The 842,500-nt window shown below is 40.6% G+C and overlaps 6 protein-coding genes, 6 long non-coding RNA genes and 2 other non-coding genes across 23 annotated transcripts in view; 8 read left to right on the forward strand and 6 right to left on the reverse strand.

Annotated features, from left to right (window-relative positions):
- The window catches only part of DIP2C (DIP2 acetate--CoA ligase C (putative)), a 308,258-nt gene extending 174,576 nt beyond the window's left edge, over positions 1–133,682 (reverse strand). For all 4 annotated transcript variants that reach the window (XM_073002910.2, XM_073002909.2, XM_073002908.2 and 1 more), the window contains exon 1: positions 133,458–133,682. In XM_073002910.2, coding sequence (XP_072859011.1) covers positions 133,458–133,542 — 85 coding nt within the window. In that variant the 5' untranslated portion in view covers positions 133,543–133,682. The remainder of the gene's footprint in view (positions 1–133,457) is intronic.
- On the reverse strand, positions 85,071–87,806 carry LOC144583791 (uncharacterized). The gene is made up of 2 exons (XR_013537736.1): positions 85,457–87,806; positions 85,071–85,371 (listed from the first exon to the last, which is right to left on the reverse strand). It is a non-coding gene; the product is annotated as an uncharacterized LOC144583791 (long non-coding RNA).
- A 33,004-nt stretch (positions 133,683–166,686) lies between the features above and the next one.
- On the reverse strand, positions 166,687–230,924 carry LARP4B (La ribonucleoprotein 4B). 2 transcript variants are annotated; one of them, XM_020779690.3, is made up of 17 exons: positions 230,860–230,924; positions 200,822–200,956; positions 189,869–190,016; positions 188,651–188,812; positions 186,632–186,713; positions 185,178–185,314; positions 183,933–184,036; positions 183,017–183,127; positions 182,695–182,748; positions 182,395–182,604; positions 180,336–180,442; positions 179,508–179,759; positions 175,134–175,179; positions 173,310–173,474; positions 172,208–172,332; positions 171,755–171,872; positions 166,687–170,614 (listed from the first exon to the last, which is right to left on the reverse strand). In XM_020779690.3, exons 2-17 carry the CDS (start codon positions 200,900–200,902, stop codon positions 170,333–170,335), a joined length of 2,184 nt encoding a protein of 727 aa, XP_020635349.3. In that variant the 5' UTR covers positions 200,903–200,956; positions 230,860–230,924; the 3' UTR covers positions 166,687–170,332. The 2 variants fall into 2 exon arrangements, with proteins under 2 accessions (XP_020635349.3, XP_072859013.2); XM_073002912.2 differs by lacking the exon at positions 230,860–230,924 and adding an exon at positions 230,286–230,423.
- On the forward strand, positions 202,313–206,818 carry LOC144583792 (uncharacterized). The gene is made up of 2 exons (XR_013537737.1): positions 202,313–202,412; positions 202,534–206,818. It is a non-coding gene; the product is annotated as an uncharacterized LOC144583792 (long non-coding RNA).
- Positions 215,292–221,005, forward strand: LOC144583793 (uncharacterized). The gene is made up of 2 exons (XR_013537738.1): positions 215,292–217,043; positions 217,592–221,005. It is a non-coding gene; the product is annotated as an uncharacterized LOC144583793 (long non-coding RNA).
- Positions 230,925–231,076: 152 nt separating the features above from the next.
- LOC144583794 (uncharacterized) lies at positions 231,077–240,758 on the forward strand. Its single transcript, XR_013537739.1, has 3 exons — positions 231,077–231,140; positions 240,313–240,482; positions 240,572–240,758. It is a non-coding gene; the product is annotated as an uncharacterized LOC144583794 (long non-coding RNA).
- A 22,069-nt stretch (positions 240,759–262,827) lies between these two features.
- GTPBP4 (GTP binding protein 4) lies at positions 262,828–285,423 on the forward strand. Its single transcript, XM_020779684.3, has 17 exons — positions 262,828–262,968; positions 267,223–267,393; positions 268,581–268,684; positions 268,974–269,110; positions 270,587–270,687; positions 271,148–271,240; positions 273,490–273,681; positions 273,786–273,851; positions 274,434–274,523; positions 278,016–278,126; positions 278,363–278,440; positions 278,533–278,584; positions 279,925–280,025; positions 281,236–281,433; positions 282,488–282,553; positions 283,206–283,349; positions 285,193–285,423. Exons 1-17 carry the CDS (start codon positions 262,921–262,923, stop codon positions 285,343–285,345), a joined length of 1,905 nt encoding a protein of 634 aa, XP_020635343.1. The 5' UTR covers positions 262,828–262,920; the 3' UTR covers positions 285,346–285,423.
- A 1,034-nt stretch (positions 285,424–286,457) lies between these two features.
- Positions 286,458–294,202, reverse strand: IDI1 (isopentenyl-diphosphate delta isomerase 1). Of its 2 annotated transcripts, none has more exons than XM_073002913.2 (5): positions 293,966–294,202; positions 291,932–292,092; positions 289,486–289,578; positions 288,734–288,864; positions 286,458–287,646 (listed from the first exon to the last, which is right to left on the reverse strand). In XM_073002913.2, exons 1-5 carry the CDS (start codon positions 294,187–294,189, stop codon positions 287,329–287,331), a joined length of 927 nt encoding a protein of 308 aa, XP_072859014.2. In that variant the 5' UTR covers positions 294,190–294,202; the 3' UTR covers positions 286,458–287,328. The 2 variants fall into 2 exon arrangements, with proteins under 2 accessions (XP_072859014.2, XP_072859015.1); XM_073002914.2 differs by having other exon boundaries at positions 293,947–294,077.
- A 3,696-nt stretch (positions 294,203–297,898) lies between these two features.
- Positions 297,899–349,062, forward strand: WDR37 (WD repeat domain 37). Of its 3 annotated transcripts, XM_020779687.3 has the most exons (15): positions 297,899–298,132; positions 308,670–308,846; positions 311,011–311,107; positions 312,185–312,280; positions 312,438–312,502; positions 314,134–314,217; positions 324,794–324,929; positions 326,762–326,833; positions 328,059–328,103; positions 329,545–329,621; positions 330,832–331,069; positions 333,827–333,968; positions 342,757–342,891; positions 344,525–344,639; positions 345,451–349,062. In XM_020779687.3, exons 2-15 carry the CDS (start codon positions 308,709–308,711, stop codon positions 345,580–345,582), a joined length of 1,572 nt encoding a protein of 523 aa, XP_020635346.1. In that variant the 5' UTR covers positions 297,899–298,132; positions 308,670–308,708; the 3' UTR covers positions 345,583–349,062. The 3 variants fall into 3 exon arrangements, with proteins under 3 accessions (XP_020635346.1, XP_020635347.1, XP_078234661.1); XM_020779688.3 differs by lacking the exon at positions 314,134–314,217; XM_078378535.1 differs by lacking the exons at positions 297,899–298,132; positions 314,134–314,217 and adding an exon at positions 304,782–304,808.
- Positions 349,063–372,427: 23,365 nt separating this feature from the next.
- Positions 372,428–764,658, reverse strand: ADARB2 (adenosine deaminase RNA specific B2 (inactive)). Its single transcript, XM_073002915.2, has 11 exons — positions 763,548–764,658; positions 619,971–620,105; positions 502,561–502,647; positions 489,597–490,504; positions 443,600–443,714; positions 429,760–429,928; positions 418,754–418,905; positions 400,727–400,895; positions 388,203–388,384; positions 381,047–381,225; positions 372,428–377,905 (listed from the first exon to the last, which is right to left on the reverse strand). The coding sequence occupies exons 1-11, from the start codon at positions 763,645–763,647 to the stop codon at positions 377,729–377,731; spliced, it is 2,373 nt and encodes a 790-aa protein (XP_072859016.2). The 5' UTR covers positions 763,648–764,658; the 3' UTR covers positions 372,428–377,728.
- LOC144583916 (U1 spliceosomal RNA) lies at positions 716,994–717,157 on the reverse strand. The gene has a single exon (XR_013537854.1). It is a non-coding gene; the product is annotated as a U1 spliceosomal RNA (small nuclear RNA).
- On the forward strand, positions 717,596–717,761 carry LOC140701540 (U1 spliceosomal RNA). The gene has a single exon (XR_012080439.2). It is a non-coding gene; the product is annotated as a U1 spliceosomal RNA (small nuclear RNA).
- Positions 721,415–762,453, forward strand: LOC110071887 (uncharacterized). 3 transcript variants are annotated; one of them, XR_002299298.3, is made up of 3 exons: positions 721,415–725,352; positions 757,829–757,849; positions 758,691–762,453. It is a non-coding gene; the product is annotated as an uncharacterized LOC110071887 (long non-coding RNA). The 3 variants fall into 3 exon arrangements; XR_013537740.1 differs by having other exon boundaries at positions 757,829–762,453; XR_013537741.1 differs by lacking the exons at positions 757,829–757,849; positions 758,691–762,453 and adding an exon at positions 731,133–740,743.
- On the forward strand, positions 764,584–794,323 carry LOC140707969 (uncharacterized). Its single transcript, XR_012088094.2, has 3 exons — positions 764,584–784,277; positions 784,829–784,910; positions 789,524–794,323. It is a non-coding gene; the product is annotated as an uncharacterized LOC140707969 (long non-coding RNA).
- The last annotated feature ends 48,177 nt before the right edge of the window (positions 794,324–842,500 follow it).

An 842,500-nucleotide genomic window follows, 5' to 3' on the forward strand; every position in this document is an offset into this window, starting at 1 on the left:
ACCAATAACATAGTAAACAAAGCCTTAAATCCTGTTGTTTAGGACAGCAAGTCACAAGAAAGAGCCCCAGATACACACTTTGGCTGAAAACCTCTTACCTAGGGTAGTCAATCACATCTAGAGTAAGCCTATTGAATTGGTGAGGATTAGGTGAGATTACTCTTCTGTAAATTCCATTGATTCAATGGGCCTATTGTAGTTTAACTTGCTTAGAGAAGCAAGTCACAACTAATACTAGGCCCACTAAATCAGTGAAATTTAACAGAGGAGTTAACTCACCTAATCTCCACTGATTCAATAGATTTACTCTAGATGTGATTTACCCTAGGTAACAGGTTCTCAGCCAAAGTGTGTATTGGGGCTCTGGGAGATGCCCTCCCATGGGTTAAGGAACAGTGCATAAACTTTTTCAACTCTAGGGCCCTATCTGCTATAGAATGTGGGGCCAGAGAGTCATATTCATTAGGCATCCTTCAGTCTCGAGAGACTATGGTAACATGCTCTGTATGGAGGACTTGGAACAGCTTTTAGTGTGGCTGAGAAGGCCAACACGAGAGTGACAATCCCTTCCACAATGAAGATAAATACAATCTGTCCCCTGTCCAGCTCCCTGATTTTGCTGGTTTCGGGACTGCCTCTTTACCTCGGCCTGCTGGACAAGGGTCTCTTCAAATTAGGTCATGATGAAAGCTCAGATGTCAAGGTTTCCCATCTGTTGAGGTCCATTCCTAAGGCCTTCAGATCCCGCTTGCAGATGTCCTTGTATCGCTGCTGTGGTCTCCCTCTGGGGCGCTTTCCCTGCACTAATTGTCCATAGAGGAGATCTTTCGGAATCCGACCATCAGCCATTCTCATGACAATACCTTAACACGTTTTTATATTATAGTGTTTACTTGAATTGTTTTAAACCACAATTGTTTCCCTTTTTTAAACCTGAAAGAAATTTTTATAGATCTGTTTTCAGCAAGGCTTCATCACTGCCTTACTTCGCTCCTACTCCAGAACATGACTAGCAAAATGAGGTGAAACAGTAGTATGAAAAATTCATCTGCCACGCAATCTAGCTTAATTTTTCATTTGCTGGTCACGAGGAATGGAAAATGCATGAGCCTTCAGGGACCAGAGAGATTCTACAAAAGGGCTTGCAATAGAGCAAACAGCAATTAAAACATAAGAATGGTTAAGCAAAACTAATCCATTAACCAGAAGCAGCCAGAACACAAACTGGCAAAACAAATTCAGAAAAAAAATATTACTGTGGGAAAACTCTTCAAACTCAAATAACACACAAAAAAGCTGCAAGCCCTGGTATACAATTAAAGTCAAGGTATACGAATATACAAATATTCTTTGATGAATCGATTCATCTTCACTTTAAAACTTTAAAACTAGGGGCTATAAAACTGGCCCCTAGCATCTAGAGACACCAAATTTGCAGGAAAGCTTCCTCAGAAAAAAACTGAAAGTTTGCTGAACATTGGATAATGGACCCCTGAGTTATATAGTCACAAAGAGGACACCACCAGGAAAGCTCCCCCCAGGTACTTAGAGAATCTGGAATCACAACAGAGCTTCCTATGTCTTTCCCCAACATGCCCGCCAACTTTAGTCAACATTGGATATCGGACATCCGAGTTATTCACCCACAAATAACCCCAGGAGAGTTTACCACACAGCACAGAAGCCCATTCTGCCTACTGGCCACTGATCAGCCGATAGGCAGCCACCTCCACAGCCTATCCACTCACTCTCTTCCTTTCTTTACCTTAGCCCCCATCCCCCCACTGACACCCCCTTACCTTAATTGCTGCTGCCGAGGTCTCCTTCTGGCCTCCCAGCCTTACATGTAAAAAGGGAGACTGGCTGCCCTTCGCAAAGATGCTGGCTGCAGCTTCATTTAGAATAGGGAAGCTGCAGCTGCCATCTTTGCAAAGAGCAGCCTGGATACCCTAAAGACAGGCTAAGGGAATCCAGGCTGCCCTTTGCAAAGATGGCAGCTGCAGCTTCCCTACCCTAAGTGAAGCTGCAGCCTCCATCTTTGCAAAGATCAGCCAGTCTCCCTTTTTACACATGTGGCTGGGAGGCAAGAAGGAGAACCCCACAACAGCGATTAAGGTAAGTGGGTGTTGAGTGGGGGATGGAGTGGGGTGGGGGCTAAGGTAGGAAGGGGGGCGAGGGTAGGCTGTGGGGTTTAGTAGCTGTGGGGTGGTGGTGGCTGACTATCCCCCAATGATTAGCTGATCGGCGGGCGGTAGGCAAAATTGGTTTTTTTTTTTTTAATACGAAGGGTGAATAAAAAAGGGTAAATATTCACCCCTTCATATTTGTGAGGGTCTCTGGAATCCACGAATATGAAGGGACAAGTATTTAACGAATCGGCTATTTTCTTTGAAAAAGCTGATCCGTTTTTATATTCGTCCGCATCTCTATTGGTGATACTTCTATGAGATCACTAAATAAAAATTACAAACAGGACTAGACTCAATGATCCATAAGGTCTCTTCCAGTTCTGCAGTTCTAAGATGATGATGATAAAATAATAGCCTTCATCAGGCTGGGCACCCACTTATTTGTGGATGGTGCCAAAAAAAGTATCATGGTTTTTAAAAAAATCTATACAGTACTAGGTATCTCTGACAATTTCAAAATGAGTGCTGTAAAACCAGGCCAGGAATTTTGGTTCTACATTCCACCTCTGTCAATTATGAATGAATTGTACCAAACCCATCAAACATAAGGCTGCCAGCCCATGCTCCCTTTTCATTACAAGTTCCCTTCCCTTAGCTGGGGACTGGCTGACACAGAAATATAGAAAACCTTCTATCAGACAAGTTGGTACAAAATGTAGTTTACCTACTAGGTGAACCAGTTAATAAATAACTGTGCCATCAAGTCAATTCTGACTTATGGTGACCTTTTCTTGTGTCTTCTAGGTAAAGAATACTGAAAAATGGTTTACCATTTCCTTCTTCCGGGGCATCCTGGGATTTGGCAGGTTGCCCAAGACCACAACAGTTGGCTCTTTTGCTGAGGAACTGAATTCCCAGCCTCTGGCTCTGCAGTCAGATACCTAACTCACTGAGCTATCCAGTCAGTTTAGATCAGTGGTTCTTAACCTTTGTTACTCAGATGCTTTTGAACTGCAACTCCCAGAAACCTCAGTCAGCACAGCTGGTGGTGAAGGCTTCTGAGAGTTGCAGTCCAAAACTCCTGAGTAACCCAAGGTTAAGAGCCAGTGGTTTAGATGAGCCAATTACAGTAAAATTAATAGCATTATCTTGGCTATATTACAAAGGCTCCAAAATATCAAAAAAGGAAAAGGTAGAATAGACATCTATTGGAAGGGGACTTCAAAGCTTTCCATGATTCTGTCTTGAGCTACCCAATTTAACTCAATGAAAAAAAAAAAGCCAAACTTTTGGTAGATCTAAAACTACAAGGAGGTTCATACAGGGGAAAAATAGGCTTATCCCAAATTGTTATACTGTACACTGGTATCAAATTTTAACCCTGTCCTTGAATAAGACTTGGGGAATACAAGGGACGGACTACATTGTTTTTTGGACTCATCCAGCTTTTTTTTTTCTGACTCACTAAAGGCTAACCACAAAAATTGCCACACACACACACACACACTCCATTAGTATTTATTTATTTAAAATATTTCTATCCCGCCCTTCTCCTTAAAAAAAGGACTGTAGAGTAATATTAGAGGCCTCTGAGTTTTAGATAGAGCTGAGGCTGCCAGCATGAAAGAGACTCAAGTTTGTTTGAAGTACAAATACAATTCCCCTGTAGATTAATTACAGCATCTCCTATAAATGGTTCTCTGTTTACACTCTTTACAGAAACAGCTTTCCTTTACTCCCACAGAGAAGCAAGGAATACCACTGATAGACTCAAAAACTAGTGTTTTGATACAGCATGACTCCAATGGCTATTGTTTAATATTATTGTCAGGACTGTGACCAGTTTTATCTACTGACCAATTCCTTATTGAAGTGATTCTTCCAGTCCTGAGGTCAGTAAACATAAAAGAGAAACAAATGCATATAGCAGAGGTTCATAAAGATCCAAAGGTATCAAAACCAGTCTTCTAGATTGGCTCCTCTTATGAGAATAGAACTTGATCCACTGAAGTTGAATGGCAGGGGATACAGGACAGATAAAAGGAAGCACTTCTTCACACAGCACATAGTCGGAACTGTGGAATTTAATGCTATATAAGATGAAGTGAAGAGCTCTCAACTTGGACAGCTTTTGAAGGGCACTAGATAACTTCATGGAAGTTAGGACTTTCAATGATTCCCAGTCCAGATGGCTATACATCACCTCCAGTATCTGAGCACAATGCCAGCATATATCAGCTGCTGGGAAATGTCTATTAGCTTCTGACATCTGCTCAATGGTCTGTGAGAAAGAAACATTTCCCCATTTGGGAAATCAAAATGCTTAGGAAGTTTACCAAATAAATGAGATCACTTATAACAATACCTTTCGCCCCCCCCTCCTATGGCAGATTGGATTTCACCCTGGTTATTCCAACTTTAGTTGTGAGAGTTCTAAACAAATATGTTGTGTTGCTTACAAATCAGTCTCTCTGGAGCCAACAAGTTATTCTCTTCTGGACCTTCTTTTCCCATTTTTGTTTACTGTGACTGATCAACTGTGACGGTTTGTATTCTACATTTTGGGACCAACATATTTAGCTGTCTGCATTTTATATGCTTTATTTCTTTGTCTTTGTTTCAGCCATTCTCCATCGGTCATCCTCTCAGTCCAATAAATTCTTAGCATCCCATAATATAGCCATGGTAAATTAATAACACATGATCACAACTGAAAATTATATACATCCAATCTATACTGATGATTTATTTATCAGGAAAGTGTTTTTTCTTGACGAGGAGCAGCATTTTTTATGGTAAGACGACAATAAAGCAAACTACAGTATTCCTATGTTTTGCATCAACATAGATGGCAGTGGTTAGTGGGGAAAGTTAAGCCATCTTTCATCCAAATTAGAGAGAGCAGGTGCTTCGCAATGCCAGTAATTTGTGTTGGTCATTATAGGGACGCTTCTGTTCTGTGTCAAGCAAGGAAAGGAACACTTTTATAAAAAATTGTGTAGCTTGCTATCCTAAACACCACTTTAGGGTGTGATGGATATTTCTAGAGCTGCATTTTTTAATTATTATAATAGCGATTTAAATCATGATTATAATTTTAAAACATTGGATATTTTTGACTATTTAAATTAAAAATTGATTTTTTAAAATTTAAATTGTGATTTAAATCAATTCAATTTTTTTAAAAAAATAATTTCTTTTTATCCATCCTGGTTAGTAAAGCATCTCCTGTGTTCTTATGATGCAATTTACTGCTGACATAACTGGCCCTGAACTCCAAGTCCTGTATACTGCTCTAAGCTTCTTGGGCTCACAGCCAGGTACAAATGAAAGGAAGGACGAATTTCAGTTTCAAATTCTTCCTCAGCTATAAAAGTTCATGAAGCAGACTTGGTTAATTTACTGTTTCTCAGTCGAAGTTACTTCACTAAGCTGTTCTGCACCATTTCAACTTGCTGTACTCACGTCGGCAAAAGAGGACTGCTTTATATAAATAAAATGCAGTTGGATGGAGAATTGAGTAAACAGTATGCAGCAGTTAGGTTCTGTTGCATAAATAAAACTCCATGGTGTTATCTGTTTGCAGCTGCCTATGGAGGAATAAAAATAAAGTGTTCTTTCCACAACATTCAGCTTCCAACTATGAACTGGAAGACAAAACGCATTCCCCTCAGAGGCCGTGAATACAGTTGATTAAGTGAAAGTTGTGAAAAAGTGCAAAATTCATTTGCATTTTTTAGCGTGCCTTGTCAAAAGGGGCTCAATTGTTTCTTTTACAAAGAATTTTATAAAGACGGTCAATCAGCAGTGGTATCTTAAGTTCTGCCGAGTGGAGGGAGTTCTATTTTCTGACTTTTAAGACAATGGTTTGCATTTTAAAAGGGACACTAGGATCTCTTCCGTTCCAACAGATTTTGGAAAGATGTAATCTTGCTTTCCTCTTGTTTTTCTTCTGAAACATTTTTTCCAATTATAATTTTGTCACAATAACACAGGAGTTGCTTGTTTTGCCACTAGGAGGAGGCCTGATCATGAGAAAAAGTTAGGTGGTCACAGTTCTGCAGAAGAAGGCGAACAAAGAGATTTGATTGGTGGTAGGGTAGAATTAGGCGGACAACAGTTTGCTGGGATGGTTTTCCACTGTGTTTCTACATAAAACTCTGAGACTTGCAAAAGCAAATGTCCCAGTTAATGTATCTCTTCAATCTACAGGGTGGGAATGAAGAATGCCACTTAACTTCAGCCTCCAGCAAAAAAAAAAAAAAAAAAGGTTCAGGTCTGTTTATCTTCCTTATATAGTGGTGCCTCGACTTATGAACGTCCTGATATACGACCATTTCAAGTTACTACCTGCTTGCTTCGACTTGTGGCTGGAGCTTCCAGTTACGAACAGAAAAAGGCAGGGGGAAAAGGCAGGAAATTCAAATTGCTAAGTGTTGGTGGCGAAGAGCCTGCTTCTTAGTAGCTCTTTCGCCCCAATGGTTAGAGTAAGTGTGATCGGAGGAGGTTTCGGACTACCTGGTAAGGTAAGGTGTTGCTTTCTGCTTTTTAAAAACTGTTCTGGGTTTGCAGCGTGGTTTTGGGCTGGGTGGTGGAATTATGTTCTATGCTGTGATGGGTCTTGCATGGTTTGTTTGTATTCTGCTTTGCTTTTTTTGCATTTTTGAAGGGTCTTGCATGGTTTGCTTTCTGCTTTGCTTTTTTGCATTTTTGAAGGATCTTGCACAGTTTCTTTGCTTTCTGCTTTGCTTTTTTTTCATTTCTGAAGGGTCTTACACAGTTTATTTTCTTCCCCCCCCCCCATTCTTCGACCAGAATGGATTAATCATGTTTCCGATGGGTCTTACAGTGTTGTGTGTTTTTGGTGATTTTTCCCCTTTGGCCAGAACGGATTAATTGCATTTCAATGCATTCCTATGAGAAATGGTGCTTCGACTTACGACCATTTCAAGTTACAACTGGAGTTCCAGAACCAATTAAGTTCATAAGTCGAGGCACCACTGTAGCTTGTTAAACACATGGATATTAAGTAACCGATCATGAGACAACTTGGGTTCATTACTGGATATGAACTGCAAGCTTGTTAGGCCAATAATAAGTTTAAAAATTCCACCCAAAAGCCAACAAGTGTGTTGTTGTCCAGAGTTTGCAAATGATATGTATGTTATATCCTGATTGGCTGTTCAGTAAGAAGCAGTATGGTGTGGTAGACTGCTGACAGCCATGTCTGTCTCTGCTCAGTCACAGAAGCTCACTGGAGAATGGCATTTCCTCAATATCTCACATACTGTGAAAACCCTACTAGGGTTCTTGTAAGTTGGAAGTGACTTGACAGGACACAACAATATTGCAATATCTGGAGGCAGGTTTCTCTGATCAAGAGCTGCCTGTGGGTATTGTGAATTAATGATTTAGCCTTTTTAAATTCACTCTCAAAATGCAAGGTTGTTGTTTTGCAAATATTTTCTCAAGCTTACCATTTCTTTTGCTGGTTTGATGCTCATTGTTCTCGTTTTTTAATGGTGGGTGCTGCACTTTTTCTTGTTTTTGATGTGGTAAAAAAAATTGGGGTGTTTTCCCATCCGGAATTATATTTTCGCTACCTTTCAAATTCAACTTTTTGTAGAGAAATGTTTAATCTCTGACAATCAACTATATATAAAGAAATGGGCTGCAGTTCAAAATTGATTTGTTTCCTGCCTTTTTTTAGATTTGACTTTTTAATAGTATTATATCATTTATTTGATGGCTTGTTTAATTGATTCACTTTCATTAAGCTACCCTGAACACTGTGGAGCAGTGGTACAAGATTGTTAAGTTAACTGTTCTTAGTTTTCTAAAATTTTGATTGTTTTAATGTTTTGTTATCTTGCTGTTAGGTTCTTGAATTGGCTTTTTAAAAAAGCAATTAAAATGGACAAACAAACAAACAAGGAAGCCCAGTGGTTCTCAGTTATGCTGGACTACAGCTCAAGGGTACACCACAGGATTCAATCACATTTAATCCATTGCATCCAGAAGGTGACCAAATTAACAAACCAAGAGTCCTATGGAGATCCATAATGAATTCATGAAAAAGTAACGTTGCAGCACAAAATGAATAAAAACACATATTTCTTGGGATGTTAATCAAGCTGTATAATTATTTCCTGGAAAAAATGAACATCTTACTGAACTAGACTAGGAGATCACAGATTGTTCAGCATCACTCCTGCTGCCTTGCAGAGATGACTCAGAAAAACTGAAAATCCATTCGCACATCATCAGTGATCAAAAAGATATGAGCACACAAGAGGACTGGTTGTTTTCAATGCTGCTGCTACCAGCAAAGCTATTTTTAGTTTGACATTTTAGAATGAGTCAGTACAAAAATGTTAAGATAAACCTTTCATTCTGAATGCTTCTCACCTTGTTGACTGAAAGGTGTGCGTCTCATCTGTGCATATATATAACTGCAACACATATTAATTCACAAATACTGTGTTTAACTCTCAAATAATTCTAGCTACCTTCTGCAAGATGAGAAGGGAAAACATAGTAATCAAAAACTGTTCACTATGGAGCTATATAAACAAAAAGGAATCACCTATGAGGGCTAACACCAATGCTAGGGAAGGAAAGAGACTGGTTAGGTTCAACATGGTCAGTCCCATTAATTCAGTCGGATTACTCTATTTGGAACTGAAAGAAAATCTGTTGAAGTAGTGCATGCTTATAATGATCACGGGGAAAGTAATAATAGATGGTGGAAGAGGAGGGCTGGTAATGTTTTTAAATGGCTTTAAGATGGCCATCTTCAATAGACAAGAGGAACAAAAGGGCTTCAATGGCTTCCCTATCGCTCAGCAGTGACAGTGCCGAGTATATTAAAGTTTCACATTCTATTAATAAGCTGGGACTGGAAATGATACAGTTATCGACTCACCTACCCTAGGGTCACATACATATTATAATGGTCATGTGGATGCTTGGTTCATTGTTTTATGATGACAGGTTTTATCGATCTTGTAAGCTGCATGTTATCTTAACACACAAAATGGACACCTCTCCTGTGGCCAGATCCATGAATCACCAGAGGATCATCTGAAATGCACCAATCTGGGTGATTTGTGGGACCTTGTTTTCGTTCTTGTACTCCACTCAGACATGTGCAACGATGTCAGCTTCAGAATCAAAATTCAGTTTTTGTTATTATGCAGTGAGAAGTAACCACTGTTGTACTATTGCTTTTCCCTCTTCTGTAGCATCTCCTTGGTAGATGGTTTCTAAAAACATAATCAACGTTCCCAGATTGGCCAAAGCTATCATATGCAGATTTGCAAATGCATTTCAAACAGAATACACTTTTCAGAAGTAGCCCTTTTCCAGTGCTTGTTTTTACAGTGTGATCGTCTTCTCAGGTTCCAATTTTGAGAACAGCGAAAAATCTGAGTAATTAAAGCTGTTGGACTATTCTGTTAAGAAGGAAAGCTAATATGTGCAAGATATTGAGAAGTTCTCCTACTCAACCCAATCCTGAGGTCTTTAATGCTGCTGAGATGTGGATTTTGAAAATTAGTATTATTATTATTTCCCCCTAAAGCGACAAGCCTGAGAAAAAGATAATTTCCGTTACTAGGGATACAGAATTAGCCCCGACAACAATGACATCAGACAGAAGATTCAATACCTTAACAACTACCGAACAGAACATGCTTACCTATTTTTCGTCTGGATAACTAAGTGGAGAAATGAGCAGCAGTTGCCAATATATATCCTGGCCATTCTGCAATGTAGATGAGTATATTGCACTGGCTTAAATTTTAAAGAGGCGACTGAAAACTTATAATATTTTGTATTTATATACAATTGTAATTTTATCCAATTGAGGAATTGCACTGCTGTACAGTATTAACTGTAAGGAAACCTTGCATAATTATGTTGAACAGGAAGAATAACTCTTTATTCTGGTTCTTACTTTTATTATGTTTATTAATGGAATATTCTCTATTAGGCTACCTTCATAGAATGTATCTTCCTTTGAGAAGTTAATGAACGGAATCTGAATAGTGCTGAAGTATGAATGTTGACCTTTTTGGTCACTGAGATTTCAAACTAAACAACAGTCTACACTACTTGGCATATGTTCAGAGCTCCAGGAGTTCACATTTCAAATAACATTAACAAGAAAGTAGGCAATTAACAAGAACAAGTGAACAAAACTTGTAATCCTTCATGATGATAACTGCATCAGACAATGCGAAAATCTAAGAGCAACAGTTAATGCAAATTTTCCTGCAGCAGTAACTGAATCTGGGCTAAACAACAGGTATCTAAAAATCACCATTATAAACTCTGAATTTAAGTGTATGAAAAACAAAACAAAACATGTCCAGCTTTTATACAGCTGAACAGAATGCAAAAGCCACAAGAACTGTGAAGAAGGCAAAACCCCATTAAGAATCTGTAGTGAAAAACCTGGAAAAAATTGAGGTTATGGCCAGAATCCCATTGTTTGAGTGATTGCAAACATCAATTGCTCCAACAGTGAAAGGCATTTTGTCACTTTCTGTTATGTGCCCAGTAATCCTTTCCCTGAATAATTTATTCTGCAACTGGCTGTGGGAGAGGCCGCACAATAAACATAGCAGAGCATGAAAGCCATTGGTGTAATTGTCCTTATGTACACAGGTTTCCACAATAAGAATTTAACTGTATCACTGCTTCACATGAATGATCTTGTGCTGGCAGAGCAAATCTAACTTCTACGAAGGCAATTCTAAAAATGGGGGCAGGCGAAACAAACAATTATAACTTTTGAACTGAGCTTCGCACTTCTTGCGCTCACTACCATTTAAAAAGAGACACCAAACAGGAAAAAATCCCAGCAGCTGGCTCCTTTTTTTCCAAGAGTTAACCACTTCTTACCCAAATCCAAAACAATTATTATTCTTTGAAAATAAAATGCCCAAGAAGAAAAAAATAGTAACCACTAGAGGGTATCCTGTAGACCAACTGGACTGGTGACATGGGCATTGTCAACTTTCAGCCCTCTGCTGTGTTAAATTTGGCATCCTTTTTCCTGCTAGTAATACGGGCATGATATTGTGCAGCAATGTTGGGCCATTTCCTGGCATTTTGAATCGTGGATATAGAAGCACAATAGCCCACATTCACAACCACCGTTGTTGTTGAAGAACTGAATTGTGTTGCATACCATCCAGTTGATTTCAACTTATGGTGACCGTAATCGTGTTTTCCAAGGTATGTGAGATATTTAAAGATTATTGGTTTATTGAGTTTTCTTGGTTGAGCAGAACAAGGATTTGAAGACGGGTTTCTCGACTCCTAATCTCCCAACTCTATCTGCTATACCACAGTGGTTCTCTTAGCCTATGGCAAAAATATATTCACTACACCTGTAAGGAATAAATAAATATATTTTAATGTATCCATATAAGGCACACCAAAATAATACTTCTAAGTTTCTGATCAAGCAGCTTGAAGCACCAACCAGAGTTTATATGCACAAGAGGCAACAACTTGGTCCCTCACTATTAGTCCAAAGCAATACATCTTGACTGTGGCTAAGGTCTGCACATCTAGATCTCCTTTGAATTTGCACCTTGAACTTGAGTAGACTCACTGAATCAATGGGATTTACACTAAGCACTATCATTCACCTTCAGCAGTGATTCCACAGGCCTAATCTAGCTGTGAGAGAGGCAGTGTTGGATAGATTGTTGGGGCTAGGACACAGGAGACCTGAACTCAAATCCCTGTTTCAACGCTAAAACTCCCAGGGTGTGTGTGTGACAATGGTAAACTATTCCTTGAACATCTCACATATCTTGAAAATGGGCTTTGCTGTAAACTGAATGTGATGTGATATCACATAACAACAGCAACTCCAGCTATTGACTATAAATTGTATGCTGGCCCTGGAGGACACCAGCATTAGGAAGACTGAGTTACATTATGCCAAGTGACATCTCCTGCTTCTAACCAATGTTTTTGGTAGGACTGCCTTTCTTGATGAGTATCTTACAGATTCCATATCCCTGACTTGGCAAGGGCTGGCACTAACACGAAGCTATGGTGCCAGATGGAAATACAGGTGGAGAAAGGGAAACATTACCAAGGTTTGACAGAAAATAAATGAAGCAAAAATAATTCAAGGCCTCACATGCTCAGTGACAATGTCTGCAAGGCAAAGCTAATTTATTTTTTCATAGTACCCAGTGGCTATAAAACCTATGCATGCATACAAGATTCTGATGAGTCACCATAATAATGAGATCAGTATGATAGCTGCATAAAGATGTAGGACGGATGCCCAAACAGCTTTGTTTTAAATGAAGGCACATTTACAAGCAAATGAATATGCAAGTAATTTCACCAAGAACTGTGCAAATCTTGCAAACAACAATTCAAGAAGAAGCCTACATTTACTAACTTTTACACTGACTCATGCACAGAGAAATAAGCCATTTCAGAGGCAGAAATCCTTATTTGCTCTGCAAGGCAACAATAGCTGCACATTTGACTAATAGTGTAATCACAAAAACACACAATGGAAAGTGTCTGTGTTAATGGAAACAATAACCATTTCCACTCCTCTGTTCATTTTTAAGCAGTCATCCCTCTTTAAATGACTTATATTACTATGGTATTTTCTACAGCTGCAAGATTAGTCCTCAACACAATGAAGCAGTTCTTTATGAACAGGAAGGTTTGTACAGTATTATGGAAAAGCAAAAAAAGGGAGAAACACTGTTAAGAGATTTTAGGTTAGCTTTACAATTTTACAAGGTTGTCACAATCAGTCAGACCTCTACATAATACCTACCCAACCAAAAGAAGGCAGTTATGGGTAAAGTAAGAGGATCAGCAGTGTAAGATGCTCCTTCTCAAGATTCTAGCCCTCATGTAGCACTTTCATTCACAGTTATGCCATGCTATTCCCTCCTTCACTCTATCCACTACATCAGTGGTTCATAAATTTGGGTTCCCAGATGTTCTTGGCCTACAACTCCCATAAATCCTGGCAAGTGGTGAAGGCATCTGGGAGTTGCAATCCAAGAACATCTGGGGACCCCAGTTTGAGAATCACTACACCACACTGGGAATCCACACTGGTTTTAATTACCCTGCAGTCATTTACTGCACCCAACTGTTTTGCAGTAGAAGCAATATGAGCAGGATTTATTAATATTAATGTTTTAATGATTGTTTTTAATACAGGATATTATTATAATATGGCCTGTTTTTAATGGTTTTAATATTGTTGTATACTGCTCAGAGACCACTGGTAATGGTGCAGCTTAAACATCTTGTAAATAAATAAAATAAAATAAAATATTTGGGACAAAGTAGTCATGGTTGGGGGAACAGGGGCAGTGATGATGCTCCTTGTTGAACTCATATAAGAATGTTTGATAATTCAATTTTCATTCCACTGACTTTGTTTAGAGACACCTGACACGCTGGTTCATATACTGTTTCAATGCCCTGCTCATTCTCACCTCCGAAATTTTTTTTCTTGAACCTTGGATCTCCTATTTTTCCAATTCTTCTGAGTCAATTCTTTCTATTTTCATTAGTGATTAATGTAATGCCTTGACTGCTGCTGTTGCAGGTTTCTTATCTGCAATTCTGAAACTGTCCCCTGCTTCTCGCTTCTAATTTGTGAAATTTGTGTGATTTCACCTCTCCTATTTTGCTTGTGTTGTTGTGATTTGTAAATGCCATTAAAGGTTTCAGAACAACAATGACTTTAAGTAGTGGAACCCACAAGCAGTCACTAAAGGTAATTGGTGAGATGAGGCAGAGAATCACTGAGTTCTTCTGAAATGTTGTTGTACAAAGGAAGAATCCTAACCCACGTTGCCGACTTTGGATCCAGATCCAGAAGGCGGTGGTTATTCCAGAAGGGTGTAGTCATGAGAATGTGATTATTGGCAATGCTTCTAACAGATGTATTTGCTGACCCTTTACTGTCATTCGCTTAAATAGTAGTGATTAGATAATACATAAGAGAAAGTATTGTAGCCATACTCATGAAAACCTTTGAACTCATAAAAAAACATCAGCCAGTACTAAGGATGAAATAACTGCTATAGATGGTGAGGTTGCTCTGCTATTCAAACACACATTTTTTATATTGGGAGGAGGGCAGGCACATGATCAAAAATATTTTGACCTTTTAGGAGTCTCATGGCACAGTAGTTAAACTGCAGCCTTGCAGTCAAGCCTCTGCTCACAAGCTGAGTTCAATCCTGGTGGACTCAAGTAGCTGGCTCGAGGCTGACTCAGCTTTCCATCCTTATTATCTGGGTTCAGTCCCAAGCAGCCAGTTTGACCTTGACCTCCGAGCTTGGTAAATGAGTACCCAGCTCACTGGGAGGAAGGCAATGTGTAGCCTGCATTATTAAATTGTATACTGCCCAGAGAGTGCTTTAAGCACTATAAGCAGCCCGTCTTGCTTTGCTTAAAACAAAAAAACTAAAACACATTTTATTTTTTATTTTCAGAAGGAAAAACCCTTCCCCAAACAACTTTTAAAAAAGAAGCAGTAATGTTTGTGGTCTTAACCGGCTAGATAGGCGGGATATAAATAAAATAAAATAAAATAAAATAAAATAAAATAAAATAAATAAATAAATTAAATACAACTCTTAGAAAGGTTCCGTTATCTACCCATTTAGAAATTAGTCAAGGTTCTTTGGAATCCATCACAGCTACTTAGGAATTTGGAGGCTGATTCAATCAATCATAGAGATATAGGAAAGTGATCACAGTTGCTTTGCAAATGGTTTTGCACTTGCCACAAATACAACAGAGCCAAAGGACCATGGTCCAAGTTACCCAGTGTCCTGGATCCCAAAAAAGGTGTACATGTCCACGGAGACAGTCATGTGACAAGACACATGACTCAGTTATTCCCATGTGTTGGAACTGGCATACATGCAACACAGTTAGCGTGACTAATGTGCTCACATGAATCAGTTCCAGGTCTAAAGATTGAAGTAAATTCCCTTGGCAGATTCCTACAGAAGAGTGATGTTAAGTTCCAAGCTGTCCACTTTGATCAGTATAGCTACTATTGTCAACACCCCAGTGCCTGGTGACAGCTGCTAATACAGTTTTCTCAATCTTCACACTGAGTTTTGCTTCAGAAGAATATGCACATTTGTAAGCAACAAAGAGTCACACCTACAGCTGTGGATCTCCTGGCTAGTGAACTGGATAGTGATGCACAAAAGAGAACCATCTTTTCCAAAATAATGTACAAATCCTGGAAAACAATTGCATCTGAAAATAAGCACCCCAGTTATTCAGGCTTCTCTATAAAAATCCATCCATTTAGATCCTGTTGTAATCTGAACTTGTCATGATAACACAAAATGTTACACGTTCACCTTTATTACATTAACTTCATAACTAACTCTTTTCACTGAACCTTACATAGATAAAGGATAAGATATGTCAAACCCTTTGGATTCCCCAAAGAAAGCAAGTTGACGCAAGCCAATAAAATAATTATGGAGCAACCATTTTTAAAACATATCCATTATCCTTGTTACTACCAATGTAGATTTCCACTGTGAGTTGAGGTTAGTTCAGCTCTACAGTAGCTGCCTTCGTGAACAGATTTTTTTTAAATAATAGCAGGTTTTGTAGTATACAGTTACTGGTTTGTTTGTTTTTTGTTTAAAAATTCTTTGCTACAGACTGAATTAAAAAAACAAAACAGACCTGAAATTGATAAAAACCGATCCACCTGTTTCCACCCACCTTTCAAAGGAGGTTCTGTCTGCTGTCCATCCACAAAGAGGAACTCCACACATTTCATGAGAAGGGCACAATGCATGTGGGTCACTGAATCCTCCTGACCCAGAGCAGTCAATATAAAGTCTCCATTTTAACCCTACCTCCCACTTAAACCTGGGATACTAAAAAGGCTATCATTCGCTCTAGTTAATTTCTACACAGAGAAAAAAAAATCAAGGCAGCTAGGGTTCTCAGCATTGCAAATGCTACACGCTAGTTGCTCATAAAGACAAGAGGGGGGTGGGAAACACTTTATGAGGTAAAAAAACAAATAAACATTAAACAACAAACTCACTATTTTATGCGCATATACTCACATTATACATACAGTATACACTACATAATATTGATGAATTACTCCCACTCCTTTTCTGGCCATCTTGTTATAATCATACCTCCTTAATCCTATTCATTATTTCCTTTTATTCCCTCACAGCCTCTCGTCTCATTAGCATCAATGTCATAATGCTCCGATTTCCTGCATGAAGGAAAGATATATTAGTGTCACCTATTACTTCAAGATGAGATTCCAACTCAAAAACAGATTGGCTTAATTGCATCCCTTTAAAAATATATATTTAAATATGTAGAAACTGGCACGCATAAGAACTGTAGTCTTCAGACCACCAAAGCTGCCCAAATGAAGTCTCATTAATTCAAATGCTGCTTCCTCATCATATCTAATCCAAGTAATTTTTCAACTGCAGCTGCAGAGTGTCAAATGTATATGTCAGCTGAAATAAAAGGACTTTCTTTAAGTAATGAGAAGGAACGCTTTACAGATACTGTGAACGATCAGAAAGACAAATAGATTTGTTCCATATGAAATCAAGAGTGAATTCTCACTAGAAGCTAACATGTTTAAACTGAGAAGGACTCATCAAAAAAAAAATCAAGAAAAGCTGGAGGCAACAAGACAAAGAGCTAGCATGAGATGGATTGACTCAATAAAGTCATACAGGAAGCTATGGTGTTCTATCTGCTGGACCTGAGCAAGAAACCTTTCCATGATTGGAACTTTTGGGTGTCAGAAGCAACATGGCAGCACACAACCACAACTACAATCACAATGGGATTATTTAACATGGAATCATGACAGTGGGATGAAATTGTTACAACTAGACTTATTATGTGCTGTCAATCCACCCCCCAAACTGTATGGGGACTCTATGAATCAGTGACCTCCAAAATGCCCTATCCTGAACAGCCCTGCCCAGGTCTTGTTAACACTCTAGACTGTGACTTCTGTCTTACATTTAGTCATCTTTTTTTTCCTGCTGCCTTCAAGTTTTTCCAACATTACTGTCTTTTCAAGGAATCATGTCTTCTCATGATATACCTAAAGAATGTGTTGGATCATGTTGGAAAGGGTTGCTTTGCTGGGTGTAATCTCCTTTAAAGGGAACCTTCTATGCGCACATGGGTAAAGGTAAAGGTTGCCCTTGACAATTTTTGTCCAGTCGTGTTCGACTCTAGGGGGCGGCCACTGCACCAGAAAAGTCGAGACTGGGCATGGAGCAGAGCTGTGCTGATTTGCGGTTTCCCGTACACTGTGTAATCTCAAGAAAATGGCTCAAACTGGCCCATGCCACAGGCAATCCAAAATGATTACACCCTTTGCATGACCAATTTATCCACTGGAATACCATCTTGTGTTATTCATTAAAACTGAACAAAAATGCTGGTCCTAGAGTAATTTTTACTGAATAGTGAGCTAGTTCAAATGATTACCAATTCCAGCACACCGTCAGCCTTATGAACAGAGGAGATGTGGTGCAGAAGAAATCATCATCTATATTAAAATTCCCCCAACTTCTAATATGCTTCAAGATACCCTGGCGGTCACTTTCAATGTTCTGCACCATCATCAGTCCTTCTAATTTATTTCAATCAGATTATACAGAGGTACCATAAAGTTATATTGAATTATGATGTCCCTGGACGTCACAAACTGATGTAATGAGTTATTTAACCAACAGAGTTTCAGAAATGTCAGTACAAAACATTCCTCTCTCTCTTTTTTATGTACGCAAACACTTTGAATTATTCACTTCTCTAGATCCATATACATTTGCTGATATTACTTGGAATAATAATCTAACGAAGTGACCGTATTACATTTCACATTGAAAAACAATTATTTCAATTAGTTAATAAATTCTGTTTTTCAGCATTAGTATAAAAGGTCATTCTAAACATTCTTTGTATATATTTGGAGGTCTTCATATTTTTATTATGTATTTATTTAAATTTACACCCAAATCATTTAGCGAGCATGACACTACTCTGGGCGGCTTACAAATTAGTATAAAACATACAGCTAAAAATATTAAAACCATATACGACATATAAAACATATTAAAGGAAAGCAAACAAAACCCTACCTCCCCATAAAATTACCCGTCGGATGCTCATTGCATAAAAACAAACAAAACAGTGTTGGTCAGTTGCATGGCACTGTACCTAGTGCATCAGATAAACTAAGCCGTAATATGTACTACATATAGTTTGTATTTTATGTGAACTCATTTATATCTGTGATCTAGTTACCTAGACCAGCGATCCCCAACCTTTTTGGGGCTGCGGACCAGCCGGGGGGAGCGAGTTCCATGCACGGGGGGGCGGCGGAGATCCATATCTGCGGCCCAGTTCAGGCAAGCACATGGATGACCCCTGACCTAGACCATCTACATGACCTTCTCCTTCCCCTTTTACCTAGTCCCACAATCTCTTTTTCTCCATCTCCCTTGAAAATTTTCTGTGCTCAATTCAAGGTGTTTGCTGGTTATAATCTACAAAGCCCTTAACAGTTTAGGACTTTGACATTGGTCAGAACATCTCTCCCTGGAAAGAGCTACCCATCTCACAGGCTCCTCCCAAATTACATTCAAAACCCAATTAAAAACATGGCTGTTTATTCAGGCCTTCCCTCCAGTCAACTCTTGATTTTTTCTTACTTTTCCTTTTTATTTTTACTGCTGTTCTTGTTTGATTATTATGTGTTTGTCTATGTTTTATTATTTGATTTTATATTTGGAAGCCGCCTAGAGTGGTCCGGATAGGCGGGGTATACATTAAATAAATAAATAAATAAATAAATAAATAAATAAATAAATAAATAAATAAATAAATAAATAAATAAATAAATGCATGCATGCATACATACATACATACATACATACATACAGTGGTGCCTCGCACAACGAACGCCCCGTTTAACGAAGAATCCGCATACCGATGCGGATTTGGCGATCGCAAATGCGATCGCATACCGATGTTTCCTATGGGGAAAAATCGCTTTGCGATTTTTCCCCATAGGCCCCCAGTGAGTGCATCGAAGCGGCCGCAGGCGAGGTCTCTCCCGCGGCCGCTCTGAAGCGCCGGCCGGCCGGCATTTTCAGGGCGGGTGCGTCGGAGCGGCCGCGGGCGAGGTCTCTCCCACGGCCGCTCTGAAGCGCCGGCCGGCCGGCCAGCCGACATTTGCTCCTTGCTTGCAAGGAGGGAGACGATTCCTCCCTGGCTGGCTGGCTTGCTTTTCCAAAGGAGAAGCAAGTCCGCGGCCAGAGAGGAATCGTCTCCCTCCTTGCAAGCAAAGTTGAGTCCTCTTCGCGCTGGGATGAGCTCATCCCAGCGCGGGGGGACCCAGCGTTTTTTTGCAAGGATTCCCCCCCTTGCTTCTGAAGCCAAAAAGGTAGGGAGAAATGCACTTTCTCCGTGCCTTTTTGGCTTCAGAAGCAAGGGGGGAATCCTTGCAAGCAACCATGGGTCCTCTTCGGGCTGGGATGAGCTCATCCCAGCGCAAAGAGGACTCAACTTTGCTTGCAAGGAGGGAGACGATTCCTCTCTGGCCGCGGGCTTGCTTCTCCTTTGGAAAAGCAAGCCAGCCAGGCAGGGAGGAATCGTCTCCCTCCTTGCAAGCAAAGTTGAGTCCTCTTCATGCTGGGATGAGCTCATCCCAGCGCGAGGGGGACCCAGCGTTTTTTTGCAAGGATTCCCCAGCTTGCTTCTGAAGCCAAAAAGATAGGGAGAAATGCACTTTCTCCGTGCCTTTTTGGCTTCAGAAGCAAGGGGGGAATCCTTGCAAGCAACCATGGGTCCTCTTCGGGCTGGGATGAGCTCATCCCAGCGCGAGGGGGACCCAGCGTTGTTTGCAAGGATTCCCCGGCTTGCTTCTGAAGCCAAAAAGGTAGGGAGAAAACGCGGGAAGTTCGAACTTCCCGCATTTTCTCACTGCCTTTTTGGCTTCAGATAGCTCCGAAGCCACCCATTGTGGCGCTGGGGACCCCCAGGGAGGTCTCCCAGGGCTTGCATGCCACCATGGGAGACCTCCCTGGGGGTCCTCGCCGCCACGATCGGTGCCTTCAGAGGTTTCAAAGGGCTTTCCCCGACATTGGAGGAAGCCCTTTGAAAGCTCCAAAGGCAGCGGAGGGCCGGGTGGCTAGAGCAGGCCGAGGCCCTGGCCGCTCGCCCCCGGTCACACAGAACCAGCGGAGGGCCGGGGCTAGAGCAGGCCGGGGCCCTGGTCGCTCACCCCCCGCCGCACGGAGCCAGCAGAGCGCCGGGAGGCTTCGGACGGTAAGTCCTTTTTTTAAAATTTTCTGTGTGGGTTTTGGAGGGTGGGGGGTTATGTTTGTGGTGTGTGTGTGTGTGGTGTGTGTGTGTGTGTGTGTGTGTGTGTGTGTGTGTGTGTGTGTGTGTGTGTGTGTGTGTGTGTGTGTGTTTTCGCGGCATTTTCGCCGCGAGCACTCCGGCTGTGTAAAAATGGGGGCTTTGGTCTCCCAAAGGCCCCATTTTCACACAGCTGATCGGCGGTTCCAAAATGGCCGCTGCAACCATTTCTGCTGCCCTCGCTTACCGAGGGCAGCGAAAATGGCGGCGCTATGGAGGAACATCGCAGAACGGTGAGTTTAGGGCCCTATAGGAACGTATTAAACTCAGTTTAATGCGTTTCTATGGGGTTTTCCGTTCCGTTTAGCGATGTTTCCACATAGCGACGATTAATCCGGAACGGATTAACGTCGCTATGCGGGGCACCAGTGTACATACATACATACATACATACATACATACATACATACATACATACATACATACATACATACATACATACATACATACATACATACATACATACATACATACATACATACATACATTGTTAAAGGTGGCTACACTGAAAGAGGCTAAAGAAGTGGCAAGGAACTGAGCCTTTTGAGCAGTGACCCCTGTTCTATGGAACAAGCTTCCAACTGAAGTGCACCACGTTCCGTCTCTCCTAATATTTAGAAAACTAGTAAAGGCAGAGCTTTATAAATCTGCCTTTAAGAACATATCCCCAAATTATGTTAATATCAATTTTTAAATTCAGGTGTGTGTGTTTTGGGGTTTTTTGTTTTGTTTTGTTTTGTTTTTTTAAGTTTTGTCTTCTGAGTTGGCTGCATCATGATATTGATTGGGTTAGCACAATCCTGGGTGAGGACGTTGGGGGGGGGGTTATATGTTACTCTATAAACCACCAAGAGTAGTGGGTTTTCACTAACTGGGCACTATACAAACCAAATAAAGAAACGAACAAACAAATAAATAATAAAATAAAATAAATCCTGTTTCACAGTTTTTGTTCTAATTAGCATGCCATGGAAGCCTTCACTTTCTCCTCTTGTGTAATCCAAGAGGAAATCCCGATCCCATATCCGAGATCAAGATGATCATCCATTACTAATACACTATGGCATGAAGAACCAGTGGTTATCTGCATTTCTGAAGACCCAAGGCCTGGCTGAAACTCAGAAATCTGTGAACTCCCATCGGTTTCCTTGTTAGCAGAGGTTTTCCTCTGTTCTTCCTGGTATGCACTAATAAATGTAAGCTGATAAGTATACACCCAAGCATGTTTCATCCAGTCTACAAGCTCCATCTGGGGAAAGGATTTAGCTGCAGATGTCATGGCTACAACACCTAGCCTAATTTTGGATTTTTTGTTTGTTTCTCTCCTTCATCCCCTAATTTTTATACTGCACTCAGGCAGTTGAAGAGTTCTGGAGAGCTCACACACTTTTACAACATTTTGATCAATTCTAATAAAGCTATTGCCAAACTCTGGGTTTTGTTTTTATTCATGGACCAGCATGACTGCCTCTATTTTTTTTTAAATGTTGAACACATGGCTGCGTAGAATGGCTTATGAATTCTGCATACTGCAACAAACTTCAAGAAAATTGCAGTTACTATGCCAGAAGGAATAAATTAATAAAGCAATTAAAATTTCATGAGAACCAGAAGTAGCCATTCAGAATGAGGAGGTATGTGGGCTTCCTAGTAAATCACTCTTAAGTTTAATTGCTGTGGCATCTAGCTAATTCTAAGATTTGGGAGCAAGGCAGGCAAATTCTCTTACATCCATGCTTCACAAGCAAATTACTATATGCATTCAATTAATTCCAAAATAGAGGTTAAGACAGCGACAAACTTGGAGATTCAAACCTGCCATTTGTCCATTGACCGTAAATGTCTTGTATTTCAGACATATGTTTTTCCAGATCTATTTGGATATAACTGGGACCTTTACCATGAAAATATGTCCTCTGCTATTTAGGCTTGGGCTCTCTCTGTTACCTTCCCACCCTCAACGGTCTTCCTCCATTCCAATGGCATATCCAGAAAATCATTTTGCACAGGAATTTACGTTGCAAACTCCTTAGTGTGGGAAGAAATGGGTGTTACACACTCTTAAAGTAAGCATTTTAAAGTAGAAGAATAAAGAAGTTAAGAGTGACGCGTGCCTCCAAATTTTTAATTCAGAAAATGTAAGTGTGCATCAACCATCATTAGTGTAGGAAATGACAGATTACTTGGGTTCATTACAGCATAAGCTTTCTCCTGCAATACAGCCTACTCTCTTTGTTTTTGAATGAGTCACGGATCTGGTGATCCAATGAAGTCACATATTTGAAAACTCTGGCTGCTGCCTATGAACACTCCCGCAGTGGTAAACCAAGCAACATTTCATGTTTTGTCTTCTTGTTGCTATAGGCAGGTATCACATTTTCTCCTTGCAAATTCAAAAGACTGGAGTGGCATAAAACCATCCTTACCTTATACAGATCTAATATACAGGAAGGAACTCAGCATGGATTGCAGAGGCTGCCACAATCTGCAGATGTAATGCATTCAAGATGGCTCTAGCTAGCAGATAATCTTACACCAGGAACAGCACAGAGGGAATAGACCACACAATGGTTTCCAATACTGTATATGACTTCTTCCTGGACTAGCAACTGTTTTATGTCTAATGGAGTGGAGCACCAGACAGCTCAGAAAGGTATCAGACTGAAAACAACTGTATCATCTAAGAAATACAGAAATGGTGGTTTTAGTCCTTCCTAAAGGACAGGCTCGGAAAAAATTATGCTGAAGTCCTAGGAGGTCACTTAAAGTTCTGTCCTGTACGATATACCATGTAACATCTACATGAACCTGCCTGGACATGGAGAGATTTCCAGTGTTAGCAGTATGCTAATTATAATCAGTGATCTTTTCCATCAGATTCACAGGATAGTGGGCTCAACAGAAAAGTCAACATGAGGAAACCTGATTAACTCATTCTGAGTCAAGTCAGGTTTCTCTTAAGGACCAGGTTCACAGCTTTAAAGTGCTCTTGGATCTGCCTTGTTCCTGGAAAGTCAAGTCATGGCGATCGACAGGAATGGCTTCTATAGGATAGAAATGCTTCAATTAATCAATGAATTACTGTATTCAATAAGCATCTGTCTTCACATACAAAATACTTTTTATCTCTAATGGACACAGGAGGAACAAATCACGTGTTATTTAGTGGTCTGCTGTAGCGATGCATAACTTCAGCAATTCCTGTAAAATGGGAAAACACTCTCTTTAATTGGTTCTACTGCTCAGCAATTTTTCCATGTTTAACAGTGATCCCATGGGTAAGCTAAGCGATGACTAAAAGATACACATTCTATTTTAACAAATGCCTAAATCCAATTCTTAATCCCAAGAAGAGCAAACCTACTGAATCAAATGAGACCTCAGCAAGTCAATGCTTAGGTACTGTAAGTCTTACTGATTCAGTTTAGTTGGGGCCAACCATTGAATTTAAGCCATTCAATATATCATCTTGAACCTCAATGTTAAAATTACTATACAATTTATGGTAAAACTGATAAAAGAGCATGAAACTTTTCTATCCGCAACAATGCACAAGACAAGTACAATATTGCTTATGTAACTGTAACTAGGGCTTACATGTAAATCACAAAGCGGTGACAATACAAAATGTTTACACCATGGCTGCTGTTTAAGTAAACTGACTTCATAGCGACCCCACCAAGACAGTATAATGCAAAGATGTACTGCAGGACAGTACTTTTGACAATACAAGCCTAGATGATTGATGCTATTAAAATTAGAAGTAAAGTATTCTTCCTTTTAACTGAGTAGGAATAAGAACCTCCATGCAATTCAGCTTCAATGTAACACAAGCAATGATTAACAGACAATTAACTGGAATAACTGGGTCCTGATTTTACTTTCACGAGGAGCTAAATTTATCTTAGAACCTACAAACTATCTAAATGTTTGCATAATTTATTTTTGAATATTAAGGAAATGCAACTCATCTATAACATATAAACAATGAATATATAACTTTTCGTGGTTTGTAAACCCCAATATAGTAACACCAAAAAAGCCCTGGAATTAGCATTTGAACAGAATGTTAGACCTTGAGCTATACCATAAAGTAGACAAGCTTCAATCATGTGGACATTAGCAAGTGCTTATCTTGACATATGTGAGGAGCCATTTTCCCTCTAAGAGGGCTAATGATGCATGGAAGTATTATGTCTCTTTTCAAATTGTTGTTGCTATGCTGACCTCACACAAAGAGAGGCATAAAACACACTCTGATGATCTCTTTTATGGGATCAACTTCACAATGGATAATGAAACTATACAAAGGAAAATGACATGCAAGCTTTGGAGTATATATTGCCCTTCTTCAGGTGATACTAGAACGGGACAGAATAGTGGCTGTATTTTTCAAAGCTTTGCAAAAAGAAGGGAGGGAAAGAAAAAGAAAAAGGAAGAGGAAATAAAGTTTTAAAAGAATATAGCTAAGACAATTTGTATTTCAAATGTTATAATTACTTAGACCACATAACTAAGTTTAATCCAAAAGTATTTATATTGTCATATAATAAGAAGCAGAAATGAGGAGGACAGGCAAACAAATTATGAATACACACTATTATTAATCATATTTATAAATGTCACCCCAACACTCACTCACTGCTCCCTTATCACACAATCTCATGTTGATAAGAAAAGGGTTTTTAGACCAACTATTCTCGACCGGTGTCATATGGCCCCCTAGCACATTTGAACCTTAATGTTAGACTAGACTAGAAACACTTCTTCACACATGTGAGAAGGAAGGCCAGCTTGATCCAGTCCCAGCCCAAGCTGCCATCCTTTCCTGGAAAGAAATGGGAGAGAAGGACTGAACCAGCAAAAGAGGAATCTAAACCCATCAGGAAAGTGACTACACTGGGGAGGGGGGACAAAAGAGAGTGGGATATGGAGAAGTCCAAAGAGGAAAGACCTCAGAAGGGACAGATCTGTTGGGAAAAATAGGGTTAACAAGGCTGGGAAAAGAGGACACTGGGTGGAGGAGGGAAGAGCGGTAAAGGCAGAACACAGGAACTGAGAGATATATAAAGGGGAAAAACCCACCAGAGGAGATGGGGTGGCGGGTGAAGTAGACACTAAGATGGAGAGGAAAGTTCTACTGCCAAGCTAGGAATGGTATTGGATGGTGGAGTTATAAATGGAAGAAGCTGATGATCTCACATGAGGATGCCATATTTGGGGGGGGGGGGGAGAAGCAAGAGGGTGGGGGCAAAATTCAGAGAAAGAGAGAAGTTGGCTAAAGAAAAGGAGAAAGAGAAATGTACCAACCTGTTAGGGACAGTGCCTGGGGTCAGGTGGATCTGTGGGAATTCCCTGAGCCAAGGGTCTGGGACCCACGAGGCGAAGTTGCAGATGGAGACACAATGCCCCTGTAGCGAATTCCATCAAGAGAGGAGATAGAGGATTTCCCCCCTTTTATGGGGTTCAAGACTGTTGGAAAGGCTGTGAGAGACCCCACCTCACAACAAGACTTGAACTCCTTTTGCACAATGTTGTGTGGGGAGAAGTACAGTGGTGCCCCGCATAGCGACGATAATCCGTTCCGGAAAAATCATCGCTATCCGGATTCGTCGCTATGCGAAAAGAAAAAGCCCACAGGAATGCATTAAAACCCATTTAATGCGTTCCTATGGGCAAAAAACTCACCGTTATGTGAAAATCCTCCATACGGCTGCCATTTCCGCTGCCCGGTATGCGAGGAATGGGTGCGAAAACAACGCGGGCGCCATTTTTTCCCCTGCCAGCCATTTTGAAACCGCCGATCAGCTGTTTTTAAAACATCGCTATGTGAAAATCGGTAAGCGAAACAACTTACCAATCATCGCAAAGTGATTTTTTGCCATTAAAAAGATCGCAATGCAATCGTTTTTGCGATCGCAAAAAACAAATCGCTATGCGGATTCATTGTTAAATGGGGCGCTCGTTAAGCGAGACACCACTGTAGTTTGACATTCCAATTAATGCTGAAAGTTTTCTGGAGTTACCTGAAATAAACATTGCTGCTTTAGAGCTATTTGAGTACCTGTAGTTGTCAGTGATTTATTCTAAAGAAGAACCACCTGGTATTCATTCCCCAGAGCAAGGTGAACCCTCTCAACCACATCATCAATAAGGTTCATTATGCAACTTCTCCAATCTTGATTCAGCCTATATTTTTTTCGCATTATATTTATGGCCATGGCCAAAAAAGGTTGAGAATGGCTATTTTCGACTTTACTAGCTCCAGATGGGCTTTTAAATATTTCTTTATTTACTTATAAATAAAGGAGCTTCGTGGCACAATGGTTAAACTGCAGCCGTGCAGCCAAAGCTCTGCTTATGACCGACATTCAATCCAGTTAGCCAGCACAAGATTTATTCATCCCTTCATCCTTCTGAGTTCATTAAAATGAGTACCCAGCTCACTGGATGGACAATATGTAGTCTGCATAATTAATTTATAAATCCATCCATCCATCTATCCATTCCTATGCCCCACAACCAAGTACAAACACTATAGGCCGGGCTTGAAACTGGGGCGGTCCTAATGGCACGTATAGAGCCTCTGTACATTATTGAGACACCCACCCACCCACCCCGCCCTTCCAATCTGCCCTAATGCTGCAGAGTATGTAAGCTGGGAGGGGGGGTAAACTTCATGTCTTCATGAAATAAATATATGCATACAAAAATCATCATCATCTTAGAACTGTAGAACTGGACTTATACTACAAATCCTAATGTACAGAATCCAGTGTATGAACATTTCAGCAGCCTCATACACTCTGTCACCAATTTCAAAGGGCCTTTTGTAGATAAAAGGTATTTGAAAGGGAACTTTGAGATAGAGACAGGTAAAGTGGGATATATTAATAATTCCAGTTTGTAAGTGGAGGTTTAACCAGAGACAGGAACCTTTTACCACCATCAATATTAATACATAATATTAATAAACTGTTTTCACAATAATCTTTTGTATAGCCAAAAAACACCCTTTTTGGGGGGGGGGGTTATCCTGATGGTTGGTTTCAGTACACTTTCTTGAGCGCAGGCCAGTGCTTCAGCACTACAGAGACAAAAGGCAAACAGCTGTGTATTAGCCCACAAATGTTTTTCGTTCTTTAATTACTACAATTACTAGGATGCTTACATAATCAACATCCTGAAAGTGATCATAATGTGATTGTTATCGTCTCTATCCCATTTCATTCTGTTTCCATCCCCACAATCACATACATTGTACATTTAAAACGGTGGCCCAAAGATAGTAGTCTATATCTCTGAAGAAGTGGACTGTATGAAATTTCATGAAAGATGATATGAAAATACATTTGTACTTCATGGTTTTGTTTGTTCTTATTATATGGACATGAAAACACCCTCTCATGGGTAACACGCCTGTGCCACTCAAGATTTTTACAGACAAAATAAAACCCCTGAGTGGCACTTCTGAATATTATTATAGCTTTACAGATCATTCATTCATTCATTCATTCATCCATTCATCCATCCATCCATTCATTCATTCCCTGCCTTTCTCCTTAAGAAGGACTTAAGACTAGTGTCATCCCATGTTCAAACATGGACCTGTTGCTGAGACCCTATTAGGGTAATTCTAGGTTCAAACGTGAAAGCTCAGAAGTGCTAATTCATGCATCCCACAGACCTTAAGAACAAAGCCAAACAGCCCGAAAACCCCAAAACAAGCATCGGATCCTGGCCGTGAAAGCCTTCGAGAATAAATTCCACGGACTGTTCAAATGAGCCAAGAAGAAATGATGTCATGCAAGCTGGCTTCTTTCTCACATTACCCTAAGCACTTCAGGACCTGTCCCTCAGTTCCAGACCTCCCCATGTTCAGCAGGGAGATCTGAACAGTTCTACTCAGGTTCATATATATATAGAAACCTGCTTCAGACCTCACCAACGCCTTGTGTTAGGCAATGAAGATCAAGGCCTTTAGAAGAAAAGGGGATATGTGCACCTGGGCAAACCAGGCCTCCTATAAACACCTTGAGCGAGCCTAGCTTTCTGCTGTTAGTTGGTCAACAAAGCAGTATTTTCTGCAATCTACATTTCAGGATCAAGCTTTCAAATTATACATTCTTCATGTGAATGAGTAGAGAACAGATGCTGATTGCTGACTCTTTTGGCCCTGTGTGATGGCTAAACACTGTCTTCTTGCTAAACTTTACTATACAACTGAATGTGAATATGAATGATCTTTGGATTGTGGGCCCAATAATCCTTTCAGCTTGACTTTCCATGAATGCTCTTCGTACCATTTCATCTTATATTCTGGAACATTTCATGTTTCTCACCTGTCAGTCTGTTAGGCTTCCTTTTATCTTTTAGTCCTAAACTATTCCAGGATACATTTTAAAGGTAGGTCAGAGAGAACTTGCCACTTTCACCTTGCCAGCAAACAAGAATCTGCAATGGGAAGAGTCAATATTTTATGGATAGTGCTGGAGCAAAATTAAAATTCTCTCTCACTGGGCTGTAATTGGCTTCATCTCACAATTCTATGCAAATACTGTATTTCAAAAAACAAGAGTGAATATTTACTTGTGCCCCTAAAGTAAACCAGTAAAATTCCTAATACAGACAGTGAATAGATTTGACTAGAAAATAATTGCTTTTTCTTAATGAATTCATGTTCTTTACTTAAAACATATTGGGAATATTTACTGAAGGCCTCAATAAAAAACAATCCAAACAGAGTACAAATCCTTACATCCCAAAATGCAATATAAATGTCCTTGGGGAGGATATAAGGAGCATAAAGTATAAAGCACATCCCTGTGGAAGGATTGGGGCAATTTTTAAAGGCTGTTTGGCAAAAAAAAATCCTCTCTAGAATAACCAAAGGAATATGAGGGGGAAAGTATGTTGTAATGCATGCAACAAAGAACTATTTTGTCATCACATTTTGGGAGGGGGGGCACATTTCAGTGTAATCTTGCCCTGCAGCCTGAGAGTGATTTAATAATTGTTGCTGCACAATAATACTAAGAAAATCTCCCTTCCAACTTAAAAAAACCCACCACCCTGCCAATGACTAACATAAACATGTTCATTTTGCCAGTTCTTGCTGACAGCTGCAGCACTTGCAAAATATTCTGGCTGTCATATGCAAATTAAATCTTTTCATATCTGAGGAGGGCAAAACAATTTTATTTATTAATTTATTTTGCATCTGATCAAGCGTGCCGGTCTTAGGGCAAGAAGCCAGAGAAATAAGACATTAGGAACCAATGCACCAATAAAGATAAAAATCTTCTCTCCATGCTTTATGCCAGTGCAAGTCCAGATGCTAATCTAGCATTGCCATGGATGTACACAACTACAACAGGCTGGAATTAAACAGAGCACAGCTGTTAATATGGATGAGAACCAAAACAGCATTATCTCATATTTACAGGCATTTTTACCATGCTCACTGCCACTTTTTTCCACAAAACCTCCAGGAAATAAACAAAAAGAGAATCCATTTGCTAATGTTTTGTTTAATAAGTACAATCCGTTGCCAAAATACGTTTGTATTAAATGTACCCTACCAAACCTGATAGATCAGTTAGGTTCAATGTACTCCTTAATACTTTAAGGCAGCCTTTAATTAAACTCAGAAAGGTTGGCAGGGCTAGATGGATTAACTCCACCCCTGCTACTCGTGACCAAGTTAAAAATACATCCCTGTACACGTAGTTCTTTCCCATGCTGTTCAAATGTAAATAACTGGCAAGCTTCTCTAGCAGAAGGTAAACACCATAGCTGCAAGAAGTAGCTAAATTACATGAAGCCTTGGCCCTACTCCTTGTATTCTTTTAACACACAGCGGTGGCATGTAAACTGTCCTATTGGAAGAGCCCACTCTTGATAACTTCCGATGCCACTACATTTTCTGCACCAACCAGCCTAGTGATACAAACCACGATAACACACCTGTTCCTCACAGTGCATTGATGAAAATGTTTAGGTTGAGAAATGAATCACATTATTTCCCCCCCTTTTTTATTTTTCGAAAGCCACCTAGAGTGGTCGCAATGACCACATAGGCGCGGTATAAAATAAATAAATAAATAAATAAAATAAAAGTAAATGCTCTTGAAAACAACTGTTATTTCATCTGACATTGGTTTGTTTGTGCTTTTTTGCTACTAAATAAACCAAAAGTGTGTCCACAAAGCAACTCCCATTATTTTGTCCAAACTGTGTATAATCCCAAACCTTAGAAATTACAAACATTATGGGGAAATGTTAAAATAGTTACACAGATTAGAGGGATCTACCCTGAGAAGGTCTGTTCTCAGACCTAAATTATCCAATTATAATACCTATTCGATGGCTTCTTTTAGCGATAGGAAAGAGAAGTGCTTACAGTGGACCCTCGACTTACAGACGGCTCGACTTACAGACTTTTCGAGTTACAGACTTCTCTGGCTGCAAAATTTAGGTTCGACTTGCAGCCGGAGAATCGACCTACAGACTAGGAAAAAAACCAAAATGGAACAAAAATGGAACAAAAATGGCCGATTACAGGATTAATCGGTTTTCAATGCATTGTAGGTCAATGGAGACTCGATCTACAGACTTTTTGACCTGCAGCCACTGTTCTAATATGGATTAATTCCGTAAGGGTCCACTGTACTTCAAAAAACATGGAATGAGGGAGCAAGCATCAAAGCTTGCCCCAAACGGACAGAACCTGGCCACCAAATCAAAGGCTCATTCCTTTTAAGGATACCTTTCTGCAACCAGAAATGGGTCATTAGAGACAACAGTGTTCTGCCAAGGGAAATGAGGGAAGTGGGATCCTTATTAGAAGGAAAGAGGAGATGAAGAGGAGAGTCTTCTGGATGCATCAGCAGTTGCAAACAAGCATGCCCCTGCTTCAGCTGCCATTTTGGGTTTCCATTCCCTTAAGGCAATTTTTCTCAGCCGTGGGGTTCCAGATGTTCTTAGACTACAACTCCCAGAAATCCTGCCTAGCACAGCTAGAAGGGAAGGCTTCTGGGAGTTTTAGTCTAAGAAATCTGGGGACCCACGGTCAGGAACCAATGCCTTTAAGGGACAGCTCTCCCTCCCCCTTTGCAAAGCTTAGAAAAGTTACTTTTTTGGACTATAACTTGCAGAACCCTGAAGAAAGATGACCAATGGAAATGAAGGCTGGATGAAATACTGTAGAACAAGGAAGTTTCTCCAAGCTCTGCTCCTTGGCTACAGCTCAGTTCTGGTGGCAACAAAATAATGTTTGTTCTGGTTTTTTCGGGCTCTTTGGCTGTGTTCTGAAGGTTGTTTTTCCTGACGTTTCGCCAGTCTTTGTGGCCGGCATCTTCAGAGGACAGCACTCTATCCTCTGAAGATGCCGGCCACAGAGATTGGAGAAACGTCAGGAAAAACAACCTTCAGAACACGGCCAAAGAGCCCGAAAAACCCAGAACAACCATTAGATCCCGGCCGTGAAAGCCTTCGCGAATATATTAAAATAATGTTTGTTTGTTTTGGAGGGAGGTCATTCTCACATTGACACCTGATGCTTCCGAGAGAGGGAGAATCCACAAAACATCCGTTTCAATACTTAAGGCACAGAGATGCTGTTATGCATGATTTACTTACTATGCATGATTTAAATTTACCTCACCATCCATGCTGTTGGACCAAATAAAAGGACAACCTCTTAACAAGGCACCCTCCTTTCTTCCCACATTCCTTGCTGTGTTCCCTCAAAATGGATTATTAGGCAGGCGGGCAGGTGAAAAGAATGGAGCTCTTAATGTTTCATGTTGACACCACAATTCCTGCTGGTGAAACTAACATAAAAACAAATATATTTTATACTTCACCACAGGGGGATAGTGGTGGCGAGAGCATTATTTATCATAAAACTAAGGAAGTATGAAAAACATGTTTCTAGATTTGTTACATCCCACTTCCTTAAATCAGGTGCTCCTGATTTACATATTAGTCAAATTCCTTGCTAATAATGCAGACGGTGGTCATTAATTTTGGCTCTCCTACCCCCTCGCCTTTTAACCAATTGCCTTGCATATGCTTCTGGCTCATATTATCTAGGCTGGTAGAAATACATCTTCCTGTAGTGAAAAAATGGCCTACCTCATAAATGCTCCTTACCTTTCTGGTTTATTTATTTATTTGTTTGTTTATTATATTTATATACCGCCCATCTAGAACATGTCTGCTCTGGGCGGGTTTACATATAATACAAAAATTAACTAAGATAAAATCCAGATTAGTCCAAGATGGGAAAGGAAAAAAGAAGAAAAAGAAGATGGAGAGAGGGAAAAAAAGAAAAGGGGAGATAGGCTATATGGCTATAGGGAAGGCCTGCGTATAGCCAGGTCTTCAATCTATTCTTGTAGGCCCTCAGTGAGGGAGCCAGGCAGATCTCAGCAGGTAAGTTGTTCCATGGGCGAGGGGCCACTGCCGAGAAGGCCCGGTTTCTAGTTTTTTCCCACCGGGCCTCTCTTGTTGTTAGGCCCCTCAGCCGCCCAGCCTGACTGGAGCGGGTGATACGGGTAGAACTGGGCAAAAGAAGGCGCTCTGTCAGGTATCGAGGTCTTAAACCGTTAAGGGCTTTATATGTAATGGTTAGCACCTTGAAATCAAAGCGGAAGCGGATAGGTAGCCAGTGTAAGGTGGCCACGGAGGGAGAAATATGGTGAAATCTTTTCACTCCTGTTAATAGCCTGGCTACCGTGTCCTGGACCATCTGAAGCTTCTGCATCAGTCTCAAAGGAAGCCCCACTTAGAGAGTGTTACAGTAGTCTATTCTAGTTCTTATTTGTAACTGAAATTACAAATTCTACTTCAGAGTACCGCAGAAACAGGCAAATTTCGAAGTCAGAGGGGGATTTCTACCCTTGGGCTACTATGAGCTGCATGAGGCCTGGAAACGGGGGGGGGGGGGGGAATTCCAGAAACAATCCTGTGGAGCTTACAGAGGCTTTCCATACCATTTTATGTTAAAAATGCCATTCTTCTGCTCTTCTGGGACAAGGGGAAAATATTTTTTTTGTACACAATTTATTTATTTTTTGGCCAGAGAGTCATGAGGTCATCTAGCTACCTTGGGTCCTTTTAAGAAGACAGACAAGGTTAAAATATTTTAAATAGAATACATAAATAAAACAGAGACCTCAAGAAAAGGCTGAGGGGGTTCATGTAGACTGTAGACCACATGCTGCCCACCCCTAGATTATCAGAAGGGTTCACATAGCTTTTTGTTGTTGTTGTTGTTTAAAAATATTTAGAAGGCTTAGAGACATAGCGATTGGCAAAACAGTGATTCCTATGGGGGAATTTTGCTGGACAATGTTTGGTCCCTGCTTCGCAACCAATTTTCGCTAGACAACGATTTTGACAGCTCCCTCCGCGTTCGCAAAACGGGTGTTTTGGGGATCTAAGCTTCGCAAGACAGCTATTTAAACAGATGATTGGCGGTTTGCAAAGCGGCTTTCCTATGGCCGATCTTCGCTAGACAACGACGATTCTTCCCCATTGGAACGCATTAAACAGGTTTCAATGCATTCCAATAGGGAAATGCTTTTTGCTAGACAATGATTTCGCTAAACAGCGATTTCAGTGGAACGGATTATCATCGTCCAGCGAGGCAACACTGTATTTGCATCTAGATTTTGAGTTTGTTTTCAAACTAATGCCATCAGATGGCACAACTGAGCATTTCTACATCTGTGGAAAGAACGGTAAATCTCAACTAGGAGTGGGCAACTTCAGCCCTCCAGATATTTGGGGCCTATAAATCTAATAACAACCCTAATAACAACCAATGATGGGGATTATGACAGATGCAGACCAATATGAACTGGAAGGCCCACGCCTGCCCTAGATAGTTCCCCACTCAAGAGAGTTATTCCTGATCACGATGTCACTCTGCATAACCAGCTTGCACAAAATCTTCTCTTGTTTTTCAATGACATGAAATAATTGTTCCGAACCAGATATATTTAGCTTGGAGGAAAACACCCACACAATTCCTCCCCCTTTCTCTGCCTCTCTCAGAAGATTTTTTTAAAAAAAAAATACTGACTAGCTTGGAAGACATCGTCATTATTGCTATAATTATAGTGCACCAAACACATAAATCTTTCAAGCAGAGATAAAAAGGCTTGTCCTTTTCCCTCTCTCCTTATACTTTTAAAATCACAACAGCTTGATGCTGTCAGATGCCAAGTAGCAACTTCTTACATGTTACGCTACTTACTTTGGTGGCAACAGAAAGCATCTCCTGACTGAAAGTGGAAATAGGTATAATCCTACCTTTGAGCTACACTGGTTATATGATGTGTTGGTAGCCCCGCTACACAGATGAAGCTTGAGACAAGATTGTCAATGCAACAGACAAGCTGGCAGATCTCTCCTGAGAGGCCAACACATCTCTTTTCAACAGATCAGGACAGTGATGAAAACAACATACCATATTTTTCCGTGTATAAGATCCCCTCATGTATAAGATGTCCCCCACTTTTCTAACCCAAAAGTAAAAAATCTAAGTGGGAATTAGCAAGTGTAGGGGGAAAGGGATCAAAGCCCTGCAGGATCACTTTGATCCCTGCTTTCTCCTCCATTTGTTTTTGTTCTCTCCTCAGCTTACTACCATGTATAAGACAACCCTCAAATTTTTTTTCTAAATATTTTAGACAAAAGTATAGTCTTATACACGGAAAAATATGGAAATAATAAGATATAGTGGCAACACTATTTCCCTTCTGCATACAATTTCTCTGATTCCCACCCACTGTTTGTGCTGCTTGGGACACATGCAACACATCTGCCTGTCCATCTCACATATTCCTGAAAACTAAGCTATCTTTCTCTTTTGATTCCTCTTTCTTTCCCTCCAACAGATGAACAAGTTATTCCCAAAGCGTTACCCAAGACGTGTTTTCTTGTCTCCCAGTGGTCCCCAACCTTGGGCCTCCAGATGTTCTTGGACTACAACTCCCAGAAGCCTTCACCACCATCTCCGCTGGCCAGGATTTCTGGGAGTTGAAGTCCAAAAACATCTGCAGGCCCAAGGTTGGGGCCACTGTCCTATTCCATAACATATTAATTTCTTTTTCAGTTTGTCACAAGGGTTTTTCAATGGGTTAATAAACTAGCTGAATTCATTTTGTGAACCCATTAATAACAGTATTCATTATCTTCAACAGAATGCAATAATTTGGCTTTGTTTTTAAAATGTTAATGGAATGTTTTTGAAAGCTGGGTTCAAATTGGTACTCATGCATGAAACCTATTGGGCAATCGTAGACCTCTTAGCTTGCGGGACCTCAAGAGATGGGAGAGGATAAAAATGAGGTGGAGACAGGATGGATAAAAATTGATTTTTAAAAAAAACTATTTAAATTACAATTTAAATCGAAAACTCTAAGCATCTTCCAACCAGCACATCCATTGATCATGGTGACTGGAAATGCTGGTAGTTTTTAAATTTAAATTAAAACTATTTTAATTTTAATTTTTTAAATTTAAACTGTCAAAAAAATCCAGTTTTTAAAAATTTAAATTGTGATTGAAATCGATTTGATTTAAATCAAATCCATCCTGGATGCAGACCAATCAACCTCACCTTGAGTTCCCTGAAGGAAAGACAGCATCAAAATATAACCCATAAACATTTCTAGAAATGTGCTACTTCTTCTATTACAAGAGTGCTGTTATTGAGGAATGTGTACCTACTAGTTCAGGGATGAGAAACCTACAGTTTTCCAGATGTTGCTGAATTACTATTTGCCATCAAGACTTGCAATACTGGCCAAAGTGAATGGGAATTGATGTACAAGAACATCTGGAAGATCCCCAGCCTTGTAGTAGCTGCTTCAGGCATCCATAAATGGAGAGTAGCAGTTCCACTTAACACAGTCAGCAAAGTCCCAGAACAGATGTGAAATGTCTATCTGGACCCTGTTCTTCCCACAGGCAGCTCTGAGACAGTACAGTTTCTCAGTTACACGGGTTCCCTAAGTGAAAGCTGCAGTGGCATGCAACTAGAATGAAAGACACCCATGACCACAAGCCCTCAGTGCATTGTTTGGATCCACAGCTGTCTCTTTTTTTTCCGCCACAGCTTGAACATCACAGTAACAGGAAGGAGGAGATTCTGAGAAGAGCATTAAAAATTCATGTGAAGCAATTTCTACCAGGAGCAGCTCTCTCATCAGCTAACTGTCTTAATGACCCAGTTGCTGACCACCATGCATAAGTGTCTGTTTAATGGAGAGCACATTAGTGTTTAAATTGTATTTTGTAGAAAACACCAGGCCAGCCACTCACTCAATGAGACATCACTGTGATTTTGAGAAGCATCTGTCGGATGTATGTTTTCCCCCCTCTTCTGTAGGATGTATGTATTTTTCCCCTTTTATTCCTTTATAATAAGTTTGTTTATGGAATGACCTTTCAGAAGAACAAGGATATGCAACCAGCCAAGTATCATTATTGACACTGATTGGCATCAGGGTTTCAGGCAGGATTCTCCCCTAGACTTAACTGGAGCCAAATCGAATCTGGAACCATTGTATGTCTTCTACAGCCCTTCACAACATTGCAGACATCATAATGAGGTCGTATGTATTACAGAAAAGCAACATAACAGCCATCTGTCTTCTTCTAAGGGCAAAAAAAGAAGGAAATCAGAATCCCTCAGTGAGTGCTTTATAATTTTCTAAAGCAGAAACCCTCTAGTTCTAATGCCCTCCCTTACAAGTATGGTACAGCAAATTTGCAAAAGTATGTCACCAAAATGGCGAAATCAGAACTGGGATGGATTAAATAGATGCCAACGTTTACATCTGCTTTTTTTAAAAGGCCAGCCTGATTCTTTATCCCCATAAGAGATGTTCATGGGCTAAAAACAAGAGTCTTGCAACCTCTCTGTCCTTTCCTTACTTCCTTGTTGGAGCAGAATCAATGAGTGATGTGAGCGTGTGGTGTTTCTTGGTTGAAGTATGCATTAATTATAACTTGAGCTGTGAATCAGTACTTTCTCCTCGATCAGCAAGCCGATAAGGAGTCTACTAATAGCATGTTTCAAGCTCAACAAAATGTCGCTTTTGCAGTTGCATTCGTGAACAACAACACCACAGACAGAGGCTATGTTGATCCCAGAGCTAAAAACAAAGGAATTAATCATGTTTACCTCAAATAACTGCCTCCTCCAAGCTCTTTCCCCCATTGCCTAGGCCTTTACTTTTATATCTAACCGTTGCCTGTTTTGCAGGTTATACAATCAAGGAAGCTTAACCCTTTATACAGCCCACTGCCAATTCTCAAACAACAGCACCTGCTACTTCTGAAATATTCATAAGTTAAAATGACGAACTGCTTGCGGGGGCAGGATTGCAGCCTCTTCTGCCGCAGGAAGCCTGGCAATCTCTTTAGGTGGGATCTGTGTCATGCTCATATCTTTTGGGACGACAGAGTTTTAGCCAGAGCTTCAGTTCTTTTTGCAGAATACAACTCCAAGCATCTTCCAGCCAGCACGTCCATGGATCACGGTGACTGGAAATTCTGGTAGTTGTAACGAGCCAAATTAACGAACAAACCCTCTGTTTTAAGCACTGGTCTTCTTTACACAACAACCTTGTGATTTCTGTCGCCTCTCGCTTAAGACACTTTGTTCCCACTCTCCCCAGCATTTGAGATTGTATCTTTAACCTAACCTATTAAAAACAATCTGTAAAATAGTGATCCAGAAAAGGAAGAAAGCAAACTAAAAATCAGCAAATCTAGCCAATAATATAATAGCAGAAGAAACAGTACATATGAGAAGCTGTCACTTTTCACCATTGTTTTCTCAGCCAGACTGTAAGAGAAGGCTATAGGTTTTTTTTTGTTTTTTGTTTGTTTGTGGGGTTTTTTCGGAAAGGTTTTATAGCGAAAATGTGGAGCCACCTGGAATACCTGACTACAGAGCCTGTCAAGAGTTTGATTTGCCACTGTGCCTCTCAGGAGAACAGCAACCCATGTAGCCTTGGGTAGCCCCAGAGCACTAGTCTCCAAGCACCACCAGAAGTGGGGAATGGTAATTTCTGAGTACTTTGTACCTAAGAAACCCTGGGAAGGCTCACAAGAAGTTGGAATTGACTTCATGGCACATCATTGTTATCAACTAACACAGATTAATTCCATAGTCCTTGGGGTATTGTGGGAAATGTTCTCCTTCTTCCAGCTTCAGTTCCATTCTCTAAGAGCAAACATTCTGAAGAAACCCCTCCTTGGAGAGCTTAGCCACCAACAAGATTTTCTCTTGACAGCAACTGAGACAAAATTTAGAAAAGTGGAATGTTAAAACCAATATGCATGTGGCAACAAGGCATCAAGAGCCAGTCACCCTTAGCACCGAATTTGGAAACATTTTCTTTTTGGAATGTAACTCCCAGAATGTTCCAACTAGCATGGGACAGCTGGCTGGGTTGTTCTGGGAGTTTTTTTTAAGTAACATTTCCAAGCTTTGCTTTAGCTATAGAATCTTATAGGACTCAACCAACCTACGAGCAGATGCTTTAAGACAGTGTGTGATGGGTATCTGCTACACACACACACCATTTAGACCTTGCATTTACTGTGGCCTTGTGGTAGATTCTGTTCAGTACTTAGATTATGCAACTTAAAGTACTAAGGAGAGTAACAGTAAAGAAGACTCCTGGAGCTGTCAAACAAACCTGGAAGGAAGGAAGGAAGAGCAACCCTCCATCAAAGAATGGCAACTTCGTACACACTTCAAACTGATTTTTTTTTAAAAAAAAATGGTACACAGACTCCATTCTGGGATGGGAGTCTAATTTTTCAAGGCAAATTAGACATACAAGGATTCACATTAATTACACCAATGGGTTCTGGGCAACCATCCACAAAAGCAGGTGCAGAAGATACAAGTTTACTGCTGCTGTAATGGTTAGAGAACATCATAGTTATGTTTGGTTCCAAGTGATACAAAGCGTTCAAAATTTGATATATCACACCGTAGCAAGATGCGCTAGAAGCCTATTAACATCCACTTCTCTTCAGAATTGTATTGCGCAACACTCACGGCTTGTTCAATTTTTCATAATTTCTTACATCAATTGTGAGCAATTCACTGCATGCTTAAAATGTACCAAACATTATCAATGTAACTCTATCTCCCTAAGTAGACAAAAACAAAAAGTAGCAGTCCTCATTTGTTTCAAAGCTGGTAGTTTACCTTAAAATGGAAGTATAAATTGTTTATAATCTTGTCTTTTCATGAGAAAACCCAAAGTAAATACCTCAACAGTTGCAACAGAAACAGAGTGCAGTATAACTGTCAATATCAGATACAAGCAAATAAATTTATAAGAGAGCCAAACAAGAATAAAATCATGTCCTCCAAAAAGCATGTCTGAATAAGGACATTTTGTTATTCCTTCTGTATGATTGCTCCACTAAGTTATTCTGAAAGTGTAGAAGATGCTCTTTTCCATGCATTAATGACTGTTAATGTCAAAAGAAAATATTAACATGTAGAAGAGTATATCAAGTAGGAGAATGGACCCAGGTCATACAGAGCTTTGCAGCAGTCTTATGAAAAACTATTTGTCTTATATGTCAGTTACAACTTTGCCTCCAGGTCAGAAGACAGGCAATGACCTCTAGATCAGTGGTCCCCACACTTTAAGATAATTATAATTCAATTGCCTAAATATGGATGCCTAATACGCAACTTACACATATCAACAGTAGTACTGCTTTCACAGCACTATGCTTCAAGTTTTTGGAACCATTTATATAGCGAGCACTGAAATAAAGGAGCCAACAAAATGTAAGGACAAGAGTGACATATGTGGAACAGGAACTTGGAATTCCTGATGAGGCACAAAGCTTGATTCAAGCACTATCTCAGTCAAACCTGCATATCAGGGTTGTTGTCAGACTAATAATAAAAAATAATAATAATAAACGTCAGCAAACATGCACGGAGCATGGAACAAATTATTAATACTATTATGATTTTGTTTCACGGGGAGGGGTACGGAAGTATCACTTAAGACATCAAGAAGCCCCACACTTTACACATCGGCTGAAATCCTGTTGCCCAATATAGTAAGATGCAACTAGAATAGGCCCACTGAATCAATGGAAGTTACACAAGAATTAAAATCCCCACAAATTCTATGGGCCTTCTCCTGTGGTAGATTAAGCAACAGGATTTCAGCCACTGCCATCTGATTCACTGAGAGGAAATGTAAAGGAAAAATACCAGCAATAAAAGGGGTAAAACTGTATATGTGCTTTCTTTCAGAATGTGGATTAAATATTTTATTGTAACTAGAAAATATTCTAGTTTAACTTTCTCTGCCCCCTTTACTTTCCATATCTCAATAAGTTCATGACCACCTGCCTACCACTCACTGCTGCTTCCAATTAATGTTTATTACCAAACAGTTAAAGTAAGGACAGAAACTGCTACTCATTTCCCTCCCCCACCCAATAATTACATCCTCCCACTCAAGCACAAGTATAATTGTCTGTCAATTAAGACAATACACTATACATCTGATGAAAGCGGCCACTGGCCATGCAACCTGGGAGATTCTAGGATTTTTGGTCCAACCATGGCAACGTTTCCACACTCTGAAAAAAAATCACAAGATATGGTGCTTTTCCAGCAAGGGAAAGTTCTCACCTGGTGAATCTCTGCCTTTCACACAGCTGTCCGTGCCACGGAATTTCTGCCCTAAAAAGAAATGAGGCACCCTTGGCAGCAAATGCATCTAGAATAATCTGTTTTCCTACTCTTCATGTAGCCCTGTATTCCAATAATGATCTTTTGCCATGGCCAAGAAGCACAGGGTATTGTGTTATGGAACATTCTACAGCAGTAGATTTGGTGAGGTAAACATAAACCTCTTTGAAACATAATAAATACCAGATAAATAATGTTCGCACATGATGGTTATCTTTATTTTTGTTGACTGAATGCCACCAATATGACCGGAGTTGTACTAACAAAAATAAATAAATAAATAAAAGGATGGTCTTGCTCCAGGGAATTTACAGTCTGGTCAATTGAAAAGGTCTGTAAAATGGTTTCAAGCGACATCAGACTAGCTCAAGAGAACAGCTACATGCTCTGAATTTAGTTCATGTGTCTGAATTTAGTACACTGTTGTTTTAAAGGAAGCAAAAAATGATATTCTATCATACTCAAGTATGATAATCACATTATTTAATTATCCTATTTCATGCACAGGGAGAATTACAGTAAATGGGCCAGAACAATGCCTACACTTTTAATACATGCCAAAACCAGCAGAATGGGCCAGCATCAATGAAATATAGAAGTTGGGAAGATGATAGGAAAAGCAGATTCCAGATGAATCAGCTCAAATTTTGGAGGCTGGCCATACTATACTAGCATGCCTTAAAGATCAATACCTAATTATAGCTCATTAAAAGAGAGTCACATTTTGCCTAGAAGCAAATTGGACGTTTTTCTTGAATTAAATGTGCATAATATAGCTCCATGTATTTAAAAAAATAATTATGGGAAGAAAAGAGAGATAGCTTTAAACAACTAATTAACTAGGTACACTATTAATATAACAGATGAAGCAACAATATTGGCAAGCCAAATCTGCAAGGCCTGGGGCTCTGCACATGAATGTACCCCAGCCATGATGCATCTTTGTCATCCCCTTATAGCTATTCAACTTATGAACACCACATATTTTTAAATCATACTTCTAGCCTTATAAATACCATCAGTTTTCTAAATTCCACTGGTACTAAAGGAAGTGTTGATTTGTGAGATTACACAGGAGATGAAGAACCTCTTCATAAACAGACCTAGTGTTATAGGACTTCTTGTCCATGCTTTCCTTTTTACATAGTTGACATATGCTGGGTGAATGGATGTAGTCAATCAACATGAAAGAGGACCATCTTACTGGTCTATTCCAGTTGATCACCAGACTGACACTCAGGACAGTCCCACTCAAGTGAAAATAATGTTATGTGATTTATTTATTTAATTTACTTATATGCCTTCCAAACTACCCAAAGGTCTCTGGGCGGCTTACAACAATGTGAATACAGTGGTGCCTCGCATTGCGATGTTAATTCGTTCTGCAAAAATTGCTGCCGAACGAAAACGTCACTCTGCGATATTAAAAAGCCCGTAGAAACGCACTGAAACCCCTTCAATGCGTTCCTATGGGCTGGAAACTCACCGTTCAGTGAAGATCCTCCATAGCGAGGCCATTTCTGGTGCCTCTTAAGCAAGGAAAAACAGTGGCCGGCCATTTTGTTTACCCGGTGGCCATTTTGAAACCGCCAAGCAGCTGTGTGAAAATGGTCACTTTGCGATGATAGGTTCCCCAAGCAGGGAAGCTATCATTGCAAAGCAAAATTCCCCCATAGGGAACATCACAAAGCGATTGCTTTTGCGATTGCAAAAAATGCATCGCAAAGCAATTTCATAAAACGGAGCGATCACTATGCGAGGCATCACTGTACAACAAGATAAAACAATTAAAATACAATTAAAAATGCAGTGCTCTAAAATTGCCATCAGGACCCACACTTGATATTATTTCAATTAAAAACCTCATGGAACAGGAAGGTTTTGGCCTGGTGCCGAAATGTCATCAACATTGGTGCCAATGAATCTTCCTCAGGATGGCGTTCCATAGTCTGGGGGCAGCTGCAAAAAGGCCCTTTGTCTACAAGCCATCCCTCTTACCTCCTTGAGGGATGGCTCTTTCAGGAGGCCCCCCTGGCTAGATCTTAATTGCCGGGTAGGTTCATATGGAAGGAGACGGTCCTTCAGATATCCAGGGCCCAAGCCGTTTACAGCTTTATACCTCAAAATCAGCCCCCATTTTGCTCCAAACCTAATCATAAATTATGATTGGTGAAAAGCACAATATATCTTATATTCTAAACACTTCAGATTTGAAAAAGGCATATTAAGGTACAAATTGACAAATCAAGATCAACGGTCAATAAGTAGCCCCTTATTGCAACATAAAGGATACATTTTACAGTGTAAAAGCAACAGGGCAGCAAAATATACAGCTGGCTGGTAGCAGAGACAAACAGCTTCCATGTTGCCTCTCAAAGAATGAGATATCATTGAGGGCATCTTTTCAAGTGAAACTAATCTATGCACCACAGCTCAGAGGAAAGAATGTACATGCACACAAAGAGAGTGGTGTGAACTGAATGTATAGTGAATAATACTTTGATAACAGCTGAATAAAACATCTACATTCCTGCTGTGGATTTCATGACTGACCTGTAGATCCCTGGAAACATCTGGCTACTCATTGCTATTAAGAGAATGCTGGACAAGGTGGACTTCTTATCTGATCAATGAGGACTTTTCTTATGTTTTTTGGGAAAGTGTCATTTCGCACCTGTGGCAACCCCAGACCTACTGGAGTATCCCACCCTGTAATTATGCTGCCACCAACCATTCGCTCTACCAAGTCACCCAGACCAGGAATGGATTTTAATAAACAAAAGAACAAGGTTTATTGAAACAACAAACAGGGTAAATAAAAGGATCAGGTAAATAGGATACTGGAACTTGGTGTAGTCCCAATCATACACATACAACAGATTGGTTCCCACGGAACACTTTAAGGTACCGCACAGACCCTGAACCTATCAGTTCTGGCTACCTAGATAGAAACCTGAACCTATCAGGTATGTACTATCTGACGAACAGTTGTACCCAGTCTGACACACAGACTCCCACTCTACTTCTCCACACCAGCTCTAAATATATATACAGTACAGCTCCTCCCCCCTGATGTCCCGCCTTCTACTCCCCATAGGATGGAACTTTCCCTCCAAACCCATGACAGACAGGTACCATCAGTGCTGTATGTGACAGCACCTAATCCAGAAGTTGCTGGACTATAATTCTCATCAACTTGTTCAGCTGGGGGAATGGGCAAAACAACGTTCGTGGGGGAATGGGCAAAACATGGCTAGAGGAAAAACTGGAATGAACTCACAGGGGAAACGCCCAATAAAGAAAGATGATTGAAAGGAATTTGAAGTAATAGATTGCTCTAGTATCCAAAACAGGTCTAGCCAACAAGGCGGAAAAAAGGAAGTGAGGGGATCAGTGGTGGGTGGAGCATGCACTCCACATCCCAGTAATCATGTGTCTTTAAGCTCTAGAACCTTCCGAGAGGTTCAGCGCAGGCGCAGAACAATCCAATTGTGTGCATTCACAAATACCACAAAGAAGAACACAAATCTATTCAAGTTGAAATCTCTGGGAGCTCTGCCTCCTATGACTTTTTTAAGTGGACATGCCAGGAAATAAATGTGAGATTTTAACCATGTGCTCTGTTGCTGAGGAATGGATAATCTCTCGCAGAATGAGACTGTGGCCAAGATCCTTCAGAACATACACCCACAATCTGTGGAACACCATCTGGCAGTAGAGATTTCCCATCCCCCTCCCTTTGGACGCTACACATGAAAGCACCAAACTCCTTGATAAATTCTGAAAATTCAGAATTCCACAGAACAAGAGAAGGAGTGAGCACACACCAAGAACATATCTTTGTGGGTGGTTTTTTTTTCAAGCAGTCATGTCATATCTTGAAATTGCTTTTAACACACACTGTGCTCTGTGTGTTTTCATGAATTGGCTGTAGTTTTACAGACAATCTCTGGAAAGGAAGAAGTACTGGAAGTGTCTTTTAGTCTTCAATGAAGATATTTTCTTGGACCAACTTTTGAAGGCAACGTTCTACAACCTGGCATCTTCTACATATGCTAGACTACAACTGTAACCATTCTCAACCAGCATGAGGAGGGATGTCCAAGGTTCCAAATCTGGAGGGTGTTTTCGGTTAGGAAAAAACTGAGCTACTGGAAATATAAATAGAAGAATAGCTCCATCTTTTTGAAATTGTGAATTATATGCATTAAAAAGGACAACAAATATTCCATGTAAGTGAGCAAAAATGCAGTCAATTTATGTCCATTTCCATCTTCCTCATGAGTGTGATGAATCTCTTGACTAAGACCAGCCATGCTGCAGAGAAGGGGCTTAAATCTCCAAACTGGGCATAAAATTTTAAGGATTTCAATCGGAATTGAAAAAGAGCCATTGCACCACCTTGTCTAAAGCTTCCCCTGAAATTAGATATTCTGTCCCACAAAGCACTCTCAACAGACAGCCGGCCAACCTTTTCTTGGAAAGCTCAAAGGAAAATGATTCAAATAACCCTGCTAAGCTGATTTTCCAGCACTGAACTTCTTCAGCAACTAAACCATTTTCCCAAACATTTAAGCTAAACCTACCTACCAATGACTGGAATTCTGCAAAGTGAAATTCCTGCTTCCAGCATCCTCATGATTTTTTTCAAGTAACTGAAGAAGTAGACTCTTTAATGATATAGTCATAAGAAAGCTTATGCCTCAATAAATGTTCTAGACTTCAAGAAGCCATAGGGTTTCTTGATATTTTTGTTATAATATGCCATATTGTCAAATATGAAAAAGTTCTTTCAGCCTAAGCTGCTTTTCTCTACTGAAGAATGCAAGAAAGAGTCCCTATTCCTCAGTATTGTAAGAATAAATACTAGGGAGAAAAAAAATGCTTTTCTGGACCATGCTGGCTTAATCAGGGATTGTCGGAGCGGTAGTTTTTGCTTTTTTAAACCACTTTCCCATGTTCTGGAAATATACCTAACTTTTGATCCTTCTATCCTGTCAGCACTAACGCCAGCATTTGTGAACTACAGGATCAACAGGACTGTCCTTCTGGAACTTATGTTCTCACACCATGTCAACCCGATGGAACAACTGTCAATGTATGACACTCCTACTCTTCTCTGCTATAGGTTACATATTCCCCGTTCCATCAGTTTCTGTTCCATAAATCTTTTCCCAGACTCCAAAAGTTTCCATGATCTTCATATGATATTTTTTCCAACTTGACAACATTCCTCGACGCTCCTACTCAAAAATTAAAATTAGGTCTTAACAGCTTCAATTAAGAATGGGTAGGCCTATTATTTCTCAGAAACATACTCTCCTTGATGCACTCTAAAACCATATTTGCTTCTTCTTCTTTTTCAGCCAGATCATTAAAAATTACCTTCTCTTACATCTCAGAGCAGATAGGGAAGAATACAGATACTGCGTACAACAAATGTGAGGCAATGAATCTTCACCAAAATCAACAAGGTCTAACATGCTACAATTTGCTCTTCAAATGAAGATGGTGTTAGGATTTGGTTTGTTGACAGAGTTTGGTGTGAGGAAAAATTGAGTGTGGCCTTAATAAAAAATAATAATAAACTTCCTTTCATGATGCAGCAGATACAAATGGTTCTGGCAGAAAACTACATAGCAGACTGAACTACAGTCTCCCTAGTAGATCACCCCTTGCTTGCTAGTTTACCTCAACTGGCACTTATTTCTTTCAATGCATTCAGCCAGAGACTCTGGTATGAATAAGAATAAAGGACTTCATTTTACTAATGTTACAGTACGGAGCTTAACTGTTTAATTTACTTCACTATTAACGACTGAATACAAACTATTCACTTCTGATTCCATAACCCACACACTGTCAGAATACTAACTGAACCCTAATTGCAAAAAAAAATATAAAAAAAAAATAAAAAAAAAGAAGTGGGAAAAAGAATCCTGAGGTAAAGAGGGAATGATTTGATGTCATTGAGTTGATTGATATTCACTGGCGCACTCTCCCAGCCAAAATCTCTTATATGTGTTGTATCCATTTTAAAATAATTTCCTCCTTGACCTTTCAGAGCGGGATATTAAAGTCACTGTTTATATGTACATATGTGAAATGGGCACTTTGGGGGAGAAAGATGTCTCTACTTTCTCAGAAGGGATGAATTTACCCTATTAAAATGCCTTTTTCCTGCAAACAAGGCAGGGGCTGTTGCAGGTTACTTGGCTATTATAAAGGGGGGGCATGACTTGAAAAAGTTTGAGAACCACTGTTTTAAAGACATCATATGAGGGTGCAATATATCCAACAGATGGTTCCAGTTAACCTTGTAAGATGTCACCACTTCTACAGAATTTCCACAGGAGGTACACGAAATACAAGTGTTAGCAAATATAAAGCTCACATTCACAAATTACTGTACAGCATGTATAAAGACTGTCCCTACTTGACTGAAGCTGTCCCTAATTGCCTTCTTTTTCCTTCAGCAAGTAAGCTTTCAGGGAGCACATCCAAGCCCACAGATTGCTAGAACTTGCTTTATGAAAGAGGAATGCCAGTGTGAAATTATCTTGTTTTTTTCCCCCCTTTTGCAACCCAGGGAACTGTGCTAGTTGTGACTCACAGTGCAGATTTGGAAGAGGCAGCAGGTGTTCAGCATGCATAAAAGGGAAAAACGTAGGAGTTGGTCCAATATGCTTCAATGCTTAGGAGCTGGAGCAGCTATGCTGATTGATACACATGCGGCACCACTACCAGACGCAGAGGGCTTATTACAAGTTGACCACAGAAATCTTCTCAAGAACAGGCTTTGCTGTTTTTACTGCATTGTGGGGAACAGCAACATTGTTGGTACTTATCACCCCAAACACAGGATAACCTAAGTCCAGAACATCCACTTCTGATTGTCTTTGTGCTATGTTGTTTTCTCTGCTTTCTTCCACAAATCAGATCATCACTGACATCCCATGTTGCTTGTGAACAGGAAACCCCACCTCACACATTTTAATACAGTGGTGCCTCGCAAGACGAATTTAATTCGTTCCATGAGTAATGTCTTGTGAAAAATTCGTCTTGTGAAACGCGTTTTCCCATTAATGCATTCCTACGGGCAAAAAAAAAGTCAGAATAAAGTCAAATTTGGTTTACAAAGGGTTTATTAAGTGCTCTTTAAAGCCATACATATTGTGCAGCTGATTTTAAAAAATTTCAATCAAAAAACTTTAACTTTTTAAATGTCATAGAAAAACGTTTAAAAATCAGCAAACATGGGGCAGGAACAAAAAATGGAAAACATTCTTCTTGCGAAGCACAGCCATAGGAACATTTGTCTTACGAGTTTTTTTGTTTGGTTGGTTTTTTGGTCCTGCGAGGCATTTGTCTTGCGAGGCACCACTGTAGTGGTTTACAGTATGGGACTTTTTAAAAAAAAAAACAGGATTAAGCACCTTCTCTCTGCTTAAAAATCAAGAGCCTCCAATCCTTGGTACTGCAAAAATGGTGGGAAAAGTGATCATTCTTGCCTTTGCTCTCAGAGTCTTGAACAAACACAATGTCTGATCCCTTGGGTTAGGACTAACAAAGAGATATGGACCCAGATTTCTTCACCTTAGAAACCTGAGTCTAAATTTATTTGTTAATCATCATGTGACATCAAGTAATTCTGATTTATGATTACTCTTTTCAGAGTTTTCTAGGTACAGATTACAGTACTCAGAAGTGGTTTACTATTCCTTTCAGGGGGCAGGTTGCCCAAGACCACACAGACTAGGTCTTTGGGGATGCACAGTGGGGAATCAAACTTCCAATCTCTGGATCCGCAGCCAGATACCCAAATCACAAAGCTATCCGTGTTAGTCCAAACCAAAGTAGATTACTGAATTAATGAATTGCTTAATTGTAAGCCAAGCGTTTTTATTAGACCTTGGGAACTACATATAGTACAGAATGCAACGGCTAGAAGAACTGCAGAAATCAGGCGTTTGGACTGCAATATACCAATTCTCTTCTGATATCATTTGTTGACCCTTCCTTTCAAGGTCCAAGCTTAAGGTACTGTTTTCACCTTTAAATCTGGAATGGTTAGAAAGAAGGTAGTCAAAAGAATAGACCTGTATGAGACTGTTCCAGTTACTGTATATGATCACTGTCAAAAACTCTTGGTCTGTGGTTAAAGCTGTTAAACTGGAAGGGCCTTTTCATTAGCCCCACATTATTGGAATTACCTGATCATCACCGGTAGTTTTTAAGAGAAATTTGGGCAAAACAAACAAACAAACCTATTCCAGTTGACATTTGATTGATTTGCCTTGCTTCCACAGAAGGCCAGACTGGCCCCATCTTTTCTGTCCTTCTGCAAGCAGGCAAAGACTGTTCTTTATACTCATTGTTCTTAGCTTTAAATATTGTCTTTAAATTATGTAAACTGCCTTGGATCCTTTTTTAAGGAGAAAGGTGGGGTAAAAATATTTTAAATAAAATAAATAAATAAAATATAGTTTTAACTGATGCTGCTAGGTTCCCCCCCCAAAAAAACTGAATTCTGTTTTATGGCATGCATTGGGCTTTCCTGGTTTATTTGATTTAACAGGGGTTGCCTTCAAAGATACTAAATTCGTTAAATAGATATATATACATAAATTAAATTAAAATTCTGAACTACAAATGCTTTAAATAAATACATCTAAATGGCTCTACTGTTCTATTTTCAGATTGATTACTTCTGAACTAGAACTCAAAACACCTGCAAATATTTACTCTAACAAGAACAAAATAATATGACTGCTACTGACTATCTGAATGAATCTGCAATGTTTTAGAAGAATGAAAGCTAAATGGATTACAGGTCATTCTTTTTATGAAATCTCAAATTACTCAGGGCTCAGATTACACAGTATTTTTTAAAAAAAACACAGACAATCAGTGTGGGAGCACACTTAATGGAAATGTAGCAGCTCAAAGTTAAGCCATTTTAAATTTAACAAAGGGTGATTCAGATTACATGGGGGAAATATCAAGAGAAACTAGAAAAAAGATCAGATTATCAAATAAAACTCATAAATTCCACTTCATTGGTCGTTCATAAAAATAGAGACGATTTAAGCATTGTAAAGCTGAAACCACAGCTCCTTATATAAAGGCCTATCACAGCTATATGTAGCAACAACCATAGCCAACCTGGTTGGGCTTTGAACTCTCAAAGGCCCCCAGCCAAATAGGAGTAAGGTTGGAAGTTCAGCAGTTTCCAATTCATGACACCTTAAGGTCAAAATGTGAAACCAGAAGGTGGATCCCTGTAACCTCAAAGGAAGCAGATCCTTGCGCAGCAACCGCAAAACACTATGGATGTGCATCTGCTTGTGTGATATGAGTGACAATGTGGACTATCTCCTAATATAAACAAATATTGCATGAACAGTAAATTTATCAACACCTTCATGCTAAATCAGTGAGCACTAGTGTGGAGAAGAGATAGGCATTAGGCTGGGGACCTGGAATGAAAAAAGGAATGAACTCTTGAAGGCCCCTAGCCAGTTCCGTAATTTGGTGGGAACCACATACATGGAGGCAACCTCCAATGGAACTTGCTCGCCCATGCATCTTTGTGAGTCACAGGGAATCCTTGCAACTCCCACAATGCAGGGAATTGGAGGATTTTTCCCCCACCTGTTTGAAGAAGCAGCCCATGAGGGACTGCTCTACCTCCTGGTTTGAGGGTTCTGCTTTGATTTGGATTTCAGCATTAAGCAGGGGGTTGGCCTTGATGACCTTATAGGCCCCTTCCAACTCAACTATTCTATGGTTCCTCTCCCAAAGATTCCCAGGCACTGGAATGATCTCCCTCTTCAAGGTAGGCCATCCCGCCCACCCCTCAGCAAAAGAGAAAAGGGTTGGAAGATTTGACTTTACTGCTTTCAGCTTACTCTTCTGCTCTTAGTTCCTGGATCCCACTGGATGATTGCCACTCAACTCTGACAAAACCAAACAGATGAACCAGAAAACCTTTTCAGTCCTTGCAGTCAATTAAAAAAACATATTATTTACAGAAACCAAATCTTGCTAAGAAACATGAGTGAAATCTCTTTCTCTTATTGGTACAGATCCATGTTTCCACAACTTTTTTTTTATAATTCCAGGAAGCATAGCAAAATAATGGCATCCACTAGTATTTTTGTGCAGTGAATTTATTTCCGTCTAATGTCATGTTATATAGACTCTCTGGAGTCAATATAGGGGAAAAAAATCTATAATGAATTATGCAGTGAGAAGCTGTTGCATAAAACATTGATTGTGCTTTCACAGAGAACACCGGTGCCAGTATGCACCGAGCTTTAAGTAGGCACTGTTTAATTAGGCACACTCATTCCACAACCACTGTTACTATTAACACACACTTTTCCTTAATAATCTGAATGAAATAAGAGGTATATCACTTAAACAGCTCCAAAGTGTGTGGATGGGGGCATCTTTTTAGCTTTTCAGTCAACCACAATTTTAATCTTTCCTCCGTAAATTAGGAATGCTAAATTACAAAGCTTAAAGGGTAGCATGCACACATTCTTTGATGGATTTGCATAATGGACATCCTCAATTTTTAAAATTAAGTAACAAGCCTAATTAAATTATGAATACCCATGGAGGCTAACTTCCTACCATGCTGAGATCTCAACCACTGTGACAGGTATAAGAAAGCTGTATAGTTCTACAAGGTGGCATATATTTCTATCAATAAACCAATAAACACAATGGCCAAAATTTCTGACACAAGGGAAACGGTGTAACTCAAAATGGAAAATTGTTACTAATTAACTGGTCTATGCCTGGATTTCTTTTTTTAATAAATATTTTGTTGTATTTTTTCTACTTTTCCATCCGTTACAACCAGAGTGATTTATTACAATATATTCCATTCATTTCATCTTGTCTTATAGTCTCTAACATAATATTAATCTAATTATATAAATAAACAAAAAACAAAATTCTGATGAAAAATATGATAAAAGAAAAAAAATTACAAAAATACTCTGGATGTCAAGAAACGTGTAAGGTTAGGTACTTAGGAATTAATATGACAAAAAAAAAAACCAAGTACATTCATAAAGGACAATTATATGGAAGTAATTAAAGAAATCAAAGTAGATTTGCAGAAATGGTCTAAACTCCAATTACTGTATCCCTAATGGGTAGAATAGCTGCAATTAAAATGAATATATTACCAAAGCTAGACAATTCCAATATTATTAAAACAAGATTTTTTTTAAAAAAAAGAGAACTGAATAAGAGAATGACCAAGTTTGTTTGAGATGGGGGGAAAAAAAACAAGAATAAAACTTAAGGCTCTTCAGGACAATAAACAAAGAGGAGGGTTTGGCCTACCAGACTGGATGAATTATTACAGAGCAGCAGTTTTGTCCTGGGTGAGGGAATGGGTTATTCTACAAAATGGGAGACTTTTAAAAATTATGGGGCATGATTTAAGGCTTGGCTGGCATGCCTATCTAGGTACCAAGGTGATAAGCAATGCAAAACAATTTACAGTACTATACCTGGATTTCTTATTGTGCGTCAGTCTGATGACTTGGTGCACAACTGGCACCTCAAACAGGGACTTGTTAATTAGCAGCAATTTATCTCTCCACATGATGGTAGTTTTGCCTCTGCCAGCATAAATAGGTAACAGCATTTTGTACAATAAAAGCTTGTAAAGTCCCATGTAGCACAGGAAAAAGTTACAGCGGACCCAAGATCCGCTTCATTTCTTTAAACTGATTGTGTTCTGTTGTCATGACCCCAATACCTCCATTATTATATGGAATAAATCCACTTAATCCATGGAATTTGTTACAACAACAATAATGTAAGTCCCACTGCTTCGGTGGCTTTCTCTCCAATAAATTATGTATGAACAAATGCCAACTTTTGAGGAATGGGTCTACTGCCTACATTTATAGAAGGAGAATACAGTGAAGGAACTGTCTGGCACTTCCTTAAATTAGTTCTAGGCAGCTGCAATCTACAATCCATTTGTTGCTCAGAACTTCAATTAAAGTCAATTGATCCATCTTAAGTCATGCATGGGCGGCTCCCACTCATTTTTAAGAAAGCTTGTGCAGGGGAACTACCTGCTGGATTATGTCCATGCTTGAACTTAATTTGATAATTATAAAGGCTTTTGAACACTTCCTCCCCCCTTCAAATCTCTCTCTCTCTCTCTTTCATTCATACTGTGTAATGATTAGATCAGCTTGAAAAATCTTATGACTGGAATGCAAAAAGCAAGAAGCAAAAAAAGGAAACAGCTGAAGTAATACGAGTTGTCTAGTAATCTGACTTGGACCAAATTCAAGACTGGGTTCAATGATTTTACATTCTTTATTAAAACACACACACACACACACACACGCACTCCCGACAACCTAGCTTGGGCTTTTAATAACTTTCCTACTATTTGTAGCCCAGAAGAATTTCTACAATGTCAAACAGTGGCTAAGCAAAGCAACTGTAGGCAGCTGATGCTACAACATCAAGAGTCGCCATTTTATGGAACTGTTTCCCAGATACACAGGTGCTAGTCCTGTTCTAGTCACATGAAGTAGCCTTAGGTGAAGATGCACATCCCCAGCACAGAAAATAAGTCAGGGAGCGACAACCACATTGCATTTTTATCAGGGGAAGGCAAGTTGAGATGGCCTACCTGTGGCTCTCCAGTGAGACTCCCAAGGTCCCCATCTCCCCAAAGAACTGTTATAAAAAAAGGCCTTGTTGTGCCCCTCTGGGGACATATGGGGGGATTTTATTACGTTTTCATGCCCACAGCCTGTTTCAATGAAAGGATCTGAGGGAAATGGGAGTGTCAGGAAGATATGGTCTTCTCAAATATGGTGTTTTCTATTAGGTCACGTTAGTCCGGTGCACTGGAGCCATTGATGAAAGTGAATTCAGCCCACAAGTCATAGTTAACCTACTGATGATGACCTTGAAATATCTGAAGAGAGTTTGGTCGCATTAAAAAAGAGAATAGCAATCTTGTACCTTTAATTGCAAGCTACACTTCCTGAAATTTCCTCTTATAACCAACTATCAAAGGTACAGAAGGCCTATCTTGGTTTTTTCACATGTCTTTCCTTGTATGAATTATATTGCCTATTCTCTATCTTTTCTCCAGGCTAAATATATAAAAAATCCAATAGTATAATGATGGCAAATTGTGAGGCACAATCCCCATAACCATACAGTATTTCTCAAGCAAAGCTGGCCAACAATCAGGCAAATGCTTTTTGGCATCTGCCAGAATCTGATGAATTTACCTTTGAAGACACCCGCATTAAGAAAAGTGCTGGACTGAGGTTAGATATCTGATCTTGAGTTCAAATCTAACCATCCAACAACTGGGATTAAAAACAGACATTCAGCTAACATTGCTTCCTTAGGGAGCTTCGTATTCTAGTGATTAAAAAGGCATTATGCAGCTCTTCCATTTTTGTCTTAATAGAGTTCTGTGGCAAAGGGAAAAAGTAAGGAAAAGTGTTATAAGCCAGAGAGAATCAGGTTTCAAAGCAATTTTTTTTAACCAGAACTGCTTGAAAAAGGACTTGCCAAAGGAAGGCAACCTAGATGTCTCAGACATTTTAAAAAATTAAATATAAAATTTCTCCTCAATGGTAATGCTGTAAACATGCTTGCTGACATAACTCCTTGGAATTTAAATATCAGAAGAAAACAGCTGAATTAAATAATACAGACAGCACATTCTCAAAAAGCAAGACAGAAGGGTAAAAATTGTATTCTATAAGTAGAAAGCCAGTTTTCTTGAAAATCTGGATTGCAGTCCTACAAATGTTTAGGTGGGACTCTGTGGGACGACATTCCAAGTAAGTGGGCATAGAATCAGTCTGTATACGTAAGCATAGCTATTTAGATAACAGCTATATTAAGCAGGTAATAAATCCAGAGCTATTTATGAATTACCCTGTATTAGTCCAATCATTTGCAACTGCCATGAGTCACTTCACTTCCCCCGTTCAGAAATCACTTGTACTACTCTTAACAGAATATTCATAAATAAAACCTTCAACGGGGGTGGGATATTGAAAATCTTATAGCAAGGAAGCGATTTCCGGTCAAGCACATATGTAGAAGTGACTCATCTCTAAAACGTAGGATTCTTCCACCTGCCACTGATGAATGACAAAGAGACCACACCTCCACAATTTAAAAATGATCCAAGCAAACTGAAGCAGGTTCGGAAGAGGGCAGTGATGATGGTTGAGATGATGGGAACAAATTGCGAGAGGAAATGACAAAAGAAGGGTTATTATCATTAACCCTGACAAAAGAAAACTGAGCGAGTGGGGACAAGACTACATTTTTCAAATCCCTGTCATACAGAAGACACTAAAGACATATTTCTCCCTGTCCAAAAGAACAGAATCAAGATTATTTCTTGAAATATTTAGGAATTCTTCTGATCACAATATTTTAATTTCCATCACCACCTGGACATGGCTGGTAATTTACGCTCAATGAAATTCCTTAACCCTGTTCTGTCACTTTTAAGGCATGTGCCCTCCTCACACAATAAGGGAAATACACTAGAGTCGCCTTGTTTCAACATCGTTTTCATCACCTGAGAGTGACATCATCATCTTGTTGTGAGCTGCCCAGAGACCTCTGGGTAGATTGGGCGGCATGGAAATTAAATAAATAAATAAAAATAAATAAATCTTAACCACAGAACTGGAAGGGATGCTATGGGATTAATAAATCTAGTCCTTGTCAAGAAGGTACAGTGGGAAATCGAACTCCCATCCAGATCCCTAAATCATTGAGCGATCCAGGAGTTCAGGCTGAAGAGGAAAAAGGCTGCTCTGTTCATGTATGTTCCTCAAGAGCTAGCACATGAAAACAAATTGGGACTCTGACACATGTGGAAGGGGACATGGGAAAAATTTCCTCCTTCTTCAGACTGTTCTTTTACATGGGGCTAGGGCAATTCTCTCACTGCATCCCTCACATGCTTTGAGAATGACCAAAACGGGACTTCTTTAGACACTGTTCTAGCCATGTCTCTAATGGAGCATGAAATCTTTATTTCCCTAAGCTAACATATTTTGTTAATGATTCTTCCAATCCTTCCCAGTCCTTGTTATGGGGGTCATTTTTTTGTTTTGTTTTATTCTTTAAGGAAGTAGAGTGTTATCAGTGCAGGTCTTATTTTATGAGGCATGGAAGATCTTTCCAATTTTAAACTTGTTAACAAAAATCCGCACTTCACTTCCACCTGACGTGATCCTATAGCGCCTTCTTGGTATCCAGTGGCAACAGGACTGAATACTTCCTGCGTTGCCTGGCACTGTGGGAAGTAACAGGGTCTTCCACCACACCCAAGAATGCCAGTGTGTTACCTAGTTGCATAAATGCTCAAAATGAACTGTTGCTAGATTTTCAGAAACCAGTAAGATTGCTCAAGTTATTTCCCACTCCTTTATAAAGGTAATTCACTATTAGAGTGCAGATTTGTGGGTTTTAGATTAAAAGCCCCAGAATTTCCCAGCTTCCTCCCTAGAGAATTATGGGAGTTGTAGTCCCAATTACTTTAAAAACTCAAAGTCAAGGTGCCTATGATCTTCATCTCAGAAACAAATGCCTGGGACCATTCATTTGTTTGTGACCATCATCAATAAGCTCCCCCACCCTTCCAGAATCTGAGAGACTGCACCCTAAACTGATTCATTTTCTCCTTATCTAAATTTGTCCTGATTATGTCTGCAAAAACTGCAAGGACATATTGCTTGAAAGGAACCAACCATCAATTGGGTGCCTCGCCTTCATCATTTCCCCACCACCTCTTGAAAGGCAGTTGACTCACTTACTCATTCTATCAAGCTGCAAACATGAACGTATGGACATCTACGATCATTACAACCACATCAATTAAATTAACCAGATATCTCTATAGTTATCTTAACTATAATAAAGAAGCTGAATTTCAAGCTAATTCAATCAGCAATCAGAGGAGCTATTTACTTTCTAGATGAGCACTCATTCAATAAAGATTTCAATTAATTTATATGTATTGTTGGAGAAACCAACTGCCACAACTCTTCTGAGACTGTGCCAAGAGATAAATTATGTTTTTTTTTAAAAAAGATGGAGCCTATCCACCAGCAACAGAGCCTCTTCCTGCAGCTGCCCTTTTAAACAAGGGTATACAGTAAAAGTGTGTGTGCTGCAGGGGAAAGGGGGGTGGGGGTCTTTCCCCTTCCACAGTCTAGATGAACTGGGAGCACAACCATAACCTTGTACAAAGTGGAGTTTTCTAGTTGGCGCTTTGATTGGAAACCAACTCTTCTCCTCCCCTCACTTCCTCATGAGTAGGAGTGTAATGCTCTCCAGCTGCAAACCACATGTCTCTGTTCTTAGAAAAGCACACACCTTTAGTGATTAAAACATATGGTGGCCACTGCAAGAGTTTTTCATCTCTTCCACTCCCCACATTTGTAAATTAGCCTGTGTTGTTCTGTAACTTAACTGGTCAGTGGGACTTAAGCAGAGGCTTCGTTTGCAAGTCTGCTTGCTGAGACACAAAAGACTGACAGAATCGCCTCTCTTGGACTGAAAAGTGGTTTCAGTTTTGACAACATATTATCTGTAACGTACAGCTTGACCATGAGAACAACTGGGATTGAGAATGCCATGCAACGATTGGGAACAAGAATAACATACAGCCCGCATCGCTCACATCACCATAACAATTAGATGCCCATGTCCCTTTTGGACTAACCCTGAATCCATATTCCCCAACAAATGTGCCTTAGAGTTTGAGTGAAATTCTTCAGAATATCGTGGACAATGCTGGACTGTAGAATAGGGGATTTGCTAAAAAGTAGATTCTTCCCCATTAAAGCTACAGGATGGTGGTCTCTCAAAGCCATTTTGTTCCACAGATTAACAGCTTGCTGTGTTCTGATGATTTCATTTTTAAAATCCTGAAGTAACTATTCAGTTATTTTTGAATAAGAATATTAGAAATTTTTATTTCTCTTAAAAATGTAATTACAACAGTCACTAACTACCTTTGAGGTCACTGAAAATGACAGATTACCTACCTTTAATTGTAGTGGACCTCTGTGATTCACACTATGGGTAATCCGAGCATGCACAGAGGCTCGTTGGAATATTCTAGAGCTTCTGCGGTGCCAAAGGAAAATATATTAGCATAAACCCCTTCCCCCGGTATATGTACCTTGGTGCCAAGGCTCTCCCTTCAGTTAGGTCAACCGCCACATAAAGAAAATGGTGTGACAGTGGGGAGGCCGGGTCGGGATATGTAAATCACAGAGTTCCACTTGAAGAATCCTTCAGGTGCTCATCTAGACTTTTTGTCAGCTACCAACTTCCTGCCAAGGGTCTTCCAAGTTACGTCGCTGAGGATATCTAACTGGATTGCATCTTTTGGGTGTGCTGCATTATCATCTACCTTGGCATGACACCCACCTCCAGGTACGGTAGCTTTTTAGACACCCACAGTGTGATTCACAGAGGCCACAAAGAAGAACATAACTGTACCTAATCCTTTAAAAAATGAATTCCAACCTCTGAATAGAATCAGGGGGCTAAAGGGCCATGTAGGGATATGAACAAAGACACAGAGGCACACAGACAATTTTTTAAAAAGCTAATTCTAATTCTCTTTTGTTGACACGGCTATTTCAAAACACTAGAAGAACTACTTATTCATTGTAAGCAAGTCCAATCAAATGTGTCCTCTAGTGGCTTTTATATAATCACTCAGATGAAAAGCAGCCGTAAAATGTTAAGAGTCACACAAACACAATACAGACTGTCCTGGAAGTTCCTCTCTCCCTCACCTAAGAATTTACAGAAATCTATAAAAGGGTCTGCCAAGACAGGAGAGGCAAAATGGAGTGCATTCTTATTCAGCTGCCACTGGCGAAGAAGGTGCTATTGTTGAAAGGAATCAGAAGTGACAAAGAAGCTGTTACTGGATTTAAGGACAAAAAGGAATAGCAGAGACTTAAACAGGGTGCTCAAAATTCAGGTCTACATGCTCCTCCTTTGATTTATGGGCTTCAGCAATTCAATGACATTGTGAAATGTGTCTAGACACATTAAAAATGTGGCTCTTAAATAAATATTGACATTTTATGTGTGTGATGGGGCCAACTCCTAGACTTTTAGCCATCAGTTCACAAAGAAATTCAAGTTTACATTTAAAACAATGAGAGCTACAATACAATCTTGTGCATGCTTATCCAGAGGTATACTCTACTGTCATCAATGTCTTTACTCCAAGGTACCGTATTTTTGGCTCCATAAGATGCACCTTTCCATAAGACGCACCAATTTTTTAGGAGAAGAAAACAGGAAAATATAATCTGTTTTCTTCGCTCCATAAGACGCACAGACTTTCCACCCCCATTTTGTGGGGGCAAAGTGTGTCTTATGGTGCGAAAAATACGGTAGGTATATGCATGATACCCAGTGTGGTGTAGTAGACAGAGTGATAAATTAGGACTCGGGTGGCCAAGGTTCAAATCGTTACTCAGACATGGAAACTTACTAGGGGTATGGAACTGGTAAAACCACTTGTTAAATATCTCACCTACATTGAAAGCTCTATTAAGGTCACTATGAGGCAGTTCCAATTTGACAGCACATAACAACAAAGTACATATACAAGATACATACATACTTATGGTACATACAATAAATACTGTATTAGCTATTTCCAAATCTTCACATTGATTTTGTTGAGTTTTAAGTTATACCAATTTAGTCTGGACGCATTCGTGACCTGATTTATCAGATAACAAAACAATATTTGTTCAGGAGAATTATCAAGGGCATGCTTACCTAAACCGTTTCTAATGGATTAATGCAATAGTAAAAGGAAAATGAAAACAAAATACAATATGATCTTTCTGTCTACAGCTTCCGAACTGTAAGTTCTCAAACAAAAATTCAGCGCCCCTAAAAAGCCCTTGAAACATTACAGCAACTAAAAATCAAATTAATGATTAGTTAAAGGCTTCATAATTCATCAGCTAAGATGACTTTCGCAGTAGACTAACCTAATGAATTTGCACTAAAAAAAAAATCCCACAAAACTATAGATAAGTTTCCTGAAACTTTCTGCATAAGAACCATAATCTGCAACACAACATCAGCAGCAGTGGAATTCATCCTCAGATATCTCGTTCCATCAATCCAGATCATCACTACTCTGAATCATAAACAGGATTAATTATTCAACAACCTTAATGAAATCTGCAGTGCTTTTGAATAATCTGCTGTACATCCAGGAGGTACATTAGTGTGCTCAGCAATAGCAAACATTGAATAGCTAAATTCCAGGCCTTGGATCTCAACATTTGGCTGCTGACATGCCTGCCATTTGCAAGAATTTCTCTGGAGATTCTTTATGAAAACCTGAATAACTGATGCTTTCAAAAGCCTACATTTAAGACTCCTGGTGTTTATCTCACATTATATATGCTATCACATATAATCTGAAGGTCACCTGTTTATCTTGGATAATCCTTAACTGTACTTCCTTGTCTTTCTGCTGATGTTTCCAAGATGTTTGCTATGTTATTCCATTCAGAACTGTAGTCCTCCATTTGTGGATCTCAACCTATTACTAGATTTCAAACCTTAACCTTGTGGGTTTCATCAGCAATAATATCACTATACAAATATACAGTGAAAAATCACATAGTTGTTCCCAAAATGTATATATTGAGTATCAAAGGAGGTTCCCAGTTTTAAAGCTTGAGAATTTTAGACCTAACACACAATAGTGAGGAGGTCTAGCAGACTCATAATTTCTGCACGCAGATGACAAACTTACCACCAAGCTTAGATAAAGAGTAAACTATTTGAGCTGCCTATGAGGCCTTATGACAGACTTCAGTCAAACTCCCAGGCACTCTCTGACTAAAATGAGATGACCCTGTCATGTTTCTTAGCTATTCAGAGTAGACCTTTGGTCTGGATGGGCAGGGTAGAAATTCAATAAAATAAATTAAATAAATAAATGTTCAGCAGAACTGCTAGACTCCTAAGATTCCGAATGTTACACTGGAACATTCAGTGACTGCTAGCCCTCTGTAATCCTTCACTCCCCCACCCCAAATCATTTTAAATGTTCCACTGTCCAACCATGTATAATATCGCCTTTAGGCTGCAAAACAATTGACAACATCCAAGCCATACAAATGAGCGATATTGAGTGGAGTGTTCTAACGGCTGCAAAGCTAACTTTATGACTCAGATCCATAACACGTAAACATTTAACACTGGGTTTAAACACTGCAGCAAATACAGTGCTAGCTATGCAGTATGCAGAATCCACTGGAAATAGAACTAATGAATGGAAGTGGTTAGCATGAAGACTACCAATAGTTTCAACAAGGTAAGATTCTGGAACGTTTTGAAGTCTTGGTGGATCTGGACCATTTCACCAACATCTTCTGTTTATCCAGAAGAGACATTGTTTACATGCTATGGAAACATCAAGTGTCAGCTTTCCATGTCCTTTATATTTATTTTATTTTATTTTACTTACTTACTTACTTACTTAATTGATTAATTAATTAATTAATTAATTAATTAATTAATTACTTTCGATGCCGCCCAATCTACCCAGAGGTCTCTGGGTGGCTCACAACAATTAAAGTTCAATACAATAAAAGATAAAATGATTAAAATACAATTATATACATTCTTTAGCTAGAGACCCTAAGGATCTATGAAAAAAAGACAACAAGAATAGGACAGTCCTGTTCCCAACCTACAGGGAAAACAAAATATGTCCAATACAACAATGTATAGGATAAACTGATGAACGGTAAAACAAAATGCCACTAAATCAATGGTCAGAATCCTGTTCATCAAGTTGTAACATAAATGTTATACTATTGTAAATATGCCAGGCATTCCACTCTGGTGGCATGAACCATGCAGATTGATTGTGCATTCAGTCATATGGCTCCCTCCCATTTCAAACAACTGCACAATGCACTACATTGTGCCATTGTACCTTGGCACAATGCAGCTACTATGAGCGTAACATCAAGTTATGCCCTCGTATCCACTCAACAGGATTTCAGCCAACGAGTCTACTTTAGTTAGAACCAGCAACTCCATTTAGGCCACTGTGTTTACTATGTCAAGCTGCTCACATATTACCAAATACATACACAGTGTATGTGTATTTCGTACCCTCATGCAATGTTAGTTTATGGTTGTTGTGGGTTTTTCGGGCTCTTTGGCTGTGTTCTGAAGGTTGTTCTTCCTGATGTTTCGCCAGTCTCTGTGGCCGGCATCTTCAGAGGAGTGGAGTAGGAACTCTGGAGTAGGAACTCTGTCTTCAGAGTTCCTACTCCAGTCCTCTGAAGATGCCGGCCACAGAGACTGGTGAAACGTTAGGAAGAACAACCTTCAGAACATGGCCAAAGAGCCCGAAAAACCCACAACAACCATCAGATCCCGGCTGTGAAAGCCTTCGAGAATACAATGTTAGTTTAGTTTGTAACAAACTGTACAAAGTTAGTTACTTTGTAACTAATGAGATGGATCCACATTTACAGAAAAATCCTCTGTATATCTCTTCAAAAGGAAATCCCACTTATCCTCAGATAACTATGCACAGGAGTGAACCTTACAGTACCCTTACATTCACTGAAATATGTCAGACAAGTTATTAATGATTTGTGCTTAGTTTCCATTGATTTCAAGGATGTTTCCATGATTCCAATGGTAATTGAGGCCTGCCTGACTCAACCCACATACTTCATTGGGACAATTTGCTGTAAGTTTTATGGTTGTACCGCCATGTACAATCAGGTTGCTTAAAACCCATTTAAGTCAACAAAATTTGCGCCGTAAAAAGATTTATAAATAAAGGTAACATTCCAGTAATGTGTCAACATATTTTATAAATATGTGTTATTATTTTAAATATTACACCTTCCAATATTCAGATACTAAGTTGATATAATAAAAAGTTTTACCTGAGATACAGTATGGGAAGGGTGCAGTGTACTACTGTACACTTCCAGTATGATGCAGACTTTAGTATAAAAGATTGGGCAAAAGACAGACATGCATAAAGAAATCTGGAATTTCTACTGCAGCCACCAGCATGGTAAGAGAGGCAAACCAAGTTGAAACTGAAATGTAGCTTATCTTTTCATCCAAGCAAGTGGCACTGTTCAAAACATTAAAGAGACAACAGGTAGGATGGTAGGATCCTGTTGGCATTTGCCCAGTATAACATCTCTATAGGCATTGTGCTCTGTAGTAGAAGCCTGAACTGCCCTCTAAAAAAGCAACATAAATTTCCACTTGTGTTAGTCGGTAGTGAACACCCATGTATACTAGTATGAAAGCGGAACCCTATGTGTAACAGCCCAGTGCCATGACCAATTGAAAGAAACAAGACTCTGATCATCAAGAGTACACAGAATTCTGCATTGCATGTAAAAGGATAGCAATGTACCCTATAAGCCTTGACTATCATACTCAGAAGGGCTTTTTAATGCTCTTCTGCTAAAAATCTAACCTGACTGACATTTTATTACATGTCTCAAAATGACACCTGCTACAAAAGGCAGGCAAACAGCTGCTACTCCTTGGATCCATTTACAGATCTTGAAGTATTTGCCTTGACCAGACATATACATGATCTAGGAACAATTGGTGATACAAACATACCAGTGTGGTTTCCAGAGATTAAGTTCGCTGCCGACATCACATTTTCAAAACACTGACCTTGACTGACAACTGCCTTTCCTGTTGACCCGGCACAGACGGTACCTGTAATTGCACCTCTGATTACATCTACATGCTATTTTCTATTACTGGTTTTGTTTTATCATTTCCTGCCAACGGGTCAAAGAAATCCAGTTTCCTTTTCCATCCTTGGCCATTTTTCCTGCAAGTGTTTCCAGAGTTCCTCCACCTCCCTCAGCCTTCTTAACTTCATTTCAGCCCTGTGTCTTTTTTCATTTGTTCAAAAGATCCTAATTTTTTTTTTTTAATGAGCCATCAAATCAATGTTTGAGTTCTATGAGTAGGTCAGTATTCCAATCATGTATATGAGTTTCAAAGTCAAAAGTATAAGCCTGGATTTGCTATACTCCCTAAATGCACTTTCTTTTCTGAGACATCCTATTAAACAAGATGGGAGTTGCTTTTGACCAATCATGCATACGCAGGAATTGAACATTATAGATAAAATGGATGCAATTGAGGTGGGGGGGGAATGAAGGGTGAAACTTTGGGGGAAATGTTTGGCACCATGTTAAACAATGACGAATACTCAAGTGGCTTAGGAGACAGATAAGCAAGCAAACAACAATATGTGAGAAGCAACAGGGAGCAGCCAAATAGCTTTTGCAAAGAAGCTGGGTTTTTTATGCTGTAGAGGAATAACTGGCCATGAACTTTCTATAGTTTGAAGTTGGAAGCAATTAACGTTTTCCTAATCAAAGCAACATAAAAACTGAGATCTACAAAAAATGGAGAAAGCAAAACACAAAGGAAGACAAAGCACGGAAATCTTCTAATCTTTCTTTTCAAAAATCATACAGCACAATGATGAGAAATAAATCACAGATGTACACATTTTTTATTAAAAAAAGGGGTATAAACAATAATCAATTATCAAACAAGTCTTCTGAGCAAGCAACAGCACACAATAAAGATTGATTATCTGACTCCCTTTTAGATGTGCTCGATTAAAAGATTATTATGTTTATTTCTCAATAACTCAAAAACTTGAGTTGAAAACTTTGCTGTCTACTCCTATGTCCAGACCAACTTGCCCTCTAGGGAAACAGTGAGTAAGGAAGTTGCACTTGACTCATCCAGGTTTTAGTTTGTTTCATGTGCCAAATGGGAAAGTTTGCTTTCTATGGAATTTGATTTCTATGCCATGTATTTCTGTGCATATTACACAGAAGTATGAGCTTCTCATTTTGTCATTTCCATATGATATTTACAGACAGCGCTGAACTATATTTTAAACATCAATTTCCCTCTAAATGTTAATGTTCAAAAAAGCTCGACTTTAAAAATTGAAATTCCACAATAATTTAATTTGGATAGCATTCAATGTTTTTAAAGGCACTTAGGAATGTCAGATCTTGGCACTTCTGAGTTGTCAATTTTAAAATGTGAACAAATTATAACAACTTCAGCACAGCCTTTGAATTTAAAGTTCACTCTGTCAAACACACACCGTATATTCTGAACATATCTAAATTTGGCAGAATGTACTGTCTGAAACATTCCATATATATATAGATACATCAGCTCTAATCAGCAAGCTGCATCTGAATTAATCTTTGAATCTGACGAAACTCTTTACTTTAGAATTTGATACAAAATCTTTGTTTCTGCTAGAGACGTGGTTCTACAAGGATCAGAGACAGGACAGGTTAGTGTTCTGGAGTGAAACCCCTAGAATTGGAGTTGCTGTTTGATGAGAGAGAGAGAGAGAGAGAGAGAGAGAGAGAGAGAGAGAGAGACTCTGGGAGTTTTTATTTAAAAAATTAACTATTTTCATTTCATCCTTCCCCGTCCCCCTTGCCAGAAGGAATTTGAATTTTAGAGCAAAAAGAACTCTTGCAGCTTTAAAAATTAAAAGCCTTAAAAATTAACAAATTTATTATATCAGGAGGTTTTATGGACTAGCGCAGTGATAGCGAACCTATGGCATGCTCGCCACAGCTGGCACGCAAAGCCCTTTCTTCTGGCATGCAACAAACCTTTTGAAGTGGTTGCAGCTAGGATTCCCCCTTTCTCTTCCTGTTCTAGGTCCTTTAACTTCCTGTCCATCCCCAAGATTCCCCCTTTAACTTCCTGTCCATCCCCATGATTCCCCCTTTAACTTCCTGTCCGTCCCCATGGTTCCCCCTGAAATTTCCACTTCCTGTTCCGGTTCCGGTCTTCCGGTGGGCACAGCAGCCACTGGTTTCTTCCCCACCCCCTCATTTTGGGCACTTGAGCCGAAAAAGGTTTGCCTCCACTGGACTAGAGTGTGCCAGACTGGACGTGTGAAACATTATCCTCAGTTGGCAGATATGCACATATATACATATTGCTAGAGAGGAAAATAATTTTTTAAAAAGTACAGGGAAGTGGGGCTGGATGAATGAAAACAATTTCTCTGAGTACAAAATAAACATGGCAAAAAAATTATATGCAAACAGCGAGGTTTCTTTTTTCTTGGCTCTCATTTCAAATCTCTAAATTGTGAACCAAATTGGCACTACCATCTTACATCTAATTTTATAGTACGTAGGTGAAAAGCTTTGCGGTCCAATCCATCTAGAAGTCAACAGCTGAAAACAACACATGCTAAGATCTGCACTATGAAGTAGCACATCCTTCTCCTATGAAGTAGCACATCCTTCTCCAAAGGACAATTATATTATGTGCAAATATGGGTTCCTTAATGTTAGCAATCAACTGGATATTATGGTAGCTATTCTTCCATTTGGATTCCCAGTTTCGTATAGTGGGTTGAGTGACAGACTAGGACTCTAGAAAATATAGTTCGAATGCTCACTTGGCTATGGAAACTCACTGGGGGAGTGGAACTGGTAAAACGACTCCTTAAATGTCTCACTTACCTTGAAAACCCTATTAGGGTTGCCATAAGTTGATTCCAACTTGACGTCACAGACCACACAAACATTCTTCCATTCAATGGCTATTGTAGGTTTTTCGGGCTGTTTGGCTGTGTTCTGGAGGTTTTTCTTCCTAATGTTTTGCCAGTCTCTGTGGCCGGAAAAATGTTAGGAAGAAAAACCTCCAGAACACAGCCAAACAGTTTGACAAACCTACAACAACCTTCGAGAATACATTCTTCCACTTATTCCAGCGGAACTATCATGACAGGATTGGTGAGCAGAATCTTTTTAAATGTATGATGCACAATACTGGGGGTTGTGGAAAAGGTTGGAATAGACAATATGGTGATAATGGCTGGAAACCAATGTTTTGAGGACAAATTTATGCATGGATAACAAGAATTCTGCCATCTCTCTTCTCTGTTTCACTGTTTTCCGTACAATGCAAAACATCTGTTCTACATTGTGTGAATATCTAGTGGTTCCTATCCCTCTACATCAGATTTTGAAAGTCTGAAGGGGACTGTCACGGGTGGGGCAGGAAATCACCTCCTTCCGTTCCTGCTGATAGAACTACTTTCCAGAATGATACCCCTGGATCCTGACCAATAAAAATATCTTACAAACAAACAGATGTGTTTGAATTGTAAGGAAATTCATTTAGAGTCTACTGTAGAGAAAGGAGTGTCAAGTAACAAGGTTTAACAAAGGGATTTATTTATGTGAAAAGGGCTAGAAGATGCTTTCTTTGGTTGTCATTATTTTAAGACTGTGGTTCCTGATACGTATTCATATTGTCCCTAAGACCACAAAGGAAATAACAGAAGAATGATTCCTGACAGCTATGAGCAAAACAACCTTGCAGCAACACTGCCTCTTTTCCCAGTACAAGTAAAGGCCAAGATTGCTGAGGAAACTGCAGCGGCAGAGAGCAGACGGACACTTCTTGAAATAATCAAAGGACCTACTGCTTAAAACACAACTACAGGGGGCAGTGGAAGACAGGAGGGCCTGGCATGCTCTGGTCCATGGGGTCACGAAGAGTCGGACACAACTAAACAACTAGACGACGACTGCTTAAAAGCTTCCTTCTAAATAACATTAAATTATTTACAAGAGGTGGGTAGTTATGAGTTAAAAAGTGACTGATCACTATCCTGTTGTGTTGCTTCACCTGTGCAGCAGGACCAGTAGAAGTAGCACCCTGCCATCAATTAAAGAGTCTCTTTTTCACTTTCAGGGCATGCATGACTCTGTCTCATTACGTGAGAGTGACGTGCACTCTGAAATCAAAACAAACTCTTTAATCAGCCACATTATGTCATTCTCACTGCACAGGTGAAGTAATGCAATAGGATACAGACAATTACGAATATTTAGAATGAACAGAATGAACTGTGTTCTTATAATGTATGTGCCAGGTGTACTTAAGTCATTTTCACCAATCAAACCAACTGGACAAGACTTGGATAGGTACAGCAAAAGCCAAGACTATTGCTATGCTGTTGCTGTAATAAGAGGGTTTTGCCTCTCAAATGCAAACAGTTTATCCATGTTTTTTGTTGCTCTGAAAAGGCATCCCACAGTTTTTAATCCTGCCTGAATACACTGCTTTCCTCAAGGCAGTTTGGAACATAAAATAAATCCTCCCAAATCTATATGCTGAAAAGGAAGGCTAGAAGGAAAATAAAAATAATTCCAAATATAGATTATTAGTCTTCTACAATTCTTTCAAAATGGGAAGAAAATAAAATGGGGGATGGGTGGGGATCAGAGTCTCATGGATTTGCAAAAGCTAGACTGTATCTTGACTGATGACATTGGTATCATTAACATTCAGTCTGCTCTTTGCTACTGTATATGTCTGGCATTCTTCTTCCCGGTGGCAATATCAGGCCTTTTCCTGGTGTTTTCAATCATGGATAGAGAAGCACAATGTCCTGGATTCAAAATCTGGAAGTTTTTTTTTTAAAAAAAAACACATTTTATTAGTTTTCCAATCTATCTACATTATTTGTGCTTGTCAAACATCGTGTTACATGCTTGCTTACAAAATCAGGAAGTTTTTAAAGGACTGAATATAGCCAACAACGATAATGTCTATGGCTTCTTTGGGAGAAAATAAATCTTGGACTACTACTTGCAGGACTTTCAACTATGAAACAAAACAAAAAATACAATGTGCTCAATAAATATGCATTGTTGGAGTGGTTAGAAGCATCTACACGGTCAGGTAAAACAAATAAAGCTCAACTTTTGCAGAGAAAAAACAGCACAGTACAACCAAATAGGGTATCTTAAAATTTATTCAAGATAGATAAACTGGCTTAGATAGATCTAAAGCCCACTAGCAATTACATATTCAAATAACATACTTTGGGGACTTCAACAGTACATATTTACATATCAAAGCAAATAAGTTCATTTAGGAAGCCAAGCTGGAATGCTAAGACTGCTCAAGAACCTATGACTTAATGACTTAACTGAGAACAACAATTAGTCATAGGTCAACGTCAAAGATTTCAATGAGTGTTCAGATACAAAAAAAATACAAAAACAGTATAATGCATGCCCCAATCAAACCTGCCTTCAGCTATAATCCTAAACATACAGGCTGACCCACTGTATATTGATATGGCAGAGCAATCAGAAATTAATGCTACCATAGTTGCTCCAGAAGTAGAGCAGAAAACAAACGGCATGCCCCATTTGCTCCTAATAAGACCTTAACCCCATTCACTATTACATGGATTTTCTGTCTTAATAACTGTGCCTTTAAATGCTATGAGCCACCTTTAAGGCCCATACTAGAGATGGGGTTATTTGTACTCGTACAAGCTCAACGGAACCTTCCTATCACACTGTTGTCCGCAATAGATTAGCCACTCCTGGCAGGAGGCGGGATGACAAGCCTCTCTGCCAGGTCCCAGAGTGGCTAATCCATTGTGGACAACAGCGTGATAGGAAGGCTGTGTTAGCGGCGGAATGGTGAGTGGAGAGTATGGCCCCATGGGGCCGAACCCTCGTTATTTCCACCTGTGGGGGGATATTTGTATTCATATATGTATATGAATACCCCCATCTCTAGCATATATATATATATGCTAGAGATGGGGGTATTCATATACATATATGAATACAAATATACACACACACACACACACACACACACACACACACACACACACACACACACACACACACACACACACACACAAATCAATTGGCCCTGTTCTTTTCCACCACAAAAGTTCAAGAAGAAGAATCAGGTATCAGCAGAAAAAATTATAACTATCTTCGGTTAATATACCATAAGAGTGGTTTGCTATTTTGAAGTAAATGATGCTGTTTCATCCTTTCCAAATTTCAAGTCTTTTATGAACCACTAGGTCTACTGTCTAGTCCTGTGCAAAATCAGCCTCGTAAGACCTGGCCAGGCTGTTGACAGGCTGTTGGAGCATGAAAATCCCTCATTAAATGACTCTGCCAACTCCCCATTGGTTCCAGAACCAACCTGAAGAACTATTGATAATCTATTTAATACTCTTCATCTTTTGAGAGGAGAATATTTGTATGTTCCTTGTGATCATCCACAGAAGCCCTCTAGTTTGTCTTAAGTTCCAACCGGTATGTTTAGTTGGAAGGAGACAGACAGAATTTTCAATAAGTATTCTAAGACTCTGGAATTCCCTCCAAAAGAACCTTTTTTGTCCCTCTTCAATGGCCTTCTGTAAAGTATACCTGTCATTTCACTTAATTGTTTCAACTTATTAAAATATGCCTGCTTAAACTATCTTTAACAGCTACACATATACATATACATATGAAAGCTTTATATGCTCCTGCTTTAATCTTTCTGGTGCCGGTTTTATGATTCTACTGCTGTTTTATCATTTGTCCAAATTATTGTTTTGCTGCTCTCAACTGGGGAAAGCTCAGTTGAGCCTTTCCTTGAAGGCCATGCCAAATTTTGGTGCCACTTGCTGAAATGTCTTGAAATATTGTGGTCCCATTCATCTTATAGGTTTAACATTCAAAAACAGTGCCTTGAACTCAGCCCAATGAGGAATTTATAACCATGTAACAGTAAAAGTTTGTATTGGTCTGACCTGATCTACTGGATCCTGGCATAACCTGAACTCTATATGTTGAACCAATCTAAGTTTCAGAATTTTTTTCAAATGGCAGGGGATGAATGCAAAGAAAGTTGTGATCATTCCTTTTCTGAGATTCACAATCATTAGGAACAAAGTCAAGATATCAAACTAGCATGCCAAAACAAGTCAGTTAAAACAGACATGTTTCAAATTCAGAAAAACATCATCTCACATACTGTCTTGGTAAACAATCATATATTATCTGACGCTTTTTTACTTTATTTATGCTGCAATCCCTTAGACATTTGCAAGGAAGCACATTCCACAGAACTAAAAAAGGCTTACTCTGAGTACAACAATACAGAAAAGTACTGTTAAACATTCATTCATTCATTCATTCACTCATTCAACTTCTATACCACCCCATTAGTGTGGACATTATCTGGGCAGTTCACATCTTTATTATTTCCATAATCAGCAAAGAATAATCAATCACATTCTTAACTGAAGCAGGTTTCCTTCTACTTCTGTTGCTGGAAACATCTGGAACTTCTTAACTTTGAATGAATACATAAATCATTCTTTTGCTCTGGTTTTTTAGAGGAGAGAAATCGGCAGAATATTCATAAGTTAGCAGAGGCGTATGCTTGCTGAATTGTTTCAGAGTGAAGAGATAAAGGAAATTTTCTTGTTGACAGCTGCTCGTTACGATGGTAGGGGTGGGGACAGAATTAACTGGAAAGAATACCTCAGACCTATAGAAGGGTTGGAGAACAATACATACTTGCATTTATCTGTGCCAAAAATACAGAATGAGCTGCCAAAATAAATTTAAAAAAATGGTGGGTGTGATGATGATCGAAGTAGGATAATGTGCTTTTCCACTGTGATTTCATAGCTCTACTACAGAGGCCTATCACATCTGCCTGGAAGGATTCTGCTGAACGGAACAGAACAAAACATACACATTCAGACCTGTTATTCTATTTTAATCCCTCACACACACACGGAAAATCCACCAATCTCCACTGCAATGAAAGGAGGGGGAAATGGTCACAAAACCACAAAAAGATGGCACCATTTTTTCCTCACAACACTCTGAATGCAAGCAAAACATCTGGGACACCGTGGACATCCAACACTGCTGGTACTACCACAGAATCTTGTCACTGTTTTCTAACAATCTTGTAGATCACTGTAGGAGGAATCTGTTGTTGCTGCTGCTGTTGTTGTCAAGTCAGAACTGACTCATAATGGCCCTGATAGTGTTTTCGAGATAAGTGAGGTATTTAAGAAGTGGTTTTACCAGTTCCATCTCCAAGTAGAGTTTCCATGGCAGTGCCAAGGAATCAAACCCAGGTCTCCTAAGACCCAGTCCATTACTCTATCCACAAAACCACACTGAATACCCAGAAGAGATCTAAAAGATATTTTGCCAAGTGTCCATCAACCCCGAAGCTTGCTAAAAGAGCTGACGGAAATGAGATGGCTATATTATTTCTAAGAGTTATGTAAAAGAGATTTCTGCAGCTGTAGCTTGTCATACTATATTAAAAGTATAGGAAACGTGATTTCCTTTGCACAGGGTCATAAATTCAAATTTCATCTCAATAAGTAGGTATAGGCAAATTGACTGGTCCCCTTGGCACACAACACCTAGTCAGAATTTCTAAGTTATTCTCATCTACTGTGAATAAGCAACATGTTGGTAAACACAGTTCCTTCTCTTCTTCCTACTCATGTATCAAGAGGAAAAATTAACCAAAAATTGATAATCTGTTATAATGGTCCAAAGAATTCTATGACTCCTGTCTTGTTCTGGGATCTACAAACCAGGATTCTGGGTTTTAATTTCATGGTAAGATATTTCTTTCTAATTTATTTTACCGATGTGCATCCACTGAAGAGCAGTCAGGCTGTGGTATGCACTAAACTGCTCATTCAAGCCACAATGGGTGAAAAATCTGGTTTACCACTCATTCAGTGCCAATGTGATCACTATGTTCAGCTCGGGCAGGGGGGCTAAAGAACACTGGCCACTCTGGATCCCACCCATCTTGGAACATGATAACAGCCATGCCTTATTATACAGTACAGTAGAGCAGACTAATGAAGAGGAGTGGAGCTTCTTGTGGAGCACTGTTGCCACTCCACAAGAAAAAGCAATTAGAAGCTCCCACAACTTCCAGATGTTGTGCTCCTGCTTCATCTGGTATTACCTCTGTCCCTTCAGCTGCAGGACCTAAATCCTCATCTCAAATGTTACTGTACAGTGGTGCCTCACTTAACGACGATAATCCGTTCCAGGAAAATCGCCGTTAAGTGAAAACATCGTAAAGCAAAAAAACAAACAAAAAAAACCGCATTGAAACCCCTTCAATGCGTTCCAATGGGGTCAAAACTCACCGTCCAGCGAAGATCCTCCATAGGGCAGCCGTTTTCGCTGCCTGTCTTGCAAGGAATCCATCCCAGAAAACAGCGGGGGAGCCATTTTGTTTACCCGGTGGCCATTTTGAAACCGCCAATCAGCTGTTTTAAAATCGTCGTTTTGCGAAGAATCGGTTCCCGAAGCAGGGAACCGATCATCGCAAAGCGAAAAAAACCCATTTAGACCATCGTTTTGCGATCGCAATTGTGATTGCAAAAAGATCGTAGTAATACGGTTTCGTTGTAATGCAGGGCAATCGTAAAGCAAGGCACCACTGTATTTAGAAGAGATACCGTTCAGTGACAAAGCTTTGCATCTTAACCAGCCCAGGTTCAATCCCTGGAGTCTGAAACCCTGTAGAGTAGATCAATGGCTTTCAACCTTTGGTCCTTCATAACTCTCAGAATCCATGACCAGTGGATATGCTGCCTAGGGCTTCTGGGAGTTGAAATTAAAAAAACATATGGGTACCTACAGTTGAGAACCACTAGAATAGACAGTAATGCTGGACCTTGTAGATAGGACCAAACAGAGACCAAGGTTATCTGTCTGTTTTCATAAGTTAATTCATAAAAAGCATGACAAAATGAGCCAAGAGATAAAATGCAGCAATTTAACAAATAATAAGGTTCATAAAGGAAGACAATAATAAAATAACATGAAACCTATTTAAATTAAAAATAAAAGAGTTCAATTTGGGACTGTAAAAGGGACACTTAATCTAGCAGCCCATTTATCTTCAAATCTGCCATAAGAACTTACTCCTAAAAATTAATGAAATGAAAATAATCTCCCTCAGTTTTTAAAAATTAAATCTACCTTTTAATTGAAGTCATGGCTGACAGTTATTTAGAACAGATACCTATTTGAAATTCTCAAAAAAAATGAGTTTAAAATGCCTCATGTCTAACAAATACTTCAATCTAGCATTAATTACTTTTGTAACAACTTGGGTGATTATGCAAATAAGTGCTCAGAAAAAAAAATTACAACTAAACTACCAGCAGTAGTAAGAGTGGAGGTTTCCTCAACTTACTCCCCACTCCATGGCTTTGAAAATTGTCAGTGGTGGAACATTTTGGAGTAGAAGGGAAAGGGAGTAATGTTACCTCTGTGGTAACATTTCTTGTGGCGTAAGCAAACATTTGTAAATGGTTCTGGATTGGCAGGAGTTGCCTGTATGCACTCATAAGAATTTGTTTATATGTACTGTTTTTAATAGAATACTTGTTTAATTCTTTTTTTAATATTTGTATACTGTTTTTAACTTTTAAATATTGTCTTTCTAATCATGTAACAGACTTGAATCCTTTTTAAGGAGAAAGATGGAATAAATATATTTTAAATATAAATAAATAAATACCTTTTCATGTGTACTCACACACCACTTGTTTATACGGATGCATAAAATCACAAAATAGCAGTTTCACAGAATTCAAAGAGCTGAAAAACCCTCTTAACATTTGTCTCTCTCACTGGAGATTGTCCAAGTAGATAAATGAGACTTGTTAATTTTTCTCTTTCAAAGGGAAGTAAGATAGCTAATTACAATGGCAAAATTGCAGCTAAACATCACAATGTAAAACGGATGTGGTGGCGCTGCAGGTTAAACCGCAGAAGCCTCTGTGCTACAAGGTCCGAAGACCAGCAGTCATAAGATCGAATCTATGCGAGGGAGTGAGCTCCCATCGCTTGTCCCAGTTCCTGCCAACCTAGCAGTTCAAAGGTGTGTAAAAATGCGACTAGATAAATAAGTACTCACCACAGTGGGACGGTAATGGTGTTTCGTGTCTAGTTGCCCTGGCCACATGACCATGGAAACTGTCTACGGACAAACGCTGGCTCTACGGCTGGAAACGGGGATGAGCACCGTGCCCTAGAGTCCAACACGACTGGACTAAATGTCAAGAGGAAATTTTACCTTGACCTTTATCACAATGTATTGCTGAAACTTGTTGTAAAATATGTTAACCAGCAGGGATAGTTTCTCAAGGCTAAACAAGTAGTCGTCAGCATCTCGCTCCTTGTCTTCTGCCCACTTGCTATTTGTGGTTTCAGACATCTACAGCAGGGCCTGGAAGTCTAACCCCCATGGAGACAGGGATCCTACTGTATGTCTGAAAGCAGCCTAAGTAACTGTATCCATGACTGCATCCCAAATCAGAAGAAGACAGCACATGTTAATTGTATGATCTTATTGAAATCTCTATTTGTTTGCAGAGAAAAAGTTGTTGTGAATTAAAAGCCCACTGCAAACTCAAAGCAAATAATCAGTTTCAGCTCCAATACATTCCTCACATTTCCTACGTTTTTCTTAATAAATTCATTATTAATATAACCTGTCAATCTGAATCAGAACTATATCTAGACTGCTGTTTTATATAAATTTGTTTTCTCATATGTGAGTAAAATGTATTTAAAATATCTGGAACCACCAATGGCACTTATCAGCTGACTTGAATTTCATCCCTCTGTCTAGAGAGATTTCTTGGTATGATGTTCACATCATCTAACCAATTTTTTAAGAATTATAATTCTTTATCCCTTCCAAACCATGGTTGAACAGATTTCCCTCCAAGTGAGTAAAGGCCTACTCAATTTATCAGACAACACGCAGATATAATACAACATATGACAATTTTTAATTGCTCATTTTTTGCAGTCCTTGTAAGCAAATGAAGATGCAGTAAGGTTCCAGCAGTTTCTCTATGTTGCTCTGAGACAAAAGTAAAAAAACAAAAACAAATCATGACTGATTCCACTTTGGAATTCAAGTACCCTGGCAGGTGCTAAATCAGTGAACTGAAACATAATAGGTGTTGATTCAGCAGGCAACTTGGATTTATTTCTACTTTTACAGTGACTTAACAGTAACAGAAGTAGAGGAACATTTATTTAACTCTCCTCCCACCCACCCACAAATGCGGGGAAAGTAAGTAGCCATGGAACCCAACATGACAAATTGATATTCTCCACAAACTTCTAGTTTATGTATCTCTTTGAATTCTAAAAGAGACAACCACTGTGAGATTAGCCCAGATCCAATGGTATGTGAAGAGATTTGAAAACCAAGGTTTTCAGCAAAGCTGGTTAATCTTAACCCTATTTACTGCCACAACAGCACAGCAGGGAAGGAGAAGATGATCCTATGCCATGTTTCTTGCACTCAAATAATGGAGATCAACAATATCATGCCTGTATCAATCTGTGGTCGTTGGTTGACTAATCATCACTAACCTTCAAGAGCACAAAGCCTCTTTCTTAATCAGCCTCTGCCTCCTGCAAAAAATGCTTCTGTCCATTGTTTAGATAGTCAGCTATAGTCTGCTGCATATCTCCTTCACTGGGGCGGGAAGTGATTTATCATTTTCACCAAAATGTTTCTCATCTTTGAGATTTTCCCCCCAATAATATTTCCAACCCACAGAAAACCATTTGCCTGAACAGATGGCAATGCTAATAATAAGGGATGCTTAACAGTGAGACCCTACACAAGATCTACTCAACAGCAAGTCCCACTCAGTCCATCACAACTTGCTTTAACTGAAGAGAGAACTGGTACGTAGCGTAAGGAGTGGGAAACAATTCCTTTGGCCTCGCTTGTTCGTACCCTTGTTCTTTCTTAGCAATCAAATAATGATACAGAAACAACCAAAGCCGTTGCTTTAACATCTTGGAGGGTAGCTGACTAGTGTAAATGACTTTATTGTTACCAGGATGTTTGTAATAACCAGACAAAGTTTATCATCAGTGTTAATTAATACAATTGTCATTAGCCAGCATGCATATAATCCTGGCTTGAATACTAGTATGTTCCATGCATTTGAAAAAATGGGCTATGTTCATGGAGGATCATGCAGAATAAAACTTTTTAGCTTGAAAACAATAGACTGTGGCTTCCTCCTTGAAAAGAATGGTCATAATCCTGTTGTGTAGCATATGCCAAATTATAACTTTTGTGCTGTTTTTTCTGGTAAACAATGCATCCCAGGCGGAATATGAGGGATGTGCATGCACGAACATCAAACCAGCATGAACATGCACCTGCTGAGATTTGCAACAAGGATGGTTTGTTTAGTGGTGAAGAACGGACCAGTAGTTACAGTTTTGCTAATGTTAAGCAACAAAATGTCAGCCATTATGTGCAGCAACCTTTCTTTGTCTTTAGCTTCACTCTGTAAAACTCTTTTTCCACATAAAGATACAATGGAGAGACCTCTCTCACTGACTTATTCCCCACCCCAGCTAACAAAAGGAAGTTCTGGTCATCAACTTTGCCATTGATGAAGTCTACAAGCAGCTAACTGCACAATATTCACAGGGAATTCATCTGCCGGTCCTTTACCATCTTGATTTAAAGATAAGAACTGTCTTGCTGTGAGTTATTCATTTCAAAAATTAATATACCATGTGTGGCGCTCACTCTAGATCTTCATTATTCAAAAGTCTGAAACCATGTTATTCCTCACTATCTAGTCATAAAAGCAATTTTGCTACAGTAAAATGTCAACACTGAATAAGCTGCTAACAATGGAGGCCTTCCTAAAGAGTTAATCCCACAGGTAAATTAACTCCACGGCTCCAGCCTTCCTATGTCATGACATATAAACATAACAGGACAAGCAAGAAGGTGAAATAGCATGCTTACAAGGCCCTCATTTACAATATACTGTGGGGAATGATGGGGTTGCTAGAGAAAACAGATTCATAGTTCTTTCTCAACAGAGTCAACATCTGTTTCTCAACAATGAAGTCTCCAAAGTGGGTCAAGAAAAGTTTTTTTGATTTGCTTAATACAATCAATGTTATTTTAGTCTCACAACACCTACACATGCAGCTTATATTTCTATCTGAATTTCTTATCCCTTTGCTGCTATTACATGATTCCACAATGTAAATTTGTAAAAAAAAAAATTCACTCTCACTCCAACTATTTTTGCAAATGATACTTCAGTACAGACATTATGGTGGTATTTATTTGCAGTTTACCTGTCCGAAGTTACACAGTAAAACCTACATAATCTAAAATATGCGCATTCTACTTTAGCAACTGCTATGCAAGGAACAAATCATGCACAAAAATGTTCTCCATGTCTTCTCTGAAGGCACTTTGACAAATAATGTAAATAATGTATTTGGTTCCCAATGTTTGAAACTGGGAATTCAGTTTTCAGTTGTATCTACAGATCTATTTCAGATCTGGGAACGTTATGTATGTTTGAAAACAAATTAAAACTGGCTGAAATCTAGTAGCATAACTTAACTCCTCGTAAGGCTGGCTATGTCATCAACCACGGCAGTTTTTCAGAAATTGTAAATTTCCCTCAAAGTTCCCGAGGCACTCTTGGGATTCCTTTCATTGAGGAGGAGCCACATGTGAGGAAGCAGGAAGGAGAGGAAATTTTAATTTCTGAAAATTGCCATCAGTGGGATTTTTCCAATGGTCAGAAATTTTGGAAATTAGAGAAGCTTCCATTCCAGAGCCCCCAACAATAAATGGGATCTCAAGGGGCTTTCAAGCGGGTGGAACCAGAAATTTACAATTTCCAGAAAACCACTCTTCAGCCTCATGCACTGAAAAACTGAGCTACTGGATTTCAGCAAATGGAAAATATAATTCGCTCTTATCAATTATTTAAAATTTAGACATTTTGACTTTGTTAACTACCTTTTAAAACTAGATTCGCAACAGAAACCTTGACCATGGGACCACAAATGCATTTGGACTATAACATGCAGAACCCCTTAGTTCATACAATCATAAGTCTACAATATTTTTGAAGGCTTCTACAAGTCATGGTTAAGATGATCCAGGAGTCTCAAGCTTGAGAACCACTGCTCTACAGCCGTGATCACCTCCAACTGCACTTCTATATACAGTGGTGCCTCACATACCGATTGCTCCGTTTAACGAAGAAATCGCTTTGCGATGATGTTTTTGTGATCGTTTAGTGATGGTCCCTATGGGGAAAATTCACTTTGCGATGATCGCAGGGAAGCGATCATCGCAAAGCCCCCATTTTCGGCCAGCTGATCAGCAGTTCCAAAATGGCCGCTGGGTAAACAAAATGGCCGCCTGCTGTGTTGCCTTGCTTTAGAGGCACCGAAAATGGCCACCCCTATGGAGTATTTTCGCTTAAAGTTAGTTTTTAAGCCCATAAGAACGCATTAATGGTGTTTTAATGCATTTCTATGGGCTTTTTAATATCGCTTAGCGATGAAATTGCTTAGCAGCGATTTTTGCTGCACGGATTAACATTGCTAAGCAAGGCATCACTGTAACACAATGTGAAAATAAAGACCTAGGTGGAAGCTGACTCAGAACCTTGGAATAGCATCCTAGGGAGCTACAGAGATTGTGGTAAACTATTAGTATTGGGTCCAAATTCTTTCAGCAGTACTGCCCAACAACTTAAAAATAATAATGGCCTCAGTCTCCCATGAAAAATGCTTCAAATATATTTGGACCAAAACAACTAATCTGCAGACTCTGCGCAAGCTGAAGCTGTAATGATTTGCAAGGCCCCTCTGCTGAATGTCTCAATCAAATGGAAAATAAGGCCCAACCTACTGCTGAAGCCAAGCGCTTAGTCGAATTGCCCATCCCATAGATGGTTGTACATTTTACTATTTGAATGACACAGACAATGAAATTATTAACCAACATGAAAACGCCAAAAAATGCTTCTGCTGGTACACACAGGGCCTTGGGATTCCTTTTTATCTAACTATGAAAATACTAATTTCAACTATGAGTTCCTATACTTACTTGTGTCTCACTGTCTTCCAACAGACGGGGATAACTCAAAGTAAGCAATTTCTTTTTCTTGTGCACTTAATTTTCCACTTCATTCAAATAGACAAATTTGCAGCTACCCCTAGGACATCCAAAAAAATAATTGGATTCACATATATAAGAAACCTGGCTATAAGTGTTTGCCCAACAACAGGCGTAAATAGTATCTGCAATAATAAAATGTATAAAACTTGTTTTGAAAGGACACTATAGAATATTTCTATTTGAGCAGAAGAAATTTAGACTGACATACTCTTTCTGTACAGGGCACGTCAAAACTAATGTGCTTAACAAATAAAGCTCCAATTAAAACTACCTTTGAAACTTTTTTTAAAATGTCAGCTTTTTCTGGCACTGGTCCAAAATGCCAAAGAATTTAATGTGAACCTGTTAATTTTTAACATGGCATTTCCAAGCTCTATGCTATTTATAATCCAAACTGCTGTGCTGGAAATATGGTTGTTAATGATGAAGTGATGAAAAGTATAACTATTTGCTCTCCTACTCTACAAACAGATGCAGCTACAGCATCGTTCTGCACTACTGATTATGTCTTTATTATCTGTGCTATATAAGAAACATACCATATGAACCTTCATGATAGAGGTGGGAAGGAATTTTCACAAGCAACAATAATGCCTTTTAACCTGGAACTTGTAGACATCATGGATGCCCTGTTATTTTATTTGGGACTCTATTTTGCACATGGATTAGAATTAGGCAAGTTTTAATACAAGACAGAAACCAGGGAAAGTTGTTCTGAAACTATCTAGCTAATGTAAAATTTACAATTACATTACAAATTGATTTAAACTGACAAGTTCATCCTCTGTACGCGAAAATGACTTAATCGTTAATGTAAGATTTTTAGCTTGTCCAGTACAATCCCCTCCTCTCCATTTTCTAGATTGCCCTACAAATAATTGATATGTTACTTGAAGCAGGCCTGAAAATGTACATAGCCTTCTGATCTTTGTCATCATCATGGTGAAGTCCAGAGTTGTTCGGTGAGTTAGAAGAGGTGTGAAATGAGCTTGCTATTGTGCATTCAGAACCCTGTTCTGATGTTTCTCATAATTAGCTGCAGAAAGAGAGAGGTTCAGGGGAGAATTACAGCATGTCAGATTGAAGATTTGCCTGGCTTGGCAGCAGTGTTTATTTATATCCCAGAACCTTCCATCTCAGTTCTGTGATAAGATGCTATCTGTGGTGCTCTTTTAAGGAGAGCTGAGGAACGACTATGGGTGTAGCGAAGAGAAGAGTACCACTGTGTGTGACAGGTCAATGGTGTGGCACACTGGAAGGCAAATTCTGGAAACAATGTTCCACATCTTTATTTCCTTAAAACCGATATAATAAATTCCACAATGGAGCTGAATCTTAGCTGAATATAAGTTAAGCATGCATTCAAAAAACAGATAGGCAAATACATGTAGAATTAGGTGCATGTCCTTATTTGTTTGGTTGTTTTAAGGAGAAGAGTGAAACTCAGATGTAGCATGACATACTAGGATGAGTGTGGGAGAACTATGGTGATCAGGGATGGGATTTTCATTACTCTAGGACTCCCTGCCCCAGAAGTCACCTAGAATCCCCAAAGCAGACTACTGGGAGTGGGAGAGGAGAAAGAAGAAGGAAAAAGAGATATGCTTTGGTTAGAAAGCAGAAGAGAACACCCACTCAGTTGTACTGCATTCTGGTAGCCATCTCACTGCTCTGCAGGAGAGTAGTTTATGGAGAAGCTGCTCATATAGAATCTAATAGATTTCAACCCTTCCTACAGAGCAGGAAGTTGATTCCCAACAAGCAGTGCAACGGATGGCGTGTACCCAGTCAAAGCCCATTCAATCCTGGAACTATGAAAATCCCAGCCCTAACGGTGACAACAGGAATCATATAACTAAAAAGAGAGTGGTGCCTCACAATACGAGTGTTCCGTTTTACGATGAAATCGCTTTACGTAGAAGGTTTTGCGATCACAAAAGTGATCGCAAAACGATGTTTCCTATGGGGGAATTTCACTTTGTGATGATCGGTTCCCTGTTTTGGGAACCTATTATCGCTAAGCGACGATTTCCGGTCAGCTGATTGGCGGTTTCAAAATGGCCGCCAAGTAAAAAAACATGGCTCCCCGCTCTTTTCTGGGACAGATTCCTCGCTGCACAGGCAGCTAAAATGGCCACGCTATGGAGGATCTTTGCTGAACGGTGAGTTTCAAGCCCCTAGGAACGCATTAATTGAGTTTTAATGCGTTTCTATGGGCTTTTAAATTTCGCATTACGACATTTTCATTCTACAGCAATTTCGCTGGAATGAATTAACATTGTAATGCGAGGCACCACTGTACCTGAAAACAGAAACTAATAGGAACTTCCAAAGCTGCTTCTTTAACATGAAAACCAAACCAAGAGTTCCTCTCTTTCCCCGACCCTTAAAGTCAAAGATCCAGCTTACTGCAGACACAGACTTACTGAACAAACAGTAAGCATCTTTCCATGTGAGCAGGCCTCTTAAAACATCAGCTGATACATCCAAAGCCTGGAGTTCCCGCTCAGAACTTCTTCCTTGTCACAATATCATGCCCTGTTATTTGGGACTCTACTTTGCATATGGATTAGAATTAGGCAGGTTTTAATTCATGTACCAATAAATATCAGAAATACATATGTAACAGAACAATTGTTCAAATATTATGACTACCATCTGTCCTTTTGCTTACAGAAATAAATCTCTCTGCATACCTCAGTGATATGACATTAAATTTTGACTGAACAGTTCTAATGTGCTAATGGTACTATTCTTATGCTCATACATGGCAGTAATACTGTGGTATAGAATGCCTTATTATTTACACAATCCTGCGATTCTACCTGGTGCTTGACAAGCAACATGAGATAAAACAGAATGGAAGGAAGGGGGAGGGAAAAGTCACATGGATGTAAGCAACTGGGTGTAAAGTTTTGAATATCACAACAGAAATTTTAAACACAGACATTGACAAACGTAGCAAAAGACATTCTGAACAGCAGTTGCTTGAATGATGTCAACACGTGAGTTTAAGCTCCAGAGCTCTCAGATACTTTTTCTGAAGCAACCTTCATTTGGAAAATAAGGTTGCAGCTGGCCTCTTGGAGATGCTAATTTAAGTAAGCAATGCACTGCAAAATGTATGCATGTGATTTTTGCCCCATCCCACGCCCTGCATATGTATCTCTAGATGACGATATGACAGAAGTGGATAGAGAAATCAACAGTTAACAGTATGTGGTGCACCATACTAATTTTATAACTCAATTGTGAATACATATTTCAAAAACATTGACATGTCCTTTGAGTTCTAAAGAGGCCTTGCTTGGAAAAAAAGAAAAGGAACACCTAATTCTTCTGAATAATTTGTACTACTTTCCTTGGTAATAATTATTATCAGGGAAAGTAATAAAAAATAAATTTAGCAAGCAAAATTAAAAACGGTGGTTGTTGTGGGTTTTTTGGGCTCTTTTGCCGTGTTTTGAAGGTTGTTCTTCCTGACATTTCACCAGTCTCTGTGGCATCTTCAGAGGACAATTAAAATTACAAACCATTTTAAAGCATATGAATTACTCCTTACTGAATTAATCATTTCATTAAGTTAAAATACAAATAAGAGTTCTTATCACCTCAGACACTTACGCAGGCAGGAACTACCATTAGGTAAATTGAGGTGGTCATCTCAGATAGCTTTGTGTATCATGAAACGGACAGAAAACTGGTTACCTCACTCAGTAGCTTCCAACCTTGGGTATCTCAGGAGTTCTTGGACTACAAATCCCAGAAGCCTTCACCACTAGCCATGCTGTCCCTGGTTTTCAGGGTGCTGCAGTTCAAGACACCTGGGTTACCCAAGGTTGGGAACCAATGATCTAATTCAATGGTTCTTAACCTTTTTGAAAGAAACCCCCCCTTGAGCCTTTGAGGAAGTTATCATCGCCCCCTCCCCGCGGTGATGATATCTTTTTATTTATTTATTTATTTATTTATTTATTTATTTATTTATTTATTTATTTATTTATTTATTTATTTATTTATTTAAGACACTTAAATCCAATGACCCATGAAAACAAAATTCAATTCCAAGAAAATGAAATGCCCCCCAAAAGTAACATTTAATGATTTAGTTGCAAGCGAATTTTAAGACGCAACAAGAAATATAAAAGGGGCATAAAAACAAACCGCAATGCAGGAACTAAAAATTTCAAGACGAAAACTCTGAAACTAAATTAAGATTGGAGGAAAATATATATTCATGCACATTGTAAAAAGGCTGCAGCCATCTTCACAGGTTTGGCTTGCTCCAGCACCCCCCTACTGCCCCCTTCTGCTCCAGCACCCCCACACCGCCCCTTTTCGTTCTACCGCCCCCCTGAAAAATGAAATCCCCCCCTGGGGGGCATTATCGCCCACGTTAAGAACCACTGATATAATTTATTATTACTGTACTGATAACTATCAGAAAACAGGGTGGCACCAGTAGGACTTAGGTACAGCTAATCCCATTGTCAGGAGAAAGTAGGCATATAAATGCAACCCATCCATCCATCTATCCATCCAGCTAGGATTTTCTGCCTCAGATGTCAGAATCGCTTGATCAGCCTTGGGCATCCAACATTGGATGCAGGCTGTTATTTACTGTTGCACCTCAGGAAACAATATTAACCCCCGAAGAACATTTACACTTATTATTTCTAAGACAAAAATACTGAGGAATCAATTTATGGACACATCCTTTAGAGACACTACATTACAGTTATGAACATCCTCAGACACAGAGTGGGAAAGTATTGACAGTCTCAAGCCCTCACGTTTCTTCCAAAGCATGAGCACAGAATTACAATCCCAGCAAGCGAAAGTGAATGGCCATCACAATGTCTTGGGGGCAAAGAACTCCACAGTTGGACTAGGCACCAAGATCTAGATGTCCCGTCATTTGCTAGACAAGAAGCTAGTTTTAAAAGAGTGGTAGAAAAACTCAACCCTATCCACCTCCCCCACGATCAGGTATATTGTTAAGAATCCTTATTATGTCTTTTTTCTCCTCATCTTTTTTCTAAATTAAGAAGTCTAAAACCTCCCCCACGATCAGGTATATTGTTAAGAATCCTTATTATGTCTTTTTTCTCCTCATCTTTTTTCTAAATTAAGAAGTCTAAAATATTGCTCCCTCTCCTCATAGGAAAGTGACTCCAGTCCCTTGATCATTCCCCTTTCTCAGTTCTTCAAGATAGATAGATAGATAGATAGATAGATAGATAGATAGATAGATAGATAGATAGATAGATAGATAGATAGATAGATAGAGAGAGAGAGAGAGAGAGAGAGAGACAGACAGACAGACAGACAGACAGACAGACAGACAGACAGACAGACAGACAGACAAAACTTTATTACGGTCAAAAGACCAGCCACATTCTACAACATAATTTCTAAGAAGCAACAACCAGAAGAATACACAATATTTCAAACATGGTCACACCATGGATTTAAATAGAAACATTAGGATCCTAGCAGGTTTATTTTCAGTTACTCTCCTGATGACCACTAGTATGAGATTTGCCTTTTTCACTGCTGCCACAATTCATCTGACGTTCTGACCGCCTGAAGTATCTGCTATGAATATTGCCCCAACATCTCTTCCCGTGCCATAGATCTAAAGGAATGAAGAAAATTATATAGGTAGCTGTTTCTGCAGGAACATAATGGAAGCTTACATTATCTAGACTCAGTTCATTCCAAAGATCAACAGCGATTGGAAGGAGGAAATCTGAACTTCCTGCTTTAAACGATCAACAGGAAACAGACAAAAATATTGTACTCAGTTTGAGGAAACCTGACAGGAGCAGTGAATTGCAAGGAACTATAGCTAGATGGAAGGATTGTTAAAAGCTTAACTGTTCTGTTTAATCACGGAGATTTCACTGAAAGCAGCTTCCATTTTGGCAAAGGTTTTTCCCACAAGAGAGAAATCCAAAACACCAAGGTTTGGAGAACTAGTAGCCACCATTCTTGCTTTCTATCTGCAACCATTTCCTATTTCTTCACTTTTTCTTGGATGACAACTTCAAAGGACAAAATGTGGTTTTTCACAAAGAGTTTCGACTTACACAACAGTCATATTTGTACCATTGTCTTTAATGCATGTATAGTGCTGGAAACATGAAGAAGATGCATTAACCACAGTAGAGTTCATAGACTCCTCCCAAATCAATTTCGTTCCAAATCTACACTTGTTAATTCTACAATATAATAAAGCAACTACACTTCCAAATCTCCCAGAGGAATCTGAATAAACTTTCCAACAAGGAGACCACTTGAAAACAGGCCTTTGGACAAACCCAGTCATAATAACCAGCATAAGTGGCCATGATGAAATTTCCAATCACAGTTTTACATCCGTTCTACTACCTTTCATCAAAAATGCCCAGTGCTGGTACAGAAAGCTCTGCACAAGCAGAACAATTCATATGGAAAGCTGCTTTAGAAATAATACCCTGGCATAAGGCACATTCACCCAGCAGGTGTGACACCCATGAGAAAACCTGCAGAGAAATATTGTAGAGACCACTCTCAGGATGGGATTCTATACTTACTTGGAAAGAGTTATGTGCAACTTATTAGTAGGCTAGTAATCCACCACATGACAGGAGCTAGACTCAGTGATTCGTAGGATCCCTTCCAGTCTGCACTCCTAAAATGACGATGAGGATGATGATTAAATCCTGAGCAAGAGAATTTCAGCCATTGTATCAACTGCCTTTGCAGCAGCAGATAAACAGTTGTCTCTCTCTCTCTCTTTTTAAAACTGACTGGACTTTTTATGGTATTTACTATTAGGTTCTGCTGAACTAACAAGTTTCAGTGGCCATTAGTACTGGGCTTGCACTCTTCCCCCAAGGAGACCACAGGGAAATACAGGGTATAATTCAGCTTCCCTTTCTCAGATTTGTGGTCAAGCTCCACAGAGAAACTAAGAACTCTGGTTTAAAATAAACTCTGCTCACTTTGCTAAACGAGTAATAGATTAATAACACTACTTTTACATAATGATTCCTGGTTAATACGTAACAAGCTACAAATCAGAGCAAGTAAAAGTCATCAGCAGTCTTCTATTCAGAAGAAGAGAAGGACCGGCCGAAGGTAGCCAAAGTTTTCATATGAGGGTTTGCAAAGGTCTTGTGCACATGCCCTTGGATTAGTGTTATGTACAAATTAGCTCACTATCCATGTATATCCAGACTGAAAGCAACCTTTGGAACAGTTTATTCAAGAAAAAGAAGAAAGGATTACGGCATGCACTCCAAAATTGCTTGATTTAAGAAGAGAGAAGCTAATCTCAGAATGTAATAGAATGTTACTTAATGTGCCCTCAACAGTCTCTTGCTCTTAATTTTTACAGGGAGTAAAAAAAACAAAAAAACAAACCCAAACTTTGAAAAATACACACCACTGGATAACAAGAATTTGTTGCCCTAGAAAGTTGTAAAATTACCTTCTCTGGAGATGTTTACGAGAAAGCTGAATAAACATCTGTTAAGAATTACTTAGAGAAAGAATTATATCACCACGGGGGGAAAAACAATTTGTGATATAGGAAGTCTATTTATTATTCTATACTTCTTTTATACTGGAAATCTAGAAAGAAGCAGCAATATTTTATTTTACCTAACACCCTATACAGCTACTGAATAACTTTAATATAGTGCTACAATCATGAGCCAAAATCAAGTTTTCATAGCCATAATCCAAAAGATATTTTCCTTTTTTAGCTTCTTATTCATGCCCATCTTTACTTAGTATATATATAAAAAAAGTAAAGAGCCCCATGGCGCAGCGGTTAAACCGCTGTACTGCAGCCAAAACTGTGCTCAAGTCCTGGGAATCAATACCAGGCAACCGGCTCAAGGTTGACTCAGCCTTCTATCCTTCTGTGCTTGGTAAAATGAGTACCCAGCTCGCTGGGGGGGGGGGATATGTAGCCTGCATAATTAACTTGTAAACCGCCCAGAGAGTGCTTGAAGCACTATGGGGCGGTATATAAGCAGCAGGCTTTGCTTTTTGCTTTTTTTGTACTAATTGTACCTAATAATACTAAGGCAAATAAGGTGGCACACAGACGAACAAAGCACTTAAAGTTGTACACCGGTTGTATATGATTCTATATAATCTGTGTTCAAAATCTGCTGAGTAGCATTCATTCATTCATTCATTCATTCATTCATTCATTCATTCATTCATTCATTCATTCATTCATTCATTCATTCATTCATTCATTCATTCATTCATTCATTCATTCATTCTCTGTTCCTCTTCTCTGAAATTACATATCCAGAAATACAAAAGGGGATATTAGGATATATTTTTCTTAAGACCCAACATTGCATCTAAATACTTGATTCCCACCTATCTTCATGCAGCTCCATATAGAGTCTGCCTCCATCAGAACACGTTCCCCCATGCACCTTTGTGAGTTGCAGGGAACCCTTGAATCTCCCATGGCACTTTTCTAACAGTTTGAAGAAGTGTTGCAGGAATGTCATGGAGATGAGGGGGCTGCTCTACCTCTTGCCAGTTTAAGGGTTTCCAACCCCATAGTTCAACTTGGGGTGGGAGGGTTCCCCATTGAATTATGGGACAGGGAGTCCTTGAAAACCCCTACTCTCAGCTGCAGTAGATCCAAAGTGTAGGCACTGAAAAAAACACTCTCAGGATGACCTTCTGTGTCTGGTTTTGAAGACATGTTGAGCAGGGAAAGCATCCTGCTAAATAACAACCTAAATCTCTCAGGAAATTACGTTTTTCACAAGTGTGCTTCAGACATGGCAACACAACTCTTTGCTACAGAAAAATCCACAGGAAAGTAAAAAAGAAATCTCAGCAGTTCCAAGAGATGAATTCACTCAGCAAGATTAAGAACTTTTCTAAATATCCTTGAGAGCTAATTCCACAATGCAGAAAATCATGTATTTTTTTTTCCATCCCTGCACATGGAAAGCTAGCAAACCCAAGCAAAGAAAGCCTTCTCTCCAACACTGGTGGAACTAGCCTCTAGATATTTCCAGGTATCTGTACACCATTTCCAAAAGCTACGGTCACATACAGGAAAGAATTGTAAACAAAGGTCTTCACTATCCACAGGGAGTTATAAATATGGAAGATGGAGTGAGGAAGAATAATGACAGACAGCAGCTTAGCATGTGCATCAATACTGGTCACTGGCCAAAAAAAGGGATTTATGAGAATAACTAGTAACAAACGTCTTGAGACAACGCCAGGCCAGGCCAGGATACGTGACAAGGGTAAAAGCTTTCATTTAAGATTTATTGCAGGCAAAGAAACTTTTTTTTTCAAATGAAAAGGGATTAATCTATTTGGCAAGAATATCTCCCCATAATGAAGCTCCACTTGAATTTGCAATTCTGCAATTCTCTCAAATATGCCTTCCCTTTTTAAAAAATCCCGGCCTCAGTAATTTGTCTTCTCTTTGTACTATTTCTTGTTCCTCGAGGTAGTTATTAGTAAGTAGTCTTAAATGCAAATTCCATAAAAGTTTCTCTTCCTGCACACCTCTGGAAAAGATAAAGAAGGTACATTAACGGAGACCTACATATAGGTCCGTGATAAAAGGTGGCATAAAAAAAAATCAGCTCTTAATTTCGTAAAGTTAGAAGGGAGAAACCTTCTACAGAAATACTGGCCAGGAACATAACGTGTCATCTGCAACATCACCCAATCAGTAATTCTGTCTTCCTACAGAGGGGCAGTCTGTGACCTGATGTTTACAGAAAAACCTGTGCAATGGCTAATCTGTAGCATTGTTCTAAGCAAATGTTCAAATGAAAATAAGACTGGCAGGCAGGATCCAGAAAGAGGTGGGGGGAGAAAAAAAAACACATTCAAAATTCCAGTCCTGCAGATAACAGGTAGTATGGTGGTGTCAGAACAGGTGGCAAAATAAGGTTTTAAGAATAACAAGCCACTTGGGATAAGTGGTGCCCTTGTATGACAGGGGTATCCCAGCTACTTTTTCCCCCCGAGAAGTGCTGTGTAAGCAAAAGGGAGTAAGAATAGGCTTCCTTACAAACAACAGATTTATACGCAAGAGAGCACTCAAACATGCAACCCACTCAGCCTGAAACATACAGACTGCAGCAATGATGTCCAAAAAGGCCATAACATCTTATTTTGCTGAATGCATGAACTGGCCCTAAGGCTAAAGCTGGAAGAATCTTTTTTTTACATGAAGCAAGTCCAGTGACATGCCACAATTTCAGTACACAAACGTTCTTCTTTCAATCAATCACACAATTCCATAGTAAGATTCACATGGCACCGCTACGTAATGTACTGCTACCAGATACTCTTCACAGTGCTTCCAATATGTAAACGACTTCACCTCCATTCTATCAGCATTTTGAACCCTTTCATAAAGCCCTGCTCTTTAAATTCATTAGAACAAATATGGATAATTATTTGATAGGAAATACCTATTAGATTTTCCTGCTAGAGACGTTTCCTTTAGAAAAAATGCAGAGTCCCCTGAAAAGAGAAATCCGCCTATTGATGTGCCACTTGAACTGCTGTTAACTTTTCTGCCATTCTTTTCATTAGTTCTTATCTTCGGTCTCGAAGCAGATTACCGAAAATCTGGTAGCAACAATTAAGTAGCCGTGCATAGTGAGCCACTGCATACATTTGCCGTCACTTCTCTCCTTGGAAAAGAATCAAAGCATGATGGACAGCAAGCAGAGAAGAAGGCAGGATATGTCACAGCAGTCAACAAAAGACAGACAGGATATAGAAAAAAATTACTGAAGCTATACCTTAGGACCATAAAGAAAGCAGACCACCGAAGAATTGATGCCTTTGAATTGTGGTGCTGGAGGAGGCTCTTGAGAGTCCCCTGGACTGCAAGGAGAACAAACCTATCAGTTCTAAAGGAAATCAAGCCTGAGTGCTCACTGGAAGGACAGATCCTGAAGCTGAGGCTCCAGTACTTCGGCCATCTCCTGAGAAGAGAAGACTCCTTGGAAAAAACCTTGATGTTAGGAAAGTGTGAGGGCAAGAGGAGAAGGGGATGACAGAGGATGAGATGGTTGGACAGTGTCATCGAAGCTACCAACATGAATTTGACCCAACTCCGGGAGGCAGTGGAAGATAGGAGGGCCTGGTGTGCTCTGGTCCATGGGGTCACGAAGAGTCGGACACGACTAAACGACTAAACGACAATACCTTAGGTTGCATCTGAACTTCAAGAAAAAAAAGAGGGGGGTGGAGAAATAATATGCTGTACTTTCCCCTCTGCAGTAGTGAGGGCTACAAGTGTTTTGGAGAGAAAGAGAGTAGAATTTCCCATTCTAATTCTGTAATTGATGCCCAATTCCATGCTTCTGCTCTGTGCTCCTGGGCTTACAGGCCATTTCCAGTAATAAAATATCATGATTAACACATAAGAAAAATACTATTTCTTTCTGCATCCATTAACTATTGTCAAGTTTTGTCAGTATAAAGGCAATTTCTGCACTCTTGGCACATCTATATCTAGCACTCCGTTTCACAATGCTCTGAAGGGAGGGAGAGTGGTTATTTATATTAATAAAAGGCAAGAGAATTCAATAGTGAACTCCTCTCTTATGAGATGTTCACAGCTGCAATAGCGCACATCTTTCTAAATCCAGATCAACATGACACTGATACATAGTCAATAAGTGGGAAAAGACATGCCAGTGGTTCTGAACAAATTTATTAAAAACAAAACAAAACCCAGAATAGATTATCATGGCTATGTTGTAATATCAAAGCAAAAAAAAAAATTCATATGCCATAAAGCAATGTATTTGCTCCAGTAGTTTTAAAGAAGAGATTTGCTTTGCTTGTTGATTATGTTACTAAATCATTAATGTTTTTGACTCCCTCTGTAATTTTTTTCTGGAGACAGATACTACTATCAGCTTTTTCTCATGCTTGGACAACATGAATTGCTGGCAGCACAAGGTATAAAATCTGCCATGCTCATAAGCGACATGTACATAGCAGGAAAGTCAGTAATGATGATACAATGATTATTTACTATTTTATATATATTAATACCTGAAGACAAGGTGAATGCCCTGCCTTTCCATCAAGGTTTCCCCAGTTGCAGCTTCTCTGATAAATACAACGCCGTATTGTGACTGTGGTATAACTGTCATTTGTGCATAAAACTTTACGTGACGGCTTTAAGATTTAGACTGTGTTTTGCTCTTTTGTATTGAAGTTGTTGCCTTTTTTCTTAATAGTAAGAACTTTTTCAAAGAAAGTGTGGAAAATAAACAGAGAGCCTGCTTTTTGTTTTATATGCAAATTGGCATACATTTTTCAATGCCCTACTTCTAGTTACAGTGTATATATTTACTGTGTTCTGGCAAGAAAGATTTTGAGATCCAGTGCCGTGTAGCAGGCAGAGCCTCAGATGACAACTAAAGATCTAGGTTCAAATTCCCACTTGGCTATCGAAACTCACTGGGGAATGTCAACAGTAAACCATTCACTGAACATCTCAACATAGCTCAAATCTTAAATAGGTTCACCATAACTCAGGAGCAATCTGACTACCTGTAACAACGACAAAATGGATTTAACTGAGTGATTAGAGGTTTCCAAGTTCAATCCCTGGCATCTCCAGATAGACTAAGAAGAGAACTCCCAAGTGAAAACATGCTTACAGTCATTTTAGGAAATATGAAACTAAGAATTTCCCACCTAATTTAGAGGGGCTTTTATATATACAGTGGTGCCTCACATTACGATGTTAATTCGTTCCAGCGAAATCGCTGTAGAACGAAAACGTCGTAAAGCGAAATTAAAAAGCCCATAGAAACGCATTAAAACCCGTTTAATGCGTTCCAATGGGCTGGAAACTCACTGTCCAGTGAAGATCCTCCATAGCGCGGCCATTTTCGCAGCGAGGAATCAGTCCCAGAAAACAGCGGGGGGAGGGCATTTTGTTTACCCAGTGGCCATTTTGAAACTGCCGATCAGCTGTCCGAAAATCATTGTTTTGCAAAGAATCGGTTCCCAAAGCAGGGAACCAATCATCACAAGTGAAATTCCCCCATAGGAAACATCGCAAAAAGTTCATTGTAATGCGGTTTCGTTGTTAAACGGAGCGATCGTAAAGCAAGGCACCACTGTACACTTCTTTCATTAAGGCCCTGAAAATATACAGAGGACAACTTGTGCACAGTTGCCTCATTTTCTTATTTTGGCACCTTGGCCTCCTATTTTTGACCGTACCAGCCAACAAATAATTTTTAAAGCTAATTAAATTGCATTCACTTGAACTTAAGCAACTGCAACAGCATTGTTCTGGAAGATTCTGAGTCATAATGGGACTGAATTATTATATGAATAACGCCTTACTGCTCTGTTCTCGGATTCTTTAATTATGCAGAATCATAATATTGTGTATTAATGTTCAATACTCATTTTTATTATATTCATCTTGCATGCAGCACCCTTTCTGGTTGTGAGCATGTCTTGGGTTTCCCCAGATGGAAGGCAGCTTCCAAAATTCCAGTGGTACTGTATATTAATTTAACAAGGTGTTTAAGACCTAATCTCTTTTGAATTCATGTCGCCAAATATTTTCCCATAAAATAAAAGTATTTCATTTATTGTGGCATGGTGTCACAATTTATTTTTGCTACATCTTTTTTTCTTTAATTAAAAGAGAAATAAAAATGGCAACCATACTTTGTTCAGTATGTTTACCTCTTGATTCATCTGTTACTATTACTGTATTTTTTGCACCATAAGACTCACTTTTTTCCCACAAAACAGGGGGGTGGAAAGTCTGTGCATCTTATGGAGCGAAGAAAACAGATTATATTTTCCTGTTTTCTTCTCCTAAAAAATCGGTGCGTCTTATGGAAAGGTGCGTCTTATAGAGCGAAAAATACGGTAAATGTTTGCTTTGAGCAACAGGCTTTCTTCACTTCTCCATTTTATAAGCCTTTTAAGGCTAGAACAAAAAGCTCATGCACCACATCGTACAAAAGGAAGCCAATATTTGGAAAGCTCAAGCCATGTCTTCTGTATCAGATGGTGAATTCCACAATGCACAGAATTTTACATTTTTCCCCTACATCTGCTGGTGATAACCAAATTTTCTGGTAGGCAACTTCACAGCTCTCAAGGATTACATTTTGAAAGAAATTACAAGGTGAAAAAAATTCAAGCAGCAGGATACAGATATTTTTCTCTGTTCCAGTATATCCTTGTAAAGCAAGTATGTTTGTTGATAAAAAAAACAATGAATGAGTGAACAATTAATGAATGAAAAAAAATGAATCTTTAAAACAAAACAAATGTTCATATTATGTTTCTTTAAAGCAGCAATCCTAAATATCCTGATTTGGAAACAGAATAGGGAGTTTTACTAGTAGGAGAGTCATTTTATCATACACTAGAACGGTCACAACTCAGGAAAATATGAAATTATTATTGCGCAGAATTTAAGAGGGAAAGGGAAGAAAAAGCTAAAGCTACAGGTCCATGTTGCAGACTTAACCAGCCTACTGAGATAAATTGGGAAGAACAATTGCCATCTAATTTATTCACAAGGAGGAAAAATTATACAACTGTATATTCTTAAGAGTGCAGGTCAGCATTAGTGCAAGTTGTAAAACAGCTTATCCCGCTCCGCCCTGCCCCAGCCCCACTTATGATCTGCATATTGTCATTTTGTCTTTCACTGAAGGCATCATCATCATCAACAACAACAGCTGCCTAGGCACCATTTCCCATATTCTCCAGTGTTCCAAACTTTGCACAACTGATCCACTGCACCACCACAATAAAAAGATTATTTGGGAGGGGAAAAAATGCTAAAGTGTTTGTTCATGGGGAATGAGATTTTTTTAAAAAAAAAAAAGTATGTCTTTTTTTCAGAGTGTTGGGAGGGGGAACTCTTCTGACAAATTTTAGCCCAGCTTGAGAGAAAACAGAGAGGCAGCACAGAACGCACCATGACTATGCGTGTGTCTCATTTGATAGTATGCAGGCTCCTCAAAGCACAATAGACTGCTTCACATAAAATACAGAAGGATCCATTGTCCGTTCCAAATTAGCATGTAGCAGGAAAATTCCTCTGCAAGATGTAAATGCCTTGGCAACCAAGCGGCAGATTTTATGTAAGCTGAACATCTTTTTGTTCCATATGCTTTAGAGCCAACAAACTGGTCTGCATTACCACCTTTCAGGACTGAAATTAGAAGTTCTTCTGGAGGTCAAACTATAGATCCACCCCACTAAAAACAGAAAGATTACTGAGCGTTAGTCAAGAATACTAGTAGTCATAGTACAAGCCACACTCTTTTAGAAGTCTCAAACTTCACAACATACAGTTTTGTGGTTGCTTTTATGCATGTTTGATGTGGCTTTCGCATTTCACGAATGCTACTCAATGTATGAAATGCAGAGAGGAAGAAAAACAAGGGTGTCTTAAAGGCTGTAACACAAATTAAGATGTGCATTTTAAGCAAAACAGTAATAATGTATTATAGGCTTTTGTTTCGTTAATTCCCCAAGAACCTCTTCTCCAAGCCCATCCTGTATTTTTTTGTTTTCACCCTTGCAACCCTAATGATTTTGTTTTACGATTTGCCCTACAAATTCATAAACGGGGGTTCTTGAGACACCTGCCGAGGCAAGAAAAATGGCATCTTGTGTGCTGAAATTCATTAAATAATTTTATACTGTTTGAAATGATACAGCAAGTGGTGACACACCACCTTTCAAGACCCTCTTTACAACCACAGCTAGGGATCAAGGGTAGCCCCAGCCAATGCTTTTATGGTACCATCGCCCTGCCTCAAACATGCACGTTTATGTCACAGGCAAGGTGCAGTCCAAAGGCATAAGTCTAGCCGCCTACAGTGGTCGCAATGACCAGATAGGTGGGGTATAAATTAAATTAAATTAAATTAAATTAAATAAATAACTCTCCCATGTTTTCCCACTGTTTGCTGCTATTTCTTCTCTGCCTCCCCAGAAAAGTGACATGAAGGGGGGAGGGGAGGGAAATGAAATAGTTGCTCATAATCTTTTTACTGGCAGAGTCAGGAGCTGTTCACGTGGAAGTAACAGATCGTGATGAACTCATCAGTTTATCAAAGTCAGCAAGTGGACTAGCATGAGCAAGTGAACATGAGCATATGCCAGTTACACACACACTACTTCCAGGTGCAAATCTCCAAATCCGGGTTGCCAACCTTGTGTCCCTTGACAAATGTGTATTGGTGGGCAAGGCTGAAGCTGGAGCTGATGGGGAACAGGCCACTTCGCTCTCCCCCCACTTAGCAGACTGAACATCTGCAGGGTGATTTTGCAACGAGGCCAAAGGACCAGACGCCCACTCCTGTTCTATTACAGTATCTTACTCACCAAACAAGACGAGTATGGGGTCATTGGACAAAATGGAATATTCTATAATATAAAAACTTTTGAAGTGGATGCCTGAGAGGAGAGCTGAGCTCAACCAGTTTGAGAAACACTGTGCTGTGCAATATAACACAAACTGAATTCTGCCAACATGTAAATATTTCAAATCCCACGGCTTCCCCACTTCTGGTCTCTCAAGCCAAACCAGAGATGTGGGTAGACATGACGAAACATACAACCACTTTTGGTTCTGCTATGATCCCAGGGAAATGCAAAATGCTTTCTAAAATGATCTTAAGTTGGCTTTTACGTCTACGGCGGTAAACCATCATTATATTAGCACCAGATGGCACAGCATCAAGGGGTGTTTCCCCCCACTATTTTGCCTCAGGATGATAGACTAAACTGGGATTTCGGTATTACTATGATGCTTGAGCGGTAATTCAAATGCATGTCTTAAAATTAAGCCTTCCAACACATTTTGTAGCCAATAAGGCAGCTTCAATTACAGGCATCAGTTCAATGCATTTATACCATACGTTCAGTGCAACAGAGAGAAAACAGAAGCTATTTTCGTCTGTGGGATTTTCGGCAACCAGCCCTCTTCCCAATTCAACCCAAGGTAGAGAGAACTACAATTAGCACAACATTATTAAGTTTCCTTCTTTTCAGTGTTCACCTTTGGAGTAGCACACATGGAATTTTTAAAAGGTAATAAAATGGGGATCTATATACTTTTTATATAAAAAAATAGTATATACATAAGATCAGTACGTACATACCTGAGACCAGGCATAAACTGTTATACCAATGACAATTTATTTATTTTATTTATTTATTTATTGGACTTATATACCGCCCCATAGCGCTACAAGCACTCTCCGGGCGGTTTAGTTTTTAATTATACAGGCTACACATTGCCCCCCCAGCAAGCTGGGTACTCATTTTACCGACCTCGGAAGGATGGAAGGCTGAGCCAACCTTGAGCCGGCTACCTGGGATTTGAACCCCAGGTCGTGAGCACAGTTTTAGCTGCAGTACAGCGTTTTAACCAATGCGCCACGAGTAAGATTGCAATGGAGAGGTAGGAAAAGTAATCTCTCATGAACTCTCTTTTACATAAATGAGTGTCCCTTGGTCTTACCTAGCAGTGCAACAGGCTTCTTCTAATCGAGTTTTGATTTTCAGCAAGCCCCCATGATGCCAGGCAGAGCAAAATTCATAGGATGACTCTCGGATTCAGCCATTTGCCATCAGAGGGGATTCATGAGCTAATCAGTGCTTGTGGCTTCTGCTGAGACATTTGGGCCTCTGCAAATTCCCTGGCACGTCAGCTGCTGATACCAGACCTGGGCAATGTGATGGATTAAAACCAGAATTTCCACACCGTGAGCCTTAGAGCTGCTTCAGAAAATTATCTGATATTCTTCATTGTCAAGATCAGCAATGGGACAGAGGTTTCTCTGAAGGCCAACTTATTCACCTATATCTTACTGATCTATTTCGATTCATATTCATTTGTATTTATATACCAATTTTTTTATTCACAAAAAATCTTATATTAAGGACATCTTTGTTCTGTGTTTTGCAAACACTTCAGGACTTCATTTTTAGTTTACAGATATACAGAGAGAGAAAGTACAGTGGTGCCTCGCTTAACGATTACCTCGTTAAACGACGAAACCGCTTGACGATGAAGTTTTTGCAATCATTTTTTCACTTAACGATGATCGGTTCCCTGCTTTGGGAACTGATTTTTCGCTAAACAACGATTTAGAAACAGCTGGTTGGTGGTTCTAAAATGGCCGCCCGCTGTGCAAAATGGCTCCCCGCTCTGTTTTCAGGACAGATTCCCCGCTTTACAGGTAGCGAAAATGGCCGCCCCAATGGAGGATCTTCACTGGACTGTGAGTTTTCAGCCCATTGGAACACAGTGAACTGGTTTCAATGCATTTCAGTGGGCTTTTTCATTTCGCAAGACAATGTTTTCATAAGACAGCGATTTTCACAGAACGAATTAACATCGTCTTGCGAGGCACCACTGTAACCATGGCATTTTGGAACATCACTAAGGCCAGAATTCTTTCAGGAAAAAAAATCATACAAGCAATAGAAATCATGCAGACATATCCTTCGCTCTGTTATGGTGTTTGTCACACAATTAATCAAATAAGCAATTCTGCAGTCTATGCACAAACAGCCACACAAGAGACCCTACAGCAAAGAAGAGAAAGAGCTCACACCATTAGCATTACACATATTTTTGAAACAGAATTCTAGTCTTGCAAAAAAAAAAAAAAAAAAAAAAAAAACCAAAGGTTAACAAATAAGTTTCTGTGCAATACAATTTGCTTTTCTAGAAGAACCTTACACAAACATGACAGCAAATCCGGAGGGGCTACATAAGTTGCAAATTTGTTCAGCCAAGATGCAAAAGAGCAACTTCAAGCTCAAGAGCCTTTGTGTGCGCAAAGCTGGGGAATCACAGAATAACAGAGTTGGAAAGGGCCTACAAGGCCATTGAGTCCAAATCCCTACTGAATCCAAGAATCCAAATAAACATAGATTCGGCAGATGGTTGTCCAATTTTCTCTTGAATGCCTCGAGCATTGGAGGGCTCACCACGTCCCAAGGTAATTAATTGTACTGATCTAGAAGAAAAACAAAAATCAGCAACTCCTCCAACTATTGGGCAAACCACTTCTGAGAGCCAGACAAGAAACTATGGAGGTAAATGCTGAAGTGTTAATAATTCTCTGATAGCTTTTTTGGACATCGTCTCCGTGAATCCTCCAGCCAGGATGGTCAGGGGATTCAAGGAGCCGTAGACTGTAACAGAAACGTCTTCAAGCTTTGTGCTAAATATACCCTCTTGCCTGGATCCTGGCCTTTCTTCAATATATAAAGCTAGTAGTGGTTAAAAGGGATCCTGAATCCATCTTGGCATGCTTCTGCTCCATTCATTTGGTAGGATTTTGTAGTGAACTGGCAAATACTCTCCTTGCGCTTAATGGTTCAGGAAGAGCATTAAAAAAAAAAAAACTTTAGCTACAGACCATGCCTGCAGTTGATATATTAACAGGCTACAAATGAGTATTCGATAATCACACCTAAGTTAGTTGTAATGAATTAAGACTTCCAAGGAAAGAATACAGAACTCCAACCCAGGAAAATTTTAATGAGCCCCAGCAAAGTGGAAGGCAGAACAAATTGATCCCCTGTCAAAGGCATTTTCAATTTACGTATTGCTTTTGAATAACCTTGAAGCAAAATGTATCCATCCTCTGCATGTGTAGTGGAATTTAAGAATATTTCATCCAAATTCCTCCTCCTCCTCCTTCATGCCTCAAAAACTTAGTAAATCCAAATAAACAGGCATATGTGTGTGAGCATTGCCATGAAGCATCTGGAAAAGACTCTTACCAAGACAATTTTGCTGGGTGGGTTTTTTTTTTGTTTGTTTGTTTTTGTTTTTGTGTTAAGGTTGCTGTGTTTACATATTTTTGCTTTATTTAAAAGCTCCAAGCTTTGATGAAACTCTGAAGCCACACTGGCTCAAAAACTGACTGGTTTCCGTGCAAATGATGCAACCCAACGCAAGAATTCTGAAATTTGTCAAAGAGCCCAGAAATGACATCAGGGCATGGAAAAAGCCAAGTCTGTGTGAACATCTAGTACATAGGATAACAAATCCATCCAGTCTGAAAGACACTTCCTCAACCTTTCTCAAACCAAGAAACAATAGACTCGGATCCTGTGAGGTTAATTTTAACAACAACAACAACAACAACAACAACAACAACAACAACAACAACAACAACAACAACAACAACGATTGTTATAATCACCAAAGTCTGGCTCCACAGTCAGATACCTAAACCATTTCTTTATTCACTCATTCATTTCCCCAAACCACAAGATTCCCACAAGATTGTTGACTCAGACCTATCCATCAGAAGTACGAAGAATGAACTTGCTCTAAACAAGAGAGTCATGATTTTTTAGAGTAATCTGGACACAATTTGGGGGACTTGTTCTGTTTCCTCTGAACTCTCTCCAGCTCTATGAGGGCCAGCCTGAGGAAGCATCCTGCAAAACTTGAGACTGGTGCCTGTTTGTTAGATTTTAGTGGCCTAATCAAGATACTGTATTGTCCACCTTTAGAAAATAATTAGGTCCAACAATGAGGATTACCATCTTCTATCTTATCAGGCAAAAGCAAAAGCAAAATAAAAAATATAGAAGACAAAAATGTGGCACCTTAAAGACCAACAGCTATATTTTAATATGAGCTTTCGTGGACAAATCCACTTCCTTGGACATAAGATATCTGCTTACTGAATGTTTTTTCAATGTCTTAAAAAACACTGCTACCCCATTGGAGAATTCTGCAAATGTAGGCAATGTATAAATTAACATAATCAATAAATCAATTAACAATTATGAGACAGGCAGTTAATCGATTTAGAAATCTTTACCTGGCTGACAGTTATAATGTGAATTCCCCATTTGTTAAACCCTCTCTTTTAGTCTTGAGCCAATACAATCCAGTGCCTGCTTACTTAAAAGTATTGCGAGGCTTATGCACTTTCACCTTCAATTGATACCATCTTTGAAACTGCCTTCCGAGTGCCAGTGCTAAGGACAATAAAGGACAAGTTGTAAAGCTTAATCTTCCCAGCCTGGCACCTTCCAGATATGTCGAACTGCAGATTGCAACATTCTCTGTTTCTGCACGATCAGGGCACTACACTGAACCCGGCTAAACTGCAGTTCATGTCTATCTTTAATCGCGAGGAGAGTCTTCACTGCAGTACTGCACTTTAACCACAGCTCCATGAGGCTCCTAACATTTGAAAGGCAGGTCTAAGGTGGAAAAAAAATTAACTCTTTGGACTACAAACCCTGAACCACAGAGTAACTACAATGGTTACAGGATTCTGGGAAGCATAGTCCAAAGAAGTACATTTTCTGAGCTTTCTTAAAACAAATGTTTAATAACTCACTGTTTGTGAGCCAGTAAATACAGAGCGGCAAGTTTGGAGAAACTACTCTAAATTGTTTCCAGCTCTATCAAGCCCATCACATCCTGCAGTTAAGTCAGCATGTGAACTGGAAATTTCTTTCTAGCTTCTGCAAACCTTCATGAGAGATGAGAGTTGAAATTGTTTCTCTAAGATGGAAGGACCTTTATTTGTCTTTGAACCAAAAAGCCCTCCTCGTCTCACCATACAAAATAATTCCACAATATTCTATCCAGCTGTTAGTGACAAACATAACACCTGTGGTACCAATTTAATGTCACAGGGAAGTAGATCTTTTTCATGAAGCATATTCTGGGTCAAAGAAGAAAACTATAACATGGATATATACAGGTATAATTGAAACCCAAATGGAGTTAAGAATAGACTGTGTACTCAAATCAGAGTAAAGCAGTAGGACCCTGTAAATTGCTTTCTTGAACAAATATAGTTTTGGTATTTGGGGAGGCAGGAGGGAGAAGAGGAAGAAGACCCGCTGAGAGATTCAAAGGTCTATTTTTAACTACGTTCAAGATTTGATTTGATTTGATTTCCTTTTTTTTTATGCTGCCTTTCTCTCAACAAAGGGACTTCAAAGCATCTCACGCATCGTTGCAAAAGAGAGAAATTTTAAAAATTAAATGAGCAACACTGGGCCTTTTAAGGAGAAAGGTGGGGTGAAAAAAAATTAAAGAAATAAATATAATTAATAAAAAAGTAAAAAGATTATAAAGACTTTTTTTTAAAAAAGATATAAATCTGCAACCCTAGGTCATTTAATGTCAAAATTAGATATTAAAAACCTGTCTGAAAAGGAACATAGCAGGCCACCTAAACCACCCTGAGTGGTGTCCAGCTGTGGAGCCAGAGGTTGGGAGTTCGATTCCCCACTGTGCCTCCTTGACAGGGGCTGGACTCGATGATCTATAGGGTCCCTTCCAGCTCTGCAGTTCTAAGATATTATTATATTATTGCCATTATTACTTGTCACTGAAAGGACAGAAGAGAGGTCAACCTACCTCTGCAGCTGTAAGGCATTATTACATTAGCAATAGCAATAATAGTTTTAAGGAGTACTTGTCATAGGACAGGAGAGAGGAGGTCAAAGGAGCTCAGTCAAGTCATTGGCTAATTCTGGTGGAGAAGTACGCAATGTTCTGAGATCCCAACATGGTACAGAAGCATTATTTAATTGCCATTTTTGGCGGCAGAGCCAGGTCTTCCAGAATTAAAATATAATTAGATGCAATTTAAATTAAATTATCCTCTAGAGTTGGACATTTTTGCTGACGAAAATTATGGAAGAAATTCAAGTTAAGTATTCTAAGCCAAAATAAAGAGTCTGGCTCTTGTCTTGTGTTGGCTCTGAAAGATAATTTTTGGTATGGTAGGTCAGAGCATACAAGGAAATGTGTAGACAGTTTCAAAAGCTGAAAAGTTATTCTTCCACGACTCACTCCCTAATGAAGGTACACAGGTATCTCTCCCTGGGGGAGAAAAAAACCCTGCTTCTTCAGATACGATTCTTTCAAAGACAAAATCTAAGATGTGGAAACAATTCATTTCAGTATCTAATTCTTCAGTCACAAGTGCAGTCTCTCTCTCTTTCTCTCTCTCTCTCTCTCACACACACACATACACAGTTTCAAATTTTCTGAGAAACCACACAGTCAAAAGTACAATACTTCATTTAAGTATTGTACTTTTGTCATTTTCAATTGTCATTATGTACCTGTTCTGAGCATGGCAGCTCTTGATTTCTTATAGTCATTATATATGACAAAACTATATCTTGGGACTACCAAACTGTTACACTTCGATACTACAAGAAAATAAGCCAGCTTTGTTAAAACAGAACAAGGCATTCTGAGGGAAAAAATGTCTTGTTTTAGAGAAAAAAACATCCATTCTCCTGTAAAGCAAAGTGCATACAGCTAGATCTCATTTTCATGCAAATGTGTTAGGCAAAAAAGAAATCTTATTTTTCTACTTCCAGTTGTTGCTGTATCATTCAGTTTCAGCAGAAATCCTAGGGCACACCCCCCATAAGGCACTAATAATGTTGTATAAATAAATAATGTAATGTATTGTTTAAATAAATAATGTAGTGTATTTTGCTTGATGTACCTTAGTCTTTGACACTTAAACACTAAATAGTCCCCCTCATTATCATTACAGAGAAAATAAATTACTTTATTAATCACCTCACTTTTCCTCACTGACTAGAACATGGCGTCCCTACCCCCTGTCAGTGTGACAAACGGTAGGAATGCTCTACCTGCCTTCTCTTCGTGCTTGCCCTGCTCGGGCATGAAGACTGTACTCGCCATGCCATCAGGGGAACCACCCTCGCTCACCCTGCTCTGTCGCCCTTCTCCACCACCTTGACAGATCAGAACAGGGATCCTCCACTATCCATGCAGGCTTTACCTATAACTTAGGTGGAACCCTGGGGGAAAAATCCACGTTCACATGGAGAGCCCTCATAGATTATTCAGACTCATCAACGTCCAGATGTTTAAGGGCAAAAGAAGTGATCAAGGTGGGGGAGTACTAGGGCATTCTGGCTGAACACATGGTGTTAAGACAGACAGACAGAGAGACAGAGAGACAGAGAGACAGAGAGACAGACAGACAACATTCATGCCTGAACAAAGCTTCTGGAGATAACAGTGTTCAAATAAGTGTGGTCCACTGCAGTTCATTTCATGCTGACTCTTAGTAGGGATATAACAGGGCATCCAAGAGTCCACAATCTCACTAGTACATAAAAACTGCTATACCACATTTATTAGTCTTTAAAGTACCATATATATGTGTTTATATTGCGACAGAGTAAACACAGCTGTCCCTCTGGAAACTGACCAAAGTGCTGGTAAGCTTAGGCCTATGTGACTGTCCCCTCCTTAACTAGTTCCTGTTTTAGTGAGGATGTCTCTACAATTCTCCCCATCTCCCCAAAAAAAACATCAAAAGCAGACCACATAATATTCTGGAAGTTTTTTGAAAAAAATAAAATAATACTATAACATTATGCAAAATCAGTCTTATCCAAATCTTAACTTAATACCCTGCGCTATAATTCAATTGCAGTCACACGAATATAGTGCTAGTAAAAAAAAATAATGGTATCCTTCTTCAGTATGAGACCATTATGCAAATTAGGCACTTCTCTGGAGCTAAAAACGTTTAAATTGACAAATGAGCTAGCCTTCCCTTCTCCACCTCCCCTTTCACCTTGATAAACTGAGGCAGGGGACGCAAGGCAGAAGAGGCCTCCCCACCATCTTCACAGCACGTGCCTTCATGAATATGCAAATATAATAGGAAGACATAGTTTATAATCTGGGCTTTATACATGAACAATTAAAGCAGCTGTCATCGAGAAACTAATGAACTAACGCTCTATTTCAGAGCTTCCTTTTTAGGACTACAGCCCGTGCACCATTGCTTATGTACGGACAGGTTTTAGTCTATGTGACTACAGTAAATATTTCTCCTAAATTATGTACATCAAGATTTAGAGAAACAAAAAGTCAGGTATAGCGTATGAAAGTAGTGTTCTGCTGGGATTTGGGCCACTGATCCATGAAATTCACAGCCTAAGCTTGAGCCAATCCCTGTCTCTTAGCTTGATCTACCTCACAGGGGTACTATCAATTAAAAGGTGGGTAGAAGGAGAGCCATATATATCACTTTGGAATCACTAAAGGAATGTGGAATACAAATGTGACAAACAAAGATGTTGAGGGACAGTGTACTTTAGGGCTCAGAGTTCAAGATCTGGGCACTAAAAATTCTACATCCATTTCCTGCGTACAGTATTAGCAAATCTGAAACCAGCCCATTTTTCAACTTAATCACCATCAAAGGGTTTGTACAGAGAATTCCCTCCCTCTTCCTCACACATACACACACACCTTGACACAAGCACAACACTGTTAGAAGACAGGATACAAATATAAATGAAAAAAACAACAACCAGAGGCACCCTTTATGTATAGCAGTAGCTCCCAACCTTGGGACCTCAGATGTTCTTGGACTAAAATCCCCAGAAGCCTTCACCACTCAGCGTGATGGCCAGGATTTCTGGGAGTTGTAGTCCAAGAATATCTGGGGACCCAAGATGGGGAACCACTGATGTATAACAAGGGTGAGCAACCTGTGGCCCTCCAGATGGTATTAAGACTACAACTTCCAGCATTCTGCCAGAGACGTCTGATGAAAACGAGCCCAAAACATCACCCAGATCATAGTTTTTCCCATTTCTGACATATAGCTGGAGCCGGTTTGAAGGGAAATGCACAAACTAACATGCACATAAGTTTACCTGAACATGGATAGATGGGTACCACAGCGCCTGTTTGTCTAATACTTTCGAGTGACTGTCCACAAAGCAGATTCTGATACAGTGATGCCCCAACTTGGCTAAACAGATGCAAAAGAGGCTCCTGGACATTGAATAGCTATGCAAAAGTGAGAAATTTACCTAATGGAACTCCCTCTTGTACACAGTATAATCAAAAGGGCAGGAGCCTTCTCCTCCCGACCCACCTCACAGCCTAGACCACTAAATCCCAAAAGGGAGAAGCCTGAAAATAACAAGGGCAACAGAAAACTAGGCGGCGGCAGAATCCTTTACATTCGCTGTTGTTTGTTTTATTCCTGCGGGTTTTTTTAAAAAGTAGATTCTATTTTGCAGTTGGTTTGACTTATAGATCGCTCACAGCACTGAAAGCACTTTAGGACAGTTTACGATATAATAATGCAAAACTGATCTGTAGTGCATGCAATGATTTGGGAGTTTTCTCATCCAAATGACACAGTTTTTCACTGGCAGCTTGGGGACCCTGCAATGTCTCTAACCCCCAACAGCTGGACCCAAAATTTGTAAAAGATACACACTGGCTCTTTATTCAATTGGGGGGGGGTTAAATATATATTTCAAGAACTCTCTTTTTGGCAGAATGGGATGCATCCTCTGGCTATACAAAGGGAGAGAAATTCTTCAAGGCCCTGACGTTCGGAGATGTGTGGATTTGTATCAACAGAAAACATGCGAACCAGAGCAAAAGAATTGATAATCACCAGGATTTCCAGTTTGAAAAAGGGCTCAGATAACTTGAGGAGTTGTATACAAAGAAATAATAATAAAATCCACACATGGGGACTTCTCTTGTAATAGCAGACGGAGAAATCTCCCTCTGTGATTTCTGCGGAAGCAACATTCCTCTCTTTTCTGAGGTAGAAAGGGATCCCAAAAAAACATGTGGAGCTTTTTGGGGTTTGGCCGGAATCCTATTGCTGATTTACACTTGTGTCAGAGAAAGTGTGTAAGCCTTGGCAGCAAATTGCTAGTCTTTAGCAAATGTGGTGGTTGCAGGCCTGAGCATGCATGCAGTTGCAAGATCCACTAACACAACTAGCCCCTTATTAACGGATAGCAATCTGTTGTCAAGGCTGCGATAAATTGATCAAACACCACAGGATTTGCTCCACTTATAAAATGTGTGAATTTGAAGTACTGTATCTTTTTACTGACCCCATGATGCAAAATCTGATTCGAATTGCTCCCGCCCCTTTTTTGCTCCCAAAGTGGCTTCTTTTCCTCTGCCACTGGGGTCAGGAGTGGGGGTTCCACTATAAATTCAGGACTGATGGGAATCGCTGATAGCCACCCTCTCAGAGAATTCTCATATCTCTGAAATTCAGCTATGATTGGGATCACCCAACTGTTCTCTGGCAAGGATCCTAGTGTCAAATTACAACCTGTCTGGATAGGTTTTAGAGCAGGTGAAGCTTCTTCCCTGGTTTGGAAGCTGAATGATGAGAAAATAGATGTTGCCTGCTAGCTTCAACGCCTGTCACTCAGTTGAGATGCATGGAAACGGTTCTGCCTCCATATAATACATTCATAATTATAAGCTAGCATTGCCAGCAGAATTGGGGGAAAAAACAAGTGGTCTGGCTGACTCCTGGGCCTTTAAGAGATGCTTGGTTGGCAAAAATCTGTGCATTGAACCTTTTCCTATCTTGAAGATAAAACAATATCCAAATATCCACTGGCCTTTTTTGTTTTCAAAAGAACATCTATAATTTCTTTCCTTAGATACTCTTTGGTCCAACATTAGATCCCAGTTTAACATGCAGTCTAAATGAGCATGCGGGGGCCACTCAAAAGCTCAACTTTGTGACTTGGTAGTATTTCAGTGCTTAATAATATAGATATTATCCTGCTGTCACCGGCTAATGGCTGCCAGTTCGATGACTGGTAAGAGAAACACAAGCAGAGGTAATAAAGAATACATATGCAAGGGAAGCATTCCACGGTCTGGACAGGTGAGGAGTTAGTTAATTCCCAGCTAGCAAATGTTTGGAAGCAAGCTGCCAAGACAGCTGAGAGGCCTAATTGACAATCAGCTTGAGCTGGCCCTCTGCCAGGTATAGATAAAGGAAACTGGGACCAGTCCAAAAGGATTATTTTAGGGGAAGGGGGGGATGAACACCAGAAGGAAACTATGCCAACGAAAGGAACAGTGCAGACCCAGTATGTTTTCTTTTCAGGTAAATGGCTCATCCCTTAGGGAGAATGTAAGAGGAAAATGCACAGTTAAGACTTGTTGCAGGAACCAGAGGTGGGGGGGATACGGGATTAAAAATCTGCACCCTGTAGGAGGGGAAATCAAACTTTTGCCTCTTTGTAAGGACACAGCAGAGATTGGAGGGAAGCAAAGGGCTGTGTGAGATGCACAGTTGCACACACAAAACTTGAGAAGGTCATGGCCAACAGGTTACAGAGGGAAGGATTGCTTTTACTTCCAAAATGCGGAGGAGGAAGAGGAAGAACAGCCAAGTTCTTATCTGTTTGCAGCTGATGCCCTCTTAGCTGAAGTCCTTTCTACTAATCCCAGACATTTAGGGTTAGACAGTGATGGGAGGAGGCATGGAGAAGCCTCACTGAACAAACCAACGTGAACTGTGCAGGACTGACTCAAGCGGCCGCGTTGGAGGGGGTGATATTAAGGAACATCAGTGACACTCTAGCTTTCCACAGGAAATGGGTGTGATATTCTTAATTGCACAAAGTCACACCCGACACACAACTCAGTGCCTCCTATAATAGGGTGGACAGAAGGTGGATTTCAGTCCTCACTGCAGGATGATTTTCATTTGATCAGCAACTTAACTACCAGTTGTTTTAACCGTTTTTTTAAAAAAACCATCTCCTTCTCACATATGGTTGTTACACTCACTGATCTGAAATACCGTAATTCAAATGTAGGTACATGTATGTCACTGTAAATGGCTTTACCTCCCAAAACACTGCTTTGCACCTTGTTGTGGTTTCAAATATTTAAATAGGACTGACATATGTAGCAAATTATCTGAAAGGGGGTAAGCAGAGACATAGGCCAGGTATGGTTCTCCCCCCACCCACCCCCCACCCAAACTCTTCTAGATCTACATGTTGATAGGTAGTCTTAGTATCCTTCTTTTCTTCTTCAGTCATTTGATTTCCTGATATTTCTTGCTGCTCCACCCTAGCTAATCAGATCAGCAGAGCTGAAAGGCAAAAAAGCCATCTCTAGTGACTCTTGTGATTTTATTATTATTATGGCTACACAATATTATAAATGAATTTCCCCATTAATAAGCTATAAGGAAGTAGCTCTGGTTTGTTCCCCATTGGTTCAGCTCTAGTACAAACAGGCAATACTAAGTCTGACAGTAGTAAACACAATAAGGTACAACAAGTCTAAAAGATGGCCGATCAATCCATAGATTAATTCCTAATACTTCCTGAATTTCAACAAAATATCCCATTGAAGTGTGTTGTGCCAAAATGAAATCCGGGGATAAAAAAGGTTATATACCTAATTTCGGGCGGCTGTTTCCATATATTCTGGTTATTATATGATGCTATTCTGTGTGGGTGAGGTGCCTGCCCATGTAAACTCCTACACAGACAAGGAAACTCCTAAGAAAAGGAAGAATGAATGGAAGCAGGGCCAACCATGAAACACACACTAAAGAGGGAACCAAAGCAGCCTTGACTATTTTATTAGTCTGACTTTAGATTTTTAAAATAACCCTGAATAAATTATTGCTGCTATATACTGAAGCAAGTAGGTTGGCTTACTGGGACCATAAAGAAATTAAAAGCTGAAGCTCACAAATCACCAGGCTTCTTTAAATTTAACAGTCCCCCAGCCCGGTCCTTGTAACAGGGTAATGTTAACCAGAGCAAGGAAAATGTCAGTAGCACTAGGAGAATGCAAAGGCAATAAGTAATAAGTGGCTATTTTACAGAACGTATAACCTACACCTGGTGAACGCAAGGACCGCCTAAAACAGGGTGGGCAAGGTAGACCACCCTGCTTACAGCCTCAAACAATTCATTTTTATTTTATTTTTTGGTCTACAATTCCCTGTGTTTTGTGTAGTCCCAAAATGATCACCATAAAAATGATAAGGGGATTCTAAGCACTGTGGTCCAAAAGGTAGCTTTACGAAGCTCTGCAGTTGTTTGGTCTACAACTTTGATCAGCTGTAGCCAGTCAATGCAGTAGCTTGTGGGAACTGAAGCCAAAAAAACAGCCGCGGTGACACCCCCCCCCCCAAGTATCCATCTCAGTCTTAAAAGCCAGTGTTCCTTCACTACACCAAAGGATAATGAGAATGTGCAACATACAGGCTTCATGGCATTACTTCCATTAATTTTTTTTAATTTTTGTATTTCGATTATAACTCCCATAACTTCCCAGGGTGCTGTAGTCCGAATACCGCAAATCTATAGAATTCTGCAAATTCTGGGAGCTGTGATATATATATTTATACAGATTTATATCTATATCAATTTTATATTTTTATATATATAAATCTAGACCAATCTCGTTTCCCTGTTGTATCCAAGAAAGAAAACATTGACATAATCCTAGGAATGTGTATATTTTAGAGTTCCAAGTACTACATGTATATCACCTATGCATAATCTGCAAAACAACAGTTTGTAGGCAAACTGGTTTAAATAACAATTTACATTTTAAAAATCGGGGTTTTTAAAATTTTAAATAAGCAAAAAAAATTCTCATTTTTAAAATTTAAAGCATGATTTAAATCACTTTGGTTCAGTAAAACCAATAGGGATGGGACTTTGGGATGTTTTTTGAATCCCAGAATTCTGGGAGATGCACCCAGAAAACAAACTATTACAGAAGAGCCTTGAGGTGTAGTAGTTAAACTTCAGTACAGTCAAAACTCTGCTCATGACAGGGCTCAATCCCAAGTAGCTGGCTTGAGGATCACTCAGTCTTCCATTCTTCTGAGGTGGGTAAATTGAGTACTCAGTTCACGGGAGGGGGGGGATATGTAGCCTGCATAATTGTAAACGCCCAGAGAATGCTTTAAGGTGGTATATTAGTAGCACACTTTGCTTTGCTTACCTACATATAGCTCTTTGGGAGGCATCCTCTATAGATCCTATTAGACAGCAAGACTAGCCCTCCTACGAAGCTTTACAACTCCACTGAAGCCATGCAGCTCTCATTGAGCACACAGGCAGTTCCCTTCTTTTTTGGAATAGGAATCACAGTGACATTTTTTTCTCTCCAAAGGGATTCTTGTCAACAGCACATATACACATTTTTGTAAGTTATCCATGCTCTAAAGCATATGGCCGAACCCCCACCCAAAGAGAGCTGCTGATGATTCAGACTTAGCAGGCGTGACTGAAGTTAGATTTCAGGAAACATTCTGTTGATTTTTTTAAAAAAGACATACAAATAGAAAACAGTCCATGTAGAACAGACCGATGTCCTATCCAGTCTAGCAATTAATTTGTACAGTGGTGAACAAAGTCCTTCTGGAAAGCCTACAAGCCAGACATGAGAAAAATCAAGACTGTTAAGTCTAAATGCACCAGCACTTTAAGGTTGTATTAATTTTAATTAGGATAAGCTTTCATGGACTGTAGCTAGGATTAATTAGTAATACTGAAAATATAGATGAGTGGCAGGCCCCTAACAGTGGCATGGTAACATCCTGATGTCTTAAGAAGCATGGAGAACCAGAACCAACAGGATGACATCCAGTGGAGAAATTCCAATCCACAGCATTGAAATAGGAATATAAACAGGATTTGTTTTACTAAAAATAAATGTCTGTGTGCATTTGCCATGCTACTCTGAAACATCTAGACACAATGAGATGCATCAAGATGGTTTTTTAAATCTTAGCCTGGAGGTTTCTCTCTTATTCTTTCAAGAGTGTTATTTAACATAACACAATGCTACATTTGAAAAACTGCTAGCTTAAGGTGGTAACTAACAAAAGTCTAACATCTAATAAATTTCAGTGCAGCAGCTGTCTGTAGGTCAGACAATGATGCAGGTGAACAAGGACGCATGTGCATCCAGTGGTTTAATTACTACTACTAACAATTAAATTGAAAATGGCATGCTACTTTTTATGCTTTTCAATGGCCAGCAATATTGACATAAATAATTTCCTGTGTTTTATAAACACCAGAATTGTACCCCAGTGCACACTTTGTCTCTTGACCTCATTTTCTGAACGGCACCCCTAAATATTCTTCAGCCAAAAACTGGATTTTAGAAAATCCAGAAGACCAATCTTTATACAGTACTGCGTAAAATTAAAGTTGGCTGAGTACCAACGCTGCATATATACCAGTTGGGATTGGCTTTACAACAAAAGCAAGGAATTTATCATGACAACAGAAGAGTGATCCACTGAACGTCAGTTAGCATAGGATGCAAAGAGAGGGATTAACAAGGGTGAATAATATAAGGCTGCGCTTATAGCGCCGTATCAGAAATGTGCTAAAGCCTCCTAAAGTGGCAGTAAGGTTAGAATTCAGCTTTCTGAGAATCTTGGAGTGCTCTTTTTAAAATGCAAGTTCCCTGCTGTTCAGCTATGAAATATGTAGGCTGAACGCCTGGTACACTTTGGGAAGCTGGAGAAGTGGCCGAATAAAATTCACAACACAAAAGAAAAGTAGAATGTTACTAGTTTCCAGAATTCTTTGCCCATCTTCATCAGACTGGAAATCAGCAGGATGAAAATGTTTGCTATACATCTCATAAAAACTCTGACAATATTAGGTCTCTTTCTCTTTTTTTCTTATATCAAAGGGATTTATTCCTGTGCATACATACCCAGGAAAATAAGCCTTCTTCTCTGTAGTAAACTGAATAGAAATGCTGGTGAAATTTGTGTATAATCACATGATTATACCACTAACCCACCATCTTTCTCTCTCCTTATAACAGCCACACTAATTCAGTGGGATTTGTACTCTCAGAAGAGTTTATAAGAAACCAACTCGTATGTTATATTTTCTTTGACCAGACACACCTCCCAATCTCTCCCCCCAAATCATGCTTGAATACTGAACTTGTACACCTGCCATCTATAAAAATCTCCATTCATTTATAGGCCCTTCCATCCACATATCACAGGGAAGCTATTTTTGTTCTATTATCTTCAGAATTTCCCAGCCAAGAGTAGTCATGTTGGCTGGGAGATATGGGGAGTTGTAGCCCAAGGTAAGCCCTCCAAGCTAAACAACTGCAATGTCATCTGACAGCAGAAGACCTGCGAAGTTTCCTTTTTACCCAAACACTGATGGCAGCTCCCAGCTCCTACAATGGAGATTTATTATTCTGGAGTCTCCACATTCTTGCATAATGCATGTGTGCCTTATATTAGAGGTATGAAGGTCTACAACTCCCAGAAATACCATATTTTTTGTGTATAAGAGCCCAGAGGCTGAATACTCAAAGCTATGTTTTCTTAATTTGGGGGTTAGAAAAGTTGAGGGGCAGTTTCTTATAAGCAGGGGCGTGTTATAAACTGAAAAATATGGTACTCAGGCAACATGGCTACAAGGTAATTATGGGAGGTGTAATCCGAAAACACGTAACTACACACCTCTAGTGGAGATGTTTCTTGTCCAACAAAACAGGATATATTTCATTAAAGAACTTGTAAAGGATGCCCTCCTCCCTGCATTTGGAGAAAATGTTTGCGCGCCTCTATGAATTCTAATTTGGCTTGCTATGGGATGAGAATGCCATGCTATGGTGCACTGGGCAAGCGTTTTGACACAGCAGGACCTCTGTACCATGAAGCTCAACCTATTATTTTTCTAGAGAGATATATTTGCACGAAACGGGTAATAATGAGATGGCTCGAGATACCTACCTCGCTTGCAGCTTTCTAAAGGAGCTGCTGGGATCCAGACCGAGCATGACCTTCAACCTCACAAGGGAAGGAAGGCTGGCCTATGTGTCTACCAGCAGGAAATGGGGGTGACAGAAAGCGAAGAGCAAAGGTCAGAGAGGAGAAGGAAGAGAAGAAAGTGTTCACAGAAGCAACACTTCAGGGAAGATTTACTAGGAACAACGGAACCATGGTCTTCTTAAAAACACATTTTGGAACTGACATATTTTCCCAACATCAACAAAAACTAGAAGCTTTAAAATATTAGCACACCCAAGCAGGAATAAAAAAATTCAAAATTCTGTACCAAGCTCTTACCTTATAGCTGTGACACTTAAGCTAAACTTCTTTGCGTAGTTGCTTCTCAATAAGCATTTCTGAACTCGGTCAGATATATCTTGCAGTAAAATGCGGCCTGGGGCCAAACTACACATGACCATTAATCATATTAAAATAATTTGCTTCAGCTTGGTTGCTATTATCTCTTAGCAGAGGTGGATATATTTCCCACAGAAGCTCCTAGGTGAACTTGAAATGCCTCCCGCTTCTTAAGGGGAAAAAAAAGTATATAAAATTGCTTTTCCTGCGCATGGGGCAGTGGGTTTTGCACCGAAAGCAATGTAGAAACCAGTTCTGTAGACATGTCAACCTACAATATGCTTTTCGCCTCACCAGTTTTCTACTGTCCCCAAGCCAGTTTGTCTTCCTCCAAACTGGGAATCATAAAATAATTGAGTTGGCAGAGGCCTATAAGGCCACTGAATCTGACCGCCTGCTCAATGTAGGAATCCAAATCAAAGCAGATCTGACGGACTGTCCAATTTTCTCTTAAATGCCTCCAGCGCTGGACTGCTCGTCAGCTTCTGAGGTAATTGGTTCCACTGTCGTACTGCTCAAGCAGTTATGAAGTTTTCCCTGATATTGAGCTAAAAGCTCAAGCTTCCTGTAGCTTGGACCCATTATTACTTTGGAATGATCGAGAACAGATCCTGCCCCTCCTCTGTATGGCTAACTTTTAAGTATTTCAAAAGTGTTATATCTCCCCTCATGTTCTTTACTCAAGGTTAAATATGCCTAGTTCTTTCAGTCTTTCCTCACAGGGCTTTGCTTGCAGTCCCCTAATCATCCTTGTCATCCTCCTCTGAACTTGTTCCAGCCTGTCTGCTTCTTAAAGTATACTGTACAAAACCAGACACAGTATTCTAGATGAAGCCTAGCCAGTGTCGAATAAAGGGGGCTAGCACTTCATGGAATTTGGAGACTACACTTCTATTAATGCAGCCTAAAATAGGACTTGACTATTTTTGCAGCCATGTTAACAGGCCCAGGAAGGAATTCCAAAATTCAACAAATAGCAGAGAGAAGAGGTGCAATTTCTTCATTTATTTATATATTTCACATCTTTGCATTACTGCCCAATTAGTGACAAGCACTACTCTGGGTGGCTTACAATCAAAAAGAAAAATACCAAACGATATAACAATAAAATCAACAATACACAATGGAACACAAGAAAAGAAGAATCATATGATCCAGTAAAAACTAACCTAAAACCAAAAACCTGAAACCAATCTTCAAAGAAAACCAGTTCTGAATTAAGATCTTGTTGCTGCTTTTTCTCCCACAGAAAGTAACCAGGTTTTAAATGCCCATTTAAGCCCGTGACTGTGACACCTGTCCTCTGAGGCAGAGGTAGCCATAAAATCAACTCCTTAAAGCAGATTCTTGGGGTAAGGAAGGGCAGAGAAGTGAAGAGCCATAATAAAATGACAGGAGTGGGCAAATGAGTGACAGGCAGAGTTTATAGAAGTTACTTTTTTGAACTTCCGTTCCAGAATTCCCCAGTGATGATAGTTGAAAGAATCTGGGAATTATGGTTAAAAAAAGGGTTTTCCAGCTCCGAGAATATGCATGCATAACTTCAAAAGAGTTTAAGAGCCTGTCAAGTCCTTTTCTATTGTGGCGATTTCCTATGCAGGACCAACTTATCTAGTTTGACAGTTACTGTGGCGTTAAAGCAGCAACAACATTAAATCGAGAAATGATATATACGTTCTGCTTGGATGCTTAATCCAGAAACATCTCTGCAAAAAAAATTAAAGTACAGCTGATGCATTTTATCAGGCTAAAAGAAATATAACACCTTTGGGATACTCACTGAGACACACACAACACAAATAGGTTATGTATGAAAACATTGAAAGGGATCCTATTAATGCCCCTTTGGAGAAATATTTATCGTTTCGTGGCACTCAATGCACCCCCACCCCACCCCCGTTGTTACAAAGACACTGCGGTGATGTGCCAGCTATGATTCTCTTTTTAAAATCTTTTTCTCCCTTAAGGGAACATTTAACATCATCTCTCTTAAGAGACACTTGCAGCTGCCTGTCATGATGTAAAACACCACTAAATACAGGAACTAATTTTTAATGTAGGTTCATACTAGAGGTAGCTGAGTCTGTTTCAACTGAATTATTTGCATTGAATCTGATTTAATTAACAGGTTTAATTCCAGAAATGTTCATGGGATAAAATGACCTTAAGTTATCGCACAGTTCACATTTACCTGGATTTCCCACGCAACATACAGATCTAACTTGCATTGAATGCTGAAGCAAGGCAATGTCGTATTTTGTAATAGAAGGAGCAGTAGGGAAAAATAAAGCCAATTATGGGCTGTTTTGCTTCCCAGTAACAACAACTAGCTCACTGGAAGGACAGATCCTGAAGCTGAGGCTCCAGTACTCTGGCCATTTCATGAGAAGAGAAGACTCCCTGGAAAAGACCTTGATGTTAGGAAAGTGTGAAGGCAAGAGGAGAAGGGGACGACAAAGGATGAGATGGTTGGACAGTGTCATTGAAGCAACCAACATGAATTTGACACAACTCCGGGAGGCAGTGGAAGACAGGATGGCCTGGCGTGCTCTGGTCCATGGGGTCACGAAGAGTCGGACACGACTAAATGACTAAACAACAACAACCACTGCAATAAACAAGAATATGCCATCAAATCACTTCTGACTTATGTTAAGCCTTTCCAGGGTCTCCTAAATACTGTATAAAGTACTCAGAAGTGATTTATCATTTATTCTGTGGGCATTCTAGGTCTGTGTAGCTTGCCCAAGGCTACAGATGGGCTGTTCTCTTGGGAGGGACAATGGAGAACTGAACTCCAAGCATCAGGCTCTGCAGCCAGATACTGTACAGTGGTGCCTCGCTTAGCGACGTTAATCCGTTCTGGAAAAACGTTGCTAAGCGAAAACATCGCTAAGCGAAATTTAAAAGCCCATAGAAACACATTAAAACACAATTAATGCGTTCCTATAGGCTTAAAACCTCACCTTTAAGCAAAAATCCTCCATAGCGCCACCATTTTCACTGCCTCTTAAGTGAGGAAAAACAGCGGGTGGCCATTTTGTTTTCCCAGCGGCCATTTTGAAACAGCCGATCAGCTGTTTAAAAAGGGTCGCTTTGCCATGATCACTTCCCCGCGATCATCGCAAATCGAAAAAACTCCATAGGGACCATCGCAAAGCGATTACTTTTGCGATCGCAAAAACTCCATTGCTAAGCAATTTCATCACTCATTTGAGCGATCGCTATGCGAGGCACCACTGTACTTAACACATTGAGCTATTATAGCACCTTTCTCACTGTAGCAATGCAAATTATTTATTTTTATATGCCTAAACATTACAAACTGGCCCAACAGTGAGTGAGTGAGTGAGAGATAGAGAGAGAGACAGACAGACAGTACTAAGTTTGTGGGAAAATTACTACGCAGGCCTTTTTTAATCCAGGTAATAAAGTAAATCTTAGAAACCCCAAACCTATCAGATATTTGAAATACACATACATGGTGACAATTTCACATGTTACTCCCCTTATGTGAAACTATCTTCTCGTATGGATGGGATCATTTCAACCATTGCCAACACCACTCTTGGGCGGATGTGCTCGAGTTGCATGACTAAAATTGCTTGACCACATGGGAGATGACTTGCAAATAGCATGATAGAGTAACCTACCTCTGAACCCACATTCGTAGCGAATATTTCAAGAGGCTACTGTACCTCTCCATAATTTAAATTCTGGAAAATTATCTTTTTGGACTAACTGTCAGATTACTTCCAGCTTCTGGAGCTTGGAGTCCTAAACAATGTGAGATTTCTAGGCTTTGATCACAAAGCCTAGAAATCACACATTATTTTTAGAAAGCAAAAATGACAAGTCCAAAATGGCTTATCTCAGATTCTGATATCTGGACCAGGAAATCTACACAAGTATCTCAAAGTGTTTGGACACCTTAAGTTGTCTGATGAAATTTTAAAAAGTGCAGCTCCACTCTCAGATATAATATGATATAATACAATACGATATGATACGATATGTTATATGTTACGATACGATACAAGAAATGCTGGCATCAAAAGCTTCCTCCTCACACAATTGGCTTCAATCGCCATTGTTCAGGTGATGACTCCCAATAAATGGCTGTGAGTTCGAGAATGTGATGACATTTTAACACCTTGAACTAGTCACAAATCAGATAGATCACTACCAAGCTCTAGGGCATCTGAGGGAGTCCTTAGGCTATGGTAGCTACGGCTGATAAGAGTTGAAGTCCAAGAACATCTGGCAGGCCACGTATTCCTTATCCCCACCTGAGGAACACTATATGTGTTTCCAAACTTGTCTACAACTCACACAAGTACCAGTAATGTCGTGGATGGCATATAAAGACATCACTCTTCCACACAGAGCAGGCTTGGAGATACTTATCTTTCTTATACACACAAAGCATTCTTATATACCATTCACAGATGAACTGATAGATCAAATTGTTGTCCAATCTAAAAACAAAAGAGATTTTTTTAAAAATGATTTTAAAATCCTCAGGTATTCCTGGTCTAGTCTAATGAGATCTGCAAGGCCTACTGTACCAGAGAAAAGGCTGCATACATAGGTTTTAAACATGCAGTCACCACACTACACTGAATGCATGCATCTGCCTGGTTTTGGAGACTAAGCAAGGTCAGGTCTGGTCAGCACTTGGATGGGAGACGACTAGTACTTAAAATCCTGCAGAGCTGCTGCTGCCAGTCAGAGCTGCCAACAGCAGGCTAGATGGACCAACATAAGGAAGCTTCCTACGTATGTACTTCTCCTGTACCAATCCCACCCGAAATAGTGTTCAAAGAGGTTAACGACCACTAACGCAGCAGCAAGGAGGGGGAATGAGAATTTGCTATGGAAGATATCCTTTGTCCACCTCAATCAGTTCGTAGGGAAAAACAGCAAAAAGCCTAGGGAAACTCCTAAAAGATTATAATGTACTAATCGGCAGAATGTTAACTTGTATCCCAAGATCATAAGGTTGTGGAAAATCTGATGATAAGGTTACTCATACTCTTGACTCTTAAAACAGTCCTTTGGTATAAATGCAGCGGTTCTGTCACAGGAAAGCAACCAAGGTCTTTAGCTTTGACTAGTCAGCACATCCAGACATGTGGATACGGTCATTTTGTGTGTGTGTGTGCGTGTGCGTGTGTGTGCGCGCGTGCATGCATAAGGAAGCTTGCCAACCACATAACCTTTTGGGAGAGCTCTCTAATTTTTGCTGACAGCATGTATTCTGGTGTACAGAGACCCTCCTCCTCCCCTATGGGGAATGAAGCACTACATTCTGACACATTAATGAGCCAAAGAAGAGGAGCAAAGAGAAGAGAAATGAGAAATTGCCAAAACCCAATCTGCAACACGGGCCCAAGAACCGATCCCATAAATCCCAAACAAATTAATCTCTGCAGAGAGGATGAGAGATGTAATTCAAAGCTATGGGACTTGTTAGCAACTGAATGCACATTCAGAATGTTTTAAAAATACACAGTCATGTTACATCTGCAGATGCTCTTCATATGAAGGAGACAAGTTATCAGGCAGAGCTCCAAAGCACTGGAAATACAGTCAACTCTCTCAAACTGCTGGGGACGTGGTGGCGCTGTGGGCTAAACCGCAGAAGCCTGTGCTGCAGGGTCAGAAGACCAAGCAGTCGTAAGATCGAATCCACACGACGGAGTGAGCGCCCGTCGCTTGTCCCAGCTCCCGCCAACCTAGTGGTTCGAAAGCATGCAAATGCGAGTAGATAAATAGGGACCACCTCGGTGGGAAGATAACAGCGTTCCGTGTCTAAGTCGCACTGGCCATGTGACCACGGAAGATTGTCTTCGGACAAACGCTGGCTCTATGGCTTGGAAACGGGGATGAGCACCGCCCCCTAGAGTCGAACACGACTGGACAAAAATTGTCAAGGGGAACCTTTACCTTTACCTCTCAAACTGCTACCCTAAATATACTTATTAGGAAGTAGGGCCCAGCCTGCACTTTCTAGTAAGTATGTTTAGGGTAGACCATGCATCCTAATATTTAAACTGAATCTTGACTGCTCAATGTGCAATGTTCACTACCAGACCACACACAAGGTAGAGCCCAGGTATGAGAATAATACAAGTACAAGAGGGTTAATCTGTCTTAAATAGGATAACAGAAATATCTAAATTAAATTGAGGCATCTTTGATTAAACTCAGCACTGATTAATCTCCAAGTAAATATCATAGTGCCCCATGTATTTATTTGAGGTCTGACAATGGAGTCTACTTTCTATACAACACACCTGCAAGAGAACAAAGTATGTTGAAGTGTGTGTGGTCATGCGCACATGCAGGCGCTTCCACATATGATGGTGCTGCATCAGCTAATATGTTACACCAAAACAGCCTGACACCAGAGTAACTGATGTATCTGAAATTTAAGCAGTGTATGTAGGAAAGATGGATACATTCGCCCGCTATCACGCTTAAGAATAGGCAAGCTTGTCAAGCTTGATTTATCACTATTTCATTTCTCCCAAGTTTGTTCTATTGCTTGGGAGGGAGAAAAACACATTTTGTCCATAGGAAAATGTATGCATATTGTGGTTCTCAAAAGGGATGTATTTTTAAAAGCTTTTTTTCCTTCTAAGATAAAATATTTTGGAGCGCATCTTCCTACAGCATATACATTTAACTTATGTTTCTAGTGTGTAAATGAATGTGAATTTCAGAAATCTATCAAACACGAGTCTCCTTCATGTAAAGATTCACAAACTGTAAACTGGTAAATTCTTACGAAAATGAGATCCCAACAATTTTTATATTATTTCTAACTTCCCTCTGGCTTTCCAAATGCTGTTTGTGGTGGTGAGGAGATATTTTAAAAGAAAAAGACAGTAACTTATAGATGGATGATATTCCAACACAAAAAACTTCTTATGACCTTAAAACAATGAAAATTGACCAAACTTTTTCCCTAAAAAGAAGTGGGAGGGAATATCCACACTAATTTCTTCACTAAGGCACACCTCTGAAGGACGAAAGTTATGCAGTAGCTGTTTTGATGTCTAGAAATAACTGGGGATTTTCAAACAAAATATGCTTCACCTATAAGAGTGGTGCCTTGCAAGACAAATTTAATTCATTCTGCGGTTAATGTTGTCTTGCAAAAAATTCATCTTGCGAAACGCGTTTTCCCATAGGAATGCATTGAAATCTAATTAATGTGTTCCTATGGGCAAAAAAAGTCAGAACAAAGTCAAATTTGGTTTACAAAGGGTTTATTAAGTGCTCTTTAAACCCATACATATTGTGCAGATGATTTCAACAATTTCAATAAAAAAACTTTAACTTTTTAAACATCATAGAAAAACATTTAAAAATCAGCAAACATGAGGCAGGAACAAAAAATGTAAAACATTCGTCTTGCGAGTCATCAACCCCATTGCCAAAACCATTTGTCTTGTGAGGTGTTCTTTTTTTTCCTGTGAGGCATTTGTCTTGCGAGGCACCACTGTATATGAAAATTATTTTGTTTGTATGACACTAAGGCATCCCATCTTTATCATGGAGAACCTCCATCTCAGTTTTCTGTCATCTTCCGCCCTGCAGATGTTATGGTCTACAACTCCCCTTGTACCCAGACAGCATGATCAATGGTCAAGGGTATTGGGAGCTGTCATCTACAATCATTTGGAACATGCATAGTTTTGCCAGTATTTAGTAAGGACTGGAAGTAGGAAGAAGGAAACATTTCAGCACAGCCATGGTGCTGCTTTTTTGAGTAAGCTTTTTTGTTTATCTATTCTTCTCATAGCTTCTGTCTTTTGGTCAGCTCAGAGAGCTGAATATTCTCCATATGCTAAGCGATCGTATTTTGAACTACCCTGGGAATATGACTGAGATCCAGTATAAAAAGGTCTATATTAAATAAACAAATGGTAAGAGGAATTTTCACTGAAATATGTAGCACACTTTGGGAACAGATTTTGCTCCCTGGCCCTAAAATATTTATGTATTCTACAACAATTGTATGCTTAACAAAGCGAAGATTACTGCCCAACATGAAAGAAGCAAACCACTTAAGACACAAAATTTTAAAAAGGTAACATTTAAAACAAAACAAAAGAGAGCAAGAATCACGATGTACAGCAACAATAGCTTCTTGCATATTTATCTAATGCTATTTATTTGACCCTAACAACAGCTTTCAGAGATGAAAAACCCATTCTCTTTATTTAGAATGGAAATGAAAAGACAGACAGCAGAGGGTATAAAGAATCACAAACTTAGCACAAAACCGTAATTCTGTATATGGTATGGCTGCCATCTTGGTTCTAAAGAAAATACTAAGTGGGTTACAGAATAACTTTTTATTAGATCAACTTAAATTGGTATAGGAACTTGTAAAGTCTTCAGCTACAAAATCTAGTTTGGAACAAGTAACCTTATATTCATCAAGTTACAAAGGTTTACCAAACTTTCTGATTTTTGCTCTTCCTATAGGCACTGTGTTTATATATGTGTGTGTGCACATGTACACACACACACATATATACACTTATGAAACTTCCCATGGCATCAATAATTCATACTCTTATCTTCAAGTTGACAAATGCAGTGAACTGTTAGCTCAAGGCTAGAAAGCTAAAAAAAAAACTTTTTAAAAAAGCTACTTTACAAATTCAAATCTCTTGCATCAGGCCACAAAACACTGGCTGAAATCCAGCTGGTACAACTCCACCATGTAAACATTAATGACATCATCACTCAGCAACATTAATTGTTGTTTTATTTTGATTTAAAATTTCCTGTCTCTTCCCCCCCACACACACACACTTTAGGTCTGGAGACTCTCTAGAAATCTTTTTGCCCTGGAAAACACATCAGGAGCCTGGGAGTGAGAGGAAGCCTTTAATATTAGAAAACTGTGTCCAGGGGTCCCACTGCCTAACTGGCACCACCAAGAGTGATCCAGCAGAGAAATCCCAACATTAAAGACTCCTTGCCCACTTCCAAGGCTCCAAAAGCGTCTCCAGAGCAAAAGGAATCCCTAGGAAGCCTAGGAATCTGATGGGGGAGGGGAACATTAATGTTGCTTGGTGATGACATCATCACTATTTATGCCCAGCAGAAGTGCACAACAGGATTTCAGCCACACAAGGATCCCAGTTGAATTGCTGGAACATTTTACAGGCTATTAAGGAAGTGCTAAAAATGCACATGTTACATAGGTAGATAAAGAGTAGGCGTAGTCTAGATGGGAAGGATACAAATCAAATCAAATCAAATCAAATCAAATCAAATCAATCAATCAATAGGGATTCACACGGTTTTGATGCAAATTTACAGCAGACAACCATACATTTTAGAAAAAAAACTACAGTCCTACTACAAACACGCAGCCACCTTTTTAAAAGCAGGGTGGAAAGCGTGGACTTTAAATCAGGAGTGGGGACTGTGGATAATCCTCCAGATTATGATGAACTGCTAACTCCCATTATCTCTCACCAAACAGCCAGGCTGGCTTGGACTGATGGGATTTGAAACCCAAAAGCCAGATGTAGAGGGGCCATGAATTTCCCCAACCCTGCTCAGGTGGCTGGGCTTATAAGCATGAAAATCATAGCACTGCAGAGCGGGAAGCGACCCCAAGCATCACAGAGTCCAATCCCGCACTAAAGCAGGTAATCCACAGCTACAGCATGACTGTCAGAGGGACAGGCAACCTCTGCTGAACAACTTCCAAAGGAGGAGAATCTGCCATCTTCTGAGATAGTCCATTCCACAAACTTCTTTTACCATCAGAAAATCCTTTCTAGTGTTCTGTTGAACTTCCAATAATCTGAACAAACCAATCCAGATCCTATTATCTTTATTCTTCTCGTGATAAAATAACTCTTCCCATATTTGAAATGGCTGTCATACTACTTCTCAGTACTGTATTCTATTTAACTATTTCAACAGTTCTTCATGTGACTTGGTTTGCAGATCTTCTGCCGCTTTGGGTCACTTCCTCTGCACATGATCCAGCATGCTGGAATTTTCCTTAAAATTTGGGTGCCCAGAACTGGACACAATATTTCAAGTGGGGTATGATCAAAGCAGAATAGAACAGCCCTATTACTACTCTGGATTTCCATGCTATACAGTATGTCTGTTAATGCAGCCTAGATTTGCAAGTGGCTTTTTTTTTTGCACTACAGATTCATGTATAACTTACAATCTACTAAGATCTCTATATTCTTGAAGCCAGGTGTCACCCACCTTGTATTTGTGTATTTGCCTTTTTTATGCCTAAATTTAGAATTTGACTTTTTTCTCTTCTGAAACGCAGCTTGGCTGTTTTGGCCCAGTTCTCTAATCTGTTAAAGCTATCATCCACTCTCAGTCTGTTGCATATCTGATGAACATATTTGATGGATATCACTTCTGTTCCTTCATATACAGTGTTGCCTCGCTTAACAATTGCCTCGCTTATCGAGGAAATTGCTGTACGATTATTTTTGCGATTGCAAAACGATGGTTTAAATGGGTTTTTTTGTTTAACGATGATCGGTTCCCTGCTTCAGGAACTGATTTTCGCTTTACGACAATCAGCAAACAGCTGATCGTCAGGTTTCAAAATGGCCACCGGCTGAAGAAAATGGTCCCCCGCTGTTTTCTAGGACGGATTCCTCGCTTTACAGGCACCGAAAATGGCCGCCGTATGGAGAATCTTCACTGAACGAGCAGGTATTCAGCCCATTGGAATGCACTGAACGGTTTTCAATGCATTTCAATAGGGTTTTTATTTCATTTGACGATGTTTTCGCTCTACAGCGATTTCGCTGGAACGAATTAACATCATCAAGCAAAGCACCACTGTAAATGATTTGTAAAGGTGTTGAACAATGCTTGGACCTAAGACACAACTCTGGAGTACCCCACATGTCAGGTCTTTAGCTAAGGCCCATCAACCAAATACAAATCCACCTAATAGTAGCATTATGAAGCCCACATTTGATTATTCTTGGCATAACAATACCATGGGGACTCCAGGCCAAAACTGTACAGAAATCAAGATATACTACATCCACAGCATTCCCTGCTTTACCAAGCTTGTAGCACCATTCAGAGAGCTCAATGAGCAGGTGTATGTTTCTCATGGACTTATAATGAACAACGAATATATGGTCCCACACTTATATATTTATATGGTATTCCCAATTCCTCATTGAAAAGAAATAATATAAAGATACACAGAAGCAAGTCAACGGGACTGATTTCCACCTAATGTGATCAAAATCACCTCACTGCTGCAGAGCCTTTGGGCATCTTCCCTGCTCTTAAAAGATCAGAAACATTTCGCTGGAGTTCACAGGGGTGTCATAAAAGTAAGCCTGGGTGCTTACCTTGAGAAAAGTCATTTAGAGTGCACGAGACAGTTTCACCTCATCTGAGAGATTAGGGCGGCTTACATATTGGGGACAAAGACTGGTCGTCTTTGTTTTAACATCTTTCAGTTCCTTGCTTTATATAGGTTGTCCTAGGACAACTGTTATCCACTGGTTATTATGAGCTAATTTATCACAGACAGTGTCGTGTAGCAGATGAAGTGGTAGAGTAAGATTCAGGAGGCCTGGATTCAAATCCCTACTTGGGCCCAGGAACTTGGTAGGCAAAGGTGAACCTTTCCTTAAATATCTCACTAAATCTGAAATTTAAGGCTGCCAAAAGTTGGAAGTGACTTGATGGCATAAAACAAGAGCTGGCTTAAAACTCTATCATTTTCTCCAGTCGTTAAAAAAAATTAAGAACTAAAGGCTGGACTAGACAGAAGGAAAAATGTACCCTACTTATGTAGGAGATATCTCTCATGTTCTCCATTTGGAAAAATTCTCCTAGTTAGTTTCTCACTCATGCCTCAGCCCAACTGAGATGTACTTTCCTTTCGCAGTGTGACATCACTGCATCCTTTCAGACCATTCTTTACATTGCTAAGAATACATTGCTAATCGTATTAACAACTAAGATTAACAATTATGATTATACTTCTTTCCCTGCTTATTTTTAACCACTTAGCCCACTGGTTCTTAACCTTGGGTTACTCAGGAGTTTTGGACTGCAACTCCCAGAAGCTATCACCACCAACTGTGCTGGCTGGGGTTTCTGGGAGTTGCAGTTCAAAAACACCCAGCCTGACAAAGTGTTCTGGATAGCCCGGAAGTTTGCACACTGTTATGCAATTGTATGTGGTTCCAATAAAGTTTATTCTCATCTGTAGAAATTGGATTTAATTGATTTAACACACTGTACCCATTTTTCCATCATTAACAATATTGTCTGAAATGTCTTTATTTTTATCACCCGTTTCCAATTGCAATGTAAGCTTACCATTGCCTCCCTTCTATAGATCAAATTTTTACTAAGATTAAACAAGATGGCCTAATAACAAAGAAGTTAATGTTTGAATGTGGATTTGAAACTAGGCCTATGGTCCACCACTGTTGTCCAGAAAGAGGGAAATACAGTAAAAAAACAGAGTGAGCTCTCCTCTTCTCCTGCCCGTTAGTTAAACAATTCAGACATACTGCTCCCAGTTGTATTACTTAAGAATAAAACACCTTCCACAGCAGTAGTTTTATAAGAGTTAGCCGTATTAGTCTGTGCTAGCACATGAGGCAAAAACAAGAGAAAAATAAAAAATTGAGGACAAAAACATTGTGGCACCTTAAAGACTAATGGCTACATTTTAACGTGAGTGTCCATTGACAAGTTTCAGGTCTACAGAAGTAGGCGTGTCTGCGAAAGCTCACATTAAAATATAGCAGTCAGTCTTTAAGGTGCCACAATGCTTTTGTCTTCTTTATTTCTTTATTTCTTTTTATTTTGTTTTTGCTTAAAAATCAAAGCAATCCACAAACGGCAGACAGGAAAGCTAGTTCTACACAAGACAGTATTTCATATACAACAACAATCACAGTCAACCAAATACTTGGTTAGAAGCTGCAAGGAATGTCTTGCTATTCCAGTAGTAATATTTCATGGACTTAAAGCACAAAAATGTGAGTTAGTGGCATCTGTAGTTACTCCACTTTGAAACACAGGGTACCTGCCCAGTTGCTGGAAGAAGACCTGGCTCAACGACCCTGTTTACAAATAAAAAACCTATGCAAGAAGCAATTCTGTATCCCTCATCCCCCCCCCCAAAAAGTCTTCCCCAGTTCCTGCTGTATGTCATGTGACCTATGCAATCTAGAATGTCCTTACACAAAGTATACACTGTTCTACTCAGGAACTCAAACTTTGCCTAAAAATATTAATAAGGAATGCAATAACTGCAAACTGGGTCCCAGTTCTTTGAGACCAAGAGAGCCTTATAAGTAGGTACTCCATAAAAAGGAACTGTTAAAGGAAATTACTGTACTACACGAATCAGTCTTACTGATAGCAGAGGCAGACCGACCATCTTTCAAGAGTTAATAAGATGATGACATTCATGTTGATGCACGTTAATTGAAATGGCTGGTTTAAAGCTCTCTGAAAATGCCCGAATGAAGAAATGAAGATGGGGAGGGTGCTGGATTGGGAAATATCTCTTAGGGTAGAATCCAGCAACATCCAATTCCTGAAAAGCAAGGAAGTGCCATTCCTGGTCTTGCAGACATTTAGACTTCAACTTCCACCAGTCCCTGCCAATATAGCCCATGGTTGATGATTAGGGGAACTACAATCCAAGACACTTTGGGGGGCAAAACAATTTCCTTCTTGGCTGCAGAGTATATACCTGTTTACAGCATTCAAGCCTAGAAATTAGAGGCAGGAGTGTGTTTATTCCTAATAATAGTAATAATCAGCGATTTGCTGCTACAAAAAAATATTGAAGCATTTACAAAACATCACTTTTGCACAATGGACTCAAGTCTTTACAGTTTACAGAGACTTCAGGCAGATGCCCACCCTACTGGATGGCACATATCAGAAATTTTCTGTAAGAGATTATATATCAGCAATGGCAGCTGCACAAGGAATTTTGTCCCTGTGCCTCATGCGTCTTCTGTCATTAACAGTTACTTTTTAATAAACATGAGTGAATACCTATGCCATGGCATTATTTCCGGCAGCAACTGAAACAATTAAAGCACATATCTTGAGGAAAGTGCCAGCAGATTTGTAGTGGTGATTCATCTCATTCATGGTAAGCGGGGAGAGATGAGGTGACTTTCCAGATGCTGACGGACGGCAACCCTATGAGCCTCAGCCTGCACATCTACTGGCACAGGATTATAGAGATTAACATTACCTAGAGAGAAACAACTCCCCCCCTCCCCCGCGGCCCATTCTATGCCGAATAAGCCAAGCCCAACGTACTCAATGAAAATTTCTATGAAAGGTTTGTTTTAATTATGCTTTTTAGGTTAAATGAGTAAATGAGAGCTCTATTACTCAAGTTTTATGTATTTGTTTCAGACATTTTTATATCTTTTGTATTGCTTCCAAAACCGGCGTATTTAAGCAAAAGTATTTTTTTTAAATACTTTGGATGCCTAAATCTGCAATTCTAGACACAACGTATAATACTGTATGTCCTATGGAGCCCAGTGGAATATGCTTATGAATCTATACACAGGGTCTTGCTGAGTAACTCAAAATATAAACAAAAGCCTTGTGCCTCTACTCCTAAGCCTGTTTGCTCACTGAATACAACATTCAATGCCAACTTATGTACGTTTTGAATGGCTGCCATAGTACTTGTATATATACCTAAAGATTCTTCCACCAAACAACAAGAAAAGTTGTCATTTTTTTTTGTATCTTGGAAGGCAATGAACCAGAGTCAAGATGATTAAAATGATACTGCAAAGTGAATGAACTGTGCCGGTAAAATAAGACAGCCAACTTTTAGATTTGCTCAGACAGAGCCCTTAATTGGGCATGTACTTAAGCTTAAAAGATTTCTGCCCCATCTAACTACCACATCTGCTTCCACATATGGCACCCTCTAAATCATTCTGGATGCTCTCGAGACTTTAATTCAGCCACTCGAGCACAAGGTGAACATGTGGCCCTACAGGTGTTGTTCCAGTGTGACCTCTCCGTAGCCTTAGCCGGCACAGCCAACCAGCAAGTGATCGGGGGAGCTGCAGCCCCCCCAAAAAAAACCAAAACAACAACAACAAAACCACACAGAGAATCTGTTTTATTTCTTGAAGGAGCAGAATGGATTTGCAAGTTTTAAACAAATCCAACATGCCTACAAATATGTGACACTGTGTAGCACTGTGTCTATTCCGATAGATACTAACGATATCCATTTTAATACATTTTAACGCTGTTACTATAATTTAGGGGTCAACTGCACAAGACAAAGACATACATAGATGTTTCAGAAGTACCCAAGATTTTCAGTTACTACAAAGAACACTTGACCATGTGGATGCTCAATTTTTCTTTTTACAAAGGCAGTATGATCTAGCAATTACAATATTCAGCTTCTAATCCCATCGGAGCCATGGAACTCACTGGAAGATCGTGGGCCAGTCAAATCTGTTACTGTATTTTATTGTTGTTAGCCGCCTAGAGTGGTCCTCACCGACCAGATAGGCGGGGTATAAATTAAATAAATAAATAAATCTGTCAGTCTGACCTGTGTCTTCAAGGGCTCTTGTGAAAATAGGCTACCATGAGCTCACCAGAGGGAACGCAGAATAAAAATAATAAACTGACAAATCATTATCTTTTTGTGCTCTTTGTATAAGCAGGAAAACAGTCTTGCACTCTAGACCCAAGAATATTTACAATGGCTGAAATCCTATTGGTTAGCATAGCAAGCTGCACTGGAGCAGGCCCATTCATTTGTTGAGATTTGTTCCACTGTAAATTCCACTGATTCAAATGGGCCTACTCTAGCTGTGAGTTAATCAATGAACTTGCAGATGAGTTGCCTCACCAAATCCCCACTAATTCAACAGGCCTACTCTAGTGGGATCATCTACTGTGTGAAGCAAAAATGTCATCCACTGAAGCAAAGTCCAAATGACTTCAGCGGGATTTACTTACAAGTGAGACTGCAGATGGTTCTCAGTCAATAAATACTGACTTCTGAGTAAATACGTATTTAAATTTTTATTTTTCTTCTATAGCTCTAAAACCTCTCAAAACAATTAGGATTATGCTGTAATTCTTCAATTTGAACATCAGTAGCATTTATTCAATGGACCTCAGCAAGGGCATCATAAAGATTTCCTTTGAAAACACTTCCAGCTGTTGAGATTTTATTACTATTTTGCATAACAGTTCTGTAAAGTCCCTCAGAAAGAAAAATAAATCACCAAGGAGCAGAAGAGTCACTCCGCTTCATCACCCCATATGAAATAGAAAAGTGAATTCTAAGCATATTTCCTTAGGTAGGAGTAAGCCCTCTTCAGCATATTAAGACTTACTGCTGAATAAAAATACATAGAGGAGTCCACAGCTCTTTTAGGTGTGAATGCCATCCATTGGACTGGACTGTCTGCTAACAGCTAATCACATTCACACCTTGATTTCCCTATGACTGAACACACATTAGCCCTTATTTCTAAGTAACAATCTGTGATTCTGCTGCGTGGAGAAAATGGCATATGGGATGTACAAACCAGAGGGGTTACAAAGGTGCTGAAATCGTGTCAACTTAACAATATGCTCCTGTATACATATGTAGATTCACATACATTTGCATGTGACACTGTGTGAAAACATACACATGCTCTTCTGGGCATTTAGCAGTACGTTCACCACATTGTAGCCATCATCCTTGCCTCTCCCTGTTAGCTCAGAAAAGGCCAGATCGATGTGCAGAAAGCCTGAATACGTCAATATTGCTTTAACCCTTCCTACAGTCGAGAGAATTTTGCAGCTCTAGCAAAAGGCACAGTTCATTAAGGAATGCAACAGGGAAAACTCCCGATCTCACACACACGGGCTTGGTCCTTGGGCTTCCTCTTCCTCCCCCTGAAAGTGTTAAAAAGAAAAATACAATGTCAACACCAGCTCCTCCCTGCTAATGGAACTGACATGAGTGCATTTTACTTTCTGGCTAGAAGCCTTCATGAAACCGTTACAAGCATTTTAAAAAAATACACAGCGAAAGAAAGCAGAAAGGGAGGGGGATACAGTATCTCTTTTGATTGAGCCCAACCCATTCTTCTTTTCTCCCTTTTTTCTTTCAAACATAACCTTCAAGAAAGAAAGAGAGAGAAAAAGAAAGAACGGTGTTTTTTCAGAAATACAAGACATCACCAAGAACCATCACCATTCTTTTCTTAGCGGCTTAAAACAGCTCACACCAGAGACATATTCTGACTCCAGCCAGAGAAATATGGATCAGAAAAGGAAACTCATGTAAGCATATGGAAAATGTGGGTGGCATCTGGACACATAGGTTCAAGTCAGCAACAAATGAAGGAATCTGAGATGCATATATAAAAAGGCCAGCAGGGCACTACATAATTAGACTGCATGGTTTCGCCTGCTTCAGTTTCTTTCTTTTTTATTATCCAAATGAGGGGAGGGGGGGGGGAAGAAAACAATCCCAGGAAAATTGCACAATTCCCCTTTGCCAAGTAGGAACTTCCTGGAACATCAGAATGGACCGAACCATTGGAAGAAGTACAACGTCTTCCATAAAAATAATAAAAATTAATCCTCAGTGATTTAATATGAAATGAAAACCATCCTAAAAGCCTCCATCATTCTTTCCTAAAATATTTATTTTTTTTTAAAAAATCAACTGATAAAACAAAACGGACAACATCAGAAACCTGATTAGATAGGGAATATCTAAACTCAAATTATGGGTATTGCATTATGTCACCGATACATTCAACAGCATTGGAGAGGTAGGGGAAACGGGTGGAAGACTGAATATGTTTGTGTTTTTCTTTTTTTGTTTTAGAGAGAGAGACTGCATTTTCTTGGCAGCGTGGAAGTCCTTGTAAGCCCAGCCCTAAAGATTTTTCCATCCTCTGTTATAAAGCATGCAAGGCTGGAGCAGCAGCTCTCCTGCCAAAAAAACAAACGGGGAGTGGGGGCAACAGAGAAAAGGCAGCCCCCCCCCTTCTTCTATCTCTCTTTCTCCCACCACGGCAGGAAGAATAGCAAGAGAGAGAGAGAGAGAGAGAAATGGAGGAGGAGAAAGATGTACATTTATCACGAACTGAACACAACAACCCATAGAAATTTCAGAGCCAGCCAACCCAAACGGTACTGGGGGAAAGGAGACAACAGGCGCCATGAAGGATCGATGAGCTTTCTCCCCACACCCCCTCCGCGAAATGGCAGGAATAATAACCAGTTTCCTAAGAAACTCACCCACCCACCCCTCAAAAAAAAGAGGCAAGAGCAATAGATGCAGCATTTTTCCTCCAAGGAGAAAAGAGGAGAGGAAGGAGGGAAAGAAGGAGGAGGAATCTCAGCCGGTTTTTTTTTCAAAATTCTCCTCCCTTCCTCCTTCCACACACGCATACACACCATTTCCTAGGCTGTGTCACACACACACATACCAGGAGGGACTGACACCCACAAGACGCAAACGGCGACACGCCGAATCCATACACACCAAAGGGGTGGCCAAGCCAGGCGGGGGGGGGGGGGTTACACACTGCGGGGAGGGGGGAGGGGGGGAGGGGGGGCTGGACATCCATCTTCCAAGGATCGCCCCTACTTGAGATGCTGCTGGATGCTTCCCCCCCCACAAACACACACATACACTTTGCACTCCCCAGGCGCACGCACAGGCAGAGTCAGGCTCGTGCGCGCGCACACACACCTCTTAACCTTGCACACACCCCACCCTGCAAGCCTCGCCGCCGCCGCCGCCTCTTCTTCCTCCTCTCCTCCCCACCCCCTCCCCCGGTTGCAAAGACAACCCCCCCCCCCCAAAAAAAATAAATCTCAGGCTCCTTCCCCTCCTCGACCCTTCGGTCCTCAGCCCATCCCGGGGCGCAGAGGAGGGCGAGGAGGGCGCACGCGGACCCGCCGCCGCCGCCTTACCTTCCGACAGTTCCAGCTCGAGCTCGGCCAGCCGCGCTCTCACCTCCAGCGGCAGCGAGAGGCTCTCGAGGCTGCGATCCGCCATGCTCGGGCCGAGGAGGTCGCCTCCCTCGCTCGCGCCTTCCTTCCTTCCTCTCCTCCCACGGCCGCGCCGGGGGCTCGCCTTGCCTTCGCCGCCGCCTGGCGCCCTTTCCTCCCTTCGCTCGCTCGCTCTGCGCCGTGTCGGGTGTGTGTGTGTGGGGGGGGGCGCCTCTTTGTTCGCCCAAGCGGCGCACCCGCCGAGCTCAAGGAGAAACCGAGAGAGAGGTGCTGGTGGTGGTGATAGTGGGGGGGGGGGGGACGGGCGGGAGAGGAGAGAAATCAAAGCAAGGCGGGCGGAAAGGAAAGCCACCAGAAAGGCCAGCCGAAGCCCCTCACTTTCCCCCCGACCGCCGGGCTCGCCGCGTCCGTCCGAGGGCCCCGCGTCCCCGGCGGCGAGGCTTCAGGGGCGCGCAAAGGCAAGGAGTTCCTTCCACGCCCGGCTCCGGGTGGAAAAGGAGGGGGAAAAGCTCCGAGGAGTGAACGCTGAGGGCAAGCGCTCCCTTCGCGCTCGCCTCGCCTCCTTCGCTGCTTCTAGTGGAGCCCCGCCATGGTGGCTGCTGCTGCTGCTGCTGTTCTTGCTGCTACTATTATCATCATCCTTGCCGCCGCCGCCGCCACCACCTCCTCCTCTTCTCCTCCTCCTCCTCCTCCCTGCTCTTCCTTCTCCTGCTCCGCCTGGCGAGCCTTTCGCAGGGGGGGGGGCGCGGCGAAACCCTTCTCTCTTTTTCTCTCTCTTTCCCCCCCCACACCCAACCCGGCTCGCGCACAATCCGCGAGAGCGCAGCGCACGCGCGCGCGCCCTTCCTCGCTCCACCCTGGGCTGCGCGGCTGCGGCAGCGAAAGAAGAAGAAGGGGGAAAAAGATTGCGGCGCTGGCGGGGGCCGCCGGTTCTGGGGCCGCCGCCGCCGCCGCTGTTTCTGTCACCGCGCACGTGACGCGCCCGGGCGCAAGCTGCCCCCTAGGGGTGCGCGGGAGCAAGCGCCTCCAGGGACGCCCCCTCCCCGCCACGCCGCGCCGCCCCTGCTGGCTGGCTGGCTGGCTGGGCTCGCCGAGGTCCCTCTCCCTCCCTCCCCAAGGAGGGGAACGTCTGGGTCAGCTTGGGGGAACGTGTGAAGTGAGCACCCCATGATGGGGAGGAGGTTTTGCCTCCCGCTCACCCAGGGGCTGAGAGGGGAAAGACGGGAAGGCCGGCTTTCCTGAGATTATTGTGGACACGACCCCCCCACACACACACAGAGAGAGCTTAAAATATAAAACAAAATAGGTTGTGGCCACATTTCTCGGCCATCATTTCTTTCCTGGATGTCTAGCCTGCTGCCGCTTATGGATGTATCTGCACTATCTAGTTGTACCACTTTGAGAGCAGTTTGCGGTGCCGTCGCTCCATCCTAGGGAATCTTGGGATTTGTAGTTCGGTAAGGTAGCAAGACCCCTTTGCTGTGTCGTTCAGGAGGAAAGGTACGCAGTGTGGTGTTGTGAGTCAAGGACTAAGGCTCAGGAGTCGTGGTCGTCGTTGTTTAGTCGTGTCCGACTCTTCGTGACCCCGTGGACCAGAGCACGCCAGGCCCTCCTCTCTTCCACTGCCTCCCGGAGGTCTGTGAATTTCCATGTTGGTTGCTTCGCAGACACTGTCCAGCCATCTTCTCCTCAGTTGTCCCCTTCTCCTCTTGCCCTCACACTTTCCTAACATCAAGGTTTTTTCCAAGGAGTCTTCTCTTCTCATGAGATGGCCAAAGTATTGGAGCCTCAGCTTCAGGATCTGTCCTTCCAGTGAGCACTCAGGGTTGATTTTCTTCAGAATTAATAGGTTTGTTCTCCTTGCAGTCCAGAGGACTCTCAGGAGTCTCCTCCAGCACCACAATTCAAAGGCATCAATTCTTCGGCGGTCTGCTTTCTTTATGGTCCAGCTCTCACTTCCATACATCACTACAGGGAAAACCATAGCTTTGACTATTCGGACTTTTGTTGGCAATGTGATGTCTCTGCTTTTTAAGATGCTGTCAAGATTTGTCATCGCTTTCCTCCCAAGAAGCAGGCGTCTTTTAATTTCGTGGCTGCTGTCTCCATCTGCAGTGATCATGGAGCCCAGGAAAATAAAATCTGTCACTTCCTCCATGTCTTCTGGGTTCAAATGCCTGCCCACCCATGGAAACTCATGGGGCGGGGGGCAAGGCACGGGTTAAACCACTCTTTAAAGCGCTGCTTAAACACCCCACTTAAAAGGCCTCTTAGGGCAGCCACATGGGATTTGATGGTGTATAATATACACACAGTTTAGGGAACAGCATGAGAGTTCTCTAGCAAAGAATCCTCAGTACCTCACCAAACCCAGGGTTCCCTAGGATGGAGCTCGGACAGGTAAATTGGATACCAAAGTCCTGCAACTGGGTGGTGTTGATACATCAAAGGACTCTCAAAGACAGATCACCAATATAAAATATCATTCCCTGTACAGCTCCACAATGTATGAAGAATAACGAGTGACACTGAGCAACCGATGCTTTCAAGAACAAAGCAAAGGGACCAATAATACCATCTGCCAGCCCCCTCAAGCTTGCCTGTTTGACCTCCCATCTGGCTGCCAAGGCCGCTCTGGGCGGCTTACAACACAACATAATGGATTACAATTTAAAACTGTAAACAAAAACAGTAAACATAACAGCTTAACAAAATCAACATTGACATCAGCAGGCATAGACAAAGCTTAGCTACCATCTTCACAATAAATCGAAAGTCTTCTCCAGCAATTATGTATTGGCTCAGTCTTCTTTCCTAGTTATTCTGGGATAGCCCAAGCCATGTAACTCTTGAAGACAAACTGTCCCAAGTTGAGGAATCACCATAGACATTATTCGTTGCATGCTGGGTTGTATGACTCAGCGTGCGACTGATAATGTCCGCAATGATCTCTTAACTTGGTGCAAATTGCCTCCGAAAGTTACAGCATTTGTGCAGCTATGCAAGAGTGTTTTATCACAGCATTCTGACGTTACTTCTTTTGCAATGGAAAATGTTTAAAGCTTGCTTGGTCTTGCATGAGCTGTCAAGACCCAAAGGCCAGAATCCTACTGGTGTTTCCATAAGGGTTGTGTTGGGGCAAATTGGCAAGGTGTTAGAACACATCTCGATCACGTGCCTCATCAGGCACCCAATTGCCCAACCAAGATGTATCCCAGAACATCATCAATGAACCACAGCAAACACCAAAAGTATTGTTGCTATTCTTTTCAAACTATTTCTAGTGGAAGTGAACATTGATAGAAATACTAGAACTGCATGTGTTTGTAATCTCTCCTTGGACATCTGTTTATGGCAACTATCATCATTATGAACATCTGTGCATTAGAATTTTCCACCATACACCTAGATATGACCTTCAACTTTTACCCTTATGCCCGTAATACACCTTTGCCTATACTAAACAGGTTGTACAGTTTTGGAGGAGGTATGTTTTGGTTTGCTTTTCTTCTTTTAAATTAAATTAAAAACATACCCTGGCCAGTGTATTGTTTTGCCTCTTGCCAATCGTTTTTAAACTCTTACAAAACAAAACATCCCCTCCCACCAAAATGGCATTGTCTTCCTTTCCATGCTTTCATCCTAAACATGCATTGCTCAATTATGTCAGCAGTGAACTTGTGGGATCAGAGGGAAACAGAGGGAAATAACAAAAGCTGCACAACCTGTTTGAGCAGAGCAGATAACTGGGATAAAAATTAATGTGTGCAGTATACAACCCCTGTGTCCTTTTATATAGTCCTACACGAGGGAGTATCCATCACATCTGAAAGCATGTCCAAACAAGAAGTGTAATCATACTTCATTTTTGTAGCCCCACATTAATTTGTTCTATTCAGTGCCTGTCACCCTATTGGCTGCCCCACCAGGTGCTGTCTGGGACATAAATAACAAGAACGGAGAACCCAAAACACCTTCCCCCCACAAATGGGATTCGTCGAGTCCTAGTTTCAGGAGAAAGGTGGATATAAATCAAACACACAAATAAAGCTAAATATATGAGAAAGACCAGAGAACCGCCTACAGGTTTGATTTCTGATGTTAGCATATTTCAGCCACATACGTATAACTTAAGGTGGTTTTGTATACATTGCCAAAACAAGAAGCTGTACATCACCAGAACACAATCTTCTCAGGACTTGGAAAATGGCTATTCCTCTCTCCAGAAATGTCTGCTTTTCACATAGCCGTGACCATAAGGATTAAGATGAAAACAAGGATTTCTGCACATAGGTTTTCGTCTAAGAGGTACCCATCGAGTAAGTTGAGATGTGATTCAAAATGTCTCCAAAGTATGTCTCTTTCCCCCATCTTAAGAAAGAGTAAACCCTGAATGCCATGTCAGTGGAAGTAATGACCCTTTCACATAATTGCTGGATTACAATTTAAGGATCCTTAGCCCTTAAATGTCTCTTATCTTCAAAAGGGTTTACACAATAATTAGTCCTCACATCACCCTGAAACTGTTATTCTCCCTGGGCTTAAAAGGCAAAAGCTTCTGCAGCACAGAAGTTTTGTCATGGTTTCCCCAGGGTTCTAGATGCAAACCAGGGTTAAGTCAGTAGGGCAAATCGTTACTACCAGCTTTTTAAAAGCAGTGTTTGCTTGAAAGGTTAACTAGGGTGGGCCCAATGAACTGAAATTAAAAAGCTCTTGCTGCATTTTCTGGAACTTTATAATCAAAACCAATGAGTAGTAAAGATCCACTTGGGCAGGTTATGCCACATCTTGAACCAAAACGTTTTGTTGTTGCTGCTGCTGCTGCTGCTGTTGTTGTTCTACAGTTTCCTGAATCCTTCAGCCAACCCCTTCTCCTTCCCTAGTTATGTAAACATAGTCACAGTTTATGAATTACCAAGCAATTTGCCTGGGAGCTTGTATGGAATAGCGGAAAGGGTGCTGGTGTCCTGCCTTCCGCTGGCTGGCTTCTAAAGGTGAGGTCTGGGCTAACAAAAGTACCCAAAAAGTGCGACCAGGGGAGCCAAGAAACAAAGCTGTCCAAGCAGATGGCCAGTAGAATTCTAGTCAACATATAAAGGTTTCAGCAAAAAGGCAGCCTGGGGTCAAGCTAGTCCAGTATGGCAGGGCAAGCAAGGAGAGTCTGTGAATCATAGTCCAGAAATCCATGGCTCATACAAAGTGAGGAGTCGGCATCAGTTCTGCATGCAAGACAGACCGGGTCTGAAGTAAAGGCAACTGCTACCTCTTACAGTCATCCATCTTCAGCTTCTACCTGAGCTTCTGGAGCCCCACCGAACCCAAGGAGAGCCTGCGGGAGGAAGGATTTCAGCTGCACGGTTTGGGCTGTTGCTCTCCCCAATGGACTACCACTTTTCTCCATGGATTCTGCCTACTCCTAAGGAAGCCCATTCTCCTGAATAGTCTTTCCTGCAGTCTGATAGCTTCCCTGTGGGCTTGTGTTTTCAGCCTGTGCCTCTCTTATGGACTGGGTAGGGGCCAGCCCCTTAAGAGACAGCCCCTTAGCCCTATTCAGCTGCATGGTTGGCCACTTCAAAGGTCTCTGATATGCAGCAGGTTCCCCTCAAGTTCCAGTTCTGGATCTCATCCTCATTGGTCCTCGATGGTGGCATGACAACTGGACTAGGACTCAAGAGGCCTAGTTTCAGATCCCTGCTCACCTACGGAAACTGAATGAGGATGGAGACAGTGAGCCATTCCTTGAACATCTCATACATCTTGAAATCCTGTTAGTGTCATGTTAGTGCTGCTGCCCCCACTGAGTGAGAGAGAGCAGCAGACAGCCTGTCCTCCAATCTTGCATCCATGGATTCAAGACAGTGGAGATGATCTAAAAACAGGTTAACTACACTCAGAACAGGGAACACAAGACAACCAAGAGCATCCTTCACTCCCGGAGATTCCTCAGAAGACAGAGCATGAGTTACTAGTCCTCCTCAGGACTGAGTCCTGTGATGGAGGGGTTGGACTTTGCTCTAAGCTTTTGCACAGTACCAGGTGGAGAAATGCCTGAACAGGGTTTATCTGAACTTTTAACTTCTTATGCCATAGCTAAGGTATTCTGACTTCCTGTATTGTATGCGTTTTATGATTTCTTGGTCTTTATTCATCTGGCTTAGTGCTTCTTTACTGATCACCCTGTCACTCATAGCATTCTGTGACAAATCCGTATGTCAGATGCTTCTGGTTTTTTGAGAGCCATCAGCGCAAGAGGTCCACAGGTTCAGGCAATATAGCAGTGTACAATACACATTCTCAAAGGCAAATTTACATTTTAGTTCCATACTACACTCTTCTTCTTAAGGAAGTTGCTCTAGGCCACCTCTAGTCTTACTTTTATTGCATGACTGTGTTTTCCATTGTTCATTCATTCAAATTCTTAAATACTTTGATATCAGTACACTCAGCGTTACTCTATCTATCACTTCCTTGGTTCTACTGATGACCAAGAACTTGGTGGGTTTTTTTTAATAACATTTTTTCAAAGAAGAATCTTTTGATAAAGAACCTGCAGTTTAAACAGAAAGGGGGAGAGCTTATGGCCAAGAGCTTTTATCAAAGCATTTGGAAGACACAAATCTTCAGGAGTAGCTAGGATACCAATAAAGCTGCTTCAACCCACAAGAGACGGAATCAAAAGGCTGGAAAGGATATGTCAACAAATATGGAAAACAAAGCTATGATTCTCAGACTGATAATATTCAATCCAAATAACAACAGCAGCCAAGCAACCAAAAGAAGACTTAAAGAGCAGCTATGAAGGAATCAGAAAAGCAATCTTTAACTATAAGGCTGTAAGGCCAATAAGATCATCCATAATATGGCTTTCCCAATTGCAATATGAAAAACAAACGATTAAGAAAGCTGGCAGAAAAGAAAAGTCTTCATTCATTCAAAATGCAGTGTTGGAGGAGAGCTTTATAGATGCCATGGACTGCCAGGGACACAAACAAATGGGTTCTAGATCAAGTTAAACCTGAATTCTCACTGAAAGCTAAAATAACTAAACTTGAGCTCTTATACTTCAGGCATAGCAAGAGAAGACAAGACTCACAGGAAAAGACAATAATGCTAGGAGAAGTGGAAGCCAGTAGGAAAAGAGGAAGATCTAATATGAGTTGGATTGACTCAATTAAGAAAGTCATAGCCTTTAGATTTTGCACAATCTGAACAGGTCTATTCATGAAAGTAGGGTCAACATAAATGAGAACAATGGAACATAACAACAACTGAACCTGGTTTTCTTGCCATTCACTTTTCGATCATGTTCAATGTCTTTGTACTTCATTGATGTTAAGGGGTAATCTCTGCAGATCATCTAAATGAAACTGTGGTACCTGCATTTTTGATGCTTATGGCCATTTGCTGCCATAAAAAGAATATTCTCCCATGCTCTGCATCAGATAGTCAGATCTTCTTGTTGATCAAAAGCAGAGGTGTAGGAAAACCAGGGTGAAGCTCCTGAGACTTTTTAATTAGCTGAGATGATGGCATGATCTGCCACTTCAGTCAGAATTCCCCGCTGTCTTTGAGTTTAGCTTTAGTCATCACAACACCTCTAAGGGGAGTAGGGTTGCCAGGTCTCCGAACGTCATCTAAAATGAAGTCTCAAAGAATGTCTATGATTCTCTGAATCACCAGGTGGAGGAACGAATCCCAGAATTAGTAGCACTGGATGAGAAGATGGTTCGATTTGAATGTATGAAGCATCTTTAAACCCTGAGATTCCCCACTCCATTCACACCATTCCCGCTGACTCTGGAGTTTTGGATATAATTCCTCAACGCTGTTGGAAATCAATTTCCATCAAAGAGCTGCTGGTCAAGAATGGTAAAATGTCTCATTTAAAGCACCTGAATTCTAAAGGCTTGTGGGAGGGGATGCGAGCATCACATACACAGGTAAAACTTTTAAAAATGAAGCTTTCTTTCTGCAGAAATAGGAAAGCTGATGCTCTCAATGTGTTTTGAATTATAATTCCCATAAACGTCCACTGGCATGGCCAATGGGGGAGCTCCTTCGATACACCAGTTTGCCTATCCCTAGATCTGGGCAACAGCCTAACCAGGGATGGGGAAGGAGAACACATATGTTGTATTCAACATTCCTTTCTGGTTAAATGAGGCTACCATCCTTAAAATCTTTTTGTTCCACAAAAGGACTGTGTACCTGAAAATTGATTCAGACTCCTGTGTTCCTTATTGTATGATAATCCATTCCTAGAGATTAAATTGTAGTTTAAGAGGTAGATAGATAGATAACCAACCCTTAATGTACAAATATCATGCAGCTCCTTAAAGTATATTCTAAACCTGCAATCATGTATGGTGAGCTTAGGACCTTCTTACTACCCTAATACCGACAATTACACTGAGGTGCTTGTAACATATGAGGTTCGCAACAGGAATATATCTGGAGTAGTAACGTATTATATTACCTGTCAAATCACAGCTGTTGAATAGGGGCTTCAGACAGTTGTTGCTGCAGTGGCTACCACAGAGAATGGAAGACACAAACCTGTGAGTGATCTGTGTTTTCTAAAACCAGTTGTTTTCCTCTCAGAATTGTCCAGAAGGAGATCTGTCCCAGAGTGCCCCCTACTGGAAAGAACAACCCATACCATCTCCAATTCTAACATTCAAATTTAAATTAAGTCTAGATTATTTACATACTTTACACATAGCACAGTTCAGTTGTGTTTTAATATAGCGATTTGCTCACTTCTGTTCTCTTATTATAACAATATGCTTTCATTTTGTACATGGTTTTAAAAAATCATATTATGAACCTCCTTGAGTCCCTGCGCTAGGAGAAAAGTGGGGTATAAATTTAATAAATAAGTAAATAAAACTTTAATATTCATTCCTGCCATTCCAGAAAGGAGTGATGGATCAGGAAGCACCACATATATAGCCATTTTCTCTCCTCAGAGGAGACAGCGTAATTGTTGTTTTGAGGGGTAAGGCTATTATGGATTTCACACAGAACATTCTCAGCCTCCTCACCAAGCTGTGAATTCCAACATTTTTTGTTGACATTTAAATAATGTGAACGTGTGAAAGTAATAATGTAAATAATTTGGAAGCACCCACAGAAATAATAAAGGGGGGGGGAAGAGAGCCCTCTCAAAAGTTTCCTTGCAAAAAAACATTAACACCATCAACAAGAAAAATTGTAACAAATGGTTTCTAGCTAAGAAAAGCAAGCAGAGATGAGTTACTTAATGGTTTAGATGTTGGGTGTTCGATTCCCCACTGTGTCTCCTTGACAATGGCTGGCCTTTTTCATCCACAGGGTTCTTTCCAGCTGGGAAGTGCTAAGGTCATCATCATGACAATCATAATCTTATGGGGAGGTAGTTTGAGTGACTCCTAAGATTTTTTGTAGGAACTCATGTCACAGGAGTTTAATTGGTCTGAAAGCTTTGCTGTTCAATTATGCTGTGGAACTGCATGTGTATGAATCTCCATCCCCACCCCATTTGTGATGGTGGAAAGTTAGACAGAAAAATGTGGAAGTCTGGTCAAAAGAAGAAGAAAAAACAACAACTCTCTGGGCCCCCTTGGCAGCATGACAGGGTGTTTTCATATGCAACAAGACACTGCATTTCGAATACAAGTGACAAGTATTTGTAGTGTTCCTAAATATCTGATGAAGATCTCTCAAGATGCTATTGATCACGCAATGTGTGTGATGAATTATTGTTATACTGCTGCTGTGGTCAACCCTTTTCAGTTTTCCTTTTTAAACTCTCTTATTTGTACTGTTTTTATCAACAACATAATGTCGTTGCTGGTTTTTAAAAAAGGAAAACGCATTTCTCGTTTAGTGTATTTTTGCAGCACCAAAGAACAGCAGTAATTAATACCTATTACATTTGGCCCTAGTGTAAAATGCTAGCAGTAAGTTAAACGCTTATTCCAGAGTGGCAAATGCGTTGGTTAGCCAGGGTTTTTTTCTGGCACCGTGACAAATAAAGCTTCACTAGAAAGCTTTAGAGAGGCTGCAATTTGTAGGAAGATCACATGAGCAAAGGGAACAGTGACGCATAAAAGTGTGGCTCCTTTCGCTGTAATCTGACACTTCTTCATTCTTTGCCTCTGCGGATTTTCCTTTGCCAGTTTGGTATTTTTGTCTCCATCCTTTGGTTTGCTTTTCAGTTGACCAGTTTCATGACCTTCATAGCTGTCTGCAAGCAAACGGAAGAAACTGCACCTACTAAAGCTTTTTAGAGCGCATAGTTGAATTGCTGGAGATTTGGATGAGATATGAAATTCCTACAAGGAAGCATCAGATGAATAGAGATAAATAATAATAATAATGCACTGTCAAATCAACTCTGACTTATGGTGACCCTTTTCAGGATTTTCTGAGGGTGCCTTGGGACTGCGCAGATTGCCCGGCGCCCCATAAGCTGGCTGTGCTCTCTGGAGGCACAGAGAAGAGTCAAACTCCCAACCTCTGTCTCTGCAGCCAGGAACCAAACTCAATGGAGCTATAGATAAACAAGTTGATGAAATCTGTCCCCGGAACATAGGTGTCCTCTTTATTCTGGGGGAAGAAGAGTGCTCAGGCTTCTGATTTTGCTACAGCATTCCTTGCATACAATCTGTGCTTCCAGATTTACACTCTGCCAGTATAGCAGAGATGTCAAAAATGGTGTGAGCTGAGCTGAGGCATTGATGGTCCTGACTGATTGGCTTGTTTGTTCCAATTTATTAAATTTATATCTTACCTTTCTACTAAGAACATAGTAGCCATGTTGAGTGTTGAGCCAGGGTACCAAAATTTGATTTGTTGCTGGAAGGGCCGAAACCTGCCGTTCTTTGGTGTTTGAGGGCTCAAACCCGCCCACCTTGAGTACATATCCTACCTTCAGCTGCTCCTCCCCAGGCAGAAGGAAGCACAAAACAAGCACACTCAATGTGGAACTAGAAAGGCTGTAATGCAGTCCGGTCCAAGTACTCCTCCCCATTTATTTGTCATCTCCCTACCTATGCAAATCTCATGCGACTCCCGCTGACAGGACAGCGAAGCCTCAGGTGCCAAAACTGTTAGTTGCAGCTCTTGCCTACAGGAAATCTTTTGTCATATTCAGAGCTAGCAAGTTTAATTTTTTTTTTTGCACTGTAATTCACAAATTACAGATGGGTGGCGGCGCTGTGGGCTAAACCGCAGAAGCCTGTGCTGCAGGATCAGAAGACCAGCAGTCGTAAGATCGAATCCACCGACGGAGTGAGCTCCCGTCGCTTGTCCCAGCTCCCGCCAACCTAGCGGTTCGAAAGCATGCAAATGCGAGTAGATTAATAGGGACCACCTCGGTGGGAAGGTAACGGCGTTCCGTGTCTAAGTCGCACTGGCCATGTGACCACGGAAGATTGACTTCGGACAAACGCTGGCTCTATGGCTTGGAAACAGGGATGAGCACTGCCCCCTAGAGTCGAACACGACTGGACAAAAAATTGTCAAGGGGAACCTTTACCTTTACCTTTACCTGTAGTTGTTTGAACACTGCTAAAATGTGAATGGTTGCATTTGAACAGTTGCGACAGACCAGCTGGCAGATATGTCCGTGTTCAGAAGGATGGATTTCACCCTGGAATATTTAATTGCTGATGCACATTATAGGAAGTGAATGGGGTAAAGCGGGGTTTTAAATTGCTACAGTCAGTGGTGGCTGGTCACTCCCGCTTCAGCAGAGGGGTGGGGAGCCTTAGGAATCCACTTGAGGTTTTAGTCTGCACTTTACCTGAACTATCCAAGGTCCTGAACCTATCCTCAAAGTAGGTTCACCCCCTTGAATGACTCATTTAATATGCAGAAGAAAACCTAGAGTGGATTCACAGCCTTCCAGAAACCGGAGTCACTAGCCACCACTGGCTGAAGTAGCTTTTGGCTCTCAACAGGTTTTCTCAGCTTTATTCCTTTGGGTGATTATAACTGAAAATCTTTATTAAGCATTTTTGAAGGAAAATAACTGGAGACTAGGGAAACAAAGTCTGATGCTTCCAGGTGGCCTTCCTGCTTATTAACATGACAGTAGGTTGTTATTGGTAAGATTCCGTCCTCCATAAAATAGCCTCTTTTCTCCATTTATTTTTGACATTGAATAAAAGGCCTAATTTTAACTGAGATCACTTCACAAGAGAGATGAAATTGTTAGGCAAAAGGAGTATACTTGACAAGGTGAGGAGTATTGTTGGCTTTCTTAAAAACATTGGGGAGCTCTCCCTGAACAGTCTGAGAAATACCATTCAAAGGGTGGACTGTCATGGTTTGCTCGAAGAACAAATTGACATTTAAAGATGCTTCAGAAATGTGCTATTCCATTCTTTCCATCGTTCACACCACATTGTTATCATCTAGGTCCGTTATGTGGCTCTGACATGTAGCTACAAGTCCTGTTTTCATCCTTTTAAATCATGAGATTATTTTTGAAAAAAGTAAATGCCAGAAGCAGCTAGAAGTCGTCTCTATGTCCTATTTGAGGAAGACTGTGGGGTGCATGTGCCTGATTTTAAAACATAGCTTAGAGAATTAGAGTGCCTACTTCCAGCGGGACTTGCTCATCCTACATGAACATCCCAAGCAGTTTGCCTGAGATTGCTAACCTCAAGAGAGGCCCAGAGGGAGAAGATGAGAAACTGGGCCTTCTCAGCGGTTGCTTCTTGGCTGTGAAGTGAACTCCCTCCGGCCATTAGTCTGGTCCCTTCACTGGCGATTTTTTTCACTAAAAACCCTGTTATTCAGGCAGGCATTTCAAAACCTTATACCTGTGGAGCGAGTGGAACTGATCTAGCCTTAATTTGACCAATTCCTCCATTTTAAATGTTTATTGATGAATTTTAATTAGGCTGCTCCTGTCTTTTGCTGTAAACTGCCCAGAGTGGCCCTTGGCCAGATGGACAGTATAAAAATAAAATTAACTAACTAATTAATTAATTTTCCCAATTTGAGCATAAAGAAGCACATCTTTATGGACAAGACAATATTCCATGGATCTCAAGTGGAAACATCTGGGGGCCTAAGATGTTTATAGAACTCAACTTTCTATGTCTGAGTTGGCCTGCCCTCTGTGCTCATGGATTACCTCATCCTTTGTGGGGGGAGGGACAGGAAAAGTTGCCTCCATCTCTGTTCCTTTCCATAGTCAAAGCATTTCTAGAATTATTTTATATTGGGAAGATACTGGCTCACAGTGCAATCCAATCTCAGAGATGCGCCTGGTGTACAAGATTCAGATTAGGCACAAGCCACTTCTTCTTTGAAAAGATCTGTAGCCCAGTCATTTTGTATTTGAGCCAAAATGTGCTTTCATCAGAACTGGCAAAGTAAGAAACATCAATAATTTAAGATATTCAGATAACACTATCTTACTTGCAGAAAGCAGCAATGACTTGAAATGACTTTTTTTGTGAAAGCAGAAAGTGCCAGAGCAGGACTGCAGCTGAACATGAAGAAGACCGAAATCATAACTACCGGAGAACTTAATATTGACAGTGAAGAAACTGAAATAGTGAAAGATTTTGTCTACTTTGGTTCAGTCATCAAAGCAAATGGAGACTGCAGCCAAGAAATCTGAAGACTGACACTTGGAAAGGCAGCAATGAAGGAATTAGAAAAGATCATCAATATCACGGAAGATCAAGATCATCCATACTTTTGTATTTCTGATCACCATGTATGAGGATGAAAGCTGGACAGTAAGAAAAGCTGAGAGGGAAGAAAAATGGATTCATTGGAAATGTGGTGCTGGAGGAGATCTTTGCAATATCCTGGACTGCCAGATAGATGAACAAGTGGGTGCTGCAGCAGATCAATCCTGAAGTATCTCAGAGGCAAAAATGTTGAAAACGAGGCTGTCCTACTTTGGGCACAACATGAGATTCTCTGGGAAAAGTTGAAGGCAGCAAGAAAAGAGGGAGACCAAATATAATAGCCGCCCCGAGTAGACTTTGTCTAGAGGGGCGGGGTATAAGTCCAAATAAAGTAAAGTAAAAGTAATATGGATCGACTCTCTAAAGGAAGCCAGAGGCTTGGGTTTAAAAAAGTTGAGCAGTGCTGTTGAGGGGAGGAGATTGCTCATTTATAGGTTTGTCATAAATCTGAAGTGACAGCACCAGCATATCTTCTATGATGGAAGCCAATGAGGAGTAATAAGTAATTGGACCTCTCTGTGTGTGTGTGTGTGTGTGTGTGTGTGTGTGTGTGTGTGTGTGTGTGTGTGTGTGTGTGTGTGTGTGTGTGTGTGTGTGTGTGTGTGTGTGTGTGTGTGTGTGTGTGTGTGTGTGTGTGTGTGTGTGTGTGTGTGTGTGTGTGTGTGTGTGTGAGAGAGAGAGAGAGAGAGAGAGAGAGAGAGAGAATATGGTAAACCACTCCTTGAATATGTCATATACCTTGTAAACCTTATCGGGGTCACCACAATGTGGAGCTGACTCAATGGCTCATAACAATATCTATGATATGAGTGAGCAGCATATGGTCTGAAGCTCCCAGAAACCATGGGTACTCTGGCACCCCTCAGATTATTTTTTAATTGCCCTCTGGGGACATCAGAGAAAATTTTAAGGGACCCTCCCATATTTTTTTTGTTTAAACTTTAGGGGATATTTCAGGTAGATCCACCACCATAATTTTTACAAGAAAAAAAATAGATATAGGGGGTCACAAGAGAATGGGTGAAGGAGTCACCATCTAATATCCAGAGAGAAGTGGATCACTGCAGATTCCTCACCCCTGCTCTGTGAGGACTAGTCGGCCAATAAGGCTGTGGCACACATTTGTCCAATCAGGCGTAAATGTTCTGTAAATAACCTACGGAGCCATCACAAGGCGAGTATGGAACCTCCTTCTCTTTTTGATTTCCAGCCAATGGCAGGTAAATAATTGTTTGCCAAATCTTGTCCAGTTCAATAGGCTGTAAAGTGGCTGGAGGCAAAACCACAGAGATTTCAGAGGCTGAGACAGGTTGACATAGAATAAATTGTCCAATGGTGTACTCTGGCAGCAATCTGTGAGGAAAGGTAGAGTTAATTTCTCCTCTGTAGACCTTGATTGGATCTGAAATGTAATTTACTCCTTGTTATTAGGATTAATTGACCCACTCTTTACATTCAAGTCTATAAAAATGAGGCAGAGATCAGGAGATTGACACCTTACTTTAGTATAAGGTGCATGTACCAGACGCTCAAGTTCAATTACTTACTTTGTCCTTGAAACCCTGTTCATTGTCGGTTTTAAATACCCTCCGCCTTCTGCTATGTATGGGAAATGTGCACATTCTTAATATGCTTAAGAATTATACTAATTAAAATGTTTACCTCTTCCCTTCCACTCACTAGCCCAAATCTTATTGTGCTTTTTGGATTGGTGTAAACCTTGGAGGCAAATGAACACACTTTGGGTCGTGTGGGCAGCATATAAGTTAAATAAATAAATAAAATAAATTGGCCCCATGCACAAGTGAACATCAATGCTACCCCCAAATGGCTGAAATAGGGCTTATGGTAGCAAACCCAAAGATGTTTATCTCAGAATAAAATCCTTGACTACTCTTTTTGGGACTCTGTTCCATAACATTACAGTTCCACTGCACCAGGTCAATGTTCAGCATTTACCCCCTTGGCTCTGACCCATACATCAGCAGAATGGAATAATTACTTCGGCTGAAATGTTGTTGGCTTACTTACCTGGGAGAAATTGAAGTCCCCTTGAACTCAGTGGGATTTACTTCTGAGAAACTGGAACATAGGTAGGAAAAAAAAATCAAACACGTTTTGTTAACCATTACTGAGATCAAATAAAGAGAAGAAATTCTAATCCATCTTTGTTAATGTTGGGTGGAATTTTTTTTTTCATGTTAAATTTCCACCCACTCAGAGGCAGCGCTGAGGAGGCAGGGCAGGGAAGCTGGGTGCCTGCCAGAGGACGCGGGGCGGGGAACTGCTAAACACCTGTTCATCAAAGAACTGGCACAAACTGCCAAATCCGCAGTTCATGCCCATCTCTAAAGTTAACAATTGGCATTGACGTTAGAAATAACAGGACATGGCATACAATACTTTGGCTGATCCTGTTGCTTGCAAGTGACACATTTTGTTGTTAGCTTCTTCAAAAATGTCCTGGAAAGCTGCCTTCCCCAACCTGTTCTTTTCCAAAATGCAGAGAAATGTCACAATCTGATTGCTAGCTGGGGGGGTGGGGGTGGGATTTGTAGTCCAGCATATCTGAAAAATGCCAGGTTAGGGAAGACTGTCCTTAAAGCATATTTCACTAGTAGTGTAGTTTAGCTCTGCCACTGGTCTTCTCCATTTTCCACCCCTACCTGCCTCCAGCAACACATACTGTCTATGCTAATACAGAATGTCATAAACTGAAAAAAAAGATGTAAAAACTGTTGATTTTCTTTCTAAAAATGTCCTTGGAAACCAACTTTGAAGGTACAGTATCTAGAATGTTAATTGTTGTTCCAAAACAGCTGCTAACACATATTGCTTATTATGTTACTTTTGAACATATAACTCCATGACGCCTTTTGTGCCAGGAAAAAAAAATACATCATTACAAGATGGAAACAGAAGTCTTGCAGCATCTTTAAGTGTTGAAATGGTCAACTCATCTGAATGTAATATAATTTTTTTTAAAAACAAAGACTTTTAGATATTAGAGCTCAGGTAGATTTAGCAGACTTTCTATCAGTGAGAGCTATGAAATGGCTGGCAAGGTCCAAGGTTCTCATTCTTTTTAAAGGAAAAGGGTCCTGCGTGTGACCTTTGCTCATCTCCACTTCAAACAAATGGATGCGATGATACAACAGAGTTGATTTTTGGATATCCCCATCCAAAATAGACTCTGTCCATGTGGAATAGATGAATTTGAAGATCTTGCCCATTATCTTTTGCACTGTCCGCTATATGGCAGCATTAGACATTACCTTGCTCCTTTTAGTCACAGTATGAGATCACGGGATAATGAGAGGAAAGTGGACCTTCTGTTGAGTGGATCTAGCTTATACATGACACAGAGGGTCACCCTTTTCGCTGTTAAGGCAACCTCCCTTAGGAAGAAAGAGGAAGAAACAGAATGTGTGTCAAATACATAATTGGATGTCTATTTGAGAATGACGATTTGTTCGATGTAATTTTACATATCTAATTTAGGGACTTTGAAATCTGTCCTTTCACTCATGGGCTGGGAGTTTTTGGATTTTTGTATATTGTGTATGGTGTATTTGAAGTGGTCTGAAGACCTCTTTAATAAAAGTTATTACGTATTATATACAAGATGGAAGCAGAAGTCTCATAGCATCTTCAAGACTAATTCATTCTTACTTTTCATAAGATTTCGTACGCTCAGGCACATTTCTTCAAACCATTCATCTGAAGATTTGTGTTTGGACAAACAAAAGCTTATGAAAAATGAAAACTGGCTAGCCTTAAAGATGCCACAAGACTTCTGGTTTCCTTGTGTTGCAACAGACCAACACAACTATCAGCTAGAAATCATTACAGGTAACTGTGTTATTGTAATTTGAGACTTCCAATCTCTGGAATAAACACATACAAGACAGCATTGTTAAGCATGTAATTGGCACTGGGAGCTGGGTTCCTACTCTGTAATGCAAAGTGCAAAGCACAGTTTTATCTCCAAAATAATAAGTGCCTATAGGGTCTCAATGCTTTAGCTGGCAAGCTCATTTGTAAGCAGTATAACATAAGCAATAACAAATTAATTCCTTATTTATGTCTCTTTCATTTAGAAGGGAAATTCCCAGATGCACTAATAATGGGATAGCTCGATAGGAATGTTGCTCTTTTACATTGACAAATTGCTCTTCCCTGTGGACAGATGACGGAAGGAGTGCTCTTCTTGACAAGGAGCTCCAGATATGAAGTTAATCATGGCACTGAGATATGACATCTACGAGAACGATTCTGCAGTGTTTCCTCTGAGTTGACACTGTGAAGCTACAGCATCCAAACATTATAGAAGGTGACATCTAGAAGAGCAACAGGGTTACCAATTCTAGATAGACAGAGGCATCTCTAGAATATCTATCTATCTACAGAATAGGGTTCTGAAGGTTTTTAGTGTGATTGAAGTCAAAAAGTGGAAACATGGTTATTGCGAGTGCAACATAGGAAGCTGTCTTATCTTGAGAGAGGATGCTGGTCCCTGTAGCCCAGTATTGTCCCCTTCTTCAGGCTTTCAGATTGGCTTTCCAGCATTACTTGGAGATTTAAGCAATTAACCCTCTGTCTTTCTAGCATATAAAACAGGTGTTTTACGTAGGCTACAGCTCCTCTCTGTCAGCGCCCATTACTGGCCAAATCTACTTCACCACTCCGTTTGTGCTGTGGTGTTGTAAAAGCCTGCTTGCTTCTTTGTCAGCATCCAACATATGCCAATTTCACACGATAAGTAATAATAACAATAATCTTAAAATTGCAGAACTGGAAGGAACCCTATGGATCATCAGCCCCTGTCAAGCAGGCAAAGTGGGGAACTGAACTCCCAACCTCTGGCTCCACAGTCAGATGCCTAAACCACTAAGATATCCAATGATTATATTTAAGCTTAGGGAGAGAAGTTGGAAATATTTTATTTCTGGAAAAAAAATGCTTCTGCTGTCCTCAGCCTTATACATTCTAGTATATGGCAACAGGATTTCAGTCAATATGATGTTTTGATAGCAAGCATCCCATGTTTAGTTTTAGGTAAAGTTCTGGGAGAAAAATAGGTTATTTTCAACCATTTTTAAATTTGAAGGAATTGCTGGCTGCAGAAATTTCCTATTGGTCAGTATCCATACCGCAGTTTTCAGCAGTTGAATATGGAACCAATAGGGTAATTTGGCCTTCCCATAGCCTCTGGATGGCCAACTACAACCCCCTGGAGGTTTTTGGGAATACACTGGACTATTTTTAGGTCAAAGCAAAAGAAATCAGAAGGTACTTGGAGGTGGGCTGCAAAATTCCCACACCTAGTCTACGTCATCTATGAAAAAAGTGATGCGTTTGATGGGGCATGACTAGTTCCCTCCACTGTTTTACAGTTTGATGCCAGAGTAATTGAGAAGGTACAGAAACAATGCATGCTGAATTAGGCAGACCACTGTTCTGATCCAGTGGAGTTTTTCTTTGCTTCTTAAGATAATGTTACTGAAGAAGATTCGTGCATGAAAATTATTTGTCTTCCCACTACTAATAAATCTATGTAATAGATAAAACTCCATATTGAACTGTAAAGTTAATCACTTTTTTTTTGCTTAACAGCCCATTGCTTGCGTGAATAATGTAGATGATCTAATCAAGGTTACCTATATCATTGCTCCCAAATAAATTCAAACTAATTGGTGAAACAATTGCGTAAGAGAGGGCGGCTCAGATGGGTCTTACTGATCAGGAAAGTTACTGTTTCAGGAGCAAGCCATTCTCGTTCCATTCAGAAGATTTAATAAGAGCATGTCATAATAATTTGTTCCCTTGGAAATATATCACCTGAATACCCTGGGCTATTAATACTCCTTTGTTGAGTCCCCAGACTCTGGTCAGGTATTGTTTTAGGACAGCCAACGCACAGTGATACTTACAATTGCAAAAAATCTGATAGCAGCAAAACCCATTACTATGTCTTAAAAGTAGGCCTTTTAAGATCTTGGCACAGGGAGTATCTCCAAGGCTATGCAAAGACAGAGACTGTGTATCAATGTGTTCCTGTATTTCCTTGGTCACGATTGCTGTCCCCAGCTGGAGTCCAAAGCACATTGAGAAACTATGGCTTGCAATATTATTATTAATATTATTATTACACTTAAAGCTCGCCTTCCTCCCTTGCAGGACCAAAGGCAGCACAAAAATGCAAATGTAACAAATATATTTAAAAAAACAAAAACAAAAACAAAAATAAATTACAGTACTAAGACACTACTAAAACAAGATACCACATTAAAGCAGCGCAAACTTCACAGAAGGTTAAACCCCTTTTAAAACCACAAAAATAAGTAAAACGCCCACTCGCCATTAAAAAGCTCTTCCTCATCATCCAATTGGGAGCCAAAGGTCGGTCTAAATAAAAACAAACTTGTCCACAGTGTCGTGTTGCTCTGGGCTGTTCTGACATTTTGATGGTATGGGGCAAAAGTTATAATATTAAAGTAAAAATTTAAAAAGCACACCACAGAACAATCAATATTCCACAGAGACTAAACAGGAGCAGCAGTAAGCTGTGGAGGGATGAGGAAGTGATCTGCAGACACATATCCGTATGGAAATACAATTCAGGGATGGGGTTGTGAGATTTGTTGTTAAGTCGGACTGAAGTCATACCAGTGACTTGACTTGGTTTTTTCCCCCCAATGACACTGACTTGACTTGGAACTTGGAACCCACACACATCTCCTTTTTTTGGGGGGGGGGGAACAGCTTGCTAACATCCCTGCAAATTACAGACACAAACAAAATGCACGGACCAGCAGTCATTAACATGGTACAGGTCCACTCCGACAGATCATGCACTGGAGAAAACTGGTGGAAGGCAGAATAAAAAACCCAGGAAGTATTATTTTGTCCGGTTTTAACACTGTTGATGCTCATTTCAACTTTGCATCATGTGGACAGCAGGATGGGTGCAAGGAAAGTTGAACAAATACTCAGCATGGACAGGACCAAAGGAAAGGAGGGACGGAGTGAGCCCTAGTCTCTCAGAAGTGATTTCTGTTTTGATCTGGAAGCAAATTATTGCTACCTGGTTTGGACAATACATTTTGTTGTTTAGTCGTGGTTCCAATTCTAAGGGCTCCTGTACCTGGGAGAGGGTGTTCATCTGACTGACTTAAAGAGGAAGCTGGGGCGGAAAATTTGCATACTAGTCAAGATAAAAGCACTAGCTGAGTTTTGAGCTTTCTGTCGTTTCGTTTCGTTTAGTCATTTAGTCGTGTCCAGCTCTTTGTGACCCCATGGACCAGAGCACGCCAGGCCCTCCTATCTTCCACTGCTTCCCGGAGTTGGGTCAAATTCATGTTGGTCGCTTTGATGACACTGTCCAACCATCTCATCCTCTGTCGTCCCCTTCTCCTCTTGCATTCACACTTTCCCAACATCAGGGTCTATTCCAGGGAGTCTTCTCTTCTCATGAGATGGCCAAAGTATTGGAGCCTCAGCTTCTGTCCTTCCAGTGAGCACTTGGGGTTGATTCCCTTCAAAATGGATAGGGTTTGATCTTCTTGCAGTCCAGGGGATTCTCAAGAGTCTCCTCCAGCAGCACAATTCAAAAGCATCAATTCTTCAGCAGTCAGCCTTCTTTATGGTCCAACTCTCACTTCCATACATTGCTACTGGAAAAACCATAGCTTTGACTATGCAGACCTTTGTCAGCAAGGTGATGTCTCTGCTTTTTAAGATGTTGTCTAGGTTTGTCATCGCTTTCCTCCCAAGAAGCAGGTGTCTTTTAATTTTGTGGCTGCTGTCACCATCTGCAGTGATTATGGAGCCCAGGAAAGTAAAATCTGTCACTACCTCCGTATCTTCCCCTTCTATTTGCCAGGAGGTGAAGGGACCAATGGCCATGATCTTAGTTTTTTTGATGTTCAGCTTCAGACCATTTTTTGCACTTTCCTCTTTCACCCTCATTACGAGATTCTTTAATTCCTCCTTACTTTCTACTATCAGAGTGGTATCGTCTGCATATCTGAGGTTATTGATATTTCTTCCGGCAGTCTTAATTCCTGTTTGGGATTCCTCCAGTCCGTCCTTTCGCATGATGTATTCTGCATATAAGTTAAATAAGCCGGGGGGACAATATACAGCCTTGTCATACTCCTTTCCCAATTTTGAACCAATCAATTGTTCCATATCCAGTTCTAACTGTTGCTTCCTGTCCCACATATAAGTTTTTCAAGAGATAGATAAGGTGGTCAGGCACTCCCATTTCTTTAAGGACTTGCCATCATAATCAGGTTTTAATGCGTTTCTATGGGCTTTTAAATTTTGCATTACGACGTTTTCGTTCTACGGCGATTTCGCTGGAACGAATTAACGTCGTAATGCGAGGCACCACTGTATAAAGCAACAGGGCCTGCTCCCCATCCCTGGCAGCAGAAGTTGGCCGAGCGACCCATGTGACATGGACAGGGAGGACAAAGCCCCATTGAAACAGCCCCACATTCCGTGGGAGTCACTGACATACATAAGGCATTCTGCAATAGAGCCCAGAACAAGGAACAGCAAGGAATGTGGCATAACATGGAGGACTAGCAGGTTGTACGTGACATACATTTTCATGGGCTAGAGGCCACAAAAAGCATATATCAAATAAAACTGACAGGTTATTTAGGGGCCACATGGACCACCCAAAATTTAAACAAACAAAAAATAAAGAAACCAAAATAACCAGAAAACTACTTCTAGTTTTTTGTACATTGGCGAAACGAAAGGAAAAGAAATGATGGAGCACTTTAAATACTAATGATTTCAGTCCAAACAAATATTTTCCAGGCTCTGCTTTTTTTGGTACATGTCTGAAAGGGCAGAATCACATGGAGAATTCAAAGCATTTCTGTTCCTACTTGGCCTCAGGATTCCAGCACCTCAAAATTTCAGAGAACTCTGAAACAACTGTGGATGTGATAGCTGCCTTCAGTGACATCCTCCTTAATCGCTGGAGTTCCCCTTGGCTTTTTCATGTCCTTTCCCTGTTGCCAGGCAATAAGAACACCAGAAGGCATGGTGGTATTAGCTGTCCATGTACATTCGTATTTCACTGACTAAAATGAAATGTCCCCCTCGTATAGTTCACAAAACATTGCACCTGCTCCCTTTTGGACAGACGGATGGACACACACACACACACACACACACACACACACACACACACACACACACACACACACACACACACACACACACACACACACACACACACACACACACACACACACACACACAAGTGCAAGTAGCATGTGTATGTGTGTATGTATATGTCTTCTAACACATATATAGTTCAGAAGTTACACTATTCAAGAGTAAGGGCACAATAAAAATTCACAGGAAAATAGTATAAAAATAAACCTTTGATTACACTTCTAGAGAAAGGAAAAACAATACACCAGACAGCAGTTATGTAATAGATAGAACTTATTTTAGGAATTGTCTGCTTTAAGTAACACAATGCATATTAATGCAAAAATAATTCAATATGTGATCATAGTGGCACTACAAAGATCTGAAACTTGCAGCACGGCTTAGACAGCCATACAGAACCTCCTCCAATCAGTGAACAGTTATTAGCTTGATTCTGAGATTGTATCCAAAGCAAGATTTCAGCATCTGAAATATGGTTTCTGAAACTGAAGAAAGTAGGAAAATCACTGGGCTAGTCAGGTATAATCTAAACCAAATCCCTTATGAATACACAGTGGAAGTGAGGAACATGTTAAGGGAATTAGATTTGGTGGGCAGAGTGTCTGAAGAACTATGGATGGAGGCTCGTAACATTGTACAGAAGGCAGCAACAAAAACCATCCCAAAGAAAAGGAAATACAGTGGTGCCTCACATGACGACGTTAATTCGTTCAGAAAAAATCGCTGTTGAACGAAAATATCGTCATGCGATTTTGAAAAGCCCATAGAAACGCATTAAACGCTTGAAACTCACCGTCCAGCGAAGATCCTCCATAGCGCGGCCATTTTCACTGCCTGTGCAGTGAGGAATCCGTGCCAGAAAAGAGCGGGGAGCCATGTTTTTTACCCGACGGCCATTTTGAAAACACTGATCAGCTGGCCGAAAATCATTGCTTTGCGAGAATCGGTTCCCGAAGTAGGGAACCGATCATCGCAAAGCGAAATTCCCCCATAAGAAACATCGTTTTGCGATTGCTTTTGCGATCGCAAAATCTTCAACGTAAAGCGATTTCATCGTAAAACAGAGCACTCGTAATGCGAGGCACCACTGTATCAGCTTTCCACAGCTGAGTACCCTGAAGAGCTGTTGGACAAGGATTTTCATCGCCAATTAGCTCCACCGAATCACAATGGTATCCCGTAATGGCAGCCTCATCTTCCATAGATGCATCTAGCTGTCACATCACAGGGAAATGTACAAAAAGTACATGCTGCCCTTAGGGGATGAAATGTGTCAACCTTGCCTTTCAACCTACACAATATGCGGTGACAATAGGCATATGTATGACTGTTTCTTGGTCTGTTCACCTGAACAAACACAGAAAAAGAAGAATCTCAAGAACCGTTACATAAGTGAGGGCACCACAGAATGGACATCTTTCGCCAGATGTTGGGCTGAATATCTATCATCCTTTTCAGAAGTGCTGCAACATTTACAACAAAAGGATTCATCTCTGAGGAATTAGACTTGTCCACAGAAGCTCACTTGAAAACATACAGTTAGTCTTTAAGGTGCCACAATGTTTTTATTTTTTGATTGTTTTTGACTGATATGCTAGTACAGACTAACACAGCTACTTCTTCTAAAACAAAAGGACTATTTCCATTTAAGCACACTTCCAGAAGCTCTAGGTGTGATCTACCAGCAAAGTGTACCAAATCCAGATGTAATGTTTTATCTCTTGCAATAGGTCTTCATGGGCACATTGCACTCTTCCACGGATCTCTACATAATATACCTCTTCTCTATGTATCAAAATACATAGACCATTTCACTGGCACAAACAGTGACTGATAGTTCCCTTGAGTGCCTTTATGGTGAGAAAAATGGGTCATAAATATAAGAAATGAAAGTATCTTTCATTGTGGGTGATCACGGAACAAAGGAAGGCTAATTGCCTTAGAAGAAAGGAGTCAGGAGGGATATCCGAACCAGCAGAGCCTCAAGGCGATACCCTCTTTTTATTGACTTAGCATGAGTTACATAGTACTGTATGTTGTTAGAATTCAGATAGGATACTAGTTACATAATCACAACTAGGATTGGCTGAAATAACTCTTTGATCTCTACCTCTAAGCAAAAGGGCAGAATAAGGGGTTACCTGGCCTGCTGGCAGCTGCTGTTTCCTGCCAGGAGTGTATGCGCGTCACTGGAACAGAATGCAGCTACAACCTTTAAGCAGAAGTTTCCCACATTTCATCTACAATTGGAAGCACTTTGTGTTTTTCTTAGGAGCTTCAGCAGCCAATGAGACTGGCCAATATGGAGCTGACACTTAAACATACTATTACATTGACTGTCTGTAGGAAGTTGCCTCAAAATAGTCTTCATCAAGGGTAACTTACTGTTTCCCAGTCAGCAATGGCCAATAGTTGAGGGCAATGAGAACTCTAGTTGAAAACCTCCAGTGGCCCCACATTGGAGAAGGCTGGATTATTAAGTACAGTGGTGCCTTGCTTAACGAGCGCACCGTTTAACGACAAATCCGCATAGCAATGTCGCTATGTTTACATAGGCAAAAACTCGCATTGCGATGATCGGTAAGCGTTTCGCTTACTGATCTTCGCATTGCGATGGTTTTTTAAACAGCTGATCGGCGGTTCCAAAATGGCCACCGGGTGCCCAAAATGGCCACCGCAAGTGTTTTTGCGCCCTGCCCTCGCTTACCGAGGGTGCGAAAATGGCGGCACTATGGAGGAACTTCGCTGAACGGTGAGTTTGGGCCCCATAGGAACGCATTAAACCAAGTTTAATGCGTTCCTATGGGTTTTTTCGATCCGTTTAGTGATGTTTCTGCATAGCGACGATTAATCCGGAACGGATTAACGTCACTATGCGGGGCACCACTGTAATTGGCCAGAATCCTGTTACTTATGCACACTTGCATTAGATCATATTGTGTAAATCTCAGCATTGAATTGCTGCTAGTTAAGAAAGCAATGATTGTATTCTTTATTGCATACAACTCTCACCACACAATGAGAAATAAAAGTGTGAACATCTTAGCTAGCGATACTTCACAGCTGAGATACATGCAGTTTGACTTAATGCTGGTATGCATAAGTTATAGGATTCTGTCCATTGCAGAAAATATCCTGTTCATGATGTAGGGAATTCTTTTAAAAACTCTTGTGATAGGTGGGGAGACCATACCTCTCAATTCATTTCTTTTAATTCATATCAATGAACCTGTGCTCAGTCTTCTTAAAAATGTGTCTCATTAGCAAGAAGCATCTTGAATATTGTGCTGAAGTACTGACAGTCATCTACAGTACATTCTCCCCAGTGGTTAAAACAAATAGCATTGAAAATAGTGACTTCATTCCTATATGATTTTATCTAGTTTTTAAATGCTGAATTTTATGCCAGCTAATACGTTCTCTCTGACGAAGTATTGTTTAAACTCTTATTCTTTCTATAGCTTTTTGGAACACTGGGGTTTTTAGAAGTACCATTAGTAAGTCTTAAGAACTTAATTGTGTTGTAATTAGCAAGTTAATTAAAAGGAGGATTTTAAAGGGTAATCGAGAACAGAACATAGTTTATGAAAAAGCTAATCCATAGCATTAATGGCACTGTATTTTCATTGTCTCATATATATATATTTCTAAAGAAGTACAAACGTCTCTTCTGTATCTTTATTAAAACCACTCCCTTAAGGGGAATAACCAGAAGAATTCTAGAAATGTTGTCAGGGATGACAGACTCCTTGGAGAAATGGAAAAGCTGCTCGTACTGCACATGGATGAGCAAGGAGCTCCACCTCAGACATAAAACACTGAGAGCACAGCACACATGCACAAACAGAATGAAATGAATTTCTTGCATTTCCCGTTCAAAGAATCATGTAGCAGGTAGTGGAAAAAGCACCTCAGAGGGTATATGATTCTAAGTATACAATGCTAATCTAAATAGACATGAACTCCAAATCTCTGAAACTTACTTTAAAGTAATTAACTACAATAATTATTATTATTATTTATGTATTCATTTACTAATTTACAGGGAAAGTGCCCCAGAGGGAGACCACAGCTGCGATATACAAGGACATCTGCAAGCGGGATCTGAAAGCCTTAGAAATGGACCTCAACTGATGGGAAACCTTGACATCTGAGTGCTCAGCCTGGAGGCAGGTGGTGCATCATGGCCTCTCCCAATTTGAAGAGACCCTTGTCCAGCAGGCCGAGGCAAAGAGGAAGTCACAAAAGCAGCAAAACCAGGGAGCTGGACAGGGGACAGATTGGATTTGTCTTCAGTGTGGAAGGGATTGTCACTCTCGAATTGGCCTTCTCAGCCACACTAAATGCTGTTCCAAGTCCTCTATTCAGAGCATGTTACCATAGTCTCTTGAGACTGAAGGATGCCTACAGGACTAATGTATTTATTTATATATATTTATATTTCATTTATTTACCAATTATTATTACTTTTAAAGCAATTAACTACAAGCCTTCCCAAGTGATTATGTAATAATAATCTTAGAACTGCAGAGCTGGAAAGGACCCTATGGATCCTTGAGTCCAATCTCTCTCAAGGAGGCCCAGTGGAGACTCAAACTTCCAGCCTCTGGCCCCGCAGCTTCAGATGCCTAAACTTCTGAGCCATCTGGTACCATTATAATTTTTAGAGAAATTACACATTTGGGTAAATGTGAATAATGTCCAGTTGTACCAGACATTCGCAGGATGACTGAATCTGTGGATGAGAGAAACCAGAAGATAGGCTTTAGTTGCATGTGGGAGAAAATTCCACAGGGTAGTGGAAACAAGGCATTTTGTGGTTTTTTTAAATTAAGAAAGCTTGCACTCCCTCTCCTTCGAAGGCTTTGCTTACTGTTTTGATAGAATTGAATATACATTGCCATACAAAGCAGAGCCTGCCACTTGTAACCAAATGAGGGGAATATTTAGGACACTTTTACAAGCCTCACAGAGTTTTCCTCCTACTTGTTCTTCCAACAGATGCAGCAGGACAGACAGGATATGAAGGTAGATCAGATACTCAGCATGGCTTGTCAAACACATTTTCAGTTTATAGCAGCCATCCTCAGCTCAAATTCTTCCAGACATCTTGACAGCATCTATTACTCCCAGGTGATGATGGGGGAGGTAATCTATGACAGTGGTTCTTAACCTTGGGTTATTCAGGTGTTTTTGAACTGCAACTCCCAGAAACCCCAGCCAGCACAGCTGGTGGCGAAGGCTTCTGGGAGTTTGAGTAAACCAAGGTTAAGAACCACTGATCTATGAGACCTGGAAGGACCCGAGATGTGGAAGGTTGGTTTATAGGATTGAATTGTTACTTCTGATTAGAACAAAATGTACATTGGTGCTGAGCAAATCCCACTTTTTAAATAAGTTAATTGTGGTTGGGACTAACCAGCTCGTTAGCCCATAAATCTATGGGGTAGGGCCCACCAGTCCCAGGTGGAAGGCATAAATTTAATGTTCTCACCCTAACTTGCACGGTGGTGATAGCACCAAACCTGGCACTGCAAAAGCAGGTTCCCAACACACATTAGCTTTCCAACAGAAGAGAAAATAGCAGGTAAAAGAGAAGACACAACTGAGCACAAAATTTGCATAGAGAAACATCAAATGAGAAAGGCTGACTATCAATCCTGTGTATGTGGCTTTATTTACAGAGCAGAACTGTTGTATTACCATCAAGATTTATGGGACACCATACAGCTGAAAGGGCCACAGAAGATGAACAGTGTTGAACATCAGCATGTTTGGGGGGGGGATGTTCAACAGAAGCTCAATGCTGAGAATGCCACTAGGCACTTAAAATTCATAACCTCTTCTGAAGCAGTGTTTAAAGACTGCTCTTCCAAGCTGGAAAGGATCCAAAAAATTAAAAGCCAAACACAAAGAACAAAGAACAGAAAGAGAAGCAGTCTTTTTTTTCTGAACGCCCATGAAAATAGCCAAAAAGTAGAGGGATTCTTAGGTCTTGAATTATGTTTATCTGCAAGGAATGGAAAAATTATCATTTTTTAATGATTTTCTGCTAATGGCTGAACCCTGACCCTGAGATACCAACACCTACACTTGGTTGGCCTCATGTCCACATGTTCACCAAAGATGAGAAATGATAGACATAAAATTTTAACAGTAACCACCATTTTGGAACCACACCTTTGAAACTTGCCATACATGCCACCAAGTTCTGGTTCTCCCATTAGTTTTGCCCTTTTCTCGTGATTCATGCAGGCTCTCTTAGACAAACATGTATTTTAGATATCATAAAGCACAATCTGTACACACACCTCTCTACACTAACAAACATGTGCAAAACTAATCTATAGAGAAGTGTGTTGATTGTATGGATATAGGCCAACAGGAACTTTCTACAGCCAGCGATTCCTTCAAATTCAATATTGCTGGAAGCAACCTATTTTTTCAGAACTTTCCCCAGAACTAAACATGGGATAGTGCTATAATGATACAGTACTATAATATATAAGGCTGATAACAGCTGCAATTTTTCAGAAATTAAAAATGTCCAACTTCTATCCCAAAACTTAAATGTAATAATTGGATATCTCAGTGGTTTAGTTTTCTGTTTATGGAGCCAGAGGTTGAGAGTTTGATTCCCCCATACCTCCCTCAATGATCTACATGGTCCCTTCTAGTGCTGCAGTTCTAAGACTATTGTTGGGAATTTGTGGAATCTCTGTAGAAATCTGAAACGTTCCCACTGTGTCTCCCAGGAGAAGAGCCAGTGTGTGTAGCCTTGGGCAAATTGCACAATCCCAGGATACCCCCATTAGAAGGGAACGACAAACCCCCTGCTTATGGTGAATTTCACCAAGATTGGCATTTTAAATTGCATCCTATGGCTCCATAATGACCTGATACTCCTCTACATTATTTGTGCCTGTTTAGCAGGTTAAAATGTACAAATGAGAGAACACACTGTTGAAAGGTCAACATCTTCCTGGGCATGCACTAAGGCTTTAGGGTTCACTGTATTTGCCAGTGGGAATTGTCCACAGTTCTAGTAGTATGGAGTGAGCGCCCGTCGCTTGTCCCAGCTCCCGCCAACCTAGCGGTTCGAAAGCATGCAAATGCAAGTAGATCAATAGGGACCACCTCGGTAGGAAGGTAATAGCGTTCCGTGTCTAAGTCGCACTGGCCATGTGACCACGGAAGATTGTCTTCGGACAAACGCTGGCTCTATGGCTTGGAAACGGGGATGAGCACCGCCCCCTAGAATCGAACACGACTGGACAAAAAAAATTGTCAAGGGGAACCTTTACCTTTACCTAGTAGTATGGGCACCTGGACACATGCAACACTCGAAAGACAGACATTTCTCAAATGGCAACAATTTAGGTACTGTCTTCTGTCTTTTTAGTAAAGCCAATTGCAAAACTATGAGGATGTGCTAAGTGCTTATTTTTAAAATGTCCATGTAACGTGATGACACCAGAATGACACAGTAAAGCATGTGTCATCATAACAATGATTAAAACAGAAGTATGGCTCATCAATGGTAATTTTTCTTCTGGATATGGTCTACCTTTTGACTTATTCTCTACAGGCTACAATTTTAAAATATCCATGCTGTCACCATAGATATGTAGAATGAGACAGACTGCTTAGACAGTGGTGCCTCGACTTACGACCATCCCGACATACAACCATTTCGAGTTGTGACCAGCTCCGGCTGCAAAATTTTGCTTTGACTTGCAGCCAGAGCTTCGAGTTGCGATCAAAAGAGGCAGGGGAAAAAGGCAGATAATTCAAATTAGAGGGTTAATCGTTGGTTGGGGAAGAACTTTTTTTGTAGTTCTTTCGCCCCAACAGTTAAGAGTGTGCACGTCGGAGGCTTGGGACTGCCTGGTGCTGCTTTCTGGTTCTGAGTAAGTACATTTACAGGGTGGGTTTGGACTGGGGGGTGTTGTTTCTGTACTGTTTTTCAGCACCAGCGCCTTCCAATGGGGCTTGCTGCACTGTTTATTTTTGGTTTTTATATAGCCGCCTAGAGTGGACGAGTAGTCCAGACAGGCGGGGTATAAATCAAATAAATGAATAAATAAGCCCCAGCACCTTCCGACAGGGCTGCTGTGTGCTTGTATTTTTGGGTTTTTTTAAAAGCCCCAGCGACTTCCAACGGGGCTGCTGTGGTTATTTTTTGGGTGGGCCGGAACGGATTAACCATGTTCCAATGCATTTCAATGGGAAATGGTGCTTCGACTTATGGCCATTTCGACTTACGTCCATTTTCTGGAATGGATTATGGTCGTAGGTTGAGGCACCACTGTATAAATACCTCCTTGGTTTTTTGTTTTTAAACCATCACTACTAGAAATCAGTGAGAAAAGACAATGGTAAAAACTAAGTTAGATACCATAGCCCTATATCAGAGGTTCCAAACTGTGGTTCCCCAGATGTTCTTGGACTACAACTCTCAGAAACCCTGGCCAGCAAAGCTGGTGGTGAAGGATTCTGGGAACATTCATCCTAGAACAAAGTTTGAAACCACTGCCCTATATCAACATGGCTTCCCCTGACAAGCAGAAAGGTGTGTGCAGTCAAAAGGAACACAACATATATAGGGAACACCGACCACATCTTATGTAGGCTTCAGCTGACAAAAGAGTTTCCTCTAGAGCAGGGGTAGGCAGTTAATTTCTATATGGGGCCACATGAAAAATCTGGACTTTGTTCAGGGGCCGAATCAACTTTACTTAAAAATAAAAAATAAGCAACTGATCAACCTTAGACAAAAAGCTATAAATGGTTTTGATGTTCAACTTGTTCAGTGAGAGAAATCCAGTCTGTCTTGGGCTTGAACACCGCACTGGAGCAACGACCGGCGGGCCGGACAGGAGTGGCTCATGGGCTGTATGTGGGCCTCGGACTGCACTTTGCCCAGAGACAAATCCAAAGTTAGGGAAGATGTGGGTTTTGGATAAGATGGGCGTTTGAACTTTAAACACACTGAAAAAAAATGTTTTGTCACTGAAGACTGCTAGACCTATACCTGAATATTCATCCACATAACTGCTCACATTTGAGCAGGTATTGCACTTCCTAATCACCTCTCTCTCCTCATCATACACATGCAATGATAAGACTGAACATGCCCATTTCACCCCACAATAGGCAGGGGAAGAGGCTAAATATCATGGTTTAAAAAACACTTCACAACTATTTGAAACAGTTTTTCTATTTCCCACGACCAGAGAGACTCTACTCTTTGCATGGGATAAACACTTACGCAGGTTAGGATGAAAGATAAGGGGGTCATGTTTTGCACAACTGTAGTGTTAAATTACGTTTCTCGTATTGTCAGGAACTGTGAACATGATAGAGAAGTCAAGGAGCAACTCTGCGACTCATCACTACTGAGCTGAAGTTTCCTTTGGGGAGCCACTGAATTTAACGAAACGCTTATTCAAGTTGCATGGTTCTGTCTGGCTTGTGTATCTTGCAGAAACACACGGCACAGCTAAAAGATAATAGAAGGAATGTAGTATTTAACCTGGCATTTTTACAAAATGTTACATGGATTTTTAATTGCTAAATAAAGCAGTTGCAACCTCTTATTCCAATTCAACTAAGGACTGCTGCAAGAGCAATGTCTGATGAACAAGCGATGGATGTCTGGCATTATGGCAATACACTGCAACAGTGTATATTTAAACATATATGCTCACCTCCTTTCTGGTGCAACGAGTCCTATGTAACTATGTTCTAGTATTTTTCTACAAGAAACAAGGGAATAATCCACATCATTAATGTCTCACATAACTCTGATCTCTTCAAGAGCTACTGAAAATTACCACTAATGATGAAAATACCATATCATAAGTGCAGGCAAAAACAACTCATAAGCAACCATCTTGGTTAACCAATAGGTACCAAGTTGGATCAATACATATCAAACATACACATATGGCAAATGCTACAGATGAGTATCTGAAAAGATTGTGGTTATTAGTCTATTTCAACCAACAATTCATAAACAAGAGTTTATGTGTAACAAAGCAAAACCATATTTACAATCTGCCAAGGAAAGATTTGCAAACTGAATTTTGCTGAAATGTTTAGTCACAAGATGGACAAATAAACATGGCAACAGAAAACCCCTTGCAATAATGGGCCAGCTGTCCACCTTTAGTTTAGCATTTATTGCTTTTAAAAGTGTATCAGTTCTCAAAATGAAAGAGCTTCCAGTGTCAGTCTCTGAAGCAGTAAGATTACACACAAGTGGGCGCAAAGACACAAGAAGTGAAAAATACTGTTGTAAGAAGTTTAATTTAAAAAAAGAGAATTTCAACAGTGCCTAAATCTTTATTTTTCATAACCTACATATTTAGACAGTTGTACACTTTTATGACACAAAAGGAAACTTAAATTACCAATAGTTTACATGTAAGCTTGATTCCAGTCTTAAATGGAAAAACAAAACAAAAACAAAAAAACAAAACACGCTCAGAAAAAAAGGCCTCCATATTACACCTTCTGTTTCATGATGGGCAGCTGTTAGCTTGCACATGTCTTCGATTGTCTGCTGCTATCAGTGTAAGAGGTTACACAACACATGAGAACTGCAGCTAGCTGCAAGGCATAGTGTGTGTCAAGTGGGCCCTTACAGGCAGCGGTTGTTCACGATCCACCGTGTTATACTTGCAAGCAAGGTCATCTCTTTGCCAACTCACTATGTCTTCCAATGAGAGGCAGAAAAATGAAGAACAACAAAAAAAATAATAATATTTAAAATTTGAACTCAACAGTTCACTGGCTGCTCTAGAACAGAACATAAATTTGAGGTGGGGTAGGGGCAGGTAAGATATCCCAATGGGAATTATTGTACATCTTAAGCCTTAGGAAACAAAATCCTTGTTTTAAATGCGTTCCTTGAGGAAATCTCAGAAGAACATGACTCATAACTTGCCTATAAAGAGCAAAGTTATCCTACTTTTTTTAAAAAAGCCAAATTGCATTGGTTTCTTATCATTTTAACTTCCAACTCAGATTTCAGGGGTGCATTTAAAACAAAAAAACAGATTTGAATTATTGTATGTAAACAGTGCGTGTGATATCAGTTTTTGTTCCAGTAGCCCCATATTGTCTAGATAAATATCAAAGTGATTGGATAAGGTATTTGGCATAACATTTTTTTTTGCTTTTAAAAATGCTCTCACAGTAGAGTTTAAAAATTCTTTACATAGATTGTTATTTGGGTGAGAATTACAGTGTATTAACCTAGTACAAGCAGCAGCAGCATAATGCATCAGAACAGTATAACCTCCTTGCTAGTCTGCCTATGTTCACTTGAATATTTCAAGCAGCCATGATTAGCTTGTACACTTTAGCTGGGACTACTTCCTGCTTTCTTTGCAGCTGTTCCCTTCAGGCTTTCAACAGGCAAACGGAACAATCCGACACTTGGCCGAAACAGCACCTCAGGTTTAGCTGCCATTTCTCAGGGCTCTTCTGGCAACCATTAAAACCCAACAACAGAACTCATCTGGTGACTTCTGTCGGGAGAGTCTCCATCTCCTGCTGTGTCTTCACAGAAAGCAACAAACAGGCTCAGTCTGCTCCTGTTACCTTTTGCAATGCAAAAGGCAGGCTCGTGGGCTTTTGTTGGCTTGTTTTGTTGACTCTTTTGTGAAGAGGACAATTAAAACAGCAGCAACCTATTTGGAAATCAACTGCCCTGGGTGTTCCGCCTCTATCCAGCATGTGTCACTTGCCAACCTTGTGGCCTCAGGAAAATGGCTGAGGAAACTCTGGAGCTACTTTTTTTTTTTTGCTGCAATGTTGTTTCCTTCCAATTTGGTTCTTAACAGCCGTGGGCTGTAACACCAAATCAAAACTATGTTGCACAACCCTATGTCACACTGGTTGAAAAATGCACACTTCCATGTAGTTTTTTTTTTCAAAATGCCAGACGTTCTCCAATTCCCTTTTGCAGTGAAGAGGCAGAATCAGCTCAGCACATCAGATAAAAGTAAAAGAAACAAAGGAAAAAAAAAACAAATTAAAGTAATATTCAAACCACAACATTTAGTTTATCTACATCCATCTCAACAGCAACATTTATAATATATCAATAATTTTTATCAGTTTTTTAATGGTACCTTTTTATATGTTCTGATTATTTACACCTGTACAAGCAAAAGCACACACTTCCAAGTGCACATATTTAATACAGTATTGACTATTCCCATTTACAGATTTTTTTTCAACATTTTGAAAAAGATCAACTGCTTAAGATCTTTTAAGGTATTTTACAAAAACTGCCGCTACTACCTGTACTACAGTATGTTTACCCAGTAAGACCAGTGACAATACATACATACTGTAACTGAGTAATTCTGTATATGCCACCCGCACTAACCCTTGGAGGGGTCAGATTTCAGTAACTCTAAGCTGTCTTATACAAAAGTTAAGGCAAAGTCATTTTCAAGTTTAAATAAAATTCAAGTCTTTAAATATTGGATGGAAATAATTCTTTAAAAAATCAGTTGTTTAAATAAACCTTTTTGTGTGTGGAATAAATTGTATTCAGCAGGAATACATTTTCATCCGAACCATCAGCTGCTTAAACACTCAAAGAAAAACTTTAGGCATTTTAAAACAAAAATAATTTATATTCAACTTTATTAGAAACTTGTTAATTTAGTGCATCCGTGTCCTTCAGAAAGCATGTCACGTCTAAAGTAAATAAGTGTGACAAAACTCACTCCAGACAGAAACAAGGGATCTCTTCCTTCACCATATATGCACACGCACACACACAAAAAAAGAACTCCGTTATGTCATGGACTGGAAAAAAAAATTAAATCCATATGCCAATGTTTGTAGGTACAGAAAAGTGTCAGCACTTAGGCTGATTAAGATATGAACTCTTTCGAAGAGCACTTTGAGCATTGTTTTAAAAACCTACATGGAGTACGGAGGGGGGGGGACCAGAAAGCAATTTGCTCTGGCTTCAGGGAAAAAAGGGAGATCCTCATCACAAGATGGCCACTGTGCTATCTCATGAAAAACAGCTGTTAGCCGACATCTGCCATTTACAAGGGCTTATGTATTTAATTTTTTTTATCCACAATGTGCTTTTTTTTTTTTCCTTTTCGTGAAATTCAAGGAACCCTTTTATCCGGGATTGAGAAGCTGGTTACTTGCTTGCAGTCCATCAAAACAAACAGGTTAGAGTATCCTCACTACTCATCTTTATGGAACCTCAAATTTGGCCCGAAACAAAAATGGTTTCATTTTAAAACATCAGAATCCATTTTTCCCCAACTTAAAAAAGTAGTTTATTTGCTGATGTCCTACAGCAGCTGGAATTTTAAAAGAAAAAGTGAAACTAGTCTTATAAAACCTGTTTTCCTTTGCGCTCTACATATTAGCTGCTATTATTAGTCTTCTGTGTTTTTTTAAAAGAAGATATGTATTTAACAGATCAGTTATTTAAAAACAAGAGCAGCATAATTCTGCTTAGTAGATCAGGAAAAAAACAACTCATGAGACAGAGCCTGTATTCACACAGCCACATGGAGGCTTAATAAAAAATTGATTTTTCAGGTAAATGCATCTTCCATCTAGAAGCAAGAACAAAAAGAGATTTTAGGCATTACCCCCAGTTCAGCACCAACCAAAATGTAAGGTTTAGATTAATTAAACCCTGACCGAATAGACTGTTTGCTCAAGGATGTGGGAGAGAGCAAGAGAACTGGAGGCGCAATCTACTTTACAAGGAAAACAAAACAAACAAAAACTAAAACCTTGCAGGCATTTCATAGATTTTCATACCCAATGCAAGCTCCTAACCAGCAACTCATTCTGTGTATTCTGAGTGGCCACATAGGTTTACTTCATAGTGAGAATTATTATTATTATTATTATTGAACTTCTTTTTGAACACTAATTTCACTGAGGTGATTTTGGAGGGGTGCTCTGTTCTTTCGTCAGGCGTTTCACAATGGCTGGAGGGGGTGACCTGCGTCCTGACAGTCTCCGCTGGTCTTTGGGCTGCCCTGGATTCGACTTCGCCGGAGGGGGTTCTTTGCTCCTCTCTAGGGATTCTGCAGGCTTCCTTTCATCTTTCCCACAGGCGACGTGGTTTGGCTTCTGTTCTTTCGGGGGCTGCAATGGAGGTGGGTCCTTCGATGTCCTCTGGCAGATCTCTGCGTAACTAGGTTTTCGTAATTCCTGTGTGGCAAAACAGACACGGCTTTTAAGTGCAAAGGGGTCCCTTTTTAAACAATCAAAATGCACTTCCAGCTCAAGCAGCCCCCCTGAATGCACTGAGTAATAAGCAAGAATGTTTTTTACACAGGGTACGTGAGTGCTACAAATTGCACAGCAATATTGATCAAAGGTAATGCTTTCACAATCGAGGCAAGTCAATTATGCCCCTCTACACAGAGAGAGAAAGCTTTGGGAATGAGGCAGTACTTTAAGAGTTTTCGTTTCACTATAAGAACAGCTGTTGTCAAAAAGTTCAAGGAAGTATTGATCTCTCCTGACAAATTAAACCTCAACATCAACATTTAAGATTCCACTGCAAGCTAAATTACGCCTATACAATCTCTCTCACTCACTGTCACTGACATAAATGATTTGGTTCTATCATGCCATTTTGTTTTAATTTGGGGTTCTTTTTTTGCACATTTTATTCATTTTGATGTAATTTACGATTGTAAAATTTGTGTCAGCTGCTTTTGGGTTTAAAGTTTGCAGAAGAGAAAGATGAAATAAATATTATATGCTTCTGAGATAAATAAGGGCACCTCTGCAAGCAAAGTTAGTTGTCAGCTAGGAAGATGGGTGAAAACACAGCTTGTGAATACTGACTGCTTGGCTTATAATGGGTTAATATAGACACACGAGTTTTGACCACGTTGAGCATAGGCGTCATTAAGCAGTGCTGAGAAAATGGACTGTCTGAATCCATCTGGCTACTGATTCAGGAAATTAAGATATAGTTATATTTGACAGATTATGCTCATGTATGGACAGAAGAGATTTCAAGCTCTCCATTGCTTACTCATCACTCTTTACTAACCAAATACTAAGTAACTCAATCATTTTGAATTTTCTTGCCTAAAAGACTCATAGCTAAACAGAGAACCTCTCATGAAAGTAAAAACTTGATTTTCTTTTCTATCTTAACTTCCATTTTGCTTTTCCATCTTGAATGCCACTAATATCATTGATTTGAATTGTTGTTTAGTTGTTTATATGTTGTTTTCATGCTTTTACTGTAAGCCACCCAGAGTAGACATAGTCTAGATGGGCGGGATACAAATCTAATAAAATAAATAAATACATAAATAAAAATGTACTTACAGCTACAGCACCCCCGTTTACTTGTACTGATTTACAAGCAGTAGTGAGTACAGAAGAAAGTCTTTCAGTATTTTGTGTTTCCTTCTGCTGTTTTTCCACAACTTTGGGGTCACTGCAACTGACAAAGATGAACATACCAATGTAGTAAAACACCTTGAACTTTGCTCAGTCAACATGCAGAAGGCAATGGCTCCTATTCCATTAGGGAAAAGGAGTATCTCTCTACTGTAGAGAACTAAGTGAATACTCACTCCTCGTCTTGGGTGCAATTTTTCACAGTGATAGCCAGGTTCAAAGTGTCATGATTAAAGATAAATCCCTAGACCAGTGATTACCAATCTTGGGTAACTCAGGTGTTCTTGGACTGCAACTAGCAGAAACCCTGGCCCACACAGCTAATGATGAAATTGTTAACTCAGAGTAGTATATTTAAAGCCATGTAAAGATCCTTACTCAGGAGGCTGGGTTGGGGAAGGAGTCCTTTCAAATGTCCCGGGCACAGCAGAAGAGACTGGCAATAAAGGCTCTCGAGGCAGTCCTGATGGAACAGCGTTTGCATTTGCACTGATGTTAAGGTTCTGAGGAAAGTGAAAGTCTGATCATTTCATAGTACTTCCAAAGCAACAACACAATGCATATGTAAGATACTTGAACACACACAACATCTTTATGAAAGGGGTAATGGGAGAAAGATGCCAAAAGGACTCAAACCCTGTAGTGAGGCATCAGCTTCTGATCAATTGAGCTGTTATATCACAGCATGTTAATTTCAGCAAGGAATACATAGTGACTCAAACGATGAGATCAGTGATGATCTCAAAAATACCTGCTTCCCAGCCCAAATATGACAATCTGATTGGATGACGCCAAAATAAACATTTAGGTCGGAAGTAATCATCGCAGTCAACATCAGTGATGAGTCAAAGATGACATTTATGCTACATCAAGTTCAGGAATGCTTGAGTTTGGATTTAAAGAGGTGCTTGTAGGAAAACATGCTTTGGGGCCTGGTATCTCCTGGACTATGTGCAACACTATACACTATTTCTAGACACACTTGGCCCCTCAAAGCTGGGCTGTGAATGACAACACAGAGTTGCATGTATTCTTGCATCACATCTAAGAACGTCTGATATTTCTTCAATGCCATTTTAGCTTAATTACCTTAACATTTAATTGCAAGGACCAGGTAATATGGGAAGCTTAGCTGGTTATAAACACTGGATCTAGACCTTGGTAGCTTTACATCTTTCACCTTGACACGTCGGTCTATTAGGCACTCTGGCTGAACTTGTTCCTTTTCTTCTATCAACATGAAAACACCTCTTTGCCACTACAGGGACATCTAGTTACTGATTTGAATTTCTCTTACACAAGTACATAGATTTACCCTGTAGTTAGCCAGAAACCAAAATTAAAGACTCACTTCAGACAAACTTGCAATCAAGAACTAGGCCTTAACTCATAAAGCTCAACAAATGCAACTGACAAATTCTGATGTTATCTTTCCCAAAATCTCTCTCTCTCTCTCTCTCTCTGTGTGTAAATAGCTTACCTTTTCCTTTGATGTTGTAACAATCACATTTGATAACCGATTTTCAAACAAATCTTCTGTCTTTAGGTTACCAGCAGCTCCAGGCAATGGAGGAAAACTGGACAGCCCCAACTCAAAACTAGGAGACGGAGGCTTTGGAGGGGGTGGAGACTGTGCCTGTCCTCTCTGCAAGAGATGTTCAGCATAAGGAAATGGTGCAAATGTCAGGTAAAACCTCCAATGATCTCTAAAATTCAGAGGGCTACATGCCTGCTGCTCAAGCAGCTGTGGGATACAAGGTGCATGACATGGCATGCTGAGCCTCTCCAGCTGCAAGTCCATTGTTTTTTATGAGGAAAGCAGCCATTCTCCAGGTTAAAAAAAGTTTCTAGACAGGAATCAAGGTAATTGAATCAGGATATCACTCCAGACAATCAAACACTCTACCTCTTTAATGACTTAGCAAGTTTCAACTTCCATTCCGGGAGGGGGGGGGAGGGACGTCATTAAGTTTTACTAAATGCAGCTACAGAGACACAATACAAATACACCAGGTACCTCTTACAGTTCATATAAAAGCAAAACGTGGTATATTTTGGGTTTGTGGGGACAGGCAACATGATGTGGCATGTTAGAAGGAGGGGGAAAAGCCTGACAATAAGAACAGTTACCTGGGAAGAAAAAAGTGAAAGAACTCAACAGGCAAAATACAGTATGTGAGGGGAAATGGGAAGAAGAGATACCCCATATGCTCTTGAAGCTACAAAGTTGCAGATGGTCAGCTGATCTGCCTGCTTGCCACATTTTTTAGACAGACAGAGCAACAAAGGTGATAAGGGGACTGGAGGCTAAATCCTATGAAGATAACTAAAAGAACTAGGTATGTTTAGCTTAAGGAAGAGAAGACTGAGGGGAGACATGATAGCAGTCTTCCGATTTCTGAAGGGTTGCCACAGGGAAGAGGGCATCAATTTATTCTCCATTGCGCCTGAGGGTAGGACAAGAACCAATGGGTGGAAACTCGTCACAGGGAGACCCAACCTGGAAACAAAGAGGAATTTCCTGATGGTGGGAACCATTAAGCAGTGGAACAGCTTGCCTCCTGATGTTGTGGGTGCCCCATCGCTGGAGGTTTTCAAGAAAAGACTGGACAGCCATCTGTCTGGGGTGGTATGAAGTCTCCTGCCTTGGGCAGATGGTTCGACTAGAAGACCTACAAGGTCCATTTCAACCCTACGACAATTCTATGATTCTCCTTAACAAGGACACAAGGTGGCTACAGCCCACTTGCCATCTAGGATCTCCTCTTTCTGAAAAGGAGATTCATTTCTGCCTGAGACAACAGAGTTAAAGCCTCTTAAATGTTGATAGGTGCAACGAAGCAGACAGGAGGGAGTATGTTCCATTTCAGTAAACCTTGTCTTTTCACTAACTTTGGTTTGACTATGATGTTTTGACAATTTACCGTTTCCTCAAAAAGAAGACCTAAACTGAAAATAAGCCCTAGTATGATTTTTCAGGATGCTTGTAATATAAACCCTACCCCCAAAATAAGCCCCAGTTAAGTGAAACCCCGCCCTCCATCCTTGTGCAGCAACCAGAAGATGACATGACTGTATTTGTGGATTGTAGTATATGAAAAAAAAATAAGACATCCCCTGAAAATAAGACCTAATGCATTTGTGGGAGCAAAAATAAGACCCTGTCTTATTTTGGGGGAAACAGGGTAGAATAGTATTGTTGTTTTTTTCAAATTTAGTAGCTATATTATGTCAAAGATTCCATGTTTTATTGTCACTGATAATAAGTGACTTGTCCATGAAGAACTAGACATTGCATACTCACCGTAAACTTATCTTCTCTCTTCTTCCGATAGCCATATGAGTTTTTTCTGGAGAAAGGAAATCAGTCACTAGAAACTTACTCTTAATAGTGTGCTATTGAGAGAGCTAGTCTGGTGCTGGAGTCACAGCAGGTTAAGCCAGGTCAAGTAACCATTTAGCAAATACCAAATAAATACCAAATATCTATCTAATGGAAAATGCTTGAAAATAATGCAGCAAAATGCTCTTATTATTTCCAGGGGTGTAGGAAAAAAAATATATGAGAATGTTTCCAAGCAAAAAATCTTGGGAGAAATTTGGCCTAATTTGGCTGTCGCTCTCGGAGGGCTACTCTTTTCATTAAGAGCTTCCCTATTTTGGAGGGTGTCTGTGCAGATACATTTTATCTCTACAGTGGAAAATGCTTATAAATACAACTCTTTCCCTGTGAGTCCCATAGCAGCCTCTTTAATAGTACCTTCCATGTCTTGGCATAGTTTTGCATCTAGTCAAATGATTCAGACAGCAAGATCAGCTTGACTAGGCCACAATACAGTGGTGCTTCGCTAGACAGTTACCCCACATGACAGTTTTTTCGCTAGACATTGACTTTTTGCAATCGCTATAGCGATTCGCAAAACAGTGATTCCTATGGGGGAATTTCACTGGACAATGTTTGGTTCCTGTTTCGCAAACCAATTTTCACTAGACGACTATTTGCTTTTCGCTAGACAATGATTTCGCTAAACAGCGATTTCAGTGGAACGTATTATCATCGTCTAGCGAGGCACCACTGTATTGTTTCCTTCACAGTACTGGGAGTTTAGAGTCTCTGGCAAACATTTTCAAGTGAGAGGTACAGGTTTTCCAGGTTGAGTATATGCTGTAAGTCAAGTAAATGCTGAGCTGCTTATAGACACTTCCCATTACTGCTGGTCACCCAGTAGCACTCAATTCAGCTCATGTGGGTTTGCCATGGTATTCCTTCATAACAAAGGCGCACTTCCATAGGGCAGCTGTTTTGGTCTTATGCAGGACAAATGAATACTGTTATGGCACCATAAAGGCTAGCACATTTCATCTGGAACAAACTTTGGGGGATTGCAGTCCACATCCGTCTGATAACGTGGGCTGTGGTCCATGACAGCTGGTGCTAAACAAGAACTGGAAGTCTCCTTAAGGTGCTACAAGAAATCTGTTCTTGTAGGTTACGTTCTGTATTGGCATGCAAGAATGATGAGCAGCAGAGTAATGCCACAGCATGGGTGAATGGTTAAGGCAGTAATTTTACAGCACTTGTCTATAAAATTTATGAAACCTATTACTCCTGCTTTTACCACTAGATTCCACTGATTAGAATGACAAAATTCAATACTGCCTGTGGGATCCAAATGTTTTATAGATTATAGCAGCTGTTGTAGTAGCTATTATTTACGTTTCAGCCATACCAACTAGAATGAAACTCAGAAACAGCTGCATGTCAACGCAAAGAAGGTGAAAGGTCAAATGAACATCTCCACTGAACTGAAGACTCTTGTATATTATGAACACACACAAAAAGTGATGTCTATAGGAGTCCCATGGCACAGTGGCTAAATTGCAGTACTGCAGTTAAGACTCTGCTCATGACCTGAATTTGATCCTGGGCTCAAGAAGCCGGCTTGAGGTTGACTCAACCTGCCATCCTTCTGTGGCTGGTAAACTGAGTACCCGGCTCACTGGATGGGCAATGTGTAGCCTGCATAATTAAATTTCCAAATCACCCAGAGAGTGTTTTAATCACTATGGGGCAGTATATAAGCAGCCCACTTTGCTCTACTTTTGCTTTATCCAAGCAGCACATAAATAAAAATTTGTCAAAAAGCCTTTAAAAATCCCTCTTATAAATCTCCAGTACTATCAGCTGTGCTGAAGGCTTAGAAACCAAAATGAATGTTTGGCGAAATATTAAAGAGGTTTTCGCAGTGGACAGTTCTTTTCCTCCTAATCTGCCTTCATAATTTCACATTCTTTTCAATATACTGTATTTTTCGGTCCATAAGACACACCTCTCTATAAGACGGACTTCATTTTAGGGGAGGAAAACAGGAAATAAATATTCTGGCAATTTCAGCCCGCTGGGCCTGCGGGGGAGCCTCGGAAGGGTCCGAGAGTGCCTCCCAGGGGGCCAGCAGGGGTGAAATCGCCAGCTTTCCAAGCCTCAGAACGGTCCTGGAAGGCTGCAATTTTGCCCCAGCTCCCACCGCTGGGCACTGGGGAGCGCTGTTTTACAGTATTCGCTCCATAAAACGCAGACACTCCCCCCCAGCGAAAAATACGGTAAGTAGTCCATCTACTACCAATTTGCAAAAAAAGTGTATTTTTGATTTTTAAGGGAAAAAATTAGTCCCCTTCTATATTTACACTCTCAGTAAACAATGAAAAAAAAAATCAAAAAGTTAAAAAGCTTTCCCTGAAAGAAGGGGCCAGGATTTCATCAACGACACAGTTGATGGGAACCTTTTACAAATGCTTAGTTACAAATACTGAACTAAGCTGATCTGTACATACTACTGAAAGTATCAGAACATAATCATCCTTCAGATTTCACATTTCTCCTAATTGTGCGATAAAGTCTGTGACAAAAAATGTTCAACATTTAATTGAAAAGGCCCATTTAGAAGAGCACATTTTGTGAGAAAACAGATTGAAAAAATAACTATCCAAATATGGATTTTCATGCTAATTATGAAACATTAATGTGGAAAAGTTAATGTGGAAATGGGACAAAATTCTGAGCACACCTGAAATGATAAAGAATGCAAATAGCTCATTCTAAAGCATCAAGGTTCTAGATGACTTAAAAAATGGAACTACCTATTACCTAATTTCCAGTATCACCACATGGCAACATTAACACTGTGTTTAAAATCTGATTGGGTTTCTTTTGTAAGCGTCAATGGCTAACAGTCTTGGCACACGCAAGTAGCTGCTGAAGCCAAGTTGCCAGAGAGGTTTCCACACAACAGTCTAAAGGGAAAACATTCATATATTCTAATGATGAATTTGAAATGAGCAGCAGGGTACTATGGGTGCTTCTCAAAAAAGATGCTAGAAATGCAATATTAGAAGCAGGCTGGTTTAATCTGCAGATGAGCCAATGATTAACAAAGCCAGCTGTAATTACCCCTCTGCTGGTTATACACACAAAAGCACCCATCTCTTTCACAGAAAGCAACTTCATTTGATCTTTTATAGGATAGAAAAGACTATATAGAAAAATTATATAAACTCAATAGACATGCAGTGTTGCACAACAATCCATTTCCACACAGAACTTTCAACTTCACTATTAGAATATATGAATTCCCACTCTTGTGAGCATTTAAATAGTTTCAGTCACAGAAACCTGTTTTGGGATAATCAAATGAGCTTTTAAAAAGAGACATACAGTGGTGCCTCGCTTGACGAGGATAATCCGCTGTAGAGCAAAATCTCCGTCAAGCGAAATAAAATAGCCCATTGAAATGCATTGTCTCTCTACTCTTCTTTCTAAAATTAATTATTTCTGCAGGAAGATTTAAATCCAGCAAATATTCCAAATTGTCACGAACCATTTAATACAGGTTTCAGAATTCTTCCCAGTCAGATTTTTTTCTTAAGCAATATGGCATCCATTTATTATTTATGTGAAGCAGGAATTGAACAACCTCCAAGCACACTGAAGTATTTGTCAAATGATCATTTGAGAAACCCAGTTATCTACTGATGAAAGATACGTTTTTAAATCCACAACGGTTTTGTTGCAATTTTTTAAAATATGCTGTCCTTTTCCCCACAAGGAACTGTATTTTTTATATAGTGGCCGAAATCCTGTTGCTTAATGTGGAAGTCATACTTTGAATCAATGGAATTTAGGGAGCTGACTCACCAAATCCCTACCGATTCAGTGGATCTGGACCACCAGGGTTTTCCAGGTAGAGAATACTCGGAAGTGGTTTTCCATTCCTTTCTTATGGGCGGTGCCCTGGAACTGGGCAGCTTGACCAAGGCCACATAAGCTGGCATTAAGCAACAGGAATTTATTCGATGTATTGTTAGTTGTTTACTCTTTATTATACTAAGTTAGCTATTTACTCTCTTTTAAACATAAACTTTAAAAAGTGGTTTCCCCACTTTTGCCAATTCTAAACTTTACTTCTATGCCTATCTTTTTCAGCTCCTGTGCTTGTCCATTTTATAACTTATTTCTGAAGTACCATTCTTCTCTCTACCTTTAAACAAAATGCTTCAATTTAACTGGCTCTTGCTCTTTGTCGACTGTTTCACCTCCCTTCTCATATCTCAGGACAATGAAAACAAAGAACTTAACTCACCTCTTTACAGAAGTTAATGAATACTGAAAACCAATACTCACCTTCCTCTACCTAAGCTTGGGGACGAGTCCGAAGCAGTAGGTTCCACTCGTCCACTACCTACTTCCCGCTTGGTATAACTTGTAGTATTTTGCATTCGTGTCCTGTTTTGCCCAGGCTGCCTTGTTTGTGGGCTTCTGACACCATTGATTAAGCGATCGGCTGAAAAATTAAATATTGTAGGGCTCTCTAAAAGTCCAGCCCCTCTGTCTGCACTGGGTATTGTATGCCGTAGATGCGATTTGCCAGGATTTCTAAGGGTAGGAAAACAAATAAAAAACAAAACATATGTCTTTTATTATATGAAATCTTAACAAAATTTCTAGAACCATGTAAAGGACATGTTCCGGAGCCTTTTAGAGTTAGCAGTTTTCTCTGTACCTAACAACAAACTTGTGTTAACCTTAGTTTTCCATTACTTCTGTACATTTGTGGTTAATTATCTTTTTGGACAGCCATGGCAGTGCTCAAGATCAAAGCGTTGGGTTTGCTTTGAGGAAGAACTACATGATTCTAGGGACAACCCTTCAATCCTTTATTTGTGTAATTGTCCATACAGATTTCCATTTGAAGGCAACACATTTCTTGACTTAATATTTTGAATTGCTACTGTAACTTTCAACAGCTTGGACCAATAATTTAAGTTTGTTGCATGAAATGTAATTAACCTGCACAGTTCTCAAACTAATTAAAAATACGTTAACGTATCCAAATGAAGTATCTAACTGAAGTAACACATAGCCGTTGTCCCCCCCAAACCCCTATTTCAACCATGTCCTCAATTATAGATTCAACTTAGCTGTTGACAAAATGAACAAATTAGAACTTGCCTGTTTCTGGGAGTATACTGCCTGAGTGAAGTCAGCGGAGAAGCGGTAGGCTTGAAAGTGGGAGAAGTAAAACCATTGATAAATCCAGTATTTGGAAATGGCGTTACCTATTGAAGAAAATATTGAGGATTACATAGCTGTTGGTCTCAAGACTCTCAGTAACCTTAAGACCTACAAAGATACAAAACCAATCACATTATTTTAATTATTTAATTACTTTAATCTTTCAGCTTGATCTTTTTGTCTTTCGTCTTAGACCTGGGCATGACTTAATGTTTGACTCCTATTGTAATTTTTGGATGCTTATTTATCAGCAGTATCTTGCTGTAGCTTTTTATACTTATTGCCATTCTATGCTAGAGAGTGTAAAGGAAAATAATCACTCCTTACAAGGCCCAGAAATAAGATGTTTATGAAAATAAGGTCACAGTGATGTTTTTACTCAACAAGACTATATTGCAGGCTGCACTACAATTGAATGTTTGGGATTTTCATTTAGCTGTTGTTTCCACTTGGATACAATTTGTAACATTTTGCTAGTAATAATGGGTGCGACTTGGTTTAGGCTAATGGACTAAGTGACACAGCATTTCAGGGATGAGGCTGAAGGTGAGAAATAGATTTAAAAACACAGAAATTCAGCATTGTTCTACAGGTTCTAACAAAGAGGCATCCTAGCGAAGGGGCAAAATTATGAACTGTACTGTCCAGCTGCAGATGAGTGTGTTACAGTGGACCCTTGACTTACAGACAGCTTGACTTACAGACGGCTTGACTTACAGACTTCTCTGGCCGCAAAATTTAGGTTTGACTTGCAGCCTGAGAATTGACTTACAGACCAGAAAAAAACCAAAATGGAACAAAAACGGCCTGTTACAGGATTAATCGGTTTTCAATGCACTGTAGGTCAATGAAGACTTGACTTACAGACTTTTTGACTTGAGAACCGCCTTCCAATACGGATTAAGTTCTCAAGTCAAGACCCCACTGTACTTCTATAGGTCTTCAAACGCACATAAACAGATGAGAGACGCCTGGTATAGCCTTTTTCTGTGAAGTACCAGCTTCGCACTGGGACATAACTATTTATAGTCTGATGTGCACAATAGAAACAATGAGTGAACCTTTGATTAAATTCTACGAGAGGCACACTTGTCTGTATTTTAAAACTCTAAAGAGCTATCATGATATAATTCATTCTTAGAATATATGTTTATAGAGAAAATTTAATAATTTGGTCAATAATTGTTACCGTAAACTCCCATTTAGGCTGAAGGAACTGTAACAGAATTCAGAATACTTAAACTGGAAAAAAACTGTTCTCAACCCCCTATCTATCTATGAAGAACATACATATTTGCATTTTAAATGCCATCAAGTCAGAAACCAACTTGCAGCAACCCTAACAGGGTTTCATAGTAAGTGAGATATTTCAGGAGTAGCATTACCAGTTTCATTTCTACAGTAAGTTTCCAAAGTTGAGCAGGGATTTGAACTCAGATCTCCTGAATCCTAGTCCCTCATTTTATTCACTCCACTCCACAACTCATCCAAAGGCTGGAATCCTGTTGGCAGAGCTGCGTGATAATAAATGCAACTAATGTCACCAGCCATTGCCAATAATCTTTTAATTTAGTTTCCTATCCCACTCCCCATGTTTGGGTCTCCCTAAGGATTCTTTTCAACTTGGGGAAGGCTTTGGGAGACTCAGAATGGGATGTGTGCATGTCTTTAATATCTGAAAACTGCTGCCACCCATCGAATACGAATAAACCCATCTCTAATAGTAATTTTCAGATACTGGAGGTTGGAGGCAATAAGAAATTTTAAATTAAAGGTTATGTCGACAGAAGCTGATGGCATTATTAGCATTTACAACCACGGAGAATTGCAAGAGGATGTCAGCCAATACATATAAAATAAATTGAGCATGTCAGGTATAGAAAGTGCATCAGGATCGCAATGCTATCAGTTTAATCGAAGACGCCTGGGTGATAACTCAAAACCAAGCAACAACATGAACACACAATCAACAAATAAGTGATTGGCTCATGCTTACCAGTGATGGATCAAGATAGCTGTGTGTTGTTGACCATGTCTGTGGGGCAATTAAGCTGTAGAGGGGAAACTGCTGTTGGGGACTGTAGACTGGAGGTAAGTAAAATGATGTTGTGTAACGCTGTTGTGTGTAGATATTCATGTCCAGAGGTCTGTATCCATTCTTTGGCAAAAATGTATTTATAGCTATAGCCTTTGCTTTTATTCTTGCCTAAAAGATAAAAAGTTATGTTTTCATATTGTCCTCAGAAGATTCTGCCCCAAATTAGAACTAATGCTCACAAAAATATAACATACTTACCTTAATTGGTTTTCCTTGGAAGATTTTCACTTCTTCTCTAAGATATCTGTAAGCCTTTAAGAGGAATAAATATTTATGTCAGAACCACAGCAAAGTAATCAGCAGGAAAAAAAAAGAGAGAGCAGCAATATCAACCACTAAGACACTAAAATACAATTTAGCCTTTGTATTATAGCTAGATTGCCAAAACGTGGAGATCTACCACCTGGGTCCAGGATATTTGTATTCGTATATGAATATCCCATCTCTAGTTTATATATATATATGCCTGCCTGTCTATGTTTATGAATGTATGTGTGTGTTCCATGAGGAACTGAATTACCTGTTGTGCATCTGCTTCAGACTCAAATGTAATAAACCAGTTGTCGTTATAGGCAAACTCACAGTTGATAAATTTAGGCAAGTTATCTCCCTTGAAGAGTGCTTCAACTTCCTATTTAAAAGAAACAAGGAAAAGAAGGACTCATTAAAAAGTACAGTTGAAGTAGCAAACAAACTAACAACCTAATTAACGCTGCCAGTGAATGCGGGAGCCATACAGATGACACCAAAGAACTAGTAAGTAGTACAGTGAGGCAATCCCAGATACCACGAATGATGTTTTGCTTATGCAAAGTTGCATAAGCAGAACATTATTCATAAAATGGATCTGTATCGGGCCTCTCTCTCCTCCTATCTTGTGTGGTAGTTGTGTATCGCATCTCAGAACTTCATGGCTTGTTTCGCAAGAGGTACAGCATTGAGTGTGTGGGAAAGATTAAAACCAAATGCTAGCTGTTTAAGCACTTGTATCCAGTTCTTGGCAATCCCCCTCCCCTACAAAAGCCACCGGACCCAGTGAACATCCCATGGAAAGCTCATCACTTTACTGACAGATTTCTCAAGGAGTATAAGAAACAAAACATATCTGTTTAATCAAACACACAACTCATGTTTTTACTTAGGGCACTAATTGGAAAGCCCACAAACAATGATTAAGCCATCAGAGATTTCACTCTCCCATCTATACACTAGACAATCTTTCAAAGGTTATGCACAAACAGACAAAAATTATTAATGAAACCCTGGTTATGCAGAGAACTCAATCCCAGCAAAATCACTTTTCCCCGCTGTCAAAGTTGTGTAAAAACAGCAATCAACTCCCTGATGGCCAGCTGAAGCCTAATTAGCCAAGTGGAAGGGGAAGCTGGAGTGGCTTCTAGGACTCCACAGGTGACAGAACCAAATGAGATACTTACTTCAATCGGAGTAGATTCAGGTACTTCACGTAAAATCACAATGCAGCGATTCTGGTTTGGCCTGACTTTCTCACCCTTCTCATCCACTTGGACTAAAGGCAAGGCTGGGAGAACACACAACATTATTGCTCAGACAACAAAAAGCCACTTTTTGTTTTATGTCTGCCATTAATGTAGTTAACAGAATGCCCTCAATTTACAAATCACAGGGAGCCTTGTGGCACAATAGTTAAACTGCTGTCCTGCAGCCAAAACTGTGCTCATGACCTGGGGTTCAATCCCAGGTAGATGGCTCAAGGTTCACTCAGTCTTCTATCCTTCCAAGGTCAGTAAAATGAGTACCTAGCTCGCTGGGGGTGCGCGCAATGTGTAGCCTGCATAATTAACTTATAAACCGCCCAGAGAGTGCTTGAAGCACTGTAGGGCAGTATATAAGCAGCATGCTTTGTTTTGCTTTGTTTGCTGCAAAAGGGCAGCTTTCTTGCTCTACAGAAAGGTCTGTTGCCTTGTCTGTCCTGGAGCAGTAAAACAAATATTAAAATGAGTAACACTCCAGAGACATTCATTTCCATCAATAAAAACACTTCTAGCTTTCTCACTACGTCAGACAGTCTTAGTGGTTAGAGGCCTGACTACAACTCTGGAACATCGGGCTCAAAACTCTATTTAGCCATGACGCTCATTAGGTGACTCTGAGCTAGACATCCTCAACTCGATCTACCTCACAAAGGATAAATGGGGAGAGGCAAGCTGGGTGCCCTGAACTCAGTAGAGGAAAAGTAGGCTACAAATGTACGTAGCTAAAAACAAGAACAAGAATAACAAATACTGATCTTTAGCACCATATTAGTGGCCAAGTCAGCAGATGTAAGCATTATATTCAACATACTCCAGGTTGACCCACATGGATTAAGCAATAGGACACTATCTACAACTTCAGTTCTGATAATCATAACTATGAATATGTCAGATAAGAATTCCAGATAGTATAGTCTGAAACACTCACATGCAAAAGGAATCTTGAGTGCGCAACCAACATTTTTTCAACCTGGCACAACAACTTCCACAAATCCTCTTGCATGCATGTAAGTATCCAATAGGACGTTGACTACTTTATCTTTCTGATGCCACTCAGAAATCATAAGAGCTTCATCGCTCTACCCCCACCCAATTAAAGCTGTTTTGTAGAACAAAATTTCACAATCCCTGTGCAAATCAAGAATGCATGCTATGCCAATTACTTACACCGCAAGACTTCAACAATCAAATCCAAATCAGTACTCAGCTTCTTGACGTGATCAAGGTTTGCTACAGTCATTATTGGCACATACTGATCACTGTCCATCTGAGATATAAGGTACATATCACTGGCAAGGTTCTCTCTGTTGAAGGGGAAAAAAGGAATTATCTTATTATTCATGCAAGTGCTAAGACTGAATTTGCATTCATAATATAATCCCAAAACAAGACACATAGGTAGTAAGGTACACTCATGCATATACTTAATATTTTATTGGTTGCCAGTGCAAGAGTAACAGCCTGAAACTATCCTGGGTTGCTTCATTCCATGGCTGTGAAGGACGGGCAGGACCATGTAATCTGATACACCGAACTGAATGCAGTCCAGTCAGCAGATGTTGCAACTGCTGTAAAGTCCCAGATAGACAGGAAAAAAATCCCACAAGGGATTTATGTTTAGCCTACTGCATGCAGCCTGAAGGGCTGGGTTTAGTTCAGGTCATATGCTATAAGAACCGGTTGTGAGGGGTCTTACTGTTGGTTATGCATCTCTTCCATTAAATTATTATGTGCCAATGAAGACACATAATATTTTAATTAACAATTAATTGATCTTGGACATACATAGTTCACTCAAGACTGACCAGCACCAGACATTTAATGATCAATACAAATAATATTTGCTAAAATATTTCATTTGGCTACAGGTGACAGACCGCAACTGTCTTGAATCTCAGCGGTTGCTTTCCTCCTAAGCACAAGAAGGAAACATCTCGACCCAGACATAGAACATACAGAAGCAACTAATAAAAGAGTAGCAGATTGTAGAACTCTCTTACTTTGATAATTAGTGCCTAGGCAGAAACAATAAAGATGACAAGTAAACCATATACTTAGTTCAGAAAAAAAAGAGAGCAAAAGCCTTTACATCATAATTTGCTCCCATACGGCCTTCAGATATTTATGTTATTAACCCATTATGCCTGTCCCAGCCTGCTCTCTCATTCCTATGGCAAGGTCCCTGCCAGGGCTTTACCCCACTGCACAAGTGGTATAGCTTTCTTCAAAGCTTGCATAAGGAAACAACCAGTAGCCCTTTTGCATGAATGCTTCTCTGTTTTGGAAGCTGCAGCTCTTCTCATAAGCCAAGAGGAGCACTGATTGGCAAAGGGGAAGAATGCTAGAAACTCCAAGCTGGCCTTGAAAATGCTGGAACTGACCAACACTGGTCTGGTGGCTGCCGAAGTTTCTATCATCTGTCTTCTCTAGAGTACTTGTGTAATTATACTGGTGGAGCTTTCAGAATTCTGGTCCAAGGAATCCAAATGGCATCCAAATGGTTTTTTTCATGAATAACTATATTGCTGATTTCATGGTGTATCAGTTATCACTTCTCACATCACCCTAAAGGAAAAGATAGCGGAACTTCTCTCTACTGGGTATATTCATCTTACACTTACCGAGATAAACAGAACTCCAGTGTTTTTTTGAGCACTTCTCGCAAATCTTCTTGACTTTCTGGCTGCAGCTGTTCTTTACTTCCTAGAAATGGAAAATACAAACAATATAACACCAAGAAACAAACTCTAGTCTTCATAAAACTGAAGGCTTCTTAAGATTTTCAACTCATTTACAATAACACATGCAAGTAAATATCGTAAAGTATTGTTCACACAAACCAATTCTACCAATAATAATAATAATAATAATAATAATAATAATAATAATAATAATAATAATAATAATAATAATAATAATAATGATGATGATGATGATGATGATGATGATGATGATGATGATGATGATGATGATGATGATGATGCAACCAATTCTGTACATGGATTTAAGAGGAATATAAATGGACCACAGTTACACAGGCCATTTTCAACTATAGCTCCTTCACCACCACAATCTCACTGTAAAACCCTTAAGAGAACTGAACAGTCACGGAGAAAGACATTCTAACAGGCAACACAACTGTAAACAGATTGATAACAGAATACAAATAAAACAACATATTAATCCTAACTTATTTGCAGTTGGAACAATTTTTAAGAAATTATACGGAGTAACAATGGAAAAAACATTAATTATAGGAAAAGTCGAAGGCATTAGGAACAATGAAAATCTGAACATGAAATGAACTGACTCAATGAAGGAAGCAATGGCCTTTAGTTTGCAAGACAGAAGCTATGCGGCATCATTAAGTTAGAAATGATTTGTCTGTGTGTATATAAGCAATCAAGACAGCCTCTAAAATTCTATTATTCTGCATCTCCTTTATATAAATAGTAGACAACCATACCATTTCGGCTTTAAGTACACTGAAACAAATACAAAGAATACCTAGATATAACTAAAATATATTGATTGATAGCTCAGTGGCTTAGGTCTCTGGTTGTGGAACCAGAGGTTGGGAGTTAAATTTCCCACTGTGCGAGGGGCTGGACTTGATGAACCATAGGGTCGCTTCCAGCTATGCAATTCAACGGTTATTAATTACTATTTTATCTTTGTGAGAAGCAAAAGCAGAATTGTGTAAAATACGCAGATCTAAAAAAAAATTCCGTAACACATAAAAATTACAAAATCCAGCTTTTCTTGGTACAAAAAAATTCCATAATATATAAAAATTACAAAATGCAGCTTTTCTTGGTACAAAGCAATAATATGGTTATGGTATTAAAATAAACTATGAGTGGTAGACATATTCCATCACGGAACTCAAATCAGTAAGATGATAAAATATGCTAACTCGCACCTATTAAAAAATACTTAATTTATCCACAAAAGCCAAACATTCAAATAAATTGATAGAATATTATTATTATTATTATTATTATTATTATTATTATTATTATTATTATTATTATTATTATTATTATTATTATTATTATTATTATTATTATTATTATTATTATTATTATTATTAAATAGACGGAGCTTCTCTGGCTGAGAAATGCAGGGGGAGGAATGCTTCAAATAAATAAAACATTGGGCAAGTACATAATCTACAACTACAAATGTCATTGTAGATGTCATTATCTCATCAATCTATGTCTCTGCTGTTCCACACTTAGGCTGCTATTAAACTACTCATTAAAAGCAGAATATAGCTAACCACACACATGCCCAAGGCTACTAGTAATTCCTTTTAAATGAGTTGGGACTGGCCACATGCATAGGTGTGCTGCAAAAAATGCCAATTTAATGAGTGCTTCCTATTTCAGACCATACATTAAACATTTAGTAGAAGTGACTATGTTACTATATAGTCATTTTTGTAGCAATGCCTATTATTCAATTTTGCTCTGGTAAATTACTTTAGTAGCTTTTAATCTGCAAGTTCCAGGGACACCAGTATTACCATAAGAACTGCAGGTCAATGTATTCTCGAACTGGAGGTCACTTTGTAAGCTGGAGAAACAAACGATTTTAAAGACATACAATGAACTTATTTTGTCTTTTTTTTTTTTTACCTGTCTGCGTATTTTCATGCATAGATTCATACTCTGAATGATCTAAACCCAAAGGGTTCATATCTGTCTGGTCTGACAATGGAGCTGTCAGTGATGGTTCCTGAAGTTCAGTCAATGATTCATTCTGGTGCTTTTTGTCACCATCACCATTGGCTTCCAGCCCTGCAGAGAAAAAACACACAGGTTGTAATTGAAGAAATGTTTTATTTACTCCAAACCAGACAGGAAAAGCTTTATGTTCCGTATAACTACCCTAAGGGTAGCTGTGTTTATTGCTTTTACTACAAATGACCAAGACTTTTGTAGTACATAAAATGACTAATACACAGCTTAGTCTTTGAGATTAGTCCCAAGGCCATCACAATCTTAATACATCTGAAAATGTTTTCAATGATTATAGCTATGGCATTTGCTGCTTTTGCATTCACAATTGCTGCTGAAGGCAGGTGCAAACAAGCTGCATGACCCCTTCTGTGACCAGACTCTTTCCCAATGTCTGTCTCATCCTTTAAATCTGAATCCACCTGCAGGATGCATGTGAAGACCCTATCCTGGAACAGATGCTGGTCTCCTCAGGCAGAAAAAACAGTAAGGGCAAGCTAACCAGGAGGGAAGCTAAAGAGACAACCTTGAGCAGACTGATAAAGTTATAAACATCTGATTTTAAAGGAACTATGAGGGAATTAATTCAGGAAAAAAAGTTGAATGAAGGTTCAGTTATACCTGCCAAGTTTAGTTAAAGGTTCCCCTTGAAATTTAGTCCAGTTGTGTCTGACGGCACGGCACGGCACTCATCCCCGTCTCCAAACCATAGAGCTAGCGTTTGTCCAAAGACTGTTTCCGCGGTCACGTGGCCAATGCGACTAGACACAGAACGCTGTTACCTTCCCACTGTGGCGGTACCTATTTATCTACTCGCATTTACATTCTTTTACATTCTTTCAAGCTGCTAGGTTGCCAGGAGCTGGGACAAGCGACGGGAGCTCACTCCGTCGCATGGATTCGATCTTACGACTGCTCGTCTTCTGACTTTGCAGCACAGAGGCTTCTGCGGTTTAACCCGCAGTGCCACCATGTCCAGCTACCAAGTTTAGAGCATACCTAATTAAATAAAAGGGATTTAACTAACTTAAGTCCCATTAATTTGAATGAGTCTACTTTAAAGATAACTAAGTGTTATCCAAAAAGAAGATGTTAAAAACAATTGCTTGCTCATACCTTCTTTGCAGGAATCTGGCGGATGATCTGGTATTTCTTCCCAAGTATTGCTCACACCACCATCAGTAGCACCACTTGCTTCCACATGTAACATATGATTCCCCCATACTTTTGCATTAGGATTTAGTTCAGAAACCTTAGCTGATTCCTATAAAAGCAGTGTTTGGATTAAATTCCATGAATTAATTCTTGAAGTAGACAAATATTTTACAAAGAATGCAATAGTATGTCTCCCTTCATATTAGAAATTAGGACATCCAACTCAATTTGCCTTCTTTGGGTTTTTTTTAAAGCAGATGCTTCCCCATGAATTTTTTATACTTACACTCATCATGAACATGCCTACAAGTAACACAAGATGTAAATACTAATGGTTTGTGTGCTTCATCATGATTATTACAAAATATTCATTTGAACGCAATTGCTAAGGAAAGTTCATAAACATATAGCATATAAACAGATCTTCAGTGTCTTATGTGATACTTACTGACTTAGATCACTATTTGTCTATTATAATCAGTGGGGTCCACTAATTCTCCTTCAACATGAAACCCCTGCTCCCACCCCTCTGTATCATTCCCAAGGATACACCAAACCATAAGGAGCCAGTTTTCAGAAAAGTTCAACTTCATGTATGGAAGGAAATCTGGCACCCAAGAATATGGTTTAAATTCCATTCCTAACAGGCAAAATGGCTCAGTAGTAACACAATACTTATGCGAGATTCCATCAATTCAATGATCTACTCTAGTTGAGACTAACAATTGGACCTCGGCTTACATATTTATCAGACCAGAGATTTCGCAGCTCATATTGCTGCTGACTGCTTTGAATCCATTTTCAAGGTCACTGAGATTTTTAAAGAAATTAATTTGGGACATATGAACACGAAAATTTTACAGAGCACCTATTTGTCTCAATTTTATGTGAATAATACATTTTGTGAAATGGTTGTTCTCAATGTGAAAAAAACAAAGCTAGCAGGAAGGTAATGCCAAAAAGGGAAAGGGTACATATCTATGATGCATTTATCTTGTGACATTCTTGCCATGAAATGTAGTTAGCAAAATACCAAACAGAAAGGGAGAGAGAAAGAAATATAGACAATGCAATGTGAGAAACTAGGGTGTTGTGTGCTGGAATTCACCAGCCAAATGTTGGCTGGAAATTTCCAGCAGAGTTTTTTGTAGACCAATTAAAGCCTGTGTTTCTTCTTCACAATAAGTTTTAAGTGGAAGCATTTTTTAGCTCTCCCGCTATTAGAAAGCATGTTTTACAAGCTAGTACCTATGTAATTTCCATAAAAATTTAGACATCACCAGGATGTGAATATTAATAAAGTAATGTGGTTGGAAACAGTTCTATAATATTATATTTGTACTGGCTTGTTTGTCTAAATAAGAACACATCCTCATCATCTTAGAACTTCAGGGCTGGAAATGACAAGCCAGATCTCATATTTTTGTGAAAATGGGGCGCTAACCTGGCAACAATTACAGCTGGCTCAGCTCAGTGCCTTCGGATAAATTAATAAAGAAACAGTCAGTCAGGAATTTTAAAATAAGAGCAATGGTCCTATGTCATGGCAATATCATAATTTCATGCAATATGAATCAATTGCAACAAACCCCAAACAGAGAGGGGTTCAGAAGCCGAAAACAATGCTACATCTTGAAGCTGCATTATTGGAAGAGAGTGGCAAGGGTGGCTTCCCAACACCCATGAGGCTCTCTTGCTGGTGCCAAAAGCAACACAAAAAAACTAGTAAGTTCAACAAGAATTCAGAGAAGCAGCTGAAAATGTCTAGCTCTCAATGGTGAACATGTCCTGAGAACTGTAGAAAAAAGCACCTCCCCAGTTGACAGAATACTTCCCCCAAATTAGTATGCTAGCAGCAGATGCTGGCAATTATTTTGTAACTGCCCACATTCAAAGTGGTTAGAGCAACATTAGCACCGCAATAATTGCCCACAGTCACTGCTGGGAAAAGTTGTAAAGAAGTAGCTGGGTTATTGCGTGTTGGCAAAATTAAATGAGAAAAAGCAAAGATGAAAGAAGAAGGAAAAAAACAAAGCACTTAAAGACTAACATATCTTGATGCACCAAAGCTCACTCTGAAAAAAAATCTATTTGCCTTTAATGTGCCACAATATTTTGTTTCCCTCCTCCTGTTTTTTTTTCCTTTTCTTTTGCCCACATGCTGGAAAAAGGAATAATTCTTACTGGATACATGCAATCTTAGTCATGTCAACTAAGTCTAACCTTAGTACCTGCACTGACAAAGGGCAGAGCCAGGAAGAAGCCATTTCCCTTATCTAATGTTCTGGAGCTGGGAACCCCTACAGAGCAGTGAGGGAGAAAAGAAAAATGTCTTGTTGCAGGAGATGGAAATAACTTTTTCTTGCTTTGGCAAATCTTCCATTAGCACAAGCGTATAGCTGAATTGGATAAACACCAGTGCACTAAATATCTGCCTACAAACCTACCACTGCACTGTTTTATGACTTATCTCTGGAAATTGTATACAACATGCTCATGGCATGCATCCTACAAATAAAATGTAAGCCACTGCATTTTATGGTTTGAGTATACAGATTTCTAACAGATGCAGTGATTTGTATACATATTTATGCATCCACACTGTTCTGTAACAAAGTGTATAGTAGGTGTGTTCTTTTGCTTCGGAGTGTTTCCAGTCTCTGGGTCTGTCTGACCGTTTCCTCCCCATAGAGGCGTTCAATGTATTCTCGAAGGCTTTCACAGCTGGGATCTGATGGTTGTTGTGGGTTTTTCGGGCTCTTTGGCCATGTTCTGAAGGTTGTTCTTCCTGACATTTCACCAGTCTGAAGATGTTGGCCACAGAGACTGGCAAAACGTCAGGAGGAACAACCTTCAGAACATGGCAAAAGAGCCCGAAAAACCCACAACAACCAAAGTGTATAGTTCTAGCAGAAGCAGGCCATAGGCACAAGGGCACAGGTGTTCTGGCCAAATTTTGAGCATAACTGTGTTTTGAGAGAATTCCAGTTCTACAGCTTTCTGCAATTGTGCACCTCACTTAGATTTCACAAACTGTCAAAAACCATTTGTTCCACAGTGGTAGCAAAATGCCAATCCAAACCTTCGTGCCTGAAGTCTCACAAACAGGAACCTAAGTATGAGAAGACGGTGTGTTTCTCAGGCTGTGATCACACCAACAAAATGTTTTCCAGTCCTCCCCCCTTTGATTTCACAATTTCAACTTGCAGTCACATTACACACGGCAATTAGCTAATCATTTACCTGGCAAGCATGCTAACTGTGGACCATTTCTTGCTTGACCAGATGCCTTTACGTTTTTTGTTGCTGATCTTTTTTTTAAAAAAATGTTGCATTGTTGTGTATATGAACAATCTTATTGCAACTTTTTGAATTACTGTCACTGTGCATGCTCTTTTAAAAGGTTTTTAATTTTTTAAATATATTTTCAATGTGTGCATTGGTCAACGTCTGTCATAAAGTCTCAACAAGAATTGGAAGGAAATGACTCGGAAACCCAAAAACACATTGGGACGCACATCTTGGAATATCACATGACCTCAAAGCACAACAGGGTGATTAAAAGTAGTGTAATCATTTTACTGGTGTGACCATGGCCTCGGTTTGAACTTTAGAGAAGAGATACAGAAGATATCCTATCACTCAATTCTCTCCCCCTCTAAATGTAAAGCAAATGTACAATATCAGCATTGTTGCAATTAGCATGTCAGGAATCCTAACAAGAGAACATTATTGCATGCCCATCAAATGGGTTTTCAAGATGCTCTATTATCTATAGGCTAGTTGTAGAAGCTGACAATAGCTTTATTTTCACCCTGCCATTCCATTTCAAAGTAGTGCTCAAGGCGGCTTACACACATAACTCAGATGAATGGAAAAATTAATAAACTGGATCCAGAGAAGGGTCAGGAGAAATCCACTTATGCAAGGTAATCTTCCTAGTTCCTTTCTCACTCCATTATAGGTCCTGTACGCTCCAGAAAGCCGTTCTGGAAGGTTGTGAGAATTCATAAGCAATGAACAGCAACAGCACAGAGGACTTTGAAGAATTCAGCCTTCTGCAAGCAGAAATGCCTTTTTTCCTTGTACAAGACACCTTGGGATTTTTTAGATAATCATCAAAAACCATTCCCAAAGAAAAGCTAAACCTTTTCTTTTAACTTTTTAATAGGCACTTCAGAAATCAGAGTATGGTTGTATAATACTTACACATTCTCCATCTTTATCTTGCCATCCCCAAATATTACTGTTCTGCTGTACTAGCAACTGGTAAGGGCAACCTCCAATATCAAAAAAAGGGACAGATAAGTCTCCAGCTTGATTTTGCAGTGGCTCACGCACAATGTGTGTGTCTTCAGTTTTGTTAAAAGATGAATTGATCCATAAATATCCCATCAGATATTCCTGATCTTCAGTAGGGCTGGTGGTTGAGAACAATCTACTGAATAAAACAGACTGGGAAATTGGGTGCGCTGTTCTTAAGTCACTCATATCAGCTTGGGAGTCCCTTGCATCCATTTTGTGTGTATGTTCAGGATCTTTTAAAATATCTTCCATCAAATCTAATACACGCTTTGCACTGCCTTGCTCAGATTCTTGATCATTCACAGAAACAAGTGGTATTTCGTATGAAGGAGTAGCAGCATATTTATCTACCTGCCGGAGGTCAATGCAAATCTCATTTGTACCTTTACAAGTCTCCAAGCTGCAAGTCAGAGCACCTTTAGGATCTGCTTTGGAAGCATATTTCACATTGGCTTCCAGTTCATTCAGACTTCTTTCAGGAGCTGTGTTTTTTGTATTTTCCTTTAATATATCTGCATAATGGGTTGAAATTAAAGGCTTAAGAAACGATACTGTTTCCATCATGTTTTGTTCAGGCAAAGACCTATTCTCATGAAGTCCTGGACTACTTTCACTTGTTCTGATTTCTACTGCAATGCTGCTAGCCTCACTCTCAACTGATGCAGGACATCTCTCCGTTTCAAACTGGCTGCTAATTTTATGGTTTTCCAATGGATTTCCACATCCCTCTAGAACGACCATTTTCTCTTGCACATCTGAAGAAATACACAGCTTTTTGGTGTCCTCATTACTGCTACTTAGTATATCATTGTCATGAGCAATGAAGCCTTCAGAATCTAGCTTAGTTTCCATTTCACTGTGTGTTTTCTCTTCGTGTTGTGATTCACTTTTCAAGACAGGTATAGAGTCTTCTTTAGTGGCTTTTACAATGTCAGTCCCACCACTGAGTTGATCTTTCAGTCCATGGAAGGTACATTTGTCCCATAGTTTGCATTGCTTGTCATTGAAACTCATCGCTTCTGCTTCAGAATGTACCAAAGCAACAAAGCAGCTGTTATTGTCATTAACTGGACTCGAATATTCATGGATTTTTCCATTGTTTACAGGAAGATTGTGTGGAGATTCAGAACAATTTTCCTTTTGGATTCTCTCATGTCCTTTTACATCAAGTGGTCCAAAAGTGGTTAATACAGCTTCACTTTCTTGAGATCCCTCACTCAACTCTAAAGTTATGTTATCTGTTTGAAAAAGATTTTGCTGAGCAGCCATTATACTGCCACCATTTTTATTACCACTAGCATGGAATATTTCTGCTTCTGAAACTAAATTATCTGAAGTTGCAAGTAATTTAATCATGTTTTCTTTTGCATTTTCATGGCTGTATAAAGTTTCAATAAAGGAAACATCTTCATGCTGTAGGTTATGTGGTTCAGAAAAGTTAGATGTTTCTTCATCAAAGATAGATGAAGTCCAAAATTCATTTGCATCTCCTGTAAAGTTTTGCTTTCTTTTCAATTTTTGTCTACTTTCTTGATCTTGCTTTTTTGTACTACCTTGACTCTCAGAGACAAAATTATTGGCTATTTTGTCAAATATTGATGCCAGCTTTGGATTTCCTGATAACTGTTTACAATCTTTTCCTTCAATGGTTTTATCTTCATTAGTTTCAGACTTCAGAGTTTCTGTGTTGCAGCTGCAGACATTATCAACAGTGAAACTGCATCTACATGTTATGCCTTTTAATTGCAGAGAATCATGCATATCTTTCTCCATGAGTACACGTCTTGGAGAACCACAGTTTCGACAAGCTAATTCATTCACAAAGTTTCTACTATCTAGCATATCTATTTCCCAAATTCTATTTTGAGGGATTTCTTCAGCCTGTGCTTGTGCCACTACACCACCTGCTGGTATGCTGTCACTATTTAACCCCATCACTAAACCAGCAGAGGTTTTAACTTCTTTCTCATTTTTTGGCACCAAAGCATCTCTTATGGCACTGCAAGATGCATCCTTTAGAATGTTGTTGTCAATCGGCACTTGAAATTTTTTCCTAATGTCTAGAGGCCAAGTAGTGTTGTACATTTCTTGAACAGCTGCATTTTTCACACCTGAAGTAGTTTTTCCATGTACAACCATCTGCCCTTCTTCTGCATCAATCCCCAGATCTTCATCAACTACACATATGCTATAAAACTCATTTCTGGTGCTTATAGGGTGCCTGTCTATATCAAGATATGCAAAAGTTGATGCTGCTGTTTCTGTATCTGCTCCACTTGAAATTACTTCATCACTATTACTTTTAATAAGCTCCACTCTGTCCTTCAGCAGTAAGTACTTGTCCATAACTGGGTTGCCTTGTGCACTTAAGGATTTTGGGAGAAAAGTGCCTTGGCTTAAAGCCTCAGGCACATATGAAACTAAAGGATTTTCAAATGAACAGCGTGCCTGTTTAGCTGTGGTAATTCCACTTTCATCATTGCTATTCATATGGTAGCTACCTGCATTATTAATATACTGAGCATTATTATTCCCATTTTCTGTAAACCTTTCACTATCAACTGCATCCTCCATTACTTCACATTCTTGTAAAGAGTCATACCTATCCAAAAAGAATTTCACATTCACCGGATGAAGTTTAGATGGCTGACTGCTAATGTGCCCACCTTTACTGATTCCCACAACATGGCCTGCAGGACATTTAAGTGACTCCATGCAACTGCCATGTATAGGCGCTTCTCCATAAACTGTCTCCTGGGTTATATGTAGATCCTTTCTTTCTACAGTCTCTAAAATTGAACTTAAAGTTTTACTTATCCCATTTTCAGAGGTTTCCTCTTCTGCAGATTTTGTCAACAGGTTCACTTTCTCATTCTTGCTGTTGTTTAGTTCTTTACTGAAACAGCAACCCATTTTAAAGTTCTCTTTTGCAGGTCCACGAACTGTAAACTCTGCTTACACCACTTCACTCTAAGAGTACTGGGGGAGAGAAGCCAACACCCAGATGCCAAAAATAGTACTGTTTGAACAGGGATGGCTGCTCATATGTTATTGCCACTCAAAACCCCAAACCAAGTTACTTAAAATGCCTTCATCTGTTATAATAGGATACTAAACAATGCATCTTTTAGCTATATTTCTGATTATTAAGTAATTATTAAGCCAATTGCTTAATAATCTCATTCTGAAAAGGGCATTTTTAGGCACTATAGCACCCACCCCTCTGTGAATAGAAGAATGCTGACAAAAGCAACAACACATGTTCAACTGAATTCTGAAATACTGTGCCTGTGTATTAATTTGTATGTATTACACATACAAATTAATTGAGAGAAAGACAAAATAATCTGATAGACAGACAATGTGGATTACCACCCCAAGCAAATCCAGCACTTCAGAATTATTTTTAAACCAGTAAAGAAAGAATTACTTAAAGAGGAAGCACAATTTAAAACTCCTTTCTCTCTCTCTGCTTTATAACAGGAAAGAGTAAGTAGCATATTATTTGCATTCTTTCAATATACAGTGGTGCCTCGCTTAGCGATGTTAATCCATGCAGAAAAAATCGCTAAGCAATAACATCGCTAAGCGAAAATAAAAAGCCCATAGAAACTCATTAAAACGCAATTAATGCGTTCCTATGGGCTAAAAACTCACCTCCATAGCACCGCCATTTTCGGTGCCTCTAAAGTGAGGTATCCGTGCCTGAAAACAGCGGACGGCCATTTTGTTTACCCGGTGGCCATTTTGAAACCACCAATCAGCTGGCCGAAAATGGGGACTTTGCGATGATCACCTCCCTGCGATGATCACAAAGCGAATTTCCCCCATAGGGACCATCGCAAAGCGATCACTTTTGCGATGGCAAAAAGTCCATCACAAAGCGATTTCGTCGCTATATGGAGCGATCACTATGCGAGGCACCACTGTATAATTTACCTAGCATTCTACATGGAGATCAAATCCTGTTCTTTAGTATTAGAAATCCACATTAACATGCAAACAGATACGGAAGGAAGGAAATCCAGTTTTGTCTACATCACATATAAAAAGCAGAATAATCAGTTCAGGAAACGCAGAAAGTCTATGGATGAGCTATTCCGCATGTTGCAACTTGGACATTATCGTTAAACAGGTTCTGCATGCATCTGATAACAGTAAGTACACAGGTCTAAGAGTCTATTTTCTTTCTTGCATTATATGGCTGCCAACATTAGCCTTAAATGGCCTCCACTCTCACTGTGGTACACAGAAGTTCCCAAATGAAGCCAGGAATGGAGTGATATGAAACTCCCCCACCCCCATTTTAATCCCTTTACATATCTTTGAACTCCCTGAGCTCAAGATATTTCACCCCATTGCTTGCGGAAAGAAAACTAATGTTGCTTGCTTCATACTCATAGCTCAAATTCAGAACCTGCACTGAATCTGTCAAACTTAAGATCATAGTAAGAATGTAGGAAATCTTGTCAATAAGCTTAGTGAACAAACTGCAAATCATTGCATTCCATGAGGTCCAAGTTCAAATGGCCCAGCTTTGGTGGGAAATTATGCTCCCTATCCTGTGCGAAAAACCTTTGGGCTATACAAAATCCCTCTACTGATTCATTGGTTGGAATCCTCTTAATCAAAGTACAACATAACACTATGCCTGCATAAATGGGTCCAGTGTTCTGCCCCAGCAACAAGGACTATGCAATGTGCCAGCCAAAGCGCTTTGTAAATACTGTAGTACTTCCGCCTCAGCAGGACTGCAGCTACCATGGATGTAACATTGAGTTATACCTGCACAGCTACTCAACAGGATACAGCAGGTGCCTACTAATATTACAAAACAACCTGAGACCTTGTGACATTCAGGAACTATCTGAATATAACCTTTAGTGAGGCTGGACCAGCCAACTCCCACTGTCATGTTCCTTTTGGACTACAACTTCCACTAGCCTAAGCGAGCATGGCTGGAAATGAATGCTTAGGGGCACTGTAGTCCAAATCTCTGTGAGGCATTTGCTTTGGAAGGCTGCCATAGGACCACAAACAGATCAACCATGTTTTCCAACAAATCAAAATAAATGGAACTGGGAAGTTACAAAAGGTAAGCAGGCTCCATCTAACTACGGGGTCCTCCTTGTTAGGAGCAACTAACTCCTAGTGCTCCAACTGTTTATTATTAAACTGCATCTGGACAACAGCCATAGAGTAGTGTTAAAACAGTACCATATTTTATTGTGTACAAGACATCCCAATGTATAAGATTCCCCCCCCACACACTTTTCTAACCCCAAATCCAAAAATCTAAGCGGGGCTTAACAAGTGGAGGGGGAAAGGGATCAAAGCAACCCCACGCTGCACAATCCCATGGGGCTTACAAAGTGGAGGGGAAAGCAGTGATCAAAGCGCAGCAGGATCGCTTTGATCCCTTTACCTCCATTTGTTTTTGTTCTCTCCTCAGCTTATTTCTGTGTATAAGACGACACTCATTTTTTTGTGTCTAATGATTTTAGACAAAAGCATCATCTTAAACTGTACATGGAAAAATATGGCATTTTTATAGGGGAGCATCAGCAACACAGGTCTCACAAAACAGCACAGGGAGCCGCATGCATCCCATGCTTTGCTCACCTGTGCAAAAGAAATCTGAGGTCACTGTAACTTCTACTTACAGTACATATTTTTCCAGATTATTAACCAAATGAATGTCAAAAAGATACATTATACTTTTGTTGATGTGATTCTTAGGATATTCTCCACCACATTTTAGTACAGTCATTTCAAGAATCCCATGAACTGTGCAAGCCATATCCACCATCTCTCTCGATACTGAAAGCACCTCAGCAACAAAATCCTATGCAAACTCTTCCTATAATCTTAGCTGATTCTGATAAATAAATCCTATTTACCTTCTTTGCTACTAGACTAGTGCATCCATTGGTAAGACTCTGTATGTGTCCCAAATCTGGCACCACTGTCATTATTTGGGTTGAATGTCAAGCATGGAATAACGGGGTATTATAAAATTCCCATTTAAACTGATTTACATCGCATTTTATGAAATCAACTATTCCATGAATCAGCAAGCTATCACTTACAAGAGAAGCAAATCCACAAATAAACCCAAGGCTCTTTAGCCTAAAGAGCTTCCCAATGAACAAAAGGTCCCACCAGCAGAGCAACGCAGGATCATGCCATATGTGGAAATGTTGCTTTTGTGCAAACAGAAGCATTTTTCCCCACTGAGATCACTGCTTGGTGTGATGGCAATGTTAGCACAAACTGGGCAATCTCAAATTACTACATTGGTAGGCCTTCAACTCAGCAGAAGCTCAATATAATACCAGACTACAACCTTCACTGCAGCCTACTCTCATTTTTAGACTTAATCCACCAACAGAATCTGCCATATGATTTCTCATTTGAGTACAACAAGCAAGACCAGAAGCTTCTACTTCATGTGTTTTGCACAACTGAAAAAAAATTGATGAAACAAGGACTTCTGTTTGCAGTGACACCACCTTTGTGAAACAGTATGCCAAGTTTTGAAAGACAGCTGCATACTTCACAACACAGAACAGTGCTTAAAATGATTCAAGACTGTAATACTGTACTTACCAGATGAGAACTATCTTTAACTTCTTGTACTTGCTGCACCTGCGGTTCAGCCACAACTTTAGTGTCCTGATCAGAAGTCATGAGCTGCCTGCTTTCTGGCTCCTCAGAGAGAACTGTTATCGATCACCTTTGAAGCTGCAAGGCAGAAAGGAAATAAGTTACAGAATGCACAACATATAGTTCCAGTAATAAACAGAAGGCCATCTCATGAGAAGACTCCCTGGAAAAGCCCCTGATGTTGGGAAAATGTGAAGGAAAGAGGAGAAAGGGAAGACAGAGGACGAGATAGTTAGACAGTGTCATCGAAGCTACCAACATGAATTTGACCAAACTCCGGAGGCAGTGGAAGACAGGAGGGCCTGGCGTGCTCTGGTCCATGGGGGTCATGAAGAGTCGGACACGGCTTAACAACTAAACAACAACAACGGCTATAAATGAGACTTGGCAAACTACAGTGAAAACACACAAGGCAAACATTTGATCTTGCATGAAAAGCATCAGATAAGTCATTTTCATGCTATTCTTACATTTACCAAGAAAAATATTTTATTTTTCAATTAATAAATGGAAGTTGTTGAAAACTCACTGGTGTGTTCCCCACCAATAGCATTTCAGGAAGCCTTTTGGCCCTCAAAAGTAGACAGAGGGAAAAAGGAAGAGAGTTGTAGTGTGGCAGAGGAACCAGGAAAAAGGTTTGCTCAATCTTCTCTAGATTCAACCTGCAACTACAGCAGTGTTTCTATGAAATGTCTCAAATGCTCTATACTACATTCTTTATGTTTTGAATGGGGAGATGTTACCTCAAAGCTACTTTCTGAACAAGCCACAAAATGTTTGGCCTGTCATATTTGGCAACAGAGTGGTAAGTGTGAGCAATCTGTCAAACCAACGTTTTGAACCTAATGGCTGATAAATTGTCCACGGAAGCAATTGGCATTTGCAATAAAGAATGGATGGATGATTAGGTGTGTTTGACCAGCAAGCAAGCAAGCAACATTTACACACAATTGTCTTCATCTCTGAAATGAGTTACTACATATCTCTCGCCATGATATCTCCAAAACAAACAAGAATACTTTTTAGAAAGGTGAGATAAATATTAATTTATTAAAGAAAAAAATACTGTACTGCAAGTTGCATCACTAAGGTAACACGGAAAAACAATTCCAAGGTCTACAAAAATTGGTATCATTTATATTGTATCATATCTTAAGATGAGTAACTACAGAAATTATTCTTATGCAAACGTGGATTGTGCTCACTGCATCTATTTGGCTTTACAGAATTTAGGACGTTGCAACTGCATTAAAATCTACTTATACTAGATATATATTGCAAAACCGATAATCAGTAAATGGAGTTACAGTGACTTTTCACTTTAATTCGATTCCTTTGCCAAATTTCTTTCACATAATGACAACTTGGCCATTGAATTCAACTGCTGAGCAACTGTCAAAACCAAACCCTAACCATCAAAAGGAAAACCAAAAGTGGCCAAACTCTTGATTATTTCTACCTGGACACACAATGGCCTACACAATATTTAATGGGCTCTTACAATAAAATAAACCTTAACATGTTTATCACACAGGTATTGTGTGATAAAGCACAGTTTGCTGTCCTCTGAAGATGCCGGCCACAGAGACTGGCGAAATGTTAGGAAAAACCACCTTCGGCCAAGAAGCCCGAAAAACCCACAACAACCAATACAGGTATTTATTGTACAGTGGTGCACCACTTGACGATGATAATCCATTCCAGCAAAATCACTTCAGAATGAAATCGTTGTCAAGCGAAAGTAAAAAGCCCATTGAAATGCACTGAAAACCGCTCAATCCATGCCAATGGGCGAAATACCTCATCGTAAAGTGAAGATCCTTCATAGGGCAGGCATTTTCCGGTGCTAGTAAAGTGAGGAAACACAGCGGGGGGGAGGCATTTTGAAACAGTGGGTGGCCATTCTGAAACCCGACGATCAGCTGTTTTGATCGTCGTAAAGCAAAAAAAAAACGGTTCCCGAAGCATGGAACCGATCGTCATCAAGCGGATTTTCCCCATCTAAACACCGTTTTGCGATTGCAATAGCGATAGCAAAATACTCATCGTGAAGGGATTTTGTCATCTACCGAGATAAGCGTCTAGCGGGGCTCCACTGTACTTTCAAAAACTGCCATCTGTGAATGGGTTCACTGTCTAGGGGGAACGGTTCTTCATGTAAGGTGGGAAGGATCAGAGGAGTCATCTTTTTCACTTTAACAACTTCTGATTTATTAACATTTAATGGATTAACAATAGTGGTGAACAGGTCTAGAAAACTCAACTCAGGTAATATACCAAAACTGTCCATAGCTGGGTCAGTCTTCTCCCCCACAGAACTCAAAGGGGTGCAGGACCAAACTTCCCTGCTTAGGTCGGTTTCCACAGTGGGGCACTCCACACCGTGCAAATGGTCCCGCAACATGGGTGCCATGCCCAGTCTCCTTCCAAAGGTGGGGTGTCGAAACTCGCATCCGGCCAGATCACACGCTGTCCTCTACCTTGTTTCTTAGGAAACACCACCACCGACCATTCTAGAGGTTCTATATTCACCTCCTCTCTCTCTCTCTCTCGCGATCAGGTCAGGAAGCAATCCTCCTATCCTCAAGTGAGGAAAGTCCCTTAGCAACTCTTGCGTCTTGACACTCTCATACTCCCGCAACTTCTCTAGCTCTTTCTTTTCCACAGCTCAATCTCTACCTCAAACTGGCGGCTGCTCCTGGTATTTGTATCGTCCTGCCAAACTGACAGCTCTTGTTCTCTACCAATCGCACCTTCTCCCTCCTCTACTAAACTCACTTCAAATCTCTGCTCTCACGTACTCTCTCATTTTCTCCCGTGCTTTCTCTCCCTCTATGATGCTCCTCCATTGTTTTCTACTCTCCTTTCCCTTGGATTCCTTTCTTCAGCAGGGGACAGCACACTATCTTCCAGCACTCCTTCACACTATCTTATTTTGTCTAAGGGCACTAATATTCTGCTTGTAATGCCTGGTTTAAGCTTACATCAACTACTTAAGTATGCCAACAGAAGATCATGTTGTAATATTTCTCCTGAACCCCCCAGATCCACACCTGGGGAGTCCTCATTGCTTAGGGGTTTTTCTAAGATAAGGTCAGATAAGATCTCCATGAAATGCAGTTATCATTCAAGCCACTTTTTTTAAAGTAATGATGGTGAAAGGTGTTGAAGTCAACATTTTGCACAATGAACATGAGCTTAATCAACTTGTTTCCCAAACTGCAGTGGTATGCCCCACATCTCATTTTCTTTTTCTGACAATGAATTACTATTGCTGTTTCCACTGTCTATTCTCACTAGAAGTCCACAACAATAGTTATTGTGCAGAGGTAAACTGCCTGTTGACTAAAATATTTTTGAATTAATAAGATACTGAAGATAAGATGCCAACAGCTCTCCTTTGTAGAACAGAGCTCACCACCCTTGGCTTAGGGATGAAATGCATCTCTGAACAGGAAGCAGCACTACAATACTTTTTAAGCTTTCCCTTTTGATCTTACCAGTCTATATACTACTAATGTAAATCATTACACCTTGCACAGCTAGCAGGCACCTGTATGGCTACACTACATCCAAAAATGTTTTGATCTGAAAAGCACAGAGAGCTTGACAGATCTCATTCTTATTTTCCAAAACCAAAACTGTGCATTTCAAGGCTTACTCATAAACACTTTTCATTCTGTTCTTTTACTGAAAACTGCTAAAACAGTATGTATACTGGAGGTCTATAGCCAAGTATCTTTTTAGAAAACTGAAGCACATATTTCCTCATTTTGGGATTCTGGGCCAATTGCATTTCATCTCTCTAGCCATTCACTTTCCAACATGGTTCTTTGCCCTTCCTAACATTATGCTGGATTGCTGTCTTTTCTCTGTCCAATCCTCACCTCCTTTGCTTTCCAGAGGTCTATTTCTTATCCGTGTAGACTACTATTTAACTCCCCTTCATCAGTTTGCCTGGTCCTAAGGTTTCAGCAGATCAGCTATGAAAGTCTGGAGCAGTTATCTTTTGAGGTGGCCAATAGAATATATAAATTAAGTATTACCAGCATCTTTGTGCACCCTCTGCCTCACATTCATGGAAACCTCTTCAAAAAGAAGTGAACTTGAAACACAATAATCTGCAAAAATTATTACATTTTATCTCATTTTGAGACACGAAAAATAATGAAAAATACTGCCCCTGTCCCATTTGCCTCCTCCCAGTGACAAAGCTAAGGAACCAAGGAAAAATTTGCAGCCTCTCAGAATCCTAGAAAAACACTCAGATGAACTATTTTTACTGCTGGAATACGCCAAATGTTTTTAAAAACAGTTTACTCATGCAAAATGCATGAACAGTGTGCTGTGAAGATCTGTATGTAAGATGGATTACAAAACTGTCTAGTAAATTCCAACGTATTGTGAGTCTTGCCAGGGTCTCCTAGGTATATAGGACTCAGGCATGTCCTTTAAATACTGGAAGTACACTTTAAACTTAATGGTGCTCCACAATTGTGCAGCTTGCTCAATGCCACACGAGCAGGCTCTTCTCCCAGGAGGTACAGTGGGGAAAGACACTCCGAACTCCTGGCTCCACCACCACGTACTCCAATTCAAGAGCAAATTAGAGAAGGAGAATTAGATTTAGACAAAGAGTGGTAATCGTGTGGCCTGTGAGGTGCATGTGCCCCCCCAATCCAAATTTAGTCATTCTTGTACCCTTAGGGCGCCTCAGCATTCCTTATGCATTCTCAAAATTTTGAATTTTGTTGAAAAATTTTTTGACTCAGAAAGTCCTTTTGTGTTCTTTATTGGATGTGGGGAGCAACAATGCCATGTTTTAAGGAGCACCCAGCACTTATAATTTCCCCACTAGATTTTTTTAAAATAAACTGCATACTGAAGGCAATCACAAACAAGGTCAGCTCTGTTGTTTATATTCTTGTCTAAATCATCCAAAAGCTGAGTTAAGAGTGAAACAAAATATTAAATTAAATATTAAGTGTTTCCTTTATGTTAATTGATAATTCATTACGGCCAGAATCCTATTAATTGAGACTATGGTGTAAATTTCAGTTGCATGTTCCTGCACGTTGAGAAGGCAGCATAGGCATTTGCTATCACACACCCATCAAATGACTCAATGAAATAGCAAATGCCTATGCAACTTTTTTTTAATTTGTGGTAATTTGCCAAAATTACACCAATGGGGTTACACTGGCATACATTTTCAATAGGACTTTTATCTATGTGTTGTGTTTTATATTTCAGGCAATCGCCCAGGCCATCTTATTAGGACCTTCTCAGATAGAAGAGAGGGGTGTACCCAGGTAAATCATCCTAGTTTCACATTGCACAGAAGCTGCCAAGTTCATGTCTGGCTCAAAAAAACCCCACGATTTCGTAAACATAATGACCAAAGCCAATACTGTATTCTTTTTTTCAGTTTTTTGGGATAATTGTGGTGAAGTGATTTGGGGAAAAGGAATTTGTCATCATAATCTCAGTAACTACCACAGAAGATGACAAATCCATTCTAGTTCTTTTTAATCTAAAGTTTTAATCAGCATTTAATATGCTGTTGTGCTAAATTACAACTGAAATGATCAAGTGATTCTTTATAGAGCACTGGTTCCTAACAGGGTTCTGGCAGTTGTAGATTTTATACATAGGGAGAGGAATCAATGAACTCTTCTATCTCCTCTAGAGAAGATGCATCTTGACTAAGGTCTTTAATGACCCAATTCTGGGTAGTGTTACATTTCCAGACAGTTATTTAAAACATAACTTTTGAGAGATTTTTTTTCCCTATTGTTGGTCCAAAAGGTAAGGAAATTAAAACATGTTAATTTTACCATGTTATTTCCAAGCTCTGCCTATTGCCCAGAAGGTAAATTGTTGATCCACAGAGAGAGGAAAAATCTAGCATTGCACACATGGATATATATCTAAAGGAAATATACAAGCATAGTACATAATCTCACAAAAAAACAAAGGAGAAAAAAAAGGGAAAACACTAATATGGATCTAATTTAGAGCAGTGAGATTACACACAATTTCTTCTGAAAAGCTTTAAAACTGTGGGCGGTTTACAAGTTAATTATACAGGCTACACAGACCACCTCTCTCTCTCTCTCTCTCTCTCTGTCTCTCTCTCTCTCTCTCTTATCCACTACATTCCAAATGTGAAAAGAATTTGTCATGGGAATACTGTACACCAAATTAAAACATTAGCTGTGCTAGAGAGCATGTGTAATAAAACTCCTTATAATATGGATGGAGAACTTCCAAAAGTCCTGGGGCCATCCACAACCCCTCTAGAATTTAGAAAACTATATGCCCTCCATATCCTGGTATGCTTAACAAAAATGCCCTTTATACCTTCAAGAATAGTGGTTCCCAAACTTGGCTCCCCAGACATCCTTGAACTACAACTCCCAGAAATCCTGGCCAGCACAGCTAGTGGTGAAGGTTTCTGAGAGTTTTAGTCCAAGAACATCTGGAGACCCAAGGCTGGAAACCACTGTTCTAGGAGAATAGTGAAAGTATGTTATATTCTCTTCCCCTCAGGCTGCAAGGGACTAACTACTGAGGACTGCATCTGGCCCATGGATCACAATTTATCCATTCCCTCCTGCAATGAGTACTTGTTATTGTGAAAATAATAGAAGTTCTTTCTCACTATTTTACTGTTTAAAGATAATTGAGATTAGATTGAAAATATATTAAGGAAATACAATAATACTTATTAAGGAAACTACAATCATTTAATGATTTTAAACTGATACAAACAATTGTTACATACTTAACATCACCTGAAAGTTTTGTATTTACCTTATTAAGCATAGAATTATTATATTAAAGGAGCCCGATTACTGCCTGACTGTAACATTCTTAAATACAGTCTCAGCAGCAATTAAAAACTCTAGAACGGTTGCATAAAATTTCATTTTCTATATGCTGTGTTTTAGTGTTTGGATGTTTTTAGGCATTCCAATATGTTTATATCTTTGAACTTTAGGGAGCTTTAGGTTAGGGCTGAGTGGGAGACCTGTTTCGCAAGCAAATTTGTCAGCAACATGAAGGGTTTCAGCAATTTGCCAGGACTGCAAAAACATCCAATTGTTAGAATAATCCCTGGTTAAGATTGTTCCATTTGATTAACATAGGAAGCATGGCCTTCATTCACCCTCAGTACACAGACTGATTAGACACATGGTAAAAATGAGCATCGCTGAATCTAATTATCTGATCCTTGGATTGGCTGAGATCACATGAGGAGGAATGAAAAGGAAAAGAGGAGTGAAAACAAAAGAAAGGGGAAACACTGAGTGAACAGCTTTAAAAAAGGGAAATTAAGCATTCCAGCATCCTTACATTCCAGGCAACAAAAATAGTGGGAAAATATTCCCCCAAACATTCTCCAGAACTATGGGGTGATATATAAATCAAAATAATGACATCATCAACAAAGCAGCCCTTCAAATCACAATTGAATAATTTCTGAAACTGATGGGGTATAATATATCACAGACAATGTGCAGTTCTGAATAGGTAAGAAAAGTCAAAGACTCATTTGAAAAGGCCTTGGAACAGCAATTGTTCCTCAATGGTACGTATCAGATACACTGGAGCTACTACAGTTTTGCTTGATACAGATTGACAATTAAAACCAAAACATCCAATTCCTGACGCATACTAGGAGATACATTTAATTCACACCTCAGAGGTTTACAGTTTGGATGTTTTTAAAGCATTCCAATATGCTTACGTCTTTGAACCTTGGGGAGCTTTAGATTAGGGCTGTACTGAATGGGAGATTATGGTCCATTTTCTGCACTTCAACAAATAAAAAAACAGCTCTGCTCCCCCCACCCCCCCAAGCCTTGTAATTCTGCTTTGGGCATGTACATGACAAGTGACTGAATGATTCAACTACATCTTATGTAGAGAAACTGAACAACAACACATTCCAGTAGAGGCTTCTAGAGCTCAACAAATGCAGAAACAGAACAGGCAAACTCTTCTGCAGATGGGTATCTTCAATTTGAAGCTGAAAAAGGAAACACAAGGCATTCCAAATGTTGCTCATTTCAACTTCCATCACTAGCTGGGGCCAATACAAGTTGCAGCCCAAGAACATACAGAAGTCCACATATTTTCCCCTTTCTAGACTACAGGAAACATTTTAAAAGGTCTCTTGGCACTCTAGTATTCCATTCATTTCCCTACATATAGTTAGGGAATGACTGCTGCAAGTTCCTAAAACATTTTAGAAATTCTGAGACTATATTTATCCCTCCTCCCTTCAATGAATATCACACATATGCTGAGCTATCAACATATATGAAGCTTTTAAGAGTTGTATCAAACAAATATAGTAGTCTACATTTGTTCTGCCTTGGTTGGGAACCCGGTTCCAGTTCATCCATCACTTTTAAATAAGGAAAACCCATTTGGACTGTTTAAAGCCTCCTTCAGTAAACAGATGTCACTGGAGATGTAGACAGTATTGTGAAAATGGGAATTATATTTCAGGAGCTGCTGTAAGTCCCTGTGGTTAAGAATTCTAACTATAGAGATAACATGTCAATTGCAGAGTAAAAGGGTGTGATACTTCTTTTTTTAAAAAGTGTACTGCTTACATATAATATGCCCCATAGCGCTTAAAGCACTCTCTGGGTGGTTTACAATTTAATTAGGCAGGCTGCACATTGCTACAGTTAAAAGCTGTAAGCACAACACAGCATCTGAAGCATATTCTGTATCTCCAGAATACTGGTTGCATTTAATTAAAATTACTTCCTTGCCTGTACTAACTTAGCTGCAGGGATGTTCCCAGGCTACACCAGATAGTATGCATAACAGCTTAGAAATAATAAGATGTCAATTTCAGATTGCTTCTGTACAAGTCTTGGATCTATTTGAACACTGCCAAAATGTTCTGGACAACACAGCTAGCTATGACAGGGCTGAACAATCACAGTTTTTTTGTGGCACTGCCAAAGACGACTCAGCATTCTAGGTAGGTGCGTAGCAACAGACACAGTCACGGGGCCTGCTGCCCTGTCTCAAAGTTCAAGAAGCTGCTTCTGAAGTTGTTGTTTTTTTGCTTTAAAAAAAGCATATACAGTGGTGCCTCGCATAACGTTTTTAATTGGTTCCAAAAAAAAAACCTTATGCGAAAAAAACTTTATGCGAAACACCATTTCCCATAGAGATGCATTGGAAACCGGTTAATCCGTTCCAATAGGCATGGATTGCCGTCCTTAAGCGAAAAAACCCATAGGAAACATCGTTAAACGATACAATGTATCCTCCATTGGAATGTATTGTAGCTGACTCAATAGGTTTCAATGGCTTTGCGAAGTCAATTTTTGCAAAATTAAGTGTGTCATAAAAGGGTCAAAAATGGTTTTAAATGCTTGGATTAGCTTCTGCACCCTCTAAAACGGATGCAAAAGTTAATTTGGCTTTGATCTGACTTTTCGTTAATTAATGGTGAATTTTTTTCCCCCAACTTTTGACAGCTGTCAAAATCTGACAGCTCCATTATTTCCTATGGGGGAAGAAAAAATTCACAAAAAATTAATGAAGACTCAGCAACTGTTCTAAATTCTTGGGTTCGTTAGAGGACCCCCTAAGTTGTGTGCAAACCTGATTTGGCTTTGATCTGAACTTTCGTTAATTTTTTGTAAATTGTTTTCTCCCCCATAGGAAAGCATGGAGCTGTCAGATTTTGACAGGTCCATTGGTTCCTATGGGCCAAAAAACAAAAATTCACAAAAAATTAACGAAACGTCAGATCAAAGCCAAATCAGGTTTGCACATGACTTAAGGTGTCCTCTAACGAATCCAAGCATTTAGAACCGTTTTGGACCCTTCTAAAACACTTTTTAAATTGAAAACAAAAAAACGTTAAGCGAAGCAGGGGACCTAAAACCAAAAACGTTAAGCGAAGCATGGTCCCAAAAACGCTATGCGAAAATCGCCCATAGGGAAAAACGTTATACGAAGCACAATCTGCCTCTGAAAAAATAAACGTTAAGCGAAAAAAACGTTAAACGAAGCAAACGTTAAGCGAGGCACCACTGTACAGTATTAACATCCACTGCATTCACTCACTCGCTATATCACAAACCTGTAGCAGAGAGACCATCAAACAGAAGTAAAATTTCAAAACTATATTTTAGATAGTTTTAAAATAATTACAATAGCAGTAAGTTTTCAACCACACTTTTCTTGGGAAATTCAGGAATGGAGGAGTTGCTGACGTTGATTCAATTATTTTGAAAATATACGTTCAAGAGCAAAGTCAGTTTATACTCACAAAAGAACTATGATTCTGGTGGTGTTTAGTGCGACATTTGTCATGTCACTCATTTACAAAGTTTTCTATGAAAAGGAAAGAGGCTACTGTAGGCGATCTGTGTATACCATCTTCCTTGGTCTAAGAATGATGTAGCAGAGATTTACTTACTATTCGTATGTACAAAGGACACTTGAAAGTAAGATCTGTCAATTTAGCATGAACAAAGATCATCCTACGTTGTAGCCCTCAATTCATCATAGGGATCTGTCAATAGAGAAACTCAGGAAAGCTCAGGAAACACAAAATGGCAGACAACACTATGCATTATGGAGAAATGTGTGAAATGACTGCTGATGCTGCAATCATCTCTAGTGCAGCAATAGAAAAACTTTCAGCCTCCTCCAAAAGCTGAAAAACTATTACTCTTAATTCTTAATTTGAATATCTATGCTCATCTGTTCTGGCAAACACTATGGCCTATATTAGTGAACACTCATGAATCCCAGGAAGATCCTATGCTACTAGCTTATGGTTTATTGGTCTATTGCTCTATTAGGTCCAAGAAATGCCTGAGACCTTGGAGTATCAACACCCGGATAATATCAGCAAGTTAATTTCCCCCCTGCATTTTGTGTTATTAACACTGACTCATCTTGGACGTGGTGGCGCTGCGGGCTAAACCGCAGAAGCCTGTGCTGCAGGGTCAGAAGACCAAGCAGTCGTAAGATCAAATCCACGCGACGGAGTGAGCGCCCATCGCTTGTCCCAGCTCCCGCGGTTCGAAAGCAGCGTTCCGTGTCTAAGTCACACTGGCCATGTGACCATGGACAAAACGTTGGCTCTATGGCTTGGAAACGGGGATGAGCACCGCCCCCTAGAGTCGAACACGACTGGACAAAAATTGTTAAGGGGAAACTTTACCTTTACATCTTGGAGTGGGGGTATCCAGAGTGGTGTGCTGGACAGAGTGATGGACAAGGATTCAGAAAACGTCGCTTCAAATGTCCACTCAGCCATGCAAAATTAATTGGGGGAGGGTCTGAACTCCTTAAATACCTCACTTACCTTGAAAACCCTTATTAGGGTCACTGTAAGTTGGATGCAACTTGACAGCACAAAACACATACAGACCCCTCAGAGTAGAGATGCAACTCAAATGACCAAGTGCCATGGCATGGCACTCCGGCTAATTTTTAGCCAACTGAGACAAAGACAGTGGATCTGAAATACATAGGAGCATGGTACTACTTCCTCTCAAACTACCTATCCAGGCATTCTAGTTTTCTATCAAGGAAAACAAGTGAAAATGTCAATGGTGGGGGAAAAGTCCCCAGTCAAGGGCTTTTGGTATTTTATTATGATAACATTTTATAATTAAACACAGAAAGGCATTTTTGACCTAGAACTCATAAAAACTCCTCATTTAAACATCATATGCTTGTACTGTGCATCTGTGAATTGCAGCAGGGGATTTAAAATCACTTAATAAATCTTGGCAAAACTGAAGTAAATACTTCTTTAAAAATCTCATTATGCAAGTTTAGCAATGCTATTAATGCCAAGTACGAGAACAAATGGTGTATTAAGATATTCTGGATTCTGTTAGGTACAAGCTAAACTTCAAAATCTGTTTTACCATACTCGGACAGAAATACTTGCCAACATGGATCTTCTTGAGAAGAATAAGCTTCAATAAATATGAATTTTTAAACCATATATTTAAAACAAACACATGCTGTGGCTTCCACCGCAAGTTATGCATTATTCATAAATTGTATGTTAATATGGTTGTGAGGCGGAGCCAAAGGGGGTGCTGAAGAGGCGGAGTCAAGAGTCAGAGAAAGCTGGAGAGGAGAATAATTTGGGGTTTTGAGACAGAAAGTGTTTAAGGAGTGATTAGGCAGTGATTAGTCATAGTGTGACTTGTGTTAATTAATATAGAAGAGATTAATGAAAAATATTGAAGCTTTGTGGAACTTTAAGAATGTGCTTAAGAATTATACCTGAAACCACGTGTAATCAATAAACCTGTTTCTGTTAAAAAGTCAGTACTGGATGGACCTTAGTCTTTCATAAGAAAATTAAGTTGATAAAGAGATCAACTGGTGGCAGCGCGTCATAAGGCGTGTTGAGATACCTTTGTGAGCTCTGCGTTTGGTGGAACGAGCAGGGGCCACGGGGTAAACGTGAGACATGCCACTCAGACAGCTATAGCACTATAAAACTAGAGCAACTAGACTGAGAAATTAACTCCAAACAGAAGCTGTAACCAACTTTCTAGTACTTCCTTTTTCCTGCAGTTTCAAATAAAGCCTCTAACTCTTGTGTCTGAGGCAAGAATGAAGGAAGGAAGAATGCCAAAACTGTTCTTTTATTTGGCTTACACTAAATTAACTTGGGGGGGAGGGAATCATTTTTCTCTCTCCTAATAACTGCATTAAGTATTTGGGGACACCAAGCTATAAACTCAAGAAAAAGTGTTATAGCTTAACACAATATCTTTTCTTTTGTTTAAGTCTCATGAATGGGAAAGAATTCTGAACTTGCTACTTCATGAAAACTAATGTTTCATGAGTTGTTTGTAAAGTTCAGATTGAGAATTATTTACTAGTGCTTTATTCTACTACCTCAGTAAAGGATGAAACTATGAATTTCTATTCATTTAAACATGTAGTTGCAATGCCTTGATACAAATAATCAAGTTGTTTTGAAAACAGTTTTGTGGAATATTTATTACCAGCAGACTTGAAAAGAACTACACAGGAAAGTAGTATAACATAAAATCCTGTATTAGCAAGGGATTTGAAATACTGAAATCCTCTAGTCAGATCAGAAGGCACATGTTGACAGTGTTGTTTTGCTCTCAAAAAGTTTTCTGCAGTCCTTTCACTTGTTTCTTAGCTAGACCGGCGTGATTATTTTAATAAATCTGAATCAGAAAATTGCCTTGCAAAGGAGCACAGACTACAGAAGGAATATGAAGTACTTTGTTAAAATAAATCTTGACACTGCTATATTTAAACTATTTTTTTATTTTTACAAAAGATGAATTCATATACTTCACATGTATGAAAAAGTATATGCAATTTCACTTAAATTAAACCTGCTTTTCTATTTCCTCAAAAATATCACAATGATAGCTATGCTATCAGCTGTACTGTACAGTGATACTATGAATCTGGTGAAAAATAAATACAGTATAGGAAAATCGAGCAAACTTCACTCAACAGTTGTACACTTCTCTTTCATGAATAACCAGGTACCTGAAAACTACAGAAGGACAAGTTCCCTGGCAAGTTACAATGGATCACAAATAAATCTCTAAGATTCACTGTTCAATTAAAGGAGTAAACAAGTTTGTTTCCCATGTTCTAAATCACTGGTTCTTAACCTTGGGTTACTCAGGAGTTTTGGACTGCAACTCCCAGAAGCCTTCACCACCAACTGTGCTAAGCTGGGGTTTCTGGGAGTTGCAGTTCAAAAACATCCGAGTAACAAAGGTTAAGAACCACTGTTCTAAATTAAAGATGAAGACTTTAATCCAAAAAGATTGAACTGCAAAAATAGCTCCACCCATTCAGAGAGGCATCACCAATTTCTCATTTTCACCCACAATTTTGATATCTAAAGCTAATCCCAAAAGATAAGGAGATACAGTGGTGCCTCGCACAACGAGCGCCCCGTAGAGCGATGATTTTTTTTCCCCGATCGCTAATGCGATCGCAGAGCGACGGCCCCAATGGGCGGAAATCGCAGAGCGAAGGTCGGTAAGCGGTTCGCTTACCGACCTTCGCTTTGCGACCCGCCGATCAGCTGTTCCGCAGCCCCAAAATGGCCACGCGCAGCGTTTTCGCGCCCTCGTTAAGCGAGGGGAGGGCGCGAAAATGGCTGCCGGCGATAGAGGAACATCGCTGAACGGTGAGTAAAGGAGCCTTTTGGAACGCATTAAACACTGTTTAATGTGTTCCAATGGGCTTTTCTGTCCCGCTCAGCGATGTTTTCACACAGCGAGGGTTAATCCGGAACGGATTAACCTCGCTGTGCGAGGCACCACTGTACTTGTAAAAGTCTTCTTGTGGCACAGAAAGCTGCAGCCAAAGTAAAAAAATCAAAATCTCTCAGAGCACATGAAACTCCCACTTGCACAGCTGAATTGCAATATCTGAGATATTCTACAACAGACCTGGGCAAAGTGCAGCCCGAGGATCACATACGGCCCGTGAGCTGCTCCTGTCCGGCCCGCAGACAGTTTTGAATATCAAAACCATTTATAGCTTTTTGTCTAAAGTTGATCAGTTGCTTATCTTTAACATACTGCAAAAAACCTCTTAAGTATTTGTGAAGATTAACACGTTTAAAATAAGAATAATCATAACATCACTATTTCATTTTATTTTTAAGTAAAGGTGGTTTGGCCCCCGAACACAGTTCAAATTTTTCATACGAGTCCCTATAGAAATTAATTGCCCACCCGTGTTCTACAACAATATTGGTCTACAATATACCCTCTTGTGCTAACTTTCATTCCCAAAGTGATGCCAAGCAATGGACAATCCCAGAAGCTGACTCCTTTTTAAATCAGTTAACCAATTAACCATTTGTCTTCCAAACACAAAACAATTATCAGGGCTGTTTTTTGACAGGTGGGAATGGTAGCGAGTGTAAGAGGGTATCCCATTGGCCATCTTCACGGCCGCCATTGGTGTTGCCAACATTCAGTTGCCCTTTGCTATGTAAAGCTTAGCATCCTTTTTCCTGCTGGCAACGTGGGCACGATATTGTGCAACAATATCAGGCTATTTCCTGGCATTTGAATTGTGGATATAGAAGCATAATATTCCACATACATAAATTTGCTTGTTTACTGAAACAGAAGTCTAAGTATGCACATACTAAACACAATTTCCAACAGAAACTTTCCTCATATAGTTATCTAGTGGTAGACAATCCCAGAAGATGAGCGCATATTCTGTACTATAGTTGCTGGGAGATGACAGAAGCAAGAACAGCTTGGATGTGGCTGTAGTCCCTCTGTGCCAAAATATTCTGAAGGGCTGTCTTGTACTTAATGAAATGGTGAAGCAAAGGGAGAAACAAACCATGTGTTGGAATGTTTCTCTATTCCAACACACAGAATAGAGAAACATACACACCTCTTAATTTCCCCAGTATGCAGGCTAGAAAGCTACATTCCAATTTCCAAACCCTTTCCTTGGGGAAGCCAACCTGAGGAAGAAAAGCTATATCAAACCAAAAGCTCTACAAACATATTATGTGAAAGTTTTTCATAGTATGTCTCCTCAGCTTTTGAAATTAAAAAAAGGGAGACCTGGCAGTTAGCAAAGATTGTTGCTAGAAACCAAGATCAGAACCATCCATACTATGTGAAAGAAAGATAGGGATCAAAATCAACTCATTTGGAATTTGAGGTTGGAGGAGAGCCTTACCGCTACCACAGACAGCTAAAAAGGTAAAAAAGTGGGTGCTCAATCAAGTGAAGGCTCAATTCTGACTACAGCAAAACCGAGGCTATTCTATCATGCACATATAATTAGAATATAGAACCAGCCAGAATATTTCTGGGAAAAGGGAGACCAAAAGGGAGAAAACAGGAAGACCTAATGTGAGACAGATTGTCTCAATAAAGGACCACACAGGTGTTAGCTTGCAAAACCTGAGCAGAACGTACTGGAAAAGAAAATTGGGAGGGGGGGCAGGATCTTGGTTTGCAAGTTCTGAACAGAATTGTTAATGATAGGAAATTTTGGAGATCATTAACTCATGTAGTCACCACACATCAGAAGTGACTTGATGCCACGTAACATCTTTGGAGTTTTTTTCTTATTTATCAACAGTTATACAACAAGACAGGTGTGACAAACCCAGACCTACTGGGATCTGCCACACGTTAACTAAGCTGCCACCAACCATTCCCTTTAAGAAGTCACACAGACCAGGGATGGATTTTTCAAACAATAAAAAGAATAAGGTTTATTTTAAATACACACAGGGAAAAATAAACAATTAGGTGAATAGGATAAAATAACGTGGCTTATTCTCACTCATACAAGCATACAGTTTGGTTCACCCAGAACCCTTAACTTAAAGCACAGACCCTGAACCTATCAGTTCTGGCTAACCAACAGACACCTGAACCTATCAGGTTGGTACTCTGACACACAGTAGTACCCTGTCTGACACACAGACTCCCACAACAGCTTCTTCTTCCCAGCTGCTGCTTCGTCACAACCCAGTCTCTCAGCGTCTCCGTGTGTCTCCTAAACTCACCACACAGGCATCACATATTTATACAGTACAGCCCCTCCCCCTGATGTCCCGCCTTCCACTCCCCATAGGATGGAACTTTCCCTCCAAACCCATGACAGACAGGTAACATCAGTGCTGTTATGTAACAACAGGTAGAATGGTTGAGACTATGGCAGGATATAGGCACCAAATTTCTCAACATTGAGTAACACCATCCTAGCAATAAAGCAAACAGAAATTTCAGTTTAGATGACTGACCTTTTAAATATTTTTCTCTGTTTTTAAATATCTTTTAAAATATTTTTTACAACCAGACAGAATATCATTACATGCACAAATAACTGTTTGGCTAGGAAGAAGTTAATTGAATTTTTAACTCCTGACTGACAGCTTTGGAGCTGATTATCCCTTTGAAGGCTTGTGTCAGGAACCTGGTCTCAAAAACCCTGAGAGAATATTACTGGAAGCAGTCTGGGCTGGGACAAACAAAACTGTTCTGGATTTTTAATGCAGGAATACTTTAAATGTGCCTTACAAAACTGTACACTAATTCCCTGGAGATACATGGCAAAATGTCTTCCTTTCTGGAGGACTTTCACTCCGTTATTTCTTAAAAGATCTCCCCCCCCCTTACTCCTTCCGTAATAGCTTGGAACTTTTGTTGATCTGTAATTCTCTCTCCTTCACCTATACAATATTGATTGCCTGGCAAGCATGTACCAGGCATATTCAGTTTATAATAAAGTCACTGCTCTTCCCATTTTAGAAGGCCTCTTTTGAGCATCAATATTTCAGCCCCTGCAAGCTGGATTCTTCCAAGGTGGGGCCAATCATTTTATTTCAATATAAGCAAGATTGGTTTTTCAGTATATATGAGCTATTTGCTTCTAGCTGGCAATTAACTGTCCCTGTCGGGATTCTTAAGTGTTTACTATGCCATAATGTCTGTGCGTGTGTTTCTGAGAAGGTATCTTGTCAATTGCCAGTTAGAAGCCTGTGAATGCTATGCATTTTGCCTTCCACCCATGGTATAAAGCAACATGATTTCAGCAGCAATAATTTTATGTTGGAATTAGCACATCACTGAACTTCAACACTTTAATGGCTGAATGTTTGGTGTTTATAACACAACATCCTGGGTCAGTTTACATAACACCAAGGGAGAATTCTCTATCAACAGAATCAACTTAACTAGATGCCACACAAATTCGCTAATTTACACTTTTCCTAATATTGCCGCAATCTTGTAAAATTAGACAATATAGTAACACATCCTCTTGGATAAGAGGCATGGGACTTCCAGATTGTTTTGACTAGAGGTCACAGAATTAATCAGAAACTCTCCTAACCAGAATTCTGGTACCTATAGTCTGAGTGATTCTGCTAGGCATCCAGACTTATAATTTAGACTTCTGATGTGAATGCTTTCAGTTTCCCTGATACACTCAAACCCATCACTGAGTGTATCCCACCCTGGACAAAACTTGAAAGAACATAACTTATTGAAAATTGCTATTGTCACTCTTGAAAGCCACAAAATTATATCATTTTCTTAACACATCTTGCAGAACTTGTGTATTTTATGAATCATAGATGTGTCATAGTTTTTAAATAATTTTAACAGTACTGAGTCTCGAACTTAATTGTGTAATCATTGCTAAATATCTGTACCAACAAAATTTCAAGAATAATTATATGAAACCTCAACTGATTTGCCAAATACATGTGAATCTATGTTCTATGATATGGCTGCAAACAAAATGTATCTAGTATCATTATATACTCTACTACCTTTGCTGTTTCTCTGTTACTCACATATGACTTTCACTAATCATGAAAAATCTCCAGTGAAATTCCCAAGGAAAACCTTTCTACAATGAGCCAATCACAAATTTTACAGGCGAGTAACCAATCTGTTTTTTTCCAAAGACATATAGTAAAAAAGAAAATGAACAATGAACAGTGATTTATCATACTATTTGACTTGCTCTACAGTATTTTAAACATTTAGATCAGGACAGACTTTCCCACCCTGGTCCCTTTAAATATGTCAGCCTGGTCCCATTTCCCAAGCATTTCCATGATAGAAACTCCAAGTCATTTGGAGGATATCAAGTTTGGGAAAGGTGTTCTTCCACAGTATCTCCTCAAACACTATTCTGAGATATCTACTGTAAAATTAACTTATTAAATGGACAATTTAAGTGGGTGGGAAAGACACAGTCTTTGAGTTCTTATGGACAATAATCTCACACATAGACCCAGGTGTTATTTCTACAACTGAATGGCAGTGCAGGACCAGCAAACCTAAAAGGAATCAACATACTGTAGTCTGTTGGATGCAGATATATGTGACTCAGCTCCTGTCCACAAGAGTAAATTAACACAACACAATATTCAAACGCTAGTTAAATACCCTGTTTTCCAGAAAATAAGACGTAAACTGAAAATAAGCCCTAGTATGATTTTTCAGGATGCTCATAATATAAGCCCTACTCCAAAAATAAGCCCTAGTTAAGTGAAACTCCGTCCTCCACCCTTGTGCAGCAACCAAAAGATAACATGACTATTTGAATAAATGTAGATTGTTGTACATGAAAAAAAAAAATAAAACATCCCCTGGAAATAAGCGCTAATGCATTTTTGGAGCAAAAATTAATATAAGACCCTGTCTTATTTTGGGGGAAACAGATTATGAAGGAGTATTTCTGTTAGCATCTCTCTTTTAGGAAAGCATTTGGAAACTGAAAAGGCTGTAGAGAAAGAAACTTTTAATGAGGGTACTGCATTTCCCTTTGAGGGGAAGGAAATGTTTTAAGTAGGGATGGGACTTTGGGATTTTCTGGAAGGCTTTGAGGTTTAAATAGGCTTAGCCTCCTGCCCCAGCGCTAGCTGGCTGCTTTCTTTCTGAGCAAAACACATGGGCAGAGCTAGGCCTTATTAAGCCTCAAAGCCTACCCATTTAGGCTTTTCCTTCATATGAATCACGTTTAAGTATTTGTAAGGTGGTTGTAAAATAAGCAGAACTCTCAGAAGGGAGATTTATGGATTTTGTAGTTGAGAAAATTTAAAAAATCCCACCACTAGGTTTAATTTAGTGATCTTCAACCATTAATATATCTAACTGCATTTTGTGTTATAATTTATACTTTTTCAGAATTCGCTTTTTGTAAGCTCTCTTGAGCCTATGTATGGTGGTATATAATGGCTAGAAACCAGGTGAAATATTTAAGCCAGCACAAGTACAATGGTGTAACTCAGGGCAATGAACCCCTGCTTGAATTCCTAGTCACATTCTGGGTCACACAACTGGCATGCAGCTTGGAACTCATCTGCAGACTTGTTAATTTCAGACTATTCACTGTTACATATGACACCACTGCAGTCGTGCCATTCCAAATATTCAGTTGGATTCTAGCCAATACAGTATTTGGCTGGCTGTGCAGGAAGACCACGTATGAAGCTACTCAGTCATCCCTGCAATCGACTGAAGGTGAAGCTATTATGAAGCAGTGATCCTAAAACAACTGCTCATCAGAGCTATCTTTTCCACCCCCATGACTCTGTTCTCTAGGAATGACAAGCAAAAACAGTGCAAGCTGACCAACCTACTTAGTGGCCCATCGAGGTATATTTAGTCAATACTGTATCTAGCAAGTAATCTCAGAAGACTAGCCAGCCCATGGACAGAGGTGGTAATCTGTCTACAAACAGATGGATAGATGAATTAAATACTACTGTACTTCTTTTTAAAAAAGCACTCTGGTCTCCTTAGGGCTATAGTCCTTACAGATATTTAACAGCACCATAAGATTTGCCAACCAGAGCACAATTCATTTTGAAAAGACATACTGTACAAGCCAGACTGAAAACCCTGTTGTTTACGGGATTTCAAAAATAAGTAGCTGAAAGAGTTCTTAGGAAATTTCCAGTTTTTGTGGTAGCTGCACATATACAGTTAAAGAACATACCTTTTAAAAATTAAAAGGAGACAGGAATTGCAACGCCAGACAACCTTTAAACATACTCTACGACAAAGCAAGAGACATTTGTTATGGAACTACTGTCTTAACTACTGACAAGGCTCCAGAAAAAACGAAACTGAACAAGAATAGCGTCCATTTTTTTCCACAGCCAGCCAGAATTGGTGGGAAACATGCTGCAAATTACAGTTTGAATCACTGTGACTATAAGGCTGCAATTTCTAGGTGGTAAAAGCTACTCATTACCAAGAAATTATTCATAAGATGACTGATTTAAAATGTGCCACACAGTGAGCCCCGTTTCCCCACATGTAGACTGGGGTGTACAAGCTCTGGAACAAAAAAGATTTGGGACCATTTAGGCACAAATATTCCGTTTCCTTCATGTCAGGATTTGACATAAAGCAAGACAAATTCATTCAACACCTCTGAATGATTTCTCTAATGTTTATTATTCAAAAAATATCCCGCATGAGTCAAACGAGCCTTACCTTGTATATTTAATTCAAAATCAGAAAAGTTGGGAGAAGTACCCAATATCTGTTAAAATTACTTAAGACCTTCACAAACTAATTATAAACCCTCAAAATCAATGAAATCCTGTTGCTCAGCACAGTCACTTGCAATTAGAGTAGGTCCACTGAATTAATAGAACCTATGGAGGAGCTGACTCACAAAATCCCCACTGATTTGGTGGGCCTACTCTAGTTGTGACTTACTACACTAAGCAAGACGATTTCGTTCTATAAATAAAAATATTCGTATCAGGAAAATGTTAATTTTTAGAGGACCATGGAGGTAAATGTACACCAGTTCTAATGATACATCATCTTTTTTAGCTTTACCAAGCACTGAAAAAGGGACAGGACATAAACAATGTGAGCCGATATGAAACAGTATACACATGCACAGTGTAATTGTGATATAAACCCATTCACTTTTTAAAAAAAGATTGATTTTTATCCACCCTGACACTAAGTAACCTTTAGTTCTACTTGAAAATAACAAGGCCATGGGTGAATTATCCATGGCCCCTGTAACACATGATTGCACTTGTACCCTTAAACTTTCATTATTGATTGGCAGGGCAATATGAATAGGTAGCTGCTTGCCAAGGTGTGCATTTGTGCACATAAAACTTACTAATGATGGTTGCTACTTCCCAAAACTAACCACAAGCCATATTAAAAATGTCAGATTGCTACTGAATAGCACATACATTCAACATGTATTCTATTTAAAAGTTTTGTGGACTAAATTTTATACCGCTATGCTAAAATCTCCTAAGCTTATTTGCAGGAAAGAAAAAATGAACCAGGTTGCAAACTACATGTTATCATTTTAGCAATCATCCTATCAAAGAAAGTACTGTAGCTTCCTTACCAAGTGGGAAACAACTTTGTAGAAACATTGTAGGAACAAAAGTAGCAGTAGCAGTTGTGTATATCTTCCTCTGCCAATGCTCTGAATTGCAATTTAGCTTCATTTGCAAATCTCGGAGTTTAAGTTCAGAAGGCAGACAAGCTGTTTTGAGTTAACCAAAGTTCACAGGACATGTCCATAACAATCTAAAGCTAGGTTTTCTTACTGTTACACTATGTCTATCCACACTAACAAAATGCTCTCTTCACAGGTCATGCTGCCAAAATCCTTTTGACATAAAAATATACCACAGAGCGGTATGACATCATCTGGTGACAATAATATTTAATTTAAATGATTTGAAAGCTTTCTACTCTCTCTCTTTCAGATTCCCTTTTGCCACATGGGGAAACCTTTGGAAGACTTAGGATGGAAGAATTTAAGAGTCAATACCACTAAGATTGAGAAAATGCACTATTCTGGGCAATTTACAATCAGTAGAATTAAAATTCTTAGAATTAAAACAGAACATACAAAGAATAGTATAAAACTCCAAGAGGCGTAATTGCAAATTAAAAGTGGATCGCACATATATAAAAAATCAGGCAGAGTAACGAAGAAAGGCCTCGTTGAAAAGGAATGTTTTCAAGAGCATTTTAAACATTTGGAGAAGTAGTCCACGAGCAGCTACACCAGGAGTTGGTTCCAGAGTGTGGGTGCCACTGTGAAGAAGGCCCTACTTGTTTATGCCAACAATTATTTTGTCCACTGTGTGTAGTAGGATCACTAGGAACAGGGAATGTGCTGGTGGGCAATTAGCCACTTTCACGTCTAAGATGGGTGTATCATTATTTAGAAAAAGCCTACTGTTCATGTTAAGCACAGAAGAGGCAGTAGTATTTGATACAGTGGTGCCTCGCATTATGACGTTAATTCGTTCCAGCGAAATCACTATAGAACGAAAACATTGTAAAGTGAAAATAAAACGCATTAAACCCTGGTTAATGCATTCCAATTGGCTAAGAACTCACCATCCAGCGAAGATCCTCCATAGGGGTGGCCATTTTCGGGTGCCTATGCAGTGAAAAATGGCTCCTAAACACAGCGGGGAGCCATTTTGAGCACCCGGTGGCCATTTTGAAAACCTGACGATCAGCTGTTTTGATCGTCGGGAAGCGAAAATCGGTTCCCGAAACAGGGAACCGATCATCCCGCAGTGAAATTCCCCCAGTCAAAATGTCGTTTTGCGATCGCTTTTGCGATCACAAAAACCTCGTCGTAATGCAGATTCGTCATTAAACGGAGTCCCTGTCTTGCGAGCCACCACTGTATATGAAGCAATGGATCTTCCAAATTCCTAGAACACCGTAATTCAGTCAAACAAAGCCATAAGACATCGCAGGCTACCAGTGTCAAGTTTTAAACAGTTTTGTTAATAAGATAGCTGCTTTTCATTTCCGTACAAGGAGGAAGTATGGTCAACAGAAACCATTTTAAAAATCCATTCACTTTATTATTTAATATGAATGGGAAAACTATCACAAAGACCGAGAATTACGCGAGTGATGAACGTGCTGCGTGACACGGAAAATCAGGAGACACACAAAATCAGGAGGGGGTTGTAAATATAGACAATTCAGATACAAATGTCTGAAATACTAGATGCCTACTTAAAAAAGGACTATAACTCCCAGAAATTTAATTTCTTTTTAAAAAGCAACCTATTTTTTCCACTTGCATACTGGAACTCATCTGGTACTCAAACCCCCCCCCCCAAAATAAGCCAAGACAGCATTACAGCCTTAAAATTTTTTCCCAAGACCATATCACATGCATTAGCCTCACATTACTTCATCTAGAATCATATAAATGAAAGCTAATAAAAAAGACTAATATTTATAATTTAGTGATAAATTGTTTCAAGAGGGTACTCAAATCAAGTCTCCTCCAGAAGTGATTTGAATTTGTACAGCATTGTTTCACTGTGCATGTCATGTACTTAACTAACCTTTGTCAAGAGCTAAATAAAATTTTAATTGAGGCAACACCTAGGAGCTCTCAATTACAACACATACCTTGGAAGCCTAATGTTTAAGGTCAGCTTTCTGAACCAACTATTTCTGGCTATTAGTTTATTAGCCTTAATCACTGTTGGTGTCTAATATATATGTATACTGCTTGCTTCCAGTATTATGCATTATGAAGCAGAAGGTCAGCATATTTTTCTGAATACAAGTCTGACCTGCCATTTAAGGCAATTGTAATGCATGCATACTTGGTTATTCTGTGAAATAACATAATTATAAGAAGCAGGCAAGCATCAAAGTCCTCACATCAATTTCTCCATTCTGCATTTCTCCATTTTCTGACTTTGGATTCCATCTCAGTGTAACAAGTCAGTTTTGGACTTAAGTGTTTTAAATCTTTTATACAAAAGAGACTGACAAACGGCAGAGCTGTAGCAATCTAAAAATGAAAGTTTTAAGAACCAGCAAACATGCTACAGATCCATGAAACCATTAATGCAATAAAGTTTTCAACTGTTTCCCACCACAATCACCCCAGCACATTACAACACAAGCTTCAAAATACATATTTAACACAGCATGGAAGTAAAAGTAAGAAGTTCCACTTAGTTGTAGAATCTGCTTGTGAAAGCCTAAACAGCTCTTTGGATTCAAGAAGCATCCAAATCACATGATGCTGCCTATTCACGCCTGAATTCTGATTTAGACTTCACTCTAACTTATTTTGTCAGGGCAACAAAAAGAGGTGTACATATTACCAGGCCTTCTTACAGACCTTTCCCACATGTACAACTTCCCTGCAAATGGCTACAAGGATCTCTTTATCTGCGTTGTTTACAGCTGAATGGTGTCTCTGTGTATGGTATACACAACGAGGGGGAAAAATTAATGCCCTTACTGCCTTAGGGTAGTGGTCCCCAACCTTGGACCTCCAGATATTCTTGGACTACAACTCCCAGAAGCCTTCACCATCACCTCTGCTGGCCAGGATTTCTGGGAGTTGAAGCCCAAGAACATCTGGAGGCCCAAGGTTGGGGACCACTGCATTGGGGCTTATCTACACTGCTGGGCTGAAGCAGGCTAAATAGGGTCAGCAGAAGGTCTGGTATGCTATTTCATGTAATTCTCAAATCCAAATGGCATAGAGACCTGGAGCAAACCCATTTGGTCAGTGTTACATAGGTGTATCATGAGTGGTCGACCAGACCAGATGGGCGGGATATAAATCAAATAAATAAATAAATAAATAATGAGTGGTCTTTAAGACAAGTGCCACATATACATACCTAATACACAAATACACTTATTTCCCTTGTCTTAAAGGGCTGGTCAAGAAACTTCCACAGCAGCAGATTAGGCTGACCCTTTATGACAAGGTAAAGAAGTGTATTTGCGTACAGTGGTGCATCAACTTACGACCGTCCCGGCATATTACCATTTCAAGTTGTGACCAGCTCCAGCTGCAAAATTTTGCTTTGACTTGCGGCTGGAGCTTCAAGTTGCAAACAAAAGACGCAGGGGAAAAAGGCGGGGAATTCAAATTACAGGATTAACTGTTGGTTGACAAAGAGCTTCTTTGTAGATCTTTCACCCCAACGGTTAGAGTGTGTACATCGGAGGAGGCTTGGGACTGCCTGGTGCTGCTGTCTGCTCCTGAGTAAGTAAATTTACTTTGTTTTGCAGGGTGGGTTGGGGGGGGTTATGTTTTTGTGCTGTTTTTGGTGTGTCTGGTGGTTTGTTTGTTTTTCAGCCCCATGGCTTTCCAATGGGGCTTGGTCTGTTTGTTGTTGATTTTTAAAATTTATTTTCTTTTCAGCCGCATCGCGCTCCGATGGGTTTGGCTGTGTGTGTAGGGGGTTTGATTTTTTTTCAGACCCATTGCATTCCGATGGGGCTTGCTGTCTATTATTATTATTATTATTATTATTATTATTATTATTATTATTATTATTATTATTATTATTATTATTGGCTGGAAGGATTAATGGGGTTTCACTGAATTTCAATGGGAAATGGTTCTTCAACTTACGACCATTTCAAGTTACGACTGTTCTTCTGGAACGGATTAAGTTCATAAATCAAGGCACCATTGTATTAGGTTCATTACTGTGAGCCCTCAAGCATCTTTGAAAGATATTACACTTCTAATTTTTGTTTTCAGTTTCATATCAGTTTTCTCATGTAGCAATGTTTCATTTTCCAATGCCAATCTGTTGGGACTTACCTTGCACTTATCTACAGTACTTACATATAAATTAAATTTGACAGCACTGAGTTCAACTGTTCCCACACAGCTCAACCATGCTCACCCTTACTGCCTGACAGCACAATTTAAGATTATGTGCAGGGTTCCTCCCCCTGATAATTTTTGTGAACAGAGTTGTGCATGCTCAGCCTTTCAATCTATCCAAAAGGACACTCTGGTCATTGCTTTCTGCAACTTGCAGGCCTTTTGTCTCCCTCTGATGCTTTAAAACTACAACTTCATGTTGTTAGTTTCAGAGAGAATCTAATGTTTAACTGGAATCTGGCAATAATTACATGACAAACTGGAAATGTGATTGGACATTTCTAAAAGTTACACATTCCCTACAGTGTATTTAATTTCAATATGCAGTACTGTGTGTTCTGCAGTCTTTTATATATCTCTTGGCTTGGCTGGGAGAGCAAACACATATTTAATCCCATTTTCTGTGCTGAACTAACTTCTGGTAAGAGGCTACAGAGAAGCAAGACTTGAATGAAGTGCCTTATTAGCTTTTCCCTCCATTCCTATTTTCTGCCTTGTCATTAGCTTTACCTTCATTCCTATTTTCTGCCTTGTGAATGTGTTCTGTATTGTCAAGTTGGAATCAACTTACTGAGACTCTAATAAGGCTTTCAAGGTAAGTGAGATATTTAAGAAGCAGTTCTATTCCACCAGTGCGTTTCTATGGCCAAGTGGGGATTCATGGCTTGTTCTCCAGAGGCCTAGTCCATCGACCTATCCACTCCATCACACTGGGAATCCTTACATTTTCTGTTTTACATAATAATTTAGAAATTAAGACACCTATCTAATCACTCATCAGATGATATATGATAAAATAATTCCAAATTCTAAATTCCAAGTACTAACACCTCATTTAACACTTGCTAGTTTTATAAGTCAATTATAAACAAATATCTAGTGTAATATAGTGGATACAGTGATGAAGTAGGATTAAAGAAGTCTGGGTGCAAAACCCCACTCATCCATGCAAACCTATTAAGAGTGGAGTACTGGTAAAACCAATCCTTAAATAGGAATTTGCTTGCTTGTGGAAGAACAGTAAAGATGGAGCCAGCCAAGCCTCCTGTGGGAGGGAGTTCCAAAGTAGAAGCAATCTGTACCACAAATATATATGAATATACAGTGAAGCCTCACAGCAATGTATGCAGAAAGTTCAAACTCCATGCAAGTTTTATATTAGATTTTTCATAAAGAAAAACAATAATGTACTGTATTTGATCATATGAACATCTTGGTAAAGGTACTCTGAAAGCGACTAGGTTTCACTTAAGTTAAAGTGATTTTATGTCAGTTGAGAATTGTACTCATCAAAAAATTGGTACTCATCATCACTCATCAAAAGGACCCAATACCTGTTCTTTCTCTTAGGGCTTCTGAATCAATTTTGTTTAAGTACTTTGATAAAGGCCAGCAAAACTAGACCAAAATCTATCCATGCTATCCAAGCTTCAGGTTTGCATTTCAAGGTTGCTACAGTAACTTCAAACTCATCACTATAACCTGGTCCTGAACCAAAGCCTTAATCCAAGAAATGGGGGGGGGGGGGCGCAATGAACCTCTCCTGTTTTTCTCAGAAATCAGAATTTGCAAAACAGTAATTCAATACACTGACTGGGAAAAAGCTGCAAATGGGGCATGCTCATGTCTTAAACCGGAAACAGGCAATTCCTTGCGAAGATTACTAGTCTAGCTTGGTGTCTATGGGCCACATTCAGGATATTAATGATTCATACCTACAAGTCACATTAAGATAACATATACTCTATACTACTGCCAAATAAGCATGCTAACAAGGCATTAATCCATCCACATATATGTGCACAAGCTACAGCAACCATTAACTTAAAAGGAATAACCTGTTAATGAAACCACTATACTGTATAGTGTTACAAGACTGTAAACACACCAAATAATGTTACATTGATTTGAATACATTTTAAAAATGGGATATGATTTCACAACAGTGATAAGCTGCAAACGGAAGTGACCAAATTAAAGCCACTGAAGCAGGAACTGAATGAAGCAGAAAGCTTATTAGCCACTATCAAGTGACTTACTTCTTTATAGAAATTGTGACTTCAGTCATGAAAGCATGAACCAGTTCCACAAAGTGGGCCAAGAGCACAGACAGGAACAGAACATTATCAGACCATGGGAGTTTCAAAAGCCACACTCTTCACATCCAGATATATGGCACAGAAAGCACAGAGGCAAAAAGCATCACTTGTTTAACATGATAAGACGGCTCTGGCAAGCAGCCTTTTGCCGCTCGGCCCTAGAGAGCACTATTCTGTCTAAAACCATGCTTCTGCGTGGAAAGAAATGGAAATTGTCTACATTAGGTTTTCAGATTAAATGGGGACAAGACGTAGACTGCAGAGCCTTTATAGGCACAAGATCCTGCACACCCGGTCCTGAAAGCGATCCACGTCAGGGCACAGGTGAGAAGTTTTTTAGACTGAGGCCCTCACCCGATTTAACTTTATTCGGAAGTAGTGAAAAAGTGAGGGAGACACACCTTTTCGTCACACTTAAGTCCAACAGAGTAGGCAAGGCAGGGGCAGGGCGTGCGTTTATCTCATCTGGGAGACTTTGTTGTTGTTGTTGTTTTAAATGGCTAACTTGAAAGAAGGGAGGGAATCGAAGGGGCTGGAGATAAAAAGCGGCGGCCCGAAAGGAGCGAAGACGCCTCGGCGGGGAGGGGGGGGGTCCCCGGAGGCGGCTGCAAAAAAGGACCGCTAAGGACGTCACTCCGGTTCATCACTTTTGATCCGCCGCCCAGCAGTTAAAGAGGCCGTTCTCGCCTTCCCGAGTCGGTTGCCTTGGCGCTGAGGGGAGGAGGAGGAGGGGGGGAAAGAGGCGCGGACGAGGGACCCGGCACACGTGAAAGCGACGGCGGTGTAGTAGACGCGGCGTACCCGGCGCTGTGGTGGGCCCCCTTCCCCGACCCGGGGGGAGGGAGCCAGACGCAGTGCGGAGCTCCCCCACAGAAGGAGGCCGAAACCGGGATCCAAATCGCTGCAGCCCCGCCTCCCCCCTCCCCCCTCCCCCCCTCCCGTGAGCGGCCTCGGGTGAGAAAATGGCGGCGACTCGGGGCGGTGACGGGAGGAGGAGGGGGGGAGGGGAAGAGGCGAGCAAGCGAAGAGAGGCGACCGGAGGGAAGGTGGGTGGGGAGGAAGGTCCCGGATCGCACCTCACTCACCTGTCAGCCAACAGCCAGCAAGGCCCCGTCGGGCCGGGGGGGGGGAGAGAGAAGCTCGCACGGAAACCGGGCAGGGACCTTTCTTCGCCTCCCCCCCTCCCGCCGCTCCCAACTGTCGTCGTGCTCTTCGATGGCCGCTTTCGCTGCTGCCGCCGCCTCCTCCTCCTCCTCCACCACCGCCGCCGCCGAATCCCAGGGCCGGGGTGAGAAAGAGAGTAAGAGCGGGGCGGTGGGGGGGAAGAGGCAGAGACGGCAGCGGGGCCCAGGCGGGGGAGGAGTGGCGACCGGGAGGAGGAGGAGGAAGAAACGAGCAGCGGGAGAGGGAAGGGCGCGGAGAGGCGGGAGGAGGAAGAGGAGGAGGAGGAAGCGGCGGCGGCGGCGGGTCCAGGCCCCGGAACGACTCGATGCCCAAGAAGCAGCAGAAACAATTCGTTCGCATATGAGGGAAGAGAGCGAGAGCGAGCGAGCGCCAGGGAGACCCACGAGCCCCGCTTCCGGCTCCGGGCGGAAGTCCCGCCCCCAGAGGCGGAAGAGATTGGCCTACGCCTGAAGGTTCGGCCCCAACCCTCCTCACCATTCGCACGCCGCGGCTTCTTTCTATCTCCTCCTCTCTCTCGCCCGCCTTCTCTCTTAGAGGCGAAAGCAAGAGGCTACGGGTGGAGGGGGGGGAGGAGGGAAATAGGCCGGCAACCTTTCCGCGCGCCTGATTGGCCCGCGGCGGGGACCGCGCGCGCGAAACGCGGCGTGACGTCTTTCAGCGGGGCACGTGAGCGAGAGTGGGTGACGTCACTCCCTTCTGGAGATGAGCGCGAGGTAGTGGGGCGTGGTTTCGGAGAAGGCGCTTTTCTTGGGCCGGTGGGTGAGTTTTCATTCTTTCCGAAGAATCCCTTCCAGTTACAAAGGCGGCGGCTGCTTCTCGCGGAACTTTGTCTTCCTCTCGGCTTCCGTAGGAGGGAGGGGGGACATCCAAGAGGCTGAAGCGGGGCCTACCCGAAGCATTTGTACGCTTTTCTTTTCAAGTTCTCCTTATGAATTAGAAAAGTCACTACATTTAAATGCTAGAAGGATCAGACCATTAAATTGATAATTAGTGGGGTTTGGTGGTCTGTGAATGAGCCTGACGTTGCAGTCAGCTGGTAAAGCTGATCCAGGACTGTGGTAATTTCATCTTTGTCACCCTAGGGCACAATTTGTAGGCATTTCCTGAGGTTTTCGGCTGCAATTTTATAAATGCTTACTTGGGAGTGAGACCCTCCAGATTCATTGGCGCTGCCTGCAAACTTGACATGTCTAGGATTGCACTTTAAAAAAAAAAATTCAGTTGAAGATGCTGACATTTATCTGCTGTCCCACTTGATCTTTCACAGAGAAATAAATTGCTCCCTACACCGATTATCAAGACTAGAGATAAAATCCAGTGTTCTGAAATTAATGTAAGCACCTATGCTGAAAGCTTTAAAACTTTGTGATAATGATAATGATACAGGGTACTGTTGTATGTGCACTTAAATTGGGGACTGCTGTCACTTGAGAGCGAAAGTATGTGAATAAAAAGATCAGGCCTCAAAATTAGCATTATAAGAATGTCAAAAATGATAAAAGAAGATGTAACAGGACTAATAGGAGGAAATTTACAGATTTTTTTTCCTGTCTGTTCCGTGTAAACAAGGGACCGCCCAGACTAAGCAACCTGAGGGCTTCTGAGTAAATATGTATAAATTATCAGCATTTCTGCAGTGGCGCTGGATTGGAGCAAATACTGTACTCTGAAGGTCTCTCCCAATTCTATGGTTTTTAGGTTCTTGCCACATAGCGGAGAAAGTGAGATTTGTTAGAACCAACTCCTGGAATGTATATACTGTACAGTAGTTTGATCCAGTGCATGATTACTTTTAAGTCCAATTTTGCTGAAATGGACCAGCTCTTTTTAGTGTCTTTTATCACATTTGAGTCTTTGCTATAATGCCTGTGGATATTAATGCTTTTAAAGAACTAGATTCTTCCATTTGGATTTTGATAAACATGAAAAGAAAAAAGTATAAGTTTGTTTTTAATTCTTTAATAGGGAGTGGTTATGGATTGTTTTGGAGTTATAATGGGAGTTACAACAACTGATTCATATACATAATATATGACTAAGTGCTGTAGCAGCTGTGAAATTAATTTTAGTGTCTGAAAGCATGAGCAAAGGTGTATAATACATTTTTCTTAAAACACTTAAACAATAAGATTCAATTGCTCTTGAAAACCTGTAACCAATTAATACTTATTAAACTCTGGTGTGTTCTGTTGAGTTTAAATGATATTAAAATGTTTTAAATTAAGAATATATTAAAATGCTTTAAATAAATAGTATCTGGATGTTTCTTTAGATAACAAAAAACAACACACAAGCTAAAAATACATGTAAACATCCATCCAATTAATTGTTAGACATGGTACATTTTACTCTAAATCAAGAGAATAATTTACCTGCCTTAAGACCATTTGAATCAGTTGTCTACTCTTAAAATGTAAGATTGTTGTTTTTTCTTTCTAAAAATCTAGCAGGTGTAGTTTCATAATTATATATATTATTTGTCTGAATCCTTTCCTCTCAATACCCATAAAGCAAAGATATTCAAATTTTTACATAAAAAAACCACAGCCTTAACATATTAAGAAAAGCAGTGTGGAAAAATATGAATCCACAAACTATTTTACTAAGTCTTCACATACTTTTCAATGAGATAAAAGAAAAGTGAGCTAGGGTTGGAGTAAAAGTTTCTCTGGCTGCTCACTTGGAAGAAGTTGTTACTACAAAAGTCTGTCTGAGTTTCCATTATTAAGTGTGGCCTGGTTGTATCTGACTTCAGTTCTATTATTCTTGGGACTCCTTTGCACACAAATGTTGAGATAACAGTGCCTGTGACTTTGATAAGGAAAGCAACCCTTTATCTTTTTTGTTTTGTCACCAAAGTAACTTGATTAGAGGAAATAAGAAATGGTCAGTATTCAAATCTATAGTGCAAAAAATATGTCCCAGTTTTGGGTGAAAGGTGTTATATTAATTATGAATGAATGAATGAAAAGCCACTTAAACCCGAGTTGTAGTTCATGATAACAAAGCCAAATTATCATTCTACTCAGAATTTACTTTTAGGTAAGTGTAAAAAGAGAATAAACTGTGTGTAATTTATTACCACATTTGATTTAGGTATCCGGCTGCAGAGCCAGGGGTTGGAAGTTTGATTCCCCATTGTGCGTCTTGTGGATAAAGCCAGCCTGTGTGGCTTTGTGTAAGCTGCACAGTTCCAGGGTGCCTCCAGAAGGAGGAATGATAAATCATCTCTGTATGTTATCTACCTGAAAAACTCAGAGAAGGATCACCATAAGTCAGAACTGACTTTATGGCTGTGATCGGGTTCTTGTTCAAGGTTAAGCAGTTCCTCTTCTTGAATTAGATTTACCACAGGAGACACATTAACATTAACCAAAGGCTTCATCTCTTTCAATGGGGAGGGATGTACAACAACTTCAGTGGGTCCAAAGGGACCAGCAACCATGGACATTTCAGGCCACATTCCTGGTAGGCCTGTCATAACGAAAGGGTCCTTCAACCGGGGGAGGGGGACATTCATAATCTCTTGGGGTTGGTAGATCTCCTCGATGGTTGACTCCTCACCGCACAGATAGTCCCACAACAAGGGTGTCAAGCCCAGTCTCCCTCGGGATGTGTCATGAGCCATCGGGATAAGATCTGGATGCACCACCTTCTTCCAGGGATCCTTCCCTCTTGGATAAACATAAACAGTCCATTCCAATGGCTCCATTTCACCCAACTGAATTTTAATGCACACACTTCCTCGTCCTCGCAAGATACCTTTTCCTTTCTCGCTTTTTGCCTCTCCCTTACGTGGAAATGAGAACACACAGGGCCCTTCCTCTCCTTTAGACAACAACTCTTCCTCTTTCCTTCTGTCTGTCTCTGGACTCTCCCACTCCTCTGAGCCCCTGCTCTTCTTCCTTTTCTCTCTGTCCCCCACGTCGCTAACCCTCCTCTCCTCCTCTGTCATTAAGAAGCCCTCAACTATTGGCTGTTCTTTTCCTGCCGTTTTCTTCCCTTCTTCCTCTGCTTTCTGACCTTCCCCTAGAACCAGGTTCTGACCCATAGCGGGTAGAGTAGTCAAGATGGTGTAGCCTCCTTCTGCCCTAGATGATTGAGGGGATGGCTCGCTTCTAGGTTTAACGGTACTGACTGGTTCCTCTTCACAATGGCATATGATTATTATTTAGATATAGCAGTTGTCCTATATATACAAAGCTCTTTATATTCCACAGCCCATGTCTTTGTACCTCTTGCAATAGTTACTATATTATCTCTATATTATAGATGGGAAAGCTAGGAAGAAGCGTAGACCCCTTGAGATTTTGACTGGATGCTTGGAGCTTGCAGTTTACGCTCTGAACAACCGATTCATCATATTCATTCTTATGCTCTTCTGTAGATGTTTCTCATCAATTTTTCCTTCCTTTCTCAGCTGCTATTAGAAGCAGTTCACTCACCATCCCCAATTTAATCAAAGCAATACAATTTTTTCTGTTTTAGCTTTGTGCCAAATAGCCTTCACTGAATCACGTTGTATTTCTTCCACAGAAACTATATAATGGAAAGAAAATAGGTTTGAATATGAGTGTGTACTGTGATCCTTTATGACCACATTTATGATACCTACAGCAAACCTAATATGTAAAAACAAAAGAAAACATGAAGTTTTATGCATAGATTTTCATGGTTGTGTAGTATGAAACACACAGGAGCTGAAATTCAGGAGGTGATCACAACTGGAATAGGATCATTGAATCAGTGGAATGTACAGAGGAGTTGACTCACCAAACCTCCACTGATTCAGCAGGCCTACTCTCGTTGTAAGAGAGGCTTGTCATCCCGCCTCCTGCCAGGAGTGGCTAATCCATTGCGGACAATGGCGCGATAAGAAGGCTCCGCCGAGCTCGCGTCCGTGGCGAAATGATGAGTTATTTCCTCCTGTGTGTGGGGGGAGGGGATATTCATATACGAATACCCCCATCTCTACTTTTAAGTCAGCCCCAGACAGAAACTTCTGGACAGAACTGTCCAGACATCTGATGAGGACTGAAAGACCCAATCCCCCACCTATTTCCTGGCCTTCATCCTGAGCTATGGAGTCTCTAGCAAAACCAAGTGGCCATTCTTTGCTGGCAGCCAATTTGCAATATTATTTTGAGAACATCCTGTATCCCCGCCTACTGGGCGGTTTCAGTTGCTCTAAGCTGGCAAACAATGTTCGTGGGTAAGATTCATTCATTCATTCATTCATTCATTCATTCATTCATTCATTCATTCATTCATTCATTCATTCATTCATTCATTGTCATTGTAAGTATGTACACAAGATTGGTCTCCTGAATCAACAGTTGATACAAATATGCATCTCTCTCTGTGTTTTCTGTATAGTCAGGTCAGAACCAACTTACAGCAACCCTATTAGGGCTCTCAAGGTGAGTGAGATATTTAAGGAGTGGTTGTTCCAGTTCTACTCCCCCAGTGAGTTTCCATGGCCAAGTGGGGATTCAAATCCTGTTCTCCAGAATCCTAGTCCATCACTCTTCTCCGCTACACCACACTGGGAGGGTAAGAGATGGAAAATTGATCGGAAAGTGTTAACATGTTGTTTGTTAACCTAAAAAAAACATACAATTTGATTACACTGAAAGATGGATGCATTAACAATGAAGCTAATTTTAAATTTAATTTACATTTTTTAATTGAATGGACATCACCATCCTAGCTTACTTCTACAGAAATTTTAATGCAAATATAAATAATTTGCTTTTGTCAAGCAATACATTTTACTATGCTGCCTCTTTTTATTTGCAAATTTCTAACAGAATCTATTGTTAACTGATTTTAATTCATTACTTCTTATCATTGATTTGGTCAGCTGTTGGTGTCCCTATTGCTCATCTGGGCACCCGTGAATTGGCTGGACATGTCTTTTGATACAGGTGCCACTCCATTGGGATAATTCATTGCAAGAACCCCCCTATCTTCTTGCTCTGTGCAAACAATCCTGTATCAGAGTTTATGCTTGTTGGCAGTGTGTAGTAGTGAATAGTGTAAATGGACTAGGATGCAGCAGACATGTCCATGGAAACTCACCTTTTCTTGAAAACCCTATTAGGATTGCTATAGGTCAGATCCAACTTGACAGCAGATAACACATGCGAGGTAGAGGGAAACTCCTTGTCCTAGATCACATCTCCTGGATTTTGCTGTTACAGTTTTATGTTTCCATACCATCTGTATTTTAACTGGTTGAGCCCTTCATCAGGAAACATAATCTTTCTTCCAACTTTCTTAGGTAAGCTGAATTTAGAGACAGTGTTTTCTTTTGAAGTTTACCAAACAGATTTGTAAACAGAGAGAAACCTATATATGTTTAGTCAACCTGAACATGACAGATTTTCAGTAGTGAACAAAACAGGGTGTTCTCTTCAAGGTGAACTCATTTAGATAGTTTGTTATACAAAAACAATGGGGGGAAAAGATCACATTTAGGAGGGGGGGAAATCACCATCAGGAGTAGAAAGGTCACATTCATTGTCCTGTGAGTCTCCCGTATGTACACTAGAAGAGATTATACATGCTTTTCTGTGTTCTGCAGGGTGATTACACAAAATGCTACCCATTCATAACTTTGTGCACTTTTTAAAATCCATGAATAATTATGTAAATCTATCTCCTGCTTTTCTCTGATTAACTCTAAGTAAACTACAGTACAGGCTCTTCTGCTCTACACTTTATCCTCTCAAAAACCTTGTGAGGTAGGATAGGCTGAAGAAGAGGGTTCAGCCTGAAATTGACCAGTGAGTGGAACAGCTCAGTGAGGACTGGAACCTTGATGTCCCAAGTCCAAGTTCACTGTGCTAATCCCTACATCACACTTTGCAACATGCCAAGAGAAGGGGAAGGAAGAGGTCAAGACATGAATGTCCAAACTGGGCCAACATGTTTCTGGGCAGAACTGGAACTTAATTTTTTTGGGGGGGGGGGCAAAATGTCTCTTTCTCAAAAAGAAGAAGGAGAAAGAAAATAACCATATGGTTCCAGAGTAATTTTTTTTCTCCCTCATGAACCTTAATGGCTTAACTTGTCAAGAGAATCTGGGGGACTAAAAAAACTGTTTAATGCCCTTTAATCAAATTCTGACCCTTTTCTGGTCATTCCAGTTTGCCTGAAGTGGCAGAAGCTGCATTAATTGGATTTTTATTGGAAAGCCAGTACCAGTATGCCGGCCGTCTCTTCCCCCCCCCCCCCCCCCCGCTCTCGCCTTTCTTCATTCAACCTCTTGCAAACAAAGAAAAAGAAGGGCTTGTTCTGCTTCATTGGAGCAAAAGAACAGCACAATAGAGGACTTTTCAGCAGCGTAAATAGTGGCCGTCCTGTGATTAAAAAAGAAAAAAGAATATCCATGTTGTGAGAGCCACATAGTTTTCATCATTTGATTGCATGATGAAATTGTGGAACTTGTACAGTGATGATAGGCAGGAAGGACGGAATAACTGAACAAATGAAAGGAACTTTGACCGCCCTAAACATGTAAGATATTTGTTTCCTTATGACAAATAGGGTCCAATGTTGAGCAATGCCTTTTCTTGGATCACTAAGAAATTACAAATTAGACAAGCTTCAGAATTCTGCAGAATGCTTCATCAGACAAATGATGACAACATTTGGGGTTCAGGCAAATATGTGAAAATATTAGGTGAGATGTCATATCCTTGACTGAGGAAGCCAGATTGTCAAAAGGCTGCTCCTTCAGCCAAGGACGCCTGTCTCAATTTTTGGCCCTTTTACCTTCACCCCAGTTTTTACCATCCTTTGCATGATGAAGATAAAGGCATTTCTACTTTTTTTCTCAGGAATTCTCATGAGAATACTGAAAATGCAAAAGATAGCATCTTATAAAATGGAAGGAGTCAATGTAAATAGCTGGCTCTGCCTAGCATGTCTGTAGTATTCTGGCTTAGAGTCCAGGAGGCAAGCTACACCAAGATGGAGATTCAGGTGAAATACATCAGATATATGTCAAATATATCACACTGAGTTCATTAGTTCCTATAAATTATCTGGGACCTAATTGGATAGCTCACTCAGTTGGAGCATCTGGCTGTGGAGCTTGGGGTTGGGAGTTCAATTCCTCACTGTGCCTTGTAGGAGAACAGTCGAAGTGCCTCTCGAAGAAGGGCGCGGTAAATTACTTCTGAATCCTGTGGCAAGGACCGTCATAATTCTTATTAGGTTAACCAGTGTCCAGTCAAATGCACTGGGTTTAACTCACAGCCAGTAATAGGTCAATGGACACCACTGTGCTACTAATTTGACCAAGGTTCGCATGACTCATCAAAACCACGGATAGGTAGCTCCCAGTGTGGTCTGCTAACTGAGGGTGCAATTAGGTGGCAATGTATCTCACATTTTGGACGGCTTTCGGTATGGTCAGTCTCCATCTCGGTTGTGACGACTACATTATATGATCCAGCCTGGCCCTTTTCCATGGTTACCTGCATCTTTTTGGATCACTGATAGGGGTTATTAATTTTTTTTAAAGAACACATTGCTCCGTTTGAGTTTGATTTCCAGCCTATGGGATTGCCAGTCTCAAACCAAAGCAGCATTAGTGGGTGTTGCATGTCATTTGGGTGGGAAGCCAGTTCAACGCTATGCCACTTACCAATAATTAAAAAAAAAAAACACCCTGCACTCCCCTATAGATGGGGAGACCGAACAGAAGACATGGCGTATGGTGGTAGAGGAACGAGCTAAACAGGGTCACTTTGAGGTAGTGTCTTGTTCTGTAACCAATCAGTGCTTGGGTGTGGGTGTGAGGATCACTCTAAATGGCATATCACATCTAGAAGCAACCCTATTTAGCCCCGTCTAGTCGGGGATAACTTGAGTGCCTAGTTTCCCCTGAGATGGAAAAGCATGTTGTCTCAGGAAAAGGGCTGCAGTCAACGGGGGCATTCAACAGCCTGATTTGATTTTCCATGGCTCTGCCCCTGCTATACGCTGAGTGTAATTTTGAAGCGTTCATGCTGTCTCATGTCCCTGTGTGGGAGAGGAGTAGCAGAAACTGTAGGAGTGTCATCCTGAGATCCTAACATTGATATGAGGTTTAAAAGGAAAACTATGAAGGCAACACTCAGCAGGTAACATGTTTTCCGGAAGGAAATTCTTACAGCACTATTTCCAGTAAATGTGACTTTGTTTCTGACTCAGTAATTAACCTTTCTCAAATGAGGGAAAAAAATGTTATTATACCAGTTTTGCAATTCTTTCTTGACGGTGGCCTGGAACTCCAAACACATGTCTGAATCTGATTTGAATCAGATTTCTTTTGGATCCATATTTGGATCCAAATGTTATCAGCTTCCATTCAGGATTTTATGAAAAACATATGTATAAAATGATATCTCACTGCAGAACCTGTTCTAAAGAGAAGCACCCTTTAAAAATGATAGTTCTTCAACTATTTTGCATTCAAGGTTTCACACGGCAAAAGTATGAAAGGATTACAAAGAAGGCATTAAAATATCTGCGATGTAGATGATGAATATTGACATGTGATGTAGGTGTTTGATACTATAGTCATTCTGAAAGCAGAATCTTTGAAGAACAGCTACTGCCTGTGGTTCACGTTTCTTGGTGTCTGCTTTGTGTTTCAAAATCCAATGGCTGAAACATCACAGACGTATGTGGTACCTTCTGCTTAAACTCCAGATCTCTCTTTTGCCATCAGCCACCTCTGTTAGATGCCATTAACCCTCCTTGACTCGGTCTAAATATTTAATGAGTTTTCATAGATAATTTAAAGTGCAAGTAATTTAGACAGGCAGCTTCTTAACCACATTTGGGATTATGATATCACACGCTATATGAAAGAGCTCTTTCTTAGTTAATGGATAAGTCATTGAAAAGCCCTGATCTTTGCTCTATTTACAGTCTGACAATATATACATGGAACTGGGCTACATTAATCTCTTATGGTCAGAATAATGAACCACACCATCTGGAAGAAGAATGAATGGGACTTCAAATAAGACTTAGATGTGCCCTGGCTGGAATGGGCATTATCTAGCAATGATCAGCAGGTTTCAGGCGCCAAATTGCAGGTGAGCAGAGGTGAATGTGTTCTGCAGGAGCTCTTCAAGAAAACAAGGCATTTCAACAGTTTGATTGAGGGCCTAATTCTGTATTGCAGGTTACCAAGCATTCTAGCTGAAATTACATGTGGTGCTTCAGAGGCATGATTCTGGCAGGCTTCCATATTTTATGCACATCCCCAGATGGGACTGAATAGTTTGATCTTGGGAGAAGGACGAGAAGATGCTTTTGAGAAGATTGTGTAGCACTCATCCATCATGATTATTAGATGTTATCTGTACCCACTGAGTCTGGAGCCACACATTTTCAGTAACCCGGGTGAAAATTTTTTACTGCGGGTTAACTGCAAACAGGCACAAGACTGGTTCTAATTCACACCAAAGTTGTAGTGCTTTTTTCTTCATTTTTAAAAAAGCAAAGCAAAAAAGTGTGCTGCTTATATACTGCCCCATAGTGCTCAAAGCACTCTCAGAGTGGTTTACAATTTCATTATGTATTGCGCCCCCCCCCCCCCCAGTAAGCTAGGTACTGAATTTACCAGCCTTGGAAGGATGGAAGAATGAGTGAACTTCAGGCTGTCTGTCAAAGATTGCATCTGGATCGTGAGCGGAGTTTTGGCCACAGTACGGCCACAGTTTAACCACAGTGCCACAAGGCTTCTGAATGGCGTTCATGCACATATGTGGATGTGCAATTGAATTACCGTTTTTTAAAAAAGGAATTGTGCATCTGCACATGTGAGCAGAGGTACAAAGGAGAAACAAAATAAGATATTAAAATTTGAAGTCAAGGGAGAGTAAGGGCTGTGAACAGGGGAGGTGGGAAAGAGGTAGATGGAGAAGAATGCACAGCATTGAATCTTGAACTCCCTGAGGACTCTGCAGGGTGTCTCGTAAACAGCAAGGCGTTCCTTCTGTTTTAATTAGCTACCTTTATTAAGTTAAATGTTGAAAATATTCCTTAAAGCAGACATGAGGAAGGGGGTGACAAACGGAGGAGGCAAGGAAGGACTGTCAGGAAAAAAGGGGTGCCATGTACTGCCTAAAACTGCAGAGCATCTGTAAATTCCTGGGCAAGAAAAACAGATTGGACACCAATTTAAACTGCAGTTAGTTAGTTAGGCATCCTTCAGTCTCGAGAGACTATGGTAACGTGCTCTGTATGGAGGACTTGGAACAGCATCTAGTGTGACTAAGAAGGCCAATTCGAGAGTGGCAATCCCTTTTCGTGTTGTTTCAACGCTGTATGCAAACCTGGAGGGTCCTCTACAGAGCACAAAGCCTGGGTAAAATAATATGGAGGATAGGCTGTTACCCAAGCAGTAAATCCCCCCTCTCCACGTCGCTGAAATAGTCCAATGGAAAGGCAAGAGCCAATACAATTGGTTCCAGCTTCCTTTTGCAATAGGGCACCCTCAGCAGTGGTAGTTGTGGCTTGAGAGCAAGTTAACGGTTTCAACTCTTCAGTGGGTTATTATTCCATCTTTAATGTAGACTCTTGTTTCAATAATGCAGTGGCATATGTAAGGTCATCCTCAGTCTGTCATGAGAATACGTTAATTGATTGACATGGCAACCTTGTCCTCTTGAAGTCTGCTTGTGTGCCAAAAATGTCCAGGTTTACATTATTGTGGTTGATCCACTTATGAAAGTACAAGTTATTTTTAAAAGCATGTGAATGTGATAACATGCTCATGATTGTTTCTCATGGGTCAATAGAAGTTTCACTTGAGCATCAGATATCACCAACAGCGATTAGGAGCTAAGCACGAAGCCTTTGTATATGTGTGGAGTGGGGGCATTTAAAATTATTTAATTCATGATCCCAAAGCACAGTTATTCGAAGGTAAGTTTCATAGAAATCAGTAACTTTTACCAGAACAGGGTGTTTTGAGGTATTCCACAAAAGGCTGCCTGTTAGAATCCACTAGATAAAGGAAAGGAAAAAAGGCAAGTTAACTGAGAGGGTCCCCCCCAAAAAAAACGCACTTTGATTTTTATTTTGTTATTTGAATATAAAACAAGATTGCTGTCAAGAAGACATCATTTCTGTGGAGAATCAGCATAAACCGGTAAAGTGACTAATTATCGATTCTAGGTGAGCAAAGCTTGACCACTCCAACATCTGCCTGGAGGCAGCCATGGCAAAGCGGTAGACTTACGTCTGAACATGTTTAACCATTGTGCGCTCAGGAGGAAAAAATGCATTGTGTTCTGTGGTGTTTTCTGATCCCATGGGAATTCCAGTGTAATGAGGCTTAGCGGTAACACTGAAGTTACAGCTGGGATTAAATGTACTTATTTTTTTATTTCCTTACTAAAAATTTCAATCCACCCTTCCCTGGGGTCCACATACTGACAATCTGCATGTGTCACTTCTGCTTCTTGTCATCATGGATCCACCAAAATAGCAGGAAATAGTGAACCCCTTCTCAGTAGTTTCTACCGACAAGACCCTGAAAAGAGTCTCCATAAGTCAGAATTGACTTGATGACTTATGATGGTTGTCATACATTCCATTGCGCAGTGGGATAACTCAGTGGTTTAGTTCTCTGGCTGCAGAGCCAGCGACTGGGAGTTTGATTCCCCTCTGTGCCTCTTGGGAGAAGAGGCAGCCTGCGTAGCCAAGGGCAAGCTGCACAGTCCGAGAGCACCTCCAGAAGAAGGGGAATGGTGAACCACTTCTATGTATTCTCGACCCAGAAAATCCTGGGAAAGGTCACCATAAATTGGAATCGACTTATTATTTATTATTATACATTACATAGTCTCCAGGGCAAAAAAAGTATCTCAGTGGCAAAAGGCAATTTGGAGCCCTCTTTTGGCCCAACTGTGAGTGTGTCTCTGTGTAAAAATAAAACTGCACATAGCAAGTGGCTGAAAATCAGGGACATCGCTCGTAGAACTCTTCGGGTGCCAGTGTTGTAGAGTATCTGCCTCGTAGATCTAGTTCTGTGTGAATTCTGGAAATAAAAAGAAAGAAGGACTCTGAGGGGCTAAAATAACCTGTTCTGCTGAATGCGGATTAATAAAATTACTTGACTTCTCAGCTGGGGATAGCATGGAATGTCATGATGATCGTCTACATGCAGAATCCTGATTCCATTGCCTGCTGGAATATGATACATCACATGTAACTGCCTTTGGGCTCATTCGTATTACAGTGGTGCCCCGCTAGATGATTACCTTGCAAAACGGCTAATTTGCTAGACAATGAGTTTTTGCGATTGCTATAGCGCTTCGCAAAATGGTGTTTCCTATGGGTGATTTTCACTAGACGATGTTTCGGACCGTGCTTCGCAAGATTTTTTTTTTTTCGGGACCGATTTTCGCAAGAGGACGATTTTGACAGCTGAGTCCGCAACTCACAAAACGGGTGTTTTCGGGACTGTTTTTTGCAAGACAGAGATTTTTACAGCTGATCTGCACTTCGCAAAATGTTTTCTCTATGGGCAATTTTCGCAAAACGGCGACGATTTTCCCCACTGGAACGCATTAAACAGATTTCAATGCATTCCAATGGGGAACTGCATTTCGCAAGACGATGTTTTCGCTAAACAGCTATTTTCGCTGAACGAATTAACATTGTCTTGTGGGGCACCACTGTATATTCTTATAAGCTCCCACAGAAGGGATGGAGGAGGTTGCCAGCAAGCTAGCCAGCCATTCTTGGCCAGTGCCCGTGGTCCAGCCTCTTCCTTAGTTTCTGCTTTTCCTGCATCTTCTGTGAATCTCTTCGTTCAACTTCAGTTCCCAGTCTCGTTGTCCTTGACCCATGACCATGCTCTCTGGAACTGATGGCATCTCTTGGTAGGAATCTGAGGGTACACGTCTCAGAGTCATTGCCTTGGATGTTAATGCCTTTTAGAAAGTTACATTCTGTGCTTTGCTAGACTTTTTCCTGTATCTTATAGAGTGCACAGAGCTGACCTTTCCTCCTGCCTTAGGCTGAAATTCACCTTAGATCCAATGCTGTCTTTTTCTGAAACATGACTTGTCCTACCTTTATGACTAATTTTGCCTTGCAGTGAGTGCCCTTTCAAAGTGTAGCAAAGTCCCATTTCCTTCTTGCTGGTATCTTTGAAAACAAGCTGTCTGTTTTCTCAATCCGGCGAGTTGGAGCTGGAGACAAATATTGATAGAGAGCAACAGTGTTTAATTTATTTCTTTGTCAGAGATCGATTTTTCTTCCTTGGCCTCAACCAATATTGGCTGCCTTCCTGGAAAATGTCTCTCGATTTGTTGCCTTTAAGGTGTTGCCCCCTCTGACCAAGTGAGCTTAAAATATAAAATTCTTCTGACGCATAGTGAGATTGTTTGAAATGTATGCTGAGCTTATATTCTCTCTGGAACAGGGAAAATCAAGATTAGCTGAGACCCATAAGGGTGTGGAATAAACTGCCAATTAAGAGAGGAGATAAAATTCACGGCAGGGTGGATTTGATTTAAACGTGACTTAAATAAATTTTATTTTTTTTAAAAAATAATTGATTTTTATTCACCCTGATTCATGGCTTGAAAGCTGGAGAACATATATAACCTACTAGTATCTCTTAACAATTGATATATCTTATCAGGGACAAAGGTTGAAAAAGTAGCTTTTTGGCCATGTTGGCAGAGGGATTTTTGAAAACTAATCAAACAACAACAACAACAACACCCCTTTTAAAAGCTTGATTACAAAGAGCAACATGCGTTCCTTCCTGCTTTGACACCACAGTCGCCTGCCAGCATGAGAAAGAGGCTCATAAAAGATAGAAGAATGAGGTTCAAACAATACATTACAGAGAGAACATCATGAAAGAGGGGCTTCCTTAACTGCTAAAATTATCTAATAGTCACAGCAGGAGCGTTCCATACCTCCCATAATTTGCTAATTAGCTGGCTTTGTTTCATAAAAACAGGCTTTGTTTGCAAGTATGATTAATTGGATGTGAAAGTTTGCCAGAATCACATTTCTGGAACACTAACATTATTTCAGCTAGTAATGTAATGTATAGGGTTAGCCCTAAGATGCACAGTCAGCTTGTCTTCATTATGCAGACAGCATGGGATGGCGCATTATCTGATAATGGTTATTTTCATCACTTTAGCGTGGCTGCGGCTGCTCTCTCCCATTTCTTTACTCTTCCTCGCTCCTTCAATTGATCGGCATTGATGGCTCCAATCTAGGTTGTTAGCTCACACTTCTGAATTGAAGGAATGCCAAAGGAGCGTGGAAAGTGACATTCCAAAGCACTGAAGCACATGCCGATGCGTTGGATAGAGCACACCCATCTTAATTATAGTCTGACGCCAACTCAATAGGGTCACACCCTACAGGGCTAAAGCTGTCAATAATTGACTCATGCCGTATGACTTTGTAGCACTATCTTAGATACATAGACTCATGGATATGCTTCCTTGCCTTCTTTAAGCTATCAACTTTTTTTTAATTGCACAAATCGGGCTCCTCCCAGCGTTGTCAGGAGAAGATATCATGTCACTGACTTCCTGGCTGCTTTCTCGCCAATTGTCCTTCCTCACTGCTACATTCCCCACCCATCCCCACAGCAATTGTTGCACCTATATGCCCACCCGACTGTGCAACGTTTTAATGCAGTCTGTAAGTCCGGTGCAATATTGGAAATTCAGGATATAACTCAGGATTTTAGTAGTAGAAGTAATCATCATCATCTAATCCTGACTCCATTTTTTTTTCCGGAGCAAGATTGCATGTATAAAAAGGAAGCATACAAACATTTGTTTTAGGGCTGTAAGGTAAATAATTAAATGTGATAGGGGTGTTGGCATGGATACACCTAATGCCCTCTTCTGAACCACATGGACTTGACCAACCACTCTTAATGCCGCTTATTTCCCCATGTGTTTTAGCGGACACTTTTGATCCATTATCAGGTCAGGTTGCATCTGTTTTCAAGTGAAAACATCCAAACGTTTGCTTTTTAAACAAATACTTAAAAATAATATCTACAACCAACATTTTATGGCACTTGGGGTCTTTAACTGTAAACAGTTACTTTAGAGAAGTATACAAATAGCCAGTCTTCTCACCTAGCTCATTCATACAATGCCCCTGCCCTGTTCCTAGGCATTTATTCCTCTGTTAGCTGAGAAGCATTGTCTGTCTACACAGCATTTTTACTTTTTCCTCCTGACTTTCTATTTATATAAATTATTTATTTATTTATTTATTTGACTTATATGCCGCCCACACTACCCAAAAGTCTCTGCGTGGCTTACAAGATTTAAAATACAATAAAAAGTCAAAATTAGTTGCTTGTAGATCAGCAGCTGGTGCACTGTTTGGAAACATTACTTTTAAAAACGAAAATTGCCATACTATTTCAGCCAGCAAGGCTCCTGGCTTTTTTCTTTCTTTCTTTTTTTTGGCTGGGGGATTCTGGGAGTTAAACAAAAAAACAGACTTACAAGCTCTGATCTGGTTGGATAGCAGCAGCGCTATCCTGAGTAAATGAGTCTGCAAAGATGCTTGGTTGACTGGTCATCTCATCTCTCTCCCTATCTCTGTGTCATGGAAGGATTGTTAATTCAGCTGTTCTGCCTGGCTAGTGTTTAAACATCTATATTTGGAAGATAATGCTGTGAAGGAGGATTTTACGCCATAGCAGTCCTTGACCAAATGTTTCCATTTACGTGGAAAAAGTCACAGAAAAGCAAGGCAGTGAGTAATTTGTCTATAGCTTATAGATAATACACAAGGTTACCTAACACCACCTAAGTCCTTATGCAGAGGTAACCATCAGACATACGGAAAAATTTCAGATGTGTAACACACTGTATTTTCCAGTGAGACCCACTGAGTGATGTTCATGGTTATATCATGAGAGGATCAAAGACTATTTAATGTAAATTGTGGAACACCTTTTGATGCATAAGTGCCGTCCATCAAACCCACTGTGGCCATTCATTTATCCTTTATCCTAGGATTTTACATTTCATTCTATTATCTATTCAAAATGTCAAGGTCTTGATAGCCGGATTTATGCACAGCCACCAGACGTCGGAGGAATAAGAGTACTGTTGATGGGACGGTTCATTGCCTATTGAATTTAGTTTCACAATAGCTTTTCTGTATGATTTAGGAACCTCAAGATACCTGTCCTTGGACCTGCATTGTGTTTCCATTACATGTATTTTCCATCTTTAATAACTGTTTTGGGAGTGTCAATGCTCTCCTATTAGGCAGAGTGAGGCAACTGCCTCAGGCAGTGGATTCAGGTGGAAGCAAAATCAATTACTCGACTATTCCTTGTGAGACCCCCGGAGAGAGACATGACACACAACCAGTCCTGTACCCTGTAAATTAGCCTGTTGTCTTCAGGCTTGGTGGAGGCTATTTTCCTAGGATCAGTGTTGATGATGAGCAGACACATTGCCTCTCCCATTCCATGCTCAGAAGTGAAATGGACTGGCAATAAAATTTGTTTCTAGAAATGGAGTGGGAAGACATCATGTCTATCGTTTGCCTCAACATGAAGCAACAAAGTTTTTCTATAAGGAATTTTCCAGATGAGAGGGAAATTATATACACACACACACTTCCTCCCACCATTCACCCATTTTGAATGAGTGTGGGATTTCCAAGCTTGTCTGACTTAATATTTCCCATGCAAGAGAGAGAATGTATGTGCGCCACTCTGGCATTGCACCAGAGAGCAAGCAAAACAGAAACAAAACATCTCCGGTTTAACCCCCTGCATCTCCAGTTACCATAGCTTGGAACCACCTCTAAACCCTTAAGAATCTGCTGTCAACCAGAGAATTTAAACGCCGATGGTGGCGGTGGCAACTTCAGTGGACCTTCAAGCAGGCCTGCATGCTCTCAGCGACAAACAGTCCAGTGTGGATCTGGGGAAAGTACTGATTGACTTGGTAAGTTGATACGTTTGGGCTCTCAGGTGGAACTGGGGAGCAAAGGGATGAATGAAGGTCGGAGGGAGGGCTTTAAAACTATGTAAGGTAAAGTAAAAATATGTGAAATAAGAGCAATCTTCTTGTGACAGAGTGGCTACCAGGTGGGGCATTTGTTCTCATCCCACGGCCCCAGGAGGGCCTGGGTGAAACCTTGACCCCCAAGCCCCTAGGAGGCAAGGGGGAGGCATGACAGCCGTCTGTGAAGGAGTCAGTGAAGGGTTACCTGCAGAGGGAGATGACAAGGGCCAGGAAAAAAGTAGGAAGAAGGGGAGGACTCAAGAATATCCTCCAGGGAGATGTAGAGACCTCAAGGTAACAGGAAGCACTGGGGGAAGCCATCAAGGCCTAGAATCTTCGGTTTTGCACCTCAGGAGAGATGAAAAGCTTCTGGGAGGAGGGACTCCAAAGGAAACCCCTGAACCCCACCTGTTAGGAGGAGAAAGGGGCTGTGGATGAGGGGCACTGTGGCGTTCACCCTCGTGCCCCTTTGCTTGACCGTCAAAACTCAGAGCACACAAAGGCCAACAATCCCCTCTTTCACACTGCTGCCACCAGGTGATCATTAAATCACCATTACTTCTGGAAGATAAATATTCAGGTCCACACTCAAAAGTCTTTTAAATAGGACTTTTGTTTATTAATTACAGAAATTGATATTGATTCATGAATATCTTCTTTAAGTAAATTTATTATTAACAACAACCTTCTATTTGATAATACACTCCTAACTTTAATCACACCTCAGAATTCCCCAAACTCCACACTCTTAACTACTTCTCTCACACTCCACTCCCAACTCTCTTGACTCTTACTGACTCTCAGGCTCCGCCTCTTATAAGATATCCCTCGGCCCCGCCTCTCAGCAACATGAATATGCATGAACAATTAACATACTAAAACATGAACCATTGACAAAATGAAGGGGAATGCTACAGGCACACAAATCTGGATTTACAGAGCCCAGAGTGGCGCCGGCCACAACATCAAAAGCGATGCTGCTGGTGGCAATAGTGCCAGAGACAGAGGAGGCTCCAGAAGGAGCAAAGGAGAGGAGTTTTTTTTTTTTAATTACACTCCTGACTAATATGTTCCAAACATGCTGGTTTTCTGTACATAGTGAGGGGAGGTTCCTGCATGGGGAAGTATTCAATTCATTTGATTCCAAAGCCATCCCTTGCAATTTGAAATAATGTAATCTGAGATTGATTGCACGCACTGGCCATTCGTGTATCCTAATGGGCTTTTGACCATGACTGAAGCGGCATCACACACAAAGGCATTATATAATTTTGTGATGTTTGATGCAGCTTAAGCGACAAGAAATAGCCTATGACTCAAAAGCACCACCTGCTGAACAGAACAAACACCCATAACCAGTGGTTACGGTATCCTCGTAAAAATACACAATGTTTTATAAGACTTAAAAGAAATGTTTGCTATATTTAAAAGTATCCCAGACTTTCCGGTTTGTTTGTTTCTTGGCCTGGTTACCTGTAACATTCTTTATTAACAATATTTTACATTGCCTCTTAAAGAATATTCTAATTTTTAAAAAAGCAAAACAAAAAAAAAGCTTTCTATATACCTCCAAATGTTTACTTATCAGAGTAGAAACCGCTCCCATGTGTATCTCTACTGAGTGTTATTATTATTAGACAATTCTCACCATGGGGAAGAGTGTTCATTGTGAAGGTACACAACAAATGAATGGGAAATCACATTTCCTATACTGTATTGTATTAACTTAAAGTATGTATGAGAACTTTGTTTGGGGGAAGCATTTTATAACATTGCTTACAAGGAGAGAATAACCATTTATGTTACTTTCTGCCATTTAAAGAACTGCTGGATATCTCTGTGGTTTAGACATCTGGGTGGGAGTTCGATTCTCCACTGTTCCTCCTTGACAGGAGCTGGATTTGATGATCCATAGGGTCCCTTCCAGATCTGCAGATCATCATCATCATCATTATCATTATGATGATGATGATGTTTTATCAGTGCTGGCCCCCAGTTTGGAAGTAAGCACCCCAAGGAAATTCTTAATGCCAAGACTTCCTTCACTCTTCTGGTTAAGACTTTTTTGTTCTCAGGAATTTTTTTAAATTGCTTTTTAAGTTCTACTGTATTAGCTCTTGGTAGTTTTAACTCCTAGTTTATTTCTCGGCTGGTTTCACTTTCTAATTTTTTTTCCAAATTTGTTCAGGTTGAGTTTGTATTACATTGTCATCATGTTGGATTTAGTATTTGAATCTGTATTTTCATCATGCTAGCTTTATATTGTGTTTTTAGCCAATTGCTTGCATTTTATTGTATTATATTTTAAAATAATCATATGGTTTTTAGATAATTTGTTATGTAAGGATTTCATAAACACAAATAATAAATGAATACATAATATGTAATTACGCAGCTGAAGTCTTGTGCTAGGTTTAAACGCCAATTCAGTAAAAGCCATTACAATTTTTAAAAAGCTATAATAAGTAATCATAATTTATTAATATACACCCCTTTTAAACTTTTCATAGAAAGTAATATAAAGGGAAAGAAAAATTGGCTGTGCATTTGTTTCCTTTTTTTAAATTATTTTTTTAATTTCCAAAACAAATACAACAATACAAAATACTTACTAATACAATCTAAAACACAATGCACCCCCATACCCACGGGGCCCTTTGGAGCAATTCTTCAGGAGCAATTAGATTAAATCTTAACTGAATTTAGCAAAGTCGGCGCCCTTGGATAAAAACTGTTTTAAAATCTATTTGTCCTTGTTTTAATAGATCTATATCGTCTTCCTGATGGGAGTAGTTCAAGAAAAGAGTGTCCAGGGTGGGAGGTGTCCTTTATAATATTTTGTGCTTTTTTAAAAGGCAGTGGGACCTGTGCAGTTCCTCCAAGGTGGGGATAAGACACCCAACAATCTTCTGTGCTGTATTAATCACCCTCTGAAGCGATTTAATCTGGGCCACTGTACAACCCGCATACCATGTACACTTTCAGGATGACGATACATTTTCTATTGAGCATCGATGAAAGGACACCAACAGTCTCTGAGTGATGTCATTCTTCCTAAGCATCCTTAGAAAGTACTGGTACAATCTCTGTTGAGCCTTTCTCAGTTCCTCTGAGGTATTTACACTCCAAGTCATGTTCTCCTCAATATGGATGCCCCCCAAAAGTAAAACCCTCACCCTTTCTACCCAGTCTCCACTGATTAATAATGGTGGAATATTTATCCCCTTCTTCCTATAATCTATTACAAGCTCCTTGGTTTTTGAAGTATTTATAAGTAAGTTATTCTCGTTACACCATTTTATCAATCGTTCTACCTCATCTCTATAAGCAGACTCATTCTCCTCTGAGATGAGCCTCACTACTGTGGTATCACATGCAAACTTAATAATGGTATTGCTGTTATAAGTAGAAACACAGTCATATGTATATAGAGGGTATAGAGCAGGGGACTCAGCACACAGCCTTGTGGTGAACCAATACGAAGGCTGAGAACCGTAGCTGTATATTGACTTACTCTAACTCTCTGACTGCGTTCAGACAAAAAACTGTCTCTTTACATACAAGGGGAATATAGAAGTCCCAAGTCCCTTAGTTTGACCACCAGCCTCTGAGGGAGGATGGTATCAAATGCTGAGCTGAAGTCCACAAAAAGCAGTCCCACATAGTTCTCCAGTTGCTCTCCATGTGACAATGCAGTATGAAGGACTGTAGCTACAGCACCCACCGTTGGTCATTTTGCTCTATATGCAAATTGGTGGGTATCAGAATTCTGGGGAGAGATGATGTAATATGACTCCAAACCAGTTTTTCAAAACATTTCCTCACTACTGAAGTGAACGCAACCAGTTGGTAGTCATTTAGACTGAAAATGTGAGATTTCTGGGGCACAGGAACAATAGTGGAGCGCTTCAGACAAGGTGGAACACTCGATTGTAGCAATGACTGGTTCAAGATTCTAGTAAAGACCCCGGCCAATTGGTTCGCACGATCCTTCAACACTCGTCCAGGGATGCCATCAGGTTCAACAGCCTTCCTTGGATTGACAGGTTTCAGCATGCGCCTCACCTCATGCTCTTCCACTTTAAGGATGAAATTGCTATGAGCCGGGGACTGTAAAATAGCCCTCGCTGATGTTTCCACTTCAGACTGAGCAAAAAAGATGTTCAGTTCCTCTGCCAATGCTGCCATCATCCACCACAGCTCCAGTATTGGTCTTATAGTTGGTAAGATGCTGGATTCCTTGCTACACTTGCCTGCTATTACTTCTGTCCAGACGGTCCAGATTCATTTGTCCATTGTGACAGTATCTATGCAGTTCCCAATATAACACACGGCACTGTCCGTGAACATCTCCAGGTCCTGTTGTTCAAAAACCTCCCAATTAGTCCGATCGAAGCAGTCCTGCAGCTGTTGGGAGGGACCATCTGGCCAAGCTCGTATGGTTTTAATAGTGGGGAGAACGGTTTTCCTGATGGAAACATATGCATATGTATATGACCTGCCTTTAATTCTCTGCATTTCTAGCACGAGGTGGACAACTCACACCCTTGGACCATCAGTGACCCAGAACTTGTGTTCCTAATTCACACTGTTTGCTGATACTAGAATTGGCAGTTCTACTACTAATGAACCACATTGATAGGAGGTTGTTGTCATCAGTGGTATGAAAGGAGTCCTATTAGCTTTTTCCTTCCTTCCAAAAGTGAAGATATGTCCTGCTTTCCACACTGACAGATCCCTTTGATGTGGGAGAGCACTCTAGCCCTCTTCTGCACCATGGAGAGCCATCACAGCTGCTGTAAAATATTGGTGGCAGGAAATATGGTGATTCAAGTACTAGTGGCAACTGTAAAATTTTGGTTGCAACATCGCAACCTGTAGTATTAATATGGTCCCAGAGGATGAGGAGACTCCCCTACCCTTGGGAAATTGTCCACCCTAATCTAACAAGTTCCTCCACCCGCCCACATCTGTTCTTCTGTTTGCTGCAAGCAGATCCTCTGCCCTACAGTTGCCTTGCATAAAGGACAATCCCGTTCCCTAAGAGATGCAGATTTCTGAGCACAATCTATGTTTTTATATATATACTATGACAAAGTGGGAAGCATGTTCAAAGCTGAGAAACAGAGCAACAGCAGTAGAATCCTGTGCTGACATGCATTATATTTGCATTACTGAAAGTGGCCGTGATAAGTGAATTGATAATGCATTATAGTCCATTGAGTGACGTACTTACTACACTCTAAAGCTCTTTGGCTCATTAGGATAGATGGAAAGAGGGAACCTGATTTTCAATACCCTAGAGCCAGTTTGCCTGGCATTTGATGCAGGCAAGTGGTTGGCAGAATTTCGTAAATAAGATTACAGTACAGAGAAATCAGATGCTACATGGCAGAGGCAGTAAAAGTTGCTTTTGTGATTTGCAGATAAAAGTCATTTATTATGCTTATGTGTATTAATTATGATATACCTCTTTGCCACAGAGCACCCTTTTTTATAGTCAACTTCCGGCTATAGAATTGTCAGAGTAAATTAGGGAGGGGCAGAGCCATGCAGACTTTCTTGAATGCATGCTGGGGAAGGTAGCATGTAAAGACAACCAGCAAACAGGATTTCTGTTCTGGTAATTGCTTATGAATTTATCCATATGAAAATATCCTAAATGATTCAGTCTCTATAATGGCCTCCTTCTAGACTCACAAAGAGAGTATGGCTTAATAAGAAGTTTGATGGCATATACCAAGATCCAGGTCTATAGAGCCTGTATCCTGAGCACACTCCTGTACTGCAGTGAGTCCTGGACCCTTTGTGCACGGCAGGAGAGGAAGATGAACACGTTCCGTATGTGTTGTCTATGATGCATTTTTGGTATCACCTGGCAGGACAAAGTTCCAAATAAATTAGTCCTAGAACGAGCTGGAAGTTTTAGCATGTATACATTACTGAAACAGCAATGTCTACGTTGGCTTTGGCATGTCGTGAGAATGGCTGATGGTTGGATTCCAAAAGATCTCTTATATGGAGAATTAGTGCAGGGAGCAGCTGCGATACAAGGACATCTACAAGCGGGATCTGAAGGCCTTTGGAATGGACCTCAACAGATGGGAAACTTTGACATCTGAATGTTCAGCCTGGAGGCAGGCGGTGCATCATGGCTTCTCCCATTTTGAAGAGACTCTTGTCCAGCAGGCCGAGGCCAAGAGGCAGTCCCGAAAGCAGCCAAATCAGGGAGCTGGACAGGGGACAGATTGTATTTGTTTTCAGTGTATAAGGGATTGTCACTCTTGAATTGGCCTTCTCAGCCCCACTAGACACGGTCCCAAGTCCTCCATACAGAGCACATTACCATAGTCTCTCAAGACTGAAGGATGCCTAATCTAATCGAATCTAATCTTATTTTATCTAAATGGTCTCCTGAAGAGCAGTAGTATGACACTTACATTGAACATATTGCCTGTTGGTGTTCAAAATCCACATTTTACAAATAGTTTTATACTGAATAATTGAACACTTTCTGTAGAACAGGCTGGCGAGTGCAAGAGCTGTGCTAGGAGTTTAAAAGTATCCGAGACACGAAGAGTAGGAAGGGGATCAGTGATGGGCGAATGGATTCCCAGCTAATTCTTTCTTGTGGAAAGCAATATTCTGAGTTAAAAGGAAATTGATTGGGGTCACTTGTAGCTGCTAGAGCCCAGCTGACCTCAATCAGCATAAAAGCTCAAGGATTCCGTTTTAAGTTCTTACTGAAATCTTATAAAAAGGAGAAAAGATGATGGCTCCTTTACTTGTGAGAAAACAGTAGGGCAAAGAGAGAAAACTTTCTCTAGCCTGGAAATCAAATGATGGGCCTAGTTTTATCTAATTCATTGCTTTATATTGAGTGCCATTGTCAAGGAGGAGTAGATGTAGAGAGTGCGCCGTCTCCTCAAATAAAGGAATCTATAACTGAAAGATCAAGAGAGAGAACAGAAGGGGTGATTGATAATGTTAATGAGGAAATAGGAATGAAGACAGAGATTTGTTTGGTCAAAGGAGGAAAGGGAAAGGAAGGGGAGGAGTTAATATGGCCAGCCCGGGAGGAGGGTAAGAAGGGAGAGGAAGAGGTGAGGACCTTTAGAATTATGAAGGAAGGGAAGAGAAAGTGAATATAAGGGAGCGTGCAACCTCCTTCAAGACTTCCCTAATTTGAAAGTGGGAGGACTGTTGCTGGACCCAACCACGAATAAAGAGGGAGTGACCGTGAGCGAGACTACAGAATGGACAGTGGAAGCATTCCTGAGGGGACAGGGTCACTCGAGAAGGGTGATTTGTCCCAATGCATTTTTCAACAAGCTACCGCTCAAGGGGGATTGGGCACGGCACCCGTGTTGTGGCACGATATGCGCGGTGAGGAGCGCACCATTAAGGAAACCAACGGATAAGGAGCGTTTTGGCCCAGCTCCGCAATAAAACAGGACAGTTTGTTTATGAATGTGTTACCTAGCTCATATGGGCAATTGTCTGAGTTAAGCTGTCTTGAGCCCACAGAAGTTGTGATTGACTCTCCAAATGTTAAGTTTAATAAATCTGTTGAAGTTCAAAATGAAGCCTCCTGGTTATTTCCCGCTCAAAAACAAGAGCAGGCCCCGCCTTACCCCACACCGGATCACAGCCATTAAAAGCACCGAAGCTGGGCCAGTATGAAAAAGAAGAGAAATGGAACAGACCTTTTGTGATTTTACTGTGAATCTATAGATTTGCATTTCCTAAGCCAACAAATAAACTGACACCAGAAATGAGGAAATGTACTATTTTGAACTGTGGCTCCCAGTATATACCTCAATGAGCACTGCAGCTCCCTGGGGATTCTGGGAGTTGTGGCATAAGGAAGTCACTTGTTCTATCTCTGACCAAAACAAAGCAATCCTTTAGCATTTCACTTCCCTGAATATTATGTTGATGTAATTCTTTGATTAATATACTATGTGTTTATTACAACTAGCACTAGGGCAACATCCTTTCTGAACAGGAAGACGTAGGCCTTTCTCCCAGACGAACCACATTTGGTGTCTGTAATCTCATCATCCTCGTCATCCTCTTAGAACTGCAGAGCTGGAAGGGACCCTGTGGTTCATCGAGTCCAGCCCTTGTCAAGGAGGCACACTGGGGAATCAAACTCCCAACCTCTGGCTCTGCAGCCAGCCTAAACCACTGAGCTATCTAGCACACTCAGGTGCAACTTCCAGAATGGAGAATTATGGGATTTGTTGTTTCAAATCTCCGAACGGCACATCAATTATGATTAATATGTAGATTTCAAGCCAGGAGTATATCAGCTGATCTCCTATTCACTATATCACACTTATTTCTCACATTGATGTGTTACTTCTTGCAGAAATCTTAGACACAAAACAATAAGGAGAAAATAAGTTGCTTTATATTCAGATATTTGACCCCTTCTGCCTTGTACTGACAACAGCGATTGTCAGTGTTGTCAGTACAAGACAGTGTTCTTGTCATTATAAGTGTTCGGAGTTTTGGACAGGAGTCTTTCCTAGCCCTACCTGGAGATGCCAAAGAAAGACTGAACCCACTGCTTGCACTCTACTGCTGAGCGCCAGCCTTTCCAAAGTGCAAGAGCGCCATACGGACTCAACGGCATTACTCAGTATGAAACAATAGCTGTTGAGGCCAAATTCAGCCCTCGGTGATTAGCCTAGCAACAGTCAATAACATATGTAGCCACAGCTGACTGTGATCTTGTCACTGAACCCAATCTGTCTCTTTATCTTTTGCCTGAGTCTTTGCTGATAACAGGACTGAAGGGAAAAAATCATTAAGGCATATTTCAGAAGATGACAGATTACAGAGAGGGACGTGGCTCTCACTGTCCTTTTTCTGTTTCTGTGTACATATTATGTTGTGAAGGAGAAATTAGGATGCTTAAGTGTGGAAACGGTTTGTTAGAAATTAATTTGGCACTTAATTTTTTTGTATTTGCGAAGGCTTTCATGTCCGGCACTTAATTTTTTGTTTTTACATTTGAAATTTGTTAAATCAACATGGATTAAAAATACTTTATTTTAATAGTTAAATTATAAGTGCTATAACATTCCTCAATTTGTTGATGCACTGCACTAATTTTTAGCAGTGCTAAGCAATAGTTAAAGATCTAATGGTTTGGAGACCTTATGGATTAAGAAAACAAATTAAATGGTTTATTACTCCCTTATGCTGTGGCTTATACATTTCTTTTTCTTCCTAATTAATCTAAGATGAGCACTGGGCTTTAGGAGATAATCATTTGGCAACAGAGAGGTTCAGGTTCAAAACTTGTGCCAGCACTGGGGAAAACACTTTACCACAAAACAAGTAAGCCAGTTCTCACAGTATTAATTCCTACCGAAGTGCTTCTTTTGTAAAGCTAATGGAGCTTAACTGCCTGTTCAAGATTATGGCAGCTAGTAATAATAGTAAACAGCTAGGCAGCCTGCACAGGGGCTCTGCAAGTAGGGACAGATGGGAATTTAATGTTAATTAATTTTGGAAAGTAATTCAACATTTGCAGACATCTCCATTTTTGAGAAGAAAATAACGTAAGACTTATGTTGAAGAAACCAAAACTGACACACTTGTTCATCCCAGGTACAGGGCATTTGAACTAGCTTTTAATTTTATGTTAATCTTCAACCTGAGTTGCAATTTATTTTTTCCTGTGAGGCTCCTAGTCTTTAATATCTAAAAAGTGAAAAGAGACAACAGCCTCTCCACACTGGGAATAGCTGTGCCTATTGAAATTAACTGGTGCAGTTTCTCATTTCATGTCATTGTTGAAAATTGCCCAAGTTCTGTACATTCATACTCAGTAAACAAAGAATCTGAAGTTATCCACAAGCACCAGCACAGCTTTAACAAAAAAGAAGAAAGTCTAAAACTCAACAAAGCCTGGCTCCCAGCACTGAATAATACAACCTGCAAAAAGGACTGGTGATCACTGCACACAAAAGACTAGCCAATGACACCGATCAATCACAGTGACAGATAATTCCCTCCTCCTTATCACAACAAAACACCCATTAAAAAAACACCCTGGTCACAGGAAACACCCGATCTCTGGAAAAGACCAAAAAATCTGATCCCACAGCTACAAATACTCAACAATCCCACACACTACACCAGAACACAGAATTCCAGCTCCTTTCCTCTGAAGATGCTGGCCACAGGGACTGGCGAAAAGTGAAGAAGAAAAACCTCCAGAACACATCCAAACAGCCCAGAAAACCTACAACAAATATTTGTGCCTACAGTTTTTCCAGAGCTGTAAGACTTCTATTCAGAAGTAATTTCTGTGCATATGAAACAAAGAAACAACGTACAGTGGACCCTCTACTTACGGAATTAATCCGTATTGGAACGGTGGCTGCAAGTCGAAAAGTCTGTAGGTCGAATCTCCATTGACCTACAATGCATTGAAAACCAATTAATCCCATAACTGGCAGTTTTTATTCTATTTTTGTTCCATTTTGGCTTTTTTCTGGTCTGTAAGTCAATTCTCTGGCTGCAAGTCGAATCTAAATTTTGCAGCCAAAGAAGTCTGTAACTCGAAAAGTCTGTAAGTCGAGCCGTCTGTAAGTCGAGGGTCCACTGTAGATTAATAAAGCCTATAGAAGTAGATAAGCTGATGTTGCCTGGAATTATTGCAACAATGGAAAGATTTATGCCTTGATGCTCTGATGAATGTTGATGTATCTGGGAATGATTGGCTAGTTTCAACTACCCAATGTGACAAACACAGGCTTCTGAATTTCCCCTGAAGCCCCATGGAGTTCTGCAGGGCTTTTAGAGACATGGTCAGGCATTAAAATCCCTGACCTGGCAGGCTGAAGGACCTGAATGGATTTAAGTGTTTATCAAGTCATCCACCCATTAAGATGTCAAGTCAGGTGTAAACAGACTTTCAAGGACCATCATTCTGGGGGCTTTATCGTCCTGTTTATGATAGGTGTTGTTTATTTATTCATTACTGGAATGAAATGGTGAAAAGAATTAGGTGATAGCTTGGCTGACTGACAGGTAAATGCTTGTCAAATACACTGACAATTGCCAATAAGTTATAATTTGCTGAGTAACTGATTGCAGGTTTGGCGGGGGGGGGGAAGGAAAGCATGGAAAATGCAAAACAAACTGAATGTGTTTATTTCTTGCACGTCATGTGGCAGATGTAATGAATGGCTCAGCATATAAAAAGGATTTAAAATTATTATAAACTGCTCTGTGCATACAAATATCATCTGATTTCAGAAGTGCCTTTGGAAGGTTTCACACAACCTTCTCTGATCTCGAAAGAATTGAGATAAACGCATAAAGGGCTTTTAACCAAAGATCAACAACTAAAAATATACAGCAATTGAAGGAAATGGGTCTACAAACAGACTGGTGGGTGATGCTGAAATTAGAATCAAAGTTCAAAAAAAGATAAAATAATGGGCTTTTATGAAGGGAAGGTACAGGTGGATGACTTATGGATCTATACAAGTGAGAAGATTATACAAAAATGTATACTTTTTGTTAGAAAAAAATTAGAAGATGAAAGGATGAAAGCAGTAATGATTAAATGGGCACAAAATTTTGGTTATAATATAGACATAGAAGATTGGACTTGAATATGGAATGATAACTATAAATGGATTAAGCCAATAAACCTCAGAGAAAATGTCTTAAAGATGTTCTATAGATTCTATAGATGGCATCTCACACCTGTAAAATTGGCAGAAATGGTGTCGGGGGATAGTAACTGAAGCAACCTTATCACACTTCCATATGTGGTGGACATGGGATAAAGTAAAAAGATTTTAGAGACAGATAAAAGATATTACACAAGAAATTATACAACAAAATACAACCTTTAAACCAAAAATCTTTTTACTGGACATAATGCCAGAAATTGTTGATAAAAAAAAAATTAAATACATGCTGTTACACATATTCACAGCTGTAAGGCTGATTTGGGCCCAATGTCAATGGAGCAAAATGCCATGGCACCCTATGAGAAGAGGCTTTCTCCTTTCAAGCTTTTCTCTAAGATCTTAGTTCGGGATCCCTTTCCAAGAGAGGACCATTTTCTTTCTCCCTAATCCATCCACTTTTCCTACCGATCCATTCTGGGATTCCCCATTTGGGACATAGAAAGAGGTCCTGCTGGATTTCTCTATCCGGAGAGGACCAATTACTTTGCCCGTCTGCATTGGATTAGGTAGCTATAATGTTTTAATTTCTATTTTTGCCATATGTTGATTTGCCAGGTTTGCTGCCCTATAGTTGGGAATGTTTAGGCCTGCTTCTAAAAGTCAGGGAGGAGGGCATTTAGGTGATGCTAACCCTTCAAGCAGTTGCTCATTTCCTAGATTTCAAAGCCCAGAGATTTCATTTAAAATTTATTTGAGACTGAATCTATTCAGTAGGCTTTATTGAGAATGGAATACAGTGGCGCCTCGCAAGACGATTTTAATTCATTTAATGGAAATCACTGTCTTGCAAAAACACCGTCTTGTGAAACCCCCGTTCCCCTTTGGAATGCATTGAAATCTATTTAAAACCCCATTCCCCTTTGGAATGCATTGAAATCTATTTAATGCGCTCCAACTGGGAAATAAAATCACTGTCTTGTGAAAATTATCCATAGAAGACATCATCTTGCAAAACACAGTTCCCCATACCATCTTGGGGAAAAGCAATCCCCTGGCCTGCACTGCCTTTGATAACTCAAGGAATCTCAGATGGCCTTTCCCCTCTTTCTCTCTCCAGCAACAAAGAAAGAGGATAAAAGGAGTCAAAGCAGCCCCCGGTTCTTGACAATGGTAACTCCATTTGCTCTGATCCTTTATCACAGAGAAAGAGAGAATGGAATATAAAACACCATCAAGATTTGATAGCTTTGAAATAACTCCTGATGAGGAAAAATGAAAATGAGAAAAAACTTAGAAAAATTAGTGTTACTCACAAGTGCAATCCTTCATTAATACAAACTATGCAATTATGTTCCCACACTTGGGAAAATCCCAGGGAACAACAGTGCACCCAAAATACAATAGATAAGCCTCTCCCTAGAAAAACCACTTCTAGGACATAGCATTTCTATTGCAATGAATGAGCTGGAATAACCCTTACATCTCCTACCCCATTCTGTCCCCTAACCCCCCAAGTCATGGTGACTCTCAGGATGCAACTTCCACTCAGTACAGGGCTGCACAACCCCAGTCCTGCCAGAAGCCAAGAGAGCTCCTCAGTGTTTTGGGGTGCCCTGCGGGATCTCCATCAGGAGCTAAGTGTTCCTCCCACAATCCTCTAGTGCACAGGTATTAGCATAAAGTATTAGCATATGCTAATACCTGTGTACTATAGGATTGTGGGAGGAATACTTAGCCCCTGATGGAGATCCCGCAGGGCACCCCAAAACACTGAGGAGCTCTCTTGGCCTCTGGCAGGACTGGGGTTGTGCAGCCCTGTACTGAGTGGGAGGTGCAGCCAGGGGGTCACCATGCCTTGGGGGGTTAGGGGACAGAAGGGTGTAGGAGATGCAAGGGCCATGTTTATACCTTGTAGGAAAGATGCCATGTCAGCTTGAAAGACCCACAACAACCATCAGATCTCAGTTGTGAAAGCTTTCGCAAATATGTTTAACAAAAGACATTTGCAATGTCTTTCTGTTTTTGGTGTTAAATAAGGGTTCCCATTAATTCTACTTGTAAGCAGCATAGTGTCACTTTTGGTTATGATCTCCGAACCACTGGGGTAAAAAAGGGCCTAATTTAATTCACCTGGTGGGATATTTATTTTAATTTTAAATCCTTGGGTGGATTTTATGGGAGCCGAAAAATGAAATTGTAGTTGATAAGTTTGAGCTCTGGGTGCCGCTGTCGGACGTCTTATATAGGAAGGCTCCCAAGCTCATCCTGTCCATAGAGATAAATTATGTAGAGTTATACCATCACTCTTCTTATTCCCAGTTTTCTTCAAAAAAATGATTTTCCACTCTTCACTTCCAAAGTAAACTGTAGAAGGCGCTACTACGAAGGGAACGGCTGCAGCGCGGCCTCTCTGCCCCGTAGGAGAGTCAGCCCACCGGCTGTCAGTCTACCCCGTAAATGCAAGCTGTGTTACTCCTCTAATTTTTCCCTGTTGCTTTGCTCTACTTCCCACAGAACATAGAGATAAACAGAGGCCCAGTTACAACGTCTTCATTTGAAACATCTTAAATTTCTCTGTTCCCACCACTCCCGACATCCCTCTTCTAAACGAGTGCACATCTTAAAACCCAGTCTGACAGAAAAGGGGGGTGGAAGAAACCCGCCTCAAAGCGTGGTCGTCTATTAAAACAAGTCTAGGGGGTTATCGACTTCCGCCTCGTTTTCTCGCGAGACTCGGCGAACCCGGAAGTCGCTCCCTCCCACGTGTTTCAACCCCCCTCCCCCTTTTCTCTTCGAGCGGGCCAGGCCGCCGGGCGGACGCAGCCATGGCGCTCTACAACTTCAAGAAGATCACGGTCGTCCCGTCCGCCAAGGTAGGCCGGCCGCGGAGCCTCGAACACCGTCCCCGCCCCCACAGGCGGCGCGCGGGGCTTCTCGTGCGGCTGCGCCGTCTCTGTGGCAACGGCTCCGGTCGCGAGCGGAGGGCGGCCACGTGTCCCCCCCTCTTACCCCCCCCCAGGGAGAGATCCTCTCCGCCCGGTCACTTTCCAGCCCCCCCTTTGGATGGCTGAAGGCCTCTCCGGTGGTGACCTTCGAGGAGTCCGGCTTTCCTCGCTGGGGGGGAGGGGGGGAAAGAAGAACTTTACCCGTTGAGTTTCTGCCTGTAGCGGGGCTAGAGGGCAGAACGACGAAGATTATTATTATTATTATTATTATTTATTTAATTTATACCCCGCCTATCTGGCCCACCGGACCACTCTAGGCGTCCACTCATGAGCCCGTCCACATGAATGAGAGTCCCTTTGAGGTGCCAAGGAGGGTCTCGCTTCTGGTGGCCTTTGGTGGGGTTCTCGAAGGGCAGAGGATGATGAAAAGTGGTTTCCTGGCCATTTTTCTGGAGGGCTGTGCGCTTGCCCGTGGCTCCGCAGGCTGGTGCTCCAACCCACTGACCTCACCAGTTAATTGCATACAGGATGTCTGAATTACTTATTATAATGAGGAAGAAAATGCAGAGCTGTCATCCGTTCCCATGGTTAGGGAGCTCAAATCTTTCAGGACTGAGGCAGTTCACGTGGTAATCACACAGCCGCGGATCCCAAACTAAGCCCTTCTCCTGGGGTGTTTTACAAAGCCTAGTATCTCAAACCAATATTGGGCAGGGGTTACCCAATACTTTGGCCACCTCATGAGAAGAGAAGACTCCCTGGAAAAGACCCTGATGTTGGGAAAGTGTGAAGGCAAAAGGAGAAGAGATCAACAGAGGATGAGATGGATGGACAGTGTCATCGAAGCGAGCAACACGAATTTGACCCAACTCCGGGAGGCGCTGAAAGATAGAAGGGCCTGGCACGCTCTGGTCCATGGCGTCATAAAGAGTCAGACACAACTAAACGACTAAACAACAACAAATGGAAGTTATTCAAAGTAGAGATGGGCATGAACCTGAAAAATGGTGATTCATGGTTGGCCATAAGCCAACCAGAAAACAGTGAACCAGTTTGTGCCTAGTGAGTGGGGGTGGGTGTACCTTCTCCAGTTGTGGGTTTTTCTGGTTCGTAGTTTGGTTTGTGCCCATCTCTAATTCAATCCATTCATGTTCACACTGTTTGAAAAAGCTCATCTCAAACTATGTCATTCTTGATTTGGATTGCCAGCCGTGATTAACTTGAAGGTCACAGTTGTGCTGGAAAAGGGAGTCACGGTTTGAAGTGGGTGGAGCCAAAATCTGAATCCATTTCCTTATTTTCTGTTTTGTTTCTGTGATATTTTGCTTCATTTTTCCCCATGAACATCCTATGCGGATACTGTCTTAGTTCAGTTTTTCCTTTCCTTTGCTGGTCACATCTTCTGGATTGAATATATTCTGTTATTAATAGCTTACCAAGGGGGTCACTATATGTTTTTTTAAGTGTAAGCTGTTACCTGATGCTTAATCTGATGATGGTCCTTGTTAGAGCCCAGTGGAGAAAAGTGAGGGGACATGTACGAGAGGCTAGGTTACAGAAAGATGGAGAGATTCTGTGAGGGGAAAAGAACAAAATAATTATGTCTAAGAGAAGCAAAAAATGGATAAAGGAAAAATGAAAGACATGAAAACACAAGAAGTATGAAATGTGTGGCTGATTGAGAAGTCTTGAAAATGTTAGCCAGATGGGCAAGTGTCACCAGATGAACCTTCAAATCAAGCAGCCTCAACTTTGCAAAAAACAGTAGCAACACCAAAGTGTCTGCATTTTACGTTTCCTCTCTTCATTTGTCTTCCCTCATTTTCCCCTTTGAAGTCAAGGTATAGTTCCTTTTCCTTCCAACTAGCCTTCTGAATCCATGGCATGGATAATGGTCTAAGCTTAATTGTAGTGTCTGTGTATCCTAGCAGTCTGTGCTGTTCTGTTTCTCTCCTAATGGTGCCCCAGGATTCTCTCTTCATCCTGTACAGATTTTAACCAAGGTGGCACAAGAAAGCCAGGGTGATGCATTCATTCTCAGTCAGGCCACTGCATTTGTGGGCCTAAAATCACTACACAATTGTATGCAACAAGGTGATTTTTATCAGGATGGCGAGATGGGAAAGTTCTATGTCTCCTTCCCTCTTTCGCTTTCTACACTGTTCTTTCAGCAGAGATGGTAGGGCTGTAAGTCCTCATTGCCCAGCTGTTTTCTGCTGAGCTGCAAAGGAAAACTGGCCATCTGGAAGTAGATGAAAAGTGGCCTCTGTTAAGTGCAATACTTGTTTTGGTCATTATTGGCAGTAGTGTTTTTCTGTTACTGGAAATTTACCATGAGTCTCATTGTAGTACTTCTTGTTGTACAAGAAGCTTTCTCTTGCATCATAATTTATAACAAACTGTTTACTATCTAGAATTCTAAGATTATTATTATGTTATTATTATTGTTAATCTATTTGCGGTTCTTAAGAATCTCATGGTTCTTAAGTTAAAACAAGGGCCCTACTTTTAAAAAAAATGCAAACTCTCCATTGATCTTTTCCACAAGCTAAATTCTAGTGTGTTGATAATTCTACTGTCTTCTTTTAGTCAATGGACAGTTGGCATTGTGTGTTTGTAAACAATTTTCATTGACAAAGTTTAATTCAGAACAGGGTAATTGCCAACCCTTTTTCCTTTTGTGTGTGTGTGTGTGTGTGTGTTTGTGTTTGTTCCCAGTGCATAAGTAAAATCATGAAAATTACAACATTGTGATTGGGTTCGTTGTCTAAGATAGGTGGGCCCAGGGATTCGGCGGGAATGACAGCCGGAGTAGACGTTATGGTTCCAAATGGTTTAGTTTTATTTTTCTTAACATCAGATAACTCAGGACCAAATGGGTCTAACAACTCTGCATCAATCAACAACGTATACTTTTTGGGCTTAACAACATTCCCCACATCTTCAATTCTTAAGGTTTCTTCACTCCAAAAAGGGGGGTTGTGTTCAGGTTCGTTACGGGAGTGCTCAACACCGCACATGTCGTCCCGCAACAGGGATGCTTCATGACGGAGCCCTCCAGTCTGGGCAGAAAGGGGCTGGCCCCATAAGGGGTCTCGCAGTCCTCCGAAACTGGGGTGACCGAACCCACTCCCCGATTCCATTCCTTCTTTCTCTCACCTGCTCCGATCTTTCTTAGTTCCTTGGGCAAAGGCAGCAAACCATCCTCTCTCATGAGATTTGGGAAATTCCTCACTAATTTGGCTATTCTTTCCCTTTCAGCTCCTGTCTCTTCCGTCTGTGTCTCTCTGCTCACCCCTGATGTTCCAATCCCTCCTCTTTTTTTTTCCTCCTTTATATCATCGTCCCATCTCCATTCACTAGACTCCTCCCCCCAATCCCTCGCTCTCTCTGCCAAGAACACTTCTACCGCCTTCGTCCTCATCAAGTTTAATCGGTTCCCCCACCGCACAGCTCTCACTTTCTTTCTTCGATTTCTCACGCAAGGACAGCTCACTCCTGTTCTTCCACTCACAAACATCAAATTGCTGTTAATTAAAGAGGTGCTGGTTGCATTTCTCATTGTATGATAAAGCAGATAACACAGACTGTGATTGGCATATCTCATCAGTGGCAATTTGCTTTTGTGACTTATGCAGTTTCACCTTTGTATAAATTGCTATTAGAATTCTAATCTGTATGTGATAATTTTTTTAAAACAGTTAATAAATTTTATAGGGGAAAAGTATAAATTTAAGATTCAATATACCTGAAATACTCTGATGTCTTTTAATATTAAAATTAGCTATCCCACTTTTTTTTATTAATCTTCCATTACTGTGGAAGTAAAAATAAAGTAGATGGTACACAGAAATGAAATCAGTGAGGCTTCCATATATTAATTTTTACCTATCAAAACGTGATGGGGCTTAGTAGAGTTTAAAAGCACAGTCAATGTAACTGCAAATGTTCAGGGATTACAGTTGTTATATTAAGATATGAGGCTCTGAACATACATTTTGTATGCACTAAAATGAAATACTGTAATGCCTTAGAAGTATGCATTGGCCGGTCACCCAGAACCTCATTGAATCACTCACTTATAATGTGCTTTTTAAACCTACCATTTCATTGTGGTGCTTGGTGACTTGGAAAATATTAATTGCTTATCTGTGTCAATTCGTCTTTGTTTTTTAACTGCAGGACTTCATCGATCTGACATTGTCCAAGACGCAACGAAAGACGCCTACAGTTATTCATAAACATTATCAAATTCATCGCATTCGTCAGTTCTATATGAGAAAAGTAAAATATACTCAGCAAAATTACCATGACAGACTTACCCAGATCCTAATGGATTTCCCAAAGTTAGATGTAAGTGGCAGTAGGCAGCTGCTAAATAAATAAATACATTTATTTTGAATTCAGAATTATACTCTGTGGAATAACTTGAAGACGTTTTTTCCCCACTCAGTTGTTCTTGGCTTTCTTAAGAGAGAGAGGTATGGACTTCAAGCAGGGATGTTGAATAACTACTCTCTTTTGGAAAAGCATTATAAACTGTTTGTTGATTTATGCTGATAAATGAAGCCAGGAAGGTACATTGTAAACTGAGCTGTGGGGTGTGTATTCCTCTAAATACATTGGATTGGTTTAGATTTAGGAGTGTGCAGCTGAGCTGGTTATCTTTAAAAACCAACTAAAAACATGGATGTTCATGTATGCCTTCCCTCCAGTCAATATCTTATCTTTTTTCTTTATTTATCTCTTTACTTGTTTTTATTTTTTCCATCTTGTAGAATTTGTCATTTAATGTAATAATTTTTGTGTTATATTTATTTGTTGTTTTTATGTATGTATCTGGAAGCCGCCTAGAGTGGGCGAAAGACCAGATAGGCGGGATATTAAATAAAATAGAATAGAATGAATGAATTTCCATAGCAGTTCCGGTCCCATGAAAATGCTACATAGAGGGTTGGGGATCCTGCTGAATAAAATCACCTATCATATATAGTGTGGAGAGGACCTCTAAATACTTGGCAAAAGCCTCTTGTGTTAGGAGAGTCCATGGAACTCAGATTCTGGATCCCGCACTCCACCCCTCTCATCATCTCTTTTGTGCAAAGTAACACTGGTTGGAGCAAGAAACGCCTTCCTAATCTTCAGAATTGGAGAGAACAAATGCTTTTCTATATAGTAAAATCATTACGCTGGCAAGAAAATAAATTTTATGTTTCCTCGGGCTTACCAAATAGTAGCAAAGATCATAGACTACAATCTGATGAGCTCAGACAAGGGGCTTCTGATAGCTTTCTGGGAAAGTTTGTCTTTTTTTCTCTCTCTCTTTGCCATGTTGCAAACTAGTGTTCAAAATTCCTCCGTCGCTTCAAAACACGTTGACTGTACGGCAGGGGACATGGGTGTTGGAAGAAAGGCATCTGACTCTCCCGTTTGGACTCACGGAATGAGTTTCACTGATTTTTGTAATCTGCCATTACATAAATTTTGGGGAGGAAGGGTAAATATAAAAGATTTCAAAGCTGTTGTTTTCTTGTTTCCAGGACATCCATCCGTTTTATGCAGATTTGATGAACGTTCTTTATGACAAAGATCATTATAAGTTGGCTTTGGGACAAATCAATATTGCTAAAAATCTGATTGACAAGTAAGAACAATCTTTTTCATTCTCATTATATGAAAACATGTTGCTTTGATCATATCTATACACTTCCCTTTTTGGAAGAATTGGTTCTAGCTGCTAAATACTAAATACAGTAGATATTATCATACTGCTTGTTTCTAACATGGAGCAATACTGGTATCTTGGTTAGTACTTCTCCTTTCTTTGCCCTTGCCAAGGCCCCAGTCACCTACTTAGGTGTGTGAGAGGGTAGCAATCCTAACATTTTTTCAACAGTTTAAATACAGGTTTGGTTTGTGTTTCTACAATACAGCGTTGCCAAAGATTATGTACGTCTGATGAAATATGGCGATTCTCTTTACCGCTGCAAACAGCTGAAGCGAGCAGCACTGGGACGGATGTGCACGATAATCAAAAGACAGAAGCAGAGCCTGGAATATTTAGAACAAGGTGGAGTATATCAGATAGGCTGTTGTGGCTTCTGTTATTGTTCTTCCAAGAATCTGATACCAACATACAAGGTTTCATTCTGCCCCCATTCCATTGTGTGAAGAGATACATCATACCAGAGCAAGAACTGGAATCTGGGTCACCATGCTTCTGTGCTGACACTGGCTGAAATTCTATTGCTTAGCATTATAAGTTGCACTAGAGGAGACCCATTGAGTCAATGGGGATTTAGTAGTCAACTCCACCATATATGTTCACTTAATTCAAGTAGGTCTGCTGTAACTGCCACTTGCTGTGCTCAAGTAAGTCACAGTTTGAGTAGGCCCATTTGAATTAGTGGAACTTATGGATGAGTTGACTCAATGAATGCCCAGTGATCCAGTGAGCCTTTGGTATGCACATGTCCATTCTCAACATCTCTGCCCTATGACCCTTCAGCAGAACTTCTGAAGGGAAAGGAAAATGGAGCACAGGGCTGTTTCCTTTTTGTCTTAAATAAAGCTGCTGCTTAGGGAAAAGCAGCAGCTTAGATTATACCAAAGCTGGATGAGCATTTTATGTGAAAAATCTAGAATGTGTAAGATGCACTGAAAGAAGCCAGTTAGAATCCATGCTTTGGAAAATAACAACAACCCTGGAAAGTATGTGTACAGAGTATTCAAGATTTGATATTCTTTGATACTTATTTCATGGTTTCTGCTCTAGACCATGGGTGGACAATCTGAAGATCTGGGGGCCATAGTACTCCATCCAGAACTCCCTACTTTTTTAATTCAATTTCTTAAAATTATAAATTTCTCTTTCACCTTCAAGAGGATGGAAAACATTCAATATACAGTGGTGCCTTGACTTAAGAACTTAATTTGTATTGGAACAGTGGCTGTAAGTCAAAACGTTCATAAATCAAAGCAGCATTTCCCATAGGAAAGCATTGAAAACTGATTAATCCGTTCCGGCTGTTTTTTGTCCTTATGTCAAGGCATGGTTCATAAGTCAAAGTATTAGTTCCCATAGGAACTAATGATCATCGCAAAGCAAAAAAATCCCATTTAGACCATCGTTTTGTGATTGCAATTGCGATCGCAAAAAAATCGTAATGTGGTTTTGTCGTAATGCGGGGCAATCATAAAGTGAGGCACGACTGTAATAGAGTAGTATTCTCATGTCAGATCAGCATACTCTTGTATATTTAGGCCACAGAGAGCGAAGCATTCCGAGGCAAATTGAAGACAATGGACTTAAGCATATGACTCCGTGCTGGATTATGGTTCCACACAATTTGGTTCAGATCTTAATGTTCTAGGGAAACATACTTGCCACCCAGCTCCCAAATTCTGGGAATGGATTATCAACATTCATTTTAAGGCAACACATTTTGTCCTGCTTCAAACTGGCTTCCGCAATATCTTTAAGCAAATATCTTTTTTGCACCACCTTTGAATAATTAAATGTTCTTTTTTGGATGTTTTTTCCTAGTGCGCCAGCATCTATCCCGGTTGCCAACCATTGATCCTAATACACGGACTCTTTTATTGTGTGGGTACCCAAATGTTGGGAAATCCAGCTTTATAAATAAGGTTTGTGGATTTACATATTGCGAAAGCAAAATTACAGCAAAACCCTGAACATACGTATTGTGGAATAAAGCCTACCAAGGTCACTAGGACTTGCTTCCTAGCTGGGTTTAAGATCATAGCCTTAACTGGGTTGAATATATTCCTGCTTCCTAATGTGTGAACTGATCTTACAATGTTTGAGCTTTTAAGGGATTCCGAGAAAGATACTGAGTTTTCCATATTGCATTATAAGCTTTATAAAAGAAATTGCATCTTTTCAATTTTTTGTTTTCCGATCATCCCATGACAGAAGGAAGTTTTAATCTTATAGAACATTGGCTTCAAAACAAGTCTTGTGTGAACTGTCTCGTATTTTTATTTGTTTATTTTATTCATCTATTACGCTTCCATAGTTTATTGGAAAAAGAACTGACTTCTAAATCCAGAGACAGTTTAACTCTGAAATGCTTTGCTTTTTAAGGTGACAAGAGCAGATGTAGAAGTGCAGCCCTATGCCTTCACCACAAAGTCCCTCTTTGTGGGACACATGGATTACAGATATCTCCGTTGGCAGGTAAGTCCTATTAGTTCACTGAAGCAATTAATGGGGAAAAATCTTACACTTTCTAGGTAATAACATAAGTTATGTTTTGCTGTGGCGAGCTCTTTTAAATCATACTGAACTAACTAACAGGGTATTTGGATTTTGGTTTTGCTTGTAATTTTAAAATTTCTGTCCCTTGGGTTCTTTTAATTATAATTCCCCCACTTAAAAAAAAATAAGCTTTTTCTCTTCCCTCCCCCAATATTTGGATTCTGTAGTTTCAACATCTTACATACCTGAATCCTTACCTATGCAGGAATGCCCTGCTCTCATTCCAGTGAGTGGTTTTTAGGTTATCACTGTTAGGATAATCATATGAGAGTTTACCTTTTGGATTTATCCTCCCTTCTCATCGATCTGCTTTCTCAGGTAGTACTCCATGCATCTGGTGAAATAGACTGCAGCTCACGAAAGCATATGCCAAATAAAACTGCTTAGCCTTTAAGGCTCAGCAAGGCTCTTGTGGGGTTGGGTTACTGGTTGTATCGAGAAGTGACTTGCTGTGCTGATCCTTTCGCTTATACGTCTCACATTTGCAAACATCTGTGGAAGGGTGGGAGCCCATTGATAGAATTGGTGACTTCTCGCAACTGCAAATCTCAGCCCAGAAGTCAGAATTTTAACCTGTCTCAATGTAGTACTCATTCAGGAAGATGTTGCTTATACAGTTCTAGCACTGCCTGGACCCCAGTTGATGCCTCTGCAGAACAGCTGACAGCATCAGACAATGCCCCCTACATCAGTTGACCACTTCTTTAGTCATCTTGTCCAGGTCAGCCACCCAAATAACTTCAGTAAATGCGAAGAGTCTAGCTCCTAAGGCTTCAGGGTTGCAGAGAAACAATGATGCCCTGTATTCTAGCATTGACATACAGTGTGGGCTGGTGGATAGAATGCTGAACCAGGGCTCAGAAATCTGTATTAGAATTCCCTCTCACCTATGGAAACTCACTGAAGAACTGGTAAAGCCACTCATTAGTTATTTCACTTAAACTTGAAAGCTCTCTTAGGATTCCTATAAGTTGGTTCCAACTTGGCAGTATTGGGCACAGTTACTAGTAACCTTTAGCCACTCAAGGGCTGTTGATGCTGCAGGGAGCTTATTAACCCAGCTACCCAATGACTATACTACATAGGCTTGCTTTGTATACCACTGACTTTACTGAAAAGCATAAAATCATGTGCAAAACCAGCAAATCTTCCTAAATGTTTAAGTTCAATACAGTTGAATAGTGATTTAGCGTTGTTCAGCAGACTTTATGGAAGTGTACAGATAAAATACATTTGCTTGCCTCCATTAACCAAAATGAGTGTGTATGTTTGCTGTAGATAGTCCTAATACACAGACTATTTTATTGTGTGGCTTCCATCATCCCAGTGCTGTGTTTTGTTTTGTTTTTTGCAAGTTCTGTGAATCATTTGTAGGTAAGTGTACACAGGATTGTAGATCCTGTGTACACTTTGTAGCAAATTTGTAGCAAGATCTTCATCTTGTGTATTTTAAACCAGTGGTTCTTAACCTTTTTGAAAGAAACGCCCCCTTGAGCCATTGAGGAAGTTATCATCGCCCCCCTCCCTGAGGTGATGATATCTTACCTACCTACCTACCTACCTACCTACCTACCTACCTACCTACCTACCTACCTACCTACCTACCTACCTACCTACCTACCTACCTACCTACCTAGTCTACCTCCCCACCCGGGTGCAAGGCAGAGCTTCACGGGGTGAGGATGAGGACCCAAGAGACCCTTTCCTTCCACCCGATCCACACTCAGTGCTCCCCTAAAGGAGAAAGGCGAGACGTGGCAGGTAGAAAGAGCTGGATCATCTGGCGGCGGCAGCAGCACCGGATCTACTGCCAGCACTGCATCTGCAGTTGCCTTCACAGGTTTGGCTCACTCCAGCGCCCCCCTACTGCCCCCCTTCTGTTCTTTCGCCCCCACACTGCCCCTTTTCGTTCTACCGCCCCCCTGAAAAATGAAATCGCCCCCTGGGGGGCATTATTGCCCACGTTAAGAACCACTGTTTTAAACAAGATTATTCCGTGTAGTTATTCGGTATAATTATGTAACTTTCACCATTCCTCATTTTCTTTAGATTAGAAAGAATGGAAAACAGTATTCAGCACCCCCATTTTTCATTTGTCACTTAACAGCCTCTTTAAGTTCAGTGACTTTAATCCTACCATCTTCTTCCCACCCCACCCCGGTTTCTAGGTCGTAGATACCCCTGGTATTTTGGATCACCCCCTGGAAGAAAGAAACACCATTGAGATGCAAGCAATAACAGCACTTGCTCACCTCCGTGCAGCTGTCCTGTATGTCATGGACATATCTGAACAATGTGGGCACAGCCTGGAAGCGCAGCTAGAACTCTTTCAGAATATTAAGCCACTGTTTGCAAACAAGGTGGGCCAGGCTTTTATCACTTCAGCAAAGTCATTCTCTTTGTTATAATATTGCTGATGTTAGTTCTACATGTGTTTTTTTCTCCCCTCTCTTTCTTCTTTCAGCCCCTGATCATTGTGGCCAATAAATGTGATGTGAAGAGGATTTCTGAGCTTTCTGAGGAAAATCAGGTAGGAAGGTTTCAAATGTGTAATAGACTTGTGCACACACATATATGCAACAGTCTGTTTTTATATAGATGTAACATTACACTGTGTAAGAATGAATATATTTCCAGCTATGCTTGCAGTCAAAGAATGGCTTGAGTCAACATCCCCATTGCATGTGTCAACTACAAACGTATCCTTTCTTGCAATGTATCTAACATCTCATTTTTTCTTCTGGTTAGATTGTGTTCCTTGTAGTTGCACCATGACTGGGTAGCCTATTATAAGATTATTCCATATTTAGGCAAAATACCCTATTTGGAATGTTACCTAGTACAAGTCTGCTTTAGCCTTCATGTGAAAGTATTCTACATTATTTGATTAGTGTACAAATAAGAATGTATATGAACCTTTTAAGCTCATTTGTATATATGTCATTTATGTTGACCGCTAGCCATTCTAGTGTAATATTTCCATTTTCCGTTTTATGAAGCTACTGTATTTAATTCCTTAGGTGTAAATGACAAAATCATCGTTCTTGTATTTTAATGTTTGTTTTTGCCCTTGTTACAATTATTTCATCTGCGTATCTCTGTTATGTTTCAGAAACTGTTTGCTGATCTAGAAGCAGATGGTATTCCAGTAATAGAGACAAGCACTCTCACTGAAGAAGGCGTGATTCAAGTTAAAACAGAAGTGAGTGTGTGTTTGTTTTATACGCATTTGTATTCCAAAGTAACCACTGATTTGCCTCTCCAGTGGGTGACCTGTTCTGCCTATGGAAGTGGTGGTTCCTTCTTTGTGCTAGAATATCAAGAGAGAAAAAGAAACTAAATCCAAGATAATGATCTGTGTGTACAGCCGCACAACCTACCAGCAGAGTAGTTATGGGCGGACGTTTTGCTGGAATCCTAGGTTACACCAAGCAGAAGCTGGTACAAAATAGTGGTAGGCAGAAATATACAGAAGGCAAAGCCCCATGCGTTTATAGGTTGCCCCAGGAGTTTGCTTACAGCCGTTCCATGCTACACTTCCTTCAGCTTCAGCGCCCTAATTCAGTTTTTTTTTTGGGGGGGTGCATTGTTGCTGTTGTTGTCTAGCATTTAGGAGACAAAAAGCCTTGCAAATGTCCTGCAAAATCATCTTGATATCTATCAGGACATCTCGAGGCGTGTTAAGGCTCTGTATTAAATCAGGTAGAATCTCTTGTGCAAGTGGTTGTTGCATCATAATATCACATCAATTTCGATTCTGCCCACAGCTTTTGTTGCAAAATTAACATTGGATTCAATTCTGCCCGTGGCTTTTTGGACCAGCCTCTTGGTTTGTTTGTTTGGTTTTTTTTTAATATGCGGGTCTCTTTGCTGTGCATAGGTCAACTTGAGGGCTACCTGAACAGCCATCAAGAAAATCTGTTAACTATAGCCTTAATGTTTTTTTTTGGGGGGGGGCAGGGAAATCATTTTTTAAAAAATAGCTAACTGAGGGTTATGTGCCTATCAAATTGGAAATGAGTCAGAAATTAAGACAGTGGTTTCCATATGGAACTATAGGGTGTGATTTTTTGAAGGGGGCAGGAAATTGGATTCCACAAACCACCTGGAGAGGGAGGTGGGCCCCCTCTGCTTATTCTGTAAGGTTATTTTCTCTCCTCCAAACATAATGTACAGGAATATTTCAGAAGAGAAAGAGGAAAATTGACTTTTTAGCTTCCCATTTCACAATGTCCGCTGTCCTTTGCTTTACAGTTATAAAAATGCTTAGTTTCTACTTTTGAAGGTCAGCATATGGAGTAGAAAGCTATGAAGGGGAGGGCAGTGTGATTGGGTTCTTTTGAACGCTGTGGCAGTTCCTCTGTTTTGGCGGTAAATAAAGAACTGAGGTCTGTTTGAAGCGTTCACAGCTTCAGTTTTATTAACTCGTGGTGTTTCAACTATAATTCCAACGGGATCAAACATGATAAATCAGGCAACTGTTCATAACTAGATGAAGATAACTGCTCTTGTAGGTTTGGGTAATTCACTGGGGGGCTGGACCAAACCTCTCTCGATCCGTGATGTTCCGTAAAGGGGCACCCCGCGCCGCGCAGGCGGTGCCACAGCACGGGTGAGGAGCCCAGTCCCTTTCCTTCGGAGGGTTGTTATAAGTTTAGTCCGGTCGTATAACCTTCCTTCCATGCCCTTGTTCCCGTGGAAGGACAGTCACTGTCCATTCTTGTGTTTCAAAGGCAGTCTCTCCTTCTCTCTTAACTTCTGGGTCAGGCAGCAACCCTCTGTCCTTTAGGTTCGGAAAGTCCTTTAGAACAGTGGTCCCCAACCTTGGGCCTCCAGGTGTTCTTGCACTATAACTCCCAGAAGCCTTCACCACCAGCTCTGCTGGCCAGGATTTCTGGGAGTTGAAGTTCAAGAACATCTGGAGGCCCAAGGTTGGGGACCACTGCTTTAGAAGACCACACGTTCTTTCATATCCTTAATCAATCTCCCCCTTCTCTTTCTCCACTGCTTTCCCTCCTCCTTCGTTTTCGAATCTATCCCCCCCAAATCTCCTCTCCCCTTGATCTTTTATACTTTCCTCCCATATAGACATGTTTAGCTCCTCCCCTTTTCCTCTTTCTCCTTCTTCCACCAGACAGACCTCTGTCTTCCCCTTCATTTTCTCTGTCTTCCCCTTCTGTCTCTGTTATCTCACTCCCACTGATTCCCCTTTCCTCTTTTGATACTTCCATCACTGAAGACGGCTCACTTTCCTCCTGCTTTCCTTCACAGGCAGCCTCTCCATCTTTTCCCTATGAAATCCTAACAGGGCCACAATGTTCTTCTTTCAGACTTGCTGGAGCCTCGAACAAGCCTCACTTGTTCACTCTAACGCTGGCTCGAGGGTGTAGAGCTGGTGTTGTCACACAACAGTTAAGATGTGTTCCAGTTTTTTTTAATGGATTTCTATAGTACAACCTACAGTCAAGGTGCTTTGTAAAGAACAGGTGTTACGGGTCATGATTCTAAGTGGCTTTCAATCTAAAATAGACTCGGGCAAAAAGCAGATAAAACAGATGGACAGGGGAGTAAATTGGCAGAGAACTTGTAGTTACAACAGGATATTGAGACTAGGGGGTATTCAGAAAGCTGGTAAAGCTGAGTTTCTGAAGAGGTACTTGAAGATAGTATGACAAGAGTAGAGGTTTATGTACTTAGGAAGAAAGATACCGTAATTTTCTTTTCCAGAATTTCATTCAATTCTTCAAGCCGTCCAGCTTATGGGTAGAGCCATCTCTTATTCCAGACAGGAGAACCATATCTATTCCAGTTTCCAGTTCAGAATGTTAATTCAAAACTCAAAGACTAGTTTGGAAATAGTCTTGTTTTTCTTGAAATAAACAACGAATATAAAGCTTAGCTAAGTAATTGTATCAGGATCTTAAAAATAAATGATTAAAGATGTTTCGAGATGAGGGGAAAGGGATGGGTAAGCCCTCTTTACGTTTTTACTCTTTGCCAGCCAATCAGATACAAAGGAAAATCGAAGCAAAGTATGCTGCTTTTATACTGCCCCATAGTACTTAAAGCACTCTCTGGGTGGTATATGATTTAATTATGCAAGCTGCATATCCACCCCACCCCCCCCCGCAGGACATTTGCATTTATCTGGACCAGTTGGGATTGGATTCAGGTCATGAGCAGAGCCTTGACTGAAGTACTGCAGTTTAATCACTGTGTCGTGAGGCTCCATTAGAGAATCCTGTGGGCAGAAGCCAAGGAGGGAAGATGAAGCTGATATGGCAGTAACCTGGGAGGGCTTCTTTCCAGGTGATTTTTTTAACAGCTTGGATCAAAAATTGGATGAGTATAGAAATCCAAACGAGTCTGCTGGCTCTGTCTTTATTTTCTGACAGGAATTAAAAACTCTGCACCCTGTCCCTAGATTTTAAACCGTTTTGATTTTTTCGTAAAGCATTCTCTCCCTTCTGTTTTGTAATTTGAGTTTATTTTAGTTAATTTTCTATGCATTGCTTTGGGCACCTTGGTGGGCAGAAACATGATTCAGGAATACTTTAATACTGATGATGATGATAGGGCACTCCCAGTCTCTGAAAGTAGCTAAGAAACTGGGGACCATTATGGCTGCACTGAACCTTTAACCATTTGTGCTATCAGCATAATTTTAATTTATATATATATATTTCATGTTTAGGCTTGTGACAGATTGCTGGCCCATCGCGTTGATACTAAAATGAAAGGAAACAAGGTTAACGATGTACTGAACAGACTCCATTTAGCTGTTCCAGCCAAAAGAGATGACAAGGTTTGTGTGTGCTGCCCATTATGTCTCTCCCCCCCCATTTCAGAAGTATGTGTACGTGTTGTTATGTGCCATCAAGAGCGCTGTCCAAAATGTCCAAGCAGCAGTTGAGTCTTTTTCTTTGGTAACTTGGCAAATGCAGTGGTAATTTGGCATTGTTTGTGACTGTTGTTCCTTGGCAGCAAAAAGAAACAAGTCTGATTTCTTGAGCACAGGCTGTTTTCATTTTTTGATCTTAGGAAAGGCCACCTTACATCCCCGAGGGTGCCTTACTGCGCAAAAAACGTATGGAAGTTGATGCACCAAAGAAGAAACTGGTGAGCTTGTTTCTTGGGCAAACAATAGTGGCCTTCTTCTGAAGCTTAGGGGAAAAAAAGAGGCCTTCCTAATTTTCTGTTCCTCTTTGTAGGAGAAAGAACTTGAAATGGAAATGGGAGATGACTACGTCTTGGATCTCAGGAGTAAGTAATTAATGTTTAGAAGTGTAGCAGGACTTAGGTAGTATACCTGTACAAGTAGTGCCTTGCTAGACGATGATAATCCGTTCCACTGAAATCGCTGTTTAGCGAAATCATTGTCTAGCAAAAAGCATTTCCCCATTGGAATGCACTGAAACCTGTTTAATGTGTTCCAATGGGGAAGAATCGTCGTTGTCTAGCGAAGATTGGCCATAGGAAAGCCGCTTTGCGAACAGACGATCAGCTGTTTAAATAGGTGTCTTGCGAAGGTTAGGTCCTGAAAACACCCATTTTGCGAGCACGGAGGGAGCTGTCAAAATAGTTGTCTAGCGAAAATTGGTTTGCGAAGCAGGGACCAAACATTGTCGAGCAAAATTCCCCCATAGGAATCACTGTTTTGCAAATCGCTATAGCGATTGCAAAAAGTCAGTGTCTAGTGAAAAAACTGTCATGCGGGGTAACTGTCTCGCGAGGCACCACTGTACTCACTTATTGGGAAAGAACTTAGTCGTACTTACTTCTAAGTAGTTGCAGCTTTGTGCTGCATGTTCTTTTTTAAAAGACAGCTGAAATAGAAGATTGCAGCTTGTTGCAAGCCTCACAGTATGTTCTCTGCATCCATAAGCTCATTTTTTTGTTTGATATAATTATTTGAAAATCATATTTTCTCTTCTAACTTGTAATAGGAATAATATACTCTGTATTTCGGATCTGTGTTAAAATGTGAAGAGCTGTCTTTATTCTCAGGTTTATGACCTCAGTTGAGAGCTGTGTTACAACACATGAAATCCGTTCTCTATTGCATTTTTAGTCTTTGAGCCAAGGAACATCTTCCTTCTTTAAATCTGCCCTTTATCTTTTCATGCATGCTAGAAAGGGATTCTTTGCTTCTTATATCTTCTGTACCACTTTTCAAAAAGCCCACTTCACAAGAAAGGCATTAAAATTTTTTGTATTATATTATTAAATCGATCATCTACGTATATCTTGCATCCAAAAAGGTCACAGATGGATAATCAGTGGCAGGTAGGGTCTGTAAAGATGTAACAGCATGCTTGCAGAAAGACCAGGGAACCTTTATAAGTATGGAACTTCTACTTTTCACCTAGATTGTGTTCCACCAATAGAACATTTACTGCTGGTTGAGAACCACTGCTTTAGGATTCAAAGAAGGATCTCAGCATAAACAAGTAGATAAAGAAAGTTGAGGGCCACTTGCCAAGTTATTACTGTAGGATGGAAAGATTCTCTTCTGTCGCCGTCTCTAACACCTACATTACACAACAAGAATTGGGAATCCTGTAAGTTAATACTATTTTTCCCTGTTGCTTTCTTTGCTATAGAATACTGGGATCTAATGAATCCATCTGAAAAATACGATGTAATACCAGAGATCTGGCAAGGACACAATATCGCTGATTATATTGACCCAGATATCATGAAGGTAAGACTAACTGTAGATTCCGTGGTTTGAGGCACAGAAGAATTGCAGCATTAATGCCATTGCACCGAATATACAGTATTTTCTGTATCAGTGTGATCGGGTTCATATTCTAAAGTAAGCAGTTCCCCTTTATCTACATGAGCGACAACAGGAGGCGACATATCTTTAACTAAATGTTTAGTTTCTTGAGGAGGCAAGGGGTGTATTACAACTTCAGTGGGTTCAACAGGACTATTAAACACTGGTACACCATTTCACATTAAGTCTGGGTTGTTTCTTACGACATTTTCTCTTAATGTGGCACCATCCCAAATCTCTCTCGGTTGGTCAGTTTTCTCAAAGGGGTGCTCCGGACCGCACAGATGGTCCCACAACATGGGTGTCTCGCTCAATCCCCTTTCGCGTTGGGTCCCGCCAGTAGGAATAGGTTCTGGATGCTCCACCTTCTTCCAAGGACCTTTCCCCCTCGGGTAGACATATACTGTACATTCCAACAGATCCAACTCTCCTAATTGTACTTCAATTCCTGTTGGGATTGGTTCTAGTGTAGACTTTCCACCCTTCTCAAACCCTTTCTCTTCCCTCTTAGGTACATTAAAGACATACGGCTTTTGCTCACTCTTTTGTTCTTCACTCTCCCTCTTCTTCTTTTTCTCCTCCTCTTCCACTGCCACCAAACTCACCAACGAATTCAAACTCCTTCCTATTCCCACCTTTTCCTCCCACTCTTCCATTACCAGCAAACCTTCTACCATTGGTTGTTCTGTTCTTGCCTTTTTCTTATCCTCTCCCTCAGTTGTTTGAACATCCCCCAAAGTCTGCACCGTATTCGGTACTTTGTTGGTTCCTTCCGCCTGAGACAATGGAGCGGACGGCTCACTTTCAGGTTTAACCTCCTTAACCGATTCCTCTTCACAATCAAGGCTACAAAATTAGCATTCACTTTTTAAAAAAGACATAGTTACTATTGAATTTTTAACCAAAAGTATCAGAGAGCTAGACGGTTGATTGGTGGTTCAAACTATCTGTATCATACTTTTCTTTGTCCAAGACTCAAGCATTGTGCTATTTATTTTCACACAAAATCAGGGAATGGAAATTGACCTGCTGTTCATATGCATGGACTGCCTGAAGAGCTGTGGTGATGAATGTTGAAGAATACAGATTGTAAACAGGTTTCTAATGCACTATGTTTTAAATTTGTTTAAAGAAACTGGAACAGCTGGAAGAGGAAGAGGAACTAAGGCAAGCGACTGGAGAATATGACAGTGACTCGGAAAGTGAAGACGAGGAAATGAAAGAAATCAGACAATTGGCACAACAGATTCGAGAGAAAAAGAAATTGAAGATCTTGGAATCTAGGGAGAAGGATACACAGGGGCCAAAGATGCCTAGAACAGCAAGAAAGGTATGTTAAGTACTTTCTCAAGTCTGTGTTGGGACATGATCACAATTAAGGATTTAAGTGCTGTTGAGACATCCTCACTTATTTGCTGTGCTCCTTTAATTACAAAACAAAAACTAAAAAAAAAAAATCTGAAACAAGGACAAAGGCCACAGTAAGAAACATGGGTCAGATCACAAACAGCAAGGTGAAGTGGAACTGTAAACTAGACATAGAAAGGTTGGCTCAACCAAGTCGCACCAGCATTGTATACACTTTCAGGGTTTCCACTGAGTATCTTTCCCAGAGATACTAGGGCTGTAGTTAGGACTTTTTGTATTCCTTTACCTGTTGTGCTGCAACTCTTTATCAATTCAGACTGGCTGAAATCCTGTTGGCATGAGTTATGCTGTGTAAGTCTGATGACACTGTCAGCTGAGACAATTTTTTGATCATTAAACATTCTCTACTTCTGTCCTAAGGCGTCCACCTTTGTCTTGAGGGAGCTGTGGAAGGGAAAGGGGAAGTGTAATTACTGAAAATCCCTGCAGCTGATTGAGGAGTTATCCTGGTGATTGCAATTTTTGATAAATAAAGACTTTCTCCTCCGATCCCAGAGCTTCCACAGTTCCTGACTGTGAAAGGGATTACACGGAGTGAAGTTGGAAGTGTTTAATTTCTGAAAAACTGTTGTTGCTATTGGCATTCTCAGCCTCCTGCAAGTGCAAGATGACACCAGAATTTCAGCTCAGGTGTTTTGAACATTTTTTCAGAAAGAATTCGTATTACATGTTGCTGCAAGACGTTTTCCATCCACACTATGTTGTGGTACTGAGTGTTCAAGGAAAAGAATAATTGTATGTGAGTTCAGTGTACATTCCACAGCATTAGAACATAGTAAAACAAATGGAGTGGGGAATGGCAGACCCCAGCAGCTCATTTTTTAAATTATCTGTTTCAAACTGTTGCAGGATTTTTGTTACAGTTTTTGAATATTACTGTGCTGGATTTGTGCAGTCCCTGGAATAACAACATTGTATTGCTTTTTGGGGAAATAACCAGTTTCTTCTGGCCTTAGGTTCAGCGGAAGGCATTGGAGAAGGAAATGACTGACCTTGGCTTAGACATGACAGGCAAAAATGATGTAAGATGTTTAAATTGTTATTTGTTTATTGCTTACTTGGTAACGATATATGTCGACAAAGCTTTTATTTTAAAGGTTTAATTACTCTGCTTTCATTTTCTGCAGGAGGCGTTTTAGGGAATGAACTAATACTGGATAAAAAGGGGAATACTGGGGTCTGTTTAGAATAGAAAATTATAAAGCAAGCATGGATATGACAGAGTAGTATACAGTTGTCCATGGCACGAAGAAAGTTAGCAGATAATAGTGTTCTTCCCTCTCTCACAGTAAAAAAAACATGATATCATTCAAGGACATCAGATGGTGGCCTATGCAGGTGAATTGGAGGGATTAGATAGATTCAAGGGGGGGAGGATAAGGCTAACAGTGACCATCAGTCATCATTCTACAGTAAGCTGCTTTGTGTCATGCTTGTTGGCTTTCCAGAAGACATATGGCTAGGTCACTGTGAAACAGGATGCTGGATTTGGTAAAACTGTTGTTTGCTATATTGGGCTTCCCTTAGGTTTATCTGAAATCTATTGTATTAGGCATGTTGTAACTAGAGGATTAGATGTGACTAAATTATGTTGAAAGCCCCAACACTTTTAAGTCACAGTAGTGTCTCGTATAATTTAGAGATCAAGTTCTCATTGAGTTTTGTAAACTTTAGGCTCATTATGTTGCCCAAACAAGAAGATCACGAAGTGTCACCCGCAAACGTAAGCGAGAAGATTCTGTACCGCCAACTTCTGTAACACGAAGTCGCAGCTCCTCTCGTACACCTCGAGATGTTTCTGGTCTCCGGGATATCCAGGTTTGCCTCAGTTGATTGATATTAAACATTTTTATGCTTATCCCAAATAGACATTTTACGTTATTGTAATTAAGTAGCTTTTCTCATAAGGCTTGAAGTGTATTCCTGCAACTGGTTTTGTAATCCCCCCCCAAAAGGTGGAATTACGTACGGTGGTGCCCCGCATAGCGAGGTTAATCTGTTCCGGATTAACCCTTGCTATGTGAAAACATCGCTGTACGGAACGGGGAAAGCCAATGGAACGCATTAAACTTAGTTTAATGCGTTCCAATAGGCGCCAAAACTCACAGTTCAGCGAAGTTTTCCCATAGCCGGCAGCCATTTTCGTGCCCTCAGTAAGCGAGGGGAGGGCGCGAAAATGCTGCGGGCGGCCATTTTGGGGCTTCCGGCGGCCATTTTGGAGCTGCGGAACAGCTGATCGGCGGGCGTCGCAAAGCAAAACTATGCGAGTTTTGCCCATAGGGGCCTTTGGTATGCGATCACAAAACCCTAATTGCTATGCGATTTCGTCGTTATATGGTGCGCTCGTTAAGCAAGGCACCACTGTATTGTGGCATATTGTCAGCAGTCTTAATTTTGTTGGTCTAAAGAAGAGATTTGTAAAGGGAGAGTTGTTCTAAAAGAGGACACCCAGGGTATTGCGGTAGGTTGATTGATTGAGGAGGCCTGGGTTTGAATACTGCTCAGCCATCTAAGCTGATTAGGGGTGTGGAACCAGTAAAACCACTCCTTAAATCATCATCATTTCAAAACTGTGGATTATCAAGTCCAACCCATGTCATGGCGCCATAGTGAAGGATCTAACCCCCAACCTCTGGCTCCCCAGCCAGATACCTGAAGAACTATTAAGCTATCTTATTTACCTTGAAAGCCATTAGGTTCCAATTTGACAGCACATAACAAAAGGAGGGTTGCACTTTTCTGAGTTCATAGGCTCTGTACAATGCCAGCTTGGAAGCAGTACAAGCATGCATGCATGCGAGTACACACAACCAGCAAGCTTTTTACTTTGCTGGGTGGGAGTGGACAGTAATTGGGATAGATGGTCTCTTTCCTCGTTACTAGCAGCAGAGGGGAAGAACAATCTGTATGAAATCACCAGAAGTGTAAAACCACACATGGGAACGGACCATACTTATTGGTTGTGAAAGACATTTAGGTTTTGCACTGCTAACATAATGGTTTTGATCAGAACAATTGCAGTAAATGTTATCAATAGCTTCTAAAAATCCCTGTGTAATACTGCTTTTATGGGATGCAGTGTATTTGCAACCCTGGGAGGAAGAAAATGCCACTTGAATCAAAATCATATCTATATTTTCATGTATTAGTGAATGTGATTACAATGCTGAAGCTTGTCAGTACTTTGATGGGGATGCTTAAAGATGTCATTGTGTGTGTACCTACTTTGGGAGTCCCACTGAAGTTGATAAAACCTGATTCTAACAAAATATAAATGGAAAAAACAATTAAGATTCTTGTAGAACCTTAACTGGCCAAATATCAGAACAAGGGCAGACAAAAAGGTCTAGAAATGGAAGCATAAGTTGCTTGAAATAATGTTTCATTTTAAGATTAATATGTATCATATCTACTCAGAGTCGGTCGACTTGTCTTGATACATGCACTCCCTTTATATTTTAAAATTGGACACTTCCTCCTTGTACAGTTCACTGTGTCTAGTGGTACATTATTTCTCCAATGTCTTTCTTCACTTTGGTGAGCTAGAATATGCATTCTTCATTAGTTGCAGAGGCTGACTTATGTTTTCTTTTGTAGTATGTAGAGTATGAACCTTAGTTGATGGAATTTTATTCAACTGTACAATTTTTTCTTTGCATAGATGGTGAAGAAGACAAAAACCATGATGAAGAAAGCTCAGAGGAAAATGAATCGGTTGGGCAAGAAAGGCGAGGGAGATAGGCATGTCTTTGACCTGAAGCCCAAACATCTGTTTTCTGGGAAGAGGAAATCTGGTACAACCCAGCGAAGATAAGTAGTTGCAAGGAGATATTAAAAATGGCACTGCCTTTTATTGATTTACTAATGTATATTAAATAGTAGGAAAGGACAAGCTTGTGATGATTTTTTCTTATACAATTATAAATGCTGTAACCCAGATATCAGTTCATCCTTGTTTCCCATCAACGTGCAACCATAACTTTTCAAACAGGTATCAGTTTTCACATTACTGGGATGCCTTAACATCTGTATTAAATACTGCAAGACTTGGCAATGGGTTTGCAATATTTTGCAAAAATCCTGTGTGTTAATACTTCTGTTGTGGGATTTGTGAAGCATTAGGTCTGAGCTTTTGAGTATTTCATGGTTATGAAACTGCAGTTGAAGCAATTTTTAAGAAATCCCTGCTCAAACAGCTGAGCAGCAGACCATATTTATGCAAGGCTTCTTTCACTGCCTGTCATCTCTATGGGGAGCTGGGGCAAGCCAGTTTAATTACAGGACCCTTTATACAACAAACAGTGCAACAGTGGTCTAACTGGTTTAAGGCAGGTTTGTCACTGAAAAACTTGTTGGTCTGCAAGAAGACTTACAGATGCCTGATCTGATTTGCCTGTAGGTACAAGGATGTGAGATAGCAAGAAGGGCTTCTACCTAACACTTTAAACTATTACTGCCTGTTTGACCAGGCACTAGGAAGTATATATAGCATAGTATGTTAACTGGTGACTTCAGCAGAGTTCATTTAGATTTCACAGCTCATCTTTTCCAACCTGGTGCCGCCCAAATTAGATGTAACATAAGTACTGTACAGCTGCAGCATCTCAGCAGTGGAAGTATTTTGAACAGTCCCTCCTTTTTTTCAAGTATCATCAGTTTCAGGAGAGCAACTGTTAAAGGGACGTGTACAAGCAGCCTTGGGGTATCTGAGACATTTCAGAAGTTGTGGATCACATTTTTCTCTGGTGGGAAAGTACACGTTTATGTCATCTTGTATTTCCTCACAATTACTACTTCTGTAAACTAACCTGAAACTGATCCTAAGTTGCTGAAAGTTAAAGATGGCACAAAAAAGGGTTTCACCTCTATTTTTTTGGTGAAGTAGTTATTGTCATGTTCTTACAGTGTACAAATTGATCCACAGCATTTTAAAACGTCTAGATGTTTTAATTATTAAAATACACCAATGGCTTTTTCTATATCAACAGTTTGTCTGGTAATGTACAATTTTCCTTCTTTAGTTATAGTTAAAACCAAACAGGTTCAGTTGTTTTCAAGGTGCTAAGAAGGTTCATTTTTGACAGTTTGTCAGAATCAGTTTCTTTCCTTTTTAGAGGAAGTTAATTCATAGAAGGCAGGCACATTTGTAAACTGTTGGTGCACATATCCTATCTGTACATTTCTAATTTTGAAATACTATTTTTATAATAACAAAACTTATTTTTCATCATACTTAATGTGCAAACAGATACAGCCAGAGCAACTATTAGAGCAATTAATACCACATCCACAAATTACCTTTTATCTTGTATCATCAACTATCCAGAGTACTAGAAACTTAAATATGAAAAAGTATTGTAGACTCTTGTTAATTTAACCATTCCAGTCATTGTCCTGCACTGTGTACCCAATCTAACTGAACAGCTGATTACAAACAACCCACCATCCCACATAGAGAAAAGAGAGAATCTGAGAACAATGCACTTTTTCATCCCAATTGATAACATAGCAAATATTCAGCCTCTAATAGTTATGCAAAGAAATGCAAACAAGATAATGCGGGCTTTTTAGTAATCCAACTCACAAGCTCATGAAATGAAAGGCAGGAGATTTGAGCCTTCACCCAAGCCATCCAGATCATGCCATATATAAAAACAAATTTCCTTAGTCCTGAAGGGACTACTACTTACTTCAACAACTATGTTGCAATCATCTTTACAAATAACATCCCAGTTTAATAATCCATGACATATTTGAAGGTAATGTCTCACTTTAGATTTGTACATTCCATGGTCCATTACATTCGATGTATCTTATCATGTTCAATAAATCTCTTCAAATTATTCAAGTTATCCCACCACTTAAATAGAAAAGTTTCTGCAATTAGCTTGAACCATGGAGTAATCTTAATTTCATTTCTGGAAGCCTTTTCCAGTAGTTCTCTCAGTTCCTCTTGTGTAACATAGCAGTAGCTTTTAATTTCATTGGGATCTGGATTCAGTGTCACATTCTTCTGCACAAACAGAATGTAATCTATTTCGTGTTCTCCCCAGATCCCATTAGAGCGGGCTTTGTAGTGAATTCGAGTTATGTAGAGAAGTTCTTCTGGTGTCACCTGCAATAAAAATAATTAGTAAAACTAGTAGTGATAACACAGTCCTGCAGGAGTTCAGTTTTTTAAAAACTGGATATCTTTCCAGGACCTCTCAAAACAATCCTGTTCAAAGACTTCCAGGTGACACAGTTCTAAGCAATGGAGAGTAGCACAAGGAACAAAAGCTCTGCTGGTCACATGAGGAAAATGTTCTCTAGTTACCACCACCCCCCCATTATTGCTTTTTTCCCCCTGGTCAAATGACACAGGGTGAAGATTGAAACAACAATTTCCTGGCAAATGGTTTAACTGCAGTTTATTTTCCACTCTCTGGGAGGGTTGTGTTATTTTGTACCTCTGTTGTATCAGTGCATTTCTTACCAGAATTGCCTGTGTGCATTATCTTCCCCCCCCCCAATTTGCCCTAGGATGTATACTACAGTGGTGCCTCGCTTAATGATGTTAATTCGTTCCAGTGAAATTGCTGTAGAGCGAAAACGTAAAGCGAAAATAAAAAACTCATTGAAACGCGTTAAAACCCAGTTAATGCGTTCCAATGGGCTAAAAACTCATCGTCCAGCAAAGATCCTCCATACGGCGGCCATTTTTGGTGCCTGTATAGCGAGGAATCCATCCCTAAGCACAGTGGGGAGCCATTTTGAAACCCCAACTATCAGCTGTTTTGATCGCCGTAATGCGAAGAATTGGTTCCCTGCTTCGGGAACCGATCTTCGCAAAGCGAAAAAAAAAAACAACATTTAAAACATCGTTTTGCAATCGCAAAAACATCATTGTGAAGCGGATTCGTCGTAATGCGGGGTAATCGTTAAGTGGGGCATGACTGTACATGACTGTGAATCAGTACTACAGAGGTATGGAAAGTATTGGAAGGACTAGAGAACATTTTCCTCATGTGACTAGGGCCTGAGTTACAGAGCTGCCTTCTTTCTGGGCACCTACCAGACACACTCTGGTCTTCAGGAGTCTGCAGGCTTCAGTTGGAGCATGCAGGATGTCTCAAACTGCGACTTTGAGGCTTTGTTTTATCAAACTAAAGTGTTCTAACTCTGGTATATGGGCAATTTTAGCTAATCTGAACACAATTTACCTGTTCCAATGGAATTCCTAATTCTGCTTTCAGTCGCCTCTGTGCTGCTCTTCGAATGCCAATTGCATTGTTTTCTTCCAGTTCTAGTGGGTTGCTTAGGGGATGACTGCAACAAGTGTTGGTAAAGCAATCTACAAAAGAGTTTGTGGATTCAGTTTTAACGTGAGATAATAGCATTTCAAGCTACCAAACACTTGAGGGGACCGACCCTCAGGAAAAGGCCTCGTTAGCCACAACAAATACTATTTTGCTGTAAATAAATCTCATAACACAATAGCATACAGTGTGCTATTCAAAGTACCGCCCATCAGCAGAAGCCAATCAAAGCATAATTTCCATAAAAGGATAATTTTATCTTATTTTTTCCCACTAATTCATGAGTATTTTTTCAAAAAGCAGCACTAGAAAATGCCACTCATTATTTCAGTTCTGTTCTCTAATATACACATTGATTCATCATAATCATGCTAAATAGACAAAAAATAATTCATTGTACAAATAGAGCTGGTCCATCAGAAATCTTTGTCAATCTCAGCTGCCTTCTATATAGGTTGAAAAACCAGTTCAGAGACCTTTCAGAAGAAATTAATGCTGCTGCTTGCCAAGTATCTACTTATGTACAAAAGGGTTTCTTCAGGAAGCAAGCATTTAAATTTTGCTTGATAGTCTGATCTGTTCTGTTAAGCTCTACATGTTTGCTTGGGGACATAAATTTCAATGCAGCAAAGGGTATATGCTAGGAAATAACAAACCTGGGAAGGTGATCTTGGCATCTGACCTCTGCTGCAAAAGGAGTTTGTTCTCCGTATTGAACAGGAATACACTGAATGCACGATGTAGCAATCCTAGCACAGAGATAGGCAATAAGCTTTGAAAAAAACTACTGTATGCTGCAAGCAAAAAGGAAACTTCGCTCATGTTTCATTTAACACCAGATTTTTATTTAATAACCAAAGTTTAGCAAAGAACCAAACTACTTCCATTCTCATTTTAAACATGATGGCATCTTACTCTTACAGAACTCTCCAAAGGAACTGAAAAGTTATTCAACCAAATAGTATATTTAAATACACATGCAATCGTTCTTTATAAGGGAGACAGTAGCCTAAAAGAAAAACGGTTTGGTGCGCTCAAAACAAACATAATGAACAAGGACAATGTACTGATAGAAAATGTAATTATGAACAATTCCTTACACACCTAGTTGCTCTCCACAGCAACAATCCTGTTCATTATTTTAAGGGAAGTCCAAATCCTTTTAAAACGTCAGATACTGATGATTTTATTAAACCAGTGTTTTCCACCATATGGGTTGCACAGTATGCTTTCCTCAGATAAACTGATCCAGAGCTACCTTAGTTTAACAACAGTTGTCCCTTCATATTTTCCTTCTCCCCACAATATTCAACAGGATTACTATGTTTATCCTTTCTCGTACAATGGAACAATATAAAGAGACAAGCTTGCGAATATCAAGGTAGGGTATGAATTCATTCTACAGTGGTGCCCCGCAAGACAATGTTAATTCATTCCGTGAAAATCGCTGTTTAGCGAAAACATCGTCTTGCGAAATGCGGTTCCCCACTGGAATGCATTGAAATCCATTGTATGCATTCCAATGGGGACAAATTGTCATCGTGTTGCGAAAATCGCCCATAGGAAAACCATTTTGCGAAGCGCGGATCAGCTGTTAAAATCGTCATCTTGCAAAAAACGGTCCACCCCCCCATCTTGTGAAGCGCGGACCAAAACATAATCCAGCAGAAAATGCCCATAGGAAACACATTATGCAAAGCGCTATAGCGATCACAAAAACTCATCATCATGCGGATTCATCATTTTGAGAGGTAATCGTCTCGTGGGGCACCACTGTATTACTATATGCATACCCCTCAGTTAGTCATAGACAATTACAGTGGTGCCTCACAAGATGGGCATTCCGTTTAAAGATGAATCTGCATTACAAGCTTTTTGCGATCACAAAACAATGTTTTGAATGGGGGAATTTTGCTGCGCGATGATCGGTTCCCTGTTTCGGGAACCGATTTTCGCTTCCCGACGATCAAAACAGCTGGTCGTCGGGTTTTCAAAATGGCCACAGGGTGCTCAAAATGGCTCCCCGCTGTGTTCAGGAGCCATTTTTCACTGCACAGGCACCTGAAAATGGCCGCCCCTATGGAGGATCTTCACTGGACGGTGAGTTCTTAGCCTATTGGAAGACTTTAACCAGGTTTTAATGTGTTTCAATGCCTTTTTTATTTTCGCTTTACGTTTTTGTTCTACAGCGATTTTGCTGGAACGAATTAACGTCGTAATGCGAGGCACCACTGTATACGAAGCAGCACAACAGGAAAGTGTATGAAGCTCATAATCCTTTAGTTATCACTTCTAGTCTTATGCAAAACAGAAGACTACTACAGACTGTGTGTCTTGATTTGCAGGAGAGTTTCCTCCCTTTTCATGAAGCCAGGAAGCAGTCACAGAATGAATAGTTAAGCCTTATTATTTGCTATTTGGGATACATATACCCTGTTTTCCCAAAAATAAGCCCTAATATGATTTTAGAAGATGCTGATAATATAAGTCCTATCCCAAAAATAAGCCCATTAAATGAAACCCTGCCTCCCACCATTGTGCAGCAACCAAAGATGACATGACCATATTTTAATAAATATAGATTTTCATACATTAAAAAAAATCCCCTGAAAATAAGCCTTAATGTGTTTTTTGGAGCAAAAATATAAGACCCTGTCTTATTTTTAGGGAAACACGGTATGAAGCCATCAGGCAGAAGTATATAGAGACAAGGCGAAGTGGAAGGGCAAGCCATATAATTTTACTTTATACATAACATGTGTCTCACTTGGGATTCCACAGGAATTAGTAACAAAGTTAGTAAGCCCAAGTTGCTTTTGAAAGAATTCTACTAATTCAAACACATATGCAAGACTCACCTCTCTAACTTAACTCTTCTATTCTTTTGTCTCGTTGCCTCCAGTTCTATTTTGCAGTATTATTGTGCAAGAGTACACATATATTGTAAATACCTGAAGGCAAGACCTATGTTGCAAGTACCTGGAGGACTTCCCTTTGCCTAGCCCTGCTCCACATAGTGAGGTGCATTTGTCCTCAAATCAACTGGAGTGTTTGGCCAGAATCATATTATATACGGAGGTATTTGAAATATTAAAAAATTACCTTTGTCAATATTTTGATTCAGATGGCAGTTTTTCTTTGTATCTGAGCCAATTCTGTTGTCATTTTCATCAATAAGGATACACATTTCTGCCAGCAACTGCACTTGCTGCTCATCCAGATCCTCTGTGTTTATTTCAGGCATGATTGCGGTATGGATATTCCTAGAAAGAATAATTATCAGAAAGAATTGATCACATTTATTCAGAATCACCCAACCACAATTATACAATTCAAGAGGTTTTTCAATACCATTCACAATTAGCATTATACAAGTCAAATGAACAAAGTTATTACTGGCTCTCGAGAGACTATGGTAACATGCTCTGAATGGTGGAGTGTCCTCTCCAGAGCATGACGCCTGGTTAAATAATATGCGGGATAGGCTGTTACCCAAGCAGCAGATCCCCCCTCTCCACATTGCTGAAATGATCCAATGGAAAGGCAAGAGCCAATACAACTGGTTCCAGCAACGTCGCAGGAGTTGGCAGAACGACACAAACTGCCTTCGGGACTCCAGCTCCGGCTAGTGAGAGGGAAATGCTATATTATACTTGTTAAAGTGTAAGCAACAACCTCTAGGACTTTCCAAATATTAAGGTAATTTCAGTATTCCTATCATTTTGAACAGTAAGATAATGCTAGTTTTAGTCCTCATGCAATATTCCCATTATTAGGTTTGGAGTGCCCTGTGCACAGCATGTATCACTAATTGGTTTAACTTGTGTATCCCAGCTGTTCAAGAAAATATACTGAACACCACAGGATGTTCTGCAGTGGTCGTGCATCCTACATTTCTTCCTACACTGTCTCCAACCCTACTTGCAGGTCTAGCTATTAGCTCATCTAGTTCAGTGTTGTCTACCCAAATCAGGTCTGTTCAAGGTTTCAGCTAGGCATCTTTCCTAGCTTCTGCCTGAAATAATTTTGGACTGAGCCTGAGACCTTTTGCATGCAAAGAACATGATTTACTTCTGAATTATCTTCTAAGAGAAACTGAACAGTAGAAGGCAGCCAGACAAGCGTGAAGCAAAAAAGGAAGCAACAATATCCAACAACTCTTAGAGCCCTGTGTTGTTCAATGCCCGTTACTGATCCTTATTATTTCTGGAAAAAAAAAACATTTAAAATTTGTTGCCAGCAGAAACATAATGTTCATAAATGTTGGGGTGGGAAACCTCTGACCCACCAGATACTTTAGATTATAACACCCAGAACATCTAGGACTATAGATTCCCTCTCACCACCTCTAAACTCAAGCTTATTGAGGATGCACTGGTAGAAGAATCGGTCTACCTCCCCATTCTTGCCTGTGATAAAGCATTTAAAAGTAGCAGGTCGTGGCTCTAACAGGTGACTCCTTACTTACCACCACACACTGCAATAACTGTTTTTGTCCAGTAGTTAAAAGTGTCTGGCTGCTCACATCTGTCACCCACTCACCACTTGCTCTCACACCATCTAAACACAAGCCTGTTGAGGATATGGCCCTGGAGTAAAGACTGAAAAAAGTGCTCTAGACTAGAGCCAACCCGATCTCCCTGGTGAAACGTAAAATAAACTTTTTGGGGGGGGGAGTAAAAAAGAAAATTCACAGAACGTTTGTGCATCCCAGTTCAACATCCCCCTTGCTTTTGTGATTCTCTCTCTCACACACACACACACACGTGTGAAACTAAATACTGTACGATAATCAACTGGCCCTGTCTGTCAGTCAACTCTTTCTGAGGCAAATTCTCAACAAAACACTTGTGCGGAGATCTAGTATATATTTCCGGGCAAAGAAAAAAGCAACCAAAGTCGGTGGCTTTTAACGTCCCACAGACTCAAGTCCAGCTGGGCGCTGCAAACAACACACAAGGCGGAACGAGACGTCTTTTCGGGTCGCGGGGGGGGTCTCCCTTAAAGCCCCTGAGGGAGGAAATGAAAGCCCCCCCCCCAAGCCCTTTCCTCTGAAGGTTACTCAAGTGCTCCCTTCACGAGGCCCTCCTCCTCTTCCTCCCCCGTCCCCGACACACACTTTACTCTTTTCCTCACCGCGCCTGGTCTCTAGGCCACACCGGCTCTCCCTTCAGGCGCGCGAAGGCGAGGGGAGACAGGAGAGGCGGCGGCGGGGACGGCAACGGCTGGGCCAACCGCGAGCGGCGTCGCTGAAGGGAGACGGAAAGGACGCGCCACTCCTCCGAACCTGCCCGCGCACCTCTGAGCGCGAGCGCCGCCAACTGCCGCCCTACTGGCCCCCCGCGCGACGCGCGCCACATGGCGAAGCTCTTACGCCCCGCCCCGCCCCGCTCTTCCTGGCTAATGGCGGCAGCCCGAGCCCCTGACGTCACAGAGTGGGCCGATCGCGCCACCGCGAAACAGCGCCAGACGCTCCAGTCCCGTCAGTGGCCAGCGGTGGGTAATTTGCGGGCCCGCCGCCGAATAGGGAGGAGGGCAAAGTGGTGAGAGGGGCGGGGCTAAGGGCAGCCGCTTATTTCAGGAAGTCGGAGGGGGTGAATTGAAACGGTCGAAGCAGAAGGCGTCAGGAGCGGAGGGGGGCGGGGGGAAGGAGAGACAATTGATTGGCAGGAAACCAAATAAAGGCGGAGACAAGGGAGATAGATAGGTGGGCGAACCAATGACGGCGCTTAGCCACCACCACGGACTTGAAACTGCAGAGCTTGAAGGGGGCAAATAAGGCTCATCGAGTCCAGCCCTATAGTTATCTCAAGGAAGGAACGTTATAGAAGACCTTCCCCTTTACACACGAGGAAACGAGTCTGAATTGTAGAGGCTTAGCAAAAAAAAATAAAAAATAAAAAAAAAAATAAAAAAAAGTACCAGTTCAAGTGAATGCATGTGCGATGTACCCAATTCACCACATCCTTGTGGCGCGGGCAATAAAAATGCTGATGTTCCGTGTTTATTGCTTTTCTAAAGCTTGGTATCCGTTGTTGCCGTTATTCGCTGCAAAAGAGTAGTCACCGTCGCCAGGCTGTGGAGAGGGGGGGAATACAGTACCTCCCTGTGCCTAGGTGCTTGTGGAAATCAGGGGGCCACCTCTCCTTGGACAAAATGCTTACAGAGTGATTATTTAATATTCTGGGTCTCCTAAGACTGATCTCTTGACATGAGCCCGATACAATCTATGCACCATGAAGTTTTCAAAAACGTTTTTGTTTCATAAACAGCAACTGATTTTTCCACCATTTCCAAGGTTCACTCAGCCGTCCACCCTTCCGAAGTCAGACGGAGTTACCCATCTTGCTGGGGGTGGAGGTGGAACGTGTTGCCTGCATAATGAAATTCCCAGAGAGCGCTTGAAACTATGGGGCAGTATAAGCTACACACTTTGATTTTGTTGGCAAGATAGTAATGTGTGGCAACCACAAGGAGGCATCATGCTACCTTGCAAATGAGTACAGTTCAGTAATAGAGATATTATGGGAGTCAAGGGACATCTTCCATTTTAATAAGGATCATCTTAGAACTAGAACAGTTCTAAGAATGATCTGAGCTCCTGTCAAGGAGGCACAATGGGGAATTTAACTCCCAATATCTGGCTCCACAGTCAGAAACCTAAACCATTTAATTATCAAAATGCTGCCAAAGTGAATAGGGCCAGAGATTGTGCACTTATCTTCATCATCTTTAGATCTGCAGAGCTGGAAGGGATCCTATGGATCATCGAGTTCAACCTCTAATACACTTCCAGCTTCAGGTTCCACTGCCAAATACACAGGGGTAGATCTTTTTGAAACAAAAAATAAAAATGAAATATAAATTCTGCTCTTAACGTGGTCGGCCCTCCATCCAAAAGACTGACTAGGTCAACATCTGTATTTTGTAATAATTTATTATTAAAACTCCTTTATTATTACACAACCATATGGGGCTTTTGCTGGTCCTCCACACTCCAACCATAAATGATTTTGTATTTTTTACTGAGGAGAGTAAAGTTCACAGAATTATAAAATCTCTGTTTATGCAGCCAATATACTTAAGTACTTATTATTATTTTGACTTATATAATTCCTCATAATGCTACAGCACTCTCTGGGTGGCAATTATGCAAATAATACTTTGCCCCCACCTCCAGCTAGTTGGGTACTAATTATACCAACCTTGGAAGACTGAGCCAGCTACCTGAACCCCTCGGGATTAAATTCAGGTCATGAGCAAAGGCTTGGTTGCAGTATATCCACTGCACCATAGGGCTCTGTATACTTCATTATTTATTTTATTATTTCCACTTCTATACTGCCTCATTAGTGACACCACTCTCTGGGCAGTTCACAATATATAATAAAATCATACAGTAAAAATACTATGCAAAAATTTTAAAAATGGCAAAATTAGAATAAACCCTCTCGAACTAAAACCCGATCGAACTACCCAGTCACATCCGACCCTTGGCGATTTAATGAGCCAGCTCTCTTCATGATTTCCGATCTCGTACTGCTTCTTTCAAGTGCTTTATATTTTGGCCGGTGTCTGCTTTGATTACATCTAACCAACACATTTGGTGTCCTCGTTGTTGTCTATCAACTGACCATTCCGAGCAGAACATCTTTCTCCAATGATGTTGATCCCATGACATGGCTGAAATAACTAAGTCTAAATTTTGCTATTTTGCCTTCCAGTGACATGTCTTATGTGTTTCAGCACTTCTTTATCCATTATACAGTATTTGCAGTCCATGGAATACACAAGAGCTTCCTCCAACACCATAGCTCAAAAGAATCAATTTTTCTTCTTCATCGTCCAACTTCCACAGCTATATGTAGTTATGGGGAACACATTGGTATGAACTAATCTGAACTTGGTTGCCAAGCTGACATTGTTACTTTTCCGTGTTTGGTTGATACTCATTGCTGTGTGACCTAGCATGATTTGACGTTTTATTTCTTGGCCGCAATCGCTGTTTGGATTGACCAGTGAACCTAAAAAGATGTATTCTTCCACATATTCAAGGTCCCTCTCCACCAATTACTATTTCAATGTTTCAATTTTTTTGCTAAAACCACCTTTCACTAAAATATTTTTAGATTTTTAAGCACAAATACTTAAACAGAAAAGATCAATGAGCCTCAAGTTTAATTTTTAAGAGGCTGCAAATTGATCATGGGTGAAATTCAGCAGGGTGAGGCCTCTGTTGACCAGAATTACTGAGGTTGAGAACCACCCATAAATTTGCAGGTTGGCATCCTCCTCCATGGTTTGTAAACAATTTCCGCCGATTTTAAGGCCTGTGTAAGAGGAGGAAAAGGTTACCCTACAAAATCTGTTCAGATATGATTTCCTATTAAACCCAACGAATTTATTCCCAGGTACGTTTCTATACAAAGGGACGTGGTGGCGCTAAGTCTGTGCTGCAGAGTCAGAAGACCAAGCAGTCATAAGATCGAATCCACGCGACGGAGTGAGCTCCCGTCGCTTGTTCCAGCTCCCGCCAACCTAGCGGTTCGAAAGCATGTAAATGCGAGTAGATTAATAGGGGCCACCTCGGTGGGAAGATAACAGCGTTCCGTGTCTAAGTCGCACTGGCCATGTGACCATGGAAGATTGTCTTTGGACAAAACGCTGGCTCTATGGCTTGGAAACGGGGATGAGCACCGCCCCCTAGAGTCGAACACGACTGGACAAAAATTGTCAAGGGGAACCTTTACCTTACGTTTCTATACAGAACTGCCGCCCGACTCCCCAGTAAACACGCACAGAGTCCGCCTGCGGAGTCTCCTAATAAGATTCAGCCGGCGGGGTCGGTTTCTGGGGACGCAGGGCCGAGAAGGCTCTCGCGACCGCGCCAAGACGGAAGGTCAAAGCTCCCGACTCGAGAGGCCGACTCGTCCGGCTCTTACGCCGCGGACGAGTGGAACGCGAGTCACGTGAGTCACCGCGGCCCCTCTTGGTCGCCCCTTCCTCTCTAGCTGAGTGGAGGGGGAAAGAGAGAGAGCGGTCTCTATGGTGCCGGCGTTATTTCCGGTTCTAACCGGAAGTGGTCTTGAGGTACTCCGGGACGAGCGGTTTTGGGTGCGTTCGGGTTTTGGGGGAGAAGACGAGCAGCCGCCGGCGGCGCCTTTCCTCGTCATTCCCCCCCTTTACCTTTACTATCACTCTCCGCTCATCCTCCGTGGGGGTGTATTCTTATCGCCACCCCCTCGTCACCTTGTCCCTCCCTCCTCCGGGCAAGGGAGCCGCCCCCTCCGGTGGACTTCGAAGGTGAGCCTCAGGGCCTCTTCCCGCCTCCCTTCCCTACCCCGCCGGTTCGTCTTCACTGGGAGGGGTCCCGGCCCTCTTCTCAGCCGCGGGTGGTAGTTTCCGTTTACCTCAGGGTAACGGTTTTTTTTTTGAACTGAGGAGCAAGGGAATATTGGGGCTGGTGTGAAGAGAGAGCAGGAGGTTCTGGGCTGTGTTCCCAATGATTTTGGGGAACTGGGCTGCTACGGAGCATATTTATTTACTTAATTTATTTAAAATATCATAACCTCGCCTTCCTCCTTTATCAAGGACCCCGGTCGGCTTACGTAATTGAAAGACAACATCTGAAGCTAAAAGCAATGAGTCTAGAAATGCAGTTTACATCATTTACAGGCAATATTGGAAGCTAAAAATATACGAAGTGTAGCAATATTAATACCTAGCACATGCTGGGTAGGGTTGCTGTGTGGAATACTCTCAAACTGGCTTTTCTTTGTATTACTTCCCTTTGTATGCTTGGTGTGTGGGGTTTTTTTGTTCTTTTTTATTTCAGTGGCTTAAATGTCTGTGAGACGTTAAATAAAAAAAATTTAACATGTAAACCTACTTTACAAGAATAGAGGTAAACAGAGGCTGTTTCCTAAGCGGGGGCACAAAGATCTGATTGTGTGTATTAGCACAGTCAAATACTAGGTTGTCATGTTAGCTGTCATAAATGGTCTTGTTCGTCTCTCGGCTTTCCTTCAGAATATCCAGAATACAGAAGTATTAAGTGGTACACTTGCTCCAAGGTGTATATTTTGTGAATGTATGAAGCAACCAAGGGTAATTAGTGTTGGGAGGACTGCCAGTTACTTTCTGTGGGGTGTGTTGTTATCCCCACCCCCTCTTTTCTGAGAGATTGCTGTCTTAATGACCTGCTCGTCCCTGAGCACTCATTTTCTCGGATGACAACATTTCTACAGTTTGTGGTTACTTCAGGCTGTGTTCTACAAATTTATTTGCCACTTTTGTTGCAAATTGGAAGAGCTGATAAACGTGTGTCAACAAAATAGAGGATAGTGTATATTCTTTATGAAAGCAGATAAAATGACATAGAATTTTAGGGGAGGAGTGATAGATCCTGTAAAGAACATATGCATTGCTTGTGACAGCTTCCAGGATCAGTCTCTGGTGTTTCAACCTGATGTTGGGGAAATTGGAACCACTGAAGAGCAGGTCAGCATAAGCCAGGAGTGGGCAACCTCTGTCTGTTGTTTAACTGTGGCTTCCACCCACCTTAGTCAGAATAGCTGGTAGTGGAAGAGGATGGGAGTTGCAGTTAAGTAAACAATTAGAGTTGCACAACTCTTTTGAAAGCAACATGAAGCTGACCAGTGATCTGACTGTTTAAGGGAGGATCCTGTACTGCAGAAAATAGGCCCCTTTGTTAGCATTTAAGCTTTGTTTATGGAGGAAATCACTTTTAATGCATCTTCTCAATTTTTTGCCGTCTAATATTTTTATTAGGTTTGAAAAAAAATTATTTTATCCCCTGCTTAGTTAAAATTTATAATTTTCATTGTATTGTTGGTACGCATATGGCAATGGGAGAAGGAAAAACATGTAGAAACGATAATGGAAAGTGTAGATTAGACTTTTAAAAGAAGATCATTGGGAAAGAAAATTTATTGGGTAATTTATTTGAACAATTTCATCACTAACTGGGCAGTTAAACTGTTATGTTACTAAATATGTGGTTAAAATATTAAAGTGCATTACTACTAGGTTCGAATGTTAAGTTACAATGCATTCCCTAGGTTGCCAATATGGCAGTACAGTACTGGGATTGCTGTGTAGAGGATTTTGTGCAGATATTTTTAGTTTGCTTCTCTTCTGGAGCAGGAGCTCTCTTAAAACAGCATTTCTCAGATTGTAGGCTGGGGCACCAAGGGAGCTTCAAGTCAGAAGTGGGTTTCAGTGTTTTAACTTGCTCAGTGATTCTTCCTTTGCTCCATTTTGAGTCACATCCTTTGTGTTGGTACCATGCCTGCATCTCCACTGAGACATAGGCAGAGTGAAACAAAGCATCCAAATTTGAAACAAGGAAAGAAAAGGAAAAGGTGGCAAGGAGACAGGGACCTTTGGGGATTTAAGAAGGAAAAGGAGGATGCATTATTTGAAAGGAAAGGTCCATAGGAACGATTAAAGGAGATTAGAAAAAGGAAAAAAGGAATTAAAAATAATACAAAAATAAAGAGGAAAATGATCAGAGGGATACATTTTTACAGAAGAATCTTAGACATATATTGTTGTTTATTTTATGTATAGTGTACTTCATTTAATTATGTAAAAAAAGCTTTTGAGTATTGAAAGAAACAAAATCTAGAATATTGTACTGAATAAGTTAAACCTACATAGATATTGAGAAACAAAATATGCATTTTACCTGATTGAAAAATTACTAGATGCTGACATCTTGTAAATTAGAATATTCCTAGTGAATTAGGGTGTTAACAGAATTGGATAAACCAAGGTTAATAAGAAACTACAGTACATCAGAACAAAGTAAACTAGCAAATGAGATAATATGAAAAATATACAGATATATGATAGGATTTATGTAACTGGATTTATGTTTTCTAATTAAAGATAAGATGTGGTTTTAAAGCATAGATAATAGTTTGCTGTTCTTATGATAAGGTTAGGAAAGTGAACAGTGAATTGATGTGATTTAGTAGAAATGCTGCAGTAATTGGAAAAGGAACATTTTAACTTCTTGAATTAAAACACAGCTACATGATTTGAACAGCATCAACAGTTGCTGAAATCCTGTTCATTCTGGAATTACAAAGTTACATCTTTGCCCAGGTGACCAGCATTGCACAATTTTACTGTGCAATCAGTTGCATGGTTCCCATTGCGACTGTTGCATGGCACAAAAAAGCAGAAGTGCTTTGTGAATATTTCACTCTGCTGCAGTTTCTGTACTGTTTCTGCAGCCTTATTTGTATATGTGGATTTGGTTAACAGGATTTTACCCAGTGAATGAAAGTTCAGTGCAGAAGATTGCTGGTTTGAATAAATTATTTAGCTGGACAAATAAAATTCTGATCTAAAGAACATACTGTATTGTTGTGTTAGTCACTGTAACAGTCCTCCCCTACCATTGTCCTTTAAATTATTACCTGCTTTCAATATTGTATCCTGAGCCAATTATTGAAATCCTAGTTTAAAAACCAAACCCAGTTGTGAAGGAAGAACTCCATGGATACTGCATTCTTGTGGTACTCCATGGAGTTCAAATTCTGGATTTGGGGACTGAAGACAGAAACACAACTCTGTGCCATTAGGTATGTATGCGTCATCTGTGCTAGATCCTGACTGAAACCTTCAGTCCTGAAATCAGGTGACATGCCTGTATTATTTTCTCCAATGCACCTTGATGCTGGCCCAGATCCTGCTACCTAGTTACAGTGGTGTAGTAACTGACATAACTTTTGGAGACTAATTGCTCCAAGTTAAGAAATCAATGTAGATATGATCAATTGCATGCTGAGTCACACAATTCTGTATGTAACTGATGACATCTATGATGATTTCTTGGGCAGTTTACATCCAAAACTTATGCTATTTGCATAACTATGCAAGAGGACTTTCGCCTCAGACTGCTTCTTTCCTGGTTCAGTTTCTTAATAGGTGATAGATAAGTGATATCTTTTATGAATTTTGGACATCAATAACAGCATATAAATTGGAACTGCCTACAAGAATTTGATGCACAGCCTTGAAGAAGATGATTTATCACCGAAAGGTCACCGTTTGTTTTTTGTTTTCTGTTTTTTTTGTTTTATATTTTAAATGGTCGATTAAAGATATTCTCTATTCCTGTATTTGTATTATTTCCATGGTCATGTGGCCTTTTCCTAATTTTTAGTAGGGGATATTATTCTTGTTGTTTATTTTCTTCCATGTGTAGCCTTTCCGCATATATTGCTTCTCTGTATTGGATCTTTCCCAATTGAATTTCTGGCTTTGATCCCAGAATAATGCAGTATTCTTGACTATAGGACTGCTTCATCCTGTTTTGATGTTGACCTTTCACTTGTGTTCTTAAGGCATTCCCATTTGGGGAAATTTTATGGAAGGCTTCCAGGAAAAACTCATGTCATGGAGTGTTTCATAGAAGAGACACTTCTCAAGATTCTGTATGTGTTTAGTGTTGAAATATTTGGTGCATATTAGCCTGTTACTGTTTTAATGCATTGTTCAGGGGACTATAAAAGATAAGAGACAACCCATAAATATATTGATGTAAACATCATGAAACAGAATTATTCAAAAAATTGTACAACATAGTGTTGTAGACAATATTTACTCAAAGAAAGCAGCCTACAAAGATATCTTCGCTGAAGATCCCTTGCATATTATAGTGGACTTCTAAGGATCACTTTTTAGTGTACATACAGTTCACATGGGTTGCTCATCAGACCTCCCTTACAGATAAGCAAGTATAATGTAGAATAAACTCCTGCAACACAGCTTGAGCAAAGGAAGACAATTTAGGGTGAGTAAGTTGTCACTTAGGATTGGTTGCCTAGTATTGACTGATTTTATCCCATGATATATCTTTGGAGGAGCAGCCGGTTTTCAAAGAACCAAGCTTGAAAATTACTTTTCATTAGATTTCATTCTTTGCTACACTTTTAATTAATTTATTTCTCCAAAACAATATGATTATTTAAAAATACATTCTGATGTTTCCTAAAACAGATAATCCCTTGGCTTGATTAGTTTTTATTCTTTCATTAGACTATTCATCTTGATTATGAAACACCAGAAGAAGCAGCACATAGGAATACCAGCTATTCCTGTAGGATAGAACATTCCATTATATGCCATTAAATCAAATTTTAAGCATTTTACTCACATGTATAAAACATGTTATATTAAAAGGAAAGATTAAATACTGGGATGCTTTTTCTGCTGGAATAATCTAGAACTTTCTAAAAGGTGTGTGTTTAAAGGAGGATCATTTGTGGCTTAAACTAGATTGAGACACCTAAATGTGTTTTTACTGTTATTAAGTTTGGAGTCAGTTTGAGAGAGCAAAATGAAAATGTAGATTTGAGTCATCTATTATAATGGTTCTCAACCCAGGCATTCTTGGACTGCGGCTCCCAGAAACCCCAGCGAGCACAACTAGTGGCGAAAGTGTCTGTGCATTACAGTCCAAGAACACCTGGGTTACCCAAGTTTGGGAATCAGTGGTTTGTTGTAACCCCATTACATGAGCAAGTAGCTTTGAAAAATCCCATTTTTGTTTGCGGATGTAGTTCAAATATGTAACAAAGTCTTTTTTTTTTGTCATTAGTTGTTTCAAATGATGAATGGGATCATTTCCCAGTATAAAACATTATGTGGGCAGGTGTTGCAGGGCCAGAGTTGAAATGATGAGTGAGACTGTAATCAAAGTGCAAAGGTGCTCCTAGAAATAAAGTGCTTGGTATAATTCTATCAAATAATGTAGCTGCTGAAACAGGTGAGGCTTTTCCAACAAGTGATTCCTGGTATAGGGTTGCTGGAAGCCCAGTTTCCTCAGGTTAAACATTCACACAAATTGAAAAATTAAAAGTCATTGAGGTAGGCTACACCTACAACAGGGTGCCATGTGGAACGCGTGGAGGTTTCATAAATTTATGCTGTGTCAGGTACCCTTTGCGAAATGTTGCTATTTGCACGCTGTGGCTTTTATGCTATGGCTACCAGAAATTCTGTATGGTGCCTGGCAGAATGGGAAATTCTGGGTGTAGTTTCTAGCAAATCTTAACTATATGTTATGTTTCCTTATTGCTTTGGACCATCTGTTTCATGGGACTGCATTTGGCAGCTTGCTCACCTGAATGGTGGTGTATTGAAAAACAGATTACATCCACACTGCTTTTACTCAGAACGTACTCTTGTATAAAGCTTTTTCTAGAATACTGCTTTTGACATTTATGGCATAGTTTCAGTGTGAATCCAGCTGAAATAAATGGGATATGCTTTTAAGCAAGTAAGCATATGATGGGTCTGTAAAGATACATGTCTACTTCTTCTGTACAGACCCAAGGTCATGAATTTACAAGAGTCTGACCATGCTGAAGTTTAAGTTATCTTTAGAGATGGGGTTATTTGTATTCGTATATGACTGTCCCCGCACGGTCCGCTCACCGATCCGACGCAGATGGCGCAATTCGATTCTAAAATGGGTCCGCAACACGCGATCCACTCGCCACTCTTTGACCTTACAGCGAGGCTTGTACTCCCACCTCCTGCCAGGAGTGGCGAGCGGATTGCGTGCTGCAGAGCCATTGGTAGAATCGCACTGCCCACATCTGCAGTGGATTGGTGAGCGGACTGTCTGGCCCTATGGGGTTGGACTTTTGTTAACACCACCTGTGCGGGGATATTCGTATTTGTATACGAATACCCCCATCTCTAATTATCTTAAATTTGAACTGTAGTTTCTTCAAACTTATAGTTGGTTTCTTATAGTAGCCTTTGCATTTTTTCATTGCAAGTATTAAATGTAAACACAGTTGTGCATGCTTTTTAGATACAATAAATGTTCACATTTGACCATTGTCTTTTTGACCATTGTTTGCATTTTCTTCACTAATCAATATTTAATGTGGTTTTCATAGGATATTTAACATGACACTGATATACTGGACAGGTAATTTCCATTGTTTTGAAAACCTAATTTAATAAGGTGAATCCAGGTGACTGCCAGAAACTGATTGTTACGCTCTTGTAGCAATATACTGCCCAAATATTTGTTCTCTTAATTTTGAATCTTCAAATTTGTAATATGTTTATGATGAGATGTAGAATTTGATTCTGACTCAAATCACTTTTTCAACTTGGGGAAGTGATTTAATACAAAAACTTTAAAGGGTGGTATTTCTTTCTTCTAGCATTTATATTGCCTGTTTAAAATACAGAAGTTGTTCTGTATTTTCAGTGAGGTGGGTTATGGGTAAATCTGCAATGCAATTCTGTACATATTTTCTCAGAACTAAGTCTCAGCTAGGCTCAGTGTGCCTTATTTCCACATTTATGGGATACAAGATTATGGCCTGATATTAACATGAAATATATGTAGATGAGGGCTACTTCATGTGTTATGTTTGCCCTACACTGGCTTCAGCGTGTGTCCAGTATGTCTGCTTGTGACGAAGGATATATCCACTCCTGTTGTCACATAAGAACATATGTACACAAGATCTCAGTGTGGGTTAAACATGACAAGCCTGCTGACCCTTGGAAACTGATCCTGCCTGTTATAGTTCTTCCTTTCTCCTATATGTGTGCTTGCTTGCTTCCTCTGAAACATAAGAATTAAGAGCTTGCAGTATTGGTGAAGGGCTTGCACGCATGTGACATGTTTCTCCTAAGCCGTGCATGAATTTTGCAGTCACACTGGCGCATGAAGATGTGCAATGAAATGTTTGTACAATGGAACACAGAATGGTGATGTTGAACAGACTAATTTGTTAGTATTTTATGAGTAAGTGACTTTTTGCTGATTCTCAAATTATATTATCTTCTAAGGCTATGTTTAGTATTTGCTTCCTTCAATTTTTGTTGTTTTTAGTTTTTGCCTAAATTAAGTTGTGTAAGCCCATTGGTCAAGACTTCTCTTGATTTGTTTTGTATACCAATTCATTTTAGGTGCTTCACGAATATTAAATGTTATTCAATACAAATGTCATTTCTTAACACCCTCTGAAATTTGGCCATATCCCTGTAATTGTGGTTTTTGTTTTCTCTCTTTTGTAGTTGGAAACACTTTAAAGGGGCCTGTTAATAACCAAGTTACTTCTTTGATATTATATAACCAAACTATGTAGGATTAAATGTATATATAATTAAAGCTGACATGGCATGAAGAGGATGAAATTTGCTGATGCTCAGAAGCAATATGAGGAGATTTGCAAAAAGAAGCATAATATTGTGTAATGGATGCTGGAAGAAGAAACACTATCTGTAATGTGAATTAGGACTCAATAGATCCATTATTTAGAGGTTACCTTTATATAATACCATGTTTTATGTGGAGACATCTTCCAAACTGCTGATATAATTTGTGTTGCTTGCATATGAAAATAGTGATTTGCCGGTAGGCATGTAAGAGAGGTTTCATGGAAGTGAAGAGCCCTTGCTCCAGAGGCAACCATATCATTAATTGTACTTGATTGAAGCAAGCCCAGTACAGTATTACTCTTCTGTGTCAATTTCATGTAATTTATGTATGCTGCCTTGACTTGGGAATCTTCATTTTTCTTTAGCCTTAGATTTCATAGTCTATGTGCCCCCCCCCCCCCAAGAACTTGGCAGTTCCCTAGAGTTTAGAGAGGTGACATTGTTCTTGCTTAGTTCTCTAAAGAGTTAGTATGCTGTAGATCACTGGTTCTTAACCTTGGGTTACTCAGGAGTTTTGGACTGCAACTCCCAGAAGCCTTCACCACCAGCTGTGCTGACTGGGGTTTCTGGGAGTTGCAGTTCAAAAGCATCCGAGTAACAAAGGTTAAGAACCACTGCTGTAGATCTTAGATTAGATATCAAAACATGGTTGTTATAAAATCTGTTCAGATTGCCTAAGACTACATTTCTCTTTTCTTTGTTCTGCAAGGTTTTGGATCTAATTTGCAGTGTCGTTATTGTTTTGTAAATGTTCTGGGCCTGAACTTTGCTTTTTGCAAGAATGGGATGATACATTTTTAATCTTGGTGTTGAAGAAATAACATCTTTTTTTTTTACTGAAAATAAAAATTTACTTGCTAGGTTAAAATTATGACTTTCAGCAGATTGAAGAAATCTTATTGAAATATAACTGATTAAAGTTTCATGTGAATGAAATACTGTATTTTTCTGTGTATAAAACTATACTTTTGTCTAAAATCTTTAGACTAAAAATTGAGGGTCGTCTTATACACGGAAGTAAGCTGAGGAGAGAACAAACACAAGTGGAGGGGAAAGCAGGTATCAAAGTGATCCTGCAGTGCTTTGATCCCTTCCCTACACTTGCTAAACCCCACTTAGATTTCTTAATTTGGGATTAGAAAAGTGGGGGCGTCTTATACATGGCAGCATCTTATACGCGGAAAAATATGGTAATATCCTCAGCAGCAACAGCAAAGTATTCTGTTTTTAGAGTATGCATGTGTGTTCTAGACTAAATTTTAAAAGTAGCATTCTTTCCCATGGAAGATGAATGCTGTGCTTAAGATGGTGTCTGGCTCCCATGATTTTTCTAAGCATTTATTTGAACTAAAAGTAATAGATTTGATTTTAAAATTTCTTGTTCTGTGAATGGTGGTCATCTTCTTAATCAAACATCTTAAATGTACCAACTGTTAGAGCTCTGCTTGATTGGCTTGGGCTAAGAAAGAAATAAGAATTGCCATGCCCACCGTTGGATGTGGTACAGTTTTTTGTACACTGCAATAAATGAAAGACAACTTTTGTTTTCTTAAGGGAGGAAACTGGATCTTGCATGTGTGGGTATGGTTGAAGTCAGGTACTGTCAGGTAATCAAGGCAGTTTACATTCAAAAACAATACTGTAGTCTTTTCACACTATAAACTAACTGTCATAGTATCACTTAACTATCAAGGGATGTATTTAGGAACTTCCCAGGAATGTATTTATTTATTTTTTCTATATTGGCATTTATGCTTGACAAAGTAGAGGCTTGGCAAGAATGAATGCTATAACCAATAAGGTAACCAAGTAGTTCTTTGAAAATATTCTTTGAAAATATTTGACTGTGAATAATTTACCTGACACTGCCCTTCAAACATCATCTTCTTGTATTTATAGCTCTGTTTATGACTTTGCATGTGTCTTAATTGAACCACAAAAAGTGCTTAGTTGTTCACTAGAAGCATTTTGGAATTTTCAGTGGGTTTTCATTTTGAAAATGCTTAGCAGAGCTTAAGTGGATCAGATTTTTCTCTGGTTGGCTTTGTAGTTTGGAACCAATCAGAGTGGATTTGATTTAAATCATAAATATCAATTTAAATCATGATTTAAATGTAAACATCAATTTTTAATTTAAATCAGTTTGATTTTTAAAAAAATATTGATTTTTTAAAAGCCACACTGCAACCAACAGTGAAATGTGTGGTATTACAATTCTTTGGAATATTAATATTCTTAATAGTTGTATAATCTGCAACAGGGGTTCCCAATTTTCAATAACCCAGGTGTTTTACTGGGCAACACCCAGAAACCCTGGGCAGCACAGCTAGTGGTAAAAGCTTCTGGGAACTGCAGTCTAAGAACACCTGGGCTAGCCAAGTTTGGGAACAACTGATCTACAATGTTTTTTTTTTAATGTAGGCTGAATTACAACTGTAACCATAATTTTAAAAAGTGTTTTGTAGAAAGAGTTAATAGTAAAAGCAAAGACTTATCCTGAAAATGTTTAAAGAATTTGGCAGGCCTAAATATTTCCTTTACGTTTATTACTTAAACATATACAGTAGCTTGTTCCATGAGGCAAATTGTAATGCTGGCTGCTTGGCTTCAGTTTATCTTAGGAGTGTCGGGAAAGGTTTTCTTTGAAGTAATGCCCACAGAAAGTGGAAGTTGTGCCACGGCTCGCCAGGCAAAGCAGAAACGCAAATCTCACAGTCTTTCTATACGACGAACCAACAGTTCCGAGCAAGAACGGTCAGGATTGCAGAGGGAAATGCTGGAAGGCCAGGTAAACATGACTGGACTAGAAAGGGTGCGGGGTATGTGTATGTCTTCTACAATTACAGGTTTCACTACTGCACTGTTAGTGCAGATTGCAGGACTTTGGTAGTAATCTATACAGCAGCAAGTCTAACTTGTTATCACCATCAGGGTTTCTGAAATCCCATGCAGAACAGATATTGATGTAGTGCTTAAGGCATATGATTAACTGTAAAGGTAGTGAGTAGGTATCTGGCAGTGAGAATATCTTTGGTTATGCCTAAGGGTTGTGGCCTTTACCTCTTTTATGCTCACCACAATCTTTTCATGAAGCTTGTGGTTAAGGCCACTCTTCTCACTCTTATGGCTGAACTGGCGATCAAAATGTCTGTTTAAGGCTTCATAAGCCATGCTCAATGAAGGCAGGAACAAGAATTGATACCAATCACTCCTTTCCTTGCCCATATTTTCCTTCTTTTGCATGCCAGCTTTGGTTTGAAGATCTTATCTATTAAGCCACATTTCTCAATTACATCTGAACTGATGACATCTGAGTAATTGATAGTTGCAGCCAGAAAAAGTGTATCTTGGCTTATTTTCCTGGCCTGTTACTTGTAAAAAAGACAGAGTTCCCTGGTTAGAAAAGGGGCTTGGTGGAGCAGCAAGGAGTGCTTGGCTTTGTACTTATTCCTAGTTTTGTAAATCGGGGCCAAAATCCTTTTCCACAGCTAAGCAAATGGCATAATGTGTGGAGTCAAAATGTCCCAAGTTACTATAGACATTATCAATTGCATGCTGAGTCACATCACTTAGCATGGAACAAATAATGTCTATGGTTATTTTTTAATTTAAGGCATTTCTCTTCCAAAGATTATTTGGAAGAGTATTTGCCCATTTGTTTTATGCCAGTTTAACTAGGCAAGAGGATTTGGGGCATGATTTTTGAAGACTTGACTCTCCAAATTGTTCAATTGCTTCTCATGTCTAAATCCAAAACTTTACCTCCCTGCGCCACAGTGAAGGTAAGAGTCCTGTGTGGCAAAATGAATACAGGCTCTTTGAGTTAACTGGAAAGTAATATTTGCTGTCTCGTGTTTAAAAGACAATTAAACAAGTCCAATTTCCAGGAATATTCACAGAACTAGTGAAACTTGATTAAAAAATTAAATGGGCTTTAGGTTTGATTTCTTCTGGCACCAAGTCTTTCCCCCTATGCTGTAGGATTAAAAGTTTGATCCAGTTTAGCTGTTATGAAGATAAGAAAATCTCAGATTTTACTGTAATAGTCTAACCTATTGTGTCAGTTTCTTTGAACCTAGCTGTTCTGATTTGAAATTTGGGATCTTCATAAACTCCAAGCCTGCCTCTAGAATTGTGGCCAGTTAAAGAAGGTGCTTGCTTATTTAACTTGCAAAATATCCTATTAATTGTCCTCCTTAACCTTTGAGTAAATGAATGTAGCAAGCAGTCTGCCAGCCTTTAAGAAAGGATTTCTTTGAACAGTTTGGGAAGAATAACCCCATGCACAGTTTCTTCTGTAATTACTGAGCCAGCCTAGAAGTAAAATTGAAGGCTGTGCTATAGCTGCTGGGTTGTATTTTTATGGCAATCGGTTTCATGTAAGAATGTAGGGTTTTTTAATTAACCCCCCCACACACTTTTTTGTATTATCATAACATAGTCTTCGTCCACTTTATCCATTTCACGTTCCTGCACCTGAAAGGCAACTGAAATATTCAAAGAGCATTGAGCTCCCCATCCCCCGAGAATATCAAAACATTGTTTTACATTGTTCTTGTATGGGCTTTGTAGAATTTTTTTTGTTTATCAGATAGCCTTACTATTCTCATTCTTCTCTTCACTATATACTTACAGATGTTAAGTATACTATCCAGAATACTGCTTGTGTGGTGATAAATATGACTTCCTGGTCTGGTAGACTTGACTCTGTGGCCCACAGAGAACTCTATTACAAAACTCTGTTGATCCGTAATTTCATTAAAGATTCCTATAGATAATGAAATAAAAGTAAATTTGAATTTGAATGATTTTTAAATCTCTGTTTATAATAATGAGTACGTGATTTCAGTGTAGGCTTTGAAGTCAAATGGCAGCTTGTGCCTGTCATACAGATAGGAATAACAAAATCCTGTCAACTATACCTGTAACTGGAATATTTTCATCCTCTTCAGGATTCAAAGCTGCCATCATCTGTTAGGAATACACTTCTGGAACTTTTTGGTCAAATAGAAAGAGAGTTTGAGACCCTCTACATTGAAAATCTTGAATGTGAGTTTGTACTTATACAAGTTACTGACAAACTATGAAGTTAAAAGAAATTGCTGATAAAATACACCAGATACATGAAAAATGTTATTATGTTCCAGATAATTAATCTGGACCTCTGTCTCCATAAACTACTGAATTATCAAGTTGGTATGAACTCAGAAAAGGCAGTTAAATTTTCCAAGTTATCTGCTGTGACTCCTGCACATGATGTGCCTGCTTGAAATCCTCTTGTACAATGTCTTTCTAGAATTCCTTTAGCTTGTAAATGTAATAGGATCAAAAAGGTAGGTCTCTAAACCAGTATTGTCTCCCAGAAGGTCTAAACAGACTTGGATAGGCTTCTGCGGATAGTTTAGGAGTTCTGTGTGACATTGGTGTAAATGGAGGAAAATGTATGCATTCAGGCTTTCAAATTTTCCAGCCAATGTACAGTGGTCTCAGGAAAGAGATGAGTATATGTGTCCATGCTCCTCCCATAGTTCCTGGAATGTAGGGAGAAAAGCATCTGTATAGGACTATGGTATCTACTGTATATTAACCCCTTAAAGTGAGGATTCCTTAAAGTGTGGCATAAGTTCTTATCATTCCTTCTGTGGATTCATTCAGGTTTCTATTTCTGAGTATCTGGACTGAACGTTCCTTTTTAACTTTGCATCTAATGTTGTTATAATGTTGTGTTCATTGTTTTCCAGTTTTGAATGGAAATATAAGATCAAGTTCATTGGCAAGCAATGACTTGCTAATTGTGGAAAAGAGATAGTGATCTTTACTTCCTGAATTTTCATTTACTTTTACTGATGGCTGTTTTGCATCAGCTTTATCTTAGAAAGTGTGATCCTAAAGCAAATTCCATATGGTGAGGTTCAGTATGGAACCTGCTCCAAGTTTGGTGGCTTCTCTCTTGAGATTATTTACCTTAATACTAGTAATGTGTTCAGAAGTCCCTTTTAGTTGAACACTGAAAACATTCAGCCTACAGAATTGTGGCATTGGAAATGGGGAATGTGCAGTACTTTAACAGTTGTGATAGAGAATGCTTACTGTTTGCATTAACATGAATTTTTATGCTACTGCTAGTACGTAGAGAGATTGATACACTTAATGAGCGCTTAGCAGCTGAAGGCCAAACGATTGATGGAGCTGAACTGAGCAAGGGACAACTGAAAACCAAAGGTAAGAAGAATGATGACAAACATGTCTCTCTTAATTGGCTTTTTATAGCTTAAGCTGACTATCTGTTGGAAGGGTATTAACACCAGTGTTCAAGTAAGATAACAAAACATCCCTAAAAAACAAACAAATTTCCTTTCAAATTTATTTGTCTCAACAGCCAGCCATAGTACCAGTCAGCTCTCTCAGAAATTAAAGACTACTTACAAGGCGTCTACTAGCAAGGTATGAAATGCATCAGATTTTTCCTTTACATACTGTTTTACTCTCCATTCTTATTTTGGCGGTTTTATGTTAGGCACTCTCTCTATGTATATGTATGTGTGTGTGTAAAAGCTAGTGAAAGCTAGCAGAATGTTTGATAGCTGTATCTTTAGCTCATCAGAAACTTTGCTTCAGAATAATGCAGTAAACACCTGATTAAGGAAAGTTAAATGAAAATGGAATGCTAAAAGAAGAATTGTAGAAAGGGAAACTATGAGGAGATGATGTTTGAAAATGTTTATAGAAAGCTAAAATTAATAGCGTTTTAGTTGGTGTGGTATTTTTTAAATTTGGTAGTGATTCTTTTGAAATTAGTTGTAATTGTGAGTATATTTATTAAAAGAGTTAAATCCATTCTACCCATTACAATAGCACTACTAGTTTGTGGATTCTACTTTCTGTAATCCCTCTCCAAAAGAATTTGTCAAGCTATATTCTGCCTCTATAAAAATAATACTTATTCATCAAAAAAAGAAGGATATGTGGAACTGTTATCTTCTTCCAAAACTTTTTAAATAAATCTGGTTTTTGGATGCAAGCTTGTATTTTTACTTCAGAAGAATTTAAAATTCATAGGATCAAACTTTCAGTATTATTCACTAGCCAGTATCCTGCCTTGATTCTGTTATGAAATTAGGGTTGTTAATAACCTGAACAAAGACTGTCCAATTACTGATTGATTTTTGCTTTCTGGCTGGTTTTTAGTAAGGCTAAACAACAAAAGTACTCTTCTCCCCTTATATATCTTCTTAAAATAATAACAACAATAAAAAACCCCAGAGCTTTATACTTACAATTTGAATTCAGCTCCTTTTTGCTCTTCCTGTAGCATAAACAATTTAATGAAATCTGGCACCTTCTGTAATAGGACTATTTCCCTCATGTAATCTGTTCCTTAAGGGGCATGGTGGATTGTGAGAAAGGCAGTATGGGTGGATTTTAGCTCCATTTCCTGCTGCTGGCCTTGTGTGCCCAAACTTAGTGTGGCTGATTTCTGCCCATATCAGTTGTGCTTGCACAGGCATGTGTGTTAGGAATGGAGAAGGCTTGTTACTTTTAACTGCACCCCCACCCATGTCTCTGAGATTTGGATGTCAGTGAGATACTCATCACCTATGGAGCCTCCCTATTTATTGAGAATTTATTTCCTCTGTAGAAAACCAGTACTGTAGAGTTTTTTTGCTTTATCGGCATTTTATATGTAGGTTTTTTTCAGTGTACATTTTCAGTATTCAGTATCAAATAAGATAGTACTAGATCACAAATAATCCAAATGTGTTAATCTCATGAGGTCTTCAATAAAATGTGGAAATGTTCATTTGGTTTATATTTACAGTGCTCTTCCTAATTAAAGGAAATTCCAGCTTTTCTCTTTCCGTTTTCTTCACTATGGATAGTCATATTGTTGGATGGAAATATACCGTTATTATGTATGAATGTATCATTAATCTATTAAATATGAACAGCAAAGTGTTCACTTTTAAGGACAACCAATAGAATGAAGATTTTTTTAACTATTTAATGTGTGTTATAGATTGCTGTTCTTTAAAATAATTGCTTAAAATATTTATTTCTTCTCACTTGCTACATAGCGCTCAAATTCTTTCCCAGGCAAATCAGGTGGACCTCGCAACTTCAGCGTGGGAAGCTGGGAAATATGGGGTGGCGACTCCTGGGTAACTGCTTTGCTTCCCAGTGTGCCAATATGCATGACCAGCTAAACAGTAGTGAGTGGTGGAACATGCAGAATCTCATCTTAACCTGTTTCACTCTCTGGATATCATATTTGTCAACTGTGCCCTCTTTGAGGACCTGGTGCTAAACATTTCCAGTCATTTCTTGCTTTTAGAACTTACTTAAAAATTATAGTTTAAGAAAATGCAAGCGGCTTTTCCCTCTTAACATTTCCTTGTTACCATTAACAATTACTGAAACAGAATAAAATAGGCAATCTGCTACTGTAGATTTGTAACATAAGCCATGTTCTCTGCATGGGGAAAATGACATATGGACACATCTATATTTCCAAGGGCAAGGGTTTTCCCCCTCACAAATAGTTAATGCACATATTTTCATATCACTGCTCCATTATGAGAAGTGGAGGATTGGTTCATGCATACAGTATACTAGCTCCCATTTGTTGGTGTGAGCTAAGTAGGGAGTGGGTTGGTAAGAGGCATAAGTAGAATGCACAGATAGTTCACTTCCCATGACGGTCTGCTAGATCAGTGGTTTCCAACTTTGGGTAACCCAAGTGTTCTTGGACTGCAACTCCCAGAAGCCTTTACCACTAACCATGCTTTCCAAGGTTTCCAGGAGCTGCATTCCAAGAACACCTGGGTTACCCATGGTTGGAAATCTCTGTGCTCAGATTGTATGCTGCGTTCCTGGGAGGAAGACAGATTGGTGAATCAGTTTTTAAAATAGAAGTAACTGCCCTTGGGGGTTTAGAATTGTCTTTTTGACAGTTTTGTCATAGCGTGACAAAATTTTTCTAAGCATTTCTTGGTGTACTACACAACAATGGGAGTTATAAAACTCAACTAAAGTAATTATGAATAAACTTTGTGACTGGATTGTAAGAAATCTACAACTAATTCTAGTCATTTTAAAGAGGCTTTGAGCTTCATGAACAGCAGCTTCTGATCTTCTGTGCAATATGGGAAACCTAAACTGTGTAGTTTAAACTTTGTAGTCTGCAGAAAGGTTCCCAATATGGTGTAGTAGATATAATAATGGACTAGGACTCAGGCTCAGTTCTGCAGCTCTACCATGAAAACTCACTGTATATGTATCTATGTGGATGTGTGTGTGGATGTGTGTGTGTGTAACTGGTAAAACCACACCTTAAACCACTTACTTTAAAAGCCCTATTAGGGTTGCTATAAGAAAGTTCTGACTTGATGGCACATAACAACAGCCTTTAAAAACAACTGTAATATTGAATAAATGTGCAGTTCAGAGAAGAAAAAGTCCAAATCCATGCACAGGAAAATCTCTTGGTGTTGTGTCTATCTGCCACAGGAAAAATATTTTCATGTGTGTGCGCGCTAAAATTTAATTGCATCATATAAATTGAATTGTATCTTATAAAATTTGAATGAACTTAATTATGCAATTTAATTTTACTTTAAGGAGTCATAGCAGAAGTAATAACAGTTCTATTTGTAAGGAAGTGTTAAAATGGGACTTAAATGATTAGTAATATTTATTTGAACAGCTAAAAGAGATCACTAAATATTTGCAGTAGCTTCCTGTATCCGTTAGGAGGTCAATCTACTGTGATGATTGGTCAAAGGACTGTAACAATGAACTGATTGGTGATCAACTGTAGATGTCTGAGACTGTGGTTACAAGGGAACCCTATATATAACATACATGACAAAGGCCACAAGGTGGCATCCTTGTATGTTGTATATAGGCCTGTGGCCAAGTGTGGATAAGTGAAGCTGTAGGTATCGATCTCATAGATACAGGGATCCTACTGAATTGTAAACTCCTAAGACTAGCTAAGGAAAATAAAGATAAACGTCGTGCAACAACAAAAATCCCATGTGCACAAGCAAAGAGCAAAATCTATTGTTAATTCTGATTCGAGTAGAACCAGTAAGCCCCACTGATTGGGTCTGCTCTAGTTGGTACTAATGATTAGTTTTAACCCAAAGATGCTTTGTTCTGAAGATTAAGGAATTGTAATTCCAAAGGAAACAGAGTTTACCTTTGCTTAGATAACAGAACCAATTTGCAGATGGCTTGAATGAAGGCTTGTACAGATGTGAACAGAATCTGATAAAGAAAAATACGCAAACATTTAGGTGGAAGGTAGTAATACCTTTCTGAAGTTGATGCATTTTGATGTTTTCCTAGTGTCTGTTGTAATTCCCTTTATTTAACTAAATACAGTAATTAAAGTGCATTCCCCATCCTGCTTTTCAAAGTTTTATACTGTACAAAGAGCATAGCTTTTCAAGTGCAGATAGTCCTGGTCTCTATTTCAGAAAATGGGCATGAAAGAGATTGTTTGTTTGGGTATTTGGCTATTATAAACTAGAAAATTTTGCAGAACATTTTGACCTGTCCTATAAGAGGATCAAGCCAAAGCTTCTGAAGCTGCAAGTAAAATCTGGGAAATTTTAAAAATCTCACAATACAGTAGATTGTATCTGCAGTCTGCAGAAAATAATCCAGTACAATCCAGGTCGCGTAAAGTGTTGTAATAAAGTTGACATGAATGTTCCTTCAAGGAGATCTTGTTATTTAATGGAGATGTAGCAGTAAAATTGGTTTGCTTATGAAAATCTGTACTTAGTCCTAGTAGGGTCTAAAGGAACACACATCAGTAATCTGTACTAACTCTTGGAGAAGGCCAAATCATAATGTTTCTGTCATGTGTTGACATGCTAAACTGGACAGTCACTATTGGGTTGATTGTGTTTCATCTGAGCGGTTCATATACAGTAGGTTCTGTCCTCTCAGGCTTTTGCAAAAAGAGATATCTCCTTTGCAGTTAAGGCGACACCACAGCTTTTGTCTTTCTCAGGCTTCCTGGTATAAAAGAAGTGCTGGTCTTAATGGTGGGTTTACGTAGCACAAACTGATGAGCAGGTTACTCAGTTTAATATCATAGTGATGTTGGACACCTGGCAGGTCTTTATGGTACTTTATATATCGCATTTTCCAGCAGAAGAAAAAACTCCATCAAGCCACACACAAACAGCCATATTTAAATAGGTGGTCCCATGAATTTTTTATATGTAGAACTTAATACACATAGTGGAAGGCTTAGTATTAGTACTTATCTATCCATATCACAGACATTGTTGGTACATCGTGAATTAGGAATTTAAATGATCAGTTGCTATTTGTAAAGTTTTTAGAAATGAATATATATTTGAATTGTGAAAGAGAACCAAAACATCAAACAGCACTGGAGATGGGTATCTACATTCTGGGAAAAGTAGACTTCTCTCTTTGAGAACTAAACAAGCTTGTGCAAAGGCATCAAAGATTTCTTGAGAAACAGACCTCAGTTAACAGTACTGAGAAAAGACTTCTCCCAAAGTGTGAGTGCTGAATCCATTCAGATTTCATAAGAATATCTATAAAGGCCCATAATTGTAAATCTTGTGGATCTGCATTTGCCTCTGAAACATTGTACTTGGCCAGTGTTGGCAGGAATATTCCAGGCAGAGAATCTTAATAGCCTAAACAACTAAACCAAGGCTATTGTATTTGAGACATATCACAAGAAGACAAGATTCACTGCAAGAGAAAATGCTAGGATGAGTTGAAGGCAATAGGAAAAATGGAGGGCTTAATATCCGGTGTATTGATTCAGTAATGGAAACCACAGCTTTTGTTTTGCTAGTCATGAGCTAGCAAAATAATTGTTAATTGTAGCATCTTTTGGAAGTTATAAATTGACAGCTTGGTGATAAATCAGAAAAAACTTGAAGGCACATAACAACAAAAGTTAGGTTCACATTATAACCTTCCATCTAGTAACAATTTTTCCACATGACTGTTTCCACCCAGAAGAGTAGCCAAAGATATACTGTAACTACCAGATGGGATAACTGTAGTAAAATTACTTTCATATGCAGACTTCAGTGCCTTTGTAATAATAGTAGCCATTAAACCATCCCCTTCTAATTTATGTGCATGACTACAAACCCCATTACTAATTGATAAACAGCTGCTGTGCATTCCATGCTGCTAATCTGGAAGGCTTCCTAGCCAGCTTGCATGTCAGAGAAAGCTGCTCACATCTTCTGTGAGCTTGGCCCAGTTCTGCAGCATTCTCCCACTTCCACCTGGGGATGAGATGTTGCAGCATCCACAATGAGTTGTAATAGTAAGAAATGACTGCTGATAAATATGCCGAGTGGTTGGGGAGAAGGAAGCGAACATCCGTACTTGTATCATAGAATAATGATTGCCATGCTTCAGACATATGTAAACAATTGATTGAGAATAAAATAGTGTAGAGACTAGCAGCCACTATTGACTACATACACCATAGAGTGACTACATGAGCTAGAGAAAAGCAGGGAATAATCTTTGGGTAAAGTATAGTTACTGGAATTTATGGAATGATTTGCAGTAATCCAAACCTGAAAGTTATGTTTTCATATTCAATTTTACATGGACTTTTAAAAATAATTAAGTCTTTTAAAAGAGAATATATGGACTTTTTAGCAAATAAAGAGAGTAATTTCTACATTGGTACAAGGTTCTGCAGAGTAGGCAATGAAAATAAATGTACTAAAATGAAAAGAGGAGTTAATCCAAATGTGTTTTTCTAAACAGATGGTGTGTAAAGGTTCTGTCTTGTGAGCTTTTCCTTAGAATTCCAAACAGTTCAGAAAATTAAGTCCTTTAAATTTCTTAGCTATCAAAGAAATCATCTTACAATTCACCCCTCTGTTCCTTGAGGGGAGTTGTGGATCTGAGAACCCAGCTGGACCCTTCTCCTTTTATTAACAGTTGAGGAGTATTCAGGTTCTGTTACTAAAATTTATTCTACTGTTCCACTTCTCACACAAAGCCTCCTTTTTGGTTGAAGACATTAAATCTGACAACTGAATGTTAATACTGTCTTGAAAATGTTATGATTAATTCCACACTCTGGTTCAAGTACTAATCTCTACCCGTTTCCTTTTCAATGCATCCATAGTAATTATTGCTCTGAACCAATCTTGCTCATTAACTACTTAATTATAATTCCATTTAGGTCCTATTTCATCATGATAAAGAGTACCAAAGGGAAAAGAAGGAATACTATCACTCTTCACATTCTTCCTTTAGTCCTTAAATTTCCTTTTCCCCCAAAGTGTAATGTGTTGATAGAACACCTAATCTCTTTGCTTTCATTTTTTAAAAAAGATTGACCATTCCTAAGGCCTTGTTTGTAAAAGTAGAATAAGATGTAATTGAACTCTTCTGTTTTGTTTTCTTACAAGATGGTATATGTTGCATCGAGGGTTTTGGTTTTACTAGGCTCTGTTTATAAAACATTTTTAATTCTGAGGTTGCGTAAGTTTCTTAATAGCAACTGGAGTAGATTCATCATATCAATGGAACTCAAAGTGGAGGTGACTCACCAAACCCCTATTGATTCAACAGGGCCCATTCTAGTTGTGACTTGCTACTGGATTTAAGCCAATGTCTTTAAAAATGAATATACACATACCCTTATTTCATGCCTTTTGATTGTTTTTAAGGTGACATTTTTTCATATATGCACCAGTTAAAATAATCCTTAAACTGCTGCTTTTGGAAATAGAGTCCTAACCTAGAAGGGTTAATTTGTCATCATTATATACAGCAACAAACCTTGATTTAAATAAATAAATAAATAATTCCTGATCCCCTTCTCTTTTCTTTCCTAATGTTTTAACCCAATTGTTGAAAGTTTTCTTTTATGTAATTCTGTTGTTTTTATTGTGGTATCCCATGTTGTAAGCCACCTAGAGTGGTCTATCGACTAGATAGGTGGGATATAAATAAAATAAATAAATAAATAAATAATAAATAAATAAATTTACTATCAAGTGTATGGGTTGGTCTCAGACAGAATCATATTTAGATTAGGTCCATTGGGAAAAAAATATAGCAACTAATTTAAATCCCGTTGATTCAAATGAGTTTGTTCTAATTAAGTCTGGGTCCAACTCTGTACTTGATAGGAAGTCACAGCCCTTTAAATTCTGTTCTCTTGAACATATTGATATAGTACATGTTTTCACATTTTTAAAAATTAAATTTTACGGCTTACTAGAAGAAATCCACCTAAGGCATTGTATGAAGAGTTTTCTGCATCCCTTAGTTGTCAGTTTCTTTTGGATACCTTTCGTAATACCCCCCTGTCCAGATTAGAAATGTTCATATTGAAGATCCCCTCACAGCTTACTCCATAACTTTAAAGCAAAACAGTCACTAGCGTTACTTTTCACTAGAATGTGCATGTACTGTCTACGTTTGCTGCTAAGACTTTTATATGTAGACAGTCTAGGAATGGTGAAGTGTGACAGCACCTTTAGTAAAAATATGTACTCTTTGAGCTATAGAGGGAACATATGAGAAGTTCCATTATGACTTAAGCCATTAGTCCTAACCCTTTCCAGACGCCAGATATGCTGTTAGCCCTGATCCACAAAATGAGACAACTTTTTTAAAGCCTTCAGTTAGGAGTGTTAAGTTAAAATGGTCTTGGGGACTAAGTTCCCTGTTGAATAGATGGTCAGGGGATATGCTTAACACTTTCGCAGGACTGAAAACGCAAGTGAATTGCAACTCCCAGCGTTCCTCACTCCTGGCTAGTGCAGATGGGAGTTGCAGTCCAGCAACACCTAGGAAGCCTCCCATATGCACCTGTAGTAGTACAACTCATCTATAGATCCCAATTTAGCAATTACTATATAATAAAATGAGTTAACATGTGAAAAAGAATCATATTGCCGTATTAGTGTAGCATGTTGGCCCAGTATATATGGCCCAGAAAGGCAATTATGTTTGGACCTAGCTTTGTTTCTTCTGTTTTTCCTGCCTTTGCTTTTGTGCCACAGCATGAGCGAAGATTAATATCCATGATTCTGTGTTTTAGAACACAGCTCCTGCATTTGAAAATTTTTTATTATATATGGAAAAGTGCAAAAGGAAAAGAAGCAGGGAAATTACCAAAAGAAGCAAAGGCAGTTCACAATGACAATAAGGTTGACATCTTTTTAGCCTGTAGGTTGATGCAGACAGACCCTGTGCCCAGAATAGTGGCCCATCAGAAATGATAACATGCGTATTTAAATATTACATGGATCAGTTATATCTTCAGACCATTAAGAGATACATGGTGAATGTTTCTTCGCAACCATGGAGCATACAGTTGTGTTCAAAATTATTCAACCCCCACTGAAATTGAATGTTTTGGCCATTTTGACATTGATTTTGATCATTCAGTCATCTTGCTTACATTTACATGAAAGAGGCACGTGTAGGTCAGAGAAATATAACCTTAAGTTTATAATGAAATAACCACAAATGTCTTTTCTGTGCTCATATCATTATTAGTTTTTATTCAACCCCCAAGTGACATTCAATCTTAGTACTTAGTACAACATCCTTATACAGTTATAACAGCTTTTGAACATGAAGCATAGCTTGACACAAGTGTCTTGCAGCGATCTACGGGTATCTTCGCCCATTCTTCATGGGCAAAAGCCTCCAGTTCAGTCAAATTCTTAGGCTTGCGCACTGCAACTGCTTTCTTTAAGTCCCACCAGAGGTTCTCAATCGGATTTAAGTCTGGTGACTGCAATGGCCACTCCAAAATGTTCCAGCCTTTCCTCTGCAACCATGCTCTAGTGGACTTGGAGGTATGCTTGGGATCATTGTCCTGTTGAAAGGTCCAACGTCTCCCAAGCCTCAGGTGTGTGACGGACTGCATCACATTTTCATCCAATATCTCCTGGTACTGAAGAGAATTCATGGTACCTTGTACACGCTGAAGCTTCCCTGTACCTGCAGAAGCAAAACAGCCCCAAAGCATTATTGACCCTCCGCCATGCTTCACAGTAGGCAAGGTGTTCTTTTCGTCATATGCCTTGTTCTTCCTCCTCCAAACATAGCGTTGATCCATGGGCCCAAACAGTTCAAATTTTGTTTCATCAGTCCACAGAACACTATCCCACAACTTTTGTGGTTTGCCCACATGACTTTTGGCATACTGCAGTCGACTCTTCTTATTCTTGGGAGACAGCAAGGGGGTGCGCCTGGGGGTTCTGGCATGGAGACCTTCATTACGCAGTGTGCGCCTTATTGTCTGAGCTGAAACTTCTATACCCACATCTGACAAATCTTTTTTCAGTTCCTCAGCAGTCACACGGGGACTTTTCACCACTCTACGCTTTAGGTAGCGCACAGCAGTCGAAGTCAGCATCTTCTTTCTTCCACGACCAGCTAGCATTTCAACAGTGCCCTTTGCCTTGAATTTGCGAATGATGCTTCCTATGGTGTCTCTTGGTATGTTTAACTTCTTTGCAATCTTCTTATAGCCATTGCCCTTCCTGTGAAGACAAATCACCTCTTCTCTTGTCTTCCTGGACCATTCTCTTGACTTCACCATGTTTGTAACCACACCAGTAAATGTCTAGAAGGAGCTGAGTATCACAGTCATTTTAAAGCTGCCTAATTGGTGCTTATTATGCTTGATTGGTGCTCGGTGACATCCACAGGTGTTTTCAATACCTGATCGAAAACACCTGAATGAACCTCTCTTCTTCAGAGTGGTAGTCTTTAAGGGGTTGAATAATTGTGGCAATGAAGAAACCACAAAAGAAACATTTACTACTGTATTACATAAACAATTGATGTTATTTTAGTTGCATTTGGTTCTTTAAAACGTCCTTGTAGGATTTCATTCTGAATACAATTCCAAATGTACACTATAGTCCCTAAACCCCTTTACAGCATTGGGGGTTGAATAATTTTGAACACAACTGTAAGTCTGTTTGTAAATGGAGAGTCATTTATTCCTGTTAGACACCATAAGAATGTAGATTCTGAAAATAGCAAATATCAATATGAATTGTGGTTTTCAGTGAAAAAGAAACCACCACAATGTTCCAGAGACTCATTATCCCTTTTGCTTCGTACACATCTGGCTGTGTTTTCCGTAAAAATTGTTGTGATGTCCAGTATACCCGGAGCAACCATTTTTGCTGCACCAATCTCAAATTTTAAATTTAGAGGAACCCCACAGAAACCAAAGCAGTGTTCTGCTATTCACTTTCTATAGCAGTGGTCCCCAACCTTGGGCTTCCAGATGTTCTTGAACTTCAACTCCCAGAAATCCTGGCCAACAGAGGTGGTGGTGAAGGCTTCTGGGAGTTGTAGTCCAAGAACATCTGGAGGCCCAAGGTTTTGGGGACCACTGTTCTATAGGATTATCAGATTTTTAGTCAAGTCCAGATTCTTCAATATCAAAATTGCTACATTATGAGAAACATTTATAATTGTTGATTTAGATTTCTCTAAAGATCCAGTTAATTCATCTATATGTACTGTATATAAATCTGAGTTCTAAAATGCTTCTTACAAGAGAAACTTTGCAAAAGTGTGAGCTCTTGCTTCCTTTTTATTGTTAATTATTTTTAATATAGTAATTGCTATTTAGGGAAGTTTTTTTTTCTCCCAGAGTTATTTAATCACAGCAGATGAGTGAAGTAATTAACATAGCATCGAGTAGTGCTTTTTGTCTTTTATGATTACTATTTAAACTTCATGCTCTTTTTGAAAGGAGTGATTCATTGACAGAAATCCTGCTCCACAACTTTACTCCGCATCATATGGATGACACTGTCAATCATGGCAATTTTTCTGAAATTAAAAACAAAAACAAAAACATTTCCCCTACCCTACCCCAAAGGTTGTGAGGTGTCCTTGGGTTCCACTTTATTATGGGGAAGCCATTTGGGACTGTGGGATGGATAGAAATATTTAATTTTTGAAAATCATAGCCACTGATTAAATCATCCTGGCAGCTGGGACTTTTGGAAATTAATTAATCTGTCCTCCAACCCCCAGTTGTTTCCTCACAGTGAAAGGGATACCAAAGGATCCTTGGGATCCATGGTGGTGGAGGTAATTAGAAGTATCTTTTTTCCAAAAACTTGCCACAGCTGATGACATCACAAACTTTATGCAGCATAAGTTAAAGCAACAGAACTTCAGCTATAGTTCTGTAAAAGGAACTGGCATGGGCTTCCAGGATGAATGTCATTAGCTGTATTTTGAGTACTGTTTTTTAATTTGACATGGTTTTAGATTTTAACGCTTTCCTTCTCCCTCACTTTACATATTTTTGGCTAGTTATGTTTAATAAGCTGTCTTGTATAGCCCACAGTAGATGTCAGACAGAAGGAAAAGCTAAATGCTCCTCAGATTATACCCTTTGGTTTATCAGAAAAGGGTAAGGGAGATCTGAAGGTTTGCTGCATTATGACCTCCTAAAATGCTTTCACTGGGCCAAATTCTGCTCTGGTACATGCAGCAGAATATCTTGACTTCACACAGGACAAATTTGGTCCCATTATTTTTTAGGAGAGAGCAGCCTAGAGCTTATGCATCCAAAATTTGTGATACAGTTAAATGTATCGATGGCTTTTATGTTGTGCATTTGAATAGGCTGGCAGTGGGGAATGGTGAGCGATTGTTTATCTGTACTTGTATTTTAAATCTGTCTCTTGCTATTCTTAGATTGTGTCCAGTTTCAAAACAACAACATCAAGAGCAATCTGCCAGCTGGTGAAAGAGTATATTGGTCATCGGGATGGGATTTGGGATGTCAGTGTCGCAAAATCTCAGCCGGTGGTGCTGGGGACTGCATCTGCTGGTAGAGTTCCTATGCCTTGTTTTCCCTGCTGCTTGTGATTATTTTTAAAGGATCATGCTAGCAACATAATCAACTAGTGGCCAGTAGATGCTCAGTTTTGCTCCCACTTTTCATATAAGATGGAAATCATTTTGCTTTAAAACCTCTGGAACATCGTTTGTTTTTCTGCTAGGAATGGTGCGTGTCAGATACTTTAGTTGCTGGGGCCAAGATATTTTCTGGCCAAACTGCTTCACGGTTTTATGGGTAGACAAGCAGTCATGTGAAGAATGGCCAATCAGAGGGTCAAAAACCACTGTGAAAATTGCCCTTGCACATGTTTTTTGTTAACAGGGTTTGGACCAATATGTTACTTGCTACTTTTAAATTTTTTTTAGTTACAGTATTCTTTTTCTTTAAAAAGCAATCTAAAAATAAACAAAGTTGTCCAAACTTTGAGAAGTTTAGATAGCTACCTCTCTTCAAAGTAGGAGCTCATGTTCTGTCTTTCATAATTTTAAACACTTACATTAAGGGTTAGCTATTTAAAGTGTTTAATTCTCTTCTTACATACTTACTGCCTCCTTTGTTTTCATGAATTATTGTGTCAGCAAAAGAAAACTGCTATGGTTTGTCTTTTAACTGTTCCAACAGTTATATCTTTTAACTGTTCCAACAGTTAAAACCAGCCCGAAAAACGTACAAGAACCATCTGTTCCAACAGACTTTTGGAAAACTAGCATATTAAAAGTTAAGAACAAAACTGCTAGAACATAAAGTCTAGCATTTACATCCTAAATATTTTTTTTCAATTTCTCTTTCAGATTTGTAAGGAAAACCTTAATTTGTTTTCATATTTTGCAGATTTCCTCAAATCTTACACTAAAGTATTTCTGTTACTATGGATATAACTTGTATTTGGTCCAACAGTAACATCACAGGTTCTGAAATATTCTGGCAATTATTTAAATGGGGGTTACTAAAATTACTGACTTTAACTTGGATTCTTTCATTGAGCGGGGAGTGGGGAGGCTGGACCCAATGGCCTTATAGGTTCATTCTGTTCTTCTACTCCAGTACTGTACATTGAAAGAGAGGAGACAGATTTTCCTCTGATTAAAATGAAGATTTTTTGATGCTTTAGTGCCATCTGCTGGGGATTAAAGAAAGCAGAAAAGCATGATGTGAAGAAAAGGAAACCATCACATAGTGTGCCTTCTGGGCATTTGAGAGGGAATAATTTCTTTTCCCTGCCAAGCCACCCCCCAACTCTCACAGTTGCTCAGGAAAAGTTTGCAAAATGAAGGATGGGAAGGGAAGATTTTATTTCATGAGCTGGAATGTCTTAATGGAACACCAGATTGCATTTATAGTCAAGAGAGTGCATTACCCTAAAATCCACTGTGGCAAATTCATACATATACGCTTGTTGCCCAGTTACAGAATCTGATTGTGGCACAATTAGATCCCCTGAACTCAGATGCTTTTCACCAGAGTCAGTATAGCTATTCTGCTGAATCACAAAACTGAGAAGTTTAGGAATGTATATGAACCAGCCCAAACTGACTGACTATGCAACAACAAAGCTTCCCGCTTGGTGACAGCCGTAGGGGACCTGGTTTTATGAATCCTCTCAGAGACATTTTGTCTGACTTTAAATTGTATGTAAAACCTCTATCTCCTTTTCTTGCCAAGTTTAGCTCAGAGAGCATAGTTTGCTGTCCTTGACCTAGCTAATAATGCCACGTTTTGCTGTCAGACCCGGCTTACACTGTGTAAATTAAAATTTAAAATTTAATGAAATATGCTTTATAGGAAGATAAAGCCTTTCTCTGCCTTTGTCTTTATTACAGATCACACTGCTTTACTATGGAGCATAGAAACAGGCAAGAGCCTTGTCAAATATGTTGGGCATGCTGGATCAGGTGAGAATAAATTCTTGTTGAACAAGAATAACAGTATAATGTTTTTGTGTGACATCTTCCTATAAGGACAGGTTTGGGGGGGTAGTAATACATAGACAAAGTTTAGAAAACACTTTGAGCGTACAAAAGACAATTTCTTAAAATGGTTAGAGTCAAGTAAAATCCATGATAAAAATTTTAACTGTGTCATTTATAATAAGAACATTTCAATGAAATGCAGTGTCTGAGCATGAAAGAACAAAATGTAATAGTTTGATAAACAGGCTTTCAGATTTCACATTTGATAACTGTGTACTAAGAAGACAGGCTGATATTCTGCTTGTAGAGCAATACAGTCTAATTTCATTAGCAGTGGCTACTTTTTGGAAATGGGGATTGTGGAAAGGAGAAGGTCTTTAATTTCTGAAAATCACACTTACCAAATGATCGGTCCCAGTCATTCTACCATCTGCAATTTTGGGAAACGGAGATCCTCCGATCATACAATGTCCAGCAGTTTTCCCACAATGTAAGGGGTCCAATGGGAGCCTCGGGAACCTCGTGGAGGGTGGTGGAACTGGATTTTAAAAAATTTCCAGTTGCTGCAGGTGGTGACATCATCAGCCTTCTGAGTCATAGCTGCATGAACAGGATTTCAACCAGTAAAAAGTCTTAAAGTTCATTTGATCATCAGACTGTTCTGTGCAATATGCAAAGTGAGGTGTTAAGATTTTGGACTGTACCATTTCAATATGAAAGTGGATAGATGTGAGGCTTCTGAATACCTTGTGTTAAAAGCCCACTCTCTCTAGTGAACTAGCACGCACAGTCTCTTCTTATGACTTCACCATATAAATACATATAGGATGTTATGGTCTTCTTATATGCAGAGAAAATGTTATTTCCTGTGGGATTCTGCTAACGTGGTCCATATAAGTCATAGATCGGCTGTGATTGGATCAGGCAAAATACAGCCTACTGCTGTGAGACTTCCCTTAGTGATTGCACACAGTTACCTTTTCTTCTTTAACCCTTTTGAGTTCTTTCTTGAATTTCACCCCAATTCCCTATGATATTGCATTTTTCATACATTAGAACCAGGAGATTCTTTTGTTGGCATAGATTTTCTATCACAGTAGAGGTCCATATTTGCTAAATACACAGTATAACTGCATAAACTTCAGTAAGAACTTCATCTGAATGTGGTGGTGTAACAATTATGTGTTCTTGTTTGTTCTTAATACAGTAAATTCCATAAAATTCCATCCAACAGAGCAAGTGGCTCTCACAGGTATGTATATATTTTGAGTTCACAAGTCAGCTGGATACAACTGATCTTTAATTTTTTTTGTATGTGTTCCCTTTGCATTATTGTTTGACACAAGACCTGATTTCACTGTATCATGGCTATATTCTGTTTACAGATATCTTGCATATGGACAGTTATAGTTTCATCAGTGGACTGGAGGATAATTTATGTTTTCTTTTACTAGAAGTAAGTTTTTAAATAATGACTGAAATCCTATTGCTTAGCATAAGAAAATCTGTAACTTTCCATCCATTTCTAGCTGGCAAATAAAGAGTCCTTATGATGGTTCTCAAATGTGCATGCATATGCTGGCTTAGTACATATGTGCCTCTTCCCCAGGAGGAGTTTAGAATGGTTTAGAATGGACTGAAAGTTATGAATTTTCTAATGCTAAACAATAGGATTTCAGCCAATATACAGTATAATCAAAAATAAACTGTCTTTTCACACTCTACTACTTTTATTGGAGCATAAGCTTGCATTATTACAGTGCACCATTCCATAAAAAATATGTGGCGTGCTGAATATGGTAGCCTTCTCAGAGCTCACTTTGATTTTGGTGCAACAGGCCAGCATAACTGCTTTATTTGAGATAATTGGAATTGATGTTTAGCATTTATCTATCACTTCTCTACTACCCCCTCCTTCGAGTGACATAATAAGCTTTAGCCCTCATACTTGAGAGAATTATTTCGGGTTGGGGGGGGATAAGGGGTAATTTGAGTTTTCTAGAGGGTGTGCTCACTTTAGTAGCTTAGCTTGTAATTCAGGAGGGGATGGCAGGGTACATTGAAATTGTGAAGGAGTGGATTATATGTGTCATTTTGATGAGCTGCTAGACAGTAAAATCTCTCTGAGTATATGTGAACCACTGAAATTTTGTGACTTGAGTTTGCTTAACAGATTATTATGAACTTCCCAAATAATAAGAGGTTAAATTTGGGCATAATATTAAGCAACTATCATTAAAAAAAAATTTGGTAGTATCTGTAGTTTAGACAACTTAGTAACAACAAAGTGACCGAAATTCAGGTGTCACATTTCTAGTTCTTTAAGACATAGTTTGAAGGTTTGGGAATAGGCATCAATGCACTGTTTCCTGCTCATTAATAAAAGTTTCTGTGAATTATGCTTTTCTGAAACTTTGGAACTGGCAAACTGATTTCAGCAGTTGCTGCAAACTTGGGTTGCAATCTAGAATCAAAAACATGGTCTGAAATACCGGTTTGGAGGGATGGTTTAAACTGTTTGTCTTTTTATATGCCATGGTACCACTGGAAAGTGTATGCTTGGGAAGTGCAGGAAAAAAGAGAAAATTCAGCTTGTCACTTGTTTCCAGTTTTCTGTACTGTAATTTGGAGGACCAACAATGTGACATTTCAAGTGGCCTCTCTTTTTCATATTCTCTTAATTTGCTCTGCAGCTTCAGGAGACCAGACAGCTCATATTTGGAGGTACATGGTGCAATTGCCCACACCTCAGCCTACCACAGACTGCAATGTAAGTGATGAAGTCTGGAGTGATTCCAAGCGCTGAGGATTTTTAAATGCCATGGTTGTCTTTCTATAAATACCCTGTTTCCCTGAAAATAAGACCAAACCTGAAAATAAGCCCTAGTATGATTTTTCAGGATGCTCGTAATATAAGCCGTACCCCCCAAAAAAGCTCTAGTTAAGTGAAAGCCCACCCTCCACCATTGTACAGCAATCAGAAGATGGCATGACTGTATTTGAATAAACGTAGATTGTTGTACATGAAAAAAATAAAACATCGCCTGAAAATAAGCTCTACTGCTTTTTTTGGAGCAAAAATTAATATAAGACCCTCTCTTATTTTTGGGGAAACACGGTAGTCTGAACGTTTTAAGCCCTTTCTCATAGTTTTTGCCATGTATTGTTTTACTAGTTGTCTTCATAATCATTGTATATGCTTGTCACATCATGGTGTAGATATATTTGTGCAGTGTAGCTTGATCCTGTTGCTCTGTTCTGATAGCGGCTGTTGCCTACACCAGTGCAAACTGGTTGGGAGGTTATATTACTCACGTTAGCAACTCAGTGCTAGCAATATTAGAACCAGCAACTGCAAAAACATTTCCTGTGGCTTTCACAGCTGCTGTGTATCCCTTCTATATCAGTCATGCTACTGCAGCCAATTCCCCATGCAACCGTGCAGGAGGTGCCAACCGTTTGGCAGCTTCGTATCTGGGAATGCTATTCTTGATGAAATAGAGGTTTCATAAAATCTTTTAAAAATATATGTTTATGCTTTAGAATTTTGGCAAAACATTTTGTCCTAATTTGTCCTACGAGCCCAGGATAGTTTGCTATACAAAAGCATAATCTCAAGAGTCTGTACATTTTTGCACATAGCAATATTTTTGCATATAGTAAATAAGATAAATCATTCTGCAGAATCCAGACAGCCTTAACCTTTCCTTGTGTTGTATGTCTTCCCCAAGTGTACTCTGCAATTTCATGGACTTTCTCTACAACCTAATCTTTCTTTGTCACACAGTGTCCTGCTCTAAGTCTTTTTTTCCTCCTTCAAGCTATCTGGCTTGGCAGTTGCATTGCACAGCGTGAGTCCAGATGGCAAAAACCTTTGTGCTTGTATGAGATAATATCCATGTTACAAGTCAATACCAAATGCTGTAAGCCACAATTAACTTGACATTTTTGATGCATTGAAGTATTCTCAAAATTTGCAGCAAATGTCTGGAGAAGATGAAGTGGAATTCTCTGACAAAGACGAAGCTGACGGAGATGGAGATGGCTGCGGTGATTGTCCCACCATCCGGACTCCTTTAACTTCCCTAAAAAGCCATCAAGGTGTTGTCATAGCAGCAGATTGGCTGGTTGGGGGCAAGCAAGCTGTGACTGCGTCATGGGATAGGACAGCAAACCTATATGATGTGGAGACATCTGAACTTGTGCATTCTCTGACAGGTAACTCTGTATGAAAGCTTTACTTTTGCTTTATTATTTAAACTAAGTGAAGAAATAACAATGAAAAAAAAGTACCTTGGGAAATAAGGATGAGCCAGCACCACAGGTTATTATAGATTTGAGTTTAGGATTAGGGAGTTTGACAGTTTGAAATCTCAAGTAGAAAAGAAGAAGGAATGTGTTCCCGTACCTGACATTTTATCAAAGGATTTCTTTTATCTTTTGATCAAGCACCTTTAATAGATGTATGAATAAGAACCCCTTTTATATTTTACTCATACAGAAGGTATTTTAATGAGATTTTTATTGTAAAACAAACTAAAATAGCCTAATATTTATATTACGTTAGCAACTTTTTACTTGTTTTCCAACCTATGTACCAGCGTCAAAACTTTAGTACAGCTGGGCTTGTGTTATGAAGTGAGCGATCAAACATTTGGAATAACTCAGTGTAATAAATTATTAGGTCATTTTTTTGTCCAATGAAAAGTTATGTGGAAATAGGCTTACTATACTTTAGGTCCATTTTTTTTTAAAAAAAGACAATTTAAAAATTCATAATGTTATTTTGTAGTTTTAGGGATTAGAGAGCAGTAACTGTGGATACTATGTCTAAGGAGGAAGATGTTGAATAACAGAGTGCCAAATATGTTAAGCATTTTTACCTATATAAAATGACACTTTTTCCTAAAATAATTAGAGGAAAAATTGAGGGTTGTTTTATACACAGAAGGAGGCAGTCGCATGCGCACTCAGGCGCCTCTTGTTGCTGCCGCTGCCCAGTTGCCTCTTCCAGAGCTCATGGCTTGTCCCCTCCAGTGGCTGAGGCAGGAGATGGAGACGGAAGCAAAGGAGCATTCACACGCGCTTGGGCGCCTCTTGCTGCTGCCTCCCTGCCTTGCCCGATCACCACCTCCAGTGGGACTGACGGTCTCAGCTCACGTTTTGTCCCCTCTGGTGACAAGAGGCAGCAGGAGGCAGAGGCAAACAAGCACTTGCGCATGCTCGGGCACCTCTTCCTGCTGGAGGTGAGCTCCGGCAGTCGCACTGGAGGAGGCGATTGGGCGGGCATTGGAGACAGCAGCAACAGGAGAGACGGAGGTGGAGGAGCAGTTGCCCATTAACTTCTCCTCCGCCTCTGTCAAGGGTCAAAATTAGGGGGCTGTTTTATACATTGGGGGGGTCGTATACACGGAAAAATACGGTAATTTTGTGGATAACATGGTTCATGTTCATTATTTAACACATTTCTCCACTAATGTGGTCGCTTCAGCAGGTTAAATGAGAAGGGTGTGGTGTCCTCATTCTTTATAGAGTGAAGACATAAGTTGTTTCCTTTAAGTTATCAGTCTGAAGTTATTGTCATGATGGAATGTATGTATTGCTGCACATAATTTGCTAGTGACAATCTGTAAGCTAATGATGGTTTGTTATCTGGTACAAAATAAAACTGTGATATGGAATATTTAAAGCGTGAGATAGATTAGATCAGATACAGGCAGTTTGCAGTCTGTAGCGCAAGCCCCACCCCAATTGTCCTTACAGCCTTCTGAAAGTACCATTTGGCTTTCCATGTACCTTGCTTTAAAGTTTGAAAATTTTTATTTATTTCATTTCAGTCTAGTTTAGTTTTGCAGCTACTGAATTTCAGTAGGATCAGTGAGGTATGGCTTCTGGTGAGTGACTGCAACTTGGCAGACTGTCCGAATTTGCCAACCCGTGGACTAGGTGGTTTGTTTTAGATCTTTCAGTGTTGATTTTGCAGCCCTCAGCTTGATCTTTTTTTAAAGTTTTAGATCGATCTCTGTTAAATACCCACTGTAGGTCTCTTTGGTCTAGGAGAGGCTTCCCCAATCTGGTGCCCTGTAGATATGTTTTACTTCAGTTCCCAGGATCTCTGGGCATTTGCAATGCTAGTCTGGCTCATGGGAACAGACGTCAGAAATATCTTACATTGGGAGATTGGGGAAGGGTAGTCTTGCACAAGAGAATTAGGCATAAATAAAGCTTGACAAATCCTAACATTTCTGGTCACAGCTTTCTAATCACGGAAACAAAACAAGATGCAAATAATCTTTTTGCATCTTCCTCAGATATGTAAATGACTGAAGAGAACAGACTGCTTATTGCACTTTGATGGAGGTTCACAAAGACAGTTCAGCAGTTGGTTGGTTGGTTGGTACTCCTCCTCCTCCTCACTTGGAGTGTCTCTGCATTTTCTCATCTCTGCATGCTTAATCAAGGAGACAAGGACCTGAATCTTGTTCCTGGTCCCAAAGAGACTAGACCTTTTGAATGAGTGGGCTTGAGAGAAGTGCTGATTCACCATTCATCAGCTAATTTGGTGGGTCTGTTAATTGAAACTAGCCATTAGATTGAGAGCAGGATGTCCATTTTGATTTGCTGCTCAGCAGATCATTATAAGAATGAATTGAATTTGCCATCAGGCTGGTTAAGGAATGGTAATTATGTATTTCACTTCTTAATTACAAGTGAAATAAAGATTTGTGTGAGTAATGGTGGCCAGAAATCTGTTACAAGCTCTAAGACACAAGTGATGGTAAGCTCCTTCTAATTTGCCTTGGGTGGTAGTCCACTTTTAATTTACTTTGATTAGTTCCTGGCCTTGCTGGGCCTTTCTTGATTTCCATCGAAACATAATACAGTAATTCTGTCTCTGATGTTTTTCATCCTCAATGTTTGTGGAAATAGTGTCATGCATTCTTAATGCCTTAATGTTTTCATCTGTGGTTGTAGGACATGACCAAGAACTCACACATTGTTGCACACATCCCACCCAACGTCTTGTGGTGACGTCATCCCGCGACACAACCTTCCGTCTGTGGGATTTCAGAGATCCGTCTATCCATTCTGTGAATGTCTTTCAGGGCCATACAGAGTAAGTGACAGCTGCTTCTGTTATTTTAAAATGGTTAATGGTGTTGCTGTACTTGTGTCACTTTTTGTCTTCTAGATTTTCACAGTAATAATTTATATTTTGGGATGATCCGGAAACCCCTTTTTTCCTTTTTCAATCCAGCTAGAACTTAGTACCAAGGAAAAGGAAGTCACATCCATTTCTGCTCTTTTTTTCTTTTTTTTGAAAATTGGATATTGAGAAGTTACATTGGTTTTAAATGAGTATTTTGAAAATACTGCAACTGTGTTGCACTGTGGAGTAGGCAGAATCTGATAGTTCACAAAAGACATATAGTATCATAAATATGTTGCTTCTTAAAGTGTTTTAGGACTATGTTGTTTTTTCTTACTGCTCAGAAAACTGGTAAGTCTAATACTAACCTACTAGTCTTAGGTTTAGGGTTAGGGAAGCCAAGGATGTTCAGATCAGGCTGATCTTGGAAATACTCCTGATCTGTGCAGGAGCAAGGATCTCTGAACTCTTTCTAAGACAGGGCCCTGCAGATCAAGGCCAGATCTTATAATTATCTGTTGGAAAGGGATTTCCTCCTGGATTTAGAAATACCTCTAAGAAAAGTAACTGGAACAGAACTATATGAGCCTGTTTCATTTCCAAGAGAAGCGGATGTCAGATTGTCATGTAGCAAGCAACCTTAAATTTTCTCACTAAAGTTCATGGCGATCATCTGCAGGTAAATACAAATACAATTGCTGGAACCTCTCAGGTATTAATTGGAAGATACCATTGTGATATGGATATTATTGGAATAGGGGACAGTTTGCAGGCTAAAGCTCTTGTTTAGAGTTGTAACTAGAGATGGGGGTATTCGTATACAAATACCCCCGCACAGGTGGAAATAACCACTCACAATTTCACTGCTTCCGCTGGCTCTGCGGAGGCTTGCTATTGCCGCAGTGGATTAGCCACTCTCCGACCTAGCAGAGAGGCTTGTCATCCTGCCTCCTGCCAGGACTGGGTAATTGACTGCAGACAACGACGCACTAGGAAGGTCCGACAAGCTCACGGAATCGTGAGTGGACAGTCCAGCCCTATGGGGCCGGGCCCTCGTTATTTCCACCTGTGCAGGGATATTCGTATACGAATAGGAATATCCCTGTCTCTAGTTGTAACAGCAAGGCTTAATGTTAAAAGCATGATGTATTCTTCTAGCTGATTCATGACAAGAAAATCAATCTTCCTAAAGGCAAAAAAAGCTAATGGTAAAGTCAAAGGAAGCATGAAACTTTGCCATATCATTTGAAGGCTGCAAAGGAAGGAATGTTCAGAAGCATGAAGCTAGAGAGAGGTTTTCAGCTCACTGGCTCTCAGCATGCCATGAACCACAGGAGAAGTGGCGTTGTAGTTGATTTATTGCCTCTCTTTCCTACTGTTCCTTTAGAAAGCTGAGGTGAGGCCATGGGCAGATCCCACTGGTCTCCCACACAAGGACAAATTCAGGTCTGGTCCCACACTTTTGTATCGTCAATTGTTCTTATACCATGTGCTGAATATATGGGAGTGCCTGTGTTACAGTAATTACAAAAGGAAATCAGCACTGTTCTGTCTCTGTCTGTTACAGATAGAATGGTTGTACTTGTGGGATGGATTTCCCTCCGCCTCGTAAATAAATTTTGTTTGCTCTACAGAACCAAAAAAAACAACACACACACACACACACACACACACACACAAACCCAGCGTTGGTTTTCTGTGCCTGATAATAAAGCATTGGTTTCCAACATTCGTCCCCCAGATTTCCTAAAATCTGTTCCTAAAATCTCTGATCAGCTAGGACATCCAGGAATCAAATTCCAACAACATTACAAGCTCTATTTTGGGAATTACTGATCTGAAGATTTTTCAGTGATAAAGTGTGCTGCTATTATACCACCCCATAGTGTTTAAAGTTTATAATTTAATATGTAGTTTAATTATGCAGACTAGACTTTGCTCAAACCCCTTCCCCCCCCCCCCCCCCGAGCTGGGTATTCAATTTACTGTTCTTGAAAGGATGGAAGGCTAAGTCAACCTCAATCTGGCTACTTGAGCCCATTGGGCTTGAACTCAGGTCATGAGTAGAATCTTGACTGCAGTACTGCAGTTTAATCATGGGCCACGGGACTCTGGTAGTGCCCAAACATGGTTAGAATCCATTTATTTTAATGTTGCTGCCCATTCTTATTTTTGTATCAATATATAATTTATTTTATTATAAATTGTAAAACAAATTTTGTTCTGAATCTACGAACAGTATATCTAGATTTAATCATTATTATCATGTGCCATCAAGTCAATTCATGTGCCATCAAGTGACCCTTTTCAGGAGTCGTTTACTATTCCTTTCTTCTGGGCGTATCTGGAACTGTGTCGTTTGTCCAAGGCCACACGGACTGCCCTACCTGCGGGAGGCATACTGGGGAATCAAACTTCCAACTTCATGTTCCACAGCCAGATACCTAAACCCTGAGCTATCTAGCCAGTCATCTAGATTTAATAATAATAGTAATAATAATAGTAATAATAGTAATAATAGTAATAGTAGTAATAGTAGTAGTAATAGTAGTAGTAACAACAACAACAACAACAACAACAACAACAACAACAACAACAACAACAACAACAACAACAACAACAACAACAACAACAACAACAGAAGTGGCTGGCTGCATAGCTCAGTGAGTTAGGTATCTGGCTATGGAGCCAGCCTGTGTTGCCTTTGAGAAAGATCCAGCGTCCCAGAGCTGCCCCCCAGAAGAAGGGAATGGCAAATCACTTCTGAGTACTGTACTCTCTACCTAGAAAACCCTGAAAAGGGTTACCATAGGTCATAATTGACTTGATGGCAAAGAATTACTATTGCCTTGTGGACTCTTGTAGGAGCATTTTCAGAACAACACTAGCAGCTGTAATTCTACCTTTTGCCGTTCTTTGAATCCAGCACCATGATTCTGAGAACTGCTTTATATGTGCCTATAATTTTGAATTGTAAAAGAACAGCAAGTGTGGAACATGTTTGATACATTAAAAAAAATAGACTAGTCTTCTACATCACCTTTAGATCCTTTTCTCTTGTTTCTCTTGCAAGGAGGTCTTACACCAATTCTATCCCTCTACTACCTGTATTCCTAAACTGACACATAAGCAAACAAACCATTGCAGGGGCATATTATATTCTGGGTTCTTTCCAGCAGATGGCGCCTTAAGGCTGCTTTTAAAGTTTGAAAAATACTTTTTACATTTGGGAAATATATGGTTTCTATAAAAGATGTCGAGTTTAGCCACTCATACTATAAATGCAGTAGTATGAGATTTGTTTAATATTTAAAACTGTATTATTGTTTTTCCATGTAAATGTTTACAGTGTCTTGGCTTAAACATATTTTTTAAAGAAGAAACAATCAACATGGAGGAATTAGCACAAATGTAAAAAAAAATCTGTAGCTTAAATGGCTCTAAATATAAAACTGTGATATATAATATTCAGCAGCTTTCATGGAAGATAATTTTGGGTGTGTAAGGGAATATTTATACAGCTGAAGTGTCTTGTTGAAATTGTGACAAACATTTCTTATCCTAGATACTTTTGTGTGTATATGAGCTGCTAGTCTCCCAGTATGTTCAAACATTACATGCATGTGTATTAGAATTATTGTTTAAAAGCAGCAATTCCTTGGCTCCTTTGCAAGTTAACTGTACAGTATCTGTGGGCAGGAGAAACACTTTAATTTAGCTGTAGTTTATTATACAGTACTGGAGAAGAGAAGGTTATTCAGTTATGGTACAGCTGTTATTAGAGTTATTCTGCTGGACAGTGGTTCACTTTTTATGATAATATGAGCGGAGTCCAAGTGAGAGTCTCTGAGAGCTTTGACACATTCCTAGATTTTTGTTATGCCTTAAAATATTTCTTGGACCAATCAATATTGTACATATCTGAATGGCTTTCTAGTGTTTGCCATTGCCGTTTTGTCTGTCAGGATGTAATGGCTCATTTCATTTTACAGGAAGTTGTATTTAAAATCTGAATCTGTCATAATCGCTGCCTCTGCATTTTAGTGTGCTATAGTGAAGATTTATTTTATCATATTATTTTGTTCTTAAATCCATATCCCACCTTTCTCCCCCAAATAGGATTAATTTATTTATTAATGAAAGCATGATTTATGCAATCATACATTTTGTAAATGAAAACATATATAGCAACATCATAATAAAAATAACCACTTCCCAGAATGTAAGAGATTGATTGTTTAGGGTTTTTCTCCTCGCAAAGCTCCTTCCAAAATTCTGCTGTGTGACTGAAAATGGGCACTACAGTGTTAATTTTTTTGAAGTGGTTCCAGGCAGCACACCGCATCAGCATTTCATGGTCCAGCATTTTCTGCATCATATTTTTTCTCCCCTGAGTGTGAAATTTCAGCAGATTGTTATGCAAAACAGTTTTGTGTCTCTGTGTGACTGGGGAGACAGCTGTTAGTCCTAATGAGGAGTGCTAGCATTACAGTATTTTCGTTGATTGAGACCCACGGAGGGAGCAGAATGTTCCAGATCAGGCAGTGGTGTGTGGTGAGAAAGTGCCACTCTGTCAGCTGGAAGTACATGCTCGGCTGCTTGCTAGGACAAGATAAATGAATTTTGCTGGGGCTTGGCAGAGACTGAAGTTTTTCCACAGAATGGTAGTAGCACACCAAACTCCCTGTGGGGGACCCACAGTTTAAGGGTGTCACAAGATTGCTGTCTCTTTGCCAACTTTTTTTGTAAGTGCGCAAAGATACCTGTCATCCATTCTGAGTTATTAAAAGCCTAATCCCTTTTAGCGTTCCGTTAACATGAAATCTAGTGATCTTTTGTTGACATTTTTCATTAATTTAGCTGGGGAGATGTTAACCACAGTACAGTATTAGGTTGGCCCCAGTTGCTAGAGGACCCAGCACCAAATGAAGGGAAAGTGGGAAATAATTCATCTATCCCCTTTTCTAGTTCTTTACTTAAACATTCATGGTTCAATCCAGATTAAGCATTAGGCAGCATATGTTTTGTCATTGAGTCTCCAAACAGGAGACCAGTTATCAAATATTCCATCTAGACCACGTCTCCATGCCCTTCATTAACTCTGACTTCATCTCAGTTTAATTCGTAAGTAAAGTAATAATAATCTTGTATTCTCGGTTAAAATAATAGTGTAGGAACCCACAGATTAAACAAAACAGTCTATATCGGTTATATTTGTGCAGCTCTGAAGTGTACATAAATTTACAGACTGTTTATAAAAACCTAGTATATTTGTTAAAAGATTGCTTGAGGTGTGCTTGCGTATGGTCCCTGATAATGATCCTTCCTCCTCATTGAAACAAATATTTCTTGATGTACGTTTATCAGCATACCCTTTAAAAAAAATTGGGCATTGAGTAATTGCAAAATGGGCATGGGTTTATAATGTGTATAAATATTGTATGTGACTCTGTACATGTATGTGCAGATGCAAATTTAGATTTATTGTCAATTAGATAAAAATATGATACATTTCACTGTGGTGGAAAAAACTAACCAAGCAGTCTGTTGGCCTGTTCAATCTGCTGCTCATGTCTTCACTGTGAATTCACAACTTCAGGGCCCTTGCTTTCCATTATTATAGTTATTTTAATCTTTTAACCAGAACGTGGACCAGACAGACCTTCAGATGGGACTGTCGTGTGTTAAATAGGATATATGATCATCCTGTTCCCTTCTAATGTTTTTCTTTTCAGGCAACTGTATAATCAAATGGATATATGCCCCATCTGTCTAGTGGGGGCAAACAAAAGTCTCTGTGTCACTATAGAGACTTTAAAGGCTGTTTGGGGCTCTAGTGCAGTGGTTCCCAATCTTGGGTCCCCAGATCTTCTTGGACTACAGCTCCCAGAAATCTTGGCCAGCACAGCTAGTGATGAAAGGCTTCTGAGAGTTTCATCCCAGAACATCTGGGGGCCCAAGGTTGAGTACTGCTCAAATGCACAGTGGTGCCTCGCTAGACGATTGCCTTGTGGGACGTAAAACCCGTAAGACGATTGGTTTTTGCAATCACTATGGTGCTTCGCAAGACTTTTTTTCTATGACCGTGCTTCACAAGACTTTTTTTTGAGACCGATGCTTTGCAAGACTAATTTTTTAGACCAATGCTTCACAAGACTTTTTTTTTTTGAGACCGGTGCTTAGGGAACCTCACAAGATGATTTTTTCACAAGACGACGATTTTCACGGAACGAATTAAAATCATCTTGCGAGACACCACTGTATTTGATGTACTTCCCCTTTGTAGCTTCAGTTGGTTTTGTTGCCTTGAATTGATTTTGGCTAAGGGGTGAGTAATTACCCTTTAAACAGGCTCCACTGAATTGCTGCAGAGCTCGGTGGCTTAGGTCTCTGACTGTGGAGCCAGAGGGTGGGCGTTCGATTCCCCGCTGCGTCTCCTTAAGACAGGCTGGACTCGATGATCCATAGGGTCCCTTCCAGCTCTGCAGTCCAAAGGTTGTTGTTGTTGTTTGTTGTTGTCCCCCCCAAGCTAAGAAGAAGGGGCATTACTGCTTTCAGTTTGTTTGTTTCGCTTTTTATCTCTATTTTTACTTTAAAAAAAGATTGCTTATAGTTTCTCTCTTCATTGTGTCTTAATATATTTAGCTCTTGGCAGGATCTCCATTGCAAGATATGCTTTCTTTATGTTGTGTGACTGTATTTGTCACTTCTGCCATCTTGTATTTGATTGCCATTTTCAACCTGTGTGTTTCTTTGTAACAGCATATATTGAACTATTCTTCACTTTTTTTTGTTTTCCACTGTTCTAAGAGCTTCTTTTAATATCTTAGAAAAGTGACACCATGCCTGCTTTTTTGTTGCAATATAAAGAGTGTTTTGGAAGGAATAAAATGAATAATAAAACATACAGAAATAATACCAAAAGCAACACTTAAAAAAATAAGAAGCAGTTTACAACAGATTAAAAGGAGAAATCAGGAGATGTAAAGATTAGCACACTGAAAGCAAGCATCTGGAAGTGAAAGTAGAAGAGACCAAAGAGATCTCTACAGGAATATTTCATGCTCTGGATGCCATCACTGAAAAGATAGTATTCTGGCAATTTTAGGTGTGACTTTTGACTGGTGATCAGATCTACGTGTGCACAGCAATCCAGTGCAACCGTTACTACACTTTCAGGATGCCGGCTGGGATACAGATTTAAACAAATGAAAAAGTGTTCACGATTTTGAGCAGAAGTTGAAAAGCAGAGAGTTTTGAGCAGTAGTTTAGGAAACACAAGCTTTTTCACCTTAACTAGATGAATAATTTTAATGCATGATGAAAGAATCAAATCTATTGTCGTTATGTTGTGGAACAGCGAAACATTCAGCTTGTATGAATATTTCAGTATCTAATGCATATATTTTGGGAGATTCTGTGTTCTCCAGGCTGTGAATGTGCGATAATTTTGGAGATCTTCCATAAACCCAGCGTCCATTCTTAATTGCTTGGGCCTCTTGAAGCAGTTCAGGTGCAGAGGCTTTATGTAATTGGGTACCGGTCTCAGAAGGCGTAAGTGAAGACTTCGAGTTTGTGCCACATAATTACTCTGACCAGCTCAGTGGCACTCCAGTCCAGCATTAAAAAACTTTGTGCCACTGACACAATAGTGTTTGGATGTAATTAGACTTTAATTTGATGTCAGTTTAAATTAAGAGGGCTTGCACATACTAGTCCATTGTGACTTGGGTAATACTAATCTCAATCAGTAAACTGAATAGGACTTGAAATCAAATTCTCACAGTACAATAGAAGTGACAAGAGTAACTTGACACCTTAAATTAAAATTACTAAACTGTAAGCAATTGATGTATGTGACCCCTAAGCTGTACAGGATAGGTCATTAAAGGCAATCCATAGAAATTAAGCCGAGAAGCCCACAATAATGAAGCAGGTGAGGAAGCAAATGCTTTGTTAGCATGCTGTGTAGTTGGATGCAAGATAAAGGCTTTCTAGACTAGAATGAATGAAATAGCTTAACGCTCTAGTCTCTGTCTCTTCAAATGTAACCATTAACATGCTCTGGTTCCAAGAATTAAATGTCTGTATCTTCTGTTGATCTTTCATTTGTTTATTGTAATTCAGATAAGGCAAAGCTTTTTCTCAAAAGAATAGTTTACATAATTTTGAATAATCAGTTGCTATAATATAGCAATATCTCCCCCATGGGAGAAGTGTGTGTGTGTGTGTACACACACACACGTTGTTTGAGGTTCTGTGTATGACCCTGAGAAAGAGAGACTGACTATATCGTTAACATTCTTGCATGTTAAAAATACTTAAACTACTTGTTAAAGGCAGGTGTTTATTGAACTCAGTATTACATTCCAGCCAATATTCCCCCTAATTTTCGGCTGGGTGAGGCTCCACCCAACGACTCCCCATGACTCCACCCCCTGCACAGGTTTCCAACATGACTGGGACCAAAGGGGCTGGAAATTATCGCTGGAGGAGGAACATTGTAACGGGGGGTGGGGTTGCGTACGCTCGCAGAGTTGCACACCTTGGAGGGAACCTTGATCCCAGCCAGTTAATATACAAGAAGACTTTGGGTTGCTGTAGTTGCGAAGCCTACTGTTAAATTTAAAATTCATTTTATTTAAAACCGACTTTCCCTACCCTATAAAACAGTATCCTACCTTTTTTTTAAAAAAAATGACAAGGCTGTTTTAAACATCAGTGGTAACTGTGGCTTTGTATTTCCCTCTTTAAGCACTGTGACTTCAGCTGTCTTCACTGTGGGAGACAATGTTGTTTCGGGTAGTGATGACCGTACTGTGAAAGTTTGGGACTTGAAAAATATGAGATCACCTATTGCCACTATTCGCACAGATTCTGCAGTAAACAGGTAAGCCAGAACAGTACATGTCCTATGCAAGAGGTATTAACTTGATCTTAACAGACAAAAAATAGTATCCAAATCTGAGATATAGGTAGAAACCTGCCGATTTAGAGTTTCCATCTACCTTACTGACCTCTATCATACCATTTTTTGCTAGTGTCATCTGTTTTGTAATTAATGTTTCGCATGCACAATGGTATTCTGCAATGACTGTGATAATAAGACAACTGTTGTCATCTTACCAGTATCATTTTAGTTATGAGGTCTGAGATTTCTGGTTTTATGAAAAGTCAGGCATGTGGGAGCATTGGCGCCAAGTTAGATCTTGTCAAGAGATGAGATGATATGTCAGGGAAGTTAAAAATTCCTAACAGGAATCCTGCATGTATTCTGAGAGTTACGGCTGCCAACCATCTAGGAAGAAACCTCTATGCTAGAGCCTGTTATGTGGGTCTTAGACAAAAAGCAATCAAGGTTCACTTAAACTGATGCAAGTTAGGTTTCCTTTAGGTCTATTTATTTAATGTTTTCATGGTAGAATTCTTTTGTGAATTTGCTAGAGTGCTTAGTTATATTGTCTTGGGATACTGCATGCTTATATTACTTCTTTTAAAAACCTAGATATAAAGACTCCCATGTGTGCAATTAGGCATTTCACATGAACTAGGTTTATGGCTGTGAATGTTTACTTCATTTGCATCCTTTGTACTGTGTTAACTATCACTCTGGAGGATTCTATAACCCTACCGGCAACCTAGGAAAGTTTCAGTGTGGCCAAGGATAACATCTCAGTGTTTGTCCAGTCTTGACTGAAAATCTACATTGGTGTATCCAGTGGCCATAATAACAGTGTCGGGTTTGATAAAAAGAAACCATATTATCATTCTACTTTTCTCTGCAAAAAATTGAAGTTATACACAACTATAGGAAATAGGTACTAGGTGTGTGCAGATTTATGTCTTTGCACTGCAACTCTCCAGATTCCCCTGTCAGCACTTCCCAGAATGGATCTGCAACTCCCAGAGTTTTCACGAGAATTCCCCAGGCAGAATTATTGGGGTTGCAGTCCAAAATCACAAATCTACATACCTGTGCTTTGCACATGCATGCAGACTGGCAGGCACATGTGCAAGAGGGAAGAGAAACCCTTCTCACTCCTCTGTATGGATGCCTGTGAGAGAGTGAAAGAAGGCAAAAGTGAGCAGGCACAAGAAGTGAATAGGTGTGCACAGTTTTGTGCAGGCACATCTGTCCACCCTACCTGTCAGTGCCTACCAACTTGCCCTTCCATCTTCCCTGTGGGTGACGGTTTGTGTGTGCATGTACTGGCAGGGAGAAAATGGCAGTGGCAGATGTAACGGTATGAAATGTTGATGTTGATGTTAAATAGAGTTGTGCTGAATTGTGTGTTTGGGCTGTGGCCCCCAGAATTCTTGGAGAATTTTGGCAGATGCAGTCCAAGTCTGGGAGGTGCTAACTCGGGAGCCCTGAGAGTTGTAGTCCAGAATCATGGATTTTTACACACCTAATGGGTACAGCATAAATGTTCGATTAAATAACATTTAGTGATCTTTAGCAGCATTCAGTTGCCATTTGTCAGACTCCCCAAGCTATTTTTTAAAAAATCTCTTTTATGCAGGATCAATGTTTGTGTTGGCCAAAGAATTATTGCCCTTCCTCATGACAACCGGCAAGTTAGGCTGTTTGACATGTCTGGGGTGCGATTAGCACGACTTCCTCGCAGCAACAGACAGGTACTGCTAGTTATAATTCCATGTGTAAGAAATATGTATGATTATTCATTGTCACCCCTTTTTTCCATGATGCAGAATGTTGACTTATTCACATGGAGCTTAGTTCTAGGTAAGTGTTCTTAGTGTCACAGGTTTGGTAAGAAATTTTACTCTCTGCAAGCTAAGCCAATCTAACTGAAGAGAATTCAGATGCATAGAGTCAGCAGATGAGAAATTGGACCACCTTCTACCACAGGAATTTTTCCTACTGATTAAGATAATTCTCTCAAATAAAACATATAGGTTATTCTCATTTGGGGCAGTGCTTGCTGGAAATGTGCTGCATTTTCATTCATATCAGTGCATAGAATATAAAAGGGCTTCAAATATATAGGATAGCAAGGTATTGGAAGTTCTATGGATTTGAGTGATGTTCTACTATAAAAGTAACTAATTTTGGCAAAATCATCCTCTCTTTGGGTTTCTTTGTTCATTGTTGTAACATTTGTACGTATCTTTAAAAATTAACAATACACTTACTTATGAAGAACTGTTCCAGAGTACTAATTCTGTTCTAAAACTTGCAAGCATTGATGGCAATCTTGACTTTGTTTAAGGATTACATGCAGTTCCTTTCTTTGTGTGTAGCTTGACTTCATTATCCCACCAAGGGAGGTGTATTGCTACTAGCGAGAAAAGAGATTTTGAGAAACTGAAGCCTAATACTGACAATAAACCATATTGGCATAGATGTTTGAAAGAACAACCTTCAGAGAGTGCACGTTAAGGAGGAACAATACAAATTCTAATGCAACCTTTTCTGGTGTCACAGGGCCACAGAAGAATGGTTTGTTGTTCAGCTTGGAGTGAAGACCATCCCATATGTAATCTGTTCACATGTGGATTTGACCGCCAGGCTATTGGGTGGAACATCAACATCCCTGCTTTGCTTCAGGAAAAATGAGATATTGGAAGAATCCTTTCCCCCTCTCTTTCTGTTCTGTTTTGTTGCCATAGACTTTTGTGCAGACTTTCCTATAAGTTGGTCTGCTATCACTGTAAAAGGTGCTCCTTGAAAGGGGTGTGTTGCAGAATTTGTTACCACTTTGTGCACAATTGCATGAAATGTACAGGAAAAAATGTGACCTTTTCAAAGAAGTTAGGTTCTTGTGTATGAACTTTTATATCTTGACATCCACTGGTGAATAGAAGGATGTTTGGCTTTACTATGGAGCATAGAGATGTTCATAAGTTATTCAGCCTAGATGAACTGTAGGGCATTATGTTTGACTTAAATGTGAATTCTATGTACTTATTGTGAAGAATATATAGTCTGCCTTTCCCCTATCATTTTACATATCTTATCTGCCTTGTGGTTAAAGAGAGTTTAGGGCTAAACTCTTAAAATGAAGGGTGAATTTCGCTGAGAAGCATGGTGGTGATTTCTTTGCTTTTATATGAAGTCTGACTTAACTCCAGTGTAGTATTAATTTCAACTCCCAATGTAGTCTAGTTTATGGAACAAAAGTAAGGGTCAGTGAAGGAAACAATAGGTAACATTTTGGCATTAGGCATGGAATTTTAGGTTGCCATATGGAGAATATCCTGATACATTTCAAGAAATAACGGATCCATCCTTACCCTGTTGGCCTGAGCCACCACTCTACATTTTGAAATCTTGCTTATTGCAAACACCAGTATATTGCAATCACAGCAATTTGAACAATTTCTTAAGCACTTTAGTTTATAGCAGCTGTTATAAACCGCAAGCATCTGAAGACATTTCAGAAGGAATGTGGGAGTTCTGTCTTAGAAGGATTTACATGGGCTACATTTTTGTGAACTATTTTTTTAAGCAAGCAAATAAACCTTGTATTGTTTTTTTAATACACCTGTGTTTAACATATTTCCAATTTGATGGGAGCTTTGCCATCCCAGTTACATTTTCAGAAAAAACCCCCCAAAGGTTGAGATCCAAACGATGATAAGAGGAGGTCTGCATGATCAAAGCAGTTTGCGTTCCCCTCATCTCTTGGCAAGCTACTTCTGAAACAAAGGGGTCTTTCAAAACATGTTGGGGGGGAAGAATGGTTTTAAAATCTCCCAAGACGTTCCCAAATTCTTGGCTATGCCTACCATAGTTCTCTGGATTCTGGCCATTATAAGTGAGAATGCTACCTCAGAAACGAATGTGGAGCTGTTTTGAATTCTGCTGTTTAATATTGATAAAGCACCCTGTACCTCATTACAGTATGCTGTTTTAAAGAGTAGAAAAACAATCAAACCAAATTTCAACCTTGAACTATAATGAAGAGGTTTAATGAAGGTTTACCACACAGACATAGATGGTGGTCCCTGTGTTGTTACAGGTTTTTTTTAGTACTGTAGTTACTCAAAGGAGGTCTAGATGAGTGTTGCTCTTCCTGTGTCATGGCATCAAGTGGACATGTTTCATTCATATTTGCAAGTGGGTTTGGAGCTGGCAGTTCTAAAGGGAAAAATTGGGGCTATATTTACAACACTTTCATATATCTTACCTTTCTAGCTAAAGACAGGAGATCCTTTTCTTAAACCTCTGTCCATATCTCAGGGTTGGGACTAGGATGTTCAGTGTGCTAATGTAGATTCCTTATAAACAGTGTAAAACAGATTCCATAAAACAACTCTGTAAAATACTCCCTTGAACTCTGATTTCCAGTTCCCACTGATACATGTTTGTCACCCACAGCACTGCCCAATGTGAATTTGAGAGGCTTACTTCCTTTTGAACTTAAGGGCGACAGCTGGCTGGGAGTGGAAACACCATTTCCAAGAGAGCTAACAGCTTAGAAGCAAAGTGAGCCACAAAACCATAGAGTGGCAGAGAGGAATTTAGTTTTCTTCTCCATAAATTAGGAGAAGCATAGAGTGTTAAAGCTCTTTCTCTCTGGAATAAAAAGTTTTATGATCCCGGAACTTACATGGTGATTAAGAACAGAAGTCTTTTGAGTGTGGAAGTGAATAAATAGCTCATGGATGATTATCAGAGATAGCCTGATAACGAAGGATAATTTGGAGTTTGATTTCATGCCCATCAGAAAGAACACTCTCCCCCCCACCTCTTTGACAAATCCCTACAGAAAAGGGCCGTACAGTTTGCGTCTACTTCATGGCAAGACTCAAAAGAATTACAAGTGGCATTATTGTATGTTTCATTATCCTTTTGAAGTGTGTCCTCCTATATTGGCGTTGCCACAGAGTGAAGCTGCCATACAGGTTCAGACCTTGGTAGTTTTTGTGTGGACAGAGTGGGGCTGGACACTATAATACTTATGGATTTGTCCTATGAAATGTCCTGTTTTTATCTCTAAGATCCATGGCTAGTGCAGTCGAACCTTTATGATCTGAATCCATGTACAACATGAGAGCAATAAACATTTTTAGCTATGTGAACTTTTCAGACCTCCAGTTAGGGAGAAGCATGCAGGATCCTTGCCGTCTCTGACTGGGGAATTTCTGTGTAATCCTATTTGGACTAATGGTTTCTTGCCTACCACGAGAGCAGTATACTGTGGTTCAATAGGTGACACGATTTAAAATATATGTGAAATAATGCAAGAGTATGAGATTGGCAGTGCTCTGTATTGCTGAGCTTTAGGTCACAAAAGGACTCACATTTCATGGGCGAGAAATCCTCACGCCCATTCTCACTTCAGGCATGGATTGTGCCTTTTTTGAGGAGGGAACTACCGTATTTTTCACACCATAAGACACACTTTTCCCCCACAAAACGGGGGTGGAATGTCTGTGCGTCTTATGGAGTGAAGAAAACATTATATTTTCCTGTTTTCTTCTCCTAAAAATGGTGCGTCTTATGGAGCGAAAAATACGGTAGTTACGGAACCTATCTTTAGCATCGCATTGAGGTTCTCAACACTAAATAAATGGTGAAGACAATTGTAGACATACATTTCACTTTTTCTTATTGCCATCTCAAAATGAACAGGTGTTCCTACTACTGCTGTATTAATATTGTTCTAATTATGTCCTACATTTCACATAAAAGGGAGATGACTTGCGTATTTTCAGTATTGAAACCTAGTTTTGCAAAAAAGAAAAAAGAAAGAAAAAAGAGAAAAAAGTGGTTGAATCACTGGGTAAATCACAATACCTGCGTCTGTCTGTCTCTTTCTCTCTGTATATGTGTTATTCAAACAGTTCACATCATTTTTGCAGATTAAAAAGAATTCTGTAGACCTTTCACAATCTGATTCTTTTGATGACTATGTCTTGAAAACCACCTTCTGCTGAGGAAGAAGATCCTGTACTTATATGTCAATGTTGAACCACATGTTTTTTGTTTGTTTGTTTGTTTACTGATATTCCGGTGGTTTGATTGTGTTTTTTTAGATGTTCAGTGTTTGTCTTTGTGTAATTTGAAAATGCCATTAAATCATTCACCGTAGTTTCAGAAGTTGTTTTTTTTTTAAAGTTCAAATTCAATATTATCTTTTTGCTCTCCTCAAAATTTGGCCAGGTTGAAAGAAGTCAAGTAGAAGTTTTCCCAGTATAGTTCAGTCTTTTAAAAAATTTTCATCTGTCATTTTTACCTGCTAGAAATAAACTAGCAACACATAAAACTGCATTCTTTTTCATTTTCTCATCCCTTAAATCTAGGGACATATGATGTCTTACATGGTTCCATTGTGATTTTTAGTATCTCTGCTTTGCTAATTGGCTGTAGTTACAAGGTAGGGAAATTCACAGCTTGAGACCAATCATCTGTCGTGTATACATTATAGTGAATAATATGAGAATGAGATAGAAGACTGCCATTTTCAGTAGCAGCACCATTCATTTGCAATATGTAGTTCCATCCTTTGCCTTTGCTGAGAAGGTCAAGCTAGCTGTAGAAAACAGGACTGTGGTATAAAATGTACCCTACAGTTTGAAGTTTATAATCTGAAAGTAGCTCTTTTGTACGCTTCCGTTTCCTACCATATTCTGTGCAACCCAATCTTTAATTGCATCTTGCTACACAGGTTATGAACATCCTCCATGTGGTTTGTTTCCCCAGTGTTACATTAAATTGATTTTTCTTGCTTAAAGAAACAAGTCAAAACATAGATTCAGTACAATTTATTTTGATACATCAGTCCTCAGAGTATCACGAAACACTTTACAGACTGAACAGAAATAACTGATACAGCTTACAATAAGCCAAAGTCAAGATTGACAAGTGATCCAAAGATTGTCGCATTCATATAAAAATGAAGTGTTGGGATTGCTATGGAAACATCTTGCATAGTTAACATCCTTCCTGGAATATTCTTAACAAAATTGCCATAAGTAGCATCTTGAGGAACTTATGCTTTGGGTTTTTCAGGCAACACAAGTGAGGCCAAGCATGTTAAGTTATCGGAGTTAAACGTGTTGCTGAGGAATTTTTGCAAACAATGAAAAGCTGAAACTGGGAATTGAATGAATGACCCAGATAGTCTCTTTTTAAAGAGGATGTTGTGAAGGGTGGAAAGGATCAAGCTACAAACAGGCAGGAAGACACACAAACATAAAGCTGATGGAAATGGGCCATCCATCACTGGCATGGTTTAAAATTAACAATTGTGTCCTCTCAGAATTGTGTGGAACTGCACAATGTACATAACACCAATGGGAGAAGGAGGCTCGAAATATTCCATAGGGGTGGGATTTTGATGTGAGCATTTTTTCATACCAGTTAACATCCTGTATGAATTCCAACATAACCCAAACCAGGTTATGGTGATGGAGGGGTGGATTGTACCACAGCAAGTTGGCTCAATATGATTTCAGCGACTGTGCCCAATAGGCTGATTTGGTGATGACAGATGTATCATGCTCCATGTTCCATAAGTAATAGTATAAGTGAGAAAGATGCAATCATAATATTTTACTTTAACAAATAAAGTTATTTATGGAAAACATTATAAAGGTGCCACATATACATACAGTATGACATTTTCAGCAGAGATGACTTACTTTATATTTAATTTAATTTGTTATTTTTATTGATTTACTGATAGCCCACTCTATATCACAAGATCTCAACTTTCATTATGAAAGCATACATTCTTAAAGCTAAATCCAGTTTTAGCCCTAACTAAAATAGATCCATTTCACTCAATGACACTTCATTTAATGTTTGACCAACAAATTTCTTTCACTTCCTCATTTTTGGCCATAGCACCGCAACTGTGGAATGCTCTCCCCTTGGAGGCTTGATTGGCGCCAGCATTGGCACCGTTTTTGGCATCAAATCAGAATATATTTATTAGAGCCTTTGAAGGTTAAGTATCGTGGCCTGCACAGGTGTTAGTGTGCTAGTTTTAATGTTTTAAGTTTATATTTTAAGCTCTTTGATTTTAAATTGGTTGCGTTTTAAAATTGTTTCAAAATGCAACCATTTTAAAGAGTAAGCTATAAATGTAGTAAGGAAGTAAATGAGTATCTCTGCTGGAAGTGTCACCACTTAATTGAGGGGTCAACAGCTAAGCAGCTTCATAGAGTCTTTAACCCTAAGCAAATAATAATAATTAAAGGAAGAACTGGACAGGGAGGCTATGGGTTATGGCAGGTCATGCTGTGAACAGCAAGTGTCCCAACAGTATGACCAAGATGCTGTGTGGTGAGTTTACTTTGGAAACAAATAAAACATGCTGAATATGGTAGTGCATTGTGTAAGTTTGATAATTCAGCACCTTCAGGATGTTTGTTCCTTATGAAAACGTATATTCTTAAAGGTAAATCCAATTTTAGCCCTAAGTTGGTCCATTTAAATCAATGACACTTCTAGTAATGTTTGACCAACAAGTTCTATTTATTTCATTAATTCTACACAAGTTGATATTAAAATTGGATTTACTCCCCTATTTTTATGACTGAGAATATATGCATGTTCTTGGTCATAAATATATATATTCAGCAAGCTTCACCAATATATATTGCTGAAATTGCAAACCAAATGACGCTGGGTAAGATTTCTGGTTCTCAGGCATAACTTTTTGCCCTCCTCCTTAGGTAGTTGAATGCATTTATTCAAATACACCTCTTCAAATTCAGCATTTTGCGGTGCAGAAATGCATACAAGGTTCTAATGCCAGCAGATTGTCAGTGTGAGCTCAGTTTGCCTATCTTGAATGGGATTATACGGAGAAAGGCTGCTTATATTAAGGCCCTACTTTGTGACATTCTGTGCTTCCTTAAAGAATATAAATGCCAGCAAATGATGACGGTAAACAGGTTAACATAGCTAGATTGTTTAATGTTTGGATATCTTGTATGTTTAAGGGAACATCCCTAGAGAAGTTACATTTTGCTATTTAAAATGAAGGAATAAACTTTTATCAGATTCTCATTCCTTATCTAGCTCTGTCAAATGTTACCTGCGCTTTTGCAGCATAACCTATCAAAAGCCAAGGAAAACAAAGAATTTTTGAATGGATTCGATTTCTGCAGAAGACCTACAGTAGAATATAACACAATTATTAATGCTGCAATAGAAAGAAAGCAAAAACTGCCTATGTAAACCACAGGGATGGGAGCATTAAGGGGTGACCACATAGCGAGGGAAATGCAAATTCACTTACATTCATTTGTTGTGAAGTTCCACTGAGACATTCAGGTTTTCCTAGGCCTCTCCACATTTACTGGCCACACACACAGAGAAAATACTTGTTTGCAGCAGTTGGTATGTATGGTTAAAAAGAAATATAGTACCTAATAAGCTGTAAACAAGGCTTCTTCCCCCAGTTGGTTTTGTTGTAAGCTATTTTTTTTAAAAAAGAGAGGCTTTCCTTGCTTTTAGTTGTATATATAAAAAAGATAATCCTGCTGAGAAGGTTTGCTTGTCTTTCTCCCTGTGTGTACATGCTAGCGTGGTGGCTTTTCTACATTGGTCCAAGCAATAACATGCCTAAACAGAAATGCACAAAGCAGAAAGCTGGATTAAAGGGGCCCATATTGGTCTGGTCAAGTGTTGGTCTTCTGAACATAAAGTTATCCTTTCCGAGAGTGTTGCAAATAAATACAATCATTCTAAACTGGTTCTGCCAGAATAGTAGGATGTCGCAGGTTGTATACAATGGGTTAAGAGCCAGGAAGTTCTAATGCTTTCCACATGCCCACTATATAGCCATAGGTAAGTCACTGTCTTTCAGACCTCACCCCCCTACATCAGAAATAAGAGGATAGCAATACCAGCCTAATTTACTGAAACATTGTCAGGATTACAGGGGCTGTCTCTGTAGAACTTCTATGTGAATGTTACGTACTGCTGTGAAATGGTATTTTCCATATTTTATATGTTTTGTCAGTTTTCATCATGATCTGAACTGCCAACATAAAAAAGGAATATTGAATTTTGGTATTGCATTAATAAATATAGTTCAGCCCTATATCTTTGGTAAAGACAAGCATACTGCAATGGTGATGCTTCCACAGTGCTATGTGTGAGCTGGGCTTCGTAGCACCATTCCGATGAAATTGCATATAGCTTTCTCCTCCTTTGCCATTTAAGAACAAATGGCTTCACTGCCCTGTGCTACTCTTGGTTTAAATGGGCTGCAGAGATTTAAAAAAAAGGGGAGTGGTGATGGAATAAACCGTTTGTTTATGAACCATTCAGGGTCATATCTGTGACCCAGGAATTCCTTTGTTAATTATATCAATTGACTAAGAGGCTTAACTCCATAAGCTGTCTATTTTAAATATACTGCTCACAGGTTGGAGATTAAGGAAATTATTTTCTAAGTCCTCAAAATATTAGCAACCCCCCCAACACTTAAAAATATGATAGAAGCAGGGCAGAAAGAGGAAAGAGGAAAATCTGGAAGCCAAACTGATTTCAATGTGAACCTTAAGTGGAGTGCCTTAATTGTCATCCTGATACATGTTGTTGGAGCCATGGTTTTTTAAGCTTTGCAGAAATATATCGAAAGTCTGATTACTTTAAATGTTATCCTTTATGCACATGTGCGAAACAAAAAGAAGATTTTCTGCCTATTTGGATAAATGGCATGTAGGTCTCCTGTATTAGGTTTAAGCCTCATCAGGCTTTATCTTTGGTCGTGATGCTGATGATTCAGTTAGCAGTCCCCCACACCCTCTCAACAGGCCCCCTATAAAAGGAGAATAATTAATAATAAACTTAAATCTGCTGCGTGTACATGTTCTTAGACTACGTTTGAGTCTCGGGCATTTTTGCTATTCATTCTCCAACGTGAGTGGAGAAACTCAGAATCTCCAGCAGGTGTGGAATTACCCATCCATGCCATCTTCAGTGCAAGCTGAAAAACCCCTGTCACTTCTGACATGATTGTGGGTTGTTCTTCCCACTCCTTAAAAGCAGTGTCCTTGCCCTCTAATTATCACATAAACCAGAAAAAGTGGACTTTTGCAAGGTCAGACCCTTGATTCCTCTTGCCCCATCTAAACTACTTTGGGTTGGCGGTTCTTTATGGCCCAGGGCAGAGATTTTTCTTTGGCTTTCTTCCTGAGTAGAGCAGAGTAACTTATAGCCCTCCAGCTGATGTTGGACTCTAGTTCCCATCAGCCCCAGGTCATGTAGGGATGATAGGAATAATAGTCCAGCAACTTGGAGGGCCATAGGTTCTTTCCGTCTGGATCAGCTGGAGGTGGTGGTGGCACTAAACCTGGACATCCAAAGTTCACACATTTCTCTTGAGGGTCATGGACTGGTCCTTTCAGACCAACATCAGTAGGACCTCAGGAAATATGAGGTGAGAGGCAGCTTAATTAAGAAGCTCCAGGCATAACGGGTGAAAGACTCTCTGTTCCAAGTATTTTGCTTTGAGCCTGAATTCTATCACAGCGAGTAGAATTAGGAGCCCACCCTCTTTCCTTTTTCTCCTTTGTGTTAAAGATGCTGCCTGCTTCATGTCACAAAACCGCGGGAAATCTGCCACGGCTGCTCATCTCCCTTCCGGAAAAGCAAATCCGTTGGCGGGCCAGCATTGCAAAGTTGACACAACATCTGTTGTCGATATTTGCCTGCCTATAGAACCAGTCAACCATCAATCCCTGGTGTTTTGTGTGTTTCTGTTCAACAAACTTAGCTCAGCTCCCCTTAAAGATGCACATATTCAAAAACAGGAGGAACCACTTGGAAACAAATTCTCCCTCCATACCTGTCTCTTCTGGAACTTCAAATCATTCCCCGCTAGCTTGCCTCTTTGGTGGTCTATCTTGGCTTCCCAGCTGAACTTCTGTTGCCCTTCTTAGCCCTGGTTTGGCTCCTACTGGCTTCACAGCACTGACCATTTGAGGGACCTGGTGGCTGAACAGAGAGAAAAGCGCCCCACAGATGTATTTATTTATTTATTAGTAGTAAATTGTTGCATTCTTGCCTCTCCTTCAGGGAGCTCAAGATGCGCGCACAGCAATTCTGTTGTCGACATTATTCTCACAATAATCCTGTGAAGTGGGTTAGCCTGAAGAAGTATGACTGGTTCAAGGTCACCACGTGAGTTGCATGGCTGAATGCGGACTATCATCGCCCAGGTCTCTTGTTTGTTCTCCGGACACCACTCCGCCCTCGGTTGACTTGTCCCCACGTAAGCTCCTCTTCCTCCCATACCGCTTTCCAGCCAGAAGGGAGCATAAAATGCAGCTCATAGGTTCTGTGGGCATTGTGGATAATGGGGAGGTTCCCCCAGAGTCATGAGCTTCCATCTTGGATAATCGCCTCAGGGAGATCTCTCTCTCTCTCTCTCTCTCTTTTTGTGGGCACAGATTTCTTCTGTTTCTCTTCTTGCTCTGCCTTCATTATATGCACCTCCGTTCCACCTAACTATATGTCAGCATCTTGTTTTTCTGCCTCAGAGACATCTCTTATCGTTAGAAAGTTTTTGAAAACACCTGTCATGTATGACAGTTTTCTCAAACATATTTATAGACTGACTTGATACCAGCTGGTTTTTGCTATAATTCCTTTTCTTGGACTGCCGAGTTAAAACTGCTGTTTGCTTGCTGTGAACCCCCACCCCTGGCCCAACATCTTGTGCTGTTTTGACCTCAAACAACCCGTTTTCATGTTGTTGTTTTTTAAGAAGACAGGATTTTTCACTTAGGTCTTCTTTTTATTTTCCACTAGGGGGCAGGTTAAGACATACAAGGAACTTTCTCTCTCTCTCTCTCTCTCTCTCTCTAATTATACAACTACATATTGTGATTATTTTCACTGGCAGCTAAAAATGTATAAGCATGCGATTTATGTACCTTTTAGGTGCTGTAGGGAAATGCACTTTCTTCAGGCTGATGCCTTACGTGAAAATATGCCTTAATCAAACCTTATCTTTAAAATAATTGAGAACATGCTGTAAGTCTTTGATTAATTTGAAGAAATCTATACCCTCTCGTAAAGCTCAAAGCAGCTTACTAAAACCATTTTTAAACAAAACTTTTAATAGTATACAGTTAATAACATTACAGAACCAAATATAAGAATCTGGCTAAGGGAGGAAGATGAACTCACAGAGAAAACCAAATGAGTTGCTTAATTAAAACAGATAATTTAATACCTTTCAAATTAAATTTTAGCAAGGAGAGTGCTGTATCCTGCTTTCTAGAGACATGGGACTTTGAAGAAGTTTAAATGAGTTAGGGTTAGCGTTTCCCTTTATACGTGATTAAGGTGCTCAACACTGCACATTGATTTTTGTCCCAAAAGAAAGAATATGAGGGGCATAAAATCTTACAAAATGACCACCAACGTAAGGGGCCGTCTTTAAATGTGTATCTGCAATACAGGATTGTATCAGGTTGGCACTTTAATTCTTATCTGTTCTAAGGAATTATGGAATTTGTAGTCTTTTGAATTCTCTGCTACAGAACCAGTTTGTGACTCTTGGAATCCTCGGGGGGGGGGGAGGGCTTATATGGACCATGAGAAGTGCAAAATAAAATAAAAATGGGGGAAATGGGAAAAAACACTGTGAGAAGTGAATGGAGGTGAATTTGAAAAGCTGGTTCTTTGGGGCATGCTTTGCAGTGGGAATCTAGGTAAAGGTAAAGGTTCCCCTTGACAATTTTTGTCCAGTCATGTTTGACTCTAGGGGGCGGTGCTCATCCCCGTTTCCAAGCCATAGAGCCAGCATTTTTGTCCGAAGCCAATCTTCCGTGGTCACATGGCCAGTGCAACTTAAACACGGAACGCTGTTACCTTCCCACCGAGGTGGTCCCTATTAATCTACTCGCATTTGCATGCTTTCAGACCACTAGGTTGGCGGAAGCTGGAACAAGCGACGGGCGCTCACTCCATCACGTGGATTCGATCTTACGACTGCTTGGTCTTCTGACCCTGCAGCACAGGCTTCTGTGGTTTAGCCCGCAGCGCCACCACGTCCCTAGTGGGAATCTACATTATATTTAAAAGACAAATTGCTTCTTCAAGAAACTTTGATGGGATGGGTGTGGAGGAATCTAATAAGGCAAGGGCCCCTTTAAAAAAAAGAAAAGGAAGCTAGCTGAGGCCACCATTTAACCACCTTGATAGTCATCCTCAGCAGAAGAGATCAGAAGGCATGGGCCAGCTCACCATTCATAAAGGGTGTACCTCCGTTTCCTCAGAATCCAGGTTTGTCGTTATGTCCAACATGGATCCTTGTGCAAGAATGGCATTTCACTGTATAAAGGTTTCTATTTTATGTTCTACATTTGTGTTACTTAGGTTTAGTTTGGTTTCTCAGGTTCTCCATTCAGATATCAGCAGTTGCAGCAGATAGACTGTGAAAATATACTGGGTCATTGCTTTACTCATTGGACACCAATAAGCCCCTCCAAAAGGCTAAGCCAAGAGGAGAACGAAGGAGGAAGGTAATGGTTTATTGAGCCAAACCTGAGTTTAAATAGAGGCTGCACAAAAGCTAAGAGAAGGCTAACAGAACAATAAAATAAAATAAAAATAAAAATGAAGGTTTTGGGTTTATTATTATTATTATTTTTTAAACCAGTGCTTTAGACCTCAGGCTCTGATAACCTTCCTTAACTCTCAGAGTTCATTAAACCTTGCCCTGTAAACCTGTGGCCTTGCATTGTCTCATGCTATCTGCTCTGCCGAGTTCTTGCCATCTTACCCCTCACCAGGATAAGTTTGTAGCAGATGCAGCCCGCAGCAGCATCCAAAACAGCAGCTGCATGGAACCAGTCAGAACATGTGCTCCTTAGTGAGCTGTTATGCCTTTGGCATGTTTAAGCTTTCCTCTCACCAATTCTCTCTCTCACTCCCTTTCTCTGTGGTGTCTCCCCCCACCCCCGAAACTGCTCTTGTATATTATTATAACTGCAGTTATTATGTCCAACATTTCCTAAATGCTGTACACAGAGAAGAAAATAACGCCGTCCTGGACTTCAGGCTTACTACCTAGCAGATGCCAGAACATGGCTGAGGAAGCAAGGGTGGAAAGGAAACAGGAAAACCAAATCAAACCAGGGCTCCTTCAGAGGGTCACCAACACCCCCATTTTTAAAAAAGCCCATGCAATTCATGGTACCTCATTACTAGCAGAAGGATTTCTATGGCATGTCATATATTTTTTTCTGCAATGTTTTGAAGCTTCTGGGTGGTTCTGAACATGTTTATATGTCATCTGGTGAGAAAGGCCAGATTACTCCAAAACTTGCTCATGGGTTCAAAGGTAGATTGCAGAGAAAATGTGAAATGTCACTGAAACCCTCCCCCTACTTATCCCATAAAACTCCTTGCAAGGGTGTTTTGATCTACACAGATGAGTTGCGATCCTTCGGGATCCAAGGGTCACCACAAATGAGATAACAAACAGCAACAACAATTGTGTACCACCGCAATTGTTTGGTGACCCTTATCAAGTTTTCTAGGTAGAGATTGCTCAGAGGTCGTTTACCATTCCCTTCTTCTGAGGGAATCCTGGGGCTGTGGAAGTTTGCTCAAGGCCACAGTGATGAATCGAACTCCCAACCTCTTGCTCCACAGCCAGATACCTAACTCACAGCACTATTCAGCCAGCTTGTCCGAGCGACATACTGCACCCTTAAAGAGACTGTGTTTGGAATGATATACAGTGGTGCCTCGCTAGACAGTTACCCCGCATGACAGTTTTTTCGCTAGACATTGACTTTTTGCGATCGCTATAGCGATTCGCAAAACAGTGATTCCTATGGGGGAATTTCACTGGACAATGTTTGGTCCCTGCTTCGCAAACCAATTTTTGCTAGACGTTTTTGACAGCTCCCTCCATGCTTGCAAAAGGGGTGTTTTCAGGACCTAAGCTTCGCAAGACAGCGATTTAAACAGTTGATCGGTGGTTCGCAAAGCGGCTTTCCTATGGACGATCTTCGCTAGACAACAACGATTCTTCCCCATTGGAACACATTAAATAGGTTTCAATGCATTCCAATAGGGAATTGCTTTTTGCTAGACAATGATTTCGCTAAACAACAATTTCAATGGAATGGATTATCATCATCTAGCGAGGCACCACTTGTTGCCCAATCCATGCTGGTACAATTTGACCATCTGGTAGCACCCACACTCACAGATCCAGGGTTACTGTGTGGCGAATGAACCGCTTGCCATGACTAGTAATGTTCTGGTTAAGTATCTCATGGTTTGGCTTACATCCTTCTAGTGACTTGGCCTTTCTGAGCTCGAAGTCCTTTCGGGTGGCTTACATGCCCTCTTTTAGAGAGGAAGCGGAAGTGCTCCCAAAGTATCTTCCCTTTGAAAGCATCTTCCATTTGAAGGGCTGCCCAGACCATGTAGGATCTAATAGTAAAAGGGGATTGGAAGGAGGAAGGTAAGGGAAGCTGGAAGTTGCGTCCATCCCAACTTAGGCACGGAACAGCCGTCATGGCAAGGACACTAGCCATGTGCTGGCTGTGTTCCCTGCTATGGTGAGATGTACTGGCATTCTGTTTACGTTTAAAAAATCATTTCTCATTTTGCATCTGGATGTAGAAATCGTTATACGCAGTTTTATGCAAACTAATGTCTTTTTTGCTGTGTGTATGACACCCTATGGTTAACTTCTAGTCCCAAGAATATCTGGGTGAATGGATTTCACAATTTCCCCAGGTTTGAACTAATATGGGGTGGTCGAAAGGGGGACGATTGTGGATGTTTGTGTCTCAAAAAGCTGGTGCTCGATAAATGAATGCACAGGTTCAGTCCTACCTGGAGGCACGCTTGGGGTGGGAAACAAGCTGAAACTTGCAAGAAGTTCTTTGTTTTAACTCAGCCCTGTCACTCTGTTTCACTGCCTAGTGTTTGTAAATTGGGATAATGGCATTCTGACGAGCCGTTTAGGCAAACGCAACCATACAAGCAATAAAGGAAGCTTTAATAACGATCAGCGGATTTCCAGGGAGTACTTTTATCCAGCCCTCCTCTGCCACCTCCAGTTTAATTCTTTCGGAAAATAATCAGACCATGACACGAGACCAAGTCCCAGAGCATCGAGCTTCGATTAAGGGCAAATGAGTGCACAGAAAAAGCCAAAAAGCTGGCTGTTCTTCTTGGAGCCTGGAAAAGGTTTTCTTTCTTTTTGAAATGGCAGCTCCCAGAATCTGCAAGCCAGAGCTTTAATATAAACAATAAAATGAATCAAAACCATGGCTGTTCTGAAGACAAAATGCCGGCTGCCCACCAGTGTCGACTCGTGCCGCATGTTTTCTGAAATCTTCTCTTTCTGCTTGGCAGTTTTAAAAAAACTGGTGTCCGTCGCACAAAATATCTTTGAATTTAGCCTTAACAGAGTGACGGATTTGGACTCTGGAGAACAGGGTTCGAATCCCCACTTAAGCCATGGATATTGACTGAGGGAGAGGAACTGGTAAAAATCATCCCTTAAATATCCCACTTACCTTGAAAACCCTTTTAGGGTCGCTGTAAGTAGGTTTGATTTGAGAGCACAAAACACATATCTAGGTAAGTCCCAGAGTAACTAAGTCCCACTGAATTTCAGTGAGGTCTAATCCCAGGTGCGTGTGTATCATGCGGTATCCTATCATCGCCCAGCCTAACCTGTATGGAATGGATTGCCATAGATCCATTCCACATATCTTCCGCCTTGAATACATCATTGTGCTTTGATAAGCTGGGGCTTCAGCAAGGATGCAGAGGGTGGGTTCAGCCACTTCACTGTGAGGAAGGCGAGAAGGAGGAGGGCTTGTGAAATGAAATATGGGGCTATGCTAGCAAAGATGTGAAGACATGGTAAGGTCATTTGATGGTTTATGTACAATCCAATACATTTTTAAATACTTGGAACCATTTCCCACTGAATTGAAATAAGTGGCACTCAGGTTAGTCATTAATTTTAATGGGTCTGTTTCTAAGTATGGCCAACTCATTGTGTTCACTGGAACATTTTCTTTAATAAGTATAGCCGTAGCATAGACATTATTCCATGATGAAGGAATACCTTCTCCATCTGCAGATCCTGGTGGATTCTTCTCCTAGAGCAGTTGTTCCCAACCTTGGGCCTCCAAATTTTGGGGGGGCTAAAACTCCCAGAAATTTCACCGCTAGCTGTGCTGACCAGGATTTCCAGTAGTCGTCATCCAAAAACATCTGGGAACCTCTGCCCTGGAGGAATGGGGAATCCTCTGGAACCCACTGCGGGTTGGGGGCAGATTGGCCCTTTGGAGGGAGAGAAACAAAAGGAAGCTTTTCTATATAAAGAAGAAAAAAAGAGAAATCACTGCCAAAAGTTGAGTGTGAGGGAGTCAAACTATAGATCACATCCTTAGAAGGGATAATTCTTTAACATTGTCACATCAAGAGGTGGTGTTTTTTTTTTTGGACATCTCTTGTACTTTGCAAATGAGTTTGCTTCCTTTTGTGATTGATTCTCAAGAACTAAGCACATCCTTCACTCACTGATAGGATTGCTCAGTCAAAGGTCTGCTTGAAAGATGTCTCTGAAACAATGGTGGACTATGTCTTCTAATTACAATAGGACTTCCTTATCCGTGGGATCAGTATCCATTGCTTCACTTATCCACAGTCTGAAAATATTAAAAAATCCAGAAAAAACAATTTCCACATGTATTATCGGTCACTACAGGGACCGAGAGTGTTTTCTTCACTAATATATATTCATAGCATGGTCTCTAGCATCCTCCGTTGGCCTGTTCTGGTAATGCATATGAAAATAGTTTTTCCCTATTTTTTTCCCTAGGAAAAAGGTAATAATAATATATATTATCCATGGTTTTCAGTATCCACGGGGATGGGGGCTTGGAACCAATCGCCAGCAGATATGGGGGTCCTACTGTATATATGTGCAGCATATAGGGATGCATCTTGGTTTTCGAATCGGATTATTATCACATTTGATTGCTTATAAAGGGGAGCGTAGTGAAGCGAAATATATTTACACTACCTTGTCGACTTTCTGCAGTGATTCTTATGCAGGTCGGTGTTCTATTTGATGAAAAAATGGTACAAGCTTGAAAATGTCTGGTCCAGAGATGGCAAAGTCTGGAAGAATGGAAGATCTGACGCTTTCTTGCTGTGTTGGGAAACATTTGCATGTCGAAAGGGCTGCTTGTTACATTGCTATCCAAGAAAATGTCTAGAGAGTGCAAAGAACAGCAACGAAGAAAATAGGAGATGAGAAGCGTGAAGGTGAAAGAGGTGATCACAAGTTCCTGGTAACAGCTGGCAATTCATTTTTGCTGTCGAGACTTTTCACAATGTTGGTAGCACACACACACACACACACAGCTGCCTTACTTTTAAAGTCTTCCTACATTATTGATTCCAATTCCCTATTCTTAGTGGGATTTCTGGTTTTGCCAACTCTAAACAATATATCTCTCCTTTTTTAAAAAAAAGAGGATGCTGCAGGGCTGGGTGTATCATTAGCCTGTGGGGGCAACTGTTACAGGCAGCACATCATTGTTCCACTTTCTTGTGGTGCATGGAACTCTTATGTGTTACCTAGCCTATCTTACGTCCCCCAAAACCAGTCTGATGCTCTCAGATGCAATGGAGGACATTGCCAGTGTTCAGCCAGTGTTGATGGAAAATCCAATGGGCAACTCAGTTTGCTTCTCTGTGTGAAACTGGTGCATGTCTTGTTCATCTCAGGCAGCTTCAAGGCCAGCTCTGTATATTGCAGAGCATTAATATGGAGAAATTGGAGACAAGGAGTTTCCAACGTTGACCAGCGGGATCTAGTCGTATGTTGCTTCCCACTTTTGGTTACTACCACAAACTTTGGATCCGAAGAAGCTGCCTTGTATGGAGTCAGACCATTGGCTCATCTAAATTGGAGTGGGCAACCTCAGTGAGCTTAAAGATATTCTCTCCCATTTTTTTACTCCCAAGTTTTGCAGTGGGCCACACTAGACCTAGAAAATGACAATTTTCAACCATATTTTTTGGGTGGGCACTTTTTGGTTTCATTTGTAGGTTTGTTGGGGAGTGGGTAGGCCATAGACGTCTCCTTTCAGGTTTGCAATGCAAAAACTGCTACTCCTGGAAGCCTTTAGGAGCATAATTTTTTAAAACTATCTCATTTTTTTTTCATCTGCAAAAATACCCTCAACAGGCCATGTGTTGCCCATCCTGATCTCACTCAAGATCACATATCCTGACTGACTGTGGTTGTCTAAGGTTTCAGACCTTACATCTCAAACCTTCTGCATGAAAAACATGTGGCCTACCACAAACAGTCATCTCCTTCAGGGTTAGTCTCCCTAATGGTATGCAGTGATATTGACTAGGACTTTGTTGGCTTAGATTAGACCCAATGAAACCCGACATCTTAGTCATGGCTAACATAAGTTGAGTTCTTTTCAATAAAGTCTGCTTCAAGTGCAATGTAGTCTGCTCTAAGTATGCCAAAATCTTGATCCAATCTTTTGCTTTTAAATGCCCTTTTTGTGCATAAACAGAACTGCTATTATTTCCACTATTATTATCATTGTATGAGAGTACAGTGATGATATTGTGCTGGCAGATAAAGCAACTCCAAAAAATGGGAGCAGCCCAAACAAAATATTATGACTTTTCACATATAATTTGAGTTGTTGGTGTGGTGAACTGTGATCAGAAACGAGGTAATTCTTGCTTGTGTTAATTGAAAGTAAGGGAAAGAAGTCAGGATGAGGAGGGGAACGTCGTGATCTATGTTATGTAATCACTTTCTCATGTGTATTATTGATGCATTTTGCAAAATTACCATTCAAACTTTTTATCTCTACTATTAGACTGTTAAGTACCTTTCCGTGTTATTTTTCTACAGAATTTCTTTTGAGAAATGTAGTAGTCTACAAGCTTGAGTAAGGAGGATCCCTGGAGAGAGGATACTTGACTGAGCCAGGGAAAATCTACCCATCTTGGAAACAATGTCTGGTACATTTCCACTGGCACATGCCCCCTCTCTGGGTCCTCCTGAGACATATCAGGGGATACTTGCAATCTTCTTCCCCCCAGCATCCTGGCATCTAACCAACATATCCACCAACCCTTCCTGTAGCTCTTTCATGGCTGCACAAGAATCTTACCTCATCCGCAGGTGAATTAGAAACATTTTCTGATGATCACACAATGCAAAGGTGTGTAAATGTGAATGTGAATCATCCCATTTTTATTTATTTATTCCAATCTGGACTTCCCCCCCAACTGTTGGGAGCATGTACATCTTTCTAACTACAATGATTCAATGTTTTTCTTGTGTGATTGTTCATTTTGTTCTATAAAAGAACTGAAGGGGCAGCATGACTTTGGGTGGTTTTCTGGTGACCTCATAAGTTGGGAGCATGAGGTTTTGGAACACCCACCCTCAAGATCTTTCTCCCCAGTTGCCCCAAAGTATTTATTTTAAAAAACAAAACAAAACATCGACTCTAGATCAATTCTGCACAGACCAAAAGAGAGAGAGAAAATCAGTATAAAATTGAAACAACTGCAGTGAGCCCTAGCAGACACCAATATTTCCGTGGTTCTGTGTGTATGTTTGTCTGTGTATGGATAACTTTGGGAAATTGTCCCTTTTCCCCTATTGCCGTGCAACGCTTCAAAAAGTCCCAAACAGCTTGATGGCAGACCGTTAAAGGAGAGCTGGGGATCGGCAGGCGGGCAGTATCAAAGGAAGGGGGGCTTCGGGCATAGATCAAACCACATCCGATGGAGGGGCCAGTCTGGACACTGGCACTGAAACAATGCGGATATTTGTGCAGTCACCTAAACCGAGTACAGTTGCCAAAGAGACTTGCAAATCATGCCAAATTGTTCTGATGCAGCTTGCCGATGTAGCCACACCCCTAACGCTTAAGCCGTCTTCCACTGTTACATATTGTTGGAGACAGATTTGCCCCACACGCGGCTACTTTCAGGGCAGTTTGTGAGTGTCCTGGGAGGTTAAAGGGTTTTTCTCATCAGAGTGTGGATACTGCCATGTCTGAAGTCAAGTGCCCTGATGCTGGCATTGTTTGGTTATCTCTATCAGACTCACAGTTCACAGTCTTATCCATGATGATGCTAATGCTAATTACCTCTGATGTTAAAAGCATGAACAAACAACAGGCCAGGAGGGAAAAAATGCAACGTTATGCCAGAATTTGGGATGTCCGTTAAAAGTTGCTCTCTGCTAGATCTGCATGGAGGCCTGTTTCAAAGAGGAAAGGTGTGCTGTAGAAAAAGGTCTTCCTGATGAGTACGTTGCCTTTCAACATGGCGAGTTTTTTCCCAAACCAGGTCGTATGTTTAGATAATTGGATTGCTGAGGATCTGATCCCCCCCAAGCCTGTGTCCCGTATTTGACATGGGCACAATAATAATAATCAAATGTTTTTGCTTCATTTAAGCCTGTTGAAATGAGCAACACAAAGTCAGGATTCCTTGTGGCTTTGAGCCCTTTCATCGCTCGCACGGCTGCAAGGTAACATTCTGTTCTTGGAAGGACAGGTCAAGCTTGACATCGTGCTCTTGCTCCCGTACCCTGCAGACACGAGAAAGCCCAGCAAGCAGGTAAGAACACAAGAAGCCAAAGCCATGATCTATCCCAAAAGTCTCCGAACAGCATTTTGCCCTGAAGCACACCGTCTCGTCTGGATCCCAGCCATTTCCCAGAGCTTTTTGAAGTAGCCATAAATCTGGGGAAAAAAACCCACAATGATGGAGAACAAACCATTTGTATTCTGTGTGCAGATGGTGAGTTTCACTCTTTTATGCTTGGCGTGTGTGTTTTTCTATCTATACAGTAGACTCTTACTTTGAAATTAGTGGTTGTATTGGGTAGTTCAGATTGGAACAGGATACGTGCACGCCAAATGCTGAACTAAAGGACGGCAGGACAAACTTCTAGTCACCTCAGATTTAAATACAGTGGTGCCTCGCTATACGATGATAATCCATTCCACTGAAATCGCTGTTTAGCAAAATTATTGTCTACCGAAAAGCATTTCCCCACTGGAATGCATTGAAAACTGTTTAATGCGTTCCAATGGGGAAGAATCATTGTTGTCTAGCGAAGATCGACCATAGGAAAGCCGCTTTGTTAACCGCCGCCCAACTGTTTAAATCGCTGTCTTGCGAAGCTTAGGTCCTGAAAACACCTGTTTTGTGAGCACGGAGGGAGTTGTCAAAATCGTCATCTAGCGAAAATTGCGAAGCAGGGACCAAACATTGTCCAGCGAAATTCCCCCATAGGAATCACTGTTTTGCGAATCGCTATAGCGATCACAAAAAATCAATGTCTAGCGAAAAAACTGTCATGCGAGGTAACTGTCTAGCGAGGCACCACTGTATAAGATCCTCCTTCCTGTTGCTAAAATGCCCACACAGACACACACACACACACAATTGATCCCTATTGAATCTAAGTATCATCCTCAGGAGGACTGGGAATGCAAACTGTCAATGTTTACGAGAGGCCTTGAAAGTTCCCAGGCGGAGGCCAAAGGCTGAACACTTCTTCCTCATACAGTAGAAACAAAATTTTAAATGGCCTAATGGAAGCAGTCAGGGTCGTGAAGAGAGTTGATAAAATAGAACATAAACTGCACCGATGAGGGATTTAATTACCCGGGAAGCTAGCATGAACAGGTTATTCATGCAGAACCATTTCAGCAAAGGGAAGTCGGTGATTATTAATCCCCATTCTCCAAGGCTGCATTACTTATCTAGCAGAGCCTCAGGCCAACAAGACATTTTTGCATGTCGCTGGATTGTGAATATTTATTGGCAGCTTGTGAGGTCCCAGCAAATGTAGTAAAACATCTCTCCCCTTTTAAAAAAAGAACAGCTATTTCTGCCCCTAGAAGTTTATCTGCTGTTCCCTCTCGTGATAGAATGAAATCATAATGATACGCTGGCTTATACACTGGGCCCAGGGTCCTGTTGCTAGTCCCAACGGTTGGCTCCAAGAGATGTACCTTAGTGTTTATTTGCTATTCAGAAATTAAGTTACTGAGTCTCCTCCGTAGCTGAGACTAACACTAGGATACTGGCCGTGCTACCTGGGCATGCAGAAAATCCCACAAGAATATTATAGCTAACCTCTCCCATGTTTTGGGAGACTGAGGAAGCATCTATAAATTGTAAGTAACAGAAAGATGCTACCAAAGGCAGCCAATAATGTGGAGCAATGGGGGGGGGATGGGGAACGCAATATGATGATCATAGAATCCTAGAATCACATTGCGGGAAGAGACCATAGGGGCCATCGAGTCCAACCCCCTGTCATGCAGGAACTCCATCAAAGCACTTCCGACAAGATGGCCATCCAGCCTCTGCTTAAAAACCTCCAAAGAAGGAGACTCCACCACTCTCCGAGACAGCCTATTCCATTGCCGACCAGCTCCGGCTGTCAGTAAGTTCTTCTAGAGATTCAACCTGAATCTCTTTTCCTGTAGTTTGAAACCATTGCTCCTTATCCTAGTGTCTGGAGCCATGGAAAACAAACCTGTCCCTTCCTCAGCGTGGTAAGGTAAAGGTAAAGGTTCCCCTTGACAATTTTTTTGTCCGGTCGTGTTCGACTCTAGGGGGCGGTGCTCATCCCCATTTCCAAGCCATAGAGCCAGTGTTTGTCCAAGGACAATCTTCCGTGGTCACATGGCCAGTGCGACTTAGACACGGAACGCTGTTACCTTCCCACCAAGGTGGTCCCTATTTATCTACTTGCATTTGCATGCTTTCGAACCGCTAGGTTGGCGGGAGCTGGGACAAGCAATGGGCGCTCACTCCGTCACGTGGATTCGATCTTATGACTGCTTGGTCTTCTGACCCTGCAGTACAGGCTTCTGCGGTTTAGCCCGCAGCGCCACCACGTCCTGTTTCCTCAACGTGACATCCCTTCAAATATTTAAACATGGCTATCATGCCCCCTCTTAACCTTAAACAAATATGAAATGTTGGTATTTTTTTAAAAAAAGTAAACAGAAACCATTTTCAGTGGAGAGCTGTTGACGGTCCATCTTTTCTACTCCAAAGCAGAAGGTCTTCTGAAGGTGGAATGGGGCAGAGGCTTTCTAGCATTGAAAAGCTCCAAGGGAACCATGAAACGGTGACATTAGTGACATGCAACAGAGCAAGCCACATCTGACGGGTCAGTTAGAATAAAAGCAAAAACGCTTCCCCCCTCCTCCCCAGCAAATATAGTTACGTACAACTGGTGGAACAAGCTGGTTTTTGATCACAATGTTCCAGACTCTGATTGTGACAAGACCAATGTTGTAATCCAGTGATTGAGCTTCGTGGTGCAATAGTTAAACTGCTGTACTGCAGCCAAACTGTGCTCGTGACCCTGGGGTTCAATCCCAAGTAGCCGGCTCAAGGCTGACTCGCCCTTCCAAGGTTGGCAAAATGAGTACCCAGCTCACTGGGAGCGGGGCAACATGTAGCCTGCATAATTAACTTGCAAACCACTCAGAGAATGTTATCTGGAAGTTGAGTCGTGGCAACTGGACTTCTTTCTTGTTAGGTTGAAATGTTTCGCTACTCATCTAGGAAGGTCTTAGGAGAGATCTCTGATGTATCTTCCACATTGGTTTCATTTTCCCCTGGTTTGAATGGGCTCTTTAGAAGGACAAAGGACTGGGAGTGAGGGATAATCCCACTTCTGCAGTCCTTCTCCATCCATTGTCATAGGTCATTAACAGTCATTGACAGCGGTCTTTCTGGTTTGTGTGGTCCTGATTTTTCTGGGGATGGATGGAAGGGCAGCATGATAAACAGGAGACAGATTGTATCTAAGGCCTCCACCCCTGTTGAGTGAGGGATTTTCTATATGCATATGTATGGCCTCCCTGTGCCCTCTCACAAACCACCTATCTTCTTGGTCATCAAATGAGTATCCTTTATCTTTCAAATGAAGGAACACTGCGGATTGTGGCCCTGAGCCATTGCCCCTCCTGTGCTGGGCCATTTTCCTGTTGAATGGCTGTTTGGTTTCTCCAATGTAGAGCTCCAATTTTAAAAAAAATGAATAAAAAAGAACTCCATTTGCCATGACTCAACTTCCAGATAACCTCACCTGGATGACTGAGAATCTTCACAGATACACTTGGGTAATGTTTTAAGCACTATGGGGCAGCATACAAGCAGCAGACTTGGCTTTTGCTTTGCTCAGTTCGCTGCGATGGGCCCATGGGCTTCTTCTGCTTGCAGGATGCTTCCCACTCATTTCATCTATGGGAGCACCTCCTCACGCACTGCCTTCTTGTCTGTGCTACTCTGCTGTTCGCATGGGGGCTAACGTGGCAGACACATACCGGATGTGGGGGAGCCTGCCTGTGAAGTGTGATTTATATACAAATTATATCCAAAGATGGTGTTTATCTGTCAAGAAGATTCAAATTAGAAATACAAACATTATCCTTATGCTTTATGTGAATGACTGCCTTGAATTTTTAACACACTGTATAAGAAGACAGCAGCTGCTATGCAACTACTCTGAGGGAAAACAATATGGTAAACCCCCCAAACAAACAGAAAGAAAAAGTCTGACTGTGAATTCAGGCAGAAACCCTGTTTAAATAAATAGGAACTGTTGACTCTGTGCACTTCACTTTTACGTTGGAGGGAAGGGAAGGAAACAAATCAGTCTTTGGAAAGGGTGAGCAGTAGTAATGTTTTTTGTTGCAGTGCAAAGCAGGATAAATTCCTTATTTCTGTCCCTTCGTCTCTGGTGACTCCCATCCAGGCCATCAAGAAACTTTTCAAAAAATGTTGGGAATGAAAATATTAGCCTTATTCAAACAAAACAACGGAAGTACGCAATGTGAATTCAGGAGATGTATAGGTTTTTTTTTTTTTGTTTTTGACCTGTTGTCCAGAACAAGTTACAGTTTCTTGTTTTGTCCCAGTACTGGAAACTGTGACATGTACAAAACCATCATCAGTTTTACAAATCAAAATATCAAAACAGGATCCCTTCTGTTTTGTTTCCAGGTGTGATGGAAAGTTTTAGTAATTAATCCAGAGCTTGAAATGTTTAAGAAAGGAAGCGCTTGAAGAATTGCCTGCTTAGGTAGAACCCTGCCTGTCCATTATTCTTGTAACTAGCAGATGAAATCTATATGTATTCAAGGGTGTGGTTAAGTAATGTGTGGTGCAGAACTCCCTTAGTAGCAACACCATGTTTATGATAGCTTGGGTCTCGGTATCCATTCTGGCCTTTAGCCCTATTGTTTTTCAAATTTTACTTTGCTAAGCATTTAGATTCTTTTAGATGAGTTTCCACCACTTCAGCTATGTTGGTTAAGTTTGGCTATAGCTTCTCTATGATCTCGTTTCCCCCACTGCTTCAACTATATTGTCTTCATAGTTTATTGAATCACACATTGGTGGTGTCCTTTGTGAAATGAGAATGTGAAATTGTACAGATAAAGGATTTTTTAAAAACACGTTCTCATAGCCAGGTACAAAGGCTAGCTTCCATTTCATGTAAACTGCAGAACAGAATTTTAAATATCTCCTTCAGTGTGAAGGAGGAGAGGAATCACAGGGGAACACATGAGCTACCAATTTACTATGACGCCTTCTCCTTAGAACATACTATACAGTGGTGCCTCACAAGATGAATGTAATTCATTCCGTGAATAGCGCTGTCTTGCAAAAAGCAGTTTCCCATAGGAATGCATTGCAATGCATTTCTATAGGAGCCTCGCAAGACGAATGCATTTTATTCGTCTTGCAAGGCATCGGTCTTGAAAAAAAAATCATCTTGTGAAGCAGGGCCATAGAAGAAACCGTCTTGCGAGGCACCATAGCAACTGCAAAAACCATTCGTCTTGCGGGTTTTTCGTCCCGCGAGGCGTTCGTCTTGCGAGGCACCACTGTAGTTTATTGTGATTCCAGAGTGAGGTCTCTATTTCATAGCAGAGCAGTTCAGACCAGGCATACCCAATAAAAGAGTTGGAAAGGCTCTCAGCCTTCATCAGGCAGATGCAGCAAATCTACTTCTACAGCATAGGTGGCCACCCAGCTGCTGCTCAAGAATCTTTGAGGAAATGAGAGTCCACCTGCTTCTAAGGACATTTGCTCTTCTGGTGTGTACTTGTTCCTGATTAGTGGGAAACCCCCTTTCTTGTAAATGATAATAACCTTAGAATGGCAGACCTGGAAGGGACCCTATGGATCATCAAGTCCAGCCCCCTGTCAGGGAGGCACAGGGGTGGGGAATCGAAGACCTAAACCATTGAGCTATCCAGCAGCAGCTAGTTTGGTTCCTACCTTCTGGTGCAGCAGAAAACAAATCATCCCAACCAGAACTGTGACTTACAACCTTTTAAATATACAAAGATGGTTAACTAGCCACCTCAAGGATTCCCAGTGTGGTGTAGTGGAGATTGTGACAGATTAGGGCTCTGGAGAAGAGTTTGAATCCCCACTTGGCATTCATTGGGGGTGTGGAATGGGTAAAACCACTCCTTAAATATCTCGCTTACCTTGAAAACCCTATTAGGGTCACTGTAAATCAGTTCTGGCTTGTCAGCACACAACACACACATACACAAAAGTAGACACCTCTTTGTCTTCTTTCCTGTAGACTGCACATAAGAAGCTCATTATTTTCCTCATATTATTTGATCTCTTGGCTCCTCAGAGGCAGCTTGGACATTAGGAATAGCATGTTCAACAGCAGAGCTACCACCAGCACCTCCACCCTGGCTAGTTCTGGTGCCTAATCAGTGAGCTTTCATGGCTGAAGGGGATTTGAACTCAGGCCTCTTGAGTTCTAGTCTATGACTCTATCCACTACACCACACTGGGTATCCATTTTTTTACTACTTGCTACTAATGTGATGCGGGACGTGGTGGCACTGCGGGTTAAACCACAGAAGCCTTTGTGCTGCAGGGTCAGAAGATCTGCAGTCGTAAGATCGAATCCAAGCGATGGAGTGAGCTCCTGTTGCTTTGTCCCAGCTCCTGTCAGAAGTTCGAAAGCATGCAAATGCAAGTAGATAAATAGGTACCACCTCGGTGGGAAGGTAAACAGCATTCCGGGTCTAAGTCGCGCTGGCCATGTGACAACGGAAACTGTCTTCAGACAAACAATGTCTCTACGGCTTGGAAACTGGGATGAGCACCACCCCCTAGAGTCGGACAGGACTGACTAAATGTCAAGGGGAACCTTTACCTTACTAATGTGATTGGTAGAGTTTTCCCCATCTCAGCTACCTCAGAGGTGAGCCCTGTGAGCTAACTTGCGCCTCTTTCATAAACTATGAAACTTTTAATGGATGTACTCTAAATATCATGGGAGGCACAATCCTAAATTTACAGGCTAGTCTGCTCGGGTCCAGAGAAAGATGAGCCAAATATATAGATATATAAGAGAATATTTTTTTCTTTCTTTCTTGGCATTTTATTCACTTATAACAGAAACATTCACTTATCAGGTATCACTGAAGTGCAATTTACAGAACTTAGCAGCAAATTCACACCTGTAAATTCAGAATTATTTTTTGTTTGTTTGTACAAATCTTACAAATGTACATCCATTCGTACAGTATTGCCATTCACTCATGCTCGCTATGGACATTGCCTTCCTGTTAGAATTCCTGCTGAGTTGTCATTCTCCTGCGCTTCAGGAAATACGGATGTGAAATGGGCTCCGGTGGTGGTGGATCTGTCCAGGCGTTGCAAAGGGAAGCGAATTTTGGGCTGCTCTGAGGCTCTTAAAGAACCAAACAGAAGTCTTCCTCCAGGTCTTCTGGTGGATTTATCCAAGGCTGCCCAGAGCCAAGGAGTCAAGAAGATCCACTTGCTTTTCTTGCGTTTGCTTTTTCACAGTCTTTAATGACAAGAGATGGTTTGCATCAAGTTGTGCCACTCTTAAAATTAAGCAAATCTCTGCACCTGCATTTTCTACAGTGTTCTGCCCACAGGGCAATCCAAGGATGGGGAAAAAGTGATTAATTTGACCTACCTGACCAGTAAATAAGGGAAAGAGCCCAAATTACATTTCAGATGTTTGCATTTTGTGCCAAAAGGGGTGACGGATCTGGGTGCTGTGCTTCACCAATTGCTGGGCCCTTCATTTCAACCAATCCCTTTCCACACAACTTTGGTACAATCAGGGTATGTATCTTTCGAAAGTTCTTATTCTTTCTCCCTCCATCCCCCTTTTCCAGGCCTCACATAACGTTGTTCCCATTGTGTTAATCACAGTGATCCCTTTCATAGACATGAGCAGGAAATCTTTTTATATGAGTGGGCAAGGTTTATGCCACATCAAGGAAAGGAAGTAGGTCTGCAATTTGGGGGATGGGGGAGACAATTATGGGACTGCCCTGAGAACTTCCTTACCTTTCTTATTTAATTATTGTAGATTGTTTATAACTCCCCTTCCACAATTTCTATGTGGAAACTGCAGAGAGATTTTTAATATAACATTCTGACTCTTCACCAAGCAGCCCATATGTGTCCTCCCAACTGGTGCGGTAGGTTAAAATTAGGTATTTTGACTGGCTCATGGTTTCCCATTGAGCATCATGTGAAGACTGATCTCCTTAACAGAGGGCCATGACTCTTCTCTGCTACACCATGCTGGATCTTCCAGAGCTTGATTGATATGCTCCAAAATACCATGGGACAGAGCCCATTTGAGTCTGGGTCACTTGACTGTGGACGAGGATGGTCAAAAGCTCTCACATATTAAGAGCATCCCTATCTCTGGATATTTGTATCACTGAGCAGAGTTTCATTTTTGCAGATATTTCTTTCTTTCTTTTAGGAAGGTGGGTAGATGTGGAAACATTCAAACAAATGATCACCCATACACATCCTGGACCACGTGGTTCTTAAGAACACGTAGACTGGCTTTGAATTATTCCTAAATCCTACTGAAATTTGTAGGGCTTAAGACTGCACTCCTGTGCACCTTTACTTTGCTTCTGTGTAAAAGTGCATAAGATCAGACTGCATAGGACGAAAGTTGAATCATGATACTTCATGAATTTCAGCAACGTGTGCATCTACCCGAATGTTCTCTTGATTCTGTCCCAATCTGCTTTTTCCACAGCATGCCAGTTCCCCACATCCTGGGATTACATTTTATATATTTCACACAACCTGTTGAAGGTTTAAGATCTAACACACCTCATTTTTGAAATTCAGCACTTGCTATCCTAGAAGAGTTTTCATTCCTAATTTCTTGAAGCAAACTCAGGTCTTCTACTATTTCTAGTCTAAGGATACTTTTTTTGGTAGTTAACATGGAATGTATTGTTTATTGAAAATATTTCTGTAAGGGGAAGAGTTTTTTTTAAATCTAATTTAAAAATCCTAGTTTATCACAATAGTTTCTTTTGTACAAGACACTATAGATACATCCTGTAATATATAATCTAAAAAATAAAAATTTCTTCAAAATACAGTAACTATTACTATTGTGTGGGCATTAATAAACAAATGTACTTACTGATTATGGCTCTCCAGACGTTATATAAGAGCATCTAACTTGACTTGCAAAAGAGGAGTATAGCATAAAGGAAGTTTGAGAGGGCAGGAAAATGCTTATAGAGGAGGGAAGAGAATAAGCTGTGTGCTTTTGTTTGAGAAAGTTAACTCAAGGGGGCAGTTCTAAGAAGAAACACCAAGACTGATCACGGATCAGTAGCAGCATGTTAATATGTACACATTTCATGAAAACTACAAGGTTAAAAAGAAAATAGTAGTTCTATACCTGCAAATGCTGTCGTTTCAAAAACTAAACTAAACTCAAGAAAAGTTTGGGTAGAGGGTAATTATGCAGTTGCTTAGATATTTTCTCTGTTTTTTTTCCTCTTTGGGCATTTTAAGTGACATTTCTCAGTTGCACCAACAACTCAAGAACTCATATATGCTCCATACAAAAACTCTCTGTGCATCAGGTGGGAGTAGGGGAGAGAACCAAAGGGATCCAGGAGAGGAATCCCAGTTACCCTAAAACCTAGTCAACAGGAAGAAGGAACTACAGTAGTTGGGTGTCAGCCAGCACAGTTATGGCCACTGGGCAGCTGTGGGGGCTTCCGAGGAAGGCTTGGTTTACAAGCAGCCACCTTCTATGAGAATGAAGGAGTTTCGGTTCTGTTTTTTGCACTGGTGGAAGTGCCATGGCAAACTGCTGTGAATTAAATGGTACACACTGAGGAATCCCTAGTGGTGGCTTGTTAACTAGTGGTCATTTACTCCTTTGAGTTGCATTCTTGCCCTTCTGCCACCTGCAACAGAATTTTGGCCCTGTGAATTCACAGAGCTCTGTTTCCAGTTGGTAATAAGAGACAGGCAATTCCTTTGCATGAAAGACTCTGCCTCCTGAAAGATGATCAGAGCTACAAGGGCCGGTTTGCTGATCATAGGAAAACTCACCCAGCCCTTTTCTGTCTGACTTGTAAGGTTTTACTGGGCATTGACCACACACCTTTAAGCTGGTCTTCACATATATAAGGAAAAGACAGGTACTGTGTTCCCTTTCTTTAAATAAACATATCTCTATGCAAGCTGATATACTGTATCTGGATTATATCAGCTCCTACCTATCTTAGGTGGAAATGAGAACAAGAAGAGACGTCTCTGTTCTCCTCCTATGAGGCCTTCTGTGCATCACAGGGAACTCAGAGGCATGGAGGGAAGAGGCACAAGATCACGTTTGGGTCATTAGGAGAGACAGAATGTACAGAGTACTAGGCAGAGGGGTCAGTGTCTTCTTTTGGGCTGTACAAGGAGACACTTTGACACAACAAGAATCCTGCCACCGGCAGGTGCCTCCAAGGCAAGGTGTAATGAGGTCAGTGAATAAATGAATTTTCCTCTGCCCAGTTTCCCTGGATGTTGAAAGCAAAGGTAGGATAATTCCCTCTCTCCTTAGGCTGTGCACTGGAGATGCCTGGAATTGCCTCCAACCGCTAAAAAGCACATTAGCAAATCAACAGCCCAACAATTTACAGGATCCCAATGCTTGGTAGTTTTTAATGATGTGCGTGTATTCATTGCACATTGTTCTTCCCAGCAGAGGTTTCTGCAATGGAAGCAGCACATTTCACTCCCAGCTGCTCCTGTTTCAAACGGTTCAATTGCTCTCCCCAGCTCAAATTTTAAATTAAGATAGCCAATGGGATTTCTGATTAGGTTTAACCTTTCAAAATCTTCATACCAAAGCCAATGAACATGATCAGTGCTGCTGTTCAAGAAGGTTAACCTACAGCTTCAGGAAGAGAGGTCTGTTCACTGGTCTTTAATTCTTTTATAGACTAGCACACCAGTGGTGAAGAATCTTTGGACCACCAGAGGTTTTGGACTGCGGCTCCCATAATCCCTACCATTGGCCATACTGGCAGGGATTTCTGGGAGTTGCAGGCCAGACCTTCTGGAAGGCCCCATGCTTCCATCCCTGCCATAAATAGAGGTCTACAATGCATGCTGAGTTTTCAGAAACCTCCAGGTGTCATGAAATGGCCTCCATTATGTGCTGTCAACATCAGAAAACTGCAGCTCAATCCATACCTTGCAAGACAGCTGGATCTTACAATGAATGGGAGGCCTGCCTGTATCTCTCACCAAGGGACCCTTAAAATTGCAAATGTCTTGTGTGCACTAGGTTCCTGGGGGAGTGTGTGGGGCAAACTGGGTCTCTTGCTGGGAGTTACAAACCAGCTGAGGCTAATGACACTGCGGTGTGCCTGATCATGTGCTTGCCAAAGGGTCAGCAGGACTTTCTTGCAGTCTGCTTGGTGCTCTTTGTCTGTTGTGCAATAAACTCTGTGTGCCTTTGTAACTTTCAGTGAGTCTGGGCACTTTTTTTGGTCCAGTGTTGGCTGAGGATCACAATTGCACCCCTGGCCATTTCCTGAGGTTCAGATAATGGCAGTACTAGAGTGTCAGGGTTATGCTGGGCATGACACCATGTGCAATCAAGAACTCCTGGAACCGTATTTCTCCAGTGATTAGTAAACCCCATGTTTTCCTTGCTGTTTTCTTCTTCTTCTTCTTCTTGAAAATACTCGTGCTGTGCCGTAAATGCCCAGAAACTCCGACTGCGTGCTTGCGCTACTGAACCCTCCCATTCCGCACGCATTGTGACTCCGTCATTTTGGAGTGCACTCACAGGGCTGCAGCCTGAAATCCACCCACCTTCTAAACACACGCAAGCATGCACGCACATTCACAGCTTTCTTCTTGTCTGTCCGTGTACACTGAATCTAACAGTACCTGTTTGCTACCTAGAGAAATCTCTTTTTCTTCCAAAGGAAATTATTGCGCTAACAATGACAGGGGAACAAAAGAAGTTTTCTTCCTTTCGTTTTCTTTGCCAGAAGCAGGACCTGCTCTTGCCTGAAGTCCAGGATAATTACAGCGATGTGTAGTGTGCTACAAACGGGGAACAAACAGTGAAGGTCATTTTTGTAACCTGGGCTTGTACATCCTTGAGAAGGGATGGGCATGGAAAAGCAGTTTCCTAAGGTCAAGTTCAGTGCATTCATCAGAGCAATATCTTAGACTTAACGTGTTTTCCGATACAGGACTCCAAGCTGAGTCGAGATACTTCTTCTCCTGGAGGTAAGTCTCAGAAAGCATCCGCCGTGCTCCCAGCCCCTGCAGCGCACCTGCCCTTCTCTCGAGTCAGTCTGAGCGGACTCTGCCCTAAGAGAGGCCGAAGGATTCACACAGTCAGCGGGAACTGATCTTGCTCTGGGGGCTTTTTCGCCCAGACGCCCAAGCCGGCTCTCTGAAATGCTTTGAGCAGCTGCTGCTTGACAGACTGGTACGTGCGCGACACCAGCTTGGCCTCGCTGTACACGGATGGCATCTCTCCATGGCTTGGTACCCGTGTGCTCAGCTGTAAGGGAGACAAAGGTTAGGGAGGATAGAAGGGAAAAGCCTCAAATACAAATAATGAAAACAAAACCAGAACAGTAGGGCTTCAGCAGCTGGATAAATGGTTTCGTTTTCATTTTACAAACTATAAATCCACTGTTTGGTTTTTGTCTGTTTTTTTTTATATATAATATTATTGTGGTGGGGCAGGGGAGGGACCTGATAAGAGATAGTTTCCATTGGCAAAAACTCCGTCCTGTCTTGGAATGGGTTTTTGGAGAGCAAAAAATACATTTGCACAGCACTGGTAAGGAACGTTAGCCTGCTGTTCCTCTGGATTTCCCCAGTTATCTCGCTTTCCTGCTTTCCAAAGAAGTTCTGAAGCCTCATTAAAGCAAGTGTCAACAAATGACCACTGGAATGCTTTGGTTCCTTTCAAACTGCTATTTGTTCCTTGCTAATGTTTCCTCCTCGGCCACTTGGAAGGAACCGATGTGTCTGATGGCCGCTTTGAGTCATTTCCTTTAAGTACATCCCCAAATTTTTGAGTCTGGGATTTTGGAGAGGGGAATAAAACTGAACATCTCCCAGATTCGTACTCAGCCTTATGAATCTCCTTGGTTCCCGGATATGATTCCAAGAACAGCCAATCTTCACCCATTTCCCCCCCCCCCCAAAAGACCCAAAAGCATGTACAGTGGGGTCTTGACTTGAGAACTTAATCCGTATTGGAAGGCAGTTCTCAAGTCAAAAAGTCTGTAAGTCCAGTCTCCATTGACCTACATTGCATTGAAAACTGATTAATCCCGTAACAGGCCGTTTTTGTTCCATTTTGGTTTTTTTCTGGTCTGTAAGTCAAATCTCAGTCTGCAAGTCAAACCTAAATTTTGTGGCCAGAGAAGTCTGTAACTCAAAAAGTCTGTAAGTCGAGCCGTCTGTAAGTCAAGGGTCCACTGTATTTGATTCACTCCCACTAACATGAAATCCCATGCGAGGTGACATTTAGAAAAGCCAACTTTCACCAAACCTCCCCCCTGCCCTCTTCCTCTCTCTGTAATGGTTCCCCTTTGCCTTTTACAATCTTTGGAAAAATAAAGATTCCCCTTCCACACCCTCACCCTTCGAGACATCTTCTGTCTCTGCTGGTCTGTTGACATACTGTTATGGCCCATGGTCCAAACATCACCAAACCATCTTGGGTATTGAAAAATGCATTTAAGTAGCAAAAAAAGAGATCTCGAAGACAAATATCTGGTTCAGTGAATTCTGTGTATGCTCCACAGAACACACAATTTCCACCACACAAAAGGCCACCGAGCAGCCATTGTCGCTTCTGTGCGGCATTATTATGAGCCATAGTGTGGCTTGTCTGCAGAGAGAGAAGACAGGGATGAAAATACTCTAAATTCAGCCACCTCTCTCTATCCACGAACAGAGAACCAGTGCTTAGTGCTCACAGTACCTCAGGGGGTTAGGGCACCAAAGTCCCCACCCACCCACTCAGAGTGAAATATGAACATAAACCTTGTGGTTCTTCTTTCATCCGCATTCAGGGATTAAGGAAGCTTATTTCAATGCCTCTCTCACCAGATTGGTGTGCCAGCCTGTTAATGCATTGTGGGTTGCATCCTTAGAATCACAGAATAAGTGGAAGGGGCCTATAAGGCCCTCCAGTCCAACCCACTGCTCAATACAGGAATCCAAATCAAAGTCTGACAAGTAGCCTTATATTTATTTATTTATTTATTTGATTTTTACCCCACCCCTCTAGACCATGTCTACTCTTCCCTACTTCCCTAGTAAATAGCTAGCAAAATCAAATCTTTGCTTTCCATTTCTCTCTCTCTCTCGGACTTCTGTTTTTGCTCTTGGGTTTTCAGGAAATTTAACAAACAAACAAACAAACAAACAAACAAACAAACAAACAAACAAACAAACAAACAAACAAACAAACAATATTTTGCCTCTTTGTGCAAATTGAGCTTTTGGGTTAAGCCATGCTGGGGAGAGGATTATGTTCATGTTATGGAATATAAAAACACTCCAGGGCACCTATCACACCCCCCATGTAGGTTTATTTTGGAAAAAAAGGGCTTAAGAAGTCCCTTTGTGCCCTCTAAAGTGCATAGCAGAGCAATTATTTTATGTTTGAGGAGCTCCCAACCCCTCAATTTTTTTAAAAAAAGATTAAAATTATTTTGGCACTAGAGGGTGTAAGACAGGGTGTGGTACTCCCTCACTTTTTGTAAGAGGGAGAGAGAGAGTATGGATTGGGGGGAGTGTTAGGGAAGAAGCCCTCCGAGATTCCATTTTGCACAGTTTATACAGAGCTGTGGGATTCCCAGTGTGGTGTAGTGGATAGCATGATGAATTAGGACTCTGGAGAACAAAGTTCGAATCCCCACGGCGATGGAAACTCACTGGGGGTGGTGGGATTGGTAAAACCACTCCTTAACTATCTCACCTACCTTGCCCTATTAGGGTTGCTGTCAGTTGGTTCCAACTTGACAGCACAACACGTACACACATACATACACACATACGCCCTGCCCGGAAGGAACCTGGCTTGATTACCACCCCTTTCCTGTCATGTCTCTGTTGCCTGCTACAAAGTTTTCCTATGCTTTTTAGATGGTTATATTATGTTTTAGTAATGGGCTCTAGGGAATATAAAATGATAGGAGAGACAGAAAGCCAGTGAGGATATAAATAAGCAATCCTTCATAGCAGTCCTTAAAAGAAAAAGGATGCCTTGGAGACAGGAGAAAGGATTTGAGTTCTTCCCGGCTCCAAACAGGCAACCAGATGCTTCGGAGGAACTGAAGAGGAGGATTCTATCCTACCCCTTTGATCTTTAGAAGTGTTATTAGCAAGGGACGCTGTGAAATGTGCAAAAAAAAGAGGGCTATAATTGAGTAACTGGGGTTTGCCAGTGCATTTAGCTGAGAGGCACTCTTGTTGAACACAAAATGACATATGCCTGTTCTGAAACAGCCCCCTGAATGCATTTCCTGTCCAACAATTGCCCCAGCCTCTCCCCACCTGGAAAGAAAGAAAGAACTTCTTAGTTTTGGTGCAGGACGGCATCAATGACCTCTTTCCTGACATGCCAAAGATGGCAGCACGGCCACACCAAGCCTTCCCTGGTGTCGTCCACCTTTACCTTTCCGTAAAGCTTCGCCCATCGAGTGTAAAACATATGCTTGCAGAGTCGCGATGAACCCCCACAGTTTCTTTTTCCCGTCGTCGCGTTGATAAGCTCGAGGTCTGTGGTGCCTATGATCCAGTTTAAGCTGAAGCTGGGTGATTTCCCCGCCTGCCACATCTGGCCGTTGCTCACTCCTGTCAACGGGGAAGCAGAAAACATGAACAGCTCTTGACTCCACCATGCTTTCCCGGGCAAACCGGAAATGGAACTCTTCATTTACCAGAAAGTGAATTGTCTTCCCCTATTTATGAAGATCCTCTGTTTATGTAAGAAGAGCCATGAGGAGGCATCAGTCCAAAGGTCTAAACAGTTATCTGCATTAGTGTTCTGTTTGCAGAGTCTAAGTCAGAGATGGAAGAAGATGGTCTCTCCCTCCCAGAACACTCCAGTCAGCGCCCCCTTGGGGGGGCCAACAAGCACGGGTACACTGTGCCTTCATATCTCACTCAAAGGGGTTTCAGAATGGAATGATTATTTGTGTGTGTGAAGTATGGGCTGTTTCTCAGCACCCTGATTTGAACGGAAACAGCATTTCCATTTCAGATTGCATATATCAATAATCATGATTCTGGACTGCATTCCTTCGGAAGCCAGCACAGCACCGTCTGCCCAGAAATGGGAAGCATCAGCAGACTGTTGGGATGCCCACTGACGACTAAGCATGCTCGATGAACATGGGTTTTATCCACAAATATAGCAGATCACTTCCTAGCATTGCAGGCCTCAGCCAAGAAAGGACCATATTAATCAGGGGTGGTACAACTGCAGCCTTCTATATATTCTTGGACTATAAGAAACAAACATAGCAAAGACCCAGATTCCCCTGGCTATTTACTCTCCTCTGAGTGTGGTGAGCTTATCCAGAGAAGCAATGAATGAATAGGGCTTAAAACTGAATAGGGCTTACATGTTGCAAATTTCAGACTTGGTGTGGCATTGTGTACCTCTATGGTTTTATGTTCTTTGCTCCTCCACTTTCCCCACTCCTTCTGGAGAGCAGCGAACAGCAGAAAGCATGGAGTGCAGGATGTGCAATTTTATATTCATGCTGCGGGTGCAAAATTAGCTAGTTATAAGTCTAACAAGAGGTGCTGAAGCACAGCACCCACCACAGTGTCTTGGAGCAAAGTACAGTACAAATGCTTTAGTAAAACACACTTGTGTGTGGGATGTTTTTTAATGACGCCTGGCACTTTTCGGCCCCCCCGTTGACAGTAACATCCATTTGTCTGGCTAAGTGGCATAACCACAAATGAGTGTTTAGATGAAAATATAATTGAGTTATCATCTCACATCGGTACCATAATCACATTTATGTCAGATTAATAGCAACGGCAATTCTTCCACCATGCTAACTGATCCGTTTGTACTTCATTTTTTAAAAAGTCTGCTGAAGCTTTGTAATATAAATGTGGATGCCGCCACTGAGATGCTATTTAAATACTTCTGTCTTGAGCCCATTGCAAGCAGATCTGAATGTATGACTTGACACTAATGCGCCTGTCCACGTCAAGCCATCACTCAAAAGCTTATTGGATAAAGAGTGCCAAAATATGACGGCATATGCCCAGATAAGGTCTGTCTGGGACAAAGCCACAGATAGCAGAACAAACACAGATGCGGGGAACCTAATGATGAAAAGAAAGCAAAATGTTCAGTTGAATTAATAGCTTTGCATACATGCATGGCCAATGAAGCTGGGAAATAAAAGCAAAATATATCGGATTCCTCCGATGCTTGTTACAGACAGATAATTATTTATGATGGGAAAAAAAGAAGAAACAACAGAAGCTCACAGAAGTTAATATCAGGGTGTCAATGAATGTGCGGATCTGAATACTTATATTGCCCCCTTGGACAAAACCTGCCAGCATCCGTGCTGGCTTGGAATTCTGAGAGCTGTTAAAAAAGTTAACAGTGTCTAACTCTGGAGATCCAATACCAGGAGATTTGTAAACTTTGTGCAGAGACTCCAAAAGCTGGATTTCTCTGTCATTCAGATAAATCTTAACCCCTGCTCCCGGAAAAGGAATTTGCATAGAGAATTTGGCGAGGGTAGTGTAAGGCAGGCCTGTGCTAGAGAACTGTCTCTCACAGTTTTGAACCTGGGACCCCTCTGAAAGGCCCTGAAGGCCCACCTCTGCCCAATGAGGTTTTCAATGTGTGTGGCTCTGGTAAACCGTCTCCAGAACTCTGCTTCTTATTTCCTGTAGGGAAACGGTGAGACGGACAACCTCTGAGGATGGTTAGGAAAGAAAGGGAGTGCCATGAATTCCTCCGCAGATTAAAAAACCCAGTGGAAATGTTAAGTTACTGCAATAGCTGGAGTCTGCTCACACAGAGCAAAAGCATGTGGAGACCAGCTGCCTTCTGCTACTACACCTCCTTACATGTCATTTCTCCCCTCCCCAGAGGCAGACCTTGGAAAAAAATTACATTTTGGGACTTTAACTTTCGAGATACCACAGCTAGCAGGTGGGAGTCATTGTCTCAATTTTAGACAATGGTGGAAGATCAGAGAGAAGAAGTCTGTCTGTCTGTCTGTCTGTCTGTCTGTCTGTCTGTCTGTCTCTCTCTCTATCTCTCTATCTCTCTATCTCTCTATCTCTCTATCTATCTATCTATCTATCTATCTATCTATCTATCTATCTATCTATCTATCTATCTATCTATCTATCTATCTATCTATCTATCTATCTATCTTTTTTACTCTGCTTGTCTCCTTAAAAAGAACCCAAGGTGTTTTACATCAATTGAAAGACAATATTGAAAGCTGAAAACAATGAGTATACATGGTGTTTTACATCATCAAAAGCCAATATTTAAATTGTATTTATTTATTAGATTTATATACTGCCCATCTAGAATGTGTCTACTCTGGGTGGTTTACCTGTAACATAAAAAAATAAACTAAGGTAAAATCCAAGTTAATCACAGAGTCCAAGATGGGGAAAGGAAAAGAGGAAAAGAAAGAGAGAGAAAAGAAAAGGGGAGATGGGCAGGCAATGGCTGTAGGGAAGGCCTGCCTCTATAGCCAGGTCTTCAATCTATTCTTGTAGGCCTTCAGTGAGGGAGCCAGGCGGATCTCAGAAGGTAAGTAGTTCCATGGGCGAGGGGCCACTGCCGAGAAGGCCCGATTTCTAGTTTTTCCCCACGGGACCTCTCTTGGCGTTAGGCCCCTCAGCCACCCGGCCTGACTGGAACGGGTCATATGAGTAGCCTATACCCTTCAAATACAACACTAAAGCTAAAATGTATGTGGTAAAATGTATGTGTCTGCCTGAAAAATTAAGATACCCTATGTCTCCTTCTGTTTTTATCTGACCCTGGGCAGTTTGTATTGCTGGTCACTGAAGCCCCTTGGCAGAGGGAAGCTACGATCTCAGCCAAGTTGGTCTCACAGAATAATAACAGGACTTAGTTCTAAGATGGATACATCAGTTGTGTTCCACATTTAAGTTTCTAATCCGCTGTGAATATACAGGATACATGTAATCTGAGAATGCTTCCAAGTGTTAGGTGGCGATAAACTTGTCATTAGAAGTGGGAATTTCTTAATTGTAAGTATTTGACTGTAAAGCAGTTTTTCTCACCTCATGTAATTTGCAAATTAGATTGTGTAGTTTTATGACCAGTCTTCATAACTTAAGCACAGGATTCCTTTGAAGTCTGGCTTTTCAAATAAAAAAGTCTGCCTGCACCATGTGTTTCCAGCAGTAAAATGTTTTCAGCTCTGATCACTAGTTCTCTATAACCTCAGTGTCTGTTCTCTGTTAGGAGGGCTAGAGAAATTAACAATTTCCAGACCCATGTTGAGTTTCCTACATTCTCTCCATATTGTTTAGGTAAACGCCCCCAGACCATGGTATCGCTGCATGACTCCTAGCTCCTACCAGAGACAACCAACGGCATGGCCAGAGTTAACAAGGAATCAGATATACTATGCTATCATGACTTGTAAAAAGGAGAGCATTCCACGTAAGAATTCAATTTCCAGTGAGAGCCCTGTTTTGACCATCTGCCTCAAGTCTCCCAAATAACAGCATCATCTCATTTGGCATATGCACCAAGATGCAGTCGTTAGCCACCAAGTATCTTTAGCGCCCTCCCACTGCTCTAAGGGATCCCCGTTTCGTTCAGTATTATACTTTCCAAGAACTTTGGTTAGGCCTTTAAATTGCTGTACTTAAGCACATCATTGAATGGGGAATAGGTTTAAATCTGTCCTTAAGTAAATTTTATGATCCAAGACTCTAGCTTAGTTTTAACACTTAGGCAGTGCTTCAAAGTCTTTGGATGAGTGGTGTTACATACATCTACAACTACCAAGTCAGATGGAAAGACAGCTCTATTGCATACTGCTTACTTCCAACTATGTAGTTTTACTTGCCAGTCAAAGATGTCTTTTATTAATGTTTAATAGTGCAAGCCATTAAAAAAAATTCTAGTAGAATGCAGTTATGGACAAGGCCATCATAAAAGTCAACTTCATATGTTTAAATAGTGCTACGGAGAGCTGGTTTTGTAAGCTACTCCCTGAGAAAGACTGGGCAAGTTCAACCACGCCATCACAGCCATGTCTTTGCTCTTCATTTAGATTGCCAAAGTCAAAGTTAACTGAGCTGCAGAGGGACGTGCTTACATAAGTGGTTTATTAAATGATGCTTCCTCCATATGGTTTTGTTGCAAATTGTTTTTGATGGTTATACAACAGAATGGATTTGGATGAAACGTAAAGCCATTGTCTATCCGTGTCAAAGTTACACCATTTAAAGCAGTGGTCCCCAACTTTGGACCTCCAGATGTTCCTGGACTTCAACTCCCAGAAATCCTGGTCAGCAGAGGTGGTGGTGAAGGCTTCTGGGAGTTGTAGTCCAAGAACATCTGGAGGCCCAAGGTTGGGACCACTGATTTAAAGGACAAAATTGTTCAGTGTGTTTGAGCATTTCAGGGTCTTAGGATTTGGCTATTTACTAAGCTTTGGAATTTAGGGAAAGAAAATCTCACAACATCGTAACTGCTATACACCCACACCCACACCAAAGAACATGCAAAACATAAAATATTATTTACACATAACTAATGTTAGTATTTAGGATAAAACACACATTAAAGTAAATAGCAGATAAGCAAAGGTATTATAGACATGTTAGTATGACAGATATTTGTCTCAGTGAAAAATAGCACCTAAGGTTATATGTTATCATAGTCTTTTGTATTCAACAGTTAATTCAAGTTTTCAGCAAATGTATCTAATGGATCACCTTCTCTAATTCTTTCGTAATCTGTAATTTTGGTCAGAATAGCACTGCTATCAGAAATAATACTGTTCAGATGCATTCATTTCAATTTAGCATTAAAAGAAGGCTCTGTGATTTCCAGCATAACACCATAGTTTGTTTAACTATGTCCTAGTAAACTTATCAGTAATTTCAGATCTTCCTTTAAAATGCTATTTTTCAAATATCCAAAAATTACCCCTTCAGGATTTGAAAGAAATGCTGTATTTGTTATGTCTTCTATTCCTTCCAACACCTTCTGCTGATATTATATATATATGACAGCAGGGCTAAAAACGATGCACAGCCTGCCCTTGAGGACTTGACAGCCCTAGCAATGATTCTCAGGAAGTCTACAGATTTATTTTCAGAAGGGCAGGCATAAGTTACATCTAAACTGAATGTTGTGGAAACTTTCTTTAAGGTTTTAAAAGTGTGTTCTCCTACAGTCTTCTATGACCAAATCAAGCCCTTGGTTGTTTGATCTCTGGTTCCAGCAAAAATTTCATTAATAAAAATTCACAAGTGTGTGGCCTTTATTATAACAATCAGGATTTTCATCCCCAAGGCGTTCAGTGTTGTCCTTGCATAAATTAAATATTTAACACTTATTTATACCCTGTTTCCCCGAAAATAAGACCTAACTTGAAAATAAGCCCTAGTATGATTTTTCAGGTTGCTTGTAATACAAACCCTACCCCCAAAATAAGCTCCAGTTAAGTGAAATCCCACCCTCCACCATTGTGGAGAATTATTGTAGAACAATGTGCAACCAGAAGAAGATGACATGGCTGTATTTGAATTAATGTAGATTGATCTACATGAAAAAAAACAGCTCCTGAAAATAAGCCCTAATGTGTTTTTTTTGGAGCAAAAATTAATATAAGACCCTGTCTTATTTTTGGGGAAACACGGTACTTAAGGCTGGCCTTTACCCAGAAATTCTGAGCTGTTGTTGCCTTGTTGTAATGAGGTTGGCCGCCATATTCAAATGACAACATGCTTGCAAATGCATGATTAAATAGGCTCTTCATCCTCCAGGTCCAGGAAATAAATGTGTGAGCAGGCAGGGAATATAAAGCTGAGGGAGAACAAGGACCAGTTTGCTTGTGTTCTGAGAGGGATGCTAGAAGAGTATTGGTGTATCCAGATGTTCATGGGTCTGCTTGACTATGGACTTGCAACCATGTAAGGTGGGTAGGAGTTATTTCAACCTCACAAAAGATTAGTTTTTGGATGAAAACTCAGAATGACCATGTTGGCTGGTGGGTTCTCATAATAATAATGATCATGGGCGGTCAAGTCAATTCCAACTTATGAAGAACCCTTTAGGATTTTCTAAGTAGACAGTACTCAGAAATAGTTTCCCACTCCCTTCTTGTGGGGGCACTTCTGGGACTGAGCAGCTTGCCCAAGGCGACACAGGCCAAGTCTATTCACAGGAGGCACAGTGGGGAATCAAACTCCCAACCTCTGGCTCTGCAGCCAAATATCTAAACTACTGAGCTATCCAGTGAGCTAAAAGCTGGTGGGTTCTCAAACCTTGCATTACTGCATTATTATTGTTGCATTTGTGATAGCACATATGGGGAATCTTTGGCTCTACAAAAGGTTTGGGTTGCAATTCTATGAAGTGTCAACCAATATGGCCAGTGGTAACAGATTGTGGGAACTGTAGTCAAAAATATCCGAGGAGCTAAAGATTCCCCACTCAAGTTCTTTAAAACCAAAGAAAAATGAGAAAGGTACTTCACACAGCTTCTTGTAGGTGCCCAACAATATTAGCAATGGCAAAAGAGATAGTTCATTTTTCCGAGTGAGCATGTGCTTACCGCTCAGGAGCAGCTGATTGCGCCGGTACGAGGCTGGCAGATGACCAACATCTTCTAATCTATGGCTCATTACCCTTGAAAGGTGACCAGTGTGAGAGAGGCTTCCCACAATAATGCTATGCAAATACACTGGCTCGATGAAGTAGCTAAGAAGAGCACCTTGCAACCCAAGGACGTTCCACCTGGAAAAGGAATTTTCTAGTGAGAAAAGGGCATTTGACAAGATATAGTAAGTGACAAGCAGGTAAGATGGAGGGAACCCACCCCAAAAAGACATAGAAAAACACAGTAATGTTTTAATGTTTATCTTTAAATTGGCCTTTTCAGTTCCAGAAAGACATTGTTGGTATTTTGAAGAAATGCAGTTGTGCCATATGTGTCAGATCACCCTGGGATGTACTGGAAAGAGAAAGAAGCTTCTACAAGGAAGGATTCCTTTTATTTACTTATTTAAAGCATTTAAATAAATGGTTACAAGAACAGCTTATGGATCAATTTTAAAAAAAATCAAGATAGTCCTTGACTTCAAGCTCACAATGTAAAAGACACAGCACAAAAAGAAAAAGGAAAGGGGGGGGGGGGAAGAAACATATATTCACAAAGTTTCAATGTTCTTATAATGTCCAGAAAGGAAAGGAGGAATGAAAAGGAGCTGGTCTGCTAGCACTGCTCATGGAATGGTCTGTCATTTGAATGCAGGTACAATATTGCAGAAGTATCTTAGTTATGGTAGAAATGCTACCATCCCACCTTACTGAAATCAATAGGCCACAGCTAAGCATTTTAAAGTCTCAGTGATTTCAGCTGGAGATCATTAAGTACATGAACACAACTCTTCCATGGAAACCAGTGAGGCTCAAGTACTTATATTGGATTGAACCTGTTGTGTCCACAGTTAGGCTAGCTGGGAAATTTGCATGTGGTTAAAGCAATGTAGGGCTACTGATGCTGGTGGAACAGAAATGTGAGTATGTTATGGAGTGTATCAATTTCTGCAATATTGCTGTACAATTAACAAGCCTGAAGTTATTAACAGAATATTTCTATTATTGTAGTCTAAATCTTATGGCAAGTATCTTGTTCAATATTTACATTTATGTAGAGCTCTAACTTCTGAAAGCTATGCCGGTGATTGGCCAGAGTGCCAGTTATGTGCAATCAAGCACAACACTGACACCTCTTCAGACCATTGTGGCAGTTCCCACAGTTGAAAGCCACAGCACATGTATGTATTCAACAGGATAATTGACAGCCAGTTGCAATGCAGACCATATAACACTCATGCTCACTGGCTGTCAGCTGGAGTCAAACTGGATGAATAGTGGAAGGCAAGCGTGTTTAAGCATACATGTACCCCAATCAGTGTCCAGATGGTCTCTTCTGGGTTTAGGTGGAGAGATGGGCACGGAAAGATGGAGCCCATATTCCTGCAACTTGCCAACCCTTTTTTGGAGAATGCTATGTTTTGCACATGTCTCCATTTTCAGGTCAGGCTAACCTTTAGGACTCCCTCTGGGCATCCATTCATTTGTGTAACATGGTTTATGGACTGCTTTGCCTTGTAAAACCCACAGGGCTGGATCTTGAGGTCAAAACTCTCCTATTTTGTCCTATCTTTGAGAGGTTAAATAAATAAATGAAACAATAATAAAGTAATTCCCCTACCCCCCCCCGAGGAAAATTAGTCGATATACATAATGCATGATCCCATTCCTGAACAACACTCCTTAAGAAAAGCTTTATTGCAGTATTTTTCTTAAGTGAGTTTTCGGGGTTTATGAGCCAAAATATAGGTGACATTTTTTAAAAGGTTACAGAGGACTTTTGCTATTTCAGGCAGCATCCAGTGGTTGCTGTGATTTAAAAAAAATGCATTTAAAGTGCAAATCTGTACCAGCAGGAAGCATTATGTAGCTAATTTCTTACATCATTGTTCTTTTCATTAATTAACATTTCTCAACCGTTAGTGCAATAATTGCGGTGCCTCAGTGCTGTATGTCTCTTTCCATGATTAATAAGGTGCCATTATACTTCCTTTTCCTGAAGCAGTCAATTAACACAAAATACTTTCCATTAATTACCGAATGTTTAAAACCAGCATGCTGTACCTGGAGAGCAATCTGCTCGTGGAACCTGTGACAAAAACTGCTTTCAGAAGTTCTTTTCAAATTTTATTACACACACACATACACAAAGAGCAAATCACAAGCAATTTAGTTAGCTGTATTAATTTGCTTCAGAAGCAAGGGCTGTGAATGAGGAACATCTTTTAATCTCATGGAAGACGAGGCAGCCATCTGGCTGCTGAGGATTTCGGAATGAGGGTGCCCCTCTCTCCCTCTCTAAACGCAGGTCATTAAAGTAATGTGTTCATCCTACATAAAACTCAAATGGAAGATAAAAGGTAATATTTATATACAAACAATTTAATCTCACCATTTAAACAGGCATTGGTTTTTATGAAACATTTGCTTTAGTTCATCATATTTGTATACCTTCATTTCGTTGAGTGTGTTTGAGGTGAGAAAGGTATGTGGTCATTTCTGCAAATCATCTGTCTCTCTGTCTATCACATTTCAATGGCAGATCTTATCACTCAGAGAAAAGAAGACACCCACACAGAGGAAAAACTGGGCAAAATCCTCTCGTGTAGATATGCGGGCATAACTCAGTCCTATACTCGCGGCAGCTAGAAAAGCACTAAGACAGAAGTGCTATCCACAAAGCACTTCTGCCAGTGCATTGTGCAATGATGGCAATGGAATGATACAACCCATTGTGCAACTGAATCGTTGATTCTGTGTTGTAAGATCCAGCACCTTTATGCAGCTGTAACTTTAGGTTACACTGCCATGAACAGGATTTTGCCCATTGTATTATTTGATCTGGGATTTATTTAATAAGAAGAGAAAAAAAATCCAAAAGCAATGTTTATCTTTCCACGGAAATAAGTGAAAGCTCTCATAATGTTTCTGATGTGAAAATTAAAAAAAAAAAAAACATCTGCTGCATTCAATTTGGAGCTGTAATTTGCCCACTCCTGGATTAATTAATCTCCTAAAGAGAGCATCTGGAGAACGGTAAGACAAGAAACAAAGATCATAAACTGCCATAGCCTTAGTGAGACCCAATATTGTTGACACTGACTGGCAGTGATTTTCCCAGAATTTCAGCTTGAAATGTCTCCTACCATTACTGGAATGGCAGGGGGTTGAGCTTGGAATCATATGCATGCAAAGCACATTTGTTTTACCTCTGAGCTATATAGCACCTTCCATAGGATGCTATAGATCCACTTCTCCTTTGGAAAGAATGATCTACCACTGGAGGTTTCTCTTGGGTAGAAAGCTCCTACACCATCTCTATATTGCTGGCAGTGGAGTCAGACTCTTTCACCTGATGCTGCCCAAGTTCAAACCAGGGCTGTTGAAAGCCTGGATCCAGTACAGCAAGTTATCTCTAATTAGAGCCAGTGGAAGCAATTAAAAGAACTCAAATAAAGGCAGTCCCACTTCCCTACCTGGCTGTGGTAAGCTGGTGGGTCTTTGGACAATGAGGTTGGGGGTAGTATCTGCTTAGGAATTAAGAACTTAGTTGTGATTCTTCTGCTTTCTCCAACAATAGCATTTTCAAAATTAGCATCATTATGCAAACTAAGTGCACTGTTACATTCTGGGCTCTCAATATATCAAACTGACTTGTCTTAGGAGGAAGACGTATGATGAATTATTTGGCTTTTTCTTCTAATTGTGCAAGACGTTTAAAATGCCCCTTACAAGGACATGCTCTCTACTTAGATAACTTACTATTTTCAATAGCTTTTTGCCAAAGAGGGAAAAACGGGGCTTATCTCCACCCAGGTAGCTTGGTGTATATCCTATTTCAACTGAAATACCTGGATTTAAGCCAACTCATCCCCACTGAATCTTGTGGGGCTGGGCAGTCTTAAATCCAAGTTCTTTGGTTTAAATTGCACAGTGGACCACGCTGTTAGCCTACAGATTTTTCTTCTAAATATCTTCAGCTGTAAAAAAATCAATAGCACTCATTCTGAAGTCTCTTCTTCTCTTGAATATGGGGAGGAAAGAACAGGTGCTTTGGGTTAAGTACAAAATCCTGTCTCCTCTGTTCACTGCTATTACTCCAATTTTTATTGCAGGAGGATAGAGGGAATCTTTCCTTCAGTTTTCGGTACAGATAATACCTATATAAATATATGTGGTTCCCATCTGTCAATAACTGAAGTGCCAGAAATGAAATTGAAGGAACCTGAGAAAAGCCAGCCTTCCATTCACTAGATGACATTAAAAAATAATCTTACACAGCCAGTGCGCAGCTCAGCACTGTATTGAAAACACACACATAAGAACTCAGACGCTGTCCTGGGTACTAAACAGCAATCTTCTAAATGTACCCATCATAACACGCTTCTAGCAATTGAGATGGGAATCCAGAAAAAAAAGCTTTTTGGTGATCTCCTTCCACCTTTCTTCAAAGTGGGTAATGGCTCTCATATTCGGCTTTATAAGTCATACCAACTTAGCTCAGTTCAATGTCATTCCCTTTCATTTCCACCCACTTTTGTCATTTTTATCCCCACCAGCAGCTGTGTTCCAGTCCTAGGCATATTCTGGACTGCCTGAGCAACAAGAATCAGTGGAACAAACAAAAGTGAAGCAGAATAACTCTCTGTAAGCACATGGTCCCAATTTCAGTCCTCAGCCTCATTGGTTAAAAGGATCTTGGGAAGATCAAAACTTTGGGGAGCCAATCTCAATGAAAAAAAAAACCCGCTTTTGTTTTAATTACTCGGTTATTTGTATCTTGCTATTCTGCCTCCAAACAGGACCTTCATGGAGATTATTCACAGGTTTCAGCTTTCAGTCCTTCAGGTCCTAAATGAATCTCTGTTTGGACTTGGTAGAATGAGACAGGAAATAGAAAACAAACATCCATCAGTACATTGAAGGTAGGAACCACCACTGGGTTATTCTTTGAACTACGAAAATTTCCAACATCAAATGCTAAATCAGCCATATTTACATGTCCACAATCCACCATTTCTGACACAATGTTCAGACTGTCACTTCAGGGAAGCAAGTCAGTCTATTCCGGAGACAAGTGTTGGCTTTTCAGGAGGTAACAACAGAATTCCACTATTTCCGGCTCCAGCAGGAAGTGGTCTATGATAATTTCATGTCTGAAGTCAAGAAGAAAAGTTCACGCCACTGAGCGTATCAAGCTGCACAGATTCCTGAAATAAGTGAAGACTGCCAGAATGCAGGGCTTAGCCATCCGTGGCCACCTTTAGCAAGTCTAATGCGTGTAAAGGTTTTCTTATTTCCTGTGCCAGAGAATCATGAAGGCAATGATCAAAGCTTTCGCCTGTGTTTTCACGCAATAAGAATGGTTATTTATGAAAGTCTGTACTCTTGAGAACACCTGCTGCTTTTTTCTTATATTACAGATAGCCTATTATAGGTTTTGAACCTGGAACTTGTGCATTAGGTTTGGTCTGTATTTTAGCAGTGGGTGGCTCATATTTTGATATCTGACAGTACAGACTAAGGTAGATTCTGACTGATGCAGAAAGGTGTTAAATAAGGGAAAGATAGTTGCAAATTGACTTGTATCACACATGCAGATCGCCTCTAGTTGAGGAGCAGGCTGAGTTAATTCATTTCCATTTCCATTAATATGTGGCTTTTCAAGTGGCTTATTTTTCAAATTACAGAATCCAGGATCAAACCCTCCACAGCCTCCAAACAGAATCCTAACAATCCAGCACCAAAGTGCTTGCAATAGTGTTAATGTTCCCCACTCCCCTTTTGGGTTACTTTTGGGTAACCCCTTCACAGATTGCTGTCTTGTCATGGTGAAGGGGCTTGAGTAATTCAAAGAAGCTACGGGCTATGCCATGCAGGGACACCCAAGATGGACAGGTCATAGTGGAGAATTCTGACTAAATGCGATCCACCTGGAGCAGGAACTGGGAAGCCACTCCAGTATCTTTGCCAAGAAAACTGAATGGACACAAACAGAAGGCTAAAAGATATGATGCTGGAAGATGGGACCCTCAGGTCAGAAGGCATCCAACATGCTACTGAGGAATAGTGGAGGACAAGTGCAAGTAGCTCCAGAGGTAATGAAGTGGTTGGGCCAAAGCTGAAAGGATGCTCAGCTGCGGACGTGCCTGGAAGTGAAAGGAAAGTCCGATGCTGGAAAGAAAAGTACTGCATAGGAACCTGGAATGTAAGATCTATGAACCTTGGTAAGCTGGATGTGGTCAAACAGGAAATGGCAAGAATAAACATTGACATCCTGGGCATCAGTGAACTAAAATAGACAGGAATGGGTGAATTAAATTGAGACAATTATCGTATCTACTACTGTGGGCAAGAATCCCGCAGAAGAAATAGCTCTCATTGTCAACAAAAGATTGGGAAAAGCTGTACTGGGATACAATCTCAAAAATGATAGAATGATTTCAATACGAATCCAAGGCAGACCTTTCAACATCACAGTAATCCATGTTTATGCACCAACGCCAATGCTGAGAAGACTGAAATTGACCAGTTCTATGAAGACTTACAACACCTTCTAGAACTGACACCAAAGAAAGATGTTCTTCTCATTATAGGGGATTGGAATGCTAAAGTAGGGAGTCAAGAGCTAAAAGAAACAATAGGTAAGTTTGTCCTTGGAGTTCAAAACGAAGCAGGGCAAAGGCTAATAGAGTTTTGTCCAGTGAGGCCTTACAAATAGCAGAGAAGAGAAGGGAAACAAAATGGAAGGGAGATAGGAAAAGTTACAGAAAATTGAATGCAGACTTCCAAAGAATAGCAAGGAGATACAAGAAGTCCTTAAATGAACAGGGAAAAACCAGAGATCTGCTCAAGAAAACTGGAGATATTAAAGGAACATTTTGTGCAAAGATGAACATGATAAAGGACAAAAATGGGAGGAACCTCACAGAAGCAGAAGACATCAAGAAGAGGTGGCAAGAATACACAGAGGAATTATACCAGAAATATCTGGATGTCCCAGACAACCCAGATAGTGTGGTTGCTGACCTTGAGCCAGACATCCTGGAGAGTAAAGTCAAGCAGGCCTTAGAAAGCATGGCTAACAACAAGGCTAGTGGAGGTGATGGCATTCCAGTTGAACTATTTAAAATCTCAAAAGATGATATTGTTAAGATGTTACACTCAATATTGCCAGCAAGTTTGGAAAATTGAGCAGTGGCCAGAGGACTGGAAAAGATCAATGTACATCCCAATCCCAAAGAAGGGCAGTGCCAAAGAATGCTCCAACTACCGTACAATTGCACTCATTTCACACGCTAGCAAGGTTATGCTCAAAATCCTACAAGGTAGGCTTCAGCAGTATGTGGACCGAGAACTCCCATAAGTACAAGAAGTAATATTATAGGACAGAGCATGAGTTCCCTTCCAGAGCAAAATCACCACCTCTGAGAGAGAGTGCAGAGTCATTTGAATCCCATAGGCCATGTGTTGTTCACCCATCTGTTGAAGTGCTTTAGGATGCTAAAGGAAAGGGAAGGAATATTTCCAGCACAGTGACCTTCAGAACTTGAACACTTGAAGCCTGGTGCAAAATTACTCATCAGTTGAAAGAGAGGACTCATTAGAAAAGCTTATACACATGCCTATGCAAAGAAGATCACTTAAACACTGTTGAGTGCCTCAAGATCCTGTTCTGGGCAAATGCTTTGAACATTTGATTCCTTACATTTCTCATATGTAACAATAATACATATATATAATAAAAAGCAGAAAATACTTCTAAATTTTCTTTTAGCCCTAACAGGTCACATGCCAGTACAAATAATACACAGGGAGCAACTTTTGCCCTAGTATTTCTGGCGTCTATCAGAATCCATGCCTACCTGGGGATTCCTGTGTCCGTGTGGCTCTGAATGGACGTTTTAAATTTCCTACATTGTGCAAAATTTAAACCTGAACCTTGCAGCTACGGACAACTGCTGACACCTGGTAGACTGGAGGTACACCAATACAGGAGAAGGTCCCACTGGAAGACAACTTGGAGCTGACGTCATGTATTATCAAGTGGTGCTCTGGGGATCAGTCTTTCTCTGACTGTGAGTGAAGGAGCATTCCAAGACTGACAAGTGACTAGACAGAATGCCTCTCAACAGACTTCGTGCACAGACGATAGCACAAGGTACTGACAGCGAATTCACCTGTGATGAAAGCTTCACCACACACACAAAACTGCTGAACGCTTTAAATGTAATCAAATTGATGAAATGGCTTTTTTTGCTTACAAATACCTTGTGAGCAAGAAAATACGATAGCAGCTGTTGGATGAATTATTAACTGTGCATTATTCGCTTAGCTCCAGTAATTCTTTCCAATATACCAGAAAAACTGCTACTCGTGTAAGTTATGCAAAATATGCAGTTCTAAAGCAACTGGGATCAATGGTCTCCATATGGACTTCTCCCTAAATCACTAAAAGCCCCTGTAGGGGAATGGAGTCAAGCATGGTTTTGTCAACATATAATTTAAACAAATACAAATTTGCTTGAGGTTTTACGTCCAGGGCAAAACAAATGAACAAACAAAATCCTAGCTAAAACACCAGTATATGAAACAGCTTTTGGAAGGCAACCATTCTTGTTTATATTTTAATATTATTTTGAGAATTTGGCATTCAGAAATCTACGCTAAAAATCTACTCTTGATTCTTCTAAAGTGATTGTGATGTCATCAGAATTTCTTATAGGATTCACAAAATACTTCCATCTTCATTGGTTCTATATTTTCTCACCACCCACTACAACCATTGTCTACCCACAGTCATTGATTATGGTACGAGATATTCCTGCTAACTGGCTGTATCTCCGACAGCAAAGATGGAATCAAAACAAAGACATTCTAAGGGGTGTTCTCTGTTTCTGAACTGTATGGGATTATAGGATAGGGAACATTTTTACTCTTGGAAAGAACCTGTTCTACCAAGAATGGTCATCAGTATTTTCAAAAAGAACAGAATCAGTGGAAGGAAAAAGAAAGAGATATATGAGGAAAACCTCCCATTCTAGAATCTGGGAGGATGGCAGGATATCCATTCTGAAAACGAGATGTGGGGGGGCATCTAGTTTTTCCCCTCAGTGCATGCTTCTGAAGGCCACTGCACTGCAAAGTTCATTTAAATCTAAAAATCATTCAACTTAGATTTCTTGTGGCATATAAATTAAACAATTAAGACTATTTAATCTTGACAAAATCCATATACAGTTCTGTGCATGAAAAAAAATGCCTGGATTATAACTTCAAGGAGTAACCATGGCTTTTCACACAGGTAGAAGAAACCAGCCTTCTTCCTGTTTTGTCACCAGAAAGGTATCTGCTTCATGAATTCTTCCTCACCGTGCCATAACATCTAGGAGTACTTCAAATGTGATGCAGTTCACCCAAGTTGTGAGTTTTCTTACCTCTGCCAGAAACAGCAAATGAACAGGGAGTCGGAGAAAGGGTACTCATAGTAGGGTGACACTGCATTGCATGGTCAGTACCCTCCAATTAGTTGCCCTCCTGATGTTTCAGATTACAACTCCAAACGGTCCCAGGTACCAGGGTCAATTACAAAGGGAGCTGTAGTTTAAAATACCTAGAAGAGATCAGACTGGGGAATGTTTTCATACTTGTTTTGGCTGGGAAGGGGAAAACACAACACAGAGATTGTGCTCCTACAGGATGTGTAGTTGAATTCTTCACTTGAGTTCTGAAGTGAGGGCAAGTTCAAGGGCAGGAAAGGTAGAGTTAAAGGTGGAAAGAGAGAAATTAAGAGGGGCCAATCATAAACAAACCAAACCTGCTCCCAACTTGAATTCAAGAGGAGAAATGACTCCTTTAGGGAAGACTCTCAAATAGAACTTTGAGACAGAACAGTGAGGGAAACCTGATTCTCCTTCTTTGACAACACCATACCATAAGTTGTACAAAACATCAACAGACACACACATTCATATTAATGTACAATTAATGACCTACAGGATCAATAATAAGCAGACTTTGAACATCAAAATGGAAGTTTCTAATTTGACATCGGCAACATAAAACTTGACAACACATCACACTATTTTACAGCTGTATGCAAGATGTCTTGAAAAGCTCTGGACTGAATCTTTAGAGGGCAAGGCATATTTGTTTGAAGAAAAACAAAGCTTTGCACACAATACACTGCAATTGATTTTCTCCCATCAATATTAAAACATAATCTTGATTTCTGAATTTATATTTAATTTACTCTCTTTTGACATTCAGAAAACCAGAGGCAGCAATGTTCAGGCTTGGAAGCTTTGATTTAGTTAGAAATCCTTTCTTGCCTGTTATTTGATTTTGAAAGTTTGATCATACTCGGATGCAATGGGGAAATGATGTTGGAGACTTCTACGTTCTGCCTTTGAGACAGGGAAATATGTGATCCAGTGTTATTCAGAGACTATTTCATTGTCTATGTGTCAGATTATTGTGGTGTATTTGTCACTGGACTTTCTTATTATTTCTACAATTGGATCAATTGTGCGAGCAGTCATTGTGATTGTACAAGACTATTGACACTAAACAAATCATCTAAGTAAAGTTAAACCCAAAGGGACATGTTTATTTCCATAACATCCAACTGTCAGAAAAGCATTCTTCTATAAAGCATTACCATTCTCTTACACAAAGGGTCTTAAGGCATGTGCATATATCCTTGGTATTACTTGTTATATTGGTAAAGTATCCAACACTTGGTGAATGAAAGGAACATTTAGGCTGTTCTATTAAAAAAGATTTTCAAGCAAGACTTTGATCTTTCTCTTTAAACCAAGAGCCCCTATTGGTTACAATGCCCTAGAGCACTGGTTCTTAACCTTTGTTACTCTGATGTTTTTGAACTGCAACTCCCAGAAACCCCAGCCAGCACAGTTGGTGGTGAAGGCTTCTGGGAGTTGCAGTCCAAAACTCCTGAGTAACCCAAGGTTAAGAACCAGTGCCCTAGAGTATCATTTTACTAACCTGATTGCCCATGCTGGGAATCACAAACCAATGGCCCTCTGGATGTTGCTGGATGACAACTTTCATCATTCCTGGCCAGTACCCATATTGGCTGCTGATGGCAGCAGGAGTTCAAGAACATCTTATGAATCCACATTTTACTCTGTATCAGCAACTGCTCTGTGCTAGCAATTTATAAATGTTCTAATAAAGAAAGAACATTTCTTCAAATCAACTTTTTGCAAGTTTTACTGAAGCTAATCCCCACTGAATCCACACTAGCTACATTATAGTTTATTGTTTGTTCTGCAAATATGTACTATCTCTCTTTCATTCCTGGAGGCTTCCATTTTACAATTAAGCACAGGCTCAGATAGAAGTGTGTCTGTAGCAGAAGATACATTTAATGACAATAGTTGTGGTCTTCTAGGAGTTCCTCAGAAGCTTACAGGAGCTGGTCAGTCAGAAGGTCATTAATGGTGCACAAGCTTCTTTGAAAGACAGATTTCTAAGATTACAATGACTCCTGTTGGCCTTCATGACTCATTTGAGCTTGCAACACTACTCTGAGACGCAACTACTTCTTATTTGGATTGAAGACATATAAACTTTGACTCCTTCCTTGCGTACAACAGGACAAGAGACATCTGAGCTGATACTGTCAAGTGGAATCAGATAATCCTGGGAAATAATTGGTATATACACTACAGTTTGTAACAAGATTATATATATATATATTTTAAAAAACTAGAAGCTATCTTTTCTACCCAATGGTATTGTTCAGGTTGGAGCATTGTCCTTGAGCATACATTTTAATAAGTAAATAACAATTATATTCATTAGGTAATATTATAGCTGAATCTTTCTTTTCAGAAATGATAGACAGACAGGTCACAAGCATGTACTTGTTATGATACTAGCGATGGAATCATCTTTAAATTGCTTTTGCGTATTTATTGTAGATTTTCCTGATGGAGGGCCATTACAATGAAAAAGGTCACAGACACATTGGAATGATTCTTTTTTTGGCCAGTCTTCCTGTCTGTTGTACAGCCACAGAGGCAAGCAGCTGGAGCACAGTCTTATAAGCACACCTTTAGTTTGTATTTCACAAGGGGCTCTTCAGAAACTGAGTAACATAGTGGGAAAAAGGGCAACTATCCCCAGAGAACTGTGGGTTACCTAAGAGTCAGTCCATCAGATCACAGTAGCCCTGATTCACAGTGTCATGTGAACACAATGAAGGCCCTATGGAGCTCTGGACCAGCATGGATTTCACTATTCTCTTTACTATCAGAGCATGTGAACTAAGTTTAAACACATGAAACACTTCTACACGGTCAGGCCAAACAAGCATGGGATGCTTCATCAGGAAGAGATTCTATGGCAAACATTCTCTTTTCTTAAGATTTAATTTACCATCCCATTAAAATAATGTTATTCCCATTTTTCATGTACATTGCTGTTTGCTTTATAATCTTACTTTCGTGTTACCTGGCAATTTTGTCCGTGCAAGACATGGTGACCAGCGGCTCTCCCAGTAGCACACCATCCCACGTCTGAACTGCGTTGGGACATCGAGCCGGGATGGTTCCTTCTCCAGACTCAATCTTTGTTCGGAGATGCCCACGGTACTTTCTTACTATGTGCTTAATGCTGTTCACTGGATAAAAAAAGAAAAGAAAATGAAAGAAATACAGCGACGCTGGAAAGGAGAAAACCACAATCCATTTTGTTATGTTTTACCTCCCCAGAAGTGGGAAACCTTCATTTTCACAAGGCGTACAATCTTCAGATTTTTGGGAACTGCAGTTTAAAACCTACAGGTCTCTCCTCTCTGTCCCTCTCTCTCCATACATATGGTAGACAGGAGGTTGAGGAAGGTTGTCATCTCTTGCACACCTGCCTGAGAGTAAGCCCCACAGAAAATAGTGTGATTTAAGTAACGTTCCATACAGCCAACTGCAGACAGGTTTGTTTGCTGAATTACTCAGACCAAGGAACCATGCCACAGTCAGAAGGATATGACAACTGATTTGCTATTGCTGAGTAGGAAGTAGCCGTGTGGCAATGATTTTCTATCACCTTTACCCATCACCAGTTTGCAGCCAGGCTCAATGTACTGGCTTTGGCACTAGAGATAGGCATGAACCTCCACCTTGGTGCTTTGTCCCGGTTGGTTTACTGCTGCAACAGGTGTTTAGCACCCCACTCCCTCTGGCAGGCACCCACTCAGAAGAAGCACCTGGAGGAGGCAGGCCTAGGAGGCTGCTTCCAAGTGGGTGCCCGCTGGAGGGGGTAGGGCATCAATCATCAAACACCCTGTTGTGCTAGTAAGTGAACTACGATGAACTGCTAAATCCGTGGTTCATGTCCATCACTACTCAGAACCATAAATGATTCACAGAATGATTCAGAACCACTTCATAATAGTCTCCCTGACATCTTTGTTCTGTCCCAGAAGCTGTCCACTAGGGCCCAACACAGTCTTAGCTAAGGTGGGTGAAAACCTTGGAAAGGGATTTCTTGGTTGTGGCACCTAGGATCTGGAAGAGCTGATCTGAATTCCTGATTCTACTCTACGTCCTTAACTGTATCACCTGCAAAGCACCTTCCATGCTTATTCATGCAACAGCATGGTAAAGCACGACCCATTCGGCAGACAGAAAACTCATTACCTTCCTTTCCCAAAAGTAATACATTCCAAGAGAAAGTGGTGTGATACAAGCCCCACTTGTGGGGTGACGCCTTACGGATCATCTAGTTGCCAGGAAAGGCCTTTAAAAAGGATCCGCAACATCCAGTGTAATTAATGCTGCCAAATCATGGGCCTTCCTCTGAATAGGACCATTATGGAAAAAGTCCTATCTGGTGGCCACTTGAATCTCACTTTGATCTATATGATTGGTCTAACCATATTTCATTATTTCCTCTTCTGTTTTCCTAGCTATAATGCAATACACACTCAGCTGGGAATAAGTCCTAGGCAATGAACAATCTTATGCTTGGGAATATGAGATTCTTTGACATAGCTCTGGCTTTCTTACTGGCATGCCCTGCCTGGTTCATGGCTGTGGCACAGAACATGTCTTGCACAAATGGAAAGACCCTTTCTGCATAGGACAGCTTTACAGTTAATTTTAGGAGCTATCCTGAGCTTGGAGTCCCCCACCCAGCATGGCTAAAAAGTAACTTGTCCAGACTCTGGGCGTGGTTGTGCTGACTGAGGATAGCAGTCTCCAGCATCAGCCTGCAGACCTGATTTGATTAGCATCCTGCACATATCTGGGCAGTACAGTCGTGCCCCGCTGGACGATTACCCTGCTCTATGACGAATCCGCATTACGTTGATGTTTTTGCGATTGCTTTAAATGGTTTAAATAAGGGAATTTCGCTTAGCGATGATCAGTTCCCTGCTTCGGGAATCAATTTTTGCTTTACGACGATCAGCAAACAGCTGATCGTGGGGGGTTTCAAAATGGCCACAGGCTGAAGAAAATGCCCCCCCCCCGTTTTCTAGGATGGATTCCTTGCTTTACAGGCACCGAAAATGGCCGCCATATGGAGGATCTTCACTGGACGAGTAGGTATTCAGCCCATTGGAATGCACTGAACGGTTTTCAATGCGCTTCAATGGGTTTTTTCATTTCGTTTGACGATGTTTTCGCTCTACAGTGATTTCGCTGGAACGAATTAACATTGTCAAGCAAGGTACCACTGTATCTATGGGAACTGGTAAATGAGTACTACCTCTTTTGGAAATACGTATGTGCTCTCTGGAACCTTTCAGAAGTTCCATTAAGTTGCCTAATTTTCTGTTTGTTTCATCCTAACTAATATGGGAGGACTCATACCTGTAAGCCATTCTTTTCCTCCTCTAACTCTGATTTGCTTTTTTTAAAAATAATTTTCAGTCTGAAGTCCTCAAATTACTGCCAAGGCTCAGTATTTCAAAGCTTCAGGTGCAGAAATGGGGGGCGGAGAGAGGGAGGGGGAAAGAGAGAGGTTGATAGAGAGTGTGATGCACAGAGAAAATGAGCTACCTGAAAATATCAGTAATTCCAGGACAGTAAAGAATATGCTGCAATTTACATGACTTTGATTATACTAAGTAAATGTTAGCTGACAAGGATCAAAGCTCGAGCAAAGTGCACTGACAGACATAATTACCAAACGCAAACGGATTCAGACACAAATAACAGCCCATTCTTGCCAGGCGTTCTGCAAACTTCACTCCTACTCTAGATGGGTTCAGAATGACCTGACACCTATGACTTTTTATACTTCAACTCACTTACGTCAAAGCTTACAGTGCAGTGAGAACAACCTCCCGGCTGTCAAATCCAACAACATGCCCTGAAGTATGATTCGCTAAGGCACATCAACCCTGTACTGTCTGAATGTGTTTGACTACAGCTCCCATTATCCCTACCCAGCACAGCTAGGCCACTCAAGGTTCACTGGAGTTTGTCCAACACATTCTGAGGGCACCAGATTGGGAGAGGCTGCTCTGTGGCGTCTCTGTCACCCTTCTCCCTAGTGTGTCTGCACAGCGCAGAACTCAACTGTGACACCCAAGAGCAGTTTGTAAGAGTGAATGCAGAGCAGCAGGTCAATGTGTCTATGAGATATTTATTTATTTATTTATTTATTTATTTATTTATTTATTTATTTATTTATTTATTTAATTTAATTTAATTTAATTTAATTTAATTTATACCCCGCCTATCTGGCCCACCGGACCACTCTAGAAGGCCCCTAAGTGCTTGAACACATCAGCCAAGGAGCACATCCGTTTCTCCAATGTCATTTGTTAGATTGCCCTTTGAAAACTAAATTTCTAAAAAATATACGTCTTGAGGCATCAGATCAGTTTTCCCCATCATTACAAACTGTGAAACCTGATACACAGGTCTCATGCTATTGCCTACAGAGAGCAGTACAGTCATGCCCGCTTAACGATTACCCGGTATAATGACGAATCTGCTCCACGATGATGTTTTAATTGGGTTTTTTTGCTTTGCAACGATCGGTTCCCTGCTTTGGGAACCGATTCTTTGCATTACGACGATCAAAACAGCTGATCGTCGGGTTTTCAAAATAGCCACCGGCTGCTCAAAATGGCTCCCTGCCACGCTTTTGGACGGATTCCTTGCTTTACAGGCACCAAAAATGGCTGCCCTATGGAGGATCTTCACTGGACAGTGAGTATTCAGCCCATTGGAACACATTGAACGGTTTTCAATGCATTTCAATGGGCTTTTTTATTTCACTTTACGACGTTTTTGCTCTACAGCGATTTCGCTGGAATGAATTAATGTTGTCAAGCGAGGCACCACTGTACCTGAAGCGAGCACCTAGGTTCACATGATTTCTGTGGTCCTTCCACTTAAAATAAGAAAGGGAGGAAAACAGAAAGGAAGAGATACCGTTTCCACAGGCATGCATGCATGACTATAAATTCAGGGTACCACCCATGAGGAACAGTGTTGGCTTTGCCCAGCTCTCTATGGAAAATATCTGTACCTCCATTCCAAATGTGTGAATGAATATATACAACTTGATTGTATTTCAACAAACTTTGTGAAACAACTGTATTCTTCCATTTATAACATGCCCCCGTTTATGAGACACCCCGCCTTTTCTAACCCCCAAATTAAGAAAATTTAGCTTTGAGTATTCAGCCTCTGGGCTCAGAACATCAGACATTAGGAGTCCCTATTGAATCTGAGCCTACAGGCTCCACCTCCAAGAGGTGTGTTCCAATTTGTTTGTTCAGCATCAGCTGACATCAGTTCCATAAGGCTCATGATTGGAGGAAGCTAAGCCTCCTGACTGCAGGAAGCCTGTTTACAAAGGCAAGGTAGGGGACGTTTTGTTCTCTCCTCAGCTATCTCAACTTACTTCCGTGTATACGATCCAGCTCAATTTTTAGTGTAATGATTTTAGGAAAAAAGTAGCATCTTATACATGGAAAAATACAGTACCCATAAAAACTCTATTCCTCATTAAATTAAAAGCTAACATTATACACAGAGCTTAGAAATGTTACTTTTTCGGACTGCAACTGGCCATGCTGGCTGAGATATTTATAGTCCAAAAAACTCGCATACAGGAGTGCATGGGCAGTGGATTTGTAGGTGTGGCTATAAAGGATGCAAAGCACTTACAGCAAGAGAAGAAACAAAGTTAAATATCAAATAACAAATTAAAATATTAAAAACAGCATTAAGCAAATATCATAGTAAAGCTCATAATAAGAACAATATTAAAAATACAAGTAAAACACAGAATAAAACGCTCCCTTTAAAAACATTGCCTTTGTCCATCCAGTCATTTGAAGGAAAGTCTTCCTGAAGGGAAAGGTCTTTGTCTGCTTGTGAAAGGACAACAAGGATGGCACCAGTCTGGCCTGCCGTGGGAGAGATTTGCAGTCCAAGAAGAGCCGGGTTACCCAAGATTGGGAATCACTGGCGTAGAGTGCCGATTAAGCTCTGGGCAGCCCTCTCAGTGCTCTGTAGAATCACATACCAAACAGGAGCTGTGCACTAGCAGCTCAGCTGCTGTCCACATGAACACACTGATCTGATCCGGTTTTGTAGGCTAAGTGAGATGAGGCCTGGCTTGCACTAGGATGAGAAATCCGCAAGGAACTCAAGATAAGGTAAGGAAAAAACTCTTGCCTGAAACCCAAGAGACCTGTTGCTAGTCAAAGTTGATTGTTTTGAGTTACAAGGGCCAACAAGCTGACTCACTATAAGGCATTTTTCATGTGTTCTTCAATTTGACTGTTTGGACTTATGGAATTTTCCAACCAGCATAGCCAGTGACATCCTGAGTGGGGATTCTGGGACTGGAAGTCCACAAAATACATTTCCCAACCTGTGCCAATGATGTATTAAAGAATTAATTGATGTTCATCATCATCAGTTCCTTGTTTAATACCTCACAGAAAAGCTTGGGCCAGCAGGCCATCTGTTTCCAGACAGTGTAAGTTCATCCATTTTCTGTAGCTATTATTTGTGGCCAGTTTAAGCTTAAAAGATGCGTCTTCAAAACACCTTTCTTTCTCTACAGGTAAGGTGATTCTAAGTTCCTGCTGCTTTCGTTTTTGCTTTGATCCAAATCTCAGTGGCTGTTCAGTCTTTCTGATTTTTGCATCACTTAGTCTCCCACTTGATTATCTTCACTAATTGCAGGAGGGAGGGGAAAAGGAGGAAGAAAGGAAAAAGTGGAGTTGAGAGAGATGGCAGCTGAAGATGCTACTTCATCCGGAACAAGATGTCAACCCGACCCCAGCATTAGAGAGGGCCAATTTAAAAATCATTTGGAGTAGGTTTATGATGTGTGCCTGACTAGACATTAGATGTGTAAATCACTGCTTAGCATGGCACAGAAAGTGAAGAAGAGAAAAGGAATGTGTAGAATTATTAGTAGCAATTTTGTATTTCAAACGTATAGACACGAATTCTTCGCTCCTGGGGGGGGGGGAAACAAATCTAAAATGCAATATATGGTTGGTTCAATCATTTTTACAATGATCTGCTAATAGTCTTTTTGTTATGACAGACAATGGATATTTAGTGAAAAACAAATAAAAAATTCTTCATTCCTCCAACGTGAAAAAAAAAAAGATGCTGGAAAGGAATGGTGATTAAACAGAATCACATGAGTAAAAACCTGTCTGAAATTCACATGTGGCTGCCTCAGAAGTTCATTTTCTAGTTCTCTGCTTCACTGCACCCTACACTCTCGCTCTTTTTTTTCTGCCACGAAGGGCTGAGGAATGGTGGGGGAAACTACCTTTCATACTAGTCTCTCATCACTACTAAGTATAGAAAAAAAAACACTTGGAAACAGAAGTGAGTACAAACAGCAATGAAATTCTGCAATTCTTTGGGTGACAAATAATAGAGTTGCAACTTATAATTTTCAGATTACAGCAAAACCTTCCCTTGATGAAGTGACAAAGGCAAAAGTCAGTGCTCCAGAAGTTCAGCCCACATTTGTTTATTTCTCATTTTTCAAATGGCTTTACAGTATTGAAATAGGAAATAGATTTCAAAGATAGCCTTGTCAGCCTGTTTTAGCAAAGCCTCCAGCAAGCAATCGTATGACTATGCTTTGTCACAACCTTTTGAGATTTATTGTATTGTGCCGAACTCATGCATTCATTGAAGTGGACTCTAGCCCTTAGACACTTATGCCAAACTATATTTTTGAGGTTGGTTCAGATCGGAGCTTGGAAAAGTTACTTTTTAAAACTACAACTTTGAGAATTTGCTCTCTAGCACAGTCAAAAAACCCCCACAACAAAAAGACATTCCAGTCATTTCAGGTTTTGTAAAAAAGGACATGTTTCGTCTGCAAGGATCCAGGAATCACAGAACCACAAAACTGTTGAGGTGGAAAGGACCAGAAATCCAGTTAAATTACCTTTGACATCCAGCCTCTGTTTTCAAACTTCAAAAGAAGAAGAGTCTGCCCCCTTCTCTGAATGAATGTCCTTCCCTTTCAAGAATTTCCCCTAATAGTCAGAATTACCTTTCTTGTAACTTGAATTGTTTGATTTGAGTCCTTCTTCCATGCAACAATCTTTTTATAGCTATCCTTCCACTTCTGTTTTCTCTTCCCCAGGCTAAACACATCCAATTCCCTTTTCCTCATATGGCCTAACTTCCAGATCCTTTAGCATATTGATTGTAATCCTCAGGACATATTCCAGCTTGTCAACATGCTTCTTGAACTATAGTGCCGTAAGTAGACACAGGTAAGTTCTGACCATAACAGAATGGAATGGCATTCACTGTAAGTGATGGAAAATTGGGAGGGTGTGTGTACAGGACCCATTTCATCACAGAGCACTAGAAACAAAAGATTTAGGACCATTAGTTAATCAGTTATTGTGAGCCTGAGTAAAACACACACTACAAAATTTTTGAAAATGTTATTGTGGGAAGTTGGAATGGAGAAACAGTGTGACTCTATCCTCATGCTTTATCCTGTTCAACACAAACTTAAGCATGGTTTGCTCAGAGGTATGGTCATTGAATGCAGTGGGGATTACTCTCTTAGTGGTTTGAAGCCTTTGTGTCCTTTGGGAAATACTTAGAGCTAAATCAAACATTAAAATGAAAACCTCTGACCTCTACTGCCCCAAGGTGTTGCTTTGAAACCAAGAGAATGGAGCTCTGGGACAGATTGTTTAACCCATTTCTCTAGATTGTCTTGTGCTTTTCCTGGTGCAAGTATTAAAGAAGATGGTTGTTGTGGGTTTTTCTGGCTCTTTGGCCATGTTCTGAAGGTTGTTCTTCCTAATGTTTCACCAATCTCTGTGGCCGGCATCTTCAGAGGACAGGAGTCAGAACTCTGTCTGTGCTCTGAGTTTTGACTCCTATCCTCTGAAGATACCAGCCACAGAGAAACGTTAGGAAGAACAACCTTCAGAACATGGCCAAAGAGCCCGAAAAACCCACATCAACCATCAGATCCCAGCCATGAAAGCCTTCGAGAATATATTAAAGAAGACCTAGCATGTAAATAACACTAGGTTCTTTGTGAGCGGTGGTACATCAAAGATAAAACATTCCCAATCTTCAAAGCCACCTACAAATGGAAAACAAGGGTTTTAAATCATGGTTTTAAATCATGGATCTCATGCCTCATGGCTGGTTCTGTCCTCAATCAACCCACTCTGGGGCAGCCTTGGCATGTCATGTCATTGACCCACGCTATGAGGGCAACAGTCAGCATTTCTCCCCTTGTAACAGCAGACGTGACTGATGGTGGTGGTGAAGCAGGGACATGCCAAAGCATTTTTACAAGTAATCTGCAAAATCACACTCCTCCCAACACTTTTCCTTGTTGAGAAAGTAAAAAAGTTCTATGGTGAATGGAGTGTCAGCAATATACTTTAGGTAGCACGCATCAGTTCACTTAGCACAATTTATGTGAAATGAAGCACACTCCAGTTGTTTATGAAGCAAGCTGCCCTAGGTTGATTCTTACAACATGTACAGGAGCTTGAGATTGCAGCTTTAATGTCTAAACGTGCCTGTTCTGTTTTTTGTTTTTGTTCTGGATTTTTGTGCACTCAGGACTGAACTACGCCCACACAGAGAGCACCCATTTTGGGGCAGAAATGCAAACAGCAGTGTACCCTGTGGAAAGAACATGTTGGGGAAATCCGATGCATGTATACTCAAAGTAACTCAGTGAGCACAGCAAGTCTTATTTCCAGGTACATAGGCGTAACAGGAAGGGGAACATTTTTTGTGCTGGGGTCTGTTCCTTCAGTGTTCATTTGTGCGGGCTTGCATGACGGCAGTGGGAGTGGGCAAAGCCACCAGTAGCTTTGGGTTTCTTCTTTCCTTCTCTTGTCCTGCCACCTTCTCTGTTCCCTCTATTCATCTTCCCACCCTGGACTCTATGGGCTGCAGAGATGGGAAATGTGCATTTTGGACAACCACATCCAAAATTGTGGGAGCTGTAGACTGAGAAAGCAACACTGGCAATCTCTGGTTACTGGGGGAAGCTGAGCTCACTCTTGACCGAGGTCTCAACGGCTGGCTTGCACGGGACTTTTCAAAGGTCACAACTGGCCTACAACCTTCATTAACTATAAAGTGCCACAAAAGTTTCTCTAATCACTAGTTTTACAAAATGAAGTCAGAGAATGTTCAGCTTTCATGTCCCTTAGGCTCTTCTCTCCTACCCACAGTGCTACGGAGAATGTCTGCCTGCTGTAGCTGAAGGTTAAACAGAATAAAAGCGGTTGTTTCTAGATTATGAGGTTTTTTTCTCTTTAGTGATAAAATCCCATCTCCCTTCTGGATCTGAATTATATCAAAATATCTGAAGTAGAAATCACCACAAATTAATCAGAGGAATTAAGATTCTGCACAGGTGGCTTGCTTGGAGATAGCAATCACAGCAAGTGCAGCTTGACGGTTTCAAGAGTATTATTTTTAATTACTAATTGCATTGCTCATCTAAAATTAGCACTTCAGTGCCTCCATTTTGAAAGTGCTGCAAACCCCACAGGGTAAATCATGGACACCTGACAGGAGGGGGAAAAAAGGTACAAATACTTAAGAAAGCTTCAAAATTCCGGTTTCCATTTTCAGAAACCAATATTGAGAAATACAAAGGCATAATATAAAGGAACAGTGCCATATTTTTACCCATCAGTTATGAATCATTATTCACAGAATTCCTGTCATTAAAAAATGATCAGAATCCACCTGTTCAGCTGGGGATTTTCTAACTTTTGATATGAAATGGTAGCTTACTGTATATTTCTTTCAACGAATCTGGCTTTTGTTGTGTATACAGTCTCTCTAACCCTGTCTACTGAATAATTTTTGTAATCATGTCCAGATGTCTTCAAGTGTGTGAGGTGGTTTTTTTTAACTTGTGTTTCTTGAACTGCTTACCAGAACTGGTAGCTGAATGTCTACTCAGAGATGAAGTGATGCAAGAAAACAACCTATGCTGGGGATGGATTGTGGTCGGAGGGGAATCTGTGCCCTTTCGCTTTGGAAAGAACTTTCTGAAATGCTAGGAACTCTAGAAACAGCAGCAAGAAACAAGAACAAGGAAAAAGATATTTCAGAAAGCAGCATTAAGGGCCACTGTGGCATCAGAAACAGAAGGGCAATTATCTCCCTCTGCCCTATCTTTTTTAACTCCTAATTGTGATCTGGGCTACGCTGCAGATTCTAGGCATTCCTAGAGCTTGGAAAAGCTAGATTTGCACTACTATTCCCAGAATCCCTCAGACAGCATAACCAGTGGCCATGCTGCCTAGGAAATTGTGGGTGATGTCATCCAAAACAGCAGCCAGAATCCTATTACGTTACAAGGCCCCATAAGAGCAACTATGCAAACAATGGGAGAAATTTTGCCCGTGGTTGCCCACCCCATAGTTCTCTGCAGTGGAACGTGTGTCCTGTTGTGTAACTGGGTGCACAACTGGCAGTTGGCAAACTGCAAAAACTGCACTGTTATATGCATGGTATTCCACCATAGGATCCTGGGCAGTATATTTTCAAAGCTCTAAGCATTCCCACCATTTAATGGGCTTTTTAAAAATACAAATATAGCATGAAATTATCATGGCCACTGTAGATTTTTAAACAATTGCCAAAATGTGCACATGTTCCTTACATGATCTATAATGACAAATGTGTGTTTTACTCGACATATACCTGCAGCACAGGTCTGTAGCCAGTACTGGTTCCTTAATGTCTAACCCTTATCACACATACAATTGAAAATTGCAGGAAAACTAGAACTCATCTGTTAGAGTATATTATTCCTATGTCAGAAATCAACTACGGTGATAAAACCAAATTGCAGGAGGAGATCCTGCACAGGTTTTAGGTCACTGCATTATTTATTTATTTTTTTGGCAACTCTAGTTTTCACTGTACCATGAGAACATTGTTTCTGAAAACATTGCTATACAAAACCAGCAATATTTAGCAATCAAGCAGAATCAGTCAATACCATTTTAGCGACTCAAGCATTCTTATCGGATTATAGCCATGAAAGCCTGTTTAACTGAATTCATATAAATAACGATAAGCTACTTTCGCAGCTCAGACAGACTTTCTTCAGGGAATACATCTATATCTGCGTAAACATATTTTCGGCTTGCTGGATCTACTTAGTTGTTTTTACTAGAATCCCAACATTTAGCCTCTGGAATTATTATTTTTTTGGAGAGGTATTGTGGTGCAACAACAATCACAACAAAAATAAGGAAGGAAACATCTTTGTGCACCTTTAAGATGGGCAGATTTTTTTTCGAGGGCCACGATCCAACTTTTCCCACACATGGAACCCAATACCCAAGCCACAGGTTTCTATTCAGTATACACAATGTCAGGATATGAGTGGGAACAAGTGGGTGGGTGGGAGTAGAGGATCTTGTCCAAAATTCAGAAAATCCTATTCTCTCTGAATGCTCAAGTCCTAAACTTCACCCCCTGAAAATGCTGCCCCTTCAAAATACTTTTAAATCTGGATCCACCCTATCCTAATATGGTAACAGGCAGTCTTTCTGACACTCTAATGGAGCCATGAGTTGAAATTTAACCCACTTGTGCTGCAGCTACCAAAGGGTAGGATAAATGTGGTGTCTATATGCACTGTCCTCGCTGTGGCATGAATTCTATAGTTTTCTACATGGGCTGTGCATGCATCAATGATTGTTTTGGTTTTATCCCCTCCTGGATGGCATGAAATTAACAGCCTATCCCTTTGTTTGGAAGGTAATTTTCTACATTCGCCTCCCTACTGGAATAATCAAGAGAGATATGTAAACCTTAGATTCTTCTTCCCCTTCTGATATGGATACATTGAGGAGGCTGGCAAGAGCATGTGTAAACACTGCAGGAGGTTTCTGTAGGGTAAAAGGAAGAAATCCTTCCATATCTTCCCTCCTCATCCCACTGGTGTTACCATCCCATCATGCAACAGATGGGGAAAAGGTTTTTTAAAAATGATTTTGGTTATGATACAAATTTTAAAAGTAGAAAAAAAGGAAAAATGTTAAAAATGGCCTCTCCTTTGTAAAACTCCCTTGAGTTTTATTTATTAAACTGCAAACAATCTTCTGTTTTTACCAACTGATGACAAAAGGATTGATACTTAGGCTTTCATGAAATACTTATTTTGAACTAATCTTAGCTTGAAGTAAACCATCAGATCCGACAAATCTATTTATTAAATACTATACAAATTTGTCTTTTCCTGCCATAGAATTGATGACATGCATGCCTCTTTTCACACACTTCCTCTAGAGAAGTAGTGTTTCTGAGTAGTGCAAGACTTTTCCTGGACTCTTATGAGAGAGAGAGGAATCCCGATTCTGTCCCTCACCCATAGATTACCTACAAACCCAATGACCCAGTTGTTGGTTGCATGAGGATCCTGTTGATATGGAAGTGCTACTGAATGTGTCTGCATCACAGCTCTGGCACAGCTGTAGGTTAATAGACAAGCAGGAGGAAGACAGCCTGCGGAGAAGATGCAATGGTGTGTTTCAGACCTAACGGGACTGTGGAGGAGCTGGGCTATCAGGAAGTCAATGGCACAAGGCAATGCAACATGTTAGCACAAGATAGAAAAAGCAGCTCAGGAGGAAAAGAAGAAAGATAGCCTTAGGCTGGGTTTGCTGGCTTGTTGAGGGCCATAAAATGTTGTAAGCTTTGGATGAAAGATGGGCTGAAAGCCAAAAGACAAAAACAAACAAACAACAACAACAAACAAGAAGCCTAAGCTTGAATTTTTATCTTGCTGTCAATAATTCCATGTAGCACGTCAAGGAATCAAGTCTAAACTAGCCATCTTTAAATACACAAAAAAAGCAAACAAATAAACAAACCACCTTAGATTTGAGAGCTTGAAAATTGAGCCTAAAATATTAAGAACACCACCACCAACAATTAACACTATCAGTTCAATGCTGACAAAAACAAAACAATCTTAATTTGAGTGGCGAAAGCAACAGAGAAGAATGGAGAAATAATAATAATAATTGATATTAGCAGCAATTTTATCCGTATTACTTCTGTTCAATGACTATGGTTCAAACGTTAACTCATACCATTCAGTATCTAGACAATGGATTACTGCAACACTGTTCATGTGAAACTGTCCTTAAACACAGTTAAAAAACTACAAGTGGACCAAATTCAGAATTTAAACTGATGCAGACTATAGGGAGGGAGTGTATAACCTTGGTCTTGAGATATGCATATTTGTTACCAGTTTCTTCTTCCCAAGCCCATTTCAAGATGATACTGATCTTTATATGACCTGCGCCCTGAGTTCCTGAAAGATCCCATTCTATATCTCATGTCTTAAAGCAAAGGTGACTTTGCTATGTATAAACCAACTATAGTGTGGCAGATAGCTATTAAGACTGAAAGACAAATTAGCTTAATTTGATTCTCTCTTTGCTGGATTCTGTTTATTTCAGAGAACATTGGGCTGAAGTTCTAGTATTACTGCAAAACAGACATTATCTGATTTGTTTTATTTAAATCAGTATTTTTATTATGTAGAACATCATATTTATTACCTTCATAATTTGCCTGGATGGAAAAAAAAACACTTTACTCTAGGTTTCTTCTGCTTAGCTCACCCATCTGTAGTCTCATAAGACTGACTTATAGAGATGTAAGTTGGAGCTACCCCAGTAAGCCAAATATAGTGAAGAGTACCTTAATTAAACTAGCAAAGGAGGTGTGGTTTTACAACCAGCTCAGCTTCACTCCACTAGCTTAGAATTGACACATCCTATTTTAATTGGCTTGCACAGGAGTTGCTTTGCAAAATGCTTCACTCTGCAAGCACAGCACTTGAAAAGTTTGCCCAGGCTATAAATGACACTATTGTAAAACAGACAAAAAGAGCCAGAATGAGACAAAAAGATCCCCCCTTCCAAAAAAAAAAAAAGCAAATAGTGATCAGATTTAACTAGATGTCCCCACAAAACATAAGAACATTGGCTGGAATCCCATTGGCATTTGCATAAGGTCTGCACTAACTTGCTGCAACTAATTGATAAGATGCTGGAATGTGTTTTAGTCACATGTCTGGTCATGCGCCCAACTGTGCAGCTGAGATACTGCTCAGCATCTTACCAATTAGCTGTGGCAAATAAGGCAAACCAATTGGGAATACCAATAAGGGCTCCAGCCATCACGTTATTAGGCTCAGGATACTCATATCCTTTTTACAGTTAGCACAGATGCCTGCCTGCATGCATGTGCCAACATAAGGCACATAAGTGCTCTATTGATCTTCCTTCTTCTTCTGCAACCTGGGCTGGAGCAACAATTTATAATCACACCCCAGGGAGCTCTTGACAGAATTCCCTAACATCTGACAGCTATGTACCCAAAGAAAGTCAATCATAAACTTTATCGGCTTTATTGCAATAACAAAACCCTTGAGAAACAGGGAAAGTAAAGTCTTCTCCAAGGATACTGGAGGAAGACACCATGAATAATGCTGGAAATATTCGGAAGGAGATTTACGGAATCGTTTCTCCTCTATTCTGATATTGAAAGAATTTTATCACAGTGGCCATGCAAAACCCAGTGCTTTAATGTTAATACATTCTTAGGGGCTCATCCAGAATGTTTGATGGTTTAGGATGACTCTGGGGCAGTTCCTTTGTTACAGGAGGATCAAACAACATTTCTCTGGGCTTTATTGTCCTGAAATCACAAAAGAAAAAAGAGGTAGATAGGGAAAGATTACTGCGTAACAAACCTAAATTCTCAGTAAAAGAGAAAAAAGAATGCTTAGCTGTTCTAAGGACAACTTCTGATAATGGAATTTCATTATCTGGTCATATTCCTTCCAAGTTGGAAAGAGCGGAGGGAAGGTCTGGAGGTTTGAAGAGTTACTAAGGGAAGAGGAAGTAGACAGAATTAGAAGACCGGAAGCCAGTAATGGAAATACATATGCTTCCGTACTCCACAATGCCCTTCAACCATGGTTAATGGCTAATTAAACAAGAAACTTAACTGGAATTACCACTGTTAAGGTTCATTTATTTGATAACATTTATCTCTCCTCTTATCCTTCAGTGTGCTCAAGGCAGCCTACATAGCTCTGCCCATTTTATATTCAGAAACACCCTGCAAGGTAGGTCGCACCGAGAGAGTATGACCAGACCAAGGTTAGTCAGTGAATTTTGCAGCTGAGTGAGGACTCAGCTGCAGTCTTTTGGGTTCTAGTTTACTCCTATAATTACTACATCACAACAGGTTCTTGGTTTGTGGTGGCCTTTATTTTTACTACAGTTGAAGTCGAAAGTAGGCGTTTACTCCCAAGTGGGGGCATGTTAAGAAGAAAGAGTAGACAGTACTGTACATTCCTGCAATAGCCCCCTCATCCTGTGCAGCTGTTGCAAAACTGGTTGAATATCTCCCCATTCTTCCTGTTCCTGGTTAAACAGGAACCCATAGTGATTGTTTGTCCCCACAGAGTCAAGGAAAAATCTATAGCATCTGTGCTAGTAACGTGTCGCGTCAGCTTGAATGCAATTCCCATATGAAAAGCTCCTCCTGAGTTTTTACAAAAGGTTTTATTGGTGTGATGTAGTGCAGTGGTCCCCAACCTTGGGCCTCCAGATGTTCTTGGACTACCACTCCCAGAAGCCTCCACCACCATCTCTGCTGGCCAGGATTTCTGGGAGTTGAAGTCCAAGAACATCTGGAGGCCCAAGGTTGGGAACCACTGGTGTAGTGGATAGAGTGATGAACTAGGACTCTGGAGAACAGGGTTTTAATCCCCACTCAACCATGGAAACCAACTTGGAGACTGAGACTGGTAAAAATACTCTTTAAATATCTCACTTATCTTGAAACCCCTATTAGTTGGTTCTGACATGATGGCACAAAACGTGGCAGAGTAATGAGAGATTTTTTTTTAAATTAAGATTAAGATATAAAGGCCAAATTACACATTCCATCTGTATGACCAGCTCTCTTGACAAATCTTGAAGGCATAAAAACATTTGTGGAGGTCTGATTCAGGTTGGGTTACAGGAGCAACGGACACAATTAAAAGATTGGCAACATGTCACAGAGCCACTCCCATTTCTGTAATGCATTCCCCCAAGGAACTCAACCTTCCTGCCATAACCATGGTAAAGAGAACGGCCCATCATCATGATTAATGCCTGGTGAAACAAGAAATCTAGTTATGGGGAAAACTGATGCCTTTCAATCTGGGCACCCAACTCACAGGGAGATTAAAAAGGTGTTGTTGAAACATCAAACACTATATAACTAATTTCCTAATTGTTTTAGTGTCTTTGAATCACTACTGCACAAGTAGAATTGTTCTCAGATGAGAAAGCAGAGGTTCTGATTATCTGAGCTGCATAAAATTTAAAGGTCAAATGGCCCTTAAGCACTTTTTTTCACAACAAGCAGGTTCTCCCATTATATAGCTGGATTAAAAAAAATAATGCTGCAAGAAAAGCAGATAAAGGGATGTAAACATAGGTTTTCTGTTCCTGCTGCAAGCTTTATAGGGTGAAGTTGGGCTGCAGTGTTCATGGAGGACCAAATTACATGCTAAAGTTGACACATATAGTTTGAAGAAGAAAACACATTGGTGTTTCAGCTCCCTAATCCCTTCCTGAGTGTTGTATCTGAGGAGTCAGAATGCAAAGTAAGCTGGTGTTTAACTCCTAATGACCCATCACAAAACAAAGCAAGTGACTGGATATCAGAAAAGCTTGTGGGATTGCAATTAGACAGTTTTTAATACTAGGAATTACTGCTTCTGAGTCTTTTATAAAATCGAGCTAAACGAAAGCTTCAAACAAAGGGAATATGGCTTAATTTTAGGGCAGGGATCATTCTACTGTATTTCTGGCCCCAGATATATTCCTGATATGGAGAGATGGCGGTATTCGTATACGAATATCCCCGCACAGGTGGAAATAACAAGGGTCCAGCTCCATGGGGTTGGGCTGTCCATTCATGATTTTGCTGCTGATGCCGGCTCCGCGGTGCCTTCCTATCATGCCGTTGTCCGAAATCGATTACCCAGTCCTGGCAGGAGGCGGGATGGCAAGCCTCTCTGCTAGATCAGAGAGTGGCTAATCCATTGCAGACAACAGCGTGACAGGAAGCCTCAGGAGAGCCAGCGGCAGTGGCAAAATCGTGAGTGGACATTCCCACTCCATGGGGCTGGACCCTCGTTATTCCCACCTGTGCGGGGATATTCATATTCGTATACGAATATCCCCATCTCTAATTCCTGTAGAATCTACTAGCCCCACAAAACAAACCCTAACTAACTTCATATCATGATCCTGCAGTGAGCAATAAAAGCAGACAAGGCATGCATCAAATTACTCTCCAGTGAATCTCCTAATATAAAATAGACCACTGTATATATAAACCAAGGCTTACAGAGCTGTAGTTAGTCTAATTTTAGATTATTTCAGAAAGTACAGCTTTACCAAGTTGTGGTCAAAAGATTGTTGTCTGGGGCTCTGTTAGGGTAGGGCTAAAAACAAGCACGTCCTTGTGAGCCAGTGAGCCTTGGCACTCACTGTGAATGGGTACTGTTGTTTAGTCATTAAGTCGTGTCCGATTCTTCATGACCCCATGGACCAGAGCACACCAGGCCCTCCTGTCTTCCACTGCCTCCCGGAGTTGGGTCAAATTCATGGTGGTCGCTTCAATGACACTGTCCATCCATCTCGGCTTTAAAGCCACCTCACCCACAACAAAACCAATCTTTCTCCTTCTTGAGATTCTCCTTCCCTGAAATTTGACTCGTTGTCAGGAGCACAGAGAATTTAGTAAACATACTAAGATCTGGCCATGGTAGAAATGAAGGTTACATCAACTTCAACCAACCGAGTTACCTTTTTTTTGCTTTATTTCTTTCTGTATCCTGTGACCTGCTTAACAGGAGAGCACAGAATGAAAATGTTGGTAAAATAAAATAAAATTAGGGAAGTATAGTTCTTACAGTCAGTTGTGATTTCATAGGGGGAGTTGAGGCGTGCATCTCCGCAGGGTGAAGCAGTCACGTACAGATGGAACAGAATGTTCTCTTTTAGCCTGTAGCCTCCCTCTTTTAACCGCACGAAGATTGATCGCTCGCCATCTTCACGTCGTTTGCTAGGATCACAAAGAGAGGTTGCAGGTCATTTGTTACATTCCAGATCTGAACTAATTGTGCTTTCCCCATGGGCCACCTTACAATCTCTTTGTTGTATTTCTTCTATGGTACCGAGCCTCGCTTGTCACTGGGTAATGTTAACATGATTGCGACATTGTCACAGTGAGTTCAAGGCTTCAGTCACCAAACTGCTTACAAAGTCTAGAATTAAAAAAAAAGAAACTACTAAAATATTATTTAGCAATACAAATGTAACAGCAAATCACAAGACCGGCATTGTTATATTAACAGATAGTAGCTTTCAGAAGATCAAAAAATGAATAGTTTAAAAATCCCAGATGTATTTCAAAAGTCTTTATCATCGCCTTTAAAACACAACATATCTGAAGTTGGGGAGGGATTTCATCCTCAGTACATGCAGAAGCACGATCATATTGTTTTTGTAAACAAAGGAAAGAAGATGGGTGGTAATAACAGAATTTTTTTTATTAATAGCTCAAAAAATAAATGTTCAAGCCACAAATAAGGAATTTGTAAGGATACAAATAAAATTGTTATGTTTTCAAATATGCAAGATTCACTAACATTTTGTTTATGAATGGAAAGGTAACTGTGGCTGTCCTTAGATGTCACATTAAACCACAGTTTATCTTGATTGGCTTTCCAAGCTTTCCCTCCCCATTCTTTCCCTGGTGTGACCATTAAGAAGAAAAATATGAGTTTTAGGCTTTGGATTAACTTTCTTTATTGTAATAATCAGCTTCTGGTCACCTGTAGTTTGTTGAATCCTACAAGCAGGAGCCATTGTATGGTGTTGGTTTATTTCAAACAAACCCACATTTAAGACTGTTCCTAGTTTGTCAGGTTCGGATAGTGAACAAGCCACAGTTCAAGAGAAGCAAAAGCTTTTGATCTCCTACAAATGAAACTAGGGAAACAGAAGAGGGGTTGTGTGAATCTGGGGGAAGGGAAGGGAAGGCTAGACTGAACCCTGTAGTTTATTGTGCCACCTGAATGAAGTAAATATGTTTTCCTAAACTTTGGTCACAGATTGAGGCAGGAAAAATTCTATTAAACCTGCTCTGGAAACAGATAAATGGAAAAGGAACACACTGAATTTTTAAAGCTGCTGATGAATACCAAGTAAGCAATGGAGTGTCCCCAACAGTACTGACTGGAACACAAAACTGGGTGGGGGCATAAGGAGAGGGATTTGCCAGGATTGCTGCTGATAATTATTTCCATTTTTCTGATGATGATCTCCTTTGGAAGAAAGATAAGAGAGCCAGCACTGAGCCTGGTGAGAAGATCTTGTCCTCTCTGGACAGAACGTAAGCCATGTTCCTGCAGTCCTTAGAGTCCAGCAAAAGTAATGTGAGGGGGAAAGGGTTGCCTTGTAGTTTGTTTTTTGTTTTTTGTCTGCGGATGTTTGCTTTTCTCTTTTATTCAAGATTATTTCACTATAATATTGATGTTACACCAGGATTGTTTAACTGTTTTGTCTTAATTGAATCTACTAATATTAGAATTATCAGTAGTGGGTTATAAAACATACCTCAAAAATCATGTTCAAATCAAAGCAGGGATTTCTCCGTTGACTTATTAATTTCTAGACATGCTGAGGAGAGCTGGGGAGGAGAGCCTAAGCCTGAGGCCTGCTCTTGAACTGATGATAGGCTATAATCCCAGGGGCCAAATAACATACAGACATGTCCTCAGTGGTAGCCTTACTGTTCAGTTCCTTCAGGGTATTACCAAGTTTGTTTACAATGCTGAGCTTACCTCGGGTCAGTGCTAAGTTGAAATGGATTCAGCCAGCAGCAGATCTGCAGTACGATCTACTCTATAAACACCTGGGGACTAGTGCTGATGCCAGAGGTGTGGTTTTGTGTCTTTTAAGCAAAATGATTTTAATGAACAACAACAAAACTACAACAACACAAATACAGGAAAAAAGCAAATAGAGAAAGTTTGAGTTAACTCCTTCCTTAGCCATCATTTTCGCAGCATGCTGGTTGTCACTAGAGAGCAGCACAGAGTCCCCTCCACATGTCGAAACTCAAGAGAGGAGATACCAGGGCCTTATCCCAAGTAGCTGGCTCAAGGTTCACTGAGCCTTCCCAGGTCAGTAAAATGAGTACTGTACTCAGCTTGCTGGGGAGGTATTGTGTAGCGTGCATAATTAACTTGTATACTGCCCAGAGAGTGTCTTAAGCGCTATGGGGGCGGTATATAAGTAGCACTTTCAGTATTCATTTTCAGTACAGTTGTTTAATGGCTGCAAAATCGGAATGCGGACAAAATATTTTTCTTTTCCAGAACTGCAATCAACAATGCTTAGCAGTTCCTTGTATTTGTATTCTGCTGGTGGTCTTCTTGCTGGAATGCTACCTCTGTAGCAGCCGCCTCTTCTACCGCAGCCTGCATGCTGTTAAAACCATTCGGCTGTCACTCTTCCACGGTTTGCTTGTTTTGTCGTTTTTTTGATGCTGTGATGTGTTTTCTGTCGAGTGAAATTTACAGGCACATTACCCTGCTTGACAGGAACACAGAGTCACCAGGATCTCCTGAGGAGAAGGTGGACGCCTGCAGCTCTCTCATTTCCCTACCACCCTCTGCGAAAGCTCCCATCCAGTTTAATTGCATTATCACCCTGACACAAACCTCAGGGACAAGGGACTACCTGAAGATCTTTCCTATCAGGAATTTAAAAGTAACTGCATCCTTCTTTTTTTTCCAGTTTAAATTCAGCAAAATCTGCTTAGGCTAGGAGAGAAATATAGAAGCCGCATTACATTTAATGCCTGATATTATGATATTATTGCATTTTGTACTGTGGTTGTTTTAATATGATAATCTGTGTAATTGTGTTTTAAACCCAGTTGAGCACAGTTAAATACAGCTTACTGTATTTTTAGTTGCATCTTGTTTTTAATCATGTTGTGAGCTGCCCTGGGTCTCAGTATTGTAGAAAGAATACAGAAATGTAAATAAAATGAGCAGTTAAATGATATCATTTCATTAGCTACTCTAAATCGTTTTGGGAATACAATTTATTCTAAAAGATGGTTTAATAACCTAAATACAGTGGTGCCCCGCATAGCGACGATAATCCGTGCAGCCAAAAACGTCGCTATATGGATTCGTCACTATGTGAAATAAAAAAGCCCATAGGAATGCATTAAAACCCGTTTAATGCGTTCTTATGGGCAAAAAACTCACCTTTATGCAGAAATCCTCCATATGGTCACCATTTTCGCTGCCCGGTAAGCGAGGAATCGGCACGAAAACACAGCGGGCGGCCATTTTTTTTACCCAGCGGCCATTTTGGAACCGCCGATCAGCTGTTGGGAAATCATCATTATGCGAAAATCGGTACGTGAAACAGCTTACCAATCATCGCAAAGTGATTTTTTCCATTAGAAACACTGCAATGCGATCGCTTTTGCGATCGCAAAAACTTAATTGCTATGCGGATTCATAGTTAAACGGGGCGCCCATTAAGCGAGGCACCACTGTATATATATAAAATAAACCACTGGTATCTAGTTATAGTTCCTAGGTATGTATACTCATGGTACAGGGAGGTAAATTAGGGTAAACTTTGTTTAGGCCAAGGTAAATTGTTGGCCTAAACGAAATGCACCCATGATCCAATTTCCTTCTTACGGCATTTTCTTTCCTCATGTCTTTCCCTCCTGCGACTGAAATCTGAGTCAAGCTGGCTCCCACTGCAACTAATGTCAAAGCTTTAAGCCGGGCCCTTTGTAACAGCTTTGAGCACGTTGCCTCATTTACGTCAATGGGAAGAGCTACCGAGGAACGCAGGAAAGTACCTTGTACAGTATTGAGTCAGAGTATTAGTCTAGCTAGCCCATGGTGAATGAATGGTGAAGCTCAGCAAGGAAGAGAACAGTTATATAGACCTTAAATAGTCTACCGTCAGAATGGAAGCATAAATACACATTTTCTCCAATACAACAAAGCATTTGTGTAAAATGAAAGGAAGCTATATTACATTTTAATCTCTGTGACAAAAGGTGGGGCAGGGAGTGGAATGAGGCATAGCCCATTCATAAATAGATACGTTGTCTACCTGTATGGGAATTGTAATTGTAATTTTGGAAGAACTGCTTCATGAAGATTGCAAGGACTTAATCCAGCATCACCAGATAATGCTTAAAAAAGATTTTGCTCCACGTGGAAGCAGTCGCTGAGATCTCCTACAAGTAGATCTGAGGCATTGCAGAAGTTCTTCAAAATAATGTCTAGACTTCCTCAGAGAGAGAGAGAGAGGGAGAGAGGACAACATAAACTCTCTTCCGGGGAATGCCAAGAACCCTGGCCTCCATCCCAAAGAGTAGCAGTAAGGGAGGGGTCAGCTTTTTTTAAGACAGCCTCCAGCTGTCTAACCCCCCTACAAACTGACAAATAAATTTGTGCTTTGTTGGTTCATGAAATTCGTGCTTCTTCAACTTTGATGGATCATGAAGCACGACAACTCGCCAAAATGGTGATTCGTCCCCATCTCTAGTGTGAACATGACATATGAGACCAAAAAAAAGAGGTCATAAAAGGATTACTGAACCGTGAAAGGGGATGAAACCAGGAGGTACACTTGGCAACAATAATTCTGTATGTGTGTTTTGTCTCTGCATGTGTGCATCTGTATGAGAGGAACAGGTAGGAACCAGCTCCTGGCTAAATGGAGACAATCATTTGTAGGAGGGTTTATTTTTTAAAATTTTTTGGTGAGTAGAGTTTTATGTTGCTCTGAGAATTCCCTTGACGAAATAACACAGCATTGATCCACATAACATAATAACATAACTGAATGTGCTATGGAGATGGATCAATAAAAAGCTTAAGAAACAGTGATTGCGCTTCTACCCCTAGAGAAACCAATGCCATTTTTAAGACAAACCAAGCACAGAGACCAGTAAGTGGAGAAAATATACAGTAATTATATTTAATATACACAAGAAATGGGGGCAAGTAAAATTTTAAAAAACCGTAGGAAAAATGAGACACAGCTGATCCTTATGAGATTGTTTTTCTTGTTTCATTTATGTGTACCTGCCATTTGACTGCCATATTGTAAAGTGTTATTGTTCCTACAAGCTTGCCTCATGGCACAGTGGTTGAACTGCAGTACTGCACTGAAGATTCTGCTCATGACCTGAATTTGATCATGGCCTCAGGTAGTCGATTTGAGGTTGACTGAGCCCTCCATTCTTCAGAAGTCACTAAACTGAGTGCCCAGCTTGCAGGGGGGGGGGCGGCAATACTGTAAGTGGCTGCATAATTAAAACGTAAACTGCTCAGCGAGTGCTTCAAGCACTATGGAGTGGTTTAGAAGCAGCACATTTTGCTTTCAGGAGCAATAGGAGTATACTCTGGTTTTGGAATGTCACCCCCAAAAAAGGCATGGTTGGTGCTAGCTAGTCTTTTTAGAAAATAGTTTAAAAAGGTTTTTTTAGCCAAGCATTTAAAACTCTTATGCCATCTCAATTTATCTTTTAATTTTGCTGTTTCCCAGTCTTTTGGAGACGTTCATGTTAGATTGTTCGCACGTTCATGCAAGTTCATTCATTGCTCAACAACGGTACCATCAAGCATTGCATAAAAGGCATAATAGCTAAATCTGTGGTTTAGGGGTTAGAGTGTGGGATCAAAGCTTGAGAGACCCATGTCCTCTAGTCCTCACTGAGCCAGAAAATACCTAGTGTGATCTTGAGCCAGACACTCTCTCCAGCCTAATCAGTTTCTCAGGGCTGCTGTCATAAAAAACAGTAGGGAAACAGAGAGCCATGTCACTTGCCTTTTGATCATCAGAGGAAAAGCAAGGTGTAAATACTAGAGGCATCCAATAGTCCGGTGTTTGTGCAAGACAGCTTCCTGTGTTCAGTTGTACCTTCCCACATTAAAATCACCTCTCAGTAGAAGCAGTTCACATGTCCATAGGTGAGATACTGAACCACATGCCTGTCTGTACAAATCTGCTCATTGGTGTAACATGTGAAGCAACTTAACTTTAGTTCTGCCCGTGTTTCCATTAGGACTAAGCAAGATGGGACATTAATTAGGTGAATGCAATCCACATGTTCTTGGACTATGGCGGAGCTGTCCTGACATTCTATCTGAAATTATTATCTGCATTTCAAATAAAGTCTCCTTTGGTAAAAGCGGGACATTCCTCCAGATGCAAACAGCAGTTCCTAAAATAAGATTCTCTCCCCCCCCAGGAGTATGGTGGAGGAGAAAAAAAGAGGCAGCCTCTGAGATTCACCGCTTTCCTGAAGTTAGTAAATAAATAACAAAAATAAAAATAAATATCAGTTACATGAAAATGAATGCTATTTCCAGTGTTTCTCCTAGATTTTGGCTCAAGTCACACAGCACTTGTCAATGAACCTGAAAAAAAAAATCCACCCATCTAAACCTAATGGAAAAGGCAAGAAAAAGGCATTAGCAACCAAGTCAGTTCTCCCCTTGTCTCCTGCACTGTGATGTTTTTTTGGCAGGCAGAAAGAGTATTACTGTATATTGGTTGGATTCCAGGGATGCTGTCTGCTTCACGCGCCAGCAGGTAGCTCTTTTATGATCCAACAAACGTATTAATGACCAACAGAATACAAGGCGCATGTTCATCATAAATAACCTTCGCCAGTATGACTCAGCAGCCGCGAAGAAGGAAAATGCCTATAATGAGAAGAAGGGTAGCCTTTCATCCCTTGGCCGTTCACAGCTATTATTGGGTCTGTGTTTAAAGCATCCATCGAAAAACAACCAAGTGGCTCCATAAAACATGACTTTGTGATTAAAATCTAATAGCTGCCGAAGGAAAATAAAGAGGTAGTAAAATGCCTCTGGACTAGATTTAACTCCCTTTGTACAGTTATGTATAATGGAGAAAGAACATACACACAGAGTATACGTTAAACACACTTCTATGCTGATTGGAATACAGAAGGTTAAATAGGTAGCCGGGATGCACATTTACACCCCATGTCCTGCTGGATAAGACACGGCTCCTGATCATGGAAGTTCTGTAAATATGTTCAGCTGGATATTTTTACAGGCTCTTCTGCCTTGTGCATGTTTCTAGGAGTAATGCCCAAACAGAGCTTCAGATTTATTGGAATGCAAAGGATTGTTACTATAAACTCAATATGTGGGCATAGTTCTATATCAGGCTTGTACAACTGGAGTGGGACCCACACAGCTGACCACCGGCTAATCATGATAGCTTTCACTACGAGATTAATGAGACTTGAGTTAGTATTATCTGTTCGAGTCTGTAAAAACAAAGGATGGTCCAGTAATTGGCAGGTCACAATGCTTGGCTAATGGGCTCATAGATCTAATGACTTCGACTTCCTTATTGGATTCCACATTTTGTAGTTGAGAAACAAATTTATGGACTAGCAGTACTGGAACACTTGCAATATAATGGGTTTAGCAATCAGTCAGTTCTGGTTTTTCTTGGAGTCTCATTTTTCTAGTCTTTGTGCCGTCTCATTTCTACACGAATTGGTATTTTTAAAAAAGAGGTTGGTAGGAAAATCAATATGGAGTTTTGCATGTATTTCTGTGAACATATACTTTTTTTTTTGCACTTTCCCAAAATAATATACTGTATCTAATTTTTGTGCCCATATTCCCCTAATACATGTATTTTAGTTTTGCAGAATTACATTACAAAGTTTTGCAAAATGTGAATGCCAAAAGATAATTGCATTCCAGTTTGCAAACTGATTTCAAATGTGCAGTGTTATTTCTTATAAAAATCTGATACTTATCAAAATGTCTCTCTGCCCTTATTCATCATATCATCCCTTTCACAGCCACTTGATTCATGGCACGGAACAAAGGCTGAGGGCAAACATATGGTACAGATAACTCTGAATTAAACCTAAAAGTATGCAAGAGTTGGAGATATGTGAATGAAGACACCTTTCATGTTTAAGAAAACAGACTTCAAAGGAATACAGTGGTTAAGTTGTAAAGACCAGTCACAAAACAAAGCATTCCCCAAACTTAAGACTTCTTGCTATGACACTCAGACACAGTCAGTCTGTAAGGATTTTTGTCTCCTTATTATGGGCTATCTACAATGTGTTTTTTTGCCACAGGGCTCTAGAAAGTTAAATTAATGGGGTAATCACCACTTTTGTTTAATTACTCTCATTACAGCCATATGCTCTTTTTGGCAAAATTGTGCATGGCATTGGAGGGCTGATTTAAAGAATTGTTATTCACAGGTGTTAAAAAAAACATAAGAAGATAATATGGTAAGAAAAATCTGCATGATATTCTACAAGGTCAGTTTTACACTGGCTTCTATACTGAAAGACTCTTCTGCTCTCTGAAAGTACCCTTGATTACATATCAGACTATTTTGGGGTTACCAGTTATTTCAATAGCTTGCTGGGGATATTTTAATATGTGCCCTGTTTAAAAGGTTTAATTGTCCTAATAGGGCCTAATGTGGCTTTAACGAAATTGAATACCTTGAGCTCCTGAGAGTTGAGAAAGCACTCAAAATTACTACAGAAAATAAGCCAATGAATAATATATATGTATTATTCTAGAAAGAGTAGCATCAGAATACTGATTATAGGGATACTCAGGGAACAATACTGGGAAAGGTGTTGTTGTTCAGAGTTAGGAGTGAAAAGTAAAAGGGCCAGGTTTGCTGATGACCTTTATTTAGGTTCATGAAAATAAAAAGATACAGAGAAAAGGTTCAGAACAAACACTTCTAACTGATGAGCATTAAAATGGCAAATGCAGGTCAGTTGTAATCAAGGGAAAGCAATGCACATTGGGGTAAAAAAGAAGAAGAAAAAAATCCTAATTGGTGGGATTTGATCTCACTGAGAAGGCAAGAGACGTAAGGATTATGGTGGAAATCCTATTGAAAACACGGACCCAGCATGTGGCTGTGGAAAATACTAAAATCCCATGCAGGGGACAATTAGAAAAGGAACAAAGAATATTAAAAACCCAGACACAGAACCAAGCACACGCCCCAACATTTATTTCACCATTATTCTTTTGTATAAATATATGATGTAACAAATATGGGCACAATGTACTGTTCTGGTCATCACCCCTCAGAAATATCATACGGCTGGGGAAGCCGTCTAGAGTGCTTGTTCTGAGCAGATAGGTGGGGTATAAATAAATAAATAAATAAATAAATAAATAAATAAATAAATAAATTTTAGAAAAGGGCAAGCCAAATGAACAAGAGGCTGGAACAAGTCCGCCTGGGGAAAGTCTAATGTTTGCAGATACTAAGTTTTGTAAAAAATAAAAAAAAATTAAAAAAAAGACAGTTAAAAAATAAGGGGTAGAGACAGGATAACAATTGCATGCTGTTAAGTTGATTCTGACTTATAGTGTCTCTTTTTAGGCTTTCCTCAGTGGGAAACACTCAGGAGTGGATCACTACCCGCTTCTTCTGAGGTCGTCTCGGGACTGTGCAGCTTGCCCATGACGACACAGGCGGCTCTTCTATCAGGAGCCCTCAAGGTACAGTAAGTGAGATATTTAAGGAGTGGCTTTAGCAGTTTCATGCTCTCAGTGAGCTTCCATGGCTCAGCAGTGATTCGAACTCAGGCCTCCTGAGTCCTAGTCTATCACTCTATCTACTGCACCACACTGGGTATCAGTAGGGACATGACAGAGGTCTATAAAATGATGCATGTCCCCAACTTTTTTGGGACTGCAGACCGGCTGAGCCTCCGAGGAATGCAGCCCCCCCTGCGTGCACACTCTCAGGTGCATGCATGAAGTGGTGAGGGAGCGCCTGACTGCCAGCGCCGGCATGAGCAACCCCCACCACTTCACATATGTGCAGGGGCATGTGGGTGCTCAGGCGCATGTGTGAAGGGGTGGGGGAGCGCTCATGCTGGCGCTGGCAAGCATGCACATGCGCAAAGCAGCTGTGGGGAGAGAAGTGTGTGCGGGGGCGGGAGGTCTGTCTTCGTGGCCCAGTCCAGCTCAGGCCACGGACTGGCACCGGGCTGCGGACCGGGGGCTGACGATCTCTGGCGTAGAGTATGTGCATAAAAAAAATTTCTCCCTCTTATAATTGTACATCTTTTGGTTATCTAGTGAAACTACCGTATTTGCCAGTGTATAAGATGACATATATAACGAACACTATATTTTGAGTGGAAATGTTGGGGTCGTCTTATACGCCCAGTTGTCTTATATGCCGGCAAATACGGTAAAAATTCAGAGATTTAAGAAAAGTACTTCCTCATGCAGTTCCAGTCTTACAAGTAATGAAGCTGATTAGCATGAGATAGGGTGATGGCCAAGAACTTAGTCACCTTTCAACAAAAGTATTATCTCAAACCACATGTGAGGAAAAAAGTGTATGTAAAAGGAAAAAAAGTAAGGTGAGGAGAGGGAAAAAGAAAGGAAAGGCAAAAAGAGAGGAACATACAAAATACAACATGGTGGACTGAGGTACCTGGCTGCAGAAGCAGAGTTCAGAAGTTTGATTCATCACCGTGGAGAGCCACCCTGTGTAGCCTTGAGCAAGCTGCAGCCTCTAGATGCCTTCAGAAAAAGCGAATGCCAAACTACATCTTTGTACCCTACAGCTGGAAAACCTCAGAAAGGGTTTCCATTAGCCAGAATCAACTTGATGGCACACAATTATTCTTTATTAAATTCATTTTCGGAATATAAATGGCTTTGCATTGCCCAGTTTTAACACTCCTTTATTAACTTGGGGAAGTCAAAAGCAGTTCTTTAAAAAATCTCTCCCTTGCTCTTCATGACCAACTTTAGAACTTTCTGATAGCCATAGTTATTATCCAAGTCCTGTTTACCTCAGGTGCAGCTCCAGCTGTGAGTAAAGGAAGTGGATGAAGGCCCTCCTTGCCACAATCTCCGCATGGCAGTCGTTGACCACAAGGCCTTGGTCATTAAGGTATTCTCCATTTATGCATTTGGTACCTGATGTCAGCACAATAACCTGAGCCTGCCGAAGATCCAAACCTGCAGAAAGATTTGAAAAAAACAGCAACATGAAAAACACACCACACACAAAGGAGGTTTTAGAATCGCCTGATGGTCTTACAGCGTAATTGCTCAGGCTCTTAAAGGCCACACTTTCATGTGGCAGCAGAGAAAGCCCTAATAGAATGATTACACAGCTTCCGGAATATGCAGCAATCTTGTATCGTGGCTGTTGGAATAATGCAGGGTCCATTTCAGTCCAGACGGCTAATTCCTAGATAAAAGCCAGCTGTTAAAGTTTACTAGTTAAACCCATAGCTACTACATCACAAGAAATGTACACCTTGTATGGAACTAATAAAAGAAGCTCTCGCTATACATATAAATGCTAGGCTGGTTGTGGGCTTCTTGTCGTTGTTGTTTTGGCGATGGTGGCTCTTTTTTAATATTAGAAACATGCACTCCCTGTAGTGTGAGCTTTCATTTTTGTGAGGCCGTACATGATGATAAACAGCGAACAAATTTTAGAGCTCATCTTCTTCAGAGGGCATACAGAAAATACAAATGCAGCCAGGTCTTTGTTTTGTATAAAGAGAGAAATAATTGTGGGTGTTCTTCTCTAGGGCTCTCCTTCATGCATCGAAGTTTCCTTGGCCCATCTCAACTGGCCACTCTTCCATAAAGAGAGCACACACCAACCTTTTGTTGGTGTGCACACAGGAGGCAATTTTTTAAAAAATAAACTTAGCTTTTGTGCATAACCACACTATTGTGATGGGAAAGGCTGGAATGTCTGTCGAGGATGATTTCCAAACTGAGACAGAACCAGGCCTGTGGCAATCAGCAGCCCACGTTGGACAGGTGGGCAAAGTGCTGATTCATGCAAGATGCGTATTGTAATATGAAGTAATGACGGAGTGATGGAATGTCTTTACTGACTGGCCATATGTAAATATATGTGGATATATAAATGTGTGGGGCATGTGGAGAAGATGTTGGATCTCGTCCTGATGAGTACTATGCTGTTGGTTTGGGCTGCTAGAACTTCTGTACAAACTTGTAAATATACATGGTGTTGGGAAGAAGCTGCCTGTGTGTGTGTCATTCTACTGGACCGCTTGGACTGGCTCTAAATTCTGCTAAACACTGCAAATTATGGCAACAATGTCTAACACCTGGGAGCCAGCAAAGTCTTTCTAAGAGGCTGGAGCAACGGTTTGCTTCCTAAGGTCATTGATAACCTAAGTGAACCCCAGTGAAGAAACAAGGTAGCTACCTGGGAACCAATGGCTTGAGCCATTAGAGATGGGCACGAACTGCTCGTTCTGCATGGTTTGTTTCCCGGCCGAATAGCTGATCTGCAGTTCGTTAACCTGCCCTCTCCAGTGAGTATCTTTCTCAGCAGCAGCACGTTGTCACCGAGTGGCTAGACGAGGTGGAGTGTTGAACTGCAGATCAGCTGTTTGGCCAGGAAATGAACCAAACTCACCAAAAAGTGGTTTGTGTCCATCTCTAGTTGTCATACATACATTTCTAACAAAAAAGGGGAGGGGAAAAAAAAGAACCTATCTGCAAAAATTTGCATATCCTCTGCTCGCCTCTGGAACATTCTGCCTCTGTAGATTTACACACCTCCCTGGGTATTTTTTAAAAACCCACTAATAACGTGGATGTTTAGGCAGGCCTCCTCCCCCCCCCCCGGTTAATTCCTGACTTTCTCCCTTGCTTTCTCTATTATGATTTATTTTGTTTGCTTTCCATCATATAGAATTCTTTAATTGTGTTAAAAAATCCTTTTTTATATTGTTCTTGTATTTTGTGTTGTAAGCTGCCTAGAGTGGTTGCAATGACCAGACAGGTGGGGTAGAAATGGAAATAAATAAATAAATAAATAAATAAATAAATAAATAAATAAATAAATAAATATGCTAATTTATATCTATAGGCACAAATGTAGAATGAATTATTGTAATACAAATAGAGATTTGATACATATCACCATCCTGGGAATGAGTAAGAAAGCCAGTGTAATGTCATAGTTAAAAAACAGGGCTAAAAACCAGGTGACCTGGATTCAATTGCTGACTTGACCAAGAAACTCAGTGGATAACTTTGTACCAATTATACTCTCTCATCCTGACTTAATTCATAGGGTGGTTGTGAGACTAAAGTGAGGAGAGGGAGACTTATGGATGCTGCACAGGAAAGAAGGTGAGATATTAATATGCTAATCAGAAAATAAATCGATATAATGTGCTCAGTCTCCTGTTCAGGTACTAACTTTGAAAGGGACCACTGAAAGGTTCCTGCTGTTGTAACCTGTATCGCTTTATTTTTAGTCTTAACAGCCCTTTGAGTGGGAATGTCTTCAAACAAAGAAGGGAACCTGTCCACCCTACAAGCAACTGGGGAAGAATGAGGGAATTAACTCATTAATGAAAACTAACTAGGGAAGTATTGTTCAGGAATGCACCAGTTGTGTTTTATGGACTCTAATCTCCAGGAAGTCCCCAGGGAGAATTCTGGAAGTCCTAGCCCGCAAACCCACATCTATGGACACCTATATTTTGCTCACCCAGTTTCCAAGGCTGCAGTGCTATCTCAGGGCATGTTTTCTGTTGCTAATATACAAAAAGGAAAGTAGCCACCGGTGAATGGTAGTTCTTGAGGAGGCACCCTCTACCACTTAAAGGGCTCTGAGACAACAACTCCCAGCAAGCACTGTGACAGCTTCCTTTTTTTGTATATTAACAAGAGAATGCTCATAATATCAGTTTCTAGAAAGAGTATTCTGCCTCTAAAATAGGTTCCGGGCATTCTGTGTTCCATAGTTCAAAAAGTGTGGCTAGAAGACAGTGAGAAGAATATAGAGGCATAGATCCAATGAAGAAACAAGGCTTCCTATTTCTTAATTATACTTAAGAAGTTGGATGTATAGTGGAGGCCAATATAGATACATGTGAAAGAAGGCTGAAGCCATGGCCAACATCATCCTCCCTGCCTTTCATGCCCCTCTTGGGCACATGTGACCAGGACTGCTTGTTGTACAGATACACAATACGAATTTTTTACATTTAAATATATAACATGTACAGTTTTTTTTAAAGGGTGCTGTGTGAAGGAGTCTTCAGGTACCTAATCCAGATGTGATGGAGGGACACATAATTCAAGCTGTTGACTTGTAAATGGCGGAAGCTCATCTGTGGTGTAATCACCTTTTTACAAACTGTTGTTTAATTTTTCTAGCAAAGAGATGAAGGGTACCGTAACCTAAATAAAGCCTAAATAATTAAATAACCATTAAAATGAATTAATTTTAGAGAATATATTACATTAAAAGAACATGCACACTCATTCACACACCCACACATATCTGTTGTCCATTTTTAAAATCCTGTTTTAACGCAATTCTTGCAAAGCCTTACTATAAGATTGACTGACCTCAGAATAACATCATTTAAAATAAACCAGGAGAACAGTACTTCTTTCTTTGTTATGACCTTGGCATGTGACCCAGCGGTCTTGGAAAAGCTTTTAAATATTTCCTTTCCCTCAGAGCTTTGCATGAAATAAGCTCAGGTTGGAAAAGAGGAAAGAAAAAAAATTGAAACTAAACCTTATGGGGAAACAAATGTATAATGCTGGGGTTTTAATACTGGGTTAAACAGTTTTCAAATTGAAAAGGAAATGAAGCGAAGTAATAAGGCAGGCAAAGAATGGAAGGGGAAAGCAGCTTCATCGGCAGCTGTCCATGAGAGGAGAAATCTAACATGGGGAAAAGGGACATCAAGACACAAGGAAGAGATGCCATTGGTTTTAAAGGCCATAACAATGGGAAAAGGATCGCACAAAAGATGAATTAAGGTTGTTGATGAAATTTTATTGTCCTCAATGACAACACGTATCTTAACACACTGACACACTCTACTGAAGAAATGTTCCAGTAGCTTTTTTTTGGGGGGGGGGGTAAATAACAACATCAGAAACAAAAACCTCAAGTTTGCATACAATGTGTATATGTCATGTGAAAAACAAAGCTTTTCCACTAGGTTATTTTTTGCACAATACCCTTTCTGTGAATTTTTGGAAAAAAGTGCTGAAATGTGAAAAATGCTCAAAGACTCTCGAAATCTCATCCAATGGGGGAAAAAAAAACTTTTGACATTTTTCTTTCCTATTGGGAAGGAACGAATTTGTGAAGATTTACATCCACAGATCACGCACAGTACTAAAGATACAAAGAGAATTTTCGTAAATACAATGTAGGTTGAGTTCTTCAAAATATTATTGTTTAGACTACAATTCCTAGGAAATACCAGCCACCATGGCCACCAATAATCCAAAAAGCAATGGATTAACTTGGACCAGATGATCTTTGAGGTCCTTATAGTTCGCTTACAGTTCTAATTACACTGATGTACCATAAGCTTAAATAGACCAAGACAAAAACAAAACAATGCACTAAGACTTATTCAGTCCTTATTAAAAAGAGTCTGGTTACCATGAGTAGAAAAGAGAGGAGTGTGCTAGTTCCATCCTTCTCTTCCAGTTTTGTCACTCCCTCACCTGAGAAGGAGGGCCCGCTATATGTGGGGGCTCTCCATGTGAATCAGGAGCCTCAAAAAGCAACAGCCTGACTCAATGTGGGAAATCATCGTGGATAGGGCACGCTCTTCTTCATCCTTGCAGGAGTGTAATGAAACCAGAAACGGAAGGAGTGGGGCTAATGGTGCTTCCCTGTACCTGTGGTAAACCTAATCTTATTAGGCGCAGGGATATTCCCATTCCTTTCATAGAGGCCATTTTAACGTCAAAGGCCGAGGTTTCTGCCATCTCAGATTCTTTACATAGTGGTGTGCCCATCTCAAGGCACACGTTTGGACAATTGTGACCCCAAATATGTAGAGTAGCTGATCAAAGAGTCTCAGCTCTCACAAAACTCCCCCTCCCTTTTGAACTGATTTTCCTCAAGACTGGTTGGTAGTGTTTTCCTTTTCTTACTACACTAAGGTAACGATAACTGAAGGAATCACATATGCTTCTCTTGCCTATTCATGTTTCCCATTTCTTCCTTCTTACATCTTTTTAAAGACTGTAACCCCTATGGAGCGGTGTCATGTGCATTCTTTACTAAGCATCCTGGTGAGAGATGGAAAAAAATAATAACAAAATTAAATGATATATAAAGCAGTCTGTGAACAGTTGAAACTTAATGTCATTTTAAGGGTTAATTTTCCTTTTTCTGCATAAGGTTTGATCACAAAGAGTCTTTTCTAAGACTTTACTGTCTCCAATACTCTGGCGAATAGTTCTGTAAATTGCAAATGTTTTCAGTTACTTGTAACCCAGCTTTGCAAACAGACTGTTATCAGCAATGCAAATGTTTTCAGCCTTGTAAATAATCCATTATCAGCAATGCAAATGTTATCAGTCCCATGTAACCTAATTTGCTCTCCCTCAAGAAAGATGAAATGCTGCTACCTTTCTGTGCTGCCTGATGAAGAGATCTGTGGAACAAAGAGGCTCCTTGACTTACAGTAACTCTTTCTCTCTCTCTCTTTGCTGAGAGAAGGGGAGAAAGATAGCTCAAAATGCAGAGAAGAAACATTCTCTAGTTCGGATTAGGAGGTGTCCACATTTACAACAATTTACTAGTGTTATATACCCATCATATAAAGTATTTCTGATTGGTAAAATGGGTAAGGAAACTCCCAGTGGTCACTTTAGCCAATGAAATGGGGCAACCAGACAAATCAAATTAGAGTTAACATTTAACCACTGAGAAAAACCATAACTGCGTCCACACTACACAAATATAGCAGTTTGATACCATTATGATGGAATCCTGGGATCTGTTGTATGTTGAGGTATTCTGTGGCTCAGGGAGTACACTAAATTTTTCCAGAAGAGAATTTTCACTAAACTATAAATCCCCAACTTTCCCTACATTCCTAACATAGGGACATTTAACAAAGAGATGTCACCGGATAAGGATCTAATGCGGATTTCTAAGAAGAAACAAAAGCAGAAACCCACTTGCCTTCCAGTTCTTATGGAAGAGGCTATTTCATTAATCAGAAACAGCCTTCTGCAATCTGGAGTGTTCCAGCTGTACACAACTACAAATCACAGCATCCTCAACACAGACTGTGTTAAGCTGGTAACTGACACAAACCAATTGTTCACTAAAAAAGAAAAGAGGAGGGAAAGCTATAAATAATGATAGTTTAAATTCACCCTTGTGAATTATTCATGGAGTACATTTTCATGCAATTTTGAATGCTGGTTCCTATCTATTTGGTAGGCAATAATCAGTGTTCTTTTTTAGTTCCCTACTTAACAAATCAAGCTTATGTGCATATACAGGTGCGTATATGTGCATTTGAACTGAGAAAGAAAATCTTGAAAAATGTTACTCATTCTCTTTATTATGCTTTCCACTCAGCACAATCCAGCCTATTTCTGTGCTGTGCTTTTCCTTGTTAACTGTATGGTGTTAATCAGAGTATCCTCCATCGAGGAGATTAAGAAGCATAAAACAGGAATGCTGTTTTGAAGGTAGGCAGATTGAAAATAAAATAAAATACGACATACCCAATTGTGAAAGGCAATTTATTGAGAAAGACTCCCCCCCTTTTTAATTGGATATCATTTTTTTCCCAGATAAAAAAGGCTCAAGATTCGGGTGGCTTGTGATGAAAGCCATGGGCAATGCCTCACTCCAAGCTGACCTGTGCTCTTCTCAGAATACTGGTTCTCAGACTTCCCTGGGTTGTCTTAAAATTGTGCTGCTTATATAATGCCCCATAGAGCTTAAAGCTCTCTCTGGGTAGTTTACAATTTAATTATGCAGGCTACACATTGCCCCACCCTCCAGCCAGCTGGCTACTCAGTTTACTGACCTCAGAAAGATGGAAGGTTGAGTCGACCTCAACTCAGCTACCTGAGCCCAGGTCTGAACTCACGTCATGAGCAGAGTCTTCACTGAAGTACTACAGTTCAACCACTGCACCATGAGGCAAGCAGTAAGATTTCCATATGGATTTGAAAAAATTCAGATTAAACAGATGTACTGTTAATAGAATTTGGGATTTCAAGAATAACTGCTTATTTTTAAGTTAAAATATTTTTAATGAAAATTTTTTTAAAAATAAAAATTACAAAATAGATTTTGTTTTGTTTTATTCAAATGAGGTTGGATGATGGTAAAGGGGAGATGTGGATGATGGTGCACCAACATCAGATTTTGTCCCTAAGGCTTCTGAAGCAGGCCCAGGTGAGAAGATGAGTGCCTTCAGGCGAATACCCCTTTCCTTACACTGGATCAATTTAGTCAGACCAGAATTGCCAAAAACCAGTGCCACTTCCATCAGCTTCCACACAGGAATATTCTCATTGCATCGGCTCTTCCGTCAGGCTTTCCCTGAGCATCAAGTTGCTGATATCTCTGCTTCCCTTTTATCATCCCTTTTGCCATCCTTTCATCATCCTTTCTACCATCTTTATAGCCATCTGTTTTAATTTCTCCTACTAGTTATTGTAGGGAATGTGGTGGTGCTGTGGGATAAACTGGAGAAGTCTCTGTGCTGGAAGGTCAGAAAACCTGCAGTCATAAGATCGAATCCACGCGATGGAGTGAGCTCCCGTCGCTCGTCCCAGCTCCTGCCAACCTAGCACTTTGAAACATGTAAAAATGCAAGTAGATAAATAGGTACCACCTTGGTGTGTTTAGTTGTGCTGGCCACGTGACCACAGAAACTGTCTATGGACAAATGCTGGCTCTACGGCTTGGAGACAGGGATGAGCACCGCGCCCTAAAGTCGGACACAACTGGACTAAATGTGAAGGGGAACCTTTACCTTTACTAGTTATTGTATCTGTTGAATGCTTGTATTATTTTATATTTATTGTGTTTTAATATTGTGTAGTTTGTCTTGTTGTTAGCCACCCAGAGTGGCCTGGCTGTCAGATGGTGCCAGGTATAAATCAATCAATCAATCAATCAATCAATCAATCAATCAATCAATCAATCAATCAATCAATCAATCAATCAATCAATCAATCAAACAAACAAACAAACAAACAAACAAACAAAGATAGGCTTTCACAGGATCAGGGATAATCCTGAAGCCACTGTTGATGATAAATATTTGTAAGCAGAGCATGATTTTAAAAAGACAAAGATTCAAATAATGGAATATGTGCATATGAACTAAGGCAGTGGTCCCCAACCTTGGGCCTCCAGATGTTCTTGGACTTCAACTCCCAGAAATCTTGGCCAGCAGAGGTGGTGGTGAAGGCTTCTGGGAGTTATAGTCCAAGAATATCTGGAGGCCCAAGGTTGGAGACCACTGAACTAAGGGATGACAGAGAGAATAGGAAAACTGTCTACAGACTTCTGAAGGATGGAGGCCCAAAGAAAGAGTTCGGGAGTGAGAAAATGAGTTAGGAATTGTTTAGGATGGTTTGTTATTATGGGAGCAACAAGCACTTCAATCATATCAAAGGCAGGAAAACAGAGTCTTGGAGAACCACAAGAAAATAAAATTATATCAACAAGGAAGTTATTTATGACAGAAGGATCTTCCAAAGGACGTAGAGAAAGCTCTGTTGCTAAGTGATGCATTTAGATCTTGATTTAGAAAAAGAAGGCACTCAAGAGTGTACTGTTGGGAGCTCTTGGGCATTTGCAGAGTCATGGATGTGATGACTTAGCAGTCTTTCCCACTTATCATTTCTATGGTCCATTACATTTACTCTCCTCTGCAAACAGGGAAGAAATGAAGCTTTAGTAGGGAACACACTGACTTAGCAGAATCATTTGCCTGTCTGTCAGGTTTTCTCAGGGCTATGTCTGCCCAGATTAGTGTGTTTTAGGAGTGGGACGGGGGAAACAGATGTATCCTCTCCTGACCCCAACAAAAGTTGTTTGCTGACCTCCGTTTTCTTGGTCCTTGCCTTTTTCTTCTGCTATGCAGGAGCGGGTGTCACCATTGTGCCTGGGTACGTTATGTCGTGCTTGCGGGCCAATTTCTCTCTTGTCAATTACACCAATACAAAAAGTGCAGAAAAAACAACAACAGCAGAGTGTCTTCTGGAGAGGCAATAAGTAGTGGATTGCATATCCACATTTTCTCCCGAATGCCGCTTTTTTCGCATCTGGTCTTGTTTTCTAAAAGACAGTGGTTTCCTAACTTCTTACATTTAATTAATTAAAAATATTTTTACCTGGCCTTTCTCCTAAAAAAAGACCCAAAGTGGCTTACACCATTAAAAACACAGTCTTAAAAGCTGAAAACAATAAATTATTCAAATATAAAGAAGAATTAATAACAATAAATTTAAAATGTTAGGTAAAAGCATTACGAAAATTTGATTTAGAAGCAATGGAATAAAAACCAGCCTGTTTATTGACTCCTAGACAGTCAGTCATTAGGAAAAGCCTGCCTGAAGAGAAAGGTCTTTGTTTGCTTGCAGAAGGACAACAAAGATGGGACCACACTGGCCTCCTGTGGGAGGGAGTTCCAGAGTCTGGGAGCAGCGACAGAGAAGGCTCACAGAGTCACAATACGTTTGCTGTATTATGGCATCACAGGGTAAGAGCCAGGCCCCCAGGGCCCATCTACTAATTGATGCCTGCCTTAAAGATCTTTTACTATGTTCTTCTGGCACTCTAAACAGTACTAGGCAAAGAGATCTAGCCACCCTTTTGATTTTCCACAAAAACCATGGCTAGATTTATTTGGGGCAGTGTGGAAAGTTACCCATTCATTTGAGTTACTGCTATGGCCAAACAAGTCTGCCAGCTCATACTGGAATCCCAAGGAAGAGGAATCCTAGATAACATTCTATTGGGGGATTCTGGTTATTCCTTTTCATTAGCAAAATCTAAAGTAGAAAAAACATCAAAAAGGCATAATACCTCTGCTTCCTCTTGTGTTTAATTCAATGACATAAGGCAGTCATGGATGCATGTAACGTATGCAGGCTGGCAAATATATGTCAAGTGTATGCTTCAGGAAGTCAGGGTAGACTAAAATTCCATGCCCATGTCCAAGCAGACGCAAACATTCATTCATTCATTCATTCATTCATTCATTCATTCATTCATTCATTCATTCATTCATTCATTCATTCTGCAACTTTCTCAGTGAGTTAGGTATCTGTCTGCAAAACCTGAGGTTGGAAGTTCAATTCCCCACTGTGCATTCTACAAGAGCCAGCCTGTGTGGCCTTGGGCCAGCTTCACAGTCCCAGGGCTGCCCCCAGAAGTAGGGAATGGGAAACCACTTCTGAGTACTCTCTGCCTACAAAACCCTGAAAAGAGTTGCCGCAAGTCAGAATTCTTATTTCTCCATAAAAGGACCCAAGGTGGTTACGTATTAGTGACTTCATAATATATGAAGCAGCCCCCAGACACTGATCATGGAAGAGTTTTGTAAAATACGCCTGCTTGATCTGGCTGTTCCAATGATGCTTTCTGGATAGTACTGTATTTTGGATCATTTAACCACAGAGTCTGTTGTATCGGTTTGCTAACACTTTTTACCAGCTTCCAACATGGCAGTAAACTATGGGCTAGAAATTGATTGCCCATCGATATTCTTGATTACCGTTAGGTGTCGTACGTTCTGAGTCTTAAAATGACTAGAAGGAACCATGAAGATGTATAACCATTTTTGACTTTTCTCCTGTTACCCCACCTGGCAATTATTAAGATCCATTTCATGTGATAGAGGCCATAATTTGCCATCTTTTATCACAGCATGAAATTGCTGTTTAGATCCTCTTTTGTCCACTTCATCTTTATTTCATATAAGGTAACGGAAAAGGCCTCCTGGCTTGCTTTTAAGATCAAAGTGATTGTCAGCTTCATAAAGAGAGAGAAACAGAGACAGAGAGGAAGAGAAAGAAAGAGAGAGAGATAGAAAAAAAAACCCCGATACCGAGATGCAGAGGGGGAAAAAAAGAAATCAATGTACGTATATTGCTCTTCTGTGAGTTTCCTCACCTCCTTCTCTGAAAAGGGCCATGCTTCTTAGATTATGTATTTTGAAGAGTAAGGAGGACAGAAAGGTTTCTATCTATATTTAAACTGTCAAGATGAATCAAGTTCAAATGGGAAAAATAGTGTTTAAATACCAGCATCCTCTCAACCGCTCTTAAGCGTGAAAGGCTTTTTCCATGCCTTACTAGAAGGACACTGAAAATAATAGATTGGCTATAGAATGTACGACAGGGAATATTTTCTTCTATCTGCTAATTACAAAGGAAAGGTGGTATTACAAAATATTAAATCACAGTCAGAGACCCCTCTTTCCTCTGGAAGACAGTTGACCCATAAGCAACTGACCAGCAACTGCATGTACAGAATCTTAGACTACCTGACATTGAATTTGATTCATCATGGCTTTTCTGGTGTTCTCTTGATATACCAGTGGAGCTAGAGTCAAACACTGGAGAGACCAAAGGCCAAAGTATCCACAGTTTGAAGTACTTAGAGATCCAAATCCTCATAGGTGTTACCCTTGCATAGGAGGATAGGGAAGTACAAAGATGGTGAAGAATTTCCTCAGACTCTTGATAGAGTTTTTGCATTAGTGAGAATGACATTTTGCATAAAATGCTGCTCTGAACCAATATTTGCACATAATTGCTTTTTTGTGCAAAAATGGCAAAATTCACTTCAAACTAGGTTAGCTGTTTTTTTTTTTTAAAGGACTGGATGGGTCCTTTGCATCTTTTTTTCCACAATCACCCAATTCTTCTGCGTGTAAGTGTGTGTGTGATATGCTTCTCAAGGGGAAAGAACAGTAGAGGCATGTAGTACAAATTACAGAGAGAGAGAGTGTGGCTACGCTAGCGACAGGGAGTAAGCTAGTATGGACTGCTTTGGAACAGTAGCGCTTGATTAGAAGAATCTAATTAAGTCTGATGGTTCACATGGAAATCACTCTTGCCAATATCATGAAGAGACTTAATAAGTGAGTCACTTCAGGATATTGGCAAATTAATAACTACTGTTGCTCCTCAGCAGAAGCACAGGGGAAGTGAATTTTTAAAATTGTATATGGATTATCGCTGATGCACTGAATCAGTTATTTATATATATATAACTTTTTGTTTGTCTTCTCTTAAAGGACTGGTCAACAAACTGCCTGCAGCCAATGCTGTGGATTCAGAAGTCACAATGGTATGGATAGGTCTATTCTGGGGGTGTCTGGCTCGCTCCAATAAAGACGTTGTCTGATTGCTGACTTTAGGAGTGGACTAGCCCATTCCTGCAGGAGATCACACATATACACACGTGCATAAAAGCAGAAAATGAATTTATTTTCAGGGGACAGAGAGAGAACAGTAGTAACATTTATGGAGTTGGAAGGTGCTTGGGGCGGCTTGCGATAAGATGAAGGGCCACCTGAAACTTTTGGGATACTGGTCCCCCCCCCTTGTTTATAAGTTGTAACTTAAAGCAGCACATTTTAAGTTATTTCTTCAACAAACAAATACACAGGACCAGTTCCATCCCATGTGCAGAGAGGTGCTCTCTGCTCATTTATGGAATAGATGACCACTGGTGACCAGATTACTACCTTTGTGGACCCATGCTACTGATTGAAGAATAGGTGCCATTAAATAGAGTAGATGCACACAGTCCTTGATTAGATGATTCACGAGGACTTACAATTTGTAACCTTCTAGGAATATTTAAAGCTAGCTTATCTTAACAAAGGGCTAGTCCCTCTAGATGACTGAGATGTCCTCTTTATGTCCTAGCTTTACAAGAGTTTGGTTCTATGCTGTGATCTAGTCGGAGCCCACAGCGGTTAACATATTGCACAGCCTGAGTCTAGAGCATAATGCCAGTTTGTTCCACACAATTTAGCAAGCCCCCTCTGACTATGCATTGAATACCCCCTGCATTCTCTGAAAAATTGTCTGTCAAACTCTAAACATATGTGTATACAGCCTGTGTTTGATACAAATTTGCTGCTTTTGGAGTTCTCTGAATAGGAATAAAGTCATATGTAGGAGACAAAACACAGGGGAGTGCATCAGGCTTACAAATTTCATTTGTGTTATTCTGGGACATTGTGGCAATTAAGACTGCTGCTGAATTATTCTGAAAAAACAACAACACCCAACCCATCAGGTTAAACACCACAGTTCAGCACCTCAATGTGAGCTTAACTTTGGACCTTCATAGATAACCTATTACTTCTTCATCCTGGCGACTAGCATGCCCTTTATCAAAAATCAGATGTCCTTATTTACTCAGTCTGCCGTAAGACACTAGCATGGGGTAGATCAATTCTGTTCACCTGCAGTATCATATATTGGATTTTAATTATTGTGGGATGCTTCAAGAGGTACTATTTGGACTGGCAAGAGGTACATAAATGGGACGAAAGAACAGGGACAGAAAGATTGTATGAAAAGGAGTTAGGCAGGTGGAATGGAATTATGTCATATGGACTTCATCTAATTGTTAACCCAGATAGAGCAAACAGATCTGAAGAGTTCACTGGAAATGAAAAGAAGTCTCAAACACAGAGACCTCCTTCTCCAGCGCTGGTAGCTAGTGTGCACCATGTGTTACCTTCCACCAGAAAAGGAAAATAGATACACACACACACACACACACACACACACCACACATACCCTGATTTATAGAATAGCAAAACAAAAGGAAACAAACTGGAAGTTTACCTCTGGTCATTACGATCCCTGCCAGGGATTTGTGGCGTGTGTGGATTGCAGCACAGTTATCTGTCACCTCTTGAAACTTCTGTGTAATTATTTGATACACTGAATCGGCGAATTCCTGAAAGACACAAGGAGAAGTCATGCTTTCACTCGCTTGGACTGCAGCAAAGGTCTGTGCCAGCAAGTTTCATAATTCCATTGGCCCCCTTTAACCAGAATGGCTTTTTTTTTTTCATTGTATCACAGCAAGTATAAAGATCCTGTTTTAAGCCACCTCAAAAGCCAATCTCCTTGCTTTCACATTTCATGTAGACAATTTTGTACTAGTAGCAATTTCATGTCAGAGTCTTTGGAACCAGATCGTGCAAGAGGGAGGACCACACATCCTAATTTTCCAGTGCCAAGTCTATGAGCTACCCTAGATGGAATATGACACCATTATATCCCCTGATTTCACTCAGTTCTTTGTCCACACAATCCCTCTTTCCTGAAACAACAGGCAGACAACAAACACTTACTATTCTGCCTCGCAGCTGTTCCCCTCACTTCCCCTGATTGCTTCTAACATGTTGCCTGAGGAACAGAGTCGGTTCTCAAAAGCTTGCACACTTTTTAATTGCTGTTTTGATTGGAATATAAAGGTATAACTTTGGTATGCTGTTTTCAATATGATTGCTAGATTCATATGCATCTTGGACATGCAATACTGTCTTATATAATGTCAGATCACTGGTCCATGTACTGTACCTAACTATTGTGTACACAAGGTGGAAGGGGCTCTTTAGAGCAGTGGTTCTTAACCTTTGGTACTGGGATGTTTTTGAACTGCAACTCCCAGAAACCCCAGCCAGCACAGTTGGTGGTGAAGGTTTCTGGGAGTTGCAGTCCAAAACCCCTGAGTTACCCAAGGTTAAGAACCAGTGCTTAGAGCATTAGACAGGAGTCTTCTTTTTGGATTTTAGAAGGTAGCCACGTTAGTCCGTGCAAGCGTATTAGGCAAAATCCAAAGAAATAAAACAGAAGACAAAAACGTGTGGCTCCTTAAAGACTATTCTATTTTCATGTGAGTTTTCGTGGACATGTCCACTTTGTCCTAGAGATACCTGATATTGAAACTGGGATCCTTTCAATCTTGAGGAATGAATGGCTTATATATTTATATATCCATCATGCCCTAAGAAAGATGCCCTGAAATGCACAGCTAGAATTTTGTTTCGATTTCTGAGACAGTCAAATAGGCCTAGATCTGTACAGCGAGAAACAAATGAGTTCAGAAAGAAGCAGAAGGGACCAGGCCTTTTTCTTGTGATGTTATAGCTTTCTCTTAACTCTCAGAGAGTTTGGCTTCAGAAACGTGAAACAGAATTCATACACAGAATCCACATTTTATGAAGCAATACAGTCCGTTTTAGTATGCTTAGATCAGACCTCAGTCACAATTTAGAAAAAATAAACATCAGGAGTGACTCACATTTGTAGGCTAAGCCGTCCACCACCTCTTGGGTCAGAAATCCTTCCCAGCAACTACTTTACTATGCGCTTTAAAGTTAACTTGGTTGCAGCCAATAAATTAACTACTAGCAGACTGTCAGTCAGCAGCTAAAGTAGTTTTTTTTGTTTCTTCCCATTCAGTGCTTTAATAAACTTGGATGTTTGTTTAGACGTGAACTTCTGCTTAGCACTTAACTGGAAGTGTTGCTCACACCAGGAATTCTATTTATGCTTTATCTTGAGTATTTTTATGCTCCCTTTCTGTAAAAACCACAAAGTCCACACACAGACAGATTAAGAGCACCATAATTATTTATTTATTTATTTATTTAATTGATTGATTGATTAATTAATTAATAAAGGAACAACAAACCATTAAGAAAACATTAGTAGCAACAGCAAACCTGGTGGAAAAAACAGGTATAAATTCAAGTGTTAGAAGTGTCTTAGCATCTGCTCCAGATCTGAACTATCAAACATACTCATACTGATACAGACAGTCCTTTGGATAGGAAGAACTTAAAAGGTTCAGGTTTAACAACAAAAGGACTGGTTTGACCTGGTACAGTTGGTCCTAGCATGCCTAGACTACAATATGAACAATGGGTTGGAATCTTGAACATTTATTGCGGGACTGGAACAGGCTTCATGTTGTCTTCTACCACCATGGACAACATCTCTTTTGCCTGCCTGTGGGATCACACTGTCATTTTTGCTGCTGCTGTTTTTCACCTGCAGTTCCAAAGGAGGAAGATCTGGACACAATCAATGGCTCTGTCCAGAGCAGAAGCCCTGTCTAAATGAAAACCTGTAGGTAAATATTCCATGCTGTGAGTATTCCTCTACCTTCTGCTCCAACAGAAAGCAGCAACATCAGAACAAGCTTCCACCCGAGTGCTTTGTCTCGAAAGATTTGTTCACATGCTGCATGCCATATGGAGCCACTATTATAATAAGTGCTCATTAATTATTAAGCTTTGCTGTAAATAAATACAGAAAAGCTGTCTTGCTATAACAGTACATGAAACAAGCTGTTCCTGTACAAATGTAAGACATACACGACTTCTCTGTTGACACCTCTCCATACTTCTCTCAATCTGACATCTCTGTTTCAAAAGGAATATTATTATAATATATGTCTCTGAGTACCAGAATATGCTCTCTCAACACATACACAGAGATATTATACACTTCCTTTAAAAAAGCTCTGGTTTATTGGGATATTGTGTTTCTCTATCCATGATTCAAACTGCCAGGAAATGGCCCAATATTGCTGTACAACATCATGCCCACATTATCAGCAGAAAAAAGGATGCCAAGCTTTACATAGCAAAGGGAAGCCTGAATGTTGACAATGCCCATGGCAGCAGTCAAGATGGTCTACAGGATACCCTCTTGTGCTCACGACCATTCACACTTGTTGAAAAACAGCACTGGCAATTGTTTTGTGTTTGGGTGAGAAGTGGTGAACTGATGGGGGAAAAAAGGAGTCAGCTTCTGGGATTTTCCCTTGCTTGCTCTCAATTTGTGAATGATGGCTATAATTAAAATGTGATAGCAAAAGTTTGTAGTAGTGCTTCACCAGATTTTACAGCCCCTTCTGATTCTTTAACACATCTTATCCACAAATTATGTTTGTAAGTTTATGCTTAAGAGTGTTTTAAGCCATAATGACAAGCAGTATACATAAGTGATAGTCTGTGTAAACCAGTTTGTTGCTTATTTATGGGCAGATTAGTTGGAAGGGGAAGTGGGAATGTGAGGGACCGAGGCTTAGTCCTTGTAAAGACAAACCTACGGCTTATCGTAACAGAAGGAGATGGAAATTGTTGGCTTTTTAGACTATAGCTTCCATAATACCCCTGGCAGCATTTTGGGAATTGTAGTCTCCCCCTCCACACATGTAAAAGAATGAGGTTCCAGTTTTGATGCTTCTTATGCCAACTATGGCAGTGCTATCAATTTCTGTTTCAATGCCACTTCCAGATTGGGGCAATGGTAGGGGGTACAAAAATAGCTTGAAGAATGCATGGTGTTCACAGGCCTCTGGCCATATGACATGGGCAGAAAGAAAAGCATCAAAGAAAGAAATGGCACTCAACTGGATCCCTTGTCCCCACCACTTTTTCTGGGTGGAAAAACTGAGAGGAAACATTTGGCCACCGACAAGGCCATACTTTAGCAGCCGGTGTTATTCAAAAAGAGCTGAAGACACTAACAAACAGAGGTGATTGGTTTGGGTATCTCTAATGTTCTAGAAAAAAAGAAGTGGGCATGATTCAACGTTGTGGAATTTCACATAGACTGCTGCTTTTATCAACTTCAACTAGAACACAGGAATTTTCAAAGAGGCAGTCATGCGAGTCGGTTTCAGCTTTTGTAACGAAAACAAAACAAAAGCACAACATTGTAGCACCTTTCAAGACTAAAATTGTGAGCTTTTATGGGTTACTGTGCACTTCTGCAGACACGCAGATACCGGGAGAAACATAAATATTTATATAAACATAAATACGGTGGAAAAAGAAGGCTTCAAAAACACCTTTTTTTTTTTTTTTAAAAGGACTAAATCATAATTTTAATCACTCCCAGTCCTACAATCTGGTCCATCTTTGTTTCCGCAGTGCCCTTCATGTATGGATCCCAGGATGTTTCACAGTCGTTAGGAGTTAATTAGCTCAGAGGCACAGACGGCTCCTGGAAGAATTGCTCTTAAAATGTTAGAGAGAGCAAACAAATTTTTACACTGGCTTTAGCAATCACATTGGCCGTAGATTCCATGGCTCCATTTGGCAGCTTGTTCCAAAGAATTAAGCACAGAGACCATATCAAGGCAAAATAACTTGTTTTGAACAGAGAGACAATAAAAGACTCAGATTTTGCTGAATTCAAAAGACTGACTGGGGACTTTAAAGTACATTAAATACACTACAAAAGTTAGTAGAAATAACTTGACTGCTTGTTACAGAAAATCACAGATCTTTGTTGAGAAGAAAATTAGTCAATTTGTTAGAGAACTGATACAACATCATAACATAGGTCAGAGATTTCGCCAATTTATTTTGGGCAGATATTTTGTTTTACAGTTTTTTTCCCACCTTCCTACCCAACTACCCAATCTACCCCTACTTAACTACCCAGTCTCCCACATCTGAGGCAGACATATGCATTTGCATTTCATTCATTTAGAAAAGTTTATTCTGCTTTTCAGTTATCACCTTCCACGCCCCCTTTAGCAAGCTTTACAGTACATAACCACTGCTTTAAAATTTTAAACATTAACAATAATAAGAAATTGCAAAACCTAGCTTCCTTTGCTCCATTGTTTTGTGAATGTTAACCCTTGACTTGTCAGTAAATCTGAAAAATGGCCCTTGGTCCTACTGACTACAGAGGAAACAAATAAAATATTGATAGACCTCAATGTTACAGCATCAGCAATTTTTAAAAAACTTTTATTCACTTCTCAGCTTACTGCAAATGGTATAAACGAATGAAATATTTTCAGATTTCCAATCATAGTCTTTAGGGGAAAGCTGACATTCAACAGGAATAGTAAGCATATTAAAACCAATAGATTATATGGACAAAAGTCTTTAGTAAACATATTTAACTGAAATCCTATCTTTGGGCTTATTGGGCTCAAATATTAGAAAGGTTAGATTTGCATATGGGTAGGATGAAATATTCTTTAAATCAGTCACTATCAAGTGTGCAGTTGCTTATTGCCAACCCCCCTCCATTTTGCTGTAAACTGATGACATTTGGAGACAAATATTGAGCACAATGTAAGGAAATTAGATGAATACCCTCTGCTGGTATTAAAGCATTTCCGCCCACTTAACACATGCCAAAAATTCCCCAACAGCCACCTCTTTCTTTATGTGAAGCAGGAAAGAGAAATTGACATTCTTGCTCTAAAAGTCAGTATACATGATGGAGTTAGTCATGTTCAAGGTTTCCTGGATCTCTGGCACTATAAATATAATTTTGACCTTCGCTTCTCAGTTTGGTTCTCATGTAGGCTCTGTCATTCTGACAGGTATTTTGGGTGAATAGTATCTGCCTCTTGCACTCTCCCCACCTCCCTTCTGAGGTTCAGGCACAGCTTCCTGTGCCCTATAGTCATCATACTGTCTCTTTCTCTTTCCCTCCAGACAACCATCTAAAGTCATTTGCTGCTGCTGAAATTCTTAATGCCGCAATTAACTATATCCAGGCATCATGGAGCAGAGAGATTTGGGAGGGGAGAGAGACACTCCGTGATAAGTGTGTCAAAATGTTAAGGAGCAGTAGATTTTTGGTGGCATGAACGTGCGTCCAGAATTTTTTAGGGAAGAGAGGTTTTTAGTGGCAGCCCTGCTCTCCTCCTTCTAGCTCTCTTTATTCAATGTCAGGGAGTACAAGCCTCCTGATCACATTGCTGAAGGTTGTTGCTGTTTAGTTGTTTAGTCGTGTCCAACTCTTCATGACCAGAGCACGCCAGGTCCTCCTGTCTTCCACTGCCTCATGGACTTGGGTCAAATTGATGTTGGTAGCTTCAATGTCCAACCATCTCGTCTTCTGCTGTCCCCTTCTCATCTTGCCTTCACACTTTCCCAACATCAGGGTCTTTTCCAGGGAGTCTTCTCTTCTCATGAGATGGCCAAAGTATTGGAGCCTCAGCTTCAGGATCTGTCCTTCCAGGGAGCACTCAGGCTTGATTTTCTTTAGAATGGATAGGTTTGTTCTCTCTGCAGTCCAGGGGACACTCAAGAGTCTCCTCCAGCACCTCAATTCAAAAGCATCAATTCTTCGGCAGTTAGCCTCCTTTATGGTCCAGCTCTCACTTCCATACATCGCTGCTGGAAAAACCATAGCTTTGACTATGTGGACCTTTATCAGCAAGGTGATGTCTCTGCTTTTTAAGATGCTGTCTAGGTTTGTCATCGCTTCCCTCCCAAGAAGCAGGCGTCTTTTGATTTTGTGGCTGCTGTCATGGAGCCCAAGAAATTAAAATCTGTCACTGCCTTCATATCTTCCCCTTCTATTTGCCAGGAGGTGATGGGACCAGTGTCCATGATCTTAGTTTTTTTGATGTTGAGCTTCAGACCATTTTTTGCACTCTCCTCTTTCACCCTCATTATGAGATTAGTAGTGGGGAAACAGCAGAGAGAGCACCTGCTCTTCACTTGCTGCCATTTGTTGCCACCCTTCACTGGGAGCAGGAGAAGGAGAGTCAGAGGTAGTGTTGCCATCACAAAAAACATCACAGCAAAGAGAAAGACACTCACTCACACAAGTTGACTTTTACGAAGAATGAACAGACAACATGCTAATAGCACAACAAAACTCTTGTTAGCATGGGACTCTGGTACCAAGAACATCATTCTCCTGATGGTCTGTTGCAAATTGCGTTTGTGTTTCATTATATTCATTCTTCTTAAAAGTAACTTCCTGAACTGCAAAGCCAAAATTCTCAGGGGATTCTCACCCTTGTCATGATGTTGAGACCTTAACATCTCACAATGAAGTTGTCCCCTGATGGTTCCACTATCATCAAGGCTTTCACCCTTTCCAAATTTCATCTTTGTTTCCCGCCTTGCATCCAGTAACAGAACCGTGGCTTATGGCAGTGAGGTCAGGGCTAGGGAGAAGAGACCACTTGGAAGCTCATTGCAAAAAAGAAGTGAAATGAATTGATGTGCTGCCCAAGAACATTTATACAACCTTATATTTGGTCAGAGTGCTCTGGGTTTACAACAATTGCTGGGACAGAACTAGACAGGAAAAGAGAAGCAAAAGCTGGCTTGAAGTGAACTGTAAAAAAGAGACTATGGTTTTTAAAATAACAATGTATAGGTTGTGCAGCTGGCCTATTTAACTAATCAGCACTTAAGCTATGATATCTGGTTTGGAACTAACCACACACCAAGATTTTTGGAAATTGAGACTAAATTCTACAGGAAGCCCTTTTCCTAGCTGTGTGTGGGAGAGAGAACATTCAATGAGAAGGCTTTGTTTGGGCTTGTTCCAACTTATGTAACTGATTGCTAAACTAGAATTTAACATTACTTGTAAACCAGCCAGCTATGTGAAGACTGTTCATTAGAGTTATCATGTCACTTCCTGTCTTCCTGACGTGCCCACATGAATCTGAAATCTGAGACTTCCAGCTTCAATTCTGCAGGGACTCACTTTGGACTCACTCCTTTCCCTTTTGTCCCCTCTTTGCTACCTCCTCTTCTGCATCCACATTTTCTTGTAGTTCCACATCAACACGAAGTGGTTTGGAATGCCACATGAAACACTGTCTACCCTAATCTACCAGCATTCAACAGAAGGTAGGGAAAATCTGGATGTGTGCTCACTTTTATGCTCTCAAGACCCTTGTTTCTTTGGATATTTCCCAAGAGCATGGAGAAAGAATCATGTACACAAAATTATACTGCAATCCAACTGTAAACAGAATTCATTGGATGTGTGGTCTCTCACTTTTCCTGATCCGTTTGTAATTTAGTGAATGCTGCAGCATTTTATTGGTTTTGGCACAAACTCTGGAGTGGCATCATAAGGCACTTTGAGAACTAAGTGGTAAAGTAGGAGAACAAGGTAAGCAATGAACTTCTGTTTGACCAGATGATTGCTACAGAGGAGCTACTTAGCCCAGTGCCCATTTAAGTACTAAGTAAGCTAGCTGACGTGATGGCGCTGGGGGTTAAACTGCAGAAGCCTCTGTGCTGCAAGGTCAGAAGACCTGCAGTCGTAACATTGAATACATGCAACGGAGTGAGCCCCCATCGCTTGTCCCAGCTCCCGCCAACCTAGTGGTTCGAAAGCATGCAAAATGCAAAACACGAGTAGATAAATAGGTACCACCACGGTGGGAAGGTAATGGCGTTCCGTGTCTCGTCACACTGGCCACGTGACCACGGAAGATTGTCTTCGAACAAACGCTAGCTCTATGGTTTGGAAATGGAAATGAGCACCACTCCCTAGAGTCGGACATGACTGGACAAATTGTCAAAGGGAACCTTTACCTTAAGCTAGCTGATAATAAGGAGAAAGCAACAGGGTTCTTGGATTTTTGCTCAGACACCAACAGAATTAGTGGATGGAGTGTTTACATGAACTCTGAAGTACAGAGAGATGTGGATTTTTGGTTTTTTTGGACTAAATCTTGCTGAATGCCAATGTTGTCTGAAAAAGCTAGACAATTCCCATCTCTGAAAGTACTGTTAAGTGGTTGCCTGCATTTTTCACTCACGAAGATAAAGACGGCAGGAACGTCTACGATTACGGCTTCAAAATCCTAGTAAAAGGAAGTAAACGTATGGATACAATACAAAAGGGATGCACAGTAGCATTCCCTCAGATTAAATATATGAGCACCTAATGTTCACTAGACATAAAGAACCCATCCTTTGATTTTTTTTTCTGTTTCTCACAGAAAAAAAGCATGTTACATAAGCTCTAAAACTGGAAGTGTAAATGAGTAAGACTTCCTCTTCCTACATTTCCATGGTAACTGATAAAGAGAAGGTTGTGCACTTCCCTCATGGGGAGACGGCAAGCTGGCTGCATATCAGGTGTCAACACCTCTTCCTACACGGAAGATACATGTTTCCCCCTATTTAGACTTTACCTCAGAGGATGACATACAATTCATTCACATTTCCATTTTAAGCCCTGTGAAACCACCCTCCAAATAGTGACCTTTACAGTCTCTTGCTCTGCCTTTCACAACTGTTGCTAATCTTTGCATAATAGAACTGCAGAGCTAGAAGGGACCCTATAGATCATCAAGTCCAACTGCCTGTTGGGGAGGCGCAGTGGGGAATTGAACTCCTAACCTCTAACCACTGAGCTATTTAGCAGTTCATTCTTTGAGATACTATAAGGAGGGCTAGGGAAGGAAAGTGGAAAGCTATTGAAAGCACTCAGCACAATTCCAAAGGTATTCATGCCACCTGAACAGCAATGCAAGTTTGATGAAGTACATTAAAATGCACATTTCTGTCATTTTCAATGTTTTCAAAGTGTATTGCTCTGCTTATCTTAAAAACAAAAATTAAACAAAACCCAACAGGAATCAAAGTCTTTAAGTATCTTACCAAAGTGGAATGAACCGCATGTTAATCCAGTACATTCACCAAAAAGGAGCTTTGCTAAAAACCTCACAAGGAATATAAGGGTTCAGTCTGACTCAGGCCAGAAAAGATCCATTTGTTCTGTGTTCATGAAGGTATTCTGACATCTTCAAAAGTGAAACAATCACAGAGACTGCAATTTCCAGGTAAAGTCTTTCTCTTCCACTCTGTTTTAGCTGACAGTTCCCAACCATTTAAAACATGTGGACTAAAAGAAATTTGTAGAGTCCAGATATAGTTGCAAGAAGCAATTGGCAGTTTTCAGCTGGTATGAGTGCACTGTACTTTAACAGTGGAAATGTGACAGCTTTCCTTTCCCTTTTTTCTTTGACAAAGGCTATACATGATAATCTACAATGATTTCGAATCGATTCATTTTTGCCATGGTCTTTACAGAATCATCGAAGGATGGCAGAAAATCGTTAGATCCTTAATCAGTAGATTAAGGCTGCATTTACCTAAGTATAAGACTCACTGAAAATCAGTGAGATTTCTGAGTGACCATGTATAGAAACTTTATTTTAAGGCTACAGTTCTCTTGCAGATGGTGGTGGGGAACACACCTATGGTGGGAGGGGGAACACAGTCAATTTGTATTTTGGTTTATATATTTTATGTTTATGTTGTAGTTTAAGAAAAATAAAAATAAAAAAATCCAAAAAAAAAAGGCTGCAGTCCTGAACACACACACACACACATATATTGGGCAACAATCTGTACCGAACATAATTGACCTCATTTTTAGTAAACATGCATAGAATTGCACCATAAAGTTGCAGCCTTATGTGCAGTAAATAACAGCAGCCTGAAACCCATTGGGGGGAGGGGAACTAAGTATGGATCCGAGGCTATTTTCATGCCCACCCCCCATGTCCAACAGAGCTCCTCCATACCCTCAACAACAAAAGAATCTTTCGACTCCTTAGGATCTCATTTTTAAAAAATACAACACAGGGCTGGACCTCCCCTCCAACTCCTCTTCCTAATAATCAAATCCAGAAGGAGGTGTCTAAGCACTTCTGGCTTGATTTCTTTCTATTTCTGGATCTAGCGTGGCCTGCTGTAAATGCCGGCATTCTTGAGTCCCAGGAAATGTAGGCAAGAAAAGGAAAATTGCAACTGCTGTATATATTTAGAAAAGAGTTCTTGGATTTGGCTTGTTACCTAGCAATCTTGTCAAATATTGATCTTGGATTCTGGCTGTTATCGATGGAGTCCCTTGCTCCATCAGGTCCAGTATTGTTAACTTTTGATTAGCATTGCTTTAGGGAGGATTCTTTCCTAAACTGAACTTGTAGATCTCTTGCATTCCCTAATGGTGTCATATCTAAATATTAACCCTGCTTAGTTTCTAAAATTAAATGAGATCAGAGAGCATTCAACTAACTGCAATGGAACAGACAAATATAATATTGTTGTCCATTTGTTTCCGTGATCCTTTTGCTATACTATGAACTCCCAAAGTTGGGGAGAAGAGGGAATAGGACAAATCCTGTATCTTACTAGCCTTTGCATTTGGGCTTAATTAGAAAGTTTAAATCCACATCAAAAATGTTAACAGATGAGCCTTTCCCTTTCAGGCTTTTTCACCAGGCATATTACTATTAAAAGATGCAAATAAATAAGCACAGTTCCAGTGACTTGAGAGAATGCAAGCTTATTGACTGAAATAGCGGTTGCATCCTCAAGGAAGTCTAGGTTCTTGAGTTACTTTCTTCTCTACAGTTCTGTACTCTGCTTCTGCACTAGATAATGAAGAATGTCCATGCCAGTTTTGTAGAATCATTTGTGACGTTCATGCCAACCCCACCAGCAAATATTGGAGAGAGGAAGGCATGTACTGATGCTCTCCTCCACTTTACAGATCTGTAGCCCACCAGCTAGTCCCTGAAGGGACAAAATATGAGGTTGGCTACAAATGCTGAATAATTCAAAACAAACAATGGAGATTTTTTTGCCCCATTTTGCGGTGTTGTGGCTGTGTTAGGACTAGCCTCAGGTGCCAAGCTGTTGTACTACTACGGAGATTAAATTAGCACGACTGGGTTTTCTTTAACTAGATAAAAGCTCTATAAAGTCACTGACACTTGGGACCGGCTAACTCTTAGAAAAGCCTTTTATGTGCTATAAAAAAACATAAAATTAGATTTTCAATTCATATTACAACCCCAATCTCCGTAATAAAAATCAATGCTTCATCTGGTCGGAGAAGCATCTCCATTTCTTTGATTTCCCTGCTCACTTCATACATCTGAATGAACAGCCTCCTTAAAATTAAATAGGAATTGTAGCATTTTTCTTTTTTGTCACCAAAAATGCCTTTGATTTGGCCAAGGCCCAGAATCTGTCAAAGGAGTTGACCAAATTAAAGGCTGGGGAAGTGGAGGAGAACAAAAACAAACACCAATAGATCTACTTCTGTGTGAGCTTTTGTGGATTAAAATCCACTCCCTTGGACACATGGAAACAAGTCTATTAATCTTCCAAGGTGTCACAATAATTTGTCCTTTTCTTTCCCCACCAGTTTTTTTTGGCTACATGCAGAAACAAATGAACACAGCTACCTCTTCGGGAACCGTCACAAAGTAGGGACTTTGGACTACCTTTTCTAAGCGACCACCAAACACTATAAAAACGAGGCATGTGTTTATATTGATATCTCAGTATCATTCATGTAAAGGTATAGGTCAGTGGTTCCTGTTCTTGAGCCCCTGGATGGTCACTGAGTAAAAGTCCCAGAAGCCTTCACCATTAGCTGTGCTGGCCAGGATTTCTGGCAGCTGCGGTCCAAGACAGCTGGAGACTCAAGGTTGGGAACTACTGCTGTAGGTGTTGTTGTTGTAAGGAAAGGCTCTTTACTGCTTTACAGTTACAGTTCCTATCATGGAGATGAGAGGCTGCGAGTGGGCTACTCGGCCAAAGTCATGATTCAACATTGTGGCTGGTATTCATACACCATTGTATTATATGGTCACAATAAATTTAATCAAATCTGGTTTTATCCCAAGGGAAGTTGTAACCTGAAAGGATGGGTATGAACTGAAACAAATCTGCATAATTTCAACAACTCATGCTGCTTCTCCTAACCATACTGACCCTGTGTTGACTTTGATATATATATGTATATATAAATAACAGCCGATACTCTCTTATTGCTGAAATGGAACTTTTAAGCAATGTGGCTATATTTCACGTTCGTGCATATAAGCATCTAAAACTGCTAAGTATAAACACTAGGATGAACAGCAGGATGCAACATGGCATTATTTTGTATTTTCCCCAAACAATTTCAAAATACAGTGTCTCCGGAAAAAGGGAGCAGAGTTTTAACATCTGCCTCTTTTAATGCATCATTTAGATCTTTGAAGTTCATTTTTAAGGCAACGCCGGGATTGTAGCTTACTTGCTAAGATTAATGGAACTGAAAGGGCCCTCCCATGAATTATATCCACTAACTTGCGGCATCCCATTTGCCCCAGAGAGCTCCCTGGTAAGGGATTACTTCTGCCACAGTGAATTGCTCTTCGTTTTCATCATACAAGAAAACTAGTTTCCCTTGCCAACTCCTTTCTTTTAAGGCACATATTTTGTTAAACTCCATAACATCCATCAACACCAGCAACGAACACTTTTAGAAAGCAACCTATTATTGGTAAGGTTCCCTTAAAAAGACTTTGCTTATTGCCCCAAAGAAAACAATACGCACATTATTTTATACTAGCGTAAAAATGGCTTTTGGGTGCCTTAATATATATACCTGCAAGACTTATAGCATGTAAGTCCAGCAGAATCCTCTACTTACATGCTCAAAGGTAGTCCTTCCAAATATGGCTGATTTTGACTGTTCATTGAAGCTTAACAGGCTCAGTAATGGTGAGTATTTGGATAAGAGGATCTTTGACAATACTGGGTCCTACAGGTCTGGGGAGGAGCATACACTTTGTGCACAGACAGAGAATTCTTAAGCCTCAATTAGGGTGATCAACAAAAGGTAGTGTTCTTAAAGCTGCAGTAATTGGGTGGAGGAGGCAATTTCAGCAGGTGTGCCTTATATTTCAGCAGCTGCACCTGCTGAAATGGTCTCTTCTAGGTAACTATAAAAGGCAAAGGAAGTTCATCCTCCTTATCTGATCACACTCTCTTCAGTGTTTTAAGATAAAGGTTATAAAAAAATTCTGCCTGAAATCATAGACCACTACAGTTGCCCAGTGTCAATAATCGAGCAAATGACTGTTCTGTCTCAGTGAAAGGCAACCTCCTGTGTTTGTAGTGAAGTCCTGCTGAATTCACATCTCATGAGAGGGGAAGGTCAACCTGTGGGAGTTGCTATCACCCAAACTCCTGATGCAGTTAAATAATATTAGATTCTAGATTCTGTGGTTTTATGAGAATTGGCTCCTTAGATGAACTTAATGACCCTACAAGGGGTGGCAATACTCTTTAGATGCAATAAGATGTACAGTATTGCTTCACTGATTTCAGCACATGGCAAGTGAGCCCAGCTGCATTTGGGGACTAACCTGCTTATTCTTCTGAATGAAGTTCTGGACTTCTGCTCTGAAGGCTTATCAGGATGGCACCACAGATGCATCCCACCTTTCTTTTGCATCCACCTGATGCATGTTTCACATCTATAACTAAGCAAACACACATGCTAGAAACAAGGCAAGGCTGGATAATTTGCAGGGGTCAAGGGCTATTCTGCCGTAAGAACTGGGGTGGGCAACTTTGACTCAAGCCTGCCGTTTCTGCCCTCTCATTACCTGCAAGGGGGAGAGTTCTATGTTGATGATATTTTGTTCACTTTTGATCTCTCTCAGCGCCTTGCACAAAATGGCCTGAAATTGTGACTCAGTGTCTCCTGAGGACATCCAAAGGTATCATTCACCAGAATTTTGTGAGGTGGAGCAATGGATTGAAAGCATCCTTGCATCCTTCACCCCGTGACTAGATAAGCCTGCGATATTTGCTCGATGTTTGTGGCTTGGCTCTAGCACAAGATGCAAAGGAAGTACTGAACTTTATTTATCTTAGGCACAAACTCATCTTCTTGCCCGGGGCAGTGTTGCTGGCTTCAGTTCTATGGTTTAGGGTGCTGTTCAAGATACAGAAGCAGTAACAATAAAGCAGCTGGCAACACGAATCACCATGTAGATCAAGCAGTCTCCAAGTGATGGGATTTGAGGGAACGATCACACAGCTGTAAGGACCTCAGCTGACATAAAAATTCTTTCATTTCAGCTGCTTTGATCCTGTTCATTTATTGCATTTATATCCCACATTGCTCCTAAAATGAGATTCAGAGCAGTATTGATTGAATATTGAACAATATAAAGTTGAAGTGCAAAACAAGTTCAAAACCTAAACATAAGTAAAATGAAAACATATTTTTAAATCAAACTGGTAAAAAAAAACCCCAACAAGATTGGAAAAAAGCCTTGTATGGATGCTGCCCTTAATTTATATTTAATTCTTTTAGATCTAATTTATATTAGCCCCATATATAAATGAGATTAAATCAGATCACTTCAGAATACTTTAAAATTATTTTCAGATTATGGATGCCTAGGTGTGCATATATGTTGTATGCATATAAGAGCTTGCTTGCAAACATTCTACGAATGTGCTGAAATTGAAGACAAGCCCTTGACACAAATAGATGTCTAACCAGCATCTGATAAGGCCTAAACTCATTTTTTTCTTTATACCCCACTACCTTTGATAAACCGTCCTGTAGAGATTTATACCTTCTTTCCTACTGCCTTTCAACTGTTCTTTGTCAATTTTTTAAAAGCATTGCAACTGATAAATATATACACCTGACATCAACCCTTGAAGATGTACTGTCGAGTTGTTTCCCCCCCTCCCAGTGGGATAAATCTTGCCTAAAACCATATACAACCTTTCAGCAGCGAAATCCAGACAGTTCTGCAGCCTGTACGACAGACTTCTATGTGCTGAGGCCTCTCTAAGTGTCAACAGGGTGTCATCTTTCAAGGGCTACTAAATGCACAACAAAAGGCAGGGGTGGGTGGGTGGTTGAAAGGAGAAACAGAGAACCCAATGCAAACTTAATTGTTTGCACACAAACACCTGGAGGAAATCATGGGCCACTTGTTTAGTGGAGGGTTCAAAGATGATAAAAGGTGACAGACAGCTTCATGCTTGATGCATCAAACAAATATTTTCTTTTAACAGGGGGGATGGGAAGAGCTAGCACTGAACCATGGTTAGAGATGGGCTACTCAAGGCAAGATTCTGTGTGACCTGTAATTTTGCTTACAGCCCTTTAACACTACTGTTACTATCCTGAGAGATTAGAAGTAAACTACAGTGGTGCCTCACTTAACGAGCACCCCGTTTAACGACGAATCAGTATACTGATGTGGATTTTGCGATCGCATTGCGATGTTGACTTTGCAATTTTTTCCCATAGCACAATTTTCCCCCAGCTGAGCAACGGGAGCTTCGAAGCCCCGCTGCTCAGCTGGGGGAAAATGCTGGTGGTGGCCTCGGAAGGACCCTTCCGAAGGGTCCTTTCGAAGCCACCGCCTGCATTCCCCTTCGGAAGGGGCATTTTCCCCCAGCTCAGCGGGAGCCCCGCCGCTCAGCTGGAGGAAATGTCGGTGGTGGGCAGCGGCCTTGGAAGGACCCCGAAGCCACCGCCGACCACCGACATTTGCCTTCCGAGCTCTCAAAGGGCCCCCCTCTGACATTGGAGAAAGCCCTTTGAGAGCTTGGAAGGCTCTCAGCGGCGGCGGGGGCAGGGTAGGGTCGATCCGGATGGCTTTCAGGCAAAGCACTGGAAGCCTTCCGGACCCCCCCACCCTGCCACCACCACCGCCACTTGAAGCTGCCCCGCGCCGCCTATCTCAGCCATGCTCGAACTCCCAGGAGTCCGAGCATGGCTGGGATAGGCGGCAGGGGCAGCTCCTGGCGGTGGGGCAGGGTAGGGGGGTCCGGAAGGCTTCCAGGCAAAGCACTCCCAAAGGCCCCATTTTCACACAGCTGTTCGGCGGTTCCAAAATGGCCACCCGCGCTGCCCTCGCTTACCGAGGTGGCGAAAATGGTGGCCCTATGGAGGAAACCTCGCATAGCGGTGAGTTTTCACCCTATAGAAACGCATTAAACGAAGTTTAATGCATTTCTATGGGGTTTTCCCTCCCGCATTGCGATGTTTCCGTATAGCGATGATTAAACCAGAACGGATTAATGTTGCTATACGGGGCACCACTGTAGTTGCAAATAATACAATCACTTGCAGCTAATAACGTTTTCAATAACAAGGTCACCTTGACTGCTGCCACCATTCTGGGCTGGACCAGGTCCAGGTTTGAAAAAGCATCCAATAGACTCCTTGCCATGCTGGTGGCCAGAGTTATTTAGTTAGGCATCCTTCAGTCTCGAAAGACTATGGTAACGTGCACTGTATGAAGGACTTGGATACAAGGATATCTGCAAGCGGGATCTGAAGGCCTTAGGAATGGACCTCAACAGATGGGAAACCCTGACATCTGAGCGTTCAGCCTGGAGGCAGGCGTTGCATCACGGCCTCTCCCAATTTGAAGAGACCCTTGTCCAGCAGGCCGAGGCAAAGAGGAAGTGGCTAGAGTGGGTTTAGCAAACAGCAGTAATCCATGCAGCACGGAGTGGCTGCTGTGGGTGTTGTTCTAACTTTCCAGAATGATGAAACTATGTGAAATTAAAATGGTAGCCATTTCACCCTTCCATTAGCCATCTAAGAAAGAATGGGGAATTTTTCCTTCAATTCCTTCCTGATAAAAAATGTCTTTAGATTTAGGCTGGGCAATCAATGCCCCAAGGAGAGATGTATCTCTGACACAGTTTCCATGAACTCTCACTGGTATTTTGGGATGGAAATAACTTTTGAGTTAAAAAGAAGTAATGTTGGAGACATGCCAACGTACAGGGTTTGGGGTGATCAATTCTTGAAAGTCTTGAGTTTCAGTGTCTTCAGTCATGCTTGTGCAGATTTATGGGGGCTGTTAGAACGCAGCACCAGCAGCAGGCCTGGAACAATTCTTCATGGAAGGAAAAAGGAAACTAACAACTGAACATAAAAGGCAGAACGCTGATGAAGCCCAAGAGCGAAGCTCTTTTTGAACTCCTCTTCTCTTTGGTGATGCTGACCAGCTCACCACTGTCTGGTGAACTTGCGATAGGCTGTGTCTCGAACTTTGTCAGGCAATCAATCAGGACGCTAAGTTGTTCAGGTGGGTCCCCAGTTGAATTATTCCTTGGCAGAAAGGATGTTTTATATGCCTTTTAAAAGCACTAGGGTGAAAGAGGAGAGCGCAAAAAATGGTCTGAAGCTGAACATCAAAAAAACTAAGATCATGGCCACTGGTCCCATCACCTCCTGGGAAATAGAAGGGGAGGATATGGAGGTAGTGACAGATTTTACTTTCTTGGGCTCCGTGATCACTGCAGAGGGTGACAGCAGCCCCGAAATTAAAAGATGCCTGCTTCTTGGGAGGAAAGCCATGACAAACCTCGACAGCATCTTAAAAAGCAGAGACATCACCTTGCCGACAAAAGTCCGAATAGTCAAAGCTATGGTTTTTCCTGTAGTGATGTATGGAAGTGAGAGCTGGACCATAAGGAAGGCTGGCTGCCAAAGAATTGATGCTTTTGAATTGTGGTGGTGGAAGAGACTCTTGAGAGTCCCCTGGAATGCAAGGAGAACAAACCTATCCATTCTAAAGGAAATCAAGCCTGAGTGCTCCCTGGAAGGACAGATCCTGAAGCTGAGGCTCCAGTACTTTGGCCATCTCATGAGAAGAGAAGACTACCTGGAAAAGACATTGATGTTGGGAAAGTGTGAAGGCAAAAGGAGAAGGGGACGACAGAGGATGAGATGGTTGGACAATGTCATTGAAGCGACCAACATGAATTTGGCCCAGCTCCGGGAGGCAGTGGAAGACAGGAGGGCCTGGCACACTCTGGTCCATGGGGGTCACAAAGAGTCGGACACGACTAAACGACTAAACAACAACAAAAGCACTAGGTTGTGCATTTTTGAATGTGAATGAAAGTTATTTTCTCAGACTACAGCTCCTAGAACCCCAGTTATCATGCTCTGATAAAGTAATGATTCCAAGTTCTACACCTCTTCTGGTGTCAGGATGCAGAACTGAGACTACTTTAGGAACAACAGATCTTCAGTCTAGGGGTTCTTGACACGTGGAATGATCCTATGCAGGAGATGTCATTCTCTTCCCCTTCTATAGTCCATTGCCTTGCCCCTGACATCTGCCTGCTAATGAAACATGAACTCCACATTCTTTGGTCCCCTGAAGATATTTTGGCCAAAATCCTGCTGCATTATGCAACTGCACAAGGGGAACTGTGTAAGCAGGTATTTTGCTGTCTATCAGTACTGCGGTCAATCATTCCTTAATTACATAATTCACTGTGACTGGGCATAAGATGGACACTGAACTCATGTAGCCTTGGCTGGTGTTATTTTTAGATGATAATTACTGAAAATAATCAACTTTTTTAAAAGAGCTTGGTGACGTTTGTTACATAAGAACATATGGAGAGCCCCGCTGGATCAGGCCAAGGGCCCATCTAGTCCAGCTTCCTGTATCTCACCGTGGCCCCACCAGATGCCTCTGGGAATGCATGAGACAACTCAAGACCTTTCTCCTGATCCCACTCCTCTGTGTCTGGCATTTAGAGTTTTGAGGTACCCTCTTTTTAAGCCTGCAGATTATACATCCCTATCATGCCTTGTCACCTGCGATGGACTTTTCCTCTCTAATTTTAAATTGTGATTGATATATTTACAATCACTTCATTCTTTTGTTTTTTGTTTTTGATAATTTTTGATTATTGTCAACTGGTCTGAGAACGATCTATGGGGGAATGTGGCATCTGCATGTAAATATAAGCCAGTATGTACATATGTGGCTATGTATTTGTCAAACTGTCCAGCCTTGTTTCTGAGCATGAAAAGCTGTTATTGTAGTAGCAAAACAGATTTGATCTGAATTCTCTCTCTCTCTCTTTTTTTTAGGAGCTGGTAGTTATCAGAATGTATTTCCCATGTGGCTCTATGTTGACTAATTACCTTCTAATGGGATTCTCAATTAGCCTCTTAGTGCCTTTTAGTGCTAATCAACAACTTTAAATTTGCATTGCATTTTTGTGTATAAACTAGGTCCACAGTGGATTTAATACAGTTTCAGTGTTTTCATCCCATTCCTTTATCTTGTTCTTTAATAAAGTGCACATTAAGAAAACATCAACATGCTGCTTTGCTTTCTTCTCCTTTGTTTTTGTATCATGGAGACTAGGTCTGGAAATAATACTTTACCATTGTCTTTTTTGGCCTACAAAATGCTCCCCCTGTTTGCTCCCCCCACCCGCATTATCCTATAGAAGGGCTCCCTCTTTGAACAGATGGGGCCCTTTTGCCATATGTTCCAGTTCTAGAAGGGATGTTGAGATCTTGGGAAAGTTATTTTTTTGGAGTATAACTCTCAGCATTATAGTTGTAGCCCCCTAAAAAAACTTTTCCAAACTCTGATGCTTGGTTTGAAGAGGCCTGTCTAGAGGCTCACAGGAATATTTACAAACTTTCTGTTATGTTGACGCCCTGGGATTATCTTTGGTGGACAATGAAGCTCAGGTAGTCTGGATGATACTCTTCAACTCGGTCTAGCTGTCATTTGAATTAACCCTAATTCAATATTGCTGTGGGAAACTGTGTGAAATAAAAATGGCAGGAAGGTTGCAAGGACAAAGTTACATTTCAAAACTAAAAGGAACAGACGCTCATGTAGATGGTAACGAGTAACATTTTTAGTTACTTTCAAAGTTATTGTCAAGGGCATTTCGGAGACTTTCTGAGGGGGATTTTTTGAAGTTTTGTATCACACCCACCAATATTAATGAAGGAATCTCTGTCAACCCTGGGAAAGGGGCATCATAGGCTGCTGTGCCTCAGGTAGCAAAAAATCTTGGGCCAACCCTGAATGGTAATATGGGAGACAAGCAGTAAGGGAGGAAAACCTGACTTACAGAACTGGGAAAGAACTGATCCCCAGTCTGAAATGCTTAGCTCAAAAAGCAGCCATCCCTTTGATAGTGTGAATGCTTCAATTTTCATTTGTGGCAGATTCATATCTATGATAGTGGGTCTGTAATGATGGCCTCTCCATGCCTCCTGACACTCAGTGAGTTCCTCAAGGACAGACTGGGTGATCTCAGTGGTAATAAGGTCATTTTCAGGGTTGAACTCTTTGGCCATATCCTTCACGGGAAGGATATGGCCAAAGAGGCCAACCTGCACATTATTTTTTTTACTCCACCGCTCCCCCCAACAATGGTGATGATGTTGTGGCTATATACTGTGAAGGTTGCTATATTTGATGTTTGCTAACTGATAAATGGGGTTAACTGGAACAAAACTTTTTGAACTGGAAAAGCCCCTTTAGTGGCCAGAAAAAAAATATTTTAAAATTAAATTTAGAGATGTATGGTGGCTCTGGGCTGCTGGAAACCTCTTAAAACATGGCAAAGTTGTGCTTCACATCCCCTAGAGAATGTAAGAGAACTTTCTGAGCAGAATTTAAGTTTTAAAAAAATTGAGTGAGGTGCCAGGGGCCACAAAAAAACATTGCCCTGGGGGATTACATGCAGGATCCAACTTTCCAATTGGGAGATTGATCTCCCACTGCATTTTCTTCTTGTGAACAACAGCCTGCATGTTCTGCTTTACGGCTTGTATACGATTTCCTTATCTCATTATTTTATTTTCCAAGCATGAGCTTGGGTCCGGGGGGCAAGCCGTCTGTACCTCCCCATATGGCTCTTTAGCATTTTTATGTATGTTTCTTCTCAGTGTAGGCTCTGTGGTGCAGTATTTCCCTCCAACTGCAGATCAAATCCAGCCTTGCCTGTCATTGCCACTCAGGATCTGTGGAGTAGGTGTGACTGGGGATCAAAAGTAATTAACACCATTAATTAGTTATAAGATTCAGTGAAATTAGTTGCCATTTCTCTGTCGATCTCAAGAGGCTTTGGAACAGGCCGTAAGTAAAGCATTTAGAAAAGATAGGGCACCACGAAAAAATGACTTTTATTTATTCCAACAACTGTTCCAGTTTATTTTGATGGCATCTTCATAATCTGTTAATTAAAGTTTGGTACTGCTGTCCATCACCATGGCATCTCAATGCTTTTGCCATAAAATAAACTGAGTAAATTTATGCTTTTGGAGAAACAAGAGGCATATAATCTCATCTCTCTCTCTCTCATTATCGGTCTCTATTTGCCAGCTAGTTCAGTAGCTAAGGTATCTGGAGCCAGAGGTTGGGAGTTTGATTCCCACTGTGCCTCTTGCAAGCAGAGCCAGCCCACGTGGGCGTGGGCAAGCTGTATGTTCCCAGGTTGCCCCCCAGAAGAAGGAAATGAGTATTCTCTACCTGAAAAGGGTTGCCATAAGTCAGAATTGAGTTGACAGCACATCATCATCATCAAACAAAAAAAAATTTACCCAGGCACCCTCAGGGAGAAAAGCAGAACTTGTGTTGGTTTTCTATTTGCACGGAGACTTAAACTTATCAGGGATGAAAATGCTAGGGACATAAAGAATACAAACTAAATTCATTGTTATTGGCATTAGTCAGACACCTTGATGAGGAATTTTTGGTTGCCATGCGATTCTTTGCTCCCAGATGTCAAATGAGACAGGAAATGACTTCTTTTTTTCTTGCCAGGGTCTCTAAAATGTGTACAAACAGCCTGGGGAAAAACCTGTGTCCTTTTCGAGAAGCAAATCTAAACAAAGCACAATCACACAAAGAGAAGGAGAGATAGAAAGCAAGATGCACACAGCAATGGCTGATTGCTAGAGAAAGAAACACTTCAGATAATGCTTCTTATGCTTAAACATCCATGAAACAAAGCGGAGGTCACCACCATTTTGCACAAGCTATATTATTGGCATGAAAGCATTTTTTTCGGCTAACCTGTTATTTTTGTTCAAGTTTGCTTAACTGGTGCAAAAAATTCTTATCACTTTTTTTCTCTTATTGGTCTTGAGTTCTGTGCCATTAAGTTGGAACCGACTTCTAGCAACCATAGTACAGCTTTCAAGGTAAGTGGGATATTTAAGGAGTAGTTTTACCAATTCCATGCTCTCAGTGAGCTTCTCTAGCTGAGCGGGGATTCGAACCCTGTTCTCCAGAGTCCTAGTCCATCGACTGCATCACACTGCAAGGTGTGTAGCAAAATACCTTGGCATCTCACCTCTCACAAGGCAAGAATAATTTTGTACTTTGCTGGCTTCCCCTGTGAGGACACGTGATGATTCACAACCCTAATAAATGCAGTACAGCATACAAAAATGTGATTCTGTTACTTGCAGAAGTACCATAGTCTAGCACCTTAGGAATTTACTGTTTTGTTCTGCTTCATGTCCCAGGCTTGATTTCACCAGCAGCAATGACTCAAGTCCAGCTTCTGTGAATGTGTCCCTTCAGACTTCCCTCTGCCCCAATAAGTGAATAGCTGACTTACGGGAGAAAAATACTGTAGCTTCTTCACAGGAAGACAATGTTCCAACAGGGAAGCAATACATATAATATGCAGCTACCTGATTACACCCCCACCCCCCCGGAAGCAGAACATATGTCGCATAAGACTGATAGTGTCATCTGCCATGGCAGTTTTTCAGAAATCAAACATTTCCAGCCCCTTCTCCTGCTGGAATCCTGAGGAACATTTGGGGTCCATCACAGTGAAGTTATTGAAGGCAGTGAGATGAAGGAGGAGCCTTTAATTTTTGAAAATTCATTGCCATAGGTAACATCATCTTGGTTAGCTGTTTTCTGAAACAAATGCTAGAATCAGTCTTATGCACCCAAAGCTGCACTATTGGATTTTAGCCAATACCTCTCTTGGCACAATATTCAGAGTCTTCTGCAATATATAGCCTGCCCTCTCAGTAGATTATTTGAGAACATACACATTTATGGAATTTTAAAAAATGATCAATGGATATTGGGTTTTCCTAGCGCTCCTGATGGTTAAATGACTGCTATTAACCTTGGAAAGACGAACACCTATGTCTGATCAATCAATTGTCTGAGGATCTTACAAGATCTTAAATATCCAAGTGTTTGGCATACAGAAGACAACTGTAGGGACATTTATCTGAACATCTGCTGATGCTTAATTGAAATTTAAATTCTTCACTATTACCTTTCCACTGAGTCTCCTAGCTTTTGTTCTTATTGCACCTCCTGTTTTTCTTTACATGTAAGAAATACGATAAAAAAGGTAAACAAGTTAAAGAAAAAAATTATACAGGATCCCTACTGCTCACAGATCATTCATCACTGATAATGAACATTTCATTAGTAATAAAATAAGCAGTCCTCTGTGTTTGATAGATTCAAGATGAGCTTCGAAAGGCTCCCCATGTTCTGTATGCTTTCCTCGCCTTCCTGCTCTCTCCAATCCAGCCATGGTAAAACCAGTGCAGAAAAACATAAAAAGCAATCAAAAGATGTGCCTGTGATTTCAATGGGTCTTCTTTTCTGTGCTGGTTTGCTAGGATGGACACACTTACTCACTCACTCGCATTCTCTCTCTCTCTGCCTGCATAATGATGACTCTTGCATTCATTTAATGGAGCTCTGGGCACACAGCATGGCTGAATGAATGCAAAGCATAGCGGGTGTCATTTCTGGCTTGGCCAACGTCTCAAAAGCCTCCCAGCAAGCCATACATCTTGTTATATTGATATGGTTCCACAAGGCTGCCACAACTGACATTTGATATATGGCTTTAGGTATTCCTTGTTATTATTGCCTCCACCCCCCCGCCCCACTCAACACCTCTAAACAGTCAATGAGAAAGCAAAGGAAACACCAATTCCACAGTGGGGAAAGCACCAATCAAAGCTTGCCAAGCTAACAAAAGTGTACTGGAGCCGGGAGCATTTCGAGCGGGAGGGGGCACTGCAAAACCTGTAGAGAAAGCATGGGATTGGACACTGCAAAGAAATAAGAGGTTACCCTTCTCCACTGCCCTTCCACTTCTTCTCTGCAATTTATAACCCCCAGTACTTTTATGTCCCTACCTATTCGGGCTGTCAAGTTGGAAGTGAGCTGGTGGTGGTGGTGGGGAGAAAGGTAAGGGGAGGGTTCTTGCAAGCATGAACTAGTGGACACAGAGGAGGGAGATTAGGCATCTTTTCCTACCCCTTGTTGACTGCCCTATCCCATAACCCGTGTAATCATGAGGTCAATGTCTCACTTCACCTGGAACTGACACTACGAGAGGCATGTACGTATAGTGCCAGCAGTGATGGAAAATAGAAGACAGAGGAAGTACGGTCACCAACAGCCGTCACATGGAAGATAGAACAACTTGTTTTCTTCTCTTCCAGAGGACAAGAGCTCAAAGATTGGATTCCAATGATAAGAAAGGAGATTCTGGCTTAAATGTTACAAAGAATTTCTTGATAGCAAGAGCCCTTTGAAAGGGGAACAGATTCACCTGGAAGGTAATGGGCTCTCCTACACCGGTAGCTTGGTTAGCCACCTGTCCAAGATGCACTAGCGATGGATTTCCTGCATGGCAGCAGGCTGGAGCAGATGCTTCTTGGGAATCCTTTCCTAGTGTAGGATTTTTTTGTGTATTGTTGTACCTTCCATATTTGAAAAATATTATTGTGTTTTAAAAAAAATACAGCAAGCTGGAGTTCAGATGTACTGTACAGTAGGTAAATGAATGGGCGGAGGATAAGTGAGCAGGACAAGCAACAACTTCTGAATCTCCCAGTTGGCACTAAGCTTGGAAAAAACCTTCCAAATCCCCAAGGGAGTTTGGGCAGTTGCCTGGGGGGTTCTGGGAGGTCCTGTCCAAGAAAGTAACTTTTCAAAGCTTTTGTTAGCACCAAATGGAAAAGTAGAGGGGGTTGCACTCTCTTCCTGATGTTTCAAACAGTTCTTTTCTGCTTTTATGGATATTTACTTAGGCTCCCTGTGTTCCATTCGGCTTCATAAAGCATATACTGTATGTTATTTTATACTGCCTTTAAATTGTACAGAACTAATTTAAACAGAAATAAAATTGCTTGTTCACTTGAACACTTTGTTGTAATATATATCTTGAGCATTTTCACAGAAAAGTGGGATAAGAATTTTGGAAATTTGACAAATATAGGTGGAATCTGCTAGGTAAGTATTGTAACACAAAGTCTGTGTTTTCTGCTTTTTGAAAGGCAGCTCCTAGTGAGAGAGTTTTGCATGGAGAGTTTTGCCCTGAAGGCAATGGAAACGTCTAGAAGCCAAAAAAGCTAGCAACTAAATCAAACTAATTTGCGGGCATTCTATGTGCAACTTTAACATGCAAGACCTTAAAAACTTGATGAAGTTGAGTCCTGCTGGACTCATTCGTGAACTGAAGCAGATTTCTCAGTTAGAAAAGAGAGAAGAAACAGTACTGTATCCAGAATGTAAGGCCATGAAGTTTGAGAACCCGGTGTTACAGGAAATGAAAAACCAACCAGAAGCTTCAAATATGCAGAAGGCACACAATAACCTTCTATTACAATTATTCTGCTCTCCAAGCTTGTTCCTAGCTCTTAAGAGTCTATGTTTATAACTTTAAAATATGCAATTTCTGACTGCCAGGAAAGGCTTCGCTTACATGTCTGTGTATCAGCAGAGAAGAGGAAAAAGCTAACAGTTCTGGAAATATCATTTACAGACACAGAGTATATATTGAAGGTATTCCACATCTCAGTGGTTTCCAATATTGCCAAAAATAAATGGAGAAACTCTTTCAGTTGACCAACAAACAAGAAATTAGGAGTGGTTGAAAGACCAGATAGGCAGGATATTAAATAAGTAAGTAAGTAAGTAAGTAAGTAAGTAAGTAAGTAAGTAAGTAAGTAAGTAAGTAAGTAAGTAAGTAAGTAAGTAAGTAAGTAAGTAAATAAATAAATAAATAAATAAATAAATAAATAAATAAATAAACTGGAGTTTTTAAAGTTACAATCTTATACTGGCTTACCTAAAAATAATTCCCATAGAAATGAAAAAAAAAATTCTCAAAAGCCATATGCAGGATTGCACTATCACACTGTCTCAACTACGTTCATTTTCCAACTCTTTTTCTCTTTCAGTCAGATGTTTAAATAGCTTTTCTTGGAGTGTAACATTTTTTCTCTTGAAAAGTCAAATATGGCGCATTAAGAGTATAATTACCATTTTAATTATAACTCAATCATCCTATCCACTTTGCATAGAAATTAAAACTTTTATGTCAGGATTTCTGAGTACACAGAAATGTTCAGGAGCAATTAATGTCAAGGCTTTTACAGTTTATATGAACTTTACTTTAGAGCTTTTAATTTTCTACTGCACTCAGGACTCATATTTATATATCTGTGTATGTGTGTGCATGCATTTGTGCATCCTTTATATCTTAAAACACATCATAAATCCTCTACTGTAATTATTTTCACAGTCTTTTGGGTGCTCGGTATATCACAAAGGCACACATTCTTTGTACTACTCTGTCAGTTTCAATACCTGTTGTGAAATGCACTTATACTGGTATTCAAATCCCTGAGAAAATTATAAATGGCTTTATAATATGTAGATGTCTAAACCTCCCTATGTTCACCTGCAGTAGGGTGCCAGTTTGCCAGTGGGAGTGCAACCCTTGAGTAAGGTAAAGGTTTCCCTTGACAATTTTTGTCCAGTCATGTTCGACTCTAGGGGGTGTTGCTCATCCCCATTTCCAAGCCATAGAGCCAGCGTTTGTCCGAAGACAATCTTCCGTGGTCACATGGCCAGTGCGACTTAGACACAGAACGCTGTTACCTTCCCACTGAAGTGGTCCCTATTTATCTACTCGCATTTGCATGCTTTCAAACCACTAGGTTGGCGGGAGCTGGGACAAGCAATGGGCGCTCACTCCGTCATGTGGATTCGAACTTACAGCTGAAGATCTACAGACCTTACAGCACAGAGGCTTCTGCGGTTTAACCTGCAGCACCACCACGATATGTATGTGCAGTGTGTGTGTGTGATTGGAAGACCCTGCATAAGGGTACTGCAGTTGTGCAAACTGCAGGCACCCCCATGAGCCTGATGCACAGACACAAGTTTGAATATTTGCGACATTTCCTCTAACCGGAAGGGAAGTCTTCCATAAAATCTGTCCTGTGTGAATCAGTTCCTGAATGAAACATTTGAAAAAGGGTACCACAGGGCTGCAAAAGGTGCAGAATGGGTCAGCGCCCTCTAAGAGGAGATTACAAGGTTTGGGGATGTCCAGCTTAGCAAACAGTGGATAACCAGAGTGTTTTCTTCTTATCTTATTAAGGTTAAATGATGGGAAATTCAGGACGTGGAATGCTGATGATCAGATGGAAAAGAAACCAAAAACCCAGAGGGCAGCAGGCGCAGACTGAATGGAGCATCATGGTAGCTTGGAGGAAGCGCATAGCATACTGCAACAGTTATTGTGCATTACATCTGTCATTTTAAAAAGTAAGGCAGCTTCAATAATTAAAACAATAATGGCTGAAAACACTTCAAGTGTTGAATAGCATTTTGAACCCTTCATGCACCACTGACAGGCAATATATCCTACACATTTTATGATGCTGGTCACTAAAGACTAGAGCATAATGTTTAGCCAATTCCACCCTAGTCAAGTAGATGGTGAAATATATATTATAGCTGCAGGAAGGTAAGAGAGTAGTCTATCTATTACTGGAAAGGTTTTTTTAAAACATTATTTTACTTGTTTTGTACTTTTCATTGCTCATTAATACGTACAGTACCTGCATTATGCTCTTTTTGCTTCTCAGTTGCTGCCAAACACATTAGAAAAATAAGTGAGGGATGATAGGGTGACTAGAAATGCAAATCCTCACATGCAAGATCAAGGAACTGCAAAATTAACTCCCCCTGTGAGAGGATACTGTGGCTGATTTTGAAAATTTGCAAGACAATATGACTAAATGCACAAATTAAGCAAAATGTTGCAAGTCATACAAATAACATTTGTAATGCAAATATCGCAAATTCCACTAATACCAGCTGCTGATCATTCTGCACTGTGTGTGTGTGTGTTTGTGCGCTTTGCCTCTCAAAAGAAAAGGACTTTTGTACAGAGATAGGTTGCACATACACCCTGATGAGAAAAAAATGTAGTATGCCTTGTCTTGCTTTTTTCTGGAAGTAAAGAATCCCTTTGGGGCTTAAAGCGTCTTCATGAGGTATCTCATCAAGCTGAGATTTCCTGCATCAAGGACAACAATGAATTTATTGAGTATTCTTTTCAGGCATAAGGTGAGGTCTTACTGTGAATTGCTGAGGGCTTTCGATAATTATCTCATCACTTCAGTGTTGGCCAACCTTCATCGGTTACCTTTTGTGTCCTGGATCAGGTTCAAGGTTTTGACACTCACCTTCACGGTTTGCAACCACGTTAACTGTCAGAGCATCCTTCCCCAATTATCTGCCAGACCCACCAGATTGTCTCAGGCCAGGCCCCTCTAGGTAACCACTCTGAGAGAGGTCCAAAGGTCACCCACCAGACTTAGGACCCTCTCGGCTGTACATGAAGACTATGGAACCAGCTCCTGGAAGAGCTAAACCTGGCCTCCTCCCTGTACTCTTTTAGGAGACAGTTGAAAACACTTATTTTCAGGGAGGCTTTTCAATGTGACCCTGGTTGAGCGTTTCACCTCCAGATCTATGATAATTCATTGGTGCTATTTTTTTTTCCTAATCCTCTTGCCATGTTACTGCTATTTCTGTTATATTTTAGTGTCTTGTCACAAACCTTTGCTTTAATTCTTTGTAAACTGCCCAGAATAGTGCTTCAGCACTAATGGGGCAGTATAATTACAGCAATAAATAAATCAGATGTTCAATAAACTTCATATTCCTAACTGGGCTTAGGAAAAAAAATTACGTTATCTTCTAATTCACATGGTGAGACAGTGGAACTTACTGATTCATGACACACTCTCTGTAATCTTGGTAAAGACCATGGGCAGAACCTTATTTACAAAGGTGGAGTGTAATGGCTCCACAGGTAGAGTGCTCTATGCTTACTTTCTAGCTTGCAGTTACACCTGCTTGCTCAAGGAACTCATGAATGCCCTATTACATGAGTGGTGCATGGAAAAGAGGAACTGCTATGGAACAGATCATTCCACACATAGAATTATAGAATGAGTTGGAATGGGCCTATAAGGCCATTGAGTCCAAGCTCCTGCTCAAGGCAGGAATCCAAATCAAAGCAGATTGACAGATGGCTGTCCAATTTTCTCTTTAATATCTCCAGCATTGGAACACTCACCTTTCAAGGTAATTCCATTGCTGTATTGCTCTAACATTTAGGAAGTTTTTCCTGATAGTCAACAGAAATCTAGCTTCCTGTAACTTGAGCCCATATTTGTGTGTTTTGCACTCTGGGATGATTGAGAACAGATCCTGCCCCTCCTCTGTATGACAGTCTTTCAAGTATTTGAAAAGTGCCATCATATCTCCCCTTAGTCTTATTTTCTCAAGGCTAAATAGTCTTTTCTCAAAGGGCTTGGTTTCCAGTCCACTGATCATTCCTGTTGCCCTCCTCTGAACTTATTTCATTTTTGCCAGTATCCATCTTGAGGTGCGGTATCCAGAACTGGACCCAATACTCAAGATGCAGCCGAACCAGTGCCGAATAGAGGGGAACTAGTACCTCACAGGCAAATGTGATTTTAGTGCATCCTAAAATCAAATTCAACTTTTTTTGTTGTTGCCACACTGCACTGTTGGCTCATATTCACCTTTTGATCTACGACAATTCCAAGATCTTACTCACTCATAGAATATGGGGAAAAGATGGAAGAAGCAAGGGGAAAATATGGAAAGTATATAAGTGGAAGATGACATTTGGGCTCCTTGGAATATTTTTTTTTAAATGAGGCAGGAGAGCAACTAAATGAAAGCTTCACCTACAAGCATCCTCCATCCAAAAAGGGCATTCTGCTTCTGCACCTCCTCCAGTGCAAGTCCCAGATTTCTAATAGCCACTTGGGTAATGTTTCATAGGCTTGTCCCTGGAGATGGACTAGGTCAAGCACATCTGTTACACTTCTATTTTTAAAAAAAGACAAAAAAAGAAAAGAAAAATAAAGAATCTCCTCTTCACATAGGAAAGCAGACCAGGAACATGACAAAGGAATGAGATTTTCACCTTCCCATCCCTCCTTTTTGAAGAGAAAACTCATTTTAATCATTGCACTGATGAGAGTTTCTTTTTCTTTTCTTTTTAAAAACTGCAATAATCAGTTATAATAAACTTGGGCGATCATGGGGGTACCCTTTGGGAAACAGCTGGTAACCAGAGCCAGATTCAATCCCATCTGATTTGGCAAGACGCATGCCGCTTTCTGACCTCATGCCATGAAGGTCGGGGACCTGCACAATGCCTTCATGTCAGGCTGGCCGTTGGCCACAGATGAAGGCTGGTAGCTCTGTTCCCTCTCGTTGAGCCAATTTTTCCCCTTTTATGCTTGTATGACAAATTAACCTGGAGAGAACCCAGTAAGCTCTTACGCTCTTGTCCAGGACATGTCCCTAGTGGATCATGTCCTCTGGCAAGCCCTGGCCTTCTTCCCATTCTGGATCTGCATCTTCTTCTGAGAGACGGAATGGAAAGCAGGTATCCATCGGCAAAGAAAAATGACCGCCAAAGAAAATATGAACCTTGCTTTCCCTCCCTGTAATGCTTCCAATTTAATAACTGTCTGCAGGAGAGAGAGAATTTCTCACAATGAGTTATTTCGTTACGATGGCATCTAGGGTATTGCTGACATGCTAAAGGGAGCATCTAAGCAATGATTTGCTGTCACTCTCTTGTATGCTTTAAGTCCATTCATTTTCTTTTTCTAACAGGGAAAGATAATGCTATGATACCAAGTAAAAAGTAGATGATAAAAACAATTCTTTAAAAGGCAGAAAGAAATCAGACACAAGAGGGCTGGCTGGGAGGAAAAAATTGATAGACCGACCCATTCTTCTGCTTAAAGTAGAGCCATAAACTGCATTAGAAGTGAAATACAGTTTGTAAGAGGAGTATCAGAATGTGTGTTTCAACAGTCCCTACACGGTACTGAACACTTTGAACACCGATGATTTATGTCACTATATTCATATTTCCCTGTCAAGATTACAATGGCGCTCACTTTTATTTTGGAACTGATATGAACATTATGGAAATAGGTGACAATTGCAAGTAATTGGCAGTTAAGACTCCCAATTTAAATATTACATCTGTGCCAAATTATTCACTTAGCTTCTCTCTCTCTCTTTTCCTGCATGTTGCCTTATTTTACTTATTTTGGCTCTTTCTCCGAAGAGCTTAGGGATATATTATTTCTTTATTATTATATTGTCTTTTAAAATCCTGCCACCGCCTCCCAAGTTTCCCCAAGGCAGATGAGAAAAGTAAAATACAGGATTAGAGCATGCCAATACTATGAAATACATACACACCAAAAATAAAGAAGAAAGGGCCAATGAGGAGGGCAGGATAGATGTCATTCGTGCCTAGTCTGCCAGGGTGCTGGGTTTCTAGCATCTGCCCAAGGATATCAAGTGCTGGCACTAGGAATATATATCCTTATTTGTCTCTACTTTGCAAGCAAGGACAAAAAAACCAGAAACAATCTCCTGTTCACTTTTGAGGAATTGCACAAGGTTTTCTGTCAGTTCTGTCCTCAAATTTGTGAGGATTTCCCACCCTTTTTGCACAAAATAGGCACAGTTTGCACAAAACTAGAACAAAACTAGAGTGTGCTGCTTATATACCGCACCATAGTGCTTAACTGTGCTCACGACCTGGGGTTCAAATCCCAGGTAGCCGGCTCAAGGTTGACTCAGCCTTCCATCCTTCCAAGGTCGGTAAAATGAGTACCCAGCTTGCTGAGGGGGGGGGCAATGTGTAGCCTGTATAATTAAATTGTAAACCGCCCGGAGAGTGCTTGTAGCGCTATGGGGCGGTATATAAGTCCAATAAATAAATAAATAAATAAATAAATAAAGCACTCTGTAGGCAATTTACAATTTAATTATGAAGACTACACATTGCCTGCTCCCCCTACAAGCTGGATACTTAGTTTAACTTCAGAAGGATGGAAGGCTGAGCCAACCTTGAGTCCGCTACCTGAACCTGCCGGGATCAAACTCAGGCTGTGAGCAGAGTCTTGTTTGCAGCATTGCAGTTTAATCACTGTGCCACAAGGGTATGGAAAGGGGAACAACCTCCTTTGATTCACAGATGTTAAACAACTGAAAGCCTTGTGCAAGTGGACTGCCTCTTTTAACAATCACCAGTCCTTCTGAGCGTGCACTGTGCCTGTGCATATTTTGCCTCTTGAACGCTAACAGTTTTGCACACATTTTGTGCAAATCACTGAAGCTTTAATGAGCACTAAAAATGGCACTATGGGTGGTGGTGGATTACAACTCCCAAACTCCCCTGGCCAGCAAAGCACTGCAGTTAAAGAAAAGAACTACTGTACTTCCATGCTCTGGCCTCAACAGAAAAAGAAGCCAGCTCTTTGTCTTTCTCTTGCTTGGTTTTCAACATCCTTGCTGAATCAAGAAGGTCTAAATCAGTAACCTCAAGGAACTGATCACATTCTTTCACACTCCTAGCTAGCCTTGCGTTTGCCCTAAAACCAGTGCTAATTATGCACTCTGAGGTACACAGAAAGTTCTAGCATTCAATCCATGCAGGCAGCAGCTCCTCATGGGCATGTCTTGCTTGGCTAATGGTAATGGCAGAACCAAATGCAACAGGAACAGTTTTTCAATTCATGGAAAGAATCATACTATGCCTGCTTGGGCTGCCATGGAGCTTTTGAAGTCAGTCTTTCAGAAAAAGAAGAAGATGGCAGCTGTAAATGAGCATCACGAACGCAAGGGTCTCAAAGAGGTACTTTTAGAGGGCTAAGTTCTCAAAGCCTTCTGACCAGAAAGATGCATCTGTCAGTTCTCCCTTTTCCAATACTCATCCTTTTGCCAAACATCCGACATTTTCTGCAAAGGTCTTAAAAACAACACACAACAATCCGATGAAATTCTCAACCATCGATAGCCTTGACAGGACTTGTGTCCCTTACAATCCTAAACGCATTCATCTGGAATTGAATTCCACTGTAATTATTTGGACGTATAGTACATGTAAGTAAACACTATTGGGCTTAAGCTGAATGTATGAAGACAGGTTGAGTAATATAACACACGCAGCGAATATTTCTTCCTGGGATAAACTCAGGATGGCCTTTGTGACTTTCTATAAGTTCCACCTCTCATGAATTATGAGCTCTTCTTCCCTGACCAGTTATTCCCCATATCTCACGCCAACTCTCCACAGAACACAAAACTCTCCTTGACAAAAAGAACTTTCTCCCTGACCCTTCTTCCGTAGTCTATGGAGGATTATGTATGTCAGGTAAAGTTATATGATTGTCTTCAGAACTGCTAGGAATTACTTTCAGGATGTTCCAGCCCATTACATCCAGCTTCCATCAGCTATTTCCCAACTGCAGTAACCTTTGTGATACAGGTGCCGTATATCTCTGTTCTATTGATTCTACTTTTGCAAGTATATAGTGCTCATGTAACGACAGCCAGGTCCCGGACAGGAAATGGCAAAACAGCCACTACTTTGGCAACTAGAAGAACACAGAGAAAAACTTCATGCAGTCAAGTGAAAGTGTTGTGGAACTCATTCCAACACAAAGACAAGGTTGTAATTTGGCTCCACTGTATGAGCCTGGAGGTATAGATATGAGAGACAGCAATAGACGGAGAAGTCAAAACAGATGTTCAAAAAGCAGATACCAAAAAAATAAGATACAACAAGATAAAAGTGATACAGTTGTGATACTTCCAACCAGACTTGGAACTGAGTTATGTGGCAAACACAGAGAAAGCTAGTTACATTTGAGTGGCACAGAAATCTTCCAAATAATTAAAGTACATTGATTTAAATGGAATGTTATAGAGACTGGGGCCACAGTGTGTGACACACTGACATAAGAAATAAGATGATCGAAACTTCATATATAATAGGAAAGAGATGGGACATAGATTTGTAGGGTAATAAGCAGATAGTTAAAGCACCGGGTAGGTGCGGCTCGTCAGCCCTGGAAGGCAGCCCTTCTAGGAAAAGGAAAACTCCAATTTCAAACCTCCACTGCCTTGTGGCTACTATATCCACTCATGGAAAAGGCTTCAGGAGTTAACCTCGAGGCAAAATCCGGAGCTGGAGTCCTGAAGGCAGCATGTGTCATTCTGCCAACTCCTGCGACATTGCTGGAACCAGTTGTATTGGCTCTTGCCTTTCCATTGGACCATTTCAGCAATGTGGAGAGGGGGGATCTGCTGCTTGGGTAACAGCCTATCCTCCATATTACCTTACCCGGGCTTCATGCTCTGGAGAGGACACTCCACAATTCAGAGCATGTCACCATAGTCTCTCGAGACTGAAGGATGCCTATGCCTAAAGCAGACAATGCAGTCAGGGCGAAATTTATGTCCAGTTTCAACATTTGGGATTGTCCTAGTCTGAGATAGTACTGTGCTTGTTTCAGAGCACAGCAATGCCGAGGGAAGGCCGTAAGGCACAGGAACTAAATGTACACTCTATAACTCCTGTGCCAGTTCAAGGAAGTTTATGTAGCATTCCTAATTCTAGACATCACAGTGTTCATCTCTTGGTATAACCTGGAAGCCTTGGCAAGTGCCCAATAAAGTTGCTTGCTTCTTTTCCTACATGATTCCCACCTGTTCCCGTTACTGTATCTTGCATTCCATGAAACCATCTATTGTGGTTTCACGTTTCTAGTCTCACACTGAAGAGCACAGTGGTTTAAACATCTGTCTGCAGAGCCAGAGGTTGGGACTTCGATTCTTCACTGTGCCTCCTTAATAGGGGTTGGACTTAATGATCCGCAGCGGTTCCTACCAGCTCTGCAGTTTCAAAACTGATAAAAGAAAACAAAACCAGAGGGTCTCAGCTTTTGACATCAGCAACAGCTTATACAGTACTTCCTCCTATGTTCTGCAGATCAAGTGTTTAAATGACTCAGATCAGTTTCTGTTAAAGAAAGATGGGAAGCCTCATTTGGCTTGCCTTTGCAAGGCTTTATTCCCACCCTGCCGATCAATCTGGTGCCACTGCTGCTTTATCTTGAGAAACTGTAATTATGACATGTTTACTTAATTGATCCCTTTTATTCATGTAGGTTACCCCTTATGTTTGTGCACACCAGTTCTGCACTGGTAGATTCCCACTCCCTTTGGATTTATTTTAATAAAAATTGTCCCTTGGGTGTCACTTCGCTCTTGATGGAAATGAACTTTATAGTTTGCCCTGTTCCCAAGCTTTTCTGATACACATAAAAAAGGATCAGTTGGACTTACTACTGTGTTTTAGGCTATATACATTGTTAATACACAGTCGCTCCAAAAAGACACTGCAGGCAAGCCTGTCCCCCATTCCAACTCCAAAGAACTGACAATCATTTCCTGACTCTCCTGTCCACAGAAGAGATTTCAAACCAGGAAGATCAAAGATAAGTAAACCTGAAGGACATTTTACAGAGCAACCTAATTTTTTTTAACAAATGCAAAACTTGGCTTATGTACAGGTGCCTGCAGAATTGCTATTAATTTATCTCCTATCAGTGTTTTACAGCTTTATCTACAACTTTGTTTATGTCAGCTGTATCTACAACTTTCTATTTTAATTTCCACCAAAGTCCGTCTGAAGGTGCAAGTTCCTAACCCTTTCAAGAGATACAATGGTTGGAGGAAAGGAAACAACTGCTTTTGGTAGGAAGAAATATTGGCTCAGTATAGTAAATCACACTAGAATAGGCTCACTGGATCAATGGGGATTTGGTGAATCAACGCTTCCATAAATTCTGTTGATTCAAATAGGCCTACTCTAATGGCAACTTACTATGCTAAAGTAAGTCACAGTTAGAGTAGACCCATTTGAACTTATGGAAGTGTTGACTCACTAAATCTCTATTGATGCAGTGGGCCTACATTAAGCAATAGGATTTTGGCCACTGAAAACTGGAGAGGAAGCAGGGAAAATAAATATGAGTAAGCCCCACTGTTGGAGATGACATTACAGTATAACTTATGGCATGCCATGAGGTCTTTGTTGTTTTCCTGAAGCACAGTAAGTGCGTTCCAAACTTCATACAAGTCTTCTGCAACAGGGAAGCTTACAGTCTTATTTTTATACACAAAAAGATAAAGTGTGAAAGGCCTTGAGCATGTGGTCATTGTTGCTGATGACATTACATTGTATATGCAGCACAGATGTTTTATAGTGAATCTCACTGCCCAGAGGTTGAGTTTATATAGGCCATCCGCAGCTCTTCGCCTTTGAGTAGGCATCTGGCTTAGGGATTGAAAAAAAAACATTTGTTTTGGGTTTTTTAAGGTGACTGGTTCATTTTTTATGGTGCACTCTTAGATTGCTAGTCTTTTAAAATATCGTATGTTGTAGTCTTTTAATGTTGTGACCTATTGAGCTTTTAGTGAATCTTTTTTAAAAAATCATTTCTGATCTGTATTGAGTCCCTTCACCAGGAGAAAGGTGGCACAGATTGAAATGAAATAGGTCAGTATTATGATCTAGGAAAACTCATTTCACACCTTCAGAAATGGGCAGCGAAGTGGGACACATCCTGCTCTGGAAATTTGTTTTGGAGATAAAATTTACACTCAACCACTGATATATTTTGGAAATGTTCACATTTTAAACAATTCAATGAACTAAGGTTTAGGCAACGTACAAAAATATGCATAAATTTCCATGAAGGTGAAAAAGTATTGCAAGACCACACAGAACTGGGAGAGAAATAGAATGCCGGTGGGATTGTGAGTAAAGCAGTTAGGTTGAGACTTGAACCCTCTCCCTAATGTTCAGCATCACTGCAGCTCAGCTGGAGAGAGGAAGAAAGACCACAGTGGACCAGAAGGTGGTTCTGCTCCCTCTATTGGTAAGCCCTTTTGGTGCATTAAATTAGACACACGATAGGACCCACCCTAATCCATTGGGTTTCATGTCAATGCACTCAAAGGGGCATTCATTCCTCTCCTTCCCACTTTATTCTGCCAACAGAAAAGGCCTGGCCTAGGTCACCCAGTGAGTTTCATGGCTGAGCAAGAACTTGCACCCAAGTCTTCCAAGTCCACTACATCACATTAGTTCTCTAGTAATAATTACTGTTGTTATCTGCTAGGATTATTAAGTACTAAGTACTACTCCTACTGGGACGTGGTGGCACTGTGGGCTAAACCGCAGAAGCCTCTGTGCTGCAGGGTCAGAAGACCAGCAGTCGTAAGATCGAATCCACGCGACGGAGTGAGCTCCCGCCGCTTTGTCCCAGCTCCTCGCCAACCTAGCAGTTCGAAAGCATGCAAATGCAAGTAGATAAATAGGTACCACCTCGGTGGGAAGGTAAAATGGCATTCCCTAGTCACGCTGGCCACGTGACAACGGAAACTGTCTTCAGACAAGCGCTGGCTCTATGGCTTGAAAACGGGATGAGCAACGCCCCCTAAAGTCGGACACGACTGGACTGATAATGTCAAGGGGAGACTTTACCTTTCTACTCCTACTGATACTGCCACTCTTCAAACACCATCACCATAGTTTTTCTATTTTTCACTTCTTGGCAGTGGTCAGATTTAAGCAGTTATTGTTCATGTAATTAAGTGTACTTTTTTTAGTGCCAGGGTTCTCTAGGCACTGGGGAAAAAAAGAGACTCATTCATGCCATAGGTGTGTGAAACGTGCCAGAGAGCTACAGAAAAGAAAAACAAAATTAGAAAGGTTTTAAATCTGGGAATGATGATGTACCTCTTGTGGACTATTTGGTTTAGCCCAGTCGGTGTGCAAAACCACAGGAATGGGCTATGCTTGTAAAGTTTTAGGCTATCCTCTTGCTTAAATGGGGAACACAAAGGAAAACATGTTAGCAACCTTCCCTGTTCCTGTAGGGTCTCCCCTGCATGCCTGTTCTCTCACCAGTGGCAAGACTGATGATGCTACAGCTCACTCAACAGCGGGCCTTCTAGGGCCGAGGGGATGCTTATGTGGGTTCCCCCATGCTGTACATTCAGGCAAGAGAATGCCAGCCTCAGTTTTGGGAGGGGGGGCACTGAAGAGCAAAGCTGAACCTACTCATTTACAAAATTAATGAAGCTGCCAGTTCAGCTGAATGGGGATACATTCAGAGGATTGGCCCTAGAGCCTCTGGTAAGGAAGTGGGTAGGTGGCCGGGGAATAACTTGAGACAGAGACATGGCATCACCCTTTTTTTCATTAGATGTTCTGGCATGCCTTCCTCATTGATCCATAAAAGTACAGTACTGTCTACTATGACTGTGAGTGGCTCTCCAAGATTCAGCCTTTGCTACCTGCAACCCTTTGGATGGAGAGGAACTGGATTCAGTTCTGGCATCAAAAACATATGCTTTATGATTGATGTTCATGAGTAGAATGTGGCTACTCACAGGGGACTTCATGTGATGTTAATGGCAGACACATTTTGCTGCCTGAGGTAAAGGACAAGGCCCAGCCACTTCCACAGAACTGACCAAATTGGCAGTTGAGCTCTTCAAAATAGATGATGTGACAGTATTTGAATCTCACAAAAGGTTAGCTTTCGAATATGCAAGGAAGATTGCCTGGAACACCTTTTCCTGTTGAAGAATAGCTGTAAGGGTGACATGGAGTTTTTTTCTATATCTCCCAGCACCTGCTGCTGCGGTAATCACCTCACTATGTCTAATGACAGGGCCGGCCTGGGAAAACATGGTTACATTCAGTTCTCGGGACTCTGCACACTTCTTTTCTTTAAAAGTGGGCATGAATGTGGAGAGAGACAGATGTGCGGCGTAGGGTTTGGATTCTTTTCCCATCTGCTATTTTTCAAATAAAAATCTACCTCACTAGAAAGTACTATTTCTTCCTGAACTTGCTATTTGCAGAAAATAGCTGCTTCAGGGCAACCAGAAGCTTTTCAGAGAGAGGTCTGTGGGGAAAACAGTAGAGAGGAAAATGTAAAAACCTGTTTCGTTCTTTACTCCCTTCAGGATCAGGGATCCCCAAAGAGAGAGAGAGAGAGTGAGTGAGAGAGAGAGAGAGAGAGAGAGAGAGAGAGTTTTAAGAAAGGCACTGAGTTTGAACTTTGCTTTTATGTAACATATTTTTTGATCCTCTTTCTCGCTCCATCCTCTTTTCCCCCTCCTTCCCTTGCTAGTATCACACATTTGAAATGTTCTTGGAAAAATGAACACCTTTACTCCTTAAAAACGGTGCAATTGAAAGGCCTGTATTAATTGCTGTGTGTTGAACCTGGACTATTTTCCTGGCTAGGTATTTTAACACTCCTGGGAGCCTTACTATTGCCTTTTTCCAAGTGCCATTTGTGGAGAAGCTAACAAACATTAAATGATCGGGTCGTGTAAGATTTGTCAGAAGCACCACAAGAGGGAGTCAGAACTCAGTGGTAGCCTTAATGAACCTGCTGGTCTGGCATTATGGAGAAGAAAAACTGTTAGATTGAATTTAAGGTTTTCCTGGATGCAAACTGAGTAACAGCTGTAAATAGGTAAAGAATGCAATTTTAGGACAAATGCCAGCAGCCAAGTTCAAGGGCTAGGAATTTCAAACAGGGTCCGGCCAGAGAGCGGTGCATTCCTATTGCACGGTTACATCGCAGTCTCCGTTGAATGAACAGGATGCTGTTTGCCAGTACGAAGGGAATCTTAATGAAACCTCATAAACAACTTGGGGATGTGGGTCCAAGAGGAAGTGGCTGTTTTAATGAGGAACAGCAGGATGCTGAAGGACGGCTCTTGCTTTCTTGCTGAACTGGACAAAAGCAACACAGGACTCTCTGAGGGCTCTGAAAGAGGCTGCTTTTAAACACATCTTTTATGAGATGATAACTCGGGATTGAGACCAAGCTTTCATCTAATAAATAGTCATGCTTTTTAGCTTGAGGTGTAATGTTCCCGAACAAGGCCGTCTCCGTGACAATGTCTCAGAGGGATCATAATTCACTGCCAGGTTGGTGGACAAATCCTTGCTATTGCCTCTCTGTGGAAAGGAGAGACCGGTATAAATTAGTAAACAACTCAAAGTTATTAGGAGCCTTATGGACTCCCCATTGTCTTTATAATGAGACAACGGTAGGAAGTGAAAGAAGCCAGGGCTGGCCCTACCATTAGACAAAGTGCAGCAGACTTTGGGTTTCATGAAAAGGCTGTAAACTGCTCTCTCTCTCTCTCTCTCTCTCTCTCTCTCTCTCGTGTTTCTGCTGGGATGTACAGTACTATGTGTTTTGATTTGTGGGGAGAATGCCATTTGCTGGTCTTCAGGCAGCAAAATGTCCTAGGCTAGCCTTGTTTAAAACCATTTTTTAAAAAATGCTGGTAACCAGGTTTTTGACAGTTACACAAAAGACTCCCCATCCCTCCAGAAGAAAATTCTTAGTCCCACAGTATATTAAGAAAAGCAGTGGAGGGAGACAGCATTACATTTTAATGCTCACCTCTCTATGTATTTGTCCTGCCTTTTTAGAGAACGGAGTAGGAACTTAATGGAAATAGTAAGTTAAAGTTAGCAACTTTTAACTCCCATTTATTTCGATTTGAGATATGTAACACAGTTCTACACCTTCTATTTGAAACTCTACTTGAGTTCAACAGGATTTGCTGTCAAGTATGTTTGTATGCTGGGTTTGTAGCCTCAAACCTTTCACACTGAAATCAGTGACTGTATTGGACTGTGCTATAGTATGTGCTGTTTACATTACTACAGGTATTATTTATTTATTTCATTCATTGAGCTTATATGCCGCCCATTTAGACAAAGTCCACTCTGGTGCAATTATGGTGTTACTGGTGCAATCTAAATTAGAAGCAAGTTCGTCCAGGGTAAACAGTTTCAGGATTCCAGTGTTACTCCCCATTTCTTTCTCATGCATACAGATAAGGAATACATTATGGGAGTGCTGATCTTTGTTGTTATCAGTATGTGCTGTCAAGTTGCATCTGAACTATGATGACCCAATAAATTGGTGACCTCCAAAATCTTGTGTGATTAACTACTCTGCTTGAATCTCACAGACTCAAGGCTCTGGTGTGACGGAGTCAATCCATCTAATAGTTCTCCTTCCTCTGTTTTTTTCTGCCTTCAATTTTTCTCAACATTGTTGTCTTTTCCAGTGAGCCTTGTATTCTCATGAGGTACCCAAAGTATGATAGCCCCAGTTTAATAATTTTTGTTAGTAGGAAATATATATAAGTGTCCTTTTCTGTCCAACTTTCACATCTGTTCACAGAAATGGAGAACATTGTCTTACGGATGATCTTGGCTTTGGTCTGCAGTGATCCATCCTTTCTCTGGAGGAACTTTTCTAGTTCCTTCTTCATGCTGCTTATCTTTTTGTACCTCCAAACAAGGGAAAGATACTGGCAGACTTGGCAGAGGAAAAAAGAAAATTAGAAAGAACTCCAAGGAGCAAAAACTAGAAAACTCTAAACAGCCCAGTAAGGACTAATCTCAATGGCCACATCATTTTCTCAATCTTTCTGTCTTTGAAAGAGAGTTCAGATGGTGGTGATAGACCAGAATATCTGGAAAGAAGAGGATGGATGGGAGGATGGATGGCACATTGACCCAGGTATGTGCCACAATGAAACATTCCATTGCAGGTTCCCCTTGTCCTATATAATAGGGTCACAAACATTCTTTTTAGAGGCAGTTACTAAAACATTGCACACACAGATCTGCTGCCTTTGTTGAAATAACTAGTGCAGGTATTTATGCCAGAAGCTTCAAGTGTGTAAGGGAAGTCCCTCCTCTATAATAAACTGCTGGACTAGGTTGTGGAAGAAGTGTGTGTGTTTAAGAAAGCTCTTGCTTGTTTGACAAAGACAATAGTTTAAGTCTTACTCTCTGGAAATGAATATGTTTAATTACTGATTATAGAAGCCAATTCAGAATTTTTGAAACTGTTTGTTTTACTTGATTTTTCCACTCAAGTTAATGAAATCTACACAGTATATTTCTTTTAATTAGAATTTGCCAAACAGCAGCATGTAATTTAGGGAAATTTTGTAGACCAGTAAGATGGTGTTCTTGAGAGGATTATCCTATACATGTCTGTTCCAAAGTAAGCTGAGGATCAGTGGAGACTTACTCCTGGGAAAAGTACGCGGAATTGCAGCCTGAATAGCTGTGAATTGTTCTAGCATTGACTAGTTCGTTTTGGGATGGTGATGTTGGCATGTTAAAGCTGGTGTAGCTAATATGCAAAGTAACAAGCTCTACAGGTAGGTGCAGCTATGAGAGCATGAAAAATTGAATCCAAAGCTATTTATTTTTTCTATTGACATTTTGTCATTTTCACCTGAAAAAAGAGGATAGTATGGTTTTGACTGTAACCATACCGATGACTGATCCTACAGGACTCTTACTGTCAGGCTTAAATTAATGGAGATGACAACTATTTGATCAATTGTGTTTCGAGGCCTTGCATTGCTCTAGCTAGCATGTTCTCTACTTGACTGATACTGGTAGGCAGAGTTCATCCTATCTAAACAGTTTATTCTCTCATTCCTACACACATATTTTCCTCCTCCTAAAAATGAAGCACCACAATTTCTGCCTCTTTATCTTTAACAGTTACATGGCAGGTGGATGCAGTGTAATTTTATATGTACTGGGAACTAGAGTTCCTATTGAAGTTGGCAGTGGCAATGACTGAAAAAAGTTTGTTTGCTATATTTTTACTAGGAACTGTCCAAAGCCTGCCGTTCTGTAAGAGCTTTCATCTTGAGATTGTACAGATTTTAATATGGAAAAAAGGCAGGTTTGTTTGTTTGTTTATATCTAACATTTATGTATCACCCCACTTAATGGGGACTCTGGGCAGTGTTACAACATAATATATATCCTCCCTCTCCTTCCTCCATCTGAAAATTAAAAATTATAAATTCATCTCCACCCATTCACTTGTGAGTCTTGATCTGCATAACAAGATATGGGGTATAAAAATGGCAAACTTTTTTTTAAAAAAATAAGGCACAGTGGGAGGATATGAATATTTAATTCCATATCATGTATAATATATTTGAAAAAGTTATCCCACAAAGATGATGAACTAAGGCAGCCTAACAACTGGAGAACACATGACAGGCTAAGTTGATTTTGGATACAAGTGAGTTGACCTGAAATGCGAGAAATCTTTTATCAAAGCCCCATTGTCAGTTACAATATATAAACATATAGCAGTATAAGCCACTCTTGGAGGTTTCTGATGAAGCTATGGAATATAAATTCCATTTCTGTAATCTCAAAGTGTCATGTCAACTGCACCTTCTCCAAATAGGTAATAATAACTAATGACTAAAAGAAGAGAGTTCATAAGTAGAAAGGTTTCTCAGGAAAATGATCTTCAAAAGCTTGGAAAAAGCAATGGAAGTTTTCATTTTATTTATTCTTTAAAATATTTCTACCTCACCTTTCTCCTAAAAAAAAGAATCCATGGTGGCTTAAATCATTAAGGCAATATTTCCAAATACATGTATCAAGAGTGGTTTCCATATGTCTTTAAAATAATTAAATAAGGATATTAAAAATTAGTCAAAAACGCTACTAAAACAGATTTTAAAACAAAGTTACAAACCATCCTGTTTTAAAACTACTCCTAGACAGTCACAAACTGAAAGTCTGCCTGATGGGAAACGTATTTGGCTGATCGCAGAAGGACAGCAAAGATGGGGCCAGCCTGGCCTGCAGTGGGCAGGAGTTCCAGAGTCTGGGAGCAGCAACTGAGAAGGCCCTCTTCTCTCATGTTCCCACCAAATGCACATGTGAGGGTGGTGGGACCGAAAGAAATATCTTCCCTGATGAACGTTGCAATGATACAGAAAAACAACCTTGGCTATTGTTAGCCATGGCAGAAATGGAAACAGGACTTCAACTAACACCAAGAAGGTTGTGGGCAACACTGAATAGAAAATACAGTGGTGCCTTGCTTAACAACGATAATCTGTTCCAGGAAAATCGCCGTTAAGCGAAAACATCGTAAAACAAAATTAAAAACCCCATTGAAACACATTGAAACCCATTCAATGCGTCCCAATGGGGTAAAAACTCACCGTCCAGTGAAGATCCTCCATACGGTGGCCATTTTCACTGCCTATATAGCGAGGAATCTGTCCCTAAATACAGCAGGGAGCCATTTTAAGCACCCGGTGGCCATTTTGAAAACCCGACGATCAGCTGTTTTTGATCGTCGTAAAGCGAAAATCGGTTCCCAAAGCAGGGAACCGATCTTCGCAAAGCGAAATTCCCCCATTTAGACCATCATTTTGCGATCGCAATTGCGACTGCAAAAAGATCGTCGTAAAGCAGATTCATTATAATGCGGGGCAATCGTTAAGTGAGGCACCACTGTACAGGCAACAAAATTCAACCTAGTACTTTAAATCTTTTTTTCTGTCATTCTAACCAATCACAGCTTATGTCATATTACTATCTGGAAAACAGTGGACTCCTTGAAACCAGCAACATTTCCTCAAAGTGTAAACAGGAGACGTGGGTCTTATTATCTCTGCGAGTCAGCATGCAAAAATATGTGCTATGAAATTTTCTTTGTATATGCTTAGTTCAGATGAACATACAGTCCATAAGACACCATACAGTTCTTTTCTTTCAGTCATATTTGACAGCCACACACAAAGATCTTTAAATTTTGCCAGAAGCAGAATTCATTGGGAATGCAGTAAAGAGATAGAGATAAGGGGGGGGGGAATGCTGTAAATCATGGATTGTTTTAAAGAATGACTCAAATAATTTAAAAATAAATTGATGGGAGGGGGAGAGGAGGAAAAAGAGACAAAGACGTCCCATGATATGTTTCTTGTGTTTTCTTCCTTAAGACCATTATCACAAAACAACAACAATGAGCTCTGCCTCTACTACCTCATACAGTGTTATGCTCTGTGGTTGAAATATTGATGGTTTCCTCAGATGTTTCTATTCTCAGCTGTTTTTGTGGAAGATACTTCATATAATGACACTTAGTGATATAAGAAGGGAAGCATATATACAGGAGATGTTTCTACGAGGAAAGGGGCTTCGCAACAGCATCGTACACTGTGAGGAGAGTGCTCTGATGAAGACACAATTTATGGCTAGAACACAACAAATCACATTAGTCTTAAAGAATGCCTTTAGCTCGGTGGTGGCTACCTGAGAGCTCTCACCTGTGGCAAATGATTACATTTACTCCTGCTGGGAATATGACTGGGCAGCCGAATGTTAAAGAGGGCCTTCAGTGCAGCCTGTGCTGCTTGACCTTTAGCCAGCTTCTTGCTACGTCCCGAGCCTTCAAATGTTCTCCCATCCACTCTCACAGCCATCACAAAACTCTTGAGATGCTGCTTCTCCACAGTCTCCGAAAGGCAGACGTACCTCAGTCCTGATCGTAACTCATTGAGCAACACCACTGGGTTCTGTTCGCTCTCGGCGGCAGACGCCATCTTGTGCTTGTTTTGCTTTGTGCGGCCCATGAAGTCCCACGTGTGGCAGAGCAGCCTCCCGTGCCGGCAAGCCGCAGAAAGCAGGTCGTTATTAACTGGGCTACAGCCTGAGAGGTCCTTACTATTCGTAGAGGGCTCAAACTCCTTGAACAGGGTGTCCGGAAAGTCTGCCTGGTCTGAGGTAAAGTCTGTGGAAGGGTTGAAACAATTCCCCATGGCAAAGTGAGCTTGGCATGCGTTGGGGAACTGAACAAAGGACTTGAGGGCGAGTTCGGCAGCCCTCATTTTGGCCTTCTTCTTCGTCGGCCCAGTGCCTTCAAAGGTCAGTCCGTTTACTTCCACAGCAACGGCAAATACTGGAGCATGGACGGGGCCTGTTTGGGAAACCATTTTGTACTGTAAACCTGGTTTAAGTTCATGGAGCTGAACCAGAGCATTCTTTGGCGTTACTGACCACGAGACTTTCTTCCAGATGAGCTGGAGTTTGCAGAAATGCCCACTGTTACCTTCCTCTAGAGGCCTTTTCCTTTTGACACCGGAAGTCCCTACTCTTGACCTTTCATTAGAGGTGATTGGGTGATCTTCTAAGTTGCCAATGTTACGGTTCTCCTTTACTTCTGCACTGCTGGTACCTGTTAGAAAAGAAAGAAAAAGAAAGCCTGCCAATATTACTGGTGTCATTTGTGAAATCTAAGGTCAAGAGCACAAGAAAGCTATTTCACTGATATTTTTGCGAAACGGAAAATTCCATCTAGAGTTTGGAAAGGATTTAATATTCAGCATGGCTTTGTTATTTCACTATGTTTTTAAAAATAAAGTTGGCAAAACTCTACTTGAATAATTTACGACCTTTCTACATGGTCTACAGAAAGTTTTTCCCCCCTCTCTCCCTTGGTCATAATATTATCATTCAGGATGGCCAAGAAGTTGAGAGTCAGGACAAAGAAATGAACTTACCGTATTTTTCCGTGTATGAGACTATACTTTTGTCTAAGATTTTTAGACTAAAAATTGAGGGTCGTCTTACAAACAGAAGTAAGCTGAGGAGAGAACAAAAACAAGTGGAGGGGAAAACAGGAATCAAAGCGATCCTGCAGCAATTTGATCTCCTTCCCACCTACACTTGCTAAGCCCCACTTAGATTTCTTAATTTTGGGTTAGAAAGGGGTGTGTCTTATACATGGGCACATCTTATACACGGAAAAATACAGTATTCACACAGGGCACAGTTAGGTTATGTAATTAGCTACCACAAACATGATAACCATCAGCTCAGATGGCTTTGGAAAGGCATTGGATGAATCTGCAGAGCTGCAACTATGGCTATTTGTTCAGGCTGGTTATATAGTACCATGGGCAGGGGGAGAACAAGGAGAAGCACATCCGTGTAAGTAAATGTCAGCTGCCAGGGAGAGATTGGAACAGAGGATCCTACTCCCTTCTATATCCCAGTGCCTGTAAGCTTTCCCCATTTGTTTTACTCCATTAGAACTCTTTGGGTTTTCCTACCAGAGACATCAAAAGTAGCCCATTTAGCCATACTGGGTATGGTATTTGTGGAGGTGCTGCCCCACCTCTGGTTCTTCTATATGTATCAATTATAGATTCCATGCAGTAGTTGTTTTAAATCACAATCACCTAATAAGCTTTACACTGAGTCCAAATCAAGTCCAATGTTCTGTATGTCTCGTCACTGCAATTAATCTTAATGTATTACATTTTATTCTTCTGCCCTTTGTAGATATCTCTGTAAATGCTTTAATATTGTCTCTTCCTAACACATATCTACCCAAAGTACCACTGCCACCAGCAACTGTGGCTTCCTTTCTACACATACTTAAAACAATAACAACAATAAACACAACCTATTTTATTTGCAGACATATTTGTCTACAGAAAAGTGAGGCAGGTCCTGAAATTCACACCTCTCTTCTCTCTTCATCTAATAGGTTTTTACAGACCCAATTATTGTACATAATGATATTGAAGTCAGGCAGCATGGAGAGAAAGATAGCTCTTGTTTCACACTCTATTCAGGTTTGAAAAGAATTTGTATTGATTCTGCACCACTGAATAAGAAAACACAGGGGGTTATTTGTATTTATAATTCATATTGCCTTTCCCAATCTCTATTCCCATCCCCTTTGCTTTCATAACTCTAGTTGCACGGTTTTGTAAACACAGAAAATTCATCTTTTAGGTCTCAGCATTCCTTCATCAACACACAAGTTCTAAAACATGAAGTAAATCATTCCCATTGTGATCTGAAAAGGTTCTCCTGGCCTTGCTCCTGTCTAAACTGAGGAATATGCTGTTTACGACCTGATAATCCAGTTATAGAGATATAGTCTGATCTTGCTATTTGCCATTTATCCAGCCCTCTGTGTGTGTGTGTGTCTCTCTCTCAGCAAACCAAGAACCATTATTCTCATTATCAATAACATGAGGCACGCCTGTGGCACTGTGGGTAAGCACATCTTACTATGTTACTATTATGTATTAGGTTTACAAAGTTTAGTTCAATAATCATTTAGGTCAACTGAACATACTTTGATTAACTCAAAAAAGCTACCTCCATTAGTTAACAGGCAGGGTGAAAATAACATGGTTATTTTAAAATATGTTTAAATTAAAATCGTGAATGACAAGTTTCATCTGAGAACAGATATTCCTTCCTGCATGAAAGAGAATGAGAGAACACACCTTCTAAAAGCCAGTGTAGTATAGCAGAATGTCAGATTTTGACTGGAGAGATCCACGTTCAAATACTCATTCAGCCATGCAGACGCTTCATCCTGAGCCCATCTCACTTAAACCATCTCTAACCTGAATTATCGTTACACTATCAGACAAAGACTTTTACTGTAGACAGGCCCTTTGATGTTTTCAATTGAGTACACATAGTATTATTAAACTTGTCTTAATATGTCTTTGTGTTTTGATTGGTTCAATCTGCCTTTTTATTAAAAAAAAGCTTTTGTTTTTGAAAATCTACATTTAAGATTTTGGTTTTGGAATGGTTATCAACATTTTTGCTGCATTCTTCATTATCATGGTCGTGTTGGTACACATAGGAAGCCTGGCAATAAACTGAAAGGGCGTGACGATGTCCCTACAGTACTTCTGTCACTCAAATAAGGACACTGATTAGCTGAAATGGGACATGGAGGCATTACTGCCTGTTGAGGAACAAAATATGTCCTGCTCCCTCTTTGCATCAGATTTAAAAGAGGCCTTATGATTCTGATGCTACAAACTGAATATTAGGACAAACAAATGCTGCAAGAACACCTTTTTTAATTGATTTAAAATATATGGCCAAAATTAATTAGGTCGTAACTTTCAGCAAAAAGAGATGGCAACGGGTTCAAGATCGCAGGCTGTACTATTGCACAGAGCTGGTGTATATTAGATTAGGCATCATTCCGTCTCGAGAGACTATGCCATTGTCCTTCTCAAAACAGAAAAGCAACTAAGAGACAAGCAGAGCAAGGCAGCCACTTAAGGCAACACATTCCAGGTTATCTGGAATTTTACAACTCGGGTGCCAAAATAATTTGACTGACCTTAATTGCTCTGTGAGACCCGGTGTGGTGTAGTGGACAGAGCGTGGGACCAGGAATCAGATCTGCCTTCAAATCCTGCTTGAAGTGTAAACTCAATGGCAATGGTAAACCACTCCTTGAGCGTCTCACATACGTCAAAACCCTATTAGTGTCACAGTAAGCCAGAAGCAGCTGGGGGTACATAAGAATACAGTTACTATGTACCATGCATTTTGAGAAGGGGTGCCATTTGCATCTCAGCCTCACAGCGCAAAATGGTTTAGGCTGGCCCTGGAACTAGATATAATCTTTCATCCTTCATTGATTTTATCCTGAGAGAGCTATTTTAAAAGTATCTAAAGGCAATGTACAATCTGCCCCAGCCTGTCAGGACCCGAGCATCTCATTCTGCTTCAAGTGCAGGCGAGGCCTATTGGTTTAGGTCTGATAAAAGAAATAGCTTTTTCTTTCATTCTGATTTTGATTCCATTCAACAGGGTGAGAATATGCAATTAGTGAATTATATTTAACCATGAATGTGTGACTATTCCTGCAAGACATTTCTATTAGTTTCCTTTCTTCTTTTCTGTCCTAGTCAAAACCCACCCCCACTTTCTACTCATGATGGGATGGCAGTGTTAACCTGTAGCATGTGCATCATGAAGTCCTATTGAAAACTATAATGTGTCACTGATAATGACACTGTCTTTGTCTCCGGGTCACACAGGTTCAGAAGAACTAGCCACTCGATACTCCACGTTACATTTGAAGCGATAATATTGTTCCTCCTGAAGGTTATTCTGCTGCTGCAAAGCTTGAACTTTGGGCAAAAGAAACAAAAACAAAGGGATGGCAGTTTTCTAATTACAAATATCTGTAAACAACACATTTAATGCAGTGGCTTTTCAGGATGCAAAGAATACTCATTCACTCAATTCCTTGTTCTTGTTGATTAAAGATATCTGCACAGGAGGGGACACCTAGATAAGGAATTTCAAACCCCCATGAGATTTCCAGCAAGGAGTGATCTCCCACCTCAAGGTTTTTGTGATTTATTCAAAATGTCTCCAGGAAAGGCTCTCTCTCTCTCTCTCTCTCTCTCTCTCTCTCTCTCTCTATATATATATATATATATATACACACACACACACACACACACACACACACACACACACACACACACACACACACACACACACACACACACACACACACACACACACACACACACACACACACACACACACACACAGAGCAAGCAGAGAAGGATTAGTTGATTGTTAGAAATGATCCAAAGAACACATCTTAATGCTTTAGATGTTTTTAAAATCTACAAAAGAAAACGGCAGGTATCACAATCTGTGTAAAACCATAGGGGTCAATAGCACTAGAAAATATCTCCCCAAATAGAAGTACTTATCCTTATCTGCAAGGATGAGAAAGGTCAGGATTTACATCCCTAGTGATTTTCTTAATATAGAGAGGAAGCCTGTAGTATCTATAGTGATAATTAATCATAATGCATTTCTTACTGAGACTCACCCCTCTGAGACATACAATAAAGAGTTTCATGGCACCCTAAAGATCAGTGACATTTTTATGACACAAACTTTTGTGAATCATAGTTTAGTTCAGATGCATGAGTTGGCTAGCCCCTCTGTGTGTGTGTGTGTGTGTGTGTGTGTGTGTGTGTGTGTGTGTGTGCGTGCGTGCGTGCGTGCGCGCGCGCACACACACGCGCATGCGCACACGTTTGTGTGTGTGTGTGTGTAATACGTTCACAGGGAACAAAACTGCAAAAGATATTAACGGTGACAATTGTGTTAACATGTATATCATGCAAAGTTTGCAATGTGACCATTCATAAAACACCGCCCCCCCGGCATTGCTAAGTTAACTTTAGGGTGTTACTACATTGACAAGTAATGTAGGAAATGCTCAGAGTCTGGGACAATTTCATTCAAGTTATTTTCTGTTGAATACATGATATAAAAACCAATGTTGAATCTGCCACCAGTCCCCCCCACTACCTAAATTCATAGATTTTTTTTCCTCCATTGCTGGGGCTTCTACTTTTTTGGAATCCAATGCCTTTGCATTGGTTTGGAAGATGTGATCATTTGAGACATTATAGAGGGGTTTGTAACTATAATATTTAGAGGCATTCTAGCAGGCTCCATCAGCAGTTAGAGGAGCAGGACTGTGGAAAAAATCCGCTGCCATTTCAATCCTCTTTTCTCCTCACCTCATTTTGCTTTCCTGCCTTCCTTTCCTCTTTTAAAGCTTGTTAATCCTGGGTCAGCTGGGCAATCAAAGGAAAAGAAGAGAGGGGAGGAAGTTTTAAGGCAGCTATGCTCTAACGTTGCCACCTGTAAATCTGGACAGCCAGAAGAATACAGGGTTCCCTTAAGAAGCTCAAACAAGGCTGAAGTGAAAACAAACTCTTTTTTTCCCATCAATTTCTCCCTCCCTGCTTTGGTTACCTAACAAGCCTAGCACAGCAAGCCTTTAAAACAAACAAAACAAGAGAGAAATGAAACAGAAAGAGAAAATATAAACAAGCCCATCCTGGCACCAGATGTGGGGAGGAGAGGACTCAAATGGTTAACAAGCTGCAAACAAGACTGATTTCCTCCCCTTTCTTTGCTTACTTCTGTGTGATTGTCACAAATGAATTAACAGATGGAAGCCTGACTTCCCAAGTGTAACTACACAGCAGATCTATTTACACCCTTAGAGATGATGCTGAATCAAACTGATTACCTTGATTTAGACCACAGATGGCAAAACTGAACTTCCTGACAAACTGCAATCGACCAGTATCACACCAGCAAAAGGTGGCTGCTAGCATTGATGGCTAGCTGTAGTGTGCAGGTGAAAACCAGAAAGGATGAAACAACGCAGGGAAATACTATTTTTTGGATGATAACTCCAGAATTCCCCACCAGCTATGCTGTGGGTTGCAGTCCAAAAAACCCCAAACATGTCCAAGCTCTGGGTAAGAAAAAGAAAAGGGCTATTGCCCTTACATTCTGCTTGTGAACTTCCTTTGTTAGCATTTGCTTGGCCTCTGCTGAGGACAGGAAGCTTGACTAGATAGGCTATTGTCCAGATCAAACAGAATCCTTCACTGGCTCTCCATCTTGTACCACTCTACCGGTACCACTCCATCCAGTCAGGAGGGGCAACGCTGAGGGAGGTCTGGAAAGAAAAAACAAGACACCGGGCCTTCTCGGCAGTGGCTCCTTCTCTTTCGAACAAACTCCCCTCTGAGTGCTGTTTGGCCCCCTCGCTGGGCATTTTTAAAAACCAACATATTATTCAGACAGGCCTTCCCTCCAGGCACTACTTAATTTATTCTTCTTCCCAATCTTGAACTATTGTTATCATTGTATATTGCTGTAAAACTGCTAGTATATATTAATTGTTTTTACCTGGTCTATTCTGAGCCGCCCAGGGTAGACTATGTTTAGATGGGTGGCATATAAGTGCAATCAATCAATCAATCAATCAATCAATCAATCAATCAATCAATCAATCAATCAATCAATCAATCAATCAATCAATCAATCTCGAAGATTGCCAGTGTACGAGATAAGATAGATAGCCATGTTGCTGCTTTTGAAAAAGCCCTTAAAATATTTCCAATGTATTCTAGGAGAGAAACTGTAGCCCAAAATGTGGTTAATTCTGTGTACATGTGCCTTGTCCCTCCCCTACAGCTTCTTTTCATAAAAATACCATCGTGCAGCATAGCGTGTGAGGCTGTCTAGTCCAGCTGAACAGCTGCTGTTGCTCATTATTATCTATCAAGCTAAAACCTGGACCAGATGCATTTCTTTTAGGGCACATGTGAAAGTACCTGCAATCATTTAAGTTTACTACAGTCATAATGCAGGCTGGCTTTGTAAGATTGTCGCCTGTGGATTCTGAATGGCAAACCGAGACCCTTCATTTCCTACCAACGATGTCCTGACAGCTCATTCTCTTTGCCCTTCTCATATCGAGTATGCCATTTGCTGCCCATCTGCATCACACTGAGTATAGAAAGGGGAAAGGTTTTACTTCCATCACTTTTTTGAAATGATGAATTTCACCAGGAGGACAATTTTGGGAAGCACATGCTTGTTGACAGGAGCTGGGCTCCAAACCAGCAGTGATGTCAACAGGGACATTGGGCAGGGTTCTTTTTATGCTTGATAAAATGTGGTTATAATAGGAAATTTTACTTGAGAATGGTTAACTAAATGCACTGCTTTCTGGTCCTTCCTCTAGGATGTAAAAAAAAAAGGTAGCTTACATAAGAGAATACAATAATGTTGTGCTGTTGTGAATGCAAAGATATGTACATAGGCATGTTCCATGGAATAATGCAGCATATCTCTGTCTGGCAGACCTGCCAGAGCTTAGAAAAGTTACGGGCTTTTTTGGACTCTCAGATTGTCTCAACCAGCTTGGTCTGTGACCCTGGGGAGTTCCTGGGAATTGCAGTCTGAAAAGTAACTTTTCTGCCTATGAAACATCAAAGAAAAAACAACAACCACCTATTATCTTATGTGTTATAAGTGCACACCCAAAGCAAAGAGCCTCTGCCAAGTGCAAAGTTTTAAGTTCACAGCTCTCTTTTTTTTGACCAGCTAGCTGCAGAATGTGGGGACCAGATACTGATGCAGATGAGTGGGAGGTGAAAAAAAAAGGTGTAATAAACGCCCCCACATGTTACTTCTCAGTAGCATGTCCTACCATCACTTTGAAAGAACTGATGCCCAGGAAATGTCTTGCTGTAATCTTTGGTACACATAATCACAGCATGTCAACAAGTCTATGTACATGTAAGAATGACAGAAGAAAAGCAGATTATTCCTAACATCACGAACAAAAATGTCCTTTCCCCACTCGTGGTTTATAAATGGACATCTTTTCCTTTGTTCATCCTTTCCAGCCAGTATATATAATGATCTGGTAGCCAATGTTGATACAAACCAAAGTGCGTCATTTGGTCGGAATGCACTGTTTGTTTTCAAAATCCTACAATATGTTTCAGCAACGAGGCAAAATGATGCTAAAAAATTAATTTTGGTGCGAATGAATATGATAATATACCACATGCTCACCACCTGGTGCCACTCTCTCTTAATTATCCTCTTTTTCCTTCATCTCATATATCTGATCTCAATTTCATTCCCCGTCAGTAAGCGTTGTTTCGGATCCAACCAAAAATGGGCTGGGAATCAGGATGTACAACTTACTTGTGTCTCCCTTTTCTTATCTTTCTCTAACTCTTGGAAATTAAAGCCTATTTAATTTGTTTATTTCTTTACAATTCCTGAAAATATACCTGCCCTTGAAGATATAAGGTTGCCTTTCTTCATGTACACACTGAATTTGATGTATATCTATATACACATGTGAATTTGTCTCTTGATGTGCAAGGTTCATTTTGATGGGTACTGCAAATCAAATGCTCGTGTCTGTTTATCTCATAATGCCTATCTAAGCTGTACTGGAGCTCTATCTATCTATCTATCTATCTATCTATCTATCTATCTATCTATCTATCTATCTATCTATCTATCTATCTATCTATCTATCTATCTATCTATCTATCTATCTAATCTATCTATCTATCTATCTATCTATCTATCTATCTATCTATCTATCTATCTATCTATCTATCTATCTATCTATCTATCTATCTATCTATCTATCTATCTATCTATCTATCTATCTATCTATCTATCTATCTATCTATCTATCTATCTCTGTTATTTAATACCAGTCAAGGTTTTTATATTGTTGCCTGTGCCTGGCATTTCATTGTCGTTGTAGTAGTAGTGGTTGTTGTTTGCTTTGTTGTTACAATTAAAATTCAAAAACAACCTTTAACCTGCAGAGCTGGAAAAGACCCTCTGGATCATTGAGTTGAGCCCCTCTCAAGGAGGCACAGTGGAGAATCAAACTCCTAACCCCTGGTCCCCCAGCCAGGGACCTAAACCACTGAGGTATCCAGCACTCGTATTTTTTTAATTTGGCAGTAGAGTTCACTTGTGGAAGCAAAACCATGCAAGCTATGTTTATTTGTACATTGCAAACTAGATCTCTGCTTGCAGGGATGTTCCCGCTCCCTATATCAATAAAGAAGTACCACCAGAGCTGATCAAATAAGGGAACCGATTCCTTAACTATCTTTTTGCCAATCCAGAGAGGCTCTCGTGGCTGTGTGGGAGTGCTGGGGCTCTGTGCAAGCAGAACTGCTCCGTGCTGTCTAAGTTCAGGGTCCCACGCTGTGCAGATCCCACGCTGTGCAGAAGGAACATTCTGTAACATTGGACAGAACAGGAAAGCCACGGCTTTCTACCTACCTACCTACCTACCTATCCATCCATCCATCCATCCATCCATCCATCCATCCATCCATCCATCCATCCATCCATCCATCCATCCATCCATCCATCCATCCATCCATCCATCCATCCATCCATCCATCCATCCATCCCATCTAGCAACCCCGGCCATTCTGGGCTGTTTACATAATACCATAAAACAAAGTACTGTATAAAGACAAACAACACAAAAACAAACAATAAAATAAAGTAATCAATACAATATTGACAGGTGAAAACAATATCAAATAAAATAAAATATCATTAAAATAAAATAAATAAAGCACAGCAAAGATTTAATATTAGCAAATTCTGGTTATTTTAGAGTTATTGTATCAGATGTCGTAGAGTCCGGGAATGCCTGTCTAAATAGAAATGTTTTAATAATTGCTTAAAGGTTCCCAATGCCAAGCAAATATTGCATGGGAGAGCATCCCATAATTGCGGGGCTACCCAGAGGCACCCAGACTGCAGGATTTCCATCTTGTCTGGGTTCAGCCTCAGTCTATTGTCCTTCATCCATCCAGGCAGTGGTCAAGGGACAGGACAACATTCACTGCAGAAGGATGGAAGGAGAGATATTGCTGGGTCTCGTCTGCATATTGATGACATGAAGCTTCAAAACTCCTGATGACCTCCCACAGCGGCCTCATGTAGATATTAAATAGCATTGGGGAGATGATTGACCCCTGCAGGAGTCCACAGTTGAGAGTTCATGGAGTAGACAACATCTCCGCAAGGTGTACTGACTGGAGCCAGGCCAAGGCCTGACCTCCGATCCCCAACTTGGAAAGCCTCCCAAGGAGGATACTATGGTTGGTGGTATCAAAGGTCACTGATAGGTCAAAGAAGACCAACAAGGACCTTTTGCCCCTATCCGTCTCTCTCAAAATATCATATTGCAGGGAGACCAATGCCATCTCTATGCTGTGGTGCAGCTTGAACCCCGGCTGGAATGGATCAACGGCGCTAGTCTCCTCCAGAAGGGGAACAATGTCAAACTAGTCACCCTTAGATCACTCTCACCTTGTCCAGTTGGGAATACCAGGTCTAGTGTGTCACCAGGCATGTGGGTGGGGCCATTAACATGTTGGGACATGTCCAAGGAAGCCATGGTTTCCAAAAACTCAAGAGCTGGACCTGTGGCCCACGCTTTGGCATGGGCATTGAAGTTCCCGAGGACAAGAAGCCTGAGGGACCTCAGTGCTGCCTCTGAGACGAAGCCTGTCAGCTCGGGAAAGCAGAGTGCTGGGTCCCAGGGAGAAGAGTAAGCCAGTACCATCCCAAATCTGTCCCTGGCTCCCACCGACATGTGGAGGGCCTCCAGGCGTGGGACTGTCAAGGCAGAGAGCCTGACAACCTCTACTGTGTTTTTATACCCCTCTCCGACCCTTGATGATGGATGGAATATTCGGGTTGGCAGATTAGTGATAGGGATATACTACTAGCCTCAGCAGCCATCCAAGTCTCGGTAATACATGCCAGATCTGCTGCTTTGTCCAGGATCAGGTCAAATTATCCGTGCGATTTATCCGGGACTGGTCCCAGGGACAGGCCTCCCAATAGTATCTCCTGTAACCAATTTGCTGCCTTCTTTAAAAACAAAGTGTAAATCATCCGCCGGGTCATGGATCCCTCATCTTTATCAGTAGATTGAGCCCAGATGTCTGCTGGTCCACCTTGCCCAGAGAACCTGATACAATTTCAGCCTGTGACGTCAGCTGAGGTCAACAGGGTGCTTTATTCAGGACAGATCTGACGTTTAACATCAAGGACAGAGTGGACGGCTGGCTGAGTGAGTTACCTTGGTTCTGACCGTTGGCGACAGAGCTAGAATGAGGGATAGCCTTCAAACATCTGACCCTCATTCTTTTAGATTAACTGCTATTGTGCCAACGCCGTATCTTCCTCTGCCCATCACAGTTTGTATGTTATTCATATCTCCTTCACTGAGTGACAGGACTTCAATTTCTAGAATAAGGTATAAAGTGCAAGGTGGTAATAAAACTTTACTTATCCAGTGGGGGGATGTATAAGTGCTTTCTGCAATGAAAGCTTGCTCATTACTATAACCAGAGGAGATGCCTAAGGCTGGAAAAGACTGCAGCCTCATCCTTATATGCTCCAAAGCAACAAAGCAGCTGAACATGGGTGTGTTTCCACGCTGCTTTGGAATGTGTGACTCAACAATATGGCACAATGCACCAGCCTTTCCTACCAAATTATTGATCTCCATTCAAAATGGTCACTGGCTGATAGGAAAGACACATCACAGTTTGTTCCACACATCTGTAGCAACATTATTTGCACACAGATTCCTAAGCAGAACAAATCTCTACCAGGCTGGTATTGGTGGGCAAGAGAACTGTAGGAAATATGAACTGAGCTTTGTTTCTTTATCTGTATTACCAAACTATGTGAAATTCAAAATCAAAGGTTCGTATAAATCAGTGATGGATCCAATGTGATGAATCCAATATCATGCAACCAGCCGAACCAAAACATGGTGGGAAATGGTAAGTCAAAGTCTATTGTGAAACGGAGTGAAGAAGCACCAAGCCATGCTTTGCCCAACACTTGCAAAATTACAGCTTGGAATTCTTAATCTCGGTTTAGCAAGTGGCAGTTTCTGGTCACTTCTTATATGTTGCACATAAACCAAAATTTCAGCCTATACCAGCAACAGACACACATTGTGCAGTGCTTTGTCTCTGCTCTACTGTTCATCTCCTTATGAAAAAAAAGAGAGAAATTTCTTACTTAAATTGTCTTCATCTTCCATATTTGCTGTAGCAGGACTTAAATACTTGAAGGGAGCGATGAACGTGGAGAGAATGCTTACTTTTTCTGTAACGAGAAGAGATGAAAGGAGGATACATGTTTATTCCATGTGAGATTTTCTTCAGATTCCTTGACTGAGGCAGTTGAAATATGTAACTGGCATCAGTTTTTGTATTATCCCTATTACAATTACCAGCAACTGAATTTATTTATACTCATCCCTAGACACTCTTCACTTTCCCCCTTTTCCCCTTCATCTTTCAAATTCCACTCTTCCTCTGTAGTCTTTAAAACTTGCAATTTATTCTGTAAACTCCTAGGACTCTCGTGGTTTTCTACTTATGTTACGGTGTCAAGGGCCATAAACATTTATGACTTTCAGTCAACCTCTCTAGAAATTGAAGGGGGGTTTAGGGACAGGAATGAAGTTACAGGGGTTTACAAACCAGTCCTGCCTAGTGGCTTTGGTGGCTACACACAGGCTAGAGGAGTGAACTGTGGATGCCTACTGTCCTGGTGCAGCCATAATCCTTCCTCATGTTGAGCTCTATGCATGCACAGCCCCTTCAGACATTCTCCAAATGAATGAATGGTCAATAGAACCAGATACTGGAGGCAAAAGATTTGGTCTAGTTTGCACACGACATGACCTCGCCATGCATTCTTTTAAAGACACGGAAGTGGAATCTACTGAACTTTGCTTATTATTTGACTTTTCAATCTTTGGAATGGATTCACACAGTCACCCAGTTTCTCTAATTCTGATTCCTACTTGTTTAGTGGAAGCAGATGAAGCAATGTGAGGTCATGTATCATTGGTATCCTCACTTTGCAATGCAAAAATTGGGGGAAATATGGTTCTGTAAGTGTCCTGGAACTGCAGCTCCCATAGGTTCCAGGAGCACATCTGGAAGTAGAAAAAGAAAAGAACTGCCACCCAGCAACAACTGGAAGATCATGGCTTTCCTATTCCTGCATCAGACAAGGGACACACCTATAGCCACATGGTCTGACTGATGTACCCTGTACAGTGCTCAGATTATATGGGAAGATTTATTGTTTTAAAAATAATCCATAGGCTCTACACCCTGACTCCCACCACTAGTTTTAGCCAAACTATTTACCACATTGGTAAAAACAGTAGGCAAGAAAGCTCACAGAAAAGCTGTAGAAGGGAGGGTCTACTCTACATCCTTCCCGTGTTATTTGAGCACTGCTGTAGCACACACAAAATTATTAATGGACCTTAGATTTCAGCAAACCAAAGAAGAATAGAAAGTGCAGCCATTTGTCACCCAAATCCCCATAAATATCCAGAAATGTGGCATGTTCTTTTTTGCATAGATGTTAATGAATGCTATTAATAATTGCATTTTTAAAACATTCCCTGACTATATAGCAAGGATTAGACAGATGGTGACCGGTAGTTTGCCACATCAGCATTAATGATGTTTTACTGAATTACTTCCATTATCATCCTATTTTAATTGATTATACTAAGCTTTTTGCATGTTGGAGATTTCTTAAATGGATTGTTACAACAACAACAACAAAGGAGAGAGAGAGAGAGAAATGGAAGGGGGTTCTCTAAACGTTCGATTCCACAGTAGTGCATGACTGTCTTAATCACAGAAGTCAATAGGAATAGGATGGATCCCATCTGCATGCCTTTGGCTCCAGTGTGACATTTGGAGTAAGACAGGGAGCAGAGCACCAGTATCCCAATTTCTGAGCCTTTTTTGTTAAACACATGTTCTGGAAGCAGTGGGACATGGCCTGGGAGAAATCTGGCACAAAATTTAGCATTAGGTCTTCCATAAACTCGAGAAGCCATGCAAGGCTCAGAAAACACCCTACTTGTCAGGAATGTTGCAGCGAAGGGCACATGGAATCCTAGGGCTGGTGGCAAACACTGCAACTAGAGATGTGCACAAGCTGCTAGTTTGGTGGTTTCTCCCAGTTTGTCTACTGCTGCAACAGGTGTCTGGCAGTTTGGCACCCTGTCCTCTCCAGCAGACACTCACTCAGAAGCGGCGCCTGGAGGAAGCGGGGCAGGGAAGCCGGAGGGGACGGGGCACCAAATCGCTGGTGGTAAACAAATCTGGTGGTAAACAAACCATCATGAACTGCCGAACATGCAGTTGGTGCCCATCTCTAGTTGCAACTGCTTGGCATTGACTGCCACCTGCCCAGCCAGCTAAAGTACTTTTTCCTGACTCTGGGTTGTCATATTACCTGTTTTCATAATCAGCTGGTCCCAAAGCCATTCTAGTGGCACTCCCAATTCTTATGCCTTTGTGACATCACAGCCTGTCCTTGTGATTTCACAATGGCCAACTTCCTGGGCTTAGGTTTTAATTCTTAATTGCAGGAAACGGGATGTTGCTGATCTGACAAGCCTGCTCCCCTTGAGCACAAGCCCTACAATTAGACAATGTGCTATAGCAGACTGGCAGCAGAATCCTTCATCAATAACAGGGAAGGAACACAACATCCTTCGCCGCACACAAGGGCAGCTGGCTAGTTTAAAGGGTCCAGGGCATACCACGAAGCACACAAATTCCACGTTTTATCACTTTCTTGCCTCCCCCCATCCTCTACTGTCTAAGATGATGGTATTCCATTGTCTAACTGTAGAGTTACATTGGGCAAGACATCTACCTATCTCGTCGTATGATATTTCTCCGAAAGACAAAATTTCTGTTTCGAGGAACTGAATTCCTAGAGTAGAAAGAGGTCGAGGCAGTGCTTCATTATTTTCCCAAACATTGCCTCATGATTTTAAGCATACTTATGTGAGAATAAGCCCTATGAATGTCCATGATTCAACTTCCTAAAGTGTAGTGAATTTATTACGCTCGCTATTTTACTTTTCTTCAATGGAAGTTTGGAATAGTATTTTGCTTCCTAGAAACCCATATTGCCACAGCTCACCAAACTGTGAAACATCATTGAAAACCCTCACAATGCAAGGGCTCAGAAGCCAAAATCCTGGACAGATCATTAACAGGTTTTTATTCACTTCAGAAGTGATACTTGGGTTGCGATTCACCTATGTGTGCGGAGGTTGGCGTGCTTATGTGTTTTGGTAATAGTGACTAGTTCCATTATGGAATAATGTGCACCTTGACTTCCACTAAAATGAACCAATATCTGTCCAATCTACAAAGCATATTTCATTTCCCCAAGTATAATAAGAAAAGGAAGAGTAAAAGAAGGGTCAATGTTTTAAAAGACGCAGGAGAATAATTTTTGACTGCTAATACCGCCTGAGCCAAACCACTGAGAAATACATAATACTGTGTAATCCTTGCTCGGAGACGGATGTGCCCATAAAGTGATAATAACTCAAGGTCTTTTATCTCTTTGTGTCCTCAGGCTAGGCGAGAGAATGGGCAAAAACACTCCTGAAACCAAATTAAATAGTTTTAGATCTAATTTTAGTAGCCTGAACAAGATTTCTATGGAATCTAATAGACAGCAACACACACGCTTTACCTCTGTTATTGAAAATCCATCTCACGGACTGGGATTTGATTTTTTTTTAGCTGTTTATAAGAAGTAATAAAAAAACTAATATTTTACAATGCAACCTACCTCATTGTGTAAATGGTCATACATTTTAAGCTGCCCTGGAGTAGGTTGTTACGAAGTGCCAAAGGACTGCTAGCTAGTGAAATCTGTTCAAATTCCCATTTAGATTCATTTGTGGAAACTACTTGAAACACGTAATATCTCTTTTATTTAGAAGAACACAGAGACTATCAAGACTCTGGGTGATATAAAGCAATAAAATAAAGTTATTTATTTATTTAATTTGTTGATATTCTGCCTTTCTTCCACAACAGGGCCACAGTGGAACTGACAACACCACAATTTCAGAACAACTGTATAAAATCTAAATATCATTAAAATGACAGTAATCATTGTTGGAATTCATAGCATTGTTGGACTTCTCTGGGAACATACCAAATACATTTTACATCAATGTCCCCAAAACCTAAAGAAATAAATGTTTCTTTAGTCTTTGCAGGAGCAGACTCTATGCTGCCTGGAATAGCATTCCATAGATGGTGCATGACTGCAGAGAATTGCAGACATGGAAAATGTTATTTGTTGGGAACTACGATTCCCACAATCAACATATGTGGAAGCAATAGGATTTGGATCAGGGATTCCAACAACCTCTTCCCATCCATGCACTATGGGAGACTATCTTTGATACCAAAGATAATATACTATAACTACTACTACTTATAACCATTGCTTATGGTTGACCTTTCAAGTAGGTAAGTATACGTATCAGTACAAATTCCAACACTGTCCTTCCATATTGGGAATGAAAAAGGATAATGAAAGGAGATAATAACTTTCTATGGACATATTTTATTTAACTTTTGAACCTTCTTTTTGGAAAATCCATGCTGAAGAAAAGTTCTGGGTCACCTGAGAAACTGAATCATCTCACTTGCTCTTGGTTGTTATTATTATTATTATTATTATTATTATTATTATTATTATTATTATTATCATCATCATCATCTTAGAACTGCAGAGCTGGAAGAGACCCAATGGATCATTGAGTCCAGCCCTAGTCAAGGAGGCACAGTGGGGAATTGAACTCTCAACCTCTCACTCCACAGCCTTTGAATAGGCTATATACGTACATTTTTATTTACTACTATATCCTTTTAGAGTGATTTTTTTTACAGAAATGACTTCACTAGAGAACCCTACTTATGTCCTAATTAACAGAATCTGCATTGACTGATTTACTGCTTCTTTATCTGAAATGTTCAGACACAGCTAGCTAAACATCAGATTGATTTTTTGTTTTGTTCTAAAACTGAAGCCTCACTGAAAGTCCAGTAAATCTGGAAGGCATCAGGTTAAGAAAGGTTTCTTTAAACAGCAAAGGAAAGCAGTCACCCTTATATAGACCTCAAGCATACCCATTTGGAAGTACTGTAGATATGTAGCAAATACTCAGAACGCTCCGAAACTATTCCACGGTAAAAGTACAAAGTTATCTGTGTCCAAAACATATACATCAACAATTGAACTGACTGTCTATGGCCAGGATGGGCAGCTGATGAGTCATGCTGAGGATCTGGGCATTTACCTCATTGATTTATGGACTGTCAGATCATTTGTGATAAGGAATATTCTTGTGTATACAGGAAGCCAAGCAGGTTTTAGAATCAGTTATAACTGTTGTCATGTTCTGGATTTCCTAGCAATTTCTCTGCCCGCCTCCAGGTAGAGGATGTAGGCTTAGGCAGTTTTGATTGTGACATATGATAACCCAGAACTTGGAAAAAGTTAGCTTTTCACAGGATCCCAGAGCCAGCACATTTAGTATCAGTCCAAGGCCAGTTTAATAACTAATGTATCAGAAGTAAGACTGGGATCTCAAAATGGCATATCAGGACTAACACCTATACAATAAGTGTTAGGCTGAACAATGAAGGTATAAAGGTAAAGGTTCCCCTTGACATTTAGTCCAGTCATGTCCTACTCCAGGGGTCAGTGCTCATCCCCGTTTCCAAGCCGTAGAGCCAGCATTTCTCCATAGACAGTTTCTGTGGTCACGTGGCCAGTGCGACTAGACATGGAACGCTGTTACCTTCCCACCGTGGTGGTACCTATTTATCTAGTCATATTTTTACATGCTTTTGACTGGCTAGGTTGGCAGGAGCTGGGACAAGCGACGGGAGCTCCCTCCGTTGTGTGGATTCGATCTTACGACTGCTGATCTGACCTTGCAGCAAATGAGCAGCCTTATGGAGGTCACATGGCCACTGTGAGTTGCACTGCATTTCTATTCAAACCCTAGTAATTCTTTCTAAATTTGTTCCTAAAAATATATGTTAGCATATGGAAAGTTATGCATATTTGTGTCCTCTTTGCTAGAGAAGCAGTAGTGGATGTTTTAACAGTTCGATCCTGAGCAATTTCTCTCCTGTTGAGCTTCCTGCTGATCTATAGGATGTACAACAGCTGACTCATCACTGTTAGTCTTTTATGTGCTGCTGCTGAAAGGTACAGCAAATGTTTAGTGATTAAAAGCTCTCTGTTTAATCCTGTATCTACTACAGACTGGAGGAGGTATGACCTTCTTCTCTTATACTTTTGCAATAATGCATATTTAACCCTAATCCTCTTCTGGCCTCTGCTTTATATCCTGAGTTGATCTTCAGCTGTTCATTCCATTTCCGGATTGCCTTCAGAGGGCAGAATGTTAAATGGCTTGGCGAGTATAGTCTTAAAAAGGGTGGTGGCAGCATGCTAATCTGTTTAAGAGCATTGATGACACATTAACAATGGTTTAGCTTAAACTCTCCGTGAGACAAAATGTGAATATGGGGGAACTGTATCAGTCTGGGAGCAGGAGTTGTACGGAATGGCAAAGCTTACCTTGACTTGTTGTTTACCTTTGTGTGAACTGCACCCAGAACCCAATGTGCACATAACAAAGGAACACTTTACGTGGTTCATGCAGACTGTAGAGGTCGAGGGATATAAGACTAGGATTTTGCTTATCTGCTAGCAAAAGAAGGCAACTATATAAGGGCTGGCTACAAGGAAGTCTTCTTGCAACAATAGGCCACTGTGATATATTCCCTGTCCTCTATAAAAGCTTTGAGGTCTGTTTAGTTGCTGGTCAGAGCAATTAGGGGTCCAAAATACAGATGAGGCATTTCTGTTCCTTTCTTCCAGACTTCTCCTTGCCTTGGCCTCGCACACACAGAAGCTAAGAGACCACTCTTCCATACCTCCTTTTCCCACACAATTGTATACTTAAGCCTAAATGTAATTGCAAGTTCCATTCATTAAACCAACTACAGAATGGTAAGTCAATGCTTATATAAATCGCATTGATTTCAGTGGATCTATACTAAATATCAACTGGATTTAGGCCTACAGAATACATGCAACACATTCAGATGACTCCGCTGCTTTACTGCAGCTGGAATAACTATTTATACAATCTACTGAGTCTGCGGTACCTCTCTCTGGCCAATCACAGCACTATTTCAACAAACCATCATAGCCATAGCCAAATGATGCTCTGTCTGGCATCATTTTAGTCAATGTCACCTGTTGTAAATCACACAGAGTAGTGGCCTTGCCACTAGATGGGCAGGATAAAAAACATTAAAAATGAATAAAATAAAATAAATTATGTTGTGCACTAGCATGATATAGAAATGGAAACAGTCTGAAGAGCAGAGATGTGTACCAAACTTTTAAATAAAGGCCAGATCTTGGTCAAATTAGTTTTTTGGACTATAACTCCCTGGCTTCCCCATCTGACCATGCTGACTGGGGTATTTTGGGAACTGTAAAGGTAAAGGTAAAGGTTCCCCTTGACAATTTTTTTGTCCAGTCGTGTTCGACTCTAGGGGGCAGTGTTCATCCCCATTTTGTCTGAAGACAATCTTCCGTGGTCACATGGCCAGTGCGACTTAGACATGGAACGCTGTTACCTTCCCACCGAAGTGGTCCCTATTTATCTACTCGCATTTGCATGCTTTCGAACCGCTAGGTTGGCGGGAGCTGGGACAAGCGATGGGAGCTCACTCCATCGCGTGGATTCGATCTTACGACTGTTTGGTCTTCTGACCCTGTAGCACAGGCTTCTGCGGTTTAGCCCACAGCGCCACCACGTCCCTTGGGAACTGTAGTCCACAAGTAATACAACCTGGCTCTGCAAATGGCCCATACTGAGAAAACCTGAGCTACATTCTCTGGGAATTGAAACATTCCCTGCCCACACGGCCTTGTATCTACAGATGTCTCAAGCGTTGTGACACCCAGCAAGCTCTGGGAAGGAGGTTAACTTTCAGAGAGAAGAGACGGCAACATATGAAGATGGCTCGATGTGATGCCTATCAATGGTAATACTGAAGGTTGGGCATTTTCCATTGTGCTGTTGGCCCTTGAATGTTAATGGAGTCCTATCATTTTACGGAGATGACATAATGTATTTTGTAAGTGCCGCTGCTATGGCTGTACCTCCTGCTGGCCCTCGCTTTCTTTTATAGCTATTTCTTGAAACATGGTCTGTCAGCACCAGCACTGTGAGGCTGGCGATGCCTTTTGGGATGATGAGTTAGCTGTAAATAAAGAATGAGAGCTGCATGGCTTCCTTGTGGGCAGTTTTAGAAAGAATCTTACGCTGCACAGCAACAAATTTATGTTCTGAAGGATAAGAAAATTGGGCTAATCTGATGCTTCTAGAAGAGGAAGCTGCCTCCAGTTATAGGCCGAAGGAGACTTATTAGAAGTGGAGGGACCTTGGGATTTTCTTTGCTATTTCCCAGATGGTAAAGGACACAGAAATCGTAAAAGGCTGACATGGAAAGGGACATTTCATTGCTAGATAAGTCTGGCTGCTAAATTGCAAGGGTGCAAGGAATCACTGTGATATAAAGGTAAAAGAGAGATAATAAGGACAACTTAGCTTTGCCAGGGTTCTAGGTGACCATTCTGAAGAACCCTGGAAGAATCTTCCTGGATCTGACCAAGGGTCCACAGAAGCCCATATCTTCTTTCCACATTGGCCAGCCAGATACTTCAAGGAAGTTCATTAACAGGTCTTCAAGGCAATTGTCCTCTCTTGCTGTGGCTACCCAGGAACTGGTACTCAAAGTCATGTGAATTCAGAGTATATATACTATAGTCATCATGACTAGAGCCTTTGAATTTCCTCCCATGAATTAATGTAATTTAATTCCCCTTTAGAAATAAAGCAACGATCACCACATTATTCAGTAGTATATTTGTTACGCACTCTACTCCTGTATCTGTCCATCTGTCCTGTCAATCAGTTTCTTTGGGTAACCCTAGACTCTTGCATTCTAAGAGATTGCTTTGATCTTCTTGAACTGCTTAGATCATCTTAAAAAATGGCATGGCAGGCATAGATGCCAAGGGAAATCAGAGACAGGAGAAATACGTAGCATCTAGGAAAACAGGAGTTTGGAGGCTTGAGAAAGTTGCATGGCTAGAAAGGCAAGGGATGCAGTATGGGTGAATGAGTTCAGTGAAACAAAGAGAAGAAGAGGAGATGAGAAAGAAATAGGAGAGAGAAAAGGTGCATGTAACTAAGCGCCGCAGGGGCGATGTGGCCATCCTGGATAATAAGTACGTAGCAGGTTGTTGAAATGCTGTCTATTAGGCCCTTGTTTTTTAAAGGATGATCAACAATCAAGGAAGGATTAAACAGTTCCTTGAGCAGAAGGAGGAGATGACTTGTTCTTGGCTTCCTTGCTGAAATGCCCATAAAGCCACATTAGGTTTATAACTTTGTGTTAAATTAAAGATGTTATTTTATACAAGCACTTACAAAAGACTCCTAAGTATCCAATAACCGTTTTCTTTATTCCCTTGTTAGTAGCTGACACTTTGGCAGTGTTCAGGCATGTGCCAAGTTGATTTAGGGCATTGATTTTCAGTTGGCACACATCCTTCCCTTCCCAGACAAAACTGTTTGGCTTAGCAGGGAAACAGCACTTAACTTTGTATTGTGTTTTGGGCTGTGCTTGTCTCCCTTCGGAAGACGGCTGCAATGGCAGCTGGCTACAAGAGGCTTCCTGATTGAGTGGCATATTTCCTTCCTTTACAGAGGGTGCACACAACCAGAAATCAGCCCCCCCCTCCATGAACGGAGAATCAATCAAATGTGGCTTCTCTAAATGCTCTGCTACATAGTCAGATTGTTGTTTAGCTGAGGACCTCATTCGTCTCATCACAAGCTGCAGTATTCAGGCGTCCGCACCTGGGGTGTGAGGTTCAGACATAGAGAAGGTTCCTGAACTTTTAACATCTACAAGGAAATTATAGTTTCAGTAGGTGTGACCATTCACATTGAATTCTACCTCCTTAGTAATATTCCACCAAGGATGTTGCTATCACTCTCTCTGTATTGGAGTACAAGATTATAACCCCCCTCAACCCTGACTATTGACTATGCCGTTGGGGCTAAAGGAATCCAACATCTTGGAAGAATACTGGTTGCCCATTCTTTTTCATTTCCTCTCTGCTGATATCCCCTTTTCTTTCACCATTAACTTGCCCTCACTGGTCTTCTTATGGCTCTACCTAGCCACCCTCAGTTGCCTTTCCATTCCCAACTGTAACACAGGGCCAGGAAAAGGGGATCCATTTTAAAAATATCATATTTTGTTCCTATCTATTACTCAAGGGCTTATATATATACATACATAAACATTACTTTCTTGCATAAACATTACTGTGCATATTCTACAAAATACTAATTTATTAATAATTTCAGAAGTATGTAATCAGAATATCAAATCAAACTTGTAGTAGTAACGGTAATTACCAAAAAAATGCATTACAGTACTTATCTATGATGTAATGATGCACTAAATAATGTGGTCAATTTTTTCCATGATCATACCAACTATATCGCTCAAAATCTCTACTTTGCTTCTTTGCCTCTGAACAAAAGGGAACAAGTCAAAATATATTTTGGCATAATCAAGACTGCAACTGCTTCCGAAAGATATTTTCAGTCTTCCATGCTGCTACCAATAACAGGCTGGTGCTAATCCACTTAAAGTACTGATCATTATTGTAATTATACAGTTAGCGATCCTATTCACTAAGGCATGGCTAAGCTTCCAAGTACATTGATTAAAATATGTGAGATTCTTAAATATGGCAAAGCTAGAGACCGCGTCAATGCCAAGGCGCTCGTTGTCTGCCAGTAAAAGAAAAAACAAAACAAAAAACAACAACCCAGAATTGCAGCCAAAACCAGAAAATTACCTATGATTATGAACCCCCAATTAACAAATAAACAAGATTATGTGTTTTTAAAATTTAAAATACTGGTATAGCATTTTTTCTAAAAAATATATGAAGTGACTTACAATATAAGTCATCCAATTATACAAACAAAACTCATAGTAAAATCAATAAAGCGACAGGAAAATCAGCACAGCAGTTTTAAAGATCCAGCAAAGCAATTACAGTACCTTTTTAAAAATCAGGGGAACAGAAAGGAATTGATCTGCTGTCTCTACATCGTAACACTACTGTTGTCTCGAAGATCGGTTTGAGAATATTCTACAAACAGGGCACCACCACTGAAAAGACTTTGTCCACAACTACTGCCTACATACTCCCTGGAAAAGACCATGATGTTAGGAAAGTGTGAAGGCAAGAGGAGAAGGGGGCGACAGAGGATGAGATGGTTGGATAGTGTCACCAAACATGAATTTGACCCAACTCTGGGAGGTGGTGGAAGACAGGAGGGCCTGGCGTGCTCTGGTCCATGGAGTCACAAAGAGTCAGACATGACTAAACTACTAAACAACAACAACTGCCTACATGGACTCTGAAGGAAGAAATACCTGGAGGAAAGCTTCAAAAGGCTGGACAAGTTCATATGACTATATACAACTCTTCAAGGACGTTAAAAGATAAAACTAATGTCCTGAACAGAGACCTCTGTCTCCCCCCCCAAAAAAAACACCCCACAAATAAGACAAAACAACTACATCTTAGCATGGCAAACACCTGAAACTCAGGGACTTTCTTCAGAAAAGTGCAGACAAAAATGTTGTAGAGCACTGGTTCTTAACCTTGGGTTACTCAGGAGTTTTGGACTGCAACTCCCAGAAGCCTTCACCACCAGCTGTCCTGACTGGGGTTTCTGGGAGTTGCAGTTCAAAAGCATCCGAGTAACAAAGGTTAAGAACCACTGTTGTAGAGTGTCTACTTTGTAGGTTGAGTTGCGTCAATTCTGCAACAAACAGTGACTCTGGGGAATTCAAGTATCTTGTCTGGGCGCATTAGGATTAAAAAGGTACAATGTTTACACTGGCATGATCCAGTCCATTATCTAGTAGTTAGCTGGGGGAGAAATGTCATTGTACTACGTTGTACTACAATTCTAACAAATAAATACACAGAAACAACTGTTCAATTGTCAGTTCAAAATTTCTGTATGTATGCATGCTGCTTCTTTAGTGTCAACGGAGTTACTTATTAGCCTATGAAAAAGTACCTTTCACAAAAAGCAGAGTGAAAGGTTATGAGAGCAGATTCCCCCATTTTTCTGCTAATGTCCATGAAAAAGAGAAATCTTATTTCTAAGAAATGGGCTTGCTTAACTGCATCTCTCACCAGTCTCATGTGCTGCATTAGTTTCTTGGCTAGTACGCGCTATTGGACTTGCAAGAGTTAGATGTTGATGGCAAAGCCACAGGGCATTTTCCAATTTAGGCCTATTTCCTTTTACACCACTGTCAGCAGAAACACAGTAATCAGTTCCTTGCTACGAGAGAAAAATCTTCAGAGTTTTGGCAAATAGAGAATAATGCTATCAGCAGCTCTGGTTTAACTATTTGTTGCACCATAGCAGCAGGGTTAACCTAAAAGATATTGCCTCCAAATTGCTTAACTGTTTTACAAGATCACCGCATATGTATAACACAAACACATTCCTTACCTCCTTTCCACCACAGAGGCAAGGGTCTGTTACTGATATGTGATGCTCTTCTGGAGGGTGTGATGCTACATCAGAGTGGTTGACCAGACCAGATGGGCGGGATACAAATCAAATAAATAAATAAATAAATACCAGTGGTGCCCCGCATAGCGACGATAATCCGTGCAGCAAAAATCGTCGCTATATGGATTCATCGCTATGCAGATTTAAAAAGCCCATAGGAATGCATTGAAACCCCTTCAATGAGTTCCTATGGGCTTAAAACTTACCTTTTAAGCGAAAATCCTCCATACGGTGGCCATTTTGGGTGCCTGGTAAGCGAGGAATCTGTCCCTGTTTTACCCGGTGGCCATTTTGGAACCGCTGATCAGCTGGGGATAAAACATCGTTATGCGAAAATCGGTAAGCGAAACAGCTTACCGATCATCGCAAAGCGATTTTCCTCCATAGAAAACATCGTTATGCGATCGCAAAAGCGACTGCAAAAACATTGTCGCTATGTGGATTCGTCATTAAATGGGGCGCCCGTTACGCGAGGCACCACTGTACATGCGTATTGATTTAATCAAAGGCTCTCTCTGAGATTGATGCTTTGTCCATGGAGTGCTCCATCCTGCTTTAAGAAGAGATGTGCCTACCTCTGTGCCCCGTATTGACCTTTGTCTCTCCCAGTGACCACAGGATTCCAAATTAGTAAATGGTTGACACCATTTCCTTTCATACTGCCACTACTTTACACATATATTCAAATTTTGTCAGAGAATGGCCATGTATTAGCTTACAAGACAAAGCCTGAAACTGGCTCCTGGACAACCACTAGCTCTATGGATTTAGACTAACCACCATGATCTGCGGTAGATAAAGGTTTCCCACTCTCATAAAGGACCATCATTTTTAGTTGCTATACCTTGAGTCTATTGGGTTCTATGATGTTACCAGATTCTGACTCAGCTGAAGATTCTCTGACTGGTCAATTCAAAGTGTTGACATCAGCACACAATGCTTTAAATATTGTTCAAGACCCAGACACCTAAAGCACTGGCTGATGAAGTATTTGAGATTTAAGATCAACCAGGAAAACCCTGCTTATGTTGCCCATGAAGAGTTCTTTGGCTCACAAGGCGACCACACATGCCACAGTTCAGCCCTTGAGTTATGGAACAGAAATCCAGTTGTCCTCCACACTTTGCCTTTCATCCATTACTTAGAAACCTATTGATCTATACATACAAGACTCCTGCTGATTTGTATTCGTTTTATAGTATTTCTAGCAAACGTTTAATCTGATTTTACAAATTTAAAATTTTAGACGAGTACAATTTATCATTATAGATATTTATAACTGGTAGTTTTAACTTGGTTTTTATGTGAATCACCAGCTGGAATTTGCCCTGGATTCTAGTAAGGAAGGGTAGGAAATACATACATACATTAACATTGTTATTCCACACAATCAATGATAACATGAGACAGACAGTATAACTGTGTCAAAACAGCAACAAAAGCAATACATTCCCAAAATAGGGAAGAATTGTTTCCTACAAACATAACCTGTTGGGGTGTGTTTATATGTGTAAATACTTCTTTGTTTACCCAAGAACTCCCCTGAATTATTTTCATGCTCCATGAAGCATCATGGAGGAAGTGAAAAACATATTTACATGGGGTGAATCTGCATTTTAAAGAGAGACTGAGCTCAGTCTTCACCAAGATGCTAACATACAGCATGCTAGTAGCATGAACAAAGTTGCTGCTTAGGATATATATACCGTATTTTTCACACCATAAGACGCACTTTTCCCCCACAAAACAGGGGGGTGGAAAGTCTGTGCGTCTTATGGAGCGAAGAAAACAGATTATATTTTCCTGTTTTCTTCTCCTAAAAAAATTGGTGCGTCTTATGGAAAGGTGCGTCTTATGGAGCGAAAAATACAGTAATTGTCTAAAATCCTACCACCTCTTTCTGTGCAAAATGGTTCTTGTGCTGAATCCTCTGATTTCACTGGACCTCCACAGTTGGTCCCATTTCTGTAATGCTGGATAAAACCCTAATATGAATAAAGTGCTGTTCTAATTATATGAGGAGGGAAAATAAGAATAAAAAGACTATACAGATAGATCTCAGTAAGGGACAGTTTAGTGCACATTTTTTTTTCCCTTGGTGGAAGGGAAAGTTCATTGGACAAACTTCCCTTTAGGGGACTCTGCCGACAGAGCCATTCCTCCAACAGTTTAATAAGAACAATACCATCTATAAGCCTTTGTGTAGATTTGTCCTTCCAATGAACCACTATTGTCTATTTTGAAACCCAGCAGGCTGGCTTTGCCAATAAAAGTGTGACACGAGGGAGGGATGGCTGCTACAAGACAGCTTTTTTTTCAGAGGTTGTGAGCAAAGGGAACACGTTGTCCTTCCACCACCCTTGCTTGTGAAGAACTAAATCTGAAAAGCTGAGCATTCTTTACACATGGGGTATATCCTTGTGATTGTGAACCCTGGTTTTGTAGATTTCCTGATTGTGTGGAAAACTCCCACAAGGAGAGGGGAGTCCCTCCACTTTAGATTAGCTTTCTTTCAATTATAATTTCAGAAACTTTTACTGAAAGTCAGACTGGATGGACCAAGACTGTAATATTTATACATATCCATAGGATCCTAAAGCATATTTTATTCCTTATTGGAACTGACTGTTTTTTGTGAGTGGGCTGGTTGAGGTGGGCAGACTCCCAGAAATAGATGATGGAGCATATTGGATTTACCTTTTAAAGTATATCAGTCTGATTTGCATTTCCTAAACTAATGTACTCACAGGAACATCAGAACTCACAGTTATCCCTCAAACTTAGTACTTCTCTGAATTCAAAAATTCAGTTCACGATTCAGAAACTACACGATGTATTTTTTAAAATCCCACTTCCTGCATGTAAATATTTTGTAAACTACTTTTCCTAATAAATCCATACTGGGGCAGCGAGTTAAGAAGAGGTATGTTAGGGAGTTCTGCACATAAAAATGCACAGATCAAGGAATGGCACAGACAAAATGCATACATTAGGAAATGTGCACTTATTTTTTTTTTGCATGCAGGCATAATGTGAATTTCTATGTATGAAAAAAATGTAAAGACCAATATGGACATACAATTGATACTGAGATAGATTAGACTAATTAATCAATTCTTAATCCTAGCAATGGACATTAACAATCCCACTTAATTAATGAGAGGTTGAGCAAACGGTATGGAGAGATTGAGGGAATTCTTCATTATTGCCCTGATGGTCCATCTGCACCAGCCATATTGTTCTTCAGATTTCAAATAAGGGCCAGCATGAACTTGAGACATGTAGGTATTGTGACTGTGGTATTTTTCTCCATTAAGTGTCACACAAACACACAGTTTTAGGAGTATGCTTAGGGGATCTCAGTAATTAAAGCTGAACTCATACTCAAGATGTATGGAACCCTATTAACAAGGGTATATAATATATGTTTGTGTGCAGAGTGACCTTTATTAGCATCTCATTACGTTCCAAAATAGATTTTGTTAACTGACAGAATGAATTATTTTGTCCAACATTACTGCTTAGGTAACCTATTGTTTCCCCTTTTTTCATCATGCACTTCTAAATGTTAACACTAACAAGCAGTTAGTTAAGCATTACACTGGAGACTGTCATTATGTCTTACATCTCCGAATACATGCACACTTTTAATTTTTTTTCTTAGATTAAAGATGAATCAAAGCATTTCATCTCTAACTTTAGGACTCGAGGTGCTTCTCCCCCACCGATGGAGAAGAAGCCAGTGTAAAATCTAACACAAATGGCTTTTAAAAATTTAATAATTCACCAAATCTATGAGTTCAGCACAGCCTGGCTGGAGTAGATAAGTAAAATAAATACTGTAAAGTCAATTTTTAATAATCTCTGGCATGAAATTTAAGCACAAGAGACAACATTTAACAATAAAGTCAGAGGCTTTTTGTAAATGATCAAATGAGAATTTAAAAGCCCCTTACCTACTGGTGGAAAAAAAAGCTCCCGTTTATCCCTTAGTACACATTGCATCTTTTCTCAGTGTTTTCTTTACCAAAGTGGTTTTTAACTCCTAATGTATAGCTGTTCCCATCCACAATTCTTCCCATTCACAGTGATATGAATGAACAAAAAGACTGGCAAAGACATTCTGCTGGAGGATGGAGGTTTTTGTAGCCCCATGCAGTCACTAATTAGTTCCTGGATTATTTGGGGGGTCTGGTGTGTTTAATTATTGAGACAGCACACTTACAATGGGAGAAGTATTTAGGATAAGGGGTTTAGATTCAGGCTGATCTTTTCTCTCAAAACGTCAGGCAGAAACAGGCTTGCAAGCATATATTTATACAATGAAGGGTGGGGGGAAGACTCTAGAGTGATAGGTGGCAATTCCTTGTCTCCCTGCTTGAAGCAGGAACCATAAAAAGCAGACAGATTAAATGAGATTCTTCCTCTCTCTTTCCTCCTCTTTCCATATTTTATGCAGTGGAATTGCTAAACGAGTACCGGCTGTACTGGCACCATCTGTAAGTTATAAAGAAATGCAGTAAGTTTATGGTCTTTTGTTGGAAGAATAATTACTGATCATATTCAGACTTCACAGTGACTATATTATGTGGTGCTACACATCTGATCAGTAGTTGCTAGATCTGCCTACAAGCAACAAGGGATGGCTCAGTTTAGGGAACAGCTGGAGCATAGAACTGGACACTGCTTTGCTCTGAACCAACAATGCTGTTTTTGTGCTTTCACTTCCAAAAAATAGGAGACAGGTTTATAGGTAACCCTTTTTTTTCTACAGCAGGAAGGGCAGGGATTGGGCTTTGGGAGATCTGCAGAAAACAGATCAACGGACATTTCTGGGCTATCTAGTGCTGGAATTCAGCTCCAGAAAGAGAGGAATCGAAAGGAAGTGAAGCAGCATAATGCCTAATTATTCCACTCCTCTCCTGTTATTCTCCCTCCTGTGTACCCGGACAATGTAGTTCAGAAGGACAGAAAACTCTTCAGAGTTGGTTGTCAGCCAACTCCAAGTGCTGTGGGGGTGTAGGTGTTGAAAAATCCAGATGCTACAAATATCACTGATGGCATAACTAATAACCAACTTTGCTCTGAAACCCCTTCTCCGTGATTCAAGTTATTTGTTGGATTCCTGTCCTCTTCTTAGGGCTTTCTAAGGCTAGAATGGCAATAGAAGAAGCACAGTCTTCGCCGTTCTGGCACCAACCGAGAGAACAGAGGGACTGGACATATCCTTACGTTGTAGGACCTAGAACAGTCCATCAAGTTTGCTTGTAGGTGAACAGTATTACTGGGAGCACTTACATTTGGTTTGGTGATGCTGTAGGACATTCATTAGAATTATTTCAGTAATGGGTTTATGTGTTTGTGACTTTCTGTCTTCCTGTATTTTAATATTAATCTTTAATTGCTGAATTTTGTAATATTAATTCTATTTGGTTACTATTTGCAATGTCAGCAGCCATAGTTCTGACAAGATAGAAAGGCTGTATATATATATATAGAAACTTTATATAATAATGTCTACTGCACATCTCTGTCTATGCATCTGTCTACAATCTCTTCTGTAATCATATGCAATCCTTCACCTGCAAGTCTTCCTGAAATGCCCCTTTCCCATAGGTTTAGCAAAGAAGGATGTACCCAGCTCTCCCATGCTTTTGATATGGCCTAGGTTTCATTGTACCAATGAATCGGCAAACTGTAGATCTGGAAGGTACCGCAAAGATCACCAAGCCCAACTACCATCAATGCAGGAGATCCAGAACAAAGATACTTCTCATTGGGCATGCCAGTCTCCAAACACATACCATACTCATTTTATTATGAGCAACCAACATTTTTCACGCTAAGAAAATGGACAAAGGGGCCGTGTTATAGATATTATACAATCTAAGGGTCAGGCCAGGTCAGTATAGAGCGAAACCCTAACCCATATTTTTTGCTCAGGATCCACAGTGTTTAAAACTTGTTTCAGCACCCAGGTAATTTAAGTTAGTATTCTATGTTCCAACCTTAGCTTTCCCTCTCTTCTCTCTCACCCCCCGCCCCCCAAAGAGAAATTTAAATGGAAAAAGCTTTCAGCACATGATAAGGCCAAGACCCAAGACTGTTTAAAAACACAGACCAAATGTTTACAGTGCCTTTTACTCCACAAACAGCGATTGCTTAAAAAGCACAGATGGGACACAGACAGCTTTTCATTGCTTGCTCCATATGATCGAACCTAACACATCTGGTATGCTCTGCAAAGCATCTTGGCGCTAATTTGTTTGTCAGTATCCATTGAGAGGGCTATCTGTCATCCTGTCGCATTTCGGTTGCCCTGAGATGTTTGAAGATGAGGCTAGTCACAAATTGAGGCTGCCAGCCTCTTGGGAGTTAACCAGTGGAAATCACCAGCTGTTCCAAATGCCATCAAATGGGAAGACACAGGGCAAGGCGCCCGCATCTACATGTACAAGACTGGCATCTCAGTGAGATTTTCTTAGCAGGAAGCAAAAAGCATTTGACGAGGAGACAGGTTGTGTTCATTTTGCTTCTCTCCACCCCATATATGCACATACACAAGTGTCCCGTTGTCTTTACATTCAGGTGAGCATTCCTGGAAATGATAGACCATAGATTTTGAAATCAAAGGAGAAGGAGAAGCATTTACATGCACATGGAAACACACACACATCTCCAATGCCTCATACTTGTCTGATCACATACAGGGCAAACAGCAAAAGAATTAAAAGAGTTGTCAAAGAGAAATAATGAGTCCAAAGGAAGCAAATTCTGTAACAGCGTAAGATCAATGCATTTTCAGTGACAGGCTGGTGAATCTAGTTTCCCTAGACACTTCCTTTTAAACTTGTCCAAATTTCCTGTTTGACAAACAAGACATAAAGTTCAACATTTCTGGTGATTATGCCATCTTACCAAAGGATGCATCTATGCTACAAAATCTGGGAGCTGTTGTTTGTTTTAAACTGGTGCTGAGAATCTCCAACACAATCCAGTAAACTATCATTTGCAATGAAGACTACTACAGTTGTGTTCAAAATTATTCAACCCCCAATGCTGTAAAGGGGTTTAGGGACTATAGTGTACATTTGGAATTGTATTCAGAATGAAATCCTACAAGGACGTTTTAAAGAACCAAATGCAACTAAAATAACATCAATTGTTTATGTAATACAGTAGTAAATGTTTCTTTTGTGGTTTCTTCATTGCCACAATTATTCAACCCCTTAAAGACTACCACTCTGAAGAAGAGAGGTTCATTCAGGTGTTTTCGATCAGGTATTGAAAACACCTGTGGATGTCACCGAGCACCAATCAAGCATAATAAGCACCAATTAGGCAGCTTTAAAATGACTGTGATACTCAGCTCCTTCTAGACATTTACTGGTGTGGTTACAAACATGGTGAAGTCAAGAGAATCGTCCAGGAAGACAAGAGAAGAGGTGATTTGTCTTCACAGGAAGGGCAATGGCTATAAGAAGATTGCAAAGAAGTTAAACATACCAAGAGACACCATAGGAACCATCATTCACAAATTCAAGGCAAAGGGCACTGTTGAAATGCTACCTGGTCGTGGAAGAAAGAAGATGCTGACTTCAACTGCTGTGCGCTACCTAAAGCGTAGAGTGGTGAAAAGTCCCCGTGTGACTGCTGAGGAACTGAAAAAAGATTTGTCAGATGTGGGTATAGAAGTTTCAGTTCAGACAATAAGGCGCACACTGCGTAATGAAGGTCTCCATGCCAGAACCCCCAGGCGCACCCCCTTGCTGTCTCCCAAGAATAAGAAGAGTCGACTGCAGTATGCCAAAAGTCATGTGGGCAAACCACAAAAGTTGTGGGATAGTGTTCTGTGGACTGATGAAACAAAATTAGAACTGTTTGGGCCCATGGATCAACGCTATGTTTGGAGGGGGAAGAACAAGGCATATGACGAAAAGAACACCTTGCCTACTGTGAAGCATGGCGGAGGGTCAATAATGCTTTGGGGCTGTTTTGCTTCTGCAGGTACAGGGAAGCTTCAGCGTGTACAAGGTACCATGAATTCTCTTCAGTACCAGGAGATATTGGATGAAAATGTGATGCAGTCCGTCACACACCTGAGGCTTGGGAGACGTTGGACCTTTCAACAGGACAATGATCCCAAGCATACCTCCAAGTCCACTAGAGCATGGTTGCAGAGGAAAGGCTGGAACATTTTGGAGTGGCCATCGCAGTCACCAGACTTAAATCCGATTGAGAACCTCTGGTGGGACTTAAAGAAAGCAGTTGCAGTGCGCAAGCCTAAGAATTTGACTGAACTGGAGGCTTTTGCCCATGAAGAATGGGCGAAGATACCCGTAGATCGCTGCAAGACACTTGTGTCAAGCTATGCTTCACGTTTAAAAGCTGTTATAACTGTAAAAGGATGTTGTACTAAGTACTAAGATTGAATGTCACTTGGGGGTTGAATAAAAACTAAGAATGATGTGAGCACAGAAAAGACATTTGTGGTTATTTCATTATAAACTTAAGGTTATATTTCTCCGACCTACAAGTGCCTCTTTCATGTAAATGTAAGCAAGATGACTGAATGATCAAAATCAATGTCAAAATGGCCAAAACATTCAATTTCAGTGGGGGTTGAATAATTTTGAACACAACTGTATATATCCATATCTTATATCTATAAGAGCTGGATAGAAAAGAGAGATGAAAAGAGTGTTTTTGTTTGTTCAATAGCCATTTGGATGTGTGAGTTGTCACAGTGTTGTGCCTAAGAGGATAAGCTGAGAGCCAGTTTAAAACTCAACCCACTTGGCAGTTTTAGTCCCTCACCTGCAACTGGGAAAGAGAAAAAAATGTTTTTAGAATAATAATTGCTAAAAGAATGCTCATGGAATGCTCTGTATGGTCAAAAGGTGTGTGCATATGTGCGTGCATATCTGGTACCCTCCCAACTGTTATGTGTCAATCTAACAAGAAGTATATTCTCATCTCTCAAACAGCAGTGGCTTCTAGCAGTACCTTCAGCCAAAAAGTTCTTCATCTTGGAAGGTGAAGACACAGAGAAATAGCCCAGACTACTTTGCTCTCCAGTTTGCTGGCTGTGCAAAAGAGAAGTACCGTACAGTGGACCCTCGACTTACAGACGGCTCGACTTACAGACTTTTCGAGTTACAGACTTCTCTGGCAGCAAAATTTAGATTCGACTTGCAGCTGGAGAATCGACTTGCAGACCAGAGAAAACCCAAAATGGTACAAAAATAGAATAAAAACTGCCGGTTATGGGATTAATCGGTTTTCAATGCATTGTAGGTCAATGGAGATTCGACCTACAGACTTTTCGACTTGCAGACACCATTCCAATACGGATTAATTCCGTAAGTAGAGGGTCCACTGTACTGCTGAAATTATTGCCTGCCTGGAGTATACTTCTGCTCTTTCAAAGTGTCTATATTGATTAGACTCTATGCTAGATCGGGTCTAGACAGTGCTCTCGCAGTTACAGAAGTAGAGGTAAACTAGGTTTTGACTTAAACATGATATAATAGAGTTGGACCCAGGGGGCAATTTTCTCCCTCTGAGGGTCTTCTAGAGGCCATGTGGGCTACTAAAAATACCACAACTGGAAAGAATGAAACAATTTGAAAAATTGTTATTTTTTTCCCATTTTAAACAGCACTTATGTTCCCTTATAATTTGCGTAAATGGTGAATTGCAGGTCCAGAAGCTTCCAAAAATGTTTGTTTTTAATTGCTCTTCTTTCTGGTAGAGGAATCAGAGGTAAGGGCTGCAAAAAAACAGATTTGGGAACAGCATGTGGCCCCGAGGATGCATTTTGCCCATCCCTGTTACATAGCATGCATTTATTTATTTATTTATTTATTTATTTATTTATTTATTTATTTATTTATTTATTTATTTATTTAAGCTTGCATACCCATAGTGCATGCACTCTCTGCATGGTTCAAAACACATTAAAACAAATTAAACTCACATGATAACAAATGAAACTAAGTGCTTAGCAGTAAAGACCATAAAATAGGGGGGAAAAAAACTGTCCCTACCTGAAACCTATTTAAAACAAATTAAGCAGATTTGAGCATCTCAGATGATAAAGCAGTAACAAGGGGCAACCAGAAATAATACTGTTTTTACTAATTCTTTAAAAAACTGAGAGGGAAGGTGCTAGATGAGCTTCTGTTAGAAGCCCTTTCCATGGTGATCGAAAAAGCACGGTTCCTAGTGTGTACTCTTTTGGCCTCCTTAGGTGTTACCATTTTTAGCATCATGGTCTGCAAGGAGAGGGTGGGACGGGCAGCTGTTTTGTGGGAGAGATGTTCCGACCTCCCTTTTTCCTTCTTCTGTTACACCAGAGAACATTGTCAGGGTCAACCAAATAAAACCACATTTGGAAAAAGCCTTGCTTGTCAACTGCATTTTCCCTTAGTGCAACCCAGTGCAAACTGGATGTGACAGGTTTTTGCAAGTATTCTTTCTTCCTTTAGGGTCTTAGATCTGGTGGCACTCAGTGTGTTAACACTACGCACACAGACACAGAAACACAGAAGTACACACAGAGTGTGATTTTGCTGTTCCTTCTGGATTTTCATTTTAAATGTGTTAAAAAGCATGCCTCTGACTGAGAGCAGTACAGGAGCTGGGGGGCAACTCCCATCTGAAGTTTTGTCAAGGGAAAAAAAACCTTTTCTCCTGTCTAAATTCATCACAACCTGCCAAAGATTTGAGGGATAAATGGAAGGTAAACAACAAGTAGAATCGATAGAGGACTTACAGTTTGACCTATGGGAGGATTAGATCCAGAATGTCATTCTTGAATGAAGACTGGGGGGGCGGGGAGGGAAATAAGAGTTTTTTTTTCTCTCTCCAAAGGCACAAAAGAGAATGCAAGTGTTGTGTTCATGGCTGATAGAGTAAGTCACTTTTATACTAGATGCAGACCGTATCTGAAGGAACCAGAGCACACATATCTTGGACTCTTCCTCCCCCTGCCAGGTTTGTCCCTCCCCACCTTGCAGAAGAAGGCAGGATTAGAAGACGAAGCAGAATTCACTTGGCTTTCCAATAAAGTCCGAATCTTGCTTCCCTTTCACTTCAGTTCCTCAGTTAGGGGAAACTCGATTCAGTTTATCTGTTGGTGACTTCTTCAGCTATCAGAACTACTTACAGCTGCAGTCACCTGGAGGCTTCTTATAATAAACTCCTGGGGAAATTCTCTCAGTCTCCCTTTTTAGATCATAACGCCCAGGATAAGGTTTCAGATCCTCTGACTTTCTTTCTCCCTGCCAGGACAGAACAACTGTGTCTCCTATGATCTGCCCCAAACTTCCTTGTTTTTCTCTCTTCCTCTAAATCCCTCAAAGCAGCCAGGCCCACTGAAGGGAAGGTCTAGTTACTTGGTTGCTAGTGGTATGGCTGAACGTTGATTTAGAGAGAGTTCTCATTATGTTTCTGGAGGTCCTATCAGAAGTACCAGAAGCTGCAGTCACTGCAAAGCTTCTGATCACCATCAGTAGTTTAAATTTTCCAGTAATGCTCCAGTCAGTGTCATGGATGCTGGTGTCTGGGGCCAGATTATAACCTGGTTATGCTCTTCACTGACCCATAAAACTCAGTGGTGATCTTCAGCCAGTTAGTCATTGTCATAGGGAACCTACCTTGTAAGATTAGTGTGAAGCCAAATTAGGGAGGAGTTGAATCTTCTTGATCTTATGGGATGGGTGGGATTTAACTGTAACTTAACAATGAATAACTTTAGTGAACAAAAATCCGAGGAAAAACATAACACATAAAGAAGGAATGGTCTACCTATCTGTCTATGTTCGCACTGCTTTGTTTAACATTTTGGCTTGGTTTTGTAAATAGTTTATGAACCAAATTGGGGTTGGTAGAGTGGATTGGAATGATTGATTGACTAGAAAAAGGAAAGAGGTTCGTTTTAGGCTCATTGTACATTTTTTTGGTGTGGTAAAATAACCTATTTTTAAAATACGGGCGATAAACTCTCGAAATTTATTTATGAACTGGTTGAGTATATCTGTGCAAATCTGACCAGCATTTCAAAAGCCACTTTCATTTATGTGCCACTTGTAAATTGACTGGCTGTTTGCAACAACAGGTCAGAGTACCAAGCAGGTTTAACCCCACCGCCTAGGTTATTGTCAAAGGGCATCCAAAAGCTTCAGTTTTCAAAACCTCTCTCTCTCCCCCCCATTTCCACATCAACTTGCCTTTGGCATTTGCAAGAGCAGAGTAGGTGGGGTGGTGGTGGAATCAAAACTGACTGGGAGTTTTGTAAATGATCATTGGGAGGTAAATACAGGCCTCATATGCAAGTGTGATTCCTTAGTCACAAAGACCTGCCAGAATCACACCTCTGAAACACTGATGGAGTTCACCTTCTAAAATTATGTTTCCGTAATATATAGTTTGACCCTTAGCGATTTCCAGGTTGCCACTGATGTCCAATTCCCATTAGCTTAAAGAAGGGAACAACAATAGTAAAATACTATCCCTGCCTTGGATGCCCTATTGAAAAGTGGTAGTAAACAGAAGCAGATTTTTTTTAGGAAGAATGACTATGAGCTTCACGAAGCTCAAAGTTTGGACGGTTATGTCCTAAAAGATATCTGTCCCTGTTACAGTGTAAAAAGTGAACTGAAATGTAAGCCTTTGTTACTTGTTACTTTTTAAAAAAAGATCTTTTTAGGAATAGTAACAGAAAGAGTTCCTAAAGGAAGTTACAGAATTGAAATGCTCACAGGCTTTGGAAGAACTAAACAGAGTTTTTGAGGATAGAACATTTTGGAGATTGCTCATTTGTAACCTCACCATAAGTTGGAGCTGACTTGTCAGCATATAGTAACAAACAGAAAGGCAACCGAATGGCTTAAAAGATGAATAATTCCACCCAAAAAAACTGCCCTAAACAGTAGCTTGAAAACCTTAGACCAAGAAAGTAAAAGTGATGTCATTCACTAGGTTACTTCTGAAATGCAGTCTTCTTACATAGGGCATTTTGTTATAGGCAACTATAACCCCTCCCATCTAAGCTCTGAGAGAGCTCTTCAGTGCAAATCAGGTTCGTGGGCTCAGAATTCTGTGTCTGCTGACAAAAAGGTAATATTCTGCAAACCTGGTGCCTTAACCCCCTTGCCTTAACCATGCTATATGGCCCAGATCACCATTGCTTTGGCTGTGAAATGAGACTGTTATCGGTACATTTAACTTTAAAGAAGACAGGCATTAGGTATCTAAAATTATTTCGGTATCTTTTTATTCAAAATATTTGGAGTATTCATATATTTATTTGCATTTAAATCCTCCCTTTGCTTCAGCAAGTTCAGGCATCCTATATGGGTCTACGCTTCTCTGTTTTATCATTGTAACAATCCTTTGAGGAAGGTCTATCTATGACAATGTCACTGGCCTGAGATTCACCTGGTGAGTTTGATGGTCAAGCATGGATTGGAACCCAGATTTCCTAAGTCTAATATTACTAAGTGACTCTCCAACATATAAATACACAAAGGAAGTAATCAAAACAAACAGAGACCAAGCATAAAACAATAAAATAGTGTAAAATAAAAAGGCCTGACATCTGAAACCCTACAGGGTTTGACCCTAAGGACTGGCATAATGCCAAAATGGAAAAGCTCCAGAAAGATATTTGCTAAAATTCATTTTGAAGAATCTAGGGCAAAGCCCATTGGCATGTTGTTCACTTCTGTATGACTTCTCTTGATTTCAGCAGTGATTGTAAGGAATCTTGCAAGAGCCTTGTAAGATTGCAAGAAAAGTGCCCCCTCCTGCTAGGCTGTGCACACAGTTGTTAATTGTGAGAAAAGAGAAGTTGAAAAAGGATGCTAAAGTAGCTGTTATTGAACACCTAGTCCTCTTAGACTGAGTACTATTCACGTAGGTAAGAAGCAGATGAAGAGGTCTGCAATTTTACTGCACCACTCAGACATACTCTCCCTTCAGAATGCAAATGTAGATTTCCTTCCCCAGTACCTGACATTCTGATGGTGAACAGTGTTGATGGCACCTTTGAATTACCAATTCATGGGTAAAACTCATGCCTACTGCATGTTTTTTCTTCCCCCTAAAAACAAAATACTCAACCCGGCCCAGAAACATATGGGTTTCCTCAGAGCCAGTCAGATTTGGTCACACAATACCATCAACGAGAGCAAACAAATCTAGTTCAGAAGGAGGGTTATGCTTCTGAGCAGACAACGCATCATTCACATGCATGCATCTGTTCATCGATTTGTTTTCTGCCCAGCAGAACTGTCCTCAAGCTAACTTCTCTTATCCCATAGATCAGTGGTCCCCAACCTTGGGCCTCCAGATGTTCTTGGACTTCAACTCCCAGAAATCCTGGCCAGCAGAGATGGTGGTGAAGGCTTCTGAGAGTTGTAGTCCAAGAACATCTGGAGGCCCAAGGTTGGGGACCACTGCCACAGATGATTCTGAAGCAGGATACAATACCTCTCCACTAAGGATGTAACACTCATACATTTTCTTTTCTTTGATGAAAAAGTATGTCTCAACACACCAAGTCACTGTCAACCATTGTGAGATTTTTTTTCAGTCTTTCATGAGAACAAAAAGATCAGGATTTCTGTTGGTCATAAGGAGCATTATTAAATACTGTAAATGGATGTTTTCTTTTCACAAGCCACCTTGGCCTAAATCCAGTGAGACTGTCTTTGACAGGCTTGGCCATTACCTAGTTGGGCAACTGATCATATGATTAGTTGCACAACTGATAGTCTGGGGAACGTGACTTGTGTGAATGCCCATTTATACATGCAGAAAATCTCACTGGGATTTTGGCCTTTCTCCTTCATCCCCCAAACTTGTATTTTTTACAAACAACAACTATACCACTATACTTTACAGAGAACACTGTTTCTTTTTACAAAATACACACCTTTTCACAGTCTACATGCTTTTAATGGGAAATGTTGTGAAACTTTTTCTAAATATAAAAACTACTTCTGTGGAAAATGTTCAAAATCTGTCCTAATCTCCCCCAGAAAAAGGAGAATTTCTGGATTTGTAAAATGAAATAAGACTAGAATTGTTTTCCTACCTGCCGTTTCCAGCCCCATTTTAATGGAACTATCAAATCTTTCTGATCTGAAATAACATTTTCTTGCATGCATGTTTCTAGCTTGCATGAGTTGGCTAGTTCACAATGAATTAACAGAATTTGACTCTTCTTTTTCCTAAACGTTGGATTTGGATTCATAGCAAATGAGGGTGACTCTATAATGCGGTAACTGAGTGTAATGCTTGATTCTAGCCTTCAAAGAACCCTTAAATTGGAACAGCTTTAAGTGAAAAAAAATCAGTATTAAAACTGATAATGTACCTCAGTACATCTAAATTTCCCCTGAGGATAGGATGCCTTAACTGTCATTTAAGGTTTTACATTCTGCCTTTAAATCAGCTATTCCATTTAAATAAAAAGCTCCGATTTCTCTCGGATGGAAATGCAGCCGCTCCAAGTATCCCTGCAGCATTTTGATTTATTATTGTCTATACACTCCTTCAAGGAGAAGATTCTCTCAGAAGACGCTCCATGTCAGGCTTCGTACTTCTATAGCACTTTGTATTAATCTCACCCTATCCATATTCCTGTGATTCAGGAGAAAGAAAAATGGGAAAAACTGGTAATTACGTATTTGGGGGTGGAGTGAGGGGAATACATTTTCAAGATTGAATGCTTCCTGAATAAGCAATGCTATTGTGTGCTATTACGGGTGTAAAGGGGAATGTTATCGATGCATAAAGCCTTGATCTCCCTGTAAATTGAAAAATGCAAGAATTTTCAAACGTTGCCTGTGCCTTGCAGAAACGGTTAGAAAACTTTACATTTCCATGTCCCTGTGACTATCCTAGCCACATTCAGACTGGTGTGTATATATATATAGCCAACAAAGCCAACAAAGCAGCTACAGAATTCAGAATTTATTTTTCTTTGAAAAATAAAAATAAAAGCAAGTTTCTGTTCCTTATGTGTGGAAAATGTGCTTGAAAGCTATGTAGCCAGTACTCACTGAGATTTCAGATGTTATATATAGGAGTTTTAATGAGTCAAGACATTGAGCGTCACTGGCTCCTACCAAATCTAGGAATCAATGAAGGCTCTTCCAGATAATAGTCTGTTTTCCACAGTTCCCTGTTGGCACCTAGAACCTAAGCCTGCAGACGTCACGTTAGTCCGCGTGGGCTTAGCTTCCTCTCACAGTAACCAAACATAGGGGAAGGACTACTCGTCTCTCTTCTCCTGGGGTAGCAAAAGATTCCCAATTAAGCAGTGTGGAAGACTGAAGCCCTCACTGCTATTTCCCCGACTTGAGACACAGAGGAGAATCAGAAAGAAAAATTGTAGGCAGAGAGAAAACTAAGGGATTTTGTTTTAGAAAGCTAATCCTTGTAACCTTGATTATGTCATGGTGCTCTAAAAGCGCAAAGAGTTATTGGGTATCTTTTTTTAAAAAAAACTTAGCAATTGTTACGCGAGTTCACGGCAAAGTTAGCTCCCTGGACACTAGATGTTTCCAAGCTTAGATCTTCCAGTGCTGGACTACAACACCCAGAACCCCCAGCCATAGATTTCTAGGAGTTCAAGTCCAGCAATACCTGATGGCCAAGTTTTAAGGAACCACTGAATGTCAAACCACTCAGACTTCCTAAGCCTGGTGGCCTCCTGGTAGGTTGGATTACAACTCCCATCTTGATGGCTTTGCTGCCTGTTGATAACTGAAGTCACCATCCAATAGATCTAGAGATCTAAGGAAGGCTGAACCTGTTAAGGTATATAATTTTTATATGGCCTGAACATAATATGTGTGTGTGCAGAACAAGATTGAGATGACGTCATTCCTTCATCCCTGGCTGATGCAATTCAATGCAATATGAAGATTGCCACACCTGTGTGCATGAAGTCACCTTAGACGTGATTGGACCAGACTGATGCCAGAACTGTATTTAAGAAATGAACTCTGTACAGTCTTTCTCTTCTCCTGTGTACTGATGTCTGCATGTCATGCTGCCGGTTTGAATACTGAATACTGAAGTGCTGTATGTATGTATATCCTGTATATATTTTGTAAATACACTGCTGAAAAGAAGAAGCTGTTGTGTGCGTTTATCTGCTCTTTACTCTGCGAGAGACAGGATAAAGTCACAGACGCACACTCCCTTAACAGAGGTTATGCGCCCAGCAACGTTCCGCTGCGCTGCAAACGTGAGTAAATGAGTAAATGAAAGAGGAGGAGAGCCTAAGCAGCAGTGATAGTGAAACCAGTTCGTCTGTAAACCCGGGGAAGGGAAGGATACAGAGAGCTGCAAGGATGGCATACAGCACGGGAGGAAATATAGGTGGCCTGGCCATAAATAGACTGAATGAAAATAATTATAGAACGTGGGCAATTAAAGCGGAGATGTTGTTGAGAAAGGAGGGTCTTTTTCGTTACGTTTCAGCCCCCCCAGTGCAGCCCAGTGAGGAGGAAGAGGCAGAGCATGAGAGAGCTCTAGCCACGATCATTTTGGCCATTGAAGATTCGCTTCTAACCCACATTCAAGGACTGACAACAGCAAAAGCAGTCTGGGATAAACTAAAAGGCATTTATCAGAGGGAGACGACAGGCACAAAGATTTCTCTTACCAGGAGGTTGTTCCAATGCAGGATGAAACAGGATGAATGTGCTTCGGAACACTTAAAAAATATGAAGGACATGTTTAATCAACTGCAATTAATGAATGTTGTCTTCCCTCAGGAACAGCGCGTTTATATTTTGCTAAGTTCTCTGAATGACGATTACTCCATGCTAGTAACAAGTTTGGAAAGCATGCCAGAAACTGAGCTTTCAGAAGAATATGTGACAAACAGAATTCTCCAGGAGGAACAGCATTTAAAACAGAGAATGCTGAACAAAAAGGCAAGCCACGTGCGCGCTGACCACGAGAGACAGAGATACGCTGATGGCAGCGTGCCCAGGAGGCGGGCAGACGGAGAACAAAGAGGAAGAGTGATGATGACGAAAGCCTGTTTCCTCTGCGGATCCACCAATCACCTGCAACGGAACTGTGACAAAAGCGGAAGTCCTCCAAGCAACAAAGAAGGAAGGAAGAAGGTCTCCAAAAGGTTTCAACAAAGAAACGACATGAGGCCGGTCTCCTTGGTTACCAGAGGAACGAGGGACAAGGTTCCGGGCAGCCACACAGAGGCGTGGCTCATAGACTCGGGCGCTGTCGTACATTTGACAAATAATAAGGATCTCTTTTGTCTTTTAGATGAAACCAGCCTCAGAAGTGTGATGATGGCAAATTCACAAGAGACGGCCGTTGAACGACAAGGAACTGTTTACATTCCTTCGTTGAATACTGAGATAAGTGGGGTATTTTACGCTCCTGAATTGTCGTTTAATATAATAAGTGTATCAGCGTTGGCTGAGCAAGGGTTCACTGTCACTTTTGAGAAACAGGAGTGTATAATTAAGAAAAATGGTAAAATAGTTGCAAAAGTGAAGCAAGAAAACAATCTGTTCATGTTAAAGAGCCAGACACATGAAAGTGCACATGTGATACATACAAACAAACCACAACATGATAACTGTATACATTTATTGCATAGGAGGCTGGGTCATGTAAATTTTAGATCATTACAGAAAATGGAACATTTTGCCAGGGATATAAACATAAAGGAATGCAAAAATTACTTGGACTGTAATGTCTGTAAAAGTAGCAAGACAAATGTGGCCCCAAAAGGGAGGAAAAGTGACAGAGTCACAACCAGGCCATTTGAATTAGTTCATGCAGATTTAATGGGACCATTTCCTCCATCATTAGGAGGAGCGAAATATGCAATGGTTCTAGTGGATGATTTTACAAGGTTTTCTTATTGTTATACACTAAGATCTAAAACAGAAGTATTTGATACATTTAGAAAATGGTTATTTTCAGTAGAGAGAAGATTTGACCACAAGGTGGCGCAGTTGCAAACGGATAGAGGTACAGAGTTTACAAACACAAGGTTTCAAAAGTGGTTAGAAAGTCTGGGAATTAGACATAGAAAAACGAGCCCATATAGCCCATTTCAGAATGGTGTTGCTGAGAGACGCAACAGAGTGTTACAAGAGATGAAAAATGCATTGTTGGCAGACTCTGGGTTGCGTCATGGTCTGTGGAGTGAAGCGATACTAACCTCTAACTTTTTGGTTAACAGAATTTATTCTTCCTCGATAGATGACACACCATATTTCTTGTTATACGGTAAGAAACCATGTTTAAAATATTTGAGGGTGTTTGGATGCACAGCTTGGGTGCATATCCCGAAACAACTCAGAAGAAAAGGTAAAAATAAAACAAGAAAAATGACATTTGTAGGGTATGAACCCAATTCAAAGGCATACCGGTTTTTTGATGGGGATAGAAGTGTGATAATCTCTAGGTCAGCCAGTTTTAATGAAGGGGAAAACTGGGACCAAGTACATGCAAACTCACAGTTATACATCCCTCTACACGAAAGAAAAAGTCAATTAAGACAGACAGGAACACTTAAGCATGGCGTGGAGTCCTGTGCTGATGATGAAGAAGGAGGAGCTACTACAGATGAAGAAGAAGAAGAAGAAAAAGAAGGTAGTGATGAGGAAGAGGAGGAAGCACACACTAGTAGTCAGATAGAAACACACACAAATTCACATGGTCCCAGGAGGTCCCAGAGAGCAAATAAGGGTGTGCCACCCAGTAGATTTGAAGTGAATGGAATTACAGTGTGTAATGTTTATATTGAGCCCAGAAACTATAAAGATGTTTTGAAGCTTCCTGATTATGAGAAGAATAAGTGGTTAGAGGCCATGGAGGAGGAGATGAATTCCATGGAGGAACATCACGTGTTTACTGAAACCAAACTACCACCAGAGCATAAGGTAATAGGTAGTAAGTGGGTGTTCAAAAGAAAATTGCAAAATGACGGAAACTACAGATATAAAGCAAGGTTGGTTGCACAAGGTTTTACACAGAAAAAGACTTAAAGTGTAAAACAGATAATGCAATAAAAGTAATGGAAAATAATACCACTTGTATACAAATGGCCAAAACAGATAGAGTAAAAAAACAGGAGCAAACATGTTGATATAAAATATCATAATGTAAGGGAAGCTGTAAAAGGAAAACTAATTGAATTAGAATATTGTAAGACTGAAGAAAATATTGCAGACATTTTGACTAAACCGTTGTGTGCTCAAAAGCATGAAAAGTGTATAGATGCATTGGGAATGTGTAATGGGTTCAGGCAATTTAAAAATTAGGAGGAGTGTTAAGGTATATAATTTTTATATGGCCTGAACATAATATGTGTGTGTGCAGAACAAGATTGAGATGACGTCATTCCTTCATCCCTGGCTGATGCAATTCAATGCAATATGAAGATTGCCACACCTGTGTGCATGAAGTCACCTTAGACGTGATTGGACCAGACTGATGCCAGAACTGTATTTAAGAAATGAACTCTGTACAGTCTTTCTCTTCTCCTGTGTACTGATGTCTGCATGTCATGCTGCCGGTTTGAATACTGAATACTGAAGTGCTGTATGTATGTATATCCTGTATATATTTTGTAAATACACTGCTGAAAAGAAGAAGCTGTTGTGTGCGTTTATCTGCTCTTTACTCTGCGAGAGACAGGATAAAGTCACAGACGCACACTCCCTTAACAGAACCGATCACAGCTCGGATTTCATGGACAAAACCTTTCTCCCTGCTATGTACATTCTTCTTTGCTTGTCTCATTCTCATATGCAAGGATGAAGAAAATTATTCTCCTTGCTCCATAAGGGACAGCATTTTTGTGGTCTCAACAGGAAAAGTGAACAAGAACGACTTTTCCTACAAATGAAGCAGAAAGTTGAAAATGCCATTTTAACCAAAATTATTGCAAAATTATGACACCTGCCACTTTGCTGTGTGGATGTTTAAGGATTAGAAACGTCAGAGGTGTCTGTATGGTACAATTAACCAGTCATTCTGTACTTGTTTTGTTTTGTTTTTTGTATCTCAAAGAGAAGAGGTACTAGTTTTGCAAATAAACGGTTTGCACAAATTACAGAGGACTCGACATGAAAAATTACCACCTCTTGTATTGCCTTCATCTAGAAGAACTTGAATTTTTTTCATTGAGTTTTCATGCTAAGTCAAGACAGTTCAAAATTGACAAGAACAAGGAATTCGGCAAACTTTCTTCATATTCTTAGTCCCTTTTACAAGGCAGTAAGAAAAAGAGAACCCCAGCATTTGGTGAAATTAACAAATACCTGTATGCCATTTATATTTTTAGTTGCTTGGCAATTATTTTAGTACTTTCAGACTGAAATTATTTTTAATCCACCCACCCACCCACTTCTTGTGGCTTGGGGAGAAAAAGAAGAGGGGGAAGAATTTTCCTAAACTGAATGAGAGCCTTTTGAGCCACTACAATGTAGTAATTTTATAAGGAGAGGCTATTGCCTGTAATTCATTGTTATTATATAAATTCGTATTTGAAGAAAAAGTGCTGGAGATAATAAATCCTCATGTAAATTCATGGCCCTTCATCTTTGGATTTTGAGAAGCCTCTTCATCTCAGCTATAGATGTTCAAGTTAACAGCTGTTCAAGTCCTCTCCTCTTCTTCTCAAGTCCTGGTGACTTCAACTCCTCTAGAGAAGAACAGAAGAGGTTTCGAGTGCCATCTTATGGCTAACAATGTATGAACAGCCCAGATGGTGGAGACCAAAAATCCATCAAGCCAGCATCTTATTTTCTACCAGATGCTCTGGCAAAGTTCACAAGGAAAGTACAGTAGGAAGCCTGCAAAACAAAACTTGGCTCCCCCATTGACTGATATTCTGTGGTATACTGGTTTTCAACCTGGGTTTTGTTATCAGGACAATTAGCCAGTACAGTGGGGTCTTGACTTAAGAACGGCTTGAGTTAAGAACATTTTGACTTAAGAACCGCTCTCATAGGAAAATATTGACTTGACTTAAGTACTGAGATTTGAGTTAAGAACTGAAAAAAACCACGTGGGAGGCAGGGAAAGTGCAAAATTTGAACTTTCAGTTAACTGTTGTCCAGTGAAAAGGGTGCCTGTCTGCTTCCTCACTCCTCCCAGTGTTTAGAGAGTGGATTGGGAGACAGTCTTCAGACTGCCTGGTACTGTCCTGCCTGGACTGTATTTTCCCTGCCTTCCCTGAACCTTTCTTGACCTAAGAAAAAAAGAAACAAAATATCCCCCTCTAGTGGTCGAAAGCGGAATAGCAGCTTCCCATTAGTTTCTATGGTCGGAAAAGAGCAGATACAGATTAAATGGTTTTCAATTCATTCCTATGGGAAATGCAGATTTGACTTGAGAACTTTTTGACTTGAGAACCGCCTTCCAATACGGATTAAGTTCTCAAGTCAAGACCCCACTGTATAAATGTGAAACAGAATTACGCATGCCCGGGGATGCCAGGAAAAAAAAAGAATACAAGACTAGAGGTGACAGCCCAATCACCAGTCTTGGTTACTATCACATGAAAGAAATACAGTGTCTTTCAGTGTGAAGGCTCTTTCTTTCTTTTCTTTCTTTGGCCATCAGGACTAACAGCTGTTGACACATTTCTTTCCACATGTATACGCAACCCATTTTAAAACCAGATGACTTGTACTTTCTTGTGGCAACCTAATGTTATGCTATAAATATCTCCCATAAGAATGTCAACCTTTCTCAGTCAGTTTGAATGAAAAGAAATTGGGAGAGTGACCACAGGGGCATTTAGCCCACTGTTTGGTCCACTGTGGGATGGTGATCCTAAAGCTGGTGATCAGATGATGTCTTTGAGGGAACAAGCCAGCCTGCCTCTAAAGATTTCCTACTTGCATCTTTCTGGCCTCTTTTAAGGGGCTATTTTTGGTTCAGGTAGGATTACTCTGTTTTGGTTCATTTCCAGGTTGTGCAATCACTGGAAATGAACCAAATCAAGTCTTCCTCTTTCGATTTGCCATAATGTGAAGTGGCTTAAGAAGAGAGCCACTTCAGGATACTAGCAAATTAAACACTTCCTCTGCTCTGTGGAAGGGCAGAGGAAGTGAATTTATCAGGGCAGTGCAGATGCACTAGAGCAGTGGTTCTTAACCTTTGTTACTCGGATGTTTTTGAACTGCAACTCCCAGAAACCCCAGCCAGCACAGTTGGTGGTGAAGGCTTCTGGGAGTTGCAGTCCAAAACTCCTAAGTAACCCAAGGTTAAGAACCAGTGCACTAGAGCACTTAAAAAAGAAGAAGCAGGAAAAGATAGGAAGGGGCAACAAGGGTTATTTGTTTTGTTTTTGCTTTCTCCCTTAAGAGTCTGGTTGAGAACCTGCTCAATTCAAATGCTGTTTCTGAGAAACTATTGTAGAATTTCTTCCTCTGGAGAAATTTGGTGTGGTGATCTTCCCAATTTCAATTCCCATGAATAGGATGACGAACTCCCCAAAGTCACTTGTGCACAGTTATATAGCAAACAATATGAAATTAACCTCTTATGAGGATCAGTTTCTGTAATGTATCACAGAACATTTTTGTTAGGTCACTTTTAAGCCTATCTATCAATCTATGGGATTTACACTTAAAATAAACATTCGTTTTAATGTCTGCTGTATGTATGCATCTATCATTCAAAAAAAATTGATACAAGGAGGAGGGCTACATGTGAACTGCCCTCCTTTGCCACACTGCAGATCAGCTTTTCTCAGTCTCACCATGTGAGGTAGAGATGATGTGAGTTGTATTCCAGCAGAGTTGGCAGATAGCAAGTTGGAAAAGTTGTTGTCTAGTAAAGCAAACAAACAAACAAACAAACAAAAAACTTGAACCCAAGGCTTGATGGTTTGAAAGTTTGACCAGGTTTTATATATAATGATTGAAGATCACCAGGATCACAACTACATTTTCAGATGTGTAGTTTCACCTGACACAAGCCCTGGTCTGGTTTTAACAAATATACATTTGCACGATTTTTAAACTGCACGAAAGCTTCCGTTCTAGTTGGCCAGTGCTGGGACGTTTCCTGGCTCCTGACCGTGTTAGTTGAGGGCTCAACATGCTGCGAAAAGCTGGAGTTGCCCTTCAGGCAAGCACAGCATCCCTGCCCAGGCAGTGCTGGAAGGATTCACAGTCATCTCAGCACCAGCTGGTTGGCAATGTGTTTTTTTTGGCCTGGGGGTGGGCAACTCCAGCATCTCCTTTTTCTGAGCAGGGAGGGTCCCTCTGACCACAGGGCTGTCAGTAGCCATGGGAAGCCTACTGCTGCACAACGTGCTTTAATGCAAGTATTCATATAAAAGGAGGATGTATGAAACAGGTGGTTTTACACCAATTTTCAGATAACCCTCAGTTTTTTAATTAAAAAAAACATACTGTGAGTTATCTGAAACATGTAGTTCCTAGCCAAGAATGGGGAGTAATCTAGCCATGACCTTGGCCCCGTCTTGGTTGTGTAGATTTAATTCCTCTTGCAGAGGTCAATAGTTGCCTTTTGGGGGTTTTTTGGGGGAGGAAGATCACACCGACTTAAACTGAAATGATGCTCTGTTGTGCAAAACAGGTAGTATCACCTTCTGTAGCCTGAGGGGCTGTGCAATATGTGTGTGTGGTTCTTCACCCACTAACATGTAAATGGCAGGCATTTTAATAGTCCAGACAGGTCAGAGCTAGATCTTATGATGAGAAGATAAAGTTCTTGTCTCTTTCTTTCCATCTTTCTACGGCAAAAACATGGATGAGAAGATGGCACCATACCTAATCATGAGACAGGCAAGAGAGAGCCAGCTGGCCTGTACTTGCCTGGTTTTCATCTATTTAACTTGTTTTTCTGGACAGTGAATAGCACTTTTCTCAAAAATGAGGATTATTTCATCGTCCTTTTCTTGTTCAGATCACATGCATTAAATTTACTCTTTCCATATTACTACAAAGCCTCTTTCACAACTGCTCTCTTTTAGTACCTTTTCCAACTATGTTCCATCAGGGCAGTTGGGGTTTTGTTTCATCTCGTGTTTTCTGGTTGTTTTCACAGTCCTCAGAAGACTTCTTAGGCTCCAGTCTGGAGGCTGACTTTTGGATATCCCAGAAATATGACAAGAGAATGAAAAGGAACTCTGTGACCTGTGATCTCTTGCATAGCTGCCAACATCCCACACTCCACAAAATGGGTTATGTTAGGAGACCATTATATGTATAGATGCTGGGCATTTGAAGCTTTGCATATCTAAACACATGCCAGTGAATTTCGGGAGCAACAGTTTCATCTCCCTGATGCTAAATGTCACTGTTATAGAACCTTGAAACCATGTTTATTTCTAGAGTAATAAGAAGCATACTCCAGAACTGATTCCAATATTCTAGATGCCATTATTTTCTCTTGCAACATTGTGTACAAGGGCAAGGGGTGCATCCATGCCAAAGCTGCACTTTTCTTTCCAACATGCACAGAACCTGTTGTTTTTGGGTGTGTTTTCAGATCTGTCCTGGTTGTAACCGCTCTACAGTTTGTCACAAAAAGTTGCAAGTTCAATAGGCAGAAATCATCTTCCATTGCTCCTACAGTTTTCAATGCATTATCTAAGCATAACAGAGAGACTAACACACTCTGACTGATTGCTAATTATGTTTTATAACAATAGGTTTTCTGTGTTTTTCTGTGTGTCTGTGTACCATAGCCTAAAGACCATGGTTTAAATCCTACTGCTTCGCCCAACTAAACTAGACCTATTAATTCAATTGCTGAATTGCGAGTGGAAGCTTATGCAAATACCATTGATTCTACCCTTCCTGGGGACCATGAAACCTAGACCTAGACATCCAAACAAGGCGGAAATATTTAGAGGAGCCTAGGGTATGCACTGCATGGATATTTTAATTAACTGAAACATTTCACTTGCAGTACCATTTTCAGTCCCTAACATTCCTTAGGCAAGTGGGAAGAATGTAGTCAAGGGTGGGATATTCAGTTTCCCAGAGGCAGCTTCTTGCCAGCTTGATATGGTGCTTTCCTTTACAGCGTCCAAAATTTTACACAGATAACAGATCATGAGCAATAGAAGCATTTTGCTGTGTGGACACTGGATGTAGGAAGAGGAAAAATTGCAGAAGGAAAGGCTGAAAGAGTATTGGGAGGGAGGGCAGAGAAAAGCCCACTAATCCAAAATATAAGAACCCAGAATGTGCTTTTTCAAACTTATATGTATCCCACCCCCCACACATTTTTGACTGTTTTGTTTTAGTCCTGTTTATTATATGTCCAACAGTCTGTCTAATATACAAATACAGCTAATGTTTCATTCACCTTTTCATTTAGCCATTAATAAGGCCTCAGGAAGGGGAAATTAAAATGTCTTCAAAACACAGTAAACCAAATCTCAGCTAGAGCTTCTCCATGGGTCAATGGGTCAGTAATCCATAAAGAGTGCCTTAAGAATTGTCCCTGTAGTGTAGAGCAGTGGTTCTTAACCTTTTTGAAAGAAACGCCCCTTTGAGCCATTGAGGAAGTTATCATCGCCCCCCTCCCTGAGGTGATGATATATTACCTACCTACCTACCTACCTACCTACCTACCTACCTACCTACCTACCTACCTACCTACCTACCTACCTACCTACCTACCTACCTACCTAGTCTCCCTCCCCACCCGGGTGTGAGGCAGCACTTCACGGGGCGAGGATGAGGACCCAAGAGACCCTTTCCTTCCACCCGATCCACACTCAGTGCTGCCCTGAAGGAAAAAGGCGAGACGTGGCAGGTAGAAAGAGCTGGATCATCTGGCGGCAGCAGCAGCACCAGATCTACTGCCAGCACTGTGGCTACAGTCGCCTTCACAGGTTTGGCTCACTCCAGCGTCCCCCTACTGCCCCCCTTCTGTTCTTTCGCCCCCACACTGCCCCTTTTTGTTCTACCGCCCCCTGAAAAATGAAATCGCCCCCTGGGGGGCATTATTGCCCACGTTAAGAACCACTGGTGTAGAGTAGTATACGCAGGATCGTGTATCAGAAAAGAACATCTACAAAGTTTTTTTGAGGGAAGACCTTCACAAGTGAGCCAGCAGGCAAATAAAACCCTACTCTTGTCTCGTTCCTAAAAAACGGTGCGAAATTTCAGTTTCCCTCTACAGTTCACTCATTCTTAGAATTTTGTGCCACAGCACTGAATGGCACAATAAAAACAAAAACTTCCATACGGAAACAGACTTCTTACTATTAAAAACTGTTCAAAAGAGAAGGAAAACCTGCATTAAAAGATGCATCCCTCCACGGAAAAAATACTAGCACCACTTTGAGAACTGATTTATGCCAACAGCCTAGATTCACTTTATAATGAAAGAAGAGCCATCCCATTCCCACATCACCATTACATTTAGTTTCAGCCTATTATCTTGAGGCCATATTTTTGGAAAAAAGTTTTACACTGGGGATCAAGCTTGATATCATACCAAGATGGACTCTTCAGCTGATGGCTACTGCCCTCAGGCAGGTAAACCAATACAAATGGGACATACGATCTGCCTAAGGTTATTTCAAGATAGCCACTGAGGAATTTAGCTTTGTGAACAGTGTGACTTTCTCAACCAAGACTGTCTCCAGGTGTGAACATGATGGGACCTTGCCTACACCAGCAGCCTTTGGAATTGGCTTATCCAGTAGTGCTTGGTGTGCCTCAAAGTCTAGGCTTAAGGGAAATGTGCATCCCAAGGATGTCACACTAGGCTGCTCTTTGCAGAATAATATGAGAAATGAAAATGGTTGCTCTAGGTGCAACTACTTTACATCATTTGGAGAGATAAAGGAATATTTACAGAGGGATAAAAAAAAAAAAGAACCAGTGCGAGGTCTTGCAATAGCACTGGAACTCTGAAAAATGTCTGTCTTCCTCCATGTAGATTCCTCACAACAACTGGAAGGGGCACTTCACTTCCTTTAGCCCCAACCGGTAGAGTTCTGCTCACAATTAATTAGTAGAGACCATTAAAAAAATCAAAGTAGTTCTGCAACAGCAGTCAATGGTCTAAGGCAGTGGTTCTTAACCTTTGTTAATCGGATGTTTTTGAACTGCAACTCCCAGAAATCCCAGCCAGCACAGTTGGTGGTGAAGGCTTCTGGGAGTTGCAGTCCAAAACTCCTGAGTAACCCAAGGTTAAGAACCAGTGGTCTAAGGGCTAAGAGGCATCTTATCTGGCCACCATGGGAAGAGGACTCTCCCTAATTTGGAGCATAGGCTATCCCTGCCAAAGGTCATGCCCTGTTCTTTGACCTCCATCCTTCAATCTGAGGTCAAATGCCTCTGAACTGCTAAGGCAAACAGCCTTTGATACATCTGTCCTCAATGACTGTATCTTGCAAGGGTGGAATTGTTTCTGTGGCTCAGAACAATGTTGGCTCAGCATCTTGAATCAGGATCACTTTGCTGGAGGATCACAAAATATATCTACATTTCTCAGAAAACTGAGCTAGGTCCAGGGCATTATGGAAGATGCAAAATGGTAGACAGGCTGCTGATGCAAACAAAGTTGCTACTGATGTCTTTTGTAGCTGCAGTAGTAATAGAAAAGCATGGAACCAGCAAACAAAGCTTTAGCACAGGGTAGACAAAGTGCAGATTTCCAGATATTGTTAGATATCTATTAACCCTATCCAGCACAGTCAATGCGAAGGAAGGAAGGAAGGAAGGAAGGAAGGAAGGAAGGAAGGAAGGAAGGAAGGAAGGAAGGAAGGAAGGAAGGAAGGAAGGAAATGAATTGGCCTATTTATTGTCTTTGCCCTATGCCCGAGAAGTGGTTTTTCGTTCCCCAGGAAAAGGATCTGGGAAAATATTGTAACCCTCTCCATTTATCTGTCCATAAACACAGTAGACAGTTTCAAAATTTCATTTATGCATAGTGTTGGAGAAGGCAGGAAGATATAATAGAAGCCAGATGGACATCTGCCTGGAGCTACATCCAAAGGAATAGCCCCGTTTGTTTGTTTGTTTGTTGTGACAGAAGACTTACTGTAGCATGAAAGTTTACGCTGCAATAAATTGGTTCGTTTTTAAAGATGACACAAAATTCTCTGACTTTTTGGGAGACTACATATTGACCTCTGAAGAGAGCTGATGACAGCCAGCCTCCTGTTGTCCAAAAAATAAAAACAAGCTTGAGAAAGAGCCAGAGCAGCAGCTAATTCCTTGCCTGACAACCATTTTGTGGATTGCAACACTGTGATGGTGGAAAATACAGGAATGTTTATTTTACATTAAGTGCTTGAAAGTCCACAGTATGATAGTGAGGGAGCCAAATGAGCGAGCCAAGCTCTGATGCTGCTCCCTGCTAATGTTTTAGAATCAAACTCTTCCAAACACACTTTTCTCCACAACCCTGGAAAGTGGATTTTACTTTCACATTTAGATGTCATAAATTGGTACATCTTTTTCTGCTGTCACATCACCTCCTGCTGCTCACAGTGTAAAAATACTCAGCATTTCCAAATGTTTCTTTCTGCTGGGCAATCACTGGCAAAGGTGGAAGAGCCAGTTTCCAGAAATGACAGATTAATTAATTAATTTTTTGTCAGACAAATGGATACAAATAACATGTAAGAGCTAGCACTTGGGTTAAAAATTCAGTACAGTGGTGTACAGCAATTGCTCAGTCTACTAACAGACACTGGGCACAACTGAATTTGCACCAATAAACAGATACACTAGGATAAATAAAACAAAAACAAAAGCAGGCACTAAATCTAGTTTAAAATTAGCCAAATGTGGGTCTATGACCCTATTGTATATTCTTAAATATCCAGTTTGTCAGCCCCCACCCTCAACAAGTAGATGAAACAACAACCAGAGATGAAAGCAGAACCAATACCATCACTATCAACAACAAACAAGGCAGGAGTTAAAATAGCCACTAATAAAACTACCAACATGAATTTAACCAAACTCCGGGAGGCAGTGGAAGACAGGAGGGCCTGGCGTATTCTGGTCCATGGGGTCACGAAGAGTAGGACATGACTTAATGACTAAACAACAACAATAAAATGAGTCACTGAAAAGTATGCCTGAGTAAAAAAGGTCCTACTTGGCTGCTAGAAGAAAGAAAAAGCAGGTAGCTATGTGAATTTCGCAGGGCAAGTTGTTCTAAAACCTGGCCACCATGATTGAAAATGTTCTTCATACCAGCCAACTGCAGTTCAGGTTGCAAAGAGGTAGGACAGTCGGGCCTTCTGTGGACCTAAATGCTGCATGGAGTTTTATTCCAGAGACCGGAAAGTTATAGTTTTGTAACTTTTCAAAGTTTGACTTTCAGAATTCTCCAGGCAGCATGGTCTCTCTTAACTTTCCAGACTGTGGTGTCTTCCTACTTCTCACAGGAATCTACCTTTTCCTTTAAGGAACGCAAAATCAATCTGCCTTGGTTGTCTTTGAGGAATATATGCCCAACCATGACAAATGCAGATTTACCACATATGCAACAGCCCTGCAAAGGATCACAAAAACTCCTGGTTTTGCAGCTTGCCTGGGGCTGTTAAAAAGCAAGAAACTCAAGAATCTGGCACAATTTGCTATATAGTATGTGGCTTATATATAGAAGAGGTCTATGGATTCTTCTGAAGGAGCAGAAATTACATGCAGTGATATCCTTATTATCTGCTTGAATACTGGAGGCATAAGAAGGAGACTTCATGGACAATAAATCACACAACGTGGCAATCCTCCATAAGGGAGACTCCCTTGAGGGCAACTCCTCCTGAACATAAGGAGCTGAGAAATATTCTCCCTCTGTTTCTTTTGCATTCCAAAGCTTCCCTGGGCTGTGAATCTTACAGACAAGAATATTAATCATGTTAACCAAGGTACAGTTTTTTAAAAAAATGTTGCTGAAGTAAAAGAATAATGTCTCTTGAGAGATACACAAATATGCACATGTTTTCTGAAGGAAATCAACCCTGAGTGCTCACTGGAAGGACAGATCCTGAAGCTGAGGCTCCAATACTTTGGCCATCTCATGAGAAGACTCCCTGGAAAAGACCTTAATGTTAGGAAAGTGTGAAGGCGAGAGGAGAATGGGACGACCGAGGATGAGATGGCTGGACGGTGTCTGCGAAGCAACAAACGTGAATTTGACCCAACTCCGGGAGGCAGTGGAAGACAAGAAGGCCTGGGGTGCTCTGGTCCATGGGGTCACGAAGAGTCGGACACAACTTAACGACTAAACAACAACAACGTGTGTGTGTGTGTGTGTGTGTGTGTGTGTGTGTGTGTGTGTGTGTGTGTGTGTGTGTGTGTGTGTGTGTGTGTGTGTGTGTGTGTGTGTGTGTGTGTGTGTGTGTGCGCGTGCAGCCCTATCCAGGCATTAATGAATCCCGCTTTCTTAACATACATAGTTCCGCCCTCCTGTGACATTGCTGTTTAGGCAAAAGTTCCTCCTTATGTGCAGGCTCTGTGTACAAACAACAATTCTGGGAAAACTGGATTTACGTTCATGCATACAGTGTACATACCACCCAGAGCTGATGTCTCAGTCATCATGTGAAGAAAGCAACAATGGAGGGGGGAGGGCTAGGTGCTCCCCTCTAACTATGTTGAGGAAGCTGGCTTCATTAATGCCTCAACAGGCTCACTCTTTCTTTCTCAGTTGCTAATCTATGTAAGTCTCACTATTCAAGTCAGTAAAATATTATTTGCAGCAACATTGTGACATGATGGCTTCATGAATAATAATCAGTCACAGGGGAAGAAAACAGCACAATTTTAGCAAAATTGTCACAGGGGAAATGACATTTGAAGAAAAAGACTGCTCCACAAGGCATTTATGTGTAAGCAATTCCTCAGGAAACTAACTTAGCCTCCATGTAAAATGCGTTTAGGAAGGACTGATGGTGTCAAAATTCAGAAACGTTTAGGTGTTTTCAGATCTATGCAACTTTTGGAAACACTGAAATACTTTTTTGGTTGTGGCGTCTCCACTGTAAACTATGTAAAGCTTCCCTTTTGTCATTCTCAGGAAAGTACTGATTTTAGAACCATCTAAAACTGTGTAAAGGTGAAGGATGTTGATCAAAACAAATATCCTAATGGTTTCCCTCTGGATCATAGTTAGAAGGTACCTAATATGATATATTGTGTGTAATGTATGTGACACATGGATGCTGAATTTACCAAATGTGTTGTATATTGATCACATCTACAGCTAATAGTGCACAAGGGACATTTTTAATTAAACAAACCCAACAAACAATTAGTTAGTAAAAATAGTCATAAAAACTTAAAGAAGCATTAAAAGGCAGATACATTGTTACTATAATAAAGCAGCTGCATTTAACCCACACAATATTACATGCTAAGTATCATTACATGGAAGCTGTCAAATATAGACCATTATCAACCCACTATTGATGATGACAAAGACAGCAAATACGCAGATCCACATTGACTCAATTTGTTTCACTTGAAGTATCTGACTCATAGTGCAGCCTATTAGCAGCTCTAGTTTATTTTATTTTTTTAAAAGACACCTTTTGCTTAAAGATGCCCAACGTACATAGCTTTTACAGAGCAAGTAAAAAGAATAAACAAGAAAAACAAGAAAAAGATGGCAGAATTAAATTTCTAAGCCCCCTTACTGGTAAAAGGTGGCCTACAAAAAAGACAAATACACAAATAAATGTCTGAATCTCTCTCACAAACACACACACACACTTCTCTAGGAGGATAGTTCTAAAATCTGTTTGCGATCCTACAGGAAGTCCATTATCACATCCCAGAAAAATGCAATATATTTGGTAAGATGCAGGCAGGCTCAAGATCAAAGATTGCGTAAACTTTCTACATCAGTAGACCTTAGGTCCCCAGATGTTCCTGGATCACAACTCCTAAAAATCCTGTCCGGCACAGCCAATGGTTAAGGCTTCTGGGAGTTTTAGTCCAAGAACATCTGGGGACACAAGGTCTCAATACTGTGAGACTGGATTGCCTGTCATCTCTCACTCAGTGGCTATGTTGGGTAGGACTAACGGGAATAGCCTCCCAGCAACATCTGGAAAGCAACAAACTCCTCACTTCTACTCAAGATGATCATTTAGATTTTATGTTGCTAGGACATCAGTGGTAAAGACCAGCATTTTGACTAGGTTGCCCATTAGAATTTCTGTAAGGGCGTACCCATACCTTAGATAAATTCTCCCTTACTTCCCTACCTGGCAACTTTTGAAATATTACCTTGAGTTTATATTACTGTTCAGATGTAAATTTGATTCTACCAGTAAAATTGTCCTTTCCTCTCCTTTGCATCTAAACAATATTATGAACAAAGAGTAATTGATTCTTAGCAAGGACATCAATACAAGTTCACAGTCAATGGTATTAATTGGAACATGAAAAGAAAAAGAAGCAAGCCTGAAATGCTAGTGTCATGATGCTCTTTAGTTGGAGAAAAGGTCGCCGGATCAACTTGTCCTGGAGATCACATAGTAAAAAAGAGAAAGCAATCCATAACATTTTTTTTTAAAAAAATCTTCCTACTGCATTTAAATAACCTATTTAGTTAAACTAACCTTGAAGGCTCAGTGTGCGCTGCTCTTCCACTGGCATCTCATTTATCCTGAATAAAAAACTTAGTGGATAATGAGGATTTGCAGTTTCTGATTTGGGGTGGAATCTGTGTGTGTTAGTCTCTGTTAGTGTAAAGGCATTTATCACTTTGTGCTTTACTGGCTGGCAGCCAATGTTGCTTGCACAAACGAACACTCCATTATACAATGGAAGAAAAACATATACCAATTTTTTGCCCTCTCCATATTCCCACGGTCAATAATGTTGGCAAAATTGAGCTAAGCCAATAAACCCACCACGTGGGACGTTCCCCTAAAATCACCACATGAAACTTGCTTCCATGTGCCCAGTCTTGATCTTTGGAAAAAAAAAATCAGCAGCCTAGATTAGAGACTCTACAGCAGGGTGTGTGGCATACACAGCTCTGCTATCCCAAAAAGAGGAACAGAAACTGAACCAGCATCTTCAGTGTGTGAATGTAGCTCAAACATTGGCAGAAGACAGCATTCTTGAAGTGTCAGAATCCTTGGAATCAATGCACTGGTGCCAGTGACATCCCAAGTACAACTTCTAAGAGAGAAGGCAAAGGACTAGACTCCCAGAGCAAAGCCTGCTCCTTGAAGGTTTTGCATATTGTCTGAAGGGGTGAAGCCTAAAAGGAGCAGTTTGATCGCTGAAGAATAAAAGGCATCTGGTTGAGCTTCAGACCTTGTGAGACCTAGTTGTTCACTTGCAGTTCTCACAAGTGCTGCAACGTCTATCCTCAGAGTCATGGGATTCTGCTCCTGGCTTGACCACAACATTCATTTGGTACAGTGGTGCTTCGCTAGACAGTTACCCCGCATGACAGTTTTTTTGCTAGACATTGACTTTTTGCGATCGCTATAGCCATTAGCAAAACAGTGATTCCTATGGGGGGATTTTGCTGGACAATGTTGGCAAACCGATTTTCGCTAGATGACGATTTTGACAGCTTCCTCCGCGCTCGCAAAACAGGTGTTTCCGGGACCTAAGCTTCGCAAGACAGTGATTTAAACAGCTGATCAGCAGTTTGCAAAGCGGTTTTCCTATGGCCGATCTTCGCTAGACAACGACGATTCTTCCCCATTGGAATGCATTAAACAAGTTTCAATGCATTCCACTCGGGAAATGCTTTTCGCTAGACAATGATTTTGCTAAACAATGATTTCAGTGGAACGGATTATCATCGTCTAGCAAGGCACCACTGTATAGTCAAGATTCCAGAAGGAGTGCCACCTTGAGCTTATACTTTTGAAGTTTTGAGATGAGGATGCTCTTATAAAAATAACTTCCGGCTGATTTTAATAAACGGCTAATCAATGGTTATAGATTGTTGAGAGAAGCTAGCCAGTCAATATCATCATGACTTAAGACCACCTCTAATATATTCTATTGACTTACTCATAAGAATAATCACCAATATCATGTCACTGAGTTGTGTGCAACTTCAAGTAATCATCTTTAATCTCCCCTGAGCCCTGAATATACTGAATCACTAACTTTACCCTGTTAAAATGTTTCTGAGACTTTGTTTTTAGAACAGGATATAAAACATGGGTTCCACCCTTGCTATTCATTTGGCTTCATTTTTATGAATGGAACAGTAATGAAATTCTTGCAACAGCTGAAAAAGCAAACCATGCATATGTTTGTAGAATTGCTTACACATGCAAATAAAGAGTTTTCTCTCTTATTAGATGATGATGCACCACTGTTTTCTGTCAAATGTCTGAACTATCCGTTGAAAAGTAATAGGTTTTGCGGAAAAGAACTAGTTCCATTTGCACTGATAATCTGTAGATTAAATCACTATAAACTAACAATTGCTAGACGTGCCTGCATGAAGCATGATTCACTTTAGTATTTCAAGTAGTGTGAACTCAAGATTAGTCCACATTGTATTAGGCAGTTATCTGATTTGTTCTTCATATATCAAGGTCGCTACTTATCCAATCATCAGACAAAATGTTTTGAGATATTACATAGTGATCACTGAGCATCAGTTCTATTCCAAGGTAAAACTGTTGTCATAATGGGTTTGATATCTACCATGTTCTCATGAGTATATACTATGAGTGCTCATGAGTGGCTGTTGTCTTGCAAATTGGTTCCTAGATATGTTTGTTTAGATTAATACCTTTGTATCAGGTTTGTTGAGAGAGACACTTGTGCATGCACACTTGCATAAAGAAATACCATAGAATTATAGAATAATGGAATTGGAAGTGCCATAGAATACACTGAGTGTTTGGTCTTTTCCCCATAGAATTTCGCACATATCCCTGTTAGATTTCATTCTGCTGTTTTCAGCCCAGTGGTTGAGCCTATGAAGATCTTCTTGAATTCCGTTTCTGTCTTCAGTGTATTATCCCAACCACCTGGCTGATATCTAAAAGTCTATAGACCAGCTTTCTGAAAACTAAGTCTTAAAACTGCAACTTGGATAGTAGCACCAAAATAGTCAAAAAGAAGGTTTTTCTTTCTTTCTTTCTTTCTTTCTTTCTTTCTTTCTTTCTTTCTTTCTTTCTTTCTTTCTTTCTTTCTTTCTTTCTCTCTCTCTCTCTCTCTCTCTCTCTCTCTCTCTCTCTCTCTCTCTCTCTCTCTCTCTCTTTCTTTCTTTCACTGCCTGATTAGTGAATTCATACTACTCTGGACAATGTACAAATAAAGGACCCCCACAGCCGCCCAACCACTTCATATACATAATGACATCTGTTCAGGAGTAAGTGGTGATGATTCTTATCAACACTTGCCACAACAATCCATCTGAAGAGCCAGGTAGTGTTTGGGTTTTAACAAAGGGAGGTGATCCAATTAACTCTCCCTCAGAGAGCGATCCCAGACATGTATCATTCCCATTCTCAGGATTTGACAGGGCTGGAGATTAGTCTGATGAAAAGGTCTGATCCGGTGCCAATGGATTTGAAGCTCAGGTTCTTGAGGCTTAGGTAGGCACATGGTGTTTGTCCTTCTTCTAGTGTTTTTTTAGATTTGTCCTGTTTGTCTGTGGTAGACTTCATCCGTTTTGCTGGTGTCAATATTAAGGAGGCATTCGATACCAACATCGAAGGCCGTGCCAAAACAGAAGCACATTGGGCAGCTGACACAGGTAAGTTCGAGATCAAAATGTTTAATTTTTACGGCTTCATGGCTATAGAAGGAGATTTTTTTGTGTTGCATGTGGACTAGTTGGTGGTCAAAGGACTTGGACAATTTTGCTGGCTGTTCCCAGAGACAGGATCACAGTTTTGTGAGGTGTTTTTTGAGAGTGATGCTGGCAAAGCCCTTACAAATTTTACACTTTCACATGATATGTCTCTCGCTGAGACAAAGCAGACATTTATTGTGCGTTTCAGAATGGGACACTTTACCCCTACAAACAACACACTTTTTAAAGAGAGCCTGAGAAGCCAGGCAGGAAAAAGGGAACTCTGATCATAACGCTAAGAGAAAGTCCAATAATATTACATTTTTTTAAAAGGGGGGAAAATGAAAAGGCTAAAAAGTAGAAGAATTATTTACAGTTGGAAGAAGAACTGAATTTTAGGTAAATAAAGCTCCAGTGTTCCCTCAAGATGCTGCTTGTGTGGTGGACAAAGGAGAACCGAGGGGGAGTCATTAGGGTATGTCTCATCATACGTGGTAGCACTGGGGGAGGGGAGAAACACTTCTTTGTGGGCTCTAGAAGGTTCTGAGGCTGCTTTCTGCGCTGTCGCAAAACCCATATGTATGATTCACGGAGATCATGACGAAGTATCACCGCACTGGTTAATGACAATGTGACTTTCTCTGTCAGCACGATCCAAGTCCTGCTTATGCATACAATCTGCTGACAGATGCTTGTTAGTGGGATGTCCAAGGCAAAAAGAGGCGACTTGCTACAGAGCAGCTGCTTCCCAGTTCTTTTTGCCAGATGCATATCAAGCAGCACCTGGAAGGAATTTAATCGTTTGATGTCATTTTAAAATATAGCAGGGGCCTAATGGTTTCTGAATTTGAAATTTTAATTTATCAGGGTTATGCATGATAATTGCTTAGGAAAGATCAGCAATGATTTACTTCAAGTGGTCGTTCCGATGTTTGACTCATTTTTTTAATATATTGGCAAATGAAATAACTATTGCTGCTTTGACATGACAAAAATGTCGGTTTCTTTTATTGCTTTCGTCTGGGTAATACAGTAATTATTTATCCACAATCAAGATGAAGAATTACAAGGAAAAAAAACATATCCATAGAAATCCACATTTTTTAAAAAAAGGTAATACTTCTGTTCAGACCAGCTAAAATTGCTCAGAACAATGCACAAGCTTTTGAATTCGTCAGAGCAAAGGCTGGACGTTAAGAAAAACAACAAGAGCACAGGGATAGATAATGGGTGTGGTGCTGATATAAGGCTACACGTAGATGTTTTTGGATGGCACTGCATACAAGCATGACTCTAAGATGTGCTGGCTGTAAGGATTTTGGATTAGACATAAGTCTCTTCTGCTAGTAGGAATCTTCTGCTGATTGGTCCCATTGGCATGTTGAAAAACAGCCCTGACAATTGCTTTGTATTTGGGTTAGAACAGTTTAACTGTTGAAAAAAGGAGTCAGATTCTGGGATTTTCCACAACTTGATGCCTCTTTGCGAATGACAGTGAGCATAAGAAGCCATCTTGTAGACCATCTTGATTGCTGACAAGGGTGTCATCAACATTTAGGCTACCCTTTTGCTATGTAAAATTTGGCATCCTTCTTTGTGCTGGCATGATATTGTGCAGCAATATTGAGTCATTTCCTGGCATTCTGAATGATTCAATGGCAAATGGTTTACACATCTATTTCCACTTCATTCTCCAAGTGCACTACCTTCTTCTCTGCTTCACACTACTGTTCATGTAGTTCAACATTTGCACACACTACTGTTCAACATTTGCACACACTCAGCAGCAGAACAATGGACAATCATTCAGTTTTAATGAACTTGTCAATTCATCATCAGTGATAGGCAATCTGGTGCCCTGTAGAGGTTTTGGACTACAGTTTGGTATAAAACAGATAAAACATCTTGGCACAATTTTAAAAAAAGGATGCATCTTAATTTCTTTAATAATTGTTTTGACTCCTTAAAGATTAAATGAGTGAGTGAGTGAGAGAGAGAGAGAGAGAGAGAGAGAGAGAGAGAGAGATTGTGTGTGGTCAGTATTTTGAAACCTAGTAAAGAACCCATGGACTAAACAAATTTTGGGCTAATTTTATTACATTACATCATTACAAAGGAAAGAAATGTGGTAGTGAAACCACTCCTCATCTCAAAATAGGCTGATTTCAGACCTGTGAAGAAAACCACAAATCTTGCACTTAATGCAACATACTGATGTTGGCTTTGAAATGAAAAAGATAACGGAGGTAGTTTTTGTTAACAGCTGCTTATAAGACTATTCACCACAAAATGTTTACTGCAAAAGCATTATAACCGAGGCCTACAAGCTAACTAAAGTAAAAGCAGCCCTTTTGAAAAATCACAGGTTTTTGGTTAATTTTCAGAGAAAACTCAGTCAATGGAGAACTACAAAAACTGCCTAGCCCACGGCTGTGTATTGGCTCTTATTTTGTTTAACACTTATACCAACTATCAACTACTTGTCCAACGCACCAAAAGTTTTATTTATGCTTATGACCTCATACTTGTGCTACTCAAACAAGCAGTTGTCAGACATTTCTTAACAGATCTATTAGAAGAACTTAGTGCCTATTATGATAGAAACCCAGCCCTGCTAAGACTCAGATATGAGTCCTTCACTTGAGAAACAAGCAGGCATTTCAGAAACCTCTAGTTACTTGGAAGGGCGTCCAACAAGATCATTGTTTTGCTGCCAAATACCTAGTTGTTACTTTGGATTGTACGCTGACCTATAAGAAACAAAGCCAACATGCAAAGCAAAAGGCCTCTCGAAGGATCAATATTCTTGGAAACCTAGGAGAAACCACCAAGGGCACACAACCAGGAATGCTAAAAACTGCAGTTTTAATTTTATGCTACTCTGCAGACAAATATGCTAGTACTTTGTGGTACAGTTCAGCCCATGCAAAACTGACACAGCGAACAATGGATGCTGCAGAATCATTAGCAAATGCCTGAAGCCAATGCTGATTCATAAAAACAAATATCAAGGGTGTTATTGTGCCCAGTGACATATGGAGAGAGCCAACAAGTAATAGTAAAAGACTCAAAGCATCTCCATCAAATGCACATCCACTCTTTGGTTATGATATCACCCCTCCCAGGATTTTTGTTTTAAAAAAGAACATTGTGAACCCTAAAGAAACAGCAAAAATACCAAGACTATAATGTGCCTAAAATGTAGATTGTAGGTGGGGACATGTTAGCTATCAAGATCTATGGTTCTTTTTAAAATCTGAAGTGGAAGGTAATACTTAGAAGTCAACTTTCTTTCTTTCTTTCTTTCTTTCTTTCTTTCTTTCTTTCTTTCTTTCTTTCTTTCTTTCTTTCTTTCTTTCTTTCTTTCTTTCTTAAGCACGTTACTGATCTCTCATATATGGAAGAGGGGTGAAATCCTTTTTGATGGATTGCACAGTGAAAGTTTGGCTATTCAGCAGACTTATATGACACAGGCCCTTAGTGGAAAGTAAGCATGGTAGCTATGTATTGGGGCTTGGAATGCCCCAATACATAGCCTTTCATGTATTGGGGCTACTTCGGTTTATCAACTGCCTGGCAAGAGGGTAAAAAGAAACATACATAGAAGGTGAAAACCAACTTCTTGTTTGCCTCTCAGTTTTTTTAATTGTAAAGAAAGAGCTCTGGAAAATGTTTAGAGCACGTACTGGCTGTTTCCATTTGAAGAAGTAAACATGTCTTTTCAAACATTCACATAAACCAAACCAAAACTTTTTATTACAAGGAATATCAAATCATTTAATACTTGAGTTTACTTAAATTTATCAAGGATGCTAACAAAGAAAATTTCTACACACTCTTACTTTTGTTGAGTGCACAATAAGTGTTTCTTGGTCTGTAGTAGATCTAAGGTGTCTGGTAGAATTGATATTGGGTTGCAATGCTTATTCTGTTTCTACTACACTTACAGTATATCCTTTTCTTATGTGTGCCCAAAAATGCTGTGATGCTCAGCATGTTTTAACTCCCTCCTTTCTCTTTTAAGAGCTCAAAGCAATGTCACTAAAATGCACAGAAAGGAAAATTTCATGGTATATGCCCAGGAGATGGAGTTTGTTTCTTTGTTTGTTTGAGATGGCTGGGATTTGCAACTGAATATACACCACACTTTTGCACATATGGAGTACTATTGTACTCCATATTTGAATAAAATCTTCTTTGCTACTCAACAAAGAGCTCAGAAAAGTCATTAATGAAAAAGGAAGTTGCTTTTAAAAGGCCATAATATTAATCCCAGGATGTACTAGCCAGAGCCAGGAAGGAAAGAGAAAGATTTTTTTTTTTGCTCAGTTTTAAAAATGCTTTTCAAAAATGTTTTTGAGCTGCCAATGTCAAAGACATTCAACTAGATGCACGTTTGAAAGACACTCTTCATTAACTGACATGCATATTGCTGTCTGATACAATTTCCTGTCAAGCCCTAACAGATGTATTACGTGTTATGCATGTTTGGTAAAAACCAAGTAACTGAAATACTGTACATGACTTTAAAGTAAGTTTCATGATTATTCTAAGCAATTGCCTATATCGCATAAATGTAGCACCAAAAAAACTACTGGGAAAATACCCAGATGATGAACGATTGAAAACGTAGCCAACAGCTACCTTGAAACAAAAGATAAATAAGGCTTAAATCCTATACAAACTTGTACTTGGAAGTAAGCCCACTGAACACGGTATGAGGACTGGAGTGCATAAAGATACACTGGCTATTTAAAAAAAAAATTCCAAGGATTCTAGGTAGAAAATGAAGCAGAATGAATTATGTTAAGAAAGGTCAAGAGACAACTTCTGAGCACTTTTTAGCATTCTAAAATAACACTATTATGGACAGAATCCAGTTGGGTTACATGCGTGTGAAAGGGCATATCATGCAACTGTTGCTAGTTGTTTTGCTGGCTATCTTGTTGACTGCCCATCCATAACCTGCTTGTGTAATAGATTCTGTGATAAATAGGCAGGGAAATGAGAACCACTTGTCAATTGCCCTTCCACATATGGTTGTTCACAACAGAATTCTAAGTTATGTGTAGTTTCTGATTCTGAGAATCCGTTATTATGTTATGGCCAAAAATCATTATCTTCAATCTCTCCCTGTCACTTCCCCATCACAAAGATCATCAGCGCAATCCATTTCTAAACAGCAAAGACAGATACAGAACCACAAAGAAGTAACCATAGTTCTGGAACAGACCACCACTCCTTGCAGAATGACCCATGTTCAATTCCCGGTATGTGTTTGATAATAAAGATTAGGTAACAAACAATGGCCAAAATCTATGACCTTGATGAGGCAGGTGATGAGAAGGACCCAGAGACCGGCTAGAATTGCTTCCAGTCTTTGACAAAGCAAGATTACATTAATACATACCCCCACCCAATCTCTGTCTGTTGACTGGGTGCAATCTAGTTCTCTTTCTCGCCTTCTGATCCTGAATAAAATCACATTTGTTGTCTGATAAAAGTGATACTTAATGAATGTTCTGATGCTAAAGAGGAGACCTGGGCTTCAGTACCCTACATTGTCTTGTTCTTTCCCCAACCTCAAGGAGATCTGCATCTGGGTTTTCTTGAGCTTTCGGAACATTGTTCTCTTGCTGCTTCTTGAAAGAGTATTCACCAAAACATATTCGACATGTGTTGAATGCTACCACTACCATTTTCTGGGGCCCTACAAGCTTCCCAATTTTTTCTCTCCACACAGGACTATTGAAACAAACTCCACAGGGCAGGTTCAGTGGGATTTGCAATGTCACACAAGCGGACTTCACACACTTTCCAATCCTCTCGCTTTTTGTCCCCCTCCCTCTGCTCCTTTTGTTGCATTTCTATTTGTGCCTTCCAGTGCTTGTCTCCTTGGACAGCGCACTTGCTTGGGATGTTGTGGTCGATGCCAGTGATGGGGCAGTTTTGAGCTGATGAACCTAGGTTGGTACCCCACCCTGCCCCAAAAGTTCCCTTTATGTCATGACACATTTTATCTTCAGCTGATGGCTATCTGAATGATCATGCTGAACATCTGAAGCAGAAAGGACAAGATGAATGGAAGAGTTGTGTATAGCTGGGCACAGCTCAGCAAATCTATATCAAAACTTAAAAAATGGCTTAGGGATCAGAAGAAGGGAGCCCAACAGCCTTGGAATAATCTATTAACTGTTATCATTTGAGCAGAAGACTGAGCAGGTGTATCGGTGAAATTCACTGCATTTTTATTTAAATAGGGCCAGGTAACCTGTAGTCCTTCATAGGTCACTGGGCTATAATTCCTACCATCCCTGCCTAATGGCTATGCTAGCAGACAAGAGGTTGAGGTCCACTACATGTCACTGATCTACAAGTCCCATAATCTCTGGCCATTGGCCATATGGTTTGATGTGAGTTTGAATCCTGCACAGCTGGAAGGCCACAGGTTTCCCATTATTAATTTAAATTATGCACAGGAGTTATTCCAAATAATTTGTAACATGGGGAGAAGTCAATATAAATCAGGAGAACTTCTTTTAAGAAAATTTTCTCCACTTGATTTCAGGGGGATAAAGGCACTTGATGCTGGTAAATTGTTTTAAAAAGTCTATTACCTCCTTTACTTCCCATAGTACTTTTAAATAGAACACATTAAACTCACCAGGGGAATCTAGTTCTGACACCGTTCTGTGTTTCTCTTCATGAACTGAAAGCAATCTGTCCAATGAGAGGATTTGAGGAATAGTAATTTACTACCTCAGCTGTAATTCTTAAATGCTCACCCACTGCAGGGATTGAAGCTTTCACTCCATAATTACAGAGGTATCAAAAGTCTAGTGCACTAATGTATTGAGTTATGATGCTGGCTATTTATAATAGTCACTTCTCTGGCAATGCATTTTTAATCGGTTAGCATGGAGTGGTTGTTGAGAACAAATCTATTTACACAGTTCTTTTGTGGCTATGGACAACAATCCCCCTTCTTTCTAAAAATGCATGTTTACATTACTGATATTGCAAAATAAAAGATCTGGTAGGGTAATTGTTCTGCTTGTTCACCAAAGCTATAATTCTGTACTGTTAAGATGCATGAATCCAGTCTAGTACAGTGGAACTTAACTTGTTTAATTTTGTGTAGGATCAGAATCCAAATCAACAGTTTCTGTTTCTTCCTGAGTGTGTAGATGCTTCTCAAACCCTTATCATCATTAATACATTTATTTATTTATTTATTTATTTATTTAGTTATTTATTTATTTATTTATTTATTTATTTATTTATTTATTTATTTATTTATTTATTTTTATAAGTCATCCCTCTATACATTTATAAGTCATCCCTCTATATATTAAGTGATTGAGGCAATATAAAAATGAAATAAAACAGTAATAGGATTCAAATTATCATAAAAATCACAAGAAAAACATCAGCACCATACAGTTAACATAAAAAGAGAGAGTAACATTTGTATCAGATAAAAGCATCAGATGTTGTTTAAAAAATATAGAACTGACTTTTATGTTCATTTTATGCACAGGGTGCTAGTGTAATTTCTCTGCGGATGGAATAGTACATTTAGTGTACCAGTACAGAAAAAAACCAATGTACCTTTTCTAGGTGGTGAGACATGTCTGGTTATTGAAAAACATTCAACACTTCTAACCTTCTAACCCTTGATCATCCATGAAACAAAGCAGCAGCTCACATCACTTTGTGCAACTTGCATCAATTAAAATACAATGCTATTTGCACTAAAATGTTATTTGCACAGGTTTTACTTAACTCGTGCGGAACATTGTTCCCATTCTTTGTTCTTGTCGAGACTCCATAAAAAACATCACTGCTTGCAAAAATTTTGCAATTTCTCACATGCCAGGAGGCCCTATCAGTGGGTCACTCTTCAGGATGGGAATGGCTGGCACATGTGGGTAGAGGTGATACCCAGCACCTTGCACCCAAAGGGTAGGTCTGGCTCTCTTAAGGTAAAGGTAAAGGTTCCCCTTGACATTTTTTGTCCAGTCAATTCCGACTCTAGGGGGCAGTGCTCATCTCCGTTTTCAAGCCGTAGAGCCAGCGCTTGTCCGAAGACAGTTTCCATTGCCACGTGGCCAGCGTGACTAGGGAACACCGTTTTCCCTTCCCAGCAAGGTGGTACCTACTTATCTACTCGCATTTGCATGCTTTCGAACTGCTAGGTTGGCGAGGAGCTGGGACAAAGCGATGGGAGCTCACTCCGTCGCGTGGATTCGATCTTACAACCGCTGGTCTTCTGACCCTGCAGCACAGAGGCTTCTGCCGTTTAGCCCGCAGCGCCACCACGTCCCTTAGCCCACCACGTCCCTTGGCTTTCTTACCTAGAAGTATTTTATGCCACTAGTACCACTGCCTATGACATAATAATTCTTCTTCTCTAGCCAGGACTTTGAATTTCAACCAACAGTAGCTGGTAGTGCAGCTAGCGTGGGTGCTGGGGATCACGTCCCCACACCTCATCACATAGGCTCAGACCACAAGCTGCCAAAAAAAAAAAAAATCAGCTCTTAATAGGTTTTGTATACAGTTCATGCTCCTTGTTATGAACATCTCTTCATAATTAAAATGCTTTTGAATTAAAGAATATGCTTCTTCCTATTTTTTTTGATGCCCGAGTTTGCCAAAGAAATGGTTCTATTGGCAGGGTTGCTTTGGATCTGCAAATGGTGAGGAAGGTTTTTTAAAGCAGCCTATGGCTGGTAAAAATGTGAACTCTAGCACTCAGCTGGGTGGCTATATCTCAGTGAAGTGTATAAAGCACAATCCCGCATCAAATTAAGTCCTTTTCTATTGTTAGTAATTGCTGCTATTTATATTTCAAGTGCAGCAGGAGGTAAAAGGAACAATTTATTGAACTGGACATGTTGTAAATGCATAAAGTGCCAGAAGTGGTGTGCCATAGTTATACGGTAGTTTGAACTAGGACAGGGAAAGGCCCACGTTCAGCTTCCCTCTTGCTCTGAAGATTCCTTGAATTTGTGGCTATCATTCAGGTGATGTCTTATCCATGGGGCTGCCCTGAGAAATGGGGGAGGGAGGGAGGGCAAGCCCCCTCTCTGAAGAAAACCAGTTCATTCTATTTGTCTCAAGGGGAAACCTGGCATAGTCGTGCCTCAAGCTGATTTTGAATGCCTTCGTCTTAGGACATTAAGGGCAGATTCTATAACACTGCCATCTAGATAGAATGATTTTTGACTTTGCTGTTACTTCTCCATCCCCATGTTCTATAATGTTCATCCTAATGGAGAATCCAACTCTGGAGAATCCAAAAGTTGCCTCTGTGTGATGTCTCAGTAATTCAATAAAGGTATCACCCAACCCTATTATAGATTTTGTACTTATTTTTGTAGGGATTGGGTATGAATTCCTCCATTGCATTCGCAATGGTACAGATGCCTTATGCTTTTCTTTTCATCCTCACAGGAAACCAGATTAAGACAATGTCAGGCTGACCCAACTGAGTTCAATTTATTGAGTCAGGATTGCAACTGTGGGGAGCACTAATTTTGCCCCATTCCACCCAGCATCTATCTGTATCTTGTACACGGTCTGGCTTAGCAAATGCTTCCTTGAAACATCCTGCTCTGGTTGAAATATGAATGGCAACAATTAGCAACAATGGGAAGCCGCCGAATTTGATGCAGAACTTCCCAACATGCACTGCATTGGGCAGGCTTCCTTTTGCAGGGGGCTGGCTGCCAAGCAATTAGCATGCTTGGATCAAAACAATTTCATCTGAAATCATTTCGGCAGAAATCCTCTGTAATTCTCCCTCCAGACCAGCTCTTCTTGAATCCGACCCTCATTCTAGAGATGAAGTTTGGTCAGCTTTGTTCTGCTCCCCTGCTCTTACTACAACCCACTTTGCCAAGTTCTCTTGTTTTGAAAATTGACTCCACTACAGAACAGACACAGAAAGAAGGCTTGACATATAGCAGAGAAAGCTCTCTAGGGTAGACTGACAACACAGCCATGCAGTCCATCATTTTAAAAGAGAAACGCACATGGTTTACTACTACCCACAGCCAGCCAGCAGACATTTAGAGGCTCTGGGGCGCAATTGTTGTCGGAGGCTCTTTCAATTAACTCCTACCTTTGTAATGCACTGAACCTGGACAGGACACAAGGGGATATTTCCTCTGTGCTCACAAAACAGAGTAATTGGAAATGTATCCTTGGTAGATGGCACACCTGGACAATAGTTAACCTTTCCCCCTCTTCTCCTAAATGATAAATTATTCTTTCTGTACTGCCACTTCTCACCAAGGCCACGATTTTCAGAAGTAGCGGGCAAACATGAAGGAAAGTGAAAGGTTAAAAGAAGTGGGGAAGGAGATCTCTGGCTGCTTGGCTATAATACTAAGTGGGCTTGTATCCATAAAGCCCTTCTGAATATCTAGGACTGGACAATTCAGCCGGTTTGGCTTTCTCCCACATTTTAACTGTACAGACCTCAGGTTCTTTATAAAGAATTTGTCAGAACTTTATAAGTTCTTGTAAAGAATGAGAATAGAATGCATAACCAGCCATGTTCACCATGCAGCTGACCAAGGTGATGCTATCAGCCTATCAGATTTTAAAGAGGTAGCAGCTCTGATTTAACATGAGTCAACACATGCTGAGCAAGGGTCAGTAAGCAGGAATTCAGTGCCAGATCTTAAAGAACTAAGTGTTCAAAGACCTCAGCCTACATGGCCAAATCACTCAATTTTGTTTCCTTCCACGTACTCAGTTTTTAAGCATGCCAAGTAGAGATGGGGGTATTCGTATACGAATCCCCCCCCCACAGGTGCAGACAACGAGGGTCTGGCCCCTGGGGCCAGAGTGACCACTCACCATTCCACCGCTGCTGCGGGCTCCGTGCTCCCTTCCTATTGCTCAGAAGCTTGCAATGGATTAGCCACTCTGCGACCTGGCAGAGAGGCTCATCATCCTGCCTTCTGCCAGGAGTGGCCAATCCACCATGAACTCTGGAGTGACAGGAAGGGAGCGAGGACCCCACGGTAGCAGCAGAATGGTGAGTGGTCAGTCTGGCCCCAAGGGGCTGGGCCCTCACTATCTGCACCTGTGAGGGGATATTCATATTTGTATATGAATACGAATACCCCCATCTCTAATCCCAAATTCTTTCTGCTGAGTTTACGGAAATCTTATGTTTTCCAAAAGCTTTGTTCCAATGATGAATGAAAGGAAATCCACAGCATCCTTAGGAGAATCAGTGTGGTGCATCCTAGTTAATATGCTACTGCAAGTAGCCAACTGGACTACCAGAAGAATAAAGGCTCACAATAGGACTTGGTGGCAACAGTCTTCTCCCACTGTTGCTACCCAGTAACTGGTATTTCATACTATTATCTCAATCTTCCCTAGTGCGAAATCCTGCATATGTTTTTGACTACCACTCCTAGAATAACTGTGAAATATTTTGAACTTCAGCTGAGAAGGAGCTGAAGTTTGGAATATTTTGGGACAGCCAGGTGTAGTGGCAGTAGATTGTTGCAGCATGAGATGGCAAACTATCTTAATAGAATAGCAAAAATGTCTTACTCACAAAATTAAGAGATGTCTCTATAAAACAGTAGCAGAACCAACCTATCCTTTGTCCCAGAGAGATTGCGAAACAACATTCAGAAAAAAAATCTGCATCCCATCTTAAGTAGGTGCAGTTTTCAGAAGCAGAAGCAAGACTCTGTTACGTTTTTTGAGTACAGGCGGAGGAATTCTAGGAGCTAGTGTCTGAAAATGTACTTACCGTATTTTTCACTCCATAAGACGCACCTCACTATAAGACACATCTATTTTTTAGAGAATATTTAATAAACTATAACAGGATGGAGGGAGCAAACAGTGCTCTAGGATGGTACTTTGAGGGACAAGCCCGCCTAGAGTTCCCGAACCTGCACAGCTCTGGGAAGAAACAAAGTGACCATGCACTGTCACGCTGCTGAGAAATGGTGCAAGGCTGTGAAGGAAAGGACGGCTGCAGCCCTGCAGGAACCAGAGAAGAGAAGCTGAGGGAGAAACAGTTTTTGGAAGGTCTGGCAGGGCAGAAGAGGCTACTTGAGAGCCCCGTCGAGAAAGGCTCCCGCCGGCTTCGTTTTGGCCCAGCCGTGAGGCGGAAAGAGTGGCTGAATCCCCGAAGCAAATCATACCCCCGTCCCACCCGGTGATACACTGGGAGACCCTTGGCAGCATCAATATTCTCTCCCTCTCCTTCCTCTGCTCCTCCTGCGGGGAGGATGGAAAAGCCGCACTGAGGCAAGCACCTTTGGGCACAAGGTTGTGCCTGGAGAGCACAGGGCTCCCTGGTGTCCGCTTTCCTCCAGGCCCTCTTTACACGGCAGGTCGGCTATTTTGGGGAAAGCCCAGATGCCTGGCAAACAGTCAGAGCCTGGGGAGCATGCGAGAGGGGATGGGCTGGGGATAGAGCAAGGGAGCCACTGCGCAGCGCGCACCTTGGGGTCAGGAGGGTTACAGTATTTGCTCCATAAGACACACACACTCCCCCCCCCCATTTTTGGGGGGGGGGAAAGTGTGCCTTATGGAGCAAAAAATCCGGTATTTAAGACTCTGCTGAAAAGGATCTAGTTTCTCAAAGCTACATGCTTCAAAGAACATTCCTGTTCAGAAATTCAGCAGGACAGCAGGAGAGAGCCTTTATTTCTTTAGGCATAATCCTGGAGAACAAGAGAAAGGCTTCATATCTGTTGGAATTACTAGTAACCTTCCTAGGTTGCCTTTAAGACGGTTTGGTTGGGAGGGACCTTTCTGGATTGGTTTGCTGCCAATCAATCCACTAGCAGCCAATTGTTCCCTCCCTGCCTCAGATTTTGAAGAGAGCCACACCTCTCTCTACACAAGAATTCTTAGAAAAAAGCAACAGCTTTGTCAGTCCTTCCCTTCACAATGACAATAGTTTCATGACCTAATTCACACCTGAACAAAATGCACACAAATATAGGCTGAGTTGCCTTGTGCCTTTTTGGTGACAACTCTAGCATGAGCCTGATTTGGGTCTACGTTGGTATTTGTGCACCTCCAGTTTTCTATGAATACCCTATGATCTGGCCTAGCTGTTGGAAAATGCCAACAGCTAGGCCAGATCACAGGCTGAGCGGTGCAAGAGGACAGAAGACAACAACAGCCACCTGCACAGTTGGACCTTCTGTTTCTATTTCTATTTTTCCTCTTTTATTCAGCTACCAGGAGTAAGCCCCCACTGGTTTCCTAAAGCAGTAACTGGGAAAGGAGTAAGTAAGTACTGTAAGTGAAAGGGTAATAGGATAATTACTTTTTATTTCTTCTTAAAGTACTAATGCAGGAAGCTTACTGTTTTACATTTTCCATCCTTTCTCTTTGCTCTCATCCTTCCTGTTCTTTGGCTATGGGTAAATACTGCTGTAGTCACAAGACCTTGATGATTTAATTGATGCAGCAAGCTTGGTTCATTTTTAAGCTAAATATCATACTCTCCTTTATTTTCCTAACTTTTTCTTTCCCTTTCCCAGATTCTAACAATCTACAAATGCTGGATTTAACACAAATATCTTTGTGTATAGTATTCCACTCTGTTTTAGGCTTCTGGACTCTTTGCTCTGTGGTCACCTATGAGATGCACAAACATCCCACCTGTTTTTGTTTGTTTGTTTGTTTGTTTGTTTTCCCCCACAAATTTGCCTGAACTTCCCTAAATAATCTATTACTAATGTATCTTACAGCATGGCTGTCAGGTTATGGCTTAAAGATCCTTAGAATGAAACTTCTGCAAATATTCCTTAAATACGGCCTCTCAAAAATATTTTACAAGCAGGAGGGCCTGATCTGTCTTGCGAGTTATGTGTTTAGTATCCTCCCAGTGGCACATTCTACATTTACTGTGAATGTTAACATGAAGCCACAAAAATGACAAAATAACCTATTTATCTCCACCAAAATATGAGCCCCAGCTGTACACTGCATGTGGATGACTGACTCTGGAGACATCACACATTTCCTTTTACTGATGAACCTTCACAGCTCACTCTTGGCTGGGCTTCACTGCAGTCATCCATTTATCGTGCAATGATATCCTTGGAGTCTGAGTTTCCTATCATCTCTGGGGACTCACTTTCTGTCTTTGTATTTATAAAGACAGGAATTGCTTTCATGCTGTTTCTTCCCCCATCCACACCCTCCTTCATATCATTTGACTGATCCCTTTAGGCTAAACAAGATCCATCTGTATCTACAAGAAAGCTATCAAGACCAGTGTACAAACAGAAAATACTGAGTTAATAGGGTCAACATGTTATTGGCGAAATCAAACAACAAGAACTTTTTTCTTCATTAGGGAGAATGAAGAAATAAAATATACATCAAACTTATTCCAGAACCAGATCCACCTTGTCTTCCTAGAAAGATATACCTTTTTACATGAACACAGTTGGTGTTTAACACATTGTTCCTCAGCTGACATATTTACAATAAACAGATCCTGAAGCACAATTTTCCCACTAGTTTCAGTCAAAATGCATTAATCTGCTGGATATTTCCCAGGACAATATTATCTCTCATGTGCAGGCTATATTTCTCACATTCTGTTGGGGTAGGGTGAGGAGTGGGGTGCGGGAAGGGAGATGAATGGTTGAGGATGTGTTTGGAATGTGACATACAACAAAGTCATAGATAAACCCGCCACTGTTTATGTGATGACTTCTTTTTCATCTCTGTAATAGCAAAGCAGGGCTGGAGGAGGGAGGGGAGGACACATCAGAATTCTCTCTCTTCTTTTAAAAGGCAGCTATCTTTATTATTCTTATTCTTATTTTTGTGGACTCCTGATTGCTTTGAAATTCACCACTGTCTTTCATTAAAAGTCCTGCATCAACACAGTGCATTACCAGTGGGAAGTCAGAAAATGATGACCATCTTCCTCAGCTAAGGTGTGTGTATGTGTGTTGCACACAGAGTATTAAAAGCCTGTCACAGTTTTTCCTCACATGGATGTTCAAGGCTGCATCTCCTGCCATGCTGTATAAAAGGGTGATATTAAATGGTTCACAGGCTCTTCTTCATTGCCATTGATAACTGTCTTGTCTTTGACCCACAAGGTTAAAACTCTAACTTCTTCTTTCCTCTGCTGCCAAGGTGAAGATGATAAATGCTCCAGCTGAAAATTAATAATAATAATAAAAAAGCATCCCCTTTATAATCTGTTTTAGGTGCTAAAAGAAATGGTTAATGTGCTAACAGTAAAGCAAGTCTTTGGGGAAAAGAGTTTTGGTGAGACAGTGATCAGATTAAAGGATTGTGTCTCTAAAACATATTGGCAGGAAGCTGGAGAGGTAGGACCTTGGAGTTTAAGCTGTGGACAGCAGTGCAACCTTGAAGAGTTGTGTTTGTACTGTGTTCCCATTAGACATATATACTGTTCTGTTCCTTTTCCACTTTCCTTTGCAATACGGTTTGTGATCTGTAGTCTTCAAAAGGGAGACTGCAGTGTTTTCAAAGTTTTCTTCTTCAGAATGACAAACTGCTCTTATCCGCATACAGTGGTGCCTCGCAAGACTAACGCCTCGCGGGACGAAAAACCCGCAAGATGAATGGTTTTCGCAATTGCTGTGGGGCATTGCAAGATGGCTTCTTCTATGGCCGTGCTTCGCAAGACGATTTCCTCCCCCCAAGACCGAAGCCTTGCAAGACAAAAATAATTCATTCGTCTTGCGAGGTTCCCATAGAAATGCACTGCAATGCATTCCTATGGGAAACCGCTTTTTGCAAGATGAAAATTTCACAAAACGGTGCTACTTGCGGAACGAATTACTTTTGTCTTGCGAGGCACCACTGTATTTCAATGCACTCCCCTTAGCAGGGAACCCAGACTTTTGATATACACTCTTAGGGAACTCTGTATTACCTTTCAAGGAGACAGTGTGGTGGGGTGCTTTGCTGTTATTCATTTTCAAAACTGTACTCCTAATTCCAAAGTTTCAGACCCCTTTTCTTCAGATTTTTGGGGAAAGGAGGGTTTGGGCACGGTATTTCCATATTATGCTTCACACGCTGTGCACAAGCTCTGCACGATTAAACAAAAGCTTTTCATATGTCATAGGAGTGGGAGAATGCCTACCCCATTTCTATTCTTCTGTTGCTTTCTCCACATGGAAAGTGATGCACCTCCACAGAAGTAGTTCCTGCTCATCTGTAGGCTGTGCACATAAGGAAGGACCCTGATTTCCTCTACTGATGCATCACTTTCCATATGGAGGAACTGATGACAGAAAGGGAGAAGCCCTTGCTCACATGATCGATAAAAGCATGGGTTATAATGCTTGAATAGGATAGAATTTTTATCAGAGAAATATCTACTTGGAACCAACAGGGTTCTTATGACCCTAAACTAGATTAGTGATTGTTGTTGTGTAGTCATGTCCGACTCTTCGTGACCCCATGGACCAGAGCACATCAGGCCCTCCTGTCTTCCACTGCCTCCCGAAGTTGGGTCAAATTCATGTTGGTCACTTCAATGACACTGTCCAACCATCTCATCCTCTGTCGTCTCCTTCTCCTCTTGCCTTCACACTTTCCCAACATCAGGGTCTTTTCCAGGGAGATTTCTCTTCTCATAAGATGGCCAAAGTATTGGATCTGTCCTTCCAGTGAGCACTCACTTGATTTCCTTCAAAATGGATAGGTTTGTTCCTTTGCAGTCCAGGGACTCTCAAGAGTCTCTTCCAGCACCTCAATTCAAAAGCATCAATTTTTCAGCGGTCAGCCATATTCTTGAGGATTCTTTAAATGATAAAAGAACATTCAGGAGGTTCTGGAGAATTCTGCAAAGCTTAGAAAAGTTTGCCTTGGGGAAAATCTTCCAGCACCTCCTTCACATCCACCCAAAGCAAAAATACTGGGGGATAATCTGTCATTTATTTGGGGCCAAGTTGTCAGATTCTTGCAATCAAATTCTGGCCTATTTCCACAACAATTTGCAAACAGGTTTTCTCCTGAGGTATGAACAAAAACAATACCTATATTTTGTGTGCATTTTTCAAATATATACTACTGTTTCCTATACAATTTTCAAATTTTTGCATTTTAATGCTCGATTTTAAAAATGCACATGTATCTTACCCACAGTATAATACATCTTCATGTTTTCCCAATACAAACCTTTCCTAAATATGCATTTTTTAAAAAAAAAATACACCTTTTCACTGTATATAATGTACTTGACAAACTATGTTGTAATTGAAACAGTCAGGAAAGTACAGCTCTCAGAGCACAACCATATTCTGATTTTTCACTTTGGTTTGAGGAATTCAAATCATGTAAGTTTGCATCAAAATGCAAAGGCAATGCCTTTGTTCCCACTTCTAATGCATATACTGCTCCATTAGCTGTGCTATCTCAAGAGAGGTTTGGGCGAGAGAATTTCTGACTCAAGCTAAACAGTTATGAAGCCAACAATGATTCAATACAGTTAATTGCTTTGGACTGCTATCACGCCAGATGAGTGTAAATCACCAGATGACCTGTCTTTTCTCACTTACTGTGTACTTCCTTTTCATGAAAGGGACTAAATATGAAAGTGATCTGAATACTAGGTCATACAGGTCATGGAACAATTGTAGACTTGAAAAGGAACGTTTAATTGGACAATACAGACTGGACAGTGGTGTTGTTGGTCAGTAAGAAAGCTTATCCAGGCTTATTTATTTAATATATTTACATTCCACCTTTCTCCTAAGGTGGCTTACAGTATTACAAGAAACAAAATTAAAAGCTAATAAACTGTTACAGTACTTTAAAAAAGCATTAAATAGATATCATATTAAAACTAGAACAGCGATATTAAAAACACAAGTAAAACATAGAACAAAATGATCATTAAAAAAAAAATCCCCTTGGTCATCCAGATACTGAAAGTAAAACCTGCCTGAAGAGAAAGGTTTTCTGTTTGCTTGCGGAAGGACAGCTTGGCCTACCGTGGGTGGGACTTCTTCAGTGTCCCCATTAAATGCATCTGCTTACACATAAAGCTAAATGGAGCTGTACTACTTTTGATACACCAGGAGTATTTTAGGGAGTATTCCTGGACATAGATTTGGTCATGGATAATCCTGTGGCTAGAACTTCATTTGGACATCTTCAGCTGTATAGGGACGTGGTGGCGCTGCAGGCTAAACCGCAGAAGCCTGTGCTGCAGGGTCAGAAGACCAAGCAGTCGTAAGATCAAATCCACACGACGGAGTGAGCGCCCGTCGCTTGTCCCAGCTCCCGCCAACCTAGCAGTTCGAAAGCATGTAAAAATGCAAGTAGATCAATAGGGACCACCTCGGTAGGAAGGTAACAGCGTTCCGTGTCTAAGTCGCACTGGCCATGTGACCACGGAAGATTGTCTTCGGATAAAAACGCTGGCTCTATGGCTTGGAAACGGGGATGAGCACCACCCCCTGGAGTCGAACATGACTGGACAAAAAATTGTCAAGGGGAACCTTTACCTTTCACCAGCTGTATGCCTGCCGTTTCTAGAAAAGACGGGTCTAGCCTGTCACACGTGCTATGCCCATTATTCATATTAAATCACAGCACTGCTATATCTGTTTGTGGTTGGCTCTGAAGATATTTATAAACTTCAATTCACACAAAATATGGCAGCAGCTAGGGTTTTGTTTTGGGCCAGCTTTTCAGACCATATGAGTTCAATTTGCATTGGCTACCAGTTTCTTTCTGAGTGCAATGGAAAACTCTGGTTATTAACTAAAACATCCTTAAGATGTTTAGGGACTAGGATATTGGAAAGACTGCCTTAGCCAACATAGACTAGCCCAGCTAGTGTGTCCATAATCACAGGCCCTGCTCTATGTCTTGTTGCCAATGGCAGTCTGGCTTGCTAGGTTACAGGACAAAGCCTTTCTGGCCGCAACATCTATGGTGAGGAACTGTCTTTGCTAGAAGAGCTAAATGCTTCCTTTTAATTGATGTTTCAGTGTGCTGCCAAAATCTTTCTGATACATGTGGATCCAGACCAACACGGACCAAGAGATGGAAAAGGCTAACATTCATATTTTGAAACTTCTCTTCATCCAATTACTGCACAATACAGTAACAGATCCAAAAGATTGTAAAGGCATTAAGAGTTGTCTAACATAGCTGGAGCCGCACGATTAGCTGAAACAAATCTTATCATTGCTGTCTGTGTTTCTTATTTCAGTACTGAAATGTACAGTGATCGGAAGAGCAACCTGTTTCTTCCAAAATGGCTGTTTGCACTGATCAATATATGCAGGCAGAAACCTCAGTTGATTTCTTTTCTCTGTACAAACTGGCAACAGAATCTCGAAAACCACTTCAATGAAAAGAAGCGTCAATCTCTTTGCGCATTTTATTGAACAGCATCACCATAGGGTAGGGTAGGTTGAGACATAAATAATTAGCTATAAGTCATGCAGTCCTTTTCATAGCTAAGTAAAGATTTGATCTCCAGGATTGGTCCAAGATTCTAAACACTGATTACAGTGGATTTTTAAAGACGGATATACACACGCAGGTTGATAGACACGCAGGGTCAGCTCCAAGGATGCTGAAAATTGTGGATAATAGCGAACCCTATGCATAGCACAATCTCTAGTTCCCTCTAGTGGCCAACTCTGGTAATTACTTAATGGAAATACATATTTCTGTGTTTTTTTTTATTTAATATTTTTAATATTTTCAAGCCGTGAATAAATGAAACTGTGGATACCGATTCTGTGGATATTGAGGTCCTACTGTATTTTAATGTGACCTTTTGTGGATGAGTCCATAAGAGTTCACTGTAAATTACAGCAGTTAGTCTTTAAGGTGCCAAAATGTTTTTTTCTTCTTTGTTTTTTAATTTTTCTTTTGTTTTTAATCTGATATGCTAGCAAAAACTAACATAGCTGCCTCTTCTAAAACTAGAGTGGATTTGCACATGCAAGCCTAACCTGCTCAAATTTACATCTGCATATATGTACTATATCGGTAAAATCTGACATCGTTCTCAGTTCTCATTGAAACACTTCTGTGATCGCCTTCTACTATATAGTTTAAACAATTTTCTTTGGCTGGTAACAATACATTTGCTTTTTAATGTGACATTGTAGAGGAAAACCCAGGGTACTGCATTTTTAATCACATTGTCAAACTATCTTTGGCTCTGCAAAAACTGTGTTATTTCCTCCTATGACATGACTGGCTTCGGTTAGTCAATGATCTGTAGCTGGGTTGCTCCAGTGTGATGCATTATAGTTCTTACAATTTGCTGCAGGCAGAAATCTTAATTAGGAACTTTCCTGAAGAGTGACCTTCAGTGATGGCATCAGTGAACTGGTACAAAAATAGACAAAAGGCCTCATGCTATTAGAGGAGGTCTGTTAAATACAATACCCCAATTGTTATTTGCTGTCATTATCAAATGAGTTTGGCCAATTTCTCCTCCATTTATTGCAAGGATGGATACAGGAAGTTTCTGCAAACTGTCACGGTTTTAGATGAAACTGGTCAACTGAAAATCTACGCCACAGCTATACTGATAATGCAAGATAAAAATATAGAGGTGGGGAAAAAAATAATATTGAGTTCTTATTTCTAGTTTTAAAATTTTATTTTAAAGCTTTTATTCAAGACGACAGGACCATGCTGAAGATGTGAGAAGTTTATCTGTTCTTCCATCTCAATGGGTTGTAACATAGCTAGAGTGGTAGGTCTCTAGCACGAAGCTACGTTTGTAGTGTCTGATTCTCCAAAAGCCTTCCAAACAGAAGCATCGCACAAGAAGATGTTTGGGAAGCCAGAGTGTTTGGTATTTCATGCTGCCTAAATCAGCATTGCAAATCAACACTGTAGTCTGCCCATCCCGACATTTCTGTAGCCTTAAAAAAAAGTCTCCTATCTCATTTTTCTCAGCTGAGTGCTCTTTGGTGGCAAGCAAACGGGTGACATAGACTGCAGGATAAGGAAATCCGATTTCAGACACCACTGAGCTTGATAAGCTACTTCAGTTTTGAAGATGAAGAAACAAACTTTGAAAATAACTTGGTGGAACTTTCCAACAAGCTCTCTGACTGCATATTTCCATCATAATAACACCCCCTACTCTACAGCATGTCTTTCCCTCCAGTTGTAAAGCATGCTTTTTTCATAGGACAGAAACCAAAATGATGTATGCTGTTTGGAGAAAGCCATTGTTTCTCTTAGGACTGTATCATCTGCTTTTTCTATACAAAGGAGCTGCGACTTTACAAATCCATCACTGGGGTACAACCATCTAAAAAGAAACCAATCCGTATGCTTTACCAGTCTACATTCTGCTCATGCAAGCAGAGCCAATGGGACACTAGAAATGTATACTACCTACTACTAATCTAGGTAAAGTCATTACTATTGGAACTGCAACAGGTGTCTATCTCCGGACTAGATCAGATGGAAAGCTCTTTAATCTCTCTAGATTGAGAGTGAAGGCCAATTGAAATGCATGTGGGACTTCCTCTTCGCTGATGATGCAGCCATTGTTGCCCACTCTGCTGAAGACCTCCAACAACACATGAATCATTTTAGCAAGGCCTGCCAAGACTTTGGACTAACAATCAGCCTGAAGAAAACACAAGTCATGGGCCAGGGTGTGGACTCACTTCCCTCTATTACCATCTCCATACAAGAATTGGAGGTTGTTCATGACTTTCTGTACCTTGGCTCAATGATCTCTGACACTCTCTCCCTAGATGTTGAGCTGGATAAACACATTGGCAAAGCAGTTACCATGTTTTCTAGACTCACAAAGAGAGTATGGCTTAATAAGAAGCTGACAGCATATACCAAGATCCAGGTTTATAGTGCCTGTGTCCTGAGCACATTCCTGTACTGCAGTGAGTCCCGGACCCTTTGTGCATGACAGGAGTGGAAGCTGAACACATTCAAGGTCAATGGAGACTTGACTTACAGACTTTTTGACTTGAGAACCGCCTTCCAATACGGATTAAGTTCTCAAGTCAAGACTCCACTGTAGTCTGAGAACAAGCTGGAATTTTTAGCATGTATATATTACTGAAACGGCGACGTCTACATTGGCTTGGGCATGTCGTGAGAATGGCTGATGGCTGGATTCCAAAAGATCTCCTGTATGGAGAATTAGTGCAGGGAAATCGCCCCAGAGGGAGACCACAACTGCGATACAAGGACATCTGCAAGTGGGATCTGAACGCCTTAGGAATGGATCTCAACAGATGGGAAACCTTGATGTCTGAGCATTCAGCCTGGAGGCAAGCAGTGCATCATGGCCTCTCCCAATTTGAAGAGACACTTGTACAGCAGGCTGAGGCAAAGAGGCAGTCCGGAAACCAGCACAACCAGGGAGTTGGACGGGGACAGATTGTATTTGTCTTCAGTGTGGAAGGCATTGCCATTCTCGAATTGGCCTTCTCAGCCACGCTAGACGCTGTTCCAAGACCTCCATACAGAGCACATTACCATAGTCTCTCGAGACTGAAGGATGCCTACTACTATTTTTCCAAGACAGTAACATTTCTCAGCATAGTCCATATTAGTGTTACATCTTCATAGATGTCTGCCCAATGTGCATTTTTTCCTTAGCAGTTACCTAGAGTTCTGACCATCAGTGAAACTTAGGGGTGACAAATTGTGTCAAATCTTGAATGGCATTAAGTTGAACACTAGGGTAGCTGACACTGGGTTTCATAGAGATGTGTGCTTGTGTCCTCTTGCTAACACTATTTCATCAGCCAGGACACATCAGCCAAGAAACAACATCAGTTCTCTTGACTAAGAAGAGGATAGCCACATGAAATTCTTGACTGTGCAACTAATCTAGCACCTCCTACTAAACTCTATTATAACACTGTACACATCACATCTCTGCCACCTTTCTGGGAAGCAAGCTACCCTATCATTCAGAGCCCCCTCTCTCTCTTACACACACACACACACACACACACACAGACACACACACACACACACACACACACACACACACACACACACACCATTCTCTTCTGTTTTTTTTTTTTACATCACATTGCTTCAGTTTTCATAGTCAATCAAAGACACACACAATGAATCAGAGAGACAGTACATGTGTAGATTTACGTTCATCTGGTGCAGGAGTCTGAAACAATGATCTGTCTTGAATCATCTGCCATATGTTCGCCTCATAATTGTTTAGTTTTAGCTACGGAAATTTCTCATTCAGATCTCTCTTGAGATTCAACTGTCACAGTAACATTCACATAACCATATTGCTTTTAATATGCTCTTTCCAGATTTAAGTCCTTCACTGCACTTGTATCCTTGTCAACATCAGCCAAATAGTTATTTAACTAGTTGGCTATATATTGGCTTTGGGGAAAAGTTGGGGAGAAAACATAAATGGGAGATGCAGTGATTCATTATGGACTACATGGACTGGCAGTGGCTCCCCACTTCAAGTAAAAGGTCTTCTCAGTCCTACTTGAACTGAACAAGGGACCTTCTGACAACAAAGCACTTGCTCCGCGAGTGAGGTGTGGCCCCTGCTCATCACTATATTTGGGCCCAGCACACTTATTAAAAATGTTCTAAACAAAGTGCCCTGACAATAGGATCACAATACTATTCAGAATGAGTCTGAAAGTAAGAGATTTCATATTCTATTTATTCTGTGGGAGATCGCAGCATACATTATTTTGCCACACAGGCATTTGGAACTTAAAGATGAATGGAAATGGGTAATTTTGACTGGATTTTCATTTTCTCCTCTTCAAAATCTCCCACTATAAGAGCACTAAATTCACACTAATCTTTGATAGGAACAGTTGTCAAATTCCTTGGTAGATTTTCAAGTATAAAGGGAAACCAAACCCAAAACAAAGGCAACAAAAACAATAACAAGCAATTAAAAAGAACAATAGTGATGAAGGTGATCAAAATGTTGTTGATCCACATTCAGTTTTATTTTAAAATTGTGTATTTATAGATTGCACAACAGCATATGCTCTCTGGACTCAGAGAAACAACAAATACTATATTAAAATACAATGTCAAAACACAATTCCAACATAAAAATATTTATGCTAACTAAAGAAAACACCAAGCACAAAGATAACATGAAGCCAGTATAAAGCAACACACAATTACAAGAAATTACAAATCTAACTTCAAGAGATTTTAAAATCACAGTTTAAATGACCTGGGTGAATAAAAGGTGAAGCTACCAATGCACCTCAGTTTGATTACCAAACACAGAGTCATAATATCGTCAGTGGCTGAATTGTAAGTGAAAATAACCCTTTGTTCTCTCCACCCCCCCACCCCCCTATCTGCAGCCTCTTAACAGCACTCCCGGGGACAATAACCTATGAAATAGATTAAAAGCCTGTTAAATGCTATTTTCAGCTTGGCAGATCACCAAGTCCCGACATAGCCTTAAGCTCCACTTCGTTGTAAATATGGGAAGTTTACTGTAGCCATGTAACAACAACAATGTGCCATACTGAAAACGAGCAAGGAGCTGCATAGATAAAATACTTCTGGTTCAGTCAATTGAAATGATATATCTTCTGAAGGTGAGCAGTATGAAGGGCAGCTGAGTGAGTAAACAGATTTCTGCAGATTAATTACACACAAACGGATCCAGCAGCAACATGGCAAATGGAACGGCATTTTTATTCTAGCCTGCCAGTCATGACCTCCTTCACAAGACTGTGACCCATTCCTGCTTCCAGCCTCATAGTCAGTTTGCAGTCTGTGGAGAGGGAAATTGATCTGTTCCCATGCAGTTAGGGTTAAGGGAACCCTTCACCACTTTCTTGTTATCTTATAATGTTTCCTGAATTCTTTTTAATTAACCCAAAATGTCCATTCATTGCGCACAGCCAGTTCTACTCACTCTGCCAGACATCGGCCTCAGATGTTGCCGGAAGCAGTAGTGACAACCACTGGGCTGTTCCTCATGCACTCTTCAGCTGTTCCCCTAATCTTCTTTTACTCTGAAACTAGGATGTTAACTCAGTTGTAGTGGAGGATACTATCCTACTGCCAGTACAGTATTAGGTTATGGTTCTACTATCAATCCAGCCATCGTGTCCTTGTGTCAGACAGTGAGATGTCTTGGGCTGGTTCTGTAATCTCCTTTGACTCTCTGAGGCTTGAAGAAATCAAGGGGTATTTTTCAAGTCCACACTACTGTACAAGCACATCCAGTTATATCTATGGTTCGGCTTGCACAGCACTGCATAGTAGAAAAGCTATTCTTTTGGACTACAAGCCTCAGAATCCCCCAGCCAGAATGGCCAATGACTGGTGGGTTCTAGAAAATAGAATCCGAAGAGAAGTCTGTCTAAACTATTTATTTATTTATTATTTATTTATTTGATTTATACCCCGCCCATCTGGCCTAAAAGGCCACTCTAGGCGGCTAAACTGTGGCTGTTTCTTCTATAGGATCCCACACAATATCTTTAAATCCAGCAGACTGTGGGATTGTCTTTGCACTGAAAATTGAAGGGTGCCGCTTTAATTATATCTGGTCACCTTCTTCTGAGGTTAGTGGAAAGAAGGATTTTATGCTTGATTTGTTGACTTGGGGTCTTAAACAAAGCTCCTGATTTCCCCTTATCTATCCCTTGCTGCTGTTTTTTCCCCCTCCCTGGCTGAATAAGTTCCAGTTAAATGATTCATTTATTTTCTGGTTCCAGTAACTGCCTTTCCCCTCCTGTTCAAACTGAAAGACGAAAATAAATTAACAACGTAATTTTAAGAGGTGGCGGTGCCACTGCTCATTTGGACCCATTCCGATCTATTATAGCTCACATTGACCCTTCTTTGCAGGCAATGAGTTGGACATAAGCAGGGAGGGAAGACTCAAAGAGATGCTTGGCACTGAAAGCTGGAGATGCTATTCAGGTAAGGAGTCAGATGGGGCTGGTTGTCAGCCAGACACTTAATAAAGCCTTTGAGTAAGCACTGGGAAATTGTCTCTCATAAGCCCTGCTGCCCTTCAGCTTATCACAGGAAAAAAAAAGTGTTCGGCACACTTTGATATGACGACAACTCCATATTAGACTAATTTGTTTTGCCCAATTTAATATTAGTGCATTATGTGGAACATGGGCAATAGGATCATCTTTAAACAAAGCTATTCACAAGTGCAGTTCAAGGTTACTATTTCATTTGTATCATGAACGTTGTACCCATTTCAGTGGCTATGATTTTATCTGGAGAATTTAGGGTCCTTCAGAAGTTGCTGACTTCACCTCCCAGCGATCCTCAACATTGGTTATGGTGGCTAGGCCTGATGTTGTTGCTTAATCGTTAAGTCATGTCCGATTCTTCGTGACCCCATGGACCAGAGCACTGCCTCCCGGAGTTTGGTCAAATTCATGTTGGTAGCTGCGATGACACTGTCCACCCATCTCGTCCTCTGACGTTCCCTTCTCCTCTTACCTTCACACTTTCCCCTTCACGGATTGCTGCCTTGTTGTGGTGAAGGGGCTTGTGTAATTCACAGAAGCTATGGGCTATGCCATGCAGGGACACCCAAGATGGAGAGGTCATAGTGGAGAGTTCTGACTAAATGTGATCCAACTGAAGCAGGAACTGGCAAGTCACTCCAGTATATTTGCCAAGAAAATTCCATGGACAGAAACAAAAGGCCTGATGGGTACATCTGGACCCGGTGCTCACCATGGAGACCCAGGTGTTGTCAGTGGTCCATTCAGCACATTTCCACCTTCAGCGGATGGCCCAGCTGCATCCCTATCTTGATGTGGGGGCGCTCACCACTTTGGTCCATGCACTCGTAGTCTCAAGATTAGACTACTGTAATGCGCTCTACATGGGGCTGCCTTTGAGACTGATGCGGAAATTCAGATGGTACAAAATGCGGCGGCCAGACTTCTAACTGGGGTGAAAAGGTACCAACATATTTTCCCCACACTGGCCGCCTTGCATTGGCTGCCCATTCGTTTCCGCGTTGATTTCAAAGTTCTTACAATTACATATAAAGCCCTAAACAGTTTAGGACCTCGATATCTGGCAGAGCGCCTTCTCCCACGCAGTTCTGTCAGAGTCACTTGTTCCAGCCAGGCCAGGCGGCTGAGGGGCCTAATGCCAAGGGAGGTCCGGAAGGAAAGTAAAAGGAACCAGGCCTTCTCGGCAGTGGCCCCTTGCCCGTGGAGATCCGCCTGGCTCCCTCTCTGGGTGTCTTCAGAAGCAAACACAAGACCCGGCTATTTGGGCAGGCTTTCCCTCCTGCTGTATTTTAAATTCACATTTTACCATCTTAGGATTTATAATGGATTTATAGTGTTTGTTTATTGGTTTTAATTGCTTTTAAACTTGTAATGCCACCCAGAGTAGACCTTTGGTCTAGATGGGTGGGGTAGAAATTCAATAAAATAAAAATAACTAAAAATAAAAATACCCTCCAAATCAAGTGATCTGCTACTAGAACAGAAATTTCAAAGCATGAAATGGGGAGGAGATCGAAAAAGAAAGACCACGTGATCAGAGTGTTGGTCCTTGAGAAAGCTATGTGTTTTACTACTCCTGATTTAAGGAGAGATCTCTGGTTTCTTGTTACTTCGCCATTTGCTCAGTTCTACTCTGTCCTTAACTGAAAGGGCTTGCTAGCAGTACCTGCTCGCAGCGAACCAACATGACAAGGGAGAAGAGTTTTTTCCCACCAGAAGTGGAACATACATAATTTCTAGATTGCATTTCAAACATCTGCCTTTCTACATACGTACGTTACATGATCCATGTGGGTTTTCTTGACTAACAGCAACTAGCACAAGGCCTAAAATGTCACATTGCAGATAGAATGATCCATCTCTTTGAATTCGCTTGTAAACATGTTTCACCAGGGGGTCACTAATATGCTTTTATTGCTTCACTGTCAGAGATAATGTCATTATGGAACCTGATAAAGTATTCTATAGAGGGCTCCTTTTAATCCCCCCTCCCCCTTTTATGCAATCGTGAGAGACTATATCCAATAAATTTAGTTCAATGCTTCCTCAACTAATTCTGAGTAAATCCACTGGGGAAGCTAGGTACAAACACTTCAAATAATTTTTTTATTCCACAGGATATTGAAAATGATATTCACTTTGGGATGGAGGTTTAAGTACCGAGCTGCTTCTGTTTTCTTTGCCATTAGATCTACATAGCTCTTAAATGTCATTTACTAAAAACACCACATTCTGAAGGATTTGTAGTCATGAGGTGACTATTTGCCTTTAATAAACCTACTGCATCATAAAGGTTAACTTACATTATGTGTATGGCAACTGACAGTGGAAAGCTGTGAAAGGAGCAATAATCCTTTTTAATAGGGCTTTCAAGCAAAACACACACACGCACAAACAAAAAACCCCAACAGAATGGAATTAGATACTACAGAGCATGTGGCTAACACAGAAAATGACTGTTGTACTTTATATTGTCCTTGTAATTGTTAATTCAGTACCCTTCAACCTTTCAGACCCATACATGGGACTGAGAATGTAAATCCTTGCTTCTCTCATTCTCACTGACAAGGACAAAAAACGTGTCTTTTTTTTTTAAGGCTAGCAGGTATACTGAAGAATTTCCTGGTGCATTCAGAGTACAGTAGTTTAGACATTGACAAGAACAATGATTTGTACAAAAATGGCATCACTCACTCTTGTGCAAAATGTCCTGGTTTTGAGAAAAGTTTGCAGAGTGTTTAGTACATGTGCAAATCTAAGGATTTGGAAGTGAGCAGTGTGAAGGCCATTAAATGAGTGACAGAAGGAAAACAGGAAGAGCAAGTTGATTTGTTCTTCACATTTACACGGACTCTATAAACATACTTGCACTTTCTTCACTGCCTCTGTCACTCATTCTTCTCAGCTTTTTCAAAAGTAAATGTAGTGGTTGCACTGGCCCAAAGCATTTTTTATCTACTAGCTGAAGATAGCTATATATATATAAAGGTAAAGGTTCCCCTTGACATTTAGTCCAGGCGTGTCTGACTCTAGGACGTGGTGCTCATCCCCGTTTCCAAGCCATAGAGCCAGTGTTTGTTCGTAAACAGTTTCCGTGGTCACATGGCCAGCGCGACTAGACACGGAACGCCATTACCTTCCCACCAAGGTGGTACCTATTTATCTACTCACATTTTTACATACTTTTGAACTGCTAGGCTGGCAGGAGCTGGGACAAGTGACAGGAGCTCCCTCTGTCTTGTGGATCCGATCTTACAACGGCTGGTCTTCTGACCTTGCAGCACAGAGGCTTCTGCGGTTTAACCCTCTGCACCACCACCATATTAGATGCTAGGCTAGATGCTAGTTAGTTTTAGAAGTCCACTCCTGCCCTCATACCCAAAGGATCATTTCCTTCTGCTTTCTGCCATAAGGATCATGAGATAGCCACAAAAATGATGAGATAGATTTACTGATAAATTAAATGGCACATTTAGTTGTAAAAATTCTTGAAGACAAATTTTAATTGCAGCGCATTCAGAGTTGGATGTGCTTTAGTGGATCTGGGAATTCATGATGGGGGAGGGAATGTCTGTTCCACAATGGGTTAAAAGAGATCAAGATGTTCCCCCAATAGGTTTATGAAATTAATGCATTTAAGAAAAAGTTGTAAAAAGCAAACATATGGAAGTTGTGTCAACTGAAATGCTAAATAAAATGTTTTTTTTCTAGTCTCTCTCCGCACCCCCTCTCAAGGGAATCTGTCATAGCCTTTCAAATACTGTATGCTGAAAAATCTGATATGGAATTATGGAAGTCACTTGACTACTTTGTTTATTAACTTGTTTTGTCTAGAATTGGGCTTTGGGGATTTCATACTTTCAAAGCTGCAATTCTCCTTCCCCCTACCTCAATGAAAGCTGGAATAAAATACTTGGGACTTCTTAAAATGGTGAAATATGAACTGAACTGACTTCAAGAATCCCTTTTAAGTCTACTTTTTTTGGATGGATTTCTTTTAAGACTTCTAAGCTGCCTCTGTGGCTAAAAGATGCATGTCTACACAGATATGAATATAATTTTCCTGTTTTAGAATAGAACAGCATGTGAATGGGAATCTCGTAGCTGCTGTCTGTTTTCTCAATTGCACAAAAAATAGACCAACTTGTATAAATACCCAGGAATAGGTTCTTACTTTTAGATAGGAGCAATAACAACATCCCCAAATGCTCAAAAGAGTGAAAAAAACACATACACACAAACACACACGAAAAACCTGAGGTGCTCAGGCTGGGAGGACAAAGCTATCAAACATTCAGTATTAAATACAAAAGCGTGATAGACTTTTGGACATCAGAATTTTCTATATACCTAGCAGGTCATGCTTACATGCAGAATATTGCATTGGGTACAATCATGAGAATCACATACAGGCTTTTCATTATTAAGGTTTATATTTATGTTCCTTTATAATAAATAGCTTGTATAGGGATAAAAGTAATGACCAAAATTGTTTCTTTGATTTTAAAGGCCAATGAATGTTGAACAACCGCTTTAATAAGTGAAGCAGTCTGAAGATGGGCCACTGATATACAGTGGACCCTTGACTTACAGACGTCTTGACTTACAGACTTTTTGAGTTACAGACTTCTCTGGCTGCAAAATTTAGGTTTGACTTGCAGCCTGAGAATTGACTTACAGACCAGAAAAAAACCAAAATGGAACAAAAACGGCCTATTACGGGATTAATCGGTTTTCAATGCACTGTAGGTCAATGGAGACTTGACCTACAGACTTTTTGACTTGAGAACCGCCTTCCAATACGGATTAAGTTCTCAAGTCAAGACCCCACTGTATATAAGCAGCAACTGTCCAGCACTCATGAAAAGTCACGGGAAACAAGGCTGTAACTTGCCATATAAGCAATGAATTGCTGGCGTCTCCTGAACCCCCTTAGGGAAGATATTTCAGAGACAGAGCACCACCACCAAAAAGTCCATATCGGAATTCAATAATACCCATTGAAAGGTCTGGGAAGAAGCCTCTTGATTTTGTGCATATTCATAAAGGATAGAGTGGTTGTTCAAGAATTTGACTCCAGTGTCTTAATGTATCAGGAGCATTTTTAAAGAAACTATCAAAATTGGGATATCTGTCTTCCTATGAAGTAGACAGCTTTTGTTTGTTAATTTATAGTTGCAGTGATAACTAAGGCTATGGTTAGCTACACAAATATATATAAATTTGCAGCCCAATCCTTTTTTTATATTTACTTGGAAATAGGATATTTTGTAGACGTCCCTCTTTCAGTGTATACACATACGTGAATGTATGCATGCACTCATGTATACATTTATGAATCAGAATAACATTTAATGCATCTGATGAAGTTGATTATGATATAATAAATGTGTAGCCACAATGTTTTTTCTTATTTTATTAATACATCTACCTTTTGGAAAGTACGAACGACTGAGTAGCTCCACAGTTACCTAATTCTCACTGCGCTTTCTGTCAATAAAAAGAATTCATATTCTTCTGTTTCCTGAGTAAGAGCTGTCTGGACATCATTATTGTGGCTTGGTTTGATCTTCATGCTTCCCTTCAACCTCAACGCAGTATGAAGGGTTGCAATTTGCCTGGACATATAACCTTCAGCGAGGTGAAACCTCATTGGGTATTCTGCAAGAATTTGGCTTTGATTGGATTGCATTGATTTCCATCCGGTTTATCAGCATGTGCACTGTACAGGGTTCCCCCCATTAAGCTCTTGAAATTGATGGCTAAGGAAGACTGCACTGTCTGGATTTGAAATTCAAACATTTCAAAGTGGTTTAGGGACATATATTAATAGTTTCGGGCCCTATCAAGTGATAGCATCAGAAACATCTGGTATGCAGTAGTAAAACTGTATCCCTTTCCATATGTTTTCTCCCTTTAGCCTGATGAGGATGCAAGAAATATAGACTGCTGTGCGAATTTCAATAAGCCCCGTGCTTGACGTGGGTGGGGGTGGAGAGGCTTATATTAAATTCACAAGCGTTTATATTAAAATTCCATTACAGAGAACCTAAATGTCGTGTCAAAGTGTGCCTTTATAAGACATTTGTTCAGGTCTAGCGTTTGTAGTGGCTGAATATTTGGACAGTCAATATTAATCTGAAATGGCGAACCATTTCATCTTTGAAAACCACCAGACCTGCTCTCCCTGTCTAGTTTTTCATCTCTGCCTAGAGCAGGTGGAGAGGAATGAGCCCAGTCAGTCAAGCTGCTACTCCAGGAAGATTTCCTATCTGCAGTTATAAATTCAAAGTTCTGAGTCCTCAGCACAGAGCGCATGAGGGACCCTGTCACTCACATCCAGAGTCTGAAAATATGAGAGATAAAGTGTATGTGTATGTGCAAGAGGCTAACTTTGCAAATGAAAAACGTATGAATTGCTCTGGAAATGAAATGATATCATCTCCTAAGAGCACAAAGGAACAATATGCCAGTTTAAGTCTCCCAACCCAGTCTCAAGCAGGCCATAAGGCTACACGCAATCCTTCTCTGGGGCTGGCATGTAGAAACAAGGCGAGAGCAAAATATGAAAAGCAAAATGGTACAGCTTCCGCAGAACGGTGCCCCCTCCTTTCCCTCTAAAAAACCATCAGAATCAAATATCAGATTGATCTGGTAGGTTTATGGCCTTGCAATTTGGCACATGCATAGGCAAGGTGGAGGAGAAGGAATTTCTTTCCATCATCATGAAGTAAACACAATTTTATGGATCTGTAGTTAGAAGGCACGAATTCAGTGATGCACATAAAGCTCTGAAACAGGCACACTTTTTTCTTCCCGGTAAGAAACCCCTCTGCTCTGGCAGACCACATACCTTGCATGCTGAAGGCCACAGATTTAACCCTTGATATCTCCAATTAAGTTGCTCATGTAGAAGGAAGTCTGCTTCCTTAAATCTTGAACAGGTGCTGCCAGGCAGAGGTGACAATGCTGGACTACACAGCACAGTGGTCTCACTGAGCATGAGTCAGTGATATATGTTATCATACATTCACACACCAAAAATCTGTCAGCAGTTTTCTACGTGTGATCTTTTCTATATTTCAGAAACCTTGAAAAAAACAGATCTGTATAGATTTGTTCAAGGTTCACTCATTGAAGCCGCATATGCTCCTATGGAGGAAACAATCCTAAGGTTCTGTCTTTAGCTTGTATCTCTGAACTGCAGAGCTTCCCAGGCCTTTCTGATCTACTGTGATATCATGGAATATTCACTAACATTCTAACTTTACATGGAAGAAACTACTATTGATACTGCAATGCGCAGGAACTGCAAGATCAGTTGGGAGTCTAAAACTTCACATCGGACTTTGAACAAGGAAAAGTTGTGGCCTGCATTTTCAGCAGGAAGCCCGCAGCTTGAGAAGTAGACGCACAAGAGAAGAACATTGGAAAGGAATGCTGGTTCCAAAAAATTTATGCGATCTGAAGAGAAACCAGAATGCTGGTTCCATAGTCTGAGCTGATGGAACAGTTTCTTCTCTTTCCCCCTTCTGTTTGGAAGATGAATAATGCTGCGAGGCCATGCAGAAATGGGCTAATATCCAGATTTGTGTGGGAAAAACTACACAGGTAGTCCTAAGCACTGTTCAGCCTTTTTCCTTTGTGGTTACCTATTTACTTTCCCCCAGAGCAATATGATTCTTCTAGTCGTGCTTGATGGGCACGGAGTAGAGACTAGCAATGGGACATTTTTTTTGCTGCCTCCTGCCAGGGACAATAGGGGCAATTATTAATTAAACTAACTCACATCTCTGTTACAGCACAATCGGCAGGTAGCGTGAACACCTAGGAAGGTAAAAGACACTACCTTGGTGAGCACCAGAGAGACTTTGGCTGATGAGGATTACTAAACTAAACTTCCACTCATTGCCACCTGGTTTGAGACTGACATCGTAAGAGGCATCCTTTATCCCAGGCAAAGTCTAATCCAGAAAATGCATCGTTACATTGGTTTACACTCTTGATGAACAGGTGAGTACGAGCAGAAATAATCATCCTGGCTTTCTGATAGAGAGTAATAGGGATGCAACAGAAGATATGTAGTACCTGCACTTTGCCCGTCTGTTAGATTCGTCGTTGTATAGTTGTTTAGTCGTGTCCGACTCTTTGTGACCCCATGGACCAGAACACACCGGGCCCTCCTATCTTCCACTGCCTCCTGGAGTTGTGTCAAATTCATGTTGGTTGCTTTGATGACACTATCCAACCATCTCATCCTCTGTCGTCCCCTTCTCCTTTTGCTGTTATACTTTCCTAACATCAAGGTCTTTTCCAAGGAGTCTTCTCTTCTCATGAGATGGCCAAAGGATTGGCGCCTCAGCTTCAGGATCTGTCCTTCCAGTGAGCACTCAGGTTTGATTTCCTTTAGAATTGATAGGTTTGTTCTCCTTGCAGTCCCGGGGACTCTCAAGAGCCTCGTCCAGCACCACAATTCAAAGGCATCAATTCTGTTTGATTACCTCATTGCAACCTGTGAATTCCTAGAAATAAAGCTGTGGCTGTTTGTTCCATTTACTCAGAGTTAAGGAAGGGAAAAAAAAAACATAGAAGGAAGAGTTCTCAGCCAAATATCTTATAAGGCAAAACACAAAGGAATAAGATTGGTGAAAACATGCCATAAAGCCTGGAGAAAGGAAGTCCTGTTTGAACCTGGTTATGATGTGAGGAGAGGGAAGAATGTTGAATTTCACCTACTTTTTTTGAACTCATCAGAGAAATCTTTGCCTGCAGCTTTGGACTTCTACTGCAAAACTGCAGTGCTAGTCATGCTCACCAAGGAGAATTAGCATAAGAAATCTCTTTCTGTAGTCAGCTTTCAAGGCCACTTTATTAACAGTTGTTCCACTAACCCCTGTGCCAGATACTAAACTAAGGGTTAACCTATTCCTAGAAGATGCAGTCGCAACATCACTGGAAGCAGAGGTCTCTTACGGTGAAAGATGGCTGTTTCTCCTTGCAAACTAGCTGGCCTTTGTTTTGTGACTGAAGGTAAACATGGGCATCATTTTGAAATCTGATTGCTCAGAGATGGAGCTTTGAAATGAGCTTATGAGAAACTGTGCTATCAATTTCTAATTGTGAAGCTGGCATTGAATTTTCCAGTTTGGCCAAATGTTCACAGCAGTAAGGTGTCCTCTCTTGTTCACCTCATACAACCTTCCTTCCCACAAAAAAATTCTTAAAGTTAACTTCTCCTAAATTCCAAGCTTGTTCCCTTTATTATGTGTCCTATTTTTTTTTAACTCATTTTGCATATTTCATAAAGCCATTCTTTTGAAACAGAGCACACTCCGTTGGTTCTATTAAGTAACTGAATATGACTGTCTCATCCTATCAGAAACCATACAACTTCTAAAGCAAACTGTATCTAATTTTGTTGTTAGATTCTTGCTTCTTCAATTTATTTATTTTGAGGTAGGTTACTATCCTTCTTGTGCTTAGATGAGTCAGACACTTCCATTCATCTGAAATGGGATGAGGGCTTGGAAGACGGCTGTATTCAACTCTGTCCAAATGAGTCACCATCAGTCCCTAACTCCTTTTTTTATAAATCTGTTGCTGATTCTAACAGGCAAGGACAAAGCAGAGATGGGAAATGTCACCTCATCACCACTGTCTATGCTCAAAATAATCTGCAGCAACAAATTGTATTGATTTATGAAGAATTAATCCAAGATTCAGGATTGTTATCTGTGACAGGTCTCTAAATCCAGGTTAAATGCATGATAAGAAGGTTCACACATTTTCCTGCTCCCAACCAACACAAACCTGTCAAAAAAACTGGCAACTGTTGTGATGGTTTACATGACAGTACAAGACAGTACAAGTACATGGGGTCATGAAGAGTCGGACACGACTTAACAACTAAAAACAACAACAAGAAGACTGAAAACCAGTATTTTTCAGCATAAGCAGCATTAACAAATGATCTTATATTTTGCACAAAAATACTATTTTCCCCTGTGAAACACAATGGATATTGTATAAAATATGTCTGTTTTCTTGGTAGGGTGTTGAATTTTGGCTAAACTCCTTTAGCTGCACAGCAGAACTGCAAGGACATATAGAGCAGAATTTGTTTCAGGTCTCCCCAGAGTAGACCAGCCCTTATTGTTTCATCATCTTGCACTTAAAGTCTCAATAAAACACTCTGAGATGCTGGTAAAAGAAGGAACAAAAAAGGTTTCATTTACTCACAGTTCTGAATAGACCAGTGGTTCTTAAACTTTTCTTTACCATGAACTCCCTTTAAATATATTTTGTTGCCAGGGACCACCAAGGCTCATATCAAGATTTTAAACCCTAAAGTGCATCGAATATTTATTTAAAGTTTTTCACTAAGGGTCTCATCAACAGATATTCCTTGCTATAATGGCGACACTTCTTAAGATGACTGGAATAAGCTTCATTTTGTTTTGAGCAGGATGCACCCTGCATCAATAACATCAGCTCTTTCAAGTTTCAAATTCAGCCAGTGATCCATTCAGAAGCTCAGCCAAAATGTATTCCTATGAAATTCACTGTGATAATATTGAAAGGTCACTTTACCTGACAATAGCCAAATGGTTTTATCAGCAGAAATCGAAGAAGAAACATAATCATGAAGTCCATCCGAACACTCACTCACACTAACACTGACTGACTCCAACTCTCTTCCCATGGCTTCTGCCTTGTCTGTGCAGTAGCAAGAAATGTTACATGCTGTCTCTCAGCCACTCAGCATCATTCGCTTGCATGTTCTCACCGTATGCAGAAATATCACAGCTATTTACTATCAAATATTTTTTTTCATAACTGATTTTTACTTTTGTTTGTTTTTAATGGAGGTGAGAGGTTAGAAAAGCCAGGTTTTACACAAACAAGCAAGGGGAATTAAGATTTGGTTCTACCTTTCCTTTCCTTTCCTTTCCTTTCCTTTCCTTTCCTTTCCTTTCCTTTCCTTTCCTTTCCTTCCCTTCCCTTCCCTTCCCTTCCCTTCCCTTCCCCTTCCTTCCTTCCTTCCTTCCTTCCTTCCTTCCTTCCTTCCTTCCTTCCTTCCTTCCTTCCTTCCTTCCTTCCTTCCTTCCTTCCTTCCTTCCTTCCTTCCTTCCTTCCTTCCTTCCTTCATTCATTCATTCATTCATTCATTTTCCTTTATATTTTAACTGCAAAAGATCATAACATTTCTTCATGTTTTTGTGGACCCCCTGTGTGGACATCATGGCCCCCCAGGGGTCTGTGGATCACAGATTAAGAACCTATTGAATAGACTAAATACAGAATACTGTACAAAAACCACTGCTTACAGTAATAGGCCTTAACTGAACCATAACCTCTTCCTGCAGACTCCTGTAGATTGCATTCTAAATGCATAACCGGTTAACTGACTGCACACTAACTACATAACAGACTACTACATATTAGCTGCACTACTAATGCTAATGGCTAGCAGACTACCACATAATTAATTGACTTTTAAAAGGAGGGGAAATACTCTTAAGCGGAGAGGCATGGTTCTTTTAAAAATCAGACAGGGAAGGAATAAATGGTTGCCACTGAATTGACTGACAGTCACCCTGAGCCAGAAAGGTCCCTCCCAGCCAAACCTAAGGAGACAGCATATGAGGTTGAAAACAACTCCCAACACTTTTCTGTAGTAAAGGCACTAGTACATTTTCTTAATTTCTGGCAAGAAAACATCCCAAAATCCAAAATGCACATCCTCATCTCACCCAGAGGACCTGAATTCTTTTTGTTCTCATCTGTGAGACCAGAATAAGTAAAAGCTTATGTGGCTAGTGCAGGCTGGAGGACACCATTCATGATCTGAAAGCTAGATGTTCTCAGGTCCCAGATGGTACCATAAGCGGTGCACTCAGGATGGCCTTATAGGACCCTTCCAACTCAATTGTTCTATGGTCGCTGAATGCAACAGGAACTACAGTTGTGACAAAGAGCACAGACAATGATTAGTGGAGTCTGATCCAGAATTTGGTTCTCTAGATCCCCCGTTTAGAATTGCTATTGCCAGCGTTTGCCACCATCCTTATAGACCATGTCGTCTCTCTATAACACCCAAAATGGCTGTATCTGGAATGTCTGCTTCTTATGGGACTTACAGTTCCCACAATACCTGGCTGGCCAGAACAACAGTACAGATGAGTGAGTGCATTTTTACAGAACGCAAAGACCTGAGAAAATGTGCACGTCACCTGCTCTGTCTTCCCTGCGTGTCTGAACATCTGCAATTCCAGTTCACTGATCTGCCCATGTAAATCACCCCAAAGGCTGCAATGTAAAGCAGTAACTTGCATGGGAGATACAACCATCACAGACATAACTTTCCTATCACTTCTGACAAAATGCTTTTTAGTGGAAGCCGCATAAATACATTAATCTGTGAGCAGGTAAGTCACTGAGCAGCAAGTGATGAACATGAATGCATGAGCAAGCACTTAGTTCTTTCAATATGACACTTTTGAGGCCGGTGCTTTCTCTTTCTTTCTTTCTTTCTATTTCCAAATTTCTTCTACACTCTGATCCTGTCTTATTTGATTAGCACAACAGACAGGACAGATCACTGAGATGGCACTACATTGTTATCTTCTCTGTGTGCAGTGGACAAAAGTTTTTCATTTCATACATCATCTATAACTTGCTCATGATTCTGCAAAGCCAAAGTGTATTCCCTGAACACACTGAGCGGGGAGGAAAAAAGGTGATCTACTTTTTCTTACGCTTTCTTTGACAACCGCCCCCAACCTTTGCCTTCAGACAGGTAGGACACCAAGGATCCCATCCATCAACCACTGCAGCCAGGTAAACAATTATTTCCATAGGGACTGCACAAGTTCCTTTGTAAACTCCGTGCGACGAAAATGGATGGAGGCTATGCGGCAGCAGTACCTGATGGATTGCTCTACATATTAAGAGAACCTCTACAATTATGTGTTCCTGCATGTAAAAATTTGATCACACATGCATATTCATTATAATAACAGCCCCAGAATGGAATGACTGTTTGCATATGAACATGAGCCATCACAGATCTAAAATCTCACACTGAACTATATCATACAATTTCCAAGACAATCTATTTCAAGGGCATTCATTTGCCCTTTCAGACACGACTCATCAGGAGCATGGCATAAAAATCAAATAATCTTCCCTGATATTAGTTCTGCTGCTTTTGTTCTTCTGGTTATTTCATTGTGCAACAAGGCCTTTAGTCTGATGTAGCACCCGTTAAACTCAGTTGTACATAACGAGCTGCATCGGAATATGGCTAGGTCATACATTTGGACTGTCATCTATCTGGCTTTAGTTGTACACAGTGGAACACAGTGAACTGTGCCAGATGTTGGGATGACTATGAATTTGGATAGTTGCTTGGAGGCACATCCCACTGAATGGAACTGAATCAAATGTGGCACAAATAGGAATGGGTTGAATATGTATCACAAAGCCAATGCAAATTTGGTGGTCGTTCATGTGCTACAGCAGTGGAACACTTCCCTCTTACAGTGTCTCCTGGCCACCACGTAAAAAGATTTCCCCAGCCACCAAATTATAGCATTTGAAACTAACATATGGTGTACAAATTGCTTGATTTCTCCTCCCCACTGTGATTCTTACTTCACTTCTTGAAACCTGAGTTCTCCAACCACCTGGAGAAGTGTTCATCCAGCAGGTGCCTCCTCCTTGCTGGATTTTGAGCATATGCAATACAGATAAACTCCCAGGCAGTTCTCCTGCCCCTTCTGGGCCTTTGGGATCCTGATTACTTGTCTTCTATTCACTTTGCTTTGGCTTAATTCCATACCCTCATCATTACTTGCAGCCACTTGATTCTGTGTGGTATACTGTGCTCAGTTCCCTGCCCCTCTTCATACTTTAAGAGTAAATACAAGACTTGACTTCACTTTGGTCAAGTAGTGTGTTGGCCACATTTGCTGGAACAAAACTGTATGTTCAACATACAACCCCTTGTTTCTGTTTATCATTGTTTTCACCATAAGACAAGTCTCAGCAGACTGCAGCAGCAACTGAGTGTGAAGCTGCCGTTTTGAACTAAGTTATGAGACTCTTCTTAATTTTATCAGCATTCTGAATAACTGAAATGAGTCCACCTCTTCCTTTGGCTCCAGCTCTGAAAACCCTCTTTTGAGTCATGAGCATTACAAATGCCACAAGTCTGTGTGAAGAGGGCCAGAATCTGTACTTTATTTGAACCTGATGCTTGTGAAATCACAGACCATAGCATAACCAACATACATATTTAGGTCTAGACATATTCCATGCAGTGACACAGCAGGTCCATAACACTATACACCACAGATTTCTTCACAATATATGTGCTGTATTTTTGTTTGCTTTGTTTTTGCCAACTGGATCATGGGCATTTCAAAACAAAATAGAATGGCTGATGTATAAACGTCCTGCCAGCTGCATATTGCAATACCTCCATCTATCCTACAGTCCTTGAGAAATGCAGCTGCTGCTGATGTGTTGGTACTGCCCAAGAGGGACTGCACAGAGGATTCAAAAGCCATATAAAGATATTTTCATTTCTCCTTAATTGAGTCTTTTACCTAATTCACCACCTAAAACCTAATTTTTCAGTGTTTTTTTTAACTTCTTTTGAATACGTACCTCTGACGAACCTGTGTTTTTTTAAGGTTGGTGCAGGTGTCTCAATTCCTCCCATCCTTGCGTATCCAGAGAAAAGGGAATCATCATATTGTCTTCCTCTTGGAGGGCTTTGTGACAGGTTATGAGATACCTCCACATCTCTCTGGGTCATTATGCCATTATTTAGTGGCTGGTCATTTTGTCTGAGGAGTTCTGGCCAGTTTAACATTTTGAAGCTCTGGAAATGTTTAATTATATAACAACAAGGCACATGGTTCAGTTTGCTACAGGTTACAAAGGTGAAGTAAGTGACATGGATCTGCTATTTTTGGCAGCAGCTCTGTAATTATCATAACATGTATTTCCAACCTTAGCTTGTTAGGCTAAATCCTCCCGAGGCTAAGCAATCTTCTGATGGAGAGTGAAGTTAGCAATATCTCTGTCTCCCTGTTCTACCAGAAAAAAAGAGCTACAGCCAAAGTTTTCTGAAGTAGTAACAGCTGTCAGCTTAAAAAGGCTTGACAGAAAGAGGATTCACTGCAGTTTCTTCCTCTTACTTATCCACAGCTACCGCTTCTTTTAAATGGCTATCTAGAGCTTGTCATATCTTCCAGGAAGACACAGAACTTCCAAATGTCTCCTCTTTCTTGCAAATATTCAAAAATACATTTTCTGCAATGAAGCAATACATTATACATATTGCTAAGCACATGATATTGTTCAGCTGTTGGATGTCAGCATTAGAAACTTTGGAGTAGTCCCCAATGTACTGTATTGCTTCTTCACTAACGATGAAACATATGGTAGATGAAGTGTTTACGTTACGGAATTCAGGCTGCCAGCTACAGTGTTCGATTGCTAGAAGGTTACAGGTCTGCTCAACAGATACATCTTTCATGATATATCCATGAAGCTATTTGCTCTCATGTTCAAGACTGCTCTACCCTTTCCCTAAAATTAATGAAATGGTATTCTGGATGCCTAGAGGGATGACTGAAAATGTCTGTTTGCCAATTCTGTAAGAAAAAAGATACAAATAAAGGTATCTAATTTGCCTAGTAATTAGTACTCCAAGATGTGTTGTATGACCACCCTCTGGGTACATTTGCCGGAGTCTCCCACATTGAACATTTCTGAAGCAGTTTTGTAGAGGAGGAGGCTTAAGCTAAATTTGAAAAGAAAAGACAAGAAAGTAGCACCATCACAAAAAATCTCAAAGGCTACTTAGTCCTACTCTTGAATATCATCCATTCAAAAAGTGACATCAAAACAACTAATTCGAATTTGCAACTTGGCAGTCCAGATGAGAGGCTTGCAGTGATGGTTCCCCCAGATGCTATCAGTTCACAACTCACATAATTCCTAATTACTGTCCATGATCAGGGACCACTGCAAAGTTTCTTAATTTCAGTCACCAACTGATTTGTCAAATGACAACTGGAGCTTGAACACAATTCTCAGGGCAACTGCCAAGTCCAAGACCTAAAAGCCAAATACTTTTTCTCTTGTCAGTGACCTTTACTTTCTAGCTTTTGTGTCTGTACATATAAATCCGGAGTGCCACAATATGGGTGATCACTGGTCTTGCTCTCAAGCGTTATACCCTTATTCTTAGTCATTTTCTGATTTCTTGGTTGCATTCTCCACTTGAACTGATGATGGAAACAAGTCATACAAAATTCTTCGACTTCTTCATTGTCAGCATTAAAGTTATGGTCCTACACACTTCCAATGCAGTCTTGGACCAGACTGGTTACAATTCCATGTGGTCAGTTGTATTTGCGAAACTGCTTCTCAGGAGATTATAATTATCTCAATCATACCCTTGACAGCCAAATGGCTAAAATTAATTCAGCCACATGAAAGCTGGCTTCACTCAGCTCAATGCATGGATTATCTCTGTGGAGAGCTTCTTCTTTAGGCCAAGCTCCTGCCCACAAAATTGAAGCAAGAGTACCATATCTCCTAGGACTTGTTATGAAAAGAAGTCCGATAAACTATGTCAAGCATTTACAAATTGAAAATTATATATACAGCTATTTCTGTCATTCATTATTTTGCTAAAGTAACACTTGCAGCAATTGCTCCCCATCTATTTCTTTTAATACTGTCTCTTGTTGAGCACTTTTAATCCTCTAGAGCTGTCAGTCATTATCTGTTCTTCGTTATTCCCTTTAGATAGCATGATTACTTTGTTGGAACTTTGAGCATGTATATACACGTTATATCCATACAGAGGTTGCAAAACATTGTCTGATGCACAGGACAGGACAGGACAGGACATAGGGTCTGTAAAAATAGACAAAATAAAAAAAATGCCGACTAATAATATTTCTGGTATTGTGGTATTTACATTTTGGGAGTTTATCTGGAAGGTATCATGAATATAGAGAGTAATAACAACAACCAGTGATGAGACTGAATTATTAAAAATTTCATTGGAGGTTGTACAGGAATGTGCAGGCACTAGTTCCCAAATGAGACCCAGCTGATGTTGTTGGACTGTAACTCCCATAATCCTTGACCATGACCCATGTTGGCTTGGAAGTCCTGGGTTTTGAAAAAGTAAAGCAACATCTACGGTAGCTTTACATATTTGCAACGAATGCTTTAGACAAACAAACTGTTGGCTCAGGTTGCCCAGTGACGCACTGGAAAAGGAGAGAAAGGTGGCAGGATATTTTAGGTCTACTCTACCCAAAGAGCAGAATCCTCCTAGACACTTGTCTGCTGCATGGGGCCGTCAATGAAATAAGATAGAGCTGTGAGACAAATCCTGTTCTGTTCAGTTAGATTTCAGTAGGTGAACCTATTGGGGGGTGGTGGTGTCAAATGTTGTTTTGGAAAGTGGCTTGCTAATTGCAGCAACAGTTTAGCCCGGTCATGAAAAAGCATGGATTGAAATCTTATTAATTTGTTAAATCACACGGAAGGGCCATGTGGCCTACTTTTCAGAGGGTGAGAGACGACATTATTCTATTTGCATATCTGCTTTATTTGAAAGGCTGTTTGGCTTATGCCCCATTTAAAGCTTTTTTTTTAAAAAAAGAAGGGAGATCAGGAACCTTCAAGTTCTCTCTCAACACTTAGAACCTTGACAGAAGATCGAACAGATGCACTGATAATCTGGATCACAGACATCCCCACAATGATGTGAGATACTGTATTTCTCTTCAGGTTATAACAATTACAGTACTTCCAAACATGCATGCACACAGGCAAATTAGCATATGCAAATCTCTGTTCTCTTTTGCTCTTTTATGAGATGATTCACGCACACACCCTTTTCTTGGTTATGCATAGGTGGACACCCTAAATTCACATCAGTTCCTCCCTATACGAAGTCTACCTTATAGTTCAGCTGCTCAACAGATAGGGTTTCCAATTTGATTCCTCTCAGGAATGCTACTTATTTTCTCTCTTTTTTTAACCTGCTGGGCTGTAGATTACTCCTGCTTTCCCTTCACTTCAGAAATACATGCCATTTTTATTTATGGCAAAACTCTCCCTCTAGGTTTGATATACACCTCTGCCTTACCTCACAAATACATCAACTCCCAACCTTTATCACCCACATAATATATCAATGCCTTTACAACATTCACTTCTCAAGGATAGCCTTATATTGAACATAATACAGACTGCTTCTCCTCCCAGCACCCAGCACCGTTTCATACACTACAAATTATGATTCTAAAGTGTTATAATGCAAACCACTTTGCTGCTTAAGATACTAAGCAATTGAGATTTATTGTTTTAAAGGCACACCAAATGTATAAGTGAGGAGTAAAGAGATTATTTTCTGAACGAATATCTTGTTACCAAGAGAGGGGAGTCCTGGCATAAACACTGGGAGTAAGAAGTAATGATCCATGATAAAGTATGCTGAATATCATGAATGTTTGCTAATGGGCAGACGAGCAGGGTGCAGAACAATTTCGCAAGGCGAACGACTGAAGCCCATTCTTTTGGGATATACGTCAAGAAGACTTTGAGAGGCAATGTGGTGTAATGACGAGAGGACTAGACAAGGACTTCTGGGACTCCGGTTCAAGTCTCCCTTGAGTTGTGATCTTGAGTCAGTCACTCTTGCTTCAGCTTACTCTACCTCATAGACTTATTTTAAGGGTAAAGAGCCTGGTGGATGCTGCTCTGAGTCTTCTTGGAAAATATATGAGACTGCACATGCTTATTAGAACCTCATCAGATCTGGATGGAAGCTGGAGATGGGACTTTTGTGCTTACAGCCCTGCCTTCTCTAGATCATAACGTGTTATTAGCATCAAGCTTGCCTCTTTCCATTTGCTCTAGTTAGGAATTATAGCCTAAAAATGGGAACGGTTGTAATTGTGGTAGGGATCCAGGGATGCATTTAAAGTCTCTCCCCGCTGATGCCAAAGTGCCTTATGTCCACCCTAGTATGGATGTGTCTGCTCTCATCTTTTATTCTTTATTGAAGTTATCTGCCCTGAAAGAAGCTCTTCCCATCTTGTCTCTTTTGAGTGGTCTGTTACAGTAGGACCCCTGCTGATTCACTTTATCCAGTCTAAAAATATTAAAACTATTTAAAAAGATTAAAAGAAAAATCCTAGAAATAAATATTTCTAAATATGAGGTTACCAGAACTGGACACCCGAAGGAGCCAGATGCTATGCTATATATAGCATTCACTATTGAAATAGTGCTTGCTATAATCTGTGTTTTTTAGTATCTCTCTCTCTCTTTCTCTCTCTGTGTGTGTGTGTGTGTCTGCATAGAACTGGTCTCCCACGGATATAGGGGTCCTACTGTACTATGTGAATTTTGTGTGTTTTTTCTTTTTCTTTTGTTTTCAAGTTACTTGTTTATTCTTTTGTTTAGTATTCTGTAGCATTAATTTAAAAAAAGTAAAAATAATTTTTGAAAATATTTTATGAGTCTTGTTATACAAAGATTACATTTTGATGTACTGATTTGATAATGTATTCTAATTGCAATAATGGATATTGCATATATTTGTATTTATAAAACACTGAGCACAAAGCACGGTGGAAAATGCAGTATAAGAATCAATTCACTAGCTTCCACATAGCTCATAAACAGACACCTGCTCTTAGTTTAAAAGCAACACCTTAAAGAATGTGAATATTCTCCCCCACTCCTTTAAATGTACAATAATGAAGGAGACCTGTAGAGAGAAGACGTTAAGAGTTTTAGAACATGGCATTGTATACCAGACTGCTGAAACAATCAACCAGATAGCCAACTGAACAAATATCTTATTCTCTCATTTTTCCCTCCCTCTCTCTTTCTCTCTTCCTTTCTCCACACCTTTCAAAGAAACATTAACCCACCTGCAACAAATATAAAAAAAATTCTTATTCTGACTGACCCGATAAAAGCTTCCAGCCTTTCCTGTACCTTTTCTTCGGTTGCTCTCACAACTTCCTCCCATTCTTGCTGACATTGCCTCCAAACCATTTCCACAGTGGTGGAAGCTTTATAATGTTTAGTAACAGCTTCCAAAAGGTGATGGGAAGCAAAGTGCTTGCTCTGTCTCTCTGTATAAATTTAGTGGAGGTTAATAATACTGAAGAGCCATCCAAAATGAAAACACTGAACTAAAGATTGTTCGAGTCCTGAGGGGCAGAGAGGTGGGAATGGCAGCGTTAATGGTTCACACAGCAGTGGGTTGGCCAGCCAACACTTATCAAGAATTGCATTTTGTGTCAGTTAAAGCCATCTCTGTCCTCAATGCCTTCCATTAAGAACTGTGCCTCACCTCAGGTAGGCTCCTACTTGGTGATTACTGTTCCCTCCCACGGAGTTGAAAAATGGCCTTCACCAGTCCCTGTGAGGAGAAGATGGGTCAAGGCAGGTGGGAGGAAAGCCAATTCAAAGAGTACAAGATGCCTCCACTGAGAGGGGAAGGAAATCAGCGCGGAGGGTCTGAGGAGCCACATTAGGATAGTAAGAAAGGGCTGAGTCTACAGATATCTTCTAATTCTAGATTTAGGATACAGTGAGGTCAAAATACCTTTGGACTGGTTAATTTCAAAGAGTTTCAACTCTATCTTTTTCGGGGAGAATCCTCACGATAACCGCGGGAGAAAATGGGGCATAGAAACATCCAGTGAACCAGTACTGCAAGATTTTTTTTTTAAAAAAATGTGTGTTTGTAGGGTAGCTGTGTTACTTTACAGAAGACACGTCTCTATTTGAAATGTTTTCCGAGGGCAATCCAACTGCTGTGGGTGAGCTGAGGAATATTTCCCTGAGTTCATGGATATTTCCCTGACTACTTCAGGAAGCTTTGCACACATGAAGATATCATGACAATTTCCTTGTCTTTTATTTCTCTTTATTCCACACTTGTCACAGCTCATCTGAAGCATTTTGCCCAGTTCTGCACAAGGGGCTTCAAGAATGATGTCAACTGCAGGCAATGAAGACGATCAAGGTTACAGGACATAAGTCCTGTGAGGCAAGGTTGAAGAAACTGCTTAATCATTAGATTAAGCTAATGAGGACATGAAAGTATTTTTCAAATATCTGATAGGGTGTCAGATAGAACTGGACAATTACTTTTTATCTGCTGCTTCAGAAGATGGAAATAACTTGAATGGGCTTGAATGGTAGGAGAGCAAGCTGGATCCTTTTTGATAGTATGAGCAGTTCCACAATTGTGCTAATTACGAGGAGGTGTGTTGTACAATTTGTTCCTTGCTGGATGTTTTCACACAGAGGCTGTAAAGGCATTTGTTCAGGATGCAATGTCTGGATTTTCTGTATCGAACACGGGATTGGACTCAGAGGCGGCCTACAAGCCCCTTCCAACTCTTGTGATTTCCACTAATCCCCAGCACTTTCTTGGATCTTATCCATTTTTGCTAGCTAGCCTTGTAGTCTATTCTCACTTAGAATAACCAAGCACAAAATCCTTCTTTTGGCTGTGATGAACATTTACCATAGTTTGCTGTCATTCCTTTTGGCAAGAATAAAGTAAAGGGAGGGTTTGTGATAAGGTTTATGAAAAGGAAAGACAATTGTTGAGTTAACGGCTGGCAGGTGCCTTGACAGGGATGCTCTGCTCTGTGAACAGCAACTTTCAAAAGAATGAAACAAGGTGCCCCCTGCAGAGAGCCGGCTGGAGAGAGAAGGAAACACCTGCACTCCTCTTGTTAGCATCTGCCAAAGATACTGTTGTATCACCAGGTTTAAAATGCTTCCTCGTTTCCTCCAAAGCAGCAAAATAAACACATCAGGGACTCCAGCTAACAGAACACAGCTGATTTTTGCATGTGGAGGGAAGAACGCTTCTGCACAGAACACTGCATCGCTGGGGTTTGATTTATTCAGTACAGCATACAACAGCATGATACTTTTCATCTCTCGTCTTGATAACAGCCAAATCTAGTTCCTGACATCCTAAAATGAGGATTTAGAGGAGTGGATCATCTAAGGCTTGGAGGGAACATTGCCATACGTGTCAGATCAGACGTTTGAATCCACATCGGCCCGCCCTTTCATTTTTAAAATTTTAGTGTGTGATGTGGCAGCTACTCTGTTTTAGTGGAAATACCTATGATCATTTAAATACAGTGGTGCCTCGCTTGATGAGGATAATCCATTGCAGCGAAATCGCTGTAGAACAAAATCCTCGTCAAGCAAAATAAAAAAGCCCACTGAAATGCATTGAAAAGGGGGTTCAATGCATTCCAATGGGCTAAATAACTCACCGTACAGCGAAGATCCTCCATAGCGCGGCCATTTTCCATGTCTGTGCAGCGAAAAATTCTTTCCTGAACACAGCGAGGAGCCATTTTGAGCAGCCGGTGGCCATTTTGAAAACCCGACGATCAGCTGTTTTGATCGTCATAATGCGAGGAATCAGTTCCCGAAGCAGGGAACTGATCCTCGTAAAGCAGTTTTTGCCCATTAAAACATTGTTTTGCGATCGCAAAAGCGATCGCAAAAACTTCATCGTGAAGCAGATTCATCATCAAGTGGAGTAAGTGTTAAGCGGGGCACCACGGTATTAATAAATTGGTGAGCAATGTCTTCAATCTTTTCAGCCTTTGATTTCTTTCCTTAAAATTGAAAACATAGTTTTCCTGAAGATGCAAACATGGCAAAAAGCTCCTGTATAACGAGAAGCTCTTAGTGAACTTTGTTCGGTTGGGCTTCTTTTGAAATAAACTTTTTTGTATATCACTTTAGCTCCTGATTTGATTTCTACAGGCAAAAAAGGTGTTGATTAGCGAAGATTATCTTGGAACAACTCAAACAGTAATAGAAAAGGAACAACTTCTGGCGCTATCGACTGCTGGTTTAGGTCTCTGCTGCGAAGTCGGAGATTGGGAGTTTGATTCCCCACTGTGCCTCCTTAATAGGGGGTGGACTTGATGATCCACAGGATCCTTTCCAGTCTGCAGTTCTAATATTACAGAGTATAATGACCGCAACATACATGGCTCTGACTGTTCATTCAGGGTATCACATGTTTCAGGGTGTGTACCAACACATATGACTACAGTAGTTTATATCTTTTATGTTTGGAAGACTATCGGGTCTTGCCAAATCTGCCATTTTCATTTTCTGCATGCAAAAAAAAATTGGGTGTACATCTTGCATCTTACTGCAGTAATATTCATTAAAATGAACAGGGATGAATTTAGTAATGATTAATTTATTTGCCCCTTGTTTTAATCTCATCAAGAGTCAGTCATTTTAACTAAGGGTGTGATCAAACAGGAAAATAGACTGAAATCTGGACGACTTGTGGAGTGGCGCAGTGTTATCTACTTCCTAATGATCACAAAGAACCACAACGTACAGGGAAATGCACTCCATCCAACTCTGATCCATACACAAACTGGAATTTTTTTTGGTCTAGCTGTAGGGCTTTTACCTTTTAGGGTCAGGCTAGAACAATTCCCTAAGTGGATGGAAGAGCTGCTTTAAAGGAAAACACTCCTGTTAATTTCTTCCCTTACAGACAGAGTGACTTGAGGAATCCCAGAAGCTGATATAAACACTTACATGAGAGCAAGTTTGATTTGTAAGAATAAAACAGGAGCATTTTGCAGTAACGCAACATCAGTGCATCTGAATTCCTTGTAAACACAACTTAGCAAGGGAGAGATTGTGCTCTGTTTCTTCAGATTAAATATATCTCATCCTTAGATTTATACCGGCACTTTACAGTTTCTGCAAATGACTGTCTCAGCATCGCAAAGTAATTCCACCCTGTCATATTTGTCTTTGGAAATTGTAACAAATTATGGTGATTTATAACATCAAACTCCACTCTCCTTCTTCCCCCCCGACCCCCACCCAGATGGGAATGTCGCCGATGGAAAGATTCTAGGCCATCCATTTATTCTGTGTGGTAGATGACAGTGAAACATGCTTCATCTCTCCTGCGTGACACACTCCTTTCCTTTGAGGGGAACCTGTCAACATAACTCAAGCTGTCAGGATACCTTTTGCAAAAGGGGCCTGAAACAAATCTAAAGCCTCCACTACCTGCATGCTTACTAATGAGGTGTGACTGGCTTCTCCTGGTTGGCTGGCCTCACTGAATCTCCTTGCCTCTGACCCTGGTGGTCTCCTCTCAGTCAATAGAAGTCAAGGCATCATTTGTCATCCCACTAAGGGCAGGTGATGATGAGAGCACAGAAGGAAATAGCGAGAGGTATGTCCTGATTTTTACATGCCTGTCTCTGTTTTTCATTTTATTTTAATTCTTTGATTCTTTCACTCAAAGAATTTATACCACATGTATCAAATAACATGTTTGTATACAACAACATTTAACACAATGACATTTAATTTAAAGTTATAATGAAAATAAAATGGCTGAAGGAGATAGTTTTAAAACTAGTTCAGGATCTTAATCTAGCAGTTTATTTGCTACAGATTGGTGAGAATCCTTGCAGGGGACAAACTCCACACAGAGAGCGCCGCCACCAAACAGTCCTGTTTTCGGGTTCTTTACTGATATTTAGCAGTAGTAGGACTTTCAAAACAGATATATAACAATATACAAAAACACAGTAAGAAGCAGCTTTAGACAATGTTTACTTTGTTTCATAATGGGAAATCAGGCAATCGTAACTATAATGCATTAGAGTTTCTCTCCACAAAGGATTTAAACTTGTAGTCCTATGTAAACTTACTTTAGCAGCTATGGGAAGGACAGCACTTTGTGTACATTATGATATTTTTCCAGGTATAAGACGCCAACCTTTTCTAATCCAAAATTAAAAATCTAAATGGGGCTTAGCAAGTGTAGGGGGAAAGGGATAAAAGCGCTGCAGAATCGCTTTGATCCCCGCTTTCTCCTCCACTTGTTTTTGTTCTCTGCTCAGCTTACTTCCATGTATAAGACGAGCCTCAATTTTAGTCTAAAGATTTTAGACAAAAGTATAGTCTTATACATGGAAAAAATACAGTAGTAGTAGTTGTTGTTTTTGCCAAAGACTCTAAATATAATTGTTAGTCCTGACTAGAACAGGTGCAACAGGATTTCAGCCTATGCATCAGTTCTAACTGGGGCTAACAATTTGATTTGGATCTCTGTGTTTGTTATATTGTTTAATAATAATTGTTGTTTTGTTTTATATACTGCCTCATAGTGCCGGAATACTCTATGAGTGTTTTACAGTGTAATTACATGAGAAACATTTTGCCTCCCAGCAAGCAGGGTACTCATTTTACTGACCCTGGAAGGATGGAAAGGTGAGTAAGTCTTGAGCTGGCTACCTGAATCTATTAGGAGTGAACTCAGGTTATGAGCAGAGACTTGACTGGAGTACTGCAGTTTAGCCACTGCTCCACAGGTACTTGAAGGGGAGGGGTGGTATCTCAGTTGCAGAGCACATGAATAGTATATTGCAGGTCCCAGGTGACTTTTGATAAGGCTGGGAAAGATGTCTGTCCAGAAACCTACTGCCAGCTGGTATAGGCATGTAGTATTCAGATAGACATACCAATACTCTGACTGAATATATGGTAGCTTCCTATTTTAAACCAGTATATTCTGCCTTGAAAACCAATTAGACTTCTCAGGCACGCACTTGGAACATTAACCACCGCCACTACCACCACCACCAAGCAAGCAAGCTCCTGTTCTGCATTCAAATAAATGAAAGAGTTGAAACTCAAAAAAAAATACGTCTTGTTCATCTCTACGTTTTGTGAAACGGAAGCAGGGGTAACTAGCAGAAGGGAAGGCTTGAGAACTGATGTCTGATATGAAGATGAGGACCCACAGAGTCTGCTAGTGTTCGTTTGGTGCTCAAGACCAACATAGCTACCTTTTAGGAAAAATGGGGATATTTAGCGGTTACAAGGAAGAAAAAGCCCCTCTTCTATGCTCTCTTTGGATGCCAAGGTTTTGTTAAAACAGAAAGAAAAGTAACCTTAACCTCAAACATCTAGCAGGTATGGCTGATGTAAATGTGTCAAGTATTAAATGTATCCCTGTATTTTACCTCAGGAAAGAGACAGCCTCCGTCATTCTGCTATATAGCAGTTATAACCATAATGACACCAGCGGTAGCATTCAAGAGTGCGAACTCTGATGTCTTATGGCAGCTGGCTATTTATTATCAACATCATAGACATGATTTTAAAAGGGAGGAAGGGGGAGACAGCGCTAGAACAAAAGCCGTCAAATCCTGCTTCAGAGGCCCCAATTTCTTTGAACAGAACCTTGTAAGGAAGCCATTCTTAAAGATTTAGGCTTGCAAGTCTATGTGCCGAGGTGTATGGTAGTGTGACATGAGAAGGATTGAATTAAGCTGTGAAAAAATAAGCTGGCATGTTGGATTCATCCATCCTCTTCAGTGTGGGAAGGAAGCTTGGTATGGCATTCATCCCCCCCTTTAAGATATGGCCAGTGAAATGCTCAGATACATAGAAAACCACCTTCTACTCACTCAAGTGGAAATAGACCCCCAGTTTGTCTACGGAGCATAATTTGCCTGTAACAACCAGCGTCAACTTCCCAGATCTTTTGAACAACTGCCATTTCCAAGACTACCTGGTTATGCCAGAGATATCACCAGAGACCTTCTGCCCCTGATTTCACTCAGAAAAACAAAGGCTGTGTTGTAACCAGCACTAACTTCACAAGGACGGTTCATTTCCCCCTTCTCTTCCATCACATGTTGTTATGGAAATGGGTGACATTAAGCTATCATGCCGTCCTTTCCTTCAGCCTGCTGCCCTCCCACAACAGCAGATAATAACGTAGGGTTGGAGCAGGGAACATGTGATGCATATGGGAACTCAGCATGGAGGGGGAGCCCAGCATGTGGCTGCCATCTTCAATGGCAACTCTGTGATCATTATCATGTCTACTTCCCTTTGCATGTCATTTTTAAGAAGAAGCTCTAGTTCCGAAATGGTGAGTGTCATTCTGAATTTTGCTGCAACTTTTAAAACGTCTAAGAATAGGACTTAAATGTACCTTTCTATCTACATTAACACTTTGTTGTTGTTTTAATATTGCAACTAATATTTAACATGACGAGGATGGCATTTCTATGACTTCATTTTCTGCATACAATTTTGAACAACTGCAGACTTCATGTACTTGGGTATTACACTTTTAAATCTAAGATTAGTGATTATTTACAGTGTGGCCCTGTGTATATACTGTATATTCAGAAGTCTCTCCAGACCAACCATCTAGTTCCCAAGGAAAACTCAAATAAACTTTTGGAACTATTTGCATAGGAGTTTTTCTCTCTCTCGCTTTTAAAAAACTATCCTTATGTGTATACTAAAGTCCTAGGCACTAATCTAGTTTTTTACTTGTTAGATCCGAAACAGGTACTGGTTAGTGAACCTACCGGCAACTACTCTGCAAGAATACTCCTCCATTTATTTCTTGCAGGATTTCTTTTCTACAACATTCTGCCGTCACCCCCTACCCTGCTTCTTGCTATGAAGACTGGGGCTACAGAAGAAACAGGTAGTGGCAGATAATGTAATTGCCCACTTAATCCAAAAGTCCTGTGACTTCAATTTTATAAGTCCCAGATCCATCATATCATTGATCATGATTTCAATTCTATGTATATTTTTCACACTAAAATGTATTTTTAACCTATTTAGACAGACATCCAAAACAGGCAAAGAAAAGACTAAACAGAACAGTCTAAAGAGTCAGAATAAACCACTTGCACCAATATGCAGTGAAGTATTAGGGCCTTGTGTAAAGAGGTACATGAGGCAATTCATGGAATCATGTGTAATTCTGTACCAGGGTTATAGTAACTAGATCAAGAAAGCAATTTGCAGAACTACTATTATTTTATGCTGCTTGGAAGTAATGTTTTTTTTTTTTTGCTGCTGACAAGTGAACAAAAACTAATAACTGAACAGTAACATCTTACTCACAAGCTGCACAGATAATTAGAGGTTTAACAAACAGTTTGCATTTAATCAAAGCACAGGCAAATACTACATTTTTTAAAAAATCTGCTACTATTGCCAATTTGCTAGCAGGAACGTATTTCCATAAACATTACCTCTGATGTTCAACAGCAATACTGATTTACAGTCTGAGATCAGCTTGAGATAGTAATATTAACTTTCAATGTCACAAAGAGTCTGGAATCCTGATGAAGCATGAGTAAGTCTCCCAAGGCTTTTACCTGGATGTGGTCTTCATCCTTGGCTCAAAAATGGGAGATCTCAGATCATTTTTCCAAGCCAAATTAGAATCTTGGACAAATGCTGGGTTATGAGAGCCCATTGATTGCTGGGTGTTTGTTTTTCCTTGCAAAAAAAGTAGTTCCACGTAAGGCTGCTTCCGTTGCAAAGAACATTGTTTCTCCATAAGCCAACTGTCTCTCCTCTCTAACACGGTTCTAATCAGGTTTCACAGGGGAAAGAGAGTGTTTTCCTCCATTTTAAATTCACTCTCTTCTCCTCCTGATCACCTTTTCAAGGGAAAGCGGCTAATAATAACAGAGAAAGCAGAATCACATGGAAGATAAGAGCACAGTAATCCTCTCCCAGCAGCTGCTTTCCTCCATCCAAAGGGCATGCTGGCTCTGATGCTGTATCCAATTTATCATGACTGTTGTTTAGTCGTTTAGTTGTGTCCAACTCTTTGTGACCCCATGGACCAGAGCACGCCAGGCCCTCCTGTCTTCCACTGCTTCCCGGAGTTGGGTCAAATTCATGTTGGTTGCTTCGATGACACTGTCCAACCATCTCGTCCTCTGTCGTCCCCTTCTCCTTTTGCCTTCACACTTTCCCAACATCAGGGTCTTTTCCAGGGAGTCTTCTCTTCTCATGAGATGGCCAAAGTACTGGAGCCTCAACTTCAGGATCTGTCCTTCCAGTGAGCACTCAGGTTTGATACTTAAAATAGTAACCCATAAATATCCACTTTGTTGTTTTTTTTTTTTGACCATGTTGCCTTTTCCTGTCCAGGGTATATTTTCAAACTTGCAACTGAAAATTAGGTGCCTTATTAACACCAGGAAGAAAGCAAAGCTCCAGGGATGATAAGGGTGTAAAATACCTAATAAAGTTGAACGGACATTCCATTGGCATTCATTTTGTTGCCAGGGAATGGGAATAAAAACTTAGCACAACATTCCGCCTAGAGCCACAACCGCCATAAAATCCTAACGCTCTTTTTCTTTGCAAAATTCCTCAGGGCGAGGAGAAATCCATAATACGGAATCCATTACGGAGCAACTAAAAGGGATCCATAAATGTATTATGTATGTAATTTTGCTTCCTGTAAGGATCTGATTGTAACCGTCACTTTAGAAAACCATAGCCTTCAGGCTAGAGAAATGAGAGCCACAAATCAAGCAGCCGAGCTGTAAAAAAAGATTAATACATTGTAGTATATCGGTGGGCAGATGATGCTCAGACGCTGGCCTTAAATGGACCCAGCAGGCTCTTAGAAGACGACTGAGTTGCTCCATTTTTTTGTGACCAAATGATGCCCATTTGTAACAAAGTTCTCTCCATCACTGAATGCTAACTGCTACTGCCACTTTTTAAGGTAATGATACTCATTCCTGACAAAGTCCACAAAGACGAAGGAGTTTCCTCGCCATTCTTAATTCACTCCATCAGCCGTCTGGATTGCAGGGATGAAAATTCCCCTGCTGTGAAAATGCTGCCGAGTTCAATATCTCCCAACACAATGGGGTTGAGTTAAGTATGGGAAGCAGTATCACTTTGCCCTGAATTTCTCGGCTTGTGGCTAAATGCTGAGGCTACAAGGCTGCAGTCAGTTAATATATTACCGATACCAAATGCGCACTAACGGCAGAACTGAACAAAAATGCAATAAGAGGCAGGAGGTCTACAAACATAACATTGATCTATGAGAAATGCTGGTTTTAGAGAGGGGGTGGTGGTTACTTTTTCCCCAGTCCTGCGTACTGTTTTGCAGCATCTACAAGGCCGGTTTCCTTGTACACAGAGAACACATAGGAGGCTTATGGCATCACAGCAGTAAGGTGAACAGTGGGAATCTGGAAGGCTGCCTGAGAAACAACCCTGGTCTTTATGGCAGCATCACTTCTCCAAAAATGAAATAACAAGAGCTTGGTGCCTTCCCCAAAGCTCATTCATATAGCCAGTTGCTAGACCTCCTTTTTAGAATACTGCAATTCTCGTCTGTTTCCCAGAAAGTCTCACATGTGAGCATGAATGTCCCACCCAGCAGCCACCATTTATTTGCTGGTCCTGAAGGGAAGATTTCCTTATCATGGAAAGGCACTGAGTGATCTTCAACTAATTCTAGAAGCAGTAGTTGGCCAAATACTATTTTTTAATGACATAAGCTGCCTTGGGTCCTTTTTTAAGGAGAAAGGCAGCAGCGGGAGGGGGAATTTTTAAATAATAAATCGATCAATATCCATTAGATAACAAGCAAACCATTTTGACACAAGGCTATTCCTGTGCACTCACCCCCTTTATGATAAGTATCATTTAACACTATAAAAGGTTTGCAGATAATGAAAAGATGTTGACATCTAGATGGGCCACCGAGTCTGGTCTCAAAGATTTCAGGGCTATAAAGGGTTGTGATTCTTGCACGGACAACAAATCTCTACTGGATCTTGACTTCTGATCTGGATGATATCTTACTTACCGGCTTCTACTCAGCAGCTGTCTGAGGTTCAGCCAGTTTTTGGAAAAATATTAGTTATTGATCAAATGACACAAATTTGGTTAGTAACCATCAAAGTTACACTTTGAAAAGGAATTCTTTGTTTTTATTCTCAAATGTCCTTATGAACTTTTCTTTTCCGGCAGTCTTTTTAAAAATATGTCACCTTTAAATGCTCTGTTTTTGATTTTCCATGTTATGTTTTCTCTTATCCTGCATGCAATGTTTGATCTATTGTTTTATTATTGTACACTGCCTAGAATGGCCATTTGGCCAGATCCATTGTCAATCAATCAATCAATCAATCAATCAATCAATCAATCAATCAATCAATCAATCAATCAATCAATCAATCAATCAATCAATCAAAAAAACTTGCTTTTAGCAACTTTGAAAAAACACTTGAATATTATGTGCTGCTGGTCTATGCTAGAAAATCTGTTCTTTTTCTGTCCATCTTGCCATTATATCAAAAACAGAATGGGAGGCAATGACATGAGACACAGCACATAGATCATGCAGTGTTCCTCCTATACCATACCCATAAAAGTAACATTAAAATTACAGTTACACAACTAAAGGCGTGATGTTATTTCTCATTATGTTGCTGTTATATTATTACTTTCTACTTTTCCCCAATAACAAGGGTGTAACTCACTTATACTATTAGTTATACCTTGGTTATTGGGGAAAGGAGATAATTAAAAGTAACTAGTTACCTGCATAAAATATCTTTAATTTTAATCCAGCTCCTTCTAAACTCTGAGTTAAACTGTGACACTGTACTGAGGCTCTAAGCCCGAAAAGTCATAACTTTTGACCTGTCAGGCAAAAACAAAATAAAAAATAAAAAAGACAGTAACTTTGTGGCACATTAAATACTAACTTGCTCTACTTTAACGTGAGCTTCTGTGAACAAGTCTACTTCCTCAGACCTAAGAGTGGGCCAGATATATATGAGGAAGTGGATTGGTCCACGAAAGCTCACATTAAAATAGAGCAGTTAGTCTTCAAGATGCCACAATGTTTTTGTCTCCTTTATTTTTTGCATGCTATGGTACCTCTTCTAAAACTACACATCTGGACTTTAAAAACTTAGGGTTTTTTAGTTATATGGGAAAAAATATGGATTGTAGCTACTCAACAGTGAGGAAAAAGATGGCCCACAATCAACGTTACCCTCTAATTTTCAGTCCTGCTCGATGGAGCTCTGCCTCTCTCTCACATGTGTGACTTCACCCTGCATGGGATTCCATCACAAGCCAAACCAAAGGGAGTGAAAATGATCACTGTATGGAGGAGGAGGAAAGCTGCATGGAAGGAGGCTGCATCGAAGGAGGCAGAGTCCCGCACACGTCTTAGAGGTAACCTTTCCCACAATATCTGTGCCTGAGTCAGAAAATCCAAATGGTTCTCTGTATGATGGTTAACAAAAAAAGTATTAAAAACCAACTAATGATGGACAATGTACTTTCCTTCAGTGGTGCATCTGTGTATCGGTTTTAGCTGAAAAACAGAGTAAGCCCTATCATGAAGTGCACAAAGACACTTGATTGTTGTATTAGATGTTGATTTTGTAAGGTACCTTCCTCACACTGAACACAAAACCTGGGGCTGAATCCTGGTGAGTAAGTTTTCAAATTAAATCTTGACTTCTGGTGATTATTATTGACAACCCTCTCATTAATGCTGTTAGGTCCATGCCCAACGGTCCAAAGCCTGATATGAGTCCCCATATCATAATTACTAATAAAAAGAAATACAAGAATGAGCACAGGGCAGCAATAATGGACCTGCCAATCACATGCCTACGCTCTAGACCCTGAACATTTATTCAGGCCCTGCTCAGAAACACCCCAAGCAGAGCAGCTAATGTTTACCTTCATACCAATTATTCTCAGGAGAAACACAAGGACGTTTCTACCTAGAGGTCTAGAAATATGCCATAAATTCACAAAAAGGACAGCTTTATCAGGTAAGAGACTATGGTGGAGGGGCAGAGAGAAAGAGAATAACTGGTACACAGGCCTTCACAATGTTGATAGCCGCCAGATGATGTTTTCTTCTTCTCCAACAAATAAATGACAAATGAATTACTCTATATGGGGGATTTAAAGTCGCTTAAAAGATTAAACAATTAATAAATGCCAGTTTATCAGAGATAGCACTTTGGTTCATAACTGGCAGCTGAAAGTCACAGAACGTTATAACTCATCCTCCTGTTCAAACATATCTAAGCTATCTTAGCATTCCTTTCTTCTAACACAGATTGCTCAACAAGCAGATAAATAGCACTTATTTTTCTTAAAAAGAATGTTTCAACAGGTTTGGGATTTAAAATCTCTACTAAGAGTTTAAAACATATGTAAACCCACACAGCACAATCTACATGCCAGGAGTGCAAAGCTTGTGCACAAGGCTTTTTGGAAATGTGTCAACCAGTGCATGGATGTTTAATAACTTGGATGAGATGGTTGGACAGTGTCATCGAGGCAACCAACATGAATTTGACACAACTCCGGGAGGCAGTGCAAGATAGGAGGGCCTGGCGTGCTCTGGTCCATGGGGTCACGAAGAGCTGGACACGACTAAACGACTAAACAACGATGATGAGTATATGAGGAAAGACTGCTGTTAGGCTTGTATCATTCTTCTTCAATCTGCAGCCCTTCTGATGTGTCTGATGACAATTACTCCCAACCTCAAGTTCAGATACAAAAATTCATATCAATATATGAACTTACTGTGTTGTGTCCCTCAGACTGTCTGTCTAGCTCAGTATTGCCTAGTAGTAGCCAAACATTGCTACTGGATTGATGTCTGGTCCCAATCCCATCAACAGATATCTGGTAGTGATTTCTGATGATGAAAGGCTCACTACTGGTTTCCGAAGGGAGACTAGGCAGATTCAGAAGTTTTTATTAATTTAAATACATGTTACCAGTGCCAACTGGTGACATCATTAGCTTTTGCCAACGAAAATTTGCAGTAACAGGATCATGGCCATTGACAACAATTGGAAAGATGATGGCTACTCTGATCACTGTGATGTGGAAAAGTATGGGTGCAACAGTGGCTGTGCCAACAAATTTCTCCCTACTCAACTATTATTGCTTGTCAAGAAGTGAAAAAAAGACTGAATGACAAAGCCTCATAATATGACTTTTTTGACATCACTCATTCATAGGATCACCGTAGATCAGAACTGCTTTGATAGTGTAACAACATGTCAGAAAAGACAACTTTTCGGAGCAGAATTCTCTAACATCCTAGCCAGCATGATCGCTTGGGCTGTGAACTGCAGGAGCTATAATTCCAAAAAAAAAAAACTAATTCTTCCAAGCTCTGTGTTTGGATGATACTTCAGTGCTAGGATTGGCTATTGGGAGCTGTTCGAGCTTAAGAGCAGAGTAGTAGTATAAAAAATGGATAAAGGAAATAATCAGAGAAGCGGAGGCCCAGCCAGCCAGTATTCTCAGAAGCATCCCTCTAAAACATATTAACGAGGTAGTAAAATAAACATAACACCAAGGACAAATAGACTTCTCTAGGGAGTAAACTCTATAGTGATGGTACCACAAGGGCCCTGCTTCTGTGTACAGTAGTTCACTCACACTTCTGTTGGCCCAGAACAGAACTTCTCATGTTGAGTGGAGTACACAGGAGCAAACATTCAGAAGATGGTGATCCTTATTTTGCTGGCCCGTTGTCTGTCATCCTATGTCCCAGACTGGTGATTTTATGGGGGTGGGTGGGTGGGTTAGGGTTTGTTTTCTTTTAATATGTTTTATATGGTTTTTAATATTTTTAGCTGTATGTTTTATAATATTTTGTAAGCCGCCCAGTGTAGTGGCATGCTCACTAAATGGGCGGGGTACAAATAAATAAATAAATAAATAAATAAATAAATAAATAAATAAATAAATAAATAAATAAATAAAAACCTTAATTACAGAACAGGAAGAAGGCTGGTACTTCAGAAATTTCTCTTGGAAATTTTTAAAATACAAACCAGTTTAATTTAAAAAAAAAAAGAGAGAGAAATATCCCTGGATTTCATTACAGCCTTAAAAGTCAGAGTCGGGTTGGTTTGTTTTCAAAATGTTTAAAGTGTTAAGATCTACAGAACCCATTCGGTCTTGTCAGGGAATAGTAATAGTAAGAATTTTGACAGGCACAGCAGACCCATTTCTGGGAAAGAGTTTGGCACCCATCCTGATGGTAATTATTGCTATGCAGCAGGCAGCCTGAAAGAAAAGCGACACTGGTCATTAATTAAAAAATAAATGTCAGGAAACTCAGTGATCTGTTGCAATAAACTGAAAAAAATATTTATAGTATTTAATCCTAAGGCAAGAAAACATGTCTCATCATTTTAATTAGCGCATTTTGCATGAGATGGAGAAGCAGATGCCAGTTACACGACCCAAATCAGTCACCCACTCAATTGTTTGCCAATATAATCTGAGTACGTTCTTGAGACATGACTAGTCAGCAGGGATATGACAAATCCTCACAAAAATTCTTGTCCTCAATGATGAGACTTCCCAGTAAGAGGATCCCCATTGCATCAACTAGAGTAGACCCTAATTCTCAGTCTTATTTAGCCTTTTTGGTGCTTTCGTTAGTTTGTTTTTTGCTTTCCCATGGTTTACCTATGATTCTGCATAGGAGACTGCTAAGCTCTGTACAGGTTTAATGCCTTTTCTGATAAATCCCGTACAGGAAAGACGTCATTGTGCATGGGAGTTGTAACGAACTTAGCTTGGCATCTCTTCCGGGGGGGGGGGGGAAGAAACATTGAGAAATACAGTGAAAAGTGCGGTGAAACTTCTTGGGGGAAAGGAACTCTCTCTGCAAGGAGAAAAGTGTGGGTCCCCCCCCCCCTGCCCTGCAACTTGATATTTCTTTCAGAGTAAGAGGTCCTGAGATTCACATTCCCTATTACGTAGGCGTTTTGATGAAGATATAAAGACGGAGAGAGGTGTTCTTTACTATGTCATCTTATGATGTGCAGCAACATATTGAGTGAGCACCACAACTAGTTTACAGCGGCATATGTTTGGTTAAATAATTACATGAAATGGTGTATCTTTGGATTTTATGTAAAGGTACAGGACTGACTTGCTCATTCAAGCCATAAAATGAATGGGAAACATCTGTGGTATTTGGTTGTTCTGGGTTTTTCGGGCTCTTTGGCCGTGTTCTGAAGGTTGTTCTTCCTAACGTTTCTCCAGTGTCTGTGGCCGGCATCTTCAGAGGACAGCACTCTGTGCTCTGGTCAGTGCTGTCCTCTGAAGATGCCGGCCACAGAGACTGGTGAAACGTTAGGAAGAACAACCTTCAGAACACGGCCAAAGAGCCAGAAAAACCCAGAACAACCATTAGATCCCGGCCGTGAAAGCCTTCATGAATATCTGTGGTATTTATTTATTTATTTATTTATTTATTTATTTATTTATTTATTTATTTATTTATTTATTTATTTATTTATTTATTTATTTATCTATCTATCTATCTATCTATCCCACCTATCTGGTCAAAACGACCACTCTAGGCGTAAACTACTGCATCCTCTTTAGACCTGACAATTGTCTCCAGGCCACCACTATATTTTCTGTCTGGACCTTTCTGGCATTGTGAAGAAAATCTCTCTCGCTCAATCCATGTCATGAGCCACGGCACGTGATTAACTCATTATACAGTGATCTCTGCGAAGCAAAATGACTGTAAGTAAGGCTGCGTGTGTGACCGCCATAATGTTCAAATCCTGCAATGAGCAAAAATACAGTTGTTGTGTTTACAAGCAGTAAACACAACAGAGCAACTCTGTCTATGAGTACAGGAAGGTGTCTTGTCCATCTCATACAGCACCTTCTACGCTAAGTGGCAGAGGCTCTTATTCCCATTCTTGCTCCTAGACTTTACCTGGAGTTTCAATGACTAGCAAGGTTGTCTTATTCATAAGGCCGACTAGGTTGAAGCCTAGGGGCACTGCAGGGACTAGGGGTCCATCTTTTTTTTTCCTGAGGAGACCTAGGGCTGTCAGTTGTAGTGGGGTGCAAGAATGAAGTGCTGCTGGGTGCCCAAAATACCTGAAAGCCTAGGGGGGTAGCCATGGGTTAATATGGCCCTGGTAACTAGACCTTGAAAGCCTGTGCTGTGCTGCTGAGCTATGGTCCCTTTGAACAAGGAGACTGATTTAACAATAACGGTTTCTCCCCCGCAGGGAACTCTTGAGAACTGCAACTCAGTGTGTATGAGCAGGGTTGACCCTACCATTATGTAGAGTGAGGAAGACGCCAGAGGGAGAGGGAGTATCATTAGCTACATCTTCCTGCAGTGCCCAAGTGCTAATAGCATAGACAGCTTATGAACCCATCAGGGAATGCCTCCCCCCCAAGTTTAGGAGGAAGGTCCACAAACCAACCTGGGTTGAAAGACAGAGTTGTGTTGTCTATGGCCTGCCTTGTGCACTCTCTCTCTCCAGCTTAGTGCCTTGAAATATAGTGGAAGTAAGATTCACCTGGTGGTTTAGCTAGCTTCTTTACATGGAATTTGGGAAAGGGGCCTCACTGGTTCAAAAAATATCCTGGGATGGCACCCGGAGTGCTCACTGGAAGGACAGATCCTGAAGCTGAGGCTCCAGTACTTTGGCCATCTAATGAGAAGAAAAGACTCCCTGGAAAAGACCCTGATGTTGGGAAAGTGTGATGGCAAGAGGAGAAGGGGACGACCGAGGATGAGATGGCTGGACAGTGTCTGCGAAGCAACCAACATGAACCTGACACAACTCCGGGAGGCAGTAGAAGACAGGAGGGCCTGGCGTGCTCTGGTCCATGGGGTCACGAAGAGTCGGACACGACTAAACGACTAAACACATGGCACTTATTTTGATAATTTGAAAAAGCCAGGACACTTAATATGAGGTCAGTATAAATGTGCAATTTGGGTAGGATAAAGCAAATTACATAACTAAATATCCTGCAAACGCATTTCTAGGGGGTTAGTTCTGTTAGTCATGGCAAATACACCAACAGGAAGCCTAGTAAAATCTTAAAGACTAACACACTAAACCTGGCACATGTTTTTCATGAACTGAATCCCATTTCATCCGAATTCTATAGTCTTGCCTCTGTTGGTAGGTATCTATATGTTGGATAGATTGCAACCCAGATATGGTGCTTTTAAGGAGTTTTTAGCAGGGAGGGACTTTCCTGGACTGGGATGAATGTCAATCAACTGATTAGCAGCCATTTGTTCCCTCTGTACCTCAGGCCATCGTCACACAAGAGGAATTCCCCCTTCTTCCTCATGTCTTCTGCTTTCTGTATAGTCACATGTTGTGGTCACATGACACATATCCTATGTTCATATGTTTTTTAACTGTTCCACTTTTTTTGGTCAAATTAGATGCAGTACGTTCATGTACATCCCTTGAGCAGGACATATCCTCTTCCTTTTCTTGTGCCTTTATCTACCCCACTTCCTCTTTTTTGAAAAAAATTGGGTGGATACATCACTGTGTCAGCAAAACACTCTTGCTGGCCACATACTGATTTGGGCCATTTCCTCCTATTTCCATGCTTTGCTACCTCTACTGCAGTGTGTACCCTACAGTGGAGAATCCATGGCACACTGCAATAGATGTCAAAATGATGCTCCATATTTGACAGAAGTATACTAATGTGTCAACATTTCCATTGGAAAAGTAATTAAAAAAAAACCTCACGAGAGTAGAATGACAGAAGATGAGAGAGGCCAGATGCATAGAAAATGAATCAGTTTTGGAGTACACACTCAATGGGATGTCGGTTGTACTGCGAGATGAAACGTGGAACAAATATAATAGTAGCCTCCCAGCAGGCTGGATCTGATGCGGAGATGGTACGGAGGGGGAACAAAAGAATCGATAATGGCCTTGAGTCATCTGGAACCCCTTAAAAGTGTTGACATTCACAAGCAGTAACTTGGAAACATTTTGCTGGTGTGACCACAGCCTCAGATTCTTGTTCCCTTCTTTCTTTTCCCATTCAGGGTTCTGTCAGTGTTAGCAATGGAGTCTGTGAAAAGCGGACAGTTATAGTGATGTGGCTCTATCAGCTATGTAACTAGTCAGTTAGTCAGTAATGAAGCTAGTTAAACAGTTAAGCTCAGTGATGTAACAAGCTGAAATGCGGAAGATACATTTTTCTAATAGAAGCACCTATGGAAGAACGCTACCTTTTCAATGTAAGAAAAAATGCAACTAAAAATTACTCGACTCTTCTTTTGTCTCTTATTTGACACAAGACTTTAGATATCCTGGGATTACTTAGCTGTGTTAAGAAATACTTCTTGCTTTCCCCTTCATTCACTTCAGGTTTACCAGCCCGTTTCCTAGATCAATTGAACTGGCCAAATTCCCAAAGGCTGAGTCCTTTTGGCCGTTAAGGGAGACTCTGTCACAAATCAGTAACAGTCGTGTTCGTTCCATTCTACGACGGAAGCCAACATGAAAAGCTTGGCTGGCAGATTTATTGATTATATTTCGCCAGTGACCAGCAAGAGGCCAGCACTCTGAAAAATCCCCAAAGGTGATCATTAGCACTGAGTAACTGTCACTAAACATTAGTACGAGCAATGGACTTGAGCCAAGGTGGGGGTGGGGGAGACGCACAACACTTTAAAGGAAAGATTCAAGTGGCACAGCCCACGGTGCAACAAGAAAGGGAGAGGGTGGGATAAGTCCACTTTGATTAGCGTCGCTGTTTGCAGTGCTGGAAACATGATGAGTTCTTGCTGTACCCTTTCAGTTAGCAATACTGTCTGGCGCTTTGAAACATTGCTCTTTTTGATTACAACTCTCAGAATCACCCAGTCAGCATGGCCAAGCAATGTAGTGGTTCCAAACTCTGTATAGATTTGGCCTGTACAACATGTGAACACACACACACCCCAAGCTGAACACAGGCCACCTGTCCATCCCTTATGGCAGTTTCTCAGAGACTCAATCAATGCAGCCAGTGGGATGATGTCACCACTCCGCATACTAGCTCGATGATCTCGAAGTCCGGTGACACTTAAATATTAACCATTTTAATATGGCATAAGATTTTGTGGGCATACTCTATGTCTATTTCATCAGCTGTGTGATCAGTTATTCTAAACCGACAGGTATATATATAGCCAGGAGAAAGAAAACTTTTGCAATGAGATCAGAGGGAAATGGAGTCCAAGAACAAAGATTGTGAAAACTGTATTACATCTAGTGTAATGTACAGCTTACGTAAAATAATTACAATGAGAATTCACAGAAATCCTGGCATCAGTGAGGTAATTAATATAGATAATGGGATAAACACCTGTTACATTAATTCAAATAAACATTTTCACAAGAATTGTTGACTCACTGAGTCAGAACCGACTTACAGTGACCCCAACAGGGCTTTTAAGATATATATTTAAGGAGTGGTTTTAAAAGTTCCACTTCCCCAGTGAGCTTCCATGACCAAATAGGGAAATTGAATCTTGTTCTCCAGAGTTCCAGTCCATTACTCTACCCACTACACTACACTGAGAATCCTGTACTGCTAAACAACATATAATCGACCACATAAAAATTAAAGATGCTCACCGCCTAAGGAACATAAACAAAATCCAGAGCAATGTCATTCCACAGCAGCAGAAGAAACCAACAAATGCTATCATTTACAAAACCCGGTTGATATAGTCTTCCCCCTATATTTCTACAGAGTTTTGAGATATTGGCAATTATTATTTAAGTCAAAAGGGAAAAAGAAGAATAATTTACACCATCCATCATTGTTTCCTTGCATGAATAAATTACAAGACACTGCAGCAAATCAATTGTGGGGAAAGAAACAGCCCACGCCAAACATTGTGCTTGTGTGTATAATTTCCTTAATGATTTCCATCCTCATACATCAAAACTGTGAGTTGAATTTGGCAAACCTGATGCAGGAGAAAGCTCATTATCCCAAGGTCTTGTAGGGCGCCTAACTGGAGCCCCATAGCATGTGATGAGAGGAAGCAGGTGCATCTAATTCATAGGCACAGACTTCATAGATACTGGGTCAACTTGTCTTTCCCTACCTCCAACTTTCAATAAATAAATCATGAGTACTTTATGAGCTTACAAGCTTATCTAATCTTAGGTGATTTGAACTTTAGAACATCTTAAGTCCCATTTCAAAGTCTGGCTAACAACTATGGCATGTAATGGACATAACCTTTCTTGGGGCCAGCAATACCCCCTTTAAGTGCCTTTTGATCTTGGGGTTTTTTTTGTACATCTTGTTTAGTCCATCTCTTTCCAAGGTGTTGTAGTGATCTTTTAGGCAACTGACTTGCTGATGGTGTTCCTTTAAGAAACCCAAGCTGAACTCACCTTCCTCATTTATTGCTTCTATTGCTTTTAGAAAAGAGAGAGAGAGAGATGCTAGGGATCAAACTTAGGACTGATGGTATGCAAAACATGGTTTGTCTGCATAATTCATTAGCTGTGATCAGGGCATGCATTGAGAAGTCTTAATTAGTACCTAGATGTCTTTGTCAACCTTACTTGCATAAAAAATACCTCTATATTTGAAACAAATGGGAAGGCTCACTGATCTATCATTGTTGCGTCCACATTCAAATTTCCTGGTCTCACACAGTGTATTACAATGTTAGGATGTGGGTCCCATTTTCTTACAGCAAGATCTCTACCTTTAATTGGATATGGTTACAATCCGCATAGCATTCGATAGGAAAATATGCACTGCTTTATCTTTTGCTGTTAGGTAACAATTAAAGGCAATATACCCCGCAACCCTATAATCATGATCTCTGCAAAAACCAATATGTTAATACCTTTCAAGCCACACCTTGTATTTGATTGTCCACATTAGAGAAGGGCCTCCAGTATCAAGACTAGTTGAAGGGTGATTCCAAAGCATTGTGACCATGGAGTTTGACAGTGCCATTGGCCATCCTGTGAGAAACTCAACAGTGACTTCATATTATTCTCCACTGGGTTTCCATGTACTGAGATGCTTTTAGGAAGGTGGGAAGGGTATAAATATTTAAACAATTAAAGATTTATATCCAATAACTGGAATTACGACAACATCTTAATTCTTCCCTGAAATTTGTCTTCTGTTTATTTCTAAAGAAAAAAAGGATATTTTATTTTATTTTGAACGTCAAATGGATGTTAAACTCTAAGAAAGCACACTAAGAGAACAGATGCACACAAATATTTTGCCACACGATGCCGTACTTAAAGACTTACCACATGGCGGCTCGATCTGTGTGGAGAGGCGGTAGTCTGTTGCCTCCAACCATGTGCTGAACTGAGTGTTACAACGTTCCTGTAACCGCTGGGAAATCCGGGGGAGCAGGGTATGAACCCATCCTGAATTCTCTGCTGTTGGGCAAGAGAAACATAGCTCTCATCAGAGTATTACATGCATCGGTTCAGGAGCTGGTTTTATTACATTTTGATTTAGCGTCTCTCATGCGTTTGTGCTGTACTTTCTGAGTGGACCTTGCTGTTTCAGACATCTAAAAATAAATAAATATGGTATATCATTTGCAGCAGTGAAACATCTGGCTCAATTGGCGGGCTGGTGCACTGGCACAGAATACAATTCAATAGCACAGGGTACAAAAGGGATTGAATAATCCAGCTTCTGTTATGGAAGAGAAACATGTCAACATGCTTGGAATTAAAGGAGAGTGCAAAAACTCAGGTCAAAGCCAGAAAGGCCAAGAAGGGGAAGGAGGGGTGTTTATGTAGGCAACAGGCTGAGAAAGAACTTGAAGAAACAACAGACGGGATATGAGAAGATCGGTGGGTGTCTGGCAGAAGAGATGGGCAGCAAAGGGTTTACTCTCTTAAGAAACCTTATAGCAAATTATGATGATGAGGCACGGTTTGCCATGTGGGATGAAGTAAGCAGTTGCATGAAAATAGTGGAAGGCAAACAGACAAAGGATTATAATCTAGTGTCTAGAAAATGGCTGAAGAATTATGCAGAGTTTGGGTAAATTACTTTTTGGACTGCAGTTTGCAAGACCAACGAGTTAACATGGGAGTTTGGACTGGGAAAAAAAAAAAGTAACTCTACAGAAATTCTACTAGTTGTGCCTTCTATGGTCAGTACAGCATCATGGCCAAACAAACACTTCAGAAAAACATCATGTCGAGAGCTGAATTTTACACACTTGCCTGCAACTTTCTAACTTTCTGCCCCCACCCCACCTACCCCGTTGTCAAGAGGAAAATCACCCACTCAGTATAGTCTGGAAGTAACCCCTGTGAGGCTGAGAGAGGACATTTGGGTGATTCTCTTAGAAACTAAATGAAATGCAACCGTGAATCTAAGCAGCTGGCCATCTTGATTTAGGATAGAAGCTGCTGCAAGATAGTGATAAGTGAACGACTGGCAATGAAAGGAATTTAAAAAACCCACACTTTCGTTTAATGGAGTAAATTTCTTTCAGCGTTGCTTCCATTAAGGGCACTATACTGATGACACATGTAACCTTTTAAACTGTGAAATTGTAGGTTCTACAAATGCTAAGGGTTAGATTTGTTATTACATTAATATTTATTTATTTATTTATTTATTTATTTATTGGATTTATATACCGCCCCATAGCGCTACAAGCACTCTCCGGGCGGTTTACAATTTTAATTATAAAGGCTACACATTGCCCCCCCAGCAAGCTGGGTACTCATTTTACCGACCTCGGAAGGATGGAAGGCTGAGTCAACCTTGAGCCGGCTACCTGGGATTTGAACCCCAGGTCGTGAGCACAGTTTTAGCTGCAGTACAGCGATTTAACCACTGCGCCACGAGGCTCTTTCAAGGAGGCAATTGCTCTGAGTTATCCTCAGCTCACCTCCATGTTTCTATATAAAGAAAAAGATGGTGGAGTTTTGACCATCCAGATGCTAAAAAAAGGATGAACTCTGCACTGACTTCTCAAATATAGAACTGACTCATACGTACTATGTAGCAAACGGATTTTATTGAGATAGAGAGAACATCTGAGCATGTTGAAGATGCACTATTAGAAATGTTTCAGCTTTCAAATTATCCTTAACCATCAGCTCATTCTTTTTGTAGAAATTACTACTGAATACAAAGGGACAATTTCAAAAAGTCAAGAATCAACTTTACAACATATGACTCAGTAAGTCAAATGAATGCATGAAACTTGTAGCATGACCCATACATATTGATACACCTGGTTTTGCTGTCTCCTTAATGCTCCAAAACTAGGAGGCTTATCAGGCCCTTGATGAGCTGCAACTGACATAGTTGGTATGGTTAACTTTGAACTAACCCAAGATAAAGCTGATCAAGGACCAACGATGCCACTTGTATTCAGTAATCATTTGTGAAAACGTTAGGAAATATTCTTTAGGATATGGGTCAACACAACAGGTTTACAAATATTTGCTTTTCTTGTATTTGCAGCTGAAGTTGTGCACATTATAGTCCTTGCAGATCTCCTTGTACCGCAGCTGTGGTCTCCCTCTGGGATGATTTCCCTGCACTAATTCTCCATACAGGAGATCTTTCGGAATGCAGCCATCAGTCATTCTCACGACATGCCCAAGCCAACGGAGACGTCGCCGTTTCAGTAAGGTATACATGCTAAAAATTCCAGCTCATTCTAGGACTACTCTATTTGGAACTTTGTCCCGCCAGGTGATACCAAAAATGCGTTGGAGGCAACACATATGGAAGGTGTTCAGCTTCCTCTCATGCCGTGCACAAAGGGTCCAGGACTCACTGCAGTACAGGAGTGTGCTCAGGACACAGGCTCTATAGACCTGGATCTTGGTAGATGTCGTCAGCTTCTTATTAAGCCATACTCTCTTTGTGAGTTTAGAGAACATGGTAGCTGCTTTGCCAATGCATTTATCCAGCTCAACATCTAGAGAGAGTGTGTCAGAGATCGTTGAGCCAAGGTACACAAAGTCATGAACAATCTCCGATTCTTGTGTAGAGATGGTAATAGAGGGAGGTGAGTCCACACCCTGGCCCACGACTTGTGTTTTCTTCAGGCTGATTGTTAGTCCAAAGTCTTGGCAAGCCTTGCTGAAACGATTCATGACTTATTATCTACATTACTCTGGCATAAGATTTTAGAAAAATAATGTAAAAAGGTCTAATGTAAGGAAATACATATGTACATGTGTATGTGTGTATACACACACGCATACACATACACACTTGGTTTTGCTGAGAGTTGCCTGAGCTTTTGTTAAATCCCCGCTCCAGAAGTTGCAGCTTAGAAATATCTTCCCCCCTTGTATCCGAGATTTATGGCTTTCTGAAAAGCATGTGAGACTACTGACATGGCAACTTTACTAAACCACGTTAGTGACCCTAATATATTGGGACTGGAGATACTGAGGTGTCGCTTTATCACTGATTATGGTTCATCAGATTTTCTGACATTTGAGCTATAAATTAAATGGAAAGTACATTTGTAATGTGAAGTCCATGTCTACTTACTTAATCTAATCAAGTCTCAAATACTTGCTTTAGCAGGCTAATAGCTTCTTGAAGAAACATGGGGCTGTTCTACATTTCATTTATGTGACGGATGGGATAGGGAGATGGATTAAACAGTAGATGAGTACCTTGGGATGCGAAAGAAAGCGACTATGCTACTTGATCTCATGAATATTTCAGCTACATTTGGACTTGTTTAAAGGCCTCAAACTGGTTTGGTTTAGATCTGTACTGAAATCCTTACCAGCGCTTTATCACATGGCATTGCTTACTAACAACTTTTCAATTTTTAACAATAAAAAGCAGTCCTACGGAAGGAAGTGCCATTTAGCCTTAGTTTTCTAACAGTGATTAGAAATATATTTCTGCGAATTCAGAAGAAGAGAATGAAGCAACAGAGGCCCTATTTTCTTGAATTCATAAGCTTTGGTATATGAAGGTTCTGTTATCATGAACACATCCATTTTCCAGTTACTGTGCCCCATAAGATTGCAAACACCAGCACAGTGTGTAGCAATGATTTCTGTAATTATCAGTTGTTTGAAGTATTTCATCTTGACTTTGCTACCAAAAGTATCTATCCACTCCTTCTATTATGTTGTTGTTGTTGTTGTTGTTGTTGTTGTTGTTGTTGTTGTTGTTGTTGTTGTTGTTGTTGTTGTTGTTGTTGTTGTCATTAACTCATGTCCGACTCTTCATGACCCCATGGACCAGAGCACACCAGGCTTTCCTGTCGTCCACTGTCTCCCGGATTGGGTCAAATTCATGTTGCTAGCTTCAATGACACTCCTTCTATAGATATGAGAACAGTGCATCTCAATTTGTTGTGTGCAAAGGAACTAAACTGCACTTACAGCAAGATTGTTTTTTATATGAGCTATGTCATCCTAACAGACCTGGTGGCACTGCGGGTTAAACCGCAGAAGCCTCTGTGCTGCAAGGTCAGAAAACCACTAGTCATAATATCGATTCCATGCAGCGGAGTGAGCTTCAGTCGCTTGTCCCAACTCTTGCCAACCTAGCAGTTCAAAAGCATGTAAAAATATGAGTAGATAAATAGGTACCACCTTGGTGGGAAGGTAACGGCGTTCCGTGTGTCACCGCACTGGCCACATGACCACGGAAACTGTCTATGGACAAACGCTGGCTCTACGGCTTGGAGACGGGGATGAGCCCTGCGCCCTAGAGTCGGACACGACTGGACTAAATGTCAAGGGGAACCTTTACCTTTATGTCATCCTATGTTAACGCTGGTGCAGGTTACGTCTTCCACAGATTTCTAACGTCATGTAACACCACTTCTTGGCTTGTTTGCACTTACAAGCTTTACAAAAAGACTAACTGCCCTTGCATCTCTCTCCCTTGTATTTGATGCAAACAACGGGAGCGTTTTTTTTTTTAAAAAAATGCCCCCATAAAGGCGTAATGATTTCTCCATTGCTATCATTTACATTTTAATAAGCTCTAAAACTTAAATGGAACAAGTCAAATTAAATCAGTATATAAACCACTATTTTTCATTAGAATTGGAATTATGCAAAATATTATGGTCTCAGCAAAAGACATTATCTAGCTTCCAAACAATGTGTAGGAACAATAAATTTTCTTAAGTATGCACACTTTATAAAAGGACTGTATTGCTGGTAATATTACAGAAATAAAGTGAGTGAAAGCACCTTTTGCTAGTCATCTATGAGTTAAAAAGGGTAATAGGTTTTCAGGTTGCAGAACCAAGAATTAAAATATTATTCATACTTTTCTACTACACCTATAATCTTAACTTTGTCTTCCATTTTATCAAAGCTTCTCAAGGCTCCAGGGAGAGTGTACTAAAACAAGAGGCCATCCAAAGTCTCCAGTAAATAAAATTAATTTCTTAAACCTGTATCAGTTATGCAAATCAAGAAGAATTAGAAATATCATACCCTCCCTATATCATGCCTAGCCATTGATTAGTTTACCAAGCTCCGTACTGTTTAAACCAGGGGTGGAGAATTTATAGAGGTTTCTGGTCCCTGTACTGTCCGACTGAAGCTAATGGGAGTTGTGGGCCAAAACCTCTACAGTCCAAGTGGGTAAAGGCTGATTTAGCCCAATTTGTGTTTTCCACTGAAACCATGGTAAGTGATCAGCTTGTGTACTGCAGGAAGTACACAAGCTGATCACTTACATTTATGGATATTTATAAATAGCTCTGAACAAATTCCATAAAATGGAAACAATATTAAAATATATAATAAAAACAATACATAATAGAGTAATTTCAGGCTGTCCTGTGGTTGAGGTATAGGAAGAATATTCCATGTCTGTGTGAAAAGTAAAATTAAAACTTAAGAAAAGAAAAGAAAAGCGTGCTGCTTCTATACCACGCTGTAGCGCTTCAAGCACTCGGCCTGAAGGTTGCAGGTGTAAAACCCTCCACAGCAAAGCACCACTGAGAGGATAAACTTGATAGTGCCATGAACTTAATCACAGTCAACCTGGAGGAGTCCTCAAGAAGGCCCTTGAATCACCTCCTTGCCCCTTCAAACACCCACTTTTACAATTCCACAAGCAACAAAGTTGAGGTAGGAATCAAACCTATTTTAACTTTTACAATTTTTGAAAAAGTATGGCGAGAGATGTTTTGCAGGCTGATAATACTGCTGTCATTATTACAGCATCAAATTGTATTAAAGCATTTTGCTGCTTTGGGTGTGTGGAGTTTCTTTGCTCTGGGGGGGAATTTCCTTTTGAATAGATTCTGGAATGGTCCTTTACGAGCTCTTAAAGTCTATTGAAATCCTGCAAGAAGATGCACATTTGGGGCTGTTATCCTAAGCGCATTCAATATAAAGTAAAAACAAGCAAGATTCTGGTGGCACCTGAAGATGGACAAGTTTTATCTGGAACAAGCTTTTGTGGAACATGGCACAAGCTTTTGTGGGTGGGATGAATTATAATGTAATGGTTAAAATCCTGTTTGCACAGATATGCGGTGTAACGCTGATGATATTATCACCCGTGGCAATTTTTTTAGAAATACCCCCTTCCTCCTGAAGGCCACCAATCTTTGATTTCTGAAAATCACTGCTGGCAGTAAAGTCATCTGTATGGTGGTGATTTTTAGAAACTAAAGACTCCACTTGGCCTCACCCAATAGCTTCCCCAAGACAAAATATGTTCTACAGCAGAGGTCCCCAACCTTTTCTGAGCCGTGGACCATTTGGGTGGGCGGGGTCCATGTGTGGGGATGGGGCAACGCTAGTGGGTGGGCAGGTTGTGCTCACAAGTGGGCGGGTGTATGCATGGATGAGCGGGGCATGCTCACAGGTGGGCAGGGCACCAGTGCGTGTGAGTGTGTGGGCTGGGCGGCCATGGGGGGGAGTATGTGCGGGGGAATTGGAGATGTGTCTCCGCCAAGGCCATGGACCGGCACTGGGCCACGGACTGGGGGTTGGGTTAGGGTTCTACAGGACTTTTGGGAGAAAGGATCAGGCATTGTTTTATTTCTCAAAAGCAGCCATGGCTGACAGCATCATCTGTCTTACACAGCTTAGCTGCAAAAAGAGGATTTCAGGAAATTAACTCGTCATTATTAATACTATTGTCGTCATTACTGTTACTATATTGGTAATTTTATAGTTAGCACTAATTATTTTATCCCATTCTCACTGATCCTCACTTATTTGTTGCTGTGAAGTTCTGACGCAATAGGGAGGTGAATGCATGTATACGGGCAATGCAGAGTGATTATCTTGTGATCACCTGGGTCATAGACTTCTGCACTTGGTGAGGCAATTATGTCTAATTATGAGTGCATTTCCACATATTAGGTCAAATGGAAATTCTGTGCCAAACTGTTTCCACCTTTTGGTAATATGGGTCCCACTTAAAAGTGGCTCCTTGCCTTCCATGTCCTTCTTTTTGGTGACGTGTCAGTGTCCACCTCACACACTACTAAGAGACAACTCCATTCAGATTACAGGTCTCAGGTACTGAAGAAAGACGGGCTACACACCCTTCAAGGGTAATGATGATTCCCCTTCATTTTCAATACGTCTCCTTCCTTGGGAACAGAAAGGTTTGGTCAGATTTCACTAACCTATATGTAAGCTGTTCTTTGCCATTTCCACTGCAGAAGACAACAGGCAGTGTTAGGCACTGTTTGTTCCCAACTTCATCCCCACACAACGGCTTCTTTTTTAAAGTAAGGGACAGATAAACATACTGGCAAGCCTTATGAGAGGGCTATGGGGGATATATGAGAATCTGAAATAAATACTGTATAAGCAGGTGTAGTACTAACTTTGCAGCATACAGTCCCCCAATTCCCACTGTTAGTAATCTTCATTGCCAACGTAGAAATATTCTGTCACGTAGGGATCTACAAATAGTAGATTGCTTGAATTTCCTTTAACAAATCCCCTTTCATTCATTTTAATGAATCATTGCAAAACGAACAAGCCTCAGATGCAGCCAACCTTATCTACATACTGTGGGAGAAAACAATGAGTACAACTGACATTGTGGGAGAACGTTTCAGCTCTGTCAGGAAATCTGAACCTTTAAAGAGATTCTTAAAATATTTCACAAACTGCAAAGAAATTGCCACATGAACCAATGGTGATCTCCTGAGTGGAGTAGAACTACTGAAACAGTGGTGTGAGGTGCAGGATAATTCCTCAATGAAACTGTCTTGTCAGCAAAGAGTATTATTATGGACACTGTAAGCTATATACTTTGGGGCTACTTTAAGGAAGTATTTTCAGTCTTGAACTAGACCCAATATTTGCAGTTTTTTGTTTGTTTGTTTTTTGTCAGACCTGCTTCCCCAAGGGATAAAAGATGTTTGTTTTTCACAATATGCACTTTTTCCCTCACCCACATATCCTGAATTTAGTGTGCTCTGCTTTGTGACTGGTCATCAAAAAACAAATCAGACTTAATATGCAAGTCTGATTGCTGGGGCATATAGCTCTGAAGATATCCCGGTGTAGGAGGCCAAATGGGTTAATTAGAGGGAAAAATGCATTCCCTTTAAGATTTAATTTGACCGTCAGACAACACATAGTACTCAGATGCAGGTATTAAAACACATGGTAGATTGGTGAAGCTCCCTAGATTGTTAACTACTTTCCTGGGAAGGAAGAAAGCCTCTGCTCTTGCGTTCAGGGGCAAGGCAGAAAAATTTTGAACTGGTATATTTGCATGAAGCTCCTGATTTTTTTCTGTATGAAGAATGTCATATTTGACTTAATGTGCGATGAGAGGAAGAACCCTCAACATTGGAGGTCTTCTAAACAGACATAACTGGCAATGCCAAACAAATACAAAGAAACACATTTTTGAATTTGAAATGGAAAAACTATTTTTTTTGCCTCCCGCTCATTAACTGGAATTTATTCAATTCTTATTATTAATTTTTAAAAGTCAATCCAACATCTGACAGCGGATGCAGCGCTGCAGTACGGATAGGAGGTCAAATTGTTCTTTCCTCTCTAAACTTATGAAAAGACACCAAGATAATTCTGGTGTTTCCCTTTTTTAAAGTTCAAACTTCGCGTCACTTTTTTATTTTAAAAGCGTTCACTTTGGAAGTACAGCAGTGTTTCAATTTAGCGGAGATATATCAGAAGAACGAGGTATCATGCACACAATTTTAATGTGTTTTTCAAGGTCTGCTGGTATTTGCTGTATTTGTTTTTAGCTAGAAGAGAAAATGAGATGGGAAACGGAAAGAAGAACTGGGTGAATGGTTTATAAAATTAGTTTGAACTTGCCTAAACTGAAAGGTTCTCATGTATCTTTAGTCTCATTTTTCTTATGAATTCTGTGCCTACATTCTTGCTTTCTCTATTGTATATTATGGACATTTCTTACAAAAGAAGCAAAACTAAAATACCATTCTCAGATATCAGGGATAAGCAGAGGCTGTCCTATTACATGCAATGAGGTCAGAACTACATTTTTCTTCAGTGATATTGTATTTTCCAGGGTGACACCAATGAATTATGCCATCTCGCAGCTGGTAGGAGAGTAGAAGAACATTGGCCTTCATCTCAGGGTTAATGTGGGCACCCTGAAAAATTCTTTCAGTTCACCAACAACCTCTACTCTAGAGATGTCTAAGAATTCAATTTCAGGGCTGTATGTGTTTCTCTTCCTATGTTTTTAATAAAAAGTACCCCGATTTATGATTGTCTTCATAATGGAAAGAACATGAAATAAATTTTAAAAAATAATAATATGGACACTTCTGCAAATTGAAGTCCAACACTTCTGAAGGGCAACAAAATGGAAAAGCCAGCAGTAAATAGTATGTGGCACTGCCTACTAGGCATTCCTGTGTATTTTGCTCGGGGTGAGTCTCCTTGAGGGTCACGCTGGCTATGAAGGGGAATGTGCATTCCCTGTTAAGAAGCCCACTTTTCGTCCCACGACATGATTTTCTTGGGAGTATGTGCTTCAACAAACTGTGACCAACCACAAAACAAAGAAGACCTGGAGGCAAGATATAGAGATGAATGAAAGCATCTTACAACAAACATATATCATTCACTATGGAAGGAGCACTGCTTTTGAACATATACTAAGTCTAGTTTGACTGTGAGTTCAATACAACTTCAACCAAATCAAGCAAGACATGGTGACCCTAAATCAGCACTATCATGGTTGAATATACAGATGTGCAAAACCTTTCTTCTAAAAGCTAAGTAGACAAAGCTTTGGGCATGGGTCGATGTTCAGTTTTGATTTGTCCCAACAATTCTCACTGGCCTTCCAGAACTACATTCTGAGACATACTGCTGCTGATCTCAGTGGCAGCACACAGTGATCATAATTAGCTGCTACATGATGGGGTTGTACCACCTCACGTAGGCACTCAACGTGAGTGAATGCACCTGCATACAACAAAATTCTCTCCACATAGAAAGCTGTCTACAGAAAAGATTCAGGTAGATTCCTCATGAGAAGCTAGTTGCTTTTTCAAAAGGAGGAAGACTCAGTTTACATGAATCCAAACTTAATTGTCTAAAGCAGCAGAACTGAGATGCCTAGGTTTACTGGTTCAAGACAGAACTAGATTTTATGTCAATACTATAGTATATCTGCAGCAAAGCCTTTGAATTTTTTTTAAAAAAATATACCGTACTGTATTTTGTTCATGTATAAAATGACTCTTTTTACTTAAATTATTAGACAAAAAATTGAGGGTTGTTTTATACATGGAAGGCAGCCACTTTCACTGCCTTTTGTGAAGCCACAGGGTAAAGCAGCCGCGAAAGGGCGGCACGCTTGCACCCCTTTGATCCTGAAGCAGCCATAAAAAGGGCTTCAGGACCAAAGGGGTGTGATCGTGCAAATTTTCAAATTTGGGGGTTAGAAAAGGGGGGTGTCTTCTTATACATTGGGTCGTCTTATAAACAGAAAAATATGGTAAGCAGGACACTGTCTTTTCTACCATGAAGAATGGTGATGGGAAAAGGCCATCTTCAAATAAATTGGCAATCATTAAATTTGGTTGGTTTGCGCAGCTCTTAACAATCAATACACCACTTTGCCATAAAGCTACAATCTTTCTTTTTGAGAAGCAAAACAATAAGGACATGGCTCAGGTTCACTGTTGGTAATATTTCAAGAACATAAGGGATATGATGCTTAGATTGGCCAGAGAAGAAAGCTCACCTTTACATTAGAAAGAATTGAGGTGAGAGTGATAATCTTGCATGTGCTTCTTTAAAATGAGTATTGCATGGCTTGTGGAAGTATCACCAAAACTGTCCTAAGCTGATTAGTTCCCGAATGCAATTAGCAAATTATTCACTGTCTTCCATTTGTTCACTAGCATCAATCTTTCTAACCAAACTCTCCCTGCAGTATTTTTCAAGGAGCCTCCAGAAAGCTAGTTATTATTGGTCTCTAGGTTTGTAATAAATTAATGTAAATGACCGCTGTCCCAGGTACCCAGTTTATGATGTACTTGCTTCAAGCTAATAACAAACACAAAGTAAATAAAGCTCAGTGCAAACAAACACCCTTCTCCGCAACATTTTCTTGAAACTCAGCCTCATAAAAAAGGAAGGGCCAGGAGGACTTGAAATATCAATGGAGGCATAATTTTTAAGATGTTCATTCCTCCCAAGCGCATTGGAAATAACTAATTTAGGAATGAAACAAGAGTAATACAGATGGTCCATCCTCTAGTGTAATATATGAACCCCAAGCCTTAGAACTGAGGCAGTTTCCTTTATTGTCATACCTTTTAGGAAAAGAGTGGTTATGCGCTATCAAGTTGCTTTCCAGTTAGGAATTAACAATCTCAAAAAGATCCTGTCATTAACAGACCTGCTCAAATGATATTCTGCATATAGACTGAATAAATGGGGAGATAAAATACATTCTTGTCTGATACCGCTGCCAATTGAAAACCCTTCTGTTTTTCTATCTACAATGCACAAACTGATTTTCCTCCTAAATATTTTAATCTCGTCCAATGCCTCTTCTTTTTCTTAATCCAGCAAGAGCGTGTAGCATTTCTTGCTTCATATATGGTCTCCTGGACTGTCATCCAATCCTCTGTTCTTCATATCACATTGCTTCCCATACTACATATAACAATCCTTTTTACCAACCTAAATATACTTCATTGGAAATATTTCTGGTGTTTTCAAGTCATGGTAAAAAAAAAAAAACAGGCCATCCTATTTCTTCACAAAACCTTCCTCACAAACACCTTAGAGAAGAAACCAGCAGCTTGCTAGACTGTCAGAGGAAAGATATCATCCTCATGCTAAATAAATAAATAAATCCTGACTCCCCCTGCCCAAGAAAATATATGAAAAAAACCTTCCTAATATTACAATATGGAGATGCAGCTGTATAAAAAGAAAGCATTTTTTGTTCAGCACAGAACAGGTACACCCTTTTTGTCCTGTCAGAAGGCACATGCATTTTCTAGTATCCTTGCTCCTGTTTTAATGAAATGCAGCTCTCTCCTCTCACAATTTTGACTTAGTCCTATGTATTCACAAGACTTTACTATGTCAATGTGAAAAATCTTTGCCATCTACTTCAAAGACGTACAAAACTGTTTTTTACCTTTGAGTCACATGCATCAAGAGGAATATTACCTCCATTATGAAATGGAGAGAAGCACATAGAGAATTTTTATTTCAACAGTGAGTGATGCTTCTTTTCAAAATCCAGGCAAAAAGTCAAGAGTGTGTGTCACACACAGTGAAACTGATAAAGAAAAGAACTGCAAACATAGAAGGTCAAAACATCATGATATTTAAGCAGAAAAGTTAACATGGAGTTGTGAAATGAGCTGAAAATAGATAATAGCTCTCCTTTCTTTCTTTCTTTCTTTCTTTCTTTCTTTCTTTCTTTCTTTCTTTCTTTCTTTCTTTCTTTCTTTCTTTCTTTCTTTCTGTAACCAAGTGATCATAAATCCTCCCCCTTTTGGCCATAACAAGTATGTTTTGCATGTAACTTTTTGCATATTATCAAATACTTATTAAAATCCTCTTGCACAACTAAGTGGACAGTAATGGCAATGATTTCATCAGTCTGTGCCTACATCCTTGCTTTCTCTGTTGTATATTATAGATTTATTTCCTACAAAAGGAAGGAAAATTAAAACACCTTCGGCTTTCATGGATGGCAGAGCTGCGTGGCATGAATGGTTATGATGCAATCAGCTTGTGACATTAATCTTTAATTTAATTTAATACTCCCTATCAGCCTCCCTCAGGTTCTGAGGCTCCTTAGCAATCCCTTTTGAACTGGGGAAGCCTTTGGGGGGCCTTAGGATGGCCAGGAAGGAGGAGCCTTTAATATTTAAAAATCACTGCTGGATCGCCGCCACCAGGATTGAGAACATAGGCAGCGATCTGGCAGCCGCTGTCAGATATTATGACTCCCAAAGGCTTCCCCAGCAAAAAAGGGATATCCGCAGACCCTTGGAATCTGAGGGGGAAGGGATAAGAAAGTTTAAATTAAATTAAATTAAATATTAATGTCATAAGTTGATTGCATCATAACCATTTACTCCACACAGCTCTACCAACTGAATTTCAGCCATTGATTTGCTTTGATCTCATGACAATGATATAACAATGCCATAGTCTAAACTGGTATAAAATTGAAAGGAAAAAGTGGCAAGGGAAAAAAAATTCAGCCTGGTTCTGTTTCTGTCTCTGTTTATACAGAAAGGAGCACAGAAGTCTTCTCACAAATCATCCTGTTGGGAGTGTGGGCCCAAGACATTTTGCTGCTTAAGGTGGAAGTAAACCTGTCTCACACCCTGTTCCATCATGAAGCCAACTAGACAGCAGGCAGTTCAGTCCTTCTACATTACAGATAAGAGGGAAACATCTTCAACCTCCACCTGAGGTCACCAGACCAGTTCAGGGGGTGTATGGCAAGCTGCTGGAAACATTCATAGGAGAACAGACAACAGGCAGCCATGGCAACCCATTTCTGATCATCCACTATCATCCACCAACATTAGTTTCCTCACTCTGCCTAGTGGTAAGGCCAGCCCTGGCTGCTGAATTGAAATTTACTGAGACTGATGCAATTAGCAGCCCTAAGCTGCTTGGTTATATCCACACACACAAACACAAGGCACTGAAAATGTTTCTCATGCTGTATTTCCAGACACAGAAATTCAGAGTAAATCCTACTGCAATTCGTACAGCGATACTTCTCGCTAACCATATATATCTCTTTGTTGCCTGGTACCTTGGGCTGGTACTCCAGAAGACCATTCCCCCTTTTCATTTACTGAATAAAGTAACAGTAGGAACAATAAAAATGCAACGTTGGGTTGTATGTGAGGTGTATGCAACCCAAAAGGCAAATGTGTGGTATAGGGGAACCCATGCTTTCAGGAAAAAATATATATGCATTTTTGCTCTATAAACTTTGTTGTATAATTGTCTCTTTTCTCTGTCCCCTTGTTAAAAATTGTGTGCAGGGCAAAAAACAAAAAACAAAACAAAAAAACAAAAAACCACCCTGTAACTTTAATAGTCTCCTATGCTTGCTGGGTGATTCCGTAATCGTGGTCCAAAAAGAATAACTTTTTGAAGCTGCAAGAAAGAGGGTGTAAGTCTTTTTCAGTGATAGAATATCTAGTATATGTGTGCTTTGCTAAGAATATTATTTCAGTGATAATTTTGAAAAGTTTCAGCTCATGAATTTTGTAAAAGAATGTATTCGTGAAGGCTTTCACAGCCGGGATCTGATAATGGCAAATTAATCCATTTTTCGGGTTCTTTGGCCGTGTTCTGAAGGTTGTTCTTCCTAACCTTTCGCCAGTCTCTGTGGCTGGCGTCTTCAGAGGACTGGAGTAGCACTCTGTGCTCTGGTGCAGTTAGTTGGAGAGTTGAGTATTTATAGCTGTGGGTTCAGCTTTTGTCCTATTCAGGAGATGGGTGATAATTGTGATCAGTGTGGGTTTTTTTTTTTTTGTGGGTCTATTGTTGTGATAAGGAGGAGAGATTATCTGTCACTGTGCTTGATGGGTGACAGTAGCTAGTCTTTGTGTGTAGTGATCACCAGTCCTTGTGGCTGGGTAGAGTTCGTGACCTTTTGCAGGCTGTATTTTTCAGTGCTGGGAGCCAAGCTTTATTCAGTTTTAAACTTTTTTGTTGAAACTCTGCTGATGTTTATGGATTTCAATGGCTTCCCTGTGCAGTCTAACACAGTGGTTGGTGGTGTTGTCCAGTACTTTAGTATTTTGAAACAACTCTCCAACTAACTGCACCAGAGCACAGAGTTCTAACACCTGTCCTCTGAAGATGCCGGCCACAGAGACTGGCGAAACGTTAGGAAGAACAACCTTCAGAACACGGCCAAAGAACCCGAAAAACCCACAACAACCGTTTGTAAAATAATCTTTTTAATTTTTTTTTGCTGCTCTGTAGCGTTACTGTTGTATGTGTGTGTGTGTGTTTGTTTTGTTTGTTTTGCTATTTTATCCTACTGAATTTTAGATCCCCAGGAGCTACCCTGACTAGAGAGGGATATAAATTATAGAAATAAATATATAGCTATAATAGGAAAATGAACCCTGTTAATGTAGTCAAAACAGATTTAGCTGATGCAGGCCGAAGAATGAAATAAAATAAAATAAAGCAAAATTGAAAAGAAAGGCAAAGTCTAAAGCTGCCAAGATGATATGGTTTTTATCTTAGAGTCCAAAACCCCACAGGGAGAGAAGCTTCTGAGCCCCAGTGAGGGGAAAAAAAATCCCGAACACTGTGCACTGAACTAGGTGATGAGAGATGATGAAACCCCAAGTGACTGATAGCAAGGGAAGGCAAATGACCCAGTATCTGTAGGCTAGAGAGAGAGGGGGGAAAATGGAGGGAGAGAAGAGAGACAGATGCCAGCTCTGTCAGCAAGGAGTTCATGGAGCAAAAACTGGGCTAAGATTCCAGTGGGACCTGCCAGCCAGCCTGCGCAGCTGGAAGGATGATGTTATAAGAAGGAATGAGGCAACAAGAAAAAGGAAATGGAGTGTTGTGGCAAAAAAAGAGAGAGAGAGAGGATCTTTTAAAAATATTACACTGCCAGTCCTTGAACTATTTTGGCTACGGCATCTCTGCCTTCTTTGTTACTTGTCAGAGAGAGGCTAACCCGTCGCCATGGCAACGCAACACATGAAATGTAGGAAAAAGTTAAGAATCCCTTTGCAGTTCTCAGCCGGTTAAAACCCTTGCCATTCTTGAGCCCCTTAAAGCTCACAGAAATGCTAACTTGTATAGTAGGAGGGAAGGATGCAAGAGTAAAGAACTCAGTTGTGCAATTAACACAGTAAGAAACTGACAATTCGACGGCAGTTAAGAATGCAAGATAAACATTCTTGAACCTGTAAGGAAAGTGGAGTCTGGAGAACACCCACTTTTCTAGGTAATCGGAGGATGTCTCCTCCAGCTGTGTTCTTTCTTCTTTAGAAAGGAGATACAGTTTACAAATGTCATCTGAAATGAAGGATGACGTATTGGGAAAATGAGGTGGATATTGTCACCGAAATGTATCTTTGTATTTTAAGCAAAACAAAAACCATAATTTATATTCTGGTACCAAAACCCAGCGCAAATGTAACCATGATTACTTCCCATACAGATAGACTATTTCTGGTCAGTCCCTTTTCATCCTTTTCCCTACAATTTTAAATCTAATAATGATTATTAAATTCCCTACGCATGTAGTCCAGAGCTGCACAGCCCCCTGCCATAGGTATACGTATGCAATCTGCATGTAAATTATTTTCATTCCCCCCTCACCAAAATACACATTTTTGTGCACGTCTTCTTCAAAATCTGGTGTTATGTCCATTTTCCAAAAGGAGAACTGAAGCACAACATCTCATAAGGTACACAGATGTATTTCCACTCAGTTGTAAGTCTGGAGAGCCGTGTTTGTTTGATCTCCTTAATACATCCCTAACCGATTATTCTGCTTTATTTGTTTGTTACTGTAACTCCAGCAAAGCTGCAGAAGTATCAGAAATATATATCAGATCTATACCAAAAATGTAGTAAAATACATGAAACCATAAACATTTTAAAGTAACAGCCTCATAAACTACATTTTCTTCCTCACACCTTTGTTTGCAAAAACTGAAGTTTGACTGCATATCAGAATTGGGAAAGTGTGGTTTCAGTGGTTTTTTGTTTGTTTTTTTCTGCTTTACATGCTAGCTATAGGTTTGTGGAAATCACAGCTTTTCATTACTGTCACTGTGCAACACGTATACGGGTTTCTGCACCTATATAGAGCCTCATCCTGAACATTACAGAGTGGAAGGTTTCAGTGGGTGCCCTACTCTCCTGCTGCAGTGTGCATGCTGAAAGGGTGCAGCTTCATCTCTCCTGTCCAATTCCTTTGCAAATACCACAGTGCTAGTTCCGGATGGTTACCTTGGCAAACATTTTGTCTCTTCTCTAGTGGACAGATTAATCTGCCATTATCAGTCTCAGAAACGCATATCTGCATATAACCATCTGCCACTTCTCTGCTTCCCTCTCCTCTCTTTTCAGATCTTTTGTCTGGTATCACACCTATTTTACACTGCAGTTACCACAGTTTATAGTTAACATAGGAATGTTATTATGTTTTTAAGTTTCAATCTATAATCTATGGGCTCCTTGGGGCTTTTCCCTTCAAATTCCACTTTCAGTAATAGTGTCCCTATAATGGAGAACAGATTGCCAATGGATCATCTTGTTTCCTTCTTCTTTAGCTACCCCACTACATTCATCTCAGATGCATCTTCTCACAAATGGGGGCACACTGCAACAAGTTGGCATCAGGACAAATTGACCTTCTGAGAATTGTCTTCATATCATAGCCCTTGAGCTTATGGCTGCAATGAAGGGATACTAAGCTTTACACTCTCAGCTTGTGGGCAAGACCGTCCAACTTGTCCCCGGCAGCACAATAACCAAGTGATACCTTAACAGACAGAGAAGCATTCAACCCCATCTACTCAGCTTTCTTGTTCTACAGCCATGGGACAGTTGTATTGGCCGCTGCACACCTCCTGTGGCTGTTTATTGCTGGGAGAAGACAACGCCACCAGGAATTTGCTCAGTTGGACTTCAAAAAAGTGTCAACTCAGCTCCATGCTTCAATATCATTTTCAGGCACTGGCAGACTCGGGAGATCAAGCTATTCGTCTTGCACTGTTGCCTGTTTCAGCAGAAAAGGAGTCAACCTGGTCTCTCTGAGAGATGTATTTCTGCCTCTCATGCCACTGCTTACTGAAGTGATGTAAATGTTCAGTATGTGAGAGAAATAGTATTCTTATTACCATTGTTGTTTCTTTCACTTTCCTCATGTGACTGGGGATTTCTTTCCTTTGCTTGGGGAGGCTGTCCACTTGATTTAGAACACTAAAAAGTCAGTATTTCAAACAACATGGATAGACCTACATGTAGAAGGTCTAACTGTGAATGTGAAGAATAATTGGAAAACATCTCATTTGTGATGAGACAATCTGGCTCAAGATGTCAAGACATCTTGTCAGGTTATCATTAACTTCCAGCCAGAGAACAAGAGAAAGTCTGTGTTTTTCTCACCAAAGCTTCCATAACCTTGCATAAAAGGGCTCTGTCCACAACTACTGTCTTTTTGGTTTATGAAGTAAATAACCTCCACACGGCAAGCACAGAGGCCTGGCTAAGGCATCAAAAAGATGCAAACACCCCATCTGATGCTTCTCATTAAAAAAAATAATAATCCATGGAACAACTATTGTAGTTTTGCTTAGTCTGCACAATATATGCTGTTTGTACAAAAGTTGTTCTCACAAATATTTTGCTTTCCCATAGGCAAAGAGGAGAATGTTGTTGTTTCTCATTCTTAGAAAATGAGAGCATTAATTTTCCTATACATACTGCACATCCTTTCCTGTAATGTTTCTCATAACACCTGGTAATTGCTACAAATGATCTGATGAAAGTGACTTATTGGATTGTGGCAATTCTCCACAACACATCTTAGGTCTCACCCTCAGATGATGCAGCTCCTTGCTCAAGCATGAGAGGCCCTTAACATTTCAGATACATTTTTATTTGCCATTATTTTAACTCATCCTGGACCCTTCAAGTCAGGGCGGGGCTGAGCCGGATGACTGGGATAAAAAAAGACGACATATGGAGCCATACTTCTGGTGGTAAAACCTTAAGGCCTTTTCAATCCCTAGATGCCACCATAACCTAATCACTTCCTTCCAGAGGCTATAATCTTTATAGGAAAAAATATGATCTCTCTCATCTTGTAAAATAACCATGCCTCACTATCTTCAAAGCTTGCTTTCATTAGGCACCAGTAGCTCAAGAGACAGAGCTGCTATATTTACAATATTTGTCTGCAGTAGCTTTATGAAATTCATATCTCAGAATAAGGAAAATGTGACACTAGGAGGGCTTAGGAAATGTAAGTCATTATCAGATGCTGCTGTTGTCTTGTTAGCATCATAGCAGTTTATTCAGGGCAGTATTTTCTCTTTCTGTCTTTTAAATGGATGTAGCCATCTAAATACATCAATTTGTGGGCTGGTGAAATAGCCTTGCCTTCATCCACTGCTTTTCTGCTGAGGGGTAAGGATGGCTGGCACAGGAAGAAGATCCAGAAGGAAGAATTTGCCCAAAGAATGGCATTTTATTAACAGCAAGTGAGACAATATTCTCGATTTTTCCTCCTTTGCTTCTAATTATATGGAACATCAGACAGACAGTAGACAGAGGGGCATGTCACCCTGAAGTATGGGGCAAAATACTACCCCTGCTTGAACCAAAAGCTGCTTCTGTGTGTAACACACTTGCATTTTGGGGTACTGGGGAATGCAGTTTTCTTCTACAGATTTTGCACACAAGGGTCAATTTCTTCATATCTTCCCTGCAAAATTTCTACTAGTGAGGGCATAACAGCTTTGTACTGGGGTGGCAGACAGTTTTTTAAAAAAAACTGAAATAATGTTCTCAAAATTGGGTGCCTTCCCTCTCCCTGAAGATTAGCCATCAACTTATTTGGACATGATCAGGGAAGGAGGGAAAACTTTGACTCTAGCCTTCATTTGTGTATCCTTATACTGGATTTTATTATTTCAATGGTTCCCTACCTTGGGTCCCCAGATATTCTTGGACTACAATTCCCAGAAATCCTGGCCAGCATAACTAGTGATGAAGGCTTCTGGGAGTTTTAGTCTAAGAGCATCTGGGGACCCAAGATTGCGTACCAGTGCATTACTTGATCACACTAAGGTTCAGACATGGGATTTTAATTCACACACTTTACATTCACCCTCTTGAAATGAGACACATTCATTTCAGTGGCAAATGCCACTGACTCCTCTTTTCACTGCCTTATTACAGCTTACATAAATGCTTAAGAGGGTATGGTATTGTTCGGCCGAACACTGATAACCGATTGGTTAAACGTTGGGTTTTTAGAACAAAATACTTGGTGGAAAGCCCCCTTCCTTCCTATTCTATACAAACACCATTCTATGACCTTTCAGAAGATTTATACAACATACGATGTACAAGCTACTAGTTAATTGTTGTTATGCTTTGATTAACATCGTATTGACATTTTCAACAAGCTGATACAAAACAGTGCTTAATTACCATTCTCGTATTGTATGGAATGTGCAGCTCTTTTGAAGATAGGAAAACATAAATCACAAGTGTAACTTTTACAGCATGATTATGTGTTACTGTATTAGGCATTATGAGTTCATACTCCTGTTATTTTAACATGCGCTCTGGTGAGATATGGGTGGTCTTCTGTGTGTTTCATATTCACCCTTACCTATGTATCTTGAAATGGCATTTGATGGTGGTAGACTTTGTGAACTCCTCTGAAGGTAAGACTGACAAAATGTTGACAAGAGGGCTAGGCTGCCAAAAGACTTTCCAGCAATGACCACCTCCTACTGAAGCTGTACCAACCATAAGAGAAACAGTACCAACAAAATTCTCAAAAGGGGAACGTCTAATCTAGGATTCTTCAAAAAAAAAAATTCAGATATATACATGCATTAATTCCTCAACAAATATCCAGGTAACTACTTTCTATTTGAAACTACTAGAATGCATGAAATTAATCTAAGATTCTTCATTAGCTCAAATCCTAATCACAAGACTATTACAACAAGGTAATAAAAGCATATTATACTCTCAACTCCTTTTAAGTCCAGGCCATTTCAAAGTCTTGTCTTTGACCTTTCAGTCTTAGAAGTAGGATACCTAAAGGGCCTCCTGTTTCTAAGTGTACACGCCTATAACATTATCTTCCCTCTGAGATTCTTCAGCTGTCTCTGCCAGGTAAGATGCACTAGGTCACTCTTCCCCAAAATGGTACTGCTTAGATGTTTCAAACTAGAACTCTCAAAATTCTTGACCACTGTGCTAACTGGGGCTGATGGAAGTGGGAATCCAAAACATCAGGAGGACACTAAGTTGCAGGAGACTGCAGAAATTGATGGTTAGGGAGATCTTTTAAATGATGGTTTCCGGGTTATGGAATCATTCTTCTTGGTGACTACATAATTCTGCCAGGAGGCAAAATCTTTTCAGGACTTTTAAGCCAAAATCCAATTCCTAGTCCCAACTAGAGAACACCCATTGACTCAATCACAGTGGACCCTCAACTTACAGACGGCTCCACTTACAGACTTTTTAAGTTACAGACTTCTCTGGCTGCAAAATTTAGGTTCGACTTGCAGTCGGAGAATCGACCTACAGAATGGGGAAAAAAAAAAACCAAAATGGAACAAAAACGGCTAGTTATGGATTAATCGGTTTTCAATGCATTGTAGGTCAATGGAGCCTTGACTTACAGAGTTTTCGACCTGCAGCCACCATTCCAATATGGATTAATTCCATAAATCGAGAGTCCATTGTACTGAACAGCCAGCTAACTCTTAGGTAAATTCAATTGATTTAACTATAGTCTCCAGCGGGGACTAGACCAATAGGATTCTGGACTTAACCTATTCTAACTTCTAATTTATTTTAAGTATCTTGCCACATGACCTTATGCTGTTTTTATACATTTCAGTGTTAAGGTACAGCATTTGAGGCGCACAATTTTCTTAAGAAAAATCAAAGAACTCTGTTGCAAGATGCCACACAGACAACTAGAATCAATAAGAAAAAGAAGAAACAATATTCAAAGCAACGTGTTCAGAAGCCAATCTTTTCCTTCTTGTTTCCTCCAAACCCTTCCTCATATTGTTGTAGCCTCCTGGCTTGTGCTAGTGCTTGGGATATCACCAGACAAACTTGGCAAATGCTAGACAGATGATGACCTTAACCACCACAATTACCTGAAAAGAAATCTCTTGGTTGAAGCCAATGAGATAAAATATCCAACCAGTGTGAAGGCTCATTAGAGAGCATAACAGAAGACTTCCAGTTGAATGGAATAGAAAAGAACTGGAGAATAACTCAAAATAGTTTCCTTTCATATGTCCCACATTTGTACAGTTGCCTTCTTCTGTTCCTCTAAAATGTAGTTTCGATGTTCTAGTATTTTTCTCCTGCCTTGAACTGACTTGGATAGGTCTGTGTGACCTATTCTTTGGGAATAATATTTTATACATCTGGGGGGGAGAACCTTAGTTTGCTACAGTCAAACTACATTAATTTCCTTTTAAAGCTATCTTGCTTTGCTTAAGGCATCTTAAGTACCCTGTATAAATGAATTAAGAATGACAGTTCCTCCAGCAAGGAGATAGGTGACTATGTTCTTTTCTTGTACAGTACATACTGTGTGAGAAAAAGAGAATAAAAAGGCAGCAGGTTAACAATGTGCATGTTATTTAAAGGCTTTCCCCCCTTCCCCTTCTGCTTTGTGAAAGCTTAACAATCCCAGTGATGTATGCAAAAAGCTTTTGAAAGAGGAAAAATAGGACTTCAGATAACACTAAATTAAGTTCACAGCAATAAATATGCTCAGGCCAGTTACTAGCCTGTAGATGCGCTCTGTAAGAAAAGAGAAAGGAAAAAAAAAGAAAAAAGAAAAGCCACACTTGAAATTTTACATACAAATTTACAGTGCATTGGACTCAAAAGCTTCTCCAGGCAAAGGTATTTGAACGATTCTGTGCAGCGATTGTACACAGGTAACAATGCTTTATAATAAGCTTGCTCTCCTATTGTGATGTGCCTGGATACAATGTGGAGCATCTGAGAGCAGGCAGGCCCACAAAATGTTTTTCCCCCCACTTAGCCAACCCTTATTGCAATGAATGTATTATTAGGCTTCCCATAAATTTTTATAGAATGCTTGTGTTGTACAAGGTTCCCCCATGTGCAATATGTGGACAGTAACACTAAAGTACCCCTTTGAGGTTGTTTGCAAGGATCAGAGCAACATTATTTATTTAAACATAAATTTCGTTCTCTTCCTTCAGTTGCCTGTGTACTGCTTACAATGTCGAACTGCATCACAGAAGAGAATAGCAATGCAAGCCTACTTTTCTTTTGGACCACTTTGCCATTTCCAAAGTTCTCTCTGGATCCTGATGGTGGAGTGGAAAGCATTTGCCATTCTTCCTCTATTTCTCTTCTTCTTCTTCAGTATTTCAGTGCCACTGCCTACAATGGTAGAGAGAACTAGGGCTGGCCTAAACATTCCCCTCAGTTGGCTGGTGTCAGGTCAGAGCGCTGAATCTTTCGATCCCAAACTTCACCAGTTTCATCCATGCTACGTCCCGATCCTGCCTTTCCCCTCTTTTTCTGACATAGCTCAAAAGTCAAAAGTATTACAGCAAGTGCAGCAGCACTGCAACCGGTGGGGAGAGGGCCAACAGCCAAGCAGGATTGGGAATCTTGGCCTCTCTTGGTTTTCTGTAAATGACCATCTGTAGGTCGTTGCCTTTAGGCATTTTCTCTTAGATTCTTTTTGCCCTCTCCAAGGAAATAATCCAATGCTTTGTTCATTTTGCCTGCAATGGCTGGCTGACCATCCCTCCACTTTGGCCTTCAGTGCTCAAAGCAGCCAGGTCTAAGAGATTCTGTGTTTAACTCTGGGCTTTATTCTGTTTTATCCTGAGATGATTTCTTGGAACAATAGATATCAGTTTTTCCTTTGACTTTACCAGAAGCATCCAAAGTGATTACTGCTAACTTCTAACCAAAAACTCACTTTATTAGCCTGCTGGTCTACGGTAACATGATTACCAAAACATTCCTACAAGAAGAGAGGTACGTGTATATTTTTATGGACATGTGGAGGAGACAGACTCTCAGTCTGGCTCTCCTTCTTGAAGGAGAAGATCTCGTTTTATTTCTTATCCTACAGACCATAAGTTTGTGGTTTAAAATATAATAATTAGTGTGCATTAAGAATTTAAAAGCAAAGGCAAAAGATGAAACATAACTTCCACGTAAAAACAGCAGATAATTAGCAGGGGAAAAATGGAATTAAGATGACTTTACCACTTGTTGAAAAATAGTCAGAAGGCGGGGGTTCATTTACTCCAAATTAGAAGCCCTACAATACATGTGCAACCACTAAGAAGGTGCTATCACATGTAGCTATAAGATATGCTTCTGGCCCATGCTGAACACAAAGTGATTTCAGCACAACAAAGCACCTATAAACCCTTGTCAAAATCCAATTGTTTATGTCCATAGATATAACACAAATGAGGTAATTTTGGTGGGTAAAATGTCTCAAACTGAGTAATCACCAGAGTCATAACCAGCATTTCCTCCAATTTTCAGCCCTGCTGGGTGGGGCTGTGCTCCTCGCATGCACAACTTTGCCTGCCCATGCACGCATGACTCTACCCCTCACATGGAGTCCCATTGCAAACAGAACCAAAGGGGCTGAAAATGATCACTGTGGGTGCATGGAGAAAGACGAAGGCTGAGTGAAGGAGGGCAGAGTCGCATGTATGCAGGCATGCTCCTTAGAGGGAACCTTGGTCACAACCTGTTGTATACAGAGGTGCAAGACCCAGTAGGCAACAGACAATCTCCATCATGACTTGAGGCAATTTTTTCCTGAAACCTTTTGCCATCTGTTCTATGCCAGCATGAAATCCCAACTAGATTTTGGTCACTAAATATCATTATGGCAGTGGTGGGGAGCATGCCATCCAATGTAGATCAACATGTTGCTTCTGCAAGTCCTGGGAAGCCTACAAGCATAGCATCACAGTCAACAGGACTGCTGCAACAGGACTGCAGCTCCCAGAATTCTCTAGTAACAATGGCCAGCTGACAGTGAGAAAGGGGGGAATTTTAAAAAATGAACTTTCCAAAGTCTGTAGCCACAGTACATCTCCTCCTCTTCCTCTAGATATTTATAATCAGATCATCATTGCCCCTTAACAATGAATTTTGATTTAATTGTTAGAACTAGCAGTCATTTAGGAAACCTCCATAAAATATGTTTTGCTTTTGCAAAAATAGAAACAAAACCAAAAATATGCTATAGAAAATTGCCCATCTTGTGGCAATCAAATCCTAAACTGACCATACAAGTTTACGCAATGCCTACTGTGCAAGAAGACTGAAGATGAACTAAGCCTACTCTACACCCTTGAAATTGTTCCCACATATACTTGTAAGCTCATCTCAGGATTTGGTTGACAAGGATGCATAGCTCAGTAAGTCAGCTATCAGGCTGTGAGTTTGATTCCCTAGTGTACCACTTAGGGGGAACAACCAGCCTGTGCAGCCGTTGGAAAGCTGCACTTCCCAAGTTGCTCCCAGAAGGGAATGGGAAGCCACTTCTGAGAACTCTTTACAGTCGTGCCTCACTTTATGATTGCCCCATATAATGACAAATCTGCTTAACGATGCCTTTTTTGCGATCACAAAAGCGATCGTAAAACAATGCTTCCTATGGGCAAAATCCGCTGTGCAATGATCAGTTCCCTGCTTCAGGAACTGATTTTTCGCATTACGACGATCAGCGAACAGCTGATCGTCGGGTTCCAAAATGGCTGCCGGCTGAAGAAAATGACCCCCCGCTGTTTTCTAGGACGGATTCCTTGCTAGACAGGCACTGAAAATGGCCGCCGTATGGAGGATCTTTGCTGGACAGTGAGTTTTTAGCCCATTGGAATGCATTAACTGGGTTTTAATGCATTTTAATGGGTTTCTAATTTTCGCTTTATGATGTTTTCACTCTACAGCGATTTTGCTGGAATGAATTAACCACTAGATAACCCTGGAAACTGTAGCCATAATTCAGTATTAGCTCGATAGCCCATAATTCTTAGTAAGATCCCAAGAGTAACATTGGACCCTTTTGAGGTAGCCATTAACATCAGTACCAGCTAGACGATCTTTGTTTTTCCAGTAGGACTATGCTGAAATGCTGCAACATACTGTTTCACTTACTATATTTGTAGAAATATAGCCTGTGTGACCTTGCTATAGTGTTAGGATCATACCCACACACAACCTGGCAGTTTGGTATTAATATATCTATATTTATTACTGTGCCTCCTGCAAGTAAAGTCAGCCTGTGTTGCCCTCGGCAAGCTGTACAATCCCAAGGCACCCCCAAAGGAAGGGAATGGTTAAATCACTTCTGAATATTCTCTGTCTGGAAAACCCTGAAAAGGGTTGCCAAAAGTCAGAATTTACTTGATGGAACATAATTGTATACCATGTCACTCTGCCTATGTGAGTAGAACAAGCCAGTTCTGGTAGTTTTCATTTCCACCAAGAGCAAGTGTTTCTTAAGGCAAATGGGCTTTAATTGCCTACTCAAGACTCAACAACTCCCAAAGACTTTGCATTACACATTCACAAGTCACAATAAGATATGGTGGGACATGCCATCTTAAGAACTGTGCCTAAGGTTAGCATTGTGAGGATGTTGGAGGATGACAACGATGCCATTGTCCGTGCAAATCAAAAAGTCTTTGTGCTTTAATGAACTTTCCTGGAGAAAAGAACATCTTTATTCCAGTGAGCGACAGCAAAGCTTGGAAAAGTAATCTTTTTTTAAAAACTGCAACACATGCTACTTGAGGGATTTCTGGGAGCTGTAGTCCAAAAAGGTAACTCTCTGAAGTTCTGATGCAGTTAGGGTGATGAGAAGTGATGGCGGCTGTCCTGGGGAAAACCAACAAAGGTCTGGACAACAAACTCTCCAGTGGTGAAATGATGATATGCACATACAGTGGGGTCTTGACTTGAGAACTTAATCCGTATTGGAAGGCGGTTCTCAAGTCAAAAAGTTCTCAAGTCAAATCTGCGTTTCCCATAGGAATGCATTGAAAACCATTTGATCCGTATCTGCTCTTTTCTGTCCATAGAAACTAATGGGAAGCTGCTATTCTGCCTTCGACCACTAGAGGGGGATATTTTGTTTCCTTTTTTCTTAGGTCAAGAAAGGTTCAGGGAAGGCAGGGAAAATACAGTCCAGGCAGTACAGTACCAGGCAGTCTGAAGACTGTCTCCCAATCCACTCTCTAAAGGCTGGGAGGAGTGAGGAAGCAGACAGGCACCCTTTTCACTGGCCAACCGTTAACTGAAAGTTCAAATTTTGCACTTTCCCTGCCTCCCACGTGGTTTTTTTAGTTCTTAACTCAAATCTAAGTACTTAAGTCAAGTCAATATTTTCCTCTGACAGCGGTTCTTAAGTCAAAATGTTCTTAACTCAAGCTGTTCTTAAGTCAAGACCCCACTGTACTCCAATCGGAGTAAAGCTCCAGGGGCAAATGGGAGAAGACACCAATTTTCTGACAGATTTCCGAGCACATTCCTCAACGAAAACACAGGTTCTGCTAAAGTCTATGAGTGTCTGCAGTTATAGCATCTGCCTTCTAATTTTAGAAATTTAGTCACCTCTGGACAAGGACAACTGAAGATGGCTACAGAATAAGTGTTCTTCAGACTCTTTTAAGTGGCCCACTGTTAGCGTTAAGACAAGGTCTTGGAAGCTCCAGGCCCTCTCTAGTCCCTACTGAGTCATGAAACTCACCAGGTGATCTTGGGCCAGTGACTGTTTCTCAGCTTGACCTACTTAACAGCATTGTTGTAAGGATAAAGCAGGGGATCACATTGCTTTGAGTTCATTGAGAGAAAGGCAGGATATAAATGCAACACATCAATACATAAAGTTAGTAGGAATGTGCTTAAAGCTTCAACCTTTTTGGAGAAAATTCAGGGTCACTTGTGCACCCCAGCCGATTTCTTGTAAGAAACACCGAAATGAGCGAATATCTCCATCTGCTTCCTCTTAAGACTCCCTGTGTCCCTAGGAAAAATAGTTTGCATTTGGAAGTGTTTTACCGTGGTGTGGAGTTTCTGTTCCACTGAGAAGCTTCGACTGGAATAATGAGGTTATGTTTCAGAGCAGGCTGATATTGTACTGGTAATTTACACATAACTACATGTGGATAAAATGTCTGGCATTAAATCTGAAACATAATTTAATTCCATTACTGAATTTAACATCTGACCAAAGCAACTGAAGGAAAAACAGAGGGGAGAGGAGAGGGAGGGAGGGAGAGAGAGAATTTCTAACAGAATTTTAGAGTCAGCTAAACAGTGGCATCTTATCTTTCACTACATGCGGTCTGAATTTCTCATGGTGGAGAACATTACATGCCTCCAATTAAGTGCTGATTAAAGCAAAAAAATAAGTCCCTGTTCACAGTTCATGCAGTACTGTGGTACACCAGACTTGATTCAAGTGCGTTTAGTATGTGAAGGAGACACATGGTTTTGGCGCTGTGGTGCTTGTCCATACAGCACATCTGAAGGTACATATCGCCTTTTCATACTTACTGTATGTATTCACCACTGTTAAGTGTTGGTGTACAAAACTGAAGGGGTAAATCTGTTCTTAATTCAAGACAGATTGCTGTTGCACATGATTCAGAAAGGCAACATCACCGTGTAAGTTCATTGCAAGCCAATACGGTGAGCATAAAAGCTTGCATGTTTATGGATGATAGCAACAAAGAAGGGGGAGAGGGAACAGTAACGGGCAATTTGCAAATGAAAATTAATTGCACTGGAAACATGAAGGAAAGGAACCCATTGGCTTCTGTAAGAGAGAAAATATCGTATTGCAGTCAAGCCTGACCCCGTCCCTTGAAAACCATTTCTCCGATTTGTTCAGGTCACATGCGGGATGGAAATGAGCCTCCGTGCTGCTTCTTCACACATCCGGATTTAATAGACTTTTTTCCACTGATAAAAGAGCACTAATGAGTTCATTTTCAAGCTATTAAATTGGCTATAATAGCTAGTTCTACTGATGATTGCACAGAGACCTGCCCGTCACAGTGGGTTTTGTCTTTGGCTTTTAACCATTTGCTGTCCTTGGGTTGGAAGATAAATACATAATTTCAGAAAGGGGATATCAAGTGGGGGAAGGGAGACAAGCAGGCAAGGAGAAAGCAGGGGGCCGTGCGCAGGGGGGGGGGAGAGAAAGAAGACCCATCAAGCTCAGGTCATTATTTTCCTGCCAAGCAGTTCATTGGTTTCATCTGCCCATTCTGTTGCTCTGAGTTTTTGCAGGAAGTGCACAAACCTGCTTCTCAGTAGGCTTTTATGCTGGCAAGAGCAATATGATCCCAATAAATAAATAAATAAATAAATAAATAAATAAATAAATAAATAAATAAATAAATAAATAAATAAAGAAAGAAAGAAAGAAAGAAAGAAAGAAAGAAAGAAAGAAAGAAAGAAAGAAGCATGTGTGATGCAATAGCAGAGTAAGCTACTGAATGGCTAGAAATCCAGATCTACACATTCTCCTCAAATGAATCTGTTTTCATTCCACAGCACATTCTATAATCTATATACATCTTGTGCTACATGGGGATTTCAGGGTTGTTCTTTCTTCTTTGCAGTTCATCCTCCTTCCCATCTTTGTTAAAAGCACAAATTGAATGTTGGGTTCAAGATTGCTGCTTGCAATCTAATGTGCCAAGGATTTTTTTTTTTACTTCCTGTGGTGTAGTCATACAAATGAACGCAATTAAGGAATCACTAGGTGATTTCACGTTTGGTTTAAATACACATCAGTTGCATTATTCCTTCAATCCATCAGTCTCCTTAAAGGCAGGCAATTAAAGGCAATTCAGCTTGCTGGTATAAACTCTGCCCTTCTCATTACTTTGGAAAGGCTTTGTTTGGGAGCCCTGTTAACAATACTGTCTGGATGCTTTCTTCAGGATGGTTTAGCCTGGTGGGAAGGAAGTGTTGATTGCTGCCCTTGGCAGTCCACCAGAGAAATGTTAAGAGGTCCTACAGAATTGTTAAAGAGGAGGAAGAGGAAGGAGTACCTCATATACAATCTCCCCGAACTCACAGGAAGGCTTGCATGCTAATATAACAAATAATATTTATTTTATTTGTTCATATCATTTTTAGGCCACCTTTTCTTCCTAAAGATACTCAAGGTGGTTCTTAGCCACTGTTAAAATGTTAAGTAGCACTATTCAATTCAATGGGAACTGCTTTATTAGGTCCTTTTGAAAGGGGGCAAGTGTACATTAAGAAGTTGCTTCTGTGTGTGAATAAATGCTGGGATGGGAAATTCCTCCAGCCCAAGAGTCACTTTCAATTTCAAATAAATTCTTGGGGGTTCACAGTCCAGTGGTGGGTGGGACAAAAATATGATCATATTTTAACTTAGAGGAGTTGTTGTTGTTGTTGTTGTTGTTGTTGTTGTTGTTGTTGTTGTTGTTGTTGTTGTTGTTGTTGCTGCTGCTGCTGCTGCTGCTGCTGCTGTTGCTGTTGCTGTTGCTGTTGTTGCTGTTGCTGTTGTTGTTGTTGTTGTTGTTGTTGTTGTTGTTAATTGTATTTATACCTTGCCTATCTAGTCATTTCGACCACTCTAGGCGGCTTACCCTAGTTCTTAGTTCTTACCCTAAGGTAGATTGAGAGTGCTATCAGATAGGCATTTATCCCACTGTTTGGTCTGCTACATGGATAGGTTGGTTTGCTTCTTTTGCCAGCAATTGTGATGTAGGTTGTTCTATTTAGGTTTGTTTCCAGGATATGTGATCACTGGGATTGAAACAAAGTCAAGCTTGCAGCCTTAAACATCCCTTTTGCTTTCAGTTTTCCAATACCTGCATGTGACTTCAGAAGACAGCTTAGCCACTTCACAATATTAGGAAATTAAACAGAAATGGAATCTCTTAACCATGCTATAGAAAGACTGCCGCATATTTTACTTCATAGAGGACAGTTCTCTATTTGAAGGGCTGTGAGAAGATGGATTTTTATTTGAAGACATCTAGTTTTTGAAGAAGTAGCTACTCCAGCTCCAGTTTAAAGGTAAATCATTACTAAGAAGAGAAAGTCTGAAGATGCCCACCAACATTTAGCACCAAGAGAACAAGTCAGGAGATATACAACTTACTGTTCACAGTCTTGCCTACTATGATGATAAGGACTATACTTCTGTTTAATTCAGAGTAATAATATATACATTTGCATCTATAGATATTATTTATCATAGTCAACTTTTACACAAATCAAATTTGCTTTTTTTTGGGGTTGTTTCGGTTATGCAGTTTCAAATCCTTTACGATGCAGTAATACTTCTATTGTTTTGAAAAGTGTGTCAGTGTTAGGTTCTATCTAAACAGATGCCCGCACTGATGGAAGAAGGACAGGTAATTTTCACAGTTCTCCTCTTCTGCCTCCAAGAGCATTCTCCAGCTGTTCCGATTAGTGCCTCAATGGTCCAGAGCAGATTTTGTAGGATCAGATGTTCTCTTGGGTTGACTTTCTATGCTAGCTCCAATTTCCATTCCTAAAACTTCTTCTGTGTGAAACTATCCTAAGTAGCAGGACAATTTATCAACTAGAGTTCTTGTTTTTGACAAATTCGAATTGTGCACTTGTATTACTGTGAATTTCATGCTCATTGAATATCTTCTTCCAAGCTTAACTAACACTTTTTCACAGACAATCAACCTGCCTTTCCCATAGCACATCCTTTGTTCAACTTAGAAAATATTCTGAAGAGAGTCAGTGGTTATGCTGATACAATTCACAAACCGAATGATCTTCATTTTCAACTAATTTAATTGGATCGTTTGAACTTTTGGTGGGGAGTTAAGCAGCCTTCTTCTATCTATAGCAACTAACTATAGCTTACTTATCTGACAGAACTAAAATTAAAATCAAGAAATGTAATCAAATGTAGAGTGAGCACAAACAGAACTTATTCCTCTTACTCTAGAAACACAGTTTTGGAAATATGAAACCATCCACAAATTGGTTGTTGTGGGTTTTTCGGGCTCTTTGGCCATGTTCTGAAGGTGGTTGTTCTTAACTTTTGGCCAGTCTCTGTGGCCAGCATCTTCAGAGGACAGCAACCTGTTGCTGTCCACAAATTGTTAGATGTTTTATATTATATAAAACTCTGCTTCCTAGAAAACAGCAGTTCTGTTTTCACATGGGCACTATATAAAGACGTTTGAGACATTAGATATTCTTCTGGATACCACTGAATATTTTGGATGAGGAATGAGCAACCTTTTAGATGTTAATGCACTACAATTCCCATTATCCCTCATGACTGGCCATGTTGTCTAGGGATGGCATAGATTATACAGTGGTGCCCCGCTTAACAAGCGCACTGTGTAACGACAAAATCGCATAGCGATTAGGTTTTTGCGATCGCAAATGCGATCGCATACCGATGGCCCCTATGGGCAAAAATCGCTTTGCAAAGATTGGTAAGCATTTCGCTTACCGATCTTCGCAAAGCGATGCCGCGGATCAGCTGTTCGGTGGCTCCAAAATGGCCGCCGGAAGCCCCGAAATGGCCGCGCGCAGCGTTTTCGCGCCCTCCCCTCGCTTACCGAGGGCGCGAAAATGGCTGCCAGCTATGGAACAACTTCACTGAACGGTGAGTTTTGGAGCCTATTGGAACGCATTAAACTAAGTTTAATGCGTTCCAATGGCTTTCCCCGTTTCGTACAGCGATGTTTCGCCATAGCGACGGTATGCGAGGCACCACTGTAGTTCAAAATCATATGATGAGCCATAGGATGCCCACCCTTTCTCCAGGGAGTCTTTTTATTTCTCTATAATAATTATACATGGTCCTTAATCCTATTTAGGATTTTGGGGTCGTGTATAACCAGCATTTCTGATAACACACACAGAAACAGACACACACATTTAGGCCTGGATCCACCATACTAGATGAAAAACTGCACTAGACTTGTTGCATATGTGAAAGCAAAAGATGATGTGCATCCATAGCATGTCTTGCACAACATGCTGCATGGAGAAAACCACAGGGTTTCTCTCTTACACTAATTCTCAGAATTCACTTTTGCTAACCCAGTGAAACTTGCGGTAAGCAATAGCAGCAGAAGATTCAGTACATAGGCGGGGTATAAATTAAATAAATAAATAATAATATAATAAAATAAAAAATAATAATAAAAGCAGCGAGGGAGCAGCCCAGGTAGGTGGGGCTCGTTAGCCTTGGAAGGCAGCCCATCTAGGAGAAGGAACACTCTGATTTCAAACCTCCACTGCCTTGTGGCTATATCCACTGATGGAAAAGGCTTCAGGGGTAAACCTTGAGGAAAATCCAGAGCTGGAGTCCCAGAGGCAGTTCGTGTTGTTCTGGCAACTCCTGCAACATCGCTGGGGCCAGTTGTATTGGCTCTTGCCTTTCCACTGGACTATTTCAGTGACATGGAGAGGGCGGATTTGCTGCTTGGGTAACAGCCTATCCTCCATATTATTTTACCCAGGCTTCGTGCCCTGGAGAGGACACTCCAGCTTCACATACAGCGTTGAAGTCAGAGTTGAATACAGAGCCCATTATCATAGTCTCTCGAGACTGAAGGATGCCTTTGATGAATAAAAGCAAAGGGAAAAAATCCCTCACAAATCACAGTTTATAGCTATTTTAAACATCTAGCTAAAACAAAAAAACAAACAATTGAGCAAAAAGCTCACAAAGATTACAATGCTAATGAAATGTATGCTTGTGTTTATCAGACAGTTTGGGATACAGTGACTACCAGCCAGCAGAAAAAATGTGATCAATATGAAACAGGTGATAGTGAAATCAGGTGATATCTAGAGGTGCACTATCCCAAACCCAAATCTTGAACCGCTGAGCTGCAGAGAGGGATGGTGCGCTCTGTCAGTTTTGCTTTCTCCAGCATTCAAATTTTTTAAATCTACAACTTGTTCCTATTTCAGATAGAAGGACATTTCTGAATCGTTAGTCCTTAACCAAACTGAATGGAAATTAAATTCTCATATCTCATGAATATTAGATTCTACCTACCCACTATCATCTAGGTCACTGGTTCTTAACCTTTGTTACTCAGATGTTTTTGGACTGCAACTCCCAGAAGCCTTCACCATCAGCTGTACTGGCTGGGGTTTCTGGGAGTTGCAGTTCAAAAACACCTGAGTAACAAAGGTTAAGAACCACTGATCTAGGTCTCAGCAAAAGGCATCACTAAACAGCTGTGTCACACTCAAACGCTTCCTTACAGCACTGCACCAGAAGGAACTGCCTAATCATCTTTCATCTTATAAACTTTCCCAGAGCAGAAGTATTGCTCTTGGTTAAGACCACAGTGAATCCATAGGATTCACAAGAACTGAAGCACTCATATTTTTTTGAACATGTCCGTACACTACGTTATGCACTGAGTATAGATGCCAAAGGCTGCAGAAACAAGAATTAAGGTTAAATGCTCAAATGGCTGTAGTTATTATTATGCTAAAAGAATATGGCGAGTGAGGATTATAGGATTGCTATCCTAAGAAGAGATCATATGTTTCCTGTTCAAAGCTTGAAGAAATGGCCATGCTGCCTGGAGGTTTCTTAGTATTATAGTTCAAAAAAGCAACTTCAAGTTCATCAAGAATACAGGTTTCTATTTTAATGAAAGTTGGGTAAATGTCTTTCAGAAGAAGTTGGAGTATACTGGAAACTCTATTATTATAAAGTGCAAATACGTTTACAATATTAAAAATAAGATTAATCAAAGAATTGTCCATGCCCTTCCCACCATTTAGGAGGACCTGTGGCCCTCCAGATACTGCTGGACACCAATTTCTATCAGCTCTAGCAAGCCTGGGTTATTGAATGGGATGATGATGAGAGGAGGAGTTTACCAACATCTGGAAGGCTTGACGTTCTCCATCTCTGATTTAGGTCTTCAAGGTTCAAATGAAGTTGTCGATTCCTAAATCTCAAGTGAAGAGGTGACTCATCTCATTTGCCTCTTTTCATGCCCATGCTGGGACTGGAAGAAGCATAACACATAGCCCAAGTGGACTTGCTTTTCCTAATTGTCACTCAAAAATAAAGACCAGTAAAACTTAAGCCTATGATACAGTCTAAATTCAAGCAAGTAAATGAAAAAAATGGCACACTTTCTCTCCCAAGTCCTTGATGGTTAGGGTCGAACGAGACCAAGGACCTTAAAAAATACTGCTTTTTGCTGGATAATTTTTCATTGTTCTTGAAGACCGACACAGACCCGTATCAGGAAAAAAACATCAATACAATTGACATTAATTAGTCCCTTTGGCAGGCACTCAACTCCCAGCCATTGTGTTACTCCTTAATAATTCTTCTGGCCAATCAGATTGCACCCTGAATCTAAGCCAGTTTATAACAACTGCTATCACAAAACTGCAAAAATAGAAGCTAATCTAAAATTAAAAAGACCTACGGGCTGGAATGCTAAAAGAAAGTCCTTTCCTCACTATTGAAGGGTTGGGAAAAGGTGGTTGTCATGCTTCTCAAGGTTTTGTGGGGTGGGTTATTTTTTTCTCTCTCTCCAATTTGACATTTACACCTTCGCCTACAGACATAGTCTAGGACTCTATAGACTTACACAATAACCACTCCATTGCATTGTGGTGCATTGCAACAGCCATTCTTTCTATGTTCTACTAGGAGCAGAACTTGGGGGTCTGAAGGAGGGATTTAAATTGCTGTATTCAAAGTGTTTGAGTTAGTATAGAAATTATTTTACAAAGCAAAACAGATTTGTAAACTCTGCCATTGGTGTAAAAAAAAAATTCAGTTTACATCCAGTCACTTATAACCACCACAATATGGCCTAATTTAGATATTCTGACCAGAGCATACTTAGGTTACTGGAAATCTTTCACATTCATGCATTCCTTTCTCTGCCTCTTTCTTTCTTTACTTCACATGAATGTACTGTATAGACCATCTGACAGGTTTGATATAAACCTGAAAGGAATTGTTCATCCAGTTTTGTATGAAGCAGTTGTAAAGAACTAAAATACTGTAAGCATTTGTCAGAATCAATAGTAAGAAAGAATTAAAGTAGCAATTTATACAGCTGGGATAATACAAGAATTGTATCAGCTGTGAAGAAAAACCTAGGATTGGCTGAGCCAAGAATAAAGTCAGCAGCCTCAACACAGGGGGTGTGGTTGTGTGGGGATGTAACGTCATGGAGGAAACCTTGGAAAAGAAGACTCTGACTGCTAGACTAATTTACAAGGACTCTGAATCTGATTTATGCCTAAACTCTGTTGATATGTGAATGACCATTGGAAAAAGCAAGAACAAAGCTGTATGTATGTATCCTGCAACAAACTTGATTTAATATAATTTTCTGCTATCAATACTGTCTCTTTGCTTGGTAACTTCATCAATCTGGGAATTCTATTTGATAGCGCCACCTGGCATGCTACAACTCTGTCACCATCTTTCAACAGACTGGCTTCCTCACTAGTGCATTCCAGTTTATTCGTTTAGGTTCTGATTCATATTCTCTCCCTGTGCCCACTGCCTATAGCAATGTACAAAATACGGGCAGTCATTTTCTGCTCCACAACACTATGATTCCACCAAACCCCCTTTTTTAAAGGAAGGCCAGGATCACAAATATGTGAGATCTCGATCACTTTCTAACAGAGGAAGGACATATCTGTTGGTACAATGTTTTTGCATGAGAAGTGATGAATAGACTAGGATAAAATTTAAGAGCTGAAGCCTTTTTCTTGTCCTTATCATTCATTTTAAGTTCTCAAAATGGGAATCACTGAGCTGTCCAAATAATCTATTTTGCAAAGAAAAGGAAGAAGAGATCCATTCTAGAAAAAAGTTAAGTGGCTCCATACCGCTGGGCCACTGCTGAATACTATTAAATTTTTTGTGTTACATTTCACACCTGGGCATTTCTTTCTTTTTCTTTCTTTCTTTTAAAGATAATGTGAAAAAGCAACGAGGATCCAAAGCATCTACGCTAAATGTGCACAAGATGTTTTTTGACTGAAGAAAGCTGCCACTTTCTTCAGTGAGGGAAGTTAATTTTTTAAAAAAGAAAACTCATATGATTAAGCTGGCTGCTGTTAGCTTACGATTAGCATGTTATGCCTTCACTTACAAAGCCAATAAGTAAAGATAAGAGGAAAAACATTGCGTTCTGCAGCACTCTGAATGCAGCATAGCAGTGGTTAAACATGCACACTGATATATTCAAGTAGTTTATTTCTCCAGGCTTACAAATGTGATTACTATGGAGTACAAAGCTATTAAAAACATGACCTTTCCATACTGTACATCTTGGCAAGGAGCCAAATAATAACTTTGTTTGACTTGCTCAGTACAATAGAATGCCTATTCAGCTGGAAATAAAATGACTTTTCTTGACTGAATATTATACTGGAAGATTAAATGTTCATCATGACTGTAACATACATATCGAGACATTAATTTCTGAGTTGCAGTAGCTGGGGCAGTTAAGAAACGTCATTTTTCTCGTTGACAGAAAACAATGCATACTTCTGCATACCTTCGAGGAAAAACCAGAAGAGAAAGTGATGCTGAACTATTTGTATGACTAGCCACTGCAGACTTTTAAGCCTCTCGGCAGCTAAGGGAAAACGATGTAGAAGCACTCATAAAACTGACCAGGGCAGGTCTAAGCCTCTCAGAAGTTTGCTTTAATGGATTAATATATATATATATATTGGCAGATATATATATCTTCTGGCTTAATTTGGAATTAACCAAATTGTACAACTCTCTGACTGACTGCTCCAAAGATATGTATCGAACCACTTCTTAGCAGTGTTGGTTTAAGTTGGTTTATGTCATATATTATGCACGCAATTATTCTAATGCATCTGTTATGAGATGTTCTAATTGCACAACAAGTGAGAGGTGTTCAGCATAAGTAAAATTTTTGGTGCTCTGGTGGTTGATCGTTGGTATAGATGTCAAATAAACAGATGCTAGTACAGTGGTGCCTCGCAAGACGAATGCCTTGCGGGATGGAAAACTCGCAAGACGAATGGTTTTGGTGATGGGGTTGATGACTCGCACGACAAATGTTCCTAGGGCTGTGCTTTGCAAGATGAATGTTTTTCATTTTTTGTTCCTGCCTTATGTTTGCTGATTTTTAAATGTTTTTCTATGATGTCTAAAAAGTTAAAGTTTTTTATTGAAATTTTAAAAATCTGCACAATATGTATGGCTTTAAAGAGCACTTAATAAACCCTTTGTAAACCCAATTTGACTTTGTTCTGACTTTTTTTGTCCATCGTCATTTAGTCGTGTCCGACTCTTTGTGACCCCATGGACCAGAGCACGCCAGGCCCTCCTATCTTCAATTGCCTCCCGGAGTTGTGTCAAATTCATATTTTGTCCACAGGAACACATTAATTAGATTTCAATGCATTCCTATGGGAAAACGTGTTTCCCAAGACAAATTTTTCGCAAGATGACATTAACCGCAGAATGAATTAAATTCGTCTTACGAGGCACCACTGTACAGTGGTACCTCGGTTTACAAATGCCTCAGTTAACATAATTTTCAGTTTATGAATTAAAATCCATTGAAAATAATGCTTTGGTTTACAAATTTTTTTCGCAATACAAAACAAGTCTCCCTATAATGCATTGTACCCGGGAGGTTTATAGTGCTGCCCCCCATGCATGGATTCCTACGGGAAACCACATTTTGGTTTTTGAATTATTCATAATATGAAATGTCCTGGAGAATGCATTAAATTTGTAAACTGAGGTATGTTGCCTTGGGGCAGGACGTCCTTTTGTGAACTCGATCAACTGTACTGTGTTTGAAAATTAATGAAAAATCTGCAGTTCTACAAAAGAGCTGACATTACTTTAGTTACTGAAGGCAGGTGAGTACTGATAAAACTGGAGACAAAATGGGCCACTGTGGCTGAAATCCTTTTGGCAGAGCTGTGCCATGGAACGAGGATGACACTAACAGCCATGGCTGTGCCATGGCTTTTCAGACTAATAACAAGCTTCCTAGAGCTTCCTTCTCTATGTTTCAAGGATCCCTAGTAAAGGTAAAGGTTCCCCTTGACAATTTTTGTCCAGTCGTGTTCGACTCTAGGGGCGGTGCTGATCCCCATTTCCAAGCCATAGAGGCAGCGTTTTGTCTGAAGACAATCTTCCGTGGTCACATGGCCAGTGAGACTTAGACACGGAACGCTGTTACTTTCCCACCGAGGTGGTCCCTATTTATCTACTCGCATTTGCATGCTTTCGAACCGCTAGGTTGGCGGGAGCTGGGACAAGCAACGGGCGCACACTCCGTCGCGTGGATTCGATCTGATGACTGCTTGGTCTTCTGACCCTGCAGCACAGGCTTCTGCGGTTTAGCCTGCAGCGCCACCACGTCCCTTCAAGGATCCCTAGGGGACATCTTAATCTTGGGGTAGTCTTTGGGAGTCACAGAACAGGAGGGAAAATTATTTAAAGCTGGAAAATCATTACCACCAGTCCCAGGGTACCTGCCTAAGTTAGTGAGAGGCAATTCTTGTCTACAGGGGTTACTGGATTCTCCAGTGCCGAAAATGGATTGTGGAGGTGGTATGATCTCACATGGTCCAATAAGGATCTGTAGTAATGACTCATCAGATTTGCTATTTATGTTTTAACATTAGGATTATTGAACCATCCTGGGTTGGTATTATTTGGGGAAGGGGAATGAGCAGACATCTGGATATTGGTTGCTCACTTAAATGTCTGCAAATCTACACAATAAATACTTTCCAGCAATGAGCACTAAAAGTGGGGGTGTTTCACTAGACAGCTGTGTCCAAATAGAAAACTGGGTTCACAATGCCCATGTGACGGATAGAAACCCTCTCTTGTCTCATTTCCCAATGACATATGAGAAAGTATGAGGACTTTTCTCCTAGTCTGCTAGCCTGTTTTTCTTTTCAATCTCACACACAGGCTGAAATCCTGTTCTGCAAGTTAAGCTGCATAAGGGTGACGATGACATCAGTCACTGTGATTTTTTTTTTTTTTTAAATTAAACATTTCCAGGCCCTTTCCCCACTGAAAGTTCCATGCAATCCCTTGGGAGCCATGAAAAAAAAAATCTTTAATTACCAACATTTGCCACTGGCAGAATGATTTTACCTGCAAACCACAATGGAGTACACCCCACTTTGGAGGTGGGGATTAGAGATAGGGTATTCGTATATGAACACCCTGTTTTACCAAAAATAAGACCTAACCTGAAAATAAGCCCTAGTATGTTTTTCCAGGATGCTTGTAACATAAACCTTACCCCAAAAATAACCCCCAGTTAAATGAAACCCCACCCTCCATCCTTGTGCAGCAACCAGAAGACGATGACATGACTGTATTTGAATAAATGTAGTTTGTTGTACTGAAAACCGCTCAATGCATTCATGTGGGCAAAATACCTCAGTGTCCAGCGAAGATCCTCCATAGGGCAGCCATTTTCTGGTGCCTGTAATGCGAGGAATCTGTCCTAAGCACAGCAGGGAGCCATTTTAAACATCAGGCATTTTGAAACCTGAAAATCAGCTGTTTTCTGATCGTCGTAAAGGAAAAAAATCAGCTCCCGAAGCAGGGAACCGATCATCGTGAAGCGATGTTTCCCATTTAAAACATCGTTTTGCGATTACAAAAACGATCGCAAAAACTTCATTTTTACGCAATTTCCTCATCTAATGAGGTAATCCTCAAGCGGGGCACTACTGTACATGAAAAAAAAATCCCCTGAAAATAAGCCCTAATGTGTTTTTGGAGCAAAAATTAATATAAGACCCTGTTTTATTTTCGGGAAAACACGGTATGAATTCATTGTGAATACAGGTGGAGATAACGAGGGTCCGCCTCCCCTGGGGCCAGACTGTCCACTCACTGTTCTGCTGCTGCAGCAGGCTCCTTGCTCCATTCCTATTGCTCTGGAGGTTACGGTCAACAAGCTTCGACCTGGCAGAGAGGCTCATCATCCCACGTCTTGCCAGGAGTGGCTAATCTACCATGAGGTCTGGAGCGATAGAAAGGGAGCACACAGCCTGCAGCAGCAGTGCAATAGTGAATGGATGGTCTGGCCCGAGGGGGTCGGACCCTCATTATCTCCACCTGTGGGGGGGTATTCGTACACAAATACCCCCATTTCTAGTGGGGATTCTCAAGAGGTCTGAAGAATTCTCATCAAGCTCTTTTACTATATTCTTCAGACCTTCTTGGCCAAGCAATGAAACACTGGTGATATTTTTTCCCCATATCCCATACATGTGCGACAGCATTTCCCTTGCAAAGCCAGCCACATTTTTGAAGGTATCTTGAATTCAATGGCTTTCAGCAATAGTTACAAACTTGATCTCTGCTTGTTACAGACTCACTTCAGAGGGTTAAGATTCAAGTCAGTTTCCATATGCCAAATAGCTATTAGAGTGGACTGATCAAGTGGAACACTTGATAGCAGGTGCAAAGAAGGAAGAAAAATTTGCACTTTAGGGGGAAATGTGGTGACACCTGTACAGAACAGAATAATTGACAGATAATTTTCAAAGAAGGGAAAGGCTCATAGGATGCAGAAGAGCAGAACCGCAGAAGGATTAATTTTGTAATAGTAATTTTTCAGTTTACATACGTTGTAATCTCAAATCGGCACAGTTATCATGATACGATCAGTGTTTTCCAGGAAATGGATCCGCACCATTGTTGTCCACACATTGTTTCTGTGAATGAGGATGTAGCTATGAAACTCACTGGTCTGAATCCTAATGTTGTTTGTGTAAGGTTTACATTAACTTTACACAACAGACAACAGGATTCTGGCTACTGGATGGTCTTGAAAAAGTCAGTCTCTCTTGATTTGGCCTAATTTACAGGCTTCTTGTGAGGATAAAGCGACTACCTTTAACTGAAGGAAACATACGTGTAATCATCATAAATAAATGAAAAAAACATGCTACTTTAACAGCATCACAATGGTTGTAGTGGCAAGCAAAGCTAGAAAGCAGAAGAGATGCAGGACAGTGAGGGCAAAAAGAGAAAAACAAAGAAAAAGAACTACACCAAGGTAAACAACCTCAGTGTGCCACACACATGTTTGGAATGACCAGCAAAATTAACTTATTATTCACATTTTTTTCCAACACCCTGAAAATCAACACATAAATTTAGCAATCTAGCTGAATATCCAGCATTTTGGTCTAGACAGTGCTATATAGTTTGGCAAGTCTCCTGTCTGCTGGAAAGATTAGAAGGATGTGTTTCTGCACGTCCTTGATACCACTGTCCTCTGGGAATATCAGTGAGTAACTGCATAATGGAGCAATAATAAACATATTAGATGATACAAGCCTCCAACTGCTTTATTTTGCTTTCTTTTGCATATGGAAAGAAGATATTTCAATATACACATGCACACACAATGATGCAGGGCAGAGAATGAGGCCCCATTGGTGTGTTTTTAAATAACAGAGCATAAATCTTAAACTCTATGGGTAGTATCCCTGATTAATTGCATTCTGTTGACATTAGGCTGAGTCATTATCAGCTAGTTGCCTCTCAACACTTGCAATGCTGTTAATTATTGTTGTCTAGCTTTAAGGGATGTTTTCAAAACAGTCTGACATTCTAGAACTGCAATGGCATTGAGAGGAACTTAGCAAGTCAGCATTTCAATGTAGCAAGCCTCAGCTGATACGGTACTTTTAAAACAACTATACCCAAAGTATTAAGTGGTACATACCAGACTTGTCAAGGTTCAAAAGGTATCCTGAAAGTATCAGTACTCTACTTTAGGCTCAGGTTTTTTATAATGAATTGGGAAACCTTCCCTAATATAGTTAATAAAACAAAGCGTGCACATAAGAGTAAGAGGGGAGCGGTTAAACCAGCTATTCATCACAGCATGGAGGTCATATGTTACCTGAAAATCCTTTCTTCTGCCAAATGGAATTACTTTTACTTCAGCATAGTGAAAGCCCGGAGTTGTTAATTTTTACTCAATGCATCACATCTAGAAAACTAGTAAAAGCAAAAAGTGGGCTACTTATACAGTATAATGCCTCATAGCACATAAAGCACTCTCTGGGTGGCTTACAATTTAATTGTGCAGATTACACATTGCCCCTTCCCCAAGCAAGCAGAGTACTCAATTTATGGACCTTGAAAGGCTGGAAGGCTGAGTCAACCTTGAGCCAGCTACCTGGGATTGAACCTGGCTTGTGAGCAGAGTTTTTACTGCAGTACTGCTGTTTAAGCACTGCGCCACATGGCTTCTTTCAAGCACTATGCTTCTTTGCTAGGTGAGCACAATACTGAGGAAACTAGCATTTCAAGCTCTGTTACTGATATTCTTCATTTCTGATTATGCAACTAGGAAATAAAAACGTCACAAATGTTTCTTAATTATTGCATGTTATGGAAGGAGGAGGCAATCTGACCCAGGGATGGCGTTTTTGGTGGTAGCAACATGCTTTGTAAGACTATGGCTCTGCCCTTATGTTCATGTTAGATTTCATTTAATCTACAGTATATATTTTTATACAGCTGAATATGAATGAGCAAGATACTAAAGTGTAAGGTCAGTCTTGGGAACAAGGCTTGGGAACAAGATAATGAAACAACAATAATTAATGAGCACAACCTCAAGCAAAATGCAGACATGCTTTTGCTGAACATCTAGAGCATCTCTGCTCTAGTACAGGGCTTGGAAAAGCTCCTTTTGTGGCTACAATTCCCAGAATCTCTCAGCCAGGATTTTAAAGGACACCCCTAGGCTCCTACATGGTGAATTTTCATACTAGGCAAAAATAACAATGCTCACACAGTTGCAAAAGCCTTGGTCTTTTCTGTCACAGTACTTGCCTTGCCTTCCATTCATTTATTCCCACATCTATGGCATGTTGTTCCTTCAAGGAATGTACAGAGATTCATCTTACTCTTTACTCACAATAGCCTTACGAGGTAGGTTAAAGAGAGAGGGGGTGGGGTAGAGGACATTTTCCCAAAGGCAATAAGGAAGCCCTGAAGCTAGACTAACAGAGAAACAGAAGTCAGCATCCTTCTCCACTGAAGTCTTGAGTTTGGCTGGACCTTGGCAATATTTTTCAGATACATGTAAATTCCTGAACCTGAACCGTGGATGTGGGCCTTTCCTTTGGAGAAAAACAAAACTGGAGTGAATATCTGGACTTTGGGGCATTGGGAGAGAGAGAGAGAGAGAGAGAGAGAAAGAGGCTATATAATAGGACACTGAAGATTGTCTGTATAGGATTTAGCATTAATCGGGAAAACATAAATGTGAAAGATTTCAAAGTGCTGGTGTTAGCACCGATTTTGCTTTTCTCATGGATGTATTTATTTATTTATTTATTTATTTATTTATTTATTTATTTACTCTATTTATACCCCGCCTATCTGGTCATCGTGACCACTCTAAGTGGCTTACAACATAAAAAAACACAACAAATACGTATAAGGAAAAAAATTATCACACAATTAAATAGTTCTGGAAGATGGGAAGCATACCAAAAATCAAATAAAGAGAGGAAGGGAGAGAGTCAGGAATTAACTGGAGGGGAAGGCCTGCCTGAACAACGTTTTTAAATAAGGTAAGCTGCACAGCCACTGTACATTTTCAGAGCATTCTCTTCCACAGAAAGTCGCCTGGATAAAGGCTGCCTCTCCCATTCAAGAAAAGGACTGAGAGGCAATGCGTTCCTGAAATGAAGAATCTTCATAGCCCTGTGCCAACTGCAGCTGTTAAGCTATCCCCAAGAAAGCCCAGAACACATACTGGCACAAAATCAAAGCCAGGAAAGAGCAATAGATGCATGCATGTGACTAGGTGGATAATCACCTGATTTTGCCAAAAGCCACATGAAAGCATTAACTGCCAACTGGTCCTCCATTCTGTTTTGTTCTTTCTTTCTTTCTTTATTTATTGGACTTACATACCGCCCCATAGCGCTACAAGCACTCTCCGGGCGGTTTACAATTTTTAATTATACAGGCTACACATTGCCCACCCCCAGCAAGCTGGGTACTCATTTTACCGACCTTGGAAGGATGGAAGGCTGAGTCAACCTTGAGCCGGCTACCTGGGATTTGAACCCCAGGTCGTGAGCACAGTTTTTTAGCTTGCAGTATTTTATTTTATTAGATTTGTATATCACCCATCTAGAATGGGTCTACTCTGGGCAGATTTCAGTTTCAGACATGAGAGTCTTAGAAAAAATTAGACAAGTGACTCATTTTATCAGAATTACAGCCCAGGCTCTCTGAGGAACCCTTTCCCACACAAGCTCTACTGGACCCTCTGACATGGTATGTGGCTACCACCACTCTCTGAGGCACATCTAAACGGGAGACAAGAAGGATGTATTTTCCTGCTCCGTACTTCCAGCATGTGGAATTTCCAGGCTCTGGAATTCTCTGCCAAGGGAAGCAATGCTGGCTACCTTCTTGTTATCATTCCACTAGCAATGAAAGGCCTTTAATAACTGTCCTCCTTAGATGAAGAAGGGCCTTTTAACTGAGTGGTGCTGTATTTTCCCCCTATCCATCTGTTCTTCCAATTTTATTTTAAATCCTTTACAATTCTTTTCATATGATATTTTAATTATATTTGTTTTTTTTAATCCCAAAGTCCCTTGAGTTGCTTTCTTGTGAAAGAGGTGGAAAATAAACTAAATAAATAAGTAGGGAGACCATTACTCTAGGAGTGCCCTAGCTCAGAAGTCCCCAACTCCCGGTCCACGGTCTGATGCCTGAGCAGGACTGGGCCGCGGAGAGAGATCTCCACCCACCCCCACCTGCACTCCCCCATTTGCACCTGCATGCCCACACGAGCACCCTTTGCGCATGCATACGAGAGTGTGCACACCCACAGGAGCGCTTGCACCGCCCTTTGCACATGCGCAGGAGGGCAGGGGGGTGGCCTGCCTTCCCCAGCCAGTCTACAGGACTAAAAAGGTTGCCCTAGCTGAATGCAACCTTCCAGAGTGAAGACAAGGTGAGATTACCCATAATACTCTATAAGGCCTGGGTCCTGCATCACCTGAAGTTAAGCTTGGCTAGGGATGAGAACATCTCTCAATGTTGATTTTACTGAACATTTCTGAATTCCACTTGCTCTTCTTCCCGTGCTTGTGAGATTTGGTGTTTCCTTCCTGCACTGAAATACAGTGGGGTCTTGACTTGAGAACTTACCGTATTTTTCGCTCTATAAGACGCACTTTTTCTCCCCTAAAACGTGGGGTAGAAAGCCTGTGCGTCTTATGGAGCGAAGGTGGTGGTTTTGCCCCCCCAGCCCCGTGGGGGGGAGCGTCGGAAGGGTCCCAGTGAGCCTTCCAGGACCCTTCCGACGCTCCCCCCACCCCCCACGGGCCAAGCGGGGGCAAAATCGGAAGCTTCCAGGACCTTTTCTGAGCCGGGAAAGGTTCAGAAAAGGTCCTGGAAGTTGCCTATTTCGCCGGCCCCGTGGGGGTGGGGGTGGGGGGGAGCGTCGGAAGGGTCCCAGTGAACCTTCCAGGACCCTTCCGACGCTCCCCCCACCCCCACGGGGCCAGCGGGGGCGAAATCGGGAGCTTCCAGGACCTTTTCTGAGCCTGGAAAGGTTCAGAAAAGGTCCTGGAAGTGCCTATTTCGCCGGCCCCGTGGGTGGGTGGGAGCGTCGGAAGGGTCCCAGTGAGCCTTCCAGGACCCTTCCGATGCTCCACCCCACCCCCCAGGGTCCAGCGGGGGTGAAATCGCCACCTTTTGGGGCTCTTCTGAGGCTTGAGAAGCTTCAGAAGAGCCCCAAAAGGTGGTGATTTTGCCCCCTCTGGCCCCCCGGGGGAGGCAGGGTGAGTCTCCAAAGGGTCCTGGAACACACCCTAGGACCCTTTGGAGACGGACCCTGCCTCCCCTGGGGGCCAGAGGGGGCGAAATCGCCACCTTTTGGGGCTCTTCTGAGGCTTGAGAAGCTTCAGAAGAGCCCCAAAAGGTGGCGATTTTGCCCCCTCTGGCTCCCGGGGGAGGCAGGGTGAGTCTCCAAAGGGTCCTGGAACACACCCTAGGACCCTTTGGAGACGGACCCTGCCTCCCCTGGGGGCCAGAGGGGGCGAAATTGCCACCTTTTGGGGCTCTTCTGAGGCTTGGGAAGCTTCAGAAGAGCCCCAAAAGGTGGTGATTTTGCCCCCTCTGGCCCCCAGGGGAGGCAGGGTGAGTCTCCAAAGGGTCCTGGAACACACCCTAGGACCCTTTGGAGACTGACCGTGCCTCCCCTGGGGGCCAGAGAGGGCGAAATTGCCACCTTTTGGGGCTCTTCTGAGGCTTGGGAAGCTTCAGAAGATTCCCAGAAGGTGGCGATTTCACCCCCTTTGGCCCCCAGGGGGGGCAGGAGGAGTCTCCAAAAGGTCCTGGAACACACCCTAGGACCCTAGGACCCTAGGGTGTGTTCCATAAGATGGACCTCTCCATAAGGCTCACCAAATTTTAGGAGAAGAAAGCAGATTATTTTTTTCCCTGTTTTCTTCTCCTAAAAATTTGGTGCGTCTTATGGAAAGGTGCGTCTTATGGAGCGAAAAATACGGTAATCCATATTGGAAGGCGGTTCTCAAGTCAAAAAGTCTGTAAGTCAAGTCTCCATTGACCTACAGTGCATTGAAAACCGATTAATCCCGTAACAGGACGTTTTTGTTCCATTTTGGTTTTTTTCTGGTCTGTAAGTCAAATCTCAGTCTGCAAGTCAAACCTAAATTTTGCGGCCAGAGAAGTCTGTAACTCAAAAAGTCTGTAAGTCAAGCCGTCTGTAAGTCAAGGGTCCACTGTATGTGTGGTTTTGTGCTTTTATCCTAAAAGGTAACATTCTTTGTGTTCCTTAGCTAATTTACACATTTCTTCTCCAATGATGAAAGCTTTCTGGTGTCATTCTTAGAAACCTTCACCAGTCTCGAAAATATGCACATTCTCAAGTGAGGTATATTCCTTCTGACAGTGAGCCTCAGGAGGTGCAAAATCACCCCTTTTATTATGACCGTTCAATCCACCAAAATTTGTGTCCATCCTTTTAACTAGGCTGACCTTGGAACTGTTAACCTCCATTAGATTATATCAGTGGAGACTTCTTTAACTACTACTATGCATATTCCTTGCATGTACCTCTTTCCCACAGAAAATGCCATACATCATTTGAGAAACCTGCCTCAGCATCTTCTGTGACATCGGTGGGGATGCTTCATTGCATCTCTGGCACCGTTCATTGCAGCCAATTCTAGAATAAGCAATGCGAAAGCCAAGAGAAGCACTTCAGTATCCTTTGGGACTTGTCTGTTCCACACATCAATGTGAACAGGATTCCTTGAAGGCAGAAAGCCTGAAAAACAGATACATACAATCTATACCAGCACAACTGTGATTTATGTTGCACTCTTGCATCAATACTCATATCATAAGCACAAACAAAAGATCATCTGATGTACGTTTCATTTCTTTCTGTATTTATTTATTCTATGCTAATTTTAGTGCCTTCATTCTTTTTTACATCTAACTGTCAGTTTAATCCCCCCCAACCAATACAGTTTGGCTGAATCCATTTAATTTATTCCATCACATTAACAGTGGAACAAACATTGACATATGGAAACAATGCAGTGTAAATAAATCAACAGATAGTAATTTAAAACACAACAACAGCAAAATATCTCACTAGCTCCAATAAAGACTTCTATTCAAAATCAGTTTGCACATCTAAAAACAAATACATTTTAATTTCTCTTATTTGCTTACTGCCCTCCCCATTTTTTCTTTTGCCACACTTGGATGCATTGAAGTAAACCAGATGGTATTTATAGAAGCCAATTTTCATGAAACCCTTGAAAGATAGGCTCACTGTTTCTCTGAGATCCAATGCATATTAACTGAAACTAATACATTTCTGAAATGGAATAGATTGTTACTGAACCAACTCAGGGTCTTTCATGGCTCATTTGCATAGTTTCAAACCACAGTGGAAGCCGATCAATATATAAAATATTCACCCTGGCCTAGAAACTCTAGCAGATGTTAGAAGTCTTATGTGTGCATGGAGCTCTGGAAGAAGAGAAAAGCTACCATATTGTTTTCAGATCCTGACACAACTGTTTTGCTCTGCATGTAGAGTATGCGACAGAGAACTGGAACACTGGATTCTAGCCCCAACTCCAACACCCCTTTGGCTCCAAATTCCATACCAAGGCTGGCCGGAGGACTCTGTAGTGCAAAATAAAAAGTATTGCTAGGCTCTACATCTTCTGTGAAAAAAGGGTCACCATTTGATCCAGCATAGACCTTTGAAAAGCTTATGAGACACACTAGGAGTTTCCTACAAGCGAAATGTGTGTGTAAAAATATTTTATTGAAATTTTTTAAAATAATTTTAAAAAATTGATTTTTTCATTTTTTTGAATTTTTTTAAAATTATACAATTTATAATTTTTAACTGCAATGCTCTGATACAAAGTCAGACAGACAGATAATGTAGAGATAATGCTTTCTATTCACTGTTATTGATATTATGCTTTAAAATATTGGTCTCCTGTCCAAAATTTCAACTAGGCTGCTTAGAATTTTAACAAGGGAGAACAGCTGCAGATATATCTTGAGTTTCAGTTGAATTTTGTTAACTTGAATGTCCATGTGTTCATTTAAATTGATTTTGTCAACTCTGAATTTTCCCTAATTATCAACAGGTCTTCTCAGGAAGGAAATGGAAAAAGTAGTAGGAACACAATAAATTAATTCAAGCACTAATGACTTAGAATAAATGATAGCATTTTAGTCACTTAACTAAAAAATTTTTTGGCCAAAATGTCTTACCTCTTTTGCTCAGTTTTTAAGAGCATAAAATATTGCTTTAAATCAGACCATTAGTTCATACCCGGTTTCCTCGAAAATAAGACAGGGATATTAATTTTTGCTCCAAAAAAAAAAAAAAAGAAGAAGAAAAAAAAAGCAATTTCAGTCTTAACTCTCTCAATTCAAAGTCCTAACTCTCTCATTTCCATTCCCATCTCCCTCTCCCTTTCTCTCTAACTGTCTGTCACTCTAACTCTGCCCCTTCTGTCCTATCATAGGCTCCTGCACTTGAGCTCCATATGATGGACAGGAGTGATGTGGGCATTCCACCACAACAACCAAAATGAATACAAATTTTAAAAAAATGCGTATTTTCATAAATATGAAAATTAAAATTTGGATTGAAATGCAACTAACAATGCATATTGAAATAAACATATTTTGCTAAAGTTTTTAAATTGAAAAATGTGCAGAGTGATGTGGAAATCGGACAGAACACATGGACAACAGGCATGGATCAATAGTCAACTATTATTACACCAGGATTTTATATTAATATCACAGTCTTTAAAGTCTCATACGCACATATGCATAAAAAACACTAGAACCTGGCATTTTAAATTCTATTCACAACGAATAAATTATAATAAGAAACATCATTTACATTGTAAGAGTGGCCTTCAGGGATTAACAAATGTCTCAAAATAAGAAAAATAAATCAATATTTCTTCTCTGGATTATAGGCATATCTTGTCAAATGCTAAGTATTCTCACTAGCTAGTGGACTGATTGCTGAAGGTACTCAGTGCTTCCTTTGGCCTACTTTCAAGAGCAGTCTCATGCAGTCTTTTTTTACTTGGTGGGGGGAATCTTATAGCTCTCTGCAATTATATCCCAGTAATTAGGGCTATAGTATAGGCTTGTGGGTAAGCATGCGCTATATCTATCCCAGTTTTTTCATGCTTGTAACATGAGTTCTCCTGCAAAAAAACCTAGTCAACATCCAAAGAAGTGATGTACACACATGAGAAATAAATACTCTCACTGTCAGAACCTTGTTTGTTCATTTTGCTATAGTAAAAATCACTTTGCAAGAGACAAGCTTTAACTCACTTGTGTGCCACCATCTCTTCAACAGTGGCACACACAGCAATCTATGTTCCAGCACTGTTCACAGGCTGCTCTCTGCTTTGCGTGCATGTATGCATCTCCCCACATTCACTGATTGCTGCCTTGTTGTGGCAAAGGGGCTTGAGTAATTCAGAGAAACTATGGGCTGTGCCGTGCAGGGACACCCAAGATGAACAAGTCATAGTGGAGAGTTCTGAGTAAACGCGATTCACCTGGAGCAGGAACCGGCAAGCCACTCCAGTATCTTTGCCAAGAAAACTCCATGGACAGAAACAAAAGGCTGAAATAGATGACACTGGAAGATGGGCCCCTCAGGTCGGAAGGCATCCAACATGCTACTGAGGAAGAGCAGAGGACAAGTACAAGTAGGTCCAGAGCTAATGAAGTGGTTGGGCCAAAGCCGAAAGGATGCTCAGCTGCAGATGTGCCTGGAAGTGAAAGGAAAGTCCGATGCTGCAAAGAAAAATACTGCATAGGAACCTGGAATGTAAGATCTACGAACCTTGGGAAGCTGGAGGTGGTCAAACAGGAGATGGCAAGAATAAACATTGACATCCTGGGCGTCAGTGAACTAAAATGGATGGGAATGGGTGAATTCAATTCAGATGATTCTCATCGCGAAACAAAAGATGCAAACAGCACATCCAATGCTTATAATTGTTATATGTCTATGCAACAAAATGGCATCTATTGCAGTTTTGCACATTTTGCATTATTTGCACAAAACTTGTTCTCGCAAGTATTAAAATTATTGTTGAGATGGATAGAAAACATCTCACCATGTTGCAGGTAAGTGGAAGATCTTTGTGGCTTATCAATTTCATTAGCATTATATCCTTACTTCTGGGCAACCTTTCCATGTGCCCAAGCAAATGCTGCAGCTGGTTTATTTATTTATTTATTTATTTATTTAGCAGTTTGGAAAGGAGCGTTTCCCCCTGCTTATCTGTCTACCATGGCATCAGATTGCGTCTTTGAAACCTTGACCAAGGTACATTTTTACTGTGATTAACTCTGATAAAAGTGTATAGTCAGGATTGAGTTTTGGGCAGTATTCCTTTGGGAATGTTTCTCCGAAATCCTTTAAGCATAAGGTAGGATTGTGGGAACTGTACTCCAAAACCTAAATTTTACAAGCTGTGTACTGTGGCCAAATGCCTGATGAGCTCCTCTTTCACAGACAAAGTTCAAGAACAAGATACAGGATAAATGTAGCATCCATGAAAATGAAAAGTAGAGAGAACTCTCCACAATTATTCGAGAATGAAATGAAAATTTCATCTTTCTCAAGCAACATAGCACAAAGCATACAGATCAGCTTCTCTCTCTCCCCCCCCCCCCGCTAATAGAGACTTCAAAATTACTCCTGCACTTTAGGAGCTTAAGAGAAGCACTTCACACACACACAAACTGCAGCTGATAATTTATTGATAATTAGTTTAAATAATTTATTCTACAACAAAATTAATACACCAGCAAAGTTGTGCACAACTACGAAGGAAGCAAATGGTCTGAGTAATTTAAGGTCCAAGTAATTCAATTAGCATATTCCTTCTCCCTTCTTCTGTGGCTTTTCCTGCTGCAGTCTGTATATCTGTCCGAACCTGAAAGTATTTCTTCCTTTGTTGTTTAGTGGAACAGGAAAATGTGACTAATTTAGAGATGCAGAGAAAAGGTGTTACGGGGGAAAGCAGGTCTGTGTTATTTGCGTGTGCGCGCCCACGTCTATGTTTGATAAAAGCTCAGCTGAGGTTTTCAAATGAACTTAGGCAGCTGGAGTTGATTTTTGAAGCTGATAGCTTCAAAGTAGGCTGGGGATTGTATGATAATAATGGGCATTAAATTACCTTCTCTCCAGCTGAGTGTATCATTTGGAGTCAGGTCATAAACAGGGAAGGGGATCTTGGCTCTCTTTTCCTTGATGTACTGGAGGCTTGCAACAGCAAAAACAAAACAAAACAAAAAACCCCTTTCTTCCAGCTCTCCTTACAAGACAGTATAACTCCCAAAGCAGCAGTGTTAGGTCAGATACTAAGTGAAGAAACAACAGACGTCTAATCTTTGATAAAAATGAGGTTCATTTGAATGAGAAAAAAGTTTGATGGTCTGAGAGAAGATGACATGGGCTCCATATCCTACCCACCCCTGAAACCCTAAGTTGCAATCATTCACTTGAGATGTAAAACAATTTATAAATGTTAATATGTTGATGGACTCCCCCATAGAGGGGTGAAGAGGTAATCGTGACAGATGTTAGCAATTTTTTCAGCAGAAATAAATATGGCACACAGTGATCCTACTGCTTGGGCCAGAAATCAAAGGAAATGCCATATATATGCATGGTTTTGTATACAAGGAGTAAGGTCCTATAGAGGTTTCACAAAAGAAACAATACTTCTTTTAATAGTCCAACGTTTATCTCTCTAGGAAAGGGAGAAGAACAACACTCCAGCGGATCATAATCACAATCCTTTAAAATCTGTTGGTTGTGAAACATTATAGCCCTAGGGAAACATCAATGGCATGATCTAAGAAGTATAGCACTTGTCACTTGGAGAGCTCATAGTCCTCTTGTGTCTCACAAGGAGCTGACAGTGTACCCTCGGCCAATGGTTTCTCCAACCGTTGAGCATCAGTGAATAGTCAATGAAGACAGATTCTAGAGCTGAAGTCCAAAACATGAGGAGGATAAAGGATTAGAACCACTGCCTTAGACATCTCTCTAAGCACATGTTCTCCTGCAACTGGCTAGTGCAAGGAAAAGGGATGTGGTGGCGCTGCGGGCTAATCCACAGAAGCCTGTGCTGCAGGGTCAGAAGACCAGCAGTTGTAAGATTGAATCCACGCGACGGAGTGAGCTCCCGTCGCTTGTCCCAGCTCCCGCCAACCTAGCGGTTCGAAAGCATGCAAATGCAAGTAGATACAGTAAATAGGGACCACCTCGGTGGGAAGGTAACAGCGTTCTGTGTCTAAGTTGCACTGGCCATGTGACCACGGAAGATTGTCTTTGGACAAACGCTGGCTCTATGGGGATGAGCACCGCCCCCTAGAGTCGAACACAACTGGACAAAAATTGTCAAGGGGAACCTTTACCCTTTACCTTTTAAGCACGTGTTCTCCTGCAACTGGCTAGTGCAAGGAAACAGATGGCCAAGACAACTGACTTGCATACCATCTGATTGCTATCCAGCTAGCAATAGTGACTGGGAGAGTCTGCAAGCAGCAGTTCAGAACAATAACTTTTCCAAATGTCTTCCCAAATCCAATAACTAATCTACAGTAACAGCTGTTTCCAGGCAGAAACGGCATTTACTGTATATCAGCTGGCTGGATAGGTCAGTGGTTTAGGCACTTGGCTGTGAAGTCAGAGGTTGAGAATTCATGGTTGTTGTGGGTTTTTCGGGCTCTTTGGCCATGTTCTGAAGGTTGTTCTTCCTAACGTTTCGCCATTCTCTGTGGCCGGCATCTTCAGAGGACAGGAGTCAGAACTCTGTCTGTGCTCTGGTGAAGTTTGTTTGGATAGTTGAGTATTTATAGCGGTGGGATCAGCTTTTGTCCTTTTCAGGAGGTGGGTCCCATAAGTTAGAACTGACTTGATGGCACACAATTATAATTTATTATTAACACCATAAATAGCCCTGACAAAATACAAACTATACTGCCACTACCGATTAATAGACCTGAAAGACCTCTTTTAAAAGTTGGGTTTGGCTTTTTTTTAATTATTATTATTATTTTTTGCTGGCACTCAGTGCTGAGGCCAGTTTGAGCTCCCAAGTGAGGGTATTCCAAAGAGTTGCAGCTACTACTGAGAAGGCTATACCTTTACTGTGTTATGTGCCATCAAATTGGTCCTGACTTACAGCAACCATAACAATGTTTTCAAGTTACATGAAATATTTAAGGCATGATTTTAACATTACAAAACACCACAAAGTTTCCATGGCCATGTGGTGATTTGAACTCTGATCTCCTGGTTCCTAAGTCTGATATTTTCCCCGCTACACGACACTAGCTCTCCCTCTACTGGTACTATCCAGTACTATGGTACTATGCAGAAGAGGATACATGCCAAAAATATTGTAGTATATTAGGGCCATTACATAATACAAAGATGTCCATGTATTCAATTGGTCTAATGTCCTGGTACTCTGCAGCAACTGTAATGTCCTGTTTTTTTCATTTAACACATACAAATGTCCATGTATTTCCTTGTAAATTTGTTTAAGTAGTATGAAACCTTCATCTTTCATACTGTTTGGTCCACAAACTGCCACATCTTGCTAATTCTTCATCCTTACCCCACCCCAGCTGCCCCCACAGTGTACTTCATTATTACTTTGAGAAGACTTGTTGGAGAGAAAGCCATGAAAGAAGGAGTGAGACAACTGTTTACAATGACATTAATCAATCGGACAAGATTGCATTATTTACAGTCGCAGACAGGCCATCTATCTGTAGTCAAAATACAACACAGATTATTGATGTAGCAAGTGCAATATGATATAAAAACTGTATGAAAAGTTCTACTTTTCTGCCTACGTATTGTCTTGGTTGGGGACATATAGTATTTTTGGTGTGAGTAAATCATCATCATTATTTTAGAACTACAGAGCTGGAAGGCATCCTATAGATCATCAAGTTCAGCTCCTGTCAAGGAGGCACAATCAAACTCCCAACCTCTGGCTCTGCAGCCAGATAACTAAACCACTGAGCTATCCAGTCAAAGGTATTACACTTCCACTACAACTTTTCATTGCCGTTGATTGAGATATTGGACCGGATCCACAATTCAGTTAAGTGAGATGGGCTATCTAAGAGATCTTGATATTGCTGCACAACCATGTCTAGTTTGAGAGTTTACCTGCTGGGTTGTGGAACCCAGGAATTATGGCTTGTTTCTGGTTCCCCAACCCAGGAACAAGCCATGGTACCCATTCATATCTTGAATGGATCTAGGATTCTTGATACTTACATCAAAATTATCTCGATCCACAAGCTAGGTGGTGTTACTATTCAGCAGTTGGGTGGTCTGACGCTAATATCCATGCTCTATGCCACACCAAACTTAATGCACTAAACCAGTTAAAATGGTTGTGTGATCCAAATGGGTAAGAACACACTCAGGGCTACCAGTGATTTGAAATAACTTGGGGGCGGGATTGTGTAGTACGTGGCACAGAGTTTACGAGAACAAATGTAGCCCTCTGAAGCCCTGAGAAGCAGATGTGGTTGCCTTAGCCTCTAGATATTGCCCATCCTCAACCTATTAGAATCACAGTGCCAAAGGCTTTCCAAACGGGCTGTAAGAAAGGCTCAAACTGACCATCCAACCTACACTGCATATTTCAAATGCAGAAATAGGCAGTTTAGGCCACAAAGAAGCTTGTGTACAAATGCATGTATCTTTGTGTGTATGCAAAGTGTATTTGTATGACAGCCATGTTTCAAATGATGATCATCACCTCAATTCCAAACACAAATAGGCTCCTATGGAATTCCATCTCCGATGTTTGGGGGGGAAAGGATAGATGTAAACATCCTTATAATTGGACTACCTGTGAAACAGACATTGCTAATGGTCAACTCTATAAAAGATCCCCAAGAACAAACTCATCCAAAACTTAGAAAATGGAAACATGTAAGTTACGGAGGTAACAATGAAGGACCAAGAAAGCTCCTGGATGAGTGAAAATTAAATAATATAATCAGCACATTGTCAGAAGGAGAACTCCTGTAAGTGAAAAGATATCCAGCTGTCATAGAATAACCTTGGTTCAGTCAATTTGGGTTGCTCTTTGTTTTTTAATTGGTCATCAGGAGGTAATCTTAGCAAGTATGACTGTACTTTGAAGAGAAAATATAATACCAGGGAATGCATACCTTAATATGTGATTTGACCCATAAATCAAGGCATTCATAAAAAGATTGTTTTCTTCTGTCTCTTTGCTTTGACAACCATATTCCCCACACTCTTCCTTGAACTGGCTTTTAACATGAGCCCCCTTATTAGGAGAAAGGCGGCCTATACATTAAACAAACAAACAAACAAAAAAACAAAACCACCTTCCAGTGCTATGTGCCTGAGACCAAGAATAGAAAGAATGTATTCTCGAAGGCTTTCATGGCCGGAATCCAATGGTCTTTGTTGTTTTGTAGGCTGTTTGGCCATGTTCTGAAACACATATTCAGAACAGCCCGAAAAACCTACAACAACCAATATAAAGAATATTTGCTAACTTAATGTTCTTGTTGGTTTTGTCCCTCTGGACACAACAGGACACTTTCTGGAGAAGTTTTAAAGCTCAGGGAGTCACCACCTTTGTGGAGACTGAGGAACATAGAACACTCCCCCCCTTTCCACAAAGTCTATGTAATTTTGTTTGTAAATTTCTTTCGTTTTTCCTTTTGACATACAGTTGACAGAGACACAAAGCAAGCACAGAAAGAATTTTGATTGTAAAGAAAGATATAATTAACCAATCCAGTGCTTCAGATGCTTAAATAAAGAAGAAATTATCCTACCTCTGTGCTATCTGCACAATTCATACAGTTCATAATTTTTTTGCACAAAACATCATTCTCACCAATGTGAGAACTCTACTGAAAGCCCCAAGAAATTTCTTGCCATTCCTCATTAACAAAAAAATGATGAAATTTCTTATTCTTGCCTTTCCATCCCTATCTATGACATCAGATACTCAAACAAAGCCATATAGTCTCCCAGTTAATTACAAGATAAAAAAAGCTAATTTGATAAATGTGTATCACAATAAGCAGTGCTCCTTTTAAGGGAGCTTTTAATCACTTGTTAACTGTTTTATCTCGTTTAACAGGACCGTCCAGCTCACACTAAAAACTTGAGTGAGGTCTGTCTATTGTAAACAGTGCTTATATAGCCACCTTAAAAATAGTGAGCTTCAGTTTTAATTCCTGGAGCCAGTTTTAGCCTATGATAAAGCTGTGTCTTCAGTACAACTGCCACATCTGTAACAATGTAGTTGAAAGGGACCGCTGAACTCTAAAAAGTGATCTTGTATTAAACTACTTTGTAAACTGTCAAGCAGAATGAATAAAATTAGCCAAGGCAAGTGGGGGGAAAGAATCTTATTAAAAACACAGGCTGAGAAATTGAGTTCATTATTTCTAAAGGTGACAATTTCAGCTTTCTTTTAAAACAAAATAGAAAATTCAACAATGAAGTCATCTTTATGTAATGAAACCTGAATTCAGCTTCAGCGTCATTGCTGCATAAGGCTAGAGCAACAATCTTGTGCTGACAAAGCAAATCGACATTCTATATGCTAAAGGGGGGCAGCCCAAACAAAAATTTATAACTTTTAAACTAGGCTTAAGATCAGCACCAAATTTGGCACAGTTGTAGTAGGGAGGCTACTCCTGCTCTGAGGTTTTAAATTATGGTGTTTTTTTTTTAAAGTAAACTGTCCCCTATTTACAAATGGCTGACCCTAAATATGCCCAGATTTAATCAAATTCTAAAAAACAAAAACAAAAAACAAAACCCACCACCTCTGGTCCATATATATGGAATATTGTGCTTCTGTAGTCCTGATGCGGGAAATGTCCTGATATTGCTGCACAATATCATGCTCGCGATGCCAAGCTTCCAATAGCAAAGGGCAGCCTGACTGTTAAAAGCACCAATGACAGCAGTCAAGATGGTCTACTACACTACAGAATACCCTCTTGTGTTCAGTTGCATTCACAAAGTGACACCAAATCACACTACTAGCCTAGCCTAGAGTGGTCCCGACCAGATAGGCGGGATATAAATGAAACAAATAAAATAAATAAATAAATAAATAAATACTCCAAATTCCTCTGTCTGGACAGGCTCTTATTTGTAAAGTATACAAGATGGATGTGACCCCAAAAACTGGAGTAATTTCAATGAACCTAGGTTGTCATAGAAAGATAATATGCCCATAATATTAAAGTTGGCTTTAAGTGGAAACAACTCATTTCTCATGTTTTTAATAAGATTAAGGCCCAGTTCATACAAACGAAACATAATGATATACTTGTTCCCGGACAGTTTCCTCCTTATATATCAGAGTGGTGATTTTTGTTTCTTATGTGGCTTGGAAAATGCTACCTTTAATCATCTGGAATGGATGTTACCACTACATTATCAAGAAGAATGTTGCTGTAATACTATAGATGTCGAAAGAAACAGATGGTATGTCTTTCACTTCTAATTTTTTAAACTATGGCTTTATAACAACGGCAACGTTACCCTTACCAAAGACACTGAAGAACCCAGTTCAAGATACATACTTACGATTAGTTATCATTAAATCTGGGAACCAGATAACAAGATTTCTAATAGAAACAAGATTTCATTTGTTATCACAATCTGTTTGCAGGCGGCAACAAGGATACCATGTTTCTTGTATCACAGGTATATCTGAACTTCTTTTTTTAAACGTAGGAAGCCTTTCTCTAGGGCTTTCCTCCATCTGCAGCATGTTTGCTAGTTTGCCAAGCTGTTCTGTCTCTGATTTACTATACTGTGAACAGCACTCCATCATTGTAGCTAAATCTGCTGCTTCGATCATGTGTTTTGCTCTTTCTTAACATCTTGCTTACAGCCAAATATTATTCACTTGCTTGTATATATCGCATACAAACACACACTATTTTTAGCCACCTGCATCTATCATGCAATGTTGCTATCAAAGCTTGAGGACCAAGGGGAAATGGGGAGAAAAACAGATGACTTATTTTAAATAACACCAGCAGCAATACAGACTATTTTGAGAACTATCATAGCAATTCATTCATTCATTCATTCATCTTATGTCCCACCTTTCTCCTAATAAAGGAACTTGAGGTGGCTGCATAAGGCTTTCCCAAAAGATGTTACCAAAGAGTTCCTCCCCTTGGTGGCTGCAAAATATCAGAAGAAACACAAAGGGCAGCAGTCAATGTGACGCTGAAAAACAATCACTTGCTCCTTTGGCAATTCAGATTATTAAAATTCTCCGTCTCAAACCTATGTTGGCATGAAGAATCTGCATATCTCACTTTCTGGTTTGGGGCATATATTTGTGGCAGATTACAAGTGGGGTTGGATTCTGGCAATAGTAGATGAGAATCAAATGGCCAGAAGAAAATGTAATTGGATCTATAATTGAATTAGATGAGCAGGGACCAAGAACCAGAATTAAAGAGATAGACAAGGGCTGGTTGCCAGCCGAGCAAGAGCACGGCGGGGACAGGGGTATCAGGTATTTCTGGAGGTTATGAACCAGGCAATATAGTTTTCCTGAAAGTACCCGGGGCCACGCTTGCTCCATTTTATGGATGATATCAAGGGCAGAGAAGTGTAGTATGATTTAGCTTTAAAACAATGCATGCAGGGTGTGTGCACCTTATTTTCAGGTTGGATAGTCCATTCCAAGGACTTCTATGAATGCTATTCAGTTTGAAAACAATGTGGGCACGCTCAATGCAATTTATTTCAAAGGTAAATTGCTGCTTTTTTATTAGTGTTTTAATTATGGTTTTGTTTCATCTTTTTGTAATCAGCTCTGAATCCTGTTTGAGAAAGAAAAGTAGAATACAAATCGTAGGTGTATGCACGCACGCACGCACACACATGGAGGGGCACTGAATTGTAGTGATAGAGACTATAAGTAAAAGGAGACATTTGTGTTCCACCTCCAAGTTGCACCACAAACACAAGGATCGCTAGAGAGTACGTACCATCTTTTCCCACTCCAACTCTGGAAGAAATCTGGAAGATTTTTTTCATCATGCTGCTGTATCATTCTCAGATGCATTTGGGCCCCTGAAGACATGGTCAGAATACTGCGAAGCTGCTGCTGCTGAATGAGTATTCTATTTTTATGGGGAGGTTTTTTGTTACTGGGCTGAAATTTGAGCTGAACACTAACCTGGAGGGGCACTGAAAGATATCTTTAAGATAAGGTTGACCAAAGGGATTTTTTTAAAGCAAACATTTTATTCTGTTTTACCTGTATTTTTAGTAATGTTCTTATTGTTGGTTTTAATGTGTTATTTGTTAATTTTTAATAATATTGTAATAGTTTATTATTATTTGATTTTCAACTTTGTTTATTTTAATACTGTAAACCGCCCTGGATCCATTAGGAGAAAGGCAGAATATGAATGAATGAATGAATGAATGAATGAATGAATGAATGAATGAATGAATGAATGAGCAGATTCAGCCACACATCTTGCCACTGGAGTTGCCACTGAATTGCGAAATAAATGTAAAATATCATCTTCAAGCATAGCATGAGGAATTGTGAGAGAAACTAAGATAGATTCAGTCAGTGGTATTCTTGAATTCAGCTTAGCTTAAATAGTAATTAATAGTTTAAGGTTGATATTTGAACTTTGTGTGCCTGTGAGTGTGCACACACACACACACACACAAGCTTAACTTGGCAGGCATGGAAGGTGCAATGACGGAGAGAGTTAACTACTGTACAACAGAGGCTAAATTCAGGAAAAGGAGCAGAAAGGTTACTTGTTTGAACTACGTTTAGAATCCTCAAGTCAACACAGCCCACAGCAATGCTGGCTGGAAGACTCTGGGAGTTGTAGTTCAAAATTAACTTTCCCAGTCAGTGGATACAAGTGCTTCGGAAGTACATTCAGGAGCACCAGCTGAAGATAGAAGAGTGTTGGGGCCTTAAGCTGAAAAAACGTTGCTGCCAATGAGGCTGCCATGAAAGCCACACCCCAGCCTTCACACAGCAAATCAAAGCTATTATAGTCTGGTCTGAATTTCAGGAAAAGAAATCTTGACCTTGCAAATTCTTACCCCTCACTTACAAGGTGTGGCACCACCAGCAGTTTCAATGAATCATTCGAATTTTGAATGCAGGCTGTGTAGAGTGGCATTTGATTTCTCTTAACATGTAATTCAACAATAGAAGGACATTGCCTTTAGTAAAATAAAATTTGGCTTGTTTCTAAAGTAAACTAGAAACCATAAAAAGCATATTATAGCCCAACTGTATTTCTCTAGTAGCTATATCAAATCTGTTAACAACTCATCATAGGCATCCTTCAGTCTCGAGAGACTATGGTAATGTGCTCTGTATGGAGAATTTGGAACAGCGTCTAGTGTGGCTGAGAAGGCCAATTCGAGAGTGACAGTCCCTTCCACACTGAAGACAAATCCAATCTGTCCCCTGTCTGGCTCCCTGCTTTTGCTGCTTTTGTGACTTCCTCTTTGCCTCGGCCTGCTGGGCAAGAGTCTCTTCGAATTGGGAGAGGCCGTGATGCAGTGCCTGCCTCCAGGCTGAACGCTCAGATGTCAGGTTTTCCCATCTGTTGAGGTCTATTCCTAAGGCCTTCAGATCTCGCTTGCAGATGTCCTTGTATCGCAGTTGTGGTCTCCCTCTGGGGCGCTTTCCCTGCACTAATTCTCCATACAGGAGATCCTTTGGAATCCGACCATCAGTCATTCTCACGACGTGCCCCAGCCAACGTAGACGTCGCTGCTTCAGTAATGTATTCATGCTGAAAATTCCAGCTCGTTCTAGGACTACACTGTTTGGAACTTTGTCCTGCCAGGTGATACCAAGAATCCGTCGGAGGCAACACATATGGAAGGTGTTCAGCTTCCTCTCCTGCCGTGCACAAAGGGTCCAGGACTCACTGCAGTACAGGAGTGTGCTTAGGACACATGCTCTATAGACCTGGATCTTCGTCCGTGTCGTCAGCTTCTTATTGAGCCATACTCTCTTTGTGAGTCTAGAGAACATGGTGGCTGCTTTGCCAATGCGTTTATCCAACTCGACATCTAGAGAGAGGGTGTCAGAGATGGTTGAGCCGAGGTACACAAAGTCATGAACAACTTCCAGTTCTTTTGTGGAGATGGTAATAGAAGGAGGTGAGTCCACCCCCTGGCCCATGACTTGTGTTTTCTTCAGGCTGATTGTTAGTCCAAAGTCTTGGCAGGCCTTGCTGAAACGATTCATGAGTTGTTGGAGGTCTTCGGTAGAGTGGGCAACAATGGCTGCATCATCTGCGAAGAGGAAGTCCCGCATGCATTTCAGTTGTACTTTGGTCTTTGCTCTCAATCTAGAAAGATTAAAGAGCTTTCCGTCTGATCTAGTCCGGAGATAGACGCCCTCGGTTGCAGTTCCAAAGGCATGCTTCAGCATGACAGCAAAAAATATCCCAAAAAGTGTTGGTGCGAGGACACAGCCCTGTTTCACTCCGCTTCGAATGTCAAAGGGGTCTGATGTTGAGCCGTCGAAAACTACAGTGCCTTTCATTCCCTGATGGAAAGATCTGATGATGTTGAGGAGATGAGGTGGACAACCAATCTTGGGAAGTATTTTAAAAAGGCCGTCCCTGCTAACCAGATCAAATGCTTTTGTAAGGTCTATGAAGGCCACAAGGAGTGGCTGTTGTTGTTCCCTGCATTTCTCCTGCAGCTGTCGGAGGGAGAATACCATGTCAGTGGTGGATCTATTGGCTCGAAATCCACACTGTGATTCTGGATAGACTCTGTCTGCAAGCACCTGGAGCCTCTTCAGCACAACGCGGGCAAGCAGCTTCCCTACCACGCTAAGAAGAGAGATGCCACGGTAGTTATTGCAGTCGCCCCTGTCTCCTTTGTTCTTGTACAATGTGACAATGTTTGCATCCTTCATGTCCTGTGGTACTCCACCTTCCCTCCAGCAGAGACGAAAGACTTCATACAGTTCGGTGGTGATGATCTCCTTACAGCATTTCAGCACTTCAACAGGGATGTTGTCCCTTCCAGGTGCCTTGCCGGAGGCGAGGGAATCCAAGGCCGCATTTATTTCTGCTAGGGTTGGTTCGCTGTCTAGCTCTTCCAAGACAGGCAGGCACTCAATGTTATTTAATGCTTCTTCGGTTACTACATTCTCTCTGGAATATAGCTCGGAGTAGTGCTGTACCCAGCGTTCCATCTGCTGTACTCGGTCCTGGATGAGCACACCTGTAGCAGACTTCAAGGGAGCAGATTTCTTCTGTATTGGACCTAAGGCTTGCTTGATACCGTCATACATTCCTTTGATGTTACCTGTGTCCGCTGCTAACTGTATCTGAGAGCAGAGCTGGAGCCAATAATCGTTGGAGCATCTCCTGGCTGCCTGTTGCACTTGGCCGCGAGCAGCTCGAAGAGCTTGCAGGTTGTACTTGCTAGGACAGGCTTTGTATGCTGCTAGAGCTCTTCTCTTATCCTCGATGGCTGGCATTAACTCCTCTGAATGGGCTTCGAACCAGTCAGCCATCTTTTTGGTCTTCTTGCCAAAGGTGGATAAGGCGGTGTTATAGACAGTGTTCTTGAAGTGTTCCCATCGTTCAGGTGCATTTGCATTAGCCGGACCTGGAAGGGCTTCCTCAAGTGCTTGGGCAAAATCCCTCACTTTCCTTTGATCGCAAGTCTTGCTGATGTCAATACGTGGTCTTCCTTCCTTTTTCGTGTGATATACTCTCTTTGTTCGCAGTTTTACTCTACTACCTACCAGGGAATGATCAGTATCACAATCAGCACTCTGGTAACTGCGTGTGATCGTAATACTAGGAAGGCTGGAACGTCTAGTGAGGATTAGATCGAGCTGATGCCAATGCTTTGATCTTGGATGTCTCCAGGAAACTCTGTGTTGCAGCTTCGTGTTAAAGAATGTGTTGCTGACACAAAGACCATAATAGCAGCAAAACTCCAGCAAGCGCTGGCCATTTTCATTCATCTTTCCGATGCCAAAACGGCCTAGACAAGTGGGCCAGGAGTTGTGATCAGCCCCAACTCTAGCGTTAAAGTCTCCAAGAATGAACAGTGCCTCTCTTTCAGGGACTTTTTTGATGGTAGCTGCCAGATCATCATAGAATTTGTCTTTCACTTCTGGAGTGGATGACAGTGTTGGTGCATATGCACTAATGAGGGTTACTGGTCCTGCTGATGAGTGGAGCTGCAGAGACAGGATTCTTTCACTCCCCACAGTAGGTGGAACAATGTATCTCAGAAGAGTATTTCTGACTGCAAAGCCAACACCATATTCCCTGGTCTCATTCGATGGTTTTCCCTGCCAGAAGAATGAGAAGTCTTTTTCTTTGACAGATCCCGAGTCTGGCAGTCTTGTCTCTTGGAGGGCAACAATGTCCATCTGCAGTCTACTCAGTTCCATGTCAATGACAGCTGTCTTGCGCACATCGTCTATTTCTTGCAGGTCGTTAGGAAAGCCGTAGTCATGGAAGCCAGGGGTCATTGTCCGTACATTCCAGGTGCCCAGCTTTAGGGCAGAAGTTTTCTTACGATTGTTGCATGGTGCACGGTTATCGATCTGCTTGTCGGGTTTGACCCTAAACCCCACGCACCCCGTGAAGTTAACAGACCGTGGCGAGGTAGCACCTTACTGGCTGGGGGCTGCCCAGCTTAAGGCGGGCGGTATCTACCTAGTGAGGTGCAATGACCTCTCCCACCGTCAGAAGTAGCCCCTGGCGTCCTGCTCTACGCCAATTGAGCAAAGACTTATAACCGGTAACTGCTACTTCCCGTGTTGTTTCGACGCTGTATGCGAAGCTGGAGTGTCCTCTCCAGAGCACGAAGCCTGGGTAAAATAATATGGAGGATAGGCTGTTACCCAAGCAGAAAATCCCCCCTCTCCACGTCGCTGAAATGGTCCAGTGGAAAGGCAAGAGCCAATACAACTGGCTCCAGCAACGTCGCAGGAGTTGGCAGAATGACACAAAGTGCCTCCGGGACTCCGGCTCCGGATTTTTCCTCGAGGTTATCTCCTGAAGCCCTTTCCATAAGTGGATATAGCCACAAGGCAGTGGAGGTTTAAAGTCGGAGTTTTCCTTCTCCTAGATGGGCTGCCTTCCATGGCTGACGAGCCCCACCTACCCGGCCTGCTCTCTAATAGTGTGGAAGTATGCAATGTTGATTGGCTCTCTAATTTCTCAGGTTAGGGTAAGAAATAGGATTAGAGAGTTTCATGCGCCATTAAACATGCTCTCTTGCTCATACACCATTAAAGGTAAGAACTCTGCCCTCCCTCAGGCCACTCATATTTACCATATTAGGATTTGAGAATTTCGCGCGCCGTTAGGCGCGCGGTCCAGGAAAATCACAAAATCAAGGCACCAGGCTCCCCCCCTCTAGGCCCATGTGATGATTGAAACAAAAACAGCACATTCCTTAGCAAAATATTCATGGAGGCCTACCCGGCTTTCTTCCCCGAAGCCTCCAAGAGGAATGGGCACAGTTTCCAGGAAAATCACAAAATCAAGGCACCAGGCTCCCCCCCTCTAGGCCCATGTGATGATTGAAACAAAAACAGCACATTCCTTAGCAAAATATTCATGGAGGCCTACCCGGCTTTCTTCCCCGAAGCCTCCAAGAGGAATGGGCACAGTTTCCAGGAAAATCACAAAATCAAGGCACCAGGCTCCCCCCCTCTAGGCCCATGTGATGATTGAAACAAAAACAGCACATTCCTTAGCAAAATATTCATGGAGGCCTACCCGGCTTTCTTCCCCGAAGCCTCCAAGAGGAATGGGCACAGTTTCCAGGAAAATCACAAAATCAAGGCACCAGGCTCCCCCCCTCTAGGCCCATGTGATGATTGAAACAAAAACAGCACATTCCTTAGCAAAATATTCATGGAGGCCTACCCGGCTTTCTTCCCCGAAGCCTCCAAGAGGAATGGGCACAGTTTCCAGGAAAATCACAAAATCAAGGCACCAGGCTCCCCCCCTCTAGGCCCATGTGATGATTGAAACAAAAACAGCACATTCCTTAGCAAAATATTCATGGAGGCCTACCCGGCTTTCTTCCCCGAAGCCTCCAAGAGGAGTGGGCACAGTTTCCAGGAAAATCACAAAATCAAGGCACCAGGCTCCCCCCCTCTAGGCCCATGTGATGATTGAAACAAAAACAGCACATTCCTTAGCAAAATATTCATGGAGGCCTACCCGGCTTTCTTCCCCGAAGCCTCCAAGAGGAATGGGCACAGTTTCCAGGAAAATCACAAAATCAAGGCACCAGGCTCCCCCCCTCTAGGCCCATGTGATGATTGAAACAAAAACAGCACATTCCTTAGCAAAATATTCATGGAGGCCTACCCGGCTTTCTTCCCCGAAGCCTCCAAGAGGAATGGGCACAGTTTCCAGGAAAATCACAAAATCAAGGCACCAGGCTCCCCCCCTCTAGGCCCATGTGATGATTGAAACAAAAACAGCACATTCCTTAGCAAAATATTCATGGAGGCCTACCCGGCTTTCTTCCCCGAAGCCTCCAAGAGGAATGGGCACAGTTTCCAGGAAAATCACAAAATCAAGGCACCAGGCTCCCCCCCTCTAGGCCCATGTGATGATTGAAACAAAAACAGCACATTCCTTAGCAAAATATTCATGGAGGCCTACCCGGCTTTCTTCCCCGAAGCCTCCAAGAGGAATGGGCACAGTTTCCAGGAAAATCACAAAATCAAGGCACCAGGCTCCCCCCCTCTAGGCCCATGTGATGATTGAAACAAAAACAGCACATTCCTTAGCAAAATATTCATGGAGGCCTACCCGGCTTTCTTCCCCGAAGCCTCCAAGAGGAATGGGCACAGTTTCCAGGAAAATCACAAAATCAAGGCACCAGGCTCCCCCCCTCTAGGCCCATGTGATGATTGAAACAAAAACAGCACATTCCTTAGCAAAATATTCATGGAGGCCTACCCGGCTTTCTTCCCCGAAGCCTCCAAGAGGAATGGGCACAGTTTCCAGGAAAATCACAAAATCAAGGCACCAGGCTCCCCCCCTCTAGGCCCATGTGATGATTGAAACAAAAACAGCACATTCCTTAGCAAAATATTCATGGAGGCCTACCCGGCTTTCTTCCCCGAAGCCTGAGGCTATTAAAATGCTAATGAATAGCCTGGATGATCTATGCTCTGGGTCACTAGTTCTATTTTACCTTCCTAAATGAAACCCAGTAGTTTACTGACAATGAAATAAATACAAAACACCCTTTGTAACTTATGTTTTTGTTGTTCAGATAGCTTCTACAATGAATTAGCTTGCTAATGCCAAAGGAATGATCTAACACCTGCTCACCTATACACAAAAGAAGGCAAAAAGTAGTTCATATCAATGACAGTGTGAACATTGATAAATTCTGAACCACTGGCTATAGAGGGGACTGAAGCAACCCCTTTCCCCTGCAGGCCTTCTGCAGGCTGCAGATGACAGCTATCTCCATCTAAGAGGTTACACCTACCCCCCAACAGCAGCCAAGAGATGTTGGGACTTTAATAAAAATGTATAATTTTGCAGCTAACCTGGAGAACTTGGTGACCAGCCTGAGGAAGATGAATTATCATTGAAAGCTTGCTGTTGTTTTTTGTAAGTGGTTCAATAAAGGTATCACCTGTTCCCGCATTTGAAATGTAAAAAAGGAAATTCAAGTCAGTTTCTGGCTAGTTGATTAGTTTAGACTTTTCCCTCCTCCTCATTCATCTCTAGTTCCAGCATTTTGGTTCCAACCAGACATACTCAAACATATTGCGTTCTGCTGACAGTATGAACAACTGTTACCACACAGAAGTGGTGACTAATATATACAGTGAAGAAAATGATTCTTGTGGAAGCATTACGATACAAGAGTTATTTAAAACACACACACACAGTTTTATAGAAATAAATAAGAAATCACAACTTGATAAAAAAGCAAAAATGCACTTGGACCTTTTACAATCCAGCTGGAGTTGTCTCTAAGATCCCTAATATAATGGCTTAGACGAGTGTTTGCTATCCCCATAATATCTGATACACAATCCCTTTATGTATTAACAGAAAATTTGCACCATTAGGTAGCTAAAGTTTGTTACATCGTTTTGGATCCATGCCCCAAAGCTTGTTGACTGGAGCAGTGATTCCCAGCTTTGGGTCCCCATAAGTTCTTGGACTGCAATTCCCAGAAGTTCCTGTCAGCACAGCTAGTGGTGAAGGCTTCTGGGAGTTGGAGTCCAAAAACATCTGGGGACATATGGTTGGGAACCACTGGAATACGGAGTAGCCTTGGCTCATTGTAAACACTGCTGCACAATAAACACATTTAATTTTTAAAACATTTTTCTTTAACATAATTCATTTAATTTTTTCCCCCTCAGGGCACATGTTTCTGAATGTATTTTGTTAATAGGAGAACAATATCACAAATTCAGAGAGAATTCAGTGACAAAATGCCTCACCTTAAACTAATCTGATGTTGCTCCCTTTTTGTACTGCACTTCTTAGACATTCATGGCCTCTGTTCAAATTCTAGTAGTGGAAGTACCATAATTTCTGAAGTACAACTGCATGGTAGTAAATATGAGATCTGGCTGGTCCCAGAGAAATAGAACATACATCATTACTAATGTAATCCTGCCATCTTCTGTATACCCTTAATCAGCCAACAGCTGTGTTTTTCTTTACAGATCTGTATATATTTCAGACAGAAAAGGTGGGGGATAAAACAACCGAACTGTGTCAGGTATCAACGTCCTTATTTTACTCACTGTAACTTGATTTTGGGAGGAGATCATGGAGAGCAGTTACAAGAGAGCTAATTACCTTTCACTCTACATAGCGTTCCTCTCCTATTGCTTCATTTATTTATTATTGCTGTATGTGCCGTCTGAGGTATAATTTCAAAAGACAAATAACTAACTATTCTTCACAAAGACATGCAGACAGTCTGAGGCTTTTCTATATCCGTTGCATTTTCCCCTCATGAAAAACAAAATGAATGTTTGAGGAGTTTCCTTTCCAGGAAAGACAAACACATCTATGAAGTTAGATTATTTTCTTCCTCTTCCCCTATGCTCTGGTGGCTTGTTTTATGGCAATATAATAAGGTCATCCATTATCCAACTGCTGTGGCTATCTGGAGGGCTTGCTGTGACATCAGAGTCCAACGCACAGAAACATATTCTCACAGTGGAGTTCCACCAACAATGCCCCTAACATATCACCATACTCAAGGGAAGGGATCAATTTCACACTGTCTAATGACCTAATGGCAAGTAGACTTCTTCCCACACCTTCTTTTCCCAGTGCATGATGTAGTTCATGTTTTCAATTTTACTACAGCACCTGCTCACACATTTCCCTGTCCTCTAGCCTTTTGTATTATTTTCCCTTGCATTCTGGATAACCTAGACTGCCAGAAAGACAAACAAGTGGGTCCTAAATCAAATTAAGCCTCTGGAGGCAAAAATGCTGAAACTGAGAATGTCCAACTTTGGGCACATCATGAGAAGATAGGATTCTCTTGGAAATGCAATAATGTTGGGAAAGATGGAAATCTGGCTTCCTGTAGCTTGAACTCATTGCTCTCATTCTGGGAGTTGAAGTCCAAGAACATCTGGAGGCCCCAGGTCGGGGACCACTGGATTAGGAGACTATACTTCTGTTAATGCAGCCTAAAATAGCATTTGCCTTTTTTCTTTTTGCAGCCACATCTCCCTGTTGGCTCATATTCAGCTTTTGATCTACAACAATTCGAAGATTCTTCTCACTTGCAGTATTACTGAGCCAAGTATTCTCCATCTTGTAGCTACAAATTTGGTTTTTTCTCCCTGTGTGAAGAACTGTGTACTTACTCCTCTTAAATGTCATTCTGTTGTTTTCACCCCAGTGCTCAAGCCTATCAAGATCTTTTTGGATTTTGTTTCCCTCTTCCAAAGTGTTTGGCAGAACGCCTCCTCCCACCAAGGTCTACCCGGATCACCCGCGCGAGTCAGGAGGTGAGGCTGAGGAGCCTGACGCCGAGAGAGGCCCGGAAGGAGAAGACATGAAACCGGGCCTTCTCGGCGGTGGCTCCTCGCCTCTGGAACAATCTCCCTCCGGCGATTCGCGCGGCTCCCACGCTGGGCACCTTTAAAACCCAATTAAAAACATGGCTGTTTATTCAGGCCTTCCCTCCAGCCAACTCTTGATTTTTTTTCTTACTTTTTCTTTTTATCTTTACTGCTGTCTTGTTCGATTATTATGTATTTGTCTATGTTTTATTATTTGATTTTATATTTGGAAGCCGCCTAGAGTGGTCCGGTGGGCCAGATAGGCAGGGTATAAATTAAATAAATAAATAAATATATATATTCCACCTAATTTCGTGTCACTCACAAATTTGATAAGTATTTCCTTCACTCCCTCATTCAAGTCATTAATAAAAATGTTGAAGAGCATCAGGCCCGGAACCGAGCCTTGTGGTACATTCATGGGGTCACCATGAGTCAGAGGCAACTTGATGGCACACAACAACAACAACAACAACAAAACAACCTTGTATTTCTACCTGAAGCAGTTACTTGCTTCATTGTTGTTGTTGTTGTTGTTTTGTTGTTTTGTTGTTTTGTTGTTTTGTTGTTATTTTAAGATATCCTGTTACTCCCAGCTTGAAATTATAGGAAACCGTCATCTCACTCAGTATTGTCAGAGGCTCTTTAGGTTTTTTTAAACAGATTCTTTAATGACCCAACCTGGAGATGCTGGGAATTGAACCTGGGACCCTCCGCATGCTTGGTATATGTTGCAACACTGACCTGTGGTCCTTCTCTAGAAAATACTGTTTGGCTCACTTCTCAAGGCACAGTTGAGCACAAGGTGCTTTCAACCTGAGACTACATTATGATGCTAAGTAGATATGTTACCAGAGAAAACTGGGCTTTGGGGAGTGAAAGGAATTCTACGAGTTTCTCCCAGCTACAGTATCTTGGAGGATGGCACTGGCGGCTCTTAGGATGACTAAACAGAAGCATTCTTGCTACCGAAAAAGGACACACTGCAATATCTGACTGTAGGTACCACTTGTAATTGGCAAATCAAACAAACCAAAAAAAAAGAAACTCTTTATGAGTAACAAGCTAGAAAATACACACTGAAAATTTCAGATAACCACCTAGCGTATTTTTTGTCTCAATATAAAACATACCCATAAAGAGTGTAATTATTCCAGTTGATTATTTATTCAAATTCACTAAATTGCAAATCAGAGCAGCTTTCCTTGAAGTTGCTTCAGGCTGCAATCATAATAAGAGTTAAGCAACTGATCAAACTGCTTATTCTGGAACAACCCCTTTTACTGACAAGGAGACATTTCTTGAAAGCCTGCAGTTTGACTCTTTTTGGATTTCAGAGCCAAATGACATTAAAGATTAAAATTGATGGCCATTGATCTTGGGCATCAGTTTGTTTTTCCAATCCAAAAACATTTAACTCTCTTCTTATTAGCCTTAAGCCTTCCCAGTAGGCATTAATACATTTATAATTTCCCTCAAAATCATTCCATGTAGCCACATTTGTGTGCCAAGCAGTGCTATACAGTAAATATGAAATTGCTTCAATATGACTGCATCCATGTAGGACTGTAAATGCTTTCCTCTGCACTTGGTTCCATCTACATTTCCTCATTAGAGTAGTATCCTTTCTATATGGCAAGGTCAGGAGAACTGGGACCCTCCTGAGATTCCTAAATTTAAACTCCTGCCTTTCCTCATCATTTGATGAAGCAACTGGAATTTAACAATACATGTTAAGGCCACGTGTCCAGCAGCCTGACCTATGGAGTTCATAGTGGCAACTACAGATTTCCCAGGTGAGCCATGTTCGATGAATACACCAACCAGACTCAATCCTGCTTTCTGAGATAGATCTATATAAAAATAAAGATTCCCCTTGACAATTTGTCCAGTCGTGTTCGACTCTAGGGGGCGGTGCTCATCTCTGTTTCCAACCCATAGCGCTAGCTATGGTCATGTGACCAGCGTGACTAGACATGGACCACCGTTACCTTCCCACCAAGGCGGTACCTATTTATCTACTTGCATTTTGCATGCTTTCGAATCGCTAGGTTGGCGGGAGCTGGGACAAGCGACGGGCACTCACTCCGTCGTGTGGATTTGATCTTATTACTGCTGGTCTTCTGACCTTGCAGCACAGGTGCAACAATATAACATTTGTTCAAACCATTCACTTGGTGAATGGGTGTCAAATCAAAATTAGATGCATGGTGATTAGAGGCTCGTTTCCTGGAGCTTGGAAAAGTTACATTTTTTGTATTACAACTCCCAGAATACCATGCTACCTGGGCTTTCAACTGGAATTTGTTTATCCAGCAGAGGTCCTTCCATTCGCACAAGCATGTCTGTTGGAAACACAACAGAGGACATTTTGGTTTGCTGCTCCTGGCTTGTGAAACCTTTGTCCAAAGCAAAGGGGCCTTCCTTGCTGTCCTTCTACCAGCACCCAACGACCCTTCTGTTCAGACAGGCTTTTGGCAAGCAACTGCCTAACAAGGAAAATTTTTTTAATGATGGGTTATTTTATTTGCAGCCTTTCTAATGTGATGTTGAAAAGTTTTTTGAATTGTTTATTTAGTTGTGATTTTAATGTTATATGTTTAATAGTGTTTTACTAATTTATTGGCTTAAATCATGCTGCTTTGTTATACACACCAAAAACAAAAGGCATAACATTCAGTCCTTGCAAGCTGGCAATTAAGGAGTTGCCACTGGGTCTCATGCACACACATCAAGCTGGCAGGCATGCATCCATGACTTGTTAATTGCCAGCTAGTAGAGACTGAATGTTACATCTTTGGTATTCCACATGCATACCAAAGCAACAGGATTTGAGCCATTAATTTTAACTGCATTAGTCTTTAAACAATGTAGTAAACTGACTTGACTCCCTTCATTGTGAGAAAGGCATGTTATAACAAAATGAATGAATGAATGAAAGTGTCTAACAATGCTTAGTAAGCATCTGTGTATCCCTCTTAATGTTCAGTGACTCTACTTCCTTGTGGCACAGTGGTTAAACCGCTGTACTGCAGCCAAAATTGTGCTCACAACCTGGGGTTCAATCCGAGGTAGCTGGCTCAAGGTTGACCCAGCCTTCTATCCTTCCAAGGTCGGTAAAATGAGTACCCAGCTCGCTGGGGGGGCAATGTGTAGTCTCCATAATTAACTTCTAAACTGTCCAGAGAGTGCTTGAAGCACTATGAGGAGGTATATAAGCAGCACGCTTTGCGTTTGGATTTCTGTATTTTATTACAACAAGTAGCTGACATCCCCAAAAGCAAATGACTTATTGACTCACTATTTTTTTAACTTGTGATGCTTCCCCCGAGGCCACTCATATTTAGTGTCAATTTTAGTGGAAACTGCCGCATTTCCATTGGCTAGGCTTTATGCTTGCTTGTTCAGTTTAGTCGGCATCCACATAATGTACCTGTGCTTGTTTAGTTTTTTCAAAAAAGTTGATAAAGTATTCGGCATCTTAACTGCTTTAAAGAATTTAGTAACAAGGGAGAGATGGTCATATCCACGTGAACTAAAGAAAAAACAGTGCCTCGTATATATATTTTTTTTACTGCAGGACAAACAGACATAAAATGTTTTATGCACTCAAGCAGTTTCTGAAGTCTAGCCACTGAAGAGATTGAATGAACCTCCTAGAAAAGGAAAGCAAACAGGGAGAACATTGCAGTGTCTATCAACGACTTTGATTCCATCAGCTCTCTGCCCTGGTTAAGAAACAAACATTTCTGTTGCTTTAGGTTTATATTTATATTGCTTTTCTTTTATCCCAGAGTGCCACCAGTTTGGAGGCACTCTCCCATCCAAGCATCACACATATCTGACACTCTTTCTTTCTTTCTTTCTTTCTTTCTTTCTTTCTTTCTTTCTTTCTTTCTTTCTTTCTTTCTTTCTTTCTTTCTTTCTTTCTTTCTTTCTATCTCTCTATCTGTCTATCTATTTGATTTATACCCCGCCCATCTGATCTAAAAGACCACTCTTCTTTATGAGTTGGGACATAAATTGCATGCACATTAATGCTGTTGTTTGAGCTTCCCCCACATTCACAGTAAATTTGTCCTTTATCCAAGTAGCCCCATTTTACTTGATTATTCTTTGATCTTCCTACTTCACTTTGAAGCCTATTAAGCAACTTCCAGAGAGTCCAGCCAGAATTTTCTCCTGGTGGGAATTTTGTCCCTCTTCAGCATTCATCCATTCTGCAAGGTATGTTGTTTTTGCCCTCCATGGGTTTAGCTTAGCCTCTTTTGGTTAATACTTAGAGATTTAAATGTGTATAGAAAGCTTTCCTCAATTTTAACTGTCATCTAGGGCAGTGGTCCCCAACCTTTTCTGAACCATGGACCAGTTGCGGGGGCGGGGCACACCCTGTGCTCGCGGGTGTGCGGGACACATGGGTGGGGTGCACTTATGGGAGGCCTGTGCGTGCGGGTGGGTGGGAGATGTCTCTGCAGCCTGGTCCTGCCAAGGCCACAGACTGGCACAGGCCATGGACTAGTGATCTAGTTGATAGGTGTGCACGGAGTGGATGGGTTTGTTGCTGTATTGCCTTATTAAGTTCGTTATTTGCTGGCACCTCTCAACATACTGTGTTTTTCTGTGCATAAAACAACACTTTTTCCTAAATCTTTCCCACAATCACTTCCATGTTTTGTTTCTAAAATGGCCATGAGATAAACAAAGTCTTCTGTCAATGTAGAAATCTAGAATACAGTATCAAGGTAATGAGTAGTCTAGGGTTATGAAGAATATTTGCAAAATTAATCATTCTCGACTGACATCAATACAGCTTGTCAACAAATCATTAGTATCTGCCAGAATCTTGGTTTCTTCTGTGAGAATCAGAGGAGTTTGGTTTTTTAAATCAAGATTTCCATAACACTCACAAATATATTTTTTACTAATTACTGCCTTTTCAGTTTGCAAAGCAGACACACACAGCAAGCACAAAAGGATTAGATGATTGATTAAAAAAACCGCAAACAATCCATGCAATCCTTCAAATGTTTAAGAGTCTATACCACAAGCCCGTGATTACTGCCGTTTTGGACAATTTGTACTATTTAGGCACTGAGTGCAATTGGCACAAAAGCTGAACTTACAAGAACTTTTATCAATAGCCCTGTAAGCATTCTGGCCTTTCACAGATAAGGGTGGAAATGTTGTGCTTGTTTGTCCTTAAGCAGAAGAATGAGGCCAATGAGGATTTACATTCCTGAGTTGCCCCCGCCCCCAGGGCTGTCCTTGCTTGTCTTATAGACATATGATCTCCTGTACTATTTTTCATTTTGCAAGTATATAACTGCTTCTTTACTAGAGCTTGGAAATTTTGCATCTTTGGAGTGTAACCTCTTATTGGGTGCCAGAAATGGCTCCCTGCAGGTCATTTGTCCCAGAATTGGTGACTGTAAGTAAACATGTGCCCAACAGAAACAAAGGATATACATCCCAGCCCTCCCACTTCATTTGTATTTCACTCAGAACTTTTCCTATTTTGGATTGGGAGAACAGGAGTTACTCCAAATGACTATTTCCATTAGTAAGTATTGTGTATATCTGGGTGTAATTGTAGCAATTAAAAGAACTAAGAAAGTCTAGTAAAATCTGCCCACTGACTTTGTGTCTGTCCCCCTTCCCCCAGCAAAACAAAAGGAAATGTTGAGATATTTTCAATTCGTTATCAGTTCAAGTAGGTGATGTTTCCGGCTCTGAACTCTCTCCCAGTAACCAACAGGGTCTCCTGCAAATGGCTCCCCCCTTTATCTCCCTAGTACAGTGGTGGTGAACCTTTTTGGGTCCGAGTGCCCAAACTGAAAAAACCAAAACAAAACCCAGCAGGCAGTAGGCCGAGGCAGCGGCAGAACCAGAAGTGATGGTGGTGGTGGAACTGGAAATGGCAGCAGAAGGGTGAATCCCAGGCATGGAGGTGCCTCGAGACCCACTCCATATCCACCTCCAGTGCCAGCTGCTCCGGATCCTGGCCTGCCACCTGTCAAAGCATCAGCACCATGGCTGCATCTGCCTCCTGAAGTTTGGTGGGGCGGTAGCGATCCGGTGGGTTAGGGCTCGCGTGCCCACAGAAAGGGCTTTGCGTGCCAGCTGTGGCACGCGTGCCATAGGTTCGCCATTGCTGCCCTAGTGCAATCAGAGCTCTAGGCAAACACGGGCTTATTCAACAAGAATGCATAGCAAAAGAAAAGTTTTCCCTACGTAAAGCAAATATTTTCTTAGGGGCCTAAACTGACTCCTAAAGCCAAGACAGACTCTTACAGGATGCGGATCGGGGAGACGTTATTACCATTTAAATGGTTTTCTTTCTCCCTTCCTCCTGCCCAAAGAACAGAAAAGCTTTCAATTATTACAGGTTTGGCTGACAAAGGCAAGACTGACCCGACTTTCAGAAACTCTCATCTGATTGCTGCACAGAGGTTATCTCAAGGATACAAATGGGATTGTGTCATTTCTCCTCGGGTGTGCCAAGGTGAACGGCACAAAATGCCTCCAATAGCTCTCAGCAATTCTCCTGAAAGACAGACTGTACGGCTTCTGTTTGGCTTTAAAGATGGTTAGCATGCCAGTCACCAGGCCAAGGAATGACAAATTACCTCTCCGCCAATATCAGAGCTGGGACGGTTCTCTCCACAGCCTCCACCAGATGGGCCTAATTAAACTATTAGCCAATGAGCGAGGTCTGATGGCTCCATTAGGAATCCTCCTGTGCTTAAACAAACAGCTCAAAATAAATAGTTTCCCTCCAATTAAACTATGGCTTGATGTGCTTCTCTGAGCTATTGGTTCAAAGACACCGCGACGACAGTTCTCCCTCCCTCGTTACTATGATGTTACAGAGCACATAACTCCAAGGTGACATTCACTGTGATGCTGGATTCGTGCTCGGAGAGTTGGGTTCAAGTTAAATCAGTTTTACGAACAGGACAAAACATGATAGGTCAAGGCTGCCCCAGGACATTTTGCTGCCTGAGTGACTGGAAAAAGTGGCGCCTATGTCTTGTCCCCCAGGTCTAGGTACACAGTACACAAAGCCAGCACCTGTCTCCATCCTTGACTGTAAAAATATGAGAACCACAAGACAATTCACTGACCATTTGGTGCTGGGGGGGGGGAGAAGAGGGCACTGAAATACCCCATCCTCTGTTTTAGCAAAACAAACAAAACAAAAAAGCCACCCACTTTTCTTACTCCAAAAGTGAATCTGGAAGTCAATGGAAATGTCTCCTCAATTCTTTGATGTCGCTAACATCTGGCTTGTGCTTTGAAAAAACAGAACACTGCATGTTTCTCTATTAACTCTCAGTGTTATGGGGGAGCATGCCTGCTACTATCTTAGAAGAATTTTTCTACGTCTGTTGTTGTTTCCTTTGTTAGTCACCTCTTTCCTCCCACCCCCCATTTTCAGCCCTCCAAAGAAGATAACTTTTTCGAGTTGGCTGTAAAACTCAGCACGTTGGGTATCTGGCAGCATAGCCAGAGGCGAGGGGTTTGATGCCCCGCTGTGCCTCCAGCCTATGCAGCCTGGCTGTGCAGCACCCCCAGAAGAAGGGAATGGTGAAACCATTTCTGAGGACCTAGAAAATTGTGGAAAGTGTTGCCGTAAACCAGCATTAGCCAGACAGACATATAAATGACAGACATAGGGACAAACTTAGAAACAGAGCATTAGACAGATGATAACAGGAAGACTGTAGTTGGTTATTTATGGTCTTTCGAATATGAATACGAATACTTTATTGCTTCACAGACAATCAGGCTGTATGCACAAATAGAAATTACGCCACACTTAAAAGATAGTATTTGGCATCCAATATAAACAATCAGAAAAGCATAAAATAATAAAATAAGCATTCTCAGACAAATTTCAAGTTGTAAGACTAACTTGGGAACCTATAAGCCTCCAAGCATGGTTGGGTTTCAATTCTCATCAAAGCCAGTTAGCACACTTAATAGTCAGAGATGATACCGTGTTTCCCCGAAAATAAGACAGGGTCTTATATTAATTTTTGCTCCAAAAAACACATTAGGGCTTATTTTCAGGGGATGTTTTATTTTTTTCATGTACAACAATCTCTATTTATTCAAATGCAGTCATGTCATCTTCTTGTTGCTGCACAGTGGTGGAGGGCAGGGTTTCACTTAACTAGAGCTTATTTTTGGGGTAGGGCTTATTATTACGAGCATCCTGAAAAATCACACTAGGGCTTATTTTCAGTTTAGGTCTTATTTTCAGGGAAACAGGGTAGGAGCTGTAGCCCATCATCACCATCTGGTGACATAGTCCCTGTCTGTGAATGGATCCAGCAGTATTTCAGAACAAAACTAAAAAGCTGCATCACATATCTATGCCTTTTGTTCTGAGACATGCTTTATGCAGCCCATTTCTAACCTAGATCCTGACCTGTCACAGTAGGTATTTTAAAATGTCTCTCAACCATTAAAATGAATTTACAAACATGCATTGCCTAAAACCCAGGCATATTTAACTAATTGGGCCTGTCTTGAAAACAATAAAAACAAACTTCCTAATGCTATATTGCTGCATAGAATTACAATTAATTTGTTATTGATTCTACATTTACTCTAAGTGGGTCTTTGTAGGGCGCCCTATCTGCTTTCATTGTGCTAAAAAGAAAAATAAAGAGTTTTCGTCTGCATGATAAAACAAGTAGTAAAGCAAGAAGTCTATTAAAAGGAGAAATCAGCTAACCCCCTCATGTCTACTGCAATCTTTCCACCATATGATCTGTCCTACTGGCCACCTCCCTTCCACAGCTGTCAAAAACACAGATCCTTCTTGGTTAGGTGGGAAAGCCAGAACCACTGGAGAAAGAAATTGATAGCTCCAACATAACCCGTTATGAACTGGACCTGAACGAATGTCTTTGGGAAGGGAAGGAGCTCAGAATCTCACGATTTCAAACATCCCTAATTTTGAATTTCAGAAGAATTACTGAGACACAAGTTGTTTTCAAGATGCCTCAGTGCTTACATTACTTAACAAATGCAAAATGTCTCCATCACTTCTTTGAACGTTATCTGTTGGTCCTTGTCATCCCGTAAGATCTCAAAGATGTTTTCTTTTTTCTGCCTGGAGTGTTGGAAACAATAGCCAAATGGGAGAAAGGGTTCACATGAGATCAATTTTCCCCCCACCGGTTCTATTCAATTGAATTCACTCAAGTGGTGGTTAACAAACACTGTGGAGTGTATGACATGTCAAATTAGCAGCTTTGCAAATCTCCTGTTAATTGTCAGACTAATTAAAAAATTGCTAATTATAATGTTTATAACTTCAAATAACCGCTCAACTATAAAGCACTGGCTGTCAGGTGTAAACAGGGGGACTGAGGGAGGGGAGGGAGGGGGGAAATCAATCGACATCTGTTAATTTATCAGAGGCAGTACACTAAATTGAAAAATAGATTGCCTAATGCACTGTAAATCTGCATTACGATAAAAAGACCAATCCACTTCAACACCTGCTTAATAAAAAGGATAATGACCAACTTTAGTGGGCAGCCCCAGGGCTTCTTCTGCCAATCAGACTTAAAAATGGTCTTGTCCCCAGAAGACCATAGCCCACCTGTAGGTAGTGGGCCGTCTTAAGCAGATAAGCAAGGGGGATCCATCTGTCCAGCACTGATGTACTGATGTGATCATAACATTGTGCATAATAGAAATCCAGGCATAGGAATCATCAGAGAAAGATGAATTTCAATTTACAATCAAGTCGATTTCAGAAACCTTTAACACTTGCATAGGGAGAATGTCGTGTTCAAACATGTGCACATCAAACTTTCCCCTATCTTGAGGGCTCGCCATACAATTTTGAATGTTTTTGGACAGCGCTTAGAAAAACTTTTTCTGGTTCCAAATTTCATTCCTTTCGGTACATACATACTGATAATATGCATCTCTGCATAAAGCCATCTTGGTACTGTGACTTCTTTTTACTTGAAAACTGGACCTGCATCAAAACAATGTATTTTTAAAATGGGCTTATTTGGAACCAAGAAGAACATACCATGTGTGCAGTAAAAAATTAGAAGAATTGTACTAAACAGAGATAATACACTTTAAAAAACACACTGCCTGATCTGCTAATTTAATTAAAAAATATGCTGTCAATATTAAATAACATTAACTAAATTAAATAGTACACAGCAGTTGATTCTCAGTACAGGGGTGTCTCGTTTAACGAGGAAATCGCTATATGATTAGGTTTTTGCAATCGCTTTTGCGATCGCAAAATGATGATTTAAATGGGTTTTTTTTCATTTAATGATGATCGCTTCCCTGCTTCGGGAACCGATTTTCGCTTTACGACGATCAGCAAACAGCTGATTGTCGGGTTTCAAAATGGTCACTGGCTGAAGAAAATGGCCCCCCACTATTTTCTAGGATGGATTCCTCGTTTTACAGGCACCAAAAATGGCCGCCGTATGGAGGATCTTCACTGGACGAGCAGGTATTCAGCCCATTGAAACGGATTGAATGGTTTTCAATGCATTTCAGTGGGTTTTAAAATTTCATTTGACGATGTTTTCGCTCTACAGCGATTTCGCTGGAACAAATTAACATCATCAAGTGAGGCACCACTGTATCTGATTTGCTATCTGTATGTGCCCAGATTCCCACTTTATGCCTGAGGCCAGAAAATATTTTTTCATGAATCTAATAATCAGACTCAGAACATATGAAAGCACTATGGCGATATCTACATTTGTAATTCAAACTGTATAATTATCAATTCCACTGACACCACTAAAGGGTCATCGATGATCATCACTGGACATACTATTGATACTATAAACAAGCAGTGTCATAACTACTGCATATAGTCTTGAAAGACACTGCTTATTTTTGCATTAAGTACTGAGTAAATCCAAGAACACACTATTCAGCTCTTCTAACGATGTGGCTCCCCTTCACAGAAATCTTTCCCCTTCCTTTCACTAACATTTGGAACACAGCACATGAGGCCACTTCCAGGTTGCGTATACGTAGGCAGCATTGGGAAGCAGCTTCTAAACCCAACCACCATTATTACTCCTAAAATTTGAGTAAGCAAAAAATGCTATTTGTGAAGTAGTTATTTGATGTCCTGTCGAGGTCCTAAGAAACAAAGAGTACATTTACGTACTCTAAGTCTGCTCAAGCTTATCTCCCATGATGCACTTAGAAACCACTTCAAGTATAAGCTATGCTTTGCAGAATAAAAGATGCCCTGTACTGCAGACAAAAGAAAATGTTATACTAAAAGCAGGAACGTAGATATATGTTGTTCAGGTAGGTCAGTTAATGTGCATTTTATTCAATACTGTATTGTACTATTTTACTATGTAATCTATTGGTACAATTGTTATCTGTAGAAAGAATTAGGAAAAGGTTGTATGGTTCAGGCTCGCACAAATGCAAGAGTAAGGTTATCGCCAGTCATTTACTGAACCACGAAAAAACATACAAATTGCAAGCTTTCATGAACAAAACTCACTTCTTCAGGCTGCTCACCACCCCTTCATGGATAGTGCAGAAAATCTGCAGGTTAGACTCTTAAAAATTCATGCAGATGTCTATGTTGAGTCTACTACTGGTATGAATGAGGTGAATTCAGAGTTAGCTTGTAAAGCCAGTTGGGAAGGGTCTTTTCCAGCATCCTCCCTTGTAAGCATGGCTGGAATTTTCCATCCCAGACTTTTAAAAAAAGGACTTGATAATGACTCTTGCAACTGCCTCCCCTCTGCACACCATCCCATTGCCTGTTCCCAAAACTGTAAAAGTCTGTTCTGGGCTAGGACGATGACAGAAACAAAGCAATCGCTTTAGGCAACCTAAAATTTTAACTGAATATACTTCAAGGTACATATACTCAGAATTCAGTGACCAAGGGTTCACTAGGGCAGTTGATATGCTACCAGATCTTTTGGCTTTCATTACAGTTTAGGGAGCTTGTATAGGTGTAAACGGAGCAAGACAAGGAGCATTTCCTGGTTTCCTTAGTTTATGCCATTTGAAAATAAAAATACTTTTCATCTGACATACTTGTTTTAGAAATTAAAGCCCTTCCCTTTTCACTTATAGACAGACAATACAGCCAGTTAGTACTTTAACAATAACACCTAAAACAAGAACTGCTGGATACACTTTCTACCACTGTCAGAATGCTTGAGAGTTTTGTTTGTGCTGTATTGATATTAAAAAAAGTTTTTTTAAGACCAATAGCACCAAATCCCCACATTATAACTGTGCATACTAACTCTGAGTAATTAATCTTATCTCATCCAGTCTGATCCCCAACATTCAACCAGAAATGTTTCTTCTAAAGCATATGAATACCATATCATTTGGCACAACTAGGCAAACGCCTGCTTTTCAAAGCTCGCCCATTAAAATTAAATGAAACAGCATGGACACCCATCTGGTATGTCCACACTAGCCAGGAGTAGAAGCTTTGATGGATATATTGATGTCTTCTGTTTCCTCTAAACTGAAACAGCTACCACTCCCTAAACATTCTGACCCTTTGTGGTTTCTTTAAATAATTATTCTTCATAACGCAGGGTAGGAATGGGCACCTTTGGTGCAGCTGGGGACAAATTTTCTGCCCTGGGATCTTCTGAGGATTAGAGATGGGACTATTCATATATGAGTATCCCTGCACAGGTGGTATTAACGAGGGTCCAGTCCCATGGGGACAGATGGTCCACTCACCGATCCACCACGGACATGGATGGTGCGATTCTACGAATGGCTCCACAGTGCGGGATCCGTTCACCACTCTTTGACCTTGCAGGGAGACTTGTTCTCCTGCCTCCTGCCAGGAGTGGCGAGTGCATTGCAAGCTGCGGAGCCATTCGTAGAATTGTGCTATCCACGGTGGATCAGTGAGTGGACCGTCCGGCCCCACCTGTGCGGGGATATTTGTATACGAATACCCCCATCTCCACTGAGGACACAAGGAGAACTGAAAAAAAATGCCAGAAAACACAATAAACGAAACCTAGGTAAAGGTAAAGTTTCCCCTTGACATTTAGTCCAGTCTTGTCCGACTCTAGGGCACAGTGCTCATCCCTGTTTCCAAGCCACAGAACCAGCGTTTTGTCAGAAGACAGTTTCTGTGGTCACGTGGCCAGCACGACTAGACACAGAATGCCGTTACCTTCCCACTGAGGTGGTACCTATTTATCTACTCGCATTTTTACATGCTTTCGAACTGCTAGGTTGGCATTTGCACTCAGAGAAACACAGTGCAATTTATCATGAAAGATCTTCATATCCTTAGAGATATCTAAGTTCTTTCCCCACCAGCCAATCTCCTCAAAATGTACCAAGATACGAAACCAGCACGGAAGATTCCTGAAAAAACCCCCACCAGTACTGGACATAATACTCCCACAGCAAAAATGTTTAACAGTGGTGGACAACTGCTGACAGAGCCCAACTGATTTTCCACTCTGGGCACAAGAAAGGGCAGCATCTATCCACGTTCTCTAAACTGGAAGTCACTAGAAGATGGTGTCTGTTTCCTTAAACATACTGCTTGGGGCTATATGGCACAGAATTGTACGTATAACTTTAAACAGAATATCTTTCCTGATGGAAGCACAATTCTCCAATTTGGGCTAAAATATTTCGGTGATGCGAGGCTCTGGGGCCACTTGAAAAGCTGCTCCTATACTTCTTTAACTACAAGAAAAAGGATCCCCAGAAGAAGTATGGAAGGGTGGCCTCTTGGTGAGTGATTCCATCATGTGGTTTATGTACTTGGAACAGAGTCAATTTAAAAGATCCACACTGGATAGGGTACATAAGTGTGTTGAAAGGAGGTCCACCAATCTCTATCTACTTAGTTCTACTCCAGGCCCAGAACAAGGTGGATAAGAATATAGAGGCAAGAAATACCTAGTCTGTTATATGTGAAATGCCACCCTGCTGCTGGCTAACTCAAAAAACATTAAAACTGATTAATGAACTGATTAAACCACATTAAGTAATCAATTAATGTTTTGAGCTCTAAGCCCTTCATAAGATCTCTACGCTCCTCCATGATAAGAACAAGACAAATAAACAGACTACAGGCTTCGGAACAAGCAGCAGACTTTGCTGCATGGTTTCAGATAACGTAAAGCATAGCGATTCTGGGCTGATTCAGTGCCATTCAGAAAATGCGGGTGCTGTTTACAGAGTCACGTTCTAGTTTTTCAGTGTGGACTGGTATTCTTCCATTCTATGCAATAAATAAGTATGAAAAATTAGCACATAACAAAACATTTGCTTCTTTAAACTCCACTGCACTTGTAACTCAGTCGACATTTATTACACCTACATGCAGACACATCCCATTGTAGAATGTCCTCCCATGGATACTGCCTTTTATTTTCGTGTCAAATTAAAACCTGGATGTTGAACTGAATATTTGCCACCCAGTGGGATTCTTTCCATTTGTTTATATCTGTTTTGTTTAAATTATACAACTATTTTATAGTGTTTATTCATTTGGACTATTTCAGTTGATTTTAAGGTACTCTTACTGATTATACCCTGCCTTGCAATTTATGGATGTATGGCAAATTATCAATCAAACAATTAATCAAGATTTGCATGAGTTTTAAGAAACATGTTTGTTTAAAAGGAACACATAAAAAGCCTGCCCGTGTCAGCTTCCAGGGTATTTCAAGTTGCCCACATCAATATCACAAGTGAGAGTAAGCACATAGCATGGGTCTGTACATTGTTGGGGCTGACAGGGCCTGGCCCGAGGAAGCCAACTCCGGAACCTTTATGGGCTCTGTGGCTCTTCTCTGGGCCCTTCCAATGCTACTGTTGGTTTTCTTCCGAGAAGTAAAGTGAAAATAAGCAAAGTGGTAAATGCAAGGTGAACTGCAGACTCCCAGAGTCAGCTGTACCTTCAGGAAATGTAGACAGCTGCTAGGACATCAAGGTTCACTGCTGTGCTGTTGTGCAAAGCAGTTATGTCAGAGAGCCGAGAATAGAGTCGAGACTGCAACAAAAACATATTCTCAGGAGGCAAGAGGCATTTAATAGACAAGAGAAGCTGTCCTTGACTCAGATATCCATGTGTGATGCTGAAGGATAAGGAATCAGAGCAAGTGAAGTTGCTATCTCCAGCTATGTCTGTCCCTGCCAGTTTTATTCTGCAGCACAGACATAAATGGATTTTAGAATATACAACACTACATAGTGTAGTTTAATAGGCTTGGACAGCGTTTCATGATGGCCCAGTGTGCAACCTAGAAAGTTCCCTGGAATCCAGTGAAATACAAATATGTTGCATGACTGATAAGTCCATTTCTTGACCACAGAAACTTAGAATCACAGAATAACTGTGCTGGAAGGGGCCTAAGGCTACTGCTCAATGCAGAAGTCCAATTCAAAGCAGATCTGACAGGTGGTAGTTCGATTTTCTTTTGAATGCCACAAGTATTGTAGCTCTCATGATCTCCTGAAGTAACTGGTTCCATTGTCATACTGCTCTAACAGCTAAGAAGTTTTTCCTGATACTCAGCCTAAATCTGGCTTCCTGTAGTTTGAGTCTATTATTACATGTCTTGCACTCTTCTTGGGATGATTGAGAACACATCCTGCCCCCCTCCTCTGTATAACAGCCTTTTAAGTATAGTGGTGCCTTGACTTACGAACTTAATCCGTTCTGGAACGATGGTCGTAACACGAAATGGTCATAAGTCGTAGCACCATTTCCCATAGGAATGCACTGAAACCCCATTAATCCGTTCCAGCGGGGGAAAAATATAACAAAAAACAAAACCCCAAACAGAGCAAACCTCATCGGAACACGCTGAGGCTGGAAAAAAAATCACAAAAAGCGCACTGCGGCTGGACACACACACACACACACACACACACACACACACACACACACACACACACACACAGAGAGAGAGAGAGAGAGAGAGAGAGAGGGAGGGAGGGAGAGGGAGAGAGAGAACAAGCCCCATTGGAATGCACTGGGCCTGAAAACACAAACACACACACACAAAAACAGAGCAAGCCCCATCAGAATGCACTGGAGCTGAAAACACACACACACACAAATACACATACACACACAAATAAACAGAGCAAGCCCCATCGGAATGCGCTGGGGCTGAAAACACACACACATACATACATACACACAAAAAATCACACACACACACACACACACACACACACACACACACACACATACACACACACACACACAAATAAACAAAGCAAGCCCCATTGAAACGTGCTTGGGCTGAAAAAAAATCACAAAAAAACCCAACAACAACACAGCAAGCCCCATTGGAAGGCGCTGTGGCTGAAAAAACAAACACACCAAAATACACACACACAAAAAATCACAGCACAGAAGCATATCCCATGCCCCAGCCCAAACCCACCCTGCAAAACCCTGTATGTACTCATTCAGAAGCAGAAAGAAGCACCAGGCAGTCCGAAGCCTCCTTTGACGCACACTGTCTAACCGCTGGGGCGAAAGAGCTACAAAGAAGAAGCCTCTTCGCTGACCAATGGTTAGTACATTTGAATTCCTCGCCTTCCCCCCCCCCACACACACATCTTTTTCCAGTCATAACTGAAAGCTCCGGTCACAAGTAGAAGCAAAATTTTGCGGCCGGAGCTGGTCGTAAGCTGGGACGTTTGTAAGTCGAGGCACCACTCTATTTCAAAAGTGCTATCATCTCTCTCTCCTTCCCCCACTTCTTTTCTCGAGGCTAAACATGCCCACTTCTTTCATTCTTCCCTCACAGGGCTTGATTTCCAGTCCCCTGATCATCTTTGTTGTCCTCCTCTGAACTTGCTCCACTTTGTTGGCGTCCTTCTTAAAGTGTGGTGAACAACTCGAGACTAATTCAAATTCTATTTTAACTCTTATTTGAAAATGTGGCACCCTAAAACTTTATAGCACCTGTATGTGTTTTCAATAACATCAGGACTTAATTGATTTAATTTTTATAGTATAATTTAATACAGATAAGATACATTTCACAGAGAGCCACAGGGGAAAATCACCACAATGCAGGGGAATGTGACGCTCTTATGACTACTTTTCATCTTTTCTGAGAGATGAAGCAATGTAGACGCCGTCAGCTGGGGATATTATCCCATTAGTCACTTGCATTTGGGTAATTCATTTGCAATATCCAATTATCCACTTTGTTAATGTCCCACATCTGTGTGCAAACCTTGCCAGTAAGACCACATTTGCATTCAAAAAACATAGCAAACATGGACTGTAGCAGAATAATTTTTCTCCACAACAGATTCAATTGGCTGTAAATACAGACAATGCTCCCTTTAACCAAGATCATGCACTCCTTTCCCATGCAGACACAGTCTGATTCTATGTACTGATTCTATTCAGAAATAAGTCTGAAGTGGATATTGCTCCCAGACAGTAAGCAGGCGTAGTCCACCTAACTGTGGAGAATTTCCTACAGTCAAGACTTGTTTCATCTTCACAGTAGCACTGTTATCTGAGTTGGCTAAAACTAGAAGGAATAAGAGACTAAAGTTTATGCATCTACAAGGCAGAAGCTGAAAACCCAAATTGCAGGCCTACGTAGCTTTTACCAGCAAGGAAGGGATCATGTCCCTTCTCTTGTGGGTCAAGTGAGTTCCATCTGCTCAGTATCAATCCCAGATAGTCTTGGTGGGCTCTGCTAACTAGCTGGTGATGATCAAAGACCAACACATCAGGGAAAATGAAGGACAAGAAATGCTTCCTTAATAAAGCTGGCAGCATATGGGTGCAAGTTTTTTTAAATTTTCTATTATTTACTTATTTATTCGATTTAGATGATATATTTCTTGCAAAAATGGAACTTCAGGTTAAAGAGGTAGAGAAAAGTCATGTTGCAGGTTTCAGGTTCAGCGTTAGTTTGACCACAAAAAGTAGCAGGTGTCATAGTTGTGTACAATTTGTGTTACTAGTGCTTTACACAAGCAAAAGTAATTCTCACAAAAACAAAAACCCCATCACAACTGAAAGAAAATACCTGACAGGCAAGGAGACTTTTTTTTTACAGTTTTTCATTCTTATAAACAAGATTAGCAGAAATATGCATCTCTACTTAGTGCAGCTCACAGTAATATTAAGCAAACATACATAAAGCACGAAGCTGTATCAATTGTTAAAAAGAGATGATATAAAAGCAGAGAGAAAACAATTTAGAAATGTATTACTGACAAGGAAGTATGAAATCCAACTGGTCACAAGGCTTTTCTCAAGAGATGGTCTGTTGTGAAAGCCTGCTTTTTTTTCTTGCTAGTGCATTCTACGACGTCTACATTGGCTTGGGCATGTCGTGAGAATGACTGATGGTAATTCTCCAAAATATCTCCTGTATGGAGAATTAGTGCAGGGAAATTGCCCCAGAGGGAGACCACAGCTGTTATACAAGGAGATCTGCAAGCGGGATCTGAAGGCCTTGGAAATGGACCTCAACAGATGGGAAACCCTGACCTCTGAGCCTTCAGCCTGGAGGCAGGCGGTGCAGCATGGCCTCTCCCAATTTGAAGAGACCCTTGTCCAGCAGGCCAAGGCAAAGAGGCAGTCCTGAAACGAGCAAAATGAGGGAGCTGGACAGCGGACAGATTGTATTTGTCTTCAGTGTGGAAGAGATTGTCACTCTTGAATCGGCCTTCTCAGCCACACTAGACGCTGTTCCAAGACCTCCATACAGAGCATGTTACCATAGTGTCTCGAGACTGAAGGATGCCTACTACTAGTGCATTCTTAGACAACTCCAAGAGATCATGGTCAGTACAGTTGGTGATTAAGACTTTCGGGGATTTTAATCCATGAATATCTGGGGATCCAAGGTTGGGAAGCACTGGGCCAGTGGAAGAACAAAAGAGAGGGAGACAACTTAGCTTCCCCTGGCTAATCAAGAAAATCTCCTCTTACATCCCCATCAGATCTCTGAGGGACTAAGAGAAGGGCCTCCCCAAATGTCAAAGATAATTGGGGGGATATGGCCTTTAAGTAGCCTGAATTCCTCATGCTACACTTGAATGCAATTGCATTATGGAAATCTGTTGTAAGCCATATAGGGAACCAGCTGGGCCTTAGAATGATATTAGTATTCTAAATAATAAAGAAATACATTTCCTCTATGCTGTGATCTCTCTATAGCATAGGATATTCTCAGACTAATTCACACACCTGGAACAAATCATCACAATGTCAATTAAAAAAAAAAGTTAATGGAGAGTAGATCCTTCAGACCAGAGTCTGTAATTATACTGGCACAATAACACATGAATGAAGAAATGCAGCATTTGACTCCTTGCCAGAAACACAACTGCTACCACAGTTAAGTGCATTGTGCCTTGTTTAAGTCATTCAGTGGCAAGGTATTCTTTGGCTATATATTGGCACTTTCAAGCTACAAATTAGAAACAAAGGGTATCGTTCAGAAAGTATTATTATTATTGCACCAAGGGGTGCTTCATCAGTATGTTGCCACTTCATGCCAGTTTTGCATTTACTCATTCATAACTCATTTCTGTCCCATCTCTGCAGTACTGGAAACAAATTCATATTTTCATACATATTTAAATATATATTTGTAATTGTATATTCTTTTTTGCAAAAAAACCCACTCTACTAGAACCCAGCAAACAGTTATCAATATTAACTATGATTAGTTGGAAACAACAATAGATTGTTTTCACTAACCATAGTTTAAATTAACCATTGTTTAGGTTCCAGATACTTTTGAAATCTGCTGGCAGCTGGTGTGCTTTAAAATGGAGTTTAATTTTTTTGTTTTAAAATAGAATTTTTTTTTGCAAGGGTCTGTGCTGGCTGGTGTGCTTTAAAATGGAGTTTATTCTTTTGGTTTTAAAATCAGACATTTTTTGCAAGGGTCTGTGCTGGCTGGTATGCTTTAAAATCAAGTTTAGTCTTTTGGTTTTAAAATCAGAATTTTTTTGCAAGGGTCTGTGCTGGCTGTTGTGCTTAAAATGGAGTTTAGACTCAAGTTCCCCAACCCCCCATTGTCTTCTCTCTCTGTGTGTGTGCTCCCCAGGTGCTTGGTTTGGTTAAAAAGGTGTTTGGTTTAAAAGGTGCTTGGTTTGGTTTAAAAGGTGTTTGGTTTAAAATGTGTTGGTATAAAATGTGTGGGTTTAAAATGTGTGGGTTTAGCATGTGTGAGTTTAAAATGTGTTTTAGACTCCAAACTCTCTTCCCCCCATTGCCTTCTCTCTCTCTCTCTGTCTTCTCTCTTTTTGTGCTTAAAAGCACAAACCTTTGTTTGAGGCGTCTGTGTGCCCCAGTAATTACCTTCTTTCTTTCCTCTTTTCCCCATGGTTCCATCCATCCTTTCCTGCTCTTTTTTTAACCTAACTAATTGTAGGTTAAAAAAAATCTCCCCCTAGTGGTAGAGGACGGATTAAATGGTTTTGCATTAGTTCCTATGTGAACGAATGCTTTGACTTACAACCGGCGCCTCTACATACAAACAAAAAAGAGCTGGAATGGATTAATTGGGTTTCAATGCATTTCAATGGGAAATGCTGATTCAAGTTACAAACATTTTGATTTACGAACATCTTCTGGGATGGATTAAGTTCATAATTTGATGCACCACATGTGTTTCATTAACTACATACATACAGCTTCTCTTGTAAGAAGCAGATAAAAAGAAATCCACTCTACAAGACATCCTAATAGAATGAGTCTGTGAAAGTTGTGGTGTGTACTGGGAAACTCTGGGGCATGTAGTCTGTATTTGGTTTATATGTTTTGGTGTTATATCCCAGGTTATGCACTAATAAGAATTAATGTACACACAACACTCCTGACTTTGCATGTTAACATTTTGCAACTGCACATTATATCCAAGGATGTGCAACAATACTTAAAGATAGTAGCCCTATTGTGCTATTTCTGAAGCACACATCTTCTCTAAACAATGAAAGGTATACACAACCCAGCAATTCCTAAACTTGGATCCCCAGATGTTCTTGGACTGAAACTCCCAGAAGCCTTTACCCCTAGCTGTTCTGGCCAGGATTTCTGGGAGTTGTAGTCCAAGAACATATGGAGACCTAAAATTGGGAACCACTGCACTAGTCCAGCTCCTCACCATTGCTTCTGCTAAGTGAAAACATCTGCACGAGGGGAGTATTTTTTTTAAAAAATCATGGTTCTGGCTCATACAGAAAGCCTACATGAATAGAACGTATTCCCTCTCACTTTGTGTGCACACACCCCTTGTTGTACATAGAAGGCACATACTTTAAGAACCACTCAATATGGCTTGTGTATCATCATCCTTTTGGAATGTTATCACAGTTATTGCCCATGTCTCCTTCCAGATAAGTGCTGAAGTATACTTTTTAGGTCCAGTGCTGTTTTGCACCTTTTCAATTTGGTATTATAGTGACAATATTTGTTATATGTACATCATAACCTTTTTATCATTTGTGTGCATTAAATATTTCTCCAGTCAGTCATCCCTTTTTTGGCCTATATCCCAGTAAGTGAAACCATAATGTAGAAATGTTTTTTTTTTTTTTTGAGCTGTAATTCCCCATTGCTAGTTGGGTGGGTGGGGATTCTGGGAGTTGTTAATAAAAGAAAGGGAACTCTTCCAAAATCTGGTCTTCATACTAATGAAGATTCCCTCCTTGCAGGGAATAAGAGAACAGTCAAGTTTTGTCTGCTGTACACTAAGTCAGTAATTTCACAGATATCCCCCAAAATGCAGTGATCTTCACATGGATAAATTTATAGATACAGAGCAATTAAATTCCAAGTTATTGCTCAAGATTGTCCTTATTACTTTTTTTTTTAAGACCTAAAGAGAAACTCCCGAGTGAGCAGATCACTGACCTGAGAGAATGTAATGCTCTTATTACCCATCAAGCCAGGAGCTCATTTGATGATCTCTGCTTTGTGAGCCATTCACTTTTATGGGCCATGGCTTCAATCCACAAAACCACAAGATTTGAAGCCGTACCATCAAAGTAAAATGATCCTAATCTGGGGTAAGTGGCTGGAAGCCTAAAGCCCTAAGGCATTAAAAATTCCTATGAAGATTTTGATAGCTTGATGTTCTAGCTATGCTCAATAACTTTATTTAAGAAAGGAAGGTGTAGCTTCCTGGGGTGTAATGTCCTGAACAACTTATTATGTTGTGCTTATACAGTGCATGGAACTCTATGATACGATGAACAGGGAATAATTTAATCCCAATGGGGCTTTTTAAGTCAAACTCATGGCAATGATACTTATGAAATGAGGAATTCCATACGATGTGTTATCACCTGTTCATTTTCATTAGCCTTAACAATACCATATATTGTGGGCACTGTTTCTTTTGATAGACCCCCTGGAAATAACTTCAGATCCTTATTAACAAGCCCAGTACAGAGTTACAAAGAAGCTGAAGAGGCTAGAAACTCTAAGTTCTATGAAGAAAGGTTGAATGAATTAGGAGCCTTAGCACATTCATGTCACATTCATTAAGAGTTTACTAATTTATCAATCATACAAATATTGAACAAAACAAAACAAAAACCACAACATTGTTACACAACTAGACATCATCATCATCATCACCACCACCACCATCATCATAACAGGAAACTTCACACAGTATTATAAGCAGCTGCAGATCTCAGAAATAACACTAATCAGAACAAAACAAATTGGCCATAGTAGGAACAGCATATATACTGTGCAACACTTAACAGATACTTAAGTTTTTTTTTGTTAAAATTTGTATCTGTTACAGTATATAATACCAGTCAATGTTTTTATAAAATTGATTGACTGTCAATATTATATCAATATTACATTATATTGATTGACTGCTGTCAATTCATATCAGATGAACCTGTCTGATATTTTTCAGTAATAATGTGCTTTGAAGTCAATTCTGACTTATGGTGACCTGTTTCAGAATACTCAGAAACCAGCGATATCAATAGGGAAGAATGCAACCATCACCACCACCATAATCCTGTAGTAAAAAGAAAAGAAAAACCTAGATGGACAAGGGAAGAAATACTTAACATTGTTAAGGACAGAAAGGAAGTGAAAGTACAAGGTGACAGACAAACAGGGAAGCACACTATCTGACCATGAGAAAATAAAAGAGAGGAGGAACAGTATCCTGAAGACAGATACAGAACAGAAAAGAGGATGACAGATTTCATTGAAAACAAATTCTATGACCAAACACCTGGCGTTCTAGGCAGTTAAGTGGATGCAACTGGAAGAAATAGAACATCAGGGGTAGATTCACAAAACAGTGATTCCTATGGAGCAGTTTCGCTGGACAATGTTTGGTCCCTGCATCGCAAACTGATTTTCACTAGACAATGATTTTGACAGCTCCCTCTGTGCTCGCAAAACAGGTGTTTTCGTGACCTAAGCTTCGCAAGACAGCAATTTAAACAGCTGGTCGGCGGTTCGCAAAGCGGCTTTTCTAGGGCCGATCTTCGCTAGACAACGACGATTCTTCCCCATTGGAAGGCATTAAACAGGCTTCAATGCAGTCCAATGGGGAAATGCTTTTTGCTAGACCACTGGTTCTTAACCAGTGGTTACTCAGGAGCTTTGGACTGCAACTCTCAGAAGCTTTCACCACCAACTGTGCTGGCTGGGGTTTCTGGGAGCTGCAGTTCAAAAACATCCGAGTAACAAAGGTTAAGAACCACTGCGCTAGACAATGATTTCGCTAAACAGCGATTTCAGTGGAACGTATTATCATAGTATAGCGAAGCACCACTCTAGTTAGTTCCATGCAGAGCCACAGTGACCAGCATGTCTCTACAGGGAACCCCTGAGACCTCCAGGAATGAGGAATTGGTAGTAGCATGGCCACTGCCCTGAAAGTTATCATTGTTTTGCTTCCCACTTCAGCCTCCCGTATTGCTTGGACCACCTTTCTATGGAATATTTCCTTGTCTAAATACCAAGCAAGCAGGGAGCACCCAGCCCTATTTGGTGTCCAGACTCTATATGTGGCTATCATTATGAGTCGTCAGTGCTTCTAAGATTAGGAACACCAAGGCAAATAGTTTCCTATTTCCATTTCATTATCTGCTCTGTGAATGGATGGGCTGATGAAGTGGTACAGAACATGTTGCTATAGAAAACTTTTTGACACACGACAGGTGTAAAACAAAACACACATTGATAAATGTAATTATTATCTGAGCAAGTCCGAAAAAAGAAAATGGAATTCTCAGTGAGTGTATTTTCAGTAGTTCCATCTGAAGACATTTGCATACTGTATGGAAAATGACAGGCAACCCTTGAACTGTAGCTGCTGGAGTTGATACTGCTGAAATTTCACAACTCATTTTCTTGGTATTAAGATGCTAAAGTGGTTTAAGGAAGATTTGTTCAAATGAGGCTTGGCAATTTTTCTGAATAATTTAATGCCCCGAATTAAACATTTTTCAAATTTTAGACTGCTGTGCCGTTTGCCTTATGAGCACGACACAATTTCTTCCTCCTTTTTTTTTTTTTCCAGATACAAAAGTTGTCAGAAGCATGCTGCATGAGTGATGCAAGCAAATGGAAATGTTTCCACCTGAGTTAGCTCCATTCCTTAAATAGCAGGGCTTCATCATTAAGGAAAGCTCCCTTCAGCTGGCTATTCATACTTCCTTTTAGGAAGCCCAGTGTTGCCATTTTATCTGGAGAGATTCCCTTTCTTCATTATTAAACGCACTGGCGACTTCAAAGAGTTAACACCATCTTTTCTCACATTTGTGCTCTTTTTCCCCCTTGGCCCTTACTATTTGCATAATTCAATTACAGTTATATTAAAAAAAAACCCTGCTTGGCAAGACAATCACCTGCCCCTTTAAACTGAAACATTATGAGCCAACCGTCTCCAATCTTTGCTGATTAACAACAGCATATTCCAAATTTATTGGGTCTATTACCAGCCATCTGAAGAGCAGCTACGGTGCCAAATCTCCTTTCTCAACTTCTCCAGGGAATCCCTTCTCAGATGCTCTTTTCACAACCGGTAAATAACACTTTATATCTTTTGCACAGATAGCAGATAATTACCATATGGTTCAAAACATGCTTGCGCCATTCACTTTCCACAAGTAAACTTCCTTCATTATGACAGCTAAGGAGCACTCAGGGATCTAAAGTCTATAATGTAGCCCCCTGTAGGTTTGGTGGTTTCAAAGGTCAGTGTCTATTACAATAAAAATTCAGAGAAAGAGTAAACGACTTTGTAAGAAATTATTTTTACAGGCCAGCAGCCGGAACAGAAGGAGCGGGGGAGGGACAATACCAAGGCAGGTAAATAAGCGCAGAGAACCCACCAGACAGCACTAATCAGTTTTTTTTTTAGCACTGCATGAAATATGGTAACAAACAACAATAATGGGATGGAAGAACAACTACAAAGATGTACAGAGAGAAGTAGATAAAAGAATCCTCCAGTGTTGTTACATTTCTAGCAATCAGATCAGATACATAGCTTTGATGAAAGAAAAATACTTTTTTTGCAACTATTTGCAGCAGTGTAAGAACTGACACCATCACAATGAATGGTCTGAAGTACTAATATTTAAGTTCCCTGGCTGTGTTCTGAAAGAAAAGAAAAAGAAATATATATATATATATATATATATATATATATATATATATATAAACTAAACAAGCCTAGAAATAGTCATGCAGCAAAATCATATGCATTCATGCATACATACATGAATACACAGAGTAAGATTAAGTCTCTTAGGTTTGGTGCGATTTACACTCAGGAAATTATACAGTGGTGCCTCACTAGACCTCACAAAATGATGAATTTGCTTTTTGAGCAATGTTGCGCGTTGCAATTTTCTCGCTGGACAATGTTTGGGTCCTTGCCTTGCAAGACACGTTTTTAGTTTTTTTTCCCACCCTGTTTCACAAGACTGTTTCTGCCCCCCATTGAAACACATTAATTACGTAAGACCTACTTTTTTATCCCCCCCCCCCAAAAAATGAGGGAGAAAGTGTATGCTGCTAGCTTTCCAGGGTCTGCCTCCTGAAAAAAACAGCAGCATACACTTTCTCCCCCACTTTTTTGGGATAAAAAAAGTATGTCTTATATAATTCATGTGTTTCAAGGGAGGAAAAATCTTGCAAAGCATCACCAACAAGGCTATGGCTACAAATTTAAATAATAAAGAATGATGAAAACAGCCAGGAACCAAAGGATAATGAGATTGTAAAAAAAAACAAGGGAAATTAGAAATGTAATCTTCCATTAACACAAATTATGCAGTTGAGTTCCCCACATTTAGGGAAATCACAAGAATCAACAGCACACCCAAAGTGCAATGGATGAAACTCCCTGTGAGAAAACCACTTTTATGACATGGTATCCCCTCTGCAAGGTATGAACTGGAATGGCCCTTGTACCTCATACCCCCTTCTGTCCCCTGACCCCCCAAGTCATGGTGACCCCCGGCTGCACCTTCCACTCAGTACAGGGCTGCACAGCCCCAGTCCTGCCAGAGGCCAAGAGAGCTCCTCAGTGTTTTGGGGTGCCCTGAGGGACCCCCATCAGGGGCTAGGTGTTCCTCCCACAATCCTCTAGGGCACAGGTATTAGCATATGCTAATACCTTATGCTAATACCTGTGCACTAGAGGATTGTGGGAGGAACACTTAGCTCCTGATGGGGATCCCACAGGGCACCCCAAAACACTGAGGAGCTCTCTTGGCCTCTGGCAGGACTGGGGCTGTGCAGCCCTGTACTGAGTGGAAGGTGTAGCTGGGGGGTCACCATGACTTGGGGGGTTAGGGGACAGAATGGGGTAGGAGATGCAAGGGCTATTTCAACTCATACCTTGCAGGTGAAATACCATGTCATAAAAATGGTTTTCCCAGCAGGAGGTTCATCCATTGCCCTTTAGGTATGCTGTTGCTTCTTATGATTTCCCCAAATGTGGGAGTCTCAGTTGCATAATTTGTGTTAATGGGAGATTGCTTTTATGATTAATCCTGGTTTTTCTAAATTCCTTTTCATCTCTATTTTTTTCTCATCGGGACCTATTTCAAAGGCAGCAAGTTCTGATGATGTTTTATATTCCATTCTTTTTCTTTGTTTCTCTCTGTGGTAAAGGATCAGGGCAAATGGGGTTACCATTGTCAGGAGCCAGGGCGCTGCTTTGATTTCTTTTATCCTCTGTTGTTGGAGAGAGAAAGAGGGGTAAGACCATCTGAGCTCCCTTGAGTTTTCAAAAGCAGTGCAGGTGAGGGGATTACTTTTCCCCAAGATGGTATGGGGAACTGTGTTTTGCAAGAGGATGTCTTCTATGGATAATTTTTGCAAGACAGTGATTTTAACCCCAATGCATTAAATAGATTTCAATGCATTCCAATGAGGAACTGGGTTTCACAAGACGATGTTTTTGCAAGACAGTAATTTCTATGGAACAAATTTAAATCGTCTTGCGAGGCACCACTGTAAAAGGATATCTGCCAGGTGGTTGTCTAAATTTCTCTTGAACACCTCCAATATTGGAGCCCTCACCACCTTCTCAAGGTAACTGGTTCTATTGTCATACTGCTCGAACAGTTAGGAAGTTTTTCCTGATAGTCAATGGAAATCTGGCTTCTTGTAACTTGACCCCATTGTTGCATGTCCTACACTCTGGAATGACTGAGAACAGATTCTGCCCCTCCTTTGTCTGACAGCCTTTCAAGTATTTGAAAAGTGCTATCCCATTTCCCCTTGTCTTCATTTCTCAGGACTAAATATGCCCAATTATTTCAGTCTTTCCTCATAGGGCTTGGTTTCTGTGTTGCCCTCCTTTGAACTTGTTCCAATTTATCAGCATCCTTCTTGAAGTGCAGTCTCCAGAACTGGACACAGAACTCAGGATGCAACCTATCCAGTACCAAATAGAGGGGAAATAGTACCTCATGGGATTTGGAGACTATACTTCTGTTAATGCAGCCTAAAACAGCATTTGCCTTTTTTGCAGCCACATCACACTGCTGGCTCAGCTCATGTTCAGCTTGTGATCTACAACAGCTCCAAGACCCTTCTCACTCATAGTACTGCTGAGCCAGGTATCTCCCATCTTGTAACTGTGTGTTTGGTTTCTTTTTCCTAGGTGCAGTACTTTGCACGTATTCCTGTTGAATGCCCTTCTGTTGTTTTCAGTCCAGTGCTCAAGCCTATCAAAATCATTTTGAATTTTATTTCTGTCTTCCAGGGTATTAGCTCTTCCATCCAATTTTGTGTCATCCACAAATTTGATTAGCATTCCTGGTATCTCTTTATCCAGGTCATTAATAAAAATAATGAATAGCACTGGGCCCAGGACTAAGTGCTCGAGTATCCCACTTGTTACCTCCTCCCAGGTGGAGAAAGAACCATTAATCATCACCCTCTGACTATGATTCTGTAGCCAACTGTGTATCCACCTGATGTTGTTATATCCAGACCACACCTAGTTAACTAGCTAATCAGAATATCATGGGGCACTTTGTCAAAAGTTTTGCTGAAGTCAAGATATACGATGCTTTGTTTTCTAGGTGTTTACATAGTGAGCACTTTATAATCTGTTTCAGAATCCTCCCTGGGATTGATGTCAGTCTGACTGGTCTGCAGTTCCCAGGTTGCTCCTTTTTGTAGATAGGGAAAACATTAGCCCTCCTCCAGTTGTCTGGCACCTCACCCATTTCTCATGATTTCAAGAAAACAATGGACAGTGATTTTGAGAGTTCTTCGGCCAGTTCCTGCAATACTCTTGGATGCAGTTCATCCAGCCCTGGAAATCTGAATGTAGTAAGGCATTCCTTGATTATTTGTTTATCAATCTCTAAGTGCAGTCCTGTCCCCTCCACCTGCACTTCACATTTGTCTGAAGGATCATAGTCTGTCCTTTGGGAAAAGACTAGCTAAAATAGGAATTGAGCGCTTCTGCCTTTTCTTTGCAACCTATCCATTTTCTTTGTGGTCTCTGAAATCACACACGTGGATGACTATCAAGTTTATTTACTGCCTGGTGGGATGTCAGAAGACACCACCACTCTCCTTAAAGTAGCATCAAGCTTGGCCTTGATGTCCAATCTAGAATGATTGGTGAACATAGAAAGCCATGATCCTGTTGCCACTTTGCAAATATCTTTCAGGCTAGACTTGTCTAAGAAGCAGTGTTGAAACAGCAAATGCTGTGGTAGAGTGCCTTTTCACCAAACTGGGCACTGCCATTTTTGAGAGCTGGTAACACAGTGTGACAGTACTACTTTTCCATTTAGATAATCTTAGGATATAACATCTTTACCTTTTTTTCAATTCCTGGTAGTTAACAAAAAGTCTTATAGAATTTTTGTAATCTCTTGTTGTGGATGTGTAAAAGTCCAGTGTCCTTCAAACATCCAATATGCAAAGTAACTTTTCTAACTCTGATGCAGGGGATGGGGAGAAGGTTGGGAGTACCAAGGACTGGTTCCGGTGGAACTCTAAAACCATTTTAGGTAAGGATATTGGGACAATAACATGACTTTACTCTTATAAAATTGCAGGAAAGGCAGGTCCGACGTGAGGGCACCAAGTTCTCTTAGCCCTTTGAGCAGAAGTGATTGCAATTAACATTTTTTATGTTAAAGAGCCCTGGGTCTGAAGACACCATTGATTCAAATGGCAGTTTCATAGCAGATTGAATAGCAAGGTGAGGAAAGCCCAAAAGGTCTTTGGGCCATGTGTGCTGGGACTGATGTACTCGGTTTAAATTTGCTTACTAGATCATTACATTTCTCCATCTTGTCCTGGGGCAGGTAAGCTCTTCCTTTTGGGAGTTGCCGCCCAAGAATATCTGGGCTACCCAAGGTTGGGAACCGCTGCTCTAGAGCAGTGGTTCTTAACCTTTGTTACTCGGATGCTTTTGAACTGCAACTCCCAGAAACCCCAGTCAGCACAGCTGGTGGTGAAGGCTTCTGGGAGTTGCAGTCCATAACTCCTGAGTAACTCAAGGTTAAGAACCAGTGCTCTAGAGCAGTGGTTCTTAACCTTGGGTTACTCAGGTGTTTTTGGACTGCAACTCCCAGAAGCCTTCACCACCAGCTGTGCTGACTGGGGTTTCTGGGAGTTGCAGTTCAAAAACACCTGAGTAACCCAAGGTTAAGAACCACTGCTCTAGAGGGTTCTGAGGTTATTCATACAGTTGCAAAAGGAACCAACATACAGTACAGTACTCTCTGATTTTCAATCCCGCTGGGCGGGGCTCTGCCTTGCACACATGCAACTTTCACCCCTGCATGCAGGGTTCCGTCACAACCGGCACCAAATGCGATAGTGCTGTGCAGAGGAGGAAGAGAGCTGCACAGAGGGAGACTGAGTTGTGCGTGCGCATGTCCAGCTTACAGGGAATCTTGAAAGGAACCCATATGTGTGATTTCACAGAGACCACAAAGAAGAATGTTTTACACAGTTCGAAGTCTTTTCCAACTGTTTTAAAGCTCTGCTCATTCTTTTAGTTGCTTCATTGCTTGTAACTCATTCCAAGATCTTTCCCATACAGAGTGGGATATCAATACTTTAATTAAAAAAGTAAGTTAACAGTCAGCAACGTTTACAATCTACCTTCATATGTTTATGCAGAAGGCAGCCTCAGCTTAGCTCTTCTGTAGTTCACCAGAACCAGAATTCCCTGCCCCATTACTATTGCTTTTGCAGTGAAGTTCGGCTTGTACCCAGGAGAAGTTGTGACCTGTTTTCCATCCAACTTTTGTATCACGTTTGTCCTTCTTCTCCCTCACCCTCACCGCATTCCTGCCTTGCAGGCACACAAGGTTTTAAAATGGATTAGTCTGATTAATTGATGAAACTGCTGCCTTAAAAAAAAAAAAGTTCAAAATACAGCCAGAAGGGATAAACAATAAAAGATGTTAAGACTGGTGAACTAACAGATTTTCAGCATCATTTGGTGCCAATAGTTTATGTAAAACTATTAAAACATTTATTTTCAAATGGACTCTTCAGCTTGTGATGACAATATAAATTTGTAATGGGCCTGACCAAGATCATTAAACTGGGGGAAAAAAATCAGAAAAGGCCCAAGAGACAGGACGACACAAGAGAAATGATGGGAGGCTTCTTTTAAATTAAGTTTTAAAATCAATTGATAACAGTGGTAACTGTCCTAACAAGCCAGGGGTGGGTAAAGTGCAGACTCTGTGCTATATGTGGTCCCACTCCATTTTGCCTCCCCACACTCAGTTTTTAAAATATGATTTTTGTTTGTCTTCAACATTTTTGAGGTTTCTGAGAACAGCTGGGGGTTTTGTAGAAAAGTTTGGAAGGGTAAGTCCTCCAAAGCAAGACTCATAACCTGAAGCTGACCTTCAGGTGTTTGGGGTTCTCCCCCCCACTATGATATATTTTGCACATTATCCAGACCTATTGCAACCTATGGTGGATAGTGGAGGTAAAAATATACCCCCCCAAGCCTGCTACAGTATATTTGATCACTGAATAATAGGCCAATGCTTCTTGATTGTGGTGGCCAAACAGTCTCCTTTCCCTGAAACCTGGTTTATATCCAAACAAAGGACACAGACCTAAGGATCAAGGATATCAGACGAAGTTAAAGAAAACATTTAACAAGCAATGTTCACTCAAGTTTTTCTAGGCTCAGTATAAACTTCTAACATCTCCCTTTCCCAATGGCTTGTTTGTTTTGCTGAACAGACATATAAGACTTTGTCTGCTTGTGCAAAATAGCAAGATTGATCTGTGTTCCTTAACTTACTTTAGCTCCCTTTAAGCTTCTTCTGCTTCAGGTTTTTATATATATATACACACCCATAGATACACACTGTACAGTACAGGTATATACAGTAGATATATACAGGGGATGCTGATGAGTGTTCAAGGTAATAAGTGAGTAAAATTTTATTTTCTTCAAATAACAGATATCCCACATGATGGACTGTATTATATACAACACATAGTATACTGATACGCTGATCATATAAACAGCATATATACATGCATTTCATTTGTATAAACAGATCTGCTCACTCCACAGAAGTGAATGGAACGTGAGACAGAAACAGAAGCTGAGGCTAATTGTGAAACAACACAGCCTCAGTTAAGGTATTCAGAATGAGGATATGTGCAAAGGGAGCTGTATTTCAGGATGCATATTTTACAGACACTACAATAGGGGCGCAGCCCTCTACATTTCAGATGGCAACTCCCACAGTCCCTCACCACTGGCTAAGTTGCAGACCGCTAAGGTTTGGAGGTCCAGAGTTGCATATCCCTGTACATTTCACACACACCCTTTCCAAACCCATGTCCACTCCCAAATATGCCTTCAGGTGCCAGGACCTCTGAGGGCTAGTTTGCCCATGTAGAAGTGGACAGGACATATATTCTCCACATGCAGTGACTGACTCCAAGATGCACTCCTCGTACCCTGATATACCCCAAGGCACATATTTTTAGACGGCTTGCAGCAAACTTTGACAGTTGTATAGGGAGATCTAAACACAGCATGCTTTGACTGTTTTTATCCACTTACCAACTAGATTACTACCTGGTGAAATAGGGCACTTGTCCTATTTATCCCTTAATTACAAGGCCCCTCTACTTGCTAATGCCTTAAATTGCTTGGTAGGTGTCCTTGGCTCAGCAGGCAAGGTGGAATTTCTGTGATTATGGAAGAAAAGAAGAAAAGTGGGGGTGGGATTCTTTGCTGTGGTAGCTCTGCCGAGGCTATGCCGAGAACGATTCTTTCTGCCACAGGAAAAGCTAGGCTTTCGACAAAGATATTTCTCACTAAGACATTCTGACAATTCTGATAGATGGCCCCCTCTTATGGTAAAACATAAACTCAAAATTATTATGATTACATCATCAAAAGTAGTGATTTGTCCTGCAGATTTCCCAATCAGCAGTACTGTTCTGATCAACCAAGCAAGAGGGAGGCAAGTGATGCTCTTTTTGGCTTTGAAAGCTCTAGGTCTAAACTTTTTTTTTTTTAGATCAAACTGTCTGATGCAAGACCTACATTTGTACAATCTTTCTGCCTGTTAAGACTGGTGGCCTTTTAGGCTTTCCTCCCCAGACTGTTAATTCAAAGTTACTAGACTTGACTAATACCAAGTTAAAGTTACTAGACTTAATTAATACCAAAGAGATCTAGTAAATAGGCTAGAACCTCTATGGATATCACTTGGAATGTTTCATTTATTTATTAAGCTGGCATTTCTCTTTGGAAAGCCTACTTCTCTCTAATGCTTAACTAGCCATTAGATTTTATTAAGAAGAACCAAAAAAAAAAAGAACGACATTAAAGCAACAGCAAAATGACCTAGTTTCACCGGATGAAAGCAAACAGACCTTGGGTCTACTGGGTCTTCTAATTTACTCGTCCTTTTAATATACTTATATTTTGCTTATTATTGCAGGGGTCAAAGAGCCTCAGAGTAAGAGAGGTCGTATGTGGGCACTGGAGATTCATGGGCACCACCCGTTGCCCACCCATTGTAAAGAATAATAACACTGGATTATTTTTCAAAAACTGTAACAGGAACAAATTACTTTTTAAAAAATAACTTTCCAAACTCTCATTATAACTACCTAAAAATCATGGGAATTAGCTTCAGACAAATTCTTCCTTCCCGGCGGGGATGAAATCCATTTGTTTTGTTCTGTGTTTTTTTTAAAGTTGCATCAGAATATCTAAGTTTGTAACACCAAAGTTATTGTTGTCAGTAAGGCTTCTGTTGAGAACAAGTTTTCTTTTGGGCTTTCAATTACACAAAGAAAAAGAAAAAAAAGTTTGATTTCTGTACTCATGTTCTCTCTCTGCTAACCAGTTTCTCCTCCTTGTAAATATTTGCATCTAACTTTGCAGTAGTTCTGATTTTTTTTGCTTCTTCTACCATTAATTCAGATTCACCTCATTTCCATACTTTTCAACATGTTATTTCATTTCTTTTGATCCATTTCTCTTTCTTTTCTCTCTTGCAAACCCCCCCCCCCCCATTCCCTTCATACATTTCCTGCATTTTGAACTGAATGTTACTGGTTGATAAAGGGTTGTTTGAAAAGATTTCAGAGACAGAAAGAGAGAGAGAGATACTGCCTTAGCAGATTGCTTAATCACATTTCTCACCTAAGACCAGTATAATAAGGGTGATCCACAGGGTGTGAATCAAGATGCTCCAAGTGAAGATACACTAATGGATCTTGGCCAGCCTTAATTAGAATTTTCAAGTTGAGTCCTTGTCTCCTCTTTCGGACAGAAGAGCATCAGCCTTTCAGTTTTATAATAGCTGTCAATGTACTCTGAGCAGTTTTGCTTTCATCCTTTCCTGTTCATAAATGTTGGTTGTTTATTTGGTGTGGCTGCGTGGAGAACTACTACCATGTAGCAAATGCTCCAGATGTGGGCCAACATGGTTCCTATTCCAAAAAGAGCACTCTTCTTTTTGAAGGGCAGCCAAAGGACATTCTAGTTGAAGGTCAGAAACAGAGCTTAGCAACTCTGAAGCTGCACATCCACAAACTCCACCTGGACAGCTGACTTGATAGGTCTGATTTTGGCAGCTGATCACAGTCTTCCTCAGTCAGGTGAGATGAATTGTAATTTTGTTTTTAAATCATTTCTTATTTTTCATCTGTACATATAAAATGGTACCTGCAGTGTTATGGAGATCTCTTCCTTCCTTCCTTCCTTCCTTCCTTCCTTCCTTTCTTTCTTTCTTTCTTTCTTTCTTTCTTTCTTTCTAAGAGGCTACCTGACTTCTGGGTTGTCCTGACCACCACCAGTTCAGTGTCTGCCAGATGTTCTTCAGAGTATGCTTCATTTTGCAATATGAGAGTTCCAAAGAGGGAATGAATTGCCTTTATTTCATAATACTCCTGCCACATTAATAAATGCATTAACGTACCCAGTGTGATATAGTGGTTAGAATGATGGATTCAGACTCTGGAGACCTGGATTCAAATCCCCACTCAGCCATGGAAACTCACTGTAGATAGAATGGAACTGAGAAAGCCACTCGTTAAATTTCTCAGATGCCTTGAAAGCCCTATGAAGACTGCTTTACATTGGTTGTAACTTGACAGAACATAACTAACTTCCTAAGGCAATTTTCAGAGTTGCAGCCATGAAAGCATTTCAACAAGAAACATAAAACAGAATAAAAGGGGGCAGGGGAAAGGACGTTGTAACACTTTAAAGATGAACTGCTATATTTTCATGTAAGCTTTCGTGGAACATGATTCATGTCTTCAGACATATGAGTTAGAACACAGAGGCTACATGGTAAAACATTCACTTACTGATAGTGGCAATTGTTTGAATATCACACCTCTGTTTGGTATTCAATTCTTACGACCCCTGTTTGGTATTCAATTCTTTTTAAGCTAGGTTCTATAACCCACATTTTGACTATGTTGACTGCAAGACTGCTTTACAGTATCAACGCAGTAAAATCCAAATGATTTTAAAATGCACAGAATTTGATCATGCTTCTTTTTCTGAGAAATGTGATAGAAACCACCTGGGGAACAATATTAAAGCTGTCTGAAGACCAGCTGAGATGCTGTTATTAGTAGCATAAATGGCACTTCACTAGTAAGATGCATCTATGCTACTGAAACTACCCATGTGTGCCCGCCAGAAATCTCCACAGGGATCCCTTGTTCTAGTCGTGGGGCCAAAAAAAAAGGGGGGGAATCTTTGTCCCTAAGATAACCCATTACATCCACCAAATAGGTCTCAAATTATGGCAGTCACCATTAATATCCTCAACAGGGATATAAATCCTCACTTATCTACTATAGTGAAGTGTAAGAGGCCAACAAACTCTGGGTTGTCCATTAGATTATTCTCCTTATCCCACAAGAGGACAAGGTATTTTGTGATGCTCCTGAAAAGAGGACCAGAATTGCACAAATAACAGACACTGCATTAAGTAACTAAGACTGTTGCTTTGTTGCTTGGACTTTTAAGGATTAAAAGCACTGGCGAGATGGTGTACTTTTTTAAACAAGTCAACTAATCATTCTCCTTTCCCAGAAAGAAAGGGCATTAATTTTCTGCAGAGACTGTTTGTGCAATTTACGGAGAATCAGACCACAGAACAGCATTTGTGTTACTCTCACCTGGAGGCAAGAAATCTCACAGGGCTTTAAAATACCTCACTGGCGTGTCGATTTGAGACAGTCTAAATCAAACAAGGGAACGACAGAGGATGAGATGGTTGGACAATGTCATCGAAGCTACCAGAATGAATTTGACACAACTCCGGGAGGCAGTGGAAGACAGGAGGGCCTGGCGTGCTCTGGTCCATGGGGTCACGAAGAGTCGGGTACGACTAAGTGACTAAACGACAACGACGAAATCAAACAAAGAATTTAGCAAGTATTTTTTTTACTTCTTTATCTCTCCCTATCCTCCATAGGAGAGGCAAAAAGAATACACTTGGAAAAAGAGAGAAACGAACTAGGGTAAGGAAAAAGACTCTCCACACCTTCTCCCCTGGCTGCAGCAAACCAGAGAGACTTAAGAAATGGAAATGTTTCCATCATAAATACTCTCCCCATATGACTGCTCTGCCCACTGAGTGCCTTGTGAAAGACCTTTCTAATCTTTTTTCTTTTTTTAAAATAAAATTTTATTTTTATAATACATACATACATATAAAACAAACAAAAACTTATAGGCCAATCAAATAACAAACAAAACATACAGGCAGGAGATATTTCCCATTCAAACTTATCCATTATATGAGTCTGGCTACAACAGATCTTATCCCATACTCAATCATACTATATCCATATATATCTACACATATTATATTTCATATCCCTATTTCAAATATTTAGTTCAACATCTGAGTAGATCGGTCAAGTCGTTGTCGTGGCCGGCAATGTGTAAAGCCGTTGAGGCAGATATGATGTGCTAGGCACCACTCCCAGAGGTCGAACGCTAAATAGAGGAGACTTGGAGGAGTGGGCGCCATTTTGTTTCAGAATATAGTACATCACCATGGTGTTGTTGGTGGCAATTTGTATCATCTTGCCAGTGAGGAAATTTCTGAAAGCTTTGCAAGCTTTTATAACCATCAACAGTTCTAATTTGTTGATGTGAAGCAATTTCTCTCCGAAAGACCACTTGGCATGGATTTTCAGAAATTTGCAGTGAGCTCCCCAGCCTGTGAGGCTGGCGTCTGTGGTGACCTGTATTTGTGGTCGTGGTTGTTGGAACGGCCGCCCGATGGATAGGTTGGGAGGAAAACGCCACCCCTGAAGTTGGGAGGTGAGTTCTGGGGTGACCCTTAAAAGAGTGTGAGGAGGGTCTGTGAGTGGGTCGAAGAGGGCGAGAAACCACGACTGAAGAGATCTCATCTTGAGACGTATGTGCCTCACTACTGAAGTCATGGAGGCCATGGTGCCTAGTACATGTTGCACAGTCAAGGCGGGTACCATAGCATGAGGGGTGAAAACTTGAAATAATGCAAAAAGATTTTCTCTCTTGTCTGGAGGAAGAAAGGTGTGAACTCGTGCGGAATCTTTACATGCGCCTATATAATGAATAATCTTTGTAGGTTTCAAATTTGATTTTTGTTCGTTGACAGCAAGACCGAGATTGTGAAGGAAGGTAAGGGTGAAGTGAGGGTCTCATTGGGCCTTGCGACAGGAATGAGGTATAAGGAGCCAATTGTCAATATATGGAAATATGAGAACTTTTTGCAACCTGAGGTAAGCAGCTACTGGTACCATGCACTTGGTGAATACTCTTGGAGCTGCTGCAAGTCCAAAAGGAAGCCTTTTGAATTGGTAAGCTTGTGAAATTGAAGGGATTTCTGTGTGAAATATGGAAATATGGAAGTATGCGTCCTTGAGATCTATGACAGTGAACCAGTCATTTTTGCGGCATAAAGAGAGAACTGATTCGAGGGTAACCATACAGAATTTTGTGCTAATGACATCATTTGTTTAACTCTCTTGGTATAAGATAGGGTGAAGACCTCCGTCCTTTTTTGGTACGGTGAAATAACGAGAGATAAACCCTTTGTTGTGTTGTGAAATGGGTTGTATGGCATCTTTGAGGAGTAAATTTCTTATTTCCTCTTGTAGGGTTGGAGGTGGTGGAGTGATGACATGTGTTGCCAGAGGAAGTCGGAAGAAATGGATGCAGTAGCCATCGCGGATGATGGACAGTACCCAGCAGTGGTGGATTCTCAGACAGGGAGGTGTTTCCAGAGGGCAGGATGGGTGGAGTGGTGTATGATCTCAATCATCGGGGCATCAAACGTGATGTTTGGGCTTGCGGTCGTTACACCTAGTAAAGGGTTGTTGGCGGAATTTAATTCTTTGATTTCTGAAATAGGGTGTATAAGATGTTTGTTTTGGAGGATCTAGTTGGAATTTTTGATATGCGTTGTACGGTTTTCTCCATTGATTTTGTTGGGGGTGTTGTTGGTAAGATGGATAAACTCCCCAACATCTAGCTGCTGATCTTTTCTTTTGCACGTTTTCCAAAATATCATCAGTCTCAGCATTAAAGAGGCCTGCCCCATCGAATGGAAGGTCTTCAATACGTGCGCGGGCATACTCAGCCAGGCCAGCTGTTCTTAGCCAAGACAAACGTCGTAAGGCTACTGAAGTGGCCATTGACTTTGCTGTGGCATCTACCGTGTGCCAAACAGAAAGCATCTGTTGTTTGGCAACGGAAAGACCTTCTTGTTGAAAGGTTTGGGCAAGTACTTTTTTATCTTCTGGCAAAGATTCAACAAAGGTTGACATATTGTCCCAAAGGAAATGATATGCACACCCATGGCTCCCTGGTAGTTAGCAACACGCATGGTGAATGCTGCTGATGAATAAAGCCATCTTCCCCATTGAGTCGATCCTTCTACTGTCTATATTTGGTGTCATGAGGGTCTGTTGATGTCGAGATCTGGATTGTGAGGCTTCGACAAAAATAGAGTTTGGAGCTGGCTGTTTTTGAAGAAATAGAGCTCCAGGATCATGGACTCTGCAGAGGTTATCGTTTTGTTTAGACATGATATGGGAAGAGGCTGGTTTTGTCCAGGATCATTGAGTGGTACTGAGTAGAGATGGAAGCATCGAGATGTGCACTGAAGTAGTTGCATCTTTATAGATTGGGTCAAATAGATGATCAGCCGGTTCTGTTGAAGGATGGTGGATTTGGAGATTGAGAGACTTAGCCATATGGATCACAAGTTGGGCATAGGTTTGGAAGTCTTCTGCCAGTGACAGTGGGTCAGCATCGACAAGGCCGGATTCCGGTGAGGTAGGTAATACTGACAGAGTCTGAGGTCTGGATCTGTGATCAGAATAATCAGGATTGTGTTGGGAGTCGATAGATTGTCGATCGACTCCGGTGTTGTTAGGTTGAGTGTCATAGTATTTATGTTTGTGGCTTGATGTTGATGGGAGCGGCATGTCCATGGGCATTTGTCGGTGTCGAGGATTTTCGATATCGAGAGATTTCTTCTGAATGTCCATGGATGTTGCTTAATATGGTTGAATGTTGGTGTCAAACTTGGGGTCATAGTGATGTCAAGTTCAATGGCTTGGTTCTATTGGGTGACAGAAATCGTGCGTTGATAGAGGGACAGAACGAGTGTCCATGGAGCCTTGGCTACTTATACGAGGGGGAGGCTTATTCTAATGTGTTTTTGCTAGAACTTTCCGATGAGGCTCTGCGCAGGCATGGATCACCCAGGGTGTGATTTACATAGGCCACAAAGAAGAACTGATAATACTGGAGTCTTCAATACAGGTGTAAGTTTCCACCAGATCAAAAGGTATTGAATCAGTGGGGCTTATGTTCTGCTCTAACTTGGACTAAAAATTGGATTTAGCCATCAATACAACATAAAGTTCTGACAACTTCTGCTATTATGAGCTGTGGCAACCACATCCATATACATCAAATTTAACAGTTTTAAAAAGCATGAGTGAAATCACATTCAACTTGCTTTGCTGGTGAGGGGGACTGACTTTTTAAGCTATGAGGACTGGTGTGTTTTTAGTCTGTCAAATGTACACACACACACACACACAAGCAACAGATGCCAGAGGCATCTTGGGAGACGTGCTTTTTGCAGCAAGAGGCAGGAAAAAGAAATGATGAGGTGACTACTTCTCCCGAGTTGATTTTTGCCTTAAGTCTTAACATTTAGGAGTTGCATTAGAAAGGTTTTAATGTGCTACCGGCTACCTGGAATACAGATCAGTATTTTCTTTATTAACATGTCTGTTATTTTTCCTCCCTCTTCCTTTCGAGGGCCGGGGAGTTAACAATTCCAGAGCAGAAAACTGCACATCTGTGCTAGATTAACTACCATATTTCCCCTCCTTTTCTGCATTAGGGAGAAATAAAGAGAGCTGATCGAAATGGAAGGCTGCAACTGCACCATCAGGACCTTGGCTAAGCAGTTTGCCCGTACACAAACACAAACGCCACAAAAATGCACTGCCATCCATATGCTCGTCTCCTTCCTCTTACCTACACCCAACGATTACCTCAGCAGCTCAGCTGTGTTATTGAGACATTTTCAGCGTGAAATTTGTTTTTCCTCACTGAACTTTAAGCGGAATTTCAAGTGCCAAGTCTCTAAAGCCAAGTGGGGCTATTAAGAGATAATTACTAATTATGCTAATTTGCGAAGTTGTGCTATTTCTTTCCCTGGTCATTTTATCTGCAAAGCTCTCCTGAGAGAACAGTCCCCATTCAATGCTAATAACCTCTCCCTGCTAAAGCCTTTGGTGGAGGACAGTGTGCCCTAAAACCTTGGAATATTTTACAGTTAATCAGGATCTGTGGCAATGAAATTAGAAGAAAAGGGGTGTAGGGGAGGGGGAGAGAGGGAAAGAGAGAGACGCAGGAGTTGGACTCACGTTAATGAGTCCCTTTATTAATTTTCTTCTACACCAGAAGCATTTGTGCCCTACACGTCCTTATATTGATACATGTTTTGTTAGTGATTTCAATTTGAAATAAAATACTTCTTTGTGATCTGAATACCGAGTGGCTTCAATGCTTTTCAACAGTAGTTGAAGGGGACAAGGAAGAACAGGAGAAAAAGAGAACATGGGGAGAGAATACAGCGTTCTCTGCTAAACTGAAATCTACACTCAACAGGATGTTTTGAACACTGCAGGGATAATGAATAGATGCAAGACCCAAAGGTTTAAACTCAAAGTTAGACTCACTGAATCAATGAAAACCTATACAAGTATTTACTGAACATTTCCTATCAAGCCACTAGGGTCCTTTATGAGTTGGAAATAACAAAAGGATTTAAGCCAGGATGGTAAGAATTCTCTGTAACAAAATGTGCTGCGTGTATACCACCCCATAGTGTTTAAAGCACTTTCTGGGTGGTTTACTATTTGATTATGCAAGCTATGCAGTTGTGTCTCCCCCGCCCCCAAAGCTGGGTACTCAATTTACTGACCTCAGAAGGATGGGAGGCTGAGTCAACCTCAAGTAAGCTACCTGAATCCAGGATCAAACTTGAGTTGTAAGCAGAGTCTTGACTACAGTATTGCAGTTTAACTATTGTACCATTAGGTTCCTTTAGCAATTCATGGAATCACCAGACCTCTCCAGCAGATGATCATAAGTTTTATTTACAGCTTGGTTTCCTATATATTCTATTACCATTACTGCAGCTTTTTCACACATAGTCTGAAGTGTAGCATAATGGTCAAAGCACTGGACTGCATTTGGAAGATGCAGCTTGAAGTCCCCATGGAATCATACAACTTACTAGGTAGCCTTTGGCCAGCCACCTCCTCTCAACATGACCTACCCTCCGGAGGTCTTTGTGAAGCTGGGCTTTTATGCCATCTCGAATGCAGTTGTAGGAAAAGAAAAGAGCAACAATTCCCAGTTTAATTTCATCTGAAAAAAATCTCAGTGACACCACGATTCCTTAAGGGATGGGTCATAGCACTACAGCGCAGCCTAAAATGAAGTGTGCTGCTTATGTATTGCCCCACAGCACTTAAACACACTCTGGGTGGTTTACAATTTAATTATGAAGGCTACGCAGTGCTCCTTCAAGAGGCTGGGTACTCAATTTACACACCTTGGAAGGCTGAGTAAAACTCGAGCTGGCCACCTGGGATTGAACCCAGGTTGTGAGCAGAGTTTCGGTTGCAGTACTGCAGTTTAACCACTGTGCCATAAGGCTCCTTACACAACAGTGGCATTCCACACAAGCGCACTTACTAGAATTTTTACTCCAGTTATGCTGGATTTAGGTCTATTTCACTTCTATCTGCCAAATTCAAGGATGCCCATTCAGGCTCCTGAGGAAGTGGATTCTAGTTTGTGATGGCTTGCATTGTGTAGCACTTCTTGTTTTTAAGGGGCTGTGAGATTCTTTCACTGTTTCAGCATGTTACAAAGCTGATTTCCTTGCAGTGCAGCAGGACTCTTTTCATTGTTTCAGCAAATTTCAGTGGTGATTTTTTAAAAAGCACTTTAATGAGATTATATTTCTGCACAGTGTACACCACTCTGAATATACAGATTTCATTAGATTTCAGAAACTAGGCAGAGTCTGGTTACAACTAGCACGGGAAATAATCTCTCCCTAGAGTCACAGCTGACAGCACTGGGAGAGATGGGCCAAGGCCCTGACTTAGTATGAAGAAGCTTCCTTTTTTCCATATCTCAACTGAAAAAAAAAAACCCCACACATTTTTGCAAACATGGGACATAGGTATAACATAAAAAAATAAACATGGAGTGCATCTTTTGCATTGTTGTTTAATGTTGTGGAATTTGTAAACTGCCCAAAGTGGCCTTAGTAGCCATATGGGCAGTATAAAAATCAAATAAATAAATAAAAACTCATGACCACTTGCAGAAAGTGGGCAAGGACAGGTCTCTAAGTTTACAATGGAAGGAGTAAGAATGGCACCAAGACCGCTGGAGGATTTCTCCCATATTTGTAAACTTAAAGATCTGTTTGAACAAAGTGTGCACGTACAACACTTTTGACTATGGATTTGAGCAAATCAGGGACCATTTTGAACCTTTATATTTTGGGACAAGAGTAAATATGCTTAATCCATTCTGTCCAATTCCCTGTTCTCCTTTCGTATCAGCATGAGACTCAAGCAGGCAGAAAACAGATAAGTAAATAGATGCAGCAAGAGAAACACTGAAATGAAGAAAACAGCTGCTTTCAGACAACGAGGCAATTGTATTGCGACGGGGCTCATGTGGACTGCTTGTCCAATGCTGCACAAAATGAATGCATAAAAAAAATGGCACTGTTTGGTGGAGTGAACTAAGCAGCAGAGCTTGGGCATTCCTTACTTGAAATGCCTCATGTTGAATTAGAAGCTCTTATTCCTCGCTTTGACATACCCATAACTGGTTTTGCTTTGGTAGCAAGTAAACAGTAATTGCTACATAAATTATATGAGACATTTGGTGAGGACCAGTTCTTCCTAGATGGATAAATCTTACTGGTGCTCTGACTCAGAGATTGAAACAGTGACTTAGAATACTATAAAAGGAACAAGGAAATAAATATTGCATTCATTTATTCTGCTTTATTCTCAAAGAGACACACCACAGAAGCATTTACTGTACCCTTGTTATTGCCTCTAGTATAAAGAAGATGTGTGACAGGGATTGCATTTGGACCAACTGTATGTCAACACCACAAATTTTAAACACATTATCTTTCCATGGCTGCAAACTATGTGTATATGAGAATTTCATTTCCATAAAGTAAAACTAGAATATTCTCAACTGCACCCCAAAAAAGCACAATTTTTCAGTTTCTTTAGGGGAAGCTATGGCTACTGAGCCACTGGAGGCAGCAGTTCAACCAGTTTTTTTAAAAGCACTTTATGTGTTAATACAAACAGAAACAATTGCCTTACTGCATCCAGTTATGTGGCCTGCTGGACAAGAAGACAGAGCATTTTAAAGGACAGAAGGTCTGAGTGCTGATGAAGAATGAGGGCTGATAACCAAAGCAGCCTCTAGAATCTTTTGTTGCTTAGTCGTTAAGTCGTGTCCAACTCTTTGTGACCCCATAGACCAGAGCATGCTAGGCCCTCCTAGCTTCTACTGCCTCCTGGAGTTGGGTCAAATTCATTTTGGTAGCTTTGATGACACTGTCCAACCATCTTGTCCTCTGTCATCCCCTTCTCCTCTTGCCTTCACACTTTCCCAACATCAGGGTCTTTTCCAGGGAGTCTTCTCTTCTCATGAGATGGCCAAAGTATTGGAGCCTCAGCTTCAGGTTCTGTCATTCCAGTGAGCACTCAGGGTTGATTTCCTTTACAATGGATAGGTTTGTTCTCCTTGCAGTCCAGGGGACTCTCAAAACTCTCCTCCAGCACCTCAATTCAAAAGCACCAATTCTTCGCCGGTCAGCCTTCTTTATGGTCCAGCTCTCACTTCCATACATCGCTACTGGAAAAACCATAGCTTTGATGATGCGGACCTTTGTCGGCAAGGTGATGTCTCTGCTTTTTTTTCTAGAATCTGCCAACCAATACATCCACTAGAGGCACCTTGAGAAAGGCACTGAGAGATACTCCCCCAAGGTACAACCATATTACACTGAACATCATGACTGTGGATTTCCAGGTAGGGCTAGGAGATCCACATCCAGCGCCTGACACTCTGGACTGTTGTCAGTAAGAGTTGACAACAAAAGAATCGACCAAGAGTCTGACTTAGTACCAGACTACTTCTTATGTTATTTAAAGGCAGACTGAGATGACAGCAGATGTCCACCTTTCAACTGGATGCTCCTTGTTTTTACAATTATCTTAACTTAGGTCTCAATTTTTTTTAATGAGATGTTCATTTTTGGTCGGATCTTGACTTACATGCATAAATAATATGGCCTGGCTTGATATTAACCAGTGGTTTCCAATGTTTTTTCAAGACACAGCCCACTTTTATAATAATCAAGTAACACGCCACCCCCGCTACATTTGCATAAAAATTAATTTTAATGGGGTAAAGTCATCCTTCCTCAGAAAGTAGAAGCCTCTTTCTCCCTCAAAGGGTCTGTTTCTTTAAAGGGTGTGCTGTTTCTTATACGTCGTCATCGTTTAGTCGTGTCCGACTCTTCGTGACCCCATGGACCACACAGCATGCCAAGCCCTCCTGTCTTTCACTGCCTCCCGGAGTTGTGTCAAATTCATGTTGGTTGCTTCGATGACACTGTCCAACCATCTCATCCTCTGTCGTCCCCTTCTCCTCTTGCCTTCACACTTTCCCAACATCAGGGTCTTTTCCAGGGAGTCTTCTCTTCCTGTGAGGTGGCCAAAGTACTGGAGCCTCAGCCTCAGGATCTGTCCTTCCAGTGAGCACTCAGGGTTGATTTCCTTCAGAATTGATAGGTTTGTTCTCCTTGCAGTCCAGGGGACTCTCAAGAGCCTCCTCTAGCATACAGATGATAAATTATTTAACAAGGGCTACACATATAAGGCAACCCATGACACACACAACCTGAAAATACTTTGTGACCCGCTTGGGAGTCATGACTCCCAGGTTGGGAAACACTGATATAAACTAATGTCTGGTCATGTCAGACAGGTAACACAGCTGGCTCTTTATTCTGGATCCTGTCCTGCAAATTATGACTCCTGCTATGAAGCAAGAGAGCATAAAAATAGTTAAGTGAACTGTGAGAGAAGAGACCACCTTCACCTCCATCACCTTCCTCCTCCTTTATTCTAGGATAATGGCTATTGTGAATGAGTCTTATGAATGGTCGGATTAAGAGGAAGGCTGTTAATGAAGAATGCAAGATATGAGGTGATTAATTACAAGGCTCCATTTCTACTGCAGTATATTTCTTTCCCTAGCAGCCTTTATAAATGGCTCAAGCAAGAGAAGGAGATACCTTGTAACTCAAGTTGCTAATTAATCTATCAATTAACATACCTGAATAGAATAAAAGGCAAGATTATATATGTTTTGAAAGGAAAGCAATACAAAAACAGGGAGATAAAGCAGCCTAGGCTGGAGGCGGGCTGAAGAAATGGCTTAGTGGTGTGGAAGCAACAGTCATGTGAAAAAGGAAAGGTTATCACGGCTTCAGTTTATGCAGCCTGCGGTTCCTGATGGCAGGTAATTAAAAAACAAAAATGCATGAGCCAAATTCTACAGTCAGATATCGGTGCCAGTATTAACACGTATGCTCTTTTCAAAGCCAACAGCAAAGCACTAATTGAGGTCTGTAATGTCAGATGCTGCATATGCTCTGGAGATAGGTTAATATCCACATTACTAGAACACATGTGGATATCTGCATTAATACATGTAGCATTAACTATAGAGAAGGATTTAGACAAGTCTCAGATCAGGTATGTTGGACAGCTAGCAAGTTTTTTTCCAGTTGAAGAGCACTATTGTCCAAATGGGATGGAAAGAGCTGATGTACAAGCTAGCCATGGCTCAGTTTCATCATCTCTAGCTAGCGTAACCTCCAACTAGTCAAAATTAAGAGTTGCAGTCCATAACATCTGGAGGGCAATACATAATGGAAAGCTGGATTATAATCATCTTTGTCTAGTGTTCTCTGTCTCTGTCTGTCTGTCTGTCTCTCACACATGCACACCCCACACACAGAAACAGCTAAAATATTCTTGAATGAATAAATTCAAATACAGTTTTCAACACAGCAGCTGTGCTTGTCTGTTTCAGTTTGCACAACAAAAATAAAAACAAAATAATTCGAGCAATTGAAAGACTTATGAATTTGGTTGTTGTGGGTTTTTCGGGCTCTTTGGCCGTGTTGTTGTGAAGGTTGTTCTTCCTAACGTTTCGCCAGTCTGTGGCTGGCATCTTCAGAGGACAGCAACCTGTACTCTGGTCTTACGAATTTATTTCTTTGGGAACTTTCATGGATTATGACCAACTTCCTGTTTCTAAGGAAGTAGAATATAATAAATGCATTAGTCTTTAAGCTGGCACAGCGTATTTGTTTTTATTTTATAGTTCAGATACAATGGAGGACTGCCTGGGTGAAATTATTTATCAAAGGTTTATTCTGTCCAACAGCATAAAAATTGCCATGACAGTTTCTAAAGACCAGCATAAAACAAAAAAAGAAAAATACAGTAAGAATCAGTAAGTTCAAGCTCTTTTAGGTGCTAGCAAGATACTAGTGTGTCTCTGTACATTGTACACTCTGCACTGTTTATAATCCAGAGACCACATATTTGTATAGTCCAGTTTAGAGGTTATTCGATCATGTTTATTTTCCTCTTTCCTCCTTCACTGCATCATGTCCATTATATTGTAAGTCATTATCTTGCACAGCAAACTGCCACCTTGAGTGCATCACCAGAAAGGCAATACATAAACATAGTCAATAAATACAAACAAAAGCACACCGTCTGGGTTGAAAGAAATCCAGTCTGAAAAAACTCTGGTCTGGTGAAAAACATACTATGCTGCTGATGAGTCTGATCTGACTCTAACTGATACTGCCATGAATAGGGCTGCAAATGACATCACTTTAAATCAGTTAACTAAAGCTCTAGTTTATTGTCAGCAGGGGGACACTTTTAATCAGGAGGGCTTTGAGTCAAGGGCATTGTTGAGGTTATTTTAGTACTGCCATTTCCCTATAATAGAGAAAGAAAATATATTTTTAAAAGCTGGCCTTTACTCTCAATGCAACATAACATTGGTTCTGTTTTGCTAAAACTGCATCACTGACTTCTCCCATATTTCAGAACTGAGGGTGGGCAATATACAAATCCTACTACATTTAATCAATTCATTAATTGTTCAAAGGCAATATGGATAATCTTTGAAGGCTACCAGCCTAAATCAAGTGGCTTGGCAGCAAGCTAAGTACCATGGAAGCAAAATAAGCTATTTTTTTCTGAATAAGAACTAAAATGCTAAGCAAATTTATAAGCAAATTTATATTTGTCGTTTAAAATCTTCCCAGACACACCAATATACTTTGAGCATCCCCCAATTGCACCAAAAAGGGTTACAGCTGAACAGGACCAGATTTTAGAGATGTATCTTAGTTTTATAATAAGCATAGGAGGATTTTCATTATAAATTCAGCTGGAACCTCTTGTGCTAATGTACAAAGACTGAAACAGACATCAGGACAGTTCTTGTTTTGAACAACAACTTCCAGAATTCCCCATGTACCAATGGGCAAAACAATTGTTCCTAGAGATACTGAACACACCTTTTAGCAGAGGAGGAGCTCAGAATGCAATTATTCAATACATTCAGAATCCTGGGAAGTTCCGAAAATATTTCCTTGTACAGATGGAGAAAACAAAACCCTACACAGCATGTCTTGTGGATCTCAGGTATATGAAAAACAAAATAAGAAGATACTAATTCTGAGGTTGGTTTCATTTGTAAAGTTCATCAAACCCACATTGCTATCTTACTAAGAACTACAATACATACTGCTTTGTACAAAATCGGAGATGATCAAACCTAGCATGATATAACAGGTGTGAAAACATAATATGCCTTTTGTTTCTCCTGCTGCTTAGAGAGAGAAATGTGTTAAGATTCTGCTATTTCATTCTTGATTGTTTATGCAGCATTTACTTCTGTAGCCCACTGTTTATCCTGGGAGATTTCTACTTTCTCAAACTATTAGTTTATTTTAAAGCTTTAGAATGGGACAAAAGGGGAGAGAATTGATGTTAAAACCATAATGAAAATCACTTCCAAGTCTGCTTACACTTTTGTCATACAGCTCTCCCTACCTCTAGGTGGGGAGAGTGGGGGGGGGGGAGGATAATAATCCAGAAAATTTCTTAGGGATTATTCTGTCAAATCAAGTGTCTGTCAAATCCTAAAACACGTTCCATCTGGCAGCGAAACTATCAGAATAATTGTCTGGGCTTTCAACTGATGAATATGCATTTAGGCAGTGAAAATGGAATTTATACCTTAAGCTACATTATTGGGGTAAGTTTATAAAAGGATGCTGTAATGGGGGAAAATGAATGAAACGATTCTCAGCAACGTGCACCCAAACCTTCTTTCTGCAAAGAATTACAACCTGCTTTCTTGATTGTATTTTTTATGAATGCTCATGATTTGTTTTTATAGATTCTTGATGTAAGCACTTTTACAATTGTTGAATAGAAGGATATAAATAATTGCGCTCAAAATTCAGAATACATGCCCTTTTAGTTATAGATGCATTTTTCCCTGCATAACCAATTGTGTCACTCTGAATACCTACCATCATTGAATAGAATTTGTAGGAAAAAAGAATGTATTCATGCCAACACATGACTACTAAGAATCCTCTCTTTTTAAATCCCATACCTTGTTAAAAATCAGTGTTATCTTCCCTACAAAAACTGCCTTGCTGCTGAATAAGAGGACAAGGAAGCAAGTCAACACACCAATTGTTTGTAAATACCTCTCCAAGAACATGGCCATTTAAAGCTGTTCTTGTCCTCAGCCACAGACATCAGATGTTAAAAGCAGAAACAAGTGTAAGCAGGGACGCTTCGTGTCCAGGCTGGAAAAAAGTTATTTTTTACTTAGCACCAGCCTTTGTCTACCTTACTGTTCATATACGACACTAACGCTAACTATAATGACAGCCTTGTGTCACTTTGAAGCACAATGAAATATCAAAAAGCAAAAGAGCTAATTCTATTTCTACGCATCTGCAGCAGCTTTCCTTATTTTGAAAAGAAATTGGCTATACTGTAGGAAAATGACTGCAAGTGTACAGTTGTAGATACATAGTTAGCAAAGGTTGCTTAGCTTTATAGGTCCTAGAAGAGGGTGAGTAGAAGACAACCCCATGAGCCCGTGGGCCCCTCCAGCATTCCTGAGGTTTTCCACCAAAAATTATTTTTATTCTTTTCTTTCTCTGTGTGTTTGTGGAAAAGGCCCTTTATGTCTTCTAGGAGGCATGGAGAACAATTTCTTCACATTCTGAGCAGCATGCACCATCCCCTGCCTCTACAAAAATAGTTACCTTTCCAGGAAAAAAAAAAAAGTAAAAGCACATTTCTGTAAGAAAAATCATAGAAGGTGGAAATCACATAGCAGTAGCGGGCATTATGGTCCAGGTATAGGGGTGTGTGGTTTTCTATTTTTGCGGATTACTCACTCCAATCTAGAAACTCACATATTTGTGTTTTTTTTTTAAGGTTGCAGCCCGTACAATATAAAGGATAGTCTGGAAACTGGACTCAAGAATAAATGAAACACTAAAATGAGGAATTACACATTACACATAAACAGATGTGATAAAATTCGAGACTACTGATTCTTTAATAGTAATACAGCTTAGGGACAAGATGGTTCAGAGCAGAGAAGTAGCTTGAAGTGAAGAAGTGCTTAACCCACCACACTTATTTTTCTCCTGAACTGTTTCCCCCTCCCCCAAACATGAAGTTTGAGATGTATGCTAGAGCCAGATTTGTTATCCCATATATTATTGTTCCCTTTCCCCCTTTTTAGAGTGGTTATAGACGTGCGTGACTGGACTGCAGAGTCTGGAAGTCCTCTTACGAACCAGGGTCCAAAATAACTTCAATTGAAGTGGAAGTTTTATCTTCTCAGTGACAACAGAAACAACATGAGTAATGTAAAATTAGCAGATGTGAGGTTCTTCAACATGATGGCTGGCAAATCTGAGGGCTTATAGTTAAAAAACAGCTTTCCCAAACTCTGAACAAGGCTGTTATGCACACCACTGTAATATATATCTATTGGGAGTAAGCTTCATTCATCACAATGAAGATGATTGTTGTTTATGTATCCACACAATTACACTGTAAATGTCTCCTCATAGGAAAAAAAACAAAAAATCTTGAACTCAAGCTCTGTGTTGGAATCTAAAAATGACTCACTTTAGTACACTGAAGGCAAGTGAACTGAGCCATTTTTATTCCCCAGGGTCTGGATTACATATTCTTTTAATTGAAAAAAAAATCCAGTTATCCTTGTCTCTTACTTTACCTCACTCCGGTCCTTTCTACTGTCAAAAGTTTAGGCTATGACCTAACTCTTTTGCTTATACCAGCCTGCAAAGTGCCTAGCAGGAAACAAAATGACCTGAAATTGAGCTGAAGTGACCTGTCACACACAGTGTTTTTTTCCCTATCCACAATGTCCTTAAAAAACAGATATAGGTAAGTGGTTAGAAAATGGTCAAAGACTGATAGCTTCATAACAATCTAAGAGGATGAGTCTGCCTGAGAGATCTGTCTGGTGGACCTGCTTTAAGGAGAAAATATATCTCATGATAGTTTATGATATTAGAAGATTTAGAGAGAGAATAATCAAGAGATCTGAATGGCATTTAGATTTGTGTGTGTTCGTGTGTGCATGTGTGCGTGTGCGCTGTCAATATGGTCTGACATATAAGGGCTCTAATAGGGCTTTCAAGGTTCCTATCTTTCAATCAGTTTCCATGGCCGAGTGGGGATTCAAACCCTGTTCTCCAGAGTTCTAATCTGTCACTCTGTCCACTACACCACATTGATGTAGTTTTGCAGACAAACAGAACTCTCTTCAGATACAATAGCTAGAACAGGATTGCTATCAGTGAAACACAGATGAGTTTTCTTATTCTAATGATATGCTAACTATAGTAAGTGAGCAACTACAAGCGAAGTGCATCTTACATGTAGTTCATTCTTTTCTGAGAGGGCAATGCACCACTATAATTGATGTTTCTTGTACTGCCTGAGTTGCCCTCAGAGTTCTGAATGTCAGATCTTTGCAAATCCCAGCCACCTCCACACACTTACACATGAGGTAAAAATAGAGAAACAAGCCATCCCTCTTTGTTCTTCTAACAAGTCCTAACAAAATACAGTTGAAGTTTTGTATGATCAGACACACACAAAAAATGACCCATAGCCTCTCTAAGGGGCTTTAAGGATTCTAGCAAAGAGCAAAAACAGAAGTACAGTTCTCAAAGAAAAGTATTGTGAGGCAAAAAAAATTATGTCATGTGAATTATGCATGTGTTTGGGGCTGGGGGACAATTTGAAGGACTTTGTTTTAATAACAATCTACTGAAAAGTGAAGTCAAGTGGGCCCTTAGAAAGCTTGTCTAACAACAAGGCCAGTGGAGGTGATGGCATTCCAGTCGAATTATCTAAAATCTTAAAAGATGATGCTGTTAAGGTGCTACACTCAATAAGCCAGGAAGTTTGGAAAACTCAGCAGTGGCCAGAGGATTGGAAAAGATAAGTCTACATCCCATTGCCAAAGAAGGGTAGTGACAAAGAATGCTCCAACTACCGTACAATTGCACTCATTTCACAAGCTAGCAAGGTTATGCTCAAAATCCTCCAAGGTAGGCTTCAGCAGTATGTGGACCAAGAACTCCCAGAAGTACAAGCTGGAGTTCGAAGGGGCAGAGGAACTAGGGACCAAATTGCAAACATGCGCTGGATTATGGAGAAAGCCAGAGAGTTCCAGAAAAATATCTACTTCTGCTTCATTGACTATATTTGTTTTCATTTTATGTTGTAAGCCACCTAGAGTGGTCGCAACGACCAGATAGGCGGGGTATAAATGGAATAATTAAGTTAGCCTGTCAGGAAACTGCTGATCCCTGCAAGTCTCATCTCCAGAAAGTTCATCCAAGAAGAGAGTAGCTAGCCAAGTTTCCTGCAGTTTGCATCAGCCAAACAGTTTGTTTTTTTTCACACCATAAGACATACTTTTTTCCCACAAAACAGGGGGGTGGAAAGTCTGTGCGTCTTATGGAGCGAAGAAAACAGATTATATTTTCCTGTTTTCTTCTCCTAAAAAATTGGTGCATCTTATGGAAAGGTGCGTCTTATGGAGCGAAAAATACGGTAATTTGCGCAAAAATCTGTTCTCGCGATTTGAGAACTCATCAGTACCAGCCAAAAAATATCTTAGGGAAAATTTGGTTTTTATTCTTGCAAGCCAGAACAAGGCTTGCAAGAATGTACCATCCGTCTCTGGCAGGAGAGTGAAAGAAGCCCTGGGCTTCCTGTTTCCTCCGGCTGCATGTCACTCACATGTTTATATTATATGTCTGACACTGTACATTTTTTACAAGATTGGTTGAACAGAACAATATTAAACCAGTTTCCTCTACAAGTACAGCTTTATACCTCTGTCTATTCTAAACCAAATTTACACTAAGTAAAGGTCTAGCCCTCTGTGCATTTTCATTTACTTTACACAGCAGGTAAAATGATATCTTCCGTCTTTCAGTTTTCACAGAATATTTCATTAGGGGGAATGGAAAGGATATAAAGAGAGAACAAGCAGCTGAAGTATTTCAGTTGTAAACTTGCTTCCGGATTTGCTCTTTCTACAGACAAACCCAGTGTTCTGCAATCCTTGTATTCAATCTAATGCAGAAACCTAAAATAAAATTCAAAACTTTGCATTGTCCTTCACTAAGTGGTTTAAAATAATCAAGTTCTTAACATTAACAATCTAGTCATTTTTATGCTATTTTTCATTGTTGCTGTAGAGATCCACATTGAAAGTCAGCACAATCACAATGTGCTAAATACAAGGAAACAAATCGAAGTGTAGTAAACTGAAAATATAGCACATGCATCTTTAAAACTAAAGAGGTTGCTGCTGCAAGAATCCTTGCAGTTGTGTCATGATGACTAAAACCCTATTGTATAGCATAGTAAGTTGCATTAGAGTAGGCACCCTGAATCTGTGGGGATCTGGGGATCCTAAGTTCCATTAATTCAAATGAACCTACTCCAGTTGCAACTTACTTTAGTCACAACCAGAGTAGGCCCATATGACTCAACATAATTTATGAAGGGATTGACATACTAAATCCCCATTGATCCGGAGGCATGATTGTCCCTTAATTGCCCCCATGCACCTCCCCTGACATACCCTTAGTTTTAGGCCTAAATTCTCTCTCTCTTTTTTTTTTATAAAGGGGGGTTGATTTGCCTCCATTTCTAGTTTCACTGGAAAGAGTTGGTAATTTGGTACGCTCTTCAGCAACTCCAAGGAGTAGAAAATTGCCCAAAGCCCTGCAAACATGCCCATTTCTTCCCTATGTCCACCTAATCTTGCACATTAGGCTTTAGCTAATGGGCTTTCAAGCTCAAACTGTGACGAAATTCTCAGTCATTATGTTCCACCAAGCTCTCCAATCATAGGAAACCAGTGTAGATTTGATTTAATTTTTTTCAAAAAAAGGATTGTTTTTGACCATTTAAATTTTTAAAATTCATTTTGTTACATTTAAATAGTGATTTAAATAACACTGATTTAATACATGTCACAAAAATCTCAGTCCCAGTTAGTGAAGACAAAAGCTGCTGCCCTATGCTGTGCTCAGAAGACACAACCTTTGAAGAGATCACAACGTGCATAGGCTTCATTCACAAATTTAGGCTAACATGTGGGTTAGAGTGAGGGAGAATAGGGTTAGTGCTGCCATGACCCAGCTATGTCTCACAATGAAAATTATACACAAAAGGAAGCAAGAGCAGCATGCACAGACTTTTCCGGCACAGAAAACCTCTCCAGTTCAGAAAATATTATAAATCTTTTCAAGTCACTTTAACTACTTTTTAGAAGGCTTGTGTGTCTTTATCCTTTTCTCTTTTCCTAGAATTGTACTAATTTATTTGTATCTACATTGGTAACTTGTTCCTCAATCCCAATGTGTAGAGTACTATTGCCTTAAGCAATTGTGCAAGGGCCCTCTATTTTTTTATTATTATTATTATTATTATTATTATTATTATTATTATTATTATTATTATTATTATTATTATTATTATTATTATTATTATTATTATTATTATTATTATTATTATTATTATTATTAATAATAATAATAATAATAATAATTATAATAATTATAATAATTATTATTATTATTAATATTAATTATTAATATTATTATTATTATTATTATTATTATTATTATTATTATTATTAATAATAATAATAATAATAATAATAATAATAATAATAATAATAATAATAATAATAATAATAATAATAATAATAATAATAATAATAATAATTTGATTTATACCCCGCCTATCTGGACCGATGGACCACTATTTCATAGGCTGTATGTCTCTCACACACAATCTTCCCCTGGTTGTGCAGCCAACCAAGTGATCAGTCAAATGGACAGGTTTGTGACTGGCAGCCAGGGAAATATAAATGACCACAGCTGTAAGGACAATGATGCAATTACGTTTTCTCAACAAGATTTTGCCCAAAGAGTTTCCAACATGACTAAAACTGGATCTAGACAAGCACATGGACCAGAAGCCTTCCTGGGACCCTCGAGCAATTAATAAACTAAATCTAACTATTATTCCCGGCCAGATTAAACATACTTCCAGTGTGGTGTAGTGGACCAGAACTCAGGAGGCCTGGATTCAAATCCCTGCTCAGCCACGGAAACTCACTGGGGGGGGGGTGTAACTGGTAAAACCACTCCCTAAATATCTCACTTACCTTGAAAACCTTATTAGGGTTGCTATATAAGTCAGTTCCAACTTGATGGCAATAACCAGTTAGTTATTAACTAGAGAAGACATATTGAATCAATGGGATTCACTCATGTATGTATGTATTTATTTATTTATTGGACTTATATACCGCCCCATAGCGCTACAAGCACTCTCCGGGCGGTTTACAATTTTTAATTATACAGGCTACACATTGCCCCCCCCCAAGCAAGCTGGGTACTCATTTTACCGACCTCGGAAGGATGGAAGGCTGAGTCAACCTTGAGCCGGCTACCTGGGATTTGAACCCCAGGTCGTGAGCACAGTTTTGGCTGCAGTACAGCGTTTTAACCACTGCGCCACGAGGCTGTTCCTATATAAAGGGTTATGAGAGTTATTAAATACAGTTAACCCAGTTGGGACTAATAAATGGATTCATGTATGTATGTATTTCTTTAAATTGTATACCATTCCATAGTGCATCACACTCTCTGGGTGGTTTACAACTGTAAATTCAATCCAATGAAACCAAAAATAAAACAAATGCACAATTTAAATCAACAGATAATTAGTCCCCTGCCACAAGCAAACCCAACTTTAAATAAAATAAACATTTAAACAACTTAAAGTCCCAGATCAACATCGGTAAAAGCATCTTTAAAAACTTCTGTTTTCAGTTGTTTCTTAAAGACTCAAGAGGGAAGCAGCCTGTCAAACCTCTATTGGAAATTTACTTCAAAGTGACAGAGCCACCATCAAGAAAGCACAATTTCTAGCACTCACTCTTATAGCCTCCTTCAATGCCACTACTCTTAACATAAAGGCAGGTGGGACACGTAGCTGTTTTGTAGGAAAGATATTCCAACAAGTATCGAGATCCTAAACCATCAGCGTAATAACCAGCATCTTGAATTGAGCACAGAAACTAAAGGGGAGCCAATGAAGGCATGCCAGATTTAGTCTTATGAATGTCAATGTAACCTTCCAACATTACAGACACATACTTCAGCTTCTCTAAAATATTTCAAAGATGTGGTCTTTGAAATAATGTAAAATTATTTCTGTAAAAATGCTGAGAAGCTGGAATTCATAGAAACGGAATTAAAACTCTTTTCCTGTAACATGCAGTATGGCACTTTACTAAACAGGACCATAAGGTTTTGATGTAGGTATGTGAATGAGTGGGTGCGTTTCAAAGTGAAGAATGTGTGCATGCACTGCACACTGAATGTTACATACAGCACTGATGTTACCTGTCTGTCATGGGTTTGGAGGGAAAGTTCCATCCTATGGGGAGTGGAAGGCGGGACATCAGGAGGAGGGGCTGTACTGTATAAATATGTGATGCCTGTGTGGTGAAGTAAGAGACACTGAAAGACACTGGGGTGTGACGAAGCAGCAGCTGGGAAGAAGAAGCTGTTGTGGGAGTCTGTGTGTCAGACAGGGTACTTCTGTGTGTCAGAGTACCAACCTGATAGGTTCAGGTGTCTGTTGGTTAGCCAGAACTGATAGGTTCAGGGTCTGTGCTTCAACTTAAGGGTTCTGGGTGAACTAAACTGTATGCTTGTATGAGTGAGAATAAGCCACGTTACTTTATCCTATTCACCTGATTGTTTATTTTTCCCTGTGTGTATTTAAATAAACCTTATTCTTTTTATTGTTTAAAAATCCATCCCTGGTCTGTGTGACTTCTTACAGGGAATGGTTGGTGGCAGCTTAGTGTAACTGTGTGGCAGATCCCAGTAGGTCTGGGTTTGTCACATTGATTGGTGTCCAGCGTGTGGGATACGACTGGTCCAGTTGTCCAGTGGTCCAGCAAAGCCTTGGCAAGTGTGCCCAGAGCAAGGGGGGTCTAGTCAGGGACAGTCTGAGGCGCGTAGGTAATCTTCTAGGTGTACCTCACGGGGAGGTGCGCTAGTAGAAGAACGTGCCAACTGGGGAGACTTAGATTAAGGTGCTCTGAGGCAGCCTAGTTTTGGCGGGAAAAAGCTGAGGCAAAACTGCGTAGTAACAGTGATCTGGCTTGCCAGCTGAGAGGCCCAGCAGAGGGGGGTAGGCTCTGACTCGATACTGTTGCAAGTTAGTGCTGAAGAACAGCAGCAATCTCTAGGGAGAGCTGGTTCTGAGGCAAGAAGGAAAAAAGTGGTCGTTTTATTTTGAGGCTTGACTTTTTAAAGCAGCCTGTTCTGAGGGGGGGTTATGCCCTTGACTCGAAGCCAAGTAGCAGAAATGAGTGAAGTGAAAGACCCCCAGATTGACCAAGGTTCTGAGGATGAATTTGGCTCAGTGCAGGGTGACAGCACAGGAGAGCGGAACCCAGAACTTAGAAAATTGCTCATAGCCCAACAGCATGAACTGAGGATGAGGCAATTTGAAGTGGAGGAAAGGGAAAGGGAAAGGCAAATTGAAATGGAGGAAAGGGAAAGAGAGAAACAGAGACAATTTGAATTGACATTAGAGAGAGAGAAAATTGCTCTGGAAAAAGAGAGAATGGCGTTTGAATTAAGAAAACTGGAAATGATGAACCAGAACAATAATAACAATAGGGATTCTGAGGGAGGCCAACTGTCTAAAGCTGACCTGAAGAAATTCCCTGTGTACCACAAGGGAGATTGTCCTGAGGTGTTCTTTTCCTTAGTGGAAAGAGCGTTTGTGGACTTCTCAGTGAGGGAAACTGAGAAGATGACCATCATGCGATCTTTAATCAGTGGTAGCCTGGCTGAGGTTTATGCCGAGATGCCTGAGGAACTGATGAAAGATTTTGCAGAGTTTAAAAAACTGGTGTTTGCCAGACATGGGATAAATGCAGAGCAGCTGAGACAAAGATTCAGGTCCCTCACCAAAAAACCAGAACAGACTTTTACCCAAGTGGGGGCCCAATTGGTGAGGCTGCTTGAGAAATGGCTATCGCAGGAGGGAACAGAGACCTATGAGCAGCTTAAAGACTTGATAGCACTGGAACAGTTCTATTCAGTCCTGCATGGGGAATTGAAATTCCAGGTGAGGGAAAGGAAACCGAGGTCTGTGGCAGCAGCCGCAGAGATCGCAGATTTTATTTCCCAAATAAGAAAGCCCTTGGGTGAGGGGAAATCTGTGGGTAAACCCAAAGAAACCTACAGCAAGTACTCTCAGGGACCAGGGAAAAGCCAGCAAGGGGGAGGGGCCCATGGTGAAGGGAAGCCCTCAGACATGAAACTAGGACCTCAGATTTTGGAGGGAAAACCAAAACAAGATGAGAGAGAATCAAAATACACCAGAAAATGTTATTTCTGTCAGGGAAAGGGTCATCTAATCTCAGAGTGTGAGATATTAAAGCAGCTAAAAGGAATGGTGCCTCAGGAGTCTAGTGGGACCAAGCCAAAAGCTGTGTTCTGTGTCCAGAAAGAGCAAGGCTCAGTGTCACTGAGGGAGCCTGTTGCCATGGCTACTCAGTCTGGAACAGCTACCTATGCTGATCAGGCTGAGGAAAATGGTCCTCTTATAGAGGTAAAGCGCTGCTTGCTGGTGAAAACAGATTCTCAGTTGTTTGAGACAGCCGGGGTGGACGTGGGAATACTTGACCGTCAGTATAGGGGGCTGCGGGACACTTGTTCCCAGGTAACCCTGTGCCATCCAGATATTATTCCCAGGGAGTTTATAATCCCAAATGAGAGCATGAAGGTGGCAGGGATTGAGGGGCAGGTAATCTCCCTGCCAGTAGCAGAGGTGCCTGTCAACTTTCAAGGCTGGAGGGGAGATTGGCGGCTAGCGATTTCATCGACTCTGCCAGCAGCCGTGCTCGTGGGAAATGACCTGGCTGAACATGTGAAAAGGGTGCTAGTGATTACACGCTCACAAGCCACCACAGAGACAGTTCAGGGGGGTAATGATGAGCCAGAGACGGAAGCAGAGGGGAGTTCAGAAGCTGTGGTGGAAACCTTAACCACAGACAGCAGATTTGGACAGGAACAAAAGGCAGACGCCACTCTCCAAAAGTGTTTTGGACAGGTGACTGACGCCCAGCTAACACCTGAAACCCCAGTGAGATTTCTGGAGAAAAAGGGGATTTTATATAGAGAAACCCTGAGGACTATCTCAAAAGGGGGAGATGGGATCAGAAGTCAGCTGGTGGTACCTGAAAAGTATCGCCCCATGATCTTACAAAGGGGTCACTCTGACATGTTTGCTGCACACTTAGGGGTGAAAGGGCCCCTTGATTTGATCAAGCAAGATTGGGAGCAGATCACCCAGGATGACCCACAAGACGTTGTGACTTACATAGACACCTTGATGAATGACCTAAGGAGAAATCTAGAGCTGGCAGCAGAAAACCTGCAAGCTCAGAAGGTCAGACAGAAAACATGGTATGACCACAAAGCTAGAGAGAGACACTTTGACCCAGGGGAGGAAGTGCTTTGGCTTAGGCCCTGCAGAGAGAATAAACTGCAGCTCAAATGGGCAGGACCATATAGGGTCATTTCCAAGATGTCAGACCTGAACTACCTAATAGAGCAGGAGGAGAACCAAGCAAGGAGGGTGGTTCAGGTGAATGCCCTAAAACCCTACTACAGAGGGGAACAGAGGGTTTTATTCGCGATAAAAGCAGCTGAGAGTGAGGAAGCTGAATTACCCTTCTGGGAGGGTAGAGGGGAAGTAAAATACAACCCAGAGGAGGTAAAGATCAGTCCTGCACTCACCCAAGACCAGCAGCAAGAACTAAAAATGCTGCTTAGTAAATATCAACAGGTGTTTTCCAACAAGCCGGGGATAGTGAAGGGAGTGATGCATCGGATCCACACAGGGGATGCACCCCCGCAGGCAGTATCCCCATACCGAGTAACGGGACCCTATAGGGACAAGGTGCGGAAGGAGCTGGACGAGATGCTGAGGGAGAACATAATCGTCCCCTCTTCTAGTCCTTGGTCCTCTCCGATAGTCCTTGTGGACAAGCCTGATGGGAGCATTAGGTTTTGTGTCGATTACAGGAAATTAAACCGTGTAACCACTCCTGATGCCTACCCAATGCCCAGGCTAGACAACCTGATTGAAACCATAGGGGGTTGTCGGTTCATCTCATCATTGGACCTGGTAAAGGGATATTGGCAATTAAGAATTGATCCCAGGGATCAAGAAAAGACTGCTTTTTGCAGCCCTTTTGGTCTCTATGAGTTTCGAGTCCTGAGCTTTGGTCTCAGAAATGCACCAGCCACATTCCAAAGGCTGATGGACCAGACCTTGGCAGGGCTCAGTGACTTTACAGTGGCCTACATTGACGACATAGGGATCTTCAGTAATACCTGGGAAGATCACCTGATACACCTGGAGTTAGTGCTGCAGAGGTTAAGTGCAGCAGGGCTAACAGTAAAGGCCAGCAAGTGTCAGCTGGGTAGCCCAGAAATAAAATACTTGGGTCACATGGTAGGGGGAGGAGTGATAAAACCCCTGGAGGCCAAAATAGAAGCAGTTCGTGATTGGCCTAGACCCAACACCAAGAAAAAAGTCAAATCATTTCTTGGGTTGGTGGGCTACTACAGAAAGTTCATCCCGAGGTTTAGCGAGATTGCGGCTCCGCTGACCGATCTGACGAGGAAGAAGGCTGATGACCGCATCCCGTGGACCAGCGACTGTGAGGCGGCGTTCCAGAGGTTGAAGGAGGCGTTAATCAACTATCCTGTCCTGCGTGCTCCAGACTTCGACCGGGAGTTCATCATCTACACCGATGCGTCTAACAGCGGGGTAGGAGCAGTTCTGTGCCAGGAGGATGAGAATGGTGACCAGCATCCAGTGTCCTACCTGAGTAGGAAACTTCAAAAAGGTGAGAGACATTTGGCAACCGTGGAGAAGGAGTGTTTGGCCATAGTCTACGCGATCCAGAAGGCCAAGCCTTACATCTGGGGAAGACATTTTATTCTGTGTACTGACCATTCACTATTGCAATGGTTAAAGACAATGAAAACCCACAATAGCAAACTTATGAGGTGGGCTTTAAATCTACAGGACTATGACTTTGAAGTGAAGGTGGTCAGAGGGTCAGTGAACTGTGTTGCTGACGCCTTATCAAGAAGACCTGAAGAATGAAGACGGCGAAAGAACATGGACTATGTGTATATAATGATGACAAAAAGTAAAATGTACCTGTTTTTGAATTGGTTTGTATGAATAAAGGTAAATTGATGTAATGTTAATGGTAAATGTTTAAATGCATAATTGCTATGGTTAACTTAGAGTGTAAGTATGAGTAAGTATAATATGGTATGTATAACTGTTGTTGTGTATTTTATTCAGGTTGTTTTTTGGTGAAAAGCACGTTAGCTTTCCCCCTACAAAACAACTTATAAAGAGGGGAGGTGTTACATACAGCACTGATGTTACCTGTCTGTCATGGGTTTGGAGGGAAAGTTCCATCCTATGGGGAGTGGAAGGCGGGACATCAGGAGGAGGGGCTGTACTGTATAAATATGTGATGCCTGTGTGGTGAAGTAAGAGACACTGAAAGACACTGGGGTGTGACGAAGCAGCAGCTGGGAAGAAGAAGCTGTTGTGGGAGTCTGTGTGTCAGACAGGGTACTTCTGTGTGTCAGAGTACCAACCTGATAGGTTCAGGTGTCTGTTGGTTAGCCAGAACTGATAGGTTCAGGGTCTGTGCTTCAACTTAAGGGTTCTGGGTGAACTAAACTGTATGCTTGTATGAGTGAGAATAAGCCACGTTACTTTATCCTATTCACCTGATTGTTTATTTTTCCCTGTGTGTATTTAAATAAACCTTATTCTTTTTATTGTTTAAAAATCCATCCCTGGTCTGTGTGACTTCTTACAGGGAATGGTTGGTGGCAGCTTAGTGTAACTGTGTGGCAGATCCCAGTAGGTCTGGGTTTGTCACACTGAACATGCCACATTTGCTGTGTAAACTGTTGAGAGAAAGATAACTAAGCAGTTTGTGACTTTGAAACCAAGCAGCTGGTGCTGCTTCACATATTATCATGATTTTGAAAGACCAGGTTGCAGAAACAAATATCAGATGTTTTGCATAAATAAATGGTACGACACAGATTGATCAATATGTCTGGTGTAGCAGTTTGTAGCTAGTGGAAAAGCCTTCGTCAATGACATTAGGTAACATCTACTCCACTTTCCCTTTAAACTTAAGATGTAAGCAACAAGCAGTAAGGTGCAATCTAATTACTGTCCGCTCTGCTTAACAATAGAGACCTGTAATGTTTTCACTTCCTCTCCTGCTTCCAGGTTACCATTTATATAAGTCCAAAAGAGCTGGTAATGACTTGCCGGGAGAGGATGGGGGTGTAATAGCATCCATATTGGTGAATGCCATATAATAAGGTTGCAAATTGCACTGCTTTGAACTCTACCTTTGCTTTCTCCATTTTCTTCACTTACTATTTCTCATACAGAATTTCCATTTTCCATAGTTCAGGTTTTAATACTTTTCACTGCATTTTGCAACCACTACTTTAAAATAGTACATATTTGCAATTCACAGAAACGGAAAGAAAACTCTGGTGTACCTTTGAGATTGAGTTTTTGTGATGATATTGTTCAGTTGCTGCTCAGTCTGATGGGACATGTACAAGAAATTCACAAAGGATTACATCCACATGGCTGATGATTTCAATATACTATTCCCTGTACACAGGTCCAAAACAAAGGATATTCTTGATTTTTTTTTTTTATTTATGCTCTGCTGAGCAAATATAGTTCAACCTGTTTGGAGAAGCTCATGATAGGTATGTATTCAGGAAGAAAAGCTAGCCAAGCTTTAGAACTGCACAACTGCTTTGTGTTGACATGGGACACAATTCAGTCATTCTACCTCTCGGTGAATAGTGTCTTGCCCAGTTAAATAATCTCAGCCAGTCTGCCTCCTTCTATCAGGGAGGCTGCTATTCACTGGAACAGAGCATTCAGCCAAAGAATGATTCAGACGGCTGAGTATTCTTTAGTCTCACACCTGACACAAGTCTGCGGCTGCAAAGCTCCACAATTTAAATACCAAAGCAATATTTTGCAACGTCTAGGCAGAGGAATCTAGAATCTTTCACATTCAGCTATATGCCCTGATGTCAGCACCTTCAAGTAAATTAAACAGTAGAAGCCTCATGTTTTTCTTCAGATTCTGAGACGCAAACATTCCCCTTCTGAATATAAGAACATCGTCTTCCTGATGGCAAGTATTAAATACCTGCCGTCTGCAATACATACAAACCACTCACAAACATTCTATTCCCTCCAAAACATTGAAGTATTTCTTGAATAGATCCTCGACTATTTGCAATGGGAGAAATGAACAAATATAAGTACTACTAGGTTATGGATCAGATGCTCTCCTTACAGAAAAGAAATACCCACAAAAGGAGACAGAGCCATTTCATGTTGTCCTGCCATTTCCAAGTCTTCACAGCAATACAACTTCCTCAACATACAGTAGAAGGCTTCAGACTAAAACTAATCCAGAGGTGATGGGGGGTGGGTCACACTCAAAGCCACCTGATCCTGCTTGTCATTTTGCGTTGCATGGGAAGACGTGAATCAAGGCAATGGGGGGGTAGTAGAAAACGGTTCCCCTTAGTGATGGTAGTGGCGAAAATATAGCAGAGAAAGGTGGGTATACATGCAGGAACACAAACAGGAAGGCCAAAAAATTCTATTCAGTCACCCAATTTAGAAATGTCGTAGCAACTGCCACGGCTTCTCCCTTCTCTCCTTCAAAGTATAATGAGGCTGGGAGATGAGGAGAAAGGAACTTAAGCAAGGGCCTGACTCTTTGCCTTCGGCAAGATAGTTAAAAGAAAGAAAGAGAGAGAGAGAGAGCAGTACTCCATTGGTCCTAATGGATCAGACATCATTGGGTTTGGAGAAGAACAGTGGAAGGTTAAGCGTGACCCAGATTTCACAATAAAGTACAGTACCTGCAAGCAAGTACAGACTGGAAAACAAATCACTGCTTTAAATACTTCCCAGTGCCCATGCGCTTCCAGTGAGATTTGCCTTTATTCCCCTTTTATCACTAGATCCTCAATTCCACATCACAAACTGCATTTGACCTCTCTCAAGTTTCAGAAATTGTTTGCTTTGCAATAAAAGGAGCTTCTGAGTTTCATGAAAAACCTCCAAAACTGACCTGGATGCACAAAACAAATTGCACTGTTTGAGGATACTAGCTGTGGTCACTTTCTTAGAAGTTTGAAGTATTTCCTAGCTATTGGAACACTACTGCTTTTGTTGTCCTGCAGACTAAGCCATAGCCCATTTGACAATAATGCACAAAAGATGCCATGGAGAACATCTATGATAATCTGTTCATACTTAGGAAGTGTCTTATGTATGCTCCTTTTACAAGGCAAGAGACATTGCAAGTACAAATAGTAGTCCAATCCTCCAGAAATGTGGCAGCGAACCAGGAAAAGATGTCATGTACAACCCAACTGCAATGTTAAGTCTCTCTCAACTATAGTTCCTTACCTGAAATATCACTAGAAAACCACGCACTGCATTCTCTCTCAGGTTTTCAAGATGCTAATCACAGATCTTTTGGGATGCCACAGAGGGACCGATCCAAGCTCTCTGTCAAACCAACGACTCACCCTAGCTTTGTGCAACAGTCTCAGTGCTGCACCCCAGCACAGTGTGCCAACTTATGCCGACACAATGTCCTAGGCCAGATGCATTATTAAGACTATTATCAACTTCTGCAAGCAGAGACTACCAATACACCCCTTCCTACTTAATCGTCATGCACTTGCTTGTTCATCTGCGCAAGACGTTTTCTTGTGTTTGTACCCTTCTGCAATTTCTACACAGTATTTTCTAGAGACTAAGGCCAGAATCCAGTTCATCAAGGCATAATGTTAAAGGTACATTGTCATAAACGTGCCTCAAAAAGAAAAAAAGTGTGCAAGTTGCACAACTGGTTCCACAGCTCCCATTTGACCCACTGTACAGTGTACCAGCAGAATTGCTTTGTGGATAGTACGGCCACCTGGGCATGACTGTAGCTACCATGAGCGTAATTTTGGATTACGCACAGGCAGCAATGTAACTGGAGTTTAGCTATTGTACATCAAAGCTTGAATTAAAATTCAGTGGTTAATAGGTAGGCATTTACTTTTGCTATATCATGCTTCTTCATCCCAACACTATGCTTCTGGCATCTCCAGGTAGTTTCCAGTGAATGCAAAGATGGCTGCACCTAATTCTTTCCACTGCTGTGGAATTCACACCAGCACTAAATGGGGCTGCTCCTCCTTCCTGGGAATTATTTGCGTACATCAGACTTCATGAAGCTTTGGAGTACGGCCATTGTTTTGCAGCATCGGTGCCTATCTCTTTGTTCTTCTGCTTTCAACAAGGAGAATTCACACTCCCACTTCACCTGCTCTACCACTATTCGTCATTGGGCTAGAACGGCTTCAGTTTTACAGTTTCAGGTTTTGCAGAAGCAGAGAAGCACTAGGACAATTTGTAATAATTTGGCTCATCATTAAAAATTACAAAATTTAAAAATTACAAAAAGCACCATGTTCTAGCTGAAGGCATTCCCACCTCCCCTTGCATTAGCTAATCTCTCCCCATTCTTCCACATTACATTTAATTCATGTCTTCCTACAATTTAACAGTTTAGTTTGTGCTGCTTTTTATTAAGGCAGCAAAGTTGCTATAGCATGCATTAAGCCGATAGTTAAGTTTCTGTTCTTCATACCAAACAATTACATTTTGGCGCTGAATTATTGGTACTCTTACATATTGTAGAAGAAAAAGAAATAACAGAAACTCTTCAGCACCGAATAGCTATTACTGGCATTCTTTTTTAAAAAATCAAACAATGCTGTCAAACAATTTAACACATTCATACTAAACGCGTTATTCACAAAAAATAACCGAAATGATTGTGAGCCACTATTATTCATCATGGCAACTACCTTTTTGCAAGATCTGGTAGGCTGTCAGTATTTTAAACAAACAGGCAGGAAAAGAACAGATACCAGAGGACTACGAGTCCTTTATTTGTCTTATCAGAAATAATGCAACTTTTACATGAACCAGTGCCTTTACATGCAAATTATCAGCCCGGGCCCTTACAGAATGATAGATCTTCAAGTGTCTATTTTTCACCCAAATAACTAACCGTTTATACATTTATACACACACCAAACCCGTGAATGGCCTGAAAATACTGTAGCAATAGTTGATTATAAATCTGGAAAAAATTAAACCTCACTGCTGCTCGTGTTGCTTGGATAATTCCCAAGAAAGGTGTTTTAAGCTGGTTAAAGTGTTACTGCACCTTGGATTTACTTTCTTGCAAATATGATACAGTACTTCTTATTCTATAAGGGTGTAATCATGCTGATTTTAGAAGAACAAATAGACAGACGTTTGCATTTTGGGAGGGAAGTGGATAGAATCTTATAAGGTAGAAGGGGATGTTTAAAAAGAACACATCTTCTAAATTCTGCAGGTATTGCTATTTCATTAATTCTATTATTAATAGAAAAATCCTTGTGAATCGCACATACAATTTAATAAGTACTCAGGAAAACAATGGTTGTGTTTCTTGCTGTAGTACATTAAATAACTTTTTTTTCTTTCTCAAAAATTTTTTTTGCAGAAATGTAAAGAAGGAACAGAGGTAAGTTACCTTATACAAATTTTTCCATTTTATATGTTTTTTAAAAATCCTTTGGTAAGTATTTTTAGATGACCTTTCATTTTTAAAAATGCAGCATCTCACATGTGTCATTATCAGCTCAGGCACTCCCATCGCCAAGTCTTTTAAATACTCAATTCATCTCAATTAACAAGCAAACTGTGCATGACTGGCCAGGACTTGGGGAGGGATAATTTCTGCTGATCCAAGAAGAATGATATGTGTGAAAATGGGGCATAATCATTTCTTGCATTTGAATCCTTGGAGTATTACAGCGAATAGAGGAACAAAAACAAAACCTATTAAGAAACAAGATCAACTTTTAATTCTTTTTTTAAACCATTACTTGTAAGTGTCTAGTTTTCCAACTAGACACTGACAAGTAATCAAATCAGTGATTAATTCATTGCATTTTAATCTGGAGCCTTAAAATCTTTCTGTTAATATCAGAGAGCTTTGTTTTTTTATTGCTTTCTTCTACCTCACCCAGCCTTTTCCATTTAGAGGTGTTTTTTTTGAGGGGGGGCGGTATTAGAGATAGGAGGTTCTGCTATTCATATAATGCTCTGGCACTGTGTAGATACAGAAGTGTGAATTCAATAATTTCTCCTATTCTAAATTTATGTTCAGCCATTGCAGCTAATGCCCTTGATGCAATTTCAAATTGCTATCATTACCACGGATCACTAGAAATCAGAGGTAATTGTAAAGAAGGAAGTGGAGGGATGAGGGAGGAAACAAAGAATAAAAGCTCAAAATGAAAGGATAGATATTAAGTTTTAATCAATTTAATTTTATCTCTAAATCCCATCTTTACTCTCAGGTTTGTAGGGGGTAAGATGAGAAATGCAAATCCTGAACCATGACACCGGCCTATTGTGGGGAAGAATGTCTGCCCATGAATCCAGATTAAGATAGAGGACATCATTTATTGCTCTGTTATGGTGAAAACGTGCATTGTAATCCACATGGGCTCAGGAGCTTCGTTCTTAACACTGTCTTGCAATTTCATTAATTTTCGCAGAAATGTCATAGCGACATAATCTCATTTCTCACACAGACACACATATGTGCACAACTTGCTATGCATATTTTGTTCTTTTCACTCCACTATCAAGAAACTTGTCTACTCTTCCATCTTGAGCATTTAACCTTATTTACTTCTCTTTCTGCAAATGCCTATAATTAGTCTAACCTTGTCACACAAACAATGAGTCAGCTTATCGCTGTTCGTGAACAAGCAAACAAGGAAACAAAGAAAAATTACAACCCACAAACTACATTTTAAGGAGGAAAGTGGTGGAAATATTTACTAGTAACTAGTCTTCTGAAAGTTTCAGCGTAATTGCATACTTACACCTTTGCCATTTTTGAATGGTTTCCCCGCATCATTAAAAACCTTTATACTGTTCACACCCACTTTTGCACAGTATGTACATCATAATTTCTCATTATGCTTCTCAACTCCATTACATTTTAACCCACAATTTATGATGAAAATAAAGTCAAACTTAAACCAAACAAGCTATGACATGCTAAACAATAAGTCTTTGACTAAGCTCATTTCCCAGTCTCATTTCATGCCACAAATGGACATTGAAAACAAAATACTGCAAGAAGAATGACAATTATATAAACTATACGCAGCAGTTTGACTTTTTAAAATTTTAGACAGATTCTGACAAATGATAATATTTACCTGGGTTCATGTATCCAGCCAGTGCGTATTTACTAATCATTTACCAATGGATCTAAACAGTGTGAGGGCTTTTTGTCTGGCAGAAACATCCTTTTCCAAATCACATTACTCACCGAGAATTCTACTAAAATTATTAGAATTTGCTTTAAAATCACCAATTGAGAACTGAGGGGGAAGTGGAAAAACCTTTAAATACACAGTGGGAAAGGACATTTGCTAATATTCCAGTGTCAACATATTCTGCAACACTGAAAGTTATTCTTCCAGTTACTGTTAAAAGAAACAAGAATAGATACATTTGCAGAGTAAAAGATTTTTTTTTTTTAAATAGATGATAGCAGAAGAAAAGTTGCATGCATACTCCACACTTATGGAAAACAATGGGACTTAATTGTTTAACCTGGACTTGGCCATGCCCCAAATACAAAGCATTATTACTCTGGACTGTTAAAACTCTGGCAGTAAACTTGTTTCTTAACTAGACACAGAAGTTAAGAGAGTGCAGTAGCGGGGCCTGTAAATTCTAAAAACATTCCGCTTTAAAAAAAGGAAACCTACTCCATCTATAATGTAACATCACCATCACCAAGGTTTAATTCTTCATAAGCAAATCAGCAATAACAAAGAGCTTCTAAGAAGAAGCAACTACTCTGGGGGTACATATTTCGAGCTTAACTAACACTAAACAAGATGTAGGAATCCTAGAAGGTCAGGGCAGGATGTATCAAAACTCAGAATTATCAAATAGTTATCAACAATTTTGCCTTCATATGTATGGTTAAAAGAAAATTACACCTTTTGCAAGCAGCCAATACAATAATCAATTCATCACATAGGTAAGTCAGGCATAATGTTCTATTTTTCCATATATAACTCATGCACATTCATCAGCTGGACAGTGGGTTATATAGACATTTTTATTTCACTTTTTTACACTATTAAGAGCCAAACATACATTTATCAAGGGAGTCACCTCGTATTTTATGGACTGTGCAATGAAGTTAACACAAACGTATGCCTGCTAGTACTGGCTATTACATTGTGTACTTCAAAAGTGCAGTTGTGCTGCTGAAGGTAATAAAATACACTCTGAAGAAACATTAAATATATTTTAAGAACACCTTCTGATATGATCAGGAAACATTATCTGAAAGAACAGCATTTAAACTTTTGGATCCCATACTGATATGTTAGAAATTCTTTCATTTGAGCAGATGACAGAGTTATGTTGCATTACTTGTCATTTATACAGTATACGCAAAATAAACCATTTATTAATCTTGCCTGAAACTGGTGGCAATAGAGAATTTTGGGAACTGATGCCTACTATAGTCAAAACTATAAGATTCAACAGGTTTCAAAACAGGTGTTTTTAAAAGAAAATATTCTTTACTGGGACAAATATTATGTATCATTTTATAAATAATCTGTATGGTCTTCAACAAGAGAAGTGTCTGTCAAACCAAGAGGCAAAATACTAAATACATAATGGCACAGTGAAATACAACATTCAGAATTTCTTTTTGAAATGTCAGTCTCATAATACCCTAATAATTAAAGTGTATCTGTCCTCAAAGTAGCTAACCCTTAACAAAAATTTCAAGAATGTGTATTTTTGCTGTTAACAGTAAGAGAGACCAAAAAATGCAAAAGAAAGTGAAGAAAACAAATTTTCAATACACATGTACCAAACTTTTTGGCTCAGAAATTAGAGTGACAGTGGAATTTGGCTGAAAAGCCAGTTATAATATAGGTATCTTAAGTGAAATAACCTAATGATTTATTTCTAAAGGCAAATTTACAATTCTAGATTCCTAGAATGCAGGTATCGCTACTATACATCATAGCATTATCAGCAGAATATGGACTTTTAGATAAAAGTGCTAATTTACTAATACATAATTTGAGAGTTTTAGCAGCTAAACGTCAGGTGAAATAGTGTTATTTCACATTTTTAACTGTGCCATGTTTTTCTCAGACTGGATCCCTTAAATACTGTTTCTAAAACTTCAGTATCTTCCAGAAGCTTTTAATAAAGGAGTTGGAAGCAACTGAATAAAAGAAAAAAACATACATCGTACTCTTCTTTTGCAAGTTTATTTTATTCCTGGATCACTGACAAGAAACGTAACATCTGAACAAGGGAGTTCTTCTTCATGGCAGTGTATCCTGCCTACATTTCAAAGTAACCCTGTTAAAAGACACCTTAGTTCATCTAACTAACGTCTGTCTTGGACGCCTCTTGTAAAACTTATGCAGGCACTACAGGTATCAAATCCACACTCAGTATGGATTTGATATAGTCAAGGGATGAAAAGCCCTAATTTGTGCAACCAATATTTTTAGGCATCTGAAAGTCTGGCTGCTTAATTCCAAGAGGTGGAAAAATATTTCTATTTCACCTTCAAAAAAAGAAAAAAAAGATCAGTCTTGAGGTGACAGAGTGAGCTGACAGGAACTTATCTAAGGCCTCTGTACCAGATGACAACTATAGACTAGGTGGGATTTACTGCTCTGATAAGAGACTTTGGGTTGAGCATTTTCGTAGCATAACACTTCACTGAGTGAGGTTCTGGCTTACTTTGTGCTTGTCATACTTATTTGACTTTCAACTATTCCACACAATATCTTTTAACTGTAGAGCTGTGGAGACACAGCATTAAGTAATCCACTGGATACATCTCAGCTCTCCTTTATGAGGAAACGCCAGCTTTGGGGAAAACCTTTAATCTCAGGCAAACTTTCAGCTTTCGGATGACATTCGGAAGCTGCACTCCTTTCTTTTTCGGGATTAGGATAATTACTCATTTACCATTTATAGAATTCTGGTTTCCTCAGAGAACTTAAAGAGCAGCCTTCTTCACACGCGCGCGCCCTAACTTTAAAACACAACCAGGCTTGGCAAAGAGCGAGAGAGGATGAAAGAAAAGAAAAAGAAAAAAAAGAAGAAGAAAAGAGGGGGAAATTATTCACGAAGCATAAAAATGAGAGCTTGCCCCCAAACCACCTGTCACCAAACGGTTTTTTTTTTCCTTTTGCTCTTCTAAATCAAAGATGATTCCTCCCCCCCCAACCCGCCCCATACACACACTCAACCCCCCCCCCAAGCAGCAACTGCATATGGTGCTTCTTGCCTACAAAACCCCACGACTGGGACATCCCGTTCGTCAAACAGGACATCCCTCAACACATGCCGTCATATTATGTTATTTTTATGGGGGCTTCTAATGGAACGAGGCGCTTCTAACCAACCCATCGCCATCCATTACGACGGAGACAAGCGGTGTTCAGGATTGTGATTTTTGGTTCTCATGGCAGCGATGAAAAAGCAGCAAGGGATCCAGATTCCTTGGGGGGCCCTGTGCCCACTCCAGTGATTCCCCCCCCCACACACACATCCCAATTACACCTGTGAGGAATTCATGTGGCATTTTTCCCCCTTGGAAAAGGGGTCAAGGGGAGCACCTGCCCTATAAATGCCTGGACAGGCGCTACCTATTCTGGGTCTCCAAAACACGGGGGAGAGAGAGGCGGGAGGACGGCTAGTAGGCTTCATTCCCCACCTTTTGGGCTTTATAAATCCAACTACATAGGCATCTTTTTCTTTATTTTTTAACCAGCCTGCTTGAACGTAACCGGGGGGGGGGATTTTCTGAAGGGGCAAAAACTAAACGTGGCTGAGAGGGGAAACCATGAAGGGACGCGCCACTGAGGGAGGCTCTGTGAGAAACGTCCAAGCGCTCTTTCGGGGTCGAAAACAAACAAAACCCCACACAACACCCCCCCTTTCTTAACCAACTCCCCTTTGTGGAAATGGCCACCAGCCCGAACCAAGGAGCCGAAAAGGCAAAGCGGGGAGATGGGGGGGGCTGTCCAAAAAAGGCGGCAAAAGGGAAAGCAGAGGAGAGACGGAGAAGGAAAGCGGGAAGGGGGGCACCTTGGTGGGGAAAGGCGGGAGGCGATGAATCCACTCGGGCTTACCTTTCCTCTTGGATCGCCTCCTCCTCCTCCTCTTGGACTTGCATTTCAGTTGGCTACTCGGGCCCCCCGACGCTCGGCTGCTTCCCAGGACGGAGGTCATGGCGGGGAGTTTGGGGAACAAGGCGAGAGCCCCCGGGGCGCGCGTGGGTGTCTCTCTGTCTTTGGGGAGAAGGTGGGGGGGCGGCGGCGATGGGGAGACGGAGGAAGAAGTCTTTGGACAGCTCGGAAGCCCGGCCGCCCTCACCCACCACCCTCCAACCACCCCCCTCACTCCGGCTCGCTCGCTCGCTCCCCTTCGCCGGTCTGCGCTGCTGCCTCTTTTTTTTCCCCGGCTCTGCTTTTGTCAGGAAGAGACACCAAGGAAGGCTTGAAAAAAGAGGGGCTGCGCGGCTCGGGAGTCCTTTGCAAAAGGAGTGGGTTTCCTCAGCGGGACGCAGCGGGTCTTCTTCGTCTTGTTGTTGTTGTTGTTTTCCCTCCTTCTCCTCAGCGCTGGCGGGGAAGGCGGGAGAAGTGTGTGGAGAGGGGCAGGCGGACTTTCTCAGATAAATAAATTCGGCTGCTCAGGAGCCAGACACCCCCACACAGACACACACTCCACCCCCGGCGCCGCCGTTGTTGCTGCTGCTGCGGCTGCTTTCCCTCCAGCGCCTCTCTCACTCCTTCATGCCCTCAGTGCGCTTGGTTTTATCCGAGGCTGCTTGGGGGGGGGGGGGGCGGGAGTCCTCCCTTTAAAAAAAAAGAGAGAGAGACGGATTTGGGGTTTTTGGGTTTTGGTGGTTATTTTTTCTGTGGTTTTTTTTTTTTTTTTTTTTTTTGGGCACCTCTGCGACTTGTTTGGCCCCACCAGCCACTTGGAAGCCAATCACGCCGAGCGCGGGGCTCCTGGCTGCTGCAAAAGTCTAATTAGATCCAATCGGCGCGGTCTCCTGGCTCTGACATCAGCGGCACCATCGCTAACACAAAACACCCCCCTCTACACACACACACACACACACACACACAAGGAGGGCGGGGGGGGGGCGCGCGCGGCAAGAACCAAACCGCCGCCCCCCTCCGCATCTCCAAACCATCCCCTTCCTCTGTCAGCTTGCAAACTCAGCTCCTCATTCGAGCTAACGGAGATCTGATAGGAGGAGGACGGGGGGGGAGAGATAGAGAGAGAGAGAGACTTCTTTTTAGTTATAGAAAATGCAGTGAAACTCACCGCTGGAGTGGTTGAAGATCGAGCCAAACCCGAAAAGGGCAGTTCTTTTAGACGATCCTCCACCTCCTTCTCGTCATTCCGGATTCGGAGCGCTTTTCAGAGCTCCAGTTTGTCCCGGGGACTTTCGAGGACCTGGTCCCGGGCTAAGGGGCGTGTAGTTTTACAAAGTGAAAGAAAAGTGCAAAAGATTTACTCCACTGTACAAGGACTCAGATTTGTAGCCCTAGAAAGAGGGTGCGACCTCTTCCTTCCCCCCCTCCCCAATTACCTAACCTTGTTTATTCTATGCACGCTCCGACGTATCCTTGATGCCTTCGAAGCCCCTCCGAATTCAATGAACGGCTCTCGCACGGAAAGGTGGTTGCAAAACACTGCAATCTTTTCCTACTCTGCAGGTGTTCCATCATCATCATCATCATCATCATCATCATCATCATCATCATCATCATCATCATCATCCCTGGTCATGTTTACTCGGATGTCCCACCTACCCCCACATAGGTTTATAGTGAATGGTACTAAAAAAATGAAGCCCCCCTCCAATTTGCCCTGGTGTTTATTCCACTCCGTGTTGACTTCAAAGTAAGTCCACTGCCTTTAAAGAAAAGTTTACATCCCTGGTTTCTGGGCACCAAGGAATTCTAATGCCAGTTGCCCCTTTTCTCTGGCTTGACGCAAGGAATGAAGGGAAAGAGTGTGCAGAAAGGAGGGCTTGCTTTCTAGTGTCATCCACAAAAAAAGAAGGTGGGGGCACCTTTATTTTTAGGAGCTGGATGGATTTCAGCCAGTTTTCCTTGTCTTGCTGGAGTACGGAAGGCACCACCTGCCAAAATCCCCTTTCCGATAACACCAGTAAAGATTCAGGAGTACCATCTTTCATGTTTGGTACTCAGGTGCATAGATGCCCAGTCTAAGGTTACTGATTTTTAATAGTAGCATAGACTTGACAAGTTGACGCAGCCTTCCCTGGATATCCTCACAGCCACACAATTTCAGGAGTTGACTTCTTCAATCCCTGTGCATTCTGAGTTAATGAGAAACACAACAAAACTGCCGTACCTTCAACATCTGAATGGAAGAAAGAAGGGGTTTTGGCAAATTAAGCTGTCCTCTCTCCCTAACACAGAAGAATTTCTCTACTTCTCCACTACTTTGAAAAGGATGTGGGGTACAGAGTTTTCCTTTGCATTTCTAAGCAGCAAACCACATAGACCAGTCTTCCCCAGAGGTGCATCTCTCCAGATGTTTTGGACTTGTAACTGGTCATCCCATGCCTATCTCTGGCTGATAGGAGCTGTTGCCTGAACCAGGGCCTCAGCTTGGGGTAGGCTGGTGGAAAACCCCAATAACACAAGCAAAGAAGAATGCGGACATTATTTTGCTTCTTTCAGCAGTTACAACCAATTGGATCTCACTTCACTGTTCTGAATGAGTGAACAGAAGGGAAATGCATATATAACGTGAGTTTTTTTTTTAAAGCACTTAAAAAAACTTGAGTATGGTTCTATCATCCACTGGAATTAGCTCATAAGATAATGTGTTGTTGTTTTTTCATTTTGAGTTAGTTCTCAACAAATGTAGGGGGCAGAGAAATGAGGTAATAAACTGGGTTTAGGAAACAGTATCATGAGGTAACTGGTATACAGAGATTTAAGTGAGCCAAGACAGCAGGAAATAAAATAAGGGGGAGAAGCGAGAAACAGCTGTCTACAGAGAAACCCAGAAACCGTGAAATACAAAAGTAAGCAAAACAAAGGTTCGGCAGAACATTTAAGGGCGCTAGGGAGAACAAAATTAATTATCCCTCTTTAGCCTCTGTGCTATGCCACAACAAAGCATACATTTGGGTACAGTGGGACTTCTAGAGGTGAATCAAACTGAGCAGAAAAAATCCTTAAGCAAATTTTTGGAGCTCAAATCAGTTTGCGCTAAAAGAAACAACAAAAGCTCTCCTCCCTGCACACATTACTCTTTTATGGTGGACTTAGGAATTTCAGACAAGCAACAAGAGACAAAATCAACCCAGAGGTAAGTGCATACTCATTTTATTAATTGCAACCCAAATAAGCCTAACTTTCTAATTACAACAAACTGGATTTACAAAGTGCTACACAATAGTTGGGTTGCAGCCAGGGATGGAAAAAAAATACTGCATTTAGCAAGCTGACAGATAAGTGCCAAAGATTTGATTATTTGTTTATTTATATTCTATCTTAACCTGATGTAATGACTGACTAAGCCTAAACTGTGATGGAAGAGAATAGTTACAGACATTCCGCTTCGGAAAACAAGGGTTTCAGAATGATTGTGGAACAGGTTGTGTGAATGGAGAAAAGGAAGGTTATCAGTTTTGTCGTGCAGAATGTAAAGAATAAAATAGTTTTCATGCCTTGTGAAGTCATCCTTCCTAGCAGGAAATATAAGAGTTAGGGCATCCAATGGTATCGTTGAAAAGAGAGAGCAAAGCAGACAATGACTGAAAAAATAAGAAACCAAGGGAACAGTAGGGGGAAGAAAGAGATGTTGCAGAAAACAAAAGAATAGAGGGTACATTGTATTCCATATATTGGTTTGTGTTTAAGGGTAAAACATTGTTTCTAGGGGATTAGCAGTAGTTGCAGTTTGAAGAAAAAGCCAAGTGAATGTATTCTTGGAAAACAAACACATTTTTTTTTCTAGAGTCATACCTAGTTTAACTGTTCTTTGAAGCAGATTTTTCAAGGCGATATTTTAAATTTGACTGCTTATAAAAAACAAGCCTATTGTGAACAGTAGAAGTCTCTCCAATATTTTAATTTGTATAACATGCAGTTCAGTTCTATAGGAGTTTAAAGGTGTGGCTATAGCAGCTGCAGGGAGCAAGCTAGTGTGGGCCACTTTGGAATGCTCATGCTTGCTTAGATTGTTCTAATCAACCCTGACTCTTCCAAAGCCAACATTGTGAAGTAGCTTAATAATCAAGCCACTTCCAGATATTGACAAATTAATCACTTCCCCTGCTCACAAGGGCAGGGGAAGTGGGAAAATGTGTTTTTTTTCCTGTTTAAGACTATCACTGATGCGCTATGTCAGACATAATTTAAAATAAAATCTTTTCCTTGCCTCACAAAGTTTCTCAACCAATAAGGCAAAGAAAAGATGTTTTAATTTGTTTTGTATCTGACATAGCACACTAGCAATACTCTTAAACAGATACAGTACACACACACACACACACACACCCCTCTCTCTCTCAATTATTGAGCCACTTCATGGTATTGGCAAAGTGACACTGAAGCGATCTAGGTGATTACACATCAAGAAAACCACGTTTATATGGACCGATCCTAATAGGTTCAAATAAACAGTATATTCCAACTTCAGATGGGATAGTCCACATTAGGGATGGGTTGGAACACTCTAACAAAAATGTTTTGTAGCCAACATTTTTTAAGCAATCCCAGTCATTCCAGAAGGGGGTCTACAGAGTGTGATAAACTCCTGTGTTGCTGAGCTCTTACTTGCATTATTAATGGTGAATAAAGAATCCCCGATGTTTGTTTTCCTGGATCAATGAAATCCTATGGAGCAGGCCTTCTGTACTTTTAATTGTAGTATTGGAGAAATGGTTGCAGCAGGTATGCAAGCGGCACCTGCAAAAAATTCCTTTTCCACACACTATTAAAGGTGCAGAAGCTCTTGTCTTCACTTTGTTTCCATGCCAGCAAAAGGTCCAGTTTCTTCATGCCACGGAATTTGTTGGAAGCAAAATGAAACACCGTTGTATTACGGCTTAATTATATACATCTAAGTGTCGCAGGATTTTTGCTTTTACTAAAATAGAGTAGCATGGCTACTGCTTTTGAAACCCTTATAAAAGCAGAGAGGCCCCAGAGGATGCATGCTTACTTGGGAGGAAGTCCCACTGAGTATGGGATTTATGCCTGCGTAAACATGCATAAGGTTGCACTGCAGATTATGAGGAGCCTTTTAAAGTACTTCTCTACCCAGCATTTTATATAAGGGATATTATCAAAAGGAAAATACTGACACAAAGCCAAGAAAAAGTGAAGGGGGGAAATACTTTAAATTATTAATGCCCTGATTAATCTCTGCTCTGACAGCACTTGGCCTTATGAGAGCAGCATGGCCCTGTTTATTAGAACCCCTCTAATCTAAAAATAAATAAATAATCTGCTTTCAATCTAGGTTATCTCTCCTGCTGTGAAACAGTTTTACTTACTGTAACTTCCCCAATTATTATGAACTTGGTATTTCAAGAACTCCTATGACTCTGAAACTTGTTCTTGGTTGTGTATGACTTAACAACAACAAATTATATATATTATATATAATTAAAACTTTCAGAATATAGGTACTCATGTAGATTTGAGTTTATATTGTTTGCATGACTGCACATGGATCTTGTCTTTACTTACTCCAGTGTAAGTAATAATGATCCTAGGGCCACAGGAGATGATACAATAAAACATAGTTGGAATGTTTATGTGGGAACATGCACAAATTTGTTCAGAGCAGATCAGGGAAGAGGATGCTTAATCCTTTCCCTCTGGTTTCCCTTTTATGACAAAATTGCAGCTCCAAACACTTTTTTTAATCACAAGAGGAATGAGGGCCCTATATTGTTTCCCCCAACAGAGGGCTTTTGATTGGAAAGACATCCTTCAGGGAAAGTGTAAAGCACCTTCTTTCTCTCACTGCTGATCCAGTCTTGTTCACGGAATCCCAGCTGCATTTATTTTTTTAAACCAAAGATTCAACTCGCATGTTTAAGTTGACTCTTTCTCCCAAGTGCACGGGATTGCAGCCTTAAAATCCTACCCTAGTCCAACTCCCAAATCTTGACTTTAACAGCAGAGTTAAGAAATTTAGTTTAGGCTAAATTTGGAGCCCTCTACTGAAGTCAAGATGGTGCCTCCTGCTGATTCAACAATCAGGACCATCATGGATGGGCAAGTGAGTTTTACTTCAATCTTGTAAACAAACCCTAGCCTTCTACTGTGCCTGTCAGTAACAGACAGTTACATGGCACTCATATTCTGTCTTCCAGCACTTCGAATATAGATCTATCGAGCTGAGAAGTACGTTTTACTAAAGCAAAAAATAGCAACTAACAACTGGGCATCTAACCTTTATTTAAAGATCTCCAAGGAAGGAGAGCCCACCACTCTCCAAGGCAGTCTGCTCTAGTATAAAACAGCTCTTCCTATCAAGATGTTCTCCTAGGTTTAGACAAAATATTTCACTACTACTTCCCATCGCCTGAAAGTTAGGCCTTTTTGACAGAATCTTGGCCAATCTGTATGGTAACAGGGGAAACAAGGTGATTGGTGGGGCAGAGGCAGGTGGTCAGCCTATCCGGGGAAAGCATGAAGGAGGCGGGGCCTGGAGAGCTGGAATGTAAAGAAGAATGAACGTAAGTAAAGGAGGAGATTCTGTTTGGGCAGTTGGGTTGTAACCCAAGAAAAGCTGGTGTTGAAATCTGTTTCCCTACAATTTGTTACTTTGTAATAAAGAGAATTTTCATTCTTTAACAGTTTGGTCTAGTACGGTTAAGGGCTGCCCTTTAAAGGAAGGTTCTTTTTAAAAAGTGACACGCCCGGGTTAGACATTCATAACACAATTGAAACGATAGGTTTTGATGTGGTCCAAGATGATCTGAGACCTTGAGCTGTGTCAAATTTAAGATGCCCTATAAGGTAAAGGTTCCCCTTGACAATTTTTGTCCAGTCATGTTCGACTCTAGGGGGCGGTGCTCATCCCCGTTTCCAAGCCATAGAGCCAGCGTTTGTCCGAAGACAATCTTCCGTGGTCACATGGCCAGTGCGACTTAGACACAGAACGCTGTTCCCTTCCCACCGAGGTGGTCCCTATTGATCTACTTGCATTTGCATGCTTTCGAACCGCTAGGTTGGCGGGAGCTGGGACAAGCAACAGGAGCTCACTCTGTCGCGTGGATTCAATCTTGCGACTGCTTGGTCTTCTGACCCTGCAGCAAGGCTTCTGCGGTTTAGCCCACAGCGCCACCACATCCCTTTTAAGATGCCCTATAGCATTAAGCAAAATAGAAATGTATATTATTCAAACAACTTTTAAATTTTAATGTAGAGATTCCTCATAATCTGAAGTGTCAATCTGAGTGTGCACGTAATTCTGGTGTTACTCCTAATTCTGTATTAGGTCTGTTGGTAAAAAGGCAAAATATCCAACTTGTTTCCAGTTAAAGATGGTGGGTTTGACCCAGAAAGTCTTGGAGGAGGATATATATATGTCCTGCTCGAGCTTGCTGGAATTTGAGATACATAGCAGAAGTCCTGTTGTGTGTCTCACCACCCAAAAAGGTTAGGATTGGACAGTAGCAGCACTTCAATCGTGAAATTCCTGCCATAAAAGAAATCAGGTTGGGTCCACCCAGTTGAGTTTCAGAGGAGTGGTCAAGACTGCCTGGTTCCATATCATCCCTGGTCTGATTTAAAATTAGCTTTTGTGATGATTTTAAATTTGTTTTTAAAGAATAGTGGCATTTTAAAGCATGGGCTTTTAAAATGACATTTCAGCTGTTTCTGGACAATGTTTGTATCTAATTTATTTTACATCATTTTGGGAGTCCTGACAGGCAGAAAAGCAATAATTTCTTTTAATATACAGAAAAATAAATAATGCATAAAATACACTGATAAACATCTGGGAAATGCCAATTGGAGCAATGTCTTCTACATACGGCTGCCAATCCCAGTCCGATGACTGCAACTTTAACAGAAGCTTAATAAACAGACAAAGTGATGATATTTACCTCCATGCTGCGAAGATATGGCTGTAGATTTCTGGCTGTCAAGCTGCCTGTTAAAGACAGAAGAAGAGATCTCTCCCTCCCATGTCAGTTGGCAAATCTACTCCCCACCCTGCCTACAAACAGTCAACCACATTTGTGCTGCAAGTGACATGAGGTGATAAGACTGCTAAATGATTGGGATGTCATGTCTTTGGGTTCCATGACTGCCTGGAACTCATAAAGCTTTCTCTGCCTGGCAACCTTTCCTTAAAATGCCAGCAGTGGAAGGGTGGATTATAGGTGTGTTTGTGACTCCCTTCCTACCCTGTTGTCTCATGTAGAGGGGAGGGAGAAACTTGGGCCTCTAGACACTGAGAGATAAGAGCTGCTTAAGAGCACAGAAGCAGGACAAAAAAATTACAGTCCTGCGCTCACACAGGTGAGACATCGGCGCTTCCTGCTGCAAAATTCTTGCATTAATCCACTCTTGCCCTACTTTCAAAAAAAGAGAGCTGCTGACAGACGGACTATTTGCAGAGTAACTATGGTTTGAAAGGACAGATACCGAGGGTTTCAGGGCAGAAAGATGAAGAGAGATCCATACCCCTCGTTAACATTTTTCTCATCTTGGAAAAGGATGAGAAATTTCCTCAGTGCAAACCAAGCCTTTTGCTGCCTTTTGAAGTTGATATGATTTCACACATCAAGTAGTGGCGGTAGTTAGTTCCTTTTTTCCCCTTGCTGTTGCAGCAATTGCAGCTTGCAGTATTTGATGCTGTGAGGAAGACCTTTTGAACTTTCATTACCTCCTCTTTGCCAAAATCCAAAGGATGAAAAGTACTTGTAGTGGTACTAACAGCAGCCACAGCAGCTTCCAGAGTGATAACAACAGGCCACCTTGAAACTTGGTACCAATCTGCCTTTTTTTCCAGAATGAAAGCTATATATCCCCACTGATCCTAGAATTAAAAGTAGAGACAGTATCTTCTATCAAAGAAGTAAAACTCATCAACCATGGAAACTGAAGTGTGAACTCCTCATTGGGAAACCGTAATATAGTACAGTAATTTCAAAATAAAAAATTTCCTTGTGAGACATGAGGTTGGAATAGCTAAAAATAGGATAGAACTGCTAAACTACTCTGAAAAGACTATAGTTTGCTAGATCAGCCTTACCATTGGGCAGAGTGAGGCACACACCTTAGATGTTGGGAGGTGCCAGAAAGGTATTAGGTATTTTAGCTGCTTTAGTGTTCGTTTTTTAAAATGCTTTGTAAGCGGCTTTCATGCCATTGTCAGAAGAAAGGTGAAGAAATATGGTACATAGATAGATAGATAGATAGATAGATAGATAGATAGATAGATAGATAGATAGATAGATAGATAGATAGATACATACATACATACATACATACATACAGTGGTGCCTCACTTAACAATTACCTTGTTAAACGACGAAACCGCTATACGATTACTGTTTTGGGACTGCTTTTCAGCCCATTGGAATGCATTGAATGGGTTTTCAATGTGTTTCAATGGGATTTTTTATTTTGCTTAACGAGGATTTCATTCTACAGCAATTTCGCTGGAATGGATTATCCTGTTTAAGCGAGGCACCACTATACACACACACACACACACACACACACACACACACACACACACACACACACACACACACACACACACACACACACACACACACACACATACATACATACATGTTGCACTCCCTGGGGGGCTAATTATATTAGACGAACTCCAGAGATTTCTCTGTTCATTCCAGACAGTATCTATGGGAAGCAGGTCAACAAAATGCCAAGGTCCACAATATCAAAGGCTGCTGGCAGTTCAACAAGAAAGTCTAGGCGTACCTATTATTTAAGCATGGATTGGAGCTAATGCATCACAGGATCGACGTAAAGGGTTTGACCTGTTAGTTGGTTTGATTATTTGACTGGTGACTCACCCATAGCCAAACCTGTCAGAGCAGCATACCTAAATACAATATGAAACATCCCTGAAATTTAGCTAAATACAGTTTTTTAAAAAATCAAGAACATTCACAAGTATAATTTAACGAAAAAGACGAAGCCCTATAAATATGCACTATGAAAATGTTTGAAAATGTTCACTAAGATAAAAACAGTTCTAAGGCCCAACTTTGGAATGCTTTTGAGCAGCAGAGGGGATTCTAAGGATGTGAAGAATACTTGCAAAATTACTTTTTATTGGCGTGACAGGCTAGTGAATCATGGATTCAAATGGGTCTAATCTAGCGTTGACTTATTAGTTGTGTCTTCTGTTCTAGTTGCAGTTAGGGAGGTCCCATTTGAATCTATGGAGCTTATGAAGGAGTTGACCAAATACCTATAGATTCAATATCCCTGATTTAGTGTAACTTACTATGATAAGCAACAGGATTTCAACCCCTGACTTCCTAAATGGAAGCCTAAAAACCTTAAATGTTTCTGTGTTTCTCATTTGCTGTCTTCCTTTACTTTCATGTCAGCTTTGCAATATATCAGCTTGCATTTATTTAGAAGAATGCCAAAGGGAATTCAACTTTAATGTCATTTAACAAAGGAAGCAAACTGCCCTGGCTCTAACCAACATCAGGTGAAAGTTGCCTGGTTAAGACGTAACAGGCAAATCCTGATGGCATGCTTAACGCCAGCATAAACTGGATCTGGGTGCCAAAATTGATTAATTTAAATGTCCTGAAAGCTTCTTGTTCCCCCATTTCAGGTTCTAGCCTGTCCTAGGGCTCATGTTTGTGCTGGGGAAGCCTTTGTGAGCCTTGGAACAGGAGGGGAGACTAACACTAACAAATCTCCACTGGATCACTGCTACAACTTCCAATTCTAACGGCACAGATCTTGTTCTGTTTTTTGAGTACTAAATGCCCCCTCCGTCTAATGTTCTGAAAGCTTTCTCCAGGGCAAAATGGAGCCCCAGGGAGCCTCCTGAAATGGGGAAATAGGACGATTTCAATTAAATTAATTATTTCTGGCATCAAGATCTGGTTTATACCAGCATAGCTACATCAACAGGATTTTGTCCAACGGCTACATTTTTCTATAGCATTGGTACTGGAGAGGGCCATTATCAACAGCAGCAGATTGGTGCTAAATGAAGAGCAATGCATGTGAGTCATATGCAACGCAAGACTGAAGCAAGAACTCTTCAATTCCTAGTGATCTTCTGCTGCCAGTGACATCATTACTGGTCCATTGGTGGAGTTATGGAGCAGGATACTGGGCCATAGTTTCATGCAAAGCAGGATCTCTGTGCTAAAGCTGGTATAGGAGAGGAGGACAAGATAGGAACAGGTAACTGTGGCATTTGATCCCAGCTTCTTAAATCACAGTATAGGAAGCCAAGGATGAATATCTTAACCTGGTGTAATTTGCCTGCACGTGCATATGCAAAACTGAGTCAAGCTTATGCACTCTCTGCTAAACCAAAGAGACTTAAATTAGGGTCAAGCTGGGAAAAAACAATTCACAGAACTCTGCCAACCAAAGATTTTATTGTCCAACATAGTTTTAATAATTTTTCTCCCTAGACACTAGATCGTCTTCATTAGCATCATCATTCAGGATGACTGTCTAAAACACTTCCAGGAAACCAAAATTCTGCATCTATGCCTAACTCACTTTTTGTCCATTTTTCATCCATGAGATATATTAGTATCTTACATAAAGATGCCTTATTTAGAATCTAGAATTTATTTTATACCTTCAGCTGACAACCTGACACATTGGGTAGGGAAAAAATAGCTGAACAAAGGCTCCTCTGTAGATATTTCATGTTTGCTGACTCCCTGCACCATAACCTGTGACACTGAGTTATTGGTTTCAGCCAACATCGAAATACCGGGAGAAAGCTTTTCTTCTCTTTTATCTTCAGCTATTGTTCTTGGCTTTAAATGACCCACAATTTTAAGAAAACAAATAAACAAGCAAACAACGCACCAGCAAAGCTCTGTATATGGTCAGGAGGATAAAAGCTCATATGAGAGTATCACATACTATAGTAGAGATAATTCTAAATACTGTACTATTTGATTTTATGCAAAATAACACTGTAATGGAACTTGTAACAGGTCGAAGCAAAATGTTTTGCTGCTTCATGGCATGGGCTTTTAAGGACTGGAAGCATCAGAAGGGGAATTTCTGTCATAATAATCAGCCATTGCTCTGAGCTTGTGGTATGTATGTAGGTTGGTTTTACTTCCCAAAGAGAAAGGATGTAAGTTTTGCACTGTTTGCGGACGTTATGTAGACTTTAACTGGGGGGGGGGGGCAATAGTCCTTGTCTCACTCTCAAGCCACGTCTTCATATTCTATCCACAATTCTTGACTTTGCTCCAATGAGCACATGTCTCTCTACTTTATTTTCATAACAGCCCATGAAATCTGTCTGAAATCAAGAAGGCCAGGTTTGGTTTTGTGACATAGACAATTTCCTCTTTAAGAATACAAGCAAAGTGTGATTCCTTGGACAAAAAATCGGTATAACTCAACTTGCTGTCTCATACAGTATGGAGCTTTGTAAGCAGGACATGAGGACAAAGGATGTATAAAGGAGGAGGTTAAAATCCTGAAATTTAAAGACAATTCCCAATATTGACCTAAATAGAATGTTTGGCCCCAGGTGTGGGCTAGATCTTCCCAATGTGGTGAACTAGATAGAATGCTGGAGCAGGATTCGTGAGTGTTGGCTCCAATTCCCAGTCAGCCACTGGGGGATGGAAATGGTAACACTCCTTCACCAGTTCATACTCCTGAAAAAACTGTATCAGGGCCATCATAAATCCAAAGTGGCACATGAGACACAGCACATGGTCCCAACTAGAGTAGACCTCTGGAATCAATGAGAACTTGGATGTTCAACATTTATGTACGTTCCATTATGTGTGTTCTCCCATTGTTCTACTTGGAAGAAACAAATGGATTTAGGTCATTGTGTTTGCACCTGGATGCTTTACTTATTAGGAAATGAATTTCATTTCGCTGTCCAGTGGGATTCTCTCCCAAGATAACATGTGCCTTGTTTGGAATAGAATGAAATCTTTGCCTCCTCTTGGAAATAGAATGTGAATCCTTTCTTGTCTTTTTCTTGTGAGTGAGAAAAAGAAAGTGCAAATCTTTATACTTGGCGTGAGGGGGCAAGATATTTTTTTGACCGGTCCAACTGTTTTTCACATTTCTGAAAATGCTTTTCCTGCAAGTGACAGAAATTGCACAACACTGTAAAAGCTGCTGTCTTGTTTCATGGAAGCATCGGGGCAAACTGGGTGGTTGGTTGGTTTCTCTTCCATCCATCAGCCGATCCATCTGTGCTTGCTGTGTGCAAATGCGCCCTAAGTTTTAACAAAGGAAAAAGGTACCTGGTTTACACAAATTGTACAAATTTCAAGAAAGAAAAAGCACCCATTGTGTCGTGCTTGTGATGCAGGTGAACTATCTTGTGGTATTTCCACATTAGGATATACTGGCATATTGAGACAACCTAAATTGACGAGAACAAAGAATTCAGCAAGTATTATTCAGAACCCTACTTGGAACCAACATGTACTCACAGCTATCACTGTCCTAAAGCTGGAGGACTATTGAGCCCAGAGCACAAGGAAAACTAACAAACACAGGAGACAGTTGGAATCAATGCCTTTGAGTTTTAATCAATGTGTTAAATGGAGAAAAACTGTTGGGAATGTGTCAGGAAAGTACCTGTGATGCTCAAATAAAGGCAAACTTGAAGAGAAATTTGTTTCATTTAATGGTACATCTTAACACTTCACACCCTGGTTCCAGTCTTTTAACCAACTGGACAGCTGGAAATAGTTTTGCTCAAATAACAAGTATGTATGAAGCATTTCATACAGAAATGTGTATTTCTGCTGGCTTTGAACAGTATCATAGAATACAGAAATCGATCTCCCCCAGTCCTATCAAGTTGCAACCCAGTCCAGAGCTTGAAGAAGTTACTTTTTAGAGCTACAGCTCACAGAATTTTTTAGCCAATAAAGCATTGTAGCCTGATAAAGTAACTTTTACAAGTGTTGACCTGTTTCCATATACAGTGGTGCCTCGCTTGACGATGTTAATTCGTTCCAGCGAAATCGCTGTAGAGTGAAAACATCAAACAAAATTAAAAAACCCATTGAAATGCATTGAAAACCGTTCAATGCATTCCAATGGGCTGAATACCTGCTCGTCCAGCAAAGATCCTCCATACAGAGGCCATTTTCAGTGCCTGTAAAACGAGGAATCTGTCCTAGAAAACAGTGGGGGCCATTTTCTTCAGCCGGCGGCAATTTTGAAACCCACCGACCAGCTATTTGCTGATCGTTGGAAAGCGAAAATCGGTTCCCAAACCAGGGAACCGATCATTGTTAAATGAAAAAAACCCATTTAAACCATAGTTTCGCGATCGCTTTTGCGATTGCAAAAACCTAATCGTAAAGCGATTTCCTTGTTAAGCGAGGCAACCGTTAAGTGAGGCACCACTGTACCTTTCAGTCTACTGCTAAATCATGAAATATAGCAACGCCAGCTTGTCCCCCTGGTTCTCCCCTTGTGATATCCCTAGCCTACTATTTTGTGAGGCCTAACTAGGCTCTGTGAGCTAGGTAACTGGCTGTGGAGCCAGAGGTTGAGAATACATTTATCCACTGTGCATCCCAAAAGAGCCAGCCTCTGTAGCCTTGGGCAAGCTGCAGAGTCCCAGGATGACTCCAGAAGGAGGGAATGGTAAACCATGTCTGAGTTCTCTCTGCCTAGGAGCCCCTGAAAAGGGTTGCCATGTCAGAATTGACTTGACGGCACACAGTTCTCATCATTAACTATAACTATAAAAGTAACTACAAAAAGATTACAGTTTACCAGTGCTGGGAAAATTTACTCCTTTCAACTACCTAGAACAGGGGTCCCCAACCTTTGGTCCATGGCCCAGTCCCGGTCTGTGGATCAGGCCGTGGAGACAAATCTGCCCCCTGCATGCACAGACATATGCACAACCTCCCATACGCTCCCCCCTCCAATGCATGCACGGCCCTCCCATGCATGCATGGATGACCCCCCAGCTAAACTGGTCCATGGAGGCAAAAATGTTGGGGACCACTGACCTAGAAGATGAATAATCTCCAATATTGCAATGACATCGTTTTAAAGAGTTTTCTTTTGAATGTTTGGAATCAGGTAGTTTCTGTTTCTTTAATAAAACCTAATTGAAAGAAATTTTTTAAAAAGGCCTTTTTCACTCCCACAAACAATTATGATCTCAAAGCCCCATGGGATCAGTATTGCATCAATGAGAAGTTTACAATTGTTTGATGACAAAAAGGGATCAAAATAAGTCAGATTTTCAATGGGGATGTCCAGCCAATGGATAGCAACATAAACAAGGCCAGGTCAGCCAAGATCCAACAGGTTGATTAGAAGGGGAGGCATTCTGAGGTCTAGGAAGGTAATATCACCTCCTGGGAAACTGGTTTATCATCAGCTCCCAGCATCCTCCAATCAACCTAGCCAATAAGCAGACTGATTGATGGATTCTGGGTATTCTAGGAAAAAAAAAAAAGCTCTGTCGTTTCTTTAGCTCAGTAGACCCAAGCAGTTCCTGACCATCAATGAACCAAGCCAGGGCTGCACGGGGTGCATAATTCTCAGAAAATAATAACAAAAAACTAATAACAATCCATTATCTTTGAGTCTGTCCTGCCAACACCCAAGCATAATGAAAACTCTTTGAACAACAAGCAATTTTCAATATTGCTGATGGCAGGTAGGGAAGCCAAAGAGCACTCGTTTAATAACCTTCTTGACCTTCGGTTGCCTTAAGCAACTTCACAAATAATTTAGCAAACAGCAGGGAAGAGAGTGACACCTTGACATTTTGGGCAAAGCAAGAACCCGCTTAGAGTTTGATGAACAGTGGCATATTTGCTGATGGTGGTGCTTATAGTCACATTGGTTTCCAGTAGACGGTTTGTTGTGCCTTTGAGGACCCCGGGAGAAAGCTGACGACTCTTCTGAAGGGATATCAGTTTTGTTTGGTGGTGTTTTTTTCCCTCTCTCTCTCTCTTCCTTTTCCAGAGGATAGTCACAGGCAATCCATGTAAATTGCTGTTTGAGTGCAATCAATAGATGTGACAAGCAACCCGATGCTGGCAACCAGGGACATAATGAAGGTGTGACTGTGTAAGCTGCGAACAGATAACAATGCTATAGCAAATTATAGGGCACTAGCGTATTGAATAAGTGCAGTGCAAAATGAGCGGCGCCTCACAGGTCATGCTTTCCCCATCGCGAACGTGTCTTTTGCATGTGTCCTTTGTAATTGCAAGTGGCAGGAGTGCCCAGCTGAATACAATGGGGGGGGGAGGTGGTCAACCCTCATTTATTCCACATTACATTGCGATTCATGCTGTTAGCCACTCATCCAGCACGTGAGCGACCACCTCCCAAGAGGGCAAGACACTGGATCTTTTTTACATCAGAAATTCCTCTGGTGGATGACTGAAACTGGCCAAATTGTTCCAATTGTGTGCCCTTTTTACCAAAAGACAGTCAAGAAATGGATGTCTCCTGTTTTCCTGTTTAGCTCTTTTAAACATGGCCTACGTACATATATACCAACTCTGTACACTGCACAACTAAGATGATGTCATCAACTAGTAGCAGTAATATTTAATTTAACTTAATTTAATTGGAAGCTTCCTATCTCTCCCTTCAGGTTCCAAGGCTCCCTACAGCTTTCTTTTGCCCTGGGAAAGCCTTTGAGAATTCCCCTCAGAAAGAGGAAGGGGAAACCTTTAATATCCAAAAATTGCCACGATATTAGCAGTGGCAATCTCAATCCTTGGTGGCAGGACTAGTGGCAGTGATTTTGGCAATTAAAGGCTTTTACAGGGCAAAAGGGAGCCTTGGAACTCAAAAGGGAGGATTGGAAGCTTTCAATTTAATTATTGTCATCACTGGCTAATAAATAATATCATCCTAGATGCTCAGAGCTAAGGTACACCAAAAGGACTTCAGGGATACATACAAGCATAAAGCTATCTATTGGATGTGGTGTAAAGAGTGCTCACCACGTTCTAGATTCTTGTCAGTTTAAACTTTCTCAGTTGGACAAGACATCTTGACAGGAAACTTTTCATGCTTTGCAAAAATCCCTCAATTCAAGGCAAGAGCAAAACAAGGAATCTTTTTCTCTTTATGCGCATTTCTGTAATTTGAGCAAACTGTCTCTGCCCCCAAGCTAGTGTCCTTTCATTTTGAAAAGAAAAGCACACATGCAGACACATACACCAACACGGAGCACAGGACCACTGGGTGACTGATTTAAAAGACACAAACAAACCTTTCAGTGCGTCCTGCTCTTAAAAGTCTGTGGTTGCCATCTTGCATGATTTTTGTTTGTTTGTTTATATTATTTATATGCTACCTTTCTCCTCATAGGAGACCTCGGGTGGCTCATAAGAATTAACATTATACCATGCTTTAAAAAAATAAAATTAAAACCATATTAAAAACACAATTAAATAGTTGTCATTATTAAAAGCAAGATTAAAAACAATTTTAAAGAAGGTTTTAAGAACAGTTTAAAAGTTGGAGTGCTATTTGCATTATTTGTGTGATTTTTCTCCATTTGCACAAACCATTGTTCTTGTTCTCTTGTTGAAAGTGCTACAAAATGTCTCTGGCACTTCTAGGTCTATTCTAGGGCAAGGAAAATAGCTTTGCAATTCCTCTCCTTGGTATATGAGGACGGGACGGTGAGGATTTTACAGCCCTGGTGTAGCAAGATGTACCCCTAGCCAGGAATTCTAAGTACGATTATTAACTCACTTGGTACATATGCTTATTAAGTTAATGATTTCTGCCAACAAAAATGAAGGCTCTGTGGAAAGTTAATAGATGTTTACTGCAATTCTGTAGCATCTTGCAGTGTTTATTAGAACTGTTCAGTGGCTATAGAATTTTGTTTGCTGCTGATTCGATGCCTCTCTTTCAACTGACTAATCAATTAATGGACTGATTAAATCTAAATCTTCATGTTATCAAAAGCTCAGTTGTAGTTATCTTTTTGAAGGAAGTGTCAGAGTCACTAAGTATCTAATAATGAAAAGTTCCTTTTCATTACAAGGAAAGGTCATCACGCCCTGTGTAAGTTCTTCCACAGTGTGGAACCCTTTGTTACTTCTTTGCCTTATACAGTGGACCCTTGACTTACAGACGGCTTGACTTACAGACTTTTTGAGTTACAGACTTCTCTGGCCGCAAAATTTAGGTTTGACTTGCAGACGGAGATTTGACTTACAGACCAGAAAAAAACCAAAATGGAACAAAAACGGCCTGTTACGGGATTAATCGGTTTTTAAGGCACTGTAGGTCAATGGAGACTTGACTTACAGACTTTTTGACTTGAGAGCCACCTTCCAATACGGATTAAGTTCTCAAGTCAAGACCCCACTGTACACAAATTGTAGGTACAATGATGTAGCCTGCAAGTAGGCGTACCAAAACTTAAACCACACCTCAATGGGCATATTTCTGAGGATAAATTCTGTGGTCAGAAAGAAAAAGAGCAACACATACCTATTGATTCCAAATACCTATGAATATAACCCCATGAGAATCTTTTTCTTTATTTGAGGACTGACATTTGAATTGAGCATCAGCAGTTATTTTCCACAATCTCAGCTCCCTGATCTTTTTTTTTTTTTGGCTTGATTTTCATTTATAGGTTTAGGGATTAAGTCTAACATTTGAACCTGATGAAAACAGGGAAAAGAAAACTTAAGGCACTCTGTGGACTTAGCTGCGATTTCATTATCACTGATCAATACTGCCTGCCATTTATGAATTTATTTTCCTCCTTTCAAATGTCACGTATTTTTATTTATTGTTTTCTCTATCCATCTTTACTATGATGTGCGTGGCGTGTGTCTCGTCCCTTTAAAACACTCGCTTAAAAAGACCAGCTCTCAACCAATGTTTTTTTTAAAAATAAATGAGTGAAAAGCCTTTCGATATTGTATGCCATTTTTATCATAGATCAAAAGCAACATTAGCAGTGGAGAAAGGTTACTGGAAATAAGCTTTGTCAAATGTAGTGATGGCTTGCGTCTGATCTCTTCAGAGCCCGTGCTAACATTAGTCAAACTGAGACCATCACCTCAGGTGGCAGATGCCTGGGGGCAGCTGGAGGATGTTGAAGGAGACAACTCTGTACTGTATTTTGTTGTTGTTTAGTTGTTAAGTCGTGTCCAACTCTTTGTGACCCCATGGACCAGAGCACGCTAGGCCCTCCTGTCTCTGTATTATATAACCTGCCCTAAGTCCCTGAAATTAGTTTTCTGCTTTCCAGTATGGTGGAACATGTTGGCTCATCATAAATGTTTAATTTAATTGTCATCCAGTTGGCTTTTGCTTTTCATGAATTAGGATGGGGTAACACTATGTTCCTTGCCTTGGGCAGACTTGGGCCAACCTTCTTTTCTCTAAGATGTAGTGCGAAAGATAGAAGTGTAACTGTCCGTACAAATTGACCTTTCACAGTTGGCCAAGTTCCATATCATCAAAAATGTTGATATGCCACTTAGCTGAGGGCTTCTCAGCTTTCGAAGTACATGACTGTGAACAAGGCATTACATATATATCCTTACAGCTTAGAAACATTTTAATCTTGGGTCAGCCCGATGACCATCGTTCGTCCAATTATTAATGCTCAACAACTATTTGAAATTCATACCTTCCCCATCTGAAGCAGTAAAGTCCACGAATGGCACGAGGCAGCTGATGGGTCCGAATGTCTAAAGGCAACTCTGAGTAGACATTTCTGAGTAGCCGTCAAGATGTGATGCTTTTCACAAATCTTTGTCTCTTTTTTCATGAACAATAAATGGGATGTAGTGGCGCTGCAGGCTAAACCGCAGAAGCCTCTGTGCTGCAGGGTCAGAAGACCAGCAGTCGTAAGATCGAATCCACGCAATGGAGTGAGCTCCCGTCACTTTGTCCCAGCTCCTCACCAACCTAGCAGTTCGAAAGCATGCAAATGCGAGTAGATAAATAGGTACCACCTCGGTGGGAAGGTAAAACAATGTTCCCTAGTCACTCTGGCCACGTGACAATGGAAACTGTCTTCGGACAATCGCTAGCTCTATGGCTTGAAAACGGGATGAGCACTGCCCCGTAGAATTGGACACGACTGGATTAAAAATGTCAAGGGGAACCTTTACCTTTTACCTTCATGAACAATAGAAGCAGAATGCAAGCATATCGTGCAAATAGATACATAGGCAATTCTTTCTCATAATGTGTTCATCCAGCAGAATTTTTTTTCTTCTTTGTCAGGCATATAATTTGTATTATTATTGTACCTGATAAGCTTAACTGTTTTTCCATCGGAACTTACAAACAGAAATGTTTGCTCAGTTGTGAAAGTAAATACCAGCTTATCATAGGGGCCTTCAGCATTGTAACCATTAACAAAATATGTCATAATCCCTTTTGCAATTTGAATTCATTGGAAAAGCAGAGAACTCCATTTTCCATGTGACAGCTCTTCAAATATTTAAAGATGGCTATCCTATCACCACTGAACCTTCTTTTCTCCAAGAGAAACACAGCCAGTTATCTCAACTGTTGCCCAAAGGGCTTGGTTTCCAGACTCTTTACCATCTTTGCTGGTTTCATTCATTACTGGTTGAACCCAGTAATCTCCTGCAGCTCTAACCAACACAGGTGAGGAGCCTCGTGACGCAGTGGTTAAACCGCTGTACTGCAGCTAAAACTGTGCTCACGACCTGGGGTTCAAATCCCAGGTAGCCGGCTCAAGGTTGACTCAGCCTTCTATCCTTCCGAGGTCGGTAAAATGAGTACCCAGCTCGCTGGGGGGGGGGGCAATGTGTAGCCTGCATAATTAAATTGTAAACTGCCCAGAGAGTGCTTGAAGCGCTATGGGGCGGTATATAAGTAGCATGCTTTGTTTTTTTTTTTGCTTTGCTTTACTGCTTTGTTTCTTCCCTTGTTTCAAGTAGAAGTTGATGGGCTCTGCTGCTAAAAGTCATTGGTGTGATTTTCAGGATGTTGTACATCCTCAAGACATGCCTTAGTAAAATCTAGATTAGACAGGTCCATCTAGAGTTGTCCTGACTTTGCACCAGATCTTGGAAATGTAAATGCCCACCTGTTAAATTGCCAGCATCCCCTAAAATCTCTGATTATTTTCTTATAAAGGTGACCTGCCCATACCTGGGCACTCTTTTTTCACCTATGTCTTTCTCCACTCCTAGAAATGACAACAACAAAGACAAACAGTGTTCTAATAACTGTCACATGGCAACCCAACCTCTGGTGATATGAGCATATGTTCAGGTAAGCAGGGCTGAATAACACTGGCGATATATAACACCTGTGAGGCAACAAAGGTATTTACTGTTGAAAAACTGATCTCACACATACAAATTTGAAATCTGTACAAATTCAGCCTTCCTTTCCTGCTATTTAAAGATCACTTGCAGAAGCCATTCTATTCCATGTAATACAGCAGCACCTGATGATATTAATCATGCCATTCCACAGATTGGAAATAAGAATTATGCCACTTTTCTTGAGAAAATTAAATTTTTGACATTTGAAATAATATATTTACCAAGGTAGCTGGAGAAAAGCTGTCACTGAAGCTATTTTCTGTCTGTTAAAAGGCACGCTTTAGTGTAAAAAATTGGTTTTGTCTCCAGCGCCACAAAAGCGTGGCCAACATTGATTCTATTTAACATTTTATCAACTGAACTGGAGAAGAGATATTACCTCTTTGAGTACCAGCCAAAGGTCGTGTAGCGAATGCTGACCTCTGTCAAACGTTACACATTGTACAGGAAGGATGACAATTATTGTTCTGCTGTATTTTGCCAGACACCAGGGGTCATAGGAATGGAATGGTTATGTTGTCCCATAGCAATAATTCAAAGCTTGTTTGCCTGTACTGTGTGCAAAGCTGCTAAGGTCAAATGTAGCTGCTGTGTTCCAGCTATGGCTAAAAATGGTAAAGTTTTGGGGCAGCTGATTTGTTTGGCTGGCGATTTTCTTTTAGAAAAAAACATTGTTAATTTAGCAAGGTGGGAGCCTCTAACACACAGGGCAAATTGTGTTACAAAACCTTGGTAAACAACGTTGTAATAATAAGCTTCCTCAAATCACAGCTATGTTACAGTGATCACATAGGGTTGAATTATTTTCTTTCTTACGCATGTCCCTGTGGTCTCCTAAACATGTACTGCTGGTTATGACTTTGTAATTCCATGTAGAATGGGACACTCTATGGCAGGCATTGTGCAGCTCACCAAAATCACTGGTGTGACTCCTGGGGTACCCAAACCTCCATTAAAAAAAGAAATAAATTGGCCAAAAGAGCTAATTGCATCAGCATTAATTTAAGGGCTATTTCTTCCCCTGAATTGCTTTAAGGTTCAAAATAGCCTGTCTTTCAAAACTGGAAGACACTTTCTGGTCAATTCTGGTTTTGAAAATAAAAAGTGGTTTGGACTGAGAGGAATGAATATTCAGCACATGCAAGTCTATGAACTTTTTCCAGCTGCATATATATATATATGTATAGTAAGAACTTGAAGTGTAAAAAAAAAAAATTAAAGGTGGAAAAACGTGACATATCCCTAGCTGTACCCAAAAGTCAGTACTGTATATATATATATACAGTACTGACTTTTGGGTACAGCTAGGGATATGTCACTTTTTTCCACCTTTAGATTTTTTTTACACTTCAAGTTCTTACTATCCTGAATACGTTAAGAAACTTGAAGATTTTTTATCAAATCTTCAAAAGCTACCTCATGAATTGCCATCCTTTCCTATCTCCACCAGCAAACCTCAGCAGATTAAGATATTTAAAGTATTTTTGGAATAACAGGAATTGCTATTATACTGTCCTGCTACGTATGTGTTAAGGATGAGGAGCTTCTGAGAAAGACAGGTGGCAACCCTGGTTCAGCACAAATAGGGTTGAAAATCCAGGGTTTCAAATTCAGGCATATAAGAGTTGAACACTCAAAGCCCTGGGCCTCGGTAGGACTAGTTAATTCTCAGTGGGACATTTCACCATATAGAGACATTCTGCCTCAGCTGGTGAACAAGATTTTGGCAAAAATACTTCATATCTTTAGATAACACTAGAAGCATATGTTCTTGTATGGGCCTGAAAACCATTCTAGCTTGGGGCAGCATACACCAAAGTCTTGCGTTATTCATTGTCACTGGATTGCTCATTAGACTTTGTCCCAATATTTGGCCAAGATACTCAAACACAAGAAGCTCTGGCACATCAGATAATTGAGCAGTTATGCTTTGGAGAAGCTCCAGGAACTTGGAGGTGGATAAATAGTCACTCCAACATGCAAAAGACCTCAACACATGATGTAAAAGGGGGAGGGGGAAGAGAATAAAAATACATAGTAAATGACATATGTCAAGAAGAATATGTTCTGAACTAGCTGGAAGAGAAAAGCAGAATCCGTTATCTGAAGCCCTCTGCTGTTTTTAAAGTAACTTAATTACCACTTGGGAAGAGGGAAGTATAAAAAGAAAAATGCAAGCCTTTTGTAGTCCAATGTATTTTCTCGTGTCCCCGTGTCCAAAATAATGGGCCACTATGAGATAAATGCATTTTAATTAAGGTGACTTTTTATTCTGTATCAGCAGTGAGATCATAAAGAAGGCGTGAACATGTTTTTTTTTAAAAAAAGGGAAGTATAATTTAAATATATACTACGATGGTTTATCAATAAACCCCACAGAATACAAGATGAGATTCAGTAGCGTTAAGCTGTAAACATTGACCAGCAAATTAAAGTTATAAAATATGTACAAACTACACAACCACTCATGATTATTGAACCATGCATGTCCTTGCCAGCTAAGCTGTCAGTAAATATTTTATCAGACACACACATTTTAGCTGGTGCAATTAAAGTTTTAAAAACACTTAATCAACACACTGTTACATCTGGCTGGAAAGCAAAACTAACACCAATTATCATTTTAAGATACAGTATGCAATGGATGACACAACCCCTAGTGGAGCTGGTGTCAGAAAATCACACTGCTCCATGGCTTGTCAGTTCAGTGAAGGAGGAAAAAAGAAAAGAAAATGGACTGCTTTGCTAATTAAAATGACAATGACTGATGTAGTTTCCATTATTTACTCCTGAAACTGAATTTCCAAATACTGTGTCTATCTTTTCCCCACTAAGTGTAGCCGCTATAGGACACAGAGAACTCTCAGGTTAATCGATGCTCAAATGTCAGAGAATCAGTTAGGATGTGGAGAAATTGGTTTTGTTCGTATAAAACCAAATTTCACATTTTCAAATTAACACACAAAGTGAAATTCAAATACTGTATCCTTTCAAATTAGTTTTTTTCCCTTCCAAATTTTGCAATGGAGATCTGTAATTTTTTCAAAATGTACAAAGATGTGGTTATAACAGGTAAGCAGATTTTTAAAAAATGTTGACAGACAACATTCAAATGCACTTTTAAAATAAAAGTGGTGTATTTTAGATAAATGCATGAAGAAGGATAGACTAAAATAAATGTAGGTTTTTGTGTAAGAAATAAAACAACACTCGAGGGAGATTGAAGAAATGAGGAACTGAAATTGACAGACATCTTAATTTGTATGAATTCAGAATATAATGACATATACCACAGGCTCTTATCCTATGGCCCACGGACCTATGGGGGCCTTGATGGCCTCATGGGGGGTTCTACAAGGGCCTGAAGAAATGTTATGATATTTTGCAGTCTTGATTCCTCAACAGGGTCTGCTTGAGCCCTGTAGCCCAGGGGTCCCCAAACTTGGGCCTCCAGATGTTCTTGGACTAAAACTCCTAGAAGCCTTCAACACCACTTCTGCTGGCCAGAATTTCTGGAAGTCCAAGAACATCTGGAGGCCCAAGGTTGGGGACCCCTGCTGTAGCCCATTTGTTACTAGATGTCCAAGGGCTATAGCATCTGACACGGTCCTTGTTTACCTGGGCGACGACTGATCTGGTGTGGATTTCTGTTTATTTCCTCTCATCATAATTGATGGTTGGTGAGCACAGCTGGTCTGGCTTCTCAGCTTCTCACCTGTCTGGCTTGGGAGACCCTTCAGGGAGCAATGCTACTGCCAGCATAGCTCTCAAACTCACTGAAGCACACAAGCCCCTCTGCCTCAACAATGCCTGTGCCCATGAAGGAGGAGATGGTGATGATGATTTATATTTAAATATCTATATTAAATTTAGATGGAATCATTCTGGTAAAACATTCTAATAAGAGTGCGTGCATTAACAGATTAACTTATTTCTCCCTTTTCACCAAATGTAAAGACCCTTCATGAGAAACTTTTTATTTTTATTCATGCATTTTAGGATTTTAAATCTTGACTTAAGTCTTTGTGGTCCATGGCAACAAAAGATATTTAAAGGGAGTCCATGGTAAAGAAAAGGTTAAGAATGGCTGAGATGTGTCTTAAATCTATTTGTTTTAAAAATAGCTTTCTAAGCTTTGCCACAAAACCTGTTTTTGACAGTACCACTGGTGAGGGTAGGTTAATCTGAATAAGTTTTCACTGAGGTGGCCCTGTTAGTCTATTTCAGCAGCTATGAGAAAAATAAAAGCAGAAGGTAGTGACACCTCAAAGACTAACAGATTTATTGGTAACTTTATCAGAGAAAGTGGACATCATCTATAAAAATTTGCTTTGAAATAAATATGTTTTTCTTAAAGGTGCTACTACCTTTTGTTTTGCAACAGGAATGCTGTTCTGCCTTTATATCTGGACTGGCTTGGGAAGTGGATTACAATTAAGATGATAATTTTAGATTGTAAAGTTTATTCTCTGCCATTTGTCTGACATAAGTGGGGCATTTTGGCTTGTTTTTAGTCTTTTGAAATTGTTTTTGACAAAATGTCCCTTACGTTTGCAGGACGGGATGAGATATGGATGGAAAGAGCTTGATAACATTTCTTTAATATGAAAGAACATGCAGGAACTTGACATGAAACACTCAAATTCAAGGGACATCCTCCAAATAAATATGGAAAATACAGGAATCAAGTGTCAGTGAGATCCATGTGTTGCTATTCTAAGCAGCAGAAAGAGAGGTTAAGTTTGTGAAATAATTCATTGTGATTTATGCATACAGCTTCACCAATCTCTCCAGTGCTCAGTATTTTTTGTCTTATCTGCTTCTAAAATAGAGGGGGGGGGCTCTATCTTGGACATATTTCATGCTATTTGCCATTTTGATATTTATGGATATTTAACTTGAAAAAATGTTTAAAAGGAGTGGTTGTTTGCGCAATCATTTGCCTGATTATGGATCCAAACGAACAGAGAGAAAAAGAGGTCCTAGAATTATAGAATTTTAAAGAGACCTGGATGTTATTTTGTTCAACATCTCTACTTTTGGCAGAGATCTAGCAATGAGGATGGACCAACGAGGGCTTTATCTTCGGGCACTAACATTCAATGGGTGCTGAGATTTAGAGATGAGTCTGCTAGAGAATGTTATGAAAACAAATGGCAACACCTCCAGGTCCTATTCACTAGGGATTTGCCATTTGTCGTTTTGGGACTTCCCGAATTTTCCACAAATTAATTCCCGAGGCAGAATTCTGGGATTTCCAGCCCACCGACATTTCACTCATCTGGAGACCAGGGCCTGCCTTGGAGAGTGCATGGCCTAGCCCCGGCCTTCATGCCTATTGGTAACACACACACACACACCACACACACACACACATACACACACACACACACACACAGAGAGAGAGAGAGAGAGAGAGAGAGAGAGAGAGAGAGAGAGAGGAAGTTGCCATGTCACTCCCTCAGAGCAGTAAGTTGTGCGCGAGGTGCCCTCTATAGAGCCTAATTGACAATGAGACTACAACTGCCAGGAGACACCATACAAGCAGGGGTAGGCAATTAATTTTTATAGGGGGGGGCACATGAAAAATCTGAACTGTGTTTGGGGGCCGAACCAACTTTACTTAAAAATAAAATGAAACAGTGATGTTATGATTGGTTGTATTTTAAACTTGTCAATTTTCACAAAGACTAAAGAGGGTTTTTGTGGTATGTTAAAGATAAGCAACTGATCAACTTTAGAGAAAAAGCTATAAATGTTTAAAACTGTCCACGGGCGGTTTGCGGGCTGTATGTGGCCCTCGGGCCGCACTTTGCCCAGGTCTGCCATGCAGCTTTCTTTTCTGTAGATTACCAGCAGGAAGCAAGGCTGGAGCTAGGCCGTGCGTACCACCTCTGAGATGAGTGAATATATGCATCTCTAGGTGTGGGTCTGTGGGGCTAGAACTCCCAGAATGCATCCTGAGGAATTCCTGGAAAAGTTGGAACGATGGAGTCCAAAATATATGAGCAGCACACCCTTTCTATACCCTTTTCCTTTTTCCCCTTTTCTTTTTCAAGAATAAACTTTCCTCCAAACCCTCCCCCCAACCAGGGTGGGAAGCATCACATTCTCCCATTCCTTTTACTTAGGGAAGCTCATGGCCATACCTCAGGTTGCTGTGATTGGGAAACAGGGCTGGTTGCTTCAGGTGTCAAAATTGCTAGGTGTGGCTTTGCTAGCAAGCCCCAACATGTAATCAGAGCACCTATGGCAACTGTAGACATACAGTAACAGATATGGGGGTGCATCATGTCCAATATCCATCCCAAAACCTGGGCAGCCCTTTCTGAAAGGGTCGTAATGCAAAAATTTGTCAGATTCCTTACTACATTTTCTCAGAAGTGTTTTTCAAACCAGGTTGTGAGACATATTTTGTTCCCATTATTGCATAGTTTCTTAATGCATATACTTTCCCCAACGTGTGCATTTTAAAACATTTTTTTGTAAAATGTGCAATTTTATCCATGCCCCACTGATTAAAATATGTCTGTGCTGTTTTGATTTCCTTCAAATGATGAGTAACCGAAAGAAACATGCACATTTATTAATAAAATTTCAGAATATCATTTGGAAAATATTGTGGTTTTTCTAAAACTGCTAAGGGGCACATGTCTTACCTGTACATGCAATCATTTCTATATGTGAAGTGAGTAATCTACTAAAGCACGGGTCTCCAAACCAACCCTTCAATTAAACAGACCAAGACACCGATCTCACACAGAAGACAATAGTGGGTGAATCATATATACCAGGCATGGGTGAATTTTCTATTCTTCCCCTCTTATGACTGGGCACTCTGTTTTATTGCAAAACCTCATCTCTTCATGGCTACCATGATTAGATGATGCTTTCTTTCACCCATTGCCACCTATGCCCACAGCCTGGCTAGGGCTTCCACAACCAGACAGTGGTACCTCGACTTACGAATGTCTCCACTTGCAAACGTTTCAAGTTACGAATGGCTCCGTTTGTAAAATATTGCTTCGACTTGTGAACGGAGCCTTGACTTACGAAGGAAAAAAAATCCTGCTCTTTTTTTGACCTAAGTTCATTTTAGGTCAAAAGAAGAAGAAAAAAAAATCTCCCCCCAGTGGTAGAGTATGGATTAACCGGCTTTGCATTAGTTCCTATGGGAACTAATGCCTCTACTTATGAACAGCACCTCGACATACAAACGAAAAACAGCCTGAACAGATTAAATGGTTTTCAATGCATTCCTATGGGAAATCTTGCCTTGGCTTATGAACTTTTCGGCATACGAATGCCGTTCCAATATGGATTAAGTTTGTAAGTCGAGGTACCACTGTACTGGAAAGACTGGCTTGCTGTTCTCCAGTTGCGGCAGATGCCACAATAAGGAAGTGACTAGCAAATGGCTTTTCAGAATCTGCTAGGCAGTGAAAGGTAACAGGCAAATGTTGTGCCAATGAAATGATCTCATCCCATTGATCATCTTACTTTCGGAAGGTCACTTGGTTCTGTTCCTATTACTTTAAAAACAAAGAGAGAGATTGAGAGAGGGAGGCATGCAACATATTACTTTCATGCTGTTTCCTTAGTTTTTAAACTGTGGCAGTAAACAAGGGAGTTTCGGCAGGTGTGCACTGCATGGCCAGGTAAAATTCTCTGTTTTGTGGAAAGAAACTTTAAAAAGAGGCCTTACCAGGGAAGATTGCAGAACCTCAGCTCCCATACGTTCGTCAGAGAAGCTGCCTTTTTCTAGGAGTGGAAGTAAAGAATGCTCTGCTACGTTATTAATATTTTTAAAAATAAATAACAGGGCACCATCTTTATATGTGCTTTTCATTTACTGCATTTGAAAAGATGTCTCAAGTTAAATGCATCTCCACTTACTTTATGGTGCATTTTGTTTTATGCTAAGATGAAGCCAAAAAAGGCTGTATTAATGAAGATGGTTTAATGCCTATGCATTATTATAATGGACTCCTTTGTTCTACACTTTCTCTGTGTGTCATAGACTAAGTCATTAATCAATGGGGGCTGAGAAATAATTGTCTAGTTTTTTTACAATCATCCATTGTTGAAACATTTGGAATTTTAAGATAAAGATGTACTGTCTGCTCTGAAAAAAAGTAGTTTAAGATTACCCTTCATGGAAGTGTGGGCATATTGTTAGAAATGAAAAGCAGATGACCTGGTTTTAATGTGTTTTAGAGCACTGTTGTTCAATTGCCTATTCAAATTGCACTAGAAAAGTCGACTTCATTAATGTCATGAAATAATGATTTTGTGTGTTATTTTATTGTACTGGCAGAGTAATTAAATGGAATAGCATCATAGAATTATGTAGTGTTTAAATATAGAAGGATAAGACCTCTTCTTTGCTGTCAATAATAATGGTGATGATAACAGCAGCAGCAGCAACCACGGCAGCAGCAGCAGTAACAAGAATGAGAACAATAAGACGGATGATAATAATAATTTTTTGACCATTCCCAGTCTAATCCAAGAGATGGTGAACCATACTATGCCAACTGACAACAACGATTTCAGGTGGGGCTAATTCTGTATAGGACTGGAGGTTTCCTTTTATTTTTCAACAGCCATGTCGGGCCTATGCAAGCCAAAAGCATGAAGACTGAATGAATGATTGCAGTACAGCTGGGAACATAGGGTTACAGAAAACCATTTTAATCACCAGCTAAGGATGCTTCCCTGACAGTTTGAATATTGATAATCAAAAGTTACTAAAAACTGGGCTTTATATAGAGAAGCCAGAAATGACTCAGAATCTTCCTGGAGAAGGGTTCCCCCCAATGTCACAAAATTTCTGCTAAGCTGTCCGGTCTCAGTTCCCATTTGTGGATACATAGCCCTTTTCTGTTTGTTTTTAAGTCACAATTGCCCAGTCAATTGTTGTTTTTTGGCATAGCAAACATGTAATCTACTCCAGACCCTCCTCCTATACAACTGAGACATGCATTTCCTGCTATTTTGTGGAATTCCATTCATGATGTCCCAGCTGCCAAGCAAGGGAGAGGGACTCGTATGGACCATATGAAGCCATCCAGATTTATGTTGTCCATATGGTCTGACGACCACATGCAAAGGAGATCAGACATGATGGCTCTCCCCTTCGTCTAATTTGGCTCCATCCTCATGCTTAGTAAATTGCACCAGAATAAACATAAACCATGATCCCCAGCCATGGTTTGACTACCCTGTGATTGCCTTGGGGGAGAAGCAATCATGAGGGGCCATGTTTGCCACAGAGGTCCCCACATGTCCAAGCTGCTGCCTTTTTCACAATCATTCTCCTGTACTGCCAGCCTCAGACCAGTCTTCCGTTAACTCTCAGGCCTTGTCTTATGCCCACATTATTAACATTAAAAATAACTTGTTGCAAGTAACTTGGTCATTTAATCCCTGCTAGGAAGGCATGAACAAAATGGTGATACACTCAGCTTTAACGCTGGAGTTGCTGTGTCATGCTACCATTTGTAGTTACGAATTGAAAGCGAAACAGGGCAAACTCTGTTGTCTTCTATCCATCCTGTGCCACCTCCCATTTCAAAATGTCCTGACTGCTTTCAGAAAAGGTTATTTTGTGTGTCGCACACCATGGAAAGAAGAATAAAATTAAGGGCAAGTTCTTAGGCATTTATTATTGTTGACACAACTTGAATTTTAAAGATAAAGATATACGGTGTGCTGGGGGCGTTGGCAGGTTCAGCATTGTGGGTTAACACTACCTTTTATGAAAAGGTGTTCCCATTGTTTGAAATGCAAAGCAAATGACCCGGTGTTAATCTATTTTCCAGCATTATTCAGCTGCCTGTAAAAACTGCGATAGAGAGAAAATAGATTCTATTAATTTTGTTATAATGTGGGTTTTTAGTTGATTCAACTTACACATTAGCAGCGAGGAGACGAGCTTAAACTTTTTGCACAATTCTGAAAAGCAAAGCGTTTTAAATAATATCTGAATGTTTTAAGAAAGTTAAGCATATGAAGGGGGGGAATCTGGAAAGCCAATTTGAATCAGTAGCAGAAATTCAGCTCCTCTCTTCTCGATTTTTCAGGTAATAATAAATTATCTTGTCATTCGAAGTCAGATAGCTATTTGCATATAACCTCCTAAAGATGACACGCTTCCTCACAAAAAGAGTACACCTGTATCTGTCCTAAACCAGTGCCTGAGAATGGAGTAGATGAAGGTGAATAAATTTAATTTTCATCCAGGCAAGTCAAAAGGAAGACCAAAGAATTAGGATTCAGCCTGTTTTGGTGAGGGTTACACTCCCACTAAAAATGAAGCTTGAGTACACTTTTGGATTTCTCTCTAAACTTGGCTGCCTGGGTCTTCACTGTGACTAGAAGTATATTTTTACATTTAAAATTAGTCCATCAGCTGTACCTCTTCCTTGAGATCCTGATGTGTTTTCAGTGACACACGTTTTGGTTTCCTCAGATTTACTATGCACCCCATGTAGGCTGCTTCTGAAGATGGCTTAGAAATGTCAGCAGGTGCAAAATGCTGTGGTCAGACTAGCTGCAGCATTATCAGGGCTGATTGCCAGGATCATGTGCTCCCCGTTACAACAGCTTTCTCGGCTGCTGGTTTGTTATGGGCCCTATCTAAAGCACCAGCCTTGAAAGCTATTTACAGTTCAGGTCCAGAACAGCTTAAATGAGCAGCCCGAGTGTATTAAGATCCTCAAGGCAGTTGCTTTCTCTCAGCCTCACCACTTTCACAAAGCCCTTTAGTGGGACTTAAGGAGAGGGCTTTTTCTGTGGCTGCTCCCAGACTTTGGAACTCTCTTCCTCATGAAGTGTTGCTGCTGCTGTCTTCCCTCTTTTCTTTCCACCATCACCTGGAAACCTACGTCTTTAGAGAAACTATTGGGGAGTCAGCAGGGGATGCCTTTTAAAATTAGGATTTGTAGTTTTAAAATAATATCTTTAAAATATTTGTGTATTGTAGTTTCAAATTTTAAGTGGTATGCGTTCGATTATTGTGGATTTTAAATGTTTTTGTACATTACCTTCAGTCCCCAGTGGGAGAGAAAGACAAGATAAAAGTGGAATGAATGAATGAATGAATGAATGAATGAATGAATGAATGAATGAACACCAATTTGCATAAAAAACTGATTGTTACAAGCTCGTGGAGCAAAACAAAATTTTTTCCTCTACACTTTATCATCTCAACACCCAGATGAGTATGGATTGGCAACATGAACCATAGCTCAATGGAAAATTTGAATCATAGGGTAATCCTCCTTCTGCATTTAGCAAGGACAACTTTCCCCATAACTTTTCTGTAGGTGGCAAATGAAGTACCATATTTCTCTGTCATATTAAACTGTGATTCTCCTGATGTTGTCTAGGTAAGTCAAACCCCCCCCCCTTATGTTTATCTGTCTCTTTCGCTACTGTTAACACCAAGGAAATGAGTTGTTAAAACACTTAAGATAACAAAAACAAAAGGAAGAATTTTAAAGAGAATGAAGCCGTACAAGATCCAGGCAATCATCAAAGTTGTGAAAGTGAATATGTTTTTTTCCCCAAAAATAAATGCTCATTTTTCAAGACAAAAAGTTGACAACTCTCTTCGTATAATTCGAGAAGTGCCAGCCTCATAGACATTGCCTGGGTTTAAGTGAGATTGAACAAAAGCAGTAAGTGAGGCAAGTTTCTGGAGAATGTATAAACATGGGTAGAAGAGTAAATAGAGGAGGCAGTAACAATAACTCTAGCAAAAACCAACTAACCAAACAAAAAACGGCAAACTAATGCCATTGAAGACTGCAACTTGGAAGTGTTCAACTAAAATTATCAGTAAATTTAATTCTATTAATGAATCTCTTAACTGAAATCAAGGTTTTCTTTACTAGAACAACAATTAATTTAACATAGCAGAGGTAGAAACATTGGCACAAAATGTTGCAGTGAGTAATTCCTTTGCTTATATTTTATACATTTGATCTTTGCAGGCAAATAACACCTTAACTATGACACCAATGGTTTTTTTAAATATATGGTAACTGCCAGCCAGTATTAACTGTATGTTATTAAGATCATACCTGGGGAATGAAAGCATAACACCCCCCCCTTCTCTGAGTGTTGCAGTGCCACCTACAATCCCTTCTCAACCATGTGTGGCATTTGGTTTTTAAGAACAATACATCATGTTTGCAAATCTAATTGGCCATCATCCTATAGGTCAGTGATGGGGAACCTATGGCAAATGTGCCACAGCTGGCATGCAGAGCCTTCTGTGTGGGCACATGAGCCATAAGTCACCATCGAGAAATACTTACCCATCCTCCAGTTCTGGATTTTGGCACTCCCCTCTGCTGGTGCCATAGTCCAGCAAAGGGGTGCAATGGTGGCCATTACTGGTCTAGCCTGACGGGGGATTGGAGGACCAGTAAGTATTTCTCTGTTAATGCCACCCCTAGGGAAAAAAACCAAGCATTTAGCCCTTGCAGTGAAGGAGCAGTTTTTTTTCCTAAACTAAAACCTCAGTAAAAGGTAAAGGTTCCCCTTGACAATTTTTTGTCCAGTCGTGTCCGACACTAGGGGGTGGTGCTCATCTCGATTTCCAACCCATAGAGCTAGTGTTTGTCCGCAGACAATCCTCCGTGGTCACATAGCCAGCATGACTAGACACGGAACGCCCTTTACCTTCCCACCGAGGTGGTACCTATTTATCTACTCGCATTTTCGCATTTTGCATGCTTTCGAACCGCTAGGTTGGCGGGAGCTTGGTCAAGCTCCCTCCATTGCGTGGATTCGATCTTACGACTGCAGGTCTTCTGACCTTGCAGCACAGAGGCTTCAGCAGTTTAACCTGCAGCGCCACCACATCCCTTAAAACCTCAGTATTCCGGTTTAATTACAGTGTTGGCACCTTGAAATAAATAAGTTGGTTTTGTGTTGCAGTTTGGGCACTCAGGCTCAAAAAGGTTCATCACCACTGCTACAGGTCATCTATGTGGCGTATGTGCAATCATGTAAACTGGAGCAATGAATGGATACTACTTAGTGAGTTGCTGTTTGTATCTCTCATAACCCAGCTACTATGTGGTTGGTGCACAACAATGAGTACCAGCAGTGACTTGTAAGGGAATGGCAATTTGTTGCTGCGGTTTAGGCCATTGTATTTACACAAGTGTAAAATAGCCCATGGAATTCTGGCCATTATTGAACCTCATCCACTTGGAGGGGGCATTAGAGTTCACCAGAGTTATGTTTTGTTGCAGATTTCAAACAAAACTACCTTTCCAAGGTAGGCATACTGTGGCATTGTGCCTTGAAGAGTTATTAATAATCTCCTCGTGTTTTAATCACTTGCTCCGTTCATCCCCCTAAACAGGAACAAAAAGTATCTCCACAGACTTATTCTCTTATGACATAAGGGTGCATTTTTCCTCTATGCAATGTAATATATTGAAATGTCTTTTTTAAATAAATGTTTCTTGCCATTTTCACAGAAATTATGATGCCAAGAAGCAGATGTGATGAATTCTGGTTTTCAGTATGATGGGCCCATTCAGATATGACATGAGAATTGTCAGTATGTTCAGAAAAACACAAAAGTCATGTAAATGTAACTCAGCATGCAATGGCACTGGGAAATATCTTGTAATTTGCTCCAGAATTGGCATGGCTGAATTTGAAGTTTTGCGTGATCACACAACATAAAGGTCAATGTGAGCCTGTCCTTCCTAGCTTCCTGTCTGGATTTTTTTTTCCTCCCTTGCTACTGGGGCCTTCTACTTCTTTCTAACTGCAACTATTTCAAATAGTGTTTTGCCTGTGTGAGCATTTTCTTCATTCTACAAAAGGACAGTGCGGAAGACTTTGGGTGGTTTTCTTGTGATGTAGTAATAGATTAGAACAGCAGGAAAATTTACCTCTATGTGTTTTCTCCTCAGTTGCCATGAAGTGTGTGTTTTTTTTAAAACAAACTTGAATTTAGCACCAGCTCATCTAGTCACTGCATTGGTACATTGGTTTAGCACTAGATCACCCACAAACAAACAAACAAACAAAAAAGTATTAAAATGGATATAAAATTGAAACAACTCCAATAATGTCCAATAGACTACAGTGGTGCCTCGCTTAACGAGTGCACCGTAGAACGATGAAATCGCATAGCAAAGAGGTTTTAGCGATCGCAAATGTGATCGCATACCGATGGCCCCTATGGGTAAAACTCGCTTTGTGATGATCGGTAAGCGTTTCACTTACTGATCTTCGCAAAGCGATGCCCGACGATCAGCTGTTCGGCAGTTCCAAAATGGCTGCCGGAAGCCCTGAAATGGCCACGCGCAGCGTTTTTGCGCCCTCCCCTCGCTTACCGAGGGCGCGAAAATGGCTGCGGGCTATGGGACAACTTTGCTGAATGGTGAGTTTTGGAGCCTATTGGAACGCATTAAACTAAGTTTAATGAGTTCCAATGGCTTTCCCCATTCCATTCAGCAATGTTTCGCCATAGCGAGGCACCACTGTACAGTGTTTCCATGGTCGTTGTAGATATTTGCATGTGTATGCAGAAGTTTGGAAAACTGCTGTCATGCACCCCTTTAAACCACTGTTTCACAACCTTTTATGAGTCATGACCTCCTTTGATACTAGCTAAGTAACCTCCTACTCCTGCCATATTTGCATAAAAAGGATTTCTAATAGGGTAACGTCATCTCTTCTCAGAAAGTAGAAGCTTCTTTCTCCCCCAAAGGGCCTGTCTCTCATGCATATACATAAACACTAACTTTTATATCCTGCTCTGAAAGGTCAAGGAAGAAATTATTTAATAAGAGCCACAACACATATATGGTGACTTGCAACACCTCCCTCCAGAAAACACTTTGCAACCCCCTTGGGGTTTTCATGCCCCCCCCCCCAGGATGGAAAACACTGCTTTAAACAGCTTCGGTGGCTTGATGGCAAACACAAATGGAGAGATAGGGATTAGCAGGAGGTTTCCACAGTAGGCGGAACACCTACTCCCATCAAAATCTACCTGTATCACCCACTCTAGTCAGGAGGTGAGGCTGAGGAGCCTGATGCCGAGGGAGGTCTGGAAGGAAAAAAAAACAACGAGAAACCAAACCTTCTCAGCGGTTGCTCCTCACCTCTGGAATAATCTTCCTCCTGAGATTCGGGCGGCCCCCTCACTGGGCATTTTTAAAAGCCAATTGAAAACCTGGCTGTTTAGGCAGGCCTTCCCTCCAGTTGCTCTTTGATTTATTTCTTTTTTATTTTTTCCACCTTGAATAATTTGATTATTGATGTTTATAACGTTGTTATCTTTTATAATGTTTTATTACACATGTTGGAAGCAGTCAATTGACTAGATGGGCGGGGTTATAAATGAAATAAATAAATAAATAGATAAATAGATTAAATAAATAAATAAATAAATAAATAAATAAATAAATAAATAAATAAATAAATAAATAAATAAATAAATAAATAAATGAGGAAGGAAGGAAGGAAGGAAGGAAGGAAGGAAGGAAGGAAGGAAGGAAGGAAGGAAGGAAGGAAGGAAGGAAGGAAGGAAGGAAGGAAGGAAGGAAGGAAAAGAAGGGTGGCTGTGAGTACAGATCGAACCTCATCAGATTGAGGAGCCAGTCTGGACGCTTGCACTGAAACAACCCAGGGTCTTTGTGTGGTCACCTAAACTGAATGCAGTTGCAAAAGAGTTGGTGAATCATGCCATTGCATAGTGACCTGGCTTCATAATGTAGTTCGCCTCAGAATTTAATCACAACCCTTATCCCACTGCTGATTGTCAATACTGCTGAATGACATTCTCTGGGGGTGGCGGAGGAGACAAGTGGTGTCAAACAATGCCCCAGAACTCACTAAACACATGTTTTTAAAATATATGGATGAGGATTATGAATGTAATAACAGGCCCACAGACTGCACGTCTTGTGCTTTGTGGTCTTCTGTTTACAATTCTGTCGTCATTCGCTTGGTCTTCTCTTTCTTTTGTCTATAGCAGGCTTGTCCAACCTGTGGCCCTAGGGCCGCATGCGGCCCAGGTCAACTCGTAATGTGGCCCAGTGCAATTTTTTATTTTTAAAGAAATTCCAAAGTTTCAAGTTACACTGCCAGCGCTTGCGGCCAGAATGTGGCCGGGGCATGTCACAACAGTAGAGGGGGAGAGAGGGAAGGAAGGAAGGAGTGGGAGGGGAGGGGACAGGGGGGCTGCGTGACTGCATTGCACCGTCCCTGTCAATAGGCGGACCCCCTCCCGGCCCCATAAAGCCACCGGAGTCGAAGCTGGCAGCCTCTGCTGTATGAGATCACAGCTGCCGGTAAGCGTGCTTGGAGCGGGGCTGCGGAGGACGGCTAGGGCTGCCCCCCATGCGGCCCAAACCAAATTTATGTGCGGCCCAAACCAAATTTTCATCTTCTAATGTGGCCCAGGGAAGGTGAAAGGTTGGACACCCCTGGTCTATAGCATTATCTATCCATCTAATTGACCCATCCATAACCTTTTTTTGGCCATGGACCTTTTAGGAGCTCTTGTTGTGGGCACTTAGCTGATATAAAACTAGTCCCTTTTTTGTTTTTTTAGTTCTGTTTTGTTTTGCAGAAGATAGCATGTTTTATCCTCCCTTGGGAAAAATGTTTGTTAAGCTCACTTATAAAGCAAAGCAAAGCGTGCTGCTTATATACTGCCCCATAGTGCTTCAAGCACTCTCTGGGCGGTTTACAAGTTAATTGTCCAGGCTACACATTGCCCCCCCCTCCAGCGAGCTGGGTACTCATTTTACTGACCTCAGAAGAATAGAAGGCTGAGTGAACCTTGAGCCAGCTACCTGGGATTGAACCCCGGGTCGTGAGCACAGTTTTGGCTGCAGTACAGCAGTTTAACCACTGCGCCACGAAATATATCTACAGTATTTCCCCCTTATTTGTGGATGTGTGTCCTCTAATAGCCCAACAAAAGAGGTTGTGGAGTCACAGTGAACCTCTGCATGACCAGAGCTGAAGCCAACATCCCTGTAAAATTTTCTGTTTCAAGTCTTGAGAGAGATTAAGAAGATGAGAAAGAAAGTTTTGTGTGAAACTCATTATGAGAAAAGCGTTAAAACGGCATGAACATCTCATTGTAGCACACTGCATGAATAGGAAAATTAATGTCCAAACCTTACATGATAACGTGAAAACTGTAACAAGTATATATTTAACTATGATTGGATTCCCCCTCCGCTCTATTAGCAACAAAATATATTTATTATGATGGAAGAACCTATTAGCATTTTTATAATTCTACCCGTTGCGTCTAGCCAATGACATTGGGTCTTCCTAATTTGAGCAATCTTTTATTTAAATTTAACTACCTTTCCCATAGCAAACAACACCATCGACCTTAATGTCATGCAACATTATCTACTCAGTAATTTGCACCAATAGTCTCATTGTGTTCCTTTTAGCGCATTGGCTTATCAGAAGAAGTCAGAGAAGAGGAAAAATCGGCAGCTCTTTGTAAAAAGAAATGGAAGTCATAAAACAAAGATAATATTATTAACAAGTCTGTGAAAGAATTCTGTTTCAGCAGCAATTTAAAAAAAAAGACAGAAAGAAAGATGAGCACAAGCCAGTGAAACAGAAAAATAATAAGAGTCAAGCTAGTCAACTAAAAACTCAAATCTCCTCTTTTTGTTCTTTCTCCTTGACCTCTTTTCTCTCAGCTGTCTTGGCCTCAAAAATGTGCCACTCTGTGCAAATGACTGTTTTGGATCCTTTGCTAATTTCACAAGTTAATGACTGGCGCCCTCATGGTTACCTTCATTAGGTTTGGAGGTAGTTAATGGGAAGGAAAAGAACAGTGAAACTTTACTGGCACACAAATGCTCCCAACCATATGTCACAAACTCTTCTATATGTTTAGCAACTGGAGATGCCTTTTTAGATTGGCGTGTCATAAGCTAGGTGGTACAACCTCAGGTTGTTTACTGATAATATTTTTCGGATGACAATAACTTCTGTGCCATGTTTTCTTCTACAGAGCATCTTCCAGTTTTAATCTCATCAGTTGACAGCACTGAGGGATCAAGATTGTGTCTTGAAATCATATACAAGGGTGCGAGAAGCAGAGCTGTAACTAGCCATTTTGACACCCCAGACTAGAGCCACCTTTCCCACCCAGCCCTCCTTGATGCGAAGACCCACAAAAAAAGTGGAGGACAATGTGGTGCTGACTGAAAAGAAAAATGATGGTTAGGCTTTCGAAATAAAGCAAAAGTAACCCTGAGTGCTCACTGGAAGGACAGATCCTGAAGCTGAGGCTCCAATACTTTGGCTATCTGATAAGTAGAGAAGACTCCTTGGAAAAGACCTTGCTGTTGGGAAAGTGTGAAGGCAAGAGGAGAAGGGGACGACAGAGGACGAGATGGCTGGGCAGTGTCATCGAAGCGACCAACATGAATTTGACCCAACTCCGGGAGGCAGTGGAAGACAGGAAGGCCTGGCGTGCTCTAGTCCATGGGGTCATGAAGAGTCGGACATGACTAAATGACAACAAAACATGTACAGAAAGTACTGATATTTATTTTTCTAACATTCACCCCATGGTTTCACCTCTAACGTTTGGTGCTCTCTAAATCTTGGTGCCCTGGGATGAAGGGCTGGTTATAGCCCTGTATGGAAAAGTCTTTGTGCTTACTAACAAACTGATAGGGTGTTGGGACATGTCCCTGAGTAAGTATGGTAACTATGTGAAGAAGCTGCCTCATAGGAATGCCCTGCATATGTTGTATTACTGTTTGCATTTTGGAGAATAAATAATAATACTACCAAATAGACACAAAGACTTTTTTTTCATATCTCTGTAGAGAAACTGATGGACTTATATATAGGTGAGGGTGAAAGAGACTGTGGGGGTTTGTTACCATAAGGATTTTGCTCTTTTTACCTGCTCTCTCCCACCCTCTACCTCGGAAACCTTCAAAAGGGAGCTTTTGCTGTTGACAGAGGAAACTGGTGAAGCAAGAGAGACTAGGTGCCTGTTACTATCATCATCATCATCATCATCATCATCATCATCATCATCATCATCCTCATCCTCATCCTCATCATCATCTCAGAACTGCAGAGCTGGAAGGGACCCTATGGATCCTCGAGTCCAGCCCCCGTAAAGGAGGCCCAGTGGAAAATTGAACTCGTAACCTCGGACTCCACAACCAGATGCCTAAAACACTGAGCTATACAACTTGCTAAACCATAAGGATGAGGGTCTTTCCATCTCTGTTTCCTCAATCCCCTTGGGGACCCAAGGTTGGGAACCACTGATTTACATAGAGGCTAGCAAAAGGAGAGTTACTATAAGATTAAAGGTACTCCTTTTTTTCTTTCTTTTTTGTTCAGGCTATGGGATCTAAGTACAGTGGGGTCTCTACTTAAGAACTTAATCCGTATTGGAAGATGGTTCTCAAGCTGAAAAGTTCTTATGTTGAATCTGCATTTCCCATAGGAATGCATTGAAAACCATTTAATCCGTATCTGCTCTTTTCCGTCCATAGAAACTACAGTGGAACCTCTATTTAAGAACTTAATCCGTTTTGGAATGGTGTTCTTAAGTTGAAATGTTCTTAAGTTGAAGCAAAATTTCCCATAGGAATGGACTGAAAACCAATTAATCCGTTCTGGCTGTTTTTTTTGTTATGTAGAGGTGCGTTCGTACATTGAAGCATTAGTTCCCATAGGAACTAATGCAAAGCTGGTTAATACGTACTCTACCACTAGGGGGAGAATTTTTTTTTAACCTAAGATGACCTTAAAAAAAGAGCAGGAAAGGTTTTTTTTTTCCTGTTCTTATCTTGGATTTCTGTTCTCAGGTAGAAGCAAAATTTAGCAAATGGAGCTGTTCTTAAGTTGGATTGTTCTTAAGTAGAGACGTTCTTAAGTAGAGACCCCACTGTAAGAAGTGGGTTGATTGTTGCTTGAGAACAGGTTATCTGCAGCAAGTTTGATATAAGCACACGTTATTTTCCCCAGATCAATTAGTGTGAACTGTTTAATGACTTTTAAAACATTAGTTGACTTTTGATAAGGCAAGTATTGACTTACTGGTACATGTTTTTCTAATATTTTGTCTGCCTTGTGATCACAAAATAGCATTGTACGTATTATGAAGTATTTATTTTATGGCTTATCATAAATGATAATGCATTTGTGTGTTTGTTTTTGTGAATCACTTTTGAGCGCAGTGCATTGTGGGAAGTGCAGTATACACATACGTTTAACAGTGATGACAATAGCTGAAATCCATAGTAAGTTGAACTGGAACTAAATAGATGAATCTGGAATCTATCAAGGAGCAGACTCACCAAATCCCCACTGATTCAATGGGTCTACCCAAGTTGCCACTTACTATTGGATTTCAGTCAGTAATACAGATATAGCTGTATAGTCAAAAAATACTTAGACATTCATAGCAAATTTTATGAATTGGGGAAAAAAGGGGGAGTACAGAGGTTGAAACCTTTTCTGAAATTTGGAACCATTTTGTGATACAGTAGAACAACCCACCCACCCCCACAGTATTGGTGATCATTGTTAACCCCCTTAAAAGAAGCTTCAGATACGAAACTATATATCTATGTTTAGCCAGAGAGAATCAATTCAGGGGTCTCCGTTTTCCATTTATTTTGAGTTTCACGGTTTGTGTATCCAAAGCTCAAAAGCTACTGCTAAACTTTGTTATTCATGAGACAACTATTTTCCAAATCCCATGTTAGGCTCTTGCAGTAAAAATAACAGAGGCTTCCAGAGAACCTTAAAAATGAACGAATTCATCCTGGCATAAGCAGTCTTTAGCAAACCATCCCATTCATCACTTGAAAAATTCATCAGATGTTTTCCCAAGAAAGGAGCCAAGAAACCCCCACCCCAATCTACCATATACCCACTTCAGAGAGGGATTTGTTTTTAATTTTTGCACAAAAAGAGGAAATTCTGCAATTCCAGAAAAAAACACCCCTATCCTTTAGAAGAACCTGAACAAAGTGAATACATTTAAGGCAGAACAAGACGGTCCCATCGGGAACTGCTTTGGTTGGTATTTTATCCATTTACACAGACTAGGATTATAATACTTAAGTCTTGAAGTATGATAATGCAAACCTTGGCAAAGTGTGCATTAGCTTCTTAAATATAAGCTTATAAGAAGATATAATCACCATCTTAAACAAATATGGTCTCCAGTAGGAGAAGTTTTAGCACACAAAGCAGGAAATAAGTTCACGGGACTTTAAATTGACACCCTCTCATTTCTTTTGTCTTGCCTGTTAAGAGCCTGCTATTGTTTCAGAAGCGAATAAGAATATTAAGTAAAAGATTTCTGAAAGGTGGCTGGCAGCACTCTGCCTTTCATTGTTACACTCTAATGTGGTATTTTATGGCTAAACTTGGTTTCGTGTAAGAATGCACACACATACATAAACTTGTATTTTTTATATACAGTATACTAATATATATATAATATATTATATATAAATTATATATACTACTTATACACACACACACACTATATATATGTGTGTGTGTATGTGTATATGTATGTATATATAGTATAAGTAGTATATATAATTTATATATAATATATAATATATATTAGTATATATATAATACACACACACACACACACACACACACAGAGAGATTACTAATCCCATTGGCTGATTCAACAAAAATGGGGACACACAATGCAGAACAAAATTTGTGCTATAAATTATGCTGGCTGCAACAATAGCTCCAGCAAATAATATAATGCCACAGACTAATGCCACATACGTATTAGGTAAGTAATGCCAGCCTGTGGTGTAGTCATCCTTCAGTCTCGAGAGACTATGGTATTGTGCTCTGCATGGAGGACGTGGAACAGCATCTAGTGTGGCTGAGAAGGCCAATTCGAGAGTGACAATCCCTTCCACACTGAAGACAAATCCAATCTGTCCCCTGTCCAGCTCCCTGATTTTGCTTCGACACTGTATGTGAAGCTGGAGTGTCCTCTCCAGAGAACAAAGCCTGGGTAAAATAATATGGAGGACAGACTGTTACCCAAGCAGCAAATCCCCCCTCTCCACATTGCTGAAATAGTCCAGTGGAAAGGCAAGAGCCAATACAACTGGTTCCAGTGTCACAGGAGTTACCAGAACAACACAAACTGCCTCCAGGATTCTGGCTCTGGATTTTGCCTCAAGGTTAACTCCTAAAGCCTTTCCCATCAGTGGATGTAGCCACAAGGCAGTGGAGGTTTGAAATCAGAGTTTTCCTTCTCCTAGATGGGCTGCCTTCCAAGGCTGACGAGCCCCACCTACCCGGCGCCAGCTTGTACTGGATGGAGTTATACTCCCTCTGAAAACACAGATGTGCACTTGAGGTGTATTCCTGGATTTGTCCCTGAGGTGGATGTCCAGGTTTTGGTGGTGGCCAGTTTTGCACAGTTAAAACAAATGCACTGTCTCCACCTGTTCCTGGAGAGATCTGACCAGGCCATGGTTACACATGTCTTAGTTTCATCCTAGCTGGATTACTGTGATGCACTCATACCATCAAGTTCTTTTCCTCTCTCCCATCATCATGGAATCAAACTTCTCCCACATAACCCATTGTCCATTTTCTACATTCTCTAACTCCTCCCTTCTTCCTGACACTTCATGTCCGTTAACCAATTAGCTGTAACACCTTCCTCCGCCCTCAATTCCCATGAAAATCCAGGTGTTTTATCTCTTCTCCAATTAGCTTGGAATGTTGTGTCTTCCACGGGCCTCTTTTTCTGACCTTCAGCTTTATCTCTAACCATGCTGTACTGGTCTTCAGAAAAACACTCTCATAGCACTTAGAAAAACACATTCCAATGTCTCTCAAATCAACTTCACACAGAACCTGTCTTACTCCATCTTACATTTCTCTGGCTACATAGCCCACACTGCTTCATCTCCATCACATGCATAACTGTAAACTGGAGATCAGGAGGGCTCAGGCAGAATTATGCTCCCTGAAAAGGAACAGGATTCCAGTCTCTGTCTTTAGCAGTTGTCCATAAACCATCTGTAGATGGACATGGGGAGAGAAAAAGAGTGACACTGAATAATCTTTCCCACTCTTTGGGCACTGCACATCAGTGTGCGTAAAGCAAACACCAGTAACCCAGAAGGAATGGTAAAGGTGCTGGGATGGGTCTTGATGTGCAAAGTGCGCTGTCTCAGAGCGTTACCAGAAAGAGAGACTTGTAAACCACTACAGTGGGGTCTTGACTTAAGAACGGCTTGAGTTAAGAACATTTTGACTTAAGAACCGCTCTCATAGGAAAATATTGACTTGACTTAAGTACTTAGATTTGAGTTAAGAACTAAAAAAAAACCACTGGGAGGCAGGGAAAGTGCAAAATTTGAACTTTCAGTTAACTGTTGGCCAGTGAAAAGGGTGCCTGTCTGCTTCCTCACTCCTCCCAGCGTTTAGAGAGTGGATTGGGAGACAGTCTTTGGACTGCCTGGTACTGTACTGCCTGGACTGTATTTTCCCTGCTTTCCCTGAACCTTTCTTGACCTAAGAAAAAAAAGAAACAAAATATCCCCCCTCTAGTGGTCGAAGGCGGAATAGCAGCTTCCCATTAGTTTCTATGGACGGAAAAGAGCAGATACGGATCAAATGGTTTTCAATGCATTCCTATGGGAAATGCAGATTTGACCTGAGAACTTTTTGACTTGAGAACCGCCTTCCAATACGGATTAAGTTCTCAAGTCAAGACCCCACTGTACTGGATATTTATAGTAGACATGGGATATTTGTACAGTGGTGCCTCGCTAGACAGTAACCCCGCATGACAGTTTTTTTGCTAGACATTGGCTTTTTGCAATTGCTATAGCGATTCACAAAACAGTGATTCCTATAGGGAATTTTCGCTGGACAATGTTTGGTCCCTGCTTCGCAAACCAATTTTCGCTAGACAACGATTTTGACAGCTCCCAAAACAGGTGTTTTCGGGACCTAAGCTTCGCAAGACAGCGGTTTAAACAGCTGATCGGCGGTTCGCAAAGGAGCTTTCCTATGTCTTTGCTAGACAACGATGATTCTTCCCCATTGGAACACATTAAACAGGTTTCAGTGCATTCCAATGGGGAAATGCTTTTCGCTAGACAATGATTTTGCTAAACAGCGATTCCAGTGGAACGGATTATCATTGTCTAGCGAGGCACCACTGTATTTGTTTCCTGAGGGATATGAATACAAATATTGGCACTACAGGTGTCTGCGAAAACTGAACCCACTGGTCCACTTACGGCTCTTCATGTGGTGAGTCACATAGCAGTCATCTGGAAGTCGCTTGGCTGGCGCTTCCCCACCTCTCCACACAGCCGACCACTCAGAGGCTGAGCGGAGAGGGTTCAGTTTCTGCTGGCATCTGTGGTGCCGATATTTGTATTTGTATCCCTCAGGATACGAATATCCTATGTCTATTTTATACCCTTGGAAAATCCTGGGGGAGGGGGGGTCAGTATAGCTCTGGGAGGGACACCACATGGTTTTATGTTACGTTAGCTAGAATCCTCATGGCTTGTAGAAGGGACACAGCATTCAGTCGCAGTGGCAAATTGCTGCTCATTAATGAGGGGCTGGGTATGATCAGGCACACATGGGGGAAATCCCGCAAGCACCTCATTAATGAAGGATCTGTTTTTGCAACAACTGGCACAATTTTCCCTATGCTAGCAAAAACTGCAGTAACCTCACTGCAACTTTGAAACTCTGCAAGTTGTCTGGTATGGCATCCATTCATGCCATTACTGCTTTATATTGTGAAGCCGTTGCTTTTAGCATCAGAAATGTTTCTGTATTAAAACACATGAGTTGAAAATATTCTAACGTCCCAGCCTCTCAGACTCCAGCTATTGCATTTTGAATAACTGTGCCTTCTTCTTCCTCCTATTTATGTATAAGAATGCTATTCTGCTGGAAGGGTTCATTCTCCTTTTTTTTCAAGAGATACACAACCTAACAATAGAGTCTTGACAACTTAAAGTCTAACCAATTTTATTAGGGCATAAGTTTGGTGAAATAATTTTTGATCCATGAAAGCTCATGCCATAAGAAAGCTCTGTTAAGTTTTGAGCTGTCATGTCAGATTTTTTGCTGTAGATGTCCTAGATGTCATTCGACTCCTCTTTGCTGTTATGTCTTGACAAGGGTAAGACTTTTGCTGTATGGAGAGCAGGTGAAAAAAACTGTGTAATCAAGTGGTTCTTGAATCCTACCAACATTTTCTCTTTCAGCTACACCATTGGCTCTTTTCCCCTTGTATGACATTTTTTGTCCCGAATGTGAAAAATATAAAACTCTCTCCTATGTTTTGAGAATGCTCAGCAGTTTTCTGCTGAAAGTAGCACATCTAATGAGAGAAGTATGCCATTGGACTGCAAGTCAGATTTAGCCTCTGGCCTCAAAGATTTTAATGTGTTGTAAATTATTGCAATCAGATTGCTGAACATTCTCTTCAAATAAACACGTGCCACCAACAAAATTCACTATTAGTTCCTATAGGTGCACATTAAAAAAAAGATGTTTCATTTCACATTGTTATAGAAAATAAAGCGCCAGTGGGGCACAACTGCTTTTTGTTGTTGTTTAGTCATTAAGTCATGTCCAATTCTTCATGACCCCATGGACCAGAGCACGCCAGGCCCTCCTGTCTTCCACTGCTTCCCGGAGTTGGGTCAAATTCATGTTGGTAGCTCCGGTGACACTGTCCAGCCATCTCATCCTCTGTCATCCCCTTCTCTTCCTTCCTTCACACTTTCCCAACATCAGGGTCTTTTCCAGGGAGATTTCTCTTCTCATGAGATGGCCAAAGTATTGGATCTGTCCTTCCAGTGAGCACTCAGGGTTGATTTCCTTCAAAATGGATAGGTTTGTTCCCTTGCAGTCCAGGGACTCTCAAGAGTCTCCTCCAGCACCACAATTCAAAAGCATCAATTCTTTGGTGGTCAGCCTTCTTTATGGTCCAGCTCTCACTTCTGTACATCACTATTTGAAGATGCTGTCTAGGTTTGTCATCACTTTCCTCCTTTAGGAAGCCACAAAGAGTGGCATGTAATACTAGTGATTTGATTTGTTCCAATCAGGATTGCTGGCTTTCAGGGTACTGTTTGGAGTGTCAAAGAAGTTGCTGTGTTCCTTGAGTCTACCAGAACTGAGACAAATCCCAGGGCATGTGGGGCTAGAGGAGAAAACAGCTCCCTTTTTGCATGTGAGTTGGCTTTAATGCCAAGCCACCCATCTCCATTCCTTCCTTCCTGGTGCTGGAACTCACTGATGCAGCAAAAGGTTTTTTATATTTAAACTAAGCTCCCATCCTCTGGCTCTGAAAGTACCGTTGCACTCTTTTCCATTTCATGTAGCCATTCTAGTATTTAAGTTCTTTTGTGGACACTTCTGCTTGGTTTTTATTTTTTTTTTCAACTGAATATAGTGAGTCTCTTTCCAGAAAAGACAGAATTCGCTTAGTTTTATCCCTTGAAGTATCATATGATTGGGGGCTTCTAATCATATTCATTTCATGCCCTATTTGTCTCCTTAATAACCAATGGATTTTGACTACCGACTAACATTATGCCCGCAAGAAAACAGTGCAAGATTTCATCCAGTTTTAGGACAGTTTTTTGAGCATTTGGTTAGTCGAATTCCCCAATGAATTTGCTGTTTTGTCTGGCAATCATGTGACACGGTCTGGCCTGGAGTTATCTGGGCAGAAATACCATTTTGCAGCCACATTATAGCTGTAACAGGCTCAGGAAGTGTAATTTCCTTTTAGTGGCGTTAAAGAAAAAAACACACAGTTATCTAAGATGGAGGGTCTTGATGAACTCTCTCCACCGGCCTGTTTTGTGAAATATGATGGGGTGTGAATTTGGGTTTTTTTGTGAAACAATTAGGGTTTTCTGTGCCCATCCAAACATAAAGGGAAGGCCAATGGGCAGGCTTATGCAAAGTTACTAAATGTTTCCAAACTATTATTAGCTTTATTTGATAAAGATTTGAAGAAATATTAGTTCATGCTTTTGGGGGTGGGCAGCACTATTCCTCAGTTCAAACAATTAAGAGTGTTTCTGTGGCTTTCGTGTTCTATCTTTAAATTCAAATACTATGGTATAACAGCACATTGTCAGATCGGGTCTCTGCCTATGGTCAGTTTTAGGGCACTTCCAGAGGGAGGAAGATGGAGAAGGCTGGTTTTTGCTTTATCTTGAGTGTGATCTATTTTATCTCCCACTTGAGCAATCCTTCCATTCACACTGATTGACATTTTTCCTCCCACAAGAAGGGTCAAGAGGGGTCTTTGGATTGCCCTAATCTGTCCACCTTTTGATTAATGACACTCCCGTTTCTGCCCCCTTTCCTACCTTTTCCCACAGCTGTCATTCAGTGTGCCATGGTCACTCCCCCCTTTTTTTGTTCAATAAAGTAAGTGACATAGTGAAACAGCAATGCATTTACCTAACGTAATTCAACATAATACTGCCCATGCATTTCATTTACTGTATCTAGAATAGTTCTGCATCAATAGGAAAATATATAACTTTGAGGTCCTTGGAGGTAGCAGACAAAATGAATTAACAAATATTGTAATAAATAACAAAGTTGGTTAGGGAACAGGATACCATTTGCCACTCCTCCAGACTGTGGCTTTCAAGCAAAGTGATCAGAAAAGTTACTTTTTGGATTATGGTAACCAGAATTGCTCAGCTGCTGTGACCAGTTGGCATGGTCATTGCCCTATGGCCATACTCTTTAGGGTGTGTGTGTGTGTGTGTGTACATACATAATGGTATCTTAGAACTGCAGAGTTGGAAGGGACCATATGGATCATCAATCCTAGCCCCTGTTAGGGAGGCACAGTGGGGAATCAAACTCCTAGTCTCTTACCTAAACCACTGAGCTATCCAGCAGTTTATTTCCTTTGTCTCTACATTGACAAATATTTAACCAGTGGCCCAAACAGAACCCGGTAGAGATAAAGGTAAAGGTTCCCCTTGACATTTAATCCAGTCGTTTCCAACTCTAGGGGGCGGTGCTCATCCCCATTAACAAGCTGTAGAGCCAGCATTTGTCCGTAGACAGTTTCCGTGGTCACGTGGCCAGCGCGATTAGACACGGAACACTCTTAACTTCCCACTGAGGTGGTACCTGTTTATCTACTTGCATTTGCATGCTTTGGAAGTGCTAGGTTGGCAGGAGCTGGGACAAGTGACGGGAGCTCACTCCATCGCGTGGATTCGATCTTACGACTGCCGATCTTCTGACCTCGCAGCACAGAGGCTTCTGCGGTTTAACCTGCAGCGCCACCACGTCCCTAACAGAACCTGAGCAGAGGGAAAATTGACCCCTTTCTAGTAAAAGAATGACACCATCATGTCTTGTGCACTTTGATTCTGTAAAATAACATTAATGCCTCTTTATCAACTCTGCCCAGAATTAACAATCAAATATCTCTTTTCATCAACAGACAGATTTAGCAAGATAACTCTTTTTTATGCTTTTCGCTAATATGCAAGTTTTACACCTCAACAGTTTTGCTCATATGGCGTTTTTCGCTCTCTGTCATTCCACATTAGCTTCTGCTGCTTGTATTTTTCAATCGAGAAAGAACACACTGCCAATAATGTGTTCCAAATGCTGAAGCGTGGCAGTGGTGAGCACCCAGCATCTGTTCTTCTGCTTTGAAGGTGCAGAGAGAAGTTGACTTTGCCTGCCGTGTAAAAGTTCAGATTTGCAAATGTTCCCATCTTTTAAAAATGAAAAAACAACAACACCTAATTATTCAAAAACTAGGCTAGGGTGAATTCCGCCCCCCTCTCCCCAAGCCTGTCATGGAAATGTAATGCTCCCAAAATATGTTCAGGTTGTCTCTACTCCATCAACATCGCTAGACTAAATTGTTTTCAATAAAGCAGCATGTAGTGTTGATCAGCGCTGAAATTGTTACATTTTCCTCTTATCCTTTTAATATCACAATATGGTAGAAGTTTGGGACAGTTCCTTATTTGACTGCAGCCTCCAGAAACTGCCAGCCAGCATTTCCATTCCCCCTGCCATGATGGCCTGGATTCTGGGAGCTTTTTATATTAAAAAGTCATTTTTTTCAGACTCTGTTAACATTCAACAATTCTGCTCTGATTCAGAGCACAAGGATGTCTCTACACTGCAGAGTAAAAGGCATCTGGCTTCACTTCTGTTTCTGTCTTTGGATTGTAATAGATGAGGAACGTTCTGTGCTAGATTGCTCTGGTGGGTTCTCCTGAACTGCTGGGGAGAATTCTAAGTATCCCACCAAACTACAAATCCCAAGATTCCATGGGGTGGAGGTATGAAAGTGGTATCGAGCAGAGGCTGGAAACTCCAGTTCCAGTGGGGTGGAGAATCCGCTCCAGAATTTTAGTTCAGATGGTACAAGAACTAGTTCAGGTGCTGAATCATAACCTCAAATAAGTTAAATACCTTGGATAACCGCTTTAAGATTCAGACTCAAATGCGGAGTGGATGATCACCTCTTTAAAACTGAGTCACTGACCTTCACTGGTACCAAATGGGTATAACAGGGTAGTGTGGGTATAACTCTAAGAGGCTAATCAATACGAGAAATGCTACACCCCCCTGTCAACAAGTGGCACAGAGGTGGCAGAAGTATCACAGGCTAGACAAGACCAGGTGGGCCTACTGACATGTCTCTAACATATAGGACACTCAACTCTCTTATAAACTTTTCTCTTTCAAATGGCCCAAAGGGCTTCCAAAATAAAATAGATTTCAAAACCTGTCTTTCCGGGAACCCACTTGAGTGGGTAATTGCAGTGTGAGAAGGTTAAGTGCAAGCCCTTCTGCCTGACCCTGGGTCTCTTTAATACTTTCATTTCACAAATCAGTTGGTTAGTCTACCTTGCAGATTACCAGGCCACGCAAAGGCAGTCTAGTGTTCAGTAAGTGTGTGCCTAAGAGTACTTCCGTGTTCAGGTAGGGTTGACGATACACGTTTTAGAGCCTGGAAGGATATACAGTAAAGTGGTTTCTTTAGAATAGTACTCATCTTCTTCCTCCTTCTCAGCAACTCCATATTAACTTAATATTTCTTAGCACTTGATTTAGGTTTGCTGCAGGAGGAAATTATTATGCCCCCTCTCAGGTCACTTGATTGACTGAGTCCTCCTCCCTCGCCCCTTTCTGTATATGACACAAATCCTGGTAGTGTGTGTAGTATAAGGGCCAAGTACACATGCGCCAACATTTTCTACATGTATTGATGTGAGGATGTCAGGGACACAGATGCCCCTGTTAGCAAGCTCTTGCGCTCAAACCCAAGACCCCCACACCCCATCCAGTCACCTATCACTCGGTCTCCTGTGCAGGAACCTGAAGAGGGGAACACAGTCCTGTGCTATTCCCAAGAGAGCAGGACCTAAATAGAGGCATTTGAGGGATGGAAGGGTACCAAGTAAGAGGGAAGAGGACAGTGCCCTGTCACTGGCAGACGACAACCGTAAGGGAGGCCCCGCCACCAGGGAAGAGGAACAAGAGGAGAGCCTTCAGAGACAAGAAGAAGTGGGGTGTCAGATGGAGCCTGAGAAAGTGGAAAGAAGGAAAGGCCTTGAAGAGCTGGAGAGAAAAGATCTGGTGGCCAAGGTTAGAGCTATTGAGCAAATGACGACGGGAGAGGGAGAAGAACTGACAGGGGTCCCCAAGAAAGAGCCTTGGGGGGGGGAGATGCCTGAGGTGAATGGGTGGGGACATTGGGCAGAAGATTCCCAAAAAGAAAAGACTCCCAGGAGAGTGGGATTATATTTATAAAGAAGATCTCTGGCAGGGGTTTCTAGTGCGACGGCCAGTTCCCAAGGGGGGGGGGAAGCGTGAGCGCCTCAGCTCTTATTCATTCATTCATTCATTCATTCATTCATTCATTCATTTATTTATTTATTTATTTATTTATTTATTTATTTATTTATTTATTTATTTATTTATTTATTTATTTATTTATTTATTTATTTATTTATTTATTTATTTATATGCCGCCCACACTACCCAAAGGTCTCTGGGCGGCATATAAATTAAACAAACAAACAAACAAACAAACAAACAAATAAATAAATAAATAAATAAATAAATAAATGAGAGTTGAGGTGCTCACGCTTCCCCCCCTTCTCCCTTCTTACCACTCTTCTTATCACTCATCTTATTGAGGGGAGCATGAGTGGAAGGTGGGAGATCTTCACAGGCTCAAACGAGAGGAGGCAGAGGGGCATCAGCACCAGGAGAAGTTGGAGGAAGCAACCTTGGAGAACCAAGACCAACACAGTTACTAGAAAGGAAGTTCTCCCCTCAACTGCCCTCACTGTGGGCTTATTGACCCTCATTGTTAGGAAGAGTAAGGGGGGGGGGCTGGACGTCCTGGACAGGATATTTTATGGACTTTAGGTCTAAGAAGTCCAGTGTAGAGAACTGGGCTTCCCAACTCCTCTTTATTTTCCTCAAAGAATGGAGGTATGTTTGCAACCAGAGACTCTGCAATCAGACCCTGGGCCAGTGGCATCAACTCAACCGAGGCAAGCAGGACTGAATTCAGAATCACTTGTTGTTAACTCCTTCCCAAGTTCAACAAACCTTATTGTGTTTCCAACTACACGTCTAGGATGTAAGAATGGAAGGGTGATGCCCCGCTGACCCAGTCAGGACTGGCAAGACTGGCTGCTGCTAGAGGTATCCAAGAGAGCTCTCTCCAGAGATCCCTTGCAATTGAGCTAAGGTTACTGCCTAGCCTGTAGTTCTTGACTGCGTGGTGAACATTGAAAGCAGAGCATTGTATAATTGCCTTTTAGAATGCAATTCAAAAACTTTTCCAGCTGGGACAGCCACAGAACCATTTCCAAGCTCTGCATCCTAAAACATGTCCCCAGCATTTTCCCTTGATGCTTCTAAAGAGGATATCAGTATCTGCCATAAACCTCAACTTCTCCTCTGACACTTCTTGCCCCAGACTTCCTGTCATCAGGGCCAGATTGTTCAGACTGGACAGTATGTCACCTGTTTGCTGAATGTGAGAGCTATGCTCTATGCTTTCCTGAACTGAATAAAATGCAGTCTACATTAGGGCCTGCCAAGGCCAAGAAGTGGAATACTTGAACCTGAGGTGCTTCACGTTTTTACATTCTGGCATCATCTATATCAGGGGTCTTAAACATGTGGCCCGGGGCCATTTGTGGCCCCTGCCTTGCCTGCCCCCCTGAAGTGCCCACGTGTCCTCCGCTGTCAAGAATAAAAAAAAGCCTCGCCTCGCTCGCCGGCTCTCTCCCAAGACAGCGCCTCTTGCACCCTCCATCTGGAACTGCAGCCTGCCAGCCTGTCTGCTGGCTGGCAAGCTGCAGTTATGGATGGAGAGTGCAAGAGGCGCTGTCTTGGGGGAGAGCTGGCGAGCGAGGCGTGCTGCCGGCCCTTTTCCCCAAGCGCCCAAGCTGTCGCTGAGCGATGCCTGAGAGCAGAACTTGCTCCTGGCCCGTCCTCGAAGAGCGCCTCCAACAGTGCTGCCTACAGCAGCTACCACCGCCACTGCCTTTTCCAGGAAAGCAGATCTCTGGCTCTCTTCCTCTCTTGGTACCATGAAGAAGCAGTGAATTACTAGTTGTAACTTAATGAGTCCAGCCTTTCACATGATGTATTCTGCATATAAGTTAAATAAGCAGGGAGACAATATACAGCCTTGTCGTACTCCTTTCCCAATTTTGAACCAATCAGTTGTTCCATATCCAGTTCTAACTGTTGCTTCCTGGAGGAATCCCAAACTGGAATTAATTCTACTCTTAAGTACGACTAAAGCTGGATCTAATCTGGGGTGGGACATGTAGATAGATCTGGGAGCCATGTTTTTACCCTGGAGAGCCACAGTGGGCCCAGAAATGTTAAACAGTAAGACCAACCTATCTAGAAGTGACTGCTTGAATTTAGAAAGGGAGCAGGAAAATACCTATTCTTCCCTAGATGGTAATTACACAGGTGACTTTAAACAACGGGGGTAGTGGCGGCGGCTTCAGGTCTACGGATTATACTTTGCCTTTTGTATTTTTAACACCAGGGAATGGAGAGGTGTTAGTGTTTTGTTCTGCCTCAGGTACTGAAATCTTTTGGTTGGCTTCAGGTGCTGTGCACATTGTTTGGGTAGGACGACCAATTTGTTACTGGATTTCAGGCTGCAAAGTGTTTTGGAATACAGTAGTGCCTCGCAAGACGATGTTAATTCGTTCCGCGAAAAACGTTGTCTTGTGAAAACATTGTCTTGCGAAATGCGGTTCCCCATTGGAATGCATTGAAATCTAATTAATGCATTCCAATGGGGAAAAATCATCTTGCGAAAATTGTCCATAAAAACATTGTCTTGTGAAACTCAGTTCCCCATTGGAATGCATTGAAATCTATTTAATGCATTCCAATGGGGAAAAATCGCTGTCTTGCGAAAATCGTCCATAGAAAAATCATCTTGTGAAGCGCCACAGCGATTGCAAAAACCAATTGTCTTGCGGATTGATTGTCCTGCGAGGCAATCGTCTTGTGAGGCACCACTGTATATCTCTGATTAATGTGATGAGATGTATTAGGAAAGATTGCTTACCATGCTGTAAGGCAGCCACAACACACATTGGGTATAGGCTTACCTGACTTCTGTCTGACTTGTAATTGGGATAGGGAAATAGCTCCCCTCCCCCAGCAGTCACAAAAACCTTAATGCAAGGTAACCTCTGCACAAGATCTACAACTTAAACCTCATGTTCTTTACATTTTAAAATAGAAACATTGACTAGAACACGGTGATAAATAAAACAACCTTGAAAAAGAACTGGCTAGCACCCAGCGCACTCGGTAATCACTGCAATTCACTGTGAATTCATTTGAAAAGACTAAAATATTTCACGTTTAATTAATTTTGAGCGCGCATATCCTCCACAGGCACTCCAAAAATTGCTTCTGCGTACATATATGTAACCTTTAAAACTAGACCTTGCCAGAAATATTTAAAACTATTCCAGATAATTACTTTCATTTCCAGAACTGACAAAGGGTACATTTTGTAATCAACCCCTTTAAAAAACAGATTTGCATACTCCCAGCCCTGAGGCTGCTTGGTACAGATGTTGATATACTAACTTTACAGGCAAATGTACAAGGCACCCCACTCCCTTCATGTGCATTAATGCCTTGCCAATTCCTGAGTAATGGAAAATCCAGGAGAATATGCGCATTCCAATTATTTCTTTATTTTGGGTATTGTGTATGACTCTCATTTTACAAATTAGCTTATAGGTAATGTGTATGGAGAGTTCTTCTTGCACCAAATTCCTTGTAACAGTTATGCATTTTGCATAACTGTGCAACAGAATTTTGGCCTTTAGAACATACAAAAATGATGTGTGTGTTACTGTGGTGTGGTGTAGTTGTTAAGAATATTTGATTAGGACTTCGAAGATTTGGTTTGAAGTCCTCTTTGGATAACCCTGTAGCTATCTCTTGCAGCCTAACCTACCTCGCAGCCTAGTTGTCAAGAGCTAAACGTAGCATACAAATGTAAACAGTAATACAAATAGTCTTGATGATGATGATGATGATGATGATGATGATGATGATGATGATGATGATGATGATGATGATGATGCAAAACTAGCATAAAAGCAAACCTCAACGTTAAAAATCGATTGGACATGAAACAGATTAAGGAGTGGGGAAATAAAATTTCTAACATTCCCCATGTTGATACACTTCACCAAAGCAAACTCTCCAAGCTGTGAGTAAAGGTGAGTTCCCCACATTTTGAGTCCACTGTTGTTGTTACTGGTGTTTTAAGATTCTGGATCTATTCCCCACTAAAGCAAATGGAGCTACCTGGATAGCTCAGTGAGTTAGGTACCTGGCTGCAGAGCCAGAGATTGAAAATTTGATTTCACATTTTGTGTCTCGAAAGAGCCAGGCTGTGTGGCCTTGGATGAGCTGCACAGTCCCAGGACAGCCCCAGAAGGTGGGAATGTTGTTGTTGTTTAGTTGTTAAGTCGTGTCCGACTCTTCATGACCCCATGGAACAGAACATGGCAGGCCATCCTGTCTTCCACTGCCTCCTGGAGTTGGGTCAAATTCATGTTGGTAGCTTCGGTGACACTGTCCATCCATGTTGTCCTCTGTTGTCCCCTTCTCCTCTTGCCTTCACACTTTCCCAACATCAGGGTCTTTTCCAGGGAGTCTTCTCTTCTCATGAGATGGCCAAAGTATTGGAGCCTCAGTTTCAGGATCTGTCTTTCCAGTGAGCATTCAGGGTTGATTTCCTTCAAAATGGATAGGTTTGCTCTCTTTGCAGTCCAGGGGACTCTCAAGAGCCTCCTCCAGCACCACAATTCAAAAGCATCAATTCTTTGGTGGTCAGCCTTCTTTATGATCCGGCTCTCATACATCGCTACTGGAAAAACATAGCTTTGACTATGAGGACCTTTGTCGGCAAGGTGATGTCTCTGCTTTTGAAGATGCTGTCTAGGTTTGTCATCGCTTTCCTCCCAAGAAGCAGGCGTCTTTTAATTTCGTGGCTGCTGTCTCCATCTGCAGTGATCATGGAGCCCAGGAAAATAAAATCTGTCACTGCCTCCATATCTTCCCCTTCTGTTTGCCAGGAGGTGATGGGACCAGTGGCCATGATCTTAGTTTTTTTGATGTTGAGCTTCAGACCATTTTTTGCGCTCTCCTCTTTCACTCTCATTAAAAGGTTCATTAATTCCTCCTCACTTTCTGCCATCAGAGTGGTATCGTCTACATATCTGAGGTTGTTGATATTTCTTCCGGCAATCTTAATTCCGGCTTGGGATTCATCCAGTCCTGCCTTTCGCATGATGTATTCTACATATAAGATAAATAAGCAGGGAGACAATATACAGCCTTGTCATACTCCTTTCCCAATTTTGAACCAATCAGTTGTTCCATATCCAGTTTTGTTGCTTCCTATCCCACATATAGATTTCTCAGGAGATAGATAAGGTGGCCAGGCACTCCCATTTCTTTAAGGATTTGCCATAGTTTGCTGTGGTCCACACAGTCAAAGGCTTTCGCATAGTCAATGAAGCAGAAGTAGATGTTTTTCTGGAACTCTCTGGCTTTCTCCATAATCCAGCACATGTTAGTAATTTGGTCTCAAGTTCCTCTGTCCCTTCAAAATCCAGCTTGTACTTCCGGGAGTTCTCGGTCAAAATACTGCTGAAGCTTACCTTGTAGGATTTAGGGCATAACCTTGCTAGCGTGTGAAATGAGTGCAATTGTACGGTAGTTGGAGCATTCCTTGGCACTGCCCTTCTTTGGGATTGGGATGTAGACTATCTTTTCAATCCTCTGGCCACTGCTGAGTTTTCCAAACTTGCTGGCATATTGAGCGTGGCACCTTAGTGTCATCTTTTAAAATTTTAAATAGTTCCACTGGAATGCCATCACTTCCACCGGCCTTATTGTTAGCGGTGCTTTCTAAGGCCCACTTGACTTCACTCTCCAGGATGTCTGGCTCAAGGTCAGCAACCACAATATCTGGGTTGTCCGGGAATGGCGGGAATGGGAATCTCTATACCTGGAAAACCCTGGAAAGAGTAAGGACAAGTCGGATTATTATTAAAAGAAATAGGGCAGGATGACAGAAGTTCCAGGCTAACATAATTGAGAGCCTGGATCTGGAGGCTTCAGAGGGAATGAAAGGGCTTTATATCCAATGGATGTAAGCACCATTTTTTTTTTTTTGGTCTTTGTTTGGGGTTGAAGCTTTCAGTCAAAAAAAGTCCTGCTCCTTCTGTGCTTTTTGTGTTTCACACCACATTCAACATGGTACTTACACAGCGTTCTATCTTCATGATCCCCTTTCACTTCTTTGAATCTTTGTTTGTTTTTCAAGCCTTCCACATGCTGATTTTTTTCTGTGTGATCCGAGATAGTGTTGATCTGCCATGGAAAGAGGCACCTGCTATCCAATTTCATCTGGGTTGCATCCAGTTCAATACAAATAGCCCCAATTCAGTCCATAACTTCTCATTCTAATAAAGACAACCCCATAAACCCTTGTTAGGTTTTTTTTTTTTTTTTTTTTTTGCTCTTACTTTTCGTATTTGCCATGGTAGAGCTCATTGGTGTTTATTATACCTAAATATCACAGGAAACAATGGGTAACATTCATTCATTGTTCTTGCGCTATGCCACTTTTTTTATTAGCCTGGTGGGTGCCCTAAAAACTACACTGCCCATCATTCCTGTCTCTAGTATGCTGACTGAAGCATAACAGAAGCTAAAGTACAGAGAAGACTACATACTGTTTTTGCAAGAGGCAAAAAACATTTGCCACCTTCCATGAAATGTTATTTTATTGTATTTCTAAGCTCATAGTGTTTCTTCCCTTAAAAAGAAACCGACGTATTGTGAAAATTAGCCTGGAAAAATCTAGTTCTTGCAAAGCATCTCTGGCATATATATTCATGTCTTCCTATTTTTATAGATACTGGAAAATCTATACACAAGAAAGAAATAATGCTTTTCACCTTTGACTGTCCCTTTCTTTCTTCTTCCTTTGTTCTTTTCCAGTTCAGTTTTGATGCTCTCCTCCTGCTGGCTTTTTTGTTATTGAGGACATGTTTTTGCAAGGACTCACAAATGCTCCACCTCTTTACACAGCTGTCTAATGCATTACTCAGGTGGGAGTCCCGGTGGCATTTTGTAATGGAAGTAAATATGGGAATTAGAGAAGGGGGGGGAGGAGAGAGGAATCAATTTAGCCAGAAAAACAGAAGTGTCAGTACAGCACCCGCTTCTCTACCGACATTGCCAGGTTTTATTTTATCCCTCTAAAGGTGAGCAGCATAAAATAATGCAAGAGATAATAACCAGCAGTGTGTCTTTTGAGTAACTGGGAGCCAGGAGAACGAGAAACAGCCGTACACCTCATGAATGCTGCAGGTACGTTTATTTCCTGCCAGGCTGGGAAATGTCTTTTGGAAACTAGGTGGCCTAACTGGATAAAGGACTGATTGAAAAGGAAATATGTCACAGCCAGACATGTCTGCCAGAGGCATCGTGTTGGGTAGAATCACCCGGCTATGGAGGAATGACGCAACGTACATGTGACAGGATGGGGACCTGTAATGAAATGAGAGCAAACACAAAACACAGCTGCCACAATGTGACACGACACATTCCCTTTGGCTGTCTGAAGCAGAGAAATTTGTAGTCTCAATTGAGAATGGCATCAGCAGATCCTGACGGAAAAATTCAGAAGACTTTGATGGTCCTCCGAGTCGCAAGCAAAGAGACTTAATTTATCTGTAGATGTGTGAGAGCTGTAGCCCCTATTATTGTAGCTGTCCATTCTGCGCTGCATTATATCTTCAACTAGATTTAATTTAGTAAGAAGAAATCTCAATCTGTCATAGCTGCAGTCTATTCTTCCTTCACTTTCACGCTTTTGTGTTGGGAAAAAAAAGCATGTTAATTAATCTACGATAGCTGTTAACTCTTCCGAACCTTTGTGATACATGGAAGAAGCGGTGCACATTTGTGAACTGAATTGTGTTTCGTTTATAAGGCAAGCTGAGATGTCTGTATGTGTGGCAAACATTGAGAAGCCAACAAGTACATTATCCACCATGGAGTCACCAACACTAAGAGTCCTGTGGCACAGTGGTTAAACTGCAGTACTACAGTCAAGCCTCTGCTCATGGCCTAAATTCAATTCCGATGGGTTCAGATAACCAGCTCAGGACTGACTCATCCTTCCATCTTCCTGGGGTCAGTAAAATGAGTACCTAGCTTGCTTGGGGGGCAAAGTGCTGTACCATTATGAAAGTGCTATAGCACCATGGGGCAGTATATAAATTGAAACAACGACAAAGATTATGTCCAAAGGGATATTACTGGAGTGGGATTCCAATGTCCAGTGTATGATAAGAAAAGAGTCAGGAAACCCCCTTTTTATTAGATCATGCTCTGTGATGTCTCCACAGATGGAGAACATCTTATTTATTTAAAGAAATAAAATATTCAGAGATGGGAAGTGCTGATTATAAGATTCTAGCGGTTGGCAATCCCCTAAAACAAATGTTTTGCATCCCTGGATATCTTTCCAGTGGTGTACATTTGAAATGAGATAGATGGGTTAAGGCTGAGGACACCTGGGTTCAAATCCTCACTGGGCCATGGCAACACACTGGAAGAGCGACCATGGTACACGTGTTGGGCCTTACCTTGGTCGCTCATCATCACAAGGCAAAGATGTCTTGCAGTCAGAGGGAGCCGGTGAAGAGGAGGAAGAGTGTCAAGATGGGCTGAGGCTAGTTCTGCCCGTGAGGCATCAGATGATGAGGAGAGCCTGGCAGATGTGAAACTCATTTGCCAGAGAGAAAGTTGAGGGCTCAGAAGAGTCAAACAAAAGCAACAACAGCGTCTCAACTGGATACTTGCTACATCCATTTGTACGACACAGCCACTTCCTTGTTCCTCGTTAACAGCCTCTTCCTTGTTCACCCCTTTGCCATGCCTGGACTCCTCAAATTGATTTACATTTTGGACCATTCAACGACTTGCTTCCACCTGCCTCCTGCAAGTTAAATTAATGAAGTACCTGCACCAGCCTTTTCGGGTTGACCCATGGACACTGGCAACTGCTCTTTTGGAAGTGGACTGGCTCTGAGGACACAGCCCAGCATGTGTTGTCCACAAGCACAACAAAACCACTCTTTGGACATCTCATACACTTCAAACATCTTTTAGAAGTGCCCAGAGTCAGAAGCTAATTAATGGCACACAAGAACATCAAATTTGAAATAAATCAGTGTGCTATCAGTATCTTGTCTGTGCTCACAGCTGTTCTGTGTTATGTGATTCCTTCTACAGTGGACCCTCTACTTACAGAATTAATCCGTATTGGAACGGTGGCTGCAGGTTGAAAAGTCTGTAGGTTGAGTCTCCATTGACCTACAATGCATTGAAAACAGATTAATCCCGTAACCGGCCGTTTTTGTTCCATTTTTGTTCCATTTTGGCTTTTTTCTGGTCTGTAGGTCAATTCTCCGGCTGCAAGTCGAACCCAAATTTTGCGGCCAGAGAAGTCTGTAACTCGAAAAGTCTGTAAGTCGAGCCATCTGTAAATCGAGGGTCCACTGTATGAGCTCTGTTCAGAAATTTGGAATCCAACTTCATGTTCCCCATACCATCCCACCCCCAAATAGAATACCTTGCAAGACATAGTGCTAAGGTTTTAGGACTCCCCCCCCCCATCAGTTGGTGCAAACGTTCTAGGAGACTTTTGGTGATGAGTAATTATTTATTTAACTGTGATTTGAACATGTTTTTCCTGTTGCTGTTGGATAGATGGATGGTTGGATGGTCTATTTTCGGCTTCTCTAATGTTAGTATTTATAGTTGGTGCTATGTATTTTCCAAACATTGTTAAGGTTTAGACTACAGCAGCTGATCCCCTCAGAGGGTGGGGTTTGGGGAATTTCTAGTAAAAAAGTAAAACAACTTCCCATTTACGGTATTCTGGTTCTTTCTGAGGTATAGCAGTTCTTACATTGTTGTTAATTATATTTTCCAGCAGTCACCCTGCACTTCATTGTGCAGAATGAGTATCTTTGCCTGTTCCCACAGAATTATTTCTGTCCAGATACTTCGTCTGAAGTAAAGGGTAAGTTTATGTTAAGTCATTCACACTCTTTGCTACCTTTTGTAACGGATAGTTGGCTGGTCTTTATGAGGAAAAGGAGAAACAGAAAGAGACATACCAACACACAGACGGGAAGCCAACCACGTTTTCTTAAATACCCACATTTCAAGCAATATTAGCTTTTTACAAAGTATCTGGGGAGACTCTGTGCAAGGCTTGCTGAGCAATGTGCACCGTAACCTTTCCTGTTCTCATTCTGCTTGAGCCCTGGGGGGCAATATTAACCAAGTTAACGTATTCTTGAATTTGTTAGAATCAATGTGCATTTTTCCACCCCATTTTCACTATTAAGCAAATTAAATCAAAGGGTTTTTTTTAAAAAAAAACTCTCAGCCATAGTATACACATAACTTCTTTCACGATTTCATAAAAGAATATGGCTGTCATTCCTATCTAACCAATTGTACTTTTTTCAGTAAGCATTTCCCCCTGATAAAATCTACCACTCCCCTAACACTCTGGAAGCCTTCGGTGTTCATGAGGTGCTGCGAAATTCATTTTACTTCTCATCAGTGGACATCTATACCTAATCCATGTCTAAACCGAAGATGAAGCTTTTGGTTTTCATTATAATTTTTGCTGCGGAATAATGATTTCCAAATGACAATTTTCGAATAAGTTACATTTGTACGCATTCCTGCATTTCCCGTGAATGACATATCTTTTTCAAAGCCACGGTGGAAAGCAGAGCTATGGATGGCGGACCAATGCTTCATGTGATGATATCGCCTTCCGTTAAAGTTGATATGAAGAAGGAATGAGGAATCCGAAGAACCTCATTTTACATCATTGTAAGTGGAAGCAGAACATATAGATGTGGCATTCACTGTGGTTTTGTGTGTGTAACATTCCTGGATTTATAAGAAAAGTGCAATTTTAACGACCAGGAGATATGGGAAGTACAAGTGGAGATTAGCTACAACAGTGAGTTATAAGAATTTGCCTCCTATTACGTTTGGAGAATAAAATATACTTCTCACTCAGTGTCCCCCCTTCAGCATTTTTTCTCCATTAAAATGATGTCATGGAAAAGATATCTAGAAAACTTACCCTCCTAAGTAAAAACTTAGGAAAGCGAGTTCTTGCTTAAGCTTCTTGTATGTAAGTCATTCCATAAATGCAAGTCTGCAGAAGATGTGCATGTGGTGTGATTGCAGTAGGAACTTACCTATGTTGGCCATCAGATCGGATGGGAGGGTTGCAAAGAACTCACGTATCCCTCTCTGCCATTTACCTGTTCAGATTTCCATGGAATGTCCAGGATGCCTTTTTGGGCTTTACATCTCCTATAGAAGATGACTTCTTGCTCTTCTGCAATCCTTTATTTGCTTGGGGATTTTAGTAACTTTTCTTTGCACATTGCATAGCAAACATAGGCCATGAAGTGTCCCCTTTCTTGTCATAAATCAATTGAGTTGCTCATGAAACTCTTACCCTTGGATATAAATTTGCATTCATAGTCATAGTCTCAGAGAAGAAGCAAGCAATGGGGAGCTTTGGATGAGTTTTTCTCCACTCTCATTAATATAAGAGCTGAAGAAAAACCACCCACCTTTGTCCCTCTCCTTCTCACTCAGTGCCTCAGCCTTATTTTTCTTTTCCTTAAGTCTTTCTTAGAGGAGACCACATTGGTTATTTATCCCATCATTTGCAAAGGATAAGGCACACATGACTTTGAATTAAAACCCAGTGACTACACAATTCAACATGGAGAAGTTTGTGGTGGAAACATGTCATTTTAGTGGGGAATCTCCTTTTTTTTGTCAGCTGGCAGAGGTGATTTAAATACGTTCTTATTAGGCTGATATCTGTTTTCTGCCAGTGCACTCAACTGATTGGAAGGCAAAGAGATGCTTGGTGTGTGTGTGTGTTTCAGTTCCCCTCAACCAAGTGCCAGTTGTCTGTAGACGAGTGATTGCTTTTTAAACAGTCTTTCAAGGCAGTGCTGGAACACCGTTATCCTCCAGGAAAACTAATTTTTTTAAAAGGTGGAATTTGCCAACTAGCACCTTGTCAAAGGCAGCTTCTGCTTTGCACACCTAGCTCCCTGCTTCTGCCCCTGCTCATTCCTGCAAATTATTTGAAGTTTGGATGGTGACAGTAATTTCACCAGTAGAAACCCAATTTGAAAAAATGCAGAATCACAGCTGTATTTTTCAGAACTGGAAGCCAGGCTGTGTTTAGTTTTAGGCCTTCTTCCTTTGTGTTGAAATTCTGTTTATGTTTATGGATTTCAAGGCTTCCCTATGCATTCTAACATACAGATTGCTGATTCTGAAAAATTCTGAAAAATACAGCCTGCAAAAAGTCAAAGAACCCTACCCAGCCACAAGGGCCAGGGATCTTTGCACAAAAAGACCAGCTAACGACACCCATCAATCACATGACAGACAATCTCACCCCCCTTATCAAAACAAAAACATGCTGATCACCCTATCTCCTGAAAAAAAAAGACAAAAGCTGTTCTCACAGCTATAAATACTGAACTATGCAACAAACAGCAACAGAGCATGGACGGAGTTTCTACTCCAGTCCTCTGAAGATGCCGGCCACAGAGACTGGCGAAACGTCAGGAAGAACAACCTTCAGAACATGGAGAAAGAACCTGAAAAACCCACAACAACCAACACATAAAAAAATCCTTATGCACAACCAGTCCTGGCTTGTTATGGGCGTTTGAACAGTTATTTTTAAAAGGCTCTTCTAATGCCCAGTTCTGTGGACCATCCCTAAGTTACTGTCTGATTCTAGATACCAGTGTTCCAGTTTCCTATTCCTTCAGTACTTTACAACTTCTCTTTTATGTACCACTCTTGTGACAACTGCTCTCATCAAAGGCAATCGCTTTTGCTGCAGTAACACTGCCTCTGTCCCACCAGAATTCTCCAATAGGAGCCTTTTCTGCTTTAATGAGCAGTCTGGTGGGTCTTTTTTTGGAGAAGGGGGAGAGACTCTTTGAGATATAAATGATATACTAGCTAGATACTAAATCCAGCTAGTTTTGATGTTTTGAATACCTCATACATCCTAGGACGTGTGATCTCAGGGGGGGAAATTATTGGCTTTGGCTGGAGACATGAAGAGGCAACGCTAGTGCGATGGGCTAGAAAATTCAAAGACAGAGTCTCTCAGGCCCTTGCGCTGAATGGTACCTAAACACTTGAGTAACTTCTCTTGACAGCAGTGGGACTCAGATCTTGCTGTGAGAGGCAGCTTTGGATCCTTCCGGCAATGCTTCTCATCGTTATTTGGCTCTCCAAGCAGCATGAGGCGGAGGGATTACAATGCAGCAAAAGAGTTTGCAAAGTTGCAGTCACTCGATTTACCCAAACTGAAGCAAATGCAAGAAGATCGCGAAGCTTATTTGGGACAAGAGTGTGTTTGTTTCCGGTCCACTTGTGACTACTCAGCCTTTATATGCCACCCTGCTAGAACACATCCTGCTGGAGCAGGAGGTGGCTGCTGAAGAATGCAGGTATACTGTTCCAAGCCTTTTCCTTCTATGTCCTATTTAGAGATGGGCACAAATGGGAAAAATGGCAAATCACGGTGTTTTGTGGTTTGTGGCTACCTATGAACCACAAACAACCCCCAGACTCGAGAAAAATGGACCAGTTCCTTGTTCCCCACCTGGTCCTACCACCACCTCCTCCCTCTTCCTCTGCCATCTTCAGAGATAGCAGCCTGGCTTCCAGAAGGAAAGCTGTGCCACTGTCTCTGGAGATGGTGGTGGTGGAGCAGGAAGAGGCAGGAGGACCAAGTAGGGAGGTGATGGGAGGAGCAGGAAGGGGCGCAGGTGTGAGGTATCCATTTTATCGAGCAGAAAAACAGTTGGGTGCATCATTTCATTTCAGCAAAATGACTTGCACAAACTGAAACATGAACCAGCCCAGGTTGTGGGGGTTCCAACTCTAAAATATTATGATTTTGTGAATGAGGAGAACATTCTATTTCCCTACACCCCCAACATCTGTCAGATGTGAGTCAAGCATGCTATGAAGATGTATAAATGAAACTGACATTGATGCTGAAAGATTTAAGGTGTCAGGAATCCTGATTTAGGACTATGGAATCTGATTCTTACTATACCCTCGGAGGGGCTGTGTCTGGCACTCCAGGCATTGTTGGACTGCAACGTCCACCAGTCTTAGCCCGAATAGTGAATGGTGAGGAATGCTGGGAGTTGCGGTCCAACAGCATCTGGACAACAGCACTGCTAAAGAAGGTATTCCTTCACCAGGTCATTTGGAGCAAGTAGTCTTAATCTGGAGGTTGTTGTTGTTGTTTAGTCGTTAAGTCGTGTCCGACTTTTCGTGACCCCATGGACTACAGCGCGCCAGGCCCTCCTGTCTTCCACTGCCTCCTGGAGTTTGGTCAAATCTGGAGGTAGGCAATCTTAAATCAGTCCTAATCCAAGACATTAGAAAATTGAGCAAAACTGAGCAAAATCTTGCTTTAACATAGGTTTTGCATAACAACACTGGCTGTTGCATTGATTTTTAAGGGTTACATGCACTGGAGGCTCTCTCTCTCTTCCCCCCATTTCTCTTAAACAATAAGCTAGACCTTTTGTATTTGTTGTGAATGTGTATGAGAAGACTAGTTTTGCACAAAGGCGGTTTGTGCAAACTGCAAAGGCACTGATAATTTAAAGAAAACATTTTCTCTCACTCTTATTTTGCAAGGTTTGATGATTCCTCATTGGGCATCTTGTTGAGTCAAGACCACCTAAATCAATAAAAAATAAAGAATTTAGCGAATAGTCTTTACACCCTTAGTTCAGACAGCCTAAATTGACAAGAATAAGGAATTTAGGAAGTGTCTGTTTCCTGCTTTGCCCACAGAGCCCTTGGACAGAAGAGCTGTCAGCATTTCCTGCTTGCTGCCAACTCCCCTTTTAATTTCACTTAACCTTTCAAAGCCATCCGTTTGCTGATGTTTTATGGGTTGCCAACTGCTCTGGTTCTTCTTCCAGTTTTTTCCCACTGTTGACACCTCCTGCCACTTGGCAGAACCTGATCAGGGTGAATCTCACCTTGGCTATATAATTTCCCCTACTTCCTAAACACATTGTGATTTCCTACGCAATTCACCTTCACAATGCATTGCCATTGGTTATGCTGAACCTCTCTCAAATTAAGAAGATAGGAGAATTTCAGCCCAGAATGTCTTGCACTTATTGATTTTCAGCCATAACTTTAACAATATTCATCAGTAACATTACCATTTCTGCCTCTCTTAAATGCAGATCTACATGCATATTCTTCTCGAATGCTTTTGAGCAGAAATGGGAACTGAGTTCCTGGATGGCTCATCTGTTCCTGCTCTTCAGATTCTGTTATCCCTTCAAGCATTTCACATGATTTCTCAGTGCTTGTTAGCATACTGCCTTGTTAACTCCAATTTTTATTTCTTGCAGGTTGTTTGTTCGTGTTTACACCCTGACTTGCTCCTATCAGCTGCTGACTTGAAAGCGCTCTGCTGCTACTCCTAGGGAGGCGAACCTCTGCTGCTTTAATGCTTCTCAGTGACTCCTTCCATATCGTTTCATCTTCAGCCTGGTATGATGCTTCATACCCATTTGGGAAGCTCAGATGAAACTGTAACTTTACCAGCAGACCATTAAGCAATGAGTGCCTTTTGACAACCTTCAACGTAACATTCAACCATGCTATTTATTAGGAAGTAACCGTCACTTCCTATCTCTGAACTGGTATCTGTATCTCTGTCTGTGTCTAAATCTAGATTAGTCTGTGAGCTCCAGTGTGATGCACTGAATAGAGTGTTAGGCTCAGGAGACCCCAGGTTCAAATCTCCACTTGGCCATGGAAACGTAGTTGGGGAGGCAATGACAAATCACTTCTCATTTGTCTCTCCTATCATAAAAACCCTAGTAGGGTTACCATAAATGGGAAAGAAAACAAGGTATCACCCACCCTTGCTTTTCTATAAGTGGGAAGTGACTTTACAACACATGGTAACCACATTAACTCTCTGGTTTATGGCTCCTACCTGATCTCTAGATATCTCTTGCTTTCTGAATTTGGATTTCCCTGGGAAAGATGTGGATCAAAAAACACAGGTAGGGTCAAAGAAATAAAGAGAACATTTACAGAACAAGAAATAAGCATAAAAAAGACAGCTTTTTAGTTAGCTGTAGAATGCTGCTTACAGAATGGCCTTGTTTTGGAAGCCTGGCTGTAAACCATCAACAATGCCTTTAGTTCATCACCAAGGTAAAATCCAGCTGCTCACCTGTGCACTTGATAACTAGAAAGCTTATCACTTGGTCTGCTCTTCAGTCTGTATTAATCAACACTTTAATTTTTAAAGAATTTTCAAGTGTTTCTAGATATTTTAATTCTCATACTTTGCATTTATTTCCTGTAACATGGGAGGCCAGTCTGGCCTCATATTTGCTGTCCTTCTACAAGCAGACAAAGACCTTTCTCTGCAGGCAGTCCCTTAGGGACTTGGCTGTCTGAGAAGGTACACCTGGGCTCTAATATCAGAGGACTCTCTGTGTTGAGCTGGCATCTTAAAGTCTTGGATCTGATGAATTCATACACCATAACAAAGATACCTTTTGTTGTTGTTTAGTCGTTAAGTCATGTCCGACTCTTCATGACCCCATGGACCAGAGCACGCCAGGCCCTCCTGTCTTCCACTGCCTCCCGGAGTTGGGTCAAATTCATGTTGGTTGCTTTGATGACACTGTCCAACCATCTCGTCCTCTGTCGTCCCCTTCTCCTCTTGCCCTCACTCTTTCTCATCATCAGGGTCTTTTCCAGGGAGTCTTCTCTTCTCATGAGATGGCCAAAGTACTGGAGCCTCAGCTTCAGGATCTGTCCTTCCAGTGAGCACTCAGGCTTGATTTCCTTCAGAATGGATAGGTTTGTTCTCTTTCCAGTCCAGGGGACTCTCAAGACCAGGGGTCTCAAACTCAATTTATGTGGGGGCCACTCAAGGCAGAGTCTGGGTGAGGCTGAGCAGCATCAGATTTTCCACCAAGCAGAGCAAGAGCCTGAGGAAGCTGCCAGGAGTTTCCTTAGCCTGGTTATGGCTCTGAGGAGGAGGAGGAGGAGGGATGTGTGAGCCCTCGTCGCCAGCCATGACCCCCTCCGGCTCCTTCTTCACTACCACCAGCAGCAGCAGCAGCAAGATGAAGAAGCGGAGAAGGGAGGGAGCACCGGCGACTGCCTAGCCTGGGGGCGGGGCGGAGAAGGGCACGACAAAAAATTAAAAAAAAACACACCCTCACAGAATTTGAAAAGCCCCCACTGGTACCCGCGAAATTAAACAGAATGGGGCAGCCCCACCCACATGGAGGTCTGGCAACCTTCCTCTGAGGGCACCCCTCAAAAAAAGGCGCACTCAGCAGCAGCAGCTATCCCCACCATGACAGAGGAGTAAACTTTACGAGGTGAGCCCAGGCAGCCTCCAGAGCTGAGGTGGCTGAAGCAGAATGAAGAGGAGGAGGAGTAGGAAGCACCACTGGGCGCTGAGGCGGCCCCTGGCCAGGCTGGTGCTGGGGGTGCCGAGAGAGAAAGAGAGCCAGAGAGTTGCATCCCTGGAAGAGGCGGTGATGGCGGCAGCTGCTGTTGGCAGCTTGAGTTTTTGTGGCCGCTGTCACCATCTTTAGCATTCCAGTCCCCTATAATGAGAAGAACATCTTTCTTTGGTGTCTGTTCTAGAAGGTGTTGTACGTCTTCATAGAATTGGTCAATTTCAGCCTCTTCAGCATCGGTGGTTGGTGCATAAACTTGGATTACTGCGATGTTGAAAGGTCTGCCTTGGATTCGTATTGAAATCATTCTATCATTTTTAAGATTGTATCCCAGTACAGCTTTCCCCACTCTTTAGTTGATTATGAGGGCTACTCCATTTCTTCTACGGGCTTCTTGCCCACAATAGTAGATATTATAATCGTCTGAAGTGAATTCAACCATTCCCATTCATTTTAGTTCACTGATGCCCAGGATGTCGATGTTTATTCTTGCCATCTCCTCTTGGACCACATCCAGCTTCCCGAGGTTCATAGATCTTACATTCTAGGTTCCTATGCAGTATTTTTCTTGGCAGCATCGGACTTTCCTTTCACTCCCAGGCGCGTCCGCAGCTGAGCGTCTTTTCGGCTTTGGCCCATCCACTTCATTAGTTCAGGAGCTACTTGTATTTCTCCTCCTGAATCCCTTCAGTGGAAAATGGGTTCTTTTCTAAGCCCAGCCATGTCTTGTATGTCGAAACGCGCTGTTCCAACGAGCGCAGCTGTATGTATCTCATTATCTCCGTGCTGATTACACAATCCCATTGACCACAAGCTGCCTGTCTGCCTGTCAAGATGGCATGATTAGTATATAATCAATCTCTAATCCAATCAGAAGACTCACTGCCTGCAACTGATAAAGGTCTCGGCAGGGGACTGATGAGGCCAAAACCTTGGTATCTCCTGTGGGACACCTGCAGAACGCACAGCGCTGTAACTAAGCAGACAGATACTGGGAGAAAGCAATTAAAGTGGTTTGTAAAGAATTCTGATAAACCACATTTAAACGGAGCCAGGCAGGTGATTCAGGCATCGGAGCGACAGCTCTGAAGAACTCTGAAGAATATTTTCCCCATTTCTACTTAACCTTCACCCAAATGTAGGATTACTTCTTTTTGCTCTCTCTTCTGAAGGATCATCTGTGGCTTAACCTTTACTTGTGGTGGTGGGGGAGCGATGCAATTGGCAAATGTTTCCCATTCTGTGGCATTTCTCAACCCCAGCAGGAACCCCTCTGGTGCCATTTAGATTTCACTCTTCAATTCTAGAGCTTTTCCAGATGAAGTGAGATAATGTGATTATACATTTGCAAATTGCAATGCTATGTAATCAGTGATTTCCTCCTGCTACGCCCATTTTAAACTTTTTGACCCAAATTAAATATCTCCTTTATCTTTTGCATTCTTGTCTAATTCTGAAGTTTGTAACAAAGAATGCACTTAAACTGTTATGGTGGAAAAATATTAGCTGGGCTAATCTTATGTGAATTTAGTCCTTTGTGTATTCATAAGCTTCTGATGCTGGCTTTGGGAGATAGCTTATGATGACTTCCATTCCATAAGACTGACTATATCATCATCATCATCTAAAAAACAAAGAAACACATCTGAGCAAATTACTTCATTGCTATGAATAATGTAATATAACCTTATATTCTGAGACTTACTTTTGAAAAGTAATTAGTTACCACAACAGTTCCAGATCCCCTCAAAATGAGGTTGTTTATTGTTACAAAGGCAAAATTATGATTAAACATTAATGCTATTTTTCATTGTTCAAAAATAACTCAGATATTTGCCTTCAGCTGTTCCAAGTCATTTCCCAAATCAAGCTTCAGGTTGGCAATTGTAAGATCATTAAGTGATGAGAAATACAGAAACACATATCCATGTATGTGTGAAATAGTGACTTGGTACAGAAAACCTAGAAGGTCTACGACAGGGAGTACAGATCAGGTGGTAGTGGACCTGCAGGCAGAAAATCGCTGCCAACTCCTAGTCAGTGGTGAAACAGTAAGTAATGGTACAGATCTTCACTGGAAATTCTGGAAGGTGGCGTCATACTTTGATGTAGACAAAGCTCCTGCTCTGCTGGAGAATTGCAGGCCTTTTCTCCAAATTACTCCTACAGGAGCACTTTCACCACGGACTAAGCGTGGAGTAAAAGGAATGTTAGCATGTACAGTGGTGCCTCGCTTTACGATTGCCTCGCATTATGATGAATCTGCTTTACGACAATCTTTTTGCAATTGCAATTGTGATCACAAAACAATGGTCTAAATGGGGGAATTTCGCTTTGTAATGATCAGTTCCCTGCTTCGGGAACCGATTCTTCGCAAAATGATGATTTTTCAACAGCTGATCGGTGGTTTCAAAATGGCCACTGGGTAAATAAAATGGCTCCCCGCTGTGCTTAGGGATGGATTCCTTGCTATACAGGCAGCGAAAATGGCTGCCGTATGGAGGATCTTCGCTGGACAGTGAGTTTTAAGCCCATTGGAATGCACTGAAAGGTTTTCAATGCGTTTCAATGGGCTTTTTATTTTCGCTTTACAATGTTTTCACTTAACGACGATTTTCCTGGAACAGATTATCACCGTTAAGCAAGGCACCACTGTATCAGATGAAATTTTTGTAGTTGGTAGATCACACATGTAGAAGCACAGAAGGGAGCGATGACGTCTGTTCTTTGAAAAAACATGATCTAGTTCTGATCTGCAACTGTGGCAGAAGAAATCCCACCACTAGATATACAAGGACAGATGCTACCGCACATTTCCCTTCCATGTCTGCTGGCTACATCCCTTTTCCAAACTCAGGTGGTCTTTGCTTTGGAGAGAGGTGCCACTAGAGAACATGGCCAACTCAGATCTCTCTGCAGCTCCTGAAACCCAAATGCTCAACTGTAATGGGCTCTTGTTCAAAGTGAGGGATTATGGGAAACGAGACCTGACGACCACTTGAGCTCTCGTCATGCAAGAGATTGCATTTGTACAAACTGATGGTGGTTCTAGAACAGTTGTCCCTATGGATGTCCCTAGCCTGTGTTGATCGACTCATATACATCAGCAGCTGCAGCAGGAATTAACGTTCAGCGTACACTGATAGGGGCCATTTGGAGCAACCCTGCCGGCATGTGCTGAAAGCCAGCACTTGTGGTCATTAGTATATACAACCAGATGTCCTCAGGCAGGGGAAGATCAAAGATACTCCAGCCTGAAGCAGATAAAGTTCATACTCTTTGAGCGCTTGCAATATATAACTGCTAAATAATAATTACCCAGTTTCTTTCTGGAATTCACAAGTCTTCAAACCAGAGAAATACGGGAACACAAGAAGCCAAATTATTATGAGTCAAACCAATGGACCCTCTAGTCCAGGACGGGCAGCTGCTCTCCATGGTTTCGGGCAGGTTTTGCTTAGCACTGTGGGTTAAACCGCAATAGCCTCTGTGCTGCAGGGTGTGAGATCGAATCCACACAATGGAGGGAGCTCCCGTCACTTGTCCCAGCTCCTGCCAACCTAGCAGTTCGAAAGCATGTAAATGCGAGTAGATAAATAGGGACCACCTCGGTGGGAAGGTAACGGTGTTCCGTGTCTAGTTGTGCTGGCCACGTGACCACGGAAACAAATGCTTGCTCTATGGCTTGGAAACGGGGATGAGCACCGCGCCCTAGAGTCGGACACAACTGGACTAAATGTCAAGGGCAACCTTTACCTTTACCTTACTGTCTTTCCTGGCAGTCTGACATCCAAGGACTAACCAAGACCACATCTGCTTAGATTCCCAAATCAGACAAGACTCTGTTTGTTCAAGGTGGTATGGTGTTAAACCAGCGAGTCTTATTTGTTCTGCTGGATGTAAAAAATGAAGATGCAGGAAGCATCCCTTCTTCTCTGTGTCTCTTCTTTTCATGTTCTTATCTGATTCCGCTTCCACAGTTTACTCCTTTTTCCATTCTTGATTGGCAGCTGGTGGTCCAAGAAGGGGTGTGTGTAAGTGTCTTGTTCATAACTATGGGGGTCAGATCACACCTCCTCCCATCCCTTCCAGATGGATAGTACTGAAGTAAATGGCCCAGTGGTCTGATGCAGAAGACAGGTTCATATATATTGATGTGTTGTTTCAACACCCATCTGAGGCACCTGGAGCAAAGCTTTTATTTATCCCTGGGTGCAATAAGGCTAAGGATATCATAATAAGCAACATTAATCTCTCCCCCCCACCCCCGGACTGTTATTTTTTTAAGCATCTCTTTTTGATTTAATCATTTTGCTGGTTGCAAAGCTCCTAATCAGCAAACAATGGACAACATCACAGAGAAATAATCTAATTGTCACAGCTGTGGCATCGGGTAAAAGAAAGCTTTCAAAACTACTTTTTCTACTTTGCGATTTAAGGAGGGCTATTGTTGGAGGCTTAGGATGCTTAAAAATATTTTTCTTTTTTTTTTTAAAAAAAGAAACAAATTGACGACTTGGAGGGTTTTTAAAAGCTTCCACTTCAAAGTCTATAAAGGCGTCTGAAAATGATCTTTATCCCACCGCCCCACCCCAACTGATATATAGGCTTTAAATTCACCATGAATGAAAGCAGTTTCTGTCAAGGAGAGCTGACAATGCTCCCCCACCTTTTTTGGTAAAAAAAAAAAAGGGAAAATATCTGTACTTCATAGACTATGACCTTCATAACTCAATTTATGGGTTATTTCTTTATTCGTGGGAATATTCGGTGTCATCATTGTGAAGGAGAAAAAAGAGGAGAAAGGTTTTTTTTTTCCATATTCTTTTTTTAAAAAAAGATTCCAATTTTTTTTATTAAAAGCAGAACTAACATTAGATGAAAATTGTTCTGCTGATAATTTTAATGAAACATGAAACACTTTGAATATATTTTATTGCAAGCAGTAGAGAACGAAAATAGTCCTGTTTCTAACTATCCCTTTTAATGAATGAATCTCACCTCAGAGCATTTGAAAAGTTGGACCTGGCTGTTCAAAAAATCACCCTTTGCTTTAAGACCAAGTTTACTTCTAGAAGGGTGGGTTTGTTTAGACAAGCACAATATCTCAAGGTGAAGTCTTCTTCCCTCCCTGGAAGAATCTTGACTGTTATTCAAGCACACAACTGTGCTAAAAATGTATACTGTTCGATGGCTTAGGGGGTAGTCCATTTGGAAGACCAACAGGGCTGGTGCGAATCATTTCGCTGCATGAGATGAAGAACACATTTCATATCAAGAGGCCATCCAGAGTGGCAGCTGAATCTTGCTGCCTCTGTCCAACGATTGCCCCGCATTACGACAAATCCGCTTTACGACAATGTTTTTGAGATTGAAATTGCGATCATAAAACGATGGTCTAAATGGGGGAATTTCGCTTAGCGATGATCAGTTCCCTGCTTTGGGAACTGATTCTTCGCAAAATGATGATCAAAAACAGCTGATCGTCGGGTTTTCAAAATGGCCACCACGTGTTTAAAATGGCTCCCCGCTGTGCTTAGGGACAGATTTCTGGTTACACAGGCACCGAAAATGGCCACTGTATGGAGGATCTTTGCTGGACGGTGAGTTTTTACCCCATTGGAACACATTGAATGGTTTTCAATGTGTTTCAATGAGGTTTTTAATTTCGCTTTACGATGTTTTCGCTTAACAGCGATTTTCCTGGAACAGATTTTCGTCGTTAAGCGAGGCACCACTGTATAAAGATTAAAGCAGATTTAATCTCCTGCACAAAGTTTTCATGGCTAAGTATGTAAAAAATAAATAAATAAACAGTTGCTGTTCAATTCAGAATTAAATATCACCAGACCCCAAAAGGAGCATGAATCATCTTGGAAACTTTTCAGACAAAAAACCCCCCAACAATAAATAAAATGCAAATAATGAAAAAGCAGGTAGCCTATTAGGTGAATACTTTGCTCAGATATTTGAGGTAGATATTTACTAAAAGCATTTAATATCAGGACTACATCTTTGTTCTTTTAGCTGTATGTTCCTGTGGTTTTGTAGGTTTATCATGAAGGTCTTTTCTCCCTTACATAGTCAAACTTTAAAATGTGAAAATATTGATGATAACAGAGATTACAAAAGGGAGAGAAATGCTTTCAACCATCCTTATTTTGAAGAGCGATCAGATTCAAACTCCAGCAAAGTGCAAACAAAACTAAATCTTAGTTCAGTTTCACTGGAGGGGGAAATCCCACTGTTGGTTGGAAGTTCATTTCAGTACATTTCCACTGCATTGCATACATTTGTGTATAGAGGATGTATGTATATAAATTATTCAAGGAACTGAAAGAACTTTATCCGCATTATCAGCTGACATACTTTATAGAAATACATCTACTCCAGGCATACTTTGTGTAATGTGAATTGATCAGCGATTTCATTTCGCACTTTACTCAATATACTGTAGATATTTCAGCTGATAAAATGCTTTACGCAAACACTCCTATTGAAATAAATGCTTTAAAAAGAAAACAGTGTAGAAGGCAAGAAACATGGAAATCAAAAAGGCCCAGGGAGATTAAAATGTTGTTGTCCTCAAGGATAGACACATAGGTCTGCCCTTGGAAGAGGTTGGAGAAGTTACTTTTTCAAAAAAAAAAAAAAAAAGGTCCCAGACTCCACTAGCCCATCTGTTTCCTGGAAACAGAAAGGTGATAAAGGTCAAACTGATCAGTTTATCCATCTTTAAATCCTACACGTAACACTTCGGAATTAAATCCATCAGGAGAGATTCTTCATGAGCAAACTGTTGTAGGATTATAGGCGAAATAAGGCTTTCTGGATCACATCAGAAAAATTGTTTGAAGGGGTGGCTGGGCGTGCATTGCTTTGCCTCAGGTGGCTAAATGTCTTGGGTCAGTCCTGTGTGAAAGCTAGCTGCAAAAAAAAAAAAAAAAAAAAAAAAAAGGGGTAGGCAGCCTGTTCCTATTCTGTTTCCCCTCAAATAAGACCTAACCTAAAAATAAGCCCTAGTATGACGTGGTGGTGCTGTGGGCTAAACCGCAGAAGGCTGTGCTGCAGGGTCAGAAGACCAAGCAGTCGTAAGATCGAATCCACGCAACGGAGTGAGCTCCCGTCGCTTGTCCCAGCTCCCGCCAACCTAGCAGTTCAAAAGCATGCAAATGCAAGTAGATAAATAGGGACCACCTCGGTGGGAAGGTAACAGCGTTCCGTGTCTACGTCGCACTGGCCATGTGACCACGGAAGATTGTCTTTGGACAAAATGCTGGCTCTATAGCTTGGAAACGGGGATGAGCACCTCCCCCTAGAGTCGAACACGACTGGACAAAAAAAAAATTGTCAAGGGGAACCTTTACATTTACCTATGATTTTTCAGAATGCTCGTAATATAAGTCCGACTCCAAAAATAAGCCCTAGTTAAGTGAAACCCCGCCCTCCACCCTTGTGCAGCAACCAGAAGATGACATGACTGTATTTGAATCAATGTAGATGGTTGCACATGACAATAATAAAACATCCCCTGAAAATAAGGCCTAATGCGCTTTTTGGAGCAAAAATTAATATAAGACCCTGTCTTCTTTTCAGGGAAACAGGGTAGGATGATGTTTCCCAGGTTAGGCACCCAGTCAAAGACGCACAACACACGGTCCCATCTGGCTGTTGTGAAGTGTATGGGATTGAAGTGGTGTTGTTATCTCTGAGAGTCTAAAGCTCTTAGTGGATGCAGTAAGTGGGAACCAGAGTCAAGAAAAGTTACTCCTCTGTACTACAGTCGCCAGAATTCCCAATGCAATATGGCGATTGGTTGGTGTGTTTTGGGAGTTATGGTTCAAGTCAGCAGATGTTCCGAACTTTGGTAGAATCTTCTCCTTAAGTTTCAGTTGGTTTGCTCCCATCCACATCAGAACCAACTTCAAGCACCATTTCCGGAACTCAACCAACAGTATCTCTATTTTTACCACTTAATTTGCAGCATAGTTTTGGAGGAACCCAACAGGGAGCAGCAGCTAATACAGTGGTGCCTCGCTAGACAGTTACCCCGCATGACAGTTTTTTCGCTAGACATTGACTTTTTGTGATTGCTATAGTGATTCACAAAACAGTGATTCCTAGACGACGATTTTGACAGCTCCCTCCGCGCTTGCAAACAGGTGTTTTCGGGACCAAAGCTTCACAAGACAGCGATTTAAACAGCTGATCAGCAGTTCGCAAAGCGGCTTCCCTATGGCCGATCTTCGCTAGATGACTATTCTTCCCCACTGGAACTCATTAAACAGGTTTCAATGCATTCCAATGGAGAAATGCTTTTCGCTAGGCAATGATTTCGCTAAACAGCGATTTCAATGGAATGGATTATCATCGTCTAGCGAGGCACCACTGTACTGTACTTTAGAAGGCAGAATCAGGATCCAGAAGGAGGGCAGTGGGAGACTGTGCATGCGGACAGACAAAAACAGAAGTTTGATGGGGGGAGGCAGTGGCTACAACATCATTTGGTGGTGAACTACTTGGGGGAGAGGACCACCCTCCACTTTCAGAGGCCTAGTGACGCACATTGGGATTATGGTCCAGAGATTTCCCCTGCTGTTCTCTATCTTCCTTGATGACAAGCTCTGTGGAATCTAGAAGGCTGCATACTGGAATATAATGTATACACAAACTGGCACAGTAAAAGATAAATTTTTTAAGGGAGGGGGGAAATCCATGACTTTCCAGTCACAATAGAGGAAATGTCTTTGGGGTTAATGCCTGCAAACAAACTAATCCCTTTTTTTGTCAGTTCTTACTCATGTGAAAGTATCTTTGTGCCGGAGAAGATGCTTCATTTTTGCCAAAGGCCTAAAGATCCCCCTCCCCCACACACACTTCTCTTGCATTTCTCTGCAGAATGGTCATTTTTCATTTCACGATCAAAACCTTCCACTCAGCTTTTAGGGCACCCAGAATCCTGCTGCTCATGCAATTTTGCTAATCCCGAACACCAGATTAAGAGACAGTGTTAAATCAAGCAAGAAATGGAGTTTCAGTTTGGAAGTGGCTTTTCTAATGAAAGATTGCTCAGTGGCATGAAGAGGTAATCCCGGGAGAGAGTTTTAAGTGGGATTCCCAAATCAAGTGTGCTGAAAACAGGGCCACACAAATTACAGCCTGTGATGAAGAGTCGTGTGGTCGAAAAGAGCTTCCTCTTGAGACTCGTTGCACAGAATTGTTGTCTTGTGTTGCTTGC

The sequence above is a fragment of the Pogona vitticeps genome, chromosome 6 (assembly GCF_051106095.1).
Source record: "Pogona vitticeps strain Pit_001003342236 chromosome 6, PviZW2.1, whole genome shotgun sequence".
In the NCBI taxonomy this organism is placed as follows: Eukaryota; Metazoa; Chordata; class Lepidosauria; order Squamata; family Agamidae; genus Pogona; species Pogona vitticeps.

Bases quoted from the DNA above. Each gene is read 5' to 3' on its own strand.
- WDR37 (XM_020779687.3), top strand. From the start codon at position 308,709: ATGCCCACAGAAAGTGGAAGTTGTGCCACGGCTCGCCAGGCAAAGCAG. The intron at 326,834-328,058 runs GTGAGAATAAAT...TTCTTAATACAG, and splicing joins TGTTGGGCATGCTGGATCAG to TAAATTCCATAAAATTCCAT. The intron at 329,622-330,831 runs GTAAGTGATGAA...CAAAATTTGCAG, and splicing joins AGCCTACCACAGACTGCAAT to CAAATGTCTGGAGAAGATGA.
- GTPBP4 (XM_020779684.3), top strand. From the start codon at position 262,921: ATGGCGCTCTACAACTTCAAGAAGATCACGGTCGTCCCGTCCGCCAAG. The intron at 281,434-282,487 runs GTATGTTAAGTA...TTCTGGCCTTAG, and splicing joins TGCCTAGAACAGCAAGAAAG to GTTCAGCGGAAGGCATTGGA. The intron at 282,554-283,205 runs GTAAGATGTTTA...TGTAAACTTTAG, and splicing joins ACATGACAGGCAAAAATGAT to GCTCATTATGTTGCCCAAAC.
- IDI1 (XM_073002913.2), bottom strand. From the start codon at position 294,189: ATGTGGCGCGCGTCGCGCGGGGGGCCAGTAGGGCGGCAGTTGGCGGCG. The intron at 289,579-291,931 runs GTAATTTTTTAA...TCTCTGTGCTAG, and splicing joins GAATCAAAATATTGACAAAG to GATTGCTACATCGTGCATTC. The intron at 287,647-288,733 runs GTAAATTGTGTT...TTTTTATTGCAG, and splicing joins TAGGAATTCCATTGGAACAG to GTGACACCAGAAGAACTTCT.
- LARP4B (XM_020779690.3), bottom strand. From the start codon at position 200,902: ATGACTTCTGATCAGGACACTAAAGTTGTGGCTGAACCGCAGGTGCAG. The intron at 183,128-183,932 runs GTAAGTATCTCA...TCTTTTAAATAG, and splicing joins CTGAATCTACTCCGATTGAA to GAAGTTGAAGCACTCTTCAA. The intron at 180,443-182,394 runs GTAAGCATGAGC...TTTCTTCAATAG, and splicing joins GCTATCTTGATCCATCACTG to GTAACGCCATTTCCAAATAC.
- ADARB2 (XM_073002915.2), bottom strand. From the start codon at position 763,647: ATGACCTCCGTCCTGGGAAGCAGCCGAGCGTCGGGGGGCCCGAGTAGC. The intron at 429,929-443,599 runs GTAAACTTCCAG...ATCTTTCTGCAG, and splicing joins AGGGATCGTAATGACCAGAG to GTTTGGATCTTCGGCAGGCT. The intron at 388,385-400,726 runs GTAACACGAAAG...TTCCTTTTCCAG, and splicing joins TGCACGGACAAAATTGCCAG to GTGGAACGTCCTTGGGTTGC.